The sequence below is a fragment of the Leucopleurus acutus genome, assembly GCF_964270905.1.
Source record: "Leucopleurus acutus genome assembly, chromosome: X".
Taxonomy (NCBI): Eukaryota; Metazoa; Chordata; class Mammalia; order Artiodactyla; family Delphinidae; genus Leucopleurus; species Leucopleurus acutus.
In genome coordinates, this window is record NC_139148.1 from 78,661,480 (window position 1) to 79,814,912 (window position 1,153,433).

Here is a 1,153,433-nt window from a genome sequence, read left to right on the forward strand (position 1 = left end):
GAGAGAAGAAATATAGGTTATTGTAGATATTAATGCTCAATTGGCAAATTTTAAGAGAAATAACATTAAACAAAATGACTTATAGAGAAAATATGTGCTCTACTGTCATTCAGAAACAATAAACTGCACACTCACAAAACTACAGAAAGGTACTGCTAACATCCACAGACCACTCAGTTATAAATTCCTTTTACAATGACTTTTCTTTCTTTGATTTTGTACAAGTAAATAACAGAATATAGATTTTCCATCCATGAATGTTGCAAAGTAATGCTGGCTTTTCAAACACGCAGCTTTAATTATAGAGAGTAATCAGTAACTGAGTTAATGCAGATTTTTAATACTACATGTATAATTATTTAAGATAGCATGCACATTTACATTAAAAGTGCAAAACAAAACCAAAAAAAAAGAGTGTAATTAGGAAAATAAACAGATCTTCACTAGAGAGGTTTCTCCTTTCTTGCACAACTTTGAATCCTCAAAACCCTAAGGCTGTTTGGTCAATATTTATACTAGTGAGTAGAATAATCATTTATCATTTAGTTCATTGAGCTACCTTGGGCATTTTCACTCATGAAAAGGGAGAACTGTAGGGTTTTTTTTTCATCTTGTTGCTATGAATTTTGGATGCTACTTTATAGTGCTATTTCTTAAGTATTAAACTGTTTTAAAAACTCAGCTGGGCTTTCGCAAACAACTTGTCAGTTCTTCAAAAAATTAAGCATAGAATTACAGTATGACCAAGCAATTTGACTCCTAAGTATATATCCACAAGAACTGAAGATATAAGTTAACATAAAAACTTGTACTTGGATATTCATAGCAGCATTATTCATAATAATAAAAATACTGGATAAAACTGAACATCTATCAACTGATGAATGGATAAAAATATATGGAATATCCATGAGTGGAATATCAATAATGTTAAAAAGTAATGAACTACTGATATATGCTATAACATGAATGAACCTTGAAAACATTATACTAAGTGAGAGAATCCAGGCACAAAAATGTCTCATATTGTTTGCTGTTGTTTATATGAAATGTCCAGAATAGGCAAAGCTACAGAGAAAGAAAGTAGATTTGTGGTTGCCAGGGGCTGAGGGGAGGAGGGAATGGAAAGTGATTGCTATGAAAATGTTCTGGAATTTGATAGTGGTGATGGATGCACAACTTTGTGAATATACTATAAAACTACTTAAAATTGTACACTTTAAAGAAGTGAACTTTATATTATGTAAGTTATATATCAATATAAAAATATGATGTCATTAAAAAGTGCAACGTAAAAAAACTTATTTTGTTCCCCTATTTACCGGTCGTGTGGATTTAGGCAAATTACTAAGCCTCTCTGAGCTTCGATTTTCGTCATCTGCATAAGAGGGATAAATAATATCAAATATGCAAGGTTATTGTGAAGTGATAAAATATGAAAATCCCGAGATGCAGTAAATACTTATAAGTGGTGCTATTATTATTATCATTGTCATTATTACTATCATTTTCAAATCAAGGATTAGAAAGGGGCTCAGAAATCTTCAGCTCCCTCAGTTGACTAATGAAATGTCTCATCTTCCTGCCCTGTGTTCTTTCTTCTTATGCTGCATATGTGTGTGTGTGTGTGTGTGTGTGTGTGTGTGTGTGTATAAATTACTGCAAATCAATAAAAAACAGAGGTATATGTATACACACATGCATTATACACATACATATACTAATATACATATGTTAAATAATATCTAAATAATGCTTTGTATCATATTTGTAGTTTTATTTTCTCAATAAACTGGCTATCATTGCTATGGAGTATCTTCCAGTGACACTGTATTCATATTTGAAAGGCTATACTCCTTAAAATACAAACAAACAAGTCTAAGTATGCAGATTATGGGATTTCTTTGGGTGTCGATCAAGATGTAGTCCACTTTGGGCTACACTGATTTACCCTTAACTTACTGAAATAAGAACCAGTAGGTATAATTTTGTCTACATTTAAACATAGTCAGAGACAAACCATCTAACCATTTAAGTCAGGGAAGTGGTTTTATTTTTCTAGTCACTAAATTTCTAAAGATGTTACTATCTTAGGGTTTATATGACAACATATTAAAATTATATAGCCATTTATACTTAGGGCAAGATCGTTCTACCTATGTTTAGGTTTCCCTAACCACTTGAAAAATTCTATAATTTCTAGAACACTTGCTTGAAACTAAGCACATTTCATATATGATAATATATTTTGTATATAGCAATTATTATTATTATTTAGAGTCATTACATTCATTGAGTATAGTGCCCATGAACTTAATTGCATACAACTTTGCTAAGAACTTTAAATGAGATAATGTACATAAGGTACTTAGCAAAGATGCAAATACCATATTGTTCTTTTATGATAACTTATATTTGTATTTGTGTACAATGTTTTACAGTTTTAAAAAGAGATTTCATATATATGATCTTAATTAGTGGTACAAAATCAGCATGAGAATAATGAATAGTGTTGCATATATATTCATTTCAAGCATTTGATATTCAAACACATTACTTTTGTCAAAAATAGCTAATGATATATATTATTCAGTACTTTTCTCTCCTTTTCACAGATGGAAAGATTGAGATATACAGAACTTAGATGACTCAAATATGGATGATCAGAGTAGAGTGAATTGGATATGAAAGTTTTCTCTAGAATTTTCTTGCTGAAAGGTATAGTTAACTGAAAGCAACATGAAATTAATTATTGGCCCTTCAAAAGGAAAAGACAAAAGGACATCAGACATTGAAAAAAGGACATGGTGCTGATATGTACAGAATACTCACAGGTAAAATACACTGTGACATTGTTCTTTATACTCAGCATTTCTCAGATTCACAGATAAGAAGTATATCAGTTTAATGATGGATAAAAGGCACTAATACCCAGAGATTCATCTCATTAGATTTCCAGCCCATATCCCTTTGAGAATCACTATGGTGTAGAGACAAGAATATTGTGTTCTGGAGAGGGGTGGATCTTGAGTAGTTGAGAACTCTAACCAAAGTGTATGGTTTGTGGGGGGGGAGTGGCAAAGAAATCAATGATATAAATAGCTTGGACTAGACTAATAGGCTTAGTATGCTAAACTAATTAATTAGGTTTTATACTGAAGAGAGGGATGTGATATTCTATGGGATGTTTATAGGTGTTTCGATCAAAGAAAGAGGATTCTGTGGTCCAATATATTTGGAAAATGCTGGATTAAGTGATCCAACATTTCCCAGAGCCTTGATTATGCCTACATGTATTGTCAATTGCCATTCAACGTGTTCTAATACACAACTGGTGTTCTCAAACACAACACTAGTACACTCATTTGCACATGAGGGCAAAGACCAGCATTTTGCTCTGAGTGTCTGGCACATATTAAGTGCTCAATAAATATTTGTTACATGAATGAGTAAATGATTGAATAGTTGAATGATCAGTAAATATTACATAACAATTTGTTGAACTTAATTTTGAGAAAGAGGAACAGGCTTAAGAAACTGATTGGATATAAAGGGTGAGAGGGAGAGAGAAATCAATAACAAGAAAGAGACTAATTCCCAGAATTTGAGGTATGAGAAGAGGGCAGCCCATCTATCAGTGTGCCTCATTGCATCTTGGTCTCCTGCTCCCCAAAATATCTGCTATAGCTCATCAACTTTACTCCCTCTATCCTCTCCTCAATCTTCTGTCTTCCATGTATATTTTCCAATTTTCCCTGTGAATTTTCCCAGCCTTGGAAGATAATTAACATGAGATTTTTCCTCTCAGTTGTCCCATAGTTATGGGCAAGCTCCATCAGTAGTGGTTTACTGGAGTTTCCTGATCTCTTCTGAATTGAAGAACATATTTCTGACCCAATGTTCCTCAATGACACAGGAAAGCTAGCGGAAACCCTCTGATATTTGTTCTTCTAGACAGTCCTACAGTTTTTGTACGTTTAGTTCCCTGTGTAAATCTCTTTCTGCTTGAAATACCTAGAACAATTTATTTTTTTCCTCACTTTTTTGGATGAAGAAACTGAGGCTCAGAGAATTTAATTAACTTGTCCAAAGTTATACAGACATAATAACAGCTACAGTAACAACAGTTTTAACCTGAATTTTAAAAGACATGCACCTGAAATCCAAATAGAAAAGTAATTGACCTTCCATCTTGGATTCCATGGACCATTATTATAATTACTCTCTTACCTACATCTTGAAGTACCTTGACCTTCTATGCCTCTAACATACTCATATAGCTAAATTCAACTGTATTCCTTCTCTGTACCAAGCTTGATGAGCTAAATACAAAAGAGGAAAATATCCAATCATGCTGATCGCTTTTACTTTAAATTTATGAGCACAAAGCTCAAGCAGCTTCTTAGTGCAGTCTGGCAATCATACTCAATTCACTTGTCAATTAACTTTCTCAACTCTCTGAGGTGACTGTATATCACCTTCTTATTTCTCCTCAAACATCTAACACCTCTTCCCTCTTCTTATTCTTGGTTAAAGTCCTTGCTTCTTGTTCACTGCATAGTACTAACAGAAGTGATTTTCCTCATATTCCCTGTATTGACCATCCTATCTTCCCCTAGACCCATATATTCTGCCTTGTCCCTGTCATAAGTGAAGGTCTCTACTTGTTCACTGAATCTTACCCTCTCCTTCCCAAAAACTTCATGCCTACAATCATCCCCTTTCAACGAACAAACATAGTATAATATTTCCCATTAAAAAAAAAGCCCTCTGTTGGGAAAGACAATCATTTCAGCTTGTCAGCCTTTTCATGGTCACATAAGAGCAGCCTGGGGCCTAAAACATTTCCTTGCGAAGAGATAAAGAGCCCTCACAGCCTGTGCTGGGCACATCTTATTGTTTGGGAATTTCTTTCTCTGTTCGGGGCTTGATGTATACTTATTTGTTCTGCTTAAGTATTCATCATGTGGCACTTGGCCAACCCCACTGCTATATCTGTTCCCAGTGCGGAGGGAACAGGGTCTTTCTATTGCAGCACAATGCAGGATGTATGTGGGTATACCGCCCATGTTGGCTGTGGAATGGTTCTGCTGGCCATGAGGGACCAATGCATTGCAAGGGGCTGGATCTTGTGCACTCTCTCCTCTTGCTCTAAGTTAATACGTACCACTTGAGACTGGTGTGCATGTTGTCTGTTCTCAGTGACCTCGATTCATGCATTGATCTCTTTCTTGGTTGGCACTATGTTATAGTCTAAATAACATAACCTTTTAACCTTGGCTGCACTCCTGTTAAACTCTATCTTGTGGCACAGCCTAATCACCCAATGAACAGTGAAACACCCTCCCATGGTTCTAGGATGCAGAGTCAAAATCTTTATTGCAAGTAATCTCTCCATAAAATTAACTGCTCTACACACATGCCTCTACTTCACTTGAGAAGTTGCTGTTTCAAAGAGACCTTAAGATCAGTTACTAGAGGAAATGACAAAATGAGCAAGAATGCAGTGACATACTCAATATAATTACAAAGTTTGAACATATTCAATAGTCTAATGAATACTAAAACCTAAAAGTTCAAATACTGAAGGCTTATTATATGACAGATAACAAACATTTGACATAAAATATTTTCATTAATCCTCATATTAATCTTATAAGTAAGGCTTTTTGATTGATCCAATTTTATAGATGATGAAAACAATGCACATCAAATACTACTTACATGCCCAAGATCCCACAGCTATTAAGTGGTGGACCTGGGATTTGAACCAAAGCAATGTGACTCCAGAGTTTTTGCTCTTTAACCATTACTCTATACTGTGAATGCATAAAAACTTTTCCTTACCACCACTCATTGTTCTTGCTGAGCTTGCAATTCAAGCAGATTGAGCTGAGCCAAATATAACTCACATCTGCTATCCAGTAAGTTCTTGATATCACAAGCTAAATTAGGAGCTTCTTCCACAATTAAGATCTAAGACAAACTTTATTAACTGACCAAGTAAGATGCCAATTAAGGACCATGCGATTGAAAGCCTAGAGAATACTCAGAAGTGCTGACAGCAGATGTGAGAGCAAGTAGGTACTTAAAAGTTAATAGCATTCTTTTTTGCTCTGTGTTCAAAATAAGAATTTAGTGACACAGGTTCAAGTGATAAGATTCTACGACTTTCGCACAAAATAGTCTTCAAAGTATTGTTTAAATAATTCAGATGCAAAGATATTAGAGCTGAGTTCTTAGATTCAAAATGGCTAATTTTTATCAATTAGGATACCTTTCAATCAGGATGGCCTGTCATCATTGGGACCTCACTAAGTATTTTATGAATCAACTTTCTGTTTTCTTAGATAACTTTAGGGAAACAAACACCATCACAGATCATCAAGGAAATGAACCTAATTTGAGGTAAATATTCTACATAAAAGCAAATGTAAATTACTTGAAAATTATACTGGTGGTAGAGGTAGAGATTGTTGTTTTCGTAAATCAGCTGTACTTTAGAACATTTGGGTATGTAGGAGCTTTAGATATGCATTTGGTATGTAAATTTAAAAATTAATTATTGATTCAAAAATGAAACACATTTTAATTCACATGAATATTGTGAAGTAGCTTATAACTCGAAATGGCTATCAAAGGTGGCCTGTTAACAGAAACTGTTAACTTTTGAAGTACATGAAGTTTATTTATAAAAGCCCTCTTTGGGTGGTATGAAGTGAAAAGCACATCTTTTCTTTCCTCTCTATGTAATTTGAAATATACAGAGCAGTTTTTATATTATCACAAAGTATTCTATTATTTCTCTGCAATCAAAAAGGTCTTTCCAACAAAGTACTTTTTTTGTGATTACCCTTTTATAGAAAGATTATTTTGCACTGCAGTACAAAACCTAGTTATGTACAATACATTGCTCTCATCCTGTTTGAACAATAGTTTGGAGACTTCTAACGACTCAGGTGTTGTATGCAAATGTACCAGTATTTAGCAGAAGTGCTCCATAATGTCAGCATGACTCTGGCACTTCTATTTTAATGAATAAGAGTCTAGGTCTTCAATATACCTTACTTTATACAGAGTTTTCAGGAACACTGTTTGAGGATCAATTCTGTTTTTGTTCCTCTCGAGAGATTTCACACATAATGACGTCATGGTTTTATGCCTAGAACTAGATTCTTTTTCATTAAAATCATATTATCTAGATAATAGAGTATAATTACTAAATGAGTTCTAGACAAAATGGGTGTTTTTGAAAAGTTAGGAGAAATGATTTCACATCTACTTATTTATTTCATAGAGGAAAAAAATGGAGTGGTAGAAGTGTTTGCATTTGCACATTGTATTTGGTTCTATCCATAAAGAGGAATTTGAATATTCAACACAGGTCTTGAAATATATAATAAACACACCTTTCAAAGCTTTGCCATGATCAAATATTCTGAAACAGAACATAGAGTTTGAGTTCCATAAGATGAACATCACACCATGGTGCACAGTAAGTACAACAAAAGTGTCCTTCTGAGATCCCTAGAGATATTTTATTTTAAACTCCAAACTCTTAGTCACAGAGTATATAATTTATGCCATAATCACACATTTTTTGGATATATTAATGTAAATATATAAAGATATTTGGAAAAAAGAATACAGAAGAAGAAAATCACATTGTTGAATTAAAAAATATGTTCACATTTATAAGCTGCAAGTTTTATCTTCCATTGGCATAAAGGATTATCAATCCATTGCTTCAAAAGCAGCTCTAGGTATCAGAGTTATCAAAAAATTTTGATCAAAAATCGTCTGCAGGGACTTCCCTGGTGGCGCAGTGGTTAAGAATCTGCCTACTATTGCAGGGGACACAGGTTCGAACCCTGGTCCGGGAAGATCTCACATACCACAGAACAAATAAGCTGTGCACCACAACTACTGAGCCTGCACTCTAGAGCCTGTGAGCTAAAACTACTGAAGCCCGTGCACCTAGAGCCCATGCTACACAACAAAGAGAAGCCACTGCAATGAGAAGCCCGTGCACCACAACGAAGAGTAGCCAGCATTCGCTGCAACTAGAGAAAGCCCACATGCAACAACGAAGACCCAACAGAGCCAAAAATAAATAAATAAATTTATTAAACAAAAATCCTGTGCAACTATGTATCCTTTGATGAACATCAGCAAAATGCCAGTTATTCAAGGTGAATATGTACTAATGTAAAGCTTGGAGAATATAGTTAACAATACTGTATTGTATACTTGAAATTTGCTAAGAAGGTAGATCTTATATTAAGTCTTTTATTCATCCCACACACATACACATACACTAACACAAACGAAAACTGTAAACATGTAGAGTTTATGGATATATTAATTAGCTTGATTGTGGTGATCATTCACAATGTATACATAACAAAACACCAAGTTGTACACGTTAAATATATACATAGTTCATGTGTCAATTATACCTCAATAAAGCTGTTAAAAAATCTCATGAGAGAAAAGGAACATGCTGTCTGGACCCTCTATGATACCTAAGAGGTGAATGTACAACAGGATAGCAATAACTCTTTGGCGATTTATTACTTTTTCAATAGGGATATATTGCATCAACTAAGAGAACCAATGTCAAAAATTGTTAAGAGAACACGCAAAATGGGAGAAAATATTTGTAAACAAAGCAATTGACAAGGGATTAATCTCCAAAATATACAAACAGCTCATGCAGCTTAATATCAAAAGAACAACCCGATCAAACAATGGGGGAAAATCTAAATAGACATTTCTCCAAAGAAGACATACAGATGGTCAAAAAGTACATGAAAAGATGCTCAACATCATTAATTATTGGAGAAATGCAAATCAAAACTACAATGAGGTATTATCTCACACTGGCCAGAATGCCATCATCAAAAAATCAACAAATAAATGCTGGATATGGTGTGGAGAAACGGGAACCCTCTTACACTGTTGGTGGGAATGTAAGTTGGTACAGCCACCATGGAGAACAGTATGGAGGTTCCTTAAAAACTAAAAATAGAGCTACCATATGATCCATCAATCCCACTCCTAGGCGTATATCTGGAGAAAACTGTAATTCAAAAAGGTACATGAACCACAATGTTCACTGCAGCACTATTTACAGTAGCCAGGACATGGAAACAACTGAAATGTCCATCAACAGAGGAATGGAAAAAGAAGATTTGGTACATATATGCAATGGAATATTACTGATCCATAAAAAGAAACAAAATTGTGTCATTTGCAGAGATGTGGATGGATGTAGAGGTGGTCATACAGAGTGAAGTAAGTCAGAAAGAGAAAAACAAATATTGTATATTAACGCATATGTGTGGAATCTAGAAAAATGTTATAGATGATCTTATTTGCAAAGCAGAAATAGAGATACAGACAGAGAACAAACGTATGGATACCAAGGGGGAAAGGGGGCATAGGATGAATTGGGAAACTGGGATTGACATATATACACTACTATGTATAAAATGGAGAAAGACAAGTATTGTATAATAGCTCAAATGGTACAGATGCACTTATCTGTAAAGCATAAATAGAGTCACAGATGTAGAAAACAAACTTATGGTTACTAAGGGTGAAAAGGGGGAGGTGGGACAAATTGGGAGATTGAGATTGACATATATATACTATTATGTGTAAAATAGATAACTAATGAGAACCTACTATATAACACAGGGAACTCTACTCAGTGTTCTGTGGTGACCTAAATGGGAAGGAAATCCAAAAAAGAAGGGATATAAATATATGTATGGCTGATTCATTTTGCTGTACAGCAGAAACTGACACAGCAGTGTAAAGAACTATACTTCCAATAAAAAACAAAACAAAAAAACAACTAAAAATAGAGCTACTTGTAATCCTGGAATCCCACTCCTGGGCATATATCTAGAGAAAACCATGGTTCAAAAGGATACATGCACCCCAATGTTCATTGCAGCACTATTTATAATAGCCAAGACATGGAAGCAACAAAAGTGTCCATCATCAGAGGACTAGATGAAGAAGATGTGGCATATATATATATATGTGTGTGTGTGTGTGTGTGTGTGTGTGCGCATGTGTGTGTGTGTGTGTGTGTGTGTGTATATATATATATATATATATAATGGAATATTACTCAACCATAAAAAAGAATGAAATATTGCCACTTGTAGCGACATGGAATGACCTAGAGAATATCATACTGAGTGAAGTCATTCAGACAGAGAAAGACATATATTATATGAAATCACATATGTGAAATCTAAAAAATAATGCAAATGAATCTATCTACAAAACAGAAACAGACTCACATACATAGAAAACAAACTTATGATTACCAAAGGGTAGAGGTATGGGGGTGCTAAATAAGGAGTATGGGATTAACAGATACAAACTACTACACACAAAATAGATAAGCAACAAGGATTTACTATATAACATAAGAACTATGGGTTGGCCCAAATTAACTTTTAGGCCAACCCAATGTATTCAATATCTTGTAATAACCTATAATGGGAAATAACCTGAAAAAAATATATTTAACTGAATCACTTTGCTGTACATCTGAAACTAACACAATATTGTAAATCAACTATACTTCAATTAAAAATATATTCTAGAGTTTTGTTTTATTCTTTATTTTCTAGGTTGAAGGCATTTTTTTGCAAATAAGGATTAAATATACCTTAGTATTGAGAACTATATTGAATACAATTCTAGTCATTATAATTAAAGCTGTTAAATTTAACTTTACCTGTTAATTAGAAAATGGTTAATATAGTTAAAACTTATATGAAACATGTTCAAATTATATTCTTTTGATGTTTAATTGTATTACTAGTATTAGTAATACTAGTATACTAATATGTATTACTAGTTTTCCTTGAATTTAATATTATCAAACAGGACCAGGATGTAATCTATGTTGGAAGCATCACTGCATGAACTTCCTCAATGTCTCTCTTCTTGATTTCAAAATTTATCTATATTTATACCAAACATACATTTTCTTCCTGTTTCAGAGAAAACATTTGGTCTTTTTCTTTCTAAGGCCCTAGATTTCTTCTTCGTCTTCTTTTTAAAATTTTTACATTTACATTACATTCTTTTTCATCTCTCTCACCCCAGTCTTTTCCTTCATTTGTTTTCAATCTCCCACTTGACACCAAATCTCTTCCCTTCATTATAAAAACAAATTCAAGATGTTCTCACTCACAGAAAAAAAATGAAAACAAAACCAAAAAAGTCCCTAAATCCTGATAGCTCTCAAGCTGCAATGTCTTTTTCAATTCCTTCATTTCAAAATTCTTAAAATAATAATCTATACTTCCATAACCTCATTACCCACATCATTCTGTAAATCCTTCACATGCCCTTCTAAAGTGTACTATGTCACTCAAAGTTCACCAGTTAAAAAACCCAATAGCTTTTCTTAGTTTTTAAGGAACCTTCGTACTGTTCTCCATAGTGGGTGTATCAATTTACATTCCCACCAACAGTGCAAGAGGGTTCCCTTTCCTCCACACCTTCTCCAGCATTCATCATTTATAGATTTTTGAAGATGACCACTCTGACTGGTGTGAGGTGATAGCTCACTGTAGTTCTGATTTGCATTTCTCTAATGATTTTGAGCATTCTTTCATGTGTTTGTTGGCAATGTATATATCTTCTGTGGAGAAATGTCTATTCAGGTCTTCTGCTCATTGCGACCCAGGAATCCCAACACTGAGCATATACCCTGAAAAAACCATAATTCAAAAACAGTCATGTACCATAATGGTCGTTGAAGCTCTATTTACAATAACCAGGATAGGGAAGCAACCTAAGTGTCCATCAACACTTTCTATCCTGTTCCATTGATCTATATTTCTGTTTTTGTGCCCGTTTTTGTGCCAGTAAGTCAGCATAGAGGGAACTTACCTCAACATAATAAAGGCCATATATGACAAACCCACAGCCAACACTGTTTTCAGTGGTGAAAACCTGGAACCATTTCCACTAAGATCAGGAACAAAACAAGGTTGCCCAATCTCACCACTATTATTCAACATATTTTTGGAAGTTTTAGCCACAGCAATCAGAGAAGAAAAAGAAATAAAAGGAATCCAAATTAGAAAAGAAGAAGTAAAGCTGCCACTGTTTGCAGATGATATGATACTATACATAGAGAATCCTAAAGAAGCTACCAGAAAACTACTAGAACTAATCAACGAATTTGGTAAAGTAGCAGGATACAAAATTAATGCACAGAAATCTCTTTCATTCCTATACACTAATGATGTAAAATCTGAAAGAGAAATTAAGGAAAGACTCCCATTTACCATTGCAAAAAAAAGAATAAAATACCTAGGAATAAACCTACCTAAGGAGACAAAAGACCTGTATGCAGAAAACTATAAGACACCAAAGAAAGAAATTAAAAATGCTACAAACAGATGGAGAGATATACCATGTTCTTGGATTGGAAGAATCAATATTGTGAAAATGACTCTACTACCCAAAGCAATCTACAAATTCAATGCAATCCCTATCAAACTACCACTGGCATTTTTCACAGAACTAGAACAAAAAAATTCACAATTTGCATGGAAACACAAAAAACCCCGAATAGCCAAAGCAATCTTGAGAAAGAAAAATGGAGCTGGAGGAATCAGGCTCCCTGACTTCAGACTATACTACAAAACAACAGTAATCAAGACAGTATGGTACTGGCACAAAAACAGAATGATAGATCAATGGAACAGGATAGAAAGCCCAGAGGTAAACCCACGCACATATGGTAACCTTATCTTTCATAAAGGAGGCAAGAATATACAATGGAGAAAAGACAGCATCATCAATAAATGGTGTTGGGAAACTGGACAGCTACATGTAAAAGAATGAAATTAAAACACTCCCAACACCATATACAAAGAAAATCTCAAAATGCATTAAAGACCTAAATGTAAGTCCAGACACTATAAAACTCTTAGAGGAACGTGTAGGCAGAACACTCTATGATATAAATCACAGCAAGATCCTTTTTGACCCACCTGCTAGAGGAATGGAAATAAAAGCAAAAATAAGCAAATGAGACCTAATGAAACTTAAAAGCTTTTTCACAGTAAAGGAACCCTTAAACAAGACAAAAAGACAACCATCAGAATGGGAGAAAATATTTGCAAATGAAGCAACTGACAAAGGATTAATCTCCAAAATTTACAAGCAGCTCATGCAACTCAATATCAAAAACACAAACTACCCAATCCAAAAATGGGCAAATGATCTAAATAGACATTTCTCCAAAAAAGATATACAGACTGCTAACTAGCACATGAAAGGATGTTCAGCATCACTAATCATTAGAGAAATGTAAATAAAAACTACAATGAGTTATCACCTCACACCGGTCAGAATGGCCATCATCAAAAACTTCTACAAATGATAAATGCTGGAGATGGTGTGGAGAAAAGGGTACCCTCTTGCACTGTTGGTGAGAATGTAAATTGATAGAGCCTCTATGGAGAACAGTATGGAGGTTCCTTAAAAAAACTAAAAATAGAATTACCATATGACCCAGCAATCCCATTACTTGGCATATACCCTGAGAAAACCATAATTCTAAAAGAGTCATGTACCACAATGTTCATTGCAGCTCTACTTACAATAGCCAGGACATGGAAGCAACCTCAGTGTCCATCAAGAGATGAATGGATAAAGAAGATGTGGCACATATATACAATGGAATATTACTCAGCCATAAAAAGAAAAGAAATTGAGTTATTTGTTGTGAGGTGGATAGACCTAGTGACTGTCATACAGAGTGAAGTAAATCAGAAAGAGAAAAACCAATACAGTAAGCTAACACATATATATGGAACCCAAAAAACAAACAAAAAAATGGTTCCAAAGAACCTAGGGGCAGGACAGGAATAAAGACTCAGATGTACTGATGTAGCGAATGAACTTGAGGACATGGGGAGGGGGAAGGGTAAGCTGGGACAAAGTGAGAGAGTGGCATGTACATATATTCACTACCAAATGTAAAATAGATAGCTAATGGGAAACAGTCACATAGCACAGGGAGATCAGCTCGGTGCTTTGTGTCTACCTAGAGGAGTGGGTTATTGAGGGTGGGAGGGAGACCCAAGAGGGAGGGGATATGGGCATATATATATACGTATAGCTGATTCACTTTGTTATACAGCAGAAACTAACACAGCATTGTAAAGAAATTATACTCCAATAAAGGTGTTTAAAAAAAAACAGAGTACCTTATTTGTAATACTTCATGATGTTGAGACAAGAGGAATAGACATATAAAATTTCATTTATAAAGATCTAAACCTAGAATCTTCCATTCTTATTCCTTGTGGTAAACAGAAAAATATTTACTTTATCTTTAAATGGAAAAAAAAGGACAGGACTGATAATATTAAGAATGAATGTTTCTTTGACTGGAGGCAGTATAAAAGGGAAGAATATTTACACATGGGAATTAAAGGACATTTGTTTCTGTTACACTTCTGTAGGATGATAAGCCAATATGTAATAAGTTTAATCATATATTTTGACATATTTGAGTGAGATATTTATATATGGGATATCAAAATAAAAATAATTTATACATACTCAATTTCTACAACTTACCCACAATTTATGCTGTATTAAATATTCTAAAGACAATTTTTGCCTTATTATTTAGTTCTTACTGAGGCTTAAAATTCTTTTTTCATTCAATACACAGTTTTGAAGAACAACTATGTCCTAGGGACTCTGCTAGGCATTCAGGGTATACATAAAAATAAGACACCCTTTCCCAATTTAGAAATTTCACAATATAGTAGGAGAGATGTACATAAACAATTTATCATAATCCTATTAGATAACTATTATATTAGAAATATTTGTCAAGTGCTATAGGAATTGACTGAAAATTTACCCATGTATTACAAAATTCAAAGACACTGAAGAGAAGCACTTCACATGAATGCACTTCAAATACATATCATAGCTCTGGTCATGACAATTACTCAATTTAATGTTACTCTCACACCTTAATCTTCCCTTCAAGGAACACATGTGCAAATCAAAACAAAATGTAGTGCTCATTTAAAATATCAAATTGACTCTATTTCTGCCTTGCAAACTTGTTCACCTGTACCATGTAGAGAACAAGCGTATGGACACCATTGGGGAAAGCTGGGGTGTGGTGGTGTTGGTGGGATGAACTGGGAGATTGGGATTGACATATATACACTAACATGTATAAAATAGATAACTAATAAGAACCTGCTGTATAAAAAAATAAAATAAAAAATAAAATATCAAATTGAAATACATTTTGGCTATTTTCCACCAGTAGACTTATTTGATGCTCATGTTCTTTCAAGAAACAGCAGCCAAAATATAGTCAAACATATGAGAGATTTATTAGGGTAAATTCCTGGAGGGAGGGAAAGAACCTGGAGAGGTTGGGAATGCTGTCAGGCCATGATGAAGGTTTGACTCTCCTGAAGAAGAGCGGGAAGGATAGAAGATTGTATAAAAATTTTGTAGACTGAGGTGCACATTCTAAGAATGTTCATCATTGCCAATTCAGAGTACTCAAGCCAAAGTCAATCTGCAGAGCAGTTGCTCCTATGAGGAGTCTCAGTTCTCTGAGGTACCCGTCTACCTTAGTAAACCTGCTCATCGACTGACAGCAGTTCATGGGTAATGTGGCTTCAGAGCACAGTACTTGGGGCTTTGAGTCAATCATATCCTGCAGTTGGAAATCTGTGAGGTGTATTTTCTTATTTGTCACAATCCCTTTCATGCAACTAATTAAAATGTATACAGAAACAAAGTAATAGTTACTTAAGGAAGAAACACCCTTACTTTCCCATTTTATACTATTAATACCCTTCTTTGATAGAGAGGTTGTTTAGTGATATGTTGCATTTTTTGTCTGTTGTTTGTGTTATCAGAAACATCAGTGTCTTTCACTTTTGTATATTTTGTCCTGAATGCAAATAAGGATTACTAAACCATCTCTAACATTTTGTAGTTCCATTAATTCTTTTTTACTTTTAGGTGGCAAATTTTGAACATACACAAAAGTTATAGAGTAGATAAAATCAGAAATTAATTATTTAGAAAACAAAACTAAAACATAACATTATAAAACATTTATTTTAAACAATGAAAAAATTTTGTAGTAAAGACTAAGCAATTGTTTTTAGAATTGACATCAAAACAATGTTCCATAACAGGAAAAAAATTATAAATAAGACTTCATAAAAATGAAAATTTTTGACCTGATAAATGTAAGTGACAAACTATGAGAAAATAATAGCAAACCACAAATTTGATAAAGGACTGCTTTCTATAATTTGTAAAGAACTCCTACAGTTCAACTAAAAAGATGTCTAATTACAAAATGAGCAAAAGACAAGAGGAGACATTTAGCCAGAGAAGATACAGAGATGGCAAATAAACATATGTAAAGATATTTAATGTTATTAGCCATCAATGAAAGGCAAATTAAGGTCACAATGGGATATCAATACACATCTATGAGAATGGTAAAAATAAAATATAGTGTCAGTAACAAATTCTGGAAATGATATAGATAAATGGGATCACCTTACATGACTAATGGGAAGATCAAATGTCTCAGACGGCAGATAGAAACTGGCATACTCTAAATGCTTGGGCATCACAGAGAACAAAAGTATTGAGGGGCATATTGCTGTTTCAGAGAACCTATGGCACAGCAGAGAAAACCAGAAAGAGCAAGAGATTATGAGCTTCTGAAAAAAGGAACCATCAAATCTCTCTAACTAGGAGCTTACATGCACAAGTCCCAGAGAAGATAAATCTATAGAAAAGGTTTGAGAGGCCCCCAGAATCAAGAGCCAAGCTGATTGATGAAGGTCTTTCCCTATAGAAAGCCAATACATAAAGACTGGGAAAGTTTTTGTTGTTTTGTTTTGGTTTGTTTTTTTAATGTGTGGATACCAACACAAAGTGACAAGGGAAATGAAGAAACAGGGGAAAATGGTCCAATCAAAGGAACAAAATAAATGTCCAGAAACCAACCCCCTCCCCCCAAAAAACCCAGAAGTATATGAATTACCAGGCAAAGAATTCAAAATAGCCATCAAAAAGATGCTCAATGAGCTCTGGAAAATGATGCATGTACAAAATGAGAATTTCAACAAAGAGATAGAAAATATTAAAAAGAAGCAAATAGCTAAATAGAAATGAGCTAGCAAGCCATGAAAAGACATGGAAGAACCTTAAAGGTATATTACTAAGAGAAAGAAGCCAATCTGAAATGGCTACATACTATATTATTCCAACTATATAATATTCTAGAAAAGGTAAATCTATGGAGACAGTAAAAATATCAGTGTTTACTAAGGAGTGTGTGTGTGGGAGAAGTGATGAATAGGCAGGGCACAGAGAATTTTTAGGGCTGTGAAAATACTATAAATGATATTATAATGACACATATATGTCAGTATACATTCGTCCAAACTACAGAATGTACAAAACCAAGAGTGAACCATAATGTAAACTATGGACTTTGGGTGATCATGATATGTCAATGTAGGTTAATCAACTTTAACAAATGTACTATTCTGCTGGGTGTGGATTGTTTACAGGGGTTGTTATGCATGTGTGGGGGATGGGGGGTGCTTATGCATGTGTGGGGGAAGAGGGCACATGGGAAATATTTGTACCTTCCTCTAAATTTTTCTGTGAATCCTAAATTGCTCTAAAAAATTCCAAAGCCTTAATTAAAAAAAAAAGAACTAAATAGAAATTTTGGAGTGGAAGAACACAACATCTGAACTGAAAAATTCACTAGAGGGGTTCAACAGCAAATTTCATCAAGCAAAAGAAAGAATCAGCAAACTCAAAGACAGATCATTTGAAATAATACACTCAGAAAAGCAAAAAGAAAAAAGATGGAAAAAGAGTTTAAAAAATCTAAGGGACTTAGGGAATGTCATTTAATGATGCATTATGGGATTCCCACCAGGAGAGAGAAACAGGAAAGGGATGGAAATATTATCTAAAGAAATAATGTCTGAAAACCTCCCTAATGTGAGGAAGGAGCTGAGCAACTAGATTCAATAAACTTAATGAGCCCCCAAAGTATGAAATCCACATGGAGAAAATTACAATCAAATTGTGAAGAGTCAAATATAAAAAGAATTTTGAAAGCAGCCAGAGAAAAGTGACTTGTCACACAGAAATAATCCTCCCATAAGACCATCAGTGGATTTTTCCACTAGAAACCTTGAAGTCTGAAATGGAGTGCTACATTCAAGCTGCTGAAAAAAAAGATACCCACAAAGAATAACATACCCAGTAATTGTTCTTTGAAAATGAAGGAGAGATAAAGACTTTCCCAAACAAAAGCTAAGGTCATCATCGTTGGATATGCCTTACAACAAATGTTAAGGGAATTCTTCAAGTTGAAAGAAAATGACACTAAAGCTCAACTTGAAAGAATATAAAAGTGTAAAGCTCACTGGTAAAGGCAAATATACAGACAACTACAGAATACTCTAATAATATAACAATGGTGTGTAAATCACTTTTAATTCAGGTATAGAAGTTAAAAGACAAAAGTATAAAAAATCAATGGCTATAACAATATGTTAATGGATACACAATATAAAAAGTTGTAATTCAAGACATCAATGACAAAGTGAGGGAAGGGAGAAGGAAAAGTGTATAGTATTTGTATTATCAGCTTAAAAGTGATTGTTGTAAATAAAAGATATTTTATGTAAGCACATGGTAACCACAAAAAAGTACCCATAAAAGATAAACAAAGGAATCAAAGCAGATCATTTTTAAAAAATCAACAAAATGCAAACAAAGAGAGCAAGAGAGGAAAGAAGACCAAAAGACAAAAAGCTACAAGACAGAAAGAAAACACTAATAAAATTTCAATAGTACATCCTTCCCTACAGATAATTTACTTTAGGTGTAAATGAATTACATTCCCCAATCAAAAGACATAGAGTGGCTTAATGGATTATAAAACAATGACAACAGCAAAAACAACAAGGTCCTACTATATTTTGTCTACAGGGAACTCACGTTAGATTTAAGGATTCATGCAGGCTGAAAGTGAAAGGATAGAAAATGATACTCCTTGGAAATGGTAAGCAAAAGAAAACATGGGTGACCCTACTTACACTAGACAAAATAGTTTTTAAATCAGTAACTCTCACAAGAGACCAAGAATGACATTATACAATGATAAAAGTGTCAACTCATCAGGAAGATATAACAATTCTAAATATATATATATATATGTAAGCAAATTCAAAGTACCTAATTGTGTGAAGCAAGCATTGACAGAACTAAAGGGAGAATTAAACAGAAACAATGATACTTGGGTATTTCAATACCTCACTTTTAATAATGGATAAAACATTGAGACAGAAGATCAACAAGGAAACAGAGAACTTGAGCAACACTATAGACAAAATGGATCCAACAGACATATACAGAATATTCCACACAACTACAGCAAAATACACATTCTTTTTATACATATATAGAAATTCTCCAGGATGGATCACATGTTAGATTACAAAACAGGTCTTAAAAAATTTACAAAGACCGAAATTGTACCAACTATTTTTCAGACCAGAAAGGAATGAAATTAATAATTAATAGCAGAAGGAAAACTGCAAAATTCACAAATATGTAGAAATTAAACAAAACACTCCTGAATAACCAGTGAATCAAATAAGAAATCAAAGGGGGAATTAGAATATATCTTGAGGGAAACTAAAATGAAAGCATAACATATCAAAATTTACAGGAAGCACAAAAGAAGTACTAAGAGGGAAATTTATCATGATAAATGTCTATATTAAAAAGAAAGAATTATTTCAGATAAAGAATCTAAATAATAACTCAAGGGACTAGAAAAAATAAAAATGAACTGAGCCCAAATATATCAGAAGAAAGGAAATAGTTAAGACTAGAGTAGAAATAAACAAAATAGAGAATAGAAAACAATAGAAAAAAATCAATGTAACTGAGTTGGATTTCTGACAATATCAGTAAAATTGACAAAAAATTAGATAGGCTAAGAAAACAGGGGAGAAGAACCAAATTTAAGAAATCAGAAATGAAAGAGGAGCCATTCCAAATGATGTCAGAAATAAAAATAATCATAAGAGATTATTGTGAACAACTAAACATCAAAAAATTGGATAATCTAAGAAGAATGAATAAATTCCTCAAAACATGCAGGCTATCAAGACTGAATAATGAAGAAAGAGAAAATCTGAACAGAACCATAACTAGTAAAGAGATTGAACCAGTAATCAAAAGCCTTTTAATGATGAAAAGCCCAGGACCAGATGATTTCGCTGGTGAATTCTATCAAATGTTTAAAGGATAATAAATAACAATAATTTCAAAACTCTTCCAAAAATTGAAGAGAAGGTAATACATCCAAACTCATTTTCTGAGGCCAGCATTACCCTGATAACAAAATCAAAGACACTACAAGAAAAGAAACCTATACATCAATATTCCTGATGAACATAGATGCAAACATTCTCAACAAAATACAAGCAAACCAAATTCAACAGCATATTAAAAAGATCAATCATCAAGAATAACTGGGATAAGTTCTTGGAATGCAAGGATGTTTCAACACATGAAAATAAGTTGGTGAGATTTACCACATTAACAGAACAAAGTTTTAAAATCATGTGATTATGTCAACAGATACCAAAGAAAGTTGACAAAATTTAATAACCTTTCATGATAAAAAGACTCAACAAAATCACAGCAAGATCCTTTTTGACCCACCTCCTAGAGAAATGGAAATAAAATAAAAAATAAACAAATGGGACCTAATGAAACTTAAAAGCTTTTGCACATCAAACGAAATCATAAACAAGACCAAAAGACAACACTCAGAATGGGAGAAAATATTTGCAAATGAAGCAACCGACAAAGGATTAATCTCCAAAATTTATAAGCAGCTCATGCAGCTCAATAACAAAAACCAAACAACACAATCCAAAAATGGGCAGAATACCTAAGTAGACATTTCTCCAAAGAAGATATACAGATTGCCAACAAACACATGAAAGGATGCTCAACATCACTAATCATTACAGAAATGCAAATCAAAACTACAATGAGGTATCACCTCATACCAGTCAGAATGGCCATCATCAAAAAATCTACAAACAATAAACGTTGGAGAGGGTGTGGAGAAAAGGGAACCCTCTTGCACTGTTGGTGGGAATGTAAATTGATATAGCCACTATGGAGAACAGTATGGAGGTTCCTTAAAAAACTAGAAAAAGAACTACCATACAACCCAGCAATCTCATTACTGGGCATATACCCTGAGAAAACCATAATTCAAAAAGAGTCATGTACCACAATGTTCACTGCAGCTCTATTTACAATAGCCAGGACATGGAAGCAGCCTAAGTGTCCATCGACAGATGAATGGATAAAGAAGATGTGGCACATATATACAATTGAATATTACTCAGCCATAAAACGAAATGAAATTGAGTTATTTGTAGTGAGGTGGATGGACCTAGAGTCTGTCATACAGAGTGAGGTAAGTCAGAAAGAGAAAAACAAATGCCGTATGCTAATACATATATATGGAATCTAAAAAGAAAAAATTGTCATAAAGAACCTAGGGGCAAGATGGGAATAAAGACACAGACCTACTAGAGAACGGACTTGAGGACACAGAGAGGGGGAAGGGTAAGCGGTGACAAAGTGAGAGAGTGGTAGTGTATATATGGACATATATACACTACCAAATGTAAAATGGATAGCTAGTGGGAAGCAGCTGCCTAGCACAGGGAGATCAGCTTGGTGATTTGTGACCAGCTAGAAGGGTGGGATAGAGAGGGTGGGAGGGAGGGAGATGTAAGAGGGAAGAGATATGGGGATATGTGTATATGTATAACTAATTCACTTTGTTACCAAGTAGAAACTATTACACCATTGCAAAGCAATTATACTCCAATAAAAATGTTAAAAAAAATCATGTAGCTTCTGAAAAAATAATCTACAAACAATAAATGCTGGAGAGGGTGTGGAGGAAAGAGTAACCTCTTACACTGTTGGTGGAAGTGTAACTTGATATAGCCACTATGGACAACAGTAGGGAGGCTCCTTAAAAACTAAAAATAGAACTACCACAGAACCCAGCAATCCCACGACTGGGGATATACCCTGAGAAAACCAGAATTCAAAAAGAGTCATGTACCCCAATATTCATTGCAGCTCTATTTACAATAGCCAGGACATGGAAGCAACCTAAGTGCCCATCGACAGATGAATGGATAAAAAAGATGTGGCCCATATATACAATGGAATATTACTCAGCCATAAAAAGAAACAAAATTGAGTTATTTGTAGTGAGGTGGATGGAACTAGAGTCTGTCATACAGAGTGAAGTAAGTCAGAAAGAGAAAAACAAATACCATATGCTAACACATATATATGGAATCTAAAAAAAAAAAAAGCTTCTAAAGAACCTAGGGGTAAGACAGGAATAAAGACACAGACCTACTAGAGAATGGACTTGAAGATATGCGGATGAGGAAGTGTAAGCTTTGACAAAGTGAGAGAGAGGCATGGACATATATACACTACCAAACGTAAGGTAGATAGCTAGTGGGAAGCAACCACATAGCACAGGGAGATCAGCTCTGTGCTTTGTGACCATCTAGAGGGGTGGAATAGGGAAAGTGGGAGGAAGACACATGAGGGAGGGGATATGGGGATATATCTATACGTATAGCTGATTCACTTTGTTATACAGAATAAATTAACACAACATTGTAAAGCAGTTATACTCCAATAAAGTTGTTAAAAAAAAAGACTCAGCCAGTTAGGAACTGTAGGAAATTGCCTCAGCATCATAAAAGCCATATAGGAAAAAAACCATAGATAACCTTATACTCAACATGGAAAAAATGAAAGTTTTTCCTCTAAGAACAGGAAATAGGCACGGATGCCCACTCTCCCCATTTATTTTCAACATAGTATTGGAAGCCCTAACCACAGCAATTAGGCAAGGAAAAGGAATGAAATGTAACCAAATCTGAAAGAAAGAAGAAAATTACCTCTGCTCACAGCTGATATGACCTATATGTAGCAAAAACTAAATAATCCACCAAAAAAAATATTAGCACCAATAAACAAATTCAGGAAAGTTGCTAGATACAAAATCAACTTTAAAAAATCATTTGCATTTCTATACACTAATAACAAACAATCTAAGAGGAAATTAGGAGAACAAGCCAGTTTACAACAGCATCAAAAAGAATAAAATACTTTGGAATAAACTTAACCAAGGCAGACGAGGGGAAGATGACGGAAGAGTAAGACGCGGAGATCACCTTCCTCCCCACAGATACACCAGAAATATATCTACACGTGGAACAACTTCTAGAGAACACCTACTGAACGCTGGCAGAAGACCTCAGACCTCCCAAAAGGCAAGAAATTCCCCACGTACCTAGAGAGGGCAAAAGAAAAAAGAATAAACAGAGACAAAAGGATAGGGACGGAACCTGCACCAGTGGGAGGGAGCTGAGAAGGAGGAAAGGTTTCCACACACTAGGAAGACCCTTTGCAGGCGGAGACAGCGGGTGGCAGAGGGGGAAAGCTTCAGAGCCGTGGAGGAGAGCACAGCAACAGGGGTGCGGGGGGCAAAGCGGGGAGATTCCCGCACAGCGGATCGGTGCTGACCAGCACTCACCAGTCCGAGAGGCTTATCTACTCACCCGCCGGGGCAGGCAGGGTTGGGAGCCGAGGCTCGGGCTTTGCTCGGAGCACAGGGAGAGGACTGGGGTTGGTGGCGTGGGGTTAGTGCACCACGGCTAGCCGGGAGGGAGGCCAGGGAAAAGTCTGGACCTGCCAAAGAGGCAAGAGACTTTTTCTTCCCTCTTTGTTTCCTGGTGCGTGAGGAGAGGGGATTAAGAGTGCTGCTTAAAGCAGCTCCAGAGACAGGCGCGAGCCGTGGCTAAAAGCACGGACCCCAGAGATGGGCATGACATGCTAAGGCTGCTGCTGCTGCCACCAAGAAGCCTGTGTGCGAGCACAGGTCACTATCCACACCCCCTTTCCAGGGAGCCTGTGCAGCTCGCCACTGCCAGGGTTCCGGGATCCAGGGACAACTTGCCTGGGAGAACGCACGGTGCGCCTCAGACTGGTGCAACGTCATGCCTGCCTCTGTCGCTGCAGACTCGCCCCGCACTCCATGCCCCCCCCCCAACCAGCCTGAGTGAGCCAGAGTTCCTGAAGCAGCTGAACCTTTAACCCCGTCCTCTCTGAGTGAAGAACAGACCCCCTCCAGCGACCTACACACAGAGTCGGGGCCAAATCCAGAGCTGAGCCCTGGGAGCTGTGAGAACAAAGAAGAGAAAGGGAAATCTCTCCCAGCAGCCTCAGAAGCAGCGGATTAAAGCTCCACAATCAACATTATGTACCCTGCAACTGTGGAATACATGAATAGACAACGAATCATCCCAAATTGAGGAGGTGGACTTTGAGAGCAAGATTTAGGATTTTTTCCCTTTTCCTCTTTTTGTGAGTGTGTATGCTTCTTTGTGAGATTTTGTCTGTATAGCTTTGCTTCCACCATTTGTCCTAATGTTCTATCCATCTTTTTCTTTTTTTAATTTCTTTTCCTAATATTTTTTTTATTTTAATAAATTTATTATATTTTATCTTACTTTATTTTATTTTACTTTATCTTCTATCTTTCTTTCTTTTTTCCTTCCTTCCCTCCTTCCTTCCTTCCTCCCTCCCTCCCTCCGTTCTTTCTTTCTTTCCTTCTTTCTTTCTTTCTTTCTTCCTTTATTTCATTCTTTCGTTCTTTCTTCTTCTACTAATTCTTTCTTTCTAATTTTTCTCCCTTTTATTCTGAGACATGTGGATGAAAGGCTCTTGGTGCTGCAGCCAGGAGTCAGTGCTGCACCTCTGAGGTGGGAGAGCCAACTTCAGGACACTGGTCCAGAAGAAACCTCCCAACTCCACATAATCTCAAATGGCGAAAATCTCCCAGAGATATCCATCTCAACACCAGCACCCAGCTTCACTCAAAGACCAGCAAGCTACAGTGCTGGACACCCTATGCCAAACAAGTAGCAAAACAGGAACACAACCCCACCCATTAGCAGACAGGCTGCCTAAAATCATAATAAGTCCACAGACACCCCAAAACACAGCACCAGACATGGACCTGTCCACCAGAAAGACAAGATCCAGCCTCATCCACCAGAACACATGCACTAGTCCCCTCCACCAGGAAGCCTACACAACCCACTGAACCAACCTTAGCCACTGAGGACAAACACCAAAAACAACGGGAACTACGAACCAGCAGCCTGCAAAAAGGAGACCCCAAACACAGTACGATAAGCAAAATGAGAAGACAGAAATACACACAGCAGATGAAGGATCAAGATAAAAACCCACCAGACCTAACAAATGAAGAGAAAATAGGCAAAAGAAAAAGAATTCAGAATAATTATAGTAAAGATGATCCAAAATCTTGGAAATAGAATAGACAAAATGCAAGAAACATTTAACAAGAACCTAGAAGAAATAAAGATGAAACAAACAACAATGAACAACACAATAAATGAAATTGAAAATCTTCTAGATGGGATCAATAGCAGAATAGCTGAGGCAGAACAATAGATAAGTGACCTGGAAGATAAAATAGTGGAAATAACTATTGCAGAGAAGAATAAAGAAAAAATAATGAAAAGAATTGAGGACAGTCTCAGAGACCACTAGGACAACATTAAACACACTAACATTCGAATTATAGGGGTTCCAGAAGAAGAAGATAAAAAGAAAGGGACTGAGAAAATGTTTGAAGAGACTATAGTTGAAAACTTCCCTAATATGGGAAAGGAAATAGTTAATCAAGTCCAGGAAGCACAGAGAGTCCCATACAGGATAAATCCAAGGAGAAATATGCCAAGCCACATATTAATCAAACTGTCAAAAATTAAATACAAAGAAAGCATATTAAAAGCAGCAAGGGAAAGACAATATATAACACACAAGGGAATCCCCATAAGGTTAACAGCTGATCTTTCAGCAGTAACCCTGCAAGCCATAAGGGAGTGGCAGGACATAATTAAAGTGATGAAGGAGAAAAGCCTGCAACCAAGATTACTCTACCCAGCAAGGATCTCATTCAGATTTGGTGGAGAAATTAAAACATTTACAGACAAGCAAAAGCTGAGAGAGTTCAGCACCACCAAAGCAGCTTTACAACAAATGCTAAAGGAACTTCTCTAGGCAAGAAACAGAAGAGAAGGAAAAGACCTACAATAACGAACCCAAAACAATTAAGAAAATGGGAGTAGGAACATACACATCGATAATTACCTTAAATATAAATGGACTAAATGCTCCCACCAAAGGACACAGATTGGCTGAATGGATACAAAAAGAAGACCCATATATATGCTGTCTACAAGCGACCCACTTCAGACCCACAGAAACATAGACTGAAAGTAAGGGGATGGAAAAAGATATTCCATGAAAATGGAAACCAAAAGAAAGCTGGAGTAGAAATTCCCATATCAGACAAAATAGCCTTTAAAATATAGGCTATTAGAAGAAATAAAGAAGGACACTACATAATGCTCAAGTGATCAATACAAGAAGAAGATATAACAATTGTAAATATTTATGCACCCAACATAGGAGCACCTCAATACATAAGGCAAAGACTAACAGCCATAAAAGGGGAAATCGACAGTAACACATTCATAGTAGGGGACTTTAACACTCCACTTTCACCAATGGACAGATCATCCAAAATGAAAATAAATAAGGAAACACAAGCTTTAAATGATACATGAAACAAGATGGACTTAATTGATATTTATAGCTCATTCCACACAAAAACAATAGAATACACATTTTTCTTAAGTGCTCACGGAACATTCTCCAGGATAGATCATATCTTGGGTCACAAATCAAGCCTTGGTAAATTTAAGAACTTTGAAATTGTATCAAGTATCTTTTACGACCACAACGCTATGAAACTAGATATCAGTTACAGGAAAAGTTCTGTAAATAATACAAACACATGGAGGCTAAACAATAAACTACTTAATAATGAAGTGACCACTGAGGAAACCAAAGAGGAAATAAAAAAATACCAAGAAACAAATGACAAGGGAGACATGACGACCCAAACTTATGGGATGCAGCAAAAGCAGTTCTAAGTTTATAGCAATACAATCCTACCTTAAGAAACAGGAAACATCTCGAATAAACAATCTAACTTCGCACCTGAAGCAACTAGAGAGAGAAGAACAAAAAAACCCCCAAAGTTAGCAGAAGGAAAGAAAACATAAAGATAAGATCAGAAATAAATGAAATAGAAATGAAGGAAAAAATAGCAAATATCAATAAAACTAAAAGTTGGTTCTTTGAGAAGATAAAAAAAATTGGTAAACCATTAGCCAGACTCATCAAGAAAAAAAGGGAGAAGACTCAAATCAATAGAATTAGAAATGAAAAAGGAGAAGTAACAACTGACACTGCAGAAATATGAAAGATCATGAGATATTACTACAAGCAACACTATGCCAATAAAATGGACAACCTGGAAGAAATGGACAAATTCTTAGAAAGGCACAACCTGACAAGACTGAATCAGGAAGAAATAGAATATATGAACAGACCAATCACAAGCACTGAAATTGAAACTGTGATTAAAAATCTTCCAACAAAAAAAGCCCAGGACCAGATGGCTTCACAGGCGAATTCTATCAAACATTTAGAGAAGAGCTAACACCTATTCTTCTCAAACTCTTCCAAAATATAGCAGAGGGAGGAACGCTCCCAAACTCATTCTACGAGGCCACAATCACCCTGACACCAAAACCAGACAAGGATGTCACAAAGAAAGAAAACTACAGGCCAGTATCACTGATGAACATAGATGCAAAATCCTCAGAACAATACTAGCACACAGAATCCAACAGCACATTAAAAGGATCATACTCCTTGATCAAGTGGGGTTTATTCCAGGAATGCAAGGATTCTTCAATATATACAAATCAATCAATGTGATATTAACAAATTGATGGAGAAAAACCCTATGATCATCTCAATAGATGCAGGGAAAGCTTTCAACAAAATTCAACACCCATTTATGATAAAAACCCAGCAGAAAGTAGGCATAGAGGGAACTTTCCTCAACATAATAAAGGCCATATATGACAAACCCACAGCCAACATCATTCTCCATGGTGAAAAACTGAAAGCCTTTCCACTAAGATCAGGAACAAGACAAGGTTGCCTACTCTCACCACTCTTATTCAACATAGTTTTGGAAGTTTTAACCATAGCAATCAGAGAAGAAAAGGAAATAAATGGAATCCAAATCAGAAAAGAAGAAGCAAAGCTGTCACTGTTTGCAGATGACATGATACTATACATAGAGAATCGCAAAGATGCTACCAGAAAATTACTAGAGCTAATCAATGAATTTGTTCAAGTAGCTGGATACAAAATTAATGCATGGAAATCTCTGGCATTCCTATATACTAATGATGAAAAATCTGAAAGTGAAATCAGGAAAACACTCGCATTTACCACTGCAACAAAAAGAATAAAATATCTAGGAATAAACCTACTTAAGGGGACAAAAGACCTGTATACAGAAAATTATAAGACACTAATGAATGAAATTTAAGATGATACAAATAGATGGAGAGATATACCATCATCTTGGATTGGAAGAATCAATATTGTGAATATGACTCTACTATCCAAAGCAATCTATAGATTCAATGCAATCCCTATCAAACTATCACTGGCATTTTTCACAGAACAAGAACAAAAAATTTCGCAATTTGTATGGAAACAGAAAAGACCCCGAATAGCCAAAGCAATCTTGAGAAAGAAAAGCAGAGCTGGAGGAATCAGGCTCCCTGACTTCAGACAGTAGTACAAAGCTACAGTAATCAAGACAGTATGGTACTGGCACAAAAACAGAAAGATAGGTCAATGGAACAGGATAGAAAGCCCAGAGATAAACCCATGCACATATGGTCACCTTATCTTCGATTTAGGAGGCAGGAATGTACAGTGGAAAAAGGACAGCCTCTTCAATAAATGGTGCTGGGAAAACTGGACAGGTACATGTAAAAGTATGAGATTAGATCACTCCCTAACACCATACACAAAAATAAGCTCAAAATGGATTAAAGACGTAAATGTAAGGTCAGAAATGATCGAACTCTTGGAGGAAAATATAGGCAGAACACCCTATGACATAAATCACACCAAGATCCTTTTTGACCCACGTGCTAGAGAAATGGAAATAAAAACAAAAAAAAACAAATAGGATCTAATGAAACTTCAAAGCTTTTGCACAGCAAAGGAAACCATAAACAAGACCAAAAGACAACACTCAGAGTGAGAGAAAATATTTACAAATGAAGCAACTGACAAAGGATTAATCTCCAAAATTTATATGCAGCTCATGCAGCTCAATAACAAAAAAACAAACAACCCAATCCAAAAATGGGCAGAAGACCTAAATAGAAATTTCTCCAAAGAAGATATACCGACTGCCAAAAAACAATGAAAGAACGCTCAACATCATTAATCATTAGAGAAATGCAAATCAAAACTACAATGAGGTATCATCTCACACCAGACAGAACGGCCATCATCAAAATATCTAGAAACAATAACTGCTGGAGAGGGTGTGGAGAAAATGGAACATTCTTGCACTTCTGGTGGGAATGTGAATTGGTACTGCCTCTATGGAGAACAGTATGGAAGTTCCTTAAAAAACTACAAATAGAACTACCATACGACCCACCAATCCCACTACTGGGCATATACCCTGAGAAAACCATAATTCAAAAAGAGTCATGTACCAAAATGTTCATTGCAGCTCTATTTACAATAGCCCAGAGATGGAAACAACCTAAGTGTCCATCATCAGATGAATGGATAAAGAAGATGTGGCACATATAATCAATGGAATATTACTCAGCCATAAAACGAAATGATATTGAGTTATTTGTAGTGAGGTGGATAGACCTAGAGTCTGTCATACAGAGTGAAGTAAGTCAGAAAGAGAAAGGCAAATACTGTGTGCTAACACATATATATGGAATTTAAGAAAAAAAAATGTCATGAAGAACCTAGGGGTAAGACAGGAATAAAGATACAGACCTAGTAGAGAATGGACTTGAGGATATGGGGAGGGCAAAGGGTAAGCTGTGACAAAGAGAGAGAGAGGCATGGACATATATACACTACCAAACTTAAGGTAGATAGCTAGTGGGAAGCAGCCACATAGCACAGGGAGATCAGCTCGGTGATTTGTGACCGCCTGAATGGGTGGGATAAGTTGTGTGGGAGGGAGGGAGACGCAAGAGGGAAGAGATATGGGAACATATGTATATGTATAACTGATTCACTTTGTTATAAAGCAGAAACTAACACACCATTGTAAAGCAATTATACTCCAATAAAGATGCTAAAGAAAAAAAAAAAAACTTAACCAAGGCAGGTAAAGATCTGTATATTGAAGGCTACAAAACATTAATGAAAGGAATGAAATAAAACAGAAATAAATGGAAAAACATACCTTGTTCATGGATCAGCAAATTTAATATTGTTAAAATGTCCATACTACCCAAGCAATCTACAGATTCAATGCAATCTGCACCAAAATTTCAATGTCATTTTTTTCAGAAATATAAAAAGCACATCTGAAATTCATATAGAATCAGAAAAGACCCAAAATAGACAAAACCATCTTGAGAAAGAATAACAAAGCTGGAGGCATTGCACATTCCCATTTCAAAATATCTTATGAGGCTATAGTAATTAAAACACTATGATACTGGCATAATACCAGACACATAGATCAATGGAACAGAATCAAGAACCCAGAAATAAACTCACACAAATTCTTTCAACTACTTTTTGACAAAGATTCCAAGAACATTCAATAAAGAAAGGATAATCTCTCCAATAAATGATGTTGTGATAACTGGATGTCCATGTGTAAAAGAATGAAATTGAAAAAAAAAAGAATGAAATTGGATGCTTATCTTATAACAGACACAAAAATGAAGTCAAAGTGGAACAAGACTAAAATGTAAGGCTTGAAACCATAAAGTTCCCAGGAGAAAGCAGAGAGGAAAACCTTCTTTATATTGGTCTTGGCAGTGATTTCTTGGATGTGATGCCAAAAGCACAGGCAACAAAAGCCTACATAGGTAAGTGGGGTTACATCAAACAAAAAAGTTTATGCATGGCAAAAGACACAATTAATAAAATGAAAAGGCAATTTGTACAATGGGGAAAATATTTGCAAACCATATATCTGATGAAGGGTTAAAATCCACAATATATAAGGGACTCTTAGAACTCAATGGCAAAAATCAAATAACATCATTAAAAAATGGGAAAAGTGTGTGAATAGACAATTCTCTAAAGAACACATTCAAATGGTCAACTCGTATATGAAAAGGTGCTTAACATCACTATTCTTCAGGGAAATGCAAATCAAAACCACAATGAGACATCACCTCACACTTGTTAGGTTGGCTATTTTGTTTTAAAAGATTTTTTTGATGAGGATAATTTTTAAAGTCTTTATTGAATTTGTTACTATATAGCTTCTGTTTTAATTTTTGGTTTTTTGGCCACGAGGCATGTGGGATCTTGTCTCCCCAAAGAGAGATAGAACCCACACCCCCTGCATTGGAGGCAAAGCCTTAACAACTGGACTGCCAGGGAAGTCCCAGGTTGGCTATTATTTAAAAAACAAAATATATCAACTGTTGGAGGATGTTGAGAAAAGACAACCCTTGTATAATGTTGGTGGGAATGTAAATTAGTGCAGCCACTATGGAAAGCAATATGGAGAGTCCTGAAAAAATTAAAAATAAAACTGCCATATGACCTAATAATCCTCCTTCTGGGTATATATCCAAAAGATCTTGAAGAGGCATCTGAACTCTCATTTTCACTGCATTATCCACACTAGGTAAAACATGGATGCAACCTAAATGTCCATCAATGAATGAATGGATATAGAAGACAATATATGTGTGTGTATACACACACATATCCAAAGGCATATTATTCAGCCTTACAGTAGAAAGAAATCCTGCCGTTTGTAATAACATGGATGAACCTGGAGGATATTATCCTAAATGAAATAAGCCAGACACAGAACATGATATCGCTTATATGAGGAATCTAAAATAGTTAAACTCATAGAAGCAGATTGTAGAATAGGGGCTGGAGGAAAGGGGAAATGGGAAGTTGCTGTTCAATGTATATAAAATTTCAGTCATGCAAGATGAAAAAGTTTTAAAGGTATGTTGTATAACACTGTGCTTATAGTTTAAAATACTGTAATGGGTATGCAGTATCTATCTATACTATTTCTTACAGTTGCTTGTGAATCTTCAATTATCTCAAAATAAAAATATTAAGTTAAAAAGTCATAAGCTATTAAATTAGTAGTTTAGTAAAGATCAGGTTGTAAATGGACCGAAAGAGAGAAAAAAAAGATATAATGAATGGAGTTGAGCAGGATATACTAAATGATAAGGAGATTATGGTCTGAAAGGGGTAAGTCTAAGTACAGGAAATAAAAGCTGAAAGAATATGATGCCATGTGATCTTGTTTGTTGGTGATTGTTGTGTTTTGGGGACAGGTGCTTTCCAAGATAGTATGTGTAAGAGTTGACCAGCTGAAGTAAAATAATTGTGAGGTTGAGGAGATGAATGAGCTATCAACATGGATGTTAAATTGTCTGAATATGATAACAAATGAGAGAATAGAGATGAAGGACACAATAAAATTCTGGTGCGATTTTTCACTCAACAGAAATGAATTTATGCATGTATTCTATTCTATTTAATGCAATACTATTTTTATTTTTTTTAAGCGTATACATTATTTTAGTTTGTTTTTTGGTAGTCAAAACAAGCAACATGGCAAGACACAGCTGATTTTCAAAATCTACATTTATGACATTTGGTTTATAGTGCATTCCTTGGAAGTATATTCTTAGCAGTTTGCAAACTAATCAAAGGACTGCAGTAATACATGGCCTTTTTCAAAATTTGGATTCTAGTTAACTAAGGATATTTGAGAACATGGGTCAAACATAATTGTAGAAAAAAATATTTTTGATTTAGTGAAGCATTTATATATACATATATGTTTATATATACATATATATTTAAAATCACCCTTTACTCAGTATTCCTTAAACTAGAAAACACCCAACCAATTAGAAGAGGAGCAAATAATGATGAGGATTCTTTTCTTTTTCTTTTTCATTTTTTTTAACAATGTGGATTATAAGAGCTATCTATCTGTTTATTGATTTCTCGGCACATTTTAGTGGGTCATAATTTGAAAGACACTTCACTGCTCTTTACATTAGTCTCACCTTAGGGAAGTCATAGGCATCTGCTTGCATGTTACTGCTTTGAAGCAAAAAGGAAAAACAGAATTAGCCAATTGTAAGAAGTATCTTGGACAATTAAAATAGAAAACCAGAATGAATTATTTGTCAAGCTACTTAATGAGTAACAAAACACTTCCTTTAATTAACTTATGCATTCTTTCAACAAATGTTGTTGAATATTTACTATGCTATAGGTACAACAGTATACCAAACAGACAAAAAAATATTTTACTTTCATATAGCTTACACTCTAATACAGGAAATTTCATTCATAAAGATTTTAAATAATGACACAGTATACCACTGAATTTATGTAGATATTTTAGGCAGTATGAAATATGGTAGTTAAAAAAAAACGGTGTGTACTTTGAAGCAAACAGAGAAAACTCTGTGAAAGAAGTGAGATTTACCTGGGCCTTTAAAGGAATATTGAATCATTTTTTTCTGGGTATAGTTTTTAGTTAATATGCTGGAAATAAATTCATAAATGGTTTCACTGTGCTTTCCAAGATTATTAACAGATAGTGCACAATGAAATAATCTAATCTAAAAGTTCACTAAGGTGTGTGAAAAAATGCAATTTTTTGCTAATTGTCATTCTGGCTGTACTGTGACCTCTTCAAAAGTAAAGGTCTCCTCTAATTCATATATGCATTCCCCCCAGCTCCCACTGGCACATATTAGGCACTCAGATATTTGTTAAATTAAGTTTATTTTCTTCCTTGTTCAGAGAAATTTTTCCAATCTAAGGCTAAGACTTTTTGATAGAAAAAAACTGAATCATTTCCCATGTTCTTTCTTCTTTAAAGAATTGCCTAACTCAGAGTCCAGATCATTTATTTTCCTTATTTTAGTTAAATGTCAAATGTATAGATGAAATACTTGAATCATTTCATGACTCTGAATTTCTTGTTCAATAATCTTCACATTTCACTCTAAGGTACTAACCAAGCATCAGGAGAATAAAAAGACCCGGCACTATAGGTATTCATGGAGCAAGAACAGAACCATAACACTAGGTCCTCTTTGAGGAAGGCAGTAAACTCTCACTTGAGATTTATTCTTTTTCTAACTGTGCTGAATGCCCTCTAGCCACTATTTCACAACTCTCAATTTAATCAAACTTTAACTTCCATCATCTGGGAAATTTCAGAATGTGTTCTGCAATGGGTTTGGGGAGCTAAGAAGCACAGAAATTATCCTCATCACCATTACCAAAGAATTGTGAAATCATAGCATCAGAATGCACTGCAAGAAGTTATCTAGATCTCTAGACAACTCTGTGCCTCCTAGTTTTTCACTCCTTGCAGAATCAATCAACACCTACCCACGATTTTCATAACAGATGTCTAGGCGACCTGGAACTTGAGCTACTCAAAAGTCACTAACATTTTGTAAGGAGTTACTTACTAAAGCAAAGCTTGCTAATAGGAAGAGTTATCAAAATCCACAGTCAAGATAGGTCAAAATTGCAAGCTCTCTCAGTGTGTTGCCTGCAGATACTTCCCTGTAACATTGTTGTAAGAGAGATTGTTAGCGTTGTGCTAAATAAATTATATATGAGCGTCACAACATTTTTCTATAACACACACACAAACACACACCCCTCCCCTTGGTTTTTACCACTCTACTAGGAATAAATATATATTCTCTGTTATGGTGGGAGAAAATACCTTTCATGTAAGAATCCTTTACCTGCTAATTAAGAATCAAGTCATTCCTTGAATGTTTCCAAGTATAAAAATATACAGTTTTATCTGGCCATGTTAGCAGATTGATAAAGCAGAAGCAGAATCCTTTGCTGCAAAGTAACAGATTCATCTGATTTGTGCTAAAGGAGTAAGTTGAATTTCACCAGTATATGAAGAATAGGTTATACCTTACTCTGTGCAGAAACAATGAGAGCAAGTCTTCATGTCTAATTGAATCATATTTAATCTTAGCCAATTTTATCTGAGGGACTTGAGGTCTAATTACCTAGATCCTTGATCTGTATGTAAACTATAAATTATAATACCTATCTATAATGGATACTGAGTGCACAGTTCATGGCACATAGGCATTGAATAAAAAAATTGCTATTCATTTTATGTTCATTATCATCACAGTAGGCAAAAAAATGTTATGACAAACTTTATTTTTATTTTTTTGTGTATGTGATAATTTTAAAAAGTGGCCGTTACTCCCTTTTCTAGCTCTTATCTCTTTCTCACACTCATTAGTTCTAACCCCAAAGCTAACAGAGTCATTTTGATTAATCATAAAAACATTGCTTTAAGAGCCCCTTACTATTAGTTGAAATAAAAATATCAAAGCATACAACTTTCCAATCTGAGAATTTGAGTTATAAAATCAAGTGATTTAAATTGATACAGACAAAAGAAAACTTCCTAAGCTGCTGAAACTGTGGAGGAGTTGAACCTTGGCCTTAGTTTTGGAAATCAAACAATTGGAAACTTTTCAGTAGGTTTGACTTTTGTATGATCAACTAGATGCTTTTAGAAGAAAAAAATATATTTTTCTATTTGCTTCATTTTATGATCCAAATACATGCTCATGAAGTAGATGTGTTCTACATAGTAATAGGTCATAGAGGCATTGATCAGAGTGCAGGAAATAGGAAAAAATAGAGCATCTAACTGCATATTTATATACCCAAGGTAAATGAGAACTTGATTATGAGAATGGGGGGAACATGATATCATTTTAGACTTTACAAATCTCTTTGATTTAATTTTGTATGAGTCACTGTATTTTATCCTTGACAGATAATAACCCAATCACATCTCTTTTATTATCCTGGGAGGCCTCAGGATTTGGGATATTAAAAATAGAGAAAGTATAAAAAACCTGGTAAGTAGATGCAAACCCCCTAATGGTTTAGCTTGTCATTTTTTTTCTCTTTCCTGTCTGAGACACAGAGATGCAACTATATGCATTATCAAAAAATTAAATCAAAAATTAAAACATCAGGGAGTCTGAATGTCTGCTTCCAGTGACACAACACTTAGTCAGTATCGTTTGGTTTTGCTTAGGGAGCCTGTGTTTCCCTGCACTTTGTAACCATCTCTGTGTCAAATTACATCTAAAATAGAAAGAGACCATATGAAAGGAATGTTTGGTAAAGTGAGCAATGCATCTTGGAACCTCCTTCTCAAGTTCCATTTAATCTGATCATCAATAAAATATACACTATGCATCTTTATTCTTAATCATCACTCATTCTCCTCCTCCACCTCTACATCCAATTGATCTTTTACTATACTTTTTAAAGGAAACACAGCTGTTATGATTGATGAAGGTAAAAAGATTTTCAGTTACATTGAAAATAACAGGACTTCCCTGTTGGCACAATGGTTAAGAATCCGCCTGCCAATGTAGGGGACACAGGCTCCATCCCTGGTCCGGAAAGATCTCACATGCCGTGGACAACTAAGTCCTTGTGCTCTAGAGCCCATGTGCCGCAAATACTGAGCTCACGTGCCGCAACTACTGAGCCCGAGTGCCACAACTACTGAAGCCCGCATGCCTAGAGCCCGTGCTCTGTGACAAGAGAAGCCACCTCAATGAGAAGTCTGCACACCACAATGAAGAGTAGCCCCCACTCTCCACAACTAGAGAAAACCTGCACACAGAAAGAAAGAACTCAGCCAAAAGTAAATAAATAAATTTATTTTTTTAAAAAGAAAATAACATATAAATGCAGAAAGTTTAAATGATTCTTAAAACAGGATTTATGATTTCAATTGGGAAAGAAATAACAGTAACAATGTCAAGGTGACAACTGAGTAAAAATTTTTTAACCTAAGGGGTGCTTGAACAACATGAAAAGATATTCAAACAAAAAGTTCAATCTCCATCCGACTTGTGATTTTTAGTGGAGCAAACCACTAATCCCCAAGTAAAGTAGAGGCACTGCTGAGCATTTGGAAATGTATTGGCTGTCTCATTTATCTATGTGCTTCCAGTTAGCATCAATCCCCGATGTTTTCATAAAAAAGAGGAAGAGAAATATTGTCATGACCTTTGCACCCAAAATACATATTTCTGAGGATCAGTCTGACCAGAATAGTGAAATAGTGAATGACTTTCACTACCCTGTTTTAAAATGTATACAATACATATATGAACCGCACTTGAATTCCTGTTCAATCATTAAAATCTGACATCAAGAGGTAGAATCTTTCCCCTTAGTTCAGGAGTTCTTTCTGGATAACTGACCTGCCCTACAGATATCCAGTGATTAACCAATGAAAGAGGAAAAGAGATGTCACAACTATTTATCTCTGTTATCAAAGAAGAAAGACAAATTCTCCTCTATTTTACTTCAGCTGAATAAACTTTATTTTGGTATTTTCCTCCCTCCTTCCACTCATATTTTCCTTGCTTCCTTGCTTCCTTCCTTGCTTCCTTCCTGCCTTCAGCACTTATTGAGTACCTCCTTGATATCAAGCATTGTGACAGGAGAAGGAAGAATAAGGAATGGGGAGCCAAAATGAGCACAGTGTTTCATGTAGCTGACCATCTTGTTAGGGGAAATGACATTAATAAAATTATCACACCAATAAATATAAAATTAGAGCTGTGAAAACTGGTATGAAGGAGAGCAAGGTAGTGTTGTGGGAACATATAATAGGAATTTAACCTAGTCAGAAAGCCCAGGGAAGGTTTCCTCAAGGAAATTTTACTGGAGTCCAGAAACAAAGGAGAAGTACAAGTTAAATAGGTAAAGAAGAGAAGGGATATTCAGAAGAGTGCAAACCCAGTGAAGGAGAGAACCTGACTTAGAGGGGTCAGGGTGAAGGAAGCCATGAAGTACAGTACTTAACTATAAAGAACAGCTGGTGGAATATATAAAGAGTTAGGGGAAATATACTGAAGTGAAAACAGAGTCTAAAATAGATGTGAAACACAACACAGTGATTTAAAAATCAGTTTTATAAAATCAATCTTAGTAATTATTTGTGCAAATATTTTAACATTTGCATTTCATTGTTATTGAACCATTTCTGTGATTATGCATGATTATTCAATAAATACTGTCTAGACAGTATGAGCCATCTGTTTAAAATTAAAGGTTGGATAGATATTCCTAACTTATCAACTAAATGTTTCATTTTCATACATACACATTCACACAAACACACACACACCATACACATTCATATGTCGATTTAGGAGATGAGTAACAGGTTTTATAATTATTTCCATGGTATTACTTGTTAATTAATTATCTATCCAATATCCCTTGCTCTTGTGCTATTTCTATTCCAACTTTCCAATTAAAACAATGTTAAAGAATGTGTAAGTAAACAAATATTTATTGGCAGCTTAAACTTGTCCTAATTAGCATGAAGAAATACAGTTGTTATAGCTTTTGAATAAAATAGTAAATTAATTTGAGCTAAAAACATATGATAGATCCTTGGAGTGGTAGGCATGTAAAACGTAAAACCTTAAATGCAAATTTATAATTTGATTCCAGTCTCACTTTGCAACTTTCCTATTGAGTGCTTGGAAGAACAGCTTCTAGAAGCCTCTGAGGACTCTGTTCCCTCCAAGGGTTGATATAAGAGAGGACTGCAGAATGTGATGGTTTCCCTTACTGTGCTCTAGATGGTTCTTTTCTTTGCATCCCTCTGGGCTTGAGAGTCACAGCTTAAATCTTTCATGTTATTAGACAGTGACTTGAACATGAAATAATCATCTGTCTAAGGGTTTATAATCATATTTAACAATGACTGAATTCAATCACAACTAACCACAAAATCTTTTTTATATTGGGATGTCTTAATGCTCAGCTTCATTTTTAGATTTGATTTATAAATACAGAAGTGTATTTTACCCCTTTCATTGATTTATTATTTTCTGATAGCCCCATGTTCATGTTGTAGATGGTTTCATGTAAAAGCGCTGGTGGATGAGTATTAATTCTTATTAGATTTTGGATTTACCACATTTCAAAGGAAATGATATGTTGATCAAAGCAGAAACAAAGTCGCCTTTTAATCCCTAGCATAATAACTAAAAGTATCCTTCACCTTGAAACACTAAGTTCTGAATCACATCCAAAGGAAAACAAATTATAGACTAAAAACTTCTACAAATAAGATTCAAAATATTTTCCCAGATAAATTATTAAATTGAAAGCTTGCTGGAATAGATGGCTGTCAGACATTTAAGAAGGAGAAAAGGAAATCTAACCATAGAAAGGAAATGTTTAACCAAGGTCTAATTTGCAAGACTAGAAGAGAAAGCCTTAATGCTACAGAAACAACAAGCCAAAAGGTTCTCAGTCAAAATCTATTCCAATTCACAAAATATGTTTTAATCAAGGCCGTTGGCTTGAAGTTTAAATATTACTCTAAATCTTCCAGGTTTTTATAGCCATAGATAGGCTATATTCTCCACTACATGAACTTGTCTTTTTATTTTAATATCAATCTTTTAGTTTATGGCTCCCAAGATAAAGAAAAATTTGGACTCTTGAAATGAGGGAAATAATGAGAAAATTATAGTTTGGAGAATATTCTTTAAATACAGCTGATTATGAATTGGTGGGACTGGGTGATTATCTTGCCAGACACATTATTTTGATAGTGTAAACACTACATAGATCATATGTCTGTAAACAATTTAGTTTTTAAATTGTTATTATTCTTATTCTTTTAATGTAATTTAATGATATTATTTTGTTGGCTTACATACCAATATAATGCATTGTCTGTTTTATGTTTTTTGCTTAAAAGTACATAATGTATATATTTTGCTGCTGTCAAATGTTTTGATGTGCAAAGCTCCAACTCCAGAGGAGAGAGTGTATCTATAGAGAAACACAATTATTAAATTTGGAATGATTATTTTCATTTTCTCTTTTTTTTTTTTAGTAGGGAGAAATTCAGGCAGGCTATTTGTTGTCTACATATATATAGATGCTATTTTGAAGTGTTTGTATTGTATAACAGATTAGGAAACTGATGCTCCCATATCAAGAAATTAATATCCATGGTGAAAATTCCAAAAGTCATTTAAACTTGTGTGTAAATATGATATTCTTTTTTTTTGGTGTTTTTAATACTTCAAAGAACATGGAAATGTGATCTAAACACTCAAATCAGGGAGAACTAGAGAACTAAAGAGTAAATTCTCCAAGAAAGTAATACTTCTAGTTATCTCTCATTGTGTTGTACCAGAGTTAAACATTTATCTGTTTTCTATATTAAACCATAAGCTCCTTGAGGATAAGAGTCATATCATATTCACCTTTGAACCTAGAAACTCATGGTAGTAAATTAGTTAACATCAAAATTTAACTTCACAACCCATCCCAGTCTGCTCCTTAGTTTGACAGGAAACATTGACATAAGTCCAGCCAATCCTTCTTGTTTTCTTTTTGCTTATTCTCTCTCCATTAAAATTTCCCATAAACAGAGAAAGGGCAAGAATTAATTACATATTTTGGTTCAAATATCAGCTGAGCCATTATGAAAAAAATAACTGCAAATACTCCTTTTCAACTCCTGTTGAGGAGCAGTCTCAGGCAGAATAAGATATTTGACACAACTAACTACTCTTTTTTTTGTCTTAAGCTGTCTCTTGTGTTAGGCTTCCTTGATAACACATTGCCCTGGCTCTTTTCCTGTGTATTACCATTTGAGGAGTGGCTTCTGTCCTTGACTGCTTGCCTTTTTTTTTTTTCCATTTAATGCAAGTGTTCTTTAGGGTTTTATCTTCAGTCCTTTTATCTTACTATCCCTGGATAAATTCATTCACTATTAGTGCTTCAATTACCATCAATATGCTAACAACTCAAAAATCTTAATCCTTCCTCCTCCCAGATCTTGCCGCTGAGATTAAGATGAACAAAACCAACTTCAATGGGACATTTTCACTTGGATGTCCTACAGGTTTCTCAAGGTTAAAATAACCAAAATTAATTTCATCATCATAAATTCCTTCCCTAGACCTATGTTTTCCTGTATCTCATATCCTGATTAATGTCTCACTATGTCAAGTCAGAAACTTAGGAATCATTTCCAATATCTACTTCAACCTCCTCATACCCAACTGATTCAACATCTTTCACATTGTATATGTCTTTTCTTCTCCATCCTCAGCACCTGAGGTCAGGGCTTCATATTCTTTTGTGTAGATAAGTGAAATAATTTCCTAACTGGTTTTCCCAGATCCAATTTTGCACCTATCCAATGATTTTTATTTGTCCATCAAAGTAATCTATATATAATGTCCATCTGACAATGTCATTTTTCAGCTTAAAATTTTTCAAAAACTCCCTCCATGACACTTCTCCTGACCTAAGCTTGTGGTAGAAATAACCATTCCTGTCCTTGGAATATCCACTATCATTTTACTATTAAAAAAAAAAGAATTATTGTTGTTGGTACATCTCTCTCCTCCACTGGACTGTAATAACTTTATGTTTAGAGACCCTGCCTTGTTTTTCGATTTTGTATCTCCCAGAGAACAGTACTTGTCAAAGCAGTTACTCAATAAATGTTTGACAATAATGTAAATGAAAGAAACAAAAACATAGTGATACCAAAATATGCATTAAAAACAATGGATGCAGGCTTAAGCACACTATTTGCTCATATCTTAAAGATCTACTAATATATGCAAAAAATAAGCTGTATGCTACTTTGAAAAACAACTTAAAATGTACTATATGGTATAAAAGAGCACAGGCTACTATACACACTGGCCAGCTAGAAGGTGAACACCAGTAATGGCTATAGCTGATATGAAAACTGGTATTGTACTTTAATTTCTAATAGGCAGAAACTTTTGCTGACTCCATTTTATACCTTAACTTTTGTTTCCACTTGTTGACATGAGTTGGGGACGTTTCAATCAGAGAATTATTTTATATTCTCAGATTTCTCTAGATTGGAAACCAATGTAAATAGAAAATTCAAACATTTATGTGAGGAAATTAATTCAGTATAAACAAGCTAATATAAAACCAACAAGTAAGCCGGTTATTTTACGTAGAATAAATCATGCTAAACTGACTATTTTCTATTTTTCATCCCCCATAAATTCAATGCTGATTATGGGGAACCTGAGGACACATACTGTATTAGTAAGAAGTAGGAATAAGAAACTGAAGATTGTTTTAGAAAATGAAATCAGAACACACTAACCTGATCAGATCTTCACAATCAAACTGAGAGGATATTGCTCTTCCTCTAGGTGTAAATTCCACTTTCATTTCAGTTATGACCTAAGCTGAAACATGCATTTGGCTTAAAATGATAATACTACTCTCAACGTATTCCCCTTGCTTTGAGAAAATACTTGGGAGGAAGTCTAAGAAAATAATTATAAGTTATACTTGCTTATTAGCTTATGATAATTAGTGGTATTCTTAGAAATCTATTTTAAATGTAAACTTTAACATGCTCTCAGATTATCCCAAATGAAATATTAAATTGCTACTATAATTCCAAGGTTTTTCCTTATAGGTTTCTGAAGTGAACATGTATTTAGCCAATATGTTGTCACTTAAAGACTTTCATTAAACTAGGATGTTTTGAAGGTCTTAAGACACTCTATTAGTTATAATTATATTTGTATATTATCCATCCATGATTTATAATTATTAGAATGATGCCAGCATGTTCTAGAATGTTTTTAAAAGAGGTCACTTTTATTTCCTGTATTTCATATCCTAGCTTGCATTGTTTCTTACTTTTGGAGGCATGGCTGCATGTAATAAGAGCATGGAGGTTTTTTTTTCTTAAGCCTAAACTTTAGTGGGCACCAGATAGTGCTTGGGGAGAGAAGAAAGATGGGATGCAGGAAGAAAAAACTGGAGGGAGGAAGTTTGTTTAATGATATGCCACTGGAATATTACAATGTAGTTGTGCAGTTGGAAGTAAGAATGTATATGATTTGGAATTCTGTAGTGAGTTCAGGTAGAAACTTTGGAGTTATAGGCATAGAAGTGAAGTGTAGACATGGGCATATCTGTGGTTATCCAGGAAGAGGCTAAGGAGTCAAAAGAGCAGGAGGTAAGGCTGGGTCTCTGAACATCATTAATATTTTAGGGATGTACGTGCAGAATTACTTGAAAAGAGAGTAAGATTTTTTTAAAGCCAGAGAAGTAGAGGAAAACCAGGAGAAAAGGGTGTCAGAGAAGCTGAGGAAGGACAGTCTCAAGAAGGAGACAGTGGCCCAAAAGTCTCAAACATCAAAGAGATATGAAATAAGAAAAAGAAAGTGACTGATGCCTTTGAGAATACTGAGCCCTTTGGTAAATTAGGAAGACTTCTTTCAAAGGAATGGTAGGGTTTTTTGGGAATCCAGATGGTTGTATGTAGGGGACAATGGGCAGCAACTAAGTAGAGGCAGTAAATATAGACTGCTCTTGTGATGACTGTTAGTTATAATGAAACAGCTTGATGGTTAGAGAGATTTATGTTATTGACAACGGATATAAAGAAGGTATCTGATGGAACAAGTTCCTCAGAGAAGCAAAAGGGGAGAAATTAGCCATGTGGGGAAGAAAAGAACCCCTCTTCCATTTGAATTATGAGTAAGAAAGAAAAGAATACATGGATATGAAGAAACATAGGAGGCAGGAAGGAAGAAGGTTGTAGGAAGTTTTGCCTTGTGGCTTCAAATTCCTCAGTGCAGTGAGAGGCCGTCTTCTCTTGAGACTTAAAGGAGAAGGTGGAATGATAGATTTGAGGGAAAAAAACGTAAGTCTGGAATAGACAATGGGGAGCACTGGAAAGGAGTCTGAGGGTTTATCTATCTTTTTGGTGGCAGAATTACTGAAAAGTGTTGTGTACCAATCTAAACTTGGAGACTATAAATTCATTGTAACTTCCACATAAATAGTTATATGTCACTCCTTCAAGATCCAAATCAAATTCCTCTGACTTAAGTAAGCAGAGTTTATCAGTCCTCTTACACTAAACCTAAAAATATATCTCTATAATTTCACATAGAACAATATATTATGAGTATAGGTTATTTGTGTTGCATGCTGCTCCCCAATCAGATAGTGAGGTCCTTGAAAGTATGGCTGTATTTTGGATTTCAGTATATTAAATATCAGTAAATGTTTGTTGAATGAGTAAATGAGTAATCATTAATCTTTCTGGGGCAGTGCATATGCAAATGTGTATTTACAGTATAATCATTAATAGTGCTCTCAAAATCCCCTCCCTGCAGTTGCTCCAGCCCAAGTACTCTGATTACATAGCTTGGCTCTGTCAAAATGTACCCAGTGTAATCTGGAGAAGAATATAATTTTGTTAGACAGTATAGTAGATTAACTAATCTGAGATGTTTAAATTCCTGATTTAGAAACTCAGAAAAGAACCACGTATTATAAAACAAGAGATTACAGTACACAGGTAATTCTCTATATAATATTAAAATTATAATCTCTCCTTTTCGTATTTTATCTTAAGCGGATTAATTTGCTATTGTACATCCTACTGGTCAATCTATTGAAGTTCATAACCAAAAACAATGAATGATTAATTTAAGTGGCTTGTACGCAGCAAGTGTGATGCACAGGACTGCAGCACAGTCCATGTGATTTCACTTATTAACTAGAATGCTAGCAGTCTGTTGGGAAAATAAGGCTTTTTTTTTTTTTTTTTTTTTTTTTGGCGGTACGCGGGCCTCTCACTGCTGTGGCCTCTCCCGTTGCAGAGCACAGGCTCCGGACACGCAGGCCCAGCGGCCATGGCTCACGGACCCAGCCGCTCCGCGGCATGTGGGATCCTCCCAGACCGGGGCACGAACCCGTGTCCCCTGCATCGGCAGGCAGACTCTCAACCACTGTGCCACCAGGGAAGCCCAAAACATGTTTTAATAATGTGTTGTATAATAAAGTTTCACCATGAAAAACATTTTAACCCAAATTAGGTCATTTATTTCTTTTAATAGCAGCTTAAACCTACTCATTCACATTGTGCAGACAATAGTTACTCCTTTCTCACAATCATTTTGCAGTCTTTTTTAGCATATGTGACTGATAGAGGGTGAATCGATTTTCAAGGATGAATTAGCATGCTTTTTCTGTAAAGATCTGGGTGATAATAGAAGGGTTATTTTAAAAATCACAGTGACATTTCCCATGTTAGCAATGATACCTATTATTTTTTATGCTAAGGGATTCTTTAGCAGCCTCATGATTAAAAAGCTAGCTTTTTGTTCAAAGGGGTTGTAAATTAATAATTTACTGTACTTACCAGTCCTTTTCAGCTGATGATATACTGCTAAATAAATATTTCATATAAATTCTACACTGAAAGTTATAAGAATAAAAGGCATTGATCCTGTATCAGATCTCATGGGCTTCTGTTAATTTTAAGGACATCTCCCATCTTGTCTACTCACCCCCCAATATACACACACTTTCCTGGAAGTTCCATTTAGAATATGAATAATCCTCAATTTTCAAACTTACAAGAGAGCATATTCTTACTGCTGTATTATATGACAGGAAAGGAAGAACTTCTATACTTTGATATTTAGCTTCCTGTAATAGTGTACCCTATCAAAGAGCATTGAAATGCTATTTATGCTCTGGGTTTCAAATATATTTTCGTTTATGAGGTTATCTTTCCCTTTGAAAAAATCCAGTTTGCTCTCCAATGGAAAATGAAAATCATGTTTGAAAATATACATCATGTTGGTTTTAGGAAGGTAAAAAGGAAGTTTCAGTTAGAAACAAAAGAGGGGGAGGTGGCTTATGCAAAACTTTTTGTAAGAATATCGCACATATTTAACTGTGAGCAAGCTTCAAGGTCCATACACTATAAGTGTAACAGAGAGTTGTTTTCCTTTATATGACTATCCACCGTTTATTCATTCATTTACAAGTATTTATGAGCACCTACTATGTGCATGACATTGTCATAAGCACTGGGGAAAGAGGAGTGAACAAATAGAAAAGAGCTCCCTCATGGAGCTCACATACTTGTGAGGGAGGACAGAATATAAACAAAATAAATAAGTAAATTATATATCATGTTAGAAGGGATAATTGTTAAGAGAAAAATGAAGCAGGAAAGAGGAATGGGTGGGATTTGTAATTTTATATAGGATGGTCAGAGAAAAGCTAACTGAGATGGCAATATCTGAGCAATGATCTAGAGGCAATGGATTGAAACATATGGATATCTGGGAAAAGATAATTCCTACCAGAAGGAAAAGCAAATACAACAGTTCTGAGCTTGACTGTGGAGAAATAATGAGGGAGACAATATTGATGGAGTGGAAAGAGCAAAGGAGAAGGTGAAGTCAGAGAAGTAAGGGATTTGGATTGTGTAGAGCTTTGTAGGACATTGGCTTTAACCCTTACTGAGATGGGAAGACACTGGAGGATTTTAAGCAGAGGATGCTATGGTTTGGTTGTTTGTGTCTCCCTGAAACTCACATGTTTGGAATTCTTATGCCCAATGTGTGGGTACTAGAAGGTTGGGACTTTGTGAGGTGATTAAGTCATGAGAGTGGAGCCCTCATGAATGGAATTTGTGCCCTTAAAAAATGGATCTCAGAGTTCCCTAGCCCCTTCCACCATGTAAGGATACAATCTTGAAGAGCACCCTTACTTGACCATGCTGGCATCCTGATATCGAACTTTCAGCCTCCAGAACTGTAAAAAATTTCTGTTGTTGATAAGCTACACAGTCTGTGGAATTTTGTTACAGCAACCCAAACAGACTAAGACAGAGGGGTAACATGATTTGATATGCCCCAAATGATAAAAGCAAAAGCTGGAAAAACTTACTAGTTGAAGTATATTTCTTATGTTTCCCATCCTCAGTGTTATCTCTCTGTCTTTTCAGTAAAATTGAAATCTCTGTTCATATCCCTGTTGGGATGGTCATTATTTTTTTTCTTCCCACTGCTTCTCTGTAATTGTATTTTATGTTGTATGCGAGCAGCATAGACAAATTAAATACAAATGCATAATAACACACTATTAAAATTATGAATTCAAATTTTATAATGATGAGCAAAAGGCTCATATTACTATGATGCTCATTATTGTGTGGTCACAGGCTTTTGTAGAATTCAACCTTGTATAGAATGTAATTCAATTTCTCTTCAAACTTTATCATCAGCAGTGTGGATAAGTGATGCCATAAGGCATAAAGAACTTTTTTCTTATTGCCAGAAGTTTTAAAATTTTCCCATTTTAGAAGGTAAAGAAAAAGGAAAGATTTCTGCCAGTTCTGAGTTATTTTGAAATGTAAGTGTTTTAATGTAAGCTCCATGATTAACACCAAATTAAGGTAAATTGTGTGGGAAGTTTACCTTTGCTGATGTCACAAAGATTTTCTTCAGGATTTGGTTAATGGGATAGTACTGTGTTTGGGCTGCACTATGACAGCTACTTTTAAAGATTTTTTTTAAATAAACTGTTAAATTTTTCAAGAACCATCAGAAGAGTAAAAAAAAATACTGAAAGACTTGAAGATGTAACATGGGATTATCTTTCACTTTTGTTTTTCCTTATTATATCAACATTCAGAATAGTTACATTGTATAGAGCCTTATAGGACTTTGGCTTTTACACATATTGAGATGGGAAGGCATTGAAGGATTTCAAGCAGTGGAGTAATGTGTATACATATTAAATGTGTATATCAGGGTTGAATTGAAAAAAAATTTAAAAAGAGAGAAATATCCAGGCACTACTGTATGCTTATATGTCAGATAAATAGCTAAAACTACAACAGTAGATGGAAAGAAATTTCAATAAGGCATGTTTTGACAAGAATGGGGACTCTGATATGAGTAGAAAGACCTAAAAGAAAGAAGAAAAAGAAAGGAATCCACTTAAGGATGAATTAAGTCCTGAATACAAAATTTTAAGACTTATTTTCCTGAGGCAATACTTTTATTAATCTAGTCTCTGGTTTAAAAAGAAAATCCAGTGTGCCAAAACTGATACTCTTCTGTTAAAGCAGATGTCTACCACAAACTTATTACTTTAATTTAAATCCACAGAAAAGAAGGAATGCATGCTGCAAATTAAATGATGCTACAAATATAATCTCATGTTTCATTCTTACATTTGGCAATCAGAGTTGGGTAGACAGAGGTGGACAGGTAAACTGTTAAGTCAATTAAGTCACCAGCTCTTATCAACTTCCTTGTTCTATCTAGCCAGGTCATTTTCTTCATGGACTTTACCAACTACTGTTCCCAGGTCTCACTGTGCATGGCTGACAACTCATTATCAAAACTCCTTCAATATACTACTAGGATTCTTGTTTTTTGAATTTTTAAGAAAGAGACTCAATACAACTCAGTATCAACAAAGCAATCTGATTTAAAAATGGAATTCACCTATTTTCATGGGCACATCAAAATTACAACTATTTACAGAATAACCATCAATGAAAAAGACTGGAACCTATCAGGAAATATCTTCTACAATTAAGATATAAAGAAGGAACCACAATGAGACAGGTAGGAGGGGCAGAGATGTGATATAGTCAAGTCCCATACCCATGGGTAGGTGGTCCACAAATGAGAGAATAATTACAATTGTAAAGGTTCTCCACAAGGAGTGGGGGTCTGAGCTCTACATCATGCTCCCCAGCCCAGTGGTCCTGAGCCAGGAAGATGAGCCCCTAAAATGTTTGGCTTTGAAGGCCAGCAGGGCTTACATTTGGGAGACTCAGAGGACTGTGGGAAATAGAGAATCCATTCTTAAAGGATGCACACAAAAGTTCACGGGCTCTGGGACCTTGGACAGAAACTAATTTGAAAGGAGCCTTGGTCAGACCTACCTGTTGAACTTGGAGAGTCTCCCAGAAATGCAGGAGGAAACTGGAGCTCACCCTAGGAACATAGATATTGGCAGCAGCCATTTTGGGGAGCTTTTTCTACCATGTGGACACTGGTGTTGGTGAGCACCATTTTGGAATCCTCCCTCTACCTTATTAGCCCCAAGACCCATCCCTGCATCGGCATAACAGCTTTTAAGCACAAGTATTGGGATACCTCAGGCCAAGCAAATAACTGGGCTGAGACACAGCCCCATCAACCAGCAGAGAGCCTGATTTAAGACCTTCATGAGCCCACAGCTGCCCCTGGATACAGCCATGCCCATCAGAGAGCCCAGGAGCTGGCCCCACACACCAGTGTATAGGCACTAGAGCTAAGACTCCCCAGGGCCCTGCAACCAGACCCTAGGACATGGCTCTGCCTACCAGTGGGCTGACATTAGCTCCAGGACCTGGCTTCAACCACAAGTGAGCCAGAACTGCCTTGAGGACCTCCAGGGTTATGCAGCCAGTTGCCTCATGACCTGGCTCCACCAACCAACAGACAGCAGTCACTGCACAAGGCAGGGCCTAGCAATCAACTGGGCCAGGGGCCAAATAAGTCTACCAAACAACCCACAGTAGTAGCATAACAAAACACATGGACGCACACAGCCCACAGAGGTGTTAAGCCTAGAGCATATAGCTCTGGTGATGAGATGGGAGTCCACTACTGGGATGCATAGGAGGTCTCCAACTTCTCCAAGGTTGGGAAACGTAACTAACTTACCAGATACATAGAAATAAAAACAGCAAGTTAGGCAAAAAGAGGTGACAGAGGAACATGTTCCAAACAAATGAATAAGATAAAACCCTAGAAGAAGAATTAAGTGAAGTGGAGATAACCAATCTACCTGAGAAAGAGTTCAGGGTAATGAAAATAAAGATGATCAAAGAACTCAGGAGAATGGATGCACAGAGCAAGAAGTTAGAAGTTTTTAACAAAGAGTTAGAAAATATTAAGAACAACCAAAGATGAAGAATACAATAACTGAAATGAAAAATACACTAGAAGGAATCAACAGTAAGCTAAATGATAAAGAGGAACAAATCAGTGAGCTGGAAGATAGAGTAGTGAAAATCACTGAAGCTGAACAGAAAAAAAGGAAAAAGAATGAAAAGAAATAAGGACAGTTTAAGAGATCTCTGAGACAACATCAAACATGCTAAGATTCATATTATAGAGGACCCAGAAGGAGAAGCAAGAGAAAGGGGCAAAGAACATATTTGAAGACATAATAGCTGAAAACTTCCCTAATCTAGGAAAGGAAACAGAAATCCAAGTCTAGGAATCACAGAGAGGAATACACCAAGACACACTGTAATTAAAATTGGAAAAATTAAAGATAAAGAGAGAATATTAAAAGCATCAAGGGAAAACCAACAGGTTACATACAAGGGAACTCCCATAAAGCTATCAGCTGATTTTTCAGCAGAAATTCTGCAGGCCAGAAGAGAGTAGCATAATATAGTTAAAGTGTTGAAAAGGAATAACCTACAACTAAGAATAATCTAACTGGCAAGGCTCTTATTCAAAATTGATGGAGAGATCAAAAGTATTACAGATAAGCAAAAGCAAAAAGAGCAAAACACCAACAAACCAGCTTGACAAGAAATGTGAAAGGTACTTACCTATGCTAAAAAGAAAAAACCACAACTAGAAACATAAAAATTAGGAAAGGAAAAATCTCATCCAGTAGAGGCAAATATACAGTAAATGTAGAAAATCAACCACATACAAAGCTGGTAGGAAGGTTAAAAGACAAAAGTAGTAAAATCATCTAAATCCAGAATAAGCAGTTAAGGGATTCACAAAATAATTAGATGAAAATAGGATGTCAAAATGAGTAACTGTGAGGGGAGGAGAGTACAAATGCAAGGTTGTTAAAATGCACTTGAAATTAAGAGATCAACAACATAAAACAATCATATATATATATATATATATATATATATATATATATATATATAGAGAGAGAGAGAGAGAGAGAGAGAGAGAGAGAGAGAGAGAAAGATTTCTATATATAAAACTCATGGTAACCACAAACCAAAAATCTATAATAGATACACACACAAAAATGAGAAAGGAATCCAAATGTAACACAAAAGATAATCAAATGACAAGAGAACAAACAAAGAGAAAAGGAACCAAAAAACTACAAAAATAACCTCCCCAAAACTAATAAAATGGCAATAAGAACATATATAACAATAATTACTTTAAATGAAAATGAACTAAATTCTCTAATCAAAAGACATAAACCAGCTGATGAGATACAAAAACAAGGCCCATGTATATGCTACCTACAAAGGACTCAATTCAGATTGATAGATATATTCCACACAAATGGAAATCAAAGGAAAGCTGGGATAGCAATACTTATATCAGACAATACCAATTTTAAGACAAAGACTGTTACAAGAGACAAAGAAGGACATTACATAATGATCAAGGGATAAATCCAAGGAGAAACCATAACAATTGTAAATATATATGCACCCAACATAGAAGCACCTAAATGCATAAAGCAGATATTAACAGACATAAAGGGAAAAATTGACAGCAACACAATAATAGTAGGGAACTTTAACACCCTGCTTACATCAATGGACAGATCATCTAAACAGAAAGTCAATAAGGAAATATTGGCCTTAAATGACACATTAGACCAGATGGACTCAATAGATATACAAAAAAGGGTCAAATCATCAGGAAGATATAACAATTCAAGTACACGTGGAAAATTTTCCAGAATAGATCACACTGTAGGCCATAAAACAAACCTTGGTAAATTTAAGAAAATTGAAATCATCTCAAGCAACTATTCTGACCACAATGCTATGAGACTAGAAATCAACTAGAAGGAAAAAAACAGCAAAAAATAGCCCCCACAAACACGTGGAGGCTAAAAATGTATGCTACTAAACAACCAGTGGATCACTGAAGAAATCAAAGAGGAAATTTAAAAATACCTGAGGAGAAATGAAAACTAAAACACAAAAATCCAAAATCTGTGTGATGCAGCAAAAGCAGTTTTAAGAGGGAAGTTTATAGGGATATCTCATGAAACAAGAAAAATCTCAAATAAACAACCTAACCTTATGCCTAAAGTAACTAGAAAAAGAAGAACAAACAAAACCCAGTGTTAGTATAAGGAAAGAAATCCTAGTGATCACAGCAGAAATAAATGAAGTAGAAAGTAAAGAAAAAAAATCAATGAAACTAAGAACTGGTTCTTTGGAAAGATAAAATCAATAAGCCTTTAGCCAGAGTCATCAAGAAAAAGAGATAGAGGACCCAAATCAATAAAACCAGAAATTAAAAAGGAGAAATTACAGACACAACAGAAATACAAAAGAGAATAAGAGATTACTACAAACAACTATATGCCAATAAAATGGACAACCTAGAAAAAATAGACAAATTCCTAGAATTGTAAAATCTCCCAAGACTGAACCAGGAAGAAATAGAAAATATGAACAGGTGAATTATCAGTAATAAAATTGAATCAGTAATTTAAAAAGAAAACTCTCAACAATCAAAAGTCCAGGACCCAATGCCTTCATAGTGAATTCTACCAAACAATGAGGAGTTAATACCTATCCTGAAACTATACCAAAAAATTATAGAGGAAAGATCACTTTGGAACACCTTCTATGAGACCAGGATCACCCTGACAACAAAATCAGAAAAAGATACCACAGAAAAAGAAAATTACTGGCCACTGTCACTGTTGACCATGGATGCAAAAACCTTCAAGAAAATATTAGCAACTGAATCCAACAATACATTAAAAAGGTCATACACCATGATCAAGTGGGATTTATCCCATTGATGCAAGGTTGGTTCAATATCCACAAATCAATGTGATGTATCACATTAACAAATTGAAGCATAAAAAACATATGATCATCTCAATGGATGCAGAAAAAGCTTTTAACAAAATTCAACATTGATTTATGACTAAAAAGAACTCTCCAGAATATGGGTATAGAGTGAACATACCTCAATGTAATAAAGGCCATATGTGATAAGCCCACAGGTAACATCATACTCTATGGTGAAAAGCTGAAAGCACCACCTCTAAGATAAGAAAAAAGACAAGGATGCCCATTCTCTTCACTTTCACTCAGCATAGTATTGGAACATACAGATTCAATGCAATCCCTATCAAAATGCCAATGGCATTTTCCACAGAAATAGAACAAATAATTTTAAAATTTGTATGGAAACACAAAAGACCTGGATTAGCCAAAACAATCTTGAGAAAGAAGGACAGAACTGGAGGAATCATGCACCCTGCCTTCAAACTATACTACAAAGCTACAGTAATTGGAAAAGCATGGCACTGGCACAAAACAGACACATAGATCAATGGAACGGAATAGTGAGCTTGGAAATAAACCCACACACCTATGGTCAATTAATCTATGACAAAAGAGGCAAGAATATACAATGGAGAAAAGACAGTTTCTTCAAAAAGTGGTGCTGGGAAAACTAGACAGCTACATGTAAAAGGATGAAAATAAAACATTTTCTCAAACCATATTCAAAAATAAACTCAAAATGGATTAAAGACCTAAATGTAAGATTGGAAACCATAAAACTAGTAAAGAACACAGACAGAACACTCTGTGACATAAACCTTAGCAATATTTTTTGGGATATGTCTCCTGAGGACACCTAATTAAACTTAACAGTTTTGCACAGCAAAGGAAACCACTGACAAAATTAAAAGACAACCTACTGAATGGGAGAAAATATTTGTAAATAATATGACTGACCAGGAGTTGATATCCAATATACATAAAAAATTCATACATGTCAATATCAAAAAACAAACAAACAACCCTTTGAAAGATGCACTGAAGACCTGAATAGACATTTTTCCAAATAAGACATACAGATAGCCAACAGGCATATGAAAAGATGCTCAACATTGCTAATCATCAGAGAAATGCAAATCAAAACCACAATGAGATAACACCTCACACCTGTCAGAGTGGAGATCATAAAAAAGACAACAAATAATTGGGTATATACCTGAAGAAAATGAAAACATCAGAAAGATACATCCACCCCAATGTTCATAGCAATATTATTTACAATAGCCAAATATGTAAGCAGCCTAAGTGTCCACCAACAGATGAATGGATAAAAAAGATGTGTTTTTGTGTGTGTGTGTGTGTGTGTGTGTGTGTATATATATATATATATATATATATATATATATATATGAATGCTACTCTGCCATAAAAATAGAATGAAATTTGCCCTAAGATGAATGGACTTGGATGGTATTTTTGTTTAGTGAAATAATCAGATGAGAAAATGCAAGCACTGTATATAATCACTTATATGCTGTATCTAAAAAATAAAACATACTAGTGAATATATCAAAAGATAAAAAGACTCCCAGATATAGAAAACAAAGTAGTGGCTACCAGTGGGGAGAGGGAAGAGGCAGGGGCAAGATAGGGGTAAATGATTAAGTGGTACAAACTACTATGTATAAAATAAATAAGCTACAATGATTTATTGTACAGCACAGGGAATATAGGTAATAAAATAACTATAAATGTAGTATAATCTTTAAAAATTGTGAATTGTACACCTGAAATTTTTATAATATTGTAAATCAACTATACCTCAATTTTTAAAAAACTGTGCAGAGGTCCTGAATAGGTAGTTTTCCAAAGAAGACATACAGATCACTAACAGGCATGTGAAATGATATTCAATATCACTAACCATGAGGGAAATGCAAAGAAAAAACACAGTGAAGTATCACCTCAAAACTGACAGAATGGCTATCAACAAAAAATAAGAAATAATAAATGTTGACGAGGATGTGGAGAAAATGGAGCCTTCATACACTGTTGATGGGGATGTAACTTGGTACAGCCCAAGAGGCTTGTCTGCTCACCCCCTGGGATGGGTGGGGGCTTGGAGCTGAGGCTCAGGCTTTGGAGGACAGATCCCAGAGGGAGGACTGGGGATGGATGTGTGAACACAGCCTGAAGGGGGCTAGTGTGTCACAGCTAGCAGGGAGGGAGTCTGGGAAAATGTCTGGAACTGCCTAAAAGGCAAGAGACCATTATTTTGGGGTGCCCAAGAAGAGGAGATTCAGAGCACTGCCTAAACGAGTTTCAGAGATGGGTGTGAACCACAGCTATCAGCGTGGACAACATAGGCGAGCATGAAACACTAAGGCTGTTGCTGCAGCCACCAAGAAGCCAGTGTGTAAGCACAGGTCACTATCCACACCTCACCTCCATGAGCCTGTGCAGCCTGCCACTGCCAGGGTCCTGTGATACAGGGACAAATTCTCTGGAGAAAACATGGCGGGCCTCAGGCTGTTGCAAGTCACACCAGCCTCTGCCACCACAGGCTCATCCCTCATTCCGTACCCCTCCCTCACCCCAGCCTAAGTGAGCCACAGCAACCTAATCAGCCGCTACTTTACCCCCTCCTCTCCAGGTGGGGAACAGACACCTTCAGGCGACCTACACACAGAGGCAGGGCCAGATCCAAACCTGAATCCCAGGAGCCGTGCGAACAAAGAAGAGAAAGAGAAATTTCCCCCAGCAGCCTCAGGAGCAGCGGAATAAATCTCCACAATCAAAGTGATGTACCCTGCATCTGTGGAATATGTGAATACACAACAAATCGTCCCAAAATTGAAGCGGTGGACTTTGGGAGGAACTATAGACTTGGGATTTGCTTTCTACAACTAATTTGTTTCTGGTTTTATGTTTATATTAGTTTAGTATTTAGAGCTTATAATCATTGGTAGATTTCTTTACTGATTTGGTCGCTCTCATCATTATATATATATATATTTCATTTTTCTCTTTTTGTTAGTATGTACATGCATGCTTCTTTCTATGATTTTGTCTGTAGAGCTTTGCTTTACCATTTGTCCTAGGGTTCCAGCTGTCCATTTTATTTTTAATTTTTATTGTTTTTAGTATAGTTTTTAGCACTTGTTATAATTGGTGGATTTGCTTTCTGGTTTGGTTACTCTCTTCTTTCTTTCTCTTTCTTTCTTTTAATTACTTTTTTTTTTTTGTGGTACACGGGCCTCTCACTGTTGTGGCTTCTCCCATTGTGGAGCACAGGCTCCGGATGCACAGGCTCAGCAGCCATGGCTCATGTGCCTAGCTGCTCCGTCGCATGTGGGATCTTCCCAGACTGGGACATGAACCCGTATCTCCTGCATCAGCAGGCAGACTCTCAACCACTGCACCATCAGGGAAGTCCTAATTACCTTTTTATTTTTAATAATTTTTATCTATGTTAATAAATTTATTATATTTATTTTTTCTTTCTGTCTATCTTATTTTTTCTCCCTTTTCTTCTGAGCCATGTGGTTGACAGTCTCTTGGTGCTCTGGCCAGTGTCAGGTCTGAGCCTCTGAGGAGGGAGAGCTGTGTTCAGGACATTGGTCCAATAGAGACCTCCTGGCACCATGTAATATCAAATGACAAAAGCTCTCCCAGAGATCTCCATCTCATCATTAAGACCCAGGTCCACTCAACGACCAGCAAGCTAAAAGGCTGGACACCCGATGCCAAACAACTAGCAAGACAGGAACACAACCCCACCCATTAGAAGAGAGGCTGTGCAAAATCATAGTAAGTTCACAGACACCACAAAACACACCATTGGACATGGTAGTGCTGACAAGAAAGACAAGATCCAGCCTCATCCACCAGAACACAGGCACAAGTTCCCTCCACCAGTAAGCCTACACAACCCACTGAACCAACCTTACCCACTGGAGACAGACACCAAAAACAACGGGAACTACGAACTTGCAGCCTGTGAAAAGGATACCCCAAACACAGTAAGTTAAGCAAAATGAGAAGACAGAGAAATACACAGCAGATGAAGGAGCAAGATAAAAAGCCACCAGACCAAACAAATGAAGAGGAAATAGGCAGTCTACCTGAAAAGGAATTCAGAGTAATGATAGTAAATATGATCCAAAATCTTGGAAATAGAATGGAGAAAATACAAGAAATATTTAACAAGGACCTAGAAGAACTAAAGAGCAAACAAAAACTGATGAACAATACAATAAATGAAATTAAAAATTCTCTAGAAGGAATCAATAGCAGAATAACTGAAGCAGAATAACAGATAAGTGACCTAGAACATAAAGTAGTGGAAATAACTACCACAGAGCAGAATAAAGAAAAAACAATGAAAACCATTGGGGAGAGTCACAGAGAACACTGGGACAATAATAAATGCACCAAAATTCGACTTATGGGGGTCCCAGGAGAAGAAGAGAAAAAGTAAGGGATTGAGAAAATATTCGAAGAGAATATAGTTGAAAACTTCCCTAATATGAGAAAGGAAATATTCACCTATTCCAGGAAGCACAGAGAGTCCCATTCAGGATAAATCCAAAGAGAAACACGTCAAGACACATATTAAGCAAACTATCAAAAGTTAAATACAGAGAAAAAATATTGAGAGTAGCAAGGGAAAAACAACAAATAACATACAAGGGAATCCCTATAAGGTTAACAGCTGATCTTTCAGCAGAAATTCTGCAAGCCAGAAGGGAGTGGCAGGACATATTTAAAGTGAAGAAAGGGGAAAACCGACAACCAAGATTACTCTACACAGCAAGGATCTCATTCAGATTTGATGGAAAAATTAAAACCTTTAGAGACATGCAAAAGCTAAGAGAGTTCAGCACCACCAAACCAGCTCTACAACAAATGCTAAAGGAACTTCTCTAGGCAGGAAACACAAGAGAAGGAAAAGACCTACAAAAACAAACCCAAAACAATTCAGAAAATGGTAATAGGAACATATATATCGATAACTAACTTAAATGTAAATGGATTAAATGCTCCCACCAAAAGACATAGACTGGCTGAATGGATACAAAAACAAGACCCATATATGTGCTGTCTACAAGAGACCCACTTCAGACCTAGGGACACATACAGACTGAAGGTGAGGGGATGGAAAAAGATATTCCATGCAAATGGAAATCAAAATCAAGTTAGAGTAGCAATTCTCATATCAGACAAAATAGATGTTAAAACAAAGACTATTACAGGAGAAAAAGAAGGACACTACTAAATCAACAAGGGATCAATCCAAGAAGAAGAAATATTTATGCTTCCAACATAGGAGCACCTCAATATCTAAGGCAAATGCTAACAGCCATAAACTGTTAAATCACAGTAACACAAAAATAGTAGGGAATATTAACACCTCACTTTCACCAATGGACAGATAATCCAAATTGCAAATAAATAAGGAAACCCAAGCTTTAAATGATACATTAAACAGGAGGGACTTAATTGATATTTATAGGACATTCAGACAAAAACAACAGATTACACTTTCTCTCAAGTGCTCATGGAACATTCTCCAGGATAGATCATATTTTGGGTCACAAATCAAGCCTTGGTAAATTTAAGAAAATTGAAATTGCATCAAGTATCTTTTCTGACCACAATATTATGAGACTAGATATCAATTACAAGAAACAGTCTGTGAAAACTACAAACAGATGGAGGCTAAACAATACATTATTAGATAACCATGACATCACTGAAGAAATCAAAGAGAGAGTCAAAAAATACCTAGAAACAAATGACAATGAAAACACAATGACCCAAAACCTGTGGGATGCAGCAAAAGCAGTTCAAAGAGGGAAGTTTATAACAATACAATCTACCTCAAGAAACAAGAAACATCTCAAATAAACAATCTCAACTTACACCTAAAGCAATTAGAGAAAGAAGAACAAAAAAAGCCATAGTTAGCAGAAGGAAAGAAATCATAAAGATCAGATCAGAAATAAATGAAAAAGAAATGAAGGAAATGATAGTAAAGATCAATAAAACTAAAAGATGGTTATTTGAGAAGGTAAACAAAATTGATAAACCATTAGCCAGACTCACCAGGAAAAAAAGGGAGAGGACTCAAAACAATAGAATTAGAAATGAAAAAGAAGTAACAACTGACACTGCCGAAATACAAAGGATCATGAAAGCAACTATATGCCAATAAAATGGACAACCTGGAAGAAATGGACACATTCCTTTGAAAAGCACAACATTCTGAGACTGAACCAGGAAGAAAGAGAAAATATAAACAGACGAATAACTAGCACTGAAATTGAACCTGTGATTAAAAATCTTCCAACGTACAAAAGCCAAGGACCGGATGCCTTCACAGGTGAATTTTATCAAACATTTAGAGAATAGCCAACACCTATGCTTCTCAAAGTCTTCCAAAATATAGTAGAGGGAGAAACACTACCAAACTCATTCTATGAGGCCACCAACACCCTGATACCAAAACCAAAGATGTCAGAAAGAAAGAAAACTACAGGCCAATATCACTGATGAACGTAGATGCAAAAATCCTCAATAAAATACTAGCAAACAGAATCCAACAGCACATTAAAAGGGTCATACACCACGATCAAGTGGGGTATATCCCAGGAATGCAAGGATTCTTCAATATATGCAAATCTATCAATGTGATACACCATATTAACAAATTGAAGGAGAAAACCCATATGATCACCTCAATAGATGCAGAAAAAGCTTTTGACAAAATTCAACACCCATTTATGATAAAAACCCTGCAGAAAGTAGGCATAGAGGGAATTTACCTCAACATAATAAAGGCCATATATGACAAGCCCACAGGCAACATCGTTCTCAGTGGTGAAAAATTGAAACCATTTCTGCTAAGATCAGGAACAGGACAAGGTTCCCCACTCTCAGCACTCTTATACAATATAGTTTGGAAGTTTTAGCCACAAAAAATCAGAGAAGAAAAAGACATACAAGGAATCCAAATCGGAAAAGAAGAAATAAAACTGTTACTGTGTACAGTCGACATGATATTATACATAGAGTGTCTTAAAGATGTTACCAGAAAAATACTAGAGCTAATCAATGCATTTAGTAGAGTAGCAGGATACAAAATTACTGCACAGAAATCTCTTGCAATCCTATACACTAATGATGAAAAATCTGAAAGAGAAATTAAAGAAACACTTCCATTTACCCTTGCAGCAAAAAGAATAAAATACCTAGGAATAAACCTACCTAAGGAGACAAAAGACCTGTATGCAGAAAACTATAAGACACTGATGAAAGAAATTAAAGACGATACAAACATATGGAGAGATATACCATGTTCTTGGATTGGAAGAATCAACATTGTGAAAATGACTATACTACCCAAAGCAATCTACAGATTCAATGCAATTCCTATCAAACTACCAATGGCATATATCATAGAACTAGAATAAAACATTTCACAATTTGTATGCAAGCAACAAAGACCATGAATAGCCAAAGCAATCTTAGGAAAGCAAAACTGAGCAGGAGGAATCCGGTTCCCTGTCTTCAGACTATACTACAAAGCTACAGTAATCAAGACAATATGGTACTGGCACAAAAACAGAAATACAGATCAATAGAACAGGATAGAAAGCCCAGAGATAAACCCATGCACATATGGTCACTTTGTCTTTGATAAAGGAGGCAAGAATATATGATGGTGAAAAGGCAGCCTCTTCAATAAGTGGTGCTGGGAAAACTGGACAGCTACATGTAAAAGAATGAAATTAGAACAATCTCTAACACCATACACAAAAATAAACTCAAAATGGATTAAAGACCTAAATGTAAGGTCAGACACTATCAAACTCTTAGAGCAAAACATAGGCAGAACACTCTATGACATAAATCACAGCAAGATACTTTTTGACCCACCTCCTAGAGAAATGGAAATAAAAACAAATGGGACCTAATGAAACTTAAAAGCTTTTGCACAGCAAAGGAATCCATAAACAAGATGAAAAGACAACCCTCAGAATGGGAGAAAATATTTGCAAATGAAGCAACTGACAAAGGATTAATCTCCAAGATTTACAAGCAGCTCATGCAGCTCAATAACAAAAAAACAAACAACCCAATCCAAAAATGGGCAGACGACCTAAATAGACATTTCTCAAAAGAAGATATACAGATTGCCAACAAACACATGAAAGAATGCTCAACATCATTAACCATTAGAGAAATGCAAATCAAAACTACAATGAGATCTCATCTCACACCGGTCAGAATGGCCATCATCAAAAAATCTACAAACAATAAATGCTGGAGAGGGTGTGGAGAAAAGGGAACACTCTTGCACTGTTGGTGGGAATGTAAATTGATACAGCCACTATGGTGAACAGTATGGAGGTTCCTTAAAAAACTAAAAACGGAACTACCATACGACCCAGCAATCCCACTACTGGGCATATACCCTGAGAAAACCATAATTCAAAAAGAGTCATGTACCACAATGTTCATTGCACCTCTATTTACAATAGCCAGGACGTGGAAACAACCTAAGTTTCCATCAACAGATGAATGGATAAATAAGATGTGGCACATATATACAATGGAATATTACTCAGCCATAAAAGGAAATGAAATTGATTTATTTGTAGTGAGGTGGATGGACCTAAAGTCTGTCATACAGAGTGTAGTAAGTCAGAAAGAGAAAAACAAAACTGCTGACACATATATATGGAATCTAAGAAAAAAAATAAGGTCATGGAGAACCTAGGGGTACGATGGGAATAAAAACACAGACCTACTAGAGAATGGACTTGAGGATATGGGGAGGGGGAAGGGTAAGCTGTGACGAAGTGAGAGAGTGACATGGACATATATACACTACCAAACGTAAAATAGATAGCTAGTGGGAAGCAGCCGCATAGCACAGGGAGATCAGCTCAGTGCTTTGTGACCACCTAGAGGGGTGGGATAGGGAGTGTAGGAGGGAGATGCGAGAGGGAAGAGATATGGGAACATATGCATATGTATAACTGATTCACTTTGTTATAAAGCAGAAACTAGCACACCATTGTAAAGCAATAAAGATGTTAAAAAAAGAATTAAAAAAAGAAGATGTGGCACGTATATACAATGGAATACTACTCAGCCACAAAAAGAAACAAAATTGAGTTATATGTAATGAGGTTGACGGACCTAGTGACTGTCATACAGAGTGAAGTAAGTCAGAAAGAGAAAAACAAATAATGTATGCTAACACATTTATATGGAATCTAAAAAAAAAACAAGTTTCTTAAGAACCTAGGGACAGGACAGAAATAAAGATGCAGATGAAGAGAATGGACTTGAGGACACGGGAGGGGGAGGGGTAAGCTGGGATGAAGTGAGAGTGTGGCATGACATATATGTACTACCAAATGTAAAACAGGTAGCTGGTGAGAAGCAGCAACCCAGTACAGGGAGATTAGCTCAGTGCTTTGTGACCACCTAGAGGGGTGGGATAGAGAGGGTGGGAGGGAGTCACAAGAGGGAGGAGATATGGGCATATATTTATATGCATAGCTGATCCACTGTGTTATACAGCAGAAACTATCACACCACTGTAAAGCAATTATAAGCCAGTAAAGTTGTTAAAAAATAAAATAAAAAGAAAGTTCCAATAAAAAGAATAGCTCAATTAAAAAATGAAAGAGATCCCTAAAAATGAATCAATAATGGTAGAGTTTCAGAATATTTGACAAGCTATGAGGTAGAATTTTTACGGCCAGAAGGTTGTTAACTGTGCATCCAAATTCACACAGAACCAGTTCAGTGTGATGTGTATGAACTTATGCTTTAGAGTCAAACAGATGTGTATTTGAATCCAGGCTCCATCAAGTACTTTATGACCTTCAATTTATTTAACCTCTGTTTTACTCAACAGTATAACTGGGATGGCAATAGGTTGTGTCTATAGGCTTTCAATTGGTATTAAAAGTAAATGTATATAAATCCCAGGCACATGTCGTATTAGTCGTTATTATTAACCTTATGATTAGTTTTTCACCAGAAATTTCAATTCTACCAGCTTCTATACTGTATATTTTCTACTACCCAGGGCCTACTTATAAAGTGCTTTGTGATCTTGAAGTGTTTCAAACAGCACCTGGAACACTGCAAGTGTTAAGTACTATTTAAGTGTCTGCAAAATAAATAAATAAAATAAGCTGTCTTGTATAGGAAAGAGTTGAAGTTTAGGGGGTATCCCTGGACCAATTTTTCTCTTCTATTATTATAGTAGAATATTGAGCTTATTGCCAAAGGGCTTTGAAGAAGGTAAGGGATCAGATCTTTACTCTACTCTGATTTGTTTCCCTGCTTCAAACCTTTGTCCTGAACTACTTGATCTTATATTACTATTGAAAAATCTTTCAGGGGTGCAGTCATTTTAGGAAAAATGAGTATAGAGGGCTAGAACAAGTTAAGAGACTGAGCTATTTGAGAACAGCAACCATGTTGACTTCTCCTTTTATGCCTAGAGCTGAGGCTTTGCTTGATAAATGAATTATCACCACAATGAATGAACGAATAAATAAATGAATGAATGAATGAAATAGGAAAAGGACTCAGTTTTGAACAGATAAGAATATTGTAGCAAGTTTATGGATAATGGAACTTTTCACAAATGAATTATTACATGCTCTATTGCTCAAAGCAGCTTCATTCTACTGGACCTTTTTTTTTTAAGTAAATAGAAACAGTATGAATATAACTGATTTCTAAACTACGAGGTATAAAATTAATAAGTTACAAAGATGTAATGTACAGCACAGGGAATATAGTCAATATTTTGTAACTTTATATGGAGTATAATCTATAAAAAGATCGAATTGCTATGTTGTACACCTGAAACTAATATATAAATCAACTATATCTCAAAGAGATAATGGATTTTCCTATTTATAATGTCTTTAATTTAATTAATATGCTAATGATGATTGTAAGAAAGCTGCTGCATCATCTCTTTATATTGACACTACTCAAGTCAAAAAGATAGTTTGTATTTGATCGATAATATTAGGATATGTCATAGAGTCTAAAGAACTTCCTGCTATACTGTATATCTTATTTTTATTTTTCCCCAATGTCTAACAGAGTCCCTAGCACATAGTTGTTTAAAAAAATGTTTATTGAATAAAAATATTAAATTATAATAAGACCTAAATATCAAAATAAAATAGCCTTAAGAATATCCAATAAATTATAGGCTATGGGTCAGTTATTTGTCTTTTGAAATACACTATGTAAATATCTCATTCAAAGGTGTTAAAAGGTATAATTAAACATATTAACATATTGGCTTATTATGCTATAGAATTGTAAGAGAAAACACATTCCTTTAATTACAGTGTTTAAATATTATTCTTTTTTTAACACTGCTCCCATTCAAGGCAACATTCATCATTAAAAATAATAATTTTTGTCAATTTTATTTTTCCTCTCTTTTAACATAAAAACAGGAAATATTTTGCTATTTCCTACCAGGAATAATAATAGAAGGATCTAGGTTTAAGTAATATTCTCCATCTCTCATTTATCTTTATAATTCACATTTCACAAGTGTACTTCTCTTGTATTAACACTTTGAAGGGCTTCAAAGAAGGTATCCCTTCCAACTAGAAATTAGTGGAGAACACTGTCCTATACTCTGATTCATGATATTATGAATTTCCTTGAAAAAAGTCACCATTTATATGTATATGTATAGCTGATTCACTTTGCTGTACAGTAGAAACTAACACAACATTTTAAAGCAACTATACTCCAATAAAAAGTTTTAAAAAGTCACCATTTTTTGGTGGGCTAGCATTTCAAATGGTGTACTTTTCTTTTTTTTTTCCTTTTTTAATAGTAAGCATTTGTCTTTATACTACAAATTGTTCAAAACAGTGTCTTCTCTCATATTATAGTGCTTTCCCACTAGGTAGAACCAGAAGTTATAGTCCCACACCCTAAGGGTGGCTGACTTATTTCAAAAGCTCCACTAGAGCTTCCCTGGTGGCACAGTGGTTGAGAGTCCGCCTGCTGATGCAGGGGACATGGGTTCGTGCCCCGGTCCGGAAAGATCCCACATGCCACGGAGCGGCTGGCCCCATGAGCCATGGCCGCTGAGCCTGCGCGTCCGGAGCCTGTGCTCCACAACGGGAGAGGCCACAACAGTGAGAGGCCCGTGTACCGAAAAAAACAAAACAAAACAAAACAAAACTCCACTAAAAGAAAGCTTTCAAATTTGTTTCATGCTGTCTGCTGGAAATGACAAGAAAGGGAATAGTTTGAGCCTAATGTTCAAATCAGTCACTCAGCTTTTCACATATCTCTTGTGGATGATGCTGTTCATTTTATTTGATAAATTATACAATGCCAAAAAGCAAGAGAACATCTCAAAGTACTTTTCTCTTACGGGAGACTAGCTGATAAAGTATGACATAACTTTAATATTGTGCCTTCTTCCAAGGTAAAGATTTCTACAGTAGTTTTCATATAAAGCATCCTTGAGCTAAGTCGCGCTTAGTCAATTATGGGGCAACTTCTAATGGTGATAGAAACAAACTTCGTAGTAGTAATATAGTGGCAGCAGCAGCAAATAAATAGGGTATGAAGAAAGTAAAATGGAAAGAATGATATATGCTTCTTGAAGGAGTTTAAACTTATTGCCTATACTTGGACTCAGATATTTGTTGCTTGATTAACTGGGTAAATGGCTTGCTCTCATGGACTTTGTAAAAACATGATAAATGCTGACTTAAGTGTTTGAAATTGCATCATAAGCTACATTAAATTTTAAAATACTAAAGGATGGTAGTAGTATCAGAAATTACTGCCTTTCACCTTTTTAAAATTTGTATTTTATCTTATTTTTAAATTGTATTTATTTATTTTTGCTAAAGGTTGATCTTATAGCTAATTAGCTAATTTTGGCAAGGAAGATAGAGTGTTGGGTCCTGAATCTTAGCTCTGATTTTCCAGGTTAAGGCATGTAGTATTTCATATAAATACCAGTATAGAATAACTGCACTCCAGCTACTTATTAGGGAAGATCATCTTGAGCTCTATTGTTCAATATTATAAAACAACTTTAGGTGAGAAATATATGCATTATTTAGGTAGTATTGTCTGAAGACTATGCTGTCCATTCATTCCTCAAGATGTGGTCAGTTCTGCCATAACATTTTTTTGAAGACATGAATTTGTTCCAACACAATTGGTATATTAAGGAACAATTTGAGCATTGAGAGAATTTCACATTTGATTATAGTCCAAAAGTCATTAGGTGAACACAGAAAACTGTGCTCAGTGTAAAAATACATAGGCACACGTCTCATAAATCGATCAGCTACTTTAGTTCACCACATATATCATCCTACAATATTTTGTTTTGGCATTCTTTTGAAATTGTGAGCATCTTTATATTTTAAAATATCAACTTCCACAGCATGGATAAGTGTCTTAGTTCAAAAACACCAAGCAGTGCATGAAAAGGAAAATTTTAAGTATTGAGGAAAAGTTTGAAATTATAAAGTGTTTAGAAAGAAAATAACTGAAAGAACATGTGATGTCTTCCAAGCAACAGTGAGAAAGGAATCCACTTTGTCACCCGTCAGTGACTAAGTGCAAAAACAAAAGAAATGTCTATGCTGTGTTGTATAATAGAAAATATATTTGGTTTCTGTCCAAGATTCCTGGCACAGGGCTCCTAAAACCCTTGGGATTTACTGAGTAATAGTAGTGTATTTTGTTATTCATAATGAGCTCTTCTTGATCACAGCTGAGTTTATGTTAGTGAAGTGACTTAGAATGAGGTCCTTAGATAGTCTCAAGATGGTTCAGGTCACCAGAAAGACCAAGTGATTTGAGAGTTGGAACTTTCAGCCCCAGTCCTTGACTTTGGGGTACAGGGAGGACTGGAGATCGTGCTCTATAAGAACTCTTGAACAATTAGATTCAAGAAGCTTCTAGGTTGATGAACAAATCAAAGTTTTAAAAGGGTAGTGCACTCAAAGAGGGCATGGAAGCTGCACTTCACACAGCCCCAAGCCTTCCTAAGCATTTTTCCATTTAGCAGTTCCTGAGTTGTATCCTTTATAATAAACCAGTAAAGTGTGTTCCTGAGTTCTGGGAGCTATTCTAACAAATTGTCAAACCTGAGGATGAGGTCATGGGAACCCCTACTTATAGCAGGTCAGTCAGAAGTCTGGCTGGTCCCTACGACTTATCACTGGCATCAGAGGTGGAGAAAGTCTTGTGGGATCTGATTCTAACTCTAGGTAGTGTCAGAATTGAATTGAATTGTTGGACCCCCAGTTAGTGTTGGAGAATCAGAGAATTGGTTGTCGGTATGGAAAAAAAACTCATACAGGCTGGAAAAACTTCAAGTACTGCTATAGAGTCAGGAACAACAAGGCCTAAAGAAACTGAGAAAGTGAAAAATATTATCAAGTGTATAATAGACCAAAAAACACAACAACTGGGAATAAATTTTCTCACAAAGAGAACAGACTATCTATACACAACGGCCTTAAATAGAAATCATCAAATCCTGCAGATGTGACGTCTTTTAATCTTAGTGGTGGCAACCTTATGGTTTGAAGCATATCTACAATTCTCAAAGCCTTTAGCTGTCAGACAAAGCCATGAGTGCAGATGAGAAATCTACAAAATAATTTCCAGCAGTGATACATAAGTTAATCTATACAGTAGACCAAATTTTCAATTTTGGATAAATGAGTATTATAAACTCATGCCTTAAAGAGCTACAGGAAGGGTTTGAAGAACACCTAAATGCCGAGCAACATGGTCAGGATGTAAGACTGGAAAAGATTTTTAGCTGTGGTGTTTGGCAACAATTCCAAACTCAGTAAAATGAGTCATACCCATCAAAATCTGATGCTACAACTTTCCATGTGATTTCAGATAATCCGTCCATGCAACCTCACAATGACTCACAAGCTGCAACTCTTCTGAAACCCATTTCCACAAGAAAACTTCAGATCTTTTTCAAGGTAAGGTGCCATATTTATTGTAGCATTTATGTATTTTATATTTTAACCATTTAACCTATGTAAAACTGTGCTACCATATTTATTAAGTTCCTATTATTTGTTTGTTTTTTTAAATGTGTTATTAACAAAGTGTTTCAATGTTGTGCCCCCAACCCAATTTTTTGCCATGAGCCCTGTGATTTATACTGTGCAATTTTGAAAAATGTGAGTTTTAGGGTACAATAAGTCCTGTGATACCAGAACTGACTATACTTTAAAATCTATCCCTAGAGGAAGCCAGATAACCAGAGAGCTGTGTGATGGAGCCAAACCATTTTGATTTCTCAAATAATGGCTTTCTCAAAATGGCTCTTTGGCCATTGGTAATCAACTACATTATAAGAAACTATCCTCTGAAACTCATCGTTCTATTTACTGTGAGAATGTTGGTGGGTATGGTGTTCACTACATTACACAGTATTCTCTTTATGGTGACCCACAAAAGGAATTTCACTCTGGCCTCAGGCCCAGGAAGAATTATGCTTCTCTTGAAAAACTAGTTTGCTTTTATTTTTATGTATACTGAGACTTTCAAGGGAGTGTCTTAATAGAACTCAATGAATACTCTTAAATGAATAAATGTGTCTTTTAAACTAACTGTGTTTCCTTCTCCACTTTGGCTGTTAAAATACAGAGAGTCAAATTTGTGAATGTTTTCTAGCAAGTGTACAGGACTTCATAGCACATATTTTGTTACTGCATTGTATCTTTTCTATCCTATTTTCCTTTAGTACAGATGTTATTACTCCACTATTTTTAAATTTTATTTTATCTTGTATCTACATTTAAGATAATCTAACTCTTTCTTAAACAAGCTGAAGTATACTAAAATGGAGTAGTAATAATAATAATAAGTACTAGCACTAAGGTATGACTCTGTTCTCTGAAAAACAAAGGACAATTTACATAAAGTTTCAAAACATAAAACAATACTAAAATGGATAGACATATGAAAAAGCATATAGAGTAGAATGTCAAGGGTAAAATCTAGAAAGTGTGTATGCAAGTATTGATTATATAATTCATTCAGATTTGCTGAATGTTTGAAATATTTCATAAAAATTTTGGAAAAAATATAAAATTATTTAGTAATGCATATATGTGTATTAAAAGGATAAATATTGTTTATTGATGTGAACTGTTAATTCAGCATAGGAGTTACTTCATGTTGGTAGGTAGAGAGGAAATATATTCAGTAAGAGGCTTACAGAGAGGGTGCTTCCAGTAGTTTTGTACATTTTTATTTTTTAAGCTGGGCAGTGGACTAGAGGAAAATCTTGATGGAAAAGGGTAACTGAACAGAAACAAAGTCATAATTTGGAATATATGGAAGGGAGTGCAAAGGGCATTCCCCAATAGGGATATTTACCCATGGAAACAATATGAATTTTTTCCAAGACTACATGTCTTAGCTATAGTAAGGTACCACTATATGCATGTGTGGACATCATTTTGATGTGTTAAAGGCAATTCCTCTGGTCTCAGTCTTAGATGAAAGGACCTAGTAAGCCACAGAGGGAGTTAATAAAAGAATCTACCTCTTTCCTATTATGTTTTTCAAATGTTCAACTTATATTACAATGGGGTGATTTGCAGGAAGAAAATCATTGCTTTTGGCCCATCCTCAAAACCAAAATCATCATTAAAATATTCTGAGCTGAGCTCATAATAAAGGTTTCTCACTTGTATATTTCAACTATAACTAATCATTGGCTTAAACTTTACTTGAAAATTTGTGTAATTGCTGACAGTCTAAATAAGTAGCACTCTGACTAATGAACAAGTTACAAGTCTATTAAGAAATCCTATTTTCATAGATTCTGCAGATGCAGCAGCAGAAATCTGCTAGAGGAGACTAATGCTAACAATCCTTCTGAGGTATTTCTGAACTGACATTTTATTGGATTACAGTTGCACAAATTGTGTCAAGTTCACTAGGATTAAGCCACAGGAGAGAACAGTTTATTTATTTATTTTGTTCCTAAGTGATTCCTGAGAAGGAGAATAAAATCCTAAACCAGAGTAAATATAGGCTTTTCAGATCATGTATGTAACAACTGGAAATCATGAGTATTTTCTCTCCCTACTCTCCCACACACAGAAAATACATAGTTTCAAGTAACTATGCCCAGTAACTTGAAAAGGGGATAAATTTAAATATTTTTCATATAAATAATGTAGTCTAATGTGACTAAGAGTGCAAACATAAAAAGGAAAGAGTGATTGGTCTGAAACCTTTAATAATAGCCCCTATTTCAAAGTCCTTGGCCAGCAATTTAAATACACATGACAAGCATTCTAATCACTATGCTACCAATTTCTTTTAAAGTTAAAAATTCCTCACTGTACTTTATAGCATATTTTACTATGTGTACTTAGGAACTAGACAAGACTGGCTAAACTGATTTTTTCTCTGACCTTTACTACTGTAGAATCAAAACAATTTAGTCCATTTTTAACTCATTTGAGAACACTGTAAACATTATTCAAGAGGCTTAGTCCTGGTCTCAACCATGACCTTCGAAGCTGATAGGGAACAACCACAAAAAAAGCCAGTTTTAGCCATTTAAAAGAAAGAGAAAAACATGTCTTCATCCTCTTGAAACAGAAAGGGATACTTCCATACATTTAAATTTTTTACTATTTTGAGGCAAAATTATTTTGCTCTGCTGAGATAACCCAATCTCAGACCAAGTTATTGAATAAAACAAAAGCCTAAGCTTCTGAAATACACTTTGGGTAAGGTAATTGACATAAATTACTTAAAAATACGTATGGAAAAAAAGGGCTAAAGATTAATTAATAAATCATTAGAAATATTTGACCATATCTAATCTACAGATGAACAACACTAAATTATGGAACAGTGTTTCATTTTTAACTGGTATTATAATTGTTAAGGTCAATCAGTGTCTTAAAATGAATTTCCTATTACTTATAACTGGAAACCAGAAAATCACCCTGCACCATTATCAAAGTACAAGTATTTAAATTGAAGACATTCATATATTAAGCCATTAAACTTTTATCCCCTGAAAACACACAAGCTGTGGTAGGCAGAATAATGGCCTCCCTAGTATGTCCACATCCAAACAATGGAACCTGGGAATGTTTCCTTACATGGCAAAAGGGATTTTGCAATGTGATCTTAATAGGAGAACATTATCCTGAATTATCTGAGTGAGCTCAATGTAATCACAAGGGTCCCTAAGGAGCCAGGACGGTCAGAAATAGAGACAGGGATGCTATTACGGAAGCAGAGGTCAGATGGATGTGGGACCACATGCGAGAAATGTAGGTGGCCTCCAGAAACTGGAAAAGTCAAGGAAATTGATTCTCCCCTATGTTCTCCAGAAGGAATACAGCCCTACCAACACCTTGGTTTCATCTTAGTGAAACTTTCTTTCTGTCTTATTATCTCTAGAACTGTAAGATAATAAATACATTTGTGTTGTTTAAGGCAGTAAGTTTGTGGTAATTTGTTACAGCAGAATAGAAAATTAATACATGAGCACAGATATTTACCACAAAATGTTTTTTACTTTAGAGTTATGATGTCACAGACAGTATTTATGTTGAAAAAATAAAACCTCAGTAGCAATAACTGACATGCCTCAAAACTGCATAATCAATGATAATGATTATGAAAATAATAATTAATAAAAATATTGGATAGTCATTTAATGGTTTTCTATATGCACACATAAACTCAATTCATTCACACCTAGTCATACATGGGACATATGTGATAAACAAAATCAACATCCCAATTTCTGGATGATCCAAGAAACAGATCCCATGAATGTATCCTTGTCCCACCACACAACTCCCAATGCCCCCCCACCACAGTTAAATGTTTTCAATTTGAATCCATTAGTGCCTTTAGAAACCTTAAACAAACAAACAAAACAACAAAAATATGTATATATATGGGGGAGCACTCTGTTCTATATGAATTGAAATAAAAAGAATATTAACATCAAGATTAAGAGAGGGAAGCCCAACACATTTCTGGATTTATCCCATGATGACTATTTCAGTATTTTAGATAAAATACTAAATATCCATTTTATAAAACTAAAGCAAACAAAGTAACAACTACAACAAAAAGCAACAACAACATGTGCCCCGTGCTTTTATGGACAACATTGTTCTCTGAAGTATTGAATATAACATTCAGTATCTTGAAGTCTCTAAAAATCAAATTGATTACATTTGTAAAATAAAGATAAGATATAGTTATCAACATGAGTTAGCTAATAGAATTGAACTGGGTATCCCCCTAAATTCCCACTGAAAGTGTAATACATCTTTGATGCATTTGAATGAAATTATATTCAGTACAAGATCTACATTTTAAAATTCAATCCAAAGATTTGAATTGCTGAGATTAATACGAGAGTGAATAATTTAAATCAGGATTTTACCCCAATGTTTTAGAGTTAATCAATATCTACACAAATGTGACAAAGCGATACATCACAAGCATATAATGAAACCTGAGATTTTTTTCCATTAATGATAATGACTTAACATTTGTTGAATTTTTACTCAGTGTCAGGCACTGGAGTAAGCAATGTAATGCATTATTTTATTTAATGAAGATACAATTACTCTCCACACTTTACCAATGAGGAAACTAAGAAACAGTAAGGACAAGAGGCAGTATTCTAGCCTAGGTCTACCTTATGCCCAAGTTTTTGTTCTTAACCACCTTGATGTAATACATCCTGCACTATTTCTGGTAGGTTTGGGTGACCCATTTAAAATTTTATCTATTTTCACAGTTATCAGTAACATACTGTAGTAAGTTTCTTGACCATAGAGTTATATTCCAGAAATATAATACATCTAAAGGAAACTAAGGACAAGTTATTTGTCTGATAAGAGCTGGAACCAGAGCGTGAAACCTGGCCTTTCTCTTATGCTCTTAAGCATTCTGCTCTATTGTCTCAATTCAGTTTACCTAGTACTTACTATGGACGAACATTTGTGATCTTAGCTCTGGTGGCTCCAGGATACAGAAAAAAAGAATTGCATACTGCCCCTATTCTTAAGAAGGTTATGAGTTGATATATTCCTCATAATTTCCCTGGGAAAGGCCTATGAGCCTATATCATGTAGTTCTTGTTTTTTTTTTTTTTTTACACCATGATAAATTCAGTATTTGCTCTCCTTTACTTCCAGAAAGATATTTTACTTTTTCAAAAATTATGCTTCTAGGATGCTATTTGACAGTTGCCAACATAACAAAATTTAGGTCACTTTTTTTTTAAACATCTTTATTGGAGTATAATTGCTTTACAATGGTGAGTTAGTTTCTGCTTTATAACAAAGTGAATCAGCTATACATATATATCATATATCCCCATATCTCCTCCCTCTTGTGCCTCCCTCCCACCCTCCATATACCACACCTCTAGGTGGACACAAAGCACTGAGCTGCTCTCCCTATTCTATGTGGCTGCTTCTCACTGGTGATCTTTTTACATTTGGTAGTATATATATGTCCATGCCACTCTCTCACTCTGGCCCAGCTTACCCTTCCCCCTACCCATGTCCTCAAGTCCATTCTCTATGTCTGCCTCTTTATTCCTGTCCTGCCCTTAGGTTCTTCAGAACCATTTTTTTTCTTTAGATTCCATATATATGTGTTAGCATATGGTATTTGTTTTTCTCTTTCTGACTTACTTCACTCTGTCTGACAGTCTCTAGGTCCATCCACCTCACTAAAAATAACTCAATTTCATTTCTTTTTCTGGCTGAGTAATATTCCAATGTATATTTGTGCCACACCTTCTTTATCCATTCATCTGTCGATGGACACTTAGGTTGCTTCCATGCCCTGACTATTGTAAATGAGCTGCGATGAACATTGTGATACATGACTCTTTTTGAATTATGGTGTTCTTGGGATATATGCCCAGTAGTGGGATTGCTGGGTCGTATGGTAGCTCTATTTTTAGTTTTTTTAAGGACCATCCATACTGTTCTCCATAGTGGCTGTATCAATTTACATTCCCAACAACAGTGAAAGAGGGTTCCCTTTTCTCCACACCCTCTCCAACATTTAGTGTTTGTAGATTGTTTGATGATGGCCATTCTAACAGGTGTGTGGTGATACCTCATTGTACATTTGATTTACATTTCTCTAATGATTAGTGACGGTGAGCATACTTTCATGTGTTTGTTGGCAATCTGTATATCTTCTTTGGAGAAGTATCTATTTATGTCTTCTGGCAATTTTTGGATTGGGTTGTTTGTTTTTTTTTTGATATTGAACTGCATGATCTGTTTGTAAATTTTGGAGATTAATCCTTTGTCAGTTGCTTCATTTGCAAGTATTTTCTCCCATTCTAAAGATTGTCTTTCGTCTGGCTTAAGGTTTCCTTTGCTGTGCAAAAGCTTTTAAGTTTCACTAGATCCCATTTATTTATTTTTGGTTTTATTTCCATTTCTATAGGAGATGGGACAAAAAGAATCTTTCTGTGATTTATGTCATAGAATGCTCTGCCTATGTTTTCCTCTAAGAGTTTTATAGTGTCTGGCCTTACATTAGTTTTTTAATCGATTTTGAGTTTATTTTTGTGGATGGTGTTAGGGATTGTTCTAATTTCATTCTTTTATACATAGCTGTAGAGTTTTCCCAGCACCACTTATTGAAGAGGGTGTCTTTTCTCCATTGTATATTATTGCCTCCTTTGTCAAACATAAGGTGACCACATGTGCGTGGGTTTATCTCTGGGCTTTTCATCCTGCTCCATTGATCTATATTTCTGTTTTTGTGCCAGTACTATACTGTCTTCATTACTGTAGCTTTGTAATATATTCTGAAGTCTTGGAGCATGATTCCTCCAGCTCCGTTTTTCTTTCTCAAGATTGCTTTGGATATTCTGGGTCTTTGGTGTTTCCATACAAATTGTGAAATTTTCTCTTCAAGTTCTGTGATAAATGTCATCAGTAGTTTGATAGGGTTTGCATGGAAACTGTAGCTTGCTTTGGGTAGTATAGTAATTTTCACAATGTTACTTCTTCCAATCCAGGAACATGGTATGTCTCTCCATCTGTTTGTATCAACTTTAATTTCTTTCATCGGTGTCTTACAGTTTTGTGCCTACAGATCTTTTGTCTCCTTAGATAGGTTTATTCCTAGGTATTTTATTCTTTTTGTTGCAAGGGAAAATGGGAGTGTTTCTTTAATTTCTCTTTCAGTATTTTCATCATTAGTGTATAGGAGTGCAAGAGATGTCTGTGCATTAATTTTGTACCCTGCTACTCTACCAAATTCATTGATTTGCTCTAGTACTTTTCTGGTAGCATCTTTAGGAGTCTCTATGTATAGTATCATGTCATCTGCAAACAGTGACAGTTTTATTGCTTCATTTCTGATTTGGATTCCTTGTATTTCTTTTTCTTCTCTGATTGCTGTGGCTAAAACTTCCAAAACTATGTTAAATAATAGTGGTGAGAGTGGGAAACCTTGTCTTGTTCCTCATCTTAGTGGCAATGGTTTCAGTTTCACCATTGTGAATGATGTCGGCTATGGGTTTGTCATATATGGCTTTTATTATGTTGAGGTAAGTTCCCTCCATGCCTACTTTCTGGGTTTTTTTTTATATAATAATTGGGTGTTGAATTTTGTCAAAACTTTTTCTGCATCTATTGAGATGATCATATGGTTTTACTCCTTCAATTTGTTAATATGGTTTATCACAGTGATTGATTTGCATATATTAAAGAAACCTTGCATTCCTGGGATAAACCCCACTTGATCATGGTGTATTGTACTTTTAATGTGCTGTTGGATTCTGTTTGCTAGTATATTGTTGAGGATTTTTGCATCTATCTTCATCAGTGATATTGGCCTGTAGTTGTCTTTCTTTGTGACATCTTTGGTTTTGTTATCAGATTGATGGTGGCCTCATAGAATGAGTTTGGGAGTGTTCCTCCCTCTGCTATATTTTGGAAGAGTTTGAGAAAGATAGTTGTTAGCTCTTCTCTTACTGTTAGAATCCACCTGTGAAGCCATCTGGTCCTGGAGTTTTGTTTGTTGGAAGGTTTTTAATCACAGTCTCAATTTCAGTGCTTGTGATTGGTCTGTTTATAATTTCTGTTTCTTCCTGGTCCATTCTCGGAAGCTGTATTTTTCTAAGAATGTGTCCATTTTTTCCAGGTTGTCCATTTTATTGGCATATATTTGCTTGTAGTAATCTCTCGTGATCCTTTGTATTTCTGCAGTGTCAGTTGTTACTTCTCATTATTCATTTCTAATTCTGTTTGAGTCTTCTCCCTTTTTTTTCTTGATAAGTCTGGCTAATGGTTTATCAATTTTGTTTATCTTCTCAAAGAACCAGCTTTTAGTTTTACTGATCTTTGTTATTGTTTCCTTCATTTCTTTTTCATCTACTTCTGATCTGATCTTTATGATTTCTTTCCTTCTGATAACTATGGCTTTTTTTGTTCTTCTTTCTCTAATTGCTTTAGGTGTAAGGTGAGATTGTTTATTTGAGATGTTTCTTGTTTCTTGAGGTGGGGTTATATTGCTATAAACTTCCCTCTTAGAACTGCTTTTGCTGCATATGATAGATTTTGGGTCATTGTGTTTTCATTGTCATTTGTTTCTAAGTATTTTTTTGATTTCCTCTTTGATTTCTTCAGTGATCTCTTGGTTATTTAGTAGTGTATTGTTTAGGCTCTATGTGCTTGTATTTTTTACAGAATTTTTCCTGTAATTGATATCTAGTTTCATAGCGTTGTGGTCTGAAAAGTTACTTCATACGATTTCAATTTTCTTAAATTTACCAAGGCTTGATATGATCTATCCTGGAGAATGTTCCATGAGCACTTGAGAAGAAAGTGTATTCTCTTGTTTTTGGATGCAATGTCCTATAAATATTAATTAAGTCCATCTTGTTTAACATATCATATGAAGCTTGTGTTTCCTTATTTATTTTCATTTTGCATGATCTTCCATTGGTGAAAGTGGGGTGTTAAAGTCCTCTACTATGACTGTGTTACTGTTGATTTTCCCTTTTATGGCTGTTCACATTTGCCTTATGTATTAAGGTGCTCCTATGTTTGGTGCATTAATATTAACATTTGTTATATCTTCTTCTTGGATTGATCCCTTGATGATTATGTAGTGTTCTTCTTTGTCTCTTGTAGTAGTCTTTATTTTAAAGTTTATTTTGTCTGATATGAGAATTGCTACTCCAGCTTTCTTTTGGTTTCCATTTGCATGGAATATCTTTTTCCATCCCCTCACTTTCAGTCTGTATGTGTCCCTAGGTCTGAAGTGTGTCTCTTGTAGACAGCGTATGTATGGGTGTTGTTTTTGTATCCATTCAGCCAGTCTATTTCTTTTGATTGGAGCATTTAATCCATTTACATTTAAGGTGATTAATGATATGTATGTTCCTATTACCATTTTCTTAATTCTTTTGGGTTTGTTATTGTAGGTCTTTTTCCTTTTCTTGTGTTTCTGGTGTAGAGAAGTTCCTTTAGCATTTGTTGTAAAGCTGGTTTTGTGGTACTGAATTCTCTTAGCTTTTGCTTGTCTGTAAAGATTTAATATCTCTGTTTCATCTGAATGAGATCCTTGCTGGGTAGAGCAATCCTGGTTGTAGATTTTTCCTTTAATCCCTTTAAATATGTCCTACCACTCCCTTCTGGCTTGCAGAGTTTCTGCTGAAGTATCAGCTGTTAACCTTATGGGGATTCCTTTGTATATTATTTGTCACTTTTTTCTTGCTGTGTTTGATATTTTTTCTTTGTATTTAATTTTTGATAGTTTAATTAATATGTATCTTGGCATGTTTCTCCTTGGATTTATCCTGTGTGGGACTCTCTGTGTTTCCTGGACTTGATTGAGTATTTCCTTACCCACATTAGGGAATTTTTCAACTCTAATCTCTTAGAATATTTTCTCAATCTCTTTTTTCTCTCTCTTCTTCTTCTGAGACTCCTGTAATCAAATGTTTGTGCATTTAATGTTGTCCCAGAGGTTTCTGAGACTGTCCTCAATTCTTTTCATTTTTTTTCTTTATTCTGCCCTGCAGTAGTTATTTCCACTATTTTATCTTCCAGGTCAATTATTCATTCTTCTGCCTCAGTTATTCTGCTATTGAATTCTTCTAGAGATTTTTTTCATTTCATTTATTGTGTTGTTCATCATTGTTTGTTTGCTCTTTAGTTCTTCTAGGTCCTTGTTAAACGTTTCTTGTATTTTCTCCATTCATTTCAAAGATTTTGGATCATCTTTACTATCATTACTCTGAATTCCTTTTCAGGTAGACTGCCTACTTCCTCTTCATTTGTTTGGTCTGGTGGGTTGTTACCTTGCTCCTTCATCTGCTGTGTATTTCTTTGTCTCATCATTTTGCTTAACTGTGTTTGGTGTCTCCTTTTCATAGACTGAAGGTTCGTATTTCCCATTGTTTTTGGTGTCTGCCCCCAGTGGGTAAGGTTGGTTCAGTGTGTTTTGTAGGCTTCCTAGTGGAGGGACTGGTGTCTGTGTTCAGGTGGATGAGGCTGGATCTTGTCTTTTTGGTAGGCAGGACTGTGTCCTGTGATGTGTTTTGGGGTGTCTGTGACCTTGTTTTGATTTTAGGCAGCCTCTCTGTTAATGGGTGGGTTTGTGTTCCTCTCTTCTAGTTGCTTGGCATAGTGTGTCCAGCACTGTAGCTTGCTGGTCATTGACTGGAGCTGGGTCTTAGCATTGAGACTGAGATCTCTAGGAGAGCTTTTGCCATTTGATATTACATGGGCCTGGAAGGTCTCTGGTGGACCAATGTCCTGAACTCAGCTCTCCCACCTCAGAGGCTCAGGCTTGACACCAGCCAGAGCACTAAGACCCTGTCAACAACACAGCTCAGAAGAAAAGGGGGAAAAATGAAAGAAAATAAGAAAGAAAAAATAATAAAATAAATTTATTAAAATAGATAAATGTTATTAAAAATAAAAAATAATTAAAAGAAAGAAAGAGAGAAAGATAGAAGAGAGCAACCAAACCAAATAACAAATCCACCAATGATAACAACCGGTAAGTATTAAACTAAATAAATACAAAAAAATGACAGTTCAAACTGCAGGCCAAATGGCAAAAACAAAGGTATACAGACAAAATCACACAAAGATGCATACACATACACACTCACAAAAAGAGAAAAAGGAAAAATATATATATTTATATATTAAAAAATGGAAGAGAGCAACCAAATCAATAAACAAATATTCCAATGATAATAAGCTCTAAATATTAAACTAAGATAAACATAAAACCAGAAACAAATTAGATGCAAAAACAAACTCCAATTCTACAGTTGCTCCCAAAGTCCACTGCCTCAATTTTGGGATGATTCCTTTTCTATTCAGGTATTCCACAGATGTAGGGTACATCAAGTTGCTTGTGGAGATTTAATCCGCTGCTCCTGAGGCTGCTTTTGGGAAGTCTGAGGTCTTCTTCCATCCTTCAGTAGGTGTTCTGTAGGAGTTGTTCCATGTGTAGATGTATTTTTGATGTATTTGTGGGGAGGAAGGTGATCTCCACGTCTTACTCCTCCACCGTCTTGAAGCCGCCCCAGCAAGTGCATGTGGAGCGGGCTTCTCCTCAGCCTGGCACAGTGGCTGGGCCAGGTGAATGGGCTCTGTGAGCCCTGCCCCTTAGTTACTTTTTAGTGCACATGTTGCATTGAAAACCTCATGTTTCCATAATTTAATATCTTGCCTTCCATTAATCCCCTTCTCCAGTAAGAGAAATTTTCTCACTTACCCTTCATTTCTTAGATCACTGCAGTCTTGTTTATGCTCTTGCCATTCCAATTAAACTGCTCTACAATTGTCAGTAGTAGCCTAATTGCCAAATATCGTGGACAATTTCATTTTCATTTCCCTTAACCTCATCGCAGAATGTAATGCTCTGACTATATTCTAATTCTTTAATTATCTCTTATTTTAAATTTAGAGGCAGTTTTCTCTCTGTATTCTCTTCTTAAATCTAAATACATCTTTTAAAGTTGCTTTATCATGGTTTCCCAAAATGAGGTCCATGAATACCTAGGATTCATGGATCTAGTTTCTGGGGCCCATGAGGTTTCTTCCCTACTAAATCATAAAATATATTAAGATATCTGCTATGTATTCTTATTCTTTTAATTCCAATATCTAATACAAAGTCTGCAACAGAGTCTGGTGCTCAACAAATATTTATCAGTTGTATGAATGTCACATAAAGTGATATTATACATTGATAAAAATGAAAGCTCCATTATATGTATGCAAATCCTCCAAAACCTTGTAGGTGGGTTTGGAGAATAGAATAAAATCTCAAAGATCCAAATTAAAAACTCAGTGAGCAGTTTTCATGGTAGAATATATAGATTGGACTATTTCATTTAGAAAATATCAAAAACTATTTTTAGAACTGTGGTAGACACCAAAAATACAAATATTCAAACATATACCCAAACAGTTTACAATGTAGCTATTGAGGATAGATTAAGTGGTGAAACAATAAGAAAAAAAAATATGATAGGGCTTCCCTGGTGGCACAGTCATTGAGAGTTCGCCTGCCGATGCAGGGGACATGAGTTCATGCCCCGGTCCAGGAAGATCCCATATGCTGCGGAGCAGCTGGGCCCGTGAGCCATGAGCCATGGCCGCTGAGCCTGTGCGTCCAGAGCCTGTGCTCTGCAGTGGGAGAGGTCACAACAGTGAGAGGCCCGTGTACCACAAAAAAAAAAAAAAATATATATATATATATATATATATATATATATATATATATATATATATGAGATAATATAAACTGTATGGTGAACTATGTGGTGTAGTCTGAAAATATTGTAATAATACTTCAAATAAAAGTAGATATTTAAAAATTGAAGCAGTTAAGGAAGACTCCCTGAACTTGCAATGGAAAGCAGTGCATAAAAAGTCAGAATTAGAAAGAGAATTACCAGGGATAGGAATAACATGAGCAAAGTTGCAGAGACAAGAATGGGCAGAGATATTCCTGGAAACAATAGGAACTGGTGTAGCTAGAATGAAGATTGTATATTGTGAATGGGAGAAGTGTTCATCATACCAGCTGATCTCCTGGCTCACCCAGTTTGACCCTTGTCTTCACTGTATTTTATGGCCCATTATGTCAGTCGTCTCTTTATACAGACACGAATGTAATTACTTGAGTGTAATCATTCCTATCAGAAGTTGTCACAGTATTTTGCAACTTTCCAATTTTTTTTTACTTAATTGCTATCATAAGAAATGAAATAAATAACCAAAACAATTCTTCTGTCTGCCAGTGTTAAATAACAGGTGATATGCTGTTTAAGTATTGGAATGATCCCTGGTATATTTAATAAATTTTCTGTTATTCACAGAAATTCTAAAGCTTGTTTTATGACTGCCAGTGAATACACTGCCAATTCTTTTAATGATATGTATTAAATGATTAAAGGCATAGTTATTGTTTTCTATAAAGCAGAGTTCATAACCTCTTACCCTGGGAAGAAAATCTGTACTTGACTTTGGTGTTAACAAGACAAGCAGCAAATATGTTTCACTCTTTAATGATGTTTTATGCTTGGATTGTAAAGGAAATATTAATTTGAAACATTGTAAAATTTTCACTTAGTAGATGGGAGGAATTTTATACTTAATTTCAAAGCACAAGGACATTAGAATCACAGAGGTCTGAGGCCAGATTAAATGAAGCCAGAGAATATTGTTCAGAAAATATTTTTAATAATTATTGTTTAACTGACTGAGGAATTTGGAATCAAAGGCATAATGTTGCATTTACTTATCATTTTGCATAGGGAATAATTTTGGAAGTAGAGAGGTCTTGGAGGCTCAGAGTAAATTTTCTAAAGTAACAAAAGATGTACACTTATCATTCTGTCCACTTCTTTATAATTCACAATTATTCACAATTTAGGAAAATATAAAGAAGATGAAATGACAGGAGGAAGAGGGAAAAAGCACTATCAAAGTAGAAAAAGGAAACTAAGCCTAAGGCAATCTAATTTCAGTGTACCATATCTGAAATAAATTTGGCACATTAAAAGAGGAAACCAGTATTTAAACTTTAATGTATCCATATGACTAAGAAAGCTTCAATAACGTTGTGTTGGGCAACCCAATTTTTAAAAGAAAAAAATCAGAAGGGAGTCAGAAATTTTACAGTATTTATAAACTCAATGGCTGTTACTTCTGAAAAGACACAGGGAGTTTAGTTATTTGGGTATTTGTTTGATGCCATTTAAAGGGTAGCCATTATTCAACAATACCTTGATTCAATTATAGTTAATGTTTTAGATTTCCTAAACCTCTGAATAGCAGTTTTACTTGAAATCGATTCCATAATTATTTACTAAAAAGGGAAACTGTGGAGCAGACATAATTAAGGTGACTCAAAATGGAATTTACATCAGCTATTGGCTGATACACTTAAAACTTTATAGTAATATTATAATTTTTTACTATTCAAGTTTATAAATGAGACAGAAAGAAACTTTTCTATTCTTTCAGATAGCAGGACCTCACAGGGGCTACTTTACTGATCAAATTAGTGAATTATTTATCCAAATGATAATTAGGACTGAGCATTTTGTAACTCTAAGGATATATGCTTATTACTTCAAGCAGAAGCAGTGATTAATTTGCTGATGGCACAGATAATTTTATATTTTAATTTTTCTCAATTTAATATATAAATTTATACTATTTTGTTTGATTTTAATAAAATAAAATATTAAACACATGATCAGTTTGAGGTGACCCTGGAGCAATGAATTACTATAATTTCACTTTATTTTTCCTTTCATTTTACTCCCTGTTGGAACTTTCAATAAAACCTTTACAAATAAATCGGTATTATGCTTCATTAGCACTCTTGTAAAGTCTTGGTAGTAAATCAGGCTGGTTGAAACTACGAGCTACACAGGGGGTTTCTGTTACATATGGATATGACTTATTCACAAAAATGTGTCACCAAGAGAATGACAAATGGAGGGATATTGAGGAAAAGAGGACTATAGTTGGAACCTCTTGCTGACTTCATGGGAATTCTCTATATCTGATACATTCTTGTTTTAAGGCTGTCAGATGAATAGTCAAATCAGTGGAAATTAAATAAGGGCATGGTATGGAGTTTCCTAAGTACAGTAAAGCCAAAGAACACAGAAAAAGTTGTGGTAGAGTATATGAGAATTAAGTAAGGGAAACAAGGTAAATAGTCTTCATTTGACAGCCTTCTTTCAACAATGTGTGTAAACACGTGCGTGCACACCCACACGTGTTTCCCTTCTTATCTATAATCGTTCTTATATTCAATGTTATGACTGTATTAGAATCAACTTCAGTTATACGTTATCAACTGTTTATTTTATTATAAATCATTTCAAAATAGATTCACTTATCATAATCTAACATCTTGGAAATACATAGCAATATTATTTCCAATAATTATGAAAAACAATTTAAAAACTGGCTATTGCAATGGATGAAGTTGCAGAAAATAATACAACAGCTGGTTAAACTTTTGGACATATGACATACTGTACATACATCAGCCAATTATCTAGGTAACTTCAGTAAACTCTGGTCATTCAGATGAAATAATATTTAAGATTACATAAAAGTTTTAATTTCAATCCTATTTCTTATCATATTGTGCTTACCAAGCCTCAGTTTCCTCATCTTTAAAGTAGAGCTACTAAAATTTCTATATTCCATAGGATAGTTATGAATATCTAATAAAACAGAATAATATGTGTTGGCATATTTTTCAAAAAATAATATCTTACATGAATGCTAGTACTTTTATTAACCCAGTGGCTCTAATTAACCAGGGTTTCTGATTAATGCAGTGGCATATAAATCAGATGACCCTCAAAATGTTCAAGGACTGAGTTTAAGTGATCACATTTATGCTTTACTAGAACACAGTCATCTCAGGAAAGAGCATTATAACAATCCAAAGCTATCACTTAATATGCAAAAAGAAAAAACAATCTCTAGCAATCTAAATGTATCCACTGTATAGAAAAACATGACATGTATGATCTAGGCCTAGTGTTAAGGGCATAATAGAGAAGTAAGTACATGCGAAGAAGTAAAACAAATTTTTGATTTTTATTTTTGACTCTGTAATTACATTTGTGAGATTGAGTCTAAGTCAATCCAGCCACAGACCCTTTCCTTCTATCTCTTCTTTAACTCTCCTAGACATTTCTCCTTCTGTATCTTCAAGCCTGGAGAAGAGTTAGGGCTGTAATTTATGGAAAGAACAAGAATAAAGTAAAACCATTTCAGCTTCACTTTCCCACATCAATTGATTTCAGCATGTATTGCATTCCCATCAAATGCAAAAACATGAACTTCCTTTTGTAATCGATTTCCCTGGTTTAGAGGTAATCATGATTACTCAATTTTTTGAAAATTCTTTACTTAGCCTACAGAAATGCATTATTTTTTCAAATTATTTGTGCTGTATATAAAACAAAAATTACTAATGAAAATTGATCTTGATTGGCAGACCCCACAGTTAGATGTTTTAAAACAAAACGGAAATTGAGACACAAGAGAGAAAAGCTGAAATTAAAAGCTAAGCAATGTCAGGAAATACATTGTTAATGAAGTAAAGTTCCCTAATGGTGTTTTTTCATCAAGAATAATTTTCCTGTTTTACATGAAACATAGGCTGTGTTTGCTAAAATCATGTCATGATAAATAAGTTAGTGGTAATAATTCTGAATATCTGCAAAAAGGAAAATAAAACTTCAATAACTACGGAGTATTCTACATATTAAATCAATGGCCCAAGTGTGAATTTTAAAATAAATACAGGGAATAATGTATTGCATTTTTAATTTATGTAATTATCATATATACATAAATTAAGGTGTTTATGTATTTCATACACATTTAGTGAAAATCATGGTTAAACATGTTTATAGCTGTAAATAATACATTGAGTTGTTTTATGTATTTTATGCAATAAAAAATTTTAAACTAAAAATTACAAATTACTGAATGCTTTAAAAACCGAGTGGATGGACTTCCCTGGTGACACAGTGGTTAAGAATCAACCGGCCAATGCAGGGAACACGGGGTTGAGCCCTGGTCTGGGAAGATCCCACGTGCTGCAGAGCAACTAAGCCCATGCACCACAACTACTGAGCCTGCGCTCTAGAGCGCACAAGCCACAACTACTGGGCTTTCATGCCACAACTACTGAAGCCCACGCACTTAGAGCCCATGTCCCGCAACAAAGAGAAGCCACAGCAATGAGGAGCCCGTGCACCACAACTAAAAATTAGCCCCCGCTTGCCACAGCTGGAGAAAGCCTACGTGCAGCAGTGAAGACACACTATAGCCAAAAATAAATAAATTAATTAATTAAATAAATGTAAAAATAAATAAATAACCGAGTGGATGACAGAGGACTTAAAATTGTGTTATTGGCTATCAATGTGTATATTCGACTTGAAATTATTAAAGTAAATCTATTTCTATCAGTTGAAAAAATAAACCTTTTCTTCTCTGATGATAAATACAATGCAAAATGGATTTACAAAGAAAATATTTTACGATTATGAATATATTCTTTGTGATTAAAATAAATTCTAAACACATGGGAAAGAAGAACTGGCTGTAATAGAAACAAGAAAACTGAAGAGAAACCATACTAGAGAATACTTATTCACCAAAAAGATGACGTTTTAAGAGCCAAAATCAGCCTCAGTATAATAAATGACAAATGCCACCAGTCCAAGAATCAGGCATAACTATTGTAAAGGATAGTGGCAAAACTAATCATACATAGGAAATTGAAGCTTACAATCTATTACAATCTTTTGACACAATCAGTTATGAGGTTCGAAATATCTGCTCCTCAGTATAAAGGTAAGTTGGATAGCCTCTCATCTAGCCTACAGTCTAAAATATAAATGGTCTTCTTATACACAAGTAAAAGATATAAGATTATTTAAAATAAGTAACGTGCTATTCAACTAAAGAGAATGACCACCTCTTTGAAAAAGTAACCTCTTGTCTCAATACCCATAGACATCTATAAATAATATCTTTAGGTAGTCTTATATTATTTAAGAATTTTCTAAAGTAAGGAAAGTATAGGAGGAATCTAGTGTCTCTAGTTGTTAGAATGAATAAAGAAATCTGTCAAGTCCATAAGATATATGGAAATTCAGTCTTCAACACTGAAAATTCATTTCATATATGTTTTAAGTAGCCTTTCAAAAGCAAGCTGCAAGTCAAAAAATGGCATCCTGAAATAGCTACTTATACTACTGGCAGACACACAGATGCACATGCACACACACAATGTAAAGTGAGAGACTTTTTAAAAAGACACTCAAGTATGATAATTTTCTAAAATCAAACAGTAATGATAATAGATAATACTTATAGCGCATTTAATATATGTCAAGTATATTTAATCATTTCACATGTACTAATTCACTTAATCCTCACAACAAAACTATGAAATTGGTACTATTATCATGCCCTATATTAACTGAGAAAAAGCATGCAAAAAAAGTGGGACAGGATTCAAACTGGCAATCTGTTTCTTCATGCCATTTTCTTAAAAGCTATAATACTTTAAGTAAAAAAAAAATATTTGGGCAAAAAGTCAATAACTGAAACATTTTTTCAATGTTTATAATAAATATCTATAGGAATCACCCAGGGTAAATTATTATAACTATACTCTAAGCATAACTAAAATAATGACTTAATAGATTCAGGTAAATCATTAATCAAGATAATTATTTTCTAAATTTCCAAATCAAGTTAATCTCTAAACTGGCCCCATTTTCTGAAAATAGCAAAAGCATAAAGATTCTCTTTTTCTTAATAGAAAGACGTTTAAATTAAAGGCAACAATGTGGTTCATATGTCACTGAAGACATTTGAAGCTATTTCTTTTTTTTTTTTTGAGAATTCAGAAGCATATTTCAATGTTGGCAGAAATACAAAAACCCCATAGTTTGATGCTAAATTTATTTCAAATAACAAATATGCCCCAGTCACACAAGCAAATAATTTATAAGATGACGCCATTTTAAAAGACACTAATTGTTTATTTTCCCCCTAGGTAGGGTCAGCCAAAATGCAATAGATTGAGGACACTGAATAATCATCTTAATATAGATCCAATCCAAGGCCAAAAAGGGTAAAAGAGTGTGAAGTGTATTCTACACTTTACATAAGAATTCCCCAAATCTGTAATACTGGTTGAGCTTTAGTAATAATCGATCAGTTAAATGTTCAACCAGAAGTTAATACTGAATTAGTAATATTAATTACACTAGAATATATTCATCAAGCTCTTTTTTTAAAAAAAATTATTTATCTTTGGCTGCATTGGGTCTTCGTTGCTGCACACGGGCTTTCTGTAGGTGCAGTGATTGGGGGCTACTCTTCATTGTGGTGCGCGGGCTTCTCATTGCGGTTGCTTCTCTTGTTGCGGAGCATGGGCTCTAGGCATGTGAGCTTTAGTAGTTGTGCCACACAGGCTCAGTAGTTGTGGCAGATGGGCTCTAGAGTGCAGGCTCAGTAGTTGTGGTGCACGGGCTTCACTGCACCACGGCATGTGGGATCTTCCCGGACCAGGGCTGAAACCCGTATCCCCTGCATTGGCAGGCGGATTCTTAACCACTGCACCACCAGGGAAGACCCTCAACAAGCTCTTTTTTTTCTTAACATCTTTCTTGGAGTATAATTGCTTTACAATGGTGTGTAAGTTTCTGCTTTACAACAAAATGAATCAGTGATATATATATATATATATATATATATATATATATATATATATATATATATACACATATGTTCCCATATTTCTTTACTCTTGCATCTCCCTCCCTCCCACCCTCCCTATCCCACCCCTCCAGGCGGTCACAAACCACCGAGCTGATCTCCCTGTGCTATGCGGCTGCTTCCCACTAGCTATCTACCTTAAGTTTGGTAGTGTATATATGTCTATGCTTCTCTCTCGCTTTGTCACAGCTTACCCTTCCCCCTCCCCATATCCTCAAGTCCATTCTCTAGTAAGACTGTGTCTTTATTCCTGTCTTACCCCTAGGTTCTTCATGACATTTTTTTTCTTAAATTACATATATATGTGTTAGCATACGGTATTTGTCTTTCTCTTTCTGACTTACTTCACTCTGTATGACAAATTCTAGGTCTATCCACCTCATTACAAATAGCTCAATTTCGTTTCCTTTTATGACTGAGTAATATTCCATTGTATATATGTGCCACATCTTCTTTATCCATTCATCCAATGATGGACACTTAGGTTGTTTCCATCTCCTGGCTATTGTAAATAGAGCTGCAATGAACATTTTGATACATGACTATTTTTGAATCATGGTTTTCTTAGGGTATATGCCCAGTAGTGGGATTGCTGAGTCATATGGTAGTTCTATTTGTAGTTTTTTAAGGAACCTCCATACTGTTCTCCATAGTGGCTGTATCAATTTACATTCCCACCAACAGCGCAGGAGGGTTCCCTTTTCTCCACACCCACTCCAGCATTTATTGTTTGTAGATTTTTTGATGATTGTCATTCTGTCTGGTGTGAGATGATATCTCATTGCAGTTTTGATTTGCATTTCTCTAATGATTAGTGATGTTGAGCAATCTTTATTGTGTTTGTTGGCAGTCTGTACATCTTCTTTAGAGAAATGTCTATTTAGATCTTGTGCTCATTTTTGGATTGGGTTGTTTGTTTTTTAATTATTAAGCTGCATGAGCTGCTTATAAATTATGGAGATTAATCCTTTGACAGTTGTTTCATTTGCAAATATTTTCTCCTATTCTTAGGGTTGCTTTTTGGTCTTGTTTATGGTTTCCTTTGCTGTTCAAAAGCTTTGAAGTTACATTAGGTCCCATTTGTTTATTTTTTATTTTATTTTCATTTCTCTAGGAGGTGGATCACAAAGGATCTTGCTGTGATTTATGTCATAGAGTGTCCTGCCTATATTTTCCTCTAAGAGTGTGATAGTTTCTGGTCTTACATTAAGGTCTTTAATCCATTTTGAACTTATTTTGTGTATGGTTTTACAGAGTGATCTAATCTCATAATTTTACATGCAGCTGTCCAGTTTTCCCAGCACCACTTATTGAAGAGGCTGTCCTTTCTCCACTCTACATTCCTGTCTCCTTTATCAAAGATAAGGTGACCATATGTGCATGGGTTTATCTCTGGGCTTTCTATCCTGTTCCATTGACCTATCTTTTTATTTTTGTGACAGTACCATACTGTCTTGATTACTGTAGCTTTGTAGTATAGTCCAAAGTCAGGGAGCCTGATTCCTCCAGCTCCATTTTTCATTCTCAAGATTGCTTTGGCTATTCGCGGTCTTTATTGCTTGCATACAAATTGTGAAATTTTTTGTTCTAGTTCTGTGAAAAATGCCAGTGGTAGTTTCATAGGAATTGCATTGAATCTGTAGATTGCTTTGGGTAGTAGGGTCATTTTCACAATGTTGATTCTTCCAATCCAAGGACATGGTATATCTCTCCATCTATTTGTATCATCTTTAATTTCTTTCATCATTGTCTTATAATTTTCTGCATACAGGTCTTTTGTCTCCTTAGGTAGGCTTATTCCTAGATATTTTATTCTTTTTGTTGCAATGGTAAATGGGAGTATTTTCTTGATTTTAGTTTCAGATTTTTCATCGTTAGTGTACAGGAATGCCAGAGATTTCTGTGCATTAGTTTTGTATCCTGCTACTTTACCAAATTCATTGATTAGCTCTAGTAGTTTTCTGGTAGCTTCTTTAGGATCCTCTATGTATAGTATCATGTCATCTGCAAACAGTGACAGCTTTACTTCTTCTTTTCTGATTTGGATTCCTTTTATTTCCATTTTTTCTCTGATTGCTGTGGCTAAAACTTCCAAAATTATGTTGAATAAGAATGGTGAGAATGGGCAACCTTGTCTTGTTCCTGATCTTAGTGGAAAGGCTTTCAGGTTTTCTACATTGAGGATGATTTTGGCTGTGGGATTGTCATATATGACCTTATTATGTTGAGGAAAGTTCCCTCTATGCTTACTTTCTGCAGGGTTTTTATCATAAAACGGTGTTGGATTCTGTCGAAAGTTTTCTCTGCATCTATTGAGATGATCATATGGTTTTTCTCCTTCAATTTGTTAATATGGTGTATCCCGTTAATTGATTTGCATATATTGAACAATCCTTGCATTACTGGAATAAACCCCACTTGATCATGGTGTATGATCCGTTTAATCTGCTGTTGGATTCTGTTTGCTATAATTTTGTTGAGGATTTTTTCATCTATGTTCATCAGTGATATTGGTCTGTAGTTTTCTTTCTTTGTGACACCCTTGTCTGGTTTTGGTATCAGGGTGATGGTGGCCTTGCAGAATGAGTTTGGCAGTGTTCCTCCCTCTGCTATAATTTGGAAGAGTTTGAGAAGGAGAGGTGTTAGCTCTTCTCTTAATGATTGATAGAATTTGCCTGTGAAGCCATGTGGTCCTCGGCTTTTGCTTGTTGGAAGATTTTTAGTCACAGTTTCAATTTCAGTGCTTGTGATTGGTCTGTTCATATTTTCTATTTCTTCCTGATTCAGTCTTGGCAGGTTGTGCCTTTCTAAGAATTTGTCCATTTCTTCCAGGTTTTCCATTTTATTGGCATAGAGTTGCTTGTAGTAATCTCTCATGATCTTTTGTATTTCTGCAGTATCAGTTGTTCCTTCCCCTTTTTCATTTCTAATTCTATTGATTTGAGTCTTCTCCCATTTTTTCTTGATGAATCTGGCTAATGGTTTATCAACTTTGTTTATCTTCTCAAAGAACCAGCTTTTAGATTTATTGTTCTTTTCTATTGTTTCCTTCATTTCTTTTTCATTTATTTCTGATCTCATTTTTATGATTTCTTTCCTTCTGCGAACTTTGGGGGTTTTTTGTTCTTCTTTCTCTAATTGCTTTAGGTGCAAGGTTAGGTTGCTTATTCGAGATGTTTCCTGTTTCTTAAGGTAGGATTGTATTGCTATAGACCTCCCTCATAGAACTGTTTTTGCTGCATCCCATAGATTTTGGGGTCATCGTTTCTCCATTGTCATTTGTTATTAGGTATTGTTTGAGTTCCTCTTTGATTTCTTCAGTGATCACTTCATTATTAAGTAGTGTATTGTTTAGCCTCCATTTGTTTGTATTTTTTACAGATCTTTTTCTGTAATTGATATCTAGTCTCATGGCGTTGTGGTTGGAAAAGATACTTGACACAATTTCAATTTTCTTAAATTTACCAAGGCTTGATTTGTGACCCAAGACATGATCTATCCTGGAGAATGTTCCATGAGCAGTTGAGAAAAATGTGTATTCTGTTGTTTTTGGATGGAGTGTCCTATAAATATCAATTAAGTCCATCTTGTTTAATGTATCATTTAAATCTTGTGTTTCCATATTTATTTTCATTTTGGATGATCTGTCCATTGGTGAAAGTGGGGTGTTAAAAACCCATACTATGGATGTGTTACTGTCAATTTCCCCTTTATGGCTGTTAGTCTTTGCCTTATGTATTGAGGTGCTCCTATGTTGGGTGCATAAATACTTACAATTGTTATATCTTTTTTCTTGGATTGATCCCTTGATCATTATGTAGTGTCCTTCTTTGTCTCTTCTTATAGTCTTTATTTTAAAGTCTATTTTGTCTGATATGAGAATTGCTACTCCAGCTTTCTTTTGGTTTCCATTTGTGTGAAATATGTTTTGCCATCCCCTTACTTTCAGTCTGTATGTGCCTGTAGGTCTAAAGTGGGTCTCTTGTAGACAGCAAATATATGAGTCTTGTTTTTGTATCCATTCAGCCAATCTGTGTCTTTTGGTGGGAGCATTTAGTCCATTTACATTTAAGGTAATTATCGATCTGTATGTTCCTATTCCCATTTTCTTAATTGTTTTGGGTTCGTTATTGTAGGTCTTTTCCTTGTCTTGTGTTTCTTGCCTAGAGAAGTTCCTTTAGCAGTTGTTGTAGAACTGGTTTGATGATGCTGAACTCTCTCAGCTTTTGCTTGTCTGTAAAGGTTTTAATTTCTCCATCAAATCTGAATGAGATCCTTGCTGGGTAGAGTAATCTTGGTTGCAGGATTTTCTCCTTCCTCACTTTAAATGTGTTCTGCCAGTCCCTTCTGGCTTGCAGAGTTTCTGCTGAAAGATCATCTGTTAAGCTTATGGGGATTCCATTGTGTGTTATTTGTTGTTTTTCCCTTGCTGATTTTAATATGTTTTCTTTGTATTTAATTTTTGACAGTTTGATCAATATGTGTCTTGGTGTGTTTCTCCTTGGATTTATCCTGTATGGGACTTTCTGTGCTTCCTGGAGTTGATTAACTCTTTCCTTTCCCATATTAGGGAAGTTTTCAACTATAATCTCTTCAAATATTTTCTCAGTCCCTTTCTTTTTCTCTTCTTCTTCTGAAAACCCTATAATTCGAATGTTGGTGCATTTAATGTTGTCCCAGAGGTCTGTGAGACTGTCCTCAGTTCTTTTCATTCTTTTTTCTTTATTCTGCTCTGCAGTAGTTATTTCCACTATTTTATCTTCCAAGTCACTTATCCGTTCTTCTGCCTCAGTTACTCTGCTATTGATCCCATGTAGAGTATTTTTAATTTCATTTATTGTGTTGTTCATCATTGTTTGTTTCATCTTTATTTCTTCTAGGTCCTTGTTAAATGTTTCTTGCATTTTGTCTATTCTATTTCCTAGATTTTGGATCATCTTTACTATCATTATTCTGAATTCTTTTTCAGGTAGACTGCCTATTTCCTCTTTATTTGTTAGGTCTGGTGGGTTTTTATCTTGATTCTTCATCTGCTGTCTGTTTCTCTGTCTTCTCATTTTGCTTATCGTACTGTGTTTGGGGTCTCCTTTTTGCAGGCTGCTGGTTCGTAGTTCCCATTGTTTTTGGTGTCTGTCCCCAGTGGCTAAAGTTGTTTTAGTGGTTTGTGTAGGCTTCCTGGTGGAGGGGACTAGTGCCTGTGTTCTGGTGAATGAGGCTGGATCTTGTCCTTCTGGTGGGCAGGTCCATGTCTGGTGGTGTGTTTTGGGGTGTCTGTGGACTTATTATGATTTTAGGCAGCCTCTCTGCTAATGGGTGGGGTTGTGTTCCTGCCTTGCTAGTTGTTTGGCATAGGGTGTCCAGCACTGTAGCTTGCTTGTCATTGAGTGAAGCTGAGTGCTGGTGTTGAGACGGAGATCTCTGGGAGATTTTCGCTGTTTGATATCATGTGGAGCTTGGAGGTCTCTTGTTGAGCAGTGTCCTGAACTTGGCTCTTCCACCTCAGAGTCACAGCACTGACTCTTGGATGCAGCACTACGAGCCTTTCATCCACACGGCTCAGAATAAAAGAGAGATAAAGTAGAAAGAAAGAATGCAATAAAGAAGAAAGAAAGAAAGAAAGAATGAAAGAAAGAAGGAAGGATGGAAGGAAGGAAGGAAGAAAGGAAGGAGGAAAGGAAGGAAGGAAGGAAGGAAGAAAGGAAGCAAGGAAGAAAAGAAGGAAGGAAGAAAGGAATAAAGGAAGGATGGAAGGAGGAAGGAAGGAGGAAGGAAGAAGTAAGGAAAGAGAGAAAATAAAATAAAATAAAGTAAAATAAAATAAAGTAAAGTTATTAAAACAAAAATAATTATTAAGAAAAATATTTCTTTAAAAAGAAAAAAATGGACAGGAAGAACGCTAGGACAAAAGTTGAAAGCAAAGCTATACAGACATAATCACACACAGAAGCATACACATACACACTCACAAAGACAAAAAGGGGAAAGAAATATATATATATATCGCTGCACCCAAAGTCCGCCTCCTCAATTTGGGATGATTCGTTGTCTATTCATGTATTCCACAGATGCAGGGTACATCAAGTTGATTGTGGAGATTTAATCCGCTGCTCCTGAGGCTGCTGGGAGAGACTTCCCTGTCTCTTCTTTGTTCGCACAGCTCCCGGGGCTCAGCTTTGGATTTGGCCCCGCCTCTGCGAGTAGGTCTCCGGAGGGCATCTGTTCTTCGCTCAGACATGACGGGGTTAAAGGAGAAGCTGACTCTGGGGCTCTGGCTCACTCAGGCCAGGGGGAGGGAGGGGTGTGGATGCAGGGCGAGCCTGGGGCAGCAGAGGCCGGCAGGTCGTTGCACCAGCCTGAGGTGCCCTGTGCGTTCTCCTGGGGAAATTGTCTCTGGATCCCGGGACCCTGGCAGTGCCGGGCTGCACAGGCTCCCCGGAAGGGAGGTGTGGATAGAGACCTGTGCTCGCACACAGGCTTCTTGGTGGTGGCAGCAGCAGCCTTAACGTCTCCTACCCGTCTCCGGGGTCCGCGCTGTTAGCCGTGGCTTGCGCCCAACTCTGGAGCTCCTTTAAGCAGTGCTCTTAATCCTCTCTCCTCATGCACCAGGAAACAAAGAGGGAAGAAAAAGTCTCTTACCTCTTAGGCAGGTCCAGACTTTTTCCCAGACTCCCTCCCAGCTAGCCATGGCGCACTAACCCCTTCAGGCTGTGTTCACGCCACCAGTCCTCTCGCTGCACTCCGACCAAAGCCTGAGCCTCAGCTCCCAGCCCCCGCCCGCCCCAGTGGGTGAGCAGACAAGCATCTCTGGGTGGTGAGTGCCGGTCAGCACGGATCCTCTGTGCGGGAATCTCTCCTCTTTGCCCTCTTCACCCCTGTTACTGTGCTCTCCTCCGCGGCTCTGAAGCTTCCCCCCTCCACTCCCTGCAGTCTCTGCCCACGAAGGGGCTTCCTAGTTTGTGGAAACCTTTCCTCCTTCACAGCTCCCTCCCACTGGTGCAGGTCCCATCCCTATTCCTTTGTCTCTGTTTATTCTTTTTTTTCTTTTGCCCTACCCATGTACGTGGAGAGTTTCTTGCCCTTTGGAGGTCTGAGGTCTTCTGCCAGCATTCAGTAGGTGTTCTGTAGGAGTTGTTCCACATGTAGATGTATTTCTGGTGTATTTGTGGGGAGGAAGGTGATCTCCGTGTCTTACTCTTCCGCCATCTTCCCGATTCCCCCCAAGACATTGATTCTTGCTCTCATAGTGCTTCTAGCCTTAGCATAATGAAAACCTAAAATGGCTCCCCCTGTTTTTGAGTCAATTTCAAACTCCACAGTTTTGTATTTAAGGTACTTTAAGATATGGCTCCAAACTATTTTTATATATATCTCTTTCAATACTATGTAACATAAACTGTCTAATATAGGCAGAGACATCTCCACATTCTCCTTCACATATGAAATTTCCATTCTCAAATATACACCATTTCTTAAGGCATTTTCTCCATGTGAATTTTCTTCATTGTCTTCTCCTTGATTGCAAAGCACTACTTATCACTCTTTCAATAATAGATCAAATCTCTGCCCTGCCACAAAAATTTCCCTAAGTCCTCCAGCTAATGTCTTTCTTCTCTGAACTGCTTGGAACTTAAAATTAACACCAGTGTTTCCAATTCTCAGCTATAAGGGGCATGAAGGAACATCGAGAGTATATCGTAGCATACTTAAGACCAAATTATGACTATAGCCCTTCTATCTAAGTTAAAAGAGAAATTCTCAAAAGATTGCACCCCATAGAAATATATGCAAGCTATTGGAGATGTTCTAGTTCTTAGGTTGCAAGATGTGTTAATGGTTGTTCATTTAATCATGATTGTATATATAACATATAATAATGTATAAATATATATTACTTTTTTTTTTTTTTTGCGGTACGTGGGCCTCTCACCACTGCGGCCTCTCCCTCTGCGGAGCACAGGCTCTGGACGCACAGGCTCAGCAGCCATGGCTCACGGGCCCAGTGGCTCCGCGGCATGTGGGATCCTTCCGGACCGGGGCACAAACCCGCGTCCCCTGCATTGGCAGGCAGACTCTCAACCACTACGCCACCAGGGAAGCCCTATATTACTTTTATGTAGCAAATATTTCTTTTAAAGTGTAATAACATGTCATTATGAAAGAGAAAGAAGATGATAATGAATCTATTCCCTTTTTTCACTCCTTTTTTTTGTTTGTTTTGTTTTGTTTTTTGTTTTTTTGTGGTACACGGGCCTCTCACTGTTGTGGCCTCTCCCATTGCAAAGCACAGGCTCCGGAGGCGCAGGCTCAGCGGCCATGGCTCACGGGCCTAGCTGCTCCATGGCATGTGGGATCTTCCTGGACTGGGGCACGAACCTGTGTCCCCTTCATTGGCAGGCAGACTCTCAATCACTGCACCAACAGGGAAGCCCCACTCCTTTTTTAAAAACCAAATAATAACCTGAAATATCAGGTGCTATATTGGAGGAGCAGAATCCAAAGTGGACCCTGGGTCTTACTGCCCTCCATGTGCATAAAACCTGAGATTGTAAATGTAAGGATGTTCACTCTTGATGATCAGATTATTTGGCACAGTTGACTTTAAGATAGGGAGATTATCAAGGTAACCCTGACTTAATCACATGAGCCCTTTTTTTTAATTTAAATTAATTTTTTAAATTTAATTTAAATTTAATATATTTATTTTTTGGCTGTGCCACGTGGCTTACGGGATCTTAGCTCACCAACCACGGATTGAACCAGGGATCGAATCCAGGCCCTCAGTAGTGAAAGCAGAGTCTTAACCAATGTACTGCCAGGGAATTCCCACATGAGCCCTTTAAAAGCAGATAATTTTCTCTGGGTTTTTCTTCCCTAACAGAGGAAGAAGTCAGAAATTTGAAACATGAGAAGGATTCAACATGCTGTTCCTGGAGGTGATGGACCTGAGAAGGAATATGAGTGGCTTATTTAGCTGAGAACTGCCCACAGTGGACAGCTGGGAAAGAAAATAGGGACCTCTGTCTATAACCAAAAGGAACTGCATTCTTCCAACAACCTGAATGAGCTTGAAAGCAGGTTTCTCTAGTGCTTCCAGGTGAGGACTGAGCCTGACCAACACCTTGATTTTAGCCTGAGCAGAGAACCCAGACCTGCTGTGCCAGATTTTATGGAAAACAGTATGGAGGTTCCTTATAAAACTAAAAATAGAACTACCATAGGACCAAGCAATCTCACTACTTGGCATATACCCTGAGAAAACCATAATTCAAAAAGAGACATGCACCATAATGTTCATTGCAGCTCTATTTACAATATCCAGGATATGGAAGCAACCTAAATGTCCATCGACAGATGAATGGATAAAGAAGTTGTGGCACATATATACAATGGAATATTACTCAGCCATGAAAAGAAAAGAAATTGAGTTTTTTGTAGTGAGTTGGATGGACCTAGAGTCTGTCATACAGAGTGAAGTAAGTCAGAAAGAGAAAAAACAAATACAACATGCTAATGTGTATATATGGAATCTAAAATTTTTTTAAAATTGTACTGATGAACCTAGTTGCAGGGCAGGAATAAAGAGGTAGACATAGAGAATGGACTTGATGACATGGGGTGGGAGGGCAAAGCTGGGGCGAAGTGAGAGTAGCATCAACATATATGCACTACCAAATGTAAAATAGTTGGCTGGTGGGAAGCAGCCTCATAGCACAGGGAGATCAGCTCGGTGCTTTGTGACCACCTAGAGGGGTGAGATAGGGAGGGTGGGAGGGAGGCTTAAGGAGGAGGGGATATGGGGACATGTGTATGCATATGGCTGATTCACTTTGTTGTGCAACAGAAACTAACAAGGTATCATGAAGCAGTTATACTCCAATAAAGATATATTTAAAAAATGAATGTTGTTTTAAGTTTGTTGTAATTTGTTATGCAGCAATAGAAAACTAATACACAATCTTTTGCAGGAGAAAAACAAATCTGGAAATATGGGTTAAAGTTTTCTAATGTTTGAAAAGCTAAGATCTGAAGAAAAACTTTTCTACTTAAATCATGTCTTGCTTTTAAAATATTGTCTTCTGCACTGACACATTGGTTTATATGATGTCTGAAATACTCTATTGTAACTTCCACTCCTAAAAACTCTTTTTTTCAAATATATCTTTTATAGACTATATCAAATATAGTCTTTTCAAATATATCTGACTTTTGAATACATGCTGAAAATTCTGATTATTCACTTATAAATGCTGCAGGATAGGAAAAATAAAGTAATGGACATTAGCAACACCATACATATGATGTAAGGATACCTCAAAGCACTGAAATATTGTTCATTCATTAGGGCTCATTCCACAGTTCATTCATTGTTATCAGTAAAATTGTATCTCACTAAAAGATATGTTGAAGCCCTAAACTCCAGTACCTCAAAATGTGAGCGAATTTGGAAATAGAGTTATTGCAGTGTAACTATCTAAGTTAAGATGAGTCATATTGGAGTAGGATGGACCCTTAGTCTAACGTGACTGGTGTCCTTGTGAGAAGAAAAGAGACAGATTCAGAAAGAAGATGGCCACAGGAAGATGGAGGCAGAGATTAGTCTTATGTGGCCACAAGCCAAGGAACACTGGGGCCACCAGAATCTGGAATAGGCAAGGAAGGATCCTCCCCTAGAGGCTTCGGAGGAGCATGGCCCTGCCAAGACATTAGTTTTAGACTTCTAACCTCCATAACTCTGTTATGTTGTTATGTGCTATGGCTTTAAACCACTCAGTTTGCAGTACTTTGTTACAGAAGCACTAGGAAACTAATACGGATTCTTTTACTGGTAAGTGGGATGCTGCTATGACAAACACCTAAAAATGTGGAGATGGCTTTGGAATTGGGTAATGAGTAGACACTAGAAGAATTCTGAAGCATTTGATAGCAAAACCTTCATTGCCTTTGAGAGATTGTTGACAGAAAAATGGACATTACAGACAATTCTGGTGAGGTCTCAGAAAGGAGAGCTGTAAAGAAATCTTTGATTGTCTTAGGGAATTATATAGTGTATATAAAAGTTATGTATATATAACTAAATATAGATAGTATATAATAATATATATATAATTTAATATAGACATGTAATTTTATATAGATCATCTTGTTGCTGGAAATATGAATGTTAAAGGTGCTTCTGTTGAGGTCTTAGATAGAAATGAGGAACCTATTGTTGGACACTAGAGGAAAGGTAATCCTTGTTATAAAGGAGCAGAGAACTTGTCTGAATTATGTTCTACTACTGGGTCCAAAGTAGAACTTGTAAGCAATGAACTTTTGATATTTAGCCAAAAGAACTTCCAAGCAAAATATGGAAGCTGAAACCTGGTTTCTCCTTTGTACTTATAGTAAAATATGGGAGGAAAGAGATAAATTGAGGAAGGAATTGATAGCAAAAAGGAACCAGCTTTTGATGATTTGGAAAATTCTCAGCCCATCCAGATAGTGTGCTCTGGAAACAAGACCAAGATTGTGGCTGGATAAACATTTACAAAAGAGTTTAGGCAGTGAACTTATGTTACTTATAGAGCCAATCACCCATCTCAGCAACAGCCAGGAAAAGAAATAGAGTTTTCCAAAAGGATTTGTGGAGAACTTTGTGTCTAATGGGGTGGATCCCCATGATATCCACTGAAGACCAACACATTTTTGAGGATTTTATACTGGCAGAAAAACTGCCAGTCTGAACTGAAATGGACAGAGACAGGATGAATTGAAGGAAGAATGGCTCCAAGGTCAGAGCCATGGATTCAGAGCCTGGGGCTAATGGGACTTAATTAGCCCAAGAGTGTGGGACACCCCTGCCCCAAGCAGGCCCAGGTGACTGAGCATCAAGTCATTGACAATATTTCTCAGGAATTGAAATCTAATGAAATTTATCCTGTTGGGCTTTGGACTTGCTTGGGACCCACAACCTCTTTTTTCTTTCAAGGTCTCCCTTGGGCAATAGGAATGTCTATCCTATGCCTGTCCTACCACTATATTTTGGAAGCAGATGACTTACTTTCTGGTTTTACAGGCCCGCAGATAGGAATTTTGCTCCAGAAAGAACCATATTCAGTCTCATTCATACCTTACTTAGATGATTTATAAGGTAAAATTTGGAACTTTTTAAGTTGATTATATTTAGATGAGATTTTGGACTTCGAGTTGTTGCTAGGATGGGTTACAATTTTGAGGGACTTGGGGATGGGGTGAATACATCTTGCACTTGGGAAGGATATGAATTTTAGGGGCACACAGCGTGAGCTGTTGTGGGTTGAATTGTGTCCCTCCCAAAAGATATATTGAAGTCTTCATCCGTAGTACCTCAGAATGTGAATTTATTTGAAAATTAGAGTCATTGAGGATTTTATTCGTTAAGGCAAAATGAGGTCATTCTTGAGTAGAATAGGTCCCTAATCCAGTATGACTGGTGTCCTTGTAAGAAGAGGAGAGACAGACACAAAAAGCCATGTGATGATAGAGACAGATTATATTTACACTTCCACAAGCCACAAAACACTCGGGGTTACCAGAAGCTGGAATAGGCAAGGAAAGATCTCCCCTGAGAGGCTTTGTCGGCCCTGCCAACACCTTGATTTTAGACTTCTACCCTCCAGAACCGTAAGAAAATAAATTGATGTCATTTTAAGCCATTAGTTTGTGGTACTCTGTTATGGCAGCACTAGGAAGCTAATACATCATTATGTAAATAATATGTAAATATAATATGCAAATTTTGATAAAGATTTGACAATTGTTGTCATGTATAGAATCCAAACCTTGTGAAATCTTTTACTTACATCTTTTACTTACCATCTTTTACTTACATCTTTTACTTACATCACCCTTTGAAATCTACAGCAGTTCGATGCTTAGATTATCTTGAAGGAAAAGAAAGCAACGTCATAATGTAATCTATTGCCATTTCACATGTAATAAAACAAGACGTGATGTTATTGAATTATTTCTTTCCATAGCTGAGTTCAATAAGGATTTTCAGATCTTTGTTATTTGAGGTAAGTAAAGTGAAAACATCTGCTGAGATGACATAGATTAGTTTATGATGCCTTTAACATTTCATTTCTTTTTTTTTTTTTTTTTTCTGTACGCGGGCCTCTCGCTGTTGTGGCCTCTCCCGTTGCGGAGCACAGGCTCCAGGCGCGCAGGCTCAGCGGCCATGGCTCACGGGCCCAGCCGCTCCGCGGCATGTGGGATCTTCCCGTACCGGGGCACGAACCCGTGTCCCCTGCATCGGCAGGCGGACTCTCAACCACTGCGCCACCAGGGAAGCCCAACATTTCATTTCTTATTACTGTTGATCTATAGGATGAAATTTCTGGCTGTTACCGTATATTATAATCTTGCATCACATTTTTAAAATTCAGGATCCAATTTTAACCAAATACATACTGACTTCGAACAAAAATAAAGGTGTAATTTATTATCTTCTCATAGTCTTTCCAAAAAGGTATATAATGAAACATCTCAAAATCAAACTCCAAAATAATTAATGTTAGATGTTGACTGAAATATTGAAGTTAGGCTTTTATTAATTCATTTATTGGATAAGTTATATTTAGGAGTAGAAACTTTTAAAATCTGAGACCTTATCAAAGTTGTCCATTATTCTTGGTTGCCAAATAACTTTGCTCAATATAGATTATAAGTAGATGATAGATAGATAGATAGATAAGTGACAGAGAAAGACAGACTTCATTTAGAATGTTTTGCTAAATAATTTTATTTTCCTGTGGAAGTAAAAGGGAATACATTAAAGGTAATTACTCTATCATTAATACAACCAGGGACATAATAATCTGTATATCTGAAAAGCTAGTCACTTGTCTCCCCCATTGGTCAGCCATTATGCATCATAATACTAGGAAGATAACCAGAAACCTTAGTTCTTCAAGAGATTTGGGATGTTGGGGGAGGGAGGCAAAAAGTTGGAAGGAAAATACTATTTGAGATAATTCTTACTATAGGCCAAACTACATAAATGAATTAGCCATTATTATATATCTCCTTAAGTGATCTTGATAATAATAAATTATATGAGGTATGTGTTATTAATCATCATCTTTGGCTTAAAAAATAATTAACCTGCTCAAGATTATTCCATTATTATGTAGCAGAGTTAGCATTTAAAGCCTGGTCTGCATGCCACAAAAATCTATAACTTTTCAGCTATATTTGATATTCCCTGATAAGAGACAACTTAGTACCTATGTACTTTGACATAAGAAATAGCTTCTAGGCAAACTTCAGTCCCCAAATATAGCACTATATACTGTGACATATTGATACCTCCTAAGTGAACTTGAGTTCTAAATAAAGCTCTGAAACTGCTTAAAAGAGTCAATCAAACCAAATTTTAGGAAAACAATGACTTAATTCTTTGCAGTTTCAAAGGGCATAGAAATATCATGATCCAGGATCATGGGATCGAAAGTGACATAAAATAAAATAATGATTTATATGGGGCATCTCCCAGGGCTGAGCACAGTTTGTCCTGATCCAAATTATTATACTTAGTAAACTAGTCTCAGCTTCCACACGACTTGACTTTAATAAGCTTACAGATGTGAACTAGATGGTCCTGTCAAGTCTGATGCTGTTTGGTGTTCAAGTATCTTTCAAATTTAGGGATCATCAAATTCTTTTCCATATATTGTGTTCCTTCAGAAAACCTGATTTAGGCAATATTTATTATTTAAAACCTATTCAAATTAGAAAATTCTTAGTCTCTAGAACCTTGAGACTCATTTTATAACATTACATAACATGAGTTCCTGCTCTATGGCAATACCTTTAATAGCAATACATCTCCAGGTTACTTCATAGTTAAAAGAACTATGAATTTACTCTTACCTATAGAAGAAATAGTTGGCTTTCAAATATTTATTCCATTTTTACATTTGTGGAATTGTGTATGATTATATCTTTAATGTCTCTCTGCTACCCAGAAAGTACACATCACAGCTAAAGAAGTGCCAAAAACAAATACTTTCTGATTGCTGAAAACAATCTTTGTCATACTATTAATAAAAATAGCCATTTTTAGATAAATATATTATAAAAACACCAAGAACATATTTCCTAATTTGCTTACCAGAGGACAAAGAAAGCCTGAATCATATTTCACAAATAATATTTAAGTCTAATATTTAACAAATTTTAAAGAGTTTGCATTTATTGTAACATTGTTAAATAAAAATATAAAGCTCTAAAATTCCTTAAAAACCTTACGTTTTGCTTGCCTTATATATGTCCTTTTTTATGTCTATAGAATATGATATATCTACTTATTCTCATATTTTATTTTTTGTTTTAGATATTCAATTTATGTGGGCTTTTGTTTCATATCTTCCATTTATGACTAGCTGCAACAAAAGTGACCCTGTAAATGAGATAAAATATCACAGGTGTGTGCATCTTCGTAAGATATATTTAATAAATATGTAAATCAATCAATTTATCTCTCTCCTCAGGCAGAAAAGGTATATGAATTCATAAGCATTACTTTAAATTCTACTGAGTGCACCAAAAGTATTTCCAGGAAGTACTGGAGAGGAAGTTTACATTTTATGTTTGTCATATGGACATGCAATATTGGCATCATTATATACAGTTACTCATTACAAATTCAGAAGCTGCAAGACAGATCTGAAATCCAGCATTATTTACTATTTCCAGCCAAGTTTCATAAAGCAGAGGTTGAGGGAATGCAATGAAATTCAGAATTATAATATGCCATTCTATTCTAGTCTGACAATTGAGGTAAACATGCTACATGAACTCTCTTCATCTGATTTCTACAGGCAGAATGATATTTGTCTAACCTGATACAACTGGCAGCCTTTCACACTTTGCATCATGTAAAGTATGAAAACATGAGTAATTGTTTGTGAAATTTCCAAGGAAACAAAACTAAATAAGTAGAAAATATAGATGAAATTTTTTTGACTTTGTCTATAAGGTAACAGTGAAGTGAAAACCTGAGAGAAATATATACAAATAAGTAAATATTTTTAACCAAATTCCGTAAGTATTTCAAACAATGATATTGATATGGCACAGATTATCCAGGTATCCAGATGTTTTTCTCAAGTCTTTGTTTTTTTACTTTCTTGGTTAAACATAGTACACATTTTACACAAGAGTTTGTGTATTCTAAAAAGCCTCTCGATTATGTAACTTTGATTTTTGCATAAAGTTTCCAGTAATTTAAATAATATATCATAAGTACTTATAAAATTAAGCCAAGCAAGCAAACAAACAAACAAACAAAACTCTCATACTGGAAATTTGCTGAGAGGAGATTTCAGGCACTCTTAATACACAAAAAATGGTAAGTGTGTGAAAAGATAAATATGTTAATTAACTTTACTGCAGTAATCAATTCACTATGTAAATCAAAAAACCATGTTGTCCTTAAATATATGCAGTTGTTTATTTAAAAAATAAGATAAAATAAGACACATATATAGAAAAAGAAAGAGAGCAAAGACTTTAAAAAAAGGAAGCCTGGTGAAGAATATTCCAGGCAGAATAAACACCATCAATTAAGACATGGAGCTATGAAAGGATGTCATAATGTTTGAAAAGTCAAATACCAATTTCAAAGTACGAGCTCTAAGTCAAAAAGCCGCAGGTCTAAGATCAGGCTGTGCCACTGCCAATAAGACTTGGAAAATTCATTTAGCTTAAGTTTTATAAGCATTTACCTCTCTTGTCTACAAAATGGAAATTACATTAGTAATTAACTTTTGTGAGTATTTGAACCCAGAGAGACTGTTTCAAAAGCCTGAGCTCTAACCTCCACACATATGGCCTCTCCCTAGATTATAGAGACTCTGAATTCAATTGTTTAATTAAATATCTCTGTTTACCTAATATTGTCAATTACTATCGTGCTTTGCTAAAGTCAAAGATAAAGCTCCTGCTATAACTGTTCTTCTAAGTTTGCTGTTAGAATAATGCATGTGATCATTTATCCTATTTATTCCATTGTCACTCATGTCTTAGCAAGGAAGAAGCAACCATCACCCCACATTTCCTCTTCTTGGAAGTAATACTTGAATTCCTCACACGTGCTTGTTCTCATGACTCTTCCTTATTATCTTGCAAATTCACAACAATCTCAGACTATAAGGTTCCATTAATTAATTTCAAATCTCTGCACCAGAAGAACACTAGTAGCTGTTGCTCAAAGTGCATTAGTGATTTTGTCAATGTACTTAAAAATAAGTATATGAACAAACAAAACAGATAAAATATCTTGAAATAGTGAAAGTCAGCTAATCTTACATACTGCTAGAAATCCATTTGTCAGTAGTTGCCTACAATTCAAAATATGTGAAGAAATAAAATTTTAAAACCTCTCTTGCTATAATTGTATAAATAAATATTTGTTAATGTGGAAAAATAAGGTATTCACCAGGAAACAAAATATCCAGAAAATATCTTATTATATAATGTGATCAAAGAGAAGCAGGGTGGGGGGCAATAGAAATAATCACAGTCTTATAAAGACTGAAGAAATGTTCACTTGTTAAAGAACTTTGTGAAAACAGTAAGGGATATTGTCTTACTGGTTGATTTCATCTAGAAGAACCTGGAGGTAAAGTAGAAATGATTGAAACCTTTTACAAAATCTGACCATGTTTAACCTAGTGTTTGGAACAGCTATGGAAGGGCATGATAAGGATTGATTGCGGGGTGTTAGAGAAATAGAGTGAAGAATGACTACAAGTTTTGGCATGAACAGCTGGAAACATGGAGTTGACACACAGGAGATGAAGAAAACTTGGGGAGAAGCAGGTTTGGGGAGGAAATTCAAGAGTTGAAATTGATGGCAAAATAAAAAAGGTTATCAAATGCATAGTTTAAGAGAATGTGTCAAAGAAACTGGTGATCACAGGAGGCAAGAAATGGTTCTGAGAGTCAAGGAAAACAAATTAACTTTATTTTTAATTGAGTTATAAGATTAGTAGATCAGAACAATTTTCAAGATGATTTATTACCTTAACTAAAGCAAAAAATGAGACAACTGAAAAAAAAGTGACCTAGATAACAGGGTTAGGGAGATTTCTAACTTGGTAGACAACTGGTCTTAAAATCATATTATTTAATGGGTCGTTGACAAAATTGGAGGAAGCTTTCCAGTGGTCTGCCATAAGCTTTTGTACTTGGTTCAGTCTTGTTCAATATAAATAATATAATTTACAGATGACAAAACAGAGAGATATGGTAAATGTATAGATGGCAGAATTGAGATTTTTTTACATACTCAATAAAAAAATACTCAAACAAAATAGCAGACTATGAAGCCCCAAGCTCTCGTTCTCCCATTGATACATGAAAAAACAGCAAAGAACTGGCTAAAAGAACATGTAGAAGCTTTGGGAAACAAATGTGTCAGCAACCAAGCAAATGCCCAATCAAGAAAAACAGCATTCAAAGCAATAGGAAAATTCATAGCACTTTTGCTCTTCCTTACTCTATCCCCTCTCTGATGCAACCTGATCTTGGTTTGGCAAAAGTTCCAGCCCAGTTCTCAATTCCCTACCTTAAACTGGAGGGAGTAGATCAGACCTTATTTGCAATGGTCTAACCTGTCTGGGGGCTGCCTGAAAGACTGGCCTCTGTTTGGTCTAACTCAGAGTTCAGGTGGAAAGAAGTAACATAACTCAGATCTCAGGCTGGGAAGTAGCAGAAAACAGTGGACACCACTCATAAAAGCAGTAGGGAAGGGACTTCCCTGGTGGTCCAGTGGTTAAGACTCCATGCTTCCACTGCAGTGGGCATGGTTTGGGCAGAGGTTCAAACCCTGGTCGGGGAACTAAGATCTCACACGCTGTGTGATGTAGCAAAAAAAAAAAAAAAAAAAAAAAAAAAAGCAAAGCAGTAGGGAAACTACAGGTCTGCAGATGCCTGGGCCAAGAGATTATAGAAAGAGTACAATAGACAATCAAAGGCCTTGAGGAGAAGTTGCGGTGAACCTCTTCAGGAAATTAAGATGTTTAAAAGAAACTATGCATTCAGGGGAAATGAAAAAGCTACACAAAGGCCCAAAAAAGGAGCATGGTCAAAAAAGATCAGGATACACTTTACGCTTTCACCTTGGGCTAATACCAAGCCTTGTAACCAATGTCCAACTAATTAGTAAAGAACTTAACCAGCAAATAGCCAATCTGCAAAGACAGGGAGAAATGGCTGTTTTTTTCAAGAGCCCAATTATAAATAACAACAACAAAAATCTAAAGGCATAAAAAAAAACGGAACACATGGCCCATTGGAAAAAAAAACCAAAACCACAAAGTAGCAAAAAGCATCTCTGAAGAAACCCAGGCATCAGAATTACTAAACAAAGACTTTAAAACAAATGTTTTGAATATTCTCAGAGAGCTAAAGGAAAGCATGGAAAAAGAAGTAAAGAAAATCAGGAAAATGATATATGAACAAAATAAGATATCAGCAAAGAGATTGAAATTATAAGAACCAAACAAATTCTGGAGATGAGAAATATAAAAACTCAACTGAAAAATTCTCTAGAGTGTTTCAACAACAGACTTGAGCAGGCAGAAGAAATAATCAGCAAACTTGAATACAGGACATTTGAAATTTTACTCTGAATAGCAGAAAGAAAAAAAAAATGAAGTGAACAGGGCTCCCCTGGTGGTGCAGTGGTTGAGAGTCCGTCTGCCGATGCAGGGGATACAGGTTCGTGCCCTGGTCGGGGAAGATCCCACACGCTGTGGAGCGGCTGGGCCCGTGAGCAATGGCCGCTGAGCCTGCGCATCTGGAGCCTGTGTCCCGCAATGGGAGAGGCCACGACAGTGAGAGGCCCGTATGCCACAAAAAAAAAAAAAAAAAAAAGAAGTGAACAGAGCCCAAGGGACTTACTGGAGACAAATGTGTGTTTAGGGAGTCCTAGAAAGAAAAAAAAGAGAGAAAGGGACAGAGAGACTACCTGAAGAAATAATAGTCCAAAATCCCCCAAATCTGAGGAAAGCATAGTTAGAAATCACAAGGGAAATTAGAAAATAACTTGAGATAAATGAAAACAAAAACACAGTTCACCAAAACTTATGAGATACAGTAAAAGCAGTGCTACAAGGGGAATTTATATTTGTAAATGCTTAAATTTAAAAAGAAGAAAAATCAGAAATCAGCAACTGAAGTTTATATCTTAAGGAATAAGATTTTAAAAACAAACCATAGCCAAAGCTCACATAAGGAAGGAAATAGCAATCATAAGAGAAAAGATAATTAAAATAGAGAATACTAAACAATACAGAAAATCTATGAAACAAAAAGTTGGATTATTGAAAAGTTCACCAAAATTGGTAAACTTTTAGCTAGATTGCCTAAGAAAAAAAGAGAGATGAGAAATTACTAAAATCAGAAAGTTGAGACTATTTACAGTTTTACAGAAATAAAAATACATTATAACATATTACTTTGAACATTTGTACACCAACCAATTAGATAACCTAGACGATATGGACAAATTCTTAGAAACATACCAGCTACCAAGACTGAATCACAAAGAAATCGAAATTTTGAATAGACCTAAATTAGTAAGGAGATTGAATCAGTAATCAAAAAACATCCAACAAAGAAAAGCCTTGGATCAGATTGCTTCAAAGGTAAAATCTACCAAACATTTAAGGAAGAACTAACAACAATCTTTCTCAAACTCTTCCAACAAACTGAAGAGGAAAAAACACTTCCTAAGTCAGTCTATTGGGGCCAACATTACCTTCAATGAAAGCCAGACAAAGACAATGTTGAAAAGCCTAAAGATTCCACACACACACACACAAGAACACTGTTAGAACTAATAAACAAATTTGGCAAACTGTTTGATATGAAATCAACACACAAAAAAACAGTTGTGTGTATATGCACTAACAATGAATAATCCAAAGAGGAAATTTTAAAAGCAATTCCATTTACAATAGCGTCAAAAGTTAAGATGCTTATGAATGAACTTAACTAAGGAAGTAAAAGGCTTGTGCACTGGAAACTACAAAACACAGTTGAAAGAAATTAAAGAAGACACAAATAAATGGAAAGAAATCTCATGTTCACAGATTCGAAGACTTAACGATAAAATGTCAATAGTACTCAATGTGATGTATAGATTCAATGCAATCTCTATTAAAATACCAGTGATATTTTTTCAGATATATAGAAATCCATCATAAAGTTTATATGGAATCTCAAGGGACCCCAAATAGTCAAAACAAGCTTGAAAAATAAAATAAAAATGAAGGTTTTCACACGCCCTGATTTCAAAATATACTACAAAGCCATGGTTATCAAAACAGTGTGGTAGTGGCATAATGACAGATATATAGACAAATGGAATAGAATAGAAACCCAGAAATAAACCCTCACATAAATGGTCAAATGATTTTTGACAAAGCGTGCTGAGAACATGCAATGGGGAAAGGATAGTTTCTTTAACAAATGGTGTTGGAATATGTGATAAGACTGATCTCCAGAATTTATAAAGAACTCCTACAACTTGACAACAAAAAAATTCCAAAACAACCTGCTTAAAAAATAGGCAAATGACTTGAATAGACATTTCTCCAAAGGAGCTATCTAAATGGCCAATAAGCACATAAATACAAGATGCTCAACATCAATAGTCATCAGGGAAATGCAAATCCAAACCACAATGAGATACCATTTCATACATATTAAAATGTCTATTGAGGAGCCCAACTCCTGGTTAAAAACCAATGTGTGATTTTTCAGGCCTGACCATAGGCAATTACAATTACCTGACAGGTCTCCTGGTGGGGTGGGGGTGGGGAAGCTGGCCTCTCCACACCAGACTTGGGGCACAACCAGTGCATTGCAATCTCTGAAGAGTGTTACAGACAAGGTTTCAGTCTCCTCTAGGTAGTCATGTTCTTCACATATTTACATTCTTAACCCTGGTGCCATCCCAGTTCTCTTCATCTGAGGACTTTCTCCGAGGTCCCCTTCAGGCACCTCTGCCAAGACCTCCTTATGGAGGAAGAGGGGGGAAAACTTGAAGTCACTTTTATCTACTCTGACTCAGTACTCAGTATTAGTCGACTGTTAGCCCTCCCCCTGACCTACCCCCAACCCCAGAGTCCATAAAACTGTTGGAGTCTTTTGTTTGGGGTTCTCTCAACAGTGAGAAGACCCCATGTCTGCAATGATACACCCGTGCACTGTTCTATGGGGGAACAAGGGAAGATGACACTTTTCCTGGTTTTAGTGCCTTGCTTATACTATCACGGTAAGTGATTAAAGGCTTTACTCTTTCATTTTTGGCTTGTTGCTTTAATGGGTTACTGTGACATCTAACAGCTCAGCACTCGCTCACTCTCTCTCTCTCTCTCCCAGCTCAGCATAGCTCCTGACACCTATCATAAAACAAGAAAGGAAGGAAGGGAGGAAAGAAGGAAGGAACAGAGGGAGGGAGGGAGAGAGAGAAAGAGAGAGAGAGAGAGAAAGAAACAAATAAACAAAGATTATAAGTGTTGACAAGTATATAGAGAAACTGGAACCCTTTTGCACTGCAGGTGGAAATGTAAAATGGTGCAGGTACTATGGAAAATGGTATGAAAATTCCTAAACATATTAAACATAGAATTATATGACCCAATAATTCCACTTCTGGGTATATACCCCAAAAAAGTGAAAGCATGGTACAGTACTCATGTTTATATAGTATAGTATCATTATTCACAATAGCCAAAAAGTAGAAAAAACCCTGGTGTCCATCAACATTTAAATGGATATGCAAATATGGTATATACATACAATGAATTATTATTAAACCTTAAAAACAAATGAAATTTTGACATGTTACCACATGAATGAATCTTGAAGACATTATGCTAAGTGAAATAAGCCAGTCAGGAAAGACAGGTATTGTACCATTCGTGTTATATGAATTTCCCAGAATTGTCAAATTCATATAGACAAAAAGTAGAATAGTAGTAACAAGGGGGTGAGGGTGAGGGAAATAGTTATTATTTAATTGGCACAGAATTTCAGTTGTGGTGATAAAAGTGTTCTGGAGATAGTGGTGATGGTTGTACAACAGTGTGAATATAATTAATGCCACTAAACTGTACACTTAAAAATGGTTAAAATGGTAAACGTATGCCATGTATATTTATTTTGTCACAATAAAAAATAATATATGGGAAAAAAGAATACAATACTTAGGGATAAACTTAACCATGTGGATGAAAGAATTGTACACTGAAAACAACAAAATATCGCTGAAGGAAATTAAACAACATATAAATAAATGTAAAAGCATCCTGTGTTCATGTATGTTTTACCACAATAAAAAATACTCAATATAATGAAAGACTTAAATTAATAAGGTTAAACTGATCAGGATGCAGTAATATATGGTATGGTAAAAAGACAACACCAAAATCTCACTGGCTTAAAAACAGTAGTTTGTTTTCCCCTCATATTACATACCCTACATGTCCACTGCATAGATTCGGGAGGGCTGCTCTGCTCCACAGGGTCCTCACACAGGGACACAGTTTGACTGAGTCTCCACTATCTGGATGGTTGCCATTTACTTTAACTGACACTGGGAGTTATGAGGGAGACCAAGACACACATTTTAAGATATCTGCTTGGAAGTAATACTTGTAAGTTCTGCTCACATTTTATTGCCTGCTCAAAGCAACTCTAATGGCTACACCTATTTTCAAAGGGGAAGGGAAGTCCAATCTTCAATTATACCTTGAAAGAGAGAAGAATGAGAAATATTAGTGAGTAATTAATAATGTCTTCCACAAAAATAAAATGGAATTATCCTCACATTTGCTGTAGTTGTAATTATTGTTGTTATTACAGCATTTACTCTGTATAGTGCTTTAAGCATTTCATACAAATAATCTCCCTTGAACCTAAGAATAACTCATTACTCTCACTGTACTTACAAAAACACTGCAGGTAATAAAAGTTAAAATGTTTGTTCAAAACTACAATAGGGGGTTTCCCTGGTGGTGCAGTGGCTGAGAGTCTGCCTGCCGATGCAGGGGACACGGGTTCGTGCCCCAGTCTGGGAAGATCCCACATGCTGCGGAGCAGCTGGGCCTGTGAGCCATGGCCGCTGAGCCTGTGCCTCCGGAGTCTGTGCTCTGCAATGGGAGAGGCCACAACAGTGAGAGGCCCGCATACCGCAAAAAAAACCAAAACCAAAAACAAAACAAACAAACAAAAAAACTACAATAGGAATGATAATAAAGGACCTTGTCAAGAATACTGGCAGGGAGAACAAGAGAGATATTAAGAAACTAAGGGGCATGTCAGAAGTTTTCACATCATGCCACATAAGTAGCCATTCATTCATAAAGATGGGCCATATGGTCCAAATCAAGAGAGAATACAATGGGCTGTTCATTTCTGGTGGGATGAGGTAGACTGATTCTGGAAGCATGGAAAATGTTCTGAAAGTGCAGCTAGGGAGAAAAGCACATTCTTTCTACTAATTATATACTACCTTCCACATGTTAATTTTGAGTAAATGCCACTAGTGACTGAAAATTGTTTTGAAAAGGCTTACGGAACCAAAAATTCACTTAAGATGAGTATACAGTTAAGGTTGGTATATCTCAGGGCAACAAACTTATGGTTACCAAAGGAGAAAGGTGGGGAGGGATAAATTAGGAGTTTGGGATTAAAATATACACATTACTATATGTAAAATAGATAACCATTAAGGACCTACTATATAGCACAGGAAACTATACTTAATATCTTGTGAAAACCTATAATGGGAAAGAATCTAAAAAAGAATATATATATATTGGGTTGGCCAAAAGTTCGTTTGATTAGTGAATACGTTGGTCAATAAAGTTCTTAGTGAAAATGAAAAATTTGTCTTTTTACTTAAAGCAGATGAACCCAGTATATACATATGTACACACACAGATATATATGTGTATATATATATATATATATATATATATATATATATATAACTGAATCACTTTGCTGTACAAGTAACATGAACACAACATTGTAAATCAACTATATTTCAATGGAAATTTAAAAAAACCTAGGTACAATAAAAGTATTATACGTAATGTTCATAACTCTACAAGTTTTTTTTAAATTAAAAGCCTTTATAAGACCTGATTTTAGTAACCGTATATAAACTTATTATTTGTATTTTATATAAAATATAAATTCATGGACAAGGGTCAGTAAGATAATGGTAATGAAATCAAATTGTTTTAAATATCCTAGATAAAATAATCTTTCATTTTTACTTCAGTATAGCTAACAAATCCAGACACAACTATTTTCAGTAGGCTTTTTTCCTGTATGATTTTTCTATACCTCCACTTCCTGCACAGCTTTTACATGGCTCCCACAGCAATGCTTTCCACATGGATATGAAGTGTTGAAATTATTTCTTCTTTTTACAAAACTCAAATATATCATTCTACTGCACAGCTTACCACAGACTCTTCATTCCCTTAAAAGTCTATATTCCTGACTGTGTACTATAATCACATAACTCAGGTAAAGAAGAAATATTTTTGTATTTGGACACCTATATTTTTATATACCTACATTAACATCAAAGTCTGTGTTATGATGTAGGACATGGGAAGTAAAGCATTAGAGGGATTTTAGCTTTGTTCAACGAATATATTGAGAATTTACAATGTGCAACTTACTATGAAACTCCCTCTTCCCACCTCTTCCCCCAATAAAAAAAAAGTTTAGTTGTCCCAAGCAGGAAATGAGATTGAGTAGGATAATGAAAGCATACTCACTGATCTTTGTGATCACAGCACTTATCTATGATGTTGCTTCCAAGGTAGGGGGTCAATCTTTGTGAAAGCTTTGGATCAGCATCACAGCTTTAGCCAAGGTTGAAATAAAGAAATAGTATATGGGATCTGATCTTTTATCTCAATCCATGTAAATAATTATTTCAACTTTTTCTTTCTTAATAACTGAAAAGAATTTATTTCTGTATTCAAACTATGTATATGCTTTACTAATACAGAGATTAATAGAATCATAAGGCTGGATAACACATTCCAGAGGCTCTAATTTGGTAGAGTCATAATAAGAATTAAGTTAATTTAGGATAAGACAGAGGAAAAAAAACCTGAAACCTTAATTCTACAAATAAAATGAAAATCAATTTTTAAAATCTATGAATAGATAGCGTAGAATCATGTACTATATATTGTAATACATTTCCAGATATTTAATTGAGTACATGTCAAAAATGTTTGGTGCTTGGCAATAAACACACACACAAACACACACACACACAAATACACACACACACACAAACACACACACATTCATACACAGATATTATTACAAAAACTAGGTTCTTTCAAACAATGATTGAACCCAGACTAGCACAATTCATGCCAAAGAAATACAAATTGCAAAATTCATAAAACAGTTAAAATGTTCAAATACTTACACATATGCTTTAGAAGTTATAATTATTTTATCCTTTATTCCCTGAAATAATTCAACAGATAAATTCAAATCATGGTTAATTAAGGCAATGTTATATACTTGAAAGATATATTAATTTAAAAATTGTTCAGTGCTATTTTTCTTATTCATACCTTGACACCTCTTGTACATTACCCCAGAGGATAAATATGATCAGAGTGATTGTAAATTTCCTTGAAATTTTCACCTAGGGAAGAATGATCCAGAAAGCCAAATAGAAGGACTAAAGTAAAGCCAGACAGAGAAAAATTTTTTCCCCTTGATCCCTTATATTTGTTCAGAAATACATAACAACATGAACAGAATCCTAGTTATAGGTAAAAATGAAGGCATCTCTTGAAAAATGCTTGAGATGGCTGGGACTAGTTCCAATTTTATTCCCTTCCCCTTTCACAAAATAGATATTCTACTGACCATATATTTTTTCTTTTTTCTCCATCAGTGAGCAAATGGCATAGACACCTGATTTCACCAGAAAATTCATGCAATTGGTGGGGAAATAAAATATATTGTTCTCTCAATGCAAATCAGAACTACAATGAGATATCATTGCACACTGGTCAGAATGGCCATCATCAAAAATCTACAAACAATAAATGCCGGAGAGGGTATGGAGAAAAGGGAACCCTCTTGTACTGTTGGTGGGAATGTAAATTGATACAGCCTCTGTGGAGAACAGTATGGAGGTTCCTTAAAAAACTGAAAATAGAACTACCATAGGACCCAGCAATCCAACTACTGTGCATATACCCTGAGAAAACCATAATTCAAAAAGAGTCATGTACCACAATGTTCATTGCAGCTCTATTTACAATAGCCAGGAAGCTACCTAAGTGTCCATCCACAGATGAATGGGTAAAGAAGATGTGGCACATACATACAATGGAATATTAGCCATAAAAAGAAACGAAATGGAGTTATTTGTAGTGAGGTGGGTGGACCTAGAGTCTGTCATACAGAGTGACGCAAGTCAGAAAGAGAAAAACAAATACCGTATGCTAACACATATATATGGAATCTAAGAAAAAAAAAGGTCATGAACAACCTAGGGGCAAGACGGGAATAAAGACACAGACCTACTAGAGAATGGACTTGAGGATATGGGGAGGGGGGAAGGATAAGCTGTGACAAAGCGAGAGAGTGGCTACCAAACGTAAAATACATAGCTAGTGGGAAGCAGCCGCATAGCACAGGGAGATCAGCTTGGTGCTCTGTGACCACCCAGAGGGGTGGGATAGGAAGGGTGGGAGGGAGGGAGACGCAAGAGGGAAGAGATATGGGAACATTTGTATATGTATAACTGATTCACTTTGTTATAAAGTAGAAACTAACACACCATTGTAAAGCAATTATACTCCAATAAAGATGTTAAAAAATAAATAAAATTTAAAAAATGAATAAAATATATTCTTCTCTCACACTGGAATAAAGAACACTTAGTAGAATTTAAAATAATGATAATGCTTATTGTACTTGACATTAGAATTAGGATTAATATCTGCAGAACATTTTACAATCACAAAGCACGTTAATATATATTATCTTATTTGGCTTCTCAACAAAACTGTGAGGAAATAAATGTTATTCCCAATTTACAAATAAGGTTTAGAATTCCTGCCTCTTATGCCTGAACCTTTTTTTCAAACAGCAATTTGGTTTACTATATGATGGTTACCAAAAGAGAACAGTTGCAATGCTGCATATTCAACATTAAAATATATATTTCTACTGAATCTATTAAATATCTAAATGCTGCTGTTATTTTTGATAGCATCTTCCATCTAAAACAGTGACTAATTGGTAACTTCTAATAGGAACTGAGTTACCCTCTAGAGCAAGAACTTCAAATAAACAGCTCTTCATGTACACTATTTTCTCAAACCTTTCTTTAAAGTCAAAGTACCTTGCAAAGAATTTTCCACAAAAGCTCTACTATTTTAACAATGAAATGTCTTCTATGTGTCTGCAATAGAAAAACATTGGATACACCCGCTTTGGAGGAATAAGAGCTCCTTTCTCCAGGATGAAGGTGGTAACTGATGAAGGGACATTTGAGAACTCCAAAGCTTGTTCACCTCTTATTTTACATTCATCTCATAAAATTGTGGCAGCTTTCCTAGTGTTACTATCTAGTTTAGTAGTCAAGGACTATGTTTAACAATAAATCATTTTCAAGCCCTTTTTGATATCTCTTCCTTTGCCTGGGCTACAGAATCCTGAAAAAGCAAAAGTAGAATAAACCTCTCTGGGAAGGTGTCACATTGTACAGCTGCAGTATATCTAACATACAGACATGCAGGTTACAATAATTCGCCTCAGTGTAACAATTTTAAATGTGCCCTAGTTTAGTGCACTCATCATTTCCTTTACCAAAAAGCAGTTAGAGATAGAGAGATGGAATATGATATTTAAGGATATCCCATACTTTTAATTTTAAGTCTTTGTATAAAACCAAAAGCAATTTTAATAGAAAATACTTCCTGTTTCATCATCCTCTAATTTTCACTACCAAAAAAAAAAAATGTGTCACGATCACTTTGAACATAGTCCCATTCTGGATGTGATGGGGTTTGCAAGAGCCTCTGTACAGACAGTAACGACCCACACAGAACTTCCAGTGACTGTACAAATGCACTCACATACTTTTACTAAGAGGAAAGAGAATAAAGGTGACTGTTATTAATAATATTTCTTATGAAGGTTACAAACAGAATGATCACTAATTGTTGGTCACGTACTTTATTCTCATTCTTTTATGGTCAAGTTAATTTTCTTTCAAGTAAGGAGTTAAAATTGTAAAGGTTTGTGAAAGATACTTGAATTTAACTATTTTTATATTATTAGCATCTGACTGGTACTATATCCTCACATTTAAATAAAACTTTTTTTTAACTGAAAAGCAGCTTCTCTAAGTAGTGAAGTTGTATGTATAATGAGAGGATCAGAGATAAAGATGACAAAAAGAATCTGCATTAATTTTAAGTGATCATTTCTCATTGATGAGTAATCCTCCATGTAAAAATGGCAGGAATCGGGCTTCCCTGGTGGCGCAGTGGTTGACAGTCCGCCTGCCGATGCAGGGGACACGGGTTCGTGCCCCGGTCCGGGAGGATCCCACATGCCGCGGAGCAGCTGGGCCCGTGGCCCGTGAGCCGTGGCCGCTGAGCCTGCGCGTCCGGAGCCTGTGCTCCGCAACGGGAGAGGCCACAACAGTGAGAGGCCCGCATACCGTAAAAAAAAAAAAAAAAAAAAAAAATGGCAGGAATCTCTCTACTGTAATAAAAGGTGCAATAGCCTAATAAAAGGTGCAAAATTCTCAATTTTTAAGCACTCTGGCCTTAATGTGACAAAAGGATATTATATTAAAATGAAAGTATTAATTACCCAATATTTTGCAACAGGCAGATCCTTGCCATGTAGAGTAACACTGTGAAACCATGGAATGGGTGTCAAAAACATTTTGAAATGGCTGATTATTAAACAAAGTTCTGGACTACCCTAGTGCTACTCAAAGTCCCCAGGGCCTCTTTGATTTATATAGTGACCTAGTATGTGTACCTCAAACCTGAGATGGAGTGGTTGCTAGAGCAAAGCCCCCTCTACAGCCTCATTCTGCTTATATCTATTGATACTTCCCCAGTACTGGAACAACAATGACTGCAAAACGAGCATTTCTGCTATAAGCAATATGTGCACTATTAAGTGAACTTCACCGTCTGCAAAAGCACTCACTGAAAAGAAAAGGTTCTGTGGGGAAAAATATGTTTGAGCAGTCCACTCAAACTCTATGTAAGTTGTGGGAAGCAAACAATGTTTTAAAAATCCTAATAAAATAATAGCACTGATTACAAAAAGATACATTAAACTAATAAATGAAGAGCTAAAACAGTAAATGTAAGATTTTATCTTAAAAGAAAAATGTAATGATAACTTGATGGAAAAGTTGTGAGGGGAGTTGGAGTTCTTGAAACAAGACTAAAATGCACAAAAAATGTGGAAAATGCATGCAATAAGCACTCCCAAGACAGGGCAGATGGACATACTGAGCTTAGAGGAAGATGATATCAAGAATGGACATTGGGTGAAGTACAATATGTTTCTGTGATTTACTGTGTTAGGCTGTGTTAGTCTGCTTTAGTTAAGCTGTTGTTACATGGTGGCACAGACCATTAACAACCTAGGAAAAATCATGAAACAGTGGAATGGGAGTCCATGCAAAAATAGCCATAAATGTGGCTATATGACATGCTTTGACAGATAAAATGTGTTGATGCTTTACTTTCTATCCTGCTCCTTCCCTGTTACAGTAATTGGAGAAACATATCTTGATGTAGAGTTGCCATAAGCAATCTGGAATGCCAAGTCAACACACAAATGCTTCGTGGAGTTTCCTGAACCCACAGGGGAACAGGTGTGAGCAAAGCATAAACTTTTGTTTGTCTTAAGCTACTGAGATCAAGATTTGTTCTTTACCACAGCATTTCCTAATAATGCAAGGAATTAGAGGAAATTTTGAAAATGTTTCCTAAAAGAGGCAGTGATTAACATTTTCAAGAAAAGCCTTTTTCCTCACAATGAGAGTGTTCTATCTTAGATTTTCCACCTGTTTGCAACTTACTGCACCTAGATATGTTGGTTAGCCACAGAACTCAGAGTCCGCGGTAATGTAGACTTTGTGGCATCACACGAAAAGAGACAATTTCTTCTCCTCTGGAATATTACCTCTGCAAGGTCTTCAAGGAAATGTCACATACACAAATATAGTGACTGGAATGACACCCTAACTCTTGTGTCTTCCATCATTTTCCCTTCCATAGGAGTAGTAGTGTCTTTCACAAGTGACTGTACTTGCTCTCAGGACATCTCAACTAGTTCCTATTGTCTTCATTGCTCTCCTCAAGTCTGGGTGAAGCTCCTATATCAGCAGCTTTTTAAAATGTGCTCCATCTGAGGACCTGCCTGTAATTTGTGGTGTCAGGCTTCAAAATTGTATGTTAACTAGAAGGGGTTTCAAACTACTGATGATATCAAAGATATTATTTATTTTGAATGTTCTAGTAAATGCCTAAGTTTTCTCTTTGCTATATAGTCACAGTTGGTAGACTAGTACAGTTTGTTTAATATTACTCAAAGGATGAAGGAGCTGACAGCAATCAACGCTATGTATTCAATAAGGGAAGGAAATTGGATTAGACAAATTTAGCAACATATTGCTTCATTTTACAAAAAGGCCTAATTTCCAAGTGCAATGGTTAACATCTGCTATGCCAACCCCCAACTAATTCAGTATGAAAATGGTTGCCTGAAACATTTTCCTCAAAGCAAAAGACCTCTCCAACTAATTCAAAAAGTTTAATTTTTGTTCTGAATTCACTGTAACAAAAATTTATCAAAAGGTTACTATGTGCTAAGCACTATGTTAGACCTCGTGAATACAAGTTAAATAAGACATTGTTCCTGGCTTTCAAGAAGTACAGTCTAATTGTCTTTTCTGAGTCCCTTAGAACCATTTTCCTTCAAAATAATCTCTCTAGCCACTATCTTACCTGAGTTTGCTCTCCTCCTCTTCTATCTGTGCATGTTTCTATATTGAAGATAAATCTTTCATGGTCAACAGGAGCCTTGAACTGATGTACCCAAGATTTGAAGTCACCGGCATTTCATTCACTGCAGGTTTGATGACTTGGAGCCCTTTATTCCCTCCAGGAAGATTCAGTGAGTGTTAAAAAGAGGAAGTATTCTGTCCTTTTATATCAAATCCTCTGAGAAAGATTAGGCTTATTATTATCCCAACTATAAAAAGAAGACAGGAAATGTGCGGTCATGGTCACAAAGGAAGCCAGTGGCAGAGATCAGGATTAATCTCCGTCATTTCTGCTCCCTAATTAACTAAGATCAAAATGATCTTATTATTCTGCCATGTGCATTCACACTTTTGAGTATTATTTGAAATTCATAACAGCAAGAAACTGATTTTTGCTTAATGTTAACAGAAAATTTGTCCTTTTAAAAATCTTCCATTCCTATAATAAGTTTACCCTGTCAAATAGTTATCTATTAAAATATTATACAAAGTTTATTAGTAATGTAAATGTAATGAATTAGTACCTAAGAATAGGGTCAAATTGATAATTTACAAATATATGCATCTTAAGATAAGTAAATAACATGAGGAATTGTTAACACTTTACTCTCAATAGTGTATATTTAGAAAGAAATAAGTATTTGCATGTCAGAATTGATGCAGCAACATCTATTTCAGAATCATTCTCTTTTTTCCTGCTACCAGATGGATCCTACTGTTCATGTTTGAATCTGGGACATTTTAAAAGCCTATCTCCCCTTTCTATCTGACTGAGATCTTTCTGAGTGGGAAGACAAATCTATATCAAGAACAGTAAGGAATCTTATTTTCTGTCTTTCAAAACACTCTGGGGTAGGTGAAAAAAGCAGCAGTTAGGTAGAAATAAATTAGTTCAGGAGACTGAATATTTTTATTACGAATCCTTAAATACAAAAAGGAGAGTTCATGCTTCTTTTTATAATACATGGAACACACGGAAGTCTTTTTCCCATATATTTTCATCTGCCCTGTGCATGCCACTATACTTGTAGGTAAATGTTTACCAGTGAAGTGTCTCACTATATAAGGCTTTGCCCTCCTGAAGAAAAAATAGCAAAGATAGATACTAATGGAAAAAATGGAATTTTTAAAAATTGGGGGTAGGAATGAAAATACCAGGTTAAATATATTATGCATTCATTGATACTCAAGCAACTTTTAAGCTTACTAGAGTTTTAGAACTGCTGTTTCCCTAGTGACAATGAGTTGAAGAAGAAAAATCCCTTGTAAGACTCCGTGCTCCCAACGCAGGGGGCCTGGGTTCAATCCTTGGTCAGGGAACTAGATCCCGCATGCTGCAACTAAAGATCCAGCACACCACAGCAAGAATCCCGTGTGCCATAACTAAAGACCTGGTACAGCCAAACAAATGTAAGAAAAAACACAAAGACTCAAAGACATAACCTTTAATCATGGCTGAATGATGTCCTAGTCATTTAGGTTTTGAAGGAACATCTTTTTCTAAGTGTAAAACATAATGTCCATCATTTCTCAAGTGAGTGTATTATTGTTGCTCAGAATACTTGACTTATTTTCTGCAGGGTACTGTAAGTCACTACTTTAAGTTCAACTCTCAAGATCCTTTCCCATTACATATTAATAATTGAACTTACAAGGAAAACAAAGAAAGGGTCATTTACTTTTAGTCTTTATCTTGATTCTGTTAGCATTACATTCTTGGTGAGAGGAAAAACTGATTCACTGGTTTGATTCACTTCTATGATATCTTAGACTGAGACAGAGAGAAAGAGAGATAGAGCGACAGATGGGGGGCAGCAGGGGAAGGGGAGAGAGAGAGGATAAGGACAAGATGAATGCACCATAAAATGCAGAATAATGAGAAGACAATTGTCCCTGTGCATCTGCTGTCCTTATACTATTTGGCAGTCTGCTTCATTTTAAATCCTAATTATATGAATGAAATGTGTTGTAAATTGTATGCATTTGTTGCCAAATGACTAGAAATTTGCTCATTAAGTGTCAGGTAGAAGAAAACACTTTCTCAGGTTCAGGGAGAAGCAATGCTGTGCAGTCAGTGGAAAGAAACATTCAAACAATTATGCACCCTACTGCTCCAAGTCATATTAAAACACTATGTAAACTAATGAAATACTAACACAATGCTTTATAAATGGCAAATGGGCTAAATGAACAGCTAACCTTCCAAGTTAAAAAAAAATACCGTATCATCGAATTGTTCTGTGAGAGTTAAAATGTCACATCTGTTTTTATTCATAGTATGTATAATCAGAATTTTGTATATGAATAATATGCTCTGTATAAACAAATACATGATAAATGTCTCATTTTTATGGGGCATCTTTCACAAATAACTGAAAAAACTACAAGGGAAAGTTTGGAGCACTTGTAAAAACCTTTATACTTGAATTTTTGCCACCAAGTATCTGTAATTTTCTTTTGGTTTGCAAACATGGCCATGAACCAGCATATAAAGTTTAAAGCTATAGACTTTATAATTTTACAGTTTTGGTTTCTAGTTTTTATTATAAATATATCAACTAAATCCTCCTTGCTACTCAAAGTGTGTTCCACAAAACAGTAGCATAGGCATCACCTGTGAAGTTAATAGGAATGCAGAATTTCAGGTCCTATCCCAGATGTACAGAATAATAATCAATATTTTAACAAGGTCCCCTGATGATTATGTGCCCACAAAAGCTGAAAGAGCACAGGGCTAGAGCAGTAAGTTTGGTGTGATAGAAGAAACAATGAACCTGGTTTAAAGCCTAGCTCTGCTTCTTTCCCCTTTCTAAGCCTCAGTTTCCTCATCTACAAAAAGCAATGCTAATTCTGACATGACTACCTCAGAGTTAATATATGGATCAGATTAGCATTTATGTGAAAATATTATGAAATGCAAAGCATTAAAATAGATTGAAACAATATGGTTGTTGATCTCTTTAGGCAAGGATTCAAGGGTAGAGGAGTAACACAGAGAGAAAACAGATGGAATGGTGAGTAATTAAATCAAATATATATGTACCAAAAAGCTAAGTGAGGAAGAAAAAAAAGAAGAAAAGCAATTATGTCAAGGAATAAAGTGTGAACTAGCATGATGTACACTTTCTAAACAAATGGTAGCTCTTTGTTAACTAAAAATGATAATGCTGCTGCTGATGATAGTAAGAGCGAGAACTAAACTTTTTCCTTTGTGTGTTGAAAAATTAACACTGGAGTTGCTTCTTTCTACCAGTCCAAAAATGCTGTAGACAGTCAATTGAGAGGGTTGAAAAAATTGAACAGAATGCTTAGCAACAGGTTAAAAAGAAAGACTAGTCAAAGAAACACAAGTAAACTAACCAACTTGTTCCAGTGTGTTAATTTCCTAGGACAGTCATAGCAAATTAACACAAACTTGGTGGTTTAAAACAGCAGATACGTATTTTTACTGTTATGGAGGCCAGAAGTCTGACATCAAGGTGTCATCAGGGCTGCACTTCCTCTAAGGGAGAGTCCATTCCTTGCTGTTTTCAGCCTCTGGGGGCTCCAGGCTTTTCTTTTCTTGTCACTGCATTACTCTTGGCTCTGCCTCCATAGTCACATTGCCTCTTCCTCTTCTGTCTGTCTAATGTCCCTCTGCCTCACTCTAAAAAGGACCCTTGTTATTGGATTTAGGACCCACTGGGATAATCCAGGATAAACTCCTCTCAAAATCCTTAACTTAATCACTTCTTTTGCCATATAAGGTAATATTCACTCTTACCACATCAAATAATATTCACAGGTTCCTGGAATCAAGGAATGGATCTATCTTTTTGAGGGTCACCATTCGGCCGACAAAACCCAGTTAGCACTGGTTTACAGACAGCAGATTCGTTTTCAGTAAAATGATGAAGCATTTTTTTACCTATATAGCAAAAAATTTATTGCCCTTACAGCAAACATTTATTGTGTTTTACTATGTGCCAGGCATCATCTTAAATTTATATCTACTCTGACTCATTTTATCTTCCCAGCAACTTTATGAAACCTGTATCACTATTATCCCCATTTAAAGATGTGAAAACTCAGCCATGAAGAGGTTAAATAACTTATCCAAAGGTCACACAGCTAGTTAGTAGTGGAGGCAGGATTCAAAGGTAGACAGTCTGGCTCCAGAGCCCACATTCTTGATCAGGGTACAATGTGACCTACCTTCATATAACATAGATTTGCATCCATGGGAGTTTCATTTGCTCACAAATGCTTTGTTACATATATATATCAAGGGCAAAAATAAAGATGATGATTTATAAGGTAAGAGGAGAAAGGGTACAACAACCCTAAACATTATTTAAAGACTGAAGTGTGTTTTCAACATACTGTTAAATGTACTTCATAGATTATGCGTGTTAGGCTGGGTGTGGAAAAATATAAGATTTTTGTAAAAAATGGCTAAACAATATATTCTTAGTAATATTGATACCTGCAGAACAATTAAGGAAGCAAAGTTTTATACACTCCTTGCTTATTTTAACATGGACTTTCATCTAACGCAGAAAAACTTCAATAATATGGAGGAAAAACCTGTAAATTGAAGAAAACTACAGATGAGGAGGTTATAAAAAGGTAAATCCCAGAGTAGGGCATTGCATATTCAGACTGTCCTGATGTAATCAAAGATTAAAACTTACAGCAGTCATACTATCAAGATATACAAGAAAAAAATATTCCTGGAGGTTTAAATTCACTCTCAAGGAATGTATCTTGAGCAAGAAAGAGTAAGGCAGAGGAGACAGTAGAGAAGAAAAACACAGGAAAACGGCTAGATAAGACACACTGCTAACCTAGGAAGGGCTATACTATCGTATACTTCTCAGTCTTTAAATAGATACTATCATTCTTCGTTCTGGTTAGCATTGTACTTTGGAAAGTTCAAAGCATTTTTTCGTGATTCTAGTCCATCTCCTCCTCTGCCCCTTCTCCAAACACCACTCAATGTATTTATGCTCCTTTTAACATGATAGACACTTTTCTATAAGCATTTATACATAATCAACTGTCTGCTGTCTTTTTAAATTTTTTTTTAATTTTAATTTTTTTATTAATATTTATTGGACTATAGTTGCTTTACAATGATGTGCTACTTTCTGCTGTACAGCAAAGTAAATCAGCTATATGTATACATATATACCCTCTTTTTTGAATTTCCTTCCCCTTTAGGTCACCATAGAGCACTGAGTAGAGTTTCCTGTGCTATATGGTAGGTTCTCATTAGTTACCTATTTTATACATAGTATCAATAGTGTATATATGTCAATCCCAGTTTCCCAATTCATCCCACCCCCGCTTCCTCCTTGGTATCCATACGTTTGTTCTTTACGTCTGTCTGTTATCAAAAATAAAAAAAAACAAAAATCTTTCTTTTGAAACCATGTTTCCATCTACATTTTGTCCTTTATATTGTCACCTTTCCAGAAAAATATTTTTGTTTGCCATCTGCCTTTCACCACCTATGAATCACTCTTTAACCTACTGAAATTTAGCTAACCACCATTACTACCACGAACAGCAAACATACTACCATCACTGAAATCTCTTGTCAAGTCTAACATTGAGCTCTTTCCTGCTAAATCTGAAGAACACTTCTCAGTTCTTACTTTACTTGAATTCTCTGTGGCATTCAACACCAGGAATCACTATCTTTTCTGGAAATACCCTCTTTCCTTGCTTTCCATTATAACATTACATTCTTGTTTTTCTCTGACTTCTCTAACACCTCGAGTTTGGCCTCCTTTTTGAGCTCCTCCTACTCTGCACATCCCGTTAAGTATCACTGTTTATCAGGGCTCTAATTGCCTGTTAATCTGGAGTCCACAGACCTTGAAGAGCCCAAGGATAATATTCATATGATTTGGATGGGGGAGAATTACATCTTTATTTTCACTAATCTCTCAGAGTTGAAGTCAAAAAGGTTAGTATTATCTTTAAAAAATTAAAACACTATGAACAATACATATAACTTTGTCATCAATAGAAATCAGATAATTTTATGTTGCATCACAGTTGTTAACAATATCCCAGAATATCATTTGATGTCCTCATTACTTTGCAATTAAGGTTATTATTAGGCCCACTATATCTTGTGATTTAATGTGTTAATAAAAATACATATTTTTGTTTCTAACAAATGTTTTAAAATATTTTGATAACTTTTTTCAATAAGATTTTTCTGTAATTATATTATTGTATACTAAATTATATTATATATACTAAACATATGATTACATATTATGTGTATGTATATGCATATATATCATATACATTGGTATACACACACAAATATATAATTAAAAAACATTAAAAAGGGGTCCTTTAGGCTTCGCCAGACTGCTGAAGGGGTTAATGGGACAAAAAAGGTTAAAAACCCTTTGCTGTGTCATAAAGTATTTTCCCTCCTAGGCTTACACAGTCTCTCAGGGCTATCTCATTTTTTCCCATTGGCTTCACTTGGCATCTCTGCACAAATGACTCCCAAATCTCCAGCCCTAATCTCTCCTTTGAACTCCAGATCCACATATCCAACTGCTCACCTCACATCTCCACTTAGATATTTTGAAGTATGTCTAAACCTAAAATGATGACACCCCATTCTCCCAAAACGTGTTCCTTTTTTTGCCTTCCTTATGTCAGTGGATGGTACCACCACCTGTCTAGTTGCCCAGACCAATAATTTGAGAGTCATATCTAACTCTTCCTAATCCCTATTAAATCTATTATCTAATTCTGTTGATTCGATCTCTTAAATATATCTGAAATCTGCTTCCATTTAATCCTATTTATTCTCCGCTTATATAGGCTATCATCATCTCTCACCTTCACTAATACAACTGATTCTAAGTGGTCTCCCCATCTCCAGCCTTACCCAAGTTAATTCTATTTTCCACGTTGGAGTCAAGGAAATATTTTCAAAACACAAATTCTATCATTTCATTCCCCTTCTTAAAACAGTTAACTGACTCTCAAATCTCTGCCCTCAACATATTATCATGGCTTTGGGTTATTGCTGTCATCTAATCCCATCCCCATCTAGCTCTCCAGCCTCATTCATCTTCAATTTCCACCATATACTCTGTCCCAGCCATTCTGAAATTATTTAATTCCTTTTCATTTTACTGTGCTTTCTCTAGACCCTCTTTTCTCACGAATTTTCTCCTTCTTCCATTGCTCTCACCCCAACCCTCAGAATGGGAGAAAATGTTTGCAAATGAAGCAGCTGACGAAGGATTAATCTCCAAAATTTACAAGCAGCTCATGCAGCTCAATACCAAAAAACAAACAATCCAATCCAAAAATGGGCAGAAGACCTTAATAAACATTTCTCCAAAGAAGACATCCAGATTGCCAACAAACACATGAAAGGATGCTCAACATCATTAATCATTAGAGAAATGCAAGTCAAAACTACAATGATGTATCACCTCACACCGGTGAGAATGGCTATCATCAAAAAATCTACAAAACAATAAATGCTGGAGAGAGTGTGGAGAAAAGGGAACCCTCTTGCATTGTTGGTGGGAATGTAAATTGATACAGCCACTATGGAGAACAGTATGGAGGTTCCTTAAAAAACTAAAAATAGAACCACCATATGACCCAGCAATCCCACTACTGGGCATATACCCTGAGAAAACCATAATTCAAGAGTCATGTACCACAAAGTTCATTGCAGGTCTATTTACAATAGCCAGGACATGGAAGCAATCTAAGTGTCCATTGACAGATGAATGGATAAAGAAGATGTGGCACATATATACAGTGGAATATTACTCTGCCATAAAAAGAAATGAAACTGAGTTATTAGTAATGAGGTGCATGGACCTAGAGTCTGTCATACAGAGTGATGTAAGTCAGAAGGAGAAAAACAAATACGGTATGCTAACACATATATATGGAATCTAAAAAAAAAAAAAAGGTTCTGAAAAACCTAGGGGCAGGACAGGAATAAAGACACAGACCTAGTAGAGAATGGACTTGAGGACACGGGGAGGGGGAAGGGTAAGCTAGGACGAAGTGAGAGAGTGGCATGGACATATATACACTGCCAAACGTAAAATAGCTAGCTAGTGGGAAGCAGCCACATAGCACAGGGAGATCAGCTCTGTGCTTTGTGACCACCTAGAGGGTTGAGATAGGGAGGGTGGGAGGGAAACGCAAGAGGGAGGAGATATGGGGATATATGTATATGTATAGCTGATTCACTTTGTTATAAAGGAGAAACGAACACACCATTGTAAAGCAATTATACTCCAATAAAGATGTTAAAAAAAAAAGGAAGTAAATGGTGGAACCAGATGTGCATCTATGTAGTCTCACTCTAGAGTCCAGGTTCTCAGCCATTATTGGCAAAACATATAGCTAATATTGACGTAGAATTTGTGACACACCAACATTGTCCTAACTCATGTACATATATCAATCCATTTAATCTCAAAACAATTATCCAACAACTGAATGATATAGGCATAATTAGCACTAGTACTCCCTGCACTGTTACGATTTGGGGAAGGGCAAGAAAGAAGATCCCTTTCCCCCAGGGAACTATTCATTGTTTAACTAATAGAAGGCAATGCTATCAATTCACATTTGTGAAACAATTGTATTCAAAGCACTTGAATGAGTAAAGTGGCCTCATTTTGCTCTGTGGCCCAATAATTTAAAATAATAGCATTAGCAATATTATTTACTAGTTTTATTTTACATTATAAATCTGATGGTGTATGAAATTGCACACAATTTAAGCCCACCACAGGATACAAGGTAACAACTTCGAAGCAGCCTTTTAATCACCAGAATGAGTGTTTCAGTGTTTTGTTTGTTTGTTTGGTTGTTTTTTGCGGTACGCGGGCCTCTCACTGCTATGGCCTCTCCCGTTGCGGAGCACAGTCTCCGGACGCGCAGGCTCAGCGGCCATGGCTCATGGGCCCAGCCACTCCGCGGCATGTGGGATCTTCCCGGACCAGGGCACGAACCCGTGTCCCCTGCACCGGCAGGTGGACTCTCAACCACTGTGCTACCAGGGAAGCCCTCAGTGTGTTTTTATATTGCAGGTGCACCAGGCATGATGACCCAGTGTAGCTCTGTAAGATGTGATGATGAAAACTTAGCTTCACGTCAAAAGATTCTTGATTGAAAGTCAAAAGTACTGGCTTCCATTCACAACCCAACACAAACTAGAAAATATAACTTACCTGGACCTCAGTCTTTGCATCTGTGAAATTAGCAATGGTGGACAAGGGTACACATGAGCTCTTTATAATTCTGAACACCTGATTCTGTAAAGCCACTAACCACTCACAAAAGGCGGCATAACTATTTTATAATGCCTCTTCCATCCAGCTTGACAAAATTAACAAATGGTAGCTTTCTTTTTCCCTGTTGGTTTGACATACAAGAGTAAAACATGAGCACTTACTACTTGAGTAGTAAGGTGATACCTGCTTCTAAAAATCATAACATTGGATAGAAACTCATTTGAAAATATCTATACTATGTCGTGTGCGAGCAGGAAGTTACCATAATGATACCAGTTGATAGAGTGGTCACAGAGTATTAATTATGAAGCAGTGCTAATTGAATAATATATGGCAGTTATTAAGAGGAGATTTTCAAAAACTGATATGCTATGACTCACCTGCCAGTCAGTAATGAGCTACTACACTACAGAGCCCAGGTACAAAGAATCACTGGTACCAGTGATAGAGATGTGTGAAGGCTATCTGGCACCAAAAATCATGGTCTATACAGGGTGTGAGCTAAGACTCATAAACCATCTACTGGCAGAAAGAGCTATCCAAACAGTTATAAGCCACACATTTGGTAAGCTGTTTTCATAGACCTTGGATGCAAAGCTGATGAGGACAGGATAAACCTCTTCAGGGGGTCATCCTATAAGATTTGTTTTTTCCCCTTCGAGCATTGTGTAAAATAATAGTAAATATCACATTTCAACAAAATTACTAAACAATAACAGCTTACCTACCTCCTGAGTGAAGGAGACAATAGAAAAAAATAAAGGGACAAAAGAATCTGTTTTTAGAGCTTCTTACAGGGAAATACGGTTTTAATGAATGTTGGTAAGTACAAAGAAGTCAGTCATGCCATAAACTCAGGAAGCATCAAATTTACTAAACATTTATTTAGCTCTAGCAAGACCTAAGTGAATGCACTAAAATATTACCATGGTAAAATATAAAACTAAAAAATATATCACAGTTACATGTTTTACTTTTAACAAGAAAAAAATTCCTTTAACATTGACTTATAGTATTCCCCTGAAATATAAAACATCTCTCTCTTCTTAGTTAAAGGTCTTTTAACCAGCAAGGACATAGCCTTATAAAAAAAAATTCCTGATAATGCTATTAGGGAATTTACCTTCTAGCATGGGTTGGGGGTGGGAAACACAAAGAGGACTTCTGGGTTAACAGACCTAAGCAGTTCCAAAAATACATTTTGAAAAATCTTTTAATTAATATAATTTCTTTACTACACTTTTTATTTTCCATGCTCTCAGTAGTCACCAAAGGCATTCACAGAAAAAAAACATCAATTTAATAAGCTGCTTCCAGAAAGTACTCTTCTTGATGAAAGAAAATAAATTCAAATAAAAGTCAGACAGTACTAGATGTGGAATTGTAGTCTTTTTGCACTGAAAGGGACTTAAGATCTTCCAGTCATTCCTGGAAAATTTTCGAAAAGAACAATTTTGTTTCTCTGAGCAGTCTGCTCTCTAACATATTCCAGCTGTCCAGTTAGGTAAGCCAGTGCAATCAGGGAGAACATAGATGAACAAAATCAACAATAACAAGAAAATCACTGGAAAAAAATGTGTTCCTGTCAGGTAATTCAGACTTCATAATATGAAAATGTAAATGTGATAGGGCTGCCGATGAAATAGCCTGCAGCCATTTGGCCACAGCAGGAAGATGGCACTGATGTTTTTACATAAGCAGACAAACCATGCTTGTTACTCCAAGATTTTTATAGCCGTTATTTGGAAGGACATGGTCGCAGTAGTTCTGAACTACTGAATAGTAATACAATGCACAATTTTTTACAATGGATAAACCAACTAACAGAAGGGAGGAGATTTATGTCATGAAACCTCTCTCCTGTCAATGTATGATTTCCATGGGGAGAAAAGCGGAGCAAGAAATCCCACAAACTAGGCATAACTGACAATGTACTCTTGGCCCTTTGGGCAAGGCCTTTAATTTCTGTCCTTGCCCTTCACTCTTCTCTGTGATACTCACTTCCCTGTGCTACTGCCACCTTCTTTCTTTTAGCATTCTTTCTTGCCCCAACTGCTAAGGGAAAAATGATTACAGGAAAAATAAAACTATGAGAAATATATAATTTCTTTAATTCTTTACTGTCATAATGTACCCAAATACTTATGATTGTGTCTCTTTCCTCATTTCTCTCTCTCTCTCTCTCTCTCTCACATACACACAGAAAATTATTTCTAGGACTGAATGTCCTAGAAGGCAGATACATCTCTATGTGTGTTTTTCTTAGCTATATATGATATTTACTACAGAGTTATAACTGCCATATGAAAAAAACAAATAATAAATTAATAAGCAGAACTGTTCTAAAACCAAATAAAATTTAGCCTTTTGGGTGAGATAACAGAGATGATTATGAATTATAATAATTATAAAGATATTTTGGAAATTTTACATACAGAGTATACCTCTTGTGATCCAGAGCCACCCATCAGAGTTCAGATATGGAGAATAGAAAGAAAATTTAACCAGAACTTTCTTTTATCAACACACATATGACACCTGCTGACGTTTACAAGAGCTGTGAACACACATCTAAAAAAAGGATTTGGTTTACAGTAACTAAAGTTACAGGGAATGAAAAGGGCTTTGGTTTAGGATTACTAAATTACACAGATCACACCTGTACATGGATTACCTGCTTCCACAGTAAAAAAAAAATCGTAACAAATAGTAAAACACATTTGAGAGTGTCTATCATCTTAAGCAAGTTAAGGCAAAAACTGCATGTCTTCTGTATTCTTAAGAATCAAAAGTAATTTTTTTTCTTTAGCACCTGAGAATCAGCTGCAACTGAGGCATGACAACATGCTCCAAAATAGCAAATGAGAACTGATAGGTAAAAGACTTTGCATAAAACAAATTGAGTGTACACTGAGTGTGCAGTTAATTTCCTGTTATCCACACCAGTGAGTGGGGGCAATCACATAGAAAATTCACAATGGTGGGTATTGAAAAACACATCAATACATCAATATTTGATTTGACATGTCTGCAGCTAGATTTCAATAGGAGCGTATAATCTGACAGACTTGTGAATCTACTGTGAAGAACGTGACTGACCCTCCCTCTTCTGATAATCAAGTCTGGAAAGCTACCAGCTTCCAAATTCTACTTTCATCCTGTCCAAACCACGTGGGAAATTATTATTCAGATGGATAACAGGTAGCCTTGGAAAGCGAACTCTCCAAACTTGCTCTTTTGCCAACTTTCTTAAAGAGAAGGGCTAAATGTTTTATCCAAAATGCACTTTCTTCTAGGTTTTTCTCTGTCTGACTAGAGAGGGAAAAAAATTCTTTATTTATGTCATCATAGTACTTAAACAAGGAACAAAAGAAAATAATCAGTAAGGTTTTGAAAAGAGTACCTTCTTACCCCAAAACAAATAACATAAAAGATATTAGCTCAAGATCAAGCAGAATAGGAATAAACCTACCTAAGGAGACAAAAGACCTGTATGCAGAAAACTATAAGACACTGATGAAAGAAATTAAAGATAATACAAAGAGATGGAGAGATTTACCATGTTCTTGGATTGGAAGAATCAACATTGTGAAAATGACTATACTACCCAAAGCAATCTATAGATTCAATGCAATCCCTATCAAACTATCACTGGCATTTTTCACAGAACTAGAACAAAACATTTCAAAATTTGTATGCAAGCAATAAAGACCCCAAATAGCCAAAGCAATCTTGAGCACGAAAAATGGAGCTAGAGGAATCAGGCTCCCCGACATCAGACTATACTACAAAGCTACAGTAATCAAGACAGTATGGCACAAGAAACAGAAATACAGAACAATGGAACAGCATAGAAAGCCCAGAGATAAACCCACGCACACATGGTCACATTTTTGATAAAGGAGGTAAGATTATACAATGGAGAAAAGACAGCCTCTTCAATAAGTGGTGCTGGGAAAACTGGACAGTTACATGTAAAACAATGAAATTAGAACACTCCCTAACACTGTACACGAAAATAAACTCAAAATGGATTAAAGACCTAAATGTAAGGCCAGACACTATAAAACTCTTAGAGGAAAACATAAGCAGAACACTCTCTGACATAAAGCACAGCAAGATCCTTTTTGACCCACCTCCTAGAGAAATGGAAATAAAAACAAAAATAAACAAATGGGACCTAATGAAACTTCAAAGCTTTTGCACAACAAAGGAAAACATAAACAAGATGAAAAGACCACCCTCAGAATGGGAGAAAATGTTTGCAAGTGAAGCAACTGAGAAAGGATTAATCTCCAAAATATACAAGCAGCTCATGCAGCTCAAGATCAAAAAAACAAACAATCTAATCCAAAAATTGGCAGAAAACCTAAATAGACATTTCTCCAAAGAAGATATACAGATTGCCAACAAACACATGAAAGGATGCTCAACATCACTAATCATTAGAGAAATGCAAACCAAACTACAATGAGGTATCATCTCACACTGGTCAGAATAGCCATCATCAAAAAATCTACAAACAATAAATGCTGGAGAGGGTGTGGAGAAAAGGGAAAACTCTTGCACTGCTGGTGGGAATGTGAATTGGTACAGCCACTATGGAGAACAGTATGGAGGTTCCTTAAAAAACTACAAATAGAACTACCGTATGACCCAGCAATCCCACTACTGGGCATATACCCTGAGAAAACCGAAATTCAAAAAGAGTCATGTACCAAAATGTTCATTGCAGCTCTATTTACAATAGCCAGGACATGGAAGCAACCTAAGTGTCCATCGAAAGATTAATGGATAAAGAAGATGTGGCACAGATATACAGTGGAATATTACTCAGCCATAAAAAGAAACAAAATTGAGTTATTTGTAGTGAGGTGGATGGACCTAGAGTCTGTCATACAGAGTGATGTAAGTCAGAAGGAGAAAAACAAATACTGTATGCTAACACATATATATGGAATCTAAAAAAAAAAAAGGGTTCTGAAGAACCTAGGGGCAGGACAGAAGTAAACATGCACATGTAGAGAATGGACTTGAGGACATGGGGAAGGGAAAGGGGAAGCTGGGACTAAGTGAGAGAGTGGCATGGACTTATATATACTACCAAATGTAACATAGATAGCTAGCGGGAAGCAGCCGCATAGCACAGGGAGATCAGTTTGGTGCTCTGTGACCATCTAGAGTTGTGGGATAGGGTGGGTGGGAGGGAGATGAAAGAGGGAGGAGATATGGTGATATATGTATAGCTGATTCACTTTGTTATAAAGCAGAAACTTACACACTATTGTAAAGCAATTATACTCCAATAAAGATGTTAAAAAAGAAAGAATATATCAAGCAGAATAAAAAAATATGGTTAAAAGAGACTATATATTTATACAGGCCATACTCTTCATTTTATGGATGAAGAAGTTGCAGACCAGTGAATTTAAGTCCTTATTAATCCAAATGTGGTCTATGGACAAACAGCAGATGCATCACCAGGTACATTGTTAGGAATGCAGAATTTCAGGCTTTGCCCCAGACCCTCAGAATCACAGTCTGCATTTTTAGCATGATCCCCACCCCGAATGATTTGTATACACATTGAGGTTTGAGCAGCAGTTGTTAAAAATGCTTCTCCATGATATATTAATCACTTGCCATATACATGTTACCTAATGGAAGTAGTCTTAAACAAACATGTCAGGAAGTTCCTAAATTCCGTCCTTCTTCCTTCCTTTTGGAGGAAGAGTGATTCACACATACTTTCTACTTTCACAGTGAATTAATGATCCCCATAAACCAAATTATCTTTGAACTCTGCATCACTCCTTCAGGCCTTTTATATTCAAATTAGTGAATTACTGTTTGAGTGCAAACTGGCATAGCCAGGAGAAATTTTTGGCATTGGAAGAATCTGGTTTATTCCATGATAAGTTCCAGAAACCTTTATTCCCATTCACACCCAGAAGCCATTTCTAGCTTCCTAGTTTCTTCTATTTATTCATCTGCTCGAAAGCCAGGGATAAATAAACACAGCATATATTTATTCAATTACTGGAAGGCAAGCAAAGAATCTAGTTCTTCTAAATGTAAATAATGCCTTCAGTTTGTAATGTAGCTATTTTACCATAAAATAAACACCTTGAGGTCACAGTTTAGTTCCTGTTTATTTTAGATAATAGATGTGAAAGGGATCTGAAGGATAAAAATTAAGTAAATGCAAGCGTCATTGTTGATTTCTTGAAAATATGTCGAATTTGGAATCTTAAAATGCTATACTTCTTGAGCATTTAAAAATATCTTAACTGCCCCATTCCTGTCTACATTTTCCACCTATTTGTGTTTGTCAAAATTATATTAATATTTCAATACATTGGCTAAGGAATCTATACTAATTTATATCTGTATCTGTATCTAACTTTTTTTTAACCTGTCTCTGGCTTACTCACAATCCATGATACCTAATAGAATGACTGAGTTGATCATCACTATTGACTCATTTCTATTACTATTAACACTAATTAAACTAAATAGTTGGCCAATCTAAGAGAGGAAAGAGTTCAAACTAGAGATAATATTAAAACTTGACCACCTTGTGTTATCCAACAGGTTTTTGAAAAAAATCCAATCCTTCCTGGCCTTGCTTAGGCATTTCACATTACTTTCCAACTCTTTCTTGGCATCCTCCCAGCTTACATAATGCTACACTATCTTAGTATATCTCATACCTTTTGGATCAGTCCTTCATTAACTACTCTTCAGGCTGACCTTCTTCCTTCAACCTCTAAAGTTATATTAATAGGTGTCTTAGTTCATTTGGCCTGCTATAACAAATACCATAGACTGGGTAGCTCTCTGGGGTCTCTTAAAAAGGCACTAATTCCATTCACGAGGGCTCTGCCCTAGGGACTCAGTCACCTCCTAGAGGCTCGACCTCTTAATACCATCACATTGCAGGGTAGGATTTCAACATACAAATTCGGTGGGGATACAAACATCCAGTCTATAGCAATACATTTTCTCCAGTTCTGCTCTTCCTTCTTTTCAGGTTTCCCCTCGTGGATCTCATTTTGCTATGTGAACCTGAACAAATAACCTAACATCTCTGGGCCTCAGTTTCCTCATATGCAAAATAAAGACAATAACTTACTACCTGATAGGGTTATTAAGAGATTTTATTGATAATAAGTTAATACATAGATAGCACTTTGAACAGTACCTGGTACATAGAAAGCATATGAATAATTTCCAAATCTACATCTCCAGCTCTTCTGGTGATTATTCCAAGCTCCAAACTAACAGATACAGTTTTTTACTGGACACAATTTTATAAATGCCCTGCTTTTTCTCATAGCTAATTGAATACAGGTGTCAGCGTTTCCCTGAAGTCCAGCTCTCTATCCCAAGTTTTCCATTTCTATTAATGTCATCATCATTAACTAGATATCTGAACTAAAAGTCTCAGTCAACGTCTACACTTTATATCCTCCCTGATCCAAGTCCTATAAAATCTTTCATCAGTTACCTCCTTTTAATGCCCATTGCTACTACACTAGCTCAGATTCTTTTCTTCTCACCATTGGATTACTACACTAACCTTCTAACAAGACTTTTTCTTCTGCACCCTCTCCCACCCTACTCCTAATTCATTATACTAATCATTATCAAACTAATCTCCTGAGGAGTAGTTTCATAAAATCTTTCTTATACTCAACATTCTTCAATAAATCTTTGCCTTTTGGCTCCAGAATTGGCCCTCTACTTTTACAATCCTAATTCCTCTGAATTTATAACTTGTTTTGCCACTAATATTGTAATTAATCAATTGTTTTACCTTGTAAATCTCATATTAGTATTTAAAATTTATGAGATCATATCTTAACTGTCCTTATAAAATTATAAGCTTCTTGTGTACAATTATAAAATATTATACATTTTTTCTCCTATAGTAACTTGCCTTACAATGTGCCCAATAAATATTTAGCCTACTTTATTTTATATTATCACTTCTGCATTTGTACTGAAGTTGATTTACCATCTTTAATATCAAATTAATTGGTAACTATACCTTTACCCTTGACTTTGTAAAGAATAATATCTTACATAACAAACAAATGTATTGTGGTAAGCCATAATTAATCATTGTGGTCACTAATATTTGTGTTAATATTCAAGGGCAGATACTACACCATTTTAAAGTCCATTTTCAGTGGACTTTCATTTCTTTATGGTCAGAAACAGCCTCCTGCTCTCTACTTCAAATACTTCAGTCATATGGTCAGGCTTTTTTCTGCAGCATACTGAGCCCTTCCTATACTCTAGTCAAGTGATTCTCAACCTGGGGCAGTTTTGTCTCTCAGGGGACATTTTGCAACTTCTGGAGATATTTTTGGTCGTCACAACTCGGGGAGGGGAGTACTACTGGCATCTTGCTAGTTGTCTTCCTAAGAAAAAAGTCTTGCTCCCTAATATCCAACGGCTGGTCTCTGTATTAGCTATCAAACTTCCCTTACTATTGCCTGCTTTGGGATTTTCCAATTTTATTCTCCACTTGTCTGTGGACTTACCTGCTTATCTCTGGGGTTGACACTGTCATTGTACCGAAAAAGCCATTCAAAGTAAGCATGCATCCTAAAGATCTTGTCATCTCTACACTTGGGAATAATTCTCTAACATAAATACTATGGTAACACAGAATGTTACAAATTCTCTTTAGACCAAATGTATAATAAATTTCATGAGATTAATTGTAATATCTTTATTAACATCTCAGCTTATTTCTCAAATGATGCAGAAGAAAGTAAATGCAGCACTTAGGAAATGTAGATTGGTTTCCATTCACTATCTGACATTTTCTGGATCAGCATTTCAGTTTTAAAAAATAATGACAATTACTTTGGTATTTCAATTTGGTTGTAACTGAAGGGGAATTTTAGAAAGAAGAAATGGTAAGAATAAGCAAAAAATAAAGTAAAGGGTAATAAACAAACCAACTCCCTAAAAATCCATTAGCAAAAAGAGGTACAAAATTTTCAAGATCTCAGAAAAGTGATTATATGTAGATTTACTTTTAATTCAAGCACATGCAGTTTTGTTTGAAAGTCACAAATAGCTTGTTTAAAGTAGTTTACTATTTTAGCTGTTATGACTGCCCTGCAGTGGTACATCTAAACATTAAAGAATAACACTTCAGAATTTTTTATTTTCTGTTCATCATTTTCTTCACCATGTCATATTAATAATCAATATTTATAGGCCAAACCAAACATAATCCAATATCACATTTCTCTAGAGAGCACTTATTACAGAGATAAAGTATCTTCTCTTAAATGTTACTACATTTTCCAGTTCTAAACAGTAGTTTAGATGAAATGAAATGGAGACACACAGTAAGTAGGTAAATGAGACTGATTCAGAGAGCAAGCCAGTCACTGAATCCCAGAAATAAGGAATGGTATTTAAATAGGAATTCATGAGTGGTAAAAGTTTCAGGGCAAGCACTTAACATGTCCGAATATGTGAATGTGTTATTTTAGACCCCACCTGAGTCCGTCCAGCTTGAGTGCAATATTTTATGTAATGTCACCCCTATGTTAGGACGTATTATAATTTAGATATAATGACTAGTGATCACTACATAATGGAACTACTATTGCCTTTGCCATAATAACACTTTGTTTATAATAAAATTTGTTTTCATCTAGTCATAGTGCATATGAAACTTCCATTTTTATCCATTTCATTACAGATATAGCCTTCGGTGACAAAATTATTATTTTTTCTTTAGAGTGCATTAAGTTATAAAAGTCAGCGGCCTACAACTATATCTGTACTCTATTCTACTCTAAAACAACAAACAAACTGTTCATAAGTTAAACATGTTTCTAGCCACAGGAGTTCACATTTCAGGAGCTCATATTGTAGTGTCATTTTTTCAGGAAATTTGAAATCTCTAAATTTGATAAAATATAAATACCATAAAGTACACTAGAAAAGCAAACAAATGCTGTTTATAAGATCTCATGTAATACTACTGTTTTTTTAATTTCATTTCGTTTGATTTTTAATTAATAGAGTTAAATGGAATTCTCCAGTTTTATTATTACATGTTAAACTATGTGTCCCTTTGGGAAAACAGAAATGTCTAGCCTATGAATGCACAAAAAGAAGATAAAATACAAAGTATAAGTTATTTTATAGTTAAGTCCATAGTAGGGTGACAAAGTTGCATTTTTATTATAATTGAAAATATTTCAACAGTATCCTCTCAGCCATGTTTCTACTGTCTGTTTCTTGAAGCATCTGTGTGATGAATCACAGGAGTTCTGCCCTCCCTTATTTCAGAGGAGTTATTTAGTTACAAGGATTGGATTTTCAGTTTACAAGGTTAGGTATCAAATCTTATACCCTCTGGTCACTCTAGGCACACTGCACTGCCCAACCAGAGCCCTAATGAATTATCACCTCTTTCCAATAAACAGGATGCTAGTTCTAAGAAGCACTTAATGACACTCACAGTTAAAAGTCTTACCTAAAAATCTGTTTATGGAAAAATTAGCCTCATTAACGGGTCTGCCACAAAGTCGCTCTTATGATGTCCTGTGGAAGAGATTAAAGGTGAAAAGGGAAGTGAAATTGAAGGGGAAAACAAGCATGAGAACAAACAGCCCTCTACATTTGATTGAGTTTTTCAGGTCAGTAGTTGCACTGACAGTTGTCACAATTGCCCCTGAAAGCAATGGTACTTGGAATAAGAATCTAAAAGAAAAACATGTGATAGGCCACCCCTAAGACTTTCTTCTGCTTTTCTGAAAAACTTGGGCATAAAACTATAGAGGGAGGGAGCTTCCATTAGCTCACAGAGCATCTTCATATGATCTTTTTGAAGGCATTTGTATTGGCTTTCTATTGTTAACATAGCAAATTGCCAGAAACTTAGAGACTTAAAACACCCATTTTTATCTCATAGTTCTATAGGTCAGAAATCCAGGTGGACCTGACTGGGTTCTCTGCTCAGGGTGTCACAAGGCTGAAATCAAGATGTTGGCAGATCTATATTCTTTTAGTGTAGGTTTTGGGGAAGGATCTGCTTCCAACCTCATTCAGATGGTTGGCAGAATCCAGTTCCTTATGGTTGTAGGACTGAGGTTTCTGCTCCCTTGTTGGCTGTTGGTTGGGGGTTGCTCTCAGCAACTAATGGTTATTTGCATTCCTTCTCACATGATCCCCTCCATATTCAAAGTCAGAAAGTCATGTTGAATCCCTCATGTTCTTTCGATCTGTCACTTTCCCTTCTGTTTCCAGCAGGAGAAAACTCTGCTTTTAAAGGGGTCAGGCCTACCTAGATAATATCTGTATTTTACATTCTACTGACTTGGGACATTAATTGCATTTGCTAAATTGCTTCATGATAGAATCCAGATAAGTGTTTGATTGAATAGCCAGGGCATGAAAATCTTGAGCGGAATTCAGGAGTAGAGGGACTTTAAAATTCTGGTTGCCATAGTAATCCATCCTCTAAAAGAAAAAAACTTCTAGAATGCTCAGCTTTAAGCCCCCACTTGCCCTACTTGCAAATCCGTTGTGCTGTGAACAACTGCACAAACATACACAGCAGTCCTGACCTGTAGTTTCTAGGGGCCAAGGGTTATTGCCCTTACCCTTTGGCTTCTTTCTTTTCTTAGAACTTTTTCTACCCTGCTCAACCGTATTTACTGAAGAGATCTTATCTTCATAACCTGTCTCCTTCTTACTTTCTCCTAAACTCTAATCTTTGCTTTCTTATATTTGAAAAATTTAATCTAGTTTGGTAATAATTTGTACATAACTGTTGATCTGGAGTGCATCTCTATGCCTAGTTTATTTCTACCACTGGAGGCATGTTTTTCCCCAATGAACTGCATCATTCAAATGGATCTTCAATAGTTTCTTATTTTAATTTCAACTAAATGAAAAGCCATAAACCCATGAGAGTAGCTTATATTTTTCTTGTTCATTTTTTACTGGCAAAAAAGTAGTTGCTAAATTCCAATATAGACAATGGTCAGTTAAGGAGTATATAATTGCTGCTAAGATTATCAACTGAGATACACTAAATCACATTTCCTTTTGCAAGTGTATTTGTTAAAGAAGCTCTACCATTAATAAGGAATCTGAGGGGACATAATAGAAACAGAGTGCATACAGAAAATTAACCATGAAAAAATAATTTTAATAGATCTAGTAGAGATTTAGGAAAATCACTTGTTTAAATAAGCACAGTCCTTGAGTCTGAATTGTCTGGGAAATTCATTTACATTTCAAAAGAGTTAAACTTCTAGCGGATTGACATCTCATTTAGAAAACATGGAGACTGAATCTCTCTACTGGATAGACAAGTGGGTAGTAACTTACTCACCTGCAAGCTCTAATAGTAACTGACCAAGAAAACTACTATTTCTATGCAAATATTAGATGATCATAACCCCTCCTCTCACATTAACATTCCTTTATTCCTTAGGGTCATCGCAAATCATAAAAGGGCTTATCACACCCATTTTATAGGGTTTATAAGTCTACTGCAGCAAGGTGCTTTGGCATTGTACAGCAGAGGAGCTAGATAATTGAAAACAAGGTTGTTGGAACTCTGGCAAGAATGAGTGTTTTCACTAGTTAGCATATGTTTATAAATTAAGGGGCAAAGCAGTTTGTTAGGAAAAAATGCTGACTTGAATTTAGGATGTGTGGATTTTAATTCAAGCTCTTTTATTTAGCCTGAGGTTCAGTTTCTTTATCAATAAAATGGGAAAGTGGGCCTAGATATTTTTAAGATCTCAGTGAGTTCTGAGAGTCTATAGTGACAGCATCATGGACTTCTGATAAGCATTTTGTAAGGGCATGTGCCACATCTGTGTAAATTGCCACTTCCTAGGCAAGCTGTGTTAGAACAAACTATGATCTAAGGTAAACCCCTGCGTGTCAAGAGAACTTAGTTTTCATCCTGTCTCTACCAAAAATGTGGTGTAACTCTGGTGGTTTTATCTCTTTCAACCTCATCTCCTCATCTCTAAAATTGAACTAAAGCTTTTTATAACTAGTTAATAGTGTTATTTTCTGAAGATCAAATCAAATAACAGACATGAGGCTGCTTTGAAAAGTTCAAAATCATATATAAATATAAGGAGTAATAAATATATCTGGGCAAGTTACTTTGATGAACAATTTATTCTGCCACTCAGTAAATGGGTATGCTCATAAATAAGTTATTTAAATCCACTGGGCCTCAGTTTTCTCAACTGTAAAATGAGGATGGTGGCCTAGATCAGTGATTTTTTTAAAAGTTACTTTTCATTTTTTAGCAGAACTCTGGCTTCATACAAAATATTAAGTGGAACCCCACATATACATCAGAAAAAAAAACAGAGCAATTCTAACTAAGGATGACCCAGGGCCTTTCCCAACAAACTTGCTTCTCATTGCACCTCATACCTTAGGCTTCTAAGGCACCTCCCTGAAGGGCTAGGACTCTGAGGAATACAGTGTGAAAACATCTGAAGCAGATGATCATTAATATCTCTTCCAGTTTCAAATGCACGTTTAAAATTATGACAACTAAAAAGATCTATTCACTTTTTTATATAGAAAAAATTTGTATTATCTAAGAACAGAATAGGAAGTAAATCTAATACTTTTATAGCAAAGTTTTTTCATTTGTGTTATTTGCCCTTTGATTTTCATATTTTAAAAGACCACAATGTCCTCCCAGTTATGAAACGAAGTTTGCTGTCATAAAATGTATTTACTTTTTCTACTTCATTGGTTAGAGATAAAAGCAGATTAATTTTTCATTTAAAACATCATTAAAAAAAAACTACTTCTAGTGTTCTCATCACACAAAGTACTAGTTATTACCAGCTCCGAAAGTGACTGTGAAATTTGTATACCAGTACTGATGAATTTAATAAACACCAAGAAAAGTCAATACCCTACAGAGGTTATTAGATCTGTGAAAGACTCAGACCCTGTTATACTGATACATTTCAGAACACAACATTTATTTCTTTCCAAATGACAAAAACTAAGTTTGTGACCATGGAATTATATGGCTGGCATTATGGTGCTCTTCTAAAAAGAGTATCAAAAATAGTTGGTTATAAGTGAGCTAAAAATAGGTAGTGGCACTATTCCAATGAGACATGTAATTAATGAATATGCATCTCCTGTGCACCCAGCACATATGCCTCATGAATTCAGAATTCCACTTGAAAGAAGACTTGCATTTGTCTTAAACTTGTGATAAAGTTTACCATAGGAGCAACCACTTAACGGCTATGAGGGAATATTCTGCTATACAACTAGAAACATAATTTTAAAACTAATTGAAAGCCTATATGTATATCTGAGTCAGGTTAATTTTAGAAAAGAATATGTCTGATGTATTTAAACAAGCATACAAATAGAAATGACAAAGTTGGTACTATAAATTCGTTCATTATTTTTCAAAAACTACTTTGGTAATCAGAATGAACCTGCAAATGTCATTGATCTATTAAATATACTATTTCCTGTGGAGCATTTAATAAAAATATTAAAAATAAGTGTTTGACTTTCAATATCTCCTATGTTGAACATTATTTTTAATCTTAACCAAAACGGTGATTTAAATATGTGGCTTTAATGTCCATGGTTGACTGTCAACAGCCAAAATTGATATGTCACACCATAAGCTCCTAGCATGTCAACAATCCGTAAAGTAAAATTGGAATACGGGCAATCACTGAGTTGACCTGCTGAATTACATACACTAGAGTACATGTGAGTTCTCCTTCGTGTCTGTAAAAAAAAAAATATCTTAAAACAAAGACAAAAGAAATTAACAAGGCAATTATGATAAAGTAAAATGAGATTCACTTATACTGTGACTATCATCTGAAGTCATTTTTCAAACCAATGTATCAGTCTTCTTAGGGGTGCTACTTAGCAACAAAATAACATAAGACAACATAACACAGAGGTTTGAGGCAAGAAGTGGAATAAAACTACATGAAACAGATTTTATAAGGGGAATTTTAATTAGGCAGGATGCAATTTAGCTGAAATTGTACTTTGACCATGTAACTGATATTGCTTCCCTTGCACTCATGAACGTTTTGACACATAATAAATACACTCTAGCCCAAATGCCTAGAATTTAAAGAATTGCTGCTTAAGTCTATTAATTTGATTTTAATCATTTTAAACATTATATTGCATAATTTTATACATTAAATAAATTAGTGATAATTTAAAAAGTAATTCCTAACACAGTTGGGCCTCACTTTCTCCCTTGTGATATTTCTTCAATATACAAGTAATTTTCATCTATTTTTTATATATTTTCTCAGTAAGAATATAATTAGCTTATAAGTCACCATTTCTCAAAATGAGTTTAATGGAACAGTAGTAAAAAGAAAAGAAAAAAGACTCCACAGGCAATTAATTTGGGGGAATTCTGGGTTAGAAAGTGTTGAACCTATTTCTTTGCTGTAATACATCTCAGAGTCTTTAAAACTAATATTACTTACCAATCCAAGGAACATGCTTTAGAAAACACCAGCTAAGTAAATGTATCATTGAGCTAATAAGTATTTAGCAAGGGCTATATGGTTGTCTGAATGAATCTTTAAGGTAGCTTAATAAGCAAACTGCTGGATCAGTCTTCAGTCCTATTGCACTTAAAATCACTGAAATGATCAATGAGACAAAAATTTAATTGCCCACTTTACATTTGTTGATCCCCCCAATACTAGATTTGGTGGTGCATGACCTCTGATTCAGCACCAAATATTTTGGAATAGAAAACTTATTAGATTTCCTAGGTTTCCAATTTTGTTTGTGAACATACATACATAGTATTTTAGCAATATCCAGCATTTCTGATCTCTATCTTTATTTTTTGAGTTCCCCCTATCATCCTTCATATTTATTAGTATTATCAACACTTGGACAGTAGATTACTGAATGCTAATTTATGACATTCTTTGTGCATATGAACAAGTACCAGGAGGAAAAGAAAGACAATTCTTTCTCCTGTTGTCATTGTGATTTCAGGAAGTGTTAGCACATTTTTGGCACCCTTGCTTAATAGCCTGCATCTGTTTTAACAAGCCAAATTAAAGAAGAACCTTATTCTTTCAAACTTAGGATTTGTCGTTATTTTGAGATTCATTAGTTTAATTAGAGCATTGTGCTAATGAGTCCAAGGCCATGGATTTGAGTCACATGTAGGCCAGTTAATTTTGTACAGAAAAAATATTTTGTTTCCACCCACACTAGGTCCTTTGCCATTAACCAATCCTCTGATGAATGCCTATTTTTTTATCTTAAAGGAAATCCGTCACTGTGCTATTTTTTTTTAAAGGAGCAAGCAGGATCATATGCATAGGTGGGCAGCACACTTGTTCGTCATTATTAACTAATAGATCTTCAGCCATTACCTCTAAACACATACTTTACTTAAAGGAACTTTCCCAAGGGGGAAAACTCAAGATTTAATCATATTTTTAACAAATGCTCCATTTTAACTGACAAATTTCAAACTGTTCTTTCTCTTATACAAGTATCAACAATTTTTTACTTGAAAAATACTATGTGTAGTATTACAACAAACATAAAAGCAATTAAGAGATTCATGGGCTATTATTATCTGCTAAAATCTAATTACTCTATTTTCATAAAAGAATCCCATTCACTTTAATTCAGTCTGTAAATTATGATTCCATGTTTCTTCTCAGAGCAGATTGTAAATAATAGCACAGAATCTCAATTGGAGTGGATAAAATCATTGCACTGCTTCCTATCCTTTGTCATTTAAAAATAACAAAAATGACAACTGTTCTGAAGAAAAGTTTTGAAGTTTGACTAATGCTCCTTTTGTGTGAAATATAATATACTTAGCAGTTCAAAGTGGAAAAAATCTCATCCAATAGTGGATTGTCATCATAGAACTAGAAAGAAAGATTGATTTGATAGTTTTCTACTTTATGTTCAATACAAAATTCCATTTCATTTGATTTCTCAGGAATTCCATATATCCTTTAAACATGACAGATGATTATATCTGAGAAGAAAAGTGTCCTATGACGGAAAGTCCAAAACTTGAACAAATTTTATAATTTTCAAGATGATAAGTGCACCTCCTCATTCACAGAGGTCCATATTGTACAGATTGCATGTTTTTGGTCCTTTAATTAAAGGACTGAAATCTCTTCCATAAGTGTATGGAGGTTTTGTTTTTATTTTCCCTTTAGTTGCTGATGTGGCTAAGAATCATATTCCAGAAGGCTATAGAAATGATTGAAAACTTTTCAGAATCAAAAATTGAAGTCATTTTTGTACACTTAAATTAATACTCAGTAAAGACCCAAGCCTATAACTTAAATTCTATTTTTAATGATATGTTTTTAATTTCCTCTGGAAGAATAAAAGGAAAGTAATTTTACATGGATAAATAGGAGGTGAATACTGGTATTGTGGAGTCTGAAGCTTATACACAGGGGCTCTCTCTTTTTTTTTTTTTTTGCGGTACACGTGCCTCTCACTGTTGTGGCCTCTCCCATTGCGGAGCACAGTCTCCGGACGCACAGGCTCAGTGGCCATGGCTCACGGGCCCAGCCGGTCAGTGGCATGTGGAATCTTCCTGGACCGGGGCACGAACCCGTGTCCCCTGCATCGGCAGGCGGACTCTCAACCATTGCGCCACAAGGGAAGCCCCACAGGGGCTCTCTTTAACAAAAGGATACAAAATTACTAATACAAAATTTGGTATGAATGAAATATTAATTTATAGACATAAAAGAATCACAACAAGGAATTCCCTGGTGGTCCAGTGGTTAAGACCTTCACTGCCAAGGGCACGGGTTCAATCCCTGGTCGGGGAGCTAAGATCCTGCAAGCAGCGCAGCTCAGCCAAAAATAAAAAACAAAAAAAACAAAAAAAGAATCACAACAAATGACAAATTTATAAAAGCTGACATCACAAAAATCGCAATTGCATATGTGTATTAGTAAACTGCTTGATATATCTCTATGATACGTTTTTTTTTGACATTTTCAGCTGCATATCATTTGATTCTCTCTTCCTATGATGATGATTTTTTAATACCAGGCCTCAGAAAAGGTCTATGCAAGTGAGGGGCCTTAAGCTAAAACTTCATTCACCTCATAATAAATCTGGCTCTGTTTATATCAGTCATTTCATCACTGTGTGGCTGCTCAAATAGTCTAAACTAGTGACAACCTGCTGTTTCAAAATATCTATCTATCTATCTACCTATTTATCTATCTAATCTATTTAACTAGTTATACATATTTATGTATACACACATACATACACACACAAACATTAATCCAAAGCATTAATTTTAATTTTGGAATGTACTTCAGGGCAAATGGCTCCCCAGGGAAGATGTAAGTTATATGGCAGGAGGTGGGGTAGAAGGGGGTATTAATTTTCTGCAAATAAATCGAGGTTACCAATGCTTTCTCCCTGCCTCCCTCAATTAATGGGGTTGTACTCAGCATTATATAACTCAACATCTAGATCTTTAAAATACATGTGGGATGGAAAGGCTATTTAAAGAATTAATTTACCTAAAAATGTGCCTTGAATACACAGTTCTTCATTAAATATTTCTGTATCAATGAATAAATGAACTAACAAATGAGTTGATGAATAATACAGCAATCCCCACCTCCCATTTTCTTTTACCTCAATGTTTGCTTTAGGTGTGTAATGAAGTCTAAATCTATTGGAGCATTCAACCACACTAAACTATCTGTGTCAGGTACTCCATTAGCTGTGTTTATGTTCATTATCTCATTTATTCCTCATAACAATTCTCAATAAACAATTACTGAAATTGGAATTTAGAGAGTTTAAGTAACTTATCAAATGTTCTGCAGCTAGAATGCCATAGAAGCACAAATTGAATCCAAGCTTTCTTGACTCTTAGGTAAAATACACCATAGTTTTTTCTGTTCCCATCATACCATGCTGTAAAATTATAGCCAAAAAAATTTTAAGAGAGAATGTTAAATTAAAATTGTGTTCTGGACAAGTTCCAGACAAAAATGTAATATATAATGGCAAAAGTTACAATAGAATCTCTCATTATTGTGCTATAATCAACAGATTTCTTCAATTTATTCCTTTTCATTTCCATATCCATAAATTGCTCCTCCTATCCCCAGTTTTGAAATGCGGTCTGGTCTGCTTTGGGCAGCAGCACATCAAGGGTGACATGAATGTTAATAGCATGACACCACTATATGCAGAAGGATTAGCCTCATCACGATGGGGCAAACAGGTTTGAAGACCCCAAACAGGTGCTTCTAAAACTATCTAGCAGCATTTTTCATACTATTTCAAAAGGGTTCCCTGGCTGAATAAACTCTTCATAGGTCCCTGCTGGAGAGTCACCACACATATTTGCATACTAAACACACAGGATGTCTTACTCTAAATAAACCTGTTTCCTTTCTGGGCAGCACCCCAACTCCAACGTCCCCCAACTCCAAACATGTTCCTTTGCTGCCCTTTAAAGGTCCTCAGACACAGCACACACACCATCACCGCCCCTTTCCCTGCTGACTTGTATTTCTACTGCAAACTACATGCTTGAACTCAGGCCTGGGGAGCTCAAAGCAAAGTGGTTAGGGGTTTGCGAACAGGGTTTGAACATCAATCTGTATCTCTCCACTATTATTAACTGATAATTCCCTCCGTTTCTTTCCAGGGTCTGCTGTATGAAAGTCACTGTGAAGAGAATGGTACTTCAATTCCCTTTTTGCTGTCACTTCCACTTCCCCCCACACCAGTCTCCATATGAGCATTTTACCCTGCTGGAGTACTTGAAAAGTTGAAAGAGAAGTTGCATAAAATAAGTTTTTAAAGTAATGATAGGGAAGTTGAAATTTTTAAAAATAATTTTAAAAGGAAAAGGGACCTGTACTGCCTTCCCTCCCTCAGGACCCTGAGGCTGCCTATTCTTCATAGCCCTTCTCCTCTTCCCACTTCTCCTCCTCCTCCTCACATACTTTGGAGACAAAAGACTATCTTCTAGTTTTTAAATGTCTTTTCATTTATTATTAGTTGAATAGAACTCTAAGCTAATTTTGTTGAGTTTATTGAACTATAATTTATAGCTTCTAATGTAACAATAAAGATATTGTTTATCTGACGTTTTTGCTAGTTAAGACGGCATCTCATGCTGTAGTTGTTCTGTAAAGTCTAAGAAGCAAGCACTACATTTCAGAGAAAATTTTGATTTGTTATTTTTATACATTGTTAACCCAGAAAAACCCTAGAAGAAGAAGAGATTAGAATGACACAGAGTTAAAAACAAAAGTTAATTTAGTACAAGCTGTAGCAGTATTTAATTCTCCATGAGATATAAGTTTAGGACAACAGCTGACAAATACAGTTTAATACTTTCAATATAAGTATATAATTCTTAAGGTCCTTGACTACATTTGGAGATACACATTTCATTGTCTGTGTCACTAATTGATATATACTTCAAAGTTACCACACATGGTATCTTGCAAAATATTATTGCCTTTACAGAAATCCATTTGGGCTCCCCACCCCAAGTGATACTTGTAAAAAGGGGGAAATTTTAATAATTCATAGGACATTTGGAAACCTCTGTCATTTAGCAAGTTTATGACAAAATTAATTTCACTTTTTCTGATATTTTATTTGTAATTTTTCTATGATTGTTACATCTTATGATTATTTTTGGAGAATAATTTATAATTGCTGGGAGTGGAAGTGTGGGTGTTCAGTAATTCAGTTGCACTCTTCAAGAATAATAACCATCTTTGAATAACATATCATCACTTATTGTGATGAACTGCAAGAGGCTTACCAACAAACATAGCCTACCTACTTCAGCATCTTCCATAGAATAAATGGTCCAAGAATGCAAAACATAAAATGTGAAGCTAGAGTCATGTTATTTTCATATTTATAGGACTTTTCTAAGAAAGATGTCCTGTTGGGAACATGACCCTTAGCCAAGCAGGTAGTATTTCATTGATACTGAGCCTAGGGCACCAGGGAAATGGACCGGTGGAAACTAGGCAGGATGCCAGTGCTCGAACTGAGTATCAGAGCCTGAACACTGGTCCTAGCGGTGGGTACTCAAGTGCCACTCACATAAGTGAGGTAGATGGCTAATTGTACAAACTAGATCACCAGCACTGGACTTGTAGTAAAACTCAGATTTACTGGATTCACCACAAGAACTCTGAATAGTGGGTCTGAAAAGACATCAAATTTGAAAACCTATCAGTTGACAAGATGGAAATTTTTGAAGGATTCTTTGGTATGACATGATTATGTTCAGTCTGAAGGAGAAGCTCCTTTAGTGCTTTGAGCTCCATTAACAGATCTAGGGAAGATGGAGCCTAATAATAACAATATTCACAGTGGAAGGAATCCAGCAACAATATTTCATTTTCACTGTCAATTTTGTGTACATTATTTTTTCCTTAAAAGGAGACCCTTGGATGTTCCAAACACTTTTCCTTCACTATCTAGCCTGTCAGAAAAGATAACCACAATAGGATCAATAGTGTGCCGGACTACATCTGTGGTTTCACTTTATTTAGAAGTTAGTCAAGAAAGGAAAATTAATTGAAAGATTCAAGTGTTGTTTTTTTTTTTTTTTTGCGTAAAAGTAAAATGAATCACGATTCTTCACCTTGTGTAACAGGAAATCCAAAAGGAATAGTTGAGACCAGCTGCGTTTTGGCAACTAAGAAGAATTCTTGTTTTTCATATTTTATCCAAAGAAACTGACATTCAGCTAAGTTTCAGTAATGATGAGATAAAAACTGTTCAATCTGAAAAGAAAACAGAAACCCTATGTTGATTATCTAAACACATGTCTAATCACTTAAAATGGGATGTTTGCAGTACCCCAGTCAATGAAAAATGGCTCAAAATAGCCATCCATTAAACACTATGTTGACTAAACTACAGCCACGGTTGTTAATTAAAAAAAAACTTAAAGCAGTTCTCCTACATGTTTCAATGAAATGCACAGTGTTTTTGTTATCATACATCAGAAAATATAACTGATTTCACAAACCATACAAAAGTTAAATCTACTTACTTCATAGTCATATCTTATAATAGAAATAAAGAGGCTTAAAAAGTAAAGAAGGCTCAGAGTGGTGCGAGATTAATGCACGATTCTTTAAAAATGTATATTTTTATCAATCCCAATATATTTCTTTGGAAACATTATGTGATTATTTTCATAGGTGTGTGTATTTCCTAAGTTTAGGGCAGTCACTGATGCCTACTTCCTGAATACATGACCACATAGGAGTTTTGGTAGGATGGAAAAAATTCAATCTCAATGTTAAAAGAAAGAACAAAAAGGAATTCCGCTTTCCTCAGCAACCAAAATCTCTTTAACTATTTCACCTCAGCAGGCAACATCTGGATAACTCAAGTTAAAGCCTGTCCTAGGGAAACAAGAAAGATAGAAACTGTTAATAGCATTCTGATCCTTCTATGCTTTAAAAGACACGATAATTTTCCCTGCTTGTGTGCTTCCATCACAATACAGGCAAGTAACACACAGATGAAAAGCCTCATCCGGTACAGTTTGCAACTACTTATCTGTAAAAAAAAAAAAAAGAAAAAAAGAAAAAGAGTACAGAAGGAGAAATGCTTTCTTTAGTAGGAAACAGCAACCTTGAAGACAACACCACGTACCTTTTTATTCATTTTACTGCATTAATCAGAGCTCAGTGCTTCAGCAAAGTTCAGCTATACACATTAGGCTGTAATTCCCAGGCTCCAATGAAAGAAATTCCGCTGCAGTTTCTGTCCACTGCAAGTGGGTAGCTGGTCAAGCCTAGGGAGAGAGAAAAAAAAATCTTATATGGCATGATTACCAAAAAATTGCCCCATCCCTACTTAATTACAGAGGTTGTTGGAGTCTTTCCTTCATTGAAAGCCCTTTCTTGTGTGTTTTCATTTCTTATACTCCCCTCCTTGGGCCTTGGTAGTGTTTTTCTCAGAGCAGGGAACCAACTGTTTCAAACTTTTCCAAATTATTTGCCCAAGTACTATGGCAAACTTCTAATATTTTATTATTTGGGGAATGTTGTAAAGGTCAGTCTCAGGACTACAAAAAACCTTGCAAGTCATGTCCAAGAAGGAATGGAGAAGTGTTAGTTTCATTTCACAGGTATGCCCTTTTCAAATTCTTATAATCTATAGCAGTGGAGAGGGGGATGGGTGTTGGAAGACTTTATTCATCCTTCTAAGCTCTCACTAATAGCACCCTCTAGTGTCTCCAGTTGAGCTATGCATTTCTGTCATCAGCTAGGCACAGTAAACTACCAGGCTTTCTCCTGTTTCTGTATCTTCTGCAGAAATTAATTTGCCTTATGTGTACCGGCACCAGTTTCAGCCTTATTTTCATTTGTGACTTGAATGCCCCAACACTAAAAATATCTACGAATTAAATGTAAAAGTGTCTCACAAATTAGGATAGTAAAAATGCTTGGAATTGAGAAAGTACTTTTAACTCTTCAAAACACTTGCATGCACATTATTAGTTTTGTATGTAACAAATATTGTCCTCCCCACCACCACCACACATGTATGTTTGCCCCTGTTTTTAGAGAGAGAAGTAGAATGGTTTCACTTGAGATAAAGAAAACTAATTTGTAACTAAAGCATTCTCTTTGAGCAGTCCCCAATCCATTCAGGTTTATAGTTTTTGTTTTATATTTTTACTTATCTTTATTTCCTAACTCTTGGAGAGTGACAGCTTTTAAACTAAATGTCAGGCACTGTGCTAAGCATTTGAGGTGCATTATTTTATTTAAATATCACTACAACAACTTAAGCTAAATAAGATTATTATCCCCATTTTTAGATGAAGAAACTGAAGCTTCTTAGGATAGCTATCTACAACAAAAGTATAATTCAAGCCACATATACAATTTTAAATTTTATAGAAGCCCATTAAAATATTGAAAATAAGCAAGTTAAATTATTTTAATATTTTATTTAACCTGTTAGTCAAAATATTATCATTTCATCATGCAATTTGTATAAAATATTAATTATATATTTCATATACGTGTGTGTATATGTACATGTGCTCACTTTTCGAAATAGGGTGTGTATTTTATACTCACAGTGCATCTCAATTTGGGTTACTCAAGTTTCAAGGGCTCAGTAGCACATGTGGCTAGTCACTATCTTATACAGTACAGGTCCAGAGATTAATTCACTCACAGCCACACAACTAGAAAATGCCAGAGCCAGAATTCCAAATTTGGTTTAAAACCAAAGTTCTTTTCTTAATCACTGGGCTTCACTGTCTCCTACTAATTCCAATCGTTGTCAATAGTTAATATTAAATATGAAAAATGTCATGGAGAATGTAATTTATCCATTCTTACAGTTTTGTGTCCATACACTCACCTACTTTCTCAGTAACAGTGACAATTTATCGATTATAACATTTACGTACAATATAGGTGCAAGCTGCTGTGGACAACACAAAGATGATGGAATTTGATGTAAAATAACCGGCACATGATGCATAGTAGTCATTCTCATCCATCCGCAAGACCTGTGCATTCTCTCTCTAGACAGTGTATGTGGGAAGGCAGATCACAGTCAGATGGCAGGCTGCTTGATAAGGGGTGTTTCAATGCAAAGGCAACTGAAATCAGAGTATTTGATTAGCTTCATCAATCTCATATCAAGGGTGGTTTTTGCCAGTGAGACGAAAATGTACATGGATAAGAGTTACCAATGCTCATCTCTTTGGGACTTCTTTTACTAGGTCTGCATAGCTGATCAAGCCTTTCTTCAGATTAACGCATTATTTCTCAGTTTTAGTCAATTCTCACTGGCCTGAGAAACATCCTAACTCGAAGTATTTTAATTATCTTGTATAAGCCATTCTATAATTATACAATGGCTTTATAGTTTAATCCTCAGATATTGCACATATTTCTATGTTTATAGGGTACACATTACCATATTTTTTTCCTGATCTTAGTAGAACCCTGGTTCAAGTTCCAAATTGGAACACTGAACAAACAAATGCAATAAATATAACAGTTCCTTCATGGCATCTCCTCCAAAAAACAAATTCCTAAAGTTTCCTTTGGTTAATTATAAAATTTTTGACGTAATGTAAATTCTGAAAATGTGTAATCACACAATCTGAGGACCATATGCTAAGGGTCAGCATAGTGGACTAGAAATGACATGGGTTTGAATTTCCCAACTCTATACTTTATACCTATATAACCTTGGGCATTTTACCTAGTCTCTGTGAATCTCTGTTTCCTCATTTGTTAAAAAAAAATGAAGCTAATAATACCTATCTCATAGGATGGTTTTGAAGATTAATAGGACAATGTATATAATGCAAATGGTGCATAAAAGGCATTCAGTCAATGAGTCCTTCTCTCTGTAAGCAAGCAGAGTCCTCATCAGTCCTTTTAGAGTTAGAGCACCAAGCGGAGGGCTTTTGCCAGGTGTCCTGGCTTTTGGCTATTCCGTTGCTCATTGGTGCCACCATCAGACAGAAAAGGAGAAAAGAAAATGGGAACATTTTTTCCATTATTTTCAGATGTGGATTTCTGTCACTTTTATCAACAATTTCTCAGATGATTTTCTGGGTTACTTAGTTCAACTAGTAGTCTCCTTAGTCTGTAAGTAATGTTGCTACTCTACAGAGATCATTTTCTATTGGACTAGACACATAAAACTAAATGTTGTGCTGTATATATAGAAGAATCCAGATTCACTATAAAGCAACCATTTAGCTGCATTTTGGAGTTTCACACTCTGAATGAAAATCCAGAGTCTGCTACTTTTCAGCTCCATTGGTCTTGTACAAATTACCTGTCTGTGATCTTCAGTTTCAGGAACTGTAAAATGTGGATAATAATATTAACCTCATGAGACTGTCATGATGATAACTTTAAATACTTCATAAGAGTCACTGAATAGTTCTCTCCCCCTGCCTTGGGTTTAGATGGAAATCTTAACACATCAATTAACTGATATCTAATGTGGATGTTATGAATGATTATTAGTGCTCTGAGAGTGCCTCCACAGCATGGCTTTGCCACACTTTCCTGGATCAATCACTGATTTTATTTTCATTGAGTTCCTGCCATCACCTATGACTGAGTCTCATCCAGCAGTGCAAACCCCAAGAGTCAGAGCTGTAAACTGTAACCATTTGACAGCTTCTAATTTCAACTCCAAGACATCTCCCAGCTCCCGAGAAGCGGACAATACATGTGCTGGATACTGTGAATAATGCAGGCAGAGTTACAGGAGGAGTAAAATGTAATAGTAAACACTTCCTGTGTCCTCTTTCATGCAGACTGCACTGAACTGTGGTGCTAATGTCCCTCCCAGTAGTGGCTGTAGGTGTAAAAAAAAAAAGAAAGAAAGAAAGAAAAAGAAGAAAAAAGGCAAGAGGAACAAAATGGGGGGGGGGATGTGAGAATTATCTGAACCAGGGTTTTAACTTTTAAAACTGTCAGGAATTGGAAAGACGGCAGTTACAAAGATGGAGAGGGACATACTAGGGAAAGAAGCCAGAAAGATTGGCCCTTCAATAAAAAAATAATAATAACTTTCCATGAAGAAGCTATTAGATAAAATCAACTCACGATAATTGGCAAAATTTTTCCTTCCTGATGTTCTATCCCTATGCAGATGCATTCCCCCTTCCATTCAGTAGACAAAAATAAAAATGAATACTGTGCTCTTGGCGCCTGAAAACATTATCTACTTTCCCTCCTTTTATTTCAGGAAAGAGAGCTTCCTCCTTCCGAAAACAAAGCAGAGCACTCGAAAGATAAGTTTTTCTGTTGGTTAAGCATGGAAAATGGATGCTAAAACCTAAACCTAAAACCCTACACCTTTCTGGAGAGGAATTTAAAGAATTCACCTGGTTCATTCTCCAGCCTCTGGGTAAATTTAAGGACTTGCTCCTTGGAGCAAGAATCGGAGTAGAACAGCTGGGGAGGTTTTGGTTGTTGTTGCTATTTGCTTTTAATCCCATAACAGGGACGGGGGAATTAGCCCTGCTTCTAGATACCCACGACCCATCCGAGCCATAAACCAGCCAGATTGCCCCTGGTCGCTTTAGTGGTCTTGGAAGACCTGACACCCCGATGCCCGCCCGGGCGTCACCGACTAGGCAGCTGGAGCGCGCTGGCAAGCACCAGTCTTGCGGCTGGGTTCCTCCCTCTCCTGCATCCTTTCCTACCGCGGAAACGCGCTGTCCACGCCCGCGATGCTGCCCGGTCCCCGGCAGCGAAGCGGCTGGACCCCACTAAAGCAGCCCAAAGCCACCGACCTGCTTACGCTCACTCGTACTTGCAATCTGGGGTAGCCAAATGCTAGATCTCCCCCATTACCCCCGTCTCCGCCACCCCCAATCAATCTGAAGGCAATCGAGGTACCAGACCCGGCTCACAGTTGAGTGTGATATATGAAGGCACAGTCTCTCGGCTCCAACTGCGGCTTTGCCGGGCTCCTGCCCCTACTTCCACTAGTCTGTCTTAAGTATCCTTTGTATAGAAAATGGTGCTGCTGGACGCTTGTTCTCTAGCCGGAGTCAGGGCGGTCAGCAGGATCGCTAGAAAAGCACACAGAACAAGAAAAATAAAACTTCCGTAAGATAATTCGAATGAGTTCAACTTAAAGGGAAGCCTAAGAGAGCAGCGAGCGGAGAACCGAGCGGAGCGGAATATGCCCTTGGTTTTGCTCCGCAAAGCGGGAAGCCCTAAAGCGGCGCGTTTTTCCCAGCAGCGGTTCCCGCACTCGAGGGTGCCGCCAGCGCGCTTCCTGCCGCCTTCTTGGGGCGGCGAACAGTAACTTCCTAAGCTTACCTCCATTTCTCCCCTGCCCTTCTTCCCCGGCTCCCCGTTAGCCTGGAGGGGCCGCCCCCGGAGCCGTGGGGTGCAGGGAGTGGGGACCAGAGGGGGGTACCCAGCAGTTGGTGCTGCGCCGCCCCCTCCCAGCAGGCGGTCAGGGCACTGGTTCACTTCTCTCCCCCCACCCGCCTTCCACTCGCTCACCCCCCTTCCTTCCCCCTTCTCCCCCTCTATCGAGTCCCTCCCACTCGCCATTGAAAAGGGCTGGCTCGGCACTGGCTCCTTGCAGTCGGCGAACTGTCAGGGCGGGAGGAGCCGTGAGCTCAAGCTGCACGCAGCGGCCCGCGCGGCAAAGCAAAAAGACAGTTGAACAGAGTGCGCAGAGTGGCACTGGCAGCGGCGACACAGGCAGCCCAGGCAACCCGGGCGGCCCAAACAGCCTCAAAGGAAGCCTTCGCGACTCCAACTGCTCCGCGGACTGCGAGCTGTGGCGGCAGAGCCCCGCTACAGCAGTCGCAGTCTCCGTGGGGCTAGCGGAAGCCTTTTCTCTTTTTTACTTACCACCTCATTTCTACTCTAGTGGCTTGGACAACAAGGTAAGTATCCGGTCCGGGTGCCAGAACAGAGTGCGGCGTGTGAAGCGTGAGTCCCGCACTTACTGCGCGGAGGCTTCCAGCTGCCTGCTCTTGGGGTCTTTGACTAGGACCACAGAGTGATTTTAGAGACGCTTCCTGTGTCTTCCCTTCCCCCATCTCTTCCCTGGAGATAAGAGAAAGAGCAAACCCCGGAGGTGAGTGCGGCTAGAATATCTTTTTGGCACAGCCACCAGTCGGCTTGGCTTGGTTACTTTGCAAAAACTCTCACTTCTGTCAGAAAAGTGTCCGCGCATGAATTTCCTCAACATTGGCCGTGCAAAAAGATCTTTCACTTTAACAGATACAGCCAGCTTCTGCGAAGCTGAGAGAAACTCTTAAGATTGCGGCAGGGGCTGGGAAAAGATCACACTGCGGATTCTCGGGTTAGCCAGGCGAAGCGGTCTGAGCAGAGGGGCAAAGGCCGGAGCCCAGAGCCCGGCTCGGACTTCCAGGGCGGTCCAGCCCCGCTGCGCTCCCATCTCTGGGGTCTCCGGATCTGGATCCGTGCCAGGCTGGCTCTAATCCTTGGGAGCCCGACCCTCGGCGCAGAGAGGAGAGTGCAGCGCGCCACGGAGCGCGCAGGGTCCCCCGTGCAGTTCCGCCTGACGCTCGCCTCCCCGCCCTTCCTTCCCGCCCTACTTCTGGGGCTGTGCTCAGCCAGCACCTGCTGGATGTGGAGATGGTAGGTGTGGAAAATTCTGCCTAGCTCTAAAAAAAGGAACGTCTTATAATTGCGTAGCATAAAAACGGCATCATTTTCTCATTAAAAAAAAAAGACTTTCTAAGAGCGTAGCCGAACATAAAGCGGTTGCTCTTTCTGTAAAGAAATGACTTTTAATCCCTTAGCCAAAACCCGCCTACCTATCCCATAAATGAATGACGTGGACTACGATAGGACCGAAAAACAGATTATGTGTCCACAAAGGAATTAATTTTTTAAGCGCGTAGCCATAAAACAGCCCCTTTTCGCGATAATGAATGCCTCTTAAGAGAGTCATCGGAAAAGGTGACTTTTTAAAAGCTCATAGCGGCAAATAGGTCTTTTCTTTAGAGACTTGGAAGAGCGGAGCGGCAGTCTGCCCTCGGTTGGAGACACGACTTGCATGTGCGCGCTTAGCCGCAAATTGGCATCCTCCCCTTGAAAAAATAAAGGGGTGTGTGTGTGTGTGTGTGTGTGTGTGTGTGTGTGTGTGTGTCACTTTCCAAGAGCGTATAGCTCCAACCACTTCCTTTTCTCCCCCAAGGAAAGACTTATAGAGCTCAACAGCAAACGGCGTCTCCGCTTTCAGAATGAATTATTCTGTGCTTCACTGCTTTGGCCTCCTTTGCGGTTTGGGGTGTGGGGCGCTGGGGCGCGCATGTGGAGTGCGTGTGCGCGCGCGTCTGCGGGCGGGCGGTCGAGTCTCCAAGCGGTGTGCCCTTCCAAAATGTTGGCTAGGGGGCTGGGAATAGAAACTTGCGCCACTGCGGCACACACCCACAAAGCAAAGACTTGAGAGAAGAGGGAGGGGCGAAGACAAAAGAATAAATAAAATTAAGCAGGGAGAACCAAACAAAAGCGAGTCCTTGCGTGGAAACATCCCAAGCTTGGGTTTAAACCCCACATAGGAGCCGTTACTGTGGGAAGGAAAGTGTGTGGAAGAAATTGTTTAAACATCGCGATAGGCGGTGAAGGGGACAGGAAATATGGGGAGGGGGACAGGAAATATGGGGAGGGGGCGAGGGTGTTGACACCGCTTGCGTGCTCTTAGAGCTGCAACAAGGAAACAACCTGAGGAGCGTGCGAAGAATCCTCAACATTGAGCAAAACACCGGAGAAGGTAGCGGCACTTTAGACTAAAGAGACTCCTCCCATCCCATGAAAGGTTAAAACAGGTGTGACTCAAGGAAAAAAAGGGTACTTGCGGGCACCTTCGGAACTTGGGGAAGACTAAATGGAATTCCACTCTCAATCTTGTTTGAAACAATCACGGCGGGAAATCTCAGCCTTAGGGCTATCCTTTCCCGGGCGAGTGGGGGGACATTTGAAAGCAAGTCGAAGTAATAGTATTTGTATGTGTTTCCCCCTTTCTTGCCTTTGTCTGGTTCGTCGGAGGAAGCGCGGACGGTGTGCGGGCGGTTCTGACGAATGAACCCAGAGATGGACGCGCTAAGGTCTAAAGATACCTTCCTCCCTCCGCTAAAATAAGAATTGCCGCGCGCAGCTCACGCGGGCTGAATCCGGCCAACTCCGCGCTGCGCCTGCCAAGCGGCGAGGGAACGCCTCCGCCAGCGAGGCCCGAGAACCTCGTTCTCCAGACGCCTTCGCACGGGCAGCCCCTCCTTCTGGCAATGATGTCAGCCCCGGAGCGCCTCGGCGGGCGGAGAGGAGGCCGAGCGGCTGGTCCCGGCCTGTGCGCAGCCGCCCTCGCTTCTCTTGGCCTCCTTCCCGCGCTCTCCCTCTCGGCCCATCCATCACGCTCACTCGCTCCCCACAGGCGCGCCGAGGCGGCCGGGGCGGGGGAGGTTACTGCGGTCCCGGCCGCGGCCGGTTTTGAACCCGGAATCTGATACAGATGTAGGGTCTTCCCGCACTCCTTCCCTCCTTGTCCCTGTCCCCCACGACCCTCCCCCCCAGTCCTTCCTGTTTTCAGCTTGCACCTTCACTTTTCACTATGAATCTACTTATTTAGCGGCATTCTAGAGGGCTAGTTCTTCAGATGAAATAATAGTTACCAGTGTTAAATTTCCGCTTTTTCTCTCCTCCCTGGATTATAAGGAAGGGGGATGTGAAGACCGGTATCCTTAAAATCCTGTGGCTGTCTCTTTGCTTTCAACAGAACAAGCTCCCTAGAAGGCGAAGAGGGTCGTCTTCCCAGTGAAATGGTGAGGTGTGGGAGGGGGACGATTGGAGGCGCTGGCACAGGGTGGAGAGTCCCCTTAAGTGAGAGAAGGGACTGAAAATTGGAAGTTACGAAAGGCTCTAGGAGCTGCTGCCGCAGGGGCAGGCCACCGTCCTCTTTATTATAAAGCTGCGCAGTCACTCCTAGAGACCGGCGCGCCAAATTGGGAAGATTCAGAAATGGGCTTTTAAAGACGGAAGCCCGCTGCGACTTCCTTTCTGAGTTTGCTCTTCTCCCTTTAAGGGAGCAACCCCCTGCTTCCCCGAATTAGAGGCTAATCCGTTTCCCCTGATTGCAGACAATTTTTTTCTTTAGCTCTGGGAGAAGGACCGCAGCGCGCAGTTGGAGAAGGTTGTACAGGGCAAGAGGGAGGGGATGAAGGCAGCGTGTGTGGAGGCGTCTGGGCCTCGGAACTGAGTTTCCTTCCCAAGGAAATTATCTTCAGAGAGGATCGCAACAAACTGCTTACCTATTGACTGTATTTTGGTTTGGAGGCAGGTAGGAGATTTGGGGGAAAGGGAGCAGGAGCAAAGAATTCTTCTGTTTTATAAATCTGGGGTTTTGTTTTCTTCCCTTGGGTGGAAGGCTTCCCTTACATGTTATATCAACAAAGGCAGCAAACTTAGAGTTGCTATGCGTTTGAAATACAGGAATGGGAAGGAAACTCAGACCAAGCATAAAAGCGCATTCAGTTTTTAGAGTTCAATCATTTGCTAAAGGTTTAAAGGAGACTTTTTTTTTTAATCACCTGAATGCGATTCTGATGGATGCCCAAGCAATGTTGGGTTTTGGCAGCTGGGAGGCCTGGCAGAAGGAATTGCAGTTTTCACATTATTTCTTCTCTTTGTATTCAAAACTTTATGTTCTTTGAAAGATAGAAATTCCTGATAGAGAACTTCCAGACTGCTGGTGGCAGGAAGAAATCTGGTAAGGGATTTAGAAAGCAGAAAATTCTCCTTTTCTCTGTGCAACCAGTCCACAACAGCCTTTAGTCAGGATTTACAAGGTTCTTGGCGAAGAGAGGGGAGGCGTGCGGACAAGGAGACTTTATATAAACCACTGGTTTAAGCTAAATTGACAAAATATGTATGGCTGCCACATTTTCTATTAGTAGGAAGGGGAATTATTCAGGGGATGAAATTTTGAAATCTGATTTTCTCCAATAATCTTGCTTCATGTATTTTAAAGGAGGGTCATCTGTTTATTTATTCACCAAAGAATCTGCAAACATTAATTAGTCACCTACTGTGCCAGACAATGTGCTAGGCTACAGGAATGCAAAAGAGAATGGGAAAAGGTTGTTCGGGTTTCTGTGAGCCAGGAGACTTTGACAAATTTATGATACAATGTGATTAATGCTCTAATTGAACATAATGGAGGGAGGAATTAATTTTTGCTAAAAGGTTGAAAAAAAGATTCATAAAGAAGGTGTCTCTCTGGCTTTGAAAAATAGGCATTCATAGGCAGTGGCTAGCCAGGAGGTAGACCTGGAAGAACCTGATACAGACTTAAGTAAGGAGAGGGCGGGTGGGGGTGAGGCTTGATGTTCCACTGTGGAGTTAGGGGGTTTGTGTGTGTATTTTGTAGGCATAGTCCACTTTGAAGATTTTTAAAGCAGATATGTTAAAAACAACAACAACAAAACAGGGTGAGAAAATTAGGCAGTAGGTGGCACACAATAGAAACATTTTTGTTGTTGTCTTTAAATGTGTATTTGAATAAACTAATGCATTGGAATAGAGAGTTGAGGTAAATAAGGTAAGAAGATACTGTAACATCCAGAAAAGAGGACAAATGAATGAAGAGGGCCTAAGGTAAATCAATAAAACTAAGAATGTCATTTTGGAAAAGAGAATTTCTCTTTAGTAATAATCATCTCTATAGTTTTATCTTTAGGCTCATCTCAGCTTCCACACCCAACCTTCTAAATTCCCCATCTTCCACCATCAGAGTAAACTCCTTCAGTCACTTGCAAGCACACTTATGCCCACCACACTTCATTTTCCACACACCTCCCTGCATCATCTCCGTGCACCATATCATCTCTCCCATCCTTACCCCCTTCAGCTCTTTCTCTACCAACCATCAGAGTCCCTTAATCTTGGCTTTTTCCTCCTCTTGAGGCACTAGCAAACACCTCTATCTCTATTCTTTTTCCTTCTCCCGTCAGTCTTCCCTCGCTGCTTCTTCCCTGCATTACCTACCTAGGTAATTTCTCCACTAATCCCCATTTTACTTCTTTCTTCCCACTAGCTACCTTGGACTCTCTTCCCCTTCAGTGACCTCAAAGATGTTTTTTTAAAAAAGGAACCACGGAACCTCTACTTTAAACTTACAGATTTTTCAAATTTTCCTCACAAGAATATTTCTTGCCGTCTATGTATGTCTTTTGCTGTTTTATTTCAAACAAGATTTATAGTGGAATTCCTTGGATTTCTTATATTTTTTATCATGCCTGCAAATGTCTGTTTTCCTTTGGTTACAGCTAGGGATTTAAATATTGTACTTTGGGGAGTATTTTCAACTTTTCTGAATTTCTCACCACACACTCCTGAAACTGTTTCTCGGCATCCCATTCTTTCTGGTGTGTCCTCTTCCCATGGGTCATTATTTCTGTTTTCAGTGAAAGTTTCTTTCTCATTTTTATTCCCCCTCCTTTTTGCTTTGTGGAATTGTCACAGTGGCTCAAATTTAAATATTTTGAGAGGGTATCCGCCTCAGACAGATCTCTCCTAACACACACACACACACACACACACACACACAAAGGACTTTAAGGCCTTTGTCAAAGCATGTTCATACGAACATACACAGTTACTATGTCAATCTTCAGAGGCAAAGGAACCCTTGCTTTGTACTGCATTTGTAGAAAGTTATTTTTGTGTGTGTGGGAAATGGGCAATTCTCAAATTGTCCGTATCTCCACATGCACTGAGGTTGGCTCAACATCACTGGGAATTGGGGAGGTAAGAAAGAGTATGCCATAAAAATAGATGATACATTCTTTCATCAATGACATAGGTAAATTTTACCTTTGTGAAAAATAAAATTTATAAGTATATTTAATTGGATTGACTTTATAACATTCCAAATTACATGTCATTGTCTGAGCAGAGTTCTATTATCTGAAGACTTTATTGATCATTCAGTATCCAGAATGAAGAAAACTAGGTAAGATGCCTTGATATTCCAGACTGGCTTGCATTGTTTAAGTTAATCTAATCCTATTTGAAAAGGTGTCATTTTTCAATAGAAGTTCATCTAGAAGGCATCATCCCCAAAATGTGCTCATCTTTTGTTAAGAGAAAACATCAAATAACCTGTATGTAATGGTCCCTCAAGATTTATGCCCTGTGCAACATTAATTGTAAAACACAGGTTTATCACATGGAGAAAGCTATTTTAGGGTGAAAAGTGTCTTGAGATTTGGTTACATCTGTAGAAAGACTGCATTCTCATTATCAAACAGTAAAAATAAATTGGATAAAGAGTCTTTTTCAATTACGGTTTTTGAATTAGAAGAGTGGCTTGGCAGAAATCATAAATGCTTCTATTATCTTTTACACTCTAAACATCCTCAACTGATCAAGGATTTTAAGCTGCCCTTTTAATTGACTTTAATGTGTTAAGCATCAAATCAGTATAATAAATTTTGAATCTAAGGGTGACAATGGCTATAGTTGTCATTTCCAGCCCAGATCTGAAAGAATGATTTTTTCCACCTAATCTGCTCATCTTGAATATGTAGATTTGGGAAAACAAAAAGAGGAAAGGCAAAAGAAAGAAGAGAATAAATTCTAGGAGAGGATTTTTCTCTCTCAATAAAAACTATATTAATCTTACATATCCTTTAGCATGACAATAAAACTAATTTCCTGATGGATTTTAATTAAACTATATGAAAATTCCTTTCTTTTTAAATCTTCAAGTTATTAGAATGCAAATCAAGATTGTACTGATTTTTACAATTCATTTATTGTCATATGATATGAAAACAGAACATTAAATTTTCTGCCACCCTCTTGTTTCAATTCATTCTCCTAGTTTAATTTATACAGTATCTGGGCTTCCCTGGTGGCGCAGTGGTTGAGAGTCCGCCTGCCGATTCAGGGGACATGGGTTCGTGTCCCAGTCCGGGAAGATCGCACATGCCGCGGAGCGGCTGGGCCCGTGAGCCATGGCCGCTGGGCCTGCGCGAGAGGCCCGCATACTGAAAACAAATAAAAAATTATACAGTATCCTATATTTTATATAATTTTAAAAGTAAATATTTTAGTCTAATAAAAAACTTTGAGTAGAAAAAGAAAGCATGGTTGTACCTATTTTTTCAGTGAGGAAACTGAAGGTCAGACAGGTGAAATCCTATCTCTAAGGCTTTCCAGTTAGTAAGAGGGGAAGCCTATACAGGACTTTTAGCTTCCAAACCAGGGCTTTTCCCAACACCTGCCTTGCCTCGCATTTCTTTGAGTATATTTCCTCAAAGTTCTGAATATAAAAAAAAAAAAGAAAACAAAAAAGAATGCTTCTTGGATTAAAAAATAAAAATTTCAAAGACAAGTATATTCAAATATATCTAAATAAGTCTTTTAACTGTTTACTTGTGTCATATTCTCCTCCTCTTACTAACCCTGTAAATATTATATAATAAAATAATAAGACTATTGAAATTTAACAGTACATGCTCATATATGCTCATACACTTCCTCTGTTTTATTTATAAGAATAATTCAAATTATGACCCATCATAATGACACTCCATAAACTTTAATTTTACTTAATGTGGCACATATTTAGTGTTATTGCCTAATTCGTTTTTCTTTTAGGACATCTATATTTTATATAGGATTTGTTTTAGAGAATATTTGACAATGATTTGTAAATACTGATTTTCTTCTGATATGCCATCTTTGAAGCAAAATATCTTTGGGAATCAATTGTGTGTAGGTTTGTATCATATCAACCAAAGGACATTAAGCTCCCAATACGCAAATCATTTTCTGTTGTCTTCAGGATTATAAACTCCTTTTTCCTGTGGTTTTGGGTACAGGAAATGAGAGCAGAGGTTTATTTAAATTGTGTGAACACAAGGTATTTTATGATTTATATTTTATTAGTATCCAGAGAGTGATCTTGAGCAAATAACTTCATCTCCCTGGAATACAGTTTTCCCAAATGTAAAATGAAGAAGTTTTACATTATTTCAAGGCCCTTTCCAATGAAAAAAATTTATATGATGTTTTACAGAAAGCTCTACCATGTATTCTTTCCTTGTCCCTTGGCTCTGCAGGTATTTCCAGTTTCAACACATTGATTCATTAGCCCTCAATATCTAAAAACCTATTGCTGGTCCAGCATTACAATACTTTAAATGTGGTGGTTGGACTGGGTTGAGAAAGGGGGTCCTTAAGGAAATTTAAGGCAGTATCTCCTTTGAGAAGGTTATATTCTGATTGGGCAAAAACAATAAGCAACAACAACAAAAAAGTAATATATAGTCACATTAGATTAAATTTAACAAATATCGAGTGCCAGGTGGTACATTATAATGTACCAAGAATGGTCCAAGTTTCATAAACTCTGGAAGTGGAAGGGACCAGAAAGATCATTTAGTCCAACCCCTTAATTTTACAGATAAGAAAACTAAGTCTCAGAGATGTGAAATGAGTGTTAACTGGAGCTCATGTAAGGTATTGGGTGATAACATTATTTAATTTACTCTACAACCTTACCTGTTCCCTCCTTTGCTCAAATGCAGGAATAGTTTTGTACCTTATCAGAAAGTTAAATATATCCAGGACTTGCTTGTTTATTTCTTTGGCTTTATTAAGCTGGACAATTTCCCAATCTGACTTAGGTATAGAAAATGCTATGTTTTCCACACTTTGTTTTGAACTTAGATTATTAAAAACACGTCTATTGTGCATATGATGTTATAAAACATGCAAAATGTATCTTGACGTGAAGGTAGAGTGAATAGACTAAAGCATCGATGCATTAAAGTATATAAATATTTTAACTCTTTAAAAAGGACTTGAAAAGCCCATTTACTTAAGATAGCAAGAAACGTACATACCCCAAAGGATGGTTTTGTTTTTATAAATACATATTTACCTAAGGACTTTAATGTACATTTTCCTGAAGGTTTAAATATAATTTGGGAAAGATTTTAAGTGAATTTTCTAAACTTCGGTCTGCTTGTTGCATGATCTTATTGCTCATGTCGAGGGTTGTATGTGTAAGGGAATATGGGTCAGGTAAATGTAGGCAAAATGTGCCAAAGCAAAGCTTACCTTTCTCCCCTGCATAACCTTAGACTGCTTTATTTTACTTTTGGCAGAGGGGAAAGAAGGGGACAAAAAATAAATCAAGTAGAGAAGAACACTGCCAGAGTGTTAGGTGATAGGGCCTGGTTTTCAGTTTAGTGTGAAATATGCAACCTTTTTGAAACTGCCTAGGCTGGCTTCTCTCTCACTTCTCATATTGTATATTTGGAATATCTCAACTGTTATTTGACACTTGTTTGCTAGTTTTACTAGGATCAAATATCTTCAAAAAAAAACATGGGAATACATTAAATTTTTTTAAAAAGACGCTTAAGAATGGGTAATAAACATACACGAAAACACACAAACAATAAAACTTTTACATGGAGAATTTGCTCTACCGTCATCAGGAAGGATTTCATTGTTTTTTCTGCTTACACCAGGAAAAAAATTGCTCAGTTTAAGAATGTTATTTTAGCCTTCAGTCAGGCTCCACATTTCTTACAACATCCTTTGTCCTGCAACTTTTCTTAGCTCATGAACTCGGTTTTAACATCCATGAGATAAAACACTTACGATATATGCTGGCCATTTTGTAAAGTGAATGAGTGCAAAGAAGGAGTATTTGAAGAAGGGAGTTTGAATCCATTAAATATCATATGGCTTCTGAATGACTTCGAATTGCATACAAGAGTAAACAGTTATGGTAATATAAGGCCAATGCTAAAAAATTATATAGCAGTGTAGCTGTTAACAGAATCTAAACACTTGAGAAATAGAGCCAATACACAACTTCTAATTAATCACCATCACTGCTGATGACTTGTTATTTTAAACTCCAGTTTCTAGGAAGTTATATTCTATTCCTGTGCTTCTCAAACTTTAATGTGCATACCATTCATCTGGGGAACCCCGTTAAAATGCAGATCCTGATTCAGTAGATTCTATCTGGGGCCTGAAATTCTGCATTTCTAACAAGTTCCCTGGGGATGTAGATGCTGCTGCCTTTCAAACCACACTGAAAACAAAGGGTTAATTCTTAATCTGGTAAACAAGCATGAAAAGGTGAAGTAAGCAAAAGGTAACAGATTCTTTTTTTTTTTTTTTTTTTTTTGGCTGCATTGGATCTCCCTTGCTGCGCGCGGGCTTTCTCTAGTTGCAGCGAGTGGGGGCTACTCTTCGTTGCAGTGTGTGGGCTTCTCATTGTCGTGGCTTCTCTTATTGCAGAGCACGGGCTCTAAGCGTATGGGCTTCAGTAGTTGCAGCACGTTGCCTCAGTAGTTGTGGCTAGAGGGTGCGGGCTTCAGTAGTTGCTGTGCGTGGGCTCAGTAGTTGTGGTGCAAGGACTTAGTTGCTCCAGGGCATGTGGGATCTTCCCGGACCAGGGATTGAACCTGTGTCCCCTGCATTAGCAGGCGGATTCTTAACCACTGCGCCACCAGGGAAGTCTGGTAACAGATTTTAAAAAAAAGATTCAATGTAGCTGTTTTGCAAGGGGTGGAATATTTAAAAATTAAAAATGATATACAATTATTGCATTTGGGTATTAAAATTGATTTTAACCTTTGATGTAACTATATCAGTTGAAACTGTAGCTCAGAATAAAAAAACAGTTGCTTGCTCATTTTATACTCAAATCTATTTTATAAGGACTATGTACATACATTTATACCATTTCAAAAAGAAAACCATTGACCACGTGGTGTCAATAGCTTACCAATATTTTAAAAACTTTTCCAACAAGATCCCAAAATTCTGAGTTTAATATGGTATAGATCTTTGAAGATATTCATTTGTGACATATTGGAAATGAACATATCAGTTAATTATTCAGATATCAGAGTAAAATGACCAATTAAATTTTCATTTACCTAGCTCGAAGACATTATTTTTATTTTCTTTTTAGTATCTGACATTTTTTAGGGCAACAACAACAACAACAATGAAAGAGACTTGGTAGAGGTTATTTTATATTTGCTATCCCCTAAAACTCCCCTCAAAGCAGGAACAAATGGTAAATTAGACATTTAGTAAATTAGACATGGTGCCTAGCTACTTTCTTTACACTTAGATTTTTATCATAGACTACAGCAGAATAGCCATTTAATCTAAGTGAACTTTTCATCATAATCCGTTTAGGAAATCTTCGTAGTTCTATTTCTTTATGTGCAGTACATCTTGGTATGGAACCAGTGTCAAATTAAAACAAACAACATTGAAAGGAGCTATTGAAATAAGTCAAGTTGTAAGTGTTTAAACTGTGTTTGTTAGGAGGCACAGCTGTGGATCCGGCAGGGTTAGGGAAACAACTGAAAAAGTTGTCACTTCAAAGCTGGGATTCATGTCTTAATTATGGCATTGGGATTCAGCAGCTACCGCCTTTCCGGTGAAACTCTATTAGTCTTTTCTAAGCTCTGATACTTTAATAGCAACCAGTAGAGCTTGTTTGGTGGCAACTTGAGGATCCCAGTGAACTAAAGGGCCAACTGGATTGAAATGGTTTTTGTAAGTGCTAAATGAACTTGTGTGTCTGCCAAAATGCCTTGGATTTCATTACCCTTAACATTATTTAATAATGTTAAGCATTGACTGTTTCTATGTGCCTGAGGAAGCATGTATAGCAAGCAAAATACCATATATCTTTTTTTAAAGGGGGAAACTCCAGAATAGACAGAGGAGAAGAAATACAAAAAACAGAACAACAACAAAAAAACGGATGAAGAATAACAGAGCTCTTAGATTCCTATTTTCAAAGGCTAGAGATGGAAAATCGCTCTATAGAAAGTAGAGATAGTACTTCTATGAAAATACACTGGTCAAGACTTGAGACAGAATGAGGAAAAATTGAGTTAATTTACAATGGCACTAAAACTCAAAAACTATATAGAATTGAATATGATGTAAAGCACCAGACAATTTCAGGATCATACAACTGTAAGAAAAAATAGGAGATAATTTCTTGCACTAACCTAACAAATATTAGAAATGCTAAAAATATTAAACAATTTTGTGAATTAGAGTAATCAAATCTGGCTGTATAACTCTAGGTCAGTTCTCCTTTTTCCTGTTTCAGAGGCAATATGGTTACATATTAATAGAATGTGATTTTTTAGTTTGAGGAAAATATTGTTTAACTGGACAGAATTTTAATTATAAGTCATATAATTTTAGTAAAGATTTAAAATAGGTGTCAGTGTAGATTGAACACAATCAGCCAGTAGATAATATCATATAATGTACATTAAATGTTGAAGTACTTATAATTACTAATAATATGTTAGTATCGCAAAAGTTAGTAATAGCATTACTAAGGAAATGGGTGGATTATATTCACTAGAAAAAACTAGAATTCCAAGTTAAGGTTAGGTTCCAGGATGGAGACTGACAACTCAAGGAAGCATCATCTTTCAAAGAAATGGAAGACATTCTGAGAATATAATGTTTAATATTTCCTTTGAAAATGTCCTTACACTTTATATCTTCTTTATATCATACACTAATGTTAGCAACTAAATCACTTAAGAACATGCTTTGCCAGTAACTGAAACAACTGAGTTTTGGGGGAAGAAAAAACCAAAAACAAAGTAGATTCATCATGAGTCTCTGCATTAAATCTAAAGTAATTACCTGAAATAGTACCTCTCAGTAAGTATGAAAGGCACTACTACCAGGTTTTTAACTATGTGAATGATTACATTATCATTTTAAACCTGTTTTTTTGCACTTCAGGATTTTACAGATTTTGTCTCCTCTGAAACTCACAACAGTCCTGTGAAACAGGTACTAGACCATTTTGACATATGAGGAAAGCCACATAGACAAGTTTTTTTTTTTTTTTCCTTAAGTTCACATATCTATTGAATGTCAAAGACAGCATGATCCCTGGGACAATATTCATTCCATCAGCTAGTGTGTGTGCTAAAATTTTAGGTTCAAATATGTTTAAGACTATACATCAAAGGAACAATTAACAATGTATTTATTATGTTTAATCTTTCAGGAGTTTTGGGTTTGTATTAGAAAGTTGTGGTGAGCACTCATTGAATTTTATTCAGCACAATTAGAATAATATCACTGGCCTTAGTAATTTCAAACATATAAATATGCAATGACACAATAGTCATAGTGGGCTGGGAAATAAAGATGTGATCATATTGAACAAGAGAAGAGTACTAGGATGAATAAATCTGATAAGGCTTTTTAGGAAAAATTGAGGATTTGGTTCCAATTTAAAATAGGTTCTGGCACAAGAGCCAAGTTCCTAATAGTTTTCTTTCTGTGTGAAGATAAAAATATTTGTGAGAATAGGTCTGGAGGGAGAGTTTTTGGAAGAAAAAAGGAAAATCTATTATTGCTATGGCTTGGCTTAGATATAGAATGTTAAATCACAATCTAAGGTGTATCGCTCTAAGTCCTGGCAATCCTTGCAACCTGGAACTTTGGGAGGTTTCAGGTTTCTCATTTATTTGAATTACATTCAAGCATTTCTGTAAGATAGATTTTTGTAATAGTAGTTAACCACGTGGGGTGAATAGTTCTACCCACTGGGAGTTCACACTTCATTTTCCCTTGGAAGAACTAGATTAGTAGAAGGTATTATAAAAATATATTTTGTTGTCAGAGAAGCAAACCCTGTTTAGTTTCTTTAATGAATCTCATGAGATAATTAGTAGACTTAAAAGTGTAAACGATGACACATATTCTGCCATAGTGCTACTGAATATAAAAGACAAACACTGTCCTTATTGTAATGTTTCCTTAAAAACTACAGTTCCTCTACATAAAATTGATATTTGTTGGTGAATTTCTCCTGACAAAAGACTTCACATATAATCATCTAACACTCCAAATAATCCTGTGAGTTAGGTGGTGCAGACATTTTTATCCTCCTTGTCTTTTTTCTTTTCAAATGAAGAATCAACCTAGTCCAGAATTAGCTAAATGGCTTGCCTAAGACCACCGAATTAGGAGTAGCTTCAAATTCCATGAGCTTTTCACTCTGCTAAATAGATTGGGTCACTGGTTGTAGATAACTTATCCTGGGAATTATGCAATGATTTAAAATTTTTAATAAAGCAAGGAAGAGAAAGGAGATGTCTCTTAGACATTTACTGTGTTAGGGTTAACATTTCTCTGCAGACAACAATGCAAAGGTTATGAGATAAATACTCAAGCTTGACGGAACTAGCAGTATGCTGAGGTAACTCATAACTAGCAATGTTTTGATGAAAATATACTTAATTTGTTCGCTGTTAGGATTTTCCTTCTGTTCTCATTATTAGTGCCTCCAACTAAAGAAAGAGGGAAATTTTAGTGAAATACATGCTCGTAGACATGAAATATCCCTGAATCTCTAGTTTATTGTGTTTTTGTTTGTTTTTTGCTTAGGAAGGTCATCCTTTGGGATTTTTGGTCTTTGTGCATAACTTGCAATTTTTTCTAAAGTAACTTACTAAAACGCAAATACTGTTTAAATGTGATCAGTTACACCTACTTAAGATTTGTTGTTTTCCAGAAGGTTCCATTTCTTTTGAAGTGACTTGCCCAAGGTAACAAAAGCTAGTTAGTGACAGTCTGGAACAGAATTTATCTCTCTCTGGACAGTGTGCTTTTCACTACATCATACAGTATTACATCTTTTACCATGGTAAAAGAGCTTATGTAAATAATGCAAAATTAGATGTGTAATGATCATATAGCCTGAAATGTTCCAAAGTGCTACAACTAATTTGGTTATAGATTTGAATAATAAATATCAAACAAGAGTGTATTAAGTAGCAAAGGTGGTGATTCTTTTTGAACAAATTAAAGATGTTAACTCATTGACAGATTTTATGAAAAAACCCTACATTTTATAAGGCAATATTACATATTTCAAATAATTTACTAACTTGAATATTAGATATATCTTGTACATGCAATTTAAAATTTGACTGAAATTTCACTATAATACTCTGCTGTATCACAACATAGATCTGTCTTGAATCTAAGAATTTTGTTTTGAAAAATACTATAAAAACAGTTCTGTAGTCATCTTAATTTTAATAGCATGTCCCTGTTACCTAGGACCCCAAAATACATTAAAGTTTTAAAGTTCCATAAACACTATGAATGATCCAATTTATTAAACTTATGTTTTGCTTATTTACAGAAAATTAAATATTTTACCTGTTTATTTTAAAGGTGTTTGCTCTCCTGCTAAAAATGTCTAACATGTTAGGCTTTTAATAGATTAATGTAGTGGAGTTGTAAACTTTTGCTTAGCAAGCACACCTTCAAAGGTCATGTTGTTTTTCAAAATATAAATTAAAGACTTTTGGTTAACTGTAAGGAAATAGTTTAAAAGCCAAAAACCTCAGTCATATTTTGCTCGAGTTATACTTGTTTGAATGAAAATTTATTTTACATAACTAAGATTATATGTTTTTTTCTTTCAAAATTTAAGGAGTTTTCATTAGGAACAAACAACAGCATTTTATCTTCCAGTTATTGGTCTACAATTTTTTTTCTTTTCTTTTTAGCAGAGCCATGTATTTTTTCTGCATAGCATAAATTCTTTTAAGAAATAATTTGAACTTCATTTGATTTCCAGAGAATATTTCTAGGTGTAGTTTTTTTTTAATAGCATGATTGTTTTTAACTATTATACAGATAAATTTTAAAATATTAGCTATGTGGTGAAAAAGGCAGCATAGAAGAATCTTCTCCTTTCAGAAGCTACTAAAGACAAACAGGTAAAGTTGGAAACTGTTAAACGACTAAAAGGGGACAAAAATTTTCTTAGCTCTTCTAGAAAAGACTTACTTGATAAGCTGATTCTCAAAACTAACAAGTTTACAATAACTGAAAAATCCATAGTCATTTAACCGAAAATGATGGTTACAATATAAATGTACATCTATTCACAACTATTCTTTTTGCACACTTGATAATCACTACATATATTTTTGCACTATATATATATAGTTTGCACACTTGATAACCACTATATGTATATATATATATAGATGTGTATATATGTATACACACTTAAATAAGAGAGGAGGCTTCTGATTATTTTGGCCCAACATAATCAGAAGCCTCCTCTGTTGTTTAGTAGTCTTTATCTTAAACATCTACATCTGTACCCCTGTGAGGTAGGAAGTATTCTTTCTCCATGTTATAAATATGGAAATTGAGACTTGCCCAAAGTTAAACAGATAGTAAACGACTAAGTCAGGAATCAACTTCAGATATGTTTTACTTCGCAGCCCAGACTTAACTACAATGACAAATAGAAGTTTATTTTTGTCTACATTTAAAATTTTTTTATTTTATATTGGAGTATAGTTGATTAACAATGTCATGTTAGTTTCAGGTGTACAGCAGAGTGATTCAGTTACAGATATACATGTATCTATTCTTTTTCAAATTATTTTCCCATTTTTGTTTTTACAGAATATTGATCAGTATTGTGTATTGTCTACATTTTTGAAATTCCATTTAACTACATTAATAATGACTATGTACATGGATATTTTATTTTTATTTCTCTTTAGACATGTTTCAAATTATATTCATTTCTCAGCTTTATTAACTGTATTAGAGCTGTAGAATAGCATGCCTTGAGGAAACAAAAACTACATCAGTTAAAGTAGATAGTAAGTTTTTTTTTTCCTTCTGGACATCTTAATTTTAGGAGAAATATTTAATCTATAAAATCACCTGTGATTAACAATTCAGTTACAGCCTGGAAGATGCAGACACACACTTTACTGATCTAATTTAAAACCTAGACTTTATCCTTTGATAATCACATTTTTTGTTGTAGATTATATAATCAATTTCAGCAAATTAAAATTATAGATGGCTTATGATCTTTCTCATCAAAGACTGTTGCATTTTAATTTCATTTGTATTAGAAATTTGACAGGTTTGATCTAGAGGCATGTAGCAATTTTTATTTTTAATGCATTTGCTTGGACAATCCCAAGTTTAAATAATAGCTTTCAGTTCTAGTCTCTGTTCAGAAATCCTTATACATAACTCTAGGATAAATACTAGAAGAATAAAATGTCTCACACCATTAAACAACTAAATCATTAACATTCTCTTGAACCACAAAGGGAGGATTGAACTTACAATTAATCTGCACAGTATCACATCTAGTTGAATCAATGAATTATTTTAACTGATTTTTTCAAATTAACTGTTAGTTTTATTTTTATGTAGACATTAGACTATTGTCCAAATAACTGAGTTTGTATTTCTACTTCAGACAAGCACAGTACAGCAATTCCTTATTCTTTAATCACATCCTTAGGGCTTATCAGCCAGGATGGAAAAACAGTGAGTCAAGGTTATTGATCAAACATCAGTCAAAAGTTAAAATATCTTGTCTTTGATATTTTTAAAATAGTTAACATTATCGTCATGCAATAGTGATGCAAATGCAGTGCAAATATAGAACATAGATGAACACACATGCCTCTGCTTGATAAGTACAAACAAGAAGCTTAATATGGTGGAATTTTGACTAAGTAGATTCTCATTCTAGTAGGCACACATTATGCATTTTTAAATTATAGTGATATTTTGGGAATTCCCTGGCTGTCCAGTGGTTAGGATTCTGTGCTTTCACTGCCGAGGGCTGGGGTTCGATCCTTGGCTGGGGAACTAAGATCCCACAAGCCGTGTGGCACAGCCCTAAGAAAAATAATATAGTGATATTTTTAAATCTTGAAGAAAATAGAATCACTTTTCTAAAATACAAGTACACATACATACACGCACACCCCTTTTAAAATTTGTGATACATGGTGGCCTTCAAATTAGATATAGACAAGTATACATTTATATTTAATAATGCTTAACAATTGTATTTCTCTGAGTAATATTCAGTGCCACTTTGTTACTTAAGAATTCTAGTGTTCACAGAAAATAACCTATTCTGTGGAACTTAGGTTGTCTTCCTGATATTAGGATATGTTACCACCAGATAGCAGTGTTGTTGAATAATTTAGTTCTTGTTTGGTAGGTGTTTCAATCAGACATGGACTTTTTCTTCTTGTAATATACAGAATATCTGAAATTGTACACAAATCACAATTACATACATATTCAAAACATTTTTAAAAATAAATATTTGGGCCCAACTCATTGTAGTTATCTTATCTTATATCAACAATTAATACTTATTCAAACCCTACTCTTATCCAGAGACTTTGATTAGCTTATTTCTGACTCCATATTTTGTAATATTTTCCTGAACTATTTTGTTTTGAAAAAATATCTTAGATACCTGGAAATTTAAGATAGAAATTTTAGAAGAATATTCTACAAAGTTAGAGATTTGAACTAAACCCATCATCTCTTAGATACAAATTATTGTACTGCTTATGGATTTTTAAAAGGAATACCTGCAACTGAAATTTCTATCATCTTTCAGTTAAATAATAAATCATAAACATATGTGGTTCTGTTAAGAAAGTGACTCCATTTCTATTGAGGCATTGTGCTAGGTTCTTTGTTATGAGGAGTCAAACACTTAATTTTTTTGATATAGTGTGATAAGTGATATAAATGAACTTAATAAGCTTTTTAAAGATTCACAAAAGAAGATAGATTTCTTCCAATTCACTTGATTTACTATGAATTTCTGTATAACTACCCAAATAGTTTCCTGGTTGTGAAATAAAATGAATGCCCATTGAACATTTTTTTTTGAGAGACTGTACAAATAAGTCATGAGACATGAAAAAAATTGAATCACTCAGAAGAACAGAACTGAAAGATAGGAAGGTTTAAATATTTTAAATGTTATACATTTGTATTCATAAGGGACCACAAACACTGAACACTGATATGTTCTAAATAAGTTTTTAAAATTAGGTGTTACACCTAACCTTATAAAACCAGATGAGATGGTAAATAACTAAGTAATATTTTCTAAATATTATTACAAGTGCATTTATAGAATTTTGATACACATATTATTCATATATTAGACATTAGTATTTATGGAGAGACTTTTGTGGATAAAAATGCCCATATATTCTTGCTTAGACAAATGGTATATACTTATTAGACACTAGCAGCACTTTGACCCCTTAGTAACTGGCACAAACATATTCCACATCACAGAAAGTTGCCAAGTTCACACAGTAGAAAGACTGACCTGATACCTCATTAAGGTTTTTGCCCAGCACTCACACTCTTCCACTTCCCACCCCCTTATCTTTTCCTTCTACTATGTTTCTCCTTTTTCCACTGAATTTTCACCCCCTTTCTTTATAAAGTGAATTGTTGAAAAATTAAATATTTTACTACAAGTCACACTATTATCTATTTCTATTCTTCTACATATGTGCATCTACGCCAAAAAGAAAGTTTGAAAATTCATTTTATTATTGTGTTTTTAAATTATCCCTTTTTCTAAAAATAAAAACAAAATTTACAATTAAGAATATGTTCTCGGGCTGTTTAAGGCAAATATTTGCCCTCTGCTCTGAATTTGGCCCCTTGCTTGCTCTCAGTAGTCTGGAGATGTGCAATAAAGGAACATATGCCCAGGAGAATCAAGCTTTGATTTATATATCTAAATGTTGCCTGATAAAAACAAACATATAAGGAAGAAATAGAAAATATGAACAGACCAATCACAAGCAGTGAAATTGAAACTGTGATTAAAAATCTTCCAACATACAAAAGCCCAGGACCAGATGGCTTCACAGGCGACTTCTATCAAACATTTAGAGAAGAGCTAACACCTATACTTCTCAAACTCTTCCAAAATATAGCAGAGGGAGGAACACTCCCAAACTCCTTCTACGAGGCCACCATCACCCTGATACCAAAACCAGGCAAAGATGTCACAAAGAAAGAAAACTACAGGCCAATATCACTGATAAACATAGATGCAAAAATCCTCAACAAAATACTAGCAAACAGAGTCCAACAGCACATTAAAAGATCATACACCATGATCAAGTGGGCTTTATGCCAGGAATGCAAGGATTCTTCAATATACGCAAATCAATCAATGTGATAGACCATATTAACAATTTGAAGGAAAAAAAATATGATCATCTCAATAGATGCAGAGAAAGCTTTCAACAAAATTCAACACCCATTTATGATAAAAACCCTCCAGAAAGTAGGCATAGAGGGAACTTACCTCAACATAACAAAGGCCATATATGACAAACCCATAGCCAACATCATTCTCAATGGTGAAAACTGAAACCGTTTCCACTAAGATGAGGAGCAAAACAAGGTTGCCCACTCTCACCACTATTATTCAACATAGTTTTGGTAGTTTTAGCCACAGCAATCAGAGAAGTAAAAGAAAAGGAATCCAAATCGGAAAAGAAGAAGTAAAGCTTTTGCTGTTTGCAGATGACATGATACTATACATAGAGAATCCTAAAGATGCTACCAGAAAACTGCTAGAGCTAATCAATGAATTTGGTAAAGTAGCAAGATAAAAAAATTAATGTACAGAAATCTCTTGCATTCCTATACACTAATGATGAAAAATCTGAAAGTGAAATTAAGAAAACACTCCCATTTACCATTGCAACAAAAAGAATAAAATATCTAGGAATAAACTTACCTAAGGAGACAAAAGACCTGTATGCAGAAAATTATAAGACACTGATGAAAGAAATTAAAGATGATACAAATAGATGGAGAGATATACCATGTTCTTGGATTGGAAGAATCAACATTGTGAAAATGACTCTACTACCCAAAGCAATCTACAGATTCAATGCAATCCCTATCAAACTACCACTCGCATTTTTCACAGAACTAGAATAAAATATTTCACAATTTGTATGGAAACACAAAAGACTCCGAATAGCCAAAGCAATCTTGAGAAAGAAAAACGGAGCTGGAGGAATCAGGCCTCTGGACTTCAGACTATACTACAAACATACAGTAATCAAGACATTATGGTACTGGCACAAAAACAGAAATATAGATCAATGGAACAGGATAGAAAGCCAGGAGATAAACCTACATACATATGGTCACCTTATCTTCGATAAAGGAGGCAAGAATATACAGTGGAGAAAAGGCAGCCTCTTCAAATAGTGGTGCTGGGAAAACTGGACAGCTACATGTAAAAGAATGAAGTTAGAACACTCCCTAACACCATACACAAAAATAAACTCAAAATGGATTAAAGACCTAAATGTAAGGCTAGACACTATCAGACTCTTAAAGGAAAACATAGGCAGAACACTCTATGACATAAATCACAGAAAGATCCTTTTTGACCCACCTCCTAGAGAAATGGAAATAAAACCAAAAATAAACAAATGGGACCTAATGAAACTTCAAAGCTTTTGCACAGCAAAGGAAACCATAAACAAGATCAGAAGACAACCCTCAGAATGGGAGAAAATATTTGTAAATGAAGCAACTGACAAAGGATTAATCTCCAAAATATACAAGCAGCTCATGCAGCTCAATATCAAAAAAACAAACAGCCCAATCCAAAAATGGGCAGAAGACCTAAAAAGACATTTCTCCAAAGAAGTTACACAGATTGCCAACAAGCACATGAAAGAATGCTCAACATCATTAATCATTAGAGAAATGCAAATCAAAACTACAATGAGATATCATCTCACACTGGTCAGAATGGCCATCATCAAAAAATCTACAAACAATAAATGCTGGAGAGAGTGTGGAGAAAAGGGAACCCTCTTGCACTGTTGGTGGGAATGTAAATTGATATAGCCACTATGGAGAACAGTATGGAGGTTCCTGAAAAAAATAAAAATAGAACTACCATACAACCCAGCAATCCCACTACTGGGCATATACCCTGAGAAAACCATAATTCAAAAAGAGTCATGTACCACAATGTTCATTGCAGCTCTATTTACAATAGCCAGGACATGGAAGCAACCTGAGTGTCCATCATCGGATGAATGGATAAAGAAGATGTGGTACATATACACAATGGAATATTACTAAGCCATTAAAAGGAACAAAATTGAGTTGTTTTTAGTGAGGTGGATGGACCTAGAGTCTGTCATACAGAGTGAAATAAGTCAGAAAGAGAAAAACAAATACCTTATGCTAACACATTTATATGGAATCTAAAAAACAAACAAACAAAAATGGTCATGAAGAACCTAGGGGCAAGACGGGAATAAAGACACAGACCTACTGGAGAATGGACTTGAGGATACTTGAAGGGGGAAGGGTAAGATGGGACAAAGTGAGAGAGTGCCATGGACATATCAACACTACCAAATGTACAATAGATAGCTAGTGGGAAGCAGCCGCATAGCACAGGGAGATCAGCTCGGTGCTTTGTGACCACCTAGAGGGGTGGGATAGGGAGGGTGGGAAGGAGGGAGATGCAAGAGGGAAGAGATATGGGGATATATGTATATGTATAACTGATTCACTTTGTTATAAAGCAGAAACTAACACACCATTGTAAAGCAGTTATACTCCAATAAAGATGTTGAAATAAACCAACAAACAAACATATAAATATATAGATATATTTTGTCTAGCATTTTGAACAAAGGTGATATGAGATGGATAGCTTTGCTCTAATTAAAATGATTCTCTATGAGAAGCATTATATTAATGTACCTATTTGTTTTTCATCTAGGATATGATGCAGCAATAGCTTTCTTTTAAAAACTAAGACCCTTTCTGCTGCTATCCACTAACACTTGAAAAAGCAGCAAAACCAAAACCAAACTAATCCTATTATAATACTTTCAGTTCATCATTCAATTTAAGGCCTGTGATAGCTTATATTTAACTTTTAGGAATATTTAGTTTAAGTTTTAAAAGTTTTTCATTCTTTTTGTAAAAAAACATACAATTTTTTTAAGTTAATTATCCCATCTGGGCTTAAAATAAGGTAATTTTAATAGATAGAGTTGTTACTTATTCAGCTCAGAAGAATTTAAAACAAATAACAGGGTTTTAAAGAGAATCATTTATATCTTTTTTCGTCACTACATAAAAGGCTCTTGAGCTTCAAGAGGAGGGCTACTTGGAGGGCTACTTCTTTATTTATTTATTTTTTTGTATCATTAACAGAAGCAGCTATTTTATTTTGTTTAATTTTTAACATCTTTATTAGGTATAATTGCTTTACAATGTTGTGTTAGTTTCTCAGGGCTACTTCATTTTAAAGTTATTAACAAAAGCTAAGATGGGCTGCATTTTGTGTCTGAATAACAACTTTCTTCAACATAAACTGATTGAAAAGCATTTGCATAGAAATAGTACATTTACCCTTGATTATTTTCAAAGGGAAGGAAATAGTCAAGCATGATTTTCCAGAACGAAATAAAGAAACTTTTCTTTCATTAGTGAAAGTCACATTTTACTTTCACTTGGAGTGATATAAATATTGTAAAACTTTATCTACAAAGGCAATTCATATAGGAAAAATACATATTTTAAAAATAGAAATATTTTGTCATTAAATAAAACTAAAATTATATGTGTAGCAGGGTAATATATAACATTAAATATCAATTATTTGTTTTGCAAAAGACTTTGTAAATAGTGTAAATAGATTGGTCATAGACCCTTAAATAATAGGGTCCAGACTCTATTAAAAATGGCATTTGTTACTCACATGTAACATGTATGACTAAGAGTTATGTTTAGAAGAGAATATAAGTGAAAGATGCTTAGTAGATACAAGAATCTGGGAGGCCAAAATCTGTTAATGAACTTTATTTTAATTAAACAATAAAATGCTGACAGATTTGTAAAGACATTGGTACAGTAGCAATGTGCTTTCTTTTTTTTTTTTTAATTTTATTTATTTTTTGTCTGCACTGGGTCTCCGTTGCTGCATGTGGGCTTTCTCTAGTTGCAGCTAGCAGGGGCTACACTTCCTTGCGGTGCACAGGCTTCTCATTGTGGTGGCTTCTCTTGTTGTGGAGCACGGACTCGAGGGGCTCAGGATTCAGTAGTTGCATCATGTGGGCTCAGTAGTTGCTGCACGCGGGCCCAAGAGGGTGCAGGCTTCAGTAGTTGAGGCGCGCGGGCTCTAGGGCAGGCGCTCTCTAGAGCGCAGGCTCAGTAGTTGTGGCACATGGGCTTGGTTGCTCCACAGCATGTGGGATCTTCCTGGACCAGGGATCGAACTCGTGTCACCTGCATTCCAGGTGGATTCTTAACCACTGCACCATCAGGGAAGTCCCCAACAATGTGCGTTCTTTAAGAAGTGGTTACTAGAGAAAATACTTGACTGAGGGAATTCAGAAAACTGGTCTTCCTGCAAGTGGGGAAGATATTCTTCCTGTCCTTTATAGTTTTGTGTATAAAGGACAATAATACACATGCAAATGTTATCCCTGCATGCATATATTGGAAGAGATAGAGTGCACAATATGTCTACTCAAGTTGTTATTGACAAACTGTCTTCCATCTTAGAGGAAATCTATCAAATTAAATATAGGTGCTTTTCTTTATTTTCTCCCAGCTTGTCTTTGTATTGCCTTTGTTACCTTTTCATTACAGTTACTTGTGCTGATGCCATATATTGCACTTTGCTTGGATTCAAATAATTCTGTTGACTAAAACTCATCTTTTTGGATCCATTTTATTTCCTGCTTCTCACCACAACACCTTTTTTTTTTTTGTGGTACACGGGCCTCCCACCGCTGTGGCCTCCCCCACCGCAGAGCACAGGCTCCGGACGCGCAGGTCCAGTGGCCATGGCCCACGGGCCCAGCCGCTCCACGGCATGCGGGATCCTCCCGGACTGGGGCACGAACCCACGTCCCCCGCATCGGCAGGCGGACTCCGAACCAGTACACCACCAGGGAAGCCCCACAACACCTTTTATATTGTCTGCCATGCCTCTATCAACTCAAATAAGCCATTTCTCTTTGCTTATTTAAGCACCTGCTGCTCACTCCACATCAAAGTTACGTTATTAAGAGGCCCACACATTCTGATAATTTCCACTTATTTATTAATGTCCACCTGCATAAAATAAGATTTTTCTGCACACCCAGCTTGCATATTCCCCAGATACTTGGATTTAATCTTTTCTTACTGACACAGTAATTTATACAGATGATTGAATATTAGTGGAAAGTCTGGCTAAATACCTAGACAGAATATATGAAGTAGAACCATATGAAATTGCTATTTTTTAGGTTAAAATTGATTATCAGCACTTTCATATGGTTCAACCTAATAATCAAAGGCCACAGTCCAGAAGATTTACTGAAAGGGAGAAATCATAGCTTTATTGTTAACTCCAAAATTATGTTGTCAGTGGAGATATTTCCTGTATATAATCCTCAGATATGCAGATTTGTCAAGATCATTACATAAGGCTTAAGTAAAAATTACTGCTGGAGAAATCTTTATGAATAATGCATATTTTAGGAGAAAGTGAGATTTGTAAAGTTGGGACTTCTGATCTAATTTTCACATGAGTTCCCCAAAATGAAACATAGTTCCATTTAATGTCCTTAGTGCAAATTATCCAATTATTACAACATAAATTTCAATGAGATGTAGCATGAAGCAAATCTATTTTCCAATTCAATTACTTATTGAATAAGTAGACATTTTTCTAATGAGAAGATAGTATTTGGATCAAATGATAGTATTTAGTTCTTTTAACAGATTTATAGTGTTTTTACTTTAATAAAGATTATAGAAACACATGGAATGAGACCTCCATATATTTGTTTATCCTATTACCAGAAAGCTGAGAAAATTTGACTCCTAAGGAAAAGTTAAATGAACAAAATCATTTGCCATCAAGTACCTTTCCCATTTTTCCTAAAGTTATATTTTCATACAGATCAACTCTTTAATGGGTGAGCCCTTTGATAATCTTGATCTAGATTCTAATTCCAAGACATTGCTAGCTTTTGTTTGTTTGTTTTATCATAGGTGAACACATAAACATTTTGTCATGTATAAAGTCTGTTTAGTAGTTAAGTAGAGCCTGAGCTTTGGAGTCAGATAAATATGCTTTCAGACTGTAGCTACATACCTTAATAGCTCTGAGACCTTGGACAAGTTACTTAAGCTCTTACCTTTTGTCCTCATATGTAAATAGAAGTGACAATAACAGTACATATATTATAGGACTGTTGTATTAAATGTACTTAGCATAGTGCTTGGCCTGGAAGAAGTACTCAATAAAATGGTAACTACTATTATTTTAATAATTGATTATATACATTAGAAGTTATATTAAGATGAATGCATCAACTGTTGAATGTATCAAGATATTTGTCACCATAATAATTTTCAGAAACATGGATCTTTATTTCCTTTATATTTTAACAGGATTATGACTTGCAAGAATTTACCAGCATATAAATAATCCTGGAAAGAGGAGTTCAATAGCCTGAGTGGAGGACTATCCAATTTCCTAGATTTAAAAAAATCACGTATTGATAGTGTGATTACCGATAAATTTCGACTATTTGCTAAATAGTGGAAATTTTAGACTTCGTGAATTAGCCGCAGTGCTGGTAATAGAAGTCAGTACAAATAAAGAATATTCTTTCTTTACAGCTTAAGCAATGCTAATGTGATACGATCTCCCTTTTTACCAAATGCAAGTCTTTTCATACTCTTAGTAAGATTAATCCCAATTCTTTTGGAAAATTCCTCAGAATTGTTTTAAAAGGTATTATATCATTAAAGTTGCCACTTTAATTTAGATTTTCGTGGTGATTCCAAATATTGTTTATCTAGAAGAATGCCACAAAACGTGAAATAGCAGTGTCATATTTAAAGTGGTTCTGGTCATTTTTAATTAACCAGGGAGAAAGAAAGAACAAATTTAAGACTGTTTAAAATGTCGTTAATTTATTAGAAAAAGTTTTAAATTTATTTAAAATTTATTGTCTACAAATCTTTAGTAATGTATTTATTGGTTTAACTGAGGAAATTCTATTTTAAAGTAAATATGTTAATTCATCCTTCTCAAATGACTACTCAGTTAACATGTATGTGGTAGTGGGTTTCCTTTATTTTATGCCTGAAATTATATTTTATTTCTAAACTGATCACATTGTCAGATCAAAGAGGTAATAAAGTATAATTATTTATTTTTCAATTGAATATTCACAAATATTTTAATTTTGAACCAGATATTGAAATAAGCTAGCTAAGTATGCAAGTTTTAAAAAGATTCATATAATAATAATAATAATAATAATAATGGGTATACTATAAAATGCCATGATAAAAGACATTTGGTTAAAGATATTTCTTGGCCCTACTCATAAAGACTAATTTTCCTGAGAAACTTAACTCAGTCCTAGAAAGTGATCCAAGAATAATATTTTTCTTTCATTTTTTTAACATGATAGTCAGAGTTTTGAAACAATAAATATAACCTATATAAAAATAGCTAAGAAAATACTCAATTTCCATTTATGAAAATGGAAGTGACAAAAATACTGATAGAATCACTTACTGTCATTACTCTTAGAAGTTGCAGTTTCCCTTTGCGATGTATTTAAAGATGATGAATATATCAAACTTTATTCTAAGGAAGACTTTTTTTTGTGAATATAAAAGGTAATAATCAGATTTAACGTTCTTTCTCTATTGATTCTATTCCTACTCACTTGATCTGTTTTAAAAGTGCTTATGCAGCTGCTTCCCACTAGCTATCTAGGATGGCAGGGAGACGCAAGAGGGAGGAGATATGGGGATATATGTATATGTATAGCTGATTCACTTTGTTATAAAGCAGAAACTGACACACCATTGTAAAGCAATTATACTCCAATAAAGATATTAAAAAACATTTAAAAAAATAACAATGCTTATAGAATATTTAAATGTACTAGTTATTTGTAGAATTTTAGTCCCCCCTTCTTCCCAAATAAATATATACAGAGGATGAATTTTTGAGACCCTAAATTCTCTTTCTTTCCACAATTTAGTTTCATACAGTTTTCTGGCATTCTTTAAACTAGACACTTGCTTCTTTTAATTTTAAATACTGTATATTTCATATATACATATTAAACATATACACATGTACATACATACATACATGTGTGTATTTTTTAATCAGTATTTGTTGTAACATCTCAAAAAGGAATGTCAAATATTCTAAGGCTCTAATACTAGAATAGAACCATTATATTTACCACAATAATTTTCATTGGTTACATGTATTATATTTAGAGCATCTTCACACTAAAATAAGTGATCATGACAAAAAGATATAGGGCAAAATAAACAGAAAGCTTACCCCCTTCAAATAAAAGGAAAAAAGGTTCAGTAATATATATGAAAATAACATTGAATAAGTGAAGTACATTTTTCTTGAATAATTTAGTACATTTTATGTGAATACTTTAAAGGACTATAAAGTGGGGAGATCAACAAGACTGTATAAGTGAAGGGGAGAAGAAAGGTTGCTATTCAAACTCAATTTAAATTGGTTGTCTTTGTAATCACATATGGTTGAATGTTTTGATCTCCTTATAAAAATGAATATTCTAAAGGTTTACTAATTTTTGAAAATTGGGAAGAAATATTTACATTTTTCCCTTGTCTTGGGGTATGCCAAAAAAAAATTGCTGGAAGAATAGAAAGAATGAAAGTGAAGGAATGTTTTGTATTTGCTAAAGCACAGCCACTTAAAGGGTTTGATTTCCACTAGAAAAAGTTGTTTTGTTTTAAAAGGAGAGAATGTGCATTTGGTGTTTCTCACCTTTCGTGGTTGTGACAATTCTCTTAGATATCTTAAATTCTCTAACTGCAGATTTGTCATAATCTCCACAGTACACCTGTTTAAAAAATTGTAGCCCAGAGAAACCTGAAACCACAAAAGAAACTTTTCTCAAGATGATAAGTCACAAGGAGTGTAAATTTCAGTTACCTCACCTGTGGGAATTTCTTTTCTTATTACTTTTCAACTAATAAGGCACCTAGGTGATGGGAATTTTAATCTCACTGAAGAACTAAATCTCTCTATGCAAATTAAATTTGCACAAGCAAGTTAAAAATTGAGTTTAGCCTTAGGCTTAAACTGGTGGAAAGATAATAGGCAATGTGGAATTTGGTACTTGACCACACTTATTGAGTGCAGGAAAAATGCAACAACAAAAAATTCATAAACTTTCTTGATGTTGGCAGGGGCCAGTGTCTATATTCCTTGCTGTTTTTCCTTACCAACTGGATTCATGCAATAACATCTGAACATGTGCAGAAGAGCAGAGAGTAAACAATGTTTTACTCATACCTTCTGTGAAATCTGAAAGATGTAGGTTTTCTACTGTCAAAAACATCAAGGATGTGGTCTTATAGACCTATGCATCTAACAATCAGGGAGAGGCAATGAGTTAAATACTCCTAATTCAACAAAGTTCAAATAGTTTAACTTTTAACAGAAACCTCTTAGTAAAACTTACTGATGTAAAGGTGAACAGGGAGAATCAATATCTAAGGCAGACAGTGACTGGAATTGATAAATTAATTCATAAGGTCGAATCAACCTGTGAAGATGGTTGTCTAATGGAGACTATTGAAGAAGAGAACACAGTATGTTTCCTTTAGCTGGTAAGGTAGTTTCCTCTCTCCCCAGTCATCTTTATCTGATTTTCTTGTATATTAACAAAATCTTAGATCAGACCTTTCAACTTCCGTTAGCTATGTGGTTGTTTGCTTGAATGTCTCTTAACCTTAAAAACATTAGAATAACTTTTTCTTACACCTAGAAATACTTATGAATGACAGTTCTTTTAAAGATTTGTTGTTTGTTTTATTCCAAGTTTTCTTTAGTAAGTTCTCAGAGCCTCATGGAAAAAAATCATGGAATTTCATTATCAGAATGGGTGAAAACATGTTGGCCAACCAGAAGAAAGTATTTTATGAAAGTAGCATACTGCTTTCCATTAATCTTTCAAACATCCTGTAATATTACTGTAATCTCTATATTTTCTACACCTGAATATTTGCATAATTTCTTGCTATTCTGTACAATACACACTACTGTTACTATTCTAGACTCAACACTTGGCAGATAGTTCATCTTAGTAATGCCATACCTGAAATTTGGTATTTTACCCTGTATCGGATTTTCCTACAATAAATGTACTTAAGGTTTACATAATTTTTGCTTCAGTTTGCAATTATACAAATTTACTAGTAAGTCATCAGCTAGCAGGATTAAAATGGAAGAACTCAAAGCATTAAGTATTGGCCATTCCCGTTTTATTGTAACAATTTATCAAGGAAGAAGCTATTCTCTGAGAGGCAGTCAACTGTAGTTAGCTATATTTTGGCTTCCATGGTATAGAGCAACCTCATCTTGAATTTCAGAGCAACTACATCTATACATAAAATATACATCTCTTAAATGTGCCATCAAGTCAATTACTAATTAAAGTTATTCTCATAGGCAGTTTTATCTTTAACATTTTGTTTGGAGTGAATTAGGCACATTGACATGTTGCATTACCAAGAACTAAACTTAATTTGAAGAGATAAATATGATTCAGTCCTCAGATATTTGCCATTTACACTCTTAATTAATAATAAAAATGGTATGTGTGTAAATGTGAGAAAGTGTGTGAATTTATATGTGTGTGTGTGAGAGAGAGAGAGAGAGAGAGATCAGAAAAAATAGTATTTTAATTCACCCAGCAACATACCATTGGGTAGACAAGCTAATAGAGATACTTTTTATTAGAGGGCGGAAATTCCAGGAGTTTAGAACCCATGTGTCAGCAAACTGTATATTCAAAACCTCTTGATCCTCATATATCACTCTAGTACGAAGAAATTTCCTACATAGGCATAGCTCCTAAGTCATAAAGTGCACCTGAACAGTTCATAAAATATTAAATGTAAAGGTCTACAACTTCTCAACTTTCAAATTTCTTATTAATGGAAGAAATGAGCACTCATGTTAATCAAATTCCTGGAAATCATAATTTCCTCAAAATAAAGCACCCATATCTGTTACTTCTATAAATCCAGAGAGGAAAATTCAGCTATGAAAATAACTTTAGCCTGTTACAGGCCCAGTCTTTATTAAAGGCAAAGGTAAAACCCTGATTATTTCCCACACTTCAAAGTACGTTCAAGTTAATTAAGTATTAACATTCACTACCTGAGTCTTTATTTAAAATCATATTTATTCAAACTATGGAAATCTTCAATTCTCTATTTGCACAGGAAGCAAAAATTATTTTTTCTTTTAATTGAAAAGAAATTAAAAGAAACAGTGAACATTAATTCAGAGATGCAAAACAAAAATAACAGTGATCTCTGAAAATAAATGTTAACTTTTATTCAAATTTAATACATGTTTATATATTTACATTGAAAAGGAACATGATCTGGGCATCAATAAGTCCATCAGTTTGCTTCTATATTTGTGGCATTTGATTAGCTACCTACATTACATTATAAGGATGTCTACTTCCCCAAAGTGTTTTGATCTTTGCTTTTAGATTAATACAGAATGCAATACTTGCTGAGGAATTTAAGGTACTCTCCTTGGTCATGAAAAATAATTTAATATATCTTAGGTTATCTGGCACTGCCCAGTAGGAATTCTATATAGGAATTAGAATTCTATTCGAATTCTAATAGAATTCTATTCTATATAGGAATTAAGGGAAAAGTCACATATGTTTGTGTTTGACTCTTTTTACTGTAGCTAGCCTAATCGTTAATCTTTAGAGGCCAAGATGAAAGTTTAGGTAGATGATTAATGACTTCACTTTACTAGTGGTCTCTTTAAGCATATTGATCATAAGAAAAATATGATCTATATTTATCATATTTATCATTAGTACAATTACAATTAATATATAAAGCTAGCTTGATGGCTAAAATTTTAACTCATTTTAAATTAACTTTTATAATAAATAACTTCTCTAAAAATCTTAGATTAAAATATATTCTCTTATTTAGCCTGAACATTTTCCTACAAAACATGTTCATTCTCCTGACTTTACCTTATCTGTTCTTGGCACTAACTATCAGTCACTTAAAAAACCTTGGAGTATTCCCTCTTTCTTATCCCCATATTCCAGTCTAAACTTCAGACTTTCTATCTTGCAATCTCCTTTCCTTAAAATTCTTCCTATGCCTTGCAACCACTTATCCAAAACATTTAAAGAACTCCATGAACCTCTTCCTAACTCCATTATGCAAAAGTGTTCTTTGGTACTCCCATAGCATTATATTTTTTCCTTTGTCAGTTAGCCTATTCAATGTACCATATTATTTATCTTGTACAAGTCTTGTCTTATCTCCCCCACCATAAAAAACCTAATGTAAAGTTCCTCTATTATATAAATTTAACATAGTGTTTTACATACTGAGGGTGCTTCAAAATTAAAGATCAACTAGATGGTTGGATGGACAGATAGATAGAAAAGCATGAGTATCCTAACAACACATTTTCCATAGGTAAATCATGCATACCTTAAATTAAATACAGAATACAAAGTACCCCTGTACTGTGCTGTTCAATATGGTAGTTACTAGCACATGTAGCTATTTAAATAAAAATTAAGAACTCATTTTCTCAGTTGCACTAGCTACATTTCAAGTGTTTAACAGCCACCTTTGGCTACCATATTGGACCTTGCAGATATAGACTATTTCTATCATCACAAAAAGTTCTGTTGCATAGCACTGCTCTAGAAAGTTTTGATGGAGAAATGAATGTGAGAAACACGTGTCTCCGGAATTCTAGGAAAGTCATAATCATAAAGTAACAAGGCATAGGATTCCCACTTCCCCATATTAAAAAGTATAAATTACAGCAATTTACAATGTAAATAATTATTCCCTGAAAAACATTTATATCAGTATCATTCTAATCACATTTTCATTTAACCTATAAGTTTTTGCAACACCAATATAAAACTCAAAATATAATAGACATAGATAGTAAGTTGCCATAATCTCTACACAAATATGCATTAAATGCTTTAACAGATCAGACTTAATTGGAATTAAGAATGCAGAAGTGTGGGCTGGCTTTTGAAAATTTTAAAAGCTTCTTCTAGTCTAAAGCCTAGAAACACCTTTCCAGCATATCCTACCTCCAAAAGTATTATGGACTTTTTGTTTTTTAATCCAAGAAATAGCCATAAGATCATATTGAAAACACAAATTTATATGCCTTACTTCCCCTTTTCCAAAATCTAAAATTGTGCAAAGACAATTAACCTTTTCTTAGTTTGTAGCCATTACAGCAAATTGGAGGATCCTGCCGTATAATGATGGACCTCTGCCATGCGTTGTCTGCTTTTTGACTTTAGATTTTTGGTTTCTTGAAATCCAACTCAAAGTGTTTGACCTACCACAGGAAAACCCTTTTGTGAGTAAGAAGGATTCCACAGATCACATGCCAGAGAGGTCTTGCCTCAGATGCTCTCAAGTTCATAGTCTTATGAAGAAGCTACCAAGCTTGGGTGAGACAAAAATTTGCTATCCTACTTACAGAATTGGAAATCCCTCTCTAAGATAATACGAATTGATATCAAGAAGCATTAGAGTTAAGAACAGCTTCATAACTGAAGAAAATTGAAATTAATATGTAGGTAATTATTAATTCTTAGTGACATAATATGTGATTAATATTCAAGAATTGACCACCTTCCTCAGCTTCAGGAAACAAATACTGTTAGTCAAAGGGACTAGGATCATACCTAGTGCACATATATAGTATTGTGAATCTATGCATTCTACTGTTTCATAATCCTACTGCAGATTCCCAATTCTATGTGTTAGGTTTATAGAACTGTTATAAAAATCCAAGGTAGAAAGCCCAGTTAGTGGATACAGCATTTTTATCTGAGCTTCCCTTAGCAGGCAAATAAGGGTAGCAGAGTCTTTGCCTCATTTTGAATTCCTAGAATATTTTGTGCCTGCATTTCAGAGTCCTGAATGATTTTCTGCTAACAGCACTTTATCCATCAGGGAACACAGAGTCATTGCATCCCTGAAATTAAAGGGACCTTAGAGGTCCTGCTGTGGAACCTCCCACCTAGTGTAGTATAAGGTTATTGAAGCCCAATCTTTTAGTGCATCTATTTTAAGTTTCAAACGATTACATTGTACTGGAGGAAAAGATCTTTTTCTTCCCCTCCTCTTTTCATCCTCTACCCCACAGCTGATTGCAGAGCACTATGAGGACTGTAGGAAAGTGGGTTTTAATTCAGATATTTCAAGGTGAGTTTTATATATGTTAAACATCATATAAATCACACTTCTTTTGGGTCTTTTTGGGAGTACAGATTTTATCTGAACTCCCATTTTTAGTGTTTGAATCTTTCTTTTCCTTAAAAGATTTGTGTCAAGCTTAAATTGTTAACAGTGAGAATGGATGAGGGGAAAGGGAAGCTTATCTTCCAGTATACTGATTAATATCGTGTGGGGAGAGATGTAATACAAGAAAAATCCCCAAAATTACAGTAAGTGTTTCTATTGACTTGGATGACAACACATGTCATCAATGTATTGTAAATTTCTAAGGAATCAATTATGAGAAAAAAAATACACTATAGCCTGACTGATGGTTACCTATGAAGACTTAAAGGCTGCTTTGGATCATGCAGCGATATCATTAGGACCATTAGATATCCATGTACTGATAAATTACAGAAAAACCTATTTTTGGAACAAATACCTCTTTTGTGGTGGTAGAGGGACAGGCCCTAGGGAGAGGGACTGTTCTTCCTCATTTTTGCATTTCCAATGCCTGGTGCATAGAAGGTACTCAATAAATATATACTAAACTAGCAAAGAAGAGATTTTTCTAATAAATAAATATATAGAATTTCTTGTACTGATAGGATGATGATTTGATTAAATAAGCTAGTGGTCTATCCCTCCAATCTTCATTCAAGTGATTAAAAGTTTTTAAGATTCTGTTTAATCAAATGAAATTTGAAATAATGTTCAGAGTGTCATGGGAAGTTTTAATTTTTTCAAAAATCATTTAAGTTTATAGACTTAGTGGTTAATGTGTCCTCCAGTGCAGCTCCTCAACCTTCTCACAGTACTAAATAGTACTGTTATAAAGTAGTACAATATATTTTATATTTTAAAATAATGTGTTTAAGTTCTTTGTCACAAATCCCATTCTCAGTTTTTCTCTTCCATGTGGCAGAAGAAGAAAGTGAAATATGTGCCACCCCCCACCCACCCCCACCCCCGGCATTCCTGAAAGAAGAAATATCTTAAAAGTGCTAACCAATGTAAAATTTCCCCAGTAATTTAATCTTAAGGATGAAAAAATTTTAAACAACCTTATTTTACTTGTTATGTCATTATTTTCATTGTTCCCTTCCATTATCTCTTTTATCCCTCTATCTCTATCCACCATCCCCTTCAGGTACTCAAATCCACTTTCAGTGGTACCTAAGACCTCCCAGATCCATCAAATCTCCCCACACCTTCCTTGTTCTTTCCAGTCCTTCAAGTCTCCCATTCATGGAAGTCATGCTCAGTTCATTACAGTTTCGCCAAATTCCTCACTGTGCTTTTGAGTTTCTATAATTAACTTCTTACTCTCTACCCACTTTTTAGGTTCCCCAACTTCAGATTCCCCCAGTTAGTTTTCATCCATCTTTGCCCTGCTTAGATTCCATGAATACTTCTCATTCTCCTAGTCCATCCTGATGCTCAAAATCATTCCTTGCCTCTCCTTAGTACCCCCACTCTTTTCAAGTTTCCTCCACAGACTCTTCCATACCCTCTGCTACTCCTTGTTTCCCTAGTGCCTCACAGTTCTTCTCAAATTGTTCAAGGCCCTTACAGGTAGTTGGAACATAACTCATCACATTATTACTACATTTACAAACATCTTGAGGGTACAAACTGTCATGAGTAAGACCGTTTGTAGTTTAATCATTGGCAGGATGATTCAATCTTATTCTTTATTGTCCCTTAACATGCACACATGTTTCAAAGACCTGATATTTGTACCAAGTTTGCTTTCAATAGGACTTGAGATAATAGAGCAGAATTATAAAAAAAAAATTAGGAAGTACAGTCCCCATTTTCTTAGTGATAGTTTACCATTAAGATAGCAAAGCCAAATTAAACTAAGATAAAAAATTCTTTAAACAAGACATTCAGTTCAAAACAATGTTCTGAAGGAGAAAGAATAGATGAGTAAGGGAATGTGCTATTCAAATGCACATGACACATAATAACTATTAATGAGATATTTTTTCCAAATTAAAGTTAGAAAAACAAAACTCCATGACTCCATGACTTTGTTGACTGCCTTCTCCATAGTTGCCATATTTTAACTACAAGTCCCTTAAGCACTTACATTTAACTTTATCCTTACTCTTATGCTTATTCAGATATTCCCCATGTGATGTTAATCTGTGAAAGTTTCTTAGAGGAAATGAGTTGTGTGAAATGCCCCAGAGCAGATGAGGACCTTGGATGACCAGAGATGTGGAAAATGCTGTGGTTAGAGTGGGTGTTGGCTTGACTGAAGAGGAGAGGTCATGGATTAGAAATTAATGAGAAAGACGTATATTGGAAGCAACTAATTAAGGACCTTTGAATGCTAGGCCTCAGAGTTTAGATTCTGTAGATTTTAATATATAACACATGTAGTTTTTTGGTTTTCAGTTTTTGTTGTTTTGTTTTGATTGTTGTATATAATGTTTTATGAAATAATTAATATTTATTTTCCAACATCAAAAAAAGTAAAAGTAGTCCATATAAAAGTGCTAGTTGGATAGATAATATATTTGGAAGTGTTCTGTTTTAAAAAACTTTTCTTCTGAATAAAAAAAAGAGGTGGAGAAGCTGTCCTTATGTCAAATCTGACTCACTTTAACAGTTCCTCTTGAAAATTAGCAGCTGTAATTAGTGGAAAATTTTGAAGGTGCAATGTTGTGGTTGTAAGCTATAACAGGTTTGAATTATCTTTTTAATTTTAAAGTTATCAACTTTCAGAAGTTGAATTTTTATCATTTTCAATATGAAATCATGATGGCATATTTTAGTTGGAAGTACTGTTTCAAAAAAATGACTTGATTTTGTGAGATGTGTTTGCTTCAATATTTTCAACACAGCACTGTATTACAGGGATTCAAGATGTATTACAATTATCCAATGAAAATAAACCCCTGCTTTCTCTAACTTATATTTGTTCTTAAAAAAAGAAAATATCAATTAAAATCATACAATGAGTCAGTATATATTTTGTATTTCATCAAAGGGATGAACTGGTCAATTTGAAAACTTGACCAATTTGAAAACTAATCATAATAATATCTAAAGATAAATGTCATTAGAATATATCCTTTTTGAAAATGTTATCAAGAAACAGAAAATTTTGAGGGGAATTTTATTTCCATAAACCTTTGAAAGTGGAAAATAATCATTAAAATACTCTTTTAAAACAAGGTTTCCATTCTAAATTATTGATTTGGTCAAAAAGTTCATTCGGGTTTTTCATAACATTTTGGGAAAAACCCAAAGGAGCTATTTGGCCAACCCAATATATGAAAAATTATTTGTTGCCAAGCTAGAAACAACCATAAAATCACTACCTACTAAAAACAAGGCATACAGTCTTTAAACCTTGTAAACATGATTTTAAATCAGATAAAATTATATGAAATATGTAGTTGATGACAATAAGATATTTGGAATTGTGTTGTAAAAACTTTTAAAGCTGTAGCATTGCACATAACTGAGATCCATTATGCAAATGACTACAGATTTATGATGAAAGCTTATTTCAATCATAAAATGCTAGAACAAGATCTGAGAGATGAACTCCAATCCTACTCACCATAATGAAGAAAGGGAGGCACAGAATGATTAAATGACTTGTCCGAGGTCATAACTACTTAAAGGCAAAGTTAACACTAGAATTCAGGCCCAATTATTTTTCTCCCACTGGATTAGACTTATTTATTTGCCTTTGTGAGTGCAGGATATACAACCACATTTGTTTATTTTCTTTAGTTTAATAGTAACAACAACAACGATTGCAAACACATACAACACTTGTGAGTTTCAGGAACTATTCTAAGTGCTTTACATATGTTAATTCATTTAGTCTTCACAGTAACACTATGAGGTAGATGCTATTATTATATCTATTTTTTAATGAGACAGAGAATTTTTAAAAACTTGCATAAAGTTACACAGCTAATAAGTGATGGATCATGGATTCAAAACCAGGCGATCCATCTCCATAGCTCATGCTACAAAATCTTAAATAAAATGTCTTTTTTTTTTAATTTCATTGTTCCAAGGCAATCTATATTTGGATATAATAACATTCTATGACTTTGATTTTTAAGTAGGAAAATGAATGTTTGTCTCAATTTCTATGCCAAATATATTTAATAATAGTTTTAAATGAATGGTCTTGCTACAATGTATGTAAATCCCTGAATGAATGATTTGTCTGATATCATCAATATTGGTCATTAAGGCAGTAGCAAGAATGGATCTATGTGTAGGCTTTTGGTTGATTCTGCTTATAAATAAATTTTCATTTATTTTTAAAACAAGAAGATCAAACCAAAAGTATATTTTAACAATGCTTCTACAATATGGCTTCTTTTTGTGAGCATGGTGGAATTAGCTATCAATGAATTTTTTTGTACACTTGATAATGACTATGAAAAATTGATTTTATACTTTTTCATGAACATGGCACACAACGCAGAAATAAAAGTCCTACTTTTTTTTCCAGCTTTAGTCTGTAGACTCAATTGCTACTTCGAAAGTAATATTGGGTAAAATCATGCCCTTTTAAAGAGGGCATATTTTGACATTGACATGTTAATTTATTGACATATGGGAAGGAAATAAGTATAAGTAAGTGAAACAATTAAAGCAACGTTATATAGTGGATCTGGAAAATGTAAGAAACCAATACCTTATGCACAAAAAAATTCCTATGTTCATTTACTGTTTTATGTATAATGTAATAAATTCCGAAACTTATTATATATATATATATTTAAATGAAATTAGAATGCTAGCTCTTCCTCCATACATTGCCTCTATTTGTCCAGTTTTTTCCAAATAAAAGTTAAACACAATAAAATTAAAAATAGGAATAGCTGACTCCTAAGAAATAAGAATTTTAGAGAAAAAACAGACTAGGAGCAAGACTGGATATTGCACAGAGAAACTGAAGGATTCCATTTCGATTTCAGGGGTTAATGGCTTTTACTAGTGGTTTAAATCACTTTGTCTAAGTTTTTAAAGTCTAAATCACTTTGTCTAAGTTTTTAAACTCTCAAAGTCTTTTATTTATTAAATTATATTTCTTTATTAATATGTATATATATATATACACACACATAAAAATTTTAAATGAGCAGCATTTATTAAGACTGTATTCAGCACTGTGGAGAACTTGGAGGTCAAGGGTTAAGTTTGCACAGAAATAGAAATATAAGGAAACATAACAGCCAATAGGGGCTTACATGACATGATTCTATTATAACTATAAATTAAATTAAAAATTCAGTCATTTATTTGCACTAGGCACACTTCAAGTGTTATAGGCAAATGTGGCTAAGGGCTACAGTATTGGACAGTGCAGGTTATCAAACATTTCTACCAGGCAAACAGTTCTACTGGACAGTGGTAATCTACAGCGAGAGGAAAATAATCTTGAGCTATGCGTGCATCCAAGGAAAGTGAAATATGGCTAGGGTATCCGATTCATAGGCAGGGGACAAAAAAATGATAAAATGAGATGATGCAGTAAAATTTATTATTGAATCATTTAGTGATGAATGCTATTTTATGACATTAAATCTTGAAACTATTAGGTAGTGAATATTTTTAAGAGATTGGTAACTTGTTAATTCAAGGAGAAACAATCAAATTTCCAGTTAAATTAGAAATCAAACTGCTTGAGATCCTCCAAGAGAAAACATGTGCAGTTTTATAAACAAATGGTATCTTACAATTATTTTCATAAAACATTATATGATCCCCATAAAACCTATGAGAAATACTATATAAATAAATGTACTGTATCTGAGACACTAAAATGATGAAGAGGTAATATACCAATACAACTACCCACTTGATAGTTTTTAGTATAGTGTTTACAGTCAATAGAAGTGTGGGGTACTCACCATGTTCTCCTGATTTACCATCATCATAATCCTTATAGGGATAACATGAAGAATATAATGCATGATAGAAATCATTAATTCTTCAAGAACTTCAGACAGGAAACTGAAGGGAATAGTGCAAATATCCTAATAGACAACTATATAGGTTTATCTTGCTTTATAATATCAGAAATGCATGCATAATATAAATAAGTACCTATAATATATTGAATACATATGGCCAGGATGACTATACTGAAATGCACAGCTTCAGGTGCTTATGGTCTAAATATGACTATAGAGTGGAAAAGAGACTTTTTTTTTTCAGGGTATAATCACCTTTGCTTCTAAATTTTAATTCTTGTGCCATCTATAATATCACGTCCTGATGCAAAGCAATTTTTATCGTGAATAGCACTGGCCTTAATTTTCCAGGATTGTTAGTTTATAGGAAGAATTAATACAGCATTTGATCACAATTTCATAGAGTGAGTGCCAGTTATAGCACTCACTCGTGATATAGTTCTGGTTGTGATAGCTCTTTCTATCATCTCCATTAAGGTGTTGAATACCTTTGCAAAGGAAAAAAATATTTTTCAGTATTTCAAATATTCTTGGAATAAGAAGAAAATGTGAGGACACTATTATATATTTATTATCTATACAGAAATTGTGATTTATCTAAAATAAGATACCTATTTCATACTCTGTTTCAAGTTGAAATCATCACAATGTAAGTTGTAATTCTAAAAACCAAGAATATTTTCGGGGGGGGGGTAAAGCAACACAAATAATTTGAGTCTCTGGTACCTAATAGGAAGAATGGTATCTTTATTTTCTTTCTTTGGCAAACTTTTTCAAAATCAATGTGAAATCTATTTTTCAGAAGACAAAATTTTTTTTGCAAACCTTCATAAATAAAGTTAGTTATGTTCTTCATAAGCAGGGAAAGAGCTAAATTTAAAAAGTGACGACTGCAAATGCCTAAATAAAAATATCTATTTGGTCTCCTTATGCATTAATGTGGGACATAGTGAAAGTACTGCATATCGAGACTGCCTTAATATGAGAGCAATTCTGACCGCTCCACTTCGATTTCAACTATTGTCTAATGTAATGGCATCTCAGTTGCCAATTTTCATTGAACACACATACACACAAGGACATATACCCACAGTGGAACATGAAGATGATTATTTTAAACATAAAAATGAAATATCTCATGAATATTCCACAATTAGGATTTGGCTGGCATTTTCTAGTCCAAAGAACAAAACTGTATCCAACTCTGTGGAAATGGAACTTGTACATTCTTGATTTCCCATTTGACAGTTACTTAAAGTCACTTTGAGGTTAATGTACTGCTTGAGTTATAAAAAGGTAGCATAAAATTTTTCTTCCAACATGCTAGCCTATTACTGTGTAGAAGGAAGACTCTTTACTTATGGTGGGAAAGTATGGAGTATAGTGAATGAAATCTAATGATAAAAAGAATCACTTTTAATTCTCTTATGAACCTAAGTGAGATTTGTGGTACTCCAAAGTAGGAAGTATGATAAAAAGCAATTTTAAATAACAGCAATCTACACATTGAAAAGGTATAGGATTTGTTAATTAATTTAAATATTTTATGTACTTCTAGTTGGGAAAACTGCTAAGAACAATTTAATTTGTAATGAAAATACCTGCAGGAGAAGATTGTGCTTAAAATATACTCTTAGAAAATAATGTACGTTTTTAAAAATAAAACAGAATGCACGGTATAATGAATACTCCAAGTTGTTGTATATTATTCCTATTGTGTCTTAGAATCTTTGGCAGTCTTTGTAGTAATATGATCTTGAAAAAAAAAAGAGATCAAAACAAAAAAATCAGAAACACAAAGACCCAATAAATATTTCTTAACTTATGTTATAACTTAACACTTATGTGTCTGGCACAGTGCCCATACACTGCTAAAGTAAATATAAAGGCCTACTAATAAATTTTGTTATATATTTGAAATGATTCACTTGCAATCAGAATAGAGGATGACACTATAAAATATTACAGATCTATACAATTATTTCAATTTAAAGAATATTTTTATGGGAGATGAATTTTATACCTAAATTTCTATTTTTGAAGAGCTAAAACTTCAGGTATTATGTAGGATTTTACACATAAAAGCATCCAGTTTATAATTGACCATTTTGTACACTTTCAAATATACTAATAATATTGAAACAGGACCCAACTGACCTTCTCTAAAATTAGGATTCCTCAAATTTAGCAAGGTGTTTTTGAATGCCCAAATTGAAGTTTGAATGATTAGTATTATATTTATATTTGGAATTAAAATGAGGTAAGACAAAGTTGAAATAATAACTCACTACAGGTTTGAGGGATATTGCTAAATCAACAGGACATTTCTTTATGTGTTAACTTAGAAGAAGGAGAAAGTAAAAATAGTAGAAATACTAACATTTATAATTTGTCTTTGTGTGAGCTATTTGTAAATACATTTGAATTGTATTTGTTATAGAAACAATTCCTTCATGAAAATGGGGCTGACCCCAGAATATGAATTTATTGTACAAATTAAGAACTGACCAGAAGTAGTGTTTAATTCATAAATGCTAATTCAGTTTTTAAAGCCAGAATTCTGTGTAATTATTGTTCTGCCCCAAATTAAATGTATCAAAATGTGGCCTGTGTATGTCCCATTTATGATTCAAATGTTTTTCTACCCATTGATTCATTTATGTTGTCTTTTTTTTTTTTTTTTTTTTTTTTGCAGTACACGGGCCTCTCACTGTTGTGGCCTCTCCCGTTGCGGAGCACAGGCTCCGGACGCGCAGGCTCAGCGGCCATGGCTCACGGGCCCAGCCGCTCCGCGGCATGTGGGATCCTCCCGGACCGGGGCACGAACCCGTGTCCCCTGCATTGGCAGGCGGACTCTCAACCACTGCGCCACCAGGGAAGCCCCTATGTTGTCATTTTTAACTTGTCATCCAGTTTGAGTTTTGTGGTGACAGAAAATGAAAATCACAGAAATTATATTAAAATATGTGTAAAAGAATAAGAATTAAAAGGAGAAGGGATTTTTGCTGAACCTTTAGGCTGAGGTACTTGCTATTAGGCAGTTGATTAACCAAGTAGCAAGATTGGTTTTTAAGAAGTTGCTGTGTCATTTTTGCTTGGTGGTCTATGATGTGTAGCCATTGATTGAGGATTTATGTCGCCCCGAAGTCATCTTAGCCGGAAAAGCTTCTTTGTCTCCCTGGGTGAATGAATGCAGCTGTTAAGGATGAAAGTCATCTCCTTGTTCCTTGGAACAATAGGTTGGTAGATACCATTCATTTTCCGATGATTAATATCTTACCTTGATTCATTTTTCAGACTATCAACTGGGATCTTGTTTTCAGCACCTTCCAAGATTCTGGTGGTATATCTCATTTTCTTTTAACTGTTGAATTTATTGCATCATGATTTTGATAAATTAGCATCTGACACAAATAAAAAATATACCAAGTCATCACCTTTTTTCTGATTAAACCTACACTGTTTTATTAATTCCTGAGAATAGGGATTAATTAATTCCTGAGAATAGGAATTAATAGAATTATTCACTTATCCTTACATATCTAAAAATCAAAATGGACTATTCAATCAATTCTCAGTGAAGTCAGAAATCTACCCCATTTATTTACCTGCTTAAAACATGATCTTAAAACCTGGTCATCTAGGGCTTCCCTGGTGGCACAGTGGTTGAGAGTCCGCCTGCCGATGCAGGGAGCGCGGGTTCGTATCCCGGTCCGGGAAGATCCCAGATGTCGCGGAGTGGCTGGGCCCGTGAGCCATGGCTGCTGGGCCTGCGCATCCGGAGCCTGTGCTCCACAACGGGAGAGGCCACAACAGTGAGAGGCCCGCGTGCCGAAAACAAACAAACAAACAAACACCTGGTCATCTAGAGGATCTACAGAGTGTGAAATTACCACCTATTTGATATAAACATTTAATATATGAATTAATGCCTACAATATTCATATAAACCATATAGTTGTTATAAAGATTAATTGAAATAACTGATTTGAAATTACTTAGAGGAATTAAAATGCTACGCCAAATGGAGATCATCCTTTTAACTTCAGCGAATCCAAGAACTATTTGTTATGATAATATGTTACTTATAGACCAAACATATTAAAGTAATTAGTAGATATTGAAATAATCATGATTAAATTCACCCCAAGGTTATACAAAGATATATGATGATGAATGACCATTATATTTTTGCCAAATGGAATATGTCTCTTGCTTGATTAATCTGTAAAGCTATTTTAAAAATGCTCCCTAAATCATATCAAAAATCCAGAAAAATTAATATAGAAGAGCAACCTTCACAAATTGTCTTATAAGTGATATTCGAGCATTGATTATTAACAGATTTGAAGCCCCATTAGAGAGCACTGCACTTCTGTTGTGGAGTGTTAGAATGATTCAATAAAACATAAACATTTTAGAGAAGGAAGGAACATTGATGGAATCGACTTCTTGGAGAAGATTAGATCCAAACGTGAAAATTAGACCGGTACAAAAAGAAGTACGATAAATGAGTCTTTTGTGGAATAAAATTTAATAAAAATATCAGTTTAATAGAATCAAAGTACACTACTAAATCTTTCATTTCGACATTTCAACTTTCAGAATACATAGGAAATAGTCATGTCAAACAGGACAGCCAGTGCACTTACCCCACTCTACTTGTGGTCAATCCCTTGGAAAAGATTGAGTTTATCAGTTGCTCCAGTTTGTCTTTCTCCAGGTGCAATGTTCTAGATTCCTTCCTGTCAACCTGAAGAACTACATTATTGTTTTCCCAGTCTTGAAAGAAGCTTTGACTGTGCATGAGAACAAGAATGTAGAAGTAACTATATAATACATTATGGTTGTTTAATTGTGTATTTTTGACTTCACAAGACATTACAGTAATTAGAATGATGAGAGCCAAGTGGATTTAAGATCGTGGGCAACATACAGGTATTTCTTATTTTCATATAATACCTAAATTTGCACTTTTTTTTTTTTTTTTTTTTTGCGGTACGCGGGCCTCTCACTGTTGTGGCTTCTCCCGCTGTGGAGCACAGGCTCCGGATGCGCAGGCTCAGCGGCCATGGCTCACGGGCCCAGCCACTCCACAGCATGTGGGATCCTCCCAGACCGGGGCACGAACCCGTATCCCCTGCATCGGCAGGCGGACTCTCAACCACTGCGCCACCAGGGAAGCCCTAAATTTGTACTATTTTAACAATTTGTTACTGTAGCATGTAAGCCACTCATTCATGCAGAATTACCTTAAGTATATTACAAGTTGAACACAGCAGTACAATGAAGGAAAATGTAACAAGTATGTCAGGAAAATTATGCATTGGAATTCTTCTGAAAAACCATTTGAATATCACTTTTATGGTTTGAAATCTCTAGAACTGCATATAGTAGAGACTTAGTTCCCCTATCTACTTACCTTTTTAGAACTAAATTGCTCAGAGACTATAAAACGAACTTGCATTTTTGCTTTTCATGTCTTAAAATTTCAGAGTTGCTTATTTTGTTTCTGCTTTTGTTTCCTCTGACTGTCATGATTCTGTCCTTCTAACTATGACTGTTCCCTACCCAATCACTATATATTGCCTGTAAAAACATCACTTAAATAACGCTGGCACTACTGAAACTTGTAGAAAATTTTAATTCTCTGCATCTTCTTTCATTGTACCTTTCTTATCAATTTCCAAACTAACCGTAGACTATAGTAGCAGTGGGATGTGGGAGAATGGTAAAGAAATCTAAAGTTATCTTATAGTTTGTTCATGGGAGAGAGAAAATTAGAGCTAAGTAAGATATGTCCATAGGAATACTTTCCCTGCATATCTGAGTTAAATTCATCATCCTTCCATAAGACTAAGCAGTGACTCTTTATATCCTAATTTCTGTATTGGTCATTCAAATAATTAAACTCAGCAGTTTAAAAGAAAACTTTTTTTTTTTTTTTTTTTTTTTTTTTTTTTGTGGTACGCGGGCCTCTCACTGTTGTGGCCTCTCCCGTTGCGGAGCACAGGTTCCGGATGCACAGGCTCAGCGGCCATGGCTCACGGGCCCAGCCGCTCCGCGGCATGTGGGATCTTCCCAAACCGGGTCATGAACCCGTGTCCCCTGCATCGGCAAGCGGACTCTCAACCACTGCGCCACCAGGGAAGCCCTAAAAGAAAACTTTTTAAATTTTAAACATAACAATACATTTTCAAGTGGTAACTGCAAGGGTTGGAATCAGAATCTGGAGATTGAGGTTATTTTATCATGCATATTTACATCCTGATAGAGGCAGAGTTGACTTTGTTATACATTTGTTGAACACTGAATTAAAGATATTCTGGAATATTTTTGCTATCAATTATAAACTCTGTGAGGGCAGAGGTTTTTGCCTGTTTTGTTCACTGATTTATTCTCAGTGTCTACAACAGTGCCTGGCATACACAAATTGCTTAATAAATATTTGTTGAATACGTGACTGCCCTTTCATGAAACTAATTACTAACTAGACAGTAAATAGTCCTTCTAGGTTTGCAATATGTATATTTGCCTAAGTTTTAGAAATTGAATTGTCCTTTTTCCCATTTTTTTTCCTGGTTTTCAAAACCTCTGAAAGAATTTCAAGTGATGAAACATATTTTAAAATGTTTTATTTGATGTTATTATTAAAGTAGAGTAGAACACATTTAGAATGGATTGGCAGAGGGGGACTGCTTAGAATTAGGTCACTTTCTTAATCCCTCCTCTTGTGTAGGATATTGCAACATGCACACAATGTTTTAAAAAATGGTCTGTAGTATTCTTCTGCCAGTTGTAATAACGTGTAATACCTAAGGGTAAGATAAGAATAGAGTGGTAGTTTTAATTCTAATTGTAAGTGCCCCGTTTTTATTTTTGCTTATGTTTGCATGGTATTTATAAAATCACACACTTAGACACTCAGTTTTTTTTAGATGTTCTAGAGTCACAATAGGACACACATATATGTATGCATATTAACTCATAGTAAGTAAAAATGAAGTATTTTAATTCTCACATTCATAGAGGAGTATAAGGCCAATAATTCACAAGAGAATGAGTCTTGAAAAGGTTGCTATATTAGGTAATCCCAATGCTCACCATTGAGCAAATGATGCTAAAAATACCACAGGCAATAGTCTTTTTGTGTTGTTTACTAGGATAGAAAATGTCTTCAGCATCAGCATTACTCACTATTATACTTAATTTTTTTTTATAAATGACGCCAACTGCCCAACATAGGAAAGTGGTTGGACTAATAATATATAATTTTTAAATTCTGTGATAAGAATTTATAAAATGAGATGCTTCAAGTCTATTTAGCTTATTTCTTTGTTCTATTTGTGACCCAAGCTATCTCGATTGTTGCAACAAATGCTTTTGTTCTGTTACTGATTGCAAATAAGAAGGTTTCTTTTTCCCCACTCTTGTGTCTTCAGGCCTGTCAATATGCATATTTTCTAAAATTATTTAATGTAATACATTGTCTGGCATAATCAGATCATAATATCCATAGCAAGTTATTTATATCATTTCATGAGTCCTCCTGTTTGTAGAACTATGACTAAAATTTTTGTAAATTTTAATTGGTTATCAATTACCAATAAAAATTGAGAACTTCCTTAATTAGATACCTATGTGCATTAATAGTTTTCCATAATAGATTTTTAAATGACCATCTGTTAGCTAATTCTTTAAAACTTCAGAATGAATTGAGAGCTGCATTAATCCCTACTTAATTATAAAAATATAATATCTGATAGGATTTAAAGCAGTGTAACACAAATTTCACTTTGTGTTTATATAACCTACAAATAACATCCAGAAGCATATTAAAATGTTTCATAATACTAGATATTAAAAGATATTTAATATACCAAATTGAGACTGTATCCACCAAATAAATTTGAGAATAGGAATTGAGAATTAATAAAGGAAACTGAAGACAAATTTGCAATTTATAAAGAAATAAAAATTCCTTGTTGAATTTTTTCAGAAGAACTAGAGAACTGAAATAAAGTGGCAGATTTCAGTGAATGAAAAATAATAAGCAAGGAGGGGGAAAGGAGCCAGAGATATTCTTTGTTTTTTGACTCTCTGTTTTAACTTGATAAAGTCTTTTAAAATGCCTTTCTTATTTTTAAACCCTAGTCAAGCTGTTTCATGTAGTTGGGTAATTCTTATGTCAGTCTGTAGATGTGAAAACCCATTTTCACATGGACTACTTTATGCAATCTATAAACAAACTCTCAGAGTTGGGATGCCTTGCACTCCAGTTCTCTCATTGAATGTTTGAATATTGTCTAACAAATCATAAATATGTAGATCTAAACTAGTGATACAGCTTCTGTATCAGTACCTCCAAATATATGGAATTCAATCTCTCCTGAAAACCATTTTTTTTCCAGAATGCTTTAATAGGCAGTTGTTTAAGTTGATCTGAAAGTTGCCTCCTTGTAATTTTATACCTATTCTTGTTCCTCTCATCCAAAGAAAGACAACTTTAATCCTCTTTCACATGATTGTTCTTCCCATGTTTAGGCATTTGCCATATTGAACCCTCTCCTCTATGAAAGGACTTTTCTTTTTAATCCAAACTTCCTAACCTAGATCGATATTTACATTTTGAAGCCCAGAGCTGAACACACAGAATATTGTATAAAACATTCATGACACATAGAAGAATTGCATTTGAAAACCACATTGTAACAAAGAGTAAATGATTATATTTTTGTTATTAGTAACACATATCCCTTTACTTTTCCTTAACTATTGAATTAAATGTTTTAAATTATTTTTATTACTTTTAACTGTCTTGTTATAATATTATCTTTTATATATCTTATCAATGGTGAACACCTTTATAAATATTCTGGGTCTCATAATTACTCAACGTATCTTGCTTAATTTACCTTTCATCTTGATGTAAAAATGCATAATATTAGATTCAAACAAATCTGTCATTAGTTTATTTAACAGTGTTTTTCGTGCTAGTATTTTCATTTAATGATTTTGGCAAATTTTTATTTTATTGAAGTATAGTTGATTTACAATGTGTTAATTTCTGCTGTACAGCAAAGTGGTTTGGTTATATATATGTATATATATATGTGTGTGTGTGTTTCTCTTTCATATTATTTTACATTATGATCTATTACAGGATATTGAATATAGTTCCCCGTGCTATACAGTAGGACCTTGCTGTTTATTTCATTTAGTAATTTTAATTTAAAACTGAGCATTTAGTTAACATACATTAATGCTTGGCTTTAATAATTGCTTCTTCTTCCTCTTCCTCTTTCTCTTCTCTTTCTTTTCTACTCTTCTTTTCTCTTTGGCAGTTCTCTGTGGACTGATACAAAAAAACTAGTGCAATCCTGCCTGGTATGGACTTGTTGTCCGGGACGTATATATTTGCGGTCCTGTTAGCATGCGTCGTGTTTCAGTCTGGCGCCCAGGAGAAGAACTACACCGTCCGGGAAGAAATGCCAGAAAACGTCCTGATAGGCGACTTGCTGAAAGACCTCAACTTGTCGCTAATTCCAGACAAGTCCTTAACAACTCCTATGCAGTTCAAGTTAGTGTACAAGACCGGAGATGTGCCACTGATTCGAATTGAAGAGGGTACTGGTGAGATCTTCACTACTGGAGCTCGCATTGATCGTGAGAAATTATGTGCTGGTGTCTTAGTGGACACCCGTTGCTTTTATGAGGTGGAGGTTGCCGTTCTGCCAGATGAAATATTTAGACTGGTTAAAATACGTTTTCTGATAGAAGACATAAATGATAATGCACCATTATTCCCTGCAACGGTTATCAACATATCAATTCCAGAGAACTCAGCTATAAACTCTCGATATGCTCTCCCAGCAGCCATTGATCCTGACATAGGAATAAACGGAGTTCAAAACTACCAACTAATTAAGGTGCGTTTTAAAAATGCTTCATTAAAGATAGCACATTTTTTAAAGGGAAGAAAAAAAAAAGAATCTTAGTGTACTTCAAGTTTTGAGTAAGCCATCACCACAATTTTACAAAGTTTAAGTAAAGCATAGCAAAGAAAATTTATCAATGCAATTTTTGCAATTGCATGGAGTTTATGAATCTTCATTTTATGTATATTCATTTTCAAGCAGTTATTTGTGTTTCCACTAACAATCTATTATAGTGGTCAGACAAGGAGTTCAGCCTTGCTGCTTACAAATCAATAACCTACACAGTATCTTACTTTTAATCTGTCTAGTCATGACTTTGCCTCAAACTTGGCCTAAACAAGCAAATCTAAACGTCAAGAATGAATCCACAAACCTATCGGGTTTTCTATGTGATTATTTTAGACAGAAAGCTTTATCTTGTCCTTTGAAAAGAAGCCAAATACATTTATTTTGGGGGTGAATAGAACATTTTTATTACTAGCATTTCTACACAGATATAGTAGTAAAAAATATTTTTCATGCTGATTTCAAGTCAAAGCAAGATCTTTAAGCATCTCTTGAGTCACAAAATGAGATTAAATTTTAAATATGTCTTGTTAATGTTAAATATTTCCATTTTGTTCCAATTCTTTGAAAACACAGAGCATTCATTTGCAGTAAAGGGTAAGTCAATTTTTCAGTCAAAGAGTTTCAGTTAACCTAAAGAACCTATTTTGGCTTGATTTGGGTCTTGGGGTGGTAAATGCAGAGGGAAGAATAGATAGAATATTTGGTATACTTTGAAGTATGTGCAGAGAGACTGCATTTATCAAGCGAATGGGAGAATATTTTTAATTGGCTATATGGTACATAGAGTAGTAGAAAACTCAGATTGGGGTATGTGATATAGTACAATGCACTTGAATGATCTTGGCAAATGTGTAAAAGAACAAATGTGCAGGTATAATATAGATATGGTGAAGCAATTTTCAAAGTTTTATAAACATTTTCTGACTATGCATTACCAGATTATGATTATCATAATGACCAATGTTAAAATTATTCAAAGAACACATAAATAAGATATTTTGATGAATATCATCTGAAGGTTTTAGCATGGAGGTTGTGTAATATTGGAAAACTGCTCAGATGAAGCTGATATGTTGTGAAGATATATTTGTTTATAAATACATTCAGAAATCGAACTCTGGAGATCTTTTGAGTGATTTCAAGTGAAATGCAGATTTGTGTGTGAATATAAGAAGTAAAAACTGAAAACAGATGTATGATTTATAAATAAGCATTTCTAAGTAAGGTCCTTGCAATAGTGTCTCCTTATCTGATGAAATGCAAAAATATGCAGAAGTCAGAAAGATATAGATCACAATTTTGTGCTTACCACCGACTAGACAAGCCACCTTCAGCTTAATCTTTCTTACTTTTAGTTTCTCCAGTCATAATATGAGATTGATGATATAAATTTCACAGGGGCAGAATTGGGAAGAATAAGCACTAAGTAGAGGGTAGATACACCTGCATAGAAGGTTTTTCGAGATGCATTGAAACATTTGACTGTTTATAGAAATGTGAGGCTTATTACTTTAAACAGTAAGTTGCATAGCAGAGTGGATACTATCTCTAAAGTTACACTGTCCAGTAGATGACTGGACAGTTACACTGTCCAGCAGTGATGACGGAAGTTCTATTATCTGTGGTATCCAATATGGTAGCTACTGGCCACATGTGGCTATTCATTACTTGAAATGTGGTTACTATTACCAAGGAACTGAATTTTTGATTTTAATTAATCTTAATTTTAATAGCCACCTGTGGTAAGTGGCTACTATTTTGGAGAGCACAGCCTAAACAAAGAAAAGCAATTTATTTGGAAAATAAAAATTGACAGATTCAAATCAAAATAGGACCTTACGAAATTTAAATCAGGAATTAGTAATAGGGTCTCTCCACCCAACAATCCTGACAAATGTGTTATTTTGAAATGCAGTGCTTTACTGAAAGAATAATTTTGTAATGTCTCCCTCAGGGCAGCTTAATGAACTTCCAAGAAATTTCTGATTTGTCTTGAAAGCTGCTTAACAAATTCAAATTAAAAAAAAAAAAATAAACCCACTGGCTTAATTTAGGTTTGTTAAAATCTATTTTCATTTGAATTTCTTTGAAAGATTATCAGCAAGTGACATAAAGACAGGCTCACTAGAGGTTCTTAGATGAGTCTTAGAAATAGACATGCTCTACAATTTCATTCTGTTTTAGAATGTGTGATAAGCCAAAAGTGATGTACCTAAGTACTGGGGCATTTGTATGGCCCAATGGGCAAATACTGTCCTGACTGCTTGTTAAAAATAATAATTATGGAACACAAAGCATAGCCCTGGGCTTGCAGAGGGCCATCTCATGGGTTAACTGAGTGCACTTTGACTTGCAAAAAGGTCCTGTCATGAAAGTGGTATGTACACTGGGGGAGGGGGGATAGGGAGGTTAAATAAAAATTAAAAAAAGAAACATGTTATGATTCATCCATAAATTTTAAAAAGTGTTATAATTTGAAAGTAAGTAGGCCAACCATACTAATTTATTTTAAAAGATCTTTCCTGCAGAATAGGTTGAGAATTTAATTAATGTTAACTTGTTCTATTTTTGTTGAGTAGACAAGAATAACAAAATCACAGTTTATCTTAACTAAGGAAATATAAAATTTATATGAAAAGTTCAGATAACGAAGGGAGAGAAGGGGGAGATATAGGGAAAAATTCTAGGAAAAATTAGGTCAATTTACACATGAAAGTGTCTTGCTATTAACAAATCTATGTTAATTAACAAGATAATTAACTGAAAATAAAGGTATTTGATAAATGTATCAAAATGTATATAATAAAATGTAACATAAGACAAAACATACAATATTGATCTTCAAAAAATTAATATATAAATATTTTAATTTCATTTATGCATTTCATGATATTAGGTGTGCTTTGGCATAAACAAGGAAAGCATTATGATTACACACTTTAAAAATTTGGATATTGCATTTCAGGGTAATAATTTGTTTTGTTTATGATCATATGACTAGTAAATTGGGAACCAGAATAAGGTCTTCTGACTCTTAGATTTGATTGACAGAAAGAGACAGATAGATAACCTTGAGGGTGAGGATCACAGCAAGTATAACAGGAAGGAAGAAGAAGAAAATGAAAAAAGACAAAGTAAAAAGAAAGTGAGGAATGAATGAATAACATGATTACCAAGTGATTCTGCTTAGTACAAAGAAAATTATGGTAAAATAAAACTTATCCACATGATCTTGGCAAGGTTAATTTTCAAATTTTTGAGAGATTAGGTTACTCTAAAGAAAAAAAAAAGCTTCATCTATAAAAGTTTTTGATGTGAATTGCCACTTAAAATAATATCCAGAAGTGAAATCTTCCCTTTTCCCTGTCTCAAGTAAAGACATGGTATAATGAGAATTCCCCATGATATTCTGATATAATTTCCCTTAATTTGGACTAGCTATGCTAAAGATCTATAACTATATATATATCTCTCTATACACACATATATATATGTGTGTATATATATGCCATTTTTATATATTATAAATATTATATATATATTATAAACATATAATTTTTAAATGTTATTAAATAATATATTTTAAAATATATGTTATACATGGTATATAGTATATACTACGTGTACACTATACCTACATACATATTGTATACTATATATATAATTAACTGCATCTATGTGTCATCTATCTAATAAATATATACCACTGAGCCCTAGTAGTATTTGACAGAGCTGTTGTCCAGGAGTAGAAAGTTACAATGTCTTTCTAACTTCCACCTTATTATTCTGACAGCCTGTTACTTATAAAGCTTTTTTTCATATTCTAAGTCTGTTGTCTGGGAAGCTAGTACATTCACAAATAGAAATATACTTCAAGCACCCAATCTGACTCAGGATATGGATATAAACCACAGGGATCTACTTCTTTCCATGGTTGGAACTCAGGGGAAATTAGTTTGTGTAATGATGTTGCATATGTCTTCATTTTCTGCTTCAGATTTTCATCTTCCCTCACATATATCAGCAATAATATTTCTATACTAGCCCAGTGGCAGTGTGTTGATTGGTCCCCTTGAGGCAGGCATGACAATGTTTCAAAGGTTGACTGTGCTGACAGAGCGTGAAGGTCAAATTTTTCTCAGATTCGTGACCCGACTCAAAGCCCTCACACATTTTTGCCCATCTCATAAAGCATCCTCATCTTTTACATCCACCTCAAAAAAAATTAATCTTGGCCAGAGTCTTTTCACATAATCAAAGTTTGGGACCTTGTTTCTATTTTGTTTAAAATAAGATATATTTGGTTTTTACTTTAAAAACTAAATGAGAACTAAACATATTGCCTGTTGATCAAGAGTTTGGATTTATGAAACTTAGGTTAGACTTAGATTTGCTTTGAAATCTGGGATTAGAAAATCCAAATTGTGAAAATTCTATCTACCATTAGATTTAGTAACCTTGAATACACTTGCCAAGAATGAGACATCAAATAATATATCGCGGAGCTAAAGAGCAAGCAAACTTTTTTATTCTAAAGGAATTAATATTTCTTTATCATATGTATCAATAGATCAAAGTAGTGTGTAGTATCAGGAGGAGTGAGTAAAATTCATTAATGCCATTGCAGGCATAATATGCTATAACAATGTTATAATATGCTATAATATACATAATATGCTATAACAAACAATGTATTTAACTGCTTTAGAAAGCAAAGCTGCCTCTAAAGATATTCAGAAGAGTTTGAATATAATGATTTTCTCAGTTTTCAACTATAAAATGAAGTTTTATTTGGAAGTTCACCCTTTCAGCTTTAAGATAACTTGATTTTATATTCTCTGAATTCTATGATGTGCAGATTAACATTTTTGATCTGTGCTAAAAAGTAAAAAAGGTGACAGTCAAATGACTGTTAGGTCCCTGAAAGCTAGGGGTTATTATCAAAGTGTACCTCCAGTGGGGAAAAATGACAACATAAAACTCATTCTCTTCATAAATGGATCTTTATTAATGTTGTCAGGTCTTATTACAATGAGAGTGTGACACTAATAGGATTAAGTAACTTTTGACTTCATTGCTATTATCAGAGGCCTGGTTAATATAGTCCACTAATGCCTTTCATTAAATACACGTGTTATTAATAGTCCCACATGCAACACATATATGTAGGACATTTTAGATAGCTCAATTCTAGAATTTATAAACTAAGATTCTGAAGAGCAAATGTATGTCCCCAACTTTGATTAATTTACTCACAATCTGCCCTTTGACCTGATAATAGCAACTAGCTATAAGAAATACTGCTAAATTTTACATGGATTATTATTAGGCACAGGTTTATTGATCTGTTATTCCATTGTTCACTGTATCTAAATAAGAAACAATTTTATGTTTAATTTTGTGCCTGCCAAAGGGAAAGACTTAAAATCTATTAAATATATATTTAATTATATGACAAAATTATAGAACTCTTTCATGAAAACATGAGGTTTGGTTATACAGATCTACTTGGCTCCCATAATTCTGATCGATGCTAATAATCTGAGATAATAAACATTCCAATGTGTGTAGTTAGTTCAGCATAAATTATTTTTTTGATCTATACATTATACTGACTGTATAACAACACTCTTAGTGAACTGAATTATGATCCTTCATTCAATCTTAGACCAAAAAAAATGATGGATTGGTAAAACTTTTGTACCAGAGGTGATAACATCTTGTTCAGAAGTGATGATAAAAGCAATAAGGTCATTTGGGGGGAAATTTCTGATTTTGACTTAATTCAATCAATAAAATAATTTAAATAGCTTTATGCTTTTACCAAGCTTTATGCTTTATGCTTTTATGTGAATTTGGACCAATTTTGAAGAAATTATTCTTTATCAAAAAATATAAAATGCATATGAAAAATAGTTCTCACTTCAAAATCAAATACAAAAGAAATTAGTATTCTCCCTTCACATTTATCAGTTTAGTCATCTTCATAAATCAGTAAAAAAGTGTGAATAATTCAATAGCATAATAGAGAAAATAAACTGCTTTGACCACAAATTAAATTTCAGTATATCTTTGTTGAAGTGTCTTAGTTTCTGAATGAACATAGAAGGTACCAGAGGAAGGAAAGTATTAAGTTCAATTTAATTTTAAAACACAGAGCTTAAATAACTATTTTTGAAGTGTTCTTTATACATTGGTCTTTTGCTTGCAGAAATTAATATATCTCCACCAATATTATTCCACAATTATGTGATAATGGTTGTTTTTCTTCGTAAAAAGTTAAATATTCATTACTAGAGAGCTCAGTGCATCAAAATATAATATCCACATGCAAGCACACAGAAATGTGTCTTTTAGCAACTAAAACAATAAAACTATAGCTGTCCATATATTTTTCATTTGCTGTGAAATGTAAGATGTAATTCTAGATAATCAGTCATAAGAAACCTATTGCTTTATTTTTAACACAGTGAAAGAGTGTTTATATTTTAATTGCTGCATGTAGATGTCTGTAAACTTGCAGGTAAACTAAGAAAAGTAATACAAGGTTATAGAATAGGAAATAGAAATAAAAAACCTTTTGAAAAAACTACTTTTAAACTTTGTTTTATTCAACAAAACAAGGAGTTTTAAAAGTTGAATGCGTAAAATGAGGTTTTAGGTTATCTCACCTAATTTACATTTGTCCTTGAGATCTCACTTAACCAGGAATTTTATTTTATGGAGGATGTTCTCATGAACATATCTTATCCTATTGCTTATTTTAAATATAGAACTCCATTATTTTAAGCTTCTCCAATAGAATGAAGTAAAGCTCTAAAGAATGGAAAGCTGTTCTACTATTTTCTTAGTTGTAACGGTAACTGACTACCAACTAACATCTTAGTCTAATTCCAGTCATCTAAATTTAACATATACTTAATGAGTGCCCAGCGTACAAAGTCTCGAGGGATAAAAATACGTTTGAAAAATAGTCACTGTCCCCAGGGAGCTTAATAACAAGGCATTATGGGGAATATATTTCTACACTAATGATAGTAAGGAAGAAAACATTTATTGTATTAAAAGAACATTTTGTCTTGAATTGGTCATTCTGACATTAAGAACATGGAATTATATTTAAGTGTCCACAGTTTCAGACAAGTTAAAATTTCCCAATCTACTTTCAGTAGATTTTCACCCAGCACTCTCATTAATTCATGATATTTTATTTTTTACTAGGTCTGCAATTGTGGCAGTGATACTTTCTGCCAACATTTATCTGAAAAACAATTTCAAGACTGGAAATAAAATCTTTTTGATGAAAATGTTAATTCCTGTGCTAGTGGTGGTAATTACATAAGTCCTTCTATTATCTTAATTCTTAAACTTGTCGTCTATGCCTCCAATTCCTCTTCTATATAATGGTGAAAATAAAATTATCTTTATCTAACAGGCAGGGATATTATAAAAATTAATGAAATAAGAAAAATACATAAAATTTGCTGAGTGCCTTGAAAAAAAGTGTTTTATAAACAGTAGTTACGGGTTTTGCTCTCTGGTTTAAGATTGTAGTCTCCTCCAACTTTTCTAAAATTATGCTCTATACTCTTTAAAAACCTTATTTTACAACCTAAACTTTTCACACATATTTTATATATGTATACAGAGGAATATATGACAGCATTTTTCTCTTTCTCAATCAGTGCCGCTGGCTCCACATTTATTTCTTGACTTAGTTCAATTTAAAACAAACTTCCATTTACCTTCTTTAACTTGTCTCTTGAATCAAATGTTTCCTTCTCCTCATTTGTCTTTCCCTCCTCCTGGCCCTCCATATGACTATGATATTGCTAATGTGAATACTTTCTCATATACAGCTTCTACCATCTGGAATTGCTTTATTTACATCTCATTCATATGTCATTTTAAAAAATTAGATGTCCTATCTTGTCTTTTCTTTTTCACACTGAACTCTTTTCTATTTTCCTATTTCTTTTCTTGTAAGTTGGTCAAAATTGTCTTTCTGCAGTGGATTCTGTAGGAGAGATATATAATAACAAATTTGAATTTTTAAATTTTTAATCATTCTAAATTAAATAGGTTTTAAAAGTCATTTTTGCAGCAGGATATTTGCTAGAACTACACTTTCATGGATACTAGTATGTTTTCCTGGTTTAGGAGGGGGCCCTTATATTCACTGAGCACAAGAGTTTGCTTAGAAGCATCCATTTAAAGTAGCTTAGTCAGGGACAAGAAGAGCTTTGCTGTCAGTAAGGAAAATAATGAAATAAATAGTTAACAGAAGAACAAAGTGATGCTCTAAACAATCCAGGGATGAAAAAATTAAAAAAAAAACAATTTAATGGATTATAAATAAAGAAGTGTAGAACTTTATAGATTAATTTTAGTTGAACATAGTGCATTATTGAAGTCACTGAATGATTGTATGGATGAATGTGAGAGTGCATATAGCTATCAAAAAGTAGGAAAATATAATCGTGTTTAGATTATACAAAGTAATGAATATTTGATTAACTTAGGTATTCAACTCCCTTCCATAAGTAAATATGAAATGAAGGCTACTTAGATTGGTTGAATACACAAAAAAACTATAAAATTCTGATTTTGATTATTATATTCTTGACTTCATTTAGTGGTGTCACACTGCTTTTTCTCTGAGGACTTAAATATTTAACAGATTTTGTGAGTTTCAGGAGGCCTTCAAATCTTTTAATTTTACTCTGAGGAAAGTGATTCCTGAAGGACCAGCTACAGATAGCCATAGCATTTTCTTCAAAACCATATCACCCCTTCAAATACCTCATTATCCTAGATTCCAAAACCAGTCTAGAACTTTCTAAGTCGAAGAAGTAGCAATGACCATCCTATCATATTTAAGCCTTTGGAAGCCATTGTAGTGGTGTGGGAATGTATCTTTAACTAGAAGTACTCATGGGACTGGAAAAGTGAAAATTTCCTCATTGGGGATGGTATATATATGGCACTGAGTTGAAACATTGTTGGATGGCTTCTATATAGGCTGAACTAGCTTATCCATCTGGAGCTTTTAGGATTCTAGACATTTCTCTGAAATCTATTTTCTCCAGAAAACCCGTCTTGAGTTTTCAGGCATATTTAGCTGCCTCGAGTTTTGCTTTAGTCCTTCAAATGATGCTTTAGATCAAATACCTAATTGGTAAAACGAACGGATTTTTATAAAGCTAGAGGTCTCACATAGAAAACCAGTTTACATGCAAAATAGCTAGATTAATAAAACTGACATTTTAATCCCTTTAACTCTTAGAAATCTGATTTTTTGTTATCTAATAGACATGACTTCTTGGGCTATATATTCTACACAAATATAATCATACTATGGCAAATTTAAGTAGTTTAAAGTAACTTAAAATTTTTCTCCACTTGTTTTATTTGGTATTTTGTAAATAGTAATCTCATTTTAACTATGTCTGGCCTTCTGTAATCTAGACTGTTAAAGGTTTGAGGCAAAAAATTGACTCCTGTCTGAGATAATCTTCTACATACCCTACAATCTAGTGGCTGGCCTTATTTGAGTATTGATTAGTGTAAAAATAGCATTTTACCAAATAGCTCCCTGATATTATGAGACAACTGTGGTATTTGGTTAAGCAATTATTTTTGTATTGTTTCCCCATTTTAAGGCATAGTGTATTAATTAGATTCAGCTATAAGTAAACAAACTATTGTTTTAGATAACCTCAAGAGTTATTTCAAAGTATCTTCATGGTTTGCTACACAGTTTACTGACAGTTGTTTCATCTGCCACAATTGTTAAGCTTTCTTAAACTTAATTGCTCCAATGGGTTAGTGATAGTTGATTCACCCATATTTGCAGTGCATTGCCACAATGAGTTATCCACAATTCTTTTGACTGACAACAGCTTTTGTATTTTGTGTTACTATGATATTGGAAGATTTTTTTTCCCCGCACATAACTGACTGCATAACTCTATGATTTCACACATTAGCAATTTCTGTTTCACAAATAACTGGATTTGCTGTCCTAGTTGCTTTAAAAGATAACTGCTTATTTTGATTATTGCTTAGGCAATATTTGTAGTTACTTTAAGTGTTGCTTTCTCAAATGATTTCCACAGACACAGTGGACAAACGGTTTGACCTGTAGAGTTCAGATTCAATTTGTAGATTAAAAAGAGAATTATCTTTAGGTGCCTTATACATATCTTTGTGTATATATATGTTTTAGCCTCTATTTTATCCTCACCTGGTTTTCTGTTATTTACTTTTGTTGTATAAAATGAGGCTAACCACATAATTTATCCTCCAAATAAGGACAAGTTTAAAAGTGAAAGGGCACCTCTTAATAATTAAACAGGGACCAAGAATATATGGTCACAATACATAAAACCCAAAATGTCTAATTTCTTCTTTGCCATTTTATGTTTCCTATTCTTCCTAAAGGTCTGAACTACCTTGAGCCAGAAAGCTGCCACTTCCTGCATATTAATGAAGTAAACTATTACTTGCACTAACACAAACTGGACTCTCCATTTATTTTAGCTGAACAATTCTCAGGTGAACAATTCTGAGTTAGCTCAATTGGCAAAAGATTGGCTTGTGAAGAATTATCTGGCAGCAGACATGCTATCATCAAATTTATGTAGGGTGAATCCTTTTCTGAGCTGGCATTGTTCATCTCATGTAGTGTTCACTAAAGCTAAACAGGCAAGAGAATGGCATGAAAAGCAGATGTAATTTCATTAAAAATTCTTTTATTTTGGACATATGATTTCCTTAATCATTATTTAAATATATGAAGGCTATCTGTCCTTTGCTTCCAAGCTTTGACTCACAAAAATTAGGAGGGATTAGCCTCTGGCCAAGGTTCTAAACAATTAAGGTTTTAAGAAGTTAAATGTGTTACCCCATTTCTCCTTTTCTACACTGTTTTCCCTGAGTACCTATTTATCTAGAGGCCATTTGAGTATAGCCTAAACAGTTGATGAGTTAGAGAACCTCTTGCACATCTTTTCGAACTAAAAATTAGGTTGTAGATAAGAGCCTTGAGTGGTTTTTGTAAGAGAAGAATAGTGATTTTATCTGCATGGACATATTCTTCATAAATACTTTTTTTTTTTTCATAAATACTTTTAAAAGAACAGTTTATATTTTCCTCCATTATACTGATTTGAGAATAATAATGGATACTTGGATGCAGTATCAAATTGTACTCTGTTGTTTCTCCATTCACCAACATTAAAAAACATGATGTCACCAATAATCATTTAATTATTTTTGCATCATATGTTTTGGTTTTCTTCATGGATTTGCCTGGACTTCATTCAGCGTTTTGAACTTTTTTTTTACATACATACTAAATATAAATATATATTTTTAGATAGATAAATATGGGCACTTAGGTCACCATCAGGAGATATATATTATATATTGTATATATATATATCAGGTGTATTCTGATGGTGACTTAAGAGTGCCCATATCCTATTCTAGTTGAGCTAATCATTTTTCTAAAGATAAATTTAAATTTCACCCCCTAACTGTCCTATATGCCTTGACTCATAGAACCAGATATGATGCAGAATTCTATTTTAAAAGTCAATTGTGCATATCAGGATTACTGTTCTTTTATATGACATTATTCATGAAAAGCAAAGCGATTCAATGAATTAGTAAACACATTTCAAGTATGTTTATTTTGAAACTTGCCTTTAATTCTTAGAGATAGCTTGAATATTTTAGTATAGTCCCTAATAAAAAGAATTGAATTAGATTCAAGTATCTAGGTAATAGAGTTAATAGCAATCACTACAAACTTAATAATTCTGGTGGTAATAAAAATCAAGTTAAATACAAAATGTGGTATAGAGTTCAGCTAGTTTAATAATCCAATGGTTTAATAGTATACATTTGATTTTAGAGTAATGATGTTTTAAAATGAAAATTGCTTATTATTAGATTCCTTAACTTTATATTAATTGTTTTTCTTCCACCTCTTGGTAGTTTACCAAATCACAAACGATTTTTTTTTAGTACCTGCTTTTATTTTATTTATTTATTTTTAACATCTTTATTGGAGTATAGTTGCTTTACAATATTGTGTTAGTTGCTGCTGTATAACAAAGTGAATCAGCTATATGTATACATATATCCCCATATCTCCTCCCACAAATGATTTTGATCAGAGAAGAATGTCTTTTTCAGAAGTTAAAACCAGTATTTATTAAATGTTTACCAGTCTACTATCATTGATAGGGTTTTGCTATACTTCAAAAATATATATCCCAAGGTTGTCAAATTTTTGAGAAATTGTGATTACATTAAATTATAGTTTGATAATCAAAACATAATTTGAGCATCACTTTAATATTCAGGCTTCTTGTCCTTGCTATTATGTGCATGAAAGTAATTGATCATAATTCTATATAAATTATTCATTCTAAACTGTAGTCAATACTTTGTTATTCTATGGTTAATAATCAGATTTAAGTGAATCATATCTTTTCCCATTACCTTTTTTCTCCAAAATACTTTAAAAATATTTCCTAGAAATTTTCTACTTCAGCAAATGTATGTCAAGACTCCCAGACTGTACAGCTAAAACTAATGCAGTATTGTAAATCAACCATACTTCAATTTAAAAAAAGTCTCCCAGAAAACTTCTTTAAATTCCAGAATTATTCATGGGATTGGATAAACTCACATCTCCATTAGATGTTTTTTCCTGTTATTAGTAAAATCCCCTCTAGTTCTGATCAGTGTTGTAGCAGCTTTGTCCTTGGTTTTTATTATATATAGGATATTTTACAAGAAGCAGCATCTTCCCCCTTCTAAGAAGATAGTCAAAGCAAACTGGTGTGTTTATTTAGAATAGTAGGGATTTTTAAAGGGAATTTCAAATTGGACTTTCTAGGTATCACAAACCTCAATCATTGATAAAGAGATTCCTCTTTTAACAATTTATTTTGATGTAGCTACATTCACTTTGCAGATTTTTTGGTAGTTGTACATGTTCCCTTAAACCATTTTTCTTCTAACTATTGGCTTACTGAGGTTGTGAAAACGTACAGAGGCTGTGGATACCAACAATTTTAAGTTCTGCTTTGATTTCCAGAGGGGAAATGTAATATTATACTGGCTTTGGCATATAAGACCTTTACATTAATTCTTAGTCAAGATAAAAAAATAATTTTCTTTTACCACATTGCCCAATTATCATCCTTTAATCAAAGTAACTTATTAATGCTACAGAATGTATTTGTGTACATTATAGTTTAGAACTTGATTTTGAGAACATTTTATTCTAAAAATCATATCAAGACGTGACTTTCCAAATGCACAGTATTTTCCTATTATGGTTAAACTTGTACCTCTTTTTGTCCCCCTCATCTCACCCTTTTAAACTAAGACTTGTAGCTGCACGAGGACTGAAAATACCTTTGCTTATTTATGACCTTATTTGGTAAACTTTATTTAATGTAGGTATTAAAAAAGGAGGTAAAACCCCGAAAATGTCCCAATTCAAAAAAGAGCAAAACCAAAAACTCCTTTCTACTAACTTTATACTTTGAAGCATTTATTTTATAACCCTTAACTGTCAAGAATTGTCATATGTTTTGCCATCTATGACAGCTCTTTTAGTAGAATAAGGGAAAGGCATTGTTATAATAAGTAAGGGATTTAAGTAGAGCAGCTTTCTGGTAGAGTGAAAATAGTGATAATTCTGCCGTCATGCTCTTGTTTTTTCCTGTACTGTCCACTGGGTTATCCATTATTTTTCAATATGATACAAATTAATTAAGATATGTAGTGAGCTGTGGAAAATTTCTTATATTTTGTCATAAACATATGTTTACTGACTGTACATCTATAAATCAGTAAGCAATGCATGAAACTCTAAGAATTATAGTATTATGAAAATATCTACAAAACCCTAGATGTTTAAACCACTGTGTTTTTTCATATGATATTGTCACCAATCAAATATATTCACCATTTTTATTTTAAAAATAATAAACAATTATTGTTTAACATAATTTAAAAATACCATGTTTAAATTAACAAATGTAAAATAAAGAGTTGGACATTTATTCATATCAGATAAATAGAATAATGTTTTCTATGTATATATAATATTTCCCATAATGTTCAGTTTTTCTTTGTCATCTATAGCTTTAGCTCTTATTGAATAAGAACGTGTCTTGGAACCTGAATCAAAACTTGATTTTAAAATTTTAGTTGGTAACCAAAGATCAAATTTCTCCAGTTCTGTATCAGATGATCTGATCATTAGACACTAGGTGGATTCACTTAATTTCAAGTATTACATTTTAAATGTGTGTTGATTTTACCACCTATAATTTCAAGTTACTGTGTAAACCTTGGAAATTTTAAATAGTACTTCCATTGGTCACAAATAGAAATTAGTTTGCTGCTATTCTGGCCTAGCATACAAATAAAGTCAAAAGCTTCTCCTCCTGGAAACATTTAAACCATTTATATTTTCATAAAATTAGGTATTACTTACTGGTGATCTCAGAGTTTTTAAAAATACAATTAACCACAAGATAAGATAGTCTATATGAAAATATGTTTATAGTCGGCTTACTGCCATAGAAAAGTGATGTTTGTACAAATGATTCTAATGCACAGATGTGATTCATTTCTTTCCATTTATATTTCTGAGGCTCTTCTGATTATTTATTTGCTGGATCCTACAAGTATAATTGTAGTTATACTGATTTCAGAGTAAAACTTCGCATTTGGATACAATTTAGTCTTTTCCTTTTAGGATCATAATTCTCAGTGTGTTGGCCCAGGGTTTCTTGACCTTGGCACTATAGACGTTTAGAGCTGGATAATTCCCTCTTGTGAGATGGGGTAGGACAGGATGGGGGCTGTCCTGTGCATTGTAGGAAGTTTATTAGTATACCTGGCCTCTACCCACTAAGTCCCCGTGGCACCCTCCTGCTTAGATGTGACAACCAAAAATATTTCCAGAGTTTGCTAAATATCCCCTGTGTGGGGGAGGGGGTTGGAATTTCCTTAGCAGAGAACTACTGCTTTAGCCCACCCTTGCACAGCCTAGTGTGGTAGGAGCAGATTTATCTTATTTTTAGTAACTCCAAGGACAAGTCAGGATGTTTTGAACACTTTCCCAAACCTTCAAACGATGACCATTTCCAGATGAGAGAATACTTCACAAATGTTTAAACAATAAATGCAATTTGAACAGTTTCTTAAACTTTAGGAGTCATAAGTGGAAAAGTATTAGCACATAAAGAAGTATTAGCACCAGGCTTCCCTGGTGGCGCAGTGGTTGAGAGTCTGCCTGCTAATGCAGGGAACACGGGTTCGAGTCCTGGTCTGGGAGTATCCCACATGCCGCGGAGCAACTAGTCCGGTGAGCCACAACTACTGAGCCTGCGCGTCTGGAGCCTGTGCTCCGCAACAAGAGAGGCTGCGATAGTGAGAGGCCCGTGCACCGCGATGAAGTGTGGCCCCCGCTTGCCACAACTAGAGAAAGCCCTCACACAGAAACGAAGACCCAACACAGCAAAAATAAATTAATTAATTAATAAACTCCTACCCCCCCAAAAAAAGTATTAGCACCTTTGATAGAGATTTTATGAAGTAATAATGCTTTTTTATAATTTCCAAAATATTATAATTAATTTTCAGTGTAGAAGTTACTTTCTTATCTATGTAACTAGAAAGGGAACATTATGCTAAATATAGAGCAAAGTAACTTGAGAGATGGTTTTCTTCTAATTTCAGATGGGATAAACAATTCATTAATTGCACAAAAGTATTTCAATATTTATTCTGTTTTATTATATATCAAGAAAATACACTTATTGTTAACACTAACAAAATCTTAACTTATGCAATGAATCCACTTTATAAATTGAATATTTATATGAAACAAATGTGTCCTTTGCCCAAATTAATTTCCAATCTTAGAATAAAAATTAGAAGGATAAAATTAATATGTATGAGTATTTTTGTTTGTAAAATGTTATAAATTGTGGGAACTCAGCTAGTAAAGAAAGGTTTATTCTTTTCAGTAGTAAAATCATTATTTTTTTTAATTTGATTTCATGGTTGTGTAAAAATTATTAGTTAAAATAGTTAAATGCTAATGTTAAAATAGTAAACTTTGAAAAAAAACTATTTGCTACTGTTAAGGATAAGAAATTATAAAAATTAACATCTTCTAGCATTAGACAAATTAAGAACTGTTTGAAGATACAGTATATGAATGTAACACAGTTTGCCTTGTATGATAGCACTAGTATGGCTATCTTGTTAAAAGAAGCATTTATTAAGCCAATGTCTTTACTAATGGGTTTATTTATGATCAATTGTTTTTAGCTCTTAAATTTTATAGTTTTTTCTTTTAGTATTGTGAGGCATGAAAATATATTTTGACCGTATGCCTACAATAATCTTATTTAAACTGCTATATTCGTCACTGAAAATGTCTACGCTTTAATGTGTGAAACTGGGACCAATTTAGTTAAGTTTGTCATTGGCTGTGTCTGTAAAGAACTGATTAACTTAATAAGACTGGAAGTTTCAGTTGTTTCATTGATTGACATAGTTGCTAGATGTCATGGCATAAAAATACTGGTTCTGCCTTTCAAGGCATAACCTTAATTAATTTTGGAGAACTTTTATAAACATTACTATTCTCTGGATGGAGTTTAGATATTATAGTATATTGATGCCCTGATTAAAAAGTGTGATTCAGTGCACCTGAGGGGGAAAAAAATTACTAGTAGTTTGAAAATATCATTGTTTCTCCTGATTCAAAATGATCCCAGACATAATTTAAATCACTCCTGGAATCAGTGTCATGGGGCGTAGTATTTGCTGATATTAAATATGTCTAGTAAATTTGAGTAGGCTAAGACTCCTTAAATATATAAATATAGCTATACTTATAGAACACTGATGGCTTTTTTCCTATGGAGGGGCTACTTTAAGAAGAAGACATGATTTTTTTATTGGAAAGTAGTGACAAAAATATTTTTGTCATCTACTATGCTGATAATTCATTTAGATAGCAATAGCTTATGTATTTAATAGATATTAAAATTTATTTTGACTTTGTTGGTTCCTTGTGTTTCTGTAAAAGATACCTGTCTTGGCCTGTGGAACTGGTAGTGCCAGTTGTACAGAAGAGGTAGTACTGTAAGAGGAGGAAAATTACTACAACAATCATGGTAATGAATATGATGAGGATAATGGCAATGATGATGATACTGTTGACGATGAAAATCATGAATTTTCTAATGATAATCACTTATTTGATGATATTAAAAATGCTACTCATGAATTGTTTAACATCAGTGAAATTTGAGCTTCATGTTTCCATCTTGCTAAAAACATGGTCAATAATGAAGAATCAGAAATGATCTCAGAGGACATGGTACTTCCTTCTAAAATAGAATCAGAAAAACATTTAAGCAAATAGGGATGAGTTCTTCCTCCCCTTAAATTAAAACAGGAAAGGATAGGTAAGAGGTAAGGCCCTCTTAATGTCTCAAGATATATCCCATACGGTCAGTACCAACTGGCTAAGCCTTGGATTATGAAAAGAACTTTGACTATAAATGGCCTCACCTGGAGCTTTCTCTGATTCAGTGGACAAGATACTTTTGTCTGGGCATTATCTAATATTGTCTGCCCTGATTTTTTTCTCTCTTTAATTATCTCTTAATCCAGAGGCATGTCAAAACTATCCCATGGCCTCCATTCCTTGCCCAGTCTTAACCCACAAAGAAGAATGTGCATTTGAGTTAAAGTCTGAACTGCAGAAAGCCATGTCTAATGTTGCCAATCCTTCGCTTCCATTAGGGAAAAAAAATATACTCTTTGGTCTGTCTGAAATGTGCACGGGAAAAAAAGACCCAGGTTTGCTGCCCTTCTCAGGCCATCCTCCAACAAACCCTGCCCCCACCTCCATGATGATCTGCTTCAACTGTTGGGCTACAACCTACCTCTCAAAAACCAGATCACTGAAAAATCTGGTACTTTCATTAACAAATGAAAGTTTAGTGACTAACAATACAAACAAACAAAAAATATATATATCATCCACAAGATTTGTCTGTTCATCCATTGATAGCATTAGCATTAATGACTTCCAATTATTCAGCAAAGCCTCGATTAGAATGAACCATCTCTTATTAGTCACTGCCCATTTGAAACTCCATTCCCCACAGAGCAAAGGATCTGAGCTATTCTTGCAATGATTACCCATTTCCAAGAGAATGTAATCTTTGGACAACTTTGTCATTGACTTCTCTCAAGAAAATTTGCCACCATCTTTATCATGACATCTAGTTAATCAGTATTCAGACACCCTGACACAGAGAAGAAATGGCCTCCCCATATGATATAGAAACTGAAATCCTTTTTTGGAGTAAAGGAGATTTCTGGGCTTTGAGGATTAAGTAGGACATTAGTAGAATGAATCAGATTTTGTTTTCTGTTTCATTTATATATGTCTCATATTTAGTCATTTGTTTAAGATTTTCCCTTTTTTTCTGAAAGTCAAAACCTGGCTTTTCAAAACTAAGTGAAGAATAGACTGAAAAAAAAAATGGAAACTGATGAATGGATTTGTTTCAATATCCATCTGTTCTCATGGATATAACCACCCTGATATCTTCAATTAAATCTCCTTTGGAGGAGACACCCCGGGCGGGGGTTTTAGCAGCCGCTGAGTAGGGTGGGCGTTTCCTCCCACTCGGTCATGACGCACAGGTTGGGCACGTGCGAGGCTCAGGAACAGGAATTCCAGTGCTGACCATTGAGTCCGACTGGACCTGGGCCTCTGGGACAAATTCAGTGAACTGGCCACCAAGTGCATTATTGAGATCGTGGAGTTTGCTAAACATCTACCAGGCTTCACCGGCTTGACCATCGCAAACCAAATCACCCTGCTGAAGGCAGCCTGTTTGGACATCCTGATTCTGAGAATTTGCACCAGGTATACCCCAGAGCAAGACACCATGCCATTTTCAGACGGCCTGACCCTGAATCGAACCCAGATGCACAACGCCAGGATCAGACTCCTGACCGACCTCGTATTCACCTTCGCCAGCCAGCTCCTACATCTGGAGATGGACGACACGGAGACAGGCCTTCTCAGCGCCATCTGCTTGATCTGTGGAGACTGCCAGGACCTTGAGGAACCAACAAAATTAGATAAGCTACAAGAACCATTGCTGGAAGCACTAAAAATTTATATCAGAAAGAGACGACCCAGCAAGCCTCACATGTTTCCAAAGATCCTCATGAAAATCACAGATCACAGCATCAGTGCTAAAGGTGCAGAAAGTGTAATTACCTTGAAAATGGAAATTCCTGGCTCGATGCCCCCTCTCATTCAGGAAATGCTGGAGAATTCTGAAGGACATGAACCCTTGACCCCAAGCTCAAGTGGGAACACAGCATTGCACAGTCCGAGCACCTCGCCCAGCTCCGTGGAGAACAGTGGTGTCGGTCAGTCACCACTGCTGCCATAAGACACTTTCTAGCTACTTCAGACATTCCCCAGTACCTTCACTCCTGGGATTTAAAATGCAAGGAAAATACATTTTTACTGCTGCTTAGTTTTTGGACTGAAAATATATTCAAACTCAAGAAGTTTTCATATGTATCAATATATGCCCCTCACTGTCTAACTTACCTAGAAGTACAAACATTTTAATTCTAAAAATCAGCTATTTTGTGCAACCCAAAACCAGTTAAAAGCTTCTATTCTCCTCTTTGAACACTCAAGATTGCATGGCAAAGACCCAGTCAAAATTATTTCCCCCTGGTTAAGCTTCTGAAGACTCTGCACATACAGAAGTATAGCTCTGTTCTTTCCCGTACGTTTGGTGCTTTCCTTTTGTCTTGCATACCCCAAATAACCAAGACACCAAGGTTATGGAACAGATTACTTACATATCCAGTTAAGAAAGGGTCAAAAAGATAACTGTCTTGCTTTCACAGACCAAGACATCAAGGTAAGGAAATGGGACTGTTGTACAGTGTGGCAAGATAAGGCTAAAGATGTTCTACTTTAGTAAGTATAGAAGCTTGTGCTTGCTCTCTGGATGCTCTCAGACCGCATCTTTTATTTCATGTTGCCCAGTGAAGTATACAACAAATTCACTGTACTAGCAGAAGATAATTCCGTTATAGTGTAACTGCCAGTTCAGGTATCAAATGTCATTTGTTCAATTGTTGATGTCACTTTAAATTAAAAGTGGTTTATTACTTGTTTAATGACATAACTACACAATTTTTTTAGAGGTACATTTTTACAGTAATGATAGCCTCCAAGGCAGAAACACTTTTCTGTGTTAATAAAAGTTTTTGTTTACCTATTCACAAGCCATTAGGGAGGTTTAATGGGATAATGACGGGCTAGTCTACCACCTGCACCATGTAACTCTGTATCCTTCCTGATTCCTGCTTGATACTGGGGGGGTTTCCATTGCCTCCCAAAGTCACAGGTAGAGAATCTGCGTCCTCTGGCCTGATTCAATCACTGTGAAGCAGAGTGGAGGCTGGGGTGGAGTGGTTAACAGATACAAGTGTCAGTTTCTTAGTTCTCATTTAAGCACTAGTGGAAATTTTTTTTTAATATTATCAAGCCTGTGATGTACTTTCTCTGGCTCTGTTTGTACATTGAAATTGTTTAACAATGCTTTCTATGTTCATATACTGTTTATTTTTTCCATGGAGTCTCTTGGCAAGGAATAAAATATATTTATTTTAAACGTGAAAAAAAAATCTCCTTTGTTCCAGCCCATAACATTATGAATTTAAGTTAACACTTTAATTTTTTTTAATTAATTAATTTATTTTTGCTGTGTTGAGTCTTCGTTTCTGTGCGAGGGCTTTCTCTAGTTGTGGCAAGCGGGGGCCACTCTTCATTGTGGTGCGCGGGCCTCTCACTATTGTGGCCTCTCTTGTTGCAGAGCACAGGCTCCAGACGCTCAGGCTCAGTAGTTGTGGCTCACGGGCCCAGTTGCTCCGTGGCATGTGGGATCTTCCCAGACCGGGCTCGAACCCGTGTCCCCTGCATTAGCAGGCAGACTCTCAACCACTGCGCCACCAGGGAAGCCCCTAAGTTAACACTTTTAAACATTTCAATCTGAATGCTTATTCCAAATAATATAATCAAGTAGTTTGATTATTCTCCTAGTTGGAGGACACAGAATAGTGACAATGACACACGTCCATAAAAAAGGAAATAGATAGATTTATCATACATCACCACAAAAAATCCTTTAAGACAGAAGTTAGTATCAAGACACTACCATTTTCAGTGACCTTCCCGAGTACGTACTCTTTTATCAAAGAGGAAAAACAAACAAGCTGTTCCTAATGTTGAAATCTGATGAAACAAAGAAAAAAAAGTCAATGGAAAGAATTACTTTTCTTGGGACTAACATTTAAAAAAAGAACCATATGCTACAATATCATTGTTCTATTAAATAGTCTTTGCTAAATATCAAATAGATAAAATAAACGTATGATATCTTAAACCTTGCGCATGGCTTTGCCAAGATTAACACCAGTGCTGTTAATATTTTAATGTAAATTCTTTTCTTCCGAAGAGAGTTGATACTTTCTTAAATACATGACTTTCCTTTCTGTAATATAACTTTAAAGTAGGTAGGGAGTTGGTGACTTCAAGGTTATTGTCAAATATGTGACTAACGGCTCAGGTCATTTTACATGTAATCCATTTTTTATTGTATTTCCCTTGACAGTGCTACAAATGAATGCTGAAAGAAATGTTCTTGAAATAGTGCATAGAATCTAAATGACATCACAATGTTGAATATTTCAGAAAGAGTTGCTATCCTCTTCTGTAGTTCTAGGCAGCCTATAGCAAACCAATGAACTTTTAATGGAATTAAAGTAAATTTATTATAGTACCAATTATATTTGTATTAAGAATATTAAATTTATTTCCCTATTGTTTTCCAAAATAGCCATATCTCTGTGGTTTTATCCATTTGAAACTATGCAAATGGATAAACACTGGCATTTCTCTGGCCCAAAGATGTATCAGTAACAGTAAAAAAAAAAAGAATTTTTTTTTTAAAAGTCAGGTTAGTTCTTGATAAATCAAGCAGTGGTAAAGCTCAGAAATAAATTTTTAGTCTTTCGCCCAGCATTCCTCAATCTACAGAATAAACAGCTTTTATGTAAGCAGTTTTAGAATCCAATCTCTTTGGAACTATTTTTAGTACTTACTGGCACTGTATGCATTTTCTGGGCAACTGTACTAGATTTATAGCTCTGGAACTGCTGTGTTATTTATTACCTTCCAATAGGCAATAAAGTGGTGTCTTGCACATGCATATGTCAAAAATGCTAAAGTTTAGTACAATGGTTCAGCTAATTCTTTCACAGAAGGATAGGCAAAAAAATAGCTTTTAATTCGGCAAGGAATATTCCTTATTCATTTTTTTCAAAAGCAAAAATACTTCTCTTGGGAATTTCGTATCCAGCACCAACTTTCTTTTCCTTAATTTTACAAATCCCTACAAAGAATTAAAGTCTCATATGAGCTTAATAACATCTTGCTTATTTCAGCGGTTTTTGTCCTAGATTTGCAAACTCATCTTATTTTTGAATTTAGGAAGAAATGTCACTCACAAATGAAATTAAGTCTTTTGAATTACATGAGGTTATTAGAAAGTCCCCAATTTTTTCTTAACCTGAACTGGAATTGGCAATTTTGTGTACATGAGATCAAACTAGTTTAAGACACCAGGATCCAAAATCAACATATAATGTGTTGCATTCAATTCATATAGTATGTTGTTTTCTTCTCTGAGTTTTTGTTGTCTCTTTTTTTTGTTTGTACATATGGGTGTTTGACAGATGTAGGGTTTTGTATTTTGTCAGTACACAGGCCACTTACCAAACTAAGTACTTGTCATTATTTCTTCCAAAAATAAAGGTTTACAACTAGGCTATAAATTTTTACCAGAGATTGACACTGTAGCTTATCATATCCCTAACAGAAAAAAATAGTTGTTTTATAAAATAATTCTGAAATTGTTTTTTGGACAATTTAATTAAAGCAAAAGAAAAAAAGCAACCTGAGTCAACAATTACAGTATATTCCTATTCAAGCACAGACTGAAAATTAAAAACAAGAACAACCAAACTTTGCTCTTTCTCTTTTTTTTTCTTTGAAAATAGGAATTCTCTTTTTAATTTGTGCATTTATTCATCTAACAAACGCTTATTTAATGTGTTCGTATATGCTGGGTGCTATGTCCTTAGAGATCATACATATAAATGAAGCTTGAGGCCATTTTATCCTACACTCACATTAATTCATGTAATAGAGGCTTAAGTAAATTACCGAGAGAGAGACACAGATGAGTGATAGTTCTCTCACCAAAGAATGACCATTTGGGAGAGATAGCAAAGGATTTTCTCAAGATTTTTCCCCTATAAACAAGGGGGAAATAATTCTGAGTAAGTTTGGAATTCAGGATACTACAATTATCCCAAAGCTTTAACTATTTTTTTTTATATATAGGACATATCTACGGTAAAGGTAGCAAGGTGATAAATTAAGATACCATATATCTTTATTTCCTCTTTTCATCTATCCCATTGTTTTCATGTCATGGTCTAACATATGGCAAAGAGCTTCAGGTTTTTTCATGGTTCACATGGATTTGAATGTCAGTTGAGCTAACTGACATGGGGTAGAACTAATGTTGGATCCATGTGTTAGTCATTCTTTATTCCTGAAGGAGACAAGACAGAGGAACAGCCTTGGAATAGTCATTCATTAAAGATAGTAAGCTCATGTTGGTACCACACTTTAGCATAAGACTTAGGTATCTGTCCAAAACTTCGTTGAAAAGTATTTATGTCTTATATGTAGGCAAATCCTTTTCAAATTACTGGGATAATATGAAATGTATTTATTTATTTATTTATTAAAAATATTTTATTGGAGTATAATTGCTTTAAAATGATGTGTTAATTTCTGCCTTAGAACAAAGTGAATCAGTTATACATATACATATATCCCCATATCACTTCCTTCTTGTGTCTCCCTCCCTCCCACCATCCCTATCCCACCCTTCTAACTGCTCACAAAGCACCAAACTCATCTCCCTGTGCTATGCAACTGATTCCCACTAGCTATCTATTTTATATTTGGTAGTGTATATATGTCCATATATACACTACCACTCTCTCACTTTGTCCCAGCTTACCCTTCCCCATCCCTGTGCCCTCAAGTCCATTCTCTAGAACGTCTGCATCCTTATTCCCGTCTTGCCCATAGGTTTTCCATGACCTTTTTATTTTCTTTTAGATTCCGTATATATGTGTTAGCATACGGTATTTGTTTTTCTATTCTGACTTACTTCACTCTGTATGACAGACTCTAGGTCCATCCACCTCACTACAAATAACTCAATTTTGCTTCTTTATATGGCTGAGTAATATTCCATTGTATACATGTGCCGCATCTTCCTTATCCATTCATATGTTGATGGACACTTAGGTTGCTTCCATGTCCTGGCTATTGTAAATAGAGCTGCAATGAACATTGTGGTACATGACTCTTTTTGAATTATGGTTTTCTCACGGTAAATGCCCAGTAGTGAGATTGCTGCATCGTATGGTAGTTCTATTATTAGTTTTTTCAGGAACCTCCATATTGTTCTCCATAGTGGCTGCATCAATTTACATTCCCACAGACAGTGCAAGAGGGTTCCCTTTTCTCCACACCCTCTCCAGCATTTATTGTTTGTAGATGTTTTGATGATGGCCATTCTGACCAGTGTGAGATGATATCGCATTATACTTTTGATTTGCATTTCTCTAATGATTAATGATGTTGAGCATTCTTTCATGTGTTTGTTGCTAATCTGTATATCTGCTTTGGAGAAATGTCTGTGTAGGTCTTCTGCCCATTTTTGGATTGCATTGTTTGTTTGTTTTTTGATATTGAACTGCATGAGCTGAATATAAATTTTGGATATTAATCCTTTGCCAGTTGTTTCATTTGAAAATATTTTCTCCCTTTCTGAGGGTTCTCTTTTCATCTTGTTTATGGTTTCCTTTGCTGTGCAAAAGCTTTTAAGTTTCATTAGGTCACATTTATTTATTTTTGTTTTTATTTCCATTTCTCTAGGAGGTGGGTCAAAAGGCTCTTGCTGTGATTTATGTCATAGAGTGTCCTGCCTGCTTTCCTCTAAGAGTTTGATAGCGTCTGGACTTACATTTAGGTCTTTAATCCATTTTGAGTTTCTTTTTGTGTATGGTGTTAGGGAGTGTTCTAACTTCATTCTTTTACATGTAGCTGTCCAGTTTTCCCAGCACCACTAATTGAAGAGGCTGTCTTTTCTCCATTGTATATTCTTGCTTCCTTTATCAAAGATAAGGTGACCATATGTGCATGGGTTTATCTCTGGGCTTTCTATCCTGTTCCATTGATCTATATTTCTGTTTTTGTGCCAGTACCATACTGTCTTGATTACTGCAGCTTTGTAGTATACTCTGAAGTCCAGGTACCCGATTCCTCCAGCTCCATTTTTCTTTCTCAAAATTACTTTCACTAATCGGGGTCTTTTGTGTTTCCATACAAATTGTGTAAGTTTTTGTTATAGTTCTGTGAAAAATGCCACTGATAGTTTGATAGGGATTGAATTGAATCTGTAGATTGCTTTGGGTAGTAGAGACATTTTCACAACGTTGATTTTTCCAATCCAAGAACATGGTATATCTCTCCATCTATTTGTACCATCTTTAATTTCTTTCATCAGTGTCTTATAATTTTCTGCATACAGGTCTTTTGTCTCCTTAGGTATGTTTTTTCCTAGGTATTTTATTCTTTTTGTTGCAATGGTAAATGGGAGTGTTTACTTAATTTCACTTCCAGATTTTTCATCATTATTGTATAGGAGTGCCAGAGATTTCTGTGCATTAATTTTATATCCTGCTACTTTACCAAATTCATTGATTAGCTCTAGTAGTTTTCTGGTAGCTTCTTTAGAATTCTCTATGTAAAGTATCATGTCATCTGCACACAGTGACAGATCTACTTCTTTTCCGATTTGGATTCCTTTTATTTCTTTTTCTCCTCTGATTGCTGTGGCTAAAACTTCCAAAACTTTGTTGAATAATAGTGGTGAGAGTGGGCAACCTTGCCTTGTTCCTCATCTTAGTGGAAATGGTTTCAGTTTTTCACCATTGAGGACAATGTTGGCTGTGGGGTTGTCATATACGGCCTTTATTATTTTAGGTATGTTCCCTCTATGCCTACTTGCTGGAGGGTTGTTATCATAAATGGGTGTTGAATTTTGTCGAAAGCTTTCTCTGCATCCATTGAGATGATCATATTGTTTTTCTCCTTCAATTTGTTAATATGGTGTATCACACTGATTGATTTGCGTATATTGAAGTATACTTGCATTCCTGGCATAAACCCCACTTGATCATGGTGTATGATCCTTTTAATGTGCTCTTGGTTTCTGTTTGCTAGTATTTTGTTGAGGATTTTTGCATCTATGTTCATCAGTGATATTGGCCTGTAGTTTTCTTTCTTTGTGACATCCTTGTCTGGTTTTGGTATCAGGGTGATGGTGGCCTCGTAGAATGAGTTTGGGAGTGTTCCTCCCTCTGCTATATTTTGGAAGACTTTGAGAAGGATAGGTGTTAGCTCTTCTCTAAATGTTTGCTAGAAATCGCCTGTGAAGCCATCTTGTCCTGGACTTCGTTTGTTGGAAGATTTTTAATCACAGTTTCAATTTCAGTGCTTCTGATTGGTCTGTTCATATTTTCTATTTATTCCTGGTTCAGTCTCGGCAGGTTGTGCATTTCTAAGAATTTGCCCATTTCTTCCAGGTTGTCCATTTTATTGGCATATAGTTGCTTGTAGTAATCGCTCATGAATCCTTTGTATGTCTGCAGTGTCAGTTGTTACTTCCCCATTTTCATTTCTAATTCTATTGATTTAAGTTTTCTCCCTTTTTTTCTTGATGAGTTTTGCTAATGGTTTGTCAATTTTGTTCATCTTCTCAGAGAACCAGCTTTCAGTTTTATTGATCTTTGCTATCGTTTCCTTCATTTCTGATCTGATCTTTATGATTTCTTTCCTTCTGCTAACTTTGGGGTTTTTTTGGTTCTTCTTTGTCTAATTGCTTTAGGTGTAAGGTTAGGTTATTTATTCAAGATGTTTCTTGTTTCTTAAGGCAAGTTTGTATTGCTATAGGCTTCCCTCTTAGAATTGCTTTTGCTGAATCCCATTGGTTTTGGGTCATCGCGTTTTCATTGTCATTTTTTTTCTAGGTATTTTTTGATTTCCTCTTTGATTTCTTCAGTGATCTCTTGGTTATTAAGTAATGTAATGTTTAGCCTCCATGTGTTTGTAATTTTTACAGACTTTTCCTGTAATTTATATCTAGTCTCATAGGGTTGTTGTCAGAAGAGATACTTGATACAATTTCAATTTTCTTAAATTAACCAAGGCTTGATTTGTGACCCAAGATATGATCTATCCTGGAGAATGTTCCATGAGCACTTGAGAAAAATGTGTATTCTGTTGTTTTTGGATGGACTGTCCTATAAATATCAATTAAGTCCATCTTGTTTAATGTATCATTTAAAATTTGTTTCCTTATTTATTTTCCTTTTGGATGGTCTGTCCATTCGTGAAAGTGATGTGTTAAAGTCCCCTACTATGATTGTGTTACTGTTGATTTTCCCTTTTATGGCTGTTAGTATTTGCCTTTTGTATTGAGGTGCTCCTATGTTGGGTCCACAAATATTTACAATTGTTACATCTTCTTCTTGGATTGACCCCTTGATCATTATGTAGTGTCCTTCTTTGTCTCTTGTAATAGTGCCTGTTTTAAAGTCTATTTTGTATGATACGAGAACTGCTTCTCCAGCTTTATTTGATTTCCAATTGCATGGAATATCTTTTTCATCCCCTCATTTTCAGTCTGTATGTGTCCCTAGGTCTGAAGTGGGTCTCTTGTAGACAGCATATATATGGGTCTTGTTTTTGTATCCATTCAGCCAGTCTGTGTCTTTTGGTGGGAGCATTTAATCCATTCACATTTAAGGTAATTATCGATATGTATGTTCCTATTACCATTTTCTTAATTGTTTTGGGTTTGTTATTGTAGGTCTTTTCCTTCTCTCATGTTTCCTGCCTACAGAAGTTCCTTTAGCATTTGCTCTAAAGCTGGTTTTGTTGTGCTGATTTCTCTTAGCTTTTGCTTGTCTGTAAAGTTTTTAATTTCTCCATCAAATCTGAAAGAGATCCTTGCTGGGTAGAGTAATCTTGGTTGTAGTTTTTTTCCCTTTCATCACTTTAAGTATGTCCTGCCACTCCCTTCCGACTTGCAGGGTTTCTCCTGAAGATCAGCTGTTAACGTTATGGGGATTCCCTTGCATGTTATTTGTTGTTTTTCCCTTGCTGCTTTTAATATTTTTTCTTTGTATTTAATTTTTGGTAGTTTGATTAATATGTGTCTTGGTGTGTTTCTCCTTGGATTTATCGTGTATGGGACTCTTTTTGCTTCCTGGACTCGATTAACTATTTCCTTTCCCATATTAGGGAAATTTTCAACTGTAATCTCTTCAAATATTTTCTCAGTCCCTTTCTTTTTCTCTTCTTCTTCTGGGACCCCTATAATTCGAATGTTGGTGCGTTTAATGTTGTCCAGGAGTCTCTTAGACTGTCCTCATTTCTTTTCATTCTTTTTTCTTTATTCTGCTTTGCACTGGTTATTTCCACTCTTTTATCTTCCAGGTCACTTATCCGTTCTTCTGCCTCAGTTATTCTGCTATTGATTCCTTCTAAAGAATTTTTAATTTCATTTATTGTGTTGTTCATCATTGTTTGCTCTTTAGTTCTTCTAGGTCCCTGTCAAACATTTCTTGTATTTTCTCCATTCTCTTTCCAAGATTTTGGATGGTTGTTACTATCATTATTCTGAATTCTTTTTCAGGTAGACTGCCTATTTCCTCTTCATTTGTTAGGTCTGGTGGATTTTTACCTTGCTCCTTCATCTGCTGTGTGTTTCTTTGTCTTCTCATTTTGCTGAACTTACTGTGTTTGGTGTCTCCTTTTGGCAGGCTGCATGTTCGTAGTTCCCGTTGTTTTTGGTTTCTGCCTCCAGTGGCTAAGGTTGGTTTAGTGGGTTTTGTAGGCTTCCTGGTGGAGAGGACTAGTGCCTGTGCTCTGGTGGAGGAGACTGCATCTTTTCTTTCTGGTGGGCAGGTCCACATCTGGTGGTGTGTTTTGGGGTGTCTGTGACCTTATTATGATTTTAGGCAGCCTCTCTGCTAATGGGTGGCATTGTGTTCCTGTCTTGCTAATTGTTTGATATAGGGTGTCCAGCACTGTACCTTGCTGGTCGTTGAGTGGAGCTGTGTCTTGGCATTGAGATGGAAATCTCTGGGAGATTTTCATCGTTTGATATTATGTGGAGCTGGGAGGCCTCTGGTGGACCAATTTCCTGAACTTGGCTCTCCCACCTCAGAGGCACAGCCCTGACGCCTGGCTGGAGCACCAAGAGCCTGTCATCCACACGGCTCAGAAATAAATGGAGAAAAAAAAAGAAAGAAAGAAAGCAAAAGATAAAATAATATTAAATTAAATTAAAAGATTCTTAAAATAAAAAACAAAAAATAATTATTAAAACAATTTTAAGTAATTAAAAAAAAGAAAGAAAGAAGAGAAAAACGAAAGCAAAAAAAACAAATCCACCAATGATAACAAGCACTGAAAACTATACTAAAAAAAAAAAAAAAACAGACAGGCAGAACCCTAGGACAACTGGTAAAAGCAAAGGTATACAGACAAAATCACACAGAAGCATATGCATGCACACTCACAAAAAGAGAAAAAGGGGAAAAAATATATATATATGTATTGTTGTTCCCAAAGTCCACCTCCTCAATTTGGGATGATTCGTTCTCTATTCAGGTATTCCACAGATGCAGGGTACATCAAGTTGACTGTGGAGATTTATTCCGCTGCTCCTGAGGCTGCTGGGAGAGATTTCCCTTTCTCTTCTTTGTTCACACAGCTCCTGTGGTTCAGCTTTGGATTTGACCCCGCCTCTCCGTGTAGGTCGCCTGAGGGCATGTGTTCTTCACTCAGACAGGACGGGGTTAAAGGAGCAGCTGCTTCAGGGGCTCTGGCTCTCTCAGGCCAGGGGGACAGAGGGGGATGGAGTGCGGGGTGAGCCTGCGGTGGCAGAGGCTGGCATGACGTTGCACCAGCCTGAGGCATGTCGGGTGTTCTCCCAAGGAAGTTGTCCCTGGACCATGGGACGGTGGCAGTGGCGGGCTGCACAGGCTCCCTGGAGGGGAGGTGTGGATAGTGACCTGTGGTTGCACACAGGCTTCTTGGTGGCTGCAGCAGCAGTCTTAGTGTCTCATGCCCGTCTCTGGAGTCCGAGCTGATAGCCACAGCTCACGCTTGTCCCTGGAGCTCCTTTAAGCAGCGCTCTTAATCCCCTCTCCTCGTGCACCAGGAAATAAACAGGCAAGAAAAGTCTCTTGCCTCTTCGGCAGTTCCAGACCTTTGCCAGACTACCTCCCATCTAGCCGTGGTGCACTAACCCCTTCAGGCTGTGTTCACGCCGCCAACCCCAGTCCTCTCCCTGGGATCCGACCGAAGCCCGAGCCTCAGCTCCCAACCCCCACCCATCCCGGCGGGTGAGCAGACAAGCCTCTCGGGCTGGTGAGTGTTGGTTGGCACTGATCCTCTGTGCAGGAATCTCTCCGCTTTGTCCTCCGCACCCCTGTTGCTGCGCTGTCCTCTGTGGCCCCGAAGCTTCCCCCATCCGCCACCCACAGTCTCCACCCTTGAAGGGGCTTCCTAGTGTGTGGAAACCTTTCCTCCTTCACAGCTCCCTCCCACTGGTGCAGGTCCCATCCCTATTCTTTTGTCTCAGTTTTTTCTTTTTTCTTTTTCCCTACCCAGGTACGTGGGGAGTTTCTTGCCTTTTGGGAGGTCTGAGGTCTTCTTCCAGAGTTCAGTAGGTGTTCTGTAGGAGTTGTTCCACATGTAGATGTATTTCTGATGTATTTGTGGGGAGGAAGGTGATCTCCATGTCTTACTCTTCCGCCATCTTCATGCCCACTCTGAAATTTAAATATGTAAACTAGGAAGTCATTTGTAGAGCTCTAAATATCTGAGTAGGGGTGGTATGCACAAAATCCCCTGACCTGAACATAGATTTTTATTAAAGAAAAATGTAACATCTGAGAACAGTCCAGTGCAATAGAACTTTGTGTAATAATGGACAAGTTCTATATCTGTGCTGTCCAATGCCATAGCCACTACTCAGATGTAGCTGTAAGAACTGAAATGTGGTTAGTGAGACTAAGGTACTGATTTTTTTATTTTATCTAATTATAATTAATTAAAATTTAAATGTAAATACTTGTGACTAATCGCTGTCATATTGGACAGAGCAGTCATAGAAGACAGAAGAGCAGTATGGACATTGTCCATTATCTTGTATGTATATCTCATTATCATCTTGAAAATTTGAAAAATCTATCTTTTAACATTACTGTCACGTCACATATAATAGTTAAGGACAGCAAACATGCTGTTCTTGGGTTTTTCAAGTGTCATAAACCTGCATTCATTTGCTTGGGAAAGCAAAGGTCAATACAAAATTCAGGCAAACACATAAGACTAAGCTCTAAATATACAAACACAAAATACATAAACATAAATGAATAAAATTAAAAATTAAAACTAGCATATTCTTTTCCCCAGATATATTATAGTCATAAATTAGATAATTGAGTCTGAAACTCAAGACCTTAAGTTATTCACTTGTTGTTTTTAGGCTATATTATATATGCTAGTTCCCCCTTATATAACCTCTAATAATTCTTTATAATCTACTTTTATAGCCCTTATTAAAAATGTAATTATTTTCAATTAACATAAATCTATTAGTATCAACATCAGTAGATACTTAGATTGCTATTGATTTTCCCTCATCTTAGCTAAAATTTAATTTCCATTACATTAGCAAAATATTTTTACTTACCACCATATCGCCAGTGCCTAGAAAAATGCTGTGACCATATTAGCCACTGAATATTGGCATGCCAAGAATTAACAAAATTGTATTAAATGCCATGGATTTCTGTGAAGTTCAATTCAGAAGCTATTTTTTCTACCCATAGGTGAGACATTCCAGATTTGAACCTTCCTAAAGGCCTTTTGAAATATCATTACAAAAGTAAAATTATCATTAATCACTAAGTTTACCTAAATCAAATTATAATAGTAAATACTGTATATATATTTAATATTATTGTTGTAAAATTCTTTTTTTTCTTAAAATAGATTTGTTAATTTTCACACTTGTAGATAGGTATTACATGAAAAATATTTTCCTTGGCAAAGAAAAGGCAAATTGTTTATTGGTTTATATAAGTAAAATATTAATAGAATGCTCATTTTAGTTTATGAATTAAAACTAAGATTAATACACATTGGTTACCTTGTAGGAAATTTTTTTTTAATTACATTGAAGCAAAATGATGATTTTAATTAATATTTTTGAAATGCCACCTTAAATTTCATAATAAACATTTAATTCTTCCATCAAGATATATTATGGTCTGGATTTGAATAAAAGAGTAAGTGAATCTAAACACACACAAAAAATCCAAAAAATGCAGAAATATCTTCAAGCAATTCATGAGGAAAAATGTAGTTGTACTTAAGTACTGTACTAGATTTTATGTAAGCAATTATAACACTTTGATAAGTTATAAAAGATAATATGACCATATAATCTCACCATATATTCTAGTGGTCCCTGAAAACCTGATATCCTTCATTGGTTTCTAACATTTAGGATGTTATTTTAGAAACTGGTATGACAGAACAATGAGAAAAAACCCTCAGATGCTCTCCTGTTCACATAGATGGTATCTCAATAACTGATCTTCAGCACATGTCAGCAACTTTTATGTTAAAAAATATATTGAAGAATTAAAATTGTAGTGTGTGGTTATGTGTGTGTGTGTGTGCATGCATGTACGTGTGTACGTAAGGGTTCATAAATCACCTGTGTACTAGGAATCTTAAGATCTTCTGATCTTCACAGCCTCCAGTACCTTCTATCTTATTCATTTCTGTCAAAGTGCTACAGGTAACACTGGCTAGAACTGCACCTGAGAGCCAGTGAATGCTACTCCTCAATCAGCTATCAAGATCACTGTTTGTCTGTGTAGGGCTTATCTTATTGTAGTTCAGAGAAGGGACTTTAATTTTTTTTATTTCCTATTGATAAATTGGACTTTATCAAAATTATTTGACTATTTTAAAGACTTATACAAGAGTATGAGATCCTCTGTGTGCTGATAAACAATAGCACTTAAGAGAGCCCAAGCACTTTAAGAATTTTACAGTTTTATATTAATTGAACCACTTCCTTGAGGGTTTTGAGGGAAGCCAGAACCAGAGGAAACTGATTTTAAACATTCCCATAATCTGACTTTATAGGCATAAAGAAAATATAGGTACTGTTCCTATAGCTATATTTTCCAATTTGACATTTTGGCATGTTAGTTTCAGTCCATTGTGCGTGCTCATTAAAAAAAAATTAGAAGTTAAATAACATTGTTCTGTTGATCTCCAAGAAAATGTCTTTCTTTTTTGGCCATGCCTCATGGCTTGCAGGATCTTAGTTCTCCGACCAGGGATTGAACCTGGGCTCCAGCAGTGAAATCACCGAGTCCTAACCACTGGACCACCAGGGAATTCCCAGAAATTTCATTTTTAACACCTGTTTCTATAGGGGAAAAAAAGAAAGTCTGTGTATTTTACACAAGGTTTTATTCTTATCAGAGTTTGCATATTTTCTCCCTCTGCCAAAGTTATTAGCTGTATTTATTAGATGTGATATATGCACTTTTGTCTTGATAAAGATTTTATACTTGATTGTTACTTCTGGTGGTGAAAAGGTGTCCTAGACAACTGAAATCTACAGTAAGATATTTTAATTCATTTGGAGTAACCATTTTTAATTCACTTATAAGTTCATTCACCATGTGAAACTTAGTGATAATTCTTTTTAAAATTCTACATACTTCTTCCTTTTGAAATCTTTAATAGTTCACATAAATGTTACATTTATCACCACAAAGTGCTACAACCTGAAAAGAGCTTAGAACATCTTCTAGCACAACTCTAATTTCACAAATGTGTAGAGATGTTAAGCATCTTGTTTGTGGTGACAATATTAGTTACTGACAAAGTTGGGACTTAGAACTCAAGTCTCTGACACTTATTTCTGAGTTGAGCCTATGTCATATGACTTCAAGGAATTGAAAACTGGTCTCATTAAATAATAACATAAGCTAAAATGTTTCCTTCTATGTTTTCCAGGGTCAAAGTATTTTTGGGCTTGATGTTATTGAAACACCAGAAGGAGAGAAGATGCCACAATTGATAGTTCAAAAGGAGTTAGATAGGGAAGAGAAAGATACATATGTAATGAAAGTAAAGGTTGAAGATGGTGGCTTTCCTCAAAGATCCAGTACTGCCATTTTGCAAGTCAGTGTTGCTGATACAAATGATAACCGCCCAGTCTTCAAGGAGAATGAGATTGAAGTCAGTATACCAGAAAATGCTCCTGTAGGTACTTCAGTGACACAACTTCATGCCACAGATGCCGACATAGGTGAAAATGCCAGGATTCACTTCTATTTCAGCAATCTAGTCTCCAACATGGCCAAGAGGCTATTTCACCTCAACTCCACCAGTGGACTTATCACAATCAAAGAACCACTGGATAGGGAGGAATCACCAAACCACAGGTTACTGGTTTTGGCAAGTGATGGTGGATTGATACCAGCAAAATCAATGGTACTAGTAAATGTTACAGATGTCAATGATAATGTCCCATCAATTGACATAAGATATATCATCAATCCAATCAATGGCACCGTGGTTCTTTCAGAAAATTCTCCACTCAACACAAAAATTGCGCTCATAACTGTGACAGATAAGGATGCTGACCTTAATGGTAGGGTGACGTGCTTTACAGATCATGAAGTCCCTTTCAGGTTGAGGCCAGTATTCAGTAATCAGTTCCTCCTAGAGACTGCTGCATATCTTGACTACGAGTCCACAAGAGAATATGCTATTAAATTACTGGCTGCAGATGCTGGCAAACCTCCTTTGAATCAATCATCCATGCTCCTCATTAAAGTAAAAGATGAAAATGACAATGCTCCAGTTTTCACTCAGCCTTTCATAAGTCTTTCTGTTCCTGAGAATAACTCTCCTGGCACCCAGTTGACAAAAATAAGTGCAACAGATGCAGACACAGGGCATAATGCTGAGATAAACTACCTGCTTGGCATTGATGCTCCATCTGAATTCAACCTGGATCATCGTACAGGCATTCTGACTGCAGCGAAGAAACTGGATAGAGAAAAACAGGAAAAATATTCATTCACAGTTCTGGCAAAAGATAACGGGATGCCACCTTTAATAACCAATGCCACAGTCTTAGTGACTGTTCTTGATCAGAATGACAACAGTCCAATTTTCACTCACAATGAGTACAACTTCTATGTCCCAGAAAACCTTCCAAGACATGGCACAGTAGGACTAATCACTGTAACTGATCCTGATTATGGAGAAAATTCTGCAGTCACTCTCTCCATTTTAGACGCAAGTGATGACTTCACCATTGATCCACAGACTGGTGTCATCCGACCGAATATTTCCTTTGATAGAGAAAAACAAGAATCTTATACTTTCTGTGTAAAGGCTGAGGATGGTGGTAGGGTATCACGTTCTTCAACTGCCAAAGTCACCATAAATGTGGTTGATGTCAATGACAACAAACCAGTTTTTGTTGTCCCTTCTTCGAACTACTCCTTTGAATTGGTTCTGCCATCCACTAATCCAGGCACAGTGGTCTTCACGGTAGTTGCTGTTGACAATGACACTGGCATGAATGCAGAGCTTCATTACAGCATTGTAGGAGGAAACACAAAAGGTCTGTTTATGATTGACCAAACAACAGGCAACATTACACTGAAGGAGAAATGTGTCCTTGCAGACCTTGGTTTACACAAACTGGTAGTCAAAGTCAAGGACTTAGGACAACCTGATTCTCTCTTCAATGTTGTAAATGTTAATCTATTTGTGAATGAGTCAGTGACCAATGCTACACTGATTTATGAATTGGTGCGAAAAAACATTGAAACACCAGTGACCCAAAGTATTGAGACAGCTGATACATCCTCACCATCCAGTGACTATGTCAAGATCGTGGTTGCCATTGTTGCAGGCACCATAACTGTCATCCTTGTTATTTTCATCACTGCTGTAGTAAGATGCCGCCAATCACCACACCTTAAGGCTGCTCAGAAAAACAAGCAGAATTCCGAATGGGTTACTCCAAACCCAGAAAACAGGCAGATGATAATGATGAAGAAAAAGAAGAAGAAGAAGAAGCATACCCCTAAGAACTTGCTGCTTAACTTTGTTACTATTGAAGAAACTAAGGCAGATGATGCTGACAATGATGGAAACAGCGTCACACTAGACCTTCCCATTGAACTGGAAGAGCAAACCATGGGCAAGTACAACTGGGGCACTACACCTACTACTTTCAAGCCTGAAAGTCCTGATTTGGCCCGGCACTACAAATCTGCCTCTCCACAGCCTGCCTTCCAGATCCAGCCGGAAACTCCCCTGAATTCAAAGCACCACATCATCCAGGAACTGCCTCTTGATAACACCTTCGTGGGCTGTGATTCCATCTCCAAGTGTTCCTCCAGCAGTTCTGATCCCTACAGCGTTTCTGAGTGCAGCTATCCAGTGACAACTTTCAAGACCCCTGTGTCTGTACACACCAGACTGGTAGGTAATCCAAGTTTCTAAGTAACCTTTCTAATTTTATATTTTTTAATTATTTTCAGTTGAACTAGGACTTTACAGAATCTACTGACTCAACATGGGATCAAAATGTTCTGCAGAAGTATCTGAATAGATATATGGATTCATTTTAAGTTTGGTAGAAAATCAGAACAAAATGACTCCTGATTGGAGGAAAATTGGGTGAGGAATGATGATTATAATAGGGACAGTGTTGTCTGTAGATGGCAGTATGACACTTCTTGCTAGAGAATATACTGGAAAAACTCCAAAATAAAGGGTCATGGCACTGTCCTCAGTACAATTGTGTGCATGAGGATCAAAACAGTCATGGCTAGATACATCACAGTAAAGCCTCTTGGAATCTGATAAACAGGTCTTAATACTTAATGGTATTGAGAGTTCCAGCTTCACTTGGAAAAATCTGTGTCTACCCAAGATAATCAAATAGCATAAAGATATCCCCCCTACCCACCATTCCTCCAAACCCCCACAATGAAAAGAGAGTGTCATTTCCAGATTAGGAACTCACCATTATTCTGGTTCATAAATCTGTATTAACACAATGTAGCAAGAATGGGATTAGGAAAATGAAGTCATGCTACTCACTCTCACCTTCAAGCCAGAGAATGAAATATATATGAGATCTCTACTTTAGATATCCATTTGAGTATCTGCATATTCATGCAAGGTATTAAGAACCCTTCAGGAGACATTCTTAAGAGATAATGACTTTTTGAAAATGAAATATTATTGCTTTCTCTAATGAGCCTGAAGGAAACGATGCACATATTAAGACCCAAGATATCTGTATACAATAATTTAAAACCCATTAAATTTATGAAAACAAGAGTTTATACAGTCTTTTTTATCTGTATTCCATGGAGAAATGAATTAAAATGTATCTAGAAATTCATAACTAAAGTAAATGATTTAAGTATTTTTATTTCCTTAATAAAGTCAAGTGATAGAATTTATCTACATTTTTTCTCTGGAAGTTATACAGCATGTTGATTTTATCATTTCATCTGTGTTACTCTTAAGAAGGTCTTCATATCAGTTTCAGTGAATAAAACTTTTGAAAACCTATTTAGGCTTAATTAAATAGTAGTAATGTGAAAGTCAGAATAGGTTTCCTCTCACCAAATTTAGAGATATTAGAGAAGTCTATCAGGATTCAAAATAACAATGAAAATAATTTACCATAATTTAGGAAATGCTTTTAAGAATTGAGGTCACTCATGGATTTGCATAGTTAAATTATACAATAACGTTAACTTTTCTCTCTTAATCACACAGTGAAAGTAAGATACTAATTCAGTTGTGGGTGCATTTTTGTTACAATAGGTTCATAATTATGCTATCGCAAACGGTAAAATAGAACCTACTCTCTTTGTGGCGAGTTTCTGTTATGCTTTGAATGAGTTTATAGGGCAGTGGTTATTTCTACAGTTTACATGAGCCTCATGGTTTCTGACCAAGGTGGATCTTAAATGGGTGGCAAACATAACAGATGCCGAATATCTCATCATAGTATGTTTTTGTTTTTATTTAACTATTAAAAAGGGTGCTCTCATTTTCTAATTCTCATTGCTATCATCCGGTTTTTTGGAAATATTTCTCAACAGAAAAGTATTCTTTATGAATAGCACTTTATGTGTGTTGTATATCCTAATAGCACTTTTCCCAGGGCTAAATTTGTGACTCACTTAAAAATCTATACAAAGGGTGGGGTTTGTGAATTACTTTTGCAGAGCATCATTTTTAATAGATTGGCTTGTGAAGTTAGTTAGAAGAGCAAATTCTGGTTTCAACTGTTTTTGAAAGCATGGAAATGTTTTAAGAGCTAGACTTATTTTACATGAGGACATGAACATACAGTAAGTAAGGCACAGATGAAGGAAAATATTGAAGTGTTTTCCAAATATCTTCCTCTTTTATTGTCTTTTTTGATATTTTGTAATCCTGAGAAAGTTGATAAAATTAATAACTTTTTCATTCGGTATTTTATTTTATTTAGCTAAGAAATTTTTTCCTAAACACAAAACAGTAACTTCATGAGATAGGCAAAATAAGGAAAGTAAATGCTAATGAGAATAAATTCTTGGTTATCATTCGGTTTTTATTAGCTAAAAGGAGTATCTTAGAATCAGTGGGTTCTCAGATGACTTATTCTATTTTTTTTCATCTTAAAAAAATAGGTAAATTGTATATTTTATGTCATTGGTTCACAGATGTTTCAGATTAATTACTAAATATCTTCTGGACATGAATTGGTGAACTTAGGCAGACTAATGTGACACTAAAAATAATTTGAATCCTTGTATTTTGTGCTACATTTGCAATGTTCTTCACCCTTTCTGTATACACTTCAATTTCTGATTAACACCAGGAGAGGCATCTTATATTCAGTGATGTTGCAGAATGCGAAAAAGTTAAGTGAGCACTGAAAAAGAACTCGTGTATTTATAAAAATTCAAATACAGTAGGTGCCTTCTTTTTAAAGAAACATCATACAAAATGAGGAAAAGTGTCAGACAGTAAAATAAAAATCCATTGTTCCTTAAAGAAATTCTGACAGTGGAATAAAATATTACTGTTATCAGAAGGCAGAATTATATTCAATTGATTTTAAACAAAGTGAGAAATATATTTTCAAAAGGAGGGTTTAGGGTGATATTTCTGTTTAGTTCATTACTCATCTGAATAGAAATATGAAAGTGAAGAAATTAAATGGTTCTAGGAGGCAGTAAGATATAAGGGGATTTATAAAAACTTTCATGTTTTTAAAAAGGGAATCAAATACTTTCTATAGTTTTTTTTTTCTGACTCGTGTTCTGAAAAAATATGGAACATTCATTAGATAGAAACGTATCTATTGCACAAAACCATTTATACCTGGGGAATATGAGGATCCTCTTTGATATAAATTTTTACAAGTATTCTGGAAGGCATTTTTGTATGCATATATTATAGTAGAAATTAAAACATGAAATGTAAAAGATGATCTTACAGTGTACTTTATATTAACGTCTTTCAGAGCAAGCAGATAGTGTTTGGTGCGATTCTAGAAAAACAATAAGAATAATCATTTTAGAATCAATTTTGATAATTGTTGTATAAAAGAGATACAATGCCAAAACGAAATCTTGCTTAACACAGTTCTTCCATTAAAATATTGTGAAGACTATACATCTGAAAAATAGCGGAACAAAAATGAACTTATTATTTGGAAAGGGCCTTCTGTGTACAAGTCACTGTCTTAGTCATGTATTTGAGGTACTTCATTTCAAAAAGAAATAATTCATGGTTACATGAGTGTAGGTATTATACATGGATTCAAAATGGTAAGAGGAGTCTGAGTTAGCTTGGAATAGGCTTGGTATTTACTACTGTTACATTCCATAACCTTGATATTGTGCATCTGTATTTTAGCAATGTGAATTTTAGCCATGTAGCATGCTTGGCAACTAAGACTCCTAGAACACAACCATCTGATTTTGATAACATGTTATTTTTCTTGTCCTAGACTGATTCCAGGACATCAACTATTGAAATCTACAGTGAGATATAACTTTCTAGGAACAACATAATTCTATTCCCCTTCCAAAAAACTCCAATGATTTGTGATTTCAAAATTTGGCTAAGATCATTTAGCTTGTAATCTGGATTTCCCACTATAAAAGTAAGCAAAACAAAAACCACCTTAAAAAATATGTCCCACTGAACCCCATGCTTACTTTAGCTGTAATCTTGCAATCGAAATTTTAAATTTGTGGAAGAAACAGTGCAGTGTGATAAAAAAAAAGTTTTATCATGCTGTTTCTCGATTTGCTTCCTCTGAATGCCAACAAGTGTGATGTAATATAATATGTCTTGATGTACAAACTGATGGTTAATGTATCAATCATGAAACATGGAATTACTTGCCCTGTCTGATTGCTGAAGAATTTAAACATCATCTGCGGGAGTTTGGAAGTGAAGCTGAACTATCCAAGCTACCCTCTGAAAGGTATCCAAGGGCAAGAGATTTTCTTTAATATCAAAAATACAAACAGCAACAACAAAAAAAACCACTTTAGATCATTTTTTGGAAAATATTCACTACTATAGTGTTGTTGAGAAAATAATTATAATTATCCATCACTCTGCTGAAAAGTTAGATGATATAAAATAATTTTAATGGGTTTTTATGTTGATTGTAATCATGTTGTTTCACTACTTTAATCATTAAAAAATATTTTTGTTGTAATCATGTTTCTTTTTTTCTATAAATACTGTAAAAGAAAGAGGTTTTTTTTTTCTATTTTTATCTATCAAAAGAAGAATGTAAAGTTCTTTATACTCCCTGATATTTTGGGGAAAAAAAGTACTGATGTTTCTTATATAGTGAAATATAATTCCATTCATATGTGAGTAGAGACAAGGATTTAAATAGTATATTTTGAAAGATTTTATCTTAATTTTGAAACTACCTAAGAAAATATAAGCTACTAGAGTCAAACAGCTAAATAGATCTACATAATTTCTCTGGCATTAAATTACTGAATATATTTCATTGATTTGAGTAATTTGGCTTTTAACTCATTCTTCACAATATGTTGATTAATCAGTTTCTTACACAAATGACTAAATGCGTCAAATTTGGTGTACATTAAATGTATTAAGGAAAGAATGTTGTGTCCCAATTTTACATTGTATTCTTTAAGCTGCTTATGACTTACTAAAAGTACTAACAGAATTTTTTTAAAAGCACGATTTCTTGGGGCTAAGAGGGAGTATAAAGGACCTTTATAATTACAACATAAGATATGTTTCCTGGATTCTCTTTCAAATGCTTCATTGTGTATCATTTTACCTTGCAAAGTGTGGACAGGATTTGGTCTATTATGTATGTGCATTAAATTAGTGTATTATTTAAAGTGTTCCTTGCTGTAAAGGTATTTAGAAGAGGCTTATGCTCTATTTAGCATTTCAAATTAGTGTAATTCTTGGATATTTAATATATAGGCAATATTTTTAAAAGATTTCTGTTAAAATTTAGCATTCCCATTTACTCAGTACAGAATCTCTGGTACCTCCAATTATGTCAAGTTCCTTGAACATGCTTGCTATCTGGCTTTTTAAACATTACTTAGTTAATTATAATGACTGTAAGTGTAACTGTTTTACTGGTAATGAGAAATGTCATGTAAATTATAATATTGTATTACATACTTATAAACAACTATTGTAGAAAAATACTTAAAATTAAATTTTACCTTTGTGAAAGTTACTCATATAGAGTAACTTTATAATCTCTCCCCTATTTCTTCCTGATAAATTAAATATTTCAGTTTAATTCAAATCATTTCAAGGAATGTCAAAATTTAGCCAACTTATTATACCTCTAGAGTCAGTGCCCTGCAGGTACAAAGACATACTAAGAGTAGGAGTTTCCAAAATCCATAGTCTCACTTAATTGTGAAAAAAATTATGATGCCCAAGAAAATGAGTCAGTACTTCACATATCCCATGATAAACTAGTGTGGCTTCATGACCATTTGTATATGTAATTATTATATAAATGCATTTTAAATGCTTGTGTCATGACCACCCTGGTCTCTGCTTTTCCACACATTCTGTGAGCTAGAGGAGAATACTTCATTTTTCTTCTGCTTCAGTGACCCTTTCCTTTAGGCCTGTGATAAGGAAAACTCCTAATCACTCCTTTGTATATATGAAGATGAAAATGTCTTGAAATAGTTACCCAGAATCTCTTTAAAAAATTCCTCAGTATTTTTATGGGGGTCATCTTTGCAGAAGATGAAAATAGAAACTTTATTTTTAAAGCTGCAAGTGATTCTTCTCAGAATATAGTTTCTGTGAGAAAGGAACTTCTGAATTGATTTCTTTCCTGCTCTTTGAGGCTAAAATATTTACCCATATAAACCAATGATGATTGAGGTTTAACTGTATCTAAACTTCAGCCATAGATGAAAATGGATTCTACTTTTGATTATTAACTACCCTTGGTCGGTCCTTTGCTTATGCTTGAGGAAATAATATTAACATTTGAGAACAGTATGGACGGCATTGAAACGAATTTTCCACAAAAGCCAGAGAGGACAAAATTATATATTTTCCTGTTGGTTCTTTCTTATCAGTTGATTTGATGATACTTTTAATTTAATTATTGGTGTTATTACATGTTTGGCTTACAAGGTCTCAGATATCTTCCCATCTCTTGTATTGGTGTTAATGGACTCCTAGAATATTCTCAATGAAGTGTCCTTGATGGTCTCTCTTGTTCTTATTCTAGTCAGTGAATAGAGGAAAACAGAGGGAAAGGAAATCTTAAGACTAGTCAGCAAAGAAACTTTTAGGGATTACCTAATCGATTAACTACAATGTGCTGTATACTTTCATACCTGCAAACACTCGAAGGAGTATTATTTTCTTTTGATTAAAATCCAAAGTGCATAAATTGAAAAAAAATTGCTGAAATACATTTCCTCATTTTACATTAAATATAAAAGTTTATTTTTGGAAATAGGGTATTCAAGCTATTACATTTCTTAAGTTATTTTTATTTTCAATGATTTAAATTGAAAATTTTATAGAACAGTTTTAATTCTATCCATTAATTAATCTTTTATGTATACTTCTGTTTTCTCTGCTGACCATCCTGTTCACATTATCAATGTGAACTCATATACTTTAGAATAACTTTTAAAAGCTGAATTTAGATTCAATCAGTCATTATTTCATGCAATATTTACTAATCTTTTCATTTCAAAACAATACTGACACATTTTACAATTTTTTCACCTGCACTCGTCACTGTTTAATTAGATTTTGTAATTGTCCGTCTAGCTAGGTGTGATTTGAAGCCTGATCTCAACAGAAGTGCTACAGGACAAGCAGAGCTTAAGTAATCTTATATGAACTTAATCTACACTGTGTAAATGCTTCCTATAGGTGCTCTTGTGTAATAGACTTTTTTCTTTAGGATTTGCTTAGTTTCTGTCTATTTTTATTGTTTAGATTTAGGTTTCTAGCATATTCAAAGGTGCTGTGATAATATAAAGCTGTATGTGTTGTATATAATTATTATTTTTAAAAAGAACTGAAGTTCAATTTGTTTTTTCATGCATTATGTGTGTTCATACATAACATCCGTGGTTTTATGTGGTATTTAGAATTAGGAGTAGACTTTTTAAAATTGTAGAGTAGTCATAGGCCTTTATTTTTATTGCACAATGCAATATACATTTGTTGTAGAAAATTTAGGAAATTGTAGATAGATTTTAACTGTATCTATGAAAATTTGATGAAGAATTTTAAAACTATTTGTTTTTCCTTCAGGCTATACCAGTAAGTTTTTCTTTATAATTTACTTAGTAATTCTGTTTAACCTTTGGAAGTGGTGCACTTTAAAATTACAGAAGTATTATTCTCCTTTTATATTATAAACTATACATGCAGGATTTTTTACACATAGTGGTAATTGACTTAATTATTATGCATATTGTTTATTTTTATAGATGTATGATTAGACAAATTTATGAAATAGTTGAGTCTGATTAGTTTATAGTATACTGAAGGGCATACTATATATCTCCACCATGAGACTAATCTGCCCTCAGTGAAAATATCAAGTCTTGATGAAAAAGCTTTTCCGTTAAAAAGAATGCCATCTAAATATCTGCCAAAAGTTCCCCTAGAATGGACAACTAAGTTATCTATTATAATTATTTCTAAAAAGCCTCGTAACCAATTTTTACCATTTGTAAATTCTAGATATTCTCAATTAAAATTGTATTAACTCTCCCGTTTCAACTGATTAATTATATTTAATTATGCACACATACACTGGTACTATCCAGTTAGGAGTAAATCTTTTTCTGTGAAGTGAAAAAAATCACATTCCATTAGGTTTCAGATAGTCAAATTGACATAATAATGGAAATGAAGTACTTCAATGGATATTCTAGAAATATATGCACTTTTCTCCCTTGTCCTGGAGCCTTATATTTATTAACTATTCACTGATTTACTTCATAAATGTTATTCTCTTAGAAATGCACTTTAAAAACATTTTCATTTTTTGTCTTAACACTTGGTAAAAACATTAGATAACAAAATAATACTTTCATTAGATACTTAGAGAAAATTTGAATAATACCACTTTTACTCTCTTTGGTGGTAGTAGAAGTAAACAAATGTGCAACACTGGTGAAAAATATTATTTTCAGAAATCCACAAAATAAACTTTAAAATGTATTTACTCATATTACTACGTATCAGTTTTAACCTCAGATTCAAAATCAACACAGACCACTATTTCAATGATACTTTAAACAGAATTGCTCATAAACACTATCACCTTACACAAAAACATTTCCCGTAATTCAAGTATATAGCTCAAATAGTTGTTCAGTGTCACAACCTCGAAGTAATTAAACACACACACACACACACACACACACACACAAGGACAAATTTGATCAGCTCTTTTGGTATGTAAACACAGACCTAGTCTCATATTCAAGGTGGGAAAAAACACACAAAAATGGAATTGCATGGATGCTGGAAAACTAATCTATGAACTGCTAAATGAGAGATTATATTTCATTACTAATTTTATTTATTTGATCACTCATTCAGAGCTATGTATTGGGTGCCTTTTTTGTAGATAATTATATACATTATTTATGAAGTTCAAATTGAATAAGTACATATTTTTCACACAAATATAGTTATTAAAGAGAAGGTGCTGAGTTCTCTTCCCGATAGGTATCATAGTTTTGTCTACGTGATACTAAAATATCTGGAGGCAAAATACAATTTTTCACTGAATATGGGGATATTTTGTCTACCTGAAAAAATTGACTCCATAAAGACGCAGACTTTATCTAGTACTACAAAATGATATTATAATAGTTTCATTTTAGATAGGAAAAAAGAATTTGACATGCTATATAAAGTTAACATTATCTGAACTAGAGCAATTGATAACGTTTAACAACAAAATTCTACATGGTGCTACAATTCAACTTTACGTATATAAATTTGATTTGTTTGTAAGACTATACACACATTTATTTCAAAATGCACACAAACTGTAGAAATGATGAGGTACATACAATTATGTCATTTTAGGTGTGAGACTTAAAAGACAACCATACCAAACTCTTAAAATTAAGAGACCTAATTGTGAGTCTAGAGGAAAATTCATTTTAATGTGATGTTTATGTAATTCTAAAACAGTGGGATTAAAATGGGCTAGGGTATGTATAAGCATACATATGTTTACGTATATGTGTGTATATTTATGTTTTTCAAATTTCTAGCAGAAAAAAGTAATATAAACTTTATACTAAAGACAACGTGTTCAAAGATCATACATCTATATTTACAATGTTATTCTCTGTTCTTTTAAACTTATGCCTCACTTCCAAACTTTAATCATCCTTTATCCCTTATATCACCCTACATAGCACCTTTTATTTAAAAAAAAACTCTTGTCACATTCACTGCATTCTGAATATGTGCTCATGTGTTTTTTACTTTCAAATTATTTTGCCTCTAATGTAACTGCAGTACTTCTCTTCATAAAATTTCCGTTTTCTGAAGGATCACAGATCCAGTAACACTAAATTATACATTAAAAATTATACTATTTTTCCTATCTAATTACCAGTGTAGATTCTACTTCTTTTCCACACAAAAAAGCTAAGATAAATTTGCCTTCAGTAATAGTCAGCTTCTGCTCAGTTGGCATAACTAAAACATATATAAAAGAATCCATTAAAATAATTATTTTTATTTGCATTAATACCTTATTTAATTTTAATACCACTGAAACCAAAAAAAAGATAAGTAATTCTCTGTTAGTGCTCTGTACAATGTCAGATTTTCAGTTTCATAAGTCTGCAACTTTGTGGGTTTATGTTTCCATCAAAGGCTAAGATATGAATTTGCCATAATCATGTACATGCATACATACTTATCTATGTATGTGTATACACACATACACTTTTATAAACAGCTTGTGTGAACTATGGATTGACATAAATCATGGAAATATTAGTGAGGATAGATTCAGTTTTTAGATTGGGTAATGTGTACAATTTATTATCATTTCTGGTTTTGAGTGGAGCTAGTACTACGAACTGCCATTGAAGAAAAGCTGTGTAAAGTAACATTAAAATTGTGAAGATTTAAAATACAAGAGCAGTCACAGTCACTCTTAAAATTTTGTTTTTGCTTTGTTATTTGTAGCTGTAATTTTAAAAAAGAATAAACAGGTTTTTGTGTGAATATGTTAGAGTGAATATTATAGGGCATCTTTCAACTGGAATACATGTAGTTACTAACATTGGTTGTATTTGATATATTTTCAGTGCATAAAGTGTGTGTAATCTGTATTAAGTGAAATACCTATAAATAAAGTTGTTTCTGCATTGCAATAACATATCTTCTGATATTTTTTGAAGCGCTTGTTGTCATCAGGGGCTACTGATTTCACTGACATCATCAAGGATCCTAAAATAATTTTTAGCACACTAACATCCTACAGTTTCATGGTATAATTCATTATCTGTGTTGTGTTAACCAGAACTTTATATATTGGCATTCCTGACCACTAACATTGGGAGATAACTGGTCCAAAGCAATGAAGTGGATTGAAGTGACTCATATTCAACTAAAGTTTTACTTTTGTGCATTTTATTGTACTCAAATTCTTTGAATATTGGTAATATGGTACCACTTATTAACTATTGTTTTTCATAGAACATGCTATAGATAATGGAATTTACCATGAGTTCAAATGAGATGAATTAAATATTTCTCAAACTCCTGCTATGAACAAAGCAATGTAGAGAATGATGGTGGTTATGGTGAGGGATGGGGTATTAAGGGGTAGAGATGTGGGACAATCAAGGTTCTCCCCTGGTTTCTATTAGTGTGAAAAGCCTTTTACCCAACAAGTTTAATTGAAAGTATGTTAAAAAAAAACTTTCAGCTTTTCTAGTGCAGACAATCCCTGATTATATAAGGTTTAAAAAAAACCAAAAGAAAAAAAATTAAAAGTTTTATCATAATAATTAGGAGGGTGTGTGTGTGTATGTTTGTGTGTGCACATGTGTGTGTGAATATCGCTAGTAGAGTATCTTACATGTATTAGGTATTCATTCCAAAGTTCTTGAAATCTGAACTGAGCAAGCATATACTTAACCCATTTTAGGAAGCACCTTAAAGTCATCAACACTTTCCCGAATCACATCCAAATAACAGCCAAATTCTGTTGATCTTGCCTCTAACATACCTCAGACATTTCTCCCTTTACATTTACTTATTCAGGTCTTCGTCACAAGTTACTGGTTCCACTACTAACAGGTTGTCCTGCTTCCTAGTTTCATTTGTCCAATTTATTTTCTACCCTGTACCCAGAATACTTCCTAAAACACAGATCTGATCAAGTGAAGCCTATGAGAGAAAAGCTTCTGAGTCTTTCCCCATTGCATATAGGATAAAACCTTAATTACTCTATTTTTCAAGGATTTTACAATTTTAATCAGGTCTACTTGCTCATCCTTATCTCCTACTACTCCATGCACCCCACATTTTTGTCTTACCTACTACCTCTTGTTCCTTGAATATTTCATGCACTTTGATGCTTCCATAAATCTGAACAATTTACCAGAATTACATTAAGCACTTCCTTTCGTTAAGATTCTGTGAGGACAACAAAAATAACTAAGCCATGGTCAGTGAAGTAGAAGTGTAATTGTGGAGATAATGTAAGAAAATATACTTTTAATAGCAGAGAGAATATGATAAAAAAAATGAAAGTATGCTACCTGTGATTTTATTAAAAATGAAAGAAGCCTGGATGGTACCCTTTTCTTCAACATCTTTCCTGTTTCTTAACATTAACCTTACATAATTCTCGTGAAATGAAAAGCCTCAACAAATGACTAGGTCATATAGCTCTTCAAACAGTAGTTGCCGGAAACTATTTCCAGAAAATTAATGTTACATCATTTTTCTTCATTAATCTTAGAAAGATTTTTAAATATTTACCTCAGATACTTTGATTCTTGTTACATTTCCTGTCCATGAGTTGCACTTAAAAGAAAAACTATCAACAGAAAATTTTAACCCATTTGTTCATCTTAATATGAACATATACCGGAGAACCACATACTGCTTTTAGACATTTTGGCAAAAGGAGCATATCAATGTAACATTTCTTATAAATATGGCAAGAAAAATGTGTTCTTGTCCTCAATAGAGGAACTTTTTCCATGGTGAATGGTAACAAATAGATATTGAGAACTCTGGTTAAAATGTGCTGTCTATACATAGAAACTGTCACTGAAGTACTGAGATGAAATGGTCATCCCAGATAGAAATCATTTTATCTCTTCCCCCATACTGAAAGTCAAAATTATCAAATTTGTGAAAACAGGACAGATGAAGAAACCATGGGATATCAAATGTAGATAACATCCAAATTATAACATGGTAGAGCTACCCTGAAAATTCAGAAACCACATATCCCCTCCCCAAATTGAGAGTGTATTACACACATATGCACACACACACACACACACACACATATATCTTTAAGGAATGCACTTCTTGGCACACATACTGAAAGAAAATACACCACCTGCTTCCTCAAAATAGATGAAAATAAACCACATAGTCCTTAAATTAGCCCTTTTTTTCTTTTGTTCTTATTATGACAGAAAAAAAAAACTTTCTAAATTGCATGCAGGAAACATCCTTGGAGATTGGGTGAACATCATCATAAGTAGGGAAATAATGTTTCTTTAGCTCAGTTATAATTATTGAGTTTTCCAACTATCCCAGATAAAATAAAAGCAATTATTAACATTCTTAAAGTCAGTGGCTATTTTCTTCAGTACATTACCCCTTGGGAATATAGGGCCAAAATAAAGGGGTAATGAAGTTGGAAGATTGGATAGAACGACAAGGCTAAGGACTCAATAACATGAAAACCTTGCAAGAGTAACACATTGCCACATTTCTAGTGAACAAACTTCCCTTTCATATTTGTATGGTTTTTAATATATTTTTGAAGTGCTTCTATCACAGCCGTGGGAAAATTATTATTCATAAACTACACCCTCACTTATTCTTTTTTCATCTGATAGAGCCAAAAAGTATTTTTTACTCTGATTTATTTCTTGGGAACAATCCTATCTAAAATCAATCTAACTGAAAAATTACCATAGCTATATGCCAAATCTGTCTTAAGTATATTCCTACCACAACTGTCTTTGCGCTTGTGTGTGAAATATTAAATTTCATGGTACATTTTGCTTTTCATGGAGCAAAATTCCATATCCCTTCTCCTAACTCTGATAATAGAGTTGTCAACATTCCCTTTCTTCTTCAGGCTGGTCTGGCTTGTGAAATGTGTTAAAACCCCAGGTTGACTATCACATATGGGCATGGGAAGTATTGGACCTGCTGAGAGAGACTTGCCCTCTTAACACACAAAGGAAATATGCTGTAGGTCAGTCCTCTCTATTCTCTGGATGTGTCTTGTCTCTTTTTCTAACCTCTGTCAATCCAATAAGAGAAAAAGTCTCAGTTACTTAGATATGTTCTGGACTAGGTGGCCCTTTCTCCCCTGGAAAGTAAGTCTCTGACCATCCCGTCCTTATAATACATTTTTGTAACTCTTTCTTAGTAAAATCACTCTTTGATGTACTTCAGTCAAATCACCTGAACACTCTCATTCCCTGAGCAGTGATCACTGCACTCGTTACAATGAAAATATGCACTGTATGGAGAGTAAAGTTTACCCACCATAACCTGCTATTCTGAAATTACATTTTTCATGCTGAAAGAAGTATAGTTTGCATAGCTAAAGCAACAAGGTGTTTGAATCTTGTGAAAAAGAGACTGAGACACAGGGAGACAGTACTAGTGCTGAAAAAAACAAAAGCCTAACAGAAAAAGAGAAAGAGGTGGTAGGAGCCAAAGGGTTAAAACCATGGCTTTCTCCAGGTCATCCTCATTCACTCAACCATTAGATAGTGATTGAGTACATACTTTGGATAAGGCCTTACTACAAAGTTAGGTTATGCCTGAATTTGGCCTTAGGGGAAGTAGTCCAACAATAGAAGCTGTGTACGAAAATGATGGTTACCAGGTGGCCCACAAAACCAGTACTCTTATAGATGGGAATAAATTAAAATTTTAAAGGTACTCCTAATTTTTTCCAGGAAAATAACTGTTACATCAGAAAACTTCATGTTAACTGGTTAACTGGTGTTAATAGTGTTGACTGAGGTAGAGATATAACTACTTCTCCAAGTAATTCTAACTGGTTAATTTAATCATGAGAAATTTCTTCAGTGTACACATTCACAAAGAAAGTACTTTTTCTGACTTTTTAAACTTTCTCTTTTTATCAATTTGTTATAGAATTTGAAATTTTAATATTTGGTTCATGTCAGTGTGAACTAAATATTGGGTCATATAGCTAACTGAGAATTTTTTTTAACATCTTTATTGGCGTATAATTGCTTTACAATGGTGTGTTAGTTTCTGCTTTATAACAAAGTGAATCAGCTATACATAAACATATATCCCCATATCTCCTCCCTCTTGCGTCTCCCTCCCATCCTCCCTATACCACCCCTCTAGGTGGTCACAAGGCACCGAGCTGATCTCCCTGTGCTATGCAGCTGCTTCCCACTAGCTATCTATTTTACATTTGGTAGTGTATATATGTCCATGCCACTAACCCACTTCGTCCCAGCTTCCCCTTCCCCCTCCCCCTGTCCTCAAGTCCATTCTCTACATCTGCATTTTTATTCCTGTCCTGACCCTAGGTTCTTCAGAACCTGTTTTTTTTTTTTTTAGATTCCATATATATGTGTTAGCATACGGTATTTGTTTTTCTCTTTCTGACTTACTTCACTCTGTATGACAGACTCTAGGTCCATCCACCTCACTACAAATAACTCAGTTTCATTTCTTTTTATAGCTGAGTAATATTCCATCATATATATGTGCCACATCTTCTTTATCCATTCATCTGTCAATGGACACTTAGGTTGCTTCCATGCCCTGACTATTGTAAATAGAGCTTCAATGAACATTGTGGTACCTGACTCTTTTTGAATTATGGTTCCTCAGGGTATATGCCCAGGAGTGGGATTGCTGGGTTGTATGGTAGTTCTATTTTTAGTTTTTTAAAGAACCTCCATACTGTTCTCCATAGTGGCTGTATCAATTTACATTCCCACCAACAGTGCAAGAGGGTTTCCTTTTCTCCACACCCTCTCCAGAATTTATTGTTTCTAGATTTTTTTGATGATGGCCATTCTGACTGGTGTGAGGTGATACCTCATTGTAGTTTTGATTTGCATTTCTCTAATGATTAATGATGTTGAGCATTCTTTCATGTGTTTGTTGGCAATCTGTATATCTTCTTTGGAGAAATGTCTATTTAGGTTTTCTGCCCATTTTTGGATTGGGTTCTTTGGTTTTTATCTTATTGAGCTGCATGAGCTGCTTGTGAATTTTGGAGATTAATCCTTTGTCTATTTCTTATTTATGGGTTAGTGCCATTTAGTTTCTTGGTTTTTATTTTCCTCTTACATTCTCAAATGCTTTCTCAATTTGAATAAAGTAGACCATAGAAAGACAAAAAAACAAAAAAAAAACATGGCTTTCTCTGTAACATTTCTTCAATTTCATCAACTTATGTCTTCATTAATTTGACTCTCCCTGGTAATGCTTACTATTGGCCCTTGTATTGTACAGATGATCATTCTTAAAGGTTCATATATTCATCCCCCAAGCTTTTACCCTTTCTCCCTTCCCTGGCAGACACATATATTTATATTCCCCCTGAGGTTTCCCTTTGCCTAAAGGAGTCTAATAATTCAGAAAGATCTCCATATAAGTTTCAATTTCCAGGGAGATCTAGATTTATAAATACTAATATGATATATATATATATATATATATATATATAAAAATAGAGTTAATTGAACTTAAATTTAAATCCTAATTTAAAAAGGAAAACTAGGAAGACAAAGGTTTTCTTCTAATGATAACATTTTTGTTTTGAATTTGGATAAATATTTTACTTGAATTATTGAAAATGCTTTTTACTCTTCTTGTTATATTATGCTGACCAATCTAATTCCCAGATCTGTAATATTTCCTGTAACCTTTATGAGCTGTATTATTACATCTGTGATCTGCTTCTATTTCAGAGATACAATGAACCTTAGAGACCATGTGGTATCCTAGTCTGCCTCTATTATTTGACAGATAGTGGAACCAAGGCCCAGAGAGAGAACAGACCTTTACTGAACACCTATTTTATGTCAGGCAGTGTGCTAGTCACCTTACATATAATAGTTCTTTATCTCAGAGTAAGTGGCCAAGAGAGGATCTGTGGTTAGATCTAATTAACTCTCAAGTTCTCCTTCCTCTCTATTTCATCACAGGTCTAGCAGAGCTGTGGCTCCCACAGCTCTTGATTTGAAGTTCAGAGGTCCTTCACTTTTACCATCTTCTTATTAAATTTCTCCTCTGCTGTACAAATCAACACCCAGTAAACTGGTGTAGATTTTCCCAACTCTCTTTGCCCCTTCCTGGACTCATGCTCATGTATTTAAGCTCAGACAGATGATCTTTTAGATGATTCTTGTTATTAGATTTTCATAAGGTTGACAAGCACCATGTTCATTCTGAAAGCTATGGGGCATAATTCCCAATGAACAGGTCAGTTGGAAAAATGCAAATAGTGTAGACAAAGAAGGCTCTCTTCTTCCACCTACTTCCACTCTCAATATATGAACCCCTGAACAAACTTTTAAAATAGTGGCTATTCAAAAAGTGTTTAATCAAACTGAACTTTCTGCAGAAAGTTCCCTTTCCATTCTGCCTTTTCAATATTTAAAACATAATATGATTCTAAAGTTCTACAGTTTGGTAAGCCACAAGTTGAGTTTGAAAGTACATGTGTGTCACCAAATATAAATTAATTTCTACATCAATTTACAATGAAAAGGACCATTGTAACACATTCAGTATAGTTATGAATTTCTGATTAACTTGATGAGACATATAACCAGAAATATATATATATATCAAATATGGACCACCAGCTATCTATAAAAAGTATTGAAAATTATTAATTGAAATACAATATGAATTCTTAGTCATTGAGAGTTATTAACTTTGGATTACATAGGAGAAATTGAAAAAATATTTTGTTTCTGGGTTACATTTCCTAGTTTAACCAATTCATATATAGCTATAGGAACATTAATTATTAGTGGTGTCCAACATATGCTAAACAATATATTTTTTTTCAAATGGGAAAGGTCATTACTTACTTAGGAAGTTGCCTTAACTCCTTAAGACAATTTAGGGAACGTATATATCAAATGTCCATGCTACATCAGGTTCTGAAAATAGGATTGGAAAGAAGAAGGAAAGGAGGAAAGGATAGTTCAAGGAAAATTTTGGGAGTGGCTGCTAGGCAACAGGAGTAGTGCTAGGCACACTGCACAGCAAGATGTATTGGGACGTGATTGGGCTTTAGAGTCAGATAGACTTGGTTTCCAAATCTGAATTTTTAGATATTAGCTGTATGCGTGTAACCTTTTTAACCTCAGAATCTTCTGTGATAATCAAGGTGTTCAATTAACAGGATTGTAATTGAGGATTCAATGAGATTGTGTATAAAAATTTGCATTGTACAGTGTCTCGCATAAAGCAGACAATAAATGTCCTGTTGCACATTGATGAACTCATCTAACCTGAACAATACAGTGAGCTAGATATTATTGATATCATACCCATTTTATAGATTAAAAACAAACCAACAACCTGGGTCTTGGGGGCTTCCAATATTTGCCCAAGCCCAATTTAACCAATTTAAGTACTCTTTACCCTACATCACAGCTATTTAAAATCAAGAACCTAGGCAACCGTATTTTTTATTAACTGCTTAACTAAAGCTCAGCCACAAAGCAGCCTTGCCTCTTGAACCCTATCAAGTGTGTTCTTTACAGGAGCCTGAGAAGAAGTATTGAGTATTGCTCTAGGAAATAATAACTTTAAAATCCTTTCAGTTGTAGGTGAATGAATTTTTAAATGTAGCTGGTGGAAATAAAGTTTGGCATTCTAAGGATTGTGAAAACTACTGACAAGCCTAACTTAGTGTTAGAATCATAAAATGTTCGATGAAGAAGACTCAGAATGTGAGAGTGATTTGCCCAAGGTCATATGGTTGGGATTTTAAAAGAATCAGGTGATGAGTGTTAATGTCCTGACTTCCAGTTCAGGATTCTTACCACTACATACACAACCTATTTAGTCTGATAACTTTGTGCCCTGAATAACAATGGTACAAAGTGGCATTGAATAATATTAAAATTGTGAAAAAACGGGAAACTAACAAAAATAAAACTGTTGTAGGAATCAGATTGTGGTTGAGGTTTAAGGTTTCCTATGTAATAAATCTGCTGTCACCTTGAAAGATCACATGCTCTCTGAGACTAAGTTTCTTCATGTGCAAAATGAGGAGGATGGGTTTTTCAGAACCTCAAATAAGATGATTTTGGAAAAATAATTTTAAAAATGAGAGATCTACATAAATGATAATTATTATCAATACAATAGAACTAAGAAAGCCTTTAAAACTGCTCTGCAATCACGTTTCTTCCCTCACAGGACACTGAAAATGATGGGTTCTTGATTACAAGTATCTAATTAATATTTCATGCAAGTTCCCAAAATGGCCAGCTTATGATTATATGGGGAGACTGGGAGACTCCTGGGTTTCTGAAATGCACTTTCTAATCCTTGAACTAAATTATATCAAGTATTTCTTAGAATAGTTTGTAAGCACATGGAATCAAATTCCTTAAAACCATGGGTTTTGCCTGGCATTTAATTAAGGAAGCTGAGACAGCTTTCAGTGGCAAGTGAGAGCCATTTTAGAAATGATAGAGCTATAGTGAGTCTTCTCAAAAAGAAAAAAAAAGAGAGGGAGAAAACTGTTCCTGCGTATCTACCTTCTCTGTGATAGGCACACTGGGGCAGCAGGAAGGGATTAGCTTCCAAATCAGGCAGTGTGGGTTCTAACCCTGACTTTGTTATCTTTAGCTGTTGGGTCTTGCATAAAACTTGTTAATGTTTCTGAGTCTTGGGATCTTCATCCATATAAATAGCTACAATAAGGTCAAACTCATAAGGTTGCTGTGAGAATTAAATGAGATACCCTATAAAATGTGACTGGCACATAACAGGCACTTAATTAGTGCTAACGCCCTTCATCAATTGTCTCAACTAATCCACCCAACAACCCAGTGAACAAGATATTATTAGTATCATCCTCACGTTGCAAACTAAATTGAGAGACTGAGTCTCAAGAGTTTCAATGGTTTGCTCAAGCTCAAGCAACTGGTAGTTGGCCTGTCTGGAATTTTACCAAGATTGGCCTGACTCTCAGTTTAAAGTCCACTGTCCATTTACTGTCCAAGTTAATTTTCTGTCCACTGTCCTGCCCCTGGCATAAGACCCAAAATGCCTCTGTTCAGAGGTAGTTTACAAACTCAGAAAATTCAAGTTGTTATGCATGGCATTAAACATATACTTAATTATCTTTTTCACATTCTTTTTCCTTAGGCATAGGGAGATAAGAGTAAGACTATTTTTCTGAACTGTGAATAAATAACTTTAGAGGGGAAAGTTTATAATATAATGATAAGAATCTGACTTAATATGTCATTTTAATATTAGTCATTTTACTCTATTATCTTGTATACATGAATGACTATCTTACAAAGGATAGTTCTAATTAAAATAGGTATCGAGAGATAAAACATTAAGAAAAAAATTTTAATAGAGCCTAGGTTCAACATAATTAGAATTCACATGCTATGGAAAACAAATTGCATAAAAACATTGTTTGAAACTTTAAATTATATCATATATTGTCTAGAATCTGTTAAATATTTTTTAATTAAATGTTTTATTTCCATCACAACTGGAATGCTAGTTTGTTCATATTGGTTTAGCAAACCAAATTACACATCCATAAAATTTTAAATGAATAGTTTATAGATTTTCAGCTCAGGAGAACAATTATTTTATTTCTACTGTAGTTAATTTTTCTGATTATAAAATTTTATGATAGAAAATTTAGAAAATAATGAAAAAATACAGTGAAGAAAATAGAAATCACTTTACATTCCTGCTATTCAAAATTAACTCCTTTTAGCATTTTGATAAATTTCTAATATTTTTTAAGCATAAGCTTATATATTTAAAACATATATTATTTAAAATGACAGAATTCTGACCATACTGTGACTATAAATGATTGTGTTAACTTCTTCATTTAACAAATGAGTAACTCAAAGACTGGTTTTAAAATTGAAAACACATGATCTAGACCCATAAATTGTACACCAATGAAGATAAATACCTAAAATACAAGGCAGTATAGGTATCATTTTCATTTTGAGTTTGAGGAGAAAAACCACTGTGAGCTAGAATAGAATGAGAGAGACTCATGGAGGAGAAAGAACATGATTTAGTTTTTAAAATCGGATTTAAAATGGAGAGGAAGAAAAAGTCCCAGTTGGTAGCAATTAAATGAGCTAAAGCACATGTTGTATTTTTAGAACAGGGTCTTCAGCTACCTTTGAGATATATTTAGGAAAATGTGTTAAGGCCCTATTTTGGACAACTTTGAGGAGACAATAATACCAGACTAAAGGAGTTTTGGTATTTAGTTTTGGAGCACCGTTTCTCGTATATCCTTCCCAAATGGGAAAATTATATTTACTGTCTATATTTCCTCAATTCCTATTCACTCCTCAAAACATTGTGATGTAGTCTCTTCCCACATCTGCTCACTACTCACATCTCTCATCTTGTTAGCAGTGGCCTCCTATTTGCTTAACTCAAAGGACATTTTTCATTTGAGTACCTTTCTCCTTCATTTGACACTTTTCCTCATTCATTCATTCCTTTTGGAGTTCTGTTTTCTTGGTTTCCATGACAATATTATTTTATGATTTTTCTTCTGCCTTATGACAATTTTATTTTCTGTATGTGTGTGAGTACTTCATCATCTGTCCATGGCAGCAGTGTTCATTTTTCTTAGAATTATATCCTTCATCTATTGTTCTCATCACTTTATACTCTCCCTGTTTTTTTCATATGTGCCCTATATCCTTATGAGTTCTAATCCCTGTATTTAGCCCTGACCTCTCCCTGCAGTTTTGACAGATGTGCAAAACTCCCCTATGGACATCTTCCCATCAGTGGTCCATGGATCCTCAAACTCAACATTCTTCGAATGGGATCAGTTCCCTCTGACTTCCTTTTCCCAAATCTGGCTCATTACCTGTATCAACTAATGGAGTTGATACATTCACTCAAACCACTGAAGTTGAAAACTTAGGTAATATCTTATGCTTCCTTCTCTCCTGATCCCTCCCCATTCCAATAATTCAACCATCTTTTTTTCTGATTTTACATTTGAAATATTATTAAAATAATGAAAATAATAGCTGATAATATATTTTAAAAATTTACTACAGGCCAGGAATGTGCCAAAAACATCTCATTTAATCCTCATGTTAAAGGTACCATTTTTCCTTTTTCGCTTATGGGGAAAATGGGGCTTAGGGCAGTTGAATGCTTTGCCATATGTCACACAGTTAATAGTCAGTAGAGGTGGTATTTAAATCCAAATATTTTAATTTCAGATTCCACACTCTTACACACAATGGTAGCCTGTATTGCTTCCTGTCTTTACTACATTGTTCTATTTTAGGTCCTCTTCATCTTTCACTTGGATACATGCAGTAGCTGCTTGAATGGCATTCATCTTATATCTAGTCTTGTTCCACTCAAACCAGTCTCTACACAACCAATGGATGTTCTATTTCAATTGCAGATTTTATCATTCCACTCCTGTGTTTGAAGTCCTTCACTGGCTCCTCATAATTTTCAGGATAAATACCCTAGTTTTTTAGCATAACATACTAAGCTCTCATGATGTTATCTCTAATTACTTTTCAGCCTTAGGTTTCACCCATCCCTCCCTGGGTCATAGTTTATGCTGCAGGAAAATCAAATTTCTTTCAGTGTTCTATTATACAACATGCTGTTCTTAGTCTCTGCAAATTCATTCTTGTTTTTCCTAGTGGAGGTCTGCTCTTTGTCATTCTATTAACATGATTAACTTCCATGAATTCTTTATGACTCAGCTCAGGCTCCTCTACAAAGCCTTCCCTGACCAATTTCCTTCTTACCATGATCACATAAAATCTTTTTCTAACCACTAGACTTTGAGTTGTTTGAGAGAATATTTTTTGTATTCCCAGCATAAGCACATTCCTGGGATATAATACGTATACATATATATATGATGTAAATAATGAGTGGGAAAATATTATGTTGAAAATTATTTTGAGACAACTAACTAAGGAATTAAAGATCATAATGGAAGACAGAGGCCAAGTTTAAAGTAGGGAAATCAGCTAAGAGAATGTTATGTTGAGATCAAAGTAAGAGATAAACACCAGGACTAGTGTGGTGGAGGTAGGAATTGAAAATCAGGCTTGACAAATGAAATGGGAGATCAAAGTGAATAACATTTCTAACATGGTTCCAAAATTTAAGGCAGTCAGTTGGAGATTAGTAGTTGGAGTTTGAACCAAGGTAGCTAGGAATGCAACTTCTATAAAGAATTGGGAGATGACGAGGTGGAGAAAAAATGTGTATGTGTTTTCCATGTAAAGATGGGGACACTAATTCCTTTAATCTGTAGGGGGGAAAAAGGGTGAGAAGATGAGTGCAGTGATTAAATATTTTGAGATGAACATGGCCTGTATGAAAGCTGTTATATCATAGATAAATAGATATTTAGCACAGTTTTACATATGACAAGAATAAGTTCCAGTTAAACACTACAACTATGTATTTATATTTCTTCACTATATGGTTTAGTGGAAACAATCCATCTATGATTGACTGATTAATGAGCAAGGAGTTCTTCAACTACCATCCATCTTGGATATTTTTTCCCCAAAATAACTTGTATTTGTAGGTAATTGACCCTTTTCTGACTATAAAATAGCATGCAATAATTATAGAAAGTTTGAAAAATACAGATGAATAGATAAATAAAATAAAGAAAAACAAGTTACCTGCAAATCCACCAACTCAATGACAATAAAAATGTTGTTATGGGCTTCCCTGGTGGCACAGTGGTTGAGAGTCCGCCTGCCAATGCAGGGGATACAGATTCGTGCCCCGGTCTGGGAAGATCCCATATGCCGCGGAGCAGCTGGGCCTGTGAGCCATGGCCGCTGAGCCTGCACGTGCGAAGCCTGTGCTCTGCAATGGGAGAGGCCACAACAGTGAGAGGTCCGTGTACCGCAAAAATAAAAAAAAAAAATTGTTATTTTCGTGTGTACTTTCCAATGTTTTTTCTGTGTATATACTCCAGTGATTTATTTTTGTTTTTACAAAATTGGGATTATTTTACTATTTTATTAAATATTCTTCTAAAACAAAAAATTTGATGGCTATATAATATTACATTATATAGATATTCCATAATACATTAAGTTATCTAATATTTTGGATGTTTCAATTTTATGCTATTACAAACATATACCGAAACTTAGTGAACATAAATCTCTCTGTGCACTTACCCAACAGTCAACATTACAATTCACAGAGAAACACTTGAGAAGATTCCATTAAAATCAGTAATGAGTTTAGATCACTATTTGTTTAAAATTGTTTTGGACATTTCTTTCAAAACAATAATATGGGGAAAATAATAGATATTGAAAATGAAATGCAGTGCTTTAACTATATAGTGATTTTCTACTGAGAAACTCCAAGAGAAACTTGTGGTAGTATGTAAAGGGACAGCTTTTAGAAGGAAACTTTGGTAAGGTGTACCAAAAGTCTGCAATTCTACTTCTAGAAATTTATTGTAAGCATAAATAAGAAAAAAAAAATTTAAGTGACTGAATTTTAAAACATCTTTATATTTCATCCTATCAGTTATCAAGTACTCTAATAGCTATCATTATTAAACACCTTTTTGTTTCTTATATAATATCTGCTATTTGTACATAAAGTAATTTTTATAGAGAAACTTAGTTTACAAAGTTTCATTTTATAGATTTTTTTCTGTAAAATTATATTTTCACTTCTGATTGGAAAATAATGTATAATCAACAAATAGTGGGTTTTTAGAGATTGAATGGTATTTCCATTTTCCTTTTTGTGATCTTTTCCCCTTTACATCCATTGTACACATTTTTACTTTAATGACAGAAAATATAATATTTAGTATATTGTTTGTCTCATATAATAGTTGTCATTCTCTCTCTGACTTACTCCACTTAGTATGATATTCTCTAGGTTCATCCATGTTGCTGCAAATGACATTATTTCATTCTTTTTTATGGCTGTGTAATATTCCATTGTATATATGTGCCACATCTTCTTTATCCATTCATCTGTCGATGGACATTTAAGTTGCTTCCATGTCTTGGCTACTGTACATAGTGCTGCTATGAACATCGGGGTGCATGTATCTTTTTGAATTAGAGTTTTCTCTAGAGTTATGCTCAGGAGTGGGATTCCAGGATCATATCATAGCTCTATTTTTAGTTTTTAAAGGAACTTCCATACTGTTTTCCATAGTGGTTGCACCAATTTACATTCCTACCAGCAGCGTACAAGGATTCCCTTTTTCCACACCCTCTCCAGAATTTATTATTTGTAGATATTTTAGGATGGTCATTCTTAGCGTGAGGTGACACCTCATCATGGTTTTGATTTGCACTTCTCTAATAATTAGTGATGTTGAGCATTTTTCATGTGCCTGTTGGCCATCTGTATGTCTTCTTTGGAAAAAAATATCTATTTAGGTCTTCTGTCCATTTTTCGATTGGGTTGTTTGGGATTTTTTTTGATATTGAGTTACATGAAATACTTGTATATTTTTGAAATTAACCCCTTGTCAGTCACATCATTTGCACATACTTTCTCTTATTCCATAGGTTGTGTTTTGGTTTTGTTGATGGTCTCCTTTGCTGTGTAAAACTTTTTGAGTTTGATTAGTCTCATTTTTTTATTTTACTTTTATTTCATTTGCCTTGGGAGACTGATCTAGGAAAATACTGCCACGATTTATGTCAGAGAATGTTTTGCTTATGTTCTCTTTTAGGAGTTTTATGGTGTCATGTCATATTTAAGTTTTTAAGCCATTTTGAGTTTATTTTTGTATATGGTGTGAGGGAGTGTTCTAATTTCATTGATTTACATGAGGCTGTCAGCTTTCCCAGCACCACTTGCTGAAGAGACTGTCTTTTCTCCATTGTACATTCTTGCCTCTTTTGTCAGACATTAATTGACTGTAGGTATATGGGCTTATTTCTGGGCTCTCTGCTCTGTTCCATTGACCTATATGTCTGTTTTTGTGCCAATACCACACTGTGTTGATTACTGTAGCTTTGTAGTATTATCTGAATTCTGGGAGGGTTATGCCTCTAGCTTTATTCTTTTTCCTTAGGATTGCTTTGGAAATTCTGGGTCTTTTGTGGTTCCATATAAATTTTAGGAATATTTGTTCTAGTCTTGTGAAAAATGTCATGGGTAATTTGATAGGGATCACATTAACTCTGTAGATTGTTTTGGATACTGTGGCCATTTTAACAATATTAATTTTTCCAAGCCAAGAGCATGTCAACCCATTAGTTCTTAATCTTTATACATGTAACCATTCACTTGTTATTTTTAAACCTCAAAACTAATGCTTCAGAGAATTCACTTAGAAAAATTGCAATTCAGGATGTGGTTTTTCAATATACATGTAATATCTTTAAATTGTTGTGCCATATTTAAAATAAAGACTAACGTACTCAACACTAGAAAAAAGCATAATGCTATATATTTAATATTGTAATAAAGAAGACATTTTTGGCTTACAAATAGCTCTAGAAGTTGACATTAACTTATCACTATTATGTAGAGATAACTTTAAATCTTATTTTAATAAAATTCAGCATATTGAAGTTTTTGTTTTCTATGTTGGACATAGAGAGTTAAATTATCTAATAAACAATGATATATTGAAGATTATTTACCATTTTTCAAATTTGTTTTTACTTAGTGTTAAGTGGACTTCACCCTCCCCCATTATTAGAATGGGACAAGCAAGCTGAATCATCGCTGACCCATTATATTAACCATTTTGATAAAAGTGACCTTTTATTTGATCACTGTCTAGACCAGAGATTCACAACACTGGCTGTGCATTAAAATTGCATTTAGAGGTCAGAACCTATCCCATGAGACTCTGACAGAGAAGGTCTGAATTGAAGCCTAGCTATCTTTATTTTTTAATAGCTTAACAAGTGATTTAGATGTGCAAACAGAGATGATAATCATTTAACACAAACATACCTCCATTAAATGAATCCTCGCCCACATATTTGAAACATTGGTCATTAATAAGCTTATTCACTAGACTGAGCTTTTCAATGGCAGGCACAATGTCTATATTAATTTTGTACCTCCAGTAACTAGATCAGTTTTAATCACATAAGCACTTAGGAAACATTTCTGCTTATTTGTTTGTTTGTTTGTTTAATATAGTAATAAGAACTTATTAAATCACTGAAGAATCATGACATTGGTTAGATTCATAGTAAGTGACAAAATGCTTATGAAATCAGTATTTAAAAATCAAACACAAAACTACTTTTGGAACAAATATTATCATTGCTCTTTTATTGTTCTTTTTTTCTAAGAAGGATAAATCTCCTTAAGGAAAATCAAGAATAATTTTGCTAAAAAAAGCATTTTCACCATTACAGCGCTAAATGGACACACTGTACATTGCCAAGAAATAAACTTTAGGAACTCTGCCAACTCAATGACACACAATGTGCAGTGTGTAATTCTATCTTTAAAATAAAGCAAAATAGATAGTATGGCAAGTGGAAATTAAAATATGTGTATTACGGAACTATTTTCACTAGTACAATTTTTAAATGTGAGCAAATATTAAACTGATTTTAGTGATTTTGTAAATAATGGATCTGTAGGTATGGGTAAGGTGAATCGGGTTCTTGCTTTTTATTTGTTGAGTGACTTCTGAATTTCTCTATTTCTATTTTCCAAAGAGCAACCACTGGTACCCACATACACATACAGGTACACACCACCCTCAACACATACACACATTGACCTATATTTATTGTAGTAGAGAAATACAGATTTGCAAGCTACCATGGTCTTAACTAGTACAGATGCTTTTCAATTCATATTTTTAAAAATCAAATATGACATATTGCCAATGTAAAGGACAACTTTATTCACTTCAGTTATTTCTTCACCAGTTCTTCAAATATAATCACACATAGTTGTGTAATTCTAAAACTGTATAAAACATTCAAAATAAAGTAAAAAATAGTGAATTATAAAATCATTTTTTTAGAAGAGACAGTTTTACACAGCTTATTCAAAACAAGCTATTCCAAATGATTTGCTCCAAGATTTGCATCCAAGTTAAAGCTGAGTGGAAACTTGATTGCTCACAATTAGCTAAAGTACATTTTTGGAAAAAATAAGCTTAAAATGACAAATTTAAAGAAAACGATAAAACTATTTTGAACAATTTGATGCTGCCATCGCAACTACTTTGTAAAAATATCTACCTGTCTTTCTGATCCTCTGCTTCTGTCACATTTGGTAGCTCATATGTTGTTAATATGTCCCACCTTCTAAACATTCCCATTCATGAGAAACTCAATGCATCTAAAGGAAAATGCATTAAAAATATATATAGCATCTTATAGGTTGAAAGAATTCCCTTAAAGTTCTTGCAGTGTTTTGCTGATTTAAAAAAGTCTCACTGATATAATGAAAGAAGGTGCAGGCATTTTGGCTTACTAACTTCAAAGGACAGTAATCCAAGCTAAAAAATCAAATTTAGCAATCTTTTTGATGCCTTACTAGATTCAGAATCTTACCTGGTATTACCTAATAAATTGTTGAAAACTTCTGTTCAAGAACGATCTTGGAAACTGGTATGTCACATCCATGTTTTAATTTGTCTGAAAAGATGGTACATTATACGATTAGATTTCCAGTTCTAAGGTAATTTCACTCTTTGGTAATGTCTGCTTTATAATGCTTCCTGTTTTTGGCTTGCAGAGTCATTGCCCAATAGTACCCAGCCATTTAAGCCAGTTTCATTAAGCTCTGATCCCTGGAATATACATTTTTTTTACAGCATCTGTCATTGAAACAAAATGTTCCAACTAATCTGAAAGGACTGCTGATGAGCATACTGGCCTTTCTTTCTCTGGCTTGTTTATGAATATCACCATGATAAGGTTTCACTTTATGTGAAGCAACAAAAATAACAACACTTATGTTTCCTTTGCTGGGCCTTATTAGTTCCCAGTAAAGTCTACGTAAGGTGGGAAGAGATGAAATTAGAAGTTGGAAAAGGTTGACACTAATATTGAACTATGATATACATTTATTTTGTAGGCCTAGGCAAAACACCTTGCTCTTTGAACTTGGTAATTTGCATATACAATGAAATGTTACTATAGGAAAGCTCCAGTTGCCTTGTGCAGAAACATTCAGCCACAGATTTAAGCAAGATCTTAGTTCTTCATACAAATATTCATGAAGACAAACAAACAAAAAAGGCCATTTTCAATGAGCTTTTAGATAAACAACATTTGACTTCCTTAAATAAGTTACATCCTAATATTGGCATTTGCAAACCTCACAGAGGACATTACATGATGATCTGCAAGAATACAAAAACATCCAAGAAGGAAAGATTGGATAGATTTTTATATCAGATCACATTTATCAGTATCATTGTCTAGTTTACAAAGTTCAACAATGTCAAATGCACATTTTGTTTTCTATGAAAGTGTCTGACCTTTATTTAAAATGTCACTCTCACCTTATTCTCTAAATCATAATTATTTGGTTCAGTTAATGATGTATAAAGCAGTTTGGCTGGCTTTTTTTAACACCATACATCATTATGAGATAAAATTCATAAAACCCTATGAAAATATTTTAATATGGACCTCTTGCAACTACCACTAATCTGCAACTTATTTTAGGAAATCTAAAAACAGAACAAAAACTAGCATATTTTGGAAGGTTTTGAAGCTATTACTTTGTTTCAGAAATTCTAATTTAATAAAAGTTCATTATCTGAATTTCAAACACGGGTTTTTATAAGTTTATAACATTTAAGGATATGTATTTGGAAGTTAAATAACAAAATGCCAAAGGTACTATGAAGTTAATTCAATGTGATAAGTGTTAGATTCTTTCTTTATTGTTACTACATATACATGACCATTTCAATAATTATATTAGGCCAAATCTACTTCTCATGTCCAGGGGTAAATCTATTACCCTGTTATTTATATCAAAAATAAATGTTCCTTCGTTTGAAACAAAGTATTTGGTGAGCATGTTCATTGGTACTTCAAGTACACTTTGTAAAAGATACTGCATTTTTGTCCTTTTTTCTCAAGTATTGAAAATGCATACATACATGACAATTTTATACACCTGCAATTGTTACTGAATATAGTGTCTGAACAGAAAAAGTGTTGTAAAATTAAATAATATAAAAATCAGTTAATGTACATTACAGTCGGGACTAAGTTGAACTAAAGGCAGCACCTAGGGCACAAAATTTAGAGGCATTCACTCTCAAGGACCTGCAAGTGCCCCGATAGAGAAACTTCCTGTCTCACTGTAATCCTGACCCTGGAACATTGACACTGACATATAGAGAATTAATTATTTTATTGCTTTATTTAAAAAATAATTTTAATCTTATTGGATCAAATACTCATACTTGACAACAAAATAAGTTTAATAGATCAATATCCTCAGTTAATATAATCAGTACACTTGGCACAAAGCATACCAGTATGTTCATGTTTACCAGGCACCAAAATACATATGCACATAAGAGTAGAAAGCATTTTCTTAAAAATAATGATTTATTTCCACATAAATCAAACCACTCTGTGTCATGGTCCATAAAAGTGAAAATTCAAGATCTTAAAAATGAACTGAGAGGGGCTTCCCTGGTGGTGGAGTGGTTGAGAGTCCGCCTGCCGATGCAGGGGACACGGGTTCGTGACCTGGTCTGGGAGGATCCCACATACTGCAGAGTGGCTAGGTCCGTGAGCCATGGCCGCTGAGCCTGTGCGTCCGGAGCTTGTGCTCTGCAACGGGAGAGGCCACAACAGTGAGAGGCCTGTGTACCGCAAAAAAAAAAAAAAAAAAATGAACTGAGAGCCTGAACAATTTGAATGAAATAAAACAATTTGTGTTGAAGGAGTATAGAATCAAAGGGGAGATAGGTCAGACTCAAGTACCACTGACTAAAAATTCTAGGTGCATTCTTATAGTCTTAAGCATTATAATGCTGTGATCATTATATAAGTGTTATAATTATGGAGGAGGGATAGGACTTATAACTGAAACGAAAAAAATCTTATATATGAGCAAAGGCAGTTTAATTAGGCCCACCTGTAAAATGTATCCATAAAGTGGAAAGGGCATTACAGGGAACACAGACTGGGAAACAGGGTTCATGACAGACTAGTCAAATCTCCTGACTGCTACCTAGTTCAGTGATTTTTTTTACAAGACACTAACCTACCTTCTTTTTTTTTTTCTTTTTAAATATATTTATTTATTTATTTTTGGCTGCATTGGGTCTTCGTTGCTGTGCATGGGCTTTCTCTAGTTATGGAGAGCCGACTAACCTACCTTCCTGATTCATATTACTTAATTTACCTTTATTTTACTAGTGATAATGCCAAGAAGCATATATAAAAATGCACATACAGACACACACAACCCCACACACACAGTACCAAATAAACTGGTATTTGGACACATTCTGAAGGCTTACTTTAATTTTTCCCTTTTATTTGGCTATAGAAGTCTAATATAGCCATAGTTTGATATTTTTCTTATGCCTGACAAACTAGAACAAACACTTGCTAACTCAAGCAAGTGACAGATTTCAGAGTCACATCAGCAGTTTCTTTTCCTTAATAGGATTACTGAAACTCCATTAATTTGATATGATGTATTTTTAAAGCTCATTTAGGTCTATATAAAGATAGTTGATTTTATATTTATTTCTGAAATTTGCAAACACATAGGGACTTTTGCATGTTCATTCAATATGAAACAATGAAACTAGATAAGTCAGAGTAATTAAGCTTATCTCTAGAAGTTGCTTTTAAATAATTAATTTAATATATATGTAGAAAAACTATTATGGACACCCAAAGATTCTGGACCTATTAAAATAGAGAGTTTAATCAGTTTATTACTGCCGAGGCAAAAAAGAAAATGGTTTCAATTAATTAGAGTATGGAGATGTATAAAAATAATTCACACATTAATACATTCGATAACTCGATAATTCATGTATTATTTCCTTGTCAGCTTTATGAGTTTTATGGATATTTGACTATTTAAAAATAATTAGATATTTTGTTTTGTGAGATTCACAGACAGTTGCCAATAGAAAAACACAAAGCAAGTGTACTGAGTGGGATGTGCAGAATGAAGAGTAGGCACATCATTTTATACTTGTAGACCTCTTTGAGATTCAGTTTTCTTACCTATAAAAAATGAATGTTGCATTAGTCTTTGTGGTTGTGTAACAAATTATCACTACTTTAAGCAGCTTAAAACTACTCATTTATTATCTCACAACTGGGCAGTTCAGAAGTTCAGGCAGGTTTGACTGGGTTCTTTGCATAGGGTCTCGCAAGACCAAATTCAAGGTGTTGACCAGGCTGGCTTTTATCTGGAGTCCCTGGGGAAGAATTTGTTTTCAAACTCTTTCAGGTGGTGGAAAAACTTAGTTCCTGAGCTGAGGTCCCATTTTCTTGCTGACTATCAGCTAGGAACCACTCTTAGTTTCTAGAGGCCACTCTTAGATCCTTAGTCCATGGTCCCTTCCATCTCCGCAAAGGAAATACTTCCCATGTGTTGAATCCCTTTCACATTTCAAATCTCTCTGATATCCTCTTCTGCTACCAGCTAAAGAAAATTATCTTCTTTTAAAAGGCTTATGTTATTAGATCAGGCCCACTCAGATAATCTCCTTTTTGATTAACTCTAAGACAATTGATCAGTAACCTTAATTAAATCTGCAAAATTCCTTTTGCCATTTAACACTATCATAGACATCTCATCAAATTCCTAGTCCCAGAGACTATGATGTATATCTTGAGAGATGGTCATTTTAACATTCTGCCTGTCACAAAGGTGTTGAATGAAAATGATCTATTTAGTTCTAAATACACTTATTCTAGCCAAACCAGTCTCTGGAAGTAAAATGGACTCTGGATAATTTATTATATGTGCCATCAATATTTCAGGGGCTTTCCATTTTACTTCTATCTCAAGTGAAGAAAAAATAAACAAAATATACCACTGTATGTTCTCTGGCTTAATTAATGAGAGATTTAGTCCAACAGAGAACTCTGCAAGAGGTGGGAACAGTATGTATTGTCCTCCATTATTAATGAACAGCAATTTCAGCCCTACTGAAAAGATAAGGCTACCTATTCACAAGTAAACTATAGTCTGTAAAATAAATATTCAAGAAAGGAAAGAGGAAGCATCCCAGTTGCATTAAGCTTGGTGTCAGTTACACTATAGGGTCTCCTGATTTTGTCTTACATGTTTCTATAGCCTCAGTATATATCATCTAATAGGTTAAATGAGTAGAGCTTTCTCAGTAGAATGCTAAACTTCCTGACGACTGCAAGCATCTAGGTTTTTTTGGCATTATGGGAATATAAAAATATTTGCATTTGTTTTGTAGTATTATCTAGGCAGAGCATAGAACCATGTTTATTGCAATATTTGGGGGAATATTTGAGATACTTGATTACATGTAAATATGAGTTTTTCAGGTAACAATATTTGGTAAAAATTACATAAAACTGTATTAGATGAACAGATTTTATCACGAATTCTGTAATATTTATTTCAATTTATGAAAATGGAATGCAATACAGCAATTCTGTTAGAAAAATCTATTGTACTAGTGCATTTCTTTTCCAGTGAAATACTTATCTTTAATTTTTTTGCTAAATCTTCACATCATTTTCTTTTAATGTGTTATATTTAAGTATGAAGGAACAAGTAAAAGGAAATTACAGTACTCTCAGAAACTGATTTTACATACTTTAAACTCTATTTTTATAACACTTGTTAACCTACCAAGAAAACAGAAATTAAAATAATGAAATTAAATAATGAATTAAATAATGAAATTAAATGTTCTCAAGCAGTAATTTAATTTAATTTTATTTTGTTTTTGGTGGTTTCTCCAGGGTGGGGTCATATCCAAATTTTATTGAGTTTATAACCTCCATTGCACACTAATCTTACAAACTTAGAAAAACTTGTAAATTATCTGAAAGAAAGAACATAATAATTAAAACAGAAATAAAATGGTTGTAAAGAAAACAAATATAACAATACTTAATTTTGAAGATGTAATTTTCCCTTATATATTTAATTAATGTTTATGATCATGAACTGATCTATATTTTTCTGCTACACTTTTTTTTTAATTTTTGAATTTTATTTTATTTATTTATTTTTCACAGCAGGTTCTTATTAGTTATCCATTTTATACATATCAGTGTGTTAGAGTATATATGTCAATCCCAATCTCCCAATTCATCACAGTACCATCCCCCTCTGGCCACTTTCCCCCCTTGTTGTCCATATGTTGGCTCTCTACATCTGTGTTCCTAATTCTGCCCTGCAAACCAGTTCATCTGTACCATTTTTCTAGGTTCCACATATATGCGTTAATATACAATATTTATTTTTCTCTTTCTGACTTAATTCACTCTGTATGACAGTCTCTAGATCCATCCACGTCTCTACAAATGACCCAATATTGTTCCTTTTTATGGCTGAATAATATTCCATTGTATATGTGTAACATATCTTCTTTATCCATTCATCTGTCGGTGGGCATTTAGGTTGCTTCCATGACCTGGCTATTGTAAATAGTGCTGCAATGAACATTGGGGTGCATGTGTCTTTTTGAATTATGGTTTTCTCTGGGTATATGCCCAGTAGTGGGATTGCTGGGTCATATGGTAATTCTACTTTTACTCTTTTAAGGAAGGTCCACACTGTTCTCCATAGTGGCTGTATCAATTTACATTGTCACCAACAGTGCAAGAGGGTTCCCGTTTCTCCACACCCTCTCCAGCATTTGCTGTTTATAGATTTTCTGATGATGCCCATTCTAACTGGAGTAGGGTGATACCTCATTGTAGTTTTGATTTGCATTTCTCTAATAATTAGTGTTGTTGAGCAGCTTTTCATGTGCTTCTTGGCCATCTGTGTATCTTCTTTGGAGAAATGTCTATTTAGGTCTTCTGCCCATTTTTTGATTTTTTTTTAATATTGAGATGCATGAGCTGTTTATATATTTTGGAGATTAATCCTTTGTTCGTTGATTCATTAGCAAATATTTTCTCCCATTCTTTTTGTCTTGTTTGTAGTTTCCCTTACTTTGCAAAAGCTTTTAAGTATCATTAAGCCCCATTTGTTTATTTTTGTTTTTATTTCCATAACTCTAGGAGGTGGGTCAAAGAAGATCTTGCTGTGATTTATGTCAAAGAGTGTTCTTCCTATGTTTTCCTCTAAGAATTTTATGGTCTAACATTTAGGTCTCTAATCCATTTTGAGTTTATTTTTTTATGTTATGGTGTTAGGAAGTGTTCTAATTTCATTCTTTTACATGTAGCTGTCCAGTTTTCCCAGCACCACTTATTGAAGAGACTGTCTTTTCTCCATTGTATCCTTGCCTCCTTTGTCATAGATTAGTTGACCATATGTGCATGGGTTTATCTCTGGGGTTTCTATCCTGTTGCATTGATCTATATTTCTGATTTTGTGCCAGTACCATACTGTCTTGATTACTGTAGCTTTGTAGTATAGTCTGAAGTCAGGGAGTCTGATTCCTCCAGCTCCTCTTTTTTCCCTCAAGACTGCATTGGCTATTCGGGGTCTTTTGTGTCTCCATACAAATTTTAAGATTTTTTGTTCTAATTCTGTAAAATATGCCATTGGTAATTTGATAGGGATTGCATTGAATCTGTAGATTGCTTTGGGTAATATAGTCATTTTCACAATATTGATTCTTCCAACCCAAGAATATGGTATATCTCTCCATCTGTCTGTATCATCTTTAATTTCTTTCATCAGTGTCTTATAGTTTTCTGCATACAGGTCTTTTGTCTCCCTAGGTAGGTTTATTCCTAGGTATTTTATTTTTTTTGTTGCAATGGTAAATGGGAGTGTTTCCTTAATTTCTCTTTCAGATTTTTAGTCATTAGTGTATAGGAATGCCAGAGATTTCTGTGCATTAATTTTGTATCCTGCAACTTTACCAAATTCATTGATAAGCTCTAGTAGTTTTCTGGTGGCATCTGCAGGATTCTCTATGTATAGTATCATGTCATCTGCAATCAGTGACAGTTTTACTTATTCTTTTCCAATTTGGATAAAATTTATTTCTTTTTCTTCTCTAATTGCCATGGCTAGGACTTCCAAAACTATGTTGAATGATAGTGGTGAGAGTGGACATACTTGTCTTATTCCTAATCTTAGAGGAAATGCTTTCAGTTTTTCACCATTGAGAATGATGTTTGCTGTGGGTTTGTCATATATGGCCTTTATTATGTTGAGGTAGGTTCCCTCTATGCCCACTTCTGGAGAGTTTTATCATAAATGGGCGTTGAATTTTGCCAAAAGCTTTTTCTGCATCTATTGAGATGATCATATGGTTTTTATTCTTCAATTTGTTAATATGGTGTATCACATTGATTGATTTGCATATATTGAAGAATCCGTGCATCCCTGGGATAAATCCCACTTGATCATGGTGTATGATCCTTTTAATGTATTGTTGGATTCTGTTTGCTAGTATTTTGTTGAGGATTTTTGCATCTATATTCATCAGTGATATTGGTTTGTAATTTTCTTTTCTTGTAGTATCTTTGTCTGGTTTTGGTATCAGGGTGATGGTGGCCTCATAGAATGTGTTTGGGAGTGTTCCTTCCTCTGCAATTTTTTGGAAGAGTTTGAGAAGACTGGGTGTTAGCTCTTCTCTAAATGTTTGATAGAATTCATTTGTGAAGCCATCTGGTCCTAGACTTTTGTTGGTTGGAATATTTTTAATCACAGTTTCAATTTCATTTCTTGTGACTGGTCTGTTCATGTTTTCTCTTTCTTCCTGGTTCAGTGTTGGAAGGTTATACCTTTCTAAGAATTTGTCCATTTATTCCAAGTTGTCCATTTTATTGGCATAGAGTTGCTTATAGTAGTTTCTTAGGATGCTTTGTATTTCTCCGGTGTCTGTCGTAACTTCTCCTTTTTCGTTTCTAGTTTTATTGAGTTCAGTCCCCTCTCTCTTTTTCTTGATGAGTCTGCTAATGGTTTATCAATTTTGTTTATCTTCTCAAAGAACCAGCTTTTAGTTTTATTGATCTTTGCTATTGTTTTCTTTGTTTCTATTGCATTTATTTCTGCTCTGATCTTTATAATTTCTTTCCTTCTACTAACTTTGGGTTTTGTCTCTTCTTCTTTCTCTAGTTCCTCTAGATGTAAGGTTAGATTGTTTATGTGAGATTTTTCTTGTTTTTTGAGGTAGGCTTGTATTGCTATAAACTTCCTTCTTAGAACTGCTTTTGCTGCATCCCATAGATTTTGGATCATTGTGTTTTCATTGTCATTTGTCTCTAGGTATTTTTTTGGTTTCCTCTTTGATTTCTTCAGTGATCTCTTGGTTATTTAGTAACGTATTGTTTACCCTCCATGTGTTTGTGTTTTTTACGTTTTTTTCCCTGTAATTGATTTCTAATTTCATAGTGTCATGGTCAGAAAAGATGCTTGATATGATTTCAATTTTCTTAAATTTAATGAGGCTTGATTTGTGACCCAGGATGTGATCTTTCATGGAGAATGTTCCGTGTGCACTTGAGAAGAAAGTGGAATCTGCTGTTTTTGTATGGCACGTCCTATATATATCAATTAATTTTATCTGGTCTATTGTGTCATTTAAAGCTTGTGTTTCCTTATTAATTTTCTGTTTGGATGATCTGTCCATTTGTGTAATTGAGGTGTTAAAGTCCACCACTATCATTGTGTTACTGTTGATTTCCTCTTTTCTAGCTGTTAGCAGTTGCCTTATGTATTGAGGTGCTCCTATGTTGGGTGCATATATATTTATAATTGTTATATCTTCTTCTTGGATTGATCCCTTGATCATTATGTAGTGTCCTTCCTTGTCTCTTGTTACATTCTTTATTTTAAAGTCTATTTTATCTGATATGAGTATTGCTACTCCAGCTTTCTTTTGACTTCCCTTTGCATAGAATATCAAATTCCATCCCCTCACTTTCAGTCTGTATGTATCCCTATGTCTGAAGTGGGTCTCTTGTAGACAGCATACATATGGGTCTTGTTTTTGAATCCATTCAGCCAGTCTATGTCTTTTGGTTAGAGTATTTATATATTTACTTTTAAGGTAATTATTGATATGTATATTCCTATTACCATTTTCTTAATTATTTGGGGTTTGTTCTTCTAGGTCTTTTCCTTTTCTTGTGTTTCCCACTTAGAGAAGTTCCTTTAGCATTTGTTGTAGAGCTGGTTTGGTGGTGCTGAATTCTCTTAGCTTTTGTTCAAGCAGTAATTTTAAAGAAGTGGCTCTACTTAACATAGAGTGACTTGCGAATCACGAATTTTTAGGCATCTGTTCCAGTTCTTTGAACCATCTCACACCATGACTAATTAATGTGCAAAATGATTTGGAAAATGTAATACGTTTTTGGAATTATTTCACTTAGCATGTAACCAGCCTTTTAAATCTTCCAATCAAATGTTTTAGAACTTGTCATTGATTAAAGTCAACATTCTCAAAATAACCACAAGATATTTATGGCACTTTACAATTTCCATATCTCTATTGATTGTTTGGTAACTTTCTAGATATAAATCTACCCCACAGAGAGAACGGAGCAAATTTGCTCTCTGATGATATACATTTTGTTGGATTGAAAATTACCTTAATTATGTCAGTAAAAAACAACTAAGGTATGTATTGAGGAGCTGTTTTATACCAGGTGAAATGTTGGGTGTTTGGAATGCAAAGACTACATTGGGTTGGCCAAAAAGTTTGTCTGGCATTTTCCATTAGATGTTATGGAAAAATCTGAATCACCTTTTTGGCCAACGCAATATATATATTGTGGTCCCCCCAGATGAGCTAACAGTCCAATAAACAACCATAAGTTGAAAAATCCATTAATTTAGTGGCTTTTTCCTCTTATATATATAGCAAGTTTTAAATATTTTGATAGCTATAAATTTGATTTTAGCTCTGACTACCACTACTAGCACAGTGAATTTTGTTAAGTCTTTCAGTCTCCTAGATTAAGTTTCCTTTCTTGGGAAGAAAAGTGTTTTTTAATATTTGCTATCATTTATTTTAACCTTGAGAGATCACATATAAAAGTATTTTACATTTACTGGGTGATAGCAGAAGCAGAATGAGACATATTATTAATTGAGATTCCATTTCAAATGCTTATGTTTGGCATAATTTGTCCAACACAAAAGATATATGTTAATCTTCCAAGAGGAATATAAGTTTTCGTGATATCTAAACATTGAAGGATAGGGGAGGGAGACATCAAAAATGATAGATAATCATGAGTTGGGTGTAGATCAAGATTTAATTGATCAAGAAGCATTCTTTTGGGTTTTTTTGAATTTTATTTTATTTACTTTTTTATACAGCAGGTTCCTATTAGTTATCCATTTTATACATATTTGTGTATATATGTCAATCCCAACCTCCCAATTCATCACACAAGAGGCATTCTACTGGGTATGAAATGTGTTCAGGGAATATTGCTATGGGATTATTTAGTAGAAAAAGGTTTTTTGCAGTTTGTACTAATGGTGGATTTTCCACTTTTAATCAAGGAAAGCTCTCAACTACTTCAGGGAATTTTTGCTTTATTAAACCTCCTGGAAAGTCAACCTGAGTTTTATGGATTCAGGTATGAGATTTTTTTTTCTCTATTTACCATGGCCTCATGATAAATGATTTCCTCCAGCAACCACTGGTATTCTGGTTCTCTCTCTCTTTTCAAACATTAAGAAAAACTCCAATCCACAAAATAGAATTCAGGACAATACAGACTTAAGAGAAGGGCATGTACTAGCAATTCTTCCCCTGGGACAGTGTAGATAGGATATCACCCACAGGAGAGGATATAGACCCTTCAGGGAGACTGATAAAATGAAAGCCATAAAATTAGAGAATACAAAGGAACAGATTACTTTTCAATTCAGTGAGGGTCTATAATTCTACACTGCTCAGATGCAGATGAAAACTGCTCAGGTCAGAATCAAGTTGTTTCAGTAAGAGATAGCACTATAAATAATGAGGTGTTCTCTGGTGAGCCAATCACTACCAACCGCCTGTTTGAAATGTCAGAACTGTCAAGGTCAGTTGGCCTTCAGCTGATGGCAGCACTGACCTAGTGTCACTTACACGCAGTCTTTAAATTAAATTTGAAGTCTAAAAAAAGGATTACCTTTGTTTTTAGAGACAATATTTAAATCAACAATGTTTTGGGCACCACAGTGAAAGAATGATGTGGGTTGACTGAAGTTTACAAGCTGTAGACAATTGTCCATTAAAGCAATTACATTAACACTTCGGGCTGGTGAGAAATCAATATTGAGGCAGAGGCAGTGTATTTGCATATTTTTTCTCTGTCACTGTGTCCTCACCAAAGCTTTGGGAAATTGGTGTTTTCAATGCACTTTACATTCCACAACCAGGACTAAAGAGTGAGGTACTGAGAAAAAGAGAACCCAATCAGGAAGAAAAAGAAATACACATTAGAAATAATTAGAATGAAGTTTGGTAAAAAAAGAAAAATAACTCTACTATAAATATTAAAGGAACAAAGTATACTTCCTCTGAAAGAACTTGATTAGACACTCCTTGTGACTTGTTTTAAATTAACTTTCAGATACTTTTCAAGTAGATAACTAATGTGAACTCAGCTTGTTGAAAACTTGCTTAGTTACACATTCAACAAGCCTGATGGACTGTTTTGATTATTTTTGCCCTTTATGGAGTAAGTGTACAGCAACACTAATTAAAAGCTTTTCTACTGAATAATCCATGTGCATTACCTTCCAAAGTTTAGCTTAAGGGGTCTACATTGACAAAAACACATTTTATTGCCTTTGCTTAATTTCATTAGTGGGACTCCTCTTTGACTTTGTGGGAACATTTAGATTTTCCTCCAGAGCATGTTAGAGCACAGAACGATTAGCAGAGCATTTGAAGTAACCACAGCGCAGGGATAATGGGAATGAGCCCTATAGCACTGTGCAAGCACTGGGGCCATTTATAGATGTTCTGTGCAGTGGTGGATAAAATCGGGACACACTGTATTGTACCAGAGGTATTTTCTCTAGAGCCCTCAGTAAGTCTCTTCTATGCTAAATAATTCAAACGTGTATTTTGCATTCAGTAAACAATCGCAAAGAAAAGGCAATGAAGTTGTAAAAGGAGTTTTGCTCAGTCAGTATACGTCTTTAAAAGGAAAGTGAATATGTAAAATGATACCGAATTGCCTACTGAATTGCTAGGAGTAAGAGTAACAGAGATATCTGGCACCCTAGAAAAAATTAAAGGTTTTTGGTCTTTATTGTGGTTGTTACAATTTGCTTTGTGACACTTTCTTAACAATTGAGACATTTTAGTCTGCATGTTTTTGTATGAACATAACAGAGTGATGAGAAAAATATATTTGTAGAAAAAATTCCTGAATTTATTTTGCCTTCATCTTATTTTTTTTCTTCCAGTAACTGTAATTTTACTGTTACTGTGTTCATAATTTGAAAAATTCTGTCTTAGGAAATCTTGGAATCATGTAGATACTCTTTTACCTGCTCATTAGCAGACCTATAATTTTATGTAAACCTCAATTGAGACCTAAATAGCCAGTAACACTAATTAGTCTGTAATTTCATAATCCAAGTGCTTGCAGAGAGCACAAACTTGAAAAATTCTAGATCTACAAATGCTTTGGGCTCTATGGATTTCCATACAGACTCAAAATATCACCCAAAAGGCTACTAATAAAATTTACCACAGAGCCTCCAGTGATGACTGGTCTGGGGATGAATTTCTCATTTACAAACTTGCCCTCAGAGCATCTCTATCCTTAGAAACATTTGATTCTCTTTCATTTTGAAGATGGTAGCAGATAATATCTCAGCCATTTTATGATTCAGTGTTTTCTATCATATAGGAGTGGCCTTTACTTTAGTCCATATTTTGCATTACACATGCACATATAAAATTTCCATTTTTAAATGAGCCTTTGTTCTATAATATAGTTAGTTGTAAGATCAATTATTATATTCATAATGCATTTTATTAAATTAGAAATTTTAAATAGATAATTTCAACATTTATTATAACTTGGTAATAATAGCATATATATAGCACTTAACTGAGTGCCAGGTTCTGTTCTATTAACACATATTATCTTATTTAGGTAATATTTTGAATTCCATTTTACAGATTAGGAAACTGAGGCATAGCATTGTTAGGTGAAGATGACAGGATTAGTAAGTGGTAAAGCTCAGATTTAAATGCAGTCAGTTTAGCTCTAGAATACATGCTGTTAATTTTGAGACTATAGTAGCAATTTTTAAGATACTTTAGATGACAGAATCTTAGATCTCTATTGTAAATATCTTTCAGAACTTAAAAACACTTTTGCAGCATATAACCTTTAGCAAAAGCAAGCAATGCTTATCTCCTACTAACCCTTAAACCAGATTCAGAGGATCTGTAATTTCACATAGACTTTAAAAAGGAACACTTTCTGGAAATTCTAAATTAAAAGAAACACATTCTTGAATTAATGAAAATGAAAAACTAATTAATATTTTGTGGGTTTCGATGTAAAAAAATACATGCTGTGCTATGATGAATAATATACTCCCAAAGATGTTCATGTTTTAATCCCTGGAACCTGTGAATATGATACCTTAGGTAGCAAAAGCTAATTAAATTTACAGATGGAATTAAGGTTGCTAACCAGCTGATCTTAAGATAGGTATAGGAGCCTGAATTATACAGATGAGTTCAATGTAATCAAAAGTGGAATTAAATGTTGAGAGGGGCAGACCAGGAAGTCATGGTGATGGGAAGTTAGTTGCACTGACTGCTATAGGCTTTGAAGATGGAGGAAAAGGGCTATAATCCAAGGGAATGTGAGTGGCCTCAGGAAGCTAGAAAGGGATTCTTCCCTAGAGCCTCCAGAAAGGAACAGAGCTCTATTGACACCTTGCCTTTAAAGCCCAGCAAGACCCATTTTGGACTTCTGACCTCCAGAACTATAATATAGCTTTTGATTGTGTTAAACCACTAGTCCATGGCAATTTGTTACAGCAGTGATAGGAAATTGATAAGAAATTAATACACACAAACACGTCACATATTTGTTCTGAATATCTGAATGTTCTTCAATGCAAAACAGTATTTTTGGAAATTGCTCAGAAAAATAGTGATATTATAGGCCATGATTCCAGGTTGTTGTCATTAGCAGGTAGATCGCATAACAAATTCACCATCTATCTAAGTGTCAAAGACTTTTCTAAATGCTTTAATGTGCTAATTCATTTAATTCTCACAGTAACTGTATGACATAGATTCCATTATCCTTCCCATTTCGTAGATAAGTAAACTGAGGAACAGAGAGTTTAGATAGTTGGTTGAAGGTCTCAGAACTAGTAAGTGTTAAGGAAAGGATCCAGGCTTTTTGGCTCTAGAGTCCATGTTCTTAACTATCAAGCATACTGCCTTTCAAAAAAGATTAAAAAAGAAATCTTGTTATGTGACTGATGTTGTAAGCAAGGTAAATGGCTTTCTTGTCATATTCCTTCACTTTATTGATGAGGAATCTCAGGAAACCAGAGAAGTTAAAGGATTTGGCTAAGCTCATACAGCATATCTTTGATATCTGTCATAAACTTTCTGAGAATTTCCCCCATTACAAATGGCTGATGGTGGATAGGGAAGATGGGAAAAAAAAAAAAAACATACTGAGAATACTGAGAGAGGCAGTGTGACACTTACAGAATCTGTTTCCAGGTTCTGATCTGCTACCTAATTAGGTATTGGCTTAGACTTGAGTAGGCTTCATAATTCACAAGGATGTGAAGGAGGAAGGATTGTATTAAGGCCCCATAGTTACTGGGAGAGTATTAATAATTTGGCCACTGTCAAAACGTAGACTTAGTCTAATTTATAGTCCAAATAAATGGCCAGATAAAAGTACATATATTTCTCTGCACCTATTTTTCAGTTAAAAATAAAGAAGTTGATACAAATAGACCCTTAGACTGGAAATTAAGTTTCAAGGTTTATTTTAGTGATTCCCCTTATCTGTACTCACTACTGACAGCAGGCTGTGAATATGTTCTTGACTGTTGCACTGAGTAACACTTCCCTCACTATGCATATAATAAAGACTAAAATTTATCTTGGGGTTTTGTAAAATGAACAACCTAATGAAACTTGGCTCTTGTGGTTTGTATTCTTTGCAGGCACCTATAGTAAAAACATAGCCTTATATCACGCAAAAGAGCATCATTTATTCATATATATTATATAAGGAGTGGCCGCTTTAAATAGAGAAGATGCTAAAAGGGCTATGATTAATTTCATCAGACATGATGAGATATACAAATAATTACTGTAAATCAAGAAAAAAAATTGTAGCCTAAATCGAATGCAAATATTAGTCTGAGAGGAAGGAAATAAGGATTTTACTACATTTACTGAGTTTTAAATTTAACAGGAGTTTGCCCAGAGAGTACACTTTCAGACACCCTCAAATTGCAATTCAACAATTAGTGGTTTGATGTGTGAGCAAATGTCTTTACAATGGGAAATGAATGACTAGTATATCCTAGCTGAGAATGTAAATGTCATATGTAAGAGTTCATAATGAATGATGATACATGCTCTGAAAATGATCCAAAAGAATGTTGATTTCTTTTCCAGTATTGTGATCTGATAAAGTATCCTTGAAATAGACATTAAATAGTCTATTTTAACTTATGGAATTCTCTACTCCAGGATGTCACAGAATTAACGAAATGCCATGAGTAGATTAGGGGAACAAATGAATTGTATAAGCATGTTAATGAAAGTTAAATAGGAGCAAATGAAGCAAGTATTTAGGTATAGTGTATATACATAAAATTTTTTATCTATGTATCCCCTATATATAGATGCCTTAGGACATTTAAAAGATGTTTTTTATGTGTTAGAAACCTTAAAAACCATAAACTGAATCTGATTAAATTGTGCCTAGCTTAGATGGTAATGAATAGTATATTTTCTATACAGTTTAGTAAATTTCAATTATAAGATGAAGCAATAAATTCAAATTCTGACAAAATCAATTAATTCTGTTTAGCTGTTTCTCTGAAAATTGAAATGACCTGTTTTTCATAAAATCATTTAAATCATTTTGATAGTTGGTGTGAATTATTTGGTTTATATCTAGTTTTAGCTAACATATTACATTTATAGTCCATCTGATCATCATGTACATAGAGAGTTAAAAAGAGGAATAACAAAGTTCATTGAGTTCTTACTATGTACCAAGTACTAATCTAAGCACTTGAATGTGTGTAACACAAGAGCCCTATGAAATACATTTCTTTATATCCTATTTTCTAGGTTATAAATAAATAAATAAATAAAGCCCAGAAACACTAAGTAAATTGCCCAAGGTCACCAATCTAGGAAGAAATGGAGCTAAGAGTCAAGCCTAAGCAGTCTGGCTGGAGAAATCCAGTTTTAACTATCTTTACTGATTACCATGGCTATATTGGTCAGCAAAGCAAATAGCATTCTTACCAGTACACTTATAAAAGATTCAGACATGCTAGAAATCTGGGGCAATTAATGAAATTAAACTTCATAGTAGAGAAAGTGAAAAGGAATTGAAATAAGAAATAGCACATTTAATAACTTCAGTCATTCAAACAGACTCCAAGAGTCTATATGGAAAGATATGTGGTAAAGATTTAGTTGATTCTAGAGATTTTGTTTCCAAGAAAGTTGGTTAGTTTTTAGTACTGCTTTACTTCCATCAGCGTTATGCAAATTCATATGTTGGTGATTATGTGTTCTTCAGATACTTGGCAGGATCACAAATTATCTCCACTGAGGAGAAGAGTGGAGTGATCTATTTAAAAAGAGGATGTTAGAAATGACAGAAAGCAAGTTGAAATCCATAAAAGTTGTAGGAAAATGGATTAATATTAGTACATATAAATAATCTCTAAGAATAAATCGAGGAATTAGAAAGACAATAGAAGAAAATAGATCCAAATAAGAGAAGTTTCTTCAGCCAAAACACTGTTTTAATGGTGTTAGATCAGCCCAAATGTCTATAGATAGCTCTGAGATATAGAATATTTAGTGCATTAACGTGATAGAAAAAAAAATTGGTAGAAATGTGTAGAAATTCATTTTAAATATTAAAAAATGACCAAATTTAGAAGCTTATCTGATAGTAGGGTAATTGCTCTGTGTGTATGTGTGTGTGTGTGTGTGTGTGTGTGTGTGTGTGTGTGTGTGTGTGTGTGTGAGTGTGAGAGAGAGAGAGAGAGATAGAGAGAGGACATTAGTAAGAGAATAAAAAAAAGAAAGAAAAGAAAAGAATTTCCCCTAAGGAACTATGGTAAGATATGCAGTCATATAATTCTGTAAAATAACAGGTTAGACAATGCAGAAGGGAAAGATATTTGGGAAAAAAAAGTAGGGACAAAAAAGGAGATCCTCTTCAAAGAAACACTTCTTTTTGTCTCTTGATCAGAAGAGAAGGAAACTTCTCAAGTTGGGGTCCAACTTGTGGTTGCTGAAGCGGGGTCAGTAGCCCTTAGCTACCAGATGCAACAGAGCTGGTGTCCCTGTCACAAGCTCCAGTCCATTTAGTTTTAGTTTTTCATAAAATTCCCAACAGAGTGAGAACTATTCATTGAGTTGGAACTTGGTTTAATGCCTTAATTTGGCCCTTGATGCTGGCACCACAGGGCATGGTGGGTAAGCTCTGAAGCTGGCCTAATGTCTTCCTAGAGTTGGTCATTATAGTGTAAATTTCATTGTGGTTACAGTGTTCAGACGTGAAATCTAAGCATAAAATTTATATGCAGATGGGGGAATTCTGTGTGGCCATTCTATGGTTAGTCATTAAGTAGACTTCACTCTCTAAATATATAACATTTGAAAGCCCAAGAAATTCTAAAAGAAATATTCAGAAACAGTGTTCAGGAAAGGGAACTTCGGTGAACTTTTAGTGTTTGGGGTTCATTATAGGTAGCATTTTCACTTCTCTTTCTTTTATTCCCACAGAGTTGTGTGTGTGTACAATCGTTAATCTTAAATTAACTGTCAACATATATTGGCATGAAAGAAAAACTTTTGGAAACTTTTTCAGTTTGTCCCAATTAACTTTTATATAATAAGATGCAGTAAAAGTATGTGCATGTTGGGCTGCCAGAAAAAAATTATGAAAGGCAGAATTAATTATGTTGAAAATGGTCTGCTAATATACTAGGAGTAATTAGTAGTAACCTAGGAGTGGAGTTTACACAGACAGATTTTATTTCATTAGAAGGCAGGATTTTCTAATAAAATGGAATGAGCTATCTAATGAGGTAGTGAGATTCTCAATACTGGAATTTAAAAAGCAAAGGATAGATGGGCACTTATGGAGGATTATGTTGAAGAAGTTCATAGTAGGTTGTACTGTATTAATTCCAAGGCTACTCCTACCTGTGTTTTTAAAATTTTATGATTTATTTAGTAATTTCTATCTGCAAAAGAAACAAGTCTTTCATCAAGGGTTGGGTTCAGCAAGACATCTAAAAGAGTATTTATCCATGTTTGAGAAATGCAGATGAATCCCACAGAAAAGTCATATTTTAGGGAGTTAATTCTCCACTCAATAGAAATACACCATATTATTGTTTTAGGGTCTGTTCCTGACCAATGCTGAGCCAAACAAAAATTGTGGATGTGGAACACTGTACATGATTATGTGTGGGTTTAAAAGAAAGAAAAGAAATTTTAAAAAATGGCATAGAGTTTTGTGATTTTGAGGGAGAAAGAAAAGGAATACTAAGGGGGAGGTGGTAGGAAGGGAGACAGAGAGAGAGAGGTTAGAGAGAGAAAGGGAGTGAAAAATAGGGAGTAAGTATAGTAAAGTATAGTAAAGATGAAGGGGAGAAACTTGGGAAGAGGGCGCAAAGGGGAGGTAGAGAAGTAAAGTTAAAAAGAAAGAGTGACAATAAACAACAAGGTCCTACTGTATAGCACATGGATCTGTATTCAATATCCTGTGATAAACCATAATGGAAAAGAACATGAAAAAATATATATATGTATAACTGAATCACTTTGCTGTATACCAGAAATTAACACAATATTGTAAATCAACTATATTTCAATAAAAATAATAAAATAATAAAATTTAAAAAAAAGAAAGCGTGACAGGTGGAGAAGAAAATCTGGGATCGATGGAGAGAGGCAGAGATAATCTACAGCAAGAGAGAAAAGAGGAAAAAGGGAAGGAGAATGTGAGGGTGGAAAAGAGAGAAACACAGGTATGGAGAAGTGTGTGGAGGAGAGAGAGAGAGAGAAATGAGAGAAAAAGAGATAATTTCTAGAGTTACTCTGTACTGAGGCATACTGATCATTAAATAGTATCTACTTAATAATGTAAACATCTTATAATCATCCTATTAAATTAATGATTTAATTACAAGTAGCATTTCAAATAGGAGGTATAGACTGCTTGTACTCCCTTTCTCCCTACAAGTCTTACAGGAGTGTCGGGCTCCTGGAATTACATACCTGTTGTTAACCATGATTCCTTCACCTTTGGGTGGAAAGTCCTCCTTTAGTGACCAATACTGAAATGATGCATTCTCTGCAGATGTCATGAAAAATTTTATCATGAAAAACATTATTTCACTTCTTGACTTCCTAAACATCACTGTTTTGATTATAACATTATTTTGGGATTATCAAGTGGGGTCTTGATTCACCTATTTTGAAAATCCCCTCTAACTGGTAAAAGCAGACCTATGCCTTGCAAAGCAGTTGCTACTTATTAATCTCTGATTAGAGCCAAGGGAAAGACTGAAGTAATAAACAAACCAAGCTGTATTCAGAAAGTTCAGACACATCAGAGAAAATTATTTCCTTGGGAGAGAGAATGGGCTACTCATTGACTAGGTCTTCTTAAAGAAAGAGTGAACCACCCTATGTTAAAATATCAGAGGGTGTTTATACTATTATTTAATGTTAGTGGATTCTTATTACAATATAGGCAGTTCAAATACCTACAATACATTATTTCAACCTTCAAACACGATTTAGCGCAGTTCTCTATGCAAATATTTGAAGATATTCCGCCCTTGATGTATTTTAAAGCAAATTTCTCTAGGAATAAGGAATCCAGCTTATATATAGGAAAGACAACATTAACGTGAGCTGTAATCTTGATATATTTAGATGCATTTTTATTAAAATATACTCTAGTTTGTTGATAAAATCAATGCATATTTATGAACTGCTTAGGTAGTAAGCAATTATTTCTAAACTTGTCAGTGAATAAGAATTGCAGAATGGGATAGTTGCTGTGAATAAGTGAATATTTTAGGTGTCAGACATGCCTAAGCCAATTGCTTGAAACCAGTGTTAAATTCTCCCCTTCAAAAAGTTACTAGAGAGAAAGTAATAACAACCATAACACGTGAGCAATAAACAAATCACACACAAAAATATCAGGTTTCTGAGTAGAAACATTCTTTTTTTAAAAATATCTTTATTGGAGTATAATTGCTTTGCAATGGTGTGTTAGTTTCTGCCTTATAACAAAGTGAATCGGTTATACATATACATATGTTCCCATATCTCTTCCCTCTTGCATCTCCCTCCCTCCCACCCTCCCTATCCCACCCCTCTAGACGGTCACAGAGCACTGAGCTGATCTCCCTGTGCTATGCGGCTGCTGCCCACTAGCTATCTATTTTACGTTTGGTAGCGTATATATGTCCATGCCACTCTCTCACTTTGTCCCAGCTTACCCTTCCCCCTCCCCATATCCTCAAGTCCATTCTCTAGTAGGTCTGCGTCTTTATTCACATCTTGCCCCTAGGTTCTTCATGGCCATTTTTTTCCCCTTAGATTCCACATATATGTGTTAGCATATGGTATTTTTTTCTCTTTCTGACTTACTTTGCTCTGTATGACAGACTCTAGGTCCATCAACCTCACTACAAATAACTCAATTTCATTTCTTTTTATGGCTGAGTAATATTCCATTGTATATATGTGCCACATCTTCTTTATCCATTCATCTGTTGATGGACACTTAGATTGCTTCCATGTCCTGGCTATTGTAACTAGAGCTGCAATGAACATTGTGGTACATGACTCTTTTGGAATTATGGTTTTCTCAGGGTATACTAGCCCTTTTGTTAAGTGTGCTTTCGAGAAAGGGTGATAGCAAAGTTGTGGTTAAGGGTATGTCTCCATCCAAAGAAAACATTCTAAGTCTGTTAATTAGGACAATAGACCTAACATCCCAGACACATTATTCTTTTCTTAAAAGATAGCTAAATATTTCGCCTCAGTTATTTAACTCTCTGTTTCCTTTTAAGATGGGCTTTTTCTTCATCTTACTCTTTGCTGTTCCCTTTGTTAATTGTCCCTAACCATGGGAATGTTATTGTAGAAGAATAGCACAGCCCAAGTGATAAGAATCATTGATTAGTGGCATTCAAATTTTGCCAGTACCAAGGGAAGACTTTCTTCCTCCAGGATTGAGTTAGAATAGTACCCACAATTAAAGATGTCTGTCAACTGCTGTTATGCCTCTAGTTCTAACTTTTAAGAAAGATAATCTGCTTTTTTTGAGAGTGTGGCTTATTTCCCCAGAGATTTAGAGCTCAACCTTTGTTTTTTGCTAAAATTGGAAATTCTTGACATAGCACTCCTCTGTTAGCTAGATAGTTGCTGACTGGTGTAAGGTTTATAGACATTAGTTATAGGACATTGGCTATGTGTCTCTCTGGGCTATGCTAAAACAGGCTAGGGAGACCCTATCCAGTCCTTCAGAACTATATGGTAACAGTTTAAGTTAGACTTAAAGTCAATATATGATTTTAAAATCTCACTTTGGAGTACACTAGTTCAATTAATCTTTTACACAAAATCCTAGTAACTTTGTTCTATCCATCAAATTGTTGACGTTCATATGACTGATATGTCACAAATCCAACTGTGGCCATCTTCATTGGTTTTTCCTCAATGAAGGACCTTTGTTGTAGTTGTTCTTTACTGAATTAAAGGAAATTTGAGTTTTGCCTTTTCCCACCTGAGAGTCCTGGACAAATGAAAGAAGTTAGACGGGAATCCCACTGTAGATCTGTTAGTAAATTTAAACTGAAATAACACTGTGTCTAAAACAAATTATCTTAAAGCTGGAAAATGAACAGAGAGAGTTATTGGGCTGTTAGGAGAACAGTTAATTTTATAAGATGCTACTCAAAAAGTAACAAAGCAATGAAATTCAACAGACACAGCTCAATGAAGACCAGAAATTTGAAAGGGAAACAAGTATTTTTCAATGCATGCTAATTCAGGTAAAAAATATCTCAGCAAGATGTGTTATCACAATTATTTATCAAGCCTAGTAAGTTCAAGTTTTAAAAAAGCCACTGTATAAAAAGATAACCTATGCAAGTGAGAAAGAATATTGGAACATATTTTCAATTTATCATGGCTATAGATATAAGAAATGTCCGTTACTAGAGAAGATCTAGTTTAAGAGGTTTAAGAGTTATTAGGTGAAGGAATGGTTCTAAAGGGATAAGTGAAAAGGACCTCATGAAATAAGGGAGAGATAAAAGAAAATATTTCAGTTTTCACAGATAGCTAAAGTATTTTCTTATAATTTCAGTGTACTATTCTTTTTTTTGTTTTTGTTTTGTTTTGTTTTTTTGCGGTACGCGGGCCTCTCACTGTTGTGGCCTCTCCCGTTGTGGAGCACAGGCTCCGGACGTGCAGGCTCAGCGGCCATGGCTCACGGGCCCAGCCACTCCGCGGCACGTGGGATCCTCCTGGACCGGGGCACGAACCCGTGTCCCCTGCACCGGCAGGTGGACTCTCAACCACTGTGCCACCAGGGAAGCCCAGTGTACTATTCTTTACATTGAAATTTTCCCCACTATACTGTCACTTATTCTAAAGATAAATCATTTTCCTTAAGCAACATTTGTTCCTAAATTTATACACTATTTTATATTATCAGTGAGTTTCACTTAACTTAACTTAATGATATGGAATTAAACCTCCATAGTGACCTAGCACTAAAATATCTACCAAACCCTGTCACTTTTTTTCTTTCTTTTCTTTTTTTTTTTTTTTTTTGTTACTGGTCCCTTTGAGGGGAAGCATCAGTTTCTTTGTTCTATCCAGGAGGTGCTTTATGTTTTTCAGTCAAGTTATATAAGATCCAGGAGCAGGGTTTCAGTAGATTGGGATCTACCAGGGTAATATTTCTCCTCAGTACTCTGCAGTCAACAGTGGCTAAAAAATTGGAAAGGATTGAAGTTAAACAGTAATTGGTAGTCTTCCGAGATGAAAAGTAGACTTTCCTGAGTGATGTTAGCCTTCTTCACATTTATCTGGTTCACGCCCAGATAGGAACATATTTGACCTCTTATAATTATCTCAAACTCCTACAAATTACAATTGCATTTTCATTCCTGACTTGTTTATCATTTTGAAACATATAGCTCCTCTTTGAAATATATAGCCTGCCCCTTAGAAAGTATAATTTGAATAACGTTGGAAATGGTTCCTTGCTTATGATTTTTGCCATTTGCCATTAACTTGAAGATAACACTTTAAGTTATTTGCTTGGATTTGGTCTTTGAGAATCCTGAAAGGAATGATCTGTGATTGATTTATGATTTAAGTTCAGATGTAGGCTAGGTTTCTGTATTATTATAGCATCAAGCCTTGAATGAGTAAAAGTTCATAGCTTATCTGTATCAAAGTATTATTAAGAAAATGATAATTGGATGGGCTTAATATTTTATCTTTTTTTGGATATTCAATGAGGATGCTTACCACTTTCTTACTGTTAGTATTAAATATTTTTTCAATAAGCTTAAATATGTCACATGTTATTTTAATTATTTAGATAATGACTTAAGTACTTTAATTCAAAGTCACAACTGGCAAAAGAATAATTTTTGTAAAATTAAAATAGCTTTAAGAGTCTAGATTGCAATGCTATATAACTGATTATATAATTGCCACCTAATATTAATCCATCTTTCTAAGGCTATATACAGATTTTATACATGAGGATGGTTTAAACTCACTGACTCTTTTCATTCAACCCTCAATATACATAATAAGAAGGAAAACAAAAGAATGAGTATCTTCCATATGTCTATAACTCAGTTTACATGACTATTTTTCCTTTTAAACAGTAATATACACCAATACTGAGCTGTTATATTTTCAGAAGCATAGTGGAATTTAAAAAAAAAATTCTTACCTAGTACATGAAATTCTTCACTTTCCTCTTAAGTACTATCTGTCCAATTATCTTATGCAATTTGTAAAACAAACATGCCTGGTGATTTAAGTCAGAATAATGTTTCAGTGCATCATATATAGTAAGAAATATTAAAAGTACAAAATTTATGCATCATGTAGAAAGTGAAACAGCATTTACTTCAAATGAATGCAACAGCATTTAAGAGGTCTGGATATTGGATGCTTGTGATATTACTGTTATCAGTTTTACTAATTTATTTTATCCACATTTTTATGAATCTAAAAATATATGAGAAAACATATTTGATAATCCTGTGTTAATTTCAATAATCCTCTGATTTCTAATTGTGATTCTGATATGCATAGCTTTCACTATATGTGTAGAGTAGTGATTACATTTATTAGTTGGTCTCAGTTTAAAGTATTACAGTGTCACTCTTTGCCTTTAGTGCCTGTACATAACTTTCCTTCAGCATATGGCAGAATTTCAGCCATTTTTCTTCGTCAACTTAAAAAATTAAGCTCAATTCCCTCATGCAAGTAAGACCTTTATATCTCATGCAATTGAATTAAATTCATTATGTATGTCTATTTGTCTAGTTGGGCCAATAAATCCACCGTTAATTTTAAGTTGGCCATTTAATGTTATGTAATTCTTCCCATACTGAGAAAACTAGCACTAGGACATGAAATAATGAAACTGTGCCAATCCCTTCAGAAAATGCATAAGCTTCTATCATGTACACATATTCACATCAAATTTTCAAAACAGTGATAATATGCATGAATAAGTACTGCCTTGAATCAAAGTTACTACAAGTTCCCTTTAATAGCCAAAGGTTGGAGAAGTCAACGTTGCCTGAAATTTCTGAATTGGAACCTGTATGTTTTCACAAGGTACATCCTCAGAAGCACACCTGTGGTTTATAAAACTACTTAAAAACTTCTGCCTTGGGCTTCCCTGGTGGTGCAGTAGTTGAGAGTCTGCCTGCCGATGCAGGGGACACGGGTTCATGCCCCAGTCCGGGAAGATCCCACATGCCACGGAGTGGCTGGGCCCGTGAGCCATGGCCACTGAGCCTGCACGTCTGGAGCCTGTGCTCCACAATGGGAGAGGCCACAACAGCGAGAGGCCCACATACCGCAAAAAGAAAAAAACAAAACAAAACAAAAAAAACTTCTGCCTCAGCCCAAGGTGGAGTAAAAGGGGCCAGCTTTATCATACCATCTGAAACAACCCAAAGAGAGAGAGAGAGAATGTATAAAACGACATTTCTAAAGCTGTGAACCTCAGGCAATGAAGGACAGTGATCCCTTAGAGACAGGAAACAAATGAGGTAAACTCTAAGATTACCACAGTTTACAATCTTGAGGGAGTTTCCAGGGCACAGCACAGGGAGAGGTAATCCAGATGGAGCCTGGAAACTCCCTGAGTTGAGGAGACAGAGATGGGAATCCAAAGAGACCAAGGTGGCTAGAGTTTCCAGGACACAGTGATGAAGTGAAGAGAGCTACACAGAAAGGAAACTCTGGGGATCACTAGAAGGTCTCCCTTGGGTATTCCTCAGTTTACACATCAGTGTCTGTGTGAGGAAACCATCTGAGGCCAGTGAAAAACCATCTGGTTGTATTATAGAATGGTGTCAGTTGCTTGCATAAAGCTGGAACAGTACTTGTTCCCACTAGCCAGACTGGAAAAATTCATATTTCTGGGGTATTGAGTAGAATACTCAGGAAGGTCCTGCTTAGCAGTGGGGACTATTTAGCCCTAGATGGAGTATTACTTTGGAATTATTCAACAAATAACAAAAGGAAGACTTGATCAAACTATTTCCAAATAAATGAAATGCATCCCAGATAAAAGCTCAATAATATTTATGAGAATAGAAAAATATCCAACAGCCAAAAAAGTGAATGCAAAATGAATGGCATCCAAAGAAAGATTACCAGGCATACACAAAATCAGGGCAACATAACCTATAATGAGGAAAATAATCAATCAATAGAAACTGACCCAGAACTGACACAGGTATGAGAATTAGCATAAAGTGACATTTAAAAATTTATTATAATTGTATTCTATGTGTTCAAAACATTAGGTTTAGATATGAAAGACATTAAAGAGACAAATCAAACTTCTATAGATGAAAGCTACAATCTATGAGATGGAATTAGTACAGGATGGGATTAACATCTGATTAGACATGGAAGAAGAAAAGATTGGTTAATATGAAGAAATCACGATACAAATTATCCAACATGAAATACAGAAAAATGAATTTAAAATGATAAAAAGAGTAACTGAGCTGTGGGACAACTTTAAGCAGCTTTATATATGAGGAACTGGATTCCAAGAAGGAGAGATGTGAGATAGGCAGAAAAAATATTTGAATTAATAATGGCAAAATTTTCCAAACTTCATGACAATTATTAACTCACAGGGTCAAGAAGTTTAGTGAACCTCAAGCACAAGAAACATTAAAAAAGCCTACACCAAACTCATAATAATAAAATTTCTCAAAAGCAGCCAGACAAATGGGACACATTACATAGATAGTAGCAAAGATGATGGTAGACTTATTGTCTGAAACAATTCAAGTGAGAAGATGGTAGAGGAACATCATTAAAGTGTTAAAAGAAAAAAAAAATAGCCAGGGAAGATATCTTTTAAAACTGAAAGCAAAATAAAGATATTCTTGACATACAGAAGCTGAAAGGATTTCTTACCAGCAGACATGCATTACAAGAAATGTTAAAGGAAGTTCTTCAAGAAAAAAGAAAAAACATAAGATAAAAATGTGGGTGTATATAAAGGAATGTAGAGCACTAGAAATAATGATTACAGGGCAAATATATAAGATATTTTCTCATTATTTAACTCTCCTTTAAGGTAACTTTACTAAACAAAATGAAAGACAATATATTGTGGATTTTATAGCACACACAAGTAAAAAGTAAAGTGTATTTCAATAATGGTTAACAGCTGGGAGAGGAAAAATGGAAGTACATTATTGTAAATTTTTATATTATATATGAATTAGTATAATCAATTGTATCAATTGAATTATATCAATTGAAGGTATCTGTGATAAGTTAAAGATATAGAAAATTAATTCTAAAGTAACCACTAAAATAATAATTTAAAAGATATCTAAAATGAGAACAAGGAGGATAAAATTGAATCACAAAAATGTTCTATCTAAAAGAAGGCAGTAAAAGGAAAATGAGAACAAAGGACAAATAGAAAACAAATAGCAAAATTATTAACTTAATCATAAACATATCAATAATCAAATTAAGTGTAATGGGTCTAAACACCTTAATTAAAATGAAGAGACTGTCAGATTCTATTTAAAAAAAACTAGACTACTATAATGCTGCCTACAAAAAATACCTTTTATTTTATTTATGTTTTCTCTGTTTTCCAGTTTTATTGAAGTATAATTGGCATATATCACTGTGTGATTTTTAGGTGTACAACATAAAGGTTTGACTTACATATATAGTGAAATGACTACCGCAGTAAGTTTAGCTAACATCCATCAACTCATATAGATACAATAAAAACAAATGGAAAAAAAAGAGAAAACGAATTTTCTCCTTGTAATGAGAACTCAGGATTACTCTCTTAACAACTTTCATATGTATCATACAACAATGGTAACTATAATCACCATGTTGTACATCACATCTCTAGCATCTTATAATCAGATGTTTGTACCTTTGGTGAAGGTCAATGGGATAAAATTATATATCAGTAAGAGAAAGACATCTGGAAAATGTGTCCAAATAATTGAAAACTAAATAACACACTTCTAAATAAGAAGTGTGGCTCCAATAAGAAAATGTTTTGAACTGAATGAAAATGAAAACATCGATTTATCAGAATTTGTGGGATGCTACTAAACCAGGAAATAGGAGGACATTTATAATGCTTTTATTAGAAAAGAAGTAAAGTATAAAATCAGTGACCTCAGGCTCCATTTTTTTTTTTTTTTTTTTTGTGATACGCGGGCCTCTCACTGTTGTGACCTCTCCCGTTGCAGAGAAACAGGCTCCGGGCACGCAGGCTCAGCGGCCATGGCTCATGGGTGCAGCCGCTCCACAGCATGTGGGATCTTCCCGGACCGGGGCACGAACCCGTGTCCCCTGCATCGGCAGGCGGACTCTCAAACACTGCACAGCCAGGGAAGCCCATCAGGCTCCATTTTAAGTAACCAGAAAAAGAAGAACAAATTAAACTCAAAATACTCATAAAAAAGGAAATAGTAAAGATAGATAAATAATAAATACCAAAGCCAAAACCAATGAAATTGGAAACAGAAAAAAAAAACACAGAAAAACAATCAAACCAAAATTTGATTTTTTGAGAAAAATTAATAAAATTAAAGTTGATAAATCCTTAGCCAGACTGATCCTAAAAAAAGAAGAGAGAGAATACAACTTACTAGTATCCACGGTTAGGGAGGTATGACATCACTACAGATTCTAAAACTATTTTAAAGATAAAAGGGGGATATTATGAAAAACTTTACACCTATAAATTTGACAATTTTGATGAAATATTAAAATTACTTGAAAAACACAAACTACTAAAGCTTACTAAAGGATAAATAGATAAGCTGAAGAGTCTCATATCTATTAAAGATTAAAAAATTATGGTTTAAAGCCTTCACACACAGGAAACAAGACCAGGTGGCTTCACTTGTGAATTCTACCAAGTGTTTTAGGAACACAAAACACTAATTCCACAAAAAAAATTCCAGAAAATTGAAGTGGAGAGAGTATCTCCCACTTCATTGTATCAGTCCAGGACAATCCTCATACCAAATCAAACATCAGCAACAAAAGAAGACTAAAGACCAGTCTCCTTGATGAATATAGATGCACAATTCTAAACAAAATTATATCAAATTATATCAGACTCATCATCATATACATCATGATCAAGTGGGGTTTATACTAGAATGGAGGAAAGGTTTAACCTTCAAAAATTAATCAATACATTTTACCATATTAAAAAGAAACTAAAGAAGAAAGAAAACACATGATCAGCATAAAGGTTGCTGAAAAGACATTTAACAAAATCTATCATCTGATCCTTATAAAAATTCTCAGCAAGGTAGGAATAGAAAGGAACTTCTACAACCTGATTTGGGGCATCTATGAAAAACTTAGAGCTAACATCACAATAGTGGTGAAAAGCTGAAGGCTTTTCCCTGAATATCAAAAACGAGACAAGGATATCCATTCTCAGCACTGATTTAAACATGATTCTAGAGGTTCTAGCCAGTGTATTTAGGCAACAAAAAGAAATAAAAGACATTCATATTGGAAATGAAAGAATAAGACTGTCCACAGACAGCATGATTCTCTATGTAGAAAATTCAATGGAATCTACATAAGAGCTATTTGAATGAGTGAATTTAGCATTTTTGCAGAATACAAGATCAATTTACAAAAAACAATTGTATTTCTTTACACTTGCAAGGGATAATGAGAAATTGGAATTTAAAATAAAACAATACAAGGGGGAGGGATAAATTAGGAGTTTGGGATTAGCAGGTATAAAAACTACTGCATATAAAATAGATAAACAGCAAGGTCTTACTGTATAGCACAGGGAACTATACTCAGTATCTTATAATAACCTATAATGGAAAAGAATATATATATATGTAGAACTGATCACTCTGCTGTACACCAGAAACTAACACATTGTAAATCAACTATACTTCAATAAAAATAATAAGTAAATAAATATTTTAAAAATAAAACAGTACCATTTACTATAGCATAAAAATCCTAAATAGGGATAAAATTGACAGAAACATGCAAGACATTACTGACAGAAGTCAAAGAAAGTCTATTAAATAGAAATATACTTTGCTTATGGGTCAAAAGTCTTGTTATTGTTAAGATATTAATTCTCCCACAAGTTTATCTGTAAATTAACACTACCCCTTTCAAAATCACAGAGTTTTTTGAAACTGGCAAGCTGATTCTAAAACTGTTGTGGAAATGAACAAGATCTAGAATAGCCTAAACAACTGTGAAAAGGAGGAACAAATTTAGACAGCTAACAATTCAAATTTCAAGACTTATTGTAAAGTTACAGTAAAGAAATGCACGTAGTATTGATAGAAGGGTAGACACATAGATCAGTGGGATAGAAAAGAGACTCCAGAAATAAACCTACATGTTTATGGACAACCAAATTGTGACAAAGGTGCAAAGGTAATTTAAAGAAGGATAGTATTTTCAATAAATTGTACTGAAGAAATTGGATATCGAGGTACAAAAAATAAATATTGATCCATAACTTGCAACATATACAGAAATTAACTCAAAACAGATCATAGACTTAAATGTAAAACCTAATACTATGAAAATTTTAGAAAAAACAGGAGAAAAGATTTATGACTTTGGATCAGGCAGTATCATTAAATATGACATCAAAAATCATGATCTGTAAAAGAACAAATTGGTAAATTTAACTTCAAAATTTTAAATCTCTTCAAAAAACACTTAAGAGAATGAAAAGGCAAGCCGCTGATTAAGAAATAAATTTGCAAAGCATATATCTGATAGAGGATGTGGATTCAGAATTTATAGAACTCTCAAAACTCAAAAATAAGAATGTAATTAAAATATAGACAAAAGATTTGAACAGATAGTTCACCAAAGATGGTATACAGATGGCAAAGAAAGACATGAGAAGATGCTTAGTATCATTAGTCGTTAGGGAAATGCAAATTAAAATTGTAGTTACACACCAGTTAGAATGGCTAAAATGTTAAAAACTGACCATACTGACCAATCATTAGCTAAGGGTTGGTGAGGGTGTGGAGGAAGTGGAAAACTGCTAGTCTAAATGCAAATGGTACAACCACTTTGGTAAACAGTTTGGAAGTTTATTAAGATGATAAATACACACCTGCCATATGATCTAGCCATTCCACTCATGACTACTTACCCCAAATAAATGAAACTTTATGTCTCTATAAAAATTTGTATAGGAATGTTTCTAAAAGCTTTATTTGTACTAATCAAAAACGGTAAACAACTCAAAAATGTCCATCAATAAGTGAATGGAAAAACACACATTGATATATCAATACAACAGAATACTACGTACTACTTGGCAATAAAAAAGAAACGAATTAATGATACTTGTACAATTCAGATGAATCTCAATTATACTGAATGAAAGAATCTAGATTAAAAAAGACTACATACTATTTGGTTCCATTTACATAAAATTGTAGAAAATGCAAACTAACCTATAATGACGTAAAGCATAAAACAGTGGTTACTTACGGAGTCGGGAGTAGCAGGGATCTTTGGGGTGATGAATATGTTCACGAATTTGTGCTCTTGGTGTCAAGGATGTACACATATTTCAAAGCTTATCAAATTGTTCACTTTGTGTATGATTTATTGTATAACAATTATACCTCAGTAAAGTTGTAACAATTACATATTTTAAAACTTAGTAAACTTAAATTGGCTCATTAAACTCACATTATTAAATCATACTTGAGTTAGACAACAAAAAACTTAACTTTTAAAAAGATGTGCTGTTGGACTTCCCTGGTGGCGCAGTGGTTGAGAGTCCGCCTGCCGATGCAGGGGACGCGGGTTCGTGCCCCGGTCCGGGAAGATCCCACATGCCACGGAGCGGCTGGGCCTGTGAGCCATGGCCATTGAGCCTGCGCGTCCGGAACCTGTGCTCCGCAACGGGAGAGGCCACAACAGTGAGAGGCCCACATACTGCAAAAAAAAAAAAAACAAAAAAACCCAAAAAAAAACATATGCTGTTTATTTATTGGTAAGAAGTACTAACAAAAACAGTTTAGTTGGAAATTCTAATAGGAAGGCATAGCTACATTGAAACAGTTGTGAAAGGTAGTGCTCTCCAGCACCTCAAAAATTGTTAAAAATGTTTGTATTTGAGTTCAGACAATAGGGATATTCACTCCCAAAATCTATACATTATTTTTTAATATTAAGAAACATAAAATATACAAAGGAAGTAATTTTTATTAGATGTCTTTAATATGTTTTTCTGTATTATGACATTTTCCTGTTTATATTTTTTTGCATGACTTGAAACTATTGTTAAAACAAAGGTTTAGATTTGTATACTTTGGAGTCAAAATTATATTTGATGCATACATAAATCATAAATAGTTGCTTAAAAGTATTTCTGCAACTAGTATACTAAGAAGCTAACAATGTAATGGTTATTCTGTCAGTACTTCACATCTGAAATTTGAAAACAGAAAAACATTATTGACATACTTAAAAGAGAGCACATAAACTATGTTAACCATGATGCTCTATTTCTTTTCTAAAAAATAAACAACAACAAGCCTAGAGGTTTATTTCCAGTTTTTGATATAACCATTAAAATATTTAACATATATGGTGAGAACCATCTGTGATTTCACCTTAGCTTGCTTAACTGTTTTTCTCCTTTTAGAACTGCATGGTCCAAAATGATACATCTTCCTGGATTTTTGTTGTTGCTGTTGCTCTTGTTCGATGCTAGTAACAGACCTACAACAGCTTTGTACTTTTAATACACAATTAGAACTTCCTTGATCACATCATGATAAAATTAGGGTTAACTATTCCACGGACAAAAGAGGAACTTGATACAAATGTGTGAAATGAGTAAAATGACTGAATTTAATTGGTAAGAAGTACTCACAAAAACAGTTTAGCTTGAAATTCTAATCGGAAAACACAGCTAAGTTGAAACTGTTGTGGTGAAAGGTAGGGGTCTGCAGCATCTCAAAAATTGTTAAAAGTTCTTGTATTTCAGATCAGTCAATAGCAATATTCACCCCAAAAGTCTATACATTAATAAATTTTTTAATGTTAAGAAACATAAAATATATGAAGGAAGTAATTTTTTGTATGAATCGTGTAGTGTATCATTATGTAACATCAAATAATCCTTTGACACATCCTCATTTTTCCCTTGGATATTTATACACTGGCTCTATCTGTGGAAAATAGTTTGGAAGGGAAATATTCTCACAGAATGCAAATTGAAATAGTTTATTTTAGTTGATCCCTCAAAATCCCTTGGTAATAGTGAAAGAATTATGTATGGGTTTACTTTTGAAATGGACTTACACATTTAATCAATCCATGTAATATGAAACTAGAGTGTTTATTATTTAGCATAATGTTATCATTAGTTGACAGAAAATAATCCTTTTGTAGAACTTTTAAAAATACATTTAATACTATTAAAATGAATAGTTTGCAAAACGCAAGTCAAATGCAGCATGGATCCATTAAGTAATCTCATCAATAATTAGGTCAAAACCACCACCTGACCCACAGTAAATTCATGCTTAAAATCCCTATTCTCTGAAAGTCTTTATATTAAATGCAGCTGTCTCTAATTTTTCTCTGTCTTCATAGAACTTATGTATATCTTAAAATGTCAGGATGATGTCAGTGTTTTCATATACATTGGAAATGGTCATATTTTTAAAAATACACTGTTCCTATGGAAAATTAATCTTAGAAGTTTAGATTAAAGAAAAATACTATTCAGGTGATAAAATGAAATACCCTGTATGAAGTGACTAATTTTATAATCTTTCAGGAGTAAATCTTTAAACCCCACTCCTAAAACATGCAAGTAAGTCTTGTGACAATACTAGAGCGCCATGTCAATTCATTTTGCTGTCACGTGCTAGCAGTCGAAACTGAAAGACTAAGATTTTATGGTGGTGAGAAGGAAATATAAATAACATTGGCTTTTACGATTAAAGTCAAACATAACCCTAAATGAAATTCCTAATTTTCCAGGGCCTCTTTATTTATTTATTTATTCATTTTTATTTATTTTTGGCTGTGTCAGGTCTTAGTTATGGCATGTGGGATCTTTTGCTGTGGTGCATGGGCTTCTCTCTAGCTGTGGCGTGCAGCTTCTCTCTAGTTGCGGGCTTCTCTCTAGTAGTGGCGTGGGTTTTCTCTTCTCTAGTTGTCGTGCACAGATTCCAGAGCGTGTGGGCTCTGTAGTTTGTGGCACGCCGGCTCTAGTTGAGGCATGCGAGCTCAGTAGTAATGGCACATTGGCTTAGTTGCCCCGCAGCATGTGGGATCATAGTTCTCTGACCAGGGATCAAACCCACGTCCCCTGCATTGTAAGGTGGATTCTTTACCACTGGACCAAGAGGGAAGTCCCCCAGGGCCTCTTTAATCCCTGAAATAACAAACACCAGTTTTGTTGTTCATGATGAACTAGATGCACAATGTCCTTGTACTAACCTTGAAAGAATGTAATACTCTATTATTTTAATTGTCTTTTAAAATCAGAAGACAAGTACACTATAATAAATCTCTGAAATTTTTAAGGGTGAGAAATGTATTTTCTGATGTTCTGAAAACACAGCATGTTCACATCATATTTGATAAATATTGTAAGTTCAAAATAGTTGCAATTTTACACTTTTGTTACAGAGAAGGAATTATATTAACCTTTTCAAAAAACTAAAATTTGTCTCCCAAGTTTAGGTAATTGTATGATGAAACTGAATCTTTAGCCATTTTGAAATTGCTCCATGTTTCCAAACCCACCTTGGATTTTCTATACCTCGCAGCTCTGTTCCTAGTTGTGTCACCAGATTTCAGTTTAGACATTTGGCATGAACTACTTTTTGTATGAATCAATTATTCTAGTAGTAGCTAAACAATTTTTAGTATGTAGGTACTGTACCTATGTAATATTTTTAAATGAGGCACACAACAAATACAATGCACGAGGAAGATTATGCACATGCACACACACACACACACACACACACACACGAAAAAAAAATCTCCCTGTTGAAGTTGAAGACTCTGAGCTGTTTTATTTAGTACACTAAGCTGTTTTATATTGATTGCAGTCCTCACAATCCCCACAATACCCCTTTGGCTATAGTTATTATTGTTATCCCCATTTGACAAAAAAGGAAGCACACATAGATTCCATCACAGGCCCAGAATCACATATCTAGGAGGCATTTTTGAAGTGCCCATCCACATTATTTTGCTTCAACTAGATGTTAAATTTTGTTTTTTATTCATACTCCTATTGTTGGGGATATTATAATTTATACTGTAATCATTATACAAATAATGTATAGGTGCTGAAGAAGCTTTCTCAGTAACATGATCTTGTTCTTAATACATTTTTGAATTGAAAAATGTTGGACTCTCACACAAGTTTAAAAAAAAAGCTGTATTGTATTTGACTGCAAGTACTGTGAATGACCATAAAAATTATAGGGGAACTGTGTTTCTGTCACCCATGCTTGATGTCTGGAGACTGGATTTGGATTCAAATCTGCTTCCTTGTTCTATTTTTTGGTATTTAAAATATTCAATAAAGAAAAGCTTGGTGCTTCCCTGGTGGCGCAGTGGTTGAGAGTCTGCCTGCTGATGCAGGGGACACGGGTTCGTGCCCTGGTCCAGGAGGATCCCACATGCCGCAGAGTGAGCCATGGCCGCTGAGCCTGCGTGTCCGGAGCCTGTGCTCCACAACGGGAGAGGCCACAACAGTGAGAGGCCCACATACCGCAAAAAAAAAAAAAAAAAAAGCAATAATTTGTATGTCATTAATTCTGAATTTTGCTCTCTTACCCTCTCTCTCTCTCTCTGACCAATTCCTATTTTTTCTTCTTTCGTGTTTATCTGCTATGGTTATTCAAATTTCATACATATTTACAGAGATAGTACAAGAAGGTATACTTCTAGTATACCTAATAAAGCACGCCAGGTTAAAATCTTTGAAGTTGGACGTTAATGTAATCTTCATTTTATTTACTCTGCACATATGTTTTCCTACCTGAATGCATGCTTCAATTATTGGGGTGGAGAGCATGTAATTTAATTCTGAAACACCTAATGCAACTGTATCTAGGATGAGGATAAACCCCAGGTGCCTATATGCACAAAGCAGATTTTGGGTAGTGGTAAACCAGAGGGTGCCATTATAAAAACCATGTTGCTATCAAATTATTCCCCAAGAAGAATTTTTACTCATGCTCATGCTGGGACCCACTACAAAAATTTTGACACTAAAAGTTTAATGGCTGTGTGTGCACTTGTGCTTGCAAACTAAGGGAAGGTGTGTGTGTGTGTGTGTGTGTGTGTGTGTGTGTGTGGTGGGGGGAGAGATGTAGCAGTCTAAAACAACTTGATACTGGGGTCCCAGAAATAGTTGTTTTGACTTCACCCAGATGAAAATCTTGATGTAAATAAGATAAAAGAAGCTGTAGGTGTTACCAAACACAAGTTCCTGTGCCCCATGCACAGTGAGGCCAAACAAAACAAAATGTTGGAGTTTGGAGCAGAGAAAGGTTTATTGCAGGGCTGAATGAAGAGAATGGGTGGCTCATGCTCAAAAACCCCAAACTCCCTGATGGTTTGGGGGAGAAGTTTTTACAGGCAAAATTTGGGGTGAGGGCTGCAGGGGGTATGACTTTCTTCTGATTGGTTGGTGGTGAGTTGACAGGGCAGTGATCCAGGAATCTTGTGCTCAGCCTGAAGTTACCATCCTCCACCTGGGTGGGGGCCTTAGCTCCTGCAGAAGAACTCAAAGGTATTTTGTTATGTATATTCCTTGAGAAGGAACCAGGATCCTGCCTCAAGGCTGCACTATGGTTTCTTGACTGCTCCTCCTCAGTTTCTGTATTCCTTCCCTTCCCTGACTAGCAACTGTTTGAATCTGCCCTTTGGAACTCAAGGAAGGTAGAGGAGGCTTAATGAAGTCTATTTCCTATAAACAGGAAACTGGGGACATGGAAAGGATTTGTACCTGGGAGGAACCCATAGCGTGCTGCTCTGTTTTGTAGGTAAGAAGCAATCTAAGAATAGGGAGACCAGAAGTCATCCATTTATCTCTATTCATACTCTAGGAACCTATGTGCACTTGCATGATATGTTTTGCATAAATATCCTCTACAAAAAATTCCACTATTATTATTATGTGTGTATATATATATATATATATACTTTTTTTTTTTTTTTGCGGTACACGGGCCTCTCACTGTTGTGGCCTCTCCCATTGTGGAGCACAGGCTCCGGACGTGCAGGCTCAGCGGCCATGGCTCATGGGCCTAGTCGCTCCGCGGCATGTGGGATCTTCCCGGACTGGGGCACGAACCCGTGTCCCCTGCATCAGCAGGCGGACTCTCAACCACTGCACCACCAGGGAAGCCCCTCCATTATTTTTTGATACACTTAGTAGTTGGAGGGAGATTTATGTTTGAAACTCCTATATTTGATATGGTTATTTTAGATGCAACTGAAAATTTTGCAACTAGAAATCAAACTAATTTTTCAGTTAAAGGTTTAAAATATAATTTTGTTAGAGATTTAAGTATAATTTTGCAGTTAGAGGTTTAAAAGAAAAGAAATCTTAGGGAGGAAGAAATGCCTATAACGATTTTTCTCAAAAGAACTCTAGGGCAGGACTCTGTGTTAGCAATTCCTCTACCACTTTTCTGGTAACATGTAGAGTGATTTTGCCTCAGGCCTTGGCATGGGAACTGTACCCAAATTAGTGAATCTAGTAATTTCCAATTCTCTGATTGGTATGTGGAATATGGCTACCTTAAACCATAGTCTCTCTAGGTACACCTGTCTAGTAACTTGGGTAACCGGCTGGCATCCACCCAATTACCCAAATTTCTGGAAATCAAAGGGTAATTCTGTTTCTATTTCTAAAATCAGACCCAACCACTAGGATAGAAATACCTTCAAGGCATTCTGCTGAGACATTCCACTCAACCCATGTCACCTTCCTAATCTAGGTTCCTGAGGCCCCTGAAATGTTTTGAATTTGCAATATGGCAATCTTCATTTTAGGATTTCCTAGAAGCAAACCTAAGGTGCTTGCTCAGTTTATATATTTCACTCACATGTAAACAATCTTACTCTTCTTGGATTCTTAGCTTCCAGTTCTGTGCTTTAACTGCCAGATTTTAATTGTTATTAGAATAAAGTTATTTTTAAGTGAAATCTTTAATTTTCCTATGAAGGGAAGCTTAAACCCCAAAATTATCTCTTAAAAGAAAGAAATACTAGTAAAAATAGACACAATAAAATCAGCAAGCAAAGCAAATGAAAAGGAAAAAGCTGTGTTTAAATAATAGTTGAAGATGTTGTCCACTATGTAGGCAACATGGAGTCGGCAATAATGTGGTGGGTCTGTCACTTGAAAGTTAAGGTGCGTGGAGGGGGCAGTAAAAAGGTATATATGACATTTGGGGATTGATTACCTCAAGGAAGAGTCTTACAAAGATGAGTTTAAACAATAGAAGCTGAACAAGCACAGGAAATGACTAAAATCATCAATTTTTAGTTAATCAGATAAAAATTTCCAAGGATTTTTCAGAGAGGCAGACATAAGAGGAAAAATCTACAATAGAGAGTACTGTGCTTTCTAAATAAATGAGCTAACCTGAGAGATATTATCATGGGCTAAAGCATTTGGAATTGGATTGCATTTTATTATTATAAAATATAGATTAGTGACCAGGAAAAAAATTCAAAATAAACGTGTATAAGCAGGTTTGGTGGAGTGGAAAAATACTTTACTGGGAATCAAGTGCTGAGGCTTCAGACCCAGTTCTGCATTTGTAACCTGGGTGACTGTGAGTAAATTACTCAGCCTCTAGGACCCAGTTTTCTCTGCTGTAAAAAGAGATTAGATTTGAAGATCTTTAAAATCCATTCCAGATATTGTGTAATGATTTAATCTTTGAGAATTTAATCAGAAAAGGACAATAATTATTTAATTAATTGGTACTATAAAAGTTCAGAGGAGGAAGAAATAATCAAAAGCTGAAGTGATTGGGAGGAATGAGGTATAATTTAAACTACATACATCACAGTTGCTTAAAAAGCTGGGTAGGATTTTCATAGGCAGAGAGAAAAAGAAGGACAAAAAGGTCAGTACTAGTAAGTGAATGATGAGGAGAAGTATGGGTGTATTTGACAGGAAGGGGAGTGGTTTGTAAGAGAGCAGCCTCACAGGAGTTAAGGGTTGAAAATGACACATCAGACAGAATTGCATGACTTGGTTATTTATACTAGCATATTAAGTTCTCACAGAACATATTACAAGACCAGAATATATTTCAACATTTCAAAATATATTTCAATACACAAAGTATTTTAAAATACACAATCATGAGGTGGAATATTTTGCTCTCTCCTTTAGGGTGTAAGCTCCATGTGATTTTTGTCTATTTTGTTCCTTCTTTATTCATTCACAGCATTTAGAATAGTGCCTGGCATAGGAATACATTTTACCCAGGTTAGTCTGTTTTTAAAAAATCAGAATTGTTTTTCACATCTTGAAAAATGGGATATTGTACCTTAAAGGAGCTTTGTGAAATCACTCCCATGTAGAGAGAGATATAAGGAAGTTACAATTGCTATGAGCAACCTTATTATTTTTTCAAAAGGAGATCTAGACATTTTTGTAGCTTTTCAGCTGAAGGCATTTATGACTACATCTTAAGTATCAATAAATAATGGATCTTCATTTTTCAGGTAGAAATGGTAACTAGCCAACCATGGTTTATTATTTTACTCTCGGGGCACTATGTTAAAAGTGAGTGTACTTAGACTATAAAACACCTCTGCCACTGGAGTGAAAGCCATTTGAAAGTCAGTACAACTGCAACTGCTGTTTGCTATGGAACAGGGTGTGGGAATAGTATTCGAAACAATTTAAAGCAGCAGGACAGCAGCTGTACTCATAGTAACAGCATTTGTGTGGACTTATTTTTCTGCAAGCTTGGAGAATAGTCTTTTTATTCTTCTATGGGATTTTTAAAGTCATAACCCTAATATTTAAACATAGCAGATCTAGAAATTATTTGCATTATTATCAATATTAAGGACAGGGCAGATATTTTTTTGGACACAAATTAGAATCATCAAGGGTTACTAAATTTTGACATTCTGTGTATTGAATTTCCATTGAAAATAAATGTTATTGGTGTTGAATGTTTTCCTCCTTGGTGCATCAAATATCCGAATTGCCTGAGATTCATTTTTAACAAGACAAAATTTTCAGTGAAATTAATGTGACTTCTGACATCTTCATATTTGTTTTTCATAGTTGTCCCAGTCCAACAATCACATAATAAGCAGTAAATCAATATGCATGACTTTCTCTCTCATTGAATTAATAAAGCCATGGAGAAAATTTTACTTTCTGATGATTCTCGACTAAGGGTTTGGGAATTTCTTACGTTTTCATTATTATAGATGAGGGATTATCCCTCAGCACCAGTGGGAAGGAAAGCTTCCCGTTGCCCTTTGAGGAGCCCTTGCCTGTTGAAATTGCAGTGGTAGTGGTAGCAGTAAAGCCTAGACCTATTCATTGGTATGGCGGCTATTATGTCAGTATCATGAGTGTTGTAACTCTGGATACCTTGCTCTTCCATACCTCTTACAAGTTCTATTAGCCATCAGAGCTGGAAGCCAAAAACAAAACTACCTTAAGTACCCCAACAACATTCTCTATCTCTCTGCCACCCCTTTCTATTGGAAAATAGGCAATACCAAAAACTATACACACTGAAAATACTTTAGAATGGCAATTACTTTCACTTTTAAGAATACCTATAACAGATGAATTAGATAAACTTTTTGCAAATTAGAGTTGATTTGACAATGGATAAGTTATTAATCAGTAATATCTGTTTTAATGTAAAAGTATTAACACTTGAGTTCTGTTTTGGCATGTAAAGTTTGAAGTAGGTTGAACGAAAGCACTTTATGACGTTTTCTTGACTATTTAAATTCAGCAACAAGTAATGTTTTTCTATTTATACTTTTTCTTTGGTCAGTTTAATTTTTCATTTTTGCTGAAAAGAAGTTACCATTTTTAAACTTTGAAAAACCATAAAACTGCCAATAAACAGATAAATAAATAAATAAAGCTAGGATACAACAGCTCTTTTGATGCATTGTTTGTATAACTATATTGGAAGGAAAAAAAACGTTTACTTTGGGGCATATCAACCAGCTGAGAGTCTAATCACAATCTAAACCAAGGAGATGCAGAGGGACCTTCAAGAGGTATCAGATTGGCTGTTGTAACTAAACTGAAATGAATTGGCATACCTGGTAACTAAATAATTACCAGGGTACCTGTGTTAGTTACACTTCTGCCCTTGTAATTTCAGAGCAAGTTGGCACTGGAGGAAAAAAATTCAGAAATTCAGTATCCACCATTAATTTCTCATTAGAGGGCTAGCCACAAATACAAAATACCTTCTCTCCTTCAAATTTGGATCTTGTTCCTCCATGCATTTTAGTGTCTTACCAATAGGTTTTATTTTTCTACAAGCCCTAAGATCAATGTACCTAGATCTTGGTATATTTCTTAATAGTCTATAATTGGACTGAGAACCAGATAAGATAGATTTGCTACATCAGTGTTATTTGGGAGTAGGGTCTGGAAGTTAGGTTGTTTCTTATGAAGTTCTACCATATAGCTTTGATAACATGAGTCATGTTGACATCTACAAGAATATAAGATTAATGTTTATTTTATGCATGAAGGGTGGCATTATAGAAAAGTTGACATATCTCTCAGTCTTGAGATATGAGTTGATATTAATAATGAAAAATATTAGATAGAAATGTTAATATGGTGGACCTCAGGACAAAGTGGCACTGTTCCAACTAGACAGATAATACATTTTTATTAGCATTTTATTGATAGCATCCATGGCAATAATAACAAATTCATAAGGCTTGCTTCTTTTCTCCCTGAAATGATTCAGAGAAGCTCAACTTGTTTTGTTAAAAATGTAAAATTTTCACAATATTTACTTTTCATTAGTTGGTTGACTATAAAGTCATCGAGTCTTGCCTAAGACTCATATTGCAGGGCTTCATCAAGATTTTTAGCTAAAGAAAAATACATGTCCAATGTTAATATGATTAGACTGTGTTATATTAATGAACAATAGCATTTTTATCTGCAAACTTAGTTACTGTGGCTGCATGAAGGCTACTTAAAAGAGAATCGTGGTGGTTATACTATAGTGCTCTATACTCATTGAATTTAAATAATGCTTTTACTTCCTCTTCTCTATTTGAAAACGCTCTTGCTAAAATGTGGTTTTCTCTTCTAGACTTTCCTCCATCAGCAGTACTTACATGTGCTTTGTTTAGAGGACTGACAGATTGTACTAGATCATATGCCATCTCATATCTGTGCCTCTGTGGCCCAGCAACATGCAATGTGAGATGACCTGTAATGAATAGGGTACAAGCTTAGACCCTTAGGATCTTCAGCAACCGTAGATAGCTCTTGAAAAAAGGAGAAGGAGACAAGGCCTGAGCTGAAGGAAACTGCTTACATTTAGTTTAAATGGTGCCAGGTCTAGCTATAATTTGTGGGTCACTGACTTTTTTTCTTACAGATGATTTTACATAATGATGACAGATACTGAATTTGAAGTAGTCAACATTTTAAAGATGCATGAAAATGGGAAACATTCTATTCACTTTTGTTTTCAGTAGTTTAAAGAGCATTGCACTCTTTTAAAAAAGAGGGGATACACTTAAAGTTATCACAAATAGAGGGAATGAATAGGATGCAAAGTTATGATATTCTTCTATTTTAATGAGTTATGGGAGTGGAAGATAATATAAAATGAAAGATAGTGAATGGGAAAGAAGAATATGGAATGATAGGTAAAATTATAGTGACTAGGAATATTGTTCTTTATTCTATTTGTAAAAGTGAGTAAGATATCAATACATTTGAGGGCACACAAGAGTAAATTTGGAGGTCATTCACACAAACACAACTTATCATTCTTATATGTTAAGCATGGTGATGGCCCTCGCAGACTCAGTTTTTGATATCCTTCCTTCCCCCTGCATTCATGGCCAAAGTAAGAATTAGAGGCCATGCATGTCAAATGTGCAATTCCCAGCTTTGGCTTTGTTGACAGCAGGCATTAAGTGACACCTTAACTCACAAGTTTAACTCACAAGTGTGACTCACCTAGACACACTTGTGAGTTAAACTTAATTTATAGTTGAGTAAGAAAGGGACCAAACAGTTAAGGAACTTGACAGAGAACACAGAGTCAGTTCCACAATTCATGCAACTGGATTTCCTTATTTCAGTTTAGAAAGAACTGATTTTCCACTTTCTGTTTCTTTATAGCTATCTCTTAATAAAAGTCCTGCTTCAATTAAGAGAGTTCTTTAAGCAACTGTTAGTTACACTTTCTGAAGTCAAACACATTGACTTATAAGGGGATGGAAGTCTAGAGAATGATACTTTTGGTTCTTTAAGGTTTAGAAGGCCACATTCTGTGAGTTGAATACATGAATATTTGATGCTTTTGGAGGTAAATTAACTTATTCAGAACATTATTTCCTAGAGTACAGAGAAGATATGCTTCTTACCTGAAGATTTTATCCTATATATTTTTCCTATTGCTTTGACAGTTTGTTGGGTAAAGGGAAATTTAATTTAAGGCAGAGAGATGTAGGGAACTGTTTTTGTGTCAGTTTCTTTCCTTGTTCTTCCTTTGTTTTCTCAGTTACCTGTGTATACTTATTGAAAGGGTGTGAACAGGCTGTATGGGTGAGAATGCTGTGGAAAAAGGAGATAAGCAGAAATGTTTCCTTATTTCATAGTCAGCTTTCAACATTCCCAGAGAGATGACAAAGTAGAACAGAGGCAGAACCCCTTAACAATATGACATGAGTAGGCATCTTGAATTTGGGAGTACTTTATTCCATTGTCCCTATCTAGACAGAACAATATTCAACCTTTCTAAAAACTATGTTCATAATGACAACTTAATATTTCACTTGTAGTTTAAAAAGCGTGTTCTTATTTCATTAACGACTCTGAGAGGACATATTATTATTCTGATTTTAGTGATAAGAAACATATACTCAGAGTTTCCACTTTTTACCCAGTAACACAGCTGATAAGGTACAGTGCCAGAACTTGAACAAGGTCTTCTGACTACAATCTATTTGCTTCCCCCACCTCCCACCACATCTGAACTACAAAGTAAATCAGAATTCAGAGTTGTATAGTGGGTTGGAAAAGCAAGTTTTCAAATATGAGCTGATTTAAAAACTGAGCTCTTCACTACAATAGAAAGCCTTAGCATTTATTTTTTTTAATCTGATAAGATAAGAAATTGCTAACAGTGGTGATTTCTGGAGAATGGATTTCAGATAGGAGGTTCACTTTTCTTTATAGTCCCTTCTGAGCCATACTAATATTTTTCCAATAGGTTCATGCCGTTAAATGTTTATAGTCAATCTATCTGCAGTATAAACAATAAAATAACAATAGAAATACCTTAGATTTGTATGCAGTGTTTCCCCTCTCAAAATACTACCAATACACCTGTTTTTTGTCCTTTCCTTTGTTATCTCATTTCACATTTAAAGCAACCTAGTCCCGAGCAAGTAACGAATGGTTCACAAGACCTCACAGCTAGTTTGTGTTCAACACCAATCTCATGTTCTTGATTCTAGACTGGAGCTCTTTTGACAGCAAAAGTATTTTTTATTTCTCTTGTATGTCTCCTCTTATTCAGTCTTAGCTTAATTGTCCTGAGGCTAATAGGACTTTAACATATGTTTCAGCCACGCTTCACCCTTTACCATTCCATGTTATTATCAAATACACTGATGACTTAAAATATCATTTAAGAAGTGTTCTTTTCAACTCCAGAAGAACTTATCAATTTGGAAGGATCTAGTTCACCATGCCAGATTGAAATATTGCAATAAAACATTGTGATTTATGATACCATATTTTTATAAATCTTAAAATGGGTGACCTAGTTCAGTTGTACTTTGTGGGTTCATATACAACATATACATATATAAATATATAACATGAAATTATTAAACTTTAATAAATGTTGGTAGAATTTGGTGTAGCTTAGAACTAAAAAACAGCATGTCTGAACTTTTTATATCTGTTAGAAAATGTGAAATCTTCAGTTTCAGCAATGAACTTTCACAAAATCTAATTAAAATATAAACAGAAAAGATGTGAATTTTCTTTCCCTGTTCTCTTACATTTGCATAATGATTGTAGGTTCTGGCAGACACAGAATGTTTAAGTATTCAGTGATACATCTTTTAATTAAAATACTATACAGATAATTGCATAATACCAGCTATCCCATTATTACCCAAAGGAATGTAGTTGATATAAAAAAAATAGTTGGTTAAAAAGTGGTCACCTCAGAAAGGGTAGTTTAATTATATTTACATTTTGTTGATCCCAGAGAAGAATACTTTGCAAGTCCAGAGGCAACATTTACAAATACATCCACATGTCAAAGCAGCTTTCCCTGTACCAATTTGCACTATAAAATTAGTATCCAAACAAGACTTTGCTCATTTTATGTGCAAGTTCTTAGAAAATAATGTCTTGTTACATATAAAATAGTTGTGATTGCTTTAAAACAGTGTCCCATTAGAAAGTTCAAGGCACATTGCTTAGAATTCACTGAGCATCCAGGTAGTAAGGATGATCAAAGAAGGGTCATCCTGTTTGGCCATATGGTCTGTGGAAAGACAGTGGCCTGGAATCCTGATTCTGCCAGTTCTTGCTATGTGATGTGGGATAATTTATTTAACCTCACTGAGCCTCAGTTTTCTTATTCATAAAATAAGAATAATAATACCTATCTTGAATGGTTCTAGTGAAAATCAGCAATAAGGTAAATTTCATAGTGCATACCTAGCAGACACTCAATAAAGGCAATTCTGATTATTATGCTGCTTTTTAAAGTAGTAAATGCCATAAAACATGATGCAAAAAAACCCACTACAATACTTTGGATCATAGGTCAACAAAATGGGAGACGGTGCCTAATTTATAAGTGCAATTGAGAATACCTTTTAACAGTAGCATAGACCTATGAGGGTATGAATTCCACTTCTCTGCCTTATTAGTTGTGTGTTCCTATGTGATTTACTTGATTTTATGTGACTCAGTTTCTGCATCTAAAAATTGAGATATAACGATACCTATTTCATTGAGAGTAAAATGATGTGATATGGTGAATGCACCTTATACAGTGTTTGACCCCATAAACTTCCAATGACTGTTAGTTTCAAATTTTGAATGGACTGTGAAGTCCAAATGCAAGTGAAGGTGCAAGGCATTGTAGACTATAGTGTCATGCGAATGCTACTTAGTATTATCATAATTTTAAAGTTCACTGAAATGTTCATAAATTTGTTTCCTTAGAAGAATGGGTAAGGGGAAAAACAGCATAGCTACCTGTTCTGTTCTAATTTTCACTATTTAAGAGAACATTAAAGCAACAGTAAGACAAGATGTATAGTTCAAGTAAGCAAAGAAATCTTTCTTTTTGATTTTGCACTTGGGGAATTTTTCTTGATCTTTTTCTTCAAAAGGAGAATCAATTTCATTTATTAGAGCCTGAGGTCACAATTATTACAAAGAAATAAAAAGAAATCGAATAACTTTGCATACTTTGGTAAAATAAAACAATTCAATTAAGCTTACTCAGTGTGTCTTGGTGTTTTAGCAAGGTTGGAAAGGACACTGACTTCTGTTGTTGAGTGGGCCTTTAGAGTCATTTATATCTGTACAAACATGCTACTCAATTTTTAGCACGTGAATAAACTCTAAACCAGGGAGTTTTGTCAGTTATATAGACAATGAATCCAGTGTGGAAGACAAATTGTACACTGAAGTTAAGGTGGCTGAATTTCTGATATAATTGGCTGTATGATCATGAGAACTTTACTTCTAATGATAACACAGCTGTTTCTTCTTGAAAACAGTTACTTCAACCTTAGTGAACAATTTGTCTTGTAGACTTAATGTATTAGCCTCTTAAGTGACACATTTTTTTGCCTGTTCTGAAAACTAGTTGACAGAATTCTGACAGTGAACAGAAGCTATCGGACAAGCCTTCAAGTAGCTGATCTGTTCAATTTTAAGCATTTAAAGCTTAAATGAAACTGGAAGAAAACTCACTTTACTGCTTCTAGTATAATTTTTCATATATTATTCTATATCAGTCTAGGCAAACTGTTAGCTACATGTAAGCTATACTTTAAAAATAAAATTAACAGGTATTTTGTAAAGCTTCTATGTTAGGGGTATGTCCCACTTGTATCAATTCCCTATTCTCAATTTTATAGTGGTAGAAGAGTTTCTACAAATCTGGAAAAAAAATTTTTTCTATAATATGAGCAAACCTTCAAAAGAAATGTTAAAATGCAAACGAATGACCTTAATTAATTGTACATCAATCACATGGCCAGTTATTCTTACCTTTCTATGGTTTACTTCATATTTGTATATTAATTATCTTAAAGAATATATGTCATACGAGTTCTTTTTGAGCATTGTAGATTTTGTGTTAAGTGACCATAGGTGCAAAGCTTGACAATGCAACTTACAAGTTATATGACTATGGCTTTGTTATTGGAAAACAGGACCCATTATACCATTCTGACTTGGTTGTCATGAGGATAAATGAGACAATATATGTAAATATCGTAGCACAGTGACACATAGTAGGCACTTAACACATCCTTTGTTTTACTTCCCTTTTTATTGATAATTGTTGTAAAAATAATGCCAAGACTCTAAAAATTGAATTTAAACTCTCTGATAAATTGTCTTTTCTGAAAGTTAATAAACTGCAACAAATATTTACTGAGTGTGGTCTAGACATTCTTCTAGGTGCTTGAGATGAACAATAAAAGATATCTGTTCTCATAGCACTTTGAATCTAGCAAGGGGAGAGAAAATATTAAATGCTAATCAAATTAATAAACTGTAGAGTATTAGAATGTGATAGACTTTTTGGAGTAGTGTAAATGGGATTAGAAGTGCCAGGGCTTGGGGTGGTAGCAGTTTTGTAGGTGGGGTCTGGGTCTGACTCATTGGGAAGGTGATAGTTGAGCAAATATCAAATGTGGTGAGGGAATTTGTTAAGTAAATATCTAAGGAAGAATTTTCCACCCAGAGGGAATAATTAAGTCCTTATATGAAAACATGATGAGGATGTTCAAAGAACTATAAGGAGGTGAGTGTAACTAAAGCAGCCTAAACTGAGGGGGAATGTTAGGAGAGGACATAGGGGGAGGCGATGTTGATGGTGGCAGCAGGGAAATTTTGAAGGGCCTTGTAAGAAGCCACTGAGAGGACAATGGCTTAACTCAGAGTAAAACAGAGAGCTGTGGCGGGCTTTTGTCCAAAGGAGTGAAATAATTTTACTTCGATTTCAGAAGTATCACTTTGGCTGCTGTGTTGAGAATAGTGTCTATGGGGTAATGGTGCCAGTAGAGACTTATTGCAGTAATCCCCAGGAGAGAGAGAATAGTGCCTTGGAACAGCATGGAAACAGTGAAGGTGCTGAAAAGTAGTCAGATTCTATATTTATTTGAAAGTAAAATTAAGATGATGCCCTGACAGACTAAGATGTAAGGTGTGAGAAAAATAGAGATATTGGGCTTCCCTGGTGGCACAGTGGTTGAGCGTTCGCCTGCCGATGCAGGGGATATGGGTTCATGCCCCGATCCGGGAGGATCCCACATGCCACGGAGCAGCTAGGCCCGTGAGCCATGGACACTGAGCCTGCATGTCCAAAATAGAGATGTCAAGATAACACCAAAATTTTTGGCTTCAGTAACTGAAATAATAGAGTTCCTATTAATTGAAATTGGAAGGAATGCAAGTGAGGCACATTTGTGGAAGAGAACACGATTTCAGTTTGAGACATCTTAAGTTTGAAATGTCAGACAACCACGTCTAGATGTTCAATGGTCAGTTGGATATAAGAATCTGGAGTTTGGGAGAAATGCCTGGGCTGGAAATATAAATTTGGTGGTTTACAGCATATTGTTATTTAAAGATGAGAGACTGGATATTACCAAAGGATTGAATGTGTAGAGAAAGAGGGAAGAAACCTTAGAGTTGTCCAACATTTGGAGATCTAGGAGAAGAGGAAGAACTAGTCAAGGAGACTGAGGAGTGGCTCAGAGGAAAACCTGAGTATGCGGTGTCTGGTGAGCCAGGTAAGTAAAGCTATTAAGGAGGAGGGAGTGATCTAATGGGTTAAATGCTGTTCATAGCATCAGATAAAATGAGGAAGAAACTGGCCATTGATAAGATAGTTTACTGACTTGTGAAAAGCAATATGACTTCCCAAGTGAAAAAAGACACTTTAAGACCATTAATAATAAGTGACAGGGTTCAGAGGTCACAATCTTATGGCACACTGTCCAGATCTGGTCAAAGATGGGCTTTGGCAGGCAATTTTTAGAAATAAAAAAAAAAAGAATTGAATGTGAGAGGTATTGGAAGATATGTATTCTCCTATTGGCCATAGACTCCATCATCTCATATTATATTGAATTTGGGAGGCTTCACATATTTATGATTTTTTCTTGGCTCTTGGAAATTTTTGAATTTGTGACCCTTGGATATTAAGTGCACTTTTGCTTTGACACTGAGAAAATAATCAGATGTAATTCTGAAGGCACAGTTATTTCCATTCTTTTTTTTTTTTTTTTTTTTTTGGCTACATTGGGTCTTTGTTGCTGTGCACGGCTTTCTCTAATTGTGGTGAGTGGGGACTACTCTTCATTGCAGTGCATGGGCTTCTCATTGCAGTGGCTTCTCTTGTTGCGGAGCACAGGCTCTAGGTACGCAGGCTTCAGTAGTTGTGGCACGTGGGCTCTGTAGTTGTGGCGCACAGGCTCTAGAGCGCAGGCTCAGTAGTTGTGGCTCGCGGACTTAGTTGCTCCGTGGCATGTGGGATTTTCCCAAATCAGGGCCCGAACCCGTGTCCCCTGCACTGACAGGCAGATTCTTAACCAGTGCGCCACCAGGGAAGTCTATTTCCATTCTCATAGATATAAAAGACCTTGATTTTTAGCTTGGGGTAGTTAAATTTTTCATCCAAATTTATTTCAAGGCTAGACATTCTTTCTCTCTTTTTACAAGGGCATTGAATGATAGAATGTTTGTTAAAAGGAACTCTTCATTTTGTTATAAAGCAGAAACTAACACACCATTGTAAAGCAATTATACTCCAATAAAGATGTTTAAAAAAAAAGGGACTCTTGGTTTGTAATTTGGCCTTCTTTTATCCCTCTTCACAAAAGAGGAATTTCAACACAGAGATTGTCTTGTTTAAGGTTGCACAGCAAATGGCCAGCTGTGATATCATCAAGACTCTAAATTCTCACTCAGCTCTTGAATTTTTTTAAGTATATCATATCAGTCTTCTGACATGAAGTTTGCCATTCTATCATGCTATCTAACCACTGTTCACTTAACCTATTCATTAATCATCTGACATACGTGAGACATACTATGTTTATGCAAGTGATACATGTAAAGTGCAGTCATTTGTGAAAGCAGGAAACACATTTAAATTGTGTGCTTAAATGTATCAGAATTGCATATGGTGCTTTTAAAAATCACATATAGTAGTTTTTAAGATAATATTTATCCATATTACCTCAATAATAATTTATGATCAGGTTAGCTTAAGTGGGGAAAATCATTTTAACATTCCACTTTGGTTTTGAGATAACCACCTGTATTCAATCTATTATTCTTATCCATTAGAATTCCCCTTTTGTCCAGAAATTATTGAACTCTTAGAATTAAGTCTCTGTATTTCCTCATTTATGTTTCCCTCACTCCAAGTCTAAGTAGACTCCATGTCTGCAATCTTTCCTGCCACACCATGGTTGTAGATAATATGTCTATTTAGATATAGATTGAAGGAGCAAAACAATTAATTGTAAAAAGTTATAGCAGAACTGCAATTGGAAATAACTTTTAATGGTATAGTCATTCTGGCCTCTCTTACTGCTCTAGCATAGTTTTTATTTGTTTATTTTGGGTTTTGCCCAGGTGCTTAATGCAGCTACTGTCCACCTTAGAAAAATAATAATGTAAAAACTAAAACACCTACTGACTAAGGCTAGGCAATTTTCTGTATTGCTAGGACCAAGCTATGGTTTCAATATGTTTTTTAAAAAATGGTATTGACTTATACTTTTCAGTATCTATGTACAATTTTTTTGCCACTGGCAGTGCATGAGGGGTAGGATTTTCTCCCTTACTTTCTCCTTAGCCATTATTGGATGGAGTCAGTCAGCACACATTATAGAATTTTTAGTGTATATTCTGATTTCTTAGTGATTCAGAAATAGCTGGAACAGTTCTATTCACCACTCAAATAGATCTGGATTTCATCATCTCTTTTTCATTCCTCATGTTTTCATTACATAATTCATAATGTTATCCTCCTTTCTCCTACATATGATTTTAAGAAACCTGGCATCCCTAAAGAAAATTTTATCCTAAGTGATGCTTGGCCAGGATAGTTTATTTATTTATTTACTTGAATTTAATGCCTGGGGTACGGGGGACGCAGACCACCTTCACATTTGCATTACTTTCCAGGCCTTTAAAAGCATTTGGATTTTTAATCTTTGTCTATGCTATTTTAACCCAGTCTCCTAATTAGTATTTCCCCCCTCATTCCTTCAGTCCTCCCTATCAAGGTACCCCTCCACACTTTCCCCAGATATACCATTCTAAAAACACTTCTTCATAAATCCTGTTGACTTCCCTGTTGGATGCAGGGTAAGATCCAGACTCTCTAACGTGGCAGAGGAGATGTTTCATCATCTGGTTCCAATCTAGTTTTCTAGTCACTTCACTTCTACTTTTTCTTAACCTCCTCCAAGAGCTCTAGGTGAGCATGCTAAAACCTAGTCCCTTTAGCCTGAGTGCTTTGTCATGTCCCCTTCTTTTACTTGTGCTTTTCTCTGCCTATACTCCCTTTGACTCCCTCCTCCAACTGGAAAATTCCTATTTTTCTACTAAGCACCATGAAACAATTCCTTTGTGGAGAGTTTCCCAAGTCTCTTTGGCAGATGATTCTTTTTCTGGGCTACCAATCACATTTTGCACATAGCTTTATTGTAGCACTTATCACTGCTAAATGTGATTTAATATTTATGTGTCTCTGTTTCACTTGCTATACAGTGAGCTCTCTGATAAGCAAGGTTGTGTCTAATTCATTTTTAGCACCCAGCAGAGTCTGGCACATAATAGGTGCACAAGGGATGATTCTTGAATAGGTGAAATTGTGATCTCCTTATTTATCCCTATTTATATTCTGTAAGCAGCTGCTATCCAGTACTTGCCTGCCTGATTCTCAATCTCTTCCTCTCATCATGGCTCAGACTTCCTCATGACATTGTGCTTATTCATCTTACACTCATGGCCTCTGGTTTTGGAGATGGTGATAAAGGCAGGGCCCAGGGCACTGTGATTGATTATGTGTGGACATTGCAGTTTGGTTTGGCTCCAGCATCAGTGACAGCAGCTGCCATCATTTTTCTCAATTTCCAGGATTTCTTCCAATATCTTAAGGCATAGTATAGAGATATCTCTGATGATTTAAGGCTTATGGTATGTGTAATTTAGCACTTCATGTCTGAATTTATTATACAATATAAGCCTTCCATAAAGGGCAGTTTTGTCAGTTTAAAATTTAACAACAAATCAAAGATATTGAATTTTCTATATATTGGAATGTATTACCGTGAAACTGTTTTAACAGCATTCAGACAAAATTTAGATCGAAAACATAGTGTACTAATGATATCTTTTTTATATGTCTGTAACAAACATGAGTAGAGTATCAGTTTTGAATAAATAACCATTGTAAAAATCAGTAGATTTATTCTTGAGAGTGAGATTACAAATTCTAAAACAACAAATCTGCTATTTGGCAAGTTATAGAATATGAAAGGCACAAAGTTAATCTTCTAGGTTTGAAATCAATGTGTAATAATTTGTGTTACTTAAAACTATTAAAGACCCCTTAATACTTTTGCTAAAGTGTCGGTGCAAGAAAAGAAAGAATAATGATAGGCTATTACTTTTTATATTGTCTTCTTTAATGCATTTCTGTTTCTCCTTCCTATCAACAACATTCATATTACATTATTTTTACCATGAAAATAGAGCATGTAATTTTATATATAAGGAAACAGAAACTCAGAGAATCTAAATGGCTTGCTCAAAGACATACAACTAGTTAATAACAGTGCTGGGACTAAAATCTAAGTCCCTTTACTCCCACACTGGGGATCTTTACCCTATTCTATGCTGTTCCCCTTCATTTGACATTGTTTCTTTTCCAGAGTGTGTGCAGTTTTATTTACTACACAGAAAAGATACTTGTATATCTCTGTAAAGTGATTATGAATTGTGTGGAACTATAGTCATCATACTTGTTCCTATGAATAATTGAAATACAAAATTTTGAAAAAGCCTTATCTTCACAGCCAATGGAAGTATAACAAAATGGTAATTACTGAATAGTAAAAGAGTCACATAACAGCCAATCTAATTGTCAAATATTCTATCTGAAGGCAAACATTTTTTAAAATCAATGAATTCAGGTGAATACAATTTTCCAAATTCTGACTCATCAAATAAGAACTGAAGTTCTCAATAGTCGATGGTTAGAATGGTACATCAGAAACTGAGGGGACACTGAGGAGTTTACCGAATGGTATATCTTATCCTGAATTGCCATGGTTTAAAATTAGCAAGAATATGCTTGGTCTTTAATTTCTAAGAATTAAGGACAGCTGTGGTTGTTTACCCTAAGTTTAGGACAAAATTGAAGTGAATGAAAGCAAGATGTGGAGTAGAAATTTTAACACTTAAAAAGCTGATGACTCTACCCTGAACCAGAAGTACTTATCTTCTAAAAACAGATCTGGGAAGCTGGGTTAAGCCATTCTTTCTTTCTGAACTGCCCTCCGCACACATCTCCACCAATGACATGCAATATTTCTTTCAAAGCAAAGAGTCAAGCTGACCTAAATAGCAGGGATGTTTCCTTGACCAATCACAGCCCATTTGAACAATTCCTCAATAATATTCAAGGTTTCTTCTAGGTCTTTAATTATATCTTTTGATGGATATCTTAGGAAAGCAATTTTTAAAAATAAATTTATTTATTTATTTTTGGCTGTGTTGGGTTTTTGTTGCTGCATGCGGGATTTCTCTAGTTGCGGCAAGCAGGGGTTACGCTTCGTTGCGGTGCGTGGGCTTCTCACTGCGGTGGCTTCTCTTGCTGTGGAGCACGGGCTCTAGGGCATGTGGGCTTCAGTAGTTGTGGCTCTAGAGCACAGGCTCGGTAATTGTGGCACACGGGCTAGTTGCTCCGCAGAATGTGGGATCTTCCCAGACCAGGGCTCGAACCAGTGTCCCCTGCATTGCGGGGCGGATTCATAGCCACTGCTTCACCAGGGAAGTCCCCAGGAAAGCAATTTTAACAAGTGATAATTACAAAAAGCAAGGGATTTTATAAAGTATTTTGTGTTGCCTTGATGAAGGGTATGTGTAAAAATGATAAAAATTTTTTCTAATATAAAAATTTTTTATGTTAGAGAGGAAGGAAATAAGGAAGAAGAGTTGAAATCAGTTAATTTATTAATTCTGTAGATATCATTGAGTGCCTACTATTTTTGAAATTTTCTGCTAGGCTCTGGATATAAATAGTAGGCAAGATTTGTTCCATGTCTCCAAGAAGCTCATAGTATAGCAAAAATCTTACAATTAATAAATGTTTAATAGTGGACTGTACAGTGCTATAACCAACAGTTGTCTTTTTTTTTTAAAATTATACTTCCTTCAATGGCTGTATCAATTTACATTCCCACCAACAGTGTAGGAGTGTTCCCTTTTCTCCACACCCTCTCCAGCCTTTATTGTTTGTAGATTTTTTGATGATGGTCATTGTGACCGGTGTGAGGCAATACCTCATGGTAATTTTGATTTGCATTTTTCTAATAATTAGTGATGTTGAGCATCATTCCATGTGTTTGTTGGCCATCTGTATGTCTTCTTTGGAGAAATGTCTATTTAGGTGTTCTGCCCATTTTTTGATTGGGTTTTTTTTTTTTGATATTGAGCTGCATGAACTGTTTGTATGTTTTGCAGATTAATCCTTTGTCAGTTGCTTCCTTTGCAAATATTTTCATCATTCTGAGGGTTGTCTTTTCATCTTGTTTATGGTTTCCTTTGCTGTGCAAAAGCTTTTAAGTTTAAAAATGGAGGTTCCAGGGACTTCCCTGGTAGCACAGTAGATAAAACTCTGCACTCCCAATGCAGGGGGCCCGGGTTCGATCCCTGGTCAGGGAACTAGATCCCACATGCATGCTGCAACTGAGAGTTCACATGCCACAACTAAGGAGACTGCAAGCTGCAACTAAGGAGCCCGCCTGCCACAGCTAAGACCCAGTGCAACCAAATATATAAATAAATATATTTTTAAAAATGGAGGTTCCTTAAAAAACTGAAAATAGAATTACCCTATGACCCAGCAATCCCACTACTGAGCATATACCCAGAGAAAACCATAATTCAAAAAGACACATGCACCCGGTAAAGAAAGTGTGGTACATATATATAAGGGACTATTATTCAGCCTTAAAAAGGAATGAAATTGGGTCATTAGTAGAGACATGAATGGACCTAGAGAGTGTCATACAGAGTGAAGTAAGTCAGAAAGAGAAAAACAAATATCGTATATTAATGCATATATGTGGAATCTAGAAAAATGGTAAAGATGATCTTATTTGCAAAGCAGAAATAGAGACACAGATGTAGAGAACAAATGTATGGATACCAAGGGGGAAGGGGGGTGGTGGGAAGAATTGGGAGATTGGGATTGACATATATACACTATTGATACTATGTGTAAAATAGACAACTAATGAGAATATACTGTACAGCACAGGGAACTCTACTTAATGCACTGTGGTGACCTAAATAGGACAGAAATCCAAAAACGAGGGGATATATGTATATGTATAGCTGATTCATTTTGCTGTACAGTAGAAACTAGCACAACATTGTAAAGCAACTATACTCCAATAAAAATTAATGTAAAAAAATTATACCTCCCTCGCCATTTAATCACTAAGTGAGGAATTGAATAAGGGAAAAATGAAGGAGAACTGAGTTCCATCATACTGATCACTCTCAGATAAACCTTTTTTTTTTAATTCAACAGAAACTTGACTTGTCCTTGTAAAAATCAAATATTCAACAGGGATTTATAGTTGTGGTTTCTTAAGTCATCTGGCAGTTTACAATGACCCAAGATCTGATAAAAAACGTGAGTGGCTACCTGATAAATCCTCCACTGCCTGCTGTTTTTACGCAAAAGAGGATTTAATTAGAAAAAAATTCAAGTCGGAATTATAGGTATTAATTCTTGATCTACCACTTAACCATTTATACTACCAATGAAGCCAATTTAATAAAATAAAGAATACATATTCATGTGAAAGATACATACTGTATGTTATAAACTGTAGACAAAAATGTATCATAAAAATTGCTCCTAGGGCTTCCCTGGTGGCGCAGTGGTTGAGAGTCCGCCTGCCGATGCAGGGGACACGGGTTCTTGCCCCGGTCCGGGAAGATCCCACATGCCGTGGAGCGGCTGGGCCCGTGAGCCATGGCTGCTGAGCCTGTGTGTCCGGAGCCTGTGCTCCACAACGGGAGAGGCCACAACAGAGAGAGGCCTGCCTACCACAAAAAACAAACAAACAGAAAATTGTTCCTAACATATTTATGGAAAATACTTATCATATAAGTATGCATTATTAACAGTTAGAGTTTCATGTGAAGTCTTTAATTTGAGTTGAATATTGAAAATCATCCCAGTTAATTACTGTATGCCTCATAAGGAAAACTGCTTTTCTTTCTTTTTTTTTTTGGAACTACGAATATACATCTAGACTTCTATATATCAGTGATGTTCTTTAACCTTGGAATTGTTATAATGTTCTTTTAAAATCAGGGGAAAATCTAAAATAAGGTGAATTCCATGTGGCATGACTGTCCTAATTTTTACTATATTACCTTATTAAAAAATGTTTTAATAGTTTTTTACTCATTAGAATCATATCACTCTGGAGACTTCACTTTTTGAATAAATATTCTGCTAGATTTTAATTTTAATAGCTATATATTTATTTCTTTTTGCTAGTTTAATTTCTTTTAATATTTGTGTATTTTGTGACAATGATTTATTCTTTGCTTATGTTTTAAAAATTCTTCTGTTATTTCTTTAATTGGTTTAAAGATACTTCTCTTCATCTATCTAATGATTCTCAAAAGTTCCTTGGGGTAGTAACAGGGCTATTTGTGTGGCTATTGACTCTTTTCTATGGTAAATTTTGAACTTGGAGATAATCTTTAAAGATGATTTATCTGTAGGAATTCTATTCTGCCTGAATTGAACATGCATCCTTCTAGACAAGTTTTGAGTTTACTACTGCCAGGCAACCCAGGAGTATTATGTATTTGGGACCACTGTGCAACTTGTTACTTTGGGCATCCCTAGACCATATGAGTAGTATAAATTTAGACCACAACCTGTTAAAATACAGGTCTGTATTTGTAAATTCTCAGGAGAGAATTTTTTCCACCCAGAGTCCAAAACAAGAAAAGTTCAGATTCTTGGAATCTCACTGCTCTGATGGGTAATTAAATTAAAAAAAAATCCAACCTATGTATAGTTCTTTAAAGGTCTTGGCTTTATTCAGGGATTTCCTTTACAATTTTCACCTCATATGAATCTAGGAGGAGGTTTTGCAATGGAATCACAAACGCCTTGGTTTGAGGACCTGTCAATCCCTCCTCCTCCAACACGCTCACCAGGGCAGCCCCAGTGTCAATTCCTTCTTTTTACTTTATTATTATTATTTTTTGTCCTCTGAGGATTGCTTTCCTTTTCTTGCATTCTCAGTATTACATTTAAAGAGATGTTGTTATATTTTATCCTACAGTCTATGAGTTCTGTAACAGGATAGTTTTCAGATTATTTATTCTACCATGTCACCAGAAATGGAAGTCTCCTAGGTTTACATACTCAAAAGTTTCATTTGTGATATACAGTGAAAAAATACTCAATATCTATATTTTCCCTGTAGGAAATCTATATTTTCTTCAAAGAATACTGCCATGTTCCAAGACACTTGCAGATTTCGCTATGAATTTTGTTTGCTTTCCTTATATCTGGGCTTAACTTTTAAATACATTCTTCCTGTCTTCTTTCTTGTTTTCTAAGTTCACATAGCTATCATTTCAGAAGGAAAGGGTTCTTTTTGTAAAACTAGAAAAAAGCCACATCTAACTTGAAATCTATTTTATAGGAACATTTAAATTAATTCAGAATAAAAATAAGCTAAATGCTAAGTGAAATGCTAGTATGGAAAATTGTCTTTTTTAAATGTATCTTTTTTAAGAGCTTGAAATGTCTGGTGGAGAAGCATGATTCTTTCATGAAACAGTTTCATGAAGCACAGATGTTTTTCAGCCTCCCACAGGGATATATCCCACCACAGTGAGGACAGCAGATGCCTCTTCTCCCACTTTCGTATCTGGCTCTATTCCTCAGGAATCTATTTGTTTCAGTGATTAGCTTAAATAAGTTATTTCAGCACAGTGAACCTCAGCCTTTTCTTTTTCTTTTTTTTCTTTTTTTTTTTTTTTTTGCTGTACGCGGGCCTTTCACTGCCGTGGCCTCTCCCGTCGTGGAGCACAGGCTCCGGACGCGCAGGCTCAGCGGCCATGGCTCATGGGCCCAGCCGCTCTGCAGCATGTGGTATCTTCCCATACTGGGGCACGAGCCCGTGTTCCCTGCGTCGGCAGGTGGACTCTCAAACACTGTGCCCCCAGGGAAGCCCTCAGCCTTTTCTTGAAAGTAGATTTTATGAGATGAGGTAAGGAAGAAGTAGACCAGCTCATCTAAAAATGCTTGCAGCTCCAACTGCTAATTTTTTGGAGGTACGATTTTAAATTATGCTCACCGGAAAAGAAAACAAAAACAAAAACCTAAGGATTCAAATTCCTTTAGGAAAATAAAGTTAATATGGATTTAAATTTGTCAACTTTAAATTAAATTATGTATGAATCAACCATTTTATAACACATTCTCTATGTATGTCATTGATACTATGTCAACGTCAATAGGCAGGAACTGAATAATATGTGTATGTGTTAGTTTTTTATTGTTGCCATAACAAAGTATCACAAATTTAGTGGATTAAAACAATACAAATATATTACCTTACGTTTCTGAAGATTAGAAGCCCAACACAGATCTCAATGGGCTACAAGCCTGGCAATCAGGCTATGTTCCTTTCTGGAGTCTCTAGGAGATAATCTGTTTCCTTGCTTTTACTGGTTTTCGGAGGCCACTCACATTCCTTGACTCATGGCCCCTTCCTCTATCTTCAAAGCAGAAACTTTGCATCTGTCTCATTCTTTTTCTCCTGATATCTCCCTTTGACTGCATCCAGGAAAACCGAGAAAGGTTTTCATCTTTTAAGAACTCATGTGATTAGATTGGGCTCACTTTCATAATCCAGAATAATCTTCCCATCTCAAGGAATTTAATCACATCTGCAAAGTTCTTTTGCCATGTGAGGTAACATATTCCTAGGTTCTGTGATTGGGGCATGAACATCTTTGGGTGCCATCATTCTCTCTTACTACGGTGTATGTATTTAAAGCTTTGCTCTCAGCTATCTAAAAGTTTACCTAAGCAAATGAAATGGCAATGTAATCAATCCAGTTCAGTAATATCATCATGATACAAATTTAACTGAAATATATAGAGCCAGACTTAAAATGAAAATCATGTCAAATAAAAAGAATGAGTTGAATATTCAAGTATTTGTTGAGCACCTATAATGTGCCAAACATATTGGTTCTTAATCAAATAACATTAAATTGGGTTAGACATTATTAGACTTGGTGAGTGTCTAATGTTTACTGTACATCTAGGTTACAATGACTAAATCTAGTAATTATGTAAAAGTCTATATTTTAAAGCTTTTATTTATAAAACATATATTATAAATTTTCATACTATTCATTATAAATATTTTACAATATATGATGAAAAAGAAAAAAACTCTATTTGTAACTTCCTTTTTCTAAATATTAAGAATATTATAGTGAACACTGTTTTTATTTTAAGAGATAAAATACTGGGCTTCCCTGGTTGCACAGTGGTTAAGAATCTGCCTGCCAATCCAGGGAACACAGGTTCGAGCCCTGGTCCGGGAAGATCCTACATGCCACGGAGCAACTAAGCCCGTGTGCCACAACTACTGAGCCTGTGCTCTAGAGCACACGAGACACAACTACTGAGCCCACGTGCCACAACTACAGTTTACTTCTCTCTCTCTCATACAAATAACTATATCCTAATTATAGTAATCAATTTACATGCAGTAATCATTTTAGCTGTGATAATTATAATATATATCACCTGGATCTGTATTTGTTATAAAAGGAAGAATCAATAATTCTCAAGTAGACAAAAGTGTGAAGCTGATTATGTGTTCAAGTGATCAGAGATTAGGCAGCATTTGATTAAATGAACTGCTTGGAGATTTTGCAATTACATTTAATCTGCAATATAGAAGGTGCTTATAACAAATCTAAATTTAAACATCATATTCATTTTATCTTTGCAGCTCTGTTGTCATTTTCTGAGGGAATTCACCTGATATAGAGCCTTCATGTACCTCCTAATATCTCTATGTCAAATATTAGAGAATAAAAATGTGAAAGGTACTCATTTTAGTAAAATGGTCAGTATAACTTACTTTTTCACTAATTTCTTTTAAAAATTAAGCAATTTGCCATTGTCTTTTAAACCACTTTAATTTAGTGGATAAGTGCTGAAAACATAAAAGGATTTCATTAGGAAACAATTTGTCAGCATCTTGGGGTATAGAAACATTGATACGTTCTCTTTTGAAGCAGTAGAATGAAGCATTAAAATTCCACACAATTAAAAGAAGTAAATAATATTTTGAGCAGATTTTAATTTTAACTGTAACATATAGCAACATAGTCAAGAATGAGTAAGGGAGGAGGTAAACTTGATGGATTAATCAGATTCAACAGTAATAAACTATGGTTGCTTCTCAAAGCTTGGTTTTAATAGGATGATTAGAGCCCTTGACAGAGGAATACTGTTTCAGAGAGAGATAAATAGGACCTCTAGGTAGTTTGGGGCTCATTGAGACTTATTTTTAAAATTATAGTCACTTTCGGAATTTATCTTTACCGAGATCCTTAAATAGTATCTTTGGTGGGAAGAAAGTGTCTTTTATATTCACTTATGAGGTAAAATATACCAGAGAAAGGACATTATCTCATTTCACAATGCTATATTTCTTTTAGAACACAAACATATAACATAAAGGTTTGTGTGGATCTCTCAGGGGTCCTTTCCACAATCTCACATGCAAACACTTTCTATAGTTAGCCCCATAGGCAAAGAAAAGCACTGTCTTTTTAATGTTTCCAAAGTAATTTGTCCGTACCTTTTATTGTACTTATCATACTGTCCTGTAATTCATGTTTGTATTTTTATCTGTCTTAGTATATTTTGAACTCCTTGGGGGCAGTGATTATGACATTAACTCCTATAATCTCTGCCTGTCCATCAATAAATGCCTGTGAAATATATGAATAATAACAGCATTTCTCACATATTGCGCTTTGCCTGAGCCATACATAGCAGGCTCTCAATTAATATTTATTGAATAACTGAAGGTGTATTTGATCTTCAAAATGACTTGAAAGAGTAGTAAATATTCCTGAGTATAAGCAGTGTACTGTCCCTACAAATACCATGTGGAAATAAGGTCACTTAACTTTATATTTTCTATTGAGGCTCTCCCCCTGTCCCCACCTCAACTTGACCAGTAATACTCTGGTGCCTTATGAAGTACAAATGTGGATCTGTTTGAATTCCAAATCTGAGAAGTGATATTTGATCAGTCCACTATGGCCACTGCTGCTGGCTGCTGTCTAATGCAGTTGCACACTCATCCTACATGGTCTGGAAGAGGACACAGACCAGTGCTAAGATTGTGTAGTGTAGGTCCAGATTTCAACACAAGCTCTTAGTGTTCTTCCAAAAATAAGCATACTACTTAGTGCTAATGAGCTCAGCTTTCCAAGCCTATATATTCTTGGGCTTCCAAGGAATCACTTATTGATTCAAATATATATCCTTTTGCCAGGGGACCAGCTGGTTCAAGAAACTCTCAATCAAGTTTAGTTTTTGCATCTATTACCTCATGGACCCAGATTTATTATCACCTTCACTATCCAGAAATCTACTACTAACAGTTAGCTTTTCAAAACACAGAGGACCTGATTAGACCTTTTTCATTAGACAATGATGTTTCTCACACATCCTTCAGAGGGAAGCTGCCTTCCGTGATTCTAGGAGGCCCCAAGAAAGTCCATCCTTTTTGATTCCAATGTTGCTTACACTTCTCAAATAAAAAAAGCTACTGTCATTGATTTCCCAATATTTCTTGTTAAAGAAAAAGAAAAGGAAACAATGCAGACTGTAAATTAATCCCAGGTGGGAGCGAGTGGCGTGACTCCTAACTATAGTCATGAAAAAAATGGTTGAGTATCTAATCCATTTGTGAAATTATGATTTCATAATGCACATTAGTATATACAAGGTTCTAAGAAGTCCTGAAGAAAATAGATTTAAATGTTTTACTCAGCTTCTTGAACCCATAAAATTATTTCTTGCTAAATTTGGAAATTTTTACATTATTATTTCTCCAAATATCTTTTCAGGCCTGCCCTCTTCTCTCCATGAAGAACTCTGATGATATCAACGTTAGATATTTTATTATAATCATACAAGCCTCTGAGGCTCTGTTCATTTTTTTTTCAGTTATTTTCTCTTTGTTGTTCAAATTGGGTAATTTTGATTTATCTGTTACCAAGTTCTCTGACTCTTTCCTCTCTCCCCTATGTTCTGGTGTTGAACCTATCCGTTGAGGGTTTTTTTCTGGTTATTTTTTCAGTTCCAGAGTTTCTGTTGGCTCTTTTTTATATCCTCTTTTTTTTGGCTCTTTTTTATATTCTCTTTTTTTTTTTCAGAGACTTTCTATTTTTTCAGTGTTCTAAGTGTGTTTGTTATTTCTTGTTGAAGGATTTTCATGATGGTTGCTTGGAAATTCTTTTCAGGTAATTCTAACAGCTCTGTCATTCTGATGTTGGTGTCTGTTGATTGTCTTTTCTCATTCAGGTGGAGATTTTTCTGCTCCTTGGTATGACGAATGATTTTCAGTTGAAATCTGGACACTTTTCACATTATGTTATGACACTCTGGATTTTATTTACAATTTCTGTTTTAGCAAGCCTCATCTGACACCACTCGAGTGGGGAATGGAACACTGCCTTATTACTGCCAGGTGGTGTGAAAGTCCCAGTTTCCCACTCAGCCTCCACTGACACCCTGTGGGTGCAGGGGTTTATTACTGGGTGGGGTTAGGAGTCCCTTTTCTCCACTAGGCCTCTGCTGATACCACCCTAGTTGAGAGAGGCAGAGTTGCCTTACTACTACTCGATAAGTGGCCTTCACTAACACTGAGGGAGGCTGTCTTCCTTAGGGTTGTGCAGTGCTGAGAGACCTGACTTTTCACTATGTCTTCTCTGACACCATCTACCCCAGTGGGGAGGGAGAGGGGCATCTTGTTACTGCCTGGTGTGGAGGGAATAAGTCTAGGTTTCCCACTCTGCCTCTGCTGACACCTGAGCAGTGGCGTGGAAGGGGTGATTCCTTGTTACTTCTAGGATGAGGTGGTAGTTCTGGCCTCTCCACTAATCTTCCACTGAGAGGGGTAGGAGTGACTCATTACTGCCCCCACACCATCTTCTCTGAAATCACTGTGGGAGGATAAAGAAGAAGGCGGAGGGGGATAGTGGCAGGGAAAGCAGTTAAAGCACCTGACAAAGGTGGAAAACCAGGGCCTCCACTAGGCTAGTGTATGTAGGGATGGAGCCACATTTTTTTCTGTGGTGTACGGCTGAGTCAAAATGTTGCTGCCTAACAGTTTCTTTGTTGCTAGGCTGTCCCTTTCCAGGACCTTCGGTTACTGAGAGCAGGCATTTGATGGGAATTTTTTGGTCTGTGTCTGTTGGTGTTTCCAGGTTACTGACTTCTCAAGTATACAGTCTGGATACATGAGGCAAAATGAAGACCCAGGGCCTCACAACCATGTCTTTCTTTAGGCTCTGAGGTCACTGATCTGCCCTCTCTCCAACTTTCGGACATTCCTTATGTTTGTTTGATATATGATGTTCAGTGCTTTGAGCTGTAGTTAGCAAAAAGAACAGGGAAAAGAACATCTACTTTATCTTTTGATTGTATCTTCTTTGCGATATAAGAAATGTTCAGTTCCAAAATCCATTAATACACTGTGGTTGCAACATGATGATATTATAATTATATTATTGCCTTTAATTCATTTCCTACAACACTTTTATAAAAGAAATGCTACCCCTTATCTATTATTTGGTTGCCTAGTGGTACAATTCATATAAGAAGAGCAAGATAGAGGCATGATTCTTTAGCTCTACTTACCAGTTTCTAAGATAGTGAGTTGATTCTGTCATCCTCAAAGAGAGACCAAGTAGATTATCTTCATATCATTATGAATTTATAGATTTAAATATATTTGATGTGTTTCATTTCATTATAATTCTTATCCTTATTGAAGCTCACATTATCCAATTTTGAGCCCCTCTTCAAGTTGGCTCCTGAGTTCTTTTGGCAAGATCTTAATAATCTTGACAGCTATTTGCTATTTGGTAAGATAAAATGTTCCAGGGTCACCTTGTATATTTCCTGTTTTAGATCTTGAAACTGCCAGTATTCCAAGAGAGCCTCTTTTCTTTTAGTGGGTAATATTTTGAAACCATAATCTAGGTGCTAGGGATCTTCATTGCTACTGGTTGGGTCATTCTTATAGGTTTTTTCAGTGGACAGAGATACGAAACATGTGTGTATGTGTATACACTGACACATATATATTTAAAGATAAAACACTTCATAGATTTACACTGATACTTCAAATTCAGGACTATGAGTTTTTTTATATAATGTCTTCTGTATTTTATCTGTACCTTCTTTCTTTCAGATCTATTATCCTGGTTCTAAAGGACATAAGGTATGAAAAAAGTCAGAATAGTCTCTGATTATCATTTGCTTCTTCCCATATTACACCTTCAATCATTTCAGAATAATAATACATATACTACCATGACAAATATAATCATTGAAAAGAGTTAAAACTAGTTTTGGCTATGCTCCCTCGTTGTGCACTCTTTCAAAAATAGTTGTATTATATCTACATTGATATAGTACATAAATATACTTGCTACAGTCTCTTTGTTTTAGTCCTAATTTAGTCTTCATTCTATAATAATTATATGTTTAATGCTTTGTACTAGTGTCTATTTTTTGTCTCTCCAGTCATTTTGGTTGTCTGAAGCTTATTTGCCAATGGAATCTTGGATCACTCATGGAAACAATATTCCTAAGTTCTTTCATATTGATAACTACAGTTTATGTTTTTTATAGTTGTAAGTCAGTTTTACTGGATATAAAGTCACCATATACTCCATTTCCTTATGGCATAATTACTACTGAAAAGTCTTACGATAATACGTTACATTCCCTAATAATTCACTCTCTTAGATGTTTTAAGATTTTTTTCTCTTTTTTGGTTAATTCTAGTGCTGTTTAAAGAAAATATAATGGTGTTGGTCATTCAGGGTTGACAATTTTCAGGCATGTGGTGTTGTGGTGTGTTCTTTCAATATGTAGTTTCAATATTTTTGTTCAGTTTGTATTTGTTCTGTTCTTCCGTTTGATTTTCTTCCTCAGTGAGTCCTATTATTTGTGTACTGGATCTTCTTTACTTGTTTTCAATAATTGACACTTTCTATTAAATCATTATCATCTCTTTTTTAAATTTCTTTTTTGTTTCTAAAGTTTTTCCTCCATTTGACCTTTATCGTTTTTCTTAAAATTTTTATTGGAGTATAGTTGATTTACAATGTTGTGTTACTTTCAGGTGTACAGCAAAGTTAATCAGTTATGCATATACATATATCCACTCTTTTTTAGAGTATTTTCCCATATAGGCCATTACAGAGTATTGAGTAGAGTTTCCCTGTGCTATACAGTAGGTCCTTATTAGTTACCTATTTTATAGAGAGTAGAGTGTATATGTCAATCCCAGTCTCCCGATTTATCCCTCCCCCCTCCCCCTTGCCCCCTGGTAACCATAAGTTTGTTTTCTACATCTGTAACTATTTCTGTTTTGTAGATAAGTTCATGTGTACCTCTTTTTTTTTTTAGATTCCATGTATAAGCAATATCATATTGTCTTTCTCTGACTTACTTCTATATTTTTCTGTTCTTTAAATTTAGAAGGAATGTTTTTTAAATGAATTCTTTTATTTCTATTTTCTCCTGAATTCTGTCACCTTATCTTTTTTTACAGTTTATAAGTCTGCTTTAAATTGCTCTTTCATGTTTTGTACAATTTTCTTAATGTCTTTTAGTTCATTTTAAAATAGTAAGTTATATAGTGTTAGTCCATTTTTATGAACTGTAGGAATGCTATTCTGCTCCTTATTTTCTTTTGTCTTATAATAACTTTCTTTTTTTTTTTTTTTCTTGCGGTACGCGGGCTTCTCACTGTTGTGGCCTCTCCCGTTGCGGAGCAAGGCTCCGGACGCGCAGGCTCAGCCGCCATGGCTCACGGGCCCAGCCACTCTGCGGCATGTGGGATCTTCCCGGACTGGGGCACGAACCCGTGTCCCCCGCATCGGCAGGCGGACTCTCAACCACTGCGCCACCAGGGAAGCCCTATAATAACTTTCTATGAGGTTTACCTCAATAATATTTGATTGTTCATTCTTATGTAGAATTATTAGACTTCTTGAACTTTTAGATGGGGGCAGTATACAGGGTAGCTCATGGGATCTACCTTCACAAGTAGCTCTAACTTCACAAAGCTCCCTTTTCTGTTGTTGCGTTCAAAAAATGATGGCTTCCTTTCTGAGATATCATGGTGTTCTTTCTATTCCCCACTTTATCTGGACCTTCTTTTGCCTTCGTCACTATTGTCCCTATCCCACTCAATTTTGATTCCACTCCCAGAAGTTTTGTCTCAGTTTAGAGCCTTGTCTTGGAAGGGACCCCTGATTGGTCATTTTCAAAAGTTTGTCAGGCTACATTGCTGCAGTCCCTTCAATCACAAATGCTGGCCTCTCACACTCACTTGTAGAGTGGACTAAACCCTTATCAACTTCAGCTGCTCTCTCAACTTTTTGTTTACTGTGCTTTCCAGTGAATACTACTTGGCTATTTTGGGGTTCCCCTGTTCTCAGATCCATCAACCACCCTATTGCTTCTTCTGCTTCTTCCTACACAGACCTTGATAACATGATGGTCTTATAATTGTTGGTGATTTTTCCTGAACCACTTTTATTCTGAGAATCATGGGAATACCTTGTCACCTGATTCAGTTGTAAATGTTGTCCCTGTTTTTTTGGTTTTGCAATCTAGGTGCTCTGTCTGTTTTTCTATGGGGATTCTGGAAAATCAAATTCAAAAACTGCTACCACCACCATCTTTCCAGCATCGACCTCTGTTATACTTACTCTGGGCTCACAGGTGGAGAAATATTATCTTGTTTTGGCTTCACAATAACCTTATGGGGCAAGTATTATTGTTATCTCTATATTTTAGATGAAGTAACTGAGGTTGAGTGATTTAAACAACACAGCAAATAAATGGTGGAGCAAGGACTCATCTTAGGTCTGGTCAACATGAAATCCCATGCTTTTGATTTTAAAGAGACAGCTTCTCTACTACTGTAAATAGAGATCTAGTTTGGGGTAGAACTTGGGAGAAATAACTTATGTTTCTCATTAATTAATTTACGCATACATCAAACATGTAATGAACACATCATATGCTAGATATTAGGCCTGGCCCTGGAAATGTAAAAGTGAGAAATAGTGGTGGAGCCCCTGTTAACAAGAAGCAATAGAAATCATTAAATCAGAGATGACATTGGCCACATAAAAGTTGTACCAATGTTCATTTGCAGGAATAACTAAATATTTTGCACACCAGCTTAGATCTGTTTGCAAAGATGAACATACTGCGTATGCCAAGGTGAAATTTGTTGAAGTTTAGAGTCTTTTCAGATTATCAAGTTTGCCAAGACTGTGTTCTTGTTAATTAGTTTCACAATGTGATATGTTAACAGAATGGTTTGTATTTTATGAAAAGTAATTTTGAACAAATATTACCTAGTGCTTTTAGCAGCCAAACAGTAATTGGAACAGTGTATCTTCTGTTAACTTTCTCCTTACCTATATGGATTGTGATTTATTTCAAAGATTAAAGAAAAATTGCTATGACTACCACTGTTTTGAATTATCCTTTTACAAATGGAAAGCTGCAGGTTAAATCAATAATATACATATTTTTTAAAAAAACTTTATGCTATAAATTCTGCTAAAATTCAGATTATAATCTTGGCTTTTCTCACCCCTTCTTTGAGAAAAAGAGGTGGGGGTGGGGAATGCCAGTGCATTAAAGTTGTGTTCCTGTGAAGTGATAACTGTAAAGCTGATGGAATTAGAAAAACCTCATTCTCCTCAGGACCTGAAAATCTGCAGGAAGGCTGACAAAACTGCTTTAACAAGACTGCTTTCAGGGAAATATAAAGAAATAAGCCTGTTAGGGTCATCTTCCCTTCTCCTTGGCTGTAAGTGTAATGTTCCTTTCTGGTGATTAGTCTGACTTCATTTATACTCATATTTATTATTAATGTCAAGAATAAAATTTTCTGTTACTGTTCTTATTCAGTGTATACTGATCCTCTGCAACATTTGGCCAATTATTGTACTGTGCTTTTTACTTTAGTTTTTATTACTGAAGCTAGCAGTAGTTTTCTATGTCTATAACTACCTCCTCTTTATTTAAGGATTTTTGATTTAGGATATAAGTTTAAATTTAACTATTCTTTAACTACTGGAGACTCACCTCAAAGATATTAACCCTTATTAAACAGAGAAAAAATATGAACTAAAGCTGTTGAAAGTCCCAGAGTATATTGTAAGTTTATATGAGGTAAAGTAAAATTACAAACAGATGAGCTTTTGAAATGCTGTAATTTTAACAAATGTCCACGAGGGGAAAAATGTAGGAGAAAAAGCTTTTGTATAATGGACTATGAGATCTATATTTATACCATAGGTATATTTTGATGTAGTAGATGGTATCTTGTCTAACTTTAATGCTTATATTGTGAGCAAAAACACTGCATTAATATGCCTTCAGACTGTCCATTTAAACCCAGGTCTTACTGTTCCCAGAACATTCCATATGAAACAGCTAGCTTTCTTCATTACCTTTTTATCAGGGTCACCTAAACAAAAGACTAACAATCTATATAAGCAGAAAAAATAGAATGCTAGTGTGTACATATATGTGTATGTTTGTGTGTATGATTATTGTGTTTATAATATACATCCAATACATTGATTAATATATCATATATGCTATTAACAATAGCCCAAAGTTGGAAACAACCCAAAGGTCCATCAGCTGATGAATGGATAAGCAAAATGTGGTTTATCCATACAATGGAATTTTATTCGGTCAAGAAAGAAATGAAGTACTTTTGCATGCTACAATATGGATGAACCTTCAAAATATTATACCAAGTGAAAGAAACCAGTGACAAGAGTCTATATACCATTTAGATGAAGCATCCAGTATAGTCAAATCCATAGCGAAGAAAAGCAGATTAGTGGCTGCCAGTGGCTTGGGAGATGAAAGAATGTGGAGTGACTGCTTAATAGATATGGAGTTTCCATTTGGGGTAAGGAAAAAGTTCTGGAATTAGGTAGTGGTAATGGCTGCACAACATTGCAAATGTATTGAATGTCACTGAATTGTGCACTTTATAATGGTAATTTTATGTCATCTGTATTTCCAGAAAATAAAAATATATAATATGCATATTGTAGACTTACTGTGTATACTGTCCTGCTTTAGAATGGAAGCTCATCAAAAGCACAGGCCATTGACCTACTGCATTCCAATCTTTCTTCAATTAAAGAATAATGTACGATTTAAATGATTTTGTAATTACTTTGCTTTATCATCTCTATTATTGTTTCTGTATTGCTATCATGGTATTTGTTTACATTAAAAAGTCTCACACAATTCTACTATATCTTAGCTCTGTAGTTTTAGTCCATTCAGACTAATCATTTCTTTAAGTTACCTATCATAACATTTTGAGTGTGTGTGTGTGAGTGCGTGTGCATATTTGTGTATTTATATTTGTGTATCCTTTGACATAGTTATTTTCTCTCCAACCAAATTATAAGCTTCTTGAAGGTTAGGATTCATAGGTTTGTTTTTTCTGTTTTTTCTCCGTGCCTAATACAGTACTGAGCATTTACTAGGTATCAGTAAATCTGTTGCCTGATTGATAGCACATTACTGTAAAAGAATCATATAATAACACTTCACTTAACTGGCATGTTGGTGGCTATTGTATTTTGATAAATTAATTTTTCATTTAATGGTTTTCATCATTTTATGCAATAGAATTTTTTAAGATGGGATATACCCCAAATAGAATACTGGGCTCAACCACCAAAGCACTCAGATCTGTGTATTGTTATTTGCTTGCACTATTAATTATCTTTTTAATTTTTTTGGAAGACAACTATGTTTCTCATGAAACTTCAATCAGACCAATATGCTTAGAAATTGACCATGTAAAAATACTCAACTTTATACTATATATAGCAGTGCTGTATTCACTTCAAAATGTAGAATGGATTTCCCAGTCTACTTATATCAGTTCATATACTTGGACTTCTTTTAACTTAAAACCTGTAGGAAAGCAATTGAAATCATTTTTTTGTAAATAGAAAAAACCCTCAACTTTGTTATTAATAACGTTACATGAAAAAGCATAAAATTAGAAGAAAAATTAAAATATTTCCTCCAAAATTCACATGGTTTAGAAGAGCAGAGAGAATGGAGCTTCATAAAAAATAACAGCTTCAAACTTTTTACTTGAAGAATATAAAGTTAGCACTAGTTTTGCTTGAAGGTGGAGAGATTAGGAGGTATTCATGGAATCAGGTGGGTAGACTATACCAAGATATTAGTATATTTAAAATATTGAAATACGTAGGAATTTCTTGTAATTACATCATAATTTCATTTTATTTCATAAAAGATCAATGGGAAGAGTTTCTGATAATCTTGTGTAACATAATTCCATCACAAAATACAGTAACTTCCATTTTAAATATATATTGAAAAAATTAGTCTGAATACTATTAAATATTATTAAATATTTTAATAATATTTACGATAATTGTGATTTCATTGCTGGTGTTGATTCAAATAATCTAGCAGGGCATGTCTTTCTCTCTTATTATTTCTTTCTTTTTTTTTTAATCCCTACCAAAGCTGCATGTCCTTGGATTAAGGTTATAGGAGTAGCAGGTTTGCTCCCACTAGTTCAGAGTAAGCAGGTTGAAAGTGACAACATTGAAATAGAAATCTAAAATTTTTTTAAAAGTCTAGTATTGGCTCTAGTTCTCTTTGCTAGAGAACAAATCTTAGACTTATGACTGAAAAACATGAAACAATTGACAGGCAAACACGTTCTACCCTTCCCAGGTAAGAAAGTAATGATTATGTATGACAAGGGCTAGATCATACATAGGCTACTCTGAAGTTATACTCCTTAATTAAGTTATACTCCTCAGTTAACTAGAACCCAGTCCACTGGCATCTTAGCAAATCTGTACGTGAAAAATGGGTTCTAGGTAACTGATGTATTACTGCATACAATGAAGTAAAATGGTATTTTATATGTTCAGTTTCTATGATATTTAAAGTTATATTTAATTAGCATCTTTTTTCCTAATTAATATTGATTTTCCTTTTTGTACATTTCTCAGTAGACTAAGTATACATTGTAACATGAATGACACAGACTGTTGTACTAATCAAAAGTAAAGTATATTTTCAAATCAATCAACACCAATTTGTCCTCTTTAGATAACAGGTGAACGTGAGCAAAACTCTGACTAGTCAATGTTATGGGTATACCTCTGATGCTCAGGCACTGATAAAGAAAACAGAACAAGCAAACCCAAAACAAAACAAGCAGGCTAATTCCACCAATAATTAATTTTACACAAATAATAATTTTAGCCAAATGTGAATACAGTAAATATAACTGTGTTTATGGATAAGGAGTAAACTATCTCCTTTTTACTAACTATATTAAAAATTCTAAGTTTATTCCCATTATTAAGATTGGACATGGTTATGACTGGATTTACCTTCAAAAGAATTATTCTAGAGCTCTTCTCCTAGCTTCCAGGTAAGAATAATGGAAATATTAAAATACAGTTGTTATTTGGAAAAATTTTGCAGGATGTTTTGTGGTCCAGTTCTAAAAGTATTAAGAGCATAATTTTATGTCTTTGAACTTTAATTTTTTAACAAGGTATTCTATCCTAAAGCTTAAATATACTAATAAGCAACAAAATAGCATAGAATAAAACCACTGTTAAGGAAGTTTTGAAATAATGAAAATTATGTGGCTTCTTACATATAATGTACTGAGGCAATGCCATCATCATGCTAAGAATAAAATGGAAGATTTTTTATTATTGATTTATTTTTGCCTCAGTATGTTCTATTTAGTTTGCTTCTGCCTTCATACAAATAGTTCTTATGTAGTTAACTTTAATCATTTACTGCAAACCTAAAGTTTACCACAAAAGCTAGATTATATTCTGCATATAATGAATTATATATTTTAGATTTAGAAATTCCTTATTGAAAAAAATTATTTTCTCTTACAAGTAATATTATGGAACATTCTTATAGAAAAATAATTTTTGAAAGCTATAACTTTACCCAAAAATTTATAAATATTTAATAGTATTCAGACTACTTTTCTTCAGCATATATTTAAAATGGAACTTACTGTATTTTGTGATGGAATTATGTTACCCAAAATTATCAGAAATTTTTCCCATTGATCTTTTATGAAATAAAATGAAATTATGATGTAATTACATGAAATTCCTACATATTTCAATATTTTAAATATACTAATATCTTGGAATTTCTCACAAAAATATTATGATAGGAATGTGTGTTTTTAAAGTGATGAAAAATAATGTTTTCTTTCATCAAAATAAAGTTTATAAGGAACTGTGCAGAACAAAATTACTTTTGCAAATTATCAACTTTCACTTAAAATAGAAAATATATAAGTTGCATTATTCACCAAATGTGAATTGGCCTTCAGAATTGCGCACTGAAACCAAGTTACAGAGATTTGTCAAAAAATATGCCCTCTTTGGTGATCATTAAATTATCCTAAGTGATTATATCTCCTATTTCTCTTTTTACTTATTCTGTGCCTACAGACATATCCAATAACATGACATTTCCCCCCCACCCCCCAGATATGTTATAAATTCATTACAATGATTAGTATATAAGTACCGTCTTACTATACCAAAGAGTTCTTTCATTACCTCATGACTTCATGATCCACACATTTTTCCATGTGTACTGAATGGTTTGGTTTTATGTGTTCAAATATTTGATAAAATAATCCTACAAGATTGATATGTACAGGTCTTATCTCTTTTCTAGATGAGTACTGAGGAAGTCACAAGTTAGTGAAAAAGCAGCAGTTACTATTTTTATCCAGGGCCCTGGTTTCACAGTATATCACTTAGTATAAAGTGGCTTCAGTCTGGAGAAGGCAAATTTTTCTAAGAACAAATGGGTTTTAACTTAACTTGCTTGACCAACCTCCTTATTTCATAGAGGTGAATCTAATACATGAAGTGTACAATAGTATATAGAAAAGAAAGTTTATGGCTTTGAAGAATTTTACGATCTCAAGAAAGTGTAAACTCTACACACCAAAAAAAATTTTCTGAGAAAAGATTTAGATGGTAGCATTTCCTATTTTCATACCCCCTAGGGTAACTGTTTAATGTATAAGGTAAATTAGAAAGATAGATGATAGATAGGTATCAATAGATAGAGAAAAATTTGATAGATAGATGATAGATAGACAGAGAAAAAGTTATCAATAGAAACAGGAAAAACAATGGTAGCTTTTAGAATCAGCACTAGAAGGGACTGTGAAGATTATTTAGTGAAAACCATAGTCTTACAGATGAAGCCACTAAAACCCAGAGAAGAGTGACTTGCTGAAAGTCCAAATCTTGTTAGCGGTAGAGCCAACCTTAGAATCTAGGCCTTCCAACTCTTGGTCAAATATTTTCCCTATACAGTAGTTCTGATGCATTTTAAAGTCACCCTAGTGAATCATCTAAAATCTAAAAGGTAATTATTTTTTTACTAGTGTTAGCTTAAAAAAAGGTAACCTTGACATATGTGGCCATTTCAACCTAATAGGTACATCTAGCACAGATCCTTTTTACTCTAAAAACTTCAAACACAACTTGATTCTTTGCTTTATATGAAAATAATGAATTGGTGGTGAATGCATCAAACAGCTGTGTGTTCATAAAGACCATGTTTTATTTTTGTTTAACGTTGTAATGTTTTGATGTGCTGCTGAGTGGTTTGTCTTTGGGAGACAGTAAAATGGCAGATGGTTTTACCCTAAAAGACTTCTTACTAAAGAAATTCCAGCTGTGAATATATGATACTTCCTTAAATGGTCAAAGAGAATTTATCCCATATGTAAAATTGTTCTGCACATCTGTACTGCTTTAGGAATAATATTCTCTTGGCTTCTATAAGAAGTTGTTTTTCTCTTGAAAATAAAATGTAGAAAACTGAATTCATACAAAATGTTTTAAAATAATTTGAATGAAGGTTTTAATAACAACTTTGGCAAATGTGATCTTCTTGAAAGTATAAATGTATACCAGTATTTGAGCTATGTATAATCAGTATTATGACGAGTAGTTAAATTAACGTATGCTTTACTTTGTAAAATCTCTGCTTAAAATCAGTTGTGGGCTTAAAAAGCTAAGCCCGGTACCAGTCCATAGTCCCATCGGGAAAAATCCTCTAGATTTAAAGGAAATGTTACATTGAATACCTTTAATAGTAAATAGATATTTATATTTTATACAAAATAGTAGATATTTACACTTTACCAGGTTATGAAATGTATAGATACCAACAACCATAAAAAGAAGCTAAATGGTTAGGCTGACACAACTGCATAGATGCTTTAGTAACTATTTGGCATCTGTTTGTCTCATTCTTACTATTTGCTGCCAGAGCTCATGGGGAGTGTTAAAGGGGCTTACCACAGAAATGACTGGAGAAAGATTATCTGCAACCATTATGCATTAGTTTAGTCTCAACCTCAAATTATATTTAAGTTTGTTTTCCAAGTATTTATTAAATTAATGTGTCAATAAAATTGTGTAGATCTATTTTGGTTTTAAAAATATTAGTAACAATTTCAGAAGTTAGTTAAAAGAATGAACAAATCAATGTTCATACTTTGATGGAATTATAAATGGAATTATAATTAATGTTGTGCATCACCAAGTAAGACATTATTATAAAGGTAATGTTAACAGTGTTAAAACAAATATATCAGAGATACAGAGTCCAAAATGCCATTGCCTTCATAGCAGTTACCTTGAAATACAATTTCAAATTAAACATTACAAAAAAGGTGTGAGCAATAGAAGGCTCCTTGTGAGTAATGAATACAGCCTCTCAAGATAACTACTTGGAAATGGCTTTTATTCAACTATGTACATTCTGGTAAGTTTGTTAACAACCAGTTGTGTTAACATATAGCCATACCTCGTTTAGTATCTAAGTGTGCTGTGTGTGCAGAAGCATGCACACACACACACATGCACACTCACACACACAGGAAATAGTATTTGCCATCCTGTTGGAAATACCTCATTGCTTGTCTTCCAGTTCCACTCTGCTTTTCGTCAGAATCTTATATGTGCTAGAGAGGACCTCAGACTGTAAATCTGGGGTCGGCAAACTATGACTCCTGAGCTACACCCAGTCTGCCTGTGAGCTAAGAATTGTTTCTTCGTTTTAAGAAAGTTGAAAAAATCAAAAGAAAAATAATGTTTCGTGATGGAATTCAAATTTCAGTGTCCATAAGTAAAGTTTTATTGGAACACAGCCATATTCGTTTATATGTCATCTATGGCTGCTTTCACAATACAATGGCAGAGCTGAGTAGTTGCAACAGAAATCATGGTCCACAAAGCCTAAATTATTTATTATCTATCCTTTTACAGAAAAAATTTGCTGACTACTTAGCAAATTTTTAAATCATCCACTTAGGTAAAAAAACGTGAGTGTAACAAGGGATACATTTCCCCCCAGACTTAAGGAACACTTATTATCCAATCTTTAGATAAAATTGTATGGACTTAACGAGTGATATGAATGAAGCAAAATAGTATCTTCATGGGTTTCCCTTGGGAATTAGGGGAAGAATACTTTTCCAATTTTAAACCACAACCAGCGTGTTTCTGATTACCGCGGTTCTTATGTCAAATAGGGTAGGGCGTGGATAGAAAGAAGAAAAGACAGCTTGTGATTTTATCCTATTGCCTGATTTCTTCTTCATCCTTCATGAGAGAGTAGAAGCTGTATCTGCTTCAAGATGAGTGTGGTTATTACCTGGTGCTCCTGTTGCTTGACTAGAATGCAGGTGCTGGGAGGCAAATGGCTAGTCTGAACCCACAAAGGAACACTCCTAGGCTCAAAGGGGAGCATTGTGTCCACTTGGAATTTAGCGTGTTTGATCAACCTCTGCCCTTTATTTCATGGAAATGTGATTGTAATGAGTATTTATTTCTCACAATCATCAGGGTTATTTACTGCCATTTTTGTGACTATGTCTACTCTTTTGTTGAGGAATATGCTTTTAATTTCTTTCTTGTGCTAAAATCAGTGTGTTTAAGTATAGCCACATTATAAACACATATATACACATGTATATCTACACACACCCCTAGTACACACACGTGTGTGCATATATATAATGTGGATTATTTGCATATTGCTTTTATGCGTGTATGTGTCCCAGTGATAGTGTCATTGCCATAGCAACATGGTGATTATTGGTGATTATCTAAGAAAATTTAGTTTTCTTATTTCACTGGAATACAATAGCCAAGGGGCTTGTTGATCTGTATAAGAAAACTCCTAATTGGTATCTAAATGCCCTCACAGTAGCTAAATTTCCATCTACTAGCTGTACAGAAGCCAAATAATATAGAGCATAGGGGACCAAAGCAATTTTCACTGATTGCTTCTTAGTTGAAGGATAGGAAATATGCAGAACAAGTTAAATAGCCCTAGGGACTGTGTGCATTATCACCAAGAAAGACAGAAATGTGAGTTGTAAATAGGTTTATTAGATCTTGTGTATGGTATAGCAAGAGAAGCATGAAAGTGATACCATATCACTCCTCTTTTCATTCATCCATGAATATTAGATTTATCAATTATGCTTAGTGGTTAGTCCATGCATGAAAGAGGCATTATAAAATCCATATAATCCTATAATATAGCTGCAAAAATATAGTTAGGTATCTGACACTCACTTATATAAACCAAACTATAATATTCCAGAGGGAATGGACTTAACATTCAATGTTTCCTCCAGGATATGGGATCTAAGTTATTGTTATAAATGTGTATGTGACCATTTCAATGACATCGAATTGCAAGAAAATCTACTATATAATTGTCTTACCATCCGACTTATGCATTTTTAATATTTAATGCTTTTGCTAAAAATTATAGGCCTTTACCGTTTAATTTCATTTTCTCTTTTACAGTTTGTCGTAGATGAGTCCTGACTGTGCTCTTTCTCATTAAATTCCTTAATAGTTTTTCTACCAGCTTTTCTATCATCTAGCCTTCCCCCTCCAGTCTAAATACAGTTTTCTAAATATTATTATTTAATTATCTCTCCATGTCTAGTGTAAAGCTCCCTGCACAGTCAGTGCCATCAAAAAAGCTTATTAACTAATTAAGAGAAACAAAAGTAAATGTTAAAATTTATTTAAAGATCACAGTGAGGGAAGTCTCTGAAAATTGACTGTAACTTCTCCAAAGCCTCTCTGTGGGTTCCATTACATATCTCATATTCTGTAAGATAGTGACAACAAGGATTAGGGCCAACTTGAAAATCTGATCTTTATTTTTAAGCTTCCTACTTGTGACTTTGTCAGACCTAGAATTTATTAAACAACCAATTTCTCACCACCTTCACTATTAGTGCCCTGGTCTGAGACACTATTATCTCATCTGAATTATTTCAATAGTTTCTGTAATCGTTTCCTTATTTCCCATTTGCTTTCCCACACTCTGTTCTCCAAAGAGCCTCCAGAAGGAGACTCTTAAAAAGAAAGTCAGCTAATTCTTCTGTTCAGATCTCCAATACCTCTCCTTCTCATTTAGAGTAAAACCTAAGATCCTTACAATAGTCTAGAATAGCCCTACAAAGTCTTCCTTTAGGTTACCAATATGAGTCATTTCTATTTAACTTCACCTCCTTCTACTTTTTCCCTCATTTAAACAAGGCTCTATGCTCTTCTCTATGAATTATCATGTATGAGTTCTTTTTCACATTTCCTTTTTTTTGAATCCCATGAAGCTGAAACACTCACAAATTACTTTCTACTTTGTGGCCCTTTGAAGAGTTTCCCTAGGACTCAACAGGTGTAAACGTTGGTACAAAGGCGGCCCCAAACACGGCCAGAGCAACAACACGTTGCCTGTTCTCTCCTTTTGAGATTTTTTGCTTAAACTACAAATTATGCCAGGATGGAATGGAGACTCAATGAGCCATTTTGAGCAACCTACACACACTGTTGGTTTTGACATTTTCTTGTCTTTTTGGTGGGCCAGAGGGTACCATTGAAAATTACTGCTTCAGTGCCTGAAAGAGTTAATGTATCTTCCAGAAATGATTAGTACACCCCCCAGGAGTAGCTTATACATTAGGAGAATCTGGCTTAGTTTGTTGGTAAAATGCACATCTGCTACAAGACAACTACTGATTAAAGGGGACTTCAGTGACTCTGCTCTTTAAGAGAACACTATCAGAGCAAGTTTACTGATTACAAAGTGCTTAAAGATTATATTCAAAGTCCAATATGACTTTTATCACCCCCTCCCACAGGTAATTAAATGAACATAATCAGCAATACTTTATATGTTCAAATCCTCCCTCCCATTCCTTTTAGCTGCCTTTCCATCTCAGTTCACTGTATTACTACTTATCTCCACCTCATTTTGGGCAGTCAAGTGAGGCTGAAATTTCTCCCTCTATGTAGTTAAAATCTAAAATATGAGATATCATCAGAAATTGGAGGAGATCAGCATTTATAATGGACATGAAATTGTGGGGCTGCCAATATCATTCAGATCTTTTTGTCATAATTTTCCCAGACCCACCATTTTTGAGGGATTACCATATCTATTTCCTTTATGTTACCAATTCAGTCTGACATTAGGTAAGTTATCCTTTGGACTTATTGTAGCATATGCTATTTCAGGAATCTTCTTTGCAAAGAAATCGGGAAGAAGGAGTACATTTCGAAACTGTTATTGCCTTTAGGTAGCATTAAGTGTTTCTGAAAATCAAGAGAAAACTTTTGATTTTCAAAAATTTCCTTAACAAATATTATAATTTTTCATGGTAAAGCCTTATTTTATCACCTATTACATAAAGAGAAATCTTACCTGATTTGTTATTCATTTCACACTGGGGTCCTGATTAATATTGAAAAATCATGCCAAAAAAACATAAAACGGTACAATAAGTAGATTTTAACCTTTTAGTATTTCTAAATAGTATGTTTAGAACTCTTCTGAATCTTAGAGATTTATTATCTTCTAAATAGAGATGTTTTACATTTTTACATTTTCTGGTGGGGCAAAGATTTCACCAAAGATTAATGCATTTTGAAAATGACAAAACAATTCCTTTTTCAATAGTTTCAGAATTTTGCCATTAAGGCAAAGCTATGGTTCACTATTTTGGATGTTTTAGGAGTTACTGCTTATATTATTGGTCATTTAAAAAAATGACACTTTTAAAAGTAGACCTGTTCATATAGTAGACCATAAATATAAAACCTAAGTAATTTTCTTATACAATCACCTTATCGGTACTGTATAACGATAAGAGCACTTTCCTGTTTTGGTCTTGATATTTTATCTCATAATAATCTAATGCAAACCATTTCATAATTGGGTTATATAAACATTCAGGGTTTTGAAATCACAGTCCAGGATATCTGCTTCTTCTTGTTTTCTCATTTAAAAAAGGCAGAGTAAGGTGATGTGTCTTGGTAGTTAGGTCAGTAAAGGAGTAAATAATTCAGGGTTCTATTCCTTGAACTTCAATTGATTTTAATACACCATTTATACATTTTGTAAAAGGGTGAATAGGTACCGTATAAATAACCAGTATTACAGTTTAAAAAAACACTCTTCACTAATTTTGATCCCACAGTGATTATTAACATAGCAATGTTAATAAATGTGATTTAATTCTAAAATAAATGTTACCTAAAATATAATTTATTTTTAATTAAAATATTATGTGATAAGAACAAGTCTGAATATTTCCCATGTAATCCATTAATGTTCAAAATTAAGAAACACTGTATTTAAATAGCCTATATCTTAAAATATTCAAGTACTAAATTAGAATATACTGTGGAATATGGTGCTGTCAAGTTCTTTATTGAATGATCAGAATTTTTGTCATGAATAAATTATAAACTAAACATATTTACTTTTTAAAAATACATGTATAAGTGTTAGTGGAAAATTAATCTGTATGAAATGTATCTTTCTAAAGAGTTCTGTATATAAAATATCATATGACTCAGATGAAAACACATACTTTATAAAATTTATCATTTCTTAGCACAAAAGCTTTTGACAAATACTATAATTTATTATTTTCTTCTAATGAACACCTACCATGGGCTTTTTTTTGGATCAGAGAAAATTTTTAATTTTAGTTTTCGGTTTTTTAACATCTTTATTGGAGTATAATTGCTTTCCAATGGTGTGTTAGTTTCTGCTTTATAACAAAGTGGATCAGCTATAAGTATACATATATCCCCATATCTCCTCCCTCTTGCGTTTCCCTCCCACCCTCCCGATCCCAACCCTCTAGGTGGACACAAAGCAAAGAGCTGATTTCCCTGTGCTATGCGGCTGCTTCCAACTAGCTATCTATTTTACATTTGGTAGTATATGTAAGTTCATGCCACTCTCTCACTTCGTCCCACCTTACCCTTCCCCCTCCCCGTATCCTCAAGTCCATCTTCTACGTCTGCGTCTTTATTCCTGTCCTGCTCCTAGGTTCTTTTTTTTTTTAAAAAAACCCTCCATATATATGTGTAAGCATACGGTATTTGTTTTTCTCTTTCTGACTTACTTCACTCTGTATGACAGACTCTAGGTCCATCCGCCTCACTACAAATAATTCAATTTTGTTTCTTTTTATGGCTGAGTAAGATTCCATTGTATATATGTGCCACATCTTCTTTATCCATTCATCTGTCCATGGACACTTAGGTTGCTTCCATATCCTAGCTATTGTAAATAGAGCTGCAATGAACATTGTGGTACATGACTCTTTTTGAATTACGGTTTTCTCAGAGTATATGCCCAGTAGTGGGATTTCTGGGTCATATGGTACTTCGAATTTTAGTTTTTTAAGGAACCTCCACACTATTCTCCATAATGGCTGGGTGAATTAACATTCCCACAAACAATGCAAGAGGGTTCCATTTTCTCTACACCCTCTCCAGCATTTATTGTTTCTAGATTTTTTGACGATAGTCATTTTGATTGGTGTGAGGTGATAACTCGTAGTTTTGACTTGTATTTCCCTAATGATTAGTGATGTTGAGCATCCCTTCACGTGTTTGTTGGCAATCTGCATATCTTATTTGGAGAAATGTCTATTTAGGTCTTCTGACCATTTTTAGATTGGGTTGTTTGTTTTTTGATATTGAGCTGCATGAGCTGCTTGTAAATTTTGGAGATTAATCCTTTGTCAGTTTCTTCGTTTGCAAATATTTTCTCCCATTCTGAGGGTTGTCTTTTCATCGTGTTTATGGTTTCCATTGCTGTGCAAAAGCTTTGAAGTTTCATTAGGTCCCAAATGTTTATTTTTGTTTTTATTTCCATTTCTCTAGGAGGTGGCTCACAAAGGATCTTGCTGTGATTTATATCATAGAGTGTTCTGCCTATGTTTTCCTCTAAGAGTTTTATGGTCTTACATTTAGGTCTTTAATCATTTTGAGTTTATTTTTATGTATGATGTTAGGGAGTGCTCGAATTTCATTCTTTTACATGTAGCTGTCCAGTTTTCCCAGCACCATTTATTGAAGAGGCTATCTTTTCTCCATTGTATACCCTTGCCTCCTTTTTCATAGATTAGTTGACCATAGGTGTATGGGTTTATCTCTGGGCTTTCTATTCTGTTGCATTGATCTATATTTCTGTTTTTGTGCCAGTACCATACGGTCTTGATTATTGTAGCTATGTAGTATAGTCTGAAGTCAGGGAGTCTGATTCCTCCAGCTGCATTTTTCTTTCTCAAGATTGCTTTGGCTATTTGGGGTCTTTTGTGTTTCCATACAAATTGTGAAATTTTTTGTTCTAGTTCTCTGAAAAATGCCAGTGGTAGTTTGATAGGGATTGCATTGAATCTGTAGATTGCTTTGGGTAGTAGTCATATTCACAATGTTTATTCTTCCAATCCAAGAACATGGTATGTCTCTCCATCTGTTTGTATCATCTTTAGTTTCTTTCATCAGTGTCTTATAGTTTTCTGCATACAGGTCTTTTGCCTCCTTAGGTAGGTTTATTACTAGGTATTTTATTCTTTTTGTTTCAGTGGTAAATGGGAGTGTTTCTTTAATGTCTCTTTCAGATCTTTCATCATTAGTGTATAGGAAAGCATGAGATTTCTGCTCATTAATTTTATCTCCTGCTGCTTGCTGCTTTACCAAATTAATTGATTACCTCTAGTAGCTTTCTGGTAGTATGTTTAGGATTCTCTATGCATACTCTCATGTCATCTGCAAGCAGTGACAGCTTTACTTCTGTTCCAACTTGGATTCCTTTTATTTCCTTTTCTTCTCTGATTGGTGTGGCTAAAACTTCCAAAACTATTTTGAAAAATAGTGGTGATAGTGGGCAACCTTGTCTTGTTCCTCATCTTAGTGGAAATGGTTTCAATTTTTCACCATTGAGAACGATGTTGGCTGTGGGTTTGTCATATATGGCCTTTAATATAATGAGATAAGTTCCCCCTATGCCTAACTTCTGGAGGGTTTTTATCCTAAATGAGTGTTGAATTTTGTTGAAAGCTTTTCTGCATCTATTGAGATGATCATATGGTTTTTATCCTTCAATTTGTTAATGTGGTGTATCACATTGACTGATTTGCATATATTGAAGAATCTTTGCATTCCTGGGATAAACCCCACTTGATCATGGTGTATGATCCTTTTAATGTGCTGTTGGATTCTGTTTGCTAGTATTTTCTTGAGGAGTTTTGCATCTATGTTCATCAGTGATATTGACCTGTAGTTTTCTTTCTTTGTGACATCTTTGTCTGGTTTTGGTATCAGGGTGATGGTGGCCTCGTAGAATGAGTTTGGGAGTGTTCCTCCCTCTGCTATGTTTTGGGAGAGTTTGGGAAGGATAGGTGTTAGCTCTTCTCTAAATGTTTGATTGAATTCGCCTGTGAAGCCATCTGGTCCTGGGCTTTTGTTTGTTTAAGATTTTTAATCACAGTTTCAATTTCAGTGCTTGTGATTGGTCTGTTTATATTTTCTATTTCTTCCTGGTTCAGTCTTGGCAGGTTGTGCTTTTCTGAGAATTTGTCCATTTCTTCCAGGTTGTCCATTTTATTGGCATATAGTTGCTTGTAGTAATCTCTCATGATCATCTGGATTTCTGCAGTGTCAGTTGTTACTTCTCCTTTTTCATTTCTAATTCTATTGATTTGAGTCTTCTCCCTTTTTTTCTTGATGAGTCTGGCTAATGGTTTATCAATTTTGTTTATCTTCTCAAAGTACCAGCTTTTAGTTTTAATGATCTGTGCTATTGTTTCTATCATTTCTTTTTCATTTATTTCTGATCTGATCTTTATGATTTCTTTCCTTCTGCTATCTTTGGGTTTTATTTTTTGTTCTTCTTTCTCTAATTGCTTTAGGTGTAAGGTTAGGTTGTTTATTTGAGCTGTTTCTTGTTTCCTGAGGTAGGATTGTATTGCTATTAACTTCCCTCTTAGAACTGCTTTTGCTGCATCCCATAGGATTTGGCTCATTATGTTTCCATTTCTTTGTATGTATTTTATGATTTCCTCCTTGATTTCTTCAGTGATCTCTTGGTTATTAAGTAGTGTATTGTTTAGCCTCCATGTGTTTGTAATTTTTACAGATTTTTTTCCTGTAATTGATATCTAGTATCACAATACTGTGGTCGGAAAAGATACTTGATACAATTTCAGTTTTCTTAAATTTACCAAGGCTTGATTTGTGACCCAAGATATGGTCTATCCTGGAGAATGTTCCATGAGTACTTGAGAAGAAAGTGTATTCTGTTTTTTTTGCATAGAATGTCCTATAAATATCAATTAAGTCCATCTCTTTAAATCTATCATTTGAAGCTTGTGTTTCCTTATTTATTTTCATTTTGTATGATCTTTCCATTGGTGAAATTGGGGTGTTAAAGTCCCCTACTATGATTGTGTTACTGTCAATTTCCCCTTTTATGGCTGTTAGCATTTGCCTTATGTATTGAGGTGCTCCTATGGTGGGTGCATATATATTTACAATTGTTATATCTTCTGCTTGGATTGATCCCTTGATCATTTTGTAGTGTCCTTCTTTGTCTCTTGTAATAGTCTTTATTTTAAAGTCTATTTTTTTCTGATATTAGAATTGCTACTACAGCTTTCTTTTGATTTCCATTTGCATGGAATATGTTTTTCCAACCCCTCACTTTCAATCTGTATGTATCTCTAAGTCTCAAGTGGGTCCCTTGTAGACAGCATATATACGGACCTTGTTTTTGCATCCATTCAGCCAGTCTATGTCTTTTGGTTAGAGTGTTTAATCTATTTACATTTAAGGTAACTATTGATATGTATATTCCTATTACCATTTTCTTAATTGCTTTGGGTTTGTTCTTCTAGGTCTTAATCTTCTTTTGTGATTCCTGCCTAGAGAAGTTCCTTTAGCATTTTTTGTGAAGCTGGTTTGGTGGTGCTGAATTCTCTTAGCTTTTGCTTGTCTGTAAAGGTTTTAATTTCTCACTCAAATCTTAATGAGATCCTTGGTGGGTAGAGTAATCTTAGTTGTAGGTTTTTCCCTTCATTACTTTAAATATGTTCCGCCACTCTCTTCTGGCTTGCAGCGTTTCTGCTGAAAGATCAGCTCTTAACCTTATGAGGATTCCCTTGAATGTTATTTGTTGTTTTTTCCTTGCTGCTTTTAATATTTTTTCTTTTGATTTTAATTATTGATAGTTTGATTAATATGTGTCTTGGCATGTTTCTCCTTAAATTTTCCTGTATGGCACTCTATGCACTTCCTGGACTTGATCAACTATTTCCTTTCCCATATTAGGGAAATTTTCAACTATAATCTCTTCAAATATTTTCTCAGTCCCTATCTTTTTATCTTCTTCTTCTGGGACCTCTATGATTCAAATGTTGGTGCATTTAACGTTGTCTCAGAGGTCTCTGATACTGTCCTCAATTCTTTTCATTCTTTTTTCTTTATTTTGCTCTGCAGTAGTTATTTCTACTATTTTATCTTCCAGGTCACTTATCTGTTCTTCTGCCTCAGTTATTCTGCTATTGATTCCTTCTAGAAAAAATTTAATTTCATTTATTGTGTTGTTCATCATTGTTTGTTTGCTCTTTAGTTCTTCTAGGTCGTTGTTTAATGTTTCTTGTATTTTCTTCATTCTCTTTCCAAGATATTAGATCATTTTTGCTATTATTACTCTGAATTCTTTTTCAGTAGACTGCCTATTTCCTCTTCATTTGTTTGATCTGGTGGGTTTTTACCTTGCTCCTTCATCTGCTGTGTGCTTCTCTGTCTTCTAATTTTGCTTAACTTACTGTGTTTGGGGTCTCTTTTTCCCAGGCTGCAGTTTTGTATTTCCCATTGTTTTTGGTGTCTGACCCCAGTGGGTGAGGTTGGTTCAGTGGGTTGTGTAGACTTCCTTGTGGAGGGGATTGGTGCCTGTGTTCTGGTGAGTGGGGTGGATCTTGTCTTTCTGGTGGCAGAGCCACATCTGGTCATGTGTTTTGGGGTGTCTGTGACCTTATTATGATTTTAGGCGCCTCTCTGCTAATGTGTGGGGTTGTGTTCCTGTCTTGTTAGTTGTTTGGCACAGGGTGTCCAGCACAGTAACTTGCTGGTCATTGAATGGAGCTGGGTCTTAGCACTGAGTTAGAGGTCCCTGGGAGAGCTTTCACCTTTTGATATTAAATGGAGCTGGGAGGTCTCTTGTAGACCAATGTCCTGAACTCGGCTCTCCTACCTCAGAGGCACAGGCCTAACATCTGGCTAGAGCACCAAGACACTGTCAGCCACAAGGCTCAGAAGAAAAGGGAGAAAAAAGAAAGAAAGAAAAAAAGAAAGAAAGAAAGAAGCATAAAATAAAATAAAATAAAATCTTTATTAAAATAAAAAATAATTCTTAAAAATAAAAAAAATTGGAAAGTAATAAAAAAAGAAACCTAATGAAAGAAAGAAAGAGAGAGCAACCAAACCAAAAACAAATCCACCAATGATCCAATGATAACAAGTGCTAAAAACTATACTAAAAAAGAAAAAGAAAAAAAAACTGGAAAGACAGAACCCTAGGACAAATGGTAAAAGCAAAGGTATACAGACAAAATCACACAAAGAAGCATACACATACACACTCACAAAAAGAGAAACAAGAAAAATATATATATATATCATTGCTCCCAAAGTCCACCGCCACAATTTTGGGATGATTTGTTCTCTATTCAGGTATTCCACAGATGCAGGGTACATCGAGTTGTTTGTGGAGATTTAATCCACTGCTCCTGAGGCTGCTGGGAGAGATTTCCCTTTCTCTTCTTTGTTTGCCAGCTCCTGGGGTTCAGCTTTGGATTTGGCCCCGCCTCTGCATATAGGTCACCTGAGGACGTCTGTTCTTTGCTCAGACAGGACGGGGTTAAAGGAGCAGCTGATTAGGGGACTCTGGCTCACTCAGGCCAGGGTGGAGGGAAGGGTATGGAATGCAGGGCGAGCCTGCGGCGGCAGAGGCCAGAGTGACTTTGCAGCAGCCTGAGGCGTGGTGTTTGTTCTCCTGGGGAAGTTGTCCCTGGATCACGGGACCCTGGCAGTGGCAGGCTGCACAGTCTCCCAGGAGGGAAGGTGTGGATAGTGACCTGTGCTTGCACACAGGCTTCTTAATGGCTGCAGCAGCCACCTTAGCATTTCATGCCTGTCCCTGGGGTCTGCGCTGTTAGCCGTGGCTTGCGCCCGTCTCTGGAGCTCGTTTAAGCAGTGCTCTGAATCCCTTCTCCTTGTGCACACCAAAACAATTGTCTCTTGTCTCTTAGGCAGGTCCAGACTTTTTCCCAGACTCACTCCTGGCTAGCTGTGGGGCATTAGCCCCCTTCAGACTGTGTTCACGCAGCCAACCCCAGTCCTCTCCCTGGGATCCGAACTCCGAAGCCCGAGCCTCAGCTCCCAGCCCCAACGCGTCCTGGCGGGTGAGAAGACAAGCCTCTCGGGCTGGTGAGTGCTGGTCAGCACCTATCCTTTGTGGGGGAATCTCTCTGCTTTGCCCTCTGCAGCTCTGTTGCTGTGCTCTCCTCCATGGCTCCGAAGCTTTCCCCCTGCCACCCCCATCTAGGCCAGTGAAGGGGCTTCCTAGTGTGTGCAAACTTTTCCTCCTTCACAGCTCCCTTCCAGTGGTGCAGGTCTCATCCCTATTATTTTGTCTCTTTTTTTCTTTTGCCCTACCCAGGTACGTGGGGAGTTTCTTGCCTTTTGGGAGGTCTGAGATCTTCTGTCAGCACTCATTTGGTGTTCTGTAGGAGTTGTTCCACGTGTAGATGTATTTCTGATGTATTTGTGGGGAGGAAGGTGACCTCCAAGTCTTACTCTTCCACCATCTTGAAGGTCTCTGCCATGGGCTTTTATAGTAACATACATATACTGATTTTCTTTCAGTGAACCACATTTTGCTAGTGAGTAGCTATTTCCAAATGCAAATAACTCTGAAGAAAGACTGTGGTTTGGGAAGCTGTACAGTTATTGCTAATTTTTTTAATAGCACATTTCCGTGATTTTCAGTTTATTATACCATTGTAGGTGACTTACATATAATTATGCATTTTTTCATAGAGTAGATATTTTTATGTTGTTATTGAAGAAAGATGCCCTAGCTTTCTTCTTGAAAGGGATGACACTTGCATATTAATACATATATAGTTAAAAATGAGGGAGTATATTATTTTTTTAGAAATTAAATATCATCTCTTGTATATCAGCATGTTAAGAACACCAGTGCTTAAATATACAAATAATTTCTTTAACACGTTTTACTTCTATTGGCTTTTTGTTTTCAGTGAAGTTTCATTGTAATTTCTGCAGTTAGTGGTTATTGCTCTATTTGTTTCCTTGTCAGTGCAAGTATGTAATGGTTGCATAAAATGTAGAGGACTGGGGTGTAAATCATTGAATCTATGCACAGCAGAGGGCCTAAAAAATCTCCAGCAGATTGTCATGGTTGTTATCGCATACGGCCCATAATTCCAAAAATATTTCAAAGCCTGTGTTTAGGAATGAATATTTTTCCAAAATAGATATACTGATATTCTCTTAGTCCTTCATCAGAGCACTAAATGATCTTTCCCTCTCAAGCTTTCATGGGCCATTGGTCCATAGTGATAGACCTAAAACCTGGAGCTAGGAAAAGAAAATTAATATATGCAGAATGAAAATCCCTTGGTTGCTATAATTTATAAGCAAATATTCTCTGTATGAAAAAATAAACTTCACAGAAATAGCAAGTTGTCAGTTTATCAGTCAAAATGATGTATAATCCCCACAGAAGTTCAATCATATACAAATCCTAATATAAAATTTTAATTTGTCTTTAAATGGTTTGAGCTTTACTGACAAACATACTATCATAGGCATAACTTTCTTGAGGTCTAAAATAGCAGCATCAATGTATTAGGTATGTATAATCTTGTATTTATAGATGATTGATAGAGTTAATGAGAAAAATCCCACTTATTTAAAATCTTACAAGGCTGAAATACTCAGTAAAGTATTTGTTCAGCTTGTCAATTTAATATAAGTATGTTGTTGAAATTCTTAAGGATAGAGCCTAGTTGCCTGGCAATGGATTGTAGTGAAATTCATTTAAAGTTCATTGAACATGGGAGGTATGTAATTTATTCAAATCCCCCACTTATTAAATCAGGATTTGACTTTTTAAAATATTTTTTTCCAACTAATGAAATGGACTTGAAAAGAATTAGCAAAATCTCTGTAGAATTGTGACAGAGTAATTCTGTTGACTATGTTGTCTATTAAAGTTTTCACTGACAGGAGCTGAAGGCTAAATTGAGATGAATATATTTATTGTTGTTTAGAGGATTCGTTTTTATTTTGATTTACTTAGAAAGAAATTTAGTTGTAAATGCTTTATAATCTTGCCAACTCCTCCTTTTCTAGATAAATAATGAGATCATATGTCTGCATATTTAATGGAAATATATTGTAAAAAAATGTTTATAATGGGATTCCTGGATTTCTTAATATATAACTAATGATATAGGTAATAGAAGGCAGAAACTTTCCATGGCTTTATTATATTGGTAAATAAACATAGACTTTTAAAGTATAAATATATGTCAATTAAAAGTATGTAAAATTTTAGCATCTGACTTTGAGTTTGTTTCTACCCTGCTTATACTTTTGATTACACAGGTTTTTGTTGTATTTGTTGTTGTTATTCTCTGCATGTAGGTTATCTACCTGCTCACAGCCATGTTTGCATCTATTCTCTTGAGGTTTCAAATCTTAAACCTTAGGTGTGTTTCTTATCAATCTATGGTCAAGACCAAATGGGTGAATTCTTGTTTTTGAAAGAAATGTTTTTTGACTTAGAGTTACCACTACAACGTTTTCTGATTAATGTAAGTACAATGCTGCTAAAAGTCAAAGCATTAGGTAGGAAAATGAGTTATTTGGGGATTGTTTATTTGTATCAAATAATGTGTATGGTATGTAACCACATCTATATGGTCATGTGTTCTCAGACCTCTCGTATCCATTGTATCTTTCACTGAATTACAGAAGGGATTCCTAGGGAGAAAGCTGCATGGTGCATAAGTTCATATTTAGCAATAACCAAGGAAGATAAGCTATAAATTAAATCTTGAAAAGATTGATAATGCTCTTTTGAAAATGACAACACTCTTTTCTTCACCATTATGCTTTAACAGATGAATTAGGCTCAAGTACGTATTTGAATGAGTTCACAGTGCCTGAAGGTCTGAGAAATATAAATGTGAATTATACCTGGTGCCTGCCCTTAGGAAGTTTATAGTCAAATTAGGGAAGATAAGAAATATAGGCCAAGAATTATAAATCGAGGGAGAAACTGATTGATTCCAGAAAGGAGATTGAGAGTCTAAGCCATGGGAGACCAGAGGAAGGGATAGATCTATTTGGGCAAGAGAAGGATTCCTAGTGCAGGTGACTCTTGAGCAGGTTGTGGAAAGATCAAGTTTAGACATGTTGGTCATGAGGAAAAAGGTGTTTAACAAGTAATAACAGGGCTTCCCTGGTAGCACAGTGGTTGAGAGTCCGCCTGCCAATGCAGGGGACACGGGATCATGCCCCGGTCGGGGAAGATCGCACATGCTGCAGAGCGGCTGGGCCCGTGAGCCATGGCCGCTGGACCTGCGCATCCGGAGCCTGTGCTCCGCAAAGGGAGAGGCCACAGCAGTGAGAGGCCCGCATATCGGAAAAAAAAAAAGAAAGAAAGAAGTAATAACAGAACTATTAAAGGCACAAAAGCAGATTTCTGTGGTGCACTGTTATACATCGAATAGTTCAGTTTTGTTGTGTTATACATGAAATAGAGTTGTTGGAAGAAAACTTGAAATGTTAGATTTAGGTCTTGGATGCTAGGTGAAGGAGCTCTGTTGGCATTCATAATTTGGGGGCTGGAGGGTCAGAACTTTACTTCAGGAGGTTTATTTTGGCAGAGGTACAAAGAAAATATCTGTCCCTAATATGTTTCATTCTATTTGTAACCACTGCTACTAAAGATATACTGACAGTGTGTGGCTGGAGCCAACTAATACCTGCTTGTAAGAGTAATGAGATATCTTTGTAATGATCTTACATTTTAATGTTTTTGAAATGTTATCTCCTTTGCATGATATATCCTCTGTTATAATATGTAGTATAAGGCTATAGAAAATATACTAAAGTGATTATAGTAATAATAATACTGTACAATTTATATTTGGAAATAATTTCCTTTGTGTTTCAGTTTTCTCCTGTTTTCTTATATTCCTTGAAACGTAAACATTTTTGGTTTCTGTACTCCATGTGTGCAACCTGGAAAATTGGGATTCCACCACAGCCATTCTCTTTTTGTCTTGACTGATCTTGCTGTGTATACATAGACTGAGTCACTACTGGGCCTCTGGATTAATACAGCTTCCAGCTTTTTAAAATAATCAATACATTTAAGATGATTTTGTTTTTTTATGTACTTTAACTTTGGCCCTTTGCTTAGTTATATTTTCACTTGGTGTAGGATATGATGTGATCATGCCATATATTAAAAGCTGATATGTGGCATAGTGTAACCTAAACAGAGTATATTTGTGGCTTACACGTCCAGGCAATATATAGGAAGGTGAATAATATTTTCTCTTTTGTTGTTGTTTCTAAGAAGTCAGAGTAAATAGTTTCCCCCATCTTCTCATCTTTCAGACAGAAATTTGAAACCCCACTGTGATAGGAAGAATACAGACAGATTTTTGGAAGTCAAATTTAGAAACATTCACACAATGTATTTTCAAGCAAACTAGAAAAGAAGGATTTAACAGCCCCGAAAAAAGCAAGCATTATCCAGCTCAATGAATTGTCAAAATTAAAGTAGATATATGCACAAGAACCACTTTGGGCTACACAGTCCTTTCGTGGATGAACCTTAAGTGCAAGATGGATGGATTCACTGCATTCGGATGTATGGGAGGAAAAAGAATATTTGTTGACTACTCTTTTCAGGTCAGGTTAAAGTAATATCATTCGTCTCAATATCAGATGTTGATTCTTATCTAGTTATATACCATACTTGTGAATGTCTTCATATGCAGGACTTTCATAGTTCAGGAGAAATGACTGATAGTCTAACTTACTGAGCTTTGGAAGAGTCATATGATCATCTGAGAACACATCCTTTCAAAACACAAATAATTATTGCTTGCAAAGTGATGTGAAACTTCTATTTTCAAGAAAAAGAAAGATTTTTCTCTCCTCCTCAACAGCTACTTTCTCACATAGGCCGTGTTCAAAGTGTTCTTTCTCTCAAATACTCATTCCTTAAAATTTTGAGACTACAGGACCTCCAGTTTATGTGATACAACTCAAAATAAATGAAATAAAAAAGCTTTTTCTTGGAGAACAAGCCATCCAGTTTCAATGAGTAAATTCAAGGCACTTAACATGTATGAGCCAAATATTCATTACCAAACAATTCAAAGTTTAGTTATAGTAAGTACTAAAAAAGAATATATATTCTTTTTGCATAGTTTCTTACCTAGAGAAGCTAAATGTGGCATAAGGCCTGAATTTTTTGGTTAAAAATAACACTTTTTTGTTAAAGGTACCATGCAAAAATATCTATTAGAAAATAAATTCATTTTATGGCATTAGCTGTTATGATTTCACACTGCATGCAGTTTTAGGGACCTCCTATGGAATTTAAGGGATTCACATAATTCAGATTTCTATTATAGCAATACTGAATTGAGCCTTTAAAGGATTTAAATTGCATTCATAGATGGAAAAGACCAATATCTGTAGGAAAATATGCATTTTTAATTAAAAGTAAATATATCATCAACATTTTACATTTACTAAAATGATTGTTCCTTTCCATATTTATTGTAGTATTTTCCATAATTTATTATACAAAATTACTAATGTTAGTGCAAATGAAAAATATTTTATTCTTCATGCTAAGCTTATCCTAATGATTGTTGGTGTGATTTAATTTCCAAATTTAACAAAAACTTGGCATCAAGAGCTTCCCTGGTGGCACAGTAGATGTGAGTCTCCCTGCCAATGCAGGGGACACGGGTACGTGCCCCGGTCCGGAAAGATCCCACATGCCACGGAGCGGCAGGGCCCGTGAGCCACGGCCGCTGAGCCTGCGCGTCCAGAGCCTGTGCTCCGCAGCGGGACAGGCCAAAACAGTGAGAGGCCCGTGTAACGAAAAAAAAAAACAAAAACAAAAAAAACCTTGGCATCAAAATAGAGCTCTTATTGATACATACATGCCAAATTTTTGATGACCCAGGAACACACATTGATTCATTTGCTCTTTTTCAGTTACAACTTTAAGTGTTATAGCTATAAGAAATAAAATTATCTTTACTTCCTAGGAAAGCTGGAATTCATACTTCAAGAAATATACTGTATTTTCATAGCATACAGCAAGATACTGATATAAATTGAAGTTTTGTCTTTTCTTGTATTGCTTATCATTTTATTGGCATAAATCTGAAAGATGGTAGAATGATTTCCCAGCATAAAATTCATAGTCTACTGGAATTATGTTCTTATGCTTTGTTCACTTATTAAGTATTCACTGTAAAAAACATTATATATAGCTCATTTTGTAAAACTATGGACTCTGGAGCTAGATTGTTTGGATTTGAATTCTTGCTCCTTGAGGCTTTCTAGCTGTAAATGGATAGTTCTGTGCCTCAGTTTCCTCATTTTTTGAAATGGAGTTTTTAATAATAGTACTTTGTTTACCATAAAAGGGTACTTAACCTAAGTACCAGGAAAGTAGGCTGTAAACCCGGCAAGAGTAAGGCTTATGACATAATTATCTTTATATATCTAGTACCTAGGAGAGTACCTACTAGGTATCATAAGCAAATAATAAATATTTTGAATGAAAATAAATGTTCCTTTGCATGTTGGAAGTTAATTATAATTTCCTTGTAATTTCTGGCTCAACTTACACTGGAATCCAATGTGACACCATGTTGGACCAAGTTTGCTGGTTCACATTCTAATGCAAAAAATATTTGTTGAAAGAACTTCAAAACACGATGTCCCCTTTTTCTCTGTTTGTATCAATACCATTGGATGATATTCTTTTTCTGATACAATAAATGTTCAAGAGTTTATTCATACAAATTTCTATAGCATGAAAATTAGCATTCCACAGTTCAATAGGTTAAAGGATGAATGAATGGAGGGATAAATAGGTGGATGGAAGGATATACAAGCAGATGCAAAATATAGAATTACCAGCCATTCAATTCCAAACACTAAACCAGTAAGATACTTTTTCCATTTCTTCCCCTTTCCTTTATCAGCATATGGCAAATATTTCTGTCCTATTGTCTCTCTCTTTTCTACATCCTCAGTGTTGTTTTACAGTTGTCATTGCCCCTCTTCACTACTAAAAATTGGATAATTAAAATTGTTGTTGAACATTTAATGTTAAAAGGCATTGGTGCTTCAAAAGAGAAAATGTTTCTTTATGATTTTGTTATAAGTGACCCAGAAATGATTTCCAACACAGTATGTTCTAAATTCCAAGCTGATGGAAATTCACCTATATGTTAATTAGGTATTTATTATTTATGGTTAGGAACAAAATATCAATTGTTGAGACACATGTATACATGTAGATGACATTCTTATTTTTACTGTCCCAGTAACAATACAATGAAAAATATGCAAATCTACATTCCTTTTTCTAGCTGTATGGGAAGTGAGGATGTATGGGATTTCATTCTTAAGACTGTACAATGTTGGTCTCAACAAATCACCAAAGCATCAGATGGATGTTAGGGTAGGAGTTTCTAAAGCTAAAGGACATTAAAATTTGATAAGAAATTAGAGAGAGCCTGGTTAAATAACTCTAAGCATCCAGGTGAATAACTAAAAGAGCATGTTTGATAGTGCTGATAATTGCACAAAATTGAATATACAAAAAACCGAATAAGTTATACAGTTAAAAAAGTGAATTTTATGGCCTTTTATTATATCTCAATAAATCTGTTAAGATACTCATGCAAACACTTTAAAAATGTAAACTCTATTCTGAACACTTTCAATTAAACTGTTATACAAAGCATTCTACTTTAGTCTCTCCATCCAGCTCCAGTGAAAGCCAAAACCTACACACTGAGGAGTAACAAAGTAGTAAAATCCTGTTTTCATTTGTCTTCCCAATTTGCTCCTCACATCATTCTTATCTCCTTAAGTAGCACAGAGGAGTTGGAATGAATGCCCCATTCCCCATTTCTCCTGCCTTAATAAACTCACTTGTTTAGATAATAAGAATTAACTCAGGTTTTGGAATTTAGGTTCCATATGATTAAAGAAACTGGTAGGCAAAATATTTTTGAAAACTGTTGATTATTGTAGGAAAAATGAAAAGTATTACAAGGGACCACTTATTAAATTATATTTATATGTGAGTTTTGTTGGAATGAGTGATACTAGTCATGAAAATGATTTGTTTCAGAAAGGATATATAAATGTGTTCTGATTTTCAAGCCTTCATTGATTAATTTGCCCTCTTTAATATATTATAAACCACAGAGAAATAAAAATCATGGTGAAGATATCATTAAATTCTGAGGAAAAAATACTATTAAAAATGGTACCGTATGTATAGCCCAGTTATAAATCATTCTCTCTCTCTCACTCTCATTCTCTCTCTCAGTTTAGTTCTGGATTTATACTAAGGCTACTTAAATAGAGTAGAAATGAAATTCCCAGACACACACATTCCTCAAAATTCCGATCAAACTGGTAGGTGTAAATTTATCTATATTGTACTTAATTTATTTTTTTCTTTCTAAACCATAACAAATATTATACGTTAACATAATCAATTTGCAGATGATATTCTATTCTACTTGTGATATATTTGAACTTCATTATATTTATAATTGTGATTCTCTAAAAATTTTATTTCCCAAGGAATTCCTGGCTTTCTCCTCTCTATTTAGGCTCCCTAGTGTACACAGTATCAAAGCTTTATGAAGTAAGAAAATTTTATTACTTACTATGGAATTTTTGTTTGAATTAAAGTAAAAAAATAAAAAATAAATTCATTCTATTTTTACTGCTGAATTAGATGCAGAAATATTTTCCACTGTGAAAAGAAAGATCTGTGAATATTTAGTTTATGAATATATGTTCATTGAGTGGTAAATGCATTTTTATTCACAGAAGTTCTTTCTTTTTTTTAAACATCTTTATTGGGGTATAATTGCTTTACAATGGTGTGTTAGTTTCTGCTTTATAACAAAGTGAATCAGTTATACATATACAAATGTTCCCATATCTCTTCCCTCTTGTGTCTCCCTCCCTCCCACCCTCCCTATCCCACCCCTCCAGGCGGTCACAAAGCACCGAGCCGACATCCCTGTGCCATGCGGCTGCTTCCCACTAGCTATCTACCTTACGTTTGTTAGTGTGTATATGTCCATGACTCTCTCTCGCCATGTCACACCTCACCCTTCCCCCTCCCCATATCCTCAAGTCCATTCTCCAGTAGGTCTGTGTCTTTATTCCTGTCTTACCCTTAGTTTCTTCATGACATTTTTTTTTCTTCTTAAATTCCATATATATGTGTTAGCATACACTATTTGTCTTTTTCTTTCTGACTTATTTCACTCTGTATCACAGACTCTAGGTCTATCCACCTCATTACAAATAGATCAATTTCGTTTCTTTTTATGGCTGAGTAATATTCCATTGTATATATGTGCCACATCTTCTTTATCCATTCATCTGTCGATGGACACTTAGGTTGCTTCCATCTCCCGGCTATTGTAAATAGAGCTGCAATGAACATTTTGGTACATGACTCTTTTTGAATTTTGGCTTTCTCAGGGTATATGCCCAGTAGTGGTATTGCTGGGTCATATGGTAGTTCTATTTGCAGTTTTTTAAGGGACCTCCATACTGTTCTCCATAGCGGCTGAACCAATTCACATTCCCACCAGCAGTGCAAGAGTTTTCCCTTTTCTCCACATGCTCTCCAGCATTTATTGTTTCTAGATTTTTTGATGATGGCCATTCTGACTGGTGTGAGGTGATATCTCATTGTAGTTTTGATTTGCATTTCTCTAATGATTAATGATGTTGAGCATTCTTTCATGTGTTTGTTGGCAGTCTGTATATTTTCTTTGGAGGAATATCTATTTAGGCCTTCTGCCCATTTTTGGATTGGGTTGTTGGTTTTCTTGTTATTGAGCTGCATGAGCTGCTTGTAAATTTTGGAGATTAATCCTTTGTCAGTTGCTTCATTTGCAAATATTTTCTCCCATTCTGAGGGTTGTCTTTTGGTCTTGTTTATGGTTTCCTTTGCTGTGCAAAAGCTTTGAAGTTTCATTAGGTTCCATTTGTTTATTTTTGTTTTTATTTCTATTACTCTAGGAGGTGGGTCAGAAAGGATCTTGCTGTGATTTATGTCATAGAGTGTTCTGCCTATGTTTTCCTCTAAGAGTTTGACAGTTTCTGGCCTTACATTTAGGTCTTTAATCCATTTTGAGCTTATTTTTGTGTATGGTGTTAGGGAGTGATCTAATCTCATACTTTTACATGTATCTGTCCAGTTTTCCCAGCACCACTTATTGAAGAGGCTGTCCTTTCTCCACTGTACACTCCTGAAACCTTTATCAAAGATAAGGTGACCATATGTGTGTGGGTTTATCTCTGGGCTTTCTATCCTGTTCCATTGATCTATCTTTCTGTTTTTGTGCCAGTACAATACTGTCTTGATTACTGTAGCTTTGTAGTATAGTCTGAAGTCAGGGAGCCTGATTCCTCCAGCTCCTTTTTTCGTTCTCAAGATTGCTTTGGCTATTCGGGGTCTTTTGTTTTTCCATACAAATTGCAAAATTTTTTCTTCTAGTTCTGTGAAAAATGCCACTGGTAGTTTGATAGGGATTGCATTGAATCTATAGATTGCTTTGGGTAGTAGAGTCATTTTCACAATGTTGATTCTTCCAATCCAAGAACATGGTATATCTCTCCATCTATTTGTATCATCTTTAATTTCTTTCATCAGGTTCTTATAATTTTCTGCATATAATATTCTTATAATATTCTTATAATTTTCTGTCTCCTTAGGTAGGTTTATTCCTAGATATTTTATTCTTTGTGCTGCAATCGTAAATGGGAGTGTTTTCTTGATTTCAATTTCAGATTTTTCATCATTAGTATATAGGAATGCAAGAGATTTCTGTGCATTAATTTTGTATCGTGCTACTTTACCAAATTCATTGATTAGCTCTAGTAGTTTTCTGGTAGCATCTTTAGGATTCTCTATGTATAGGATCATGTCATCTGCAAACAGTGACAGCTTTACTTCTTCTTTTCCAATTTGGATTCCTTTTATTTCCTTCTCTTCTCTGATTGCTGTGGCTAAAACTTCCAAAACTATGTTGAATAACAGTGGTGAGAGTGGGCAACCTTGTCTTGCTCCTGATCTTAGTGGAAATGCTTTCAGTTTTTCACCATTGAGGATGATGTTGGCTGTGGGCTTGTCATATATGGCCTTTATTATGTTTAGGAAAGTTTCCTCTATGCTTACTTTCTGCAGGGTTTTTATCATAAATGGGTTTTGAATTTTGTCAAAAGCTTTCTCTGCATCTATTGAGATGATCATATGGTTTTTCTCCTTCAATTTGTTAATATGGTTTATCACATTGATAGATTTGCATATATTGAAGAATCCTTGCTTTCCTGGAATAAACCCCACTTGATCATGGTGTATGATACTTTTAAAGTGCTGTTGGACACTGCAAAATAGTATTTTGTTGAGGATTTTTGCATCTATGTTCATCAGTGATATTGGCCTGTAGTTTTCTTTCTTTGTGACATCCTTGTCTGGTTTTGGTATCAAGGTGATGGTGGCCTCATAGAAGGAACTTGGGAGTGTTCCTCCCTCTGCTATATTTTGGAAAAGTTTTAGAAGGATAGGTGTTAGCTCTTCTCTAAATGTTTGATAGAATTTGCCTGTGAAGCCATCTGGTCCTGGGCTTTTGTTTGTTGGAAGATTTTTAATCACAGTTTCAATTTCAGTGCTTGTGATTGGTCTGTTCATATTTTCTATTTCTTCCTGATTCAGTCTTGGCAGGTTGTGCATTTCTAAGAATTTGTCCATTTCTTCCAGATTGTCCTTTTTATTGGCATAGAGTTGCTTGTAGTAATCTCTCATGATCTTTTTTATTTCTGCAGTGTCAGTTGTTACTTCTCCTTTTTCATTTCTAATTCTATTGATTTGAGTCTTCTCCCTTTTTTTTTTGATGAGTCTGGCTAGTGGTTTATCTATTTTGTTTACCTTCTCAAAGAACCAGCTTTTAGATTTATTGTTCTTTGCTATTGCTTCCTTCATTTCTTTTTCATTTATCTCTGATCTGATTTCTTTCCTTCTGCTAGCTTTGGGGTTTTTTTTGTTCTTCTTTCTCTAATTGCTTTGGGTGCAAGGTTAGGTTGCTTATTCGAGATGTTTCCTGCTTCTTAAGGTGGGTTTGTATTGCTATAAACTTCCCCCTTAGAACTGCTTTTGCTGCATCCCACAGGTTTTGGGTCGTTGTGTCTCCATTGTCATTTGTTTCTAGGTATTTTTTTATTTCCTCTTTGATTTCTTCAGTGATCACTTCATTATTAAGTAGTGTATTGTTTAGCCTCCATGTGTTTTTATTTTTTACTTATCTTTTCCTGTAATTGATATCTAGTCTCATAGTGTTGTGGTCAGAAAAGATACTTGGTACAATTTCGATTTTCTTAAATTTACCAAGGCTTGATTTGTGACCCAAGATATGATCTATCCTGGAGAATGTTCCATGAGCACTTGAGAAAAATGTGTATTCTGTTGTTTTTGGATGGAGTGTCCTATAAATATCAATTATGTCCATCTTGTTTAATGTATCATTTAAATCTTGTGTTTCCTCATTTGTTTTCATTTTGGATGATCTGTCCATTGGTGAAAGTGGGGTGTTAAAGTCCCCTACTATGAAAGTGTTACTGTCGATTTCCCCTTTTATGGCTGTTAGTATTTGCCTTATGTATTGAGGTGCTCCTATGTTGGGTGCATAAATATTTACAATTGTTATATCTTCTTCATGGATCGATCCCTTGATCATTTTGTAGTGTCCTTTGTCTCTTCTAATAGTCCTTATTTTAAAGTCTATTTTGTCTGATATGAGAATTGCTACTCCAGCTTTCTTTTGGTTTCCATTTTCATGGAATATCTTTTTCCATCCCCTTACTTTCAGTCTGTATGTGTCTCTAGGTCTGAAGTGGGTCTCTTGTAGACAGCATATATAAGGGTCTTTTTTTTTTATCCATTCAGCCAATCTGTGTCTTTTGGTGAGAGCATTTAGTCCATTTACATTTAAGGTAATTATCGGTATGTATGCACCTAGTCCGACTTTCTAAATTGTTTTGGGTTCGTTATTATAGGTCTTTTCCTTCTCTTGTGTTTCTTGTCTAGAGAAGTTCCTTTAGCATTTGTTGCAAAGCTGGTTTGGTGGTGCTGAACTCTCTCAGCTTTTGCTTGTCTGTAAAGGTTTTAATTTCTCCATCAAATCTGAATGAGATCCTTGCTTGGTAGAGCAGTCTTGGTTGCAGGTTTTTCTCCTTCATCACTTTCAGTATGTCCTGCCACTCCCTTCTGGCTTGTAGGGTTTCTGCTGAGAGATCAGCTGTTAACCTTATGGGGATTCCCTTGTGTGTTATTTGTTGTTTTTCCCTTGCTGCTTTTAATATGCTTTCTTTGTATTTAATTTTTGACAGTTTGATTAATATGTGTCTTGGCGTATTTCTCCTTGGATTTATCCTGTATGGGACTCTCTGTGCTTCCTGGACTTGATTAACTATTTCCTTTCCCATATTAGGGAAGTTTTCAACTATAGTCTCTTCAAACATTTTCTCAGTCCCTTTCTTTTTATCTTCTTCTTCTGGAACCCCTATAATTCGAATGTTGGTGCATTTAATGTTGTCCCAGAGGTCTCTGAGACTGTCCTCAGTTCTTTTCATTCTTTTTTCTTTATTCTGCTCTGCAGTAGTTATTTCCACTATTTTATCTTCCAGGTCACTTATCCGTTCTTCTGCTCAGTTATTCTGCTATTGGTCCCATCTAGAGTACTTTTAATTTCATTTACTGTGTTGTTCTTTGTTGCTTGTTTCATCTTTATTTCTTCTAGGTCCTTGTTAACTGTTTCTTGCATTTTGTCCATTCTATTTCCAAGATTTCGGATCATCCTTCCTATCATTATTCTGAATTCTTTTTCAGGTTGACTGCCTATTTCCTCTTCATTTGTTAGGTCTGGTGCATTTTTATCTTGCTCCTTTATCTGCTGTGTGTTTTTCTGTCTTCTCATTTTGCTTATCTTACTGTGTTTGGGTCTCCTTTTTGCAGGCTGCAGGTTCGTAGTTCCCGCTGTTTTTGATGTCTGTCTCCAGTGGCTAAGGTTGGTTCAGTGGGTTGTGTAGGCTTCCTGGTGGAGGGGACTAGTGCCTGTGTTGTGGTGGATGAGGCTGGATCTTGTCTCTCTAGTGGTCAGGTTCATGTCTGGTAGTGTGTTTTGGGGTGTCTGAGGCCTTATTATGATTTTAGACAGTCTCTCTGCTAATGGGTGGGGTTGTGTTCCTGTTTTGCTAGTTGTTTGGCACAGGTTTTCCAGCACTGTGGCTTGCTGGTCGTTGAGTGAAGCTGGGTGCTGGTGTTAAGATGGAGGTCTCTGGGAGATTTTCGCCATTTGATACTATGTGGAGCTGGGAGGTCTCTTGTTGACCAGTGTCCTGAAGTTGGCTCTCCTACCTCAGAGGCAGAGCCCTGACTCCTGGCTGGAGCACCAAGAGCCTTTCATCCACACGGCTCAGAATAAAAGGGAGAAAAGGTAGAGAGAATTAGTAGAAGTATGAAGAAAGAAAGAATGAAAGGATGGAAGGAAGGAAGAAAGAAAGAAGGAAAGAAGGCAAGAAGGAAACGAAGGAGGGAGGGAGGGAGGGAGGAAGGAAGGAAGGAGGGAAAGAAGGAAAAAAGAATATACAGTAAAATAAAATAAAGCATAATAAAGTTATTGAATTAAAAAAAATACTTATTTAGAAAAAAGAAAGGGACGGATAGAACCTTAGGACAAATGTTGGAAGCAAAGCTATACAGACAAAATCTTACACAGAAGCATACACATACACCCTCACAAAAAGAGGTAAAGGGGAAAAAATCATAAATCTTGCTCTCAGAGACCACCTCCTCAATTTGGGGTGATTCGTTGTCTAAAGGAGGGAAGGAAGGAAGGCAGGAAGGAAAGAAAGAAAGAAAGAAAGAAAGAAAGAAAGAAAGAAAGAAAAAGAAAGAAAGAAAGGAAGGAAAGAAAGAAAGAGAAAGAAAGAAAGAAGGTAAAGCCTAATAAAGTTATTAAAATTAATTATTAAGAAAAAAATTAAAAAGAAACCATGGACGGATAGAACCCTAGGACAAATGGTGGAAGCAAAACTATACAGACAAGATCTCACACTGAAGCATACACATACAAATTCACAGAAAGAGGAAAAGGGGAAAAAATCATAGATCTTGCTCTCGAAGCCCACCTCCTCAATTTGGGATGACTCGTTATCTATTCATGTATTCCACAGATGCAGGGTACATCCAGTTGACTGTGGAGCTTTAATCCGCTGTTTCTGAGGCTGGTGGGAGAGATTTCCCTTTCTCTTCTTTGTTCTCACAGCTCACAGGGGCTCAGCTTTGGATTTGGCCCTGCCTCTGTGTGTAGGTCACTGGAGGGCGTCTGTTTTTTGCTCAGACAGGACGGGGTTAAAGGAGCTGCTGATTCGGGGGCTCTGGCACACTCAGGCCGGGGGGGGAGGGAGGGGCACTGCGTGCGGGGCGGGCCTGCAGCTGCAGAGGCTGGCGTGACGTTGCACCAGCCTGAGGCCCGGCGTGCGTTCTCCCGGGGAAGTTGTCCCTGGACCCTGGGAACCTGGCAGTGGCGGGCTGCACAGGCTCCGCGGAAGAGGGGTGTGGATAGTGACCTGTGCGCACACAGGCCCCTTGGTGGCGGCAGCAGCAGCCTTAGCGTCTCCCGCCCGTCCCTGGGTTCCATGCTTTTAGCCGCGACTCACGTCCGTCTCTGGGGTCCGCGCTTTTAGCCGTGGCTCAAGCCCGTCTCTGGGGTTCGCGCTTTATCCGCGGCTCGCGCCCGTCTCTGGAGTTCCTTTAAGCAGCGCTCTGAAACCCCTCTCCTCGCGCACCAGGAAACAAAGAGGGAAGAAATAGTCTCTTGCCTCTTCGGCAGGTGCAGACTCTTCCCCGGACTCCCTCCCGGCTAGCCGTGGTGCACTAACCCCTTCAGGCTATGTTCAAGCCGCCAACCCCAGTCCTCTCCCTGCGCTCCGACCGAACCACAGAAGTTCTTATTTCATGTGTGCTAATGTTTATTACAATGCCAATCATGTATTTACATATTTGAATTGTAATCTGAATTTTGGAAGTTATTAGAAACAACTTTATTGCATTTCAGGTGTTTCTCAAATCTCCTGAGTGTGCTGTTAACAGACGACAATTTATGTTTTATTGGCATATTGAATATATGTTTTAAGTGCATGATGAGGCACAGGGCCACAAACTAACTCAATAGGCAACAGTATGATAAGAAACACCAGGAGTCACCTATTATTTTTAAAAATAGCTATAAACTTGACTTTATATCAGTTTTATAAGATTTTGTATTCTTCACAGTGGTAATTCATAATTAGTGACCTACACTTCTGTAATTATTAAAAATTTCATAATATGGTATGATCAGGGATGTTCTGAAAATCATAAAACCATAAGGGTTTGGCTAACTAGTGTTTTTGTGGCAATTTTTCAGATAAGAGGCAGAAGGCGGAACTAACATTGAAATGAGAGTCCAATATCCTTTAAGTTTCATGCTAAGCTTTTTCATCTGTGCTTACTACGTCATTTAAATTTTCAGAATAGTTAGTTGAGGTTGATGCTGTTATTCCCATTTTCCAAATGAGAAAATGAAAGCTCAGAAATAATAAGAAAATTGGCCAAGGTCACAGAACTCATACTTGGTAGAACCTAGACCCATGCTACTGATTCCACTTCACAGACAACCATTTAATTAAAAATGTCTAACCTTTCAACGCTTAACATTGCTATGAGGATAATTTGAAGTGTGTCAAGAGCTTATGTAAATGCCTTGCTAGTTCCTAAATCATTTACAAGTTGTAAATTCGGCTTCACTTTGTCTCTTTATGTCTATTTTGGACCAAGAAGTAAAGCAGTGCAATTTACAAGGAATCGGCAAGATCAGTGTTCTTGTCATATCCTGATTGTGTAACCTTTTTAAAGTCAATTCATCTATTAAATTGGCCCATGGGGATGACATATGCACAACTCAAAGGATTTTGTGGGAGTCCGGTGAGATATTTCATATGAAAACTTTTACTTCATCATTCAAAGCCTCATCAGTAAGAAATGTCTGCATTTAAGGTAGTCATTGTTACTCCTCCAGTTAAGGGAGAGGTACTTGGGATTAAAAAGTAAGCTCAGGGTGATTTTTGATTTGCCTTTGAAAGTGAAAACAAAACAATGTCTTTAAAGGAAACGAGTTACTCAAGAGAAATTCAAAATGTATAAAGTATACTTTAGAGAAAGGGAATTTGCCTTTCAAAGAATATGAAATTCCCATTGTGTATCAAGAGCACTTAACTGGTATCCCAAAAGCCGTGAACTTCCTATTCCAGAAAAGGTAAAGTGGAATTTTTAAAGTAATCATCACTTTAAATTTTCCTAGAGGAAAGTGGCTATAAAGAGCAAATAGATCTACAGAGATATGTTGGCATGCAATGTCCTGATAAATATGCCTGAATAAAATTTGAACTAGGTTCCTTTATTTTACTTTGATTTACACTGCCACTTGGTACATATTAGTATACACGTGGCAGACCATTTTGTTACTATGTGTCTGTTAAAAAAAAGACCAATTTAAGAAGCATCCATTGACAACCAACTTAGAATTTTATTTTTAAACAGAAAGTCAATATTGAAATGAAACCAGACATAGTCTCTTCCATTCCAGCTTGGAATGGAAGAGACTATGAATCTTCTGTGGATTATCTGAAATGTTAGCAAATGTCATTATGTTATTTTTACTGAATATATTTCTATCACATGTGTTTTGGGCTTTACATAAGAACCATGGTAGCAATTATTTAAATTAATGTTCATGTATTTAGAGTGAACTTGAAAAAAATTGTATTCCTATTCTAAAAATTAAACTGCTTGAAGTTTTTTTGATTTTTACTTACAAAGAAATAACATATACAGGAGTTGATTACTCTTCGTTTATATGGTAAAGGATTTTTTAATGTTTAGAGCTATAATACAATTCATTTTTACTTTCATATGCATTTATATTGTTATACATTTATGACCTTATACTTCATTCTGGGCAAAGATATCTAGTTATGTCTTTAGGTGTAAATTACACTTGAGTGCAATAAGGTAGGTTTTCCAAACAACAAAATGGACACTGAAGTGAGAAGGGAAGCATGATATTTTATTATGCAAAAATGATTTTATTTAAGAAATTAGCCAACATTAAAGGAAAATATGAATAACTTTTCCTTTATATGGGGGATTAAATGGGGCATATTGACATCCATAATGGTCTACAAATTATCTGTTTTGAATCAGATTGGAGGGTCAGTCTCTGCTCTTTATAAGGGCTTCTTTTTCTCCCAGCCAAGTGTGAGCTATAGTTTATAGTTGGTCTATATGGCCACTAAGTGGCACAGAATCCTGCCATAGTAGTTTTCTATGTAATGTGCTTAAGGATACCATGTAATATATCTAAAACACCATAGTGAATTTGATAGCCTTTAGCATTGGCCAGCTGATATTGAAATTAATTTTACTTTGACAACTGGAAATTGTGTTATCTTTCAGGTATTGCATAATGTTTTTCAATTTATACCAAGCTTTCATTTTATTATTGAACTGGGACTAAAAACTCCAAAAACACAAATGAAATAAATGAGGAACATTAGTGGTGCTTAGCTCACTTATCAAAGTACCAACACAGTGCAATCTTTGAAAATTGATTTTTCAGTTCTGAATTTACATTCTGTTTGCCATGTGTTCAACTTGAACTTACACAGCATAGCTCATTTTTATAAAGGTATAACATTAACATATATTGAGGATATGATTTATAGCTTATCTTCATAGATAAATGACTAAATGATACTGGCACTCTTTAGACAATAGACATTTTGCTCATTATATTGTGGTTTCAATTCTGAAGCCAGCTATTTTGCCGTTGCAATTGAAATTATTTCTTTTAATCATGATGATAGTAGATGATTTCGCAGCCACATGTAACAAAATTGCAGAGTCTACTTAATCTGCTTTAACTCCTTCTATGTCTCTGTTGCTCTTCTCATTTCAATGTTGTCTTGGATACTCAAGTCTTGGGACATAACTTCCCAGTTATTTCGGTCCACTTCTCTCAGGCCTACTCATTGTAACTCAGTCCTCTAGAGTCTTGTGGCTAATGGAGATAGTTACGTGGCTGGATGTTTTCAAATTAGATACCTGCTTTTCTGTTTTTATCTGTGACTACTGATGCATAAAAGGGAAAGTGTTGGTGGTGAGAGGTATATTTTGCAAACCTATGGAGATGGGCCATTAGAAGTTGCAAATGCTATGAGTAAAATCAGTTACATATATATCAACATATATGTGTATGCATTTAATTTTCAAATAGTGTGCTTAATTAGCCTATAAACATGTACAGGTCACAGTGCTTATACAATGACCACAGCCAAATTTTCTTGTTCTTGTAAGACATACCTTTACAAAACATTTTAGACCAAGTAAGAGACACTATACTTAGTCATTGATATTGTTATTACATTTCCAATTTAAGTGTACTAATACATATGTGTTTATTCTTATAAATTCTGACCAGGATTCAGATTTATAGTAAAAAGAAAAAGAACAGCTTACCTTTCCCCCTCCCTGTGTCCTCAAGTCCATTCTCTATGTCTGCGTCTTTATTCCTGTCCTGCCCCTAGTTTTTCAGAGCCATTTTTTTTTTAGATCCCATATATATGTGTTAGCTTTGTTATAAAGCAGAAACTAACATAGCATTGTAAAGCAATTATACTCCAATAAAGATGTTTTTTAAAAATAGAACAAACTAATAAATACTCAGGTTCAAAATATTAATCTTTATTTTAATGCTGTATTTTTTCTGTGATTTATAATCTCCAGAAATTATGGTGGATAATTGAATTTGATATCACAGTTCAAGGTGCATATATTCCTCTCTTGTCTGAATGGTTTCAATCATTGTTAACAGTGGCCGGCTCTTGGAGGAGTAAAGAAAATCTATGCTCCTAAGTGTTCTAAAATATAAAAATCCAAAGTGTTGAATTAGGTTTTGGGTCTAAGTTAAACTGAAGCATGTAATATGGTGCTGCTATAGAGTTGTTAAAAGCTATTAAAATGCTGATTCCCTGTATCTAATAAACATTTGGCTATATGACATGAGTGCATTAGTTTTGTACTTAAAAGCAAAATGGCCAAAATTCTAAATAATATATAAAGAGTAGAAATCTGATACATACTTCTTGACAACAAATATTGTGTGGCAGAAAACTTAAGCATAATAATGATATTAACTTCATGTTTATACAGGACTTTCCCATATATTACATTATTGGATCCTCAAAACCCTTGTGAATTAGCTAAGACAGGGATTATTAATCTCCACTGAAAAATGAGAATAGTGAAATTCAAGAAGGTATTTTACTTTTTGTAGAGTGCTAATTTAGGTCCAGTGGTATTTTTATTACACCACATTGCCTCTGAATATTCAGAATCTCATTTTCACCTAATCAAGGGAAAGGAACAATCATAAAATTAGAATGGTTTTAGGTCTATATATCTTTATAATATGTGTGTAGATATGAAGGTTCAATAGTAAGAAGTAGGTTAGTATACATCAAATGAATTTTAAACCAAAGGAATTCTAGCAATATGTGTTCTATGTTGATTCCTTATCTAATTTCAATATTTAAAAATTATGTAAATGTCACATTTGAGGAAAAAAATATCTGTATCATACCTGCACATGAAACATTGATTCTTTTTTTTTTAGCATCTTTATTGGAGTATTATTGCTTTACAATGGTGTGTTAGATTCTGATTTATAATAAGGTGAATCAGCTATACATATACATATATCCCCATATCTCCTCCCTCTTGCATCTCCCTCCCACTCCCCCTATCCCTCACCTCTAGGTTGATCACAAAGCATCAAGAAGATCTCCCTGTGCTATGTGGCTGCTTCCCACTAGCTATCTATTTTACATTTGGTAGTGTATATATGTCCGTGCCACTCTCTCACTTCATCCCAGCTTACCCTTCCCCCACCCCATGTCGGCAAGTCCATTCTCTGCATCTGGATCTTTATTCCTGTCCTGCCCCTAGGTTCTTCATAACTTTTTTTTTTTTTTAGATTCCATACATATGTGTTAGCATACAGTATTTGTCTTTCTCCTTCTGACTTACTTCGCTCTGTATGACAGACTCAAGGTCCATCCACCTCACTACAAACAACTCAGTTTCATTACTTTCTGTGGCTGAGTAATATTACATTGTATACATGTGCCACATCTTCTTTATCCATTCATCTGTTGATGGACGCTTAGGTTGCTTCCATGTCCTCGCTATTGTAAATAGAGCTGCAATGAACATTGTGGTACATGACTCTTTTTTTTTTTTTTTTTTGGTCAGTAAATAATTTTTTTTAACATCTTTATTGGGGTATAATTGCTTTACAATGGTGTGTTAGTTTCTGCTTTATAACAAAGTGAATCAGTTATACATATACATATGTTCCCATATCTCTTCCCTCTTGCGTCTTCCTCCCTCCCACCCTCCCTATCCCACCCCTCCAGGCTGTCACAAAGCACCGAGCCAATATCCCTGTGCCATGCGGCTGCTTCCCACTAGCTATCTACCTTACTACGTTTGTTAGTGTGTATATGTCCATGACTCTCTCTCGCCCCGTCACAGCTCACCCTTCCCCCTCCCCATAACCTCAAGTCCGTTCTCTAGGAGGTCTGCGTCTTTATTCCTGCCTTACCCCTAGGTTCTTCATGACATTTTTTTTTCTTAAATTCCATATATATGTGTTAGCATACAGTATTTGTCTTTTTCTTCCTGACTTACTTCACTGTGTATGACAGACTCTAGGTCTATCCACCTCATTACAAATAGCTCAATTTCGTTTCTTTTTATGGCTGAGTAATATTCCATTGTATATATGTGCCACATCTTCTTTATCCATTCATCCGATGATGGGCACTTAGGTTGTTTCCATCTCCGGGCTATTGTAAATAGAGCTGCAATGAACATTTTGGTACATGACTCTTCTTGAATTTCGGTTTTCTCAGGGTATATGCCCAGTAGTGGGATTGCTGGGTCATATGGTAGTTCTATTTGTAGTTTTTTAAGGAACCTCCATACTGTTCTCCATAGTGGCTGAACTAATTCACATTCCCACCAGCAGTGCAAGAGTGTTCCCTTTTCTCCACACCCTCTCCAGCATTTATTGTTTCTAGATTTTTTGATGATGGCCATTCTGACTGGTGTGAGATGATATCTCATTGTAGTTTTGATTTGCATTTCTCTAATGATTAATGATGTTGAGCATTCTTTCATGTGTTTGTTAGCAGTCTGTATATCTTCTTTGGAGAAATGTCTATTTAGGTCTTCTGCCCATTTTTGGATTGGGTTGTTTGTTTATTTGTTATTGAGCTGCATGAGCTGCTTGTACATTTTGGAGATTAATCCTTTGTCGGTTGCTTCATTTGCAAATATTTTCTCCCATTCTGAGGGTTGTCTTTTGGTCTTGTTTATGGTTTCCTTTGCTGTGCAAAAGCTTTGAAGTTTCATTAGGTCCCATTTGTTTATTTTTGTTTTTATTTCCATTACTCTAGGAGGTGGATCAGAAAGGATCTTGCTGTGATTTATGTCATAGAGTGTTCTGCCTATGTTTTCCTCTAAGAGTTTGATAGTTTCTGGCCTTATATTTAGGTCTTTAATCCATTTTGAGCTTATTTTTGTGTATGGTGTTAGGGAGTGATCTAATCTCATACTTTTACATGTACCTGTCCAGTTTTCCCAGCACCACTTATTGAAGAGGCTGTCTTTTCTCCACTGTACATTCCTGCCACCTTTATCAAAGATAAGGTGTCCATATGTGCATGGGTTTATCTCTGGGCTTTCTATCCTGCTCCATTGATCTATCTTTCTGTTTTTGTGCCAGTACCATACCGTCTTGGTAACTGTAGCTTTGTAGTATAGTCTGAAGTCAGGGAGCCTGATTCCTCCAGTTCCTTTTTTTGTTCTCAAGATTGCTTTGGCTATTCGGGGTCTTTTGTGTTTCCATAGGAATTGCGAAATTTTTTGTTCTAGTTCTGTGAAAAATGCCAGTGGTAGTTTGATAGGGATTGCATTGAATCTATAGATTGCTTTGGGTAGTAGAGTCATTTTCACAATGTTGATTCTTCCAATCCAAGAACATGGTATATCTCTCCATCTATTTGTATCATCTTTAATTTCTTTCATCAGTGTCTTATAATTTTCTGCATACAGGTCTTTTGTCTCCTTAGGTAGGTTTATTCCTAGATATTTTATTCTTTTTGTTGCAATGGTAAATGGGAGTGTTTTCTTGATTTCACTTTCAGATTTTTCATCATTAGTATATAGGAATGCCAGAGATTTCTGTGTATTAATTTTGTATCCTGCCACTTTACCAAATTCATTGATTAGCTCTAGTAGTTTTCTGGTAGGATCTTTAGGATTCTCTATGTATAGGATCATGTCATCTGCAAAGAGTGACAGCTTTACTTCTTCTTTTTTGATTTGGATTCCTTTTATTTCCTTCTCTTCTCTGATTGCTGTGGCTAAAACTTCCAAAACTATGTTGAATAAGAGTGGTAAGAGTGGGCACCCTTGTCTTGTTCCTGATCTTAGTGGAAATGCTTTCAGATTTTCACCACTGAGGATGATGTTTGCTGTGGGCTTGTCATATATGGCCTTTATTATGTTGAGGAAAGTTCCCTCTATGCCTACTTTCTGCAGGGTTTTTATCATAAATGGGTGTTGAATTTTGTCAAAAGCTTTCTCTGCAAATATTGAGATGATAGTATGTTTTTTCTCCTTCAATTTGTTAATATGGTTTATCACATTGATAGATTTGCGTATATTGAAGAATCCTTGCATTCCTGGAATAAACCCCACTTGATCATGGTGTATGATCCTTTTAATGTGCTGTTGGATTCTGTTTGCTAGTATTTTGTTGAGGATTTTTGCATCTATGTTCATCAGTGATATTGGTCTGTAGTTTTCTTTCTTTGTGACATCTTTGTCTGGTTTTGGTATCAAGGTGATGGTGGACTCGTAGAAGGAGTTTGGGAGTGGTCCTCCCTCTGCTATATTTTGGAAGAGTTTGAGAAGGATAGGTGTTAGCTCTTCTCTAAATGTTTGATAGAATTCGCCTGTGAAGCCATCTGGTCCTGGGCTTTTCTTTGTTGGAAGATTTTTAATCACAGTTTCAATTTCAGTGCTTGTGATTGGTCTGTTCATATTTTCTATTTCTTCCTGATTCAGTCTTGGCAGGTTGTGCATTTCTAAGAATTTGTCCATTTCTTCCAGATTGTCCATTTTATTGGCATAGAGTTGCTTGTAGTAATCTCTCATGATCTCTTTTATTTCTGCAGTGTCAGTTGTTACCTCTCCTTTTTCATTTCTAATTCTATTGATTTGAGTCTTCTCCCTTTTTTTCTTGATGAGTCTGGCTAGTGGTTTATCAATTTTGTTTATCTTCTCGAAGAACCAGCTTTTAGTTTTATTGATCTTTGCTATTGTTTCCTTCATTTCTTTTTCATTTATCTCTGATCTGATTTTTATGATTTCTTTCCTTCTGCTAGCTTTGGGGTTTTTTTGTTCTTCTTTCTCTAATTGCTTGAGGTGCAAGATTAGGTTGTTTATTCTAGATGTTTCCTGCTTCTTAAGGTGGGCTTGTATTGCTATAAACTTCCCCCTTAGAACTGCTTTTGCTGCATCCCACAGGTTTTGGGTCGTTGTGTCTCCATTGTCATTTGTTTCTAGGTATTTTTTGATTTCCTCTTTGATTTCTTCAGTGATCACTTCATTATTAAGTGGTGTATTGTTTAGCCTCCATGTGTTTGTATTTTTTACAGATCTTTTCCTGTAATTGATATCTAGTCTCATGGCGTTGTGGTCAGAAAAGATACTTGATACAATTTCAATTTTCTTAAATTTACCAAGGCTTGATTTGTGACCCAAGATATGATCTATCCTGGAGAATGTTCCATGAGCACTTGAGAAAAATGTGTATTCTGTTGTTTTTGGATGGAGTGTCCTATAAATATCAATTAAGTCCATCTTGTTTAATGTATCATTTAAAGCTTGTGTTTCCTTATTTATTTTCATTTTGGATGATCTGTCCATGGGTGAAAGTGGGGTGTTTAAGTCCCCTACTATGAATGTGTTACTGTCGATTTCCCCTTTTATGGCTGTTAGTATTTGCCTTATGTATTGAGGTGCTCCTATGTTGGGTGCATAAATATTTACAATTGTTATATCTTCTTCATGGATCGATCCCTTGATCATTTTGTAGTGTCCTTCTTTGTCTCTTCTAATAGTCCTTATTTTAAAGTCTATTTTGTCTGATATGAGAATTGCTACTCCAGCTTTCTTTTGGTTTCCATTTTCATGGAATATCTTTTTCCATCCCCTTACTTTCAGTCTGTATGTGTCTCTAGGTCTGAAGTGGGTCTCTTGTAGACAGCATATATAAGGGTCTTGTTTTTGTATCCATTCAGCTAATCTGTGTCTTTTGGTGGGAGCATTTAGTCCATTTACATTTAAGGTAATTATCGATATGTATGTTCCTATTCCCATTTTCTAAATTGTTTTGGGTTCGTTATTATAGGTCTTTTCCTTCTCTTGTGTTTCTTGCCTAGAGAAGATCCTTTAGTATTTGTTGTAAAGCTGGTTTGGTGGTGCTGAACTCTCTCAGCTTTTGCTTGTCTGTAAAGGTTTTAATTTCTCCATCAAATCTGAATGAGATCCTTGCTGGGTAGAGTAGTCTTGGTTGCAGGTTTTTCTCCTTCATCACTTTCAGTATGTCCTGACACTCCCTTCTGGCTTGTAGGGTTTCTGCTGAGAGATCAGCTGTTAACCTTATGGGGATTCCCTTATGTGTTATTTGTTGTTTTTCCCTTGCTGCTTTTAATATGCTTTCTTTGTATTTAATTTTTGACAGTTTGATTAATATGTGTCTTGGCATATTTCTCCTTGTATTTATCCTGTATGGGACTCTCTGTGCTTCCTGGACTTGATTAACTATTTCCTTTCCCATATTAGGGAAGTTTTCAACTACAATCTCTTCAAATATTTTCTCAGTCCCTTTCTTTTTCTCTTCTTCTTCTGGAACCCCTATAATTCGAATGTTGGTGCATTTAATGTTGTCCCAGAGGTCTCTGAGACTGTCCTCAGTTCTTTTCATTCTTTTTTCTTTATTCTGCTCTGCAGTAGTTATTTCCACTATTTTATCTTCCAGGTCACTTATCTGTTCTTCTGCCTCAGTTATTCTGCTATTGATCCCATCTAGAGTATTTTTAATTTAATTTATTGTGTTGTTCATCATTGCTTGTTTCATCTTTAGTTCTTCTAGGTCCTTGTTAACTGATTCTTGCATTTTGTCCATTCTATTGTCCATTCTATCTCCAAGATTTCGGATCAACCTTACTATCATTATTCTGAATTCTTTTTCAGGTAGACTGCCTATTTCCTCTTCATTTGTTAGGTCTGGTGCATTTTTATCTTGCTCCTTTATCTGCTGTGTGTTTTTCTATCTTCTCATTTTGCTTATCTTACTGTGTTTGGGTCTCCTTTTTACAGGCTGCAGGTTCGTAGTTCCTCCTGTTTTTGATGTCTGTCTCCAGTGGCTAAGGTTGGTTCAGTGGGTTGTGTAGGCTTCCTGGTGGAGGGGACTAGTGCCTGTGTTGTGGTGGATGAGGCTGGATCTTGTCTCTCTAGTGGGCAGGTTCACGTCTGGTGGTGTTTTGGGGTGTCTGTGGCCTTATTATGATTTTAGGCAGCCTCTCTGCTAATGGGTGGGGTTGTGTTCCTGTTTTGCTAGTTGTTTGGCACAGGTTGTCCAGCACTGTGGCTTGCTGGTCGTTGAGTGAAGCTGGGTGCTGGTGTTAAGATGGAGGTCTCTGGGAGATTTTCGCCATTTGATACTATGTGGAGCTGGGAGGTCTCTTGTTGACCAGTGTCCTGAAGTTGGCTCTCCTACCTCAGAGGCAGAGCCCTGACTCCTGGCTGGAGCACCAAGAGCCTTTCATCCACACGGCTCAGAATAAAAGGGAGAAAAAGTAGAGGGAATTAGTAGAAGTATGAGGAAAGAAAGAAGGAAATGAGGGAAGGAAGGAGGGAAGGAGGGAAGGAAGGAAGGAAGAAAGAAAGAAGCAAAGAAGGAAAGAAGGCAAGAAGGAAAGAAAGGAGGGAGGGAGGGAGGGAGGAAGGAAGGAAGGAGGGAAAGAAGGAAAAACAGAAAGAAAGAAGATACAGTAAAAATAAAATAAAGTATAATAAAGTTATTGAATTAAAAAATTCTTATTTCGAAAAAAAAAAGGGACGGATAGAACCTTAGGACAAATGTTGGAAGCAAAGCTATACAGACAAAATCTTACACAGAGGCGTACACATACACCCTCACTAAAAGAGGTAAAGGGGGAAAAATCATAAATCTTGCTGTCAGAGACCACCTCCTTAATTTGGGATGATTCGTTGTCTAAAGGAGGGAAGGAAGGAATGAAGGGAGGAAAGAAAGAAAGAAAGAAAGAAAGAAAGAAAGAAAGAAAGAAAGAAAGAAAGAAAGAAAGAAAGAAAGAAAGAAAGGACGAAGGTAAAGTATAATAACGTTCTTAAAATTAAAATTGATTATTAAGAAAAAAATTTTAAGAAAAAACCATGGACGGATAGAACCCTAGGACAAATGGTGGAAGCAAGACTATACAGACAAGATTTCACACAGAAGCATACACATACGCATTCACAAAAAGAGGAATAGGGAAAAAAATCATAGATCTTGCTCCCAAAGTCCACCTCCTTAATTTGGGATGATTGGCTGTCTATTCATGTATTCCACAGATGCAGGGTACATCAAGTTAATTGTGGAGCTTTAATCCGCTGCTTCTGAGGCTGGTGGGAGAGATTTCCCTTTCTCTTCTTTGTTCTCACAGCTCACAGGGGCTCAGCTTTGGATTTGGCCCTGCCTCTGCATGTAGGTCGCTGGAGGGCGTCTGTTTTTTGCTCAGACAGGACGGGGTTAAAGGAGCCGCTGATTCGGGGGCTCTGGCGTACTGAGGCCGGTGGGGAGGGAGGGGCACGGAATGCGGGGCGGGCCTGCGGCGGCAAAGTCCGGCGTGACCCTGCACCAGCCCGAGGCCCGCCGTGCGCTCTCCCGGGGAAGTCGTCCCCGGATCCTGGGAACCCGGCAGTGGCGGGCTACACAGGCTCCGCGGAAGAGGGGCATGGAGAGCGACCTGCGCTCACACACAGGCCCCTTGGTGGCGGCAGCAGCAGCCCCAACGTCTCCCGCCCGCCTCTGTGGTCCGCGCCTCCAGCCGCGGCTTGCGCCCGTCTCCGGTGTCCGCGCCCTCAGCCGCGGCTCTCACCCGTCTCTGAGGTCCGCGCTTTCAGCCGCGGCTCGCGCCCGTCTCTAGGGTCCGCGCTTTCAGCCGCGGCTCGCGCCCGTCTCTGGAGTTCCTTTAAGCAGCGTTCTTAAACCCCTCTCCTCGTGCACCAGGAAACAAAGAGGGAAGAAAAAGTCTCTTGCCTCTTCGGCAGGTGCAGACTTTTCCCCGGACTCCCTCCCGGCTAGCTGTGGTGCACTAACCCCTTCAGGGTATGTTCAAGCCGCCAACCCCAGTCCTCTCCCTGCGCTCCGTCCGAAACCGAAACCCGAGCCTCAGAGCCTCAGCTCGCAGCCCCGCCCGCCCCGGCGGGTGAGCAGACAAGCCTCTCGGGCTGGTGAGTGCCGGTCGGCACCGATCCTCTGTGCGGGAATCTCCCCGCTTTGCCCTCCGCACCCGTTGCTGTGCACTCCTCCGCGGCTCCGAAGCTCCCCCCTCCGCCCCCCGCAGTCTCCGCCCTTGAAGGGGCTTCCTAGTGTGTGGAAACTTTTCGTCCTTCACAGCTCCCTCCCACTGGTGCAGGTGCCGTCCCTATCCTTTTGTCTCTGTTTATTCTTTTTTTCTTTTGCCCTACCCAGGTACGTGGGGAGTTTCTTGCCTTTTGGGAGGTCTGAGGTCTTCTGCCAGCCTTCAGTAGGTGTTCTGTAGGAGTTGTTCCACGTGTAGATGTATTTCTGGTGTATCTGTGGGGAGGAAGGCGATCTCCGCGTCTTACTCTTCCGCCATCTTCCTGCTGTCTCCCTGAAACATTGATTCTTATGATGGGGAACAAAGCTTGACTTCTGATCCTAGAATTACAGTCCCATAATTTAGACCTCTTCAATATGATAATTTTATGGTAACTCTGCAAGCTACTACTTAAACTTTCTGCTTAGCTATTTCACAGATATTTAATGTCAATTTACTCATCATTTGAAAAACATTATATATATTCTAGCCACAGCTAAATGCATCTGCTCTGCTTGCATATGCAATGTGGTATGTACAACTAATTGAATATCTAAGCACTTTCCTTGATCCAATTAGGCTTTTCTGTTTTATTCATAGGTACAGATTGTTGCAAGCACTAAAATTGCTTCCATGAGAAAATGTTTGCCTCTAAAAACCTGGATTAGCTAATTACTTGGCACTTAGAGACAACTTCATCCATACCCTGGTTAACTCTCAATTTAAAAATACTGAAACAATGATTTAAAATAAAAAAATATGGCTTTACTCTGTGTTCTATGTGTCATAAGATAAAATAAAAGAATTCCATATGGAGTGGGATAGTTTCTCTAAATTTCGAATTACCATATAATTGTATGGTCATTTTAGTTATAAACCTTTTGAAGAGTCTATTGCCTTATGCTCCATATTTTTGTCCTTTGAAAAATGTACATGCCATAAAATGCACCGATTTTGATTGTACAGTTCAATGTATTCTGACAACTCTGCACATTCATGTACCCACCACCACAATTGAGTTATAGAATATTTTCCATCAAACAAAGTGTGTAGTTCCCTTACACCTCTTTGTAGTAGCTCTTCCCTATTCCTGTCCCAGGCAACTAGTGATCTGCTTTCTCTCACTATAGATTAGTTTTGTCTATTCTAGAGTTTTATATAAATGGAATCATACAGTAATTATAGATTTGTGATTGCGTGATAGTTAAAGAACTTATTAGCACCAAATTGAACTCTGCAGTAATGTTTACAAAGCGAAATTACTCTTGAGGTTTAGTAATAATGTGAAATCCTAATAGCTGAGGATGTTTGACACTTTAAATTTCATTTTTTAAGCAGTGTGTGGAATTCTAGTACCCCTACTCTATAACAAAGACTGAGGATTTCATGTAAAGTACACGTCTATCCAAATTTCCAAACTGTGTGACCCTTCAAGGCCCTGCTTTGTTTCGAAGCTCTGTGGAATTAACACATCCACAATAAATAGCCCAGTAGCACTTCAAGGTACTAAAGGAAAAAAATTATTTTTATAGATCTTATGCCTGTTGTTACACTTAAGTATTAAATTTGAAAAGTTATGAATATAGTATGTATTCCAAGAAAAATGTTGATATGCTATGACTTTCCAAGGACTATCCCACAAATTAATTTAAATTTTAATATAAGAAAAAATATTATTAAATATAGATTCTATCATGGAATATGCAAGGGAGAATTATTGAGTATGAAATTTCTCAAAGGATTAATTGTGACCTGAAGAAGAAAGAATAAATCTTAGACATTGTTGAGGTCTGTGGAATAGACTCTCTCTATCTCTTTTTTTTTCTTTTCCAGTAAATGCATTAAGGATATCATGACTGGTAATAGATATGCTATGCATATTTATTTGTTCTTATAAAATAGAGTCTCTCTTCAAAAGCACCTATTTTTTTCTTGAATCAACGAAAGTATTAGAATATATTGGCAACCTTTAAAATCAAAATATCTTGAAGCACTTAAATCATCTTCTGTAGTTAGAAGCACATTATTATTCTAAGTAAAAAGGCAATTATTCAACTCAACTAATTCAACTTTGCTTTCCTAGAGCAAATAGCTTTAAGATCTTAATTCTATGTGTTTCATGAAATTAAGATCTGCTCAACATCACTAATCATGAGAGAAATGCAAATCAAAACTACAATGAGATATCATCTCACACCAGTCAGAATGGCCATCATCAAAAAATCTAGAAACAATAAATGCTGGAGAGGGTGTGGAGAAAAGGGAACCCTCTTACACTGTTGGTGGGAATGTAAATTGATACAGCCACTGTGGAGAACAGTATGGAGGTTCCTTAAAAAGCTACAAATAGAACTACCATATGACCCAGCAATCCCACTACTGGGCATATACCCTGAGAAAACCATAATTCAAAAAGAGTCATGTACCAAAATGTTCATTGCAGCTCTATTTACAATAGCCCAGAGATGGAAACAACCTAAGTGTCCATCATCGGATGAATGGATAAAGAAGATGTGGCACATATATACAATGGAATATTACTCAGCCATAAAAAGAGACGAAATTGAGCTATTTGTAATGAGGTGGATAGACCTAGAGTCTGTCATACAGAGTGAAGTAAGTCAGAAAGAGAGAGACAAATACCGTATGCTAACACATATATATGGAATTAAAAAAAAAAATGTCATGAAAAACCTAGGGGTGAAACAGGAATAAAGACACAGACCTACTAGAGAATGGACTTGAGGCTATGGGGAGGGGGAAGGGTAAACGGTGACAAAGTGATAAAGAGGCATGGACATATATACACTACCAAACGTAAGGTAGATAGCTAGTGGGAAGCAGCCGCATAGCACAGGGAGATCAGCTCGGTGCTTTGTGACCGCCTGGAGGGGTGGGATAGGGAGGGTGGGAGGGAGGGAGACGCAAGCGGGAAGAGATATGGGAATGTATGTATATATATAACTGATTCATTTTGTTGTGAAGCTGAAACTAACATACCATTGTAAAGCAATTATACTCCAATAAAGATGTTAAAAAAAAGATCTTAATTCTAATTTACTGAGGAATTTGTTTAATATTTCTCAATCCTTGCCGCACATTAGAATCACTGGGGTAGCTTTTAGAAAATACTGGTACCCAGGCCCCACAGCCAGATATTCTGATTTATGGCTCTGGGTTAGACCTAGGCATTGATTATTTTTAAAAAGCTCCTTAGGTGATTCAAATGTGTAGCCAAAGTTGAGAATCAATGGCCTAGATGATCTTTAGCTCCCCTAAAGTTTTGTGATCCCAAGTTTGTTCTTCTGTGAGTTAGGAAAAATATTTTAATATCTTATATATTAAAAAAACTTGGAGGAGGCAGAGGCAAGAGAGAGTACACTTGGAACTTGCCTTCATAACACTGCCTTTGTGCCTACAGCAGTGACCCTCAACTTTGGCTGCACATTGGAGTTTCTTGGGTGCCTTAAAAGATACTGCTAGTCCCTTGGTCATGCTAATATGTAGCCACAGTTGAGAAATCACTGATCTAGTCACTAGAACCAACCCCAATGGTCTTTCTTTTGTCACTCTTGTGGATTTAGAACAAAACTTAGATGAAGTAATTCATACCTCTCCATTCCTCAGATCTCTATTTTTATAATATTATAGGAAGTCAGAAGACTTGGACCCACCTGAGCTTTGACAATTATTTAACCTTTCTGAGACTTAGTTTCTTCATTTTTTTTTTACATCAGAAAGAAGAAATAATCTTGATGTGGTAGAAAATGCAAAATATTTCCTAAAATGCTGCTGAAATATTTAGTATTAATTATCAGATGATATTTTAGAATAATTTAGAAAATAATTAGAAGAAAAAACAATTTAAGAGGCATTATGTTTTCTGGAAGTACTAAGTATGTACTGATGCCTCTCAAGGGCCATGGTTCCAGCTCTGGCTCCATCATTTGCCTTAGCCATGAACCATTCACTTAACCTCTCTGGACTTCTGCTTTAAGGGTTAAAGTAATAACCTATTCTGACTCCTGCAGAAGTTCGTTCTTAACATTAAATTCACTTATATATGAGAAAGTGTATCTGTATATCTATGTTAATATTATTACTATCAAACAAAACTTGAACATTCTAAAAACTGTTGTTCTCTACGTCTTCCTATCCAAAGGTACCTATCTGAATATTTACTTAAAAAGAGAAAACTTCTTGATTGTCTTAAAATTGCTGCTGCTGAATTCCATTCCACAATGGACACATTTAATTTAGTATACACCTGCTCAGAAAAAGTATAATCAGTAAAAAATAATTTAAGCTTACTGCTCTTAAAAAAGTATACTGGACTCTTTCATCTAATATCATCCCTGTGATTATCTATATCAATCATTCTCCCATGGAAGAAGAGCTGTTTTTTTGATGTCAATTTGTTCAATTGCTACTACAAATCTGCCACTGCTGTGAATTAAACTTATTTTCTTTACTAAGCATTACAAAAGTCATGATTACTTTAGCCATCATTTATCTGTTCAGTCATGGAACCCCTAAAGGCACATTAAAATGATAGATGTTTAAATCTCCATACTTCCTTTAAGATCAATTTTTTATGCATATAGTTTAAAAAATAAGTTTATAATGTCTAAGAAGACTGAATCTAGAGATGTTTGTTAGAGTGTCATGAAGAATTGTCATATAATAAGTCAGACATGCCTAAGGATAATGGTTTACAAATTTGCAAAGTCCAGTTATTATAAATTTTCAGGGCACCAATATGCTTTGATTTTTCAAAATATGGCCATTGATATAAGACAAATTATCAGAAATCTTTCCAAAGTAAAATATAAGCAACAAAAGAGGGATAAAATAGGACCAGATAGACTCTGCCCACTGAGAACAGGGAAAGTGGCAATGCACTTTTTTTTCCCACATACTTAATTTTACTTTTTTATAGAGCAGGTACTTATTATTTATCTATTTTATAAATATTAGTGTATATATCAATCCCAGTCTCCCAGTTCATCCCACCACCAGCACTCCCCAGCTTTCCCCACTTGGTTTCCACACGTTTGTTCTCTACATCTGTGTCTCTATTTCTGCCTTGCAAACAGGTTCATCTGTACCATTTTTTTAGATTCCACATATATGTGTTAATATACGATATTTGTTTTTCTCTTTCTGACTTACTTCACTATGTATAACAGTTTCTAGGTCCATCTACATCTCTAAAAATGACCCAATTTCGTTCCTTTTCATGGTTGAGTAATATTCCATTATGTGTATGTACCATATCTTCTTTATCCATTCGTTTGTTGATGGGCATTTAGGTTGATTGCCTGACCTGGCTATTGTAAATAGTGCTGCAATGAACATTGAGGTGCATGTGTCTTTTTGAATTATGGTTTTCTCTGGGTATATGCCCAATAGTGGGATTGCTGGGTCTTAGGGTAATTCTATTTTTAGTTTTTTAAGGAACCTCCATACTGTTCTCCATAGTGGCTGTATCAATTTACATTCCCACCAACAGTGCAAGAGGGCTCCCTTTTCTCCACACCCTCTCTAGCATTTGTTCTTTCTAGATTTTCTGATGATGTCCATTCTAACTGGTGTGAGGAGATACCTCATTGTAGTTTTGATTTGCATTTCTCTAATAACTAGTGATGTTGAACAGCTTTTCATGTGCCTCTTGGCCACCTGTATGTCTTATCTGGAGAGATGTTTATTTAGGTCTTCTGCCCAGTTTTTGATTGGGCTGTTTGTTTATTTTGATATTGAGCTGCATGAGCTGTTTATATATTTTGGAGATTAATCCTTCGTCCATTGATTTGTTTGCAAATATTTTCTCCCATTCTGAGGGTTGTATTTCTGTCTTGTTGGTAGTTTCCTATGCTGTGCACAAGCTTTTAAGTTTCATTAGGTCCCTTTTGTTTATTTTTGTTTTTATTTCCATTTCTCTAGGAGGGGAGTCAAAAAAGATCTTGCTGTGATTTATGTCAGAGTGTTCTCCCTATGTTTTCCTCTAAGAGTTTTATGGTCTTACATTTAGGTCTTTAATCCATTTTGAGTTTATTTTTGTGTATGGTGTTAGGGAGCGTTCTAATTTTATTCTTTTACATGTAGCTGTCCAGTTTTCCCAGCAACGCTTATTGAAAAGACTGTCTTTTCTCCATTGTATATCCTTGTCTCCTTTGTCATAGATTAGTTGACCATAAGTGTGTGGGTTTATCTGTGGGCTTCCTATCTTGTTCCATTGATCTATATTTCTGTTTTTGTGCAAGTACCATATTGTCTTGATTACTGTAGCTTTGTAGTATAGTACGAAGTCAGGGAGTCTGATTCCTCCAGCTCCATTTTCTTCCCTCAAGATTGCTTTGGCTATTCAGGATCTTTTGTGTTTCCATACAAATTTTAAGATTTTTTGTTCTAGTTCTGTAAAAAATGCCATTAGTAATTTGATAGGGATTGCATTGAATCTGTAGATTGCTTTGGGTAGTATAGTCATTTTCACAGTATTGATTCTTCCAATCCGTGGTATATCTCTCCATCTGTTTGTGTCATCTTTGATTTTTTCATCAGTGTCTTATAGTTTTCTGGTACAGGTCTTTTACCTCCTTAGGTAGGTTTATTCCTAGGTATTTTATTCTTTTTGTTGCATTGGTGAATGCAATTGTTTCCTTAATTTCTCTTTCTGATCTTTCATTGTTAGTGTATAGGAATGCAAGTGATTTCTGTGCATTAATTTTGTATCCTGCAAATTTACCAAATTCATTGATTAGCTCTATTAGTTTTCTGGTGGCATCCTTAGGATTTTCTACGTACAGTGTCATGTCATCTTCAAACAGTGATAGTTTTACTTCTTCTTTTCCAGTTTGTATTCCTTTTATTTCTTTTTCTTCTCTGATTGCCATGGCTAGGACTTCCAAAACTATGTTGAATAATATTGGTGACAGCAGACATCCTTGTCTTGTTCCTGATCTCAGAGGAAATGCTTTCAGTTTTTCACTATTCAGAATGATGTTTGCCGTGGGTTTGTTGTATATGGTCTTTATTATTTTGAGGTGGTTCCCTCTATGCCCATTTTCTGGAGAGTTTTTAGCATTAATGGGTGTTGAATTTTGTCAAAAGCTTTTTCTGCATCTGTTGAGATGATTATATGCTTTTTATTGTTCAATTTGTTAATATGGTGTATCACATTGATTGATTTGCATATATTGAAGAATCCTTGCATCCTTGAGATAAATCCCACTTGATCATGGTGTATGATCCTTTTGCTGTGTTTTTGGATTCTGTTTGCTAGTATTTTGTTAAGGATTTTTACATCTATTTTCATCAGTGATATTGGTCTGTAATATTCTTTGTTTGTAGTATCTTTGTCTGGTTTTGGTATCAGGGTGATTTTGGACTCATAGAATGATTTTGGGAGTGTTCCTTACTCCGCAGTTTTTTGGAAGAGTTTGAGAAGGATGGCTGTTAGCTCTTCTCTAAATATTTGATAAAATTCACCTGTGAAGCCATCTGATTCTGGACGTTTGTTTGTTGGAAGATTTTTAATCACAGTTTCAATTTCATTAGTTGTGAGTGGTCTGTTCATATTTTCTATTTTTTCCTGGTTTGGTCTTGGAAGGTTATACCTTTCTAAGAATTTGTCCATTTCTTCCAGGTTGTCCATTTTACTGGCATAGCATTGCTTGTAGTAGTCTCTTATAATGCTTTGTATTTCTGCGGTGTCTGTCATAACCTCTCCTTTTTCATTTCTAATTTTATTTATTTGAGTCTTCTCCCTCTTTTTCTTGATGAGTTTGGATAAAAGTTTATCAATTTTGTTTATCTTCTCAAAGAACTGGCTTTTAGTTTTATTGATTTTTGGTATTGTTTTCTTTGTTTTTACTTCATTTATTTCTGCACTGATCTTTATGATTTCTTTCTTTCTACTAATTTTGGGTTTTGTTTGTTTTTCTTTCTCTAGTTGTTTTAAGTGTAAGGTTAGATTGTTTGAGTTTTTTCTTGAGGTAGGCTTGTATAGCTATAAACTTCCCTCTTAGAACTGCTTTTGCTGCATACCATAGGTTTTGGATCATTGTGTTTTCATTGTCATTTGTCTCTAGGTATTTTTTGATTACCTTTGATTTCTTCAGTGATCTCTTGGTTATTTAGTAACGTATTGTTTAGCCTCCATGTGTTTGTGTTTTTTACTCTTTTTTCCCTGTAATTGATTTCTAATCTCATAGTGTTGTGGTCGGAAAAGATGCTTGATATGATTGCAATTTTCGTAAATTTACCGAGGCTTGATTTGTGACCCAAGATGTAATTTACCCTGGAGAATGTTCTGTGTGCACTTGAGAAGAAAGTGGAATCTGCTGTTTTCGGATGGCATTCCCTATAAAAATCAATTAAATCTATCTGGTCTATTTTGTCATTTAAAGCATGTGTTTCCTTAGTAATTTCCTGTCTGGATGATCTGTCCATTGGTGTAAGTGAGGTTTTAGAGTCCTGCCATTTTCATCGTGTTACTGTTGATTTCCTCTTTTAGAGCTGTTAGCATTTGCCTTATGTAGTGAGGTGCTCCTATGTTGGCTACATTTATAGTTATAATTGTTATAACTTCTTCTTGGATTGATCCCTTGATCATTATGTAGTGTCCTTCCTTGTCTCTTGTAACATTCTTTATTTTAAAGTCTACTTTATTTGATATGAGTATTGCTACTCCAGCTTTCTTTTGACTTCCATTTTCATGGAATATCCTTTTCCATCCCCTCACTTTCAGTCTGTATGTCTCCCTAGGTTTGAAGTGGGTGTCTTGTAGACAGCATATATATGGGTCTTGTTTTTGTATCCATTCAGCAAGCCTGTGTCTTTTGGTTGGAGCATTTAATCCAATCACATTTAAGTTAATTATAGATATGTATGTTCCTAGTACCATTTTCTTAATTGTTTTGGGTTTGTTTTTGTAGGTCTTTTTTTCTCGTGTGTTTCCCACTTAGAGAAGTTCCTTTAGCATTTGTTGTAGAGCTGGTTTGTTGGTGCTGAATTCTCTTAGCTTTTGCTTGTCTGTAAGGCTTTTAATTACTCCGTTGAATCTGAATGAGATCCTTGCCGGGTACAGTAATCTTGGTTGTAGGTTCTTCCCTTTCATCACTTTAAATATGTCATGCCATTCCCTTCTGGCTTGTAGAGTTTCTGCTGAGAAATCAGCTGTTAACCTTATGGGAGTTCCCTTGTATATTATTTGTTATTTTCCCTTGTTGTTTTTAATAGTTTTTCTTTGTTTTTAACTTTTGTCAATGTGATTACTATGTGTCTTGGTGTGTTTCACCTTGGGTTTATCCTGCCTGGAACTCTCTGTGCTTCCTGGACTTGGGTGGCTATTTCTTTCCCATGTTAGGGAAGTTTTCGTCTATAGTCTCTTCAAATATTTTCTTGGGTCCTTTCTCTCTCTTTTCTCCTTCTGGGACCCCTATAATGTGAAAGTTGGTGTGTTTAATGTTGTCCCAAAGGTCTCTTAGGCTGTCTTCATTTCTTTTCATTCTTTTTTCTTTATTCTGTTTCATGGCAGTGAATTCCACCATTCTGTCTTCTGGGTCACTTATCCGTTCTTCTACTTCAGTTATTCTGGCATTGATTCCTTCTGGTGTATTTTTCATTTCAATTATTGTATTGTTCATCTCTGTTTATTTGTTCTTTAATTCTTCTAGGTGTTTGTTCTTTAATTTTTCTAGGTCTTTGTTAAACATTTCTTGCATCTTCTCGATCTTTGCCTCCATTCTTTTTCCGAGGTGCTGGATCATCTTCACTACCATTATTCTGAGTTCTTTTTCTGGAAAGTTGCCTATCTCCACTTCATTTAGGTGTTTTTCTGGGGTTTTATCTTGTTCCTTCATCTGGTACATAGTCCTCTGCCTTTTCACTTTGTCTATCTTTCTGTGAATATGGTTTTTGTTCTACAGCCTGCAGAATTGTAGTTCTTCTGGCAATGCCCTTCTTAAACAGTATTGTGTAACTTGCTTCTTTTATTTTAAAGCAATGCTGAATATGAGGCAGATATTAATCATTCCATATCTAATACAATGTGTGGAACATAGAAAGCCAGCTGATAAAAGGAGTGATAATAAAGTAGGTTATATTACCGTGTTTCATGCACTTTAGACACTTTTTATTTTCTAAGTGTCTGCAGAACAATCATAGAGGACCTGGAGGTGATGGAGGGGAATAGACTAGTCTATGTGAACTAATGCAAAACAAATTGTAAGATTAATAGTCATCTGATGGTTATTTTCTGGAGGGTCAGTTTGTTAGATACAGAGGGAGTCTAGATGAGGTTGGTAGACTCATTAATGATGGGACTGTTAATCAAGATGTTTCAGGAAAGGTGAGCATGTTTCATTTTGTATAAGAAAGCAGCTGAATGACAAAAGTACAGAGGCCATACCCATTTTGGAATTGTAGCCAGTGGAAATAATGTAGACCAATCCAGCTGAGGCAAAAGATATAAACAAGTATCTTAACGTGCTATTTCCAAGTTCTCCATGTATGTATAATAGTATACAATTTGATGCTCACTAGGTTCATTTATTTTCTTATGATGTCATTTTCATCCACTCATTGAAAGCTGCTTTATTTCCATTAGATATATTTCTCAAAGTATGATCTACAAAAATATGAATAAGAGTTATCTGGGGGGAACATGATCAAAGTATAATTTTGATTCAGGTGGTTGCTGGATCCACAACAAGAAATGTCTATCTCTTTGATTCCTCTTTGCCATGATGCCACTTCATAATAAACTTTTTCTCTTGCTAGCAATTGATAGTGAGAAAGATCATTTATAAGCAAACTGTGACATTGGACACAGGAAAAGAACATAAATCATGGCAATTATCTTGTATTCCAATAAAATAAAGTTAAAATGAGGCCAAATTAAAAGACATAATTTAGCTTCAGATATAAAGTTTGTGCTAGGAAAGTTTTGCTATTTTTAGGAAATGAACTTATTTATGTCTGAAACTGAAGAAGAAAAACAAACATCTGTGTTTCCTACTGTACACACTGATCTAGTTTTAAAAACTTTAAGTACATTGGTGTGTCTTATAACAGAATTATCTTTCTTGGTGTGTTTCAGTCCTCATTCTCCACTACCTGTATGTCTTTATGTTATTTGTATGAAAATTTTCTATTTATTCACCTATTGGCTGCTCAATTTAGTTTATTGGAAAACACCTCTGTGTGAAACTGCAGGTATAGAGACATAAATCAGGGATGGAAAGAATTCAATAGATCATCCATTCCATTTCTAAATAATCAATAATGTTTCCATATAATGCACTTCTGAGAATTTTTCCTACCCAATATTTAATTTCATAAGTAATGATCTATTAATTTGTAATTCCAACTAAAATCATGTTTTATTTTCTGTATTTAGAAAAATTGCTTTTCTTTCCTCCTTTCTTAGTTTTCTTTCCTAACAACATTGCAATGCCCTTAATTCTATTTACCCTGGAGTTACAAGCAATTGTGTGGTCTGACATCACAGCCACTGAACTTACCCATGTTAGCAGCCTTTCCCAATTCTGTCTCTGTATCTATTTACTCAAGGGACACAGGTCTCATAGGTAAAAATCAATATCAGAAATGAAGCAAAACAAAGTTGCACAATATATGCATGGGGATACTTGCACTCGTGGTAGTGACTACAAGGTGGGGCTACTTTCTCCCTCATGCAATGCTGGACTACAGATTCAAAGATCCTTGAAATACTTTTTCTAGTTTTTACCTAAATCTCACAGAGCCCTAAATAAGAATGATATAATTACTAGTCATTTTATTTACTTAGGTCAGTGGGTCTCAAAGTTTTAGAGTTCAAAAAATCACCTGAGAGTCTTGGTAACCTGTAGATTTGATAGGTCAGAGGTAATGTGCAGGAAACTGCATTGTAAACAGGTACCTCAGAATCTTTGATGATGGATGCCTCTTGGACTCAGCTCTGAGAAGCACTGATTTAGGTTATGCCTATCCTGAGCAAATACTTTGTATGGAATTTCTATTTGAATGAACAAATCATATTCCCTTCTGTGGTACCTCAGTGCCACAGTGTAAAAAAACTGCCTTGAAGCAAAGCAACCGTTAAACTTTCAGAAAGTGACTCAGACTATATATTACTTTAGAGATTTTGTTTTTATTCTTTGAGAAAACTTTATTTTCTTCAAGTTTATTTTAGTTTTCTTGGACTTAAAGTATCTGTTCCAAGGTAATTCTGCTTCTTCAAAAAATTCATCCGGAACCATGAAATGAACTTGTAAGAACTGAACAAATTTCAACCAAATTTTAAAAATCTGATTTATTCCTCACAAAAAGTCATGAGAGTAACTATCAAGTTTTTCATTTCACAAATGGGTAAATGGAACTTCAGTATTACCAATTTCCCCAAGCTATACATTTAGTAAAGACAAATCCATGCTTCAGGTATATCCACTGTAGGCCATGACTCTTTTTCCACTGCATTATGAACTTGTGTACAAAGGCATAGTGGATAGCATATTTATAATCAGAGGCTGTAAGAAGGTGTGAATGACTTCTTGTTGGTATCCCATTTTTTTATTCTGGAAATGAAGGAATAATAAGACTTCAGTGAAATCAACCCAGTTGGAAGACATGTGGCACCATCCTTGTAACTACAACTATTTCTCTGAATTGGCAAAGGAGGTGTTAGAGAGACTTATGGTAAAAGATGAAGAGAAAGGAAGTCTGTGTAAGTGAATATGTTAACATCTAGCTCAAACATGGTTCCAATGACAGCATATTTATGGTCTCTAAAAAGGTTATGCATCATTTTACACGAGTTCTTTTTCTAACATTTTGCCTGTCTCTGAGAGAAAACCAATGAAAGACCACAGCAACTGTTTGTTATTGTCATCATCAAATGAAGATGAGCCAATCTTAGAAATCATTCCTAGTGCAATGTAGTGAGAAGCCAATATTTATCACCCAGAAAGGGAAGCAAAGGACCCAGCTATAGTTTGTTTGGGAATGTTTCCAGTAAGGTCTGTGATCAATTAAGTGGTTCCTCTTTTGGATTTTACTGAGATCAGACTTTGATGCTCACAACGTGGAACAGATGTATTAAAAGGGTTGGAAAAGGATCAGCATCATAAAGGCAGAATTACACCAAAAGGGAAATATAATTGTAGCCCCATAGCCTTTGTGGGACTGAGGGTTTCCTCATCAAATATGTAAAATCTTCAAATTACATTATTTCAGTAAAACCCTATTTGAGTCATTTATTTTTACTGGCATTTAGCTTTTTTTGTTTCCTGCCAGCTAACACAATATTCTGAGCTGAATACATAAATACAATAAAATTGACATCTGCCCAGCTGGGTTTACTCAAAATTTCTAAATCCTCAGTTTTTATTTTCTGGCACTAAAAGTACACAAAAATCTACCTCTGTGCATTCAAATGATCTCCTGGATAAGTTAGATCTAGTGTGTTAGAAATACGGGCTGAAAATCTTTTGGGAGGAATAGACTTATTTGATAAAGAAGCTCTTTTCACTTGAAATATTAGAAATAATTTCATAAACTCCCTCTATGGTCTAAAACAGTGATGTTCAATGAAATAGGCTCATTGTCTTTAATTTTTCTTGTTGGTATAGCTTTTCACACATATCATTCAAACAACAAAACTCTTTAGCACCTACAATGGGCAAAGAATTGTGCTAGGTACAAAGGAATAATGGTGAACAAGGCAGAATTGTTCCTGGTCCTCATAACGTTTATACACTGTCCTAGACAGCTTTTCAGAACTCTCCACAGCCATTAACTGCTCTCATCCTTTTATTGATGGTACATATTATGACAAGAGTCTTTTTCTGACATATATAGCTACTTACATATAGCTGATATTATGGCCAGAAAACAATAACCCTAGCATGCAACTTTCTTTGATGAGTTCATACGTAACTTAAGTCATAAGCAGTTGTTACACATGCCTAAAATTAAATTGTAATTACTATCATTTTAAATCTTAATCTGGAAACCTTGAGTACAAAGAGGTGAACCAGCCCCATGATCATAGTAAACTTTGTAGACGATTCATGCAATTTTTCCATAGCCTTTTCATGATTCTTGGCCCATAGTAAGCAGTCAGTGCACCCCTATTGCATGAATAGAAGACAGCATAATGCAATTGAAGGGACACCTGAGCAGAAGTAAGGAAATAGTTATTCTAGCTTTAATTCTATTGTTGTATCACCACGTGACGTTTGTGAAATTGTTTCCACTTCATGCACTTCAACTTCCTTAACTGTAAAACCACGACAGTGAACTTCATGAAATTTATTTCCTTCTAGCTCCACCAATATAGAACTATATAATACTGGGAATGTCATTTGGAAGAAGGTATTTCTCATTGCTTCCATAGCAGTCCGTATTCCTGTTGGCTGCTTATAACAAATGTTTCAAAAAGAGAGAGAGAAGGAAGGAAGGAAGGAAGGGGAGAGGAAAAGAGACATTAAGTGAAAATAAACTGGTCAAATAAATCCTACCTTAGCATATAGTTCATAAACTCCAAAAAAGTAAGAAATACATAGGGGTATATCTGTGCTAGTTTCTTGAAGGAATTTAAACTAAAGCTTAGAGCTAAATACTTCCAATTTGGCAAAACCAGGAATACTTTTATTTTCGTTAAGACTTTGGACCTCCAAAAACCTAATCAAACATTTTCACAATTTTTCATTATAGTAATAAAAAGGTTAAATTTTTATTTATGGTCATATTTGAACTGTCATATTTTGAGTCCCTCAGTAAGGAAAATGAGTGCCTTATAAATATTATTATTACTGTTCTCAAGCACTATGCTTGTTCCTGGAAACAAAGTAGAGTAATTTTTCCCTGTGGACTCAATAGATTATTAAAACTATTTTGGCTCTTTCCTGCATGCTTTAGAAAAATTCATATTCTCATCTGATGTTTGAGCAGAAATATATGTATTCCTAAGCCTTCACCTTTATTTTAATTTTGTAATAATCATATCCAGTTATGAATAAATATGGCTCTTTACTGAAAATTGAACTTCTTTTTTTTTTCTTTTAAAATGGAGATGCTGGAAGATTTGGCATCCTTACAATATTTCAGTTTAAGCATTGCAAAGATCTGCTCACATTGCAAAATATTTATAAAATGTTTTATCTAATGTAGCTGAATCCCAATAGTACAGAAAGCTTAAATCCTTTCTTTCTCTTCTTCCTTTTTTACTTGTATAGATAGTATACTCATTTTGGGCACCATTTGCTTTACTTTTTGAAATTCAACATTAGATATGTGTTTACAAGTGTTGTTGATTTAGATAAGTTTTCTTGAGACCTGTTTGTAATATTTGCAGGGGGTACCAGCTTCAAGTTGTTTTAAGGCTGCTAATGAGTGATTCTTAGGATTTTTGGCAGAATGAGAACAGTTATAAAAAGGAACAGCAAGGCTGTCTGTATAGCACGGTACCACTCTCCCAATTAACAGTACTTCACATTAAAACTTTTGCTCAGCTGAGCAGCTGACTATGCTAATTCTTCAGAGTTGTGTTAAGCCTTACTCATTTTTTTCCCCCTAAGCCTACTTGCCGGGAATAGAAAGAGAAAATTAAATTGTTCAAGGTTAGGGAAAATGAGATTACATGGCTGTTTCATTGGCATTGTCATTCAGTGTATTCTTGCATATTTTCATTTCTGAAGGTTTTGGTCCAGCTCTTTCATGATCTTGTACACACACACATATACCCATATAGAACTTCCATGCATATCTCTATCAATCTATCTATCTATCCACCTACGTTCTTATTCTCTGACTTATCTCCCTGCGTTTTAAGAACAAGGAATCTGTCTCTTTCTAGAACCTAGAATAGAGCTTGCTGCACAGTAGGTGCTTAGAAAATAGAGCTGATCCTCATTATTAACAGAGTCTGTATTTGCAAATACACTTCACTAAAATTTATTTGTACCCCCCAAATCAATACTTGTGGCATTTTCACAGTCATTTGTGGACATGCAGGGAGTGGTGAAATTTTGAGTTGCTGGTGTGCATGTTCCCAGCTGAGATCCACCAGACACTTTTCTGCCTTCTCTCAGCTCTAAGAAATGGCCATAAGATGGGGATAGTGGGGGCAGTGCAGTGTAGTATGAGCTCTGACTCGGGCCAGTTGAATGGGATTTAAATCTCAACTCTGGTACCTGTTAATGGTTGTCCTCAGGCAAGTCAGTTAACATGTATGAATGTCCTTTTCTCTTTTGTAAAATAAATAGAATCTGCTAGGAAGAATTGTATTTAGGCCTAAGAAAGAAAGAAAGATAGATAGATAGATGGATAGATAGATGTGTGTGTGTACAAGATCATGAAAAAGCTGGACAAAGATCTCCAGAAATGTGTATATATATATATATATATATATATATACACACACACACACACACACACACACACACATATACACACACACTCACACACATGCTTCCCCTAGGAATAAGGATTCAGTATTTGCTAATTTGGTGTTCACAGCAACTTTATAGAACTACTGTTAATAGAGATAATTGTAATTGTTGCATGAAGGAATGAATCACTGACCCAGAAACTGTAATTCATATTATTTATTTAATGACAAATTTACATGAATGGGTTCTAATTATTGCTCAATGATTTCCCAGAGAACGTAGGCAGAATAATGTCTACCCACCAAGGATGTCCACATTCTAATCTCTGGTAAATGTGTATATGTTAGGATACACGGCAAAAGAGGATTATGGTTGCAGACGTAGTTTAACTTACTCTTTAGCTGACTTTAAAATAAGAAGGTTAGGGACTTCGCTGGAGGTCCGGTAGGTATGACTCCGTGCTTCCACTGCAGGAGGCGCAGTTTCGATCCATAGTCAGGAAACTAAGATCCTGCATGCCAGCCATAAAAAAAAAAAAAAAAAAAAAAAAGAATAGGAAGTTTATTATGGATTATCCTGGTGCACCCAATGTAATCACAAGGATCCTTAAAAGTAGAAGAGGGCGGCAGAAGAGGGAGAACCAGAGATGGCAGTATGACAAAGACTCGGCCCAACCCTTCTGACTATGAAATTGCTAGAAGACCATGATTCAAGGAATGTGGGTGGCCTCTAGAAGCTGAGAGAGGCAAGGAAACAGATTCTCCCTTAGAGTTTCCAGGAAGGAATGCAATCCTACTGACATTTTGATTTTATGCCCATGAGATCTATTTCAGATTTCAGACCTCCAAAACTGTAAGATAATAAATTTGTGTTGTTTTAAACTAAGTAAATTTTTTACAGTAGTGATAGGGAACAAATACAGATGTCTTCAAATAATAGGTTGATATTTTTTGCTGTTGTTGATGTCATTTTTGTCAAAATGATAAAATTAACTAACACTAAAAAAGAGTCAAATGAGAACAACATTTTAGCTGAAAAAAAATTCCCCTTCAATATCATTTGTTATCAAGGAGTAGAAGAGTTTGGAGATGACAACACAAGTTGGGAACTTTACCAGGAGCAACTATTGAATGCAGACAATGATTTACCTTGATACCAATAAAAGCACAACACTCATTTAAGTCCTAGAGGGGGTTGCTCTCCTTTCAATGTGTCACATGGATCATACGTTTTTATAAAATTTCAAAAATAATATTATTAAAATAATAATATTAAGACACTAAAAAAGTGTCTCTCACATAATTTTCAGGGCCCAGAAAACCTAGATGCAACCGTGCTTGAATACCTTATTGGGAAATTTAGAGAGAGAGGGTGAGAGAGAGAGGGAGAGAGAGGGATTGACTCTGACCAAAAATATGTCAGGAAAATGAAACACCTGTGTCTCATGTACACCTGTGCATGTTTTCCTCTCAAAATTCATTTTCTATTGTGAGGGACGCATATGACAATGATATATGAGGAGTGAGATAGATATGGGGAACTTGTACCAAATACATAATTCATCTAATGTTGATCAATTAAGTACTTACTATGTGGCTAATCATTGTGACTACAAGAGAGATCTATGACTCACTCCAATTCACTAATAACTTACAGTCTAATTGGTAAGATAAAATGCACACAGACACATCATCATTAGTATGATCTAATATATAATTAAGCGCTAATATGTAAGGCACTGGAAATTAGAGAATAACATAATGCTTCAGCTTTAGCTGAACCAATAAGATGCACAAACACACACACACACACACACACAATTGAATACTGGCTACATAGAAGAGGTAAGATCCAGACTTCGTCTTAAGCGATGACTATTATATGATGTCTATTTAATTTACAGCAACTGCTCAAATAATGGCACAATAGATGAAAAACAAGTTGTCTTATGAATACTATAAGGAATATCTTGATTAGAAAAAGCAAAAATATCTGACAGGCTGAGTGCCTTACATCATTTATTTAATGTTATCTTTGTTACAACCCTCTGGGGTAGGTACTATTTACTACCCTTGTTTCCCTGATGGAGAAACTGAGACTTAGAATCATTTAACAGTTTTCCCAGGGTTGAAGATCTAGTATGTGACAAAGCTAGGACTGAAACTCAGGTCTGTCTGATACAATTCTGCTCTCACACGCTTGAGGAGTTGGGATATAGAGAGGAAATAAGATTGGGTATGTTTCAAACACTTAACGAAGACTTCATTCAGTTTGTAGGTAAGCGTACTTCCATATGAGTCATATCTTTGCATATATACACACCTAACCTTTGAGAAATTATTATTTCTTCAATAAATTAAACTAGCAATCTCCAGGAGGCTTCTGTATTTCTTTGACATAACTATGTAAATTGCTGATGTGCATGTTAACATCTAAAATCATTTGTCTGAATGTCATGGAAATGAAGTTAATGGTGTGATAAGCTTTGCTCTTGTTGTCACAAGGATAATATGGAGTACTTCAAAATATGTGATATGATAGGATAGTTATAATAACTGAAGTACTTTATAAGTCATCCTAAAAAGACGAATGTGCTTAGGGGTATTGCTTTTGAAAGAGGTAAAGGAATGTCAATCAGTGATAGTTAAAGCAAGTGGGCAGATGATTTGAATTGGAGTAATTTCACTGCATGTGAAACATAGTACATGACTAAGAGCCTATAAAAATATGAATTATTATTTAAGATTAATTCAGAAGAGTATACAAATTTTTATTAAGTTTGTTAATAATTGCAGAGATATTAACAGGTGATGGAATGGGCTATTAATCTCAGGTTGAAAATAAGTGGAAGGAAAATGTATTTTAACAACTGGAAGCTTTTCTAGGCTTTCCAATTTTTTCTTCACTATACTAAAAAAACTAATAATTACCTTCACAAATATGCAAATATCAATAGCATAATTATTGCAGAATTTAAAGAAGATGCAGTGGGATTTTGTAATATATTTGAAATATATAACTATGAACATGTGAAGTTTGATATGTGAAGCATTAGAGCTCATCAAATAAGTAAAAGAATGAAGTATATTAGATATGAGAGCTTGCATTCATCTTTGGGAGCACTAGTGTTATATATAAATGAAATAAGAAACTTGCTGTCAAGTTTCTGTATGTATGACCATGCAATAGGAAGCCATTTTGGAAAAACAAGTCCTGATAGTTGTTTAAGTCAATATATTTACCACCAAAATTAAACATGTACAAGCACTATGTTTAAGTAAGGTAACTGATGTGAACCATGAAGATTTGCTAATTTCAGAATATCTAAACAACAGTATTGTGTCTTGATTTTAGTACTGGAACACTTGTTGCCTAGTATAGCCACAGCTTCTACCTAGTGTGACCTTGTAAAATGGACTTCTCCATTCTACTAACCTCATTTCCTCATCTTTCAAGTGAGGTGGTTGATCAGATTTTTATCCAATGTATTTCTCACACTAAAATGCTAAGGTCCTTTGAATTGTTGACATTGCTGATACTAAGACATTCCACATTCTCAAGAAAATGATAAAATGCAGTGGTCTATATATGAAAAGTAAACTTGGACACATTTCTTCTGTGTTGGTAAAAGATGATACTTTCTCAGATGTTTAATATTAATAGAAATTATAAATTAATAATTGCAAGAAAGAATGAGGGAAAATAATAAACATTGTTAAGCAGTTCAAAATATTTGGTCTTGAGCTGCTATTATATGATAACACTTTATATAACTAAATAATTTTAGAGGAACACAGATTTTAAATGGTTCAGGATCACAGCAGTGCTTAGATGACAGGACCATAGTTATGGTTGCCAGCCTGGATCATATTAACACTATGAATGACCACAGTTAACACTAATATTGTAATATTAGAAATGGGTATCTTGTCAGGTATGATACATTTATTTAGGAAATATATGGGTGTATGGAATTGTGTCAGAAGTGGCAGGAGCCACCAGAAATTTACATGAAGTATGCAGTTCTTTAGTTTACTATCTATTACTTATTTTTAAATTTTACTAAGTGCTGACATTGTGTCTCATGAAAACCTTACTGTAATGGTATCTTGGCTCACACTATTGGTTAAGAGAAGTGTATTCCAACCTTGAAAGCTGCACCTAACTTAAGCTGTGTGCCCATTTAGGAACAACGTAGAATAAACCCAAGAAATAAATTGAAGCAAACTTACAAAATTGCAACTTCAAGGAAAATTCGACTTTGAAAACTAATCTAAATAGCACTTTTTCTGCATTGCTTTAAACTCCAGAAAAAAATATAACACTTTGTCTCTTTTAAACATGAGAGGAATTTTAAATAAATAGTCATGTAAACTACAAACTAGGAAATTTACAAATTTTAAGTATAAATTTCCCTTATACAGCACTGTTTCTTATATCTACATTAACAAAGGTCAAAAGAACTCTAAAAGTTTGTCTAACCATTATTTTGTGTTGTGTTAGACTTTACATTCCTTTTAAATTCATAAGGCCTCCTTCTCAACACCAAATTAAATTTTGTTTTACTTGAGTTGAAAATGTAAATATGTGATAACCACTACTTTACAAAAGGCATCTTACTGAGGAAAGACGCTTTTGGTAAAACCATATGAGTAGCTTACTTTATTTATGTAATTTACTGGAACATTCTTGTGGTCACCCCCTTTTTAATCAAAACGGTCTAGTTTTTTGGAGAATTTGGAAGTGTTCAGTTAATATGATTGAACTAACTTCTGAACATCTTGCTTCATTGAAATAGTCTAATATTAACAAGAGATCAAAGGTTTTGACTTTAATAATTTATACCTATAAAATTAAAAGAGATTTGACCATAGTAATAAGAAAATTGGCGGGTGTGTGTAGCTAGCGTGCAGTAATTGCACCTCTAGAGGATCACAAGTACCTGGTTTTACTACCAGAGTTGGAACTCATCATGACTTAAGAGGGTTTTTAAGAGTCATTACACAATGGTGCATTGGTCGATATAGTTATATGATTGCTTGAAGCTGTAGTTGAAGCTGTAGTTCTGATTATAAATGAACTTGCTTTCTTTAACACCATCTGAGTCAATTACTCATTTGGCCATAGATTTCTTTATTAATATAAGATAAATATTATTTGTTACATATAGCTCTAATTGTTTGGAGTTAAAATTAACCTTTCACTAGGTTATGCAGACTGAAGTTAAAACTACCTCCCCCACCACCTCCAATCTTACTCCTCTTGTGATAGAAATTCATTCTCTAAATTTTCTTCTTAACTTGGTTGCAAAAAACATAAAATAAAATAAATGCCACCCACATGCCATGGCTGCCTGTGTTCTTTTACCCTGGAATTCTGCCATTACTTAACGGGATGTGCTCAGCTATGTTAAATCTTTTACAACCCCCCACCTTCATATTGTAGAAGCAAAAAAAATAGTCCAAAGAAATTCTAACATCTGGCATATTGAGACTTTGAAAACTAAAGAAGGAATGTTAAGTTATGGTCAGAACAGTTTTTTTTTTTCTTTTAAAATAGCACCTATACAAGAAAGAAAGAAAAAAATAACACAGAGCTGGGACTCCACAGGCTTCATTCACTTATAGCTATCAAAACTAAAATACCACTGCAGAGGATATTTCCACCTGTACTGGCTAGTATGGTAGCTAGTAGTCATGTGTGGCTATTGAGCACTTGAAATACAGCTAGTCTGAATTAAGGTGTGCTATAAGTATAAAATATTTACCAGATTTTGATCACTTGGTATGGATAAAACAATGTAAAATATCTCATGGATAATTTTTTAAAAATTTATATTGAAGTATAATTCATGTACAATATTATCTAAGTTACAGGTGTAGAGTATAGTGATTCACAATTTTAAAGGTTATACTCCATTAATTGTTATTATAAAGTATTTGCTATATCCCCCATGTTGTACAATATATCCATGTAGCTTATTTTATACTTGATAGTTTGTACCTCTTAAACCCCTTGATTGACATTGAAATGAGAATATTTGCAATATATAGGGTTAAATATATTAAATTAGTTTCACCTGTTTCTTCTTGCTTTTTTTAGCTATTAGATATTACATATGTCTTACATTTTTGTTGAACTCTCTTTTATACTAAAAGTAGTAAGGAAAATTTTGTTTGAAGATTACTTGATACTAATTATATTATGGCTGATAAAAAAATATCAAAGACAAAGGCATGTACTATCTATGGATTTTAATATCAAATAATAATATGGAATTACTATTATTAATCATATGCATATTAACATTAAATATGCTTTTAAGGATCCAGAAACTTAAAAGTTAATTAGGGACTCGACTTCTTCTTACAGTATCTTCTAAAGGGGATTATTCTTTAGGCCACAGAAATGGTGATAACTGCCTAATTGGAAATGATGTTTATGAAAATTTATCTATTGATGTTAAGAAACTACCTGAACCTCAAAATAATAAACTGTAAAACATAGTTTTTTTAGAGGACATACTCATTTTGCCCCCTTGTACTTCTTATTTTCCTGCTCTCAAAAGTACAAGTTTTTCTTTTTTACGTATTTCTGAATTATGAGAAAGATAACCTCACACATTTCTTTGTTTTAATATATTACGTATATTTTGTGACAGATGAATTTTCACGGTTCATATCTAATCAAATCATGATAATTACTTCCATATTTTTGTTCAACTTCTTCTTCATCATTTAATGTTAGAATTATGACTAAGCTAGCTGAAAAAGCTACTCATCTTATAGCATGTCTACTGTTGTTTTGCCCTCCAAATATGCACTTGCAATGGCAAATAATGATTAATGGAATTTAAAGAATGCTGATTTTAATTAGTTTGAAATTTCTTACTTGCTTAATAAGCAACTTAACTGCATAAAGAAGGTCTTGATCACTTAGGTTTTCTTAAAGCCCCAATAATTTTGAGTGTGAGATTTCTAGTTTTGACTACATTTCATGGAAATTTAAAGTTATGTCAGCCATATTCAGTAGAAGTAAATGTGGAAATATATATATACCATTATAAAAACTACATTTAAAGTAAGAGATTAAATGGATTTAATAAATTTGCATGGTTATAGAATCATTCAGCCATATAATTCTGAGCAACACATTTTCTCCTTTGAATATTATTTTCAATTGTCTTAATAGGTGCAGCAGTTTATCCCTTTTTTGTTATTATTTTTTTAAAAAACAATGGTAACATTTATGTCATTATTTTAGATTAAGTATTAGATATTCCCCCTTCTAAGGAATTCTCTTTTTTTCAATACTTTGACCTTGTCTTAGGAAATCATTGGGAACTCATATGCACGTCTGCTCGTTTAGTTAGTCCGTGAATTATCTGACAATTCTCATTTTAAATAAGTATGAAACGGGCTATAAGAAGAGAAATTACTTTTGCTTATTACGCTTCCTCAAAATCATGCTCTAAAGCTCAAAGACACTTTCAATTTATTAGTCAGTGTGTGATTGGAGGAGCCATTTTACATCTGGGAAATATCGTATAGATTCACATCAGAATGCCAAAGTAGAGAGATAGTAACTGACTGGATTTCCCTAGTGCAAAGTGTGTTTCTTTCTGTGAATTGAGTGGAAAATACTCCAATAACTTTTTATATTATTTCCCCAATTCTATCAGACTTGGGATTTCTTTCCCTCTACTTCCCTAGGACTATTTATTTTTCTTTGGCAGATCCATTAAATTTGGAGATCTTTGTAGTGTCCCACAAAATACCACCATCTTAAAGTAACACATTCATATATTAGTGTCCTAATAGTATTTTCACATTGTTATGGCCAGATACCAGAAAAGAAGAAATTGCCAAAACAAAACAAAACAAAACAAAACCTAGGACAGGTTGTTTCACTAAAGAGAAGAATGAAGAATGAAATAACCCTTGGGATGAGAAAACATCTGAACATCTGAAGACAATTTCTTATTACTAGGCAGTGTGCAATAATCCTTTCAGATATGTGCAAATATGTCCTAAGTATTGTTCATGAGAAGCATAAACGTGTTGGTATTCCAATTCTACACCTTGAATATAAACCATTTGCAAGGCAATTATAAGCTCTGATATAACTATACACATAATATAGGAGACAATAACGTGATTTAATACAGAGAGAATTATGGTATCCACTCATTAAACTGAAGAACAGGTAATTTTCCTAAATAATTAACAATATAAGTATTGTATACTCATTTGATTTCTGAACAATATGGGTAGATGCTAAATCATTTTTGCATCATATGGTTATATATAATTATGGTATTAGTGTCATTACATTTTTTAATGTTTCATGGTCTCTTGAACTTAGCTTACTGGGACAACTAAAATAAAATAAAAGCCCATATTCTACATTCCTTTGGGGGTAGTGGGGCCATGCCTACCTTAAATAAGTTGTTTTCTTCAGCCTTTTCTTGCTTGTTTAGAAGGGGATGTAGCATAAACATGTGATAGCAGGTGATTTAAGGTTTGATTAAGTGAATTGACAGACTGCTCAGAGACTGATTCAGCATTTTATTGTTATTGCAATAAATCTTTTGCAATTTGCTCCCATTTTTCTTCAAGATCAGTATCTCCTTATAATGTTGGTGGAGTCACATAGCTACTTCATTCATTTTTTTCTACAGTCTCTATTTTGAACCACATTTGGAAAGAATAGACTCTGATTGTATGGCATTGCTAAGAGTGGTAGATGTTAGAAATGTCAAGATTTACCATTGAGTGTATAAAGAGCTATACAGAGAATTGAATACTTTCAGATACAGTTTAGATACACTGCCACCATTTTATTGAGGACATGATAAGCTAACGACAATGCAATTTTTCAAAGAGTTATGAATAATGGCAATGTTTCCAATAATAAGGGCTGCATGAGAGGAACTCCTTGCAAAAATGGGTTCCAGATAGTCTTAAGAGTTAATGGGTTATTTAAGTTTCTAACCTCATTAGTTGACAGCTTTTACAAACACCCAGAAAAATGCCAGTTTTGATATTGATATTCCAACTTTAGCTTCAAAGGTAATTGTCCTGGATTTTAAAATGGTAGGGTAAAGGGCTACTGACATGAATACACATAAAAATGAAAAGTGGGGAAATAGTTATGTGAGTGAGCCAGACATAAGAAAGTGGAGGTTAGGCCTTCAGGTTTTTCAAAAGTAAGCATTACTGAGAAATGGAGACAGACTTGAGGTAGACTAGAGACCCCTGAAGTAGGGAATACATAACAAGTTGTTTTAATTGCTAATGCATTTGTATTAACAGGGCAATCTATGACAATTGTGCTATCAATAATTACTGAGACATGGTTAAGGAACAGACAAAGCAACAAGAGATGATACTGCCAGACAAGTGGAGGTCTGGTAACTGTCTGTAGTATCAAACTCTCATGTATAATGATTTCTGAAGGTTGAGGTTTATGAGAGCAGTTCATTATGTATTTCAAACAAAGCTCTATTTTGATATTGTTCTTCCATCGACTAGAATAGTAAGCATTGCATCTGAAATTGTGCCCAAGGGAACCCATGTCTACCAGTTGGTTAACCTTGTGACATTCCACTAAAAAGCACCAGGTTTTCTTGAAATACATAATTCATGAACCTCTCTGATTGTTTAGCATTGATCAACACTTGAATAAATTGAGTTGCTATCATATTAACATAAGTAGTAATGCTTTAGTGAGGTTTTTGCTTTTTCTTTCTTTTCTTTTCTACAGTCGATCAAGTGGTTCAGGGATTTCTAGTTTTTAAAACAGGAAGTCAATTTAGAAGACTGCAGAGTTATGAATCCAACAACGATAGCAGAAGGCTGTGAAGTACATCCTTACAACTCTTTGCATATTCCATTTAAACTCCCAGATTAGGCTGCCAGTATAGATTTGTTCTCAGACTTCTTGTCTTCTCTGTTGTCAGATATGTCTATCTTTGCATTTTTCAGCTCTATACATAATTATTCTCAAATCTAGGTAGGTTGATGTGGTTATATAATTGCCCAATATGTCAGCAGGCAAGGAAATGTAATTTATATCCTTCAGGACCTGACAAGTTAACGCACTGAAGACATTGGTCTTTCTCTAAGGAGTACAAATGGAGATAGTAGTGATCTCTATGCATATGGAGAATTGTGACTATTCCAAGCCAAGGGGCTAGGTTTTCACCTTCACATGATGAAGAGTGAGAACAAGAATCTATTTGAAAATGTGCTTTAATGAATAGGTATCATTTCACTGTTTTTCTCTTTCAGCATAATTTTCACATTTTAAACCAGGTAACCATCTTAGCAAGAAGAAAACATTTTAATTATGAGATAATGTTGTGTACAGTTTGAACTAGAGAAGAAAGTTATTACTATGTCAATGTAAGTTGGGCCATATTTGAATAGATCATTTAAGATACGGACAAATGGGTTCCGCAGTAGTAGTAAGAATTTCCTCAGTGAAACTACCCTTATTCTTGGGACAAAGAACCCCTGGCGCCGTGAGAAGTAGATAGGCGCAAATGTCTCATATGATTTCATACCTAATCACTGTTCCTTCTAGAGACTCATTCATGTGTACACAGACCTTCAACTGTAAATTCTTTAGGAATATATCTGTGTGAAAAGTGGTAGTCTTGGAGAATTAGTTGCAGATTGACACCAAGAATGCTAAGTGTCCAGTGAAGCAAAAAGGAGACATAGGACATCTTCAGATTTATGAGAGAAAGTGACTCAATTTTCCAGTGTATCAGCATTTGTAGGACAAATATATGGTGATATGAAAGAGATTAACTCTCTAAAAATTTTAAAACTCATTTTGGTGCAGTATATTAAAATGTCCACATTCCTCATTTAGTGAGGTTATTACTTGGTACAAATAATTTAATACACATTTTCTTAAACTCATGACTTTATTTTTTCCTAAATCTGCCTGTTTTTATTAAACATAAATTATGTGTGAATTTTTTATTCATAAAGCTTTATTCCTTTCCACTTATTTATTTTTGCTTTTGAAAAATATTCACCATAGTTGTTTGGTTAACATCCCACACATACTGGCTCAAATAACTGAAAAAACGGACAGTAATATTTTATCAAACCTTTCCTTTGAAAAATATTTGAAATATATATATAAAATAGAGATAAGTTTAACAGTCATTATTGAATCTATTTCTAGTAGATATTTAAATAAAAACGAGATTTGGAACCATCATTCCTTGTTTTAAAAACCTTTGATGCCCTCTGACATACATGTGTTACTCAGATTTAACACATATCTAACTTTGAGGATATCTAGCTACATGTGAGCAGTAGTCTGCTTTTCTCTTTCTTCCTAAAGGAATATACAAAGCATCAGGGTGTGGAAATATGTCTTATTTCCCCCTCATTTTATATCCTAGGACAAATTGAGACTCCTGTTTTAACTTCCAACTGCTCCATCATCTCCATTACTAGGCTGTCGGCCAATTGGATGATCATACTTTCCAATTCTCCTAGTAATTCAGCCTTTAGAACAGTTTGATTTTGCCAACAGGATTCACCAGGACAATATGCTCTGCTGTCATGAGTACTTCCTAGCTTTAGAAAGAAAAAATTGAATGTTTTAAAATATATGCTTGCAGAGTGTTTTGAAATGAGTATCATAGTAATTTCTAAAATCTAGAGATTAAAAATATTAAAATGCTGCTTTGATTTGATTGCTTACAATGGCACACACACACAAACACACATACATTATTATCAGTACTTAAATACATTAACGGTACTTTTTCTACGAGCAAATCCTTTTCATTACAGTACATATGGTAACATTTTCAGTATCACCCACTGAACATAGAAATAACTACTGAATTCTGTGGGGGATTACATTCTAATAAAAATGCAAGGTCAAATCCTAAATCTTTGTACTTGAAAGTCACTCAGTTGATATCTTTTCAATCTCCATCCCCCGCCATGGCATTTTTCACCACAGAAATACCTAGGTTGCCATTAGTGTTTTGATAAGCTAATGCATTTGCTCCCTTGTTGCCAACTACTTTTCAGGCTTTTTTCTGTATTTTATATCTTTGCTTCTTTGCCTGTTTTTTTGTTCTCTTGTTACTTTTATGAAAGGTTGTACTATGTCTTCAGAATTCAGTTCCTAATACAAAATATGTTTTTATTTTCAAGTAACAATTTATTTACTTTAGAACATTCTAGGTTGTTGTCTAGAAGTATATACCCCTAAAAAAGTTATGCCTTTTAATGTGTATTTGATAAAATAAAAGTATTTCATTCTGGCATTAGTGTGGCACATCCCAAGTGATGAAATTTGCATTTTCACCCTCACGCTGTAATTTTTATGGGGTTTCTTATCTATTGAAGTAGCCTCTTTTTCATGTAGTAATCTCTATAGTCCTAAAATAAGTCTAATTCAAAGTTAAAACAATGAGAAATCCTAATAGAGTGATTACTTGGCAGTTCCTCATATCTGAGTTTGAAAATTAAATGATCCATAATATTAAAAGATGTGCTGTTTAAAACTTGTGCCCTACACTTCAACTGTAGTGACTTTGTGCTTTTTAATAATTAAATTTGTGCACATTGTGAAATTGTCAATGGATATTGACAAGCCAGAGATCTTTACATTGGGAAATCTTCCCCTTTCCTGGAAAACCTTTGAAATGTTCTTCAAATGGCAATAGTGTTGACTCAGAAGTGTTTTTTACTATTCAATTTCCTGGACAAAGAGGATCATTGAGCACTTTCAGGCCAACCATTATGCATATTTTTGTGAGAAAAAAGCAAAGATGTTTCACGTTTTTGGAAAATTCTTGAAAACAATACAACAATAAAAAAATTATAAAATTGCAAATAACAGAATTAGTCACCAACGGAAGTTATCACAGTAGGCATTAAGAAGAAGAAAGTTTTCCTTATGTACATACTAAAAGAACAATAAGATAAAATTGAAATGTTTAATATATTCTATAATATAAGTCACTTGCTAGATCAATCTTTATTCAAATTTAAAATAAGCAGGGAACATCACCTGATTCCTGGATGGAAGTAGTGGAGATCCATTCTTAAAGATATATATATATATATATATATATATATATATATGAAAGTCCCTTTCACTGTTCTAAGCTAAGATAACAAGGCACTTTGAAGACATTACATCTACTTGCTCTCACAGAGACTATGTGAGAAGACTGAATGAGCAGCTAAGCTTACACATAGGTTAGAGGGCCTAGAGTAGGGTGTGTGTGTGTGTGCCTGTATGTGTGTCTGTGTGTGTATGTGGTTTGGATGAAAACTTGAGAGAAGTTGGAATTAACATGGGAACTGAAGTTAATAGATCTGCCAAACACAAGTCAATAACAATTAGACAGAGATGTTCACCTTTTGATAACACTTTAATTAATAAGAAGGTGTAAAATATTGATAATGTTGCTTCAATCTGTCTTTAATTTTATTTATTTTCTCCTCTCAGATTAGAAAGCAAAATTTTAAAAGTCCTCAGGGAAGAAGCAAGGAAATACATTTCACTGCACAGTTCCCCCAGCACCAACAAATTTTCTTTTTTCTTTTTACTTCCTCAAGAAGCCTTTGCATCTCTAATGATAGTGTATATTCATGTGAAAAATATATTATTTAGCAGAATTGACACTCTATTAATATGCAAGCTACAGATTACGATTATATAGCTAAAAATGAGTTAAGCAGAACTGCACAGAATTTCTACACATGAACCTTTATTTTATTTGTTTGTGCTCTCTCTCTATATATAGATATAATTATTATATTTATATATGAATACATATTTATTCATATGTATTTTATATAATATATTTATATATAAATATATTTTATTTATATTCAATTAAATCAATCCTAAAGCACAAGTGTTTAAGAAAAAAGTAATGTAACAGATGTTTCATTGATCCTAAGGATTTACTTTTTTTCCCTCTTGCACCAGCATTTTCTGACTTACACTAATGAAACTAGTGAAAAACTACATTTTATGTTGTGAAGTTATGTGATCAGAACTTGAGCACAGGAACAAATTTAGGCAGATTTAGATTCAATTCTAATGATAATTAAGTCCTTAGTAAATGTGTTTCTAAGGTAGGACACATAGGACTAATAAGATAAATCATTGCGATATCATGCATCTTCCTTTTGATTTTGTTTTTAGTAAATATTATAAACGCTTACTTAAATAAACATGTAGTTGGCCATTTAAACCAAAAGGCTGAACTGAAAGATTGTGTTTTAACTTGCTCATCATATTTTTCTTCCCTTGGGCCACTAGCTAGAATCTTATCCATGGTTAAAGCACAGGCACAGTTCTGGAAATATTCTTAGGATTGCCAAAATCAACTGAGCAGGCAGTGCTTGTCCAATGAAGCTCCAAATGCCCTCTTGTACTTAATCATTGCATATACATATGTATCTGTGTGTTCCTGAAAGTGTAATGCCAAACCATATTGGCCACATCAAGGAAATTACTACCTTGTAATTCATGTCTATTTTACAGAAACATCTCTAAAAACTGCTTTCATACCTTAATCATTTTTCTGTTCTTGGATTTCTTTGTCATTTCCCTGTTTGAATTGTTCATTCACAACTTGGCTCAATAAGTGCTTTGTGTTGTTATTAATTCCATGTGTACAGCTGTTTAGAAACTTTTACAGAAAGTCTGTATTTGTCTGGAAATGAATCTAATTAAGAAATTTAAATGACATTTCTTTCCAGCTTGGCAGAAACTGTGAGAGAGAAATTATTGCCAAAAGTTTATTGCTGTGTCTTCTTTTCAGTATGGTCCCTTCAAACTTCATGGCAGTAAATGCCAAAGAACCTCATGTATCAAACTTATAGCAAGCTCTGAGCCAGGTGTCTTCAATTACAGGTCATATGCTGAGCTACATTAATCATTTTACTCTTTTGAATAAAATTCCCCCAAATTGAGTAACCTTAACCTCAGGGAAACTGTGGTTGCTAAGTTCTTTATTCTCTCACTTCTGAATTCTGCTACATCTTCTGCCTGCAATAACTATAGGAAAAGAAAAAGGCAGTTTTTCCCCATAGAAGGCAAGCAGTAAGTATTTTGAGTAAATTTAGACTGTTAGCACCTTGAGAACAGGGGCCAGTGCCACACTTTTATACAAAACTGAATCATTTAGTCCATTGTTATGCCTCCTGCTGTCACTCAGTGAACATCTGTTTATATGTACATGCTAAAATATTGTTCAGGGTTTTGTACTACTTTTGAGAGTTATCAAAACCAATTGCATTGTGCACTATGGTATGATGTTCAGGTGAAAAGAAGCGATCTTCTCTATAATTTCTCTGAAAACCAGCTCCAACTTACAAGTAGCCAAAGATAAATGATGGCTGAACTCAACAGATTAATTCAAATTATCATTAAATCAAATATGTTTTTGAAACACTTCTACCATATTGGCAGGACTACCATTTACAGCATTTAGTAGAATGTATATTCAGTACTCTTTCCATTTTTTTCAGGTGTTTGGTCTTTTTTCTTTTAATTTAGGTTTTTGGGGTTTAAATAGGTAATGTATTTGAATGGTTCAAAAATCAAAACTATGTAAGAAGGTACACACCTACAAACCTTACTTCCATGCCAGTCCCTGTCTATCCCACTTATCTTTGCCTCAATAAGCTATCACTTTCAGTTTTCTTATGTATGCTTCCAGAGTTTCTTTATGTAGATATAAGCAAATATTCATAAGATGTATCCTATTTGTTATAAACGGTCCCCTGTAGATGGATACCAGGATTTAACTACACTCTTAAAATGGTAAACAGTGCTGTAATAAATGACATTGCACAGATATCATTCATACATATTCCTAGAAGTGTGATTGTTGGGTCAAATGAACTTTAAAAATTAATTTATCTAGTTCTAGAAAAATGTTACTATTGTTTTGGGGATTACACCAAATTTAATATTAGTGTAAGGAGAAGCATCAGCTTTATGATGTTGAGCCTTCCTATCCAAGATTACAACATGTCTTTTCCTTTGTTCCACTTTAAGGTTGTGTCCTAAAGTATTTTAAATATTTTTCTTATGACCATTGCACAATTCCAGTTATATTTATTCCTGGGTACTTTATCTTTTTCATTGTTGCTATTGTAAATGCCCTTGCAGTCTTAGCAAAGTAATATCTGCAAATGTAAGAAATATGAGGATATTGAGCAAAACTGGTAGTAGCACACAGTATATTTTTATCAAATATATGCTAATCCAAATACTTTATTTTCATTAATATTTATTGAATAATTATTTCTCTTGCTAAGTTTACGTTACCATAGTAAAGGACTGGGAATTCCTCAAATACTTGCTGATTAATATATTATCATAAAATTTTTCAAATTGGAGAAAATAAAAAGAGCTTTATTATTGTTTAGTGATTTATCTCTTTAAACAAATTCAAATACTGAATTGACTCTACAGTTAACAAGACATCACTTACATTTTCCAAGCTGTTTGCTAGGATTTAGCTGTGTGACACCCTTTGATGTTAATGGGATCCAGTGCCTAAATCTCCATGAGCTGCTTGGAAATGTAACATGTCTGTGTGGCAGTAATGCCACAGCTGCTGTATTTTTTATAGATTTCTTTATTCACTTCATTTCATACATATGCATATATATATATATATATAATAGTAATATTAAGCACTTTTCACCTTTAGAGTACTGTTAACTCATGAAATCTAACACCTTTAAAAAGAGAGTAAATAATTTTACCTTCATTTTAACAGAAACAGTAAGTTACTGAGGTCATGTGATTCAAAATATCACAAAAAAAGGTGGCTATTAGAACTGAACTGCTGTTGGATGTAGGCATAGACCAACTCAAAAGTAAAAATTTGAAGCAGAAATTTAGTGCACGAACCTTGCAGTGAGTAGCAATACTTGCTCTCAGCTACCTCTCCCTCAAGCTAGCCTGGCTATCCTTGTATCTGCTGAGCTTAACTTGTCACTTTCTTTTATTTCCTTCCCAGCTCTTGCTGTAGAATAACTCAAACCCTCTCCAGTTACTTAAGTGGGCACTGCAAAATTTAAAAGCATTTTTAAAAAGTATGTCATTTCGTGTCATAAACTACAATTTTAACTTTTATTTGTTCATAACAAATCCTTTCCCATGAAAAACTGGAAGCAGGGTATAGCATTTTTAGGAGAAGGGAGAGGAATTGTAGCCAAATGAAGAGATATAAAGGCAAAGCTCGAGTAAGGTATGGAATAACTGAAGTATAATATTTAGATAGAATATTGTATTACCAGATTTTAAAAGTTTAACTTCCTTCAGATAGTAACCTTTACAATATGCATGGAAAATCACCAGTCAAATTAATTTATCAACATTATTTGATAGTTTGCAAAGAGTCTTTGTATGTAAGCAATATGAACTGATAAAGACAGAATATAAATCTGATTATTAGGAAGCAGAGTTCTTTAACAAGCCCAGTAAGTAAAAATTACTTAATAATAGAGTCCTTGATGCCACTTAACTTTGTCAGCATCATACAGTCCAAGATCTGTCCCTGAAAAGACACCAGGTTCAAAACACAGTTTTTCTTGGGAAGTCCCCTGGTTCCCTAGTGGATAGAATTCAGTGCTTTCACTACAGAGGCCCAGGTTCAATCTCTGGTTGGGGAACCATCCCACATGCTGCCAAAATACAAACAAACAAAAAAATACGTGATTTTTTCACAATGTCTACATCAGTATCAAAGGAAATATATGACAATTTAGTTCTCTAGTGTATTCCCTTTTTTTTTTTTTTTTTTTTTTTCGGTACGCAGGCCTCTCACTGTCGTGGCCTCTCCCATTGTGGAGCACAGGCTCCGGACGTGCAGGCTCAGCGGCCATGGCTCACGGGCCCAGCCGCTCCACGGCATGTGGGATCCTACCGTACCGGGGCACGAACCCGCGTCCCCCGCATCGGCAGGTGGACTCTCAACCACTGCGCCACCAGGGAAGCCCTCCCTTTTTTTAAGAATGTGCTGCAATGGCAATAGACTGGCAAGTGTATTCAGCCAAGTTGGACTTGAGATTCAGGAGAATTTAACATTGTGATAAGAAAATAAATGAAGGGAATTTAGTATTTCCAAGTCTAACTGCCTTGGGAAGAAACTGTATTTTAAATCACCATGCATCAATTTTGAATATTAGAAGGGAACTGAAACAAGTGTTTAGCAGAGGCTTAATAATAATAAAACACAATAAAAATAAAATAAAATAAAAAATATAAAACACCATCATCCTGAGGTTAGTTTTCTGCTGCATTGAGTTTTACCTTCCACACTTCAATATGATAAAAACGTTCCCTCAATCTATCAATATAGATTAATGTTTCACCATTACGGTATGAATATAATGCAGAGTGTTCTGTTTCCCATTCTGACCTTTACCATAAAACTGATTTTTTATAGCAGACTATGAGAGGAAATAATTTTTAAATAGAATTCCAATAATGCATTTGTAAACATAACTTCTATCCTTTGTACTACTAAGCGTTAACCTTGCTATAAAAAAAAAAACACGTTATTCCTGTAGGTTTTGAATAAGCTATAAGAAGTAAGGACATAGAATTAAAATGCAAAGGTGATTATGGTCAGAATCGTCTAAGATTAGTCTAAAATGTGTATTTCTAAGCATTGAATAATGCTATATAAAATGCTTTATTATCATTACAAGTTTTCTCACTGTTGTGGCCTCTCCCGTTGCGGAGCACAGGCTCTGGACGCATAGGCTCAGCAGCCATGGCTCACGGGCCCAGCTGCTCCGCGGCATGTGAGATCTTCCCGGACCAGGGCATGAACCCGTGTCCTCTGCATCGGCAGGCGGACTGTCAACCACTGCGCCACCAGGGAAGCACCATTACAAATTTTATAATAGGATGAAGTTATTCTTTGATGGTCCATATTTTGAAGAAAACACTATATATTTCAGCTATTGACCAATTGAGCTGCAATACTTCTTAGCAGTTAATCTTTTCTCAAAATTACTTCGTAATTCAAATAGCCATTTTTAACTGATTGATTAGTCCCTAAATATAAATCAATCATATGTAAAAGGGTTTTAGTTTTAAACTTATACTTTTAAATAAAACTAGGAATTCCAGATTATTGAAAATGAGAATTTTTCATGTAGTTTAAGTAATTCAATTGGAATAAGAAGTCTTAGGATCTTTCAAAGAAAGAGAAAAATAAAGTTGTAGATTAAGAATTCACAGTACAAACACCAGTATAGACTACACATCTAAAAAATCAAAGAGAAAATTTTGAATTTCAGAAGACATCATATTTTTTTTTCTTTTTTGCGGTATGCGGGCCTCTCCCTGTTGTGGCCTCTCCCGTTGCAGAGCACAGGCTCCGGACGTGCAGGCTCAGCGGCCATGGCTCACGGGCCCAGCCGCTCCGTGGCATGTGGGATCTTCCCGGACCGCGGCACGAACCCGTGTCCCCTGCATCGGCAGGCGGACTCTCAATCACTGCGCCACCAGAAAAGCCCAATGCATCATATTTTTGACAGCTCTAAATATCCCTGTCAGGTTCTGCTTTGTTTTCTTAGTGGAACCAGAGCAAGCAGAAAACTTTTCTTAGGGCAGGTTATTCTATAAATTCAATCAGCATCTGGGGTTTTCTGGGACTTTGGTAGCTCCACAAACAAAATATTTTCACCTAAAAGAATGTCTATACCCTTAGACTTCTTGGTAAAAGAAAGAATATTATGAGTCTGATTTAGTTTAATCTGCATCAGTGGTATTTTATTATTAGTATTATCTCTGTAGGCTTGGAGGATATGGAAGTTAGCTCTGTATTAGCCGTAAACATTCTGAGCTGGATTTGAATCACTTAAGACTAAATTTTTAAAAATTCCTCCCTTTTTCAACTACTTAGAAAGTTAGCATGTCTTTCCCCAAGACATCTGAGTACTCAGAGTAAAAATAATGATAAAAAAAGCATCTACCTGAAAATTTCATATATTACCTTAATGCTCCTAGCTATTGATAAGAAAGGAGTTTTTCATGAAAATGTAGTTGCCCCTCTATTAGAAACTCAGTTCAAATAGGCTCTATCCACTAGTCTCAAACAAAAATGTAATGTCACTTGATGAAAGTAAATTTCCTCAAATAACAGTCAATTTTCCATACATTTCTTTAATTATAAGATAGCATTCAAGGAGCAAAATGCATAAGAAAGAAAACAATCATCAGATATTTATTCAGTTTTCTTTAATCATAGAATCACTAAGTTGAAAGAGCCCTAGAATATGTAGTCCAATGCCATCATTTTATAAAAGGAAAAATTGAAATCCTGAAAGATAAAATAATTTTTCCAAATCACATCCTTAGTGACAGAACTGGGGCCAACATCCATCTTGCAACCCTCACTCTAATGCTCATTTTCCTAAACAGCACTGATTATCACTCAACCAATCATTGTGGGTAATGCAAGAAAACAAAAAGATATAAGCTATGATTTTTGCTTTTATGGGTTTTATAATTTAGTAGCAGATATATATACAAGACAAAAACTTCACATGATCAGGACAGGCATGATGTGTTCTATTTGTCCAGAAGCCAGATACATCATGGTGGGCTTGTAGGGTTGCAGGAGGCTTGACAAACAAGTAGTATCTGTGTGTAGGATGAGATTGTGGTGAGAAATATTACTTTAGAGTTATTATAGTGTTATACTGTTTTAAAATTTTTAAATAAATAATCTCCCCCAAAGTTTAAGAAATATTTGGTATTTTGTTTTCTCTCCCAATACAAAATAATTAAAATATTAATGATTTTGATCATATAATTGCTACTTACTGCCATTTGTGTGGATAATTTGCATAGGCATGTTCATTTTTTAGTTAAAGAGATTCATTATAATGTTTTCATATGTCATTGCTATATCATCATGTTGTTTGCTTATATTATTCTAAAAAGTATTTACTTCTCTTTTTTATTCTAGCAGGATACTCCATTTGGGGATTTAATCCACTATTATTAAGCTTCTAATCATGAGTTAAGAAAATCTTTGCTATTAATTTGTTCAGCCATTTTTCTTTTTTTCTAAAATTAATTTTTATTGGAGTATAGTTGCTTTACAATGTTGTGTTAGTTTCTACTGTACACCAAAGTGAATCAGCTATACGTATACATATATATCCCCTCTTGTTTTGGATTTCCTTCCCATTTAGGTCACCACAGAACATTGAGTAGAGTTCCCTGAGCTATACAGTAGGTTCTCATGAGTTACCTACTTTATACACATAGTATCAATAGTGTCTATACATTTGTTCTCTATGTCTGTGTCTCTAGTTCTGCTTTGCAAATAAGATCATCTGTACCATTTTTCTAGATTCCACATACATGCATCAATGTACAATATTTGTTTTTCTCTTTCTGGCTTACTTCACTCTGTATGACAGTCTCTAGGTCCATCTGCATCTCTACAAATGACCCAATTTCGTTCCTTTTATTTATTTATTTATTTTTAACTTTATATTTTATATTGGAGTATAGCCGATTAAAACTGTTGTGATGGTTTCAGGTGCACAGCAAAGCAACTCAGCCATACATAGACATGTATCCTTTCTCCCCCCAATTCCCCTCATATCCAGGCTGCCACACAACATTGAGCAGAGTTCCCTGTACTATACAGGTCCTTGTTGGTTATCCACTTTAAATATGTCAGTGTGTACATGTCTATCCCTAACTCCCTAATTATCCCTTTCCCCCACCCTTCCCCCCCTGCTAACCGTAAGTTTGTTCTCTAAGTCTGTGAGTCTGTTTCTATTTTGTAAATAAGTTCATTTGTAGCATTTCCTTTTAGATTCTGCATATAAGGGATATCATACCATATTTATATTTCTCTGACTTACTTCACTCAGTATGACAATCTCTAGGTCCACCTATGTTACTGCAAATGGCATTATTTCATTCTTTTTAATGGCTGAGTAATATTCCAGTGTGTGTGTGTGTGTGTGTGTGTGTGTGTGTGTGTGTGTGTGTGTACACTACATCTTTTTTTTTTTTTTTTTTTTTTTTTTTTTGCGGTACGTGAGCCTCTCACTGTTGTGGCCTCTCCCGTTGCAGAGCACAGGCTCCGGACGTGCAGTCTCAGCGACCATGGCTCACGGGCCTAGCTACTCCGCAGCATGTGGGATCTTCCCGGACTGGGGCATGAACCCGTGTCCCCTGCATCGGCAGGTGGAGTCACAACCACTGCGCCACCAGGGAAGCCCCACTACATCTTCTTTATCCATTCTTCTGTTGATGGGCATTTAGGTTGCTTCCATGTCTTGACTATCATAAACAGTGCTGCAATGAACATTGGGGTGCATGTATCCTTGTGGACCATGTTTTTCTCTGGATATATGCCCAGGAGTGGGATTGCAGGGTCAGATGGTAGCACTATTTTTAGTTTTTGTTGTTGTTGTTGTTGTTGTTGTTGTTGTTGTTGTTTTTTGCGGTACACGGGCCTCTCACCATTGTGGCCTCTCCCGTTGCGGAGCAGCAGGCTCCGGACACACAGGCTCAGCGTCCATGGCTCACAGGCCCAGCCGCTCCGCGGCATGTGGGATCCACCCAGACCGGGGCACGAACCTGTATCCCCTGCATCGGCAGGAGGACCCTCAACCACTGTGCCACCAGGGAAGCCCTATTTTTAGTTTTTTAATGTACCTCCATACTGTTCTCCATAGTGGATGTACCAATTTACATTCCTACCAACAGTGCAGGAGGGTTCCCTTCTCTGCATTTTCAACCTTTGTTTTTTCTGGTCAGGACATCTGAGTTCTAATAATATTTGAAGTTGATCATTTGAAGATTCCTTGAAGAATTACTCAAGTTGTTTCAGTGTCAGTTATTTAATTTTAAAGAGGACAGTGATTTATATTTTGTATTTTTGGTGCAAGGGAGTAATACCAGCGGTAGATTAATTTTATCTAAAACACTTATTTTATTGCTCAGTTTTTCTTCACAAGAACCTATAATGACACTCTTTAGCTTAAACAGACATTTTAAAACTATTTTCACATCCTAAATGTTTGAGGAAGGTCAGTGAGTGTATGTGGGTTATGTAGAGGGGAGAGGGTACTACTCCTACATCAACCACAATAGCTACACCTTTATCTATTTTCTGTATTGTGACTTTGATCCTGCTCAATTTCCATTAAAAAGGTGGGGAGACCCTTTTTTCTTTCTTTCTTTATTTTTTCTTTTTTTGTGACACACGGTCTTAGTTGCTCTGCAGAATGTGGTTTCTTCCTTGTGCAGGGCTCGAACCTGTGTCCCCAGCATTGGCAGGTGGATTCTTAACCACTGCATCACAGGGAAGCTCATGCCTTTTTTTTTTTTTATAGAGCAGGTTCTTATTAATCATCCATTTTATACACAACAGTGTATACGTGTCAATCCCAATCACCCAATTCATCACACCCCCCCACCCCCCCACCACTATCCCCCCTTGGAGTCCATATGTTTGTTCTCTACATCTGTGTCTCAATTTCTGCCCAACAAACCAGTTCATCTATAACATTTTTCTAGGTTCCACATATCTGCGTTAATATATGATATTTGTTTTTCTCTTTCTGACTTACTTAATTCTGTATGACAGTCTCTAGATCCACCCACGTCTTAACAAATGACCCAATTTAGTTCCTTTTTATGGCTGAATAATATTCCATTGTATATGTGTAACATATCTTCTTTATCCATTCATCTGTCAGTGGGCATTTAGGTTGCTTCCATGACTCAGCTATTGTAAATAGTGCTGCAATGAACATTGGGGTGCATGTGTCTTTTTGATTTATGGTTTTCTCTGGGTACATGCCCAGTAGTGGGATTGCTGGGTCATATGGTAATTCTATTTTTAGTTTTTTAAGGAACCTCCATACTGTTCTCCATAGTGGCTGTATCAATCCACATTCCCACTAACAGTGCAAGAGGGTTCTTTTTTCTCCACACACTATCCAGCATTTGTTGTTTGTAAATTTTCTGATGATGCCCATTCTAAGTGGTGTGAGGAGATACCTCATTGTAGTTTTGATTGGCATTTCTCTAATAATTACTGATGTTGAGCAGCTTTTCATGTGCTTCTTGGCCATCTGTATGTCTTCTTTGGAGAAATGTCTATTTAGGTCTTCTGCCCATTTTTGGATTGGGTTGTTTGTTTTTTTAATATTGAGCTGCAAGAGCTGTTTATATATTTTGGAGATTAATCCTTTGTCCATTGATTCATTTGCAAATATTTTCTCCCATTCTGAGGGTTGTCTTTTCTTCTTGTTTATGGTTTCCTTTGCTGTGCAAAAGCTTTGAAGTTTCATTAGGTCCCATTTGTTTATTTTTATTTATATTTCCATTACTCTAGGAGGTGGATCAAAAAAGATCTTGCTGTGATTTATGTCAAAGAGTGTTCTTCCTATGTTTTCCTCTAAGAGTTTTATAGTGTTCGGTCTTCATTTAGGTCCAAAAACCATTTGGAGTTTATTTTTGTGTATGGTGTTAGGGAGTGTTCTCATTTCATTCTTTTACATGTAGCTGTCCAGTTTTCCCAGTACCACTTATTGAAGAGACTGTCTTTTCTCCATTGTATATCCCTGCCTCCTTTGTCATAGATTAGTTGACCATAGGTGCATTGGTTTATCTCTGGGATTTCTATCTTGTTCCATTGATCTATGTTTCTGTTTTTGTGCCAGTACCATATTGTCTTGATTACTGTAGCTTTATAGTATAGTCTGAAGTCAGGGAGTCTGATTCCTCCTCTCCGTTTTTTTTCCCCTAAAGACTGCTTTGGCTATTCGGGGTCTTTTGTGTCTCCATACAAATTTTAAGATCGTTTTTTCTAGTTCTGTAAAAAATAGACAATTGGTAACTTGTTAGGGATTGCATTGAATCTGTAGATTGCTTTGTGTAGTATAGTCATTTTCACACTATTGATTCTTCCAAACCAAGAACATGGTATATCTCTCCATCTGTTTGTAGCATCTTTAATTTCCTTCATCAGTGTCTTATAGTTTTCTGCATACAGGTCTTTTGTCTCCCTAGGTAGGTTTATTCCTAGGTATTTTATTCTTTTTGTTGCAGTGGTAAATGGGAGTGTTTCCTTAATTTCTCTTTCAGATTTTTAGTCACTAGTGTATAGGAATGCCAGAGATTTCTGTGCATTAATTTTGTATCCTGCTACTTTACCAAATTCATTAATTAGCTCTAGTAGTTTTCTGGTGGTATCTGTAGGATTCTCTATGTATAGTATCATGTCATCTGCAATCAGTGACGGTTTTAATTCTTCTTTTCCAATTTGTATTCCCTTTATTTTTTTTCTTCTCTGATTGCTGTGGCTAGGACTTCCAAAACTATGTTGGATAATAGTGGTGAGACTGGACATCCTTGACTTGCTCCTGATCTTACAGGAAATGCTTTCAGTTTTTCACCATTGAGAATGATGTTTGCTGTGGGTTTGTCATATATTGCCTTTATTATATGACGTAGGTTCCCTCAATGTCCACTTTCTGGAGGGTATTTTCATAAATGGGTGTTGAATTTTGTCAAAAGCTTTTTCTGCATCTATTGAGATGATCATATGGTTTTATTCTTCAATTTGTTGATATGGTGTATCACATTGATTGATTTGCGTATATTGAAGAATCCTTGCATCCCTGGAATAAATCCCACTTGGTCATGTTGGATGATCCTTTTAATGTGTTGTTGGATTCTGTTTGCTAGTATTTTGTTGAGGATTATTGTATCTATATTCTTCAGTGATATTGGTCTGTAATTTTCTTTTTTTGTAGTATCTTTGTCTGGTTTTGGTATCAGGGTGATGGTGGCATCATAGAATGATTTTGGGAGTGTTTCTTCCTCCGCAGTTTTTTGGAAGAGTTTGAGAAGGATGGCTGTTAGCTCTTCTCTAAATGTTTGATAGAATTCACCTCTGAAGCCCTCTGGTCCTGGACTTCTGTTTGTTGGAAGATTTTTAATCACAGTTTTAATTTCATTGCTTGTGATTGGGCTGTTCATATTTTCTGTTTCTTCTTGATTCAGTCTTGGAAGGTTATACCTTTCTAAGAATTTGTCCATTTCTTCCAGGTTGTCCATTTTATTGGCTTACAGTTGCTTGTATTAGTCTCTTAGGATGTGTTGTATTTCTGTGGTGTCTGTTGTAACTTCTCCTGTTTCATTTCTAAATTTATTGATTTGATTCCTCTCCCTCTTTCTCTTGATGACTCTGGCTAATGGTTTATCAATTTTGTTTATCTTCTCAAAACCAGCTTTTACGTTTATTGATCTTTGCTATTGTTTTCTTTCTTTCTATTTCATTTCTTTCTGCTCTGATCTTTATGATTTCTTTCCTTCTGCTAACTTTGTTTTTTATTATTTTTTTAACAACTTTATTGGGGTATAATTGCTTTACAATGGTCTGTTAGTTTCTGCTTTATAACAAAGTGAATCAGTTATACATATACAAATGTTCCCATTTCTCTTCCCTCCTGCGTCTCCCTCCCTCCCACCCCCCCATCCCACCCCTCCAGGCGGTCACAAAGCGCTGAGCTGATCTCCCTGTGTTATGCAGCTGCTTCCCACTAGCTATCTACCTTAAGTTTGGTAGTGTATATATGTCCATGCCTCTCTCTCGCTTTGTCACAGCTCACCCTTCCCCCTCCCTATATCTTCAACTCCGTTCTCTAGTAGGTCTGTATCTTTATTAAAGTCTTATCCCTAGGTTCTTCATGACATTTTTTTTCTTAAATTCCATATATATGTGTTAGCATATGGTTTTTGTCTTTCTCTTTCTGACTTACTTCACTCTGTATGACAGACTCTAGGTCTATCCACCTCATTACAAATAGCTCAATTTTGTTTCCTTTTATGGCTGAGTAATATTCCATTGTATATATGTGCCACATTTTCTTTATCCATTCATCCGAAGATGGGCACTTAGGTTGCTTCCATCTCCGGGCTATTGTAAATAGAGCTGCAATGAACATTTTGGTACATACCTCTTTTTGAATTATGGTTTTCTTAGGGTATATGCCCAGTAGTGGGATTGCTGGGTCATATGGTAGTTCTATTTGCAGTTTTTTTAGGAACCTCCATTCTGTTCTCCATAGTGGCTGTACCAATTCACATTCCCACCAGCAATGCAAGAGTGTTCCCTTCTCTCCACACCCTCTCCAGCATTTATTGTTTCTAGGTTTTTGATGATGGCCATTTTGACTGGTGTGAGATGATACCTAATTGCAGTTTTGATTTGCATTTCTCTAATGATTAATGATATTCAGCATTCTTTCATGTGTTTGTTGGCAGTCTGTATAACTTCTTTGGAGAAGTGTCTATTTAAGTCTTCTGACCATTTTTGGATTGGATTGTTTGTTTTTTTGTTATTGAGCTGCATGAGCTGCTTGTAAATTTTGGAAATTAATCCTTTGTCTGTTGCTTCACTTGCAAATATTTTCTCCCATTCTGAGGGTTGTCTTTTGGTCTTGTTTATGGTTTCTTTTGCTGTGCAAAAGCTTTGAAGTTTCATTAGGTCCCATTTGTTTATTTTTGTTTTTATTTCCATTTCTCTAGGAAGTGGGTCAAAAAGGATCTTGTTCTGATTTTTGTCATAGAGTGTTCTGCCTATGTTTTCTTCTAAGATTTTGATAGTTTCTGGCCTTATATTTAGGTCTTTAATCTGTTTTGAGCTTATTTTTGTGTATGGTGTTAGGGAGGGATCTAATCTCATAATTTTACACGTACCTGTCCAGTTTTCCCAGCACCACTTATTGAAGAGGCTGTCCTTTCTCCACTGTATATTCCTGCCTCCTTTATCAAAGATAAGGTGACCATATGTGCGTGGGTTTATCTCTGGCCTTCCTATCCTGTTCCATTGATCTATCTTTCTGTTTTTGTGCCAGTACCATACTGTCTTGATTACTGTAGCTTTGTAGTATAGTCTGAAGTCAGGGAGTCTGATTCCTCCAGCTCCGTTTTTCATTCTCAAGAATACTTTTGTTATTCGAGGTCTTTTGTTTTTCCATACAAATTGTGAAATTTTTTGTTCTAGTTCTGTGAAAAATGCCAGTGGTAGTTTGATAGGGATTGCATTGAATCTGTAGATTGCTTTGGGTAGTAGAGTCATTTTCACAATGTTGATTCTTCCAATCCAAGAACATCGTATATCTCTCCATCTATTTGTATCATCTTTAATTTCTTTCATCAATGTCTCATAATTTTCTGCATACAGGTCTTTTTTCTCCTTAGGTAAGTTTATTCCTAGATATTTTATTCTTTGTGTTGCAATCCTAAATGGGAGTGTTTTCTTGATTTCACTTTCAGATTTTTCATCATTAGTGTATAGGAATGCCAGCGATTTCTGTGCATTAATTTTGTATCCTGCAACTTTAGCAAATTCATTGATTAGCTCTAGTAGTTTTCTGGTAGCATTTTTAGGATTCTCTATGTATAGTATCATGTCATCTGCAAACAGTGACAGCTTTACTTCTTCTTTTTTGATTTGGATTCCTTTTATTTCCTTTACTTCTCTGATTGCTGTGGTTAAAACTCCCAAAACTATGTTGAATGAGAGCGGTGAGAGTGGGCAACCTTGTCTTGCTCCTGATCTTAGTGGAAATGCTTTCAGTTTTTCACCATTGAGGATGATGTTGGCTTGTAATATATGGCCTTTATTATGTTGAGGAAAGTTCCCTCTATGCCTACTTTCAGCAGGGTTTTTATCATAAATCGGTGTTGAGTTTTGTCAAAAGCTTTCTCTGCATCTATTGAGATGATCATATGGTTTTTATCCTTCAATTTTTTAATATGGTGTATCACATTGATTGATTTGCATATATTGAGGAATGCTTGCATTCCTGGGATAAACCCCACTTGATCTTGGTGTATGATCCTTTTAATGTGCTGTTGGATTCTGTTTGCTAGTATTTTGTTGAGGATTTTTGCATCTGTATTCATCAGTGATATTGGCCTGTAGTTTTCTTTCTTTGTGACATCTTTGTCTGGTTTTGGTATCAAGGTGATGGTGGCCTCATAGAATGAATTTGGGAGTGTTCCTCCCTCTGCTATATTTTGGAAGAGTTTTAGAAGGATAAGTGTTAGCTCTTCTCTAAATGTTTGATAGGATTCGCCTGTGAAGTCATCTGGTCCTGGGCTTTTGTTTGTTGGAAGATTTTTAATCACAGTTTCAATTTCTGTGCTTGTGATTGGTTTGTTCATATTTTCTATTTCTTCCTGCTTCAGTCTTGGCAGGTTGTGCATTCCTAAGAATTTTTCCATTTCTTCCAATTTGTCCATTTTACTGGCCTAGAGTTGCTTGTTGTAATCTCTCATGATTTTTTGTATTTCTGCAGTGTCAGTTGTTACTTCTCCTTTTTCATTTCTAATTCTATTGATTTGAGATTTCTCCCATTTTTTTTTGATGAGTCTGGCTAATGGTTTATCTATTTTGTTTACCTTCTCAAAGAACCATCTTTTAGTTTTATTGATCTTTGCTATCATTTCCTTCATTTCTTTTTCATTTATTTGTGATCGATATTTATGATTTCTTTCCTTCTGCTAACTTTAGGGTTTTTTGTTCTTTTTCTCTAATTGCTTTAGGTGCAAGGTTAGGTTGTTTATTCGAGATATTTCCTGTTTCTTAAGGTGGGCTTGTATTGCTATAAACTTCCCTCTTAGAACTTCTTTTGCTGTATCCCATAGGATTTGGGTCGTCGTGTCTCCATTGTCATTTGTTTCTATGTATTTTTTTATTTCCTCTTGATTTCTTCAGTGATCACTTCATTATTAAGTCGTGTATTGTTTAGCCTCCATGTGTTTGTATTTTTTACAGACTTTTTCCTATAATTGATATCTAGTCTCATAGCGTTGTGGTCAGAAAAGATACTTGATACAATTTCAATTTTCTTAAATTTACCACGGCTTGATTTGTGTCCCAAGATATGATCTATCCTGGAGAATGTTCCATGAGTACTTGAGCAAAATGTGTATTCTGTTGTTTTTGGATGGAGTGTCCTATAAATATCAATTAAGTCCATCTTTTTTAATGTATCATTTAAAGCTTGTGTTTCCATATTTATTTTCATTTTGGATGATCTGTCCATTGGTGAAAGTTGGGTGTTAAAATCTCCTACTATGAATGTGTTACTGTCGATTTCCCCTTTTATGGCTGTTAGTATTTGCCTTATGTATTGAGGTGCTCCTATGTTGGGTGCATAAATATTTACAATTGTTATATCTTCTTCTTGGATCGATCCCTGGATCATTATCTAGTGTCCTTCTTTGTCTCTTGTAATAGACTTTATTTTAAAGTCTATTTTGTCTGATATGAGAATTGCTACTCCAGCTTTCTTTTGGTTTCCATTTGCATGGAATGTCTTTTTCCATCCCCTTACTTTTAGTCTGCATGTGTCTCTAGGTCTGAAGTGGGTCTCTTGTAGACAGCGTATATATGGGTCTTGTTTTTTTATCCATTCAGCCAATCTGTGTCTTTTGTTGAGAGCATTTAGTCCATTTACATTTAAGGTAATTATCGATATGTATATTCCTATTCCCGTTTTCTAAATTGTTTTGGGTTCGTTATTGTAGGTCTCTTCCTTCTCTTTCGTTTCTTGCCTAGAGAAGTTCCTTTAGCATTTGTTGTAAGCTGGTTTAGTGGTGCTGAACTCTCTCAGTTTTTGCTTGTCTGTAAAGGTTTTAATTTCTCCATCAAATCTGAATGATATCCTTGCTGGGTAGAGTAATCTTGGTTGTAGGTTTCTCTCCTTCATCACTTTCAGTATGTCCTGACACTCTCTTCTGGCTTGCAGAGTTTCTGCTGAAAGATCGGCTGTTAACCTTATGGGGATTCCTTGTGTGTTATTTGTTGTTTTTCCCTTGCTGCTTTTAATATGCTTTCTTTGTATTTAATTTTTGACAGTTTGATTAATATGTGTCGTGGCATGTTTCTCCTTGGATTTATCCTGTATGGGACTCTCTGTGCTTCCTGGACTTGATTAACTATTTCCTTTCCCATATTAGCAAAGTTTTCAACTATAATCTCTTCAATTATTTTCTCAGTCCCTTTCATTTTCTCTTCTTCTTCTGGAACCCCTATAATTCGAATGTTGGTGCGTTTAAGGTTGTCCCAGAGGTCTCTGAGACTGTTCTCCGTTCTTTTCATTCTTTTTTCTTTATTCTGCTCTGCAGTTGTTATTTCCACTATTTTATTTTATAAGAACGGTCACTTATCCGTTCTTCTGTCTCAGTTATTCTGCTATTGATCCCATCTAGGGTATTTTACATTTCATTTATTGTGTTGTTCATCACTGCTTGTTTCATCTTTAGTTCTTCTAGGTCCTTGTTAAATGTTTCTTTCATTTTGTCTCTTCTATTTCCAAGATTTTGGATCATCTTTACTATCATTATTCTGAATTCTTTTTCAGGTAGACTGCCTATTTCCTCTCATTTGTTAGGTCTGGTGGGTTTTTATCTTGCTCCTTCATCAGCTGTGTGTTTTTCTGTCTTCTCATTTTGCTTATCTTACCGTGTTTGGGGTCTCCTTTTTGCAGGCTGCAGGTTTGTAGTTCCCATTGTTTTTGGTGTCTGTCCCCAGTGGCTAATGTTGGTTCAGTGGGTTGTGTAGGCTTCCTTGTGGAGCGGACTAGTGCCTGTGTTCTGGTGGATGAGGCTGGATCTTGTCTCTCTGGTGGGCAAATCCACATCTGTTGGTGTGTTTTGGGGTGTCTGTGGACTTATTTTGATTTTAGATGGCCTCTCTGCTAATGGGTGGGGTTGTGTTCCTGTTTTGCTACTTGTTTGGCATAGGGTGTCCAGCACTGTAGCTTGCTGGTCATTGAGTGAAGTTGGGTGCTGGCGTTGAGATGGAGATCTCTGGGAGATTTTCGCCGTTTGATATTATGTGGAGCTGGGAGGTCTCTTGTGGACCAGTGTCCTGAAGTTGGCTCTCCCACCTCAGAGGCACAGCACTGACTTGTTGCTGCAGCACCAAGAGCCTTTTCTCCACACAGCTCCTCAATTTGGGATGATTTGTTGTCTATTCATGTATTCCACAGATGCAGGGTACATCGAGTTGATTGTGGAGCTTTAATCCACTGCCTCTGAGGCTGCTGGGAGATTTCCCTTTCTCTTCTTTGTTCTCACAGTTCCCAGGGGCTCAGTTTTGAGTTTGGCCTCGCCTCTGCGTGTAGGTCGCTGGAGGGCGTCTTTTTTTCGCTCAGACAGGACGGGGTTAAAGGAGCCACTGATTCGGGGGCTCTGGCTCACTCAAGCCGGGGGAGGGAGGGGCACGGAGTGCGGGGCAAGCCTGCGGCGGCAGAGGCCGGCGAGACGTTGCTCCAGCCTGAGGCTCGCTGTGCATTCTTCCGGGGGAGCTGTCCCTGGATCCCAGGAACCCGGCAGTGGCGGGCTGCACAGGCTCCCCGGAAGGGAGGTGTGGAGAGTGACCTTTGCTCGTACACAGGCTTCTTGGCGGTGGCAACAGCAGCCTTAGCGTCTCCTGCCCGTCTCTGGGGTCCACGCCTTTAGCCGCGGCTCGTGCCCGTCTCTGGAGCTTCTTTAAGCAGTGCTCTTTGTCCCCTCTCCTCGCGCACCAGGAAACAAAGAGGGAAGAAAATGTCTCTTGCCTCTTCGGCAGCTCCAGACCTTTTCCCGGACTCCCTCCCGGCTAGCCGTGGTGCACTAACCCCTTCAGGCTGTGTTCACGCCGCCAACCCCAGTCCTCTCCCTGTGCTCTGACCAAAGCCTGGGCCTCAGCTCGCAGCCCCGCCTGCCCCAGCGGGTGAGCAGACAAGCCTCTCGGGCTGGTGAGTGCTGGTCGGCACCGATCCTCTGTGCGGGAATCTCCTCGCTTTGCCCTCCGCACCCCTGTTGCTGCGCTCTCCTCCGTAGCTCCTAAGCTCCCCCACTCCGCCACCCGCAGTCTCCACCCGTGAAGGGGCTTCCTAGTGTGTGGAAACATTTCCTCCTTCACAGCTTCCTCCCAGTGGTGCAGGTCCCGTCCCTATTCTTTGTCTCTGTTTTTTCTTTTTTTTCTTTTGCCCTACCCAGGTACGTGGGGAGTTTCTTGCCTTTTGGGAGTTCTGAGGTCTTCTGCCAGCGTTCAGTAGGTGTTCTGTAGGAGTTGTTTCTCGTGTAGATGTATTTCTGGTGTATCTGTGGGGAGGAAGGTGATCTCTGCGTCTTACTCTTCCACCATCTTCCCCTCGTCACTGGGTTTTGTTTGTTCTTTCTCTAGTTCCTTTAGGTTTAAGGTTAGATTGTTTATTTGAGATTTTTCTTGTTTCTTGAGGTAGACTTGCATAGCTATAAACTTTCCTCTTAGAACTGCTTTTGCTCCATCCCATAGGTTTTGGATCATCATATTTTCATTGTCACTTGTCTCTAGGTATTTTTTGATTTCCTCTTTCATTTCTTCAGTGATCTCTTGGTTATTTAGTAATGTATTGTTTAGCCTCCATGTGTTTGTGTTTTTTACGTTTTTTCCCCTGTAAATGATTTCTAATCTCATAGTGTTGTGGTCAGAAAAGTTGCTTGATATGATTTCAATTTTCTTAAATTTACTGAGGCTTGATTTGTGACCCAAGATGTGATATATCCTGGAGAATGTTCCGTGCAGACTTGAGAAGAAAGTGTAATCTGCTGTTTTTGGATGGAATGTCCTATAAATATCAATTAAATCTATCTTGTCTATTGTGTCATTTAAAGTTTGTGTTTCCTTATTTATTTTCATTTTGGATGAGCTGTCCATTGGGGTAAGTGAGGTGTTAAAGTCCCCTACTATGATTGTGTTACTGTCGATTTCCTCTTTTATAGGTGTTTGCATTTGCCTTATGTATTGAGGTGTTCCTATGTTGGGTGTATATAAATTTATAATTGTTATATCTTCTTCTTGGATTGATCCCCTGCTCATTATGTAGTGTCCTCCTTGTCTCTTGTAACATTCTTTATTTTAAAGTCTATTTGATCTGATATGAGTATTGCTATTCCAGCTTTCTTTTGATTTCCATTTGCATGGAATATCTTTTTCCATCCCCTTACTTTTAGTCTGTATGTGTCTCTAGGTCTGAAGTGGGTCTCTTTTAGACAGCATATATATGGGTCTTGTTTTTGTGTCCATTCAGCAAGCCTGTGTCTTTTGGTTGGAGCATTTATTCCATTCACTTTTAGGGTAATTATTGATATATATGTTCCTATTACCATTTTCTTAATTGTTTTGGGTTTGTTTTCGTAGGTCCTTTTCTTCTCTTGTGTTTCCCACTTACAGAAGTTCCTTTAGCATTTTTTGTAGAGCTGGTTTGGTGGTGCTACCTTCTCTTAGCTTTAGCTTGTCTGTAAAGCTTTTGATTTCTCCATCAAATCTGAATGAGATCCTTGCTGGGTAGAATAATCTTGGTTGTAGATTCTTCCTTTTCATCACTTTAAGTATATCATGCCACTCCCTTATGGCTTGTAGAGTTTCTGCTGAGAAATCAGCTGTTAACCTTATGGGAGTTCTCTTGTATGTTATTTGTTGTTTTTCCCTTGCTGCTTTTAATAATTTTTCTTTGTCTTTAATTTTGGCCAATTTGATTACTATGTGTCTCGGCATGTTTTTCCTTGCGTTTATCCTGTATGAGCCTCTCTGCACTTCCTGGACTTGGGTGACCATTTCCTTTCCCATGTTAGGGAAGTTTTTGACTATAATCTCTTCAAGTATTTTCTCTGGTCCTTTCTGTCTCTCTTCTCCTTCTGGGACCCCTATAATGCAAATGTTGTTGCGTTAATGTTGTTCCAGAGGTCTCTTAGTTTGTCTTCATTTCTTTTCATTCTTTTTTCTTTATTCTGTTCTGCAGCAGTGAATTCCACCATTCTGTCTTCCAGGTCACTTATCCATTCTTCTGCCTCAGTTATTCTGCTATTGATTCCTTCTAGTGTAGTTTTCATTTCAGTTATTGTATTGTTCATCTCTGTTTGTTTGTTCTTTAATTCTTCTAGGTCTTTGTTAAACATTTCTTTCATCTTCTCAATCTTTGCCTCCATTCTTTTCCCAAGGTCCTGGATCATCTTCACTATCAATATTCTGAATTGTTTTTCTGGAAGGTTCCCTATCTCCACTTCATTTAGTTGTTTTTCTGGGGTTTTATCTTGTTCCTTCATCTGGTATATAGCCCTCTGCCTTTTTATCTTTTCTGTCTTTCTGTGAATGTGGTTTTTGTTCCACAGGCTGCAGGATTGTAGTTCTTCTTGTTTCTGCTGTCTACCCTCTTGAGATCTTTTACAAAGTTTAAACTTTTCAAATTTTTGAAAACCCCTTGCTTAAAGGATGAAGATCAACATTATTCAATGTCCTCTACATTCTCATTATATTTTCTACTTATTCCTCTATGCAAACAGTTTGTCTCATGCAAGCTTGTTTCCTAGATATTGTCTAGACGTACCTCGTGGTTTTCTTGCTCTCTGCCTTTGCAGATATTTGCAAAGCTCCAACTTGAAAGCTTCATTTACTACTCTCCACCCCCTACACTCCTATACAAATGTCATCTGCCTTTCCAAGGTTTTATTTAAGTTAAACTTCTCCCATGAAGTCTTCTAAATTATAATAGCTGGAAGTCACCTCTGTATTCATTGAATTCCAGTACCATTTATCACTCATTCTTATCACTACTTAATGTTAGAGCTACCTATGTAGACTAGAATAAAATTTCCTTACTTTGACAATTAATATATGTTTGATGAAAGAAAAATAAGTGGATCACAAGTGTCTCAAGAGTAATAAAGTTTAACTTTTATTGTTCTTTAAGGTTCAAGCAGTACAAAAATGATGAAAAATGTTTGAAGGAGAGGTTTCTACAAAATTGCTATCATATGGTGTTATCACTCTAGGAGTCTATAATGGTCCTATAGTCTCAGATTCAGAGAACTTTTCTGAGTGATAGCTGCTTATAATGTAAATTTTAAAATGTATTATTCTGCAGTGGTATGTTTTATAAGAATTGTAGATGTGTGTTTTAATTAGCCCTTCAACACTTTAATTTTAACACTTAGAATATTATATGTGAACTATATTTTTAATTTCCTTTGAGAATTTGCCTAAAACTGGGATTAACCCATTAAGACATAGGCCTTGTATTCATTTATTAACTTGACAGTATGTTTTTCTTGTAGCCTGCAACATTTGGTTTAATTCAAAAAGTTTTTAATTTTCAAATTGACTCATAATGACATCAAGATTAAGTTACTGACCTGAAGAGAGAATCAAGAAGCAGCCTTTTCTATGCTCTTTTTGGGTTATCCGATCAACACATTTCAACTTTAATAGCAATGGAGGCCAAAACCAATATTAATGCATTAGTATTAATGCCGTTGTAGACAGAAGTAGAAAGCTACGGGATAAGTAAATTCTTAGAAAGTCATTCTGGCAGTTTTCTTTCAGCAAATGTATTTTATAAGTAATAATATCAATGTTAGAGGGGCAGTGTTAAAAAGCACATGCAATACTATTCTGAATATTAGGAATCCTGGGTAGGAATTACCTGTGTAACTTTGGGAAATTCTCTTTCCCTATATTCACCTGAACTTGTCTCCTCTATAAAATGAAGGTTTGGAACTTGTTGATTTCTGAGATTCCTCTAGTTCAATCCTTTTATGTCTTTAGACTTTAAAAAGGTAGGGAAAATCATCAAAAAGTAATATCATACTTACACAAATATTCTCCAGAAGAACAAATATAAAAAGATATGTATATACTAGTGGAAGTTGTTTTTCAAAATTCAGTATCTTATTTTTCATGTAATGCATGGGAAAGGTGATAAATTAAGCTTTTGTTAAATAAAAAATAAATAAAAGTAATTTTTAACAGAGGAGTTGATTTCTGTGGCAGTAGAAGTTCTTCTATGCATTAAATAGAGGAAGGAAAAATGCCTCAGAAGTGCATTTTAACACAGCATTCAATTTCACAGGAAAGATTCAACATCTCTAGCAACCCCTGGGTCGCTTCAATGTAGTGCTCTAATTTATATATCAAAGTGAGAACAAGCATACTGAAACATAAGGCCTGAAGAAACAACTCACTGTTTCTATCAAAATGTAGTTCAGCAGTTACACAGTCCATGAAATGCTCATTAACAAGCTGAGGCAATATCCACTGAGTATTCAGGTTTACCTTTGCATATTAATGAGCAATGTGTAATAACCTTTATTGCTCTTGCTGTTCCACATGCAGGGAACATTGAGATTAGAGCTGGGCTATATAAATGTCAAATGGATTTATGGTCATGCATGCTGCTGTTTTAAAACAGTAGCCTCTTAACAGCTACAAAAGTCCAATTTATATGCAGGTACTTGGCACCTACTTTATTTCTTGAGCCAAAGATTACTGTTGCTATAGATTTCCAACCTACAACACAGATCTACCACCAGCAGCTTTATGAAGCCACATGCCCTTTAGTAATAATGCAGTTTGGGTTTTCCTGCCATAATAATGTACATTATCCTAATGTTTCATAAAAGTCTCTCATTTAAAGGGGACAAAACAAGATGTCAGAAAAATAAATCCAGCTAACATGTTAACTAAACAAGGCTGTAAATGCTGGAATTCAAATATGGTTTTCTGCTTTACTAGCAGCATGAGATCTCTATAGTCTAGAAACTCCAAGCCCACAAGATGGGAAAAGGGTGGAATATACACATATATTCATTCATTTCTAAGCATTCTTAAAAGACTTCAAAACCAGAAAACAATGATATCAACCTCTTAGCTGTTATCTCAATTTCAGGGAAGTCTTTCCTGACCAGCTTCCAGCCTCACAGCTCTCCTCCACGTGTGCTATACAATATGAATTAAACATATATCTTTAAAAATTAATAGTTCTATAAACATTTTCTTTCAAATTTGTCACATTCCGAAATTTATTGAATTTTGTTTGCAAACTAGGCATGCACAGTTTTTAGTTTGGTTTTAATGCAGTATTGAGAAAAGCTGATAAATTATTTAAAACGTCAAGTGACATGGTAGAGCCAGAACTTAACCAGCAGCAAATTACCTATGTGGTATAACTTTTTGGAGTATAGTATTGGGTATAGATATTCCATATTAACCAAAAGTACTTTATTAGAACAGATAGGAAATAAGAAAAATAGAGGTGGAACTGTGGAAGGCTCAAAGCAGTTAAATAACCTCCTAATACAGAGTTTACTCATTAGTTGTAGAGCCCTTTTTTTTTATTATTATTTCTATTATTTCCAAATAAACATTTTTTACAGAATACATACATTCAAGCCAGGTTGAGTGGGTAGCACATAGCTTGGCAAATTGTGTGTGCTCTTAAATGTATGTCAAATACCTAAAATATATTTATGCAATTTTAATATTTTATACATTTCTTCGTTTACCTGTGAGGGAAGACAGATTTTTAATTTTTTGCAAAATTGAACTAGAGGCTTTTACACAATAACAGTATTTTTGTCTTCTTGTACTTTTTGAGGGAAGTACTTTTGTGGTCTTGATTGTCAAGGGTATCAATATGATATATCATAAAATTGCTTCAAAACACACTGTCAGAATGGAGTAAGATGAAAAGGGGCAGAAAGAGTATGCTACCATCTTTTTCTAATAATTCAAAGTTATCCCTATGCCATCCACGATATGTACTATGAAGTAAAGATAATCACTTGTAGAATGGCAACATTTTCTAACTTTCCTTAGATGTTTGGGTAAAAAAAAAATAAGTAGAGTTAAAATGGAGATTAAGAATAGGTAGAGGGGGGCTTCCCTGGTGGCGCAGTGGTTGAGAGTCCGCCTGCCGATGCAGGGGACACAGGTTCGTGCCCCGGTCTGGGAGGATCCCACGTGCCGCGGAGCGGCTGGGCCCGTGAGCCATGGCCACTGAGCCTGCGCGTCTGGAGCCTGAAAAAAAGAATAGGTAAAGGCGTTTCCCTGGTTGCGCAGTGGTTGAGAATCTGCCTGCCAATGAAGGGGACACGGGTTCAAGCCCTGGTCTGGGAGGATTCCACATGCCACGGAGCAACTAGGCCCTTGAGCCACAACTACTGAGCCTGTGCGTCTGGAGCTTATGCTCTGCAACAGGAGAGGCCGCGACAGTGAGAGGCCCGCACACGGCGATGAAGAGTGGCCCCTGCTTGCCGCACAGAAACGAAGACCCAACACAGCCAAAAATAACTAACTAACTAAATAAAGAAGCTTTCATTAAAAAAAAAAGAAAAAGAATAGGTAGAATTTCATTTCTGATGAAGTAATTTTAGGTGTCAATTGCCAAATTCATATTTTACTCTTTTTGACATTAAGCCTTATATGTTTGGTGATATTGTAGTGGAAGAGTGATGCCTTTAAGACCCATAAATGGAGACAGACCATATGAATTTGGAAGCTAATGTCTTGTTACAGAAATGGGCTTGTCTTTCACTAAGTGACAATTATAACATGACTAGGATAGGTGAAAATAAAATTTATTTGAACATAATTTTGTCCTCTCAGGCATAAATGTTTTTAGCTGAAAAAAATTAATAACATAGGGCTCTCTATAAGCATTCATTATTTGTAGTGTGTGCACACTGGATTATGATACCTTTTAATCATGCAGCCTTTCTTTATTAAAAAAAAAGTATTTCAGAGGTCTAGTACATGTTCACGTATTTTTTTGTTCAGTCAATTATTAAATTCTCTGACTATACTTCATTGTCTTGATAATATGAACATGTAGCATTGGCCAATAAGCAAGCTTACTTAACATTTCTATGATAATTAGCTGTTATGTGTTATAATTTTAATAACATGATATTTATTTTCAGATATACCTGCTAAATTTATTTTTAATTAACTCTGACACTTAACTAAGTAACTTAGGTCTTTATAAACATTATGTCAAGTCACTAGGGTGTCTGTACTCTCAATACACGTTTTTCCTAATCTGTGTGTCATCTTTCACACAATGCCTCTCTTACCTCCTGGAGTTCTTTAGGAACAATTAATAGTTGGGGCAAAATATAATTCTTTTATTCAAACAAGGATAACATCATTTTTTTTCTTTCTTAAGTGGTTTTACTTTCTCCCTCATATTTGTCTTTAACTGTTTAGATATTTTAAAAAGTTGAACATTAACTTTTGGGTGGGAGCTATATGATTAGAAGGAAATATTTTTTCTCAGTTTAATTAGTATAGATATACTTTTAATTATTAAATATAAAGGATAAAACCATAGTAGAATATACTTTTATAATCCACCACCTCTCCCCCCTACAAGAAAACAAAATTTTAAAAAATTAAAAAAAAAATGCCAGTTGGGGCTTCCCTGGTGGTGCAGTGGGTGAGAATCCGCCTGCCAGTGCAGGGGACACAGGTTCGAGCCCTGGGCCGGGAAGATCCCACATGCCACGGAACAACTAAGCCCGTGCACCACAACTACTGAGCCTGCGCTCTAGAGCCTACGAGCCACAGCAACTGAGCCCACATGCCACAACTACTGAAGCCTGCATGCCTAGAGTCCGGGCTCCACAACAAGAGAAGCCACCGCAATGAGAAGCCCACACACCGCAATGAAGAGCAGCCCCCTCTCGCCGCAGCTAGAGAAAGCCTGCACGCAGCAACGAAGACCCAACACAGCCAAAAATAAATAAATAAATAAATAAAACTTTTAAAATGCCAGTTGATAGACAAATGAATAATTTGAAATGGAGGTAGAAAGGCAATCTATGACATCAATCTTCAAAGGGCAAATGAATGTAAAAGAAACAGTCATCTCTTGAAAAACAAAATGCAATTAGAATTTTAATCACATTATAATTCCTGTGCCTGAAACAAGCATAATGGGACAATTTCGGAAATAATTTTTGAATTTACTGAATTTTGAACTGGTTGTGTTCTTGGTCTACTTGTAACTAATTTCAAGATGGTTTCTATAAGAAATCTCTAGTTCATAATCCTTGTTGTTTCTTTTGTACTTACCATGTGTATTGTATTTGTGAACCTGGCTAGAAATACCTCTAGAAAGAAAAAAAATAAATGGAATCAACGAATGTCACATTAAATGGTGGTATAATGAGAATGAAGGCCAAGTGATACTCTTGAGTACTTAATGTTTACATTTAAGAAAATTATAACCTCAAAGTATCGCCCTTCATTCACCCTATGCTTTAACCCATTGGGCGACCTGTGGTTCCTGCAACATGAACAACTTTGTCCTGCATCCTTTTGGGGAAAATTTATTCTCACCTGATATCCCTCTCTTTGTCCCTAAGTGTCACCTCTGCATGACCTGCATGACCTTTTTCTTTAATGCCACATCAACTTTCTCTACCAAGCAGTCTCCTTTGACTGTCCCCACTTAGATGAATATTCCTTCCCTTCTCTCTTATCTACCACAGTATATTGTTGCTGTTACTCCATTTATCATAATCCAGTGATTTTGTATATATATATATATATATATATATATATATGTGTGTGTGTGTGTGTGTGTGTGTGTGTGTGTATGTGTGTGTGAAGCCCTATATATATATATATAATTAGACTGTATATATATATATACAGTCTTATATATATATATATATATATAATCTTATATATATTATATATATAATTAGTCTGTAAGCTCTTTCCTGCTCTGTAATTAGAGCAGGAACCATTCAATGTGTCATTGTCACAGCATCTACTCAACTGGTAAATATGGTAGTTCCTCAGATCTCAGTGTTAGATCACTATCTACTTTTCCTCTATGATCTCTCTTCGCGTTACTTCCTAGGGCGTTAAATACCATCTATATGCTGATAACTCTCCTTCATCTCTCAACATGTGTATCTAACTGCCTACTTAAGATCCACACTGGCATAAGTCATAGGTACCTTAAATTTTAACTCTCTTGCTGTGGTGGCAACCATAGTTCCTCCTTCATCATCTCTTTCTCAATAAAGAGTGTGAACATCAGCTCAGTTTATCTATTTCCCCTACTCAGCTTCCATTCAGTCCGTCACCAAATCCTATTGATTCTGCCTCAAAACTCTGTCTTACTCATCAATTTCTAATCATCTGCACTGCTTCCACATTAAACCAAGCCATTGTCAACCCACCATACACTCTGTACTACAGTCTCTGCAACTAAAATTCTCACATCTCTTCACAGTTTTCAGAATAGCTAGAGTGATGTTGAAAAATATAAATCAGATTAGGATGACTTTCCAATGCATTTAGAATAAGCAACAAATCTTTACCATGGTTTACAACACCCTACATGATTTGACTGACTTCTCTACGTCATTAACTTCATTTCATTCCCCTTTCCTCCTTGCTCAATATATATTCCAGACACATTGGTTTCCCTTCTTTATTTTTATGAAATAAGGCAGGCTCTGTCCTGCCTCAGTGTCTTTGCCCTTGCTATGCTTTCTTCCTAGGACACTGCTGCACCCTCTATTCTCAAACTTCAGGTTTTCGCATCCTCAGAGAAACTTTCCAGAGCCTACCTCTTACATAGATTCATCTTAATACCTCATTCTCTTCCTTCCTCTATTGTCTGTGTCACAATTGTAATTAAGATATACTTCAGGGATTACAAATTCCAGTGCCACAGAAGCCAGTCAGATAAAATAAATGGGTAAAATGGGTCTGCTTATAAAGCTGTATGAGGTATGGCAAGGACTCTGGCCAGCTGGATATGACATTCTGGGTCTAAATTGGGCAATAACTGTTTGGTACCAGGCCATTTGTAAATAAGACTGCGATGTTGGAAATATTCTAAGGTCTTCAAAAAAAAAATGGACTCTAAATGTTATGTAAATGTTCCATATTTTTTTAATGTGGTAAAACAATATTTTTGGAACAATGTATAGAACAAACAAAGCATGCCTGCAACCCATATCAGGCCCTGGGCCTTCAGTTTGTGACCTTTGATTCATTCACCCATTTGTTTTCCCGTTTGTTGCCTGTCTTACCTGCTAGATTGTGCACTCAGAGTGGGTCAGGGAATGTGTCTGCCTTGTTCATAACTGTATCTCCAGTGCCTAACACGTATCTGGCACATAATATGAACTCAGTAAATATTTATTGCATGAATGGATGAACATATTTGAATTTTATGCACATACTGTTTAATCATGCACTCTGAATGAATGAGTGAAACTGAAATTTTATATTGAATTATTTGAAAAGAACAATACGGTAGAGGCAGGCAACATTTAGTTTCATGAGCCACTATGGATGGTTCTAATCATATATAAAGATATATTAACAAGATAATGCTTATAAATATATCTTCAACATAAGTAATATTGTGCCCTTTCAGTCAAAACAGTAGAGTTACTAAAATTACAATGTTATATGCATCAAAGAAAGTTATTCATATTTGTTGTATGTGTTTTACATTCCTATAAAAGTCTCGAAAAGTGACATTGCCACAGGCATACTGTTCTGTATTCAAACACAAAGGAAAGTTCTATTTGGCATTGTTACACAGGTGTAACTACAATTAACAGCACTGATTTTGATGACTTAGTTATTGAATTCCATCTCCTTGCTTTATAGACACAGCCTATAGCAGTAGGAAACAGTGGTTATTGCAAACATCTTAAATGAAGTTTTTTTTTAATGAACAAAACTATTAGTAACCTAATGATAAATGCCTGCTCTTTACAAAGGATGTTACAATAAACTAATAGTTACAGGAAATTTGCTCATTTTTTTCAAATGTAAGCTTAGTTATAATCTGACTTTTCTGAATCAGTTCAAGAAGGCCCCAAACTAACTCTTAACAATTAAAGAGGAATAGTATATATGTCAATCATACCTCCATTAAAATGAGTTAAAAATATAAGTATTCCCTCTTTTGATTTGGAATAGAATTTTCACCAGAATGAAGATCTGTGTGTGTATGTCTATATGTATTAGGTTAGATTTTAAGGGAAAAAAGTTTAAAGTGTGACAGAATGTAATTTAAAGAATAATATCTTAAAAAGTATGTTTTAGGAAGAACATATGTGTTTTTGGTTTTGTTTGAACTATGTAAACAAAGTTTCACTGCTAATGATGTCACTATTTCAAACAGGGAAGCTGAATTTTGTGGCCAAGTAGCAAGATTTTGGTTAAATATATCATTTGATTCCTTTCTAATCCAAGATAAGTCTTTCCTTTTTCATTTTAACCTTTCTTAATGGGCATATCTGTTACAGAAATGCTTATAATTGTTTGAAAACTGATTCCATGTTGATGAATGAAAACTTTTTCAGCCTGAAGTGATAAAATGAAATATGTGGGCCTAATTAATTACTGCTTCTGGGAAGCATATATATTTTATCTGATGCATTCATTGCCAAGCCACAGAGTATATATATTACTAAAATGTATAGTTATTAAATGGCTATAAATATTAATAAGTATCTATAATATTCCATGTAATTTTTTCATATAATTTATTAGTGTTCTCATTTTCCTTCAATATAGAAGTTGATACTGAATAACTTACCTAAATTGCAAAAATTTTGAATCTCCCTATTCCTGGATTCATTTGTTTTATTTCCTCCACTGTTGAATTAGACTGATTACCTTCATTGTATTTGGTTATAATTATGCTGTAATTTTATTTTGATAATTAAAATATTAGTCTTAAATCCTTTATGGAATAAGGCAGGGTTTAAATAAGTGATTTAAATGTTGCATAAGAAGCAGCCACATATCCACCCTTCCCTCTTTCTTTTTCCCGCTTAGTTGTATACTTCAATCCAAATGTAAAATATTGTCAATGCAGAGCTATTAGTTTTATGTTACTGTTATTGTGATTACTGAATCAGATTACACTCAGGTAGAAGTGGGAATCTGGTTATTAGAAAATAATAAATAGCCAAAAGTGTTATTTGGTCTCAGTAGAGAATATTTTGATTCGAATTAGGCTCATTCTCTATGTGGTGTGTGAAGATTTGTAAGTAGCTTCTTAAAATCTATAGTCTTGAAACTCAGGCACCAATGCATCTCCAAGTGAGGTGTTGCAGTTAATTATAATGAATGTGGAAGCAACTTGAGAAAACATTAAATGCTATACAAATGTAAAACATTCTGGTGGGAGTCTGAGCTCGGTAGTATTTACAGAAAAAGGAAAGCAATCATTGTTCTGACATCTCTGAATTCACTCTCCTGGGGTTTGAGTCAGTCAGCAACATGCTTGGGTGAAGAAATAATGTTCTAGGAATTATGTGTGCCTTGGACAGGAAAGGAAGACCCAGATAACTAAAAACAGTGTTTTTATCTGAAATCTCTCAGTATTAGCTCTTTAAGATGATTCCTGGGTCATCAGAAAATATTTTTCACAAATTAGATAGATAATTGAACAGAGGACAGATTATTTGTCAAAATTCATTTCATATTTTCTAACACAATGATTTGCTATGAAAAGAACATATCTTTACAGGTGATATCATCAGTATTAGAAGAGTATAATGTTCCAAACATACATACTTAAGAGCCCAAATACAGTACATTATAGCTACTATAGTTGTCATTGTTGGAATTGGCGTTGCCCTATATACCCAGAAAATAAGTAAATTAATAAAAATAATGAATTCATCTTATTTTTATCCAGTTATTATATAGAAATCAATACAATAAATAGTGTATGTTTCTGTATTAATTCCTTAACATTGTTCTTTAAGATAGTTTTGTACTAGTAGAATGTAACTATTTTATGAGTAATAGAGCTCATATATATCTATAAACATTTTCAAATTTAAGATCTGGTTTCTTAATATTATCTATGTCTTACTAGAAGAATATATATTATATGTAATATACACATTTATATAATACTAGGAAAAGGAAAACAAAATTTTGCAGATAGGTAATTTATCAAATAAAAGTGTTGCACACATTGGCAAGATTCTTCTTTGTATTTTTGTTTGCAAACTATTTCACATATTTATACTGTGTTCCTATTTCTTAAAAAAACTCCCTTAAATAACCATCTAGTCTGAGCCACATTTTAATGTATTCCTACTAGATCATTAGACAAATTGTCATTAGTTTATATCCTTTAAGAAACTACTATTGTTAACTCAGTTTTAATATTATTATAGAAAAAATTAGGCATTTAAATTTTCCTTGGGATACTTAGCTTTTATATTGTATAACATTAATTATGATTAGTATTTCTAGTTCTTTGTGATCAGAATATGTATTTTTATGTTGATGAAACTTTTATTACATCATCACTGCTTGATATAGTCAATATTCACTTTTTTTGTAAATCAGCTATAAATTTTTTTGATTTTTATTTTATTTAATTTTTTATACACCACTTTCTTATAAGTAATCGATTTTATACATATTAGTGTATATATGTCAATACCAATCTCCCAATTCATCCCACCACCACCCTCCTGCACACTTTCCCCCCTTGGTGTCCATACATTTGTTCTCTACATCTGTGTCTCTATTTCTGCCTTGCAAATCAGTCCCTCTGTACCATTTTTCTAGATTGCACAAATATGCATTAATGTACGATAATTGTTTTTCTATTTCTGATTTACTTTACTATGTATGACAGTCTCTAAGTCCATCCACCTCTCTAAAAATGACCCAATTTCGTTCCTTTATAAGGCTGAGTAATATTCCATTGTACATATGTACCACATCTTCTTTATCCATTTGTCTGTCGATGGCATTTAGGTTGCTTCCATGACCTGGCTATCGTAAATAGTGCTACAATGAACATTGGGGTGCATGTGTCTTTCTGAATTATGGTTTTCTCTGGGTATATGCACAGTAGAGGGATTGCTGGGTCATATGGTAATTCTATTTTTAGTTTTTTAAGGAACTTCCATAGTGTTCTCCATAGTGGATGTATCACTTTACATTCCCACCAACAGTGCAAGAGAGTTCCCTTTTCTCCACACCTTCTCCAGCATTTGTTGTTTGTAGATTTTCTGATGATACCAATTCTAACCGGTGTGAGGTGATACCTCATTGTAGCTTTGATTTGCTTCTCTAATAACTAGTGATGTTGAGCACCTACTCATGTGCCTCTTGGCCATCTGTATGTCTTCTTTGGAGAGATGTCTATATAGGTCTTCTACCGATTTTTGGATTGGGTTATTTTTTTTTATATTGAGCTGCATGAGCTGTTTATATATTTTGGAGATTAATGCTTTGTCCGTTGATTCATTTGCAAATACTTTCTCCCATTCCGAGGGTTATCTTTCAGTCTTTTTTATGGTTGCCTTTGCTGTGCAAAAGCTTCTAAGTTTCATTACGTCCCATTTGTTTATTTCGTTTTTTTTTTCCATTTCTCTAGGAGGTGAGTCAAAAAAGATTTTGTTGTGATTTATGTCAAAGAGTGTTCTTCCTAAGTTTTACTCTAAGAGTTTTATATTGTCCATTCTTACCTTTAGGTCTTTAATCCATTTTGAGCTTATTTTTGTGTATGCTGTCAGGGAGTGTTCTAATTTCATCCTTTTTCATGTAGCTGTCCAGTTTTCCCAGCACGACTTATTGAAAAGACTGTCTTTTCTCCAGTGCATATCCTTGCCTCCTTTGTCATAGATTAGTTGACCATAGATGCGTAGGTTTATCTCTGGGCTTTCTATCCTTTTCCATTGATCTATATTTTAGTTTTTCTGCCAGAACCATATTGTCTTGATTACTGTAGATTTTGTAGTATAGTCTGAAGTCAGGCAGTCTGATGCCTCCAGCTCTGCTTTTTTCCTTCAGAATTGCTTTGGCTATTCGGGGTCTGTTTTGTCTCCATACAAATTTTAAGATTTTTGTGTTCTAGTTCTGTAAAAAAGTCATTGGTAATTTGATAGGGATTGCATTGAATCTGTAGATTGCTTTGGGTAGTATAGTCATTTTCACAATATTGATTCTTCCAATCCAAGAACATGGTATATCTCTCCATCTGTTTGTATCATCTTTAATTTCATTCATCAGTGTCTTATAGTTTTCTGCATACAGGTCTTTTGTCTCCCTAGGTAGGTTTATTCCTAGGTATTTTATTTTTTTTGTTGCAATGGTAAATGGGAGTGTTTCCTTAATTTCTCTTTCAGATTTTTCATCATTAGTGTATAGGAATTGAAGAGATTTGTGTGCATTAATTTTGTATCCTGCAACTTTACCAAATTCATTGATTAGCTCTAGTAGTTTTCTGGTGGCAACTTTAGGATTATCTATGTATATTATCATGTCACCTGCAAAAAGTGACAGTTTTACTTCTTGTTTTCCAATTTGTATTCTTTTATTTCTTTTTCTTCTCTGATTGCCATGGCTAGGACTTCCAAAACTATGTTGAATAATAGTGGTGAGAATGGACATCTTTGTCTTGTTCCTAATCTTAGAGGAAATGCTTTCAGTTTTTCACCATTGAGAATGATGTTTGCTGTGGGTTTGTCATATATGGCCTTTATTATGTTGAGGTAGTTCCTTCTATGCCCACTTTCTTGAGAGTTTTTTATTATAAATGGGTGTTGAATTTTGTCAAAAGCTTTTTCTGCATCTATTGAGATGATCATATGCTTTTTATTCTTCAATTTGCTAATATGGTGTATCACATTGATTGATTTGCATATATTGAAGAATCCTTGCATTCCTGGGATAAATCCCACTTGATCATGGTGTATGATCCTTTTTTTTTTTTTTTTTTTTTTTTTCCGGAACGCATGCCTCCCACTGCTGTGGCCTCTCCCATTGCAGAGCACAGGCTCCGGATGCGCAGGCTCAGTGGCCATGGCTCATGGGCCTAACCGCTCCACGGCACGTGGGATCTTCCCAGACCAGGGCACGAACCTGTGTACCCTGCATCGGAAGGCAGACTCTCAACTACTGGGCCACCAGGGTAGCCCCTGTGTATGATCCTTTTAATGTGTTTTTGGATTCTGTTTGCTAGTATTTTGTTAAGGATTTTTGCATCAATATTCATCAGTGATATTGGTCTGTAATTTTCTTTTTTTTTTTGTATCTTTGCTTTTGGTGTCAGGGTGATGGTGGCCTCGTAGAATGAGCTTGGGAGTGTTCCTTCTTCTTCAATGTTTTTGAAGATTTTGAGAAGATTGGGTGTTAGCTCTTCTCTAAATGTTTGATAAAATTCAAATGTGAAGCCATCTGGTCCTACACTTTTGTTTGTTGGAAGATTTTTAATCACAGTTTCAATTTCATTACTAGTGATTAGTTTGTTCATATTTTCCATTTCTCCCTGGCTTGGTCTTGGAAGGTTATACTAAGAATTTGTCCATTTTTCTAAGAATTTGTCCATATTTCTAAGAATTTGTCCATTTCTTCCAGGTTGTCCGTTTTACTGGCATAGCATTGCTTGTAGTAGTCTCTTATGATGCTTTGTATTTCTGTGGTGTCTGCTGTAATCTCTCCTTTTTCATTTCTAATTTTATTCATTTGAGTCCTCTTCCTCTTTTTCTTGATAAGTCTGGATAAAGATTTATCAACTTTGTTTATCTTCTCAAAGAACTGGCTTTTAGTTTTATTGATCTTTGGTATTGTTTTCTTTGTTTTTATTTCATTTATTTCTGCTCTCATCTTTATGATTTCTTTCCTTCTACTAACTTTGGGCTTTGTTTGTTCTTCTTTCTCTAGTTCCTTTAGGTGTAAGGTTAGATTGTTTGAGATTTTTCTTGTTTCTTGAGGTAGGATTGTATTGTTATAAACATCCCTCTTAGAACTGATTTTGCTGCATCCCATAGGTTTTGGATCATCGTGTTTTCATTGTCATTTGTCTCTAGGTATTTTTTGATTTCCTCTTTGATTTCTTCAGTGATCTCTTGGCTATTTAGTAATGCATTGTTTAGCCTCCATGTGTTTTTTACTTCTTTTTCCCTGTAATTGATTTCTAATCCCATAGTATTGTGGTCGGAAAAGATGCTTGATATGTTTTCAATTTTCTTAAATTTACCGAGGCTTGGTTTGTGACCCAAGTTGTTATCTATCCTGGATAATGCACTTGAGAAGAAAATGGAATCTGCCTTTTTTGAATGGAATGTCCTATAAATTTCAATTAAATCTATATGACCTATTGTGTCATTTAAAGCATGTGTTTCCTTATTAATTTTCACTCTGGATGTTGTGTACATTGGTGTGAGGTGTTAAAGTTCCCCCACTATTATACTGTTACTATCAATTTCCTCTTTTATAGGTGTTTACATTTGCCTTATGTATTGAGGTGTTCCTATGTTGGGTGCATATATATTTATAATTGTTATATCTTCTTCTTGGATTGATCCCTTGATCATTATGTAGTGTCCTTCTTTGTCTCTTGTAATAGTCTTTATTTTAAAGTCGATTTTGTCTGATACAAGAATTGCTACTCCAGCTTTCTTTTGATTTCCATTTGCATGGAATATCTTTCTCCATCCCCTCACTTTCTGTCTGTATGTGTCCTTGTTCTGATGTGGGTCTCTTGTAGACAGCATATATATGGGTCTTGTTTTTTATCCATTCAGCGATCCTGTGTCTTTTGGGTGGAGCATTTAATCCATTCACATTTAAGATCATAATCGATATATATTTTCCTATGACTATTTTCTTAATTGTTATGGGTTTGTTTGTAGGTCCTTTTCTTCTCTTGTGTTTACTACTTAGTGAAGTTCCTTTAGCATTTGTTGTAAAACTGGTTTGGGGATGCTGCATTTTCTTAGCTTTTGCTTGTCTGTAAAGGTTTTAATTTCTCCATCAAATCTGAATGAGATCCTTGCCAGGTAGAGTAATCTTGGTTGTAGGTTCTTCCCTTTCATCATTTAAAATATATCGTGCCACTCCCTTCTGGCTTGTAGAGTTTCTGCTGAGAAATCAGCTGTTACCCTTAAGGGAGTTCCCTCATGTGTTATTTGTCATTTTTCCCTGTTGCTTTTAATAATTTTTCTTTGCCTTTAATTTTTGTCAATTTGATTACTATGTGTCTTGGCATGTTTCACCTTGATTCTATCTTGCTTGGGGCTCTCTGCACTTCCCGGACTTGGGTGGCTGTTTCCTTTCCCATGTTAGGGAAGTTTTTGACTATAATCTCTTCAAATATTTTCTCGGGTCCTTTCTGTCTCTCTTCTCCTTCTGGGACCGTATAATGTGAATGTTGGTGTGTTTAATGTTGTCCCAGAGGTCTCTTAAGGCTGTCTTCAATTGTTTTCATTCTTTTTTCTTTATTCTGTTTTGCAGCAGTGAATTCCACCATTCTGTCTTCCAGGTCACTTATTTGTTCTTCTGCCTCAGTTATTCTGCTATTGATTCTTTCTAGTGTAGTTTTCATTTCAGTTATTGTATTGTTCATCTCTGTTTGTTCTTTAATTCTTTTAGGTCTTTGTTAAACATTTCTTGCATCTTCTCAATCTTTGCCTCTATTCTTTTTCTGAGGTCCTGGATCATCTTCACTATCATTATTCTGAATTCTTTTTCTGGAAGGTTGCCTATCTCCACTTCATTTAGTTGTTTTTCTGGGGTTTTATCTTGTTCCTTCATCTGGTACATAGTCCTCTGTCTTTTCATTTTGTCTGTCTTTCTGTGAATGTGCTTTTTGTTCCACAGGCTGCAGAATTGTAGTTTTTCTTGCTTTTGCTCTCTGCCCTCTGGTGGATGAGGCTATCTTAGAGGCTTGTGCAAGCTTCCTGATGGGAAGGACTGGTGATGGGTAAAGCTGGGTGTTGCTCTGTTGGGCAGAGCTCAGTAAAACTTTAATATGCTTTTCTGCTGATGGGTGGGGCTGGGCTCCTTCCCTGTTGCTTGTTTGGTTTGAGATGACCCAGCACTGGACCCTGCCTGGCTCTTTGGTAAGACTAATGATGGACTCTGGGAGAGCTCACACTAAGGAGTACTTCCCAGAACTTCTGCTGCCAGTGTCCTTGTCTTTGCAGTGAGTCACAGCCACCTCCCGCTTCTGCAGGTGACCCTCCAACACTAGCAGGTAGGTCTTGGGGTCCCTGTTCCTTCCTCTGGGTCCTCATGCACATGTTACTTTGTGTGTGCCCTCCAGGGTGGAGTCTCTGTTTCCCTCAGTCCTGTTGATGTCCTGCACTCAAATTCCACTAGCCTTCAAAGTCTGATTCTCTGGGAATTCCTCTGCCCATTGCCAGACACCCAGGTTGGGAAGCCTGACGTGGGGCTCAGAACCTTCACTCCCATGGGTGGACTTCTGTGGTATAATTGTTCTCTAGTTTGTGAGTCACCCACCCAGCGGTTATGGGATTTGATTTTATTGTGATTGTGCCCTTCTGATCATCTCTTTTTTGGTGTGTTCCAGTGTCTTCCTGTCGATGATTGTTCAGCAGTTAGTTGTAGTCAATATTCTCTTTGTGGTACAGTAGCTAGAATGACCTAGAAAAATGACGTTAACTCATTTAGTGCACAGATGCCATGTTACAGCTTCTAGAATATAATTATCTGTGGAAACATATAGAAGAAACACAGACAGCTGCTTATTTGGACTGAATGTTGGAATGATTTCTCCTACCCTAATGTGAATAAATAGAGTTCCTTGCTTTAAAATAAGTTCATTAAGACTATAACAATTTCTACTTGATTTACCTGTAAATATCTAGGAACAAAGAGAATTCCTGGTATGTGATAGGTATTATAAAGATTTGTTGAACAAATGAATGAATGTATTGTTTCCATGGAGATCTGGGGAAATAAATTATTGCCTCAGAAGTATCATATGTTTCATATATCAACCTAAAAGTAGTTTTCAAGCTGGAGAAATTGAAGTCATTTTCCGATTTTTAGAGATAAAACAATCATAATATAGTGTTCATGTACCAAATATTTTCTATGCTTTTATGAACTTCCCAGTGAAAATTTCAGTTATGAGTGCAAAATACATTACCACTTAGCAGAATGTCCTCATACTATTGAAAACAATACACGTATGAATCACAGTATATACTTGAATTGATCTTACTGGATCATTGTCAGGACAAGATCATTTTCTAATGTGTTATATCACATTATTTGAAAAGTGAATCATTTTATTTTATTATGTTATGTTGTGATTAATATTTATTGAGTTTAAAAATATGTACAGTGTTCAGTTCCCCTTTCAAAGTCTTAAGGTCAGACTAAATATTTTATGAATTTGAATATTAAATCAAGAGACAGGAAAAATAAATAAAGGTTAAGGAGGATTTACTTACATGAGACACAGCAAGAGTTAGAAACTTCCTCTACAGTCTGATGAGAAAATAACATACTGTGACATGGAATATTTTTTATTTCTTTAATTTCCAACTTTATTCAAAGTTTGCTCTAGTCTAAAGCATTAATAGGAAAAATAAACTACTTTTGGATTAAGAAGAATTCATATCTTTTTCAATTAGTAATTTAAAAATTGACATTTCTTAACACTTAAAAATTTCATCAAGTAAGTGCATATTTAGAAGCAAAACAACACAAATTCAATACTCCTGATTTTGGCTTTTTGAGGTTTTCTTGAAAAGCCCTTTGCTTTATTTCAATGTCTTGTAAAATAATTCCCCAATTAATGACATTGTACACTGATTTACATATGAAGAAAATATAATCATATCAAGTAGATATTTTCCTTTAAAAATCATGGTAATTAGCTTACAACATTGTCTAATGTCATTATGCGGACTAGTTATAACTTTCTCTACAAATTGTGAATGATTGTTTATATATATTTTGCTACTATCAAATCCAAAAGCTTTCTTCACATTAATCTTAATAAAATTCAAATACTTTTAGAGACTTATTTTGAAACTTTTCACAGATACCTGGTATTGTAGGAAGCTGTGAAGTTTCTTGCTACTTATTTTGATAAATGTATTTTTATTAAAAGCCACACACCTTAGGATATAAGGACAATATATATGGTCTGTACTTACAGATGGACAGACTGCTTCAGAGGGGAACAGAATACACATTCTGGAAATGGATCACACTTTCTTCATAATAGAACTGATTGCTATGATAGTATGTTTCAGAAAAATAGCCCTCAAAAAAAGAAACAAATGTTCTCTCAGAAGAAGGGATGTTTTAGATATTACAAAGTAACAAATATTTGGAAATAAAAATAAGATCCCTGAGAGTGTTTCCATACTATTAAAAGATGGTAGCCTGCTTGGATTTTGGTTCCACATTTTACTATGAACTAATAAGACAGTATAGTTAATGTATTTTCTAATGTAATTTTGCTATTGGTCTTCTCTGAGACCAGAATTTATTATTATCCTGTATCTGTCCCTAGCTTCAATGTAGCTTAACTAAAAGAGAGATTAACATCATTCATAGTCTCATCACATCCAGTTTGTCACAATGATAGCTTAATTAAGTGCATTATTTCCATTCAATGAATATCTTATCCAAGAATGAATAATTTCTTCAAATATAATAACAGTGCTTTTTACTATATGGGCCATGATGGTTTTGTGTAGTAAACAGTCCTGTGTGAAAGGCTTATTTTTTTTTTTTGCAAGTAAGTCACTATATTTTATTAATATTCTGCTTTATTATTCCAATAAGAGTGCTAGAATGTGTCCCTCAAGTGTTTGTGCAAGAGTAGTGTTTATGTTTCAGTGTAAATATTATTTTGAACACTGACAAAGGAAATTATCATATGTCTCTTGGAGAGAACAGTAAACAAGTTGTACCTACCCCATAACTCAGACTTTAGTTCCGTGATTATAATGTATATATGTGTGAGTGTGTGTATGTGTATGTGTGTGTCTGTGTGTGTAGTGGAATACATGAAGTCAATTGGCGGACTTGTCTTTTGAGTACAGTAATTGGAATGAAAATTATAATCTTGGTGAAGAAAGTCTGAACTTGCAATCTTTAGTAATGAGAAAGAAATAATGGAGCCAAGAACACACATACTGTAATTTGAAGATGACATAAGTAAAAAATGTCATTAGCTCTAAACAAAAATATTTGGGAGTGGTGATAGGCTGCTCACTTGTAATTATTCAGTCAATAATTGGTTTTCATTTACAAATTACAAGCACATGGCAAAGAAGTCTTCTTATATGTTCAAATTAAGACACTGGAATGCTAATTAGTCCCACATTAGCTCTTAAAGCACTGTTCATTAGCAAAGCAAAGAAATAAAAGTCAAACATCTTGTTGTGGATATTGTAGGTGACAAGTGAGCAAAGATTTGAAAGAATGAGGGAGTAAACCATGTGACTATCTGGGGTAAGCTGATTCCCTGCAGAAGGAACAAAATTACAAAGGCACCCACTGTATGCCTGATGTAGCCGGCAAGATGATCAGCATCTCTGGAGTCGACCTAGCTAGAGGAAGAGGAGTAGGAGTCGGGCAGGAGACACAGCACAAGTCAGTAAATTATGCCTGTTTTTGGACAGCCCGAGAGCTAAGAATGGTTTTTACATTTTCAAATGGTGAGAAAAATATCCCAAGAAAAATAATATTACTTCCCACATAAAAATCTTAGGAAATTCAAATTTCAGTTTCATAAATAAAGTTTTATTGGCACATAGTCATGCTCATTATTTTATGTGCTGCCTGTGGCTGCTTTCGTCCCACAGGAGTGGAAGTGAGCAGTGGCAAAACGTACCTTAGCCCCTGCCAAGCCTGAAATATTTACTATCTGTCCCTTTACAGAAACTGTTTGCTACCGAAACCCCTGTTGTAGAGCCTTGCAGGCCATTTTAAAGACCTTAACTTTTAATCAGAGTGGTTTTTGAGCAGAGGAATGATATCAGCTTATTTCCTTTTAAAAACAGGATCCCTTTGTCTGCTACCTGCTGTATTAATAAATTGGTGGGGAGACTGGGGTGAGTGGCTTCTATTTTCTTTCTTCTTAAAAATGTTTATCTTCATAACAGGAAAACAAATCTTCTAATATGTCTGCCTTTTCCCTCTGCTCGTTATTTTTCTTATACCATAAGCAAATATATACATAGACACCTATGTATACACACATATGCGTACCCATATTGGTATATGTTTATGTATATGAAGTGTAATTATAAAATAAAGAGTTGATTTTTGTTAAACTGTAAAATGAAGGGAACATATTCTTTTTTTGTCCCTTAAAAAAGTCACCTTGGAGAGCTTGAAATTCAAGTTGAAGAATGTCTGCAGTAGCAAAGATCAACTTCAAGTTACTTTAATGGCTGTAAATATGTGGTCCTTAGTTCCAGCAGGCAATGAAGCATACAAGCATCTCATACCATGTTTCCCTATATGCTTGGGTATATGAAGTCCTTTTTTTGGTAACAGATGTATTGAGATATAAATCACATACCATACAATTTACAGATTTAGTGTACAGCTCAATGATTTTATTATATTCACAGAGTTGTGCAATCATTGTCACAATTAACTTTAGAATATGTTCTTCACTCTAAAAAGAAGCACAATACCTGTTAGCAATCACCCCTGCCTGCCCCCCTCACCCAGCTGCAGACCACCACTAATCTATAGATTTTCCTGTTCTGAACATTTCATATAAATGGAATCATACAATAGATGGTCTTTTTTCTCTAGCTTATTTCACTTAGAGTAATGTTTTGAAAGCTTTTAAGTGGCATGCCCTGTTATAAAAACTGGCATACCCTCCCTCAGTTTTACTCTAGCAACAGAATTTATTTTCAGGACTTCCCTGGTGGTGCAGTGGTTAAGAATCCGTCTGCCAATGCAGGGGACACGGGTTCGAGCCCTGGTCCAGGAAGATCCCACATGCCACGGAGCAACTAAGCCTGTGCGCCAGAACTACTGAGCCTGCGCTCTAGAACCTGCGAGACACAACTACTGAGCCCATGTACCGCAACTACTGAGCCCGCGTGCCACAACTACTGAAGCTCACGTGCCTAGATCCTGTATTCTGCAACAAGAGAAGCCACCACAATGAGAAGCCCGCACACTACATTGAAGAGTAGCCTCCGCTCGCTGCAACTAGAGAAAGCCCACGTGCAACAGCGAAGACCCAATGCAGCCAAAAATAAATAAATAAATTTATTAAAAAGAGAAAAATAATTATTTCCATAAATTATTGCAGCATAGGCACTTGGGAGGAAATATCCTTTAATATGTGCATTGGAAATACAATAGCAAATGTGGTATATAGCATACTCTCTGAATATTGAAATAGCTTAGCATGTCAAAGCACATTGTAATTGTTAGTTCTTATCATAGTCTTGGCTTAAAGAAGTGTCTAATGTATTAGAACCCTGAAATTAAAGGAACAGAATGTAATTATAATATGTAATGGGTGATCATTTGTAGTATTATACTCAGATCCAAATATTTAATGTTAATCTATCTAATTAGTTTCTCTAATCATATGCATAATGTATTGAACAGCATTTATATACAAAAATAATTATGCCAGATTCCAATTTTCTAACACATTGAGGATCGTGTGCAATAAGAAATCTTAAGGTGAGGACTATCATCAACTTTATTTTTTTCATCAACAATCTCCCTAAGCTTTTCACACATGCACAGGACATTTGAATTTTATTGGACAAAGGAGAACGTTCAATCTGCATGCAAATTTTTTGACTAATTGTTAATAACAGTAGCAGGGTATATATCCTTGAAAATGCATTTACATAGAGACTATTTTCACCTCTCCTCTTCAGTAATGTAGATGCAGCGAGTGAACATTTTGTTTTTTCATGAAAATTCAGCTCAATATTTTTTCCATTTTTAAGTTCCTGACATTAAGATTATCTACAGATAGTATCTGGTACTTTCTGAAAAAAAAAAGTCAATTTTACTTAAAAAGTTTTAATCACAATGACAGCTGTAGGCACATGTACCATACTCAAATAAAACCTGTAGTTGTTCTCTATTAACTATTTATCCATAAGACAAGAATAAGAAACCTTTATCAGAAAGCTAGTTAATCTATGCACTGTGGCTGTAAAAGCCATTTCACAAACTTATTGATAATATTAATAGTTAATAATTAAACACAATGTACACACTAGCGTTTATGTGGCATAATTCATCAGGGAATGTGATATATGCCTTCATCATTAAAATGCTATTTAGGGTCTACGATCTATCAACAGAGGGGACAATTTATCTATATAATTCCCAGTTATTCATACTGTTTTTCACCTACTGCATTTATAGAATCACTTTTAAGAGAGGATTAAAATTATCTACTATCAATGCCCCTTTACTCCTTTCATGTTTTCTTTGACCTCAGAGAGAAAATGGGAAAGGAAGTAATAATCAGGATTAATACATACTGAAAAAAGAATAACTTTTAAAGTATAGATGTAAATACATACTATTTTCAGCATTTTAAAACGTCTTCAAAAACAGAATTTTGAAATGGACAATATAAATATATGTATATATGGAAATAACTATATATGTGTGCACATTTATGTGTGTATATATATGTATATATTTATCATACATATGAATATAATAAACAGGAAGAGATTTATGAGGTCAATGATTATTCCAAAAGATGTTTTATCATATTAGTTGTCAATATCTAAATAGATTTTCATTTTGATCTCTGTTCAAACACAACTTTAACTTTTTTCATTTTTTTTTCTATACTGTATCATATGGTTAGAGTATGGTTACCTTTAAGTGAAGTTATTTCTAAGAGACTTTACCAGCCGTAGATTTTATTAAAGAGGGACCCACTAAATGAGATACGTTTTCAGAGCTCTTGTATAATTAACCCAAGAACAGTAAATGAAATAAAACAGTACATAAAAATAAAAAATAATGACAGTGCTTTTACATCACTTTTTCTTAATCTTGAAGTGAAGGTCCTTTTATAATTTTTTTCTTGTGTAAAAAACACCCACTCATGAAAAATCAAAAGTCTCGAGAAATAAAAAACTTACATTAAATTTATAGACCAAATGGCCCTTCTTTCCCCAAATTATTTTTCCTGTGAATTTATACTCCCCTCAACTTCCCTATGAGCAAGGTTTATAAAAACCATCAGCTCTGTGCTGTAATGTCTGGTTGTCCCAAAAATGTTTATCTAGTATTAGTACATACTTAGCTTGTAATTCATCTCTCTCAGCATTCAATCTAAGAGGTACCTGAAATGAAGTACATAAAATGAAGTTATGCTAGTAAATACGTATTTTTCTTTTATAATTATAGAGAAAGATGGATGAGTATGTAAATAAAGCTATAAGAATGGCCTATGTAGCTAATGTACATTTATATTAATTATTACTCTATCATTCATTTTACTTGGGAATGGGGCATCATCATTCTGTTTCATTTGTGTCTGGAAACAATGCCACCATCTACAGATTATTCTTATAGTTATTACTAAAGGAGGGGAAACAGGTGGAGAGTAGAAAACTATGCTGGCTTGATTTAGTTTAGTCCGTTTTTCTTAACATTCTTCTCACATTAGTGAATTAAATTGAAATTTGATATGAATGGCATGCAGGATTTTATTGGTAATCAGTAATATTGAATGTTACATAGATTTTTAAATTTGAAATTCTATTTTTCATTGTTTATGCCATTTACCAAATTGTTAACATTACAAATTAGTATGCCATGTTAGTATGGGGCCACACTTGACAGATTGCTGGATCAGCAAGTATAAAGTGGAACATGATAAATTACTTAGTTTATTAAAAAACATAAAAGCAAAACAAGGGAATGCTGTTAAGAGAGTATCACATCTTAATTTAAGCCAGGCAAAGACAGTGCTTTAACTTTAAAGAGTAAGGTTATAGGCTATATTAAGGATGAAATTTTTCCTTTCCCATTTTAAATTCCGTATTGTTTGTAAGATGCTTGATGCAACAAAAAGACCGTTTAAACCCAATGTTAGCTTTCAAATACCATTTTTCTCTCACATCAATTGCATTATCATTTTAACATTTAAGAAATCCATGTGCTTTAGTTAAACAAATTAGCATTTTAAAAAAAATAGTTTTGCCTACAATATTTCTACAATACATTCATTATGTATATAGTAGTCTGGGATGTCAAGTTACAGCAGAGATAGGTATTTGAACGAAACCCAACAAAATTAACTTCAAAGAATAGCTCTATATTTAAGAATATGTTTCTAGTTGCCTGTAATTTGAATATTTCATGTGTCTGAATACTGTATGTAAGTTTTAAGGTGTGGCTCTTCACTCCATAAAGTTCTACATCATTGCTAAATATTGTTCTGTATGTGGCCTTGTTTGGGTACATCTTATAAGACAAGATAGAAGTACATAATTTATAAAACTTTACATTAAAAACAAGTTGTATAAGTTTAGCTGAATACATTTTAGAGATTGTCTCAAATTCATCAGATAACTGTAAAACACCCCTGTCCTACTATGGCCATGTATGCAAGGAGCTTCCTGTAATCAAGTGGCTCAGTTCTTTGTAGGTCAAGTGAGAGACAGGGATTAAATGAATCTATTCTAATGACTGAAATAACCAAAGCACAATTTGGCAACCAAAGTATTTCACAGTTTTAGCACTTAACTGAAGTACCCGGGCATAAGCTCTTATGACTTTCACACCCACACACACATACACAAGGCATGCCCACACAATACACCTTCAAAATACTTAATCCATTTGACAAATACAAATAACTTCTTCCATTTTTTTTACAGTGAATTTACTGAATCATCTGACATCCTTGTTTATTGTCCTTTAATTTTTTTAATCTTGACAGTCTTATATGGGATGGTTTCAATCTTTATTTCAAAAGTTTACCCTAAATTTTTCATAGACACACACACACACACACACACACACACACACACACATACATGCATTTAAAATTTTATGCAACTTACTTTTTCCACCATACTTCTCCTAATTTCCATTTTCTTGTTTCTTCCTTCCTTTCACATGTTCCAAAAGTTTGATAAAATATGACATATTATTGTTATAAATTATCAAATATCATGCATTATATATTAACTTTATGGTTTATATTAAGATCATCATTAATTATTTTGTATAATGTATAGGAATTACATTGATATATGTTTTTCTCTGCTTTTTTCACATGTGCAAAATCCTTTATATTTTTAAAACACTCATCCAAAAAATACCTTCAAATATTATGAGTTGTCTAAAAAAAATTATTATTCTGATCAAAGGAGAAAATTCTGTCATTGTTACTGTAGAAATTTTAAAATCAAGAAAGGGGATTGTTGTGTGAGGGGATTGCACACTGATATCAAGAAGCAAATTACATAATGACAATAAAAATAAGTGGATGCCCTGAATATTCTTATTAAGTTAGTAAGTTTCTGTTCTGACTCCAGTGTTTTAACAGTGATAGTAGTTTCACAGAGCAAAATCCAGAAAGGCCTTTTCAACTGCCAAGTTTTTCTTTTCTATAGTAGGAAATGGAAACCAATTGCCTAGAATTTTCATTTTCTCTCAGAAGCCAATAGAATTTGAATCTACTTCGGAAACATTTTTTTTTTAAGAACATAATCTGACCATCATTTGATGTGATAACACAGAACTCATATGTTAGTGTTCTGCTTTTTACCATCCAGGACACTGAGGTCCACAAAAGATGTGGTTATTTCAACCAGTCATGGATAGAGTAACGTGGAGTAAGTCAAAATGCTCAAATAAGTCCAATTAATCAAAGGGAAGGAAGAAAAGAAAAAAGGGATGGAATATGCACCTCACAAAGTGCATTTCAAGAATTGCTGTTGCTCTATTAGTTCTATACATAAATAAATATGTGGGGTTTTAAAATACCATTACAGATTCAGTTATCCTTGGCTGCTGTCTTTTGGTTATTCGGCAGTTTTGCACTTTGACATTTTCAGACAGTATCACCCAACACTTTCCTTCAGTTTTGCTCTCCTATTCTACAGTGCTGTGTAGCCAACCACCCTAATGTCAGTACTACTAGGATTTCACAGGACTTAGTTCTTTAGCTCTGAATTTTTCTTTATTCTTCATGAAATCAGTGGAGAAGGATGACACAATAACACTGATGTGTGTTAGAAATTTAAGCATTGATAATTTTCTATGGCCAATTGATTTAAACTTCTAACCTTTGAACTGGAGCTACAGAATTGCTTGTTGCATATAGAAAATCTAAATGACACGGTGTCATTGGATTATATATAAACATGTTTGGGGAACTGTCAAACAGTGCTACCATTCTATCCCACATTTATTCTGCTAGGCATTATCGATCCATCTATTTTGATTGCTTTATCTATTTAAAACCATTGCATAATCACCATAGTGTCAGTTTGGGCAATAAGCTTGGCTTTCAAATGAACATAACCTGCTGACAGTGAGATGATTGTGCAAAGTAAATAACTGATTGTATTTAATTCAAGTGCATACACAATGATTCCAATTTTATATTCATTAAATATAAACAAAGGGAATCAGAAAAATGTGAGGACAGCACTTGAACAGTTTAAAAAGAATTGGAACTTTTGGAGAAGTGTTGCTGTAGTCACTTGATGAATATTTATCAACTCCAATATCTACAGCTGTTATTTGTCTTATTTTTTATTATTTATTTTGCTTTTTATGGTGAGCAGAAAACTATAGAACAGAATTTAGGCTTCATGGAAAACATCTGACGTTGCAAGTAAAAGCAACGTTTCCCAGAGACTTAAAAATGTATTAGCAAAAGGCTTTTGTATCAAATAAGATATCTTTGCTTTATAAATAGCATATGTAGAAAATAAGGAAATTATTTTATTTTAAAAATATATAATTGTGGATAGATTTTTTGAAGTGTGAATTTTAATTAGAGGTGGCAGATTGAAACTTCTATTCAATATTGTCAGTTGTAACAGAACCAAAACACAGAACCAAGAGTCTACCAGTGCCTGACACAGGCAGGTACTTGAAATTTGTAAATAAATAAATGAATGAAATGGTCTTATTCACTTAAACTATCATTATAAAAAGTTATTAATTTCCTTGGGAAATAGAGACTTGAAAGTCAGATTTAATTTTGTATAGCTCCAGAATTCCCCCACCCCAATGGATTTTTGAATACATTTCATGATAACTTAATAATGTTTTTTCAGCAGTTTTATAATCTCTTGAAAGATGGTTCAGTTCCACATGCTTAGAAACTATTTTTCAAATAAAAATGTCAAGCTGTTCCAAAGTTTTTGTTTTTTTTAAATGTATAATATATCCATTTGGAGACTGCAGAAGCATTGAATTGTTGCATTGCCTCTGGTCTAGTGCCTTGCAAATGTGCTTGGCACGTAACAGGCAACCCTAAATACATTTTTTCATCATCAAAATCATAAGACCTAGGAAACATTCTATAGAACTGCCATGGGTAATATTTATTCATAGACATCACATTTAGTGGGTGTTTTAGTATACTCCCCTTTTCTTCCTGGTTATGATGAAGAATAAGCCAATAAAAACTGAACTATTATTTTGAAATTTAATTTTGACAACTGAGAATCCCTAAAGACATTCCAGGCAGGTACAACAATCTTTTCTTTCACCCTGGGAGTCTATTAAACTGGAGAATGCTGCTCCGTACAACCGCTTGCCTTTTGGAGATGGCAGGGGCAATGTAGAGCGCTGATATATGTGCAACTTGTGCTATAGCTAAAAGTCAAAATGTCTCAGAAAAAGGAAAAATAGAGGATACTCTTTTTTCCCCATTAACTGAAGTCTTTATTTTCTCAAAATACTTTTTTCTTTTCATTAAGCATTTTGGGGTGGACTTTTGTGGTATCAATAAGCAAGCCCACATTGCAGAATTCCCCTGGTAATTCTTAGCCTAAGTACACTCTTAAATTTGTAGAAGACCTGTTAATATACCATAAATGACACATAGAATTTGAAGTGTGGATAATTTGGAGGTTAAACTATAGCTATAGTAATATATACTCATAGAATGTTGCTAATAGATGATATGGGGGTACATTTTTATTTATCTTAAATGGGAAAGAGATAGTTATTATTTGAGTGTCTATTATTATAATTATTATTTTATTATTATTTGGCTGCTTTGGGTCTTCATCGCTGTGCTCGGGCTTTCTGTAGTTGCAGCGACCGGGGCTACTCTTCCTTGCAGTGTGCAGGCTTCTCATTGCGGTGGCTTCTCTTGTCATGGAGCATGGGCTCTGGGCATGCAGGCTTCAGTAGTTGTGGCACACAGGCTCAGTAGTTGTGGCTCACGGGCTGTAGAGTGCAGGCTCAGTAGTTGTGGAGCATGGACTTAGTTGCTCCACAGCATGTGGGATCTTCCTGGACCAAGGATTGAACCCGTGTCCACTGCATTAGCAGGGGGATTCTTAACCACTGCATCACCAGGGAAGTCCCCCTATAATTATTATTTTAATTTGAGAAGGAATAAATTGGAGTTTGGGATGTTAAATTGTTTAAACCGTCAGCAGAAATAAAATTGTGAGTGGGACTACTGAACTACTTTAGGTCTAAAATAAGTATCTATCTTTTTAAATGACAATACAACCTGATCAATTTAATCCTCTTATTTGAACATCATCTCTAATTGCAACATTTTCTGGGTAACTTTACGTCTAGATTTTTTGGAAACCTTTTCAAATTTCATTTCCAGGGGACTTCTTTTCAGATTCTACTTTAATGTATATTTGAAAAGAAGACTGTTGCTGTTGATTGGGCTTTGGGCCAGGAAAGCTTGATGGTACAATGACAAATAATTGAAGGGGAGGGGGTAAAAAAAGGAGGGACTGTTCTTGTAAATCCTGCTATTGTTTAATCTATTTGCAAGGAGTTCACAGATCTTTCCAATATCCGACATAGAACTTGATGGCAGTTTAACTTCTTTCAATAGGAAATCATTGATTAATTTGCTACACACCTATGTATTAAGAGGGAAATTACCAAGATTGCCAAAGGCAAGTTGACAACTTTGGAGCAGAACACTAGAGAAGTATCAGAGCTGTGATGAAAGACAATGACTCATTTTCTTCTCTTAGTTTCAGGCAAAATAAATGAAACTTTTAATTTTTGCAGTATTCAATGCATCATAGATATTAGATACAAGCAAGTACAAGTTTTTATAAGTTAATGGTAGAATAATATAGTTGTGCAATCTTTTCTATTAAATTCTAGACTCTATGTCTGGTTTTCTTGTAACACCTAACATTATGACTTGTACATAGTAAGTGCTCTAATATATTTCAGGGTCTTTAGGCCAGGAAGAGTTCCTAACACCTTTGAAACCTGGGCAGTACTGAAGCCTCTAGCCACATGTAGCTATTGAGCATTTGAAATGACAGTGGTCTGAATTGAGATGTGCTATGAGTGTAAAATATATACCAGATATTAAAGACTTAGTTCAAAAACCATAAAATATCTCATTAGTAATTTTCATATTGATTACATTTTGAAATAATTTTTGTGTATATTAGGTTCAATAAACTATATTATTAAAATTAATTTCACCCGGTTCTTTTCACTTTTTATAACGTGACTAATAGAAAATTTTAAATTATATACATGGCTTTTATTTGAGGTTTATGTTATATTTCTATTGAATAGTGCTAGTCAAAAGATAGAAACAAAGTGACTTTTCTAAGATAGTAAAACTTCTAATGAAGGGAAAGGCAGTAGGACAATCTTGGATATCAGGGAAGCTTTTTTTGTACTTGTTATTTAGAGACATAGTAGGCACAGGCAAGGCCTAAGGTGACGTGAAGAAAACAAAAATGGGCAAGCAAAAATGGAGGCAGGTAGTAACTGGTAGCTTGTGAGATTGTGGCAATCCTTACTTACAGAGTGAAACACTCATCCCTAAAAGGCTACTTAGGTAAGAGGCAATTTTAGAAATATAAATCTAAGAAATTCTATTAACCTTAGAATTATTCAATCTTAAATCTAAACAGCTGCTACAACAAGGTCATCTAAGTGCCCAAGTTGTAATAAAATTTACAGTATTATATAATTTGAATTTGACATTTTAAACTGTACCTTTACCCTATTTTTATACCATTATTTATTAAATAAGCAAGGTTTTATGTTCCTATTTTCTCTTTAGCTGCAGAAGAGAGCAACTTGTTTGGGAGCTTTACCTTTTTAATTCTCTTGAAAATAGGCCAATTAGTTTTCATTAGTACAGAAGAGACTATGAAATGTTACTGTGTTAAAAAATACTTATAAAATTTCTCATAATTTGTTTTAAAAATGGTATGTTGCCCTAGCATAAACCTCAAGGCTTTCTTTTTCTCCTACTATGTAGTTATAATCCTCACTTACTGAAATTCTTCATAATATTTAGGAATAGCATTTATGATAGACTACATTAGAACCACTTACTTAGCACATCTAGTGTAGGCACATCTAGATTTACATAAAATATACATTAGGGAATTATTATTTCATTTAACATATGTGTTCTTCAGCCACTTAAGAAACATTTTTTTTCTTTATAAGGTCATCTGCAAGCATAATTTCAGGAACTCACCTTGCATAAATTGACATATATATGAATATTAATATTAATATGAATGGATGTTAAATTTTCTTAAATGCTTTTTCTGCATTTATTGAAATAATGTTCTTTCCTTTATTTTGTCATGCAGTGTATTATATTTATTTTTTTATATATTTTGGTTTTGAAACTGAAGTGATGTATCTATAATCTATCTTACTTCTGTTGTTCTGTTTTGGAGATAAAAAGTGAACAATAAAACTTCATTTTAGTATCTATTAGGAGTTATTACTGTTACATTTAGTTTATTTCATATTTGTAGACATGACTAGAGAAAAAGGTTTTTCACCTTTACAAGCAAATCTTAGAGTTCATTTATGTGTTAATAGGTATTTTATCAATCCAATAAATTTCTATAGAACTATTTCTCTGAAAATTCGAGACAGCTTACATATGGCTATGTGCTTTTAACATTCTAGATCTAAAATTTCAGGAGGTAAATCCCATAACAGTAAAAGATAAGATACTACAAAGGCATTACAAGAAGAAGTAAGAAAATCATATAGGTGATAAAAAGCAGAATATATTTTGGTAGATGTGGTTTAAAACCTCACCTATGTTTGTTTTGCACCTGTATCTTTTGACTCTGGCATTACAGCTTTTGGATGGGCATCGTGTCATGCTAACAGCTGTGTTGATTGTGTAGACCTGCCAATGAAGCAGAATGTACTTAAAACAGGAAAGAATTTGTGCTGATGATTAAGAGGACTTCACTGTAGTATGGAAATGCCTTTACAAACATCAATGAACACATTTTTATATTTGAATAGTTCCATCCAACACTGAAGTTAGAAAACAAAATCATATTATGCCAGAAACTGATTAAAATATCACATTTTTTGGTTTGTTTTTAGTGTTAGACAAATAATCTAGTAAAAATACTCTAAGTACTTTATGTACTTTTCAGTTGTAATTCAACGTAGGAAACTCTTTCCCAAAAGTTTATATACTGGAGCAGATTGATGTTTGCTTGTTTAGCTTCAGTTACACTTCACGAACACTTCATGGATACTTGGAACACTAAAATGTTTTGAATGGTAGAAAGAAAGTCAAAGACAATGTGCTTTAGAATTGCACTTTAAACTTTTATTTTAAGAGACTTTGCTTATTTAAAATAGATGAATGTTTTTATGTTTATATATATACACAGCCACAAAATGCTGATAGGATAATCTTATGAAGCCCACTTCAGAACAGCAAAGCTTTCTTCAAGTTTCACGAACAAAAGTCTGAAAAAATGTGAAGATTCATTGCATCCCTTTTGATAATAGTAATATTACTATTACTACTACTACTAATGAGATACAGTGAAATTCTTTTGAGAATATAGTTTTCTCCCAGAAGATGTACTTGTGGGACACATTAAAATCTATATCACAAAGTCTGATATTTGACACACAAGAGGATGCATCTGTATAGTTCCTTTATGTGGAATCTTTGCTTTCATTTTCATGAACCAAGTCCAGTTGCAATAAAATGTCATTCCTATCTTAGACTGTGATGCCATCTTATATGACACATACACAAGGAATATAATCCTATAAAACAGAACCTCATTGGACTTTGTATGCAGCTTGAAAGTAATCACTGTTTTTCAGTGATTTGTTGTGGTTTATTTTTATCAAATTGACAATTTAGATAATGTAAGAACAAATTTAAGAACAGTTAGGGCTATATTGAAATCCCAGACACTTCTTTTGTAGACAATTATTCTGTCTATAGAAAGGGGTAATTTTTTCATGCTGTCTATATGCTTATTTATATTTAAAATTTTGTATTATTTAAAGGATTTTCCCCATTTACTACAAGTGGTATGCTCACAAAAGACAGACATGTATTGGGGTGGTGAGCATGGCAGGGACTATAAGAATTCTATCACTAAACAAATCTAGGGTTTTCATAAGAACTATATAGTTTTAATACCAACACTAATTTTACAAGAATCAACAGACATAGCAGAAGTAATGATAAGAACAAAGTGTTCTTGTCTATAAACAAAGCTGTTTTATTACAGATTTCTTTATTCTTTTTGATGAAACAATAACAAAGGAGGATAAAATCACCATAGCAACAAACAACATAAAAGGTAGTTATATGGTGAGGAAAACACCAAAAATTAATGGCTGTAGAAATTTTGAAAATGTAGGGCATAAACGAGCAGCCTAACCATAAATAAAGCATCAAAATATTTAGGTTAAAAATAACTATGTAAGAGCTGTACCATAGGTCTTTTATTCAACTTTGATTAATGAAATCTGCTGTGACTAAACATGTATTTGCAAATGGAAACTCACCTACCTATCTATTGATTGGGAAGTAGGAAACCTGACCACCAGTTTTCTCAAGTTTCATTCCATTATTGATCAACTTTGTTATTTAATGATATTAAAATAGTTTAAGTGATTTAAGATACTTCCGGAGATACTTCAGGAAAAGATATTTAAGGCATTCCTATATAAAATCTCTTCTATGTCATGAAGAAAAATTCCATTTGGTAATGACAAATTAAATTAAATTCCAAGTAGTTAATCTTTGCTTTAATCTAATTTTGTTAGTTTTTCTGGAACAGTGCTGTTTACGCCTGTTGTTATGGTATAATATATTTACACTGCCTTTCACTCTCAGGAGTATACTGGTTGAATGATCAATCATATGTTCTCTTTATCTGTTACTTTCTCATAAGAAAATACTAGAGGGGAGGACCAAAGGTCTACCATGTCAAGAAGGCTTAACTCTAGGCTAAACTGAGGAGAAATATTTCTAAAACTGATCCAAGTCAGCATTTTACAATCAAACCTGGTCTTTCAGTCAATGTCAACACTGTCTTTCCAGTTGCTCAAGCCAAAAGCCTTGAAGTTACTCTGTTTCTTTGTGTATATGTGAACTTGACTGTTTCAAAATTATACACAAAGAATAAGTTCACACTCCAGAAATAAATGTCCTAACATTCTTGTTGCATAAGAAATCAAAAGACAGCAATGGTACTTGAATTTAACTTCTCCTTGAATGGGTTTAAAATGGCATCCATAAGAGATATTTGAATACACTTTAAGTTAAATAAGACAAGTGCTTTATTTAACTAATGCATTACTACTTCTAAAAATCTGTCTCTGAAATACAAAATCAAATGGTTGTAGTATGTCCTGTATCAAAACACAAGTCTAATTATTTAGAAGACCATTAGAACACATTTTCCATACCTAAAACTCAGCAAGGGTCATCTATCCAATTTCCCTAACCTTTGAGAACCATAAAATAAGCATCTTTCTGATATGTAGGACAGTAGTTTTTAGGAATGTCTGAGTTAAACCAGTTTCCTATTATTGAGATAAAGGTCCTATTCTCCCTCACCTTAAACTTATCAAATGGTTTGTCTTCTATTGTACTATTCCTCTGCTGATCATAGTAGGTCCTGGTTTAATTGCACTGTTGACAACTTACAAGACTTACACTTTTTTCCCTATTGAGGATTAATATCATTTGCCATTACTTATCAGGCGAGAGCAAAAGTGGAGGATGTAGGACCATTTAATGGCAAAAGCTAGAACCATTGGTCTATTAACCAAAAAAAAAAAAGACAGAGTGTAAAAGAAAGTTGTTACATACATGGTCAATTGTTGTAATAAAACATTTTTAAAGCATGTCAGGGTACCATTTAAAATGAAGTAGTTTGTGGAAATATGCTTATTTCTGTTCAAAATGATATTTATAATAAAAAGGAATAAATAATTGATAGACTCAAATATTCACTTTCTTTTTGCTGTTGGTCTCATAAATGGCATCTGTTCAGAAACTCAGTTAGAACTTAAACATATTTTACTCTTACTAGGTTTTTATTTTCATCATACCAACTTTCTTTTAGAATTTTTGTTGTGTTCATTTTTATATTATAAATAAATATTTGAACAATATCAATGATAGTACTAGTTACTTATAACAGGGAAAGGAATGACTTATATGTTGAAAACCAGTTCAATAATACCTTTCTGTTTTAAGTTAGGAAATATCAAGAATACTTTTTAATAGTTTATGTTTTAAATCTCAACACATTTGCACTTCACAGGAAATGTATTTTATAGATAGTTGGCTCTGTTCAACTTATTTATCTTTGTGATCATTAACTTGGATTTTAAGACTGACCGAATAGTAGTGCACTTTAGAATCTTCTCTAGAATGGAATTTTTTTTATACTTAGTGAACTACACTCACTTTATTTGCCTTCATTTTTATGCACAAAATGCCTCTGAGATTTTGTGGACAAATACAAGTACATATTATAAAAACAAATTAATATCTCATGGATTTTGTAGCCTCTATCAAATTAACATGCTAATAACCAAATTTCTTGCTTTTCTAATATAAATATTTAAAAGTACAGAAACTTTAGAAGGGATTTAGGCTAAATACTATACAGGAATATATGAAGTAACAATGAATGAATACAGTTTGGGAAACAGCTGTGGATCAATACGTAGGCAGAATCTCTCATTCTGCTGTTATTTTCAGATGTGGATATGGGAGGGTGGGTTTTCTCACGTGACCCACTGCAAAAGGTTTAACAGGTCTTTGATGCAGAATGACATCTTTCATAGTGAGGAAGAATTACATGTATGAATTCCTGGTTTGTATACAGTAAACACATCACATTATTATTTTTAAAAGTTTTCATAGTTTATTGGGTAACAGTTTGTATAGTTTAGTGTTATAAAACTCCTTAGAAAGGGCTTTATTGCTCAGAAGAATAAAAAAACAAAAGTGTGTGTATGTTCTCAGTATAAAAAAGAATTATCCAGAGAAAATACAAAGGGATTTGGTGGAGTGCTCCATCTTGGGAACAAAAAGATGGCAATTTAGAAGACTGGTTTTAATATTATATGTCAAAATAATCAAAAGTTTAGTCATTTCACAATTTAAAAAAGTTAAATTATCATCTAAACACACTGTACTTTCTAAATATAAGTGAATCATCTTGATCCAAAGAGAAAACTTTAATAACTGAATTATATTGCTATCTTTACAATCCTCTGAAATTTAACTTAGTAATAAGTCATGTTTTCCAAATTTAATCAATTTTATGGGGAAAATAGTTTTTAATTAGCATTATTATGTAGTTTTCAAGTACCCTGCACCTTGCAGAAAGTTAGAAATAATATTTATGGCACTGTCTTCCAGTTACTGACATATACTAATAAAGAACATTTCTGGGGATTTAATTTTTATTTTATAATAGAGTATATGTGATTTACAATGTTGTTTTAGTTTCAGGTGTACAGAAAAGTGATTCAGTTATACATAAACATATATCCATTTTATTATTTTATTTAGTAGTTGTTTGTTTTGTTTTATTTTGGTTTACTAAATAGAAGGACTTTATTATTGAGGCAGAATGTTGGAAAAGTACAGTTTAGCCCATATAAAGAGGACAAAGTAGAAAATTGGTTAGGGAGGAATATACCACCATCTAAAAAAGTGATGTTCTAAAAGCTCTAAAATAACTATTTTTCTTCATTTCTCTTACTAATTATAAGTAATTATATTTTGCTGTGTGTTGTTTCATTAGAAATAGTCCGAGATATGCTAGGAATGAATGACGTACTTATGAATGTTCTTGAATGCAAGCTTTGGAGGGAAGTGTGAACATACATTAAAAAGCAATAAAAATGTTAATAAGGTTAAAGACAAAGCCAATTGCTTAAAATAAACACTAATACATCTCACCACAGAGAATTCCTGAGTCAAATAAAAATGTGACATTCTTTTTTTTTTTTTTTTTGCGGTACGCGGGCCTCTCACTGTTGTGGTCTCTCCTGTTGCGGAGCACAGGCTCCGGGCGTGCAGGCTCAGCGGCCATGGCTCACAGGCCCAGCCGCTCCGCAGCATGTGGGATCTTCCTGGACCGGGGCATGAACCCATGTCTCCTGCATTGACAGGCAGACTCTCAACCACTACGCCACCAGGGAAGCCCAAAAATGTGACATTGTTGATGCAAGAACTCCATGTATAGTATGATGTATGATAAATATCCTTATGTTGGTATTTTAAGATTGAGTCATTGACTTGATAAAAATAAAGTAATAATTTTAAAATATCATAAATAGATATAACAAATAGTTCCTGATATATAAGAACACAAAGAGAGTCTCATTGCAGACCCCATGTAAAATCTCTGTAATTTAAAGATGCTCTGATAAGCAGCAACCTCTATGCATATTTTGAAAGATGAAAACGGGTTGAGATCACAATCTGATTTTCTATTTGATTGATATTGTTGACAGTGAACATGGACTCCCTCAAATAAAGCAGCCTCTGCAATACCCTTAATGTATTTTCAAGTCATCTTGCCTATAGGATTTTGATCTCTACAGGGCATTTGTCATTATAAAATCTATCTTTTTTTTTTTCTTGCTCTATTACATATGTAATGCCCCACTTAAACAGAATTAGGCAGCACAAGTGAAAGAGATTCAGTCCAAGAGGCTATTGGCTATGTTGTAAAGTGCCATGGATGTACCATAATTATATACAACTCTACATTGCTTCTGATGTTCCGTAATTATGCCCAGTGATATATATTATTGATTTTAAAGCAATTTAGAACTGGTCCATGCTCAGATTTGAGTGGTTATGTGCCCTGTAATTGCTTTGGTAATGTGTCTGCGTTATATTTAAATGCTTAAGGATGGCTTTACAGCTAATGAAAAATCATTGTTTGCACTTTTGCATTTCTAGTACTTCCTGTTATAAATACGTCTTCCATAGCAGGAAATAATTTTCATGAAATTCCTAAAAGGATTATGTGATTGTTACTAGACACACAGGATTTGCAAGGGGAATTTAGCCAAAAAAGACAAATTGATAAAGTTACTCATTTGCATTACAAAAGGCTTGAAAGGTCAACATTGGCCTAAGGACATTTACCTGATTCTTTTAGTTACTGTGATGATAGGATTTGTGAATGACATTACTTCTATTGTGTAAACTTATGAAAATCTGTCTTAAATAATGTATAGCTAAATATAATATACAGTAATATTAATATTTAAATATAAATTGTTTCCAATTATTTCTTTGTATACCATCTATTTCTCTTATTAAAGTTCTGAAGCTAACCACTGTATTGTTTTATTTCATCATACAATAATGAAATGTATTTTCAATACTTTTAAAAGAAAAAAGCTATCATTAGTATATATTAGTACTTATGAGATTAAGTGTTCAGAGAATACACACACTTTATTCTGTTAATGTAATTATTATTTCAATCTTATTTTTATAAAATGATATTTTATGTACAGTTTGGTGTTATTTCTGATGCCTAATGATTTTGAGTAGATACAGTTATGACTCTGCCTTTGAATATCAGAAAATAATTTCTAATTTTGTAAACTCTTTGTTTAAAATGTGGGTTTCCACAGACTTCACAATCCTATATGTTGCATAACATTTCACTTGGAATTCTTGCTAATAAATCCCACCTCAATCATCTGAACACTATCCATATATCAAAAAGAAAAATTATCTAAGCATAAGTTTTTAAATATCAGAACTTTTTTGCCCAAATAGAATTTCCTGTAACATTTCTGTTATAAGAAATTCATCTGACAAAAGAGGCAATTAGTTTGCTGAATGACAACAGGAAATGTCACCAATGGCTGCAAATTGATGATTCTATTCATTATCATGTTGGCAACTCTCCTTATTATGAGCATTAAAAGGATCACTTTCCTGTCATTTAAATCTGCACCTGCATTTCTTTTTGCTGAAACATCTTAACCTCAATTGTATACTGTAGTTTTACCTGCTAATTTTTGTTTCCTTTTCCTCACTCAATATGAAGTGTCAAATTAAACCTTAAAGTATTTATTAGAAGGATTCTCTAAAAGCTATAAAACTGGAAGTTATATGGCTGAAAGGGAATCAGCCATATAACTGAAGAACTTTTAAAATAGACATTGAATGACACTGCAGATGAACAGTTTTAATCTAGATCAGAAAACAAGCAATCTAGAGACTCTCAAGCCATAGAATCATGAAGAGAAATATTCATGTTTCAATTGCAAGTAGCAATATAATAATAATTTATTTCAGCAAAATTTTTTTGGTGTCTCATTTATAGGAAAATATCTAATAATATTTAATTTCAGGGAATTGTGTGGTTCTTGGAAGAATCAAAATTAAAATTCTTGTTCCAAATTTTGCATTTTGTTCATGTTCTTTGTCTTCGTAACTACTAATTTCCTATGTTGTCTTAGGATGAAAACAAAAGCCAGTCATAGAAAATGATTATAGGTATTTCTTTGCTTTTCGATAGTAGATGACTTTGGCCATCTAGTTCAATTCCTGGAAAAATCTTGCTACATGTTTTGTTATTTTGTGGTTTCTTATCATAACCGCTGGTCATCTATTTTCTTCCTCTCCTAAAATTGGGGCAATTGGCAAAATTTAGAGAGTCACTACAATATACTGTATAAGTGTATGTTTAAATGAAATTATTCATTGTATAATAGAAAATGGGTAAGTACATATCTGATGAGTTCTGATTGGGATTATTGAAGAAAGAAAACAAGTTAGAGCTTGCTAGGATGAGGACTAGTTCAACCTGTGATGCAAAGGTTAACACTGTTGCTTTATTTGCAACAAATTTAGAGTACACAATAATCCCTTAAACTATATAAATGCCAAATTTTGGGCAGAAAATAAATAAACTTGCGAGTGTGCCCGTTCTTTGTAGTTTTGAGGACAAAGGACCAGTTTTCCATTTTTTACCATAAAATCATTGAGTTGTACTGTTGAAAGTTATTTTAGATATCTTTGGTCCAATAATCTCATTTAAAAGGTGAGAAAACTTAGGTTCAGAGAGATGAAGTGAATTTTCTAAGTTCACATGCTTGGGCAAAGCCAAACTAGAAGTTGAATCACAGTTCTATGGGTTCAGTATAGTTTCTGGTTAATAGGTCAGCTTTGGATCTAGCTTGGTGTGACAATTTTCCCTTAAATTTTCAAAGCTGGGTAATAGTGCCTTTCCTAAAACATGTTCTATGTGTGTTTTACAAGATTATTACTAGATCATGTGGCACACCATTGAAGGAGTGTCTTGTTAATGGAAGATTAGAAAACCATATTCTTGATTCTTTTCTTCACGTTAAAGACAGTATAGTCACAAATACTTTCTCAAACTGAATGGAGGGAAAAGGACTTCTTAGTCTTCATTTCTGGGAAATAAATTGTTTGTAGGGGCAAAAACTGAGTATGTTTAAATCCACTTGGAGGAATGTAAGGCAGCTTGAGTATACAGTAGCAGAATTAGGGAAGTATCATTGTATTCTCTCTTCCCTACTTTATTCTTGCCCCTGTCTCTGTTCATTCAGTTAAGGGAAGTCAGTTATATTCATTTCCAATGGAGGTCTAAACTTGGTTTAATGCCTTGAAGCGTTGTGAGAATTATAGATTTCAAGTGAGATTTATAACCTTCAAGGGAGAAAGGAAAATATAGTCCCATGCTTTCAGAGATAGCAAAAATATGGTATTTTTTCTAAATTTATATGACAAAATAAGAGTAGAGCTAAGATTGAATTTCAGAAGCATCCTTACTCTTCTGAATGTTTTCATCCACAGCCCTGCTCACAACAGATGGAGATTGAAACACAGAATTTTAATTTCATAGGAAAAGACCTAGTGATCATCTTAGATTTAGGTTTTAATTCAAATGGCAAATGGCAACTATTATTATATGAATTGCACCACACCCATATATTTCTGGACCGATAACTTTACAGACTGCATATCCATTCTTTATAATTAATCTAGCCAATTTCTTGAATAATTGACTAGATGGTTACTTAGTATAACCCCTTTTCGCTATTTTATGTTATTGATACACTGGAATATATTGCATTTATTCCCTCTTCAAGATCCGTAAACACCTTTTCAGGGCTCACTATAAGCTAGGGAATGTGCTAAACGTTAAGTTCATTGAATTCCCACCATCTAGCACTGTATCTGGTTGAAAATAAATACACAGAAAAATTTTTTGAATTGGCTAACAAGACTAACAAGAACTGGCTAATGACTAACAAGATACAATTCCTGCCTTCAAGGATCTCACAATCTAGTGGGGGAGATAAACATATCTACATATAAAAATGTTAATTGTAATAACCACTTTTTATAGCATGGGGTTTGAACAGAGGGGAGTATAGACCCAGAGGTAGTAGCAATTAACTTAGGCTGGAGAAATTCATACAAAGTACTTTCCAGTCTAATTATTCTATGGTTAACATCACATTATTTAAGATAAAGATATATTTTGCATGAAAATATGGACATAGAAATAAAATAACAATACTTCTCTATATATTTCATATCACCCTCAATTCCTAACAAAGTTGTGCTTATAATTGTCTCAAAATATTCCAGACTAAGATGTGTAGATGATTACACTATCTTCTCCTACCTAATATTAAAGATAAATTTAAGAGAAAGTATTAATTTTAAGAATATTTATCATTTATGCTTTTCTAGCCAAACAACATTATATATTTAAAGTACATGTATATGAATTATGCATCTACAGAAGTTTGATTCTGTTGTTAAAGAATAGAAAATCTAAGGTTACTAAAGGACAGTTCAAATAAAATGGAAATGTAAGAAAATATAGTAGTCCCTGTAATAGAATCAATTCTCAAACTTTGTTCCAGGTGTGAAGAAATGAAAATGTTTACACATACAAGAAAGAATTTAACAGTGATTTTATTAATTTAACAGTAGACGTCAATATACGCAACACCTAGATTCTACCACTAACATTTCCCTTTAAAACCTGATTATTTTCGGTTATTTTTTATGGTCAAAAAGTCCTTTCTCATACAGATAGTCACTTCTAATACTAAGGATCAATATTATTATGCTGACTTTACAAATAAAGGAACTGAGGTTCCGAGTCACCTTTTAGTTCAGTGCCCAAAAGTGTTATTTACATTCACAGTGTGGTTCCTGACCTTGGCTGTACATACTGATAACCTTTGTTCTACTCCTAGTGATTTTGACAGAATTGGTCTGGGAGACTGTCAGCTGTTGGGATTTTTAAATGCACTCTAGGTGATTCTAATGTGCACTCAAGGTTGAGAAACTCAAAGCAGATGTTCAAAAAATGGTCATTGAATGAATGTGGAGTAAATTTTATTAAATTATTTTTTATAACAGCTTTTTTGAGATACAAATCACATACTGTAAAATCCACCTATTTAAAGTGTACAACTCAATGTTTTTTAGTATATTCACAAAGTTTGCTATCATCATCACAAAGGATTTTAGAGCATTTTTATCACTCCAAAAAGGAAACCCGGTATCAATCAGAGGTCAATCACCAAATCCCTGTATGCCTAAGCAGCCACTAATGTACTTTCTGTCTCTATAAGATGTGCTTATTCTGGACATTTTATATAAGTGTAACCAAATAATAATGGTCTTTTGTGTCTAACTTCTTTCACTCAGCATAATGTTTTCAAGGTTCATCCACATTTTGGCATGTATACTGTACTTCATCTTTTTATGGCTGAATAATATCCCATTTTATGTACATACCACATTTTTTATCCATTCATTAGTTGATGGTCATTTGGATTATTTCCACTTTATGTGTATTGTGAATAGTGCTCTGTGAGCATTCATTTGTGTACAAGTTTTTGTATGGACATATGTTTTCAATTCTCTAGATGTGGAATTGATAGGTCAGGGATAAGGTAACACTATGTTTAACATTTTGAGCAAAACAATTTTCTAAAGCACCTACACCATTTTATGTTCCCATCAGCAATGTTTGAGAGTTCCAATTTCTCTACATCTTCAAAAACATGTTATTATTTGTCTTTTTGGTTTTAGCCATCCTACAGTAGGTGTAAAATGGTATCTCATAGTAATTTTAATTTGCATTTCCCTGATGGCTAATGACATTCCTCATCTTTCCATGCACTTTTTGTTCATTTGTGTATCATCTCTGAAAAAGTTTCTATTCTTATTTATCCTTTTGTACTAACTTATAAAAGATCTTTATGTATTCTGGACACAAGTCCATCATCAGATACACAATTTGCAAATTTTTCCCTGATTCTGTGGATTGTCTTTTCACTTTATTTGTGGTATAATTTAAAGCACAAAAGTTTTAAATTTTGATTAATTCCAATTTTATTTATTTTTCTTTTGATACTTGTGCTGTTAGTGTAATATCTAAGAAGGCTTTGCCTAACCCAAAGTCATTAAAACTTCCTCCTATTTTTTTATGAGTTTGAAGTTTTAGCTCTTAAATTTAGGTTTGTGATATATTTTGAGTTACTATTTTCATATGGTGTGAGAAAGGAGTCCAATGCCATTTTTTTTTCTTTTGTATGTGGACGTCCAGTTTTTCAAGCAACATCTGTTGAGAAGACTGTTTTTTACCCATTGAGTTGTGTTGGTACCCTGTCCAAAAGAAATTGACTGAAAATGTGAAGGTTTACTTATGGACTCTTAATTATGCTCCATTGATCTATACATCTATCTCTTATTTTTACTACTGCACTTTCTTGATATTCTTGCTTTGTAGTAAGTTTTGAAACTGAGAAATGTGAGTCCCCCAATGCTGTTGCTTTTCTTTTTCAAGATTGTTTTGACGAAGTTCTATGCATTTCTCTATAAATTTTAAGATCATCTTGTCTAGTTCTTCAAAGTAATGCAGTTGGAATTATGATAGGTATTATGTTGAATTTGTAGATTAATTTGAATTGTTTTGCCATCTTAACAATATTAAGTGTTCTGATCCATAAACATGTGATATCTTTCTATTTATTTAAGATTTCTTTGATTTATTTCAACAGTGTTTTGAATTTTCACTGTAAAAACTTTGCACTTTCTTTTTGCTAAATTTATTAAGTATTTTATCTTTTAGATAGTATTGCAAGTGTAATTATTTTCTTAATTTCATTTTTGGATAGGAATGCTACAGTAAAGAAATTCAGTTAGGATTTTCTATATACAAGACCCTGTCATCTTCAAATAGAAGTAGGTGTTCTTCTTCCTTTCCAATCTGGATGTCACTTATTACTTTTTCTTGCCTAATTGTTCCAGCTAGAATCTCCGGTACAATGTTGAATTGAAGTGGGAGGCCAGATATTCTGGATCTTAGTAAGAAAGCATTTAGTCTTCCACCATTCAGTATGATGCTAGCTGTGGTTATCTTATAGTTGTCTTTTGTCAAGTTAAGGGAGTTTCCTTACAGTTCTTGTTTATATTTTTATCACCAAGGTGTGCTGGCTTCATTGAGATTTTAGTTAAAATTTTTAATTGACTTTAGATTACCAATAAAATTATATGTTCCATTGCTCAAAATTCAGTAGAAGAGAAGCAAAACAAAGCAAAACAGAAAACCTTGTGAGCAAAATGTTTAATCCATATACATCTCAGCACATAGTTACTGCTGGTTAAGTGTAGAACACCGATCTGGGCAGTGGATGGACTCCAAAGAATATTAGTTGCTTAGAAAACACCTGAGATTATTCTTAAAGGAATACAGATTTATTTCTGTGCTTAAAATGAATGAATCTTCTCTTTACGTGTTTGGAAATACTGCAGTCACTAGGCATGTTTATTCCAAATGTATTTAAGGCAATTGTCCATGTAATTATGGTCACCGACTTCTTTCTCAAGATTTCTTTTACATAAAATATCCAAATGATTGACAGATTTATGTTTGAATTACCAAGAAAGTTGCCTCAGTACCTTAAAATGGAAATTGTTCATAGTTTTAAAAAAGGTATCTTTATAAGAAATTATTCTATTGTCTTAATCTTCTATGACCAGATAGAATATCTCAAATCATATTTCTTAACTTTAGGTTCTAATTGAAGGACTATTTTACCTAAATAATGCCAGGAAAGGCAGTAACCTTTCTTTCTGGGGGTCCTAAAATATTAACCAATGCAGGATATTGACTTTGAGATTAGTTGCTTTTATAGTCTAGGACATAATGCAGGTGGGTCTGTACTGACCTCAGTGTTAAAGTCTTGCTCAACCATGAAATAGTCCCTACTGTGTAATTTTTCAGAATAAAGAAGATGAAAAAAAGCCATTAATTTTGTTTGTTTGTTTGTTTGAGGCAATCGTTTCTTTAAGTTTCTTCTTATTACTTCTGAATTTGTTAGAAGCATTAGTGACACAATCTGACAAGTCAAATAATACTATTTAGCTCCTTCTTGAAAATAAGCAGCCAGAATTGATTAGGTCAGACATTAGTGATTACTTCAACATACACCAGGAATGTAGACATGTAGAAAAAGGGATACACAGAGACCCTACTTTTCTACTTAATTGGAACAACTAATTTTTCCTGTAAAGTCTGATTTTCAAATCTGTGACTTCCAAATATATTTGTAATTCTGTAGTGTATACAGAAGTAGAAATATAATGTTGTACATGTGAAACTTATATAATGTCATGAACCAATATTCCCTCAATTAAAAAATAATTTAAAACATGTAATGAGAAATAGAAACAAGGAAACCAACTGCTCACCTAAACAAGAAGCTTTGGTAAAATGAGAATAAATATCAGAGATTACCTATTAAGGAAAGGAACAAATGCAATATTCCACAGAATCTTGGAAGAAAATTGGGACAAAGGAGAAGCTACTTTTATTTTTAGTTTCAAAGGTGATCCTAAAAACAAGAGACTATAGACAAGAGCGATTAAAATTAATAATACAAAGAGGTAATAAACTTATAAAACCCAGCTTTAAATAAGCAAAGAGGGATAACAGAGCAAAAGATAAAGGTGTTATTGATTGGCTTGGAGGAAAACGTGATGCTTTTACTAGAGTCTTGAATTTGAGTTCACATTTTTGGAATGGAGGCTACCAAAGACATTTCCACTGCTTGAAAATGATACTGACCATGACGTTTATGGGAAAACAAAATGGCTGAACATTGATGAGTTCAGTTTTTGTTAAGTTGCAGGTATCATGTCACATGCATGTGAGAATCAGAAAATGTAGAGAATCAATTAGTGGACAAAAAGCTAAATCAGAGTTGGAAATGTAGATTTGAGACAATTTCATGCTGAAACAAAGAAAGTGTTTGATTTTAAAAAGAAAGATCTAATTGTCTAAGAATGACAGCTTTTGTTACATCTCCCAAATCTATGATAAAATGTATGTTTGCATACCATCCATCTTTCACCTATATCTCTGAGGCCTCTTGGTTGCATATAGTTAAGTCCTTAAACTATCCAAAATAAATGTTATTTCTTGATGTTAAGATTTAGAGCCTTTACCATTTTTTGTTTTACAAAGATTATAACTTCATAGCTCCTTGTACTTCAGTAATGAAAAATGATAGTTTCCCAGCAGCTATTAAATGTGGTTAACCACACAGAATAATCCTAAGAAACTTAGTTTCAGCATAAAAGCATCTAAAATATACAGAACTTTTAAAGTGTCATTTAATCATTCAAGGAGAAGAAAAGTAGACATTGTGCATCTGCAGCTTCCCTGCAAAACTGCCACAGCCTAGCATACAGTTCAATATACAGGGGAAAAAAATTCTGATTTTACAAGAAATCCATGAAGAATAAGCCATACTTTTGGATGATTAATTAAATGGACTTAGTGGATCTATAATATTCAAATGTTAGATAGATAATCAACAAGGTCCTACTGTATAGCACAGGGAACTATATTCAATATCTTGTAATAACCTATAATGGAAGAGAATCTGAAAAAGAATATATATATATATATATATATATATATATATATATATATATATATCTGAATCACTTTGCTGTGCACCTGAAACTAGCACAACATTGTAAGTCAACTATACTTCAGTTAAAAAAATAAAGACAAAAAAATTCAAATGTTAGGCACCTTTAGTTAAAAATTTCTAACTTTTGAAGCAGGTAAGAATGATACATAGAAATTACTGCTAACTGAAGAAGATATTCTCCCTTGAAAAGGACACACATATGTACAAAAATATGCATGTATTCACACACCTCTGTGATAACCTAAAATCCCTAAAATAAGAACTTCCCAATCTATAATTACATGAAGTCAAATTATTCAGATTGGTTTCCTCTTTTAGTAAAACATTGTAATTTTTCCATTTAATAGTCAAAGTAACTATCTTAAAACCACAGAAAAAGAGGTGGCAAAATAAAACTGGTTCTAAACTCCTGATTTTTTATGTACTTCTTTTCACTATGACACACTGCCACACTACGAGTTTACTGGAAGAAGCAAAATGAACAAGAGTGCTGACATATGGTTCATCATTGGAATGTCACCTTGGTTTCCAAAAATTTAGGATGTACCTAGGAGCTGACTTCTCAGATTGGGTCTGGACAAAAATGAGTAGATTTAGAGATACTTTTGACTTGATTCTTATTATTCATTGTAATGGATTTCACTAGAGCTTTAAAATCCTCACTGAAGATGCCACAGGAATTTAATGGATTAGTTAAATCACAGGCTTGTAGATATTTTCAGGCAATGTGCTGAGTTGCTTGAAAAGTAAAGCTTCCTTAATCTTCCAAGTTTAAGTTCCTTCAATTCCTACAACACCGCATACAGTTATTCAATGTGCAATATAGTGGGGAATATTGTTTCAAGAACGAGATCCAGATTCAATATGCAGAACATTTGTCAATTTTGAAAGTTAACCTTTATATCCTTGCTCATAAAACCATATGCGGTTCTGTAATTCAAGCGGTCTGCTACTTTTACATGCGAGTGGAAGAAGAGAAAAAGTATATACATGGAGATATTACATTATCCCTGCCTGGGTTAATAACTTCTGCCATGTTCTCTAATGTCCTCTAGGGCATACACCACAGATCCTTAGAATAGTTTTCCATACTTTTTTGGGGGGTGGGGAAATGGGGGGGGTCACAACCCTCACTGTAACTAGGAGTTGTTTTAAACTGTAAACAAAGTGATTTAAGTGATTCTTAATCCAGACTTAGTTTGGGACACTGTGCCCTGTACTTGCGTTTCTTTGGAGAAGTTCTGGTACAAATAATGCACCTAGCTATTAGAGTACGGAGGTGAAAAACTCAGCATATAGACAGTAGCACATTCTGACTTCATTACCAAAGCTTCTTTGGGGCTAGATTCCAGAACTGAGATGATATAAAACCCTCAAACCCCGGAGGTGGCCTAATAGACAGTAAAACTTACAAGTCAGTTGAATAATGGGGCCATTTAAGTTTGTCATCATGTAGCCAAATAAATGTTTATCTTTCGGGGCTTGCCCATATAAGTTTTGGAAACATTTTGATGTGTTTAAAGCAAAAATGTAATAGTCATTTTTTGAGTTGAATTCCTGAATTTCAGTGCAACATTCACACAAAACCTAGAATGATTTAGTTGAGCCAGTTTTTTGTAAATGTTTTTAGATGGTGTGTCAGGGTTGTATGTAACCCCAATCACTTGAAGACGTTTTATTTATGGGTGATATATATGTATACTTTTTAAAATGTTTTATATTTGGTAGTACTACTGAATATTTGTTTTGTTTTGGCTTTCTCTAACACCTCTCTCCAGCTACCACCACCACTCACTTTTTACCCATAAATGTCTTTCCATTGAGTCTTATTTGTTTCAAAGAAAGACAATAAGGCATGGCTAAATGAATTGTGAGGACAATTCAGATTGATTTCTTTTCTCATTATTTTAAATATAAAATTTCACAAGTACAGAACAAAAGACATTTTTTACAGAAATAATTTGAACGCTATGTTGGGAATAGTAGGAATCCCAAGTAGAATGAAAGCACTTAAATTCTTGCTACAATCCTGAAGGCCCCAGTGACTCTCAAAATAATGAAAACTGAAGAACAATGTCTGGAATTTGCAGCTTATTGTTAACATACAGCAGAGTGTGCTTCAATAACACACAGCGAATAACCAGTGAATATTATTTAGTAAACTAAGATGGCTATAGATGTTCAATTGATGTTCGTTATTTGCATCCACTCTTTCCTGCTATAGACATTCTATAACCATAGAATCACATCTAGCTGCAGACATATCTCAAGAATTAAAACCTGAATTTATTTGGCAGTCATATTCTTGTGATATTATTCTGTATTACTGAAAACAGTGGTCTAATGATATGTCTACATACTTTAAAATTTTTGAAAGTGGCAATATATTATGGTAAATTCATGCAATTTGGAAATGTATATTTGAAAATACATCATCTTTAAGCTGATTTTTTACCTTGCTTAAAATTCGTCAGATAACTGTGCAGTTTTCACTTATGTCCTATATTCCATGGTTTCCAGGTTCTAAGGCTTATTCAATAAATCACATATATTAAGCTTCATGTTGATTTACCAAGGGCGAGGATGAATATTCCTTAGTGTAGACAGATATTTCCCAAGTTTGAAAAGTCTTCATCTAATGATTTAAATAATGGATTTTACCATGTATTACAAGTCAAACAAAATTCACAATCATAAAGAATGAAAGTTATAACGAAAGGAATCTTTTGTTCCAAATCAAAGTCAGAGACTATTTCAGAATTAAATGAAACATTTTATGAAAAGTGGGCAAGGACATTTTTCACTGCCATTATTAATACTACTTAAAACACATGGATTCATATGAAATGTTTTTAGATAATAACTCTTCTTTTTTCCAGCAACTTTTCCCTGCAGGTATGCTAAGTTTCTCAATCAAGAATAACTCTCATGTTTCCTCACATATACAAGAAGGTAGAAGAATGAAACAATTTAACAAACTCAAGCCAAAAGATCACATTCCCTGAAATTTATAACTAACAGAAGTGAAATCTGGATTTTTTTTCCTTCTTTTAAACTGCTTTATCAACTTCACAATGTATAATGAACACCTCTCCATGTAATAGGTAAAACTCTTTTGCTGACAGAAGCTTACAGATTGGGTCAAAAACACAGCATTCAATTAGAAGCTAGTAAAGCTGGATTTTTTTTTATCTTAAAGTATTTGAATTATTTCTTTAATTTTCCATTTCACACTTTGTATATGAACACAACATGGACAGTTTAAAGCAAGTGAATATTAATAATTACAGTATGCCATTTTAATGAAGAATATAAAGACAAAATCATCAGGTTTAATTTTCTAAAAGGCAGAATACTTCAAGTAACCCTCTTTTAAGCATTTTTGCTTTCCCTTTATTGTATATATCCATCACTAATGGTGACACAAACATTTGAAAATTTTAATCCATCTGAATTTCAAAAAATGAATATAAAAACCATATTACCACTGACCGTAAAAACATGTGTATAAAAAAAGACAAGTGTTTAAACTGCTCAGCCATATAATTAGAATGATATGGAGAAAGAAATGTAGTGAAAAAAATGTTGTTTCATTGAAAAAGTTTTGGTATTAAAAAAGTCACAGTTTCTTGTCAGGAAAGTGCTTATTACTTTACGTATACCTTATTTAATGGAATAGGCAGCGTTAAAAATGAATTCCATGCTTCTATCACGGTATCTTTTTGAGCTTATTCAGAAAACAATTAGAGATAGTAAGGTTGTAGAAATCTGAAACATGTTTGGAGAGCCTGACAGACATCTTACCCCCCTCCAATCAGGAGTTTCCCCTACCACTCCGCTGAAGTAGCTATAGCAAGATCAATACTTATTTCTATGTGGCTATATATAGGGATTAGTTCAAAATACTTATCTTACTTGATTTGCCTGCAGCATTTGGTTCAGTTGGTCACTTACTCCTATTTGAATAACTTTCTTCCATTGGCTTCCTGGACCTTACTCTCTCTCTCTCTTTTTTTTTTTTTAACTTATTTATTTATTTAGTTATTTAACATCTTTATTGGAGTATAATTGCTTTGCAATGGTGTGTTAGTTTCTGCTTTATAACAAAGTGAATCAGTTATACATATACATATGTTCCCATATCTCTTCCCTCTTTTGTCTCCTTCCCTCCCACCCTCCCTATCCCACCCCTCTAGGTAGTCACAAAGCACCGAGCTGATCTCCCTGTGCTATGCAGCTGCTTCCCACCAGCTATCTATTTTACATTTGGTAGTGTATATATGTCCATGGCACTCTCTCACTTTGTCCCATCTTACCCTTCCCCTTTCCCGTATCCTTGAGTCCATTCTCCAGTAGGTCTGCATCTTTATTCCCGTCTTGCCCCTAGGTTCTTCATGACCATTTATGTTTGCTTGTTTTTTAGATTCCATATAAATGTGTTAGCATACAGTATTTGTTTTTCTCTTTCCAACTTACTTCACTCTGTATGACAGACTCTAAGTCCATCCACCTCACTACAAATAACTCAATTTCATTTCTTTTTATGGCTGAGTAATATTCCATTGTATATATGTGCCACATCTTCTTTATCCATTCATCTGTTGATGGACACTTATGTTGCTTCCATGTCCTGGCTGTTGTAAATAGAGCTCCAAAGAACATTTTGGTACATGACTCTTTTTTTTTTTTAACATCTTTATTGGAGTATAATTTCTTTGCAATGGTGTGTTAGTTTCTGCTTTATAACAAAGTGAATCAGCTATACATACACATATATCCCCATATCTCCTCCCTCTTGCGTCTCCGTCCCACCCTCCCTATCTTGCCCCTCTAGGTGGTCACCAAGCACCGAGCTGATCTCCCTGTGCTATGTGGCTGCTTACCACTAGCTATCTCTTTTACGTTTGGTAGTGTATATATGTCCATGCCACTCTCTCACTTTGTCCCAGCTTACCCTTCCACCTCCTGCTCTTTACTCTCTCTTGTCACTCTAACCTCAAAGACACTAATTCTCAGTGTCCGTTGCTGAATCCACATCTTTTCAGCCACCCTACATTGTAGTGGCCAGGGCTTGGTCTTCAAACCATTTCTCTTTCCTATCGAATCTCACTCTCTTGGTGAGCTTATACTGTCTCGTGGCTTAAATAACATCTATATACTGATGACTTCCAAATGTATATCCTCCTGTCGTTCTTCTCCCCTAAACTCGAGAGTCTCTACCTGGATGTTTTATAGGCATTTCTAACTTAATATGCCCAAGACAATTCCTGATTCCCTTCTTCCAAATCTGTTCTTCCTGAGACTTTGCCATCTCAGTTGGTCCTGCAAAACCTTTGGGATCAGTCTTGACTCCTCTGTTTCTGTCATGCCACATATTCAATCCTTTAACAACTCCTGTTGGCTCTACTGTTAAGATATATAGAATCCAACCATTTTTGACTACATCATTGCTACCCTCCTTGTCCAAGCCATCATCATGTCTCTCTTGGATTATCAAAATGGCTTTCTAACAGGTGTCCCTACCTTTCCTATTGTCCTTCAATCTATTTATCAATACATGGCATCTAGTGAAATCCTTTAAGAACTCAAGTCAGACCATGTCTCTCCTGTGTTCAAAATTGTCCAATTTCTTACCACTCACTCAGAATAAATTTCAATGTACTCAGTGGTCTGAAAGACCCTATATGACTTGATAGGCCTTGTGTCTCTAATCTTATATGTTTCTATCCTCCTTGATCATTATACTCTAACTACACTGGCCTCTTTGCTGTTCATTAGACACATCTAGCATACCAAACACTCTTTTGTGTCAGGAGCATTGTTCTTGCTGCTTTATTTGCTTGGGATTCCTTTTCCCCAGATATCCCTATGGCTTGCTTGTTTTTATCACCTTTAGGTCTCTACACAAAGTTAGCTCCTCAGTAAGAATTTCTTTGATCACTCTATGTAAAATAGCAACCATACTCTCCAGAAATTTCTATCCCTCTGATTTGTATTAAATTTTGTCCCACAGCACTGATCACCATATAAAAGACTATACATTTTTTATTTTGTTTATTTTCTGTCACACCTCCTATAGAATATAATGGCCATGGTGGTAGAGATTTTGATGACCTTATTCACAGCCGCATCCACCATATGTGGAGCAGTATATAGTACTTTGTAGGTGTTCGTTAAATATTTATTGAATTATTGAGTGAATGAATGTTCATCGCAAGTATCCTTGTCTTTAGTTTCCTGCACAGTTCATTAGTGATCTATTCTCATGAGATTTTGTATATCATGTAGGTACTGCAAAAGCCATTGAATTTTCTTAGGTCCTGACATGTCAACACTAGCCAGTATTTTCATGGCTGTGATTGCCATTTAAAATGTTTTGTGGACTTCCCTGGTGGCACAGTTGTTAAGAATCTGCCTGCCAACGCAGCGGACACGAGTTCGATCCCTGGTCTGGGGAGAGCTCAAATGCCGCAGAGCAACTAAGCCCTTGTGCCACAGCTACTGAAGCCCGCATGCCTAGAGCCCGTGCTCCACAACAAGAGAAGCCACCACAATGAGAAAACCTGTGCACTGCAACAAAGAGTAGCCCTCACTCTCCACAACTAGAGAAAGCCCGTGTGCAGCAACGAAGACCCAAAACAGCAAAAAAATGAAAAAAGTTTTGTGTCTAACCCATATATTTACATATTTCAGAATATCCATGGTTTGAACTCAACATTTATTAGGTATATTGGTTTCCTATTGTTACTGTAACATATAACACAAAACTAGTGGCTTAAAACAACAAAAACTTATTATTTTACAGTTATGGACATCAAAAGTCCAAAATGATTCTTATGAGGCTGAAATCAAGGTGTTAGCAGGCCTATATTCCTTCCAGATGCTCTTGGGGTGAATCTGTTTTCTTGGCTTTTCCAGCTTTTAAAGGCTGCCCGCATTCCTTGGCTCAGGGCCACATCAGTTTGACTTCTACTTCCCTCTTCACATCTCTCCCTCTGACTCTCCTTCTTCATTTTTTTCTTCATAAGGACCCTTGTGATTACATTGCACCCATCTGGATAATCCAGGATAATCTTTCCACTTCAAGACCCCTAATTTAATCAAATCTGCAAGTTAACATATTTACAAATTCAGTGTTTAGGATGTGGACATACTTGAGGGGTCATTATTCTACTTACCACAAAAGGCTGAATTTTTAATGGAAATAATTTAAAATGGTGATAGGAAACACTGCCAACATCTAAGCAAATAATGAAATCATTCCCAAGGTAATATATGGATCTTCATATTTAAAAAATTAGGTATAAAAGTAGAAGTTTTGTGCTCTTTATAATTCTGCCAGTACTTTTGAAAGAATAGATGCTGCAAACTAGTCTGCAAGTTTAGGTTTTTGTTTCACCAAAGAAGAAAATGCAGGTACTTATTTGATTTAAAATGTTACCAGATCTTTATTAAATAGCATGACTGGTTTGTTTCCAAGGTTCAAGTGAATTTTATTTGCTCTAAACAATGGCTAATCTTTTTTTTTTTTTTTTTTTTTTGCCTTACCACAGAGCATGTGGGATCTTAGTTCCCCGACCAGAGATCCAACCCGTGCCCCCTGCAGTGGAAGCACGGATTCTTAACCACTAGACCGCCATAGCTAATCTTGAATATAAACATAAGGGTATTTGTTCTTCTCTGCATTATCATAGACTTGAAAATCTTCTGTATTGATCTTTATAGTCAGTGAAAATAGGAATCGAAAGGTGAGGACTTAGATGAAGTGCGCAGGGAGAGTGAAACTTATATATGAGAACTGATTACATAAAGTTCTGGAAAAGTCTGGGAGGCTGAACATCTGATTGAGACAATTGTCACCTCATTCCACAGGTGGGTTTTATATTCATATTTACCCATTGGAGACAGTTATGGATTCCTATAATCTCTGTGGCAGAGGTTGAGAAAGCTGCGACTAGATACCATGAATGGAGTGATTGGGAAAATGATGAGACAGGACTGGGAGGACCTATCCCCCCAGTTTCCCTGCCTGTCTCTTTCTTCTTTCTACGTTCTTCCCTCAATGGCCTTTCCCAGCCTCTACATTTCTCATTATTACAGTCATTCAGTTGGATTAAGACATTAGGTCTCCACAAGCACAAATTCAGCCAGGGAGGAATTAGCATAATAAGAAATGAACACTTTAGGATATATTAATCAGATTGGCTTGTGATTCACTATGGAAGGTCCTGAGCAAACAAAGCCATAAAATCTATTTGATGGAATAATAGAGAAAGGAAATTTATGTTGGGGACCTGCTGAGGGAGAATAAGTCTAAATGGGGTTTATAATGAAGGGAATCCTGGGGCAGCCATCCAGTTTTTGTCATGACTAGAAAAAAACTGGCATCACTGAGAGTAGGTAGAGAATATTGCTTGGGAGGAAGACATCACCTATTAATTTTTTCCCATTTTTTCATTCATATTTTTTATATTTGGCCATGAGAGAGGATGGATGAGATGAGATAGAAAGGTATTCTGGAGACTCTTAAAGGTATTAAGAAAGTAAAATGAACATCTTTGCAAGTCTCTGCTTTTTGGACAACTTACAAAGATATCCACATTTAACAAATTTATATACAAAAGTGATCTCAAAGATGTGATGCCAAAGGCTTTGATTTTATGACATTTACAAGGGAAGAACTTGAACAATGGAAAATCTTTCTTTGCAGTAATAAGTGTCTTCAATATAATTTCATATTTGTATGATTTTTACCATGATTCTATATCCTTGAATAGATTTTTGCATGGTAAAGTTTGGTTGGTGGAAAGCCATAAATATAAGCGATTTTAATCTAGCTACATGACTAAGATTCTAAAACCTGAGGGCAGTCTTAAAAGTAGTGTTTATATATTAAATTATTTCAGCACTTTGCATAAATATATAATCTATCTTAAGGTTCTATAGAAATAGTATTGGGAAGCAAGGACACATAGTTTAAATTTAACAGTACAATTGCAATTATTTTTTGTGCAAATATTATACAGATACTGAGCTAACAATGGTTAAATTTTTGACAGCCTATTACATCATGTACATTCACATTACAGAAATTATTTTTAAAAGTCTGTATATTGGCACTGTAGTGAACTCCTCTGTAGATGATCCTCTTGGTCTAGAAAATATGTCTTAGCAGATGCAACTTTATTATTTATATCAAGCATATTTTACAGTATATATTACTAAACATATTATTTTGCTTTTTTTAGTATATCATTTGATAATTTATTTTAACATTTTATGTGATATTTTTATATATGTCATGCTTTTTAGTGTAATCATATCCATTTTAGTGTAATCAGGCTAACACATTTATTTTCAGCTCCTTTTCTTGAAACTCAAGTGTTTTGGCTGTGTCTGTAAAATACTTAATATCTTAATGAAAATGGAGGGCAAACATTAGTCAGTTTCTCAGATGTTTCTGAGTCTTTGAGACAACAACATTAAATGGGAACACATCATCATACAGTAGAGATGACCAAATCTCAGACAGCCATGTTCTTTGACTCTACATCCTACAACTCTATCTGGCATATAGTAGCTTCTCAGTTAATGTTAATTGAGTAATTAAAGGAAACGATCTTATTTGTCCTTACCCACCCAGCCTTAACATCAGCTTGTTCATCTCTAACAAATAACCTATCAATACCAGTCACTACTCCAGGGAATGAAGTGACCATAATTTTCTTTTTTCTTTTCTTTTCTCTTCTTTTTTTTCTTTCACATGTAAAGTCAGTACTTTTGACTTCAGGGGCTCTACTCTATTCTGTATTTCTTCACACAGTCTGACCCCTTTTTCCAATTCTCCTTCCCTGTTTTTTCTACTTTTGGCTTCAGTTATCTTGATAACCCCTATGTCTCATCCACATTTTCTTCTTCTGTTTATTCAGCATGTATTTATTAAGCTCCTGTTGTGTGCCAGAAATTGGTCAAGGCACAAATGTAAACAAAATGTTTTTAACCTTTGTCATGGACAACATTCTAGTGGATGGACACTGAGAATGAATAAATAGATAAATAAATAAATAGATAAATAAATAAATAAGTAAATTTATACTAAATTAACCTAGTGGGTTAATATGTGTCTTTCCAAAATATATGTCCAAGTCTTAATTGCCAGTACCTATAAATGTGACCTTATTTGGAAAAAGAGTGTTTGCAGGTATAATTGAGTTAAGAATCTTGAGATGAGATCATCATGGATTGTGGGGGTGGGGCACGGATTTTAAATCCAGTGACAGTGTCATTATAAGAAGAGGGGAAGACACAGAGACACAGAAAGAAGGCCATGTGAAGGAGGCACAGATCGGAGTTATGCAGTCCCAAGCCAAGGAATGTCAAAGGTTACCAGTAGCCATCGGAGGCCAGGAGAGAGGAGGCATGCTGCAGATTTCCTCTCAGAGCCTCCAGAGGGGACCAATTCTGCTGACACCTTGATTTTGGATTTATGACCTCCTAAACTGAAATAATTTTCTGTTGTTTCAAGCGGTCAAAATTGTGGTAATTTGTTACGGCAGCCTTAGAAAACTAAGACAGTCAAGATGCTGAGACGTGCTATTGAATAAAATAGAGAAGGAAGTTAGAGATTGTGAGAAATTGCAAATTTAGATATGTGAGTATATAATATTTGGTCAAAGATCTGAAAACAGTAAGGGACTGAGCAAAGAACAAGGGGCCAGAACATGGCTGTATATTAAAAAGGAAACAAGGAAGCCAGTGTGGATGGGCCAGTCTGAGCAAGGGCAAGGCAGAGGGAAATAAGATTAGTAATGTAGCATGAGGCTGCTTCATAAGATGTCTTGTAGGTGGTATGACACACAATGAGATGTAAATTGTTAAAAAGTCATGCTCAAATAAGAGGTATGCTATGTTATAATTCAAGTGCTGTGTTAGACTATGATTTTCTTCCTTCTTGGAATCTATAGGAAGCTAAAGTAGACCCTCTTATGCCCAAAAGTTGATTGTCGATTAAGGTGATTATATTTGCTTTGAACTAACATGAAATAAATGGCAGCATGTATCGAATACTAATGATATATGCCAGGTGCTATTCTAATTGCTGTGCACAAAGATCTGTTTAATCTTCACACCAATCCCACGAGAGAGGTGTTTTCATTCTCCTTTTTAAGGATGAGGAAACAGAGATTCAGGTAAGTTAACTAACTTGTACAAGATTTTAGAACAAATTAGCATGCACAAATGGCATTTGGTTCAGGTCTGTGTGATTCTAAAGCCTATGTTTGTAAATTCTTTGCTGTTTTTACTAATCTACTCGAACTATTTGTATACAAAAAACATATTACGAATAAAAAGCCAAATTTATTAGATACTTAAAACAAAATGTAATATGTAGGTCTTGAGCTAGAAGAATCTTTATGTGCTTATCTTCTTTGAAGCCCCTATTTGACATATTATTTAATCATGTTAGGCTTGGGATGAAGTAGGCAGCTTAAGAAATAATAGCTTAAAACCTTGGTTATTAATTTAGTTTATTTCTGCAATCACTGTACCCACTCAACATTGGCAAGCAATTGCATTTTCCCTTGACTTCAAAAGGATTTCAACATTCCTGTCTTTCTCATCAGTCTCAATATTCTGCCCATGTCTATATATAATGAGTGTGCATTTCTTTTAAAATAAAATTCCAATGAGTCTAGTAAATAAATATTTCCTCAATACCTTTGATAGGAAAGTAATAATATAGTGATCATAAAGTTCTTGATATATAAAAATGTTGCTTTCTCAGAAATATAGATTATTCATTTTTACTTTTTCCCCCTTTTTAACTAGTCCTTAAAGACCACTTACTGTAAAATCTACTATGAAATAAACTTGAGATATTAATCTAGCTTAGGTTTAGAAAATCTACTATAAAGAGATATAATTGTGATGTTGTTTTTTAATTTTTATTATAATGTTATAATATGCAAAATTTTCCTAATGCTCTAATACAAAAATAACCAGTACTAAACTTTCTACCCTTTGTAACTTAACTCCAATTTTAAAATTCCATTTTCATATTTGCTTGTTATTCCTCTTGTTTTGGTCAAGGTAAATTTGCTCTACTTGAGCTAATATGGACTCTCATTACTGTACTCCTAAATTCAATAGGTAATTGCCTAGGATAGGGGCACAGTTATATAGGTCACATCTCTATTTTGCCTACATTATTTTCCATCATATTTCAGACAGCTAACTTCTTTCTTTCCTCACTAATTATATTTACTATTTTTCCACTCTTACTTACTTGCATTACTCTCCGTTCCTCCGTTTACTATTTGCTTCAGATTTTTAGCTGATTGATGTAGGTTGTAGACTAATTCAGGTCAAAATATTTTCTAGCATATCACTCAAGATTCCTAGAAGGATCTCTTGAGGAATTAGAAATGTCAATATTATATGAAGGGCTTTAATATAGTCATAATGCATATTCTTCAGGTTCTTACAAAAGGAAGTTAGATTTACCAATACCTTAGTCTAGCACATTTTTTAACTATAGAAAACATCTTATTTCTTTACTAGTTTATTGATAACAACCTAGGAATTGGATATACATATGCTTAGCAAGCAATACTGATGAATGTTTTTTTTTGTTGTTGTTAAATTTATTTATTTTATGTTTGGCTGTGTTGGGTCTTTGTTGCTGTATGCGGGCTTTTCTCTAGTTGCGGTGAGCGGGGGCTACTCTTTGTTGCGGTGCGCAGGCTTCTCATTGCAGTGGCTTCTCTTGTTGCGGAGCACGGGCTCTAGGTGTGAGGGCTTCAGTAGTTGTGGCACGTGGGCTCAGTAGTTGTGGCTCGCAGGCCCTAGAGTGCGGGCTCAGTAGTTGTGGCTCGCAGGCCCTAGAGTGCAGGCTCAGTAGTTGTGGCGCACGGGCTTAGCTGCTCTGCGGCATGTGGGATCTTCCTGGACCAGGGCTTGAATCCGTGTCCCCTGCATTGGCAGGCGGATTCTTAACCACCCTGCCACCAGGGAAGCCCATGATGAATGTTTTTAAAATAATTAATTAGTAAGATTTTTGGTGCTGAAAACCAATTTTAATTAATAGCATAAATAATGTACCTACATGGATTGTTTTTAATTCTTTAATATTGAATTTATGCTCACAAAGCCAAGTTTTCATAGCAGCAATGAGGGCCCCTATTTGGCCATGTTTATGTTGCCAAAAATATTCAACATAAGCAGCATCTTTGAAAAACTCAGAAGACTTTCATGACAGCAACCTCATGAGACAGTTTTCTTTTGTACAAGAAATCTAGTAAGACTTTGTTTGTACCTAGCATGTGAATCTTGGTTGGAGTTGAAAACAGATTTCCTAAATTTTTAACATGCCTCACTAAATTCTCAAGTTTAGGAAGAAGTCCCTTTTTGTGCCTTATGATATAAATCCTGAGGGAAATCATGATTTCCATAATGAAATAGGACTATTCTCTGTCTCTGTCCCGCACTTGAACCTAATGTCCTGATATTAGGACAAAAAGTATATAATTCTTAATTTTTGACTTGTAATTTGATTTTGGGAGAAGAAAGCTAATTCATAATTGCTGTGGCCACCAGCTCTCAGACATCCCTTTTTCCATAGATTTTGTGTTCACAGGTGAAACGATAGAAGAAAAAGCTAGAAGTCCACAATTCCATTCTCTATTTAAATAATTGGTGTCATCATTTTCATGTCTGAATGATGGCAAGTTAGAGTAGACACAGATGATGCAATTATAATTCATTTATAGTTAAGGGCAGACATGTTTAACATTTAGGAATTACCAATCCAGATTTTAATGTGTAACTGAAAGAGAGATTTTTCATTTGACATAATCATTAGGAAGACTTACTGCAGGCAAGATTACAGACTGGAGGTAGTGATAAAGTTATTATTTTATGTGTGTGTTCTAGACAAAGGTTAATTTATCTTTACCAGAGATTGCAAGGGGGTGTGGATATTAGTACTACTGATATACAACAGATCCTCTTCATGATGATGTCTAGTTTATATACAGTAGAGTCCCTTTCGTAGAGACAAGAATGATGATGCCAATAACCTAAACAATTTTCATTGTGCCATGTTTTTCATTGCAGGGAATAGTTAAGTCTTTAGGAGTTTAGCTTCATCTGTACTGTATTTATTTCTATGAATAATAGGAATACTATAATTTTTGCTTAATTGCAATCACATTTAGTATTTTGAGCATAAATTTGGCCAAACTTGCTGTATTTTTCTTTCCAATTGCAAAATAATACTTTTATATTTCAAATTAAACATTGCTACAACATATAATAAATTATCATATATTTCCCCATTCAAGAGATTTATGCATGGAAAAATGTTTCCAAGTGAAAGACACATGTTTTAAAATGTACAAAAAATGCATGAATTACTTCTACTCGTGTCTTAGAAATAATATAAAAATTAATGTTTATGTAAAAAATCACCCCACATTAAAGGGGTAAATAGTCAGTTAATCTCACTCTTTTGAGTTCTTTCAATTCCTATTGGAAAAAGTTTTTTTTTTTTCTTTTTTGCGGTACGCGGGCCTCTCACTGTTGTGGCCTCTCCCGTTGTGGAGCACAGGCTCCGGACGCGCAGGCTCAGCGGCCATGGCTCATGGGCCCAGTCGCTCCGTGGCATGTGGGGTCTTCCCGGACCAGGGCATGAACCCGTGTCCCCTGCATCGGCAGGCGGACTCTCAACCACTGCGCCACCAGAAAAGCCCATAGAAAAAGTATTTTAAAACAAAGGTTTACCACCACCCCTACGCTTTCTCTAACAATTTATAAAATCTTTGAAAATGTATAATTGTTGTCTCTGAATTATAAGTTTAGAATAGTTTTTAACGCTTTCATAGCCAGCTTTAAAGAATTTGAAACCATTTAAGAGATTAGCCCAGATGCTACTTACATAGTGTATTCTTGAGAATTTATGGTAACTTCAATGACAATAATTACTTTGAAAATGAGGACTAAATGAGGACTAAATGAAATTTATAGAAGTGTGTGTGTATGCATGTGCATGTGTGTGCATGTGCATACTTGTGTCTTTATTTGGGTCTAGTTCTTGAAAAATAATCGGCAGCCATTTGTTTGAAATATCCGTGTCTACTATGAGGAGTAATTTCCAGCCATTCTCAGAGAGTTGAAAGCAAGAAATAATCTAGTGAATAAGCAAACATGAATTATTCTTTAAAGGTGTTAAACATAATTTACTGATATTTTCTGATAAGCGTTGATATTTAAAAGATGAAAGTTCAAATGATCTGGTGTTAAATAATCTGATGACAGCATAATCCTTCTACTGAATATTTGAGGCTCATTATTATGGAACATACCTTAATTGGCTTTCAGTAGGAACATTGAAATATGAAAACACATACAGAGTTATAGTTCTGTGTATTACTTTTCTGGTCTTTTGTGTGCTAATAAGAATATGTATTTTTAATGTGTAGTAAACTTAAATTATGTAAAATTGAGAAAAATGTCTTCTCCTTCAAATAAAATTGATCAGCTTGGACTAAATATAAATTACCTGAGAAAAAAATACTTTATTTTTTTCCAGTAATGTCTGTGACAGGTACAATCTCTCCCAAGTGCCCTGGGGCAGGCCACCTCCTATAGATATGATCACTGGGTCTTTTTATCTAGATCTGGATGCTTGTCAGGATCAGAGCTCTTCAAAGAAACATTAAGAAAAAGCTTTTGCAATGTGAACATTTCAACATGTATGGATAATCTGTGTGAAAAGCATTGTTCTTCTATGGATGACCTCTTTGCACAGAGTGATAGCTTTATCCTTTTTCACATCATTATGTTTGCTGGGGGAAAATCCTGCTGTGCTACATCATAATAACATGTAATCTTCTTGCTCAGTTTAGCTGAGATTTAAGGAGACTCTTTTCATAGAAGCTGTTCTTTAAAGCCTGATCTATAATTTTGCAGAATCACCACAGCAGAAGAGCAAGAGGCTTCATAAGAGAGATACAACCATTAAAACTCTTAAATGAAGATTAGTTTCAAGTTTTACACTCCGGTACCAAACCATCTGGCAAATCTCATGTCAGATTTTGTTAAACCTCTGAGCTTTCTAAGTGTTAATTCATCCCCCTTCTAAAACATTCCCCCTTCCCTAAACACATAAGCATACACTTGACTTGTTGATGATTAAGATAAAAGGTCTAATTAAGTGCTCCAAGCTTGTTGATTTTTCCACCTGGTGATTTGTTACCCTTGAAGACAATTTCAAAATAGCTGTTTGCTTTTGGCAGAACCCTTGGAATCCTTATGGATAAATTAATATATTCCTCACAAATTACTCCCCTCTTTTTGTCACATTTTGCTTAGGGCTAACTACAACCAGAAAGAGGGTCGGCATATTCTTGTGCTGCCAAACTCGTTCTGAGGGACTCAGACAATTCTGGAAAATAGTGGATATGCCTATGGAATAATCCAACACTGTTTTCCTTAGGCCCTCATCATTTTAGCTTTGATGATAGTGGTTATCCTAGAAAAAATAATCTTAAAATAACTTTTAGTTTATATTAACCTGTGTTAAATCTTTTCTACACCATTCCATCCACCACTATCAAATGTGTTCTTTACTTTTAGAAACCCATGTCTCTTAACACCAGTTTGCAAGTAAAAAGCAAAATAAAGCAAAAAAAGATCCAAACAATAAAGACATAAGGTCATAGGACATAAGGTGTTCCAAATCCACAATGTACTATCTATACCAGAATGCTGATGAACATAGGTTTTCATACCATTTAAATTCTGACAAATGTGTCCCATTGGTCATGTGGAAAGGAAACATAGTAAATTGTGTATTCCTGGCCTAGCCTCATCTTCCAAAAATATGCTATAAATTTAGTCTGTGAGTTTATATGGGAACACTTTACTCTGTATAACTTATTAGGAAATTTTAAATTTGTCATATTTCTTCAAGCATGTAATGTATACAGTACTTTTAGGAGACAATATTTTAAGAAGACTTGAAAATTTTAAATGAAAACCAAATAACAAACTCCATCTTTAAATTTACTCAATCCAAACCCTCTGCTTCTTGCCACAATCCAAAAAAATTTCACTGAATTCTAAGCAAATTTACACACATTGTATAACATGTTAATAAGTCAATTCATTTAAAAGTTTTCAATAGTCAGTTTGGCTTTGTCTATCTTTAGGTATTCATAAATATGATTAATACTCGTTCTCAGATTTTGAAGATTTCGGGAAATCTCCAGTTCTGTAAACCAACGTGGTTTTTGGAATGCCAAGTAAATTCACAGATAATTTATTTTTATGTGACTAAAAGGAATTTATCTATAATCAAAAGCGGTTTCTCCCAATTAGGAGTTATGCAATAATTGGAAAAATAAGGAATAATTAAGGTCTACCTCTTCCCTGTTCCCTCAACCCTCAATCAACACATTCCTGTGCTATTTATTGTAGCACTTGGTAATTTTAATTTTTCAAATATACAAAAACCTTTTCTAAGTAATTGGAATTACTAATTTCAAAAATGTTGAGATGAAAAGAGAGAGGGAGAGGGAGGGAGAAAGAGAGAGAGAGAGAGAGAACCACATGGGGGATGGCTGTAGAAGGTTTCCACTTCATGTGATTAGGGTAGATATATCCATAACAGTTCAAGTGAACAGGATACTTATAAGGTGCCAGGCACTTTAGTAACTCAGTAAAATACAGTGATCCTAAGAGGCTCATATTATACTAATTTCCCAGATGATAAAACTGAGAGTCATCTTTAATTTGACAGAATTCGTAAACCTAGTAGATGTAGAGCCACATGCAGATTTCAAAGGCCCTGCCTTTTCCACTATTGCACTATAATGATGAGCAGATGTTAATTTTTTTTTTTTTTCCGGTACGCGGGCCTCTCACCGCTGCGGCCTCTCCCGTTGCGGAGAACAGGCTCCGGACGCGCAGACCCAGCGGCCATGGCCCACGGGCCCAGCCGCTCCACAGCATGTAGGATCTTCCCGGACCGGGAGCACGAACCCATGTCCCCTGCATCGGCAGGTGGACTCCCAACCACTGCGCCACCAGGGAAGCCTGATGTTAATTTCTTTTAAACACTTATCTTTACCTCCTCAGATATTGCCTACCACTTTGCTAATTGTAAGACAGAAAAACACACAGAAGGACCTTAGGAAACCTTAAGGAGTGTAGGAATTAACTAAGGGATTTTATTCCTATTTCAGGAACTTTCTGGAGTGTATTCACTGCCAATGAAAATTGTTCCACGTTACTTACTATAAAAATTAAAAGTTGACATATTGTCAACACTTTATTTTTTAACATCTTTATTGGAGTATGATTGCTTTACAATGGTGTGTTAGTTTCCGCTTTATAACAAAGTGAATCAGCTATACAAATACATATATCCCCACATCTCCTCCCTCTTGCATCTCCCTCCCAACCTCCCTGTGCCACCCCTCTAGCTGGGAGACTTTATATATATATATATATATATATATATATATATATATAACATCTTTACTGGAGTATAATTGATTTACAACGGTATCCTACTTTCCGCTTTATAACAAAGTGAATCAGCTATACATATACATATATCCCCATATCTCCTCCCTCTTGCATCTCCCTCCCTCACACCCTCCCTATCCCACCCCTCTAGGTGGTCACAAAGCACCAAGCTGATCTCCCTGTGCTATGCGGATGCTTCCCACTAGCTATCAATTTTACGTTTGGTAGTATATATATGTCCATGCCACTCTCTCACTTTGTCACAGCTTACCCTTCCCCCTCCCTGTGTCCTCAACTCCATTCTCTAGTAGGTCTGCATCTTTATTCCCGTCTTGGCCCTAGGTTCTTCATGACCAATTTTTTTTTAGATTCCATATGTGTGTGTGTGTGTGTGTGTGTGTGTGTTAGCATATGGTATTTGTTTTTCAATTTCTGACTAACTTCACTCTGTATGACAGACTCTATGTCCATCCACCTCATGACAAATAATTCAATTTTGTTTCTTTTTATGACTGAGTAATATTCCATTGTATATATGTGCCATATCTTCTTTGTCCATTCATCTGTCGATGGACACTCAGGTTGTTTCCATGTCCTGGCTACTGTAAATAGAGCTGCAATGAACTTTGAAGTACATGACTCTTTAAGAATTATGGTCTTCTCACGGTATATGTCCAGTAGTGGGATTGCTGGGTCGTATGGTAGTTCTATTTTTAGTTTCTTAGGGAACCTCAATACTGTTCCCCATAGTGGCTGTATCAATTTATATTCCCACCAACAGTGCAAGAGTGTTCCCATTTCTCCACACACTCTCCAGCATTTAGTGTTTGTAGATATTTGGGTGATGGCCATTCTAACCGGTGTGAGATGATATCTCATTGTAGTTTTGATTTGCATTTCTCTAATGATTAGTGACGTTCAGCATTCTTTCATGTGTTTGTTGGCAATCTGTATATCTTCTCTGGAGAAATGTCTATCTAGGTCTTCTGCCCATTTTTGGATCGGGTTTTTTGTTTTTTTTGATATTGAGCTACATGAGCTGCTTGTATATTTTGGAGATTAATCCTTTGTCAGTTGCTTCATTTGCAAATATTTTCTCCCATTCTGAGAGTTGTCTTTTGTCTTGATATGGTATCCTTTGCTGTGCAAAGGCTTTTAAGTTTCATTAGGTCCCATTTGTTTATTTATGTTTTTATTTCCATTTCTCTAGGAAGTGGGTCAAAAAGGATCTTGCTGCGATTTATGTCATAGAGTGTTCTGCCTATGTTTTCCTCTAAGAGTTTGATAATTTCTGGCCTTACATTTAGGTCTTTAATCCATTTTGAGCTTATTTTTGTGTATGGTGTTAGGGAGTGATCTAGTCTCATACTTTTACTTGTACCTGTCCAGTTTTCCCAGCACCACTTATTGAAGAGGCTGTCCTTTCTCCACTGTACATTCCTGCCTCCTTTATCAAAGATAAGGTGACCATATGTGCATGGGTATATCTCTGGTCTTTCTATCCTGTTCCATTGATCTATCTTTCTGTTTTTGTGCCAGTACCATACTGTCTTTTTTTTTTTTTAACATCTTTATTGGGGTATAATTGCTTTTCAATGGTGTGTTAGTTTCTGCTTTATAACAAAGTGAATCAGTTATACATATACATATGTTCCCATATCTCTTCCCTCTTGCGTCACCCTCCCTCCCACCCTCCCTATCCCACCCCTCCAGGCAGCCACAAAGCACCGAGTTGATCTCCCTGTGCTATGTGGCTGCTTCCCACTAGCTATCTACCTTACATTTGGTAGTGTATATATGTCCATGCCTCTCTCTCACTTTGTCACAGCTCACCCTTCCCCCTCCCCATATCCTCAAGTCCGTTCTCTAGTAGGTCTGTGTCTTTATTCCTGTCTTAACCCTAGGTTCTTCATGACATTTTTTTTCTTAAATTCTATATATATGTGTTAGCATATGGTATTTGTCTTTTACTTTCTGACTTACTTCACTCTGTATGACAGACTCTAGGTCTATCCACCTCATTACAAATAGCTCAATTTCGTTTCATTTTATGGCTGAGTAATATTCCATTGAATATATGTGCCACATCTTCTTTATCCATTCATCTGATGATGGACACTTAGGATGTTTCCATCTCTGGGCTATTGTAAATAGAGCTGCAATGAACATTTTGGTACATGACTCTTTGAATTATGGTTTTCTCAGGGTATATGCCCAGTAGTGGGATTGCTGGGTCATATGGTAGTTCTATTTGTAGATTTTTTTTTTTTTTGAAAATGGGCTATTTTTTTTTTTCTTTGCAGTACACGGGCCTCTCACTGTTGTGGCTTCTCCCGTTGTGGAGCAATAGGCTCCAGATGTGCAGGCTCAACGGCCATGGCTCACGGGCCCAGCTGCTCTGCGGCACATGGGGTCTTCCCAAACCAGGGCACGAACCCATGTCCCCTGCATTGGCAGGTGGACTCTCAACCACTGTGCCACCAGGGAAGACTGCTATTTGTAGTTTTTAAAAGAACCTCCATACTGTTCTCCATAGTGGCTGTACCAATTCACTTTCCCACCAGCAGTGCAAGAGTGTTGCCTTTTCTCCACACCCTATCCAGCATTTGTTGTTTCTCGATTTTTTGATGATGGCCATTCTGACTGGTGTGAGATGGTATCTCATTGTAGTTTTGATTTGCATTTCTCTAATGATTAATGATGTTGAGCATTTTTCATGTGTTTGTTGGCAGTCTGTATATCTTCTTTGGAGAAATGTCTATTTAGGTCTTCTGCCCATTTTTGGATTGGATTGTTTGTTTTCTTGTTACTGAGCTGCATGAGCTGCTTGTAAATTTTGGAAATTAATCCTTTGTCAGTTGCTTCATTTGCAAATGTTTTCTCCCATTCTGAGGGTTGTCTTCTGATCTTGTTTATGGTTTCCTTTGCTGTGCAAAAGCTTTGAAGTTTCATTAGGTCCCATTTGTTTATTTTTGTTTTTATTTCCATTTCTCTAGAAAGTGGGTCAAAATGGATCTTGCTGTGATTTATGTCATAGAGTGTTCTGTCTATGTTTTCCTCTAAGAGTTTGATAGTTTCTGGCCTTACATTTAGGTCTTTAATCCATTCTGAGCTTATTTTTGCGTATGGTGTTAGGGAGTGATCTAATCTCATACTTTTACATGTACCTGTCCAGTTTTCCCACCACCATTTATTGAAGAGGTTGTTCTTTCCCCACTGTACATTCCTGCCTCCTTTATCAAAGATAAGGTGACCATATGTGCGTGGGTTTATCTCTGGGCTTTCTATCCTGTTCCATTGATCTATCTTTCTGTTTTTGTGCCAGTACAATACTGTCTTGATTACTGTAGCTTTGTAGTATAGTCTGAAGTCAGGGAGCCTGAATTCTCTAGCTCCGCTTTTCATTCTCAAGACTGCTTTGGCTATTCGGGGTCTTTTGTGTTTCCATACAAATTGTGATATTTTTTGGTCTAGTTCTTTGAGAAATGCCAGTGGTAGTTTGATAGGGATTGCAATGAATCTGTAGATTGCTTTGGGTAGTAGAATCATTTTCACAATGCTGATTCTTCCAACCCCAAAACATGGTATATCTCTCCATGTATTTGTATCATCTTTAATTTCTATCATCAGTGTTTTATAGTTTTCTGCATACAGGTCTTTTGTCTCCTTAGGTAGGTTTTTTCCTAGATATTTTATTCTTTTTGTTGCAATGGTAAATGGGAGTGTTTTCTTGATTTCACTTTCAGATTTTTCATCATTAGTGTATAGGAATGCCAGAGAATTCTGTGCATTAATTTTGTATCCTGCTACTTTACCAAATTCATTGATTAGCTCTAGTAGTTTTCTGATAGCATCTTTAGGATTCTCTATGTATAAAATCATGTTAGCTGCAAACAGTGACAGCTTTACTTCTTCTTTTCCGATTTGGATTTCTTTTATTTCCTTTTCTTCTCTGATTGCTGTGGCTAAAACTTCCAGAACTATGTTGAGTAAGAATGGTGAGACTGGGCAACCTTGTCTTGTTCCTGATCTTATTGGAAATGCTTTCAGTTTTTCACCATTGAGGATGATGTTGGCTGTGGGTTTGTCATATATGGCCTTTATTCTTTTGTGGAAAGTTCCCTCTATGCCTACTTTTTGCAGTGTTTTTATCATAAATCGGTGTTGAATTTTTTCAGAAGCTTTCTCTGCATCTATTGAGGTGATCATATGTTTTTTCTCCTTCAATTTGTTAATATGGTGTATCAAGTTGATTGATTTGCATATATTGAAAAATCCTTGCCTTCCTGGGATAAACCCCACTTGATCATGGTGTATGATCCTTTTAATGTGCTGTTGGATTCTGTTTGCTAGTATTTTGTTAAGGATTTTTGCATCTATGCTTATCAGTGATATTGGCCTGTAGTTTCCTTTCTTTGTGACATCCTTGTCTGGCTTTGGTACCAGGGTGATGGTGGCCTCGTAGAAGAGTTTGGGAGTGTTCCTCCATCTGCTATATTTTGGAAGAGTTTGAGAAGGATAGGTGTTAGCTCTTCTCTAAATGTTAGATAGAATTTGCCTGTGAAGCCACCTTGTCCTGGGCTTTTGTTTGTTGGAAGATTTTTAATCACAGTTTCAATTTCTGTGCTTTTGAATGGTCTGTTCATATTTTCTTTTTCTTCCTGATTCAGTCTTGGCAGGTTGTGCATTTGTAAGAATTTTTCCATTTCTTCCAGGTTGTCCATTTTATTGGCATAGAGTTGTTTGTAGTAATCTCTCATGATCTTTTGTATTTCTGCAGTGTCAGTTGTTACTTCTCCTTTTTCATTTCTAATTCTATTGATGTGAGTCTTCTCCTTTTTTTCTTGATGAGTGTGGCTAATGGTTTAACAATTTTATCTTCTCAAAGAACCAGCTTTTAGTTTTTTTGATCTTTGCTATCATTACCTTCATTTCTTTTTCATTTATTTCTGATCTGATATTTATGATATTTTTCCTTCTGCTAACTTTGGGTTTTTTTTTTGTTCTTCTTTCTCTAATTGCTTTAGGTGCAAGGTTAGGTTGTTTATTCCAGATGTTTCCTGTTTCTTAAGGTAGGATTGTATTACTATAAACTTCCCTCTTAGAACTGCTTTTGCTACATCCCATAGGTTTTGGGTCGTCGTGTCTCCATGGTCATTTGTTTCTATGTATTTTTTGATTTCCTCTTTGATTTCTTCAGTGACCACTTCGTTATTTAGTAGTGTATTGTTTAGCCACCATGTGTTTGTATTTTTTACAGATCTTTTCCTGTAATTGCTATCTAGTCTCACAGCATTGTGGTTGGAAAAGATACTTGATACAATTTCAATTTTCTTAATCTTACCAAGGCTTGATTTATGACCCAAGATATGATCTATCCTGGAGAATGTTCCATGAGCACTTGAGCAAAATGTGTATTCTGTTGTTTTTGGATGGAATTTCCTATAAATATCAATTAAGTCTTCTTGTTTAATGTATCATTTAAAGCTTGTGTTTCTTTATTTATTTTCATTTTGGATGATCTGTCCATTGGTGAAAGTGAAGTGTTAAAGTCCCCTGCTATGAATGTGTTACTTTCAATTTCCCCTTTTATGGCAGTTAGTATTTGCCTTATGTATTGAGGTGTTCCTATGTTGAGTGCATAAATATTTACAATTGTTATATCTTCTTCTTGGATTGATCCCTTGATCATTATGTAGTGTCCTTCTTTGTCTCTTGCAGTAGTCTCTGTTTTAAAGTCTGTTTTGTCTGATATGAGAATTGCTACTCCAGCTTTCTTTTGATTTCCATTTGTGTGGAATATCTTTTTCCATCCCCTCACTTTCAGTCTGTATGTGTCCCTAGGCCTGAATTGGGTCTCTTGTAGACAGCATATATACGGGTCTTGTTTTTGTATCCATTCAACCAGTCTATGTCTTTTGGTTGGAGCATTTAATCCATTTACATTTAAGGTGATTATCGATATGTATGTTCCTATTGCCATTTTCTTAATTGTTTTGGGTTTGTTCTTGTAGGTCTTTTCCTTCTCTTGTGTTTCCTGCCTATAGAAGTTCCTTTAGCATTTGTTGTAAAGCTTATTTGGTGGTGCTGAGTTCTCTTAGCTTTTGCTTGTCTCCAAAAGTTTTAATTTCTCCATCAAATCTGAATGAGATACTTGCTGGATAGAGTAATCATGGTTGTAGGTTTTTCCCTTTCAACACTTTAAATATGTCCTGCCAGTCCCTTCCGGCTTGCAGAGTTTCCACTGAAATATCAGCTGTTAACATTATGGGGATTCCTGCGTATGTTATTTGTTGTTTTTCCCTTGCTGCTTATATTTTTTCCTTTTTTTAAAATTTTTGATACTTTGATTAATATGTGTCTTAGAGTGTTTCTCCTTAGATTTATCCTGTAAGGCACTCTCTGTGCTTCCAGGACTTGATTAACTATTTCCTATTTCCTTTCTCATATTAGGGAAGTTTTCAACTATAATCTCTTCATATATTTTCTCAGTCCCTTTCTTTTTCTCTTCTTCCTCTGGGACCCCTATAATTTGAATGTTGGTGCATTTAATATTGTCCCAGAGGTCACTGAGACTCCTCACTTCTTTTCATTCTGTTTTCTTTATTCTGCTCTGCAGTAGTTATTTCCACTCTTGTATCTTCAAGGTCACTTATCCGTTCTTCTGCCTCAGTTATTCTGATATTGATTCCTTCTAGAGAATTTTTAATTTCATTTATTGTGTTGTTCATCATTGTTTGTTTGCTCTTTAGTTCTTCTAGTTCCTTGTTAAACATTTCTTGTATTTTCTCCGTTCTATTTCCAAGATTTTGGATCATCTTTACTATCATTATTCTGAATTCTCTTTCAGGTAGACTGCCTACTTCCTCTTCATTTGTTTGGTTTGGTTGGTTTTTACCTTGCTCCTTCATCTGCTGTGCATTTCTCTTTCTTATTTTGCTTAACTTACTGTGTTTGGAGTCTCCTTTTCAAAGGTTGCAAGTTCTTAGTTCCCATTGTTTTTGGTGTCTGCCCCCAGTGGCTAAGGTTGGTTTAGTGGGTTGGGTAGGCCTCCTGGTGGAGGGGATAGTGCCTGTGTTCTGGTGGATGAGGCTGGATCTTGTCTTTCTGGTGGGTAGGTCCATGTCTGGTGGTGTGTTTTGGGGTGTCTGTGACCTTATTATGATTTTAGGCAGCCTCTCTGCTAATGGGTGGGGTTGTGTTCCTGTCTTGCTAGTTGTGTGGCATAGGGTGTCCAGCACTGTTGCTTGCTGGTCGTTAGGTTTAGCTGGGTCTTAGCGTTGAGATGGAGATATCTGGGAGATTTTTGCCATTTGATGTTACGTGGAGCTGGAAGGTCTCTTGTGGACCAATGTCCTGAACTTGGCTCTCCCACCTCAGAGGTACAGCCCTGATGCCTGGCCAGAGCGCCAAGGGCCTGTTATCCACACGGCTCATAATAAAAAGGAGAAAAAAGCAAAGAAAGATCAAAAAAGGTAAAATAAAATAAAATGAAATAAAATAAAGTTATTGAAATAAAATATAATTATTAAAAAATTAAAAATTAATTTAAAATAAGGAAAGAAGAGAGCAACCAAATCAAAAAAAAAAAACAAATCCAACAATAACAAGTGCTAAAAACTATACTAAAAAAAAAGAAAAAAGAAAAAGAAAAGACAGAACGCTAAGACAAATGGTTAAAGCAAAGCTATACAGACAAAATCACACACAGAAGCATATGCATACACACTCACAAAAAGAGAAAAAGGGAAAAAGTATATATATGGTTGCTCCCAAAGTCCATCTCCTCAATTTGGGATGATTTGTTGTCTATTCAGGTATTCCACAGATGCAGCGTACATTAAATTGATTGTGGAAATTTAATCTGCTGCTCCTGAGGCTGCGGGGATATATTTCCCTTTCTCTTTTTTGTTTGCTCAGCTCCAGGTGTTCAGCTTTGGATTTGGCCCCTCCTCTTCGTGTAGGTCGCCTGAGGGTGTCTGTTCTTTGCTCAGACAGGACGGGGTTAAAGGAGCACCTGATTCGGGGGCTCTGGCTCATTCAGGCCGGGGGTGAGGGTGGGGTACGGATGCGGGGCGAGCCTGCGGCGGCAGAGGACAGCATGGCATGACGTTGCACCAGCCTGAGGCACGCTGTGTGTTCTCCCGGGGAAGTTGTCCCTGGATCACGGGACCCTGGCAGTGGCGGGCTGCACAGGTTCCTGGGAGGGGACGTGTGGATAGTGACCTGTGGTTGCTCACAGGCTTCTTGTTGGCTGCAGTGGCAGCCTTAGCATCTCATGCCCATCTCTGGGGTCCGCACTGTTAGCCGCGGCTCGCGCCCGTCTCTGGAGCTCCTTTAAGCAGCCCTCTTAATCCCCTCTCCTCGCGCACCAGGAAACAAAGAGGGAAGAAAAATCTCTTGCCTCTCTGGCAGTTCCAAAGCTTTTCCCGGACTCCCTCCCAGCTAGCTGTGGTGCACTAGCCACCTTCAGGCTGTGTTCATGCAGCCAACCCCAGTCCTCTCCCTGGGATCCACCGAAGCTGGAGCCTCAGCTCCCAGCCCTACCCGCCCTGGAGGGTGAGCAGACAAGTCTCTCGGCCTGGGGAGTACTGGTTGGCACCGAACCTCTGTGCGGGAATCTCTCTGCTTTGTCTTCTGCACCCCTGTTGCTGCACTCTCCTCCGTGGCTCTAAAGCTCCCCCCTCCACCACCCACATCCACCCATGAAGACGCTTCCTAGTGTGTGGAAACCTTTCCTCCTTCACAGCTCCCTCCCACTGGTGCAGGTCCCATCCCTATTCTTTTGTCTCTGTTTTTTTCTTTTTACTTTTGCACTACCCAGGTACGTGTGGAGTTTCTTGCCTTTTGGGAGGTCTGAGGTCTTCTGCCAGCGTTCAGTAGGTGTTCTCTAGGAGTTGTTCCATGTGTAGATATATTTCTGTTGTATTTGTGGGGAGGAAGGTGATCTCCACGTCTTACTCTTCTGCCATCTTGAAGCTCCCCTCTGCCAACACTTTTAACACAAAATCCTTCAAGTAAATATATCGTGGGCAAAAATAAGGATAAAATTTCACTTTGTATTTGTAAATGTTTGCCATAGTTTTGATGGATATTATTCCCATAGTAAAGATTTGGATTTCTTTTAAGGAATTAAATGAGAATGAGGGAAAAGTTTTATAAATATTATCACTAGAAGCATCACCCGCATACTTACCTGTCTTTAGGCATATATCATTGTGGTAGATATTACATAAGACTCTCCAAAAATGTCTTATATGCTAGTTTGAGAAGACTTTTTCCCTAACCTGTCAATGTGTCTAATATATGGCAATAAAATAACAAAAATCTATCAGTTAAATTCACTTGTAGTCTTTGGTAGCTAAAATAAAAAGATGATTGTGACAACTTAGAATGTCACATTTCTGCAAAATCTGAGATTCTTGGGTTTCTTACCATTACCAAGAAAATAGAAGCATACTTACCTTCCTAGTGGGAAACCTGCAACCTTTGAGAAAGAAATGTAATTGCTGAATCACTGAAGCTCCTCTGGATTCTCATTTTGCTAGATTTTGAAACAATAATGTAATGTTGAGACTAGTCAGAAATATCATGATCTTATTCTAACTATGATTTTCTTACCATTAGATTTAAGTGGCAATAAATATTCCCAAAAGGGAGAATAAAGGATGCATTCTGCATTTCACCCTAAAAGAATCACAGAATCAGTCTGGGTTTGCCTGACCCAGTAGTTTGGGGATTAGTCAGGTTAAGGTATGCAGTTAATATGTTAAGTCCCTGAATCTCAAATTCTGTGCGACACTGTCAGGAAAACATTTGGGAAGAACATTTAGAAGGCCTTGCCATATTTAGAAGTTTCAATCTAATTATCTTGCTTCATAAGCCTTTTTTGTGAGGCAGTCACAGTTGGAGAAGTGAATTTTATTCTTGTAGGTCACCTATTATTTTTTTAAAAAACTAAACCCTTTGGCCACTGAAAATATTTTCCAATTTATCACAAAAACTATATCACTGTGTATATTTTGGGCTATAATTCACATTTCTGTGAATGGAAATTTGGTTGAAAATTTCCTTACTTCTTGCCTGAGACAAAAAATTAGGGGAGATTTATTGCAGTTTTGGACATTTACTCTGAATTAGTGCTCCTTATTAGCCAGACTCTTCCCACATTCATAGATAAAGTCATTCAAACAGACTATAGACAACTTTTTAAGGCATAAAATTTCTGGATTCTGAAAGGTGAAATAAGATAAATGAACGTTTTATTTTTCTTTCATGTATGACTATTTCATTAGATCAACAGGGCATCACTGGTGAAATATTAGTGTCTAACGGATTTAATACATTTTTAAATAAAGTTGAATTCCCTTCCAATGTCTAAACTATGAACTAGTAATATCTGATAGATAAGAAGAGCCAATATCTATCCATCCTCTTGGAAGTATTATTATTTAATTTTTAGCAATAATAACAGTGACACTTCTCACAACTCTTTACGATCAACAGTAAGATGTACTTCTCACTTTTCACTATTGAGCACTGTCTTAATATGAACTGGATTAAAATGAGGTTTAAATCTGTAAAGACGGTGATTATTATAAAGCACTTTACTCTTTACTTGACAGTTTGACATCTGATTCCATAAAAGGGAAGATACATTTTGGTTCAGTATGTGGTGCATGTAAAGATACAGAAACATAGATCTGCATCTTATCTTTCAGAAGTCAATGATGAACCATATTTTGTTTTATTAAAAAGGTCAAGCATAGATTTTTTGAGCACTAATATTTCCTAGAACTGCCATTTCTCTCATTTGTATTATAGTTAATCCTCAGCAGTTCTGTATATTGGTGCTATTTTATTAGACCATTTCTTACTTATTAGTATTAAAACTATGGGGTTTGGTGGAAGGGAGAAGAGTAATGGAAAGAACATTGTTAGGGGTGGGAGTATTATTTCACCTTTAAATTGTTATTTTTGTGTGCAATATAATTCAATAAACTTTTCCTAATATTTGAATATTGAAGCATATTATACAATAGAGATATTTAATTGTCAAAGTTAAATGGACAAGATACATCCACATAGCTTTAAGCATTTAACCACCTAATATACTATCCCTAATTAATTTAATGGACATTTGAATGTTGTCAGGCAGGAAAAATTTTACTCTGTCCTTCTAAGTTCTTCTGGCTGTTCTAAGAGTTAAAATGACTTGAGACAGATTAACAGGAGAAAATCAAAACAAAAATTTAATAACATATATACATGGGAGACGTCCCAGAAAACCGGATAACTCACCAAAATGGCTGAAACTCTCATCTGTGGTACGTGGGCCTCTCACTGCTGTGACCTCTCCCATTTCAGAGCACAGGCTCCGGATGCGCAGGCTCAGCGGCCATGGCTCAGGGGCCCAGCCACTCCGCGGCATGTGGGATCTTCCCGGACCGGGGCACAAACCCATGTTCCCTGCATTGGTAGGCGGACCCTCAACCACTGCGCCACCAGGGAAGCCTTGAAATGCTCATCTTAAATACCATCTTCAACTATAGACAAAGAAGGATGTTGGGGGTAGTGGTTTGGGTCTTTGATGCTGAGGAAGGCAATTGACATGGAGATGGAAAAGCAAATGTTTGGTAAACAAATTTTGCTGGGGCAAGCAGGGAGGATGGGACACAGAGTGGACTCTGATCTCTAGGCCCTGCTGAGTTTCCTCCACCTCACCAAGCTTATATTCTTTGAAAATATCTCTGGTGATAGCTCTATTCTGGGAATAGGCCCTTCATCTAAATGCTTTTAGGCAGTTAAGGGGGAAGGAACAAGAAAAATTTCCTGATCTTTCTGTTTCTTAGAAATAACCAGCCCAAATTAATCCTCATGTCAAAAAGACAAGTTTTGGGGTGGCAAATTTTGCTACCCTACAATGTGGCATGATACGTTTGACAGACTGACACACAGACAGACATAAAACTGCTCACAATTGACAGAAAATTTTAAAATCAGATTCTTAAACTGTGCATAGGGAATGCAACTCTAGTAGACTTGGTCTAAAAAATAAGGTTAAATCTGAGATCTGAGCACAAATCTGTTTAGAAACTATTGTAGCACAGGACACTTTACTCAAATACATTTGAGAATTTCATCTTTGCTTAGTGTATAACTATAAAATCACCAGCTGACTTTGCAAGTCCATCAGGAGTATGTGCTTAATTCACTTTCTCATACATCTGTCCCATCTTTCAGTTACATCTTCAGTCATATAGACCACAACCTGGATTTCCCTACCTTAGACCATATTGCTCTCTCTGCCAAAAAAAGTCTTCTCTTCACCCTCTGCATCTAGAGTCTACCAGACTTTACTTATTTCATAGACTTGGTCATTAATTACAGTTATTAGTTTGTCTTTTCTTTTCCTCTAGATCAGAAGTCAGCAAACTTTTTCTGTAAAGGGCCAGAGTAGTGTTGCTGAAACCTGACCTCTGTCACACCAAACTGAATCTTGGAGACAGAGTTTGGGGTGAAGTAGCAAAGAATAGCTTTATTGCTTTGCCAGGTGAAGCAGGCCACAGTAAGCTAATGCCCTGAAAACTGTGTCCCAACCCATGGGGGCTTGTGAGGAGTTTTATAGTAATGGTTCAAGGGAGGCAGGGTTGCTGATAAGGATCAGGGTGCATGCAGGGCTTGCATTCCTTCAATCCAGGGATCATCTGGTATCACCGTGGTCTTGTGATGGGCTTCTGTGGTTCTTGAAGTTATCAAACTGTGACCTTTTCTCTGGAATGAAGAATGCTTCATCAAGTAGTTAACATCTTCCATTTGGTGAGGGTTTTAGTTCTGCAGAAGAGCTCAAAGATATTGTTATGTACATCCCTTGAGGAGGTAACAGGACCCTGCCCCAAAGCTGCACTATCATTTCTTGACTGCTCCTCCCTTGTCTCCCAATCCTCTCCCTTCCCTGGTTAACAACTGTTTGAACCTGCCCTTTGGAACTAGGGATGGTCATGGAACCTGAATGAAGCTTATTTCCTACAAACAAGAAACAGGGGAGGCAGAAAGGCTTTTGTGCCCAGGAGCCCCACAGGGTCCTGCTCAGTTTCAGTCGGTTTTATATATAACAAAAGAGAAACCAAATTCCCCAAAAATTTCAATTGATGATATTCAAACCATCAAATGTAATAATAATGAGTACAATGTTTTATGTAATAGAGGACTACTAATGAAATGAATGGTCTTGTATATCTGATCTCAGAAAATGTCTTTTCACACAGATAGGTACTGCCCAATACTGATATCAATCCACAAGCATATAGATTTAACTCAACATATCTATCCTTGGAAGGCATGTGAAGAGCTCTATTAGATTCTTTTCTTCATATCTGCCATTTAGCATGCCATTACATTGAAGATTAATCATTTCTAATTGACAGATAAAAGCTCCTCAATTCCATATTTATTGCAACCTATTGAAAATTTGAGTTTGTGCACAAATGGAAATTCTGCTTCTTGTTTTAACTTCTACAGGGCTGGAGTGTATAAAGTAACTTACCATTACTTGTGACTCAAACAATTTTAGTTGTCATCAGAGTGACTTTACTGCAGTATAAATTTTGCATATAAGCACTCTTTTACCTTACAATTTTAGGTTGATTTATCAAACGTTATCAAGTTTTCAACAAAAACTAATTGCCAGAGTGATTCAGCATTCAATAATAGTGGTCAAGGGTACTTCTCATTCAGCAAAATTTCCGTCTTGGCTCTGAGCTCAAAAATAAACCTTTGCCACTTATAAGCTATCCAACTGCTTGTATGGTAAGGCAAGTCAGGATATTCAACTTGCAATTTTGACAAAAGTTCACAGAATGACAATGGTTCCATTAGCAATAGTGAATGAAGTTCACTATTGACACTCCTAGTTGAATAACACATGATAGACTCAAATATTTTGCACAAAGTACCTGCTGATGTATAATACAATAAACAGCCATAGGTTTTGAACACCTTATGTTTTCCAAAGCATTGTATATTTGTCCAGCTAAACTTTTTTTCTGTGCAACATATATTTCACTCACCATTAGTTGTAACACACCTTAACAGATCCCACATCAGGTTTTACTGAATTAGTGTTTTGTCAAATTCTTTGAAAATATTCTTACCTGTTCTGTTCCACACAGACAATTCATTCATAGAGGCTAATTTTTCAGTCTCTTCAAACTTGGTATTGCTTCCTCAAGCAAGTAACAGCAATTAAGCATTGTTGGTAACATCTGTTAACTCACAAAGGAAAAACACTCCATACCATTTTCCCTTTTTTTAAAAAAATTACCGTTGCTGTTGCTCTCAATGTCCTCAACTTTTTGAGTAACTGTACTTGGTGAAACGCTAATAGTCTTAAGTTTGTTTTCTCTAGATGTATTTCTTTGGTTGCTGTAAGCAAACCCTGTTTAATAACTCACCATCAGTGAGTAGTTCTCTCTGCTTGGCTAACAAATTAGCTTTTCAGAAACTTACTTTTGTCACTCATTTTCATTTATTTTTGTGATGAAATTCTGCTATGATGAGACCTTTCATTTTAATTTTCGAATTCTTCTAACTGTTGCTTTCCTGTGAGTTGGAATATTGTGATGAGTGCTTAGTCTGTAATATTAACGTGTATTGCATTCTTTTTGTCACAGGTATAGTGTCATTGCAGAATAAACACAATTTGCCATTTAAATGATAACAAAATAATTCTTGCTCAACTGGGCCTTAAAAATGTGATGTTCCACATCTGACTGTCTCTCTTTTTTTAAAAAATTTTATTTTATTATTTTATTTTTTGCTGCATTGGGTCTACGCTGCTGTGCAAGGACTTTCTCTAGTTGCGGCAAGCATGGGCTACTCTTTGTTGCAGTGCATGGGCTTCTCACTGCAGTAACTTCTCCTGCTGCAGGGCACGGGCTCTAGGCGCGCGGGCTTCAGTAGTTGTGGCATGCGGGCTCCAGAGCGCAGGCTCAGCAGCTGTGGCACATGGATCCAGGTGCTCTGCGGCACGTGGGATCCTCCCGGACCAGGGATTGAACCCGTGTCCCCTGCATTGGCAGGTGGATTCTTAACCACTGCTCCACCAGGGAAGCTCTAACTGTCTCTTCTTTTTTTTTTTTTGCGGTACGCGGGCCTCTCACTGCTGTGGCCTCTCCCGTTGCGGAGCACAGGCTCCGGGCGTGCAGGCTCAGCAGCCATGGCTCACGGGCCCAGCCGCTCCGCGGCATGTGGGATCTTCCCAGACCGGGGCACGAACCCGTGTCCCTTGCATCGGCAGGCGGACTCTCACCCACTGTGCCACCAGGGAAGCCCCTCTTCTTTTCTTGATTTGACATAATGGACATGCAGGAATAATAAAAATATAAAAAATAAACTGTCATGGTAAGGCAATAGGAATGGGGCACTTAAAACTGTGTGGGAGGAAAAATAATTTTTCCTCCACCCTTTCAGATTCTTGGCTGAGACCCTCCCCCCAACCTCATAATAAAAGACAGATTAACAGGAGAAAAACAAACAAGTTTAATACCATGTATCCCTCCTGTATATGTGAGAGATACCCAGGAAATCTGAGTAACTATCTGAAATTGCCCAAGCCATCACCTTAAATACCATCTTCAGATAAAGGCAAAAGAAGATGTTGGGGGCAGGGGAGCCAGTTATGGGAGGCTATGAGGAAAAGCACAATAATCAAGGGTAAGATTGTTGTGCAGATTTAAGTCTGTTGCCTACTTCACTGAAAAATGTTTTAGAGATTTAGTCATCCTTCACTTCCTGGTACAGAGAGGGAGACACACTTACAAATGGAGATTTCCCTTATAAATGTAAATATCCTTTACAAAAGGGTAACTTTTCTTGGTTTTCAGAGCTTTTCTTATGTCTGCTGTTTCATAAAAATAATCAGCCTAAAATAATCCTTATGCCAGAAATATTTTGGGGTGGCAAATATGCTCTCCTTCAAAACCCTGTCAAGTAATAATTACATAACTCTAATTGGTAGTACACCAAACATCAGTATGAAGTCTTGAGAGTGTGACATAAGGTCTCTGTCACTGTTACTCTATTCTGCTATTATAGCCCATGAGATTCCAACAGTCACTGAACTTGGTTTTCTTAGCTTCCTTGAAAAATTTCTCCCTTGGCTAGATAAAAGGATAACTTTTTAACCAAACCCTTTCCCCCATATACTAAAATCACATACATAGAAATGTGTAGAGTATACATTCAATATTTTTTAAAACACAGAATATACTCTCTGTCCTGAAGAAAATAAAATGGATATAGACATCACCTTTTCAAAATCTTGATAATTATTCTGGGTTGGTATGCTAGTATCTCTATATTGGTTCATAAGCTTTTTGGAATTTATAACAACTGTTAAATATCTTTATATGATAGATAGCAAATTTGTGATGTGGTGGCATGCACAGGATAGATTTTAATTTCAGACACTGTAAATTTGCAAATACAAGCTGTTGAAGCCATTGAGTTGTAAAAGTATTGGACTGAAAGTCTCTCCAACTTAAATTTCAGCCATTTAAATGTTTTAAACTGCCCTCCACAATTGCACTCAAATGTTTAATGGAACTCTTAAATGTAACACTGGGTTATAAGCTCCATCGGAAAAGGAATTTTTTTTTTTTTGTCTCTTGTTTATTCCCAGTACCTAGAGGTGTGCCTATCACATTGTAAGTCCTCAATAACTACAATGTCTAGAAAGAGATATTTACCCAGGCACTATTTTACTTACCTGTGTTTGATGCATGTGTGCATTGTACTATGTTTTCCACATTTAACAAACAAAAATACTTCTATTTTGTTCCCCTTGTAAAGCCAATGAAGGAGGTTATACGATCTCGCACACCCATGAAAGAGACAACTACTGTGGAGATCTGGACTCATCCCCAACAACAGGTATGAAAGGAAACACTTGATATTTCCCTTTACTTGATTTTTATGAATGTATAAAAACCATTCTTTTTTAAATTTTTATTTTTTTTTATTTTTTAACATTTTTATTGGAATATAATTGCTTTACAATGGTGTGTTAGTTTCTGCTTTATAACAAAGTGAATCAGTTATACATATACATATGCTCCCACACCTCTTCCCTCTTGCATCTCCCTCCCTCCCACCCTCCATATCCCACCTCTCTAGGTGGTCACAAACCACCGAGCTCATCTCCCTGTGCTATGTGGCTGCTTCCCACTAGCTATCTATTTTACGTTTGGTAGTGTATATATGTCCATGCTACTCTCTCACTTTGTCCCAGCTTACTCTTCCCCCTCCCCATATGCTCAAGTCCATTCTCTAGTAGGTCTGTGTCTTTATTCCCGTGTTACCCCTAGGTTCTTCATGGCCTTTTTTCCTTTTCCTTAGATTCCATATATATGTGTTAGCATACGGTATTTGTTTTTCTCTTTCTGAATTACATCACTCAGTATGACAGACTCTAGGTCAATCCACCTCACTACAAATATCTCAATTTCATTTCTTTTTATGGCTGAGTAATATTCCATTGTATATATGTGCCACATCTTCTTTATCCATTCATCCGATGAAGGGCACTAAGGTTGCTTCCATGTCCTGGCTATTGTAAATAGAGCTGCAATGAACATTTTGGTACATGACTCTTTTTGAATTATGGTTTTCTCAGGGTATATGCCCAGTAGTGGGATTGCTGGGTCGTATGGTAGTTCTATTTTTAGTTTTTTTAAGGAACGTCCATAATCTTCTCCATAGTGGCTATATCAATTTACATTCCCACCAACAGTGCAAGAGTGTTCCCTTTTCTCCACACCCTCTCCAGCATTTATTGTTTCTAGATTTTTTGATGATGGCCAATCTGACCAGTGTGAGATGATATCTCATTATAGTTTTGATTTGCATTTCTCTAATGATTAATGATGTTGAGCATTCTTTCATTTCTTTGTTGGCAATCTGTATATCTTCATTGGAGAAATGTCTATTTAGGTCTTCTGCCCATTTTTGGATTGGGTTGTTTGTTTTTTCGCTATTGAACTGCATGAGCTGCTTGTAAATCTTGGAGATTAATCCTTTTTTGCTTCAAATGCAAAATATTTTCTCCCATTCTGAGGGTTGTCTTTTGGTCTTGTTTATGGTTTCCTTTGCTGTGCAAAAGTTTTGAAGTTTCATTAGGTCCCATTTGTTTATTTTAGTTTTTATTTCCATTTCTCTAGGAGGTGGGTCAAAAAGGATCTTGCTGTAATTTATGTCATAGAGTGTTCTGCCTATGTTTTCCTCTAAGAGTTTGATAGTTTCTGGCCTTACATTTAGGTCTTTAATCCATTCTGAGTTTATTTTTGTGTATGGTGTTAGGGAGTGTTCTAAGTTCATACTTTTACATGTACCTGTCCAGTTTTCCCAGCACCACTTATTGAAGAGGCTGTCTTTTCTCCACTGTATATTCTTGCCTCCTTTATCAAAGATAAGGTGACCTGACATATGTGCGTGGATATCTCTCTGGGCTTTCTATCCTGTTCCATTGATCTATCTTTCTGTTTTTGTGCCAGTACAATACTGTCTTGATTACTGTAGCTTTGTAGTATAGTCTGAAGTCAGGGAGCCTGCTTCCTCCAGCTCCACTTTTCGTTCTCAAGATTGCTTTGGCTATTCGGGGTCTTTTGTGTTTCCATACAAATTGTGAATTTTTTTGTTCTAGTTCTGTGAAAAATACCAGTGCTAGTTTGATAGAGATTGCATTGAATCTGTAGATTGCTTTGGGTAGTAGAGTCATTTTCACAATGTTGATTCTTCCAATCCAAGAACATGGTATATCTCTCCATCTATTTGTATCATCTTTAATTTCTTTCACCAGTGTCTTATAATTTTCTGCATACAGGTCTTTGTCTCCTTAGGTAGGTTTATTCCTAGATATTTTATTCTTTTTGTTGCAATGGTAAATGGGAGTGTTTCCTTAATTTCACTTTCAGATTTTTCGTCATTAGTGTATAGGAATGCAAGAGATTTCTGTGCATTAATTTTGTATCCTGCTACTTTATCAAATTAATTCATTAGCTCTAGTAGTTTTCTGGTAGCATCTTTATGATTCTCTATGTATAGTATCATGTCATCTGCAAACAGTGACAGCTTTACTTTTTCTTTTCTGATTTGGATTTGTTTTATTTCTTTTTCTTCTCTGATTGCTGTAGTTAAAACTTCCAAAACTATGTTGAATAATAGTGGTGAGAGTAGGCAACCTTGTCTCATTCCTGATCTTAGTGGAAATGGTTTCAGTTTTTAACCTTTGAGGACGAAGTTGGCTGTGGGTTTGTCATATATGGCCTTTATTATGTTGAGGAAAGTTTTTCTATGCCTACTTTCTGCAGGGTTTTATCGTAAATGGGTGCTGAATTTTGTCGAAAGCTTTATCCTCCTCTATTGAGATGATCATATGGTTTTTCTCTTTCAATTTGTTAATATGGTGTATCATGTTGATTGATTTGCGTATATTGAAGAATCCTTGCATTCCTGGGATAAACCCCACTTGATCATGGTGTATGATCCTTTTAATGTGCTGTTGGATTATGTTTGCTAGTATTTTGTTGAGGATTTTTGCATCTATGTTCATCAGTGATATTGGCCTGTAGTTTTCTTTCTTTGTGATATCTTTGTCTGGTTTAGGTATCAGGTGATGGTGGCCTCATAGAATGAGTTTGGGAGTGTTCCTCCCTCTGCTATATTTTGGAAGAGTTAAAAAACATTCTTAAGATGTATTTCTCAATATGTATTCCATGAAGTTTCTTTAGGTGATTTTATGCTTGACTCTAGTGTGAAAATATGACAGTAAATACGTATTTCTTCCTAGTGTAGTTTGATAATAATATTGGAGGTAGTTTATTTTTTGCATAAGGTAATAGTATTCTTCAAAATGCCTCTTCTAAATGGTTATCTATTCCACTGATGTTTGTCTAATCATGAGGTCGTGGAGTGAAAAAAAATTGAGAACTGCTGTTTTACAATATGACTTAAATTTAAGGTTTAGCATAATATAGGACAATTTGATTTTACGCTAATCAGGCAAATTTTAGTAAGACCTCCCTGAAAGAAACCAGTTTGAATTTTAAAGGAAATTATGTTATAAAGTATTCTTAAAGAATCCACTTTTTCTCATTTCAATCAGGACAGCTCAAAATGTGACTAACAAATCCAACCTAATTTGTTTTCTTCAGAGGCCATAAGGGGAATTTAAAAATGAAGTGAGGAGACCAATCTAAACATTTGTTGGCCATTTATTATTCTGTGGCTGGTTTACTTACTGTTTTCCATAACATAGAGGTCCTGAATTTGACCCCTTGGGTGCCACGTTAATAACCAGAAATTATCGGCTATCCAGTTATTTTCAAATGTCATTTATTTGTTACAAAGGATATAAATTTTAAAAATGTAGATACATAAATGCATGTCTAGAGTATTAGAAAAACAGCCCAAATGGAGTGAGAAGAGAATCACATTGCTTATCCTTTGTTTTTTGACGAGTGCTTCTGAAATTCATGGAAATCATGTGTTCTATAATAATAACATCCTACAATATTTTACAGTGTTAATTTATGCTCTTTAGGAAGAGTTACATAATTAATACATGCCCTGTGGAAAGAAATGGTTAATTAAATAAAGGTTCATTGCAACCCAGGAGCTGTCCAAATTGTGACTAGCTTTAAATTACTCAAGTCCGAATTCACGAAGTTTTGCCAAATTTCAAACTGACTTTCCGGTCTTGCACCTCTGATTCAGTCTCAAGAAAATTGGTGAGGATGTAGAATACACGATGATAGAATCCACATCTATATCCTTGATTAAGAGGCTATACAGTCTTCAGAATAGCTGTTTTGAGGAAAAGTACACAATTTTAAAATGTGTACTTTAAGGTCCAAAGATTTGAACTACTAATGTGACAAGAGATAGGACTAGGATAAATAGTTAGATGACAGATGAAATTAGACATTGTTATAGCACTGTTCCTCTATGAATAAGACATTGCTCTATGAGCAATATTTTTTACCTAGCCAGTTACTCCTGGTTGTATTCTACTAAAAGGAGTGCAATATAAGTAATTCTACTAATTTCTTGCTGATTACTGATTCTCTTGTTTGTTTACGAACTTAAAATCTTGTTGGAGACACAATTATTTCTTTTTTAAAAACATTTTTATTGGAGTATAATTGCTTTACAATGTTGTGTTAGTTTCTGCTGTATAACAAAGTGGATCAGCTATATGTATACATATATCCCCATATCCCCTCCCTCTTGCGTCTCCCTCCCACCCTCCCTGCCCCACCCCTCTAGGTGGTCACAAAGCACTGAACTGGTTTCCCTGTAGTGGGTTCATTTTGCTTGAGGTTCTTTTATTAGGTAAATCTTTTAGATATCTGAGAGCCTTGATTGTCCTTACTGCCTGAGACTTCAATTGAAATTTAAGATGTGTCATAGAGTGGTGGATTGCACTGCATAGAATTATCATGAATATGATACAGATAGGGACTTTCCAACCTTGTTTTTGGTAAACATTGTGCTTGCCTCTGAAAAATTTAAAGAAAATATGTGTTTTATGAATAAGCTTTTATGGTTCCTTATATTTAGCAAGATATTCAATACTCATTTGTTGGATTTCGAAAGCAACAATCTAAAAATAGAAACTACTGAAACTAGAGTGTAACCTGACAATTAAATTATTTCTATTCCTCCATTGAAATCTTTAAACTCTTTGATTATCCCTCCCTCTACCATTCAGATGACAATTAAAGTCATGATACAGATGGTGACTTGGAGGGTTTATTTCTTTTAAATGAGCAAATACTACAATGGTGTCCCATAAAGCAGAATGGTTCTTAGCTGTAAAAGCCAACTGTTCAACTAATTAAAGTAACTTGTGAACCATGAAATAGGTCAACTTATTCTTTGACCAAAGAAAATCAAAATGAAAGTGTCCATTTCCTTACAAGAAATACCCTTGTAAGTCCATTTCCTTTAGCGGTTTTCTTAGAATCTTTAGAAAATATGTGTACAACTGGGGTGCATGTCTTGAAGTTCCAAGTTAGATTTTTTAAAATTAACGTGATTTTTAAATAACACTGGAAAAGGAATCAAATCACGCATAGCAGCTTTTCAATGTGAGGTGGACAGCAATGGGGTCATAAACATTCACTGTAGCTAACCTCCTAGCATCTGTGTAGTATTAGGGGAAATAGAGAGCTACTCGGAAATGGCTGTTGACCAGCTTTTCACATGCTGTTTACATATGCCAGTTCATGTGAAATTCTTATTTTTTGGTAATGCAGCATTCTATAATAACTCGATCTTTTCCCCTTGCATAATAAATTCTCCGCCCCCAATCACCTTCCCTGCCTTTGATTCTTAGTAATTACAATGCTCTGTATGCTAGCAAGTCTAAAACTGAATAACATTCTGTCAAAAACTTGAAACAAAATAAAACTAGTATATCTGGGGGGAGTCTTTCTGTGACTTTCTATGACTTTCAATTACAATGGCCTTGTTTGTGAAACAATTCTGAGGACAGTCTGATTATGAATATAGACATTAACTTGGCTGCCACTGTACTTCATTAAATCCAGATGTATTGTGATCATGACTTATATTCATTGAGAAATAAATAGCTTAGAACAGTAGTATCAGGTAACTGCTATAGAATATATGAGTGGAGAATGGACCCACTGCTTGACATTAACTCCCCAAACCTTAACACCCACAGCTAGTGACTTATGTCTCCTACAAAGAACACAGCTCACCTCTGGCACAGAAAGTAAATGAAATAGTGCAAACACTATGAAGGGATACAAGAGAAATAAGAAATGTAGAGCAAATTTTTACTTTGGAAAGATGACAGAAGTCATATGTGGCAATAGAATTTATTTCTTTTATTTAACAAAACCTATATAAACTTACTACATATCAGGTGGTCTTTTAAGCAATTAAAACATTAACTCATTGAATTCTCATTACAAACTTATAACTATTATTAAACCTATTATTGTTATCATTAACCCTATTTTGTAGATGAGGAAGTTGGGGCACCAAGAGATGATGGCAAGTACCAAAGACAGGATGCAGACTCCCTGGGTCTGGCTCTAAAGCTCATCTTTGTAACAACTGCTTAATAATTTCTCACCACGAATGAACAGCAATAATGGAAGGTGGTCCCTGGGACAAGAAATATTTTAAAAGGAGTCTCTTTCTAGTGTTAAACTAACATAATTTTCTATTCAGCTAGAACACCTGCTTGTATTTGCGTATGATAAAGGAAGATGACCTTGTTATGATGCTGGAATGAAAATAAAAGAACAATAAGACGTGTGGGTCATAAAGAATATGAGGTTTAAAAGTAATCAGAAAAATGCAATTTGTAGACATATTAAATACAATGATAATCCTTAATGAAAATCTTTCTGCAGGATGAGAAATGCTAATTAACAGTAATAGAATGTGTGAGAATTCCCGTGGTTTTAAAGAATTACCTTGTAATCTTGGAATAGTGGCTAACAGGATCACTAATTCGATATGTTAACAGTAAAGTCATTTGATGAAGGAATTGCTACACTAATCTTATATTTTACCACAGCATGGTTAGGAAATCCACAGGGCTTTCTTTGGCAAATCAGTTTTCGTAAAGTAAAATCAGCTCTTACAGTTCCTTCCTATTCTAAATGGCCTACAACTACTGATAGAATAAGCTGCACGGTATTATTGTTTTTTTGTTTTGAAATAGAACTCCAAAGGAAAGTTTAGATGTTCACGATAAGGGTCAACACTAGTGTCTTTGCTTCTCTTGCAAGGAAAAAAAAAAGATAATTCAAGAAAACTGCCTTCCTAGACTGTGAATAATTAAATCATGAAATGTTAGACTACACTTAGGCAGCATTTTGTTTTGATTTCAATATGTGTCTACTCAGTGGGGCCACTTGTAATGTTTCTTCATTAGCAGCAAAAGTATCTTGAAAAAAATTCGTTGGGGTCATGAAACCACAAAACATTTTCCAAGGTGCACATACCATTAACTTCCGTTAGTTGCCAGCCTCGGTTTCACATCAGATGATATTTTTGATAATGCTTTTAAGATATACACTTACTTAAAAAATTTTTTTTGAACTACACACTTCATAATTCATGTTTTCCTCAAAGATCAAAGCACTTATCTTTTGGCTGGAAATTCAAGATGTGTTTTTTTTCTTGTTATGATTTCTTCATGTTGTAGAGAAAAGTATATGTTCTATGAGAATGTAAGCTAATGATCATGCAAGAATCTGAGATCAGAATTTTTCCAAAGCTTAATCTGGGAACTTTTAAGAGTTATTTTCATCTTCTAGGATTATTTTGTGGAAGGCCTTAAAATGCTAAGCCAACTTTAGAGGTAAGTCTTGACACAATAGGAAGCCTCATTTAAAAAGAAATCAACATGCCTTGATGTGACATTATATATAACGTTTATTTTCAGACATATGGAAACTACTCAACATTGTTCTCCAACCAGACTCCTAAGATTTAGCCTTTGTCCTTGACCTTTAGTGGTGTGAGTACTTTACTTTTAGTCATTAATGACTTTTATTTTTAAGTGACTACTAAAAGCATCATGCTAGGTGCTCCACAGTAATTATTTCCTTTTCTTCAGTCTCTACAGCAGTTTTGTTGAGGTGTAGCTATAATATCTGCTTTTCTTAGTTGAGGAAACTGGGGCTCAGAGAGGTGGAATAATGCGCCTAAGTTTGCGCAGCTAGCGAGTGTTAGGGGGATTCAAACTTTAATGTTCTGATTCTAAAGTCCATGATTCTTCCCCAACTGCACACTGCCTCCCATTCTTATTATATTCACAGAGAATGTCTCTTCAGTGAACATGCATCCTACATGTGACCTGACATCCCTCTGATTCCATGGCTTATTTGTGAATCTCAGCAGCATAGCAGATTTGTGCCATGTTCACAGATAAAAGGCTTGTGAGCACCCACAACAGATGAATACACACTGCAACAGATGGGGACCATTCTTCTGGAGCTCTTAGACTACAAAATATTGGCAACCAGTTTTGAAATGAAATTGCTAACTATGATGTTAATATCCACTTGTTATTAAGCTTTAAAGTAGAAAATAAATATAGACCTTAAATATCATTAGGTACAATAGTAATTCATAGGAATAAAAATAGGTCTCAATTTTCAAAACATAAGGAAAAAATCAAGGATGAACCTACTTTTACTATATTAATCATTTCTTTACATGGAATCTGGATTATGAGTTGTCAGCCTGCACGTGAGTCCTCTAGCAATGCCTAGCACACAAGCAAAATAAATTGTATTTGTAATCACAGATGAAACCTTTTTGATGACACTGAAATCAAAGTGCTAAAAGCTCATCACTTGGTTTATCTATCATGTGGGCTCACGAATAAAGCATGTTGGGAATTAAAAGTAGGCCACATGAGGGAGGAATAAACATCAAATTAGGTAGGGCTAGAGTTGGGGGCACCGTTCAGGGTAAGGGTACAATCCTCACAGGAAAACTGTCAGCAAGCAAATTAGAATTCCCAAGGGGAAATATGATAAATTTGGACTAACTTTCAGAAACCAAAGGTCCTGAACTAGTGGGAGGGGTTCTGTAGAAAAGATATTTAAACAGTGCTGATAATCATGGTCAGGCAACCATATTATTGGGTTCTCTTTGTAGTAAGACTCCAGCCAATGGCTCTCCCATTAACTATGTGTGAAGCCTGGGGCCAGTGACAAAGTATTTGAATTTGTTTCCACATCTGTAATATGAGGATATTTATATCATTCTTATAGAATTGCTATGAGGGTTAACACAATATATTCTAAGGCAAGCACCCAATAGATGTTCAATATGCAGATATCCAATTCTTTTTTATTTTTTTCCAATCCCATCTAAAAATTAGAAAGTAAAACAAGAAGCTGGGGAAAATTCCAGGCATATGAGCTGGGCAAGTGAAACTGCCATTAACAAACATGGACATTCAGGTTTCCATGGCCTACCCTAGCACAACACACTCTGCACTTAGGTAGTGAAATGACTGGGCATCTTAAAATACTCCCAGATATGGTGCAGATCATTTCAAGCCCAAGGTAGAGTTGGCATTCACCTCCTACAGTTAAGTGGGCTGACAATCTTCAGAAGTATATATAAAGGAAAAGTAGATAATTGCCAGAGACATCGTATGTCCATGTCTCTTCATTTTGATACGAGATACCTTAAAGGAAAAAAATTCCAGTTGATTTAATTTTATATATCAGTTTCTCAGATCAGCATGAAATTATATGCTTAAAATACTTCCTTTTGGCTAATCTAAAACTAATATAAGCAAATTAAAGTAAAGAAATTCTCTTGGAGGAAACACTGCTGAGTTTGCTCAGATTCATAGTAACAAGTGCATAAGGTCCCTAAGTTACTTTGATACCTGCTGATATAATCTAGAGCTAAGTTAAAAATTAGTAAAAACAAAAGTAAACTTTATCAAAATCTCATCCATAGGTCTATTCTATGACCTAATCATTAGACCAATTGTTGATTTCCAGCATAAATGTGATGTAAACCATTACCCTCATTATATATATATATATATATATATATATATGTATATTTTAAAGGAATATATAATGGCAGGGAGTTCCTTAATGTGATGTGGAAGTATTTCACCTCACGATTTTGGCAGATAACAATATGAATAGTAAATCTGTCATCCCAGGCCTTGTTTGTGTAGAATTCATTCTGTCTCACATGCAACAATGTCAAATTGCTCCATTTAACGTTAGTGCCTGAATGAATGTCAGGGAAACAATGCTAGAGCAATTTAGCAGTTTGCATGCCTCTGACACTAAAGATTTTCCTTTTTGTTTTGTTTGTTTTCTGTTTTCTTTGACTTTGCAGTAGGTAGTCCTTCTCCCCTGCTGTTATTTCCTGCTGCTAATTCCTATTAACATACATTGTAGAACATCCTGACCCCTCTGCAGTTGTCAGCCGTTCTCTATGATATAGAGCTCTTTTTTGTTAACTAAAGTAATTGAAAAATGAGTAGGGCAATAGAAGACTTTGTGCTCATATTGAAACTCTCACCAGGTTTCTACCAAAAATCTTTGATTAGATTTGAGTTACCTTAGAAAGAATTCATCAGTGAGTTTCCAAATATATTTCATCTACATATTCTTTACGATAAGGCTGCAAAAACACATCACCTGAACTACTGCTGTAAAACTCCATCTCCTCTCCCTTCTCCTAGATTTCTCCTATCTGTCTATTCTCGAAGACCTACCATATTTTTCATCCTAAATTCTAATACTGATTGGAAGGTCCATATGGAGGGTCCTACTTTAAAAATCTTCAGATGTCTCCCATTACTTATAGAAAGAAGTTTAGTTACAGTCACAGGTTTCCATGTTTTGGCCCACACTCTCTGGTCTTTCTACACTTTTCTTTCTGGCTCATTGCTCAATGCCTACCTTAAGTTCCAATCAAACTATACTCTTTACTCTTCCTTCAGTTTTCTTATTCTTCCCTACCTATTTATTTGTATCTATTTCTCCCCTTCCAAACAATGCTTCTCCCTTATCTCCTCCTGTGCTTAACCATTCGCATAGTACTCATCTTTTAAGGTGCCACGTGAAATACTTTTCCATCCACCCAACTGGCTATTAGCTCTTCATTCTCTGAGCTCCCATAGCACTGTGTATGTACCTCTCAAGGCTTCTTATCACACACAGAATTACATTTCAAATATTTGTGCCCATGTCTTATTCTCCCATTTAAATGTTAGTTCTTTGAGAGCAGGGATGGTTTTCAACTCATGACTCCATACCTAGTATAGTATCTTGAATTCAGTAATAGTTTTCCGGTGTGAGGCAAAACATTCTTCTCTCCCCTAAGCACTGGTATTCACCTACACTTTTTTTGAAGAGGCAATATATCATGTTGGATAAGAATTTGCACTTTGGAATCAAGTCTGGGTTTAAATACCAGCATTGCCACTGACTGGTTATGTAATCTTTGCCAAACTATTTAATAGCTCAGAGTTTTATTTTCATCATTTGTCATGACAACACTAATACATCCCTTATATCAGGAATTGATCTAGTTTATATACATAACCTGTATAAAGTACTTAGTACAATACCTGGCACACAGTAAATATTCAATCAATGTTAATTAAATTATATATTAATATATATTTAATCTTTATATATGTATGTATGTATATATGTGCTTCACCTATTGAACAACAGGCCACAAATCAGTGTTTTATAATGTAATGCAGCTTTGTTTATTTCTTTATCCATTTATTCTCAAAAAGTCCATGCTGCTCTCTCTTTCAACCTGTGTCATCTCACAGCAAGGTTTCCATTTTTGTTTTAAAGTCTCTAACGAGGAAAATTACTTAGCCTCTAAAATCACTAATTCATTAAACTCTGCCCTTCTTTGGCAAGGGGTCAAATGGTAGGACTTAATAGAACAAGAGACCCAAGAAGCAAAGCTGACTGTTTCACTTTCTATCCATCATCACTGCTGCTCTTCAGAATTCCATCAGTGTTCTTGGTACGTGAGGCTAAATCTGAAACATGATCAAATGAACTCTGCCGCTAGGAGACCTCAATAATTGACATCCTAATTAAAGCTACATTTGAAAAATCAACTATAAGTAATTTGCTCAGTACTATCAACTGTTCTCTTAAAATACTCCATAAAATAATTTTGAGGGTGGATTATTTCTAAAGCATCTGTTCATACGTAAGCTACTTTTACGTTCTGTGTATTTACAATAATGGGAAGCTGCTTGCTAGGCATAAGTACTGAAGGTACACAAAGAGAGGATTTAGTGATCTGCCTTGCCTCATTAATGCACATGTTATTTGGACCATAAGAGATAACCGTGAGGACCGCTTGGGCCATTGTTTTTCAGTTTTATTGAGATATAACCGACATGTAACTTTGTGTAAGTTTAAGGTGTCCTTCATGTGTAGAAAAAATTGGTTGTAAGGGAGTGTCTCAAGTGTTCTGATGCAAGGAATAAGAATGGCAACACCTCTGCATCCCAGCCCCTAACCTCCCTCCCCTATTGACCATAGGACAATGTGAAGAAGTATCTAATCGAGGTATGTTTAGAGTTAAGGCAAGATGAATATTCAGTCACATGTCTGTGCTGACTCTTCTTTGAGGCAGTCGTGCTTATTTCAGCTTATGATACTTGAAGGCAACACTGAGGTTACTTGACCAGCATAGCATGCCTTCTCACTGATGCCCTAAGGAGATGGTAGTAGAGAATGTTTATGGGAAAAGGAGGATAAAAAATATTGCAGACTTTTTGATCCTTGGAAGTGTTTAATACATGTATTTATACAAGAAAATAATTAAATGAACAACAACTCCAGCAACCCCTTAAAAGTGGTACTTAATCACAGAACACACTCCCTAGGCATCATTTACCTTTGCTCTGTCTAAAATGGTTATGTCTTGGCTATTCAAGTGTGCTCTGAGAATTCTGTGGGTGTTCTCCACCAACACAATTGCCCTTCCTCTTCTCCGTTGCATCACCTCTGAGAGTTTGGCATTGTTGTCAATACGTAGCATAGAAACATATTGGGCTTCTGTTGATATTTTTTCTATTACAACAACTTTTAAAGCTCTGTTGTTAGTTTGAAAGGGAGTTTTACAACATGTCAAATGCAAAGTTTTTCTTTTAATATTCTAATAAAAACGTCTTTGAGAGTTAGCTCTTCTGAGGCAATATAATTTACACCTGTACAAAATGCATTTTGCTCTAAATGAAGGTAAATAAATTATTTGTGCCATATGTCCCATTCTCTCTGCTTGGTCTAATATTTTCCAAAGTAAGCCATTCGTACTATTTCTTTCTTGCTTTATTGTCACTTAACACAATAATTCAAAAAAACATTTATTGAGTATTTAGTTTGTGCTAAGTCCTGAGGCAAATACTGGAAACAAAACCATGAAAAAGAAAAAAGAAAAATAATACAGGCCCTGTCTTCCAATAGCCTACAGCCTAGTAAGAAAAAATGTGCTAACCACTAATTATAAAATAAAATAGAAATAAATAGGTAATAAATACTTGAATAAGTAACAATACTATGATCATGGAAAAATGATTGCATTCGACTGGGAGTGGAAATCAGGAATGATTTCTGGTTGGAACTGGAATTCAAAGAGTAGGATAATAAGAGTAGGATTAGGATCAATAACACATTTGTTAATTTTTTTTTAAAGCACAGTGATTTGTATTCAGCAGACCCTTATCAGCAGTAATAGTTATTATATCACAACCTCACATAGGTAGTAAGTGGTAGAGTTGGAAACCAGATCTCCTGTTTTACATAATAGTTTCTTTCTACAATATTTTTCCCTTCCTGAAGATAGCATGCCCTGATTAACAGAGTTGCCTCAATATCAACAGAAAAAATTTTAATTTGAATTGGATCAATTTTAGGTTCAACTGGATTACCTTGAGAACTTCCGTCTGGGGGAAAGAGTACATGAGGGAAACAGATTAAAGATCAAAAGTCATTTTTGATTGTCAGGAACTGAAAGGTTAGTTGAAACCCAAATGCAGAAGAACTCCAAATAACATTTTGGGAATATTAAGCACACATACACCCTTGTGTCATTTATAATTTTTTTTTTTCTTTTTGCAGTACGCGGGCCTCTCATTGCTGTGGCCTCTCCCGCTGCGGAGCACAGGCTCCGGACGCACAGGCTCAGCGGCCATGGCCCACGGGCCTAGCCGCTCCGCGGCATGTGGGATCTTCCCGGACCGGGGCACGAACCCGTATCCCCTGCATTGGCAGGTGGACTCTCTACCACTGCGCCACCAGGGAAGCCCTATAATATTTTGATTCTGAGCTTTTATCATGGAAGCACATAAAAACTTAAAGAGATAAAGATGCCAAAACAGGTGAACTCTCAAGTGGCCTGTATTTAAAAAGTTTAATCCTTAGAAGAAATTTTTGAAGCAGACAGGAAATGCCCCCAGTTAATCTATACTGTAAGTATAATTTAAGAGCACATTCAGTTTTAATAGTGAATAAAGTATACATTCTGAGCATCAGCAAGTTTGCAAGTGACTGTATATATTATTGTCTTTTCTCTCATACACACTGACCCACATATAACATCAACTTCCCTCCAAGGAGTGCACTTAGAACTTCTGCATTTGAATTTTACTCCTTGGCTTTTCCCCAGCTTTCCTCTGTTTCTTTTATTTAATTGCCAAATGTAACACCTGATCCCTGCATTGGTCCTATGAAATATGCTAGTTTTAGCTCCTCTTTCTATTTTTTTTTCCCCCTGGCATTACTTAGTATGTCAAGATCTATAAACTTGATGCAAATTTCAATAAATTACAGTCATTTGTATTCACTCAAGTTTATTTTCTGTTCAGAAATATATTCTCTAAGATAATGTGACAATGCTCCTGGTTATGCCTAATAATCCTAATGCTGCTGGGCTTCCTGGCATATATTATTTTATTTTTTAATTTTTAATAAATGAACCTGTGTCTTTTGTTCATTGAAATAAAATCCCCTTGTGATTGTTTAGTCTGTTTTATATCCTTCTGAACATGACTTGAAGGTTGCACACTGTATTTTTAAGATGAAATGCCACCAAAACTTAAATAATATTACCGTGGACCTTTAAAAATCAAATCTATAATTCAAATTGTTGTATTTCTGAGTTTCTGTACTCCTTGGGGAGAGAAACTAATGTGTTAGTGGGGGGCGGGGCGTTAATGATTCAGATCATGACAGCTTCACATTTACTTTTCTACTTTCATAGACGCTGTAGTGTAGACACTATTAAGATACAGTAACAGCCTATAGAAAGATTCTGCTAATCATTACAATTCAGACAATGAAACAAGCATATTCCTATAACAATGAACATGGAGAGCATTGCTCTATCAAAGAATGAAAAATAGATGTATATACTTTATAAAAAGATTGTGTCCTTGAAAGTGAATCATGTAAGTAAGCAGTTATAACAAGATAGTAAAAATTATTCCATAATAAAATAAAATAGAAATTGACTGAAAAGAGACATGAAAAGCTATGTTATACTTGCTACTGAAAAATTATCAATTTATTTACCTTCCCATTTTGATGTTCTCAGTGTTTAAGAGAATGTAGCCTTACCAACCTACAGCCAAAACATGGTGATCTAGATTTTTATTTTCTGGTGTCTGCTAGCTAGTTGGACATTGAAGCTTGTGTTAAAAAATCTAACATATTGTTTTCCATTACCATGTAAACTCAAGCAATAAATGTGTATTGATTAACTGAATGATCTACTGACCTCAAGGAAGTGAAAGATGTTTTTCATGTTCCCTAACAGATACTTAGAAAATACTAAAAATCCTGGTGAGACAGAGAAAATGGGTGTTTAAATTTTGGGGTTCAGGCAATATATAAGAAAATGAAATACTCATTATTTATTTGATGTACTGTTACTATCTATTGGTACTAGTCTTATAATGATATAGGGGCATATAATAGGCAGCAAACATGTTTTGTCACCTCTGGTACTCCTTTTACATATTGTTAAATTCCTGTGATTCATGCTATAGAAGGGGGAAAAGAAGTTTGTTAAGTGAATATGTATTGGATTTAAAGAAATTTACTGTAGAGATACTACAATTTGATTTGTGCAAAGAGCATTTAAATAATCTGTACTTAATATAAAAATCTTGAGGTTGAACTGTTTTTTAAAGGAGAGGCTACCAGATATGTACTAACTGGGCTCAGTGATAGACTAAATAATGATACATTCAGAAGACAACAGTAACTGAAGAAGTAATTTATGTTGTCCCAATGGGAGGGACTAAGAATAGACTTTTCTTTTAGTGGATCTCTCCTTCCTTTATTTTTTATTGAGATCAAGCTATTTAATAGATAAAAAAAGTAAACTTGGACTTTTCTGCTAGAGGCACAGAACTTCAAGCAACAATATAAAAGTAATAACAGTAGACATAGAATCTAAGAAATCTACATGAATTCAAACATTTTATATCTAGACCATGTTTGGACACTCCCATAACTGGCACTGCTATTCAATCATTTGACATCTTAAACAATGACTAAGAAATTTGAGGACCTGATTTTTTTTTTGGGACTTCAGTTCATCAGCCTTGGTACATACAGTCAGCTAATTTGTGCATACTAAGTCTTAGATCAAGTAACTTTGAAGCTTAAGTATGAAACAAGGATTTAGCAGAAAGGACTTCCATTGGTTTCTCTTTCCTCCTTTACTAAACATGTCAAAATGAGAAGGTAATGGTTTAAGTCACACTCAAATGGGAGATTCAGAGGCTGCTTTGAAACTGCCGAAAGAAAATGATCCAGGCAGGGAGACTGCAGGGTATCTCTAAGGTCTGCCCCTGTGAATCTATTTATATTCAAATTTGAAAGCAGAAATTCTGCATTTACTCCCTCTCCACTGAATTCAGTTTCACTTTGGGGAGACCATAAAGCATACTTCATGCTTAAAAAACATGGGCTTTGTAAACAGGCACACTGAAGTTTGAATCTTGTCTTTGCTAGTTACACAGCAATGGACAAACTAGTTAATTTCTCTAAGTCTCGGTTTTCTCATCCGTAAAATGGAGATGATAATAACATACCTGCTGCATAGGGCTAGAAGGATCAAATTCAACAATGCATATAAAACAATTGGGCCAGTGATAGTCAAAGCTCTAAAACAGCAGCTGTTGGGACTTCCCTGGTGGCACAGTGGTTAAGTATCCACCTGCCAATACAGGGGACACAGGTTCGAGCCCTGGTCCGGGAAGATCCCACATGCCGCGGAGCAACAAAGCCCATGTGCCACAACTACCGAGTCTGAGCTCTAGAGCCCAAGAGCTACCACTACTGAGCCCGTGTGCCACAACTACAGAAACCCGTGTGCCTAGAGCCCATGCTCCACAACAAGAGAAGCCACCACAATGAGAACCCCACGCAACACAATAAAGAGTAGCCCCCACTCGCTGCAACTAGAGAAAGTCCGCATGCAGCAACAGACCCAATGCAGCCAAAAATATAAATATATAAATAAATAAAACAGCAGCTGTTACTATTTCTTGAATCTATTTTCTTTTAATTTTTTAACATCTAAAAAGGAATATTATCTGGGCTGCTTGCTCTATTTATCTTCAAGGACTAGTAATAGCCCTTTTTTTTCCCACTGAAAAGTGGTGATTAACACCTTCATTACTTGAAACTTTATCAATCATTACAGAGATCTTGCCCAAAGTGATTCATCAGATTTTCAGGTGTGCATTGTACAGGGTAAAGGATATACAGATATTCAAAGACCACTTCTTTCTTCCAAACCTATGCCTTGGATGGGGATGTTACCGAGCAAGTTTGTGTGCCCATTGCACAGTGAGGCCAAACAAACTGAAATGCCGGAGTTTGGAGCAGAGAAAGGTTTATTGCAGGGCCATGCAAGGAGAATGGGTGACTTGTGCTCAAAAAACCGAAACTCCCCCAAGGGTTTCAACAAAACATTTATTTTTTTTTTTGGTGCAAGATCTTTATTCATTTGGGGCAAGTGACTGTGAAGGGAATGAAATGGGGTGAGATGATGAAGGAAATGAGATGATGAATTTATTGCCCCAGCCACCCCCCTGCCCCCAGGTAGCAGAATTCAATAGGGCTGGCTGGTGTTAATGCCTTGTGTAGAGGCTCATGAGTAACGTCATGTGTGTGGTTTGAGAAACTCGTGGGGCACATACAGATAGCATGGCCAAATATTCATTTCACAGAGTGGATGGAGGGAGAAGAAAAGAGAAAGAGAGTGCAGGGAGCTCAGCTCAGTGTTCTGTGATGACCTAGATGGGTGGGATGTCGGGGGTGTGGGAGGGAGGTCCAAGAGGGAAGGGATATATGTATGCATATAGCTGATTCACTTCATTGTACAGCAGAAACTAACACAACATAGTAAAGCAATTTTAGTCCAATTAAAAAAAAAAAGGAAAAAAAAATCACAAATCTGCTTTAAGTGCTAAAATTGTGCACTGCAGAATTTCGATTCTGTAGGAGCTACAGACTAGTGGGACTGATATATGCTGTACTACCCAGTAAAGCTTCTTAGAAAAGATGAGATTGGAGCTGGCCTTCAGAGATGAGTATGATTTGGATAGAAGAAAAAGAAAAAGTAGAATATTCTAGTGAGCTGTAAAGTGGGGAAATTACCAACAATGTGAGTAAAGTCATAGTAGGGGAAACAAAAATGCCATCTGTGGGGGAAGGAATCAGATCATAAGGACAACATGCAGTAGCCATCAGGCTTCCCCTCGTTTTGCCAAGGCCTCATTTTTCTTCTCAGACAATTCCCAAAGTAACCAAGTGATAGTAATGCTTGGCACAGAAGAGTTTAAATTTATTTTCTTCCCTGCTAAGTGATTCTGAAATATAAATGCTAACACCTAGAGAGTTGCGCTTTCAGCTTACTGTGTAATTCCATAAGGGAGCCATTAATAATGTCAGGATGCATTAACAGCCGAGAGAGGAGAAAAACTCTAGACTTGAAACTTTCATGACAGCACCTGAAATAAATTGTTAGCTTATATCAGAGGAGTGGCTGGGTTGACATAAGTTTTTTCTGGGTATAATTATATCATAGTTTTTCCAATTTTATAATTAAGTCATTAGCCATTCAGGCCACTGACAAGTATAAAATCAGATTTTAATATTTATTCTGGATAAATTGAAATAAAAAAAGAAGGAAGTTTTAAGTTAGCTTACTTATTTCTCAGAGCACGACCTCAGTTGCTATGAGGCCTAGGCTCTGATACAGTCAGTGAATGAAATTATGTGATTTTGTTTTACAATCTCGCTTTATTGAAAAATAGTTTATGGTCACCCTAAGAAATGACTTCTAAAAAAACACAAATGCCTAGTTAGGCACAGTTTATAATACCTTATAAAAGTGTATTAAAACCATTTTCAAGTTGAAAACCCCAGAAATGTTGATGACTTTATTGCTTTGAACTAATGTTGTGTGGATCACACTGGGTAATTAAAGTCAATGGATGGCAATCACAGAAAATTTGGATAATCTGAAAGTGAGAATATCCCATTTTTGTAAGACAAAAATCTTGGTCATATTCTGAAATATGGTTATGCTAAAAATAGTTGAAAACTATTTTAAGTGTAAGGAAAATTGTTTTAGAGCAATATCCGTGTATAAAAAATATAAGCTCTGGGCTTCCCTGGTGGCGCAGTGGTTGAGAGTCCACCTGCCATTGCAGGGGACACAGGTTCATGCCCCGGTCTGAGAAGATCCCACAGGCCGCGGAGCGGCTAGGCCCATGAGCCACGGCCGCTGAGCCTGCGCATCCGGAGCCTGTGCTCCACAACGGGAGAGGCCACAACAGTGAGAGGCCCGCGTACCACACACACACACACACACAAATATATATATATATATAAAAGCTCTTTTATTTCTTGTAATTTGGACGCCAGAGAAGGTAAAAACATAACCTTAAGACAGCCTGAACAGGTACTCTCACAGTGTCCCCTGGAACTCAAGTTGTTCTCCCATTGTCTTATTTTTGTTTTTAATATCTCAATTTTGTCCTAAAACGTCTCTGTCTATGCATAAGGCTTTTATATACCTCTCATGTTGGAAGGCAGGCACATTTCTCTGTCCGGAAGTCATCTTAGTTTGGCGAATATGGATGTTGCTAGAGCAACCAACCAAGTTAGTGTCCAGGGAACTTGTTCCTTTACTTTTCAGTGACAAAGAGACAACAGGAAGATGTTGCTCTATAACTTCCCAGAGCTAGTGACAAATGTTCTGCCACTGTCAGCAAATATTCCAGAGAAGCCATACAGTGCAGGGACATTCCAATTTGATTCTCCATTGCTAGTCTTACCAAAAGAGAATATGGCTGTGCAGAAAGGCCATGAAGTTCATTAGTCACTGTTTCAGGGACTTCTTATTTTCAATCTGCCACAACTATAGAATATAGTTTGGAGGTACAGAAGGTGGCAACAGGGAATAAGCGGTAGAATCACTGCAGTTCTCCACTAAGATCTGTGATTATGGAGAAGAAAGACAGCAGCTTTAGGCAGTTTTCAATAAACACTTCACTTCTAGTAGAGAATTTGTCTATGTATAATAGGTAACTTCGACCATAGTAGAAATGGAAAGAGGACTCAGAATCCTCTTTCTGTCAGAGACAGAATCCTCTTTCTGTCAGAGCCCTCTTAATTCTGTCTTAGTAGAGAAGATCATTTTATTTTTCCGTTTGTTTTCCCAAATGTGCCCATTTTGAGGTACCAGAAGAGAATTAGAAATAAGCTTTTTCATTGTTTACTAACTGAAAAAGTAAGCTAGTGGGGAAAAATTCCACTCATTTAAAATAATTTGTAACTCTTCTGTGTAATGTTTGATATTCTATAGCTGAAGATCTAAGAAAAACAACTCCAGATCATCTGGAAGAAAGAGCATCCCTGAAAATTTCATCCCTTTTTTTCCCCCATTATTTCAAACAATTCTAATAACAGCAATAAAAATGTCAGTGGGAAGCTAGGTGGGTGAACTGGGGAAATTCCATTCTGGTTTAGGGAAACCAAGTGCTAGGAAGCTTATTGTTTGTATTAGGCCACAGGGCCTTTAATATGTTTGTATTTGCCCTTTGCAGTTGTGTAGAGATATAATGATTTACTGCTACAGTTAAATATGTGGTTTCTGTTCTTTAGTCATTAATAATTAGTTGAATGAGAACCTTACAAGTACAAAAAGGATCATCTGGTGTGTGAAAATGTATGTAAAATAAGAAATAACTAGACATATGTCAATTTTAAGTTCTATGGACATAGGCTAGTAAGATACACTTCTCCCCAAGGATTCCACTTGGCCATGGGAAATCACAATCCATAATGCTGTATTATTGTGCAAAAGTTCACGGGGCCATCATGAATCTATTGAGTACACCTTTGGGCTGGATTAAACAAAGAAGACTCATTTCAGTCAAATGTGACTATGCAGACCAACTTCCAATGTAGGCCACACACTTGATGATTTGAGAAACTATGAGGAGGGCAAAGGTCCATATAGTGCTCCAAATGTAATATCAGTTTTGTGAGGAAAGATGGATGATTGCATTTGGGATTCACCCATTCTTTGACCATGATATATATCACAGCCATTATTGTTGCATGAATCAGGTGTCTGATGCAAAGTTTCTGTAGTTTAAGATGAGCAATGATAGAACAGATTTATGGCAGTGGATATTATAAAAGCTATGCTGATTGTGTTCATTTCTCTTCAAAATAATGGAATAGAATGGTTAGTGGCAACTGAAGCAAAGAGAAGGGATAACACAACTATAAAACAGAATTGCAAAACAAGAACCCTGTGCAGTCTAACACTAGAGGATATTGTCAGGTACTACACTGAACCACTAGATGGTGCACTCTGCAACTTTGTTGATTACATCTTCTCCCAAATTTTGAAAGATACCCCAAATGCCCTGTGTATATGAAATATTTAAATGTTCCTTTTGAAATTCTTAGAAATATGGAATATCTGTCTTACTTTTAACTCTCTAAAGGTAGTGCATACAACTCTACTTGCCAATTAATATGCTTTTGTTGCCCCTGGGGGAAAAACACATGTAACGAGTAACGTCATGTGTGTGGCATCCATATATTCACTCATTTTTTTTTCCAGGCCATATAGATATATATATATATACAACGAGCCCAAGGTTGACAGTGTAATTTAGAGACTCACAACTAGGAGGAAGATTGCTCATCCTGACATTCAGGCATGGCCTAAATATAGTTCAGCAGTAAAATTGACTCCATCTCAACTCCTCACTTATTCCTACCCATTGCTTCTTCTGATTTCCTGCACCCTAAACCTCACTTAGTGCCTCAACTTTCTTAAGAAATAACTCATACTGTGGATTGCTTCCTTATATTTGGTAATATTATACTATGGTAATAAACTATGACCTCATTGATTGCTTATTTATTTCTCTTATTGTCATACTTAGTACCTAGTAGCACACTGTCTTTTCTCATTTGTTTAATAATATAGAAAGTATTATGTAACATTCTGTATAATATTAATTTAATATGCAATTCATACATTCCTGGAACAACATGCCATACGCCTGGTAGTAACTTAGATGTTTCTTTGTGTTTTACTTGTCATGCAAGGTCAGAGCAAATTTTATTGCTTAACTATAAAATTCAAACACCTATGAGTTACAGTAGTATGTATTTCTCAGCTCCTGATATTTTTATTTTTCCACTTTTACTTAAGTTTTCTCTATTTTATCCTGTGCTTTATCATGTAAGACTAATTCAAATCATTGTTGGAACTAATCGATGTGTGTGTATGTGCGTGTGGGTGTTTTAGCTCAAAGAGAAAATTATTTTCATTTTCGAATTTCTCTCTATATATATTTATTTACTTGAAACCAATGTAATGAAGAATATACTTCAAAGCTACGGGTATTTTTGAATCCAGAGAGTAATTCTGCTATCCACAGATATTTCAGATGTGTTTGAATCTTAAGTAGTAAAGGCTATTGTCGGTCACTGATGCAAGAGTAGTGGTGTTTCACTTATACCTTTATTACATTTTTTACAACATACTTCATTCTTTTTGCAGTATTCATTGATTTTTAAAAAGCCGTTCTCCCAAATGTAAAGGAACTCCAAATTTATGACTATGTGAAGACATAGTGGTTTCAGTTTTCTATGGCAGTACTCACTTGGTTTTAACAGCTTGACTTTCATAGAATAATGCAATATCTCTAGACCTCATGTTCAAAGATGCCATCAAAGAGCCAAGACAATCCAGATAATTCAATAATATTGTTACAATTAGTGTCTAAAATGGGAGAAGCACTTGCTCTTTTTCTAGGAAAAAGATGTTCTTTTTAAATACATCATTTGCTTTTAATTGGCATAAACTCTACAGCAGGGGTCCCCAACCCCTAACAGGCTGGTACCGATCCAGGGCCTGTTAGGAACCAGGCCGCACAGCAGGAGGTGAGCGGTGGGCTAGCTGCTCCCCATCGCTCGCATTACCGCCTGAACCATCCTCCCTGCCACCCCAACCACCTTGTCCGTGGAAAAATTGTCTTCCACGAAACCTGTCCCTGGTGCCAAAAGGACTGGGAACCACTGCTCTACAGCATTGAATAGCACAATTTTTATCTCTGCCTGCCTATAGCATGTCAATTGTTGTACTGAATTAAAAGTTACCTACAAAAAGAAGACCAGCTAGTCAGAGCATGCACAGAAAGTGATAACTACAGAGATAGGTTTGACAGGCTGATCTGGGACAGCAGCTGCCAGCGTGGAGAAAGAAGGGGCTCTCACAGCCATACCAGAGGAGATTCAGGGGGCAATATCCTCTGCAGAGTTATGCATTATTATTATTATTTTTTTTGTGTGGTATGCGGGCCTCTCACTGCTGTGGCCTCTCCCGTTGCGGAGCACAGGCTCCGGACGCGCGGGCTCAGGGGCCATGGCTCACGGGCCCAGCTGCTCCACGGCACGTGGGATCTTCCCGGACCGGGGCATGAACCCATGTCCCCTGTATCGGCAGGCGGACTCTCAACCACTGCGCCACCAGGGAAGCCCAGAGTTATGCATTATTAAGGCATGACTGCATGTACTCAATGCAGTAGTTAAAACCAGACAATATCAAATCTAACATATAAGGTAGTTTTTATCACTCATCTTCATACTGGCATTCAACAAACTCATCATGCTTTTTCGTTTTTAGGCTCTCTTTTCCAAGGGACTTGTACATATATATAATGAATGTACACTGTAGCACTTTATGACAAAGCTCATGGAACACATAGAATATCACATTGTTTGCTCTAAATGAAACGATGAACAATATAAAGGATTATTGTACTTATTCTAACTCCAAAAGCACTTTTCTTTTTCTTTTTCTTTTTTCTATTGTGAGCATTTACATTTGGAGCAAACTATCACTTTAGTAAGTGGACCATGAAGGAGCCAAGGTGTTTTACTCAAATTCTCAGAAGGAAGAATTTTTATCCTTGGATAAACCATGGCTTTCTTAAGAATTGGTACATTAAAAGATAATAAAATAATTCCTTCTCCCGTGTGTTGTTTTAATTGTAAAGGATAATATTTTTTAATAAATTATATATCTTCAAACTATATTTTAATACATTAAGAAAGAAACTTCAGAAGCATGATTTTTTTTAATTGAAAGTCCTCATTGATACAATAAGAAAGAAAAAGAAATACAAGCACAAAATGTGTTCCTTTCTTTTTTATAGCTATATTACAGTCCAGGAATCCAGTAGCTTGCTTATATAGATGATTCTTGGTTGTATTCTTGGATTTTCAAAAGTAACCCTGAGACTCCCTGAGGTTTTGCATGGTTGGGTTGCATTGAATTCTAGCTGTCAGGTTTGGGTTATGATTTCAGTAACAATGTTAATTCTTAACCAATTATGTAAGAGTTTTGACAAATAAGGCTCCTTAATCCTCATACAGATAAAGATGGTATAGTGTAAATGATAATATGAAACAGAATATAAATAAAACCAACTCAGAAATATTTTCTCCCTTGTAACACAGGAGTTCTAATTTTGCTTTTGTAGCTGGTGTGACCTCTCAAAGTCTTTTGCAGATGGACTTGGTTATTTCATTATCATGACTGTAGAAAATGGCAATGTTGGTTTGCAGTTCTAGAGCTTTGATAAAGCCAGCAGAGCAACCCTCCACCGTTCAAAGCTGTCTTTATATGCCTTCTCACACAAAAGAGGGAAAAAGGAATAAGGGGTGAACTTTTTAAAGAACCAACTTGCAAGCCCATGTAGTGGGATCATGTTGAGAGGGATCCAGCTTTTTGTACTTGCTTGAACTGCATCTCAAAATCAAATGATTGTTGATCAAACAATAGCTTGCACTGCACCTCAGAATTGGCTGCCATCTCTCATGTACAGCTTTGTGCAGGATTTTTGTTATTTTCCTGGAAAAACTAGTCAACTCAAGATTGAATTGATGTTTTCTTAAGAAAAACAGATAATATTGGCTTAGATGACCTAACCAACTTCTACATCATTACCTTATCCTGATATTTCCGTATGCTAAGGTAACTATAATAAAACGTTCTTTACCTTTTAGATACTAAGAAGCTAACATCTTCTATTAAATATATTCTATTTCTCAGAATTTTAACAGAAATCTGAGATTTATGCTCTGTTAAGTAGATTTAAGTACTGTTTACTTTAAACATCTGAAGATCAAAGAATTCATGTACCATGAGGATTAATTAAGTTAAGGCCTGGTCAGCTGAGATCTGAGAAACAAATCCAGAGCCCCTACTTTAGTCTTGACTGAATAGTATTATTAATGAATGGGATTTGAAACTCAGAGATGGGAAAATGTTTTTTTTTTAAATGAAATAATCTATATTTATTTGCATTTTGAGAGAATGAATAGATAATAAAAAGTGAAATCAATTATTTTATATTTTTTTCTTAATAATGATTTTAAAATTTATAAAAGTAGCCCTTGTGCTACGTTCCTAAACAGTTCCTCTCCTGACTCATTGACTTATTTCTGAGTTTCTAGAATTTCACCTGACTGCCATGATATCCCACAAGAATGATCAAAGAATGGGTTAGTGACTGGGAAAACGTATGCAAGGTAAAGAAGACGTAAAATTTTTAAAAAGGCTAAAAAACATTTCTCAAAACTGCTAATAAGAATCAAGCTAGCAAAAAGAGAAATCTGACAGGTATTGGCTTGTGATACTGGCCATTTTTACTGTGTTACTGTACAAGAAAGTCTAGAAAAAAATGTTTAGTGTATTACAGAAATATCATAGCTAAGATAAATTCTTTTATCTGGTTAATATGTTCATACTGCTTAATAGGTCCACAAAGAGAAAATAAATTTCTATTAAGTAGTCTTATTAGGAACTGTCCACAATATCCAAGTGAAATACTGATTTAGGCAGCTTGATACTCACTGACATCACCAGTAAAGGGATCTATTCATTTGTTTTTTTCTTCTCTAATAATGACAATTTGGGCTGGTAAAATCTTTTGCCAAATAAATGACAGTTTTAAATCCAACTTAGGAACTGTAGGTTTCAATTCCTTAAAAGTTGTCAAAGAACAAAAATAAAAAGACACCTGCCATGATATACCTGCTAGCTTGGGATCTGTGTGAAAGGAGACTCTAATTTCATTTTTAACTCATTTCAAAAATCTGAATTTTATATTTAGATATCAGCTAGTATTCCACTGTTCCTTTTCACTTCTATCAGTCATGAAATGGCAACTTTAACAAAGAGCATAATGTTATTTTAACATTGGGAATAAATTCACTCAAAATGACTGTTGTGAATTTAAAGTTTAGAACTCTTTTACAGGCAGTCGTATGTTTTAGTAGATTTTTAATGAAATTATAATTTATACAAGTGTTATTTATTTTTAAATTAACCATAATTTTTTTTTTTTTTTTTTTTTTGCGATACGCGGGCCTCTCACTGTTGTGGCCTCTCCCGTTGCGGAGCACAGGCTCCGGACACGCAGGCTCAGCGGCCATGGCTCACAGGCCCAGCCACTCCGTGGCATGTGGGATCTTCCCGGACCGGGGCACGAACCCGTGTCCCCTGCATCGGCAGGCAGACTCTCAACCACTGCGCCACCAGGGAAGCCCCATAATATTTTAAATCTATGTAATAATGAGGTATTCTGTGAGGATTTCATTGTTCTTAAAAATTGTAATAGTTCATTTCCTATTTTTCTTTTATCCAGATTAAATAAATGTATGTTATTTAATATTTTCTTCTATATTTTGTTTTATCTTGATTTATTTTTGTTTTATACTAATTTCAAAAGTGGCATTCCTTTTCATTGTTCTAATACAGAGGTAAACATGGTCTTCTATAAGAAAAGGTAATTGACTTTCAAAAAGTGTATCTATAAAATTGGTTAAATAGTAAAATATTCTTTATTATTTACCTGAAATTTATAATTAGATTTAGATTAAGGAAAATGAAATCCATAAGGATCAATAACTTTGCCAATTACTTTAATGTCAATATATCAAACTTTGGAATCAGATAGGTTCGGGTTGGATCCTTTCTCTGCTCATTTTAGCTCTGTCATCATGAGCAAGTTGTTTACCCTCTTTACTTCATTTAACCACTTAAATTCTGTATGTTTCAGTTAATTCATCTGTAAAATGGGATAGTGACAGTTCCTAATGCAGAAGTGTATTTGGAGAATTTAATAAGAATGCATGTACAAATAAAGCATAATGCCTGACACAATATAAATCCTCAATAAAAGTAGCTATTATTATTTAAAATTAAGTTTCTATCATTGCTGTAATCCAATTGTCAGTACCAGGATACAAATTCAAAGGAATATATAAATTCCTTTTAGTAGATTATCAATACCCAGTAAGTAGCTATAATGAGTACCTCCTTAGTCTTGCCTTATTTTGCAAAGCAGTGACTCTCTTCAATCTTCAGTTCCATATTTGTTGTTGTTTCCTTAGGTTTCTGGGCCCATATTTAATTACAGATGATGAAACAAGTCCATCATCTATGAAATCATTTATGCCGAGGCATGGTTAAAACAAATCAGCAATTTAGTACAGAATCACACAATGGCTAACAGTTTGCAGCTTCAGAACCATAATGAGTTTACTTATTGAGGGCATTAAATTAATTTGTGCTTGTGTACTCTACCTATATGTCTCCATGTTCCTGTCTATCATTATGAAAGTAAGTTTATTCCAGCATTTTATCCATAGGAAGCTCATAGACTTTTTAAGGTGTGCCTTTTCTACAAGATAAACTTCCACATCTTTGGATGAAAACAAGCCTCAGCCCAATTTTTTTATTTCTGAGCATCATGGGATGCTCTCACAATTTTCAGAATTTTTTTTTTTTTTTTTTTTTTTTTTTTTTTTGCAGTACTTGGGCTTCTCACTGCTGTGGCCTCTCCCATTGCGGAGCACAGGCTCCGGACGCTCAGGCTCAGCGGCCATGGCCCACGGGCCCAGCTGCTCCGCGGCATGTGGTATCATCCCAGACCGGGGCACGAACCCGCACCCCCTGCATCGGCAGGCGGACCCTCAACCACTGCGCCACTGGGGAAGCTCCCTTCAGAAATTTTTTAAAACTAAAAAATTTTTAAAAAGACACCTTGTTATCTTGAAAAGTTTGACTTTTTATCTTGCTTGGATATTATAATATCAAAATAAAGGCCAATACTTTTTATGTGCGTACTGTGAATATTTTACATAGACATCTAATTGTCTATGATCATATTATATAAAATTGTTATTTGTAGACAACATCATATTCACTAGGCAGGCTGGCATTGTGCATGATGATAAACAGAATTCAGGCAGGTATACATTGAAGTCATATTTCTGTCATTTACAAGGTGACTAATTTGGGGTGAGTTATCTAACATCTCTGAGCTACACTTTCTTCATCTATATAGTGGAAGTAAAAAAAAAACAAAGACTATCTCTTTGGGTTATTACACAGGTTAAATGAGATAATACAGATAATAATAACACAAGGGCTTGTAATAATGTCTGACCCTCAGTAAGTGCTCATAAATTCTAGCCTTTACTGTTGTTTATAATTGTTCTTGCTGTTGTCCACCTATACAATTAAGTAGGCTAGATTGGGAAAACAGTCATACCTAACTCTTACCATTACATTAATAATGCATATAAAATACATGTAAAGTACAGTGCTTAGTAAATAGAAGGTGCTTAACAAACTGTACTTTAAAAATTATCAATACTGCACATTCCTTACATACCGATAGTCTTCAGCAACTATTGATAGAGACTTACATGTCCATCTGTGGCTGGTGACTCATAAGTGCTCATCACAAAACATTCCAGTCATTATTTTAGAAAAATAAAAGTTGGTTTGCTTTTTATATTTCCTTTCTATCCATAGATACATATCTGTTACCTTTCTGCAAGTCTTTGAAATAGGTGCTTTATTTATCTTGCTTGTAGCCATTTCACTTCATCTCACCAGATATCATCTGCCTTTATTTCCAGCCATCATTCATTCCTCATTCATTTATTTTCCAATGGTCTCATATATTGGAATTTGGAATAAGAGTTTATGAAATGAATGGGTCACTCCTTAAATATTGATTCAAGAGGCAAAGATATGAAATCGGCATTTTGCATTTAATATGCAATGTGTTATCCAAAAGCATTCTGTGAGGCACTGATATTTGGCCATCTCTTTTTCTTGTTTAGTTAATTCACATATAGATTGTGGTTTTGGAGTCCACCAGGCATAGATTTAGCAGTAACATAGATGGTTAGTGCTATGCAGGTGCCAAATTTAAAACACATTATGCAGAGAAATAAAATGGTTTCAAATGGGAAGCATATATGCTTTGCAATATCCATGGTAAATTTCACTTTCAATCAATTTTAATATACCTAATCATGAAAATTAACTTAAAAGTACTGATATGGAGGAACTGCAATTGAAATGACATTTTTTTTGTCTATGAGACTTTTTATTTTTTTAATTTATTTTTTTTGAGACTTTTTAAATGATCTTCACTGAATCATGCAGTTCCATATCACTGACAATACACATTGCTCTCTTTCCGGACAACTAGGGAGATGGATGTGCCAACCTTTAGTTCATACATTAACTGACCCAACTGTCTGATTGAACATTGTTATGTAACTCAGAGCACTTTATTTCTCCTTCACTATGTACCACACACTGTAGTTATTTATTATCTTCCATTAGCCATATCTGCACCCTCTGGCACATACTCAGATGAATTATGCTTGAGATTAGTAAGTAGCACTCTTTATTTCTCCACTGAAACCAAAGCTTATTGGTCTGAAGATTAACAAGCCACTTCTCCAACATTGCTCACCCTTTTGGATTTTTCTTCTTATCTCAACATTTAATTAAAAGAATGTTCAAATATACAACAAAGTTGATATAATGTTCCAGTGAATACTTGTATAACCATTTATTAGCTCTCTCCTGCTAGCTAAAACATACTTAATAGCTTAAAAGACACGGACAAATTTATTACCTGAATATAGGTTGGAAGCCCAGGCACAGTATGACTGGATTCTCTACTCAGGAAATCACTGGGCTGAAATTAAGGCATGGACTGGGGCTGTGATTCTCATCTGGGGCTCAAAGTCTTCTTACAAGCATACTGGTTATTGCCAAAATTCATTTGCGGTTGTAGGACTGTAGCCTTTATTTACCGGCTAGCTGTTGGCTGGGTTCAACTCTAGAATCAACCGACAGTTCCTTAATATGTGACCTTCAACATAGGCAGTTCTCAACAGGAATGCTTGTTTTTTTCCAGAACACCTGCTCTGCATCTCTCTGACTTCCTTTTCTTTGACCAGCTTGAGAAAACTCTCTGCTTTTAAAGGGCTCAGGAGACCCAACCAGGACAATCTTCCTTTTGTCATATAATATAAAATAATCTAACATAATCATGAATGTGACATCTCATAGGTTCTACCCACAATCAAAGTACAGGGGCTTAGACAAGGGTGGGGATCATTGAAGGTTAGCTACGAATTCTGCCCTGCACAAACCACCACCTATATTGTCATTAATATTTTTACAGTTTCATTAAAGTATAATTAGATATATAGTAAAATTCACCCTTACCTCTTAAACTTTAAAGCCCACATTTTAAATTAATTTTTTGTATTTTTAATATTCATTTGATCAATTTTCCCAATTATAATATTGGTATAATGGTCAAATATGTGGCTCTGCTAATGGAAAGTTATACAAGTCTGTTTGTAGAAGTTGCTGTAGAATTACTATTTTTTTAAACAGTTACTTTTCTCAGTCACTTGAAGTTTGCCCTCTGACTAGACTAGAACCAGGCTAAAAATGTCTCCATGTCAGACAACCACAGTTTAATGCTGGCCTAGGGGGTTTTGTTTTTTATTAATCTCAGCGAAAACCTTGAAATTATGAATAAGAGGATAGTTTGTGTATACATTTTTAATGCAGGTTACTCTGCCCACGAAAAGTGTTGCCTAGTATATATTCATGTGATGACATACAGGAGCTGATATTGAAATAGTAATGATAAAGTTTCACTGATTTTAATGGTGTGCATTTAAATATAAATGAGAATAGTGGTCCAAATAAATTCCATCATATTTTGAACAGAGTTATTATAAACTGGGTCACCTTGCAAAAAGTAATAAAGAAGACCCATTGGCTGTGATGTTACTGAGGACTAACACAAATGAATATAGCTCTAAAAAAAAAAGTGGAGACACATATCATATTATTTTTTTCTTTAACAAACTGCTAAATAAAATTAGAAAGAATAGAATGAATGCATCAACAAAGAAATGGTGTGCAGTGACTTATAAAAAACAATATACTCTTCTCAATATATCTAATCTTATCACTTACAGCACACATGAAAGTTGTGCTCTAATGGTGTCCAAATCCAATATTCTCCACGATGAGATCTTTCCAGCTTCATAGATAGATCTTATTTCATTTTCCACTTTTTATTTTCCCTTGTCATTTCTTTAAAACAACTGAGCATTAAAATCTCCAGTTACAAAGAACTAAGAATTTGTTATAACTATAAAAATTGGACATACCTGTAAGTAGAAGTCTGCAGCACCAGAGAAAATGTTTATAGCAAATATATTTTGTGCCAGACATGGCAGATTATTGGCTTCTAAAAATTTTGCTTTTCCTTGGTTACTCTCTTTTAAACTTAAGTAAGCTTTGCTTTTTAAATTGTAATTTTTATTGAGATAATTCTAGGTTTAAATGAAGTTGTAAGCAATAATACAGAGAGTTCCCCTGTATCCTTTACCTGTTTTCTCCAAAAGGTAACATCTTGCAACACTCTAACATAATATCAAAACCAAGATATGGACATTGGTACAATCCACCAAACTCATTTAGATTTTATTAGATTTACATACACTCATTTGCGTTTATGTGTGTGTGTGTGTGGTTCTGCACAACCATATCACGTGTATGTTCATGTATCCACCACCACAGTCAAGAAACTGAACAGTTCTATCACTAAAACCTTCCCTCTTGTTGCCTTTTTATTAGCATACTCATCTCCCTCAAACCATTCCTCCCCATGCTTAATCTCTGGCAACCACTAATCTATTCTCAATTTTTATAATTTCGTGATTTTAAGAATGTGTATAAATCAAATCATACAGTTTGTAACCTTTGGGTAGCGTTTTTTTTCACTCAGCATAATTCCCTGGAGGTTCACTCATGTTGTTTCATGTATCAATTGTTAATTCCTTTTTATTGCTGAGTAACATCTCATGGTATGGATATATCATAGTTTGTCTAACCATTCACTTGTTGACAGGCATCTGAGTTGTTTCTAATTTTTTAGCTGTTTCTAATTTTTTCTTGAATTAAGTATGAATTAAACTGCAATGAACATTAGTGTTCAAGTTGTGGTGTGGATGTGATGTAAGTTTTAATTTCTCTGAGATAAATGTCCAAAAGTGTAATTGCTGGGTCACATGTTTAGTTTTATAAGAAACTGTCAAATTGCTTTCCACAGTGTCTATACCATTTTTATTCCCATCAGCAATGAATGAGTGATTCATTTCTTTGCAATCTCTCCAGTATTTGGTGTTGTTACTATTTTTTTTTAACTTTAGCCATTCTGATAGATGTGTAGTGTTATCTCATTGTGATTTAAGTTTGTATTTCCCTGATGGCTAATTGCTATGGTATGGATGTTTGTGCCCCACCCCCCATGCATATGCTGGAATTCTAACCCTCAGGGTGATGGTATTAGGAGGTGAGGCCTTTGGCATGTGATTAAGTCATGAAGTCAGAGTCCTCAGGAGTGGAATTAGTGTCCTTATAAAAGAAGCCTGAGAAAGCTCCAGTGCCATGCTGTGTTCACCATGTGAGAACACAGCAAGAAGTCACCTTCTACGGACCAGGAACTAGCCCCACACCAAACATCGAATCAGCCAAGTCTTGGACTTCCAAACCTCCAGAAATGTGAGAAATAGATATTTGTTGTGTATAAGTTATCCAGTTTATGCTATTTATTTATTGCAGCTCAAACAGACCAAGATGGTAATGATGTTGAACATCCTTTCATTTGCCATCTGTATATCCTCTTTAAGGAAATGGCTGTTCATATCTTTTGTTCGTGTTCTAAATGAATTGCTTGAGAATTTTTTACTGTTGCATTTTGAAAGCTCTTTATATGCTGTAGATACTACTCCTTTGTCAGATGTATGAATTGCAAATATATTTTCCCAAACCATAGGTTGTGTTTTCATCCTCTTCACAGGGAAAACATTTTAAATTTTGATGAAATCTAATTAATCAATTTTACTTTTAAGGAATGTGCTTTTGGAAGTTCAAGTTTTAATTTTTTGAGGAATCTCTATACTTTTTTCCATAGTGGCTGCACTAATTTACATTCCCACCAACAGTACGTGAGGATTCCCTTTTCTCCACATCCTTGCCAACACTTGTTATTTGTTGTCTTTTTGATAATAGCCATTTTGATGACAAAACTCAGCCTCTGTGCACTGGTGCCAAGTTGAATCTTGGAGACAGAGTTTTGGGTGAAGTAGAAAAGAATAGCTTTATTGCTTTGCCAGGCAAAGGGGGAAACTGTGGGCTCAAGCCCTCAAAACTGTGTGTCCCAACCTGAGGGGATTTGGTGAAGAGTTTTATAGCAATGGTTCAGGGACAGTGTTGCTGATAAGGAAGAGGGTATGTGCAGGAACTGCATTCCTTTAATCTGTCCTCAGGTGGTCTCCTGATGAGCTTCTGTGGTTCTCTGATGTTATCCAAACTGTGACCTTCTCTCTGGAATGAGGAATGCTCATTAAGTAGTTAACATCTTCCATTTGTTGGGGATTTTAGTTCTGCAGAAGAGCTCAAAGAAATTGTTATGTATATCCCTTGAGACAGAACCAGGACCCTGTCCCAAGGCTGCACTATTGTTTCTTTTTTTAAAAAAATACTTTTCAACATACACTATTTTATTTAGTATTTTTATAAGAATGTATGGTATAGTATTCATGCTTTTTACAGATACATAAACTGAGGGTCAATGAAATTATATAACATGCTTAATATTAGTAGTAAAAAGTAGTGGGAACAAGACTAAATTCCAGCTGACTTTAAAGTAAACACTTAATCTGCCTCACCTCATTACTTTGATCTCACTGATATGATAGTGGTTTAAAGGTAATTTAAATACTAAAGCTGAACAGATATGGCCTGTGGCCCAGCAATCCCACTTCTAAGTTATATACAACACAGAAATGTGTACATACATTCACCCAACACATGCACATATATACGTAACAGCATAATTTACAGTATGGAAAAGCTAGAAATAACCTAGATTGTCCAACAATACAATCAATAAATTGCCATATATTCATCCAGTGGAATATAATACAGTGCAAAAATTAAATTATTGGCACAATTTTCCCAAGCACATGAGAAAATTGGACAAACCAAATGATGTTGAAAGAAGCCATTCAAAAATAAAGAGTACAGTATGATCCCATTCTTATAAAGTACCAAAATAGACTAAACTAAACTATGAGGAAGTGAGTGGGCTACAGCAGGATGTTGGGTTCTGGATGCTACTTCTGTGTAATTTTTTGACCCAGGTTATGGTTATGGAACACCCAGGGTGTGTTCACTTTGTGAAAATTCATCAATTTATAATGTTGCACTATTGTTTCTTGACTGCTCCTCCCTTGTCTCTGCATCCCCTCCCTTCCCTGATCAGCAACTGTTTGAACCTGCCCTTTGGAACTCAGGGAAGGTCATGGAGGCTGAAGCCTACTCCCTACAAACAAGAAACAGGGGACTCAGAAAAGTTTCCATGCCTGGGAGACCCACATGGTCCTGTTCGGTTTCAAAATGCTTTTTCTGCATCAGTTGATAGGACCATATGATTTTCCTCCTTAGCCTGTTTATATGCTGGATTACATTGTTTCTCCAATGTTGAACAAGTCCTGCACACCTGGAATGTTCTTGGTCATGGTGTATAATTATTTTTATACACTGTTGAATTTGATTTGCTAATATCTGTTTAGGATTTTCGCTTCTACAATCATAAGAGATATTGATTAGTAGTTTATTTTTTTTATATTTTTTTGTCTAGCATTGGTATCAGGGCAATAATAGCCTTATAAATGAATTGGGAAGCATGCTTCCTCTTATTTTTCTTGGAATATACTTGGAATCAACTATTCTTTAAAATTTTGGCAGAATCCCCTAGAATTCTAATTGTACCACTGTATTTTTTTCAGCTAACAGAACATTCTCCCTTCACTTGACTCTTGTTTTGATATATTCTCATTCCAAGGAAATGCACGTACATTAAATTCTGCTTATTTTAGCTATGACCTTATTTAGAGAAACAATGAGACAGTCCTGATCTTTTAATGTTGATATGCTACAATCTGGAAACATGTCTTTGTGATGAACAAAAAAGTCAGAGTGATAACTCACCTACAAAGAGCATACAATTAAGATAAAACTTTTGGAGATTATCAGGCAGGGCTGACTGAAATTCACTTTCTACCCTTTCTTGGGGTAAAAGAAAATAACTAAGGTTGCCATAACTGTGAAAGAAAAACACATTTTTGATGGCCCCAAGGGTAAATTTGACCTTCACTGAAATTAAAACAGATTTTGTTAGAGCATTTCTAATGATTTAACGTTTGTTTTGGCTTATGGTATCAAGCATTGTTCCTGTAGCCCATTTTAAAGTTTTGCTATCTATCTGTATAGTACTAGTTATGAAATATTTTGCTTTCTGCTGTTCTTTGCTTGCAATGATTAATTCCTAGTCAGGTGATGAATGTGAATAAAAGGTGGCAATTACAATTGCTTTAATCACTTAATAATGTGGGTCCAGGGCTCAATTGAGATTTTAGACATATATCTAAACGAATTATACTGAATTTTCTATTAATCACTGCATCCTTAGTGCTGACAAGGTCTCTTTCTAACAATAGATCTAATCATTTCAAGATGAGCCACAATTAGAATGAATATGATAAAGATCTCATCATCTGGGCCAAGATTCTGATCCCATGAGCCCAAGATAGAAACCTCTGTTTCACTACTTAATTTAACATTAAGGGCCATGCATTAAGTCTTGTGGCTCTGGAGATTTATAAATGTTTAAAGCCCTTAATAAACTTAGCTTTTTACTTTTGGACCATAGTCACTAGCTGAATAAAATGTTTGATTTTTTTTGAAACTGGGACTTTATTTTATATGCTTCAGGCAAACTAGATCAGTATTATACAGTTTTCTATAATTCATTTTCATAAGGTAGTGATTTACTTGCGACCTCAAAGCAAAATTTTTCCCTCTCACAGTCTTTTACTACCATTCAAGGCACTTTTGTATATATCAGAAATTAATTCATTGATCATCTCTAAGTATTTTTTAATAGCTGACTTGGACAGTAGATTGTAAGATTCTTCCTTGTTATAGTGTACTCAAGGTTTCACAGTGCATGGTTAAAATAAAGGATGATGATGTTGATATTAACAATAACAGACAGAGTTTGTTGAACGCTTACTATATGATGGTGTTAAGTGCTCTACTGTATTAATGCACTTAGCCTTCACAAACACTCTATCATAGTGCTACTATTTTTATTCTTGGTGTTTTACAGATAGACAAGCTCAAGCACCAAATAGAGTATTCAAGCAGCTGGCCCGTGGTCACACAGTTAATAAATGGTAGAGCTGAGCTTTGAGCCAGGCAGTCTACTTCCAGAGCCCATGATCCTAAGTACCATGCCTGTCACATAGTAGATGCTCAATAAATATTTGTTGACTGATAAAATTCTATAGTTAAAGCTCCCAAGAATTACAACTCTCTCATTTTTCTAAAAATACTAACGATAAATAACCAATCATAAAAATAAAAATGTCCTGAATACAGAGCTCTGCTGAGAATAAATGCAGCCAGAGAGATAAATGGAGCCATCCACTGTTTTATGTTGAATTGGAAGCTGAAAATAACAATGTCAATGTGGTAACTTGGAAAAAAAATGAAAATCGACACGACAGATTCACAAAGCAGTAAAAAATGTACAAGCTTAAAATATTTTAGATACTTTAAGAGCTAAATTCTGGGAAGACGCCTGAGGCGGATGAGCCTCTAGGGGAATGAAATACCTTTTTAAATGAAGCTCAGACCCTATCTTATGCAGTTTTAATGTAAGTCTTTGATAATTCAAGACTTTATGGATCACTCAGGAGGAGTGCTTTTATTTCTGTATTATAGAAATCTGGCAGCATCATAGATATTGGAGTTTAGCTATGGTAAATATTCATTTGTGTGTTTAATTAATATTCACTTTATATTTCTGCTAAAGCTATAACTAAATGTTTAGAAATTATTCTCTGGGAAATAAAATTATACAAGGATACCTCTCTATTATTGAGGGAAAAGCTGCCAAATTATTTTGAGATCACAAGTATTGTAATTATCTATATTCTTGTCTCTGTTCCCTTATGAAGACTATAATCTCTGTAAGGGCAAAGATGATTATTTCTATCTTGGCAATCACTGTATCCTAGTAACTAGCCTGGGGAATGAGTGAATGAAGAAGTTAGAGGTGATGGAGGAAACAAAAATTCATTCTAGGTTGTATTTTCCGAGCACTGTCACACTGGGTAGTCCTTCTTACCTTGAAGGGCAACTAGATTGTGAATTCTTGGTCTTTTCTCCACAAATAAGATGCTCTCTTTACATATGATGCATCTGACTTAACCAGATGGAAACTGAACAAAGAATTAAAATGGTTGAATTGGAAAATTGGTCAATTATACAAGTTAGTAGTTTGCCTAGATTATAGAAAATGAACTAATACTAGAGGCTCCAGATTATGCAGCTGGCCATGTTACTTGCATATGTAAAAACATTGAATATTCTAACTGTTAATATTATTATTATTATTATATATTTTTTTTGCGGTATGCGGGCCTCTCACTGTTGTGGCCTCTCGTGTTGCGGAGCACAGGCTCCGGAAGCGCAGGCTCAGCAGCCATGGCTCACGGGCCCAGCCGCTCCGCGTCATGTGGGATCTTCCTGGACCAGGGCATGAACCCGTGTCCCCTGCATCGGCAGGCGGACTCTAAACCACTGCGCTACCAGGGAATCCCTGTAACAGTAATTTTTGAGGGAAAATTAACTTAGAGAAATCCAGTAGGTAAATACAAATGTAACTGCCTAACGTTAAAATCAATGCAAATGACTACTTTATAGAAGCACATCTGAATGTACTTTCTCTAGCATAGAAAATCATTAGTTAGGAAATAAAGTACTATAGGGGATATATAATATTTATTTGGAATTATTCATACATATTTGAAACATTGTTCATCATCTAATTTATTTATTGCTAGATATTGTGGCACATCGAACATTAACTTCTAGTAGTATAATATTTATTTTTGATGCATTTCTACCTAAGACATACAACAGGCTTGAGTGAAAAGAATATTTCCTTCCTGATTCATGCAATTTTGGCACATAGTATAAATTTCTGTACCTCAGTTTCCACACATGTAACATTAGCATAATTGTATTTATATGATGAACTATTCTAAGGATTAATTCAGATAATGTATATTAAATAGCTAAAAGAAAGTCTGATTCATAGGACTCTTAAAAACAGTAGATGTCCGGGCTTCCCTGGGGGCGCAGTGGTTGAGAGTCCGCTTGACGATGCAGGGGACGCGGGTTCGTGCCCGGTCCTGGAGGTTCCCACATGCCGCGGAGCGGCTGGGACCGTGAGCCATGGCCGCTGAGCCTGCACGTCCGTGAGCCTAAAAAAAAAAAAAAAAAAAAAAAAAAAAAAGTAGTAGATGTCCAAAATAGTTGGGAGAAGGTAGGAGAGCTCTGAATTGTTATTGTTATCTCCATTTTACATATCAATAAACAGATTCAGAGAGCTCAAAGGACTTGCTCAGGGTCACACAGCTCTTTGCTCCCTTGTGGTATGATAGTATTTTATTCATCTGCTCATTAAAACACTTAAAATGTAATACTGTAATTATCTATTTCTACCTCTGGCTTCCCTATTAAACTGTGAGATCCTTTTGGGCAAGGGCCTTATCCCATTCATTTTTCTATAATTTAGAAAATTTATACATAGTACCAAATAGGCTTCTGCTAAATGTTTCACAAATGAGTGAGTGATCTGGAGCTGGAACGTATGTCACATTATTCAAAACCGGATATTCTATTTCTCTTGTACCATATGCTTACTTATAATCATCCCAGTCCTCCAAAAACTTACATATTAGATGAAATATAGTGATTTGCATTCAGTAATCTTTCAATGCATTTTCGGTTTGATAATCATAAAACAGAACAACCTATTTTCTATCCTAGTGTATTGTTTTCCTGAAATGGGAGTATATCCCCTTCGCTCATTGTATTTTTAACTAGGACTGCCATAACAAATTACCAAAATATTTGGTTAAAACAACAGAAATTTATTCTCCCACAATTCTGCAGGCTAAAATTCTGAAATCAAGGTGTCCTCTGAAAGCCCTAGGGAAGAATCCTTCCTTGTTTCTTCCAGCCTCTGTGGGCACCTGGCAATCTTTGGCATTCATTAGCTTGTAGCTGCATCCCTCTAGTCTCTGCCCCACCATCACTTGGCCGCTTTCTTTCTGTCTGTGTGTCCTCTTCTTACAAGGGCACCAGTCTTTGGATTTAGGACATCCTGAAATCCAGGATGATTTCATCTCAAGATCCTTAACTAACTAACATCTACAAAAGCCCTTTTTACAAATAAGATCAAATTTTGAGTTTGGAATGGACATGAATTGTTGGAGGACACTATTCTAACCACTAAAGCTATTATGCTTCATTTGAGTTGATAGTATTAAGACAAGCTTAATGAAATCTTACAAACCTAAAAGCAATGAATTCAACTGGGGAAAAAAATGAAGGGCTTTGAGTTTCAGTTTTTTCAGATGATTTGAAATAAAGTTGAAAATTCTACAGAAAATGCACTAAAAGTGGAAATTCAGTATGGAATTGCTAGAGGAGTTTGAAATAGGGGAGAATATATCCATAATCAGCTAAGAGCTCAAGAAAACTATGGTGATCCCAGAAGAGAATGTTTTTCCCACCTAGGAAATAAGCAAGAAATGATAATGGGTATCAGACAATTATAATAACTTAGTCTGCTGTAAGCTAGGTAATATTAGATTAAAACTAAAGCTGAAGGATACATTAAAATGAATGCAACTATATCTTAGGTTCAAGTCACAATCAGGAAGTCATATGCTTAACTAGTACCTATGTGAGACCACTATATGAGAATTTAACGTTCACTTGAATCGATGCTAATGAACTAATGACACTGTTTTAAAATATCCTTTTGTTATCTCAGGGTTTGATATAAAGGCAGGCACATAGGTCACTTTTAAATTTTTATTTCTTATCATAGATCTAGTTAGTCATGCTTTCATCTAATATAAAAACCAGGCATTCACAGAATTAAGCAGTCTGGTAGCTACTGCACATTAAAACAATGATTTCCTTTTAACTAATGAGAAAGATCATTTGTATTCTGATGTTTATTCTTATAATCACTTTATTACTTTGATGTTCATTTTGTAAACATCTACAAGCTTTAATAGATGCAATGCAACAATCTCAGTTTTACATTTCACGAGAATGACATGTTAAGATGATCTGTAATTTAAAGTGATATCAGAGACAATTGCATATTTCTTTAGCAGCAAACAGAGGTATCTTTATGCAAAATTCAAACAATTAAAAATGAAACACTGTTCTGACTGACATGCAATATTTTAAGAAAGCAGACCTGTCTGTCACATTGATTTTGTTACTGTCACAGTATAAGAATGTTTCAGGGCAAGAGTAGGGTTTTGAATAAACCAGAAAGATTATGTGAGAACAAGTGTAATAGTATTCTAACTTAATCCTGCCTTCTCATAAGAAACTGTGATTTTCGTATCATCCATAATATTCCGCTTCTATGTCACTTTGAGAACATTTTACTCTTGTTTAGCTTTGTTAGATCAATTCTAGTATCAATCTTGAATAAAGCATTGGTTTCTTTCCCCCCTTAGTTTGACTCTCATTCTGGTACTCTATATAATCTCTGCATGTTCCAAATCCAAGATTCAGCACCCATGAAAAAATTATTTCAACTGGATTTAATCAGTACTGTCAATCCCTTTCCCCCATATTCAGCAAATGCAATGTCATTGTCCCATGATATCCTATGTGTTCTTCCAACTGTTTTATCAGACTTTTAACAGTGATATACTATAAGGTAGGTGGATTTGAATAAATAATTTGACAAACATTTTTAAAAGTTTCATTCACTTTAGCAGAGGGAATTTCCTTAATATATTTCAAATTATATGTAAATTAATATCAAGAAATAGATAACTTTTCAACCCTCTCAACGGATGGGTTTGGCAATCTGTTCAATGGTATCTTAGTAACAGGGAATAGTACATTAAGCTCACATAGTAGAATAGTTTATGCTACAGTTTTATTGATCTAATTAAAATAATTTTGGATGCCAGTGTATAGTTTAAAAAATATTTAGATAGGAATTTAATTCTAAGTATTCTAATATTTAATTCTAATATTTAGACAGTCTTTAATTCTAAAGTTAAAAATAAATTACCTTGAGAGCAAGAATGTGGAGAAATTGGAACCCTTGTACACTACTGATGGGAGTGTAAAATTGTGCAGCTGCATTGGCAAACAGCCTGACATTTCCTCAAAAGATTTAACATAATGTTACCCTATGACCCAGCCATTCCACTCATAGGTATATACCCAAGAGAAAAGAAAACACATGTCCGTGCAAAAACTTCTGTATGATGTTTATATTAGCATTATTCATAATACCCAAAAAGTGTAAATAACCCAAATTCCCATCAATTGATGAATGTTTAAACAAAATGTGGTATATCTACACAATGAAATATTATTTGGACATAAAAAAGGAATGACTTACTGAAACATGATGCAACATGGTTGAAACTTGAAGACATTATTATAAGTGAAAGAAGCCAGCCACAAAAGACCACATATTATATGATTTTATTCATAAGTCCAGAACAGAGAAATATACAATAAAAAAACAGAAAGTAGGTTAGTGGTTGTCTAAAACTTGGGAGAAGTGAGAGGTTAGGGGGTGATAGTTAAAGAGTATGGGGTTTCTTTTGTTTTGTTTTGTTTTGTGTTTTTTTTAAAATATTGGGGTATAGTTGATTTACAATGTTGTGCTTTAGGGTTTCTTTTCGAGATGATGAAAATGTTATAAAATTGAATATGGTAATGATTACAGATACCTGTGAATATACAAAAAAACATTGAATTTATACTTTAAATGGATTAATTCTATGGTATATAAGGTATATTAATAAAGATGTTAAAATAAAACACCAGTAATAAGAGCTAACATATATACACTATTCAAAGTGCCAACTACTGTTTGATGCCCCTAGTTTACTGATTTAACCCTTGTAACAAATACTCTGGAGTAGGAAGTCATATTTCTCTATTCTACAGATGATGAAACTAAGGCAAAATGACAAGAAGAAACATGTCTGGAGTCACATAGGTAATAAGTGTTAGAGACAAGAGTTGAATCCAGTCAATATAGCTCCAAAATTTGTGCTTTTCAGTAAGATTCATAATCAATTATTACAATCTAGCTCTAATTATCTATGTAATTAAATAATAGAGGAATATCTTGTTATTTGATTCAGTCTATAAATATTTATTGTAGATCTCCTTAGTACCAGGCACTTTTTTAGGCATTGAGAATATAGCAGAATTCCAAACTCCAAAATGACAAAATGCCTGCTGCCACGGAGCTTACATTCTAGAACTTTAGAATCCAGAAGATCTGGATTGAAACCTCAGCTCTATACCTTACAAGTAGAGTGATTAAGTAAATTTCTTCATCTCTTTGATCCACATTTTCCTCTTTGTAAAATGGAAATGATAATTTTCTCACATCAAAGTGTCACTATAACAATTAAGTTAGATGATATTTGTCACTATAACAATTAAGTGAGATAATATTTGTAAAGCATTTACTAAAATGCTTCATACTCAATAAATGAAAGGTGATGATAGCAGTGGCAGTGATAGTTGTAGTAATAGTATTCCTGTCATTGTCACAATCATCACCTTCATCATCATTAAATGTAGCTAATGCCTTGGATTCAGTGTAGGAGGAAGACATAGCCTTCTAAAGTTTTGCTTGAATAAGTTCACATAGCTACTTGTGAACCCAGGACTGAAACCTGAATCTTCTGATTTCAAATTTCATATTCTCTTTACTGATGTATTGAAACTATGTATACAATTTTTATACCAGTCTCAAATTTAGAAAAAAGAGAATAAGACAATAAAAATCCATAGATACATTCCCTTAAATGTATTCTTTTGAAATGGTGATTTACATTTTAGAGAGGAAATAGATAGTAAACAAACATGTTGAGAAGGACATTTAGGCTTACTATTATTATTAGATTCACCAGTATCTTTCCTTTAAAGCCAACAACACTCTAAGTTGCTAACTGAATAAAGTTCTGAAATACAATGTCACATGTACCAGCCTACTAAAAAAATAAACTAGGCTGTGATAATTATATGGAGATTTAAGCCAAGTAAAAAATACACTTCAAGTTCTGATATTTTTAAAGTGTAGATTAGGGGGAGGGGTTGGATATTCCACATGGTATAGTATTAGAAACCTGACTCCATAGGCTTCTAATTTTTTATATGCACACACTGCGATAAAAAACCTTCTTCCCCAGTTTTTTCCATCTGTTAGACAAATACTTATTTAGTTGTGTACACAGTCATAACTATTTTCATTTGACCATGCCATTCAGAAAAGTTACCACCACAACCCTGCTGGTGTCATTGAAAGTGTGTTTTGTTAAATCTTGACCACTACTGGACATCTCAAGTTGCTATTACACCTGATCCAGCTGACAAAAATTTAGTGATGGTTGAATGGACCTAGAGATTATCATACTAAGTAAAGTAAGCCAGACAGAGAAAGACAAATATCATATGATATTGCTTATATGTAGAATATAAAAAATAAATGATACAAACTTACAAACTTACATACAAAACTTACATACAAACTTACATACAAACTTACATACAAAACAGAAATAGACCCACAGACATAGAAAACAAACATGGTTACCAAAGGAGAAAGGTGGGGGGGGGACAAATTAGGAGTTTGGGATTAACATATACACATTGCTATATATAAAATAGATAACCTACAAGGACCTACTGTATAGCACAGGGAATTATACTCAATATTTTATAATAACCTGTAAGGCAAAAGAATCTGAAAAAAATAGATATATATGTATGTATGACTGAATCACTTTGCTGTTTTCCAGAAACTAACATTGTAAATCAACTATACTTCAATTAAAAAAAGAAATTTAGTGATGGTTGATGCTTTATTGAGTGATAATCATAATCAGCTTTTAAAATAAAGCTGTGCTTATCAAGTGCATTTTCTCCTGTACACATTCTGTTCTATTTCTTTCCTAATCAGCAGGCAGAGTAGTGAGTTAGGATAAGCTCTGGTGTCTTTGTCCTCTAATAAGTTTCTTCCTCTTTCTGTTACCTGTGTTTAGAGATGTGGCTGCCTTGACTTCTGACTCTAGTCTTGTTCCCTCTACTCTGTCATTAGGCTTAATGATCAGAAATTCCTAATAGTTGTGTTCAAGAGGACAGCTGCTCTATAAGCAGCAGCAATACATGAAGGCAGAATGAAGGTAACAGCTGTACTGTACACAAGTCAGAAAAGGAAAAGAGAAGTAGTAAACTTGGAGATGGGTAAAAGAAGGAGTTAGGATTTTTCAGAGACTGCACAGAGGCAATATTCTTTTGGGTTAGAAATCTCTTCTTGTGTTGACCCCACCCTTTGTCCTTGTTGTGTTCATTCTGAATGCACAGATCAAAAACAGACAAAGCTGAAACACAAAAGCACATAGATATTGAGAAATACCAAAATCATTTGATCTTATTTCTTCCAATTATACCAATACAGCTACAGCCTCAGTGTCTACTTGAATAACTCTTCACTGTGGTGACTTATCTGCCACCATACTCTACTGTGCTAATGCTGTATGATACAGAAGAGAGCTGACTAAAATTTGAGGATGCTCTCCTAGTTGGATCATCCCCTTGGTATTAACAGACTTTACTTCTCTTGTATGCTATATCTTGGCCCTCTTTTTCATTAGAGTCAATCAGCTCTATCACTCTAGAAAATTAGATATAATAGGAGAAATATTCATTTATTGGCAGTTGGAGTTAGAATTTATTCACTCCTAGAGGTTAATAAGAACGTATGAAAACTACATGACTAATGTATACTATAGAAAATTCTGAGCCCATAACATTCAGACTGGTGAACATTTCTCCCTACCTTACTATATATAATTTAGTTTGAAGAGTGATTTTGTTGATATAATTTTGGCCTCTTGGGAGTCATTTTTAAAATAAGGGGATAAAAATCCATGTCTCCGTTAAAATAGAAATTGCTTTTCAGCATGATTTTTCCCCTTCCAGAATTGATTTTTTTTAAATGTTTCTATCATCAAATCTGGTATCAATTTGCCAACCTACTCACATGCCTGCCAATATATTTCTGTGCTTTCTTTTAATTCTAATGCTTGTCTAGTTGTCATGAGATAGGGCCCACTTATGGTGACAGATTGTGTTCTGTCTGTGTGGTGTAGAAAATGCAAAGACTATCATTTTAATATTTCCCACTTGATCTATTTTAAACTTTCTCAATAGAAATTCTCAAACAAGGACAAAAGGAGCACAGCATAGGCAATGCTCTTAATTAAAATATATAATTTAGGGAAACAAACACATTCTGGAGTTGTCTTTTTTCACTGCAATGGTAAAGCGGTGCTCTCAATACGTTGACTAGCCTTAAATATTTTCATTACTTTTTCAATAATTCACTAATTTACCAAGATAGATATAATTAATATTTTCACATCTTCACTTGTCTTGCTGAGGATTTTGCATTGCTCAGTAATAAGTGGTAAAACATCTAACTAAAATCTACTGTTTTCTTGACAGTAAATTCTAATGGAGGGAATATAAAAAGATCTATCGTGGTTCTATAAAATAAAGAATGGTAATTTTTAATATTATATTCTTAAATATGGGTAAAGTTTTGAGGGTTTTTTGTCCATGATATTATTTCTGTTGGAAAGTTAAAATTTTTAACCTGTTATTTAAGAATTATCATTCATGATAGAGAGAGATGTAAATACCAATTGTTTAAAGATATTAAAATCCAAGGACACTTTCTTGAAAGAGATTATTCAAGGCATTATCCTCAGGCTATGCCTTCACAGACAAATAGAATTCTATCACTGAGCCACTGATGGCTGAATTTGATCAACACATAAGAACAATAAGAATATCTTAGGCTAAAAATAACTACCCAAAGTGGAAAGAAAAAAACACACTTTGATTTCCTTAGATAATAGATTTGTGACCATGTCTGGATACCTTCCTCAAAAGTCAATTTTGGAAACTCACGTTATATTAAAATGACAGGAAAAAAACTATACCCTTTTTGGTCTGAGAATAAGTCATTGAATAACAAAATACAGAGCCTTTGTTTTGTTTCAAGGCAAATTATGCTCAGAGACTGAGATTATCTTTGCCAATATTTTATTTAACACAGGTCTACTGTGGGAATTATAATTTCACAAGCCAATAGCATACAAGATAATGTCCTTTAATAAGCCAATAAAGAAATAACATACTCCAAACCAATGATTGATTAATTACACTATTGTTCCAGGCAAAGGGCACGATGAAAGGAATAAAGTCCAAATTTAGTTGTGGTGTACCTTTCTGTTGCAGGAAGGGGGACCCCTTCCAGGACCTAGAGTGGGCTTTTGTCTAACACTCGCAAATGAATTGTCCAAGGAGACACATGTACTGACAAAGCAAAAGGCTGTATTGGAAATGGGCACCCAGGCAGAGAGCAACAGGGTAAAGGAACCCAGAAGAACTGCTCTGCTACATGGCCTGTGGTCTCAGGTTTTACGGTAATGGGATTAGTTTCCGGGTTATCTCTGGACAATCATCTTGCATGGCCCATATTTGATCTAACTAAGTGTCTTCCCTGGTGGCATTCACCTCTCTCAGCCAAGATGGATTCCAGCATGAGGGTTTCTGGGAGGTGGACAGGACATGTCGTCTCCTCCCTCCTTCTTTTAGCCCCTCCCAAATTCTTCCAGGTTAGTTTTACAAGACATACTATGGGCTGGCATGTCCTCCTTCCTTTGGCCCCTCCCAAATATTCCTGGTTAGTTTTTGGTGGCAGCACCACATTCTTCATCGAGACCTCCTGTTGCAAGACAACTCAGGCAAGAGGTTATCATCATGCGTGGTCAAGGTTTCAGTCAATGACTCCCTAACATTTCTATGAGCTGGTTCTCGAGAGAGAGAGCTTAGTCAACTGAGAGCTAATGTCCAGCTGCCAGCGCAAAGATGAAAGTCTCTTGTTGTAGAGCACATGGCTAGGAAATGAAGGCATTGAGGCTGGCAAGCATGATAATCTCCTTCCCTGGGGCTGCTTCATGGTTTTCACCACTGCTGAGCAGAGATCCACCTTCCTAGGCAGGAGCCAATACCCCAAAGTCTTCAGAGAGCTATTTAGATCAGCAAAGAGTCATCTTGCCCAGACCAAACACTCTCAGATGGTCCTCACACACTCTGGGTATTTATACTCTAATGTCCCCTTGCCATAGCTGCTTCTTCATATGTTCTTATTGATAAGACCCTGGTGGTGCCCCTCAGCAGTTGAGCTACTACTGAGTGCTTGTCAGCAACCGCAGATGTTGATGTTGACATCCTGACACAACAACTTCAATACTTTTATTGAAACAACTTTACTTATAAAAACAACTGTATTCTTAGATCAAAACAATTTTTGTCATGAACAAATAGATCTGAAATCATATCAAACCACTAAACAACAGCATTCATCCTCTTACTACATTTATTGTATCTCTCTTTGTATATACCCTTATTTCAAATTCACCTCTATCTCCTCCCCAATTTTCTCTGATGCTCAGAGAAACTTTTACATAACTGTAGCAATGACATGGAACTAAGGTAAATTTTGAGGAGAAAGGACTTGGGAGCATCGTTAACTAGAAATGTTAGACATGTGATCCTTTTATCATGTGATGTATTCATCCTCTACAAAGGAGAATGAATCCAAGCAACAAATGGCCTAAATGCTTCTGGAGTTTTCAAAATCAATTTACCCCATTTCCTGAGGTTGAATGGGGGAAAAAAGAAGTCTTAAATAAAAATGAACAAAATGATTTTACCAGGATGGCTGCAAAAATTATTTAGTTGAACAGAATTGAATTAGGTGCTCCTAAGACCCACAAAAATTAATATTTAGAGAGAGTATCCAAAGCTGTATAGATATTTATGTTTACTCCTAATTCATGAATCTCCAACTAAACTAGTTTTTTTTTTTTAAGAAATGTGTTCATGCTTGAGATAAAGACTCATCCATTTAAAAATGGATGGAAAATAAATAAGGGAATATCTAATTGGAAATATGTCTTTTCTTGGCCAATGCCTATGTGAGCTAAGGATTTAATGACTTTTTGATGACCATTGAAGATTTTTATATGGCTCTACATATTGCTGTATGAGATTTACAATGTTATATCCCTTTCCTGAAACCACTGAAGAATGCAACAGATGAAAATAGTTTCATTAGAAAAACAAAATTGTGTATTATTGCACTTGGAATTTTGGCATGTTTTTAAAAAAAATATATTTGCAATAACAAATTGGAGCTGATTTTTGTTTTGTTTTGTTTTCCTTTGCTTCCTTTGCCTCCACTTTATCCTAAATCAGCAGAAATCCGAGGGAAAAAAGGCAGGAAAGGTAAGATTGTAAATTTCAAAGAAAATTGATTTCAAAATACGTTGTGATTTTTTTCTTGCATTTCTGAAGCCACAGTAGCTACTAAGTGGAGTTAAAACTGTAAGTATTTAAGATGACATATGTTGTAGTTCTGCCTCAAAAGAGCTTCAAGCTGAGCTGTCTCTACATTTTGTATCACTTACACAGTCCTGGAAGCAATTTTCAAGTCTTATTTTATTTTATTTTTCATCAACACTTTCTTTTCCCACTGTGCCAAAACAACATACTGCTGACAGCATCACTTCGTGAATATTCTGGTAATACAGTTATTTTATGATAAATTTTAGCAATAAAAGGGACCATTTTGGTGTCAATTTACAATTTAACAGTGACAGCAAAAGTTAGTGAATATGAAGCATGATGATGTCTGATAAGGTCACAGAGAAAAATAGCATAAACTAAACATGGTTAATCAGTAAATTGATGTTCTCTGAGAAACTGGGCTTTAGAATGTCATCTTTCAATGCAAAAATTTTTTTCTAATTGAAATATAGTTGATGTACAATATTATGTTACTTTCAGGTGTATTACATAGTGATTTGACATTTGCATACATTATGAAATGATTACCACCATGATAAGTCTAGTAACCATCTGTAACCATATAAAGTTATCACAATATTATCGACCGTATCCTTTATGCTGTATATTACATCAGCATGACTTATTTATTTTAAAACTGGAGGTTTCTACCTCTTAATCCCCTTCACCTTTTTCAACCACTTTCCTCCCCTCTGCCAACTGCCTTTTTGTTCTCTGAAGTCTGTTTTTGATTTTTAGATTACACATAAGATCATACAGTTGTTGTCTTTCTCTGTCTGATTTATTTAACTTAGCAAAATATCCTCTTGATTCATCCATGTTGTCACAAATAGCATGACCTTTTTTTAATGGCTGAGTAATATTCTATTATTATTTCATAATATTTGATGGACTCTTATTTGGCTTCCATATCTTGGCTATTGTAAATAATGCTGCAATGAGCATTGGGATGTATATATCTTTATGAAATAGTGTTTTAGTGTTTTTGTGCTGGATCATATGGCAGTTCTATTTTTAATTTTGTGAGGAAACTCCATACTGTTTTCCACAGTGGCTGTACCAATTACATTCCCACCAACAGTGCACAAGGGTTCCCTTTTCTGTACATCCTCACCAACACTCATTATTTGTTGTCTCTTAATGATAGCCATTCTGACAGGTGTGATGTGGTATCTCATTGTGGTTTTGATTTGAAGTTCCCTGATGATTAGTGATGTTGAGCATCTTTTCATGTGTCTTTTGACCATCTGTATGTCTTCTATGAAAAAATGTCTATTCTGTTCCTCTGTCCATTTTTTAATCAGGTTGTTTGTTTTCTTGACAGCTGTATGAGTTCTTTTGGATATTAACCCCTTATCAGTTATATCATTTGCAAATATATTCTCCCATTCTGTAGGTTGCCTTTTTTATTTTGTTGATGGTTTCCTTTGTTATGCAAAAACTTTTGAGTTTGATGTAGTCCCATTTGTTTATTTTTGCTTTTGTTTCCCTTGCCTGAGGAAATAGACCCCCCAAAATATTGCTAAGACCTATGTCAAAGACCATGCTGCCAATGTTTTCTTCTAGGACTTTTATTGTTTCAGGTCTTACATTTAAGCCTTTAATCCATTTTGAGTTTATTTTTGTATATGGTGTGAAAAAGTATCCCAGTTTGATTCTTTTACATGTAGCTGTCCAGTTTTCCCAACACCATTTATTGAAGATAATTTTTCACATTATATATTTTGGCCTCCTTCAATGTGAAAGTTTTAAGTTCTGCTCACATATATATGAACAGTCTAGCTGTCTAGAAAAATTTGGTTTTCTACCATTAAAAAAATAAACTATGTCACACATATTGTTAAATTTTAATTACCTCATTGGTTAAACTGCACCACCACTAAAAATAAACAGTTATTTAGCTGTTCACTGACATTTGTTTTCTAGAATTTATGCTTTGGTTTCTTCACCATGTTTTGAGGTTTGGAACCAAAATGTTGTCATAACTATATGCTAGGTTAAATATGAGTGTTTTTCTAGTTTGAGAGACCAAATTTTGTCTTTGAAAAAGAACTTGCCAAAGGGTGGTCTAGACTATGCCAGAAGTACTCTGTTAGCCCTGGATGGCTTTATCAAGTGTGAGAATTACCTGAAAACGGAGCCTGACTAGAATGTCAAAATGAATTTTCATTAGTGTTTGAGAGATAAACTAAAATAACAGCATTAGAGAATTTTCACTCAGTATACCTTTCTGAGAGTTTTCAAATGCCCGTCTGAACCATCTTATCACTGTGACCTTGGAGTGATGACTTTTTGAGAATTAACTCCTCCGAGAAGGCAAAAGTTTATAGAAGATTTCTCCAATTAAAAGGAGGGAAGCAAGGGGAATGAAATGTCACTAGCTATGTAAAGTGAATGAGAGAGGGAGAGAGAGAGAGAGAAGCTCTACAGATTTTAAGTGTTCTAACATTCTCAACCATTCTGGTAAATTTAGGAAAGGACCTGTTGCTCAGTTATTTAAATGTTGGAATTTTGAAGAACATAAATATTGGCAGATTTTATCTAGTATAGTTATTCTATAAATAGAAAAGTGTTTTTGTTTTAAAAAATTAAGACTGTACACAGCACTCTGGGATGAACTCAGAAAACACCTGGGTCATGAAACTTTAACAAAAACCACTTCAATTGTGAATATTAAAACAGTAATATAATCACAATATAAGGAGCAATGGAAAGTGTGGTTTTTAGTGATGGATACTTTTTTTTTTTGTCAAATAAAACCAAATCTGGACTTAGAGATTTTATTCAGAATAGAGAAAAGGCTCTGACCTCAGAAATCTGCAAGGTCTTAAAATCTAACAGAAAAAAGGTGCTTCTTTTTTTAAGGTAAAAAGGGGTAAGCAGAGATAAGCAGAATCTTTTAAGAAGAAACCGGACAGGCCAGATAAGTGGCCAGTGGGGTCCACCAGGAAAAGTGTCTTGCTGTGGTCAGCTGATTCCCAAGAGACCCTGATAAAGGGGATGCATTCCACATTTTTAGTGCTTGCTCATTACTTGGTGGCAAGGAGAGCTCAGGAGCCTGTAGGAAGGAGAGATTCCTGACTAAAGTTTGGTCAAGACAAAGTGTTGTAAGAAAAGGAGGGAGCCAAAGAATGGTCATATCCCAGGTTTCAGGCAAGGCCCTGGGATGGGTTCCCAAGCAAAGGTCTTTGGCTTCATGCAGGAAAGAATTCAAGAGCAAGTCAAAGTAGAGTGAAGGACGATTTATTCAGGGAGGTACACACTCCATAGATAGAATTTGGGCCATCTCAGAAGGCAAGAGGGCCCTGGGGTATGGGTTGTTAGTTATTATGGGCTGGGTAATTTCATAGGCTAACAAGTGGGAGGATTATTCCAACTATTTGGGGGAAGGGGCAGAGATTTCCAGGAGTTGGGGCACCACCAACTTTTGGTCTTTTATTGTCAGCCTCTGAACTGTCATGCCTGTGGGTGTGTCATTTAGATGTTAATGTATTACAATGAGTGTATAATGAGTCTCAAGGTCTACTGGAAGTTGAATCTTCAACCGTCTTGGACCTAGTAGGTTCTAACCAGTTTTTGTAGTATCCTGTTTTTCTCAATGGCTGTGTCATTCTTTTAATTCTTGTGCCCTGCCCACTTCTCTCCGGTCTCAAAAGCAGAGTATAAGAAAGGGACAGCTGTGAGCACTTGGTCATTTTTTCCCAATACCGTTCTATACCAAAGTAAACACAGTAAAATTAACTTACTAATATTGTGCTTACTCTGTTCCAAGCACTGTGTGTGTGTGTATACATATAAGTGCATATGTGTATACTTCTATATCTATATCTACATCTATATCTATATGTCTATACCTACTACATATTTAGTCCTATAAACTCATAGTTTAATCCTATGAACTCTTTTACAGATGAGGAAACCATGGTGCAGAGAGCTTAAGTGCTTGCCTAAGATTATAGAGCTCACCAGTAGAAAAGCCATGAGTTGAACCCAGGCAATCTATCCAGAATAATTAAAAAAAAAATAAAAGAGAAAAACTTGAATCATAAAACAAATACTTCTTTTATATCAAAATAATAGTTTTATTGTATTTTAGTAATTACCCTGAATATATTTAATATTTTAAGATGCTTCTGGAAGAATAATATTTTTTAAAAAATTTACTTCTGTCAACTCTGATGATGCTACAGACCTATTATGAAGCCCTTTTCACTAGTCTATATGCATTCTATACCTAGCCTGATATAATATGGTTAACATATACCATGGATATTAGGTCTGTCCTCTGACACCCTTTATTTTTGGTTCATTGCGTTTATGTATTTGAAGGGTATTTTGAATATTAAATTCAAGAAGCTATAAACCTTAAATATATTAAGTGTCAGAATATTCATTAACTTTGGATTTACTGCAAATATCTCCATAAAAAGTTGAATTAATCTCTTGAACCTCACCTATTTAGGTATTTTTAATATAAATTATAAAATATTACTTTTACGTTCAGTTTAATTCAGAGTAAGTGAAAAATATAAGCTTCCTGCATTTGTAAAAAAATAGGGCCACATATTAACTTAGCTAAGAATGAAGTATCTAAATGAATGCTTTATTGTCCTAAAGTCTCAAACATCAAAGGACCTAGAGTCTCAAACTTCAAAGGACCTATAATTTCTCAAAGACTTCCTCAGCTATTTGCATTTAAATGACTTCAGAGACCTCACCAAACAAGACTAGTTTTAGATTCCAAATCAGAGTTTTAAGGTACAGAGATAGATAGACATGTTTTTCTACCTCTCTTTTAAAAGATTACATTTCACAGGGAAGCTAGTGGCATTCAAAGAGCAGAATAAAAGCAAATGTCATACTCCATACTTCATTCATTCTTTAGTATGGAATGGCTAAGAGTTAATTAAGGGGAAAATACATTTCAACACATAGCCACCTGTGACTTAATAGATTGGTGATAGCAATGTTTGTTTTCAACTAAAAGAGAGAAGAACAATTTTTGAAACTGGTTAATATAAAACAAACATTTCTTGCTTAAACACAAACTGATTCCCTAAGTTAGTACTAACCTAAAAATTTCCACGTAGATTTTTTTTTAAAATCCCTCCCCTTTGGCTAAGCCTGAGTTTAAATTGCCCTCAGGGTTTGCACAAATGGCCATGCTTGTTAAAGAGTATGTTCACCAAAGTGCTAAACTGAAGTTGGCAGAAACAGAGCTGACTGAGATTCTCAAAAGAGTATATTTCTTATTTCTTTATATTTGCCTGAGGTGAATTTACAAAGTGTTTTCTTTCAGACTAGGCTAGTTGGTAGCAGAAAGAATAGCTATAGGAAAAAAGCAAATAAAAGTCATTGCCTGTTATTGGCCTCTCTTCTTCCAGACTCCTGTCTGTGTAACCATTTGCTCCAAGGCTACATGAAGAAGAGGGAGGCAATGAGAATGTTCAAAGGAACATATATTAAAGTAACATTTTACTGGTGTCTCCAAGCTACTTCTTCTTCCCTTATCCTATTCAACAATCCAGAAACTTTGGGAAGTTTCTTCATCATAAATTGTCCTAACTGTATAATTTAGAAGTTTGAATATGGCACAGCATGTTGAGATATTTTTTAAAGGTTTTCTCTAAATGAAACTAATTCTAAGGTTACGTTTCTGAAGAGATGTATCCACAAGCCTTGGCTTTAATGAAGGATTATTTTCATACATACTTTTTGCAACATGATAATCTAACAAATGCATGAAGCTAAATCTATAGCAATTGTGAATGCTATTTCTTCTATACTAACCAGTTTTCCTTATCAGGCATTCAGTTGAATGTTAGTAATGCTATGAGAAAGTTAAATCACATAAGAGTTCTAATTTAGCATTACCAACTACAAGCAAACCTATTTACCTTTTTCCTACATATGTTCCATAGATGTGATCTTCCAGGGACATTGTACTGCAGGTATACTGAGTCCTTTGGTAGTGTCTTAACAGCTTCTTATTTTGCTTTGGAATAGATTATTTAACTCAATGGGTAGTGACAGAAAATTTAGTTAGTGGCAAAAAAAGTGACAGATTTTAAAGGACATCTTTGGTTTGATCTTTGGATTCTCCTTCTATGCTTATTCAAGACTTCTGCTTGCACTATTCAATGTTAAAACTGTTAATGTAGCTATCACCACAAATCGATATCTGTTTTGTCTTACATGTTTGTTTTTGTTGATCTGTTTTGGATTTTGTTGATTTTTGTTGCTCGGTTTGTTGATTCTATTGCCCTTATATGTACATATGTGCATTCCCTGGATGTTATTTTCACGTGATTACAAGGACTCCATGATTTTGAACATTGTCCTCTCTTTTTATGACCATAACTTTATTATCCGCCTTGTGTTATCCTCTTGTGAACTTGAACTTTCCCTTCATTAGGTCCTCTAATTGCTCATCCCACTTTATGAAGTTCCTTCCTGGTTACATTCCTCTCCCCATCTCATCATTACTATCCTTGACTTTTCATTCTTGGCTTCTCACTCTGTTTATGGTGCCAATTTCCAACTGTAGTCCCCTCACAGATTGTATTCTCCACAGGTCACTGAACACTCTTTGGCAAAAAAAAAAAAAAAAAAAGAAATTACAAAATTGTACTCAAAATCTAGCTTACTACACATTCATAGTATTAAACTTCTGCTGTGGCTCTAGGTATTGTTCAGAAGTCTTTTTATGCTCCTTTCCATTAACTTTCTATCCTGGGCCTTGAATGACTATCCCAAACCTTTTCAACCATCTTCAAATTCCTTTTACAATTTCCAACCCTGAATTACCAGCAGATAACTTTAGGTCCTACTCTCCTAAGATAGAGACCACCTTTGTAACCCCAATATATTTCTGAGTTCCTTTCTAGTATCTCATTTGTTCCCTTTCAGTTATTGAAATATCTAGCTTTTTAGTCTCTTTATACATGCCACTTCCATTTTTCCTTTAAATATACATAAATGTCATTTGTCAAGGAAAATAAATATGAAATAACCACCCCCCAAGTAGAATATATCCTCTTCAGCCATTGCTGTAATTCACTACTAAATTGAGAGAATCATCTCTCTATTAACTGCATTTTCTCACTACATATTCCCTGCTATAATTTGTTATTTTTACTTCCAATTAAAATATAATCCTTTCATCATTTGTCCAAGATTTTCTGCTCACTGGCTCCAGAATTTCTGTTACATTTGACATTTTAAACACTGCTCCTCTCCCAGTATTTCTGGAAACCTTTTTCTATAAAGCCTTCTGTGATCTGTCCATCCATTGCTACCCATAAATATAATGTTCACAACTGGATTGTGAGTTCATGTTAATCAAGTACATATTTCTTCTGTATTCTTTCGATTCCTAGTGTAGGAGAGGAAAACTTTTCCCTTTCTCTCTTCTAGGTTCTTTGGCTGGTCTAATAATTAAATTGACATAAGATAGATTAACAGGAGAAAAACAAATTTAAGTTTGTACATATGGGAGCTCATAAAAATATGATGCTCAAAGAAGTAACCAAAGCCGGCAGCTTTTATATCTTTTAGATAAAGAAACAATAAATTTGTAAAGAATTGACAAGACAAAGGGATTTGGGCTTAGGGTAGTAAAATTAGTAAAGAAGTAACAAAGTTTTTGTATACAACTTTCTCGGCCCTGAATTCCCTTTCTCTGGTGATGAGGATCTCTATCTTTCTCCTTGTACAGGGAAGATACCTTTCACATTGGAGATTTATTTCCTGTTTTTAGGGGGACAAAGGAGGGTCAGAGTGTTCTTCTTGCACTTGCTATTTCTTAAGTTACTTTAATTCCAAATAATCAATACACTGAAGTAGTGTATCTTGGGGTGACCTGCCCTGAACCTCATCACTAGGACCTATCATATTTCACTTTTTATAGACATTTAGTGTATTTGTCTTGTTTTAAATTTCCATTTTTTTTTCTTTTGCGGTACGTGAGCCCCTAACTGCCATGGCCTCTCCCGCCGCGGAGCACAGGCTCCGGACGCGCAGGCCCAGCGGCCATGGCTCACAGGCCTAGCCGCTCCGCGGCATGTGGGATCCTCCCAGACCGGGGCACGAACCCCTGTCCCCTGGATCGGCAGGCAGACTCTCAACCACTGCGCCACCAGGGAAGCCCTAAATTTCCATATTTTGATAAGAGCTTAACAGAACTGACTTAATCCAAAGGAAACTGATTTCAAATTTTCCAGAATAAAATGTGAAGTATTCTACTAATGTAATAGCAAATGCTCGATTATACAGGGATTTAAAAATCTTCTTTTTAGGGTCCTCTGACTTCATGTAAAACAGAAAGAAATATGTGGCACAAATGGTAAACTACTCCTTAGCCTAATTCAGGCAGTTGTAATCCTGTTCTTTAGTGTGCATAGAAGTATCCTGGGAAAATCAATGCTGAGAGGTGTCTTCTTTGTAAAACTCTGATGCTCTGAATATTTTTTATATATATATTTTTTTCTGTAAGGTCCCAGGTGACTGAACTGTCCAATTTGGACTCTTTATTTCTATAAAAATGTTATTTTTCTTTGCTCCTATACCAAAAAAGTGGAGGGGGTGTGGCTATATGATCACATTGCGTCCTTTTCTCATCCCTTACTGAAAGACTCTAAACCTCCCTTGAAAATGTTCTAAGCCTTCCTACCTACCATTGTCTCACCTTGCAGCATCAAAATTCACCCATTATATCTCTGAGAAGCAGGTGTTTTCACTCTGTGTGTGGCATAGTATTGAGGATGGTCTGAAATAAAATCATATATATTCATTTCAGCTCTATGCCCTTTTCTGAATGTATGGGAAACAATAGACAGTGATATATTAAGTAAAATAAGTCAAGGTTTTAAAAGGTTTCAAAATATATTTTATTCAAAGCAGTAGAAAAGAAGAAAGTAATTTCAAGGTTTATTTGAATAGCACTCTTATGTGTATTAAATACACTATTCTCAGGTCATTAGCTTTACAATAGTGTTAGATGTAGTTACAGATTCAGCCTTTCGCATATATACTCTTTCCATTTTCACAGATTGGGCAGTTTTCCATTCATTTTTTCTAGCAACTGTTGAAAGTCCTTGCTTCTGTTCATTCAATGCCATCTGAGTCAGTACATAATTTAGAAGCCTTGTCTTCTACTGTCTATGACTAACTCAACAACTGATACATTGAAATCGATACTCCAAACTATAGAGCTCAGATTAGGATTTATACTTCTGATCTCAACAAAACAATTGAAACAATTATAATTCTATTCTAAACTTAGATTTTCATATCAGAAACAGTGACATAGCTGTCCTCACTGATGAATTCATGACACCTTTGAAATGTAAAATTCCCCTATTTTAGGATAAAAAGATTAAATTTTCTTTCACTTTCTTTTTGTTTAACAGCTTTATTGGAGATATAATTCACGCAATTAAAGTTTAGTTTTGTGGGTTTTTTTTTTACTTTACTTTCCTATTTATTTATTTATTCTTTTAATCAAAGTATACAATATTGTGTTTGTTTCAGGTGTATCACCTTCTTAATTCATATCTTTTGATTTCTGAAAGTAACTCGGAGAGGAAACTTTCTTAGGCAATTTATTGGATAATGTTTTCTAATAACGTTTGCCAATATCATTGCTATAGAGATAACGTTGACCACTTTCTTTTGGACTACTAGACAAATCATGTTTATTTCATTAAATCATATGTTTTTCTCCGTGGCTGAGCTGAGGTTTAGTTATTCTTTGATCTATTGCTTTCTTGCCACCAGCAGGGGACAGATTCTTTTGCAGTTTCTACTGAATATATGTCATCTTCACATGTGTTATACCATGTTCTTTTGCAATGATGCCAGTTTTTCATAGTTTTCTAATATTCATAATTTTGTAAGCTTTATAGTAGTAAGATATGTAGACTTTTCATTGAGTCTTTCAATCATCAAAAGCTCCTTTATTATCTTTTCTTAAATATTTATTGTATGTGTTATGTCCCTTAGGCAGTATGGTTTGAGGACTAGAACAAGCACACACTAATGATAAATGGTATAAGTAGATTAGACCCATGGAGGTGAACGAAGTTTGGCAATGCATGAGAGTACTGATTCAAATATTTTGTCTGTTTCTATGACAAAATATCTGGATTTAAGAGTGCAGTATAAGTCCTCGGTAATAGTGACTTAGAGCCATCTCTTTTCTACCAAGAAACATTTATATTGGAAGGTTAAGAAGTTTTCTTCTGAGCACACATTTCTTCAGTAGAGTTAGCAACGGTTGCTGAATCAGATATTGAGACATTTATAAATAAGAATTGAGATTTCAAAGTCTCATATCTTGTGATGATTACGTTAGAAACATTATCTTTGGCATACTTCCTCGTATTCCTTTACTTCTCACATATTTGCCCCTCATGCATTTAATTTTTAAAGTAGGCAAGTATCCTACTTAACTCCGAGGGGACTCACAGGGAAGCCTCTAAGAATTAATCATCATTTGTTATTTTACCAAAAAATTATGAATATGTTAGTCAATTTCCTAGCCCATTTATTGAGGATCCCTGTGAAACTAGTCTTCTTCATTTAGTTGAATTATTTCTTAATTGCTTAAAAGAAGTTTATAGGATTAACTTTTATGCTTTAGAGACACTAAAGCATAAATTTTACAGTCTAATGTTGAGATATAAAGAATTAATAATTCAAGATGTCTTATAAGTTCCTTTAGTCTATGCCTAACACACTATTTGAAACCTAGTAAATATTTAATGAAAATTTGTCCTTTGTTTAACAAACATATATGGAATGCCTTCTATGTATCAAACTCTGTACTTGGTAATGAAAATATCTAAAGGAATGAGATAGTTTCTTTGACTTCAAAGACGCCCTTGTATAGTAAGGAAAATAAATATGTAAACCAAAAATTCAACCTTATATAACAAGCTTAGTTTACTATAATAACCTATTTAGAATATTTTTCTTGAATAAAAATAAATTCCACTCACTCGTACTTAGGTTTTCTGTCAGGCTTACTCATTTAGAGGTAAGAGCTTCCATAAATTCACTAACCTTTCTTTAAAATATAATGGCTTCTTGTTTATGTTTTTGAGCACCTATATTTTGGTCTCTTTTAGCTTATATCAGACACATATGCCAGTGTATTTTTATTCTGCTTAAATTTCATACCCCTTCCCATTATATTTGCCTCCTCTTGGCCTACAGTATTTATCAGATACCCTTTAACAGCTTGTATTATTATTTATGAATGAGAGCTAATGTTATCCAAATATACTTTAAACATTGATTTAAGAGTTGGGTTTTCTCTTGAAGTGCATAATACTTCAAACAGTGTATCTCTTTACTAACATGACAGATTATCCTCCTTATTTTCTTGAAAGCAAGATGTGTAGTGGAGCAAATCTCAAATACTGACCTTCAGTCTTTTCCATAGTAAGCAATTGTGAATGCAGTGCTGTAAATCTCTAGCATTAAAGAACTGTCTCTGAGATCTGTTTCATATTCTGTAATAAAGGTGATTGCTGGGAATTGTTTGTTGTGTAACTCCGGAACAGGCTGTGTATCATTTTTATTGATGAGAAGATACCATCTCTGTAATGCCTATGTAAAGTTGTCTGGGTGTTAAATTGATTTAAAACATTATGCTTTGAATTAGCCATAAAAATTGCAGTGAGTATTGCAAAACAGGAAATCCCATTACAAGACTGAGCAAAGAAGCCACCTGCAGCAGGAAAAAAAAAAAACCACACTTCATGGCAGAAACCAATGCATTTAAACTTAGTAAACAAAAGTTGCTAGTGGGTAAGCTTTTTGGCTTTTGTTGGGCTTTGTGAAACAAGTAGATAGCAAATGCTCAATTAGTCCATTTGCTTCTCCCAGTGTCCTTATGATCATCAGTCAGCTAATGTGGCTCACTGCACAGTGATTCTTGAGTAGGGAGGGAGTTTTTCTAGTACTTCTCAACTCTGGCTGCGTGTTAGAATCACCTAGGGACTTTTGAAAACTGGCAATGTCCATTTTGCATTCCAAGCAATTACATCAACATCTCTGGGGTGGGACCCAGGCATTGGTAGTTTTTTAAGCTCCCTACATGTTTCAAATACAGAGCCAACTTTGAGAACTACTTTATTCAATTCTTACTGCCTTTAATTTAGATTTAGCAAATTTTATTTGTTTCTGTGGCAAATCTTTTATATAAAATCCTAAGTTTCGTTGAGGAAAAAAATTGGATTGATCGGTCTTTTCATGAATGTTATTAAAATAGTGCCCTAATTTTATTGATGTAAAATATAGTTTGCATGCCAATATAGGACCAGTACCCACAGAAAAGGCAAGCAATGACCAGTAACATATTTGCCAATGAGGTTAATCAACCCTACTCTATATATGCATGTGTGATTGTAACGATATAAAACCTTCCAAAAAGGCAGCTCGTGCTTTCAATAGGTTTATTCAATCCCTGGTTAATAGAACCCAGTTAGAGTGTTTTCCCAATCTTACAATTTAGTAATGTTTAAAAGATGCTATGATGATTATAGCATACTAGATTTCAAGTCTACGTATTGAGTAAGGATAGTAATGTACCCATTTATTTATGTTGATCCAAATAACAACCACAATATGTATAATTTCCCATATTTTGTTGTTATTGAATGAAGTATTGAAATAGTATTGCTTCTTGACACTCTCCCAAGCCAAGGTAACAGTATATTAAATATACTCATTTGAAATCTATAAACATGTAATAACTGAATAGACTTTCCATTCTTTCTGTGATTATATTGTAGCGCTGCTGGATAAACAAAAGCTTTGTCAAACAGGAAAGATTGCAGGAAAATGATCAGGGTAGTTGGTATCCCACTAAAAGTGGAGCTCAAATGAATTCTGAGGGTAAATTAAAGACAATGGTAACAAATAAAGTACATAAGAACTGGATGGCAAGAGAACACAGGGCACACATGAAATAAAGTTCTGTAAACTGATGATATATGTGAGTACTCTTTGACCTATTTACAAAATGTGCAAAAAAACAAGTTTATATTGCTCTTACTAAAGAGTGTGAATTGTGAAGCCTTGATCTTTCACTCTGCACTCATTATTCAAGTGGCTGTTATCAAGAAATCTGTTTAAATGTGAATGGCACCCACAAATCCTTGATGTATTCTTGGCAGTGTATTAGAGGATTAGAGAATTTTCTTAGATATAGAACCTTGTAAAATAAGTGTCATTATCTGCCTAGCATATACTATTCAATGTATAAAACTTGTTTATGTGACACATAACAATATTTCTGAGAGATGTATTCACTGTGCATTGAGTTGTTACAACACTCTATTATTAATACTTTTTCTAGCAGAGAGTATTACTGCTATTTCAGGATCTCTGTTGGTATTTTAATATAAAACATCAGAAATTCAGCCTCACTGGGACACTTTATACCACGCACTAACCATATTTAAGTTAATATTTAGTGAAAGTCTTCCTCATCAGCACTATCAAGAGAAAGCAAACAATGTAATTTTCTTTTATATTCTATGTGCTTTTGGTTAAGTTTATTTTATCATATGCTTTCACTATAGATAAGAATATTCTCAATAGATGGAATCTATGGTGTCATAGGCATAACATCCTATCACTGCTTTCTAATTCCATGCTGCTACCATCACTATTTGGAATTACCTCGCCTTGTTTTGTTTAAAATACATGACAACTTTTGTTAAGAAAATATATGCTCTTACACTAAGCATTCATTGAAATTTGAGGAGTTGTGGCTTAAGACATTAGAAGTTTGGAAAGAAAGAATATTATTCAGATCTGAATATTATTCAACTCCAACTTTAACTCTCTCCTTTGGAGGTGTGTAACTTGACAAGGACTATGCAACTTTTCAAGTGGGGGTCTTAACTATATTGAGAAAGTGCTCAAGAATAGATTCAGCATTTTCTCACATCAAAAACACAATTCAGACATTGGCTGTTGAAAAACTGTCACAACTTAGTTCATTGAACACCTTTTAGGACACAAGTTAACCCATATTTCCTCAAGTCAAGAGGAAGGAAACTCATGTGTATTAGTTGGGAATTATTAACCCATTGGGAATGCTCCATCCTAAGGTATTATAGATCTGTCTTAAGTCATGTTTTACTCTATTAAAGCAAGTGTGGTTCTCTTCCTAAGAAGTCTTTTTTCCTAAGTAGAAAAAATGAGCTTATGATAATACACAAAATTTCTGGTTAGAATTCAATGTATTGGATTTCTACCTAGCTTTTTACATTAGGATATATTTTTTTATATATAAGTTATTTCATGTCAAACAAAGTGGCAATAAAAGACATTGAGGGCTTCCCTGGTGGCGCAGTGGTTGAGAGTCTGCCTGCCGATGCAGGGGACGCAGATTCGTGCCCCGGTTCGGGAGGATCCCACATGCCGCGGAGTGGCTGGGCCCGTGAGCCATGGCCGCTGGGCCTGCGCGTCCGAAGCCTGTGCTCCTCAGCGGGAGAGGCCATAACAGTGAGAGGCCCACGTACCGAAAAAAAAAAAAAAAAAAAAAAAAGACATTGAAATGATTTATAGTAATTGAACAGAAATAAAATAATTTCTAAAAGCATACCGAATTCCCAAATTTAGATGACTTACCATGGTCAACTGTGACTTTAGATACTATAGCTATAGATGTATATATACATACTGGTTTTGAGACTAATAATAGCCTAGATTTTCACATTTGTCTGTTAGAAAGTATCTAAACTAAAAGCAGACATGATTTGAATGTAATTGTGACATTTTGAAATGACAATTTAATAGTGACTGAAAAAGATAAGTTTGTAATTATTGAAAGTAATATCCATTTACATATTACAGTGAAAACATTTTCAATGCAAGTTTAAATACACAATTCATCTCAGTCTTTGGTCTATGGCCATATCTATACTCATAGGTAGTTTTACCATTTTTATTATTGGAGTGGCATATATTGTGAATATCCTGGGTTGGAAATCAGAAAATCCAACATCTGTTAATTACATGACTTCCTATTTAACCATATCTTAAACTGAATTAGTTGAAGGAATTTTTCAGTTATTCAGTAACTTTAATTTTCTCTTTTTGCTTCTGATAATTCTCCTCATTAGACTAACTTTTTTTTTTTTTTTTTTTTTTTTTTTTTTTTTTGCGTTATGCGGGCCTCTCACTGTTGTGGCCTCTCCTGCTGCGGAGCACAGGCTCCGGACGCGCAGGCTCAGCGGCCATGGCTCATGGGCCCAGCCGCTCCGCGGCATGTGGGATCTTCCTGGACCGGGGCACGAACCCGTGTCCCCTGCATCGGCAGGCGGACTCTCAACCACTGCGCCACCAGGGAAGCCCTAGACTAACTTTTCATAATGGCACTTTATCTTTTCATTCTTTTTCCTTAAGTCTTATGCTTATATCATATCAAAATAGTTTTTCTAGAAAGTGGAAAAATTGTCTAGTAATTGTGATGTTAATTTTGGAAATATGTCGATAACCAAGCTATATGGAAAAAATTTGTTCATTAGTTGATCAGGTCACTTTTTACCCACACATTTCATATCATGTAAATACAAGTCATTTTTACTTATTCCTTCTTAATTAGAAGTCTCTTGAGTTAATTAATGGATAATCTTTTCATAATTCTATATATACCATGTTTTGACTAAATTGAAAGTACAATTATATTAAAGAATTTGAAGTCACTTTTCAACAAATTAAAGAAAAATATGAAACTTGAATATAAACTTCCAATTGTCTTGATTTCTAGTAGAATACTAACATTTAATAATTGGAAGCATCTTTAGATAGAATAAAACCCAATAATTTTATTTCACACATGGGTAAACTAAGGCCCAAAGGATTAAGTAACCTTCTCAAAATCATATGTCTTAGTAGAAGAGTCAGGAATAAAGCCTAAGCCTTCAGAATTCCAGCCCAGTGTTTATTTACTATGACTTGCTGAACAAAGATAAGTTAAACGTACAGTAAAGATATAATAACTAGTTTATTATCCCTTTCTTCAACTCTGAAGGGCAGGTGAGTAATAACAAAGATAGTTAACTTATCCTTTCATTCTCAAAGTTGATGTGCGCCATGATAAATATAGCGTAGCAAAGTAATTTTTACTTGGCAATACATTACTTGGTATATGTATTAGTTGGCATATATTGGCAATATATGAATGGCTATTGCCTGGCTTATTTTTCACATTTTTAATTATTCAAAATATTGAAATTTCAACTTAATTCACTGCAGATCTGATAGATTTAAGATACTAAATAAAAAGCCATTGTTATATTTCACTCAAGAATTTTTTCTTATACTTTATTGTCCAGTTCTGTATCTTTCACATATTTAATGAAACTCTAAGAAAATTTTGCTCCAAATTAAGTGATTACAAATATGCAGTGATATAGAACTAAATAAAGACTAGGTAGAAAATGGGAAAACAAATGGGTTACTTTGAACAAACAATCCTTTGAGATATAAATCTATTTAGTCTAATAGATATTTAAGAATTCTGACACTATAGTGAAAAGTAGCTCTTCATTTATTGGGTCTAGTATCAAATGTGGAAAAAACTTGAGATCTCATCTAATATTACTGCTAAAAATAAATCTATGAGATAGGAAGAATAAAAATTGTTTTCAGCAAATGAACCAAGGAGCTGACAAAAATATATGTTAAAGTTCAGAATGAGTTCCCTCTGTAGTATTGTAGGCATGAGCATCTGTTTTTTAACAAACTGAATTTTAAGTATCAATGGTGGTGACGGATGAGGGCCATTTGTGTCCTGAGCTCATTCGACTAAACTGACTAGAAGATGATGCACCAACAAAGCTTGCTTCTCAATGACTTACTGGATTTTTCTATTGGCCATACCACTGCTTATCTCCATAACAACGGAACCTCCTTTCCATTTCTGAATCAAGGATTGTTTACATACGGTCAAGTATCTGTATTTCGATCTACCCAACTTTAATTTGTGCGTGTTTCCATATACACATTGTGGAAAAATAATTGGTGGTTAAAAAACAAAAGCAGGGCTTCCCTGGTGGCGCAGTGGTTGAGAGTCCGCCTGCCGGTTCGTGCCCCGATCCGGGAGGATCCCACATGCCGCGGAGTGGCTGGGCCCGTGAGCCGTGACCGCTGAGCCTGCGCGTTCGGAGCCTGTGCTCCGCAGCAGGAGAGGCCACAACAGTGAGAGGCCCGCGTACCGCAAAAAAAATAAAAATAAACAAAAATAAAAAAATAATAATAAAAGCAAACTTAAGCAGTGACAGTAAAAGTTGCAAAGCTGGATCTGGCAAGATGATTAAAAAAGGTAAATAGTTAATTTGAAACAAAATATATATCAATATGATTGAGTGATATACAATTTATAGGGAAAATTAACATCAATTAATCTTAAATGTCTGAAATTATGAGGCATAGAATTATAATCTCTGTTGATTGGGTTTTCTGACTCCATTGTCACATGGCTTTTCCTTCAAACAGCAAGAGTCCAAATTAAGAACATGTGAATTATGGATATTGACCTATCCCATATTTTTAACTCATCTGGACCCTGTATCATGGCCTTATATTCTTCTTAGACTAAACTGGTAGCTGGTAAGAACGAGCCTGCTAAATGATATGTCTAAAATACATATTATCATGTATGCTAAGGGGACTCAAATTCATTCATTTATTTAACAAACATTTATGGAAGTCCCACTGTATGGCAGGAACTGAACTAGTTGTTAGGTTGTGACATTTACATTCAGATATATAGACATTAGTCAAGCTATTTAAAATTTTTGGACCTGAATTTCTCTGAGAAGAAAGAAGAAGAAAGGGAAGAGTTAGAGGAGGACAACGAGAAAGAAGAGGGAACAGCAGGGGAGGGAAGAGAAAAAGGAAAACAAAGAGAAGAAGGAGGGTAAAGGGAAATGGGAGAATACCAGCAGTTCTACAATCATGTTTATGGAGTTGTCATTCCATTCCATGGGAGCTTTCCAGCAAATGATTGCCTGAAAAATATCTAAATTTAAATTGTATTTTAGCTCTTGAAGTTGAAATTTGATAGTGCTCATATTCAAAAATGAATAAAAATTATAAAATTCAGAGGCTGTTAAGCTTCACATATTTAATGTCCTACAAAAATAATATCCCAGTTCAATTTTTGGAAAAGGTATAGAATTTTAATGTCATGGAATTTAGTAATAATAAGGACTGAAAGAGGACATGGCTCAGTAGTACAGCTGACCTTTGAACACACAATTCTCATTGCAGATGAGTTGAAAATATGGTATAGTTATCAGGTCAATATCCATAATTCACTTGTTCTTAATTGAACTTAACTGAACTGTGTGGGCCCAATTACATGGAGATTTTTTTCAATACACACATACTACAGTACTACATGATCTGTGGTTGGTTGAATCCGAGGATTCGGAACCTCGGATACAGAGGCCTGAGTGTAAAATTATACATGGATTTTTATATTAGTTCCACTATTTATAATGGGAAGGCATGGGTAGACTGTTAAGAGATTTTTCATTATTGGAAAATTATGAGTACTATTTTCTGTAATGCTGAAATTGTTAATCTATTGTGCAACATTGAAAAAGACACATAAAATCAATCAGTCTCTTAATATTAGGAAAAGAAGACCAAAATTTATAAAAATATTTATCTATCTATAGGTCTACCATTGCCCAAATTTGTGGAGCACATACCATACGCCAGGATGTGTGTGAAGCTGGGATTTGAAGACTCAGTATGACAGTAGAGCCAGATCCCTTGAGCTAAAAATTAAACTAAATAAGACAATCTATATCCCCAGCTCACTACATGATAATTCCAATTGGGATTAATTGTTTTAGCAACACTTATGGCAATTCTTACCTCCATATAAAAGCAGGTATTTAAAACTGAATAGATTAACCAAGTTATGCTGCATTCAGGGGTATGGGAGACAATTATTAATTTTCTTGCCCCTGTTCTCCCTAATGACAAGAAAAACTATGTAAACAAGGATTTCTTTACAATTTCTATTGAAATTGTCTACCTTTATTATTGTTACTTTCATCCCCTAACCATGAGTGGACAGTGCTGCAGCATGATTAAAGCAGAATGCACTGAACTTCAGATTCATACCTTTTCCCAGTCAGAATTGAAAATTTTCTTTTAGTCCAGTTTTCATGTCATGGCCAACATTGATGAGGCAGTGATTTAATATGATTTTATTTTATTTTATTTTTGCTGTTTACAACTATGTTTAGGTTTCTGATGCCTGATTTTCTTCCCACATGATTCCATTCTTAGTTCCACAAATCACCTTTTCTAATACAAAGATGTTGGCCCTTTTCATGGTCTGATGAACAGTTTTGCACATATGCCCATATAAAATGCTATATCATCATGTAATATAACCTGTGGTTCTAAGCATATTTATTTCATTAATTAACCTCTCATTAGTTTTACAGCTTCATATAAATTATTTTATTTGAGGTATATATTTTGGACTCTTTAGATTAAATTTTTCCTTTTACATGGAGTATGGAATGATGGAAGATATATTTCTTTTATTTTAGTGTATTTTCTTTTTTAAAAATAAATATTATACAGTGTTCATCAACTGATTTAAAATTTCTCATTTTAGGCAAGTTACCTTTTTTATTAGTTGACTAAATTACCCATGTTTCTTTTAGTGGATTCAAATTTTCAGACTCTCTCTCCAAGCACAAACTGACTGAAATTACCATTTTAAACTGATTCTTGTAGTTAACTTTTTCCTAATAAAATTCAAATTAAGACATGTGAATTCTATTTAGAGTTCTATCAATAGTCAACTTAGTGAATTATTAGTAACATAAATCAATCTATTTATGTAAATTTAGTGAACAATATAAAATTTTCTTGTTATCTTTTACTATACTTGGGAGAAAGTTAGATTAGTACTAATCATTATAATGGCTCATATTTATTCCTGTTGGCTCTAAGGTTGTGCTTCTTTTTTTAAATTTATTTATTTATTTTTAATTTTTGGTTGCATTGGGTCTTTGTTGCTCTGCGCAGGCTTTCTCTAGCTGTGGCAAGTGGGGGCTCCTCTTCATTGCGGTGCGTGGGTTTCTCATTGCGGTGGCTTCTCTTGTTGTGGAGCACGGGCTCTAGGTGCACGGGCTTCAGTAGTTGTGGCATATGGGCTCAGTAGTTGTGGCACACGGGCTTAGTTGCTCCGCGGCATGTGGGATCTTCCCGGACCAGGGCTCGAACCCGTGTCCCCTGCACTGGCAGGTGGGTTCTTAACCACTGTGCCACCAGGGAAACCCCAAGGTTGTGCTTCTTGATTGTATTTTTAGAAAGAAAAAAATGTCAAAGCTGCATGTATGGAATAGAATATGTGTAAGACTGAATCAAACTATTACACATTGTAAATTACTATGTACTTTTAAAGCAATTATAATTTAACACAAAAAGAAAAAGTTATGCTGATACCTGCTGTAAAGTGTATTCTCTTACACCCTCCCCAGAATAAAAAACATTGAACAACAGTATTTTCATCCACCATGAATGTCCATGATTTAGGATAATTCTAAGAATGGGAGAAAGTGATATTACTTAGCCTTTTCTTGATAGGTACACTTAATAACTGCCAGCAAACACAGGATAAGAACAATTTTTGCTGAGAAGTAGGGCCACTTTTTTCGGAAGCTCTGAAGGAAGCTAAAATTGTTTGTGCATAAGAATATTTCTGCTGCCTAATAAATAGTTTATTTTTATGTTTAAGCAGGATCTATTCTAATGCAATGTAGAGATTTTATTTGGGGGATAATCTGGTGTCAACTCTCAATGGCTTTTTGCATAAATTTGTGTAAAAACAAGCTGGAACTCTGGGGTTTAGTGCACAAAATACTGTCTTTTCACATCTGGGACTGCATTTCAAATTTAATCTGAAGGACTTGATGAGATATGCCAAACTGCCTGAAAACAATTTGGGTAGCTAGTGAACTGTGGTATGTGAAGGCCCATAGACACTGAAGGCACTTTTCTTTGCTTTTTTGCTTTTCTGCTTTCTCACTCCAAATAACTGCATATTGCATACAAGCACCCTATACTGATATTGCAAGGAAGACACAAGCACAGATATTTTTACTATGATGAAAGATGACATTTATTCAGTGCCTAGTTGTTTTATTATTATTATTAGGATATCAGTATGTAACGAGATGCAGATATGCTAGTAAGGTCTATGGTACTGGTCCCACGTTATTATAGAGTATGGATTTTCTGATAGCAGCATATTTTAAGAAAAGCAGTAAGTTAATCTATGTATGTAATAATGTATCTTTATGCTTTAAGTTTGAGTTTTGTTAGAGAACTAAAATTGAAAACAAGGAAACATATTGACCTAAATTGTATATTTTTCTATTCATATATATGGAATATTTATTAGAAAAAATTTTTTTTTCAAAACTGCTTTATCATTCCTCAGTGGTTTCTGCTTTGCTTTCATTAACGAGCTTAGAAAAAAATATCTTTATTGTTGGTGCACAAAAATATTCCAGCATTCTCAGAAGATTCAGAATTAGCCCTTAATTGAGGGGTACTGATGGTTAGCCAAAAGTCCACTTGACATTTTGAAAAGTAGAGTGGAATGTTAGGCATTGTTTTTCTTAATGCTTGAAATGCAATTCAAAAAGTAAAAGAATATATAAATAAATAATAAAGGAAAAGCAAATGGATGTAGTGACAATGGACTCCTTAAAAGAGGACAGTTATCTCATTCTAAATTAAATGGGCTTCTGTACTTTCAAATTGATGCTTACACAAAGGTATGTTCTCCTAAATGATCTTACTAGTTTCCAATTCTGTAGATTCTCTATTAGAGAATTTAGTTCCCTTCTTAGTGCTATTTAAAGATTTCAAAAAGAAAAAGTAGCAACTACTGAAAATCTGAAAATATAACAAGAAGGGGGTTATAATCTACAGATATTGGTCCCCTTCGAAAGATCTCACATCTACAAACATGAAATCATATTAAGTGATCAAATAAGGTCATTTTCAAGGTAGTAAAATGAAGATAATAATCATACTTCATTGAGTTGTTGTAAGGATTTACTAAGTGTATATTAAATAACTTTATGTATCTAAAATTAATCTTAACCATGCCTGGTATATAGAAGCACTATGCAAAGTTTAGCCATTTATCATTATTATTAGTGGTAATGTTAGCATGATTCAATGCACTGTATTTACATGACTTCAAAACAATGGATACCAAACTAGTAGCTTGTTTTTGTAATTGAGTATCAGTAAAAAATAAAGTGTGAAAATACTGATTCTGTTTTACCTGTCCCAATATATATCCCTTTCAGTTTCCACCATCTGCATTCTCTGTCTCTCCAATGTCCTCATTCAATCATCCAGCAGCACAGATAATTGTGTTGTATGTCCCAAATGATCTAACACTATTTGGACAATATCCTGGATTGTAAAATTGTTCTCCCTGCCACCCCCCTTTCTTTAAATTTTCCTACCTCAACATGTTCTTACCCAATATCTTGTTTCTTCAGGGTTTATTTTCTACACAGTAAACAGACAGCTAGCTAATTCTACTAAAATAAGTCTGTGCTATTGGATTTAAAGTATTACTACTCTTAGAATTGCACTTTCCTTTTTGACAGGGCGATTGCAAAGTCAAAAATTAATGGCTACTTTTGGGAATTTTAGCTCTGTTATGAGAGGTCTGGGATAGTAGTCAGTTGGCTCTTATCCTACCTTATGAAAGGATCTGCTTAGTCACTGGGAGATAGTGAGGTCGCTAGAAATTTTGAGTTAGTTATTTTTCTAAAGCTGTATAGATAAATCCAAGCCTTAAAAAGTATTTATTTTTACCAGTAATCAAGGAAGGCTGTCATTTCTTTGCACATGCTATGGTATTTACACTGGCTAAATTTTATTGTCAGGGTAGAAAAATAAAAATCATAGGAAATACATTAAACAGCTCTTTGGTTTATTTTTTTAAGTTGATACTTTTTAAATCTTAATGTGATTCTTTCAAAAGCATATACCAGGTTTCGTATTATCCCAGGAAACAATTCCAGTCTGCATTTCAAAATGTTTTTAAGAGAGTATCATGAATATGAACATATTTTCTTAATTTGATAAACTATCAGTTGATCAATATTTCTATAATGTAAAAGAGAAATTAATGGATGCTATATTGAAAGGTAACCACTCTGCATTTGATCCCACTATAATTTCTATTTTTTTAAGAACTTTGAATCATCAACTAAGACACTGAAAATATTTCTCTTAATTTAGACTGTATGTAATTTGTATTTTAGGGAATTTAGTACTAAAACTATCAAATAGAGTTACTACTTAATCTTAACTTGGTTCAATTTTTATAGGTGCTCCTTATCTGCTGCATAACTCAGACCTAGTTACTGAAATTCTTTCAAAGTGTATTACTGTGTTTTGGGTTTTTTTCTGTTTTTTGTTTGTTTGTTTGTTTGTTTTCCCTTCTACTCGGCAACAGACCCGGGTCCTCCCTCACCATCAACCACTGCCGCTGGTTTTTTATTTACATAATTAAATTTTATATTAAAATACAAATTGTTACTATTACATCTATATTATTAATGATTACAGTGAAGTTTTTATCTGTATTTCAGTCTATATACTTAAAATCTCATATGGAATCATATATTTTCTATCTTTTCAATGAACGTAGTATGTGACACCAAAGTGAAATGTCTATTAAAGTTGTTTAAAAGTGTTTATTAAAGTTTTTGGAAATCAGGCTCTGTTTTTCCAAGTTGGTATAACAAGGGCTGAAACATAGCTTCTGAAGCATTAGGAAGTTAAAAAACTGCATTTTCATGTTTTAAATTACAGCCCGATTTATTTCAGCTTTCACTTCTATACTTAAAATGGAAGATGTAAATCTTATTTTAATAGATTTTAGCGAATTAAGAGCTGAGTACTATTGAATGAGAACAAAAAGGAAAAGAAATTTGTGAGGATGATAACATAAATACCATATAGTTATGACGAGGTCAGATATTTAAATTCAGCTAAAAAGTACACCTATGTTTTACACTCTGTAGACTCGGTAATTGGACGGATAATCTAGTGAAAGATCATAATTTAATACACAGAAGCCAATATACTTTTTAAAATTTTTCTTTTAACTAATTAATAGATATCATAATTCTTTATATGAAAAGTTTCATAGAACTATCATCTCATCTAATAAATATTTCCTAGGGAAGTTTATCATTTATTTAAGCTTTCTTAAATCATAGTTTGTTTTAACATATTTTTAAAGGAATTGAGTCATAGTCAAGAATCTGAAACACATTAGTCTAAAACACTTCTTTGATATAAGGGTAGTAGCAGCAATGACAGACAACATTTAAAATTGTCATTAAATAAAACTGCAGTTTTGATTATTTTTCTTTAACAGTTATAGTTTGATTATGATCAATGCAAGGTTCTCACTTGTTTGATATCTAATAAAATCATTAATGAATCAAATTAGTGAGTGTTAATTACACCTTCATAGTTTATTTACCTTCAATTTGCAATACATATGTTAGAGATGATAAAGTATAAAATATGCTAAATTTTACAAGCTATTGCAATCCAGTGGTTATTTCTTCCACTGTAGTTGGAAAGAGGTTAGAATTAGTATACCACTTCCACAGATTCACTTGATGGTTAAAATGCATTGTGAAAGCTATTCAAGGAAATAACCAAGGAAGAATAGTTGACTTCTAACATCTGGCTCCACAAGCAGACGCTTTAACCTTAATTCAGATTCCACTACTTAAATAACACATCAGATCATTTTAGTCATAATAAAGATACTTTCAGTGATTTTATGGAAAGCATATCAGTGTGTTGACTTGTGGAGAAATTGAATTTATTCTCTGTAAAAGCAAAAAATCAAGTGTTTTGAGGAAATTGCCCTTCTATGTTGTCATGTTTGTCTGAAATAAGTTTAATATTTTGCAATGACTAACCAGTGGCATAACTAAGTGTGCAAATACTTTCAAAAGAAATAAATCTGATCGAAGTCATTGGGCCCATTTTATCAGTCATATTATTTCAGTATGCAAAGTTATTGTATAGTGGTTACATTTGCATAGTGGTAAGAACAATGTACCACCACGTATTTATTAATTATATGATTTATACTTTTAGAGTCTCAAAGTAATTTACATAGAGGATGTAATTAGTGGATGAAAGATGAACTGAGAAAGAAATTTTTGCTTGTTTAAAGATACTGGTATAACATTGTCTTTCTAAGCATTTTTGCTTATGGAATCACTAATAAGTCCGTGTGTGTGTTTAGGGTGGAGAGATATATATCCTGTGTCCTAGATACATGTTTGGTAGCTTTAAATAATTAACAATAATTTCAGAAAAAATTGGAATGCTCCTTTTTGTTGAAATCACAGAAGATTCAACCTCTTACAATATTGAGAGAACTCACAGATGGATACACCACATTTGTAACTTTTAAGGGTCAATAAAATATAACACACATCAGCTCTAACCCAATTCCAACCTTTTAAAGCCTACGCATCCAACCAATACAGGATAAAAGTGGCTATGCAATCTTAAGCTAGCAAAACGAACTATCTAATTACTCCATGTTGCTTAAAATATAGGAAAGATAATTAGTTTTTAGTTTTGTTGTGAGTTTCCTCCTTTTGAAAAAATTCCATAAACTATTATTAAAATTATATGCTTCACTTTTATTTTTCATCTTTGAAATGAATCAAATAGTAGTTTTTGTACCTGAATGTGCAGAGGTGGAAAAATCCTACCTTGAACAAAAGCATCAGAGACATGATTTATGATTTTGTAAATATGTCTAAATCATAACTTTGTCTACTGTGTGACATTATGAAAATGTAAATTCCTGAAAATAGTATATATGAGACTTTACAGAATATTAATAACACTTCTTTTCAGGTAGCAAAAGATAGCTTTCTAAGTAAAAAGCAGTGTGGAACTCAGATGAATTTAACCTTCTTTCCTGAATCCATATTCAACTCTTTGAAAGTACAGTTACACTGCACCATTTATTTCTGTGAATAGGACAGAGTTTGAAAAATAGAAAGACCTGAAGTCATGCATTCAACTGAGCTATCCCATGGCTGTTGAAAGATACAGCTGTGGTTGTCTGCTCTTTGCCCCTGCTGTTTTAGACTGACTCCTTACATCAGGGAGTGAGGATTTTGTACAGTAAAGTTGCTGTTTTTTAATCAGAGTGAGGGAGAAAGTTCAGGTTGGTTAAACTTAATAGTTATCAAATATTATATATCATCATTTGATGATCATTTTTTAAAGCATTACAATACAATATAGAGTAGTTGACACTAAAAACATAGCAAATATCATTTAAAACTTTTCCTAATAATCTAGAAGGTCCATATGAATTTCACCAGTTGAGAGGAATCATGAATGCCAATCATCCCTCTACTTGGTAAAATGGATAAATTGTGGTTAGTAGAGACTTGCAGCAGACAGAATTGTAGGCAAGCATAGTTTACTATAAATTTCATCCAGAAGTGTTGGAAAATGTCTCCTCCCTAGACCTATTTTTCAGTTCTAAGAGAAAAGAACATAGCAGCAACGTTTCATCATGGAAAATGATTGTAGTATTTTAGAGTCATACAAAGCCCAAAGGTGGAAAGTATCTTTTTTTTTTTTTTCTCACTTTCCCGACTTGAAATCCAGGGAAGGGATTAGAAAAGGGGGATGGCAGGGACAAGGTTGTTGAATGGATGAATGGAAATGGTAAGTGAAAGAAGAAATCTTTTTTCATGAAGAAATGATCTTTTCCATTATGTAAATGTAATCCCTTCCTTGGATCTCAGGTTAGAATTGTAAGGAAAAAAGGATAGTTTCTACCTCTGTCCTTTATATGACTCTTAAGTTACCATGATGAAGTTTTGCTGCTGGCTTTTCCTTTAGAACTGAAAAAAGGAGCATGGGAAGAGACATTGCCAACACTTCTTGGTAAAAATTTATAATATCAATAAATGCTACTTGCCTATAACTCTGCCTACTGCAAATCTATTTTAACCACAATTTCTTTGGTAGAGCTACTGTGATTTTTGAATTTGGATTGTAGATGGGATAAAAGGTAGTGAGCTGATTGGCCAGAATAAACTTGAAGTTTTTTAAAAGCATTGTGAGATAAGTGGCAAGAGTGGAATAGGCCTGTGACAATCTGACACCCTGTCTTCCCTTTCATTCTCTTCTTTCCCTGATTTGCTTTCATTTTCCTTCTTTTTCCAGTTTCCCTTCAAAAGCATCAATACCTTTCTTTAATTTCCCCTTCTTTCTTCTCTTCCTTCCTCAAGAAGAGAAAATAAATATCCACATTGCTAACTTATTTTTTCCTAAATTTCTCTTGTAGTTACGGGATTGCTTGTGAAGAAGAGTAACAGTTATTTATAGAGAGCTAGATGCAAAGGAATATGGAAGAGAACAGAAAAGGAAGTGTATTCTAGGAAGAGCGGGAAAAACATGGAAACCATTTCCTATCCAAGAATCAGTAGTAATTTTACAAGTACAGGAAAAACTTAGAACAATTTGAAACTTTAAAATAAGTTGCCAGAAGTCTACCTGAAATTTCATATATTTATATACGATAAACTGTCATACTGCACACAAAAATAAGTTGGAAATGTGAATAAAATAAACTTACAATAACATTTTGTTGGTACCGTCAATAGGGTTATGGCCCAATCCAGGAAAAATTCCCCAAAGTAAGCTTTTTGTCTCTAGTAAATCCTCCCTTCAATCTGCCTGGTGCTTTCATGCAACCCATGCCAACTGGGTTAGAATCATCCCTGCTTAGGCCAGGCGTGACCCATGGCATGTCTCTTTGTGCTCCCAACTTCTTATCTGCATTGTCCTGTCTGTACTCCATCCTCTGTTCTCTACCCTGAAAAACTGATAACTGTGATAAAATGGTAAGAAAAATGGAGGCTTCTTAGCTCAGTCTTTAGCGGTAGCATATTGACCTCTTGGCAATGTTTATGATACTGCTTGGAGATATCCATATTAAATGTGTGACTGACACTTTAGGAATTAGAACCAAGCAGGAGAGACAATAGCCTACCACAAGCAAGCTTTACAATACCTATTTACTGTGTGAATCTCCTTAAATCGGACTTATGGTCAAATTGTTTCCTCACAAATAGATAAAAGTCTTTCAAAAATCTCAGAAAATGTGTGTCTTTGCTACACGAATTACTGATACTTGGTAATTTCCTAAATTGTCAATAGTTTGATACACTCCTCTCTCTTTCTACAAATTGAATTTGATCTCATTTTTATCTCCGTTGTGACTCTTAGCTCTAAACTGAAATTTTGATGTTGGTAGACATACAGTACATTTCCCTGACTGCTTCTGGAGACAGATGACCAATTTTCAGTAAGTTAGACATGAGAAAGTGATTGCTGTAATTCTAATTGGCTTCCTGTTGTGCAGAAATAATCAAGAGTAGCCTGCTGGTTGCAGTCAAAGCTGTAGGAGATCAGATTACCTTTCAATAAACTTTCAAGCCCTGTCACAAATATTTTGAAATGGGTTATTTCTGATTGACTATCTATGTGTATTTCTCATTAGGAAAAACAGAAAATTCCCACTTATTTTGAATAACATTATTTACCTAACCCTAAGCTAAGCTTTTCAATGCTTTTTAAAAATGGTTCCTAATACTTAGTTTATGATTTTTTTAAAAAATTTATTGAAATATAGTTGATTTACAATGTTATGTTAGTTTAAGGTGTACAGTAAAGTGATTCAGTTATACATATACATATATTCTTTTTTTACATTCTCTTCCATTATGGGTTATTACATTATAGGTTATTGAGTATAGTTCCATGTGCTATACAGTAGGTCCTTGTTGGTTAAATTTATGATTTTTGATAAGAAAAAAATATGTAATGTTCTCAGCCCCCAATGCAGGACTTATTACATATTCACAAGCTGAGCATTTTTCTTCAAAGTCAACACCTTAGTTCTACATCCCTTTACTCTACCGTGTTTACCAGGATAATTAAGATTGAAAGCACAAAGGGGGAGAGCGTAAGTAATATCTGAATGAGAAATTAAAAATAGCTTTCAATTTTTCTTTCCTCACAAAGGAAAAGGAAAAAGAACCCTTTTGTTTGAGTATTTCATGAAGCACTTGTTATAGAAAAGGACAATATGTTATTGTAGACAATTGCACATCTGATGTGATTCATCTCCCTGCTGTGTTGAACATCAGCAGAGGCAGAGCTGTAGTTACAAAAGCAGATTATAAACTGTGACAAAGCCTATTCACTTTGAGGAGTGTTCATCTCCCATGAAGCATATTTAGACCAATTATGTAATACAGAGGTTTTTTGAGGTGTCTCTTCTGACATTTCCTCTCAGAAAGATGACACAAAGTTTGAAATAGACCAGGTTTGTCTTAGTTCTGCTCTACTTCCTTCATTTATAGTTGCCTTTATCTCACTCATATGCTTTGCGTCTCATGGGATTCTAGCTGTTTAGCGTTCTTCTTCATGATCCCCTGTCTCGTATCTTGGTTTATCTTTTCCCGCTTCAGGTGAAATTGCATTTTCTTCAAGAATTGCACTAAATGCACTGGCTGAAGAAAAACAATGAACCCTAATAACTGTAGTTAGTCATTGCCATGGGACACTGTGGGTATGAAAGGGTCAAGATGGAAATGGTGGTTATTTGACAAGTTGGCTTTTTCCCCTGCATTCCTCCAGTATATGACTTACATAACCACTGCCTTCTGTATGTAAAACTAGTTCTGAATATTGAATGCAGGAGGTTGCCATTTGCAATTTTGATCAGAACTTTTATTCCATTATGCTCAAAGAGGTGACTAAGACTGCCTGACAGCAGGCATCAAGTAACATAGAGAGTGACTTTGACCTTATCATTTGAACTCCTAGGATGATATTTCTAAGGGAAATTACTGAAGGGTTCTGAAAAAAATTTGAATAGAAGGAGGAAATCAGGAAAGTAGAGGGTATCCTTCTGTCGTGTCCATTAGTGATTGGAACTAGACAGAAAGTATTGTTCATCTGATTTACTAATAGCAGAGCTAGGCCACAAATGAAGGTCTGAAAGCATCATTCCCTCTTCTCCAATTTATCTGTGGTTACAAGGAAGCAATAAATGCTACTGGTATTTATTTTATCAAGTGCTCAGAAATATGAAGATGATGTTGTTCTAGAGAAAAAAATGTCAAATAAAATCAAATAAAATTGCATATCTGGAGAGTTTTTTAGGTGAAAATGTGATATAAACTTCTAGGACTACATTGTTTCATGCCTAAGAAATAGAAAGTTCCCTTATTTTTGCTCTTGAATATTTCTGATTGTCAGATATGTATTTACATTGGAGATGCATAGGAAAATATAGTGTTGTATGTACTATAAAATAGATTTGAAAATCGTCATGTGAGTCTGTTTTGCAATTTTGTGTAAAATACTCATCCTTGAGAGTGAGTTCACTTGAAAATGCAGTTACCGATTTAGATTCATAAAAGACAGTGTGACAGTGTATTGTTGATTATATTAGGGGTTATAAGGCTAATTTGTTTTTAGAACTGCCAATCAAGTTCATTTTAACCAGGTATTCATGTAATCAAGTTCTTTGATGTGCAAGTTCATGAGAAAGGGAAAGACGGCGGCATTGCTTCTCCTTTTCACAAACGAACAAAAAAATGATGCAGGCTTTGTATTCTTGTTCTTCTAGAAAGCATGAGTGCCAGTGAAAGCAAGAATAATTCATTTTCTTTAATTATCCACCCTCGAGACTTTCTGGAAAATCAGCTCTGAATAGATAGAATGTAGAATCAACTATATCTCTTTGGTTAAGTATTAGTAGATGGTCATACGCATTCCAAGAAAAGATGGGCCATTATATATAATACTGGGCTTAACATTTAATAGTTATAACATATTAGACATAGAAAACATAGAGTTTAATCTTATCTCTCTGGATTATGGGTGCAAAGAGTCATTTGCATCTAAGAACTAATAAAGTGGCTGATCTTGCTTGATTAATGGGTGAACAATTCTCAGGTTCTGCTGCAGGAGAAAAAACAAATTTTCACTTTAGAAAAAATATTTAAGTGCCATAACGGTCAACAGGTAAGGTTTTACTGAAAACAATGGGGAATTTATAAATTGGAAAGATCCTTAATGGATTTGCATGTTGCTGGAGTACTTTACTTGCACACTGTCCTTTAAATGCTCTCACTCTCATTTTATTTCTACTTATACTATCTTTTCATGGAAGTCATTTCTATGCACTGCTTGCTAGGTCAGATTACCTCTTGTTCTATTTTAGTTGAAAACAATTCAGGAGATCTCTTAGAGTTTGGCACATAGGGGATGATTTTTTTAAAAAAATACATCTGTAGATATTCAAATAAGACTGTCACATAATGGAGCTACAATCCTGAGAAGCAAAACAAGAAAAGTCAAGAAGAAAATGTTCAAGAAAGTTGTCTTCCTAATTCTTGTTATGAAATCTTTACAGTTGATGCACTGTACCACAAAACCACATCCCCCCAAAAAACACATAACTACGCACAGTCACTATTGAGAACAATAGGCAAGGAAGAAAACCAGTTTAGTATTTATTGGTATTCAAAGAACTGCAAAGTCAAGGAGAGAGAGCTACAGTAAGAGTACGACATGAATTATTTATTTAATTCCTTCAATTTGTTGACCTTAATGAAAAGCAAAGTGATTTGAACTAAGAGTAATTAACAAGAAAGAGCCTGCCTGATAAAACCAAGAAAGAATCATATTTGTTTTAGGAATCAATGACAGCCAGAGATAGAAGATCATAATGGAACCATTCAGCAAAACAAAGAGGCTTTTGCCAAGGTAGTTGTCATGCTGTACATGTGTGCATCTGTGCAGAGATTTTTAACTGTATCCCTTGAAAGAAAGAAAAGAGAAAATGCTTGGTAAATGTTGAAGAATGTGATACTTTATTTGTTAAACTGTCCAATACTATAATTACAGCCAGTGCATTCCTCTGCTATGTCTGCAATAACCACTACCAAACAATCTTAGAGAGCTAATCAAATTAAAATGTTCTTTTCCTTTTAGGATTTGTGGACTATTGTATGGTTTCCTGTATCGTGGTTATCATATCTCATGGCTAAAAATTCTCAGTAAGGAACAACGTTATATGTCTATTTGCCTAGGAAAAGTTGAGCTGACAGGAAAAAAAATTAAATATGTACTATATGTTATATTCCATGAATTTCTTGAAACATTTTTTGGATTTCTAAGTGTTCTTAAGTGGGTTAACAATGACCCAAGCTGTAATTGACCATGAGCTTGCACCAGCTAAGATTTCATTACATTAAAGTTTCTTCTATGGAAAATAAAGTGAGGGGAATAGTGAAGTAGTAGGCAGATCTCAGCGACACCAAAATGTCATTTTTGATGCCAAGTTTAAGAAAAGCTGTGTGTGGTGAATGGCATACAACACGATTTTTCATTTAAATAAAATGTCCCAGTGTGACTAAAGGTAAAACTTAATGCAACATTGAATAAAATTTAATTAGTCACTTTGGAATTATAATGGATACAATCACTTGTTTTTGTAAACTTGATTTACAAGTTTACAAACTTGATTCCATTTCTATTCTAGTTATAGTAAAGACTTAAATATTTTGTTTTATTTTAAGTGTGTATGTATGTATTTTGTTTTATTTTAAGTGTGTATGTATGTATTTTGTTTTATTTTAAGTGTGTATGTATGTATTTTGTTTTATTTTAAGTGTGTATGTATGTATTATGTATATACTTTGCTCTAAGGATTTCAGAGCCCTCTAACTGGCCCTTTCTTGCTCCTCTCACTAGATGTGATGCTTATTTTGGAAATGGGGAAATCAAGATACAGTAATTAACTTATTTTCTTCCATCTTTAGAATTCCATATCATCAATTAGTTGATAAACTGCTTGGTCACACTTGCCCTAAAATATTTACATTGTGAATTAATTATTGAGTAAAAAGGAATAAACCCTAATGCCCCTCCTACCACTTTATATAGAATAAAGCTAAACCAGTAAAACTAGAAGCATTAAATTTAGGAACAAAAGTTTTTACATAAAATAAATATAAATAAACATATATTACATTTGCTGATGCATTAGGATAATCATTTATGCATTAACAGAAAATTATTATAACTATAAATGTTTTAGAATAGTATTGGTTTCAGAGTTAATATGGCCAAACGAAACAGGGTACATGGTGGTAGATTAGGTATGCAAAGTATAGGCTATTGAGATGAATCCCCTATGATTAAAGAACATAACCTGAAAGTTATTTGGGGAATAAATCCATGCTTTAAGTTTATTTTCATTGTGATTTGTGTATTTCGCTTAAAATGTCAAGAGTATAAAAACAAGTTCTAGGAAGTTGGGAATTTTGGTCAGCATTTTGTACTTTCTTATATAGTTCTAATTATATTTCTAGCCATAAGATATCTTTATGCCAAGATAACTTTTCAATCATGTTGTAAAAGGGACAAATAAAAAGCAGATAAGGAGGAAATAAATGCAACCTTCTAATGAGAAGATACTTGGTATGGCAGTCTAATATAAATCAAATACAATTAAAACATAAAAGGCCCAGGTTTTTAACTTCTTTAGAAACTTGTGTCTAATCTGTTAATGTTGACATATCTAGGCCTAGAATTGAAAGTTGAAGTTCTATATCACTTATCTGGTTTCCTTTGAACTTAGAACTAAAACTGTAAACACATTCTCAAAGGCTACGTTGGCATGTAGAAGCACATCTTTGTGTCTTCTGCTATGAAATCTGAATTTTAAAACATTAAGTTTTCCCTAAATTGAAGGGCGTACTACAAAATACCTAACCAGTAATCCTCAAAATTATCAAGGTCATCAAAAACAAAGTCTGACAAACTGTTATAGCCAGGAGGAATCTAAGGAGACATGGTGACCAAATGCAATGTGGAATCCTGGATGAGATCCTGGGACAGAAAAAGGCATTAGGTAAAAACTAAGGAAATTCAAATAAAGCATAAATTAATTAATAAAGCATAAATTAATTAATAATAGTGTATAGTATATTGGTTCATTAATAGTTGCAAAATTTATCATAGCAATGTAACAGAAAAATGTGTGTGGAGTAGGGGAACTATCTGTACTACCTTTGCAACTTCTCTGAAAATCTAAAACGACTCTAAAATAAAAAAAAATAATTTTAATTATATACTAAAAATATTAGAGAGTTTTGTCCCAGTAGCAATTCTAGCAGTATCAATGGCTTTTACTCCAGTCTGCTTAATAATTTCCCCTTCTTAGGGAATATGTCCATTAGTTAAGTACCCAGCTTCTCCAGTCATCCCAACACTCCACAGTAATGGATATTCCATTTTTGTTCATACATTTCAGGAGCTGTGGTCTTGGGGAAAAACAAGTGGATCCACAGTGATTGCAAAGAGAATTTTTTATAAACTATTGTTCTGCAAGTGCTATATACTAGTTCTCATCAAGAATACCTTAGTGTTTTCTGTTGTAAAACAAGGGCATCCTGTCAGAGAACTACTGTGTGGAAATACATAAATATAGTAATTATTAGATTCAAGGTCCTAGAGAAACATATTCCTGCCATTTTCAGTGAACACAATGCTATTATGGTCTTGAGTTTTGTACGATGAAACATCTCACATTGTAAAAGCTTATGGAGTCATGGAAGTTCTGAAATTTTCTATTTCTCACTCAGCTGTTTAAAACTATTCTCTGGAAGCCAAAATGGTAACTACCTAAAAGGAGGTCAGCTATTGTGTTTGTTAATTAATTGGAATAAATATATAATTGTAGTTTCATGAATGATTAAGAAAACTTGTAATGATACCAAAAATATAGAGAAAATCAGCATGAATAATAACTTAAATTTTTCAAAGGACAAATGCAAAATATGATTTATGAGTAAAATTGTAAAATAAACACTGAACTGCAAGCAATTATAGAACTGAGAGAGCATTACAAAAATGAAAACCAGGGCTTCCCTGGTGGCGCAGTGGTTGAGAGTCCGCCTGCCGATGCAGGGGACGCGGGTTCGTGCCCCAGTCCGGGAAGATCCCACATGCCGCGGAGCGGCTGGGCCCATGAGCCATGGCCACTGAGCCTGCGCGTCCAGAGCCTGTGCTCCGCAATGGGACAGGCCACAACAGTGAGAGGCCCACGTACCACAAAAAAAAAAAACACAAAAAAACCAAAAAATGAAAACCAGTCCAAAAGTTAAATATATGGTGTTGCTTACATTTGTTATATCTAAAAACAAAAAAATGAAAGAATTGGTAAATACAACTGATTTTTATATATTGATCTTGTATCCTGCAACCTTGTTGAACTTTATTGGTTCTAATTATTTTTTAGTGGATTACTTAAGATTTTCTATATACAAGATCAGGTCATCTGCAAATAGAAGTAGTTTTATTTCTTCCTTTCCAATCTGGATGTATTTCATTTATTTATTTTATTTTTTGCATAATTGTTCTAGTAAGACTCTAGAACAATGTTGAATAGAAGTGGCAAGAGTGGACGTCATTGTTGTGTGCCTTGTCTTAGTGAGAAAGCATCCAATTGTTTGCATCAGTTACAATGTTATCTGTGGGTTTTTCATGAATGCCCTTTATTAGATTGAGGAAGTTCCCTTCTACTCCTAGTTTGTTGAGTATTTTTTCATAAAAAGGTATTGGATTTTATTAAAAGTTTTTTCTACATCTATTAAAATGATAGTGTGTATTTTTGTCTTTTACTGATGTGATATACGATTGATTTTTGTATGTTGAACTACTGTTGCTTTCCTGGGATAAATCCCACTTGGTCATGTATAATTATTTTTATATGTTGCTGTTTTGGTTTTCTAGTATTTTTTCAGAATTTTTGTGTCTATAGTTATAAGAAATACAGGTCTGTAATTTTCTTGTGATATTTTTGTCTGGTTTTAGTATCAGGTATCAGGGTAATATTGTCCTCATACAATGAGTTAGGAAGTGTTCACTTGTTCTTCCATTTTGGAGGAAGTGTTTATGAAGGATTGGTGCTAATTCTCTTTAAATATTTGGTAGAATTCAACAGTGAAGTCATCTGGTCCTGGCTGGTGTACTTCTGTCTCAGTGATACTCTTGGTTTAGGAGCTGAGGGCTTGGTGAAGGAAGGGATGGGCAGTCACAATAGTTTCAAATCTTAGCCTTTCTCTCTGGGCATGGAACCACTCACTGCCTTACAAGCCAGGGCAGGCTAGATTGGGACCTTAATATTCTCAGGGTTCTGGTCCAAAGTAAAGCCTCCAACCCATGAGTGAGGGCTTGGTGGAAGCAGAGAGCCCCTACCTCTCAGCTGCTTTCACTTCAAAGAGAGAGCAATGGAAGACATGGGTCTTCATTCAGATACTATAGACTCTTGTTGTTTTTGACCGAATTTTAGTATTCTTTTTTTTAATGAATCATAAATTTAATTTCAAAATGTAAACGTCACTAAACATGCATACATGTTAAAACAATAAAATTTACAATTTAGTTATTTGTTTTTCTTTTTGCATAGGACATCATTACAATATAGAATCTATGCCTTACAAAATACATACAAAGTTTTATCCGAGCAAGCCAAGGCCAGATTGGGAATTGTACAACTGTAATACTTCACTGTAGTGATCCAGGAAAGACGAAACATGGCCTTCGGAAGCATGGTGTGGTGCTGGTTAAAAAAAAAGAACAAAAAATGTTCCTATGGAAAAGGAAAACGTGTGCTCAATGGAAATGGTCTTGGACCCTTGGATTCTACCTTGGGATTTTGGCAAACAATTCCAAAGAAGCTCCATCGATGGCTTTGGGAGGAGGAGGGGCCCCTTGTGCAGAGTCCCGGGGCGGCAGAGACCCGGCGTGCACCCAACCCACCCACACAGCAATTCCCGGCCCTGTGGGAGCCACAGCGGCCCGCGCCCGACAACCCACAGCTGCTCGGGAGAGCGACACCTCCAGCCCTCAGGGTCCTCTGCACTTGGCACAAGGGACTCTCCAAGGTGAGGCGAGGGAGCAAAGCCTCCCACCCATACCCAGACAGGCACCCTGACCCAGGAATGGACACCTCCCCGCGGTTGTCTGAGCCACACTGGGAAGTGGCCCCCTGCTCCATGGAAGGCAGGCTGGGGAGAGAGGCATCTGGCCTCGGACAAGACAGGCGGCCCTGGGCTGAGTTGGAGAGACGGCCTTCACCCAGACCTGTGGTTGCCGGGCAGGCATTCAGCTTGGTTTCCAAACGAGCATGTGCAGCAGCTTGTCGCCGTGTCACTAGGAAGACGTCCGGAGCCCTGAAAGCTGCTTACGCGGCCCCGCCGGCCCCCATGCATCCTGTGTCCCCCACAGGGAATGCATGATGCGCAGGGCAGGGGAAGCCACTTTCTTCCATCCTGTTAATTAGTAGATATTCTTGAATAAGTATTTCTTCATTAGTTGGATGCCTTAGGCCCATTTCCAGAGACTTTAAATGGCTGTTCTTCTACAATTTTTACCAGTTTCACTGGGGAGCAAGTCTGTGGAGTTCCTCAGGTGTCCTGCTAGAAGTAACTTTTCACCCCATAATTTTAAGATAAAGGAATATAAAATCAGAGTTTATTAGAAGGAGCACTTTTTGTTTTGTTTTAAATAGGCTAGAGCTTAAGGTATGAGGTTACCATAGATTATGAAGGGCCTTGTATGTCATACTAAGAAAATTGAAAATTACCATTTTGGCAATGTAACACCCTGGTATCCTCTAAGATCCTGAGTGATATGACTAGATTTGGGTTTAACAAAACAATTCTAGCAGCTGTGTGGAACAAGTATTGGAGTAAGCTAAGCACAGATGCACATATTAAATTTCTTAAGAGCCTACACCGTGACTCCAATAGTAAGAACAAATAGAGAATAAATTCAAAAGATATATGAGGTAGAAAGTTGAAAAATTATTGATTGAATATGGAAATTGAATATGAGACAAGTAAAAATTTGATAATGGGACAATAGTTTCTGGCTAAGTTCTGATTTCAACACAAGTAGGATATATAGGGAGAGGACAAAACTTGAGGCAGAAGGTTATGGATATGGTTTTGGAGACATTACGTTGCTGGAACTGTAGGTTATCATGATGAAGATGTTCTGGAGGCAACTAAAATACAGGTCTTGAGTTCTGAGAGAATTTGACCTTGGAGATAAAGATGTGGGAGTCATGACAGGGCATATAGTATTTGAAGTCACTGGAATAGATGACATTACCCAAGAACACATAGAAGAAGAAGATAACATTTACAAATGTTAGCAGAATACAATTTCAATGACATGATTGGAAGAAAAAGAGCCAAAAAATTTCACTCTTATGGAGGAAGATAATAGGATGGAAGAGAGGAAGGTAACAGCATTGCAAAGCAAATGCTTGACAGAGTTTCAGGCAGGGAAGTGTGGTCAGCATTTCTATACAGAATTCTAAAATTCAGTGGATTTTTATATCTCTTCCTCCAAGATGATCATTTATATAGTATCCTAGAGAACCCCTAAGTGAGATAAATCTGAACAAAAAGAACAATCTTGACAGTATGTCATTTAAAGAAACGCTATCTGGCAATTGCTGTGGTTTTGACTGTATGTCTTGTGTAGCGGTCCCATTTTGTGTCTCCAACTATGAATATATTTGCATTTGTTTGGCACCTGTAAACAAATGTTTCTCAGGCCCCCAGATGTTTAAGAAGTGATATCTGTTAAACCTTTTAAAAAGTAAAATTTCATTCTCATTTTTTAAAGATCACTTTTACATAGTAATTTCATACTGAGAAGCTGATTTTCCCTCCCATGAATACAACTAACACTAATGATTGCAGTTACAACCCAGGACAGTCCCTTGTACTGCCATTAATATTAGTGTTTTAGAATCATGCCTTACAAGATAAACAGTGCTTAAATGCATTCAGATATTTATTACAATGCAACATGAGTTTTAAATAAGATGAGATATTTTATGTTAGGAACATAAGAACCCTTAATTTCCAGTGGAATGAGAAATTTTATCAGCAATGATGTTTAGGGAAAACAAATAGGGAGAGTATTTAAAGGTAAATCACAAAAACAGTATTTTACACCTGTGTCATATTTAGATTATATCTACCCAGGGTCATCCTGGTTGGCTAGTTAAATTGATAATATTAATAAGATACCTGTAAAATTCTTTCTTTATGTTTCCCAATTTAGCTCTGGACTCAATGTTGATGAAAATAATTAAGTAAAACTTGTTTTTACTGAAGGCTTTCACTGTATTCATTTAGAGAATGTGATCTATAAAAATGATGATCTTGCTATCATTGAAAGCCTTTAAGTCCAAAGTATTAAGCAGAAACAGAAACTGACTCAAATTCACTAGAATTTATTAAGTTGACAAAATGCTGATTAGATATATTAATTTTGTTTTTAATTGATATGTATTTATGATATTGGAAAAGAACCATCTAATATAGAAACATGTTAATTATGATGTCCCTATCTATGTCAGATGTGTTTGTTTTTGACTGTTGTAATTCACTTCAAACAAAATAAAGAGAGTGTATTATGTGAGAAGAATATTAATCTTCAGATAATATATTGTCAGAACTGGGGGAATCCTTAGGGATTATCTAGCTTACCCCCCCCATTTTTCAGATGATGAATGTGAGGTTTAGGAATATTAAGTGATATTCCCTGGCTCACAAAACATCTTACTGTCAGGGACAGGACAACCATCCTTATGTTTTGACTTCTGTCTGCCCTATCTTCTTCCACTTTACTAGAATACCCCTTATGTTAAAAGTCATAATAATCTTTGATCAAAGAAGAATAAAATAAAACTGCTACACTGACCAATTCTTCTAGTGAATTTGAGATGAAAATAAGATGATGTCGAATTGAGATAAACCTAGAAAAATGACAGTTTCTCAGCCCTCTTAAGTTAGCCATGATTGCAATGAATATAATCCTGCAGCAATTTTTTTTTTATGTTTCCCAAGAGATGATACTGAAAACTGTTATACTCACATCTGCCTACCTTCAGCCAATTGAATCAAAATTTTTTGTTGATCTGGTATATTTTAATAAGGCTGCACTTAGCAACAGATTACATAAATACTCAGCAAAAATTCCTCAATAAATCCCAAAATTATTGATAATGGTGCCACACATAGACAGCTGAAAGCCTGCTGCTAGGGATGCTATAACAAAATACCACAGACTAGATGGCTTAAACAATAGGAATTTATTTTCTCAATGTTCTGGAAGATAGAAGTCCAAGATCGAGGTACTTCTCAGGGTTGGTTTCTAGTAAGAACTCTCTTCCTGGCTTATAGATGACAACCTTCTTTTTTTTCCTGATTATTATGTTTTAATTTTTAAAAATAAATTTTATTGGAGTATAGCTGATTTACAATGTTGTGTTAGTTTCAGGTGTACAGCAAAGTTAATCAGTTATACATATACATATATCCACTCATTTTTAGATTCTTTTCCATATAGGCCATTAGTAAGTATTGAGTAGAGTTCTCTGTGCTATACAGTAGGCCCTTATTAGTTATCTGTTTTATATATAGTAGTGTGTATATGTCAATCCCAATCTCCCATTTTATCCCCCTTGGTAACCATAAGATTGTTTTCTGCATCTGTAACTCTATTCCTGTTCTGTAAATAAGTTCATTTGTACTATATTTTTACACTCCACATATAAACGATATCATATGATATTTGTAGATGGCAGCCTTCTTGCTGTGTCCTCAGATGATCTCTTTTCTGTGCATTCATGGAGAGAAAGCTCTCTGGTGTCTCTTCCTCTTCTTATAAGGACACAAGTCCTATTGAATTAAGACCTTACCCTTATTATCTCATTTAACCTTATAATTCCCTAAAGGCATATCTCCAAATACAGTCATATTAGGGGTTACAGCTTCAATATATGAACTTTGAGGGTATACAGTCCAGTCCATAACATCTCTTAAACATATCAATTTTCTTTTACCTTAATACCACACCTTTGCTACTCAAAAACTTTTAAAGTGTAATCTACCTAGAGGAAGAGCTGGCACATACTTGTATGTTACTAATACAGTGAAATGTGATTGAATGACACAGTATTTTCAAACTAGTCACTTGCTTTTTAGGTGCACTTATCCAGAACATTCAACCAACATAAAGGAGTAAGGAATTTTTTTCCAGAAGAACTTTGAACCAAAATAAAATAAATGATAATGGTAGTAGTCAGTTTTTAAATTATTTGTAAGATTTTTATAAATAAGTTTCGCTTTCTAGTCAGTATTTCATAAGCTTCATATGTAGTGATCATTTGGAGCCCAGTAGAATGAAAGGTGCTTCCAGCTGGGTAGAGACATAATTCTACACCCTTATAACAAAACCCTCTTTGAAACAACAGTAAAATGTTGTCTTTGCATGCCACTTTTATTTAAATGTGAAGCAATAAGCACACTTATTATTCAGAAAGCTTGCATTCCAGTTCCTAAGATAGTAAGCATTGAGTTGTCTGAGTGATGCAGAAGCAGAGCTTTATGGCTATTTGGAAGGAAGCTCTTGAGAGAAAGAGAGAGAGAGAATATAGAAACCAAGTGTGGCATTGTGTCAATGTACACTAGTACTGGTTAGGTTGAATACATTAATAAAGAGAAAACTCTTTAAATGTAGAACACTAACAGTAGAGGATAATTCAAAACTGCACAACTAAGAATGGAAAAACTGATCATTTTCAAGGTGAGAATACTTTGTTAATAATGCCTTGTATTCCTGGGTTAAGATATATAACCTTACCAAACTAGCTAATAAGAGCAAAAATTTAAAAACTAAAACCTGAAATAACCAGACAGATATAGAAACAGAGAACTTGAACAACACTATAGAAAAATTGAACCTTAACAGACATGTACAGAACACTCCACCCAACAACAGCAAAATATACATTTTTCTCAAGAACATATAGACCATTCCCCAGGAAAGATGGTATGTTAAGCCATAAAACAAGTCTTTAAATTTTTTTAAAGATTGAAATTATGCAAAGCATCTTTTTCAATCACAATGAAATGAAACTAGAATCGACAGCAGAAGGGAAATTCTCAATATAGAGAAATTTCATAAACAACCAATGGGTCAATGAAGAAATCACAAGGGAAATTAGAACATATCTTGAGACAAATGGAAATGAAAATACAATGTACCAAAACTTATGGGATGCAAGTCTAAGAGGTAAATTTATACCTGTAAATGCTTACATTAAAAAGGGAAAGAATCTCAAATTAACAACCTACCTTTCACCTTCAGGAAGAAGAAAAAGAAGAACAAACTAAACCAAAGCAAAGTAAATAATAAAGATCAGAGGAGAGATAAATAAAATAGAGAATAGAAATACAATAGAGAATATCCATGAAACCATAAGTTGTTTTTTCAAAAATATCAACAAATTGACAAAACTTTGGCAAGATTGACTAAGAAAAAAAGAAAGAAGACTAATAATTAAAATCAGAAATGAAAGAGAGAACATGACTACTTATTAAAAAAAAGAATTATAAGAGAATACCATTACCAGTTGTACACCAGTATATTGGCTAACTTAAATAAAATGGACAAATACCTAGAAACACACAGCCTCCCAAACTGCATCACGAATAAATAGAAAATCTTAATAGTCCTATAACTAATAAGGAAGTTGAATCAGTAATCATAAACTTTTCAACAGAGAAAATCCCAGGACCAGAAAAATTAAAACAGAATTGCTATATGACCTAGGAATTCCAATTCTGGGTATATATCCAAAACAACTGAAAGCAGGGACTTGAACAGATATTTGTACACCCATGTTTATATTTACAGCAGTATTTTTATAACAGCACAAAGGGGGGAAGAAACTCAACTGTCTATCAATGGATGAAAGGAAAAACAAAATGTGGTATATACATATAATGGAATATTATTCAGCCTTAAAAAGGAAGGGACTTCTGACACATGCTGCATGCAGGGACTTTGAAGACATTACACTAAGTGAAGTAAGCCATTCACAAAAGAACAAATACTGTATGAATTCACTTACATGAGGTACATAGGGTAGTCAAATTCATAGAGATGGAAAGTGTAATGGTGTTTGCCAAGCACTGGGGGCAGGGGAGGGAGAAGAATGAGGAGTTATTGTTTAATTGGTATGGAGTTTTTGTTTGGGAAGATGAAAAATTTCTGGATATGGATGGTTGTGGTGTTTTCACAACAATGTAAATGTACTTAATGCCACCAAATTGTACACTTAAAATGGTTAAAATTGTAAATTTTATGTTATGTATATTTTACCACAGTAAAAGAAACAAATTTAAAACAAAACAGAACAAAATGCAAACCTGTAACTTGTACCATGTCTGAAATAAAATGGTACTTTCTCTCCACAGAGGAAACAAAGGAAAGCACTTGCTAACAGGGCACCTCTCGTTGCCAGGGAAATTTCGCCAAGCTAGTGATGTAGGGACAAAATGCAGACAAAATAGCAGAAATTTTCTATTAATACTTACCTAGATTTGCTTTCTGTTGCTTTCTAAATACCTGTTAATTGTGCAGGTTAAAATTTTTAAAAATTGTATTATTAAATTTTTTTTAAGGAACAGAAAGGTCTGTCTCAATTTCCAGTTACTTTGGCTTCTACCCCTCAGTCAAGCCATCATTCCTGTTTTCTTACATGGACTTCCTGCCCTGTTTTTCTCCATGCAGGTCACTACAGTGACTTATTTTTGTTGTACCCGTCATTTCTTGTAAACTACTCTATTCAACTTCCCTTTATGACCTGACTGCATACTTTTCTCCTTTATTTCCAGTATTCTCTTATGTTTTGATCTTCTGTTCAGGTTGAAATATGGCAAAATAAGAAGGTTGCATGAGGGAAGTTACATTTAATTAAATTTGGAAATAGGGACTTTTCAATTTTATAAACATCATCACATTTGAAATCTCTTTTTCCTTCTGAAACCCAAATGATTTTGTCTATAGTGACTTTTACCTCAACCAAACTTCCAGATTACCTAATTTCTATTTGAAGAAAAGTAGATGGAAAATAAACTTTGATATGTGAAATGTTGAAGAAAACTAGAAATGTAAAATGGGGATGATACCAATCTCTCAAAGTTTTCTAAAATAAGAAGTAAGATAATGCATAAAACCTACAAGAAACATAGTAGATATTCAATTACAGTAGGCTCTTTTCTGCTTTCAAATTAGTTTTATTTTTCACCTTGAATCCATTTCAAGGTAGAGTCAAGTCAACCTTCTAAAAACGGTGGTGTTCTACATTAGCTAATTGTTAATTTTCTAAGTAGAGGCTAATGTTTACATTTATTACTTCTTGTCTTTCTTTTTCTGATTATCTTGTAATCTTACTTGATGTACCATCAGCAGAAGGAATTGTCGTTTAAATACATAGTTCTTAAATTAGAAAAAAAAAAGCCCTCATACTTAAATATTGACATTGTTCAGTTAAAATAAAGGAGCCACCACACTTGGCAGTTGGAAAGAAATTCTCTAGAAAAGCAATGAAATCAAATTTTTTTCAGAGTAGCTCACAGGACTTATCTCCCAACACTACTAGTGTTGGCTTCATGCATTCCAGAAAGGAAGGAATTACAGTGTCCATGACACATTTTTGTTCCTAACATTCAGCTGTACAATTTTAATATGGGAATTCAGGTCTTATAACTAGTATTTTTTAAATGGAAAGAAAAGATATAGTCCTTTCGTTTTTCCTCATTGTGTATGACATATAGATAAGATGTATGAAATATATGATTAAGAGGCAACAGGATGCTATTAAATTTTTCCATAGAACAGGATTGTTTTCTTTGTAGCATAGAAAAGAAATAATAGTTACTATCATTGAGAAAATAGGGCAACAAAAAGTCATCTTTTGAGAATTAAGTATCTGCACTGAGTAGATTAGATAATCTAAGCATTGTCAAGTAAACTTGGTTTTAAATTATTTCGCATAGCTAAATTTGGCATCTTTGCAGTGCAAAAGCATGCCTCAGTGTCCTTTGAGATAAAAGGGTCAGATCTGTCTATGCACTGACTCTTTTCTGCTAGTGGGTATGAAACTGTTTACATGATAAACTAATTTTTCTATTTTATTCACCTCCCACAAAACATAGCTGTTTACCTTCTTTTTTATGATAGAGCAGAATGTTTGCCATGAAGCAGTTGTGCCCTTTAGAGAACTTACAGAACAAAATAGGAAAATGGAGATATCTAATATTGCTGTCAAGTTCAAAGAGGAGTTTGTATATAGCATGAAAGAAATTTAATTAGCATAGATGTTTTATACTTAGTAAATAATTTTACTCCAGCGCAAGTTTCCTTTAACTTAAAGTTGTGGAAATTGAATCCTATTTTTATATTAACTTACATGTTAAAGTTAGAGATTAGGTCCCCTGGGAAAAGTATTTTGACTAATCTACTACCCAAATTAATAGCATAACAGACATAAACATTATATTATTTTCAAATAAATTACTACACAAGAACACTAAGAAAAAAAAAAAGAGACAGGTGCCTGCCACTAAGGAAAAAAAAAAGAGACAGGTGCCTGCCTCAGTTTTCCATCTGCAGGAATGACAAGCTCTTACTAAAACCTTAGAAATTAGAATGAATTTTCCACCAGCCACAAATCATCTTAACCATTTAAAATTTATATTCAAGTGGATTTTTTGCATTTGAAAACATTTTCCACTGTTAGAACTTACTCCTTTATTTTAGATAATTTTCCTACTGACACAAGTTCTTTTTTTTTTATAATATGTATCCTTGAATGAGAGGAATTAACGAGGATACTGCTAAGGCCTGAAATCCTAATCCTTGTTCAGCAGTAGAGGTTTCCCCCAGTGTGTTTTCGTGATGTGGACTTATTTCATCAAATATCTAAAGCTGTCAATGATGATTGCTTGATTTTCCTCATGCTACTATTCCCTACATGATGGTTTCTTCATTAATGCCTGGGTTGTTGTATATTGATCATTGCCCATGTTTTCCCAGTGACAGGAGTTTTTCATTAGTCCTCACTTAGGGGAACCAAGGCAATTCAGTGACAGTAGCAAAGCAAAGGCAGCACTTTTGTGGTCTGTAATTCCATAGAATGTAGGTTTGTGGGGGTTTTTGTCTATTTGTTTTTGTTTCTTTGGTAAGAAGGACAGGAACTAACATTTATTGAGTACTTACTATGTGACAGGGACATTACAAAATACTTTACCTAAAGGTAGGTACTTTTAGCTCTCTTCGCAGTTGAAGAAACAGCCTTAGAGAGGTGGAGGAACTCAGCCAAGGTCACATAGTGACTGATGTTATGAGAAAGCAAACCTACATCTATCTGGGCAAAAGCTATGCTCTTTCCATCATTACACACTGCCTTCATACTAAGGAAAAGATATGACTAATTTATCGTGGTCCTTACATTAGAATATCTGCTAAGTAATGTTTTCTTGAACAAATTATACTTGTATAATTTAATTTAAACAACACTAATACTAGCTCCAAACTGTTCTTTGCACAATCTTATTAAATACATCAACACAGAGCACTGGATTGTTTTTTTACAATACCTAAAATATTAAGGTTCTCAATTATATAAATAGGGCACAAGATTAAAAAATAAGGGGCATAAGACTGTTTATCAGTCTATGAAGAATGAAAAGTGCAATATTTGGAGACCACAGTAAATCAGTATTTCCATGAAAACCTCCACAAGTGCAGATTTCAATATGTTTAAATTTGAATGCCTTATAATATGCCACTACTTGAGTTTCTATTTAATTTCTTTTCCTTTCAAGTACCAGCATGAATTTAGCGAATCTCCATCCATGCCCCTGGGAAGTGAATGCTGCAGGAAGAGTGCAATCAATATGTATACCTCCCAGAGAGCCCTGAGCAAGTTGAATTGCTACACACCTTTCAAATCTTTGAATTTTTATAGATGCACATGGATGCACAGTGATATTAGCTGTACACTCAATGCTGTACTAAAATATTCTGTAACATGTACCATTTACTCATGCCAGAACTATATACCATGAAGTGCAGAGCAAGATTGGCATCGGTGTGATAAATTTTAATCAACAGAGAGCCAGTTTAGATATTTCAAACTCCCTTTTTTTTTTGCGGTACGCGGGCCTCTCACCGCTGCGGCCTCTCGCGTTGTGGAGCACAGGCTCCAGACGCACAGGCTCAGCGGCCATGGCCCACGGGCCCAGCCGCTCCGCGGCACGTGGGATCCTCCCGGACCAGGGTACGAACCCGCGCCCCCTGCATCGGCAGGCGGACTCTCAACCACTGCGCCACCAGGGAAGCCCCAAACTCCCTTTTCTTAACAGCTGATTTTTGTTTTGTTTTGTTTGCTAGCTAGATTGCTTACTTAATTATTGACTGGAATCACCTGAATAATTTCACTTACACAGAACTGGCCTCAGAGAAGTGACCTTGAACCATAACATACATGTTGGAATTAATATAATCCTTTAATTTGGGGGCACTGTTTTTCACTTATTGTTGCTATAATTTTTTAACACAAACTAAGTGGACAGTTGAGAAAACAACTCAGGTAGTTAATGAAAATATAACAACCAAAACAAGATGGTACTTGACTTCTATTTTTTTTTTAACCTGGATAGATTTGGGAAATGAATGCAACGCAAATGTTGCCTCCATTGATAGAACAAATTATTGGTGCCGTATTAATATCAAAGGAATTATTGAACCCCATATGATTTAATCATCACATTTTCTGTGGAACTTTAGTGCCTGGAACTGTGCTAGAATCTGAAGATTAAAAACAAGCAGGTCATAGTGCTTGCTTTAGACAAACTCATAGTAGTATGAGAAGATACAGAAACCATAAATTGTAAAACAGTATATTTAATGTTTTCTCTAAAAATTACCAAATGCTAGGCAAAGAATACTGTGAGAATGACTACTTGAGAAAGTCATATAAGGATGCATATTTGAGTTGAATTTGAAGAATGATTAGGCTTTTTCAAGGAAGAGAAGCAGAAGGGATAGCGTTATAGGCAAAAGTAATAGCAAAATGTAAATAACTGTGCACAGCTTACTCTGGAGTTGAATAGAATTTTGTTTTAGCATCAGTTGAGGTCATATACACATGTACATGGGGGATTATGAGGGAGGTGAGGAACAGAGTAATATTCTTTCTTTGTGACACCACTAGGATGAAACCAGGTACATAAAAGTAGAGATATTTTAGATAGAAGAAAGAAAAATAAGGGTAGAGTATACAATGACCTTTAATTTTACTACAATGGAGTAAGCTATCAATTGATAGAGAGTGGGAAGGGTGGGGGTTACGAATAGTTGCTCTAAAAGCTCTTTAGAGCCTTGTATTTGCCGAATAGGCATTAAATAAAAGTGTTTGGTTTGACTTGCTCATTTGGTAGGTATATACTTAGAGAGTAGGGAGAGTTGATGGAGACAAAATCTCTATCTCTCTGTCACTCACTGTGTGTGTCTCTCTCTCCACACACACAAACACACATACACACACATGCCATATATATATATATATGTATATACATATATACGTATATATATATGTGTGTGTGTGTGTGTATATATATATATATATATATATATATATATATATATGTATATATGGCTTGGGGAAGTGATTTCTCAGGCCTATAAACACCCTTGGTTAAGGAATGATCATTTGAATTACTCTTGAATAATTACACTACTTCTCAGCTTCCTTTGTAGAAATTGAAATTTGAACATTGTGCACCTAGGTCATATCTTTAAAGAATTTTACTCACTTCCGTCAGTGTCCTCTGATTTTATTTTAAAGGAACATCATATAAACCAAACACATGGTATGTTTATTATATATCATCCTTTTTCTCTGCTGACACATTGAATGAAACTGGTTTCCATAATCCCATCAGAAAATTGCTTAAGATGCAGAGACATCTATAGATCTCTCTAAATAGAACAGTAAATGCTGAATTTGATTAGTTAATCAGTTAGCCAAAACTTAATTTTCAAAAGGAGATCCGAAATTAGCTCTTGTTTATATCCAAGGCAAGTTAAAATATGATGTAATGCTTTTCTTTTCTTAAAATGTGAAACTTCTTTTCATAAAACAACATTATCTGTGATTATGCACCCAATAATTCATTCAGTTTAGAAATTTAATTAAACATTATTAGGGATTTTTAGTGTCATTGTGAAAGATACCATTGTGAAATTATGACAACAGTGATGTCAGATTTGTTTGTTTTTCTGTTATTGATGTAATATTATTAGTTTCTTTAATTTGGAACTCTTTACAAATAATTTACTAGGGACAAAACTGTCCTGAGGCTGATATCAGAAAGAATTTTAAGAAAAGTAAAGTTACTTTGTATTTTAAGTTTTAAGGGATTTAGAATTGGTAGATTTTGGAAACTCTTCTCCTAGTTCTGCTAAACCAAGGAACTGCCTTTCTGAAATTTTAATCTCATAAAGTCCTTGTACTCACTTAAAGAACCAGTCTCTGATAGACATTTATTCACTGTGCTCTTCTACACTGAAAAGCTCAATTCAGGTCTTCAGTGCCAAAAATGGAATTAAAATGTTCATGTCTGAAAGACAGGCAAAGACATACTATCCGAAACAATTTCAGTCAAGGACAGAAAAGGAAAGTCATCTGTAAAACTTGTTACGTTTAAAACGTTGGAATTAGAGAGTGGAAATATGATAGGAACAAGAGTGAAGAAATGTTAATTGGAAAGAATATGTTGTTATCACTTGTTTTGAAATTGCCCCTGGACAGGCTGCCCCAGGAATAACATTTAATTGAAGACATACTGATAGACAAAAATAATTTGATATGTCTTTAAAAGTTCCTTATTTATCCTCTTTTTTTTAACATCTTTATTGGAGTAAAATTGCTTTACAGTGGTGTGTATTTATCCTCTTTTAATCTATAAAGTATATTTCCACATTCTTGTCTCATATTTCTTCACCACTCTACCAATTTGTTTAAAGAGCCCCAAACTCTAGGTTGTACAAATATGAACACTTCTGTTTGTTAAAAGAATAGTTCTTTAAAAAATCTCTCTCTCTCTCTCTCTCTCTCTCTCTCTCTCTCTCTCTCTCTCTAATACTGCTCCTCAGTTCACAATATATCAAGCATGGTTATAAACTGACAATAACTATTGAGAATATTTTTCAGTGGTCTGTAAGATATCTTAATTATTTCTCAGTTGTAATGATTGTCTGGGTACAAAAGCATTAAGTAAACATCTATAGAGTATTTTGAACCAAGATTTAAAATCCATAGCAAATCTAAGCAGTTTCTTCAGATATTTTCTTCTTCTCATACTTCAGTGCAAAAGATAGTTTGGTATAGGAGAAAGGCTTACACACTGGCATTGGAAATACCTGAGGTTAGATCCTGGATACCCCATTTACTAGCTATTTGAAATTTAGCAATTTACATAGCTTCTTTAAAACTCAATTTTCCTAACTGGTAGTGGTAACTATCTCTTCTGGCTACTATTAGCATCAAATGTATCAATAGACATAAAAGATCTCAACACACAATACTTCTTGTTAAATGTTAGTTATTTTTATTAGTAGTAGTTGTAGTAGAAGTAGTGACAGTAGTAGTAGTAACAACAGAAGTACAATTTCTCTGAAAATGTAAGATTATCATTAACTTATTTTTTTACCTTTTGTAGCTTATTTCATGCTTAAATCCATAGTGTAAAATCACTTTTCTAATGCCATATTTATTTCATCCTAAGAAAAATATAGGGCAATCAATTTTGTATCACAATTCCCACTGATAAAATCTACTTTGAATAAAATTGTTCTATCAGAGTATACCATCTGGAAGAAAATGTCTTCCTCATGTTTTTATTGCGTATCTGCGTTTCAAAACTGATGTGTTTATCCCTTGACTTGGAATTTGCCACATTCCTGAGAATTCCATATATTGTAGTTAAACTTGATTTCGCCATGCTTTATGATAGTTGTCAACCAGAAAAGTCTTGCCTGTGAAATCCAGCAATCAAAAACCACATGCAAATGCAAAGACAAAAATAGGAATAGTCAGTAGGAAGCAGTTTTGCTGAGAAATTTCTTCTGTCTATGATTGCATATCCAGACTCAAAGTTGTCTTTTGAAATACAGAGATTGGGTATTTGAGGTTTATTTGCATAAATCCTTTTGCTTCTCCCTTGGGATACTTTTTACTCTTTCACTGATGTGAGTTTAGGGTTTAATATCCTCTTCATGGGTATAGGTCAGCACCTTTATTATTTCAAAGCTCCTTGGCATAGAAAGGGCTGATTTAACGTCTGATAACCTAAAATCTCAGTAACTCTTCCATTATCTCTCTAATTAGGGGAAAATGGACTCCTCTAGAACAAAATGAAAAGAATACCACCCAAGGTAAAGGCAAAAAATTCTTTAATTGTTAAACTTTTTCATCAGTTTTACTGATCAGTGAGAGGTTAAGGAAACGTGTTAACATCCTTGAAGACTGAGAAATCCATGGTCATTTAAAGACTTCACAGGCTCTATACCATTAAAAGTCTTAATCAATGAAACTATCATTATCTTTATAAAACAACTTTTCCTTACAGAATAAAGTAGGCATTGTCTACTTTATTAAAAGAATGTAAATTCTCTCTAAAGATGCCTAATTGTACACACATTTTAAAAGCAGCCTCATAGCTCTGTAGACAGAGCTGTAAGCTAAACCAAAAGATTCTATTAAACATCAAAACGTTTTGTGGAAACATTTAGATAACTTTGATAACGACTTGAATTTTCCATTATTACCTCCATGTTTGGTACTATACAGCTTTACATGGGGCTCCTGATTATCTTGAGAGTGCATGGTAAGTCCACCTTCCTCTATCAGTTGGTCATTTATCATATATGCATGTCTACAATATGTATCCTAAAACCATCCTGCAAAATTGTCAACTTAAATTTTGATTGTTTAGGATAAACAAATATCAATGCATGAGGACTTTGAACATGAGGTTTTAAAAATTTGGTGAGGTAACAAAGTATAGAATTAAATAATTTGGATTGAATTTTAAGGTCCAGGTTTTCTACTTATTAAGAATGTGACCATGGGCACAGAATTAAGATTTACTTAGCTCAGTTATTTTCTATGTTAATGCAGATAATCATGTCTACCTCAGATAGGATTATCAAGAAAATGAAATGAGATTTTACATGTAAAGTGCTTAACACAAGGCCTCTCATATCATAAATACTGTATAGATGAGAGCTGCTATTATTATCAATGAGAGATTAAAATTTGCAAATGCAAAATAATACTGATTAGTAGAACAAGGCTTTTTTGATTTGTGTGCTAGTGAATATAGAATACATTTTGAAATGCTGCCATTTATTTGTAACCTTCCTGTGCTTTCTTGAAATATTACACATTTTTTTTTCATTTTGCTAAGTGAGCATCATGGTACAATTCAAATCAATATTCATGTATGTTCAGTAATTTAATTGAAGTTACCATGCACTACCAGAATTGTTACTACAGTTAATGGGTTTGGGTTGGTACCAAAACACTATGTGATATGACATTCTACATGTACTTAAACAAGGCAAAAATATCTCATTTTACCTGTTCTCATACTGTTCAGTTTTATGAATGGTACACAAATGCTGTATGTATTTATGGCAATTGACTAGTGAGAAAAATAAATTATTATGAGCAATCATTGTAGTAGACAAAAGTTCTGGCTCATATTCCTCTGAGTTTTGTACCTGCTTATATAATACCTCTGAAATTTACTTTCCTTGTCCCCTGCTCCTGTTATGGAACTGACAATGTAGAGAGGAAGTGGGCAGACTTAACAAATAGTCAAAGACCTCTCTCTCTCTCTCTCTCTCATACACACACACACACACACACACACACACACACACACATACACGTTTTGTGGAGAATATATGATGGACAATATATGATATGGAGAATATATGGAGAATATGGAGAATATATGATGAATAAATCACTAGGCTTGCTCATATCACTAGCAAGTAAAGGGTGTTTCAGGTTTTTAAACTTATTATGATTCATTGTACATGCTTAATTCAAACAATATATGAAGATATTAGGATGAAAGGAAAAATTTACTTTCAATCTTTTTATACCCATTACTCAAACATTGAGGGTTTTTTTTATGTTCAAGTTTTTGAGTATATTCACATGTAGCTTTCACAGAATTGCACACATAGCATACAAAATATTTTCTATTTTTAAGCTTTTGTAGCAGAAACATATATGTTGTTGATATGTAGCCTTTTAATTATAATTATTGTCTGTATAACTTTCTATTGATATTCTCTGATGGCTAATTTAATCAGTTATATACTAAGGAATTTGATCTTACATACTTAACACATGTACACATACAAGTATTTACCAGAAAGAGACAAAGTGTACTAAATATTCAGTATTACCTTAAATATAACTAACTTTACCCTCGGTAATTACTACCAACATTTTCCAGAATTATATGCAATATTCTCAAATGTATAGGTGGCTGAATCAAATATGTATGAGGAAAAACACTAACAATAGTAACAACAAAAATAAACATTTACTCAGTATTTACTATGTACTTTCTGTTCATTATTTCATATAACTGAAAATAAGCAAAGAAAAAAGTTATTTTTATCAATATTTTACAGATGGCAAAACTGAGTCTGAGAGGGGTTAAGTACAATGCAAAGAATATATGAAAAAGGTGGGCTTAATCATGAAGACATGAGTATAGTCTTAGAGCTTTATGAAGTCTTTATGTCTTACTTTAATTTTATCATATTTCTACTCACCTAAGTACAAATATATACAGTAGTCTCTCAGTATCCATGGGGGACTGGTTCCAGGACCGCCACATATATCTAATTCCAAAAATGCTCAAATGCCTTATATAAAATGGCTTAGTATTTGCATATAACCTACACACATCCTGGTATACTTTAAATCATCTCTAGATTACTTATAATACCTAGTACAATGTAAATGATATGTAAATAGTTGTAAATACAATGTAAATGCCATGTAAATAGTTATAAATACAATGTAAATGCTATGTAAATACTTGCTGCCTGAGGCAAATTTAAGTTTGCTTTTTGGAACTTTCTGGAATTTTTTTTTTTTTAATATTTTCTTTTCACGGTTGGTTGAACTCCCGAATGCAGAACCCACAGGTACGGAGGGCCAACTGTATGACACATCATATAAACAGGTAACACTAAAAATAGTTCTTGACAAAAAATTTTTTAGTTACAAGAGTCATTTCCTAACAATACTAATTCAATTGCTACCACAACACTATTAATAACATTATATTAACAACACTAATAAAACCTATTGCAAGGGGAATATTGTCATCTTAAGGACAAAAGAATGACAGAGACAGGAAAAAAAAGCTTGAAATCAAAGAGCTATAGTAAAACTGAAATGGTGAAGAGCATGCCTATTAATACCATTTTATTTCAGTTCTCTTTTAGTGGTGTTATGTCCTTTAGATCTGTCACATAGTTTGTGTTTCTTCTCTTGGTTCCATACTGTCTTTTCACTGGAACCACTGGGAAAGACTACTAACTTGAAATTGATGATACATTTACAGCTAACTTTGTTTAGTTGCTGAGTAATGACACTATCCTTTTTAGGTTATTTGCTTGCTTAAGCAAGAAACTAACCAATTAAAAACCAAGTGCATTATAATAAACAAATACTTCATAAAGGCTTCATAGGGGAAAAAGCCTATTTCTTTCTATTTAATGCAATCACTATGCTTATGTGAACAGAAAATATTAAAGCTTTTGTTTTAAAGGGGAAATAAGGCTTGTCTTATAGAGATTCAATTAAAACTATGATACGTTATAAGAACTAATCAAAAAATCTATCAGGCTGTGATTTATTTCCCCCTGTTGTTATACTATTTAGATAGCCTGGTATTCCAATTGTTGCAGGACCAGAAAGAGGAGTAACTGTAGGATTTTTCATTTACCTCCCACTATTAGATGAATAAGGAAGCAATACATCCACAGATTCATTCTTGAAACCTGGAGTCCATACATGTCTCTTCACTGGTGGTCTGGTGAGGCCCTGTATAGAAGAATGTTCTGTGTTTATATTAGAATAGCCCATTCCCCTCAACTTTTAGATACTGATATTTTACTAGGAACACAGATGTGAGCCTCTGGAGAAGGGAGCTTCGTTATCACAACCTAAGACTGCCTTATCAGATTCACCTTGTTTCTAAAAGTGTCAAATCTATTCTTTTAAATATCTGGATTTCTCTTCATTTTAATGGTAGAAATGAAATGGTATTATTTTATACCTTTTTCAATTTTTCCAGGCTTTAATAAAACACTTAAGGCCAATCCAAGAAAATTAATTATGTTAAAAATAAAATTCAATCAATATTCCAGGTAGTAGTTTTAGATAATGATCTAATCCTAGCTCATATATTCTGTATTTCTTTACTAAAATTATCTTTTTTAAATTGAAGTATAGTTAATTTACAGTGTTGTGTTTGTTTCAAGTGTACAGCAAAGTGATTCAGTTATACATATATATTATATATATATATATATTCTTTTTCAGATTCTTTTCCATTATAGGTTATTACAAGATATTGAGTATAGTTCCCTGTGCTATACAGTAGGCCTTTTTTTTTTTACCTATTTTATATACAGTAGTGTGTATATGTGAATCCCAAACTCCTAATTTAACTCCAGCCCCCATCCCCTTTGGTAACCATGAGTTTGTTTTCTACGACTGTGAGTCTATTTCTGTTTTGTAAATAAGTTCATTTGTATCAATTTTTTAGATTCCACATATAAGTAATATCATATGATATTTGTCTCTATCTGACTTACTTAAAATTATCTTGATAACAGTGATTAGTGTGTTTCTGCTTTAAGCTGGTAGTTTAGGGTGGGACTAGCATAGAGAGGGAAAATCCTGGCTTATAAAAGGTAGAACTGTAAAAGAAACCCTCATATACTTTTTTTGATGAGCAGGAGTATGACATTTCTTGTACAGTTAAGGGTTTTAACAAGATGTGCTAAAGTCACTGACACCTGCTCTACCCTGTCAGCTAGAGTGCTCAGGTCACACATGAGGCCACCCCAGTGCATAAGGTCTTCTGTGTAAACTTGACAACCTGTTGCTGGAAGGCAGTGAGTTAACTTGGTGGTGTCCCCAGTACTTATAAATCAACTTGGCAATCCCTTTCTGCAGTGTCAATAGAGTGAACAATCTGACTTCATAGGTCAGATGAATCTACCTTCATTTATAGCATGAGACCTTCACAGCACTCTGTAGCATTATTGAAATAACTTGGTGACATTTTATTTTTCTTTCAATGCCTTCAGGAAACAGAAAGACTATCCTGAATAATGTTTATATACAATTTATTGCTGAGTTAATCTCTTAATATAAAAAAGATAACAATCTAGTATATAATAATATTATTTATCACCATCATCTTGAATGTCATTATTAACATACTGCAATTCTTTGGGACAAAAGGATATCTGGTTGGGAAAGATAGAAACTGAGCAACCAAAGTCTTTGGGGATGGTCTTGTATACTCCCAAACTTAGCAACATTGTAAGTCTAAGAATTCAAGGAGTAATGACTCACTCTAGTTCAGACCACACTTTCTCTGATCTTAAATAAAATAAATGAAAACAGAAAGGAAATGATAGTAGCCAGCAACTCTTGCTTTGCTCACAAAATTATGTAAAAATTTCCAAAAAGCAGTAACTATGAGTGCAATCAAATTACATTAAGATAGTCTCTGCACAAATAATCCTAACATCAAGAAAACAATACTTTAATAGATAAATTTTAGAAAACCCATCATTCCAATTTAAAGAGAAAAAATAATTTTAAATGATATTTTCATTTAAATGAGAGGAAAAATCACAAATTATCTTATATTGTTCTAATTTCTCCGTGTGCTGTAGAGGAGGCAAATCATAACTGTGTCCTGGGTAGCCTTACAGCTGTGGCAAGTGCCACAGTCAGTATGACCCTTACTTATACTTTAATAACACCTTGATTCAGCAGACAAAGCTTATTTCTGCCTCCAATACATCTCTTAATCTAGCACCTGTCCTCACATTATACCCTGGTTGCCTAAAGCCATATAAGTTTCATCAATTGCTCTAGAATTTTCCTGAGCTCCACATTCCTATTAAAGCTAGCCTTCCCCCATTGCCTCCCTTTATAGTCAACTGCTGCTCAGAGAAATTAATACCACAGTGTTAATAATTGATGACAGCAAAACATGTCAGTGTTGTAAAATAAACCAAAAGAATGAGTATTTTGATTATCTGTTCCTACATAACAAATCATTCCAAAACTCAGTGGCTTAAAACAACATCAATTAATTTTTTATGTCTCACAGTATCTATAGGTTGGGAATTCAGGAAGGGTTGGACTGGGTGGTTCTGGCTTGGGATCTCTCATGTGGTTGCAGTCAGAAGTTGGCTAGAACTGGAACAGATGACTGAAAGAGCTGGAGACTGGCAGGGCAGCTCTTTCCTCAGGTACATTCTGGGCTTCTCCATGTCGAGTAGTTTGGACTCCCTTGCAGTATAGCAGCCTCAGGGAAATCAGATTGCTTATGCGTCGAGGTTCATGGATCCAACAGCTAAACAGGTGAAAGTACACAATATTTTATGACCTAGTATCATTTCTGCTGTACTGTGTAAGTAGAGGAAGTCACAAAGGCCCACTCAGATTCAAGAAGAGGATATACAGACTCCACCACTTGATGGTGGAGTGGCAAGGTTCTAGAGGAAATTGTAAGATAGGAGATATTTTTGTAGATATCTTTGGAAAATAACAATCTGCCAAAATGAGTAATGTGGGCATTTTGTGGCCTTCAGGCCTTCATTATGTTTACTCTATAACATGTTATATTTATTTTTGATAAATGTTTATCGATATATAATGGAAAAGAAAATGATAGGATAATTGATTGAATGCCACTTAGGACTTATTTTCTTTTTGCATTTTTCCCTTGGGAAGACTACAGCAAAACATGTAAACTCTTACTAACTTTTTCATGTTTAATGAAGGTATTGTTACCTATATCAGTATTTGAAAAGTCAGATTCTCCTTGAAGAATACAAAAAAAAATTTGTGGAAATTATTAGAAATACCAAACCTTCACCTCATGATCTGCAAATGTAAAACAGTGAAGAATTGTAAAACATTCCAATCTGAAGTCCCTCATCAGTCTTCTTAGTTATCTGTTTTAATGGTCGGGAAAACTAGAGTATGCATATCCCATATATCTTCAGCCCATAATTACATGCATTCAAAGGCCATATCTGAAGGAAATCATTACAGTGTAGAAATAGAAAGATTAGCATTTGAACTAATAATCTTACATTAGAGGGTCAAAGAATGAACTTGGAAGCCCTTGAACATTTTGAATTATATTGTTTCAAAAACAACCGTAATTAAAAAACCTTATGTCAATCCATTGTGTGGTTTTGCAGTGCTCAATTGTCCTCAAAATTTCTCATTTGTCACTTGCACTTGGGCAGTCTAGATGACTGCATACTGAGCTATATTCTGAAGCTTTAAAGAGGTTTCTTAGAAAGAACACATAAAAGGCTTCCTTTAGACTACCTGCAAGGTGTCCATGTGCTTTTTGCTACTTGAGAAAATAACTATCATAGTATAAGAATTAATCATTTTCAGTCAGAAAAGAAATAATTAATTTCACCATTTTACTTTTGGTCCTAGCAGCTTTTGATTGTGTTTTGCAGAATTTAATTATTGAAGACATTTCAAATTTTCAGTATATTATGCACCTGACATTAGTACACATGTTGACATTTCTATTCAACTAGGATATATCATCAAAATATATTTTAATCCTCCTTGAGGAACATTTCTCCAACAGAAAGACTTTGTTGGAGCAAATAAGAAATTGGTAATTAAGATGTAAATAAGATCAAGCCTGTAAATATTTCTTCCTCAGAAATATAATATAACATTTCTGAGACATAACTCAAATGATTCTGAATCATGTAATGTGTTCTTAAGAGTGCCCTAGTTTTGGGCTTTCCTGATGGTGCAGTGGTTGAGAATCTTCCTGCCAATGCAGGGGACACAGGTTCGAACCTGGTCTGGGAAGATCCCACATGCCGTGGACCAACTAGGCCTGTGAGCCACAACTACTGAGCCTGCATGTCTGGAGCCTGTGCTCCGCAACAAGAGAGGCCACGACAGTGAGAAGCCCATGCACCGTGATGAAGAGTGGCCCCCACTCACCGCAACTAGAAAAGCCCTCACAGAGAAATGAAAACCCAACACAACCAAAAATAAATAAATAAATAAATTTATTTTTTTAAAAAAAAGAGTGCCCTATTTTTAATTTTTTTCAGAAACCCAGACTCTTGAGGTAATAATTATATTTAAATAAAAACAACAAAATTCAAGACTTCTGTCTCTGACCAAGACTGAGTAACAGGGAGAGGGTTAATCCTCTATGAAATAAATGTATGAAACAATGGTTCTAAAGATATTATATGTAGAGTTACAAGAATAGTGATACTAAGGGACAGAAAACAAATAAGGTGATTTCTGCTATTGCTTTAGCTTACTGCCTGGATAACACTTCTATGCTGTAGTACAGAGAGAGGGAACCCAGGCAGAACACTTTGGAGTCTTGAAGTTGACTGTTTTGGAATTTCGAGTCGAGGGAGGCCAAGTTGACTAGAGTCCCAGAGTGGTGTTAAAGGAAAATTTATAGTATAAAATTCTTATATCAGAAAAGAAATGTGGTCTTAAATTAACTATCTAAGCTTCCACACTAAGAAATTAGTAAATGAGAAGCAGAATAAAAGCAAGTTAAGCAGAAGAAAAGAGATAATAAAAATTAGCAAATCAATGAAATAAAAAACAGAAAAATAGGCTTTCTCAAAGCTTGATAGCAGGGATGGAAGGAAGCCACAGCAGAAACTCCAAGTCAGTTGCCACTGCCCTGTCCCACTGTCTCATCTCTCCCCCTTTTGGTTGGAGACAAGATGGTGGAGTAGAAGGACTTGATTTCAACTCTCATGGAAACACCAAAATCACAACTAAAAACTGAACAACCATCGACATAAAAGAATGGAACCTACCAAAAAAAGATATCCTACATCCAAAGACAAAGAAGCCACAACGAGACTGTAAGAGGGGCACATTTGCAATATAATCAAATCCTATACAAGCTGGGTGGAAGACCCACAAACTGGAAAATAATTATATCACAGAGTTTCTCCCACAAGAGTGAGAGCTCTGAGCCCCACACAAGTCTCCCCTGCCTGCGGGTCTGGTGTCAGGAGGAAGAGCCCCCAGAGCATTCAGCTTTGAAGGCCAGCAGGTCTTGATTGCAGGAACTCCACAGAACTGGGGGAAACAGAAATGTCACTCTTGGAGGGCACACAGAAAGTCTCATGTGCACCGGGTCCCAGGGAAAAAGCAACGACTTCATAGGAGCCTAGGACAAACCTACCTGCTGGTCTTGGAGGGTCTTCTGGGGAGGCAGGGTTGGCTGTGACTCACTATGGGGACAAGAACACTGGTGGCAGAGGTACTGGGGAGTACTCATTGGTGTGATCTCTCCTGGAGGCCACCTTTTTGTCACCAAGACCCGGTCCCACTCAAGAGCCTGTAGAGTCCAGTGCTGGGATGCCTCTGGACAAACAACCAACAGGGAGGAACACAACCCCACACATCAGCAGAAAGGCTGCCTAAAGTCTTCCTGAGCCCACAGCCACCTCTAAAAACAACCCTTGATGTGGACCTCCCCACCAGAGGGACAAGACCCAGCTCCACCCACCAGTAGGCAGGCACCAGTCTCTCCCACCAGGAAGCCTGTACAAATCTCTTAGACCAACATCATCCACCAGGAGGCAGACAACAGAAGCAAGAGGAACTACAACTTTGCAGCCTACTGAATGGAAACCACAGTCACAAAAATTTAGGCAAAATGAGATGGCAAAGGAATAAGTTCCAGGAGAAGGAACAAGATAAAACCCCAGAAGAACAACTAAGTGAAGTGGAAATAGGCAATCTACCTGAAAAAGAATTCAAGGTAATGATAGTAAAGATGATCCACTATCCCAGAAAAAGAGTGGAGGCACAGACTGAGAAGATGCAAGGAATGTTTAACAAAGAGCTAGAAGATAGAACAAACAAAGAGAGATGGACAATACAATAAATGAAATGAAAAATACACTTGAAGGAATCAATAGCAGAATAAATGAGGCAGAAGAACAGATAAGTGAGCTGGAAAACAGAATGGTGGAAATCACTGCTGCAGAACAGAATAAAGAAAAAAGAATGAAAAGAAATGAGGACAGTTTAAGAGACTTCTGGGACAACATTAAATGAACCAGCATTCACATTATAGGGGTCCCAGAAGGAGAAGAGAGAGAGAAAGGGCCTGAAAAATACTTGAAGAGATAACAGATGAAAACTTCCCTAACATGGGAAAGGAAACAGTCACCCAAGTTTAGGAAGCACAGAGAGATCCATACAGGATAAACCCAAGGAGGAAAACGCCAAGACACATATTGATCAGACTGACAAAAATTAAAGACAAAGAGAAAATATTAAAAGCAACAAATAACATACAAGGGAATACTCATATGGTTATCAGCTGAAACTCAGCAGGCCAGAAGGGAATGGCACGATATATTTTAAATGATGAAAAGGAAAAATCTACAAAAATAATACAATACATCCGAAAGGCTCTTGTTCAGGTTCAACAGAGAAATCAAAACTTTACAGACAAACAAAAGTTAAGAGAATTCAGTACAACAAAACCAGCTTTACAACAAATGCTAAAGGAATTTCTCTAGGTGGAAAGGAAAATACAACTAGAAACAAGAAAATTATGAATGGGAAAGCTCACTGGTAAAGGCAAACATATAGTAAAGGTAGAAAATCATCCACACACAAATATGATATCAAAACCAGCAATTGTGAGAAGAGAAGAGTACAAATGCAAGATATTGGAAATGAATTTTAAATTAAAAGAAAAACAACTTAAAACAATCTTGTATATATATAAACTGCTATATCAAAACCTCATGGTAACTGCAAACTGAAAATCTACAATAGATATACACATAAAACAGAAACAGCAATCCAAACACAACACTAATGTTAGTCATCAAACCACAAGAGAACAAAAGAGGAAGGGAAGGAAAAAGACCTACAAAAACAAATCCAAAACAATTAACAAAATGGCAATAAGAACAAACATATCAATAATTACCTTAATGTAAATGGATTAAATGCTCCAACCAAAAGACTGGGTGAATGGATAAAAAAAAAATACATGTATATGCTGTCTATAAGAGACCCACTTCTGATTATGGGAAACATGCAGACTGAAAGCAAAAGGATAGAAAAAAGTATTCCATGCAAATGGAAATCAAAAGAAAGCTGGAAGAGCAATATTCATATCAGACAAAATGGACTTTAAAATAAAGGCTGTTACAAGAAATAAAGAAGGACACTACATAATGATCAAGGGATCATCATATCCAAGAAGAAGATATAACAATTGTAAATATATATGCACCCAACATAGGAGCACCTCAATATATAAGGCAAATACTAACAGCTATAAAAGGAGAAATCAACAGTAACACAATAATAGTGGGGGACTTTAACACCTCACTTTCATCAATGGACAGCTCATCCAGACAGAAGATCAATATGGAAACACAGACCTTAAATGACTCATTAGACCAGATAGACTTAATTTATATTTATAAAGCATTCTATACAAAAGCAGCAGAATGCAAATTTTTCTCAAGTGCACATGGAACATTCTCTAAGATAGATCACATGCTGGGCCACAAAGCAAGTCTTGTAAATTTAAGAAAATTGAAATCATGTCAAGCATATTTTCTAACCACAATGTTATGAGATTAGAAATCAACTGCAAGGAAAAAAATGCAAAAAAAACCACAAACACTTGAAGGCTAAACAATATGCTACTAAACAACCAATGGATCACTGAAGAAATAAAAAAATACCTACAGACAAATGAAAATGAAAACACAATGATCCAAAACCTATGGGATTCAGCAAAAGCAGTTCTAAGAGGGAAGTTTATAGCAATACAATCGTACCTCAGGAAACAAGAAAAATCTCAAATAAACAGCCTAAACTTACACCTAAAGCGACTAGAGAAAGAAGAACAACAACAAAAAAAAAACTTAGTAGAAGGAAAGAAATCAAAAAGATCAGAGCAGAAACAAATGGCTTAGACATGAAGAAAACAATAGAAAAGATCAAGGAAACTAAAAGTTGGTTCTTTGAAAAGATAAACAAAATTGATGAACCATTAGCTAGACTTATCAAGAAAAAAAGGGAGAGGGATTAAATCAATAAAATTAGAAATGAGAAAGGAGAAATTACAACAGACACCCCAGAAGTACAAAGGATCATAAGGGACAACTACAAGAAACTATATGCCAATAAAATGGACAACCTAGAAGAAATAAACAAATTCTTAGAAAGGTACAATCCACCAAGACTGAATCAGGAAGAAATAGAAAATATGAACAGGCCAATCACAAATACTGAAATTGAAACTGTGATTTAAAAACTCCCAGCAAACAAAAGTCAAGAACCTAATGGCTTCACAGGCAAATTCTATCAAGCATTTAGAGAAGAGTAAACACCTAACCTTCTGAAACTATTTCAAAAAAAATGGAGAAGAAGGAACACTCCAAAACTCATTCTATGAGGTCACCATCACCCTGATACCAAAACAGAAAAAGATACTACAAAAAAAGAAAATTACAGGCCTATATCACTGATGAACATAGATGCAAAAATCCTCAACAAAATACTAACAAACCAAATCCAACAATACATTAAAAGGATCATACATCATGATCAAGTTAGATTTACCCCAAGGATGCAAGGGTTTTTCAATATGTGCAAATCAATCAGTGTGATACACAGATAAAAAATTGAAGAATAAAAACCATATAATCATCTCAATAGATGCAGAGAAAGCTTCTGACAAGATTCAACACCCATTTCTGATAAAAACTCTCCAGAAAGTGGGCAGAGAGGGAACATACCTCAATATAATAAAGGCCATATATGGCAAACCCACAGGAAACACCATACTCAATGGTGAAAAGTTGAATGCATTTCCTCTATGATCAGGAACAAGACAAAGATGTCCACTCTTGCCACTTTTATTCAACATAGTTTTGGAAGTCCTAGCCATGGCAATCAGAGAAGAAAAAGAAGTAAAAGGAATCCAAATTGGAAGAGAAGAAGTAAAACTGTCACTGTCTGCAGATGAAATGATACTATACATAGAAAAGTTTAAAGATGCTACCAGAAAATTACAAGAGCTCATCAATGAATTCAGTGAAATTGCAGGATACAAAATTAATACACAGAAATCTGCTGCATTTCTATATACCAACAATGAAAGATCAGAAAGAGAAATTAAGGAAACAATCCCATTTATCACCTCATCAAAAGAATAAAATACCTAGGAATAAACCTACCTAAAGAGGCAAAAACCTATACTCTGAAAACTATGAGACTCTGATGAAAGAAATCAAAGGTGACACAAACTGATGGAAAGATGTACCGTGTCCCTTGATTGGAAGAATCAACATTGTGAAAATGACTATACTACCCAAAGCAATCTACACATTCAGTGCAATCCCTATCAAGCTACCCATGGCATTTCTCACAGAACTAGAACAAAAAAAAATTTTAATTTGTATGGAAACACAAAAGACCCTGAAGAGCCAAAGCAATCTTGAGAAAAAAAAATGGAGCTTGAGGAGTCAGGCTCCCTGATTTCAGACAATACTACACAGCTACAGTCATCAAAACAGTATGGAACTGGCACAAAAACAGGAATATAGATCAATGGAAAAAGATAGAAAGCCAAGAAATAAACCCACGCACCTATGGTAAATTAATCTACTACAAAGGAGGCAAGAATATACAAGGGAGAAAAGACATCCTCTTCAATAAGTGGTGCTTGGAAAACTGGACAGCTACATGTAAAAGAATGAAATCAGAACATTCTCTAACACCAAACACAAAAATAAACTCAAAATGGATTAAAGACCTAGATGTCAAACTGGATACTCTGAAACTCTTAGAGGAAAACATAGGCAGAACACTCTTTGACAAAAATCGCAGTAATATCTTTTTAGATCCACCTCCTAGAGTAATGAAAATAAAAACAAATGTAAACAAATGGGACCTAATTAAATTTAAAAGCTTTTGCACAGCAAAGGAAACCATGAACGATATGAAAAGACGACCTATAGAATGGGAGAAAATATTTGAAAAAGAAGCAACCAACAAGGGATTAATATCCAAAATATACAAACAGCTCATTCATATCAATATCAAAAGAAAAAACAAACAACCCAATCAAAAATGGGCAGAGGATCTAAATAGACATTTCTCCAAAGAAGACATACAGGTGGCCAAAAAGCACATGAAAAAATGCTCAACATTCATAATTATTAGAGAAATGCAAATCAAAACTACAATGAGGTATCACCTCATACTGCTCAGAATGACCATCATCAAAAAGTCTACAAACAATAAATGCTAGGGAGGGTATGGAGAAAGGGAACACTTCTACACTGTTGGTGGGATTGTAAATTGGTGCAGCCACTATGGAGAACAGTATGGAGGTTTCTTAAAAAACTAAAAATATAGCTAACATATGATCCCGCAGTCCCACTCCTGGACATATATCTGGAGAAAACCATAATTCGAAAATATACATGCACCCCAATGTTAATTGCAGTAGTATTTACAATAGCCATGACATGGAAGCAGCCTACATATCCATTGACAGATGAATGGATAAAGAAGATGTGGTACATATATAAAATGGAATATTACTCAGCTATAAAAAAGAATGAAATAATGCCATTTGCAGCAGCATGGATGGACCTAGAGATTATCATACTAAGTGAAGTTAGTCAGACAGAGAAAGACAAATATCATATGATATCACTTATATGTGGAATCTAAAAAATGATACAAATGAACTTATTTACAAAACAGAAACAGCCTCACAGACTTAGAAAACTAATTTATGGTTACCAAAGGGGAAAGCTGTGGGGGAGGGATAAATTAGGAGTTTGAGATTAACATATACTCACTACTACATATAAAATACATAATCAACAGGGAAGTACTGTATAGTACAGGGAACTCTACTCAGTATTCCATAATAACCTAAATGGGAAAATAATCTGAAAAAGAATAGATGTATGTAAATGTATAAGTGAATCACTTTGCTGTACACCTGGAACTAACACAACATTGTAAATCAACTATACTGCAATATAAAATAAAAATAAATAAAAGAAAAATAATGGAGAAAATCAATGAGAGCAAAATCTTGTTCTTTGAGAAAATTAATAGCCAGACTGATCAGAAAAGAACAGAGAAGACAAAACTTCCTAATATCAGGATTCTGAAAGCTGACATCACTAGAGATTCTACAGATACTTCAAGTATAAAGGAGGAGTATTAATATTTATACCTGTACATTTGGCAACTTTGATGAAATATAAAAATCATTTGGAAGAAAATACAAAAGCCTACTCAGGAAGAAATAGAAAGCCTGAATAGCTCTATATCAATTAAAGAAATTGAGTTTGAAATTATAAACATTCTTTTGAGAAAGGATATTCCAAGCTTGGATGGCTTCACTAGGGAATTCTACTCAACATTTTTAAACAAGACAATATTAATTCTGTACAAACACTGAGATAATAGAAGAGGACAGAATATATCCCAAATCATTCTTTGAGGCTGAAATTACTCTGATATCAACAGCAGAAACAGACATTAGACAACAAGAAAACTTTCACACCAATATCTTTCATGAACATAGATGCAAAAATTCTTAACAAAGGTTTAGTGAATCAAATCCAACAATGTAGTAAAAGGATACTATGTCATGAACAAGTGGGTCTTACCCCTGGTATGCAAGATTGATTTAAACACTCAAAATCAATGAGTGTAATTCATAATACTAACAGATTGAAAAAGGAAAACCATGTGAGCATCTCAATCAATACAAAAAAAGAATGCAACAAAATCCAGCACTGAGTTTTTATAAAAATTCTCAATAGACTAGGACTAGAAGAGAAGTTTTGCAGCTTGATAAAGGATATCTGTGAAAACCTATGGTTAACATTATACAGAATGATGAAATACTGAATGATTTCTCCCTAGGGTCAGGAACAAGGCAAGAATGTCCCTTGTTACCACTTCTATTTAACTTGTAGTGAAGGTATTAGCCAATGCTTAAGGTAAGAAAAAGAAATAATGTTGGAAATGAAGAAGTAAAACTTTCTTCAAAGATGTCAAAAAATCTTACACAAAAACTGCTAGAAGTAAATCTTTCTTCAAAGATGTCAAAAAATCTTATACAAAAACTGCTAGAACTAACAGTGACTTCATCAAGGCTGTAGGATACAAGATCAACATACAAATGTTAATGGCATTTCTATATACTAGCAAAGAATAACCAAAATATCAATCATGAATTGAAATTCTCAATATTGTTGAGATGTCAATTTTCCCTAAATGATTTATAGTTTATCTCAAATCTCAATCAAAACTCTGTAGGCTTCCATTTTTTTTGTAGAAATTGACAAGCTGATTCTAAAATTCATATGGGAATGCTAAAAAACCAGAACAGCATAAGAAACTTTGAAAGAGAAGAACAATGTTTAAAGACTTACATTGCCTGACTTGAAGACTTGTTAATGGTGCAGTAATCAATACAGTGTGGTTTTGTGGGGGAAAAAAGTACAAATAGAGCAGAGTAATGGAATGGAGAGTCCAGTAATGGACTCACACATATATAAACAACTGATTTTTACCAAAGGTATAAAAAAAATTCAGTGGAGAAATTATCTTCTTGCCAATACGTGGTGCTACAATATTTGGATATCCACATGTGAAAGAATGGATGTCAATTCATATTTCACATCATATATCAATCAATAAAAATTAACTCAAAATGGATCATCAACCTAAATGTAAAATCTAAAGCCATAAACCTTCTAGAATAAAACATGTGAGATCTTTCCGACCTTGGGTTATACAATAATTTACAATAATTCCTTACATGGAACACCAAAAAAAAGATTAATTGTACCTCATCAAAATTAAGCATTTCAACTTTTTAAAGACATTCCTTTTTGTGTGCGTGTGTGTGTAAACGTGTGTGTGTGTGTGTGTGTGTGTGTGCCAGGCCCTTTAAATTTTTATTTGCATTTTTTCATTTGTAGAGACATTCTTAAGACAATGGAAAGACAAGCCACAGAAAGAGAATTTATTTGCAGATCTCATATTTGATAAAGGATTTATATCCAGAAATTTATTTTTAGAAATTCTCACAACTAAGTAGTGAGATAACAAACAGCCTAATTAAAAATGGTCAAAACAATGTGAACAGATACTTCAACAAAGAATATGTATGGGTGGCAAACATTTCATTAAAATACGCACATTCCATGTCATTAGGGAAATGCAAAATAAGACATTTGAATACTTGAAATTAAAAACTCTTAGTGAGAATATGAGGCATCTGGAACTCTCATATATTGCTGGTGGGAATGTAAATTGAAGAAATATGCTGGAAAACAGTTTGACAGTTTCTAAAATGTTAAACATACTCCCATTAGATGACCTAGTCATTCTACCCTTAGTCATTTGCTTGAGAGAAATGAATCTCTCTCTCTCTCCTTCTCTCTCTACCTCTACCTCTCCCTCTCTCTCTCTCTCTCTCTCTATATATATATATATATCTATATATATCTATCTATCTATATCTATATATATATACACACACACATATGCTTGGGGAAATTTTAAAGAGGAAGTTGGGTTACCACATATTTTATTCAAATGGTCCTTTTCCTTCTTAACCAGTCTATGCCTTTCTTTACAAACTGGTTTTAAAACCACCTCCTCTGTAAAGCCTTCCCTGATTAATTTCTTCTCACTCGTTCACAGGTTTTAATACACATCCTCTCAAGCTTGTTGAACTCAGTTTTTCTAACTTAGTCTGCTTGTTTACAACATTACATCTTTAACTTAACTCAATTGTGATCAGGGAATCTTATTTTCCATTTCTTTTGTATGCCTTCATGTTAAATTCAGTGTTCCATGAATAATAGGCATTCAGATAAGTAGCAAAGTAGCACTATCTGGCACACATTAATCATAACATGTGTCATAACTAGGGTTTTGTTATTTCCAATTTGAAGTTTACAGTTATAGACTGTTTTTTAAACATGCCTTGTTAATAAAGTTACAGTGAAATCACTACCTTTCGCTAATTATCTGCCAAACATTTAAGAGTTGGGTCACCTAAATTTCTTGGAAAAGTGACAATATTCAGCATAATGAGATGTATAAACAAGAGAAATTAAGAAAGCAAGTAAATACTTTTTTAATGAGTATTTCATTTCTTTTGACAAATGCATTTATTTACTGGTATCACAGGGCAGCTTCACTCTTAAAAAGAACATTCAGGTTGTACTTTGTCTTTTTTCCTAAATCTTTTGTTTGTGTGTGTGTGTGGGGGGGGTCTCAGGTATGTAAAGGTTACAAAGGTTATAATAAGAGCATAAGATGTAGGATCTCTGGTAATTTGGGCTCCTATGTATTTCTTGAAATATGACCTCTCACTTCCAGTACACATTGTCTGTGTGTCAGTGAAGAAAAATAAATTAGTAAAGAAAATTATTGGCTTCAGTTTACAAATATGTCCTGACAAGTTCTGGAGCTAAATGTTATAATTGACCCCTTATCACATACTTTCACAAAATATTGTGTTTGTTAATAAGCAATGGATTGGGTTAATAGACCATTGTTTCTCAAACTGTAGATCCTAGACCAACAGCAGCATTTGGGAACTGAATCTTAATGCACGTTCTCAGGCCCCACACCAGGCCAATTGAATCAAAAACCCCAGGGGTGGGCCCCAAAGATGGATGTTTTAATAAGCCTACGAGTTATTCTGATGCATGTTAAGGTTAACTATTGGGTTAAACCAAGTGAAACTTACCAACTTGGGTTTATGCCTAGGCGTTCAGGGGTGCTTAGCCAATAAGAAATGTTATCATGCTAAATGCCAGGGTAAGCAAGAAACAGTGAAGGTAGAAAATCTATGCAACATGTACATAGGAGGCAGCACAGAGTATTAGTTTAGTGCCCTTTATTTTGTTTGAAACTGCTAAAATTTCATGCCCAGCTTCACCATGAATTAGTGATAAAAACTCAAGTTATTTAAAACTTCTGTGATTGAATTTCAAATGTGTAAAATGAGGATGATGATACTAGTACCTGATGAATAGCATCTTGTGATAAAATAATACATATGAAGGATTCAAATTGCAAGAGATTTAAATCCTAAGATTTTGCATGCAAAGACTCTGTGTACTTTTTTGTGGCTTATGTTGTATAGCTGACAATCAATGGGTGTATGTGAGCTACAGAGTCATTAAATCATTTCTACCTGATGGAGGATGCCTTTTGCACTGAAGAACTAAGGTTTTATCAAGCATTCAATTTCTGGAAGATTGCTTTGGAAATAATTTTTCACTATTCAGAAATTCACTTGAAATGCATATGCAGCCACGTGAGTAAAGATATTGAAAGAACTCACTTTGAGAACTTTCCTGAGGGAAAGTGGGCATTGAACAGACTTCATGTTCTGAATAGAGGTTGTAATAGGACAGATCATGTGCCTAGTTGAACTTGGCAATTTGCCCAATTTGATATAAATACTTACTGATCCATTCAATCTTTTGATATCAATTTAGCACTTAGAAATTATCTTTGATATTTCTAGAAAGTAAACTTCAATTAAGCAAGATATATTTATTAGCACCTTTAGTGACAGAAAAACCTTACAGTCCTTTACCATTACAAATAACCTGCAAATTATCATCAGTGTTGAAAATTGGACCTGGAATCTATTTTAAATTTGTGCTTTTGCAATTCAACTGCACTGGAAAGCTTCTGTTTGCATTTCAGGCTCTGAATATAACACTTGCTTTTGGACTATTTTGTTCAGTCTCTCAGAGTTAGGGGTTAAGGTCAATCAGTTCCGTTACGGAGAAAACAAATTAATTGTTTATTCATGATATGCTATAACTCCCTCCTATTTTTTTAGGTTGAAGATAATAAAATTATTTTTCCAACATTGGAAGCAGTAGCCACCTAGATTGTGTGTAAAATCATTTTTTTTCAGATCCTAAAGCATAAAAATAACTACTATCAATTCAAGATGAACACCAGAGTCCATAGTTCTATTTGTTTATTTAAAAAATCTTTATTGGAGTAAAACAGTTGTTTTTAAAACATCTTTATTGGATTATAATTGATTTATAATGGTCTTTTAACAGTTTCTGTTTTATAACAAAGTGAATCACTTATACATATACATACATCCCCGTACCTCCTCCCTCTTACGTCTCCCTCCCATCCTCCCTATCCCACCTCTCTAGGTGGTCACCAAGCACCGAGCTGATCTCCCTGTGCTATGCGGTTGCTTCGCACTAGCTTTCTGTTTTACATTTGGTAGTATATATATGTCTTGCCACTCTCTCACTTCGTACCAACTTACCCTTCCCCCTCACCGTGTCCTCAAGTCCATTCTGTACGTCTGAGTCTTTATTCCTCTCCTGCCTCTAGGTTCTACAGAACCATTTTTTTTCTTTTTCAGATCCCATGTATATCTGTTAGCATACGGTATTTGTTTTTCTCTTTCTGACTTACCTCACGCTGTATGACAGACTCTAAGTCCAACCACCACACTACCAATAACTCAATTTCCTTTCTTTATATGGCTGAGTAATATTACATTGTGTATATGTGCCACATCTTCTTTATCCATTCATTTGTGATGGCCACTTAGGTTGCTTCCATATCCTGGCTATTGTAAATACAGCTGCAATGAACATTGTGGTACATGACTCTGTTAGAATTATGGTTTTCTCAGGGTATAGACCCAGCAGAGGGATTGCTAGGTTGTATGGTAGTTCTATTTGTAGTTTTGTAAGGAACCTCCATACTGTTCTCCATAGTGGCTGTATCAATTTACATTCCCACCAACAGTGCGAGAGGGCTCCCTTTTCTCCACACCCTCTCCAGCATTTACTGTTTGTAGATTTATTGATGATGGCCATTCTGAGTGGTTTGAGGTGATACCTCATAGTAGTTTTGTTTTGCATTGCTCTAATGATTAGTAATGTTGAACATCCTTTCATGCATTTGTTGGCAATCTGTATGTCTTCTTTGGAGAAATGTCTATTTAGGTCTTCTACCCATTTTTGGATTGGGATTTCTGTTATTTTGATATTGAGCTGCATGAGCTGCTTGGAAATTTTGGAGAGTAATCCTTTGTCTGTTGCTTCATTTGCAAATATTTACTCCCATTCTGAAGGTTGTCTTTTTGTCTTGTTATGGTTTCCTTTGCTGTGCAAAAGCTTTGAAGTTTCATTAGGTCCCATTTGTTTATTTTTGTTTTTATTTCCATTTCTCTAGGAGGTGGGTCAAAAAGGATCTTGTTGTAACTTATGTCATAGCTTGTTCTGCCTATGTTTCCTCTAAGAGTTTTACAGTGTCTGGCCTTACATTTAGGTCTTTAATCCACTTCGAGTTTATTTTTGTGTATGGTGTTAGGGAGTGTTCTAATTTCATTCTTTTACACGTAGCTGTCGAGTTTACCAAGCACCACTTATTGAAGAGGCTGTCTTTTCTCCATTGTATATCTTTCACTCCTTTGTCATAGATTAGTTGACCATAGGTGTGTGGGTTTATCTCTGGGCTTCCTATCCTGTTCCATTGATATATATTTCTGTTTTTGTGTCAGTACCATATTGTCTTGATTACTGTAGCTATGTAGTATAGTCTGAAGTCAGGGAGCATGATGCCTCCAGCTCCGTTTTTCTTTCTCAAGATTGCTTCGGCTATTTGGGGTCTTTTGTGTTTCCATACAAATTGTGAAATTTTTTGTTCTTGTTCTGTGAAAAAAGCCATTGGTAGCTTGATAGGGATTGCACTGAATGTGTAGATTGCTTTGGGTAGTATAGTCATTTTCACAATGTTAACTCTTCCAATCCAAGAACATGGTATATCTCTCCATCTCTTTGTATCATCTTTAATTTCTTTCATTAGTGTCTTATAGTTTTCTGCATACAGGTCTTTTGTCTCCTTAGGTAGATTTATTCCTAGGTATTTTATTCTTTTGTTGCAATGGTAAATGGGAGGGTTTCCTTAATTTCTCTATCAGATTTTTCATCATTAGTGTATAAGCATGTAAGAAATTTCTGTGCATTAATTTTGTACCCTGCTAATTTACCAGATTCATTGATTAGCTCTAGTAGTTTTCTGGTAGGATGTTTACGATTCTCTATATATAGTATCATGTCATCTGCAAACAGTGACATGTTTACTTCTTCTTTACTGATTTGCATTCCTTTCATTTCTTTTTCCTCTCTGATTGCTGTGGCTAAAACTTCCAAAACTTTGTTGAATAATAGTGGTGAGAGTGTGAAACCTTGTCTTGTTCCTGATAGAGGAAATGGTTTCAGTTTTTCACCATTGAAAATGATGTTGGCTGTGGGTTTGTCAAATATGGCCTTTATTATGTTGAGGTAAGTTCTCTCTATGCCTACTTTCTGGAGGGTTTTTATCATAAATGGGTGTTGAATTTTGTCAAAAGCTTTTCCTGCATTTATTGAGATGATCATATGCTTTTTCTCCTTCAATTTGTTAATATCATTTATCACATTGATTGATTAGCATATATTGAAGAATCCTTGCATTCCTGGGATAAACCTCACTTGATCATGGTGTATGATCCTTTTAATGTACTGTTGGATTCTGTTTGCTAGTATATTCTTGAGGAGTTTTGCATCTATGTTCACTAGTGATATTGGCCTGTAGTTTTCTTTCTTTGTGACATCTTTGTCTGGTTTTGGTATCAGGGTAATGGTGGCCTTGGAGAATGAGTTTGGGAGTATTCCTCCCTTTGCTATATTTTGGAGGAATTTGAGAAAGATAGGTGTTAGCTCTTCTCTAAATGTTTGATATAATTTGCCTGTGAAGCCATCTGGTCCTAGGCTTTTGTTTGTTGGATGATTTTTAATCACAATCTCAATTTCAATGCTTGTGATTAGTCGGTTTATAGTTTCTATTTCTTCCTGGTTCAGTCTCAGAAGGTTGTGCTTTTCCAAGAGTTTGTCCATTTCTTCCAGGTTGTCCATTTTATTGGCATATAGTTCCTTGTAGTAATCTCTTATGATCCTTTGTATTTCTGCAGTGTCAGTTGTTACTTCTCCTTTTTCATTTCTAACTCTACTGATTTGAGTCTTCTCCCTTTTTATCTTGATGAGTGTGGCTAATGGATTATCAATTTTGTTTATCTTCTCAAAGAACCAGCTTTTAGTTTTATTGATCTGTGTTATCATTTCCTTCGTTTGTTTTTCATTTATTTCTGATCTGATTTTTATGATTTATTTCCTTCTACTAACTTTAGGGTTTTTTTGTTCTTCTTTCTCCAATTGTTTTAGGTGTAAGGTTAAGTTTTTTATTTGAGATGTTTCTTGTTCCTTGAGTTAGGTTTGTATTGTTATAAACTTCCCTCATAGAACTGCTTTTGCTTCATCCCATAGGTTTTGGATCATCCTGTTTTCATTGTCATTTGTTTCTAGGTATTTTTTGGTTTCCTCTTTGATTTCTTCAGTGATCTCTTTGTTATTAAGTAGTGTTTGTTTAGCCTCTATGTGTTTTTTACAGATTTTTTCCTGTAATTGATATCTAGCCTCAAAGCATTGTGGTCAGAAAAGATATTTGATATGATTTTGATATTCTTGAATTTACCAAGGCTTGATTTGTGATCCAAGATATGATCTATCCTGGAGAATGTTCCATGAGCACTTGAGAAGAAAGAGTATTCTGTTGTTTTTGGATGGAATGTCCTATAAATATCAATTAAGTCCATCTTGTTTAATGTATCATTTAAAACTTGTGTTTTCTTATTAATTTGCATTTTGGAAGATCTGTCCATTGGTGAAAGTGGGGTGTTAAAGTCCCCAACTATGAATGTGTTACTGTCGATTTCCCCTTTTATGGCTGTTAGTATTTGCCTTATGCATTGAGGTGCTCCTATGTTGGGTGCATAAATATTTACAATTGTTATACCTTCTTGGATCAATCCCTTGATCATTATGTAGAGTCCTTCTTTGTCTTTTCTAATAGTCTTTATTTTAAAGTCTATTTTTTTTGAAATGAGAATTGCTACTCCAGCTTTCTTTTGATTTCCATTTTCATGGAATAACTTTTTCCATCCCCTCACTTTCGGTCTGTATGTGTCCCTCAGTCTGAAGTGGGTCTCCTGTAGACAGCATATATATGGTCATGTTTTTGTATCCATTCAGCCAGTCTATGACTTTTGTTTGGAGCATTTAATCCATTTATATTTAAGGTAATTTTCACTATATATGTTCCTATTACCATTTTCTTAATTGTTTTCGGTTTGTTATCGTAGGTCTTTTCCTTCTCCTGTGTTTCCTGCCTAGAGAAGTTCCTTTAGCATTTGTTGTAGAGGTGGGTTTGTGGTGCTGAATTGTCTTAGCTTTTGCTTGTCTGTAAAGCTTTTAGTTTCTCCAGTAAATGTGAATGAGATCCTTGCCGTGTAGAGTAATCTTGGTTGTAGCTTTTTCCTTTTCATCGCTTTAATTATGTCCTGCTATTCCCTTCTGGTTTGCAGAGTTTCTGCTGAAAGATCAGGTTTTAAACTTATGAGGATTCCCTTGTATGTTATTTGTTGTTTTTTCACTGCTGCTATTAATATTTTTTTGTGTGTTTAATTTTTGATAGTTTGATTAATATATGTCTTGACATGTGTCTCCTTGAGTTTATCCTGTATGGGAGTATCTGTGCTTCCTGGAATTGACTGACTATCTCCTTTCCCATATTAGGGAAGTTTTCAACTATAATTTCTTCAAATATTTTCTCAGTCCCTTTCTTTTTCTCTTGTTCTTCTGGACCCTTATAATTCGAATGTTGGTGCGTTTTATGTTATCCCAGAGGTCTCTGAGACTGTCCTCAATTCTTTTCATTCTTTTTTCTTTATTCTGCTCTGTGGTAGTTATTTTCACTATTTTATCTTCCAGGTCACTTATCCGTTCTTCTTCCTCAGTTATTCTGGTCTTGATTCCTTCTAGAGAACTTTTAATTTCATTTATTGTGTTGTTCATCATTGTTTGTTTGCTCTTTACTTCTTCTAGGTCCTTGTTAATCGTTTCTTGTATTTTCTCCATTCTATTTCCAAGATTTTGGATCGTTGTTACTATCATTATTCTGAATTCTTTTTCAGGTAGACAGCCTATTTTCCTTTCATTTGTTTTGTCTGGTGGGTTTTTACCTTGCTCCTTCATCTGCTGTGTGTTTCTCTGTCTTCTCATTTTGCTTAACTTACTGTGTTTGTGGTCTCCTTTTCACAGGCTGCAGCTTCATAGTTTCTGTTGTGTTTGGTGTCTGCCCCCAGTGACTAGGGTTGGTTCAGTGGGTTGTGTAAGCTTCCTGGTGGTGGGGACTGGTGCCTATGTTCTGGTGGATGAGGCTGGATCTTGTCTTTCTGGTGGGCAAGACCATGTCGAGTGGTGTGTTTTGGGGTGTCTGTGACCTTATTATGATTTTATCAGCCTTTCTGCTAATGGTAGGTCTGTGTTCCTGTCTTGCTAGTTGTTTGACATAGGGTGTGCAGCACTGTAGCTTGGTGGTCGTTGAGTGGAGCTGGGTTTTAGCATTCAGTTGGAGATCTCTGGCAGAGCTTTCACCACTTGTTATTATGTTGAGCTGGGAGGTCTCTGGTGGATCGATGTCCTGAACTTGGCTCTCCCACCTCAGAAGCACAGGCCTGCCACCCGGCCGGAGGGAGCACCAAGACCCTGTCAGCCACATTGCTCAGAAGAAAAGTGAGAAATATAGAAAGAAAGGAAGAAAGAAAGAAGGAAGGAAAGAAAGAAAGAAAGAAAGAAAGAAAGAAAGAAAGAAGAAAAACTAAAATAAAGTTATTAAAATAAAAACTTTAAAAATTGTTAAAAGTAAAAAAAGTGATAAGAAAAAAGAAAAGAAAAGAAAAAGAAATAAAGAAAGAAGACAGCAACCAAACGAAAAAACAAATCAACCAATGATAGCAAACACCAAAACCTATACATAATAAAACAAAGAGCAAAAAAAAAAAAAAAAGGACAGACAGAACCCTAGGACAAATGGTAAAAGTAAAGCTGTACAGACAAAATCACACAAAGAAGCATACACATACACACTCAGAAAAAGAGAAAAAGGAAAGAAATATATATATCCCAAGTCTACAATTGCTCCCAAAGTCCACAGCCTCATTTTGGGGTGATATTTTGTGTATTCAGGTGTTCCACAGATGCAGGGTACATCAAGTTGATTGTGGAGATTTAATCCACTGCTCCTGAGGCTGCTGGGAGAGATTTCCCTTTCTCTTCTTTGTTCGTACCGCTCCTGGGGTTCAGCTTTGGATTTGGCCCCGCCTCTGCATGTAGGTCGCCTGAGGACATCTGTTCTTTGCTCAGACAGGACGGGGTTAAAGGAGTAGCTGATTAGGGGGCTCTGGCTCACTCAGACCAGGGTGGAAGGAAGGGTATGGAATGCGGGGTGAGCCTGTGGCGGCAGAGGCCGGAGTGACTTTGCAGCAGCCTGAGGCGTGCTGTGTGTTCTCCTGGGGAGAACACATGTGTGTTCTCCTGGGGATTTCCCTGGATCACGGGATTGTCCCTGGTAATGGCAGCTGCACTGGCTTCCTTGAGGGGAGGTGTGCATAGTGACCTTTGTTTGCACACAGTCTTCTTGGTGGCTGCAACAGCAGCCTTAGTGTTTCATGCCCATCTGTGGTGTGCGCATTGATAGCGGCAGCTTGTGCCCGTCTCTTAAGCTTGTTTAGGCTGTGCTCTGAATCCTCTCTCCTCGCACACCCAAAACAATGGTCTCTTGCCTCTTAGGCAGTTCCAGACTTCTTCCCGGACTCCCTCCCATCTAACTTTGGCATACTAGCCCTGTTCCGGCTGTGTTCACACAGCCAACCGCAGTCCTCTCCCTGGGATCTGAACTCCGAAGCCAGAGCCTCAGCCCCCAGCCCCCACCCACCCCAGTGGATGAGCAGACAAGCCTGTCAAGCCGGTGAGTGCTGGTTGGCACAGATCCTCTGTGTGGGAATCTCTCCCCTTTGCACTCTGCACACTTACAGCTGTGCTCTCCTCCATGGCTCTGAAGATTCCCCCCTGACAACCCCGTATCCACCAGTGAAGGGACTTCCTAGTGTGTGGAAACTCTTCCTCTTTCACAGCTCCCTCCCAGAGGTACAGATCCCTTCCCTATTCTTTTGTCTCTGTTTTTTCTTTTCCCCTACCCTGGTACATGGGGAGTTTCTTGCATTTGGGGAAGTCTGAGGTCTTCTGCCACCGTTCAGTAGATGTTCTGTAGGAGTTGTTCCACATGTAGATGTATTTCTGATGTATTTGTGGGGAGGACAGTGATCTCCATGTCTTACTCCTCTGCCATCTTCAAGGTCTCCCCAAAGTCCATAGTTTTAGACCTCAAGTGAATCTTGATCCAACAAGAGAGATTAATTTTCTATTTGGTTCACTTATAAGTAGCTTATGTATAAATCACACTTGCATCTATCATCAGGAATCTAAAAGAAATGTGCTCCAGGCTTTGATTCCTGAAACTTGTCTGAGAATAAGTGAAAATCAAGGCATTTGTAGGAAATTGAAATGTATTCATCTTGAACAAGCTTTGCATGCATAGGCATATTTTTCAATCCATTGTTGGACTAGAAGCAACCAAATGATAACAAATCTTAACGGTGAAAATGAGCTCCTCTCTAATCTGCAAGTATCGGATCAATAACACTCCATCTGTTAATGGAGAAGGCCAACACTCTTGAGGTTTCCAAACTGTGTGAAAATCACACTTAAAATGAGTAACAGAAAGTATTTACTAGGAACATTGTGCAGAAAAGTTGCTTTAAATATACTTTGCTGGTTAGCCTGAAACTTCACTATAATGAGATCATTTATTTCTAGCCAGTATCTTATAAATGTTTGTATATGTATGTGAGTAGATAGACACTGGTAGAAGGAGTGTGTTTTTAAAACATTCACAATAGTGATTATTATTTGACAGTTAATATCTAATCTCTTTTTAATTTAATATCATTATATTTTGTTTTTACTGACCTACGTTTGCACAGTAGGTGGTATAAAAATAAGCCTAGAACCTTCATTAGGCCAGTATTAGTCAGTTGGCAAAGCTGTGTTATGATTTGGAAGTTAACTAGTGGGTTACATTTTATTTATTTTTTAAATTAATTAAATAATTTTTAACATCTTTATTGGAGTATAATTGCTTTACAATGCTGTGCTAGCTTCCGCTATATAAAAAAATGAATCAGCAATATGTATACATATATCCCCATATTCCCTCCCTCTTGTGATTCTCTCCCACCATCCCTATCCCACCCCTCTGGGTGGTCACAAAGTACCAAGTTGATCTCTCTGTACTATGCAGCTGCTTCCCACTAGCTATCTGTTTTACATTTGGTAGTGTATGTATGTCCATGCCACTCTCTCACTTCATCCCAGCTTACACTTTGCCTTCCCTGTGTCTTCAAATCCATCCTCTATGTCTGCGTCTTTATTCCTCTCCTGCCACTATGCTCATCAGAAACTTTTTTTTTTTTTAGGTTCTATATATATGTGTTAGGATATAGTATTTGTTTTTCTCTTTATGACTTACTTCTCTCTGTATGACACACTCTAAGTCCATCAACTTCACTACAGAAAACTCAATTTTGTTTCTTTTTATGGCTGAGTAATATTTCATTGTATATATGTGCCACATCTTCTTTCTCCATTCATCTGTCTATGGACATTTAGGTTGCTTCCATGCCCTAGATATTGAAAATAGTGCTGCAATGAACATTGTGGTACATGTCTCTTTTTGAATTATGGTTTTCTCAGGGTACATGCCCAGTAGTGGGATTGCTGGGTCATATGGTAGTTCTATTTTTAGCTTTTAAAGGGACCTCCATACTCTTCTCCATAATGGTTGTATCAACTTACATTCTCAACAACAGTGCAAGAGACTTCCTTATTCTACACACCCTCTCCAGCATTTACTGTTTGCAGATTTTTTGATGATGGCCATTCTGACCAGTGTGAGGTGATACCTCATTGTGTCTTTGACTTGCATGTCTCTAAAGATTAGTGATGTTGAGCATCCTTTCATGTGTTTGTTGGCAATCTATATGTCTTCTTTAGACAAATGTCTATTTAGGTCTTCCACCCATTTTTGGACTGGGCTGTTTGTTTTGCTGAAATTCAGCTCTATGTGCTGCTTGTATATTTTGGAGATTAGTGCTTTATCAGTTTCTTCGTTTGCAAATATTTTCTCCCATTCTGCGGGTTGTCTTTTCATCTTGTTTATGGTTTCCTTTGCTGTGCAAAAGCTTTTAAATTTCATTAGGTCACATTTGTTTATTTTTGTTTTTATTTCCATTTCTCTAGGAGGTGGGTCAAAAAGGATCTTGCTGTGATTTATGTCATAGAGTGCTCTGCCTATGTTATCCTCTAAGAATTATATAGTGTCTGACCTTATATTTAGGTCTTTAATCCATTTTGAGATTATTTTTGTGTATGGTTTTAGGAAGTGTTCTAATTTCATTCTTTTACATGTAGCTGTCCAATTTTCCCAGCACCACTTATTAAAGAGGCTGTCTTTTCTCCACTGTATATTCTTGCCTCCTTTATCAAAGATAAGGTGACCATATGTGCGTGGGTTTTCCTCTGGGCTTTCTATCCTTTACCATTGATCTATATTTCTGTTTTTGTGCCAGTACCATACTGTCTTGATTACTGTAGCTTTGTAGTATAGTCTGAAGTCAGGGAGCGTGATGCCTCCAGCTCCGCTTTTTGTTCTCAAGATTGTTTTGGCTATTCGGGGTCTTTTGTGTTTCCATACAAATTGTGAATTTTTTTGTTCTAGTTCTGTGAAAAATGCCAGTGGTAGTTTGATAGGGATTGCATTGAATCTGTAGACTGCTTTGGGTAGTATAGTCATTTTCACAATGTTGATTCTTCCAATCCAAGAACATGGTATATCTCTCCATCTGTTTGTATGATCTTTAAATTCTTTCACCAGTGTCATAGTTTCCTGCATGCAGGTCTTTTGTCTCCTTTGGTAGGTTTATTTCTAGGTATTTTATTCTTTTTGTTGCAGTGGTAAATGTGAGTGTTTCCTTAATTTCTCTTTCAGATTTTTCATTGTTAGTGTAAGTATGCAAGAGATTTCTGTACATTAGTTTTGTATCCTGCTACTTTCCCAAATTCAAGGATTAGCTCTAGTAATTTTCTGGTGGCATCTATTGGATTCTTTATGTATAGTTTCATGTCATCTGAAAACAGTGACAGTTTTACTTCTTTTCCAATTTTATTCCTTTTATTTCTTTTTCTTCTCTGATTGCCATACCTGAAACTTCCAAGACTATGTTGAATAATAGCAGTAGAGTGGGCACCCTTGTCTTTTTCCTGCTCTTAGAGGAAATGGTTTCAGTTTTTCACCACTGAGAATGATGTTGGTTGTGGGTATGTCATATATGACCTTTATTATGTTGAGGTAAGTTCCCTCTGTGGCTACATCCTGGAGAGTTATTATGATAAATCATTGTTGAATTTTGTCAAAAGCTTTTTTGGCATCTATTGAGATTATTATATGGTTTTTATCCTTCTATTTGTTAGCATGGTGTATCTCATTGATTGATTTGTGTATACTGAAGAATCCTTGCATTCCTGGGATAAACCCCACTTGATCATGGTGTATGATCCTTTTAATGTGCTGTTGGATTCTGTATGCTAGTATTTTGTTGAGGAGTTTTGCATCTATGTTCTTCAGTGATATTGGCCTGTAGTTTTCTTTTATTGTGACATCTTTTTCTGATTTTGGTATCAGGATGAAGGTGGCCTCATAGAATGAGTTTGGGAGTGTTCCTCCCTCTGCTATATTTTGTAAGAGTTTGAGAAGGATATGTGTTAGCTCTTATTTATATGTTTCATAGACTTCACCTTCATCTGGTCCTGGGCTTTTGTTTGTTGGAAGGTTTTTAATCACAGTTTCAATTTCAGGGCTTGTGATTTGTCTGTTCATATTTTCTATTTCTTCCTCGTTCACTCTCAAAAGCTTGTGCTTTTCTAAGAATTTGTCCATTTCTTCCAAGTTGTGCATTTTTTTGGCATACAGTTGCTTGTAGTAATGTCTCATGATCCTTTGTATTTCTGTGGTGTCATTTGTTACTTCTCCTTTTTCATTTCTATTTCTGTTGATTTAAGTCTTTTCCCTTTTTTTCCTGATGAGTCTGGCTAATGGTTCATCAATTTTGTTTATCTTCTCAAAGAACCAACTTTTAATTTTATTGATCTTTGCTATTGTTTCCTTCATTTCTTTTTCATTTATTTCTGATATGGTGTTTATGACTTCTTTCCTTCTGCTAACTTTGGGGGATTTTTTTGTTCCTCTTTCTCTAATTGCTTTAGGTATAATGTTAAGTTTCTTATTTGAGATTTTCCTTCTTTCTTGAGTAGGATTGTATTGCTATATACTTCCCTCTTAGGACTGCTTTTGTTGTATCCCATAGGTTTTCGGTCATTGTGTTTTAATTGTCATTTGTTTCTAGGTATTTTTTTTTCTTTTTTTTTTTTCTAGGTATTTTTTAATTTCCTCTTTGATTTCTTCAGTGATCTCTTGGTTATTTAGTAGCATATTGTTTAACCTCCATATGTTTGTATGTTTTACAGTTTTTTTCCTGTAATCGATATCTAGTCTCATAGCATTGTGTTTGGAAAAGTTACTTGATATGATTTCAATATTCTTAAATTTACCAAGGCTTGATTTGTGACCCAAGATATGATCTATCCTGTTGGAATGTTCCATGATTGCTTGAGAAAAATGTGCATTCTGTTGTTTTTGGATGGAATGTCTTATAAATATCAATTAAGTCCATTTTGTGTAATGTGTCATTTAACGCTTGTGTTTCCTTATTTATTTTCATTTTGGATGATCTGTCCATTGGTGAAAGTGGGGTGTTAAAGTCCCCTACTATTACTGTGTTACTGTTGATTTCCCCTTTTATGGTTGTTAGCATTTGCCTTATGTACTGAGGTACTCCTATGTTGGGTGCATAAATATTTACAATTGATATATCTTCTTCTTGATTTGATCCCTTGATCATTATGTAGTGTCCTTCTTTGTCTCTTGTAATATTCTTTATTTTAAAGTCTATTTTTTCTAATAAGAGTATTGCTATTCCAGCTTTCTTTTGATTTTCATTTGCATGGGATATCTTTTTCCATCCCCTCACTTTCATTCTGTATGTATCCTTAGGTCCTACGTGAGTCACTTGTAGACAGCATATATAGTGGTCTTGTGTTTGTATCCATACAGCCCATCTGTGTCTTTTGGATGGAGCATTTAATCCAGGTAAGTTTAAGGTAATTATTGGTATATGTGTTCCTATTACCATTTTCTTAACTGTTTTGGGTTTGTTATTGTATGTCCTTTTCTTCTCTTATGTTTCCCACTTAGAGAACTTCCTTTAGCATTTGTTGTAGAGCTGATTTGGTGGTGCTGAATTCTCGTAACTTTTGCTTGTGTCTAAAGGTTTTAATTTCTCCATCAAATCTGTATGAGATCCTTTCTGGGTAGAGTAATCTTGGTTGTAGGTTTTTCCCTTTCATCACTTTAAATATGTCTTGCCACTGCCTTCTGGCTTGCAGAGCTTCTGCTGAATGATCAGCTGTTATCATTATGGCAATTCCCTTGTATGTTATTGCTTTTCCCTTGCTGCTTTTAATATTTTTTCTTTGTATTTAATTTTTTGATAGTTTGATTAATATGTGTCTTGGCGTGTTTCTCCTTGGATTTATCCTGTATGGGATTCTCTGTGCTTCCTGTACTTGATTGACTATTTCGTTTCCCATGTTAGGGAAATTTTGAACTATAATCTCTTCAAATATTTTCTCAGACCCTTTCTTTTTCTCTTCTTGTTTTGTCATCCTTATAATTTGAATTTTGGTGCATTTAATGTTGTCCCAGAGATCTTTCAGACTGTCCTCAATTCTTTTCATTCTTTTTTCTTTATTCTGTTCTGCCCCAGTTATTTCCACTATTTTATCTTCCAGGTCACTTATCCGTTCTTCTGCCTCAGTTATTCTGCTATTGATTCCTTCTAGAGAATATTTAATTTCATTTCTTGTGTTGTTCACCATTGTTGTTATTTAGTTCTTCTAGGTCCTTGTTAAACGTTTCTTGTATTTCCTCCATTCTATTTCCAAGATTTTGGATCATCTTTACTGTCATTACTCTGAATTCTTTTTCAGGTAGACTGCCTATTTCCTCTTCATTTGTTTGGTCTAGTGGGTTTTTACCTTGCTCCTTCATCTGCTGCAGATTTGTCTGTCTTCTCATTTTGTTTAACTTACTGTGTTTGTCATCTCCTTTTCACAGGCTACTTCTTTGTAGTTCCTGTTGATTTTGGTGTCTGCCCCCGGTTCAGTGGCCTGTGTAGGCTTCCTGGTGGAGGGGACTGGTGGCTGTGTTCTGCTGGGTAGAGCTGGATCTTGTCTTTCTGGTGGTCAGGGCTGTGTCTGGTGGTGTTTTTTGGTTGTCTCTTAATATGGCTTTAGGCAGCCTTTCTGCTAATGGGTGGGGTTGTGTTCCTACCTTGCTAGTTGTTTTGCATGGGGTGTCCAGCACTGGAGCTTGCTGGTCATTGGATACAGCTGGGTCTTAGTGTTTAGAGGCAGATCTCTGGGAGAGCTCTCACTCATTGATATTACGTGGGTCTGGGAGGTCTCTGCTGGTCCAGTATCCTGGACTTGGCTCTCCTACCTCAGAGGCTCAGGCCTCACACCCAGCTGGAACACCAGGACCCTGCCAGCCACATGGCTCAGAAGATAAGGAAGAAAAACAAGGAAAAAAAGAACAGATAGAACCCCAAGCCAAATGGTAAAAGCAAAACTAAACAGACAAATCAAATAAAGAAATACACATACACACTCATAAAAAGAAAAGAAACAAACAAACAACCACAAAAACAAAAAATGAACAGTCAGAACCCTAGGACTAATGCTAAAAGCAAACCTAAACAGACAAAATCACACAAAGAAACATACACATACACACTCACAAAAAGAGAAAATAAAGGAAAAATATTTTTTAAAAAGTTAGAAAATAATAAAAAAAAGAAAGAAAGATGAGAGCAACAAAACCAATAAACAAATCCACCAATGATAACAAGGACTAAAAACTAAACTAAGATACACTTAAAAACCTGAACCAAATCAGACACCAAAAGCAAACCCCAAGTCTATAGTTGCTCCCAAAGTCCACCAACTCAATTTTGGGGACATTTGTTCTCTATTCAGGTATTCCACAGATGCAGGGTTCATCAAGTTGAATGTGGGGATTTAATCTGCTGCTCCTGAGGCTGCACAGAGAAATTTCCCTTTCTCTTCTTTGTTGGCAGAGCTTCTGGGTTTCAGCTTTGGTTTTGGCCCCACCTCTGCATGTAGGCCGCCTTTAGGCATCTGTTCCCTGCCCAGACAGGAGGGGGTTAAAACAGCAGCTGATTAGGGCTCTCTTGCTCACTCAGGCAGGGGCAAGGGAGGGGTATGGTAATCATAATTGGAATGTGTGGCGAGCTTACAGTGACAAAGGCCAGTGTGACATTGTAACAGTCTGGAGCACGTGGTGTGTTCTCCCAGGCAAGTTGTCCCTGGATCTCCAGACCCTGGCAGTGGGGCTGCATAGGCTCCTGGGGGTGTGTGTGTAGTCACCTGTGCTTGAACACAGGCTTCTTGGTGGCTGTAGTAGCAGTCTTAGTGTTTCATGCCCGTCTCTGTGGTTCAAGCTAATAACCACAGCTCGTGCCCATATCTGGAGCTTGCTTCAGTGGTGCTCTGCCTTCTGTGGGCGCATGGAGCAGGAATCCCCTCTCCTCACTCACCCCAAAATGATGGTCTATGGTTTCTTCAGCTGCTCCAGACATTTTCCCTGACTCTCTCCCAGCTTCTGTGGCACACTAGCCCCCTTCAGGCCGTGTTCATGCAGCCAACCCCAGTCCTCTCCCAGTGTCTGAACTCTGAAGCCTGAGCCTCAGTTCCCAGCCCCCACCTGCCCCAGTGGGTTTGCAGACAAGCCTCTCAGGCTGGTGAGTGCTGGCCGTCACCAATCTTCTGTGAGGGAATCTGTCTGCTTTGACCTCTGCCCCCCTGTTGCTGCACTCTCCTCTGTGGATCCAAAGCTTCCCCCCCAACCCCCCATTTCCACCAGTGAAGGGGCTCCCTAGTGTGTGGCAACTTTTTCTCCTTCACAGCTCCCTCCCAGAGGTGCAGATCCTGTCCCTATTCTTTTGTCTCTGTTTTTTCTTTTTCCCTACCCTGGTACATGGGGATTTTCTTGCCTTTTGGGAAGTCTGAAGTCTTCTCCCAGCGTTCAGTAGGTGTTCTATAGAAGTTGTTCCACATGTAGATGTATTTTTGATGTATTAATGGGGAGGAAGGTGATCTCCACATCTCACTCCTCCACCATCTTGAAGGTCTCTGTGGGCTATGTTTTAAATGCTTATAGGTGACATATACCACAAGACAACAACTACATAAATAATCTTAGTGATTTTGTTTGTGCTCATTACATTATAGTTATAGGGAAACTGTCATCTAAATATGTCACAATTATATATAATGACAGTGATCATTAAAAGTCATATAATTTATTCTTATATTATTTCTCACAAGCAGGAAAGGTTTATTTTCCAAAGAAATCTGTTAAGAGCATGCACACACAAAATTATTTCAAAAAAAAGGTGACTTCATGGTCATAATTAGATTGAATCTTGAGATACTTGCAAGACTCAGTTGTAATGCTGAAGTAGTTAAGATTTTCTAGCTAAAACCCTAGGTACTGCATAACTCTGAAAAGAAATATATAGAAACACTTATTTTACATACATGACAAATATATCCAAAATCTTTAATTAATTAATTACTGGTTGTTCACATTATCTTGAACCTGAAAATGTCAAAACCTCATTTCTGACGACATATGAAAACTTTTTCATTTGAGTTCCTGGTATATTTCCAAAATATTTTTTGTTCGGATTTTTTTTTTTCAGTTACACTGAATTCATTGACTTTCACCATGTGTGCTGTAGTGAAAACTGTATTCTGCACAATTGCTATACTTCAAATTCACTCAAAGTTTTCAAAATTTATAAACATTTATGAAATGTACAATGCATGGACAACTTCATTAGCATACTTATCTCTTTGCAGCTGTGTCTCTTCTAGTAAGATTTTGAGCCAATCTGTTCAACAAAGTTGTTTTAAGAAAAGAGTCAGAGAGGCTGAGATCTCATTAACTCAACTCTACCAAACAATTCATAGAACACACTTTTGGATTCAGTTCCTTACAATGATCTCTTAGCTTTATATTTACATAAGAAGGGGTTGACTCAAAATATTTGACATTTTATTCTATGTGACAGAGGGCTTCTCCAAAAATAAATGGAGATGTGAAGGTATTCTTAAGCTTTTGCACAAATAATAAGTTTGATCCTATTTAAGCTATACATGTTTGTCAGTTCATAGTAGAAATATCTGATCTTTATTATAAGGCTGAAAAATAACTGGAAATAGCTGGAACACTGAATTTGCATCTGTGAGCAGCGTGGTGCATTTTCTGTGCTTTATCTTTTAAGGTAGGAAATTTGAATTTGTTAACTGAGAAGCTCTCACCTTGCTCTCCAAGATGCCTTACACTACTTCTGTCATATTGTTGAATTCCACAAATTCTCTATGGAGAACCTAGCCCTGTGCCTTGCTCATGGTAGATAATAAGTAAATGTGAGTTCTCATTCTCTTTAGAAAGTTTACAGACTTCTTATGGTTTCAGTCATTAGTTTTTCAGAGAAAGAAAATACATTGTCCCCAGTAACATTGCTGGAAAAAAAGATTAACACTTATAGGTCATTCATTCACAAAAAATATCCTCAATCCACTTATTGTTCTCAGCCCTGGAGATATAGAGCTGAATAAGACAAGCTTCTAGCTGCAGTCAAGTTTATAATCATTCAAGAGACATGGAAATTTAAAGATGTAATACAATGTGAATAAATTTTTAAATGAAAATATTAATTGATATGAGGGCCTATCAATCATTGATATTAATGAGAGTAGGAAGTAAGTAAATCTGTCTGAGTAATTACAGTAGATTCTCAGAGATTACTTGCTATAACCAGTCTTGATTCCAGAGAGCTCATCTTAAGGTTTTTTTTAAGGTTGTTAAATATGGGTAAATATATAAAAGGTAGTGATTTACCATGGGAAAAATGAATAACTATATCGGTATTGACCATTTATAGTGTTTAGAGTATTCTAGGAACCACACTAAGGAATGTAAATGTAATTAAAAGCTTACAAACAAAAACAATCCCTTTGGTAATCTCTAAAATATACAAACAGCTCATGCTGCTCAATATCAAAAAAACAAACAACCCAATCCAAAAATGGGCAGAAGGCCTAAATAGACATTTCTCCAAAGAAGACATACAGATTGCCAACAAATATGTGAAAAGATGCTCAACATCACTCATTATTAGAGAAATGCAAATCACAACTACAATGAGGTATCATCTCACACTGGTCAGAATGGCCATCATCAAAAATTCTACAAACAATAAATGCTGGAGAGGATGTGGAGAAAAAGGGACCCTCCTACACTGTTGGTGGGATTGTAAATTGGTACAGCCATTATGGAGAACAGCATGGAGGTTCCTTAAAAAACTAAAAATAGAACTACCATATGACCCAGCAATCCCACTCCTAGGCATATACCCAGAGAAAACCACAATTCAAAAAGATACATGCACTCCAATATTCATTGCAGGTCTATTTACAATAGCCAGGACAAGGAAGCAACCTAAATGTCCATCAACAGAAGAATAGATAAAGAAGATGTGGCACATATATACAATGGAATATTACTCAGCCATAAAAAGAGAAAAAGTGTGTCATTTGCAGAGAGGTGGATGGACCTAGAGACTGTCATACAGAGTGAAGTAAGTCAGAAAGAGAAAAAAATATCATATAATATTGCTTACATGTGGAATCTAGAAAAATGGTACAGATGAACTTACTTGCAAAGCAGAAAAAGAGACACAGATGTAGAGAACAGACTTATGGATACTAAGGGGGAAGCGGGAGTGGGATGAATTGGGAGATTGGGATTGACATTTATACACTATTGATACTATGTATAAAATAGATAACTATTGAGAACCTACTGTATAGCACAGGGAACTCTATTCAGTGCTCTGTGGTGACCTAAATGGGAAGGAAATCCAAAAAAGAGGGGATTTATGTATACATATAACTGATTCACTTTGCTGTACAGCAGAAACTAACACAATGTTATAAAGCAAGTACACTCCAATAAAAATTAATTTAAAAACCCATAAATACAGAAAAAAATCACCAGAAAAAAAATCCCTTTGGGATACAAATATGTAATTTTATATATATATATATATATATATATATATATACCCAAAAAGATGAGGAATGTAAGCTTAAAGAGTAAAAGAGTAAAAGACTTGCCTCAGGTCACACAGCTAATAAGTAAGTATTTCAGCCTCCAACTCAGTTCTTTGATTAGACTCCAGAAACATATTCTTAACTTCTACATTTTACTGCCCCCCATTTAGGTCTATAGTTCCATATCTAACAAGTAGAATTATTTTTGCTTGAGCAGTTTGCTTTAAAAATATTCTTGAATTAAAAGCTTATATTCACACAAAGAGGGCATGCTTCAGTTTTCTCAGACCCACATTACTTTTTCAAATAAAACAATAAACAGGTTGACAATCTTTTCGAATAGAAGCTTCTTATTCAAATAGCTACCATCATTAACCTATTATATGAATTTCTTGCTTCTCAGTTAGGTAAAGTTAATAAATTATCTTCTACTGTTTTAGAGAATTGAGGCTGCATTCTGTATTCTTAAATCACGTTGAGAAAGGAAAGTGCAGAATTTGCATTTGTGGAGTATTGTCACAATATTCCTTTTTTTAAATTGAGTAATTTGTACATGGATACATAAAGAAGTGTATATAAAAGCAACTACAAGCACATTTATGTATAAAACCTGTAGTTAATTTTCTCTCCTATAATCAAATTCATAAGATTACACATATATAAATTAAATTCTTTACCAAATATTGGAAGCACTCCAACATATAATACTGTTTTCCTGCCTTGGATAATTGTTAGATTTAGACCCCATTATAGTGGTCTTCAAGTGGTTTAGAAATATAGAAAACACAGCATGTTAAATGCCTATAAATAACCCAGTCAATTACATTAAATTGTTAATTTGTATAGCTACCAATTCCTGTGCAATAAGTGGCTGGGCCCTGTTGGTTGATACCCTGAAGCTCAGGTATTAACACTGAATTTGAAGTGCTTGGTTTACTTTTTCTCCATTCATAATCACTAGTGGTTGAACAAAGCTAAAAATTTGAATATATTTACCTTGTTTAGAAATTCAAAATGAACAATAAAAATATTTGAAGTTAATTATATTCTTCTGTTTATCATTTCTGATTATTGGATTATGTCTATTTCATGCTGTTTAGTAGCTAATCTGAAACATTTTCCAAACTAAACAACTGGCTAAATGTAAGAATATGTCTAATGGAATTGAGTGTTTTATTTGATCAGAATCATGATTTGCTAAAGTTGGCTTGGTGCTAAACACATTTATTTGAAACTCAAATAGCTGTCTTATTGTAAATGTGTAGCAGACAGAGTTCAGGCAAAATCCATTTTCAGGATGGTGTGCCTCAAAGCCATTTGGAAGACCAAAGTTTAATATTGGATTCATTTTGGAAATTCTATCTGCCTTCTTGAGTGTTAGGTAGAATAGAATTCATCAGAAACCAGTTGAGCACTAATGATATAGACCTATATGTTTCTATCGCTTTATAAATCAACCAAAAGCACTTAAACATTCAGACTCGTTTTCAGAATAGGTTTTCTCCTCACCTTTTAGTAGAATAGGTTAGATTAAAATGAAGGGTGGGGAAAGGAAACAATAAATCTTAAACCTGTAATGACACTTTAAATTTTATTTCAGAACCACTCATATTGAATATGAAAATAAGGGAACATACACAAAATGTTTTATCTAAGGCTCCATCTCTAGGTATAATTCTTCATGTAAAAAGACTTTTTGTCTTTAGGGGAAAATATCACATTAGATAAGATTTTTAACATTATCAAACTAGCTTTGAATTATCTGATGGATCTTGTCTGTAGTTTTAAAAATCCACTGTTTGTGCATTTTTAAACATGATTTTTTTGGGAAAAAAATGGTTTTACTCAAGAAAATTGGGAAAATAATGCTACCAAATTTAATCCCTAACTCAATAACATTCAATATTATTTTTCGATGGACACTTAGGTTGCTTGCATGTCCTGGCTATTGTAAACAGAGCTGCAATGACCATCAGGGTTCATGTGCTTTTTGAATTATGGTTTTCTCTGGGTAGATGCCCAGTAATGGGATTGCTGGATAAAGAAGATGTGGTACATATATACAATGGAATATTACTCAGCCATAAAAAGGAATGAAATTGGGTCATTTGTAGAGATGTGGATGGGCCTAGAGACTGTCATACAGAGTGAAGTAAGTCAGAAAGAGAAAAACAATTATCGTATATTAATGTATATATGTGGAATCTAGAAAAATGGTACAGATGATCTTATTTGCAAAGCAGAAGTAGAGACACAGATGTAGATAACAAATGTATGGATACCAAGGGGGAAAGGGGGGGTGGGGGGAATTGGGAGATTGAGATTGACATATAAACGTTATTGATAGTACATATAAAATAGATAACTAATGAGAACCTACACTATAGCACACAGAGCTCTACTTGATGCTCTGTGGTGGTGGTGACCTAAATGGGAAGAAAATCCAAAAGAGAGGGGATGTATGTATATGTACAGCTGATTCACTTTGCTATACAGTACTATACTCCAATAAAAATTATTTTAAAAATACTATTTTTGGGACATTCAATTATACATTATATGTAAACTAAATTGACTCTTACGTTGAGTTTGAACAATGTGAATACAATTGAGTATTTAAGAATTTAGAGTATTTAAGAATTTAGCTACATGAGAAAACTTTACTTTGGGTATTCTACCTCTACATCAGATTAAAAATTCCTTGAAGGTGGATTACATGGGGTTTTTTGCTCCTGAACAACAAGTTATTTGGCTCCTCAAGTTTTAGCACAATATTCTACACTTAATAGAGAATCAAGAAATAATTTCTGATATACAGAATATGAAGCTAATGAATGATGATATCTGGGGATTATGTCCATCTGACCCTTTCCTCATGCCTTTAGAGGAAAATTAAAGGTATTATTAATGATGAGGCAGCAAGAAGCAAGAAAGTACTGTTAATTCTATTTTGTAAACTGATTAACAATATGGCTATTACATTATTTTATCAAAGTCGTATAGCAAGTCAAGGCAGAGAGAGAAGCATAATCTACACGTTCTTAGTCTCAATTCTCACTTATAATAGACTGCCATTCTCTTCCACTTTCTGGGAAAGGGGTGATTAATATGTCAAAAGAAATTTATATGTAGTGCTAAACACTTGTAAAAATATTTTTTTCTTTACATTTTCCACAATTGTACTATAGAATTGTATTGTAGAAATGCTATTGATGACAATACCTTCCATGGATTTTATAAATATCTCACCAAGGCAAAGAAAACTAATGACATTTGATAAGGAAATAAAACAGATTTATTCGTCAAGAACATTTTGTTTGTAAGCTACTCCTACATTCTCTCTCAACATCCAAGTTTATATAATAAGCTCAATTTTGAATAAGGAATGAAGAAAAGGGCCAATGGCAAAAGTAATAACAACAAAGAATATTGAAATTAATAATGTTAAATGGAAATACAAAAATAAAATAATGGGTGTAAATCTGGGAAGATAATCCAGGAATCTAGCAGAGTGCTGTCTACTGTCTCTTCAGGAAGCAGAAGTAGGACAAATTCCTCCCACAAGTTCTTCCTAATTTTGTACAATCAAAAGGTAGAAATGCTTGCCCTTCACCCCCCCTTTTTTTTGTTATTCCTTCTCCACTTTACTTCCTTTGACTTTCCCATATGTCTCTGTATGTTCACTTGGTTCAGTTTTTGAGCTCTTTGAATGACAGGGAGTTTATAAATTTTATTAACCAAACAATAGGGAATATGAAGAAACAATAACATAGCTATATTGAGAAGAGAGCAAAAACAGAAGGAAATAAGCAGATCTGTTTAATTGGGTGTGTGATTTTCCTGTTGTAGTTACTTGCTTTTTAGTAACATGACTGAATTCAACAATGACTACTATCCCTTACAAATAGACAAATCATCAAAAGTCACTTTGGGTTCAATGCAGTAAACTGGATGTGTAGTACTATCACATAGAACGTCTTACTAGCTTGGAAAGAATAAATTTGGAGGGATTACAAGGAGAAAACCATAGAGAAACTCAGGATATGAAGCTTTATACCCTTTCTCCCACTACCCTCAACTATACAATAGAAACATTCCCAACACACACTATCAGAATATTAGAAGAAGCCTTAAAAAATCTTTAAAGAAGTGTATTAACAAATGCCTTAAAGAAATTTTATTAAATCCAGAATGCTTTTAATTTATGATTTTTTCACTTATATTAATTTCAAGAACTGTAGTAATCTCAGAAGAAGAAATCTCAAACAAAATTCAATTGCTTTATAAAATAAGCTCATAGTCTTAATAGTTATTTAGCGTCTTTCTCACTTGTTGAAATTCAACAAGTTATTTCTGACATCTGCATCTGTCCTTTGGAGTTACTCCACAGTTCATCAAGATAAACTCACTCATTATCTTGAGAATAAGTGAACACAATAGATGAGGTACTGATAACTGATTAGTCACTCCTGTGTATATATCAGAATAGTATCAAGGGTTAGTATCTGTATTTTTTTCTTATAAAATGACTAGCTTCTTACGTGTGAAAAATATTTCAAAAGAATCCTAAAATAAGAAGGAGAAAATACATAGAACTCCATCTTTAAAAAAATGTTTTTTTGAATTTCCAATTTTAAGTTATTGGTCTTTTTCCTTGTTGAAAGAGCAAATATTTGCTTATTGAAACAAATATTAATGATCTTAGATGTACATTAAAAACTACGAATGCTATATTAGCAATTAGTCTATCAACTCATATGACAGATTCAAGATTAAGTTTTTATACCTTCCATGACATTTTGAAGTAGATCATTTTTGTAGTGTGGGAAAGAGAAGAAAAGGAAAGGTCATAGAATTCTTATCAGTCAGTCATATTGTCCTGTAAAATAGAAATGTCTGTTTAATGTCAGTGAACAACTCAGATTGGGCTTCATGGATTATTTGTTAGAACAAAGCATCTTTACCTCATTTTACACCTCAAGGCTTATAATCCTTTAAACTTTGCAATAATAGAATACTCAGTCACTAGGTGGATCCTCTGTGCAAGAGAAGTTATTTCCACTTTCCAAACCTCCTCCTCTCATAATATCAATAAAATCTGCACAGATCCAAGAACCAATAGATTTATCAGACTGTCTTCTGAGAAAGTAAGACTTTGTATTGAAAAATTTACCTGTGATGCATAGAATTATATGTTTAAGTGAAAACATAGGCATACATAGTAGACTACAATAAATATTTAACAAATGCTTGTGTATCCTGACTTCTTACAGAACAATTATATATTCCTCTCAAATTCTATTAGATTTGTTTTCTTGATGTTCAATAATTCATTCTAGTCAAGGAGACTATCTTAGTCCATCCTTATGGTGGCAGCCATAGACATTTAGTTATTATATGACTAGATTATGCTTTAATTCACTGTTATATCACAGATTTGTTTGTTTGTTTGTTTGTTTGCGGTTCACGGGCCTCTCACTGTTGTGGCCTCTTCCGTTGTGGAGCACAGGCTCTGGACGCGCAGGCTCAGCGGCCATGGCTCACGGGCCCAGCCGCTCCGCAGCACGTGGGATCTTCACGGACCGGGGCATGAACCCGCGTCCCCTGCATCGGGCAGGCAGAATCTCAACCACTGCGCCACCAGGGAAGCCCTATCACAGTTTTTAACAGGCATCTTTCTACAGGTATTCAAACCTTAAAGAAAATGACCTAGGGTATATTTTTCCTATAGAAAATGTTTTGTGTGGCACCCATTAAGACATAATTCTTTTTAATTGATTTTGTACTAACTTTATGTTAATTGGGGGTAAAAAGAACTGGGTTTTATTAAATCACTTTCAAATTATTCATTTGAAGTATCTACTTATATGTCTTTTGTGCTAAAATAATCTCTTCTATCTTTAGATACACTTAAAATTCTCTTTTACATCCTTAAGTATATGTTGAATTACTCCTGTACCTTGCTTTATAAAATAGATTTTTTAGTTATTTGCATATGTGGCCATATTTGTGTTTGTGTTTGGCCAAGCTCAGCCATAAACCATGTTACTGCTGGTGACAAATGTCATATTAATCAACAATCATATAAATAACTTATTCATAGACAAGTAACACATTAAGTAATTTAAGAAATTGTAGAAAATTAGATGTCATTATACATTCACATAGTTTGATGCAATGAAATGTTTGATGTTAACCATGACACTAATAGTTAATAAAGAGTTTTGTTTTGTTTTGTTTTGTTTTTTCCCTTCAGATGCCTTTACAGTCTTCTAATGCAACAAAAAATCTGGCAGTTAGAAAGAAAAGAATAAAATATTCTGGAAAAAATAAAGGGCACCTGAAATCATAGTCTAAAATCTGAGAGGATTCTGGGTAGAAATGGATTTCCTAAGTATATCTGTGTGCAAAAGAAAGCAGCTAACCCTCAGGAACACCATTTATACCAGGGTTTTATACCAGGCTTATGACACCAGGTTTGTGTCACAAGGTATTTTCCATTGTTTGCAGTTGAGGATCCTGGACTACTAGATGGCAGGGGGTCAAATCTACATTCTATTTTATGACCTCATGGATTCTACTTTTTTAAAATAATCTGCCTTTGGGCAAAATGTATATTTTTATATAAGAAAAACTCTTTATAATTTATGCACATTATCTGTATTGTAGTATAAGCATGCTAGATTCCACAAAAATATCAATATTTGAGTCTTTAATTGATTTTCAAATCAAAGATTATTTATAGTTTTCTTATTTTCTTCAAGTGGCATCATTTTGGGGCTTAAATCTATCCTTGAAGACAAACATTGTATTAGGTTAAGGCCATAGAGATTACATGAAACAGGAAGACATACATTTGAGCCAGAGAGAAATTTAAAAACAGAACAATGGTTGATGTCAGTCAGAGCCCCATTTTCACTTCAGAGCATGAGCTTTCTTTTTAGGGTAATTTATAGTATCCACTCTCCCCAGCCAGACTCTAACATTTATCTGTTCTTTTGTACAACACTCTCACCTGAATTCCTCAAGCTCAAGCAAAGAGGTTGTTTAAGTAATTGAAGGAGGCTTGTCATTTCACGTCTGACAACCTCTGATGGTGAACCTGTGAGCTACCAGCAACCAATGATTCAGCCCCTGACTTGTTCACAAAATCAAAAGGAAAAACAAAATACAAAAATAAATATTAAATATTTTAAGCCAAGGGCTCTGCTAAGCTAGCAAATAGCAGTATAGGATTCTAATTCTGGTTTATTTGACTCTACAAGCCCAGGAACTCCACCAATATGCTGTACTACTTTCTCTTCAGTAACCTTCAAAAATCAGAGTTAAGAGATTAAGACCATTCATCTATCATATGTTTCAACTCATGGAAATCAAACCCAACAAATGATAATGGAAAAATAAAGTATGGGACACTGATCATAGTCAGCACCATTGGCTTCTTGACAGTAGTGAAATTTTTCTGCACAGTTGCTCTCCTAAAGAGAAGCATTCATTCTAAAAAGAACTCTAAACATCTTAAATATATGGGGATTAGTACATAATTGCAGCTCAGTGCATGTGGCTGTAGCTGGTAGAGTTCATAGGATCTCAAACATGGTAACTTTCTGCTTAGATCTTTGTGAAATATACCTTAACACACATATTTAGATGGTTAAAGGCATTGTATACTTATATATCTAAGAATTAGATTTTTTTACAATTTAAAACATTTAAGTATACAAACAAAAATTGTCATTATCTAGGCTATATAATGATCTAAATATTCATTATTTGGATGCCCACATTAGAATATTAGTTCTATCAAACGATGAATTCTTGCTTTGCTTTGTTTTTAACTGATGTGTCTTCATGGCATACAACAGTTTTTAACACACAACAGATGATGAATAAATATTTGTTGAATGAATAAAAATAATTTTTATGGATTTTAGTTGATTAAATTTAAGTTAACTATGTAAAGAAATTTGAAAATTAATTCAAAAGTAGATTGTATGATAATTGGAACCATGCCCTATCCTTCCTGGCAAATATAATTTCTGTCTATGTAAATATTTTATTAATGTCTAAAAACATTTGCTATCTCTTTCCTAACTTCGGAAAAAAATTGTAGTTCATATAAGTTCCTATAGACCTGCATTTATAACTTGAATACAAATGAAGCAGGAAAGCTTATCAGTAAGTGTGTAAAAATTGTAGACCTGTGACCATTTATCTTGTTACATTTATTTTTATGCTACTGTACTTCAAAACATGTCCATTCTACCCATATCATACATTATTCTCTTCTTTTGTCATGAAATATTTGTGCACTGATAGACAATGAAAATTGGCATGTTTCTCTAGGTTTTCCATTTCACTGCTGGCAGCTTTTGAACTTATATAGACTACTTTGCAATTCAAAGGGAAAGAAAGAACATGTGAGTTGATTTCAAACTTCTGAGTAACCATTGTTTGGCAAGATGTTTACTTACTGTGATCACAGTTCCATTGTTCTTCAGTCCTAAGAGACAATAATCCCTAATCAGGTACATCTGTTTCAAGAACTAAAATTACTTCTACTTTACAAGACTCACTTTCTTTGAACCATCCTTTCAATTGAATTCTACCCCAGTGAAACTCTTTTGTGTTGGTTCACAAATAAATAATTTCAAATTTCCTTACCTTCAGAATAAACTGCCCAAGAATGACTCAGACTGGGTTCAACTAAAGGATGACCTAATTTAACTTCATGTAAACTAATAATATTTAATTTTTTTGAAAATTATTTTGTTTCACCTAAATCTGTAATGTGCATTTAATAGTAAGTTTTTTTTCCATTTCTTTAGCTATCTTTAAAATTCAAGTTGATTAGTTTTCTAAGATCTGTAACTATGTAATTTCACCTTAAGAGTTATCAATGTTATTTATAGTGTAATACTAATTACATTACTTTTACATTTGAATAGTGTACACTCGGCTTGGGCCAAATTTTGTAACTCAGTGATCAGACACTGCATGCTCATTTACTGCAAGTATCATATGAATCACAGTTATCTGAGGTGAAATGCATTTTTCTTCAATTGCCTTCATAATTCTCCACTGTGATTTCTCCCTTCATCTGGACAAATCTGATTGATGTGGAACTTCCATGGTGTTGGCTACAGGAGAGGTTCATACACCCTGAATTACTGGCACATCAACTATTGATTTACTGATGTTTTGGTTCCTTAAGATCATCATTCCACACCAAAATGTTGCCTACAAAGCATTACATAGATTATGGAGAAGAGCTGTGAAGTGTTTATATATATAGAAATCTCTATTTTCAGACAGTGGGAAATTGGGGAGAGTAACTCAATCCAACTAGATGATCACACCATCAATTGGGGAGAAAGCTATTTCCAGTTGCCTTAAATTGGACAGAGTAATTTTCTTTATTATCATCAAGATTTTCTACTTTATACAATAAAAAGATACTGACTTTGAAGATGTGGTATGTTATTTTCATACTCCATCTGTTGACCTTACATTTTAAATTAATTGGGGCTCATGCCTAGAGTTAACCCTTTCTAAAAAAGCCATAAAATTTTAGAGAGGAAAGGGATATTAAAAATTAGAGACTGACCTAACTCTGTCATTTGACAAATGAGAAAACTGATGTCAAGTGTGTTTTGATTACCCAGATTTACATGAACTAGAACTGGAACTGAAATGTGGGTCTCTCAATTCACAGTCTAGGGCACTTTCTACTCTATTAAACTCTCCTTATTATTAACTATGTCTTGCACATTTTATTAGAAATAAAGTATTTAGTGTAGGATTTTGTTTTCATCACTAAGACAAGTGTTGGTGTTGACATATATAGTCAAAGAGGAAAGAAAATGGTTGAAATTAGGTGAATTTATAATAAAGGCACCAAGGAAAATCATCAAACATTAGTAGATACTCAGTGAAAAAAAGGAGTTCAGTGTGGTAGAGTTTTAAACGACTTGATAATGTGAGGTCAATCAGTAAAATAATGACAATGATCTTCTTATGTGGCTTATAACCTAGCACTGCGGATCAACCTGAAAGAGAAACAGCAAGATGTTGTGAACAATAGCAGCATCACTGAAATAAATTGTCCCTATTTATCTAGTCGGTAATTAGAGTTCTAATTAATTAGTAATTTTTATTGATTTCACTTTCTAAAAGGAACTGCTAGTCTTGTAATCTTTATCTCCCTTGACATCCAATAAAATCTACGCTGATTACTTTGCAGGAAAAAAAAAAAGAGTTGTTGAAGTAGAATCTCCTATATTAAAAATAATGCAAAGACAAAAGAAATAAACAAACAAAAAATCTCTTTACTATCTGAAGGCACAAGTAAAAGATACAGTTTTGAGCTTTATTACCATAATATATTATTAAAACATGACATCCTGAATGGTTTTGTCATTTATTAACTGCAGTTTAAACTGTCTTTGTAAATTTCTGAGAATCCTTGCATTTTTTGCAAATACCATATGATCTAATAAAGATACTCTGTGTTCTATATCTGTCTCATAGACATCTAGTTTGGTCCTGACCGAGCATTAGCAGCCTAAGGATCCATTTAGAAGGATACAGGGAGAGAATATAGATTTATATTGCAGTATTTTTTGAACATTTGTAACTGATCACTGCCATCAGAGAAATGTGCCACCCAATCTTGGGACTGTGCAAATATACAATTTCACAAATCTCCATATAATCCTTGTGAATTCAAAAAGACACTTTAAATGTTGCCTTAAATACACCAAGTGTTGCTATTTCTGTAGCCTCATATATCAGCTGGCTGGCAGAGAAATTCATATATAGAATGAAAGAATAGCTCCTGTTGTCTCTTTTGATTACACCACCAGGAGCTCCTTCTATGTCAGTACTCCTGGTAAAAGCTTCAACTTTTATTCCCTAGAGGAAACACTAGGAGATAATTTGGAGAGCAAAGCAGAAGTTGTAACATTTTTCTCTGCTTCTTTCATGCACTAGGAATTCATTTACTTTATTCACAGACTGGCCTTGCTTTGCCAGCAAAGAAACTAGAATTTATATTGCTTTATAAAAAGGATCCATTAACAACACTAAAAAGTTCCATGTCTCTAAAAATGTGGTGTGTAATTACCTAATACTGAATTATTTAAAGAAGAAAAAACTACCAAATTTAGCTCTAATATACCTGGCTATATGTCATATAAATTCCATTAAGTTAACTATTTATCCTAAGCTTACAATTATTAAGTGATTCACCCTTCAAAATATTTCCCCTATAGTTACAACATAGTTTAGAGTAGAATCATCTTGTCATAATAAAATTTCAAATCAATGTACTCGCCTCTTGATACAGGAAACAACAAATGCAACAAGAATATAATAGCGTAAGTGAAAGTAGAAAACAAGTTTGATCTGGGTGGTGCCTTTTTTACAGGAGGTAATGACATTTGTTTGTTGTATTACCATTTTGGTATTGTTTCCATAATCACTGAGCAAGAAAATGAAATAGCTTAAACTATGTATCTTTCAACCCTAATAGAATAAATACAACCAAACTATTAACAAATGTGCCACAGGGTATTTTACTGGGGAATTTCTGTGATCTTCAGAGTAAGGTCTTTGGCCATGTCAGTTCCCCTAGTTATCTACTTAAAGTGAATGTCATTCATACAGCAATTACTATTGTACAAAGATGGTACATAAAGATGCCCACTCTGGATGATTCGGAGACCATAATGCAGATAGTTATTGTTAAAGACAGCAGGAAATGCTTCTCTTTGCAGGGAATGTGGCTCCTATGGAACAGTGAAACTAAAGTAAGTACTGAGTGCCTAATGTAGGCGACTCAGGATGGAGCCAAGTTTGAAAAACTCACTTTGATTCTCAGCGGAGAGTAGTCAGTTTTTTGCTGAATGAATCACCCAAAGCATTATTGGTTAGATTTATCTAAAAACAGAAAATGTAGGCCATTAATTAGAAGTCATGGTGATTGTTTTGCTTTATTCTAAAAACGCAGTCGAATGTGATTACCAAAATTGAAGGTCTGGAGGAATCTTTTAAAAGCAAGAATGTTCATGTCCTAATATTGTCTTTGCCATTAACTCTTATAATTGAGGATATAAATTACCTCAGTTACCCAATTTGGAGAAAAATAAATCCAGCGTTTCTGTTACCCTGTTTTATCTGCATTAATCTCATTAATTATAGATATGCTTTTCTTTATTTTATTTTGTAGTTTTTCAGTCTTCTGCCTGTTTTTTAATACTTAAGAGAATTGAAGATGTTGAAAGCTAATTTTCAGGGATGTATGTTACTTTTATTTATTTTATTTTATTATTTTACTTGCAGATAGAGTTTTAGTCACAGGCAGTGACTGTAGGAATAAAATGAGAGGTTTGGAGGGTAGGGGAAGGGAGATATTTGGGGCATGTAGGTAGTGTAGAATGACAAGAATTTGTGATGTCTTATTAAGGGGCAAAGGTTAAGGAACCACAAAAGACAGAAAACATGAAGTACAAGGATAAGGCTGGGACAAAGGCAATATGGATTATGTTTCTGATATGTTGATTTTGAAATGTTTATGAGCAGTCAGTTGGACATCTTCTGTATGTAGTTGGAAAACAATATTGGTTTAAATCTCAAAAGTGACATCTAACTAGGCTGAAGATAAATATTTGAAAGCCATTTGTTAGAGGCAATAATTGAAGTTGCGGAGTAGAGAAAGATTCTAGAGCCTCTTAATATACATATTCATTCATGTATTCAACAAAGAATTTTGACTGCCAATTATGTGCCACACACAAAATGATAAGATATCACATTCATGTTATTGAAATCACAAAGATGTTGAAAGTATGCATTCATTTAAAGTAGAATCTGTATATTTGGCCATGGCCAGATCCTTTTAGGTACTGGATTTATACTTTTCAGTCTTTTATGAAAAACAATCTTATAATACTTCAGGTAAGGTATATATATATATATATATATATATATTTATATTTATATAACAGAAATATATATATATTTCTGTTATACACTTACGGTTGTTTGCTTCACTGAACTTTGTTCTAACACAGGAATTTGATTATTTGGATATTTCTCTGTCTGTCCATAATCACCCATGGTTTATATTGTGACTTAAAGAAACTCAGTATTCCTCCTAGCTCTGAAGTTACCAGCAACACAATCGGGGACACAAACAGACATGAGAAAATACTCTATTGTGCTCACAGATAGAGACAAAAGTGTGATATTGGGCAAACAGAATAACATTTTATCCCACGTCCATTAGCTCCTCTTATTTTCTTTTAGCATCTAGAATCTGATATCTATAAGTTCTTCTATTCGTTTATTACAAATTCTGCTCATAAGGGATGTGCTATTAGTCTTACAAGAAGTTTATATTTCAGGCTGTAGAGTCTTAAAGCAAGGACATTTATGGTTTCATCAATTCTCACTAACCTGTAGTCCTGCAGCCTTATAATCTGATTCCCATGAAAAGCTGTCATCAGAAGGCAGTAGGTAAAGTGTACATTTTCCCTGGAAATTGATTGTCACACATTGTTTAGTGGTGGTGCCTCATGCCTGGGGCAGGAATGGCTATTCTTCATTGCATCTCATTTGTGTTCTTTGATACTAACTGCCCTTTGTTAGAAAAAGTATATATTTATGTGATAAGTTTGTAAATGAAGGAGGATAAACATACATTTTGTGTGAGCAGATTATCTCTACCTTTCGGGTTGTTCAGAAGGGACTGATTATTTATAATCATCACTAATAAAGTCAAATTTGGGATCTCATTATTTAAAGTTACTGATCACTAGGAAAGAAAATGCAAGTGAGAATGAATTGTACTTAAAAGTCTATAGGCTACTACATTAGCTTAAAACATCCAAATAGATTTTGCACAACAATTAAGGATAAATGTATCCCTTGGTACATATACTCAGTGAACAGCTTGGATTGCTGTATTCAATTTCTTACACAATACAATAAAAGCAAACTAATTGAAGTTAAACATTAGTCTAAGTCAAAGTTCATGACTCGATGATAAAATTCAGTGGATCAAAAACCAGTGTTTCCAGCTGACTTAACATCTGATTCATTTCATGACACAATAGATTTGATTGGCTCTGCCGTTTAAGATTTACAGAGCCAGCAAATGAGCTAAAATATGTATACAATCTGCAAGTATAAGAAGTCTGTCTCTCCATCACTGCATTTTGGGCTATGTGCATGGTAACTAGATCTTATTGGAACAAGCAAACAAAAGTGTTTCTTAAAACACAATATTGCTCCATTAAAAAAAAAAAAACAGTCATTCTGCTCCTCCTCAGTGACTTGCACCCAGCACATACTTTTTAAATGAGTTGTCTGTAAGAGCAAACAAACCTATTTTTCTAAGCATAAAAAAAAAATCTTTCAATCAAATTTCATTGCTAGGATCCTTATTTTCTCACTCCTTAGGGAATCATTTTTACAAATTATCTACATTTGAAAGATCTGAAGTCTACGTTTTATGGAGCTTAAAATATACCTCATTTTGAAACTACGTAGATTTTTTTAATAGTTTAAAAGTATGTATAGTTTATTTTTAAATTTTTTATTAGAGTATAGTTGATTTACAATGTTGTGTTAGTTTCTGCTGTATGGCGAAGTGTATCAGTTATACATATACATATATCCATTCTTTTTTAGATTCTTTTCCTATATAGATCATTACAGAGTATTGAGAAGAGTTCACTGTGCTATACAATAGGTCCTTATTAGTTATCTATTTTATATATAGTAGTGTGTATGTGTCAATCCCAATCTCCCAATTTATCCCTCCTCCACCTCCCCCACCCACTCCCCCCCACCCCACCCCCGGTAACCATACATTTGTTTCCTACATCTGTGACTCTATTTTCTGTTTTGTAAATAAGTTCAATGGTACAAATAAAACTATATAGATTCTAATTGTTTCCTTTTTTGAAGTGCTTGTACAGTACTTTTATCATTTTGTGAAAGTGAAATACAGCTTTATCTCTTGCTTTTCTTATGCTACTTTTCTGTAGCATAAAATTATTTTAGGGCAATAGATTCATTTCATTTCTATTTCTACAACATTTGAAAGACTGGAATATTTTAATACTCAAAATATTTTGAATTTGTCCAATATATTACATGTAAGATGAATGAATAGAATTGTCTTTTCTAGGAATTGAGCTTACCTAAACTGGATGTCCATAAATCAGGTAAGCAATTCTAAAATGAGGGGATTATTTAAAAATATAGCTGAGAAAAAAATTGGACATCAGCTCAAAATGCTGTTTCAGTATTTCTGGTCTAAACTAAAGCTTAAATTTCTCCCCTTCATCTTGTAGTTTAAAAAAAAATACCAGCAAAACTGCCTTCGTGTAGCTTTTTCTTTCTTTTCTTTTTTTCTCTAACTTCTACTACATCATACATATTTAAAAAGACATTGCATCATTAGTCGGTCAACAAAATCTCTTTACTGTCTATATGCTCTGGACACCATTCTGGGCACTGTAGGTCTTCATTAGGTCACTAAAGTGTCATTCATATTAAAACTAATGGGTTGAATCATGCAAAAGTAAGCATTTTGCTCTTCTGTTCACACATTTCCAAGAACTGCTGGAAAATATATTTTTTAAATGGCCTGTCTGGGACCATGGCAAACTCATGCTGTCAGGGTTCTTGGTGCCTCTGGGCAGTATTTTTATTAGTCCTCTTATTATTTCTTATCACATTATCCTCAGAAGCTGATTCAAACTTTTTCAGTCTTTTCAAACTCCGAGTCCTACCCTATGCCACTTAACGATTTGCCAGATGTTATCTCAACTGCTATCTTCTTTAGAAGATTAAGATAATTTAACTTGGGTTTTCTCCTCTACACTTCAGAATATTATTGAATCTTTCCTTTCACTGTCTTTTCTTGTTTTTATCTTTGAAGAAAATATATATCTCTCCTTTGAATTCCCCCATTTTGCATCTTTAAGTCATTATTCTATTTGGGCTTCCTATATCTTTATGCACAATCAATCAGGTCCTCATTAGTTTAAAAAACAAACAATTCTAAATGTCTTAAGCCCTGCTTTTCCTTCAGACTTATGCCCAAACTCTTCACTTTCTTTTGTCTTCAAATTATTTAAAAGATTATTCACTCCATAACTGCTACCAGAAGACATCAACTCATAAACTTTGTGAAACCTGGAATTATTTTTCACAATTTTATCATTTTATTTTCTTAAAGGGAACCAGTGGTTACCAATATCAGCTGATTTTTCTCAGTTCATAGCTTCTTGAAAATCACTGTTTTTTTAGTTTTTGTTGTTGTTGTCGTCTTGTTTATCTTTTTTTTCTGTCCCGTTTTATATGACTCCCTCCTCTACTGTAACATTTTTAAAGATTGTGCTAAAACACAAATAACATAAAATTTACCTTCTTAATCATTTTTAATTATACAGTTCATGAGCTGTTTTCTCATTCAACTGATTGTGTCCTTTGATGCACAAAAGATTTACATTTTAATGTAGTCCAATTTATGTATTTATTCTTTTGTTGACTGTACTTTTGCTGCCTTATCCAAGAAAGAGTTGCCAAATCCAAAGTCATGAAGATTTTCCTCTATGTTTTCTTCTAAGTATTTAATAGTTTTACCTCTTATGTTTAGGTCTTTGATCCATTATGAGTTAATTTTGGCATAGGATGTAAGGTAAGGGCCTACCTTCATTATTTTGCATATGGATATCAATATTTTCCAACATCATTTGTTGAAAAGACTGTCCATTCCCCATTAACTGGCCTTGGCACACTTGCATTTGACTGTATATGTGAAGGTTTATTTCTGGACTTATTTATTCTATAGGTTTACTCTATTCCATTGGTCTTCATATCTATCTTTATGCCAGTAATACACTGTTTTGATTACCGTAGCTTTGTAATAAGTTTTGAAATCAAGAAGTGTGAGACTTCCAACTTTGTTCTTTTCTAAGATTGTTCTGACTCTGTGGAGTTTCTTGAGATTCCATATGAATTTTAGGATGGATTTCTTTATATAGGCAAAAAAATATAGGATTTTAATAGGGATTTCATTGATTCTATAGATCACTTTAGGTATTATTGACACCTAAATAATATTAAGTCTTCCAATCCATAAACACAAAATGTCTTTTCATTTCTTTGTGTCTTCTTTAATTTCTTTCAGTAAAATTATGTAGTTTTTGGTGCATAAGTCTTTCACCTCCTTGGTTAAGTTTACACAAAAGAATAGTTTTTTATACTATTGGGAATGAAATTGTTTTCTTAATTTCCTTTTTAGATTGCTCATTGTTACTGTATAGAAACTAAACTGATTGTTGAGTGCTAGTTCTGCATTCTACAACTTTGCTGAATTTGTTTATTAATTTTAACATTTTGTGCGATGTGGAATCTTTATGTTTCTTTTTTTTTTTTTTTGCGGTATGTGGGCCTCTCACTGTTGTGACCTCTACTGTTGTGGAGCACAGGCTCCGGATGCGCAGGCTCAGTGGCCATGGCTCATGGGCCCAACCACTCCGCGGCATGTGGGATCTTCCCGGACCGGGGCATGAACCCATGTCCCCTGCATCAGCAGGCAGACTCTCAACCACTGCGCCACCAGGGAAGCCCTATGGTTCTTTAATGTAGGTTCATGTAGACTTACAAACAGAGATAATCTTTTCTTTTCCTTTCCAATTGATTGCCTTTTACTTCTTCTTTTTGGCCTGATTGCTCTAGTTAGGACTTCCAGTACTATATTGAATAGAAGTGGTAGAAACAAGCTTCCTTGTCTTGTTCCTGATCTTAAAGGGAAAGCTTATAGACATTCACCATTGAGTGTGATGTTAGCTGTTGGATTTTCATATGTGGTCTTTATAATGTTGAAATTATTGCCTTCTATTTCTAGTTTATTGAGCAATTTTATCATGCAAGGGTGTAGAATTTTGTCAATGCTTTTTCTGAAGCAAATGAGATTTGTTTTCCCTTCATTTTGTTAATTTGGCATATTATATTGATTGATTTTCATATGTTGAGCCATCTTTGCATTCCAGGAATAATTCCTGCTCAGTCTTGGTGTGTAATCCACTTAGTGTGCTATTGAATTCTGTTTTCTAGCATTTTGTTTAGGATTTCTTCATTAATGTTTATCAGGGATATTGCTCTATAATTTTCTTTTCTTGTGATGTCTTCTGTCTAGCTTTTGCATCAGGGTGATAGCTTCCTCATAGAATGAGTTGACAAGAATTACCTCCTTTTCAAATTTTTGGAAAATATTCAGGAGAATTGGTATAATATTTTTTTTTTGGTATAATTCCTTTTAAAATATTTTTAAAAACTCACCAGTGAGGCCATCTGGTCCTGGGCTTTTCTTTGTTGGGAGATTTTAGACTACTGATTCAATCTTCTTACTCATTATAGGTCTGTACATATTTTCTATTTCTTTATGACTTAACCTTGGTATTGAATGTTTCTGAAAATTTGTCCATTTCATCTAGGTTACTGAAATTTTTAACATACATTTGTTCATAGTACACTCCTACAATCCTTATTTCTGTAAAGTTGGTTTCAATATCCTTTTTTCATTGCTGATTTTAGTTATTTGAGTATTGTCTCTTTTTTTCTTAGTAAATCTAGCTAAAAGTTTGCCAATTTTTTGGTGATTTTGAAGAACATGGTTACAAGTACTGCTTTTAGTGGCCTCTAACTTGATAGCCAAACTATTACATCATTCCCATCAATACTCTGAGTCAGGAAAGACAGAATCACATATTTTGGGTAGCCCCTCCTCCTCAAAAGCCAGAATGTTGAAAATAATTTTGACACTTTTCCTTCATTCCTGAGTGAGCAACTGGGAGTAGGACTGCTTCCTCTTTACTGTACACCACTGGAGAAGGAATGGGGCAAAAATAAGCAAAAATGTCACGAATTTCCTACTGTTTTGAGTGTGGATTTTTCTTGGTTGGGCATTCACTTGTTAGATGCATATTCTTAACTGTTTTCTAGAGCTCCAACAAAGCTACTTTCTTAAGTATGTTGTCGTTTACTTTGGTATTTCACTGGGGAAATGAGAACATGAAACATCCTAGTCAATCGTCTTATCATCTAGCTGATATCTGAAATCATCAGCCTACATCCTTCATTCTTAGATTTTGTTTCTTTTACTCCTCTGACCATTCCTTTTCTATCCTTGATTCTCCTATCTCCCATTCTATCCCATTTTCAAAACTCCTAGTAAAAAATACTCCCTGAAATTAGTACTCAGTAAGTACTAGATTTTTTAAAAATCACCTTCTTCTACACTTCTTCAATTGGAACTGACTCCTTAAAGTGTAGGTGACTTCTCTTTTGAGGTACAAAACAGAATTTCCAGTTGCTTGTTTGGCATCTCAACTTGAATGTTCATTACTGAACTGACTTAAATAGGAAAAGAGGATGCTACTTTTTTTTTTTTTTTTGGTACGCGTGCCTCTCACTGTTGTGGCCTCTCCCATTGCGGAGCACAGGCTCCGGACGTGCAGGCTCAGCAGCCATGGCCCACGGGCCCAGCTGCTCTGCGGCATGTGGGATCTTCCTGGACCAGGGCACGAACCTGTGTCCCCTGCATTGGCAGGCGGACTCTCAACCACTGCACCACCAGGGAAGCCCGAGGATGCTACTTTTGACATTTGTTTTCAATATCTTAGGTACAGGCTGGAAGATCCAGTTCATAAAACATTACATTTCTCAACATGTAACTTAAGTCTAAGTATTATAGTCTTTTACAAATATCAGTCCTTAAATTCATTACTTTAATTCAACAAAATTTATTGACTTTTACCTACTAAGTTCTGGACATTGTTCCAGGCACTGAGCATATTACAGTGAATAAGACAGACAAAAGCCTCTGTCTTCATGGAGGTGATAGGCAGTAAAGATAATATAAAAATATATAGTATGTTAGAAGCTATTTATGTGCTGTGGAATACCTAGAGAAGTGGAAATAGTATTAGTAACACCACTTGGGGGGTGGGCAAGTCACAGTTTAAGTAGCATGCTTAAGGTAGGCCTCATTTATAAGGTGATAGTAGAGGAAAGACTTGAAGGAGATGAGAGAGTCTTTCAGATAATTCGAAGAAGAGCATTTCCAGTTATAAGGAACAGACTGTGTAAAGTCTATGAGGCAGGGGCATGACTTGATGTGTATGAGGATCACCAGGATGCCATTATGTCTGAGCGATTTGAGGAAGGGGAAAATGATAGTATGATGGGTCAGAGATATAATGAAGGGCCAGATTATGTAGAGATTAGAAGGTTACTATAGGATTGTGACTTTTACTCTCAGTGAAATAGAAAGACACTGGAGTATTGTAAGAAGATAATTGACATGATTTGACTTTGGTTTCAACAAATTCACTCTGTCTGATATGTTGATAATGGAAAGAGAGATAGACTGAAGTTAACAAGACCAATTAGGTAGCTAATGCAATATTCTTAGCAAACTATGTTAGTGGCATGGATAGTGTGCTCACAGTGGAAGCACTGGGAGTGTTTAGATCTTGTATATAAAACTGTTCCTTGATATCAACAGGGGGTTGGTTCCAGGACCTCCTATAGATACCAGAATCTGTGGATGCTCCAGTCTTCTACATAAAATAGTGTAGTATTTGCATATAATCAAAGCACAAACTCCCATATACTTTCAATCATCTCTAGATTACTTAATAATGCCAATACAACATAAATGGTATGGAAATAGTTGTAAATACAATGTGAATGCTATGGAAATAGGTTCTGGCACACAGCAAACTCAAGTTTTGCTTTTTGGAGCTTTCCAGATTTTTTTTCAAGTAGTTTTGATCCACGGTTGGTTGGTTCAGATTTGGCACCCACAGATATGGAGGATTACCTGTATATCCGATAATAATTACTGACTTCTATACATCAGAAGGTAATTGCCATGTTAAAATAAGAAAACATATGATGAAAATGTGAGTACATTTATATATCCATAAATGTATAACTAAGCTAATAATTATTAACATATATAATAAAGTATAATAATAGGTGTTTTTTGAAAGAGTGTTTCTCAGTATAGTGAATCAGTAACAGAAAACAGAATTTCCTTTTTTATAGCATGTAAATGCTTATGGGTAAAGTAAATATATTTGTAATATTACTAATATGTTATGTTGTAAAAATCAATGAAGGAAAAATTCCTTAGCAATTTTTTATAAGCATCAGGGTTTTTTTTAACTCGCAAGCCCTAAAAGCATGGTGGAAAATATTTTCCTTCTGTGGCTGGCTCTTAAGTATAAAGCTTTAGATACTTTTGGGTACATAAGGAAGACAATCAGCTGGATTTGGGTCATAATGCAAACAAAGGCCTTATGCATGAGGTGATTACAATTATATTATGAGACACTGATGAAATTTATTTATCTTTATAATGCAATAAATGATATTATGTATCTATTCCATTTAAAAGCACATTGATTCAGTATGATTCTTAGAAACTGATAACTAGCTGAGTAAATAAATCTCTCTCTTAAGCTCAAATGCAATCAATATATGCTAATGAATAAAGAAATTAAGGCCAGAACCCATGTAGGACAATGAGGAATTAATGATTATCCATATCACAATTTCCTTTCAAAAGGCTATCACAAAAATATGCTGATAGACAGCATGGAGAAAAATAAAAGATTCTTGGAAGAGGCATGGTCCTATTTTTCATGATAAGCAATTCTTGTTTATTTCTTTTGATAGAGGACAATAATCCAACCCTCAATTTTAAACTGTTTTGAAAAATATGTTTTAAAATGAACTAAACTATTACAATATAATAAGTGAATTCAGAGAGAGGATGTCATCAAGATGGTGACATAGGTTGTTCGTGATGTCAATTCCCTTCACAAGAAGATTAACAACTCTTCAAGAAGAGGGCATCATTGAGAGGATGCTAAAACACAGGGGTGAAGCTGAAACACCTCCATGTACAACAGAGACCAAGACAGACTGCATTTGAAGGATAAGAGAAGCAGCTACATGTTGACTGCATTGTCCCTCACACAGGCCAGTACAGCTCCATGCAGAGAAGTCTCCCTTGAGCCTATTTTTCTTCCAGTGGGAAAAGAGAACCAGGGGACAACCAAGTACTTTCAGCATCATGGGTCACTCTTCAGAAGCCCCTACTTAGATCTCACATCATGGGATTGCAGGGAAATCTGGAAGCCTCAACCACTGTGAATATGACTATGATGGTAGACTGGAGGCAGGAGTGGGGTGGAGGGTGTGGTTGCAACAACCAGCACAAGGGTCTTGGCAGATAGAGTTCATATCTGCAGTACTTAAGTAGTAATTCCAACCAGCAGCTTTGCTCAAATGCAGAAACAAGTGAGGGTACATTCTGACCAGGGAACTCAGCAGGTTGCAGATCTGCCTGATTCACATCGTCAAATGAGGAGTTTTGCTGGCCCTAGAGCCCAGTTTTCCGATGCCCAGGCGAGGAGCTGGATCACAGACCCACTCACTGTGGAAAGTGTTTTCCAGCCCCATCTGATCAGAAGGGCTGGCAATAGCTCCTGGAAGCAGTGTGGCCCAGTGGCACTCAAGCTGAGAAGGAGGCAAGCAGAGCTGATCACCCCCAGAGCAAAGTCAGTACCAGGTGTGAAGCATTCCCAGGCTATGCACGGGTAGGGGGATGAATTCACAGACAGTGCTGGGGAGGATGTGGAGAAAAGGAAACCTTTGTGCACTGTTGGTGAGATTGTAAATTGGTACAAGCAATATGGAAAACTATAAAGCATCCTCAAAAAATTAAAAATAGAACTATCATATGATCTAGCAATTCCACTTCAGGGAATATATCCAAAGGAAAAGAAAACACTAACTAGAAAAGATAGTTGCACCCTCGTGTTCACAGCAACATTATTTCCAATAGCAAAGACCTGGAAACAACTAACTTGCCCATCAACAGCTGAATGGATAAAGAGGTTGTTGTACACAATAGAATATCATTCAGCCATAAAAAAAGAAGAAATCCTACCATTTGTGACAAAAGGCATTATGCTCAGTGAAATAATTCGGACAGAGAAAGACAAATACTGTAAGATCTCACTTATATGTAGAATCTAATAAAAATAATTTTAAATCCCCACCAAACTCATAGAAAAAGAGGTAAGATTTGTGGTTACCAGAGTCAGGGGTTAGGGGGAGGGAATTGGAGGAAGGTGGTCAAAAGTTACAAACTTCTAGTTATAAGATAAATAAGTACTGCGGATGTAATGTACAACATGATAACTATAGTTGTTAATACCACTCTGCGCTATATAGGAAAGTTTTTAAGAGAGTGAGTAGATCCCGAGAGTTCTCATCACAAGGAGGATTTTTGTTTGTTTGTTTCTTCTTTCTTTTCTTTTTATCATATCTATAAGAGAAGATGGATGTTAGCTGGACCTCTTGTGGTAATCATTTCACAATATATGAAAATCAAACCATCATGCTGCAAGCTTAAACATATATGGTGATATATGTCAATTATTTCTCAATAAAGCTGGGGGAAAAAAAAGTGAATTCACTGATAGACTCTCCCCTTCTAGGCTAGGTATTGCTTGATTTAGTAACTATTAGTAAACTATTAAGCAAGTGATAAAATGGACTTAGATGTAATTACTTCTTATTTATAGCAGAAACAAAATAGCTTGAAATCGCTGTAATTTCTTTTTTTCTTTTTTTACTAACTCAGATCTTAAAAGATTTCCTTTGGTTTTTAATTGTAGTTGGACGTTTTTCTCATGCAGCTCCTTCTTCATGAATTGCTCCAACACTCTTAATGGATTCTGTCTCAGTTGTTAGATAAAAGATACTTCCATTTAAAACATTGTATCAACTGATTAAGGTGTTAACAACATTTATCCGGACCAATTATCATTTACTTTTCAATTGCTAGATTAAGAGACACTGTTTCTGGTAGAATTGAAATAAATTAAACAGTTGGGAAACAATAGGTCTACTGTGTGTGTCTGTTCTTGAAAGTACTTACAGTTGAAATGAGTTGTAAGAGAGCTACAGCTTATAATGTATAGATTCCAGTGCACGATGTTTAGTGAGTTTTAGAAATAAACGAACATCACTGCCTTCACAGTGGAAAAGAAAACAGTCTAAGAAACACTAAATTTTTTTTTTTTTTTTAGAAACACTAAATTTTTACCATCCTTTTTGTGACCACTAATTAAACAATGCCTTGCCTGTATCTAATACTAACTAACACTGATTATGCTGATAATATTCAATCATCCAGGAAGAATATGTTTATATTCCCGATGGTGTTCTTAATTTTTGTGATGGATGTGTGTGCTATCACCAGGTGTTGAATTTCACCAATTTCACAGTCTCACACTGGGCCTCTTCATCCCTTGAATCTGTCAACTCAGTGGCAGTTATAATGTTTCATTTTGCAAAAAGATATTGCAGAATAAGTGATAGCCCAAGCTGAATAGTACCCTGCACGGAGCTTAAGGGTAACTGAAAATTAAGAGTAAGGTACCCAGAGTGAAAAACATCTGTCTCAAAGTGTGCTGTGGGGCTTCCCTGGTGGCGTGGTGGTTGAGAATCTGCCTGCCAATGCAGGGAACACGGGTTCGTGCCCCGGTCCGGGAAGATCCCATGTGCCACGGAGCGGCTGGGCCCGTGAGCCATGGCTGCTGAGCCTGCGCGTCCAGAGCCTGTGCTCTGCAACGGGAGAGGCCGCAACAGTGAGAGGCAAGTGTGCTGTGACTAATGGAGACACTGAGCTACCTCTTTTTACTTATAATGCCATATATGTGCATTCACTGGTAGTATTGGTATGTTGGAATTATTCATAATACTTAACATTGATAGGACAGTATGTATCATGTAATTTTTTAAATTTATTTTTTATTGAAGTATAGTTGAATTATAATGTGTTAATTACTGCTGTACAGCAAAGTGACTCAGTTTGAATGAAGATGGAGAATGACAAAACAAGTCAGGAAAATCTTGATCTTTATCATGTATAGAACTGAGAACAGAGCCTGGTTTTTCTTATGGATATTGTTATAGGAAATGGCTTGTAAATGCAGTGAGACTCAGGAGATTTCTATTCCATTTAGTTAAATCATGGAAGCAATTTTAAATTAAAATTGCTTCCTTGATTGTTGCAAACTTACTTCAATTTATATTTAAAATCTTCTGTATTTTCTCACTCAACTCTTTCATGTTCCTGTAGTACATATTTCATTATTGTCCTTATTCCCTCTCTCGCTCTCTATCAGAATTTTTAGAAAAGCTCTCTAAAATCAGATTGATTTCCTATTTTCAGTCAATATCATATGATAATGAGAGAGCAGTGGTAATTTAGAACAAAAAGATGGTATTATTAAAAATAGCATATGAGATTATTTTAAGCTGATATATTGTGGTTAAAGAGGAAATAAGGATTAGGTTGATTATATGACCATTTTATAATTTATTATACTATCACATTTGCAGAAATTTTTTCAAATATGTATTTACTAGTCAAAATCAACTTATCGCTAATAACTGAGGCCATGGATAATTGAGAACCTTCAAAAAAATGTATGGACCCAAAATATTTCTTAAGTTCAGTTCTGGTGTTCTAATATCCTAGAAATGTTGTGCATATTTGTTAAAGAGATTTAAGGGAATTTTAATTCTAAACATAATAACCTTTTTAAAGAAACCATATTTCCATAGTATTAATCAGAGTTAACTGGTAATGTATTTTCACTAGTTTCTATTATGCTGCAAGATAACCTAGAAAATCTACATAAGACATATAAACCTTTTGCCTAGTATAGTCTTCTTAGAGCTCTATAGAGTTCATTTATTGATATTTATTTCCATTTATTTGTATATGAATGCTTTCACTGTTAGTATGTATGACTGCATATATATATATATATATATATATATATATATATACATAAAGGTAAAATACATTTACATTTAACTTTAAATAAATAGCATACATTTCTATGTATACTAGTTGACTAAGTAATTTCAGAGATAAATATCTAACTCTTCTGGAATTTCTAATGTAACTTTGACTTATCTATTGTCATTTCATCTTCAAAGGTTAATAATGAGGTGTTTTGATTCATTTGATTTTTTATTCTAGATTTTAAATCCTAAGGATGTGTGTGTTTGTGTGTGTGTGTGTGAGTGTGTTTTGAAATAAAACTTTTTTTTCTTTTTGGTGAAGCAGTTGCCACTTGCATTTATTTACAAGAAATAAATTCTACCTGCTATCAGCTCTATTGAGGTAATATTTATCCCATTAATCTGTCAACACAAATAATCAATAAATAATCTATAAGAATAGAAGAGAGATTTTAAGAAACTACTCTTGAAATTGTATAGAACATCACTGGTATCATGCTTTCCATTTCTTGTTAATGTAACAGAAGTACATTAGGTGTATATTTGTTCTTCAGTTCCCCTAATGTGCACCTTGTGTCTATGTCATGAAATCATAACTTTCAGTGGGCACAACTACTTTAGAAGAGAGATACACTATGAGAGATTTGAATTAATCTTAAATGAGTGGATTATTGGGAGAATTAGATACAGCTATATGAACATCTGATTCTTCTGGTTTGTATTGACCATATTAGGTTTCTTGATTTATATTATGCATTTTCAATGTGGTAGAAACAATATCTAAGTATTCAATAACTATTTTGATCAATCTAGTTAATAAATATTGTTATGGTGTAAATTAAAAAAAAATTTACAATCATATCTAAGTGCTTGGAATTTTCTCCCTTCTATTTTTCTTCAATTAGCTGAAAATGAATGTTCAATTAATAATATAGTTTTTAATAATTTATCCATAGTCAGTGCTTAAAATTAGTGGCACTCAAAATTTAGTGAACATAAGAATCATGAAGGGTGCAGGTAAAAATGCCGATTTCTAGACCATGACACCTGAGATTCTGATTCAATAGGTCTGTGATGGGATCAACTAATTTGAATATTTAATTTGACCTTGTCACTCACCACCACCACCCCCACTATTCCTAGACCAAGTACTGAGAAATACTGGTTTAAATGATGCAAACTTCATGCTGCTATGGGGGAGAAAAAATGATTTGAATTTATTCAAATAATCATTTTTAAATGCATTATTTTCTTTAACGGTTAAAGCAGATGTGCACTGTATGTTTGATAGGCCACAAACAGGCAGTTTTATTCAGCATAAAGTTTAAGTTAAATTATGTATAAGCCAGAATGACTTTCCTATACCTCAATATGTGAACATTTCTTCCATCTGTTGGATTTTCAAAGCCTCATTTTTATATTTGTAATTTTTTTTTCTTCTGAAATGAATCACAGAACTGTACATATTCCTATTTTTATTTTATATAAATTTAAAAAATCAAATAAATTCAATTGTTTTAAAATACATGTACCAAATTCTAAATTTCTGAAGATTATTATCAATTGATTTATAAAGTCACATTTTGTCCATTCCCCCCCACTACCAGCCCTGAGATTACGGCCTTAGATTTCCATAGCACAAGTCACTTATCTTAATCTTTCTGTTTTATCCAAAGATGGTTTATCCCTTGTCTCCCAGAGAGCACTCACTGTCTCCAGATATTGAATTCTAAGATTGTAACAATCAGAAAGACTTTTATTAATACTTTAGAGTATCAATTAGAAGTCCTTTTTTTTTTCCACCTTAAGAAATGTCTATTAGGTATGTAAACTTCATATTATACTACCTTTCTAGTTTGATAATTGATTTAACTTGTTTGACTAAAGAATGATTCTCTGGGAAAATGAACTTTTGTTGGCTCATTTGAGAGTAACAGAAAGTTCAGTGGCTTATCTGGATATGAGTTGTTTTCAAGTATAATAAGTTTATCTGAGCAAACTCACCATGAAGTGTGAACTTCTACGATGCTTTGATAATCAGGAACTATATTTTATTCATGTTTCTGTCCCTTGCACTTAGCACAGTATCTAGTACATTGTTGACATTTAACAAGTGCTTTTGGAATTTAATTGGGTAGGATGTTTAAAATGATAATTCATATCACTATGTGTGTGCAGTGATTCAGATCATATTTATCCATATTTAAAGTGTGTATGAAAATAAACTATTTTCCAAAAGGGCTATCAAATTGAATTATCAGTAACCATCTTGAAATTATAAGTATTCTAGTAATTTTTGTTAATGTTAATATTAATCCATGGGAGAGAAAACTTGGATGTGATTTCTTCATAAAATAATGGCAGCACAAAATTTTTAAAAAGAGAGATTAAAAAATAAAAGCTCCTAAATATTTGGAATTATTAAATATCAAATTAAGCATGCACATTTTATAGAGTTCACTTTCTTGTGTATCATTCTGTGTACGTTTCTGAGAATTAGCTTAAATTTACATTTATTTTAAATTATTATTACTTTAAACAATATAGCAAATAGTATCTAGATAAAATAATCTGTTTGAAGTTTTTGCTTATCAATATTTGTTTAAATGACTTTTAATATGTCATATTTGTTAAAATTAATTTTTAAAATAACTCCAGGGACTTCCTTGGCAGTCCAGTGGTTAAGACTCCATGCTTCCACTGCAGGGGGCATGGATTCAATCCCTGGTCTCAGGACTAAGATCCCACATGCTGTGTGGCAAGGCCAAAAATAAATAAAATAAATAAATAAATAAATAAATAAATAAATAAAATAACTCCAGAAGGAAAATAAGACATATTGATGCACTTGGATTTGTGAAAAGCATGTTGTATGTATGTGTGTGTGTGTGTGTGTGTGTGTATCTTGTGTAACTTCAAGATTATCTCTGTTTTGTCTTCCCCTTGCCTATTATGACTGAGGTCATATTTTTAAATTTAAACATCACAACATATTTTTTTGGGTTATCATTTAGATCAGAGTAAAATCTTCTGTATAATGCACCACAGATAGACTTTTCCAACTTGTTTTTAAAACCAGTTGTGAGTGAACAATTCTCCTTAATTTGAATTTATCCCATTTCTTGTGACCAACTTCTAAACTTAAACATTTTACCATCAAGTTACTTGTCTTATTTTCTCAAAGTGGTGTAATTATTTTGTTTTATTACTACAACAAAATTTGAATAGGGGGCCTTCCTGGTGGCACAGTGGTTGAGAGTCCGCCTGCCGATGCAGGGGATACGGGTCTGTGCCCCGGTCCAGGAAGGTCCCACATGCCACGGAGCGGCTGGGCCCGTGAGCCATGGCCAATGATCCTGCGCGTCCGGAGCCTGTGCTCTGCAACTGGAGAGGCCACAACAGTGAGAGGCCCACGTACCGCAAAAAAAAAAAAAAAAAAAAAAAATTGAATAGGTTCATAGATATGCTATTTTAGAGGAACATGAAAACTAACCTAACTTAACCTAAACACACTGAACAGATTTGAAGATTTGCCGCTCCATGAAACTATTGAACCGAAAATATCCAGCAGCAGTAATATACGGCAAATTCATCTTTCAACAATAGAGTTACATTAATTCTTTTGTGCCATATTTCCATCAGGGAGCTGTGAAGGATGTTAAGTTGCCTGGTTGCCCGTGGTTGCTAAGTGAAGGTGATGTCTTGATTAGCAAAATATTTTCCAGGGGCTGATGTCAAATGGAAGTAAATCTTAGGGGTTTGCTACATTGTTTCCCTGTCAGTAAAAGAAATAGTATTTGGTCTGCCTAACTCTTTTCAGTATTACTTTTTGGAAAAAAAATAAAAAGAGATCTCTTTACTTATTTATGGCAATAACTTAATGCTCCAATATTTTTAACTTTAGCATTCTGTCTGAATTTAAACATTATTACCTAATGGTATTTCCTAAAGTGTCACCAGTTCTTACTCCTGACCTTTATGTCATTTACTTATGGGTCACTTACCTTTTACTCAAAGATTTAAAAATATGTTCAAAATCATTCTTTTCAAAACAGATCATTTATCAGTAATGTTGGGAATCAGTAATATTAGAAAAAACTTTCAGACATCCAAGGAAATAGTCTATATAATTTCTAAGTACAACTATAATTATTGTATGTGTTGATCGCTTACTGAAGAATTGTCAGGGCATGCATGGAAAGCACTAAAAGACATTATTTCAAAATCTCATAGGAACTTCAGAGATCTAGAGATAACACTCCTCATTGAACATTGTAAAATATGACCTACTGTATTTTGTAGGATCTAATCTTTTCAATTTGTGTACCTTAAACCAAATTGTAGAATGCACTTCAAGAATAAGTAATTTTGGAAGATTTATTGAATTTAAACATTAATTAAATTCAGTATGCGGCCTGGAGTTCTTATATTTAGTTCAGAGTATTATAAATGAAGTTGTCTCAACACCAGAGAGCTTAAAGAGCTTCTAAGTACAAATATATTTCAGCAACATTTTTTCCTCCATGGCATCAAATTCATATATTTAATTTTAACAGTTTTATCATTGAAGTTGTCTTCTGTGTCAATAAAAGCAGAATTTTGTATTATAAAGACTGCACCAAATAATAATTAATGCTTATTAAATCAAATTGTATTATTATTCTATCATTCATATATACATATAAACTGAAAATACATTTTAATACTTATAATACCATTGGAATTATCTTTGTTTTTGTTCAGAACAATACTGCATGTTAGCATGATCAAGTTATAGAGAGATAATTTTATACCTATGAAGTTTCTCACACATATATACACACACACACAGTCATCATTTTATTCCATGGTCACCTCTATGTTAATAATGTCATAGGTATATCATATGTATCATTCACCAAAAATGAGCAAAAACATTTCCTCAATGCAAAAGGAAATGTCTCATATAAAAATTATGAATTAATAACTAATTAGACTACAGTCTGACATTAGAATCCCATTATTCTAATGACTCAATTTATTTTAAAATGTCAAATTGTCTATTCAAAAATATTTAGAAAATTTAAGCAGGACTCCTTGTTTTCTTTTTTTTCCCCTTGAAAGTGTAGTCAAAGGATTCTGTAATGCAACATCTGAGTCCTACCTTAGACCCACTGAATCAGAATATTTGAGGGTTGGATCCTAGGAATCTGCTTTACTAACACATCAACTAGGTGATTTGTATGCATCTAGTGTTTTCTAAACCACGGAATAGCTGGTTACATTAGCTGGCTAGCAATTTTACCAAAATTGAATGCCGTTTTCTCCCTAATTCCCAAATACAATGAAAAGCAACAAAAGTAATATTACAATAGGTCCAAATAATGTATTTAAGGTAAACACATAAGATTGATTTGAGGGTTTGGGGTTAGGAAACAAAATATTTCACTAGTTTCTATTTCATCCTCAGTTTAGATATATTTTAGAAATATGTGTATATAACTTTTTTAAAGCAATGAAAAGGGTAGTGCCATATCAGTTTTCTCTTGGTACAGTAGCATAATAATTTTTTCACCTTTTTAACTTGTAGATCACTTTGAGGTTATTTTTAATACCATTTGTGTGTGTGTGTGTGTGTGTGTGTGTGTGTGTGTGTGTGATAAATGGAATATAGAGGTGTTCTTGTTTGTATGTAAAATAAATAGAGGGAGGTCTGCTTTTAGAAAAATATATCTGTATAAAGAGTTGCACAATAAAAGAGTACAGTAATACTACAGATACTAATACTTTGCAATTCTTCTTCCTTCCACCCTCAACTATATTCAACCCTACATTGCTTACTGCTACCTTCCATCACTGACAGTTGTTGCTGGAAGATGCAGCTATTTTAATTTACTCTTTGATTACCAATGGGAATTATAGAACTCCAAATATTTTTTAAAGAGTGACAAGAGTTCAAAGGGAATATTGGTCTTCTAATCTCATATATTTCCAGGATGTTACCCATTTTACCTGAGTAGCAGTTGTTTTTGATGTGCTCTGATGAACACCAGGTAAAGAAGATGAAGTTAAACATGCTTTATGTACACTTGAAAGGGTCTAAAACAAACAGGTTACCAATGTTTGGTACAATGCAATAAATAAATTACCACCATGCCAGCTGATGTGCACTCTTCAGTTTTATTAGGAAAATTTTCTAGGTCATTTTTATTTTTAAACTGGTATTTGATCACCATCACATAGTTTCTTGTTGTGATTTCTACTAACATTAAACAAGAGAATATTTTGTTCCAAGTGTTTATGCAATTAATGACAATGCCAGGTTTTTCATCTTTCACTGTATACTGCATAGTGATTCCAACCTATATAATTCAAGTCAGAAACCATCTGTTGCTTGAATGACATTTGGTTTGTTTAAAATGCATCAATTAAGCAGACATGTTGTGTAACTACAGCAATGGAAGAATTATTTTGCAAATATAAAAGGTCACACCAGAGACAAAGCACTGCTCAAAGCAAAATTTGTGGCTTCTGTCTTGGAAACACATTTTCAAACAATTTAACAACTTGAAAATATTAAATATTGACTAATATTATGAAAAATAAAATGGTTATTTGTATCACATGTGATCTATAAAGCCATCATCTCCTAAGCCCACATTATCACCAACAATAAAGTGGTAAATATTTAAGGTCTGACTTTGTTAATTACATAAATAAATTACATGGGTAAAAAGGAAAAGAGTAAAATGTAAACAATCTGAAAATACTGTATCAGGGAGGAAAAATTTTCATTTACCCCTCTCGGTTCTTCTAGCTGGTCTAAGAATAAAATTGACATGAGGTAGACTACAGTAGAAAAATCATACAAAAGTTTACTAACATGTATACATGGGAGAGACTCAGAAGAACTGAGTAACTTGCCAAAATGGCCGCAGCCCTTACCTTAAATACCATCTCCAGCTAAAGACAAAAGAGGATGTTGGATGGGAGAGGCAGTAATGGGAGATGACCAAGCACAGCACAGTAAACAAGAGTAAGGTTGTTATACAAATTTAAGCCATTGAATTCTCCATTAATAAGAGTTTCTAAATCTTCAGGTACAGGGAGGGACACACCCTTACAAATGGAGATTTCCCTTACAAATGTAAATGTTTCTTATAAAAGGGTAACTCCTACTTGGTTTTCAGTTTTTCCCGTGTCTACTGCTTTGAAAAGAACCAGCTTAAAAAAATTAATATGCCAAAGAGACATATTTCAGGGTGGCAAATTCTGCTCCTCTACAGATGCCAAATTAAGTTGGAGATTTTAGCTTGGAATAGGAATATTAGTAGATGAGGCTTAACTATCTTCAAACACTGGAAGCCTTGTCATGTACAAGAATCACACTTATTCTATATAGCTACAGAAGACAGATATAGTAATAATTGGTGGAAATTTCTCCTTCTGTCAATGTTTTTATTTCCAGCAGCTACCAAGAGTTCTATTACATTTTGAGCTGGAGAACCAAATAATCAAAGATGTTAAACTCAAATAAAAAAGCAGAGTAAGGCAGACATGATTCTTAGCATGAACTTACCTGTTAAATATTTTAGCAATTCACATGCCTTTTTTTTTTTTATCTTTCTTACTTCCTTGAATGACTGTTTTTTGAATAGTTTGAGGTTACCAGATAACTGCTTTTGGACAATGAAGGTCCTATGATGATTTATATATTTAAATGTAAGTCACTAAATCTACATGTGGTTAGCACCAAAAACAATGTAGAAATGTTTCATCTATTTTTTAAAATTGATACTTGGGTTTTGTCTTAGAGACCATTGCAATGGCCTGGTTTCAATTTTAATATCTGGTTTTAATTTTTGTACACATGCCAGTTTCAAAGCATGTTAGGTTTTCAGTTTTGTTCTATTTTCATTGTTAGTCACACAATTGTAGTTTCTGAAGCATTGTAGATTCAAATTCACAAAACTCAATTGCCAATTTAACAATTCATCATAGTACCTATCTACAAATAGATTCTTTCCATTTTGATTAAGCTGAAATGATTCATGACTCAAGGAAAGATGCCCTCAAGAAATGCCATGTAGTCTTCTATCAAATGAATATGTCTGACAATTGCCAAAAATTAAATAAATAAAATAAAATTTTAAAAATGACCAAGTGCCATGAAAAAAAATCATGGCAAAATAGAGCTAAGAGAAGATCTGATTCTGGAGAAGACCATGAAGAACTTCCTGCATATGCTAGTAATAAGTTATGGTATTAAAAAAATAAAAGCCTTGAAGGGTAAACATTTCAGGAACATAATGTGAAAGGGAAAATGAGAAATTATACAGACCTTTCAAATTTTATGAAATGGAACCCTGAAAAAACAATCAGGTGAACTGATATATCCTGCAAGATGACTTGAGTTGGAAACGCAGGAGGCTTTATAACTATAAGTATAGGGTCAAATAATAAAGGACTACTATAAAATATGTCATCTGGGAGTTTTTACACTGGGAATTATGAGCTGCAAGTGAGATATATGTGTTGACCATGTAATGCTGGTGAAAATTTCAAGTTGAATTTCTAACTATTTTCACATTTAACTTTATAATATATTGAGTAATTATAAATTATTTTGCAAAGAGACAGGACCCATGGGAAAATGCAGATTACCTCTGACATTCAGAATGAAGCTGTTGATTATTATAGAATAGGGGAGCTCAGAAGCTTAAAATGTGTTAGTTTGATATCAAAAATGTTTTATATATGAATCAAAAACACTCTTGCATATGGTAATCTTTAAAAAATAATAACCCTATCTATGATTACCCTTTCTAATCAGAGTTCCTGGTGTTGGCAGTGAATCTAAGGTAGACTGGGTCAAGGTATATTAGAATTGGAGTCAGGGGGAATGCAAGGATGTATGATTAGTTTGAAAACTTTGACAGGTAATTCTAATGAGCCCTCTAAAACATGATACTCAAGCATTCAATAATGAGATTCATAGGCTGGCCTATCTGTATGCAGCCTCTTTGCTGCCAGATTAACCTTTCTAAAATGCCACTTACATCATGTTATGGAAATGTAACAATATTCACCTGATATTTAGTATGGAATTATGCCTTCATGAGGTATAATGGACACAAGAATGTTGGGAATTTGATAGTTTGCCTGTAAATGATTCATCTAGGTAACACCAATATTATTTCTGAGCATTCATACATTTTGGAATTTTGATTGATTTGAGGTAAAAAGAAGGCATGTAGATTATAGGGAGAGGCTCTCTGTCGACTTTTCTCTTACTGGCAGAAAAATAACTAGACTTTCAGTACAGACATTTATTCATGAATAATCCAGGATTTGTTTCCATCCCGTAAAGGCACCATTGCAATCAATAGATTGCTTTAATTTGAATGCCACAGCTTCCTAGAAGAGTAGCAGACAGACAAATTATGACATGGTCATTAACGTAATAGCTCTTTTATATTGCACAGTAATCATCGTCAACACTTGAAAAAAGGGAATTATTTAGTCTTCTCTTTGAGAGACCTAAGGAATGATTTTCATGAAATAGTTAATATTTCTAAATATACTGGATAAGAAAAATACCTCTGTATCTTGAATACGTCCATATTATGAATCTGAGCAGAAAAGTGCCATCAGAGATTAGGGATTCATCCATTAAAAAGTAAAGGGTAAATGAGTTAAACCAGATTGCCAAAATTTACTACAAAGGATTCATAAATTGTTAAGTTCATATAATTATTTTATGTTCAGTTCTATCTAGAAGTGTCACAAATTGCAAAATGCAAGTTTAAGTAGGAATCATTAAAGTAACCCTAGGAAAAAATAGTTAGCTGTTCTTTTCCCATTAAAAATTAAATTTTCAGAAGCCTTTTGAAACAATTCCTTAAAAATTAAATTCTAACAATTTCACCTAAGGAACTATTTCATGGAGATTTTGTAAAATGATGGACAACCTAGTTAATCACCCATGTGCCAATAAACAGCCTCTTGTGAATTCACTGAATAAAGAAATAGAATATTACATTTAATCAATGATATTTGAATGCCTTCTATAGATTATAGAAATAGGTAAAAAAAATGCTTTAGACTGTAAACTTTGAAACTGTGAATTGAGAAAGAAGTCAAATCCTCAGTATGCAGTTGAACTTCAGACTATTTTAAAATGATATAGAGACATTAATGACCAAACAACATACCTTGGTTTCCACTTGAAGCATTCCGATATTTGTTAAAGTTAATATAGACAAGTGAGTTTATTAATATGACTGAAATCTCAAAGGTGTATACGTAATAATGTCACATATAAGAACTGCATTTCAGGAACAGGATGCTGGTGCTTGTGGTGTTTTACGGGCATTCAGGAAAGGACAAAAAACAGTTGTGTTCACTAAAGGGAGTCCTTACCAACCCATTTATTCCCTCTTATGTACCCTTAAGGGGATTCAATTTATGAGTATCAGAAGAGTTGGGGATCAATACGTGACCTGGCTAATTACAGATTCACTCTAGGGCATTCCTTTGCAAGGGATTTTAGTTGTTACTAGTTACAGGTGTCATAGGATGGGATATCTTTTTGACTTAAATTGCCTTCTTCTTTTCTGTGTAGATAAGCAATTGAACACAAAACTCCATTTCTCTTACATCTGGAAGTAATATATATATATATAGGCCCTACTTCTATCATTTGATAGACCTTTACCTTTTATTCACTGGCAATTTTAATTCTGTTAGGGTATATGACTCCATGCTTAACTAGCACATGTTAAATTCTAGATTCATTTATTTTTCTCAGCAGTAATTATTTTCCTATATATAGATTCTATTATCTAGGTCTAATACTTTAAAAAAAGCTAAATGATAAAAATACTTGAAATATCTGACTTATGTCTTAATAGAAAATTAAACTACCTCTTAACAGTTATGCATTGTAGTGGAACAACTGTAAATTAGTCTCATGCTTAACTGGCTTATTTTATATACAATGACTTTTAAATTTATGTGTTAAGTATTATTTTGACTTTAAGTTACATATAATAACTGACTGTTGATAAATGTCTACAATACAATGTTTCAGGCATTTTTAAATACTGTTTTTCCAGTTCTTGAATTTTTAAAAGTTTTGTGAGCATAAATGCTTATATCTTACTTGAAGTGGCTGAAAATATATTCAAAACTATAAGTAATTTTTGGAATTAAATGGGGTTTAACCTATAACTAAATGAGTTTATGGCTTCTTAGAGAGAGAACAGTCAAATGCAGCTTTGCTGGACAGACAAAATTAGCTCACTGTGTCCTCACATGGCAGAAGGTGAGAGGGAAGTCTCTTGGGCTGCTTTTATAAGGACACTAATCCCATTAATGAGGGCTCCATCCTCATAACCTAATCACTTCCCAAAGACCCCACCTCCAAATGCTATTATGTTGAGGATTAGGTTTCAACATATGAATTCTGAGAGGACACAAACATACAGTCTACAGCAATACCAACATCTGAAGAAATGGCTGACTGTCAAGCCTGAACCTGTGAAAGTATATGCACTCTGTCATGGAAATTTCTAGTGCCTAATTACATGTACCCTTTGATATGTATAAATTCCTTAAATAATTATCTCTAAATTGCATCTTTCATGCTACTAGTAGTTAAATGTTTTGGTTGATCTATTGTTACAAAGCAAACTATCCTTAATCTTTGGAGCATAAAACAAAAATCAATTGTACTTAACATTTTTTAAGTCAGGAATTTAGGTAGTGCATGGCAGAGATTGCTATCTCTGCTCTACAGTGATTGGTATCTCAAATGGAACGGCTCAAATATCTGGAGATGGCTGGGATGGATGGCTCAAAGGAGACCATAAGCTATAATGTCCAGAATGGATTCTTTACATACATATTTAGCACTAATCTCGAGTGGTTGGAGCAGCTGGGCCTCTCTGGGTATTGTATTATACTTTCTTTTTATGGAGTTTTTCCACATGGGAAGCTTGAGCTTCCTCACTGTATGGCAGTCTCCAAGTAGTCAGACTACTTTCAACTCAGCTGATTTTCCTGAATGAGTATTCTAAGGGAGCAAGGCAAAAACTGTGAGATTTGGTTACACAGGGCCTCTCCATATTCATTGTGGTAGAAGACTACATAAGGGTCTGAATACCAAGATGTGAGGTCCATTGTCAGGGCTATCTTCAGAGACTAGCTACTACATGTAGCAATACCGCAAACAAAATTACTGCTACATCTGGTGGAGTTACCACACTATTGGATGTCATGAACCAAATCCTTCATCTTTATATATTGGCATGTATAAGTTTTTTATATTCTGCTATAATTACTATAAGAGATGATCCCTGTAGTTTACTTTTATAATTATCAACTGTTATCCATACCAAGTAATTATTTTTATTGTTTAGGGTGTAGAATTGATTTAAATGAATTCCAATTCAAAATCTTGCCCTTAAGATTCTTTGAAAAGATGATTTGTAATTTTAATTTATAAGCCTACATGATTGAATAAATTTGTATTATTATTTACTGTTTCTGCCCACCAGAATCTTACAGATATAACAGTAAAATTTCATTATATTTATTCAAGTTTATTATTCAAAAAATGAAATCTTGTCAAATTATAGTTAAATAAATCCATGTTCAAATGATGATCAGAATATCCAATGTGCTCAAATGTCAATATGGGTGACAACCTCTTGCTTTAGAACAAGTTAACTTTTATTCTGCAACTGGATATGCCCTGTTAAAAAAAATATAATAAAAGCAATTCTGCTGCCAGGTAAAGCAGGTTTGAACACAGAGCTGACTGTTCACAAAAGCCTGAAATCGTTCACAACTCAAGATAATATTAATGTGACTTCACTAGATAGCTGAAATAATACATTTTCTAAATTGGATGTATTAAGCAATTATTCAGATCATAGCTGAAACCCTGTAATTTTCTGTCTTTTTCAGTCCCAGCGGCGTGTCACATTTCACCTACCAGAAGGCTCTCAGGAAAGCAGCAGTGATGGTGGACTAGGAGACCATGATACAGGCAGCCTTCCCAGCACATCCCATGCCCTGCCCCTTGGCTATCCTCAGGAGGAGTACTTTGATCATGCTGCACCCAACAACCGCACTGAAGGGGATGGCAACTCTGATCCTGAATCCAGTAAGTGATACCTCTCTAGTCCTGCAGTATAAATGGGCTTACTGTGTTTGAAAATCAAACAACTGCAGCCATAATAACATTGGCCATTTAATTATGTTAGTAACACATTTTCAAAAAGTAAAAACACAGAATTAGGTGGAAGGCATATATGCAGCAGTTTATCATTTTTGAAATATGTGATCACATCTACTTTGAAATTTACTATGAAATTTGAATAGTCATTTTGTTTAGACATAGAGTTTTCCATTTACCTATACATACATATGTATTTATATGTATATAATCAGCCAGTTTATTTTATTCATTTATTTCTGTACAGATAAAATATTTTTATAATTCATATAAAGTATTTTCTAGATTTTATTTTTAATCTTTAATAGAGATAAGAATCATAAACAATTAATTCTTTTTTGAGGAAATAAGAGATCCTGACTCCAAGGTAGAAGAATTGGTCTGAGGTTTTCAATAATGTATTGAAACCACATGCCTTAAGCCATGTTACTATTTAGAAAAACATTTAGATTTGGTCTCCAGACTGAAGGTATTAAAGGATATATTTTGCACAATCCAAAGATGTTGAACTCTTGAAAAGGATCATGAAGTTGATACTAAATAGAGTTCATTAAATTTATTATCTTGAACATGTATCTTGAACATCACTACTTCCTCATAATTTTGGGAAATACAAAATTTGGTAAGATTATACATATCTCAGAAGATTCTTGTATTTGAAGAATTATAAGTTGCCTCAGGTATGTTTTATGTACATAAATCTGTGTAGGTCCAAAAGAGCATATATGTGATAGAGAAGAGTCATAGGTATAAAACAAGAAGAAAAAAGGGACCACATAACATATAAAATAAATATAAAATAGAAATTTTGTAAGGTATTTTGAGCATTATGGATTGTATGGATATATAATTTAAATAAACCTCCAGTTTTGAGAACAAAATGGCTTCCCCATCATTGTATTTTATTTATTTATTTATCCCAACATTGTATTTTAATCTCTATTTTCTAAACTCAAAAAACTAAGGGAAATGCATTGGTTAAAGATCAGAATGTAATCTAAGACTAAGCATACAGAACCAATGACGGCATAACAAAATTTTTCTCTCTACAAAAGTAGACACTGGATATTAAAAGTGTTTTCAATATAAACATTTTAGAGACTATTTAGACACCAAATTCAGAAAGTCCTAAACATCTGTCTCTTTATTTAATTTTATACTTAAAACAATTTATCAGCATTCATTCTGAGGATGAAAAATTCTTCCATAATATGCAATACTAATCTACCTTTCATTTACTTATGTATAACATGATATAGTGACTTCTGGTAGAAATACATGACTGTGACTATATCTTCTGCTATAATGAACTCAGAGCCAATTTCTAATAAGAATATGGTCATAAGTTACAAATATGCATTAAGCAAAGGTATCTTTGTTCTTTTTTACTTCATAAGTTATTATTGTAATTGTAGGCCTATCTCTGCCTTGTTAACTGATAGAAATATATAGATGAAATAAGCATCATTTTTATAAACTAGAGAGAATTTATTCCTTTGCGTATGATGTGTTATTAAACCCTTTTCTTAGAGGATTGTACAGCAACAATTAAAGAATAAACTCAAAGTAAGCATCCACAGTGTGGATCTAACCCTGAAATAAATTTTCAAGCCGAATGAGACTAAGATGGTATATTATTGATAGTAATAGGGGCAGAATTGGTATGGGCTAGAATCTATTATAAAACATTTAAGGAGCTTCCCTGGTGGCGCAATGGTTGAGAGTCTCCCTGTCGATGCAGGGGTCACGTGTTCATGCCCCGGTCTGGGAAGATCCCACATGCCGCAGAGCTCCTGGGCCCGTGGGCCATGGCCACTGAGCCTGAGCGTCCAGAGCCTGTGCTCCGCAATGGGAGCGGCCACAACAGTGAGAGGCCCGCGTATCGAAAAAAAAAAAAAATTCAAATGCAGAGTTCTTTACAGGACCACATTTTATTAGTAGTTAAGAGTGCAAGTATATACCTGAAACTAACATAATACTATAAATCAACTGTATTTCAATAAAAAAACTGCAAGTGTTAGTAACAATATAAGAGCTTTATTTATTTTTTAATTTTTTTTTGCGGTACAGGAAACATTTTTTCAGGCAAATTTGATATACTAGTATTGTGTTAATTATTCATCCGAAAAATTCAATGAGAAAATACCATTCAGTTTGTTAGAAAGAATAATAATAATGGTATATATATTTAAGGGGCCAGTAGCCGTTACTTTTCCAAAAGATGTCACAGAAAATCATCTAAATCTATAATTCAGCAAATGTTACCTATATAAATGTTAATTAGGTACTTTTGTTTGTTGCCAAATTTGACTTCTTAAATCCTCCGATATTTTTTTAAATGCATTTTTGAGCAAAGCTACACATCAATTCCCATACCACAACAGAAAGAAAAGTGAATGGCTGGGCTTCCCTGGTGGCGCAGTGGTTGAGAGTCCGCCTGCAGATGCAGGGGACACGGGTTCGTTCCCCAGTCCGAGAAGATCTCACATGCCACGGAGCGGCTGGGCCTGTGAGTCATGGCCACTGAGTCTGCGCGTCCCGAGCCTGTGCTCCGCAACGGGAGAGGCCACAACAGGGAGAAGCCAGTGTACCGCAAAAAAAAAAAAAAAAAAAAAAAGTGAATGGCATCATTTTGTTAATATTGTTATGTGAAACAAACAGGAAATGCATTCAAACTGAGAAAGAAAAGTTATGCTGCTTTTAAAGGTTAATTATCCACCCAGGCCAATTCTGTCTCAGCTGGCTATGTATTTGAAAGATAGTTTCCTAAACTGTGTTCATTCTTAGCCTGTATAGTAGTGTCAGTCCAGGGAGGGAAAAGTAAAATAAATAAATAATTTAAATCAGCTCAACAAACCTGAAGTCACGGATTTCGAAAGATAAACCAATCAGTATTTCTAAGGAGTGACATTATCAACTATCAATTGTATTTGTTCTGTCCCACCTGGAGGAAGGGACTGAGCTCAGTGCTCCTGGATTCTGAAGGTATAAAACAAATGTCTGCTAATTTTCATTGCCTTGACAATAGACAACAACATTCAGCTTTATCCATCTATTGAAATAAAAAAAAAATCCTTCACATAGAGTAATATTTTTTTAAGCTAACAATAATATCAAATAAGTCACTTTTATTGATTCTCACAGGGAAATCATTGCAGTCATGAATACTGTCTGTGACTACCAGCTTATTTTAGTCCCTGGTGTGTTATATAAATAATAGTGTATATAAATAGATTAGAAAGAATGGTTCCACCCAAGAGTTCAGCTGTCTGCCATTGCTTGGGAACGAATAAGGCACACTTGATAGTAGTTGTATACTAAATGAGCTTAGGCAGATATAAATAGTGATCTAGTGGCAGATGCTCTGTAATTTGTATTAATTTTATCACTTAAATTGACATGCTTTCAAAAACTCAATTTTTTTCTTTTCATACTTACGAAAGTTAAAATATATATCTTAATAAGAAAATGGGTGAAACAAATCCTACTGCACCATCCTATCATATCTAACTTTCCTATACAGGAAATGCAATCACCATACAAAGCAATCAAAAAGTGACATCTCATTTGGAGTATCTAGGCTTTGTGAAGTCAATGAAGGATTTATACTAGAGATAATCTAAAAAATAAAAAAAGAGTCACAAAAGTCATGGATCAAGATGAAAAGTATACCTCTGAAGTTGGAAACTTGAAGACATTTACAGGATTCCATTTGGGTGACAGCCTTTAAGATGAGTGTATCTTTAGTATCTTAAATCTAATATGGATTAGATAGAGTTTTATCAGTCAAAAGCAGGCCACTCTAAGTAAAGCAATCTCTTATCTTGTTTTTTCTGTTTGAAAATGACAAGCACTAGAAGCTTGGCACAAGCTGCCAATTGAAAGCCAATGCCATAAGGTCTAGAATGTCAGTAAGCTTGAAAAACCACCTTCAGTGGCAGAGAATATGTGGCCTTCTCTTCACAATAAGCCTTCCTTTGTGTCTAAATTTTTATTAGGCTACCTATACCACATAATAAAGTTCATTTGACATTTATATTTCTGTTATTTATGAGCCATGAGGCAGTTCTTTTTATGACCTTCTTCTGTCTTTCTTCTGCTTTTTTTTATCTTACTCTTACTTCTCACTTTGCCTATAAGACAAGAATGTTTGCCATGTGTTCTTTTTTGTAGTTCTTTGAAAGATAATACAATCAGTCATGCAAGATGCAACTTTGGGGTGACTTGGACTATTTAGTAGTATTAGCCATATACCAATTTCTTGTCTTAAAATAATTTATAAATTTTAATGAATGAGAAGCACTATAGCAATATATTTTGTCCCCATGACACTTTTAAATTGTACAGTAACTTGCAAGTCTCATAACTGCTTGCATCAACAGAACACTCGACAACTAGTAAGTATATCAAGGAAATCATTAAATAATGAATAATTATAGATGATCTATCTTACCATGATTTCTGCAATTTGTTAATTTACATCTTTATCAAATGTTGAAGATTCCCAGTAGAGAATAGAAGTGACAGTGTTTGCTGAACCAATTTTTCCCCATTTTAATCAATAATCTTAGTAATTTTTGTCCCAGTTCCACTATAATAAAAATAAAGTACATGATCATCTGGCACTTTATCAATCTTATATTGGAAAAAATGTGTAGGTTACATAAAAAAGTTCTTCTAAGTAGTATATATGAAATTAGCCTTTAAAAGTATATTTTTTGTCAGAAATTTCTTCTGTAATATGTATAGTTCTCAAAAGCAATGAGAAAACAGATGATTTTAAATATTACTTTGAGGTATCTATGTAAATCATACTTTTAAAAAATTTGGATGTTGACTAATAGTTTTATTGTAATACTTCATTTTGTAATCACTATCCATGAAATATTTTTACCACAGACCACAGTACATCAACTCATTTAGGCCATTATTTTGCATATTATAGGGTTCTAATTCAGGCACTGCAATTAACTAGCTATGTGGCCTTGGACAGGCATTTTAACCTTACTGAATCTTCTTTTCCTTAGCTAAAAAATAAGGGGATTATACTGATCTCTAATGTTCCTTCTAGGGTCATAATTTTGTAACTATTAAAATCGCAAAATGTACATGTTCAGATGTTGCCATTTATATAGTCTTTGAATTTCAGAGCTCTAAGGGACCTTAATGCCATTTAGTCCAACTCCCTCATTATGCAAATGAGACAACTGAGATTTAAGCCTTTTAAGCAATAGCTTAATGTCCTAAACCAAGATTTAATGTTTATCATGTTCTAAACTAGAAGAGTCACTAATGTTGGTAAGCAGCTACTTTTTGTAATTTAAATGAAGCAACTTGTTGAGAATAGACAAGTATAAAATTTAAATATTTACCATCCCTCAAGGGGAATGTTATAATATATCCATATGGAAATATTTTTAACATATGTGATGAGGCCTTGTATTAAAATTTTAAAATGGTTCCCATTTAGCATCTTATACAACTGAAAGGCAATTGAGCAATATGGACTGATCATTTCTAAAATTACTATTAGTGCTAACCAATGAAAGTTTTATAGGGAAAATTGAAAACATGCTGAATCTTAATGATTGCTATGTCAGGAAACTAGCTAATCTTTACTATGATTATCTAACATACATAAATTTTGATTGTGTGTGTGTGTGCATGCATGTGTGTGTGCATACTACTTACAGAGCAAATTGGGATTAAAAATTAATTGTACAAAGTTAATTTCCTCTGACTAGGGTGAAAAGTACATAAAAAGGATCTCAGGGGGGTGAAACAGAATGAATATGTGAACATATCCCTCATCCTTTCTGCTGAAAACTCAACTCTTCCTCCATTCTGAAATTCCTGTCATTCTATCCTACTTCAATTTCCTAGCAGAATGTTGAAGTTATAATTAACAGGGAAGTGATTTTGATAGACTCAAGTCTACTGAGTTAATAGTGTGCCGTATAGTAAAAATATTTGGAGAAAACATTATAATAGTCTTTTATGGACACTGATCAGAACTGTAGATAAAGGCATGATAACTTTTAGAGCTATAAAGCAGCTGTACTCTGCTCAAACTTTTAAATTATGTGAAGAAGTTTGTCTTACCTAGAAAGTATGTTTGCTTTTGTTTATACTAAATTGATGACATGGAAGTTAATCCTCTGGATTGAGAAAATCACATTGAAATTAAAAAAAATATTTTGAGAAAAATACTTTTTGGTCTTACAAATAGCATTATTTTTACAGCTCAAAATTATCTAAGCATGTAAAATATGATGATTTTCATTTGACTTTTTGATATTCTACTCCTATTCTTTGGCTCATCAGCAGTGTAGCACAAGGCTCACTGGCACATTATCATTTTTGTTTTAATGGCCTAGTTTTCCAGGGTTGGGGTCAGATCAGATTTACTTACATGTATATCTATGCATGGAAATTAATCCAAAACTGAATTGCACAATTCCTTCTTAATTGATGGTTCTATTCAACTACACCCTGCTTATCTCTTTTTGAAACATGTGTTCTCATAATGTATAAATACTTCTTGGCTTTGATTTGAAGGAGAAGCCAATCTTGCAGAGGCACGTACATGTTGTCTAAGTCATTTTAAAGAATGTAGCAAATTAATCTTTAGCAAATTATATGACTAAGCTAAATATTAACAAGAAATTCAGGGATTCTTTGCTTAATTCAAACTCCAGTTACAAGGATGCAGTACTCATCTGAGATGTTTTTGAAATATGAATGCACCAAAGGCCTTTTCAATTGTTGGATTATCATGCTTTTTATTGAGCTGTTTCTGTTTGTTTTTTCCTAGAGATCATTTTCTATAAAATGTAGTTTTACAAGTTTAGAACTATTACAAACATTGCAATACTAATGTTTTGTCCTCTTCTCCAGTGCTGATTCTGAGTTGAATTGGACAGGAGAACAGGATATATCAAAAACTTCACACAGGTATCTGTTTTTATTCAAGTAGAAAATTGGAATTTGGGGATTCAACCAGAAGTAAATCCAAATATTGAAATTCCAATGAAAAATCCCATCATATTGAACTATTAAGACTTCCCTTCTGAAAGAACTAGCCATTACCTTTTTGCAGAACAACTTAGCTTCCAAAATATAATATCTGAAATCCAAATATCATGAGGAAAGATCTTAAACACATTGAACCCAATTCAATACCCATGTAACTCTTTGAAATATCCCCTCAGGGTTTCAAAGGATATGAACTGTGGCTAAGTAAAAAAACCTTTCATCTAGAAAGATCCCATAATACCCAATAGTCTGAAATGAATCTGTCTATACATTATCACTCAATATAGGAAAAAAGCAGATTGCTTTTAGGACAGAGAGTGAAAGACCACGGCATAGGTAAAATTAATCACACATTTTAAACTGAGTTTTCTGAGCTGTTTCAGCAATACTATTTTTGCAAAAAGAAAGAAATATTGGAGCAAATTCAAGCTAAGACCTTAAGAGACTTTGATTTTTAAAGACATTGATTTTCTTTGTTTGCCCACTCCCAGATAGGTTTTTTTTTTCCTGAAATTGAAGAATTTTAACTCTCAGAAGATTAAAAAAATACATTAAGATGAAGTGCAGATATGTTTTGTCTTCTCCCATTTCTGTTTTAGTCTCACGTCTACAAGTGAGACTAGCTGCTGTTGTAATATGTATGATTAAATAATTAGTTATGAAAAGAAGCATTCTAATGGGATGGGGCCAGACTACTTGATTAGACTCAGTCCTGCAACTCACTAGCAATATGACATTTGACAAGAAATTTAAGTTCCCTGTGACTCAGTTTTCCTCATTTTTAAAATGGCAATGATAACAGCTGTCTCACAGTATTGTTGTATTAAAGGAGTGTGTGCACATGTATCTGAGTATATACATATACTTAAAGCATTTTACAGGATTTTTTCTTGGGATAATGCATATTCTCACACAGTACTTTCCAAAGTTTCATGCACACACGCCACTTGGAGATCTTGTTAAAATGTAGACACAGTAGTCTGGTGTGGGAAACTGAGGTTCTGCATTTCTAACAAGGCCCCAGACAATGTCAATCCTGCTAGTCTGGGAACCTCACTTTGATTAGCAAAGTTCTAACAAATGTGTTGAGTAGCTGACCAAAATAGAGATGAGGGAGAGCAGTGCAACAATTAGCCATGATGAGTTAAGGCATTAAAATAACTCATGATGATCTGTGATAAAGCCTCAGTGGAGGTTCTGTTATATTTTAAGAAATATCAAAATTTACTGTATTGGAGTTTATATTGTATACACTTTGGGATAAATCTTGTACCGAAGTGTAGAAAAGCCTTCTAGATAGTTTTGAAGTGTTAGTATGTACTCACTTGGTTCTTCAACCAAAAGATTGTCTTTCCTTACTGTCTCTTCATACACACATAGGTACACACACACACATGCACATACAAGTGCACACATCTTATTTTTTTGACAATTCCAATTTGAAAAACAATATTCTATTTATATGTCACCATGTCATCTAGGTGAGGATAAATGCTCTTTTTATTCTAGGTGTGCAGCTATATACAGGCTCTCTATTTCTGGGAAACTTATCAGAACAACAGGGCAGAAAGGGCATTAGCAAAGTAGAGCACTAGCTGCACAGTCAACTAATCGACTCAGCAAACATCTTATATGCACGTGCAGTCATTAAGCTTCCCATTACACACAAGCTGATTAAGAATCCTTCTGGATCATTGCTCGTGTTGATGGTCTGATTTCTGTGAACTATTATCAGAATGGGGAAGATGAATAAAGAAGTCGAGAAAGTGGCAAAAAGTAAATGCAAAGAGACAGATAAGTTTCCTATTGAATGTGGGGTGCTGTACTGTTTTATTTGACTACTTTTGCATGTATCCAGAAGAGTCTGTGTTTTGTGTATGCCTATTGAATCATAAAAAGGAAATGTCCTGTTGTTAAAGTCCTAATAGTTTTGAGAAGGCATATTTGCTTAGCAATTCAATGTGGATATATTCTCTGATAGGAACTTTGAGTAACTGCTCATTATGTGTGAGTTTTATTTCTTTCTTTATCTCATTGCTCACTAATATATCCTAGTTTAGTTCGAAAGAGTGAAGAATTATTGACTGATCATTTGTTCTTGCATCATGTTTTATTATTATCATTCATTTTCTTTGCAATCTTTCTCTGTACTCTCCCCCTCCTAGTTTGTTTTAGGAGGCTCTATGCCTCGAGTCTAATGGACATAAAATGAAGGGAAGTCTGTGATTTTAGTATGCATGATGCTTTCTGAATATAGATGCTGAGGGAAATTGTAGGCAGATGTGTTTTCATCTCTTATGGTATATGGCTTTTTCTATTCCACAGTAGGAATCAAAGACAGCCAAATTCTATTCAACATTGTGACTTATTTGAATTAAACCTTCATAGAGTTTAAAATATATTAATGATTTTATTTCAAATTGTTTTAGAATTTTCAAATTAACTATTAGAACTTTTCCCAGAAATGAATAGTTTAGGATCCTATCAACAATAGCAGTAGCAGCAGCAATAATAATCATAAAGTCAAAAGTAAAATGTTCATGTTGAAATTTACAGAGTATATACTCTTCTTTGTAAGTGGGTGGATTGATATGTTAGAAGGGGTAAATGGAGAATATGTTACTGCTGATTTGTAGATCAGGCTTACCCTCACACTCCTTAGGCATAAGTGCAAATAAGTATTCCTCCCCAGGGTGAGGATTGAACATACTGAAGATAAAGCAAACTAACTTACTCTGAGCATGAAGAAATAAAAAGAATACTTGCCATTTTTATAACTTCCCATCATTTTCAGAGACATAAACCATCTTTAATATTCTGTTTTTTTAACTTTTTTTTTTTTTTTTTTTTTTTTGCGGTACGCGGGCCTCTTACTGTTGTGGCCTCTCCCGTTGCAGTCGGAGCACAGGCTCCGGACGTGCAGGCTCAGCGGCCATGGCTCACGGGCCCAGCTGCTCCGCGGCATGTGGGATCTTCCCAGACCTGGGCATGAACCCGTATCCCCTGCATCGGCAGGCGGACTCTCAACCACTGCGCCACCAGGGAAGCCCAATATTATGTTTTTATTGCATGAATATGGCAGCCCCATGTTTTTGCTCCATTACAAAAGCATTTCATTGTAAATCATGTTTCTTAAATGCTCTGTGCAATGCCTGTATTATATGAGACCAAGCCATTTTATTGGAATATTTTAAGGTGATTTATTGCAAGTAAACCCATGGCAAAATGTTATTTCTTAAAAAAAAAGTCATAGGTGAGCACAAAAATATGTTTTTAATCAATGAAATTTCTTTTAAAGTATTTTATCTTGATATAAGTAAAGAAACTTCTGTATATCTGGAACACTGAATGCCCTATCAAGACTTCAGTTTGTGCTGATTTATAACAAGTAATTATCTAATGAAGACAGTGTTAGGCATGTGTGAAAGTTATTGAAGCAATGATTTGCCGTTTTGACAAATTACTGTAGATCAAATGATAATGCCTCATTTATATTCTTTCTCTTCTTTCTTGAATCTACGTCCTTAAGCAAATATAGAAATGGCTTTTAAGGGAAATACTCATTTGCATGGAAAAGTAAATGGCCCTCAGATGGATACATGAATTAATCCTTAGTGTCCTCTTTCAGTTACTCCTTCCTGTTTTTGAAGGAAAGAATAATTTTCTTATCAAATTAATAGATACATGTCTACTTGTATAGACATGGAAAGAACAAGGTTAAGGATAAGGGGGACAGAGATATAGAATTTGTCAATAACTCTTTGTGCCCTTAAAGAGGTCAGTTATTCTCTTTAGGCCCATGTCACATGTTTGTAAAATAACAGGCTTGGAATGACTCTATAATTTTGTTGTTCAATTTTCCCATACACAATATTATATTCTGCTTAGGTAGCAATTTAAAAATTCTCTACTTTTTTCTGTTACATTACCTTAATTTGTTAATGTTGGATAATAACTATCACTAATACCTGTTATTCATCCCAAAGGATTGAATTTTAATTTTCTTTTTTAGCTAACAAAATAATGTGCAGTGTTAAAAATATAATAACTTCAACATGAGGGTGAAATCTTTAAATACCTCAAAAATTCACCAGCTAAATACCTAGGAGAATATCTTACCCAGGTTAAGCCTTAAGGGAAATTCTAGTAGACCAGTAGGTATGATATAACTTTAGAAAATATTAGAGAAAATAAAGAAAATATTTTCAGTGATCACAGGCAGCAACAAAACATTTTTATTAAAATATCATTAAAGTATTCTACTATACATGTCGGTTTATTATCGATGATTCATAGGTACTGAATTAATCATGTATAAATTTAGGGAGATAGAAAATTTCATAGGGAATTCTGATAAAACGTAAGGTGCTTGCAGTAGAAAGTATTACCTAAGGAGAATCATTAGAATTTGAGAAATATTTATTTTTCCATTTTAACATTTTACAGCATAACTCAATCCGAAGAAACTATTATTTTTCATGAACTATTTAATTTATTTACAAATACAGGTGACACTCTGTTTTGTGCTGCTTTAAAAATAGAGGGAGTAGTTGTTGGTGAAATGTTAAATAAATAGTCTACATCTATTATCTGCCCTATAGAATTGGCTCCTGAAGCACACCATTCCACTGCTGCCCACTATCTTATCAGAAATACCTGAGGCTTTTATGGCTTTTTCTGTGGATGTTTTGACCACACAGCTTTCCTTAGATCTTAACACCAAATTTCACAATTGCTTCATAGGCAAATAAAAGATGAACAATTAACATTGTTTTTTCAACTGATTTTACTGCATTTCTTCTTTTATATGTGTTTACAATTTCAGACATTTGCCAAAGCAGACACATATATATCATCTTTCAGTATTTTCTTTCATTGGTTGGAGAAAGTATCATCTAATCAAATGTTGGGATAAAAAATACTTTTTCTCCCTGTAAACCTGCCTAGGGCTTATACTTTTTATGGGTTAATGATAAGCCTTACCTCTCACCTGCGGGTTGGTGAAAAGAGATTATTATTTCATTAGATTTCATTCGGATGGGAAGGGAGGATGTATGTAGTTAAAGACAAAGTTAATTACACACTACTTTCTTTTTTAATATACTATGAAAAGACTTGCTTCATTCAGCACAGGCCTACTAATAATGTTTAAGATTATGTTTTTGTTGGAAGATATAGTACAGGTAAGAGAAAGTAAAGAATACCCTTATGTGAACATAGGCTCTCACTGGGAACAATTAAGTACTCTATTTATACAACACAAATACACACACACATATATATATTTTAAATTATGCTGTGTATTTTGTGTTATTTCTGCATTGATTCACAAAGTTCTTAAGGGCCCATGGAAATAATATATTAAAGACTTATTTTACATATCTGACATAACCCTGGAGCCAAATCACTTTAAAATATCTTAAAATACATTAAAATATTTTTTCTAAGAAAAGTAACACAATATGCTCCAAAGAACTTGTATTTTGTTCTCAGGCCATTAATATGATGAAGGTATGGTGAATTCTTGATAGAGTTTTCAGCACAATTTCTCATACTCTTAATACTTACCATCCAAAGACTAATACAGAGGTTGCACCCATTGTCATGACTTTGGTTTAATGGATTATTTGTAAGTTATGTACTTAAAAGTCTTGGGACTTTAATCCAGGTTACGCTATCCATCATGTTTAAAACCCAGAGCACTATGAAATTTTCAGTAGAAATGATGGTAGGTTCTTTAAGTTTGTAAAGAAATTTTAGTTTGATATAATATCTTCCATTTTTAAATTTGCATTACAGAATGATAGCTAGACTATCATTACTCCTGATAACTCAATATTAAACAACAAAGTCACTTTTTCTCTGAGATTATGGCTTACTTCTGATGTCAGCATTACTTGTAAGGATGATCACTGAATGTATTTCATATGATTTTCAAAAAATACTAAATGTCATTATCTGTAAGGTTTGTTTCTCTTCTGCTTATGTTTCAACTCCATTGAAAATTAGTGGCAAGTTTTACAGTAAAACCTACCTGACAAATATCACTCATACATAATGTAAGAAATAAATACCTTGGGTAGGAAGCTCATTTTTAAAAGGGAGGAAAATAAAGGAAATAAAAATCATAGCTAAAATATACCTTAAGAAGATCAAGCTATGGTGCTCACTTCTATTTTTTGAACATTGTATAGAAACTAAATTTCCTTTTGAACTTCTAGATTCCTTTTTCCAATCTAAGCATTTATCAAAGGGAGAGATATAATGATGATGAATGATTTTAGTAACATTTTATACATATAACAACAAAACAAAACAGCAGGTTGAAAACTAAATGTACTAGATTTTTATAGATTATAATTAAAGGTGAATAGTGCATTTAAATCCAGGAAATCTTACTGCAATGCCTTTGAGTTACTGATAATAGCTTCCAAAACAAAGTAATACACTGAAGAAATGATGAACCATAAATTACTAAGAAAATATAACAAGTCCATTTTTATGCAATTTAAGGTAAATATGACTTAGATATTTAGGCAGAGGATTACTGTCTGTCTTGAGATAATGAAGCTTCCTCCTATCTTAGAAATTTCCCTGGGTTTCATATGAACTCAAATCAGTCTGAATTATTAATTTACATCTAGATCTTCAAATTTAAAATCTACAAACTTCCTATTTATTTTGGTTCAAAACATCATGAATTGTTGTTTGTATTTGAGTACCTATGTGAGTATCTGTTTACATGTGTGTTCAGAGATATGGGTGGGATATATACTTGCTATTTATTTTGTAGAATGTGAATTTGTAAGTCACTTCATGCATTCCTCCCATGAGTTTAAAAATAAATCTCTTCTGCTTGCTAAATCAGGTTGTAAATACCTCATTTAGTCTGCTACTACAGTAACTCATAAGAAGAGAATGGTTGCTTTTCCATATTTTACCTCTGGCCTCATCTTATGCCAGTGACTGCTGATTATAAGTACTATTAGTGAAACTGAAATCAGCATGGAGCACTCAAGTTGTTTTTCAAATAAAGTTCTTGTTTCAGCATTTATTTTCCCAAAAGCCTTTTAATCAATATTATGGGAAAGTCCATAAACTTTCTGCTGAATATTTAACAAGCTGGAGGTCATTACAAACATTTCTTATCAAGGGCAAGTGAAATGAGATTGCAATCAGGAAAACAGAAGACTCAATGATAAGCTAAGCTTTGTCTCTTAGATAAAATCTAACCAAAAAATCAAAGTGACTCACATTTTCACCTTTCTTTTGTAGGATTTACTTTTCCTGGTTTGAGCCATAATTTTCAAAAATGATAAATAGGACTAATTCATTTGATTTGAATCACTATCTTATGTTTAAGATGATGATTGTAATTAATTCTGCACAATGGAAATACTGGCAGAATTTAAGTAAGAAGGCTTCACTAAAGTTTCACAGTTTAATATTAAAAGCATAATTCCTTTTGCTAAAAATAAATTTTAAATGCCATGTGATATTGTACATTTTCTAATTGACCTAACTTACTTTTACTAATACTTAAATCAAAAATCTAACAAAACTATGTTTCTATCTTAAGAGCAATCAAAAGATATGAAAGAAAATAGAACTAGATTTTAAAACTCTTACGCATTTCACCATCCTCAGAAATAAATGAATCGATGAATGGGCTTTCAATCTACCCTCATTTATGTTCAAATTACCTATGTAAAGAAGTTGTCTTAGCTGTGACAGGGCGAGAGAGAGTCATGGACATATATACAGTAACAAACGTAAGGTAGATAGCTAGTGGGAAGCAGCCCATGGCACAGGGATATCAGCTCCGTGCTTTGTGACCGCCTGGAGGGGTGGGATAGGGAGGGTGGGAGGGAGGGAGACGCAAAAGGGAAGAGATATGGGAACATATGTATATGTATAACTGATTCACTTTGTTATAAAGCAGAAACTAACACACCAATGTAAAGCAATTATACCCCAATAAATATGTTAAAAAAAAAAGAAGTTGTCTTTAGCTGGATCACATGGAGATGTAGAATGAAAATTTCAATTGTATATACTCTCCTAGCTAATTAACAAAAAAATATATATGAGATTTAGCCTTACTATACCTTCAAGTTTTAATCTATAGTAAAAATATAATACCATTTGTTATTTATCTTAAAGTTGTATGTATAGGAATAGGAACCTTATTTTTCTTCTAAAGAGAAAGATTTTATTTAAGGGAAAAAATAAATAGCAGAGCTGCAAATGGATTACAACTTCCAGTCTTCCTGCTTACATATCTTTGGAACTCTTTCTCTAGCAGAGTTTAAGTAGAACGGTGAGTGACTAGGCCATAGGTTGGTCTTTAAAATTAATCACTAAATTCTACCACTCCATCCAGTGGATTTGTGAGGTAGGTAGATATTGAAGAATGGACTTAACTACATATAATATAGCCAGCTCTGACCTCTGCCATTTTGTTTAAGCAAACACAAAACTGAAGAATTTTAAAGGACACAAATGATTTGTTGTGTTAGGGGAACTTTCAATGCATGCAAATAATATTCTGTTATTGCCCCAACACTTCCTATGAAGAATAAAGATGTGCATTATAAGATGATGTTTGGTTGTGACTTTGAGGAAGTTGCATACTCAAGCTCTATCATTTCCTCCTTTGTATAAACGTGTATAATGTTAATACCCACCCCACTGGATTGTCTTCAGGATCAAATGACATAAGCAGTGGAAAACATTTACAATACCCCAAAGTGTGTATGTGTTTGCTCTTTCCCTACACTCTTGCAGACACTGGATATTATTAGTATGTTTTAATTTTGCCAAAATGATATATGAAAAATGTGTTTCTTTGATGTCCAGATGTAATTTTCCACATTTATGAGTGAGACAGTACATCTTAGCATGTTTTAACATGTGTTCACCAGAATATTAATTTCAGCTATAAAAAATGTCCCTTTATCTTTATTACTTTTCAACATATTGGACTTTTACCGATTTCTGCAGTTTTTAAAAAGTAGATTCTCAGATTTGTCAGTTACATAAAGCTGTATGCATAGAAATTAATTTGCATTATTTAACTCATACAGAAGGCAGAAGAAACACCCAAAATGTTAGTGTTTGCTGTAGTTTACTAGAATGCATTTAATGTGAGAAATGCCTTTTTTTAAATTTAATTTTACTTACTTTTTTATACAGCAGGTTCTTATTAGTTATCCATTTAATACATATTAGTGTATATATGTCAATCCCAATCTCCCAGTTCATCACACCGAGAAATGCCTTTTTTATCACTATTCTTAACAGGATTATATTTTATATAAATCTATATAGATTTTATCTATAGAAAAGCATGTTTAGCGTTAAAATATTTTTAAAAAGATACCTGGCTAATTATACTTAGAGTGATACAATTTAAGCTGGGAAATGTCAACATTACACTGATATGTTGTGTATTATATATTTCCTGAGGACTAAGGGTGAAAGACATCATTTGCTATTTTGAAATGAGTTTTAAAGTACTTTGGGAGAATTTATTTTGCTAGCATGACTTTCTTTGACTGTGGCTATACTTATTTTAATCATGCAGGACCAATTTGAGAGATGCTATTTACAATACCAAATGCATTTTTAGAATTAAATTATGTATCATCCACTAATATGCCTGATGTCATCATAGTTCAGCAGAGGACAATTTTAAATAGTAGTTATTTCATATAGACACAAGCATACCACATAATACTTAAGCTAGAACTTGGTTTGACATTCTGTTTAAAGACCACATCAAAATGGTAAACTTCCCCTGCTCTTGATCACTTTGAGATCAAGAGGTATACAAATTATAAAACACTGTTTGTCTTGTTGCTATAACTATTTTGTTATTTGAATAAATTCCATGTTGGTGAATAAGTCATCCACATTATGTATATTAATGGAAATATAGTGTAGATTTGGCAAGTAGATAGTAATGAGAGAATGCCATTTGGTTGAAATAATAGAGCTATGCAGTGTTTTTCTCCCTTATTTCTGAAATACAAAAAATTTCAAACTCTGTGGTCCACAAAATTGTGTTACATTGAACGTATTATATTGAAATTATGCTTTGTTAAAAATTGGGTTAAAAAGTAACAATGGCTAAACTCAAGTGAAGATTTGGTCCTTAAGTCTATTTGATTCACAGTACTTTTAGTTAATTGCTTTACTCTACCTCATTTTGCTTGTGCTTATTCTATTTCAATTAGTGGACTCTTAACATTTGTATTTACTGAAAATCAATGCCAAGAAATTGCTTATTCAAGACTTACACTTTGAAGTGTGAAATATTTATCTTTCCCCAGCACTTTAAAAGCGTATCTTTTAACATTTTAAAATAAACATATATTTACACATTGGACTGGCGAAAGCAGAATTTAAACTAGAAATGTGACTGTAGTAATAGCTTTAATTACTTTGAGAGGAATTTAAAAGGATGTATCCATGCGAGAATAAAGGCTTCCCTCCCTCCAGTGGCATCCGTATAATTTATTTTTAAAGAAACCATCCTTTATGCATTTCAGGGTTCCCCCCCCCCCGCCCCCGCACCTCCCCGCCCGTCCCATCATTGTTACTGGGAAAATTGGTAGAAAGGAATGTAATTAAGGGAGGAAAATCACACTTAGGAATTACCAAGCATAATTATCTCTTCTCCTCCCATTGCTTGCTGATAGGAATCCTTCCAGGTGTTTAGCTAGAGATGGAGTGAGTCACTTTCTTGGTACATATAGTGAGTGACTTGCTTGGCAACTTACTGTCTATACTGAGAATTAGTTGCACAGCAACAAAAGATATATTCTTATATTTTCAAGGTGAAATTGGTACCTGAGTGAAACTCTTCATGCAGAATTGCCCCTGCAGTACCAAGTAAGAGAATTTTAATGCTACACCTGCATGAAAAGGAGAATAAGAAAGGGGGTGATGAAAAGATAGCTTTGAAGAGAGATAGGTGATTCCTTCAAGATATAAAGGAAAATATAATTTGTGATTATCATTAATGTTTGCCAATTTGGCTTAAAGTCCTTAATAATCTGTATACCCAGAAGCCCTGGCATAATATTCATTATTATAAAACTTAGTAGGGCATATTAGGATTTTAGAAGTGATATTTTGAATCAACAATGCCAAAAAGTTACAAGGGACAATGGGAAGATAAGGGAATCTGCATAGGTAGTAAGGACTGCTTTCTTGAGGGATCTCAGAAGGGTCAGCTGGTATTTGATGACATCAAAGGATAAAGAAAATCTGTGCCTTTGGGGTAAGAAAGTGGTATCTGCAAACTCTCTAGGAAGCAATGTAGATCTATGTGGTATCAGTCTGTAAGAAAAAGACAAATCAAGAAAAAACCTTTTGCATTCCATTATTAGCTGTGGAAGTGGATAAAATCAGCAGATTACAGTTTAAATAACCTCAATGTTTTCTTTATTCCTGGCTGTTTTGTATCACTAATTTTTAAAACTAACAAAAATATGAGGCAGAAAGATTTTAAAATACAATATATTGCAAGAAATTTTTGCCAGAGAATGTTTGGGTAGTTCAATGCTATGAAGACACACTAAACATATATTTCCCTTCAGGTTGAATAAATTGGCAAAGTTATGTGGTCGCACTTATTTTTCAAGGCAGTTAAGAGTTAACAGGAAATGCAAATCAAACATGCTATTTCAGAGAGGATTAATCAGATAAACTGAGGGTAACAGAGGTAAAATACTATTGTCATCATATCATATGAAGATTACACATTATATACATGACTTATCACTGAGGATCCTTTCCAGAAATGAGGGTCTTCAGGAGATTTTTTTTTAACATCTTTATTGGGGTATAATTGCTTTACAATGGTGTGTTAATTTCTGCTTTATAACAAAGTGAATCAGTCATACATAAACATATGTTCCCATATCTCTTCCCTCTTGCGTTTCTTCAGGAGATTTTTACTCTCAGGATAGTTCACAGCCTCCAGCATTTCATCAAAATTACCATTTAAGGGTTTTTACCGTCTTATGACTCTAGAGGCTTCTGCTCCAGGTATGCAAAGGTCACCTGTGACTCTGGTTTTGCCTATCTTTCCAGATTTTGGGCTGACAATTTGTCCTGCAACCTTAGTTCTCTGATAGATCCAAGAAAAGTAATTGATTTTCATCTTGTTCAGATTTTTCTTGTAAGGGAGCTAGCTCTTTTCATACCAAAGTGGAAACTGGAAGTTGCCTCATAACATTATAATTAGTTCAATGAAAATATATTTTAATAAATTCTGTATTCAATCACATTAGATATTATTACTTTTCAGTGTCCTACTTGTTTCCATCTTCTTCTTGGATAACCTTTTTATATTCCTGAAAAGTAATGTAATACTTGAAACAACTAAACAACGACAATTTAAAACTTTTTTTTTTTTTTTTTTTTGCGGTACGTGGGCCTCTCACTGTTGTGGCCTCTCCCGTTGTGGAGCACAGGCTCTGGACGCGCAGGCTCGGCGGCCATGGCTCACGGGACTAGCTGCTCCGTGACATGTGGGATCTTCCCAGACCAGGGCACGAACCGGTTTCCCCTGCATCGGCAGGCGGACTCTCAATCACTGTGCCACCAGGGAAGCCCCCAAAGACCAACTTTTTAAAATGAATTTTTTATTAAGCTATCACTATGCATTCAATATAATTACTTTTTCTTATTTAATGAATCATTGTTTTTTGTTTGGAATAGACATGATATGACAAAACTTAAAACAGATTTAGGGATACTGATCAGAAAACTCTACCTAAATTTCAATGTTTTAAAAATTAACCTTTGTGCCTACAAAAATTTAACCAGCCAACATCACTTTCATTAGTTCTTTTTTATTTATAGATGACCTAGTTAAGAGGTGTTCAATATAAATTGCCAATTGTGGGTAATCATATATTCGGTTTGAACATTCTTTTTACCCCTGGCTTGGTTCTTTGTTGTTGTTGAAATCTAGTTTTATTTTTCCTAATTCAGGTCTCCATGTTAATTTATTATTGTTTCACAGAGAAATTCACAAAAGTTATAATAAATAATCTTTGATTATTTCCTACAGTACAAACAACCCAGAATTTATTAAGAAGAACTTGGCAACATTTGGATCTATATATATTTATCATTTTCTCAAGAACACAACAAATTCTATTTCTATCTATCTCTCTTTGAGGGAAATCAAACATTGATGCACATACTTTTCTAAGGTCTTGCTGCAAAGTAGGTCTGGTGGGCTTAGTTATTTATGGTCTCTCAATTCATATTCTCTTAATATACCACGATAGAATGAATCAAGAGGTAATCACAGTGGAAAATTTAGAAATATGGCAAACTAAATGTTTTAATATTGCTAATTACTAATTAATAATGAGATCAATGCCTTTTATCAGGTGTTTACTGTGTTCAAGGCACTAAGATTTCATTCTCAAAATCAAACATATGGAACAGAATTTAATATCTCAAATTTATAGGTTGTTAAACGAAGGCTTACAGAAGTTAAATAGGTTGCCAAGTTATACCATCAGAATATGATGGAACCAGTGGTACATCTGATTCCAATATCTTTGTTATTAACTATTAAATGAACCTGACACAAATGCTTGTTTACAGATTTATGACATTTGCACATGCACATTGATTATGAGTTGAGCAAGAAGTAAAGATATCACCAACTGTTTCACAGAATCATTATTATTATTTTTAATTTTAAAAGGTTACAGCTTTCCAAGACAATCAACCACTATAAACCAAGAGTCACATGGCTGTACCAATGTCACCTCAAGTCTTGAGTCCTAGGATGAAATTCTTACCCAAAGAATGACATAAACAATCACACTGGAATTTTTATTCTCAGCCAAATCCAATGACCTCCAAATTGAAAAATTGATTTCCAGAAGGCAATTATATTATAGTTCTCAGCATTTATCTTTGGGTACAGTGTATACTTTGTTGTCATTTATTTTAATATCAAATCTCAGTTCTGATCAATAGCGCTAGATTAAAGAGGAAAAAATGTGTTTTCATAAGCAAGGGCTTTGGAATGAAATGTAGTACTCTTCAGAACTTTACACTATTTAAGCTTTTGTTTTTTTTCTGAAGCATATGGTATTGAGTGAAGGTTCTATAACTCACTAATAATTACCCATTAACAGTGCATCTTCATCAGAGGAGAGTGTTCTACTCTGAGTTGCACTACTGCTTTCAGGAGGACCACTTAACTTCCTACAAGAGATGATTTACCTCATATGGGTGAACATATGTATGCTTATCATTTTATCTTTTAAAATAATTTCCAAGAGATCATGGACTTTACTTCATTACATTAATGTACCTTTCTGTCACTGACTAACAAAGCCTAATTTCTACTTCTTAATATGAATTAGACTACTAGTCCCTAAATGAAAATACAAGTGTATCAATTGTCTTATCTGAATATTAAATTTATTTTATAAAAAAAGAAATAGTATTTTATTGACTCAAAAAGTATGAAATGAAATATTCTAAAATACAAGTCAGCATTTATTTGCATTAAAATAATCAAGAAGATACAGTATAGACAACTTGAAAACATTTCCAATAGAAACAATTTTAGTGACTTTAAAGCAAAATTGTATGGAATTTTAGAAAAGAAAAATAATGTGTTATATTTATAACTACAATGAGAGGTGTGTTTGGTCTCTTTAGATACTTAGCTGAATAGCAATCATGAAAGTGTGAATTACAAGACACAATTTATGCTGAATGTGTGCTTTAACTAATAGGTGAAATGGCACAAATTCCAAATTTTGCAATTAAAATATTGACATTCTACAATTCACTTACTAGGAAAAATTATTTCCAAAGCTTTATATTATTAGGGAAGACTAAATATCCATAGTTATTTTACATTTTTTATGATTGGAAAAATGGCTTTAATATGTGCTAATAGGAAAGTAAACATTGTTTTTATTTCTTACTGTGCTGTATTGAATATACATATAATGAAGCTTCCCAAGTGAATTGAATTCAAAATATTTCTCATGTTTTCTAACCAATTAAAAGCCACAGGTAGGCTGTTGATTGTGTGTGTGTGTGTGTTTTCTTAAGTAAACTTATCAATATTTAGTGTATAAAACTCCAGTATATTCAATTAAGCAGAGAGGAAAAAGCAGGCATATGTTTAAAAGAAGATCTGGGCTTAATTGAGAATGGAAATAATTAGAAAGTTGATTCCTCTGTTTTTTTTAGTGCATATTTCTCTTTGAGAACATTAAACCTGGTGCTTCTATTTATTCTAGTAACTAAATATTTGTTAACTATAAATTAAAGTTGTACATAATTTATTGTGTTTTCAGGATCCAAGCCACTTTAGTGGCTTTTTTTTTAACATCATCTCATAATTATAGCTTTAGTATACTGGACAATTACTTCATTACATATAAATGCATCTCATTGATTTTAGCAATGACAGAGGTGGGCGGCTGAGAGTCAGAGGTATTGTTTTTAGCTGTTGTAGTCCTTTTCTGAGTGATGGTGTAGTGTGCATTATGCATGGGATAAATGCCATCTGTAGACAAATTAATGATTTGTTGAGAGAAAGGTAACAATAAATAAACTCCTAGTAGAATATAACGAATAGTGTTAGTTGAATTGTGAAAAGCAAGTAAATATTAGTGTTTGCATTTTGTATGAGTTGGTATTTCCAAAGTATTAATAATTATTATTTGTGTTTTTTTCTATTATAGTGCTAATGTCATACCAGGCACATAGCTGCCAAATTGATATTATTCTTTTAGATTTCTAGAAATTTATTCAGCATTAGAACAAAAGATATGCACCCTGCATTGGTTGCAGTCGGCTGGCTCCCAAATGTGTCAGCACTTGAATTATGGATCTTTTATACTAGCTTTCAAACAGATTTTTTTTATTACTTACAATATTGAAATAGAATGTTATTCTAACTTTCTTTCAGGACAGACACATAGGGAATACTCAATATGAATTAGAAAAATATATTTCAATGTTTAGGGAGTTCTAATCTATACATGTAATTTTTGTTAAACTTTGTTTCTGCTCCTTGCTCACGCTAAATTTAAAGGCAATAATGACTGGTTAAGGAGACTATGAAACTGTTATTGGCAGTGAATACTGCAGAGGTTTAGCTCATTGCCTAATGTGTTTAATTAATATTGAACAGCCATCAAGTCACTTTGGCTTACAGCCCTGGTCATACACTTTTGCTTTCTTTTTTTCTTCTGTTCTTTGTTTCTGTCTCTTTCTTCTCTTATGCAAAAGCTTGTTCTTATTTCATATACTAGAAAGCTAAGCTTTGACTAACCCACTCCTGACAGACTGGTTTACTACATGAGGTGTGTTCTGTTTACTCGATTTTAATATAATTGTCTTTTGACCTAGTTGAATAAGGATTTTCATGTTTTTAATATGATATTGAATAAAATTCATCTAACCTTCCGCTGAGGTACATTTGCCACCACTTCCAACATGCTTCTATTGCCCAATGCCAGATCTCTTCCCTACCTACTAGTTTTTCTTTTTTTTCTTTTTTTAGTTTTTCTGATTTAACACATTTGATAGTACTAGTAGTTTCAACTAGTTTAAGAGTATAGAATAATTACTACTAAGTTTTGCTGCCTGCTAAGACAAAAGTATCAAAATAGAGTAAATTCCTGATTATCCATAACCGCAGATAATCATAAAGTAAAAATGGCCAGATAATCACAAAAGTGTATCTGTGAAGGCAGATATAATTTCCTGATTTTTTAAAAATAATATTTTATTTAGAGGTTTGTCGTGATATTTAAATGATAAGTAATCCATATCTTGGAGCTTTGATAAACTTTCAGTGTCTCCTATCCTTTGATAATGATAAATTATTCATTTAGAAAAAAATGTTAGTAAAATAAGGCAACTTTTAGGAATTTGCCAAGTACTTTCTGCACATGTAGGACAATTTCAGAACATAATAAAACCAGTGTGTTGTTAGAAAAGGAAATAATTCTTCTGGCATACAACTGCATTCAAGTGATAAAATGTTTACCAGATCTGGCTTTTGTTGATTTTTTAATAACAGTTTGTGAAATAATGATAGATGTTGTTATTTTTTGTAGTAGTCACTAAGACCCAGTGGTTCTTTAGAAAATCAGGCCAATAAACCTGGAAGGACGGGAGAAAGGAAATCTTAACCTTGAATAAGACAAGATTAGTCCCCATGAGATTTGTCATAAATTATTCATATTATCCACCTAGAATGGCATCAAATTACCTTGTGCTGTGTGCATAAGGGACTTCAACGGAAATGATAGCTATGTAAATTTCATTTTTTAGTGCAATGTGACATATTTTGATTAGTGAGAAAATGACACCAGAGAACAAAATTTTATGACTTTATGTTTAGAAAGGGGTTCATAGCTTTTCACTTGCTTTCCCAATGTTGTTTCTCTACATTCACTTACTGTCATAATTCATTTAATAATTTATTTACTGGGGGGAAAATTGACAGACAGATGCCATTTCATGGACGTAGATTCCTGGGGCAACAAGCCAGATTCTAATCAGTACAAACATCCAACTTTCTACAAAGCCTGATAACTTTAATAGGGGCTCTGCTATTGCAGTGTGAGTATTCGCAGATATATCCAGAGTAAATTTCATTTTTAGATGAAAGTTTATATTGAAAAGGTTTCCAATGCAATGGTGAGAGGAACAAAACAAACAAAATATTCTAAGTAAATATGTTTATAGTTTTATTTAAAAATTTTTCCCTGATGAAGTATGTATGGCGTTTTCTTTTCCCCATTACCTTTTGAGACTTTTTATGTAAAGACTCTATTATGGTTACAGAGAGGCAGTTTGATCATCATTTTAGTCACCAAAGCATGTGTGACCAAGGCTTTCACAGCTATCTTCTCATTTTTTATTAAATCTCAAATCATATTTATTTACAATGACTTTCCAGATATTTTCAAAAGTTTCAGATCTATTATTCATTTGTGAATATTATATACATAACATCTTATTATTTAGAAAAAATGAAGACCACAAATGTCATCTGTTTGGAATACATGTAGACTTGTAGATTGTGGAGATTTATGTTTAACACAATCTGAATTTTTCAAGGGGCTCAAATTGGGCCTCTGACAGCTCCAACTCCATATTAGGAAAGCACTACTAATACGTATTTTCCCAACCAAATATGCTTTAAGATATTTTTTTTAATGTTATAGAATGAGATCCTTTAGTTTTCAAATTTTGTTTCTAATTCTCTGCTACACAGTACTAGACCATAAAGTTTGATAACCAATAGTTTCCATGATCATGCCTCATCCATCACTTGGCTTGTATAATTATAGTGATTTTCATCAATTCTACAGAAATAGAATGAACTAAGATCAAATTGTCCATGTGAAAATAGAAGATAGCTCAAACTCTGATTATCTTGCCCATAGATTTACTTTGTCAGAAGCAAAAGTATCTTTACAAGATAATGTATTATTTACTATATCCTGTGCTTTTTAAAATTTTCACCCACTTTCAAATAACCTTTCAAATAACCAGCTTTCGGTTTCATTGTTTTTTTCTATTATTTTTGTTTTCAATTTTGTTGATTTCTATTTTCTTTGTTATTTCCTTCTTTTTGCTTGATTTAGGTGTAATTTGCTTTTCTCATTTCTTAAGGTGGAAATTTATAACATGGAATTGAGGACTGTCTTATTTTCTAATTTGTGATATTTAATGTAATCTTCTCTTAACCACTGCTTTAGCTACATCTTACAAATTGTGGCATGTTGTGATTTTATTTTCATTCAACAAAAATTTTTCCAATTCCCCTTGAAACTTCCTTTTTGGCCCATGTATTAATTAGAAGTGCCTTCTTCATTTCTCTCTCCATTTCTATTCCTTTTTGTTTCATGTATTTCAAAGCTCTGTTACATAAAACACATACTTGTAAAATTGTTGTCTTCTTTATGAATTGATCTTTTTATCATTATATAATTTCTCTCTTTACCCATGGTTTTATTCTTTATTCTGAAGTCTACCTTTTCTGATGGTAATGTGGTCATTCCAATTTCCCTTTAATTATTGTTCGCATAGCATATCTTTTTTCATCCTTCAACTTTTAACTTATCTATATCCTTATGGTTAAAGTAGGTTTCTTGTTGACAGAATATAGTTGAGGCTTTTTTTTAATCCAACCTGACAATATCTTAATAAATGTGATGTACCTATTTATTTTGATGTATTTATTGATATAATTGTATTTAATTCTACCATTATATTACCTATTTTCTGTTTGTCTCTTCTCTTTTGTGCTCCTCTTTCCCACTTTCCTTTCCTTCTTTGTATTCTTTGAGAATTGTTTTCATATTCCAGTTTAAATTACCTATTGACTTTTGGCTATATCTTTTGTATTATTTCTTAGTGCTTGCTTTAGGCTTTATAATATACATACCTAACCTTTCACATTCTACTCAGTTATATTTTACTACTTCAGTAAAACTGTAGAAGCTTTACAACCATATAGATTTCTTTTACTCTCCCCCATTAGACTTCTCATTACAGTTGTCATATGGGTTAAATCTATACAAATTGATTTCAGTGAGCATACATATTTTAAAGAATTTAAAAGAAAATAAGATTTTACATTTACTGATATATTCACTATTTTTCTTGCTCTTCCTTCATTCCTGAATATACTCTCTACTGGCCTTCAGAAAAACCTCTTATTACTTATAATAATGAAATATAATCTTTAACAATGTATTCTTCTGAGAAAGAGATTTAATAAATTCAAGTTTATATCATTGCCTTTTAGCTGAAAATTTTCTTTTAGCGTTTTTTAGAGCAGGTCTACCAGCAATGACTTCTCTGAGTTTCCCTTTATCTGATGATGTCTTTGTTTATCCTTCATCCTGAAAGAGATTTTCCATATACATAAAATTTTAGATTAGTGGTTATTTTCTTTCATCCCTTTAAGATGCAGCCCCATTGTCTTCTGGATTCCATGATTTTTAATCAAAAATCAGTGGTAATTTGAATCATTGTTCCCCTGATTGTAATGCATTGTTTTTCTCTAGCTGTTTTCAGAAGTATTTATTCTAGTCTGTTTTTAGTAGTTTGATTATGATGTGCCTGGACATTGTTTTCTTTGAGTTTACTGTGATTGAGGGTCTGCTGAGCTTTTTGAATCTGTAATTTTATGTCTTTCATCAAATGTGGAGGTTTTTGGCCCTTACATCTTCAAATATTTTTTCTGCATTGATCTTTTTCTCTTCTTCTTCTGAGACTCCAATGGCATATATTTTAAAACTTTTGAAATTGTCCCATTGTTCCCTGAGGCTTTATTCATTCTTTTTATAACATTTTTTTCTCTCTGTTCTTCAGATTGGATAATTTCCATTGATTTAACTTCAAGTCTATTGACTCTTCTATCATCTCCATTCTGTCATTGATCACATTAAGTGAATTGTTTATTTTTTATTTTAGATATTGCATTTTCAGTCATATAATTTTAATTTGGATATTTTGTATTGTTTCTACTTCTGTGAAAGAAATAGAACTTCTACCTTTTCATTTATGTCATGGAGCAAATATATAGTTGTATTAGCTGCTTTAAAATCTTTGATAATTCCAATACCTAAATCATCTCAGTATTGGCATCTGCTTATTTTCTTAAGTATTTAGAATTGGTCATATTTTCCTACATCTTTTTAATTTCAAATTTTATGTGGTAGAAATCTTGGGTCCTATTTGAATTATCTTAATAATGCTGATTTTTTCATTTGTTTGTTTAGCAGACAGTTGTTCTAATCTTATTATTTTTTTTTTAATTCATTTTTAAAAGAGTTTGCTGTGATGTTTTGGTTAATCCAGTACATGCATGCTTCAAGAGTTAGTTGAGGCTTAGGCTGTAGTTTACAGAGGTACTTCTTTTTATTGTTCTTTACTTTATTGTGCTTCATAGATATTGCAATTTTTACAAATTGAAGGTTTGTGGCAACTCTGCATCAAGCAAGTCCATCGACACCATTTTTCCAACATCTCTGTGTCACATTTTGGTAATTCTTGCAATATTTTAAGCTTTTTCATTATTATTATATTTATTATGGTGATCTGTGATTAGTGATCTCTGATGTTATTATTGCAAAAATTCTGGCTCACTGAAGGCTCAGATTATGGTTAACATTTTTTAGCAATAAACTACATTTTAATTAAGATATATACTTTTTTTTAGACAATGCTATTATCACTTAATAGACTAGACTATTGTGTGAAGATAACTTTTCTAAAATTGTTTTATTTTATTTTTATTTATTTATTTTTGGTTGCATTGGGTATCTGTTGCTGCACACAGGCTTTCTCTAGCTGCATCGAGTGGGGGCTACTTTTTGTTGTGGTGTGTGGGCTTCTCAGTTTGGTGGCTTCTCTTGTTGCAGAGCATGGGCTCTAGGTGCACAGGCTTCAGTAGTTGTGGCACATGGTCTCAGTAGTTGTGGCACACAGGTTTAGTTGCTCTGCGGCATGTGGGATCTTCCCAGACCAGGGATTGAACCTGTGTCCCCTGCATTGGCAGGTGGATTCTTAACCATTGAGCCACCAGGGAATTCCCATGGTCTTAACTTTTATGTGCACTGGGAAACCAAAAAATTCATGTGACTTGCTTTATTGCAGTGGTCTGACACCAAACTCACAATATCTAAGCAGTATGCCTGGATATCATAGTTCAGTTCTCAAGGCCCTTTACTAATCTGCTTTGAGCCTGTCTCCAGCTTGTGTAGCTCAGGGGTGAGCCTGGGACTTGTGTGGATTCATACACAGAGTTAGGGAGTCTGTTTATTTAAATTTATGTTTCTAGGACTTCCCTCACATTCTCTGACACTTTTCCTGTTCCTCTGGCCAGAAAGACACAGTTTCTACTGGAGATTTAGCTGCCAGTTCCAAACCTTTGCTCAGCTTTGCAACTGGGACCCTATGGGCAAATCCATGAGACAAAAAGGACAAAATGTAGGGGGATTCTCATCCCAGAATAGGTTGCTTCTTCATTTTTTAAAAAATTTTTACTTATTTATTTATTTATTTATTATTTTTGGCTACATCAGGTCTTAGTTGCAGCACATGGGATCTTTCATTGAGGCACATGGGCTTCTTTCTAGTTGTGGCGCATGGGGCTCACAAGTTGTGGAGTGTGTGGACTCCAGAGCACACGGGCTCAGTAGTTGTAGCATGTGGGCTTAGTTGCCCTGTGGCATGTGGGATCTTAGTTACCCGACCGGGGATTGAACCCACATCCCCTGCATTGGAAGGTGAATTCTTAGCCACTGGACCACCAGGGAAGACCCCTGCTTCTCCATGTTTTTACTCCTTTCCACCATCTTCCCTCTTTTTTGGTTATATTTCAGGTAGTTGCTTTTTAAATATTTTCCAGAGATTTTAGTCCTAATCAGTGATAAACATAGGCTAGACTGGGCTTACTACATTTTGGACAGAATTAGAACCCTCTAAGAAGGAGGTGCATTTCAGTTGGTCCTTACATCTATGAGCACAGAGGAGGGTTCTCTGGGCTTGAGACTCTGGCCTTTGAGAAGGGGATGCTGGCTAACTGTCACAGGGGTCTCTGAGGAGGTGGTGTGATTTTATTGCTCCTTTAAGTGTTGACACAACTGCAAGCTGGTTTCAGCAGTGGCTCCTGGGACAAACTATCTTTATCAGCATGAATATGTGAGGCTAGGATAACTCCTAAAGGAGGGTCTTGAGCCAATAAATGGCATGATCTAATGTTTATTTCAAGATGATCACTCTGATTACTGTTTGGAGAACAGACTGAATGGTACTAGAGCAAAAACAAGAAGACTAGTTAGAAAGTATAGCAATAATTCAGATGAATTATGGTTTATACCAGGATAGTAGCAGTATATGTGGAGGATAGTCATCAGATTGTAGGTATGTTTTGAAAATAAAGCCAGAAATTTTCCTAATATATCAGACATGCAATTTTAAGAATGATGGAAGAATCAATGGTAGTCCAATTTTTTGACCTAAGGAAATAGAAGTATTTTTTTTAAATTGAAATGGTAAAGACTGTGGAAGAACCAAGTGTGGGGTTAAAAGAAATTTCCAGGGGAGAGGGACATATTGGATTTGTGATGCCACTTTCACATGCAAAATATATGTTAACTAGGCACTTAGATATACCAGGCTGGATTTTAGGCAAGTTGCTTTGGCTTGGAGTTGAGTATATAGATGGAATTTAAAGCCGTGAAGATGGATATCACCTAGGGAATAAATATAGACAGAGAAGGAAAAAGTTCTGAGAACTTATTCCAAAGACATTCCAACCTTTAGAGGTGGTAGAGGTGAGAAGAAATCAACAAAGAAGATTGAGAAAGAGCAGTATGATGTAAGAGAAAAATTGAGTCAGTGGGATACTGGAAGCCACAGGAACAATATCAAACATAACGTCAAGAAAATGAGGGGAGAGCTTCAAGATGGCAGAGGAGTAAGACGTGGAGATCACCTTCCTCCCCACAAATACATCAGAAATACATCTACCTGTGGAACAACTCATATAGAACACCTACTGAATGCTGGCAGAAGACCTCAGACTTCTTAAAAGGCAAGAAAATCCCCACATACCTGCATAGGGCAAAAGAAAAAAGAAAAAACAGAGACAAAAGAATAGGGATTGGACCTGCACCTTGGGGAGGGAACTGTGAAGGAGGAAAAGTTTTCACACACTAGGAAGCCCCTTCACTGGCAGAGACATGAGGTGGTGGTGGGGGAAAGGGAAGCTTCGGAGCCATGAAGGAGAGCGCAACAACAGGGGTGCAGAGGGCAAAGCGGAGAGATTCCCGCACAGAGGATTGGTGCTGATGAGCACGCACCAGCCTGAGAGGCTTGTCTGCTCACCCACTGGGATTTGTGGGGGCTGGGAGCTGAGGGTCCGGCTTTGGAGGTGAGATCCCAGGAAGAGGACTGGGGTTGGCTCTGTGAACACAGCCTGAAGATGGCTAGTGCACCACAGCTAGCTGGGACGGAGTCTGGGAAAAAGTCTGGAACTGCCTAGGAGGCCAAGAGACCATTGTTTCTGGGTGCGTGAGGAGAGGGGATTCACAGCACAGCCTAAACAAGCTCCAGAGACAGGCATGAGATGAGGCTATCAGCATGGACAACAGAGACGGGCATGAAATGCTGAGGTTGCTGCTGCAGCCACCAAGAAGCCTGTGTGCGAGCACAGGTCACTATCCACACCACCCCTGCCGAGAGCCTGTGTAGCCCGCCACTGCCAGGGTCCCATGATCCAGGAACAACTTCCCTGGGAGAACACAGGGCTCAAATCAGGCTGTTGTAACATCACGCTGGCCTCTGCCACCGCAAGCACGCCCTGCATTCCATACCCCACCCTCCACCTCCACCCCACTGCCTGAGTGAGCCAGAGCCCCTGAAATAGCTGCTCCTTTAACTTCATCCTGTCTGGGCAGGAACAGACGCCCTCAGGTGACCTACACGTAGAAAAGGGGCCAAAACAAAGCTGACCCCCAGGAGCTGTGCAAACAAAGAAGAGAAAGGGAAATTTCTCCTAGGAGCCACAGGAGCAGCAGATTAAATCTCCACAATCAACTTGATGTACACTGAGTCTGTGGAACACCTGAATAGACAACAAATCATCTCAAAATTGAGGCGGTGGACTATGGGAGCAACTGGAGACTTGGGGTTTGCTGTATGTGACTGACTGGTTACTGGTTTTATGTTTATCTTAGATTAGTATTTAGAGTATATTATCATTAGTAGATTTGTTTATTGATTTGGTTGCTCTCTTTTATTTGTTAATATATGGATATATATATATATATTTTCTTTTTCTCTTTGTGTGAGTGTGTATGTATATGTTTCTTTGTGTGATTTTGTCTGTATAGCTTTGTTTTACCATTTGTCTTAGGGTTCTGACTGTCCTTTTTTTTTAATTTTGGTTTTTAGAGCTTGTTATCATTGGTGGATTTGTTTTTTTGATTTAGTGCCTCTCTCCTTTCTTTCTATTTTTTTTCTTTTTTAAAATTAGTTTATAATTTTTTTAATAATTTTAAATTTGTTTTCAATAACTATTTGTTTTATTTTTTCCTTCTTTCTTTCTTTTTTTCTCCCTTTTCTTCTGAGCTGTGTGCCTGACAGGGTTTTGGTACTCCAGCCAGTGTCAGGCCTGTGCCTCTCAGGTGGGAGAGCCAACTTCAGGACTTTGGTCAATCAGAGACCTCCCAGCTCTACATAATATCAAATGGTGAAAGCTCTCCCAGAGATCTCCATCTTAATGCTAAGACCAAGTTCCACTCAATGACCACCAAGCTACAGTGCTGGACACCCTATGTCAAAAAACTAGCAAGACAGGAACACAGCCCCACCCATTAGCAGAGAGGCTGCCTAAAATCATGATAAATCCACAGACACCCCAAAACACACCAACAGACGTGGACTTGTCCACCAGAAAGACAAGATCCAGCCTCATCCACCAGAACACAGGCAGCACTCCCCTCCACCAGAAAGCCTACACAACCCACTGAATCAAACTTACCCACTGGAAGCAGACACCAAAAACAAGGGGAACTAAGAACGTGCAGCCAGCAAAAAGAAAACCCAAAACACAGTAAGTTAAGCAAAATGAGAAGACAGAGAAACACACAGCAGATAAAGGAGCAAGGAAAAAGCCCACCAGACCATACAAATGAAGAAGAAATAGACAGTCTACCTGAAAAAGAATTCAGAGAAATGATAGTAAAGATGATCCAAAATGTTGGAAATAGGATGGAAAAAATAAAAGAAATGTTTAACAAGGACCTAGAACAACTAAAGAGCAAACAAACAATGATGAACAACACAATAAATGAAAATAAAAATTTTCTAGAAGGGATCAATAGCAGAAAAACTGAGGCAGAAAAACAGATACGTGACCTGCGAGATAAAACAGTGGAAATAACTACTGCACAGCAGAATACAGAGAAAAGAATACAACAATTGAGGACAGTCTTAGAGACTCCTGGGACAACATTAAATGCACCAAAATTAGAATTATAGGGGTCCTAGAAGAAGAAGAGAAAAAGAAAGGGACTGAGAAAACATTTGAAGAGATTATAGTTGAAAACTTCTCTAATATGGGAAAGGAAATAGTCAGTCAAGTCCAGGAAGCACAGAGAGTCCCATACAGGATAAATCCAAGGAGAAACACACCAAGACATATATTAATCAAACTATCAAAATTAAATACAAAGAAAAAATATTAAAAGCAGCAAGGGAAGAACAACAAATAACATACAAGGAAATCCTCATAAGGTTAACAGCTGATCTTTCAGCAGAAACTCTGCAAGCCAGAAGGGAGTGACAGGACATATTTAAAGTGATGAAAAGGAAAAACCTACAACCAAGATTACTCTACATGGCAAGGATCTCATTCAGATTTGACGGAGAAATTAAAAGCTTTACAGACAAGCAAAAGCTAAGAGAATTCAGCACAAAAAAACACCTTCAAAACAAATGCTAAAGGAACTTCTCTAGGCAGGAAACACAGGAGAAGGAAAAGACATATGATAACAAACCCAAAACAATTAAGAAAATGGGAAAAGGAACATACATATTGATAATAACTTTAAATGCAAATGGATTAAATGCTCCAACCAAAACCCATAGATTGGCTGAATGGGTACGAAAACAAGACCAATATATATGCTATCTACAAGAGACCCACTTCAGACTGAGGGACACATACAGACTGAAAGTGAGGGGATGGAAAAAGATATTCCATGCAAGTGGAAATCAAAAGACAGCTAGAGTAGCAATTCTCATATCAGACAAAATAGACTTTTTTTTTACATCTTTATTGGAGTATAATTGCTTTACAATGGTGTGTTAGTTTCTGCTTTATAACAAAGTGAATCAGTTATACATATACATATATTCCCATATCTCTTCCCTCTTGACAGACAAAATAGATTTTAAAACAAAGACTATTACAAGAGACAAAGAAGGACACTATATAATGATAAAGGGATCAATTCAAGAAGAAGATAAAGCAATTTGTAAAGATTTATGCACCCAACATAGGAGCACCTCAATACATAAGGCAAATACTAACAGCCATAAAAGGGGAAATCTACAGTAACACAGTCATAGTAGGGGACTTTAACACCCCACTTTCACCAATGGACAGATCATACAAAATGAAAATAAATAAGAAAACAAAAGCTTTAAATGTTACATTAAACAATATGGACTTCATTGATATTTATAGGACATTCCATCCAAAAACAACAGAATACACTTTCTTCTCAAGTGCTCATGGAACATTCTCCAGGAGAGATCATATCTTGGGTCACAAATCGAGCCTTGGTAAATTTAAGAAAATTGAAATTGTAACAAGTATCTCTTCTGACCACAATGTTACGAGACTAGATATGAATTACATGAAAAAATCTGTAAAATATATAAACACATGGTGGCTAACCAAACACTTCTTAATAGCCAAGTGATCACTCGAGAAAACAAAGAGGAAATCAAAAAATACCTAGAAACAAATGACATTGAAAACACAGTGACTGAAAACCTATGGGATGCACCAAAAGCAGTTCTAAGAGGGAAGTTTATAGCAATAGAATCCTACCTCAAGAAACAAGAAGATCTCAAATAAACAACCTAACCTCACACCTAAAGCAATTAGAGAAAGAAAAACAACAACAACAACAACAAAAAAACAAAGTTAGCAGAAGGAATGAAATCATAAAGATCAGATCAGAAATAAATGAAAAAGAAATGAAGGAAATGATAGCAAAGATTAATAAAACTAAAAGATGGTTCTTTGAGAAGATAAACAAAATTGATAAGCCATTAACCAGACTCATCAAGAAAAAAAGGCAGAAGACTCAAATCAATAGAATTATAAATGAAAAAGGAGAAGTAACAACTGACACTGCAGAAATACAAAGGATAAGGAGGGATTACTACAAGCAGCTATATGCCAATAAAATGGACAACCTGGAAGAAGTGGACAAATTCTTAGAAAACCACAACCTTCTGAGACTGAACCAGGAAGAAATAGAAAATATGAACAGACCAATCACAAGCACTGAAATTGAAACTGTGATTAAAAATCTTCCAACAAACAAAAGCCCAGGACCAGATGGTTTCACAGACGCATTCTATCGAACATTTAGAGAAGAGCTAACACCTATCCTTCTCAAACTCTTCCAAAATATAGCAGAAGGAGGAACACTCCCAAACTCATTCTACAAGGCCACCATCACCCTGATACCAATACCAGATAAAGATGTCAGAAAGAAAGAAAACTACAGGTCAATGTCACTGACGAACATAGATGCAAAAATCCTCAACAAAATACTAGCAAACAGAATCTAATAGCACATTTAAAGGATTATACAGCATGATCAAGTGGGGTTTATCCCAGGAAACAAGGATTCTTCAATATACACAAATCAGTCAATGTGATAAACTGTATTAACAAATTGAAGGAGAAAAACCATATGATCATCTCAATAGATGCAGAAAAAGCTGTCGACGAAATTCAACACTGATTTATGATAAAAGCCCTCCAGAAAGTAGGCATAGAGGGAAATTACCTCAACATAATATAAGCCTTATATGACAAACCCACAGTCAACATCGTTCTCAATGGTGAAAAACTGAAAACATTTCCTCTAAGATCAGGAACAAGACAAGGTTGTCCACTCTCATCACTATTATTCAAAAAAGTTTTGGAAGTTTTAGCCAAGGCAATCAGAGAAGAAAAAGAAATAAAGTAATCCAAATTGGAAAACAAGAAGTAAAGCTGTCACTCTTTGCAGATGGCATGATACTCTATATAGAGAATCCTAAAGATGCTATCAGAAAACTACTACAGCTAATCAATGAATTTGGTAAATTAGTAGGACACAAAATTAATGCACAGAAATCTCTTGCATTCCTATACATTAATGATGAAAAATCTGAAATGCAAATCCAAACTACAGTGAGGTATCACCTCACAATGGTCAGAATGGCCATCATCAAAAAATTAACAGAGAAATTAAGGAAACACCCCCATCTATCATTGCAACAAAGAGAATAAAATACCTAGGAATAAATCTACCTAAGGAGACAAAAGACCTGTATGTAGAAAACTATAATACACTGATGCAAAAAATTAAAGATGATACAAGCTGATGGAGAGATATACCATGTTCTTGGATTGGAAGAATCAACATTGTGAAAATGACTGTACTGCCCAAAGTAATCTACAGATTCAATGCAATCCCTTTCAAAGTAGCAATGGCATTTTCACAGAACTAGAACAAAAAAATTCACAATTTGTATGGAAACACAAAAGACCACAAATAGCCAAAGCAATCTTGAGAACGAAAAACAAAGCTGGAGGAATCAGGCTCCTGGGCTTCAGAGTATACTACAAAGCTACAGCAATCAAGATAGTATGGTACTGGCACAAAAACAGAAATATTGATCAATGGAACAGGATAGAAAGCCCAGAGATAAACCCACATACATATGGTCACCTTACCTTTGATAATGGTGGCAAGAATATACAATGGAGAAAAGACCACCTCTTCAATAAGCAGTGTTGGGAAAACTGGACAGCTACATGTAAACGAATGGAATTAGAACACTCGCTAACACCATACAGAAACATAATCTCAAAATGGATTAAAGACTTAAATGTAAGGCCAGACAGTATAAAACTCTTAGAGGAAAACATAAACAGAACACTCTATGACATAAATTACAGCAAGATCCTTTTTGACCCACCTCCTAGAGAAATGGAAATAAAAACAAAAATAAACAAATGAGACCTAATAAAACTTAATAGCTTTTGCATAGCGAAGGAAACCATAAACAAGATGAAAAGACAACCCTCAGAATTTGAGAAAATATTTGCAAATGAAGCAACTGAGAAAGGATTAATCTCCAAAATTTACAAGCAGCTCATGCAGCTCAGTATGAAGAAAACAAACAACCCAATCCAAATATCAGCAGATGACCTAAATATACATTTCTCCAAAGAGTATATACAGATTGTCAACAAACACATGAAAGAATGCTCAACATCACTAATCATTAGAGAAATCAAAACTACAAAGAGGTATCACCTCTCTCCACTCAGAATGGCCATCATCAAAAAATCTACAAACAATAAATGCTGGGGAGGGTGTGGAGAAAAGGGAACCCTCTTGCATTGTTGTTGGGAATGTAAATTTATACAGCCACTGTGGAGAACAGTATGGAGATTCCTTAAAAAACTAAAAATCGAACTACCATATGACCCAGCAATCCCACTACTGGGCATATACCCAGAGAAAACCCTAATTCAAAAAGAATCATGTACCATAATGTTCATTGTAGCTCTGTTTACAATAGCCGGGACAGGGAAGCAACCTGTGTCCATCAACAGATGAATGGATAAAGAAGATGTGGCAGGGCTTCCCTGGTGGTGCAGTGGTTGAGAGTCTGCCTGCCGATGCAGGGGACACGGGTTCGTGCCCCGGTCCGGGAAGATCTCACATGCCGTGGAGCGGCTGGGCCCATGAGCCATGCCTGCGGAGCCTGCATGTCCGGAGCCTGTGCTCTGCAATGGGAGAGGCCACAACAGTGAGAGGCCCGCATACTGCAAAAAAAAAAAGAAGAAGATGTGGCACATATATACAGTGGAATATTACTCAGCCATAAAACAAAACGAATTTGAGTTTTTTATAGTGATGTGGATTGACCTAGTGACTGTCATACAGAGTGAAGTAAGTTAGAAAGAGAAAAATAAATACCTTATGCCAACACATATATCTGGAATCTAAAGAAAACAAAAAGATTCTGAAGTACCTAGGGGCAGGACAGGAATAAACATGCAGATGTAGAGAATGGACTTGAGGACACGGGGATGGGGAAGGGTTAGCCTGGACGAAGTGAGAGAGTGGCATGGACTTATATATACTACCAAATGTAAAATAGATAGCTAGTGGGAAGCAGTCGCATAGCACAGGGAGATCAGCTCGGTGCTTTGTGACCAACTAAACAGGTGCAATAGGGAGGGTGGGAGGGAGACGTAAGAGGGAGGGGATATGGGCATATATGTATACATATAGCTGATTCACTTTGTTATACAGTAGAAACTAACACAGCATTGTAAAGAAATTATACTCCAATAAAGAGGTTAAAAAAAGAAAGAAAATGAGATTTTTCAAGTAAAATTTGATCTGAGAATTAACTATTTGATTTTAGCACCATGGAAGTTGCTTATACCTTGAGAATAATCAGAGTAGTATTGAAAGTGAAAGTCTGGATCAAGTGGGTTCAAGACAGATGAGAGGAGAGAAATTGGATACAAATGGCATAGACAATTATTTTGAAGAGTTTGCTAAAAGGGAAGCAGAGAAATTGTGTGAGTTCGAGGAAAACATTTTCAAAGAACAGAAATCTAGAATGTAGTTTGACAAAATATTATGATTTTATTAATATGTTGCTTCTTTCAGCTTTTGCATTCATTTTTCTATTGTTATGATTAAGCTATTAAGTAGTCAATAGATAACTATTAACCTCAAAGTATACTGGAATTGACCAAAATGTTCTAATCCTAGTAAATAAGCATAAATAATATTTATAGAGCTAGAAGGACATTTCAATAGTTCTAGACTTCAGGCATTGCTGAAAGCAATTTGAAACATTACTGTCCTGTCTTAAAAGGGCAATGCAAGGTAGAGAAAGAGAGCAACCTAAAATGACTAAGAAATGTGTTGTCATCAATTTTATGAATATTGTAATAACAAGTTGGCATACATTATTTTGGGATTACATATTTAGGACAGACATATATATTTCAAAATAATGAAAACTTTGCATTAAACTATACTTTCATGGAGATGCTAAAAACTATTATAAGGAGCAATATAAAGGCTCAATTTTAACAATATCATACCTAATATCAATGCTTACATATTAATACATAAAATAATACTATTTTAGGAAATTATTAAACATCATACTTGTTTATATTCATGTAGATGAAAATATGTTGAAATGTTGAAAACAAGATATTGCTTATCTTTAATATACTCTTTTAAAATAGTATTTTATCTTAGAACTTAAGGTGAAAATATTAGAGAAAATAATATAATTTTATTTAGAAGGGACACTTTAGATGATATAGTCCAAGTTTATGTATTTACAAATGTAGAAATTTAAATACAGTGTATATAATGACTCACCCAAAGTAACACAGCTAATTTTGACAAAGTTTGGTATCAAGGTGGTTTTCAGTACTCTTGCTGCTGTACTTTTCAGAATCATATTAGAGAAGAAAATTAAACATATTAGGAAAATGTCTTTTTTCTTTCCTTTCTCTTCCCCTTCACTACCTGCCTTTCTCCTTTTCTTCTTTTCCTTCTTTTCTCCGTACTCCCTATCAGCTTTTTGCTTATTCTTCTCCTTTAAGAAAGGAAGATTTAGGCCTTTTGCCTTCCAAGATGGCCCATACTCTGTCTATGGAGCATGTATCTCCCTGAATAAACCTTCTTTCACTTTACTACGTCTTGCTCTTGAATTCTTGCCTGCACGAAGCCAAGAACACACACTGGGCGGCCATCCCAGGGACTCGGACATGACTTGGGGTGTGACCATCCTCTTACGCCCCCTCTCTCTTTCCTGCAACATCTTTTCTGGCACACAATGCGGGGCCTCAAAGGCCATAATCTCGATCCGCCTATTGGGCTATAGATCCCCTCTGAAGGGTGGCTGGGACTTATCCTGAGCCATGGAGATTCAAGTAGCCCGTTAGGTGGCAGCTGACGTCGCCTGCAGGATCTGGCAGAGACCAGTTCTCTGGCCGCGAAGAAGCGCACTGAGGCCAAGGCTTTTCCCCCTCAGTCTTTCTCATTCTCCTATTGCTCTATCTCTTTGGACTTGAAAAGATCCACCCAGACGACCACCGAACATCCAAATTAAGACTGCGCGGCAAGTAATTGACAACTTGGTTGGGTCTAAAGAACTCCTGCCAGGGGGCTTATCTGGTGACGCAGTGGTTGAGAATCTGCCTGCCAATGCAGGGGACAGGGGTTCGAGCCCTGGTCTGGGAGGATCCCACATGCCGCGGAGCAACTAGGTCCGTGCGCCACAACTACTGAGCCTGCGCGTCTGGAGCCTGTGCTCCGCAACAGGAGAGGCCGCGATAGTGAGAGGCCCGCGCACTGCGATGAAGAGTGGCCCCCGCTTGCCGCAACTAGAGAAAGCCCTCGCAGAGAAACGAAGACCCAGCACAGCCAAAAATAAAAAAATAAAATAAATTTAAAAAAAAAAGAAAGGAAGATTTAAATGTTAATGAAATGGGAGAAGGTTGAAAGAGAAGAATCATTCTAGTACTATCCCCCATAATTCTTTACTTCACACACACACACACACACACACACACACACACACACACACACACACCCCACTGAAGTTATTTGGAAGAAGAACTCTAATGTTCTAAATTCTTTGTAGTTTAAAAAAATAACCTCTACTATTTCAGAGAACAAAATAGTCCATATATCCTTGGACAGAAAGAAATAACAGTAACCCTACAGATTTATTTCATGAACTTCAGATCAATCATGTTCTGAGATTTCTCTTTTCTCTGGGGTGTTGACCAATATACCTAAAAGTTACTGGTTTAAGAGTGCAGACAACCATGGTTTTGAATTCCACTTTTTATAGTTATCAATCATTTGAAATTTGCAAATATTTAATACCTCAGATCTTCAGTTTGTTAATCTAGAAAATAAGGATAATTATGCTTAATTTATTATGACATTGCTAGCTTTAAACGTTACACCTGACACAGTATAAGTACTCATGTGTTATTTTTTATTATCAATATTATTATCAGAAACAACTCTCTTTAAATGGGAAATACCTTTATGAAAACTCATGAACATATTCATAGTCACTGTTTCAAAGAATAGCCATAGTAGGACCTGTGAACTATTATGGAACTGGTCTACTTAAAATTCAGTTAGTGACATCATAAGTAAGTGGAGGCATAAAAGGGATACATAATCTAAAGTAGTATTATCTTTGCTTTAAGACTTTTGGCATATCTTCATATTCCGTGTTAAGAAATCCAGTTCTTTTAATAATTGTAATCAAATTGAGCTTGTTATTAGAGTGTTTAACTGTACTATTGAATGGGTTTGAGATGAAAAGTGATATGGACAATTTTATTTATGAGCCTCAAATGAGCATTTGCTGATGCCATTGTAATTTCTCATACAAGTATACAAATGATACAGCAACATTTCTTGCAGTGCTACCTTCAGAGTCATAATAAAACTCTTGCAGAACATGTGTGTGCACCATAAAGAAAAGGCAATGAGTTTTCTTTGGGAACTGATGGCCCTTATTAGCATGAATTGAATTGTGCATCTGTGTTTGTAACAGGATGAGTGATGTGGCAGTGGATTGCTTTGTACACATTCCTGTGCTTTCCCTTCTGTTTGGCCCGCTGTTTATTTTCTCATCCAGCCCACCCAGGTGAGTGACATTTTCCCTTCCCGACTTTACTCTCTGGAGATAATGGAGGAAGGCAAGAGTATGTGTAAGCAAACGTACCAGTTGTCATAGTCTCCACTTTCTGGTGTCCCTTTTGATTTCCTTCTGTGCCTTTGACATTCTAGGAAAAAATCTTTTATAACACATCACGATACACCCCCTCCCACCCATCCAGATAGAATAAGTGGTTGAATGCCTCACACACCATGGCCTTTATTCATCTACGTTTATAAAAATGCCTCTTTTTTTTTTTAGCATTGCCAACTCTCATACGTTTACTTATTTATTTTGGTTCAGTAAGCATGCTGCCACTGTTGTGTCATCTGAAAATTTAGCCTTTTAGCTTCTTTGATGACATAATTAACATGAACTAAATAAATCCAGCTTGTGCCACAGCTGTCAAGGCACCTGGGTATTTATAGTTTCACCCTCTCTTCTGAGGCAGGAGAGCTTTCATAACACATATGGTAGGGTGAATCTGGAGCAGATGGACTCATATACTCTGGCTTTCAATAAGGCAAGAGGGATAACACTGCATAAAGCCCAGTCACAATTCTGTCGAGGGTACTGAATTGATTATGTCCTGCACCAGACAATGCTTGGGTCCAACCAAATGCATTCTAGATGCCTCAGTGCTGGGTTTTGGGGTCCTGAATTTTAAAATAAAAATAAAATACTTAGCTTATATAGAAAATAGCAAATAATTTTCTTCTCAGTGGCCAATGACCGGAACTAGCAAAAATAACCTTTTGCATTTATTCAGGAGAAGATAATTCAGAATGCTAAGTGACTTTTCCCTTTCACCTATATGACAAAACTTACCTTGACCAATGAAAAATCCAACAGTATCTGAAAAGAAACTCCAGGGTCATAGGAAGTAAAATAAGTCTTGAAAGTGACAATTGGTGTATAAAAATGAAGAGTTGAGAAGTCTGTCAACCCTTGGAGGGCACAGACACCCTCCTACAGAATCATCCTGCCCTGAAAGCACAGGTGGCATCTAGCAGCCTGATAAATGTCATAGGTAACTCTATTGTCCATTAATAGTATCTGCCATACACACACTTTAGGAATTAAACAGGCCATTGAAAGCCAATGTCAGGGAGTTAGTGAAATTTTAAAAGAATAATCCACACCTGGCTAATGAAAAGCTGAGATAGATGGAGTTTTAGATGCTTTTATACACAAGTCCTTGTTTGAAGTATTCTGTGCCTTATGGTGGAGGAGAGATCCGTGATTTTCAGAGAGTATGAGTGGGCGGTAATGCACCTCTAGGGGATGCAGATCGTGATAACTGATGGGCTCTTTCAAATTACACCTCCTCACTACCCAGATTCTCTGAACCTCCTAGAGGTGCGTAGCCCTGTGAGAATCACTGCCTGGTGAGCTTCATTGACAGATAACATCACACTCAGGTTTGTCGATGTGGAAGAAAAGTTAAGTAACTGATGACTTTTCTTCCTCCATAATAAGTTTTCTTAAAACTTCCAGTGTATTGTTAAACAAGAGAAATGTTCTTTCAGGTTTAGCAACTTCTGTCTGTAACAGAAGCATGAAGTATGCTTTGTATGAGAATATGAAACTTACCATCTGCCTTAATGTCTTCAGAGAACAGTTATCAATGATTTCTTTCCAGGGTTAAAATTAATAGACTTGAACTTATTGTACTGTGAGCATCTTTAGGATTTTGTCCATTGTGAAAATATCCTCTAAATGGCATCCTGCCAAATATTAGGCCTTCTTGTGGAAGTTCACAATTTGTGACAGTTCATCCTAATATGCATAATATTTCTGTTCTAATTCCATTTTTGAACTTTTGTGTTCTATTTTTATCTGAGGATGGAGATAAGGCTAAATAAGATTCAGAAGAAAATATATTAAATGTGAAAAATAGCAGTTAAGAATTAATTTCCCATGGCAATTGATTACATGTTTATTCAGTAGTTTGGCACAGTTATTTGACTAGACTTTTCATTTCCAGTGTCAATTGAGCAGTTTATCCATTTTACTTTAGAGTGTTCATTTTTTGTGATAATAATTTCAATGTTTTTGCATTTATTATGTCCGAGGAAGAGGAAACTTGCTGATAGAACAGTTTAATTTCAAGGAGTGTGGTCTTCTTAGGGGCTGTAAATGTCTTGGCTATGTGGTTGAACTTTCAACATTTCTCCTCTAAAAATAATTTGCAACCTCCACTGCCATCAATCTTAAATCTGTATTCATTAATGATGTGTTAAAAAATAGATTTAAAAGTCACAGAGGAACAAAGTTGTGTTATTTCTGTTGTGGAAGACTGGTTTAAAATATTTGTTAGAAATAGTCTGAAAGTACAACGTACTGTAATTGTAGTTTGTCATATGTGGTTCATTGTCATTAGTCAGAGGCAGCACTATATATAGTACATATAACAGCATAAGTCAGGTTTACAACTCTGCATCCATCTGTAATGCATGATAGCATATGTTTTATAGGGCTGATTATTAAGATAATATATCTTTGTATTCTCAAAACCTCAACTTTGAAATTTCTTTGCTGATAAGAAATTAATGCCTAAGAATTAAAAGCTAAAGTGAATTCCACTGTACTTAGTCTTCTACTGACTTTACAAAATGAAGATTTACCTGCAGGAGACATTCTTTCTTTCTTTCTTTCTTTTTTTAAGATAAAGATGTAAAAAAAGTTAACCTCACCTTATATTATATAATAATATTGTTTTGGGGAAATAAAATGAAAAGTACAGGATTCCTAACACTCTCCCTCAAAATGTAACTGAAGACTGACTTTTTTCTACACTGCCTTTAATACTTACAGTTCTAAGTCTCCATACTTGTGAAGAAAATGTTCTGTTGATGTTTTGCATGATAGAAGTAATTCATTTATAAAATTTGTACACAGGCACTTTCCACTAAAGATAAATATACTTTAAAGAGGTATTTTGTCCCTAGATGATAGTACTGTCCATGAATTAGCACTATGATAAAAGGGAAACATTTAGGATTTAGCAGAATGTCATCAAATTTAAGACAAGAGAACTGAATCTCCATTTTTGTTAGGCTTACTGACACCTATAAGAAGGTAAGGGGGAAAACGTAGTTACAAGTAATCAAAGCATTTGTAAACACACATATATATTTTGTGGGTGGTGAGGGATAGGTAGGGGGCATTATTATCAAGCTATTATTGTCTATCAGTCATGTGTGATATGTTTATTACTTCAACCCTCAGCCATCTTAAATACATTATCTTCAAGTGGCATGAGAACATACTCTGTCTGCCTATATCCTTTTCTGCCTGAAAATCACCAACTTACAATATAGTCAAGCCAGTCATTTGGGAAGTTGGATATTGCTTAGGAACTGAATTATCTCACTGTGTATCACCTTTATGGAAATTAATTAGCTTATGTCTAGGAGTCCACCTGTTTTCACTTCTCTGAAAATTAGATAAGGTTAGAATCCTAAATAATTTTTAAAGTCTTTCCTTTAAAGAAACACTATAAAGGAAATATTACCTCTAACTCTTCAATTAAATTTGTATTAACCTAGTAATTAATTAGATTTATTTTACATATTTTAATATAAATTAGAAAATGGTTTGGAAATATTTTATTAACATTTGATTGGCCCAGAAATGCACCACCCAACAAATATGAACAAAAGCATGTTTCAAATAATAATGAATTGACCATTTTATCATAGTTAATGATCCCTTTGAATTTTTATACCAGGATTGTTGGTATTGTTGTTTCTATTTTTTCATCTTTCTTAGCATTTGTTTCAAAGTCATTTAAAAATTTCATTGTCAATTTTTGAATTTTTAGTTGATTACAAATCATGTGGCACCATACTTCTGAAGCTTTTATGACCAGTTTTTCCTATAACCAGCTGTATATTTATATCAGTGGCTTTCAACAGAAATATTATTTAGACTGGTTCAAAGATTTCATAGATTAGATTTTGCACAGCAAACTCTACTTTAAACTGTCTTCCATTTTAAAGTTTTATTCTCCAGTATGTAATGTTCCTAGATATGAGTGACATCAAAATCACCTTTTCAAGAATTGAAAAATTCCATCACATGGGTTCATAAATGCAGTATAGTCCCAAATACTTCCTTTTCTTTTCTGCATATCCTTTGGTAGTTAGTTCAGTGCTTGATATCTAGTAGGAGATGAATAAATAGTTGTAGAATATGCATGAAAAACAGTTGCTAAAGAAATCCTGCCAGAATATGACTGTAATTTCTGTGAGCACTCCTTGTTAAAATGGGGGTTTGGTCTTTATTTATTTAGAAATATGACAGCTAAATAAAGTTAAAATTTCATTATTTAACAAAAATAACTATTCATTATATTGACAGCATCATTATGGTTGTTTTATTACTCTTGGCTATGATGTTTTATAATTAGAGCTCTTAATCTTTAGGGAAATCCACAAGAAAACCTGGTGAGCAAATTTTCAAAGTGTATTTATTTCATTTTCATGCTTTAAGTTAATTAAGACTTAATTTTAAATTAAATTATCTTCAACACAATTTTGGTTGAGATACACTAAAGAATATTGTATTACTTCAAAGCCTGCTGTAAATCTGTCAACATGGGTTTGGGCACAGCAAAGTGTAGCTTGGTTCAACAAGGAATAGACAATAAATGAATGATTTTAATTTCTGCAGTAGAAATGATAGGGAAGACTTTTTTTGGTGGTGTTTTTTGTGGCTTGTATGTTTGGGGTTTTGTTTGGTTGTTGTTTTAGAAACTGTCATTGTAATTGCTACTAGGGAATATAAGCCAACAATAAACTTATCCCAAAAAAGGCTTATAAATCATTTAGTATTTTAAAGTTTCAATATCCCCTTCCTTCATTTGGCCTTACCAAGCAACCAAAAGTAGCAAGGAAATAAGTGTATAAATAAGACATTATTTACAGTAGTAATAATACTAATAAATAAATAATATTCAACCTTCTTTCCTGTAGGTCCAGAAAGGTGACCTACATTTTGCAAGCATTCTGTAGAGGCCTACTTTCACACTGTGGAATATTCACTTTTTATCATGATTCACATAAAGCCTTGTGAACATATGAAGGACATGTAAGACAGCTCAAAGATGTCCCATGAGCCTTATTCCTTTTTCTTAGATTTTATGTTCTGAGAACATCTATGGTAGGAGTCTGTGGTGTGTTGCCAAAATGTCAGTGTTATGGAATTTTATAATTTATTCCACAAATGATCCTCAGTTAGAATTGTGAAGGGAACGTGTGTTTTGGAATCAGTCCTGAAAGTGAATACTGACTTTGCTGTAAAATGAATATGATAATGCCTACCTCAGTGGGTAGATGTGCAGATCAAATGACACATGTACATAAAGCACATAGTATAGTGCTTGAAACCTATTACCTGCACAGTTATGATACATTATTGTTTTTGTCACTGTTTTCGTTGATATAGGGAGATTTAGGAATACAGGTGCAGCTTGACACATACATGTCTTTTCATGATCAAATAACATCCGTGATGCGAGTAGTGGTAAAACAGTGAGTAAAGGCTCTGAACACACAGCAGGCTCATGGAAGCAAGAGAACACCAAAAGCAAACTAACTTTGCCTAGAGTTAGCTTCAGATTGTGAATACAATGAGAATCTGTTTCATTATTTTCTCCTCTTTTAAAATCATACAGCATAAACATAGGGTTCTTATAGATGTATTTTAAACTAAAATTTATCTATCATTTATCATCTGTGTATTTTTATAATTATACATTCATGCCATGATGTACAAATAGACTTTTGCCATTTACCAGTATGGTGCTTAACGTTTGCTTCAACAAAAAGAAGCTGAATGAAAGGAACATGAGTGAACCACCTTTTATAACTACCACAAATATATCTTTCAAAAATCATAGCAAGATTTTATAATGAGATGACACTACTTTTTTCATTGGCATAGCTTAAGGGGAAAAAAAGGACAAAATGTGTCAGTCTTTGGCAGAGTGTATTAAATATCTTTACTCATAATGAATAAAATATAAATGGCAAAAAGTAGACTGAATTTTAAAAAACATATTCAATAAATGGATACCTTAAGTAATGGTGTATGGCCATACTCAAAATTAAAACTTCCTCATTTTTTGACAGGTTGTCTAGTACCAATTTAGGAAAAAAATACCATCAGTTAAGACTCACATTAAAACCCCTAATTCATAGTGAAAATAATTTGGAGACTAACAAAATTAAAGGATCTTCAACAATTAAAAAAAATAACATTTTTTTGTCCAAAGAAGTAAAACTGTTTGAAATTTTTAATTTTAAATAGTGCAAATAAAAAATCTCCCATCTTGATTTGGATAAAATCTGCATGGAGAAAACTGAATGACATAAAAGAATAAATTCTAAATAGATGAACAAAATAATAATAGAAACTATCATAGAGAAATAGCTGACATATATTATCATTAAAGTAATAAATATAGTAGAAAAAAGTCCCTTATAAAACATGAATTTAATATGTTTTAAGAAGAATTAGGCAAAAAATTAATAACTCCAGAAACCAGAAATATGCATAATATCCTGAATTCTCCTGATTTAATATCTGGTATTTCTACATGGTTATATTTTACAACCAATCCCCTAGCTTCCATAGACTTGTGGAAATACTATTCAAGGAATTAAAATAAGTACTAATCTGTTATTTCATTGTTTTCTGTAATTATAACATCAAAAATGTATCACTGTTAACTAACTTAGAAGCCAGCAGGGATAATGTTTTTGTCCACTGTAGTGCTTAATAGGTATATCTCATCACAGGGTAACTCACGCATAGCATGAGTATATACACAGGGATTTTTTTTCAATTGCATTGTTCAGGTTTATTGTTGTCTGTCTGTGAGTATGAACTAGCTGTGTGTAGGAATATTTAATAAAGAAAACCTGAATACTGTGAACTTTGATATAAGCCTCAACTGTCACCTATAAAAAATAATATTATAAGTCATTTAATCTGGTTATAATGTCTGCTATTTGAGACTTTGTCTTCTCTTTTTAATTCTAAAATAATTTGTGTCTGAACTTTTCCCCTGATGTTTTCTCATCAAGGAGCAGGTAGTCATCAAATTTGAGTGTGTGTTGTAGCAAAAGTTTTATTCGGGTTGTTAATATATTGCTGTTTAGTATCTGTAATTGTATTTAACTTGCACAGAGTGCCTGAATATAAGATTGGGCACAAAGCCAGTTCAAACCCCCAAATATAAGTGTTGAGTAAAAGTAAGCATTTGACCTTGTTACCAATAAACATGGGGAACAATATGGTTGAAACAACATGGGATGAAAACATGGGAGTTTTAGATGAGAATTTTCAAAGACAGACTTTGAAAAATTCATAGTGTTGTTATTAATGAGGCACTAAGTAACCTTAAATATATAAATCACATTTAAAAAATAAAGAGACAAATACAGTGTATGTATATATGTTTTATATAATGGCTCAAGATCGACATCAACAATAGGAATGGGTGGTTAGCAAAATAGTAAGTCACAATTCTCTTGACAATTCTACTTAAAGATAATCACATAATCATTTTGGTAAAATTTCATATCTTTTCTACAAGTGTCAGTAAAATTTTGTAGTGAATCTCTTGGGTGAATTCCTACTCAGAAAATCAATATATTTGAAAAGTAAATGTAAGTTTGGAAAGTCAAATACTGATAATGAAGGATAAATCACCTTATTTAAAATAAATACATAATTGACCTTAATAATAGAGGCATAAATATGACTATAATTAATTTGCTAATTGTCCATGTGTGCCCTCCCTTCTCTCTTTAAACTTAACATCTACTTATTAATTAATTTCACTGGCTTTGTTAATTGTATCATTTGCTCTGGCAATGTGCTATTATTGCCTTTGAGGCTTTTAGAGAAGCAGAAGAGATTTCTCACATGGAATGGTCCACAGATTTAAATGGAAACAGAAATCCTGCAACAGTGTAGAAATTTTCTTAGGTGGTATGTAATACATATGATTCTTGTACACATATAGTGGTCATGTAAGAAAACAATTGTAACTTAGAATTAGTCTGAAAGAACTGGAAGATGGGAAAGGATGCTGTTATAAGCCTCGATTAAAGTACAGCTTGTAGAAAGATGGATGAGAAAGGTAACACAATTACAGGTACAGGTAACAGGTAGGATGGAAGTATGATTTAGGTGTACTGGAAACAATAAGGGAATGACTGATGAGTAATGGAAGATAAGATTGAATAGAAAGTTGGGTTCTGCCTAAAAGGCAGTCTGCATGGTTTGAACATAATCTGTTGGGTAGTCAGACAGACATAAGCAAAAGGCAATATTTTAGAGTTTATAAAAATTCAGTCTTGTAAGGAAATTTAGAGGTCATATATTACTTCTCATTATTCAGTCAAAGAACTTAATCCACATATTGTCCTTTCCATAATCCTACTCTAATGACAAGTCAAATCATAACCTGAAAGATTCTTTACATTGTGTTAAAAATTATATGAGCGCATACTTTAGAAAACATGACACACACTGTAACAACAACAAAAAAAGGTATCTGTGTGCTGTTGCTTTTACTCAATGCAGTATTAGTTAAGGGAACTGATGATTTTGTTGTATTTAACTTTAAAAAGTGAATTATGCACCAAGCATTCATTAAGGGAAATCTGATGCACTTGAGCATATATGTCATGACATGGCACATAGACATACATGGGATTTTTTTTTTCGGTATTTTTCTGTTAAAGAAACACACAGGAGAAACCTGGCCTTTCAATGAATGTGAGACTGTGCATAAATATATAACTCAGACTTCATTTGGGCTTCTTAGGTGCCATTGTGGATTAATGGCATTTACATAATTAAAATGAGGTTATAAACTGTCATAAAAATGAAGAAGGAAAGAGGAGTGTCTCTAGGATTACATCTCTGAAGGTAATAACACTAAGTGGGCAGCAATAATAAAAATAATTTAGCTCTGTGCTGTCCTAGCGATCACCTTGGATTGTGACCATTTATATTATATTGAAATAAGAGACCAGAGCTTAAAAGGACAACAGTGTGTAACCTCAATCTGGAAGAGTATAGACAGACTACATACTGAATCAGAGCCATGGGGTCTTCCTCCATATGATGATTTTTTTAAAAAGTGCAGCTTTTCTGAGTAGCTGTTGATCAAATCACCTAGTACTAAAACCATTACAGTTTAAAAGCATATATTTGTAAGAGTATGAAAAAAAACACCCGAGTTTAAGATTAAAAAGCATGCTAAAAGTCTTCTTATCTACATTTAAAGACACATGCTATTTGAGTAATCATTCCTCGAAGCATTTTAAACAGACATTTTGTGAATTTCTTGAGAGTTCAGGTTTAGGTGTGTAAAAATATGTCAACATAGAAATTTCAACTCTCTTTTCCTCCTTCCCTGTCTTCCTCCTGCCTCCTCCTTCTTTTCTTTGCATCTGCTTATGCATTAGAGATATTTAAAGCAAAATGATTTGAAGAGAACACTATAGTCACAAACTTTGGAAGATTAAAGACTTTTTGAAAACAGTAAACCAAAAAGTATTATAAATTATAGGATATAATATAAGAGTATGGAGTATAAAATATTACTTTTAAAGTCATTTCTACTTGATAATCATGCTTAATTACAATGCTGTGATAGCTAGTTTTTTCATTTAATTTTTTTGCTTTTATTATGACGGGCTAATATGTTTTTCCCTTTAGATTCTCAAGTACATACAAGTCTTGATTCTAACATTGTTAAATAATGTTAAATGTTAACTTTTTAAACCATTCTTCCAATGATCTCTTAAATTTGTGAGATTTCATATTTTTAAATACCACAAATTGCTTTAAAATGATTCAAAATACAAATTAATGCCAACATAGATTTCAATAGTTCATGCCAAGTATGATTGAGATTTAGCTTTATGGCATATCAATGAAAGAATTGTTTGGAAGCCACTTTATAAAGTTGGATAACATGCATCCTAAAGAAATCAATGTTTTAGTAGTAAATTTATTAACTAACATGTTAGAGAATTCAAAGATGAAAGGTGTAATATTCAGATCTTGGATACAGTCACTCAAAGTGCTTATCATTAAGGGCAACCTTAATTTAAAGACTATTCAGAAAAACTTAGATAACTGAAGAAAAAATTGAAGTTAGAGCTGATAGAATTAAGGGGGATTTTTGTTTAGTTTTTTGTAAGCATAGCATAAGGGACAGCAGCCAATGTAATTTACTGATCCACCAGTCATGAGTAATAAATCTATTTTCTATTTCATTATGTGATAAAATGAGCAATTTTTTTGGTAAAAAGATTTAAATATCACCAAATTACAGCACAGATTTTAATGAGGCCCAAAGTTAAATTTGCAACAAAGAAGTAGGATCACACACTTTGGATCAATTTAGAAAAGTATAAATCTTATAAGTAACAGTCTACATGGAACAGAAGAACTTTGATATCATTCCTTTACCACTGTTAGGGTTTGGGGCACCATGAGTTATGAGGATTGTTTAAAACAACAACAACAATAACAACGAAAGTATTCAGAGTAGAACAAAACAACCAATCAAGGGAAGAAAACATAACCCATGAGCAAAGTATAAAGGAATTGGGAGAAGGAAAGGTTGAAAAGTGATTTTAAAATTGTTTTCAAGTATTTAAATATTTAGTGAAAACAGAGTATTTGAAGATCAACAGTTCTTTATTTTCACTAAATATAGAAAAAGCCTTTGAATTAAATTTAGATATTGTACTAGCTCTAAAGAACTGCTTCTTTTAGAGTAAGATAGGCCATTGGATAAAGTCTCTGGGAAATTGTGGAGTCATCTCTCTTGAGAATAATTAAGAGTAACACAGATAACTAAAATTCAGCCTTGCAGTGAGGTAGCAGACTGGATTAAGAGAATTATTATTTTGTCCCTACACTTTGATTCCATGATAATTCTGAATGAATTAAACATGTCATCAAATGCCTCCAACTTCAGTGAAGTTCTTAATTTAACCTCATATTATTTTTTTTCATGGCTTAACATTTCACCAAAGCCAAGTCAAATTTTAAATTCTGTATAATTACTTAATAACACCTAGATTTTTAATCTTAGAAAGTCATTTTCAAGGGATTATGAGGCAGAATTAACAAAAGAAAGAACAAGAATACTTATTACTTCCTGAATATCAGCCAGTATTTGACTCTAGATCAGTTTTAGCCTCTCCTCTTTCCTATGTAGTGTGCAAATAATGTGGCTTTTTTTTCCAGATTAAATAGACCCAGGAGTGAGCACATACAAACTAGAATATTAAATAAAATTGTCCTGAATTGATTATATGTAATTTCTGTTATTTTTTAAAATGAGAACTAAAGAGAATGAACACACAGACAAAAAAAGTTGGGAAATAGAGAGCAGGATTTAACCATTCCTAATTTGAGAATTTTGAAAGGTAAAATTCTTATAATATATGTACGTATTGTTACATTGTATTTAATACATGTAAATACATGTAAGTATTGGCTTAGGTAATTCATTTTCACTAATGTCTTATAGCCTGAATTTTATTGTTCATTAGCTGGCAAAAGCATTATACTTTAAAATATATAGTAACAGATATTCAGATCATTTTAGAATGACTCACATAAGTAAATCTGCTCATTTGCAGATGGCTTTGACATTCTTCAGATAGGTACCACTTGAATGTGATGTAGAATATAGGACTTTTCTAAGATCCTCTTCAAATGAAACATAAGTCTTTACTTCTATTTGCCAAGTTTAACAAATAAATGTTTGACATTCATCTCCTAACTAAATTGGTACAGAACAGGAAGATCAACATAGCCATACTTTGAATTTGTTGCTCATTCATGATGGACTATAATCATTACCCTACAAGTAGCATGTAGAATGTTACTTTTAGAGAAAAATCTTAGCAAATAGCACAGGTATCATACTTAGACATTTCATGTATAGACAGTATGAACAGGCAATTATAGTCAACTAAATAAAACCAGGACAAATCAGATATTTGAAAAGCACAAACACTCTCTGATTAACTTCTAATATAATAAATAACTTCAATCTTCTCTACCACAAATTTTAATTGACTATTAAATTGAATTTTTTTGTTTGACTTCATAGCATTATCAGGGGGATATTCTCATGTGAGTGAGAAGAACAAGAAGAGATACCAACCAAGAGAATAAGGAGAAAATGAGTCTCTGGTCAACCTGCTAATTCAAAAATTAGTCCCTAATATAAGAGTATAAGAAATCTTTCAATTCTAAAGTGAATATTTAAAATAATATACACAAACATTCTACCACACAGATCTGGAATTGAGGCAGAAGGATAGGTTATTTGCACAAAGTTACACAAAAGTGTAATGATAACACTTGGGTTAAAAACCAGTCTCAAAATTGTTTTTGAATCTTACATGAGAACTTGCCTTGTGTTCTGCCCATTCTGTCAGGGAACATTCTGAAGAAATATTTTCATGCAGTGATTAAGCCCACAAAGGTCTCAAAAGTCAGAAACCCCTTTATTTCAATCTCAGATCTGCCCCTTATCTTCTTATCTGAAACTCAGTTTCCTCATCCATTAAGTAGGAATTAAATAGTAATATTTACAAACTTAGACAGTTGTTGAAGGAATAAAATAAATGCAAAAAGAGTTCTTGACACATAGTATGTGTAACAAACAAAAGTATATTATAGGTTTTTTTAAAATTGAAAATGTATAATTGTGTAATTTAAAAAATTATTTCATCTCACATTGAATAAATGACTTATTTATTATAGAGTTCCTGAAATGGCAAAGATAAAAGTTTATTGAATTGTGTCCATCACAGATCACTGGGAAAATTTTCTTACCATACACATACATTCATGCACACCCACCAAGAATTAAACCACAAAGACCAGAAATTAAAGTTAAATTTTATTGATAAGATTAACAAACTTTTGATTAGAAGACTCTTATTTATAAGAACATAACCCTATTCAATTCTAATAGGAAACCTATTAACAGATACAATTAGAACCAGTTGTAGGATGCTTTACCAAAGAAATCAGATGAAGGGGTAAATTATTTTAAAATGCATACGTACCTTAAATATATGTGATTCATAAATAGTTGAAACAAATAAGTGCACATTTATCTTCTATTATTTGATGTCTTTGTCTTTTCTTTAGCTGTATGTTCACTGGTTAGAGTCATGCACCATATTATTACAAAAACCACACCCATAATACATAGTCTGTAATTGCCAGTTTTGGGTCCCATAAAATAGTGTGTATTTAAACATTCTTGAAAAGCTTTCTGAATATGGAATGCCTCTGGAATTTTATGGTACTTTTCCTGAATCTTCTGCTGTTATCCTGCTCAGACGTAATTCTATGACAAGCCTTGGTGCAACTTGCCATTAACAAGTCTTTCTGAAAAGCTCAGTTTAATCTTCTTTGAAACAATTATTTTGTATTCATATTTTACTAGTTAACATAAGATTTTAATTAAATGAAATAAATTTAATAGCAAATGCAGCTGATATTAACATGTCTATGAACACATATCTAAATTTTCCTAAGCATAAAACACATTTTGGCAACAAAAAAGTAAATGGACATACTATACTATAAAGTAGCATCCTAATTGGGGACATACAGCTTACTGAGGTCAACAAGTCAGTATGTTTTATTCATGGAAAGAAAAATGAATTTGTTTGACCAATGAAGTGATTAAGTAGAGGCCTGTCAAAACAGTTTTTAATTTATTAATGTTAAAATATTTGCCATATCAAAGTGGGACATCTAATTATGGTAGACCTCACTACAATTTAGCACTGTATTTACGTAGCCAAACTGAAATTTTGATGAAAAGTCAACACAATACATTTAATCTTCTAATATCTAAAAAGTTTGTTTGCAGTTTGTGTATATCCTTCACAGCTACTTGACTGCTACCTGACAGCAGCATCAGCCTTTAATCAGAGATACAAAGTTTTAAAGTACATATGAATGATTTTTAGAGTAGCTAAAATGAATGCATCTCAAATTTTCATGTCCAGATGCATCACCTGTGGATCTTGTTAATGGAAATTCTTTTTTAGTACATTTTTATGTTATATATACTTTACCACGGTTAAAAAAAGGCAAAATATATTGATGCCATGTCCCACTCCAGGCCAATATTATCATTTACTCTGGGAATAGAACCTGGAAATGGTAGTTTTGCAAAGTTATCCAGTTGATTAAATGTGCAGACAAATTAGAGAACCAGTATTTGAATGGAAAAACTTAAAATACCTTCCAATCATTTACCATTTGAGTTCTGGTGAGAATGAAGGTAAAGTTTTATCTTAGATTCCATCAATTCTTTGTGTCACAAGGGAAGAAAATATGTTTACTAAGAAAGCACATTCTCAAAACTTTGTTAGGCTAAATGTAACATAGAAAAGCCTTCATGATAAGGAAAGCAAAGAAACTTGATTAATTGCAATTAATTTAATGAAGAGCCACAAATTTCTGGCATTCTACTTTGTTTATGGCCAACTATTTAACAGTATTAGTTTGAGGATCACAAAATACTTTACTAGAGATATGAAAAGCAAAATTTTCCTTTTAATCATGTCAAATTCTTCTTGGGCTAAATTCAATGATTTTAAAATTCTCAAAATAAAGGAAACAGGAAGGTGATCAGTAATCATTCAAATGGGTATTAAAGTTTCATCTGCTAATTATATCATAATATTTTTATGAATCTGAGAGTACTCATAGAACTGATATGAAAACTGAAGAACTGTTAAAAATGATATTTTAGTACACATGAATGTGTGAATTGTATTGTATGTTAATATTATCTATTTATGGATATGTATAGATAGATTAGATAGCATGATATATAAATATACATATATTACATCCAGGATGAATGTTTTCTGAGCATATTGATTCATGTATAGACTTTTATCAAAACAAAACATTTATCAAAAGAAAGAATATAAGCATCAGGATCAGATTGTCTGAGTCCAAATATTACCAACTTTGTAAACTTAGGCAGCTTTAATCACTCATTTTCTGAGTTCTTTAACATCTACAATAAAGACTTCCTGTAAGAACAAAGACAAATCCACCCTGACAAAGAGTATAGCAATGGTCTTCAAGCACTACAGTGCAAAACTGAGATGATCTAAAAACAAAGCAAAATTTCATATATATACATATATAATATTATGAGATATATAATGGCATACTAAACAATACAATATTTGTGGCATTTATATGTCTTCCTTCTTTTATTTCTGTACCTTTGTTTTTGTTATTGTCTTCTGTCCCTCTATTACAAGTTCCCTGACATACTTAGAGAATGACCCATATAGAATTATAATTATGTTGAATATTTATAGAGGTGTCAACATTTATAATAGTATTTGAGATATACAATTTCCTCTCTTAAATCTGTCTTATAAATGTGACCGGTAATGATACATCTTATGCAGTATTAAATATTAATTTGGGATTATACATTAATGATAAAGACCAAGTGACTTCCTTGATTGCTATGTCAATGGAAACTAGAGAAATGACTTAGTTTTCTTGCTGTGTAATAAACATTTCATTTGTACTCCTGCATGCCACAGAAATGCAGCATATAGAAGTGATAGCAAGTATTATAGTCATGAGTATCCATTCTGAATTTGGTCCTAATTAACACTAGTTTATGAAAATATAAGATGGTGAACTCTTATCTTAATTGTTTGAACTATAAACATATATCGACCTGGCAAAGTACTTTAAGTCAGCAGAGGTTACATACCAAGTAAGGAGTGTAGTCATAGGTATTTGAAAACTGGGTCAGTGTTCTTTCTACTCAATAGTCAAATTTAGATTCTTTAAAAATGCTATCAAATTCAAAAGTCATAAAATGGAATCCACCCCAACCATTTGGTCAACAGAATGAAATTTATTTTTCTATTTTATTGTAGTACCTACAGCATCTTTTAGACATTTCTCTATTGCCTTATAAACTATTTTTGAATAATTGTTTCTGAGACAGTCTATGATTTAAATGTCCTTTGAAAACCAAAGAAGGCATTCTTCCATTTGAAATAGTACTTAAAATATTTACATTCTTAAAGTTAAGGCTTGTAAAGTGATTGCAAGTACCTGCAAATCAAGTGAAATTTGAATGTACTCTTCTATTGACCTGATGTTCTATGATCTGTACCTGTACTTATATACAGATAATTTGGATCAATGACCTGTAGGAAAATGACACCTAATTTTCCCATTTTAAAGTGACTCACTGAGGTTAAGCCATTTAGACAACATACCAAAGACAGGACAAAACTGCTGAAAAATGCTAAACAGAAACCTGTACATTAGCATGTCTTCATATATATATATATATATATATATATATATATATTTAATAGAATAAAAGTGCCAGGTGATCTGAGACCATGTTCTTTTTTTTTCACCAAAGTATTCTCAATATATAGCAAGTCCTACAACATAATAAATGATAAATATTTTTTGGTCTAATGAATGTCAGAGATGCTTTTTGGTATTTTAGATTTGGAAATTCTGACTAAACAAAACAGAGTAGGCAAAAAGTATTCTTTCTTCTTTTAAGATTAAAAATCATGAAAAATGTAGGGTTCCAGAAGTTCTTATTGGTGGAGAACTCATGACCTGGCAAACCAAGGCAGTGATGCAGAAGGATGTTCTTTATAACAGAAATAGGTTATACAAAAGTCTGACAAAAAGACCATTTAGAAAATTTGCCCCAAGAGGGTGAGAAATGGTTTTGATACAGGCATACATTATAGACTTTTTTCTTTCATCCTTAGATTTGGTTTCGTTATTTTTCACTGAGCTGGAATTAGTGTTACAGGGTGACTGTGACATATTGACACTCAAATATTCAACATGTTTTCATTCACTCAATATTTGCCAAATGCTTAATGATGCCAGACACTATTCTAGGTTATTTTTGTGCAATCTTTTGCTAAATATACCATAGCACATTAGCCTGAAAAAATTTTTTGACCAAAAATATTGTGAGAGAATTTATTACTAAATTACTATATGCCCCTAAGTGTATTGCATTGTTTTACCACAGGATATGTTCGGATTTGTATTATACATGGCCTGAAAATAGTTTCACCTGTGTAAAGATTTGTTCTTTGAGACATTTTTTTGTCAAGAAGTCACACATACGTATTAATATTTTTAGGTTTAGTGGCAATATGTTTATTAGTAGTAGTACTACATTCTATTATATATTTATGACTCCTAAAATCCTTGATTTAGATTATATAATTAATTTTGAATTACATCTTCTTTCTTTCTTTTTTTTGTTAGATTGTTTATTTGAGATTTTTCTTGTTTCTTAAGGTAGGCTTGTATAGCTATAAACTTCTCTCTTAGAACTGCTTTTGCTGCATACTATAGGTTTTTGATCATCGTGTTTTCATTGTCATTTGTCGCTAGGAATTTTTTGATTTCTTCAGTGATCTCTTGGTTATTTAGTAACGTATTGTTGATCCTCCATGTGTTTGTGTTTTCTATGTTTTTTTCCCTGTAATTCATTTCTAATCTCATAGTGTTGTGGTTGGAAAAGATGCTTGATATGATCTCAATTTTCTTAAATTTACTGAGGCTTGATTTGTGACCCAAGATGTCCCATGCACACTTGAGAAGAAAGTGTAATCTGCTGTTTTTGGATGGAATGTCCTATAAATATCAATTAAATCTATCTGGTCTATTGTGCCATATAAATCTTCTGTTTCCCTATTTATTTTCATTTTGGATGATCTGTCCATGGGTGTAAGTTAGGTGTTAAAGGCCCCCACTATTATTGTGTTACTGTCGATTTCCTCTTTTATAACTGTTAGCAGTTGCCTTATGTATTGAGGTGCTCCTATGTTGGGTGCATATACATTTATAATTGTTATATCTTCTTCTTGGATTGATCTCTTGATCATTATGTAGAGTCCTTCCTTGTCTCTTGTTACATTCTTTATTTTAAAGTCTATTTTATCTGATATGAGTATTGTTACTCCAGCTTTCTTTTGATTTCCATTTGCATGGAATATCTTTTTCCATCCCCTCACTTTCAGTCTGTATGTGTCTCTAGGTCTGAAGTGGGTCTCTCATAGACAACACATATATGAATCTTGTTTTTGTATCCATTCAGCAAGCCTGTGTCTTTTGGTTGGAGCATTTAATCCATTCATGTTTAAGGTAATTATCAATACGTATGTTCCTATGACCATTTTCTTAATTGTTTTGGGTTTGTTTTTGTAGGTCCTTTTCTTCTCTTGTGTTTCCCACTTAGAGAAGTTCCTTTAGCATTTGTTGTAGAGCTGGTTTGGTGGTGCTGAATTCTCCTAGCTCTTGCTGGTTTGTAAAGCTTTTGATTTCTCCATTGAATCTGAATGAGATCCTTGCCAGGTAGAGTAATCTTGGTTGTAGGTTCTTCCCTTTCATCACTTTAAGTATAGCATGCCACTCCTTTCTGGCTTGTAGAGTTTCTGCTGAGAAATCAGCTGTTAACCTTATGGGAGTTCCCTTGTATGTTATTTGTCATTTTTCCCTTTCTGCTTTCAATAATTTTTCTTTGTTTTTAATTTCTGCCAATCTGATTACTATGTGTCTCGGCATGTTTCTCCTTGGATTTATCCTGTATGAGACTCTGTGCTTCCTGGACTTGGGTGGCTATTTCCTTTCCCATGTTAGGGAAGTTTTCGACTATAATCTCTTCAAGTATTTTCTCGGGTCCTTTCTCTCTCTCTTCTCCTTCTGGGACTTCTATAATGTGAATGTTGCTGCATTTTATTGTTGTCCCAGGGGTCTCTTAGGCTGTCTTCATTTGTTTTCATTCTTTTTTCTTTATTCTTTTCTGCAGTAGTGAATTCCAGCATTCTGTCTTCCAGGTCACTTATCCGTTCTTCTTCCTCAGTTATTCTGCTATTGTTTTCTTCTAGTGTAGTTTTCATTTCAGTTATTTTATTGTTCATCTCTGTTTGTTTGTTCTTTAATTCTTCTAGGTGTTTGCTAAATATTTCTTGTATCTTCTTGATCTTTGCCTCCATTCTTTTTCCGAGGTCCTGGATCATCTTCCCTATCATTATTCTGAATTCTTTTTCTGGAAGGTTGCCTATCTCCACTTCATTTAGTTGTTTTTCTTGGGTTTTATCTTGTTCCTTCATCTGGTACATAGCCCTCTGCCTTTTCATCTTGTCTATCTTTCTGTGAATGTGTTTTTTGTTCCACAGGCTGCAGGATTGTAGTTCTTCTTGCTTCTGCTGTCTGCCCTCTGGTGGATGAGGCTATCCTATATCTTCCTTCTAATGTATCTCATTTAAATTATTTGAACTAAAGAGCCAATTGATAGCTGGGAATGTTTTGTGTCCATTCCTGAAAGTGCCTATTTTTTCAAAATGAGAGTTTTGTGATAGTATTCAGAGTTTATTGATAACCATATATGGTTTTATGCTGAAAATATGTAATGATGCACTAGGTTTGGTTCTTTTTGATGTTATTCAGTTAACTATGTATAGGAAGTAAAGTTTAAAAACATAGGATTAGAAATTCATGCATATTTATTTCAAAACCATATATCAAATTCTTCTTTTATCTTCATTAACCTAAAGGATAATATATATTCTAAAAAATAAAAATCCAAAAATTTCTTCTAGTAAGAAAAAACAATATTCTTAGGTCTTATTTAAATCAAGTAGTATTTATTGTTTTAAAAATGAATATTTTTGTCTTTCTCTTGACACTTGAAATCCAGGTATAATGTTTCAAATTACAGGGAAAAGATCAGATTATTTTGTTTTTGGAAACATACATTGTGGTTTGGTTATTTAATTTAATTACACAATTTTCCCTTCAATTTTTACAAACAAAACTACATGTAGTCCTTAAATTTAATTTAAAGAAATAAAATTGAATTTAATTCTATTTAAAAAAAACATGTAGAATCACTTTTAGAATTTTTTCAGTGAGTTGTAACTATGCAAACTGAGTGAACACTGGTTTCTTCCCTGCCTGATCCAGTACAAATGTAGAAACAGAATAAGAAAGTATTGCTACTTAGGGATCAGGGGATTCAAGGACCTGCCTGGAACATTTTAATTGTCCCTTCTTACAAATCCTTGTGTCATAATGTTTCATCTGAGTGCAGTGAGCATTGGAGGACCAGATAGGAGTGACATACATTTTAAATAAACGTCTTGGTTGGTCATGCTTTAGATTCTCTTAGGCCAAATTTCAGATTCTTAGCAATACTAATCGGCATATTTGACACAATTTGTGTATCATTTCCCCAGCTTGGCTAGCAGAAATATTATCATTCTATGTCTGAAGCAACTTAGCTAAGTAAAGGGAGAGATTAATACTTAAGAACTCAAGCAAGTACAGTATCAAATTTATACTATGTGAAAGATTTATATTTTCTTTCTTATTATGTAAAAAGTAGATCTTAGGCAATATTTTATCTCTAACTGATATGCTTTTCTTTTGCAAATACCAAAATATAATATTTATATTTTGTGTATTCAAAGAGCTATTACCTTGAATCTGTGTCTTCTAATCATGAAGTGAAGATGATTTCTAAGGCAGATAGCATTTGGTTTATTCAAAAAAACCTTTTAACATGTCCTATGCAGTCAGTTCATCTGTCAGACTGGTAGCATAAGTCGTTCATACTCCTCCTTCTCTTCCTGTGCATATAAACTTTTATTTAATTCAGTTTGAAATAGCTTACTTCTACTTTTCATTTCTTCTTCATGTTTGTGGCACTGTCTTTTACTCTTTATTCTTTTATTTGTAAAATACTTATCAACATATCACCAAAGGAGATTGTTTCTCCACAGTAGATACCCAATGTTACACCACATGGAAAATGTCTCTTCTTGTTTATTCCTAAAATCTATAGCCAGATGTCCATATGTCAGGTTTATCCATTGACATTTGAAATATAAAACTAAATAATTTTATGGATAATAATTATATATGGATAGTGCCATTAAACACTAGATTTTAAAATAATTTAAATCTAAAATAAAGAAAAATGATCATACTTCTTTTGATATCAAGCAAACATAAATGTGGATATTATTTCATTCTTTTAACTGTCCTAATGGAAAAATAGGTCTTCCAATACATTTACTTTTCATTTTTTCTTCAATATAATGTCCCAAATAGTTGAAAAAATAAAACTAGCTTGAGACTATTTTTTAGAAATGGCCTATTGTTTCAAGGTCAACTCCTTTCCCCAAATGTTAAAATACAACACATGAATAGCCAGTTAGTTCCAAGAATGAAAATTTCTGCCAAAGCTTGTGTTCTGTACTCTGGCACAAAGTCCCAGCAAAATATACATTAGAGAGAAAGACTATAAAATAGAAAATAAATGAAAAGTCTCCAATTATTTAAAAATACCAACTTGGTACTGTGATTTAAACTGGTATTAATTCACTGTGATTACAAGAAATCACAACTTCCTAGGCACTAATGTAGCATATGAGAAAATGAAAACATATTCATAAAGAGAATCATCAAGTCAGATTGCCCTTCTAACACCATACTTTTTCTTTCAGTCATTTTATCTACTTAAATATGTGCTATGTAAATATTAAGAGATACATCATAGAATGACCAATTTACTTGCAATTTTCTAAGTAGTACATCCAGATACATCTCTCTAAATTGATGCATTGGGAGAACAAATGCTATCAATAAATAGTGTTTACTATCTTTCTCATTTTTCAGAGAATTTTAAAGTGAAATTAATAGAACATTGTTTTGGAGAGCCATATAATATTTACTGATAGTGAAAGATAGAATGTTATTGAAGTTAGTTCTCATGGATTTTTAAAAATTATGCTCCTGTATACAAAAATGTATCAACCTCTGCTCAAAATAGAATTAAATCAGGTATTTTTCAAATGGTTATTATATGAACTATTTCCTTTCCTGGTTTCCTATTTCATATACTACACATATATTATACATAAGTAATATACAGAATATGTTTATAATATAAATATAGATGTGCATATATTATAAATATAAATGTTTCTCCAATGAACATCTTTGTCTCTAAATTGTACTTTAAATGGTATGCAGAGCCTAATATTTTTAGCAATGCATATATTCATGTGGAAGGACAAAATACTCTGGAATTCACAAAGTTGATTTCCACTAATGAAATAGTAATCTGAAGTGTTTTAGTAAAAGCCATTCCCTGATATCATGTCCACTTATGCCATACAGAGACTTTAATTACCTACTGTTTTCTTCCTACTACAGCAGATTTTTTAATTTGTTTGTTATAGAGCAAACAGTTTGGTGAAAATGTGAGGGAATATAGTCAAAAGTTTTTTAATCTAAAAAGTAACTTATTTTTAAAAGAAAGTTTCATTATATTAATAAACCTAGTACATTTAGCACATATCTCTAGATTTACTTAAGGTTTATCTGTGTTATTTTTCTGTGTGCACAACTCATGGTCATTGACAAGCCAGTCAAAGCTTCTAAAATTGAATAAACTGATTAAAAGAAAATCATATTAAATTTCACAAAGAAGAGATTTAAAAACTTAAATCCATTAGTAGTGGGAAAATTGTACACTATTACCTTGGAGGTATGTACTTTACATTAAATCAGGCAAAGGAAAATGCTTCAAAAATCAATTTCTCTATGGACCCAAAGACCAGATACACCATCAAGTCCTATTTTAAAATGGTCTTAATTTAGAATTCATTCACTCAATAACAGATTGAGTATTAAAAGGTGTGAAATATTTGAGAGCTACAATTGTTTCAAACATTTTGGATAGCTTAGAGGCAGATTTCATAAATATTGATTTTTTAGTATTTTCTTTGCCAAATGAAAAGACAATGGATCCAGCCCTCAGGCTTTTGTTTTTGGAATTTCTCAAGATCATTTAAATTTGTGTTATTTTCAGAACAGCTTCATACACCTCTCAGAATAATGTAACTAGGGCCTTGGTAGGTCCTTTCAATGAACTGTAAAAACATTTATATTCCAACTTTTGCTTTCTTGAAAAGTTCAGAATCCTTCATGTTTCAGTTTCTTTGAGGTTTGTTTGTTTGTTTTGTTTGTTTGTTTTGAAGTTGGGGGAGTGAGCTCAACTCATTTTATTTTATAGTTTTTTTTTTATTTTTGTGTGTTTTTCTGTTTGTTTGGTTGGGTTTTTTTTTTGTTTGTTTGCTTGTTTTTTTTTTTTTTTTTTTTGCAGCACTGCACAGCTTGCAGGATCTTAGTTCCTGACCAGGGATGGAACCGAGGCCCTCATCAGCGAAGACCTGGAGTCCTAACCACTGGACTGCCAGGGAATTCGCAGCACAATTCTTAAAAGAAGGATCTTCTCCCTTAAATAACCAAACTAAACCAGAAGTATTTGGAATTAGCATTTGTGCTGCTTAGAACAGTTTTACAAAGTGATTAAGTGAAGCCAAAATATCTGTGTTCACAGGAGTCCTATTCTCTAAGGTATCTGGCCCTGTACATCTCAGAATTTTTCTTCTCTTAATTGTAACTGTCAAAAGGAGCTATTATGATTGGCTAGATTCACTCCGTATGCTTCTGAACCTTTTAAAACATTAAGGTCAGATTTTGAGATGGAACTTTTTGACTTAAATCTTTAAGGAAAGGAGGAATAACACTCCAGGACCAAGCTAAATTACAAATTACAATTTTTATTAGGAATTATCTTTTTTTTGATTTGCCAAATCAAGATTTTGATTCGTAAAGTATGCTCTTCTCTTGTTTGCCCTTGTCAGTTGGTGTGTACAGTAAAATGTAAATTACATTTAATATTCATCTAAGTTGGCATTTCCCCAAAATATATTCTAAAAACACTGATTTTTTGATACTCTCTGCAGTAAATGTTTATCTTGGGCAAATAGGTTCGGATATACATATTGTTTCCATCTCTTGGAAATGATCAATAAACCATCAATAAAACATTTCATAGTGTGTGAGTTCTTTGGTAGAGAAAATGTGAATTCTAATTCTACTTCTTCCTTTCATTTGTTGTGTGGATCATAGATAAGTAATTTCATTTCCTCTTATTTTTTAAATTTATTTTTATTTTTTATTGAGATATAATTGACGTATAACATTGTGTAAGTTTAAAGTGTGAAACATGTTGATTTGATGCATTTATATATTGCAATGTGATTACCATTGTAGCTTTAGCTAACAGCTCTATCATGTCACATAATTATTATTTCTTTTTGAGATGAGAAGATTTATGAGCTAGTCTCAGCAATTTTGAAGTATGTCATATAGTATTTTTGACTGTAACCAGTATGCTATGCCTTGGATCTCCAGAACTTGTTCATCTTCTAGTTGCAAGTTTGTACTTTTTAAGTCATTTCATTTCTTTTGACCTCATTTCTTCATATGTATACTAAGAATATTGAATCAAATGACTTTCTAAGGACTCTGGTCTTTGGCCTGTGAATTTATTTTATTCTAGAAAAAATTTAAGTTGTACCTCTGTGCTCTTTGAAGTACAAACACTGTCAACATAAAAAAGAAAATGACATTTGAAAGTACTCTCTGTTACACTGGTCCCAAACATATCCCCTAAATAAAAGGTCAGAAAACCAATAGATTATGGATTAGAAAGATTTTGTAATGAATAGAAAAAATGAGTTAATTTCAGGAATTTTAAAAGACATACAGCTCTAAGCTGTGGTCCCAAAGATATCCCCTAAATAAAAAGGCAGAAAATACAGCCAATAGTTTATGGATTAGAAATATTTTGTAATAAATAGGAAAAATGTGTTAACTTCAGAAACTTAAAAATATGTACAACTCTAGGCTAAAAAGGAAAATAAGCCATTTGGTATGGCTCAGCATGAGTTTGGTTAACCAAAATCCTATTAATGTAGAGAATGGTAATTACATATTAGTGAAAATGTTTCCTTTTAATTTCTAGGTTTTAGTCTCTCCAATAAAGCCAACACTATGACTTTGGTTGTCAATTTTGAAATGAATATTTCTTTTTTTTTTGGCTGCACTGCGCAGCTTGCGGGATCTTAGTTCCCCCACCAGAGATTGAACCCAGGCCATGGCAGTAAAACTGCCAAGTTCTAACCACTAGAGTGCCAGGGAATTCCCTGAATATTTCTTTAATCCAGCAGTAAACTAACTTTTATAGAAACTCAGGACCGATATGAATAGAAATTTTAATATACAGAGATGAGAAATTTATATTATACTTGCAACATTGCTTTTATTGTAAATAAGGTACTCATTATACTAATCGCCTTGCATCTTTTGCATTTGTAGCCTTAACCTTTCACACAATTTGAACAGAAAATTTGATTTGAGCTTCACTATTTTTGTGGTTCAGACTCACGTACAATAATGCTGTAGCTTATTAGTTTTGCAATAAACAGGAGATGCACTGGGGTGATTTGGATTATACATCAAGAATTGGATCTTCTTGGCACATCTTCTGGAACGCTTTAAAATTAGCATTATTCAAAGAAAACTAGGTATTGGCCAATTAATTTGACATTACATCTTCAAGTACATTGTTGTTGTTGTTTTTCATATTGATTCAGCTATATTCTGTGACCTTCAGTACAAACTCTTGTGTGGCTTGGCATAAGAAAATGAATGAGGAACTTGTTCTCAAAAATTAGTCCATAACTTAGAATATGTTAGGCTTTAGATGAATTGAATCTTGATTTATCAGATTTTTCTCTATATTAAGAAGCATAGTAAACACTGTAATGTACTGAGACATGGGGATGCATTAAATAAATAAATATTTAAATATTTATTTAATACTTATAGAAAACATTATCCTTCAATTGACTATAGTGGCAAAGATATCTGCTTATCTCCAAATGAATGTCTTTAAAAATGTTTTCAAATCTTACTTACCCCCAAGGTAATGATCTTTTAAAATTTCATTAAAGTAGCTTTATTATGTGACTTTAAAAATTATACATGATAAAACAACTGCAATTGTTACTATTTTTTTGAAGTAAATGGCAGTAATAGATTGGTGCATGATATTTGATCAACAAACATTAAGGCAACACAATCAATTTTGTGGTGAGCTCTGTTGACATTTAAGCTATTCAAGCAGTATCTATTTATCAATATTTTTTTTCACATTTAGCCAGATGTTCCTAGTGCATGTTGAGTATTTAAACATTTATGTTAGGATTATGAAGGAAATGTTAAAATATGTTTGTATAGAGTAATAAAACATGTTCTGTTATTGTTCTTGTGATAAATTTTTGTAATTTTTATGTGACTTAAGTAGAAGCTGCATTTTTTACTGTAAAATGTGATTCCTTAATTTAAACTTTGTAGTACAAGAATCCCAGTAATTCATGTTGTTTACTAATTAATTACTTATGTTCCTTTACTAATTAAGATATTTGAGTAATAAATTTAGAAAGTAATGTTAAAACCTCAAGTATATTTCAAAGTAAGCATGTACACAAACTTAAATTTTTATGTGATTATTGCATTTGTGTAAGTAAAACTAATGATACCTGAACTATTAATGGCTTAAATTTATTAATTAATACATTTATTATTAAATACATTGCAGAATATTTAATAACCTGAAAACAATTTTCTTGGTGAAAGCAAGTTTAACTTGTTAGATGTATTTATTTTATTTATTAGTAAAATTTCAAGTTACACATAAATGATAACTCATCCATAATATAACTGTAGTTGGATTTATTAGTAAAATAATTCATTTCAGTCATAGTGATTCACGTAGATTCTAGTATCTCAAATGACAAGGATTATCCTTATTTTGATCTTGCAAAAATCTTGAGCAGTGTGGATGCTTCAAAAATATCAATGATAAACCTTTAAACATTAGGAAGCAATTGAAATTTAGGAATGCATTTGGAAATGAACTTTATGTAAAAATTCTTCCTAATATAATGAATGTATCTATTAATTTCTGTGTCAGCATATGAGTACTTAATATTGCTTTAGAGGGGGAAAATTGTTCCCTTTTTGACTATTTTTCATGTGATGAATTTGTGTCTCTTCAGAACTGTCCTGAAAATTTTATGCAGAATCTGCTTATTGTCCTGAATTTTAAAGAAAATTGATCAATATTTGACTTTACTAGTTTATAAACCAATTTTCATTTTTCAGCTTGGGAGCTAAATGTCTCCTGGGATAGATTTTTAAAATGTGTTTGTTTTCTTTTTCATTGTTGTCATGTCACTTGTTTTGCTTTTTTTATTTGTACCTCCTTACCCTTAGAAATAAGTCTAGGCCTATCACATTTTTTTTTCTGACCTTTTCAGTTACCAAATTGGAAAGGATTTTAATAACTAGGTCTAGAACACACTGAAATTACATACTTAAAAATGAAAGCAAGCACTTTATTACTTCTCTGCTTAAAACAGCCTTTCTTTTTCACTCCAGTATATTGAAAACTCTACATTTAAATATTACAGGAATTTTTTAAAAAAGTATTACAGGAATTAATTATTAATTCAAATAATAAATTAAAATACTGTGTGTGTGTGAGATAGAGAGTGAGAGACTTATCATTGAAGTAGAACCATTATTTGAGTGGTGCAGGGTTGATGAATATTATTTAGAAGATCAATTCTACCTAAAGTGCCTTGTGAAAGCACTATTTTTTTTTTCTTTATGCTTTGGTTTGTATTACCATTAAATTACGTTGCTTATGGACAAAACACCTTATGATGAAAAATAAATGTGCCATGTATATGTCAATGACACTTAAAATGTTGTGCAATGCTCTCTAATTAATCCATATTATTGTATGGAAACATTACTTTCACCTCCATTTTTCTGTCTTTGACCTATTCCTTCTCTCTAAGCATTGCATACATCTTTAGTTTCATAATATTCAAATTTAATCCAAAGTTGATTTTTAACAAGTTCAAAATGTTTATCTTTAACGTTTTTATCTTTAGATGTGTGTTATTAAATATATCAGAAAATCATTTTTACTGTTGGCTTTAAAATTTTACAAAGAATAAATCTGTGATTCATTTGTCCGGATCAACACATATCAAAGTATTTATAAATATATAATTACTTTGTTTTGTTTGAAAATTTCAAATACTTTGAAATTTGTTTGCTATTTGTCTTAGATCAAGCATGATCTCACAGTGTTTTGAAGGAAGTCACTTGATAATGCAGTGCCATAATTTATTTATCTGGATAATAAATATAATGATCTCGAATCCCCCATTTTTAATTGTGAAAAATAAATGAAATTTTAGTTATGAAAATAGCTGTATTATAGAAAAAGTGTCTTAACCAAGATAAGAATACTTCTATTGTGCCATCTAATATTAGTATCCATTGATGTTTTGTTTTTTCCCATGATTTTTTCAAATCGGATTTGGAGGAAAAACAACCTGTTAAGTCAAAAACAATGTTTTCCTTATGCTACACTTCCTGTAGGAGGTTCCAGGAGAAAAAGTGAAATTTTAATAGAGGACTACACTTTGTTATCATCAGCAATGAAGCTAGAAAATCTACTGAGTTCTTGCAAAATGTTGAGTTCAACAATACATTGCCTTCAGGGGAAGGACCAATCATGACTTCCCAAGAGGTCAGAATATAGCATAGGCTTGGTCTGAGTTTAGAAAAACATACTATAGGAGATAGATTTTTATGGGTTATCAGTATTCTACCTTATCTATCTCAGTCATCACGTTCTCTAAAAAATGATGTTGAACATATATTGCAATATATTACAATTTACATTTATTTAGTTAATGTAACATATTGGGAATAAAAGAAAATATTTATTTGTACTTAACTTTGTTAAACTGTCTTTTTAGCTTTCATTCCTGGACTAAAGAAAGGTACAGTAGAAATCAACACAAATCATAACCATGGTGCATTTATCATTTTAAAATGAATTTGTGTTTGTTTTAAGAACTTTGGCCTCTTCATTTCTCATAAAACATTGCAATTTCAACTGTTTGCTTCAAACACATTTTTAATATGTTTAAAATGAACTGATATCTAGGAAAGGTATCAGTCATTTGGTTATCTTATATAACTGGATGCTTTTTCCAAGTTATGTGTAATTAATCTTTAGATGTTAATGTGAGCCTGTTGTCATTTATTTGACTTACAGTAGTTACTTTCAAATTACCTATGAATTTAATTATTCATTTTTCTCCTCTGACAGTATAAGCATATTTAGGCATCTGTCTGAGGATGCATTAAATATATAATTCTACTTTTCTATATTTTCATTTGAAGTTGATCTGTAAACTGTGAATGCTGTATACATGCCTAACAAAATAATCCAAGTTAACATTCTTTGTGAACTTGTAAATAATATGCATTTTCTTTGCCAAAAAATATATATGGATTACATGTGAATCTATACTAAGTCATGGTCAACAGAAAACAAATATCTTTAAATATGGAGTTTAAGCAATCAGTTAAAACATATCTAATTTTACTGTGCTGATAAAGTTTTAAAATGATGCAGGGTATTTTGAATGTTCCAAATATATTTGCATTCTCTGTGTATATGCACCAATTTCTTTATTGTGTATTTCATAGTTCAGGATGGATCTATCATATTGTTTCATTGCTATTTAAGACAATAATTCATTTCACTTCACACACTTTTAAAATATGTTACAGTCCATCAATATTTTGACTGGGTGGAAATAGCACTCAAAGAATAATTTTTTCTGAAATCAGTCATAAAAATCTAAATCGTTATGTAAAGAACTTCCCCTTTAGTTTTTAATTTTGACATATCATCAATACTAACAGCATGTGTTATTATTTTTGGTATTTTAAATGTTTTTTTCAATGTTGCTTTGGTCTTTTTACATTGCATTGGCATATTTCTCTTGTGATCTTATGTAATTTGTTTTAATGTCCATGATAAATTTTTAACTATCATCTAACTAGCAGAATTTCAAGCTAAATATTTTACTCCCCATGAAAGTCTTGAGTATTCAACATTTACATGGGTTATTCATGTGAAAGTGGATGCATTACATGTACTTTTCATTTTTTCTCTCCCCTTCTCATTAGTTTCTATGAATCCCATGATAGATACTGTTCAGAAACTAGAGCTATATAAAGTCATGGTGATATTTTTGTGGTTGTGATGCAAAGTCAAGGTGTTTTGAGCATAACTATTCAGAGGCATAGTGGAAAGAGCATTTGAATGTGAGCCATGACATCTAGAGTTCTAATGACAGTTCTGCACCTGACTAGATGCATACTGGCCAAGTCATTTAAACTCAGAGTCTTCATTTTCTTCTTTCCCTCATTAAAAAAATCTAGTAATCATAATTATGCTTAAGCCTCAGGAGAAGTCATGCTGCTAAAACATGACAACATAATAATCATCACAAATTTAAAAAAAAAACAAGTGTGTACAGTTCTATACGCTGTCCCTATAACCTACAAATGTTTTCATCTTAATACACCCCTGCTATGTGTAAGTTCTATCATTTTATCCATTTTTGCAAAGATAGAAACTGAGGCAAAGAAAGGCTAAATAATATAGAAATTCATTTGATAAAATGAATTAAAGCACTTTCCCTGTATAAAACACTACTATTACTTAGATTTTTAAACCTTTATCAATACACCAATGAGTAATGATCATTGCAATTAAACTCATATTTTAAACCTTGCTGTAATTGATATTTATTTAGTATATTCATAATGCAACTGGGCTCTGCCTCCAACTGCACTGAAACACCATAGTACCTTTTGTAGTTATATTCTATGATAATTTTCATACCATATTTTATATATCCATTTTTCATCAACTCATTTGAGTAGACTTGCTATTATTTAACTCACATAGCACAATTTCTTAGGCATATTTTATGTAGTTAAATGTTAGTTTATAAGAGGAAAAAGCCCTCTGCGAGTCTAATCATAAATTTATAAAACTAAGATCATTTTGTTTATTTAACTCTTCTATTGAAGGGTAACTGATAACCAGGGATGACATTGAGTTTTTTCTTAAATACAAAAATATGTAGGCTTTTTCCCTCACAGTAAATAAGATATATACATGCAAATTCTTAGTAATAAGATAATTACTTTTAATTCTGTTATGCTTTACTTGTCCCCAAGTAAGAAATTGCAAATATATACTTGTCAGTTCATTCAGAGCAAATTCTTTTGTACCACCTTCTGAGGAAAACATACATTAATAAACATTTATAAATTAATACCTTTCATTGAATTTGCTTGCAAGTGTACTTTCCTTTTTTGTGGACAAGTTTTAATGTAAGGTGAGAGTTTTAGCTATAATATATCAATTACATTTTCTGTTTTCATTGAGGTCTAGGGTTTAAGCAATAGAATGTCAACTGGTTTGTCTACCTGCAGTCGTTCATTGTCCATAGTAATGTTCAGTTGTCCAAGCTGAGTGTTGGCATATCATTACAGTGTTTTATTACCCTTCTGGCCTTCAGATAGCTCTCATGGATCTGTTCTTGAGAGAGGTTTCCATATTTATTGTTAGTACTCAAGGGCCAGCTGTAATTTAGGAGTTCATTACTTAAGACTTGAAATGTTGAATTTGAGTCAGGAGAAGCTGTTTAGAGATTAGAATGTGTGGGGGGGAAAGTAGGTTGAAGTGGAAGGTTCTAGGAAAAACTGGGGAAATGAGTTATCTCTCAGCCAAATGAATCACCTCACCTATCTTCATCCAACTACTTAGTTAATAATAGTTTGTGAACATAAAATATAATTCATCCTTATGCATGATAGATATGGAGCTTTTCATATGTCAATTAGTAAGAAAAGTAATGTCTTTTCATAAGGTATCTTTCTTTTTTTCATGGCCAGGAGTTAATGAAAATGTATGTGTAAGTTTCAAAATGAAAAACTTATAGCACAGGCCATAATATTAATCACTTTATGTTAATTTATATAGTATCTCCCTAAATTCTCAGACCAAAGGACTAAATCAATATGCAGTTTTGTTAGTTTTGTTTTTGATTACTAATAGTAGACTCTAGAATGTCATAGAGCAATATTTGTGAAAGAAATTAAGTCTAATGAAGGATTTGCATATTTTACTATCTAAAATTGCCTTCTTTAGATCATGTATAACAAGTTCATTCCACCATATTATGTATTATGCAGTGACACATAGAATTAGAAAAAACATGTCTTATGATAAAATTGTATTGTTTTTTAATGTTTTTTTACAAAGAAGAAAAAAGAAACAAATGTGATATTATTTATCACATAAAAGTTGACTGATTAGTAGAAAATTTAGTATCTTTTTGAGGCTATGCAGTGTATTAAAGTTAGAAAATGGGTGCAGTACTTTAGTGTTATCATTCTGATAAAAACTCTTGGCATAGCTTTGAAACAGTATATAATTTGTGAATAAAAATGCATAATTTAAACTTTACGTTCTGAGTATATACTAATGTCTTTTAAAAAATCTTTGTAGGGAAATAAATAGTATTGCTAGGTGACATATTGGTCAGCTGCTTGTTAGCAAATCATGGCTTGAACATTTAAATGACCCATAAACATTACTTCTGCTACAGCTAATAAGAATAGTAACCCTGATTTCATAAAGCATAATTTTATTTTACATCACTCTTATATTGCCTTGAAATTGATACTATTTGACTGACACAGTAAAATGATAAAATATTACTTTACTTTCATTTGCAGATGCCATATCAAAAGCTGGATCTACTATGAGGCAGAATTTTTCTATCGAAATATACTTTACAAACAGGTGATTTTTTTCTAGGACACACATAACAATTGATTGTTGAAAAGGCAACTTTCTCATTAGGTAAATTGTCTATCTGAGAATATAGCCCAGGATTCTTGAAGTTCAAGTAATTTATTATCATTGATTTTGATCAGCACTGTCACTGGAAATATAATGAGGGACACATATATAATTTTAAATTGTCTAGGGGCCACATTTAAAAAACAAACAAAAAAACCAATAATAGGTGAAATTCATTTTACCAATATATTTTATTTAACCCAACATAAACAAAATATCATTATTCCAACAGGTAATCAATATAAAAATTTTCTATAAGATAGTTTACATTTCTTTTCATAGTAAGTCTGGAAATCTGGCATGCATTTTACACATACAGCACACCTCAGTTCCAACTAGCCACATTTTAAGTATTCAATAGCTATGTGTGACTAGTGGCTGCTACATCAAAAAAGCTTTAGATACCTCTCGAAGACTAGGGATTTGGGATTGGGCTGCAGAGAAAAAAAAGGGCTTTGGTATACATTGGCTTGATATTATACCTTGAAGAAAAACAAACAAACAAAGAACGCTTGAAAACCTTGAATTTATCCTTGCTCATCTGAGGACATTTTCCCCCTGGCTGGTCAAAGTTCAAAGAAAAACCGAAAACATTTGGTAAATGTACTCTTGTTGATTTTCGCTGTTATGGGGGATGAAACAATGTGCAACGTGAAACAGCAAAGGGCTGTATAGATCAAAGTCAACACTTTCAATTGCAGACTTTTTGTCATATGTTTGAGGCTCTTAAGAAACACAATTCATTGCAATTTGCTCTCCTTGAAATTCTTGAGTAGTTTTCAAGAGGAGCCTTCAGTAGAGAACACTGATTGGTGCTTGTTAATCTCGAGGCATGGATGATTTTAAAACGTGTATTGTATAGCGTTTTATAATAATCAATATGTATCACTACCAGAACTTGAGCCAGAAGGCTGAAAATTTTCTATCTTCCAGTTCATATAAAATGTGATACTTCAATTTTAAAAGATTAGCAATATAATTTACCATGTTAATGTGAATGTAAGAATGTGAATTTCTAAGAATATGAAATAAGAGCATGTAATTTCTTAAACAAATCTAAAATACTTATATAATAGATGTCTGCATGTGGTATTCATGGTGCTCATGCTCACAGGGTGTATTTCCTAGGTTCACCCGCTATAAAAATGATTCTAAATAGTGCTGTGTGTCAGAGACAATTTAAAGCATTGATTTCTTCACTTGATAATCACTTATTACTGGTCCAAAATATCACCAAGCTAAAAACAGAAAACACCTTACAAAGTAATGAACTGCAATGCTCATTTAATAAGACAACATTCAAGTAAATCGAAAAATGTTTCATGTTCTTAACTACAATCATATCTAATTATATTGTTGCTTATAGGTAAAGATATGGAATATACTATTTACCTATTATTCAGAATCCAAGTGAAATTTATAAAATTTTAACAGTTTGCATTTTGAAGAAACTGACTGTTGAAGGCTTTACACAATTTGAATTTATATCAGATTAACAAAAATTGTATTTTATTTGCTGTCTATATTTGTTGCTGTTCTCCAAATGTAACAATATCCTAGAAGATAAGAGGGAAGAAATAGGGAACTTTAGAAAACTCATATTAAATACTTTCCAAATATATTGACTCTGGCCTTCTTAAGCTTTTTCTAATGTGTTTAAAATGCATAGAATAAGAATATTTAGAGAAGTAACAAAAAGAGGGGAAAGATTTTTGTCAGCAAATGTCAGAATATATAAAGCTTTAACAAAAACAAGATGGTAGGCGTGTAGAAATTGATAGATCAATGTGGTAAAATAGTAAATAAGCTGACCATAATGCATACCTGAAGTTAATATATGATTAAAAATAATCAAAACCAGAGGTAAACAAATATGCATGAATTATTAAACAAATTGTGCTGTGAAATTTGGCAAAGTATTTGGAAAAAGATCATCACTCCAAAATACAGATCCAAAAAAATTATAGTAGGTCAAAGATGTAACTATAAACCTGGGGACATACAGTAGAAGAAAATATGTGAATATTAATTAATCAAAGAAATGGACTTCATTTAAAATTTTACTCCTGAATATCTGTATAATTTGTGACAAAACTAGTTCCAAACATTTCTGATAAATATATTTCATTGAATTGAAATACTGAAATTAGTTCTCATGCTACACTATGGAAATTACTGTTACTCCAAAAATTTAAATTCTAGAGTGATTCTATTATCATTAATTTAGACATAGCTCTTGAAAGAAAGGATGATTGCAGAAGGCAGACTGTATGGCACTAAGTAATAGCTATTCTCTTTTTTTAAATATGGATTTTGATGATAGTGGTAATAATAATCACCAACTTTTAATGAGTAGGTATAAAACATTACTCATTGTTCACGTTTCAAAGCAGCGACAGATGAAGTCTGTCACTTTCAAACAATGGGTTATTTTTAAATGATTGTATGATTTCTTCTAACAATATTTCATCAAACTGGCTTATATTTGTAGATGTAGCCCTATTGCTCCTTTCATGCTAATGTACATTGAGAGTAAAGAGTTTCCTAAAAGTCTTGCACAAACCTGCCTTTTCCTCCCAACCTTCCCTTTCACAGGCCTCTTGACAGCTCTCAACAGCTCTCTTTCCCTTTGCTTCCTTTTATTCAACAATCTTTTTTGAGTATCTGGTACATGCCAGGCACTATACTAATTCCCTTCCTTCATCTTTTAATCTCTCTCCAATAGGCAAGGGATGATATGGGAGAAAATTAGTAGTATAGCTATAGTTAGAGATGGAAGTTAGATAGAGGCAGAGGTAGAGTTATTTATTCATAAATATATGAAATTACAATTTTAATATTAATGTTCCATGGTATACTTTGTAAGAAGATTTAACATATTGTGACCTTGCATTAGGATAACATAGAGATAAATTTCAAATGGGATTGCTAGAAAAAAAACTATATACAATTTTCAACATTTTCTCAAAATATTCAGAGGCAGAAGTATAAGCCAAAGAGTCTGCCTGGATGGATCACTTTGAGAATGTACTCTTTCATGCCTGCTATATGATTGCATTTCAGTTTAATACCAAAATGGTCCATGCATAGCTTCATCATGAAAAATGATATTGGAATTTTGTTTAAAACTGTATAAACAAAACTACTTTTTAATCATATATACTTCTGAATATTCTTCCACATTTTTCAAGCTGCTAAAGCAATCAGGATTGATTGAAAGTCAGATAACAGAACTACTTAACTTGATAATCTAATTTTAGGCTCAAGTATAAAAGCATCCACTTTCCTTAGTTATCAGTAACTGCACTGCCTAATTTATTTTTGAGGTTAGTTCTATGACTCCCCTAAACTTAATATTTTATTGTAATTAGTTGATGTTCAAAAAAACAGCATTGTTATGAAGGGAAAATACTACCAAGGTTTTATTAATTCCATATGTTCTTTTAGGTTTTCTGGCAAGAACTCTGAATTTCCATTTTATCTATGATAATATTATAATAATAATTCTTATTTACAGTTTAATGGAAACTCAAAATTAGGGTTATACCATACACATTTGCTTACTTTTAGAATTTACTTAAGAAATATCACCCAATCAATTGATACTTTCTTGAAAAGACTCTCTACTGGAAATTGTAAATTTTTTTAACTAATTAATTAACACATCCTAATTTAAAAGGATTTGTTGCATTGTTATGGTATTTAGTTGTACTGTGTGTTGCCGTTTCTTCAACTTTTAAATTTTCCCTTGAATACAACTATTGTAAGCATTTTCTCTTTGAAAGCTTATATAGCAGAACTAATATATGTTGATTTAGTGCTTTTATTGAGATATAATTCACATAATATACAATTCACCCTTTTAGAATGTACAATTCAGTTGTTTTTAATATATTCATAAATGTGTGCAACCTTCACCACTATTGAATTCCAGAACATTTTCATCACCCACAAAGACCCACATAACCATTAGCAGTCACACCCTAATCCCCCATATCTGCATTCTGGCAACCAATACTCTCACTTCTGTCTCTAGATTTGCCTATATAGGAAATTTCATAAAATAGAATCATGCGCTATGTAGTCTATTATGTCTGACTTCTTTTACATAGCATAATGTTTTCAAGATTTATCCACATTATAGTATATATCAGTACTTCATTCCTTTGTAAGGCTGAGTAATATATCATTGTATTGTGTGGTACACACATTTTGTTTATCCATTCATCAGTTGATAGAAATGTGAGTGTTTCCATCTTTTGGCTGTTATGAATAATGCTGCTACAAACATTTGTGTACACTTTTTTGTGTGAACATGTTTTCAGTTCTCTTCAGTGATTATTTAAAAGAGTAGAATTGCTGGGCCATGTGTTAACATTATGTTTAATATTTTAAGGAACTGCCAAACTGTTTTCCAAAGTGACTGTACCATGTAACATTCCCATCAGCACTGTATGGTGGTTTTGATTTCTCCAAATCCTTACCAACGTCTGTCAATATCTGTCTTTTTAATTGTAACCACAGTAATGGGTGTGAATTATTATCTCACTTTGGCATTGATTTACATTTTGCTAATGATTAATGATGCTCAGAAGATTTACATGTGCTTATTGGCCATTTGTATATCTTCTTTGGAGAAAAGTTTATTTGAATACCTTTCATTTTTCTTTTGGAGTATTTTTTTTAAATTATTGAGTTGTAAGAGTTCTTTATAAATTCTGGATGCTAGTTAAATAAAAGATATACAATCTGCAAATAATTCTTTTCATTCTGTAGATTGTCTTTTTATTTTCTTGATAGTGTCTTTTGAAGTACAAAAGTTATTTTCATGAAGTCTTATTTGTCTATTTTTTATTTGTTTGTTGATGCTTTAGGTTTCTACATCAAGAAATCAATGTCTAATACAAGGTCTTCAAGATTTGCACCCATGTTTTCTTCTAAAAAATGTATAGTTTTAGTTCTTATGTTTAGGTGTTTGATTCATTTTGAGTTAATGTTTGTATATGGGGTGAGGTAAGAATCCAACTTCATTTTTTTTGAATGTGGAAATCAAATTGTTCCAGAAGCATTTGTTGAAAAGACTATTCCTTACCCATTGAACTCTCTTGGCATTCATGTCAAAAATTGAGCAAAATGAATATGTTTATTTCTGGAATTTAAATTGTGGTCTGTTAATCTACATGTCTATCTTCATGATTGTACCACAAAGGCTTGATTATTGTAATTGTGTGTTAAGTTTTGCTATCAGAAAGCATTTCTCCAAATTTGTTCCTCCTTTTCAAGATTGTTTTTGCTAATATGGATATCTTGAATTTCTGAAACAACTTTAGTATCAGCAAGTCAATTTCTTAAAAAAAAATCAGCTCAGATTTTAATAAAAATTGTATTGGATATATAGAACAATTTAGGAAGTATTGCCATTTTAATAATATAAAGTCATCCAATCCATGAACACATATCTTTCAATTTACTTAAATTTTGTTTAATTTCTTGATGTTTTGTAGTTTTAATACACAAGTTTTGAACTTCTTTTGTTAAATAGGTTCCTAAATAGTTTATTCTTTTAATGTGCATAGAATTGTTTTTAAATTTCAATTTCAAATTGTTCATGGCTAGTGCATAAACATTGACTTTTCTATGTAGATCTTGTATCCTGCAACCTTACTAAATTGTTTATTAACTCTAAGAGTATTTATGTGTATTTCTTTGGATTTTTTGTATACATTATTTCACCTGTCAATAGAGATAGTTTTACTTCTTCCCTTCCAATATGAATTTCTTTTATCTCCATTTCTTACCTAATATCCTTCTTTGTCTCTAGTAACATTTTTGGTCTTAATGTGTTTTTTGTCTCATGTTAATACAATTTCTCCACTCCTCTTTTGATTACTGTTTGCATGGTGTCTATTTTTCCATCATTTTATTTTCAACCGATTTGTATTTTTGAATATAAAGTGTTTCTCTTGTGGTCAGCATATAGTTGGATCATTTTTCAATTTGTTCTGTCAATCTATAGCTTTTGATTGAAGTGTTTAATCTGTTTACATTTAAAGTAATTACCAAGTTAGGACTTGCATTTTTTTTTATCAATTTTATACACATCAGTATATACATGTCAATCCCAATCGACCAATTCAGCACACCACCAGCCTCACCCCACCACAGTTTTCCCCCCTTGATGTCCATATGTTTGTTCTCTACATCTGTGTCTCAACTTCTGCCTTGCAAACCAGTTCATCTGTACCATTTTTCTAGGTTCCATATACATGCGTTAATATACGATATTTGTTTTTCTCTTTCTGACTTACTTCACTCTGTATGACAGTCTCTAGATCCAACCAGGTCTCAACAAATGACCCAGTTTCATTCCTTTTTATGACTGAGTAACATTCCATTGTATGTATGTACCACAACTTCTTTATCCATTCCTCTGTCAATGGGCATTTAGGTTGCTTCCATGACCTGGCTATTGTAAATAGTGCTGCAACGAACATTGCGGTACATGTGTCTTTTTTTTTTTTTACATCTTTATTGGGGTATAATTGCTTTACAATGGTGTGTTAGTTTCTGCTTTATAACAAAGTGAATCAGTTATACATATACATATGTTCCCATATCTCTTCCCTCTTACGTCTCCCTCCCTCCCACCCTCCCTATCTCACCCTTCCAGGCAGTCACAAAGCACCGAGCCGATATCCCTGTGCCATGCGACTGCTTCCCATTAGCTATCTACCTTACGTTTGTTAGTGTATATATGTCCATGCCTCACTCTCGCCTTGTCACAACTCACCCTTCCCCCTCCCCGTATCCTCAAGTCCGTTCTCCAGTAGGTCTGTGTCTTTATTCCTGTCTTACCCCTAGGTTCTTCATGACATTTTTTTCCCTTAAATTCCATATATATGTGTTAGCATACGGTATTTGTCTTTTTCTTTCTGACTTACTTCACTCTGTATGACAGACTCTAGGTCTATCCACCTCATTACGAATAGCTCAATTTCGTTTCTTTTTATGGCTGAGTAACATTCCATTGTATATATGTGCCACATCTTCTTTATCCATTCATCCGATGATGGGCATTTAGGTTGTTTCCATCTCCAGGCTATTGTAAATAGAACTGCAATGAACATTTTGGTACATGACTCTTTTTGATTTTTGGTTTCCCCAGGGTATATGCCCAGTAGTGGTATTGCTGGGTCATATGGTAGTTCTATTTGTAGTTTTCTAAGGAAACTCCATACTGTTCTCTATAGTGGCTAAACCAATTCACATTCTCACCAGCAGTGCAAGAGTGTTCCCTTTACTCCACACCCTCTCCAGAATTTATTGTTTCTAGATTTTTTGATGATGGCCATTCTGACTGGTGTGAGATGATATCTCATTGTAGTTTTGATTTGCATTTCTCTAATGATTAGTGATGTTGAGCATTCTTTCATGTGTTTGTTGGCAGTCTGTATATCTTCTTTGGAGAAATGTCTATTTAGGTCTTCTGCCCATTTTTGGATTGGGTTGTTTGTTTGTTTTTTTGTTATTGAGCTGCATGAGCTGCTTGTAAGTTTTGGAGATTAATCCTTTGTCAGTTGCTTCATTTGCAAATATTTTCTCCCATTCTGAGGGTTGTCTTTTGGTCTTGTTTATGGTTTCCTTTGCTGTGCAAAAGCTTTGAAGTTTCATTAGGTCCCATTTGTTTATTTTTGTTTTTTATTTCCATTTCTCTAGGAGGTGGATCAAAAAAGATCTTCTGTGATTTAAGTCAAAGAGTGTTCTTCCTATGTTTTCCTCTAAGAGTTTTAGAGTGTCCAATCTTACGTTTAGGTCTAAAATCCATTTTGAGTTTATTTTTGTGTATGGTGTTAGGGAGTGTTCTAATCTCATACTTTTACATGTAGCTGTCCAGTTTTCTCAGCACCACTTATTGAAGAGACTGTCTTTTCTCCATTGCATATCCTTGCTTCCTTTGTCATAGATTAGTTGACCATAGGTGTGTGGGTTTACCTCTGGGCTTTCTATCTTGTTCCATTGATCTATATTTCTGTTTTTGTGCCAGTACCATACTGTCTTGATTACTGTAGCTTTGTATTATAGTCTGAAGTCAGGGAGTCTGATTCCTCCAGCTCCGTTTTTGTCTCTAAAAACTGCTTTGGCTACTCAGGGTCTTTTTTGTCTCCATACAAATTTTAAGAGTTTTTATTCTAGTTGCATAAAAAAATGCCATTGGTAATTTGGTAGGGATTGCACTGAATCTGTAGGTTGTTTTAGGTAGTATAGTCATTTTCACAATATTGATTCTTCCAATCCAAGAACATGGTATATCTCTCCATCAACAGATATCATCTTTAATTGCTTTCATGAGTGTCTTATAGTTTTCTGCATACAGGTCTTTTGTCTCTCCTGGTAGGTTTATTCCTAGGTATTTTACTCTTTTTGTTACAATAGTAAATGGGAGTGTTTCCTTAATTTCTCTTTCAGATTTTTCATCGTTAGTGTATAGGAATGCAACAGATTTCTGTGCATTAATTTGTATCCTGCGAAGTTACCAAATTCATTGATTAGCTCCAGTAGTTTTCTGGTGGCATCTTTAGGATTCTCTATGTATAGTATCATGTCATCTGCAAACAGTGAGAGGTTTACTTTTTCCTTTCCAATTTGAATTCCTTTTATTTCTTTTACTTCTCTGATTGCTGTGGCTAGGACTTCCAAAACTATGTTGAATAATAGTGATAAGAGTGGACATCCTTGTCTTGTTCCTGATCTCAGAGGAAATGCTTTCAATTTTTCACCATTGAGAATGAAATTTGTTGTGGGTTTGTTGTATATGGCCTTTATTATGCTGAGGTACGTTCCCTCTATGCCCACTTTCTGGAGAGTTTTTACCAGAAATGGGTGTTGAATTTTGTCAGAAGTTTTTTCTGCATCTATTGAGATGATCATATGGTTTTTATCCTTCAATTTCTTAATATGGTGTATCACATTGATTGATTTGCATATATTGAAGAATCCTTGCATCCCTTGGATAAATCCCAGTTGGTCATGGTTTATGATCTTTTTAATGTGTTGTTGGATTCTGTTTGCTAGTATTTTGCTGAGGATTTTTACATCTATATTCATCAGTGATATTGGTCTGTAATTTTCTTTTTTTGTAATATCTTTGCCTGGTTTTGGTATCAGGGTGATGGTGGCCTCATAGAATGAGTTTGGGAGTGTTCCTTCCTCTGCAATTTTTTGGAAGAGTTTGAGAAGGATGGGTGTTAGCTTTTCTCTAAATGTTTGATAGAATCCACCTGTGAAGCCATCTGGTCCTGGACTTTTGTTTGTTGGAAGATTTTTAATCACAGTTTCAATTTCATTACTTGTGATTGCTCTGTTCATATTTTCTATGTCTTCCTGGTTCAGTCATGGAAGGGTATACATTTGTAAAAATTTGTCCACTTCTTCCAGGTTGTCCATTTTTTTGACATAGGGTTGCTTGTAGTAGTCTCTTAGGATTCTTTGTATTTCTGCAATGTCTGTTGTAACTTCTCCTTTCTCATTTCTAAGTTTATTGATTTGAGTCCTCTCCCTCTTTTTCTTGATGAGTCTGGCTAATGGTTTAACAATTTTGTTTATATTGTCAAAGAACCGGCTTTCAGTTTTATTGATCTTTGTTATTGTTTTCTTTGTTTCTATTTCATTTATTTCTGTTCTGATCTTTATGATTTCTCTCCTTCTGCTAACTTTGGGTTTTGTTTGTTCTTCTTTCTCTAGTTCCTTTAGGTGTAACGTTAGATTGTTTATTTGAGATTTTTCTTGTTTCTTGAGGTAGGCTTGTATAGCTATAAACTTTCCTCTTAGAACTGCTTTTGCTGCATACCATAGGTTTTGGATCATCCTGTTTTCATTGTCATTTGTCCCTAGGTATTTTTTGATTTCCTCTTTGATTTCTTCAGTGAACTCTTGGTTATTTAGTAACATAGTGTTTAGCCTCCATGTGTTTGTGTTTTTTACGTTTTTTGCTCTGTAATTCATTTCTAATCTCATAGCGTTGTGGTCAGAAAAGATGCTTGATATGATTTCAATTTTCTTAATTTTACTGAGGCTTGATTTGTGACCCAAAATGTCCCATGCACACTTGAGAAGAAAGTGTAATCTGCTATGTTTGGATGGAATGTCCTATAAATATCAATTAAATCTATCTGGTCTATTGTGTCATTTAAAGCTTGTGTTTCCTTATTTATTTTCATTTTGGATGATCTGTCCATGGGTGTAAGTTAGGTGTTAAAGACCCCCACTATTATTGTGTTACTGTCAATTTCCTCTCTTACAGATGTTAACAGTTACCTTATGTATTGTGGTGCTCCTATGTTGGGTGCATATATATTTATAATTGTTATATCTTCTTCTTGGATTGATCCCTTTATCATTATGTAGTGTCCTTCTTTGTCCCTTGTAACATTCTTTATTTTAAAGTCTATTTTATCTGATATGAGTATTGCTACTCCAGCTTTTTTTGATTTCCATTTGCATGGAATATCTTTTTCCATCCCCTCACTTTCAGTCTGTATGTGTCTCTAGGTCTGAAGTGGGTCTCTTGTAGACAGCATATATATGGGTCTTGTTTTTGTATCCATTCAGCAAGCTTGTGTCTTTTGGTTGGAACATTTAATCCATTCATGTTTAAGGTAATTATTGATATGTATCTTCCTATGACCATTTTCTTAATTATTTTGGGTTTGTTTTTGTAGGTCCTTTTCTTCTCTTGTGTTTCTCACTTAGAGAAGTTCCTTTTGCATTTGTTATAGAGCTGATTTGGTGGTGCTAACTCCTCTTAGCTTTTGCTTCTCTTAGCTTTTGCTTCTCCATCAAATCTGAATGAGATCCTTGCCGGGTAGAGTAATATTGGTGGTAGGTTCTTCCCTTTCATCACTCTAAGTATATCATGCCACTCCCTTCCTTTTGATTCAAGTGTTTAATCTGTTTACATTTAAGGTAATTACCAAGTTAGGACTTGAATTTTTAATTTTACTATTTGTTTTCAATATGTCTTATGCATTTTTTGTTCCTTTGTTCCTCCATTGTTTTCCTCTTTTTTGTTAAATGACTATTTAACAAATTTCATTACTTTTATTATATTTTTGAGTTATTTTCTTAGTGGTTACCTTAGGGATTATAATGAACAATGCAGTTTATAACAATCTAGTTATGATGAACACTAACCTAATTTTAATAATATATAAAAACTGCTCCTCTATAGCTCCATTCTCTCTCCCCTCCATCATGCTGTTATTGTCATATGAATTATGTCTTTCTATATTGTATGTCAATCAAAAGATTTATAGTTATTGTTTTATACAGTTCTCTTTTAAATCAAATGAGATAAAAAGTTACAAATAGAAAATAAATTATATTATCTTTTATATTTACCTATGCATTTATTTCACCAGCATTTGAGATACTCTCCAGTGTCCTTTTCTTTCAGTCTGAAGGCCTTCCTTTATTATTTCCTGTAAGGCAGGTTTTCTAGTAATGGAATCTCTCTTTTAAAAATAAATCTGGGAATGTCTTAATTTGTTTTTCATTGTTGAAAGATAATTTTACAAGGTAAAGAATTCTTGGTTGAAGTACTTTTCTTTCAACAGTTTGAACACTTCTGGCCTTTACAGTTTCTGATGGGAAGTCCACTGTCAATCTTATTAAAGATTCTTTGTACAGGATGAGTCATATCTATCTTGCTACTTTCAAGATTGTCTCTTGGTCTTTGTCTTTCAAGTGTTTGATTATGTTGTGCCTAGGTGTTTATTGGAGTTCATTCAGCTTCTCAGATGTGTATATTAATGTATTTTACCAAATTTGGGGCTGGTTTTGGTGATTATTTCTTCAGAGATTATTTCTTCTTTATTCTCTGCTTCTCGGATTCCCATTATGAATATATTGGTCCATCTGATGGTGTCTCACAGGTCTCTTCATTTTTCTTCATTCTTTTTTAGTTCTTTTCCACCTATAGACAATTTTATTTGACCTATCTTTAACTTTGTTGGTTCTTCTACACGTGCCAATCTGCTGATGATAGTCTTCAGTGAATTTTTCATTTCAGTTATCATACTTTTCAATACCAGATTATCTACTTGTTTCTTTTTACATTTTCTACCTCTTTATTGATATCCTTTATTAAGTGAGACATTATTCCCATGCTTTAAAAAATTATTTAGACATAATTTCCTTTCATTCTTTGAACATATTTAAAATATATGCTTAAAGTCTGTATCTAATAAGCCCAATGTCTGCACTTTCTCAGGGACAGCTTCTATTTATAGCTTTTATTCCTATGAATAAGTCATAATTTATGTTTTATATTTTTTTGAAAACTGGCAGTTTAAAATAGTACAATGTGACAACTCTAGAAATCAGACTCTCCCCCATCCCCAGGATATTTTTTTGTTGTTGCTGACACTTGTATTTGTTTATTTAATTACTTTTCTTAACTAATTCTCTAAACTGTATATTCTTTGTTATGCATGTTCACTGAAGTATTTACCTGAATAGCTAACTGGTAAGCTAATGATTGGGCAGCACTTTCTTTAAATGCCTGGAACTATAAATCTCCTAGTCTTTGCTGAGAAGATTTTTGTGTCTATTGAGCCATGCCTTCAACACTCAGCCAGGCTCTTTACACCTCTACCCTTAGCCTTTACTTCTGCTCATATAGAGCCTCAATATCAGCCAAAGGCAAAAGTTGAGGACTTTCTCAGGTCCTTCCTGAGAATGTAATCAGGCCTACCCTTATGTGTTTGTAGTTATCCAAGAATATATTGTGGCTTATCAAAGGCCCTGTTGAAATTCATTCCCCACCTTTTCTTTTAAGCTTTTTGGTACGTCTATTATGTACTCCCTGTTATCCATCATTTCAGGAAGCTGAAATGTCAAAACACTTGCCTGTAATTGTTTTCAACATCAGCTCTCTGGGAGAAGGTTTTTAGCACTGGGTGAGCTCTGTATCAGCTTAAAAGTAGGTCTTACAGGGGACCACAAAACAGGTAATATAATGACAACCCTTTGGGAATGAGGCTTTTCAAATAGCTTCAATTAAGTTCTACTCTCTTCAGGGGTTACCAAGCTGTCCCAGGAATATGGGTTGTTATTTTTCAAAGCTACTACTGAGCTGAAGGGTTGAGAATGAGTCTAGTGTAAGCTAAAGCATGACAAATCTTGCTGTTCTTTTAGAGGTAAAGTTGTTTTTCTTGAATAAACCTTCTCTGGATTGCTTAAAACCTTTGGTTAGCTTTAAGAGTCCTGAAAAAACTTAGTTCTGATATTTTGGCCAGTGTTTTCATGGAAGACAGGATTTTGAGAATTTCTTACTCTACAATGTTAGCTGGCACCAGTCCTGGAATCAGTTTTAGGTGTGATTACATTTATTGAATACATTTCATCTGATTATAGTATTAAAAATGCAATACAGTCTATTTTCCTACTAGTTAAGCTATACAATTAGAAATAAGAAGTTAAAATAATAACAACCTTTAATGGAGGGCATAATTCTGAATTCTTTATCTCTTTTAATCCTCACATGGTAAATGTTATCTTCAGTTTACAGATGAAGAAACAAAGGTCAAAATACTATATATTGACCATTTCACAGATAGTCGAAGCAAGATTTTGAACCTAATTCTGTATACCTTCAATTCCCACTGTTTCAACCATCAAAATTTAATTATAAATCTCCGCACTTAAAAATCTTATATATTATGAAGTATAGTGACAATATAAAATTTAGCTTTAAAAAATATCTGTCAGTATGTTGGGTGCTCAATACTCTGTGAACTGTTTTAAATTGTGAAATGGGGAAATAAAACAACTGGACTATGTTTATGTTATGCTAATAAATTCTATTATTTTACTAGCTAAAAGTACTCTTATGATCATGTTCACTGATATATATCTAATGCCTAGGTTAGTGTCTGGCTCATAATGAATTAATATTGATTACTCAATCATGGATTAATGCCATCGTATAGAGTATTTAATTATTAATAAATAATTATTTACTGAATTTATTTTCATTATTTGTAGGTTGAATATGTTACAACAGTACAGTATATTAGCGAAAATTTTTTCATAATGAGGTGAGATCTATGGTTCAAGAAATATTCATGTTTTATGGTACAAAGTAATATGGATTCCTTACAACACCATAGAATAAAAAGCACAGATTTATCAAAATGTGAGAATGTGGGGCTTCCTTGGTAGCGTAGTGGTTGAGAGTCTGCCTGCCAATGCAGGGGACATGGGTTCGTGCCCCAGTCTGGGAAGATTCCACATGCTGCAGAGCGGCTGGGCCCGTGAGCCATGGCCGCTGAACCTGTGCGTCCAGAGCCTGTGCTCCACAACGGGAGAGGCCACAATAGTGAGAGGCCTGCGTACCACACACACACAAAAAAAGGTGAAAATGTGTGTAAAAATAACATCAGAGAGAAAGTTGGTGTAAAAATACACTTACTGAGGTTATAGGATATATAAATTTTTTTCAGAAGGTAAAACAGAATATAGGTTAAGTATCATTAACAGAAATGGTGAAGTTAAATCAATAACAGCTGCTTTTTTTTCCTAATATTCCTTGGAATTGTATATATTTTGAGGTTATTTACACACAAAAAATAAATTTTAAATAATTTTGACATTACTTATATTTAAGAAAAAAATATTCATATTTAAAGTCAATTTTATAGATTGAAGTCAGTTTATTGAAAGGTTTTTTTTTCTCATATTCATAGCTGATCTGTCATGATCATTGAAAATGACTTTTTTTTCTAAATAAATGGTCAATTCAAGGATAGATTCATACATCTCATTATGATAAATTCCTCACAAATAAAATAAAATAATGATAGGGTAAGGATTATGAGAAATCTTGATGTCATTCTTATACAGTATATCTTGGTCTTAAAATTATGTATAAAACAAGCAGAATCAAGAGAACTAGAACAAAAATAGATTGTTACAAAGTAAACCTTATATTGATTTTTTATTACTAGAAATTTATCCTTAATTTTTACTTAAACTAACAATACTTTAATATCTGGAAAGAAATCCCTAATTTTTCTTATAAAATTTAATTTGCACATTTTAGACATATAGAATACCTAATACATGTAGGGAATTTTGTTACATTTGGAAAGCTAATCTCATTCTTTATCTCTGCTGTTTCAGTAACATAAGAAAAGTCTCCTGTCCACCAGGGAAAATTTTATAAGGCTACTTTTCTTTGTAAATACAGATCTTCTACTGTATCAGGCTTCTACTGATAATCAAACAAGCTTTAAGGATTATGGAAATTATAGGCCTTTAATATAGTTTGAGATACTTTTAGAAATTTTCCACATGAAACAATTTATTGTTATCACTATAATTAAATTTAGATTTTAGAATAATAAAAATCTTGAGATACAATTAGGAAAGACATATTTTAAGTATTTTTAAATTGATTCAATTTGACTGGTTTATTAAGAATTTAGCCATCTAACTGGTTCATAATTTTTATATGACTAAAGTTTCCAAGAATGATATCCATTCAGGTGGTAACAAGAAATTAGGTTACATTTTCTAATTCAATCTTTAAGTTTCTTTTTTAACTTAAATTTTATAGTCACATAAATAATCCAGGTGATTCATACCAAATAACATTTTTCCTTAAGGTATTTGAAAGAAAAGAGAATGTCAAACTTATTAGTGTTTGCTTTAAGTAAGCAGGCAGGTAGAAAACTGGTAGAAATGCTTTTAGAATTATGCCTTAATAACTGCAAATTAACTCCTGAATATTAATTTGGCTATTAGATTTGCATATATAGTTGGATATATAGATATAGATGATACAGATATATAGATATAGATACAGATATAGATAGATGGATGCAAATTTTATCAATCTTTCTGAGAGTTGCATACCTCCTCTGTTTTCAAAGTCAATTTATTAACAGGTTTCTAGTGAATATTTGTGACCAACATTTTGAATAGCACCTAAGATTACTAGAACAATAATCAAGCAGATTATAGCAACATTCTGTTTGTATTAGTTTCTTATTGATGCTGTAACAAATTACCACAATCTTAGTGTCTTAAAACAGAATAAGTTTATTATTTTACATTGCCAGAGAGCAGAAGTCCAAAATGCACTTGGATAAAATCAAGGCATTGATGGGACTGTGTAGCATTCTGGAGCCTCTAAAGGAGAATCCATTTTCTTGCCTTTTTACAGTTTCTAAAGGCTACCAGCATTCCTTGGCTCATGACTTCTTACCATTTTCAAAACCAGCAAAGCCTGGTTCAGTTTTTCTCACAATGTCATTGCTCTGGTTTTGACTCTTCTTCCTCCCTTTCCTCCATTTAAGGACCCTTGTGACAACGTTGGCTCCACTGGGATAATCCAGGATAATTCCTTTAAGATCATCTGATTAACAAACTTAATTCCACCTATAACCTTACTTCTCCCTTGCCATGTATTATATAACATAATAAAGATTCCAAGGATTAGGATTTAGACATCTTGGGGATAGGAGAATTTATTCTGCCTGCCACACCACACTTTACTGTTTGAAAAGCAACTTTTAATGCTGTAACCATGTTTAAAAGATGCCTAAACATATTTTTAACAAAGTAGTTTCAATAACTTTGACCTTTGAGATATATCCAAGAAAGCTGAGAACTATTTTGGAAATTGGGGTTGTTTCTGACATTCCAGGTTCATTCAAGTTTTTAGGATATTAAATCCTGGTTGATTTTAAATGACCCATTCCACAATTTTCAACCTGACTTGGTGTAAAGATATTTCCTTGCATCAGCATTTCAAATTATAAACATATCTTTCTTCTTAGCAAAGACTCATTTAGCCTCTTAAAGGCACAGTTTCCTCATTTGTAAAATATAAATACCATTATGCAACTACTTCATAGTGTGTGGTGAGGATTTAATGAATTAATGCATACAAAGAACTTAGCCCTGTCCTTTGGACATTGAAGATGTTCAGTATTATGCTAATATAATAACAGCTTTGTTATTTTCCCATTTTTATTATTTATCTGGATGCAAATTATACGGTTTTCCTGCTTAGCCTTTAGGCAAAACTCATTTTATTTTATTTTTATTCCAAATATAAATTAATAAAAGAGGTGCTGGGCTTCCCTGGTGGCACAGTGGTTGAGAGTCCACCTGCCGATGCAGGGGACACGGGTTCGTGCCTCGGTCCGGGAAGATCCCACATGCCACGGAGTGGCTAGGCCCGTGAGCCATGGCTGCTGAGCCTGCGCGTCCGGAGCCCGTGCTCCGCAGTGGGAGAGGCCACAACAGTGAGAGGCCCACGTACCGCAAAAAAAAAAAAAAAAAAAAAAAGAGGTGCTGCTTGTTTTCATCAATCCATGAAATATTTTTTTCTATGAATTTAAAAAATAAAGCTTCATGTGTAATTATATTCTTTTATCATTGTCAGTATTTTCAGGCATATATGTCAAGTTAAAAAGCAAGAGAGATACTTCTTAATGAGTTTATCAAAGAAGCTTATAACTGTTGAATATGTTTTGAACCCTCTATTCTTATACTTAAATACAATTAACCTTTACCTTTAACTAAGCTAACTTCTCTGTTAATTAGTGTCTAACTCTAAAGGTGATAAGGAGGTAGCAAGGTTAATTTGCATATTTTAAAATCTAAACAAATCTTGATAGAAATTAATAGATGTATGCGTATAAATCTAAGGTTGTAGTAACTCTTTCGTACCCACATATGTTTTATTAAAATTGTAGGGACATTCTTCTTTTACTTGTTTTTCTTAGTCTTCAAACTTGTGTGTAGACTTCTTATAAATAGTCTCAACTTGATTGTTAGTTATAAATAGGAATATCTTTTTAAGTATTAGGCAGTAACATTTGTATTTTAACATCCATGGGAATGCTATATTGTGTCTGAATTAATAATCTGAGACTAAACATTAAACAGTATTTTTTTTCTTATCTCATCCTTTGATACTTCTTAGCATATGAAGTGTTTTGAGGAAAGATGTGGAACATGTAAATTAATTGTCTTTTTTTACCCTTCAATGATAATTAGGGTATTTATTAAATTCCCTGAAGTCATATGACACACATCTAAACTCAAACTAAATTCTCTGCCTCTTGTAGGCTTTATGTATGACATTATGATAATCCAGATTCTATTTTTTTAATGACAAAATGAATTTATAAATCAACAGAGACACATGGATTACCATAATTTTATAAAGAAAGAGAAAATTGTTACAGTTGTGGCGCATGGCTTGTTTGACATTCCTTGCAGCTAAACAATTTATCGCCTTTTACACAGACTGTTGTCAGAAGTAGTGAAGGATTGCTGGGAAAACGGCATTTTCTCAATGCTTTGGAGTTTAAACTATTCCCCAAAGACACAGTTCCTTCAGTGAAGCATGTGGCTTTGTTGTCACTTGACCAATAGACTGCACCTTGCATGGGAAAAATTTGTCTCATTCTTTTCACATGTGATGCAAATACTGATTTTTAAATATTTTTAAAATTTTTAAATCACAAATGATTAGTAATAGCTTAGAGAAAAACACATATGCTGTTGAATTATTTCTAATCTTTTATTCTTCACCATATATAAGTTGTACTAAGAGAGTTGCGATATATTTACAAAGGCACTTATTTATTTTTTTTGACTTTATCGTTTTTTAGAATTTTTATTGAAGTTTATTTGATTTACAATGTTGTGTTAGTTTCAGGTGTACAGCAAAGTGAATCAATTATACATATATGTATATCCACTCTTTTCTAGCTTCTTTTCCCATATAGGCCATTAAAGAGTATTGAGTAGATTTTCCTGTGCTATACAGTATGTCCTTATTAGTTATCTTTTTTAATATAGTAGTGTGTGTATGTCAATCCCACTCTCCTAATTTATCCCTCCCCCTTTCCCCCCTGGTAACCATAAGTTTGTTTTCTACATCTATGACTCTATTTCTGTTTTGTAAATAAGTTCATTGGTACCTTTTTTTTTTGGTTCCATACATAAGTAATATAATATATTTTTCTCTGTCTGACTTACTTCACTCAGTATGACAATCTCTAGGTCCATCCAAGTTGCTGCAAATGGCATTATTTTGTTCTTTTTTATGGCTGAGTAATATTCCATTGTACATATGTATCACATCTTCTTTATCCACTCCTCTGTCGATGGACATTTAGGTTGCTTCCATGTCTTGGCTATTGTAAATAGTGCTGCAGTGAACATTGGGGTGCATGTATATTTTTGAATTATGGTTTTCTCTGGAAATATGTCTTATTATTTTCACATGTGATGCAAATATTGATTTTAATGATCATGATGCATATGAACAGTTTTGCATTGAAGTAGGAATGAGAGTACATAAATAGAAAAGTAGTTCTTCAAGATCATATAGTTAGTTTAGGAAGGCCCAAAACTCAGAGGAGTCAATAACACATGCTCAGGAAGTCCTATGTTCTTTCAGTTATATAGACTTTCCCCTTAATTTACATAAATTATATATTTCAGTGTTGTATATTGTACAATTTATTTTATTCATAAAATTATATGCAATATATTGCTAAAATTCATCACCCCCAAATCTGACACAGTGATAATGTCTTTATTTAGATTCTGCACTTTGATGATACCCTGATTTAACATGAATATGTTGCATCATGGGAGGGGGAGCACATAAGAAAACATTTTTATCATATATACATTTTATTTTAATATCAAAAGTCATATTCTACTATCTATAATTTTGCCACTGAAATAATCATTTTGTATTTGTTTTTGTTTAATTAAATGATTTGTAAATTAGAGGTGTAATAGTTACATATAGTATATATCTAATATTTTGTCGTGAATTTTTTTTCTTATTCTGGAATCATTTATTTAAAGAACATCTGTAAAGATAATGCAGAGAATTCCCTTAGAGCTGTCACACAGGTTACCCTATTGTTAATAACTTATATAACTATGGTACATTTATCAAAACTAAGAAATCAACACTGCTAAAACGGAACTAATCTATAGACTTTATTCAGATTAAACCAGTGTTTCCAAAAATGTTCTTTCTTGGTTTCCAGGATCTAATCCAGGATAACACATTGCATTTAATTGTCATGTTTTTTGCGACCTCTGACGATTTCCTATGAACTTGACAATATTGAAGAGTAATGGTCTTCTAGAATGTCCCTCAATTTGGATCTGTCTGATGTCTGTCTCATGATTAGATTATGGATTATGGATTTGAGGGAGAATAACAGAGGGGTTATGGATTTGAGGGAGAATAAAAGAAGGGTGAAATGGCTTTCTTGTCTCATTATATTGGGAGTATATAATATCCTTATGACATCAATGGTAATATTTTCTTTGACCACGTGCTTAAGGTGATATTATGCCAGGTTTCTCCACTGTAAATTTGTTCTTTTTCCCTTTCCATACTCTATTCTTCAGAAGTGAGTATCAAAGTCTGAAAGAAAAATAAATAGATAGATGATAGATAAATTTTAGCAGCTCCATTGGGATATAATTTACATACCATAAAATGTACCCACATAAAATATACAATTTAATGGGTTTTATATCTTCACAGAGTTGTGCAACAATCATCACAATCTAACTTTAGAACATTTTTGTCACCCCAGAAAAAAAACATATACCCATTAGCAGTCACCCCCAATTGTTCTACTCCATGCCCCTTGTTATAAACAACCATTAATCTACCTTCTGTCCCTATTGATTTGCCTAATCTGAATATTTAATATAAATGAAATTATTTATTTGGGGTCTAACTGTCTTCTTTCACTTAGAATAGTAGTTTCAAGGTTCATCCCTCTGGAGTATGTATATCAGTACCTCAATTCCTGGCTTTTTAATATTATAGTATAAAAACATGACATAAAATACACCATCTTAAGCATTTTAAAATGTACAGTTCCATAGTGTTTTATTGAATAATATCTCATAGTATTGCTAACCACAAATTATTTACCCAGTTATCACTTGATGGATATTTGTTTTCTTCCCTACTTTTTGGCTATTATGAATAATGCTGCTATCACCAATTGTGTATAAATTATTTTAACATCTTTATTGGAGTATAATTGCTTTAAAATGGTGTGTTAGTTTCTGCTTTATAAGAAAAAGAACCGGCTAAACAAATACATATATTCCCATATCTCCTCCCTCTTGCATCTCCCTCCTATCCTCCCTATCCCACCCCTCTAGGTGGTCACAACGTACCAAGCTGATTTCCCTGTACTATGTGGCTGCTGCCCACTAGCTATCCATTTTACATTTGACAGTGTATATATGTCCATATCACTCTCTCACGTCGTCCCAGAGTACCCTTCCCACTCTCCGTGTCCTCAAGTCCATTCTCTACATCTGTGTCTTTTTTCCTGTCCTGCCCCTAGGTTCTTCAGAACAATTTTTTTTTGAGATTCCATATACATGTGTTAGCATATGGTATTTGTGTTTCTCTTTCTGACTTACTTCACTCTGTATGAGAGATTCTAAGTCCATCCACCTCACTACAAATAACTCAATTTTGTTTCTTTTTATGGTTCAGTAATATTCTATTATATATATGTGCCACATCTTCTTTAACCATTCATCTGTCGATGGACACTTAGGTTGCTCCCATGTCCTGGCTATTGTAAATAGAACTGCAATGAACATTGTGGAACATGACTCTTTTTGAAATGTAGATTTCTCAGGGTATATGCCCAGTAGTGGGATTGCTGGGTCATATTATAGTTCTATTTTTAGTTTTTTAGGGAACTTCCATACTGTTCTCCATAGTGGCTGTATCAATTTACCTTCCTACCAACAGGGCAAGAGGGTTTCCTTTTCTCCACACCCACTCCAGCATTTATTGTTTGGTAGATTTTTTGATGATGGCCATTCTGACCAGTGTGAGATGATACCTCATTGTAGTTTTGATTTACATTCCTCTAAAGATTAGTGATGCTGACCATCCTTCCATGTGTTTGTTGGCAGTCTGTATATCTTCTTTGTAGAAATGTCTATTTAGGTTTTCTGCCCATTTGTGGATTAGATTGTTTGTTTTTTTTCATATTCAGCTGCATGAGCTGCTAGTAAATTTTGGAGATTAATCCTTTTTCAGTTGCTTCATTTCCAAATATATTCTCCCATTCTGAGGGTTCTCTTTTTGTCTTCTTTATGGTTTCCTTTGCTGTGCAAAAGTTTTAAGTTTCATTAGGTCCCATTTGTTTATTTTTGTTTTTATTTCCATTTCTCTAGGAGGTGGGCCAAAAAGGATCATGCTGTGCTTTATGCCATAGAGTGTTGTGCCTATGTTTTCTTCTAAGAGTATTATAGTGTCTGACTTTACATTTAGGTCTTTAATCCATTTTGAGCTTATTTTAGTGTATGGCATTAGGGAGTGTTCTAATTTCATTCTTTTACATGAAGCTGTCCTGTTTTCCCAGCAGCCCTTATTGAACAGGTGGTCTTTTCTCCATTGTATATTTTTCCCTCCTTTATCAAACATAAGGTGACCATATGTGTATGGGTTTATCTCTGGGTTTTCTCTCCTGTTGCATTGATCTATATTTCTGTTTTTCTGCCAGTACCATACTGTTTTGATTACTATAGCTTTGTAGTATAGTCTGAACTCAGGGAGCCTAATTCCTCCAGCTCCATTTTTCTTTCTCAAGATTGCTTTGGCTATTTGGGGTCTTTTGTTCTTCCATACAAATTGTGAAATTTTTGGTTCTAGTTCTGTGAAAAATGCCATTGGTAGTTTGATGGGGATTGCATTGAATCTGTAGATTGCTTTGGGTGGTATAGTCATTTTCAAAATGTTGATTTTTCTAATCCAAGAACATGGTGTATCTCTCCATCTGTTGGTATCATCTTTAATTTCTTTCATCAGTGTCTTATAGTTTTCTGCATGCAGGTCTTTTGTTGCCTTAGGTAGGTTTATTCCTAGGTAATTGTTTCTTTTTGTAGCAGTGGTAAATGGGAGTGTTTCCTTAATTTCTCTTTCAGATTTTTCATCATTCATGTATAGGAATGCAAAAGATTTCTGTGCATTAATTTTGTAACCTGCAACTTTACCAAATTCATTGATTAGCTCTAGTAGTTTTCTGGTAGCATATCTAGGATTCTCTATGTATAGTATCATGTCATCTGCAAACAGTGAGAGATTTACTTCTTCTCTTCTGATCTGGATTCCATTTATTTCTTTTTCTTCTTTGATTGCTGTGGCTAAAACTTCCAAAACTATGTTGAATAATAGTGGTGAGAGTGGACAATCTGTCTTGTTCCTAATCTTAGAGGAAACAGTTTCAGTTTTTCACCACTGAGAGTTATGTGGGCTGTGAGTTTGTCATATATAGCCTTTATTATGTTGAGGTAAGTTCCCTCCATGCCTACTTTCTGGAGGTTTTTATCATAAATATGTGATGAATTTTGTCAAAAGTTTTTCTGCATCTATTGAGATGATCCTATGGATTTTCTCCTTCAATTTGTTAATATGGTGTATCACATTGATAGATTTGCATATATTGAAGAATCCTTGGATTCCTGGGATAAACCCCACTTGATCATGTTGTATAATTCTTTTAATGTGCCGTTGGATTCTGACTGCTGGTATTTTGTTGAGGATTTTTGCATCTAGGTTCATCGGTCATATTGGCCTGTAGTTTCCTTTCTTTGTGACATATGTGGTGTGGGTATCAGGGTGATGCTGGTCTTGTAGAATGAGTTTTGGAGTGTTCCTCCCTCTGCTATATTTTGGAAGAATTTGAGAAGGATAGGTGTTAGTTCTTCTCTAAATGTTTGATAGAATTCGCTTGTGAAGCCATCTGGTTCTGGGTTTTTTTTTTTGTTGGAAGATTTTTAATCTCAGTCTCAATTTCAGTGCTTGTGATTGGTCTGTTTATATTTTCTGTTTCTTCCTTGTTCAGTCTCAGAACGTTGTGGTTTTCTAAGAATTTGTCCACTTCTTCCAGGTTGTCCATTTTACTGGCATGTAGTTGCTTGTAGTAATCTCTCATGATCCTTTGTATTTCTGCATTGTCAGTTGTTACTTCTCCTTTTTCATTTCTAATTCTATTGACTTGAGTCTTCTCCCATTTTTTCTTGATAAGTATGGCTAATGGTTTATCAATTTTGTGTATCGTCTCAAAGAACAAGCTTTTAGTTATATTGATCTTTGCTATCGTTTCCTTCATTTGTTTTTCATTAATTTCTGATCTGATCTTTATGATTTCTTTCCTTCTTCTAAGTTTGGGTTTTTTTTTGGTTCTTTTTTCTCTAATTGCTTTAGGTGTAAGGTTAGGTTGCTTATCGAAATGTTTCTTGTTTCTTGAAGTAAGATTGTATTGCTATTTACTTCCCTCCTAGAACTGCTTTTGCTGCATTCCAAACGTTTTGGGTCATTGTGTTTTCATTGTCATTTGTTTTTCGGTATTTTTTGATTTCCTCTTTGATTTCTTCAGTGGTCTCTTGGTTATTTCAGAGTGTATTGTTTGAGTCCGTGTGTTTTTATTCTTTACAGTTTTTTTCCTGTGATTGATATCAAGTCTCATAGCATTGTAGTCAGAAAAGATACTTGATACAATTTCAATTTTCTTAAATTTACCAAAGCTTGATTTGTGACCAAATATATGATCTATCCTGGAGAATGTTCCATGAGCACTTGAGAAGAAAGTGTATTCTGTTGTTTTTGGATGGAATGTCCTATAAATATCAATGAAGACCATCTTGTTTAATGTATCATTTAAAGCTTGTGTTTCCTTATTTATTTTCATTTTGGATGAAATATCCATTGGTGAATGTGGGGTGTTAAAGTCCCCTACTATTCTGTTACTGTTGATTTCCTCTTTTATGGCTGTTAGCATTTGCCTTATGTATTGAGGTACTACTATGTTGGATGCAAAAATATTTACAATTGTTATACCTTCTTCTTGGATTTATCCCTTGATCATTATGTAGTGTCCTTCTTTGCCTCTTGTAATAGTTTTATTTTAAAGTCTTTTTTGACTGATATGAGAATTGCTACTCCAGCTTTCTTCTGATTTCCTTTTGATTGGAATATCATTTTTCATCCCCTCACTTTCAGTCTGTATGTGTCCTTAGGTCTGAAGTGGCTCTCTGGTAGACAGCATATATATGGGTCTTGTTTTTGTATCCATCCAGCCTGTCTATGTCTTTCAGTTGGAGCATTAATCCACTTACATTTAAGGTATTTATCATTATGTATGCTCCTATTACCATTTTCTTAATTGTTTTGGGTTTGTTATTGTAGGTCTTTTCCTTCTCTTGTGTTTCCTGCCTAGAGAAGTTCCTTTAGCATTTGTTGTAAAGCTGGCTTGGTGGTCCTGAATTCCCTTACCTGTTACTTGTCTGTAAAGGTTTTAATTTCTCTGTCGAATCTGAATGAGATCCTTGTTGGTTTGAATAACCTTAGTTGTAGATTTTTAACTTTCATCACTTTAAATATATTCTGCCACTCCCTTCTGGCTTGCCTAGTTTCTGCTGAAAGATTAGCTGTTATCCTTATGGGGATTCCCTTGTATATTATTTGTTGTTTTTCCCTTGCTGCTTTTAATATTTTTTCTTTGCCTTTAATTTTTGATAGTTTGTTTAATATGTGTCTCAGTGTGTTTCTCCCTGGATTTATCCTGTATGGGACTCTCTGCACTTCCTGTACTTGACTGACTATTTCCTTTTCCATATTACCATATTTTTCAACTATAATCTCTTCAAATATTTTCTCAGTTCCTTTCTTTTCCTTTTCATCTTCCAGAACCCCTATAATTTGAGTATTGTTGCATTTACTATTGTCCCAGAAGTCTCTGAGACTGTCCTCAATTCTTTTCATTCTTTTTTCTTTAGTCTGCTCTGTGGTAGTTATTTCCACTAGTTTATCTTCCAGGTCACTTATCCATTTTTTCTGCCTCAGTTATTCTGCTATTCTTTCTAGATAATTTTTAATTTCATTTACTGTGTTTTTCATCATTGTTTGTTTGCTCTTTAGTTCTTCTAGGTCCTTTTTAAGGGTTTTTGTATTTTCTCCATTCTATATCCATGATTTTGTATCATCTTTGCTATCATTACTCTGAATGCTTTTTCAGGTAGACTGCCTATTTCCTCTTAATTTGTTTGGTCTGGTGGACTTTTACCTTGCTCCTTCATCTGCTGTGTGTTTCTCTATGTTCTCATTTTGCTTAACTTACTGGGTTTGGGGTCTTATTTTCGCCAGCTGCAGGTTTGTAGTTCCCATTGTTTATGGCATCTGCCCCCAGTAGCTAAGGTTGGTTCAGTGGGTTGTGTAGGCGTTCTGGTGGAGGGTACTGGTGTTTGTGTTCTGGTTGCTGAGGCTGGATATTGTCTTTCTGGTGGTCAGGACCATGTCCAGTGGTGTGTTTTGGGATGTCTGTGACCTTTTTATGATTTTAGGCAGTCTCTCTTCTAATGGGTGTGGTTGTGTTCCTGTCTTGTTAGCTGTTTGACATATGGTGTCCAACACTGTAGCTTGGTTGTCTTTGAATGGAGCTGTGTTTTACCATTGAGATGGGGATCTCTGAGAGGACTTTTGCCATTTGATATTACATAGGGATGTGAGGTCTCTGGAGGATGAATGTCCTGAACTTGGCTCTTCCACCTCAGAGGCATAGGCCTGAAACCCAGCCAGAGCATCAAGACCCTGTCAGCCACACGGCTCAGAAGAAAAGAGAGAAATAAAGAAAGGAAGAAAGAAAAAACATAAAGTTATTAAAATAAAAAAGAAAAATAGGAAGAAAAGAAAGAAAGAAAAAAGAAGAGAGCAACCCAACCAAAACAAATCCACCAACGATAATAAGCACTAAAAACTATACTTAAAAAAAAAAAAAGACAGACAGAACCCTAGGACAAGTGGCAAAAGCAAAGCTCTACAGACAAAATCACACAAAGAAGCCTACACATACACACTCACAGAAAGAGAAAAAGAAAAAAAATCTATATATCTATATATAAAAGAGAGCAACCAAATCAATAAACATATCCACCAATGATAATATACTCTAAATAAGATAAACATAAAACCAGAAACGAATTAGATGTAAAAAGCAAACCTCAAATCTACAGTTGCTCCCATAGTCCACTGCCTCAATTTTCAGATAATTTGTTGGCTATTCAGGTATTCCAGAGATGCAGGGTACATCCAGTTGATTGGTGAGATTGAATCCACTGCTCCTGAGGCTGCTGTGAGAGATTTCCCTTTCTCTTCTTTGTTCACACAGCTCCTGGGATTCAGCTTTGGATTTGGCCCCACCTCTACATGTAGGTCACCAGAGGACATCTGTTCTTTGCTCAGACACGACTGGGTTAAAGGAGCAGCTGATTAGGGGGCTCTGGCTCACTCAGGCCTGGGGAGAGCAGGGTATGGAATGCAGGGTGAGCCTGTGGAGGCAGAGGCCTGTGTTATGTTGCAACCACCTGAGGCGTGCTGTGTGTTCTCCCAGGGAAGTTTTCCCTGGATCACAGGACCTGGCTTGGTGGGCTGCACAGGTCCCCAGTGTGTGTGTGTGTGTGTGTGTGTGTGTGTGTGGATAGTGACCTGTGCTTGTACACAGGCTTTTGGTGGCTGCAGCAGCAGCCTTAGCATTTCATGCCCATCTCTGGGGTCCATTCTGATAGCCACAGCTTGTGCCCCTCTCTGGAGCTCATTTAGGTGGTACTCTGAATCCCCTCTCCTCACACACCCTGAAACAATGGTCTCTTGCCTTTAGGCAGTTCCGGACTTTTTCCTGGACTCCCTCCTGGCTAGCTGTGGCACACTAGCCCCCTTCAGGCTGTGTTCACACAGCCAACCCCAGTCCTTTCCCTGGGATCTGACCTCTGAAACCTGAGCCTCAGCTCCCAGACCCCACCCCTCTTGGCAGGTGAGCAGACAAGCCTCTCAGGCTGGTGAGTACTGGTCAGCACCGATCCTCTGTGCAGGAATCTCCCTGCTTTGCCCTCTGCACCCCTGTTGCTGTGCTCTCTTTCTTGGCGCTGAAGTTTCCCCCACCCTCACCAGCCCCGTCTCCTCCAGTGAAGGGGCTTTCTAGTGTGTGGAAACTTTTCCTCCTTCACAGCTCCCTCCCCAAGGTGCAGGTCCTGTCCCTATTCTTTTGTCTTTTCTTTTTTATTTTGCCTTATCCATGTACGTGGGGAGTTTCTTGCCTTTTGGAAGGTCTGAGGTCTTCTACCAGCATTCAGTAGGTGTTCTGTAGGAGTTGTTCCACAGGTACATGTATTTCTGATGTACTTGTAGGGAGGAAGGTGATCTCCACGTCTTACTCCTCTGCCATCTTGAAGGTTTCCCTGCTGTATATACATTTTTGTGTAGACATATATTTTTAATTTTCTTTGGTATATACCTAGGGTTGGAATTACTGGGTTATATGATAACTTTATTTTTAACTTTTTGAGGAATGGCCAAACTGTTTTCCAAAGCATTATTTTATATTCCCATCAGCACTGCATGAAGTTCTCAGTTGCTCCACATCTTCCCCAAGACTTGTTATTATCTTTTTTATTATAGCCATTATAATGGGTATAAAGTGATATTTCCTGATTTTGATTTGTATTTTCCTAAGACTAATAATATTGAACATCTTTAACGTGCTTATTGACCACTTGTATATTTTCTTGGCAAAATGTCTACTCAAACACTTTGCCCATTTTTAATTGGGCTGTTTGTCTTTTTATTGTTGAGCTGTAAGTTACCTATATGTTCTGAATACATTCCTTTATCAAATATGTGATTTGCAAATATTTTCTCCCAGTATTTAGCTTAATTTTTCATCCTTTTGACAGTTTTTCTCAAAGACATAGTTTTTTTATTTTGATGAAATCCAATTTTGTCTCTGTTGTTTGTACTTTTGATGGCATATCTAAGCAACCATTGCCAAATCCAAGATTGCATTTGCTGCAATGTTTTCTTTTAAGAGATATATAGGTTTAGATCCTATACAATATTTAAGTCTATAATGTACTTAGAGTTAATTTTGTACATGGTTTGAGTTAGGGGTCCTTTTGCATCTTTTTCCATGTGATTACAGAGCAGAATTTGTTAAAAAGACTATTCGTTCTCCCATTAAATTGTATTGATGTAACATTATACTTTAAAATGTATTAATAGATTAAATCCCTCTAAAATTTCCTGAATTCTATCACAATTTTGTTATTGGTCTGTTGTACTATTTTGAGGATTACAATATTGGACTTGAATGGCAAATGAGTTGGAAAAAGATGTGAAAATATAGACATGAATAAGAGGGGGCCTTGGTCTAAAAATAATCAGGACTGAACAATTATCTTACCTGGTACCGTGTGTAGTTATAAAGGATAGGACACTAATTTTCAGTGAGATATCCATCTGGTAATCTGCAGTGACATTAAGAGAAATGGAATGCAACCCATCACCTAGACATCCTCAAAATCAGGAATTATATTCATTTCCTTTCACTCTGTTCTTTACTTTCTAACTAGAACTTGGTAACATATTCCAACTTTCTATACAGTACTACAATACCTAACATTTTTTAACTCCTTCTGTGTTCTGGTACTTTGCTATATGATTTGCATAATTCCATGTTCTAAATCCATGAATATAATATTTTTAAAGGGTGAGGTAGTAGATACAGAGCAGTTAACAGAGAACTATGTAATATTATCTATTAATTTCCACTGTATCAATCCTATATTAATAATAAAAATACTACAAATCTTACTTTTTGTCATTTGAACAAGTCACTTAATTTCTCTGTGCATCCAGACTTTAAGTAGCAGTCTCACAGTTTAAACCCAGTCAACGTTATTATGAATCCCTTTCGCATTCTATTATACCCTCTCCAAAAGGCACAATAAATGATACAGAGAATGTAAATAATGTAATAATTTGCAATGCCATTTTCTAAAACAAAACAAAATGGGTGAATGGTTTTAAAATTATTTCACATAATTTTAATCATTTTTAAATGAAGACCTGCTGGGTTCCATTTCATATCACACAGGATAAGAGGTACCTTTGAATAAATAGTTATGTATATGCAATGTTACAAATATGTTTCATACTGGCATTTTATGATTGTCTATAGCTTAAGAAACAACAGACTGTGCTATTTTTACTATTTCTATTTTATGGTTTTCTCTAAATCATGTGCAAAGTATCTATGGAAATTCTGAGTCAGAGTTGGAAGTGTGGATTAGATGACTGTACACTACATGAAGCCATATCACAAGAGGGTGTTAACTTGGAATATGTTTCGAGCTTAAAGTAGCACCACAGTTCTTTGGCCATATAATGAGATTATCTGAAAGAAGTATCTTCCAGGAACTGCAATTGGTATCTATAGGTGGGTGGATAGAGGTAAGGGAAGGTGTGAAGACATATGGTAGGGAACCTGGTACAGTTAGAAGTACTTCCTTTTTTGTCATCAGAAGTTATCCCTAACATTAAAATTTACATTTACTGGTTTTAGAAATGAATGTGTTAGTGATTGCATGAGAACCTCACCTACAGATAGATGATTTAGAAGATGATTCGGAATTGTTTACAAGTTAAATGCTACTCACATTTTATAGCAGCATATTTTCCACAAGAATTTATCACAAAATATTTAGATACTTCCATTCTATTTTATCAGACTGTGATTCGATACATATTTATGCACATATGTTTATTAACTTCATTCTGTTTTCCCTCAGTAACAAGAACTTTAAACACTATCCTTTGAAAATCTTAATATTTATTTTGAAATTTGCCTTAGGTGGAGAAATAGAGCTTTTAGCTTAAGAGATTTTCATTCCACATAATGTTAATTTCATTTAGTGTTTAGAAGAAAATGAAGTTTTCTCCATAACTTTATTGTTGTTTATTTTATTTTTTCAGAGTGAAACGAAGTCTCAGAATGTCACTTAGAGTGCCTGAATGAGCCTAACAAGCAATAGCTTCTCTTTGCTTATTGGGAAAATAATCTCTTGTTTACTGAGTATGCAGTCCTTGATAATGTCTCTTTTCAGTTACAGTCAGGTATATGTCATGATCCATTTAAAAATCATTCCATTTTTATGTAAGGTCTGTTAGGGAAATTGACACTTAGATATTTTCATGAAATTGGTCTGCATTGCTTTGTCTAGCTCACTATTCTTGTAAAAAGTCAATAGATATGATTACAAGGAAACTTGTAATTGATTGGAAATTCAAACTCCTCCTTGTAACATTCTTTGCCCTGTGTGCATATAAGCACCAGTTAAGTTTAAATTCCTAACCTCAGAAAGAACAAGCTTATTTTTTATTTTATTCTTTCATAATCCACTCCATAAGAGAAATGGCTTCTTTATAGATAGTTGATTTAAACACTTAAGCAATATTTTGCATTTGATGTATTGCCTAGAAATCGAAGTCTCTATTCCAGTGTGAGGTTATTTCTGATTTTATATCATTTCTGCCAGAGAATGTGAACTACTGAGGAAGCAGTGACATAGCAGTGTAATATGTAATGTTTCCCTCCTGAGCATTACTACTTAACTTCAGGAAGGAGCAATGTTCAGTAGAAAGAAGACTAAAGTAGACTTCAGAGATCATAGCTATGTGCAAAATTAAGAAAACACATGAATTAACGTTCAAGTGATGAATGATAAACTGGTTTTTATACTTCTAAAAAGCAATGTGAAGCCACAAAGCACCGTTAAGATATAAGGGTTTAGGGATGATTGCTTTAAAAGTATTAATTATTTGTTAGACAATTTTCTACTGTACCCAAGTACCAAAAGGTACCTTGATATTTGTATCTGTTTTGTTTGTTTTGTTTTATTTCTTTCCCATGCTCTGTATGGTGATAATCAGTTTTTCTTAAGATGAGAAATACTGGATCTTTGGAGATAATCTATTTTGGGGAATACTGGATCTTTGGAGATAACCTATTTTGGGGAGTGTTTAAATTATTATTATAATAGTAAACATCATAAATATTGTATTTGGAGCACTCTTTCGTTGGTCATATGACTAAAACTGTTAAGAATATTGAAAAAGATAATGACATAAACATATAGCAGTGCACTTACCCTAGAAAAATTAGTGATTAATGATAATGACATAGGAAAAGATCAGGAAGACTTCACTTATGTCAAACATGCTCATATTTTTTCACATCTCATAAGAAACACATTTACAATGAAGAACAATTACGCATTTAATAATAAAAGGGTTAATAAAGTAACACAATGACACATTTAGTATATTTAAATATAAATTTTCTCTCCAAAGGTAATAAAATATGAAGTTATTTTAAGCCCTGAAGGAATGAGTTAATTTATTATTATTAATAATCCAAAAAGTTTCAATTACTTGTGATAATAAAGTTAATATTATATTCCCCTAAAATGTAAACTTGCATAATAGTGGAAAGATTGATGAAATGGTAAGTAATGTTAAAGTTAGAAGAAACATTTATTTATTTATTTATTAACATCTTTACTGGAGTATAATTGCTTTACAGTGTTGTGTTACTTTCTGCTGTATAACAAAGTGAATCAGCTATATGTATACATATATCCCATATCCCCTCACTCTTGCTTCTCCCTCCTTCCTGTCCTGCCCCTAGGTTAGAAGTAACATTTATTATGAGAGAAGAAAGTCTTGTTGGAGTTCTCAAAACTCATTTTTTTCTGTCAACAGAACAAAAATTGAAAATACATAAAAATCTTTATCCCATTAAATGTAGAGCTGAAAGCATTTTCAGGCTGCCTATTGAATTAGCAAGCAAAAAATTGAGTATTTGAGTGATACAATCCTGTCAAAGAGTCAGCCAAGAGGATTTGGGTAGCTTTATTAAAACTGGGTTGGATGGAGAGGCTGAGTGCTAATTCTTTTTTTTTTATTTATTTATTTTTTTAAACATCTTCATTGGGGTATAATTGCTTTACAATTGTCTGTTAGTTTCCGCTTTATAACAAAGTGAATCAGTTATACATATACATATGTTCCCATATCTCTTCCCTCTTGCATCTCCCTCTCTCGCACCCTCCCTATCCCACCCCTCTAGGTGGTCACAAAGCACCGAGCTGACCTCCCTGTGCTATGCGTCTGCTTCCCACTAGCTATCTATTTTATGTTTGGTAGTGTATATATCTCCATGCTACTCTCGCGCTTTGTCACAGCTTACCCTTCCCCATCCCCATATCCTCAAGTCCGTTCTCTAGTAGGTCTGTGTCTTTATTCCTGTCTTACCCCTGGGTTCTTCATGATATTTTTTTTCATAAATTACATATATATGTGTTAGCATATGGTATTTGTCTTTCTCTTTCTGACGTACTTCACTCTGTATGACACACTCTAGGTCTATCCACCTCATTACAAATAGCTCAATTTCGTTTCTTTTTATGGCTGAGTAATATTCCATTATATATATGTGCCACATCTTCTTTATACATTCATCCGATGATGGGCACTTAGGTTGTTTCCATCTCCGGGCTATTGTAAATAGAGCTGCAATGAACATTTTCGTACATGACTCTTTTTGAATTATGGTTTTCCCAGGGTATACGCCCAGGACTGGTATTGCTGGGTCATATGGTAGTTCAATTTGTAGTTTTTAAGGAAACTCCATACTGTTCTCCATAGTGGCTGTACCAATTCACATTCCCACCAGCAGTGCAAGAGTGTTCCCTTTTCTCCACACCCTCTCCAGCATTTATTGTTTCTAGATTTTTTGATGATGGTCATTCTGACTGGTGTGAGATGATTTGCATACCTCTAATGATTAATAATGTTGAGCATTCTTTCATGTGTTTGTTGGCAGTCTGTATATCTTCTTTGGAGAAATGTCTATTTAGGTCTTCTGACCATTTTTGGATTGGGTTGTTTGTTTTTTTGTTATTGAGCTGCATGAGCTGCTTGTATATTTTGGAGACTAATACTTTGTCAGTTGCTTCATTTGCAAATATTTTCTCCCATTCTGAGGGTTGTCTTTTGGTCTTGTTTATGGTTTCCTTTGCTGTGCAAAAGCTGTGAAGCTTCATTAGGTCCCATTTGTTTATTTTTGTTTTTATTTCCATTTCTCTAGGAGGTGGGTCAAAAAGGATCTTGCTGCGATTTATGTCATAGAGTGTTCTGCCTATGTTTTCCTCTAAGAGTTTGATAGTTTCTGGCCTTACATTTAGGTCTTTAATCCATTTTGAGCTTATTTTTGTGTATGGTGTTAGGGAGTGATCTAATCTCATACTTTTACATGTAGCTGTCCAGTTTTCCCAGCACCACTTATTGAAGAGGCTGTCCTTTCTCCACTGTAGAGTCCTGCCTCCTTTATCAAAGATAAGGTGACCATATGTGCATGGGTTTATCTCTGGGCTTTCTATCTTGTTCCATTGATCTATCTTTCTGTTTTTGTGCCAGTACCATACTGTCTTGATTATTGTAGCTTTGTAGTATAGTCTGAAGTCAGGGAGTCTGATTCCTCCAGCTCCGTTTTTCATTCTCAAGATTGCTTTGGCTATTTGGGGTCTTTCGTGTTTCCATACAAATTGTGAATATTTTACTTCTAGTTCTGTGAAAAATGCCAGATGTAGTTTGATAAGGATTGCATCGAATCTGTAGATTGCTTTGGGTAGTAGAGTCATTTTCACAATGTTGATTCTTCCAATCCAAGAACATGGTATATCTCTCCATCTATTTGTATCATCTTTAATTTCTTTCATCAGTGACTTATAATTTTCTGCATACAGGTCTTTTGTCTCCTTAGGTAGGTTTATTCCTAGATATTTTATTCTTTGGCTTGCAATGGTTAATGGGAGTGTTTTCTTAATTTCACTTTCAGATGTTTCATCATTAGTATATAGGAACGCCAGAGATTTCTGTGCATTAATTTTGTATCCTGCTACTTTACCAAATTCATTGATTAGCTCTGGTAGTTTTCTGGTAGCATCTTTAGGATTCTCTATGTATAGCATCCTGTCATCTGCAAACAGTGACAGCTTTACTTCTTCTTTTCCGATTTGGATTCCTTTTATTTCCTTTCCTTCTCTGATTGCTGTGGCTAAAACTTCCAAAACTATGTTGAATAAGAGTGGTGAGAGTGGGCAACCTTGTCTTGTTCCTGATCTGAGTGGAAATGCTTTCAGTTTTTCACCATTGAGGATGATGTTGGCTGTGGGTTTGTCATATATGGCCTTTATTATGTTGAGGAAAGTTCCCTCTATGCCTACTTTTTGCAGTGTTTTTATCATAAATGGGTGTTGAATTTTGTCAAAAGCTTTTACTGCATCTATTGAGATGATCATATGTTTTTTCTCCTTCAATTTTTTAATATGGTTTATCACATTGATTGATCTGCGTATATTGAAGAATCCTTGCACTCCTGGAATAAACCCCACTTGATCATGGTGTATGATCCTTTTAATGTGCTGTTGGATTCTGTTTGCTAGTATTTTGTTGAGGATTTTTGCATCTATGTTCATCAGTGATATTGGCCTGTAGTTTTCTTTCTTGGTGACATCCTTGTCTGGTTTTGGTATCAGGGTGATGGTGGCCTCGTAGAATGAATTTGGGAGTGTTACTCCCTCTGCTATATTTTGGAAGAGTTTGAGAAGGATAGGTGTTAACTCTTCTCTAAATGTTCGATAGAATTCGCCTGTGAAGCCATCTGGTCCTGGGCTTTTGTTTGTTGGAAGATTTTTAATCACAGTTTCAATTTCAGTGCTTGTGATTGGTCTGTTCATATTTTCTATTTTTTCCTGATTCAGTCTTGGCAGCTGTGCATTTCTAAGAATTTGTCCATTTCTTCCAGGTTGTCCATTTTATTGGCATAGAGTTGCTTGTCATAATCTCTCATGATCTTTTGTATTTCCGCAGTGTCAGTTTTTACTTCTCCTTTTTCATTTCTAATTCTATTGATTTGAGCCTTCTCCCTTTTTTTCTTTATGAGTCTGGCTAATGGTTCATCAATTTTGTTTATCTTCTCAAAGAGCCAACTTTGAGTGTTATTGATCTTTTCTATTTTTTCCTTCATTTCTTTTTCATTTATTTCTGATCTGATTTTTATGATTTCTTTCCTTCTGCTAACTTTGGGGTTTTTTGTTCTTCTTTCTCTAATTTCTTTAGGTGCAAGGTTAGGTTGTTTATTTGGGATGTTTCCTGTTTCTTAAGGTGGGCTTCTATTGCTATAAACTTCCCTCTTAGAACTCTTTTTGCTGCATCCCATTGATTTTGGGTCGTCATGTCTCCATTGTCATTTTTTTCTAGGTAATTTTTTATTTCCGCTTTGATTTCTTCAGTGATCACTTCATTATTAAGTAGTGTATTGTTTAGCCTCCATATGTTTGTATTTTTTACAGATCTCTTCCTGTAATTGATATGTAGTCTCATAATGTTGTGGTCGAAAAAGATACTTGATACAATTTAAATTTTCTTAAGTTTACCAAGGCTTGATTTGTAACCCAAGATATGATCTATCCTGGAGAATGCTCCATGAACACTTGAGAAAAATGTATATTCTGTTGTTTGTGGATGGAGTGTCCTATAAATATCTATTAAGTCCATCTTGTTTAATGTATCATTTAAAGCTTGTGTTTCCTTATTTATTTTCATTTTGGATGGTCTGTCCATGGGTGAAAGTGGGGTGTTTAAGTCCCCTACTATGAATGTGTTACTGTCGATTTCCCCTTTTATGGCTGTTAGTGTTTGCCTTATGTATTGAGGTGCTCCTATGTTGGGTGCATAAATATTTACAATTGTTATATCTTCTTCTTGGATCAATCCCTTGATCATTATGTAGTGTCCTTCTTTGTCTCTTCTTATAGTCTTTATTTTAAAGTCTATTTGGTCTGATATAAGAATTGCTGCTCCAGATTTCTTTTGGTTTCCATTTGTATAGAATAACTTTTTCCATCCCCTTTCAGTTTGTATGTGTCTCTAGGTCTGAAGTGGGTCTCTTGTAGACAGCATATATATGGGTCTTGTTTTTACATTCATTCTGCCAATCTGTGTCCTTTGGTGGGAGCATTTAGTCCATTTACATTTAAGGTAATTATCGATATGTATATTCCTATTCCCGTTTTCTTAATTGTTTTGGGTTTGTTTATGTAGGTATTTTCCCCCTCTTGTGTTTCTTGCCTAGAGAAGTTCCTTTAGCATTTGTTGTAAAGCTGGTTTGGTGGTCCTGAACTCTCTCTGCTTTTGCTTGTCTGTAAAGGTTTTAATTTCTCCATCAAATGTGAATGAGATCCTTGTTGGGTACAGTAATCTTGGTTGCAGGTTTTTCTCCTTTATCACTTTAAATATGTCCTGCCAGTCCCTTCTGGCTTGCAGAGTTTCTGCTGAAAGATCAGCTGTTAACCTTATGGGGATTCCCTTGTGTGTTATCTGTTGTTTTTCCCTTGCTGATTTTAATATGCTTTCTGTGTATTTAATTTTTGACTGTTTGACTAATATGTCTCTTGGCGTGTTTCTCCTTGGATTTATCCTATATGGGACTCTCTGTGCTTACTGGACTTGATTAACATTTCCTTTGCCATATTAGGGAAGTTTTCAACTATAATCTCTTCAAATATTTTCTCAGTCCCTTTCTTTTTCTCTTCTTCTTCTGGAACCCCTATAATTCGAATGTTGCTGTGTTTAATGTTGTCCCAGATCTCTCTGAGACTCTCCTAAGTTCTTTTCATTCTTTTTTCTTTATTCTGCTCTGCAATAGTCATTTCCACTATTTTATCCTCCAGGTCACTTATCCGTTCTTCTGCCTCACTTGTTCTGCTATTGATCCAATCTAGAGTATTTTTCATTTCATTTATTGTGTTGTTCATCATTGTTTGTTTCATCTTTAGTTCTTCTAGGTCCTTGTTAAATGTTTCTTGCATTTTCTCCATTCTATTTCCAAGATTTTGTATCATCTTTACTATCATTATTCTGAATTCTTTTTCAGGTAGACTGCCTATTTCCTCTTCATTTGTTAGGTCTGGTGGGTTTTTATCTTGCTCCTTCATCTGCTGTCTGTTTTTCTATCTTTTCATTTTTCTTATCTTACTGTGTTTGTGGTCTCCTTTTTGCAGGCTGCAGGTTCATAGTTCCTGTTGTTTTTGGTGTCTGTCCCAAGTGGCTAGGATTGGTTCAGTGGGTTGTGTAGGCTTCCTGGTGGAATGGACTAATGCCTGTGTACTGGTGGATGAGGCTGGATCTTGTCTCTCTGCTGGGTAGGTCCACGTCTGGTGGTGTGTTTTGGTGTGTCTGTGAACTTATTATGATATTAGGCAGACTCTCTGCTAATGGGTGGGGTTGTATTCCTGTTTTGCTAGTTGTTTGGCATAGGGTGTCCAGCACTGTATCTTGCTGGTCGTTGAGTGAAGCTTGGTGCTGGTGTTGAGATGGAGATCTCTGGGACTTTTTCACCGTTTGATATTATGTGGAGCTGGGAGGTCTCTTGTTGACCCGTGTCCTGAAGTTGGCTCTCCCACCTCAGAGGCACAGCACTGACTCCTCGCTGCAGCACTAAGAGCCTTTATCCACATGGCTCAGAATAAAAGGGAGAAAAATAGAGAGAAATAATTAGTAGAATTGGGAAGAAAGAAAAAAAGAAAGAACAAAAGAAGGAAAGAAGGAATGAAGGAAAGAAAGAAAGAAAGGAGGGAGGGAAGGATGGTGTGAGGAAGGAAGGAAGGAAGGATGGTAGGAGGGAAGGAAGGAAAAAAGAAAGAAAGAAAGAAGATAAATTAAAATAAACTAAAGTAAAATATAATAAAATTATGAAATTAAAAAATAATTATTAAGAAAGAAAATTTTTAAACAAACAAACCAACAAAAAAATGGACGGATAGAACCTTAGGACAAATGGTGGGCGCAAAGCTATACAGACAAGATCTGACACAGAAGCATAAACATACGCACTCACAAAAAGAAGAAAAGGGGAAGAAAATCACAAATCTTGCTCTCAAAGTCCACCTCCTCAATTTGGGATGATTCGTTGTCTAAAGGAGGGAAGGAAGGAAAGAAAGGAAGGAAGGAAGGAAGGAAGAAAGAAAGAAAGAAAGAAAGAAAGAAAGAAAGAAAGAAAGAAAAAAAGAAGGAAAGAAAGAAAGAAAGAAAGAAGGAAGAAGGAAGGAAGGAAGGAAGGAAGGAAGGAAGGAAGGAAGGAAGGAAGGAAGGAAGGAAAGAAAGAAAGAAAGAAGATAAAGTAAATTAAAAAAAAACGGACGGATAGAACCCTAGGACAAATGGTGGAAGCAAAGCTATACAGACAAAATCTCACACAGAGGCATACACATACACACTCACAAAAAGAGGAAAAGGGGAAAAAAATAATAAATCTTGCTCTCAAAGTCCACCTCCTCAATTTGGGATGATTTGTTTTCTATTCATGTATTCCACAGATGCAGGGTACATCAAGTTGATTGTGGATCTTTAATCCTCTGCTTCTGATGCTGCTGGGAGAGATTTCCCTTTCTCTTCTTTGTTCTCACAGCTCCCAGGGACTCAGCGATGGATTTGGCCCCGCCTCTGCATGTAGGTCGCCGGAGGGCGTCTGTTTTTCACTCAGACAGGACGGGGTTAAAGGAGCCGCTGATTTGGGGGCTGTGGCTCACTCAGGCCGGGGGGTGGCATGGAGTGTGGGGCGAGCCTGCGGCGGCAGAGGCCCACATGACGTTGCACCAGCCTGAGGCTCGCAGTGCATTCTCCCGGGGAAGCTGTCCCTGGATCCCGGCACCCTGGCAGTGGCGGGCTGCACAGGCTCCCCAGAACCGTGCTCACACACAGGTTCTTGGTGGCAGCAGCAGCAGCCTTAGTGTCTCATGCCCGTCTCTGGGGTCTGCACTTTTAGCTGCATCTCCCGCCGGTCTCTGGAGCTCCTTTAAGCAGCACTCTTAATCCCCTCTCCTCGTGCACCAGGAAACAAAGAGGGAAGAACATGTCTCTTGCCTCTTCGGCAGCTCCAGACCTTTTCCCAGGCTCCCTCCTGGCTAGCCGTGGTGAACTCACCCCCTGCAGGCTGTGTTCACGCCGCCAACCCCAGTCCTCTCCCTGAGCTCTGACCGAAGCCCGAGCCTCAGCTCCCAGCTCCGCCTGCCCCGGCGGTTGAGCAGACAAGCCTCTTGGTCTGTTGAGTGCTGGTCGGCACCAATCCTCTGTGCGAGAATCTCCCCGTTTTGCCCTCCGCACCCCTGTTGCTGCGCTCTCCTCTGTGGCGCTGAAGCTCTCCCCCTCTGCCACCCACAGTCTCCGCCCGAGAAGGGGCTTCCTAGTGTGTGGAAACCTTTCCTCCTTCACAGTTCCCTCCCACTGGTGCAAGTCCCATCCCTATTCTTTTGTCTCAGTTTTTTCTTTTTCTCTTTTGCCCTACCCAGGTACGTGGGGAGTTTCTTGCCTTTTGGGAGGTCTGAGGTCTTCTGCCAGTGTTCAGTAGGTGTTCTGTATGAGTTGTTCCACGTGTAGAGGTATTTCGGGTGTATCTGTGGGGAGGAAGGTGTTCTCCACGTTACTCTTCCGCCATCTTCCCCTCCCTCCTAATTCTTTATGTAGTAGAACATAAGGTCAAAGCTTGCCTTTTGGGTTTGCCTGGTGGTGCAGTGGTTGAGAGTCCACCTGCCGATGCAGGGGACACGGGTTCGTGCTCTGGTCCAGGAAGATCCCACATGCCGCAGAGTGGCTGGGCCCATGAGCCATGGCCGCTGAGCCTGCGCGTCCAGAGCCTGTGCTCTGCAACGGGAGAGTCCACAACAGTGAGAGGCCTGTGTACCGAAAAAAAAAAAAAAGCTTGCCTTCTGGGAATTTTTCCTTGTACTAGATTACCAGGTTGAAAAGTGCTGTCAGAATGCAGAACAGAGTTTAGAGAGCAAGTGTTAACTATCTAGATGCAAGGAAAATGAAGTATTTTACTTGCTATTATCATTAAGTAAAGTGATATTAATTCCCCCCAAAACTCAGAGTATAAGAGAATATAAATTGTCTGTTTTACCTGTTAGCTGGGATGTACAGGTGGGCAAGATTCACAGAGTAAATGATACAGAAGGCATTATATTTAACATGGCAAGCATTGTAAATTTATTAAATCTTATTTATAAATCTCTCCACTCTTCAAGGATTTCATGAAAATGATCCTGTATACATGTATTAAATAATAAGCAGGAAATTTATTACTATCTCCTTAATCTTTATAACTTGAAACTCGAATACCTTTGATTTCTTCATCAGAAAATGTGGGACAGTACTATGTTGAAACCAATATTTGCAAAACACCTGTTGTATTGTAAATGCTCAGTATGTATCAGCTGCTCCTTGCAATATGTGTATACAGAATCATAAAAGCTAAAGATCATGGACATACAATGCAAAGCTATAAAAAAGTAAAGTGACTCTCACATATCCCAAGTTGATTCAAATATCTGTATACTCCTATATTCAAATTCTTCTTTAGAAGAAAATATACTAATTTTAACCGGTATGCTCCAAACCATCATAACTCATAATTCATTTATTTTCTCTGCCTTACCTACTTAATTTTTCTTGGGAAATTATTTTGCTTGTGCAAATATATTGATATGAGCAATAAACTTAACAAATATTTATGATTTTTTATCACCACTCACACAATTAAGTGAACAAATTGAAAAAAACATTTTTAGCATGTGTCTTTAAGCAGTAGTAATATCATTATGCTGTCAAAACGGATTTTAGTATATCCTCTCAGAGATACTGTATTGCATTTTTCCAACTGTCATGTAATCCTGTGTTGTTTTCAATTGAAGTATTACATTGTGAAGCTTCAGAACTTCATATGATTGTGGATGAAGTGCTTTCCTTAGCAAAGCTTCAGTGATATAACAAATATATAGTTTTTCAATTCCAAGAAAAAAACTCTATTTTTGTTTCACTTGAACTTAAAGATACAGCTTCACAATTTGGTTAGTCTATTAAAGGAAGGATATAAGAAAGAAAAGATTGCAGAGACAGTACTTAATGTTGTTAATTTTTCTGCCCTTACAGACATTACTCAGTTCCTGTTTGTTTAGTTAATATCTCTGGCTACCATTACCGGAGAATACCTTGAAACACATAGTTGTAAATATATGAAAACACCCATCTCAACTTTCTTCAGATGTAAAACAAAAGTTCCAGATTATTTTATTATACTTATTTATCTAATAATGCCCGAAGATGAAAAGAAAAAATGGCTATGTTTATAGGTATAAACCTTATCACCAGAGTCACATAAATGGGGTAAGAGGGAACCAGTAAAACTTGTTAATAGTGATAATGCCGTGATTTCTGATTTTTTTTTCCTTTCTCTTTCTTCAAACCTCCATGGGCAAATTTAAGAGTCAGGTTTTAATATCTAGGTCTGTACTGACCAATATATTAACCACTTGCAACATGTGTCTAGGAATCCTTGCAATGTGGCTAGCTCAAACTGATATGTTCCCTAAGTATAAACTAAATATGAGATTTTAAGACAGTATTAAAAAATAATGTAAAATATCTGAGTAGTTTTTTGTTTTGATTACATGTTGAAATGATAATATTTTGGATATATTATGTTAAATAAAGTATAATATTAAAATGAATTTCACCTGTTTCTTTTTACTTTTTTTAATGGGGCTACATGACAATTTTAAATTACATATGTGTCTTGTACCTGGGCCTCTCATATTGTTGTTGGACAATGCTGCCGTAGAGAGGAGTGGGTTATTGAGGACTTACTGATCAGAAGCAGGTGGCACAACAAAAACTGAGTCCCAGAAACTACGTGACCTCCCCAAGATGTCCCGGAGTTAGTGCTACACTTAGAAGAGAAAGATGATCATTGATCTTTTATCTCAGAGTTCTATCTACTGGAATATACTGACTTCTCGCCCTCCCCCCACCACCATTTTGCAATAAATATGCAAACCAGCTGCCTTTGGAAATCATCAATATACATTTAAAATAGCTGTAACAAATAAAATAATTAAAGGTTTTACCATATCTTACCAGTTTTCCACTCATGATGTTCACTGAAATGTTTATTTACTCTTGTCACCTAAATATTGACAAGCTATGTTAGAATTTTATCTATACTTCCTATAATTTTAGCCCATATTTATCTAATGCAGGGTTTCTCACCTTTGGCCCTATTAACATTTGGAGCTAGGTAATTCCTTGTTGTGTGGGACTGTCCTGTACATTGTAGGTTGCCAAGCAGCATCTCTGGCTTCTATTCTCTGTCAAGTGATAAAAGTAGTAACCCTTCCCCCGCCCCAGAGTTGTGACAACAAAACTCTAGACATTACTACGTGTCCCCTTGGGGGTAAAGTTACCTTCCATTAAGATCACTGATCAAATGTCTTTTTCATCTTTTATTTGAGCTAATACAAGATGGTAATGCAGTTTTCTAATATTCTATTATAAAATACTAAGTATTTTAGTACTTAATTATGCCAAGGTATTTCTGTATACAGAAAAACGGCATAAAAAGGTAAAATTTTCAAATGGTTGCTATTTATAAATGGTATTTAAATCTTCATTTAAAAAAAGAGTAAGATTGTTTATTGTTCAATAATAGCTCAGTTAGCAATTCTGAGCCCTTATGCTGTGTCAGGCATTGCGGTAGGACCCTAGGGCTCAGAAATAAGTATACTGCAATCTCTGTTTCTAAGAGAGATTTAGGTTCAAAAATAGGTAATTCCCATATAGTATAGTAAGATATAGTTATGAAAGGTATAGTTATGATATAGTTGATATATCATATGAACTATATGAAGATATAGTTATGAAAATAGTTTTCTGCTCCGGAGAAATAAGAAGGCCCTTTCTGACTCCTATGAGCTAATAGGTTTCTGATATAGTTGATATATCATATGAACTATATGAAGATATAGTTGTGAAAATAGTTTTCTGCTCTGGAGAAATAAGAAGGCCCTTTCTGACTCCTATGAGCTAATAGGTTTCTGTTAGGACTCAATATTTGCCAACTAATGATTTGTATGCACCACTGACAAGAATAATTCATCCTTCAATGAACACCCTGTAATGATGTGATTGAATTACCTCCCAATTAATTTCAAATCCTGAATATCAGTAAGGGGTGAATCTGGTTAATGTTTTATTAGAACCGTATCACATAATCATCTCCTCAGTTAACCTCTTACCATCAGTAACTTCTTCTTAGGGTGCAGGTTGTAAGAAATGACAAGAAGCCTCTATTCTGGGGAAAGTTTTGCTTAGTGTCTTGAGTGTTAGGAGAGGGATTTCTTTCTAGTCACTTGAATGTAAGTTCACTAGGAAGTAAGCTCTGTGATGGCCAAGTTCTGGTCTGTTTTATTCACTGATGTTTCCCACGTGCCTATAACAGTACCTGGCATATATAAGCTTTCCAATAAATATTTGTTCAGTGAATTTTTGCCCAATTTTATCAATCATTTGTCTATTTCTTTAGTAGAGTACAATTATTCTAGTTGTCTTACAAATATATACAGGGCTCATGAACAATGACTAAGGTTGAATTTACATTTTTGAGCTAGTTAACTACTAGAAAGCTCAAAATCTTTAATTGTTAGACTCAGGCAGGCTTGAAGAAGCGTGTTTATAAGCTAGGTTTGTATTCAAAATAGTTTCAATGTGGACTGCAAAGAAAGACCTAATCAGTCTAAATCTAGATATAGTAAAACACTATTTGCTGCAGAACAGGTATATACCATACAAACTCTGATCTGAAGAAATGACACTTGTTTCAGAAACCGTGATATGCAGATTCCCCTAGAGTCTGTCTTTATATGGACAGAAAGTGAAGAAAGAACAATTAGGGATGATATGGCCAATTTTCAAGACAGTTATTTGGAACAACTTATTACAGCTCAACTTTCCAGAAAGTGACACGTGCAGCTCTGTGGGGATTATTTCACACACAAGCTAATTTGTAGCTTTTCCAAATGGCCAGATGCACCCAGACCCTGGATGTGGGCACACACCCACATCAAGTGAACATTTTAAAATATGCTGTGTATAACATAGTTTTATATCCAAACTAATGATTTAACTTTGATGACTTCGACTTCTAACTAATAAATAGCAGAGCTGGATTAATTTATTTTTTAACATCACAGTAGATTGGCATTTATTGTGATTATAGTTATGGTGGTATTATACCACCAGAAATATTAATGTGAATGAACTTTTTCACTCACTTTTGGACCTTGCTGGATTACTCCTATGTCTGAAAAAATAAAAGCATGAGGAAAAGACGTTTCTGGTATTATATCCTGGTGAAAGACACCCACCACCTGCTCTGAACAAAAATGGCTGTCATAGCCAAAATGGTCACCACAGGCAATGCCCATGTTAGGCTTGGGGAAAACAATGGCTTCTCAGAGACCTTCACCCAGAAACCCAGATATGTTTACACTTGAATGTTCATTTAGTACAAAATATATTTGTCCCTTACCCCTTCTCTCACAATGTTTATTTTTCTTTTTGGGCAGAGTCAAACTTTGTGAGTTTACTTAATTATTTCCACCCTCTTTTTTTAAGTTTTTCTTTCAGATCCTCATAGAGCTAAACTGAGGATGAAATAATATACCCTTTTCTGTCAGACTCTGTTCTGTTCTTACTATCAAAATTATTTTTCAACAATCTGCATCTCCACTCTTTTAATCTTTCTAATTCTGGCCCATTTCATTTATTGAAATAATAGGAGTCATGCCACAGAACTTTTATGTATATCTTTCAAATCACTAATATTCTCACACAAGCTGTTGTATGAAACAACGTGATCTTATTTGAACCCAAAAAGTATTAATTCTGGCATATTATTTTTAACACCTATAATTCTGTAATAATGATTAAAGTACTAATAATAATAACAGCAAAAACAAAAATATAATAGCTTTCTCAAATAAAATTGAACTTCAAGGCAGATAGATAAAAAACAACTGTGAACATGACAAAGCGATGCCAGTCCTTGGACTGCACAAAAGTAGAAAAAGGTTTTGCTGACATGTAAACCTAATAAGTTCTTTAGAACTGACACTAATAGATGAAATGGTAGTCAATACATTCTCAGTACTTCTGTTTCTAAGAACTTGTACAAAAGAGACAGGAGAGCTCCTTGTTTTCAAAGAGTAACAAGAGCATCAGAGACAAATTAGTAGAGAAATAAGGACATGGATTATCTTTAGAATAGATATTTTAATCATGGGCTTTACAGCAATAAAATGTCAAATATAATTTATATCACCTAAACCTCTATAGTTTTTTTTCCTCCACATATCTTTATGTCATATACTCTGGAGTATTTTTCTTCCTTGTATTGACAGTGATGATGCAGTTAGGTTTATGTCAGAAATACATATATACAATTAACAAAACCTACGTGTGAAGATGCATGTGGGTTGAAGTTACATACTTCTGGGAAGTAAAATGCTACTTTTCATAACAATGATCATGAAAAATCTGTCTATGTACTTATAATGAACTTGTCACCAATAGAAGTTAAGCCAGATGTCAGAAAGAGGGACCCCAGAGACCATGATTATCTATTAAATACACAGTACAGAAGTGGCATGTGCAGTGGCACTGAATTTATTTGCCCTGTCTCACTACCATGCTTGCCCTGCACAACTTGTTTTAAGAGAGAGACAGAAATTCAGTCTTCATTGAGCCATTCAGTTTTTGGCACAATTACTGAAATGATAACTAGGAGAGAAATTAATGACAGCTGTGATTTTTGACACAGAGTCTTAGGGAATTCTAATCTGGGAATTTTGATAGTTGAATGATTGTTATTAGTTACAAGCATATCAACTAAAAAACAAGGCACAGACCTCAGGAGGATCTTGTGAAGCTTGTCTTGTGATCTATTTTGTGATCTATTTTAATAGGAAGTGAAACAGGTCTTCTAAAAGGAAGAGAGAGTTGAGTAAATTATGAGTGAGTATATTTTTTCTACTCAAATTTATTTTAAATCATGGCATATAAGTTATTGCCAGAATCCCAATTCAAATTTCACTAAAATAGTTTAAAAGAGAAACAGGAGGAAAAAGAAGGCAAAAAAATGTAAGGTACATAATAAATTGTACTTAGAAAATTCCAGATTCCCTCCGTGTAATATAAAAAAAAATGAAATAAAGAAAATATTGGGTATTCCTCCACGTGTTGCATTTCTAGGACTGTGTTGTATAGTCCAAGTGGCTTAACACAAGAGACTTAGTTTACCATTGTCTTACATTAAGTCTCTGTTAATAGCTTGATTTGTATGGCATGTATTGGCAATATCTGTATCTGAATGTCATGAAACTCATCAGCTTTGAATTTGGTATAGTAAAATATGCATTAATTGGAAAAATTTCAGTCTTTAATGGTGACAAGCCATGTTCATTTTAAGTTTAGGTTTTATCCTCAAACCTATTTTATTTTAGCTGTTTGTAAAAATTAAAGTGAACTGTGTTGAATTAGCTTTTTAATTTTTTATGTATTTATTATTTTTTTTGCTAATTGGTTCTGAGCCTCTGGGTACAACTTGAAGGATTAGATACTACTTATACTTCTGTAATAAAACAATAAGCCACTTAAACTTTAAGGTAATCTACATCATTAGAAAATAGTATTTTTACAATAGCAGTTTACACAAATAAGTTGCTTCAATTCAATTAGTTTGAATTCACTTTTGCAAGCATAGCAACCTTTATTGTGATATTATCTTCACTACAGAATAGCTAGGTACCAAATATTCAAATAACTTTCTACATATATTTCTTCACTTCAGTTAATCACTTTAGTATTTTGCTCTCTCTCACGGTTTTTTAGAGTGAAATATGTTTGTTTTGGAGAAAGCTGCTTTTTCTGTGTATTGGTGAGCTGAATCCAACTTTTATTGTGTCATTGATTAGAAATTCAGGTAGCAAAAATTTTCCCCAAATCAGTATACAATGGGGGGAAAAGGATGTTTCAGATCTAAATCTGCCCATAAAAAAAGTATTTTGTTCAGATCGTGCATGCAAACTATACAAGCTAACACTATTATGGAGATGTCACACCTTCTTTTATATCTTTCCCATAGAAAACATATAAGACCGGATTAATTAATCAGGGTTTCAATTTAACTGTGAGCTTCGTTCTTGCTTAACATACATTTTGGAGTTTGGGCAAAAGTAAACAGATATGTTTTGATGACTGAAAACATGTTATATATTTTAAGCTGATTTCTTTTTTTAGCCTTAATAACAGGTCACTACATCAGCTTTTCAGGAACTTCAAAGTGCCTGGGGCTGGGAAACTAGAGATTTGCATTCTAGTCCTAGGTCTTTTTTCTGTCATTTATTTTGAGAAAAATCATACCTATTGTATATAGTTCAGCTGTTCCAGTGTCAGATGGGAAGGATCAGCAACCCCCTGCTTCACTGCCTGGGTTAGCATGAGATTCAGATGGGAGATAGGAGACTCATTACCAAAGTTGAAAACACTGAGAACATACTAGGCTGTATTTCTCAGTGACTCAGATGTGAAATTAGTCAGGTTGCTTCTAACTCTTCAGGTTTTTCGATTTTCAGTTCATTTTTACACACTGGCACACCATAGGGGTAGTAGAGATGGTTTGTTGATATGAAAATGACGACTACTATGCTTTAACTTTCTTAGAATATAGCTATGCCCTCTGAAAATCATCCGCATACATCAGCCTTGAGGCCCTTTACAAGTACTAATAGTGTTGCTGGAGTTGCTTCCCACAAAGCCAGCATGTCTTGGTGAGCTAGGCAGAATATTTAAATATTTAAATCCCAGTCACTAGAATATGCCTGTGTGTCCTTCTGTGAGGTCCTTAACCTTACTGAGATTCATCTGGAACATGAGCCTGAAGAATGTCATTAGTTAAGGCACTGACAGTAACATGCTCTAGGATATATGAGTCATAGAAGATGCGTTTACCAATATGTATGTTGCTTGTTAAACTGTATATGTAAAAATTCTGAAAGTATAGATGCTCGGTGGTAAGCAGAACTTTTGAGGCAAGTATTATGGGGACTAATTTTCCAGAGAGGATCAGAACAAATTTTCTCTTTTTTCATTTCCCCAAAAGACTACTAGTACATTTCTTTAACTTATCTACTATGTTACCAAGTGATCCTTTAGAGCTGAGAAAAAGCTCTAGAATTTGCAAACATCTTTATAAAACACCCTTGAGAGCCCAACATTTGATATTAAATAGGGTGTGATTTCTCTAAATGTTAGCTAATAATTAATTTATAATATTTTCTTCTTTTAAAATAAGAATCATGTGAAATAAATATACATTTCCAAAATATCTATATAAAATATATTTGTGATGTGCATATATGGATGTATCTTGCACATACTAAAATGTCATAAGTACAGATCTCATTGTGAGAGAATATAATATAGTTCAGTGAGAGATATTTTATTTTTGATTGCAAGGTTAATATTTTTTTTAAAAAACCTCTAAAGTCTTATTTCAGTAAGAACATCAAAACTGTCATAAATAAATGATAATATTGGAATTTCAATATAATAAATAGGGCAGTTCACACCTCTGTCTGTTTTGGTCTCATTAGAAGTCAATAAGGCAGTAGTGTGTTCATTTTTGTTACAAAATCCATCTTTACGACCAAAAAATATGGGAAACTTTTATTTAATACTTGGATTCTGCATAACACAGAAACTAGTGAACTAAAGCAATAAAAACTACATGTCCGTCCCCTTGATTTTTTTTTTTTTTTTTTGCTGTATGCAGGCCTCTCACTGTTGTGGCCTCTCCCGTTGCGGGGCACAGGCTCCGGACGCGCAGGCTCAGTGGCCATGGCTCACGGGCCCAGCCACTCCGCGGCATGTGGGATCTTCCTGGACCAGGGCACGAACCCGTGTCCCCTGCATCGGCAGGCGGACTTTCAACCACTGCGCCACCAGGGAAGCCCTGTCCCCTTGATTTTTATAACCCTATTTGACAACATTTTACAAAAAGGTTATTTTCTTTCCCTTCACAAAGCTAAGTATTATAATGCAAAAAACAAAAATGAGAAGCATATGTTGAACGGTCAAACACACAACCCTACCAAAATATCCATTTTGCTATTTTACCCATCCATCTAGTTTAAAGGGAGTTGGAAAGCCACACCTCAAACTCACACAATTCAACAATTCCCTTAAAGAAAATGAGGGTCAAAGTATCGTACAAGAAATAGTAAAGAGGTATAAATTGTTCAAAACCTGTTATTATAAAATAACCCAAAGATCATGCAAATATAGTCCTTCTAAGTCTTTTTCATGTCATTTGTGATTCAAGAGATGTATTTTGTCCTGGCCTTTCAATAGGATATCAGTGCACTTTTGTCTTCTCCTCTTGAACTGCCAAGCAGTTTCACAGATCAGAACATCTATCCCCTGTTAGGAGTATTAAATATCACTGTCTGTTTATCCTATGAAAAATGAAGTATATGTTAGTGGAGCTGTCATGCCATATGTATAAACAGTTCACCTTTCACTTCGTTTCAGTAGAGAGAGGCTGACGTTTGATGTTTTTTTAACTCTCCTTGTTTTCTCCAGTGAATATTATAGGCCAGCACTACTGTAATCCATCCTTTCTCACTGACAATACTGAATTTACATAATGCATTCAAGAAAATGCATTGATCTACAATGATGCCCTCTTTCTGGAATAATGATCAGACCCTGAAGAGTGGTAGGAGTTTTTTCTCTAACCTGAGGTATCAGTAAATGCATCAGACTTGGGAACGGTTCACATGTATTGTAACTAAAACTGAACATAATCATTTGTCTTGCTGGGCTCGCATTTTACAGTTATATATATAGACTACAAGGTGCTGTTCTACAGTTGATGACTCTGCCAGATACAATAATACCATTGCATTGGTGTTATGTCCACAATATCTAAGCAATTTAAGTTGTTCATATGTAAACTGAGATTCAAAAATGTTAAGTAACTCCCCTGTAGTATATAGTTATTAAATAGAAGGGCTGATATTTAAAGGCTGATTTGTCACACTCTATCCTAGTCCTTTTCTCATCACATCACACTGCATTTTAACAGTGAGTTTCCTGTAATATTTGTATAAACATTTTATATATTGATGCAGCCCTTTTTTTCTGGTTGCCATTCTTTTTTATCAACTAATGCAAATTGCTTAGCTTAGCAAGTCTTCCATGATCTGCATCTCATCTATCTCTCCATGCTCATTTCTCCACTTGCCCCTCAATCTCAATGCTTTAAACAATCCGAATAATTTAAAGTTCACTTAATGAGTCACTCAGCTTCCTTGTTGGTTTATATACTACTTTGTTTGCAATGTCCACTTTAAAGCACTTCTTATTTTTCAACCCACAGCTCAAGAGTCAATTCCTTTTACAATGCTTCCACGACCCTCCCCCAGGTAGAATTGAACACTATATCCTATATGGACCCCTGTCATAGCAGCTAAAATAAACTCAGAGATTCTTTCCTCAGCTGTGTCCAGCCTGCTATCAAGCCCATCAAAGGCATCCTTCATTTCTGTTTCAGTGTTTTGTTTTGTTTTGTTTTGTTTTTGCTGTACGTGGGCCTCTCACTGTTGTGGCCTCTCCCGTTGCGGAGCACAGGCTCTGGACGTGCAGGCTCAGTGGCCATGGCTCACGGGTCCAGCTGCTCCGTGGCATGTGGGATCCTCCTGGACCGGGGCACGAACCCGCGACCCCTGCATTGGCAGGCAGACTCTCAACCACTGCGCCACCAGGGAAGCCCTGTTTCAGCGTTTTTTGATCTCTAATATTTCTTACTCATCCTTTCCATCTATTTGCTTACATTGACCATCGGTTCTTGCATGCTGTTTCTGATTTATTCATTAGAGTCCTTAGTTTATTAATCATAGTTGTTTTAAATTACTAGTCAGACGATTCCAACATTCCTGCCATGTCTGGCTCTGATGCTTGCTCTGTTGCTTCGCACTGTGCTTTTTGCCTTTTAGTATGCCTTGTCACTTTTTTCTTGATAACAGGACATGATATATTGGGTAAGAGGAACTGCTGTAAATAGATCTTCATTAACATGGTGATAAGGGATAAGGGATAAGATAAGGGAAAGGAGAAGTGTTCTGTAGTCCTATGACTAGGTCTCAATTTTTTAGTGAGCCCATGCCTCTGGACTGTGAACTTCACAAATGTTTCCCAACTTCCCCACCCTTTTTGGGAGTGACAAGATGGCTAAAGGGGTTGGCTTTGGACATTTCCCTTGCTCCATTTAGAAGTCCATAGCAGCAAAGTTGGGTATTTCCCTTCCCCCAGGTTAGTTAGGCTCTGATAAAGCCTCAGCAGGTTAAGCTGTGGTTAAACAGTTTCTCTTGAATTCAGGTCTTATTAAGAAGAACGGAGGGCTCTGGCATCTTTCAAAATGGTTCTTTTCTCCCTCTCCCTGCCAAAAGACCTTGGGGATTTTTCTCACTGTGAGAACTTGGTAGAGTTCCAGGGTGTAAAACTCAAAAACTATTGGGGCACCTCAATGACTGGGTCCCACTGGAGTTTTTATCTCTCAGAATTGTTTGCATTGAGCATCCAGCAATTTCTCAATTACAGTTTAGGTTTTCCTACCCTGGCACTGGTTTTCATGGGGGTTTTTCTTGTGGATTTCTGCTGTGATAAGTTGTTATTTGAATTGAAATTAACTTTTTAAGTACAGAGCATAAGGTAACTTTAAACTACTATTTTTTAAAATATAGCAGTAGTGTCAGGTATTCATTAGGATTTAGACACTAGGATTCTACAGTTAAAAGGTGAATCTTTCAAAGTACAAACTTTTGATTGAAATGTTTATATATATTTCATAATTATAAAAATAAGAATTATTTCATTTAATTGACTATTTGATCAATCATGAGAAATTTTAATATTGCTTTGTTTCAAATCATTAATTATCATAATAGAGAATGATCTTGTTTGAATTGGAACTAGACAGATATATATTTATAGATATAGATATATATGCATAGGACTAGGCAAATGTCCGTTATTTGCCAAGTATATCAATATTCCAAGTTATCAAAATTTTATTTGATATGCTTTTGTAAAGTTGCTATGCCCTTAGATGTTCCGTGCAAATATTGATCACTTAAGGATAATACATGATTACAAAAATCTGATTAATTTGCTTTGTGGGAGAAAAGCCAAACATCCAGTTAATTCGTTTTTTTAAATTTTTTAATTCATTGTTTTGTTAGTGTATAAAGACACACTTCTTGGGCTTCCCTGGTGGTGCAGTGGTTGAGAGTCCGCCTGCCGATGCAGGGGACACGGGTTCGTGCCCCGGTCCGGGAGGATCCCACATGCCGCGGAGCAACTAGGCCCGTGAGCCGTGGCCACTGAGCCTGCGCGTCCGGAGCCTGTGCTCCGCAACGGGAGAGGCCCCAACAGTGAGAGGCCCATGTACCGCAAAGAAAACAAAAAACAAAGACACATTTCTTGTTGGTTTAAACTGCAAAATATAACAAGCATTTGCATAGAGTATAATGGTACTTCCGTAAATTGGACCATTATCTCAGATGTCCACAATTAAGCATGCCCTGAGAGTTTTCCTTTTCTCTCTTTTAAAGTTATTTTTATGAAAGTATGCTCTTTAAAAGAGATAGTTTAGTTTGTCTTGAGTAAAATTAGTCCACCTACAAAAGTAACAAAGCATAACGCTAAATTGTAAAGTTTCTATAGCAAATATGTTATCCTATTGGGACAGCATGTCATCACATATGGTATACCAAATTACCCACTCTTTAGAGACACCTGTGGTTCGCTAACAGAATGTGGTGGATTATCACTAAACATACAGACATTTGATAGTTTAAAACAAATCTGCTACATTACTGCAGTAGAGGATTTTTTTCCTCAAAAATTCTGCTGCCCAGTTTGTTAAAAATAAATACCATGACACAAGAATGAAACTTCAAGTCCGTTTATTAATTATATAGTTAGCCTTATAATGTACTAAGTCAATCAAACAATATAGTGATTATGAAACCATTGCAAATTTTAAGTTTATTATATACTTATGTGATACATAACACTTTAATCCTAAAATGCTTAAAAATAAAGATCACACTTATACACATAAAATGCAACCTTCAAATATGAAATGAATAATATAAACCTGAAGCAGTGATTAAAATACCCAGTGGAAGATAAATTCCTTAACTTGAAAAGAAGCAGCTTCTTTGCAAAACTGAGTAGTTCTTTCATGTATATTGCACATCAGCAATAGATTAGATATTATAGCATAATTCAAAATATCTTGACTATATTCTAGAGATAACTTGGGGAATGGAAAATATAGCATATTTTTTTTCTGGGTAATTCTTTATAATCTTCCTGAAAAGAAGTCCACAGACACTTAGATTGTTTTAGTGCCTCCCAAATTTTCCCTAAATGTACTAAATATCTCCTAATTGTTTCATTCTGGTTTCTTTTATACCTTATCTCCTTTCATTAAATCTAAATCACTTCAATACAATATATATTTTTTTTAATTCAGAATTTAGAGGGTCTGTGAAATTTGTCTCGATATTTATGACTATTTACTTAGGGGAAAAATTTACTCATTATCAATATGATGCTAATTAATTAAGATTTATTTCTCTTCAGTGTAAACAAATAAATATAAAACAATCAAATATTTGATTCTATATTTATACAATTTTGATAGTAATTTTTGCCCAGACATGAGCTCTGGATTTAAAAAAAAAGAATAAAATAAATGAAAGTACCTCTCCCTTTGGAGTTTCTGAAAACCAGTGGATAGTTATTGCCATCACTATGAATAATGCATTTTAGAAATACCATTGAAGAAGGGCAATAAGTAATTCCAATCTTTCTCTGGCCTTTATAATGCTAGTTCTTGTCACCGTAACGTGTATAATTTTCTTCAACTGTGAATCCAGCTCCTCACTGTATTTGCTTTGTAACACATTTCTAATGCAGCTAAAATGAATCTTTATAGAGGCAATTTATTTATGAAAATTTCTGTGGCTTAAAACACTTTTCTTGTAATTGATACCCAGAATGAAAATTACACTGAACATGTAATCAAGTTGTAAAATGTTTTAAAGTGGTTGCACTCCACTTTTTTTATGCTTATCCAAACAATTTATCTTTCAAATGATTTCAATTCCAGGAATCAGGATCCTTTTATACATCTCTCTAATTAATAGTGTTTAATTTTGAAAAAAATTACCTTAATCTGTGAAAAGCATGTGATTTGTTTCACCTTTTATTTTCCTTTTTACAACATCAATTCCTATCCTCATCTTCAAAGGTCGAAAATGTAATGTAGAGGGTGAATATATTTCTACTTGTTTTCCATTGAGGAAAAGTGGCAAAAGCCTTTATTTCCCATCAGGACTGAGCTAAAGAGAGATCCTACAAACTGTCAGAAATAGTGCCAGAAACATGTAACAATATAGAGGCCTGAGAGATATAGGGAGGATTTAGGCAGAAAATCGAGAACATAAACATGAGGTGGGAGGGGGGACAGTTCTGAGAGTGCAAATCAGAGCAGCTTTCCAGCCATTTCAGAATTGGACTTTTATAATGTCTTTGAATCACTTTGAATTGAGCGCTCCACATCAGAAAACACTCAATTGCAAAAAATGCCATGTCAAAAATGCATTCCAAAACCAAATATAAATACCTTATGGATTATCCTTGCTACTGTCCTCTGCTGGGTCAGATTGGTGAGAGCTGACTCTAGTTCAGTTTCTTACAATGAGAAATACAGATCTTTAAGTGAGAAAAATGTTTTTAGACACTGACATTTTATTCATTTGAAATCAAAATGACTGGTGCAAACTTCTGCTGAATCATCTGGGTTTCCATGTGGATATTAAATATTTGATTTGCACCTAAAGAAAAACTTTCATGTTGTAAACTGATGTTTAACTGGTGTTGGAGTAGCAGTGAAGAGGCCGGGCTGCAACAACAAGAAACAAGAATTTTAACATTGAACCTCCAACACATATCAACCCTCTCATTTTAGAATGCATAACATTTTATGGATATTTTACAAATGATGTAAAGCTAAGACTAACATAAAACTCATTAAAATAAATCAACATAAGATTAAAATAACTAAAATAATAGCAAAATTTAAAACAGCATTTGGGACAGAAATTTAGCTGGGATTTTAATAGGTGCCTGAAAATAACTTTGTATATACAAATAAGTTGAAAGAGAACATATTTTTAAATTTCCTGAAGAACATCTAATTTTACTAAATATTAAGATCAAAACAATGAATTTTTAAAACTTTTTCTTCTGCCTCAATAGATTATATATCACTGAAAAAGTAAAGAGTTTTGCCAAGATGAGACAGTGCCCATGTTTTCATACTGGCTAGAAAAAAAAAATGTCTGGTGTTAGCCACTGCTCTGATTCTGCGACTATGTTAGACAAAAGTTGATGTATATACTGGGGAAAAAAAAACTTCACAGCTACCTATTTTTATTCATTTTCATAGAAATTTCCTAGGGAAACAAGACATATCAAAATTAAAACAGCAGCAAGGAAATCGTTTACTAAGGTGAAACTGAGGAAAGCAAAAGTGACAGCAGTTGTAGAAAGCGGCAGTAGCTCTTGAAGTTAAGCTGCTCTGTCACATACCATCAATTGGACCATTATCTGGTGCAGGAGGGCTGTAATAAATTGTCAGATTTACTTCTTAGCTGAAATGATGGGATGGAAATTGTGCTGTGTATATGAGGGTTGGGTGGGGGTGGGGAGAATGAGTATATCAGATTTGCCTACATGTAAGACCTACAGTGATTGACAGTCTGGCACTAGACTTAGAGTTTCTTCAAATAAATTATAACTTGGGAATCTGGATATTGTGATTCTTTAAGGCCAAAAGCTCAGATAAAAAGAAAGTGCTATTAATAGTGACAAGAAATACTGTATTTACTTTTCCTTTTTTGAGACATATTCTGATTAGAATTCTGCAAAATGGTTTCTGCTTCAGATTCTCCTTTTCTTTTAGATAAGTATTATTTGAGAGCAGTCTACATACTTATTGATTACAGCTTCCTAGTCAGTTGTTATAAGAGCTAATATTGCCTCAGTAATATTTTTTTGTTTATTTCTTCTGCATTTCAAGAAATGCAACAATGGTATATGGGGAAAAACATGGGGCTGGGCTGGGACTTAGGTGACCTGGTTTCTATTCTAGATCTTAGTATATAGGAGATGCTTAATAGTTTTTAGTTTTCATCCTCACCCCTGGGTAAAGAATTGTTTGGCTAGACAAAGGTCAAATTCGTAATAGCTTCTCTGTGCAACATAAGGAAACACTGGTAGGAAAAATATTAATTATTGATCTTTGAGATAAACCTGCAAATTTTCTTATTAAGTCATATTCTCATTTGAACCTTACAATATCTCTCCCTTTTTTTTGAGACTCATAATGAAATATGCCACAATTTAAAATAGAGATTTAGCTAGAATCTCACTTCAAAAATTATAGGATATTTAATAATGAAACAATATGTTTTCAGACGTTTTAATTTGTAATGTAATTGTTGTTCTTGTGTGAAAGTAAACATGAAGTATTGAACTTGAAGGTGGGTGAAATTAAATAATTTCTTGCTTCAAAACAAACCTAAATCTTGATATAATTGGAATTTATAACTTGCTGAGGACAACCTTGAAATATTTAATTAGTAGGAACCACCGCCAGGCTATAACATCTTGTCTACAGAGTTGTTCTCAGTTGATTACTTTATTTCATTCCTTTAGTGATAGTGAATGAAACCTGCTTTCCCCTGTTCCTGAATAACAACATGGCAATAAGATAAACACTGAGCAGTATCAGCATGGTTGAAAGAATTAAATAACAGGGCAAAAATCTTGCAAATGCCAGTTTCTGAATCTTTTAAATTAGCTCTCAGTACAAATTTGGGGAAAGGGTTTTGTCTGAATTATTCTGATATAATAATTGCCTGTCTCTACTTTGCTTAACCATGAAAATGCAACTTGAGGGCATTTAGCATATTACTGACAATTTTCAAGGCACTAAATTGTCCTGAAGAGGCCTTGAAAAGCTAACTATGCTGTAGAGCAACCTAACTTATCACCATGGAGTGATTCAGGTATGGGGGTGTATCTGACTAAATATTCTTAACAATGCCTCCCTGGATTAACAGACTGTATCTTGCGTAGTTCTGGAAGATGCAAGTTCTCTTAATAGAACACTTCTGCTTGTGCCTTTTATAAGATTGTTAAGAAATTCAGTTCATATTATCCTAACTCATCTCTTGATTTTTAAGTACAGCTTCCCCAGAAACATCAGATTCACTCTGCTTTTCAATTACTGTGCATGAAAGGTATTCTTAAATTATGGAAATCTATTCTCAGGCTTTCAATTGTCTTAAGTGTTTATCTCTAACAAGTGCAAATTTAGCAATACCTTTTTTTTTTTAACATCGTTATTGGAGTGTAATTGCTTTACAATGGTGTGTTAGTTTCTGCTGTATAACAAAGTGAATCAGCTATACATATACATACATCCCCATATCTCCTCCCTCTTGCATCTCCCTCCCACCCTCCATATCCCACCCCTCTAAGTGGACACAAAGTACCGAGCTGATCCTGTGCTATGTTGCTGCTTCCCACTAGCTATTTTACATTTGGTAGTGTATATATGTCCATGCCACTCTCTCACTTCATCCCAGCTTACCCTTCCCCCTACCTGTGTCCTCAAGTCCATTCACTATGTCTGTGTCTTTATTCCTGTCCTAGCCCTAGGTTCATTCAGAACCACATTTTTTTTATTTTTTATTTTTTTTAGATTCCATATATATATGTCAGCATATGGTATTTGTTTTTCTCTTTCTGACTTACTTCACTCTGTATGACAGACTCTAGGTCCATTCACCTCATTACAAATAGCTCAATTTTGTTTCTTTTTATGGCTGAGTAATAGTCCATTGTATATATGTGCCACATCTTCTTTACCCATTCATCTGTCAAAGAACACTTAGGTTGCTTCCATGTCCTGGCTATTGTAAATAGAGCTGCAATGAATATTGTGGTACATGACTCTTTTAGAATTATGGTTTTCTCAGGGTATATGTCCATTAGTGGGATTGCTGGGCTGTACAGTAGTTCTATTTTTAGTTTTTTGAGGAACCTCCATACTGTTCTCCACAGTGGCTGTATCACTTTACATTCCCACCAACAGTGCAAGAGGGTTCACTTTTCTCCACACCCTCTCCAGCATTTATTAATTTATTTATTTATTTTACTTTTTACATCTTTATTGGAGTATAATTGCTTTACAATGGTGTGTTAGTTTCTGCTTTATAACAAAGTGAATCAGTTATACATATACATATGTTCCCATATCTCTTCCCTCTTGTGTCTCTCTCCCTCCCACCCTCCCTATCCCACCCCTCTAGGTGGTCACAAACCACCGAGCTGATCTCCCTGTGCTATGCGGCTGCTTCCCACTAGCTATCTATTTTACGTTTGGTAGTGTATACCTGTCCATGCTACTCTCTCACTTTGTCACAGCTTACCCTTCCCCCTCCCCATATCCTCAAGTCCATTCTCTAGTAGGTCTGTGTCTTTATTCCTGTCTTACCCCTAGGTTCTTCATGACATTTTTTTTCTTAAATTCCATATATATGTGTTAGCATACAGTATTTGTCTTTCTCTTTCTGACTTACTTCACTCTGTATGACAGACTCCAGGTCCATCCACCTCATTACAAATAGCTCAATTTCATTTATTTTTATGGCTGAGTAATATTCCATTGTATATAGGTGCCACATCTTCTTTTACATTCATCCGATGATGGGCACTTAGGTTGTTTCCATCTCTGGGCTATTGTAAATAGAGCTGCAATGAACATTTTGGTACATGACTCTTTTTGAATTATGGTTTTCCCAGGGTATATGCCCAGTAGTGGGATTGCTGGGTCATATGGTAGCTCTATTTGCAGTTTTTAAGGAACCTCCATACTGTTCTCCATAGTGGCTGAACCAATTCACATTCCCACCAGCAGTGCAAGAGTGTTCCCTTTACTCCACACCCTCTCCAGCATTTATTGTTTCTAGATTTTTTGATGATGGCCATTCGGACTGGTGTGAGATGGTATCTCATTGTAGTTTTGATTTGCATTTCTCTAATGATTACTGATGTTGAGCATTCTTTCATGTGTTTGTTGGCAGTCTGTATATCTTCTTTGGAGAAATGTCTATTTAGGTCTTCTGACCATTTTTGGATTGGGTTGTTTGTTTTTTTTTGTTATTGAGCTGCATGAGCTGCTTGTAAATTTTGGAGATTAATCCTTTGTCAGTTGCTTCATTTGCAAATATTTTCTCCCATTCTGAGGGTTGTCTTTTGGTCTTGTTTATGGTTTCCTTTGCTGTGCAAAAGCTGTGAAGTTTCATTAGGTCCCATTTGTTTATTTTTGTTTTTATTTCCATTTCTCTAGGAGGTGGGTCAAAAGGATCTTGCTGTGATTTATGTCATAGATTGTTCTGCCTATGTTTTCCTCTAAGAGTTTGTTAGTTTCTGGCCTTACATTTAGGTCTTTAATCCATTTTGAGCTTATTTTTGTGTATGGTGTTAGGGAGTGATCTAATCTCATATTTTTAAATGTACCTGTCCAGTTTTCCCAGCACCACTTATTGAAGAGGCTGTCCTTTCTCCACTGTACAGTCCTGCCTCCTTTATCAAAGATAAGGTGACCATATGTGCATGGGTTTATCTTTGGACTTTCTATCCTGTTCCATTGATCTATATTTCTGTTTTTGTGTCAGTCCCATACTGTCTTGATTACTGTAGCTTTGTAGTATAGTCTGAAGTCAGGGAGTCTGAATCCTCCAGCTCTGTTTTACATTCTCAAGATTGCTTTGGCTATTTTTAGCAATACTTTTTAAAGCTGTTGAATGTTCAGACTGCAGACAGCAAGGCTGAATGTGCTGGGAGGTTCTGCAGGCCGGTTTTCCCAGATGCAATTTAGGAGTATAAAAGTAAAGCCTGTAGTGATTCCAGTTTGTCACTGGATGCTGTGTCTTTGCATGTGTCCAATACACATTCCTGTGCTATCTCTTCCGGAGAGATGAGCATACCTGAAAATTGCTACTGTCTGTGAGCCAGGTCTGAAAGGCATTCCTATGGCAACTGTGTGATTCTAGGAATTCTAGTAACTCTACTGACCCCAGGCAGAGACAGTTGCAGAGCATCGTTAGAACATATTGCTGGCAGTAATTTAGATCAAATGGGACAACAGAGAATGTTAAAGTTCAAAATCCCATTATTTGGTAGTGAGGAGGCAAATAGGCAACATTAAAATAGGCAACATTAAGCTGGAAAGGGGAGTGCAGCTTTGGAAGAGGGAGTCTGGGTTTGAATATTGTATTCATTAGTTATTAACCTAATATGTTTCAGCTATAAAATGGATGTGATTATATCCACCTTAATGCAATATAACGTGTTTTTTAACAAACACTAAGCACGGTGCATGTAACAGAGTGTCTTCCAAATTTATTGTATCTATCGTTGTTATTGTTGCTTTTAGCATTATTGGTCCATGGAGAGACAAAACGAGGCACAGAGAAGTTAACTGAACTAGATGAGTCTGAAACCCAGTCTTAATTCAGTGCATTTCTGCCTTGAAGCATCTTAGTGACAGAGAACAGAGGCAGGATAAGATTTTCCTGTATTTTCTAAGAAATAATTTGAAGCAGCATAAAAAATCCCCTGAAACTCCATATCGTGTTCTTTGCTTCTTGAGTGTGTACATAGTGGAATCAAAAGCTTTCAAGGAACCTCCCCACTCCTAGAAGATGAGGGGGTGCATAAGATTATGACAGGTCCAGCTTCTTGATGGTAAACTTAGCTGATCCAATAAGGCCTTTATCTATGGCGTCACATAGTAATGTCTATTGCTTGTCTGTGCTTGTCTTTAAGGGTATTCCTTCAAATATGGATCATTATAAAATGTTGCTGTGGGGAAACTCTTCCCTGAGTATGTATTACTTCGTGTTAAAGCAATGGATTACAAATCAAAACCTTTAGAAGCCTCATCATCCATGAAACTGATTTCACATACCATCCGCTAGGTGAAGGACATCCTAATATAATGGTCTATTTCTTTGAAGCATCAACACATCCATGCAGATACCTGTCCATTTACCAGTGCTTTGGAAAGCAAAAGAATATTATCTTTTCATTGTGGCTCATTGAGTTGAATCAGTGCTTTCTCTTTTGAAGGAAAGAGAGACACATCACTGGAAAATGCAACAGCCTTTGATGACTACAACACTTCCAAGATTAGTAGATGGTAGTTAGCATATTAATACTGGGAACTATTTTGGGGTTAAATATAATTATATTGAACTCATCAGAATACTCTTCCTCTTGTTACAACATTTTTAGAGAACCAACTAAAGTGTCTTGAGGAGACTGGGTTTTTGAAGTATGGAATTAAGATAAGTTTCTCCTGAGAACTAAATTATTTAACTAGGATGAAATTACTGGAGGAATGTTTAAAGGATGATACACGAAAGAAAGGAAAATGTTTAATTAAAGCCATAGTTAGTATCTTTGTAACTACAGGCCATAAAACTGAGCCATCATTTCACAGTGGGTGTACAGAGTGCTGAAGCACAATGGGAAAGTGATTTTTATAGTACATTTATTAAATCAAATGATTTTGGATTATTTTGAAATATGAGCTTGAAAATTTAACACAAAGTGGTAAGCAGCACTGAGCAGTGGTTAAGATCTTGGCTCTGCAGTCAGACTACTGAATTTTATTCTTAGCTCTACAATTGCTAGCTGTGTGGTCTTGGGCAAGTTACTTAACTGTGCCTCAGGCTTCTCATCTGTCAAATGGAGATAATATTAGTACCTACTTCATGGAAATGCTTTGCAGATTAAATGAAAGATGATGTATATAACGTGTATAGAAAAATGCCTGACATATATTAAGTCCTCAATATGTTTCAGCCCTAAGAATTAATTAATAGAGATAGAATGACTTAAAGCAGTTAGGATGGTGCTTATTCAGTATGTTATCTCTTTTATATTATGAAATATAGTGTATTCTCATGCTTACTATTGTTAAAATACAAAGTGGAGACAAAGGTGACTGCATTTTTTAATCACACATGTGTACACATACCCTGTGCAACTTGAGTAACTTCAAGTTTTGCCCCTTCTTTCTAAAAAAACAAGGGCAAATTGCTTCTTTACTGAGAATGGAAAGAAGATTTTCTTATTAAGAAAGTAGCGGCCTTTATATTGTGAAAGTATGAAAAATGTTACTATCAAAAATAACGAAACTTTGGAAATAAAGGGAGAAATGAAGTTATGGAATTGATAAAAAAAACATAGTGAGGAATTCCTTTATATTTTGCACTACACAAAAATAAGAATATTAGAAATATGGCCACCACATAATGTGACATTTCATAAGGATTTCGTGACCATAAAAATTTTCAATATGTGATTATTTTATCTGTTGAAGATCTTAAACACTCAGACTTGAAATGAAGGTTACACCTCTGAAGATTCACTAATTTTGACATTTTTATTCCCATCATTTCAACTTTTCAATTCGAAAAGTACTTTTTTCCTTTTATATTCTTATTTTCATAAGGTTCCGCATGTTGATTTTTTTTAATGTTTAATCTTTGCCTTTACAGATTCTTTGAAATAATATTTACATGCCATAAAATTCACGCATTTTAAGTGTACAAGTCAATGACTTTTAGCAAATTTACAGAGTTGTGCAATCATCACCACAATGCAATTGTGGAACATTTTCATCACCCCGTAAAAGATTCTTTGTGTCCATCCTTAACTCCAGGCAATCACTAATCTACTTTCTGTCTCTATTGTCCTATTTTTTAATATAAATGGCTTTTTTTTTTTCGGTACGCGGGCCTCTCACTGTTGTGGCTTCTCCCGTTGCGGAGCACAGGCTCCGGACGCGCAGGCTCCGGACGAGCAGGCTCAGTGGTCATGGCTCACGGGCCTAGCCGCTCCGCGGCATGTGGTATCCTCCCGGACCGGAGCACAAACCCCTGTCCCCTGCATCGGCAGGCGGACTCTCAACCACTGCGCCACCAGGGAAGCCCACTTCTTTGATTTTTAAAATTTAAAAAGATGTTACAGTGCAATGACAGTATTTCCATTCACTGGGGATCTCACCTCCATGGTCTATTGGTGAAAATTGTTTGAACTAAGATGATAGATTAATCCCATGTTTTCTTGTTTTCTTTCTTTCTTTTATACTATAAGTTATTTTAAACAAATTAGTATGTGAAAGCTGTCATATAGTTTCAATATTTTTCAAAAACAAAGTTGACTTTCCTATCTGCCTTAAACCTGTTTCATTTAACTAATTTGTTTTAATTTAACTGGATTTTTATCTTAAAGAATATTTGTAAACTCATCCAAATTGAGAAGTTAAATGCTGTATATATCATTTTTTTGAAATGTCTTTCTTTTCATGTTTGTTTACATTCTCTTTACCTATCATGTGGATATTTTTATTATACTTTCCTTAGCAGCAACTATATCTTCATGTATAAGCATAAATATTGATATTATAAAATACTTTTGTAAAACACAATCACAACACTGTGTGTGTGTGTGTGTGCATAGTATACATATGCACTTTGTAGACTCAGTCCAGTGATTGCTAGGGAATATGGTCTGGAACAATTCAATTGAGCCAATTATATTCTTGGGAGGATATCACCATATACCTTTCATCACTATGAAAAGGAGATGATGTTTTGCATTCTCCACTTGGTCTAGGCACCTTTTTGACTTGCTTATATAAGGCCTATTTCCTCAATTTTGCAAAAGCTAGAATGATCAGGCCCTTCAGCATTACATCCTAACGTAGTCTGTTGAAGACCTTCTGGGAGCATGTTAGCAAAAAAGGACTTTGCTAGATACAAAACAAATCTTTCAGGGAGCATTCAGTATGACTTACTGATAAAAAGATCTTTCAAGTCCTGCTACTACTGCTTACTAACAGTGCGACCTTGGACAAGCTCTTAGACACTCTGAACCCCATTTCCTCATTTGTAAAATGAGGATCATAATGTTAACTACTTCATTTTTGTAAGAATACATAAAATAATGCATGTCAAGTGCCTCATACATTGCACTGGCAGATGAACTATGTATAGAGAACCTGGGTAACTCATTCAAGCTCATATGAAACTGGGTGTTAACTCATTCATAATTAAAGCCAAACTTGTGTTTATCCTTCTATTATACTAGGACATAGATTTATCCTCTCTATCAAAACATGACCTTCTCCTTCTCCCTAATGCCAGGTTATATGTTCTTTGCCTTTACTTTACTTTATGATTAAGCTAGCACCACTCTCTGTCTTGCAGAGTGCTTAAGTATAATTATTACTTTCTTTGTTAGAGATAAAAAATATAATTAATGACTGTAGACTCATTTATCAAAAGGCATATTAACCTATCAGTTGTAATTAGTTCAAATTACAGTTGGCATCAGAAAGCAGAAATTTACCATAATGACATCATATTCTTTTTTTTTAAATTTATGACAGGAAAATAAATCAAAATTATATCTTTATCATTAGTTAATTAATCATCCCAGTATATTCAAATAATATGTTTCATTTTTCAGCATGTCATTTTTACAGTATTATACTTTCCCTTTATCCCTTTCACCCTCTCTTTGCCTTCATATGCCCACTTCAAGTACATATTAATAGGAAATGCTTGTTTTTTTACAGATTTTTTTGGCTTTTTGAGGATTTGTGACTAGAGATGACAATAATGTCAATAGATATATCTTTGTAGATTTGAATTTGTACTATGACAGTTGAGAAATGATACTGACAAGTATTAAGTGTGTTCTTTGCCTTGTGGGGTAGGATGGAAGGAGCAGTTGGTTGGCTTCTAATTATATGAATGAGAGAGGAAAAAGAATAATTGGACACTATTTGTAAAAATGACTCATTGTATAGAAAAATTGCTGATAAATAAAAATATCTTGGGGGTGCAAGAAATAGAAAGGAATCAACATGAGCACTTATTGTATTTATAGTAAATGTTATTTTGTTTATTTTCTAGATCCTCTGATAAGAAATTTACATACATTATGTCCAATTTTCAAAACAGTCTTTCTGAAGAATAGGAATTGCAAACTCACTCTGGACCTTAAGAAAAAGGGGATAAGGGACACAGAGGGAGCTAATTAACTTTCCCAAGATCAAAAACTCTTAAGTGCCAAAACAGCCCAAGTCTATCTGACCCTTAATACTTATACTTTTCCCACAACTTGATGCCACTTGAATAAGCTATATTCAAGAGTTGTTCTTTGCAGTTAAGATTTTGACCATTCAGAAAGTAAGGCTCTCTGACAAATCTGCCATAGATGCATCAGTCAGAGAGTAAGCTAAATATAGGACAGGAAATGATGGGTCAAGCCTTCTGCACTATTTTAATGATCATTAATTAAGTGTCATGTTTGGGGGCAAAACTGCTGAAGGTAGCAAAGTAGAACTTCTCAGGCTGTTTTAGAAAACTATAAAATTTGGTTGCACATGATTTGGTCTGAAGTATTGTTCAGCTCATGCAGACATTGTATAAATATGCATATCCCTTAAAAGATGTCACATTTTAAAGTCTTTCCCCCAGAATAACATCACAGCAACAGGCAATCCATTTTGTCATTACCATCCAATGTCATATCAACTTTTCTCAGTGATGCACTGCTTTTCGACCAAAATGATGATATTTATTGGTTTGGATGAGTCACGTCTTTTGCTTACTACTCTGCCCACAGGCTCTTTTGAATCCCTTTCTACATACACAGGGAATTATAGTTGGTCTATCTCTAAAATTTCATGTTATTAAATTGGTCCACAAATATTTTATCCACTCATCTCCTCATTATTTTTCCCTCATAATGTGTTAGATAGCTGTGAGCTACATTTTTTTCTATAAATAGTAAGAGTAATGTTATACATTTCTCACATCTCATAAAAACAAGACATATTGAATCAAGATTGAAATTTGACATTAACTGGTGCTATCATAATCTTGACTTTGTGCCCACCAGAGTTCACCCTGGAACTCAGTGGCAGGGATTTTCTCCAACTGCCTCCATCTCTGCTTTGGTCACCCTGCCCACAAAGTTTACGTGGCCTCCCTAAGGGCGTGAGCATATGCCCTAATGCACACATGCTCTTTTAAAAACTTCCAGGGAAAGAGATTTTGCAGCAGTGAATCAATTAGCCTTTCTGGTACTTAATAGCTCACCTCATCATAAAGTTCTTTCTTTTGCTCACTGATCATTACTTTTCTTACATCCTGAATCTAACACGTGCTCTTTTTTGTTTATTTTCAGAAATGTCCTTGACCTCTCAATTCATCATAATTTGTTTTTAATGTTTAGTTTTTAGCACCTTTCCCAAATGAAATATGACTGTTTCTTCATCCTTTTTCTATGACTTCATTTTGAATTAAGGTGAGCTACTTTCAGATACCAAACTAGATATGTTTCAGTATGCTCTAAAAGGGAGGCTAGAAGCCGTGTAGTAAACAGTTACTACGGAAGAAAAAAATGGTTTGGTATTCTAGAGCTTCTGGCTATTTTCGTTTATCATGTATTATCCAGAGTTAAATTTTAAACACCTTGACACCTCAGTACCCAGCTACTACCTTTATCCCTATTGATTTTAAGCAACTTATCCTCTTGGAAGATCTCTTTCCCTTTTCTCTTTAAATTGCTCTGGAGTTGTGAAAAAGAGTTTATAATATGAAGCAAACATATCATGCCATATATCAGGTAGAGTTAATATAGGAAGACACAAATGATTAACTACCTAGACGGTGTAAATCTATCGGATGTCCAACTTTTGCTCTATGTCTCTTATCCAAAATCTGAATTCTTTACCTATTCATTTCTCAGAAGGAGCTCTTGTTAATGCATACTGTGGTGAAACTAAGGCAATAACATTTATCTGGCTTATCCTCTGATTTCTGACAATATGGGTATCCACTCCCACCTATCAGTTATTTCATCCCTATTTTTATACCCCTACAAAAGATTTGTGTTTTCATTGGAGATTTGTGTTTTCAGTGTTAGTTTTCAAGGTCAGTTTGTCCTTTTCTTTACTACAACTAAATACAGGTGAAATTTATCCTCTGGAATTCATGTTCTGTCCCTGTAACAGACACTTGTTTCAATCTATTGCCATTTTGTGCCTTGCCATTCCCTTGAGATCTGATAATTGACCAAAAGTTAACTTAATAGGAGGATAGATAGCTAAGAGAATGTCATCTTTAGAATGTGTATTGGCAATGCCTAAAGTCCAGTACACGGTTTGTGCTCATGTCTTTGACCAGGACCTTGTTTTTCTGCTATGAGGAACTCCGTGATTTTTGATAATTGATCTGCAACCTACCCAAAAAAGTAAATCTGACAATGAGAAACAAACTTGTAAAGTTTTTCCTTACTCAGTAATAAGTAACTGTGCCAGAAAAGAGTCCTTAAATAGAAACTGTGTAGAATCTTCATAAAATATTATGTCTTCAACCCATTAAAAACAAACTTAGTTTCCATGTGGTGTTATGATTCATACTATCATATCCTTTTTAACCATTTTGAATTTTCTTTTTGATATCTGCCAAATTTCCTTCCTGAGTTGTGTCTTCTTTTTAAACTTGATAAGAAGCTGCCTACCTTTTTCTTTTATAGATACAGTCATGATGTCAAGAAAAATATAAAAAATAATTAAAGCTATTCACAAAAATGGTACTGCATAAAATTGCCAAAAATAAGATTTTTTTTAACATGGAATCTTTATTTTATCAGGTTTTGGCCAATCAGGTACACAATGGCTTATTGAAAAGTTTTCTATCAACCTTGCCTTATAAAACATCCTAACCATAACCATTTTTGAAGCCAGTGTGTTAAATTTTAATTGATAACCATTTAAAAGAAAAATATTGCAATGATAATGCAACTTTAGCTAGACAAGCTAGACAATAGAATTCATTCACTGGATCATTTTCAAATTCCTTGTTCTAATTTTTCAAATTAGAAGATAAAACACAGAGTGCTAGGAAATGACCTAAGAATTAATTGGGATACAAAATTAAGAAATGGAACTCAGTACTTGGGCTGCAGATTCCCTGCTGTTCCCTGTAGCTAAATATTTCTCAGGTGTCAGAATACAATAGGCCAGCATCTGAACTTTTAAAAGAGTACTTGTCCTTGAAATAAAAGTTATTCTTAATTCATCACAGGAGGTTTATGTCCTTGTAGACTGACTTTAGCATTTCCTTCCTTTCTTATTCTACCACCTGCAACATTTGATATATGGTTTCACCTTTATGATCATTAGCAGCTTTTGGAGTACTGAAGGTGGTGGAAGCCAAGTAAGGAAAAGAAGAAATCCGTAATTTTTCCATGAATTGAGCTTTCTATGAACTCTGCTTTACTTGCTTGCTATTTAATAGCTCATGTTTATATGGGGGAAGTTGTTGTTTTGGTCTATTTTTCTTTGTTTTATTTTGTAAAAACATATTATCACATTTTAAAACAAAACTCCTCATTTCCTGAAAATTAGAGCTTTTATGCTATAGACTTGGTTAGAGAGAAAGACATTTTTACTGGAAAATCCTGAAGTCATATGGTAAAAATATACATTGGGTAGATTTTATTCAGAGAGATGGTTAATGCCCATGTATATTTACATTCAGAGTAAAAAGAATGTGTTTTATTCTACAGGTAAAAATTGAACTTTTTGATTTTCAGTTGTGGCTAAGTTGACATGCAAATTTTAAAATATTTACATTATTACTGAAATCTTCATATGTTTAACTAAATAAGCAGTGTGATATCTGATGTAATGTCTTTGATGAGTGTGAAGCTTGAAAGGGAGTTTTATATAGTGTCTTCTTAGACAGAATACAAGATTGAAGTATTTTTGTCATAAATCCTAAAAATGCCAACAGATCACATGCATAAATGAAGATATTTTTTAAATTAATGTAATATATAAAAATGAAATCAATGTCTTCATTTAAAAGCATTATAATAGTACAATTTCCCGTGAAGGATATTTGAAATCACTGGACACATTTCTTTTTCTTTTTTAATTACACATGGTATGATTCTGATACCTTTAGAATGCTTATAACCAATTTTAAAATGCTGGAAATTTTGACAAACAGAATATAGTTATTTAATATAGGTTGAGAAATTAGCCCTAAAGTTCATTTATTTAAAAAAAATTATCAGACCCTGCACTTAAAAGAAAACACTTTTAAAAAGATAAATATCCAAAATTGTATTCATCTATTCAACAATCCCGCCCAAGAGAAGTTATCTAATATAATTGACCATTTCTTCCAAAGGGCATTCATTCATTCCTTCAAGACCCAAGTAAAATTTTAACCCAAATATCTGATTTCTACTTCACTTATAAAATTAGATTCTCTTCTTTCCATCAGTAATGTCAAGCATATTTAAAAAGCAATCATAGATTTATTATGAATGAATGTAAGAATGCATGAGTGAATGAAATGGACCATAATCTGACAGACTTCCAGATAGCTCTTTGAGTGTGAAAAACATTCCCCATTCTCAGATGAATAGATGAAAATGAGAGGAGAGTGTGAGAACTACCTCTAAATTCTCTCCTAGCCCTAGATACTAATCAAAAGAAGAATGAGACTGGTAACTGTGGAACTAGTTGTAAAAGCAGGTCTCTTTGGTTAGTTAAAGAGTTTGATTATTCTTCCAAGAACAAGAAGTCACATAATGCAGCTAACAAAATTACAGAGAAGTTTCCTTTTAAGACAAATAAAATTACACACACACAGACACAGACATATACATGCACAATGCACATGCATTTAATGAGTCCTAGGTTGTGGCAGGAATTCTTAGTGAAATTCCAGTTCAACCCTTTTTCATATATCTCTGAAAACACTATATTTCTCCATGTTTTAATAAGAATTTGAATTATTACTTTAATATCTCTGAGAAAAGAAGAGGTAATGTTTGTACAAAAGTTTGGATGGTCAAAAGAAGAACAGTGGTCTTTATCTTTAAACCCACTACCTACAAATGTATATGTAACTCAGGTGATAAAATAAGAGCATCAGTATAGAGATTTAGGAAATTATGTCCAATTTAAGCCCTAAAATTTGTTACATTATTAACTGAGGAAAGATTAGTACAGAATTGATAAAGGTAACAGAGGGAATCACTGAATGATATAATAATCAGATCCACACACCTTAAAAAAATAAACAGCCCAGGTTAGATTTAGATTGCTGTCTGGATTAAAGGGTAGAGCTTTTTAATGCACCACTTTTTTCCTGAAGCATTATACTTAACACTGTGGAAAGCTCCCCCTTTTATGTGTTTATAGAATGAATGATTTTTTTAAAGGAAATCAGAAGAAAAGAACACAGTTGGATTCATGTTTACAGAATAGGCAGTGATTAGTGTGCAATCTGTGTTGTTGTAACCAGCTTGTTGTTGTTGTTGTAACCACCATTGCTTGTTTTTTGGATGGGTTATTCATACTAAATGCATTAGTCAGGGTTTCTAGCATTAATATAGATATATTCCATGGCTGCAAGTGTTGTTCTAACAGCAGAACAGAGCTGTGATACCTTTCAGACAAATGCTAATCACAGTCCACTGAATCTATATGTATTATTTAGTGCCATTACCACTCTTAGAGCTTTCCAGATTTTTATTTCTCTGTTATTTATTTGTGTTCATGGATCTTGGTAATGCAGTAGAGCCCTTATACTGTAATAAGAAAGAGCAACTACAAGAGCAATAGTCAGTCTAAGCTCTTGCCCAGAGTAGCACTGGGATAGCAGTGAATATGAAGAGGATTAATGGATGTAAAATCGTGAATAATTGCATATAAGTAGCCAAAACAGATGGCACATCTTTTCTCTGGGTTTCATTGGTTGAATATAAAGAAAATAGAATAGCTGACTCAAATGCATGTAAGTAGAGACTAGCATTTACTAAAGTATGTTCTATGGGATGCTAATAAAGAAAGAGATATTTTCAAAAAGTAAAAGTAAATAAATATAGGTTCTGTGATCTGTTTGTTAATGAGAAAGGAAAATTGGAGGTACATATAACTTGAGCCAATAATGGTGTCCATCATTGTTGATAACCGTCTTCTAGATTTGGTACAAATAACAGTTGAAAATTATATAAGGATTTATTGGGAATATACAAAGGACTTCTCTGTAAGATACCGTGCTTTAGCAAGGACTGACCTTTTTTTTTTGTGAAACAGGGTTTTGTAAATAAACTATGTGTAATAGAATTAGGGATATTAAAATAAGTGATTTGAAATACTTTGCCACCATGCTTTCCTCTTTAGAAAATAAAAAAGGAAAAGAAAAGAAAAGAAACCTTAGAACCTGAAAATTAACTTTCAATTCAGGCGGTCCTCAAAGCGAAAAAAATTTTTTTTAAAAGATTAAAAATTTTGTTTTCTTTATTATTCTTTGAACCCCAAGTTCAAGGTACATATTAGACCTCCTAATTAGTCTTCATCTATGGGGGGAGTAGAAGTTCTTCCAATAAGATTCATAATCATTTGAATATTGATTATTTTGAAAAATTAGCTTGACTCCCCCTTTTACATATAATGTGTACAAATGCAAACTTTCTTGAGAAGGCTGGGGGAGAACATCCACCACCACCAAAACAGGCCCCACATTGTTGTCAATGTACCAACTACAAAGAACATTAAGCCTTACCCCAGTAATAGATACAAACTATAGCTGTCAGGCAGGAGAAATTCAGAGATGGGTGCTAATAATGCCACTTTCCTAATACTTTGTCATGCATATCCCTTTCAAAGACCCTGTGGTCTCTTAGTACAAAAGTTACAGTAATGCTTCAAAATGGTTCTGTGCTTAAAGAATAAGATTGCAGAACTTTAAAAAGGTGTAAACAAAATGCCCCAGACTCACAGAACCCAAAAACAGAATATGATATCACTTAGGTGATGAATCTCTGAATCAACTATTTTTAGCTCATTTTTCCTTTCTTTCTTTCTTTCCTCCCTTCTTTATTTTACTTACTTACTTACTTTCTTTCTTTCTTTCTTTCTCTCCCTTGACAACTGATTACAAAGAAACAATTGTATTAGTCATGGAGTCATCTGATGTAGTCATCATGTTGGTCACACAATTCTAAGTAAAGCCTTTTAAATTATCCTTTCATGGATGGATAGATGGTGCCAATTTCAACTGGTCTAAAAGTATATTGGTAGCAAACGTAGATGTAGAACGTATTTTTTTTAATTCTCAAGTTAATGCATTATCTCCAAAACTATTTCTCTTATGTTAGAAGAAACACATCTGTGGCACTCCCACATGTGAGAAAAACACTAGAAATGGAAAGGTTTCCTTGAGCCAAAAAAAAAAAATATATATATATAGATAGATAGATAGATCAATTCAGTAGGAGTAAAGTGCCAATTTTAAACTGTGTAGACAGAATCTTAATTTAACTCCTCTGAGGTTTCTTTGAAGGATTTAGAACAAAACTTAATGTCTTAAAATTAACTTTGTAAATAAAACTCTATCCTCAGTGTATCTAAAACAAAGGGTAAGACATCATAGGTATTATCAAAAAATGCCAAAGCTACGTCTTTTAGCAGAATGTCAGTGTTCTCATGTTTTTAACTTTAGATGTCAAAGTTATTTCCCCCATAAGTGAAATCCAGAGATGGGTTTATAATTTATATTTATAATTTTCTATAATATAAATCATTGACAGAAATATGCTGTTTTCTGAAGATCTGAACTCTGTGTGCATACTCTTAATGAATTTACTTATTTAATTCATAAATGTGTTCCTACACATTATTTACTTAAACCAGCTTATTTGCTATTAACATATTATATATCATGCTCTGAAAATTTGCTCAACCAGATTTTATCAAAAATTGAAGGTTTTTATGAATATCTTAAATAAGCAAGTAAATATTTACACTAACACTGAAAAAAATCTTATTTTGACAATATTTGACGTATCAGAGAACTTGACTTGAAAAGTATTAATATTAAACCACTGACCCACCTATGTGATCTTTCTTAGCCTTAAGCTTTTCTGAGTTTAGTGAGAGTCTTATATTGTCAAAAAATAGTCAATTATCTTTTTCACAGAGAAAATCATGAAAAATCATGGCTTAACAGTGTGCCTGAGGGACTGGAAATGAAAAGATCTTTAAGTTCATTAATTTCACTAATGTGGATAATTTAATTCCTATTTTTCATTGGTATTCTAAGGATAAATGGAATTTTCTGTCATGCAGCAGTAATGTATTACTAATGATACCACAGAGGCACCTCAGTAATCATGCTAACCTAGTACAGGGACAAAGTAGACACTGGGGAAAGCGAGGTCTAGTATAGGGAATTTCATGAAAGAAAGATACACCAATAGAAATATGTTTTAATTGTTGTAGACCCTACAGTACCTTGAGAGTATCTGGTCTGTCCTTTATACTTCAAGTTTCCATTATTTAGCTGCTGTCCATAAAGATTGGCTATTGATAAATATAGTGTTGATTCTCCCAAAGTGATCAATAAAAGGGGAGTGAGGACATCAATAAGAAACTCTTCAGATAGAGTTTAAATTAACCTAAATTCAGTTACATTTGTTTTCTCCTTAAGAAATTAGACTTAATGTTACCTTTACTATTCAAATATAAGGAGTAGCTCTAATGTTAAATAATTTTTTTAAAGAAGAAAATTCTTTACTAAATACAGTATACTAACAAATACCATACTATCTTCATCATCAACTAAATCTTTGTTGTACTTAAGCATATATGAGAGTAGACAGTAGAGACACGAAGTGTTTAGTCAGAATGAGGGGAATAAATTAGGAAATAGTAGAAATGGGAGAAAAGATACAGATTAGGTTTAATAAGATACAACATAGAAAGTGAAAAGCTGTTCACATTAGGATGCAGTGAGGTTTAAGAATATATTAAAAGGGACTCAGGATAAGTTAAGGAGTAATGTATCTAGCACGGAAATGTTTGTTTTCTAAAAAAAATTTGTAAACATTAAAAACTGATTAGAACAGAATGTGCAGTTTGTTTGGAGGCCTTGAGAAGGAGATCATAGACAAGATAGAATACTAATAAAATATCTTTGAGAGAGAAAAATAAAGATGAATAATACTAAAATATAGCCCTAATACTTGTGATGTTATGGCATAATTTTATATGTATAATAAAAATTCCTTTAGTGAATATTTATTAGATCCTCTATACCAGACCCAGTTCTAGGTAGCTGGGTTTTATCAGAGGACAAAACAGAAAAAAAATTCCCTGCCCTCTATGAATTTATATTTTAGTGGTAAAAGAGAGACAATAAGCAATCAACTTAAGAAATAATTTTGTGATATATTAGAAGGTGACAAGTGCTATGGAAAAATTTAGTGCAGAGGTAGGAAATTTGCAAGTTGATTTTTAGGTGCAGGCCAGATTTTATTTTAAATAGGCCTGCCCAGGTAGAAATCTTGAAAAGGTGATGATTTTGTAAGACCTGAAGCAGGTGACCATATTTACTAATTACATTACATAAATTTAACATGTCTCTAGTCTATGTAACCTGAAGCTTACTATCTAGTGTGAATACGTTTATAATCTATAGTAGAGAAAAAGAAAAATTATACTTGCATGTATCTATAAGACTTTTGAAATTATACTAAATTACCAGATTCTGGCTTTAGAACTTTTATAACCAATTTTTAAACAAAGATATTCATACTATATTCTTAAGCTTTCCTGAACTTAGAAACTCTTTAAGACATGTAGCGCAATAGTCTCCATAATATAATGATAAAACTTGTACAAGCTTCTTAGAAGGTGTTTTGTGGGACAGTAATATTTCAAGAGTAAAATTTTAGCTAGGACAACTAGATATTTCCTTATGAGAAATTTATTATTAATTACTACTGTGTATCTTTAGTCAAAAGACTACAAGACAGATAAAAACATTAATCTTTCCTTACTAAACTGTATAGCAAAGTCAAATGATTACAAATATTGAAATTTTTAGTGAATAATCCCAATGTGACTCTGTTATTTTGTGAAGACAAAGATTTATATTAAAATAGTTGCCATGGTTTCAACATATGTACCAGATAGATTGTGGGAGGAGTGTGATTTGTTAATATTAACATCAAATCATATTAGGAATCTTCATAAATAGTGTTATGTGAATATTTTTATTCAGATAATTTCAGAAAAAAAATAAGCACTCTTATTGAGGTGAAATAGCAGTTTCTTTGTTGAAACTACTAAGCTACTATATTCTATTTTTCTATATTTAAAAAAAATGTGCTACACTTACCTTAACTTCATTACCAGTAAGATTCATACAGGTGAAACTTTTCTGGGGAGATTGAAATGTTAACATAAAAAAAAGATTATGGGGAACACAAACTCACTAGAGAAACAGCATTATCAAACCCTGTAACACAAAACACTTTATAAGGATTGAATATCAAGTTTAAAGGATGAACCTCTAAGACGTTTCTTATTCACCCAGCCAGTATGATACCTTTGAGAAGGCAAAAGTTTTTGTCGATTCTATGCAAAACAGTGCTAAAATAAGAAAGACTTGAGGAGATAGTCTTGTTAACCTAAGATCATTCTACATAATGTCGTGTTTTCAAATATGTATCCTTACTGGTACTATACTGTATCACAGGATCTTATTCCTACCTTTGCTTCAATTTCTAATTGGCTAGTATTTGATTATATGATCTAATCTAACTTAGATCTTTATATTTTTACTTCTAAATTATTTTATGGACCCGATAAGTCTGTTGAAAATAAATAATGCAATGTTGTTTGATAGCATTTTACCTATGATAGAACTTATTTCAAAGTTGGAGTCAATCCTGTCCCCACTTCATCAACTATGTTTATGTAGTATTCAAAATCCTTTGTCATTTCAAAAATCTTCACACCCTCTTCACCAGGAGTAGATTCCATCTCCAGAAACCACTTTCTTTGATCAACCATAAGAAGATCTCCTCATCCATTAAAGTTTTATCATGAGATTGCAGTAATTCAGTCACATCTTCAGGTGCCATTTTTAATTTTAGTTCTCTAGTTTCCACCACATCTACAGTTACTTCCTCCACTGAAGTCTTAAGCCCCTCTAAGTCATCCATGAGAGTTGGAATCAACTTCCAAACTCATGTGAATGTTGATATTTTGACCTCTCCTCATGAATTATGAATGTTCTTAATGGCATCTAGAATGGCAAATCTTTTCCAGAAAATTTTCAATCTACTTTGCCCAGATCCATCAGAGGAATCACTATCCATGGAAGCTATAGCCTTATGAAATGTATTTCTTAGATAATCACTTTAAAGTTGAAATTACTCCTTGATCTATGGGCTGCAGAATGGATGCTGTGCTAGCAGACATGAAAAGAATATTAATCTCATTGCTCATCTCCATTAGAGCTCTTTGGTGACCAGGTGCATTGTCAACTAGCAGTAATATTTTGAAAAGACTTTTTTTCTTTTTCTGAGCAGCAGATCTCAACAGTGGGCTTAAAATATTCAGTTAACCATGTTGTAAACAGGTGTGCTGTCATCCATGCTTTGTTGTTCCATTATACTGCACAGGCAGAGTAGACTTAGCATAATTCTTAAAGGCCTTAGTATTTTCAGAATGGTAAATGAGCATTGGCTTCAACTTAGTCACCAGGTGTGTCAGCCTCTAAGAAGAGAGTTAGCCTGTCCTTTGAAACTTTGAAGTCAGGCATTGACTTCTCCTCTTTAGCTATGATGGCATCTTCTTCCAATAGAGGCTGTTTTGTCTACATTGAAAATCTAGTGTTTAGTGTAGCCACCTTCATTAATTAGCTAGATATTCTGTATAACTTGCTGCAGCTTCCACATCAGGAGTTGCTGCTTCACCTTGTGCTTTCATGTTATGTAGATGACTTCTTTCCTTAAACCCCATGAGCCAACCTCTGCTAGCTTCAAACTTTTCTTCTGCAGTTTCCTCACATCACTCAGCCTTCATAGAATTTGCAGGAATTAGGGCTTTGCCCTAGATTAGGCTTTGGCTTAAGGGGGATGTTGTGAGTAATTTGATCTATCCAGACCACTAAAACTTTCTCAATATCATCAATAAGGCTGTTTCATTTTCTTATCATTAGTGTCTTCACCAGAGTAGCACCTTTAATTTTCTTTAAAAACTTTTCCTTTGCATTTCCTTTGCATTGGCTAACTTTTTGCACAACAGGCCTAGCTTTTGGCCTATGTAAGCTTTCACATGCCTTCCTTACTAAGCTTAATCATTTCTAGCTTTTGATTTAAAAAGAGAGACTTGTAACTCTTCCTTTCACTTGAGCACTTAGAAGCCTATGTAGAGTTATTAATTTGCTTACTCTCAATATTTTTGTGTCTCAGGAGACAGGGAGGTTCAAGGAGAGGGAGACAGATGGGGGAACAGCTGGTCCATGCAGTAGTCAGAACACAAGCAACATTTATCCAACATTTATCAGTTAAGTTTGTCATATTATATGGGCATGATTCATGGCACCCCAAAATAATTACAATAGTAACATCAAAGATCACTGATCACAAATCACCATAACAAATATAACAATAATGAAAAAGTTTGAAATATTGGGAGAATTACCAAAACGTGACACAGAGACATGAAGTGAACAAATGCTGTTGAAAAGATGGTGCCCATGGACTTGGTCTTCCTCACTACAGGGTTGCCACAAACATGAAGTTTGTAAAAAAAACTCAGTAAAGTGCAGTAAAGTGAGATATGCCTGTACTCTACATTTTATTGTTTGATTAAAAGTACTATTAGCATGTTTCAAAGTGTCTATGAATTTTAATAAAGTTATAATAAAAACATTTTCCTAATTTTTTCTTAAGAGCTCATAATAGGAGCCCAAATTTTGTGGCTCAACATATGCTTCTTAAAAATAATCTGTAAGAAAATCATTTGAAGCCAATTTATATGTGAGATACATAACATTCTCCTTTTAGATGAAAGAATAAAAACATGTTCTGTGAAAGTATGCAAAATAACATTAACAAATGGAATCCTTTCACCATTAAAAAATTGTTATTTATTTTCTGATGACTAGTATTCTCTATGAAAAACCTAAAGCCTCTCAAGTGGCAGAAATTTACAAAGTTCAATGCAGTTCTAATAAAAAGAATACATGATCTTCTTTAAAAATGCAATAAAGAAAATATCATTTTACTCTCCAGAGAGCCATCTTTCTAGATACTCCATGGTACAGAAGAAAAATGAAGTGTTTCAACCAATTGTGTTATTAATGATCCTGAACAGGATCATTCATCATAAGAGATCAAAATTCTTCAGCATTTTATTTCATCTTTCAAAAAAGTGTTAAGTCTGGATTATAGAACACTCACTTCCATTTTTTTCATCTAAAATATGAGGAACTAGTGAGAGTATCTGATTTCTACAAATATTTGAAGGGGTCATGTTTATTTTTTAAAAATATCTGAAGTCACTAGTCAGTTTAATGTCTGAATGTCAGAACACTGCAGTTCTTGATCATACAATAATAATTATAGAGCTTTTTAAAAGTTGGCCCTTAATAACTTTTGAACCTTTATTTTTAAACATTGCCATGATTTCCTATAGACACATGTAAATTCTCAAAATTCTGCTTGAAGGTAAATATTACATAAAATTGGCTTTTATACTATAAAGGTGACCTACAGTTATCAACACAGCATTAAATTGTTATTCAAATCAACATTGTTGGCCAATCAATTCCAAAAGTATAAACATGTCAAGAATATACATGGTGGGCTTCCCTGGTGGCGAGTGGTTGAGAGTCCACCTGCTGATGCAGGGGACACAGGTTCATGCCCCGGCCAGGAGGATCCCACATGCTGCGAAGTGGCTGGGCCTGTGAGCCATGGCCACTGGGCCTGCGTGTCCAGAGCCTGTGCTCCACAACGAGAGAGGCCACAACAGTGAGAGGCCCACGTACCACCAAAAAAAAAAAAAAAAGAATATGCATGGTAATAGACTGTTTTCAATCCTTAATTTCCCAATAATCCCTACTAATCAGAAAGTAGAATGAAATCTCTAGCTAATTCATTTTTTCAAATGTTCTAAATAGGCAAGAAGTTGTCATATGAATTCACAAGATCAGTATCAGGGTCATTATTTGGAAAAAAAAAGTTTGCACATAGTACATACTCTAGAACAGAAGGATATGCTGTACTCAAGTAATCTAAGGAAGTCATCAAAAGACAATCTTATTTTCCAAATATGTGAAAGGTAAATAAGAACATAGATATCTAAGATAAAACAAGAAAAAAAAACAACTGTGTAAGTAGCATAGATTCAATTGTCGATAGACCATTAAAGGAAGGAAAGAAAGAAGGAAAGGAGGGAAGGGAAGAAGAAAGTTTAAGAAAAATCAGCCTCTGACAATTTCATTTCCCTCTTAAATGAAACTGGTAGGTTTTGGCGGGGAGGGTCAGCATAGGGCAGTTTTTAAACACCTTCCTCACTGTGGCATCCATATGTATTGGAATAAAACCCTGAGTTTCAGGCAGGTACAATTTCATCACTAAATTTTCCTTTTGGGGAATGATTCTGCATATTTCACATTTTCCCATAAACTAGTTAAGTAGGATAGCAAAATGCCTTAAGAGAATGTATCATTTTGCTTTTTTCCTAGGTACATAAGTTACCCTTGGAGAAAATATAGCTATGTTCTCCTCCAAAATAGGTTTTATGAAGAACAGAGCCCTTGAAGAATAGAAGAGAAAATTACTGGCTATGTTTAACAAAGAGTACAGCAAAACAGTTTGCCCTTGATTTATTTTTTTAAATAATGAGATTAGAAGAGCTGTTGTTAGACTTAGACTTAGTTAGCCAAGGAAGTACACTGAGAATTCAGCACAAGGCAATTTTGCTTTCTTTTTTTTGCTTTTGTTTTATTTTATTTTGTCTTACCCTCTTTGTTCCTATCTTATGTGAACAGTTACCACTGGAGACAGACATCTTAACATTTAACCCCATTATATGATTTTTATTTTAGTTCAGAAGGTTGGACACATTATCTAAAATAATTGGATTTTCTTAGACTCACTGTAATTAAAGACCTGATTTAATCAAAGCTCTCCTGAACATCAAATTCTAGAAATGCCTTTAATGAAGAAAATATATTGGTGTGAATTAAAAATGGAAGCAATTTTTTAAAGTAAGGAAAACTTGTATAAATGAAATTTTTAGAATCAGTTTAGGTGGTGTATTTTTACTGATAGCCTAGAATCCTGCAATTTATATATCCAGACTCATACACCTCAAGACACAGGCAGAGTAGACTGGCACCTATCTCTTCCTATTACCAGCACCCATGTTCCATGACTCCTAGAAGTGGACGGAAATGTTAGTGCATAGTATAGGGGTTTTAATAGAATAATTGGAGAGATCCTAGTCTAAAAGCATGCTCCCATAAGGTGGACTGAAAAGGCCGTTATAGCTTTTGATATACTCCCTGGGAGAGAGTGGAGAGAAAAGTCATAATGATAAGCATGTGACTTTTATAACCACCAAGGGAGCATGTGAGGATTTACTTTAGCATATATTCAATTTTTACCAGAGCAATTTATAATTTAGAGTTTATTTGTTCCAAAGATGAATAATATCTTACCACATAGGAGATATTTATTCTATCAGATAAGGAGATATGTAAAATTGTAAGTTTTTGAATCACTGACTTTAAGAGTTAAATTCTTGACTGATAATTAATCCACTGATATGCGGTCATGTGCATAAATTTAAATAAGGCTCTTGCACATAATGTGATAGAAAAATCAGTAGTATGAATTTAGAAACCCCTTCTCAGACATTTTAGGTTAAGGATATAAAATTATTGTCACACCTGATACCTTTGGTTTAAAGGTAGCATTTTCTCTGTTATCTCTTTCTCCAAAATTGTATGATGGGGAATAGAGGAAGTATTATCACTAGCCCTCAGGCACTGTTGATAAGGATCTGCTCCTTTTATTGTGGGTTGGCAAAAAAGTTCATTTGTTTTAAGTAAGATGTTACAGAAAAACCCAAACGAACTTTTTGGCTAACCCAATATTTTAAAAGTATGCACCTGACAATGAACTGCTGAATATCCAGTCAAGGTATTATGTGGTGGGCTGAACCTTACACAACTGGGGGCCTTTTTTCCTCTTTGAAAAAAATGACAAAGAAAAGGAAAGGAATTTTTTATGTGAAAGAACCTTGATGATCAGGAAGTTCACACTGTTTATTTTATAGATGAGAAAACTAAGCCCTAGTGAGGATGTGACTAACCTAAGATCACACATTTATTTAGTTGTGGAAATTAGGAATAAAACCCAAAAGAAAAATTATTGACTTGCTACCAGAATCTGGCTGGGATAACGCTAAAATGAGAAACTATACAGTATTAGAGAAGACAGCATCACTTTAAAGGCCAAATATTGTTATCTTCCATCAACATATGTGGAGAAATCTTAGAAAATTCTCATCTCCATGTATTTATGAGAACTTTTTTTTCAATAAGTATTCTAGATGAATCATTACTAGTTTATTTTCCTTGTTATTAACTCTTATTTTGAGGATAGATAGCAAACAATTAGGAAACAATTGTTAGAGTATGTTACTCAAGGAAAAAGTTAGGTAATGCCAATTCCCCACATTCCTCTCTTCCAAATTACAGATGTTATGACAGCCTAAATAAAGTTACTATACAGTAATAATCTATAGTTAAGTGGAGAAAAAGAGCCAAGTTTGAGAACTATGTAAAATGTGCAGGTGTCTGATGAAATTTTGTATTTCCTTACAGTATTTCAAGCCACACAATTATTTTATCACTACCCTCCATTTACACAAGTATATTGCTTTTCTCGTAAAAAAATAATGTCTGCAAGTGGCATTTAGCTTAATTTTCCTTAATATTGGATCTACAGCTTCAGGAGCACATAGACTCCATAAATTTAATCAACATTTAATTTTTATATTACAAGGACCTGTTGCCTGAATTGCAAAAATTGATCTGCTGCTCTCTTCCCTGTCTCCTCACAGTACGCCCCAGCACAGTATCTTATTGTCCTCCTTGGAGCACTAACATCACTCACTACTGCGGGGCTGGGGGGAACAATTTTCCTCCTCACAGTGGACATATTTATTGCACCCTTAGGAGAACCCAGCAAAAAAGAACTAGCTTCTAGATAGTTCCATTGAAAGCACTATTACCACCATAAATTCAACATAAATTCCCATCAAGAATTATTAACACTTTCTTTCTGTGAATTAGAGTAGCATCATGGTGATTTGGCCAGATTTCTCTATTCCTTCATAGCTGTCAAGATTCCTTGATAAACTACTTAGAAAATGACATAAAAGGTGAGAGAATAGTGATAAAGGGAATTGGTTATAAAATAAAATATGGTGAAATAACAACTGATTTTTTTTAAATGTTGCTTAAGGTAATACTCATTTTTTGGAAAAATGCTATTTAAATGCATATTCTACTTCCCATTTAGGGTTTCTAAATGAAGATTAAGTTGTAATCTCAAGAAGAAATGTGAATACAAACCTCTCTCTCTCTCTTTCTCTCTCTCTCCTTTTCTCTCTCTCTCTCCCTCCTTTCCTTCATTCCTTCCCCCTCCGCACCTTAAAATTTAGAATGTTGCTAGTTATTTACCTTATATTATCATGAAGATTTACCTTTAGTGTGCTTTTTCCCTATCAAGGCTTTTAGAAGATACACACTGACCTTGAGAAAAATGATAACTGGTCATTTTTATTCTAAAGAGCTTTTTCTTGGTATTAAACTGATACTCTTATTGCTGTATAGTGTTATCAGTTCCATCTGTAAATAAGAAAAAATACACTGGATTTTGCAAAAATATTCTATTTCACCACCATTGTATAGATAGTGAACTATTTGTAAGATTTTTAGCATCCTTTAAAATGTTATTTTGGTAGTACAGAAATTATATTAAAACTCTAAATTCTATTTGTATCAGGTGCCAATAGCTTCGATATATGTAAAAGTTGATTAAAACCGAAAGCCCTTGTTAAAAACAGATGATCTGGATTCCTCCTCCCAACACAATTCAAGTTTAAATTCTGCATCACTATCTATAAAATACCTATAAAGGGAAGAGCTCATTTCCTTCCTGTACTTTCATTTATTTTTTATTCTTTTATCTAGCTTCTGACATCTTATCATCAGTGTTCACAATGACACTTGCTGATCCTGTCAAACCTGTGATAATATGATGAGCATCCCTAAATTAATTTCTCTTAAAATTAGTGCCTTCTGGAATGTGAACAAAAACTATACTGCAATGTCAAAGTTTTGCTTTCAGCCATCTTTCCCTTATCTCTCAGAATGCTATCAGAAGTAGTCCTCTTAATAGATGACAGAGCTAACACCAAGTGACATAAATACTATTTGAAATGTTTGTTCATAACAACACAGAAAAAAAGTAAACTTTTTGAAGTGACATGTTTCACCTGTTATTAGAGAATACTGCAAGCATTACCACAGTTATTAAAATTATATTAAATGAAGCAACAGTCAAAATATAAACCAAAAGATCAGAATGTCTTAAGAAATGTCTAATCCATATACTTAATGTGTGGAGAGTATAATTGTCATTTATTAAAATCAGGTTTAAAGTGTACCACTCAATATTTGATTGATTGATTGATTGAAATATAGTTGACCTACAACATTATATTAGTTTCAGGTGTATTACAGAATGATTTGACATTTGCATACATTATGAAATGATCAACACCGTAAGTCTAGTAACCATCTGTCCTCATAAAAAGTTATTACAATATTATTGACCATATTCTTTATTCTGTATCCTTATTCTGTATATCCCCATGGCTTATTTATTTTGTAACTGGAGGTTTGTACCTCTTAATCCCCTTCACTTATTTCAACACCTCACCCCCCTACACTGTGGTAACCACACATTTACTCTCTGTATCTATGAGCCTGTTTTTGCTTTGTTTTCTTTCTTTTTATTTTTAGATTCCTCATATAAGTAAGATCATATTTTTCTTTCTCTGTCTGACTTATTTCACTTAGCATGATGCCCTCTAGATAGATCCATGTTGTCTCTGTTGGCAAGTTTGATTTCATTATATATATATATATATATATATATATATATATATATATATATATACACACACACACACACAAATAACATCTTCGTTATCCATTCATCTAAGGATGGACACTTGTTTGCTTTCATATGTTGGCAATTATAATAAATGCTGCAATGAACATTGGTGTACATATTTCTTTCTGAATTAGTGTTTTTGTTTCCTTTGGGTCAATACCCAGAAGTAAAATTGTTGGATCATATGGTAGTTCTATTTTTAATTTTTTGAGGAACCTCCATACTGTTTTCTGGAGTGGCTGTATCAATTTACATTCCCACCAACAGTACAGGAGGGTTCCGTTTTCTCCACATCCTGGCCAAGATGTGTTATTTGTTGTCTTTTTGATAATAGCCATTCTGATAGGTGTGAGTTGGTATCTCATTGTGATTTTAATTTGCATTTCCCTGATGATTAGTGATGTTGAGCATACTTTCATTTGTCTGTTGGCCATCTGTATGTCTTCTTTGGAAACAAATGTCTGTTCAAGCCCTCTGCCGATTTTTTAATTGAGTTTTTTTTTTATATTGAATTGTATGGGTTATTTGTATATTTTGGATATTAACCCCTTAGCAGATATATCATTTGTAAATGCCTTCTCCCATTAAGGAGGCTGCCTTTTTGTTTGCCATTTAATAATTTAAAACAGGCACCAGATACATCTGACCAAAACAGAACAAGGTACAATAAAAAAAATAAAAACTCATATAATCTCACAAAATACAGTGATATAGAGGTCCAAAATCCTGCTTTTAGTACATTATGAGGAATACTAAGTTGTAATTGCCAAATCTCACACTAATGTTCAAGTTAGAAATTACGTATTTAAATTTGACTTTGCTTTCCTAATTTAAAATTTAATTTGATATGTTACATTACTTTATTTTCGAGCAGTCATTAATAGTTGATAAAGACTTTCATATACATTACTTATTTCATTTTGAACATGAAGTGGATTTTCATTTTATTTCATTGGCTACTTACTTAGACAGTATTGTGATTTGGGGTCAATGTAAGGAAATACTGTTTAATCTGAAATTAACTGTCTCTCTCCAGTGCATATTTTGATCTTCAACCAAGTTTCTTTTTTTTTTAACATCTTTATTTGAGTATAATTGCTTTACAGTGTTTTGTTAGTTTCTGCTGTATAACAAAGGGAATCAGATATATGCATACGTATATTCCCATATCTCCTCCCTCTTGCATCTCCCTCCCTCCCTCCTTATCCCACCCCTCTAGGGGGTCTCAAAGCACCGAGCTGATCTCCCTGTGCCATGCAACTGCTTCCCACTAGCTATCTATCTTACATTTGGTAGTGTATATACATCAATGCTGCTCTCTTACTTCATCCCAGCTTACACTTCCCCCTTCCTGTGTCCTCAAGTCCATTCTCTATGTCTGTGTCTTTATTCCTGTCCTATCCCTAGGTTCATCAGAAACTTTTTTTTTTTAGATTCCATATATATGTGTTAGCATACAGTGTTTGCTTTTCTCTATCTGACTTACTTCACTCTGTATGACAGACTCTAGATCCATCCACCTCACTACAAATGACCCAATTTCATTCCTTTTTATGGCTGAGTAATATTCCACTGTATATATGTACCACATCTTTGTTATCCATTCATCTGTTAGTGGACACTTAGGTTGCTTCCATGTCCTGGCTATTCTAAATAGTGCTGCAATGAAGATTGTGGTACATGACTCTTTTTGAATTATGGTTTTCTCTGGGTATATGCCCAGTAGAGGGATTGCTGGGTCATACGGTAGCTCTATTTTTAGATTTTTAAGGAACATCCATATTGTTCTACGTAGTGGCTGCATCAATTTACATGTGCACCAGTACTGCACGAGGGTTCCCTTTTTTCCACACCCTCTCCAGCATTTATTGTTTCTAGATTTTTTGATAATGGCCATTCTGACCAGCGTGAGGTGATACCTCAATGTAGTTTTGATTTGCATTTCTCTAATGGTTAGTGATTTTGAGCATCTTTTCATGTGTTTGTTGGAAATCTGTATATCTTCTTTGGAGAAATGTCTATTTAGGTCTTCTGCCCATTTTTGGACTCTGTTGCTCTTTTCATTGATATTAAGCTGCATGAGCTGCTTGTATATTTTGGAGATTAATCCTTTGCCAGTTGCTTCGTTTGCACATATTTTCTCCCATTCTGAGGGTTGTCTTTTTTTCCTTTTTTATGGTTTCCTTGCCTGTGCAAAAGATTTTAAGTTTCATTAGGTTCCATTTGTTTATGTTTGTTTTTATTTCCATTTTGCTAGGAGGTGGGTCAAAAAGATCTTGCTGTGATTTATGTCATAGAGTGTTCTGCCTATGTTTTCCTGTGAGAGTTTTATAGTGTCTGGCCTTACATTTAGGTCTTTAAGACATTTTGAGTTTATTTTTGTGTATGGTGTTAAGAAGTGTTCTAATTTCATTCTTTTACATGTAGCTGTCCAGTTTTCCCAGCACCAATTATTGAAGAGGCTGTCTTTCTCCATTGTATACTCTAGCCTCCTTTATCAAACATAAGGTGACCATATGTGCATGGGGTTATCTCAGGGCTTTCTATCATGTTCCATTGATATATATTTCTGTGTTTGTGCTAGTACCATACAGTCTCGATTACTGCAGCTTTGTGTATAGTCTGAAAGGCTAGGAGCCTGATTCCTCCAGCTCCGTTTTTCTTTCTCAAGATTGTTTTGGCTATTTGGGGTATTTTGTGTTTCCATAAAAATTGTGAAAATTTTTGTTCTAGTTCTGTGAAAAATGCCAGTGGTAGTTTGATAGGGATTGCATTGAATCTGTAGATTGTTTGGGTAGCATAGTCATTTTCAAAATGTTGATACTTCCAATCTAAGAACATGGTATATCTCTCCATCTCTTTGTATCATCTTTAATTTCTCTCATCAGTGTCTTATATTTTTCTGCATACAGGTCTTTTGTCTCCTTAGGTAGGTTTATTCCTAGGTATTTTATTATTTTTTTTGCAATGGTAAATGGGATTTTTTCCTTAATTCCTCTTTCTGATCTTTCATTCTTAGTGTATAAGAAAGCAAGAGATTTCTGTGCATTAATTTTATAACCTGCAATTTTATGGAATTCATTGATTAGCTCTAGTAGTTTTCTGGTAGCATCTTTAGGATTCTCTATGTATACTATCATGTCAACTGCAAACAGTGACAGTTTTATTTCTTCTTTTCCAATTGGGATTCATTTTATTTCTTTTTCTTCTCTGATTGCCATGGCTAAGACTTCAAATACTACGTTGAATAATAGTGGTGAGAATGGACATCCTTGTCTTGTTCCTGATCTTAGAGGAAATGCTTTCACTTTATCACCATTGAGAATGATGTTTGTTGTGGGTTTGTCATATATGGACTTCATTATGTTGAGGTAGGTTCCCTCAGTGCCCCCTTTCTGGAGAGTTTTTATCATAAATGGGTGTTGAATTTTGTCAAAAGATTTTTCTTCATCCATTGAGATGATCATATGGTTTTTATTTCTTAATTTGTTAATATGGTGTATCACATTGATTGATTTGCATATATTGAAGAAGACTTGCATCCCTGGGATAAATCCCACTTGATCATGGTGTTTGATCCTTTTAATGCATTGTTGGATTTGGTTTGCTAGTATTTTGTTGAGGATTTTTGCATCTATATTCATCAATGATATTGGTGTGTAATTTTCTTTGTGTATAGTATCTTTGTCTGGTTTTGGTATCAGGGTGATGATGACCTCATAGAATGAGTTTGGGAGTGTTCCTTCCTCTGAAATTTTTTGGAAGAGTTTGAGAAGGATGGGTGTTAGCTCTTCTTTGAATGTTTGATAGAATTCACCCGTGAAGCCATGTGGTTCTGGGGTTTTCTTTGTTCGAAGATTTTTAATCACAGTTTCAATTTCCTTACTTGTGATTGGTCTGTTCATATTTTCTATTTCTTCCTAGTTCCATCTCAGAAGGTTGTGCTTTTCTAAGAAGTTGTCCATTTTATTGGCATATAATTGCTTGCAATAGTCTCTTACGGTGCTTTGCACTTCTATGGTGTCCATAGTAATTTCTCATTTTCCATTTCTAATTTTATTGATTTGATTCCTTTCCCTCTTTCTCTTGATGAGTCTGGCTAAAGGTTTATCTTTTTTCTTTAATCTTCTCAAAGAACCAGCTTTTCATTTTGTTGATCTTTGCTATTGTTTTCTTTCTTTTATTTCATTTGTTTCTGCTCTGATCATTATGATTTCTTTCCTTCTACTAACTTTGTGTTATTTTTGTTCTTCTTTCTCTAGTTCCTTTAGGTGTAAGGTTAGATTGTTTGTTTGACATTTTCCTTGTTTCTTGAGGTAGGATTGTATTGCTATAATCTTGCCTCTTAGAACTGCTTTTGCTGCATCCCATAGGTTTTTGGTTGTAGTGTTTTCATTGTCATTTGTCTCTAGGTATTTTTTGATTTCCTCTTTGATATCTTCAGTTATCTCTTGGTTATTTAGTATTATATTTTTTAGCCTCCATGTGTTGTATTTTTTCCAGTTTTTTTTTCCTGTAATTTATTTCTAGCCTCATAGAATTGTGGTCAGAAAAGATGTTTGATATGATTTAAATTTTCTTAAATTTACTGATGCTTGATTTGTGACCCAAGATGTGATCTATCCTGGAGAATGTTCCATGTGCAGTTGAGGAGAAAGTGTAATCTGCTGTTTTCAGCTAGAATGTCTTATAAATATCAATTAAATAAATCTGGTCTATTGTGTCATTTAAAGCTTGTGTTTTCTTATTAATTATCTGTCTGGAAGATCTGTCCATTGGTGTAAGTGAAATGTTAAAGTCCCCAACTATTATTGTGTTACTTTCAACTTCCCCTTTTAGAGCTGTCATCATTTGCCTTATGTACTGAGGTGCTCCTATGTTGGGTGCATATATATTTATAATTGTTATATCTTCTTCTTGGATTGATCCCTTGATCATTTTGTAGTGTCCTTCCTTGTCTCTTGTAACATTATTTATTTTAAAGTCTATTTGTTCTGATACGAGTATTGCTACTCCAACTTTCTTTTGATTTCCGTTTGCATGGAATATCTTTTTCTATCCCATCACTTTCAGACTGTATGTGTCCCTAGGTCTGAATTGGGTCTCTTGTAGACAGCACATATATTGATCTTGTTTTTGTATCCATTCACCCAGTCTGCGTCTTTTAGTTGGAGCATTTAATCCATTCACATTTAAGCTAATTATTGATATGTATGATTCTACTACCATTTTCTTAATTTTGGGGGGTTTGTTTTTGAAGGTCCTTTTCTTCTCTTGTGTTTCTTTCTTAGAGAATTTCCTGTAGCATTTGTTGTAGAGCTGGTTTGGTGGTGCTGTATTCTCTTAGCTTTTGCTTCTCTATAAAGCTTTTGATTTCTCCATCGATTCTGAATGAGATCCTTGCTGGGTAGAGTATTCTTGGTTTTAGATTCTTCCCTCTCATCACTTTAAATATATCATACCACTCCCTTTTGGCTTACAGTATTTCTGCTGAGACATCAGCTGTTAACCTTATGGGAGTTCACTTGTATGTTATTTGTCTTTTTTCCCTTGTTGCTTTTGATAATTTTTCTTTGGCTTTAACTTTTGTCAATTTCATTACTATGTATCTTGGCGTGTTTCTCTTTGGGTTCTCCTGTCTGGGACTCTATGCACTTCCTGCACTTGGGTGGCTATTTCCTTTATCATGTTAGGGAAGTTTTCTACTATAATCTCTTCAAATATTTTCCCGGGTCCTTTCTCTCTCTCTCTTCTCCTTCTGGGACTGCTATAATGCTAATGTTGGTGCATTTAATGTTATCCCAGAAGTCTCTTAGGCTGTCTTCATTTCTTTTCATTCTTTATTCTGTTCCACGGCAGAGATATCCACTATTCTGTCTTCCTGGTCACTTATCCGTTCTTCTGCCTCAGTTATTCTGCTATTGATTCTTTTAGTGTATTTTTCATTTCAGTTATTGTATTGCTCATCTCTATTTGTTTGTTATTTAATTCTTGTAGGTCTTTGTAAAACATTTCTTGCATCTTCTGGATCCTGCCTTCATTCTTTTTCTGAGGTCCTAGATCATCTTCAGTATCATTATTCTGACTTCTTTTTTCTGGAAGGTTGCCTATCTCCATTTCATTTAGTTGTTTTTCTAGGGTTTCATCTTGTTCCTTCCTCTCGGACATAGTCTTCTGCGTTTACATTTTGTCTATCTTTCTGTGATTGTGGTTTTCTTTCCACAGACTGCAGGATTGTAGTTCTTCTTGCTTTATCTGTCTGCCTTCTCGTGGATGAGGTTATCTAAGAGGCTTGTGCAAGCTTCCTGATGGGAGGGACTGGTGGTGGGTAGAGCTGGGTGTTGCTCTAGTGGACAGAGCTCAGTAAAACTTTAATCCTCTTGTCTGCTGATGGACGGGGCTGTGTTCCCTCCCTGTTGGTTGTTTGGCCTTAGGGGACCCAGCCCTGGAGCCTACAGGCTCTTTGGTTGGGCTAATGGTGGGCTCCAGGAGGGCTTAAGCTAATGAGTACTTCCTGGAACTTCTGCTGCCAGTGTCCTTGTCCCCACAGTGAGCCACAGCTGCCCCCCACCTCTGCAGGAGACCCTCCAACACTAGCAGGTAGGTCTGGTTCAGTCTCCTATGGTGTCACTGCTCCTTCCACCTGGGTCCTGGTGCATGCACTATTTTGTGTGTGCCCTCCAAGCATGGAGTCTCTGTTTCCCCCAGTCCTGTCGAAGTCCTGCAATCAAATCCTGCTGGTCTTCAAAGTCCAATTCTCTGGGGATTCCTCCTCCCATTGCCAGACTGCCAGGTTGGGAAGCCTGACGTGGGGCTCAGAACCTTCACTACAGTGGGTAGACTTCTGTGGTATAGTTGTTCTCCAGTTTATGAGTTGCCCACACACCGGTTATGGGATTTGATTTTATCGTGACTGCACCCTGCGTACCATCTCACTGTGGCTTCTCCTTTGTCTTTGGATGTGGGTTATCTGTTTTGGTAAGTTCCAGTGTCTTTCTGTCAATGATTATTCACCAACTGGTTGTGATTCTTGTGCTTTAGCAAGTGGGAATGAGCGTACATCCTTCTACTCTGCCATCTTGAGCCAATCTCTCACCACTTTTCTTTTTTTTTTTAATTAACATCTTTATTGGGGTATAATTGCTTTACAATGGTGTGTTAGTTTCTGCTTTAAAACAAAGTGAATCAGTTATACATATACATATGTTCCCACATGTCTCCCCTCTTGCGTCTCCCTCCCTCTGACCCTCCCTATTCCACCCCTCCAGGCTGTCACAAAGCACCGAGCCAATGTCCCTGTGCCATGCGGCTGCTTCCCACTACCTATCTACCTTACTACGTTTGTTAGTGTGTATATGTCAATGACTCTCTCTTGCCCTGTCACAGCTCACCCTTCCCCCTCCCCATATCCTCAAGTCCGTTATCCAGTAGGTCTGCATCTTTATTCCTCTCTTACCCCTAGGTTCTTCATGACATTTTTTTTTTCTTAAATTCCATATATATGTGTTAGCATACAGTATTTTTCTTTTTCTTTCTGACTTACTTCACTCTGTATGACAGACTCTAGGTCTATGCACCTCATTACAAATAGCTCAATTTCGTTTCTTTTTATGGCTGAGTAATATTCCATTGTATATATGTGCCACATCTTCTTTATCCATTCATCCGATGATGGGCACTTAGGTTGTTTCCATCTCCGGGCTATTGTAAATAGAGCTGCAATGAACATTTTCGTACATGACTCTTTTTGAATTTTGGTTTTCTCAGGGCATATGCCCAGTAGTGGGATTGCTGGGTCATATGGTAGTTCTATTTGTAGTTTTTTAAGAAACCTCCATAATGTTCTCCATAGTGGCTGAACCAATTCACATTCCCACGAGCAGTGCAAGAGTGTTTCCTTTTCTCCACACCCTCTCCAGCATTTATTGTTTCTAGATTTTTTGATGATGGCCATTCTGACTGGTGTGAGATGATATCTCATTGTAGATTTGATTTGCATTTCTCTAATGATTAATAATGTTGAGCATTCTTTCATGTGTTTGTTGGCAGTCTGTATATCTTCTTTGAAGAAATGTCTACTTAGGTCTTCTGACCATTTTTGGATTGGGTTGTTTGTTTTTTTGTTATTGAGCTGCATGAGCTGCTTGTAAATTTTGGAGATTAATCCTTTGTCAGTTGCTTCATTTGCAAATGTTTTCTCCCATTCTGAGGGTTGTCTTTTGGTCTTGTTTATCGTTTCCTTTGCTGTGCAAAAGCTTTGAAGTTTCATTAGGTCCCATTTGTTTATTTTTATTTACATTACTCTAGGAGGTGGGTCAAAAAGGATCTTGCTGTGATGTATGTCATAGAGTGTTCTGCCTATGTTTTCCTCTAAGAGTTTGATAGTTTCTGGCCTTACATTTAGGTCTTTAATCCATTTTGAGCTTATTTTTGTGTATGGTGTTAGGGAGTGATCTAATCTCATACTTTCACATGTAGCTGTCCAGTTTTCCCAGCACCACTTATTGAAGAGGCTGTCCTTTCTCCACTGTACATTCCTGCCACCTTTATCAAAGATAAGGTGTCCATATGTGCATGGGTTTATCTCTGGGCTTTCTATCCTGTTCCATTGATCTTTCTGTTTTTGTGCCAGTACCATACTGTCTTGATTACTGTAGCTTTGTAGTATAGTCTGAAGTCAGGGAGCCTGATTCCTCCAGTTCCTTTTTTCGTTCTTAAGATTGCTTTGGCTATTCGGGGTCTTTTGTGTTTCCATACAAATTGTGAAATTTTTTGTTCTCGTTCTGTGAAATATGCCAGTGGTAGTTTGATAGGGATTGCATTGAATCTATAGATTGCTTTGGGTAGTAGAGTCATTTTCACAATGTTGATTCTTCCAATCCAAGAACATGGTATATCTCTCCATCTATTTGTATCATCTTTAATTTCTTTCATCAGTGTCTTATAATTTTCTGCATACAGGTCTTTTGTCTCCTTACGTAGGTTTATTCCTAGATATTTTATTCTTTGTGTTGCAATGGTAAATGGGAGTGTTTTCTTGATTTCACTTTCAGATTTTTCATCATTAGTATATAGGAATGCCAGAGATTTCTGTGCATTAATTTTGTATCCTGCTACTTTACCAAATTCATTGATTAACTCTAGTAGTTTTCTGGTAGCATCTTTAGGATTCTCTGTGTATAGGATCATGTCATCTGCAAACAGTGACAGCTTTACTTCTTCTTTTCCGATTTGGATTCCTTTTATTTCCTTTCCTTCTCTGATTGCTGTGGCTAAAACTTCCAAAACTATGTTGAATAAGAGTGGTGAGAGTGGGCAACCTTGTCTTGTTCCTGATCTTAGTGGAAATGCTTTCAGTTTTTCACCATTGAGGATGATGTTGGCTGTGGGTTTGTCATATATGGCCTTTATTATGTTGAGGAAAGTTCCCTCTATGCCTACTTTCTGCAGGGTTTTTATCATAAATGGGTGTTGAATTTTGCCAAAAGCTTTTACTGAATCTATTGAGATGATCATATGGTTTTTCTCCTTCAATTTGTTAATATGGTTTATCACATTGACAGATTTGCGTATATTGAAGAATCCTTGCATTCCTGGAATAAACCCCACTTGATCATGGTGTATGATCCTTTTAATGTGCTGTTGGATTCTGTTTGCTAGTATTTTGTTGAGGAATTTTGCGTCTATGTTCATCAGTGATATTGGCCTGTAGTTTTCTTTCTTTGTGACATCCTTGTCTGGTTTTGGTATCAACGTGATGGTGGCCTCGTAGAATGAGTTTGGGAGAGTTCCTCCCTCTGCTGTATTTTGGAAGAGTTTGAGAAGGATAGGTGTTAACTCTTCTCTAAATGTTGGAAAGAATTCGCCTGTGAAGCCGTCTGGTCCTGGGCTTTTGTTTGTTGGAAGATTTTTAATCACAGTTTCAATTTTAGTGCTTGTGATTGGTCTGTTCATATTTTCTATTTCTTCCTGATTCAGTCTTGGCAGGTTGTGCATTTCTGAGAATTTGTCCATTTCTTCCAGATTGTCCATTTTATTGGCATAGAGTTGCTTGTAGTAATCTTTCATGATCATTTTTATTTCTGCAGTGTCAGTTGTTACTTCTCCTTTTTCATTTCTGATTCTATTGATTTGAGTCTTCTCCCTTTTTTTTCTTGATGAGTCTGCCTAGTGGTTTATCTATTTTGTTTATCTTCTCAAAGAACCAGCTTTTAGTTTTAGTGATCTTTGCTATTGTTTCCTTCATTTCTTTTTCATTTATTTCGAATCTGATTTTTATGATTTCTATCTTTCTGCTACCTTTGGCGTTTTTTTGTTCTTCTTTCTCTATGCTTGAGGTGCAAGGTTAGGTTGTTTATTCGAGATGTTTCCTGCTTCTTAAGGTGGGCTTGTATTGCTATAAACTTTCCCCTTAGAACTGCTTTTGCTGCATCCCATAGTTTTGGGTCGTTGTGTCTCCATTGTCATTTGTTTCTAGGTATTTTTTGATTTCCTCTTTGATTTCTTCAGCGACCACTTCATTATTAAGTAATGTATTGTTTAGCCTCCATGTGTTTGTATTTTTTACAGATCTTTTCCTGTAATTGATATCTAGTCTCATGGCGTTGTGGTCAGAAAAGATACTTGATACAATTTCAATTTTCTTAAATTTACCAAGGCTTGATTTGTGACCCAAGATATGATCTATCCTGGAGAATGTTCCATGAGCACTTGAGAAAAATGTGTATTCTGTTGTTTTTGGATGGAGTGTCCTATAAATATCAAGTAAGTCCATCTTGTTTAATGTATCATTTAAAGCTTGTGTTTCCTTATTTATTTTCATTTTGGATGATCTGTCCATGGGTGAAAGTGGGGTGTTAAAGTCCCCTAGTATGAATGTGTTACTGTCGATTTCCCCTTTTATGGCTGTCAGTATTTGCCTTATGTATTGAGGTGCTCCTATGTTGGGTGCATAAATACTTACAACTGTTATATCTTCTTCTTGGATCGATCCCTTGATCATTATGTAGTGTCCTTCTTTGTCTCTTTTAATAGTCCTTATTTTAAAGTCTATTCTGTCTGATATGAGAATTGCTACTCCAGCTTTCTTTTGGTTTCCATTTGCATGGAATATCTTTTTCCATCCCCTTACTTTCAGTCTGTATGTGTCTCTAGGTCTGAAGTGGGTCTCTTGTAGACCGCATATATAAGGGTCTTGTTTTTGTATCCATTCAGCCAATCTGTGTCTTTTGCTGGGAGCATTTAGTCCATTTACATTTAAGGTAATTATCGATATGTATGTTCCTATTCCCATTTTCTAAATCGTTTTGGGTTCGTTATTATAGGTCTTTTCCTTCTCTTGTGTTTCTTGTCTAGAGAAGTTCCTTTAACATTTGTTTTAAAGCTGGTTTGGTTGTGCTGAACTCTCTCTGCTTTTGCTTGTCTGTAAAGGTTTTAATTTCTCCATCAAATCTGAATGAGATCCTTGCTGGGTAGAGTAGTCTTGGTTGCAGGTTTTTCTCCTTCATCACTTTCAGTATGCCCTGCCACTCCCTTCTGGCTTGTAGGGTTTCTGCTGAGAGATCAGCTGTTAACCTTATGGGGATTCCCTTGTGTGTTGTTTGTTGTTTTTCCCTTGCTGCTTTTAATATGCTTTCTTTGTATTTAATTTTTGACAGTTTGATTAATATGTGTCCTGGCATATTTCTCCTTGGATTTATCCTGTATGGGACTCTCTGTGCTTCCTGGACTTGATTAACTATTTCCTTTCCCATATTAGGGAAGTTTTCAACTATAATCTCTTCAAATATTTTCTCAGTCCCTTTCTTTTTCTCTTCTTCTTCTGGAGCCCCTATAATTCGAATGTTGGTGAATTTAACATTGTCCCAGAGGTCTCTGAGACTGTCCTCAGTTCTTTTCATTCTTTTTTCTTTATTCTGCTCTGCAGTTGTTATTTCCACTATTTTATCTTCCAGGTCAATTATCCATTCTTCTGCCTCAGTTATTCTGCTATTTATCCCATGTAGAGTACTTTTAATTTCAATTATTCTGTTGTTCATCGTTGCTTGTTTCATCTTTATTTCTTCTAGGTCCCTGTTAACTGTTTCTTGCATTTTGTCCATTCTATTTCCAAGATTTCGGATCATCCTTACTATCATTATTCTGAATTGTTTTTCAGGTAGACTGCCTATTTCCTCCTCATTTGTTAGGTCTGGTACATTTTTATCTTGCTCCTTTATCTGCTGTGTGTTTTTCTGTCTTCTCATTTTGCTTATCTTACTGTGTTTGGGGTCTCCTTTTTGCAGGCTGCAGGTTTGTATTTCCCACTGTTTTTGATGTCTGTCTCCAGTGGCTAAGGTTGGTTCAGTGGGTTGTGTAGGCTTCCTGGTGGAAGGGACTAGTGCCTGTGTTGTGGTGGATGAGGCTGGATCTTGTCTCTCTAGTGGGCAGGTTCACGTCTGGTGGTGTGTTTTGGGGTGTCTGTGGCCTTATTATGATTTTAGGCAGCCTCTCTGCTAATGGGTGGGGTTGTGTTCCTGTTTTGCTAGTTGTTTGGCATAGGTTGTCCAGCACTGTATCTTGCTGGTCATTGAGTGAAGCTGGGTGCTGGTGTTAAGATGGAGGTCTCTGGGAGTTTTTCGCCATTTGATATTATGTGGAGCTGGGAGGTCTCTTGTTGACCAGTGTCCTGAAGTTGGCTCTCCTACCTCAGAGGCAGAGCCCTGACTCCTGGCTGGAGCACCAAGAGCCTTTCATCCACACAGCTCAGAATAAAAGGGAGAAAAAGTAGAGAGAATTAGTAGAAGTATGAGGAAAGAAAGAAGCAAAGGAGGGAAGGAAGGAAGCAAGGAAGGAAGGAAGGAAGGAAGGAAGGAAGGAAGGAAGGAAGAAAGAAAGAAAGAAAGAAAGAAAGAAAGAAAGAAAGAAAGAAAGAAGCAAAGAAGGAAAGAAGGAAAGAAAGGAGGGAGGGAAGGAGGGAGGAAGGAGGGAAAGAAGGAAAAAAGACAGAAAGAAAGAACATATAGTAAAAATAAAATAAAGTATAATAAAGTTATTGAATTAAAAAATACTTATTTAAAAAAAAAAGGGACGGATAGAACCTTAGGACAAATGTTGGAAGCAGAGCTATACAGACAAAATCTTACACAGAAGCATACACATACACCCTCACTAAAAGAGGTAAAGGGGGAAAAATCATAAATCTTGCTCTCAGAGACCACCTCCTCAAATTGGGGTGATTCGTTGTCTAAAGGAGGGAAGGAAGGAAGGAAAGAAAGAACGAAGGTATAGTATAATAAAGTTATTAAAATTAATTATTAAGAAAAAAAAATTAAAAAACCATGGACGGATAGAACCCTAGGACAAATGGTGGAAGCAAGACTATACAGACAAGATCTCACACAGAAGCATACACATACACATTCACAAAAAGAGGAAAAGGGAAAAAAATCATAGATCTTCCTCCTAAAGTCCACTTCCTTAATTTGGGATGATTGGTTGTCTATTCAGGTATTCCACAGATGCAGGGTATATCAAGTTGATTGTGGAGCTTTAATCCGCTGCTTCTGAGGCTGCTGGGAGAGATTTCACTTTCTCTTCTTTGTTCTCACAGCTCACAGGGGCTCAGCTTTGGATTTGGCCCTGCATCTGCGTGTAGGTCGCTGGAGGGCGTCTGTTTTTTGCTCAGACAGGACGGGGTTAAAGGAGCCGTTGATTCGGGGGCTCTGGCGCAGTCAGGCCGGGGGCGGGGGGCACTGCGTGCGGGGCGGGCCTGCGGCGGCAGAGGCCGGCGTGACGTTGCACCAGCCTGAGGCCCGCCGTGCGTTCTCCCAGGGAAGTTGTCCCTGGATCCCGGGAACCTGGCAGTGGCAGGCTGCACAGGCTCCGCAGAAGAGGGGTGTGGAGGGTGACCTGTTCTCGCACACAGGCCCCTTGGTGGCAGCAGCAGCAGCCTTAGCGTCTCCCCCCCATCTCTGGGGTCCGCGCTTTTAGCCGCAGCTCGCGCCCGTCTCTGGGGTCCGTGCTTTTAGCCGCGGCTCACGCCCGTCTCTGGGGTTCGCACTTTTAGCCGTGACTCGCGCCCGTCTCTGGAGTTCCTTTAAGCAGCACTCTTAAACCCCTCTCCTCGCGCACCAGGAAACAAAGAGGGAAGAAAAAGCCTCTTGCCTCTTCGGCAGGTTCAGACTTTTCCCCGGACTCCCTCCTGGCTAGCCGTGGTGCACTAACCCCTTCAGGCTATGTTCAAGCTGCCAACCCCAGTCCTCTCCCTGTGCTCAGTCCGAAACTGAAACCCGGGCCTCAGTTCACAGCCCCGCCCGCCCCGGCGGGTGAGCAGACAAGCCTCTCGGGCTGGTGAGTGCCGGTCGGCACCAATCCTCTGTGCAGGAATCTCCCCGCTTTGCCCTCCGCACCCGTTGCTGTGCACTCCTCCGCGGTTCCGAAGCCCCCCCTCCGCCTCCCTCAGTCTCCGCCCATGAAGGGGCTTCCTAGTGTGTGGAAACTTTTCCTCCTTCACAGCTCCCTCCCACTGGTGCAGGTGCCGTCCCTATTCTTTTGTCTCTGTTTTTTCTTTTTTTCTTTTGCCCTTCCCAGGTACGTGGGGAGTTTCTTGCCTTTTGGGAGGTCTGAGGTCTTCTGCCAGCCTTCAGTAGGTGTTCTGTAGGAGTTGTTCCACATGTAGATGTATTTCTGGTGTATCTGTGGGGAGGAAGGTGATCTCCGCGTCTTACTCTTACGCCATCTTCAAGGTCCCCCTCACCACTTTTCTAATACAAAAGCTTTCAACAGTTTTTCAGAAGTGCCAGAAGATATACATTACTCAGAAGCACACTTTTACACTGTTAGATTTGATAGGGGCACAGTGAAATCCGGATTATACTATTTAAAATTATTACACATTTGAAATAATTTTCTTTATCACATAGGATTAAAAAGACTGTAATTCAAAACATTTTTTTCCTTAGATTGATGTGAAAATTGTAGCACTCATATTATTTCTATTTGTCAGTTTGACTACGCATTTTCCCTTCATTTAAAATACTAAATTGTTGCTTCATGAAATGTTTCATTTTATGTTTATACTTTCTGGTGCAACTAACCAATAATCAAAATATGTCATTGCTTTTTACCCTTTTTATTGTGTAAGTTGTTACCATATATTTTAAAACATTCATATCTACCTACACTGATTTATACTCACACTCTTGTATAAATAAATGTAATCTATCACTCTGTTGATTTGCGTTTAATTTATACAAAGTGATCTAAATTTTCTTTGAGAAACAGTGTGTATTTTTTTAATGAAAGGAATTATTACATTTGATAATATATGCAGTTACCATCCAAAATTTATATAAAACAAACTTTAAAAAGCCCATAACAATAAGATATTAACTACAAAATACAAATTAATTGTGGGCAAACATATGCATGTATGCAGTGCATATGCATGGCATCTATTCTATCATTATTTTGAAAGGTGTGAATGTTAGGCACAGGTGTTATAAATGCTAATATATATGTTTCATATTTGTTGTGTTTGTAGCCTTTGGAACATGACTAATGGAATCTAATAAAATTTTCTAAATTATATGATATACATAATGTACTCAGTTAAGTGATATAAAGTAGATATCAATTACATTTTACTATCTCTATGATATTATAAATAATTGGCAAGACTAGCTGGGAAGAAACACATTAGTTGAATATTGAAAACTTCCTGCATTGTATTGTTCCTAGAGGTGTAATATTGTCAGAGCAATTTAGGTTTTGAAAATATATATATTTTTTTACCTGAGTAAATAGGATGAATCACCACAGAGCTATAATAAACTTTTTTAATATGTAATCATTAAGATATAAAGCTTATTTTAAAAAAAGAGTACTATAATAGTATATTGACTATGTCTTAAATTGATTTTATAAAATATTCTAAGTAGTTTTAATAGTGAGTTTCATTTTACAACTTATGTAACCACACAATATCATAAAATGTCTAATTCAAAAATCTGCATATTTGCATATTTCAATTATATAATGATTGCTCTGTGAAATTGACAGATGATTCAAACCTTGGGGAAAATGTATTTTGGGTTGGAATTGCAACACTTTAGGAAAAAATGCAAAAATATAGACATACTTCATACTTATTGACTTGTTTAGATGCAATTTTACTTTTAATAGCTTTTGTAAAAGTAAATAATATAGGTACATATTATCCCTTGTGTTTAAAACACATTTTTATTGTACAGTAGCTCAAAAATCTTCCTGCAATTCATGTAATAAAAATTTAATATTTGGTTTGTCTTTCTTACAAATGTAGATCCTTGGTCACAGGCAGGGCCAAGCAAGAAAGTGACTATCTCAGTATAAATCCATGACTGCCTTCAGCAAGGCTCTGACATCTTCTCTCCTGCTAACTTTGAATTAGCACAGTAATATTCATAAATGAATAATAATTTATTAGTTAATATTAAGATGACCAGAATAACAGAATGTGCCTCCTTAAACACCTTTTTTTAGACATAAACTAAAATAGATTGCACCACAAAATGAAAAGCAACAGATTTATCAAACTTTTTGTATATGGTCTAGCCTCCATCAATATCAGAAATATTAGAACCAAATAAATATTAATTGCTCAACAGGTCTTTGCTAAAATAATATCATGTATTCCTTAAAAAACGAAAGGAATTTTTCTGAGAGTAGGGAGCAGAGCTGGTCTAATATGTTAAAAAAAGAGACTGTTTTTCAAGACCTGGGATTTAAATTGAAGAATTTAATATTGAGAGATTAGTTCCTCTCTTTCTCCACAAGGTATATGGTTTATAATGTTAGGATGTATATAAGAAATATATGATAAGTTTATTCTTTAAAATAGTTACCTACTATGCATATACAAGGGTTACTTAAGTTATCTTTTTAGCATCTGATTGAAAGCAAATAAATTCTCATTGATGTTTTTTGTGGTTATTGTGCAGTTACAGAAAATTCGTGGATACATTAGAGCATCATATCAAGAATAGGACTGCCAGATAAAATACAGGATGTCCAGATAAATTTGGATTTCAGATAAACAACATTTTTTTTAGCATAAGTAGATCTAAATATTGCATCAAGCATATTTACACTAATAGTTAGTTGGAGTTTATATAAAATTCAAATTTTACTGGGCAACTTGTACTTTTATTTGTCAAATCTGGCAACCCTAGTCAAGAAGCACTGTTAAAATCCTTTGGGTTGAATATAAGAACATGGTCTTGGAATATTCTCTGTTAACTGTTATATTTGTATTAACTACAATAACATTATAATGTCTTTCTTGTAATGTGCCTGCAGGATTTAATATCATGATTATTATTGAGTTATTGCTCAATCTGCCCAGAAAAGTGATAAAGAGAAAACATAGACACTTTAAATAATTGAATTAAATTATAAATATAATTAATATTTTCAGATTTTCCTTATCCAATTGTCAGAACTGTTTTTATCAAATACTTTTCTTCCTCCCCAATATTAACTTTCTTTTAATAAAGAAATAATATGCTTTATGTCTCTTCCAGAAGAAATCTGTAGAAGAATGACAAAGTGGGTAGTTAAAAACATCGTTATGTGGAAAAGTTTACAAATTCTTGCTTACTATATTTTGGTATTGTTCTCCAAATAATATGTCATAGTAAACACAGTAAATTACTACATTTTATGTTCAGTGGTACTGACAAAGACTCTCTCCTTCACCAAACTTTAGACAGGTTCCTCTGAGCCCTCTTTTTGACTAGATCTCATTTTTGGGCCCTCTCTTTGGCCTGTCAAGCCCTGAAAATTCAGTTTAGAGAGAATCCCACACCCTCGATATTTGATTACTCAGGCATGACTTCAGCAAGAATTCTGTTGAATTGGTTTATCAAGAATCTCCCTACCCTTGATGTCTCCTCTTAGTAATTTTCCATCTCCCCATCCATCTCCCCCTCTCTCTTCTCCTTGACTATAAGTACTCAGCTGTCTTTACTGTATTCAGAGAAGAGCTCAATCTCTCTCTTCTACTGAAAATGTCTTTACACCACACCTATGACAGTGTCTTGAGTAAAGTCTTCCTTATAGTTTTAACAAGTGTCAGAATAATTTTTTAACAATACATTCATTTTAAGTAGATTGTAAAAATTTAAGAATATGTATTCTAATTCCTAGAGCAATCACTAAAAAAATGTAAAGACATATAGCTAAAAAGCCAATAAATAAATTAAAGTGGATATCTAAAAAATTCAAATAATCCAATAAAAGGCAGAAAAATAGGAACAGATATTAAGAAAAATAGAGGACAAGCAGAAAATTAACAATAAAATGGGAAACCAAATTAAACTATATCAATAGTTACATTAAATGTTAACAAAGTAAACACTCTAAATAAAGGCAGAAAGCAAAATCCAACTTTATGCTGTCTAGAAGAGATGCATTTTAAATACAAAGATATAGATAGTTTGAATATAAATGGATAGGAAAAGATATATAAATTGAACAGTAAATATAAAGAGCCAGAGTAGCCATGTTAATATTAGAAAAATAGACTTCAAGACAAAAAGTGTTACCAAAAATAAAGACTATTTCATAATTAAAAAAGTGTTAATTCGTTAGGAAAATATATTAATCTTATATGGGTATGCACTTAATTTCTTCAAAATATGTGAAGCAAAAATGATGAAATTAAAACAAGGAATACATAATCCCATAAATAGTAGGAGATTTTAAACATCATTCTCTTTGCAACTGACAAGTAGATTAAAAAAAAAATCAGTAAGAAATAGAGGATCCAAACAACACAATCAACCACATTCACCTACTTGATAATTACATACAGAATACTACAACCTAAAACTGCAGGATATGAATTGTTTTCCAAATGCATATAGTGCATTCACCAAGGTAGACCATTTGCTGGATCATAAAACAAATTTTAATAAATTTCAAAGGATTGAAAGCACACAATATATTTATTGAACTTAATGGAATTAAACTATAAATAACAATTAGATACCTAGGAAAAATCACAATATTTGGAATTTAAACAACATACTTCAATGAGAAAAAGAGGAAATCAAGAAGTTTAAGCTATTCCAAACTGTATTGTAATAAAAATACAATATATCAAAATTAATGAGATGCAAATAACTAAAGCTGTTCTCAGAGGAAACATAAGCTTTAAATGCTTATATTAGAAAAAATAAGAGGTCTAAAATTAATGTCCCAAGATACTAACTTAAGCTAGAAAATAAATACAAAATAAACCCAAAGTAAGTAGAAGGAAGTAATAAAGAAAAAAGCATAACCCAACAAAATAGAAAACAAACATTAATGAAAATGAACAAGTCAAAACTAGTCCTTTGAAAACTTTAATAAAACTGATATATCCCTTGCTAAAGAAATGAAGAAAAAAGATAGGGATCAAAAATCAATCAATCAATATCAGGGAAAAAAGGGGAGCCATCACCAAAGATCCTACAGATAGTAAAAAATAAGAGAATAGTTAAGCACAACTTTTTTCCAACAATTTGGACAACTTAGAAGAAATAAACAAATTCCTTGAAAGACACAAGTTATCAAAACTCCCTCAAGAAGAAAATATATAATCTGAACAGTTCTATATCTATAGAAGGAATTTACTTTTTTTGCTGAAAATCTTCCCACAAAGAAAACATCAAGCCCAGGGAGTCTCAAAGGTGAATTTTCAAAAATGTTTAAGGATGAAAGAATAATAATTCTCCACAGACTTTTTCAAAAAATACAAGAAGGAATGTTTTACAACTCATTTAAGGGACCAGCATTATTCTGACACTAAAATCCAGGAAAAGACAGTGTGAAATGAAAAGAATAAAAAAGCTACAAACAATATTCCTCATGAATATAGGCACAATGTCCATTTAAAATATTAGCAAAACAAATCTAACAATATATAAAATGTGAGATACATATTAGGGAATGAAGTATTTCCTGGGAATTCATGGTTTCTTTAACATTTAGAAATATGTCTTTGTAATTCACCCCAGTAACATAGTAAGTTTTGTTGCTATAGTGAATAAATGCAGGCCCATCTTTAGAGCCTAAGTGCAACTGAATCACTAGAAAACATAATGAGTTAAAAATAGAATAAGAATATGAGGTTAATCCTTTCTTCCTTTCTTAGTAAAAGAAAGTTCATGTGTATGTATTGAATTGCACTTAAGTTGTGTATGTATGTACAATAAAATCCATATGTGGGGAGGATACATGTTAATAGTGAGGAAAAGCAATTTTAGGAAAAATGTATTGAAATAAGTATGCTGTTTAATTCAGGGAATGTTGCTTTATATTCTATCTTAATATGCCAGCCTACATACCGTGAACAATGTTTCATCTATTTCCATGTCCATTTATCAGGGATCATTTTTGGTTCATTTCCCTCAATTGAGAATGAGTACTGCCTCCGGGGCCTTCCTCTTCACTTAAGGTTCCAATTAACTGTCCAAAGGACTGTTCACACTAGTTCCCTGCAAATCTCCCTGTACCTAAATCTCTCCTTTTCTTCACTCATTTCTATCATCCCCAGACCTCTATGGATATTGTGCTCTCTCTTCCATGGCCACCACAATCACATCCTCCTTATTTTACACACACACACACACACACACACACACACACAACCTATGCCTTATTTATCATCTTCCTCTTAAATGGAGTAGTTAAATTGGCTGTCATTCACAAATTACATACATATATTTGGATTAAGTACATTTTAAGAAATCTTATTTTTTTTGGTCCATATCTTCAGCCACTTTGTAAGAAATGTATGATTAGTCTATTACATTATAACAGTTTATTTATCTATACTGTTAATTAAACTTTAGTTTGCTGTGAAGAAATGTTGTTGTTTAAATGAACACTATCTCTATGATTCTCTACATGTTTTTATAGCACATACACTTACCTTTGAAATCTTGTACAGATTAATTGAAATACAGGTTGTCTGCAGTGCAAACATCAAAGTTATAGTTCATTAGACTAAATTTGATTAATGCTTGTCCATCTTATATCTGTACAAACATTCTAATGCTCCTCATTATAAAACTTCACAAAACTCCTCATTCTAATGCTCCTCATTAAAAAACTCCTCATTACAAAATATATCTGTACAAACATTCTAATGCTTCTCATTACAAAACAGATATAAATTTTTACAGATCAAAAATATTGAATCTATAGTATGCCTAATACAACTGGAGCACCAGTGGCCATTTTTAAAAAAAAATTTGAAAGAAAATCTTCATATGTCATTTACAATACAGTTATGATATCTGCATTAATATAAGCAAGCAATTAGTTTTATCTCTTGACCAATTAAATGTACTTGCGTTATTAGTGTAAAATTATATAAAGCATTGTTTTTTCAATGACCTACCTCTAAAGAATATGCAAATCAATACAAGCACAAATAGAAAAGCAAGTACCAGGCATTCTCTGTTTCAAAAAAGAAAAGCAACACTTTTTTCTTCTCTCTTGCTCAAAGACAATCAGCATATTGACACCAGGAACATATTGAGTTTGACTAAAATACAAAATACTGAATAAATGCTCACATGCATAATGTTTGGCTGCAGTAAGTTAGAATTTATTGAAAATTTCATTCAAGTAATATGTAATACTGAATCCCAAGTGGTTAATTCATACCCACCTATATTATGGGTAATAGTTCATAAACATTGTAACAGGAGTAAGAATATTTCCACTAGAGAAAGTTTGCATGACTTCTCTCACATTTGAATCAATTTATTCAAAGTTACCATAGAATAAATGTTTCCACATTTGTTTCATTATATACTTTGACATTTCCAAATCCTAGCTTAGAATAACCTAGAGGTGATTCCAGCAGTGGGAATATCTGGTGCCACTACTGTTTATCCTTGCTCTTATTAGTGCCCTATTCAAAGACCATCATTAGGGGAAGAAATCCTTTCTCTTCTTCAGATTGTAATTAGATAGCAATGATGATAGTAATAGCTCACACTTTCTCTGTTGTATATGTTTTCAGTATAAAAATCAATTTTATAGAAACAAAATTATTTAAATGGAATATCCAAAGTAATTTAGATATCTGAGTTTTCTTTCTATGTATATCTTTTAACAGCATTACATAGTATTATATATGACAGACTTTGTTTTTTAATAAGCATGAAATGGTACTTTTTCAGTACCTTTGAATATATTTTTTCTTGTACTTCCTATTCTTTATGTCAAAGACACCAATACTGTAGATTGTGTTGAAAGGCATATTTAAATGGCATATTTTAAAAGCTATCAATTACATTTTAAAATATAAATTAATTGATTACATATCTCTTTAATCACTAAAATTAACTCTTCCCTTGATCTTAGCCAAAAGGCCTAGAAGCAATAACATTAACTATTGCTTTTGCAAAATATAGTTCTTGAATAGTTACTAACTAATAGTAAATTTATGAACAAATATTTCCCCAAATAATCCCAAAATATCATGACTGATTTTGTGTTTATAGTCACCTATGAGTCTCTGTAATAACGTATATTAACATGTTTAACTGTAATAGCCTTTGTTAACAAATACACTGGACAGCATTTATTATTAATGATTCAGTATTCTAAAAAGACTCATTATTAGAAGGACCTAGCATGCTTGTAAGAAACTCCCAGAATTTATAATAGAAGTTTATAATCTTAGCATTATTAATTTTTAAATGGAGAGAACAATTTCTATTTCTTGTAAGATATATTCAAAAAAATGGGTTAAAACTGAAGTGTGAAGATTTTGCCAAGTGAGTTCTTAAACAAGGCAGGTGTGTCCCAGTTTTCCCAGTCTAAATAAACACAGGCTTCCTGCTTTATAGAATAGCAATAGGTATTACCAAGCCCACTTCATTAGCACAAATAGGCCAAGATTATTGGATGAAAGGCATTGGCTACATTTATTGGTCATTAATAATTCTGTATGTTTTTCATAGTGTCTGTGGCCATAGATCAAAAGTCTCTTTTTCCATCTTCCAAAAGGAGAATCTATAAGTCTGATAGATTCTTCATTAAACTAAAAAAAATTAAAAGTCACACTAAGGTAATGGCCTTGTTCTGCTTTGGACTTGTAGATATTAAGTTCACGCTATAAATCAAAGTTCTAAAGAATAATAAAATATTCTCTGTTAATCCCCCAGAAAAAATGAAAATGTTTTACTTTCCAATTTCAAAAGCCAAATACAATTAGTGCTTTGTGAAGTATACTTTGCATCACAACACTCCTAGCATGATAATGTTTTGCATCAAAGTGTCATTGCCTCTTCATCAAGTATGTGTGCACTATTTCAATATGATAAAATATAAAAGAATAAAGTAATTAAAAATTTGGCATTTACCTGCATTCTGTCTTAGTTTTGCATAGATTTGGGTGTTTAAAATATTTTACAGTCACATGATGCAGAATATGTCACAGAATTTTGAAATGAAAGATATCACAGCTCATTTTATTAAAGTATATCAATTAATATTAACAAATAAGTTTTAAGTCTTTCAAAGTATTGCAGATAGACATGAAACAAAATTTATTCAGTGATATTATCCATGAGATTATTTTTGGCTGCTGTGGTAGTTCCGAAGATTTTCTTCTTTTACCAGGTTTGAATTGTTATTTTCATCAAATACTACTTTTAAAGGGGAAAGGAAGACTCTTCTTAGTGACTATTGTTAACTGAACCAGTGTAAGGTTGTCACCATTGTTTCGCTGAGGTCCCAATAACCTGATAATATAAAAACTGCTACACTTGTTGATTAATCAGAAATGCTATAGCAAATGAGTCACTTCTCATTGTTTGATGGTTGTTGATATTGCGAACTATGTTTTCATGTATTTGCAGTGTTTTGAAATATGAAAAGTATCTGTGTAATTATAGACAGTTTCATTATGTGAGAATTTTGCTTCTTTCATCATTTTACTCTAAATGCAATGCTATGTTGTTAATATTAAGAATTTGCTTAATTTAAAACCTGCTCTTGGGTTTCCCTGGTGGCACAGTGGTTGAGAGTCCGCCTGCCGATGCGGGGGACGTGGGTTTGTGCCCCGGTCCGGGAGGATCCCACGTGCCGCAGAGCGGCTGGGCCCGTGGGCCATGGCCGCTGGGCCTGCGCGTCCGGAAACTGTGTTCCTTAACGGGAGAGGCCACAACAGTGAGAGGCCCGCGTACCGCAAAACAAAACAAAGCAAAACAAAAACCTGCTCTTTGTTAAGCTAGTTAACTAACTTAGACTTTAAGTTATATAGGAATAAAACTCTGGGAAGTCTAAATTCAGAACTAATATATGATTATGGAACCATGGATTGATTAAAGGTCTGGTGTAGAATAAACAATTTATTAGCATAAAAAAGTATAGATATATTTGTAGCTATAAGGTAGCCAACTCTAACGATATTTTCATAGTAAGCTTTCCAACCCCACCTATTTCCAGATGTTTGCTTACTCATATGGGCCCAAATTATTATTTTGGTGATGGGAACTTTACTCAATTTGTTCCCAACAAGTCTCAGTGGATATTGGAGAGATGTCAGGTGAAAATAGGATCATTCATCTTATTATATTTGTTTCTAGTGTGTCCTTTTGCTACTCTGACTAGTTAACTTACATGAATAGATTGAAGGTATCAAGTTGCAACAGATTATCTTCAACAATATTAGGGGAACTTTAAATCTCACAAAACTTTAAATAAAAAGTGAAAATCTGAGTTGAATGTCCCAAATACCTTTACTAGGCATTTGGACCACATTAAACCAAACTCTGAACTGTCAACCCATTAGGCAAGTCATAAATTTTCCAGTTATTCACTTGGGAAGACCAAATGATGAACAACTGAGGGCAGTAAAAATTATTTGCTGAAATAAATGTATCAGTTACAACGCAGTATTCCCCTAAAACATGACACTGAAAATCTTCAGTGGTTTAATTGGAAAGCTACTGAAAGAGCAAGAGGAAGAAAGACCAAAACAAATTTATAACAATATCACATTCTTTTTCATGAGAGGTCAGCTTTGAAAACTAATCAAATGATCTGTATAAGAACTCTATCATATGTAATTTGCTATCAGAGATTAACAGATATATTAAATGGAACAGTTTGGAGATTTCTGTATAATGAACATTCTATTAAGTTTTGGAATAGCACTAAGGAAAATGTCTATAAAATATGCATTTGTCTTCAAATTGATAAAGGTTAGAGAATGATAGGGAGCATCACCAGAGCACATTTAATCATATCTATGAACTTGTTATCTGAATTCTGAAAGACTGGAATTTTTCCTCTATTTCTTGAAATATATATATCAGCCAACTAAATAAATGTGAGTTAACAGATAGTTCTCAAAAGCAATTTAATGGTCAAATAAGTGTAAGCATTTAGAACAAAGGAAAAGAATATCCAAATGAATTTATTTAACCTCATAAGAGCACATTTTCTTTCTGACACAAAACAGATGAATTACACTCTAACAGTGATCTTAATTTCATTGTGCTAAAAATATAGTTCAATATTCTGTCATTTTTCCTCACTCCTTCTCAACAACTGCAGATGGTAACAGTTCTCTTGTAAGTGATTTCCAAAGAGAGATATTGGGTCTGTCTCCTTTGCAATATATTCTTTATAGATAGGTATTTTGATCACCCTGTTATATATTCCATTTTCCCAGTATACTCGATTGAGGTGCATATTGGCAGAATTTTGGTTATCACTTGACTCATAACTTTAGTTCAAGTTGCCTTTTCAACATGATAAAATGATCAAAAATATGACTACATCACATTTTCCCTATAGAAAATTACTGTGATATCCAAAGGGTATTTTTGTGCTTTACGAGGATAATATATTTCCCTAGGAAGAATATTTATTTCTTCAAAGTTAAATGTTATTAATAAGTTACAGAAGCCCTCAGAGAATGTTGTTTTAAGTGTAATTAATTTGAACTCCACTAATTCACAAGGAATGTTATTCTGAACTTTCACTGAGTTAGTCTGTGCTTGACTTGTACTCTCTCTTTGGGAAATAGTTCATTAATTAAATGGTATCGATAGTATTAAGGGAGACTGTATAGCCCACTAAAAAAATATGCTTAAAAGAATATTTTAGTAGCATTCATTCAAATAGAAACTCTTAGAATATTAATTACACTTCTGTTTTTGTGCTTTTATTTATATTGTTTCTCTAGTAGTTGGTGGATTTTTATGCACTTAGAGATACAACAACGAAGTTTATTACGAAACTTGTTTTAATTAAAACTAGGATTTTCACCAAGGTATTCTGAATTCTGAGATTAAAAACATTTAGCTAAAAATGTGACTTTTTATAAATTTTACACACACACACACACACACACACACACATTGTGAACAATCTCCTGTTTATCTAATTGGGTATAATTACATTTAGTAGGTTTGGATATATGTTTTCTGTTTGTTGTAGCTTGTGAATAGGCTTTTTTCAAGTCATGAATGTTACTAACTATAGCAATACCCATTACTTAAAGGACAAGACAGAGTTTTTTTAAGGACAAATAATATCAATGTTTCTGGTTATTTATTAAAACTCTACTACCAAATTGACAGAGTCTCTATTCAATTAGTATTTATGTGGTTTATCTACTATAAGCCAATTAGAGTTAAGTGAGAAAATAAAAAAAATGTTTTGGATTAGTGTCAAGGTGAATTATTGAGAAAAGTTCTAGAGATGTACTTAATTACCTATATTTTATAGTAAATATCATTTGAACAATAATATTACATTGTTCCATCACATATTTTGGAAGCACTTTATGTGAAGTATCGTCTGTCCATCTAAAATATTATGTGTCAGTTAGTTTCCAAATTCTTCAGAAAATCTGTCAAATTGTGAAAAACACTACAATATTTTATATGCATAATGAATTTTTTAAAAGCCCTTACCTTTTGGCTTTTTAATTTTTCTTCAATTCTGTATGTATTTGTTACTTAATTTCCCAAGTTTTCAAGAACTCTCTAATTTTGTTAGTCAAAATGTTAGTATTGCATTCAATTCTTAGCATGCTTTGTTTTATTCTCTATGGATGAAAGCTATCTATTTGGAAATTATTGATTTCACTTGGTAAAGTTAATGCTTAACTAGAGACAGAGTGACAGCAAGTGAATTCAGAAGGTGGATGGTTCCTAATAAATTAGACTTCTAAAACTTGAAAGATGCTTGTTTAAATATATAGAAATAGATCTTTTGAGAAGAAGGGGCAATATGAATGGCTGCCATTTAGCAACTAGAAGACAACAAATAGTGCTGGGAAAACTGGATATCCACTTGTAAAAGAATGAAGTTGCACCCTTACCATATACTGTATACAAAATTTAACTCAAAATGGATCAAAGGCTTAAATGTAAGAACTAAAACTATAAAAATCTTACAAGAAAAAATATAGGGAAAAAACTTTATGACATTGGATTTGACAAGATTTCTTGGGTATGACACCAAAAGCACAAGCAATAAAAAAAAATAGATAAGTTGGGCTGTATCAAAATTAAAACCCTTTGTACAACAAAGGATCTGGTCAACAGAATGAAAAGGAAACACACAGAATGGGAGAAAATATTTGCAAATCATATATTTGATATGGGACTTATATCCAGAATATAAAGAGAATTCTAACAACACCAAAACAAACACTCAACCAACCCAGTTTAAAAATGAGCAAAAAACTTGAAGACATTTCTCCAAATGCAGTATACAGATAGCCAATAAACACACGAAAAGATGCTGCTCATCACTAGTCATTAGGGAAGAGCTAATCAAAACCACAGTGAGATGCTACTTCACATATATTAGAATGGCAGTTATTAAAAACACAAACACACACACACAGAAAATAACAAGCTTCAAGGGGAATGTGGAGAAATTGGAACGCTTGTGTATTGCTGGTGAGAATATAAAATGGTGCAGCTGCTATAGAAGATGTATGGTGATCCCACACAAAACTAAACATAGAATTACCATATAACCTAGTAATTTCATCCCTGGATATATACCCCAAACAACTGAAACGGGCTCAAATATATTCGTACACATGCATTGATAACAGCATTATTAAAATTATATATATATATTTATACATATATATATATATATATACACACACACACATATATATATGACAATAACAGTATAAAAGGGGTGGGTAGGAGCAAAACTGAATTGGAGTAACAAAACAACATCATATGGTAACTCAAAATACACAGAAACAAGCAAACAAATGAAGAGAACCAGAAATGGCAAATAAGAATGTTAGTAAAAAATAATTGATAATTATTTATAAAACTTGCACTCCCATCCTTGTTTCAGCTTCATTAAAACAAATAATACATAAAGTAATAATTATAACAATATATTGAATTTTTACATACATATGTGTTATATATATGTATATATATATATGGCACAATAAAGAGGAGAGAAAATATAGATATATAGGAGTAATATTTCTATATCTCACTGGAATTAATGTATAATAAATCTGAAGTAATTGTAATAAGCCCACACAATCTAAAGACCAGTAAGAGAATGACATACACACACACGTGTGCACATATGCGTGCATAAATAAGTATACATATTTACATGTAACATTATATACACTATATATTATATATACATATGTAGTCAAAAATCATTAAAAGAATTACATTAAACTAGAAAGTATTCACCTAATGCAGAAGAAGCTGTAAAGGAGGAATAGAGGAACAGAAAAAGACATGAAATACATAGAAAACAGAAAGTAAAATGGTAGATATAAATGTACTATATCAATAATACCATTGAAAATGAATTGATTAGAAACCCCGAACAAGGAAGAATTGTAACACTGAATTAAAAAAATCAAATCCAAATGTATGCCTACAGGATGCAGGCCTTAGTTTCAAAGATACAGATAGATTAATTATGAAATGATGGAAAAGTTATATCATGCACACAGAAATCATGATAGAGTGACTACACTAATATCAGACTTATTTAAATTAGAAAAACTTTTAAAATGTTACTAGAGATAAAGAGGGATATTTTTTCATGATAGAATGGTCAAATAATCAGGAAGATATAACAATTATAAACATATATGCATCTAACAACAGTGCTCTAAAAATCATGAAGCAAAAACTGACATAATTGAAGGGAGAAATAGACAATTCAATAATAACAGTTGGAGATTTCAATATTCCACTTTCTATAATAGAAAGAATAAACATGTAAAAGACCACAGAGGAAATAGAAGAAGTGATCAGTACTCTAAGTAAATTAGACCTAACAGACATCTGCAGAACACTCCAGCCAATAAGAGCAGAATACATAGTCTCCTCAAGTGCACATGCAGCATTGTACAGGATAGACTGTATGCTACGCTATAAAACAATTCTCAATAAATTGAAAGAAATGCATTCACACAGAATATATTCTCTGGACACAATGGAAAGAAATTAGAAATAAAAGAAAGAAATTTGGAAAGTTAACATGTATGAGAAAATTAAACCACACACTCCTAGATAATCAATTGGTCAAAGAAGGAATCACAAGAGAAATTAGAAATTACTTTAATGGCGAAATACTCTGTTTTCCCCTAGTATCAGGAATAAGACATAGGATGTCCACTTTCATCACCGCTATTAAACATTATACTGGAGGTTTGAGCCAGAACAATTAGACAAAATATATATATATATATATATATATATATATATATATATATATATGGCATTCATACTGCAAAGAATGAAGCAAAACTATCTCTATATGCAGATGATATGATCTTGTATAGAGAAAATCCTACAAAATCCAATAAAAACCTATTAAAACTAATCAAGCTCAGCAGTGTTACAGGCTTTAAGAGCAATATATAAAAATCAAGTGTATTTCTATACTCTAGCAATAAATATTCCAAAAAAGAAATTAGGAAAACAATTCGATTTGCAATGGAATAAAATACTTAAGAGCAAATTCAACAAAAGAAGTGCAAAGTTTTTACTCTGAAAAATTTGAAATAACTATTGAAAGAAATTAAAGATATAAATAACTGAAAAGACATCCCATGTTCAAAGACAGGAAGATTTAATACTGTTAAAGTTCAATACTTCACAAAATGATCTTCAGATTCAAAACAATACTTAACAAAATTCAAACTGAATTTTTGCAGAAAGTTAGAAGAGGAATTGGAACTTTCATGTATTTCTGATGGCATTGTAAAATTGTGCAGCCAATTTGGAAAACAGTTTGGCACTTCTTCGAATTAAACATAGAGTTGCCATATGACTCAGCAACTCCATACACAGGTACACTCCCAAGAGAAATGAATAACTGTGTCTACACAAAAACTTTTTTTGTTTGTTTGTTTTTCATTTTTTAAATCTTTATTGGAGTATAATTGCTTTACAATGGTGTGTCAGTTTCTGCTTTATAACAAAGTGAATCAGTTATAATACACATAAGTTCCCATATCTCTTCCCTCTTGCATCTCCCTCCCTCACACCCTCCCTATCCCACCCCTCTAGGTGGTCACAAAGCACCGAGCTGATCTCCCTGTGCTATGCAGCTGCTTCCCACTAGCTATCTATTTTATGTTTGGTAGTGTATATATCTCCATGCTACTCTCGCGCTTTGTCACAGCTTACCCTTCCCCCTCCCCATATCCTCAAGTCCGTTGTCTAGTAGGTCTGTGTCTTTATTCCTGTCTTACCCCTAGGTTCTTCATGACATTATTTTTTCTTAAATTCCATATATATGTGTAAGAATACGGTATTTGTCTTTCTCTTTCTGACATACTTCACTCTGTATGACAGACTCTAGGTCCATCCAACTCATTACAAATAGCTCAATTTCGTTTCTTTTTATGTCTTAGTAATATTCCATTGTATATATGTGCCACATCTTCTTTATACATTCATCCAATGATGGACACTTAGGTGGTTTCCATCTCCGGGCTATTGTAAATAGAGCTGCAATGAACATTTTGGTACATGACTCTTTTTGAATTATGGATTTCTCAGGGTATATGCCCAGTAGTGGGATAGCTGGGTCATATGGTAGTTCTATTTGTAGTTTTTAAGGAACCTCCACACTGTTCTCCATAGTGGCTGTACCAATTCACATTCCCACCAGCAGTGCAAGAGTGTTCCCTTTTCTCCACACCCTCTCCAGCATTTATGGTTTTTGATTTTCTGATGATGGCCATTCTGACTGGTGTGAGATGATATCTCACTGTAGTTTTGATTTGCATTTCTCTAATGATTAATGAGGTTCAGCATTCTTACATGTGTTTGTTGGCAGTCTGTATATCTTCTTTGGAGAAATGTCTATTTAGGTCTTCTGACCATTTTTGGATTGGGATGTTTGGTTTTTTGTTCTTCATCTGCATGAGCTGCTTGTAAATTTTGAAGATTAATCCTTTGTCAGTTGCTTCATTTGCAAATATTTTCTCCCATTCTGAGGATTGTCTTTTGGTCTTGTTTATGGTTTCCTTTGCTGTGCAAAAGCTTTGAAGTTTCATTAGGTCCCATTTGTTTATTTTTGTTTTTATTTCCATTTCTCTAGGAGGTGGGTCAAAAAGGACCTTGGCTGTGATTTATGTCATAGAGTGTTCTGCCTATGTTTCCCTCTAAGAGTTTGATAGTTTCTGGCCTTACATTTAGGTCTTTAATCCATTTTGAGCTTATTTTTGTGTATGGTGTTAGGGAGTGATCTAATCTCATACTAGTACATGCACCTGTCCATTTTTCCCAGCACCACTTATTGAAGAGGCTGTCCTTTCTTCACTGTACATTCCTGCCTCCTTTTTCAAAGATAAGGTGACCATGTGCACACGGGTTAATCTCTGGGCTTTCTTTCCTGTTCCATTGATCTATCTTTCTGCTTTTATGCCAGTACCATACTGTCTTGATTACTGTAGCTTTGTAGCGTAGTCTGAAGTCACAGAGCCTGATTCCTCCAGCTCCGCTTTTTGATCTCAAGATTGCTTTGGCTATTCGGGGTCTTTTGTGTTTCTATACAAATTGTGAAATTTTTTGTTCTAGTTCTGTGAAAAATGCTAGTGGTAGTTTCATAGGGATTGCGTTGAATCTGTAGATAGCTTTGGGTAGTAGAGTCATTTTCACAATGTTGATTTTTCCAATCCAAGGACATGGTATATCTCTCCATCTATTTGTATCATCTTTAATTTCTTTCATCAGTGTCATAATTTTCTGCATACAGGTCTTTTGTCTCCTTACGTAGGTTTATTCCTAGATATTTTATTCTTTGTGTTGCAATGGTAAATGGGAGTGTTTTCTTGATTTCACTTTCAGATTTTTCATCATTAGTGTATAGGAATACCAGAGATTTCTGTGCATTAATTTTGTATCCTGCTACTTTACCAAATTCATGATTAGCTCTAGTAGTTTTCTGGTAGCATCTTTAGGATTCTCTATGTATAGTACCATGTCAGCTGCAAAGAGTGACAGTTTACTTCTTCTTTTCTGATTTGGATTCCTTTTATTTCCTTTTCTTCTCTGATTGCTGTGGGTAAAACTTCCAAAACTATGTTGAAAAAGAGAGGTGAGAGTGGGCAACCTTGTCTTGTTCCTGATCTTAGTGGAAATGCTTTCAGTTTTTCACCATTGAGGACAATGTTGGCTGTGGGTTTGTCATATATGGCCTTTATTATGTTGAGGAAAGTTCCCTCTATGCCTATTTTCTGGAGGGTTTTTATCATAAATGGGTGTTGAATTTTGTAAAAAGCTTTCTCTGCATCTATTGAGATGGTCCTATGGTTTTTCTCCTTCAATTTCTTAATATGGTATATCACCCTGATTGATTTGCATCTATTGAAGAATCCTTGCATTCCAGGAATAAACCCCACTTGATCATGGTGTATTATCCTTTTAATGTGCTGTTGGATTCTGTTTGCTAGTATTTTGTTGAGGAAATTTGCATCTGTGTTCATCAGTGATATTGGCCTGTAGTTTTCTTTCTTTGTGACATCCTTGTCTGGTTTTGGTATCAGAGTGATGGTGGCCTCGTAGAATGGGTTTGGGAGTGTTCTTCCCTCTGCTATATTTTGGAAGAGTTTGAGAAGGACAGGTGTAGCTCTTCTCTAAATGTTTGATAGAATTCTCCTGTCGAGCCATCTGGTCCTGGGCTTTTGTTTGTTGGAAGATTTTTAACCAGAGTTACAATTTCAGTGCTTGTGATTGGTCTGTTCATATTTTCTATTTCTTCCTGATTCAGTCTTGGCAGGTTGTGCTCTTCTAAGAATTTGTCCATTTCTTCCAGGTTTTCCATTTTATTGGCAGAGTTGCTTGTAGTAATCTCTCATGATCTTTTGTATTTCCGCAGTGTCAGTTGTTACTTCTCCTTTTTCATTTCTAATTCAATTGATTTGAGCCTTCTCCCTTTTTTTCTTGCTGAGTCTGGCTAATGGTTCATCAATTTTGTTTATCTTCTCAAAAAACAAGCTTTTAGTTTTATTGATCTTTGCTGTTGTTTCCTTCATTTCTTTTTCATTAATTTCTGATCTGATTTTAATGATTTCTTTCCCTCTGCTAACTTTGGGAGTGTTTTGTTCTTTCTCTAATTGCTTTAGGTGCAAGGTTAGGTTGTTTATTTGAGATATTTCCTTTTTCTTAAGGTAGGATTGTATTGCTATAAAGTTCCCTCTTAGAACTGATTTTTCTGCATCCCATAGGTTTTGGGTCGTCGTGTCTCCATTGTCATTTGTTTCTAGTTATTTTTTTTATTTCCTCTTTGATTTCTTCAGTGATCACTTCGTTATTAAGTAGTGTATTGTTGAGCCTCCATGTGTTTGTATTTTTTACAGATCTCTTCCTGTAATTGATATCTAGTCTCTAGCGTTGTGGTCAGAAAAGATACTTGATACAATTTCTATTTTCTTAAATTTACCAAGGCTTGATTTGTAACCCAAGGTATGATTTATCCTGGAGAATGTTTCATGGGCACTTGAGAAAAATGTGTATTCTGTTGTTTTTGAACAGAATGTCCTATAAATATCAATTAAGTCCATCTTGTTTAATGTATCATTTAAAGTTTGTGTTTCCTTATTTATTTTCATTTTGGATGATCTGTCCATGGGTGATAGTGGGGTGTTACAGTCCCTTACAATGAATGTGTTACTGTCGATTTCCCCTTTTATGGCTGTCAGTATTTGCCTTATGCATTGAGGTGCACCTATGTTGGGTGCATAAATATTTAAAATTGTTATATCGTATTCTTGGATTGATTCCTTCATCATTATGTAGTGTCCTTCTTTGCCTCTTCTAATAGTCTTTATTTTAAAGTCTATTTTGTCTGATATGAGAATTGCTACTCCAACTTTCTTTTGGTTTCCATTTGCATGGAATATCTTTTTCCATACCCTTACTTTCAGTCTGTATGTGTCTCTAGGTCTGAAGTTCGTTTCTTGTAGACAGCATATATATGGGTCTTGCTTTTGTATCCATTGTGAGAATCTGTGTCTTTTGGTGGGAGCATTTAGTCCATTTACATTTAAGGTAATTATCGATATATATGTTCCTATTTCCATTTTGTTAATTGTTTTGGGTTCATTATTGTAGGTCTTTTCCTTCTCTTGTGTTTCTTGCCTAAAGAAGTTCCTTTGGCATTTGTTGTAAAGCTGGTTTGGTGGTGCAGAACTCTCTCTGCTTTTGCTTGTCTGTAAATGTTTTAATTTCTCCATCAAATCTGAATGAGATCCTTGCTGGGTAGAGTAATCTTGGATGCAGGTTTTTCTCCTTCATCACTTTAAATATGTCTTCCCAGTCCCTTCTGGCTTGTAGAGTTTCTGCTGATGGATCAACTGTTAACCTTATGGGGATTCCCTTCTGTATTATTTGTTGTTTTTCCCTTGCTGCTTTTAATATGTTTTCTTTGTATTTAATTTTTGACTGTTTGATTAATATGTGTCTTGGCATATTTCTCCTTGCATTTATCCTGTATGGGACTCTCTGTGCTTCCTGGACTGGATTAACTATTTCCTTTCACATATTAGGGATGTTTTCAACTATAATCTCTTCAACTATTTTCTCAGTCCCTTTCTTTTTCTCTTCTTCTTCTGGAACCCCTATAATTCGAATGTTGGTGCGATTAATGTTGTCCCAGAGGTCTCTGAGACTGTTCTCAGTTCTTTTCATTCTTTTTTCTTTATTCTGCTCTGCAGTCATTATTTCCACTATTTTATCTTCCAGGTCACTTATCCGTTCTTCTGCCTCAGTTATTCTGTTATTGATCCCATCTAGAGTATTTTTCATTTCATGTATTGTGTTGTTCATTGTTGTTTGTTTCATCTTTAGTTCTTCTAGGTCCTTGTTAAATGTTTCTTGCATTTTGTCTATTCTATTTCCAAGATTTTGGATCATCTTTACTATCATTATTCTGAATTGTTTTTCAGGTAGACTGCCTATTTCATCTTCATTTGTTAAGTCTTTTGGGTTTTTATCTTGCTCCTTTATCTGCTGTGTGTTTTTCTGTCTTCTCATTTTGCTTATCTTACTGTGTTTGGGGTCTCCTTTTTGCAGGCTGCAGGTTCATAGTACCCATGGTGTTTGGTGTCTGTCCCCAGTGGCTAAGGTTGGTTCAGTGGGTTGTGTAGGCTTCCTGGTGGAGGAGACTAGTGCCTGTGTTCTGGTGGATGAGGTGGATCTTGTCTTTCTGGTGGGCAGGTCCACGTCTGGTGGTGTGTTTTGGTGTGTTTCTGGACTTATTATTTTAGTCAGCCTCTCTGCTAATTGGTGGGGTTTTGTTCCTTTCTTGCTAGTTGTTTGGCATATGGTGTCCAGCACTGTAGCTTGCTGGTCATTGAGTGAAGCTGGGTGCTTGTGTTGAGATGGAGATCTCTGGGAGATTTTCTCTGTTTGATATTATGTGGAGCTGGGCAGTCTCTTGTGGACCAGTGTCCTGAAGTTGGCTCTCCCACCTCGGAGGCACAGCACTCACTCCTCGCTTTAGCACCAAGAACCTTTCATCCACACAGCTCAGAATAAAAGGGAGACAAAGTAGAAAGGAAAGAAAGAAAGAAAGAAAGAAAGAAAGAAAGAAAGAAAGAAAGAAAGAAAGAAAGAAAGAAAGAAAGAAAGAAAGAAAGAAAGAAAGAAAGAAAGAAAGAAGGAAAGGAAGAAAGGAAGAAAGGAAGAAAGAAGGAAAGGAAGAAAGAAAGAAAGGAAGGAAGAAAGAAGGGAGGGAGGTAGGGAGGAAGGAAGAAAGGAAGGATGGAAGCAGGGAAGGAAGGAAAGAAAGAAAGGAAGAAAGAAAGAAGATAAAATAAAATAAAGTAAGATAAAATAAAATAAAGTTATTAAAATAAAAAATAATTATTAAGAAAAAAAATTTTTTTAAAGAAAGAAAGAAAAAAAAACTGATGGATAGAACCCTAGGACAAATGGTGGGAGCAAAGCTATACAGAAAGAATCTCACACAGAAGCATACACATACACACTCACAAAAAGAGGAAAACGGAAAAAATAATAAATCTTGCTCTCAGAGTCCACCTCCTCAATTTGGGATGATTTGTTGTCTATTCATGTCTTCCACAGATGCAGGGTACATCAAGTTGATTGTGGAGTTTTAATCCGCTGCTTCTGAGGCTGCTGGGAGAGATTTCTCTTTCTCTTCTTTGTTCTCACAGCTCCCAGGGCTCAGCTTTGGATTTGGCCCTGCCTCTTCGCGTCGGTTGCCGGAGGGTGTCTGTTCTTCGCTTACACAGGACGGGATTAAAGGAGCAGCTGCTTCGGGGACTCAGGCAGGGTGGGAGGGAGGGCTACGGAGTGCAGGGCAAGCCTGCGGTAGCAGAGGATAGCATGACGTTGCACCAGCCTGAGGTGCACCGTGCGTTCTCCTGGGGAACTTGTTCCTGGATCCCGGGACCCTGGCAGTGGCGATCTGCACAGGCTCCTCAGAAAGGGGCTGTGGTTAGTGACCTGTGATCGCACACAGGCTTCTTGGTGGAGGCCTCAGCAGCCTTATCGTCTCATGCCCGTCTCTGTGGTCCGTGCTTTTAGCCGCAGCTTGCGCCCGTCTCTGGAGCTCCTTTAAGCAGCGCTCTTAATCCCCTCTCCTCACGCACCAGGAAACAAAGAGGGAAGAAAAAGTCTCTTGCCTCTTCGGCAGGTCCAGACTTTTCCCTGGACTCCCTCCCGGCTCGCCATGGTGCACTAACCCCCTGCAGGCTGTGTTCACGCTGCCAACCGCAGTCCTCTCCCTGAGCTCCGACCGAAGCCCGAGCCTCAGCTCCCAGCTCCGCCCACCCTGGTGGGTGAGTAGACAAGCCTCTCAGGATTGTGAGTGCCAGTCGGCACTGATCCTCTGTGCAGGAATCTCTCTGCTTTGACCCCTGCACCCCTGTTGCTGCGCTGTCCTCCACGGAGAAGAGCTTTCCCCCTCCGCCACCCACAGTCTCCACCCGTTAAGGGGCTTCTAGTGTGTGGAAACATTTTCTCCTTCACGGCTCCCTCCCACTGGTGCAGGTCCCATCCCTATCCTTTTGTATCTGTTTATTCTTTTGCCCTACCCAGGTACCTGGGAACTTTCTTGCCTTTTGGGAGGTATCAAGTCTTCTGCCAGTGTTCAGTAGGTGTTCTGTAGGAGTTGTTCCACGTGTAGATGTATTTCTGGTGTATCTGTGGGGAGGAAGGTGATCTCCACGTCTTACTCTTCTGCCATCTTCCCCTCCCTCAAAACTTTTATACAATGTTGATAAAGCATTACTCATGATAACCAAAAAGTAAAAACAACCCAAATGTCCATCAACTGATGAATGAATAAATAAAATGTGGTATAATCATACAAAGTGTAATCTTGAGCAATAAAAAATATAACTGAAGCACTGATACATGCTACAACGTGGGTGAACATTAAAAACATTATGCTAAATGAAACAGGCCAGTCACAAAAGACTTCATTTAAAGGATTCCACTCATATTACATGCCTAGAATAGGCAAATCTATCGAAGAAAAAGGTACATTAATGGTCACTTAGGGCTGTGGATTTTGGGGGGAAGTGGCCAGTGACTGCTAATGGATACCAGGTTTCTTTTGGGACTGATAAGGATGTCCCAAAATTGATTGTGGTGATAGTTGCACAACTATGTGAATATACTAAAAACCATTGAATTATTCACTTTAAATGAGTGAACTTTATGGCATGTGAATTATATCTCAATAAAGCTGTTAAAAAAGGAATTTCTATAAATCATATATTTCAGTGAAAATGACTTGGTATGTTTCCTCATCATAAAGAGGCAAATAACTCAATGTTGAAATTATGATATATTCTTGTGTTGTAAAATTTAAAGCTGCCAGATCAGTTGCTTTTCTGATGGTGAGGAAATTAAATTTTGTTTTAAAGTATAGTTGTATGTATGTTCATATATTTCCATGCATGCTTTTATGATTTAATGTCACCCGAAATATATAACACTCTACCTTTCCAAATACTTCCCAAATATAATTGTGCAAAAATATAGAATATTTTAAATGTTAAGCTCATAGGGACATTTTTAAAGTGCCTTCTAAATGAAGAAAAGTAAATGGTTATCTAATGGAGAAAATTAGCCTTAATAATGAGAATCACTTCTGATATATACTATTCTTTGGCTTTAAGTGTGATAGTATAATGCCAGTACCTGGACTCTATATCCTGTTGAGGACTTATAGGAACGTGAATTCTATTTTTAACTTTTAGGATTGTTATGTCTTCTTAGAGAAATGACCTTTTTTTTAAAAAAAAAGTCATGATGTAATATCCTTCACTATCGCTAGTAGCATTCTTTGCTTTAAAGTCAACTTTTACATTGATATAGCTACTCTATCTTTACTTGGCTAGTCTTTGTATGGTATACTTATTGATATTTCATACCTATGGAAATTTGAAAATGTTACAGAAATCTTATAAAGGAGTTTTAAAAAGTATTGTAATTTAGAGCTAAGTATTTTGGATCTGTAATTAATTATGTTGCTAAACTGATTTGCCATGATTTCAGAAAATGAGGAATACAGAAATCAATTGTCTTTAAGATAATTACAGCTATATTTCATTCTGGAAACTAAAAGACATATCTTAGAGTTCAATAAGCTATGTTTCCAAATTAACCTAATTGATTCTTAGATTTATTCTCAGATTAATTAATTAGATTCTTAACCAAACCGTTAGCTATAATTGGTTAGTTAATTACATGTTTCTGTGACTGGTTTTTCCATTTACCATTCTGTGACTGGTTTCACTCATGTCGTCTCTTTGTGTTAGGACCATATTTCAACTGACTTGTGTGTAGAGATCAATGACCACAGCTTCCATTCCCAGTCACAAACATAATTTAAAATATCTACATTTGGGAGACTAAACCAAAGTATCCTAATTATAGAAATGAAATGCCATCCTCCCACTCCTGGCTATTTATGTTACTGTAAGAATTATTTCTTGACAAATCAAGTACCAATCGTGAAAATATTAGAAGTCTCTGATGCATTTATATACAGATTATTAAATGTTCCTGTAACAATATGATTTATTTTAAGTAGCTATTAAACATATGCCTTTGAAACATAAATTTTATTATTTGTTTCCCACCCTAACAGCTGCAGAAATAACTGTTCAACCAACCTTGGAAGAGGCCTCTGACAACTGCACTCAAGAATGTCTCATCTTGGGCCACTCTGATGCCTGCTGGATGCCAGCTTCTCTGACCCATTCCAGCCCTTTACAGGCACAGACCTCTGCTCTGTGCCACAGCCCACCCCCGACGCAGACCACTCTTCGCCGGCGCAATCCTCCAGTGACACAGACCGTTGTGCTCTGCCACAGTCCGCCGGTGACCCAGGCTATTGCACTGTGCCACAACCCTCCACCAGCACAGACCTCCACTCTGCACCACAGCCCACCTCTAGCACAGGCTACTGCTCTTCGCCACAGCCCTTCACCAGCACAGGCCTCTGCCCTCCGCTACAGCCCTCCCCTGGCACAGGCTGCCACAATCCACTGCAGCCCTCCTCTGCCACAGGCTGCTGCCCTCCATTGTAGCCCCGCACAACCACCAATGGGTCTGCAGCAAGGTTGGGGGCAAAGTGCTGGCCCTGATGGACTACTTTCTCTTGATCAGGGAGCACAAGGTAGTACAAGATCTCAGTTTTACGCCATGTCTGAAAGACTTCATCCTAGTAATGATTCAATTAAAGTCATTCCCTTGAAAACCTTCACTCCAGGGCAGCAGGCCAGACCCTCTAGGGGTGATTCTCCCACTATGGAAGAACATCCTTTATAAAACTAAAACAGCTACTTCACATTTTCCAACAGGATGTATATAATCAAAGTTTAAGATCCAATTTCAATGAATACTTCAAATTGTTAGATTTGTAAATAGCTATGTAAATAGAAACCAATACCAGAATCAAGTCTAGAGCTAGACCCTTAGTCAAAAGTTAAAATAAATTTACAATTTGATTAATTCAGAATGTGTATTTAAAAATAAAAGAAATTGAAAAAAAAGTTGCACCCTTTTGTACAGAAAGGCTTATCATGGCATATATTAATATATAGTATATATTATTTCTGGTGCACTGTATTTTTTCATTTATTTTTACCAACATGTGCAATATTACTGATTTTTTTCCATTCTGTTTTTTGTGGATCCAGTACATAGCTAATGGAAAACTAACAAATATCTGATTTTCCAAGAGTACGTTTATTCTATCTAAACTTTTGTTTAGACTGTTAGAAGGTTTAAGTACGGTGGCATTTTTGTTTGTCTTTTTGTTTGATATTTGTTGTTGTCTCCACTTTTTTGTTATTAGTTTTTCTGCAAAAATGACCAATAGGGGGTGGAGATATCTCTTATATTTTTTGTTTCTGTCTGTTTTTTATGTTTTCTACCTTTATTTTAAGAATATATTGTTGATATAATTTGTATATACATTTTCAGTAAAGAACTTATAAAAACTGTACAGATTTATGTCTATAAGCTATTTCTCTACTCTTTAGTAGAGTTCGAGACACTGAAGTGCAATAACTGTGCCCAAATTAGGCAATTATTTGCTAAAAAGGGCCTCTTTCTTTTTGTGTTAAATTTATCTTTGTAGTTTAGTGTAAAGTGCATCAGATATCATGTTGTATCTGTCATTTTAAGCCTATATTCCATTATTAATTGGGTCTTTATCTTCTGAAATTTGTATATAACAGCTTAGAAAATCATAAAGAAGGTGGATGTATTCAACTCCTAATTAAAATAAACATAATTGTAGATAAAACCACATACTAAACCTATAAGACTAAGGGATTTTTGTCATTCTAGCTCAACCTACTGAAGAAAACCACTGATAACAAGATGAAAGTCAGGAAGGAACTTTTCAAGAGACATAATTATAAATTATAAATTATAAATCTACATTAAATATGTTACAGTATAGAATTTTAAGGAGATGTGCAGAGGGAGAAATGGGGTTCATGACTGCCTCTTGGGGTTTAAAAGAAATACCCCAATAACACACACACACACAAAAATAAACCAACAAAATCTCATATATGAAACAATATATGTCATTCTAAACAAAGAATACATGAGTATTCCTAGGGAACATTAGTTTCCTTCTGTTGTCTGTTCTTTATTTTATTTTTTTTTAATTTTTTTTGTCTTCTTAACTGTCCGTGGTCTTCTATGTGCACATTTGATCAATTTACCGAAACACCATCAACTTAATTTTCATCCATAGCAAAACTGAAAATATTTATTTCAGTATTACGCTAAACCAAGAGACAATTGATGTTTTAGTTGTGGTGTGGGGGGGGGGGAGTGAATATTTCTTCTTGCTTAAATTAGATATAGACTTTGTAATGTGTAACTTGAAGATATGTAATTTATGATTAAACTGTGTGTAAATGTTGTATTATAAACTGTGGTAAATGTATAGTTTCATTGGTGAAAGTTTCCATTGAATGTTGAGAAAGCTTCTCTTCATGTGCCCAGCAGGTTACGTAGCATTTTGAGAATATATTGTTCCCATTATGAAGCTCTTTAAATCATATCTGATTTGGTGTGTAGAACTTCTTAACTTTTAACTACTAGAGTTTAATTACTGAAATTTCAAATTAGTTAGTATTACTGATTTTTTTCCCTCATTTGTGTTTGTTATATTCAAAGGGATTTGGAGCATCCTGGTATTCCAGATGCATGTGAGTCCTGAAGGACTGATGATGTTTGAAAGTGAAGATATTGAAATATGATGACGTATATGTGTTGGTATTCTTGTTGCTATGGTTAATGAAGATTTTATACCTGGGGAAGATAAAGAAACCTAGAATGACAAAATCGGTGCTTCCAGTAGATTTTAGAATGCTTTTTCCTCTAAAGCTTGAAAAGATAATGTGCTATTTTTTTTCTTTTTTTAGTTATTTCTACATTTTCTTCTCCACATTATTAGTTAAGATCTACACACACAAAAAGAAATAAATGAAAAAGAGATAAAAAGGAGAAAATGAAAGACAAATAATGTCAGTAGTATGAATAGTTACTATCTATGTTAATGAAAATCAGAATAGAAATCAATGTTAGATATTTGGGATTTTTTTTCTGATAGTGTGATTTATTGAGTTATATGGGTGGCTCTTAAATCCTCATGTAAAATTTGTGAAGTTTTGATACCTTTCCTAGAGATATAGGAATGAACAAATATGCTTTTATTGTCCTTTCTAACTCTGATTATACAGTCAGACTTAGATTGTGTTTAGAATATTAAATGACTGGGCACCCTCTTCTGTGTTTGTACCAGAGAGGCTTTGAATGGAAGCAGGCTCAAAGTAGCCAAAGAGGCAAGGGGTGTGAGCCCAGTTATGCTCCCCTATGCATTCTCTTCCTAAGCTTCCACTGGGTCTGGACTTGGCAACCTGTAACGTCCAAGGTTTCAGATCTGATGAGATCTTTCTCATCACATTGCAAATTCTTTCTTTGAGTGGATGGACAGAGCTGTAGGTTGACAAAACTCACAGATGGCTTTTTTAATGTGCAAAAATTTAGTCCTGGAACTCCATCAACCAAAAATATTTCCCTTGAAAAAAGTAAGATTTGATTTAGTTGGAAATAAGAACTTATAACTGAATGACAAGGATGGTAATAATATGTTTAGTCAGACTGGTTGTTCTATTTTGTGGCCATGTTCAGTTACATGTGATCATTAATTTACTAGTTATAATGTTAATATACCACATTTGTAAGTATGTATTCAAACACTGTGTATCTTATATGCTAAGTGCATACATATTTTTTCCTTGAACTTTATCTTCAAGTTTTAGCTAATACTGTGTCAGTGTACTAAAAACAAACTTACATATGGTACAAACAATGTAATACATTTAGAAGGTACATTTTGTGTAGTCTCATCTAATTATTTAACATTTTATTTTTGGTAATGTAAATTTGGTTAGAAAAAAAAGGTTGCTAAATGATTAGTGCTATTGTGTACTGGTGACAGTTATGAAGAGCCTCTGCCTTCTCAAACTAATATTTGTCACACACTTTCATTAAAGTCATGGGAAAATTAAGTTTTACTCACATGTATATTTCAACATTAGTTTTTTGTTGTTTATATTAAGTCTGAATGTGCGTATATCTCCTAATCCACATTTGTGAACACCTATTTGTTTAATCTTTTCTCTTTTTATATTCTTCTGATGTATATTTTCCACTATAGTTATCATTTCCTGTCTTTCCTCTTTCATATTTTTTCCAAACCAAATTTATGGTTATATATAGATGAACTTTTTCTCACAATCATTAGACTATTTTGCCTATTTCCAACTGGCACAATTGCCCTGGAAAACATGGGAGAAAGAGAAGCTGAACTATATTTGGACAGGAAACTTTTTACATTAACATGCCAATTATCACACCAGAGCAATTTTATGCAGAGGCCTTAAAATATTCATTCATAGTAGCTTTCTTACACTAACCATCCATATGCTTTCAGTAAATATGATTTTTAAAAGCAGTACAAGTTGACATCAGTAAAAGTAGTAAAATGAAAAGGCCACTCAGAAAAATGTGTGTGCACAAATGAAAACAAAAATAATGAAGGCAATTGTTTAGTGATTGTCTGTGATACTTTTACAAATAAAATGTGTGAAATTTATGCTATCCCTGCTTAAAATACTTGGAATTTTATGAAATATGTATTTATGGTTGTATTTCGAGAAGATTCCTCCTCTGTGACATCATACAGCATCTGAAAGTGAACAGTATCCCAAAGCAGCTCTAGCCATGCTTTGGAAGTGAGACGGTTGGATATTGTATGGCCCAGGATGGCAGTATGTAGTCCAGTGGCAAATGTGTATTAATTGTTTGATATCAGATTCTGTATTGCATGGTTTCTTATTCATTAATATAGGTATTAATAAAGCTCTGAGAAATGAAGATACATATTCATTGTGTGTGTTTATTAATTCAAAAGTCAAAGGTTTTATTTTATTTTAAATAGTTTTCTAAATCTATCTAGAGTAAAATACACCTTTTGGTGGAACATTTTGATGAGTTAGCTTACTTTTTTGTTTGCTCAGTCCCTTCAATATAGTTCTTTGAAATGCACATCTTTTCACCCACTTTTCAAAGTTGGTAAGCAATATTGTAGTCTTTTAGAACACTTATTTTGAATCTTACAAGACAAACTTGAGATATTTATTTATTTCAGAATAGGCCTATTGTCTCATTTAATGTAAAAGCCACCTAAGGATTTCCCTACACAACCCTTGAGGATCCAAGTGAAATAAGATTCTGGAGAATGTTGATAATATTTGTGGAACAAAATAACTTCACTCCTGGCTTCACTTTGGCTAAATGGAGAGAATTCCAGTACTTTGAAACCTCTCAGGCTACACAGGATCAGTAAATACTCCATTGCACTTGGTATTTTTATCAGTCCTGAAGTTTGATTAAGAGTTATAGAGCAATAATCTAGAGCTTTTTGTCTTCTTTCTTTTCTCACCCATTTTTCTGTAATTGTGATATTAATGTACTCATTCTTACCAAAGGTTGGCTGATGAAGGAATTAAAAACAAAAAATGAAATCAAGCAAATATTTAATTTCTGGCAAAAGGAGATTGGAGATTTAGAAGAAGTATAACATATGTGTAGGTTAATTTGTGTTATTTCTCAGCTTGACTCCAGCCATTTGGGAAAAAACACAAGCTGTAGTGAGTAATATGTAGATTAGGAATTACCAGATTAGAGATAGACATTATCATAATAACCTTGGCAAGAACTCTAAAAACCTGAAAAAGTGAATATGGTGAATACACACTGTGTGAATGGGGGAAAAGTGCCCTACTGGAAAAGAATGTTGAAAATTTATATTTCAACAAGTGCAAAAATTAGTGAGCTAATATTTAGTTTGATTAAAACCATTATTGGGGCTTCCTTGGTGGCACAGTGGTTGAGATTCTGCCTGCCGATGCAGGGGAAACGGGTTCGTGCCCCAGTCCAGGAAGATCCCACATGCCGCGGAGCGGCTGGGCCCGTGTGCCATGGCCGCTGAGCCTGCGCATCCAGAGCCTGTGCTCTGCAACGGGAGAGGCCACAACAGTGAGAGGCCTGTGTACCGCAAAAAAAAAAAAAAAAAAAAAAAAGACATTATTGAACTTGCTGCTTTCATTGCTAGAACTGGTCACAGTGATTGATAAAATAAATTGTTAATGGTGTAATGGAAATGGCTTCAAACAAAGCAAAACAAAACAAAACACAACTGTGAAGCAGGCAAGTAGGTACAGTATTTAATTTCTGTAAGTTGGGTTACAAACTCAATAGCCATTTCAAGTATCTGAGAATCTACAGCTGCATAAAAACAATAGAAATTTAACTTGTACGCAGGCTTAATTCCTTTATTGTCTATCAAAGTGTTCTAAAGTTAATTGGGGAAAACAAAAGTAAAAGACAAAAATAAAGAAAACCATAAATGGAAGCTTAATCCTGTCAACAATTTAAGTATATCAGGGATCTATTCATTGTACATTTTCTTCATAAACAGTTTTGAAGAGTTTTAGATTTACAGAAAAATTGCAAAGATGATACAGCTCCCAAATACTCATCTCCCAGTTTCTCATGTTATTAACATAGCTAACATGGCATATTTGTTACAATTAATGTGCCAATATTGGTACATTATTATCAACTAAAGTCCATAGTTTATTCAGTTTTCCTAAATTTTCTGCTACTGTCCTTTTTCCATTCCAGGATCCCATCCAGAATTATACATTGCATTAAGTAGTCATGTCTCTTTAAGCTCCTCTAGACTGTGACAATTTCCCTGACTTTCCTTGTTAATGATGACCTTGACAGTTTTGAATACTGGTGTGGTATTCTGTAGAATGTCCCTCAGTTGGGATTTATCTGGTGTTTTTTTCTTGATTAGACTGGGACTATATGTTTTTGAGTGGAAGACCATAGAGGCAAAGTGCCTGTTTCATCACATTTTATGAATTGTACATGATAGTACATTATTTAACTTATACAGTTAGTGTTTTGCATCATCTCACTTTCTGCTTAGGTTTCACTCTTCACCATTGAATCAGAGACCCACAATTTTTCAAGTGTTTGGTGCACGGAGGCTCAGGATATCCCGACAACATTCCTTCCATGCTCTTGAAGTCCATGGGATAATTTAAGATATGCTCTTTCCCAAATTACCACTTTTCACAAAGATTACTATCGTAACATTTCATTTTAATTTTTCAGTGTCTAATGGGGCAATTTTAACTAAAGTATTAATAGAAAATAATAAGTAACTGTGTTCCCCTTCCCACAGTTACTAAATAGTAAATGAGTGCTGTGGTGATATTCCACTAATGATGAAAATTTCAGGAATCATGTCTATGATATTGTGATTTGTAATAAGAAATACATATATATTCGTATCTGTCCCTGGTTCCTGCCACAGAGATCCTAAAACCCTTGTGAATTCTTAAGTGATAAGAGCAGTAAGAACATCTTTTGTTTCAGTATTTGGCCTCTGACCCTGGTTCCTGACACAGAGCTCCTGAAACCCTTGTAATTTCCTGAGTGGTAAGATTGTCTTTTGTTCTAATGAGGCAACTCTGAGTGGGCTCCTGGATGAGAGCTGGTCATCTAAAAGACCAAGGCATGATTAGAAGCTTGAAATTTTCAGCCTCGCCCTTGCCCCCATTCTCTTGAGAAGAGAAAAGGGTTGTAAATGGAGTTAATAATCAACCATGGCTATGTGATGAAGCCTCCATAGAAACTCAAACATGACCAGGTTGGTGAACATGTGGAGGTGCTGGGAGAGTGGTGTGCCTGGAAAGGGCATGGAAGCTCTGCACTCCTTCCCACATATCTTGCCCTATGCATCTCTTCCAAAGGGATGTTCAGTGTATCCTTTATCATACCCTTTAATAAACTGGTAAAGGTAAGTAAACATGTCACTGAGTTCTGTGAGCTGCTCTAGCAAATTAATGGAACCTAAGGGAGGAATCTCCAATCTGTAACTGGTCAGTGGGAAGCACAGGTAACACTCTGTGCTTACTACTGGTGTCTAAAGTTGGGGGTGGGGACAGTCTTGTAGGACTGAAAATTTAACTTATAGAATCCTATGCTATCTGGATATCTAGTGTCAGACTTGAGTTGAATTGTAGCACACCCAGCTGGTGTTGCATGCAGAGAAATGCTTGGTGTGGAAAAAAACCTCCACACATTTTGTGACTAGAAGTATCTGAAGTGAACTATTCTGTGTGAGTAGTAAAGGAGATACATAAGAAAGAGAAACACAGAAGGAGGTGGAAAACTGAGATTTTACCTTTTTTAATGACAAGTAGAAGACATTGAGCACCTAGACACACATAGAACAAATACAATACAATAGGTAAATATTCCTTATTTCTGGGGTTGGGGACAAAAATTGCTGGATTCTAACTTGTTTTACTTGTCTTGGAGTTGTGAAGAAGTGTAGATAAATTGATTACTATTTAATAGATTGGTGCTTTGAAGCTCAAGTTTATCTACTAGGGGATATTCACTAGACATTGTCAAGGGAGAAATGTTATTGAAGATTTATCTAATGAGAGAAAACTGTTGGCCCTTTTCTTAAGTCTTTTTAAATTTTACACCTAAACCAATTGGCTCTTTGATGCCATATATCTGGTAGTTACAAAAATTTATTACCAAACAATATACTCAATGTGTGAGAGGGAATTGATTTTTCATAAACTAAAGGAAAAAAAAATTGTGGCTTTCAATTTAGAATGCTTCTATAAGAACAGTTCAAATTTATAAAGCAAATTACCCTGCGATAGCCCAAGGTAAATTTTTTCCACTGCATTCTAAAAAAATCAATTACTAGATGACACATGTGAGTGCCTTTTAGGCACAAAGATGATAATGCTTGTCACTGTATATTTTTCTATGAAAGCATTCACGCGGTCAAACACAATGAAACTAAGAGCCTAAGTCATACACTGCCCATTTCCAGTACTTAAAGTCATTGTCTTACATATTACAATACAGTTATATGCCTAGAAGGGAGCATTTGTTTAAAGGGTCAGCCAACAACTCCCCAAATAGCTTTAGTTTTACCTAGCTGTGTTCGGTAAGGTGTCAAGAAAGACTGTCTTACACACAAGTCTGTTTCTCAACCAGGAATGACACTGAAAGAAGCTGAACTTTAAACATGAATTGTAAGGATACAAAGTACTTGTCTTGCCAGCCATCCAATTGGAGGAATTATCCAATCATCCTATTATTCTTGTCTGCAATGTGCTGCTGAGCAAGTGGAAAAATCCAGGAAATGTATTACTTAGAAAATCTTATTGTCTATGTCTCTGGTTAAAATAGTTCACACTAGATTTTCCAACAAAATTGATTCTAGCAATTAGATTTGATAGGTAACCAAGGCAGAGTACTGAGATTCTTTGTTGGTTAATTTTATGTGCCAAGTTGGGTAGGTCATAGTACCAGAGATTTGGTCAAACACTGGTCTAGATGTTGTTGTCAAGGTCTTTTTTACATGAGATTAACTTTTAAATAAGAAAACTTTGTTAAAACAGATTATCCTCCACAATGTGTGGTGGGTCTCATACAAACAGTTGAAGGCCTTAAGAAACAACTCCTATCCTCCCTCTGAGGAAGAGGGAATTCTGTCAGCAGACCACGTTCAGATTTGAACTATAACATCATTGCTTCCCTGGGTCTCCAGCTTGCCAGCATACCTTCAGATTTTGGACTTGCCAGCTTCCACAACTGTGTGAGCTAATTCCTTAAAATCAACCTCTCTGTCTCTGTCTCTGCCAGGCTCTGTCTGTCTGTCTCTGTCTCTCTTTCTGTCTCTGTCTCTGTCTCTCTCTCTCTCTCTCTCTCTCTCTCTCTCTCTCTCTATCTATCTATCTATCTATATGTACTTTTTTTTTTTCTGGAGAACCCTGATTAATACAGGTTTTAATTTTAAGCATATCTTAACTAAGATCTGTCATACAAGATCAGGCCTGATGAAGTGCTGTTTCATTCAGTATTCGGGTTCTGAGAGAAGTATATTCTTTTGACATGCAGGTGGTCTTAGCTAGAATTCTATCTGCCTCCAGTAATTGTTTAGTAATTAAGTTCTAAAATCATACAAAACTAGGCCCAAATCCCAGTTTTTCCACTTGAAAGCTAGATTACCATGGGGCAATATTTAAGCCTCATTTTTCTTTCTTGTAAACTGGGGTTAATACAGGTATATTATAAGCAATCATGGCAATAAGTGACTTATGAACTTTGGCTGGAGAAGGGAACAACTAAAAGGACAAATAAAAAAGTGAAAAATGTTTCCTCTGGAGTGACACCTATATATAATTCACCTTACTAGATTTTTACCTCTTTCCATTCAATGGGGAAGTGAAATAAAGAAAAATAAACTAGTCAACCCTCCTCTGTCCTTAGAGAAGGTGCCTCAGCCCTGAGACACTTGAAATCTAACCACCTGATGAAGTGAAGTTGTTAGTCACCTGAAGAACACAAGGGCCTCTCATCCCATTGGCACTGAGGCAATGCTTATGGGCATTTTCAAACACCTAACCTGATCATGGCCATCATATTATTATTAAAGTTTTATGCTTAGAACTTTATTAGTGAGGAAGATAGCAGTAAAGGAAAGAACTTAAAGAAACAAATATTTAGAGAGTGAGATAATGAGGCAGGGAAGGAAATAAGAAAGACAGGCTTGAAAGAGAGAATTGATAATTCGGTGGGTATTTAATGAGTGCCTATGAAGTGGAAAGCACTGTTCTAGTCACTGAAGATACAATCATGAGAAGAAAAATGGTTTCTGCTCTTCTGGTGCTAGTGATTAATGATATGTAGGGGACAGGCAATAAACAAGAATACACATACATTTATTAGAAAATGTCTGATAGTGATCAGTGAGGAAAATCCAACAAAGTAATATGATAGAGGCCGACTCTTTAGTATGTGTATTAAGATGTTTTTAGCTCCATATAATAGAAAACCCTGACTCAAATAAGTTCAAAATGAGAAATTTCATTATTTGACCTAACACCATATCTATCCTAAGGTGAGGATGTTTCAGATGTGGTACATCCAGGCTCTAACTTTGCTTCTCTGTTAATTCCCTTGGTTTTACCTACTATTGTTTATTGGCTTCATCCTCAGGCTGCTAGTAAGAAGACGGCTGCAATTTCATTGTCACATCTAAATACAGCAACATCCAGAGAAAGAAGAAGAGATGCCATATTTCAAGAAACAGAAAAATCTTCCTCGGGGACCTCCCAGCTGACTATTTTATTGGCCAAAATGAGGTCACATGTCCCTAATGAAACAATCACTGGTAAAGTGCATGAAGTTGCCATGAATAAATTAAACTAGAAGAAATAGATTTGGTTTAGTCAAATACGGAGCCAGTTTTGTTGTGATTTTTGTTAAATTAACATTTGTTACGTAAAGCCCTGGGGTACCAGTCGGTGAACCACCTGTTCAAAGAAGACTACAAGGGAAAATGAAATACAGAAGGTTATTACTATTCTAGAGATGTAGAGAGTACATCCTGAGGGTCCAAATGGGAAGGGCAGGGCAGAGTACAGGCAGAAAGCAAGAAACAAGACCTGGGGCATTTGCCTTTGTTAGGGTCCATGGGTTGAATGCTTTTGGGGTTCCTGGACTAAGGCTAGATTGGTCAATTCAAACCAAAAAAGTGGGGTTTTGGTAAGTTCCACAGCGGTCTTACCTAAAGGGGACACAAGAGGAAGGAGTTGGGAGGCAGGAGTGACTGTTTTATAACCAGAGGTGTTGAGGAAGTCATATCAGGAACTTGCACTTACTTGTGACTCTGAAGGCCATTATTTAGGGCATGCACTAGTGAGTAAGACTAGTGTCAGTTCAAGGCCCCTGTAGGCTATTAGCGATGCAAAATGGGTGCTGAGGTAGTAATATCATGGAGTGGCTTAGCTAAATTCTCAGCAACCTTAGAAGGCCTCTTTGAGAAGACATTTGAGGTGAGATGAGATATGGATGATAAAAGAGGCAACAAAGGATGAATTGAGACTGGGAGGTAGAGATAATAAATATGGAGAAAACAACAAGAGTAGTTTTGTAGAAGTCAAAGAAGGAAAGAATATCAACAAAATGTGAATGTTTGACTCTGTTAATTGTCAGAACTTTGTTACTGTTCTTTCACTTCAAGTGGACCTTAATGCTGCCCAACAACCATACCATATTAGTGTATTTTTTCTTCTACTCTTCTAGATGATTCACTCATCCTTGGTTGATAATATTGTTGCTTATTTTAATGAGAACATTGGAGCAACTCAAACAGAATTTTCACAAGCTCCTACCACAAATTCCTATTTCCAACTGCCTGCATCTGTGACCATATAGTCTTCCTTCTCTCTTGTTATAACCCTGGAGGTACCTTCTTCATTGTCTCTTTCCCTGGTTGTCTCTCGTAAAGTTCTAGCTGGTCTATGGTTTGGTGAATTTTCTCATGGAGGCAACAGAATTGCTTACCATTAAAATCTGCATTACTTTCAACAAATTTCCTAAGCTTAAACATCCCCACAGTCCGTTCTAAATTTAGCCTGATAACTTGGGGTGAGCTTCAGAGTTTTCTGTTCTTACAACTTGTCTCTATAGTTGTGCAAAATCTTTCTGCCATTGCTCCAGACCTTGTGACCATGACAGTGGCTCAATACTCTCAGGCTCCCCTACATCATTCACACCCAAAGTGGATGGTAGCTTCTGGTTTTCTCAGTTTGCCTCCTTAGAATGGCTCCATCTTATGAGTAATCTGAAGTGAAAGTAACTAGGCCCTAGTATCCTCAGCCTGCCATACCAGGAGAAGAGCTAGTACCCCATGAGTTAGGGCTGAGTAGAGAAAGAGATTCCCAGAATCAGTCTTGCCTGGAATGGAGCTTCTGCAACACAGATCTGGGAGGGGTAAGATATACTGGTAGCCCTCCCATCCATGGAAGACACTGAAACAATAGATTGGATGTTGGTGGTGGGGAGGGAACCCTGTGTTCTTAGCTGATCCCAGCATGAGTGGATCTCCCATGATTCTAGAGAAAGGGAGTGGGCTGTGGCTCAAACGCCATATAGACATTCTGTTCTTACCAGATTTTCTTGGAAAAAAAAAGTGTATTATATGCCCTTGGAACAATTTCCAGAGACTTTAAATGGTTATTTATTTTTGTTTTTCAATAACTTTTACCACTTATGGTTGTTTTATTGGAGCAAGCTCCTCACACTACTATTCTAGAATCAATTTCCCTAAACTTTAATCTTAAAAATTGAAGAAATGTCAAATGAAACCAAAAGTTAATTCTTAAAAATACAAATAAAATAGGTAATTTTCTGTCTAAACTTAGTAAGCATAATAAAGAAAGTAAAATTATGTCATATAAGAAAAAAATGTAATCATGGATATGGAACTTATTTTAAAAAATTAATGTGGAATACTACTCAAATAATTTTAAAATCTGAAGGAAAAAAATATTTCATTGCAAATATAAATTACCAAAGTTGACCAAAGAAATGATAAACTACCTAGACATAAAAGTAATCTTAGAAGACAGAAGAGAGGCAATTAAACACCAACCTATTTAAAAAGAAGTCCAGACTTAGATGTTTTCCTGTTCAACTATATAACTTTTAAGACACTTAAAACTCCTATAGTTTTCAAACTCATTCCATTTTGGGGGAAGAAGAAATTTTTCTCTACCTTTCTAGGTTCTTGTGGCTGGTCTAAGAGTTAAATTGACATGAGACAGATTAACAGGAGAAAATCAAACAAAAACTTAATAACATTGATACATGAGAGAGACTCAGGAAAACTGAGTAACTCACCAAAATGGCTGAAACCCTCACCTTAAATACCATCTTCAACTAAAGACAAAAGAGGATGTTGGCGGTAGTGGTTTGGAACTTCAAAGGGGAGGAAGGCAATTCACATGGAGATGAAAACGCAAATGTTTCCTGGGCCAAGCAGAGAAGGTGGGACACAGAGAAGAATTTTAACAAACAGACTTTGTAGGTTCCTCTATTTCTATATACCTAATTCATACTATAGTTATCTATGGTGATAGCTGCCTGCCTGGAACAGGTCCTCTATCTACATTCTTTTAGGCAGTTAGGGGGAAGGTCAAAGGTTCTTCCTGAGTCTTTTGCACCTTAAAATTAATGAGCTTAAATGAATTCTCATACCAAAGAGATACATTTTGGGGTGGCAAATTTTGCACCCCTACACCATTCATTAAAAAAAACAATTAAAATTTCCATAATTTATTTTATGAAACCAACAAAACTTTACTGCTTAAATATTAAACCTCAAAAGTAGTACAAAAGAAGAAAATGTTAAACAACGTTAAATTATGCATAAATGAAAAAATCTAAAAAATAGTCATCCAAGTTAAGTAATACATGAAGAGAACAATACACCAATATACCATGATGACAGAGTATGTTCTACTCCACATATGCAAAATTGGGTTCTTTTTAGAAACTCTATCAATAGAATTCACTCTAACAATAAATTAAAAGGGAAAATATATAATTGTATCAATAGAAGCTGAAATTAAACATCCAACTCAAATAAAAATGTAGGTAAATAAAAATTAAAGGGAACTACAAAATATGGTAAATACATTTTGCAATAAAACTAACAGACATAAATAGTAATGAAATACTAATTTCCATTATTGTCAGAAAAAGACATATACATGCTCTCTTCACTAATATATGACATTCTTTTTGGAGATTTTATATAGTAGAATAAGATAATAAAATGAAACTTTCAGTATAAATCTTAAAAACTTAAAGTTGTTTCCAATAAATATTGAAAAAATGTTATTTCCAAAAATGTTCTGGAATTCCACAGACTCTTCTATGAACTAGTAAAAATATTAAGATAATTTGAAGGCATATTTGGAATCAAATTAAAAGGAAAAAAAATTAAAGGTCAATAGCTTTTCTGCAGACCACTCAGTTAAAGGTAGGGGGCTTCCCTGGTGGTGCAGTGGTTGCGAGTCTGCCTGCCAATGCAGGGGACACGGGTACGTGCCCCAGTCCGGGAAGATTCCACATGGCATGGAGTGGCTAGGCCCGTGAGCCATGGCCGCTGAACCTGAGCGTCGGGAGCCTGTGCTCTGCAACGGGAGAGGCCACAACAGTGAGAGACCCACGTACCACAAAAAAAAAAAAAATCTTCCAAAAAACAAAAGCCCAGGGTGAGATGGCTTCACAGGTGAATCCTATCAAACATTTAGAGAAGAGCTAACACCTATCCTTCTCAAACTCTTCCAAAATATGGCAGAAGAAGGAACACTCCCAAACTCATTCTACGAGGCCACCATCACCCTGCAACCCAAACCAGGAAATGATGTCACAAAAAAAGAAAAATACAGACCAATATCAATGATGAACATAGATGCAAAAAACCTCAACAAAATACTAGCAAACAGAATCCAACAGCACATTAAAAGGATCATACAGCATGATCAAATGGGGTTTATCACAGGAATGCAAGGATTTTTAATATACACAAATCAATCAATGTGATACACCATATTAACAAATTGAGGGAGAGAAACCATATGATCCTCTCAACAGATGCAGAAAAATCTTCTGACAAAATTCAACACCCATTTATGATAAAATCCCTGCAGAAAGTAGTTATAGAGAGAACTTACCTCAACATAATAAAGGCCATATATGACAAACCCACAGCCAACATTGTTCTCAATGGTGAAAAAATGAAACCATTTCCAGTAAGATCAGGAGCAAGACAAGGTTGCCCACTCTCATCACTATTATTCAACATAGTTTTGGAAATTTTAGCCACAGCAATCAGAGGAGAAAAAGAAATAAAAGGAATCCAAATTGGGAAAGAAGTAAAGCTGTCACTGTTTGCAGGTGACATGATACTATACATAGAGAATCCTAAAGACTCTACCAGAAAATTACTAGAGCTAATGAATGAATTTTGAAAGTAGCAGGATACAAAATTAATGCACAGAAATCTCTGGCATTCCAATACATTAATAATGAAAAATCTGAAAGAGAAATTAAGGAAACACTCCCAATTACCACTGCAAAAAAAAGAATAAAATATCTAGGAATAAACCTACCTAAGGAGACAAAAGACCTGTATGCAGAAAACTATAAGACACTGATGAAAAAAATTAAAGCTGATACAACAGATGGAGAGATATACCATGTTCTTGGATTGGAAGAATCAACATTGTGAAAATGGCTACACCACCCAAAGCAATCTACAGATTCAATGCAATCCCTATCAAACTAGCAATGGCATTTTTCACAGAACTAGAACAAAAAATTTCTCCATTTGTATGGAAACACAAAAGACCCCAAATAGCAAAAGCAATGTTGAGAAAGAAAAACGGAGCTGGAGTTATCAGTCTCTCTGACTTCAGACTGTACTACAAAGCTACAGTAATCAAGACAATATGGTATTGGTGCAAAATAGAAATATAGATCAATGGAACAGGATAGAAAGCCCAGAGATAAACCCATACACATATGGTCACCTTATGTTTGATAAAAGAGGCAAGAATATACAATGCAGAAAAGACCGCCTCTTCAATAGATGGTGCTGGGAAAACTGGACAGTTACATGTAAAATAAGGGAATTAGAACACTCCCTAACACCATACATGAAAATAAACTCAAAGTGGACCTCCTAGAGAAATGGAAATAAAAACAAAAATAAACAAGTGGGACCTAATGAAATTTAAAAGCTTTGCACAGCAAGGGAAACTGAAAACAAGACAAGAAGACAACCCTCAGAATGGGAGAAAATATTTACAAATGAAGCAACTGACAAAGTATTAGTCTCCAAAATATACAAGCAGCTCATGCAGCTCAATATCAAGAAAACAAACAACCTAATCAAAAAATGGTCAGAAGACCTAAATAGACATTTCTCCAAAGAAGATATATAGATTACCAACCAACACTTGAAAAGTGCTCGACATCACTAAACATTAGAGAAATGCAAATTAACACTACCATGAGGTATCACCTCACAGAGGTCAGAGTGGCCATCATCAAAAAATCTACAGGGCTTCCCTGGTGGCGCAGTGGTTGAGAGTCCACCTGCCGATGCAGGGGACGCGGGTTCGTGCCCCGGTCAGGGAGGATCCCACATGCTGCGGAGCGGCTGGGCCCATGAGCCATGGCCGCTGAGCCTGTGCATCCAGAGCCTGTGCTCCACAATGGGAGAAGCCACAACTGTGAGATGCCCGCGTACTGCAAAAAATAAAATCTACAAGCAATAAATGCTGGAGAGGGTGTGGAGAAAAGGAAACCCTCTTGCACTGTTGGTGGGAATATAAATTGATACAGCAACTATGGAGAACAGTATGGAAGTTGCTTAAAAAACTAAAAACTACCATATGACTCAGCAATCCCACTACTGGGCCTATACCCTGAGAAAATCATAATTCAAAAAGAATCATGTACCAAAATATTCATTGCAGCTGTATTTACAATAACCAGGACATGGAGCAACCTAAGTGTCCATTGCCAAATGAATTGATAAAGATGTGGCACATATATACAATGGAATATTACTCAGCCATAAAAAGAAATGAAATTGAGTTATTTGTTGTGAGGTGGATGGACCTAGAGACTGTCATACAGAGTGAAGTAAGTCAGAAAGAGAAAAACAAATACCATATGCTAACACATAAATATGTAATCTTAAAAAAAGAAAAAAAAGTTTCTGAAGAACCTCGGGGCAGGACAGGAGTAAAGACGCAGATGCAGAGAATGGGCTTCAGGTCATGAGGAGGGGGAAGCCTAAGCTGGGATGATGTGAGAGAGTGGCATGGACATATACACACTACCAAATGTAAAATAGAGAGCTACTGGGTAGCAGTCACATAGCACAGGGCGAGAAGCTCTGTTCTTTATGTCCATCTAGAGGGGTGGCATAGGGAGCGTGGGAGGGAGATGCAAGAGGGAGGAGATATGGGGATATATGTATAGCCGATAACATGTTATAAAGCAGAAACTAACACATCATTTTAAAGTAATTATACTCCAATAATGATGTTAAAAAAAAACTAAACTAAAAGCATATAGAACAAACTGTGAATTTTCCTTGAGATGTTTTAAGGGTTTTGACTTTTTAATAGCTGTTATTGGAGAAATAAATAAAATGCAAGTCATGTTCTGTTGGTTTCCCATTCATTTATGTGTTTGTATTGGAAGGTAAATACTCTAGGAAATGCCTAAATAATAAATCAATTTTTGTTTTAGTGTCATGTGAATAGACGCAGAAAAAGAAAACCTTGTAAAGTTATGATTCTGTCAAATAAAGAATGAAAAATTAGATTTAAAAAATTATGTAATGAAACAAAAATAAATTTCTCCTCATCCTTTTACAATCAATTATTTTTACAAAGAAATATACGGCTCTGAAATGGAGTAATCATTATAGTAGATTCACTAAATATTGAAGTCCATGATGTGGGGTGTGGCAATGGTAGCAAAAATACCTCATGTGAAGAAATTTGAAAGCATACTAACCTGTTCAGAAACTAATGTTGTAATGTGCATAAGTTTAGAATTCTAACATTCTGTAATTTCCCAATTTTAGATATATGTGCTTGAAGTGCATTCTACTGAAGTCAACAGTCTTGCCTCTCAGCTTTGGCAGGAAACAAGGGGGCTCAAAATTATTGAATATAAGTAGCTAGAATAACAGTTGAGGATTGAGTCTAGCTTGGACAGAGTAGAACCAGTTCAAAATATTTTGGCTCTTCGTTTGCCCTCAATACTGCTTGCATTTTCATTACAGACAACTGTCACGGGAAGTCTAGGATTTATATTCTGATATATGTGGGAATTGGATGGAGGATAATGTTAGTGAATTAAAGAACAAATTGAAATCTACTTTCTTCAGCAAGTATTATTCAAAAGGCTCTTGATTTAGGTATAGACACTGTTGTACCTTTATCATAAGAAAACAGAAAAACACTGTAGAAATAGCACTTTTATTTTTCTCCCAGTTCTCTCTTTCTTAAGCACTGCACTATCAGAGAAATGTTGCTTCTTTTGCTTTATTGTTTTTTCCCCCCCACTGTGACAAATACTTCATGCAGGTCATTTAAACTTCCTGTGTACAGGAGCAAAAGTAAGAGAAAAAGAAAAAAACATTATAATTTTTTGTACTAAATGCAAACCTTAAATTAAGCTCAAGAGAGTTCTAACTTTTGAATTTAAAAAAGACTTTAAAATGTCTCACAACATGTGTAAGACTATGAGGAAAATTTAGCGGATAACACTTAGTGGATATTTCATGATATTAAGGAATTATTCATTTTAAGTTTGATGATTCCATTGTGGTTATATTTTTAAAAGTCTTAACTTGCAGAGGCATATACTTAAGTATGAAATAATTATGTAATTTTCTTCAAAATAATCTCAGTTATGGGTGGGGCAGGGGACTTGTTGTATGTAGTGATTCAGCAAGTTAGGACATGAATTGTTGATGAATAATTTGAACAGTTGAATAGTTTTTAAGTTTAGTGGTGAGATCATGTGGCTTCATTAGAAAATCCTCTACTTTGCATAGGTTTGAAACTTCTCATAATGAAAAAAAGTATAATCATACAAAATTAATTGATTCATTTATTACTGGCTTTTAAAGGAAATATTTTTGTTGTAAATTTTGAATGGATTAGTATAATTTGAAGCGAAGCTCTAATACATTAAAATATCCTGCTCCTTTGACATCCAGGGCCTTCTCCAGCTATTCAAACCTTGGATTTCCAATATCTTCTTTGAACACTAGGTAGAATTTTTTTAGAGACTCTTGAATCTCCTAGCAGTATTTCCTCAGGAGAGAAGAAAACAAACATATGTGTTCCGTTTTCATCAGGAACTTCACAATACATTTAAAATGTTAGAAGTTTGGGTGACAGAATTGTAGAAATTAAAAGTATCACAACAATCACAAATCAACAGTAGTTATAAAATAATCATTACTACAGTATAATATTGACTCAGAAGGTACACAATATCATCAGCATTGATCACTCTATTGACTTTTGTGTTCACTTTAGTTAAATCATTACAGCTTTTTACTGACTTGACCTTACCCTTTTATACACTCAAGAGGCAAATTTCACTAGTGTTTCATGGAGTAAAAGATTTTCATCTGACAACAGCTTGGTATTTGCTATACTTCTTCCTTCTTATGTTGTATCTTACAACTGCTCAGCTCAATATTTCTTCTGACAGATTTTGCCATGAAATACATATTCTCAGTTGTAACAAAAATAAAATTTACACTTTGGAAAATATTTGGCAACACATTGGGAAGGGGTTACGGCACATGTGACTTGTTGAGAATCCATATCTTGATGGAATTCAATATAATCTGTTCATTATAGAGGTCCTGTAGTTGTTTTCTAAGATACCTAAGAGCACCAAATTGGCTATTTTTCATTTAGTGTGACTGATCAGTCATAGAAGTAGAACTTCGTGAAAAATATTAGGAAGGCATAGTAACATTGAATTGTGTCTGAGAGTGCTATGAGGATAAACCATAATCTCGAAGACATTTTACCCATATATATGTACCTAGATAAAATCCAGGGAAAAGATTTCATTCTAAAATCATAGAAAAGGTGTATTTTTATATGGCTGTGCTTGTCAGAACACTAAATTCTCTTATCAGATCCATCCAGATTGCTCTTCATATCATGCTGTGGCTACCTGGCATTAGTACATCTGTGATTTTGAGTATTACTTTCCCTGAAAATTTCCTACTGCTTTCCCGAAAGAAAGATTTGTGAGTGAAGTAATAAATTATTAATGCTACATGTCATAAAGTAAAATATATTCTTTTTCAGATTTTGATTCACTAATCAAGAATAAATGAATGCATCTGAATTATTCAAAGAAACTAAAATTATACAAATTATACTCAAATTGAATATTTTGAATATTCTATTCAAAATGTAACAAAAGGGATCACTCTTCACATTAACCTATACTTTTACAAGGTACCAGTCAGGTTCTTACATGAAACATTTAACAGTGCATTCTTTATGAATTAAAATGAAAAGAATGTCTTATAAATTGGAAATCTTGCATCAAATGCAGAGTAGAAAGTCAGTTATCTTGACATTAAAAGGTTACTGTGCTAGATTGAACCTCAAGAGGTCAGATTCCAAAGCATCCCATTCCATACCTTTAGTCACACTTCAATCAATATTGCCATGACAATGTAATAACTCTCTGTATTAAGTGATATTTATTACTTCTTGGTGGTTTACAATGACTACTTAAAAACTGGCCTTCTGAAAATGCTACATATTAACAACAATGCTTTGATTCAGTCTGTCACACTTATGAAAGACCAGAGCTACATTAATTTATAGGAATCTAGGATTAGAGGTAACCTACTTTTATGATGTGTAGTCTTTTTTGTTTTTGCCCCAGGCCCTCAGTCTATGGAATGGATATGTTAAGTGTATTTTAATGGAGCTTATGTTGTTATTAGTTAATTGCTTAATCTGTTTTAGTTACAAAATTATTCCACTGTATTGAAGACAAAAATAACATCAGAATTATAGGCTTTTTGTGTTATAGTAAAATAGAGGGTTACTGTGGAGATTAAATTATTTGAATAATGCAAATCATATTGCTTGACAACAAATAATAGTAGCTAGTGCTGTTATAATTATAATTCACTCATCTACATTTACACAAAACAGTTCTGCCATCCTTTAAAAGGTCTATTATCTGTAGCTTACAGGACAGGCTTATACTATTTCTTCCATGATAAGAATCCCATTTCTGTAAAGAGTCTGTCTCTATTTTCATTATTTCTTTCAAATTTGTAAACAACACTTTCTTTCACAGCAAATTCTGCAAACCTACACAAATTTTACAAAGTTATTCAAAATTAGAAAATATCTTGGAGTGCCTAGGCTCACATCTATAATCGAAGAAGTTATTGAAATACCTGTGGGCATAATCTTCTATTTCTCTTTCAGGTAGACAAGTTCCACACCATCATGTGTGCTCTTTCTATGTACTCAACCTTTCTGGAGTTCTTCAGTGCCTCCTGTTACCTTTTCTACTAGATAAAAGCGTTTTAGAAAAAAAATATGTGACTGAAAATGTGAAACTGATTGAAAGACTGAACACTGACAAGTAAATTTCCCATTTGCTCTCCCTCTCCTAAAAAAGAAGTGTTACCTCCCAAAGTCTGTCTTCCAGATACAATCAGTTTTTCTAATCAAAATAAATTGAACTATCCCAGAGTGAAATTTTCCAAGTTCTAACATGTGGGCATCCACAAACATAATGACCAAATCTCAGTCCAATAAAAGAAAGCTCTCACTAAGCTCATCAGTAAGCAAGTCCCATCAACCTATACATAGCTTCAAAATAGTTTTAGCTCCTGATTCTTACCTTTGGAATAGATTCTGACTTTTGAGGAAAACTGGACTATAAGTCATCAATTAAAATAACAAGGGAATGATGTCAGCAAGATGGCAAAGTAGGAAGGCCTAGTCCTCGTTCCCCAACAGAAACACCAATTTAACAATAACATATGGACCAAAATACCTTTATGAGAGGTCTAAAATTCGGTTAGGAAGTTGCAGTACTCCAGATGAGCACAAAACAAAGAACAGCCACATTGAAATGAGAAAGAAGAGTAGTTTTATTTAACTTGAGCCAGCCCTTTCCTCAAGTTGCACATAGAGACAACCTTGGCCTGCAACTTCTCCAATCAGGGAAAAGATAGAATGGAACATGCCTCAAATATCTTGGTGCTTACATGCATTGCTGGAGAAGTTGGTTTCTGTCTTGCCTCATATGTAGTCCTGGTAAAACTGGCATAGTTCAGATGCCAGGGGGAAGTTAAGAAAAAAAGAAATGGGGCAGACAGCCTGCTGTGGCTGGCACTGCTCTGTGAGATTGCAATCAAGTAAAGAACCTGAAACTTCTCCCCTTAGAGGGAGGAGAGGAGTGGAGAATGCGTCCAACATTCTGGTCTTTCACTAAGCTGCCCAAGAGGCTCATTTCTGTCACCCCTCACAAAGGACCCTGGTGGAACCAACTTAGGTTTATGGAGGCAATTAATAAGAAGGAAGAGTGAAGGGTGGCTTGCAGTTCCCAGCACCGCTCTGCAAAATTGGGAAAAGGGGCCGATCTTAAGACTCCTCCACAAGGAAGGAGAGAGAGAAGTAGAGCATGCCTCTAATGTCCTAGCCTACAGTATAGCAGTCAGACACCAGAAGGACAGAGGAGCAGGAGATTATAGAGTCTTGAAAAAAAAAGAAAGAAAGAAAGAAAGAAACCAGTAAATCACTCTAATTCACAATCTACATGCACAAGTTCAAGGAAGATACATTCATAGAAAAGGTTTGAGTGGCTCCCAGAATGCCTAGCCAGGCTGATTGGTGAAGGTCTTTCCTTGTCAAAGCTAGTCTGTAAAGACTGGAAGAGACAGCAGTTTCTTCAAATGTACAGACATCAAAGCAGAGCTACAAGGAACACAAAGAATCAGGGAAACATGATACAATAAAGGAACAACAACAGCAAAAATGTTTAGTAATGGACCCTAAAGAAATGGAAATCTATGAATCATCTGACAAAGAATTCAAAATAATCATCTTTTTTTTTAATTTATTTTTTTTATTTTTGGCTGTGCTGGGTCTTCGCTTCTCTGCGAGGGCTTTCTCTAGTTGCGGCAAGTGGGGGCCACTCTTCATTGCAGTGCGCGGGTCTCTCACTATCGTGGCCTCTCCTGTTGCGGAGCACAGGCTCCAGACGCGCAGGTTCAGTAGTTGCGGTGCACAGACCTAGTTGCTCCGCGGCATGTGGGATCCTCCCAGACCAGGGCTCGAACCCCTGTCCCCTGCATTGGCAGGCAGATTCTCAACCACTGCGCCACCAGATAAGACCCCTGGCAGGAGTTCTTTAGACCCAACCAAGTTGTCAATTACTTGCCGCACAGTCTTAATTTGGATGTTCGGTGGTCGTCTGGGTGGATCTTTTCAAGTCCAAAGAGATAGAGCAATAGGAGAATGAGAAAGACTGAGGGGGAAAAGCCTTGGCCTCAGTGTGCTTCTTAGCGGCCAGAGAACTGGTCTCTGCCAGATCCTGCAGGCGACGTCAGCTGCCACTTAACGGGCTACTTGAATCTCCATGGCTCAGAATAAGTCCCAGCCACCCTTCAGAGGGGAGCCATAGCCCAATAGGCGGATCGAGATTATGGCCTTTGAGGCCCCGCATTGGGTGCCAGAAAAGATGTTGCAGGAAAGAGAGTGGGGTGCGAGAGGATGGTCACATCCCAAGTCATGTCTGAGTCCCTGGGATGGCCACCAAGTGTGTGTTCTTGGCTTTGTGCAGGCAAGAATTCAAGAGCAAGACATAGTAAAGTGAAGGAAGTTTTATTCAGGGAGATACACACTCCATAGACAGAGTGTGGGCCATCTTGGAAGGCAAGAGGCCCAAAATAATCATCTTAAAGAAGTTCAGTGAGTTATAAGAGAACACAGATACACAACTAAACAAAATTAAAAAAGCAATACATGAATAAAATAAGAATATCAGCCAAGAGAAACTACTAAAAAGAACTGAACAAAAATTCTGGATCTGAAATATATAATAACTGAACTACAAAACTCACTAGAGGGTTTCAACAACACACTTGATCAAGCAGAAAAAAGAATCAGTGAACTTGAATATAATCCCACTTCTGCGTATATATCCAAAATAATTAAAATCAGGATCTGAAAGACATATCTGCACTCCCATGTTCATTGAAGCATTATTCACAATATCCAAGATATGGAAATAATCTAAATGTCTGTCAACAGATGAATGGATAAGGAAAATGTGACATATACATACAATAGAATATTATTCAGCTTTCTGAAACTCCTGGATCTGAGACAAGGGTAGTTCATTACCCACAGCAATAGCAGTAGCAAGAGTATCATATTTTGCACTGGTTTTCTGAGCCTCAGTTCCCACAGGGTGATACAAAAAAAGCCATCTGAAACCTGCATACACAATGAGATGTATTATAGGTGATAAACTTTGAGTTTACGGAGCTCAAATCTTTTATTGGGTTTTAAGTATGCCCGCTCTTTTCTCTGGAGGGAGACACTACCAAGGCTCTTCTCTCTACAAACATCCTTGATAAGCTAGTTCAGAACAAGAGACAGTTAGTACTTCCCTCACAAGAGATGTAGAAATTCAAGAGGCCCATTGAAAATCTCCCAACAGTAACTATTTTAAATTTAATAAAATTCTAAAATTCTGTTCATAAATTGCACTAGTCACTTTTAAAGAATTCCATAGCCATATGTGGCTAAAGGCTACCATACTGAACAATGAAAATACAGAACATTTCTATTAATAAAGAAAATGCTATTGGATAGAGTGGCTCCATTTCATACAATAGCAATAATAATGAATAATAATAATAGTAGTAGTAGGTAATATTTATTAAGCATCCACAATGTGCCAAGCACTTTAAATGCATTATCCCATTTAATGCTCACATTAGCCCTAAAAATTAGAAGTTGTTATCCCCACTTTGTAGATGAGGAAACCATGCCTTAGAAACGTAGAACAATTTACCTACCTAAGCTCATACTTGTGGTTATTGTCAGAGACTGAACCATACTTAACTACTCTCTTATGTTACTTTCCTTAGATTCCTATAGCAGATAGTATTTTCCAACAACTGCAACAATATTTACAGTCCCACATGCTCTTCCAGATTTTCACAAACAACTCTATCAAGAGATAGAAACTATATTCCCTCCTCTTGAACTTGAGTGGGTCTTTCTTACTGGCCTGATGGAAGTGATATTACATATAGTGTAAGTAATGTTACTGTATATGAGGTTCATGAATAGGTTATATTCTTGATAAGAGTTCATATCATTGACAACACAATAGAACTTCTACCTGTTTTCCTCATGGGACAGTAACTACCAGAAGTCAGCTGCCAGGCTATAAGGAAGCCCAAGCCACATTGAGAATCCTTGTCAAGATACATCAGCTGACAGCCATCACTGAGGTCCCAGGCAGCAGCCAACATCAACTGCCACACATGTGAGTGAGGAAGCCTTCTAAATGACTCCAGCCCCTGTCATCAACTGATTGTAACCTGGGAGGCCCACAAAAGAATTGTCTACCTGATCCAAATCAACCCTCAGAACCATAAGTGATGATAATAATAGAATTGTCTACCTGATCCAAATCAACCCTCTGAACCATAAGTGATGATAATAATAACAATAATTAATAATATATTAATGCTCTTTTGTATCATTAAGCTGTTATTAGCAATAGATAGTTGAAACAATGCACCTTCAAATTGATTATGTAAAGAGCTTTATTTTAGTCAATTAGTTAATATTTATATGCTTTATTTGTGCATTGATGCATTAGTAGAAATAAATGAACATATAAGTGGGTTATTCCTTCTACATTCTGCCCGACCTTTTGTAGAACTAGATTTGAAAAGGAAAATTAAAATAAAATTTTTGCTTATATGAAAAAATAAAACTATTGACAAAGATGAATTTTGTCCAAAGCAAAATTGTTTCTTAAGTAGCTCTTCACATTTTGTTAGATATTGCCATATTTGAATTTCATACCCTAGACTTCTGTCTTTCATTTATTTATTCTGGTTGCTACATAAGTTGCCTTACTTGATTTTTTTCCAAACATATGAAAAAAATTAATTAAAGCAAATATATTTAATCCTTTTCTCTGAAAAAATACAAACTATTATACTAATGATAACATTCAAAAGATCATGAAAAATAGTCAACGAAGACATACGACTTTATTTATCATATCCTTATAATCTAGATTCAATCTTTGCATTGCCATATACTCATCATACATCTAGGAAAGATCATATGAATTTTTGTAGAATTTACAATTTTGTAGATTTATATTTATTTTTGTTGTTGCAGTAATAACACAATATAAGATCTACTGTCTTAACAAAAATTTAAGTGCACAATAACATATTGTTAACTATAGACACTATGTTGTACAGCAGATCTCTAGAACTCATTCATCTTGTATAACTGTAACTTTAAACCCATTGAGCAACAAAATTCCCCATTTCCCCTTACCCCAGTTCTCACAGATTTATTTTAAGTAAGCCTAAGATTTTCCAGAGATTATTTTTATTTAGAGGTAAAAATTGCTTACAATCAAACTTTGAAAATGGATATTCCCTTCTTTCCAGCTTGATCAATTCTTGAGGAACTGGCAATACTCTCATAATAAAACAGGTTAGAAACTTTATATGCTATTGCTTTAAAATCATCTCAAGGAGTTACAATGTCCGTTCTCGGCAGCATCATTTGTCCTAAAGCATAGAGGAAGGACAAGGAATCAGGAGCTAACAGGCTGGAGGACACTGGAGTTACATTTAGAGATTCTTGCTTGTTTTTTTGGTGTAGTTTATTCACTATGGTTTAAAGCGCAAGCAAGCATTCACCACTCTCACTCTCACTACTCTCATTATTTTCAAGGCTGTTTAGTAGACAATAACAAATACTAAGCAAATAAATCTTTTGAACCATTTAAACCTAGTTCTGAAGTTTTAGGTAACAAAAGCTTACAGAGTTGACCCTAGGTGTTTATTTCTATATCTACATATATTTTTCCATCTGTCTTTATTTACATATAAAACTGGGAGAACACCCGCCATACCTGAGGTATTCTCTGAACAGGGAAAAAAAAGCAAAAGTATTTGGCATGAGAAGGCAGTCCCATCTAAGAATTTGAATTGGGTATATTTAAAATAACTGTAATCTCAAATCTGCTGCAGTTTTGCATGGTTTAAGGTTAATACCTCAAGAGACAAAATTTTGTTTTGCAGAATGTCCTAATACACTTAGTTTCTTAACTGTAGGCCTCAGAGTTTACTCTGCCTTGTGAACAGCAGCTATAAAATGTTCTACTCCTGTAGAAGACGGCAAAGCACGTGGAAATATTTCTGTACACCTATATTTATCCTGGGAATGAATCAGAATAGTTATATGAAGTCACTTAGAGAGACGGGTCCCTTAGAAAGCGTCCCATCTCTTAGACTCCTAGTAGCAGCCCTTCTAAATAAGAAAGCTACAGAAACTGCACGATGAGACTTCTCAAAATTGTCTCATTTGGGGAACTTTATTCCCAGTCACATAGCAAGAGGAGGCCTGTATACTCCTGATCTTTACTCCTCCTGGAATAGACATACAGCAGTTCACACCAAACCACACACATACACTTGCCGGAAAATGACTCAACCTGCCCTCTTGTTTAGTTAGCCATCTACAGACATTTATAACTATTTGTGGAAAAGCCTCCAGGCTTGCAAGGAATAATGTGCAGTCCCATCACTACCTGAGCGAAGCAAATACCCTTAAAGCTTCCACCTGCCCTAGTCGGCCCATTCTATTCATTCCCAAGTGTATAAGGGAAGAGATTTCATCTACTGTTCATCTGTTTCAGGGAAGAATGTGAAAAATAAATTTATATACATTTGGAAGGACTCACACCCATTAACAACACCGATTCACTTAGACCAGAAGTAGCAAACTCATCAGAAAACAATCGGGAAATGTAACTATGTGAAGCCCTTTGGGTGGAAAATATTAAGTGATTATGGGGACTCCGGTGAACATGAAAGTAAATCCACTGTACCAAACTATAGGCCCCCAGGTTATGGCTTATTGATCTGGAATAGAATACAAAATTAAAATCACTGGATATATCAGTATATTAGCTCAAAAGAGAAAATTCAAATTGTCAATTCAGGTCAAATGGATCAACCTGTTAAGAGGCTTCAACCTGTTAAGAGGCTTCATAGAAAATAAAAAAAGGAGAGAACTTTGAAAAAAATCTTTTGAAATATACTTTAAAAAAGAGTGCAGACTTCCACATAAAAAGAATAATTTCTCAGTGTTCTAGGATGTTTAAATTGCCAAAAAATTATATGAAGAGATGCATTCAGTTGCAGAATAGATACTGGCAAAAGCATATCTAGCTCTAGATCTATCTATCTATCTGGTATTTTTTAAACAGAAAATGTGCATTGTCTTCAACTGTTTATGGCACATTTCAAATAGTGATCATCTATATAAGTCACAAAGAAAATTACTTTTTTCCAAACATTTGCTAAGTGCTTTTCACATATTTAATCCTCAAAAGGACCCTGTAAGCTTAATACTATCATTCTCTGTATTTTAGAGATAAGGAAGAAATACTTTCCCAAGAACACAGAGTTAATAAATAGTGGAGCTGGTTATGAACTCTGCCAATCAGCTAAATTTGTGAAAAATTGTCAAAGACCTACTCCCCAAACCGGAATTGTGGGACTAGATTAAAGTGAATATAAATTCTACCAAACTTTCAGGTAATAAATAATTCATGTTATTTAAACCAGCTCATAGCATAGAGACAGAAGGAAACCACCAGAATTCATTTATGAATCTAGAGTAATGCTGATAATAAAACATGATAAATTTAGAAAAAAATTAACAATAACCTTGTCTCACTTATGAATAAAAGTTCCTTCTTTATTTGATATATATTTGACTGTCTATGATGTGCAAGGCTCTATGCTAGGAACCAAATGAAAATTAACTAATGTAATATTAACCAGATAATGATATAGAAATGTCCACATCTAGCTTGTTCACTACTTTAATACCAAATGTGGTGCCTGACACATGTTAGAAATTCAAATATTTATTGAATTAATAGCTTAATGAAAGTGTAGGAATAGTTAAGCAATTTATGGAAAAAAATTAGGACTTTCACTAAAATATAGCAAAACTTATTTTAAATCTCAAAGGTTCAAGAGTTTTGAACTTAAGTAGAAAAATTGATAAATGCAACAGAGTCCAGAAGCAAAATAAAACATAAATAAGAATTTATATAGAAAAGGTAATATTTCAGGTAATTGGAGAGAAAGGATGAATTACTCAATAAATTATGTTAGAATAATTAACCATTTGGAAAAAGAATACAGTGAAATATTTAGCTTATATCACCATTTCCAGAAATAGATTCCAGATGGTGGAAAGACCTAAATGTAAACCAAAAGAATAATTTTAAAAATTGTTAAAGTTTTAAAAGAAAATATTAGAGGATATGTACATAAACATGATTCAAAGATTAAAAATTTTAAAAAGAAATTCAGCCAAGTTTGAATGCAGAATTATTTTTTAATCTATGTGAAAGAAGACACTATAAACAAATTTAGAGAATAAGTAGCAAATTGGGAAATTTACAAATATATGTGACAAACAAGAGACGTGTCTATAATATATGAGAATCTATAAACCAGTAAAACATGAATACCTCATTTAAAATAAGTAAACACAACAAGAATTAACAAAAGAATTGTAAATTGCTCACAAACATAAGAAAAGAAACATCAAATTTACTAATCAAACAGATGCAAATCAAAACAAGTTCTCTTCACTTTTTCAAAGATTTAAAATATAAAAAAAAATTTAGTGCTAGCAAAAGCATATTTATACAATGTTGGTACAAGCATAAATTTTTGGAGCATATTCAGAACCATAGAAATATTAATTAAAATGTAAATTCCACAAAACCATTGAATTATAAAATCCATTTGTCCATTTTTTTTCTGAGCAAGCATTTGTACAAATGCAAATAATATTCAGAGACAATATTTTAATAAAATATTGGAAGCAATAAAAATGCCTATCTATTTCGATGTCTGAATTATGTAATTCTACATAATGGACCACTCTGCAACTATAAAGCAGAATATCATTATAAGATATCCAGTTTAAATTTGTAAGTACAAAATCAAGTTACAGAAAATAATAGTATAGAATGATAAGTTTTTATAAACATAAATTATTTAGAATATTTACATTGTTTTCACTGTTGTTTTTTACCTTATGAAGTATTTCCAAAATATAGTAGAAAAAACAGAGAATGAGATAATACTCCAATTACCTACCACCTATATTTAATATGTTTACTTCTAAAATACTTTTTAGTAAACAAAATGTTATAGTTACAGTTGAAACTCACTTATGCCTTGCCATTGACCACCCCCACTCACCACCTTTCCCTTCTCTTATTTTAAGAGGTATTATCCAAAAGTTGTCGTTATTCCTATTCATGTTTTTTTTACGTGTCCATAAAATGTAATGTACTGTGCTTTTAAATTTTACATAAATGATATTATATTAGTTATCTTAGCTGTATGTCAAATTACCCTACAACTTAGTGACTTAAAAGAACAAACATTTATTATCTCACAGTTTCTGTGGATAAGGAATCTAGGCGTGGCTTGACTGGGTGCCTCTGTCTCAAGGTCTCGCATAAGCCTGCAATCAAGATATTGGTCATAGGGGATTTCCTGGTGGCGCAGTGGTTCAGAGTCCACCTGCCGATGCAGGGGACATGGGTCCGTGCCCCAGTCTGGGAAGATCCCACATGCCGCAGAGCGGCTGGGCCCGTGAGCCATGGCCGCTGAGCCTGCGTGTCCGGAGCCTGTGCTCTGCAATGGGAGAGGCCACAGCAGTGAGAGGCCCGCGTACCGCAAAAAAAAAAAAAAAAAAAGATATTGGTCATAGCTGCAGTGTCACCTAACAGCTCAACAGAAGGAAAATCTGCCTTCAAGTTCATTCACATGGTTGTTAGTAGAATCCTGTTCCTTTTGAGTTGTTGAACTGAGGGTCGCAGTTCCTCACTGGTCATTGACCAGAAGCCTCCTGTATTAGTCAAGGTTTTTCAGAGAAACAGAAACTATAGGATAGATAGATAGAGATAGATAGAAATATGAGGACATTTATTATAGAAATTGGCTCACATGATTATGGACCACAAAGTCCCATGATCTGCTCTCTGCAAGCTGGAGAACAGGAGAGTGAGTGCTGTAATTCAGTCCACGTATGAAGGCGTGGGAACCAGGGAAGCCAATATTGTAAGTCCCAGGCTGAGTTCAAATGCTTGAGAACCAAGAGTGCATATGTCTGAGGGCAGGAGAAGATGAATGTCTTAGCTCAAGCAAGGAAAACAAATTGTCCCTTCTTCCACTTTTTTGTTTTATTCAAGCCCTCAGTGGATTAGGTGATACCCACTCACATTGGTGAGGGCACTCTTCTTTACTCAGTTTGCTGATTCAAATGCTAATCTCTTCCAGAAACACAATCACAGATACACCCAGAAATAATATTTTACCAGCTATCTGGGCTTCTCTTAGTCCCCTCATGTTAGCACATAAAATTAACCATCATACCCTCCCTATGTTTCTTGACCCATGGACTTCCAAATAGGGCAGCTCACAACATGGAAGCTGACTTCCATTGGAGCTCCCAAGTAAGAGAGCAAGAGAGTGCAGCCAAGACCAAAGCCAGAGTCTTTCCTATTCATTAAAAGCAAGTTATTAATTTCAGCCCACACTCATGTGGAAAGGATTACACAAGGACATAAATATCAGGAGGTGGGAATCATTAGAGGTGATCCCAGTGGCTGCCTACCACCTTTGCTATCATACAAAGCATTCTTTTCTGCAACATTTTTTGGTTATCATGCTTTGTAGATTTATCCATGTCAATCCATCATTTAATCATTTTCAGTATTATATAGTACAATTTATGTAATGATTTTCATCATGTTAAGAGGCTAACATAGTTTTAACATTTTACACTCTTATCAGAATTGTATGAGAATATATATTTCCTTCAACTTTGACTTTCTACATTTCTGTATTACTTTCACTTAGTAGAATGAGCAGGTATGACTTCCATACTTTAAAAATATTTTAAAAATAGCATAAATTAAAATATGCATAATCCAAATCTGTGTGAGTCGTTGTGGTCAACCCTATCATGTGATGTGATGTAGATGGAAACCCAAAGTCAATGACCACAAAGTCCTGGAAAACAATTTAAATCATCATTGAATAATTTCAGAGGAATGCATGTGCATGACACACATCTAAATGTACTAAAATTATTCATCTCTCATCTCAGTGTCTAACTCTTCACAATTCTATTTTACAAACTCCTCTATATCCACTACTACCTCAACTTTACCAAGAATTACTATAAATTTAAAAATTTTAATCTACTCCTCTTCCTGTCAATTGTACCTCAATATATTATTTTACAGGCCATTATAGTACTTCTGGACTTCACTCATGTGTTTTCTTCACCCATTATCCTATTTGCACAAAGTGTCCCAAATATTAACATTATAGGCAAACACAGGGATTTTCCTGGGTGAGGGATGGGTTTGGTATGAATAAGGGAGATTGAAAGGGAAAATCTGTAAATGCATTAATAAGTCTTTAATTGTCACACAAAAACAAAGTCTACCTTGAGAAAAAATATATATATAAAGAATCAACCTAGTTTAGTACATTAAGCTGGTAGTTTCTGGTAGTGTCAAAATTTAAATCAGTTGCTATGATAAAAATAATTCTACCCAATGTATGTTAATGGCACAATACCAGGAAAACTGTAAATTTCAAATTCCTTTTGAATTCTCTGATCCATCTGTACTTGTGTTTTTTTCAAATTAACATTATGTTAGTATGTTTATCTTAGTAGATATACTAAACTTGTTACATTTTAGTCAAAGACAATTTATCTACTCAATTAAAACAAATGTATGCATATGAATCATTCCTGCCCTAAGCGAGATTATATATTATGTTGACTAACCATTCTAGTTGGCGTTACAGTTATTTAGAAGTATTAAGGGGAGAAGTAAACAGTCATTCCTAACTCATCTAAATAGGATCTTCAAAACCACCATGCATGCCAGTTAGGTCTCAAGGAATCTGGCATACTAGCAAGATATGAGTCTTAAAATTGTGAGTGTTTTTAGGCTACCTACCCTCTCTCCCTCCATTCCTTCTGCTAGAAGTAGGGCCTGCTTCTATTTGATGCATAACTCACAATGCTGTTATATGAGAATCAAGGGCCACGTTTTAACTGGATTACTTAAATTTAAATTGCCCTAATTAGAAGTAGATGCCCAATTGTTAGCAATTCAACTCTTTTATATTGCTTAATGAGATAAAGTTTAGTAATAGTAACTAAAATATTCTTTAGGCCATATAAACAATGACTAGTATATGGTGTTTGTTTTGCTTTGTTATGATACTTGTAGGTCATTAAAAAAAAAAAACAACTTGATTTTGTTCTCCTTTACACATTCCCCAAAGTGAAATAATCACAAGCAGAATTTTAAGGTATTTCTTATTTTAACTTTAATTTTCATCACAATATTCCCATTAATTATTTTGGTGTCTGCACATTCATCTCAATTATTTTTTTCAGATTTTCCTAATATTCAATAGTTTTTTAAGAAATAATTTCTCTCTTCACATCTAGACACTTTATTCATAGACATCAGAGTCTTGATTTGAAGGAGCTGAAAAAAGGGAAGGAGCACAATTAATGAAAACAAATATAGAATAGAAATATATGGAAAGAAAATCAGTTAAAAATTATAATATATTTGTAAAAATAATTCGTGCATTCTTTAAAGATAGATCAGATTTTTCTTGGCAATGTAAATAATGACTGGTACAAATAATTCTTGAAATAAAGTTTATATATATATTTGGATATGAAAATTATATTTGCACTACAATAAAATATTTTTTAAATACCCATAAATATAATAATAATTTACAATTTGTGAGAAGGGTGTAAAGTTCATTTGCATTTAATTTGTTTGGAAATTATTTTTCTTCTAGGGAATATTTAATATGGCAGATAGATATCTACAGCACTTCTGTAAAATCTTATTTAACTTCTAAGGTCCCTTAAGTATTGTTCTAAACAGATTGTAGCACAAAACATTATATTATGTTTAACAAAGTTTCTATGGAAAAAAATGTTCAGTTTCAAATTAGACTTTCAGGAATAATCCTTCCCTTACTGAGGTAGGGTCATTGTGCATAGTAGATAACATTTATTGAGTACTCACTCTGTGTTGCAAGAGGACACAATGCTAATTGCTTTACATACATAAAGGAGGATGACTTTTTCAATATTTCCCTAGATGGTTTTTCTTCCGTATAATTCTTTTTTTTTAACCTTCCACCATTAACACTAAAACTAGAAATTGAGATTTATTTTCTTCAAAGAAGAAGAAAAATAAATTTTTATTGAGATAATTATAGATTCACATGCAGTTATAATATACAACAGAGAAATCCACTGTGTTATCTTTGACCTGGTTTTCCCAGTAGTAACATTTGCAAAATTATACAACAATATCACAACCAAGATATTGACATTAATAAAACCCAGTGATCTTATTCAGATTTCACCATGTTTACTTGTACTCATTTGTGAGGTGTGCATGTGTTTGTGTGTATATTTGTATTTAGTTCTACAACATTTTATCACTCCTGGAAGTTTCTGAATCCACCACCACAGTTAAGATACTGAATATTTCAGTCAAAAAGAATCCCTGATATTGCCCTTGTATAACTGCACCCACCTCTTCTCCCCTCCCTCCTGTCCCTAGCCCCTAGAAACCTCCATTGGTCCTGCATTTCTAAAATTTGTTATTAAAAAATATATATAAATGAAGCAATATGGTATGTAACCTTTTGGGATTGATTTTTTCACTCCACATAACTCCATGGCAATTCAACAAGGTTGAATTAGTATGTTTACTTTTTTAAATTGCTGAGTAGTTATTTGTATGTATCGTTTAATTGCTGAGATAGTATTCCATGTTATGCATGCACCACATCTTGTTTAACCATTCACCAGTTGAATGAGTTCTGAAAAATTTGGCTCTTACAAATAAAGCTGTTATGAACATTTATATACAGGCTTTTGTGTGACCATGAGTTGTCATTTCTTTAGATAAATGCCCAAAAGTGAATTTCTGGATCATATGGTAAGTGCATGTTTAGTTATATTAGAAACTGCCAATTTTTTCCTAGATGGGTCTATCATTTCATATTAACAATGTATGTATGCTCCAGTTTCTCTGGATATGGATGTGTCAGAATTTGGTGTTGTCACTATTTTTTATTTTAGCTATTCTAATAAATATGTAGTGATATTTTATTGTAGTCTTTGATTTGCATTTCCCTGATGGTTAATGTTGTGGAACATATTTTAATGTGCTTATTTTACATCTACATATGCTTTTTAGTGAAATGTCTGTTCATGTATTTCACTTATTTTTAATACAGTTCTTATAAATGTTTAGTATTAAGAATTCTTTATGTACTCTAGGCACAAGTCCTTTGTAGGATATATAGATTGCAAATGTTTTCCCCTAACTTGTGACTTGTCTTTTTATCCTCTTCACATCGTCTTTCACAAAGGAAAAATATTTTTAATAAAATAAGTTTAAATATAGGTTTAAAAAAAATTTTGAAGTCCAATTAATCAACTTATCTTTTTATGGATCATGCTTTTGGGATCAAGTCTAAAACCTTTTTGTCTAGCTCTGAATCATGAAGATTTTCTCCCATAATCTTTTAAAAATTTTATACTTTTCCTTTCTCCACCTAAGTCTGTAATCCATTTTGAATTTTTTAATTACTCCATGACCATTTGTAGAAAAGGTTATTTTTCCTCATTGAATCATTTTTGCATTCTTTCATTCTTGTCAAATGTCATTTTTTTTTTACATCTGTTTTGGAGTATAATTGCTTTACAATGGTGTGTTAGTTTCTGCATTATAAAAAAGTGAATCAGTTATGCATATACATATGTTCCCATATCTCTTCCCTCTTGCGTATCCCTCCCTCCCACCCTCCCTATCCCACTGCTCGAGGTGGTCACAAAGCACTGAACTGATCTCCCTGTGCTATGCGTCTGCTTCCCACTAGCTATCTACCTTATGTTTGGTAGTGTATATATGTCCATACCTCTCTCTGGCTTTGTCACAGCTTACCCTTCCACCTCACCATATCCTCAAGTCCATTCTCTAGTAGGTCTGTGTCTTTATTCCTGTCTTACCCCTAGGTTCTTCATGACATTTTTTTCCTTAAATTCCATATATATGTGTTACCATACGGTATTTGTCTTTCTCTTTCTGACTTCACTCTGTATGACAGACTCTAGGTCTATTCACCTCATTACAAATAGCTCAATTTCGTTTCTTTTTATGGTTGAGTAATATTCCATTGTATACATGTGACACATCTTCTTTATCCATTCATCTGATGATGGACACTTAGGTTGTTTCCATCTCCGGGCTATTGTAAATAGAGCTGCAATGAACATTTTGGTACATGACTCTTTTTTTTTTTTTTTTTTTTTTTGCGGTACGTGGGCCTCTCACTGTTGTGGCCTCTCCCGTTGCAGAGCACAGGCTCCGGATGCGCAGGCTCAGTGGCCATGGCCCACGGGCCCAGCCACTCCGCAGCATGCGGGATCCTCCCGGACCGGGGCACGAACCCGTGTCCCCTGCATCGGCAGGCAGACTCTCAACCACTGTGCCACCAGGGAAGCCCCATGACTCTTTTTGAATTATGGTTTTCTCAGGTATGCTCAGTAGTAGGATTGTAGTAGGAATCCTAGTAGTAGGATTGCTGGGTCATATGGTAGTTCTATTTGTAGTTTTTTAAGGAACCTCCATACTGTTCTCCATAGTGGCTGTAACAATTCACATTCCTACCAGCAGTGCAAGAGTGTTCCCTTTTCTCCACACCCTCTCCAGCATTTATTGTTTCTAGATTTTTTGATGATGGCCATTCTGACGGGTGTGAAATGATATCTCATTGTAGTTTTAATTTGCATTCTCTGATGTGTTGTAGTTTATCTTATGACAGGGTCGAAAGTAAGCTCATCACATGAGATGAATTGTGTCGAAGCACAGCAGTAGAGGGCTGCCGCTCGCTCAGGCAAAACAGCACCATCTGTCCTGTTGTGGTAGCTTTTATTAAAGCATTATCTATGTTTACATTTTAAGACTTGTTTTTTAATATTTTAGAAATGCCAAAGCAGTAACATATGCTTCTATTGATTATACAAGCAATAATGGGCTTTCTTGAAAACACGTCGTGCTTCGCCTTGAGCACAAAAGCAGCATAAAGTTCCCACCATTATTTTGATTATACTGAAGTAGCACAAGGACATTTCCTTGCGTTCTCACCATTCTGATTATACTGAGGACATCTCATGGATCAGTGCCCAAAGCACTCAATGCTTATTCGCAGGCCCCCGGTTTGCCAGGGGGGGGCGCTCAAAACATTTAGGACTGTTTACAGTTCTGGCTTATTCACATACCCCCGGTTTGTTGGGGGGGGCTCAAAGCAATCAGGACTGTTTGCAGTTCTGGCTTATTCGCCAGCCCCCAGTTTGCTGGGGGGGGGGCTCATGGGTCACGTCTCCTTTCCATGTCCTCAGTTATTCCACTACATTTCCCCCTTTTTGTTTTGTAGCTTGTGCAACATCAAGGAGAACACAGCAGCTTGTTGCAATGTTGTATGGGGGGTAGCTTTTACTTGTCGTTGGACTACAATTAAACATATAATTATTATTATAATGAGCATTAGCAATCCTGCAGTAGAACCAAATAAAGCATGTAATTCAGACATGGGATTTAGATTATTAAGTCCTTGAATAATTCCAGTCCATACTTCTTGTGAATTAAGTTGTTGCAATCTCTTCTGAAAAGTTTGTTGAATTTTCTCTTGTAAATTTACAATTTCTTTTGTCAAATTTTTTGATGTAATAAATGCTTTTTAGTTTTTGTCCAGGGGAATGTAGAGTGATTATATGGAACTGAAGTGACACAAAAGGCACTTTGATTCCAGTCACAACGTAGCTTCATTTGTCTTTGTAAATTCACAAGTTGGTCCCCCAACATAACCACAGCTTATTGTAAATCTGTTATTTCCGAATGTATTTCCGAATCAATTTGTTGTTGAGAGGACCAAAGCATTTCAGAATTTTTATGCCAATCAGTTATATAATCAACGGTCTGAATAGATTGTTCTAAAGCAACTCCAGCTACTGCAGCAGTAGCTGTTATGGCTATAATACCCATGACAGCTGTAATCAACATTCCTACAAATCTTTTACCTTTTTTTAATGCATCAACTAAATATTGCAAAACAGTCTTAGGAAGAGATTTTTGCCATTTCCTTCAAAGATTGACAGGAAGTCAAAGACCTGTCCGAGCTTGTAAGATATACAAACTTTTAGTAGATATGTTAAAAGATATACTAAAGTTAATGCAGGTATACAGAGAGCAATTTTTACACATTATAATACCTTGAGTCTCATTCCATACAGCTGGTCCCTTTAACAATATATAAGGTAATTTCACATAACTACGAGTATACCGAGTAACATTTTTATGAAAAGTCAAACTATGATTTCCAGATTTGTTAACCATATGTCCTACCCAAGCATTAATCTTTTTCAAAGCTGTCATAAGCTTCCACAAATCCTTTTGGATAGGATATCCATTTAAATGAGGACCAGGAGGAGAAAACCCTCCTGCATGTCATACTATGGTATCATTAATAGTATTGTTATAAATAGTGTTATCCTCTCTATACCAGTGTAAATTTTTTAGACCCCTTTATCCTCGGGTGGAGCCAAAAGGGCTCCAATCAATGACATTTCCCCAAGAAGTATTAACAAGAATCCGAGCCATTTCTCCTCGGCATTGAGTCCAATGGACCCAATCCAATAATCGATCCACAAGAGGCACCTGGCATGGAGGCAAGTAAGGTGCGGAAACATTCCCATTAAGAGTGGAATTAGAACTTTTAAAGCTATAAGCACTCAAAAGATATAACCCATGATATCTGTTTTCATTTTTGACAACACTTAACCATGCCTGATAATTCATTTTAAGGCAATGATCTCCCTTTCCCATACAAATAGGAGGTCCATTAACACCCACTGTGTAATTTTTTATTATCCTTCCTTCTTTTTTCAGCTTCAAAGGGCCTCTGTCATCAAAAGGACCAGGCAACCATCCAGACTCATTTACATATACAAGAATTGGGGCATCCCACCAGGTAACCCCCATATTAAGAGGAGGGTTAGGAATATAAGCCCAATAAGTATGGTTAGTACAATTTATCTCATTGGCTGATATGCTTATTACCTGTGTAGACAGCACTGCCATCATGGCCACAAAAAGATTGGTGCTAGTGAGGGGTTTACCCTGTGAAATGACAAGATTTTTAGCAGTGCCTGTAAACTTTTTCATTTGCCCCCAGGTCAATGGAGGTGTCTTCTTTTTTCCACCAAGTCAAGAACAGTCTTGGCAAGTGCCTCCCAATCTTGAGGAATTAATATGTTTTCGGAAGCATACCTAGACAAAAGACCTTGAATATAATTAGAATGCATCCCATATGCATTAATGGCTTCTTTTAGCATTTTTAAAATTTTACATAATGATGGTTATACTCAACATTTACATATCCATTCGGAAATTGATCATTAGCAGACATAGCTTGTCTAACAATAGAGAAAGCAAAAAATGATTCAGAATATTGCTTTTCTTCCTTATTTATCTCTTCTTCCAACAATAGTCTATTAGATTCAGGTTTTAGAGGAAAACGAAACTGACAAGAGGCTCCAACAGGATAAGCTGCTAATTCTAAAGGAGGAGCAGAAGGAATAGTAGGACATGGCTCCTGATATAAAAGAGTGGTAGCATTGTTTTTATTTTCTTCCAATTTAACCATCAAATTTTTTAACTTTGAAAGTATATCAGAAATCTCATTCTGTTGAGAAAGTGGCATCTCATTTTGTTTGCTAGCCTGCTCCCGATCTTTATCATCATCAGAAAAAGCCCCTTCATCACTGGAACCTGAAAAATCCTCTCCTGTCTCAGACACAAGGGGAGGAGGAGGCGGAGGAAGGTCCTCTATAGGAGACTCACGAAACAGAGTACGAAAAGCAGCAGAATGATCGGGAGCAGAATTCGGACGCTGAGGGTGCGCCCCATTTTCACTTTCAGTCTCAGATTGTAATGGTTCCAGGGCAAGGGAAATTAATTTACAAAGAGACCAAACACGGACAGATATAGGGTCTCCATGCTGATGAGCTCTTCTTAAGGCTCACATAACCTGTTTCCAAACTTTTAAATTCAACTGGTTATGACCAGTAGGTTGAAACCAGTAACAATGTTTACATTCCAGCGCAAACAATTCATCAAAAGATTCTGGCTTTATTTTCACTCCTGAACTCTGTAATAACTGTTTCAGGAGTCTAATGTATTGAAATTCTATTGAATGGGAATTCCCCATTATAGTTACTCTACTGCTCCCAAAGGTTTCGCTTACTCTTGAGCGGACCAATTTCCCCTTTGGTCCCGCAATCACGTGATTACTTACCTTCAGGTCCCTGTTCGGGTGCCAAATGTTGTAGTTTATCTTATGACAGGGCCAAAAGTAAGCTCATCACATGACATGAATTGTGTCGAAGCACAGCAGTAGAGGGCTGCCACTCACTCAGGCAAAACAGCGCCGTCTGTCCTGTTGTGGTAGCTTTTATTAAAGCATTATCTATGTTTACATTTTAAGACTTCTTTTCTTAACATTTTAGAAATGCCAAAGCAGTAACATATGCTTCTATTGATTATACAAGCAATAATGGGCTTTCTTGAAAACATGTCGTGCTTCGTCCTTGAGCGCAAAAACAGCATAAAGTTCCCACCATTATTTTGATTATAATGAAGTAGCACAAGGACATTTCCTTGCGTTCTCACCATTCTGATTATACTGAGGACATCTCATGGATCAGTGCCCAAAGCACTCAATGCTTATTCGCAGGCCCCCAGTTTGCCGGGGGTGGGGCGCTCAAAGCATTTAGGACTGTTTGCAGTTCTGGCTTATTCGCATGCCCCTGGTTTGTTGCGGGGGCTCAAAGCAGTCAGGACTGTTTGCAGTTCTGGCTTATTCACCAGCCCCCAGTTTGCTGGGGGGGAGGGCTCATGGGTCACATCTCCTTTCCATGTCCTCAGTTATTCCACTACACTAATGATTAATGATGTTCAGCATTCTTTCATGTGTTTGTTGGCAGTCTGTATATCTTCTTTGGAGAAACGTCTATTTAGGTCTTCTGACCATTTTTGGATTGGGTTGTTTGTTTTTTTGTTATTGAGCTGCATGAGCTGCTTGTAAATTTTGGAGATTAATCCTTTGTCAGTTGCTTCATTTGCAAATATTTTCTCCCATTCTGAGGGTTATCTTTTGGTCTTGTTTATGGATTCCTTTGCTGTGCAAAAGCTGTGAAGTTTCATTAGGCCTCACTTGTTTATTTTTGTTTTTATTTCCTTTTCTCTAGGAGGTGGGTCAAAAAGGATCTTGCTGTGATGTATGTCATACAGTGTTCTGCCTATGTTTTCCTCTAAGAGTTTGATAGTTTCTGGCCTTACATTTAGGTCGTTAATCCATTTTGAGCTTATTTTTGTGTATGGTGTTAAGGAGTGATCTAATCTCATACTTTACATGTACCTGTCCAGTTTCCCCAGCACCATTTACTGAAGAGGCTGTCCTTTCTCCACTGTGCATTCCTGCCACCTTTATCAAAGATAAGGTGACCATATGTGCGTGGGTTTATCTCTGGGCTTTCTATCCTGTTCCGTTGCTCTATCTTTCTGTTTCTGTGCCAGTACCATACTGTCTTGATTACTGTAGCTTTGTAGTATACTCTGAAGTCAGGGAGCCTGATTCCTCCAGCTCCGCTTTTCGTTTTCAAGATTGCTTTGGCTATTCGGGATCTTTTGTGTTTCCATACAAATTGTGATTTTTTTACTTCTAGTTCTGTGAAAAATGCCAGTGGTAGTTTGATAGGGATTGCATTGAATCTGTAGATTGCTTTAGGTAGTAGAGTCATTTTCAAAATGTTGATTCTTCCAATCCAAGAACATGGTATATCTCTCCATTTATTTGAATCATCTTTAATTTCTTTCATCAGTGTCTTATAATTTTCTGCATACAGGTCTTTTGCCTCCTTAGGTAGGTTTATTCCTAGATATTTTATTCTTTGTGTTGCAATGGTAAATGTGAGGGTTTTCATGATTTCACTTTCAAATTTCTCATCATTAATGTATAGGAATGCAAGAGATTTCTGTGCATTAACTTTGTATCTTACTACTTTACCAAATTCATTCATTAGCTCTACTAGTTTTCTGGTAGCACCTTTAGGATCCTCTGTGTATAGTATCATGCCATGTGCAAACAGTGACAGCTTTACTTCTTCTTTTCCAACATGGATTCCTTGTGTTTCCTTTTCTTCTCTGATTGCTGTGGCTAAAACTTCAAAAACTATGTTGAATAAGAGTGGTGAGAGTGGGCAACCTAGTCATGTTCCTGATCTTACTGGAAATGCTTTCAGTTTTCCACCATAGAGGACGATGTTGGCTGTGGGTTTGTCATATATGGCCTTTATTATGTTGAGGAAAGTTCCGTCTATGTCTACTTTCTGCAGGGTTTTTATTATAAATGGGTGTTGAATTTTGTCAAAATCTTTCTCTTCATCTACTGAGATGATCATATGGTTTTTGTCTTTCAATTTGTTAATATGCTTTATCACGTTGATTGATTTGCATATATTGAAGAATCCTTGCATTCCTGGAATAAACCCCAGTTGATCATGGTGTATGATCCATTTAATGTACTCTTGGATTCTGTTTGTGAGTATTTTGTTGAGGAATTTTGCATCTATGTTCATCAGTGACATTGGCCTGTAGTTTTCTTTCTTTGTGACATCCTTGTATGGTTTTGGTATCAAGGAGATGGTGGCATCGTAGAAGGCATTCGGGAGTGTTCCTCCCTCTGCTGTAGTTTGGAAGAGTTTGAGACCGATAGGTGTTAGCTCTTCACTAAATGTTTGATAGAATTCGCCTGTGAAGCCATCTGGTCCTGGGCTTTTGTTTGTTGGAAAATTTTTAATCACAGTTTCAATTTCAGTGCTTGTGATTGCTCTGTTCATATTTTGTATTTCTTCCTGATTCAGTCTTGGCAGGTTGTGTATTTCTAAGAATTTGTCCATTTCTTCCAGGTTGTCCATTTTATTGGCATAAAGTTGCTTGTAGTAATCTCTCATGATCCTTTGTATTTCTGCAATATCAGTAGTTACTTCTCCTTTTTCATTTCTAATTATGTTGATTTGAGTCTTCTCCCTTTTTTTCTTGATGAACTTGGCTAATGGCTTAATAATTTTGTTTACCTTCTCAAAGAACCAGCTTTTAGTTTTTTTGATCTTTGCTATCATTTCCTTCATTTCTTTTTCATTTTTTCTGATCTGATTTTTATGATTTCTTTCCTTCTGCTAACTTTTTTTTTTCTTTCTCTAATTGCTTTAGGTGCAAAGTTAGGTTGTTTATTCGAGATGTTTCCTGTTTCTTAAGGTAGGATTGTATTGCTATAAATTTCCCTCTTAGAACTGCTTTTGCTGTATCCCATAGGTTTTGGGTCATCGTGTCTCCATTGTCATTTGTTTCTAGGTATTTTTTTATTTCCTCTTTGATTTCTTCAGTGATCACTTTGTTATTAAGTAGTGTATTGTTGAGCCTCCATGTGTTTGTATATTTTACAGATCTTTTCCTGTAATCGATATTAGTCTCATAGTGTTGTGGTTCAAAAAGATACTTGATACAATTTCAATTTTCTTAAATTTACCAAGGCTTGATTTGTGGCCCAAGACATGATCTATCCTGCAGAGTGTTCCATGAGCACTTGAGAAAAATGTGTATTCTGTTGTTTTTGGATGGAATATCCTATAAATATCAAATAAGTCCATCTTGTTTAATGTATCATTTAAAGCTTTTGTTTCCTTACTTATTTTCATTTTGGATGATCTGTTCATTGGTGAAAGTGGTGTGTTAAAATCTCCTACTATGAATGTGTTACGGTCGATTTCCCCTTTTATGGCTGTTAGTATTTGCCTTATGTATTGAGGTGCTTCTATGTTGGGTGCATAAATATTTTAAAATGTTATATCTTCTTGGATCGATCCCTTGATCAGTATGTAATGTCCTTCTTTGTCTCTTCTAATAGTCTTTATTTTAAAGTCTATTTTCTCTGATATGAGAATTGCTACTACAGCTTTCTTTTAGTTTCCATTTGCATGGAATATCTTTTTCCATCCCCTTACTTTCAGTCTGTATGTGTCTCTAGGTCTGAAGTGGGTCTCTTGTAGACAGCATATACATGGGTCTTGTTTTTGTATCCATTCAGCAAATCTGTGTCTTTTGCTGGCAGCATTTATTCCATTTACATTTAAGGTAATTATCGATATGTATGTTCCTATTCTCATTTTCTTAATTGTTTTGGGTTCATTACTGTAGGTTTTTTTCCTTCTCTTGTGTTTCCTCCTTAGAAAATTTCCTTTAGCATTTGTTGTAAAGCTGATTTGGTGGTGCTGAACTCTCTCAGCTTTTGCTTATCTGTAAAGGTTTTAATTTCTCCATCAAATCTGAATGAGGTCCTTGCTGGGTAGAGTAATCTTGGTTGCAGGTTTTTCTCCTTCATCACTTTAAATATGTCCTGCCAGTCCCTTCTGGCTTGCAGAGTTTCTGTTGAAGGATCAGCTGTTAACCTTATAGGAATTCCTTTCTGTGTTATTTGTTGTTTTTCTCTTGCTGCTTTCAATATGTTTTCTTTGTATTTAATTTTTGACAGTTTGATTAATATGTGTCTTGGTATATTTCTCTTTGGATTTATCCTGTATGGAGCTCTCTGTGCTTACTGGACTTGATTAACTATTTCCTTTCCCATATTAGGGAAGTTTTCAACTATAATCTCTTCAAATATTTTCTTAGTCCCTTTCTTTTTCTCTTCTTCTTCTGCAACCCCTATAATTCGAATGTTAGTGCATTTAATGTTGTCCAAGTGGTCTCTGAGATTGTCCTCACTTCTTTTCTTTCCTTTTTCTTTATTCTGCTCTGCAGCAGTTATTTCCATTATTTTATCTTCCTGGTCACTTATCCGTTCTTCTGCCTCAGTTATTCTGCTATTGATCCCATGTAAAGTATTTTCCATTTCATTCACTGTGTTGTTCATCTTTGTTTGTTTCATCTTTAGTTCTTCTAGGTCCTTGTTAAATGTTTCTTGCATTTTGTCTATCCTATTTCCAAGGTTTTGGATCATCTTTACTATCATTATTCTGAATTGTTTTTCAGGTAGACAGCCTATTTCCTCTTCATTTGTTAGGTCTGGTGGGTTTTTATCTTGCTCTTTCATCTGCTGTGTGTTTTTCTGCCTTCTCAATTTGCTTATCTTACTGTGTTTGGGGTCTCCTTTTTGTAGGCTGCAGGCTCGATGTTCCCGTTGTTTTTGCTGTCTGTCCCCAGTGTCTAAGGTTGTTTCAGTGGGTTGTGTAGGCTTCCTGGTGGAGGGGACTCATGTCTGTATTCTGGTGGATGAGGCTGGAAATTGTCTTTCTGGTGGGCAGGTCCACGTCTGGTGGTGAGTTTTGGGGTGTCTGTGGACTTATTATGATTTTCGGCAGGCTTTCTGCTAATGGGTTGTGTTGTGTTCCTGTTTTGCTAGTTGTTTGGCATAGGTTGTCCAGCACTGTGGCTTGCTGGTCGTTGAGTGAAGCTGGGTGCTGGTGTTAAGATGGAGGTCTCTGGGAGTTTTTCGCCATTTGATATTACTTGGAGCTGGGAAGTCTCTTGTGGACCAGTGTCCTGATGTTGGCTCTCCCACCTCAGAGACAGAGCACTGACTCCTGGCTGTAGCACCAAGAGCCTTTCATCCACATGGCTCAGAATAAAAGGGAGAAAAAGTAGAAACAAAGAATTAGTAGAAGTAGAAGGAAAAAAAGAAAGAAACAAAGAAAGAAAGAAAATTAACAAAAGAGAGAAAGGAGGGAAGGAGGGAGGGAGGAAGGAAGGAAGGAAGGCTGCAAGGAAGGAAAAAAGAAAGAAAGAAGGTAAAGTATAATAAAATAAAGTAAGGTAAAATATAATAAAGTTGTTAAAATAAAAAATAATAAAGAAAAATTGGAAAAAAAAAAAACGATAGACACAACCCTAGGACAAATGGTGGAAGCAAAGCTATACAGACAAAATCTCACACAGAAACATACACACTCACAAAAAGAGGAAAAGGGGAGAAAATCATAAATCTTGCTCTCAAAGTCCACCTCCTGAATTTTGGATGATTTGTTGTCTATTCATGTATTCCACAGATGCAGGGTACATCATGTTGATTGTGGAGCTTTAATCCACTGTTTCTGAGGCTGCTGGGAGAGATTTCCCTTTCTCTTCTTTGTTCTCACAGCTCCCAGGGTCTCAGCTTCAGATTTGGCCCTGCCTCTGTGTGTAGGTCACAGGAGGGCATCTGTTATTTGCTCAGAGAGGATGGGGTTAAAGGAGCAGCTGCTTCGAGGGACTCTGGATCACTCAGGCCAGGGGGAAGGAGGGGCATGTAGTGCAGGGTGAGCCTGCGACAGCAGAGGCAGGTGTGACATTACACCAGCCTGAGGCGTGCTGTGCTTTCTCCCAGGGAAGTTGTCCCTGGATCCCAGGACCCTGGCAGTGGAGGGCTGCACAGTCTCCACAGAACAGGGGTATGGATAGTGACCTGTGCTCGCACACAGGCTTCTTGGTGGCGGCAGCAGCATCCTTAGCGTTTCATGCCTGTCTCTGGGGTCCGCACTTTTAGCCACGGCTTGCATCCTTCTCTGTAGCTCCTTTAAGCAGCACTCTTAATCTCCTCTCCTCACACACCAGGAAACAAAGAGGGAAGAAAATGTCTCTTACCTCTTCAGCAGGTCCAGAATTTTACCCAGACTCCCTCCTGGCTAACCGTGGTGAACTCACCCCCTGTAGGCTGTGTTCATGCCACCAGATCCAGTCTTCTCCCTGCGCTCCGACTGAAGCCTGAGCCTCAGCTCCCAGCCCCACCCACCCCAGCGGGTGAGCAGAAAAGCCACTTGGGCTGGTGAGTGCCAGTCAGCACTGATCCTCTGTGCAGGAATCTCTCCGCTTTTCCCTCTGCACCCCTGTGCTGTGCTCTCATCCACGGCTCCAAAGCTTTCCCCCTTCGCCACCCGCAGTCTCTGCCCATGAAGGGGCTTCCTAGTGTGTGGAAACCTTTCCTCCTTCACAGTTCCCTCCCACTGGTGCAGGTCCCATCCCTATTCTTTTGTCTCTGTTTATTCTTTTTTCTTTTGCCCTACCCAGGTACGTGGGGAGTTTCTTGCCTTTTGGGAGGTCTGAGGTCTTCTGCCAGTGTTCAGTAGGTGTTCTGTAGGAGTTGTTCCACATGTAGATGTATTTCTGGTGTATCTGTGGGGAGGAAGGTGATCTCCGCGTCTTCCTCTTCTGCCATATTCCTGTCATCCTGGGCATATTTGAATGGGTCTATTTCTGAGTTACTTTTCTGTTCCATTAATCTTTTGTCTATCCCTCCATACCAATCTTACACTTGATCACTGTAACTACATAATAGGCCTTAATATAGAGTGGATAATACCTCCCCATTCTTTTTTCTTTTCAAAATTATTTTAGCTTTTCTAGGTCCTGTGCCTTTCTATATATATTTTAGATTAAGCTTGTTTACATCTTCAAAAATCTGTGCTCTGATCTTGATAAGAATTGCATTAAACCTGCAGACCCATTTTGGGACAATTGACTTTGTGACCATGTTGAGTTTTCCAATTTATGGATATGGTATGTCTTTCCATTTATTTAATCCTTCTTTGACTTATTTCATTAAAGTGATTTCTCTTAATTTCAAAACCTGTGTATTTTTTTTGCAGTATATACTTAAGCATCGAATTTTCTTTGGAAAGATTAAAGGTAATATTTTGACTTTAATGTTAGTTTCCAAATGTTCATTGTTAGCATACAGAAATGCAATTTATTTTAAATTTCGTATCTTGCAACCTTGCTAAACTGATGAATAAGTTTTAGGTGGTTTTAGTAGATTGCTTGGGATTTTCTGTGTATACTATCATGTCATCAGGAAATACTGACAGTTTTGTTTCTTTCCTTCCAAACTGTACAATTTTTATTTCATTTCCTTGCCAACTGCACCTGCTGGAACATTCAGTACTATGTTGAGTAAGAGTGGTGAGGGTGGACATCCTTTCCTTGTTCCTGATTTTAAGGGGAAAGCATATAGTATTTAACCATGAAGTATAAAGTTAGTTGTATGTTCTTTGTAAGAGTCCTTTATCAAGATCCCTCTATTACTATTTTTCTGAAAGCCGTTATCATGAACAGGTGCTGGATTTTTCAATTATATTTTTTTAATGATATTAGTTGTAGGATTTTTGTAGCTGCTGTTTATCATATAGAGGCAGTTTTCCAGCTATTCCAACCTCTTGAAAGTTTTTTATCATGAGTGGGATTTAGATTTTTGTCAATTATTTCTTTTGCATCAATTGATAGGATTATGTACTTTTCTCCTAAGTTATTAGCATGGTAGATGACATTGATTGATTTTCAAATACTGAACCAGCCTTTATCCCTGGAATATTCCTTTTGTTCATATTTTATAATTATTTTATATATTGTTGAATTCAATTTGTTATTATTTTATTAACAATTTTTGCTTTATATTCATGAGAGATAGAGGTAGAAAATACTCAGTAGAGTTTATATTAATTCTTCATTAAATGTTTGGTAGAATTCACCAGAGAAGTCATTTGGGCCTGCAGATTTCTTTTTGGGAGACTGTTTAATTATGAATTAAATTACTTTAATAGTTATAGGATATCTATTTCATACTAGATGAGTAGTGGTAGTTTGTGCCTTCTGAGGAATTGGTACATTTAATCTAAGTTGTCAAACTTTTGTGTGTATCATTCTTTATACTATTTCTTTGTTAGTCTTAAGAAGTTTGCAGAGTCTGTAGTGATACTCTTTGTTTCATTTGTGATATTAATAATTTTGATCTTCTCTCTTTTTTTCTTTGTCAGCCTCACTAGAAGTTTGCTAATTTTATTGATCTTTTCAAATTATACATTACAATCTTTTTAAATTGTTTTTCTGTTTTCAACTTCATGGACATCCACACATATTTATTTTATGTACTATTTTATTATGTATATTATGCATATAATTTTGTGCATTCTTCTTGCTCTGAGTTCATTTTATTCATTATTTCCCTGGATTATGGTAGTTAATTTTTTTTGAGTTTATTTTTGTGTATGGTGTTAGGGAGTATTCTAATTTCATTCTTTTACATGTAGCTGTCAAGTTTTCCCAGCACCACTTATTGAAGAGACTGTCTTTTCTCCATTGTATATCCTTGCCTCCTTTGTCATAGATTAGTTGACCATGGGTGCATGGGTTTATCTCTGGGCTTTCTATCCTGTTCCATTGATCTATATTTCTGTTTTTGTGACAGTACCATATTGCCTTGATTACTGTAGCTTTGTAGTATAGTCTGAAGTCAGGGAGTCTGATTCCTCCAGCTCCGTTTTTTCCTTCATATGGTAGTTCTGCTAATGACAAATTCTTTTAGTGCTCTTTTATCTAAAAATGTTTTAATACCCCCTTCTTTCCTAACAGAAAATTTGACCAGCTATAGAATTCATGAATGACAGTTCTTTCCTTACAGCACTTGAAAAATATTCTGCCACTTCCTTCTGGTCTCCATTGCTTAAGATAAATAATATGCTTTCATTTGATTTATTGTTCCCCTATATGTTATTCTCTGGCTACATTAGGGATTTATCCTGTCTTCTGTTTTCAAACAATCAATGGTGATGTGTCCTGGCATGGATTTCTGTGGGGTCATCCTGTTTGGGGTGCATTTGACTTTTGGGAGTAGTAGGTTTTTATCTTTTGCCAAATTTCAGAAGTTTTCAGCCATTATTCCTTCAAATACTTGTTCACCTTCACTCTGTCTCTCCCTTCCTAGAATTCTACTGAGAAGTTTTTATCTTTTGTTTTTTTTTCTCACAGATTCCTGAGGATCTGTCCATTTTTTCAATGTATTTTTTTCCTCTGTTGGGTAGATTGGATGAATTTTATTGTTCTGTAATCACAAGTGTTCCAATTTCTCCATATCCATTCCAGCACTTGTTATTTTCTATTTTTTAAATACTAGTCTTCCTCATGAGTGTGAAGTGGTAGCTCTTAGAAGTTTTGATTTGCATTTTCCTAATGATTAAAGATGTTGAGAATATTTTCATGTGCTTATTAGTCTTTTGCATATCTTCATATCTTCTTTGGATAAATATCTATTCAAGCCATTTTCCCATATTTTAATCAGATTGTGTGTGTGTGTGTGTGTGTGTGTGTGTGTGTGTGTTTGATATTGAGTTGCAGGAGTTCTTTATATATTCTGGATATCTGAGCCAGGGAAAACTTTACCCCACAGGGTTAATTTGGCAGTGTCTGCAGACATTTTTCATTGTTAAATAAGTGGGGGTGCTACTGATATCTACTAGGATGATGCCAAACACCCTAAAATGAAATGAATAGTCTCCCATACTAAAGGATTATCTTACACAAAACTTCAACAGCACTGCTGTTGAGAAACCCTGCTTCAAAATTTTTATCAAATTTGGGAAAATTTTCATGATTATTTCTCCAAAGATGTTTTCTCTTCTTCCCTGCTGAAATTCAAATTACACATTTTTTTTTCTCTCTGTGTTCATTTTAGATAGCTCTATTGATGTGCCTTTGCTACAGCAGGCAGGTAGCTAGATATGAGCAAAGAAATGGGGGCAGGGAGCAGGTAGAAGAAATTCATGCATCTTGTAAACAATGGAGGTCCATGGGCAGACAAAGAAAATCAGGAACCTCCAGACTGACAGGAAATGACACATTTTGGGTGATAAGCGTCCTGGAGGCAGACAAAAGAAGGTGGGGGAAAGGCGGGAATCTCCTACGTCCAAATGTAACCTGTTGCTCATTATGCTCTCATTACAATAAAATGAGCCTTGCAGCTAAGAAGTACCCATTGTTCACCGACACCATGACACTTCTGATCTAAGCTAAATAAAGGCAAAAATCCCTCCTCCCCTTGGGAAGATGGAGCTATGATGAAAATCAGGGAATACAACAAACAAACTCCTCCTTCCCCAGTGAATATTCCACCCCTTCATTTGTATGCTCCCCATAACTGGCTTGCCAAAGAAACCCAAGGCGGCAGCTACTCACCTGTCCCCCTGCTCTGCCTCTGAGAGCGTATTCTTGCTTAAATGAATTCTCACTTTACTTTCTTAACCTCCTTGTCTCGTCTCCAAGTTCTTTCCGCGTTGAGGCAAGAACCTTAAATTCACCTGGAACATCTTGGCGAGCCAGCCAGGAGCTCTTGGACCATTCTACATTTCCCCATTTGGTTTGAGGACAGGTAGGATTAGAGTATTACAGGAAGATTGGCATGGCACCAAAAGCCCATATTTAATTAATTTTGAGTTTAGGGGTTGGAGGCCTCATCGAGCCTCTGGTTTTATGGGGTATTGGCTCCTGAAAGGGAAGTTATTAGTTTCCTTTAAGGTTATTTTTACAGGAGTGACAAACTTTGCCTTCCCTGAGATTCCCTGGTCCCAGACCTGTGGATGTAAAAGTTTTTCAATTTCTGGGGGGATATTTTGGGTTGGATTGTCTGTGTCTTGTATAACACATAGCCCAGCCAAAAACATTCCTTGGCTTTGGTTTTCAGGAAGAGTAAGAGTTGCTCCCAAGGCTGAGAGAAAATCTCTTCCCAATAACGGGCTGGGGCATTCAGACATGACAAGAAACTTGTGAGTTATGAGTCTTTCCCCAGGTGTAAGCTAGAGGGGTGGTGAAATGTTTTAGTTTTGGTTTTCCTTTGACCCCAACAACAGAGCAGGTTTCAGTGGCAAGTGGCCCAGCATGAGAAGTCAGGACAGAGTAAGTAGCTCCCATGTCCACTAGAAACTGGACAAGCTTACCTGCCATGTCAGTGGTCACCCACAGTTCCTCCCGTGTGATGATGACTGTCTTGGGAACCTTGGGAGATCATGGGTCCAGTCAATCAAACACTGCCGTGACAGGTGTGGGGGAATTTCCTTGCTCCCTTTGAAGCTGGGGGCATTCTCTCTTCCAGTAACCCATCTTCTTGCAGAGTGGGCATGGCGTTTTGGGTGTAGGCTGGCACCTGTTTCCTGGCATTCCTTGCTCATGTTCGGGACCCCCACAGCTAAAACAGGCTCCCTTCCCTGGTGGAGGTCTTCTGGGAATAATTTTGGCGTGACCAGGAGGTGGATTAGGTCTTGTCATGACAGCTGCCAAAAGCCTGGCTTGCCATCATTCCTTCCTTAAGTCACGCTGTTCTTTCCTTTCCTTCTCAATCTAGTCTCTATTGTTAAAGACATGGAAGGCTGTGTCAATAGAAGGTTGAGAGGGGTTTGGGGTCCCATGGCAAGCCTTTGGAGCTTTTGAAGGATATCAGGGGCTGAATGACTAATGAATTGGGTTGCAAATACAAAAGTAGTTGGGTCTACATTTGTATACTTTCTGAGGGCATTTTCCAATCAGGTCTGAAATAGGGCTGGATTTTCATCTTGGCCTTGGGTGATCTCTTTAACCTTATCATAGTTAACAGGTTTAATTATACATTATTTCATCCCATCAATGAGGCAAAAGACCATGTGATCACTTCTAGTGATTCCAGGTTGGCCTGGTTGATAGTCTCAATTGGGATCCATTAGAGACACTGCCATTAGGCTCACAGGGTATCGATGTGGTTGGACAATGTGTAATCCATCAGCATATGTTTAAGCTTGTGCCCAAATATGGGCCTTTTCCTCGGTGCAGCAGTGGGAAAGGATAATATTTACGTCCTTCCAGGTAAGGTCAAAAGAGGGGGTCAGTGCCTCGAATTCTTCGATGAACTGGCTAGGTCCTCCAAGAATCTGCCTAAGAGGGTGCAGCACTGGTTAAGGTCAGACAAAGAAAAAGGGATGTGGACTCAGGTAATTCTTTGAGGCCTACTTACTACTCTCTGAAGGGGGCAAAGAGGTTCTGGCTGCATTTCTGGTACTGAAGGGTAAAGAGCCTTATAGGGTGGGGGAGAAGCTGAAGATGGTGAAAGAGTGTTAGGACTTGAGTCTTCTGTCTGGGGCTCCTGTTGCTCCAGGGGTGCCACTAGAGAGGGCTTCTGTGTAGCCTTAATGGGTCCCAGCCGGCAAGGTTTCCTAACATAGGACTTCCATAGCTCTTAGGTTCTCTCTTAAGGCCATAGAAGCCTGAACATAAGGAACTTCTGTCCATTTCCCTTGCCTTTTGCAAAAGATGTCTAACTGTAGGATGGTATTATAGTTGAGGTTCCCATTTTCTGACCAGGCCTCATTGTCCTCAAGTTTATATTGGGGCCAGACTTCATTACAAAACAAATGAGGTTTTTTTCATTTTAAAGAATCTAGAGAAAACTTGTCCCAGTGAATCAAAATACACCTGAGGTGTGAGTCCTTGGAGATGGAGGAGGTATTCCCCATCGTTCCTTCAGGGAGAGGATGCTCCTGTAACAGAGAGGATCATTAGCATTAGGAGGTCCCTTGGCGGCTCTCTAAGACAGAGCTGGTTCTAGGTGTCCCCGTCCACCTAGTCCTGCTGACCTTATCCATAATAGGAGTTAGCTACTCCCCCATGTGGCAGTCCTGATGGCTCTAGCATCCTGGGACCTGTGTCCTATCCTGGCATCTGCAGTACCCAGGATGAGTGACCTTCCTGTAGGCTTCTCTATAGATTCTATAGATTAATCCCTGTGTTCTGGGATATGTTCCCCTGCAATGGACATCCTCATGGATCCAGGACCTATTTAGGTCCCAGCCTTTTTTTTTCTCTAAAAAGGTGGTAAGTTTTGGAACATAGGCATGGCCATTAAGGGAGATGGTTTGTGAAAAAACCCTCTTTCTTCCTTTCCTTTTTGTGGGTGGCACCCCCCAGGTCCTTGGTGCCATCCTCCCCGTCACCCCTTCCTACATGTGCTCTAGGCAGTGGGAAGTGGGGATGGGTGCAGGGGCAGATATGGAGCCTGAGGCGGAGGCACCACATCTGCATTTGGGAGACAGAGGGCCCTGTGACTCTGGAAGGACACTCCCAATCCCATGACCCTGGAGGAAGCAAGCACAGCAAATGCAAGTCATTGCCTAGGCATGTATCCCCAGTGCACAGCCGTGTGCACAACCCACCCAGCATGAGTGGCCTGTCCCACCCCAACAGGGTGGGGTGGGGATGGGGTCAGGGTGGACCCTGGAGGGGGTCAGCCAAACACCAGGAGATGGGCATTGAACAATGGCAGCCCAGACTTTGTCCTACCACCATGAGTTCCAACCACATGGTGTGGAATATTCACTAGGGAAGGAGGAGTTTGGGGGTCATATTCCCTGATTTTCATCCCAGCTCCATCTTCCCGAGGGAAGGACTTTTGTCCTTATTTACCTTAGATCAGAAGTGTCATGGTGTCGGTGGATGATGGGTACTTCTTAGCTTCAAGGATCATTTTGTTGTAATGAGAGCATAATGAGCAACAGGTCACATTTGGATGAAGGAGATTCCCACCTTCTTTTGTCTGCCTCCAGGACACATCACCCAAAATGTGTCATTCCCTGTCAGTCTGAAGGTTCCTGATTTTCTTTGTCTGCCCATGGACCCCCCAGTGTTTACAAGATGCATGATTTCCTGCCACCTGGTCCCTGTCCCAATTTCTCTGCTCATATCTAGCAACCTGCCTGCTGTAACACTTTCAAATTCACTAATCTCTTCTTTTGCATTGTCTATTCTCCTTTTTTTTCTTTTTTTTTGGCTTTTTCCAAATTTTTATTGGATTAAATTATCTAGGATACTTCCTAAAGTTTACATTCTATATTCTATGCTATTTATAATTGTCAAAAATTATAGCACAGAGAAATAAGAATAGTAAAATCCTCATAAAAACCTAATAATGACCTAATTTATTAGTGAAATGTAAAGTCCTAAAATTGATTTAGTTAACAATTATTCATTAGTTATCTTCAATTCAATTTTCATAGGAAAATAAGTCCCCTAGAAGAGACATTTCTTTCAAGAATAGTAAACATAGTTTATATGTGTTTTTTTTCTACAAAAAAATCATAACAAATTTCTTAACATTATATCTGTGAAGAGCTCACATTGCCAAATTTTATTATTTTTCTGCTCCACATTTTATTTTTTACTGTAAATAGTAATTTACATTATTTTCTTATGCTTTCTTATTATGATTGCTTTCCTTTTTAAAAATTTTTATTGGAGTATAGTTGATTTACAATGTTGTGTTAATTTCAGGTGTACAGCAAAGTGAATCAGTTATGCATATACATATAGCTACTCTTTTTTTTTTTTTAAGATTCTTTTCCATATAGGCCATTACAGAGATTGAGTAGAGTTTCTCATGCTATACAGTAGGTTCTTATTTGTTATCTATTTTATAAATAGTAGTGTGTATATGTCAATTCCAATCTCCCAATTTATCCCTCTCCCCCTTATCCCCTGGTAACCATAAGTTTGTTTTCTACATCCATGACTCTACTTCTGTTTTGTAAATAAGTTCATTTGTACCCTTTTTTTTTTAGATTCCACATATAAGCGGTATCATATATTTGTCTTTCTGTGTCTGACCTACTTCATTCAGTATGACTATCTCTAGGTCCACCCATGTTGCTGCAAATGGCATTGTTTTGTTCTTTTTTATGGCTGAGTAATATTCCATTGTACATATGTACCACATCTTCTTTATCCATTCCTCTGTTGATGGACATTTTTAGATTATTCCATGCCTTGGCTATTGTAAATAGTGCTGCAATGAACATTGGGGTGCATATATCTTTTTGAATTATGGTTTTCTTCAAGTGTATGCCCAGGAATGGGATTGCTGGGTCATATGGCAGTTGTTCTCCATAGTGGCTGTACCAATTTACTTTCCCACCAACAGTGTAGAAAGGTTCCCTTTTCTCCAAACCCTCTCCAGAATTTATTATTTGTAATCTGCCTTTCATTTCAACCAGTGTATTTTTCATCTCCAACAGTTTAATTTTTTTTTTATTTCCAGAAGTTCATTCTGTGTTTTTCTACATCTTCCATGTGTCTTTTATGTGCTTATTCTTTCCTTGAACTTCCTAAGCATATAAAATATGTCAATAATACTTATTACATGTTCTCCAGTATTAATTTTATCATCTGTTTTTAAGTCTATTTCTATTATTGATGTTTCTCAAAGTTACTAGTCAAATTTTCCTGCTTTTTCCATGCCTGAGAATTTTGTTTTCTGATGCCAAACATTGTGAATTTTTCATTGCTGAGTGCTTATGCTCTTTTTTAAAATTCATTTCAATAATTTTGGGATTTGTTCTGATATGAAGTTAAGTTACTTGAAAATAGTTTAATCATTTTGGGACTCTCTTGTAAGCATTGTTATGCAAAGCCAGAACAGTCTTTAGTACTAGTTTGACATCATTGCTGATGCAATATTCTACAGATATCTCTATCTGATGTGTGTATTAAGAGGTTTCTCCTTTCTTTGAGGAGCAGGAACTATTCCCAAACCTGTGTGTGCTTTAGGAGTTGTTTTCCCTGCTAATTTATTGTAGTTCTCTCTCTGTTCTCTAGTAATTTAGAAACCTGTTTTGCACTAATAAGTGATAAACTGCACACTCAAGGGAATCTTCTGCAACTCTTTTCTGTGCAGTTCCCTTGGTAATCTTCATTGTCATTTCTACCTGGTGTGCTGTCCTTGATTGCTCAACTATGTCTATTCAACTCAGGGAGACCAGTGTGCTGTCTATGGGACTGCTCTCAATGTGCTTCAGCCTGGAAACTGGGTCAATGATAAGGCTAATCTCATTTGTTTGTCTTCTCCCAGTGATCACTGTCCTGCACTGCTTATTGCCCAATGTCTGTACAGCATTGTTTAATTTATTTACTGCATATTTTTATTGCATAAATTGGAAAGATAAATGCTTTTTTTTCTCAATTGTCCCTGGAAACAGAACTCCTAAGTTCTAACACTGATTACTGATGAAAACCTTTAATAAAAAAATCAGTGCACACTTTTTTTTTAATGTGGTAATATAAATATATATTTTCTTTCTCAAACAAGTGTCTTAGTTAATGGAAAACAACAGAGTCATTTCCACTGTTGGATATAAACAAGGTAAAAAATCTCATTATTTCCAATACTATTTATCATTGTGTTTGAGGCATAAGGAAATGCAATTCAATAACAGGAAACAACCGGAAGCTTAAGAATTAGAAAGGAATAATTTAAACTATCTCTATATGTAGTGATTTTATATTATGTATGGAAAACACAAGAGAATCAATGTTTTTTTTCAAAACTCCCTCAAAATATAAAGAATTTGAATGAGATAGGAGGATAAACCATTAACATACAAAAGCAATGAACAACAGATGTCTGAGTAGCTGAAGATGCTGCTGAGATCTGCGTCTCCCCATAGGTCTCCCAGAACCAATATGAAAATAAAAGAAACTTTCATGATCTTGGCATAGGCAATGATTTCCTAGATGGGACACAAAAAGTAAAAAATTAATTAAAAGTAAAAATTTATAAACTGTACTTCGTATAAAATAACAAGTTTTGTTCTTCATTAGACCCTGTTAAAATGAAATCAAAAGCAATAGATTGGAAGAAAATACTCACAATATGTATATCTGTCAAATAAATTAGACTATATGAAGAACTCTTACAATGAAAGACATACCACCCAATAAAAAACTGGTGAAGTATTTAAATGCATCATAGAAGAAGATGTACAAATGGCCAATAAACACATGAAAATGTAATCAAATCATTAAACATCAGAAAAATTCAAATTAAAATATCAATTACATACTCACTAGACTGATTAAAATAGTAACACTAATTTTATCAAGTGTTTGTTAGATTGTGGAGTTACTGGAATTCTCATATGTTGTAGTAATAAAAATTGTACAGTCATCTTGGAAAATAGTTTGACAGTTTCTTATAAAGCTAAGACTATACTAGCTGTACCATCCAGCATTTCCACTCCTAGGTATTTACACAAGAGAAATGGGGAAACACATCCACCAAAAGAGTTGTAGAAAAATGTTCGTAGCAGCTGTATTTATAGTAGCCAACAACAAAAAAATCAATCAACAGGAGAATAAATCAACAAATTGCCATATATCCGTTCAATTGAATGCACTTGAAAATTAAAAGGAACACTCATACATTCAATAACATGGATGAATCTCAAAAACTGTACACAGACAAAAACAGGAACCAGACAAAAAACAGTGCAAGCTGTATGTATGATTCCATTTATATGAAATTTTAAAATGGGCAAAACTTAATCTATATTGAAAGAAAATAGATCAGTTGTTGCTAGGACCAAGAGTTGAGAGGATTGACTGCAAAAGAGCACTGCTGAATGTTTTAAGTTAGATAGAAATAGTCTGTAGCCTGTTTCAGGTAGTGAGTACACAGGTTTATACACAATTGACAAAATGAATTGAACTCTTGATATCTGTGTTTTTTCTTGTAAAGTAAATTATACCTCATTAATGTTGATTTAAACTTTAAAATAATAATGCCAATTATGGGGTCTCAGCACTGGCCATCATCTTCTATTTGTTTACTGAATTCTTTACTTGGGAAATTATGATTGTAGCTCCTCAAGAGTCCTTTATTATTTTTCTATTTCAGTCTTCATCTATCTCTGTCAGCAAGTTTTCTTTCTTATGAATGTATTATATATTCTCACTGATGTCTCTATTTCTGGCAGTTTGGGTGCTTTAAATGAATTATTTAACTCGTTAGCTCATTGTAGTTTAGGTATGGTTGTTGGAGTATTCTAACCAGTTTTTTGTACAAAGGGGGAAGGAAGAAGCACTTTAAATGTATCCCCTTGGGTTGGCTGTTTAGAAGCAGGCAGGCTGCTAGTCCTCTGCTGCAGCCCCTTTGATTTCCACATATTCTTACAGCATTAAGAACAATGAAGACTCAACAAAATATCAGATGACAAAGCTAAAACAAGTTAGTAACAAGCTTGATGTCCTTTATTCTAGGGAAAAATTTCATAGACTGGGGGAGTGTGGTGCCTCACAAGCAGTGGTGCACTCTTCCTGAGGGATTTTGGGCAAGAGTTTTCTAACAGCGTTAGAAGTGGCAACATGAAAAAAGGGCATGATTGGCTGGGGTTTTGTATTTGACTTATTTAGAAAGATGAAGGAACAAGAAAATATGTATGAGCCCAGAGCTGGCTTGGCATTTTGTGATTGGCTGATTGGACATACAGTTGACCCTTGAACAGAGGAGGGGTTAGGGGCGCAATCCAAATATAACTTTACTGTCCATATCCACAGTTTCACATCGGAAAATTCAACCAACCTGGGATCATGTAGTACTGTAGTACATGTTTATTGAAAAACAATCCACATATAAGTGGACCCACACAGTTTAAAACCACATTGTTCAAGGGTCAACTGCACCACATTTCTGATCAACTGCTTTTCCGGTCAAGTGTAGTGTTTATAGGAGTACAAAAGTTTGGTTGGCTGACATTGCATTCCAGGCAGGAGTGGCTCCATCTTGGGTCTAGAAATTTATTTCAACACAATATATTCAATGATTTTTGCCATTTGGTGGCCTTATTGACTATGGAAACACATATTAACTGATGGTTACCTGCTCCCTGAGAATCAACAGATCACTGTGCCGCCAGCCCTTTCCAGGATCGTTAATGTGCCTTAAGGTTATTTAATATGATTAATCCTGGGGGAAAAAAAAGAGGAAAGTATAAATTAAAGGAGAAAAACATAAGAGAGATAAAATAAAATTTAAAAGTATAACTATTATTTCGATTCTTATATGAATAATCTATAGAATATGAATTGGTGGGGGAATTTGAACTGACAGGATAGTAATTTTTATTATTTGTTTTTATATGTGATACTGTTATTATGATTATAATTTAAAAGTTCTTATCTTTATACATTTAAAAATAACCTGGTCAGAAACCTTAGATTAATTAATTAATTAAGAATTTTCCCAAGAAAAATATATATTTTAGGTTGTAATCCAGGAGAATGGAAACTTTGTAAAATTGTCCTTTGTTCCACATAGATACTAAATGTTAAGTAGTGTGGCAGATACTGCAGAATGTCTACTCAAAGTCATTTAAAACTCACTTTTACCTTACTTTAATGACACCTAGAAACCTAAAATATTCACCTTTTCAGATTCCTTCTTTTGCAGATAATAAAATGTAAGAGTAAGAAGTTTAGGAATGTCTTTTGGAATTCTTTTGAAAGGGACAAGATCAATGGCTATGCGGAAATAAACAAAGACCACCCAAATGAGAACAAGCAAAGGCTATTTACTCAGAGCTTGCTATAGCAAGTCTGGCAACATCACTTGTATTTAACAGAGACTCAAAGATAAGCACAGGAGTGGGAAAGCTTTATAGTGGTAAAAAGGGAAGACTTCAGGTATGCTCTGATAGGAGGCTGTTGGCATGGGGGAAGCAGTAGGCAGGCTAACTAGAAGTGGGGCATCCTATGTGATTGGTTAAGGGTACATAGTTAACTTCCTCCAGTTAGAAAAGAGAACAAAAATTAGAGTAGTTGTCAGCCATTAACCAAGTCCTGACCACTTGGGTTGGATTGTTTCAGGGCTCATTGTTTGGCTTCCTAAATTGGTTGCTAGAGTCAGTAGACTGACTTCCTAGAATGGTTACTGTAGATAATGAGTTGGCTTTCCAGGCTGGTTGCTGAAGATTTGGGGTCAGAGTCCTATTTTTATATATGGTCTGCCATTCTCCACTTGTGTATTCAGTCTCTCAGCTGTTTCATTGACATTTTGCCTTTTGCCCTTCACCTTTCTTCCTCTTTGTAGGTGCATTAATTACATTGAAAACACAAGGACAAAAGACACATGTTGAGGATGGTAAAACATGAAATAGAGAGACTGGGCCCTTGATGACATTCTTTCTGAATTGCAAAGGTCCTGGACTGCCTAACTACAGACTTCTTGTTATATAAGAAAGCCTCTTCTTGCTTGAATCACAATTAGTGTAGCTATCTGTTGTTTGTAGTTAAATGAATTCTTAACTGGTAAAGGTAGGTCACTGATATGAGTGAGGAGACAGTCTAAGTGGATGGAGCGAACAGCAACCTAATGGAATCCTAAACACTCTTCCTGTAATACGGGATAAATAATCAAGATTTTCTGGGTCCCTCTAAAAGTACTATAGAAGCAGTTGAGAGCAGATTGGCAGTTAAATTATGTTTATACAGAGTGTGTTGAGTTTATTGCCAAACTTATTTATACTACCCATATTTGTTACTGAAGTTATATACATAAATAATATCATGCAAAGTTGGGAAATATGAGTGCAAAAAAAAAAGAAGTGTTTCTATAGAAACTAAATTGAATGTTTTGGTAAGACTTAATGCCAGAGAAATACTAAAAATAACTGCTATATAATTAAGTGCACTTAAGACAACCTTTAAAGACTGGAGAATAAATCATAACAATTTAAAGAGTTTTCATATTCAGACTAATTCACAAGGATATATAAATTATTGCTCCAGTTTTAAAAAAATGAGACAGGAAGTTGTAGAAGTTGTACCATGGATAAGATTTAGATAAGAGAGGTGATGTGAGGGGGACCTCAATTACTTCTCCATACTTAAAATTATAACAATAAAATAACCAGTGGCAGTATATCGAAAGAATGGTGAATGAATGTGTATTGGATTAACCAACCAACCTCTGTTTTTAATTTTCTTATTTACACATATGTTTTGTTGATATATTATGATTTCTTTCCTGAGGTTATTATAATTAAAAGGGTACGTTGAAAAGCCTAAATATTTAAATAATTTGATTACATTTTATTTGTTTATAGTTTTCAATCTAAAAAGGTTATGTGTAAAGTTCTTATTTAAAAAATCTAATGACAGCCTCTAATGACAGCTTATTGCATCATTTCAATAAAATATATAGGTATATTTTACAGGAAATATAAGTTATTTTTCTGTTTAGTAAACAACACAAATCTGTGTTACCTATTTATTAATTGTCCTCTTTATCTTAGTATATTTTTTAGCTCATTAGTTCTATATAAATATATCTCATTGAAATTTTGCTTCCTTTTTTTTTTTTTTGCGGTATGCGGGCCTCTCGTTGTGGCCTCTCCCCTTGCAGAGCACAGGCTCCAGATGTGCAGGCTCAGCGGCCATGGCTCATGGGCCCAGCCGCTCCATGGCATGTGGGATCTTCCCAGACTGGGGCATGAACCCATGTCCCCTGCATCGGCAGGCGGACTCTCAACCACTGTGCCACCAGGGAAGCCCACTTCCATTGTTTTTTCCATGCATTTTTATCCATTTTTCCGTGTATATATGTTCTTGCTGTTTTATTTCAGAAATATATACTCATTTTTAAAAAAAAAAAAAATTTACTATAGCTTTTACCTTTGTGCCACTAAATTAGTCCTCTTGAATGGGGTTTCTTTATTTACACCCCCCTTTAGGCATTATAATTTTTACTTATGTTTTTCTTGCTATTTAAAAATATATCACAAACCCATATTTTATTCTACTCGATATTTTTCTAAAAGTGGCTCTTCCAGGTGTCACTATATTGCTAGATTTGTGATTTATCCCAATCTTCTTTTGATACAGGAAGTGAATATTCTGAATGTCATTATTGTTATATTTGGACTATTTTCCATTCTCTTATTTATTATTATTATTATTTCTATTATGCCTGTTTAAATTATGAACTGTATACTGTTTGAGATATAGCTGAAATCTGCTGAGACAATGGAGTAAATTTGACGTTATTGGGAGGCATATAACTATTGCTCTAGATTCCAAAGGAAAGTGCTATGAATAACATATACTTCATGAAGGTAAATGTGGAAATTATAGGTTTCTAGGTGTGTTGGAGACTATAGGCTTTAAAACTAATTTCCTGTCAAAAGTTATACATTCTGTGAAAAAAATCATTGAGAAAGGATCAAGTATTATAATCTAGGAAATGTAGATTTCCTTGAAAGAGAAAAAAAACACCTCTAAATGAAGTTATTTCCTTCAATATCTTTTCTATGAGTTTCAGTCAAAAAGAATTTAAGGCAACTGATGGTACCTCTTTATGACTGTGTAACATCTAAGTGTGTGAATAAAATTTATTTACCACATTTCATTGTCGCAACAACTCTTCAAAGTAGATTCTGTTATTCACAGTGAAGGAACTAAAGCTCAAAAAGCTTAAATAACATTCCCAAAATTGTTTGGGAATTTTTAAATAACATTCCCAATGACTTAGAAAGTGGTGAAGCAGGGATTTAAACATAGTTCACTCTAACTCAACAACTCTCTCTCAAAAAAAAAAAACAAAAAATACCCACACCCAAAAATATATGTTCACCATTCTGAATCGTGTATTAACAACAAAACCTGGGATAAGAAAAGAAATGTTCCTTAGAAAACAGACTTGTGGTGGCTAAGGGGGAGGGGGTAGGGGAGATATGGAGTGGGAGTTTGGGGTTAGCAGATGCAAATGATTGTATATAGATAAGTTAAGGTCCTACTGTATAGCACAAGGAACTATATTCAATATCCTATGATAAGCCATAATGGAAAATATTATGAAAAATAATATGTATATATATGTATAAATGAATCACTTTACTGTACAGCAGAAATTAACACAACATGGTAATTCAACTATACTTCAGTTAAAAAAAAAAAGAAGATTGAGGAAAGCGTTATCTTCCAAAAGAAAGGCAAGGTGCCTTTACCAAATGAAAGGGAAATAATTTAAACAAAGAAAAGAAAAGAAAGGAAATGTTCTTAAAGTACATCAGAATTTTATTGTAGCAAGCTGTAAAGAAATTCAGACTCTGATACAATCTAAATGTGATTTTCATTCCTATGTTTTCCTCATCTCAGTTGTAATGGATATCTATAGCTGAGCCATTTTCATCTTTCTTTTGGTCAAAATCTTATTGGGTATATGTATTCATAGATGTTTATTTTCATGTGTAATGACAAAGATGATCCTGGCAATTTCATTGTTGCACAGGCACATCTTATAGAAAAAATTTTTCCTACAGGATTTTTGTTTTTTAAATTCCGATAATCTCTTAGCCTGTGATAAACCACAAAATGCTGCCTTTTGTAGCTTATTTTACTCTTTGCAAAAAGGAAAGGCAGTGGCTATTGTATTCCTAGATACAAGGAAATCAAAGGTCACTTTATAGTGCTGATTGGTATTTACATAATAACATTAGAAAGATTAATGACAAAGGAAAATTTAAAAAGAAGTCAATTTTTTATATACACCTTACTTTTTCTTTCTCCATTGACCTGTAACTGATACAATCATTATTTAAAACAAAACCAAAATAATTTTTTTAAACCTGCTGTTTTATATTTCTTTCATTTATCTAAAGACCATTGTGATACAATTTTGATATATCACAGAAAGTCCCAAGAGGAAAATATTCTGATTCTTCATATTTGATCTTGCATACAAATTGCCTCTTGAGTAATTCTACATAAATCAAAATTATAATTTGCAACTCAGAATAAAATGTATTAAATATACTTACTTATTGTTTTCCTGAAAGAAATGCTGCCTAAATAGAAACATCATTGAAGAAAAAAGTAATCTTTCCTGGTTTTGCCATGTTTAAATTTAGATACACTGTATTTGTGACTTCTGTAGAAGAAATACATTTGATTTGTTTATGTCTTTTCTCTGCATTATTTGAAAAGTAAATTTTAGAGGTGCCAAGTTTATTAAAAGATATGGCATTACTCAATGTAGTTGGAAGGGCTAAGTTTAAACCGCACTGAAAACTATAAATGGTCTAAGGCAGAAATCCTGTTTTGTCTCTAGTTTAGCAAGTTCTACTGATTTGCTCTTTGATATGTTTGGTGGTCACCCTCCATTTTTTTAAAGAATATATTTTTTAGAGCAGTTTTAGGTTCACAGCAAGATTGACAGGAAGGTACTGAAATTTCCCATATACCTCTACCCCCACACAGGTATACCTTCCTCCATTATCAACATCCCCAATTAGAGTGGTACACTTGTTACAATCGATGAACAAGTAACACATCATTATCAAACAAGGTCCATTGTTTACATTAAGGTTCACCCTTGCTGTACATTCTATGGGTTAGGACAAATTCATAATGACATGTATCCCCCATTATAGTATAATACAGAATAAATTCACTGCTCTAAAAATCATCTGTGCTCTGCCTCTTCATTCCTGCCTCCCCACTAATTCCTGGCAACCACTGATGTTTTTACTATCTCCATAGCTTTTCTTTGCCAGAATGTCATATAACTGGAATCACAGAATATATGGCCTTTTAAGAATGGCTTCTTCCTTATTCATTTAAGTGTCCTCCGTGTCTTTTTGGGTTGATAGCTCATTTCTTTTTAGAGCTGAATAATCCACAGTGTGGATTAAAAGCACACAGTTACCACAGTGTGTTTATCTATTCACCTACTGAAGGACATCTTGGTTGCTTCCAAGTTTTGACAATCATGAATAAAGCGACTATAAACATCTGTGCAAACTTCCCCGTGGACATGATTTTTCAACCCCTTTGGGTAAATATCAAGGAGCATGATCATTGGATCATATGGTAAGAGTATGTTTAGTTTTGTAAGAAGCAGTCAAACTGTTTTCCAGTGTGGCTGTAGCATTTTGAATTCCCATCAGCAATGAATGAGAGTACCTGTTGCTTCACATTCTCTCCAGTATTTGAATTTATCAGTGTTGCAGATTTCGGCCTACTAATAGTTGTGTAGCAATTTTAATTTGCATTTCCCTGAAGACAAATGATGTGAAGTGCTGTTTAATATGTTTATTTATCATCTATATATCTTCTTTGGTGAGGTGTCTGTTAAGGTCTTGGGTCATTGGTTAATCCAGTTGTTCATTTTGTTAAATCATTTTAACAGTTCTTTGAATAGTTTGGATAACAATAATTTATGTGATATATCTTTTCCAAATATTTTCTCCCAGTATGTGGCTTGTCTTTTCATTCTGTTGACAGTGCCTTTTGCAGAGAACAAATTTTTATTTTTAAAGAAGTCCAGCTTACCATTGCTTTCTTTCATAGATTGTACCTTTGATGTTATATCTAAAAAGTCATCACTAAACCCAAGGTCATGTAGATTTTCTCCTATGTTATTTTCTAGGATTTATTTTCTAGTTACAGTTTTGAGTTTTACATTTATATCTGTGATACATCTTTAGTTAATTTTTGTGAAAATTGTGAAGTCTGTGTCTAGATTCATTTCTTTGCATGAGGATGTCCAATTGTTCCAGCATGATTTGTTGAAAAATTTATCTTTTCTCCCTTGTAATACTTTTACTCTTTTGTTGAAGATCAGTTAACTATATTTATTTGGGTCCATTTCTTGGCTTTCTATTCTCTTCCATTGATCTGTTTGTCTGTTCTTAGGCTAATATTACACACTCTTAATTGTTATGCCTTTAAAGTAAGTCTTGAAGTCGAGTAGTGTCAGTCCTCCAATTTCATTCTTCTCCTTTTTGTGTTGGCTATTCTGTGTGTTTTGTTTCTAACTAAAAATTTTAGTATCAGTTTGTTGATATCCACAAAATAGCTTGGTGCATTTTTGAGTGGGGTTTTATGGAATCTACAGATAAAGTTTTGAATAAATGACTTCTTGACTATATTGGGTCTTCCTATTCATGAATATGGAATATCTCAATATTTACTGTTCTTTGATTTCTTTCTTCAGAGTTTTGTAGTTCTCCTCATATAAATCTTGCACATATTTTGTTAGATTTACACTTAAGTGTCTTAGTTGGGGCTGCTAAAACAAAATACCCTATACTGAGTGGCCTAAAGAACAAATGTCATTTCTCAAAGTTCTGAAAACAGGGAGGTCCAAGACAAAGGTACTGGCAGATTCAGTGTCTGGTGAGAGTGCTCTTCCATGCTTGCAAATGGCAGTCTTCTTTTCTGTGCCCTTGGATTGTGAATAGACAGAGATCAAACTCTCTGGTCTATTCTTATAAGGGCACTATATTTCCATCATGAGGACTCCACCCTCATGACCTCATCAAAACCTAATTACCTCTCAAAGCTCTACCTCTTAAAGCCATCACATTGGTGCTTGGAGCCTCAATATATGAATCTCAGCAGGACATATTTAGTCTATAGCATTCTTCTGTTGGTCCCTCAAAATTTATTTCCTTCTCATATACAAAATGCATACATTCCATCTTAATAGTCTCAAAAGCCTAAATTCATTCCAGCATCAACTCTAAAGTTCAAAGTCTCATCTAAATGACATGTAAATAAGATATGGGTGAGACTCGAGATGAGATTCATCCTCAGGCAAATTCCTCCCCAGCAGTGAACCCCTGAAAGAAAACAAGTTATATGCTTCTTGAATACAATGGTGGAACAGGCATAAGATTTACAAGTCAAAACCCAGCAGGACAAATCCCATTAGATCTTTGGTTTTATGTTCTACCTTCCAGTTCCACTGGGGTGTCAATGCCACTCCCACTTGTGTGGGGTGCACCCTCTCCACTGTATGGCAGATCTGTGGCACGGGAAGGGCTCCCAAAGAGAGCCAAGGCAGACTCTGCAGAGTGGGGTTTCCACCTACAGGGCTCTGCTGGGTGGAAGTCTCACTCCCAGGGTTCTGAGTGGCCCAGACCCCATGGATTCAGATGGATGCTGTATTGCCTTTTGAAATTGTGGCAAAGGTCCTGGTGATCTCTGATTTGCCTTTGGGGCCACCCTTGCCTTTTTTTGGAGAATAGCACAAGTTCACAGCCAAATAGCTTTATCATCCTGTCCTGTGGGATCTAAGAAGTTCAACAGCCTTCCTTCATTCGGTCCCATTTACACCCCCTTTAGTTTAAACTGGACAGTGTTCCTGCTTGAGTGACTGTTTAGCTCCATGATTCACACCCATATTAATCTCCTTATCAAAGGTTCAGCACCACCCTTGCTATTCCCTTCTGAACAAACACACTGTCTAATTATTTTCAATATAAATAGGATAACAATTTTCCAAATCTTTAAGTTCAGCTCATTTTTGTTTAACAATTATTTCTTCAATTCATTTCTCTCTTCTCATAGTTTACTATAAGCAGTCAGGAGGAACCAAGATGCTTAGAACACAGCACATTGCTTAGAAATCTTGTCAGCTAAATATCCAATTTTAATCACTCTCAAGTTCTACTTTCCACAAAACACAAGAACAAACAATTCAGCCAGATTATTTGCTAGTTTATAACAAGAATTGCTTTTTCTCCATTGTTCAATCACATTTCTAATTTCTATCTGGGACCTCATTAGAATGACCTTAATTGTCCATATTTCTACTAGCATTGTCTGCATAATTATTTATGTATTTTCTAAAAAGATGGATGTTTTATTGACAGCTTTTCCCTTTTCTTTCTGAGTCCTCATCATAATCACCTTTAACAATTCTTTCACAGCAATATCAGTCCTCACAGATTTGGTGTATGGCTAGGATCTTCTTCCTAGCTTGCAGATAGCTGTCTTCTTTCTGTGTCCATCACATCATTGAGAGAGAGAGAAAGTTCTATGGTGTCTTCTTAAGAGTACTAATCCCATCATGAGGACAACACTCTCGTGACCTCATCTAACCTTAATTACCTCCAGATACCATTGGGGGTTAAAGACTTCAAGATATGAATTTTGGAGAGACATAAATTCAGTTCATAACATTAAGTGTTCCTCTCTTTTTGGATGCTAATGTAAATGGGAATGTGTTTTTTATTTTAAATTCCAATAATTCATTGCTTGTTTATAGGAAAGCAATTGACTTTTGTGTATTAACCTTATTTCTTGAAAACCTGCTATAATTAAATACTATTAGTTCTAGGAGTTCTTTTGTCAATTCTCTTAGATTTTCTGCATAGACAATCATGTCATCTGCAAATAAATACAATTTTTCTTCCTTCCTTATCAGTATATCTTTTATTTCATTTTCTTGACTTATTACATTAGCTAGAACTCCCAGTATGATATTGAAAAGCAGTGGTAAGAGGGGATATCCTTGCCTTATTTCTATTCTTAGCAGATAATTGTCAATTTTCTCACCATTAAGTGTGATGTTATCTGTAGGTTTTTGTAAATATTCTATATCAAGTTGAGGAATTCCCCTCTATTCCTAGTGAACTGACAGTTTTTATCATGAATGGGTATTGGATTGTGTCAAATGCTTTTTCTGCATATATTGATATGATCATGTAATTTTTCTTTTCTAGCTTCTTGATGTGATGGATTACATTAATTTATTTCCAAATGTTAAAATATATATAATATAGATACTCCTGCTTGAATTGTTGTTAGCATGGTATAGCTTTTTCAATCCATTTACCTTAAATTTATATATGTCTTTATATTTAAAGGGGGTTTCTTGTAGACAACATATAGATGGTGTTATAGACTGAATGCTTAAGTCTCCCCAAATTTTGTATGGTGAAATCCTACCCCCCAATATACTGGCATTACTGGAAATGGACCTTTTGGAAGATAATTAAGATTAGATGAGTTCATGAGGGTGGAGCCCTCATAAATGTGTTATAAAGGATGAGACCTGAGAGAGTTTTCTTCCTCTCTTATCTCTCAGTCATGTGAGGTTACAATGAAAAGATGGTCCTCTGAAAACCAGGAGGCAGGTCCTCAGCAAAAACCAGATCTGCCAGCATCTTGATATTGAACTTTCCAGCCTCCAGAACTGTGAGAAATAGATGCTTGTTGTTTGAGTCACCCAGTCTATGGTATTGCTGTTTTAACAGCCCAAACTGACTAAGACAGTTGGGTCTTATTTTTTTTAATCACTCTGACAATCTCTGTCTTTTAATTGGTACATTTAACTCATTGACATTCAAAATAATTATTGATATAATTGGATTAATATCTACCTTATCTGTTACTGTTTTCTAATCGTTGCCCTTTTTCTTTGTTCCTATTTTTGTCTTCCACTTTTTTCTGTCTTTTGTGGTTTTATTAGAGCATTTTATGTAATTCCATCTCTTTCTTCTCTTAGCATGTAAATTATACTCCTTCTTTTACTTTTCTTTTCATAGTGGTTGTCCTAAAGTTTGTGATGTATGTTTACAACTAATCCAAGTCCACTTTCAAATAACACTATATCACTTCATGTGTAATGCAGGTACCATATAATAACAAAATTATCCTAATTCTTCGTTCACATCCCTTTAATCACAATTTTCATTCATTTCACTAATACATAAGCATATACATACACATACATATATATGAATACATAATTGAATATATTGTACTGTTGATGTTATTATTTTACAAAAATTATTACCTGTTTTATCCATTAAACATTTTTTACAAGTTTCTATTTTACCGTCATTTATTCTTCTGCAATGTTTTTCCTTTCCTTATGTAGGTCTGAGATTTTAATATAAATCATTTTCCTTCTCTCTAAACAACTTCTTTAAACATTTCTTGCAAGGTAGGTCTACTAGCAACAAATTCCCTCAATGTTTCTTTGCCTGAGAAAATCTTTATTCTTCTTCATTTTTGGAGGATAATTTTGCAGGGTACAGGATTTTAGGTGGGTGAGTTTTTTTCTCTCAACATTTTAAGTATTTTATTCCATTTCTTCTTGCTTACGTGATTTCTGATGATATAACTCTTATCCTTACTCCTCTACAGGTATACCATTTTTACCCTCTGGCTTTTCTTTGGACTTTTTTTTTTACCTTTGACTTTCTGCAATTTGAATATGACATGCCTCAGTATAGAATTTTTTTTTTTTTTGGCATTTATCTGGTTTGGTGTTCTCTGATTTTCTTAGATCTGTGACTTGGTGTCTGACATTAATTTGTGGAAATTTTCAGTCATTATTGTTCTTCAAATATTTTTTCTGTTCCTTTCTTTCTTCCCTTTGGTTTTCCTATTATGTGTTTGTTTGTTACATATTTTGTAGTTGTTCCACAGTCCTTGGATATTCTGCTCTGTTTTTTTCAGTCTTTTTCTCTGTGCTTTATGATTTTGGAAGTTTTGATTGAGGCATACTCAAGCTCAGAGATGTTTTTCCCTCAGCTGTGTCCAGTCTACTAATAAACCATTCAAAAACATTCTGAATTTCTGTTACAGTGTTTTTGAACTTTAGCATTTATTTTTGATTCTTTCTTAGAATTTTCATCTCTCTGCTTATATTGCATATCTGCTCTTTTTTAAAATAAATTTATTTATTTATTTATTTTTGGCTGTGTTGGGTCTTTGTTGTTGTGTGCAGGCTTTCTCTAGTTGCAGTGAATGGGGGTTACTCTTTGTTGTGGTTCATGGGCTTCTCATTGTGGTGACTTCTCTTGTTGCAGAGCAAGGGCTATAGGCACACGGGCTTCAGCAGTTGTGGCTTGTGGGCTCTAGAGCTCAATCTCAGTAGTTGTGGCACACAGGCTTAGTTGCTTCACGGCATGTGGGATATTCTCAGACCAGAGATCGAACCCGTGTCCCTTGCATTGGCAGGTGAAGTTTTAACCACTGTGTCACCAGGGAAGTCCACTCATCTGTTCTTGCATACTATCTACTTTATTTATTAGAGCTCTTAGCTTACTAACTGTAGTTGTTTTAAATTGGTAGTCTGATGATTCCAACATTTCTGTCATAATTGAGTCTGGATCTGATGCTAGTTCTATCTCTTCAAACAGTGGTTTTTGCCTTTTATTGTGCCTTGTAATTTTCTCTTGGTATCCAGACATGATGTACTGGATAAAAGAAACTACCATTAATAGGTCTTTAATAATGGTAAGATGTGTGGGGAGAGGAAACGTTCTATAGTCCTATGATTAGATCTCTGTCTTTTAGTGAACCTGTGCCTCTGGACAGTGAATTTCACAAGTACTTTTCAGAGACCCCTCCCTTAGGTGGAACAGAATGGTTAGAGTGGGCTGGAATTAAATAATTGCCTTCCCCTGCATGGAAGGATAGAGAGGCCTGGAGTTGGTTATTTCCCTTCCCTCGGGTCAGTTAGACTCTGATAAATCCCCAATAAGTTAGGCCCTGGTTAAATAGTTTTTCCTGACTGCAGGCTTTGTTAAGAAGAACAGATTGCTCTGGTGTATTTCAAAATGGCTACCTTTTCTCTCCTTCTGCCTGAAGTGGTTTTTTTCCTTTTAAGTATTCACTGTGAAAACCTGTGAGCTCCTAGAGGTAAAACTCACACTCCTGTAACTGGGTCTCCCTGGAGTTTTTGACTCTCAGACCTGTCCACACGGAGCCTCCAGCAATTCATCAATTACAGTTCAGGTTTTCCTACCCCAGCACAGGTTCCCATGGAGGTTTCTATTCATGGGTTTCTGGTCTGGTAAGTTATGATTCTCTGTGTTTACCTGTCTGTCTCTCCAATTTTGGGGACAGTGGTTTGCCCTGTGACCTCACTTCTCTTATGGATCTAAGTAGAGTTGTCGATTTTTCAGTTTGTTCAGCTATTTCCTTGTTATTAGGACTGTTAATTTCCAAGCTCCTTACATGATGCTCTAGAAACTAGCATGTCTGTTCTCTTTCTCCACTTTCTACATTTGGTAGAATGAAAATTTTCAAATATGCACAATTATGCATTTGTAATAGATATTAGCACAATTTTATATTTAAGTAGAGAGTTTATTTGAATAGGGATCAACAAGCATATCAGTAAATTTTAAAGTTCTCATAGTCAGTGTGTTCAAAGTTACCTTATGGCTTCCTTCTTTACTCTCACTCTACTCAGAGTTCCATACCCCAATTTAACCTCTCACTAAGCTAAGAACAACTTTTAAACAGATTGACAAAGGAAACCACCTCCTTCATGGTATTCTTTCACTTCCATTATTCAATTATTTTCCTTTATATATTCATTCTATAAATATGTGAGGTATATTATGCATCAATAGTCCACCAGTCATGGAGGATACAGTGGTGAAGAAAATAAAGGTATTTGCTGACCTCAGGGACTTCACAAACTGTTCTAGATTTTTTTATTGTTCATTATTTCACAACTGGTGACTTATGTATAATGAGGATATCTGATGAATTTTGGGCGACACTCTGAAAATTATTAGTGGGCAACCTTTGGTGTAGCTGTATTTGTTGTCACCCTTGCCCTACTCAAGAAATTAGCAGCTTTCTTTCTCTTTCCGTGAGCATGGACATATATATATATATATATTTTAACATCTTTATTGGAGTATACTTGCTTTACAATGGTGTGTTAGTTTCTGCTTTATAACAAAGTGAATCAGCTATACGTATACATATATCCTTATATCTGTTCCCTCTTGAGTCTCCCTCCCACTCTCTCTATCCCACCCCTCTAGGTGGTCACAAAGCAATGAGCTGATCTCCCTGTGCTATGCGACTGCTTCCCACTATCTATCTATTTTACATTTGGTAGTGTATATATGTCCATGCCACTCTCTCACTTTGACCCAGCTTACCCTTCTCAATTTCCGTGTCAAGTCCATTCTGTACATCTGCATCTTTATTCCTGTCCTGCCCCTAGGTTCTTCAGAACCTTTTTTTTTTAGATTCCATATATATATATATGTGTGTGTTACCATATGGTATTTGTGTTTCTCTTTCTTACTTACTTCACTCTGTATGACAGACTCTAGGTCCATCCACCTCAGTATGGAGGTTCCTTAAAAAACTAGAACTACCATACAACCCAGCAATCCTACTACTGGCCATATACCCTGAGAAAACCATAATTCAAAAAGAGTCATGTACCACAATATTCATTGCAGCTCTATTTACAATGGCCAGGACATGGATGCAACCTAAGTGTCCATTGACAGGTGAATGGATAAAGAAGATGTTGCACGTATATACAATGGAATATTACTCAGCCATAAAAAGAAACGAAACTGACAAATGTTTTATATCTCCACCACATGCATTAGGAATTCTGACTTATTTGAAATTTTAATTCAACTGAATGATTTTTACAGAGTACTTTCTATGTGTAAGCAATCTGTTAATCACTACAAGGGAAAAGAATATAAAAAATTATTTTCCATTCTCTTGAATTGCTTAGACACAAACTGGGATGAAGTTGGGAGTGGGATTGTAAGGTGGAAATAGAAGGGAGATAAGTGAAAAATAACTAAAATAATCAGGATGTAAAAAGTACACTAAAATAGGTAAAAATGGTGTAGGGATTGAATGAAAGACCACATCTAATTAGAGGGATCAAAAGAGGTTTCATTAAAGAAGTGGTGAGATAGAGTTGCAGAATTTTAAAATATGTACTCCAGGGTGGGTATAGGAGACATTCCAAAAAGGTGGATTAAAATAAGCATGGAAGAAGCAAAGCATGAGTCAATAAGCATCCCCATATGTCTGTGGAGTGATCTTTTGTACATGATCTAGCAAGTTAGACAAATAAAAGCCTGAGAAGGTAATTTGAAATAAAATGATGAGAGTTTTGGATGCAAAGTGATGTAGTTTCAAGTTAATTTCATAGTTAACTGAGGAGGAGTAATGAATATTCTAAAGTAAGAAAATAAAATATATAAAGCTTTACTGAAAGAATATTTTTCTGATAGGAGGATAGGATAATTTGGAAGTGAGGAGGCGGAAAAGATGAAGACCAGCTAAGAAGGCCTTATAAAAGTTCAATATTAAGTCAATCAAGCCTGAATTTATGCAGTGGTAGAGGAAACAGAGAGAAAGAATGGATAAAAGGTATCCCAGGGAAACTAAAATTAATAAAATTCAGCCACGGATTGGCCATAGAAAATAGAAGAGAGGAAGGGAAAAAAATGATATAGAGATTTCAAGCTTGAGTAGAACTGTTGGAATAAATTAAATGTCAGGAAAATAAATTGTCTTGAGAAAGAAAATGAAGAGTTTAATTCTTAAAATGTTGAATTTGTGGTGCCAGTGAGGTGGAAATATCAGTTAGCTCAGCAGGTCTCCTGGTCTAGAGAGATATTAGGACTGAAGATATGGATGTAAGGGTTGTTTACATAGAAGTGATAGTTGAATCTATGGATGTAGATAAATTTTCTGAGGAATGGATGCTAAAGAACAGATGACCAGAAGGTCATGAATGGAATCTTAAGCAATACACAAAAGTAGCAAGATCCAACTTAAGGATTAAAGTGATTAAGGGGGATTCCCTGATGGCGCAGTGGTTGAGAGTCTGCCTGCCGATACAGGGGACACAGGTTCGTGGCCCGGTCTGGGAAGATCCCACATGCCGCAGAGCGGCTGGGCCCGTGAGCCATGGCCACTGAGCCTGCATGTCTGGAGCCTGTGCTCCACAACCGGAGAGGCCACAACACTGAGAGGTCTGTGTACTGTGAAAAAAAAAATTGATTAAGGAAGATCTGCAAATAGCTGTATAACTCATGTGATGGGCTCACAAGGTAAATTGTGTGAAGATTTTTTTTTTATATTTTAAATAATTCAGGCACAGGTAAGCATGTCCAGCAAACTGTTGCACCCTTCCAAGAAAAGTTTCCTGGCAGGAAGGTTTAAAATCCTGCACTTGACGTAGAATGAAGTTTAGTTAATTTAGGAAAGAACAATCTAAGAAAAACATTGTGTCCACAGCACAAATTTGAAAGAAGGTAGAATCTAGAGGTTAAGAATAGAGTCTCTAGAGCCAGAGTGTGTGGGTTTGAGTTCCTGCCCTTCCACTTACTAGCTTTGTGGCCTTGGGCAAGTATCTTAACTTCTCTGTGCCTCAGTACCTTCAAATTCATAATTGAGAAAATAATACTACCGCATAAGTCTGTTGTAGTGGTAAAAGAAGTTAAATACTGTCTGTATATAGAACAGTTCTTGAGACTTAGTAAGTGCTCAACAAATGTTAATTATTATTATGTTTAGTCTCCTGGCTCAGCTCCAGTTGGATTGTCTGAGACCTATGGAGAGATATGTCACTAAATATTCTTTAAGATATGGATGCACAAGAACACTTCTTTGGGATTCTTTTAACAAATTGGAAAATAAAGGGGAGGGAGTTACACTCCATCACACTGTCATGCAAACCTTGTTACCTTTGGCAACAGGAAGAGATAAATGTTGTGCCAAGCAGATCAAGTAGAAAACACCAGTATCCACAAATGTAGGAACAGATTAGTGGCAACAGACTGACCTACAACATTTCATCAATGCCTGTTGTACTAGACAGAGCAGTGGCCATCAAAATTAGAAAACTGTACCTAGCTGGAAAACAGGGATGACCATAGCAGCCAATGGCACAATGCTGGTACATTGAATGTGGAGCCCTTAAAGGTATTCCCCAAGGGGACAAATGATAAGGCCAGGCATTGTAGAGGGATCAAAGTAAAATTTGTCAGCAATTGGGATAATAAGATAGTAAAATTTGGGTTGTATGTATTTAGCAGACTGAAAGAATAAGAGAAACTGACAAAAGATACAGAAGTCAAGTAGAAATGAGGAGGGTACAGTTTTACAAAAGCCAAAGGAGGAGGAATTCTTAGAAGTATGGAGTTGTCAACACCATCAAATACTGCAGAAATGTCAAGAAAAATGAATATTGATGTAGGTGAATGAATTTGGAAACCAGAAGGTAATTTTTAATATCTAGTAAAGCAGTTTCAGTAGAATGGTTCAGACAAATCAGTTAAGAGAATGATTTTAAGAAGTAAAACTGTGAATGGGTGGTAAAGAAGTGAAGACAATTTTGAAATCTTCTCTGAAGGAAATGTGAAAGTAAGAAAAATAGACAAGACAGTACGTTGAAGAGGTGACAGGAAGTAGTAAATGAATTTTTGATTCAGGGAGAGCTGCGCCATGTTTGAAGACACAAGAGGAAAACCCAACACTGGGAGATATTAAGAATTCAAGCAATAGAGAGACTAACAAATGGAGCATCGTACAAAGAACAGACAGATAAGAGCTTCCTTATTTTATGTCTGTCTTTTCTAGTTGCAAGGAACACGATCGTTCTTGGAAGAGTTCAAGTTATGGGCATTAATATGAGGAGAAATATGAGAAAACTTGTGATAGGGCTTCCATGGTAATTCCAAAAGATGAGCAGAGCAGCAGTCATATTTCACAGACTGAACTATAACATAGTTTTGAGACTATGTTATGGACTGTCAAGACTTCCAGGAACCCCTGTAACAGTTGTTCATGGATTTTCACTTTAGTGTCCTACCATTAATGTGACACAGCTACTCTTTTGGTTTTTAATGTTTTCTTTGTCTCTTCTTATTTCTCCTCCTTCTCTGCATTAACTATTTTAACCTCTATTCAGTATATTTTCTGTCTTCCCTGATGTTAACCAGATTTACTATGCATAACTTACCATATTCAAATATTCTAAATTTATTTTATAATAAATTTTTAAAATGTGTGTGTAACATTGACATCCGATAAAACAATCTCCAACTTACACAAATTTTCTGCTTACTTATAATTTTGACCAACCCATGATCTTCAGTTGAATCTTTTTCTTATGGTCCTTCATGCCTTTTCATCCTTCTGTACATGCTTTTAGCCTCAGCTGTCCTTATTAACTACATCATTATCTTGAGATCACCCCTTTATATTTCTTAAAAAGGGAATATTATTGGTTCAGTTTATCCTTATTTTTCCAGAATTGTTCACTTTTTTCACCTCATAGGCTTCTGATAAGTTTAGAGAATGACTTGTTATAATCAAGTGACCATTCATAGTCTAATACCCTGTAGGTAAGGGTTGGTTGTGGAGAAGTATAAAGTGGGACATCACATGAGCATAACATAATCAAGAAACAACCAGGGGTCACTTCCCCTAGCAGGGGAATAGCTTTGACATAGTAGGTACTGTGATTGACCAATTGAAGACACCTGTAAATTAAATAAATTTACATGGATAAATCTATTTCTGAAATGATTCTCAGTTTTTCTTTTCCTTTTCATTCTGGTCAACTGTTTCTTAGTTTACATATTTTTATCATCTCTTATCTGGACCTTTGCTTACTTGTCTAACTCTCTGGTCTCTTCTCCATTCTAAATTATCTTCTACATTTATTTGGGAGTTTTCTTTCTAAAACACATGTTAAATCAGATAAATATCCTGTACAATACATTTAATGGCAATAAAAACTAGCATCTTAAAGTGCTCTTTATATCCTATTCACTTAACATGTAGTCTTTTAAAATCCTTTTAAAATAATATATTACCATTATTATCCTCATCTACATATAAAGATATTGATGCTAAGAAACTTCAAGTAATTTGCACAAGAAAATAAAGTTCATTAATGGTGAAACCAGGATATAAACCAGTATTTTTTAATCTCAATATCATTTCAATATTTATGATTTAAACTCCATCTTATATAAATTCTCATCACCTGCAGAAATAAGTTTAAAATCCTCATACATTCATACATGGTTCTTCACAATTTTCCTGAACCCACGTTGAAAGGCTCATTTTTTGCCTCTTTCATCATGCACCTATGCTACAATTTAACCATACTGAACTTCTTGCAGTTTCCTATACATGATACTTTTAAAAAACCTCCTATTTATTAGCTATATCCTTGGTTGGATGTGTTTAAATGACACAGTTCTAAGTTCCTTCTAGTGTGATTTTTAATACTAGCTAAAAAAAAAATCCAGAAATCTCTTGTGACTGGAGTTATGGAGGCTGTGATAGATAAGAGTCTAACTCAGCCCTTCAACCCTAATATTCCCATATTCTGGTTATTCAATTAAATATTAATCTAGGTATGTCTTTGAAGGATTGTTACAGATGTAACTGAAGTCCCAAGTCAGTTGATGTTAATAAACAGAGGTTATCTGGGTGGACCTGACTCAATTGAGTCCTTTAAAAGCAGAAAATTTTCTCCAGCTGATGGCAGAAGGAGATGTCACAGAGTTTTCAAGCAGAATAAGGATTTAATGGGCCTGTTGTTGCTTGCTTAGAAGATGAAGGGAATCATATGCAAGAACCAGAGAGTGGTTTTCAGAAACAAAGAGTGACCCCTGGTTAACAACATTTAAGGAAATGTGGACCTCAGTTCTACAACTCCACGGAGTTAAATTTTGCCAACAACTTGAATGAGCTAGAGGCAGATATTTTCCCAGACCATCTAGACCATAATTCAGCATGGCTGACACTTTGATTCCAGCCTTGTAATATACAGAGCAGAGAACCCAATGGTGCCATGTCAGACTCCTGGACTAGATAACTGTGAGATAAAAAAATGGAAATTGTTTTAAACTGCTAAGTTTGTGGTAACTTGTTATGCAGCAATAGAAAACAACTACATAGTGAAATTAAGTTTTGCTAATGAGTTGTACGCACATAAGATTTAGAAGGCAGAAGTCAGGCATAGGCCCTCTAAAATAGCGTTTCAGTTTTCTGGCTGGCAAAAATTGACGGTAGAGATGTCATTACTCTATTTCCAGTTTCATGAAAGTGGCAATTACAGCAATAATAGTGGCCAGACTCAACAGTTCAGAATCCAGTCATTAGCGTTATGGGTACTGAGAAAAAAAGTGGCTATCATGGACTCTAGAGTCCATATTTCAGTGTCCAGACACATGCATTTTTTGTAGTAGTAGTCATGACTTCCTGAACAGTCTTGTTAATTCCTGGATCATGGCTACTACAATGCTATATTAAAGTTCATAACTTATGGGGTCACCTCCTGATTCCCCACCTTCCTGATTATGATGAAAAATATTAACACTTCTAAAATATCTGTTCTGAAGGGTACTAGGTACCATTAGTGGAGGTCCAGTAAAGTCTTGAGCTTCATCCTCTAACTCTTGCAATAACCTCATAAACACTGAATTTACTATAAGTCCCTTTTTAATTAAACTATTTGGAATAGTTTCTATTATCTAAACCAAGCCATGAGAAAGTGTTTGATAATAGAAGTAATTTCAGGCAATAAAACTTCAAGATTGAGAATGTGGGATTGGTTATCTGACCTGATTGTGTATAAATGTAGTGAAAATCTTGTTATTATTGGAGAATGCACAACTGTTAGTTCATAGAAGACAGTGGCAAATAGTTACTTAAGTTTTCACTGGTGACTGTAATGAAGAGTTATTATGATACACTGTTGGAATGAGGAACACAAGGTTTGTGGGTTGGATGTCTATTTCCAACTGCACTTGAGAGCTTAAGGAAATAAAATGGTATACTCAGACTTATAAATTCTTAGTTTGGGATTTCTACTTTCAGCTAAAAACTCTATAGGGGACTGAGATATCATAGGATAAAGGATTCCCACCGGCTACTGGCAGAAACATACATAAATTCTATTTACAGAAATGTTTCCCAAAGTTATAACCACAGGATAAATCCAGATTAACAGTAAGTATGTGTATACAAGAAACCCACTTTAAATATAAAGAAACACACAAATTAAAAGTAAATGGATGGGGGAATCGGGAAGATGGCAGAAGAGTAAGATGCGGAGATCACCTTCCTCCCCACAGATAAATCAGAAATACATCTACACGTGGAACAACTCCTATAAAACACCTACTGAACGCTGGCAGAAGACCTCAGACCTCTCAAAAGGAAAGAAATTTCCCCACGTACCTGAGTAGGGCAAAAGAAAAAACAGAGACAAAAAATAGGGACAGGACCTGCACCAGTGGGAGGGAGCAGTGGAGGAGGAAAGGTTTCCACACACTAGGAAGCCCCTTCACGGGCAGAGACTGTGGGTGGCGGAGGGGGGAAGCTTCGGAGCCGGAGCCGTGGAGGAGAGCGCAGCAACAGGGGTGTGGAGGGCAAAGTGGAGAGATTCCTGCACAGAGGATCAGTGCCGACTGGCACTCACCAGCCCCAGAGGCTTGTCTGCTCACCCCCCGGGGCGGGCGGGGATGGGAGCTGAGGCTAGGGCTTCAGTCAGAGCGCAGGGAGAGGACTGCGGTTGGCGGCGTGAACACAGCCTGCAGGGGGTTAGTGCACCACGGTTAGCCGGGAGGGAGTCTGGGGAAAAGTCTGGACCTACCGAAGAGGCAAGAGGCTTTTTCTTCCCTCTTTGTTTCCTGGTGCGCAAGGAGAGGGGATTAAGAGCGCTGCTTAAAGGAGCTCCAGAGACGGGCATGAGCTGCGGCTAAAACCGTGGACCACAGAGACGGGCATGAGATGCTAAGGCTGCTGCTGCCGCCACCAAGAAACCTGTGCGTGAGCATGGGTCACTCTCCACACCTCCCTTCTGGGGAGCCTGTGCAGCCCACCACTGCCAGGGTCCCGGGATCCAGGAACAAGTTCCCCGGGAGAATGCACGGCACGCCTCAGGCTGGTGCAACGTCATGCCAGCCTCTGCCGCTGCAGGCTCGCCCTGCATTGTGCCCCTCCCTCTCCCCAGCCTGAGTGAGCCAGAGTCCCCGAAGCAGCTGTTCCTTTAACCCTGTCCTGTTTGAGCGAAGAACAAACGCCCCCCGGTGACCTACTCATAGAGTCAGGGGCAAATCCAAAGCTGAGCACTGGGAGCTGTGCGAATAAAGAAGAGAGGGAAATCTCTCCCAGCAGCCTCAGAAGCAGTGGATTAACCTGCACAATCAACTTGATGTACACTGCATCTGTTGAATACATGAATAGACAACGAATCATCCCAAATTGAGGAGGTAGACTTTGAGAGCAAGAGTTATTATTTTTTCCCCTTTTCCTCTTTTTGTGAGTGTGTATGTGTATGCTTCTGTGTCAGATTTTGTCTGTATAGGTTTGCTGTCACCATTTGTCCTAGGGTTCTATCTGTCATTTCTTTTTTTTAATTTTTTTAATAATTATTTTTTATTTTAATAACTATTTTATATTATCTTACTTTATTTTATTTTACCCTCTTTCCACTTTTTTCTTTCTTTACTTCCTTCCTTCCTTCTTTCTTTCTTTCATTCCTTCTTTCTTTATTTCTTCCCTTCTTCCTTCCTTCCTTCCTTCCTTCCTTCCTTCCTTCCTTCCTTTCTTCCTTCCTTCCTTTCTTTCTTTCTTTCTTTCTTTCTTTCTTTCTTTCTTTCTTTCTTTCTTTCTTTCCTTCCTTCTTTCTTTCTTTCTTCTTTTCTCCCTTTTATTCTGAGCCGTGTGGGTTAAAGGCTCTTGGTGCTGCAGCCAGGAGTCAATGCTGTGCCTCTGAGGTGGGAGAGCCAACTTCAGGACACTGGTCCACAAGAGACCTCCCAGTTCCACATAATATCAAACGGAGAAAATCTCCCAGACATCTATATCTCAACACAAGCACCCAGCTTCACTCAATGACAAGCAAGCTACAGTGCTGGACACCCTATGCCAAACAACTAGCAAGAAAGGAACACAACATAACCCATTAGCAGAAAGCCTGCCGAAAATCATAATAAGTCCACAGACACCCAAAAACACACCACAAGACTTGGACCTGCCCACCAGAAAGACAAGATCCACCCTCATCCACCAGAACACAGGCACTAGTCCCCTCCACCAGGAAACCTACACAACCCACTGAACCAACCTTAGCCACTGGGGAGAGACAGCAAAAACAACAGGAACTACAAACCTGCAGCCTGCAAAAAGGACACCCCAAACACAGTAAGATAAGCAAATTGAGAAGACAGAAATACACACAGCAGTTGAAGCAGCAAGATAAAAACCCAACAGACCTAACAAATGAAGAGGAAATAGGCAGCCTACCTGAAAAAGAATTCAGAATAATGATAGTAAAGATGATCCAAAATCTTGGAAATAGAATGGAGAAAATGCAAAAAAACATTTAACAAGGACCTAGAAAAACTGAAGATGAAACAAGCAATGATGAACAGCACAATAAATGAAATTAAAAATACTCTAGATGGGATCAATAGCAGAATAACTGAGGGAGAAGAACAGATAAGTGACCTGGAATATAAAATAGTGGAAATAACTACTGCAGAACAGAATAAAGAGAAAAGAATGAAAAGAACTGAGGACAGTCTCAGAGACTTCTGGGACAACATTAAATGCACCAACATTCAAATTATAGGGGTTCCAGAAGAAGAAGAGAGGAAGAAAGGGACTTAGAAAATATTTGAAGAGATTATAGTTGAAAACTTCCCTAATATGGGAAAAGAAATAGTTAATCCAGTCCAGGAAGAAAAGAGAGTCTCATACAGGATAAATCCAAGGAGAAACATGCCAAGCCACATATTAATCAGATTGTCAAAAATTAAATACAAAAAAAAAAAACGTATTAAAAGCAGCAAGGGAAAAACAACAAATAAGATACAAGGGAATCCCAATAAGCTTAACAGCTGACCTATCAGCAGAAACTCTGCAAGCCAGAAGGGACTGGCAGGACATATTTAAATTGATGAAGGAGAAAAACCTACAACCAACATTACTCTACCCAGCAAGGATCTCATTCAGATTTGATAGGGAAATTACAACCTTTACAGATAAGCAAAAGCTGAGAGAGTTCTGCGACATTAAAGCAGCTTTACAACAAATGCTAAAGGAACTGCTTTAGGCAAGAAACACAAGAGAAGGAAAAGAACTACAATAATGAACTCAAAACAATTAAGAAAATGGGAATAGGAACATACATATTGATAATTACCTTAAATGTAAATGGATTAAATGTTCCCACCAAAAGACACAGACTGGCTGAATGGATGCAAAAACAAAACCCATATATATGCTGTCTACAAGAGACCCACTTCGGACCTAGAGACAAATACAGGCTGAAAGTGAGGGAATTGAAAAAGATATTCCATGCAAATGGAAACCAAAAGAAAGCTGGAGTAGCAATTCTCATATCAGACAAAATAGACTTTAAAATAAAGACTAATAGAAGAGACAAAGAAGGACACTACATAATGATCAAGGGATCGATCCAAGAAGATATAACAATTTTAAATATATATGCACCTAACAAAGGAGCACCTTAATACATAAGGTAAATACTAACAGCCATAAAAGGGGAAATCAACAGTAACACATTTGTAGTCAGGGACTTTAACACCCCACTTTCACCAATGGACAGATCATCCAAAATGAAAATAAATAAGGAAACACAAGCTTTAAAATATACATTAAACAAGATGGACATAATTGATATTTATAGGACATTCCATCCAAAAACAACAGAATACATATTTTGCTCCAGTGCTCATGGAAAATTCTACAGGACAGATCATATCTTGGGTCACAAATGAAGACCTGGTTAATTTAAGGAAATTGAAATTGTATCAAGTATCTTTTCCAACCACAATGCTATGAGACTACATATCAATTACAGGAAAAGACCTGTAGAAAATAAAAACACATGGAGGCTAAACAATACAATAATTATTAATGAAGTGATCACTGAAGAAATCAAAGAGGAAATAAAAAAAATACCTAGAAACAAATGACAACGGAGAGATGACAACCCAAAACCTACGGGATGCAACAAAAACACTTCTAAGAGGGAACTTTATAGCAATACAATCCTACCTTAAGAAGCAGGAAACATCTAGAATAAACAACATAAACTTGCACCTACAGCAATTAGAGAAAGAAGAACAAAAAAACCCCAAAGGTAGCAGAAGGAAAGAAATCATAAAAATAAGATCAGAAATAAATGCAAAAGAAATGAAGGGAACAATAGCAAAGATCAATAAAACTAAAAGCTGGTTCTTTGAGAAGTTAAACAAAATTGATAAACCATTAGCCAGACTCATCAAGAAAAAAAGAAAGAAGACTCAAATCAATAGAATTAGAAAAAGGAGAAGTAACAACTGACACTGCAGAAATACAAAAGATCATGAGCGATCACTACAAGCAACTCTATGCCAATAAAATGGAAAACCTGGAAGAAATGGACAAATTCTTAGAAGAGAACAACATGCCAAGACTGAATCAGGAAGGAATAGAAAATATGAACAGACCAATGACAAGCATTGAAATTGAAACTGTGATTTAAATTCTTCCAACAAACAAAAGCCGAGGACCAGATGGCTTCACAGGCGAATTCTATCAAACATTTAGAGAAGAGCTAACACCTATCCTTCTCAAACTCTTCCAAAATATAGCAGAGGGAGGAACACTCCCAAACTCATTCTACGAGGCCACCATCACCCTGATACCAAAGCCAGACAAGGATGTCACAAAGAAAGAAAACTACAGGCCAATATCACTGATGAACATAGATGCAAAAATCCTCAATAAAATACCAGCAAACAGAATCCAACAGCACATTAAAAGGATCATAGACCATGATCAAGTGTGATTTATTCCAGGAATGCCAGGATTCTTCAATATATGCAAATCAATCAATGTGATATACCAAATTAACAAATTGAAGGAGAAAAACCATAGGACCATCTCAATAGATGCAAAGAAAGCTTTTGACAAAATCCAACACCCATTTATGATAAAAACCCTTCCAGACAGTAGGAATAGAGGGAACTTTCCTCAACATAATAAAGGCCATATATGACAAACCCACAGCCAACATCATCCTCAATGGTGAAAAACTGAAAGCATTTCCACTAAGATCAGGAACAAGACAAAGTTGCCCACTCTCACCACTGTTATTCAACATAGTTTTGGAAGTTTTAGCCACAGCAATCAGAGAAGAAAAGGAAATAAAAGGAATCCAAATCGGAAAAGAAGAAGTAAAGCTGTCACTATTTGCAGATGACATGATACTATACATAGAGAATCCTAAAGATGCTACCAGAAAACTACTAGAGCTAGTCAATGAATTTGGAAAAATAGCAGGATACAAAATTAATGCACAGAAATCGCTGGCATTCCTATACACTAATGATGAAATATCTGAAAGTGAAATCAAGAAAACACTCCCATTTACCATTACAACAAAAACAATAAAATATCTCAGAATATACCTACCAAAGAAGACAAAAGACCTGTATGCAGAAAATTATAAGACACTGATGAAAGAAATTAAAGATGATACAAATAGATGGAGAGATATACCATGTTCTTGGATTGGAAGAATCAACATTGTGAAAATGACTCTACTACCTAAAGCAATCTACAGATTCAATGCAATCCCTATCAAACTACCAGTGGCATTTTTCAAAGAACTAGAAGAAAAAAATTCACAATTTGTATGGAAACACAAAAGACCCTGAATAGCCAAAGCAATCTTGAGAACGAAAAACGGAGCTGAAGGAATCAGGCTTCCAGACTTCAGACTATACTACAAAGCTACAGTGATCAAGACAGTATGAAACTGGCACAAAAGCAGAAAGATAGATCAATGGAACAGAATAGAAATCCCAGAGATAAACCCATGCACCTATGGTCACCTTATCTTTGATAAGGGAGGCAAGAATGTACAGTGGAGAAAGGACAGCCTATTCAAAAAGTGGTGCTGGGAAAACAGGACAGGTACACATAAAAGTATGAGATTTTATCACTCCCTAACACCATACACAAAAATAAACTCAAAATGGATTAAAGACCTAAATGTAAGGCCAGACACTATCAAACTCTTAGAAGAAAACATAGGCAGAACACTCTATGACATAAATCACACCACAATCCTTTTTGACCCACCTCCTAGAGAAATGGAAATAGAAACAAAAATAAACAAATGGAACCTAATGAAACTTCAAAGCTTTTGCACAGCAAAGGAATCCATAAACAAGACCAAAAGACAACCATCAGAATGAGAGAAAATATTTGCAAATGAAGCAACTGACAAAGGATTAATCTCCAAAATTTATAAGCAGCACATGCAGCTCAATAACAAAAAAACAAACAACCAATTCCAAAAATGGGCAGAAGACCTAAATAGACATTTCTCCAAAGAAGATATACAGATGGCCAACAAACACATGAAAGAATGCTCAACATCATTAATTATTAGAGAAATGCAAATCAAAACTACAATGAGATATCATCTCACACCAGTCCGAATGGCCATCATCAAAAATTCTAGAAACAATAAATGCTTGCAAGGGTGTGGAGAAATGGGAACACACTTGCACTGCTGGTGGGAATGTGAATTGGTACAGCCACTATGGAGAATAGTATGGAGGTTCCTTAAAAAACTACAAATAGAACTACCATATGACCCAGCAATCCCACTACTGGGCATAAACCCTGAGAAAGCCATAATTCAAAAAGTGTCATGTACGATAATGTTCATTGCAGCTCTATTTACAATAGCCCAGAGATGGAAACAACCTAAGTGTCCATCATTGGATGAATGGATAAAGAAGACGTGGCACATATATACAATGGAATGTTACTCAGACATAAAAAGAAACGAAATTGAGCTATTTGTAATGAGCTAATGTAATTGAGCTATTGTAATGGACCTGGAGTCTGTCATACAGAGTGACGTAAGTCAGAAAGAGAAAGACAAATACCGTATGCTAACACATGTATATGGAATTTAAGAAAATAAATATCATGAAGAACCTAGGCCTAAGACAAGAATAAAGACACAGGTCTACTAGAGAATGGACTTGAGCATATGGGGAGGGGGAATGGTAAGCTGTGACAAAGCGAGAGAGAGGCATGGACCTATATACACTACCAAACGTAAGGTAGATGGCTAGTGGGAAGCAGCCGCATAGCTCAGGTAGATCAGCTCAGTGCTTTGTGACCACCTAGAGAGGTGGGATAGGGAGGGTGGGAGGGAGGGAGATGCAAGAGGGAAGAGATATGGGAATATATGTGTATGTATAACTGATTCCCTTTGTTATAAAGCAGAAAAAAGACACACCATTGTAAAGCAATTATACTCCAATAAAGATGTAAGGAAAAAAACAGATGACGATGTGGTATTTTTCGTAACAATATACCAGTGAAACAGAATAAACAATCTAGAGCCCAGAAACATACCAACATAAAGTCATCTGATTTATCTTAAATATAACACATCAGAATAGTGGGATAAGAAATGTCCTTTCAGTTAATGGTGTTGAGCCAATTGGGTAGTCAAAAAAAAAAAATGACAGCTTGTTGTTAATCACTCTGGGAGGGTAGACATGATGAAGTCAGCTGTGGTTAAAAGGAAACGGTTTTTTCAAAGATCATACAACAGCTGTAACATGCCATAAAAATCACCTCTTTGAGAGAGTGCTACTTTCTTACTATTGATACCCCCAGGTTAGATTTTCTATTATTTCTTACTAGGGAAACCCAAATGCTGAACTTCTCTCACCTCTTGCCAGTAACCAAACCCTTAATAATCTGTGTTGCTTCTAATCTAATCTCAGAAATAACAACCACTCTAGAACTGATCCATTCTTCCTTTAGACTGTCCTCAGAATACTTCAGCAGTAATCCAAACCATACAAAAACATTTCCTTCCTCTGTCTTGTCAAATGACATTCCACAGGCCTTCTAAAATGCCCCTCCTTTGTGGTGGGTCAATAATCAGATTTTATTAGGCTATTGGTTTGTCCCTGGTGATCCCTAACAGGAGCCTCTAACCTCTAAATGTGAAATGTAAAACTAAAAAGCATTTGGAATATAATATCAAAAAATATCTTCATGACATTGTGATAGGAAAATATTTATAAAATGGAAAAATAGCAGTAGCCATAAAGGAAGTGATTGATAAATTGGACTACACTAAAATGAAAAACTTCTTTTAATCAAAACATACCATTAAGAGAACGAAAATGCGGGCTTCCCTGGTGACGCAGTGGTTGAGAATCTGCCTGCCAATGCAGCGGACAAGGGTTCAAGCCCTGGTCTGGGAGGATCCCACATGCCGCAGAGCAGCTGGGCCCGTGAGCCACAATTACTGAGCCTGCGCGTCTGGAGCCTGTGCTTCGCAACGAAAGAGGCCGCGATAGTGAGAGGCCCACACACTGCGATGAAGACTGACCCCCGCTTGCCACAACTAGAGAAAGCCCTGACACAGAAAAGAAGACCCAACACAACCATGAATAAATAAATTAATTAATTAAAAAAAAAGAGAGAACGAAAATGCAAGCCAGAGTATTACTGTAACATTTGAAATAGATTTAACTGATAATATATATTATGGACAAAGGTGCCTGTGTCCATAATATATAGAAAATTCCTAGAAATTAGTAAGAGATAGACAACCTAATAGGAAAATGGGAAAAAAGTTTATCAAGGCTCTTTGTAAAAAGGATATCCACATTGGTAAAATTACATTGTAAAACTGTTCATGAGCCTCTATTAAAAATGAACATATGCATAAATTTTGAACCAAAGCTCCACTCATGAGAATATGACCAACAGAAATGGGTGCATACATGCACCAGAATGCAAATGTAAAAATGTCCATAGAACAATTATTCATAATTCAGAAACTAGAAATGACCCTAATGGCCATTAAGAGTGAAATGAACCAACGAGTAAGTTTACTTGCAGGAGATTCACATAATGGAATACTATGAAGAATTAAAAAGAGGACAAAGTGTCCCCATATGCAACAATGTGGAAAAATTTCACATATATAGTGTTGAACCAAAAAAGTCAGTAACAAGGGCTTCCCTGGTGGCGCAGTGGTTGAGAGTCCGCCTGCCGATGCAGGGGACACAGGTTCATGCCCCTGTCCGGGAAGATCCCACATGCCATGGAGTGGCTAGGCCCGTGGGCCATGGCCTCTGAGCCTGTGCGTCCGGAGCCTGTGCTCCACAACGGGAGAGGCCACAACAGTGAGAGGCCAGCATACCGCAAAAAAAAAAAAAAAAAAAGAAAAAGAAAAAAGAAAAGTCAGTAACAAGAATGCACATACTTTATGATTCAATTGATAAAAATTAAAAAAAACAGGCAAAACTAACCTACAGTGTTAGAATGGAGAGTGGGAATAGTGATAGTGATATGAGACACAGAGGACTTAGATACTGGAATTAATTCAATGATTTGGTAACATCACTGTCTGTATGTTCTTTTTTAAAGATACTCATTTTTAAAAAGAGGAAGGCCAATTAGGCACAGAGAAGAGGCAATTCACATTTTCCTAAGGAAATTAGTCAAAAGAAATGGCTAAGACATAAGTGAGTCAGTAAAATTGAGAGAGATCCTCAGTTCCCAAAAATGCACTTCACATTTTCTTTCATTATCAATCATGGAAAGCAAGACTTTAAATGAGAGAGTTTATCTGGGAAGTGACAGGGGAATTGAGTTTTTTCTGGGAGATTTCTGTCTTTACTGGGTTACTAGGACATTTGGGATGAATTGACCCAGTATGCAAAGAAGAAATTGCACAGAATCTCTAAGGTTTGCACCCAATCTGGTGTGTTTCAGTTGGGGTTTCTGCAAGGTTGTCATCTGGACAAACCACCCCAAAAGAACAGTTAACATCAAGTATCTGATTGATTCAGAGATGTGAATCCCTATCCCATAGCATATAAATTTGCAGACAATAATCGGGTCAGAAAAGGAACAGGGGCCTGGGTCAAATGTGAAAAAATATATAGAAACTAGGTACCTGTATTCGTTTGCTAGGGCAGCCAAAATACAATATTACAAACTGGGTAGTTTAGACAACAGAAATTCATTTTCTAACAAAAGTCTGAGTTTGAGGTGTTGGCGGGGTTGTTTACTTATTAACCCATTCTTCTTTGCTTGTAGATGGCTTTCTTCTCCCTGTGTCTTCACACAATATTCCATCTGTATGTGTCTGTGTCCCAACCTCCTTTTCTTAAAAATACACCAGTTCTGTTGGCTTAAAGCCTATCCCAATGACATCTTTTAACTCAAATACCTCTTTAAAGGTGCTATCTCCAAACAGTCACATTCTGAAATATTCAGTGTTAGGACTTCAATATATAAATTTAGGGGGAAGGAAAAAAATTTAGTCCATAACAGAATCTATAGTTGTGCATTAAATGATTATGTAAAAATAACTCATAATTATTTTAAAAATTAATTTTAACATTATGCAAAGGTAGTTATGCACATGAACATGTCAAACATCATTCCAGAACAAAGGAACTGACACAAAACTAAGGGAATACATACAATTGAGAGCTCTTTACTTACTGCTATGGATTGAATTGTGTCACCCCCAAAATCATATGTTCAAACCCTAGCCCACAATGTGACTGTATTTGGATACAGGGCCTTTAAAACGGCAATTAAAAGAAGATCAATCAAGATGGCAGAGTAAGAGAGTGTGGACCTTACTTCCCCCCATGAACACATCAAAAATATATCTACACATGGAACAATTCTCACTGGAAACAAACTGGAAACTGGCAGAAGTATTCCTGTACAACCAAAGCTGTAAGAAAGACACACACATAATTGGGTCAGAAGGGAAGAAAAGTGATTGGGTTAAGACCTGCGCCCCTGGGAGGGGACTCATAGGAAGAGGGAGAGTACACCAGTGGACACCAACCCTTGGGAGTGAGCAGTTTAAGCCATAGAATGAGCATGCCAGTCCTGAGTCCTATGTTTGGGAAACAAGATCCCTTGACTGATTGGAGCACCACTGGGACTAAGGGAAGAATGGAGGGAAGCCTGGACTCCACACATGAGGAGCATGCACTGCTGGCTTTCCCCTGAGGAAGGGCACAGAGACGTCTGCTTTAGCAACTGCTGGGTTTCCTGCCACCATCCCATCATGTGTGCCAGCCCAAGCTAAGTCAACACTCCAGCCCCACTCACTCCATGCCACTGTATAGCACTGCATTTGGGGGAGTCATGACTGGGAAAAACACCCAACCATGAGGCACAGAGACAACCTGGACCCAAGGCAGTGTCTGGATGTGGCAGCAGCCACTGTTGGTGCTTACTCAAGGAGGGCCTTAGAAGTTCAGATCTCCGATGGTGGCCACTCCATCACAGCCTACTCTCCAATACATGCTGAGAGTCCATGTGGCCCGTCCTACCCTGTGGAGTGGTTTCACAATAGGGTGGGGGAAGAGGAGTTCGGGGGAAGTGATTGACTGTGAGGGACAAAGGGTACTTGCACCTGAGGTTGTGTCTGAGCAGAGTGAGGGATAAAAGTACAGACACCTGCACAGGCAGTGCACCAGAAGTAACTTGTACCTCTGTCTGTACACAACATGAGCTGAGAGCCCACATAGACCCTCCTTCCTTCAGCACTCCCCAACTCTGGGGCAAGTGTCTCAGGGTGAAGAAGGGGGAAAACACACACTTAAAGGGAACAGAGCCAGCACAGAGCCTAATCCTCAGAGCTTCTGCTCCAGGAACGTGGGATCAGACCCCACACCCAATAAAGTGGTGATGGCCACGGAGCAGCAGGGAAGTCCTGCCTCACACCCAGAGCTAGCTCTAGGCTCTCTAGCTCCAGCTCCACCCCCTATCAAGGTAATAGCTGCCAGCACACCCTGAGGAAATATGTGAATTGCATTCATGTCAAATCCAGCTATCCCACCAAAGGCATTGGGCACACAGTCTGTATACAAATGCTCCCACAGAAGAATACCCCTTCAAGAATGCAATAGGTAACTCTTTCACCTAAATTCATAGAGGCAGAGAAAGTAAGCAAAATGAAAATTCACAGGAACTGCTCTCAATTGAAAGAGCAAGAGAAAACCCCTGAAAAACATAATGAAACCAAAATAAGCAATTTATCATATAAATAATTCAAAACATTGGTAATAAAAATGTTAACTTAATCAGGGAAAAGAATTAATGTAAACAATGAACATTACAGCAAGGAACTAGAAAATATAAAAAAGGCCCAATCAGAAATGAAGAATTCAATAGCTGGAATAAAAAATACACTAGAAAGAATTAATGGCAGAATAAGTGATACAGAAGAATGTATAAGTGACTGGAAGATAGAATAATAGAAATCAACCAATCAGCACAGAAAAAGGGAAAAAAAATTTAAGTGCAAGCAATTTAAAAAATCTCTGGAATAACATTAAGCATACCAACATTCACATTATAGGGGTCCCAGAAGGAGAAGAGAGAGAGAAAGGGATTGAAAAATGTATTTGAGTAAGCAAATGGGACCTAAGTAAACTTACAAGCTTCTGTACAGCAAATGAAACCATAAACAAAACAAAAACATAACTTGCAGACTGAGAAAAGATATTTGCAAATGATGCAACTGACAAGGGCTTAATTTCCAAAATGTACAAATAGCTTGTACAACTAAACAACAGAGAAAAAAGCCAAACAAAAAATGCACAGAAGATATAAATAGACATTTCTCCAAAGAAGACATACAAATGGCCAACATGTACATGAAAGAATGCTCAACATTGCTAATTACTAGATAGATGCAAATCAAAACTACAATGAGGTACCACCTCATACCAGTCAGAATGGTGATCATTAAAAAAATCTACAAATAACAAATTCTGGAGAGGGTGTGGAGGAAAGGGAACCCTCCTACACTGCTGGTGGGAATGTAAGTTGGTGAAGCCACTATGGGAAAACAGTATGGAGGTTCCTCAAAATACTAAAAATAGAGTTGCCGTATGATCCAGCAATACAATCCTGGGCATATATCTGGATAAAACTATAATTCAAAAAGATAAATGCACCCCTATGCTCATATCAGCACTATTCACAATAGACAAGACATGGAAACAACCTAAATGTCCATTGACAAATGAATGGATAAAGAAGATGTGGTACATATATACAATAGAATACTACTCAAACATAAAAAAGAATGAAATAATGCCATTTGCAGCAACATGGATAGACATACAGATTATCATGCTAAGTGAAATAAGTCAAAAAGAGAAAGACAAATACTATATGGTATCACTTATATGTGGAATCTACAATATGATACAAATGAACTGATTATAAAACAGAAACAAACTCACAGACATGGAGAACAGACTTGTGGCTGCCAAGGGTGGGTAGGGGAGGAATGGATTAGGAGTTTGGGGTTAGTGGATGCAAACTATTTTATATACAATGAATAAACAACAAGGTCCTACTGTATATTCAATATCCTGTGATAAACCATAATGGAAAAGAATATTAAGAAGAATGCATACTTATGTGTAACTGAATCACTTTGTTGTACAGCAGAAACTAACACAGCATTGTAAATCAACTATACTTCCAAAAAATAGGTTTTATTTGTTTGTGTATTTATCTTTATGGAAGAACATAACAAAAAAAATGTATTTGAGGAAATTATGGCTGAAAACCTCCCAAACATGAGGAAGGAAACATATATCCAGGTACAGAGGGTCCCAAACAAGATGAACCCAAACAGACCCACACCAAGACATATCATAATGAAAATGGCAAAGTTTAAAGATAAAGAGAATTCTAAAGGTAGCAAGGCAAAAACAAAGAGTCAGTTACAAGGGAATTCCCATAAAGAACTCACCTGATTTCTCTGCAGAAACTTTTCAGGCCAAAGTGGAGTGGCATGATATATTCAAAGTGCTGAAAGGGAGGAACCTATAGCACAGGATACTCTACCCAGAAAGATTAAACCTACTCTAAAAGAAAGGTTGAAGGGTCTTCTCTAAGTGGAAAAGAAGTAAGAATCTAGAGGAAAGGGACAATCCCACTAGGAAGGGCAAATATATAGTAAGGACAGGATCAACTACTTAAATAAGCCAGTAAAAATATTAAAAGAGAAAAATGTTGTAAAGGCAACTATAGGTACAGTAAAGAGTTAAAGGATAAATATGAAGATGTCAAATGTGGGGGAAGGGAATAAAAAATGTAGAACTTTTAGAACGTGCTTGAACTTAAATAATTATCAGTTTGAAACAAGTAGATATAGTTATAGCTCAACATATTTGTACCCCATGGTAACCACAAACCAAAACTTTACAATAGATACACAAAAACTAAAAAAAAAGGAACATAAGCATACTACTAAAAAAAAGCATCAACCCAAAAGGGAAGAAACAAAAAGAAGAAGAAAGGAACATAGAACTATGGAAATAACTGGAAATCAAGTAATAAAATAGCAATAAATACATACTTATCAATAATTACTTTAGATAGTGATGGACTAAATTCTCTAATCAAAAGACATAGGGTAGCTGATTGGATAAAATGACCAGACTCTTCTATATACTGCTTAGAAGAGACTGACTTTAGAGCTAAACACAGAGAGAGACTTAAAGTGAAGGGAGGGGTTGGAAACAGATACTTCTTGCAAACAGAAATTACAAGAAAATGGGGGTTGCAATACTCATATTAGATAAAACAGACTTTAAAACAAAGACTATAACAAAACACAAAGAAGGGCATTATATAATGGTAAAGGAATCAATACAAGAAGAGGATATTACATTTGTTAACATGTATGTACCTAATATAGGAGAACCTACATATATAAAGCACATACTAATAGACATAAAGGGAGAAATAGATAATAATACAATAATAGTAGGGGACTTCAACACTACATTTACATCAATGGACAGATCATCCAGACAGAAAAACAATAATGCAACCACCAGTGCTCTTAAATGACACAGTAGACTAGTTAAACTTAATAGATGTCTACAGGACATTATATTCAAAAACAGCAGAATACACATTCTGCTGTACATGGAATGCTCTCCATGATAGATCACATACTAGGCCACAAAACAAATCTTAACAAATTTAAGAGGATAGACATGATATCAAGAATTTTTTTCTGAGCATAACTATATGAAAATAGAAATCAATTACATAAAGAACAATGGGAAAATAATAAACACATGGAGACTAAACAACATGCTACTGAAAATCCAATGGGTCAATAAAGAAACAAAGAGGAAATCAGAAAATGCCTTAAGACAAATGACAATGGGGAAAAAAACCCTCCAAAATCTACAAAATGGAGCAAAAGCAGTGCTAAGAAGGAAGTATAGAGCAATACAAGCCTTCCTCAAGAAACAAGAAAAATCTCAAGTAAACAACCTAGGGTACTACCTATAGGACTTAGACAAAGGAGTATAGAGAAAGAAAGCCCAAAATAAACAGAAAGAAGGAAACAATGAAGATCAGAGAGGAAATGAATAAAGTAGAGATAAAAGACAATAGAAAATATTAGTAAAACCAAGAGCTAATTCTTTGAAAAGATAAACTAAATTGATAAACATTTAGCTAGACTCAGCAAGAAGAAAGAGAACCCAAATAAACCAAATAAGAAATGAAAGAACTTTGATACCACAGAGATACAAAAAATCATGAGAATATTACAAACATTTAAATGCCAACAAATTGGACAAACTAGAAGAAATGGACACATTTCCTAAAAAATACAATATTCCAAGATTGAATCAAGAAGAAATAGACAATTTGAAGAGATCAATCACTAGTAGTGAAATTGAAATTGTACTTTAAAAACTCCCAGCAAACAAAAGTCCAGGACCAGACGGCTTCACAGGGGAATTCTACCAAACATATAAAGAAGAACTAGTACATATCCCTTTCAAATTACTTCAAAAAATTGAAGAGGAGGAACACCAAAACTCATTCTACAAGGCCACTATTACCCTGATACCCAAACTAGACAAAGATATGACCAAAAAAAGAAACTTACAGGACAATATCATTGATGAATATAGATGCAAAAATTCTCAACAAAATATTAGCAAACCAAATCCAACAATACATAAAAAGGGTCTTACATCATGATCAAGTTGGATTTATTCCGAGGATGCAAGGATGTTTCAATATTCTCAGATAATTCAATGTGAAGCATCACATTAACAAAAAGGAAGGATAAAATCACATGATCATCCCAGTAGATGCAGAAAAAGCATTTAACAAAATTCAACATCCATTCATGATAAAAACTCTCATCAAAGTGGGTATAGAGGAAATATATCTCAACATATTAAACGCCATTCATGACAAGCCCACAGCCAAGATCATAATCAATGGTGAAAAGCTCAAAACATTTCCTCTACTTTCAGGAACAAGACAAGGATGTCCACTCTCTCCACTTCTATTTAACATAATATTGGAAATTCTAGCTACAGAAATCAGACAAGACAAAGAAATAAAAGGCATCCTCATTGGAAGGGAAGAAAAGAAGTAAAACTGTCATATTTGCAGATGACATGATACTTTATATAGAAAACTCTAAATTCTCCAGACAAAGCTATTAGAACTGAAAAATGAATTCAGCAAATTTGCAGGATACAAGATTAATATACAGAAATCTGTTGCTTTTCTATACACTAATAATTAACTGCCAGAAAGGGATAACAAAAGATCTTGTTTAAAATCACATAAAAAAATAAAATACATAGTAATAAACTTAACAAATGTGGTGAAAGATTCTATACATTTAAAAGTACAAAACATTGATGAAGGAAGTTGAAGATGATGCAAAGAAATGGAAAAATATTGAGTGCTCTTGGATTGGAAGAATTAGTATTGTTAAAATGACCATACTACACAATACAATCTATAGACTTAATGCAATCCCTATCAAAATATTCATAAAATTTTCAAAGAACTGGAGAAAATAATTCTAAAATATGGAACTACAAAAGATCTGAATAGCCAAAGCAATCTTGAGAAAGAAGAACATAGCTGGAGACATCACCCTCCCAATATTCAGACTATGCTACAAAGCTACAGTAATCAAAACAGCATGGTGCTGGCACAAAACTAGACATATAGATCAATGAAACAGAATAGATATCCCAGAAATAAACCCATACAATTAATCTATGACAAAGGAGGCAAGAGTATACAATGGAGAAAAGACAGTCTCTTCAACAAATGGGTGTGGGAAAACTGGATAGCTACATGTAAAACATCAAATTAGAGCATTTCCTCACACTATATAGAAAAATAAACTCAAAATGGATTAGAAACCTAGATGCAAGATGTGAAACCATAAAACTCCTAGAAGAGAACATAGGCAGAACACTGACATAAATCTTAGCAGTATTTTTTTGGATTTGTCTCCTAATGCAAAAGAAATAAAAGCTAAAACAAACAAATGGGACCTAATTAAACTTAAAAGCTTTTACACAACAAGGGAAACCATGGACAAAATGAAAAGACAACCTACTGAATGGGAGAAAATATTTGCAAGTGATATGACTGACAAGTGTTTAATAACCAAAATATATAAACAGCTTATACAACTTGATATCAAAAAAGCAAACAACCCAATCAAAAAATGGGCAGAAGAGATGAATAGACATTTTTCCAAAGAAGACATACAGATGGCCAACAGGCACATGAGAAGATGCTCAACATTGCTAATGATTAGAGAAATGAAAATCAAAATACCAATGAGATATCATCTCACACCTGACAGAATGGCTATCACAAAAAGTCTACAAATAAGTGTTGGTGAGGATATGGAGAAAAGAGAACACTCATGCACTATTGGTGGGAATGTAAATCAGTGCAGCTACTATGAAAAGCAATATGGAGGTTCCTAACAAAACTAAAAATAGGGCTACCATATTATCCAGCAATTCTACTCCTGGGTATATATTCAGAAAAAAACTAAAACCCTAATTCTAAAAGATACATGCACCCCAATGTTCATAGCAGTAAGATATAGAAACAAACCAAGTATCTGTCCATCAACAGATGAATGGATAAAGAAGATGTGGTATACACACACACACACACACACACACACACACACACACACACACACCATGGAACATTACACAGCCCTAAAAAAGAGTTAAATTGTAGTATGTGGTTGGGCCTGGAGAATATTATGCTTTAGTGAAATAAGTCAGACAGAAAAAGAGTAATACTGTATGATATCACTCATATATGGAACATAAAAAATAGAACAAACAAATGTATTTAACAAAACAAAAACAAACTCACAGTTATAGAAAACAAACTACTGGACACCAAAGGGGAGAGGAAATGAGGGAGGGGCAAGATAGGGGTATAGGGCTAAGAGATACAAACTACTATATATAAAATAGATAAGTAACCAGGATATATTGTATAGCACAGGGAATTATAGCCATTATCTTGTTATAACTTTTAATGGAGTACAATCTGTAAAAATACTGAATCACTTATTCTGTACACCTAAAGCTAACATAATGTTTTAAGTCAACTATAAGTCAATTGAAAAAGATTCAATTAAGGTTAAATGTGATCATAAGGATGGGGCCTTAACTCAATAGGACTGATGTCCTTGTAGACACAGGAATGCACACACACAAAGAAAAGGACATGTGAGGACACAGTAAGAAGATGGTTATCAAAAAGCCAAGGAAAGAAGCTGCAGGAAAAACTGACTCTGCCAACACCTTGATCTTGGACTTCTCGTCTCTAGAATTGTGAAAAAAAATTTCTGTTTAATTCATGCAGTGTTTTGTTATGGCAGTCCTAGTGGACTATTGCAGTTACTCAAATATATTCACTTTGCAATTCACAGGGAATCATGTAAAGCAAATACTTAAATAAGAGAGAGGACTGGAAAGTGAAAGGGGAATTTGAGTTTTGCAGCTCATAATTGGATAGGGTTGCCTTGAGGTTTTCCATCAGAATGGATATACTTGGGTTGAAGCACCTGTAAATTCTCTATCTGGGCAAACCCACAACAAATCAGTTAAATCCAGTCCCCTAATTGGTTCAAAGCAGTAAATCTCAACCTCATGAATGATGAGTTGTTGCACTTTATATCTCTTCCAGTAAGAAACATACACAATCTTTGTTGGATTTTTTTTTATTTTGTAGACAATATATTGTGCATTTTCATTTACTTCAATCTATTTATGAAGTGACCAGTAATGCTGCCTTCTTTGGAGGAATCCCAGAAAGAAAAGGCTCTCTGGAATGATTTAAGTTGTAAAGTGAGCAACTTCTGCCACTTGGGCTGTAGCATCCACTCAACAGACCCAGTTTCTCTTTAAACATCATAGTGCTTCCTGAGATGCTCCCTATAACCTGTTTACTAAAAAAAATAATTGAGCTGTTTAGCAGATAGTCCTACATGATATGTTGGCACCAGCTGTGTAGCACTGGAGAAGATAATGGAAGGAACCACCACACCTCACCCCACCCCTACCTCACCCCCAACCCAGAGGGCAGAATTTGAGTAGTACTTTAGGTATTATATTGTACATAAGAGAAAAGATGGACAAAGGCATGGATCTACACTGATTCATAAACAGTAGTTAATGGTTTTACTGTATTAGCGATTTGACAGAGAAGGTCTCATTTAACCTATGATGTTTGAGCAGAAAACTGAAAGCAGCAAGGGTGTCAGTCAAGTAATTATCTAATGAAAAAGAACATACCAGACAAAATCAATGTGTACAATTCGTAGGTTATTTCCATAAGAAGGGCTCCCTTCCAATGAGGAAAGGGTGGACTAAAATCTACCCTGTACTTTGCTCACTAAACAATCATCTGGTAAAAAGCTGCATAAAGCTGAAGGAAGCATGACTTTTCTAATTTGCTTTCTCATAAGGGGTGTTTTTTTGTAATTTTTCACCCAGAAGGGGAACTGCTTTGAATTAGGTTTCCAAAGAAACAGACAATGAGAAAAGGATTTGAGTGCAAATAGTTTATTTGGAAGGTGATCTCAGTAAACAGTGTCAGGGAAGTGGAAAAATAAGATGGAAGAAAAGTAAACCGAGAAATTTAACATTATCAAACCAGTCATCAGTGTGGCAGTTGTAGTTTAATCCCACTGAGGATCTCTGAGAGACAGTGAGGCAACACATCTCTTAGTTACACCAACTGAGGAGTGAGAAACCTGGGATATTTATCCGCCAACTTCCCATACTGAGGACTGCTTCCAAGTGAATAAGATGAATAACTTACCTGCATATACATGTAACATGAGCAAGAAATAAATATTTTCCATTTTAAGAATTTAAAATGTGCATATGATTATAGTTAATTCATCATCATTGATATATAGTATTTTAATGTGTAATTAAAGCACAAATTATTTGTGCACACTACTATTGACAGATATTTATATACTTTCCAGATTTGAGTCATTATGAACAGTTCTGTCAATTGCAGTTAGATTTTGAGATTTTGCCTTAGTCCATGATAATTTGCAGTCTAATTTCATTCAATATTTGGTATTATTTTTCAAGCTTATGACTCAAGTCTTCAATTCTAAAAAACTTGACTATGATGCCTGTATGTCATTTCCTCCATTCTCTATATTAGGAACTCTTTTCAGTCATGAAATTAATCTCAAACTATTCTCTATGTTTCTTCATTTATTTTTTTTATTTTATTGGATTATAGTTGATTTACAATGTTGTGTTAGTTTCAGTTGTATAGAAAAGTGATTCAGTTATGCATATACATATATTCATTCTTTTTCAGATTCTTTTCTCATATAGGTTATCACAGAATATTGAGTAGAGTTCCCTGTGTACAGAATATTGAGTAGAGTTCCCTGTGTACAGTAGGTCCTTTCTGGTTTATTTTTCATAGTTTAAATAACTTTCTTGCTCTGTAATGCATTCTTTGCTAATTCTTAAGTACTATCAGTTCCTAATTATTCATCTGAGTTCTAAATATATCAGCTCTTATTGTATTTTATATTTTTTTAACTGAAAGGTTTATTATCTTAGATATCTGTTTTTGATTCATAGCCTTTTTCTTTTGTTTAATGATTTATTGCTCTTTTCTGGATATCAACCCTTTCATTTTCTATGGTAGATAATAAACATTCATTTTAAAGTCATGTTCAGATTGTTTTATTATTTCTGTTTCCTCAGAAGCAAGTTTTTCTGATTATTGAGTTTGTTGGCTATTATTCACACTTTTGGTTTTGCTTTTGTCTATTGATATTTTAAAGAGGTCATCTTGAGTGGAAATTTCCTTTGTCCCATAGTTTTATAGTTGATTGCATCTGGTCTATGTAGGTACAGTATAAGAATAAGATATATATTGGTAAAGTCAAGGTTTTTTCCTGACAAATAACATAAATGCCAAGCCTAGGACAACAGGCACATTGTCCTCATCCCAGGTTCTCTGCTACCTCCTACATCCTTAGAAGAGAAGCTTTATATTATCTGAAGATACGGAGAGTGACAGCAGATTTTATTAATTTATTCATGAGTCGAATTATTCTGCTTAGCCCAAAGTCTCATACAATGAGCTTAATATGTGGGACATGACTTTGGTCTTAATTAACACATGGGGATTTTTTTTTCAGATTTTTCTATTTGCTTCTATTTTTCTGTCCAGTTGGCCTACAGCATCAGCCACTGTTATCCACTCTGTGTTTGTGTGTATGGTTGGGGGGGGAATTTTTATTATTTCTCTTCCATGGGCATCTTAAATTAATATTGAATATTGCTAAGTTTTTTAATATGTTAAAAATCCATTCTCTAGTATATTTCTGGAGTGCAAGTATAAGGATTTGAAGGAGAACTAGTATCATCTAGACTTAAAAGCTTTGCCCTATGTTTAATCTTTAGTCCTCCTCAAGGTTTGAATTACAGGAATTTATCTAAACAATCTCTACTTACTATACAGCATATGCAGCTAGTTTTACAAAGCAACTCTTCAAAAAATATTGTGTAGCATTTTCTCCTGAATCTTGCAATCTTGCATTGATAGCCACTTCTGTAGCACGTTTTTACCAAAAGGGACTAAATGAATATCAATGTGTGTGTATGTGCATTCATGCACATATAAAAAATGAACTGGTTGGATTTATCTTTTGCAGATTTCAAAGAAAGGTCCTTCCCCTCCTCTCTAAACACACACACACACACACTCCTACTTTTCATGTGGCTATAACTGTAACCATCAGCATAGGTGCTCCCTAAACTTTGAGGGAACCAATATATTTTTGGAAGATCATAATTATTTTATGCTTACTTCCTCTGCTTACCATCATAGTGTTTGTACAGAATGTTTCATAAAAATAGAATTTATATCCCCTGATTCACATCAACAGGAGTTAGTTATTTTTCTTTTTAAAATTGGAAACACTTTTTGTTAAATGTTTCTAGTTTTCTGAGTACCATGCAAAAAAAAAAAAAGAGTATAGCAGAGCAAGATTCTGTATCAGAACAAGATAAATATCATTATTGTGTATAACAAAATCTTCTTAGTAGCCAGATGTTGTCTTTGTGGTCAGCATGTGGCATTAACAATAAGAAAAGGTAACTAAAGTATACAGTTATTTAATGAAGCATGATATGAAAACTATGTGGCTGCATGAAAAGTTTGCTTAAGAATTTAAGGGACAGAAACCCTATACTATGCCATTTTGTCCCTGAGTTATAAAGAACAGAAAAATGATGAAAATATTAATCTGTGTAACTATGATAATTATGCTATTAGTTGCTTCTCTTGAAATAGTAGGAGATCTGACAATCTTGGCCTTATGTCTTTGAATGGGAATAATTGGCTGTAATAGCAGTTGTATGGTCAGCGTGAAACATGTGCTCTCTAGTTTACCATAATCTTTGCCATTCCTTGTATTTCTGACACTTAGGGTAAGATTTTAAATTAACTTTTGTCATATTGCCTTGAATAAAATAGGGTAAAAATATGCTACTGATGAGTTAAGTAATCATTTTGGGGATGAAACAATTATCAGGAAAATAATCAATTTGAAGTTTACATAAGCATGAAATAATGTACAATAAGTAGTAGCTAACTTTCAAGGTAATAATATAATACTTTTTAAAACAATATAAAAAAATTAAATTGTCTTTCCATTCATAATTTATGATTAATAATCATGCTATCCATTTATGAATCTTCAGGGGTCAATTTCAAATAGTGTTTCTAGACTATAGAAACATCAAGCATACAGTGTATACATAAAGAATTTTCATCCCTCCATTGGAAAAAAATTATAGAAATGTTTAGCTATTTTTCCTTTGAGTGGGCTGGCCAGCCCTGTTAGGGTTCCTCTCTGTCCCTCAAGCAAAGACTTTTCAATTATTTCTACCTCTTTTGCTCTCTACATAAGTCGTGTTTCTCAATTAAGAGGCATGATAAATCCTACATTATACAGGAAATCAATTCAGGTTTTGGAATATTCTGAGTTGTTAGTAACTCACCCTTGTTCCTTAACATTGACTATCACTTTTAATGATACTGGGGAGGAGAGCAGTGAAATAAAAATTGGCTACTTACTAATAGCTTAGATGGTTGAAACTCATGGTTAAAATGATTATCTGTGGAGCTTAATTGCATGCTCTATCAGCACCCCATTACCTTAGGTAATCGAAAGTCTGCTGTGTGATTTCCTTAGCATAAGTACTATATACAGTTTTTTAATCATGTTGTCAACTTCAATTTCTTTCTTGCTCTTAGAAAGGAAGCTTGTAGAAAAGCTTTGCTATAATGTAATACCCCACTTCAGCTGTCTCAATATATTTTTCAGATGTAAATTATTTCAGATGATTTCTGAAGCTAGGTAACTCAAAAGTAGATTTTTATAATACCTTGTCAAAATTACTGAATGTCTACTTTAGATCAGAATATACTGCATCTTGTTTGTAGAAAAAAATTTTTTAAAATAAGTGCTCTGTGCATCTAAAAAGATAGCTTGAGCAAGTGTGTTGTATTTTTTTTAACTTTAAAAGTATATATAAGAACTTCAAAAAAAGCCACCTCGCCCCCAAAGTGTGAACACTCTTTGGCTATGTAGTCCTTTACAAGTTATAAGTCCAGGTGTCCTTGGATCAGCAAGATTTAATGGCAGCTTCCTTGTACTACACTCACTTTAAGGAATAGAATCTCCCCAAAGTATCTTCCCTTAAATATAGCTATCAATAGATGAACTGAGATGTCACTCTCATTCCATCAGCACTTTATCAAGCTCAAATTGTACTTATTTCTGTTCAAAACATCCTAAAAGGAGACACTTAGTTGTCAGTTAAGTAAACATACCACTGGATTGGAAGTACAATGGTCTATATGGGCACAGTTAATCTATTTTCTAATTATTGTTGAGCTTTACTTTATTTCTAGACTAATCTCAGGAAAATAGGTGATGAATTTTATTACTAGACAACTGTAAAAATCTACCCTTCATGTATCGGTATATTTTTTTAAACAAAACAGCACTAAAATACCTAGACATGACTAAGAGATTGGTAGAAAAGGAATAGAATTCCTGAAGGATGAGTAAAACACAGAAATAAAGGAAAATAATTTCCTTAGATGGATATTTCCTTTAGATACATATTTTCTGACATGTTCAGAAAATTGGAAGTTAGTGAAAACTAATAATCATAAAACTTTGGAAATTTAATTATATTTACAGTGCAAAAATATATGAGGTCATGAGATACTACTGCTAGAATTTCTGAGATGATAGCTTCCATTCTTTTAATACATATTTGCTAAGTGTATATATAATGTGCCAGGGAACCAGAGATACAGAAAAGAAAATGTACAATCCCTATTTGCCAGGGAACCAGGAATACAGAAAAGAAAATGTACAATCCCTATGTATCAAATACATATCTACATCTCATGGTAACAAACAATCCCACTTAAGTGCAAGAGGTGGAAAATTTAATCCCCTGTGTTCTCATAAACAGAGGAAAATTGAATACAGGCATACCTGTTTTACTGTGTCTCATTTTATTGCACTTCACCAATATTGCATTTCTTATAAATTGAAAGTTTGTGGCAACCCTGCATTGAGCAAGTCTATCAGTGCCATTTTTCCAACAGCACTTGTTCTCTTTGTGTCTCTGTGTCACATTTTGGTAATTCTCATAATACTTCATTATTTTTTCATTATTATTATATTTGTTATGGTTATCTGTGATAAGTGTTCTTTGATGTTTCTATCGCAAAAAGATTACAACTTGCTGAAGACTCATCTGAGATAATGGTTAATATTTTTTAGTAATAAACTATTTTTAGTAAGGTATGCATATTACTTTTTGACATAATGTTATTGCACACTATTGCACACTTTAATAGCAGTAAGTATTTCCATGGAGAAAAAATGAAAAGTAGTGAAATACATACAACAGACATTGATACATAGAAATTCTGAAATGGGATAGAGGTAACTTGGGGTTGGAAAATGCTCCTTGGTTAAGCTCATCTTTTGCTCTTTTGTCCATCATTCTCCACAGTGCTGGCCCTAACCTCTGGAATATTCCCCATTTGCAATTTCTTTCTGATTCTATGTGAAGTGAGTGCTGGGGAAAACTGTTCTTTCCAGCCTTCTTCCTAATATAGATAGTCCAAGGTACATTTTAAACTTAAAAAAATAGACATATTTAGTGTTAATTTCTGATATTTTTAGCAGTATAACTCTTTTAAAAAATTAGTAGGGTCCTCTGGTCTTAAATAGGAAGAATCAACATCATAAAAGTTAATTTTCCCCAAGTTATTTACATTAAAGTAGCCCAATAAAAATGTCATTAGATATTTTTCTGAAGCTAGAGTTTAGAGTTCTTTTGGTAAAACCAACAAGTTAGAATAATTAGAAGAACTGAAAAAAATAGAAATATTGGCAGGAGGGTAAATTTTACCAAATATAAAATTATCATGTTTCTTTCATTAAATCAATGGAAGAAAATTTTTGAAAAATAAAAATGTAAATGTTGTGCTGACCTAAAACAAATCGATTGGCAGGTATTTCTCCAGTAAAGATTGGTTTATTAGCATTCAGCAGAGAATTGCAATTCAGAGTCTGCAACCATGGCAAGCCATGTGCAAGATCCTGCACAGCAAGGGAAGGAGAAAGTTTTTATAGAGAGGAAAAATGAAGTGGGGAGGGCTATAGTAAATAAAGAGTCCATAGCTTTTCATTCACTGGCTGAAAATAATCAATATTGCTCATTGTATAAAGCATTCCAATTTCAGGTTTTTCATTACTTGTAGCTAAAATTATCTTAGCTGATATAGAAGCCTTGATTCTGGGTAAAACAACTGAAGTTTCAACCCTGACTTATTTCAATGGGTTAGTTATAATAAATTAAATCTTAGAAAAAATTGGAAAGAATGATAGTATATCTATGTTGTAAGGTGCTTTAACATTTTTTTTTTGGTAAAATGGGTAGGCCTCTTTTATTTTATAGTTTTATTTATTTATTTATTTTTGGCCTCTTTTATTTTAAAGGTGAGACAACTGAGGTTCAGAGAGGTTAGGTCACTTGTCCCTACTTACACAATTATTAGGTAAAAGAATGGGATTGGGAGCTAGATTTCTGGCAATTAGTCCATGGCCTGTTCCATTTTACTGTACTTAATTCACTCAACTAGTCATTAACACATGCTTATTAAATACCTATTTTATGTTAGCACAGGCCTAAATGCTGAGGAAACAACAATAAGCAAGAGAGGATTTCTGTCCTCAAGGAGACCAGAGTCTAGGGTGGAAGACAACTAGTAGAAAATTGAAATGCATTTTCACACATGCTATCATGGTGTTAAAAACAATATTATAAAGAAAACAGAGGAGAAGTATATAACCATGACTTGATTGGGATGGGGATGTGAGTGTGAAGAAATCAGGAAATTCTTCCTCAAGAACATGACACTTCAACTGAGTATTGAGCAACAAATAGAAATAATATGAGAGTGGGAAAAGAGAAGAATAACAGACAAAGGATATATCACTGGCAAAGACATACAGGCAAGAAAGAATATGATATACATAACAAAATGCCAATTGTTATGGGTAGGTAGCCAGAGATGAGAGTGGTGAAGCAAACAGGAACTACCCCAGTGTACATTTTATACTCTGTTGAACCATTATCCTGAGGAGTAAGATTAGCTATTGGATGGTATAAAGTAAAGGATGAAAAAAGTAATTTGTGATTTTCTAAAGAGAGTAATTTAATAGCAGGCCAGGGATAGGACTGGAAGCAGAATTATCAGAAAGTAATCAATTCATGAAAAAAAGTGATGAACATTGATTTAATGCAGTGGCAATTAAGATGGCAAAAATGAGGTCTGAGGAATTTTTAGGAATTAGATTTCACAGGATTTCATGACAGAATGGATGCAGGTGATGAGGAAAATGGAAATGTCTAGGATGAATCACAGGGTTCCAATTTGGGAAACATGAGTAGATTGTGTCACTATTGATATGGGAGGAAATAGAAGATCTAAGGTGATAAAATGCCAAGTTCACTTTTTAATTTAACAGCTTGAAAATTATTCTTTTTTCAAAAATAGACTTTATTTCTTAGGGCAGTTTTATATTCACAGCAAAATTGAACATGAAGTACAAAGATTTTACATAAGCCCCCTGCTCCCACACATGCATAGCATCTACCATTATCAACATCTCCCACCAGAGTGGTACACTTATTACAATCGATGAACCTATAGTTTACAATAGGGTTCATTCTTGATATTGTAACTTTTATGGGTTTGGACAAATGTATAATGACAAATACCACCATTATGGTATCATAGAGAGTAGTTTCACTGCCCTAAAAATCCTCTGTGCTTTATCTGTTCTTCCCTCCTTTCCTCCAAACCTCTGGCAACCACTTTTTTTTTATTATTATCACCACAGTTTTGCTTTTTTCAAAAAAAAAAAGCATATGGAATTCAATAGTACATAGCCCTTGCAAATTGGCTTCTTTTACTTAGTAATATGCATTTACGTTTCCTCCATGTCTTTTCATGACTTGATAGCCCATTTCTTTTTAGAGTTGAATAATATTCCATTGTCTAGATGTACTACAACTTATTTATCCATTAACCTACTGAAGTACATATTGTTTGCTTCCAAGTTTTGGCAATGATGAATAAAACTACTGTAAACATCTGTGTGCATGGTTTTGTATGGACATGTTTTCATATTCTTTGGTAAATACCAAAGAAGTGTGATGATGAATGGTAAGAGTATGTATATTTTTGTAAGAAACTGTCAAACTGTCTTCACAAGTTGCTGAATCATTTTGCATTTCCACCAGTCATCATCATTTGGTGGTGTCAGCGGTCTGGATTTTGACCATTCTAATAAGTGTGCAGTGTTATCTCGTTTTTATTTGCATTTCTTTGATGACATATGCATTTTTTAATGTTTATTCGCCACCTGAATATCCTCTTTTGTGAGGTGTCTGTTAAGACCTTTGACTTATTTCTTAATGAGGTTGTTTGTTTTCTTATTGTTGACTTTTGAGGATTCTTTGGATATCTTGTATAGAAGTCCTTTTCACATATGTATTTTGCAAATATTTTCTCCATCTACAACTTATCTTTTTATCTTCCTGACAGTGTCATTTGCAGAGCAAAAAAATTGTATTTTTAATAAAGTCCTTATTATTAATTATTTCTTTCAAGGACCATGACTTTGGTGTTTCTTCTAAAAAGTCATTGCCAAACTCAAGGTCATTGAGATATTTTTCTCTTCCAATGGCTTTAAAAGTGATCTGACATAGGACAGGATATAGTATCAGAAATGTGACATCTTTTCTATCATCAGAAGAAAGAGACAAGATAGTGCCATCTGGGGTCTTGAGAAGATTAAACAGTAAATATGTTAAGAATGTGAATTAGCAAATGCATTTTCACGAAACATTAAAGTGTGTCTTCTCTTAAGCAATGAATTTCAAACAAATAAGATTCTAAGCACAAAATGGTTCTGTTTTATCTCTTAGCAAGGTAGAGATTAAGGTGAATGTATTTTGGAAAGTTATTAAAATTATACTTTGAAGCTAATCAAATTCATTGTCTTTAAAACAGGTTTTCTAATATCATCCTGAGGCATATTATTATTATGAAATAATTCTAAAATGGCATTCACTTACTCATTTTAGTCAATTATTGTAAAGCAATACAGCAAGAGCTAACAGGAGGCTGTTTAACGGATATTTTGTTAACTGCAATTATTCATTTTATTCATGCTATATTTATTTCTAAGTGAAAACATCATTTTAAAAGAGAAAGTACATTTTACATGTTTTTGAAGCAAAACATTTCTATGAGCTTCTGTACTGCTTGTATCCAGGCACTGAAAATATTTCCTTTATATAGAATTTTTTCTTAGTAAATTTGTACTGTAATCCTTATATTCAGAAGGTTAATCTGCAACTTATGATAAGGCATGGTATTTCAGTTGCTTTTTCTTTAAAATAGAGAAGCAAGATTTAAAAAAAAAACAGGTTTGATAAATTTCACTAAGTTTGTGACCATACATTTCCTTTTAAGAAATATTTGTGGTAGATTTTATTTTACAAGAATAACCACATGAGTATTTTCTGTCTTGCATTATTTTCCAGAATTTTGCCAGTCCCCACAAAGTGGTGGATTTATTCTCCTACCTACTGTGAACCTAGAGAGCTTGTGACTGCTCCAACCAGTAGAATATGGCAGAAGTGATGCTATTTGACTTCTGAGACTAGGTCATTGAAAAGTTACAGTTTTCACTTCACTTCATTTATATCTTTTTCTTTCTCCCAGCACACTTGTTTTTGGAACGTGGTCAACACATGGAGACGTCATATGAAGTAATTCTGTACAATGACCTCAGCTAAGGTTTCAGCTGTGAGACAGCCTGAACTTCCAGACATGTGAGTGAATGAACCATCAGATTATTCCAATCCCCAGCCTTCCAGCTGTTTCATTTATCTATGGTTGGGTAATACATTACCCCATGGCCTAGTGACTTAAAGCAATATTTTATTATATGTCATGATTTTATGAGTTAACCAGGCTCAGCTGGGGGTTCCTCTATTCTCTCAGATATCAAATGGGGTTGCAGATATTTGGGGGCTTTGCTGTGCTTGAAAATCAAAGCTTGTTCACTTGTATGATTGGGAGTTGGGGCTAGATGCTGACTATGATCTGAGTTGTGGCTGATGACCAGCTTTGTTCTACTTGGTGTGGTCTCTCCATTAAGCTTGGACTTCTCATAGCATGGTGTTTGGATTCTAAGAGGGAATCCAACACAAGACTTGCCTAAGGAAGGAAATGGGAACTGCCAATCCTATTTAAGTCTAGGCTCAGTTGTTTCAGCATATCCTTTCTGCTGTTTTCTGTTGGTTAAAGCAATCACAGGACCAGCCAAGATTCAAAGGAAGTGAAAACAAACCACTTCTCACTCAGGTAGTAGCCTATGCATACAGAGATGATTGCCATCCTTGTAATTTGTTGCAGCCTCTATGGAAAAAGAGTATGGAGTATCCTCAAAAAATTAAAAATAGAACTACCATGTGATCCAGCAATTTCACTTCTGGGTTTTTACCTGAAGAAAATGAAAACCCTAACTGTAAATTTATATGCACCCCCATATTGATTGCAACATTATTTACAATAGCCAAGATATTTATCCAAGAAAGTAAACATACGTTTACTTCACCTTCCCATTTTAATAGTAATTTTAAAGGAATTTTGTGATTAAATTTACATTAATTTTCTGAAACTTTAAAATTTTATGCACTGTCTTCTTGCATACAGTGATGCGCATTAGAGGTCTTATGTCTACCTGGCTTTAGTTCATTTGTAAGAGTTGTTCTTTTGTCTTTATTTTTTCCTCCAGAAATTTCTCATGATGCATCCTGGGTAAATTTTCCAACCTCATCTAGCTCACTAATTTCTCTTCTGTCTGAATCTATTCTGCTCATCAACTCATTGACTGAGTTCTTTTTTTTTAACTATTAGGCTTTCATATCCAGTTTTTCTGCTTGGTTCTTCTTTACTGAGGCTTAGTTGAGCTTAAAGTTGCCATTATCATCCTTTGTTACATTACGGATATTTACATGGCTATTTTATTTTATTTTGTTTTATTTTATTCATTTATTTATTTACATTTTAACATCTTTATTGGATTATAATTGCTTTACAATGGTGTGTTAGTTTCTGCTTTATAACAAAGTAAATAAGTTACACATATATATATGTCCCAATATCTCTTCCCTGTTGCATCTCCCTCCCTCCCAGCCTCCCTATCCCACCCCTCTAGGTGGTCACAAACCACCAAGCTGATCTCCCTGTGCAATGCAACGGCTTCCCACTAGCTATCTATTTTACTTTTGGTAGTGTATATATGTCCATACCACTCTCTCACTTTGTCCCAGCTAAACCTTCCAAGCCCATTCTCTAGTAGGTCTGTGTCTTTATTATTGTCCGCCCTAGGTTCTTCATGCCTTTTTTTCTTTTTCTTAGATTCCATATATATGTGTTAACATACAGTATTTGTTTTTCTCTTTCTGACTTCAATCTGTGTGACAGATTCTAGGTCCATCCACCTCACTACAAATATCTCAATTTCATTTTTTATGGCTGAGTAATATTCCGTTGTATAAATATGCCACATCTTCTTTATCCATTCATCTGATGAGGGACACTTAGGTTGATTCCATGACCTGGCTATCATAAATAGAGCTGCAATGAACATTTTGATACATGATTCCTTTTGAATTATGGTTTTCTCAGGGTATATGCCCAGTAGTGGGATTACTGGATCATATGGAAGTTCTATTTGTAGTTTTTTTTTTTTTTTTTTTTTTTTGCGGTGTGTGGGCCTCTCACTGTTGTGGCCTCTCCCGTTGCAGAGCACAGGCTCCGGATGCGCAGGCTCAGTGGCCATGGCTCACGGGCCTAGCTGCTCCGCAGCATGTGGGATCTTCCCAGACTGGGGCACGAACCCGTGTCCCCTGCATTGGCAGGCGGACTCTCAACCACTGCGCCACCAGGGAAGCCCTATTTGTAGTTTTTTAAGGAACCTCCATACTGTTCTCCATAGTGGCTGTATCAATTCATATTGCCACCAACAGTGCAAAAGGGTTCCCTTTTCTCTTCACACTCTCCAGCATTTATTGTTTGTAGATTTTCTGGTGATGGCCATTCTGACAAGTATGAGATGATATCTCATTGTAGTTTTGATTTGCATTTCCCTAAGGATTAATGATGTTGAGCATTCTTTCATGTGTTTGTTGGCAATCTGTACATCTTCTTTGGAGAAATGTCTATTTAGGTCTTCTGCCCATTTTTGGATTTTTTTTTTGATGTTGAGCAGCATGAGCTGCTTGTAAATATTGGAGATTAATCCTTTATCAGTTGCATCATTTGCAAATATTTTCTCCCTTCTGAGGGTTGTCTTTTGGTCTTGTTTATGGTTTCCTTTGCTGTGTGAAAGCTTTTAAGTTTCATTAGGTCCCATTTGTTTATTTTTGTTTCAATTTCCATTTCTCTACGAGGTGGGTGAAAAAGGATCTTGCTGTGATATATGTCATAGAGTGTTCTGCCTATATTTTCCTCTAAGAGTTTTATAGTGTCTGGCCTTATATTTAGGTCTTTAATCCATTTTGAGATTATCATTGTGTATGGTGTTAGGGAGTGTTCTAATTTCATACTTTTCCATGTACCTTTCCAGTTTTCCCAGCACCACTTATTGAAGATGCTGTCTTTTCTTCACTGTATATTCTTGCCTCCATTATCAAAGATAAAGTGACCATATATGTGTGGGTTTATCTTGGGTTTCCATCCTGTTCCATTAATCTATATGTCTGTTTTTGTGCCAGTACCATACTGTCTTTTTTACTGTAGCTTTGTAGTATAGTCTGAAGTCAGGGAGCCTGATTCCTCCACCTCCATTTTGTGCTCCCAAGATTGCTTTGGCTATTCAGGGTCGGGTCATTTGTGATTCCATACAAATTGTGAAATGTTTTGTTCTAGTTCTGTGAAAAATGTCAGTGATAGTTTGATACAGATTGCATTGAATCTGTAGATTCCTTTCGGTAGTAGAGTCATTTTCACAATGTTGATTCTTCCAATCCAAGAACTTGGTATCTCTCTCCATCTATTGTATCATCTTTAATTTCTTTCATCAGTGTCTTATAATTTTCTGCATACAGGTCTTTTGTCTCCTTAGGTAGGTTTATTCTGAGATATTTTATTCTTTGTGTTGCAGTGGTATGTGGGAGTGTTTTCTTAATTTCACTTTCAGATTTTTCATCATTAGTGTATAGGAATGCCAGAGATTTCTGTGCATTAATTTTGTATCCTGCTACTTTACCAAATTAATTGATGAGCTCTAGTAGTTTTCTGGTAGCATCTTTAGGATTTTCTATGTATAGTATCATGTCATCTGCAAACGGAGACAGCTTTACTTCTTCTTTTCCGATTTGGATTCCTTTTTTTTCCATTTCTTCTCTGATTGCTGTGGCTAAAACTTCCAAAACTATTTTGTATAATAGTGGTGAGAGTGGGCAACTTTGTCTTGTTCCTGATCTGCGTGGAAATGGTTTCATTTTTTCACCATTGAGGACAATGTTGTCTGTGGGTTTGTCATATATGGCCTTTATTATGTTGAGGAAAGTTCCCTCTATGCCTACTTTCTGTAGAGTTTTTTTTATCATAAATGGGTGTTACATTTTGTCAAAAACTTGCCCAGCATCTGTTGAGATGATCATATGGATTTTCTCCTTCAATTTGTTATCATGGTGTATCACATTTATTGATTTGCATATATTGAAGAATCCTTGCATTCCTGGAATAAACACCACTTGATCATGGTGCATGATCCTTTTATTGTGCTGTTGGATTTTGTTTGCTAGTATTTTGTTGAGGACTTTTACATCTATGTTCATCAGTAATATTGGCCTGTAATTTTCTTTCTTTGTGCCATCTTTGTCTGGTTTGGTATCAGGGTGATGGTGGCCTCATAGAATGAGTTTGGGAGTGTTCCTCCCTCTGCTATGTTTTGGAAGAGTTTGAGAAGGATAGGTGTAAGCCTTTTCTAAATGTTTGCTAAAATTAACTGTGAAGCCATCTGGTCCTGGGCTTTTGTTTGTTGGAAGAATTTAAATCACAGTTTCAATTTCAGTGCTTGTGATTGGTCTGTTCATATTTTCTATTTCTTCCTGTACAGTCTCGGTAGGTTGTGATTTCTAAGAATTTGTCCATTTCTTACAAGTTGTCCATTATATTGGCATAGTGTTGCTTGTAGTATTCTCTCATGATCTTTTGTATTTCCGCAGTGTCAGTTGTTACTTCTCCTTTTTCATTTCTAATTCTATTGATTTGAGTCTTCTCCCTTTTTTCTTGATGAGTCTGGCTAATGGTTTATCAATTTTGTTTATTTTCTCAAAGAACCAGCTTTTAGTTTTATTGATCTTTGTTATAATTTCCTTCATTTCTTTCTGATCTGATTTTTATGCTTTCTTTCCTTCTCCTAACTTTGAGGTTTTTTTGTTCTTCTTTCTCTAATTGCTTTAGGTGCAAGGTTAGTTTGTTTATTTGAGATGTTTCCTGTTTCTTAAGGTAGGATTGTATTGCTATAAACTTCCCTCTTAGAACTGCTTTTGCTCCATCCCAAAGGTTTTGGGTTGTCCTGTCTCCATTGTCATTTGTTTCTAGGTATTTTTTTGATTTGCTCTTTGATTTCTTCAGTGATCACTTCGTTATTGAGTAGTGTATTGTTTAGCCTCCATGTGTTTTTATTTTTTACAGATCTCTTCCTGTAATCGATATCTAGTCTCATAGCATTGTGATCAGAAAAGATACTTGAAACGATTTCAATTTTCTTAAATTTACGAATGCTTGGTTTGTGACCCAAGATATGATCTATCTTGGAGAATGTTCCATGAGCACTTGAGAAAAATGTGTATTCTGTTGTTTTTGGATGGAATGTCCTATAAATATCAATTAAGTCCATCTTGTTTAATGTATCATTTAAAGCTTGTGTTTCCTTATTTATTTTCATTTTGGATGATTTGTCCATTGATGAAAGTGGGGTGTTAAAGTCCCCTACTATGAATGTGTTACTGTCAATTTCCCCTTTTATTGCTGTTAGCATTTGCTTATGTATTGAGTTACTCCTATGTTAGGTGCATAAATTTTTACAATTGTTAAATCTTCTTCTTGGTTCGATACATTGATCATTAGGTAGTGTCCTTCTTTGTCTCCTCTATTAATCTTTATTTTAAAGTCTATTTTGTGTGATCTGAGAATTGATACTACTCATTTCTTTTCATTTCCATTTGCATGGAATATCTTTTTCCATCCCCTCACTTTCAGTCTGTATGTGTTCCTAGGTCTGAAGTGGGTCTCTTGTAGACAGCATATATACGGGTCTTGTTTTTGTATTCATTCATCCAGTCTATGTCTTTTGGTGGGAGCATTTAAACCATTTACATTTAAGGTAATTATCGAATTTTATGTTCCTATTCTCATTTTCTTAATTGTTTTGGGCTTGTTATTTTACGTCTTTTTCTTCTCTTGTGTTTCCTGCCTAGAGAAGTTCCTTCAGCATTTGTTGTTAAGCTGGTTTGGTGGTTCTGAACTCTCTCTGTTTTTGCTTGTCTGTATAGGTTTTAATTTCTTCATCAAATCTGAATGAGATCCTTGCTTGATAGAGTAATCTTGGTTGTAGGTTTTTCTCCTTCATCAATTTAACTATGTCCTGCCACTCCCTTATGGCTTGCAGAGTTTCTGCTGAAAGATCAGCTGTTAACCTTATGGGGATTCCCTTGTGTGTTATTTGTTGTTTTCCCCTTGCTGCTTTTAATATGTTTTCTTTGTATTTAATTTTTGACAGTTTGATTTATATGTGTCCTGGCGTGGTTCTCCTTAGATTTATCCTGTATGAGACTCTCTGTGCTTCCTGGACTGGATTAACTATTTCCTTTCCCATATTAGGGAAGTTTTCAACTCTAATCTCTTCAAATATTTTCTCAGTCCCTTTCTTTTTCTCTTCTTCTTCTGGGACCTCTATAATTCGAATGTTGGTGGGTTTAATGTTGTCCCAGAGGTCTCTGAGACTGTTCTCAGTTCTTTTCATTCTTTTTTCTTTATTCTTCTCTGCAGTAGTTATTTCCACTATTTTATCTTCCTGGTCACTTATGCATTCTTCTGCCTCAGTTATTCTGCTATTGATCCCTTCTAGAGTATTTTTAATTTCATTTATTGTGTTATTCATCATTGCTTGTTTCCTCTTTAGTTCTTCTAGGTCCTTGTTAAATGTGTCTTGCACTTTCTCCATTGTATTTCCAAAATTTTGGATCATCTTTACTGTCATTATTCTGAATTCTTTTTCTGGTAGACTGCCTATTTCCTCTTCATTTGTTTTTTCTGGTGCGTTTTTATCTTGCTCCTTCATCTGCTGTGTGTTTTTCTGTCTTCTCATTTTGCTTATCTTATTGTATTTGTGGTCTCCTTATTGCAGGCTGCAGTTCGTAGTTCTCGTTGTTTTTGGTGTCTCTCCCCAGTGGCTAAGGTTGGTTCTGTGGGTTGTGTAGGCTTCCTGGTGGAGGGGCCTTGTTCCTGTGTTCTGGTAGATGAGACTGGGTCTTGTCTTTCTGGTGGGCAGGTCCTTGTCTGGTGGTGTCTCTTGGGGTGTCTGTGGCCTTATTATGATTTTAGGCAGCCTCTCTGCTAATGAATAGTGTTGTATTCCTGTCTTGTTAGTTGTTTGGCCTAGGGTGTCCAGCACTGTAACTTGCTGGTCGTTGAGTGAAGCTGGGTCTTGATGTTGAGATGCAGATCTCTGGGTGATTTTTGCCATTTGATATTACATTGAGCTGGGAGATCTCTTGTGGATCAGTGTCCTGAAGTTGGCTCTCCCACCTCAGAGGCACAGCACTGAGTCCAGGCTGGAGCACCAAGAGCCTTTTATCCACATGGTTCAGAATAAATGGGAGAAAAAATAGAAAGAAAGAAATAGGGTAAAATAAAATAGCGTAAGATAAAATGAAATAAAATCATTAAAATAAAAAGTAAAAAATAATTATTAAAAAGAAAAATTTTTAAAGTAAAAAAACCAAACCAAAACAAAACAGACAGTAGAACCCTAGGACAAATGGTGAAAGCAAAGCTCTACAGACAAAATCACACAGAAGCATACACATACATACTCACAAAAAGAGGAAAAAGGGAAAAAATAATATATCTTGCTTCCAAAGTCCACCTCCTCAATTTGAGATGATTCGTTGTCTCTTCAGGTATTCCACAGATGCAGGGTACATCAAATTGATTGTGGAGATTTAATCCACTGCTCCTGAGGCTGTTGGGAGAGATTTCCCTTTCTCTTCTTTGTTCTCACAGCTCCCAGTGTTCAGCTTTGGATTTGGCCCCACCTCTGCTTGTAGGTCACCTGAGGGCATCTGTTCTTCGATCAGACCAGACAGGGTTAAAGGAGCAGCTGATTCGGTGTCTCTGGCTCACTCAGGCCAGGGGTAGGGAGGGGTACAGATGTGGGGTGAGCCTGCAGTGGCAGAGGCCAGGGTGACGTTGCACCAGCCTGATGCATGCGTGCATTCTCCCGTGGAAGTTGTCCCTGGATCACAGGACCCTGACATTGGCAGGCTGCACAGGCTCCCAGGAGGGGAGGTGTGGGTAGTGACCTGTGCTTGCACACAGGCTTCTTGGTGGCTGCAACAGCAGTCTTAGCATCTCATGCCTGACTCTGGGGGTCCACGGTGATAGCCGTGGCCCGTGCCTGTCTCTGGAGCTCCATTAAGCAACTCTCTTAATCCCCTCTCCCATCGCACCAGGGAGCAAAGAGGGAAGAAAATGTCTCTTGCCTCTTCGGCAGCATGAGACATTTTCCCGGACTCTCTCCCAGCTAGCTGTGGCGCACTAGCCCCCTTCAGGCTTTGTTCACACCGCCAACACCCAGACCATTCGCATTTAATGTGATTATTTATATAATTGGATTAATATCAACAATATTTATAAATCTTTTCCATTCATTGCCCTTGTTCTTTCTTTTTATGTTCCACTATATTTTGGTCTTTTCTATATTTTACTGATAATTTTCTGTGATCTTTTTTCTCTCTTTACTTAGCATATCAATTATACTTCTTTTTTAAAAATTTAATTTATTTATTTCTATATACAGCAGGCTCTTATTAGTCATCAATTTTAAACATATCAGTGTATACATGTCGATCCCAATCGCCCAATTCATCACACCACCGTCCCCACTCCACCGCGGGTTTCCTGCCTTGGTGTCCATACATTTGTTCTCTAGATCTGTGTCTCAGCTTCTGCCCTGCAAACTGGTTCATCTGCACCATTTTTCTAGGTTCCACATACATGCATTAATATATGATATTTGTTTTTCTCTTTCTGACTTACTTCACTCTGTATGACAGTCTCTAGATCCATCCAGGTCTCAACAACTGACCCAATTTCGTTCCTTTTTATGGAAGAGTAATATTCCATTGTATGTATGTACCACATCTTCTTTATCCATTCCTCTGTCGATAGGCATTTAGGTTGATTCCATGATCTGGATACTGTAAATAGTGCTGCAATGAACATTGTGGTGCATATGTCTTTTTGAATTATGGTTTTCTCTGGGTATATGCCCAGTAGTGGGATTTCTGGATCATATGGTAATTCTATTTTTAATTTTTTAAGGAACCTCCACACTGTTCTCCATAGTGGCTGTATCAGTTAACTTTCAAACCAATAGTGCAAGATGGTTCCCTTTTCTTCACACCCTCTCCAGCATTTGTTGTTTGTAGATTTTCTGATGATGTCCATTCTAACTGGTGTGAGGTGATATATCATTGTAGTTTTGTTTTTCATTTCTCTAGTAATTAATGATGCTGAGCAGCTTTTCATATGCTTCTTGGCCATCTGTATGTCTTCTTTGGAGAGATGTCTACTTAGGTCTTCTGCCCATTTTTGGATTGGGCTGTTTGTTTCTTTAATATTGAGCTGCATGAGCTGTTTATATATTTTGGAGATTAATCCTTGTTCTGTTGATTGATTTGCAAATATATTCTTCCATTCTGAGGGTTGTCTTTGCATCTTGTTTATGGTTTCCTTTGCTGTGCAAAAGCTTTTGAGTTTCATTAGGTCCCATTTGTTTACTTTTGTTTTTATTTCCATTACTCTAGGGTGTGGTTCAAAAAAGATCTTGCTGTGATTTATGTCAAAGAGTGTTCTTCCTTTATTTTCCTCTAAGAGTTTTATAGTGTCCGCTCTTACATTTACATCTCAAATCCATTCTGAGTTTATTTTTGTGTATGGTGTTAGGGAGTGTTCTAAATTCATTCTTTTACATGTAGCTATCTAGTTTTCTCAGCACCACTTACTGAAATGGCTCTCTTTTCTCCATTGTATATCCTTGTCTCCTTTGTCAAAGATTAGTTGACCATAGGTGTGTGGGTTTATCTCTGGGTTTTCTATCTTATTCTATTGATCTATGTTTCTGTTTTTGACCCAGTACCATATTCTCTTGACTACTGTAGCTTTCTAGTATAGTCTGAAGTCAGGGAGTCTGATTCCTCCAGTTCCATTATTTTTCCCCCTCAAAACTGCTTTCGCTATTCAAGTTCTTTTGTTTCTCCATACAAATTTTAAGATTTTTTGTTCTAGTTCCATAAAAAATGCCATTGGTAATTTTATAGTAATTGCATTGAATCTGTAGATTGCTTTGGGTAGTATAGTCATTTTCACAATGGTGATTCTTCCAATCCAAGAACATGGTATAACACTCCATCTGTTGGTATCATTTTTAATTTCTTTCTTCAGTGTCTTATAGTTTTCTGCATACAAGTCTTTTGTCTCCCTAGGTAAGTTTATTCCTAGGTATTTTATTCTTTTTGTTGCAGTGGTAAATGGGAGTCTTTCCTTAATTTCTCTTTCAGATTTTTCATCATTAGTGTATAGGAATGCAAGAGATTTTTGTGCATTAATTTTGTATCCTGCAACTTTACCAAATTCATTGATTAGCTCTAGAAGTTTTCTGGTGGCATTTCTAGAATTCTCTATGTATAATATCAAGTCATCTGCAAACAGTGACAGTTTTACTTCTTCTTTTCCAATTTGTATTCCTTTAATTTCTTTTTCTTCTCTGATTGCCATGGCTAGGACTTCCAAACTTTGTTGAATAATAGTGGTGAGAGTGGACATCCTTGTCTTTTCCTGATCTTAGAGGAAATGCTTTCAGTTTTTCACCTTTGAGAATGATGGTGGCTGTGTGTTTCTCATATATGGTCTTTATTATGTTGAGGTAGGCTCCCTCTATGCCCACACTCTGGAAAGTTTTTATCATAAATGGGTGTTGAATTTTGTCAAGAGCTTTTTCTGCATCTATTGAGATGATTATAAGGTTTTTATTCTTCAATTTGTTAATATGGTGTATCACAGTGATTGATTTTCGTATGTTGAAGAATCCTTGCAGCCCTGGGATAAATCCCACTTGATCATGGTGTATGAACCTTTTAATGTGTTGTTGGATTCTGTTTGTTAGTATTTTGTCGAGGATTTTTGCCTATATTCATCAGTGATATTGGTCTGTAATTTTCTTTTTTTGTAGTATCTTTGCTTTTGGTATCAGGGTGATGGTGGCTTCATAGAATGAGTTTGGGAGTGTTCCTTACTCTGCAAATTTTTGGAGGAGTTTGAGAAGGATGGGTGTTAGCTCTTCTCTAAATATTTGATAGAATTCACCTGTGAAGCCATCTGGTCCTTGACTTATGTTTGCTGGAAGATTTTGAATCACAGTTTCAATTTCATTACTTGTGATTGGTCTGTTCATATTTTCTATTTCTTCCTTGGAAGGTTATTCCTTTCTAAGAATTTGTCCATTTCTTCCACATTGTCCATTTTATTGGCATAGAATTGCTTGTAGTAGTCTCTTAGGATGCTTTGTATTTCTGCAGTGTCTGTTGTAACTTCTCCTTTTTCATTCCTAATTGTATTAATTTGAGTGCTCCCTCTTTTTGTTGATGAGTCTGGCTAGTGGTTTATCATTTTTGTTTATCTTCTCAAAGAACCAGCTTTTAGGTTTATTGATCTTTGCTATTGTTTTCTTTGTTTCTATTTCATTTATTTCTGCTCTGATCTTTCTGATATCTTTCCTTCTGCTAACTTTGGGTTTTCTTTGTTCTTCTTTCTCTAGTTCCTTTAGGTGTAAGGTTAGATTGTTTATTTGAGATTTTTCTTGTTTCTTGAGGTAGGCTTGTGTAGCTCTAAACTTCCCTCTTAGAACTGCTTTTGCTGCATCCCATAGGATTTGGATTGTTGTGTTTTCATTGTCATTTGTCTCTAGGTATTTTTTGGTTTCTTCAGTAATCTCTTGGTTATTTAGTAACGTATTGTTTAGCCTCCATGTGTTTGTGCTTTTTACGTTTTTTTTCTTGTAATTCATTTTTAATCTCATAGCATACTAGTCAGAAAAAAATGCTTGATATGATTTCAATTTTCTTAAATTTACTGAGGCTTGATTTGTGACCCAGGATGTGATCTCTCCTGGAGAATGTTCTGTGAGCACTTGAGAAGAAATTTTAATCTGCTGTTTTTGGATGGAATGTCCTATAAATATCAATGAAATCTATCTGGTCTATTGTGACATGTAAAGCTTCTGTTTCCTTATTTATTTTCATTTTGGATGATCTGTCTATTCATGAAAATGGAGTGCTAAAGTTCCCTACTATGATTGTGCTGCTGTCAATTTCCCCTTTGATGGCTGTTAGCATTTGCCTTATGTATTGAGGTGCTCCTTTGTTGGGTGCATATATATTTATTATTGTTATATCTTCTTCTTGGATTGATCCCTTGATCATTATGTAGTATCCTTCCTTGTCTCTTGTAACATTCTTTATTTTAAAGTCTATTTTATCTGATATGAGTATTGCTACTCCAGTTTTCTTTTGATTTCCATTTGCATGGAATATCTTTTTCCATCTCTTCACTTTCAGTCTGTATGTGTCCCTAGGTCTGACGTGGGTGTCTTGTAGATAGCATATAGATTGGTCTTGTTTTTGTATGTTCAGCAAGCTTGTGTCTTTTGGTTGGAGCATTTAATCCATTCATATTTAAGGTAATTATCGATATGTATATTCCTATGACCATTTTCTTAATTATTTTGGGTTTGCTTTTGTAGGTCTTTTTCTTTGCTTGTGTATCCCACTTAGAGAAGTGCCTTTAGCGTTTGTTGTAGAGCTGGTTTGGTGGTGCTGAATTCTCTTAGCTTCTGCTTGTCTGTAAAACTTTTGATTTCTCCATTGAATCTGAATGAGATCCTTGCCGGGTAGAATAATCTTGGTTGTAAGTTCTTCCCTTTCATCACTGTAATTATATCATGCCATTCCCTTCTGGCTTGTAGAGTTTCTGCTGAGAAATCAGCTGTTAACCTTATGGGAGTTCCCTTGTATGTTATTTGTCATTTTTCCCTGTCTGCTTTCAATAATTTTTCTTTGTCTTTAATTTTTGCCAATTTGATTACTATGTGTCTCAGCATGGTTCTCCTTGGGTTTATCCTGTATGGGACTCTCTGTGCTTCCTGGACTTGGGTGGCTATTTCCTTTCCCATGATAGGGAAGTTTTCAACTATAATCTCTTCAAATATTTTCTCTGTTCCTTTCTCTCTCTCTTCTCCTTCTGGACCCCTATAATGTGAATGTTGTTGCATTTAATGTTGTCCCAGAGGTCTCTTAGGCTGTCTTCATTTCTTTTCATTCTTTTTTCTTTATTCTGTTCAGCAACAGTGAATTCCACCATTCTGTCTTCCAGGTCACTTATCCATTCTTCTGCCTCAGTTATTCTGTTGTTGATTCCTTCTCGTGTAGTTTTCATTTCAGTTATTGTATTGTTCATCTCTGTTTGTTTGTTCTTTAATTCTTCTAGGTGTTTATTAAACATTTCTTGCATCTTCTTGATCTTTGCCTCCATTCTTTTTCTAAGGTACTGGATCATCTGCACTATCATTATTCTGAATTATTTTTCTGGAAGGTTGCCTATTTCCACTTCATTTAGTTGTTTTTCTGGGGTTTTATCTTGTTCCTTCATCTGCTACATAGCCCTCTGCCTTTTCATCTTGTCTATCTTTCTGTGAATGTAGTTTTTGTTCCACAGGCTGCAGGATTGTAGTTCTTCTTGCTTCTGCTGTCTGCCCTCTCTATACTTCCTTTAAAAGATTTTTTAGTGGTTGCCCTAGAGTTTGTAATATACAACTAATCTAAATCCACTTTCAAATAACATGGGTAATTCAGGTCCTTTATAACAAATTATTCTCAATTCTTCCTTATTATCTCTTATTACATTTGTTTAATTCATTTCACTCTTCCATAAGCTATAATCACCTAATCGTTTTTTGCTCTTTTCATTTTGAACAAGCTATTAACTCTTAAATCAATTAAGAACAAGAAAAATGAAAGATCTTATTTACTTTCATTTTCTCCTTTTTTTAGTGCTCTTCCTTTGTTTATTTAGATCTGAGTTTCTGACTTATATAATTTTTCTTTCCTCTGCAGAACTTTTAACCTTTCTTGCAGGCTATGTCTACTGGTGACAATTCCTTCAATTTTTATTTGTCTGAGGATGTCTTTATTTCTCCTGTAATTTGAAGGATATTTTAAAATATTCTTTGTAGGCTTCAGTAGAGATTTATGCTCCTGATAAGCTGTGATTCTCTGTATTTGCATTCTCTCCAGTTTGAGGGGAGACAATTTACCCTAATACCTCAACATCTTCATTGATCTAAGAATAGTTGTCAATTTTCAGTTTTCCACAATTTTTTGTCATGAGGACAGGAGTGACTACTGTCTGAGTGACACTCTCCTTACATGTTGGACTAGAAACCATAAGTCCTCAGTACACTGTGTTTTTGTTTTCATTAATGTCAAATAATTTTCTAATTTGCCTTGTGATTTCTTCTTTGACCATGTTGTTGTTTAAGAGCATGTTTCTCACTCTTAATCTTTGAATTCTCTAATTTTCTTTCTTTTATGGATTTTAGCTTCAGTACATTGTGGTCAACAAGGTACTTTGTATATTTGCAATCTTAGAAAATTTATTGTTTTTTTTTATTCTAACTTATAGTCTATCTGGACAATGTTTCATGTGCACTTGAGAAGAATATGTATTTTGCTTTTATTGGCTGAAATGTTTTATAGATGTCTATTAGATATAGCTTCTTTATAACGTTGTTCTGAAGCCTCTATTTCCTTATTGATCTGTCCATTTTTAAACTGGGGTATTCAAGTCACTAACCATTACTGTAGAACTGTCTATTTCTTTCTTTACTTTTGTCACTATTTGCTTCATATATCTTAGGGTTCTGTTTCATCCTGGGGTTTACAATCAACACTGTAAATTTATAAATGTCTAGTTTGAATAGATACCAATTTAGCTTCAATAACATACAAAAACTCTGGTCCTATACAGTTCAGCACCCATCTGCTATGGACTGAATTGTGTTACTCAAAAATTCATGTGTTGAAATCTTAATCTCCAAATGAGACTGTATGTGGAGATAGAGCCTTGAGAGGGTAATTAAGGTTAATGAGGTCATAAGGGTGGGGTCCTAATCCAGTAGGATTGATGACCTTATAAGCATGTAAGAAAAAAACAGATATCTCTCTTCCCCCCGTTAATTTTTCTCTCTGATTAACTCAGAAGATTGTGTGAAGACTGCAGTGAGAAGGTGTCCCCAGCCAACAAGAAAGAGAGCCTTCATCTGAAACCAAAGCCTACCTGACCGTCTTGGAATTCCAGCCTCCGTAACTTTGGGAAATAAATTTTTGTTGTTTAAGTCACACAGTCTGTGTTTTTTGTTATGGCACCCTGAGCAGACTAATACATTCCCTTTATGTTGATAATGCCACCACAAACACATCTTTTATACATCTTGTGCACACTAACTTAGATTTATAATTGTTGTTTTACATACAAGACCAATTCAAACACAGAACCACAAATTTTTTGAGAAAGAGGTCTGTATTGCCTTTCCCCTTGACACCAGAAAGCTGTACCAGGAATATGGGCTTCTGTCCCTACAGCTAACTGAGCTGGGGAATTAAGAGATGGCAGGCAGGTAAGCAAAAATACCACTATATTTTATTACTAAAATGTAGCAGCCTCTCTCTTTACTTAGCATTCTCCTTGTTAATATAAATTTTAAACTAGATTCCAGAATTCCAAAAAAAAAAAAAAAGATTCAGACAGTTTTTGTGAGCATAATGGTTCCTTCAGTGGAGAGACTGATTCTTGAGCTCCCTACACTGCCATTTTCCATGATGTCACTCCTAGTCACTTGATTTTATATATATGGACACTGAGTACCAGAGAACTGAATGACTTGTTCAAGGATACATAACAAGTTTATGGCAGAGGCAAGATTAGTGTTGCTCTTTCACTAAATCACACATAACATACAAAAAACTCCATAAGTCATTTATACACTTACACCTATCAGAATAAACATCACCTGTATCCTACAACCCAAAATCCACTTTATAAGCATGGCTTGTTAGTTGTAAAATGTAGAAACTTGCTGTGGATAACTTATACAGAAAACGAGCTTATTAAAAGGAAAAGGTATAAGTCACAAAATCAACAGGAAAATGGATAACCAGGTATGAAAATGAAGGAGAAACCAAAGGAAGATAAGAATCTACAAAATGAAGTTCATTGAAGTTTGGTTAGCATAACATCCCTGGAGCTGACGTTTCTGGCCACTCCTGGACACTCCTGATGCCATGTCTAGAATCTCAAGTCTGCAACATAATTTTTAAATATCTCTGTATCTTTATGTTATCCTTTCAATTTTCAAATTTCTTGTCAAGTGTATCCAGTGGACCCAGACTTGCACAAGTATCACCTTTGATTCTCAGGGTAGGAAGTAGAGCTCCACTTCCCATCATGACCCTCTTTCCCTGAATAGGAAGGTCTAGAGATATTCAGTAGCCAGACAATAATCATAATAAAAAACACTATATCCTCTTTATTTATTTTGTTTTTCTATTTTCTATTTTAAGGAAATGTATTGTAAATTGGCTTTACCTGTTCTTTCCTCTCTTGCACATCCTCTCAGCTTTACTCCTCTTTTGGCTGACAACTGACACTTTTTAATAGAGAAACACAAATTACATGTGTGCCATTTATAATAGGCATTTATGTTTACTGTATATTAATATAAATTATGTACTTACCTTAATGCTCCATGTGTTATGTTCCTTGGGTTTACAATTTTAGCAGAGTGCAAAAAAATCAGAGCCAATGAATCAATTAACTTTAGAAAAACTTAATCCTTTTTCATATTTATATACATAAATAAAATTGAAGATGTAATTCATTCACATTGTTCAAATTTTATGGTATACTTAATGATGAACAGTGAGGGTTTTATCCCAACTCAGTTACTCTCCTCCAAAGGAAACTAATCTTATGCTTATTCTTACTCTACAGTGACATTCCACAAAGTTGTTTCCCCTCAAATTTTCAATCAGGATTCAGAGTAAGTTACCTCACCATTTAGTTCCTTAGACCTCTCTCTGAGTTACTATCATCCACTTCCAGGGTTACAATACTCTAATAGAATTGAGTCACTTTTCTCAGGTTGTTAGATCAAGATTATTGTCTTGGTCGTTTCTTTTAGTTTTTTCCATCCTACTCTAGTCAGAACAGAGATGCTTTTATTTCCTCTGTATGTGGTTGGAAACTTGTTTTTATGTAGCCATGAATTATTTTACACTTTTTTTTAATGGTATAAACTATGCCTTGAGTTCTCCAGGCTTGGTCACTGATATTCAAAGAAAAATTGATATTCCACAAGAAACGTTTTCTTTCTCAAATGTCTTGATTCTTGGATTAGAAAATTTTATCTGGGTCCTCTTCTTATTTTAAGTCCAGATGGGTAACTGGTGTGTGACCCTAGGTAAAGGAGACTATATAACTACACCTTCTTCTCATGGAATGAGATATTTCTGCTACTATTACTTGTCCTAAACTTTCCCTAGTCTGATATTAATATACTCAATCCAACCTTTTATTGTTATCTCTTTCCCTAGTAATCTTTGTTTTGAAGTCTACTTTATCTAGCATTAATATAGCTACTGTTGCTTTGTTTATGCTAATGTTTGCATGGCATAACTTTTACCATTGCATTAACTTACAGATAAGCTTGATTCCTTTGGGACTTGCTTTTAAGCTTTGTTAGGGCATGTGTGGAGTAGCTTTAACTATAGAGATAATTATGTTCTACTACTAAGGTGTGAAGCTTCTGAGATCTCTACTGAGTGCCCTGTGGTAGGTATAGTGAGGTTTCCCTAAGCTGTTTGGTTAGAATTTGAATGCTTCCCAGCCCTGTGTGATATCTGGGAATCATTCAGGTTGGAAATTCCCAGTTATTGTTCTCTGTATAGTCTCATGGATGTTCAGTTTTTTTTTTTATGTTCAGTTTTTTACTGCACAAAAATCTCAAACTGTTTTCTCTGCAAATTTCTGGAGTTCTTCCTCTGTATTGTACCTTCTTCTCTGGTACTCTGCCTTACAAATTCCAGTCATGTAAACCTCCCTAAATTCCAATTTCTATACCTTAAATTTAGGGAGACCACAGTTCCTCCCCTGGGTTCATCTTCCCTGTTCCTCTGTCTAGGATATTGCACTATTTACCTTGTTATAGCCTTTTACTGATCACAGTGCTAAGTTGCATGTTGACCAATGTCTGAAAACAGTATCCTTTTTTCCCCCAAGTTTTCTAATTTTTTCTGGAAGGGGGAGGTAAGTCCACTACTAGTTATTCTATCAAAGCAAGAAGAACATTTTATCTTCCTTTTCTAATATACTAAATTTATGTTGTCTATATGTTGTAAGTAAAACAATCACTCACAGTAATGCATGTTGTTTACTTATTAGTGATTGCCTTTCTTAGTTTCCCTTTACTCTTAATAAATTTAATGTCCATTTAGACTTATTTTTGTCAAGATCTTATATGTATACTTACAATACATATATATATATGAATATATATATATGTATGTGTGTGTGTATATATATTGATAGAAAATGTTATCCCACTAGTGATATCATATTTATTCTACCAAAATTTTAATTAAAGTGTGTATTAAAAATAAATAATAACAAGGAAGTCCCATAGATATATATTCTCATATATTTTGCCAAGGTGGGTAGGGACTCAGATTCAATGTTCCAATGGAGCATAAAACTTTTAAAATAATGTATTAAGAAATAAAAACAAAATAGAAAACCTGAAATCAATATTTGAAGATTTCAGAAGGAAAAATAATATTTAAAAAGGAAGCTACCCAATTTTTCTTACCATACTAATTTTTTTGTTCTAATAGACTTAATGTTTTAACTGTTGCATGGGTGAAGTGCTTATGATTACCTGATTTCTTGTAATTTGTCTGTGAGACATTATAAAACTATATATATATTTGTAAGTAATTTACAATGGTGTGAGATAGAAAGTGCAGAACTGTGATATTTAGTTTATTTTAGTCAAAAGGTTTAGTCACTCATTACCTCAAACGATAAATAATGAATGCCATATATGGAAGTAAAGGAAATGGCAATTTTACAGGATTGCAGAAACAGCTGTATAACTCTGCAATTGGAGATAAAATGCAGTTTAGAAGATATAAGCCCAGTCCTCTGGGATCCAGATTATCATATTAGTCTGTTAGCATTATGGATTCATTAAGCTTTCTCCATTGTGGCAATACCATGCCTCTTGACTTTACTTCTCCTGTACGTGTTACTACCAACAAACTGCCTCAGTCTTTACATTGTGCACCTTCTCTTTATATTTTCTTTCTTTTTTATGGTTTCTTTTTATTTCTTGCTTCTGCTTACTCACAATTTGATGTATGAGTCACTCTCAGCTTCTCTTGTTGTTAGCAAATGATAGAATTTCCCCATATTTACTGTCTAGTTCATCACCTCTGTTTTGATAGAACTTTTCATGTTGGACACATTTATAAACCACCACAAACCTCAGAAAAAGGCTGGATGTAGAGTAAGAATATACTCCTTCAGAGGGGGCTGTGTTATTGGTAGGAACTGACTTGAGAAATACTCTTCAGATTTGCTCTTCTTAGGGATAATTTCAATATATGTGCAAGAGCAAGACTTTGTATATTAGTTAGGCAGGCTATTTAGTTTTCAAGTAACAGAAAACTAACTGGAATAACTTAAGCAAAAAAAAAAGGTAGAATAAGAAGAAAAAAAAGAAATTAATTACTAAGAAACTACAGTGGCTCAGTTCCCAGGCTCAAATAATGGCTGAACAACAAATAATCTTAAGAAAGCCAAGAAAATCTAGAACTATGGTCTCTGATGCTGTCAGAACTGTCTCTTCATCTTTCATCTTTTCTTCTTTCTTTACTACACTTTATTTTATGACTTGTTTTCCCTAGAAAAGGAGGTATATACCCAACAACTCTAGACTTCTATCCTTATGTCTTTGTGACTGGAAAGGAAAAGGCTGTTAACTGATATCTCTAGTTAGAAAAATCTCAAAAAATGGCTGTCTCAGGTTGGTTTAAGTGTCTATCCCTTGACTATCAATGGTGCCCATTGTGGTAGGGTCACATGAGAGAATGGCAGTTCCTACTCAGTCTATATGGCTAAACTGGAAGGAGGGGAAACTGCCTAAAAAGAAATGTGGGAAAGAAGGTATTACAGTCATAGTAATGACAGTGAATATAATCCAAGATTACAATAGTGACTGAAGTGATCTATTAATAAACATTTATTCTTGTTATCCTCACCAACTGCACATTCATAACATGTTTATACAGTAATCTGGATTGCAAACTTTACTTAAGAGAACACTTGTAAAACTTGATTCTTTTTAAAATATAATTTATAATAAAAATAGGCCATTGGAAGTGGTTCCCGAATGAATGAAAACAGCAGCAGTAGCAGCATCAGTAGCTCATCAGAGTCTGAAAGTAGTAGCAGTGATTCAAGTTCTTCAGACGCAGTGATTCCGAATCAGAAATGTTTCCTAAATTTACTGGAGTAAAACAGAATGATTCTTCTTCTAAAGAGAAAGTAAAGATACAATCTTCTGTGCAAGATACAACCTCTGGGAAAACTAGCCTGGTTCATCAGACTACATGTTCAGGTGGAACACCACCAAATCACCACCAGTTAATATTTAATTATCAAGAATCAGAATGTTTACAGAGTGTGGAAAATATTTCACTTTTACAAATTCTGCCTCTTTCAGATAATCCTGACCAATACTTGAATGGCCTAACTGTGATGCATCAGTCTGGTGATAATGACACAGTGGTGTTAGAATCAGAATGCCAAGTTCCAGTGCAAAAGGATATAAAGATCAAGAATGCAGATTCTTGGAAAAGTTTAGGCAAACCAGTCAAAACATCAGGGGTAATGAAATCATCAGATGAACTCTTCAACCAATTTAGAAAAGCAGTGATAGAAAAGGAAGTGAGAGCTCGAACACAGGAACTAATACAGAAACATCTGGAACAGAATACAAAGGAACCAAAAGTATTTCAAGAAAATCAAAGGGACGATGGCTTCACTCTAGAATCTTTTCCAAATAAAATGCAAAACAAGTGTCTTGGAGAAGAGCAGAAAGAACATCAGCAGTCACTGTAAGCTCAAGATGGAGGCAAACTCTGGCTTCTCAAAGACTGTAATTTAGCAAGGGGGAAAGAGCAAGAGCGGAGGAGAAGAGAAGCAATGGCTGGTACCATTGATATGACTCTTCAAAGTGACATTATGACAATGTTTGAAAACAACTTTGATTAAAACTAGGTTTTTTAATTAACCATCAACTTAAATGAATAATACAAAAGATTAAAATGCAAATGGTAAAATGATTGCTTTCAGACACCAAGATACCAATCTTATATTGTATTTCGACTACTCTAAGATGATTAAACAATTTTCACTTAAAAAAAATAATAAATAAAAAATAATTTATAATAAAAATAGATGAATGCATTCTAAGTCAGAGCATTACTATGACTATATATATAATTTCAAATAACTGAATACTAAAAACATGCAGTAAATTCTTCAATTGTTTGGAAATATAATCTAGATGTAGTATGGTGAAACAACTTCATTGTGTAACTTAAATCATTTGAATTAACAAAAGAAAATTTCAGTAGTAATTGTTTCCTGAAGTCTTGATAATTTAAGTATCTTCAAATCCATATGCATATATGATAAATAAATAACATCTGGGAATTTGAAAATTGTGTGATATTTAAAGATAATTTCTTAAGATTTAAAATATTACTATGCAATAGTGTTATTTCTCCCCTAAATTTTCCTTAAAAATCCCTACAATAAATCTCAAGTCAACATTTAAGATATAAGTCTATTATTATGCTATAACTTATTTCTAAGAGTAGCATAACTTCTCATATTAAATGGATATTTTTGAAATGGTTATATGAATGTATATGTCAAGCTTCCTTCTTGCCTCAGAAACACATGAAGTGACATTTGTGACTCAGTAATATGGGACTGAAATAAAAGATGAAACTATATAACATAATTTCTCATTAGTCACAGTATGCAATTTCAAAATTTCACTTAAAAAGTAGGATGTCCTTTGAATATAACACAGAATCATATCTCTACCTGATCAAGAAATGTAGTCTTCTAATAAAATTAATATCATGGCTGTATTACAATGAATAAAGGCTGAGATATTTTATCATTTCTATTAACATTACTAATAATGACAAAATAAGTAACTAAAATAGAATATGGATTTAGGGAGGGAGGGAGGGAGCGAGAAAAAAGGAAGGAAGGAAAAGATGAAAGGAAATCTATGCTCAAAGATAGAGTAATTAAAAAGAAAACTTCACTGAATTTTGAACCAAAGTAATTAAAAAATTGAATTTTTATACCCAAAGCACATGCAAAATCTCAGGAAGTAGTACTAAAGAAGAACTACACTTAGACAAGTGATGGAAAAATTTTTAAATTACAGGGAAAAAAAGGAAACTCTGTTAATCTCCCATAAAGAGAAAAAGCACAATAGCTATGAAAGAGAATCATACTGTCATTGAATTTCTCATTTGTATAAGTGTATGTTATACTGTAGGAGAATATCTCAAGAATGGAAAGAAAATGATTGTAAGGCAAGAAACACATGCTCAAGCAAGATAGCATTCATATGGGAAGATAAAATGAAATATTTTCAGCTGTACGAGTTGTATTAAACAGGACTTTCTTAGTTATAAGTGACAGAAACCCATCAAGAATAGTTTATATAACTGAAAAATCCAAAGGTAGACTTGAAGAATAGCTAGATTGATAAGCTCAAAATTTTCATTAAGAATTTCATTATCTCCATATTTGGTTCTGTGTTTGCATCATTCTCAGAAAGACTTTGCTCTTATAGTTGAAAGGTAACCACAGCAACTAGAAATTAACACCTCAGTGGAAAGAGAGCCACTTTTTTTTCACTCTTTCTAAAAAAGTCCCAGGCATGACTATAACCAGTCCAAACTAGGTCATGTTCTCATCCCTGAACCAATTACTGTGAGTGTCTGATTAGCTGATCATGGATTGGTGCCCAGTTCTTCAGTGAGAGATGATGTTGTCTTGACCACAACTATATAAATGAGAGAAGGGGAAAGATGATCATTGAAAGGAAATTTTAAATTCCATTAGAAAAATTAGATAAAATAGAAAATAGATAGTCACAAAACAAAAACGGTCCATGTATTAGTCAGAATTTTCCAGAGAAACAAAACACTCAATATATCCTTATATATTAATAAGGAATAATCCCACACAATTATGGAGGCAGACAAGTCCCTAGGGTCTCGGCCTAGATTGAAATGTTGTAGTTTTGAATTGATCTTAATCAAAGGGCATAGTAATACTAAGAGATGTGCTAAGTGGTCTCCTGTATTGGAAACACAATCTCCTTTCCTCCATGTGGAGTAGTAGTCCAATTTCCCTTTGGTAATCAGGATCAATCACTGCAGGCAACACCATAACTTCCTGCTTTATCTGTTGATTCAGAGGAATAAGGAGCCCAAAGTGGCTGGAGCCAGTTTTAATTTTTACTTCAGTGGAATCATTGGTGTATTTCATGATGGAAGCATTTCTCTCTAAGATCACTAGACCTGAAAAACATAAGCTCACAGGCATAGGAAGCCAAAATTTTGCTAGTAGGTTATTTGTGGTAACAGTGAGTGGGGCCATTTCCACCCCTTTATTCCTGGACCCATGAATCCTGGCTGTGAGAGAAACAGTACTATATATTGGATGCAATTTATAGCACATAGAGTGTTCTAGAGAACCTTGCCCCAGCCCTGCAAGGTGTTTCCACTTAGCTGGCACTGTAACTGAGTCTTCAAAAGGCCATTCCACCTTCCATCGTATCAAGGTATATCCTGCATGGTAGTGAAGAACGTGGTAAAACCAGTGAATTCCATAAGCATGGGCCCACTGTCACACACTATTTGCTGTGAAGTGAGCTCCTTGATCAGAAGTGATGCTGTGTAGAATGCCCTAATAGTGGACAAGGCATTCTGTAAGTCCACAGATGGTAGTTTTGGCAAAAGTATTGTGTGCAAGAAAGGCAAATCCATATTGAGTGTCTAGTCCGGTAAAAACAAAACACTGCCCCTTTCATCATGTACATGGTCCAGTGTAATCAATATGGCCCAGGTAGCTGGCTGAGTGACTACCCAGGGATTGCTGTCATTCAGGAGACTCATTGTTGGTCTCTGTTGCTGGCAGATTGGACACTCAGCAGTGGCTGTGCCCAAGTCAGCATTGCTGAGTTGAAGTTCATGTCGCTGAGCCTATGCATAACCTCCATTTCTGCCACCATGACCACAATGTTCATGAGTCCATTGAGTGATGATAGGAGTGGTTAGGGAGAGGCTGACTGGTACTCACAGAACAGGTCATTCTATCCACTTGATTATTAAAATTCTTCTCTACTGAGATCACCTTTTGATGACCATTCACAAAGGACACAATTATCTTCATATGGTTTGCCCATTCAGAGACATCTATCCATATACCTTTCTCAAATTTCTATGTCACCCATGTTTCTTCCAAGTCCCTGACCATCTAGCCAAATCATTGGCCTCAGCCCATGAATCAGTATATAATTGCACATCCAGCCATTTCTCCTTCAAAAAAAAAGTAAGCAATTAGGTGCAGTACTGAAAGGTCTGTCTACTGGGATGATCTCCCTTCACCATTATCCTTCAACTATGTCCCAGAAAGGAGCTGCAGTGCTGCAGCTCTCCACCTGTAGATGGTACCTGAATTTCACACAAAACTATCAGTAAACCAGGCCTGATTCTTGTCTTCCTCTGTCAACTGATGGTAGGGAACTCCCCATGAAGCCATAGGTGTAGGCTGGGAGAGAGACAGCAATGTAGCAGGAATGGGGACCATGGACATTTTGGCCACTTCTTCATGTAACTTATACCTTCAAGGCCTGCTCTGGCCCAGTTAGTTATAAACCACTTCCATTTGATGATGGAATGCTTCTGTGTATGTGCAATTGTATAACTTGGTGGATCAGATAACACCAAGTTCAGTATGGAAAGCTCACAGCACATGGTAACTTGGTGGCCTACTGTTGCATTCAGTCTTTATTAAGGCCCAGTTGCAGGCAAAAAAAAAAAGTGTCTCAAAAGGAGAGTAGCTACCTTAAGAGGATGGCACAGTTTTGTTGCAAAATCCTAAAGGCATGCACTAAGATTCACCTATAGGGACCTTCCAAAGGCTCCACAGAGCATCCGATCTGCCACCGACATTTCAAGTACCATTGGATCTGCTGGATCATATGGCCCAAGTGATGTAATTGCTTGCACAATAGCTTGGACCTGCTGCGGAACTTTCCCTTCTTCTGTGCCCCACTTAAAACTAGCAGCTTTTTGGGTTACCCAGTACATGGGCAAAAGTAACACACCCAAATGAGGAATATATTGCCTCCAAAATCCAAAGAGGTCCACTCAGCATTGTGTTTCTCCTTTAGTTGTTGGAGGGGCTAGATGCAACAATTTGTTCTTCACCTTTGAAGGGATAGCTCAACATACCCCATAACACTAGACACGTAGATATTTCACTGAAGTAGACAACCTATAAGAGTTTGTTAGATTTATTCCCCATCCTCTGATAAGCAAATGTCTTGCCAATAAGTAGGCTGTTACTTCTGGTTTACTAGGTTCAATCAGCATAAATTTATCAATGTAATGGATCAGTGTGAAAACTTGCAGAAGGAAAAGGCGACTAAGATCCACATGAACTAAATAATGACATAGGGCCAGATAGTAGACATACCTCTGAAATAGGACAGTAAAAGTATATTTCTCACCTAGCCAGCTGAAAGAAAACTGCTTCTGGTCATCTTTATTAACAGGTATGGAGAAAAAGCATTTGTCCATTTCTTCCAGGTTGTCCATTTTATTGGCATATAGGTGCTTGTAGTAATCTCTCATGATCCTTTGTATTTCTGCAATGTCAGTAGTTACTTCTTTTTCATTTCTAATTCTAATAATTTGAGTCTTCTCTCTATTTTTCTTGTTGAGTCTGGCTAATGGTTTATCAATTTTGTTTATCCTCTCAAAGAACCAGCTTTATTTTTATTGATCTTTGCTATTGTTTCCTTCATTTCTTTTTCATTTATTTCTGCTCTGACTTTTATGATTTATTTACCTCTGCTAACTTTGGGGTTCTGTGATCTTTCTCTAAAGGCTTTAGATGTAAGTTAGGTTGTTTATTTGAGATGACTCTTGTTTCTTGAGGTAAGTTTGTATTGCTATAAACTTACCTCTTAAAACTGCTATTCCTGCATCCCATAGGATTTGGGTCATAATGTTTTTTTTTTAAACATATTTATTGGAATAAAATTGCTTTACAAAGGGGTGTTAGTTTCTGCTTTACAACAAAATGAATCAGTTTTATATATATATATATATATATATATATATATATATATATATATATATACATATGTTCCAATATCTATTCCCTCTTGCGTCTCCCTCTCTCCAACGTTCCCTATCCCACCCCTCCAGGCGATCACAAAGCACCGAGCTAATCTCCCTGTGCTATGTGGCTGCTTCCCACTAGCTATCTACCTTACGTTTGTTAGTGTATATATGTCCATGCCTCTCTCTTGCTTTGTCACAGCTTACCATTCCCCCTCCTCATATCCTCAAGTCCATTCTCTAGTAGGTCTGTGTCTTTATGCCTGTCTTACCCCTAGGTTCTTCATGACATTTCTTTTTCTTAAATTCCATATATATGTGTTAGCATACAGTATTTATCTCTCTCTTTCTGACTTACTTCACTCTGTATGACATACTCTAAGTCTATCCACCTCATTACAAATAGCTCAATTTTATTTCTTTTTATGGCTGAGTAATATTCCATTGTATATATGTGCCACATCTTCTTTATCCATTCATCCGATGGTAGACATTTAGGTTGTTTCCATCTCCAGGCTATTGTAAATAGAGCTGCAATGAAAAATTTGGTTCATGACTCTTTTTGAAGTATGGTTTTCTCAGGGTATATACCCAGTAGTGGGATTGCTGGGTCATATGGTAGGTCTACTTGTAGTTTTTTAAAGAACTTCCATACTGTTCTCCACAGTGGTTATATCAATTTACATTCCCACCAACAGTGCTAGAGGGTTCCCTTTTCTCCACACTCTCTCCAGCATTTATTGTTTCTAGATTTTTTGATGATGGCCATTCTGACTGGTGTGAGATGATATCTCATTGTAGTTTTGATTTGCATTTCTATAATGATTAGTGATGTTGAGCATTCTTTCATGTGTTTGTTGGCAGTCTGTATATCTTCTTTGGAGAAATGTCTATTTAGGTCTTCTGCCCATTTCTGGATTGGGTTGTTTGTTTTTTGTTATTAAACTGCATGAGCTGCTTGTAAATATTGGAGATTAATCTTTTGTCAGTTGCTTCATTTACAAATACTTTCGCCCATTCTGAGGGTTGTCTTTTGGTCTTGTTTATGGTTTCCTTTGTTGTGCAAAAGATTTGAAGTTTCATTAGGTCCCATTTGTTTATTTTTGTTTTTATTTCCATTTCTCTAGGAGGTGGGTCAAAAAGGATCTTGCTGTGATTTATGTCATAGAGTGTCCTGCCTATGTTTTCCTCTAAGAGTTTGATAGTTTCTGGCCTTATATTTAGGTCTTTAATCCATTTTGAGCTTATTTTTTGTATGGTGTTAGGGAGTGATCTAATTTCATACTTGTACATGTACCTGCCCAGTTTTCCCAGCACCACTCTTTGAAGAGGCTGTCCTTTCTCCACTGTACATTCCTGCATCCTTTATCAAAGATAAAGTGACCATATGTGCATGGGTTTATCTCTGGGCTTTCTATCCTGTTCCATTGATCTATCTTTCTGTTTTTATGCCAGTACCATACTGTCTTGATTTCTGTAGCTTTGTAGTATAGTCTGAAGTTAGGGAGGCTGATTCCTCTGGCTCCATTTTGCATTCTCAAGATTGCTTTGGCTATTCGGGGTCTTTTGTGTTTCCATACAAATTGTGAAATTTTTTCTTCTAGTTCTGTGAAAAATGCCAGTGGTAGTTTGATAGGGAATTCATTGACTCTGTAGGTTGCTTTAGGTAGTATCGTCATTTTCACAATGTTGATTCTTCCAATCCAAGAACATGGTATATCTCTCAATCTATTTGGATCATATTTAATTTCTTTCATCAGTGTCTTATAATATTCTGCATACAGGTCTTTTGTCTCCTTAGGTAGGTTTATTCCTAGATATTTTATTCTTTTTGTTGCAATGATAAATGGGAGTGTTTCCTTGATTTCATTTTCAGATTTCTCATCATTAGTGTATAGGAATGCCAGAGATTTCTGTGCATTAATTTTGTATCCTGCTACTTTACCAATTTCATTGATTAGCTCTAGCAGTTTTCTGGTAGCATATTTAGGATTCTCTATGTATAGTATCATGTCATCTGCAAACAGTGACAGCTTTACTTCTTCTTTTCCAATTTGGATTCCTTTTATTTGCTTTTCTTCTCTGATTGCTGTGGCTAAAACTTCCAAAACTATGTTGAATAAGAGTGTTGAGAGTGGGCAACCTTGTCTTCTTCCTGATCTTAGTGGAAATGCTTTCAGTTTTTCACCATTGAGGATGATGTTGGCTGTGGGTTTGTCATATATGGCCTTTATTATGTTGAGGAAAGTTCCCTCTATGCCTACTTTCTGCAGGGTTTTTATCATAAATGCTTGTTGAATTTTGTCAAAAGCTTTATCTGCATCTATTGAGATGATCATATGTTTTTTCTCCTTCAGTTTGTTAATATGGTGTATCACATTGATTGATTTGCGTATATTGAAGAATCCTTGCATTCCTGGAATAAACCCCACTTGATCATGGTGTATGATCCTTTTAATGTGCTGTTGGATTCTGTTTGCTAGTATTTTGTTGAGGATTTTTGCATCTATGTTCATCAGTGATATTGGCCTGTAGTTTTGTTTCTTTGTGACATCCTTGTCTGGTTTTGGTATCAGGGTGATGGTGGACTCGTAGAATGAGTTTGCATGGAAAATCTTCTTCCATCCCCTTACTTTCAGTCTGTATGTGTCTCTAGGACTGAAATGGGTCTCTTGTGGCAGAATATATATGGGTCTTGTTTTTGTATCCATTCAGCGAATCTGTGTCTTTTGGTGGCAGCATTTAGTCCATTTACATTTAAGGTAATTATCAATATGTATGTTCCTATTCCCATTTTCTTAATTGTTTTGGGTTCGTTATTGTAGGTCTTTTCCTTCTCTTGTGTTTCTTGCAGAGAAAAGTTCATTTAGCAGTTTTTGTAGAGCTGGTTTGGCAGTACTGAGCTCTCTCAGCTTTTACTTGTCTGTAAAGGTTTTAATTTGTCCATAAAATCTGAATGAGATCCTACTGGTTACAGTCATCTTGGTTGCAGGTTTTTCTCCTTCATCACTTTCAATATGTCCTGCCACTCCCTTCTGGCTTGCAGAGTTTCTGCTGAAAGTTCAGCTGTTAACCTTATGGGGATTTCCTTGTATGTTATTTGCTGTTTTTCCCTTGTTGCTTTTAATATGGTTTTTTTTTTTGTATTTAATTTTTGACAGTTTGATTAATATGTGTCTTGGCATGTTTCTCCTTGGATTTATCCTGTATGGGACTCTCTTTGCTTCCTGGACTTGATTAACTATTTCCTTTCCCATATTAGGGAAGTTTTCAACTATAAACTGTTCAAATATTTTCTCTGTCCCTTTCTTTTTCTCTTCTTCTGGAACCCCTATAATTCAAATGTTCATGTCTTTAATGTTTTCCCAGAGGTTCTGAGACTGTCCTCAGTTCTTTTCATTCTTTTTTCTTTATTCTGCTCTGCAGTAGTTATTTCCACTCTTTTACCTTCCAGGTCACTTATCCGTTCTTCTGCCTCAGTTATTCTGCTATTGATCCCATCTAGAGTATTTTTCATTTCATTTATTGTGTTGTTCATCATTGTTTGTTTCATCTTTAGTTCTTCTAGGTTCTTGTTAACTGTTTCTTGCATTTTGTCCATTCTATTTCCAATATTTCAGATCATCCTTACTATCATTATTCTGAATTCTTTTTCAGGTAGACTGCCTATTTCCTCTTCATTTGTTTTTTTCTGGTGGGTTTTTATCTTGCTCTTTCATCTGCTGTGTGTTTTCTGTCTTCTCATTTTGCTTATCTTACTGTGTTTGGGGTCTCATTTTCACAGGCTGCAGGTTCATAGTTCCTGTTGTTTTTGGTGTCTGTCCCCAGTAGCTAAGTTTTGTTCAGTGGGTTGTGTAGGCTTCCTTGTGGAGGGGACTAGTGCCTGTGTTCTGGTGTATGTGGCTGGATCTTGTCTTTCTGTTGGGCAAGTCCACGTCTGATGGTGTGTTTTGGGGTTATGATTTTAGGCATTTAGGCATTTATTATGATTTTAGGCAGCCTCTCTGCTAATGGGTGTGGTTGTGTTCCTGTCTTGCTAGTTGTTTGGCATAGGATGTTCAGCACTGTGCCTTGCTGGTTGTTGAATGAAGCTGGGTGCTGACATTGAGATGGAGTTCTCTGGGAGATTTTTGCCATTTTATATTATGTGGAGCTGGGAGGTCTCTTGTGGACCAGTGTCCTGAATTTGGCTCTCCCACCTCAGAGGCACAGCACAGACTCCTGGCTTTAGCACCAAGAGCCTTTCATCCACACCACTCAGAATAAAAGGGAGTAAAAGTAGAAAGAAAGAATTAGTAGAGGTAGAAGGCAAGAAAGAAAGAAAGAAAGAATGAAAGAAAGAAAGAAAGAAAGAAAGAAGGGAGGGAGGGAGGGAGGAAGGAAGGAAGAGAGGAGGGAAGGAAGGGAAAAAGAAAGAAAGAAGATAAAGTAAAATGTAATAAAGTAAGATGAAATATAATAAAGTTATTAAAATAAAAAAATAATTATTAAGAGAAAAAAAACGGATGGATAGAGTCCTAGGACAAATGGTGGAAGCAAAGCTATACAGACAAAATCTCACACAGAAGCATACACATACACACTCACAAAAAATGGAAAAGGGGAAAAATCATAAATCTTGCTCTCAAAGTCCACCTCCTTAATTTGGGATGATTCATTGTCTATTCATGTATTCCACAGATGCAGGGTACATCAAGTTGATTGTGGAGCTTTAATCCGCTACTTCTGAGGCAGCTTGGAGAGACTTCCCCTTTTCTTCTTTGTTCTCACAGCTCCCAGAGGCTCAGCTTTGGATTTGGCCCTGCCTCTTCGTATAGGTCACCAGAGGGCATCTGTTCTTCACTCAGACAGGATGGTGTCAAAGGAGCAGCTGATTCGGGGGCTCTGGCTCACTCAGGCCGGAGGGAGAGAGGGGCACGGAGTGCAGGGCAAGCCTGCAGCAGCAGAGGCCAGCGTGATGTTGCACCAGCCTGACGCACGCCATGCGTTCTCCCGGGGGAGTTGTCCCTGTATCCTGGGACCCTGGCAGTAGCTGGCTGCCCAGGCTGTCCGGAAGGGGGGTGTTGATAGTGATTTGTGCTCGCACACAGGCTTCTTGGTGGCGGCAGCAGCAGTCTTAATGTCTCATGCCTGTCTCTGTGGTCCGCGCTTTTAGCCGCAGCTCGCATCCATCTCTGGAGCTCCTTTAAGCAGCGCTCTTAATCCCCTCTCCTCCCTCACCAGGAAACCAAGAGGGAAGAAAAAGTCTCTTGCCTCTTTGGCAGGTCCAGAATTTTACCCAGACTCCCCGCCAGCCATGGTGCACTAACCCCCTCCAGGCTGTGTTCAAGCCGACAACCCCAGTCCTCTCCCTGTGCTCCGACCGAAGCCCTAGCCTCAGCTTCCAGCCCCGTCCACCCTGGCAGGTGAGCAGACGAGCCTCTCGGGCTGCTGAGTGCCAGTCAGCACCGATCCTCTGTGCGGGAATCTCTCCGCTTTGCCCTCCGCACCCCTGTTGCTGTGCTCTCCTCCATGGCTCCGAAGCTTTCCCTCTCCACCACCTGCAGTCTCTGCCCGTGAAGGGGCTTCCTAGTGTGTGGAAAACTTTCCTCCTTCACACTCCCACTGGTGCAAGTCCCGTCCCTATCCTTCTGTCTCTGTTTATTCTTTTTTCTTTTGCCCTACCCAGGTACATGGGGACTTTCTTACCTTTTGGGAGGTCTGAGGTCTTCTGCCAGTGTTCAGTAAGTGTTCTTTAGGAGATGTTCCACGTGTAACTGTATTTCTGGTGTATCTGTGAGGAGGAAGGTGATCTCCACGTCTTACTCTTCCACCATCTTCCTAGAAGTCTCCATCATGTTTTCATTGTCATTTGTTTCTAGGTATATTTTGATTTCCTCTTTGATTTATTCAGTGATATCTTGGTTATTTAATAGTATATTGTTTAGCCTCTATGTTTTGTATTTTTTACAGATTTTTTCCTGTAATTGATATCTAGTCTCATAATGTTGTGGTCAGAAAAGATACTTCATACAATTTCAATTTTCTTAAAGTTACCAAGGCTTGATATGTGAACCAAGATATGACCTATCCTGGAGAATGTTCCATGAGCACTTGAGAAGAATGTGTATTCTGTTGTTTTTGGGTGGAATATCCTTTAAATATCAATTAAGTCCATCTTGGTTAATGTATTATTTAAAGCTTCTGTTTCCTTATCTATCTTCATTTTGGATGATCTGTCTATTGGTGAAAGTGGAGTGTTAAAGTCCCCTACTATGATTGTGTCGCTGTCAATTTCCCCTTTGATGGATGTTAGCATTTGCCTTCTGTATTGAGGTGCTTCTATGTTGGGTGCATAAATATTTGCAATTGCTATATCTTCTTCTAGGATTGATCCCTTGATCATTACATAGTGTCCTTCTTTGTCTCTTGTTGGAGTCTTTATTTTAAAGTCTGTTTTGTCTGAGATGAGAACAGCTACTCCAGCTTTCTTTTGATTTCCATTTGCATGGAATATCTTTTTCCATCCCCTCACTTTCAGTCTGTATGTGTCTCTAGGTCTGAAGTGGTTCTCTTGTAGACAGCATATATGTAGGTCTTGTTTTTGTATCCATTCATCCAGTCTATGTCTTTTGGTTGGAGCATTTAATCCATTTACATTTAAGGCAATTTTTGATATGTATGTTCCTATTACCATTTTCTTAATTGTTTTGTGTTTGTTATTGTAGGTCTTTTCCTTCTCTTGTGTTTCTTGCCTAGAGAATTTCCTTTAGCATTTGTTGTAAAGTTGTTTTGGTGGTGCTGAACTCTTAACTTTTGCTTGTCTGTAAAGGTTTTAATTTCTGCATTGAATCTGAATGAGTTTCTTGCTGGTTAGTATAATCTTTGTTGTAGGTTTTTCTCTTTCATTACTTTAAATATGTCCTGCCACTCCCTTCTGGCTTGCAGAGTTTTTGCTGAAAGATCAGCTGTTAACCTTACGGGGATTCACTTATATGTTATTTGTTGTTTTTACCTTGGTGCTTTTAATATTTTTTCTTTGTATTTAATTTTTGATAGTTTGATTAATATGTGTCTTGGCGTTTTTCTCCTTGGGTTTATCCTGTATGGGACTCTCTGCACTTCCTGTATTTGATTGACACTTTCCTTTCCCACATTAGGGAAGTTTTCAACTACAATCTCTTCAAATATATTATCTGTTCCTTTTTTTTTTCTCTTCTTCTTCTGGGACCCCTATCATTCGAATGTTGGTGTGTTTAATGTTGTCCCAGAGGTCTCTGAGACTGTCCTCAATTCTTTTCATTCTTTTTTCTTTAGTCTGCTCTGTGGTAGTTATTTCCATTATTTTATCTTCCAGGTCTCTTATCCATTCTTCTGCCTCAGCTATTCTGTTATTGATTCCTTCTAGAGAATTTTACTTTTCATTTATTGTGTTGTTCATCATTGTTTATTTGCTCTTTAGCTCTTCTCGGTCTTTGTTAAACATTTATTGTATTTTCTCCATTCTCTTTCCAAGATTTTGGATCATCTTTACTGTCATTACTCTGAACTCTTTTTCAGGTAGACTGCCTATTTCCTCTTCATTTGTTTGGTCTGGTGGGTTTTTACTTTGCTCCTTCATCTTCTGTGTGTTTCTCTGTCTTCTCATTTTGCTTAACTTACTGTGTTTGTGGTCTCCTTTTCACAGGCTGCAGCTTCGTGGTTCCCATTATTTTTCGTGTCTGCCCCCGTGGCTATGGATGGTTCAGTGCATTGTGTAGGCTTTCTGGTGGAGATGGCTAGTGCTTGTGTTCTGTTGTATGAGGCTGGATCTTGTCTTTCTGGTGCACAGGACTGTGTCTGGTGGTGTGTTTTGGGGTGTCTGTGACCTTATTGTGATTTTAGGCAGCCTCTCTGCTAATGGGTGGGGTTGTGTTCCTGTCTTGCTTGTTGTTTGTCCTAGGGTGTCCAGCACTGTAGCTTGGTCATTGTTGAGTGGAGCTGGGTCTTAGTGTTAAGATGGAGATCTCTCGGAGAGCTTTCACTGCTCTCACTGCTCTCACTGCTTTCACTATTAATAATTTAAAAAATTAAAAGTAATTAAAAAGAAAGAAGTGAGCAACAAAAACAAATCCATCAATGATAACAAGTGCTAAAATATATGCTAAAAAACCAAACAAACGAACAAAAATGGGACAGACAGAACCCTAGGAAAATGGTAAAAACAAAGCTATGCAGACCACCAAATCACACCAAGAAGCATACACATACACACTCACCAAAAGAGAAGAAGAAAAAAAAAAAATATATATATATATATTTAAAAAAAAAGGAAGAGAACAATGAAATCAATAAACAAATCTACCAATGATAATAAACTCTAAATATTAAGCTAAGATAAACATAGGACCAGAAACAAATTAGATGTAGAAAGCAACCCTGAAGTCTGCAGTTGGTCCCAAAGTCCACCACCTCAATTCTGAGGTGATTCATTGTCTATTCATGGATTCCAGAGATGCAACAATGTACATCAAGTTAATTGTGGAGATTTATTCCACTGCTCCTGAGGCTGCTGGGAGAAATTTCCCTTTCCCTTCTTTGTTCGCACAGCTCCTGGGGTTTAGCTTTGGATTTGGCCCCACCTCTTAGTGTAGGTTGGCTGAGGGCATCTTTTCTTCATTCAGACAGGACAGGGTTAAAGTAGGAGCTGATTAGGGGGCTCTGGCTCACTCAGACCAGGGGGAAGGAGGTGTACGGAATGTGGGGTGAGCCTGCAATGGCAGAGGCCAGCGTGACATTGCAACAGCCTGAGGCAGGCCCTGTGTTCTCCCAGGGAAGTTGTCCCTGGATCCTGGGACCCTGGCAGTGGCAGTGGCAGGCTGCGCAGGCTCCTGGGATGGGAGGTGTGGATAGTGACCTGTGCTTGCACACAGGCTTTTTGTTGGTTTCAGCAGCAGCCTTAGCATTTCACACCCATCTCTGGTGTCTGGGCTGATAGCTGCAGTTCACACCCGTCTCTGGAGCTCGTTTAGGTGGTGCTCTGAATCCCCTCTCCTCGTGCACCCCGAAACAATGGTCTCTTGCTTCTTAGGCAGTTCCAGACTTTTTCCTGGACTCCCTCCCAGCTAGCTGTGGTGCACTAGCCCCCTTCAGGCTGTGTGCACACAGCCAACCCCAGTCCTCTCCCTGGGATCTGACCTCTGAAGCCAGAGCCTGAGCTCCCAGCCCCCTCCCACCGTGGTGGGTAAGCAGACAAGCCTCTCAGGCTGGTGAGTGCTGGTCAACACCTCTACTCTGTGGGAGAATCTCCCTGCTTTGCCCTCTGCACCGCTGCTGTTGTGCTGTCTTCTGTGGCTCTGAAGTTTCCCCCCTGCCACCCCCGTCTCCACCAGTGAAGGGGCTTCCTAGTGTGTGGAAACATTTCCTCATTCACAGCTCCCTCCTAGAGGTGCAGGTCCTGTCCCTATTCTTTTGTCTCTGTTTTTTCTTTTTCCTACCCAGGTACGTGGGGAGTTTCTTGCCTTTTGGGAAGTCTGAGGTCATCTGCCAGTGTTCAGTAGGTATTCTGTAGGAGTTGTTCCACATGTAGATGTATTTCTGATGTATTTCTGGTAAAGAAGATGATCTCCATGTCTTAGTCCTCGCCATCTTGAAGGTCTCCCATCAGGGTCTTTACACACCTCCCATTCCAATTTTCAGGATACTCTTCTTTCCCTTTAACAGCAGACACCACGAGAGGCTGGAAGTTCAACTTGTGTTGTAATTCAGCCATTAACAGGATGCAATTCTGCATTTGATTTTTGTCAATGTCTGCATGGAGAGTTAAACACATACAAAACCTCTTATCCCCGTACTCCTGTGTGTGTGTGTGTGTGTGTGTGTGTGTGTGTGTGTGTGTGCCTTTTGGTGGTTTAGGGATAGAGACAAAATACTTGAGCAAAAACCTTCTACAATGATGTTATATGAAATTCAAAGTATATAGTCACCTAAGATGGTGGGGTCACATTATTGCACAGTTAAATAAATTACTTAGGTACACTGTTCAGCTGGTATAGAGTTCTGGAGTTCCAGGTGTAAGTTCCAAGTCCATCCATGTGACAGTCCCACCTGTCATTTCAGCCTGGTTTAGTTATCTAAGAGGACAATTCTTGGCTGTGTGGATAGCTTGAACTTGAAGAACAGTGGCAGCATATGTGTAGCTGGGGGGGAAGAGGAATATATTTCCTCCCACTGAGTAAGTTATCTAGAATTATTTTAACATCTTTATTGGAGTATAATTGCTTTACAGTGGTGTGGTAGTTTCTGCTTTAGAATTTTAAACAATTTTAAAATACGATAAGTGACTCCTGAGATTTTGCTTAAAAACCATTAGATAAGACACCATTAAAACAAAACATGATGTAAACGGGGAAAGTAGCCAATGAGTAACATTATTTTAGTGTGTACTCTCTGCCACCTACCAATGAAGCAGGCTCCATCCATCCACTTGTCCCCACTTCCAAGCTTGCTCTACCTTATAAAAAACTTCAGAATGCCTCTGTCCAACAACCTTGGAAAATATGATTTTATTCTAAAAAATTTTATTGGAGTTTTATACCACATTTATTGTTTATACTATTATAATTTTGACTATCATGATAATGGTCCTGTATCTCGTATCATCCCTATCATTCGTATGATTCTCCCCTTATATCTTCTCCCCATTCACCTTGTTCTCCTGATCTATACCACTGAACCTCACCACCACCCAGCTGGTAGTGCCCATGGGAGATTTCGCTCTGCTCATCAGTCACTCTGAGCATTCTAATATGCTTGAAGAATCTGAAGACTCCCAGGCTATGGGTATTATTTCTGTAATTAAAACACTCTAGATCATCATACTTAATATGATTTGTAAGACTTTGCAGGCCAAAAACCTCAGATTCTTGTTATTCCATCTGTCCAATAAAGTGTCCTTGCATTTGTGCTAAACCAGTAACAATAGACTATATTTTAAATCTGAGGAAATATCAACCAACTTTTATAATTTTAATAAACTTTTCCTACCCTATCTAACATACCATGTCAATGTTACAATAATGGCATATCTGGCAGTGTGGAATCATAGCTTAAAGTACTGTAGCACTACTGCTGGGTGTCATGATATTTAAGAAATCTGTCCCAGAAAGTGATTGCTTTCAAGTTTTGTCTAACTTTTTTATACATCAGTGCACTTATATAATACTTATTCTCATAATGGTTCTAAATAGCAACCTCAAAAATGATATCAGAATTCCTAATGTTTTCTGTGGTTCATACACCATTGTCACCTTGATCCCTTCCCTAACAGGTTTTTTCTTCAAATGCCCTTCAGTGCTTAGTTAATCCAGAACCTTCTGGGGAATAGTTTTACTTCTCAGTAATACATGTTATATGGAATCTACCTAGACATATATAAGAGAACTCAGATTTGTCCCTTTTAAATTTTATATCTTTAATTTCAATTACTTCTTTTGTTAGCTGAATTTTAAGATTCTACTACTGGTCACTTGTGAATCTCACACTTGCTACTTTCATCAAATGAAAGATTTTATGGAATTAGTATAGATATGTAAGATAAGCATACAGTTGATATATGACCTAAACCAAAGGATAATCCTAGTTAGCTCTTTGCCCAAAGTATTTTACTTATGTTTACTTAGTCCTCAATTTACTGTGAAAACTATATTTTAATGCCACAAATTTGAAATGATTCTCATGTTCTTTGGAGCTGACTCATCAGCATCAGCAATGTTTTGTCAAGACTATATCTTTTTTTTTTTTTTTTTTTTTTTTGCTGTACGCAGGCCTCCCACGGCTGTGGCCTCTCCATTGCGGAGCACAGGCTCCGGACGCGCAGACTCAGTGGCCATGGCTCACGGGCCCAGTCGCTCCACGGCATGTGGGACCCTCCTGGACCGGGGCACGAACCCGTGCCCCCCGCATCGGCAGGTGGACTCCCAACCACTGCGCCACCAGGGAAGCCCAAGACTATATCTTAAGTTAATCTATATGAAATACTTTGAAAATCAATGGTAGCAATAAAATCATCAAATTCTATTGGGAAATCAGAGTTAATTTTTGTATCACATATTCTTATGGATGTCACTGCTTCAATCGCAGCTTGTATTCACTGTGATAATGTATTCCCTGCTTCAAAATGTTTATATGAACACGTGGATACATTTTCTTTGTGGCTACAGGGAAACAGATGTCGTTTCTACAGATGGAATCTCAAGTAATAATGGAATGAAAGTGGCAGAGCTGCACACAAGTAATTGAAACCAACAAAGAATATTACTGAGTTATGTTTGCTTAGGTTTAAAGTTGATCCTTGGATCATATAATTTTGAAGAACTGCATTCTTTTTTTCTATTGAAAAAGATATTATTCTAGTAAGACACTAAATTAGTATCAGGTATTATTTTAGTAACGTACTAAATTACTGTCACTATTTGATAGAGAACTGTATAATAAGGTTCTTCTGCTAGATGTGTGACAAAATATTGAGTAGATTTGGTACTTGAGGAATCAGGTTATTGTGCTATTGTGCAAGACTTCAGTTCTTTATAATCAGTCCAACTGTATGACCTGAGTTCTTCTCATCCAGTGTATTACATAACTGAAAAGGCAATATAGTATAGACATTGAAAGTGTACACTTTGAAGCCTAGTTCTACCACTTACTAACTGAAAGATTTGTAAAAGTTACATAACCTCTCTGCCTCATTTTTTTTAAATTGTAAAATGGGGATAATTACATCTGTCTCATAAATATTTAAGGGGATTAAATGAAATATACCTGAAAATGCTTACCATTTTCCCTGGCAGTAGTAAATGTTAGCTCACCATTATTATTGGCATACAAGAGGTATCTCTTTTTAGATTCAATGCTCAGATTTAAATAATAATAATACCTATATTATATGGAGACAATTTTTAATCATTTCAACAGTGTACTGCATCTTTAGGGCACATGTGATTATGCATCCATAGCAGAGTATGCTTTTATGAATACAGAGGGATTTCTTTTTCTTTAGTATATTGCAAGTCCAATGCTTTTTTTTTTTTTGAGGAACTAATAAACCTCGTGTTTTTCCCCAGTGCTAAATAAGAAAAACAAGTAAATAACATGGCTCCTGTTCTCAAGAGGTTTTAATTTTGGGAGAAAAATATGATACATATACAGTAAATGTTAACTATCAGTTTAAGGCAGTGTCCCAAATGTTTGAAATGATATATATATATATATATATATATATATATATATATATATTTTTTTTTTTTTTTTGCGGTATATGGGCCTCTCACTGTTGTGGCCTCTCCCGTTGCGGAACACAGACTCCGGATGCACAGGCTCAATGGCCATGGCTCACAGGCCCAGCCACTCCATAGCATGTGGGATCTTCCTGGATCAGGGCACGAACCCGTGTCCCCTGCATCGGCAGGCAGGCTCTCAACCACTGCGCCACCAGGGAAGCCCTGAAATGATATTTTTCAAGGTAATAAAAAGATAGACTTGGAAGAGAATCACCATTTTCTAGACTATTCTCTGCTCCTGGATTTACAGAGTTTTGGAACACATAGAAAGTTTTGGAAAATAAAAATGAATCCAACCATTAGTGTTTTCCTTATCTTCAGGAATTGAAAGTGGCTGATACCATTCATTTTCTGGTGAATAACATTAATGATAGCCACATATTTTTCTATGTTTAAATGGTGGGTATGTGATAACCTATAGCAATTATTATTTATAAGATGAAATAAGAACTGTCTTCTAATTTTGACTGATCTGATGGAAAAGTAAGTTCCTGATTATTTGGAATACGTATGTAGCTGATTATGAAAAGTAGTCTCTATGATAAAATCCTTAACTACTTCCACAACCACAAACATTAATACTCTATGCATCTAAATCTTTCTAAATAAAACTTTCCAAATGGAAAAAAGACATACTCCTTACTTCACAATTGTAGATATCATTACACATTTATTAATATAAATATTTTAATAACTTGAAGGCTACTGTTCTGAAATCTTAGTGAGCAGTCTCTTTTCCTCTTTTGTGTGTAACTTTAAATTGCCTATATCACATATTTTATATTTTGTTATAGGGTCAGTATCAAATTAAATTTTTCCAAAGAAGTTTAAGTAAATGTATTGCACTATGTCAAAAGACAAAGCCTTGAAAAACGTCATCTCATGTTCACACAATGTTTTAATAATGATGCATACTTTATTAAAATGTAATGAATAAAGGATTTCCCTTTTTTTAAAAAAGGTAGCATAAATGTTGCATGTTTATTGTCACATGGATAATAAAACTATTTTTCAGATATATACTTTAATGTATATTTCATTGGTCTTTCTATAATGCCCAATTATTACATATCAGAAACATAACCTAGTTTCCCTATAGAGAATTGATAAGTGAATAGTGTTTACAAAGTTTATTGTGTGTGCGCTTTTTAAAATTTGGAGTTCTTTTTTGTTTGGTTTTTACTTCTTCACATACATAGAAACTTCATTACACAGGAAATTCAGAGGTGACTGCAAAGAAACTGCAGTTAGGTAATGGAGCAGGAAGGCCATGTGAACAATCAAAACTAACCAACAAAATCTCCCTTCTAAGACAAAGCCTTAAAGTGAAGGAGCCAATGAGATCCAGCAGGTTTCAGAAACTACAGAGCCATACTTTAAATATATCATGAAAATCATAGAGGGCCAGTTAAAATCCTCATATATTTCTAGTAAGAATATATAATAGTAGAACCAACTTGAAAAACAGTCTGACAAACAATCTGCTCAAAGGAATTTAGACATTTTTTTAATATAGTCCTTAAAAATCATCCAGCCCCTGCTCAAATCCTAATTACAAAGCTGTTCTCACTTATTCAGGTGTTTTTTACAGTGTAATACCCTCTTTACACTAAGATATATATGAGTATTTTTTTTTATTGCTACTGGATGAAAAGGATCCTCTATCCCTGATTTTAGCCATGTGAGATAAGGAGTAAAAAAAAGAAACAAACAAACAAACAAAAAACATTAAAATCCACCCAGACTTCAGATCTAAAGAAATGTGAAATAATAAATTTATGCTTTTTTAAGCTGCTATCTTTGTATTAATTTTATGAAAGTGTCTTAGTCTGTCCAGGCTACTGTAACAAAATATCACAGACTGCATGGCTTAAACAAAAGAAATTATTTTTCTCACAGCTCTGAAGGCTAGAAAGTCCAAGATCAAAGTCCAGTAGGGTTTAATTTCTTGTGAGTGCTCTTTCTGGCTTCTAGATAGCTGCCTTCTCATTGTGTGCTCACATGACCTCTTTGTGCTTGTGAGAGAGAGAGCAAGCTCCCTGGTGCCTCTTCTTACAAGGGCACTAATCTTATTTTATCAGGGCCCTACTCTTATGATCTCATTTAATCTTAATTGCTTCCTTAGAAGCCCCATCTCCAAAGACAGGCACATTGGGGGTTAATACTTCAACATATGATTTTGGGGCAGGAAATCAAACACTCAGTACATAACAGACAGCAAAAGAACACTAAAACAAGGCATATAAAATTAAAAGTCATAAATATTCTTTAAAAGAGTTACAAATTATTGTACAAATATAATAAATGAAATGAGACATAACCACAGATCCTACAAATTTCAATAAGATATTATGAACAATTAAAAAAAATAAAACTTACTAAAGCTGATAAAAATACAGAGAATCTCAAAAGTCCCATATTTACTAAAAGTAATTATTTCCATTATTAAAAGCATTCTTACACTGTAAATTTCAAATCCAGAGGCTAAATCATAAAATTATTTTGATTTTTTAAGAACAAAATTACAGTATTCATATATAAATTCCTCCACAAAATAGTAAAAAGGAGAGAGCATTTTTCTAATTTTTAAGAGGTCAAAATATCCCAGATACCAAAACATGCCAAGGAGATTTTCAGAAAACAAGAAATGTATGCCTAGAATAGAGATTAAAACATCTATAACAAAATATTAGAATATTGAATACAAAATATATTAAAATGATACTAATATAAAACTACATAAAGTTTATTCAAGTAATGCCAAATAGTTTAACACTTAAAAAATCAATAAATGGGGCTTCCCTGGTGGCACAGTGGTTGAGAGTCCGCCTGTTGATGTGGGGGACGTGGGTTCGTGCCCCGGTCCAGAAGAATCCCACATGCCACAGAGCGGCTGGGCCCATTAGCCATGGCCACTGAGCCTGCACGTCCAGAACCTGTGATCCGCAATGGGAGAGGCCATGGCAGTGAGAGGCCCGCGTACCGCAAGGGGGGAAAAATCAATAAATGTCATTTACCAGATTAATAGAATAAAAGGACAAATAACATATGAAAATCTCAATAGATTTTTTAAATGCTTCTAGGAAGATACACTAGACATACTTTACCTTCGTCGTTTTGGTAAGCACAAATATACTACAGACATTATATAAAACAAACATAAGGAAACTTTAAAAAATGGTGAGAAGTAGAAAGACTGGCTGGGGATTTTAAAACCTAAAGAAAGACATGGTGGTCAGTTCTTGGATTTCTTTTTGCCTCTTATATCCAAGATTTGGAATTTAAGAAGGCTGGAACTCAGAAATGCCAATAGATGCAGAAAAAAGGCACTCCTACAGCTCCCTAATAGAGTGATATCAGAGAAGTCTTATTAGAGAGTCAGGATGTTTACATTGGCTCAAAATTAACAAGGCCACCCCCTCACTTGTGGTGTCAGTAGAAGCCAAGTGGGGAGAAGTAGCAAGACACTTCTGCCTTTCACATGGGGAGATATATCAGTGGAGCCCATATGGGTAACCAGAATACCAACCCCTGCTCAGCTATAACAGGGAGACCCTTCCCCTCTTGGCTGTCAGTGGAGACCAGGTAAGGAAACTGGACTTCTACTTCCAATAGCTAGCTCCCCTGTTATTGTTCAATTGGAGCAATGCATAAAAACCTAGTGAAAACAGAAAGTTAAAATAAGATCCAGAATCTTATAATATGACACCCCAAATATTCAGGATTTATTTGAAAATCATGCAGTATAACAAAAACCTCAACTTAAATGGAAAAAGGAACAAAACATGTGAACACTGAGATGAAAGACATGTTAGAATTATCTGACAAATATTTTAAAGTAGCCATCAAAAAAAATGCATCAACAAGCAATTAAAAATATGCTCAAATAAAAAGTTGAAAGTATCAGGAAAGAAACAGAAGTTATAAAGAAGAAGCAAACAGTAATTTTAGAACTGAAAGATATAATAACTGAAGGGGAAAAAACTGTCAACCAAGAATCTTTGATCTGGAAAAATTGTCCTTCAAAAATGAGGTAACAATTAGACGTTTCAGATAAACAAAAGCTGAAGGAGTTCATTATCACTGGACCAACCCTGCAAAAAATGCTTAAGGGAGTCCTTCCAGTTGAAATAACAGGAGACTACATGTATGAAGACATGAAGAAATTTGGTAAAGGTAAATACATAGAAAATTATAAAAACTACAATTATTGTACTTTGATTTGAAACTCCCTCTTTTTGTTTTCTACTTGATTTAAGAGACTAATGCATAAAAATAATTACTAGTCTACATTTTGGACAATGTATGAAGACATAATTTTGTGTCATTAATAGTTAAAAGAGAGTGGAGATGGAGCTATATAGGTAGAAGCAGTGTTTTTGTATGTTATCGAAGTTAAGCTGCTAAAAAATTAAGTTCAGTTTTATAACTTAAGGATGTTAAATGTTATCACCATGGTAACCAAAAAGAAAACATCTACAGAATACACAAAAACGAAATGGGAAGGAAATTTAAATGTTTCAGTACAAAAAAGTCAACTAACAACAAAAGACAATAATGCAGAAAATGAGGGACAAAAAAATTATAAGGCACATACAAAACAAATAGCAAAATTACTGAAGTCTCTACTTTTGAGTAAATACTTTGCAGGTAAATGAATTAAACTTTCCGGTCAAAAGATGGAGATTGACAAAATGGATTAAAAATAAAATAAACCAGCTCTATATTGTCTACAAAAAACTCACTGTAGTTCCAAAGACACAAATAGATTGAAAGTGAAATGATGGAGAAAGATATTCCATGCAAATCGTAAGGAAAATAGAAAGGGGAGTGCTAAACAAGTATTAAACAAAATTGAATTTAAATCAAACAAGGCTACAGGAGAGGAGTAGACCAAGATGGCAACACAGGAGGCTCCTGAACTCCCCTCCTCCATGGCCATAACAACTGTAGATCTACACACAACAATTACCTCTGAAAGAAATCCTGAAGTGAACTGAGCAACTACTACACAACAGGCAAATCAGAAAAACCCACATCAAAAGAAAAACTCACATCAAAATGGGTAGAAAAGATTGAGGAACTCTCTCAAGATAAACCCCACACTGGCACAGTTCCATACAATCCAGAGGGAGCTCCAACTCTTAGCTTCTCCCTGAGGAGAAAAGGGTTTGTACCACACATCTAGTGTCCCAAATTTTTAGACCCCTGCTTAAAGGATGAGCCCCCAAAACACCTAGCTCTGAAAGCCAATGAGGCTTGTATTCAGGAAACTCACAAGACTATAACAGTAGTTGTTAATGGGTGGCAAGCACCCCCATGGCTATCTCCTCAGGGTGCAGTGCAGAGGGAGCAAGTAGAAATTCCCCTTTCCCAATCTTTCCTTGAAAAGGGTCCATCTGCATACTTTGAAAGCTGCTGAATGAAAGCCAGATTTCTAATTTAGCACACATCTAGGGACTAGATGCACTCTTCCCCAGAAACCAGGGAAATTGGCAGTCACCAGGCCATCTCTACGTAGCTGACTCCAAGTCACCAGTATCTTCCAGAAAGAAGCTTGTATGCATGTATGCACCCTGATTTTGCTCTGCTGCCTAAGGACAAATCCCTGGATTACCTGGCTCTGTTAGCCAAGAAGGCTTCCATTCATGAGTCCCACAGAACTGTAGTAAACAATGGAATTCTTAACCAGCTATTTCCCCTCTGAGGTCTGCACAGAGGAAGCAGGCAAAAATGACCATCTCCCAGTCTTTTCTTGAAAGGGGTCCACCTTCACACTCTAAAAACTGCTGCCTGAGGGTCAAGCTTCTAATTTAGCACACATCTAAAGTCTGGCATTGATCCTCCCCAGAAACAGGGTAAGCTGATGGACATTTCTCTCACCATCTCCCTCAAACACTTTCCAAGTTGCCAGTATCCCCCTGAAAGGAACTGACACATATGGTGTCCCAATTTTTGTGGCTGCTACCTGAGGGACTGGCCCTCGGATCATCTGGCTCAGATAGACAATAGAGCGTGGACTCATGAGTCCCACAGGACTGTAGCAAAAAAGAAGCATTTCTTAATGGATGCAGAAGCACCTCCCCCATGGTTGTATTTCCAGGTCTAGCATACAAACAATAAGCAAAGATGTCCATCTCCCCATTTCTCCCTGGAAGGGGCTTAACCACATACTTTCCCAGCTGTTGCCTGAGGATCCTACTTCCTATCTAGGTGTTGAATGTGATCCTCCTCTTTGGAACACTAGCAGGTCTCGGGCCACCCTCAACTACTGATAGACACTAAGAACAAAGAAGGTGGCTTGAACAATCAAAGGTCTGAGACAAAATCAGGAGTTTGGTAGGCTGATCGAGGAGGTCCATCTCCTACACAAGACCACTCAATACTGGGAGAGGTGGCTGTTTTACCTAATGAACAGAAACCAACACACAGAGTAAAAATAAAGAAATAGAATATGTTCCAAATAAAAGAACAATCCCACCAACAGTGCAAGAGAGTACGTTTTTCTCTACACCCTCTCCAGAATTTATTGCTTGTATATTTTTTGATGATGGCCATTCTGACAGGTGTGAGGTGAGGTCATACCTCATTGTAGTTTTGATTGACATTTCTCTAATAATTAGTGACATTGAGGATCTTTTCATGTGCCTTTTGGCCATCTGTATGTCTTCTTTGGGGAAATGTCTATCTAGGTCTTCTGCCCATTTTTGAATTGGGTTGTTTGTTTTTTTAATATTCAGCTGCATGAGCTGTTTTTATATTTTGGAGATTAATACTTTGTCATTTGTTTCATTTGCAAATAGTTTCTCCCATTCTGAGGGTTGTCTTTTCATCTTGTTTATGGTTTCCCTTGTTGTGCAAAAGCTCTTAAGTTTCATTAGGTTCCATTTGTTTCTTTTTGTTTTTATTTTCATTACTTTAGGAGGTGGGTCAAAAAAGATCTTGCTGCGATTTATGTCAAAGTGTGTTCTTCCCATGTTTTTCTCTAAGAGTTTTATAGTGTCTGGCCTTACATTTATGTCAGTAATCCATTTTGAGTTTATTTTCGTGTATGGTTTTAGGGAGTGTTCTAATTTCATTCTTTTACATGTAACTGTCCAGTTTTCCCAGCACCACTTATCGAAGAAGTTGTCTTTATCCATTGTATATTCTTGCCTCCTTTGTCATAGATTAGGTGACCATAGGTGCGATGGTTAATCTCAGGGCTTTCTATCCTGTTCCATTGATCTATATTTATGTTTTTGTGCAAGTACCATACTGCCTTAATTACTATAGCTTAATTACTATAGTAGTATAGTCTGAAGTCAGGGAACCTGATTCCTCCAGCTTGGTTATTCTTTCTCAAGATTGCTTTGGCTATTCGGGGTCTTTTGTGTTTCCAGACAAACTGTAAAATATGTTGTTCTAGTTCTGTGAAAAATGCCATTGGTAATTTGTTAGGGATTGCATTGAGTTTGTAGATTACTTTAGGTAGTATACTCATTTTCACAATATTAACCCTTGCAATCCAAGAACGTGGTACATCTCTCCATCTGTTTGTGTCATCTTTGAATTCTTTCATTGATATGGCTGCTATGGAGACCAGTATGGAGGTTCCTTAGAAACTAAAAATAGAAATACTGTATGACCCAGCAATCCTAATACTGGGCATATACCCTGATAAAACCATAATTCAAAAATAATTCAAAAAGACACATGCACCCCAATATTCATTGCAGCACTATTTACAATAGCCTGGACATGGAAGCAACCTAAATGTCCATCAACAGATGAATGGATAAAGAAGATGTGGTGTATATATATATATATATATATATATATATATATATATATATATACACAATGGAATATTACTCAGCCATAAAAGGGAATGAAATTGGGTCATTTGTGGAGACGTGGATGGACCTAGAGACTATCATACAGAGTGAAGTAAGTCAGAAAGAGAAAAACAAATATCATGCATTAACTCATATGTGGAATCTAGAAAAATGGTATAGATGATCTTATCTGCAAAACAGAAATAGAGACACAGATGTAGAGAACAAACGTATAGATACCAAGGAGGAAAGGGGGGACGTGATGAACTGGGAGATTGGGATTGACATATATACACTATTGATATATGTATAAAATAGATAGCTAATGAGAACCTACGGTGTAGCACAGGGAACCCTACTCAGTGCTCTGTGGTGACTTAAATGGGAAGGAGATCCAAAAAAGAGGGGATTTATGTATATGTATAGCTGATTCACTTTGCTGTACTGTAGAAACTAACACAACATTGTAAAGCAACTATACTCCAATAAAAATTATTAAAAATAAAAATAAATAAAAGAACAACAAAACTCCAGAATCATGCCCCAATGAAATTGAGATAATTTATTTACTTGATAGAGAGTTCACAATAAGTGTCATAAAGCTGCTAACCAAGATCAAGAGAATAATGCACAAACAGAGTGAGAGTTTCAACAAACAGATAGAAAATATTAAAATGTACTAAACACAAATCACTGAATTGAAAAATTCAGTGGAGGGGTTAAACATCAGACTAGATGTGGCAGAGGCAAAGATCAGTGAAATTGAAGACAGGGCAGTGGAATCCATTCAAATGGGGAAAGAAATGAGAAAAAAATGAAGTAAATAAGTAGATGAGGAAAAGTAGTGAAGATAGCTTAAAGGATTTATAGGACTCATGAAAGGAACCAATATATGCAGTGTAAGAGACACAGAGAGAGAAAGGGGCAGAAAGCTTAATCGAAGAAATAATGGCTAAAACTTCCTAACCTGGGGTAAGAAACAGACATCCAGATATATAGGAAGAACTGGAAAATTTACATATATGTAAACAGATAAACATTTATACATATAAACATATATGTATATTAAACATGCTCCTGAGCAACAAATGTGTCAAATAATAAATCAAGAGAGAAATTTAAAATATCTTGAGAGACTTCACTGGTGGCACAGTGGTTAAGAATCCACCTGCCAATGCAGGGGACACCAGTTCGATCCCTGGTATGAAAAGATACCACATGCTGCAGAGCAACTAAGCCTGTGCACCACAACTACTGAGCCTGAGCTCTAGAGCCCGTGAGCCACAAATACGAAGCCTGCATGCCAAAACTACTGAAGCTCGTGTGCCTAGAGCCCATGCTCCACAGCAAGAGAAGCCACTGCAATGAGAAGCCCGTACACCACAATGAAGAGTAGTCCCCCGCTCGCTGCAATTACAAAAAGCCTGTGTGCAGCAACAAAGACCCAACACAGCCAAAAATAAATAAATAAAAATTAAATAAATTTTAAAAATGTATCTTGAGAGAAATGAAGATGAAACACAATACACCAAAAAATATGGGACACCACAGAGCAGCTATAAGAGGCAAGTTCATTGTGATAAATGCCAAAATTAAAAACAAACAAATGTAAACCTACCTAAGGAAACAAAGACCTGTATGCAGAAAACTATAAGACACTGACGAAAGATATTAAAGATGATACCAACAGATGGAGAGATATACCATGTTCTTGGATTGGTAGAATCAATATTATGAAAATGATTATACTACCCAAAGCAATCTACAGATTCAATGCAATCCCTACCAAATTGCCAATGGCAGTTTTTACAGAACTAGAACAAATCATCTTAAAATTTGTATGGAGACACAAAAGACCCCGAATAGCCAAAGTAGTCTTGAGGGAAAGAAACTGAGCTGGAGGAATAAGACTCCCTGACTTCAGACTATACTACAAAGCTACAGTAATCAAGACAATATGGTACTGGCACAAAAACAGAAACATAGATCAATGGAACAAGATAGAAAGCCCAGAGATAAACTCACACACTTATGGTCAACTAATCTATGACAAAGGAAGCAAAGATATACAATGGAGAAAAGCCAGTCTCTTCAATAAGTGGTGCTGGGAAAACTGGACAATTACATGTAAAAGAATGAAATTAGAACACTCCTTAACACCATACATAAAAATAAACTCAAAATGGATTAAAGACCTAAATGTAAGACCAGACATTATAAAACTCTTAGAGGAAAACATAGGAAGAACACTCTTTGACATAAATCACATCAAGATCTTTTTAGATCCACCTCCTAGAGTAATGGAAATAAAAACAAAACTAAACAAATGGGACCTAATGAAACTTCAAAACTTTTGCACAACAAAGGAAACCATAAACAAGACAAAAAGACAACCCTCAGAATGGGAGAAAATATTTGCAAATAAATCAACAGACAAAGGATTAATCTCCAAAATATATAAAAAGCTCATGCAGCTCAATATTAAAGAAACAAACAACCCAATCCAAAAATGGGCAGAAGACTTAAATAGACATCTCTCCAAAGAAGACATACAGATGGCCAAGAAGCACATGAAAAGCTGCTCAACATCACTAATTATTAGAGAAATGCAAAACAAAACTACAATGAGGTATCTCCTCATACCATTTAGAATGGGCATCATCAGAAAATCTACAAACAACAAATGCTGGAGAGGGTGTGAAGAAAAGGCAGCCCTTTTGCACTCATGGTGGGAATGTAAATTGATACAGCCCCTGTGGAGAACACTATGGAGGTTCCTTAAAAAACTAAAAATAGAATTACCATATGATCCAGCAATCCCACTACTGGGCATATACCCAGAGAAAACCATAATTCAAAAAGACACATGCACCCCAATGTTTATTGAAGCACTGTTTACAATAGCCAGGTCATGGAAGCAACCTAAATGCCCATTGACAGAGGAATGGATAAAGAAGTTGTGGTACATATATACAATGGAATATTACTCAGCCATAAAAAGGAACGAAATTGGGTCATTTGTTGGGACCTGGATGGATCTAGAGACTGGCATACAGAGTGAAGTAAGAAAGAGAAAACAAATATTGTATATTAACGCATGTATGTGGAACCTAGAAAAATGTTACGTATGAACTGGTTTGCTGGGCAGAAGTTGAGACACAGATGTAGAGAACAAATGTATGGACACCAAGGGGGGAAAACTGCGGTAGGGTGGGGATGGTGGTGTGATGAATTGGGCGATTGAGATTGTCATGTATACACTGATGTGTATACAATTGATGACTAATAAGAACCTGCAGTATAAAAAAAACAAAAAAACAAAAAACAACTAATACTAAACTTTCTTTGGGTTATTATTATTATTTTTTGCCCTTGGGTAGTTATATCACATAAACAGGTTTGTTTTCCTTTTCTTTTTTTTTTTTTTTCATTTTAACATCTTTCTTGGAGTATAATTGCTTTACAATGATATGTGATTTCAGCTTCACAACAAAATGAATCAGTTATATATATATATATATATATATATACATATGTTCCCATATCTCTTTCCCCTTACATCTCCCTCCCTCCCACGCTCCCTATCCCACCTCTCCAGGCGGTCACAAAGCACCGAGCCGATCTCCCTGTGCTATGCGGCTGCTTCCCACTAGCTATCTACATTATCTTTGGTAGTGTATATAGGTCCATGCCTCTCTCACTTTGGCACAGTTTACCATTCCCCCTCCCCATATCCTCAAGTCCATTCTCTAGTAAGTCTGTGTCTTTATGACTGTTTCACCCCTAGGTTCTTCATGACATTTCTTTTTCTTAAATTCCATATATATGTGTTAGCATACGGTATTTATCTCTCTCTTTCTGACTTACTTCACTCTGTATGACATACTCTAAGTCTATCCACCTCATTACAAATAGCTCAATTTTGTTTCTTTTTATGGCTGAGTAATATTCCATTGTATATGTGCAACATCTTCTTTATCCATTCATCCGATGGTAGACATTTAGGTTGTTTCCATCTCCAGGCTATTGTAAATAGAGCTGCAATGAAAAATTTGGTTCATGACTCTTTTTGAAGTATGGTTTTCTCAGGGTATATACCCAGTAGTGGGATTGCTGGGTCATATGGTAGGTCTACTTGTAGTTTTTTAAAGAACTTCCATACTGTTCTCCACAGTGGTTATATCAATTTACATTCCCACCCACAGTGCTAGAGGGTTCCCTTTTCTCCACACTATCTCCAGCATTTATTGTTTCTAGATTTTTTGATGATGGCCATTCTGACTGGTGTGAGATGATATCTCATTGTAGTTTTGATTTGCATTTCTATAATGATTAGTGATGTTGAGCATTCTTTCATGTGTTTGTTGGCAGTCTGTATATCTTCTTTGGAGGAATGTCTATTTAGATCTTCTGCCCATTTTTGGATTGGGTTGTTTGCTTTTTTGTTATTAAGCTGTGTGAGCTGCTTATAAATTTTGGAGATTAATCCTTTGTCAGTTGCTTCATTTGCAAATATATTCTCACATTCTGAGGGTTGTCTTTTTGTCTTGTTTATGGTTTCCTTTGTTGTGCAAAAGATTTGAAGTTTCATTAGGTCCCATTTGTTTAGTTTTGTTTTTATTTCCATTTCTCTAGGAGGTGGGTCAATAAGGACCTTGCTGTGATTTATGTCATAGAGTGTCCTGCCTATGTTTTCCTCTAAGAGTTTGATAGTTTCTGGCCTTATATTTAGTTCTTTAATCCATTTTGAGCTTATTTTTGTGTATGGTGTTAGGGTGTGATCTAATCTCATACTTGTACATGTACCTATCCAGTTTTCCCAGTACCACTTATTGAAGAGGCTGTCCTTCCTCCACTGTGCATTCCTGCCTCCTTTATCAAAGATAAGGTGACCGTATGTGCGTGGGTTTATCTCTGGGTTTTCTATCCTATTCCATTGATCTATCTTTCTGTTTTTGTGCCAGTACCATACCGTCTTGATTACTGTAGCTCTGTAGTATAGTCTGAAGTCAGGGAGCCTGATTCCTCCAGCTCTGTTTTTCGTTCTCAAGATTGCTTTGGCTATTCGGGGTCTTTTGTGTTTCCATACAAATTGTGAAATTTTTTCTTCTAGTTCTGTGAAAAATGCCAGTGGTAGTTTGATAGGGATTGCATTGAATCTGTAGATTGCTTTGAGTAGTAGAGTCATTTTCACAATGTTGATTCTTCCAATCCAAGAACATGGTATATATCTCCATCTATTTGTATCATCTTTAATTTCTTTCATCAGTGTCTTTTAATTTTCTGCATAGAAGTCTTTTGTCTCCTTAGGTAGGTTTATTCCTAGATATTTTATTCTTTTTGTTGCAATGGTAAATGGGAGTGTTTTCTTGATTTCACTTTCAGATTTTTGATCATTAGTGTATAGGAATGCCAGAGATTTCTGTGCATTAATTTTGTATCCTGCTACTTTACCAAATTCATTGATTAGCTCTAGTAGTTTTCTAGTAGCATCTTTAGGATTCTCTCTATATAGTATCATGTCATCTGCAAATAGTGACAGCTTTACTTCTTCTTTTCTGATTTGTATTCCTTTTATTTCCTTTTCTTCTCTGATTGCTGTGGCTAAAACTTCCAAAACTATGTTGAATAAGAGTGTTGAGAGTGGGCAACCTTGTCTTCTTCCTGATCTTAGTGGAAATGATGTCAGTTTTTCACCATTGAGGACAATGTTGGCTGTGGGTTTGTCATATATGGCCTTTATTATGTTGAGGAAAGTTCCCTCTATGCCTACTTTCTGCAGGGTTTTTATCATAAATGGGTGTTGAATTTTGTCAAAAGCTTTATCTGCATCTATTGAGATGATCATATGGTTTTTCTCCTTCAATTTGTTAATATGGTGTATCACTTTGACTAATTTGCATATATTGAAGAATCGTTGCATTATTGGAATAAACCCCACTTGATCATGGTGTATGATCCGTTTAATGTGCTGTTGGATTCTGTTAGCTAGTATTTTGTTGAGGATTTTTGCATCTATGTTCATCAGTGATATTGGCCTGTAGTTTTGTTTCTTTGTGACATCCTTGTCTGGTTTTGGTATCAGGGTGATGGGGGCCTCGTAGAATGAGTAGGGGAGGGTTACTCCCTCTGCTATATTTTGGAAGAGTTTGAGAAAGATAGGTGTTAGCTCTTCTCTAAATGTTTGATAGAATTCGCCTGTGAAGCCATTTGGTCCTGGGCTTTTGTTTGTTGGAAGATTTTTAATCACAGTTTCAGTTTCAGTGCTTGTGATTGGTCTGTTTATATTTTCTATTTCTTCCTGATTCAGTCTTGGCAGGTTGTGTCTTTCTAAGAATTTGTCTATTTCTTCCAGGTTGTCCATTTTATTGGCATAGAGTTGCTGTAGTAAACTCTCATGATCTTTCGTATTTCTGCAGTGTCAGCTATTACTTCTCCTTTTTCATTTCTAATTCTATTGATTTCAGTCTTCTCCTTTTTTTTCTTGATGAGTCTGGCTAATGGTTTATCAATTTTGTTTATTTTCTCAAAGAACCAGCTTTTAGTTTCATTGATCTTTATTATTGTTTCCTTCATTTCTTTTTCATTTATTTCTGATCTGATTTTTATGATTTCTTTCCTTCTGCTATCTTTTTTTTTTTTTGTTCTTCTTTCTCTAATTGCTTTAGGTGCAAGATTAGGTTGTTTATTCGAGGTGTTTCCTGTTTCTTAAGGTAGGATTTTATTGCTATAAACTTCCCTCTTAGAACTGTTTTTGCTGCATCCCATAGATTTTGAGTCGTCGTGTCTCCATTGTCATTTGTTTCTAGGTATTTTTTTATTTCCTCTTTGATTTCTTCAGTAATCACTTCTTATTAAGTACTGTATTGTTTAGCCTCCATGTGTTTGTATTTTTTACAAATCGTTTCCTGTAATTGATATCTAGTCTCATAGTGTTGTGGTCGGAAAAGATACTTGATACAATTTCAATTTTCTTAAATTTACCAAGGCTTGATTTGTGACCCAAGATATCATCTATCCTGGAGAATGTTCCATGAGCACTTGAGAAAAATGTGTATTCTGTTGTTTTTGGATGGAATGTCCTATAAATATCAATTAAGTCCATCTTGTTTAATGTATTATTTAAAGCTTGGTTTTCCTTATTTATTTTCATTTTGGATGAACTGTCCATTGGTGAAAGTGAGGTGTTAAAGTCTCCTACTATGAATGTGTTACTGTCAATTTCCCCTTTATGGCTGTTAGTATTTCCCTTATGTATTGAGGTGCTCCTATGTTGGGTGCATAAATATTTACAATTGTTATATCTTCTTCTTGGATTGATCCCTTGATCATTATGTAGTGTCCTTCTTTTTCTCTTGTAATAGTCTTTATTTTAAAGTCTATTTTGTCTGATATGAGAATTGCTAGTCCAGCTTTCTTTTGGTTTCATTTTGCATGAAATACCTTTTTACATCCCCTCACTTTCAGTCTGTATGTGTCTCTAGGTCTGAATTGGGTCTCTTGTAGACAGCAAAGATATGCATATTGTTTTTGTATCCATTCAGCCAATCTGTGTCTTTTGGTCGGAGCATTTAGTCCATTTACATTTAAGGTAATTATCGATACATATGTTCCTATTCCCATTTTCTTAATTGTTTTGGGTTCGTTATTGTAGGTCTTTTCCTTCTCTTGTGTTTCTTGCCTAGAGAAGTTCCTTTAGCAGTTGTTGTAGAGCTGGTTTGGTGGTGCTGAACTCTGTCAGCTTTTTCTTGTATGTAAAGGTTTTAATTTCTCCATCAAATCTGAATGAGATCCTTGCTGGTTACAGTCATCTTGGTTGCAGGTTTTTTTCCTTCATCACTTTCAATATGTCCTGCTACTCCCTTCTGGCTTGCAGAGTTTCTGCTGAAAGATCAGCTGTTAACCTTATGGGGATTCCCTTGTGTGTTATTTGTTTTTCCCTTGCTGCTTTTAATATGTTTTCTTTGTATTTAATTTTTGACAGTTTGATTAATATGTGTCTTGGCGTATTTCTCCTTGGATTTATCCTGTTTGGGACTCTCTGTGCTTCCTGGACTTGATTAACTATTTCCTTTCCCATATTAGGGAAGTTTTCAACTATAATCTCTTCAAATATTTTCTCAGTCCCTTTCTTTTTCTCTTCTTCTTCTGGAACCACTATAATTTGAACGTTGGTGCATTTAATGTTGTCCCAGAGGTCTCTGAGACTGTCCTCAGTTCTTTTCATTCTTTTTTCTTTATTCTGCTCTGCAGTAGTTATTTCCACTCTTTTACCTTCCAGGTCACTTATCCATTCTTCTGCCTCAGTTATTCTGCTATTGATCTCATCTAGAGTATTTTTCATTTCATTTATTGTGTGTTCATCATTGTTTGGTTCATCTTTAGTTCTTCTAGGTCCTTGTTAAATGTTTCTTGCATTTTGCTGTTCTAGTTCCAAGATTTTGTATCATCTTTACAATCATTATTCTGAATTCTTTTTCAGGTAGACTGCCTATTTCCTCTTCATTTGTTAGTTCTGGTGGGTTTTTATCTTTCTACTTCATCTGCTGTGTGTTTTTCTGTCTTTTCATTTTGCTTACCTTACTGTGTTTGGAGTCTCCTTTTTGCAGGCTGAAGGTTCATAGTTCCTATTGTTTTTGGTGTCTGTCCCCAGTTGCTAAGGTTGGTTCAGTGGGTTGTGTAGGCTTCCTTATGGAGGGGACTAGTGCTTGTGTTCTGGTGGATGAGTCTGGATCTTGTCTTTCTGGTGGACATGTCCACATCTGGTGGTGTGTTTTGGGGTGTCTGTAGACTTATTATGATTTTGGGCAGCCTCTCTGCTAATGGGTGTGGTTGTGTTCCTCTCTTGCTAGTTGTTTGGCATAGGATGTCCAGCACTGTAGCTTGCTGGTCGTTGAGTGAAGCTGGGTGCTGGCATTGAAATGGAGATCTCTGGGAGATTTTCACCTTTTGATATTATGTGCAGCTGTGAGGCCTCTTGTGGACCAGTGTCCTGAAGTTGGCTCTCCCACCTCAGAGGCACAGTACTCACTCCTGGCTTTAGCACCAAGAGCCTTTCATCCACACAGCTCAGAAGAAAAAGGAGAAAACGTAGAAAGAAAGAATTAGTAGAAGTATAAAGAAAGACAGAAAGGAGGGAGGGAGGGAGGGCGCAAGGAGGGAAGGAAGGAAAATAGAAAGAAAAAAGCTAAAGTAAAATAATATAAAGTAAGATAAAATACAATAAATTTATTAAAATAAAAAATAATTATTAAGAGGAAAAAAAATGAAAAAATGGATGGATAGAACCCTGGAAAAAATGGTGGAAGCAAAGCTATACAGACAAAATCTCACACAGAAGCATACACATACCCACTCAGAAAAAGAGGATAAAATCATAAATCTTGTTCTCAAAGTCCACCTCTTCAATTTGGGATGATTCGTTGTCCAGAGGAGGGAAGGAAGGAAAGAAAGAATGAAGATAAATTACAATAAAATAAAGTTATTAAAATAAAAAAGTAATTATTAAGGGGAAAAAAGATGGATGGATAGGACCCTCGGACAAATGGTCGAAGCAAAGCTATACAGACAAAATCTCACACAGAAGCATACTCATACACACAAAAAAAGGAAAAGGGGAAAGAATAATAAATCTTGCTCTCAAAGTCCACCTCCTTAAGTTTGGATGATTCGTTGTCTATTCATGTATTCCACAGATGCAGGGTACATCAAATTGATTGTGGAGCTTTAATCTGCTGCTTCTGAGGCTGCTGGGAGAGATTTCCCTTTCTCTTCTTTGTTCTCACTGCTCCCAGGGTCTCAGCTTTGGATTTGGCCCCACCTGTGCGTGTAGGTCGCTGGAGGGCGTCTGTTCTTTGCTCAGACAGGACAGGGTTAAAGGAGCCGCTGATTCGGAGGCTCTGGCTTACTCAGGCCAAGGGGTAGGGAGCGTCACGGAGCGCAGGGTGAGCCTGCGGCGGCAGAGGCCAGCGTGACATTGCACCAGCCTGAGGCGCGCCGTGCGTTCTCCCCGGGGAGTTGTCCCTGGATCCCGGAACCCTGGCAGTGGCGGGCTGCACAGGCTCCCCAGAAGGGGGGTGTGGATAGTGACCTGTGCTCACACACAGGCTTCTTGGTGGCAGCAGCAGCAGCCTTAGCGTCTCATGTGTGTCTCTGTGGTCCGTGCTTTTAGCCGCATCTCGCAGTCCATCTCTTGAGCTCCTTTAAGCATCGTTCTTAATCCCCTCTCCTTGTGCACCAGGAAACAAAGAGGGAAGAAAAAGTCTCTTGCCTCTTTGGCAGGTCCAGACTTTTCCCTGGACTCCCTCCCAACCAGCCGTGGCGCACTAAACCCCTGCAGGCTGTGTTCAGGCCGCCAACCACAGTCCTCTCCCTGGGCTCTGACCGAAGCCCCGCCCACTCCGGCGGGGGAGCAGAAAAGCCTCTCGGGCTGGTGAGTGCCGGTCGGCCCTGATCCTCTGTGCTGGAATCTCTCCGCTTTGCCCTCCACACCCCTGTTGCTGTGCTCTCCTCCGTGGCTCCGAAGCTCACCGCCCCCCCGCCACCTGCAGTCTCCACCCACAAAGGGGCTTCCTAGTGTGTGGACACTTTTCCTCCTTCACAGCTCCCTCCCGCTGGTGCAGGACCCGTCCCTATCCTTTTGTCTCTGTTTATTCTTTTTTTTTTTTTTTTTGCCCTACCCAGGTACGTGGGGTGTTTCTTGCCTTTTGGGAGGTCTTAGGTCTTCTGCCAGCATTCAGTAGGTGTTCTGTAGGAGTTGTTCCACGTGTAGATGTATTTCTGGTGTATCTGTGGGAAGGAAGGTGATCTCCATGACGTACTCTTCCCCATCTTCCCAGAAGTCTCTCTTTGGGTTATTTTAATGGAAACATGTTAATATAAATGTTTCAGACATTACATGAAACTTCTAAAAATCTTTAAAAAAATAATCTTCTTTTTAAATTGTTGGTAACATTATAAAACAGAATGTGCCTTCTTAATTTTAAGATATCAGTGATAGACAAATCATAAACTCTGAATTGAAGGAGAAATAAAGCTTGTAAAGCCAAAAAAAAAAAACAAACAAAAAAGAAAACAAGAAAGAGCTAAAATAAACCTAATTTTACATATCAGGGAACTAGGAAAGGAACAAACTAAGTCCAAAATTAACAGAAGGCAGGAAATAAACATCAGAGTGGAAATAAATTAGAGACAAAAAGAGAATAGAAAAGATCAATGACACTAGGAATTCGTTTTTGAAAGCATAAACAAAATAGACAAACTATTAGCTGGATTACCAAGAAAAAAGGAAGACAAATAAATAAAATTATATATGAAAGAGGAGACATTACAACTGATACCACATAAATACAAAGGACTGTAGGAGACTACTATGAATAATTATATGCCAACAAATTGTACAGTCTGGAAGAAATGAATAAATACCTAGAAACATAAAACCTATCAAAACTGAATCATGAAGAAATAGAAAATATGAACAGACAAATTACCAGTAAAAAATTGAATCAGTAATTAACAACCTTCCAACAAAAAGCTCATGGCTCAATGGCTTCACTGATGAATTCTCACAAACATTTCAGAATTGGGAAGTTGCAGTGTGCTGTAAAGGGAGGCCCAACACTGAAAGAGAGGGTAGGGGGTTGACTTGCCCACCTGTTGTCCTCCACCATGGCAGAGCTCTAGAGGACTAAGTGAGTGCTGCCTTGTCAGCTTCCACAGCATACTTTGGCCACTGTCCTTTCTCCCTTCATCGCCTTGGGTCCCTCCTTTGTTCCCTCTGTCACATGTTAACGGGCCACATGGGGGAGGCACTGTATAGAGGGCAGCAGGAAGTGGTATTGGCCACCATCCTCCCACTGGCCTCCTCCTTGTCATCCTCCTGCCCGGCCTGGGGCTAAATGCAGACAAACTGTCAGGCCCCTCCCCCTGGCCAGACGGATCCTTCTGCCTAGAAACCAGGTGTGGAAACGACTGGCAAATACCTGGCATCCAGGAGAAAGATGTCTTTCCTCTTCTCCAGATAATGAAAAACTTTATAAAAATCTATCACTTCATAAAACTTCATAAAATCTATCACTGTGGATGAAAATGGGAAGTCATTTGCATCATCTTATATTCAGATTTTCAAGAAAGGAAAATACTTCTCAAAAGATTTCAAGAAGTAAGAACTGTTAAAGATTGCTTCAGGAATTTTATATTTGATGATGAAGATTTGGAAAAACCTTACTTCCTAGACAGAAAATTTCCATCTTCTGCTATTGCTTTCTCTTATCTGAAGATTAAAACTCTATTCCTTATACAATTAATGGGTATTTGACAGACTACCAAAGGGAAGGAGTCCGGTTTATCTATGGACAATTCATCCAAGGAAGAGGGAGTATTCTTGGTGATGATATGGAACTTGGAAAACTAGTACAGGGTATTTCATTTTTGGTGGCAGTTTTGCATAAATAGATTACTCATGAAGATATTGAAAATAAAATGCCAGAGGTTTTACTACAAAGTATGAAAAAGGAGCACCTCTTCTCTTATAGCAAAAAATATGTTCTTAATAATTGCTCCTCTCTCTGTCCTCTACAACTGGAAGGATGAATTGGACACCTGGGGATATTTCAGAATCACTATTTTACATGGTAACAAAAAAGACAATGAACCGACTTGTGTAAAGCAGAGGAAATGTGAAATTGCTGTAACGGCTTATGAAATACTGTACTTGTGTCTGGATGAACTTAGCAGTTTGGAATGATCAGCTGTTATTGTAGATGAAGCTCATAGAATCAAGAATCCAAAGGCTAGAGTAACAAAAGTTATAAAAGCTTTAAAATGTAATGTTCACATTGGCCTCACTGGAACCTGGACTGGGTTGTGCCAGGACTTTTAGGTAGCAGGATCCACTTCAAGAAGCAGTTTTCTGACCCAGTAGAACATGGTCAGAGACACACAGCAACAAAAAGAGCACTAGATACTGGCTGAAAGCTGTCTATCAAACAGTATTAGAAACAGAAGATGGCACAAAAACAGAAATCAATGTAACAGAATAGAGAACACAGAGATAAATCTAACCACTTATGGTCAATTAATCTATGACAAAAGAGGAAAGAATATACAATGGGGAAAAGACAGTCTCTTCAATAATTGGTGGTGTGAAAACCAGATAGTTATGTGTAAAATATGAGATTAGAATACTTCCTCACACCAAATACAAAAATAAACTCAAAATGGATTAAAGACCTAAATGTAAGCTCTGAACCATAAAACTAGAAAAGAGCATAGACAGAGCACCCTTTGACATAAATCATAGCAGTATTTTGCACATGTGTCCTAAAGCAAAAGAAATAAAAGCAGAAATAAACAAATAGGACTCAAACTTACAATTTTTTTTCACAGCAACGGAAACCATCCACAATATGAAAGGAAAAACCTACTGAATGGAAGAAAATATTTGCAAATGACATGACCGATAAGGGGTTAATATCCAAAATATATAAACAGCTCATCCAACTCAACATCCAAAAAACAAACAACCCAATTAAAAAGTGGGCAGAAGACCTGATAAACATTTTTCCAAAGAAGACATACAGATGGATAACAGGCACATGAAAAAATGCTTAGCATCTCTAACCATTAGAGAAATGCAAATCAAAACCACAATGAGATATCAATTCACCTCTCAGAATGACTTTAATCAAAAGTCTACAAATAACACATATTGGTGAGGATGTGAAGAAAAGGGAACCTTTGTACACTTTTGGTGGGAATGTAAAGTGGTGCAGCCACTGTGGAAAATAATATGGAAGTTCCTTAAAAAACTAAAAATAGAGCTACCAAATTATCTGGCAATTCCACTCCTGGGTATATACCCAAAGAAAATGAAAACAGTAATTCAAAAAGATACATGCACCCCAATGTTCATAGCAGCATTATTTACAATAGCCAAGACATGTAAGCAACTTAAGTGTCTATCAACATATGAATGGATAAAGAAGATGTGATATACATATATACATATTTGTATATATATACATATGTATATGTGTATATACATTCAGCCATAAAAAGGAATGAAATTCTGCCATTTGCAACAATGTGGATTGACCTAGAGTATTACGATTAGTGAAATAAATCAGACAGAGAAAGGTAAATACTCTATGTTATTACTTATATGTGGAATCTAAAAAATAAAACAAATGTATGTAACAAAACATAAACAGACTCACATATGTAGAGAACAAACTAATCGTTACCAATGGGGAGAAGGAAGGAGAGAGGGGCAAGATAGAGTATGGGATTGAGAGGTACAAACTACAATGTATAAAATAGATAAGCAACAAGAATATATTGTACAACACAGGGAAGTGTAGCTCTTGTTTTGTAATAACTTTAAATTAAGTATAATCTATAAAATATTTAATCATTATGTTTGTATACCTGAAACTAATAAAACATTGTAAATTGACTCTACTTCAATTAAAAAAAATTAATTAGGAAAGGCAGAAAAAGAGGATACAAAATAAACAAAAGCAAATACATTAATTGAAAACAGCCATAAACATGATAAATATTAATTTAATGTTAATAATCACTTTAAATGTGAATGATCTAAATGCACCTATTAAAATACACAGATAGTGTGAAATAAAAAAACACAGCTATATGTTATGTACCATAAAGATACATTAAATTTAAAGACTTAAATTAAAAGGAAGAATTGGGAAAAGGTAAACCGTGCTAATTCTAAGCAAAAGAAAGCTGGAATAGATATGGTAATTTAAAACAAAGTAGACTTCAGTACAATGAAAATTACCAAAGATAAAGAGATATATTACATAATAATAAGTAGGTCACATATGCAAGAAAACATACAAATCTTAAATGTGCATGCACTGAAAAACTGTCCAAATACATAAGCCCAAATCTGATAGAAATAAAAGGATATATAGACAAATCCACTATTATGGTTGGAGACTTCAACACCTCCTTTTGTAATTGATATATCAAGCAGACAGAATATCAGTAAGGATATAGCTGACTTGTATAGTACTATCAATCAACTTGATCAAGTTGACACTTAGAACATTCCATTCAACAATGGCAGAATATATATTCTTCTGAAGGTCATATAGAAAATTCACCAAGATAGATGACATTATTGGCCCAAAAACACTTTAATGAGTTTAAAAAAATAAAAATCATACCATGTACATTCTCATACCACAAAGGAATGAAACTAAAAACTAATAATGTAAACAGAGCTGGAAAACCCTCAAAAATTTGGAGATTAAACAACATATTTATTAATGGCACATGAGTTATTTTGTGTTTGCTCCACCTAAATATACTTTGATTTGAATAAGCTTCAGGGTAATAGCAAAACTAAGAAAGAGAAAGTACACAGAGTTCGCATATACCACTTTCCCCCCCAACAAACATAGCCTCCCCTATTATCAACATACCATACCAGAGTGGTATATTTCTTACAATTAATGAGTCTACATTGACATGCCATTATTAGTCAAAGTCCATAGTTTCATTAGAGTTCACTCTTGATGTACCTTCTATGAGTTTGGACAAAAGAACAACGATAATTACCCACCATTATAATATCATACAAAACAAGTTTCACTGCCTTAAAAATTTCTCTGCTTTGCTTATTCATTCATCCCTCTCCCCACCCCTAGCAACCGCTGATTTTTTATTTTCCCATAGATTTTTCTTTTCCAGGATGTCTTATAGTTGGAATCATACAGTATTTAGCCCTTTAAATTTGACTTTCTTAACTTAGTATTGTGCATTTAATTTTCCTCCATGTCTTTGTATATCTTGATGGCTCATTTCTCTATAATGCTGAATAATACTCCATTGTTTAGATATACCACAATTTATCCATTTACCCACTGAAGCACATCTTGATGGGTTCCACGTTTTAGCAATTATGAATAAAGATGCTACAAATATTCATTTACAGGTTTTTAAAATTGGCATAAGTTTTCAATCATTTGGGTAAACACCAAGGATCATGATTGCTGAATCATATGATAAGAGAATGTTAAATTTTGTAAGAATCTGCTAAACTGTCTTCCAAAGTATTTGTATCATTTTGCATTCCCACCAGCAAGATATGAGAGTTCCTGTAACTCCACATCCTCACCAGCATTTGGTGGAGTCATTTTTCTAGATTTTGGTCATTTTAATAAGTGTGTAGTGGTATCTCATTTTATTTTCAAATCTTTGATAAGATGATGTGGCACATCTTTTCACATTAATATTTTTCATCTGTATATCTCCTGTAGTAACTTGTCTGTTCTAATATTTTGCCCATTTTTAATTGAGTTGTTCATTTTCTAGTTAATTTTTAAGAGTTTGTATACTTTGGATACAAACATATACCTTTATATGTTTTATTTTATTTTATCCCCATGTGTGGCTTGTCTTCTAATCCTTTTGACATTATATTTTACAGAGCAGAAATTTTTAATTTTAATAAAATCCATCTTCAATCTAAGTATTTTTCACATGTACCTAAAATCAGTTATTCTCATTTAGAACAAATTCAGGTGGGTAAATGAGAAAACAAAAGTTGTTGTTTTTATTAATATTTTAAATAGAAATATCCATGGACAGTACTATTTCTTTAAGACACAAGAGGAATGTTATAATAATAAAGTATTGAAAGGCATTAAAATGTGTTACTTGGAATTACTGCCTCAAATGATTATTCATTATTGCATGGGGTAAATTGGTGCTGGGTTACATGCAATACCTGTAAAGACACTGATCCTCTCTTCCATAAGTATAGAATGCTCTAGACTTCATAAAGTCATCATAAAATCAAGAATTCTGTCCACACTATAAAAATTATCAAAGGAAATTCAAATACTTCAGGCACATCTGACATATTGGGGCCTTTGTATCAGCACCGGAACCACCATTACAGAATCTCTGGGGATAGTGTGGCTTTTCTAAAATTTTCTCAGGTTTAACTCAATCTTTCTCTCTAATCTCTGTGAGATCTACTATAGGCTCCAAAGACATTGTCATATTTGAGTGACAGATGGGTTCTCAGTGTCATATGACTAGCTAATCTGCCCCTCAGTGCCTGGTTAACTGGTAGAGTCACTAGTATAGATGGTATATCTTCCAGGCTTAGAAAGATCTGATGAATTTATTTTCAAAAGAAATTTATATTAGTAGTGACATATCTTATTCTTAGAATAAAGTAAAATACTTAAGATTCACTAAATAGTAATTATTATAATTTATTATTAATTTTTGTTTTCCATACTCCAAACTAATTCTGATGAGAAATCTGTGAAAGTCAGAAACATAGAATGGGACCAAGCAATAACTTATTAAAGGATTAAAATATCTGTCTTATCGGATTTGTGAAGACAAGACTGTGGCTTGTCTTCTCATTCTCTTGACACTGTCTTTCACAGAGCAGAAGTTTTTAATTTTAATGAAGTCCAGCTTATCAGTTATTTCTTTCAATGGATTGTACTGTTGCTTTTGTGTCTAAAAAGTCACTGGCAAACTCAAGGTAATCTAAATTTATTCGTATGTTACCTTTTAGGAGTTTTATAATTTTGCATTTTACATTTAGGCCTATGATCCATTTTGAATAAATTTTTATAATAATTATTATTATTTCTTGCATGTAGGTGTCCAGTTGTTCCAATACCACTTGTTGAAAAGACACAATTTTCTTCATTTTATTGCCTTTGCAACTTTGTCAAAAGTCAGGTGACTATATTTGGTTGCTCTATTCCTGGGCTGTCTGTTCTGTTCCATTGATCTATTTGTCTATTGTTTCACCAGTACTGCACTGTCTTGATTACTATAGCTTTATAGTAAATCCTGAAGTTGAGTAGTTTCATGCCTCTGACTTTGTTATTCCTCAATATTTTATTGACTATTTTGGGTCTTTTGCCTCTCCATATAAACTTTGGAATCAGTTTGTGGATATCAACAAAATAAGTAGCTGGGATTTTGTTTGGGATTGCGTTGAGTCTATAGATGAAGTAGTAACAATTGATATCTTAATAAAACTGCATCTCCCTGTCCATGAACAATGAATATATCTTCATTTATTTAGATCTTTATTTTTCTTTTGGACATATATCCAATTTGTAACTGAATGTATATGTCATATCTTGTTCATCCATTCATCCATAGATGGACACTTGGGTTGCTTCCACATTTGATTACTGTGAATAATGCTGCCAATGTCATGGGTGTACAAATATCTCTTCTAGATCTTGCTTTCAAGCTTTTTTGAGTATATACCCATAAGTGGAATTGCTGGGTCATACGATAATTTTATCTTTAATTTTTTGAGGAACAACCATGTCTTAGTTATTTTGGGCTGCTCTACAAAAATTCCAATGACTGAGTGGCTAAAACAACAATATTTATTGCTCACATTTCTGAAGGCTGGGAAGTCCAAAATTAAGGTTCCAGGGATTTCTGGAGGGGCCCTCTTCCTGGTTTGCTAAGGAATGTCTTCTTGTATCTTCACATGGCAGAGAGAGAGAGAGAGAGAGAGAGAGAGAGAGAGAGAGAGAGAGAGAGAGAGAGAGAGAGAGGAAGCAAGCTCTCTCTGGTCTCTTCTTATAAGGGCACTGATGAAATGGAAAAATTCCTAAGAACAAACTTACCAAGGCTGAATAATGAAAACACAGAAAATCTGAACAAACCTATAACTAGCAGGGCTACTGAATCAGTAATCAAAAATATCTCTAAAAAGAAAATGCCAGGATCAGATGGTTTCACTGGTGAATTCTAACACACTTTTAAAGAAGAATTAACACCATTCCTACTTAAACTCTTCCAAAAAAAAAAAAAAAAAAAGGAAGAGGAGGGAACAAGTCTAAACTCATCCTAATAGTGAAATTTTCTGTTGTTTTCTAACAGCATATGTTACAAATTATTTTTATTAATTTGTAAAGAAAACTTTGGATTTACTTACCTGTTTAACATTTTAGTTATTTGCTCACTATTATGCATATCAGACTATTCTTCTGACATCTTTTGTTCATTCTTAAGGAGTTAATTTAGTACAAGTCTCTTGTTGGTAATCTCACTTTTTATTCATCTGAAAGTGTCTTTTTCTACTCTAATTTTTCATATATTGATTTCCTGGTGTGTATCAGTTATCTACTACTATATAGAAAAACAACATTTTTTTTAAGATTTTGTTTTTGATGTGGACCATTTTTAAAGTCTTTATTGAATTTGTTACAATATTGATTCTGTTTTATGTTTTGATTTCTTGGTCGTGAGGCATGTGGGGTTTTAGCTCCCAGACCAGGGATCGGACCTGCACCCCCTGCATTGGAAGGTGAAGTCTTAATCATTGGACAGCCAGGGAAGTCCCACCATTTATTTTATTTGGTGTTGACTTTGAGTCTTCAATTTAGTCTGTGTTCAACTGGATGGTTCTTCTACTGGTCCTGTCTGGGGCTCATTCATGTGACTATATTCAGCTTGTGGATCAGCATGAGCTTGTTGGTCTAGGGTAAGGTTAACAAACCTCAACAGTATTGACGTTTTGAATGGGATAACTCTGTGTTTCATGGGGCTTTCCTATATATTATGAGATATTTAGCAGTATCCATTGCCTCTATCTTTGAGATGATGATGGAACTTCCAGAGTCGTGACAACCAAAAATGTCTCCAGACAAATGTTCCCTTGGAAGCAAAATTGTCTCTGGTTGAGAAACACTTATGTATCAATTTCACACTGTTGTTGTAAAAATTAATACAAACAGTAATTTAAAATCACCCCAATTTATTATCTCATAATAAATGCAAAATGGATCTTACTGGGTTAAAATCAATGTGTTGGTAGAGATGCAGTCCTTCAGGAGGCTCTAGGGAAGAATCTATTTCCTTACCTTTTCCAGCTTCTAGAGGCTGCCTGCATTCCTTGGCTTGTGGCCATTTCCTCTGTCTTCAAAGCCAGAAATGTAGCAGTGTAGTATCTTCAAATCTCTCTCTCTCTCTTTTTCTTTCTCTCTCTCTCATCTCCACTTTTGTTGTCTTACCTGTTTCTCTGACTCTTTTAAGGTTCCTTGTGATGACATTAGGCTCACCCAGATAATCCAGGATATCTCCATCTCAAGGTCTTTAACTTAGTCACATCTGAATGCAAAGTCCCTTTTACTTTGTATGGTGACATATTCACATATTTCATAGATTAGGATGTGGACATCTTTGGTCGGGTGGAAGGGTATTATTTTGCCACAATTGGTCTAGGAGGACCTCATTTGGAATGAGTCCACATGTTTTCATCTTTCAATAAACTATCCTAGACTTCTTCATATTATAGAGGTTGAATTCCCAGGAGCAAGAAGCTAAGCTCCAGTTCCCAAGGGCTTTTAAGCCTCAAATCTGATAATGTCTTATGGGTCAAAACATTTCACAAGACCAACCCTAGAGTTAATGTGGGAGAGGACTATACAAGAACATGGTTATAGGAAGAAAAGATTCATTTAGAGGAATTGCTGAAAATCTAACATGGTATGACAATCCAGGTCGAGTTATTTTGTCTCAGAACTTTGAAGATATGACTTCACTGTATTCTAGCTTCAATATTTTGTTAAGATGTTGTTGTAAATATAATTATTGTTTCTTTTTAGATGTTCTGGTCTTCTTTCTGGATGCTTGGATATACTGTGGTTTCTAGACATATATATTCTTGTTTTTATCAGTTCTGGAAAAATTTTCAGCCATTATCTCCTTAAATATTGTCTCCCCTTCAATTATCTCTATTCTCTCCTTTTGTGATTTTTATTAGATTTATGCAAGACATTTAATTTCACATCTCCATATACTTTCACATTTTCTTTTTTAATTTGCCATATGCTTGTTTTTCTGAGCTGTTATTTGGGTAATTTCTACTGGTCCATCTTCCACTTCTTTAATTCTGCTTTTAGTTATCTATTCTGCTGTTTCTCCTGTCAGATGTGTTGTGTTTTTTTTTTTAATTTGAGTAATTATATTTTTATATTTAGGAGTTTTACCTTTTGTAGAGACTTTCAATGTCTCCTAACTAATATCTTGCAAAGTTTTAGTTGTTATAGAACTGAATGGTCACTTGGAGGATCTAAGTATCTATAATAAAAAAAAAAAACAGAAGTGTTACATAGATCTTTTAGTTTTTAAGGATAAAGAGGAAAATTCCTGGGTAGAGAAAACAGCATGAATAAAAACACAAGAATGAGAAGTCTAAATGTGTTTCATGTAATGTTGAGTTAGCTAAGTTCATCTGAAGTAGGTGCTAAGAGATACAAAAGCCTATATGACAGGAATTTCTTCTCTTCCATATACATATGTACTCTCTTCCATTTCTCTTAAAACACACTACAATCTTTGTGTATATTTGTTTTACCACAGCAAAAAGGTGGTGAGAAATATTAATTAACACTTGGCCTTAGAATTACAAAGACAAAGGAGAGAGTTTGCAAATTTGATGACCTGGAGAATACAAGTTTAGTTCAAAGGGAACATCTGCTACTCAGCTCCAGCTTCCTGTTGCCATTCAAGACTAAAAGTCCAGTGTTGGCACATTTTTTGATATTTAAAACAAGCCCAAAATTCAGATGTTTCTGAGAAATATGACTTTTGTCAATGAAATAAATAATTTTTAAATAATCCTATGCAACTTAATAGTGGGAGCATCAAATTATCAAGGCCTATGTGGTCCTTTGGCTTAATAGTTGATTTCCAACATGCAACAAATTGATGGAAAATGGTTTTTAAAAAAAGGTGGAAATATTAGCTGGAACTAGACACTAGAAGCCTTGCTAAAGTGTTTGTTATACTCTATTCAATAAACAATGGGAAAATTGGAGACTTTTAACATGGAAGTGGCAGGACTTAAATAGTGTTTCGTAAAGAATAATCAATTTGTGATATGAAAGATGTACTAGAACAGTGGTCTCTATTTTGTTGGTCATACACTCATCAATAAAAACTATTTGATTATGTACTTTCTGATATACAGATAATTAGCTGGTTATAAAGTATATACATTTCCTGTTGTACTACTTATGTATATTATAAAATATATTCAAAATTTAAATGATATAAATATTACTTTACAATGTATTTCTTACTGTGATGTTTTGCATTAGCACTAGCCACTATCTCAAAGCACATAGACATCATCATTAACAGTAATGGATATAAATATATATTTAAATATTTTTGCTAACATTAGGAACATTTAGATGACTTCTTATATCTGATCTAATTAATGTCATTTTTACCTTGTAATGAAACTAAAGAAGTGCTGCTTTTAGAAGTGTCTGCTGCATTTTCATATAATCTATTTGTATCTGCAATATTAATATAATTTTCAATCTTCAATTTCATACCCAACATATTTTTAGGGCCTTTGGCCAATGTTTGATTATTCATTTTCTTAAAACTTGATAATGTAATATTTAAATCCACTGAACTGGAATGAGTAAAACACAATATCTAATGAAAGCTGAAGAAAAATGAAGAGTGAAGGCACCAACCCCTCCATATTGTGATACTTCGTCTCCTTCAAGATAACATGCCTCCCAGCCTTGTCAAATAAACATATACTTATGAATTGAGTTGGAAGCCAGTGTCAACATATATGTTAAATGTTGGTAAACATAAATTTCTTTCTGATTTTTAAGACATCAAATTATATAAATCAAATCTATGATTTTCTGTCTTGAATTCTAGTGGGCCATTTGAATACTTTTGGGATATTTAATTTCTATTTGAAGATTACTGCCCAGGAGCAAATATTATTGAAATGAAGGAAACAATTAAGTAGATACTTGTATAGTTCATGCATATGTTATGAAAGATTGAAATGGGTTTCTGGAATGTACTCTGGCTATAGAGTTTTATGTGAGAAACACTGTAATGGAAAAATTGATAATACTTATTGGATAGTTGGATGTAGGGAGTGATGTAGAAAGACATAAAAATAATTCTGAAGTTTCAAGACTGAAAAAAGCAATGGTAACTATTAAAAGAAATGAGGTTTGGGGTTTTGATTATGGGTTCAGCTTTTTGACATGTTGAGAATGAGGTCTTGGAACATCAAAATATGAATAGTCAGCTATCAAAGAGAAATATGAGAAGAATGTCCCAGAGATGTTTTTTAACTAAGTACATAAACTTCACATAGATGTAATAATTAAGATATTGAGATGAATTAATTCTCTAAGGAACAAGTGAAATAAAATCAAGGACAGCACCTTATATTTAAGGAGCAGGAGAAAAAAGGATTAGTAGAAAAACAACATAAAGCTCAGTTGAAAGGTGAGAGAAAAAACAGTAATGAATGGTCACAAATTTTAAGAGCATTTCAATAAAAACAAGTTGGTTAGTCAACTACTGCAGGGAAATCAATTTTAATGAGAACTAAGGAATTGGTTTTATCATTTGGAGATCATTCCAGAGGATAGATTTAGTACTCATGTAGAGAAGGAATCAGATTACAAAGAATTTGGGTGGATTGATGTTGCCAAAATAGACAGAATGATTGAACACTATTTTTAAAGAACTTTGGGTAAACAAGAAGCCAGAGACAGGCTGGAGTTTATGAGAACAGGATTAATGGGCTAGTGGTGAGGTTAATTGTGTTACCTACTGAAATCTCAATATCAATTTTTGAAACAATTGGTCCTGAGGAAAGTGGTCAGCCCTTACACAGCACATTTTTCCATGAAAAGGAAAGGACAAAATCCTCATTTCTTAGGCCCTAGCTGAGCAAATATATAAGTCTCCAGTTCTAGCAAAGGTAGGGTACTTTTTTAGAAGTAAGTGGAAACAGCAGGGAGACTAGTCAGTGAACTAAAAATGTGGCAGACCCCAGTACTAGAATAAGAATTTGACAGAAAAAAAAGAATCATCTGTGAGAATTAACACACATAGGTCAAGACAGAAACCCAGCTCTATTGAATGAACTAACTTGGGGTTGGACAAAGTAAATGTGAATTCAGGGCAATCCATGAATCTGAGGGCAGAGGCTGAGAAATAAAGGCATGTCTTGACAAGAAGGAGTAAAGTTTAAATTTTGTGTTGTTATAGATAACCTGAGCCTATGCATGACAGAGGGGAAGGAAGATAATTAAAGATTCAAGAGAAAGGATAACATTTATGGAAGGAAGTAATGAATTAAAGTAGAGAAAATAAAGTTAAGATGACATTTTCTTCATTAAAAAAATAAAAATTATTTATACAGTGGACATTTTTTAAAAAAAATATGCCTATGTACATATTATAAGCTGGTGATTAATAAATATAGGGTTTTGTCTTTATGGAGCATACAATCTAGTAGGAGATGAATAAATAAATAAATATTGTGATAAGACTTCTGTGGGAAAGAACAGGACTCTGTAAAAAAATAATATGGTATGGAGAAGGGATGGATTAAGAGACAAATTTAGATCAGGTTGTCAAGGAAGTTCTGCTTTAGGAAGTTTCATTAGAGCTGAGACCTTCATAGATGGGTTGAACAAGTAGTTTACCTAGTAGAAAAGCATCTAAAGTAGAAAAATAAGAAGAGAAAAAGCTTTGAAGAGGGAACAAGTTTGGAATGTTGAGAATCAGAAAAAGGACAAGTGGGGCTGGAGAGTTTAGTGTAAGGGAGGAAGTAGTAGAAGGTATGAGAAAGTCAGTGAAGGTTCAGATCATGCAGAGTTTTATAGGTTGTAGTAAGGAGTTTGGATGTTAAATTCTAAGTTTGAAGGGGAAAGCCATTGGAGGATTAAAGAGGAGAGTGAAATCATCTGATTTACCTTTTTTTTTTTTAAAAGAAGATGTTGGGGGTAGAAGTTTATTAATTAATTAATTTATTTTTGCTCTGTTGGATCTTCATTTCTGTGCGAGGTCTTTCTCTAGCTGTGACAAGCGGGGGCCACTCTTCATCACGGTGCACGGGTCTCTCACTATTGTGGCCTCTCTTGTTGCGGAGCACAGGCTCCAGATGTGCAGGCTAAGTAGTTGTGACTCACGGGCCTAGCTGCTCCACGGCATGTGGGATCCTCCCAGACCAGGGCTCGAACCCATGTCCCCTGCATTAGCAGGCAGATTCTCAACCACTGCGCCACCAGGGAAGCCCTGATTTACATTTTTGGAAGATTAACTGCTGTGTGGAGAATGGAATTGAGAGGCAAGTGTGTTTGGATGCAGGGAGACAAAATTTGAGGCTATTTAAAAATCCAGCCAAGAGATGAGGGTGGTCTGTCCTAGGCTGGTGGCAGTAGAGAGGGATAGAAATTGACATGTGGGGTATATTTTGGAAGTAGAAATTGCAGGACTTGCTGATAGATTAGGTGTGGGTTAAGACAGAGAAAGGTATCCAGAAAGAAACTAGATTTCTAGTTCAGACAGTTACTTGATGTGTCAAATAAGTCCATTAAAGAATAGGGTTAAAAAGGAGTATCAGTTTAATCAATCTGGCAGGTGAAAATCAAATGATCAAAATGGCAATTTATTTCATCTATTGACTGACATTCTTTTACTATGAGGTTGAAATTGAGTAATGGATTAAAATGACCTATGCTTGGATCATTTCCTGCTTATCATTTTTCAGACATGACTAAAAAATAAAAGTACCTGTGAAACTGAGGATTCTAGCCTTGGATTTATTTCCTTAAATGTCAAAATGGAAACAGTTGAAACAGTTGAAATTGTATTGAAGCACCTAGGAAGATTCAAAAATACAGTCTACTACAGAATTCTTCAAAATGCAGACACTTTTTAGTAAGTGCTTTCAAACTCCATATTGCTTACCATGAGGCAGCTTAGAAAAATGGAATGTTAAGTAGCAACTAAAATAAGACATATTAATCTGTATGTTTAAGGCTGTAAAATATATATGCAGACAAAATTTAAGAATTTGGTCTGGTTGATCCCCAGAAATTCAAGTCTTTGGTACAATAAGAATGTGTCTCTAAGCATCATCCTTACTATAATAATTTTGATTAAATGAGGTCTTTCCTTTCTGCTGTGAATAAAGCTGGCTACTGAATAAATTGTGAAGTATGAAAACCTGACCTTTCAAATTCCTTTAGTCTATTTTGTTTTTTACTCCTTGCTTTCTGTACACTTTTTAGGGGCCTAATATTTTATTTTTGCCTTCTTGATTCCCTTCTTCTACTCTAATTGTTGCATCCTACACAAGACTAACATCTTCTGCAATCTTATTTTGTGGGCATTTTCTTCCCTGTTTTGCTTCTTCAGGTTCCTTTGAAAACTTAGCTGATTCACAGATAATGTGATGCTATATATTGAAAATCCCATAAGATCCACAAAAAAATTACTAGAACTAATAATGAATTCAGCAAAGTTACTGAATACAAGGTCAACATATAAAATCAGTTGTGCTTTTATATACTGACAAGCAGTGAACAGTCTGAAAAAGAAATTAAGAAAATAATTCCATTTGTAATACCATCCAAAAAATTAAAATACCTAGGAATAAATTCAACTAAGGAGGTGAAAAACTTGAAATTGAAAACTCTAAAACATTGCTTTAAGAAATTAAAGAAGACAAAAATAAATGGAAAAACATCCCATGTTCATGGATTAGAAGATTTAATGATGTTTATATGGCAATACTACCCAAAGTGATCTACAGATTCAATACAGTCCCTATTGAAGCTCTAAAAGCCTTTTTACAGAAATGGAAAAGCCAATCCTCAAATTCATATGGAATTAGAAGGGATTTCAAATACCAAAACAAACAACAACAACAAAAAAAAAACATGAAAAAGAAGAGCAAAGTTGGAGAAACCATACTTCCAGATTTCAAAACTTACTACAAAGCCACAGTAATGAAAACAGCATGGTACTGGCATAAAGATAGACATAGAGACCAATAGAGTAGGATTGAGAAGCCAGAAATAATCACATATATTCCTGGTAAATTTATTTTCAACAAAGATGCCAAGATCATTCAATGGAGAAAGAATAGTCTCTTCAACAAATGGTACTCAGACAACTTGATATTCACAGGCAAAAGAATGAAGTTGGAGTGGTATCTCTCACCATAAACAAAAATTAACTGAAAATTGATCAAAGACCTAAATATAAGAGGTAAAACTCTAAAACCTTTAGAAGAAAATACAGGTTTTTGTGCTCTTTGTGACCTTGAATTTGACAATAAATTCTTAGACATGACACCAAAAACATAAGCAACAAAAGAAAAATAGATAAATTAGACTTTGTAAAAATTGAAAACATTTTGTGCATCAAAGGACATTATCAAGAAAGTGGAAGACAACCTACAGAGGGGAAAAAAATCTTTGCAAATCTTTATCTTTTTCTCATAAGAGTTCTCATATAAGAATTCTTATAACTCAATGACAAAATGTTGAACAACTCAATTCAAACTCATAATTCAAAAACGCAAAACACAAACAACCAAAAGATAACCAATCCAGGGGCTTGACAGATATTTCTCCAAAGACATGCAAATGGCCAATAAGCACATGAAAAGGTACTCAACATCATTAGTCATTAGGTAAATGCAAATCAAAACCACAGTGAGACACAACTTTACTCCCACTAGGATGACTGTAATACATTTTTTTAAATGCAAAAATAACTAATGTTGGCAATGATGTAGACAAATTGCAACCTCCCCCATACATTGCTAATTGTAATGTAAAATTGTTTAGTTGCGATGTTTAAGTTGGGAGGTTTGCAAAAAATTAAACATAGAATTACCATACGACTCAGCAATTCTACTTCTAGGTATACATTCAAAAGAATATTTGTACACAAATGATCATAATAGCATTATTCACAATAGACAAAAGTTTGAAGCAAGTCAATTGTCATGAATAACTGAATGGAAAAAGAAATTGTGATGTATTCATGAAATGAAAAATATTCAGTCTTAAAAATGAAAGAAGTACTGTTACATGACAAAACCTTGAAAATATTTATCCTAAGTGAAATAAGCTAGACACAAAAGGTTACATATTGTACAATTCCATTTATATGAAATATCCAGAATAGGTAAATCCATAGAGATAAAAAGCAAGTTGGTGATTCCACAGGCTAGAAAAAGGGGAATAGGGAACTGTTTAATGTGTATGGGATCATAATCTGAGGTGATGAAAATATTTGGAAGTAGATAGAGCTGGTAGTTACACAACATTGCAAATGTACTAAATGACACTAAATTATTCACTTTAAAATGGTCAGTTTTAGTTTATGTAAATATCACCTTAATAAAAACATTTGAGTTGTGCCTCACTTCCTTAAATCTAATAAATCTGAAGTTTACATTTAATGGCTGAATGTTTACTCCCTTTCAGATAATTTATGCAATCTGATAGAAGAGGGATAATAATGCTTTAACACAAAGAATTGGCTAACGGTGGAAATTTCTGGCAGGGCCAGTTTGATAAATATTATTGGCTATGGAGGTTGCCTGACTTCCTCATTTAATATAAGTGTAAGTGGATCTTTTCTTACTGGACAATTTTAGTATACTGGTAATGGTACTACCTGATTTTTGCCATTTTGAAGTTTTAAAATCCTAATTATGTGCAGAGCTGAAATGTAGTGCTCAGAGGAGGTTTATTGCACAACCAAGGCTTTATTTCTGGAAGCAAGTGGTCTTAAGTGCCAACAGTTTTGAATCCCACATTTTTAGAAATATTGTGACGTGTATACATTGTAAAAGGTTTTGTCTTTTATAATGGGAGAGCACCTAGGGTTTCTGAAGCAGGCTCATTGATAAGTAGGCTGTCTGTCACCCTACTATTTAAAAGCTTTCTTTCGTTTTGTGCTTCTATAACTGTACCACTTTAATTTGAAACATCTGTGTCTGGCTTAAAGTGATACTATATTATGTAACTTTTACATCGTTCCTCCTTTATGACTATTTAGAGGAAGTACTATTGAAATAGATGAAACTTTCCTTTAGAGGAACTTCTCCCTTCCTCAGAGCTGAACAAGATACCTTCCATTTCTCTCCAAGCAGGTGCAAAAGATACAGTTACAGCAGTCTTTGAGTTTGAGGGAACTAAATTTTGTCATAATACTTCATATTACACTAGATGTGCCATAAAAGGTAGATAGCTAGTGGGAAGCAGCCGCATAGCACAGGGAGATCAGCTCGGTGCTTTGTGACCGCCTGAAGGGGTGGAATAGGGAGGGTGGGAGGGAGGGAGACGCAAGCGGGAAGAGATATGAGAACATATGTATATATATATAACTGATTCATTTTGTTGTGAAGCTGAAACTAACATACCATTGTGAAGCAATTGTACTCCAATAAAGATGTTAAAATGAAAAAAAAATGGGTGCTGCAACACGGGCTGGAATGAAATGCCAAGCAATAAGCAAAACCAGGAATCAAAATCAATACTTCAGAATATTTCAATAGCCAAAGAATATGGCTTCAGAAGAAAATTTGCTTCAGTTACCTTCCCAGAAAAAGAAAAATAGGAATAGGAAAAAAAAATGTTCAAAACCAGTTCCTACTGAAGCTCTGGTTAATTTATGAAAGTGTTATAGTTCAGTTGCCTAGTCTCTTTCTACTCTCAAAGTGAGTGGGCAGTATTTCAAGCAAATTGACTAAACCTGAAAACAGATGTTTAATAAGATGATCTTTACTTGCTAGAAAATAAGACAACAACTGAAAAAAATTTCCCCCAAAGAATTTTACTCTCCACTTCCCCACATATGTAATATTTTGATATTTACCAATGGATAACTTCAATAAGGTTTAGAAACTTTTTATTAGGTGTTTGCATATTTGGACAATTTCTATTACTATCACTTCCACTAGTGGTTTTGAAGGTATTTCAGGAAATTGACAGCAATTTGATAGCTTTTTATGTTAGGTTCATGATTAGTCAGGAACAATTAAAGTGCAGTAAGGAAATTATTGTTTTAAAGGGTAATAAATCTCATCTATAATCTCCATAAACAATTAGTCCTATCAAGATTTTTGTTTGCACAGGCTCTAAGATATTGTGAGGAGCCTATAACAATATACCTCTATGTATGTAACCTAAAGGTAAATTTATTAAATCTTTCCTAGAGATTTCATCCTCCAGAAGAAATGTTAAAGGAATTTATCAGGTTTTCAGAAAATAAATTTCCAAGAGAAATCTCTCACAATGGATTCTCACCCATCACCAGCACTACTGACTGACCTGTACTTCCATACCTTAAAGATGAAAACACAAAAGTACTCCTTTAACTATATAGTACGATTCCTAGAAACTTTATGTCTGTGGCTATCTATCATGCTTTGTCTTCTTCAAGTAACAGCACCCTGACTTCCTTTTATAGGATTACCTGTTCCCCATTGTGATTAGTCTTTATAGGAATGTTGACCAGGGTGTCGATCCCTTCCTTAGGCAAATTATGGTTAAAAATCCAAGTGTAACTAACTGAAGTCTCTCTTGAGCAGAGTGATAAAAGAATGAAAAAAATGGTTAGATTTGATTCACCCCAGCAGAGGCAGCATGGTATACCTGCTATGTTGATCACTGGTATCATCTTGGTTCCTACACTTTTTGTAGGTGTGTTTGTTATCCAAAGTCAATCTTTTGGGCTTGCAAGCAAAAGAACTATTTGGCAAAACAATGAATGATATTGTCCTGACAAGGTGCTTGTGAGTGTTAAAAAAAAATAAGAAATGTGAAACGCCTAGCACGATGTGTGGCACATAGCTGTTTAATAATAATAATAAAGCTAACATGAATTGAGTCTCATAGTGCTGAGAACTTCATTCACATACATTATCCCACTTAGTTCTCACTGTGCATCTATGAAATAGATTCTAACATTATTTCCATTTATAATGGAGAAACTGACACAATGAGAGATCCAAACTTATGCAGCTATTAAATAGTAAGGCTGGGATTTGAAATCTGGCAGTGTTCAGATACACACATTTAAACACTACTTTCTAAATCGGTTCCTCATTTTTCTTGTGTGGCAGTGAAGAAGCCCTAGTCCATAGTGTAGTATAGTCAAGAAATGCCATACTGAACAGCTGTTTCTAACAAATAGCATTGCCCAGTATTGAAGCATCACTCTATTAATTAGTTCTCTGCTAGGAGTGGAGTTTCTTGATGGTCATTTCATGACTAGTTTGTCCCATATTAATAACATTAGTCACAAAGAGTATTCCCAAAAACGTGTATTTCCTTCTCCTATGTGCAATATGGGAGAGATTTTAATAACTAGATGCAACTATGTCTTCAATGCCATATACATAATACATCTGTGAAGTAAAACAATCAGTATTTGATCTTTAGAACCACAATTATGTTTTTCATATAAATGGGATTATTATGGCCTTTGCAAAAGCAACGTCTGCTGTATTCTTGCTTAAGATTCTTCTAAGATTCTGCCATAGCTACAGGCCTGTAAGAAATGATTCAGTTTTCTCATACTTCCTATATAATGAAACATTTTCAGGTTAGAAGCTAAAATAAAGCAAATGCTGTATTACAAAAACAGTAAGCAAGATATCTTCCAGTTGTTGCCATTAGCCTTTTTTTCCTTTCATAGGCTAGAATTCAGTGCTAACCAAGCAAGACTACTTTTTTGAGATAGGTGCTGATCATCCCATGTTTACAAAGGAAATAGTCCACCAGGAAAAGATATTGCCAGATTCACTGTGGAAGAGAGTTGATGGTAACTGGATGTCATTTTCAGTTGCACTTAGCCATTTTTTTTCTCTGTTGTCCTTGGGAAATTGTCTGACCAAGTGATCCTTAAAATACACTTGAAACACACTGCATAAAGCTTGACTTAAAGTCATTAATAGAATTACCTCTCCAGTATGACAAATGAGGTTTCAGAACACCTCCAGGTCTTTCTTTGGCTTCAGACATAATAAGGACATAATAGCAGTTCATTATCGTAAATGGACCTGTCACCCTTTCCAGCCAAAGCATTCTTTGTCTCTCCAACTTTGGATAAATTTACGTATCTCATAAGGTTTTTGGATAAACCTTATGTATTTCACAGATGAAACAAGAGATGATGGTTGAGAAAGAATGTACGTGCCGATGTCTCAAAAATGTGTACACCTTCTTTTGGATTTGAAATTTTTAGAATATGTTTTTAAAATGTTTATTTTCAAAATGACACATTTACTCAAAGTAGCTTCTGGAGTCCTATTTAATTGACAAAGTTCTGCCTCATGTTTTGAGGACCATGAATCTTTCATAACTGATACATATGTATATATATATATATTTAGTTATAATTTGTTTTTCAGAGCTTTTATGTGGTCTTTATTGAGTTAGTTGTTAGTATTGTAAAATTTCTGATTCAGTTCATGGGAATTTTAATATCTACTATAAATAAGGGATATCTTTTTTTTTCCCAGTGAGTATGTATTGAGCACACAGTATGTGCAAGGTTATGTGCTCAGTTCTGAAGATAAAAAATTGAATTGAAGCATTTCTACTGTGGCAAAGCTTACCAGTTAGTCATTATCCTGTCTCAATGGTTTTTCTCAGGCTATTTATATCCTGCCACTGGAAACTAAACTCTGAGGATCATATTATACCTCACCTACATGATGGAGATATCAGATTCTCTCCTTCTGTTCTTTGCTTGATTTTGTATTGCTTTGTTTTGTTTTTCCTCCATAAATTACTGAAATGTCAAAGTCTAGGTTAAAAAGAGGTGGGGGAGGGGCAATCACAAAAGCCAGGCTCTAGTTAGTTTGCTTTGCAAAACACTATATGAGCTTGGGCATGTCTCAGCTATTCAGTTTCTTTATCTTTAACATTGACCATCCAAGATATTTACTCCATAGGTAAACTGAGGCAAATATGGTATTTATTTATTTAGTTTGGTATTTGCAGTCTCTAACTTGTAAATAATTATCCAAAACAAGTAACAAAGCCAAATTAAGTCTACATGAGAACAAGCCAAACACTAGCAATCCTAAGGCTGCTAAACAACATTTGTTGAATGGATCCCATAAGGGCCTCTCCAGGTTAACGATGCTGTATACCCACCATATGTATCATTTTACTTATCTCAGCCTCTATTTTTTATTTTTTAATATTTTTTTCACATTCATTGTTCATTCTTTACCCGTTCTTCTGCTTGGTTTCTCTTCCGGTTCTTATTTACCTTAGACATGTCACTGATATTGCTTAACCTTTTGGAGACACTCAGGGCTCAAAAAATTCTTAATACTCAGAGGATTCCAGATTAAATACAAGATGCTCAGTTACACTTGAGTTTTATAAACTATGAATAATTTTTAGTATAAATATATCTCATACAATATTCATAAATGTATGTCCCATACTGAAAGAATTATTCACTGTTTAATTCTCTAATTTAATTGATCATCATACATTTTATTGCTAAATCTGGCAACTTGATCCTCATTAGAACATACTTTTTTAACATGTTTACTGGAGTATAATTGCTTTATAATGTTGTGTCAGTTTCTGCTGCAAAACAAAGTGAATCAGCTATACATATACATACATCCCCATATCTCTTCCCTCTTGCGTCTCCCTCCCTCACACCCTCCCTATCCCACCCCTCTAGGTGGTCAGAAAGCACTGAGCTGATCTCCCTGTGCTATGTGGCTGCTTCCCACTAGCTATCTATTTTATATTTGGCAGTGTATTTATGTCCATGCCACTCTCTCACTTCGTCCCAGCTTATCCTTCCCGCCCCCCATGTCCTCAAGTCCATTCTCTACATCTGCATCTTTATTCCTGTCCTGCCCCTAGGTTCATTCGAACCATTTTTTTTTTGGATTCCATATATATGTGTTAGCACACAGTATTTGTTTTTCTCTTTCTGAGAGAAAGAGAGTCTGTCACTCAGTATGACAGACTCTAGGTCCATCCCTCTCACAAAAAAATGACTCAATTTCATTTATTTTTATGGCTGAGTAGTATTCCATTGTATATATGTGCCACATCTTCTTTATCCATTCATCCGATGATGGGCACTTAGGTTGCTTCCATGTCCTCACTATTGTAAATAGTGCTGCAATGAACATTGTAGTACATGACTCTCTTTGAATTATCGTTTTCTCAGGGTATATACCCAGTAGTGGGATTGCTGGGTCACATGGTAGTTCTATTTTTAGTTTTTTTAAGGAACCTCCATACTGCTGTATGTGGCTGTATAGTGGCTATAGTAGCCTCCATAGTGGCTGTATCAATTAACATTCCCACCAAAAGTGCAAGAGGGTTCCCTTTTCTCTACACCCTATCCAACATTTATTGTTTGTAGATTTTTTGATGATGGCCATTCTGACCAGGGTGAGGTGATACCACATTATAGGTTTTTTTTTTTTTTTTTTTTTTTTGCAGTACACGGGCGTCTCACTGTTGTAACCTCTCCCATTCTCCCATTGCAGAGCACAGGCTCCAGACGTGCAGGCTCAGTGGCCATGGCTCACGGGCCCAGCCACTCTGCGGCATGTGAGATCTTCCCAGACTGGGGCACGGACCCGTGTCCCCTGCATCAGCAGGCAGACTCTCAACCACTGTGCCACCAGGGAAGCCCCACATTGTAGTTTTGATTTGCATTTCTCTAATGATTAGTGATGCTGAGCATCCTTTCATGTGTTTGTTGACAAGGCGTATATCTTCTTTAGAGAAATGTCTATTTAGGTCTTCTGCCCATTTTTGGATTGGGTTGTTTGTTTTTTTGATATTGAGCTGCATGAGCTGCTTGTATATTTTGGAGATTAATCATTTGTCAGTTGCCTCATTTGCAAATATTTTCTCCCATTCTGAGGGTTGTCTTTTTGTCTTGTTTATGGTTTCCTTGGCTGTGCAAAAGCTTTTAAGTTTCATTAGGTCACATTTGTTTATTTTTGTTTTTATTTCCATTTCTCTAGAAGGTAGGTCAAAAAGGATCTTACTGTGATTTATGTCATAGAGTGTTCTGCATATGTTTTCCTCTAAGAGTTTTATACTGTCTGGCTTTACATTTAGGTCTTTAAACCATTTTGAGTTTATTTTTGTGTATGGTGTTAGGGAGTGTTTAAATTCTTTCTTTTACATGTAGCTGTCCAGATTTCCCAACACCACTTATTGAAGAGGCAATCTTTTCTCCATTGCATATTCTTGCCTCCTATATCAAAGATAAGGTGACCATATGTGTGTGAGTTTATCTCTGGTCTTTCTATCTTGTTCCATTGATCTATATTTCTGTTTTTGTGCCAGCAAGATACTCTCTTGATTACTGTAACTTTGTAGTATAGTCTGAAGTCAGGGAGCTGAATTCCTCCAGCTCCATTTTTCTTTCTCAAGATTACTTTGGCTATTTGGGGTCTTTTGTGTTTCCATACAAATTGTGATTTTTTTTTGTTCCAATTCTGTGAAAAATGCCATTGGTATTTTGATAGTGATTGCATTGAATCTGTAGATTGCTTTGGGTAGTATAGTCATTTTCACAAGTTTGATACCTACAATCCAAGAACATGGTATATCTCTCCATCTGTTTATATCATCTTTAATTTCTTTCATCAGTGTCTTATAGTTTTGTGCATACATCTCTTTTGTCTCCTTAGGTAGGTTATTCCTAGGTATTTTATTCTTTTTGTTGTAATGGTAAATGGGAGTGTTTTCTTAATTTCACTTTCAGATTTTTCATTGTTAGTGTATAGGAATGCAACAGATTTCTGTGCATTAATTTTGTATCCTGCTACTTTACCAAATTCATTGATTAGTTCTAGTAGTTTTCTGGTAACATCTTTAGGATTCTCTGTGTATAGTATCATGTCATTTGCAAAGAGTGACAGTTTTACTTCTTTTCCAATTTGTGTTCCTTTTATTTCTTTTTCTTCTCTGATTGCCTTGGCTAAAACTACCAAAACTATATTAAATATTAGTGGTGAGATTGGGCAACTTTGTATTGTTCCTGATCTTAGGGGAAATAGTTTCAGTTTTTCACCATTGAGAATGATGTTGACTGTGGGTTTGTCATATATGGCCTTTATTATGTTGAGGTAGGTTCCCTCTTTGCCCACTTTCTGGAGAGTTTTTAATAATAAATGGGTGTTGAATTTTGTCAAAAGCTTTTTCTGCATCTATTGAGAGAATCACATTGTTTTTATCCTTCAAGTTGTTAATATGGTATATCACAGTGATTGATTTTCATATATTGAAGAATCCTTGCATTCCTGAGATAAACTTGACTTGATCACAGTGTATGATCCTTTTAATGCACTGTTGGATTCTGTTTGCTAGAATTTTGTTGAGGATTTTTGCATGTATGTTCATCAGTGATATTGCCCTGTAGTTTTCTCTTTTTGTGACATCTTTGCCTGGTTTCACTATCACGGTGATGGTGGCTTCATAGAATGAGTTTGGGTGTGTTCCTCCCTCTGCTATATTTTCGAAGAGTTTGAGAAGGATAGGTGTTAGCCTTTTCTAAATGTTTGCTAAAATTCAACTGTGAAGCCATCTGGTCCTGGGCTTTTGTTTGTTGGAAGATTTTTAATCACAGTTTCAATTTCAGTGCTTGTGATTGGTCTGTTCATATTTTCTATTTCTTCCTGGTTCAGTCTCGGAAGGTTGTGCTTTTTAAGAATTTGTCCATTTCTTCCAGGTTGTCCATTTTATTGGCATATTGTTGCTTGTAGCAATCTCTTATGATCTTTTGTTTTTCTGCAGTGTCAGTTGTTACTTCTCCTTTTTCATTTCTAATTCTGTTGATTAAGTCTTCTCCCTTTTTTTCCTGATGAGTCTGACTAATGGTTTATCAATTTTGTTTATCTTCTCAAAGAACCAGGTTTTAGTTTTATTGATCTTTGCTACTGTTTCCTTCATTTCTTTTTCATTTATTTCTGACATGATCTTTATGATTTCTTTCTTTCAGCTAACTGTGTGGTTTTTGTTGTTCTTCTTTCTCTGCTTGCTTTATGTGTAAGGTTAGGTTGTTTATTTGAGATGTTTCTTGTTTCTTGAGGTAGGATTGTATTGCTGTAAACTTCTCTCTTAGAAATGCTTTTGCTGTGTGCCATAGGTTTTGGGTCATCGTGTTTACATTGTCATTTATTTCTAGGTATTTTTTCATTTCCTCTTTGATTTCTTCAGTGATATCTTGGTTATTTAGTAACATACTGTTTAGCCTCCATGCGTTTGTATTTTTTAGTTTTTTTTCCTGTAATTGATACCTAGTCTCATAGCATTGTGGTTGGAAATGATACTTGATACGATTTCAATTTTCCTAAATTTACCGAGGCTTGATTTGTGACACAGGATATGATCTATCCTGGAGAATGTTCCATGAGCATCTGAGAAGAAAATGTATTTTGCTGTTTTTGGATGGAATGTCCTATCAATGTCCATTAAGTCCATTGTGTCTAATGTGTCCTTTAAAGCTTGTGTTTTCTTATTTATTTTCATTTTGGATGATCTGTCCATTGGTGAAAGTGGGGTTTTAAAGTCTCCTACTATGAATTTTTAACTGCTGATTTCCCCTTTTATGGCTGTTAGCATTTGCCATATGTATTGAGGTGCTCCTAATTTGGGTGCATAAATATTTACAATTGTTTTATCTTCTTCTTGGATTGATCCCTTGATCATTATGTCATGTCCTTCTTTGTCTCTTGTAATAGTCTTTATTTTAATGTCTGTTTTGTCTGATATGAGAATTGCTACTTCAGCTTTGTTTTGATTTTCATTTGCATGGAATATCTTTTTCCATCACTCACTTTCAGTCTGTACGTTTCCCTCAGTCTGAAGCGGGTATCTTGTAGACAGCATATACGTGGGTCTTATTTTTGTATCCTTTCAGCCAGTCTATGTGTTTAGGTTGTTGCCTTTAATCCATTTACATTTACTGTAATTATCAATATATATGTTCCTATTACCCTTTTCTTAATTGTTTTGGGTTTGTTTATATTGGTCTTTTCCTTCTCTTCTGTTTCCTGCTTAGAGAAGTTCCTCTAGTATTTGTTGTAGAGCTGTTTTGGTGGTGCTGAATTCTCTTAACTTTTGCTTGTCTGTAAAGTTTTTCATTTCTCCATCAAATCTGAATGAGATCCTTGCTGGGTAGAGTAATCTTGGTTGTACATTTTTCCCTTTCATCACTTTAAATATGTCCTGCTACTCCCTCCTGGCTTGCCAAGTTTTGCTGAAAGATCAGCTGTTAACCTCTTGGGGATTCCCTTGTATGTTATTTGTTGTTTTTCCCTTGTTGCTTTTAACATTTTCTGTTTGTATTTAACTTTTTTTTAGTTTGATTAATATGTGTCTTTGTGTGTTTCTCCTTGAATTTATCCTGTATGGGACTTGCTGCTCTTCCTGGATTTGATTGACTATTTCCTTTCTCATGTTAGAGAAGTTTTCAACTATAATCTCTTCAAATATTTTCTTAGACCCTTTCTTTTTCTCTCTTCTTCTGGGACGCCTATAATTCGAATGTTGGTGTGTTTAATGTCCCAGATGTCTCTGTGACTGTCCTCAATTCTTTTCAATCTTTTTACTTTATTTCCACTATTTTATCTTCAAGATCACTTATCTGTTCATCTACCTCAGTTATTCTGCCCTTGATTCCTTCTAGAGTAATTTTAACTTCAATTATTTTGTTGTTCATCATTGTCTATTTGTTCTTTAGTTCTTCTAGGCCCTTGTTAAATATTTCTTTTATTTTCTCCATTCTATTTACGAGATTTTGGATCATCTTTACTGTCATTATTCTGAATTCTTTTTCAGGTAGACTGTCTATTTTCTCTTCTTTTGTGTTTTTGCCTTGCTCCTTCATCTGCTACATATTTCTGTGTCTTCTCATTTTATTTAACTTTCTATGTTTGGGCTCTCATTTTCGCAGGGTGCAGGTTCATACTTCCCGTTGCTTTTTTGTTGTCTGCCCCCATTGAGTGAGGTTGCTTCAGTGGCTTGTTTACCCTTCCTTCTGGAGGGTACTGGTGCCTGTGTTCTGGTGGGTGGTACTGGATCTTGTGGTGTGTTTTGTGGTGTCTGTGAACTTAGTATGATTTTAGGTAGCCTCTCTGCTAATGGGTGGAGTTATGTTCCTGTCTTGCTAGTTGTTTGGCATGGGGTGTCTAGCCCTGGAGCTTGCTTGGCATTGGGTGGAGCTGGGTCTTAGTGTTGAGATGGAGTTCTCTAGGAGTTCTCTCACCAATTGATATTACATGGGGCTGGGAAGTTTCTGGTGGTCCAATGTCCTGGACTTAACTCTTCCACCTCAGAGGTTCAGGCCTGATACCTGGCTGGAGCACCAAGACCCTGTCAGCCACATGGCACTTTTGTTTCTAACATACCATGCAGGCAGAAATCCAGGGGACTGACTGATGTGGTAGGAATTTGCCGGGGACCAGCCCCAGCTGGACAGGATTCACCCAAAGGGGAAGACGGAGTCGGCGTGGACAGAACTCAAGACACCTCAAAGGATGCAAGGATCTGACAAATTTATTTTCAAGATTCCAAAAGCTTTTATACTATAAAGTGATCTCATTTTCAAATTCAACATCCTTATTCCCATGCTAAAAACTCCCCCACATAGGTCACAAAACAAAGGTAATTTACATCAGCAGATTGATTAAAACAGGTTAGGTAATTTTCCCATCGCCCAGAGTCTCTTTCATCTCCTGTGGTTAGGTACATGTTGGTCACATCTAGGTCAGGAACTCTGTTTGTTCTTCTCAGGAGATTAAAGTGTTCTTGTACTTGCACATTCTGCTTGATCAAGCCATAAACTTAAACATATAATTCTATTAGTGATTAACAATATTCAAATAACATTTCATCTACAAATTTCCCAACCCTACCATAATAATCAAAACAATACACATTATTTTTATGCTTCTAAAAAACTATGGGAGTGGGCATTGTACCATAAACTCATTGATTAAACTCACTGTTGCATAAAAACTCGCCACCATACCCAGGTATTTTCCAACATGTTTATAACTTCACTGGGAGGCCATGACTCTTACAATTTTTCTTTTAAAATCAAAAAGCTACTGCAGAAATATTCTCACCATTGTATTTTCCCAACAAATATAATCATTAAAGGAGCCGAAGTAGTTACAATTCTCCTCTTGATTTTTACCCTAACTTGGGGTTTTTCTTAAACCCCTGCATAAAAACTATACATTTTTCCCAACACCAATAGCAATCCTATAAAAATCACCTTAGGCAAAGGCAGGGGAAGACAAGGGGAGCCACACAGAGGAAAGCTTTGCTTCCACACAGAGAAAAGCTGTGGTTCACGGAGGAAATGGGAAACAAAGCCCTGCTGCGGTGGAAGAGCAGTTGCCATTGGCCAGGTCTCTGGTCTGCTACCTGGGTTCCCATCTGAGCTGGGCGTGGGAAGCGAAGCAGCCATGGGGACAAGAGACCTCTCTCAAAAGGGGTGAGGGTTCAGGCTCCTGCAAAGTTGGGGGGGTGAGGGTCTATGCCCCACCTCTGTTGGCCCCCAAGTTCTCTCCTGATGGCCCCTCTGCGACTGTGCCTGTCTTAGGTTGTTCCTTCCCTGAGGAATCTTACCCGTCTCTGGCTAACCAGCCATCCTCCGGGGCCAAGCAGGGAGATGTGAGGTGTGCGAGTGAGCGAGGTGCAGCGCCCCCAGAGAAGGTCAGTTCTCTGTCACCTTGGTAGCCTATGCCCCCGTGGCCTCCACGCCCAGCACCTGCCCTGGGATTCCCTCGCCAACTGGCGGGGCCCCGGCTCTGATCACATGTCTTCGGGAACCCAGGTTTCTCCTCCAGAGAGGGCCCAGCTTACAGCACTGGGCAAGAGAGACCAATTACACGGCACCAGCCACCAGGAGGCCTCAACCTCAGTGTGGGCAGGAAAGCCCAGGCACCAGCCCTGGGCAAGGAGATTGTGAGAAGAGAGCGCCTCTTGGCAAAAGGGCAAGAGGGGCCGTTGCAGGACAGAGGAAGGAAGAACTTTCATCAGCAGGAAGTCCCAGGGAGGAAGGGTTTTCTCTGCCCAGGGATACCAGGCTCTTGGCTCAAAGCAACTCCATGTATGGGGCATGATATAAAGATATGCCCCCTAGCCACGGTAAAAAAGGGAGCTGCTCTTCATGGAACAACAGGGTAGGGGAAATGTAAAAAACCCTGTGTTCAGGAAGCTTTGCAAACGAGAACTTTGCTTTTCCATATTTATACCTGACAGCACCAGCTTTGCTTGGCACTATGGGTCTCGTCCGTGCTGAGACTCAAAGGCTCGTCCGTGCTGACTCAAAGGCACTTCCTATACGGCTCCCGGCAGGAATTCTCACCTGCTGGCTTCTGTCAGGTGTCCCAGCGTGTCTTACTGTGACAACTTTGGGGCAAGTAGTGTCCAGCCAGTAAAGTTTTATCCCATTCTCATCCCAATGGTTGGATAGGAAGAAATTGCCCTCTACCCTTCTAGGTTATTCTGGCTGGTCTATGAATTCAATTGACAAGAGACAGATTTACAGGAGAAAATCAAGCAAAATTTAACAACATGTCTACATGGGAGACACTCAGAAAAACTAACTCCTAGACTTTATTTAAATTAAGATAAAATTGATATTTAACATTGTGTAAGATTAAAGTGTACAACAAATTGATTTGATACATTTATATATTGCAATATGATTACTGTCATAGTGTTAGCTTATATCTCCAATGCGCTGCATAATTATCATTTACTTTTTATAGTGAGAGCATTTAAAATCTAGTCTCTTAGCAACTTAGTAACATGTACTACAGTACTGTTAATTATTTTCACAGTGCTGTATATTAGCTCTCCAGAAGTTATTCATCTTCTAACTTCAAGTTTGTACCCTTTGACGAACATCTCCCCAGTTTTCCAAACCACCAGCCCCTGGTAACTGATATTCTACTCTATGTTTATATGAGTTTAGCTTTTTTAGTTTCCACATATAAATGAGATCATGCAGTATTTATCTTTCTGTGACTTATCTCAGCATAATATCCTCAAAGTCTATCCATGTTCTTGCAAAAGGCAGGATATCTTTTTTTTTATGACTGAATAATATCCCAATATACACATATACCACATCTTCTTTATCCATTCATCTATTGATGGACACTTCCGTTTTCTCCACATCTTGACTATTGTGAATATTGCTGCAGTAAGCTTGGGAGTGTAGATATCTTTCTGATATCCTGTTTTCATTTCTTTGTATATATACCCAAAAGTGGGATTGTCAGATCATATGATTTTTATTTTTTTTAATTTTTGAGGAACTCCCATACTCTTTACCACAGGGGCTGCACCAATTTACATTCCTTCTAACAGTGCAATTAAGAAGTATGTATATTCTGCTGCTGTTGGATGAAATGTTAGCTCCATTTTGTCTAAAAGTATAGTTCAAATCCAATGTTTCCATTTTGATTTTCTGTCTGGATAACTTATCTATTAATGAAAATGGCTATTAAAGTCCCCTATGATTATTGTATTATCATCTATTTCTCTCTTCAGTTTCATTAGTATCTGCTTAATATATTTAGGGTACTCCAATATTACGTGCATATATATTTATGACTGTTATAGCTTCTTAATGAGTAGATAACTTTATCATTATATGATGACCTTCTTTGTCTCTTGTTACTATTTTTGGATTAAAATCTGTTTTGTCTGATATAAGTATAGCTACCATCACTGCCTTTTGGTTTCCACTTGCATCGAATATATTTTTTCTGTCCCTCACTTTGAGCTGATGTGTGTCCTTAAAGCTGAAGTGATTCTTTTGTAGACAGCATATAGTTGGGTCCTGTTTTTTATCCATTCAGGCACTCTTTGCCTTTTGATTGGGGGATTCAATTAATTTACATTTAGAGTAGTTACTGATATGTAAGAACTTACTAATGCCATTTTGTCAATTGCTTTCTGGCTTTTTTATTTCCTTTTTTTCTCTCTCTTGCTGACTACTTTTGTGAATTAGTGGCTTTCTGTGGTGGTCATCTCTGATTTCCTTCTCTTTATCTTTTGTGAATCTGCTATAGGTTTTTGCTTTGTGGTTACCATGTGGCTTGCATAAAACATCTTACAGATAATATAGTTCATTTTATGCTGATAGCAACTTGACTTCAATTACATACAAAACTTTACCCTTTTATTCCCCCTTTTTATATTTTTGATGTGACAATTTACCTCTTTTTATATTATGCATTCATTAACAAATATTACTAGCTATAGTTTTTAAAAATATTCTTTTCCTTTAACTTTTATAACATCATTGAGTGGTTGACACAACATCTTATTAGAGTTTTTTAAACTGTGTATTACCTTTATTAGGATGTTGTATATTTTTGTATGTTTTCACCTTACCGACCTTTTCATTTCAGCTTAAAGAATGCCTTTCAGCATTTCCTATATGACAGGTCTAGTGATGTTGAATTCTCGCAGCTTTTGTTTGTCTGGGAAGATCTTTAGTTCTCCTTCATTTCTGTAGAATAATTCTGCCAGGTAGAATATTCTTGGCTGGCAATTTTTTTCTTTCAGCACTTTAAATATATCATTCTACTCTCTTCTGGGCTGTAATGTGTCAGAGAAATCCACTGATAGCCTTATTGGGTTGCTTTGTAGGTCGTAATCTTTATCTCTTGATGCTTTTAGGATTCTCCCTTTGTCTTTGATTTTCGACAGTTTTACAATAATGTATCTTGGAGAAGACCATTTTGAATTGAAATAATAGGGTGATTTACAAGGCTTATGAACTTGGATGTCCAAGTGTTTCCCCAGGTTTGGCATGTTCTCAGCTATTTTTCTTTAAATAAAATTTCTACCCCTTGCTCCTTCTCTTCTCCTTCTGTTATTCTAATGACTCTGATATTTATTCTTTTGATGGTGTCTTATAGGTCAAGTAGGCTTTCTTTGCCCTTTTTTATTTTTATTTTTTTACTTTGTTCTCCTCTAACTAGTTTATTTCAAAGTTCCTATTCTCTAATTCAAGGCTTCTTTCTTCTATTTGCTCAAGTCTGGTATTGATGGTCTCTATTCTATTTTTATTTCATTCATTAAATTCTTCAGCTTCAGAATTTCTGTAGGGTTCTTTTTAATGATTCTTATCACTTTCTTATCTTTCTCATTTTTTTGTGTATTTTTTCCTGATTTTGTTGAATTGTCTTTCTGTGTTTTCTTGTAGGTCAGTGAACTTCCTCTATTTTGAATTTTTTATTGGGTAAATAGCAGATCTCCATATCATTGGGTTTGGTTACTGGAGGAAGATTTTGATCGTTTGGTGATGTCATGGTTCCTTGATTCCTCATGTTACTTGGAGTTCTGCATTGTTGTTTTTGTATTTGAAGTAGCAGAGCCTCCTCCAATATTTAATGGCTGCCTTCAGATAGGAGATACATTTTGTTGTTCATGCTTATATCTGGGACTTTCTTTGACCTTTTATGGATATATTTGCTCCATGCTTCTTTCCTCTTCTTGTGGCAGAATCCTTAAGCTTGTATGTCTTTTCTCAACCTTACAATAACCAAGCCAACTGCTGGAAACCTCTTTTACTTTCTCAAAGGTGGAACTACCATTCAAATTTGTGATTTCTCCCTTGCCCATAGACTCTGGATTGTTTTTTGTGTACATTCCCTGACTACTCAAGCTCCCTCTTGCCACCACCCTCAGGAGGTGAACAAGGAGCCAGCCACAGAGTTGGGGGAAGTGTGAGTTTGGTACTGGGAGATTTGGTGTGCCTACAGGCCAGGTTAGGGGATCCTCAGGTGAGATTTTCCCAGAGGTTCATGGGCAGGCTTCCTGTTGGAGTACAGAGGCAGTCAGCAGGGACCCCATTCTTTAAATGCTTTCTGATATTCTTGTCTGCCTCTTTCCTAATCTCCTCCCTCCCTGCTAGTCATGGAGCTCTTGCTTTAATATTCTGAGAGAGATGGGTTTCTTTAGCAGCTTCTCAAATTGCTGGGGAATCTGGGCACTCATTCACCACTCTCCCACTTCCTCCATGGGAAAGATCCCTGGCCTCTTATAGCTCTTAGCTGTGCTGTCTTGAGAAAAGGAAAGATACTGATAAACTTCCTCTTACCCACTCCAATGAATCCAAACTTGTATTTATCTTTTTTGGCTCCAACAGAGTTGTGGAACTTCTCTTTTGTAAAACCTGTACTTCTACAAAGACTGTCTCACCTATGGGTGTCTGCCCAAATCAGTGTTCTTCAGGTGCTCCCAGACTACCACTGGAAGGGCCTGTAGCTTGTTTATAGGCTCCTGCTGGTTCTACAGTCTATATCAAGTTCTGCCTGCCTATTACCTGATGCACAAGGGGTTGAGACTCCTCCTGGGTCTCTTGGATTATGGTCCTGGATCCCACAACTCCCACAGAGCACTTTTGTTTGTGGATAGATGCCAAGTTTTAGCTGTTAAATGGGGGGACAAAAGGGAAGGATATCTTATGCTGCCAGGATGCTGATGTCACTCTCCATGACATTTTCTTCCTTATGTGATTAAGTACTAATATGTATGTTTATCCTTCATTTGCCTCTAAGGTATTTAAATGTTATTTTTCTAATTGGTATATTTAAAAGTATGATTTCACATTTATTTTACCACTGAGAATTTTATGTCTACAATTGAATATCCCCCCCCATTTCTGACCTTCCTATGTCTATGAATGATGCAATTATTTTTTCAGTTGGTTGGACTCAAAGCCTCATTTTATTCCTTTTTTGTTGTCACCCATTATATGTGAAAACTTTCCAAGTCCTTTCAATTACCTGCAATTTCTCTCAAATTTATCCATTCATTTCCACTGCATGCATTACTTTTTTTGCCTTGTGTAACATTATTGAAACTACTAAAAGCATATTTATAAAATTTTTATATGGCCCAATTCATATCTAGTTATGAATAAATAACTAATGTTGCAGGATGAGAAAACTGGAATTTCTCTACTGATAGAAACAAATGAAATGACATAAATAAGGATGCATGTAATGTTTTGTAATAGTCATTTAGAAAAATAACAGCTGCAAAAGTAGAAGATAGGGGATACCTGACTTGCAGTTCAGTTTTGCATTGTCATATATTTTTATTATATTAGTAATTATTTGAATGTTTAAAATTCATGGTATGTTTTATATACATTCTAATTTGATTCTTTCAGCAGTCTTGTGAGCTGATTTCTAGTATTATGTCTATTTTATAGATGAGGAAACTGAGATTCAGACAAGAAAAAGAACTATCCCAAGTTCCTAGCACATTTTATAAAACCTTTATTCAAAGAGCCAATACCTGGGAAAAACCCAAATGTCCTTCAACCAGTGAATGGATAAACTTTGTTATATTCATACAATGGAATGCTACTCATCAATACAAAGAAACAAACCAATAATATACAGAACAACTTGGATGAACCTAAAAGGCATTATGCTGAGTGAAAGAAGACAGTTTTCAAAGGTTATAAACTGTGTGATTTCACTTATATAACATACTTGAAGTGATAAAATTAGAGTGATGAAGAACAGATTAGTGCTTTTCATGGGTTAGAGGTAGGGGAAGAGTAGGACTATAAAGAGGTAGCACAAGGCAGGTTTTGTGGATGAAAGAAGTAAATGTTCTATATTCTGACTGTGGTGTCAGTTACATAAAAATATACATGTCTTAAACTTCATAGAAATGAGCACCAAAGGAAAACAAAAACAGTCATTTTCACTATATGATAGTTTTAAATTAAATTTTTTAAATTAAATTTTTAAAGAGTAAAATATATATATGTATGTATATATATATATATAAACTTATTTTCATGCATAATTTTTAGCCTAGTTTCCAAACAAGCAAAATTAATTTTAATAAAAAAGACTATAATGGAACATTTGGATTTATAGTTATTTCAACAGGAGCTAGATGCTATTTGTTGATTTAACTGAATTCATAGCACAGATTTTATTTTAATCACTTTAGCAACAAATTTGGAGACTTCCTAATTAGTAATATTTTCATACCCTGGAAAAAGAAAAACATAATAGTAGCTAATATGAAAGTAGTTATGAGTTGTTAGTTGCTAGGATACACAACAATGCTCACTCTTTCTGCTCTTGAAGGGTAATAAAATAATGCATAAAAAAGAATTGTGTGTATATGTCCAAAAAAATATATGGGTGAACAAACTGGGTACATTCATACAAAAGAATACTACTCAGTAACAAAAAGGGAAAAATAAACTACAGATACACATAACAATATGGGTGAGTCTTGGAAACCTGATGCTGCCTGAAAGATGCCAGGCTCAAGAGTACACATTGTATGATTCAATTTACTTGAAATGCAAGAACAGGCATAGCTGATCTATGGTCATAAAAATTAGAAAACAGTTGCTCAGGTGGGAATGAGGTGAATGAGGTGAAAAGGAACAGGAGGGAACTTTCTGGAGCCACGGAACTGTACTATAAATTCTTGTGGTTGGTACTCACAGGTGCATACATAACATGTCAGTTATGTGGGTTTTTTATGTAAATTATACTTTAATACATAAGAATGATATTTAATGATATGAGAAAATATTCAAAATCCATTAAGAATATGATGAGTATGTTAATAAAAGTAAATTATATTCAGTTTATATATTCCATATAAATAGTACAAAAATAATTATAAGAAAGAAATTGTGCACAATAGCTAAAGTGGTCTCATTTAAGCTACAGTATTTTAGAGTACATTTTGGTTAATCCTCAATTTCTGTTTTTTTTCTCTTCTTACTCCCCAGTCACAGAAGAAATTCACAAAATGTGTGAATTGAGTTCAATACAAAAGTTTCATTTATACTTTTGTGACTAAGTAAATGTTTACTACTTCAAATACTATATTATAGTATTTGTTTGATTAGTTTTCTTTGTCCCTATTATTAAGTCTTTCTACACCTTTTAAAATGTCCTGGATACAGCACTATTCCATGTACTTCAGCTCAGGTTCACCTTTAGGATTTGAAGGCCAGAGGCAAAAGTACAAATGAAAGCTCTTAGCCTATAGCCTTCCCCCTTTCTCTTCCCACCACTGGATCTGTTTTTATCCCAGAAGACAAATGTGTGGATTTTTATTAGCACAGCTGAATCAATCACAATCCCTCATTTACTTTCCATCTTCATATACTGGGTTTTGATGTTACAGCAGCATCCTGATTTCATCAAATATGGAGTTTGTGTTTTCATTTCCTTGTTTTTTTTTCTTATTTGGGAGTGATTATCAGAGAATAAAGGGGTAGAAACCTCTTCTTTCTGTCATCCTAAATCCAGATGTGCCCTCATGACATTTTGTACTTCTTTGAAAATGTCTATTCTCTTCTTTTATGCAGCATTCTTTTTTGCACAGTTGTCTTAACTCCTTCAGTAAACTATAAGCTCTGTGGAGACAGGCTGTATCATTTTTGTTTCCCCTGAAGAATTTAATCTGGTACCTTAATTATATGGGGTATCAGCAAGTACTTGTTGAATTAAATTAAGTTAAATTAGGTTTTAAGGGTTTTAGGAAAAACAGTACATAAAGTGCATTTATGCATACCTTGTTTTCATTCACACAGTAAACAATTTCATTTTCTTTTGAACACCCATAGCCATCCATGGACAGTGAAAATAGTGGAAAGTATTTATTTCACTGATCAGCATTACCTATTAGAAGTCATAATTCTTTTGATTTCAGACAGTCCTAGATTCAAATCATTTCTTTCATTTGCTAACAAGGTTTTAACCCACTTTGTAGGGTTGTAAGGATTGCAGGAAATAAATCTCATTGTGAAAACATCTGTAGTGTAGTTTGTGCTCAATAAACCACTATTGTTGTTGTCTCATTATTTTAATGAGGTAACACAATGAAACCCTCAGTGGCTTTTGCACCATGTGGAGTTAACTGCTCTTAGAGTGGTGAATCAGTCTCTGCTGACATTTCTCTTGCTGTCTCCTGTCATTCCTCCGTTATTTTAACTTCTAATAGTATAGTATAATGGTTAAGAATGCAAATGCTGAAACCAGGTTTTCCTTGCTTCTAATCATGGCTTCATCATTAACTGAGCTTTTGACCTTGAACAAGATATTTAACCACTTTATGCTTAAGATCCCTCATTTGTAACTTAGGGATAGTCATATTTATTCATATCCCCATTTTTAAGATGAAATTAGTTGTGTTGCATATTTAAAACCGTGTTTAGAGCAAAAACTTATATGGGTTAGTTATAAAAGTTCTAATTTCCTGTTGCTTCTACATTTTGCTTTTTTAAGCAATAAAAGGCTTAATTTAACACAATTCTAAGGTGCTCTCAGTCCTGCAGGTGGTCCTAGGAATTTCCTGCACAAAAAGTCCACAAATTCTGCAGAAGCCATCTTTTCCATTTACTTCTAGATTTTGGATGATAAAACAATCAATCGTATGGTTTCTTAAAAAGTGGAAATATGACTAACGGTTTATAAGGTGATTCTGCCAAAACAGACTAGCAGAAGCGTCTGATATGCCCCAAACCTGTGCAATTATTCCATATGACTGTATCCTGGCTTTTGCATGGAAAAAAATAATAGAGTCATCTTTTCACCAAGCTAGTCAGTGAAATACCATGAGTTTTTTCTTGGAAAGAGAATAGCTATAAATAACCTCTGTATCTAGATTTCTTATTCAGTACTTTAGCTCTATTTGTTTAAATACTTAAACACTGAAGGTAATGTCCTCCCCACTGCTTTTGCAGCTATATTAGTTGAGTGGAGTGAGAGTAGGAGTATATTATTATATTCATGTTTAATTCATCTGTAGTTGAGTAGATAGAGGAGAAATAGAATTATCTTAAACCAAGAATGAAGAATCTCCTCTCCCTTCCCTTTCAACCAATATCAAGTGCGATTTTACTGACACTGAATTTGGAGTATTTTCTGTCCATAGGACCTAATCTTTAGTTATGGTGAACATTTACTATCATTTATAATTAAATTCCACCATGATTTATTGTTTGGCTAATATTCCTCATGAGTTTGGAATGCTAATTGCATTTTTTCTTTGTTGTGCTACATTTCATATTACTTGTAAGTGCATTCCTCTAGCTCTGCAAATCCTTCATATCTCTATGTCAGCAGGTACTACAATTTGTTGAGGATGTAGTAATAGAAAAAGCATTCCCTCCTTCAAATATGACATGTGGTGTATTACCTGCATGTGCAGTTGTCAGGGGTATAGTTTTTGACCTGCAATGCATTACTTGCTTGACTGAGTTTGGGATTGTTTATCACTGATGACATATTTCTCTCTAGGAACACACTATTTTTCTTGTCACTGCTTTAAAACAGTAAATGGTGAGATGAACCTGGAATTTTCCAGCAATTTGTGAAAGAAATTATTTCAAGTTTCATCCCATCCCATCAGAAATAACTTTTATGGTGGATCTCCAATGTGTGTGGATGAACACTATTCTAGCATACAACAAAGGTATATCAAGAGCTTTGTGCATACAGAGTACTTATCTTACTAATTATACCTAGGGCTCATAAAATACAAATGATAATGAGAAAATTAATTTTTAAACCAAGAGAAAGTCATTTTGCAGAGCATTAACTCTTTTCCTTGTATTAAAAAATATTTGGAGACCATATCCATATTCTTATTCCTAAGGGAAATTAATATATTTAATCTTAATAATATTGTCAATATCACCTTAAAATGTAAATGAATTGTAGTGTGTTAGATTCATAGTAATACTATTCCTACTCCCCCTTTCTTTCTGATAATATATAAATATTTACTTTTTCATGATTTCTTTTTTTTTTTTGCGATATGCGGGCCTCTCACTGCTGTGACCTCTCCCATTACGGAGCACAGGCTCCGGACGTGCAGGCCCAGCGGCCATGGCTCATGGGCCCAGCTGCTCCATGGCATGTGCGATCCTCCTGGACAGGGGCACGAACCCACGTCCCCTGCATCGGCAGGTGGACTCTCAATCACTGTGCCACCAGGGAAGCCCTTTCATGATTTCTTAATTCAGGTCCACAAAATTGAATTAAGTCTTGAGAAACAACTTGCTCAATTCCTACCACTCTACCATCACTATCATCATTCGTAGTGTAACTCAGACTTTGAAAAACAAGTGCTGTCTGATGGTTTATGATCAGTTTTCCAGATACTGCAGAGTTCAAACCATTGATAATTTCCCAAAGTCATCATTGTTTTATTGGGTGGGAAATGCTGTTTGCAAAACAATGATGACAGGACATTTCTTCCTGCGTCACAACAGCCAATTCTGTTTTGTTTTTCTCCCCGTGATAGAGTACAGAGATTGATTCATTCATTCTTAAAGAAACATTTATTAATAACTCACTGTATTCCAATGATATCACAGATAATTGAAATCTGCAGTTGATTCAAATCCTGATTTTAACCATCTCTCACAATAAACTTTTTTTTTTAGATCTGCAAGTACCAAGTAGTTGAACTGCCTCATTTGTTATTTATGTTTCATTATTTTTTCTTTACACATAAGTAGCCAGCTGGAATTGTAAAATCTTAACAAGTACATAGTTTTGTTTAAGTAATTTTTCTCTATGTTTATAAATCAGGAAACTCACAACTGCCTCTTCCTTCAGATAGGACTGTCCCTAAATTTGGTACCACACAGTCTTGTTTCAGAATCAGTTTAGCATTAAACAAAAGGATCTCTACATTGTCTCTTCAGTGAGACCAATTTTGTAACCATAGGTTTAAAGCTGTCATAATTGCAGTCTAAAGTGCATTCACAATCTATGATAGTAATTATATGTATGAACATATCATTTTCTTCACTCATTCTGTAACTTCATATAGGAGGCAAAAATTATTCTCTTACTCAACACTTGAGTTTAATTTGTTTTTACCCATTAAACATCTTGGTAAAATATGAAACATTTCCCTCAATGTTACCTGAAAACAATGTTCTGCATCTTTTCTCTCCATGTAGATTCAATACACAATATTTTTTAATAAAGAATAGATTTAGAGACGAGGGGAAGATAGCAGAAGAGTAAGATGTGGAGATCACCTTCTTCCCCCAGATACACCAGAAATACATCTACATGTGGAACACCTCCTGCAGAACACCTACTGAACGCTGGCAGAAGACCTCAGACATCCCAAAAGGCAAGAAAGTCCCCACGTACATGGGTAGGGCAAAAGAAAAAAGAATAAACAGAGACAAAAGGATAGAGATGGGACCTGCACCAGTGGGAGGGAGCCGTGAAAGAGGAAAGGTTTCCACATACTGGGAAACCCCTTCTCGGGGGGGAGACTGCAGGTGGCGGAGGGGGAAAGCTTCGGAGCTGTGGTGGAGAGTGCAGCAACAGGGGTGCGGAGGGCAAAGCAGAGAGATTCCCACACAGCGGATTGTTGCCAACCTGCACTCACCAGTCTGAGAGGCTTGTCTGCTCACACGCCGGGGTGGGCGGGGCTGGGAGCTGAGGCTCGGATTCAGTTGGAGCGCAGAGAGAGGACTGGGGTTGGCAGCGTGAACACAGCCTGCAGGGGTTTCGTGCACCACGGCTAGCTGGGAGGGAGTCCAGGGAAAAGTCTGGACCTGCCGAAGAGGCAAGAGACATTTTCTTCCCTCTTTGTTTCCTGGTGCGCAAGAAGAGGGGATTAAGAGCGCTGCTTAAAGGAGCTCCAGAGATGGGCATGAGCCACGGCTAACAGCGCAGGCCCCAGAGACAGGCATGAGACTCTAAGGCTGCTGAGGCTGCCACCAAAAAGCCTGTGTGCGAGCACAGGTCACTATCCACATTTCCCTTCTGGGGAACCTGTGCAGCCCGCCACTGCCAAAGTCCCAGGATCCAGGGACAACTTCCACAGGAGAATGCACAGTGGGCCTCAGGCTGGTGCACTGTCATGCTGGCCTCTGCTGCGCAGGCTCGACCCACGCTCTGTACCCCTCCCTCCCCATGGCCTGAGTGAGCCAGAGTCCCCGAAGCAGCTGCTCCTTTAACCCCGTCCTGTCTGAGTAAAGAACAGACGCCCCGGCAACCTACACTCAGAGGCGGGGCCAAATCCAAAGCTGAGCACAGGGAGCTGTGCGAACAAAGAAGAGAAAGGGAAATCTCTCCCAGCAGGCTCAGAAGCAACGGATTAAAGCTCCACAATCAACTTGATGTACCCTGCATCTGTGGAATACATGAATAGACAACAAATCATCCCAAATTGAGGAGCTGGACTTTGAGAGCAAGATTTACGATTTTTTCCCCTTTTCCTCTTTTGGTGAGTGTGTATGTGTATGTTTCTGTGTGAGATTTTGTCTGTATAGCTTTGCTTCCATGATTTGTCCTAGGGTTCTATCCATCCGTTTTGGTTTGTTTGTTCGTTTTTTTTCTTTCTCTTTAAAAATTTTTTTTGTAATAATTATTTTTTATTTTAATAACATTAATTTATCTTACTTTATATTATTTTATCTTCTTTCTTTCTTTCTTTCTTTCTTTTTCTCTTCTTTCCTTCTTTCTACTTTTTCTCCCTTATATTCTGAGCCATGTGGATGAAAGGCTCTTGGTGCTCCAGCCAGGAGTCAGGACTCTGCCTCTGAGGTAAGAGAGCCAACTTCTGGACATGGGTCAACAAGAGACCTCCCAGCTCCACATAATATCAAATGGCAAAAATCTCCCAGAGATCTCCATCTCAACACCAGTACCCACTTCACTCAATGACCAGCAAGCTACATTACTGGACAACCTAAGCCAAACAACTAGCAAGACAGGAACACAACCCAACCCATTAGCGGAGAGGCTGCCTAAATCATAATAAGTCCACAGACATCCCAAGACACACCATCAGACGTGAACCTGCCCACCAGAAAGACAAGTTCCAGCCTCATCCACCACAACACAGGCACTAGTCTCCTCCACCAGGAAGCCTACAAAACCCACTGAAACAACATTAGCCACTGCTGACAGACACCAAAAACAATGGGATCTATGAACATGCACCTGCAAGTAGCAGATCCCAAACACAGTAAGATAAGCAAAATGAGAAGACAGAAAACACACAGCAGATGAAGGAGCAAGATAAAAACCCAGCAGACCCAACAAAAGAAGAGGAAAAAGACAGTCTACCAGAAAAAGAATTCAGAATAATGATAGTAAAGATGATCCAAAATCTCTGAAATAGAATAGACAAAATGCAAGAAACATTTAACAAGGACCTAGAAGAAATACAGATGAAACAAGCAATGATGAGCAACACAATAAATGAAATTAAAAATACTCTAGATGGGAACAAGAGCAGAATAACTGAGGCAGAAGAACGGATAAGTGACCTGGAAGATAAAATAATGGAAATAACTACTGCAGAGCAGAAAAAAGAAAAAAAAAGAATGAAAAGAACTGAGGACACTCTCAGAGACCTCTGGGACAACATTAAATTCACCAACATTCAAATTATAGGGGTCGCAGAAGAAGAAGAGAAAAAGAAAGGGACTGAGAAAATATTTGAAGAGATTATAGTTGAAAACATCCCTAATATGGGAAAGGAAATAGTTAATCAAGTCCAGGAAGCACAGAGAGTCCCATACAGGATAAATCCAAGGAGAAATATGCCAAGACACACATTAATCAAACAGTCAAAAATTAAATACAAAGAAAACATATTAAAAGCAGCAAGGGAAAAACAACAAATAACACAAAAGGGAATCTCCATAAGGTTAACATCTGACCTTTCAGCAGAAACTCTGCAAGCCAGAAAAGACTGGCAGGACATATTTAAAGTGATGAAGGAGAAAAACCTGCAACCAAGATGACTGTAACCAGCAAGGATCTCATTCAGATTTGATGGAGAAATTAAAACCTTTACAGACAAGCAAAATCTGAGAGAGTTCAGCACCACCAAACCAGCTTTACAACAAATGCTAAAGGAACTTCTCTAGGCAAGAAACGCAAAAGAAGGAAAAGTCCTACAATAACAAAACCAAAACAATTTAGAAAATAGGAAAAGTAATATACATATCAATAATTACCTTTAATGTAATTGAATTAAATGCTCCCACCAAAAGACATAGACTGGCTGAATGGATACAAAAACAAGACCCATATATATGCTGTCTACAAGAGACCCACTTCAGACCTAGGGACACATACAGACTGAAAGTAAGGGGATGGAAAAAGATATTCCATGCAAATGGAAACCAAAAGGAAGCTGGAGTAGCAATTCTCATATCACAAAAAATAGGCTTTAAAATAAAGTCTATTAGAAGAGACAAACAAGGACACTACATAATGATCAAGGGATCGATCCAAGAATAAGATATAACAATTTTAAATATTTATGCACCCAACAATGAAGCACCTCAATATATAAGGCAAATACTAACAACCATGAAAGGGGAAATTGATAGTAACACATTCATAGTCAGGGCATTTAACACCCCACTTTCACCAATGGACAGATCATCCAAAATGAAGGTAAATAAGGAAACACAAGCTTTAAATGATGCATTAAACAAGATGGACTTATTTGATATTTATAGGACATTCCATCCAAAAACAACAGAATACACATTTTTCTCAAGTGCTCATGGAACATTCTCCAGGATAGATCATGTCTTGGGTCACAAATCAAGCCTTGGTAAATTTAAGAAAATTGAAATTTTATCAAGTATCTTTTCTGACCACTACTCTATGAAACTAGATATCAATTACAGAAAAAGATCTGTAAAAAATACAAACACATGGAAGCTAAACAATACACTACTTTATAACGAAGTGATCACTGAAGAAATCAAAGAGGAAATAAAAAAATACCTAGAAACAAATGACAATGGAGACACGACAACTCAAAATCTATGGGATGCAGCAAAAGCAGTTCTAAGAGGGAAGTTTATAGCAATACAATCCTACTTTAAGAAACAGGAAATATCTCAAATAAACAACCTAAGTTTGCACCTAAAGCAATTAGAGAAAGAAGAACAAAAAAAAAAACAAAGTTAGCAGAAGGAAAGAAATCATAAAAATCAGATCAGAAATAAATGAAAAAGAAATGAACGAAATGATAGCAAATATCAAAAAAACTAAAATCTGGTTCTTTGAGAAGATAAACAAAATTGATAAACCATTAGCCAGGCACATCAAGAAAAACAGGGAGAAGACTCAAATAAATAGAATTAGAAATGTAAAAGGAGAAGTAACAACTGACACTGCAGAAATACAAAAGATCATGAAAGATAACTAGACACAACTCTAAGCCAATAAAATGGACAACCTGGAAGAAATGGACAAATTCTTAGAAATGCACAATCTGCCAAGACTGAATCAGGAAGAAATAGAAAATATGAACAGATCAATCACAAGTACTGAAATTGAAACTGTGATTAAAAATCTTCCAACAAACAAAAACCCAGGACCAGATGGCTTCGCAGGCGAATTCTCTCAAACATTTAGAGAAGAGCTAACACCTATCCTTCTCAAACTCTTCCAAAATATAACAGAGAGAGGAACACTCCCAATCTCATTCTACGAGGCCACAATCACCCTGATACCAAAACCACACAAGGATGTCACAAAGAAAGAAAACTGCAGCCCAAAATTACTGATGAACATAGATGCAAAAATCCTCAACAAAATACTAGCAAACAGAATCCAACAGCACATTAAACGGATCATAGACCATGATCAAGTGGGATTTATTCCAGGAATGCAAGGATTCTTCAATATATGCAAATCAATCAATGTGATACACCATATTAACAAACTGAAGGAGAAAAAACATATGATCATCTCAGTACATGCAGAGAAAGCTTCAACAAAATTCAACCCCCATTTATGATAATAACCCTGCAGAAAGTAGGCATAGAGGGAACTTTCCTCAACATAATGAAGGCCATGTATGACAAACCCACAGCCAACATCATCCTCAATGGGGAAAAACTGAAAACATTTCCACTAAGATCAGGAACAAGACAAGGCTGCCCACTATCACCACTCTTATTCAACATACTTTTGGAAGTTTTTAGCCACAGCAATCAGAGAAGAAAGGGAAATAAAAGGATTCCAAATCGGAAAAGAAGAAGTAAAGCTGTCACTGTTTGCAGATGACATGATTCTATACATAGAGAATCCTAAATATGCTACCAGAAAACTACTAGAGCTAATCAATGAATTTGGTAACGTAGCAGGATACAAAATTAATGCACAGAAATCTCTGGCATTCCTATATACTAATGATGAAAAATCTGAAAGTGTAATCAAAAAAGAAAACACTCCCTTTTACGATTGCAACACAAAGAATAAAATATCTAGCAATAAACCTACCTAAGGAGACAAAAGACCTCTATGCAGAAAATTATTAGACACTGATGAAAGAAATTAAAGATGACACAAATAGATGGAGAAATATACCCTGTTCTTGGATTGGAAGAATCAACACAGTGAAAATTTCTCTACTACTCAAAGCAATCTACAGAATCAATGCAATCCCTATCAAACTACCACTGGCATTTTTCACAGAATGAGAACAAAAAATTTCACAATTTGCATGGAAACACAAAAGACCCTGAATAGCCAAAGCAATCTTGAGAATGAAAAAAGGAGCTGGAGGAATCAGGCTCCCTGACTTCAGACTATACTACAAAGCTACAGTAATCAAGACAGTATGGTACTGGCACAAAAACAGAGTGATAGATCAATGGAACAGGATAGAAAGCCCAGAGATAAACACATACACATATTGTCAACTTATCTTTGATAAAGGAGGCAGAAATGTACCGTGGAGAAAGGATAGCCTCTTCAATAAGTGGTGCTGGGATAACTGGACAGGTACATGTAAAAGTATAAGATTAGATCACTCCCTAACACAAATACACAAAAATAAGCTTGATTATAGACCTAAATGTAAGGCCAGAAAGTATCAAACTCTTCGAGGAAAACATAGGCAGGACACTCTATGACATAAATCATAGCAAGTTCCTTTTTGACCCACCTCCTAGAGAAATGGAAATAAAAACAAAAGTAAACAAATGGGACCTAATGAAACTTAGAAGCTTTTGCGCAGCAAAGGAAACCATAAAGAAGACCAAAAGAAAACCCTCAGAATGGGAGAAAATATTTGCAAATGAAGCAACTGACAAAGGATTAATCTCCAAAATTTATAAGCAGCTCATGCAGCTTAATAACAAAAAAACAAACAACCCAATCCAAAAATGGTCAGAAGACCTAAATAGACATTTCTCCAAAGAAGATATACAGACTGCCAACAAACACATGAAAGAATGCTCAACATCATTAATCATTAGAGAAATGCAAATCAAAACTAAAATGAGATATCATCTCAACAGTCAGAATGGCCATCATCAAAAAATCTAGAAACAATAAATGCTGGAGAGGGTGTGGAGAAAAGGGAACACTCTTGCACCACTGGTGGAAATGTGAATTGGTACATCCACTATGGAGAACAGTATGGAGGTTCCTTAAGAAAACTACAAATAGAACTACTGTATGACCCAGCAATCCCACTACTGAGCATATACCCTGAGAAAACTATATTTCAAAAAGAGTCATTTACCCAAATGTTCATTGCAGCTCTATTTACAATAGCCCGGAGATGGAAACAACCTAAGTGTCTATCATTGGATGAATGCATAAAGAAGATGTGGCACATATAGGCAATGGAATATTACTCAGCCATAAAAAGAATTGAAATTGAGCTATTTGTAATGAGGTGGATGGACTTAGAGTCTGTCATACAAAGTGAGGTAAGTCAGAAAGTGAAAGACAAATACCGTATGCTAACACATATATATGGAATTTAAGAAAAAAAATGTCATGAAGAACCTAGACGTAAGATAGGAATAAAGACACAGACCTACTGGAGAATGGACTTGAGGATATGGGGAGGGGGAGTGTAAGCTGTGACGAAGCGAGAGAGTGGCGTGGACATATATACGCTACCAAACTTAAAATAGATAGCTAGTAGGAAGCAGTTCCATAGCACAGAGAGATCAGCTCGCTGCTTTTTGACCACCTAGAGGGGTGGGATAGGGAGGGTGGGAGGGAGGGAGATGCAAGAGGGAAGAGATATGGGAACATATGTATATGTATAACTGATTCACTTTGTTATAAAGCAGAAACTAACACACCATTGTAAAGCAATTATACTCCAATAAAGATGTAAAACAAAAAAGAATAGATTTATTTCAAGTCCATTTTTCTATATAAATTATTCTTTAAAAATTCACTGATTACCACTTTTGGAAATCCATTGATCTTTTCTCATATCCTATCTGCTTCAATTTGGATGAAATTCATTCAGTCATCAGATATTTACTTAGCAATGACTATATGTCAAGCCCTGTACCAAGGTTAAAGAAAAGAACAAAACTTTTAAAAACTCTGCCTTCATGGAACTATCATTGTAAAGTAAGCATTTGGTGATGGCGATGGTGGGTTATTCCCACTCCTGAATACCCCAACCTTGTTATACTCGCTCCTGATTTTATTTCTGTAACTCACTGTCATTTTTTCAAATATCACTTTTCTGAAAGAGATTTTGTTAATAATTTTAAAGTATTTTTAAATTGAGGTATAATTTACGTATGTGAGCAAATGATAGATATTACTGGTGTAGTATGATGAGTTTTATAATTGCATAATCATCCCTATCAAGTTATTGAACATTTCCGTCACCCAAGAAAGATCCGTTTTGCCCCTTTCCATTCACCCTCAGTCCACTCCCAGGAAACTACTGTTCTGATGTATTTTTTTTGACCAGAGATAAGTTTTATTCTGTTTTAAAAGTTTAGATAAATGGAATCTTACAGTATGTACTTTTCTTTGTCCAGTTATTTTTCATTCAGCCTGATGTTTCTCAGTCACCTGTGTTTTGCATGTTTATTCCTTTTCATTGCAAAGGAGCATTTCACTGTATGGATAGACCACAATTTTTAAATTTATTCCTCTGCTGATGGATATTTGAGTTGTTTCTTATTGGGGGCTATTATGAATAAAGCTGCTATAAACATTCTTGTACAAGTCTTTTTGTGTACATATTTTATTTTCATTTTTCTTGGGTAAATACCTAGAAGAACTTCTGAGTCATAAGGCTTTAATTTGCCTTCCACTGGATCAGTGGTATTGAGTGTATTCCTGAACTTATTTCCTGTTAGTATTCAGTCAGGACCAGAACAGTGCTTAGTCTCAAGCTAATTGTTTCCCAATACTGAGACAAGACACTAGCCAATTCCCTGTGAATACTGAAGTTTTGAATCTGGCAGATGGAAACAAGCACTAATCAAGTTTTTAGCTGATTTTGTTGTTATTATTGTTGTTCCTTCAAGTTGGGAGAGTAAATCTGGTACCTTTTACTGCATCTTATTCACAAGCAAAAGTCTACAGATCATTTATTTTTAAAATATTGTTTCTAATGTAAACATGTAGAGCTATACATTTTCCTCTAATTATTCCTCCAGCTGCATCCTGCACATTTTGATGTAGAGTTTTCAATATAATTTAACTCAATTTTCTAACTTCCCTTGTAATTTCATCATTGATACATGGGTTATTTGAAACTATGTTGCATAATTTCACAATATTCATATTTTCAACATACCTTTTGTTGTGATTTCTAACTTAGTTGCATATTGGTCAGGGAACAGTGTCTGCATGCTTTCAACCCCTTAAAATGAGGCTTGTTTATAGCAAATGATATGGTCTAATTAGTGCATCTTCCATGTGCTCTTGAAAAGAATGTGTATTTTCTTTTCTGGGTTTATTATTCTATAAATGGAAATTAGTTTAAAATGTCTGAGAGTGTTGTTGAAGTCTTCTATATGCTTATGATTTTCTGTCTACTTGTTCTATCAGTCCTGAAAGAGGGATATGGGAATCTTCAAATATAATTATGGATTATGTCTATTTCTCCATTTACTTCAATTATATTTTATGTCATGTTTGAAACTCTGTTATTTGCTAAATACACATGGTTCCCTTTCCCCTCCTCTTACTGGAAGCACAAGGGGATTGTTCTCTGATATCTACTGTGAGAACCTGGCTGAACTCCTAGAGGTAATTCTCACAATACTGTTGAGCCCTCCCATCCCCACCCACCCTACCAAGACTGGGTGTCCCTGGAGTTTTTTGTGTTGTCTACACTGAACCTCCAGCACTTCATCAATTACAGTTCCAGTTTTCCTTCTCAAGTCCTGGTTCCCACTGTGGTTTCCACTCCTGAGTCTCTGCTCCGGTGGTCACTTCTTCTTTGAGTCTAAAATGCCTGACATTTTAGATTAGCTCAAGATGACAGAGTAAAAAGATGTGAACTCACCCCCTTCCTATGAAAAAATCAAAATCACAACTAACTGCTGAACAACCATCGAAAAAATAATGTTGGAACTTACCAAAAGAGGATACCCTATATCCAAACACAAAGAGGAGGCCCCAGCAAAACAGAAGAAGGGATGTAATCACAATAAACTCAAATCCTATGTCTGCTGGGCGTGTGACCCACAAAATGGAAAACAATTATACCACAGAAGTTATCCCACAGGAGTGAAAGTTCTGAGCCCCACCTCAGGCTTCCCAGCCTGGGAGTCTGGCAAAGGGAGGAGGAGTCCGCAAATAATCTAGCTTTGAAAGCTAGTGGGTTTGACTTCCACAGACTGGGGGAAACAGAGACTCCACTCTTGAAGGGTGCACACAAAGTCTCAAGTGCACCAGGAACCAGGGATAAAAGCAGTGACCCCAGAAGAGACAGGGACAGACCTGCCTGCTAGTATTGAAGGGTCTCTTGCAGAGGTGGGGGGTGGCTGGGTCTCACTGAGTGGACAAGGACACTGGTAGCAGCAGTTCTGAGAAGTACCAATTGGTGTGAGCCCTCCTGGAGGCCACCATTAGCCTCACCAAACAGACTGTAGGCTCCAGTGCTGGGTCGCCTCAGCCCAAACAACCAACAGGCTGGGAACACAGCTCCACACATCAGCAGACAAGCAGATTAAAGTTTTAATGAGCATGACCCTGCCCACCAGAAGTACAAGACCCACCTGCACCAACCACTAGTCCCTCTGATCAGGAAGCTTGCACAAGCCCTTAGAAAACCTCATCCACTAGAGGGCAGACAGCAGAAGCAAGAAGAACTACAATCCTGCAGCATGTGGAACAAAATCCACAATCACAAAAAATTAGACAAAATGAAATGGCAAAGATATATGTCCCAGATGAAGGAACAAGATAAAACCCCAGAAAAACAACTAAGTGAAGTGGAGATAGGCAACCTTCTGGAAAAAAAAATTCAGAATAATGATAGTGAAGATGGTCAGAATCTCCAAGAAAGTACTTAAGAAGATGCAATAAATGTTTAGCAAAGACCTAGAAGAACTAAAGAATAAACAAACAGATATGAACAATACAATAAATGAAATGGAAAATACACTACAAGGAATCAATAGTAGAATAATTGAGCAGAAGGACAAATAAGTGACCTGGAAGACAGAATGGTGGAAATCACTGCCAAGGAACAGAATGAAGAAAAAAGAATGAAAAGAAATAAAGACAGTCTAAGAGACCTCTGGGAAAATATTAAATGCACCAGCATTCATATTATATGGGTCCCAGAAGGAGAAGAGAGAGAGAAAGGACCTGAGAAAATATTTGAAGAGATAATTGCTGAAAAATTCCCTTACATGGGAAAGGAAACAGGCACACAAGTCCATGAGGCACAGAAAGTCCCAGGCAGGATAAACTTAAGGAGGAATATGAATTAAACAGACAAAAATTAAAGACAAAGAAAAAATACTAAAAGCAGCAATGGAAAAATGAGAAATAATATACAAGGGAACTCCCATAAGATTATTATCTGGTTTTTCAGCAGAAACTCTGCAGGCCAGAAGGGAGTAGCATGATATATTTAAAGTGATGAAAGGGAAGAACCTACAACCAAGAATACACTACACAGCAAGGCTCTCATTCAGATTTGACAGAAAAATCAAAAGTTTCACAGAAAAACAAAAGCTAAGAGAGTACAGCACCACCAGACAGGCTTGCAACAAATTCTAAAGGAAATTCTCCAGGCAGGAAAGAGACCAGCACCTTAAAAGAAACTTGTACATATATAGACCAGTATAACAAAACCTAATGGGTACAGCAAACCCAAAAACTACAATAGGTACACACACACACACACACACACACACAAAGCAACCCAAACACAACACTACATATGGTCATCAAACCACAAGAGGAGAAAACAAGAGAGGAAGGGAAGAAAAAAGACCTACAAAAGCAAGCCCAAAACAATTAGAAAATGGAAATAGGAACACACATATCAATAATTACCTTAAATGTAAATGGATTAAATACTCCAACCAAAAGATATAGATTGGCTGAATAAATACAGAAACAAGACCCATATATATGCTGTCTACAAGAGACCCACTTTAGTCTTAGGGACACATACAGACAAAACGTGAGGGAATGGAAAAAGTTATTCCATGCAAATAGAGATCAAAAGAATGCTGGAGTAGCAATACTCATATCAGACAAAATAGACTTTAAAATAAAGACTGTCATAAAGGACAAAGAAGGACACTACATAATGATCAAGGGATCAATCCAAGAAGATATAACAGTTATAAATATATATGCACCCAACATAGGAGCACCTCGATATATAAGGCAAATGCTAACAGCCATAAAGGGAGAAATTGACAGTAAAACAATAATAGTGGGGGATTTTAACACCCCAGTTTCATCAATGGACAAATCATCCAGACGGAAAATCAGTAAGGAAACCCAGGCCTTAAATAACACATTAGACAAATGAACTTAATTGATATTTACAGAGCATTCCATCCAAAAGCAGCAGTATACACATTCTTCTCATGTGCACATGGAACATTCCCCAGTATTGACCACATGCTGGCCACAAAATAAGCCTTGGGAAATTTAAGAAAATTGAAATCATATTAAGCATCTTTTCCAACCACAATGCTATGAGATTAGGAATCAACTACAAGAAAATAAAACTGTAAAAACACAAGCATGTGGAGGCTAAACAATACACTACTAAACAACCAATGGATCAATGAAATCAAAGAGAAAATCAAAAAACACCTAGAGACAAATGGAAACAAAAGCACAAAGATCCAAAACCTATGGGATGCAGCAAAAGTAGTTCTAAGAAGGAAGGTAATAGCAATTCAGTCTTGCCTCAGGAAACAAGAAAAATCTCAAATAACAACCTAATCTTACACCTAAAGCAACTAAAGAAAGAAGAACAAACAAAACCTAAAGTTAGTAGAAGGAAAGAAATCATAAAGACCAGAGCAGAAATAAATGAAATAGAGATGAAGGAAACAATAGCAAAGATCAATGAAACTAAAAACTGGTGCTTTGAAAAGATAAACAAAATTGATGAACTTTAGCCAGACTCATCAAGAAAAAAAGGAAGCAGACCAAATCAATAAAATTAAAAATTTTAATTTAATTGTAAAAGGAGAAGTTACAACTGACTCCACAGAAATACAAAGGATCATAAGAGAGTACTACAAGCAACTATATGCCAACAAAATGGACACTTTGGAAGAAAAGGACAAATGTTTGGAAAGGAACAATATCCCAAGACTGAACCAGGAAGAAATAGAAAATATTGAGCAGACCAATCAGAAGTACTGAAATTGAAACTGTGATTAAAAATCTTCCAAGAAACAAACTCATGCAGCTAATATCATCAATACAAACAACTCATCATCATCATCAATACATACAACTAATATCTAATACAAACAACTGTTTGTTTGTAATATCATCATAATGATAATCATCTAATATCATCAATACAAACAACTCAATCAAAAAATGGGCAGAAGACCTAAATAGACATTTCTCCAAAGAAGACATACAGATGGCCAAGAGGCACATGAAAAGTGTTCATCATCACTAATTATTAGAGAAATCCAAATCAAAACTACAATGAGATATCACCTCACACCAGTTAGAATGGCTATCATCAAAAAATCCACAAACAGTAAATGCTGGAGAGGGTGTGGAGAAAAGGGAACCCTCCCACACAGTTGGAGGGAATGTAAATTGGTACAGCCACTATGGAGAATAGTATGGAGGTTCCTTAAGAAACTAAAAATAGAGCTACCATATGATCCTGCAATCCCACACCTGGGCATATACCTAGAGAAAAACATGGCCCAAAAGGATACATGCACCCCAGTGTTCATTGCAGCAGTGTTTACCATAGTTAAGACATGGAAGCAACCTAATTTTCCATTGACAGAAGAATGGATAAAGAAGGTGTGGTACATGTATACAATGGAATTTTACTCAGCCATTAAAAAGAATGAAATAATACAATTTGTAGCAACATGGGTGGAGGTAGAGATTGTCCTACTGAGTGAAGTAAGTCAGACAGAAAGAGAAGTATTGTATGATATAGCTTATATGTGGAATCTAAAAAAAATGATACAAACGAACTTATTTACAAAACAGAAAACAGACTCACTGATTTAGAGAACAAACTTATGGCTACCGGGGGGATGTCTGGGGAGAGGAATAGTTAGGGAGTTAGGGATTGACATGTACACACTGCTATAATTAAGATGGATAATCAACAAGACCTACTGTATAGCACAGGGAACTCTGCTCAATATTCTGTAACAACCTAATTGGGAAAAGAATTTGAAAAAGAATGGATACATGTACATGTATAACTGAGTCACTTTGTTGTACACCTGAAACTAACACAACATTGTTGATCAACTTTAATATAAAATAAAAAGTTAAAAATAATAAATAAAATTAAGATGCAAAAATACAGATATTAAGGATGTCTTATTGATGAATTGACTCTTTTGTTATTGTGAAATATTCCTCTTTCTCTATTTTAATATACATTGTGCTGAAATCTACTTTCTCAGATATCAATATATCCACTCCAGCTTTCTTATGGTTAGGGTTTCTGATTCCTATCTGGTTTCCCATACCGAAGTCTCTCTCCATTCTAATCATGTTTGCATAACACTTCCAGGACAATCTTCATAAAATATCACTTTCATAAAGCCCTTACAATGCTCATTGATCTTTACTGGTTCTCCATTACTTATAAGATAAATATTCTTCAGCTTGCCATCCATTGATTTCCACTCTGTGGCCCTAATTTATCATTCAAAATGGTTTTTCCCTATAAAAATCTTTTGTGTCATTCAACGTGGCCTGAAAATCACAGACCTCCAAATGGCTGGTGCATTCTCGTCTGTAGTAGATTGAATAATTGGCTTTAATCTCCACCTACCTTGAATCCATACTCTTTTAACATGTAATTTTGCAGTTCCTCATACTATATTCAGTGTGTGCTTGCCTATCAGTTGTCTTTTGGACTTGGCCATATAGCCTACTTTGTCCAAGAGAGTTAGAAGATGTTATACAAGTAGACATCACATGAGCAGAGACTTGAAATGTGCTCTCAAAGTTGGGTTTTTCCTCTTGTATCTACTATCACCCTGATATTTTGGTTCTTCTGCTGGTGAAGGCAAGATGAAGCTTATGGCCAAAGCCAGCCAAGCCCAGGTGAAAGCAGCCAACTTCTAGTTGACCCACAAAAGCATGAGTGAGAAGAAATGATTGCTGTATTAGGTCACTGGGTTTTGAAGTGCTTTGCTGCACACCATTATTGTGTCAATAGTTAACTGATATATTACATTTGTACTTTTCTTCAGTCTTCTTTTTATCTTTCTTCAATTATTTAGACATCTCTTAGACATATACTCATTTTACAAGGTTCAATCTAATGTCCCCTTCTTTAAATACTTTCTTTTAGCAATTTAGCTCATAAAGAATTTCTCCTTTATTATCCTTTAGCACCTCCTATCTGTGTCAGTACTTTGGGAAATATAACTTACCACACATACATATTTATATGTTTGTGTTCCCTACCCCCTTTTAAGTGCAACATTCCTTGCCCCCCACCAGCTTTACTGAGGTATAATTGACAAATAGGAATTGTATATGTTTAAGGTATTCAACTTGATGTTTTGATTTATGTATATATTGTGAAATGACCACTACACTCAAGCTAATTAACTTATATACCCATCACCTCACATTGTTACTATTTTCTTTCTTTGTGTGTTTATGTGGTGAGAACATTTAAGATCTACCTTCTTTTCTTTTTCTTTTTTATAGTATCAATAAAACATTTATTTTATATAAAATTATTTTATAACTGAGACATATCATATCACAATGTTTTTTAATCTTTAAAAATTTATATTGATTTAAAGTAAAATTAAAGCTAAATGTACATTGAAGTTAAATGTACATAAAGAAAATTGTACATGCAATAAATTGTATAGCTGGATGCATTATCACAAAGTAAACACATCATGTAATGAACACTCAGACCAAGAGACACAACATTAACATTACCAGAACCTCAGAAGCTCTCATGTCTGATTCTATTCACTACTATACCATGATCTGAAGTATCTAAGAACATAGGTCATTTATTGCTCTTTTTGAAATTCATATAAATATACAAGTGTATATATTATTTTGTAGCTTTTCTCTCAGCCATAATATTTTTAAGATTCATATTCTTGTATACCTGTATGTATATCTTTCAGTTATTGCTGTTTAGTATTTCATGGTATAAATATATGAGTGTTTATTTGACCATTCAATTTGAAGGATAAGAAGGATACTTGTACAGATTTTTGTTCATACACTTATGAATAGTGCTGCTTCAGCTCACACGATACATTTGTTTTGGTTAATATATTCTCATCTGTGTTGAGAATACACCTAGAAGTGAAATTGCTGAGTCATAGGTTATGCTAATATTAGATACTGCCAAATAATTTTCTAAAGTAGTTGTAGCAATTTATACACCAACCAGCAACAGATGTGAATCCTGGTTGCTCTCTAATTTAGCTAACACTAAGTATTGTCAGTCTTTTTCACTTTAAACTTTTTGATAAGCATTCCAGGGAATTGCATCATAAGGATTTATGAAGTAAAGCAACAATTTTTCACACACACACACACACACACACACACACACACTGTATTTTATTATTATAAGAGATAAATAAGCTGACACCAAGCATTGTAAATGGATGACCACAACAAAAGCAACAATGATTGCAATTACCAAACACGAAACACACTCGTACTATGTTATAATATTGACATTCAGTCCAGTAATCCTCCACTGTAACAGCTCCTTTACTTTGCAGTGAAAATTGATTTGTATATTTTTTGCCTCTGAGTCCTTGTGGGATTTTTTTTCTTTTTATTCAAACAGAAAGTCACAAAAATTATAATCATCCTCATCGGTTCACTCAGTCCCATGTAATTAATTTTTTTTTCATCTTGATCTTTTGTTAGCACTTTTATGAATTCATCAGTTTTCCATTAGAGTTCTGAAAATGCTTATTCATTCAGTTCAGCAGTATAGTCAGTTACCAGGAACCTGTACTTGTCAGAGTCTTTTCCATGAATTCCTTGAAGATGAAACCGTTTTATAGGAACATTTTTGCAAAAGCATCAGAGTACACCCAGAACTGTCTGTAAATGACAAAAGACTTAAAAATGACCACGGTTAAAGATTTGATGAAAGTTCATAATAATGCAGTTGACAAGGAAATTTAGTTATTTCTGAGATATACATTTTAAAGTAATAACTAGAATTATGACCTATAATATTATACCAGAACATATAAGATTTTTAGAAATTTCATGTAATGTCTGAGGATCTACCTTCTTAACAAATTTCAAGTATACAATATCGTATTGTTAACTATAGTTATCATATTGTACATTATATCTCTAGAAGTTATTTACCTTGCATAAATTTTGTACCTTTTGACCAACATTTCCCCATTTCTCCCTCCCCACTGTTTCTGACAACCACTGTTCTTAATCTCTGCTTCTATATGTTTGACTCTTTTAGATTCCACATATAAGTGAAATCATGAAGAACTTATCTTTCTGTATCTGACTTATTTCATTTAGCATAATGTCCTCTAGGTTCATACATGTTGTTGCAAATGTCAGGAGTTCCTTCTTTTTTAAAGGCTGAATATTTCATTGTCTTTGTGTGTGCATATAACTTTTTCTTTTTTTTAATTTAATTTTTATTGGAATATAGTTGTATTGCCATGTTGTGTGAGTTTCTGCTGCAGGGCAAAGAGACTCAGTTATACATACACATATATTCACTCTTTTCTGGATTCTTTTCCCAAATAGGTCATTACAAAGTATTGAGTAGAGTTACCTGTGCTATACAGTAGGTCCTTGTTAGTTATCTATTTTATATATATTAGTCTGTATATGTTAATCCCAATCTCCCAGTTTATCCCTCCCCCTCTTCCCCCTTGGTAACCATAAGTTTTTTTTTCTACATCTGTGACTATTTCATTTGTACCATATTTTTAGTTTTCACATATAAGCAATATCATATATTTTTCTTTCTCTGTCTGATTTCACCCAGTATGACAATCTCTAGGCCCATCCATGTTGCTGCAAATGGCATTATTTCAACCTTTTTTTGGCTGAATAATATTACATTGTGTAATATTGTGTCATATATATATATATATATATATATATATATATATATATATATGACAACTACTTTATCTAGTCATCCCTCAATGGATATTTAGGTTGTTTCCATGTCCTGGCTATTGTAAATAGTGCTGCAATGAACTTTGGGGTGCATGTAAATTTTTGATTTATGGTTCTCTCTGGATATATGCCCAAGAGTGGGATTGCTAGATCATATGGTAGCTCTGTTTTTAGTTTTTTAAGGAAACTCCATACTGTTCTTCATAGTGAATGTACCAATTTACATTCCCACCAACAGTGTAGGAGAGTTCCCTTTTCTCCACACTCCCTCCAGCATTTATTTATTTATTATTTTTTTTTCTCAGCATTTATTGTTTGCAGATGTTTTGATGATGGCTATTCTGACTGGTGTGAGGTGATATCTCATTGTAGTTTTGATTTGCATTTCTCTAATAGTTAATGATGTTGAGCATCTTTTCATGTGTTTGTTGGCCATCTGTATATCTTCTTTGGATAAATGTCTATTTAGAACTTCTACCCATTTTTGATTGGGTTATTTATTTATTTTTTTTTATATTGAGCTGCATGTGCTATTTGTATGTTTTGGAGATTAGTCCCTTGTCAGTTGCTGCGTTTGCAAATATTTTCTCCCATTCTGAGTATTGTCTTTTTGTTTCATTTATGGTTTCCTTTGCTGTGCAAAAGCTTTTAAGTTTAATTAGGTCCAGTTTGTTTAATTTTGTTTTCATTTTCATTACTTTAGGAGGTGGATCAAAAAAGACCTTGCTGTGATTTATGTCAGAGAGTGCTCTACCTATGTTTTCCTCTCAGAGTTTTATAGTATCCAGCCTTACGTTTCTGTCTTTAATCCATTTTGAGTTTATTTTTGTGTATGGTGTTAGAGAATGTTCTAATTTCATTCTTTTACATGTAGCCATCCAGTTTTCCCAGCACCACTTAATGAAGAGACTTTCTTTTCTCCATTGTATCTTCTTGCCTCCTTTGTCTTAGATTAGTTGACCATATGTGTGTGAGTTTATTTCTGGACTTTCCATCCTGTTCCCATTTATCTATATTTCTTTCTTGGTGAAAGTACCATACTATTTTGATTACTGTAGTTTTTTAGTATAGTCTGAAGTCAGGAAGCCTGATTCCTCCAGCTGTTTTTCTTTCCCAAGATTGTTTTGCCTATTTGGGGTCTTCCATGTTTCCATACAAATTGTAAAAATTTTTCTTCTAATTATGTGAAAAATGATATTGGTAATTTGATATGGATTGCAATGAATCTGTAGATTACTTTTGGATATATAATCATTTTGACAATATTGATTCCTGCAATCCAAGAATATAGTATATCTCTCCATTCTTTGTATTTGATTTCTTTCACCAGTATCTTACAGTTTTCTGAGTATAGGTATTTTGCCTCCTTAGGTAGGTTTATTCCTAGGTATTTTTTTTTTGATGTGATGGTAAATGGAATTGTTCCATTAATTTCTCTTTCTGATCTTTCATTGTTAGTGTATATGACTGGAAGAGATTTCTGTGTATTAATTTTGTATCTTGCAACTTTACTAAATTCATTGATTAACTCTAGTAGTTTTCTGGTGGCAATTTTAGGATTTTCTACGTACGGTGTCATGTCATCTGCAAACAGTGAATATTTTACAACTTCTTTTCCAATATGGATTCCTTTTGTTTCTTTTTCTACTCTGATTGCCATGGCTAGGACTTCCAAAACTATGTTGAATAAAAGTGATGAGAGTGGACATCCTTGTCTTACTCCTGATCTTAGAAGAAATTTTTTCAGTTTTTCACCAGTGAGAATGATGTTTGCTGTGGGCTTGTTGTATATGGCCTTTATTATGTTGAGGTAGGTTTCCTCTATGCCCACTTTCTGAAGAGTTTTTATCATAAATTGGTGTTGAATTTTGTCCAAACCTTTTTTTGCATCTATTGAGATGATCATATGGTTTTTATTCTTCAGTTTGTTAATGTGGTGTATCACATTGATTGATTTGCATATATTGAAGAATCCTTGCATCACTGGGATAAGCCCCACTTGATCATGGTGTATGAGCCTTTTAATGTGTGGATGTTTTCTGTTTTCCTGTATTTGGTTGAGGATTTTTGCTTCTATGTTCATCAGTGATATTGGCCTGTAATTTTCTTTTTTTGTGTGATATACTTGTCTGGTTTTGGTATCAGGGCGATAGTGGCCTCGTAGAATGAACTTAGGAGTGTTCCTTCCTCTGCAATTTTTTGGAACAGTTTGAGAAAGATAAGTGTTAGCTCTCCTCTAAATGTTTGATAGAATTTATCTGTGAAGCCATCAGGTTCTTGACTTTTGGTTGTTGGAAGATTTTTAATCACAGTTTCAATCTCATAAAAACAACTGATTGGTGTATTAATATTTTCTATTTCTTCCTGCTTCAGTTTTGGAAGGTGGTACCTTTGTAAAAATGTGTCCATTTCTTCTAAGTTGTCCATTTATTGGTGTTTCATTCCTTGTAGTATTCTCTTATTATCCTTTGTTTTTCTGTTGTGTCAGTGGAACTTCTCTTTTTGCATTTCTAATTTTATTGATTAGAGTCCTCTTGCTTTTTCTCTTGATGGGTCTGGCTAAAGGTTATCAATTTTGTTTATCTTCTCAAAGAACCAGCTTTCAGTTTCATTGACTTTTGCTATTGTTTTCTTTGTCTCTGTTTAATTTATTTCTGCTCTGATCTTTTTGATTTCTTTCCTTCTACTAACTTTAGGGTTTTTTTTTTCTTTCTCTGGTTGCTTTAGGTGTAAAGTTAGGTTGTTTATTTGAGATTTATCTTGTTTCTTGAGATAAGACTTTATTGCTATAAACTTCTCTCTTAGAATTTATTTTGCTGTGTCCCATAGGATTTGAATTGTCATGTTTTCATTGTCATTTGTCTCTAGGTATTTTTTGATTTCCTCTTTGATTTCTTCATTGATCCATTGGTTCTTTAGTAGTGTATTGTTTAGTCACCACAAGTTTGTGCTTTTTGCAGTTGTTTTCTAATAGTTTATTTCTAATCTCAAAGGCTTGTGGTTGTAAAAGATGCTTGATATGATTTTAATTTTCTTAAATTTACTAAGGCTTGATTTGTGGTGCTAGATGTGATCTATCCGGGAGAATATTCCATGTGATGTGCACTTGAGAAGAAAGTGTATTCTTTTGCTCTCCGATGGAATGCCCTTATAGAAATCAATGAAGTCTATCTGGTCTAATGTTTCATTTAAGACTTGTATTTCCTTATTAATTTTCTATCTGGATGATCTGTCCATTGGTGTAAGCAGGCTGTTAAAGTCCCTCAGTATTACTGTGTTACTGTTGATTTCCCCTTTTATGGCTGTTAGCATTTGCCTTATATATTGAGGTGCTCCTACATTGGGTGTATAAATATTTACAATTTTTATATCTTCTTCTTGGATTGATCCCTTGATCATTATGTAGTGTCCTTCCTTATCTCGTATAAGTCTTTATTTTAAACTCTATTTTTTCTGACATGAGAATTGCTACTCTAGCTTTCTTTTGATTTCCATTTGCATGGAATATCTTTTTCCATCTCTTCACTTTCATCCTGTATGTGTTCCTATCTCTGAAGTGGGTCTCTTGTAGACAGCATATATATGGGTCTTATTTTTGTATCCATTCAGCCTTTCTATATCTTTTGGTTGGAGCCTTTAATCCATTTACATTTAAGATAATTATCAATATGTATGTTCTATTTCCATTTTCTTAATTATTTTGGTTTTGTTTTCATAGGTGTTTTTTCTTCCTTTCCTTTTTTGTTCTCTTGTGTTTTGATGCCATCTTTTGTGTTGTGTTTTGGTTACTTTTTTTCTTTTTTTAAGTGTGTATCTATTGTAGTTTTTGTGCTTGTTGTTCCTATGAGATTTTGATATAGCAGTCTATGTATGTACAAGTTTGTTTTATGTTGCTGGGCTCTTTCCTGCCTAGAGAAGTTCCTTTAGCATCCATTGTAAAGCTGGTTTGGTGGTGCTGAATTCTCTTAGCTTTTGCTTGTCTGTAAAGCTTTTGAGTTCTGTGTCAAATCAGAATGGGAGCCTTGCTGGGTAGAGTATTCTTGGTTGTAGGTTTTTCCCTTTCAACCTTGACATATATTGTGCCACTCCTTTCTGACCTGCAGTTTCTGCTGAAAAATCGACTGATAATCTTATGGGGTTTAGCTTGTATGTTTTCTTTTTGCTTTTCCCTTGTTGCTTTTAATATTTTTTCTTTGTCTTTAATTTTTGTCAGTTTGATTAATATGTGTCTCTGTATATTTCTCCTTGGGTTCATCCTGTGTGGGATCCTCTGTGCTTCCTGGACTTAAGTGTTTCCTTTCTCATGTTAGGGAAGTTTTTAGCTATATCTTCAAATATTTTTTCAGGCCCCTTCTTCTCATCTCCTTCTTGAATGCCTATAATTCAAATGTTGGTGCATATAATGTTGTCCCAGAGGCTTCTGAAACTGTCGTCATTTCTTTGCCTTCTTTTTTCTTTACTCTGTTTCATGGAAGTGATTTCCACCACTATGTCCTCCAGCTCACTTATTTGTTCTTCTGCCTCAGTTATTTTGCTATTGATTCTTTGTAGTGTATTTTTGATTTCAGTTTTTGTATTTTTCATCTGTTTGCTTGTTCTTTAAATCTTATAGTGCCTTGTTAAACATTTCTTGTATTATCTCGATCTGTGCCTGAATTATTGTTCTGAGATTTTGGGTCATCTTTACTATCATTACTCGAATTCTTTCTCAGGTAGGTTGCCTATCTCCTCTTAATTTAGTTGTTCTTTTGGGTTTTTATCTTGTTCTTTGGTTTGCAACATATATCTCTGTCATCTCATTTTGTCTAATTTTCTGTATCTGTGGTCTCCTTTCCACAGGCTGCAGAGCCATAATTCCTCTTGCTTCTGGTGTTGTCCCGTGTGTGCGGTTGGTCCAGGGCCTTGTGCAGGCTTCCTGGTAGGAAGGACTGGTGCCTTCCCTCTGATGAGTGGAGCTGGGTCTTGTCTCTCTGATGGGCAGGGCCGTGTCAAAGGGTATGTTTTGAGGTGGCTGTGAGTGCAGTATGACTTTAGGCAGCTTGTCTTCTGATGAGTGGCACTGCGTTCCTATCTTGTTGGTAGTTTGGCCTGAGGCTTTTCAGAACTAGAGCCTGCAGGTTGTTGCATGGGGCCGCATCTTGGTGCCAAAATGTTCACCTTCATGAGCGCTCACTCCAATCAATATTCCCTGGGGCTTCCACGACCAGTGTCCTTGACCCCACAGTGAGCTATATTTGACCTTCGACTCCTCAGGAGACCCTCCAAAACCCCTAAGTAAGTATAGTCCAGGTTCCAATGGAAGTACTGCTTTTTGCTTGGTCCCAGTGCATGTAAGACCTTGTCTCTACCCTCTAAGAGTCTCTGTTTCCCCCAGCCCTCTGGAGCTCTTTCACTCAAGCACCACTGGCCTTCAAAGCTGAATGCTCTGGGGATTCTTCCTCCCAATGCCAGACCCTCAGACTGTCTCTTGGTGAGCTATTTTTATGGGGGAACATCCCTGTACATCCTGTGTGGGCTTAATATTTTTTGTTGCAAGGGCTGCTTCTAGCATAGATGTCTTCCACCTCTTTCTTCAGTGTATGTTGGCCATTATCCCCTTGATAGGAGGTGTGACTGATGTTGTGGTGACCAGAGCCTGCACTGGATATTGAGCAGGTCCTCCCCTTGGCTCTATGGCTGTCACTGACCTGTCATAGTTGGGGTCTACTCCTTAGTTGTTGGATTAGAGGTCCCCACATCTGTTTCTTCACTGTGTTTCTGGTCTGCAGTGTGAGATAGGTAGGGTTGGATCAGTCTCACTGGGAGGGAAGCCACTGAGTATTCCTCCTCTGGAGCTGTTCACCTGTGGGTGTGCTCTGTTGTGTCACCTTTCACCCATTGTGTGAGCTCCCAGATTACTTTGTTGCTGGCACTGCTCTTGGCTCCACCTTACTGGTGGGTATACTGGCAATTGACTCTTATGTCTCTCAGACATTATTTTTACCATGCTACCAGTGTGGATCCACTGAAGTCAGGTCCAAGGATTGCAGTAATCATGGATCTGGACCCATTGTGGGCACTATGGGGGAAGCTCAGACTCTGGCCTGGTCTAACCCCTACCTGTATGTGCTCACAAAGTTGACATGCTAAAGCTAGAGCAGTCTTGGCTGCAGGAGCATCCGTTGTCTGTTCAGATGTTCTGTAGGTGCTGAGTTTACAAAGCTGGTCATGCAGGTGTCAATTCGTGGTTTGTGCAGCTATGAGGAGAGATTTCAGCTTTTCTTCCTTAGCTGCATGGCCTTTGGGGCTCAGCTGTGGTTTCAGCCCCACTTCTGTTTGTGGGCTACCCACAGGGTTCTGCTCCCAAGGCTGCCCTGGATCACACAAATCCACCCTGGCAAAGAGGGGCAAGGAGGCAGCAGCTGCTGGTGTCACAGGAGCACCTGCCTCTGCAGGTACAGAATGCAGAGGAGGAGGTTGTGGCTGTCATGGTTGCAGGAGTGCCTGCTCCAGAGGGAGTCCCTCCTAGTGCCGAGAGAGCCAGGGGCCAGTGCATGGAGAAAGAGGCTGCAATGTTGGTCCTGCCCCTTGTGTATCACTTGGTAACAGCCCTTTGCTTCTATGGTCGCTCAGGCTGTATCCTCACAGACAACAGCAGTCCTCTCCCTGGGTCTGCTCTCCAAACCCCATGTTCCAGCACCCAGCCCCCATCTGTACCAGCAGATACACGTCTCAGGCTGGGCACACAGGGCTGTGGCACAGACCATCTGTGTAGGTCTCACTCTGTCCTTCCTGCCACAGATGGTTTGCTGCACTCTCCTCTGATAGCCCCTGAAGCTCCCCTTCTGTCCCAACTGATCTCCCTGCCAGTGAGGGGACTTCCTCAGGTATGGGAACCTCGTGTCTCCTTCAGCTCTCCACTACGGGTGCAGGTCCTGTCCTGCTTCCTCTCCTCTTCCTTTTACCTTCTTTTTTCTTTCATCCTATCTGGTTATGTGGGGATCTTTCTTGTCCTTTTAGGTGTTCAAGGTCCTCTGCTAGTGTACTGCTCATGCTCTGTGAGACTTGTTCCATTTATAGATGTATTCTTGATGCATTTGTGGGGAGAGGTGAACTCCACATCCTCCTACTTCTCCACCATCTTGACTCCCTTTGTGTGTGTATATTTATATTGATACATATTTTCTTTAGCCATTCATCCATTGATGGACACTTAGGTTATTGCCATATCTTGGGTATTATGAATAATGCTGAAATGAATGTTGTAGTACAGATATTGCTTCAAGATTTAGATTTCATTTACTTTGGATATATACCAAGAAGTAGAATTGCTGGAGGATATTTTCTATTTTTTAATTTTTTGAGGAACTTTCATGTTGTTTTCTATATGGCTGTACCAATTTACATTCCCACCAACGGTGTCCTCATCCTCGCCAGTACTTGTTATCTTTTGTCTTTTCCATAGTAGCCATTCTAACAAGTGAGAGGTGTTATCTCATTGTGGTTTTGATATACATTTCCCTGATGATTATTGATGTTGAGCACTTTTTCATATACCTATTAGCCCTTCGTATGTTTTCTCTTCTGAGAAATAATCTATTCAGGTCTTTTCCCCCAAATATATGTATACACACAAAATATATAGGGAACTGATACAACTCAGTAGCAGAATTCTTCATATGGCACTTTCCTAAATCTCTTCTTACTCCCTTGACTATTCATGCTCTCTCCCTTGTTTTTTTTAAATTATTATTATTTTTTTTTTACTATCCTGTCTTCTTCCTTTTGTTTCTTAATTGTGGTAGCTCTCAAGCTTTCTCCTCTTTTCAAACTTTATTCACTCCCACATGTTTAATAGTGTAGACTCTGGATCATATGGCCTAGCTATGACCTGAGACAAGTAATCAACACCTCTTTGCCTCAGTTTCCTCTTCTATAAAGAGGTTCATGATAATAATCTAACTAATAGGTTAACTTGATGTTTAAATAAATTCATACACATGATGCATTTAAACCAGTATCCTTAATCAGTGTTAGCTACCATTATCATTATTGGTGAACTTAATAATTTATGGCTTCGACAATGACTTTCATTCTGATGATTTTATGGTTCTCCAATTTATATCTCTAGCTCTGATTTCTTTCACATCTGTGTACAATGGCCACGTTTTCAACTGCCTGCAGAACTTCTCCTTTTGGTTTTTGTTATCATTACCATAAAACCCATACGTATGAAGGTACACTGTATCTCTCCTTTCATTTTGGTTAATTATTCTATTTTTTCAGGAGTGTCTTCATTCCCTAACATTTGAAACTAGAAACCTCAGGATGACCATTGATTTTTCACTTATCTTATGTCTTTCCCTGTCCATTTTCCCCCCAAATGTCTCAGATTCACCTATTTTTCTCTACTTCCACTGATTGTGCACTAGTGCAGGAACTCAATAGCTCCTTCTTAGATTAGCACAATGTTTTTCTAGCTAGTTTCTCTGTGCCTGGTCTCTCTGACCAAAATCCAACCTAAATACTGAACTATCTGATTAATATTAGTATTTTCTGGGTCTAGACCATCCATATAACCTTATCTTACCTTTGATCCTAACACAAACTTCCATTGTGTATCACACAAATGTGCATCTCCCTAATCTCCAATTGTTATTTCCTCAGTTGGCCAAAAACACTCATGGTTTAGTACTATATAGAGTACTGACTTTAAAACCTATCAGTAATTTATCATTATTTGTTCATAGAACTACTGAACGAAACTTTTGTCTATTATATCTGGAAAAGAATTAAAGATCAAGTAAGCAAATCCCCAAGGTCACATAATAAGTAGTAACAGAACTAAGGCTAGATCCAAGCTTTTTGATGTGTGATCCAGTATTCTTTCCATTATATCATGATATTTCTTCTTCAAAATATCTTGAAATTTAATCTATGTCTTGGTAGTAATAGCTATGAATCCTAACTACTGGATTAGGGCTTTATATTCTCTGATTATTACATATATGTTAACTTTGCTTTCAACAAATAGACTCTAAGATAATCAATGTTGGGACCATGTCTTAAATTTTCTTTCTTTATAAATTCTTCATCATACCATTCACAGTTCTGAATGTGTAGGTGAAGCACAATAAATATTTTTTATTGATTAAATGGAATTGTAAATGCACAAGTCATTATTTCTAGATCTCGTATTCAAAAGATAGTATAATATAATGAACGGGCAACACCATGTATAACACTTCTGCTGTTTCATTATATGGTATTGTATTTTAACCAAGGAGTCAAAATGCTATGAAGAAAAAATTATCATGCACTACTGTGATCTAAAGATTTTGGGGGAGTCAAAAGAGTATTCATGTTTAAGAATGCAAAGTTTCATTATGTCATTAGGCTCATCAGAGTTTTTTTGCCTTTACAAAAATAGGAAACATTATTTCCTCCACCTAAATGACCTTTAAATTTTGTTGAAATGCTAATCATCCTTAAGGTCTAGTTCAAATATTGCTTCTTTCCTAAATCCTTTCCAATGAAGAACAATTGTTCCCTCTCTCACATTCCATGTGATATCCTTCTATTATAGCAGGTTTTGGCTATTCTATAGTCATGTTTATATGTTTACTCCCCAGTTATACTTTGAGAACATGGACTGGACTTTAATTCTGTATTCTTAGTGCATAACAATGTAGTGAGTTGCTTTGAATGGATGCCTTAATTTAAGCTGAAACATGTGTGTTGTTATATTTGTGTGTTTATGTGAATATTCATGTACTTCTTACCAGTGTCTAAGTCAAGTTACAAGACACTACCTACAAAGTGTGATCACTGCTTAATACATACTCCAAGAAATACTCCCTAATCATACATCAATAGGTGTCATGTAGAAAATAATTAAACTGCTAAGGACACCCAAGTATTTATCACAAAAATCAATTTTTCACAAATCTATAAACTCAGGAAACAAATCAATATGCTTAATTAACAAATCTATTTATTAAAGACACCAAATGTTCTATTATTTAACTAAATCAATATTCTTAAAAGAAGCCAGTATTTAAAAATGAGATTAACAGTTTACTGGCATTTTCTTTATACATAGGAACTGTAAACTATTTGGACTAACCTAAAGCAAAATTGTGATGAAGACCTTAGTTTTTTAGAGCACCAATGTTCTCCCATCCCTCATTGTGTACTTTTTTGTTGTCCAGAACCCCATGACTGGGGTCTTGTTTACCAAGGTCTTACCTCCACCTCCACCTGCTATAGCGGGTGCACCATCAGAATTGCCATGCCTCATTTTCCATTCCTTTATGCCCCCGTTTTTATATATTAGAGTGGTGATCAAATGGGTTATCTATTGATTTTATATCATTCACTCACTGGAAGGCTGGTAATACACCTTTAAGACATTTCTAGAAGGACCTTAATGAGAAGTACATCATATTGTCTCTTTTCATTCCTGCTAGTGGTGTTACCAAGTATCATTTTAACATGTCATTAAATAGGAATTTATTTTCTCAGTTGTAAAATGAGTTTGCTAAGGCTTACCTTTAAGACATTTCTAGAAGGACCTTAATGAGAAGTACATCATATTGTCTCTTTTCATTCCTGCTAGTGGTGTTACCAAGTATCATTTTAACATGTCATTAAATAGGAATTTATTTTCTCAGTTGTAAAATGAGTTTGCTAAGGCTTACTTTGAATAATTTTTATAAGGATAGGAAGACACTATATCTATATATCTGTGCACATATGTGTGTATACATATACTAACACATGTACATAAAATGTGCATGTGTATATATATTTTTGTACAGTGTCCAGTGTATTATAAATATTATTCTCCTTTCCTCTAACAATATTTAACTGTTTAGTAGAGCATCATTGCAGCTACTCTGTAAATATCTATCTTTCTCTCTTTTTCCTTGTCATACCATAAAAATTCTCTCTTCAGTTCTGTGGTGGATAGACAGAATGTGCCTGCCAAATGGAGCAGTTCTCCTATATACATTTTTGGAGCAGAATTTTGGTAGTTTACTCCATGGAAAAAATTTTTAAATTTTCTGAAAATGGAGCTCCATGTTTCATGAAATTTTAAATATACAGAATACTATATCCCTCTATTGGAGAATCACAATGCCTATTAGCATGGTGAAGGTTTTTTGTATATGTATGTGTGTGTGTGTGTGTGTGTGTGTGTGTGTGTGTGTGTGTGTGTATTCAGTTTAACTTTGTTTCATCCAAAATTTTCTAAATTTCTTTCACCATGAAGATTTTTTTAATGGAAGATATCTCATGTGTATTAGTATAAAGTCTAAATTGCTGAAGAAAAGGAAGAAGAAGAGACTACAGAATACCATGATTTAAATAAGATAGAAATTTTTCTCCTACACAATAGTCATGAGGTAGGCAATATGGATACTGTAGGATAGCTCTGCTTCTGGAATTTGTATAAAAAATCAGTATCAGTCTATTTTGTTGTTCTGTCATCCTAAATATTTGAATTCCATCTTGTGGTTTAACATTTCTTTCAAGTCTTCCAGTCATGATTGCACTCCACTTTTCAGAAAGAGTAAGGGGCAAGGGAAGCAAATCCCTTTCAAGTGCATGACTCAGAAATGGCATATCTTTGTTACCTGAAAGCACCAAAATACAAAGGAAGCTAGGAAATGCATTCTTCACTTGAGTATGCATCAAGATAAAACTTGAGAGTTTTGTTTGTTAAAGGAAGAACAGAATGGGTATTGGTTAATAATCAGTTTTCTCTGCTTTAAAAATGGACTAATTTTTCCCTATAACACTATTACTAAAAAGGTGTATTAGAGAATATGAGAATACAGCCGTTTTTAGTCCTGGACATTTATGCAAGTCTATGAGATCCATGCAACAACTCTCCATAAATATAAGAAGGAGAATTCACATAATATTTGCACCAATTGTCTCAGAATGATTATACATTTTTTTTGAACTGTTCTTCTTTTCATCCAGTTCCATTTTGGTTGTTTACTCTTGGACGAATGTCTCATTTACATTGATTCTGTTGTTACCTTTTAGGCTTGTTTTTTTTTTTTTTTCACCTGGTCCTTTCTGCTCCTCACTGTCTTCTGTGACAAGTGCTCTGACAGAGTTGACCTTACAAGATCTACCTGCTTTCTGTTTGCTCAGGACTTTAGCATCTCCCCAACTTGCACTTCCAGACTTAATTTCTAGCCTTCTGGCCAAACTGCTTAAAGCCCTACAAGGAGAGAATTCAGACAGATAACATATGCATATTAATATTGGCCTGAGACAGTTCATTTTAAAGAGTATGAAAGAGCCTCAAGATTTTAAGGAACCTTAAAGACTTTCTAGTACAGTAACTATCTGATATTTTAATCATATACTATTATCATCCAATGATATCTACTAATTCTTGAGACATTCCTGCTAGTTATAGCTCACATCAAAAGCTGCCACTCTATAACCTCCAGTAGTAGATCCTAGCTTGAAACCACACTCCAAAACTAGCCTGCAGCCAAGCAGATCATGTTAAGATCTTTGTTCACATAACCTTCATCTCAAATTTAGAAGGCAATCATATTTCTTTTAAAATACAAAGCCAATATGAACTTAGTAGAGTGACAGTTCTTAGAGTCTGCACAGAGCTATAGGGTCCTGGAAACCAGACTGAAACAGAAGAGCTACTCAAAAAGGGGAAAATGGAATGATTATAAATCTCAGTCAAGGAATATAGCCAGAAGTCAGAGTGAAAGAGACACTAATAAACGTCAAGTTGCATAAGTATGAGATGAGGCTCTGTATATGAATATGAACAAAATTGAAAAGTAAAGTTTTGTGAAAAGTAGAAGTCACAAGTAATTTTTAACCAATCCTTTATTTATTCATTTAATTTAATTATTTGTTTAGTTTTTCATTTGTATTGTAGCAAGTACAAATCTTCACCTTTAACTTTATTATCTTTGTACTGCTAGAATAAAGTGCATTGAAGAAAGCATAAATTAGATTGAGAGAAGTGTAGAAAGAATCCTCCATGTGTCTAATTCAGGGGTAGGATGAATTTGTCTGCTCCCTATACCTTGTGCATCCTCACTTCCTACAACTAACATGAGTAGGGGTTCCCTCTTGGGGGAAAGCAATAGTTCCTAATGTCAAGTTACATTATGTTCTTTCACTGGGTCATTTAGACAAATAGATTGCTGGCTCTCAGATTAACATTTCTGTCCCACACATCAGTTCCACAACAAGACAGGAGCTGAGTTTGTAAAGAGAAAACTCCTATCCACATAGTGAGTATTAGTTCTACATTAGGAAGTCTACAGCAAAACACATCATTATACCTTATGCCCAAACTGTCTACATTCCTAAAAATTGTTGTCGCTTTTCAAGTTATTTATAAGTATACATTTTATATAGCACTTTATATCCTTAAAATAAGCTTAAACAAATGTCATGCTATATTTTTTTATTATAGTGCTTCAAGGGTGTTTATTTATATATTTCCAGAAAACAAAATTTTATTTACCGATAATTCATATTTATTCACATTGCTAATTATCCAAGAATTGAAAAACCTTCTTTACAAAGATAAAAATTGTTTCATTTCATAGTTCTGAAATATTTCAATATAGATAATATAACCCATTTATCTATTCTCATTGTATTAGAACTACATCTCACCCATTCCTAATAATTTGATTTCTAGATATTCAGGTTCACTGAACACTCCATATTAGTAAAATTTTAGTTAACTTTTTTATACCACTTGTACCATGTAGATAGAATACATAATATCTTAGAACTGTCCTGAAGACTTTCCAAAGAAATACAATCATAAGTAAGGGAATATTATTTCAATGTGAAGTTATAGTGCTAGAAAGAGGAGACATACAAAGTCAGGCACTCCTAATAGCAAGCAATACGTCTCTTCTCTTTAAATTCTTCCTCAATCTCATTTTCTTGGACGTGTGAAATGAGCAGAAAGAACCGTGGCAGAAATCACTTGTTTCTAAAAATTCTGATACGAATTCCCTCTCTCTGAAAAAGAAATCTATGCGAGGAAATAACAATGATTTTTGTGGAAGAAGGCTCTAGGAAGTAGATAGAAAACAGAAATCAACAGAGAGAATGAATGAAGGCATATATTACATCAGATATTTAGAATCTTTGAAGTCCCAGTTTATGCTTGTCTTCCATATATTTACATGCACTAGACTCAGCCAATGGAAGTACTTATATTGATGGATTTTCTGGTATAATAGGAATGCATGTTAGTGATGCAAATCTACAGAGACATACATACTAATATAATTGCATTTGGTTTCATTCAGTAAGATGTACAAATATGTAGACAGAACCATTCCATTTTTCCATCCATTATCCCAGTTATCTTAAACTTGCTGGATTTAGTTCTCAAGTTTTTTTCTCAAAAATATTTGGGCCAAATTCAGCACATTTACAGCTAAAGTACAACTACTTTATTGTTCCTTCTGCTTTCATTTTATCATTCAGTTTATGCTGCCAAAAATTGGGGAAAAAATTGTAAGCAAACGACATCTGTGGCATTTTTACTTTAGGAGTAGTTAATGATGATGTGGAAAATAGTGACTTAAAAGTCAAATCTAATAAAATTCAGACATATATACATGTGTGTATATATATACACACACATATATAGTAGCTCTTCATCATGATTATATGTATAAATATTATCAATATATGTGTCTATCCAAGGAATCCATGTAAGACTGAAATAGGTTACCTTCAAAAGTCTTATAGTCTTATTGGCATAAAACTTTTGAGACCTTATGGAGAGGTGGTGAAGAGTGTATCATTGAGTACTAAAACAGAACTGATACATCAAAAGATCTTCTATAAAACTGCAGAAATTTTATGAATACACATTTTAATAAATTTCTCATCTAATCAAAAAACAATGAATATTCAAACACCAGCCCCCCCCCCACCAACAACAACAAAGTAATAAGCTTGAAATGAAACCAGAACAGGAAGTTTTGAGTAGCCATTGAAACCAAAAAATCAGAGAAACCCTAAAAGCAACTTCCAAAATCAGCACTGCAGTTTATAGATTAAGACATGAGGGGCTTCCCTGGTGGCGCAGTGGTTGAGAGTCCGCCTGCCGATGCAGAGGACGTGGGTTCGTGCCCCGGTCTGGGAAGATCCCACATGCTGCAGAGCAGCTGAGCCCGTGAGCCATGGCTGCTGGTCCTGCGCGTCCAGAACCTGTGCTCTGCAATGGGAGAGGCCACAACAGTGAGAGGCCCTCATACCGAAAAAAAAAAAAAAAGACATGAGAAAATCTCAAATGAAGGAGATGAACTTGAGACCACTACATTTTATCAAGGACATTGCAAGGAATTTAAAGTGGTTCCAGGCCATAGTGTCTCCTGAGCTCAGGCACAGGCATCTGCAAATGAAATCATGCCCTTTATAGACCCTTATATTACCACAGAGAAATATCAAAGAGATATGAACTCACTATTAAAGTTTACTAAGCAATGAAGAAAATAAATTTAAATACGTGAAAGTCAGCAGGAATTTTGTTTTTAGATGCAAGGGATTTACATATCTAAGATATATATCAGAACCATCATAAACTGACTACAAATTATTTATTATGTGTTTAAAAAAAATAAGACAGGGACTCCAGAATATGAATAAGCAATATGAGACTATCAAAAATAATCTGACATTTAAAAACAACCAAATAAAACTTTTAGAAATGTGTGTATACACACACAAGCGACTATTTTTATTTGTTGAAATTTAAAACTCAGTGGGTTCTTTCACTTCTGTTACTATTAGAAAGTTAAAAGATTATACATCCCAAGAAACAATGAGAAAATTCCAGATAAGTTAAAAGTTTTATTTTTTTGACCTATCAGATTTGCTAAGGAAACAAAGAAACCTAAATAAATTCCAAGAAGTGAAAGAATCTACATATATGGAGAGGTATACCATGTTCATGGATTGGAAAATGCAATATTTTTTATAATAGCAATTTTCTCCACGTTGAACTATGTATCTGAGGCAATACCAATCAAAGTCCCAGAAAACATTTTTTTAATTATCAAGATGAACCTAAAATATATATGAAAAATCAAAGGAAAAATAAGAGCCAAAGCAATTTTGAAAAAGAGGAACAAAGTCAGAAGATTTAGAATAACCAGTTTTAAGACACACTATAAACCTATGGTAATCATAGATTTATGATGTGGTAATGTCTTAAGGATAGACATATCTGTCAGTAGAACAAATGCAAAAATCCTAAAATAAACCCATTTTTAGAAATTAATAGACTTTGTTTTTAGAGTTCAGGCTTACCTAAAAATTGAACAGAAAGTACAGAGTACCCATTTACTCACTCAACCACCCTAACATACATGGTTTCCTCATGTTGCATTATCATAGAACATTTATTATAATTGATGAGCCAATATTGATGCAGTATTATTATTATTTTTTTAACATCTTTATTGGAGTATAATTGCTTTACAATGGTGTGTTAGTTTCTGCTTTATAACAAAGTGAATCAGTTATACATATACATATGTTCCCATATCTTTTCCCTCTTGTTTGATGCAGTATTATTAGCTACAGCCTTTCCATTAGAGGTCACTCTAGGTTGTACATATGAGTTTTGACAAGTGTACAATATGTTATTTTAAAATGTAGGTTTTGTTATCATTCAGGTATGGTGAGGCTGATAGATCAGGAGATAGCTGTCATTGAAAAGACAGTTTGCTACGCACAGTTCTCAAGCAGAGGCAGCACAAAATGCCACAATGGGCCACACAGGGAAGCACCAGGTTTAGCCAGAAGGCAAAAGATATAGGGAGAAACATGGGTAAGAGCCTTCTTCATGCTTTCCCGCTACCACAATTCAAAGTGCCAGTACCTCCGAGAGGGGAGCTCCTACATACATCTGGTGCCCTGATTTTTACATATGGTGACCTGGTTTCTGTGGCTACCACCCAAGGGATGCCCTCTGGTCACCTGGTTCTGGAGGCCAGGGGGGGCTTGTGTTCCTGGGTTCAATGGGACTATAACATTGGAGACATTGGCAAGATAGTTCTTGGCAGACTATCACTCCCAGGGCACTGCAGTTAGCAGACTGAAACACACCTCCAGTCTTTCTAAGAAAGACTTATTTGCTTTTCCAGGAGATTTGGTCTGTGATAGAGGCTTCTGGTTTGGCAAACTTACAGGGGCTTAAGGAGGTAATCTCAGGAAATGGAGTCTAAAGGACACAATCTTTGCATTTTCCTTCTGTCTCATTCCAGTTCTATGATATCATACAGAAAGAAGCTTATACACTCCTCTGGTGCCCTGACTTTTGTGGCTGCTACCTGGGGATACTTCTACATTACCTGACTCTGGTGGCAATTGGGGCTTTTGCTTGCAGCTCCCACAGAACTGTAAACAATGGAGAAAGAGCTCTTAAATAGCTACAACCATCAGGGCACAGCAAGAGGCAGCAGACCCAGGAGTTCAGTCTTTCTGTAAAAAAGGCCTATTAGTTTATCATAATAGCTGCAGCCTGAAATACAGACTTCTAATTACACACACTTCCAAGGGCTGACTGTAAACTTTTCCTGAGACCTTAGAGAATGGCACTCTTTCACACTCCCTTCTGCCATACTTCAGAGCACCAGATTCCTCAAGAGGGGAGATCTTATATGTGTCTGGCACCCTAGTTTTTATGTTGGGTGCCCTTATGTTTTGCAATTGCTGCCTAGGGGATATCTCCTTGATCTCCTGTCTCTGATGAACTGAACTGAAAATACACTAGAGGGGTTCAAAAGCTGACTAGATGAAGCAGAAGAAAGGATCAGTGGATTTGGAGACAGGGCAGAGGAACTCACAGAACGAAAGCAGCAAAAGTAGAAAAAGATAAATAAAGAGAAGATAGCTTAAGGGAGTTATATACAATATCAAGCACACTAGCAGTCACATAGGGGTCCCATAAGGAGAAGAGAGAAATAAAGAGGAAGAAAACTTATTTGAAGAAATAATGGCTGAAAACTTTCCTAATCTAGAGAAGAAAACACACATGCAGATCCAGGAAACCCCAAGATATCAAAAAAATAAACCCAAAAAGACCTACACCAAGAAACATTATAATTAAAATGTCAAAAGTTAAAGGCAAGGAAAGAATCTTAAAAACAGCAAGAGTAAAACAACTTGTTATGTACAGCGGAACCCTCATAAGACAATGAGCAGATTTTTCAGGAGAAAATTTGCAGGCCAGAAAGGTGTAGCACAATACATTCAAAGTGCTGCAAGAAAATAATTTCCAAGCAAGAATACTCTACCAAGAAAATTATTATTTAGAATTGAAGGAGATATAAGGAGCTTTCCAGACAAGCAAAAGCTAAAGGAATTCATCATCACTAAAATGGCTTGCAAGGTATGTTAAAGGGACTTCTTTAAGTTGAAAAAAGCACTAATTAGTAACAGGAAAACATATGAAAGTATAAAGCTCACTGGTAAAGGTAAATATGTAGTAAAAGTCCTTGATTAATCACTTAAAAATCTAGTATGAAGGTTAAAAAGAAAAAAAAGTAGTAAAAATAATTGATACAACAATTTAGTTAAGGGATATAAATAAAAAGGTATAAAATGTGACATCAAAAACATAAAATGTTGTCGGGGGTGAAGGTAAAAGTATAGAACTTTAGAATGCATTCAAACTTAAGATGATATCAACTTAAAATAAACTGTTATAAATATGAGTTATTATATGTAAGCCTTATGGTAACTGCAAAGTAAAAACCTATAGTAGATGTAAAAAGATAATGAGAAAGGAATCTAAGCATACACTAAAGTCTTCAGGCCACAAAAGAAGTGAGCAAGAGAAGATGAAAGGAGCAGAGGAACTACAAAACATCCAGAAAAAAATTAACAAAATGGCAATAAGTACATACCTATCCATAATCATTTAAAATGTAAATCGGTTAAATTCTCCAATCAAAAAATGTAAGAGTGGCTGAATGGATTAAAAATCAAGACCCATTTATATGCTGCTTACAAGAGACTCACTTCAGATGTAAGGACACACACAGACTGAAAGTGAAGGGATGGAAAGATAGTACATGCAAATGGAGACCTAAAGAAAGCTGGGGTAGCTATATTTATATTAGACAAAATAGACTTTAAAACAAAGACAGTCATGAGACAAAGAAAGACATTACATAATGCTAAAGGAGTCAATACAAGAGGATATAACATTTGTAAATATTTATACACCCAACATAGGAGCACCTAAATATGCAAAGCAAACATTAACAGACCTAAAGGGAGAAATAGACAACAATACAATAATCGTGGAAGACTTTAATATCCTATTTCCATCAATGAATAGATCATCCAGACAGAAAACCAAAAAGGAAAAATTTGTTTTAAACAACATGTTAGACTGGATGGACTTAACAGATGTATACCAAACATTCCATCCAAAAGCTACAGAATATATATTTTTCTTAAATGCACATGAAACTTTCTCCAGGATAGATTATAAATCATGCCACAAAACAACTCTTTAAAACTTAAGAAGATTGAAAATATAACAAGCATCTTTTCCAACCACAATGGTATGAAACTAGAATCAATTACAAGAAAAGAATTGGAAAATTAACAAACATATGAAGATTAAGCTACAGGCTTCTGAAAAAACAATGGATCAACAAAGAACTCAAAAGAGTGTTTAAAAAAAAACTTGAGAAAAATGAAACTGTACATACAACATACCAAAACTTATATGAGCCAGCAAAAGCAGTTCTTAGAGGAAAGTCCATAATTATAAATGCTTACCTCAAGAAATAAGAAAAATCTCAAATAAACAGCAAAACTTTACACCTCAAGCAACTAGGAAAAGAAAAAAAAGCAAATCCCAGAGTTAGTAGAAGGAAGGAAATAACAAAGGTCAGAACAGAAATAAATGAAATAGACACTAAAAAGACAATAGAGAAGATCAGCGAAACAAAGAGGTGGTTCTATAAAAAGATAAAATTGACAAAATGTTAGCTAGACTCACTAAGAAAAATAGAGAGGACTCAAATAAATAAAATCAGAAATGAAAGAGGAGGTATTACAACTGATACCACAGAAATATAAAGAATCAAAACAGGCTACTATGAACAATTATACACCAAAAAATTAGACAACCTAGAATAAATGTATGAATTCACCATGTGAAACCACACAAAATCATTAAGAAATAGAAAATCTGAACAGACAGATCACTAGTAAGAAGATTGAATCAGTAATCAAAAAATTCCCAACAGGGCTTCCCTGGTGGCGCAGTGGTTGAGAGTCCACCTGCCAATGCCGGGGACACGGGTTCATGCCCCGGTCCGGGAAGATCCCACATGCCGCGGAGCGGTTGGGCCCATGAGCCATGGCCACTGAGCCTGTGCATCTGGAACCTGTGCTCTGCAATGGGAGAGATCACAACAGTGAGAGGCCCATGTACCGCAAAAAAAAAAAAAATCCCAACAAACAAATGTCCAAGACCAGATGGCTTCACTGGTGAATTCCACCAAACATTCAAAGAGGAATTAATACCATTCCTTCTCAAACTCTTCCAAAAATAGAAGTAAAGGAAACACTTCCAAACTAATTTTATGAGGCCAGCATTGCCCTGATACCAAAACCAGACAAGAAAAACACAAGGAAAGAAAATTACAGGCCAATAACTGTGATGAAGATAGATGCAAAAATCCTCAAAAAATTATTAGCAAACAGAATTCAACAATAAATTAAATATCATACATTATGATCAAGTGGGATTTATTCCAGTGATACAAGGATGGTTCAACAGCCTCACATTAATCAACGGGATATACCATGTTAACAAAATTAAGGATAAAAATCATATGATCATCTCAAAAGATGTAGAAATGCATTTGAAAAAATTAAACATCCATTTATGATAAAAACTCTCAACAAAGTAGTGATAGAGGGAACATAGATCTACATAATAAAAGCCATATATGACAAGCCCACAGTGAACATATTCAATGCAGAAAAGTTGGAAGCTTTTCCCCTAAGACCAGGAACAATAATGTTTTTTCTATTTCTTTAATTTTTTATCTATATGAGATGATGGATGTTCACTAAACTTATTGTGGTGATCATTCCATGATGTACATAAGTTAAATCATTATGTTGTGCACTTTAACTTATACAGTGCTTTATGTCAACTATATTTCAATAAAACTGGAAGAAAAAACACAATGAGATATCACCTCACACCTGTTAGAATGGCTATTATTTAAAAGATAGGAAATTAACAAGTATTAGCAAAAATGTGGAGAAAAGGGAACCATTGTGCACTGTGGGTAGGAATAAAAATTGGTGCAGTTGCTATGGAAAGTAATACAGTTTCCTTAAAGAGTTAAAAATGTAACTACCATGTGATCCAGCAATTTTACTTCTAGGTATCTATAAAAAAAAAAAGAACACAATCTCAAAAAGTTATAGCACCCCATGTTTATTTCCACATTATTTACAATAGCCAAGATATGGAAACAACTTGTATCTATTGAAGATGAATGAATAAAAAAATATGGCATAGAAACACACACACACACACACACACACACAATGGAATATTATTTAGCCATAAAAAGAGGGAAATCTTGCCATTCACAATAATGTAAATGGACCTTGAGGACATTATGCTAAATTAAGATAAATAAGTCAGACTGAGAAAGACATATATCATGATCTCAGTTATATGTAAAATCTAATGATTTTTTTAAAATGCTTATATATATGGAGAATTGATTGGTGGTTGCTGGTGGCAAGGAGGTTGGGGGCTGGGAGAAATGTGTGAAGGGAGTCAAATGTTACAAGCTTTCAGTTACAAAATAAACAAGTCATGAGAATATAATGTACATCATGGTGATTATAGTTAATAATACTGTATTAAATATTTGAAAGTTGTTAAGAGAGTATACCTTAAAAGTTCTCATCACAAGAAAAAAATTCTCTAACTATATACAGTAATGGATGTTAACTAAACTTATTGCAATAATCATTTAACAATATATACAAATATTAAATCATGTCTTATACCTGAAATTAATATAATATTATATGTCAATTATACCTCAATAATTTTTTTAAAGTATGCTCTTTGAATTACAATATTTTAAAATGAAAAGAGAAGCCACGGATTGAGAGGAACCATTTGCAATACATACACGTGATAGGCAGAATTCTCAGATGCTGCCCCTTTCATTCTCACCCCCTGTTGTACCCACCTTGTATAATCACCTTCCTTTACATATAGGGGAGACAAGTGTATATGATGGGATATCATTTCCATAGTTAAGTTACTAATCAGTTCATTTTGAGTTAAACAAAAGGAAGGCTATCCTGGGTGGGTCTGACCTAATAAGGTGGGTAACTCTTTAAAAGAAACAAAAAGCAGCAGTAGACCTTCTCTTGCTGGCCTGAAATTAAGAAAACATATACGTTTTATACTGCCTAATAAGGAGGCTACTTGACAAAGAACTATGGATGGTTTCTAAGCAAAGAGAGTGGTCCCTGGAAGACAGATAGCAAGAAAATAGGGACCTCAGTCATAAAGCTACAGGGAAATAAATTCCTCCAACAAACAATGAACATGGAAGGTAACACTGATCCTCTGATGAGAATCACAGTCCCATTCAACACTGTAATTATAGCCTGAAAAGCAGAACCAGTTAAGCCACCCACAAATTCCTGGCCTGTGGACATTGTGAGGTAATAAATTTGTATTGATTTAAGTTAAAAAGTTTGTGATAACTTATTCAGCAATAGGAAACAAATGCAAAATGTTTGACAAGGGACTTGTGTCCAGTAATTATAAAATTCAATTATAAAAATTCAAACAACCTAATATTTGGATAAAATATTTGAAAAGACACTTGACCAAAGAAGATATATGTATGACAAATAAGCACAGTAAAACATGCTTGCATTAATTTCCTATTGCTGCTATACCAAATGACCAGAAATTTAGTGGTTTAAAGCAACACAAGTT

At 35.1% G+C, this 1,153,433-nt stretch overlaps 1 protein-coding gene, 1 long non-coding RNA gene and 1 pseudogene across 10 annotated transcripts; all 3 read left to right on the forward strand.

The window, feature by feature from the left end:
* Positions 1-192,329: 192,329 nt before the first annotated feature.
* PCDH11X (protocadherin 11 X-linked) lies at positions 192,330-903,294 on the forward strand (the record flags this gene model as incomplete). 8 transcript variants are annotated; one of them, XM_082865346.1, is made up of 9 exons in its annotated part: positions 192,330-192,372; positions 207,695-208,279; positions 242,802-245,294; positions 524,831-524,911; positions 574,064-574,093; positions 702,974-703,172; positions 773,741-773,764; positions 902,612-902,925; positions 903,034-903,294. In XM_082865346.1, the coding sequence occupies 8 exons, from the start codon at positions 207,740-207,742 to the stop codon at positions 903,292-903,294; spliced, it is 3,942 nt and encodes a 1,313-aa protein (XP_082721472.1). The 8 variants fall into 8 exon arrangements, with proteins under 8 accessions (XP_082721472.1, XP_082721467.1, XP_082721468.1 ...); XM_082865341.1 differs by having other exon boundaries at positions 902,612-903,294; XM_082865343.1 differs by lacking the exon at positions 192,330-192,372 and having other exon boundaries at positions 207,740-208,279; positions 574,049-574,093; positions 902,612-903,294.
* LOC309978019 (retinoic acid receptor beta-like) lies at positions 209,131-227,895 on the forward strand (annotated as a pseudogene). The gene is made up of 2 exons: positions 209,131-209,164; positions 227,132-227,895. The product of its transcript is annotated as a retinoic acid receptor beta-like (transcript).
* Positions 903,295-949,222: 45,928 nt separating the features above from the next.
* LOC309978760 lies at positions 949,223-1,044,408 on the forward strand. The gene is made up of 2 exons (XR_014327141.1): positions 949,223-949,288; positions 1,044,117-1,044,408. It is a non-coding gene; the product is annotated as an uncharacterized lncRNA (long non-coding RNA).
* The last annotated feature ends 109,025 nt before the right edge of the window (positions 1,044,409-1,153,433 follow it).